This window comes from Epinephelus lanceolatus, chromosome 2 (assembly GCF_041903045.1).
Source record: "Epinephelus lanceolatus isolate andai-2023 chromosome 2, ASM4190304v1, whole genome shotgun sequence".
NCBI classification, from domain to species: Eukaryota; Metazoa; Chordata; class Actinopteri; order Perciformes; family Serranidae; genus Epinephelus; species Epinephelus lanceolatus.
The window spans coordinates 5,645,202-6,798,634 of record NC_135735.1 but is presented as its reverse complement, the minus strand read 5'-3'; the positions used below and the strand labels follow the sequence as shown (position 1 = coordinate 6,798,634).

The window sequence follows — 1,153,433 nt, the reverse complement described above, 5'->3', positions numbered from 1 at the left end:
GGAGGTGTGTTTGGGGTCATTGTCCTGTTGAAAAATAAATGATCGTCCAACTAAACGCAAACCGGATGGGATGGCATGTCGCTGCAGGATGCTGTGGTAGCCATGCTGGTTCAGTGTGCCTTCAATTTTGAATAAATCCCCAACAGTGTCACCAGCAAAACACCCCCACACCATCACACCTCCTCCTCCATGCTTCACAGTGGGAACCAGGCATGTGGAATCCATCCGTTCACCTTTTCTGCGTCTCACAAAGACACGGCGGTTGGAACCAAAGATCTCAAATTTGGACTCATCAGACCAAAGCACAGATTTCCACTGGTCTAATGTCCATTCCTTGTGTTTCTTGGCCCAAACAAATCTCTTCTGCTTGTTGCCTCTCCTTAGCAGTGGTTTCCTAGCAGCTATTTGACCATGAAGGCCTGATTGGCGCAGTCTCCTCTTAACAGTTGTTGTAGAGATGGGTCTGCTGCTAGAACTCTGTGTGGCATTCATCTGGTCTCTGATCTGAGCTGCTGTTAACTTGCGATTTCTGAGGCTGGTGACTCGGATGAACTTATCCTCAGAAGCAGAGGTGACTCTTGGTCTTCCTTTCCTGGGTCAGTCCTCATGTGTGCCAGTTTCGTTGTAGCGCTTGATGGTTTTTGCGACTCCACTTGGGGACACATTTAAAGTTTTTGCAATTTTCCGGACTGACTGACCTTCATTTCTTAAAGTAATGATGGCCACTCGTTTTTCTTTAGTTAGCTGATTGGTTCTTGCCATAATATGAATTTTAACAGTTGTCCAATAGGGCTGTCGGCTGTGTATTAACCTGACTTCTGCACAACACAACTGATGGTCCCAACCCCATTGATAAAGCAAGAAATTCCACTAATTAACCCTGATAAGGCACACCTGTGAAGTGGAAACCATTTCAGGTGACTACCTCTTGAAGCTCATGGAGAGAATGCCAAGAGTGTGCAAAGCAGTAATCAGAGCAAAGGGTGGCTATTTTGAAGAAACTAGAATATAAAACATGTTTTCAGTTATTTCACCTTTTTTGTTAAGTACATAACTCCACATGTGTTCATTCATAGTTTTGATGCCTTCAGTGAGAATCTACAATGTAAATAGTCATGAAAATAAAGAAAACGCATTGAATGAGAAGGTGTGTCCAAACTTTTGGCCTGTACTGTATATTTCTACTGGAATACTGGAAGTAATTGCTTATTATGAAATGTTTTTATGTTAAACATTACAGATATTTCCAAACATTATTAAACACTTCACTGTTTGTTCACTTTCCTTTTAATTTTCTGACTTTTTTTCCTTGTTCTTGCTGTTTTTAATTGGATGAACTTGATTTTATTTTCCTTTTAATATTGTTTGTTTCAATAAAAATCCTTTTTTTTATCATTAGTATTATTATAATTTTGCTAAATATTTGCAATTAAATAGCCTACTAGATAGCACACACAGCATTTTGTGTACGGGGGTCTTTCTTTGGCGTTTTCCTCTTCCTCCTTGTCCTGTCGTATGTGTTAAACTACGTGAAAGATGATTTAGACACTGTGATAGCCTATACTGAGATATCCAAAATAAAGTTCATGCCCCATCCACATGTAAAGAGACTTGCAAATGCTTATTTTACCAGATGTATTTATGTATTTCATGATACACTATAAATTCTTTCCCCTGCTACTCAGCTGCGGAGCCACCAGCTGCCCTTGAGCTATAACTCTCATCTCCACACAGACAAGACTTTATAAGGCAGTGTTATCCTAAAAGCGAAATATTTGGACCTAAAAGAGCCTCGCAGAAATCTGTTTATCACTGGAGTACTGCACTGACACTGTTTACTGAAAACCACAGCAGCACTGAGCAGCTTATGGGAAAAAAAAACAAGGTTAATAAGTGTGTTTAGGGAACCACAAAAGAAGATGTTCTGCATATTTCCAGCACCGCTTCTGTACACACTCTTAAACTAATTTTATTTATTTTATTCTTTTGCCAATCTCAGAATCAGTTTATCTTTATCCACCTCCTCTTGTCTTTGGATACCCTTCTCTCCTCCAGCGTGCTTCATCTCCTTGGAGGCGGAGCCGAGCCTCCGGTAAAGCTGGTTAGAGTCCGTGTCGTTGACAGAATCAGGATGTCTCCTCCCAGAGGGATGCAGGGAGTTTTCAAGCTGGGACAGAGACTAAGGAGGGCTGCAGGTCTCGCATTAACAACGCCGTACAAGCACACACATACAGACACACATATTTGTCCCATATGCTCATCACTATTCATCACTAGTCATCTGCATGTCCTCATAAGCTGACAGGGGGTGGAGAGACGCAGGAAGGGGGAGAGTGAAAGAAAAATGAGGTGAACTGAGAGAACAAGGAGGGATAAAACAAAGTCTATCCTTCAATTTTTAAAGTCACAGGGATTTTGATGGTTTTTCTGCTCCTGTTATTAATACATTTCTGATTGGACCAGCATGTCCATGCAGATCATAACACAGTTCATAGATGTAAAAATGCTTCCTTTATTTTCCTCAGCCATCTGGATTCTTCGAAATGAATATATTTTAGGAAGTAAAGGGGATGTGATTTTTGAATAAAAGGGAATCACATGGTTTTGTTTATGGCATTTATTAGCTACACTTGTGACATTTTGGTCTTTTGGTTAGTTCCAACTTTGATCCTGAGTGAAATATCTATTGGATTAATTACCATCAAAATAAAAACAGACATTTATGGCCCCCAGAGGATGAGTTTGGGGATTCCCTGTCTTTTCCTCTTGCACCACATTAGGAAACATTAGCCTAATAATGTCGTCATTGTAATCATGTTTGCTTGACAACCTCGTGCACTTCACCACCAGCCTTTAGACTTTAACTTTTATCCATCTGTTTTCCTTTGCAGTGAGCATCACAGCCTCACACAGCAACTAACCTGGCTGTAGATCCATACTTTTGTTGCAGAACATACTGTTGTAAAATACACTAAGCTTGCCCCTATTTATTTTTCATGGGACAGGAGCAAGTTGCTCCTTTAGGCACTGTGTTCTATGTTTGAGCCTACACACCTGCAGAGTGTTGACACATGTTTACTCTCCAAGAAAAACAGCAATTTCATCACATTCAGGCCCTGGTGCTACACACACACCTCTCAGCTAGTCGGGCTACACAATGTGGTCTGTGGGGCTTTACTTGCTGCACTGTAGATGTAGTTTGTGATTCTGTTGGATTGTACTGAAGTGCATTATAGTACTGTGAGGTTTTTCTCATATGTTCTCTCAACCTGTTCTCTGTTTTTGACTATGTCAGATACCGGGGCTTTGTCACGCCCCTCAGCTTTTGAAGGCCGTTTCCATGCATTATTCATATGTACACCTATGAAAAGTAACGCACCACAATACATATATATCCCATTTAATCCTGGGCTGTGATCGTGTTAGGAGGCAGGCTGGGGTTGGGATTGGTCACAAAACATAGGACTTTCCTCCAGGAGGTCACTCTTCAGCACTATGTTAAACCAAGTAAACTCTGAGTTGTTTTAAGGCACACTTTTTTTCCTTAACCTAACCTACATTATATTAAGTATGTCAGGCCATTTGTGTTGCACTAATCCTGTAGATATCATACAAACCGTTGTATGAGGATATGTTGGCATTTGATGTATTGCGCAAGGCATCCTTTAGCCTCTGTATGTGATGCCCAGCTGTCTCCTGGGTAAAACACGTAACACAAGGTCAGCATTCAATGGTTGCTGTTGGATCAAGTCAACAAATGTGCTTGGTTAGATTTAGAAAAAAGATTATGGTTAGGGTTAAAATAAGTATGCTAGTTATGAAGCTCAGTGTAAGTTCAATCAGGAAGACTTTTTTTTATGCTATATCCATTCACAATTCTCTCTCTATCCCACTCCCAACACTTCCACCAATCAGCTGACTGTGGGTGTTCCCTTTCCTAGTTAGCCAGTTAAACTTTGGCACAATCTCCTTCAGCCATTCATGTTGCTGCCAAACTCTAAATCGGAGTTAAGACGGAATCATCGCACCCTCCTCCACACCAGTCACCTCCAGTCACCTTTTCCAGAGCCCAGGACGAGCTCATCAAAAGCCCATTCCTCTTCACATCCAGATCCTCAGCTTCCTCTTCATCTCATCTCTAGTCTAGACTCTTTAGTGGGGGATCCCTAATCTACCACGTCTTTACCACCCTCCTGGAGTAGATGACATTACGATGGGTTCTAATCGCCAAAGACTTTTCACATTTCCCATACTTATGTTCACATGTAAATAAATATTCTTTTCTCTCAGAGCAAGTCTCTCCTGATTGAAATGGGTTTAGGGTTAGTTCAAATAAACACAAGAAGTTTGTGCTCTAGAGAAAGGATCAGCACTCAGTGAATAACCTCCTAAGCCCTATGATAAGCTATTATGGCAAGACTTAACTATACAGACCAGTGAGCAGTGATAACTAACTCCTCTTTGGGGTCATCAGGTGGGAACCTCCTTTCACCAGTGTTTCGTCTAGTTGGTCCCACGACACCTCCAGGAGGCTAGACAGTGACCTCTGGCATCCCAGAGACACTCCCCTAATGCCAGGTCTCACTGCTCCCCGCACCAACCCAACAACCTCCTTTACCTTACTTACACATGGCTTTCTCAGCCCAAACAACACTGCCACCTTCAACCAAACCCAGGCTCCGTTTATGCGAGCTCCAGGTAGAGACAGTGCTGATACTACCTATCCTAGCACAGGCACTATACCCTAGTTCACATGCTACATATCATAACTCCAATATAAGCTAAAGTTAGATGTAATATCAGTCGTCATTTGATGTAAATATGTGACATAACTATGTAACCTAGGTTACCTTAAAATAAGTCAACACTGACTTGGTTACACAAGGGAGGGAAAGAACAGTCCTGTGTAAATTTGAAAGGATAGCTGCCTCCTGTGTGTATGGTTGTGTTTTTTGTACATTTGTATATGTTCTGCTATCATACACAAGTGTTTGAGAATTGGTCATTGTGATTTGGTAGTCAGCCCAGTTGCACTGGTGTGTGTGGGTATCTCCTCTGCCGTCCTTTTTTGGTTGTCCATTGTACAGACGCACCCAAGATAAACTTTTTTGTTGCCCTAAGTAGGTGCAGTTCCACAGCAGCTCTAAGACTTTGCTGTGTAAGTTTGACCCATCCACCATCTCCACCTTATGTGTCACTCTATACTACGTCAGTTGCTATCAGCATCTAATACTAACACAGAGGGGTTTACACTGGGGTTTGGGGAAAATGGGTGCTTCATACCATGCGCATCGGTATCAGACAGACACCATTGGGGAAGTTTTTTGTTTTTTTTCCCCGTTAAAGGGTTTTTTTTGGGGAGTTTTTCCTTATCCGCTGCGAGGGTCATAAGGACAGAGGGATGTCGTATGCTGTAAAGCCCTGTGAGGCAAATTGTGATTTGTGATATTGGGCTTTATAAATAAAATTGATTGATTGATTGATTGAAGTGAGACCAGGCTTGTATTCTTCCCTCATTGACATGAGATGGACAAAATATTAGCTTAGTGTTTCTAATAAACTTGTTACTGAGTGTAGGTGTGCGACAATGACATGAAGAATCCATGAACATGGACAAAAACATAGTAGATTATAAGGAAAGTGCATACATGTACATACACTTCTCTGATAATGTTTGAAAGCCACGACTTCAGGAAACCATGTATTGGTTGTAAAATCAAGGTTAGATTACTGGATATGTATCGATCTATCACAATGTTCCCACAATAAAATGAAGATTCTCCCATAAAAACAGCAGCCAGTCGATCCTCTGATCCTCAGTATCATCAGGAGACATTTTCTGGTGCTTCTCCATTGACAGAGAATTATAAACTGGACTCACACACACTGTGCCATTATACTCTCTGTCAATATGAACACACTGTCTGGCTCCACAAAGAAATAACCTCAAACAAGCTTCCCACGCATCCTTGAAGTCGAAATCTTATTGATTATCAATTCTCCAGAAAATTCTCCTTTAGTAGAGGCCCGGTTGTTTGGCTCCTAGTTTTGAAAGACAATCATTCACGGTCAAAAATATTGATCTAATTACTCTGATTCACTTTAATGGAGAGGGGAGAGCCAGAGCAAAGATTAAAACCCAGCCTCTGCAAAACCCCGAGGAAATGTGGCTCATATGTTTATCTCGGCTCCAATCTCTGGCAGAGCTAACTCAAACTTAACAGGCAGGAAAAAGACCTGCACTCTGTTCGCCTGCCCTCGGTACTTTTAAGCATTTGAGCTAAAAAATAAGCAACTTCCAAGAACCACATGGTACAGGCAGAAAATGGAAACAGCCCTTCTTGTTGGTTCAGCAGCACAATTTTGTGTGTTTGAGTTGAACCTGGGACAACTGTTGATTCCTTTATGCACAGATAAATGTGGTTTGGTAGTGAAAGTAAGCCAACCAAACTGCAGTGAGACCAGCACAGCGGAAGAAATCAAGCAAAACAAATGGGATATTACATCCTTTCTGCCTGTTTAGGAATTGTTAAATATAGACTGCACACTGGTGGTTTTGCTCACTGTAATTGTCCCCACACAGGAGGAAATATCTTTCACACATTGTCACTTTTTTTTCCCTCACCTGAAGGTTCATCACTGCCTGGGATGATGGAAGCTAACGAAGGGTTGCAGTGCTGCGCTGCTGGAGACGCAGGCGGAAGCAGTGGGAGTTATGGGTAGGAGAAAAAAAAACAGGTGAGCAAGAAGAAAAAAGTAAAGTGTAAGAGGAAACGTGGGAGGTGGAAAGTTTGACAGAGACAGAGGCTTCTCTGTGCCCCGGTGCTGCAGATGAGCCACCAAACATCGAGTGGGAGACAAGTCTGTGGCGCTCAACTCCAAGTTGAGACTAAAGTTCAGGATCTTTGCAGTGTGCTTACATTACACCCATACAACTGATGGCAGTTATATAACACAATGAGCAGGAGAAAGCAGGGCTCCTGAAAAATAAACTCTTAATGAGGACACAAGCACACTGACACAACCTGCAAACAACAAAAGTCAATTAGCAGGATTTCCCCATGAGTGAGTTTTTGACATATTTGGGACTTCTGAAAAAGATGTGTTTTAATGATACATTTCTCTTTTAGGACACTTAGATTAATAAGATTAAAACACATATACTGTAACCCAATCACTGAAATCAACAGGCCTACATTTGGCCTATCCCATTTAAATGGGATAGGCCTTTAATTCCACAAAACTGTTGATCAGCAAAGATGGGACATGCAATGATTTTTTTATTTAAACCAGTATAAATATTACTTGTTTAAAAATTAAGCTTCATATACTAAATCAATTATAAATTGTTCGTTTGATCTCACTCTCATGGAAAGAGAATCATTAGCCCTTTTTAGATAGGACTTGTGCAAATTTGCAGGAAAGCCCAGTCAGTCTTTTTTCAGCATTGGCAGTATAAAAACAAAATTGGGGAGTGCAGCAAAATGCCGCCTACCGACTTTTGTTCATACAGAATGTGCCTTTTTCGGGGCAATGGGGGGCGTGAGCAAGTAACAAAACATGTAGCTCAGCGTGTGACGTAAACAGTGACATGGGAGGGAAGCCACAGCTGGTCAGTCCTTCAGCGATTCTCTCATAAGTCGGCCCGTTCTTCACCGTCCCCGTCATGTGACGATTAATTCCGTCTTTGTTTGCGAGGACAAGGAGGGCGCGCAATTCCTTGTCTCCCCAGTTGCTCATCTTTACAGTGTCTGTCAGGTTTGCGTTTCCCTCTTGCTACGAGCTGCTCGCTAATTCCTGCTATCAGCTGTTTCCTGTTTAGCCACTGCCAGTGGGTCGCACGTGCGGCGTCATCAACAGCTCCTCCCACAAGTCTTCAACAGCCCCTCCCGTTGCGGAAGGCCGCCTCATTCTTTTTAAACTATAAGGTGCGGCCAATATGTCTACCCTATGAGGTGGAAAATTGGGCACCTCGGATCAACTCGCCAATCCAGCTCTGTGTGTCTAAACGCTCACAGCTTGCCGGCAAAACGGCCCAACATTCGTGGAAAATCTGGCAGTGTAAAAGGGGCTATAGAGAGTGAGTTATGGCACTCGAGGATTACGGCACCTGGCATACCGACACAACACCACTTTATCCTGTTTAAACAATCCTCACAACCTGGATTCTATTTTTTTTTGAAAAGCCCTTTTGGTTCCTCTGAAGAACTTATATAACAAAGTGAACTGTTGGCAACCAGACCTGTGGGGCAAAAAGTGTAAAGTGGGTTTATCATGGCTTCTTTTTTCCTGAAAACAGCCGCCTGCTGCTGCTGGAAACAAGGCTGATGAGAATGCTGAGACTGGACCCGTAAATGTCGTCGCAGTTGTTCACATTTCTAGCTCTGGACCAAAGTGTTAGACTGACAGATGGACCTGATGCTGCTCACTCCTCTAGTTAGTCATAAGTGATGATTGCGATTTTTGCAATCATCACTTATGACTAACTAGAAGAGTGTGCTGGTTTATTTATCTGCAGAGACTCTGCCCTCTGCCTGTATTTTCTTTTTCTTTTGCTGTGTTTGGGACATTCTCAGACACAGTGTGAAGGTGAGGTCGGGATTTTGTAAAACATTAGCAAGCAGGTGCCAGACCATAAGCAGCACCAACCTGATTTCACAGAAATACGTGAAATGACCACTACCTCTTTATACCATATTAAATTGTGGTGGTGGCACGTAATGTGTTACAAGTACATGCCAGCACCACAGAAACATGACATGGAAAGTCAATCAGGATTGTTTATCATGGTGGACACACAAATTCCCTGGATCAGCAACGTCCCATATTGGGCAGTGTTCAATGTAGGTGGTATAAAAAGCAAGAAAGTCCATTTAGGGAGGAGGCCAGGTGATGGATGGGCCAAGCAAACACAGGACTTTCACTGCTGTATGTGTCCAAATGTGAAACTAAAACTCAACATTGAGTGCTTTTAAATGTACACCCTTACATCCCTCAAGTACCATTACGTACTTTTGTCACTTAACCACGTATTTGCATCCTGTACGTAAGTGATGTAGTTATTTTAAAGGAAAAAACAATCTTTTTCTAAACCTAACCAAATACTTTTGGTGCCAAAACCCAGCCATGCTGTCACCATGTAATTTTACACAATACATGCCAATACCACATAATGGAGTGTTAAGAGGTTGTGGTCACCACGTTGTCACCATGGACCCAAGAGGAAGTTACAAAACTTTCACTTTCACTTTTGCTGGTGATGCTGCAGTAACTGGCATTCCTGCAAAACATACCTTTAAAACACTGAGAAGCAAATTTGATGTAAACATGAGTGTAACCACTTTTCCCTCACGCTGATTGTTTGCATATGCTGTGTAACTCCTGTGTTACATAGGATAGTGTCTCGGAGAAGGAGTCTGGATTCTGGTGTCAGTCCCTGGTTAGGGTTAATATGTGGTTCCACCACAGATGAGACGAACTGCCCCTCAGTAGCTGTGTTGTTAGCAGTGAACTGGAGGCTGACTGTGTGGTGTTCAGGTTGGTTCAGTCTATATTCTCAGATATTTTCAGGGGTACATCTCAGGTCAGTTATCACACTGAGCTCAGCTGAAAGTTTCATGGTTCGATAACCTTCTGCCAGTCAAACAAAAATCTATTTCTCACTCACTCTGAGCTCTGGACTTCTGTTTGGGAAGATACCAGTGTTACAGTGAAATGAAAAAATATCTTTCCATGCCAAACCCAATCACTGCATTGTTAAAAAAAAATATGAAGAGAATGACATAGAGATAAAAAGCAAATATAGGCTACAGTATGTTAGCATGCTAGTGTTTAATGAATTAACACTTAACACAAAATACAGCTGAAATGCCTTTAGTTTTGCAGGTATTAAGTCTCAAATCATAACAAAATAGATATATTTGCACATATTTATAAACCATACACATTTATTTCTAAATCATTAACCCTTTGTAACTGGCCACTTAATTAGGTACACCTTGCTTAGACTCCCTTTTGCCTTCAGAACTGCCTTAATTCTTGGTGGCATAGATTCAACAAGGTGCTGGAAACATTCCTCAGAGATTTTGGTCCATATTGACATGATGACATCACACAGTTGCTGCAGATTTGTCGGCTGCACATCCTTGACGTGAATCTCCCGTTCCACCACATCCCAAAGGTGCTCTATTGGACTGAGATCTAGTGACTGTGGAGGCCATTGGAGTACAGTGAACTCATTGTCATGTTTGAGATGATGTGAGCTTTGTGACATGGTGCGTTATCCTGCTGGAAGTAGCCATCAGAAGATGGGTACACTGTGGTCATAAAGGGATGGACACAGTCAGCAACAATACTCAGGTAGGCTGTGGTGTTTAAACCATGCTCAGTTGGTACTAAGAAAATCTCCCCCACACCATTACACCACCAGCAGCAGCCTGAACCGTTGATACAAGGCAGGATGGATCCATGCTTTCATGTTGTTTACACCAAATTCTGACCCTACCATCTGAATGTGGCAGCAGAAATCCAGACTCATCAGACCAGACAACATTTTTCCAATCTTCTATTGTCCAGTTTTGGTGAGCCTGTGTGAACTGTAGCCTCAGTTTCCTGTTGTTAGCTGACAGGAGTGGCACCTGGTGTGGTCTTCTGCTGCTGTAGCCCATCTGCTTCAAGGTTGGACAATCTGTTGTTGCTTCAGAGATGGTCTTCTGCACACCTTGGTTGTAACCAGTGGTTATTTGACTTCCTGTTGCCTTTCTATCATCTTGAACCAGTCTGGCCATTCTCCTCTGACCTCTGGCATCAACAAGGGACCTAAAACATGCTAAATTACTGTCCTGTTTTTTTAATTTTCACAAACATCTGCTAAACAGTGACCAAGCAATGACATCACCAGACTACTAAAGCTGGATTTTATTTTAGGATAATAGCTACATACTGAAGTCTAAATTAGCCATTTAACAGAGAATGTGATAAAACAAGAAAGATAACACACACACACACACACACACACACACACACACACACACAGAAAACAGTTTGCTGAGGAGGTTTTTGTGCATCTGAATGGAGATCAGCGGTTAGTGCTCTGGCTTCTTGATTTGTTTCCTTTTGATTACTGAGAGAGTGATTAGAGTGAGCAATTTTCAGCCCAGTCACTCATTGATCAGTTCTCTGCAAATGTGGGAGGCTGTGGGTGGCCCTACTGGAACGCAGCAGCACTGATATGTAACCAGTGAAAATATCAATCCCTCCTCTTCTACCCCGTAGTCATTATGACAAATTGCTGCATTTATGGGATTCAAACACATCAACACATTTCACTAAACATCTCCCTCGTGCACTGTTCCTCTGCTGCACTCCCTCATTCCCCACGTCAATCACACCGCTCTCTGTTTCTTTACTGCACCCACCATCATCATCATCATCATCATCATCACCATCACCATCAGCAATCTCTGCCCTGTTTCTTTCCTCCATCCCTCCGTCTGCACACAGCAGCCATTCTGAGCTAAAATCAATATGATATGGAGTGTGGCCACTTGCCTCTCAGCTGCTGTCAATCGAAGTGATTGTCACACACAGAGAAATGAAGACAGCCTCTATTATGTTTGATTTAGCTTCACAATGCCTGCACAGGATTTCTCCCCTTGCTTTTAGACAGGCAGGATATCTGCACACTCACTCTGGGTAAGAATGTGTAATTTATGATGTTTTTAATAGATGCAACAATTCCAAATTCAATTGCAAAACCAAAAAGTTATTATACAGGATTTATTAGATGTTCTAGTCACTGTATATCTGCTGGAATCAGGCTGTGAATTAATACGAGGTGAGAACAGGCTTCGCACCTTCAGTCATGTGTTTCTTTCTACCTAATTTAAAGGCATAGTCTGTGCTACAAATGGAAAAAGTGTTATGTTGCCAACATGTAAACAGGCCAATTTTATGATGAATAGATTTTAATAAAATAACTCTGGGGGCATGTTGTGCAACCAGTAACATTTTGATTATCACCCCACTATAAACTGTGTTATACATAAGTTAAAAAAACATACATAACCATGAATTTTAATTGAATAAAATGAAGCTATAGGAAAAGTTCAGTCAGGAAGACGATAGTTTTCATGCTCAGGCTGTGTGTTTTCTTTCACACCTTGCCATTCACGCCTTACACACATGCTCACCCACTATCTTTAAGTATTATTGTCTGGAAAGGTAAGTTGAGTCATCAGCATACAGCAACACACCTTCTCTGTCAGCCTATCATCTTAGGGTGCTTTCAGACCTAGAGTTGTCTTGCTTTGGTCTGAATCAGGGACTCATGTTGTCACAAAGTTGTATAATTGCCTAGAGTTGGTTCGTGTTCTCACGGCAGCATTTACAAGCAGACCAGATCAAATGCCTTGTGTGAGAAAGCTGCTCTTGATTGGTCAGAATTTCCATGTGGGAAAAATCCAGGAAGTAAAGCAAACGTTGAAGAAGAGTCCACTTGCAAGATAAATGTGACACTTTCTAATGTCACAATGGAGGGACAACTACGCAGGTTGATTTTAGCGCTGCTCATCGTGGACTATATTGCTGTCATTGTTCATTTTAGTCAAACCATACAGTTTGAAAACGAGGTGCAGCTCCAACTAGAAAACAATGTTTTGATGCATTGGATGTGCTGAATGTGCATATTAAGGCAGTACAGGAGGAGGTGCACATTAATAATCCTCCAGGACTGTAACATGCTCATGTTTAACCCAAACAATGTGTCATGTGACTGCAGTTGGTTCACATCCAGGTCGGAACACCTTCTCACCACAAACTAACCGCACCGTCTGTTCGTCTGCAACCGGACTGAGACCACCTCTTCAAGCAGGTCTCGGTCCGAACTGAACAAACCGCACTTAAGAGGCAAACAAACTTGAGTTCGATTGAACCGAACCAAACAGACCAGGTGTGAAAGCACCTTTACGGCTCCTCATTTTAAATGGTTCTTTCTCTGCCATAGTTCCACCTCCCCATCACCACCTAGACTTTATGGAATCATCAGCCTCATCTTCCTCATCTGCCTCAGCAGTCAGCAGCCACCACCACCACCACCACCAATGTCTGGACTCCATGAGGGTATCGATCTTGCTACCACTCAGATGTCCCTCGATCACAAAATATTTATCATATCTGCTAAAGACTTCTGTTAAACTTTAATCAGCACAAATCATCTGTTAATCTTTACACTCATATTCCATATTAAATATTATCTTTACTTTATTCTTCTGTCTCTCCTGATTGAAATATCACATAGGAGGCGGTAGTGGTGGTGAAAGGAGCTGCAGCAGAAAACAGCGCTGACATGAGAGTGATCAACAGAGTAGCAGTGCAACGTATCCACATACAACTGTTTGTAAAATATGTTACATAACCAGTTGGGGTCATCAAGTTCCATTGACTTTTGGTTTCACACGAGACATGAGCAGCTGTCTTCTGGGTCTAAGTCCTGTGTTTGTTTGACCCATCACCTGACGTCACCTGACTTCCTCTTTTGCTCCTGACAGCCTGCAGTGCATAGGTCACATGATCACAGTCTCTAGGCTTACAGTAATTATATACAAATTAATGCGCATTACATTTCATAGGTATACATAAGTGCAAACAGAAAACAGCCTGGACAGTGATAGCTGTCAGGATGTAATATCCGCACTGAACACCTGCATGAAAATGATTGGACATTGCTTGATACATTGCTGTGAATGAGCCAGTCATTGAGAAGCATACTGCAAAGTGCTGATTCAAATCAGCCTATACAAGTGTGACTATATTGAACAATCAAAATATGAACACAGTAACAACTTATCTTTGCTTTGCTTAGTAAGCTGCAGTATTATTGATTTGTAGAGCTCAGTGGAACTGCAAAGATGGATGATACATTTCTGTGGGTTGACCTCTTTCACATTACACAGTCACTTGATCTATAGTTAACTTAAAAATATTGATTAGCGCAGCATTGTGAAAAATAATCGCCCAAGCTTCAAGTGCATATGACTGGACTTTATCTTTGTGTAAACATCTCCATCTTGACTTGCACTGAACCACAAACAGCATGCTATTAACAGCCTATTGTGTCTTCTGTTTGCTTTGAGTTGGTTTTGACACAAGCCAAGGCTCATCTATGAGACTGAAATGTAATCGTAGATGTTTAAGTGTCACATAATGATGGTGATTACACAAGAAACACAAACTGGAGTTTGATGTGTTGTGTGATGTCTGGCCGTAATTTTAAAGCTCCGCATTTTTTGTTGTGAAAACATCTTTTCATGTTCTCTTTCTGAGAGCAGTGATCGTTGCCATTAAAAGTCTGCCTGCTACTGTGCACTCAGACCAAAGAGCTCAAACACATGTTTAATACAAACTCGGATGTATAATCTTGTTTTTATGCTCTCAGGGCCATCGTGACAAGCTAACAAAAACGCAGACACATTTGGCCTTATAGACGAGCTGAGAGGGTCTTCACAAATGAGTTTCTGATTGAAGGAGAAAGTGTCCTCCATAATTATGATGCTCATACTCAAACTGACTACACTTCCTTGCTTTACTGTCAGTAGATAGATACCACTCGTATATCTGCCCGTTTAATATAAAGCTAAAGACAGCAACCAGTTAGCTTAGCTTGGCATAAAGACTGGACGATGGGGAAAAAGTTAGTATGAAACTGTTTAACACTTGGTTTCCACATGGCTCTGTGTACATATGCAAAACAAAAGTCCATTTTGACGTAGATGGCTTCTTTCAAACCTCTTTCAAACCATCTGTCCTCCCAGGCCAAGACGTGGACATCGCTGTCCTCAAAGAAGTGTCCCTTCTACTTTAGATGTCAGTGAACAGCTGAGTCTTGACCTGAGGAGCTGGCTCTCCTGTGCCGTGCCGTGCCGTGCCGTGCTGTGCCACGCGCTTGTTGAGTGGTTGTTTAGTTTCCCCAATGTACAAATCTGTGCTGGCTGCATTCAACAGTGTACACTCAATTACTGCTTTTGTCATGGTGTTTTGTCCTTAAGTAGGACAAGCTTCTTTCTCAATGTGTTACTGGGTTTGAAGTGCACAGGGGTGTGGTGTTTGTTGAAGAACTTTTGGCAAAGGCCCAGTTAGGATAGACACAGATTGTTTGTTATTTGTTGGCTCTGTGCTGCTCCATGCACATATTCCACAAGACTGGACACAGGTCCGGAAACAGGTTATAGGCCAGTGGTTGCCAACTGGTCGAGCCATGGGGTCCAGATTTTTCCTTAGTCATTAGTTCAAGGTCCACCCAGTTTAATACATTAAGTGTCACACTTGAGGTTGGCCATGTGGTTGAGCTACTTTACTTCTCTGTCAAGTAGCTGTTCATTATTCCCTCACTCTATAGCAGGAAATGACACTTCAAAATATAAACTATGTGCCTGAAATTCACTGCAATTAAAAATAAAGTGTGTTATTTACAAACTTGACATGTTTGTGAGTTACTTGGGGTTCATTCAGAATGGACCCACGACCCACTTTTGGACTGCAACCTGGCTTTTTTGGTTTTTAGAGAAGGAAATTTGTGACTTTCAAAGGTTTACGTCCTCAGTAGAAAACAATGGGCTTAGAGCTAGACATAACAGTTGAGTCACAAAGTATTGAAAGTAACACATTGTTTGTATTTTTTGAATGTTGTTTATGTCCAAACACATAATCTGCCTTTCAGAAATCAAACAACTTTCGACTTTGTTTGGATAATCAAAGGACAAAAATATAAATGATTGCTTTCGGTGCATATTCAGCAGCAGCATGCCTCAGGTATGAGAAGCAGGTCAGTTACAAAAGTCATAATGAATCACTGCATATGTATCTGCTGATGAGTTCTTCCCTTTCCCTCTGTGTTTCTCTGTGTGTCTTCTGTTTTTCAGTCGGCTTCCCACATCACATTGACCAGACCTGCTGTGTGTGTTATGAGTGGATCATAAAAACTGGTGAGTGTTTTCATTGCCATCCCAGCCTCTTTATTCCCTTTATTTTACAGGCTGCAAGGTCTGATTTAGCAATGGTGCTGCTTCTTGCCAAAACCAGCGAAGGTGAAATTTCTCTCTGAGTGGAATGCAGTTTCCGAATAAAATCCAAACAACACATGAGGCTGTTTATGGGGTGGAGGGGCTGCAAATGACGGCAAAGGGCCCATGTAGAGTTCACACCCAACACGTTCTGGGCAGCTTATTTGATCTTTTAAGGTTTTTAGCCTTTACTTTAGTTTGTCCAGCCAGACTGTGATAACAGCTTTGAGAGTACAAGGTATGCGCACACTAGAGTCAGAGCTCATTTAAGTTTTATTTGTGATATTTTGACCCAACTCAAGGCTTTCAAAGGTAAATATCCAAGTAGATGGCACCTTGCTATTGCTGATTACATGTAGCCTATCTGGCACCGATCTCTCAGATCATGGGACGTGGTCATATTGCTAGATTGTGGTAGACGGTCTGGCCATGTGTGCACTAGTGTTGTGTTGTTCGCGAACAAATCCTTCACCAGAACGAATCTGTTGAGTGAACGTACTGAACTGAATCACTTCCTGAACTGATTCTCAGTTCAGTTGAGCTCAGCAGCGAGCGTGCAAGACGGGAGTGGAACTGCTGATTTGGTTCATGCGAATGATGACTCACACGCTAGTCTTGAGGCAGCCAGGGTGCAGGGAGGGACTGCCTACCATGTGAACAAATCACTCAGTGAACGACCTAACCCCAATCAAATCATTTCTTCTCAGCGATACACTTTCATAGGGACCATTTTCTCCAAGCTAAGCTCAACCGTGTATCAGTCCAATGAGTCGGACTATGCAGCACACAGTCAGGGCTCCTCCCGCCAAGCACTGAACGATTCGGTGAACGAATCTTTTGAACAAATCTTTTTTAATGAACTGATTCTAGTGATTCAGTAACATCTAAAGAACTGATTTGCCCTTCACTAGTGTGCACGTTAATGCACAAGTCCCTGTGTGTGTATCACTATAGCTGAGGAGAAGGAGAGAAGGAAATAAAATCAAAAAATTGACAACAGGTGTCAGTAGGCGGGGTTTCCTGGTCTGGTCTGTAGGGGCTGTGTTGTATTCTGCCTAGCAACAATGACAGCTTCCTTCTCATCCACGTGTCTTTTGCACAGTCGCACTGGCTAGCTAATCGCCACTGCTCTGTGCTGTGCTCATACCGTGGTAACCGCTGACAACACCGACCAGACCCACAGTGACAGAAGGGCATCATTGGCGCCATAAGCTCTGTTGGCACTGTTTTTGTTGTTATACTATTTGCGCTGTTAGCACTGCTTAGCCACCTCCATGTTGAGAGCCATGTGTACACAATCACAGCTCAGACTATGATTAATAGATATGCTATGACACTTGTTCTTCCAACAATAACCCTTCTGTTGTCATTACTTTAAGGGTCAATCTGACTGATGATAATATAAATCTGTGTTACTGTCATTACTTGAAACCACAATGTTTTCTGAGACAGCTATCGTACCTTGAAAATCTCATACTGTTGCAACCCTAGTCATGGTGTCAGGAAACACATCTTACTCCAGGATGCGACCAGAGGACGATAATTACCAGTGAAACACGCTACACAGGCCCATCTGTACACTAGCTGAAGATGCTCTGAAGGTTGCATACAGCTCCTTTAAGACCTGATTCCCTTTTAAATACAGTCATTTAATGCTGTTGAAACAATGTTCATTTCTAATCTAGAATTTTGCAGAGTGTAAGCAAAACATCTCAATGTCTTTTATCCTGCAAATCACAAAATCAATACTTGCTTCTAGAAATGTCTGAACCAGTGGTGTAGTGGTACTTAATTAGGTGACTTTACTACCAGGTAGATGGGAAGTTACCAAGTCACCTCTGGCTGATACAGTTGGTGGGTATACAGCTAAAAAAAGAGGAGCGTATACCCTGTATGCCTGCGTATACCCTCCACTACACCACTGGTCCTAACATTCACAGATCTCAGTTGGTGGATAGTTTGTAGCCTACAGTCTATTATTATAATAAAGATGCTGACATGTGGACAAAAACTAAACAAAATGAAGTTTGGTTTTCTTTCCCTGTTGCCAGGATTAGTAAACTCACAAGGTAAAAGGTCATCAAAACTTCCATTCAATAAACAAGCAACCTGTAAGTGCATGCGACTGCTGTTTACAAGTCCTGGCTGGCTTGTAATTGAAGTGTGTGAAATTAAACGGAGCAAGTACAAAATTCAATAAACTTAACTTTTCCAGTTTGGACCAAAGAAAAGCCAACTCTCTTCTGTTTCTCAACTCTGTCCTTTTGTTAGTTTTCCTTCCATCCTCCGGCTTCTCTGTAAACTCTCTTGAACTGCTCTGCAACTAATCATTGTCGCTCTCCAATTTCTCCGTCCTTCTGTCCTTACAAACACCCTCCACCCCCCTCCACCCGAGGAGCTGTAGCTGTAATGATGGTTGATGGAATTACAGTAAAAATATTGATCTGCGGCTGGCTGAAACACTGAGCAGATCCCCAGCTTGTCTGCCAGCCTTTCTCGGGTTTCAAGGTCTGTTTTTATTCCTGGAGAGCGTTAGGGGGGCGACACACCACCTGGAATGAGATTACAATAACATGATTACAAAACATGGAAATTGGGATGATTGTCTATTTGTTAGCAGAATATCTCAAAAATGATCTCAGTGAAATTTGGTGGAAAGTCAGGCCATGAGCCAAGGAACAAGTGATTAATTTTTGGTTTGGATAGCCTGACTCGCCATTTATTTTTTAAAACCTTGCCATTTATTCTTGGCCATGGATTTATGTTATTTTTTGGTGGCTTTATATGCCTACACAAGACAGCTGACAGCCGAGAGATGACAGGAAGTAGGGGGAGAGAGATGGGGAATGACATGCAGCAAAGGCCACCAGGGCACTCCACTATTGGCAATTTATAAAGCAACACTTTGCCTCATAACTCCCAAACTTTCAGATTGCTTGCATGTGTTTTTTTTTTAACTTCTCACTTCACTCTGATGCATGTAGGCTGTGTAGATCACAGCCAATTAAGTTTTTTGGTTCACACTTGTCTTGATTTGCCTCCAAGCAAACTCTGCTGCAGTTTGGTCAAATTCAAGTAAAGAAATCTGGTTTGTCTGTTGATCATGACGGATATTTCCCCCGTCATGTTGCACCACAGTAGGTGTTATCTTCTCTCTCTAACTGTCTGTCCTTTGTTAACATCAAACCAACATGGACTTGGTATATGCTCACAAACATGTCCGCATACTCTGACACCTAATGCAGAATCAACAGGACCATGTCAGCTTTGAAGGTGACGCATTTGTATAGTAATGTATCAGCCAATGTTGGACAGTAAGGCTTTACTAGTGTTGCAGTAATAATATTACAGTTATCCCAAAAACAAATAATTCATTACAACCTTACTTTGCTGTCACACCTTTACTGATTTGAAATCCAACAATCAATCACATCCCCAGACTCCTTTTCCTAACTGTTGCCCTGCATGTCACAGAGCAGCAAGCAAGTTTGAAAGATGCAAACGGTTACATTCAGCAAGGTAAGATGACAAGAACATTGTTATATAATGTAAACTGTGTGCAGGTCAGGGGTGTAAATATAGACAGTGCAGGCAGGGCAGTTGCACCGGTGCTCATAAGGTGAGGGGGCCCATATAGAGAATGGGCCCTCCAACAATATGTAGGGTATTATTAGCACAAGACTAATACCGGAATTCCACTGGATGCATGTCCGTTGCGGAACAGCTGAGCTGGTTATCCGTTGCGTGCTCCGCCGTCCGTCAACACCCATCGGCTGCGTTTGTGGTGCAGATCGGACAGTGGGAGTCACGAGGCCCCACAAGATCTCACGAATTCATGCATAATCACACAATATAACAAGATGTATATGATGTATTATACAGATCATATATGATTTTATGGTTTTGTACCTCTATGATTAACATCTCCTCGTCCATGGTGTCAACGGGGTGAAATGACGTCTGAAAACCTCTCACCTGATGACTTCAGGCCTGCCTCCGCCCATTATGACATTTTCAAGGTGTAGTGCAGGGAAATATGATCCGCCATGAACACTGTGTATTTTATGTTGAAAATTAACCGGATGTTTTATTTTGTTTCTGTGCACGACTTCCTGCCCCGCACGATCTGCTCTGTGCTGAATTGCTGCGTTGTGCTCTGGCGTCCGGCAAAAATAGAAGTCCTGTGTATCTGTTGCGGAGGGCCCCGGAGCGCCGCAGCTGTGACGGAGCCAGAGCGTGGCACAGCCGCAGCTGATGGAAGCACACACATTGACTAGAATTGAAATGTATCGGCTCCGCTGCCGTTCTGGAGCGCAGACGCAACCAACATGGATCTGGTGGAATTTGGGGGTTAGGCATTTTACATTGTGTAAATTAGCCTAGCAATTAGCAGACATTTCCTCTACTCATACGAAGCCAGGATAAATCACACACAGATTTTAAAAAGGTTATTTTGTGGGGGCTTTATTGTCTCTACAATTTATTGTTTCTTATCTGTGAAGTAAAAGTAAATGAAAGCTTTGTTTCCACTGAGGGAAATGGTTTCAGTTTACAAAAAAACAAACATGAAGTCTGCGTTGCCGCAACATGTAGTTACATTTCTGGGGAGGTGCACATCAGGCTACAGCATAGGTACAGTGTCGATTCAAGGCAGAAGTATAAATCCTGCTTAACGAGTAATGAGTAAAAACATTAAATTTTTCGAGTAACAAGCCCCACACTGATATCAGCGCTTAAAAGGTGATATTCTGCATTGTTCTTGTCTACAAAACCAACAATGTTTTAGTCTGTCTCTTCATAATGTCAGACTCCCCCAGCTCGCTGTCACAGCTCAAGTTTCTTAGGTTATGTTTTTTATTTCATTCATGTCGTTTCCTGTTTTACTTTGAAACTCGCATCTCCTCACTTCCTGTTCCTGTGTGTTTTCCCTCCCTTTTGACAACTTCACCTGTGTCTGATTGTCTGTCCCGCCCTGATTAGCCTCACCTGTTTCTCGTTATCCTTCCCCCTCAGTATTTAGTGTGTGTCTTGTTTTCTCTCAGTGCCAGTTCGTCTCAGCTCCTTGTGTGTCCAGCATTCAAGCCTTTTGTTTCCCTGTGTCCTTTTCTTGTTTTGTTTTTTCCTCTGTCTTATCTCTATTGGATTTGTTTGCTTTCTCTGATAGTCTTTCTGTGTACCAAACCAGACCTATTTTATCAGTATTTTACCTGAACTGTCCCTGGAGTTCACTGTTTGAGCCCACTTTCACCTGGTTCACCAGTTGTTACACAAAATGGTGGGAAGTGTAATTTCTAATAAACGTTACTCAACCAGAGTAAGTAGCAGTAAGTTTGTTGGGGATTGTTTTCAGCCGTGGATTTGGAGAGCCAGCAAGTAATTACAGCAGCAGGATGCTTTATGTGGGAATGACTCAAAATAAACTACAGTGGTCATGTTCATGGTAATGAAGGAATACACCCAGTGCAACAGTGTGGCTCATTCAAGTGTTGTCTGATACTTTTTGGATAACAGTGGAGCACATTGACTCATTGTTGGTTCTGGTCTTTCATGGGATTTGCTGACAAATTTGCTGCAACATATACTGTAAATATTTCTCAGGTGTGCTATCTGTGACCAACAGAGAACATAAATAAAGCTTCCAGTGCAGTTAGCATCAACATGTTGACGGCCTCCAGAATATACTCACAGGGTAGTTTATCGCAGATGAAGCAGGATGTCAAGTTAACGAAACTATCCCTAGAATGAGTTAACCTGTCAGCCCATGAAAAGTTCACAACACTTTTTCTGTTTGTAATAAGTCAAACAAACAGTCTTAAGTCCCACGATGGAATAAAACGATAAGTCAACAACTGATTTTTAATCTCAGACCAAAAGACCAGAAATACCGTGGGGAACACATCCATAGTCCCTGTCAGCCCCTGCTGTGCCCTACAGTGGTTAGTAAATACCAGAGTGCTGAGGTGTGTGTGTGAGAGAGTGTGTGTGTGGTGAATCATTGCTGGCTGGCCCAAGAAGAGAGGAGGATGATTGAGTCATGGCTGCAGAGTGTTTACAGCTTTTCAGCACAGCCCTGATTATTGTGCCTATAAAACTCTTTTTATCATTTTATAACGTCTATTAAAAGAACACACACGGAGTCGCCATGTTTTTCTACAGTGTTGTAATGTGAATTTTTCGACCCGCAATTGTGTAAAAAAACAAAAAGAACGTTATAGCATAACGATGATTATCTCCTGTAACTGCTCCAAGTGTTTGTTTACACCAGAGCTCTGTGTGTTTGGGCTGGGCCTTTGGCTTGGGCCCAAACTCAGAACTCCTTTAGAGTTGTATTCAGTCAACTGGGTGCCCACTTTCCCCATCTGTCAAACTGGGATGATAGAATTAATTGAGGGATACAGAAAGAACTTGTTCAATGCTGCTCCACTGGAGTTATCTAATCTTCCAGCCATCTCTGAGATGATGAGTCTGGGTGACAACAAAGCCACTTTCCTCGTCTGACTGAACAAATCTAATTTTGCTCTTATCCTGCCACTTCCTGTCTCTTTACCTCTGTTTACAGTTTGTCTTTCACAGACACAGACTGCAGTTTCCAGGTTGCAAGCAAAAAAAAAAGATTATGTTTGTTTGGTTGGTTGGTTTTTTATAACCAGTCTTTGACTGGTCATGATTGCATGTTCTACTTTTCACACACAGACACACACACGTGTATATATATATATATATATATATATATATAGCAGATTGGCCAGTTGTGTGTACTACAGTTCTTCTTGCTGTGAAATGTTTATGTACTTTTAATTTACTTTGCCACGTATGTTTTGGAGGAATCTTAATTGCCGTCTGGATTCAGTCACCCGCAACATGTTTTTTTCCCCAATCCAGGAAGTGTGACGTTGTGAAGAGGTCAGGAGTAAATGGGTGGTAGTACAAACTGCATGACAGAAACCGGCGTCTTGCACGTCACTGGTTGTTAGGTGTTGGCGACCTAAACTTTTGGTTAGAATGAGGGAAAGACCGTGGTTTTGTTTCTGTATTTAGAAGTCAAATTGTTGTGTCTCCTGCTTGAAGTCAGTGTTGACTTCTTTCAAATGTAACCAAGACCACAACCTTTCCATAGCATTAATCAAGCATTAATTATACTTAATTAGGGCTGCCCCAGACGAAGAATTTTCCTGGTCAACCAATAGTTGTCATTTAGGGCCAGTAGTCAACTAGTCGCCTGCATGTTTACGATATTAATTTACTTATTAAATGATATGTTTTGGTGGTTTGAGTTGAAGGTGTGAGAAAGAATAGTATCAGTAACATTGTTAACACTGTGCTACATTACAGAGAAATACAAACCGTACTAATGAACCTTCATTAATATAGGCCTATATTTTATCTACAAGTGCATGTCACACACTGAGCGAGCCGCCTGTTAATGACGCTGTGGGCTAATGGGCATGTAGCTACTTCCATGTTTCAGATGATACGTCATGTTTGTAGTCGACCAATGAAGATGAGTTTACATATCACCTTGGGTTTGTCCTTCACCTTCTCAAAATGATCCCACACTTTGGATTTCCTGCCTGACATGTTATTAACTAGCCTGTGGAATAACCACAGGTACCAGCCCTGGAAATTAACCTGACTCCTGTCTGACTGCTGAGCGTGGACACTTCCTGTGTCTGTCCTTTCAAATTAAATTAAATAATTTTGTGTTTGATGAGAACATTTGACGTTATGTTGATAGAAAACTTATGGCTGAAACTTAAGTACACCACTGCAGTTTTTAGGTGAAATAGCTGCCTGAGGAAGCTGTCACTGTCACAAGTCACTTTTTTTCTTTCACCCTACAGTCACGCTGTCTCCCCTGCACATCCAACCCCGCTCCATCCAGGCATCCGTGACAACCAGAAAAATTCACCATTGCAGTGACAAAGACACGATAACTCATCAGCTCCCAATCAGGGAGCACTGCCACTTCTATTTAATGGAGCTCACAGCCAAACTGGAAGCACTGAATAACACCTGCATACTGTTCTCTGAGGTGCTGAGTAAAGTTTTTCAGTGTCTGCAAATGACTCGTTTCACCACACTTCATCTAAGGGAACTGATAAAGGCAAAAACTTTTAAAAAGTGAGTGAAATAAGGTGCAAGATTATATGACATAGAGCTCACTATGCACCTGTCTGTGCTGCGACACAATCCCTGCATCTTCAGATGTGTTCCTTCTATGGTGGGGTTTCAAAAATATGTCGGTGAAACCACGGGAACCCATGACCACTGAGCTCACTATGTTCAAACCTGCTGACAAGACCGAACTGCTGAAAATAACAGAGGTGAGATCATAAAAAGTATCTTTTGACATCACAGCCATGTGATACAGATCCATTCCCTCTGTGCGAGTGTGTCATGTGCATGTTTGTGGTGTTGATGTGTCGCTGATCTACACCAGAAGTTTCTCTCATCACGTTAGCGGTAGCCTGTTGCGATCAGAGTAACGACAGCTGTCTCTCATTGGCCCTTGCCTCACCTCTCACCACCCAGATGGTGATGATATGGTGGTCCCCCACCCACACCGGTCTGATCAGAACCACCCAGCACTCCCGAGAGTAACTTGATCTGCCGCTGCAGGACCCAATGAGTGAGACGCAAGTTTGCAAAGAGACAGAGACATGAGAAAAGGGAGTCGCACAGAGAAAGCTTTATTGAATATAAACACACTGGATGTTATTATCACACTTCTTAATGACAGTGAGAAATCAGAGCACCATACCCCGAGGCACAAACACGGCAGTAACCAATGAGGTCATTCTGACTGAACTGTGTCAACAAAACCGAGGCTGGTTAGACTCGTGTTAACACATGTATGTCATAAATTCCTTTCCACAACTATACCACTTTCGCCCAAGGCTTTGTTGTTACCTTTTTTTCCTCTCATATCACATTCTCTGGTCAGGCTGAGCCACTTCTACTGGAGTTCCTGGCATGCACGCAGGAATGTATCTTCAGTAGGGGGGGTGCCCTGGATACATGTGTGTCCCCACGTACTGTGAGTGCACAAGTACATTAATGTTTAAAACTGTTAGGAGGGTTACTTTTTAAACATATTCCAGCACAGATTAATGATTACATGTCCTAAAATGTTTTTTTCTGTAGTGTATTCCCTTAGTTTACTTAAACTAATGGTGCTTTCAGACCTAGAGTTGTCTTGCTTTGGTCAGGGACTCATTTTGTTCCAAAGTTGTATAATTGCCTAGAGTTGGTTCACGCTCTCACGGCAGCATTTACAAGCGGACCAGATCAAATGCCTTGTGTGAGAAAGCTGCTCTTGATTGGTCAGAATTTCCATGTGGGAAAAATCCAGGAAGTAAAGCAAACGTTGAAGAAGAGTACACTTGCAAGATAAATGTGACACTTTCTAATGTCACAATGGAGGGACAACTACGCAGGTTGATTTTAGCGCTGCTCATTGTGGACTATATTGCTGTCATTGTTCATTTTAGTCAAACCATACAGTTTGAAAACGAGGCGCGGCTCCAACTAGAAAACAATGTTTTGATGCATTGGATGTGCTGAATGTACATATTAAGGCAGTACAGGAGGAGGTGCACATTAATAATCCTCCAGGACTGTAACATGCTCATGTTTAACCCAACAATGTGTCATGTGCATCTCCTCTGCCATTGTTGTGTGGCAAAAATCTGTCTCACATAAATTTTACACTGTGTTCTAACAGCAAGTGAATATCGCTCGCTGTCCACAATGAATCCGTTTAATATGTACTTCTTCTGTCAACAAACCACGTACCTACCAGCTGTGCACTTGACTAGAATAACCACTGAGAAGACAGGCCTGTACTTGCTATCTTTATCTTACTAGAACTGACATACAGTATAGCCAGCAACAAGTAGGTTGTTGTTAGCCATGTTGTTGTGAGCTCCCCAGCGATCTTCCTCCAGCCAGCTGCCAGCTTATTTAGGTTTTTGTAGCTAAAGAGGAGGTGCTGTGTGGATAACTCCTCATTCCAGCTTCACAAATCAGCCGTTCATTGTCCATTGATGTGCTGTCAATGGAAGCAACAGGGACGCAGTGCTGCGTTACTTGCGGCCAAGAGGGGCACGCCATAGAAAACAATGCATCACACCAACACCGCATTCATTTCAACTATGGTGTTAGAGCAAATGAAACACAAACAAATAAAGTAATACCTTCAATTTATCTATTTTTAAAGAGAGTAACAATTCACAATACCACCAAATAAACTGTAATAGAATACAGTTACTTATATTTTGTAGTTTGAGTATGTAACGTCATTACTTGTATGCCATTACACCCAAACCCTGAGAAATAAACAACTGACAGATGTAGTAGACTCCATTTTCTACATGTGAATAAACAATATTATGCATAAGTTCAGCAGCCCCTTTAAATTTACCATATTTTTAAAACTTAAACTACAAACGAGCAGGAGCAGGATGAGAAAAAGTGTTCAAATGATTCTTTATTGGATTATTCAAAAAGGAAAATAGTATTTTTTGGCCCGCATGTGGGACTGCAGCCCCCTCAGGACCCCCCTCCCCACACTAATGGTTTCTAGAGGTCGTTACACACCTTTCTGTACTTTAAAGATGAAGAAATCTTGGCAGGATTTCATACGAGGAGCCTCGTCTCGCTACTATTCGACCATGAGTCATCGAATCGGAGAAAGCCAACTTTAAATCACAGCTGACAGGGAGGTAATCATCTTTGCTGGAGCCTGTTGTTCTTCAAAGGCCTCGTCCATTTTTAGCTGCATGTCGTTTTCGGCACTCATGATGTCATCTCGGCATTGGCTTTCAGGCTGATCTTTTGAATCCCTAGTTCCGTTTTTAAAACCTGCCATTAGCCAACCAGGGAGCAGAGTAAACCAGTGATTGAGAGGGAGAGAGAGCAGATACCAACCAAAGGCACCCTGAGCACCAGCAGAGAGAGGGGACAGAGAAAAACAAACTGAGCCGAGACGGATTTTCAGCTGAATGCAGCAGAGATGTTTTGTTGCAGGACTGGGGACATGGAGTTGGCTGAGCTGGTTCTGAATTTATGAATGTGAAAAGATGAAATGGGGGTTTAAGGTTTCCCTCCTGCTGTCCAGAAAGACTAAAATGTTCAAATAAAAATAGATAAAAGAGATACAGCTTTGATTCGATTTGATATAAGAAACAGAAGAACATTCTTTTGTCATATATATAAAGTTTTAATGCCAGATGTTCATATTAAATGGGGTCAAAGTTTAAAACAATGAGGTAAATATATGTGAGCACAACCCTCAGGCTTCAGACCATTATCAGTACTTTTCTTTATGGTCATCTGCTCTATGCACGCAAGTGTTTACATTACGTAACATACAATGCTACCTGATGCTGAAGCTGTTAATTTCTCCCAGATTCTCCCAGATTTTTTGGATCAGATTCCTGTTGGAACATGTCAGGTTTTAATTATATAAGCTTTTATTAGTGAAGGTGCTTGATACACAGTCATTCCCTTAGCCAGGTAAGACCATACTGATGACGTGACCTCAACATTCGGTTTTGCTGTCTGGACTCGGTGCCACCCAAACACTTTCCAAGTGTTAAAATCTAATCAGCTGGATCTGGTAAAATCTCCTTTTATCAGCTGGCTCCATTGGTGATGATGTTACCCAAGCAGCTTAGAGAAAAGCGGTCCTCCCGAGAGCTACCAGCCACATCGTCGAGAAGTGCAGCAAGGAGACGTGTAGCCAACAGTGTCCGCCAACACCATTCTACTCAGGCCTGGGTCAGCAGTGGGAAGTCTATCGCCCAGGAAGACCGTGAGTACCCTTTATATACAATGAGGCGGACACAGTGAGGCAGGCCAGGGACACACTATTGAAGCTAGGCTAGCAGCGAAGGGAACACACTACTGGTCAGGTGTCTCTGCTCTTCTGCAGATCTGACAGTTGGAGCACTTTGGGGTCGGTGTGGAAGTCATGCAAGGCTGGAGTTGCCGTGACGCTGAAAAGGAGGATGTCAGCACAGAAGGCACTGCTTGATAGGGTTTTAGCAGACTGCTGAACAGCCAGTTTTAGAACCCGAATTGTACTCACTCTGCTCATTTTTTTGGAGAACCTTTGAGCCCTTTGTTCAGGGTCCTAGACGCTGTAAATTCCTAGGTGGCGTTGTTAGCTTTTAATTTCTTCTAAATTTCTAAATTACTCATCTTAAACCATGCAACACTTTAGTTGCTGGGCTACGCCACACAAGTACCCTGCTACATGTAGCTACATGCTAACGTCAGGGAAACATGTAAACTTGGTTGCCAATGTTGTTCATTTCTCCCAGATTTCAGATCATATTCCTGTTGGAACACGTCCAGTTGTGCTTAGAAACTGCATGGATGGATGTAATTTCTAGGAATCCAAAATACAACTATGAACCTAAAAATTAGCACCATGGGTCCCCTTCAAATATGTTTTAACACCTCTCAGGTAGACGTTAGAAGTTTGGATTTATTACGGAGCTGTTGCTTTAGCTAGGGATACGGAATAAACTGGCAACTGAGTGTAAATGAAATGAAAAAGCTCCCAATGCTTTGAATATGTCCATCAAAATTCCATTGTATTGTAGTGGTTGCAGAAATCTCATAACTCATAAGCAGGGGACATAAAACCAAACTACCTGCAGGGGCAGATACCGCTAGAGGTAAGTGAGAGCATGTGTATTTTTGTCATTTCAGTGAACTGAACCTTTAATGTACCTGTCTATATGTACCTATAACTCTCTGCCGTCACTGACTCAAAGGCAGCTGCTGCTGGATTTCCATCTGTGTCTGCTCACATCTCCCACAAGCGTGACATGTTGATTGGTTAATGGTGACAGATGGTTGCTGTGCGGGAGTTTTGGAAAGATTTGGGGTCAGAGTTGCTCCTCTTGCACATTGTGGACATCCCGTATACAGTATAATCCATCACTTCACTCTGGTCAGGCTTCAGATACTCAAATCGTGTGTTTGCCAAGCTCCGGCCACAAGTTATAGAAAGACAATAAATCTCATTGTGTTCTTAAACATTTTTCCTACACGGCTGAAGGGAGAAGTGGAAACTTCTCTGGTGTAGTCTGAGCACACGATCAGGTGAAAGAAGAAGACGAACACGCGTTTTGTATTTTTCCCACATTAAAGTTCCCATCCATCACTGAGCAGCAGAGAAATACTGTAACAGAACATCTGTTTCAGGTTTGACACTACTTTGAATCAGAGAGAAGTTAGATACTGAAGAGTTTAGAGATGCTGAGAGATGAAACAGGTGATCCAATTTACTCTAAATTAACGTCTCTCTCTGTGGCCTGGACAAATGGTTTCTGGCTGTCTAGCCGAGAGGTTATTTGGCACATACAGATTAATTAAAAACATGCCAGCTAAAGCTGCCCATAGCTGGCCACAACTCAGTCTCATTACGTTTATACTACTCATTTTAATGCTTGATGTGGAAAAAAATATGTGCAGCCAGTACTTCCCCTATTCACATGTGGGCCGTTCTGTGTAAATCCAGGAGGGGAGTTGATTGCAGGATGAAACTTAAGAATCGTTTTGCTAATGATGGGTGAACGACATATACCAGATTATTTTAAAGAGCCAGTCTTCTCATTACTAGTGGTGGTGGTAGCCACAGGTAGTTTTACAATGCTAACGTTAAATCGACGGGATCTTCACTCCGAGGAGCAGCACTAATATTAGCTTGTGTAACCAGTGGACGTCTGCATTGTGTCGCTATGAAGAGGCCCTGACTGTGGATATCTTTGGAGGTGATTTCCGTTTATTCCTGACAGCAACAGGCAAAAACAAAATCCTTCGTCAAACACAACCATACAAACTCAAGCCCCTCTCCCATGGACTACAACAGCAACAGGGACCATGTTACATTCAATTAAGCACAATAAAACACAGAAAACTTACCTGAGACCAAGAGGCAAAAACAAAATCCTCCGTCAAACAAAATTGAGTCCCAACACAAATTAAGAGACACAGGATTATTTTAGCATAAAATGAACTTATAAACAGCTTAAAAGCGCCAAAACAGAAATCACTACTAGAGCAATATCACTTACTTCTCCCATGGACTACAACAGCAAAAGGGGGGAGGTAAGGCTGGAGACACCCCTTTATAGGTGGAGTACCCCCAAAGGTGAACGTAGGGGTACAGAAACTGAGTATCAGATGTTCCACCTATTGACTATGGAGGCCTAAGCGTGTCAGGTAATAGTACCTGAAACAAATTTTGTATAATTACAATACTTAACATTCCAAATGTACATTACTGCTGTATAACTGATCCTGTTACATTTAGTTACACAAAATTTGACTTTCGAAGCTTTGTTGTGTCATCTTCCGACTCTGTTCATGTATCTTTGCATTGCCCTTTTGGAGCCAAGCCAGCCCCTTTGTGTCTATAGCCCTTTTTAGATAGGAATTGTGCAAATTTGCAGGAAAGACCAATCAGTCTTTTTTCAGCATTGGCAGTATAAAAACAAAATGCAGCCTGCCTACTTTTGTTCATATAGAATGTGCCTTTTTCGGGGCAATGGGGGGCGTGAGCAAGTAACAAAACGTGTAGCTCAGCGTGTGACGTAAACAGTGACGTGGGAGGGAAGCCGCGACTGGTCAGTCCTGTGGCGATTCTCTCGTAAGTCGGCCCGTTCTTCACCGTCCCCATCATCTGACGGTTAATGGCCTCTTCGTTTGCGAGGGCAAGGAGGGTGTGCAATTTCTTGTCTCCCCAGTTGCTCATCTTTACAGTGTCTGTCAGGTTTGTGTTTCCCTCTTGCTACGAGCTACTCGCTAATTCCTGCTATCAGCTGTTTCCTGTTTTATCCACCGCCAGTGGGTCACACATGTGGCGTCATCAACAGCTCCTCCCACAAGTCATCAACAGCCCCTTTCGTGGCGGAAGGGAGCGCCTCGTTCTTTTCAAACCAAAAAGGTTCCGCCAATATGTCTACCCCTACGCAGCGGAAAATTGGGCACTTCGGATCAACTCGCCATCCAGCTCTGTGTGTCTAAACGCCCAACATTCGCCGAAAATCTGGCAGTGTAAAAGATGTCTGGGGTGGCAGTAGCTCAGTCCATAGGGCCTTGGCTTGGGAACCAGAAGGTCACCAGTTGGAGTCCTCGTACAGACCATGTACAGAGCGTGGACTGGTAGTTGGAGAGGTGCCACTTTGCCTCCTGGGTACTGCCAAAGTGCCCTTGAGCAAGGCAGTGCACGGTCAACTGCTCAGGCACCTACACAAGGCAGACCCCTCACTCTGACATCTCTCTTTAATGCATGTGCAGGGATTAATAAAGTATATCTTCTTCTTCTTTTCCACTGGATAAAAAACCCCACTAACATCTGGCTTTTGTATTTATTAATTAGAAAGGTTACAATCAGGATTAATTCCTGGGACAAGCGAGTCTGCAGTAGTCATGGCTATTTTTCAGCTTAAGCTCCAATTGGCTCTGTCTGGCAATGACGGAAATACAACAACCAGGTAAACACACCCCTTTTCTGGCAAGATGAAATGATGGCTGCGACAAAAAAACCATACATATCTGTCCAAGCAGCACTCAAACAAGTCTGAGACTTAATAAGTAAGAGATGTCAAAAAGAAGTAACCACTGGAACATTTTCTTTTTTTCAAGATATTTTTTGGGGCTTTTTAGCCTTCAATGTATAGGACAGACAAGCGTGAAGGGGGGAGAGAGAGAGGGAGTGACATGCAGCAAAGGGCCGCAGGCTGGAGTTGAACCCGGACCGCTGCGGCAACAGCCTTGTACATGGGGCGCCTGCTCTACCACTAAGCCACCAGCGCCCCGCCACTGGAACATTTTCACAGGCCTCCATACTGCTTTCTACTAATCTGTTTTCTGACCCATCCGTGACATTGAACTGCCGCTAATCTATTGCTTATTCTGAACAGTTTTTCCTGCATTTAGAAAAACACTTTGAGGAATAACGATATTAAACTAGCTGCCAATGGAGAAAAGCAGACAGGTGAGAACAGGAACCGGTGAGCGTCACAAAGTGCCCCCTGGGTATATTTCTCCCAGTAGCTCCTGGGTAATGCTGTTTATTTAGGGCCCATTATGAATCACCCAGTAAATTTGATATGGAGAGGGCAGAAAAGATAGTGGAAGCTTGTGAGAGGTGCTGGTGCTCAAAAATAAGTCATGGTACACTGGCCTACTTTGAGCACTGACTAATCTGCAACAGCAAATGCTGCTCAGCTGAGAACAAACTTCCGATCTCAACTTAAAAATGTGACATTTGACACATTTGTGTTTGTTGTGATGTCATTGCACTTCATTCTGATTATGTAATCAAAACTTCCTGTAATCGTCTCAATGCCGCAGGCAGACACAAAACAAAAAAAAGCCGGCTTGTGCTTTTCTTTTCTCCTTTCTTGAACACTATGATGCAGTTTTCACCAGTCTGCTAAACGCAGGCAATAGACAGAGCAGAGCTTGTGCTGAACGCCTCTGCCAGAGTGCTGACTAGGACAAAAGACAATGCACACATCACACCTGTCTTGGCCACCTCACACTGGCTTCCTTTTTCTTTCAAGGCTTATTTTAACGTGGTGGGACTTGTTTTATTTTAAGGCCTTACATAGCTTGCTACCAGACTACATATCAGATTGCCTAAAGGACCACAGACCTATTCACAGTTTGAGATCAACAAACAAGAGTCCTCTTTGTTTTCCATCAGCAGAATACAAAAAGAAAGAGAGAGAAGCTTCCTGCTCTGACCAACACAGCCAATTCATACATAGCTTTCCTGCTGATTAAAAATACACTCTGAATCCAAAGCTTTTAATTAACTGATGCCATTTTTCTTTCTTTGCGTATAAATTGTCTGTTTATTTTTATTTCCTTCTATTTTCCGAGAGCTCGTCCTGTTTTCATTGTTTATAGCTTCCTGGTATGTGACTGATTTATTTTGAAGCATGTTGAGTTGCATGAAATGAAAGAATGAAAGATGCTATAAATTAGATTGATTGAAAACACAGAATGGGAGCACACGCAGGGCTAAGCACAGAGTACCGACTGGAAGGCCATTCATCAGTTTCAGAGAACTTGGATTAAAACTGAACCTCTGCAGGTATGGTGCAATGATCATTTTGTGCAAAAAGAAAAACAAAGATTTCAATGATGCAACTAATTTTAGAAATGTGAAGAAGGCCAGGTGAATAAAGGCATTCATCCATCTTCGTCCTTGTTTGCTTCGACTGAAAATCCCCAGAACCTCTTGCTGCATCGTTACCATTCCAGGTTTCATTGCATGGATCTCAAAAATCTCTTCATTTCTTTATTTTTCTTTTGTATAATTTCATAGGCAACAGTCACAATGAAACGTCTCTTAAGCTGAGCTTATGGGATGTATTGTTACAATCCCTATAGTAATCAGCACTTGCGTGGTGTCTCGTGTCTTGAGTGGGAGAGAGGTGATCACTTCATTGGGGTCATCAGGTGGGCAGCCTCCTTCATTGGTGTTTCATTGATAGGTCCACAACACCTGCCCCCCTCCGCTTTTACCTGTCATGTTGAACATCTTGCAGACCTCTCCATCCAAAGCCTATTGCTGCTTTGCTCAGCAGCCTCTGATAGTGACTTGATGGCTTGTTGGAAGGCCTGTCCTTGAACCCCCATACTCTCCAAAATCCTGGTTGATGATATGGCAACAAATCCCCTACACTCGACCTTTACAGGGAGCACCTGGGTACGCCAGCCACCTTGGTGGGCATTGGTGGTAATTCTCCTTCCTTGTAGAATGACTGATGTGTCACTGATATGAAATCTCTGGTCTGAGTTTTCCTCTGATGATGGATGTGCTAATGGATTTGCTGGGTGTCAACTTCATCTGTGCCCATTTATTACTAGTGTGTAGGATTTAGTGGCGTGAGGTTGCAGATTGCAACCAAATAAAACTTCTCATGTGCCAGGCATGAAAGAGAATGATGGTGGCTGACCCAACGATGTGAGTGTCCCTATCAGGCCAGTGTTTGGTTTGTCCATTCTGGGCCATTGTAAAAACAACATGACGAACTCTGTAGAAGATGACCTGTTCTGTATGTAGATATAAACAGCTATTCTTAATTTTGGGTGATTATACACTAATGAAAATAGTCATGAATATCTCCCACACACGGAACCATTAAAACAAAATGTCTGCAAGACATTGTCTTGTTTTCCTGTGGTGCAGCACACATGGCATACACTCCCTTCCTGCAACATGTTTTAGTTTCCCGGTTTCCCCTGTAGCTTGCACTTATAACTTCTTTGGCACAAGGAGCAGAGTTGTAATACTTGCCAGTGTCTTATGCAACCACCCCAGGCACATGGTGCCATGTTTGCCCTGCGGCCGTTTTGAAGACTACATCATAGCAGAAATGAAAGGAGGCTTTTTGTTGTATGCGTGCCATAACAGTTTAATAGAGGCTTAGTCACACCAGAATTTGACATGGCAAAATCAATTTATTTCAACTTCATTTCCACAATTTGTGGGTTCACTTGTGGTTGTGAGGTAGCTTATATCCACACCGATCTATCAAACTGAGTTCAACTTCGGTGAAGTTTGACTCACCAATTTGTGCCCTCACTAATAATAAACTGTCTTTGTTTTGACAGTGCTGACCCAGGGAACAGAGTGCTGCAGAGCCCACAATGGAGAAAGCTGTTGTAGCGTGCTGCACTATCCACTATTCAGCCTGGTCTTCCAGAGTTTAAACTGCCTGTTGAATGAGATGATGAACAATCTGGAGAAGTATAGGGCATGGGAGAGTGCAAAATGGAAAATGGAAAGCTATTGTGGCTGAGTAACCCTAGCATGTGTCCGGCTTTCTGGTACAGTATGTTTAAGTTGAGGAAATAAGAACAGGGTTTGGCTTATAATCTCATGGGACATAGACACTGCTCTCCTGGGTGAAAGTTTGTTGGACCCATCCACCACATACCCCACCCACCCTACTCAGACTTTCACTGCTTTAACTTTCGAGCTTGTCCCACCACTGATGCCGTTATACTATAACAGCTTCTGAACATGTCCACGTCAAAGGACAGCTTTCTTCGTCAGTGTCTGACACTACAAGTCACTGCCCACCCGCCAGATTTCAACAACTTCAGAGTGAAACCAGGCTCCTTGCACCGTAAATAAAGGCATCAACCAATCAAATTGTTCCTCAACTTATGAGGATTATAACAACAACAAGGAGGCTCTTAAGTCTGTACCAAGAGAAGAAAACGTTACTTCTTTCGACCTTGACACAGGCAGCGCACCAGATTCACTCCTTCTGTTCTTTCCTTTAACAATGAAAGCCCAAGACATATACACTGCCTAACTGTTTACCAGGGGGAATTCAATTTCACTCAGATTTAATAAAAGGAAACTCAATAAATAGCTCACAGCTTTAAGTTTTATTGAATAAATGTTGCAACTATTGAAAAATTTGCATCACTGCCAGTGTGAATAGTTGTGCAGCCTGTTCTTATTCTCAAGGCATCACATACCACTGTTTTATCATGCCCCATGACGTGTGATACCAAAGGCACCCTTTAGGGTCTTTATAAGATATACCGGGCTGAAAGCAACACTGAAAGCAAATTAAGTAGTACAAAGAGTGAGAGAGTCCGTGTAGGGCGGGAGGTAGGGGAGGTGGATGGGTCAAACAAAACAGGACTTTCATCCAGGAGACCATATTTCGTGTCATTAACCATGTGTTATAATGTGTTTCAGCTGTGTGTCACATACAAGGATGTGCTCTGTGTTGCTGTGAGATGCCAAGCAGTGTGACAAAGCACCTGTATGTAATGACCTTAAATTGGGTTGGGCTGTGATCATTTTCATGCTGTTTATCTGCCACAACCCCAGGGTTTAAAGCCTGTTAATCTGTTGGCACAAACTGACATGATAAGAGGAAACAGGCCACTGAAACTAACAAAAGAAGACAAAAAAAATACCAGTAGGCTATTCTGAGGCATAAAAGATGCCTCTGGGAAATCCACACCTGAGCAGGCGGAGTAAGAGGATGATGAGGGGAAGCAGGTGGGTCAAACCTCAGTGGAGACCTGCCACCTCTGGGATCCCTGGACTGGACTCTGCTGCTCGCCCTGTCAATCAAGACACTCAGCCTCGGGCTAAACACACACACACATATACAGCACACGCTACACATACTCACCCTGCTGAAACCACTTAAAAGAAAGAGCCGGTGGTGTCAAGACACTGTTAGTTAAGGCTCAAGTAAAAACTCCAAGACTCATTTCCAATGCAAGAGGCTCAAATCCAGCTGGACATCAAAGCCACTGACAGCCAAACCAGAGTGCAGAGGTGACTGTATGGAAATGAATGCACTCATATAAAATTCATAAAGCAGTCAGTTTAAACTGTAGAAAAACATGTCTGCGGTGTCTGTGACGATGATGCAGTAGTTTCATGGAGTTTGAGCAAATAAAACTGAGTACATTTTATTGACTTTAATGCAAATCACTGAAAATCATACTCTTGCTTTACAGCATGTTACATGCCTGCAGTTCGCTCCATTGATGTGCAAGATTCTTCACTGAAGAAACCGTGTACTTTTCTGTCATCTAGCAGATAATATTTCAACTGGTTATACTGTACCGCTTTTAATAGCAGTGATAGTATACCAAACAAAAAGGCTCATGATCGACTGCATTATAATGCACTAACCCAATAATCCCCTATATTGTTTCAATAGACACCTAATACATTATATAGATTTCATTATTGTTATATCAAATCAAATCAACTTTATTTATATGGCACTTTTCATACAACAGTAACACAAAGTGCCTCACAGAGGTTAAAAACAACAAAGAATGCACACACATCCACACCCACACCCACACACACACCCCACACACTAGCTATCACTAAAGAGACATATAAAAAATGTTTTACAAGAAAATCAAATCAAGGCTGTTGCCGCAGCGGCCTAGGTTCAACTCCGGCCTATGGCCCTTTGCTGCATGTCACTCCCTCTCTCTCTCTCTCTCTCTCTCTCTCCCCCCTTCACACTCACAATCTTTCCTATCAATTAAAGGCAAAAATGCCCCAAAAAATATCTTTAAAAAAAAGAAAAGAAAAGAAAATCAAATCATGATTTCCAAACTTAGAAGAACCTTTAAACTCACTGAATAATTAAGAATTACTTTCATCTTTACAACAAAAAGCACTGTTTTCATCTGCATTATTATTAATTGAAGATCAGTTCCTTTAAATATAATTATCTGAAAATAAAAACAGCTTTTTAACAGAAAACTGTAGAGAAGTTTTGGGACTGAGTAGTCTTCCTTTCCAGCTGTGTACTGCACACGGCCCCAACAACTTCCATCAAGATGGTAGTGTAGTTTGTGTGTTGGGTGAGGGCTAAATTCCAGGGCTAAAAAGTCTAAAAAGTTTTTCAGAAAGACTTGGTTGATGTATCCTCATACAAGGTTTCATATCATATCACACAAGAATGCACGTAAAACACTTTTATGTACTTAGCATTTAGTTATGTACTAACACAAAGCTACATAGGCTAGGTTTAGGCAAGTAAAATAATGTAGGTTTGGCTTAGATTTAAGAAAAGAAACATGGTTGGGCGTCATCATGTTATGTATTTAACGTAAAGTTACATACTAAATATAAAGTTAGGTAGGTTAGGTTTAGGAAAAGAAACATGGTTGGGCATTCCATGTTATGCATTTAATGTAAAGTTACCTACTAAACAAAGTTAAATAGGTTTGGTTTAGGCAAGTTATGTTAGTTTAGGTTAGGTTTAAGAAAAGGTGATTACATACCTTAAAATAACTAAATTTCACTTGGTTTCACTCAGGACACACACACCAGTCTTCTGTGGGAAAGTCCTGTGTTTGTTTGACCCATCCACCATCCTCACCTGCCTTCTTACATGGAGTTTTGCTCTTTGTACTGCTTCCTTCTTTACTCCTGTCAGTGCATTGCTCATGTGAACGCAGCCTTCCCAGTTATGTATGTTATATACAAATTACTGGGTCATGATTACGAGGGTTATGCCAGATTCTGGTGCATTACTTTACGTAGGTATACATATGAACAGTGCATGAGAACAGCCTGACTTTGGCAAGAAAATTAACCTGACATTATGAAAGTGAGGGGGACAAAAGGTACAGTGTTCACATCCGGCTGCAGTGAAATTGTCTTCATAGCAGTAGTTATTAAGTTAGTTTCTTGAGGTCATATGCTGTCTATGGCACTCATGAATGAACTTTAATTCCATGTAATGCAGCCTATTAAAACCATCCACTCTGTGAATGGCCCTTGTACAGCCAACCACAGCTGGCTGCTGAGTGGTATGAGCACGATCAGAAGCCAGAGGGGTGAGAAGTGACAGGCAGAAAAAGGTGACAAGGGTGACGAGGGTGCGTAACCACAGGAGGAAACCCAGTCTGTTTACCCAAGTGATATTTTAATTTGAGCTGCGGGCTTCAGCCTCGTTTTTTTCCCCCGGATCCTTTCAGCGTGGATTGGCTTTTTTCACCTCCTGAAATTGAAATTGGGCTCGGGACGTTAAGACAACATTGACTTTGGCACGAGGGCAGCGACTGGGGAAGTGACGGGACTCTTAAAGAAGTTTCCTCCCTCCACCTCTCGCTGCCTGCACTCTGATCAACGTCACATCACACTCGACATTCACAACAACCAGACACGCCGGCTCGTGTCCCCTGATGTCTCTCCGTGCCGCTCTGATGAGGTCACGGTCTCCTGCAGAGAGAGAGTCAGATCTACTGCAGGAGTTAACGCCTGTGGAAGTCAAACACATACCTGAAAGACTCCTGTTAGCACTGTTAACCATATAACTTTATGTGATGGCAGTTTTAAGATAAAAGTGTCTAAATACTAATTACACTGAGATACATTTAAAAGGTTATTAGTGGGTTAGATTAATTACATGAGCAATAGAAAATATGTAGTACAGTACATAAAAGGTCTTAAATAGCACCATATTTTGCCATATTTATATACATATGATAAAAAATGTTGATGTAAACATTCATTGTATTTTAATGGTTATATTTTTTCAACAATTATAGGTTTTTTGTTTGTCTGTTGTTTGTATTTACACCATGGTTTTTAAAGGATTGGCTGTAGGAAATGTATCATGCCTCAACATGTTCTTTGTTGGCTCTGCTCACCAACGTTAAAATCCATTCAGTCAGGTCAGTTTTGCAGCTCCGGCACTGAAAAACTTTCTCAAAGTACATTTACTCATCTGAACTAGAAGAGCACTCAGAGAGCACAGAGCATCGCTAAGGCTAAATGCACCATCCTGCAATGCTGGAGGTGCAAAATATACAACATTCAGAACATTAATATAGCAGCAAGATGCTATTTGATTTGTAAAGACATACTGGAGCACTGGCGTCCTGAGCAGAGAATGAAGTCACACTCCCTCGGTGTGTGTTGTGTGTTACTACATGTGAGTAGCACCACTGATCACGTCATCCCGACTCAAGGTGGCAGGACCATGTTGTTGCCATAATGCCCACCCCTGGTTACCCCCCGAGGATGCTTCAGTGAGTGTGTCACCCCAAAACTTTCCCTGCCCTATGGCAACTCAAGAGGGACACACAACATAGAACACTCTGTTACACTAGCTTGCTAGCTAATGTTAGCTAGCTTGCTAAGAAATACCACAAAATATGATGTTATAGGTACATTTTCCTTTTTTTTGTTAGGTTTCATGCCCGTCTCCTGATTCACTGCCAGCCAAGTAGCATTTATCATGTGGGACAGTTTGCAGTTTTCATTGTCAGTATTATGAAATATCAGCTTAACACGGTGACGATCAGCATCACCTCCACACATACTTCTTCGCCATTTGTTAAGGCTGCAACTTCGCAGGTCAAAGTTTACCAAAGTCTTACTCTAGACAATACGAAAATGCAAATTTGCTTTGCCACCAGAGGCAAATATATCATCCACCCCTTCGCGGGGTCCGCCCATTGGTCCAAGAGCCCATTGGTCCGACAGCCCATTGGTCCGACAGCCCATTGTTCCGACCATATTAAACCCATTGTTCCAAAGTCCCGTTGTTCCGAAATCATCATGATGCCCTGTGGTTAAGGTCTGGTTATGATTAGGCACAAAAACCACTTGGTTAGGGTTAGGAAAAGATCATGGTGTGGATTAAAATGAAAAAGAAAGTGACAAACACATAAGCTGTGAGCCTGCTCCGCCTCAAGCCTTTCCCAGCTGACCCAGAGCTGGTCACGGCACACCATTAAGGCAGACATACGCCCACTGGGAGCCGTTCAGCACCGCGGAGAGCTCCCCACACAACCCTGACCCCAGAGTTAATAACAGGAGGTTATGGTGTTTCACTCTCTTCTCTCTATGGCACTTGTATCTCGACCGGTACCCTACTTTTGTTGCGTTGCTGATCCTCTATGGTACACAAATACAGTATAGCCTAGTATAATCACATATCGGAACAATGGGACGTCGGACTAATGAGAGGTCGGAACAATGAGAGGTCAGAACAATGCTATGGCACCCCCTTCGCTTGATCTGAGTGGAAGTGAACGGGAGGCAAATATTTCCCATATTTATTTCACTGGAGAGGCCGTGCCCTGACACTGTCAGCACTGTTGCCGTTGTTAGTACAGCACTGCTAGCTGCCACCAGGTCGTCTCAGCTGTCTCCACGTTTGCAAGGGACGTCTGAGATTAGGACATTCCCAGCCCAGACTATGAACCTTGTATACTGCAAAGTGATGAATAATTTGTGTGGCCTCCCTGTAATCTGAATCCGCTACAAAGTTGAATGAGTTCTTCCTTGGCCCATGCTACAGTCTTCCACCAAATTTCATGATAACTTTTGGCCATCTTTGCAGAGAGTTAACATCTATGTGACTGACTCTCAGTTCTTGGGTCACATTACAACACCTGAACCAGCTCCATTTGCTAAGGAAGGGTTGAAAGTTCTGTGGAACTTTGACCTTAGGTGGTTTTATTATGCAAGTTAAAGCTCATTAACACAAGCACAATAGACACAGTGTCAAGCGACTTAATCACACAATGTTTTGTATTTACGCCTCAGCAAAAGCACATGGTGTTGCCATGGCAATCAGAGGCCAATTGTTAGATAGTTTGGGGAAAGAAATGGTATATATAACTTTGAGAGGAAGACAGGAAGGAAAAGGAGAAAGAGGCTGGCGCAGCCCCTTGAAAGAACAAAGGAGATCCAAGGAGTATTCTCACACGTCAGGCAGATGATGGAAACTGACACAGAAATTGATTTCCGTTATCTCAGGATGTCTGACAATCTCCTCCATCACATTTGTACGTGAATCAGTGCAGCACTGACACCAGCCCGGTGGATGTTTTGGATTGACTTGCCATCATTTTTATTTGATTAGATGATATCTTGTTGACATTTAGACCTGAGAGTGCCACTAGAGGAAACCTCATGGAGTATTCAGAATCAATAGGATTCATCCTCTGGAGACCATGAATGTGATGAGGAAATTTCTTTGCAATCATCCCAACTCTGTAAAGGCACCAGAGGGAGTAGCTATGATCCATCTAGTGGAAACCCTGCATAGCAGTATTCACATTTGATTGTTGAGACATTTTACTGAGGAACAAAGTGCTGGATGGTTAAATCAACCATCTTAAATTCAGGCCCCACTTTTAGTGACTTTATGCTTGGCAGCATTGGGCATCAGTCAAAATGTATATAATTTAGCATCTAATATGTTTTCAGATACAGTTTTAATTTATATCAAAGCTGGATTTACTGTTTATTGGTCACTTGGGGGCAGATTAATTTTTTGAAAATTTTCAACCGCTTATCCAAAGCCAGGTCACAGGGGCAGCAGGCTGAGTAAAGCACTCCAGACGTCCCTCTCCCCAGCAACACTTTCCAGCTCCTCCTGGGGCCAAGTTGTTCCCAGGCCAGACGAGATATGTAATCCCTCCAGCGTGTTCTGGGTCTGCCCTGGGACCTCCTACCAGTGGCACGTACCCGGAACAGCTCTAACAGGGGGCACCCAGGAGGATCCTGATCAGATGCCCGAACCACCTCAACTGACCCCTTTCGACATGAAGAAGCAGCGGCTCTACTCTGAGCTCACTCCAGATGTCTGAGTTCCTCACCCTATCTCTAAGGTTGAGCCCAGACAGCCTACTGAGAAAACTAATTTTGGCCACTTGTACCTGTGACCTCATTCTTTCTGTTATTACCCATGGCTCATAGCTGACTATAGGTGAGGGTTGGGGACGTAGATGGACCAGTAAATCTAAAGTTTCGCCTTACAGCTCAGCTCTCTATTCACCACGACAGTGCGGCACAGCACCTGCATCACTGCAGACACGGCACCAAAACGCTGATCCACCTCACGCTCCGTTCTACCCTCACTACACCTATGACATATTGTGTTATAGTGTTTTTACGATGAATGTGTTAGCAAAGGAGTCCATCTTACGCAGTTAATATGTGCGCAAATATTCACTTTCACCTCTGCTTTGGTCTCCACCAACTCTTGAGAAAAATATAAAACCAAGACAAAAAGCTAAAAGAGGCTCATGGGCTCCATACTGCAGAGTTGGGCGATAACTGTGGGTTTGAATTAAGAGGCGGCTACCTCCATCAAAGTTCGCCCCACCTCCAGCTCTTTACAAAACTCTGATAGGTGTCTTCATGGAAAACACTTTTCTTACAAGTATTGCACTTTGTGGATTTCTGTCATCTGTAACTGCAATTGTGGCAGTATGCCAATGTGGAGGTGCCATATCCTAATCAGCTCAGTGCACCAGGAAAGGCACTGCCAAAGAGGAAGAACCACCTGTGTTGGACTGCAGTGAAGCAATAGCCAGCTGCCAGCCTGATGTGCCACAGTGTCTCCGCTGGCAACATATTTGCCACTATGGCAAAAATATCACTAAAGAATCCAATACTCATTTTCCCTGCCATTCGATGTTTTAATATAGTTTTATATCATCAGCTGTTGCAAGTGGCAGTCAGACTTTGAATTTGTGAACGCTACTTCATGAGCATCTATGAGTGCCTGAACGATTGTCTTGTAGCTACTGATACTACAACATCTACACCAGTGAAATCAAAGGAAATAAAAAAAAATTATATTAACTTTTTCTTTGAAGGTGGAAGAGTCTCACTTAGTCTCCATCTCAGGCGTTTTTCCACATGAGCTGATTACAGGTCCCAAGACGGTACCTAGAATGAGTCTTGAGAGAGTTATGCTGCACATTAAATAAGAAGGGATGAGTGGAGAAGGGAAGAGAGGGTAAAGGGATGTGGGTGGGGATGAAGTAGGAAGGCTAATGAATGAATGAAGGTAAAGGGAAGGTAGGTTAAGAAATCTGAGACAAACAGAGCAGGATGGGTTGACCAGGTATAAGTAGGCTTAGCAGGTAATTAGAGGTGTGGTCGAGGCGTGGCCCTGCTCCCAGGCCCAAGTTAACAAACATATTTGATATCTACAAAACATGATGAAGAAAATTGTCATCAACCTAAAAAAAAGTGAGGTTGGAGGTTCATCTGTTGTCGTTTTACAACCGGCCCAGTCGCCAGAAGAAGATTGAAGAACATTGTACCTTTCTGCAAACCACAGATACATTACACTGTATGTTTCATACATATATAAGTGTTTCTAAAGTGATGTAGTGTAAGAGCTAACTTCGTCACGGGGGGGTGGAGGGGATGGTGGATGACCTGTCACCTAAGCCAGCTGCCTGCCAAGCTGCAGACCACCATTCAAGATCAACGCTGCATTTTCAAACTGCATTTAGACAACAAATGTAAGAGTTTTTTGGTGAGACATCGCTGGACAGTACCACAGAGAGCAACGGTGTTCCACTGAGACACTGCTGCATTTCCTGTCAGGATAATGCCCAGGGACTAGGTGTGTTTCCAGCAGGGCTTGTGCCACCAAAAGCAGGTATTTTAAGCTAAAACATAATGCTTTCCTAACCATGACCAAGTGGTTTTTGTGCCTAAACCTCATCAGCTCTTAACCACAGCGGTGTTAATGTGTTAAGTTTCAACATATCCACAACATAATAACTTACAAATGTCCATTGTTTGCAGAAACATACAGTGTTGCCATTGCCGTGATTGGGCTGTCTATAACACATGGTTGCTCAATGAAATCCAAGTTTTAATTGTACTATTTCTTTTTTAAACAATGTAGGACAGTGAAATTAATGTTGCCAGACTATTGCAACAGGCCTTTGTTATGTCTGTAGTTTAGTTTTAATTCCTTTGGGAGCAAATGGAGACCTGTGGTCAGTGTGACGCTGTCATCCAGGCCAAACTACAGAGGACAAGCTGATGAGTATCCATCTGTAGTGGCTCCTCCCCTGCTGAGAGCCGAGATTGAAGCTAAACTGTGCCCTGAACGCAGACTAATCGTCCTCTCTCTGTTTACAGCACCCAAGGGTGAGCTTTAATGAGGCTAACGGTGATATGACTAAACATCCTGCAGCCTTCATCCGTCAGGAGAGCAGCAGGCCCCAAGCTTTTGATGCCTGTCTGAGCAGCAGAAGAAGCTGAATCCCTCCTCCTGTCCTTTCAGATGACTTTACCGCGTCCTTGTCGAAGTGGAAATATGAAATGTCACAGAGTATCGTGTGCATGCTTGAAAATGTCAGAGATACAGCAGGTTGACGCACGCGGCTCTGTGGGAAGCTGTTGGGAGATTAAAGGAGATTCAAAAACAATTTTGTTAAAAATAACCAAACAATTCTGCTGAGGGATTTTAGGTGGTGCTGACATTTCTGGCTTTCAAAAGGCACTTTCTGGCATGAAATCCATTTTCGAATAAAAACTCTCCAACTGGCGCAACATATTTTGTTCTCGAGCCAAAAATGCAAATGCCAAAGCAGATTTGTTATTTTTGTGTCCAGCATGTTAATGTTTTAGTCTTTGCTCTGTTTTATTTGGACCCCTGCTCTGATTAGCCAGTCAAGTCCTCTTTGTCTTGAAATGGAACGTTTTTCATAATTAACAGACCACCATGAACTGTGCATGTTGCTGGACTTACCCACAATAAAGAGCACCAAAAGTTATTATTTTAGTGTCGACATTGTACATTAGACTCATCAATGGAGGCAAAAGTATTCAAATCTGTTATTTGAGTAAATGAATTGTAATTCATCAAAGCTACGTGGCCCACAGTGAGAGAGGCAAGGGGACAAAGACAAATTAGATAAAGGAGAAAAGTTAGTGCCATTAATTTGAAATAAATGAATGTATATTTTGAGGGAAAATACATTTTGAACACACACATTAGCCATTTCAAGGAATTGTAAGGGATTCATAAAGTGTTTTCCCGGAGAGAAACGTCCTTCCATTGTAAATATCTGTTTTATTTCTTTCCTATGTGAGCTGTGATGCAGGTTAGACTAATGTACCAGGCAGATATTGATCTTAACTGGTGGATTTTATTGCATGACCTACAGTAAAATGTAATTTTGTTCTGTAAATTGAAGGGTTCCCTGACAGGAAGTGGGGTAAGCAAGCCTGTTCCCTCAAAATAGTGTGGGTGTTGATGGAAGTTTTACTGTCTGTCTGTTTAAGTGTTCATTCATTCATCATTCATTTTCCGTTACCGCTTATCCAGTTGGGGGTCACAGGGGGGCTGCAGCCTATCCCAGCCGACACTTGGAGAGAAGCGAGGCACACCCTGGACAGGTCACCAGACTATCACAGGGCTGACACATAGAGACAGACAACCATTCACACTCATATTCACACCTACGGACAATTTAGAGTCACCAATTAAGCTGCATGTCTTTGGACTGTGGGAGGAAGCTGGAGCACCCAGAGTAAATCCACGTTGACATGGGGAGAACATGCAAACTCTGCACAGAGTTCAGTTCTTGCTGTGAGGTGACAGTGCTAACCACTGCACCATTGTGCCGCCATGTTTAAATGTAATTCCTATTTTGTTGTGTGTGTGATTATTGACCTAAAGTTGGTCATACTGAAAGAAGACAAACAGAGAGTATCAGCTTCCAAGTCCCCGTATCGAAACCTTAAAAACATACACAAACTCCTTGTGTGTTTCCTTTGGAAGTCTGTTTGGTGTCCTTACTGTCTCCTGCTGTTCCACAGTCACTTTCCCTGACTCAAGGCTAATGCATGCACTGTTTGGGGAGGCGGAGCATCGAGGTATGATGGCCCCCTCCAAGGTGAGTTCACCTGAGTGAGGAGGACGAAGAGTAAACTGTTGTGAGAGTGGACACGTCAGAGCAGTGATGAATATGGATGCTGCAGAAGCTGCAATAAAACATCCTGTTGCTAAAACTGAAGAGTAAAAAGGACATGGACACGATGCGTTTTGTATGAAGGTCTGTTTGAAGCCTGTGTTAAGTTGTAAATATATCGGGTTCACTGCCTTTTTTTCAAACGTCCTTGTTTGATCCCTCAAACAGAATCACTTCCTCATTTATTCATGTATTTTCTACCTCATCAATTATTTGCAAAGCCTTTTGGAATGTTTCAAAGACCTGCCAAGGTTACCTCAGCTTTCTTTTCAATGCAGTGGTGGATGGTAATTGGTGTTACCACCAACTGTCAAAATGTGGGGCTTCATAAAACTAACAGACAGCATACAACTGTTCCCACAACTTTTATTTGATAAACGTGGCGAGCTAACACCACTTTAATGTTTTGATGTGCAAGTCTGGTGGGCATGGGAAGAAAAATACCCGCAAATGTAAAATGTTCCTAAAAGCTGTTAGCTTTGATGTGCCAGCCTGTTGTTAGCTCAATTGGATTGTTCTAAATTAGCCTCATAAACCTCTTGGCCACATATGACTCCATCTTTACAAACTCATTATTCACTGGAGGTCGGGCTTGGCTCTTAGCTGTAATGCTTTGAATTGCTGCTGTTACACTCCCTCAGACAAACAGGTCCCAAACAAAATCAAAACAAGATCCCTGGATTCTCAAGTGACTCTCTTAAAATTGCCTTGACGGTCCAGTGTGTAGGATTTAGGGGGATATATTGTAAGAAATTGAATAAAATGTTTTAAGTATGTTGTCTGTAGTGTGTAATCACCTCAAAATAAACTGACAAACTAAACACTGGGCCATTTGGTTTCACATCAGCTACCATAGTTAGCAGCCCCTCCACATCGAGCACCATCTGTTAAAAACATTTTTTTAAAACTTGAAACTGCTTTATTCAGTGTTTTTACCAGTTTAAATCCAGGTCCATTTGTTTTGGAAAGGAAGAGACCTCTGTGGATCATTTGGCTCACAGTAAAAACCTCCTGAACAATGAACACTTAAGGACTTCTGAACAAGAGAAGTTTCAGCTAGTTGCAATCTGCAATTCTCACCACTAGATACCACTAAATCGCCCTAAATCTTACACATTGTTCCCTTAAAAGGATAGTGCACCCAAAAATGAAAATTCACCCATTATCTACTCACCGATATGCCGATGGAGGCTCAGGTGAAGTTTTAGAGTCCTCACATCACTTGTGGAGATCCAAGGGGAGAGGAAGTAGCAACACAACTCCACCTAATGGAGGTTGATGGCGCCCCAGATTCAAACATCCAAAAACACATAATTGAAACCACAAAATATCTCCATACTGCTCGTCCGTAGTGATCCAAGTGTCCTGAAGCCCCGACATAAAAAGTTGTTTGGAAAAACGTCATTTGAACTCTGTTTTTAGCCTCATTGTAGCCTGTAGCTCTAACTGCCTCTCTGTACACCGCGCTCATGAGTGTGTGCTCGCGCGAGACCTTGAGACATGGGCACCGTGTTCATGTGTGTTCACCTGCTTTCGCTGGTTTCGCATGCAAGCGCAGAGTACAGAGAGGCAGTCAGAGCTACAGGCTACAATGAGGCTAAAAACAGAGTTCAAATGACGTTTTTCCAAACAACTTTTTATGTCGGGGCTTCAGGACACTTGGATCACTACGAACGAGCAGTATGGAGATATTTTGTGGTTTCAATTATGGGTTTTTGGATGATTGAATCTGGGGCACCATAAGCCTCCATTAGGTGGAATTGTGCTGCTACCTCCTCTCCCCTTGGAGCTCCACAAGTGTTGTGAGGACTCCCTCGGCATATGGGTGAGTAGATAATGGGGAAATTTTCATTTTTGGGTGCACTATCCCTTTAAGATACTATTTTTAGGTAGATAGCTGGTAGCTATTACTATTATTTGTCATTGTGTTGTTACCAGCTGCAACAGCAGGACTGATATTGTTATCACTTTGTGAGTCTGCGTGTGTGTCATCACGGCAAAATGTGGCCCTGGTGACACCTGTTGAGATGTCCATTAATCGGAGGTCTGCCAATTTGATCCCCAGCTCCTCCACTCCGCATGTCAAAGTATCTTTGGGCAAGATTCTGAACCCTAAAGCGCTCCTGATAGCTGTTCCATCGGTTTGTGAATTTAAGGGAATGGTTACTAAGCAGCAGGTGGCACCATGTATGGTAGCCTCGGCCACCAGTGTGTGAACATGCGTGACAGTAGGTGAATGTGACACTTTGAGTGGTCAGAAGACTAGAAAGGTGCTATACAAGTGTAGTCTATTTACCTATCGCAGTTGAGACTACTACAGAAGGTTTTGAGTACTTTTCCAGGTGTCTGTCTGTGTGCGGACAGATATTGTCACCGCCATAGTGTCACAACCGTGCAAGATGCAGTCACAAAACTTTACAGGTGTTTTAGCTGAAATTGCGATGAAAGCTGTTCTTAAAGATGGGTGTGGTCCAAGCAAGGGCGCTAAAGGTAGGGCAGCAGGAAGTAGGCAAGGGGCTACATACGTTTTAAGGCGTGAATCACTGTATGAGTAATCCAATGCAAGATGGTCTCTGAATTTTATTTTGCTGTTGTGAAATCTTTCATATCTATTTTTCCTGAAATTGCAAATAAATTAGTAAGTGATCACAAGAAAACCACCTGATGTTTTTACTTCTTTTATTCCAGGATCATGATAAAAACAAATTTAAAAACAAAACTGTTTACAAATAATAAGAAGATAATTATTGTCTCTTTAAGGACGTATATTTTCTTAGATAATAAGAAAACACCATTAAATCATTTTTAATAAAAGTCATCCTCTGTGTCCCTCCAATATTGTCAGACTTAATTTAAAAATATAAATGTGTGCTTCCACAAACCCACTGAACTCTAGTTATCCCAGGCCTCCCGCTTTATTATCTGTGTCAGGTATATCTTTATCACCAGGTTCAGGTGGTTGACACTGAGGTGTGTATCTATATTACTGTTATTGGATAATGGGGGATGTGGTATATTGCAGGATTTCTTCCCCCGTCCACTCAGACGGAGCAGGTCATAATGGCTTCATGGTTAAGCCACAGAGGCCCAGCAAAGGTAGAGGAAGTCGGTCTGAGCTGAAGTCTTCATCAAATTGGAGTTTCTATTTTCCTTCCCTCTGAAATCCCTAAAGCAGTGCCACGGTGGATCCATTTCACACCTGGAAATAGTTTCCGCAGCGTGTGGGTTCACGACGGGCTTACATGCAGGCGGACAGGCAGGTGGAGGAGGCACGGGACGTTTAAGCCTCCATCAAATAATGGCTTTGTAATTTCACAGCAAACGGCTGCGTCGAGCCAATCTCAGCCGCTGCCTTTCTCTAATTTTATCTCCTCAGCTGCCTCCCTCTCTCTCCTTGTCTTCCTGTCTGTTTTCCGCCACAGACGTCGCCCCCTATCTCGCTCTGTTCCTCGAGCCGTCTCTATCTCTGACAGCTGCAGACTCTATTAGCTGTGATTGGTTACAGTTCACAGCCATGAAATGATCCTCGGAGAAAGAAGAGGGGAAAAAACACAAAATCTGAACAACTCACATTAGCTGCAATATGAAACCTGCTGTATCTGTAAATGTGGCGTTTGACAGGTAAGTAATCGGATGGTGTAACTTCAAAGGCTTAAATAAACATCTGTGCTATCTTAAACCTGGCTGTCCGACTTGGGGCTGCTCTTTGTTCGCTTGTGCTGCAGAGAAAAAGGAGGGAAATCCCAGTTTCATCATGGGATTTTCTCGAAGGTGTTGTTTACGAAATTATACACTCCTCTTGTGTGGTTTGTTTTAACTGTTGTCAGGTTGTTTAGGATTCAGTGCTTTTTCAAAAGACTGATGACAGTGGGGATTATTTTCTTTCATGAACCAGAGATGCTCTGTCACCTTCACAGAAACCAGACCTCTGTAAGAGTTTAACATTACACTATACCAACCTCTTAATGTGCATTCGTACCACAAATAGCCCTGTATCCAGGAAGTCCAGTTTGACAAACAGCTCCATGAGTTTAAAAGCTTTTTGGATCCAAAAACACCACAAAGGGCGGTTTTAATTCTGTGAGACAGGGTTTGGCAACTCTGAAAAGTTGTCACTCTAGCAATAAATAGAATAGAGTAACTGTAAACATAAGGAATATGTACAGTTATGTGCATTGAATGTTGAATAAATATAGACATTCAAGAGGTAAAAATATTGCCCAGTTTAATAATTGCACAGAATATTGCAGCAGGTGAATTATTGCACCCAATAGATAATCATGAATTATAAATGCAGCAGGTGAGTTAAGTCCAAATGCCAGTCTACTGACTCAGAGACTCCCTGTGGCGCTTTGTGGTGCATCTTGGGGGAATGAGTCTGTCACTGAATGTCCTCCTGTGTCTGACCAGCACATTGTGGAGTGGGTGGGAGACATTGTCCAAGATGACACGTATCTTAGACAGCGTCCTCCTCTCTGACACCGCCACCAGAGAGTCCAGCTCCGCCCCCATGACGTCACCAGCCTTGCAAATCAGTTTGTTGCGTCTGCTACCCTCAACCTGCTGCCCCAGCACACAACAGCAAACAGGATCGCACTGGCCACCACAGACTCATAAAACATCCTCAGAGTAGCACTGGCCAACTACTCAGGGAAGGTCCCATGATTTAGAACTACCGGATAAAGGTTCATAAATGTATAAAAAATAAATCACTTGACCAACTTTGAGCTCTGCATGTGTTCTCAGTGACTCACAAATAAGATCTTACTGAGGGGCCACAGACTTTATTCAGACCAGTATAGCAAGTAATAATGAGAAAGTAGAGGAGCCCAGGTGAGCCCTCTTCTCAGGTTCACAGAGTTGGGAAAAGTGGCATCATACGAAATATATTTTTTCAGCTCTGCAGACAGGACTGAGAAATATGTGGTGTGTAATACATTGTTGGACGGATTTTGACGTAAAGTACACAGGGGCGGATCCTACTATAGGCTATATAGGCGGCTGAATCTCCCCCCAATTTTTATTACTTCATTTATTTTCTTTATTCAAAAGAATCAAACAAAAGGATACATGATCCAGAAATCTAATGTAGTGGGGGTACCATCAAAAACCACCCCAAAGAAAACAGTGGAAGCTAGCTAGGGGAAGCTTGCCAAGGTGCCAACTATGCTTGGTCCGGCACTAAAGCTGCGTTTCCACCATAAGAATATAGGTGCAGTACCCTTAGAACTAAAAGTAACCCCAATAACATGCACCTAGACCCTAGATCTGGTAAGTGTTCCCACCACAGACTTCCATCTTCACAGTGATGCTGAAGGAAGTCTGCTCCTCGTTTATCATCCACAGCACAGGCTTTGCATGCTGACATTTTTAGAACAAAAAAGAACAGATTGGAGTCTCTCTTGATGAGATATTTAAAAACAACAGGTTTGTTCATTGAGTCCCTCTCATGCAACAGCAGGGGTTTAGTGCTGACAGAGTGCTCAGGAACAACCCTCTGCCATGTTCTTTTTCTCCAAGTGAGGATCAGATTACATGTAGTTAACATTATCTGGTTGAAATTCATAAATATATTTTAAATGCTAGAAGATCCAATCATCACTGAAGTGTATGGCATCCAAAAGAGACAATAAAACAAATGGAATGGTCAAAGTTGTCATGTAGAAATTTAAGACGTGTCGGTGGATTCTCATCGTCCACTCATGCATTCAGTAACGTGCAAGAAGTTGTTTCATCTTAAAAGTTGCCGGCAGTCAGTCCAGGCTATGAAACATCCTTTCATTTATAACTACAGTCTACTAATGTATGTAAAACTCTCCACAGTATGAACAGTAGGTACATAAGCCTCAAAACCTGCCACAATTCACCCCTAAGAAAGAGTGACGGTTCTCTACTGACCAATTAACAGACTTCAGTCGTTCTAGCTCCACCTTTAGTACCAGATCTGTGCTAAGTACCCCAACAGAGGGGGGACAAAAAAAGGGGACGGTAAGGAACTGTTCTGTTGGTACCATCCACAACTTTTCTCAATGGCAATGCAAAAATAACCGTTCTAATGTGAACCAAACTGAACTGAATTGACCTGGACTGCTTGGTGGAAAGGAGGCTTAAAAGCACACACCATATACATAAAACTCACATAGGGGCAGCAGTAGCTCAGTCTAGGGACCTGGCTTGGGAAATGTATGGAGTGTCACATGGTGGCTGGAAAACTGCAGTTGGCCAGGGTGCTTGTCCAAGGTAGCCCCCTCGCTCTGACACCTCCCCACCAATTGCATATACAGGTCCTGTTTATGCATGTCTGTGTATTTCAGGCCAGCGTGTATATGACAAGTATATCTCCTCCTTCTTCTTCTTATACTTTCTGTCATTGTAGATTAGATTAAATTAAATCAGATTAGATTTTTCAATGTGTTTTCATTATATATATATATACACCGATCAGCCAAAACATTAAAACCATGAATAACTGATTATTTTGTTCCAATGCATTGTTCTGCTGGGAAGCCTTTGGTTCTGGCATTCATGTGGATACCACCTGACATGTTCCACCCACTCAAACACCATTGCAGACCAAGTACCCCCTCTCACGGCAACAGTACTCCCTAATGGCAGTGCCCCCCGAGCAGGATAATGCACCATGCCACACTACAAATACTATTTAGAAATGGCCTGTGGAGCGTGACAAAAAGCTCAAGGTGTCGACCTGGCTTCTAAATTTCCCAGGTCCCAATCTGATGTACCCCTGATCCAAGGTGGGGCCTCCTTGGATCGGACTTGGCTCTGACCTGTCGAGGCATGGACACAGGATCTCTGGGAGTGTCCTGTGGTGTCTGGCACCAGTGCGTTGGCGGCAGATTCATTTAGTCCAGTGGGTTGTGAGGTGGGTTAATGGCATGTGCCAAAGATGCTCATTCAGATTGGGATCTGGGGAATTTGAAGAAGTTCTTGGTACTATTTGGGGGGCAGGAACTACTACAGGAACGTCCTCTCGCTCGGCCCTCTCAACCACCGTGTCTCCACTGAGAGAACGGAGTAGGAGGAAGGTTCCTGTAAAGTTACCAGGCTCTGGATGTGACGTAATCGTTGCGCGATCATTTTGACCGGGGCAATGTAGGGACGCCGTTAGATGTTAGCCCTTAGCGGTGTCTGTAATACTCAGTAGCTCAATAATCTATTTTAATATAAATAATAAAATAAAAAATAAATAAATAAAAACAATTTTTCCAGCGGATGTCTTAGTTACAACATGATTGAGCTAACTGGAGTAGTTTCATTTCATATCCAACAACTGGAGGCTTTTAACAGATCACGTCCTGATGTTAGCTTTGCTGCTGCAGTTGCAAGCATCAGTGGCTGCAGCTGTCCCTGTCAGCTGCAGCCACTGATGCTTTCTAGACATTGTGATTTCCCAAAACTGAATAAATACCACACATAGCAACACAAAACTGCTTTGCTAGCTCAATCATGTTGTAACTAAGATATCCACTGGAAAAAAAAAATTCACGGACTGTTTATTGAGTTACTGAAGCTATGATGAGCTAACCCTCATCTACTGAGTTTTAAAAATGCCGGCTACTTTGTCGCTTTCTGTTGATGTCACATCCCATCTTGAGTATATCCAATCAGCACCAAGTAATCCCCAAGCCCCAGCCAGGAGTCTTTCGGGGCCGTTCTGAGTACCTACTCCGAGGCAGTGACTTGTTTAGCCCCTGTAAAAGTTCCGGAACTCTGTCCTTCGGGGGTGGTTCCTGCGGTGGAGACACGCACCAACGGCCCCGGCCCCATAAAATTACCCCGAAGTTCCTGCGGTGGAAACGGGCCTTTTGAGGTCTTTGTCACATTGCTTGGGCCGTTCCTGAGCCTTGTTTGCAGTGTGGCATGGTGCATTATCCTGCTGGGGGGTCACTGCCATTGGGGAGTACTGTTGCCATGAGGGGGGGTACTTGGTCTGCAATGGTGTCTGAGTAGGTGGAACATGTCAGGTGGTATCCACATGAAGGCCAGAACCAAAGGTTTCCCAGCAGATAATGCATTGGAACAAAATAATCAAAGTTATTGACTTCACCTGTCAGTTGTTTGAATGTTTTGGCTGATTTATGTATACATATACTGTGTATATATATATAGGCCTATAAGTCATTTGATTCATTGACCACAATGTGTCATGACCTTGAACTGGGCTACAGGTTTTTCCCTTTATGTTGCTCCTGTTTTCCCTCTCTTGTGTTCCAGATTCTGTTTCTTTTGTCTATTGTCTATACTCCTGTGATAAGGAGATGATCCCTCACCAGATTCCCAGCAAACCAGCTGGATACGTTGCCATTGCATTCTGGGTTTCTGCTGTAAAACCTGATGTTTACCTCTGTGTTACATCATACAGCATTCATGATTTCATGGTGCATCACAAGTAGCAGCTTTTTAACGGTGATGAAGTGTTTTAGGGTGGATTTTCCCTTTAAGCCCTCATTCTGCTATGACAGAAATTTGTGAAAACATTATTACCATAATTAAACACTTCATAGACATTTAGTGCTGCAGCAAAGAGATATTCTAGTGTTTTACAGACCGGTGTGTGTTTGTGTGTGAGTGTGAGAGAGCATGTAATTCATGGACTACTGAGGGTGGAGCGCGTGGGAGATTTAGAGATGATTTAGTGCAAGCATAGCATAGTGGAGAAGTGGAAATATTTTCCTAAGGCTCATAGCACTTAACAGCCATGGGATACACTCACAAACACACACACTCTCTCTCACACACACATAATTCACATCGACACACCTGATTTTCCCACCCGCTGGAGTGCAGCAATAATGAAGTGCAGATTGAGAAGCATTTGATGTTAAGAACCTGGCAATTATGTGCATTCACACACAGACAAACCTAGTGTACATTTACAGTCTCATGTACTATAACTATACTGTGCGCAGCATTTTTAGCTGTGGGATATCATAAAAGGATCACAGCATGCCTGGACTAAACATGACAGCACTTTAAGTGATGACAAATATACTGGAGAGAAAGAGATGCTTAACTTTTCCACTGCTAACATCTTTTAGAGCCTTCTTCTCTATGTCCACCTTCCTCTGGAACTCAGCTCCTGGGCGCTCCCCCCCCCCCCCCCCCCAATCATTGTTCATCGCTCCAACTCAGTGCTGAAGATGAAAAATAGGGCTCTGTGTAGTTAATTGTAAAAAAAAAAAAAAAAAATCAGGTGCTCTTCAAGGATAGGGCAAAGAGTCACCTAAAGATAGAAAAATGATGGTACAGGCAGGCAGTCCAAAAATGCATCCGAGGCACTCTGACTGTTTTTTGGACGTCTATCATTGAGTGTCATTTATTTGGGTTTTTCTTACATTATACCGTCCCCTCAGCATTGTTGTCATGTTTTCGACATGGCAGCACACCGGTAAGGTAAGACAACACGTTTACATGTCATTTTCTATATGTTCTCTGACATTTATCCTAACTATATGAGGCGGTCTTTGTGGAAAAAAAGCTTGTTTAGTGGATTAACTTTGCACTTGAAGGTTGCCTGTTCACTTACGTTTTAACAGGTCTGACGCTACTATGCGCCCCGGCTGTATCTAGGCTAATGGCTAACATGCTAACTATTATTTCTATGTCACTAGTCACTTGAAACAAATTTAGGACGATAGAAGACAGGCTGAAATAAACCGAAATTTCCCTTTAAGCCTCTGGAGTCCATAGACATGCCGATGCGTCCAAATCACAAAACCGATTTAAGATGATGTAGCAGCAACACACAGCTTCACTGAGTCTCCATTTCAACTTGTGTCGAAAGTGCAAACTTCAAACTATATATCAATTTTAAATTGTGCTGATAGGCCAAGTAAAACCGGACATATGATAAATAATTTACACCATGCTTTCTCTTGAACATTGTCATCACATTTGATGCAGGAAGACATGGTAAAAACGGGCTATTCAAATGAAAGTGCTTGCAAGCAAGCAAAAAAAAAACAAAACATGACAACCCCTCTCCTATTGGTGATGTTTTTTGTGTGATTTTAGTTCCAATGTCTTAATACAGTATGTGAAAATGAAAACATAACTGTAAAGTCACACAGGTGAGGTTGTGCTGAAAAAAAGACACCAAACAAGGCAAGGTAAACAGTTTTTGAGGTGAGATTTAAAGGTAAAATCAAAACTAGTCAAAAACGGCCAGTTGACCCCAAAGGGTGCACAATATCACTGGTGACATGTTTTTATACCTATATTACTGAGGGTGATCCTTTGTAAGCCCTATGAAGGTTTTCCTGCCTTTGAATATTTAGGTTTAACTTTTTCCTTACAGTCAAATTCTTTTATTAGTTATCATGACTTATAGACTTTATAAATATTTCAACCTTATAAACGCTATGAGTTTGTTGTCTGTTCATGTGCGGGTTTGTCACAATATATAACAATTCTTATTTCATTTTTTCTTGTCACTAAATATGTCAATCATTTATAGTATACATTTTTTTTCATTTTCATTTCCCATTTCTGTCAATGTCTTTTTTTTTGTCCAGTATCGATATATCACTGTGTCACATGACTCTCACATGAGCTCTTAAATTGCACACCTGTTTCCAATGCATTTTACACCCTGATGAAGACTCTCTAGTCAAAATGTGTTGGTTATCCATGTCTTAATGAAGGATTTTAATCTACAGTCAGAGTGCGTCGGATGCATTTTTGGACTTACAGACTGAGTGAGCGGGCCAGTTGTTGTTTTTTATCTTTACAATGCTAAAGACCTTACCAGCCTCTCGAAGGGAAAATGCTAATGTCAGGAGTTACAATTGACTTTGATAACAAGTGTCCAGTGTTTGTGGAGTTATTGTGTTAAATGTCAGGATAAAATGCTGGTTTGTTGGAGTGAGGGAATTGTGCAGCAAACAGCAGAAAAACAGATACAAATTGTGACAGGAGAGACCAAGCAGCAGCTTAAGTGGTGGCTAAAATAACTACATAAACTGGTAAAATATAAATACTGTACATATAAATACAATTAAAACCATTATGTGATTAGATCGGATTTGTCTGTCCAGGTGTCACCAACCTATCTGTATTGCCATAAAGATGTAGGCGTAGTAATTACATGGCTACGCTGGTGGCGCAGCTTTCCAATGTGGAAGCATGAGATAGGGAGGTCCATCATTTTCGCCCTCCGAACAATCGCGTTTGTCAAGTGGCAGTGCAGAACTGCTGTTGCACTAAACAAACTCCCCAGTAGTGTTTTGCTCTTTTGCACGCCCAGTCACTCATACCGCAGTCAGTAATTTCCCACTTATCCTGCCTCTCTGCTGCACCCACCTGCACACCAATCACACGTCTATACTTTTCACGCTACTGCCTGTCCACCCCGCCCACCTCATTAATCCAACTCAGTTCACCTGTTCCTCATTACTCTCGCTAGATTGTTCTTTGCGACTCGTGCAAGACTCTCCAGCTCTTTCTTCAATAATGTTTTCCTGTTGCCAACCCTGCCTGCCACTGTCCTGCCTGCTTCGTCTGATTCCCGGTAAATGCCTCACCCTGGTATCCCTGACCACGACACCTGCTTCTGCACCCTTGCTTCCTGTTTGCCTGTGGCAGCTTGGCGTTTCCATCCGACAATGACGACGCTACAGTGTGAGTGTTCCAGTCTGCTTACCTGTGGTTTCCTGTGGTCCAGAGACTTTCACAGTGTCGCCACATTTGCAGTTGTGTGTGCGTCCTGGGAGTACTCAGCTGCTGGCTTCTCAACCCTCTGCCTGCTCCCTTCTGGTTCATCTGTTTGGACCCTGTACTTACCTGGCTCCAGATTATCTGCCTCCTCGAATATGTCTCCTGCCTGCTCCTCCACAGAGCCTATGATTGAACTGAACTGTGTTTGTTGTTGGGCTCACTCTCGGCCAGCCAAACCAGCCGGGCTGCCAAGGAGTTTAAAAGTGTGTAAAGACTTCACTGGAGTGTTGAACTAAACTGTGCACTGTGTACCTGCCCTGCTCTGTACCTGCTGAGTAAACGTCACAACCAATTGTTCCTGGTCTCTGTTGCGCTGCTTTTGGGTCCTAATACCACCTGTTACAGTTTTTGGGGTTTTCTGTTCCTGTTTTGCGTTGTTTCATGTGTTCTTTCTGGTTTGTCTGTTTCTTGTTTGATTTTGTAGGTTGATTCTTCATGTGTCATGTCTGGTTTTACTTCCTTTCTTTGTGTGTCGTCCCACATTTTGATTGTCTGCCTCACCCTGATTTCCTGTCCCTCAATTGTCCTGTAGTCTACTCACCTGTTCTGATTTCCCCAATTAGCGCCTTCCTCTTAATACCTGCCCAGTCCCTTAGTTGTTTGTCAGATCATCTGTTCATGTTCCTTGTGGTTTTCCTGCATTCTTGTTTTTTTGTTTTTGTTTTCCTGCTGATTGTTCCTGCCTGTTTGCTTGCCCACCTGGTATGCATCTCATCTGCCTGTGTTTCATCTATTAAAGTATCTTTTTGAATCCACCGGCCTGCTGTCCTGCATTTTGGGTCGTCCCTGCCTGGAGCGCATCAGTCTACTGTGACAATAAGCAGCACTGATTCTGCTCAGCACTTCCATCACTCTGGATTTAATATAATTGTTGTGTGGTGTGTTGATGGCAATGCAAGAGTCACTCTGCAATCTGATTTAGGCAACTAAGATGCATCTGGGGAAATCCAACTGAATAGCAGACCACCTCCAAATGTGTTTTGAATCTGATTCGGAAAAATCGCACTTCATCCATTTTTTGCTGTCCAGACCAAGGGGCAACCTCCAAAGCTGAAAAATGAAGCACAGTGCCAAAAAATGCAGCTCTTTAGGCCAGCTCCAAGAGCAAGTCAATCCTTATAGTCCCATATGTTAAAATGCCTGACTCTACAACAGAAAAAATGGTTTTGGTCTCTATAGCTAATTTCAACATTCATGACAACTGACTAAGTCAATCATTTAACTTCAATTAAGGCTCAAAGTTATGCATATTTCAGGGTGGAGCCGCTTTGAGTGACAGGTTGTCCCAAGGCATCGCTTCAGTCTGTGAGTCAGACCAATATGATCACTTCAGGCTCCAAAAGTGATATTGATAGTGATGGTGATGAACTCAAGGCTTCAAAATGGGAGTCCACAAACCCATGGGTGATATCACTGTAGGTATGTCCACCATTTTTATAGGCTGTGGTCCACACTTTCTAAAATCAATCTGGATACAATTTATGTATGCCAAAAAACTAATTAGTGCTGGCAGTTTGAACAAGGCCAAAGAGATGCTGTCAATTAAATTATGTCATGTGGTTTCTTCTAAATTCCCAGAGCCACTCACAGTGCTCTCTTTAATTCATATCAACAGTGGCGCCTTTACAAGTATTTCCTGTAGACACGCAAACAGGTCTGTTTTGGTTACACACGAGACAGTTGTGAAAATAAAGAGATCTGAGAATTTTTTTAAAGACCAAAACTGGTAGTTTGTCCATAGGATGCAAATGCTATCGAGCCAGCTAAATGACCTACTGAAGTAACCAGCTAGCAAGAGGCTGCTTAATCCTTTTCTATCAGTGGTTCATGATGTGCAGGCTCATCTATGCAACTGTCTGGCATTTACATTTAAATAAAATCCAATGTTGCACCTAATTTTCGACTCAGCTAATAAGTTTGAATCTGGTTTCATCTGTTAGGTAAGACAGATAAAAGCATTTACTGTAGGCCACTTTCATGTGTGACTACATAGTAAGCAATGATGGCAATTATGGTAAGCCATCTTGGAATGATGCATGACCCCAAGTCAGAATAACAGGGGGCTTCATTCCTGTTCTTCCCATTCCACCAACATTGTGTGAATGCAATGTAGTTAACAGTCAGCTTTTTGTGATGATGGTGGCCGTGTCCTCAGTGCACTCTGTGACAGGCTTGTAGGACTGAAAATAACAAGATGACATCATGTCCTTGTGAATGGAAGCCATTGCTGCATCCAAATGTAAAAGTGTCCTCTTTTGAGGTTCGCATTTCATGACAACAAATAATTTGACAAGGCCTGCTCCATCTCAAGGGTTCTCCAATGTGGCTTAGAAACACAGCCTTCATTTCTCCGAATTTAGTAGTATCCCACAATCCATTTAGGGTCAGTCCAGTGCTCACTGGTGCATATAAGTAACTCTTGTCAAATGGCAGTCAGGAAACATCAACAACCACAAGATATTTAGCAGGTATTTGCCTTCAGGCAGTCACCAGTCATCTGTTAACACACTACATGAAGTGGACCAATGGAAAAAGCCACTAGAGGATGTAAATAATGGAAGCCAGGCTGGACATGTTGTTAGTCATATTAGGTTACAGATAAATGGAAGTTACAGCAGATGGATGTACTGTGCTTACCATCAATAAAACCTGGAACATTGTTTGTCAGTTGTCCATCCTGCGTTGAAGTAAAATGACAACTTGTACTCTAAATTCAAGATAAATCATCAAACTTTTTCCATTTTACTGTTGGTTTTAACCATTATGTCAGCCATCCTAGATCCCTTTGGCTTACTCATTTGACAAAGACAAACACATTTTTAGTTTTGGTCTCTGTGAAGCTGGCACATCTTTGGAAAGAAGGCACAGATTCAGGCTTGCACGTATAGGCCTACAGATATTCTTGAACACAGATATGTTCCTCTACATTTTGACCTATCGTCCACATGCAAATGGAATTTTAGGACACTAAAACTGAGATTTGTTTCAACACGCCTTCTATGGTGCTTTCTTTTTTTTTTTAAAAAACTTTCATCCATGTTGACATGTAAAACAGAGTGTTCAGGAAACAGACTAAGGACACATTCACACTGGCACTATTTGATCCACTTTAAACGAACCCTGGTCCACTTCGATGGATAGTTCAGTTCATTTGAAGTGGTGTGAACGCTCATTCATACTCTGGTGCGGACCAAACGAGCGAACCCTGGTCCACTTGTAAACTGGGGGTCTCGGTTCACTTGCAACTGTACCCTGGTGTGGTTCGCTTACAGTGGGAAATGAAAACGCACTATCCGGCGAAGCAAAGAGAGGAAGTGACATAGAGCGCATTGCATTTTGTTTTTTGGTGTTTGGTGCTTTTGTGGTGACCAAACCGACTGAAGGGGATGGATTTCCGTTTTCAGTTCTTCCTAATGCTTTTTTTTCTTCCTGGTCAGTGGTGGTTTCGGGCAGTATCGGCCCAAACGAGCATCTGTTGTAACTGCATGACGTTGTCCAGGCAGTTTGGTCCGCTTTAAAAAGTGCAGTGTGAAAGTGAACCAAACCAAATGAAGGTGTGAAATTTTTCAGCATTCCCGCCCAGTCGAACCGAGTCCCCCAGACTATCCTGGCAGGAACACTCCCTTAATCTTCGCAATTCACACATGCCCATTGTTGCTAGAAAAAACAATGGCAGACTACCAATTTGCTAATGTTTTGTTAGCACTTCTTGGTGTTACCAGCTCACCCTTTCCCCTTTTAAGGGCGATAGCCTGGTGGATAACCTGTGAGGGAAGCAGCTCTCTCGGTGTGTCATGGTGAAGATGCATGCAGCAAATAGTGATGATAGTAAGCAGAATTAAGTTCAAGATGAGGTTGGGGCTACCCAGTGAGAAGGCCATGGTCCAAACCACTAGAAGCTAGTTAGCTAATAACGAGCTAAGCTAAAATTAATGTAAATAAGCCAGCATGTTCCCAACTATGGTTCAAAGCCGGTAAACTGTCACTGCAAGAGAGGAAACATTGGTCTAATGACTACTTTACACTTTAACTTAGGGGGCATTCACACCAGTATAGTCTGGGTGACTCGGTCCAATTGGGCAAGTAATTTGGTTCGGTTCACTTTCACACTGCACTTTTTAAAGTGGACCAAACCGCCTGGACAGCGTTACGCAGTTACAACAGCTGCTCGTTTGGGGGTGGTATTGCCCGAAACCACCACTGACCAGGAAGAAAAAAAGCATTAAGAGGAAGAAAACCCGGCTCATCGATTGGCCAGGACCGAAAATGGAAATCCATCCCCTTCAGCCGGCTTGATAACTGTGAAATATGGTCCTCTGACCATATATCAATAAGTGCTTGCATGTCGTCACTACTCCACATCTGCCCACGAGAGATTTGCCAACTTTCCAACTTTTTCTTTTTTTTTACCTCTGCTTTGCACTGTTGGCTTTGTTTTTTTCCTACCCAAAATGCACTGCACTCTACATCACTTCCTATCTTTGGTTGCTGGATAGTCCATTTGCATTTCCCACTGTAAGCGAACTGCACCAGGGCACACTTGCAGGTGAGCTAAGACCCCAAGTTTTCAAGCAGACCTGGGTTCGCTCGTTTGTTCAGAGTATGAATGAGCATTCACACCACTCCAAACGAACACAACTATCCGTGGAAGCGGACCAGGGTTCGTTTAAAGCGGACCAAATAGCGCTGGTGTGAATGCGTCCTTAGTATTGCTGCTGCAGCACTGCAGGGACAAACGGAGGCAACTGCTGCACCCAGTTTTTTTTGCTCCGCCTCAGCATCCATGGTTTAAAGCTCACCAGAAACACACTTGGGTTTGGTCTTTGGATCAGGCCCTGTCGAACCAGCAGATGGTGGACACTTTCAAGGGTGAGATTGTTGTTGATGAGGAATGAAAGGAAAACTTTGGGCTGTCCTGAGTTAGCACCTTCATCCTTATATCACAGGGGGAATTAATGGTGATGAGGTCTTCAGAAGGTGTTTTTAAAAACGTAATGTTAACCTGTTCACTTTCCTGGTACTGTTCACTTACCTTTGTGATGGCGGGAGACTGCAGTAGGTTGCCAACTCCAGTGAGTGTTTTGTGTTCTAATATAGATGGAGATATTTTGTAAAACAAAGGTTGTGTGGACAGAACTATTTTTCAAAACCGAGAGGAAAAATTTCTGTTTTCAAAAATATCAGTGGACAGGGCCTCAATTTTCTGAAAAGGACAAAGCCTCCATGTATTGTAAATGAATGAATCTATGGCTGAGCACATATTAACACCCCTTGGTTGGCATTGTCAAAAGACTCTGGATAATCACTAACTGGTGTAGAATTAGCAGGTTGAGGAATCAGGTTCACCAGAAATGTTCATTTCCACACTTAATCGGAAAAAATAACTCTTGAAATGCATTCAACATCACAGTCTGATCAAATTCAACCGTATAATAATGATCTGAGGGTGAAATTGGCTTCCTTAATGTGGATACCTATTTCCAAAACCCTTATAGGTTTACACACCACTGGGTTGCCTGCTGTTGTGTAAAATTAACCTGAAAATGTTTTCCCGTCATGAAATTAGTTTCCATGTGTTATTTCTCAATCAAAATGCGCAACGAGCGCAACATCTTGGCGGCCAGAGGCGATTCCTGAATAATTTAGACTCAAAACAGGCGGATGCTGCTCTATCACCTCATCACAGATTCAGTCACGGAAACAGGTCACCAACCCTCATATATAATCTACAAAGAGGGTTTCCCCATCCATTAACACCCTCACTGCTGAATGAATGCAGGACTTGAAACCAACACAAATTACATGAGGAGGGGCTGTGTTTGCGTGGGCGGAGGTTGTTGTAGGGGGATGTGATTATAGTGGGATGCATTCAAATTGGATTTTTTTTTACCCTATTTTTAAGGATGTATGCAGCCACTTTTCATGCACGCCCTGTTTTACAATCTTTCACATCATCCTGATTAATTTTGGCCACATTTTCATCAGTTGCTCCACTATAATGCGACTTCATTCTTCCTTGACCGGGTGCATTTCAACACAACAAACCACTTCATACTCAGATGTCAACCACCAGAACTCTGAAAACATGAGGCCCGGCCCAGAAGCACATTGCATTCACCAAAGAAAAACATTTTTATTATGACTTTTGAATAATGACCTCCGTATCCTGTAATTATGAACTGTGGTAGGCTTATATGGCAATTATGAGACAGCAACTTTATAAAGCACAAAATAAAGGTCTCAAGATTATGAAATAAATCTCAAAATTATGTTTTTCTCCCAATATGAGATTTAGCTCATAATTATATAGTTAAAGATCATGTAATTACAAGATCCTAAGAAGGAGCCACAGCAATCATGAATACAAGAACGGAACCAAAATGTCTGTTGTTGTTTTGTTGCAGGTTTAAATGAGACCACAACTTCAAAACTACAGCAGCATCTCTCTGCCAAACTCTTTATGAATACAACTTACCATAGCAGTATGAGATGTACTATCAGCTGACTGATCAAGTGTCTAAAATTATATTGTTTTATTCAGACAATGTCAGAGCTCAAGTTTCTTAGGTTACATTTTTTATTTCAGTCATTCATGTTGTTTCCTCACTTACATCTCCTGTCTTTTCAGATCACTTCACTTCCTGTCCCTGTGTGTTTTCCCTCCCCTTGGACGACGTCACCTGTGTCTGATTGTCTGTCCCGCCCTGATTAGCCTCACTTGTGTCTCGTTATCCTTCCCCTCACCAGAGTATTTAGTGCGTGTCTTGTTTTCTCTCAGTGCCAGTTCGTCTTAGCTCCTTGTGTGTCTAGCGTTCCAGCCTTTTGTTTCCCTGTGTCCTTTTCTTTTTGATTGACTCCGCCGCATCCCTATCGGATTTGTTTGCCTCCACTGATAGTCCTCCTCTGTACCAAACCTACCATATGACCAGTAACAACTGTGGGTCCGTCCCAAGTCTCTTAAATTACTGCTAGTTATCTTACCTAGCCGACTGTGCTAGCTGTTTAGCTCCTCCCACCTAGGAAAAAAATGCGAGGAGCTAGCGCTAGGAGCGATGAGCGAGCATTGTCGGTTAAGAAACATGAGACGTCCTTTCCACTGAAGCGTCATGTGAAGCGACGTCCATTCCTGATGACGGCGGCACCGCTGGATCTGCTCCATAAAGCAGCCAGTGTCTGGCGTTACTATGGGTACATCCCAAGTCTCATTATATTCGCTGACCAAAACAGTAGCCCCCACCCCCCGCCGCCATGACTCTGGTCACACACTTTTGCATGTATTACCATTGTTATTGAGTCATTTGTCGAAGTTTGTGCAATTGCAGAACGGTCTGTAGCCCTGCTATTCCACTGTCACTGTGATGAGCATTGTTATTATTATTATTATCAGCATTATTATCACTATTATTAAATCCACTCACCATCATTCAACAAGTCAGCTGCTGAGTGAATAAGACATATCAGACCTGTCAGTCTGCCTCAGTCAATCAGTTTTTTTTATAAAGCCCAATATCACAAATCACAGCATACGACATCCCTCTGTCCTTAGGACCCTCACAGCTGATCAGGAAAAACTCCCCCAAAAAAACCCTTTAACGGGGAAAAAATGGTAGAAACCTCAGGAAGAGCAACTGAGGAGGGATCCCTCTTCCAGGACGGACAGACGTGCAATAGATGTCGTACAGAACAGATCAGCATGATAAATTAACAGTAATCCGTATGACACAATGAGGCAGAAAGAGAGAGAGAGAGAGAGAGAGAGAGAGAGAGAGAGAGAGAGATTAATATATAATAATTAATATTACCTACAGGCTATTAAACATTATTCCACTCACATGACATGCAGGACAATTAATGATGGGCAAATGTGTTTGTGTGTGTGTGTGTGTGTGTGTGTGCGTGCGTGGTGTTATATCAACATGTGTGGTTCTGGACATGAGCAGCTGCACATTTAACAGCCACACATCACTGACAGTCCGCTGAACACCGCAACGGGTTGTGAATGAAATAAACTTAATTACAACATGAAAGTCTTGCACAAAATATCATTAACGTTACTCTTTGTAGTCACGTAGGCATGTGAAGTACAGCGTTTCATTGCAAAGAATGCATGTAACGGGTACACTTGCGCTGTTTCTCCGCCATCTCGTTCAAATGAGCCAGGTGTAGGGGGCGGGTATTTATACGTCAGGGCGTTCAGCTGAAAAACTCTTCCGGATAGGAAGCTCTTGACCATCCTAGCTAGTAGCTGCTTAAAGCTTGCTGCTAGCTCCTCGCTGCACAAATAAGAGACTTGGGACAGCCTAGAAGATGGCGGACCTCGAACGACTTCCGGTTCAAGCGAGGAGTTAGCAGTAGCACTATAAAAATAAGAGACTTGGGACTGACCCTGTGTTACTTTACCTGAACTGTCTCCAGACTTGTGCGTTTGAGTCCACTCTCACCTGGTTCACCAGTTGTTGTTACAGACAAGTGTTAAGCCACGTTTCCATCAGGCAGTTCAGTTCAATTTGTAACACATTAGAAAGGTTATTTTGTGTTTCCCTTGTCCAAAGTTATGGATGGTACCAACTGAACTCCTTCCACTTGGTTCCATTTTTATGTCACCCCTCTGTTGGGTACCATGCACACTGAGTCAATCCTCAAAGGTGGAGCAAGGAACAGTCAGTTGATTGGTCAAGACAGAGTCACTGTTGCTCAACAAGGACTCAGTGCTCAAATTTGCTGTTTATAAATATCCCACCAGTTGCAACAGAGACTCTCAACACGCTAGCCTGTTCTTTTTAGCACTGAAAATGTAGGCATGCAGTCCCGTTAAGTGGATGATCAGAGGAGCAGATGTTGCCCTCACAAGAGCTGAATGGGACAGCGAGGTTAAGGTAAAGGTTACATATGAGTGTGCAGGGCACCATACCGAAAGTGTTTTGGGGAAATGTGGCTTTATTCTGCTTATACCAAGGTCCTCAACATAATGTTGGCACAACTTTCATCAGACTTGAAATAAAAGTTACTTCCATACCCCATCAAACAGGTGAAGATGTAGTGTAGTAACAGCAGAGGCAATAAGCCCATTGTGTATATTACCCCATGAGCTCATTGTATTTATGCAATGCATCCTCATGCTGTGGCTTGTATGATGTCCTACCAATTAGCACCCCATGAATGACATAACGTACTGATGTAAGTTATGAAGGTTAGGGTTTGGCAAGTAAAGTTACTGTGGTTAGGTTCAGAAAATAAACATGGTGATGATGTACCTTGAAATGACTCAAAGTGACCCCCAATAACACTTTGGTCACCCAACTGCAGCCTTTCCAAATATGTGGGTTATACACAAATTACTTTTTCATGGTTATATATTTATGAATGAATTTTGGTGCATTCCTTTTTGTAGGAAAACATACTGACAGTGCATCAGAACAGCCTGATATATGCCACCCGCCAAAGTGGCTAGTAAGAGTGAGCTGTTGTACACGACACTGCTGAGTTCTACCCACATTTGACGGGTGGGCGGTGCTACTGTCAAGCTCTGCACCACACGTCTGTAACAATGTATTTCCTGTGAAAAACAGGTATGTTCACTCACAATAATGTGTGCTGTGTTGACAATTGTGAACATACAGTAAGTGGTGCATTAAAACAATATTATAAATTTTTGTGTGCTGCCTGTTCAGATAATTTAATACAAGTCAAATAAAGACAAATAAACAACAACAACAAGGACAAAGACGCCCGGCTCATGATGTTCATGTGGTGTGTTTATAGGTTTGGGTGGAATATTTAGCTGGTTGAAGAGAATATTTCAAGATGAAGTAATGAAAGGCTGTTCCTGTTCAAATATGGAAGCTGTTCTGTTTTTAGCAGGAGCGTTGTGCTGGATGTGGTCACAGCTACTTTGCACAGCTATATTAAGAAAAAAGAAATTTGCCGAATATTTCTGTTTACATAATCACTGCTTTTCTCCTACTGCTGATATCAAGTGCCAACACTTTGATCTCTCTCTGTCTGTCTCTGTCTGTCTCTCACACACACAGACACACACACGCACACACACACGCAGAGGCTTTCCCATCACATTCTCATCCCAAGTTGCCACAACTCGCCAGTTTGTCAGGGGCCTTTTACGTCTACATTTTATGTGCTAGGTATCTTCTTGTATCTGCTGTTGTTGTTTCATTACACCACTACCAACGCTGGGATGTCAACAAAAGCACATGGTTAGGTTTAGGCAACAAAGCCAACCTGGTCTCACCCCGAAGTCATTGAAATCGGGTACTTGGGCAGTGACTTGCGGCATCAAACACTGACAAAAAAAGTTGTCCTTTAACGTCAGCATGATACACGGTTGGTCACTGTTATAGTTTAACAGTATTTGGTGGCAACAGGGAGAAACGCGGCAGGACAAGAACGAAAGTTTAGGCAGCGAAAGTCCAAGTAGGGCACGCAGGAGGGGTGGTGCATGGGTCCAACAAACACCGACTTTCACCCGTGAGAGCGTGTTTCTGTTGCCTAATCCCAACCACCTGCACTAGTTGACACTTGACACATCATCCCAGAATGTCAACAACCAACACACCTAGAGTACCTTTCATATCGGGGCATGGAAGGTCTATGACCAAAGGTCAATATGTGAAGAGGTCGGGGTGAGAATGTGTTGCAAAAGCATGTGGGAGGGTTTAGGCAGAAGGAAAAAAAAAACGGGGTTTGGCTTTACATTCCTATTCCTTCTGATGTCGTTACACAATAACAGTGGTCGGACATGTATCATGCTAATGTGTAAGAACAGCTTTTTTCGACCGTCTGACGTGGAAGTAGCTGCCCAAGCGCTGGTATTCAACAACTTCAACATGAGACTAATGCGCGATTAAATAAAAATAGCTTGGTTGGGATATAAAGTTGGGGATACAGGATTTGGGCTTGAAAATGGTCAGATATCTGCTCAGACATCTTACAACATCAACAATCAGTTTTAAGTTCTGAGCACGTAAGTTACAAAACCTCCATTATAGCATTTATAACATTCATGATTTCATGAAGAAGCACAAAGCAGCCCGCGGAGCTGCTCACTGAGGCGCACTGCCATTGTCATTATAATAACCGATGTCATGACGTATCATATAAAATCACACACAGCAGGCTGACATTCTGTCAAAGATAATAGCTGTGAATAAGATCAAAGTCCATTTGATGTAATTTATTAACCTTTAAAGTGCATAAAAAAGTGCATAATTGAACAGATCAAGGGATGATTGCTTTTTGTTTCTTTGATGTGCCTCGCAGCTCTCACAATGTGGATTTATGAATCCTGAATACTGGGAGGGAGAGCTTAATATCTCTTTCTGCCTATTTCTCTTTTACAACACATCGCCCCGTCGAGGCAGGTTGAGACTCGGGTCTTGTGCAGCTCCTTGCAGAGCTGTCCCCTGTGTGTGGGACAATCACAGACTATTATGGAACTGCTAGCAGGAGAGAGTGTGTGATGATTTGTGTGTGTGTATGTATGTGGGTTGGTGTGTGCCGTGGTAAAAGTTGCAATGTGAAATCTATCAGCAGTGGGAGAAAACTAGCCTGCAGGGCTTTTGAGTCTTTTGTGAGTTTCCACCTTCAGAAAAAGAAAATGGCAGCAGAAAACTTAATCCTACTCCTACAGGGCAAGAGGGGGCCCGACCAACAAGAAAGAAAGACAAAACCAGAGAGAGAAGAACAGAGCGAGGGAGGAAAGTGAGAATTTCTAATGTCAGGGCTTCTGTTTTCAGGAATACAGAGCTTAACAAATCAAACTATCACACATGATCAAAGTGCAAAAGGTGCTTTGTGTTTGGAATGAACAAAGCAAACATGCATTTGGATGATGAATAAAACAAAGAATGAAGAAACCATTTTGAACATGGAAAAGAACAGCTGTGTGTAGAAGTGTTGCCCAGGGAAATTTCCCCTTGATCTCCCATCACCTTTAGCCACAGCATCATAGCGGTAAGGATGGCGATGTCAGTGGGTCTGATGGTCAGTTGGCCACTTTGGCCCAAACTGAAATATCTCAACAAGTTGGACTGCCATGATATTTTGTACAGATATGTACAGATATCCACGGTCTCAAGAGGATGACTCTAAGTAATTTTGGTGATCCCCTGATTTTAACTCTACTTCCAGCGATGCGGGTGCTGTGCCGGACCGTCGTGGTGAAGAGGGAGCTGAGTCGGAAGGCAAAGCTCTTGATTTACTGGTCCATCTACGTCCCAACCCTCATCTATGGTCATGAGTTCTGGGTAGTGACTGAAAGAATGAGACTGCAGATACAAACGGCCAGAAAGAATGAGACTGCAGATACAAACGGCCAAAATGAGTTTCCTCCACCTTAGAGATAGGGTAAGCAGCTGCGACATCCTTATGGAGCTCGGAGTTGAGCCGCTGCTCCTTTGTGTCAAAAGGGGTCAGTTGAGTTGGGTTGCGCATCTGATCAGGATCCTCCTGGGTGCCTCCCAGTAGAGGTGTTCTAGGCATGTCCCACTGGTAGGAGGTCCCGGGACACACCCAGTACACACTGGAGGGATTATATATCTTGTCTGGCCTGGGTACGCTTTGGGGTCCGCTCATTATTGCAGTGTCTTTTCAAAATAAACGTCCATGTTGAGTCCAGTAAATGTATGCTTTGTGACCAAAACTTCTTTAGGTTTAGGCAACAAAATTATTTGGTTAGGTGAAAAAAAAGATAATGGTTTGGGTTAAAATAAGAAGGTTTATGGCGTTTCATATGGGACGCAAACAGCAGTCCTCAGAGTGAATGCCTCGTGTTTGTTTGCACATCCACCCCTACATGGTCTCTTTCACTCTTTCTTCTCCATCATTGCCTCAGATAGATTTACATTGGAGTTAGCTGAAAGTTTGAAAATGATAAACCTCTGCAGACCCTCAGTAATTATCTACATTAAAATAACAGGTGAATGCAACACAGTGTAATCAGTTGAGATCATTGTCCTGGATCACCAAAATCTAATCAACAGACGGTCGGGGTGAGTGGGAAGTTTGAGGGCAGCCAAAGTTCTTGAGTTCCTTTTTTATTGTTGAAAATTTGAGATGACTGACTGTTGAAGCATTTCTAACATCAAATATGTCAAACTCTTCTGTTTAAATCATCAGTACAAAATAATGACCAACTGCATGAAAAAAAAAAGAAAACTCAGGTGCATTAGAGAAAACGTCAAAGATACAAAGTGATATTAAGGTCCAGTATAACTACAAGTCAAAAGAAGCATTGCAGTACAAAGAAGTCAATCAAAATATTAAAAATCATGCTTTGCCATTACAGAATTTTGGGATGTTGAGCTGACTACAAAGTGGGGTTTTTTTTCTGAATGGAACAACAAACTGTTCTGAATATGCTATAACTATGTTCTAAATTGATTTCTTTTTTTGTCTATATTTATTACACGTTTATTTTACCAAAGCAGTGCCCTTACACCCTTAAGATTTTTTTTTCAAATAATCATAATCATAATTTAAATAATAATAATCATAATAGAATTAGCATTACGAAATACACAATTCCATATAACTAGACAGAATGAATTAGAATGAATATGTGGCTTAAAGTGTGTGGATACTTAACACATCACACCTCATGAGATTATTTGACATCTCATTTCAAAACTATGGAATGTGGTGGGGGTGGTGTCCGCTTACTATTGGCCATATAGTGTATCTTTTCAACAGCAGCTTTAACTGAGGCTCATAGATATTGTAGTATTTAGTTTATTTGACAAACAAACTAATGGAAAAGAGAATTTTATGTCAGAAACAAAGCTGAAACTTTTACAGTTAATGGTCCTAACATGAGCAGAATATTGGAAGTTTTGTTTTGTGTTTCTGGGATGACTGGAATTGATGTATTGTAGATAAAAAACGTATCCTCGTACAATGGTTCCTTCGATATCTAACAAATTAGCACCTTATGAATGACATTACATACTGAACATAAAGTTGAGTGGGTCAGATTCAACAAAAGAAACATGATGATGATGTACCTTAAAATAATTCAAAGTTGGCTTGGTTTCACACAGTCCTGAACACCGTTCTCTTGGGGGAAAGTCCTATGTTTTTTGACCCATCCACCATCGCAACCTGCCTCCTTTCATTACACTGCTTCCGTCTTTAGTCCTGTCAGGGCATTGGTCCAACCCGGCCTAACTCCAAAGTCATCGAAATTTGGCGCTTAGGCAGTGACTTGCATCGTCAGACACTGTCGAAATAAGCCGTCCTTTAACACTGCCGTGATACGCAGCTGGTTGCTGTCATAGTCTAACGGCCAAGTAGGGCAAGCAGGAGGGGTGGCGGATGGGTCGAGCAAACACCGACTTTCACCCGTGAGAGAGGTGTTAGTATCTCATAAGCTTCTAAAGCCAACCCTGTTATTTTTTCCTAAACCCAACCACGTGCGGTAATTGTTGGAGGAACAAATAACATAGTAGTGCATTTATTTTGAAAAGTAGAACTTGACACGGTGTCCCAGAACGTCAACAACCAATGCACCCTGGGTACCTTTCACGTCGAACCTGGACGTGGAGGGTCTATGACCAAAGGTCGATATGTGACGAGTTTGGAGTTAATTACTGGCTCATGATAACATGGGTTATATCTGAATTGTGGTGCATTATTTTTCATAGGTCTATGTACAAACAGTGGATAAAAACAGCCTGAAATCAAATGTAAAACCTGTGAGAACTGATGAAACTGCAGCTTCTCTCACTCCCCCAGACTTGTTTACTTTAATGGAGGGTTCTCTGTCCAACAAATGTCAGTCAAAATTTTGGGAATATCTTGTTAAAAGACTGACAAACAGCAGTGAAATTCAGCAACATCACTGCATCAATATATGCAAAAGGACCCCTACTTCAGAGTGCATTAAAACACTTCTGCCTCAAACGTTACACAACCTGAGAAGGCACAGTCTGAAGCACACGCACAGGCTGGGTCTGCTTAAGACATAAAATAGTTCACATTGCAGCCTTTCACGTGGTACTCCATTATTATTAACCACTAATAGGCACTCTTATATGGTCCAATATAAACACAAAGCCCAAAGACCGTAATCAGCTGTACGTCCAAACAGGCTGCTTTCTGATGCTAATTTAATACAGTAGACAGAGACAGAGGAGCTGGGCGAGAGACCGCAAGCTATAGCTGGTTTGAAAGCAGAGCCGACGTGGTCTTGGAGTCGCCTTTGCCTTGCTACCAAGGCCAATTTGCAGACGTTCATTTCCTCCAATCTGTCAGAGCCGACGGTGGGAGCAGGGGGAGCAGGAGAGGACAGGACGGGGGGAGTACCGAGGAGAAATAAGGTTAAGTAAAACTCTGGGGGATTGGAGACCAAAGAGCAGCTAGCTGTGTCCCACTCTCTCTTCCAAAGCTGGGATCTATGAGGTTCTCCCCCTCTTCCTCCTTTTTCATGACTCCAGTCTCCAGAACAAAATAAACCTCTTCACACTCCCACTACCACCATGCTGACAGAGCGGGGATTAGCATTCAAGCACTGCTAGCAGTGCCCTTAAGATCTGCAGGGTAAACTATCGCTCCTGTAAGCAAAACCAGGCTTTTGCTCTTCTTCCTCCTCGCCTCAGAGGCCACACACACTCATCCAGGAGACGTTGTTAAGAGTTTTTACCAATTGGTACCAACACAGACAGTGCTACTGTATGTGCCACTGGCTTTATTTCAAATTACTGTCTGCCTTACAGCAGGAAAAGATGAACTGCCGAAATGTCTTTTGAAACTGAAATCCACAAAATGTTACAGTGTTAGCTGGAGTCCTTCGCCCTGCTCTGCTACTGAGAAATGGTGATTGGTTTTGTTGACAGTGCTAATGCCGTTGAACAACAATGATTTATTTGCATTGTCACTACCTGGTAGGTTGATGATGCAAGACCTTTCCGTACAAACCAAAGATGCTGTTTGTTTAAGCTATAGTTTAAATTTTAATAACTGATGAAGTGTTTAAAGTAGTCTTAAAGTAGTTACCACATAAAATTAAAGGTTTCAGCCGCTCAAATGTGAGGATTTGCAACACTTCTTCTTATTTACCTCATATCTAATTTCTGAAATCATTATTTTGTGACATTTGAAAGACAATCATAGATAATCGATTCAACCTTTCAGTGTCTGAGTGAGGGTCAGCTATTGATTTTGCAGCCTTGGAATGACATCTGTACCAAGCAAATGCCCATTGAGCTTCAAATTACTCAGCAACTCCTTAATCTTTAAAGACAAAAATAACTCGTCTAAGCGTTTTCTGAGCCGCCACCGTGGCTGAGGTCTGGTTAAATGAGTGCTTTGACATTTTGGGAAAGAGCTTCTTCACTTTCTTGCCAAGAGCAAGATGAGAAAATCAATACCACTCTCATATCTCTCTGTCAGATTGTTGTTTGTACATTTCAATTTTTGTGCTGATTAAAAGTCCAGTGTGAAGGATTTAGTGCCATCTAGTGGTGAGCTTACAGATTGCAACCGACTGAAACTTCTCCTGTGTGCCAAGCATATAGGAAAATGATGATAACACCAATGGCCTGTGTTTGGTTTGTCTGTTCTGAGCTACTGTAGAAACAACATGGTGGACACAGGAAGAGGACCCACTCTGTATGTAGATATAAGTGGCTCATTATAAGGTAACAAAAACACAACAATACTTATTTTCAGATGATTATACACTCGTAAAAACTTAGTAATGAGTATCACATATTATTTATGTCAATAAAGCCCCCTTAATCCTACACACTGGACCTTTAAAGTCATTAATCAATGGCATTAAAATGCTCGACATTAAAAGGTTCCAGCCCCACAAATGTAAGGATCCTATATTTCCTCTCATTTATCTCATATCTAATTTCTTAAAACCTTATTTTGTGACATTTTTGTGACAATAAATAGACAATCAAATAACCTCTTGGCGTCTGAGTGAGGGTCAGCCATTAATGTGCAGCCTTAGAATGACGTCTGTCACAAGCAAATGCCTTTTGAGCCTCAAGACTTCAACACATAAAGAAAAATTAGACAACAAATCCTCAATCTTCAACAAGAAAAAAAACAAAAAAAAAACTTGTCTTAGCATTTTCTGGGCCGCCACCCTGGCTGAGGTCTGGTTAAATGAATAGTTTGACATTTTGGGAAAGAGCTTATTCACTTTCTTGCCAAGAGCAAGATGAGAAAATCAATACCACTCTCATATCTCTTAGATTGTTGATTTTATATTTCAGTTTACGGATGGAACAAAGACGTAATGTGTTGAATCGAGAGCTTTAGAGATGCAGTCACGGCAGATTTCACTCCCAACTATTTTATTAAGGCCTTAAATTGCTCTTTCATGGGCATCAACTAAAGATCATTTCATTATTGGCTAATTCGTTGATTATTTTTGCAAATATAATGGCCATAAGAAGCTGTTACAAATACAGATAGCACACTGCAGATTAATAGAATACACTCAACATAATGATGACAACCATTGAGGTTTATTTGTGGTGTGTTTCATGAAGCTTTTGTTGATGTATTGTTCATGTTTTAATATTGTGGCAGCACTGATATCTAGTTAAGTGAATGTGTGTGTGGGGTTGTGCTGTGCTGACCTTGTGGTTACAGTAATGACATGTTTAGGAGGACGATGGCGCCAGACAGCTCAGTAGACCCCTACCACACTTATAATTCGAGAACAGAATTGTTACGGTCAGAAGTGTTCAACACACAGCAGCTCGAATAATACCATATGAAAGCAAACAGTCCCAACAATTGCTGCGGGCCAGAGTGCATGTTTATGAATTTTTCAGGAATTTAGAGCACCCAGTCGCAATATTAGACAGCGCAGACAGTGTGTAATTACTCTGAATATTCCTCTGAGGGATCTCACAGAGTCTACAGAGAAGCAGCAGTAGCAGCGCTGAAGCCGGCAGAGCTTCATGTCTCATTAGGTTGATCCTTCTCACCCCTGCGACCCAGAGAGTGAGCACTTTAGTTTCCTTTTTTTGCGCAAGGACGCATGAACAGGGAGAGTTTCATGGATCAAACCTTGGGTGACCTAAGGTGACCTCTCTAACTTTCCCTGCCTGCGTACTCCAAGAGACAAAACCAAAAAGACATTCTGACACAGAGGTTCAGAGTCTGGCTGCCAAACAAATGTTTGTGGTTCTGTGTCTGTTTGTCTCGGTTAAATCAGCTGCAACATCCCATAAAATGTATGCTTAGAAGATAATATGAAACTAATTATATGAATATTATGTTTCATGAATTGGAATTATGTATCATCAAGTGGACATTTTCACCAGTTTGGCTGGCAACAATTCAGTTTTGAGAAGAGAGCAGAGTTTAAACCTGCAGTAACTGATTTTATTTGGTCGATGGGGGGCGGGACATGACATATCATCATCTTATAAGGTGATGTGATGAACTTGTTAACACTTGTAAGGACTTGTTGTTTATTTACACATCCAGCAGTTATTGAAAAACATTTTCATTCAGCCCGGTCTCATTCTGAAGTAGTCAAAATCCGGCACTTGGTCAGTGACTGCCGGCGCCATACACCAAAGGAAAAAGCTGTCCTTTCATGTCAGCATGATACGCAGCCAGTTGCCGTTATTGTTTAATGGTGGCTGGCGTTGTCAGGGGGAAACGGGTGGGACAACAACAATGAAAGTTAAGGCACCGGAAGTCAGAGTAGGGCGGGTAGGAGGGGTGGTGGAGGGGTCCAACAACCACAGGCTTTCACCCAGGAGGCCGATGTTCACTTCCCATAAGATTGTAAAGCCAAACCCTGTTCTTTGTTTCCTAAACCCAACCATGTTTTTGTTGTTGAAGGAAAAAAACTTCAATTTGTGGTGTTGTCCTGTGAAAACAGAAGTGTATTTAAAAAAAGACAATGCATGTAACAGGTAGAAATTGACACGGAGTCCCACAAAGCCAACAATCAAAGCACCCAGGGTACCCTGCACGTTGTATCTAGACGTGGAAAGTCCATGATCAAATGTCGATATGTGACGAGGTCGGAGTGAGAAGGTGTTGTTCCATTCTTTTTTAGCCCGTTCTAACTCCCAACTTGTCAAATGCTGACACACTAAGGTCATGTTATTATTAGATAGTCTGAGCTATTGATGTTGTATAAGGTGGTGAAGACAGATGAGTCAAACAAACACAGGACTTTGACCCAGGAGACCACTGTTCATGTCCTGTGTGAACCCAAAAGTCATCATTAAATTATAAAGTAGCATGTCATGTGACATACTTATTTTAACTCAATCATCTTTTTTCAAAATGTACTCAAGTGCTTTTTCTTTTGTTGTGTGAACCTAACAAAGTAATCCTAAAAACCAAGTAAACCTGCAGTGGGACTTTATTTTAAAAAGAAAATGTACGCATGAAACCATCAGAAATTGTATATTTCCTGTGAACACAAAAGTTAATTTTGAAAAAACACTACACATGTAAAGCAAAGGAACTGATATGCTCTCCCTGAGATGCTAAAGGGGTTCCTAGAGTGTCATGTGATGCGTACCACTGGTGAACCATTGGTATTTGACAAGTTGGGGTTTTTTTATTTTTTTTTGGCAGTAATGTTAACACTAATACGCCACATGGCACATGCTGCATGCTGAGGCTGAGGACCATGCAGTAACTACTGACATCAGAATCTGAAAAATAAAAACTCTATGACCACCTGGAATGGACCAGCCATCCAGTTATCTTCCTGAATTTCCTGATAGCCAGCCGCCCCTTCCAATATCCTCTCTCTTTTAGCTCTGTTTTTGTCTCTACAGAGTCCTGAGGAAAACCCAAGCTAGTTACTAACTCCGTCTGTCTGCAGGTTTTTTTTTTTAACTTTCAGTGCCAAACTTGCATGGATTTATGAAACCAAGAATTAGGTATTTAAAAACACTGGCTACAGTTACATGATGGCTTCTCATTCAGAATGAAATAAATCTGAATGAAATCATTCAGAATTAAAGTTTTTCCAGGTAGTTTACATGGGAAATATTCATTCCGAATGAGGGTTTACACGGGAGATCAGTTTAATCGCCTTTATTTGGGTCTGTGCAAGGTTTGGGGCAGGGAAGGTTTCTGACTGGATAGGGGGCGGGGCAGATGTTACGTGTACCGGAAGAAAAACACTGTAGTCCTCGCTCCGGATAACAAGATGCTTGACGACGCCGTTCTTAGTGCCTTTTTCGGGCTTGTTTTGCTTATATTCTTGAAGCAGCAGTACGACAACAACCTTGTTCTGCTAATGCTTCGTCTGTTGGGGAGGAGATGAGAGGTAGAAGGTCGAAGAAGGGAGATAGAAGACCGTGCTGTGGCGAATGGAAACTGGTGAGCGCAACGAGTCCGACTGCTCTATCTCAGCCTGTTGCTATGCGCGCTATATACGTCATCGCACCAGAAGGGCAAGGAAACGAGCATGCGCAGAAAGACCGGAATGAACTTTAAGAGGAATGAGTGTATACATGCACACAAAATTCTTTCATTCGGAATGACAAACGGAATAAACCACCCCCTTTAATTGGATTCAATTTTCAATCGGAATGACCGTTTACATGACCACTTTTAATCGGAATGGCCTTTCATTCCAATTAAAAGTGGAATTAAAATGTCCATGTAAACGCACTGATTGTCCAGTTTATTTCAGTGCAGGGTGATCACCCCACTTGTATGGCCAAATATTTGACTTGTTCCCAACACTTCTTGTATTTTGTTTACAGAAAAATTCCACACGCTCTCACAACTATTGTGGTGTTTGTGGTGTTAACAGTTTTTCAAGTGGATTTTCTTTTTATTTATTCATTTATTTATGTATTATTTGTTTAAATGGTAAATTATGTTTGTTTAAATATTATTTGTTTGTTTGTTAAAATGTATGGAAGTAATTTACCTTTGTCATTTTTTTCTTTTATTCAATACTGTAAACTTGACTCCATAGTGCTCTCATACAACCTAATGGTTTAACAAGTGGAGAAGCTGCTCGAGATGTTTATTTCTTAGTTTTACAAGTAAACAATGGATGTGTATGATGAAGTCTGTCTGGGCCTCAGAGCTTCACATTTCCTGCCAGAATCGCTGCTCAGCACATTGCTGTTCATCAGGAATTGGTTTCTTGTTGGTTCATCTCCAGCCATTGTTTCCTGGAGAGGTAAAACAGGTTCCTCTTGCATTTTGTGCACAACACACATTATTTACAAAAACTCTTAAAGATGAGGCTGGATTAAAAGAGTTAATTCATCCAAATAACCTAAAGATATACAACCAAAACGATCTGCGATGACGGATTTGTTTGGATCTCAGTTAGTGAGAGCAGAGGGTTTGTTCGTGTGTGTAGTTTCATTATTGACGGTGTGTTAAGGGTCCAGACGTTTATTAATTCTTATCAGTGTGCATCTTGTAAAAGTCTGTGAGAACCCAGGTGGTTGTAGCGCAGGCGGTGGGGTGAGTTAATATGAACCACACGGTTGTTGCTTCAATTCCCCCGTCATGTCCAAGCATCCTTGCGCAAGACACTGAACCCCCCAGCAGCTCCCAATGTGTGCTTGTTGCTCTGGGTAAATTAATGTAATGAGAAGAACACTCTCATTACATTGCACTGTTGATTAAAGGTCTCTGAGATCTCGTGTATGTGTCTTGAGGGTGTGTGTGTGATATGGATATGTCAGCATGCTCGCCCGTCTCCCCCTCCGGCCCCCTCCTTGTAAAAAAATATGTTTTGTTCACGGCGGATTCAGAAGCACAATTATCACTGCGGCCTTTTCAGTCTCGGCTCTTTAGGCCAAGAGATGAAGCATGAAATGAATTCTGTGGCCAGTGGCTGGGCCAGCTGGATTTAGGCTGTGCCAACACAATGGCTGGGGCTGGTGCCAGGTCACTTATTTGCTTTTGCTATTTAGTTGTTTCTCTTGGTATTTAACGAGTACTGTCAGCGTAAACTTCAGGTTATTATGTCTTCAGGCCTTAACCCTCGATATGTCTGCATTACAGTATTTTGTAGTCTTGGAATGCTCAGTTAAAGCCAAGCTAAGGACGATAATAATAGTGCTTCTACTAGCTTTCTCAAAAATAAGACAAAAGTATGAGAGAGCAGTCGAGTTCAAAGGGCAGCAAAATGTTTTATCGACTGTTCAATGGTGTTTAAAAAAAGGTGAATTTTAATGATGTCTTGGTTGAAGAGATCATATACTTTAATATAGACAATCAGTATAATAAAGTCCCTGCAGTTAAACCTGCAAGCATGAACAAAAAATATTTATTGTATCTTTAAAAGTTGCTTCAATTTTTCACTGCCATTTTACAGCCTTTTAAAACGGAGGTTTCCCAACTGGTCCAGCCACAAGTTCCAGATTTGTCCTCAGTCATGAGTTCAAGGTCCACAAAGTTTAATATATTCAGTGCCATAACTGTGTTTGTCCATGTTGTCGAGCTAGGTTGTTGTCTCTTTCAGGTAGCTGTCCATTATTCACTCACTCTACAGAAGGAAACAGCACTTCAAAATAAAAGGTCTGTGCCGAAAATTCATTGTACTTCCAAATAAAGTGTGTTTTTTACAAACTTGACACTTTTGCAAGTTAGCTGAAGTCCATTCAGAATGGACCCACGACCCACCAGTTGGGAACCACTGTTTTTAAAAACATATGACCATTCGCTTACACTGGACATGCATGTGCTGGTGTAAACAGGAAGCAGATTGTCTACTTAGCAGCTGGTTGCTTAGTTGCAGGGGAAGAACAGCAACTGTGAAAAGTAAGGCCTCGTTTATACGACAACGATTTCAACTGAAAACGGTAAACTTTAGTTGCGTTTTGGCCAATTGTTTACACGACATCGGCGTTTTGGGTGCTTGAAAACACAGCGTTTTGAAAATGGGTTCCAGAGTGCAACATTTAGAAAAAAAAAGCGTCTCTGTTGTCACGTAAACGTGCAATATGCAGTTCCTCTGAAAACAGAGACTTTTCGCACATGCGCATTACGGCTCCAGTCACTAGGCATGCCGACCGTCACAACAACAATGCTGAGCTGTGTTTGTGCTGCTCACCCTGTTGATTTGAAGTGAAGTGTAGATCTGTTACTGTAGCAACTCCACCTCGTCATCCATCCAGACAAAGTTATCTGTGCATGCTTTCGCCATTGTGTCTTCTTTGTTTTGGTTTGTAATCACCGCGTTGTAGAGGAAGGCGCTTCAGCGCAGGCGCATGGCGTCATGCCGTGGTGTTGCTTTGCAAATTTACACTGCCACCCATTGGCCTGGCGTGCATACTACAGCGTTTCCAGTAGATTTTGCGGCTCCGTGTGAACGGGGTTTCAATAACGTCGTCATATAAACGCAGAAGTTTTTTAAAACGCAAAGGACAGACGTTTCCGTTTTTAGAGAAATCGTTGTCGTCTGAACAAGAGACTGGTGATTTCTTTGCATTGACTGAAAGGAAGACGAGTAAGAGGGTGTCAAGCAGCGGCGGCTGCTGGTCTTTCAAACAGAAGAAGCTCACTTTAAGTTTACATCATAAAATTTGTTATATTGTAGCGAGGCAGTAACTTATAAAAGGAGCATTTAATTGAAGCCATTTTTCAACCACACTCATGCCATAGAACCACAGCAACACACACCTCCAAGATTTTCAGATGGGTTTAAACACCTGAACTGTGTATATACGGTGAAAATGAGCTATATGGCTTATGGAAATAAGGAACTCCAGATGGCACACTGTCAGAAGACACCACTCGCAAATATCCGCATGGGACTGAGCTCAAAATGCGAAGTGCTGTCAATCACAAAGGGGTTCAGCCTTTTAGACAATTCCTCCAATCATCATGCATACACCGAGCGTCCTCTCCCGCCTACCACTCCATTAGGTCCCAGGGAAGCTGAGCCTCCCTGGAAGTGACCATTTTGTCGCATTTATCCAATGACCGTCTCACTTTTGTTAGGAGTGATAAGGGGATTATAGTTCCTCTTTTCTTTTCCTTTTCCTTGTCTTTCATTTATGTTTTGGACTGGTTTCCACTGAGAAATAAAGGTATGGTTGAGCTGTGTGTTTGTTTACGTCACATCATTGAGGTGCGCACGCACCATCTGGAGTTAGTTAATGAGGTGACAGGATTCAGGTGTGTGAGTGCGGCAGAGGAAAATATTGGCTGCCATGTCATGAGGAGTCGCCCCGATTTGAAAGTGCCGCTGAAGAGGACGACAGCCACACACACCCAGCCAAGCCACAGACTGAGAGCCAAACCAGTTTATGTTTGTTTTCGGATCGATTTTAACCACAAAAAACTGAACTACTGGGGGGCGCCGGTGGCTTAGTGGTAGGGCAGGCGCCCCATGTACAAGACTGTTGCGGCAGTGGGCCGGGTTCAACTCCAGCCTGTGACCCTTTGCTGCATGTCACTCCCTCTCTCTCCCCCCTTTCATGCTTGTCTGTCCGATCCATTAAAAGCTAAAAAGCCCCAAAAAATTAAAAAAAAAACTGAACTATTGGGAAGAGCCAGGACGGAGCTCGCCACTCACCGGGAGCCGCGGCCAGAGCTGGTGGTGCCTGGACTGACTGACCAGCCTCTGAATGCACCTAGCCTGTGGACCTGGTAAGCTGGCCTACCTGTATTATTTCTCGTGCCTGTCAAACCGGTCCGCTGTTCCATTCTTTCCTCCATTTGTTTCCTTCAGTGACACACTCTCAGGTTAGGGCTAGCCTATCATCTGAGCTGTTGACATCCTTAGACTTGACTAGTCCGTAGCACTTTACTGCATGAAAAAAACCTGCTCAGCACTGTCTCATAGGAATGCTTGGAGGCCCCGCGTCCACCGTGCTGACAGAAGAATGTATGACAGGGAGGTCGCGTTTGAAAACTGGTGATAAACAGCTGACGTTTGAACATCATAATCATGATGTTAAACACATCCTAGCACATGTTTAATGCAATGTAAATTCTTATTTCAATGTAAATTCAATAGTGCATATTTGACCATTACTTCCATGAAATTTTAGGGGAAGTTCAGCCTCCCTTGTTGTCTCAGAGCAATCGCCCCTGGTGTCAAGGCAGCTGAAAACATAGCTGGTCAAGGCTAATGTTGTTTGTTCTCTTCCGGAAAAGGGTAATGTGATAGAGGCATGATCATGGAAGGACAGGTTGGGACTGATAAGACCCAATCAGAAAACAAATGTTGCAACACATTCTCACTCCGACCTCGTCACATGTCAATATTTGGTCAATATGTGACCAAATGTTGGTCCAGATACGGTGTGAAAGGTACCCTGAGTGCGTGTTGACATTCTGGGATACTGTGTCAAGTTCTGCCTGTTCCATGCATTGTCCTCTTTCAAAATACACTTCTATTTTCACAGGAAGTTTACCATTTACATACAGTCTCTTTCAAAATAAATGCACTACAAAACGGAATACGGAATAAAGGAATACTAGTAACTAAATCCCCTTTTACACTGCCTGTTCAAAGCAGGAATACCTCGCCATTATGCCCTCTCTTTATGTATCATTTTATCATATGGATCACTGTACATCTATTATGTCGATCTGTTCTGTATCCACATGTGTTGCATGTCTGCTCGTCCTGGAAGAGGGATCCCTCCTCAGCTGCTCTGCCTGAAGTTTCTACCGTTTTTCCCCATTCAAGGGTTTTTTTGGGGAGTTTTTGCTTATCTGCTGTGAGGGTCCAAGGACAGAGGGATGCTGTAAAGCCTCTGAGGCAAATTGTGATTTGTGATATTGAGCTTTATAAATAACATTAAATGGCATCGAACTGAAAGCAGTTCTAGTTAAAACCTCAATAACATAAATGTTGATTGCTCTTTTTACTTTTTCGGGCTTTTGTGTTTCCCTGTGAAACATCTCAAAATGAGCGAGGAAGTGAGCTCATGCTGCAAATTCCAGTTCACATGTGACACTTTTGGTGAAACGGGCACCTTGGGACACTGGTAAGAAGAATTTTTATATGAGTACAAGGAATTTGTAAGTAATTTTATGACATGAAAATGTTCTCAAAATCTTAAAAAAAAAAAATACAAACCAAAAACATGTGTTGGGTGCAGTGAGAAAAATCAACTGTCTTGTAATTTGGGTGAGCAAAAAGATAAATTTAACGGTGCAAATGTTATTGAATACAATGTGGAATATCATGCAGTGGTGAAAAAGCTGTGGATGTAGCATTCTGAAATAAATCAAGATGAGACAATGAGACAAACATCAAATGGAATATATTAGTGAAGTTTTCTTCTCTTCTCTTCTTCTCTCCCTCCATCATTACTAACAGTTTACTAATTGTGCCAAAGATAAGACTTGTCAGAGTTCACAGGGTCCATTTACACAACAGGTGCTGCTCATCACTCAACAGGTACATGCACACACCTTCACACCAAGCTGCACACGCCCCCCCTCCCTCCCCCAAACACAGGTGTAAGGCTTTTTACAAAGAGCAAAGTGTAAACAGGCCTGTCTTTTAGCCAGAAGGCCAACATAAAAGGCAGTTTTCAGGGTTTTGTGGCTGCTTTAGGATTGCTTGGTAGCCTATTGACACAGCTGCAGGCCCCACCTTCTGCCCATATCGCCTAAAGAAAAGAGGCTCGCATGGAAGCCTGCATACACCGCAATCTGTTATTTTGAAAGTTAAAAGAAAATCCAAGCGGGTTGAAGACATTCTGAAGAAGCCAGACAAAAACCCCACAAGCCTTTATAAGCCCCAGAGGATCCAGAGCTTTTGTAAGCAGAAAATTAGGATTCTCTATGTACACATGCATGCCTGCACACATACATGCATACATACTGGCGTACACTGTATGTGTGTGTGTGTGGGGGATCTTTGTGTGTGCACCGTCACTCTCCAGCTGTTGCAGGGAAAGTGCTGTTGCCTCCAAAAGAAGCGGCACACAATTACAAGTTCCATTCTGAGTAGCACAAAGGGCCGATAGAAAAGATGCGTATTTATAGAGAACTCCTGGGCATTTACAGCGCACGGCCAGCTTTGTGTTTGTGATGGAACATGTGGATGAGAGAAATTGTCACGTAATTGTACCCTGTTAAGTTTCTGACCTATCATTTTGTCGAAATGTGAAAGGGGCGATTCTGCCGGAGCTTGTTATCAACGATGGCAGAGAATTTCAAACAGAAGGAAAAAGGGTTTGAATCAAGTGCACATCAATCAGCATGTGATTTGAAGGACACACACACACACACACACATATACACTAGGGTACATCTCTGCACAAACAGCATTGATTTTTAAATGCAAAGAAAATCTGCGTGGGTTCAGTGACCTTGACTCCACTTTTACCAGCGGTGACAAACAAGCCATGTCCACATTACTGTCGATACATTTGAAACCTGTCTTTTTCTGTCTCTGTTTTGGGCTTTCATCCACACTAAGTGGGTGTTTTTCCCCCTGAGAAAATAGAGTCGTTGCAGGCCATTCTACAGAGTGAGTACATATAAACATGGTGATCTGACACTGTAGCATGGATGAAGGTTTTTGAAACACTGTTGCATGGTATGATTTTATTTAAACCACAGTTTAGACATTAAAGTTAAATTCAGACCAAAAGTTACACTGTCATATTGTAACCTGGTCTCAATTTTAGTTTGTCAAACACCGAAAGATTGTGACACCCCTCTGCGTCTCACACTGACCCACATAGCATCCATCCATCCATCCATCCATCCATCCATCCATCCATCCATCCATCCATCCATTTTCATCCACACATTCAGGGCTGAGTCACAGGGGCAGTAGGCCAAGCAAAGCACCCCAGACATCCCTCTCCCCAGCAATGCTTTCCAGCTCCTCCTGGGGGACCCTAAGGTGTTCCCAGGCCAGATGTGATATATAATCCCTCCAGTGTGTTCTGGGTCTGCCCCGGGGCCTCCCACCAGTGGGATGTGCTCGAAACACCTCCAGCGAGAGGCGCCCAGGAGGATCCTGATCAGATGCCTGAACCACCTCAACTGACCCCTTTCGACACAAAGGAGCAGTGGCTCTACTCCGAGCTCCCTCTGGATGTCCGAGCTCCATGTAACACCCTTTAGCATATCTATGACACACAGCTGAAACACATTGTAACACATGGTTAATATTGTGAAACAGTCGCAGTTAAGTAGGCAACAAAACTACTTAATTAGGTTTAGAAAAAAAAGGCCACGTTTCAGGTTAAGATAAGTACGTATGTTACATAGCGTAACGTGACATATTTTTGTTTTTATTCCATGTGCTACAAAAGCACATGTTAAGGTTAGAAAATAACATGATATTTTGGCTCTACATTCATACAGGGAATACAGTGGTGGAAAAAAGTTTTCAGACACCTCATGCATTTGTGAAATATTGCATCACTCTTAGGTCTTCAAGTGCAATTTCTTTTAGTACAGTCACAGCCAAAATACTAAATAAATCCTAAAAAAGCCATTAAAAACTTAAAATTGATTGGTTCCATAAAAATACATAAGAAATTTTGAGTATTGGGTCATTTTGGTACCAGTGATGAAGGTCGTTCTTTTTATTAAAAGACACAATTTTTGTTGCCAAGCTTCGTGTCTACATAAAGCCAGCACATTTGAAAGTTCTTCAGACACAAAAATGGCTAAAACAAGGAACCTAATGCAGGAAACACGCCTGAAGATAAAGATTCTCAGCCAGGAAGGGTACAGCTGCCACCAGATAGCCAGGAAGTGCAGATGCAGTCCTTCAGCAGTTGGATACACGCTGCAGAAATACAGACGAACCAACAGCTTGGAAGACAAACCAAGATCTTGGCGTCCAAGGGTTTCTTCAGCAAGAAATGACCGCATCCTGATCCGCATGTGCAGGCAAAACTGCCAAATGACATCACAGGAGCTTCAACAGCAGTGGTCAAACCAAACTGGTGTCCAGTGTTCCACCCGCACTGTACGTGGCCGACTTTTAGATCATGGCTTAAGGTCCTACAAGGCTATCAAGAAGCCCCTGATCAATGAGAGACAGAGGTTAGCCCGGCGTCGTTGGGCCCAGGCACACAAGAACTGGACAGCCAGGAATTGGAAGAAGATTTTGTGGTCAGATGAGTCCAGTTTCCAGCTTTATCTTCCTCCTATTAATGTGAGGGTACGCAGAAGGCCAGGCGAAGCATTATTTCCAGCATGTACAGTACCTACTGTCAAGCATGGTGGAGGCAGTATCATGGTTTGGGGATGCATAAGTGCTGCTGGTGTTGGTCATCTCACTGTCTGTGATGGCACATTGAACTCTACCAAGTATTGTACCATTCTCGAAACCCACATGCTCCCTTCTGCGCGTGCACTGTTCCGTCGAGGTAAAAACTGGATGTTTCAACAAGATAATGCCCCTTGCAACACATCCAAGGCCAGTAGAACTTGGCTGCAGGAGCACAGTATCCAGGTCTTAGAGTGGCCAGCTCAATCCCCGGACATGAGCCCCATTGAAAATCTGTGGTGGATTATCAAAAGGTCTGTTTCAAAGCATAAACCAAAGAATTTAGAAGAATTAAAAGCAGTAATTCAAGAAGAATGGGACAAGATTACCCCTCAACAGTGTGAAAGGCTCATGGGAAACATGCCAGCCAGGATTAGAGCTCTACTATGTGCCAGTGGCAGGACTACTAAATATTAATTTGATGATGTGATGGTTTATTTATTTTTTTTGTTCAGTTTTGAACACATTCTCTGTTATTTGTTGACTTTGATACCGACAATGTTGAGAACTGACATACTGAAACTGTCAAGAATTTAGTTTTGTTAGTTTTTCTTGTAAACAATAAAAAAAAAATATATATAATTTGTATTTGTTTGTATCTGTCTAATGCAGCCACACCTTTTGAAACACAAAAAAGATTTTTCCACAAATATTTCATGATAATATTTGAGATTGTGTAAAATTTTAAGGGTGTCCGAAAACTTTTCCACCACTGTATATGCCAGGCTCTCGGGTGAAAGTCAAGGGTTTGTTTGACCCATCCACAGGCCTTTCCGCCTGCCTCTGAGGGACTTTTCAGCTCCTTATATTGCGTTGTTTCTGGCAGCGTTTCAAACTGATGGCGTCCTCGGCCTATCAAACAGATGCCGTCCAGTTGCATTATTAACTGACACCGCCCATCCATATATCATACTGCCCTGACAGGTGCTGTCTGGCCGGCTGGCAGCATATCATACCACCGTGGAAGGTGTGGTCTAGCCATGCTGCAAACTGAAATCACCTAGTGGCGTATCATGACGTTGTGAAAGGTGGTCTTCAGTGTCGGTGTGTGACGCCAAAATCACTGACCAAGCAACTGTATTTGATGAGGTCAGAATGAGAAAAAAAGATTTAATTGTGGACATGACACCTCAAACTGCAAAATAAAATTTTGCTCCGTGGAGGTTTTATATTTGTAAAACTTTACTCTAGCCAAAAAAAAGTGGTTTTAAAATCTGTGGCGTATGCCCCAGATGAGCAGCTCCCCTGGACTGAATAGGCACCTTATTGGGGTCTGGTATCTTGTTATTGCTATACATCTGTGGCCTTATACAGACGCTAAAGGGTGCCTTTGGTGTCAATATAACATGTTGAGGGGTGTAAAAAAAAACTGCAGTATTTGATGGCCTGGAAATAAGAACAGGATGTCGATGTGGGAATGATATGGGTGTTGTGGCAGTTGAGAAGATAAAATAAGACCCAGGAATTTGATGTCCGGTTTGAGAAACAAACCCATGAGATTAAAGGTTTATCAGATGCTGCAGTACAGTTCATAAAACTACAAGAATTTTACAACTCTACAGAGTTAATATAGTAACAAACATTTTATCTACCTTCATTACATTTTCCATGAATACAGTGGAAATGCATTATTCACCTTATGAAGTTATCTCCATAAATGTGAGCTATCATGTGTTTGATTGGCCAAAACAGTATGTTACCCCATGTGGTACAAAAAGGCTGCATTTTTTAAAGTATTAACAAAAACACCTGGCTGTTTATTTTGTACATCAGTATAACCATTTACATAATACCTATCACTGAAATATTTTTCTGTTTCTGTTGTCAGATGCCTGCATATAAAATGGTTAGTTAATGAAATGGGTCTTAATGTAGCAATGATTGGTCGACCCTTGATCAAATATTTTATACGTACATGTGCAGCCCTTCTTTTATTGAAACAGGAAGATGTGTCAGTATAACAACCGGGACTGTGTCATCAGCCACACTGAATACATTACAGTCAGTTAGACAGAAGGCAGGTCAACACAGCAGAGATCAAGCAGAGTAACTAGTCTAAACAGTCCATCTTTTCAGCCCCTCTCCTCACCAAACAATGACAGCAGTGCCACCCGAGGACAAGAGCATGAAGACTTAAAGAGGCCCCGTGGGTTTTTCTTGTAAACAAACAAAAGTTATGTTTACATCAAGTGTTACTCATCAAAACACATTGTGTGTATCCTTGAAGTCTAAGAAACATGCCGAGTGCATTTCCTTCCTCTTGAAACATTTGCAAAGCAGATTTTTTTTCATTGTTTACATCCATGTTTACTTGGTAGCCATCTTCTTCTCCCCCACATGGTGTTTCTTGTTTCATTACCACCACCTGTAGATCAGTGGAACAGTGTGAAACCATTGGCAGGAAGGTATATTGTGTCATCCGTGTTTATGTACGTGTTCATTCTTACATGTAGTACCTTGCAAATCCCTTTCAAATCTTCAGAACATTCAAAAAACCCTTTAACACTGCCTGTTAAAAGCAGGAATCTGCCTCTGGGATCTGCATGAAATGTATGATCGTGGCATGTCTCGCCATATATACGTTCAAAATAAATATCAAAGAGTTGTCGCCTTTAAGTCGGCAGTGGAGGTAGTAACAGCGCTGAATCAGCGTCTGTGTAAAAGGGACAGCTGACAGCACAGGACCGTGGATGGTACTGATGTGACATTTTTCTGACATGTTACGAGTGCTCCCCTCGTCCGGGAGATTTTAAAAGCAGCTAATAGCAGTTAGCAGCTAACTCAAAGAAGCTCAGCAGCTGAAAATGTCTACAAACAGGGAAAGCAATGACGTCCGCGAGCTCCTTAACTACTGAGCAGAGGACGAGATCAGCCGCCATATAACAGGGACGGTAAATGACTACTATTGTCATGTCATGCCATTGTTATTTTTTATAAAGTACTGCCGACATCTATGTCATATGTCACACTAGAGGCTGACAGTGCTGTGTTATACGTCTTGCCTCTTTTGCTTCCAGGATGCCAGCATGCTATCTTAAATCAGAAACAGGAGCGGCATGATGCTGTCGTGTAAAGGAGGGACCTCTTAGAGGCTCAGTGGTATGATTTCTGTGTAAAAAAGGCCAAAGACTTGCCAAAATCCTTCTTACATTCCTGTGTCACAGTCCATACTATAACACCCAGCTGAATGAAACCATAAAGCCTTTTCTTCATAATGCCAAACAGCGTTCTGGAAAATGTAGGAAATCACTAACTAAAGTTGAGAGATATGAGGGTTGGAAGTAACTAAATTAACTGATGAAGATGGAGGTGATGAAAATGCATCTGAGTTGAGAACAAGAGCAGTAAACATGGATGTGATATCATGGATAAATTATCAAGTGATTAGATTGAAACAGTCGTGCGATGACAACAGAGCCATGTTTCATCATTTTCCCTATCTCACATTCACTATTTACAACACAAATTTGACATTTATCATTTAAAGAAAGTAATAAATAATTGAAAAAAAAAAACAATGAAGTGATGAAAATGTTTATGAATCAATAATTGAAGTGATAAAATGCATGTGAATTGAACAACAGAAGGAGAAATATGGATGTGAAAACAGAAATTACAACATCACAAAATGACTGGAATATATCCAACATGGCAGCTTGAAGACAAATATCTGGTGTTAAGGGGGATTCTTCATGGATCCACACAAACTGTAACAGTATTGGCTTTGGCAAGTCAACATCCTTGTTGCGAAGTGGACCGTTGACAGGTTTGATGTACTGCTGCAGTGATGAGGGCATGACCCGAGGCTGACATGTAGCTGACCATGCTGGGTAGGCAGAACGAGCAGCTCCCCTGGGTGGAGTCCAGCGGATGCAGGGACACTGAGGCTACGTTCAGACTGCAGGCAAAACAGATCTGTTTCTTAAAACAAATCTGTAGGATAGACTGTCTGCACTGTTATTTGCAAGTGATCCGATCAGATTTGTGTGCCCAGACATCACCGCCCTATCGACATGAGTTGTTGTGGTAACAACGTAGGCGTCAGTAACTACGTAGCCATGCTGGTGACGCAGCTTTCCAACAAAGTATGAGCAATGGAGGTCACGACACAGTGCAGAGCTTCTCCATCGCACTTTTTTATCCTTGTTGTTCTCCATAGCGTTCTGCTTGTAGAGTATGGATTCTGCTCAGCATTTCGTCACTCTGGATTTGACGTTATTGTTGTGTTTTGCACTGCGAGTGGCACAAAAGACCAGTGCGTCTGGACTGAGGCGCATCAGTAGAAATCTGATTTTAAAGCACCTCCAAATGTGGTTTGAATCCAATTTGCAAAAATCGCATTTCATATGTTTTTGCTGCCCAGACTTTCTAAAATTAATCTAGATACAATCTGGATATGCCAAAAAACAGATTTGGGCTGGCAGTCTGAACAAGGCCTTTATCACCAGCGCTCCTGCGGTAAACATGTGAGCTTTAAAGCAGCTCTGGCTTTCAGAGCTGGATGTCAATATTTGGTCCCATTCCTTGTGGTTAGGGCTGTGACGCATTCAGCCAGAGTTGGATTTGTACTGCAGCCCTCCACAGGCCGTCCAGCCAGCAGTGAACAAACAAGCTGCTCTACATTAACCAAATACCCTTTCCAACAGCAAATACAATGCCTTATTATCTTATTGCCCCAAACCACAAGCGGTTATAAAAAAAAACACTGTTGTAGCAGAGACGACTTTTTATGATGTGAACAGAGCTAATGCAAAATAAAAGTTGTTTCAATACAACAGTTGGAGGGAAATTCCATCTTTAAATCTTCTCCCATTGTTAAATGTCACTATATAAAGAGCCAGAAGTCACCAGTGTCTCAGTAGTCTGTGTGATGTGTCAAACACAGCCTATAACAAGCAGTGAATACGCTGATTGACCTATATACTGCTTGCAAACACTTCAAAAGCTTCATTAAATATATAACTAAATATATATAACTTCTTGAACATATTTGCCTGTGTTCTTTTTACTGGTTGAATCTTATTCTGTTCTTCTCTCTCAGTTCGTGAAGATGCTTAAACATTTATCCATGTCCCACTTTTGCTTTTCAGCAAGTTTAGTCCAGTTAGACGTTTTACAATGCTCACTGTGTACTTCAAATGCTTGTATTGAGATCACGTATCACACAAATTATAAACCCCCTTCTGGTGCATCTGAACTTAATTTCTGATTGGTATCCAGTTTCCCCACAGGACCACTGAGGATTCATCATTTCAGATACGGCGCTGTGTGTGTGCATGAGATTCATGTATGCGTGCAGTATCACACTTTGTGAAGGTGCAGGATGATTAGCAGCAATTTATCCTACTTTAAAATCTTAATCTCGCCCTCGGAGATAATTCTGCCTACAAAGCCATATCAAAGCTCTTGGCCTCTGTTTCCATTTCAGCGGCTTTAACAGAAAGCCTGGCCCTACCCCATCAAGAGCCTCCAGAGCTGCCCCGGCTTCACCTCCCCTCAACCAAGGCCTTGGTACGCTCCCTCTGGGTATGGATCCTCAGAGCTGGGGCCTCTTTGGTAGCAGCGGCGCCCCCGGCACTGTGAGTCATGGAAGAACTGATGGCTTTCTAATGAGGTTTTAAGACCTGATGCCAACAGGCCAGGTGCATGAGTCTGTATAAGTGGGTTTTGCAGTGTGTGTACTTTGTGCTGGGGAGGAATGCGTGTGTGCGTATGTGTGTGTGTTTACCTGTGTGTGAGTGCACAGATTCATTCAAATCATGTACACCTGCAGGAACAAGTGTGTGTTTGCTTGTGTAGGTGCTGATTATGTACATTCGTGTCTAAATCTTTCTTGCGCCTGCTGCAGATGTTGGTGGGGGATCACTCACGTTGAAAGATACTAAAGTCCAATACCTATAAAAGGCCCACCGAGCTCCAGTAAGAGAGACTGAATGTTTTAACAGGTGAAAGTGATGCTTCGTCTGAGTTATTATCAGTAATCCAGGTTTAACTTGCTTGTATGCTTGTGTTTGCCCACATGAGAGCTGGAGATATCAAACATCAGAGCAGGCCATGTATTGCTCTTCTTTCTTGTTTAACATGACAGCAACCCAGCAAATCCTTATATCTAAACAACAAAATCATTTGCCGGTGCTGCCAAAATTACCCATACGACTGTTTGGAGTGTGGACAACTAAAAGTACTTGAGTAAGATTTGTTAAAGATCAGCTCAGTTGTTAAAAGAAACCGACGCTGACTGTTGGCGGGGGAGAGGACATCATTTGGGGTCTGTCCATAGAGTCTAGACTGTATAAAAAATATGGAAGTAGCCACCGAAACCATTATAATTACCAGATCATCTCATATGTCTCGGAGCATTTCCCCCTGACGCCACAGGGCACTGTTAAACTGTAACAGCCAGCTGCGCATCATGCCGATGTGAAAGGACGGCTTTTTTTGTTGGTGTCTGACGAGTGAGACCATGTTGCCCAAGGACACTAATCACAGACAGCCTGTCACTCAAGTGGCCACACCCTTAATTATGTGTCACAATAGAGTGTGCCAGGGCTGACATTAAAACCGGGAAGTTTAGCATCGCGCCGGTTCCTGGAAGAGAAAGTGAATGTGATTTTTGCATTGCGTTTTGGATTATGTCAGAAAATAAGCTCTATGGCTAACACAAGTTTATGATACTTACAGGTTTTGTTCAGCGAGATAATCTTCACATATGAACACCTTTCATACCACATCTGAAGCTTAAATGCAATCGCCAGAAGTAAAAAGCTAACGTTAGGCTTTAACAGACTACATGACTACTCCACGGTCGCATGACTCTTGATGTCACTGCCACTAAGCTTTCAACTGATTTCAGCCGCTTTATTTTAAAAACATTGTTTAATGGGGAAATCGAACTGTTTAAGCTAAATAAGAAGCTGTAATGGCGGACTGCCAGCACTCTCGCCTGTTTGGGGGTGATGACGTTTAATGTCCCCGACAGGGTTTGTAGTCGTACTGAGCAACTTGTTAGCAACTGCCTTTTTTACGACACGTAAAAGCTTCAAAATTCACAAGTAGGGTATTTACTGACGTGTTTTATGTCGTAGAACAAAACCTGAAACTTGCTTAAGCTTTTGTTAAACACAGACCTTATTTGAGGCATTTTACCAAAATCCCACTCAAAAAACGTATTGACTTTTAGACGAGAGAATCGGAAGTGCTAAAAGCGCTAATGGAGTTCCGGGTTTACTGGCACACTCTATAATCCTTGATAAAATTAAATGAGTGAGTTACGTAAAAATTCACTCCTGTACAGTTGTCATAAGCGAGGAAATTTGCTATAGAAACCAAAACTGTTTTTGTACCACGCAACCTCAAGAGGCCATTAGAGGAACTGCAGTTGCAAGTGCTTTATTTCTCAGGACTGGATGGGGCCGATTGGGTCTACCATGTCATCCAAATCACCCAGCCATCCACCTGAATCCCTCCCTTAGGGCTTGAAACTGCAGATTGAAATCAGTTCATTGCAATGTAACCACCACAATCAGGAGCTTGGCTTGTGGAGGTTAAGTAAATTTAAATAAAGCTTTTGCATAAAGTTAAAATAAATGCAAAAACTTTAATTAAACTTTGCTGAATTTGGAAGCGGATGTATTCCACTGGCATCTGCCCATTTTGGAATTAGGGAGAGCCATAGAATGAAAAAAACCCCCAAATCACATCAATACAGCTGTTCAGTCCAAAACACTGGAGGTTTGACATGGAAAAGTGAAGATCAAAAGAAATATGCACATACATCACAAAATCTGACTATATGACACATTAAACAAAAGTAAGTGGACTGTAAGCTCTAAATAACACCGGCATTCTCCTTTAAGGCACAAAAAGGACAAGTTAGGATTGGATCTAAAATAACACCAGCTTATGAGAATAAAGGCCCTTCTCATTGCGACCGAGGACAAGCCTGTGGTCAAAACCCGAGTCTCCATGCATCGAAAGGCCAACAACGAAGCGAGGCGAAAGCCTGCGTCCATGTCAGCGTGTGTTTGATTTTGGCCACATGTAAACGAGCCCATTGTGCGAGGAGAACATGGAGAGAGCGGAGCATCCACGAAAATAAACCTCACACAGAAAAGCCCTATAGTTAGACAGGCCACAGAACAGGCTGCTGGGCTCTGAACCACACCACAGCAGGACGCACTCTGTGAGCGTGTGTATGTGTGTGTGTGTGTGTGTGTGTGTATGAGCAGTGGGTATGACTGTGGCACAGCAGCCAGCGCTGGCCATGTGTACTGTGGTGTGGTCGGGTTCCCCTGCTAAATTTAATAAGGGTGTCTCTGGTTACATCATGGCCAGGAGAAACAAAGAAAAGGAGACAGGAAATAGTGAAAATCTGCCATCAGCATTATAATATCCAAAAACCATTCTGGTGGTTTAGCTTGTTCAAATTAGCCAATTAGCAAAAAAACATGAATTAAAGTTGCATTCATATTTTGGGCCCTTTGGGGGCAGAAGAATTCCACAACAAGCCGACAGACAGAACGCCATATACTGCACACCATATCATCACCTTTCAAACTCTCATGGCTGACATGTTAGCAATAGACTATTTAAACATCCAGCAGACACAGAGCAACAATAGCATTCATTCAGAGTTGAGTTTCTCTTCAACTAATGAATACGAGTCAATTATTTTCTTTCCTTTTAGCTCCATTTTGGTCTCCACCAACTGTCTGGTTTGTACTGTGGGTGTATCAGAGCTTGTTTGTTGAAACTTGCTGTTTGCTGTGACTAAAACAGCAGAGAGTGCTGAGACTGAAGCATATCGTAACGGTGCCGTCAAACCAAGTGAGCCTGGGAAGCCAAAAACCTCGTTAGCGCTGCAGAGATGGTGATAATTCCCTCTGAGTTAATCACTGTGAGCGACTCCTTTCACATTACACACAATCACTTGTCATGTATTAATTAAAATGAAAAAAATAATTAATTAATAATCCTCAATTATATTATCAATTGCTAATTAAAGGTTTAGTTATTAATATAATGAAAATATGAATTAGTATCTCTGGTCTTCTCTCTAATTGCTGTCTGGCACGTTGTCTTTTTGATGCTGCCACTAAGGAAACACCAAAGTTGAAAATTTCCAACTTCTACACATGAAAAGGCTTTAGACTCGTTGAGCAAATACTGTAGATTTCAAAAAGGACTTTGTGAGGATTTAGATTTGAATTTGAAAAGCTGGTTTAACTGGATTTAGATTCAATAAAATACCATCAAACACCAGCTATAACTGCACATAACAATGGTCTATTTTAAATAGTCTCTTTATTGATCTGTTTAATGAATATCTCGTTAGTGTCGAGAATAGGCTGCTGAAATGTATTCTTTTTAATGCAACAGCCAAAATAAAGATCTTTTTCCTGGTTTTCACTAATGACTTATTTTGTAGGTTTAGATTCCTGACAACATGTAGTGGCTTGAGAATGCAAGTGTCGTGGATGTTAGAGTGTCCTTGAATGCACCAACATTGAGATTTGTCTGAGTGTTTTTTAACAGTTGGGTAATTACAAATGATGATAGTAAATACACCAATTGTTCCCAGTAATTTATCTCAGTCTCTGCATTTGATTTGATTTGATTTGATTTGAAATCACACTGATTGACAGGTCAGCTCAGTGCAGGAGTAGAGAAACGATAGTGAGGAAAGTAAACAAAAAGCTTAAGTCCAGATTAAGTAAGATCAAAACAAACTTGTTACATAAGGTAAATTGTTTTTCTTCAGCCATGAGATCTTTAGCAGAAACGTTTCTTGATGGTTTGTGTCATTGTTCACATATGCTTTGTTCTTTCAACAGCTGATTATGTTGTTAATGTGCTAACTGGCTAACTAGCATCAGGACAGTCAGTCTTCTGGTTTTCCGGTTTCTGTTTTTGAATGAGGAATACAGACCACCGTCGTCTGCTTACGTGGAGACTTATTTCCTCTCATGCAGGTATAGACCTATATGCTGGTTGGCCCTCTGCTGTAGTCTTTGCAGTGTGTTCATCTGCAATTTTTTGTCAACGCAACAGTGGCTTTTGTTGCCACTAGTTCTCTGAAGCCAGTTTGATGTGTCTGGGCCTTAACCTGCATATCACTGGACTAAGAAATCCCATGCAAACACGGCGAGAGCATGTGAACTTCACACAGAAGGACCCCAGCTTGCTAGCTAGTGGGTTTGAACCCAAAACCTACTTGATTGGCAACAATGTAAAGTTAAAAAATATTTGTAGTTGATGGGTTGAACCATGCAAAATCCTCAGCATGCTCCCCAAAAGCTGACAGGTTTCCTTTGGCATAACTGAGTGTCTATGTCATGCAAATATGTGACTCCTGTTTCAAGTTACTACAGCGCTATAAATGTCCACTCACTTGTACTTATTATGTATGTGTAAGAGAGTATGTGTTACAGAATAAGATGCGCAGGAAATTAATGACATCCTGTGTTAATCTAACAGGAGAATGCTCACATAAGCAAGTGGTGGATATGGAAAGTCATGGCTGTGTTTTGCACACACACGTACGGAAACATGTACTACACATAAAAAATAAAAATAAACCTCCAACACCTGCCTGATCCTCTATCTGTGGCGGCCTCCTCATCTCCCAGCGCGCTTCCTTATTTATCAGAGGAAGCTAAAGTGATAAGCCCACAGCTGTTCTCCCAGCACCTATGACCATGCACACACACACATACCCACGCACACACACACAGATTTTTTGACAGCCATATGTTGCCCTGGCCAAAAGGTGTCAGATACCGGTGGTGTCTGGAAAGAGACTGAGGATACAGAAGTCAGAGTAGCAGTGGTGTGACTTTTTGACACTTTAAGTGATAAGTTTCTTCAGTAAGATTGTTGAAACAATTTGTACTAGAGCACACTACGCTATTCTCAGTGTATGTTTATGTGTGTGTGAGACGAGTCTGGGACCTGAGCGAAAGCCCACGGTGCTGCGCAGACAGACTCCTGGCCCGCTGTGGACACATTAATCACAGGTTATAATTAAATGTCTCCATCTCCTCACCCAGAGACAAGATGGGAGCTGAAAAGGACCACAGCTGCTATCCGCTCACACTGCAGCCAGGCTGGCCGCCCGAAATTCAGCCCGTTCAGGTCCTGATCCTGGATCAGCCCATCGCTCAGTCACCACAAACCGGTGGTGTATCTCACAGAGGGGAAATATGTAAAACTCATCCTGTCTTTATTTTCATTCCCCACATTTTCCTCGGGCCTCACACTTCGGATCTGTTGGCATTGATAAGTATAGTCAAGTTATATATTTATACAGTATATATCAAACTTAATATCCTCACAGGAGGGTATGGATATTTAGTGTTGCATCTTAATGGTCTCTGTTACTGTTATGGCGCCTGTATAATATTTCTAAATAGAGTAATGTCTGTGGAGTTTGGATGCTTTGTTTGAAGTATACCCAGGCCTTTAGGTTTTCGAGATTTTCAATATTTCTTTTTATTACATTATATTTCTGTCTGCATTCTTTTCTTTAATCGTCGTTTAATGTATTGTGATTGTCTGTTGGATAACATTGTTGACTGTCTTCTTTCCTAATGTAATGTAATGTAATGTAATGATTTGTTTGGCAGTGTCGTTAACAGATACAGGATGCAAGGTACAGTAGCTGCTCAAGGTGTGTTTGCAGCTCTCACTGGTTGTTACATGATTGATTTAGAAGTTAAATATGGGTCCTGTATTATTAAAGCACACTGGTTTTTACCATCAATAAATGAAGTTGCCAAATCAGCCAAGATTTAAAGGTCTAGCGTGTGGGATTTAGTGACATCTAGTGGTGAGATCACCACCATGTGAAACGTCCCCCGTGTGCCAAGTGTGTGGGAGAGCTACAGTGGCTGATGCAAAAACGCAAATGGCCCTATTTAGAGTCAGTGTTTCATTTGTTCTCCCTGGGCTACTGTAGAACAACATGGCGGACTCCATAGAAGAGGACCTGCTCCTTATGTCTATTTAAGCAGCTCATTTGAAGGTAACAAAAACACAGTGACTCTTAGGGTGCTTTCACACCTGCCCTGTTAGGTTTGGTTCAGTCAAACTCAAGATTGTTTGCCCCCTCAGTGCGGTTCGTTTGGGCAGATGTGAACACAGCAATCACACTCAGGTGTGCATCAAAACAACCGGACTGAGACCTTCTTGAAGAGGTGGTCTCAGTCCAGTTACAAACGAACTCTGGTGCGGTTGGATTGTGGTGAGAAGGTGTTCCAACCTGGATCTGAAGCAACTGCAGTCACATGACACATTGTTTGGGTTCAACATGAGCATGTTACAGTCCTGGAGGATTATTAATGTGCACCTCCTCCTGTACTGCCTTAATATGCACATTCAGCACATCCAATGCATCAAAACATTGTTTTCTAGTTGGAGCCGCGCCTCGTTTTCAAACTGTATGGTTTGACTAAAATGAACAATGACAGCAATATAGTCCACGATGAGCAGCGCTAAAATCAACCTGCGTAGTTGTCCCTCCATTGTGACATTAGAAAGTGTCACATTTATCTTGCAAGTGTACTCTTCTTCAATGTTTGCTTTACTTCCTGGATTTTTCCCGCATGGAAATTCTGACCAATCAAGAGCAGCTTTCTCACACAAGGCATTTTGTCTTTGTATTTCTTTGTAGTAAAATAACACCCTGATTCGCACCAAAGCAAGTGATCTCTAGGTCTGAAAGCACCCTTACTTACTTTCAGATGATTATACACTAAAGAGAACATGGTCGTTAATATTTTATTAATATTTGCCAATATAGTTCCCTAAATCCTACTCAGTATTGTAACTTTAAGGTATTTTTCTGTCATATTTCCTGTTTAAAAAGCATCCATAAGATACTCTAATAGGAACACAGGGTCTTAGATGGTGTCTAAGGCACTTAAAAATGAGTAAATAATGTGGTACTGTACTGTTCTTAATAGTATTTGTGTTTCGTACATATTATTCCTCTTATGGGATCCTACGTGCAGGGACATAATGAAATGGTATAATGGACAAAACATGGATAATAAATCTGAAAATTGTTCATGATTTTTTTAAGAGACCACTACAGTTCTTTGTCCAAAGCATTGTTTATTAAAACGCTCTGTATCAAATCATGAATAAGTGACAGTGCAGACCACTTTTAGTGGGATGAAATGTAATACTCTGATGGATGCTCCGCAGGAGCGTGGAGGGGAGCCGTGTGCTGAATGATGATGTCCTGTTTAGAGACGATGGAGCTCACATCCAAACTGAGGCGGGCTCATAATTAGAAAGTAGGGTCTAAAGGCTCCTTTCAGAGAAAGAGGAGCGATATAAATGTGTAGACTGTGGAGCAGCCATGCTAGTTATTCACCCATTTTATAAGGATAGAAAATTAGATGGTGCGCTTAAAATTATATCATAATTAAAATCTACAAGCTGTTGTGTAATAATGCCAGAGAGACCATGACAAACTCATTATTACTATCAATAGTTGCCAATTAGCAGCACAGACAACAACACATCTTTATGGATAATCATTATACCACAGTAACATTCACTTTGCAGGCTCAGCTGTGATCTGTGAAATCACAGCTGAGCATGTTTTGTTTTCAACTGTGGCCAACCGTGATGTCATGCTCCTGAGCCGACCTGCACGCTCACAGGTGCCCATAAGAGTCTTGTGTTCGGTTGGAGACTCACTGTAAGCGCTCCAAGATGTAACGTTAAGACTCTGGACTTCGCATTGACTTTAAAACCACATTCACTGTTGCACCCACCCTGAAGCTTTCCTCCTAAACAGCTCACGGTCTCTGTGCGCCCGCACACCGCCGTCACAGTTATTTCCCTCTGCCAACACTCTCCACACTCAGGCACAAGTGCAGTAACATAATGAATGTCAGGTTGAACTGACACAAAAGTCACACAAATCTCACTATGACTGCTGAGTCAGCGCTGCCACAGATCTGTCATGCATCAAATTTGGGGCCACATACAAAGGTGGATCGAATTAGGGTTGAAAACGTCAGATTTACTGTGATATTTCTTTTCTGTTCGCACTAAAATACTCTCAAGGGAGAAGAGATTATTTTCCTTTACCAGCACTGTGAACATGTACTACTGTTTGTATCAAGAATTCTTAAACTTTAACATGATTTTACACCTGAAATAAATATTTTTAAGACAAGATTTTTTTGTTCTCTGGATATGACTCAGTAGTTGCACCACACTGTATATTATGTTGCTGTTGTATGCATGTTGTTCAAGTTTATTGTTTATTATTTATGGCTTTATTATTGACTACTGGCCATATGAAACTGGCCAAAAAATTCTTTGATGACCCTTGGAAGGCCTTGGAGTTTGACTTTATGGGACTTAATGTACTTGTTTAGTCTCACACACCCTCATACTAGCATTCTTGTGGGAAGTTATGATGTAGGCTATAGTACTTAGTTCATGCTTACTCAATACTCAAGGTATATTGTTTGTCTATCTGTTGTGGTGCTTTACACTTGGCTATTCCTATATCAATATGATATGTATCATATATCTCTGATCCCTAACAGTAAGACTGTGGTGGCTTTATATGATTTTCAATCTCAATCTCTCTTTCATTCTCAATTTTAAAGGGACAGTTCACCAGAAAAGCTAAAATACACATTTTACTCTTACCAATGCTGTTAAATAATCTAGATTGTTTTGGCGTGAGTTGCCAGTTATTGGAGATATCAGCCGCACAGATGCCTGCCTTCTCTTGAATATAATGGAAATCAATGGCATTTGGATTGTGGTGCGTGAAGCGCAAAAAAATACATTTGGAAAACTCAACAGCAATGAGAAATCCTGACTGTGTTGTGAGCAGCTTCATGTAGGAACTATCTTCTTTCTACAAAACTACACCTGTGGGTGCCACCGTGGTGCAGTGGTTAGCATTGTCGCCTCAGGAGTTTGGGTTGGGTTTCCTCCAGGTACTCCAGCTTCCTCCCACAGTCCAAAGACATGCAGTTTAGGTTAACTGGTGACTCTAAAATGGTCGTAGGTGTGAATGTGAGCGTGAATGGTCTATGTGTGTCAGCGACCTGTCCAGGGTGTACCCTGCCTCTCGCCTCCAATGTCAGCTGGGATAGACTCCACCCCCCCGCGAACTCTAACAGGATTACGGAAAATGAATGAATGAATGCACTACACCTGTCAACTGTGCCACCACGCAGAAAAAGAGTGTATTTACTCATGGATGAGATGCTCATGCTTGTAACAGCACTAAATGTGAACATTAATGGCGTCCCTCTCATCTGAGCTGTAACATAGCTAACATTGGCTCAGTGGTGCTCGGTGATCTAGCAGAGAACGCACGCTTCCTTCTGCAACAAAATAGTTTTGAAAAGAGTCTCTACATGAAACAACTCACAACAATTAGCTTGAGTAACCATGTCATGATTTCTGGGAAAAGACTTTGCTGTTGAGTTTTTCAGATGTTTTTTTTTCCGAGCACCATCTTGTTCCATTATACTGGAGAGAAGGCAGACATCTCTATGGCTGATATCTCCAACACTTGGCAACTCACATCAAAACAACCAAGACTGATATACAGCACTACAGCTGAGACGAATAATATGTATTTTTGATCCTGGGGTGAACTGTCCCTTTAAGCTCCTGGGTCTCATCTATAAAACAGTGCGTAGAATCCATTCTAAAAATGTACACCAAAAGCCAAAAATGGCACACGCCAAAATATGTTAATATGTTTAACAATTTCTCCTGTCTCCAAAATGTTTGTAACCTTGGGTCAAAGTTTCTCCCGTCAAGTCTGTTTTTATAGATCACAACTTTTCGTTTTGTGCATACGCAACATTTATAAATGAGACCCCTGGTGTCGACATAATGCTCCAATCGGAGCTTGTCTCCAGTATTAACTAGCAACTTTTCAGTGACTTCATTGTTCTTAAAAATTGTTTTATGTCTGTCTGAATCTCTATCATAATTCCATAGTGTGTGTCAAAGTGAATAATAACCTTAAAGTAACTTTTTGGACTGAGCTGTATGCATAAACTTGTGGTGTAACTCGGCTTTATCATCCCTGAATGTCTTGTAATGGTGGGGTAAAAAAAACATGTGACCCTTTTAGACTTAATTACATTTTAATATGAACCATAATATCCATCCAGTAACTTTTTGTAAATCTGTGGTACTGAATAATGGCTGTGTAATGACCTCATCTCATGGTCATTACAGCCCACTGTGGAAACCACTGCTCTGTCATTTGCCTCCATTGACTTAAGTGACAACAGAGAAGTTTTTCCCCCTCTTCTTCTTCTCCTTCTTCTTCTTCTTCTTCTCCTTCTTCTTCTTCTTAAAACCCACATTGTGTAAGAAAGAAAAGCAGAATGAGAGGGGCAAAATAAAATTTTCCGTGCTGTGGGGGGAAGCACAAACAATTTACTCATGCCTCCAGATGCTGTCTGAATTTATCCTTTGATTTGCTGACCACCAGCCTCTTTAAAAAAGACATTGTAATTTAAGAAAGGACACAACGAGAGAACAGAGATTTTGGACGCGACGACTTCTTGTGGGAAAGGGAAGTTGGGAGAGCGGTGAGGAAAATACAACTTCAGAAACAACACATTTGGGATGTTTAGTGTTTGTTTTGTGTTTTATAATGCGTAAAGTGTTAAAGATTTGTTACTGGCGCGCAATTACGCACAAGTTAGATTAAATACACGGCGGTGGACACAGCTCGCCCCCCCTCTGCTTGCGTTTGGTACAACCCACAGCTCCTTTTGGTAGCTACAGCGTCAGGAACTGGAGCACAACATGTTGGAGACCACAGGCAGCCTGTTCCCCTCAGAGTTAACTTTTTAATCCCGGTTTTGTCGCGTTATCACACACAAGAGGAGGAGGCGGAGGAGGTCGGTGAGAGAAAAGAGGCAAAGAACTCAGTCATGGTATGAGGTTAGCGCGAGAGCCGGGAGCGTCTGACTTGCAACAGAAGCCCGTTGATATTTAACTGTGAGAAGAAGAAGAAGGAGAAGAAGAAGAGGAGGAGGAAGGAGAGAGGGGGGAAAAGGGAAAGGGAAGCCCGGAGACGCGAGAGAAAAGCGGGGTACAAGATGCAGCTGGCCGCGGTGCTGTGGGGCTCCCTGGTAACTTTGCTGCTCAGCCGGAGTCCAGGTAAGAAAATGTCCGTTTGGAAACGCAGCAAAGTGAAGTTGAAGCTGCATGTGAGCGTGTTTGTGGAAGAGGTGTAGAGGTGTTTGTGTGCACCGCCGCTGTTTGTTTGTTAGTAGTATTTCTGTGCCCTTATCAGCTCTGTGCATTGGGCTGACTCGCACATTCAGACGGAGGAACTCAGCAGCCAACTTTCCCCCTTTATTAGAGAGCGCAAATTAGGTGGCTGAAATGGAAACTGTAGTGGAAAATGTGTCTGTGTTCATTCTTTCTTTCTTTAAGTCTTGTTTGACAACATGCTTGTGTGTAGCTCTCAGGTTTGATTAAACTTGACAAGAATTCTGCTTTTAATTTTATAATTTTGACACTTATGTTTTGTAGTCTTGAATCTTTTTTATTGCAGTCTGTGCCTCACTTATCCTGCATGCCAGCTACACCTTAAGTATATTGGTATTAGATTATTTTAGTGCGTTGAACTGTTTTTTTTTTTTAGGTTTTTGGAAGGTTTTGCAACTGTTTTTAGCTGCTACATGCAGGTTAGGTTGTGTGTATTACAGTATGAGGGGTGCGTGCATGTGCCTGATGTCCTGTCAGATCTCCACCTCCATGCAGAAGACCTTAAATGTTGAATCAGTCAGAATTTTGTTTTAAGTTGTGGCTTATTGCAGATGCCTAGAAGCTGAGCATGTACGAGAGACACTGTGATTTATTTTGTGCTCCTGCATGGGTTATAATCTGGCACAAAGTTCTGCACAGTTCTGTAAAAATACACTTTTTACTTGTCTCTGTTATACAAATGATCCACTGACTGTGTCCTTGGGACATGATAGGAACGACGGTGGATGCAGCCTTTATTTTTGCAGTTGTAAAGCACATTGCTCCGGACTGTGATTGCAGGTGAACTGGGTTGTTTATCTATGATAACCTACATCCTGTCCCCCCACGCCCCCCAGCAGCACTTGTAATAGGTCTGAGTGATTTCCACCACCCCCTTCCTATGTTTTCTCTAACACCTTGTATTTACAACATGTTAGAACAGCCGCTGGAATGCGAGGACCCTACGTAAGCTATTTCTAAACACACACAGAGACACACACACACAGCAGACTAAGCACACACACAGTCACACAGTCACACACACACACACACGGGTGCTGTGCCCTCTGACATGACACGGAAAGATTTACCCGACAGGACGGCTAGTATGATATCTGTAATTGGCTGGTTGGACCTCAAAAGCAGGTTGCTGTAATTGTGACAACTTCTAAATGTCACCAGGAGACTGTCTCCAAAATGTCAGCCAGATAAGATTCAATATCCAATCGAAAACAAAAGCCCCCCCTGGATGATCCACATCCTATTTATAGTTGGGTCTTTCATCCTCTCAGATGTAGTTATCAACGTTTTCCCCCGCCTCCACTCTTTATCTGGGGCGGGGGGCCGAGCTCGTTTGATAATGGACTTGTTCTGTCATAAAGCAATTAAGTCTACCGGGCCTGTATCGTGTCTTGAACACATCGTCGTCTGCTGTGCACGAGCGTGAGCTGCTGCTGTTGGCATTTTCCAGCCTGGCACAGAACATACAGCTCAAGCAGATGCCTGATAAATTATGTTTCTATTCAAGATCTTTAAATTTGACCATTATCATGCCAGGAATTCTGAACGTATCATTTTATACTGTGAGTCTTTTATTTTGTCAGGGTGGAAAATCCTCTGTAGAAGCATTTAAACCCTCATGTGACACAGTCAGTGACAGTCAGGCTCGCCCTAATGACATTATTTTAGGGCTGGTGGCTCTTGAAGACAGGATCTCATACCACAGCTATCCAGTGGTTGGGAAACTCCAGGAGCCATTATAAAAACCAACATGGATACATATATCTGTGAACAAATAATTGATTAAATAAAACGTTCAAAGCAAAAATGAAATTCCAGTGGGTCAAGAATTAAAACGTTTATCACATCGACCACAAATGTTGGCAAAGTGATAAATCACTCTCGTCCTGACACATCAGCTGTTTATTTTCCTGACTATTATGTTATAAGATATACATTATGGGTTCATGGAAAGATGAACAAAGTGCTAAAGGCTATAATTTTCTAAGCTGTGTATTGTGAGTGGCATTATAAAGACCAGCCGCCGGTCTCAGCTGACAGTAGGTGACCCAGGGCTACGATTTACTCTGCCTGTTGTGTGTGCGTGTGTATGTGTGTGTGTGAGAGAGAGAGAGTCTCCGACATGTGTGTGAGGTCAAGATGCCTTTCTCAGCTTAGTCTAGTGGCCTCTTCCAGTAATGGACTGAGTTGGTTTAATGGCATGCTGGAGAGTGTGTTGTACGGTTTAATGATGTCGTCTGGGACACAAAGACCCCTCACCCACTCCCGCGATCCCCACTGAACCCTCCTCATTTACCAATCGACTATTGATTGGACTCACAGGTCGACTCAGACCCTCTGATGTTGTTCCACTGAAGGCATCACTGCTCATTAGATCACATTAGGTCCCACTGCTCATTTCATCCCGTCCCCAGTGGGGATGGGATGAAATATTCAACTTGCATGATGATCCTTCCGAGCAGCACTAAACTAAGACAGTGCCTCTGTACGAAGCGGACAGCTGGGCAACTGTCCAAAAAGCTCCCTTCTCGAGTGGGGTTGGTTGGTTTTAGCTTCTGCAGCCGAACAAAGAAGAAGAAAAGAAAGGGGATGATGACAGTCGAACACAAGCAAAAGAGGTGGGCGGCAAATATTTACATCATTAAAAAATGTCCTCTGCACTTCACTAGAACTCAAGGTTACATTTTTAAATTGCTTGTGTTGTCCAACTAAAATTCCAAAAGCCAAAGGTATTTAATTTAAAATGCTCCGAACCAGATAAAAGCAGCACCACCTCACATTTGAGATGCTGAAAGTGGTGAATATTTGGCATTTTTACTTGATAAAAGGCCTGAATGAGTTTGCAGCAGTGTTTTGTAGCAGAGATGGGTCACCTCGCCAGCAATGAGGAGCGCCTTTGTTAGTGTAAAAATATGAGCACACTCTTGATATGAAACACTAATTTTCAGGGAGCAATAGCAAAGCAAATGTCACCTTTTAATGAGTATGTGTAGGTGGTAGGGATGCGCCGAAATGAAAATTTGTGGCCGAAGTCGAATAATATTAAACGCTTCGCCAAATACCAAGTACCAAATACCGAATGCAGTTGTTTAGTTTTTTATTAGTTTTTGCAGATGAACCCCCTCCAGATTAATATTGTCACTGTACCAAAATTGGGACCCACAGTACGATACCAGTGAAAGTATCACAGTTCTGAGTAGTATCACGATACCACAGCGAAAATGAGGCAGATGTGCCTTTTGTCATTTATAAAAAGACAAATCACTTTTCTATAATACATCAATGATATTTCAGTGGAATAAATTACTTAATGACTTATTCATACTTCAAAAACAGCATCAATAAGTGATTAACATAGGGGGGATCAAAATAAAATAAATAAATAAAATAAAAATCAACCAGCCACCCTCCTCCCCTGACAAGTCCCTTCATGAGTAAAGAACAGTCCCTAAAGTGCGGTGAGGTTTGTGGGCCGTTACCTTCCACAAAGAGAGAAATGTGAACGGCTCGTTTCTCCTCTGACACGTCACATACCTGTGTGCCGCCACGGCTCGGCTGTCCAGGTACTTTTGGGCAGTCATGATGCCAAGAAGAGGACATTATTGGACCTGGAGCCGGGCTTCTCCGTCGCCGGTAAGCCGTTATCTTGCACTGCGGGGCACTATGGCTGCCGTATTTGACAGGAATACATTCCTGTCTGTGTCTGTGACCCCCGTTCAACCCACAACCGGCAGGATTCGCCTTTCGTTTCTGCTGCTGGTTGAAATCTGTACTCGCACAGCTGCTCCTGAATGATTTATTTTGCTCGCACAAAACTATTTTTAGTCCCAAATGCGAGTAAAATGCTCGCACCGTAGAGCTCTGTGGAAAACAAATCACTGTGTTTTAGTACCGCGGTCTACCATTGGTACCAGTATACCCTGCAACACTACTCTAGATAGTTCAGTATTACATTCTTTGCAAATCGCTTTTCTTCTATCACTCTCCAACACTTTGAAATATTGCCGCACTGCCGACATTTTAATCCAGTATCTTTGATTTTACTCCGTCTATCACCGCACGCTGTTTGATTCAAAACACGCCGTTATTATTTGGCCTTGCTTTTCACTTATTCCACCGAAAACCGAATGTGTGTTTTGTTTTGCAATATTCGGCCGAATATATACGGTGCATCCCTAGTAGGTGGCCATCTAGTCATGATGATGAGTTGATGACAAGGGATGAGTAAAGAATATTGGAAACGTGTTCCATGAAACAAAGGATTAGATCGAGGATGCTTGTATCAATTGACCTTTCCTTAAGCTCCGCCTCTTTGCGATGGTCTGTCAAGCTGTCGCAGTAAGCATGGAGCCCACACTGTAACTAACTGCACTCCCTGAAGAAATATTATTATATTTTTGTTAAAATGAAACAGTGATTCCAGAGAGAGGCAGATGAGTATCATTAATACACGACGTGCCCCAGGCACAACATTTAGCTCCAAATCCACAAAACCAGCCTGAAAATGAAGGAAATCTGGACTTAGCGAAGGGTCAATTAAGGTTAGGTATTGAAGGCGTCGTGGTGTTGGTTTTGGCACTAAAATTTAGGAATCGTATTCTCACCAGTATAGAAGCATTTAAAATCATTCAAAAGTCACATGAGGTGTGTCGGGATCTGTCGCATCTCCACCTTGCCATCTCTGCGAAACCATTTCATGATTATGAAGATGTTGTTGATCGTCTAATCATTTGACGAACTATAGTAATTAGAGTAGAGCAGAAGAAGGTAAAAGGATGAAATCACAGACCAGCGGACAGGAGGGGTTAGAGGAATGGAGAGAGGTGAGGAAAGGGAGTTGAAAAGCGGAGGTGGAGAGTTTGCTGGCTCTGCTGTCCTGCTCTGCTGTAGAGGTTGCAGCCGGCCTTTGTGCCCTTCCCTGCCGCCCGAATCCCGTCATCGGATTGATTAGTCCCCTGACATTGCCCACCTCATCCTGGACTTAGCACACACACACTCTCACTGGTGCCCTTTGCAAAGAACATGCTGGGGGTTTTGCATATCCATGAAGCATTAGAATGTTAATTTATGACTTTGTCTTGCAAAATAGCTCAAACACCACATTTGATTAAGTGTCCTCAGAGTAATTGTGTTGGTATTAATGGTGTTGCAATGTTGATATTACAAAATAACTCAGCCTACAGACAGATTTATTGCTTGCCATGAGTTGTTTTTGGTACAGATTCCACTCTGCAGGCGACGATACTGTTCTCCGACGGAGAGAAGTTGTTTTTGAGGATGTGGCCGTGGCTCAAGGCCTATGAAACGGGACTCCTTTGTCTGTACTCCTCGCAGGGTTTGATTGTTTTGGCATACGTGCCTTTCACCTTCCACTCTGGTGACTTTTCTTGTCGAGGCTGAAGCTATTCAGGGGCATCAGGGGGAGCACGATGGTGAAAGTTTCATTAATGGATCTGGGACCGGAGCTGCCGTGTTGGACGAGTGCATGTGATTTTTGTACCCTGAATGAATGTGTGTGTGCCCTCCTCTGGTCGAGCTGGTTAGATTGGTGTCGGCCAGGCTCTTGCTTTCACCAGGGGAAGGCAGACTGGGCCACCTGATACCCCCACTGCGCTTTGTGTGTCTCTACTGAAGGTATGGAATTGCACCTTCAAGGTAGCAGTGGAGGTAACCTATGATTACTTGATTTGAAGCCCCCTCCCCTCCTTCCAACATTCCCATGTGGATAAATGTCAGACCCTCTTTTCCCCCCACTCCTCTCCTCATGTTCCCCCACCTTCCTATAAATCACCTGGCTCTCTCCCTGCAAGGCCGGCCTCCTCTGCGAGAGACCCCCGGGCGAGCTCTCGTCTTTGGGGTTGTTTCTGATTTCAGAACATGATGCCACAGCCCCGGGGCCCATTTCAATTATGTTCACAACGCTAATGTATGTCACAGATGTCCACTTTGAGAGCACACGAGTAAGCAAACATACAAAGTCAACCACTGGCTGCCCGCAGTGCGTTAGCGTAACAACAGAAGTGGTCCACTGGTGGAAATCTGTGTCAGGGTTTTAATTCTGTTATACTGACTTGCCGTTGCTTTCACACACTACAAGAATAACGAGAGATTGCCACCTACGTGCGTATGTTTACTTACATGACCTGATGTTAGAAGGAATTTTAAATGCAGTTAGTTCCTTGGTCTTTGACCTAAAGAAAGCCAAAGAAATTGAGATGCATTTTAAATCTGGCACAGGGACAAGAGGTGAAAGTAAACCCTCCAAATTAACTCTGGCCCTTTTACAGTTTTTCTGGTAATCACTTAGTATTGGGTTGGCTGGTAGCTGTGGCTTAGGCTGTAGAGTAGGGGTGTAGATACAAAGATCTGGATTGATGTATCGATTCAGCGATCAACGATCCAGTCATTTAAAGTGAAAACATCGATGCATACCATCATCTTTAAGATCCAGCTTTATTTTGAAACTCCCATGACACGTTTTTGTCACCATTTCCATCCAAATACACCCCACTTTCTAGTGCTTACAGCCTAGGCAATGGTAAGCAGCAAAGAAAATGTCAATGAGAATATTTACTGATTCATATCGATCAGTTGTATTGTGGCAGACTTTGCAATATCAGCAAATATTGTATTGTTGTCTAAAGGCTTGATGTACTATTGTGATGAAACTTGTGATTTACACCTCTATTGTAGACCCGTTTGACCGCTACCCTCTCCTGTCTACATAACTGTCCTTGAGCAAGACACTAAACCCCAAATTGCTCCCAACGGCGGAGCAATTGGCCATTTGGTGTGCGAGTGTGAACGGGTGAAGGAGAGACAGTGTGCTACATAAATGCAGGCCAGTCTCATCTGAACTGGTTACAGCATAAAACCAGATTTTACTCAAAACCTGTATTATAAAATTGTTGGTTTCACTTTGATAAAGAAGTTGTTTGAGTGCCCAAAAGTCCCAAAGATGGATACTCATCACTTTCAGACAATAAAGCTTCTCCCTGAAACCTCAGGTAACAAGAGACAAGCCCACAGGGTACACGTTTGTACAACAAGTGCTCTGTGATACTGTCACCATCTACTGTCTTTAAAAAAAATTGTTACATGAAATTCAGGCCACGTCACCGCAGAGGTTTGGTATCAAAAGAGACGTTCGTCGTTTTTTAGGCCATGTAGTATGAATCTGAGTTCCTCGGGGGTTGCAGATTATTGGAGACTGTAATAAACTCTGGTTCTCTGTCTCAGCGGGGGTCTGCTGTAGAGGACAGAAAGATAAGCAGGGCTGGAGACTCACTGTCTGCGCACAACCAGGGGAGGGGGGCAGGGACACAAAGACATTTTGAAGGACACACACTTGTACGGATCCATAGTAACTTAATTCCTCAGCTTCACTCGCCTCTCACTGGGGAAAAAGCATCTGCAGGGATGCTGATGAAATTCTGGCAAATTTGGCTGAGGACGTCAGTGTGAAACGAATGTGGCTTCTGCAGAATATTGTGATGAAAGGCCTCTTTTCGTCCCCAAATGTGGTTTCAGCCATGCATTAAAAATAAGCCACTTATTCTTGTGTATTGTCTCGTAACCAAGACATCACGGGATCCTCTTTGCAGACAAAAAGAAGACATTTATCTGATGCCAGTGGCTACTGGGAATTTATGCGGCCATATTTTCAGCGTGTCTAATGGCTTTAACTGCACAGAGGGCCACACACAAACATATGGTTTGGGGATGACTTTTGTCTGAGGGCAGTAGAAACATCTGAACAATTTTTCAGCACAGGACAGTTGTCTCTTTGTCATTTTTTATTGAGGGGGTGTCCAATCAATCTCGAAAATGACTGGCCAATTGAATGTTTTATTTCTGAATAGACAGCAATTAACCATTCATATCCCTCTGCTGGGTGATCACTTCTTACAACTAATGAAACTCCTTTGGTGGAAGGTTTTTCTTTTTTGTTGCAATTGTATTAGTAAAATTTGTTAAGGATTTTTGGAAGTCAAGATTTTTAGCAAATGCACAGAGGAAGGCTTTTTAAAAAGTTGGAATTATGGCGATTCGACTGAATATAAAAATAAAAATCTCATGAAAAGGTCAAAACTAGGGTTGAAACGTTAATAGATTTTCATGGTACGATAACTGTCTCAGAAAGTATCTTGTGTCATGGTATCATGGTATTACAGAACTTATATTATTATCAGTCAGACCCTTAAAGGAATCAAAACAGAAGGGCTATTGTTGGTTAAACACATGTTTTATTACTGTTTTTTACTACTCAATGGAAATATGTGTAAAAACTCTCCCCTTAGGAAATAACTGAAATAAAGGGAAGATTCAAAGCCCAGCTGCATTTTTTTTTCAATATCATGTATAAGAAAATGTACATGGATTGATAACGATCAACTTTTATATCATAGTATGTCTTGAAACCTGTATATTGCCACAACCCTCATCAAAACCAACTAGGCATTGGTCATTTTAAAGAAGCAGTGTGTAAGATTGAGGGGGATTTGTATTGCAGATTACAACCAGCTAAATCTTCTCCCAGTTAGAATTCCTTAAGTGTTTATTGTTCAGGAAGTTTTTACCAATAACCAAATTGTCTGCAGAGGTCTCTTCCTCTCTGAAACATTCGGACTTGGTGATTTAAACCAGTAGAAACACTGAATAAAGCAGCTTCAAGTTAGAAGTGTTATTCTGACGCTGTCTGTGCAGAGGAGCTGCTAACTATGGTGGCTGACATGAAAACACAAATGGCCCTATCAAGAACCAGTGTTTGGTTTGCCCCTTCTGGGCTTCTGTAGAAACATGGCAGCTATCAGAAGCCCATTTTAGATAGGAAGTGTGCAAATTTGCAGGAAAGCCCAATCAGTCTTCTTTCAGCATTGGCAGTATAAAAACAAAATTGGGGAGTGCAGCAAAATGCCACCTACCTACTTCTGTTTATACAGAATGCGCCTTTTTCGGGGCAATGGGGGGCGTGAGCAAGTAACAAAACGTGTAGCTCAGTGTGTGACGTACACAGTGACGTGGGATAGAAGCCACGGCTGGTCAGTCTTTCTGCAATTCTCTCGTAAGTTGGCCTGTTCTTCACCGTCCAATGGCCTCTTTGTTTGCGAGGACAAGGAGGGCACACAATTCCTTGTCTCCCCAGTTGCTCATCTTTACAGTGTCTGTCAGGTTTGTGTTTCCCTCTTGCTACTAGCTGCTTGCTAATTCCTGCTATCAGCTGTTTCCTGTTTTTTCCTGCTTGCACGTGCGGCATCATCAACAGCTCCTCCCACAAGTCTTCAACAGCCCCTCCTGTTGCGGAAGGCCGCCTCGGTCTGTTTAAACTAAAAGGGTTCCGCCAATATGACTGCCCTACGAGGCAGAAAATTGGACACCTCAGATCAACTTGCAAATCCGCCTCTGTGTCTGGCTGGCAAATCGGCCCAACATTCACGGAAAATCTGGCAGTGTAAAAGGGGCTTTATTCCGCTAAAAATCCATTAACGTGTTCCTTAATTATCATTAATATGGCCACTGTAGTAAATGTTGAATCAATCCCACATATATTGTCATCGCTACATCGCCAGAGCACTGAATGCATGTTAATCTGCTGCTGGAAATAGCCCCCCCCCCGCCCCAAGGCTCAATGTTTCCCCAAAACAGTCTGCCCGTGATGCAGCCTCATGGAAGGATGGAAGGGAAGGGAAGGGATGATGCTTTTTCTGTTAATTGATGTCAGAGCTGTGACTCCGTTTTTTGTTTCCCTTCACACACACACACACACACACACACACACACACACACACACTTCCTTTCCATTAGTATTTGGCGTGTCTTTCACAATGAAAATCTATGTTTTGAGTATTAAACGCTCCCTGCCTGTAGGCTTCAAAAGGCTCGTAGCTCCTTCCTCCTCCTGCTTTGATTAACAAGAACAAAACCATGGCAAAGAAAAACGACTCATAGAAACCTGTCAGACCACTCCTGCATCATAATTAATTAATTCCCTTTATGTGGAGCCATAGGTAAACAACTGTCGCTTCAGCACAAACTTGCACAATATCGTTCTTCAGGTGGAGCTTTTGTGTCATGAGGAGGCAATGATGTGGTGAGCTAGGAGCATATTCAGACTTTTCAGAGTTGTGGCAAAGCCCACAGGGAGTGTTTGATAGTCAGAGCTCAGATGACCATTTCTGTCCTTTTGCCACATGTTTTCAAAGTATTTATTTTATTAATTTATTTATCCTCACACAGCTGCCTTTATTCTCATGTGGGATTGCTTTTCCTTCTTTTTCTCCCTTCCTGATCATATCTCGGGAGCCTGCAGCTGTCTCATAGCTCACCTCCAGAAGGTGCCTGAATGAAGGCCCCCCTCACCTCTCTCAACATGCCTGTATGCACAAACTGCCGGTTCAGCCATATGTTCAGGAACACACACAAACACCCACAGCTTCCATCTCAAGCTTCAGATAAGATTAGAGCGTGATATGATTTGACTGAGACCCCCCACACACTTACTCAGCACACTTTCTCCCTAACACACACTCGCGCTTAATCCGGTTACACGACAACAGATCCTGTGTGTGCATTTACACTGTCGGAAACCTAGTGGACTGAAGGTGGAGCTTAAACGCCGGATGTGTCAATGTAGTGAAGAATAAATTAATCCCGTAGTCTTCCTGTAGTTACTTCTTTTCCAAATCTCAAGTTAAGCTGCGGTCTGTGTATCAGCTGATGACGGTGTGTCGGTAGCTCTGTAGAAAAACAGCTGAACAGACTTGGGTGACGTTCCGATCACACCGCGTACAGTATGAGCACATGGCGTATCAGTGTCGCCTTCCCCTCCCTGAGACTCTACAACTGCAGGGAAGCACCTGCTACGGATCTGATGTCCCTCTAGCTGTGGAAACCAGTAGGAGGCATGCTGCAGCACCTATGGAATTAAAAACACGTCCAAAGACATGTCAGACACTCTTGCGAAAACCTGATTTAATGTGATGCCAGCATTCAGAGGCTATGGTATGGCAGTAAAGATAAAAGTGTAGAGAGGATAGCTGACAGGTTTTGGTTTTGATTTAATCCATCGTATACAATATAACAGTTGCTGAAATATACACAAATCAAAAATCTGGTGCTGCTACACTTATTTATTATCAATTAATGTACTGATTATCTTATTTCAAGCAAGTGATGAGTGAGGTTGGGTACTGCTCACACTTGAACGATACTAGTCCTGGTTCTGGTACCTTGAATTTGGTACCGGTACCCAATTATACTTTTTTCCGGCACTTAACTTTATCTGTAATAACAAAAATTACATTTTAGAACAAGCTGCAGTGGTGACCTAGTCGACTTAAAAGCAGTTTGCCTCCATTATCTCTTGGAACCCTTAAAAAATGTTAGAAAATAAATGCTCATTGCAGTTCCCCAGAGCTGAAGGTGACATCCTCAGATATCATTATGTCCGATCAACAGAGAAAACAGTACATCCTCACATTTGAGAAGCTGGGACTGGATGATATGAGGCATTTTTGACAAATAAACTACTTAAAATCACTGATTTATCCAAATTGTCATTTTCTGCTTAAAGACTAATTGTTTGTTTATTTCAGCACAACCAAAAATACAGATGCCAACAACAAACAGGACATCAGTAGAAGTTGTCACAAACAGGGTTCCTGCAGATCCTTAAAAAAAGTGTTAAAAGGCATTTAATTTAATCATCTCAAAATAAGGCATTCATTGGTAGTAGGATGTCTTATATCAATCTTAAGTGCTATATTGTAGGCAACTGGACTTTCGCCTCTCATCCAAGAGGCGAAACGTCTTCAAGAAACTCACACAAGTCCAGTTGCCTACAATGTAGCATTTAGGATTTCCAGTTGTCACCAACACATCTTAAATCAATCTTTCAAAAGTCTTAAAAACTAAGCTAAGACATGGGAAGTGGGATTTTATGAATCTTATTTTTTTTTTTACATTGTGTCGTAAATCTCAAAATAATTGGTGACTACTACTTTTCTTAAATAATTTACTGAATGCCTGTTACATTAACATCACACAGATCTGAACGGAGACCCATCAGCACTCATATTGTTCTTCTGGCGGGGATGCTCAGAGCAGAAGATGCACTGTCTGTTAGCTAGCTGTCACCGTAGCCTGGACAGCATGGGGAAGTGTAAATTCAAGTTGGAATCCTGCATAGTATCCCTCTAAACAATTATTGAATTATCAAAAGAGTTGCCGATTCATTCTCTGTCAGTTAATTTACAGACTAACTGTTGCAACGCTTCTTTAAAAAGCTAGTAAGTGGACCACTCTATGTCATGACATGACATTCACATGATTTAACATAAAAAAGCTTACATGCTCTTAGACATCATCCTGCTACTGTGCTCCTCACTTCAGGAACTTAAGTCTCAGTCTCAGACTCTCACCACAAATAACTGAATCATCGCTGTCTAGATGCTGGAGTCTGAGCGAACACATCGACGTCCATATGAGCTGGTGAGACATCCTGGCATTTGCTTTTCCTTGCAACAGACATAGCATGATTTAAACCGGTACAAAAGCTTTTTCAAACTCGGCATGCTGTGAATCAAGGCAGTGGAATCAAACGTGCAGTGTGAGAAACACAAAATGGCCAAGAAAACTCACCAACAAACTCTGAGTAGGGTATTTCCAAGTTCTGTTCTACCCCCGTCTCTGTCATGTGACCAAACAGTCATGTTTTATGATACAAGGAACATTTCGGCAAAGGCTGTCTCTAACCCCTAAGTAATTAATCATTTTTCCTGTCTAAAATTGGTCTTAAATTTCATACTGAGTGGCATTAAATAAGCAGTAGAAACCCTCAAAGACAAAATTTATAGAATAATGTGTTGATTGATGATCATATCCATTATTGCCAATTGCTCATGTCTCTGCAGATATTGAGGCAATCATCCATTTGTAATTTCTCCCTAATTATTATGCGGTTGTAATATTCTACTAATTTGCCACATTTGAACTAGCAGGAAACACAATTAAGGTGTTATGAAACACAGTCAAGATCCAATGCAGAACACAACCTATTTCCATAGTAGTCCCAAATTCATTAAAACAAATGAGACTGCTGTTCCCTGGTACAGTATAGACTTCAGTGGAAATTAGGACACACTATACCACAGGTAGCTAACTGCTATCTAGCAGAAAACGGAGGTGTACACTCACCTCACTTTCACTCTCTCACCGTGATTATCTGCGAGTGTAGCTCACATACACACACACACACAAACACGCACACACAGCTGAGACTTCCTCGGGGCTCGTATGATCTCAGTCTGACTTTGCCCTTCTAGAGTGACATCTCTCACTTTTGTCCCCTTGATACTGACGCGCAGTGATGTCACTTGAAAGTGTGAGAGCTGCAACCTGACTCCTGACACACACACAAACACACACAGATGCACAGTGTTGACCTGAGAGAGTGCACATGCCTCACAGCTAGTCGGCGATGCAGGTGAAGCACTGTATGTGTAATTCATACTCCATGGATGGGAAAATGTTTGTCCCACATCTCCCTACTCTGCCATGTCTTCATGCTTATACTTCTTCTTTACATTCTCCTCCACCACTCTTTCTTCTTCTTTACCATTTTCTTTCAAAGGACCCTTACCCGACAGGCCTTAACTCAGCCAGGCCCGAGATGAAGGAAATGGAGGTTGTAGTTGTGAAGGTGGTGAGGGTCTTTATTATACAAACAGTGAAGGGCTTTGGAGGCCCCCTTTGAGGCCTGGAGCTGGAATGGGGACGCGACTGAAAGAGCTGCACTCCCTAATGAACTCGAGTGGCCCATAGAAGCAGGGCCTTTTCACAGAAGCCAAGGAGGACAAAGTGTCAAAACAAGCCCAGCCCCTCTTCGTTCACAGGGGCTAAACGCCGCCTTTTGACTCTGTGGAGTGTGGGCATCTGAAGGGGAGGCCATGAGGAGAAAGGAGGGGGAGGCAGAATGTACTTGTTAAAACAATGGCCTCTTAAATCAAGCACCCCTCCTTGCCTCTCTTCTTCTCCTTAGCTCCTCTGCTCCCGCCTCCCTAACCCCCTTCTTGTATCGCCTCGACTTCCAATTAGACCTACTCTTGCACAAGCAGTTGAAAGCCCCATATATCGCAGGGGCCTCAAAGGAGAGGCTTTGGAGTTGTGTCTCTGTAGCAGTGTTGCTTCTATGAAAGGGCCTTAGTATTCAGAGGAGAGTCCTGTTTGGGCTCCTAAAAGCACTCAATCTGCCACTGGGGACTTGTGTACCATCATGTCCCCTCCGTTCGCCGCCTCTACACTCCCTTCTTCCCTCTTTCTGAGCCACTCCACCCCCTCCATTCCTCGCTTCCCCTTCTCCGTCCCACCCTCAGCCGAAACTCTTTCTTCTGTTTGTGACCCCTCCGTTGCTCCTCCATGCTTGGCTGCTCGCGGGGCCGGGGCAGGAGCCGTGCACGGCCGGGGCCCGAGCGCTCGCTGCCTCCCTCCCCTTAGTTGTTTAGCCATGGATGAAAAGCGGAGACAAATATGTCTGTGGTTCAAAGTCCATCCCGGCAATTACAGTGACTGATTAAAGAGTTGGCCTACACAGGCAGCTATGTATAATACTACAACTCCCACTCAGTGTTTCATAACAGCACCTTCAGAATAGAACTGAGCTCAGCAGCGCCTGATAAGGGCCCATGGCTGGCTGAGCCCACTGTTTACGGTGCAGTGATCGAGAGTTGGTGCCCTAAAAGGGGCCACGATTGTTTTATGGCCGGAGTTTATAATAAGCAGAGCAGACAGTGTTGTTAAATTATCCCTGTGCATTGAATATAACTAAAAGCTGCAAGTAAGAAAGAGGAGTTGAGGGATCGATGGACGAGACTGCTGCTGCAGCGTTCAGTCGATAACATTTTAAATTGCATACTGTTTCTAAGGGCTCAACAAAACACTTAGTTTTAAAGATGCAGTGTTAAGATTTAGGGCGGATTTAGTGGCATCTATTGGTGAGGACTGCAAATTGCAACCAGCTGAAACTTCTCCTAGTTGAAATTCCTTCAGTTCTTACTGTTCAGGAGGTTTTTATTGGGAGCTGAATGATCCGCAGAGGTCTCCTCTTCTCCAAAATGAATAGATGTGGTGATTTATACCGATTTAAAAACTCTGAAGAAAGCAGTGTCACGTTACAATTCAGTGCTTCTTCGATGCTGTTCATGTGTGCTGATAACTTAAGTTCCAGATTTTTGTTAGGTTTTTACCAGGAGCTGAGTTACCAGCAGAGGTCTCTTCCTCTTTAAAACAAGCGGACTCAGTGATTTAACCAGTATAAACTCTTAATAAAGCAGTTTCACGTAAAAAAAAGTCAGTGTTTTTCCAGTGCTGCTTGTCGTGGAGGGGCTGCTAGCTATGGTGGCTGATCCAAAAACACAAAGGGCCCCATCTAGAGCCAGTGTTTGGCTTGTCTGTTCTGGGTGGACTCTGTAGACGAGGACCTACTCCCTGTTTAGATACACAGCTAATTGTAAGGTAATGAAAATGCAACAATTCCTATTTTCAGGTTATTACATCCTGAAGAAAATATACCTATTATATTGCATTATATTCAATTTCTATATATCTCCCAAAATCCTACACACTGGGCCTTTACGATATTGTCTGGATGGTAATTTGGTGTCATTTGTGACATGTTATATGCTAAATAAAATGTTGTCATGCTCGTATTTGCTGTGAAATGTACGTCTGTCGTCTCTTGCCAAACAGCCACATCAGACTCGCAGCACTGGAGCTCTGTGTGACAAACAAAAGCTGTATTGTTTGGTGTTGTTTATCTGCAAGGTTGTAGTCAGATGTTTGATTTACTCTGGACTTCCCTGTCATCATCACAAATGGTCTTAAATGCACGACTGTGATTACAACAAGGGTGAATTTCAAATGTCAGTGTTTGTGTTTGCAGGACTGAGACTCTCTTGAACTTGTGATCTCCTCAAAGATTTGCTGCGCTTACACTAGAGCTGCAACTTCAGAAAGGATGGAACTGATCTGAGTGTCGTGTTCAGTGTTTGTGCAGTATGCAGGGATTTCATGTCAGCTGTGGAACAATATTGCATTAATGTGTTATGTTGGAAAATAAATCATAAGCAAACAATAGAGGCAAACATTTTGCAAAACAAAGAATTGATAATGTTCTGGTGCTTTCTTACTTTTGGATGTATTTTAAAAATTGTCCTCACATATTTACAGTATGCATCTAGCTATTGGACTTTTCCAAAGCCTTTAAAAAATAATCAAGAATCAGGAGATTTGCTGTAAGGAAGAAAAGAGGATGAATAATGAGTGAAACAGTGTAACAGTGACTTTGCCTGAGGATTGTAGTAGCCACTCCCAGGGGCCAAAGTTAGTCTTTATGCCTTGAGGCAAAACTAGAGGAAGATAATAATAACAGCAACAAAAACAAGACTCTCCACCAGAACCAGGGGAACCATCTGCCCGGACTGAAGTTAACTGAAGCGGGCCGCGACGATATTCTGCTGAGAGTCGGCGCTAATTGGGTCAGCATGATTTTCCACTTTTGTTGCTAGGTGGTTGATCTATGGGGCTTCTATTCTGAGAAGCGCCTACTTAAGTTATTGTATCGGCCATCAAGAGACAAATCCATCTATGTTGGGCAAAGTCCATCGTCTCTCATCGTCCTCATTTTCATTTAGCCCACATTCATTTTAGAGAGCTTGCTCCAAATCACAGTCATGGCCCAAAACGGGCTCTCTCAAAGGCTTGTTCCACTTCCATGAGATTTTTGTGTATAGGCTAAGTTGTGTTTAACTTTGAGACCTTGGCCTTGAGTATCCACTTTCTATCGCTGTCACAGATAGCAGGGAGACCACTAAAGCACTAAAGATATGCCCTCTGGGTTCAGGGCCTGTAACTAACAGTCAGGATGCTCTGTGGTTTTCCTGAAGCCAATCCATACAGTATGCCGGCTTTTGCTTTGTCTGAGATTAAAGGTGAGGAGACGTAGCTTAGTGGTTCAGGTTTTTCCTGAATAAAGTCATATGGAACTTGTCAAATGCTTCACAGTGGCAGCAGCAACAATTTGCCTGTCTTGCCATAGAAAATTTTCATACTGTTTTACCCTCTTGCTCAGATTTGACAAAGCATCATGGAGCCCAAAATCTCTCAAATGGCTTTGCTTTTTTGGCAGATGCTAAGTGCGTTCATTGCTCTGAAATTAGGAGGTGATTGGGGATAGAGCAGCGGGCTGCAGGGATGTTTTTGTCCAGACCTCGAAGGCTGGTGCTGCTTACAGATCCTGTCCAGGTGTTAGCCTGGGAGGGAGAGGAAATCTGGGGCACACTTAAATCAGAGCCAGGCCTGGACCCAGCCCTGTAGGCTGGAGCAGCATGCTGGGGTTGGACGGGGCTGTTGAAAAACTCTGGTCAGTGTCCAAACTGGCCTGTTCATTTTCACAGTTTCACAATTCTTAGTAGTTTAATGGCTTTAGTTTCATTCATGTAGCATAAGTTCTGTAGGAGCCAAACTGTTTGCAGCAGTAGAAACGAACAGCTCACTTTCCAGCAGATCCGTTCCTTATATGGTTTAAAACTTTGGTTAAAATCTGATAATCCAATTTTAGATGCAGAAGCCACTCAGAGGACTTTATAAATGAACAGTCAGGAAAAGCAAATTGGACAGAAAGCAAGCATGTCAGATGCACTGTTGTCAAATGTGGGTTAGGATTGCCAGAAAACTGATTGATGCGGAACAAGCAAGGCATCTGTCAATTCTGATGGACGCTGATAATATGAAGGGGAGTGATGTGCGTGACAGAGTATGTTTTGCTGAGAGGAAGTCAGACGTCAGGGTGCATATTGAAAATGTGTTTGAATTTGAAAACATCACATATAGGCACACTTTGATAATGAGATACATTAAAAATCTTTTGTCAGAACTGGGCTTTAGATATGCAGTTGCTTGTTAGGGTAGCATGGGGCCTTCTGTATGACACAACCTCCAGTTCTCAGGACAAAATACAGTGGAACCTGCTCTACACAGCCACCTTTCTGTGTGTACTATACAAAGACAGCAGTTAGGGCGCACTTACAAATACCTCCTGACAGCGTCAGCCAGTGGCCTCTCTGACTACCTCTCCTCCTGCAGGCTACTTTAGCTTACTCGATTGATTGCTGTAACCTTGGCAGTCAGCAGGGAGGCAGGGACACACTTTAGAGCTGCGTTCATAAAACACAGTCGCTTCTGAAATTGCTCATTTAATAGGGATGCTGTGTGGGCTCCTGCTCGCTTAAGAGAGCCGTGCACGAAGCTCTAAAAGCATATTTCAAGGTTTCTTCCTCTTCCTCTTGCGTACCCACTCAGCGGTGAAGCATTCATTGTATGTCCACATTTAGGCTAGCGTTAAGGGTCATGGTCAGGCTCAGTAGTAGCTGGCTTTTTTTTTTTACCAGCCCAGTGAATGTGTTGTTTGAGAGAACTGATCTGTTTGCCACAAACTGTAGCAGCAGAGAGATGACTTAGTCTTTGAGCAGGGAAGGAAAGGTCACGACTTGTGGCTTCGGAATATCAGAGGTGTCTCCTTTCCATAATTTCACACAGTCATTTACGGTAAATCCTTGACAGGTGCCGCAGCTTAATGTGAGTCGCCTCCATGCTACATGCATTTGGCTCTGTTGTGTACGTTTTCATGTTGTGGGTGTGTGTATGTATGTATGTGAGACAGGTGCCAGGGTGCAGTCAAGTTGCCCAGCAGTTGCAGCAGCGGGCTGAAATAAAAAGGTTCAGCTGGCGCCTGGCGCCCATAGTGCTCTACTCAGATATGTGTCTTTGGCAGTGTGCCACAAACACACATACACACACAAACCAACCAGGAACCACTCAACTAACCCTGTTGATTGTAACAAATACACACTTGTACTCCTAAACAATTACACACACATCTTCCTCTGCTGGATTTCTTCCTCTTTGCTGCCACAGCTGAAGCTGGCACCCCCAGTTCTGCTGTCACCCCTGGGGGTTCAGGTAGACACCGTCATCAGGCTGAGTGGTGCCAGCCCGTTTTATAATTGGATTTAGTGTTGGCACTCTTCGTTCCCCCCTCAGCCGGATAGCATTGATTTATGAGGGAGGCCTGGGAGACTGTATGTGACTGAGTACAACAAGCGTTGCGCCGCACTGAAGGCTTTGTTCCTGTTGTTAGCTTCTCCTCTCTCACTGAGCCAAGTGGTGCTGTGAATATCTGGAAATACACTTACTACTAATTTAGATTGGTGTGCGTGATATCACTTTAGTACCTCTCCTTATCTGATAAGCTGATTAAAAGCCAGTTGCATTTGGTCTGCTGGTATTGTTTTTCAGCCAAAGAACTGGGATGGGAATTGGGGGATGACTCTTTAATTGTGTCTTGTGTGTTGGTCTCATCAGTACAGCTAATAGCGTATGATAGAATCTTAATCCAGTGTCAAACCTGCTTACCAAATCAGAATCTTTTCGAATCCTCTATCAACTTTATTTAGACGTAGCTTTTAACAACTGAAAAACAAACAACAAAAGTTTTAAAAACGGAAACTCAAAGTCTGACGTACAAGTTCGTAGTAGATTCTAATAAAGTACATCTTTTCTTTTAGCTAAATTAGTAACTGGAAAAAAAGAGAGAGAACCTTAAGTAATTGCTATAAGACCTTGAGCTCAACAAGTTCAGGTATTTTAGGGTGCTTTCACACCTGCCCTGTTTGGGTCGGTTCAATCAAACTCAAGTTTGTTTGCCTCCTAAATGTGGTTCGTTTGGGCAGGTGTGAACACAGCAATTGCACTCAGGTGCGCACCAACCAGACAAAGACCATCTTGACCAGCGCTAAAATCAACCCGCGTAGTTGTCCCTCCATTGTGACATTAGAAAGTGTCGCATTTATCTTGCAAGTATACTCCTCTTCAACGTTCCCAAATGGAAATTTTGACCAAGGCAAACAAACTCTAGGTCTGAAAGCACTCTTAACCAACTAAGAACCAGATCCAAAATTCAACCAGCTATCAGAGCTGCACCCTGGACATAGTCCCAGTGTCTAGCTGAAGACTTGATGCCACAGAGGCTCTTACTTGCCCTGCAGTTACTGTAAACCCCAACCACCCCCACCCTCTACTCTGTCTCTCTCAAGTGTAGGGTATCAGCGCCCTGCTCCCCCTTCTCCTCCTGCCTGGGGGTTTTGGGCGATGGCTATTCTTGGCCGAGGAGTGTGTTGGCTCACTACTGCACACCCTGACCCCTTCCCCCACGATAACCCTTTCCCCTCATCAGATGACCTTTTGCCCTTCAGAGGAGGACACAGAGGTTATGTGCCTCCAGGACTCACAAACACCAACTGTCTGACCACTTAAGCAACATAGAAGAAGCCCTGGAATGCAAACAAACGCTCCCATTACCCTTGAACTGCCTCTGACCTCGGTTTGTGTTCAGGAGGGGAGAGACGGTAAGGATAATGGGTGGATGCTGTACCTGTCATCCACCTTCTGGAGCAGTTTCTCTGCAGAGCAACTGGAGTGTGAAATGTCCTTCATCTGGTCCGGTGTGGAATGGAGTCACTTCTTTAATATCAGATTGCTTCACAGCTGACACAAAAACAAATAGAATAAAGGTGTGGTCAGACGGGACCAGCTGGAATTAGGGAGGGTGTTGAGGGTATGAAGAGATGAAGTGTGAGTCACCCAGAAGCCACAGCTCATGCGTGTTCAATATCCTGTACTGGCCTTATGGTATTTTGGCACGTTATAACTGATACTCCACCCAAAAGCTTATCTTGTGTTTATCACAAATGGTCAGAGATAAAGAGCTGAATAAAATAATTTCAGAATTTTGTTTTTTACAGAGTACAAAGGCTAAAAACGGTGGCTTCAAACACACTAATTCGTCTCAATTAAAGACCATCTTGAAAAAAGTGCCTGACTTTCTGACATGTACATAGACTGCATTTTTTCATTCTCATAATTAGTTTTAATTTCTGTGGCCCGTAAGGATGTGAGTCCCTAAAAAAAAATCCACAGATATTCCCAGTAGCAGGTCAAGTAACAGTATGCACACAAACTGTAGTTTTCCCATTTGCATAATTAGTTTTTACACTGGTGACCCCTCACAGATGTCAGCCCTGAAAGGAATACTCAGCCGCTGTCAGTTGCGCATCACATGACGGGAGGAAGCTTTGAGATAACACCGAGACAATGTCCAGGGAACATCAAGTGCTGACCTCGTGTTCCTGATCAGTCAGACGGCTCAGGGCTCGCTGTTCTGCAACAGAGCCACCATTCACTGCAGCGACAGACCGGCTAGCCCAGTCACTTCCAGACACATCCACTGCTGACACAGCTCTAAGACAAACACATGATGCTCCCCTGAAAAACCCTAATTCATTCAGATCCACTTAAAACATGCATCATCACAAAGGGCATGAACTCAGCCATCCCCAGAACAACTTTTACTCTTTTGCCTTAACATGTTTTTAATTGTATACATGCTCATCCAGTGCACTTGCAGCTGCATTAACTCATGCAGCATTGACGAATAAATTAAGGGACGATGTTCATTCACTGTGACGGTTAAATAGTTGTGGCATGTTTCAAGTATCTGCAAGTTGAGTTTTCATATTATAGTTAAATGAATTGCAGGGCTCAACAATAAAGACTACCTGACTGCCTGGGGCAGGTTAAATGCCACGTCAGGCTAGTAAATCTAGTAACGCACTTGCCTGATCAGGCAGGTGGTAAAAAATAATTAAACCCATCATTTTTTTCTGGAGCTGATGATCAAAGTACCTAAGGAATGAAACATTTTGCCGCCTTCTCATCTTTGTTGAGAGTTGCACATGTGCAGTCCCAATCAGGCACTCTTTATTTGTGCTAAAGACAAAGTCCATGAGCTGAAGCAAACATTATTGTGGACACAGGAGACATAATTTGTAGTGAAGGGGCTAAAACAAACAAAAAAAACTGCTGTGGTTTGTCCTTGGGTAGGGTAAAAGGAAAAATGTATTTCCACCCTTTGATACCCTGCCATGATCATTTAAATGTTTCTTCAGCTGCGTATTCTTTGACAAAGTGTTGTAATTTATGGCTCTCTGTGTACCTGTGTTTTTCTTCAGTCGTCTTCATCTACTGCTCAAGTTTATAGTTTTCTCAACTAGCTGGAAGCACATTTGAAAACTCCCACAGACGGGGCCTGAACATGTTTCATTCAGCAATGCTTTTCATGTCTTCTCAGAGAGAACAATACCAGTAGTGATTTACTATGATAGCACAGTCAGAGAAAGACACTGTCTTTTCCAGCAAAGACAAAAAAAAAAAACCCATAACCCTCACTCCCCTTAATTCCAAACGCAACATGTGTTGTTGTTGCGTTACTGTCTGGTCTATTTAAAGCCAGTGAACAGTGTTTAAAAATACTCTAGAAAGCAGCAAAATAGAGTCAGAAGGTCACATCACCAATCATTTTCAAAAGTGCCTAAATGTGTTTGAGTGGAAAAGTGTTACGTTTTTTATTCAAAGGGCAAGAATAAAGCAAGATAGATGGAGAAATGGTTCGAGTTGTACAGCAGCTGCAGTTTTTAGCCCCATCACACTCAATGCTTTCGTGTTTCGAGTGCCTTAGTTTGATCTTTTAAGCCATTTATTTTTCAGAAGATGGACTGAAATCAAACCTTGCTGCAGAACGCGCCATGTATCAACTAGAACAAGTAACGGCAGTGATGAGTGTTAAAACCGCTCACTGTTACGAAGGTTGAGTGGGCTTATTTTCACATTGCTGAATATGCTTCTCATTCTGTATCAAAATTGCTTTCATTTGTGTGAAGCATATATACTGCTCCTGTTAATAGCGGCAGCTCAGGATCTCTGTGCCAGCGCTGAGTCATGGACGACTTAATGGTGTTGTGCCCTGTTTACTGTGTTTACAATGTCCTTGCAGATATTTCCATTCCTCTGGGAGAGAGAAGCACTTCTTATCTGTAAAGTGATGGCACTAGACATGGAGAGAGAGGGAGAGAGATGCAGGCTGAGGGAAGAGAGGGGGAGAACATCAAAAGGAAGAGATGCTAAATATACTCATCCCATTTTTGGCACTACATGTGCATCTATATCTCGCTGTGTGGGATTCACGAGAGGAAGCTGAACCTTCACAAGTAAGCGATTCACTCTGCGGAGAGGCTCTTGACATAAAGATGTTCTCATCGTAAGATGCCTTTGGTACAGAAAATGATTTATAATTCAGTGTTGGATTCAGCCCTCTGATAGCACCACTGTGACATGAGCTGAATGTGTTGTACATTATCAGGCCATGTTGTGCTTTAGTTACATACCAACAAAATCATGCTTTCATTCACTTGGTGCAATGTTTTTGTTTCCATCTGAAATGTGTCTATCACGACGTCAAGTGCCAAAAGTACAGAAGCTCATTAATTTCTTTATTATTTACCTTTTTATGTTGAATGTTTTAAATGAATGAAAGGCTTTGTAAAAAAGCATGCTTATATTCCTTAAAGTAAAGCATTGGAAAACATTTTTTGGAGGGTAAAATTTCAAACAGTGCCCAGCTTGAACAAACTGTCTCATAGCAGCATGTAGCAGTAGGCATGGATGTTTCCAGTTGCCTCTCTGTCAGCTCTGTTAAATTTGGGCTAAGTTTATGCTCTTATGATTATTTAACAAGTGCTTTTTGTGGTTGCTGTTGGACAGTGGTGCCGTTTGGCTGGGAGTCACTAATAGGGATGAAGAAATCAGTTCACCAGTCTGTAAACTCCTCTCCTGCCGACTTCTGCTAGCTGGGCAGGATGCGGTTTTCCAACATCAGTAAACATCAAGGAAAAGATGCAGAAGATGGACACCAGCCAAACTACTATTCTGCTAGCCATCGTACAGGCGTTGGATTGTGGGCTGGATGACCTCCATTCTGCTTCACTTTAAAGTGGTATTTATGGAGCTGGGGTGTCTTTTGTTTCATCAAGGCTTGGCTGGGTCCTTGACAGCATCATTCATCCAGGTGAACTTGCCAATCTTACGGGGCTGGGGACTATGGCGAGAGAGGGGAGGAGGCCTGTGCATTGTGGTGATGCTGGTGTCCAGTTTATGCTCTGGATCACTGCTGCGCGCCGTCCAGGGACGGCTGTGGAGTGGCACTGCCCATGTTCGGGAGGGGTGACCACGTGGCTGTCTTGTTGGGGTCAAGATGTAGGCAGTCAAATAATTTCACAACTAGAAACCATCTGGAGACACAGACAATTATAAATCAGCAGCCAACAATGTAAGAAGACCCTGCAGTCTACCTGCTACACTGCCATCCAGAAACTCTAAAGTTTAAATCCAGCTTATTGCTGATCTCAGTGATGGACAGACTGTAAAACAGTGGCTGTGTGGATAGACGAAGGACATCAAACTCCAAAAAGGATGAGAAAAATGAAAGGTGAAGGAAGGGGAACAGTAATACTGCCTCACCCATGGATCTAAACACTTATTCACTCACTCTGTCTCTTTCCCCTTTGCCTGTCTCCCATCCAGCCACTTCATTACTTCCTTATCCATCGCACACACCCATCTCTGTATCACACTGTTGAGTTTGCCAAAGGCTTATCTGAACTATTGCCAAACACCAGTCTTTTGTGTAAAACCCTTGCAGGGACATTGGGACATCGCCATTGATAGAGTAGCATGAATGTTATCTGCCAGGCCGGACTTTGGATTGAACGCGGCTCTGATTTTAGGAGCAGTTTGCAGAAGACTGGAGGTTTGCCAGATTCCTTCCCCACTTGAGTCTGGCTGTCTGGTCCTTGATGCAACCTTGACTGCGCTGGAGATCGTTGCACAAACTGACATCAAGTTCCAGATTTGGTCCAAGCCAGGACCGGCGCGCCAAACTGTCATGCCCAGACAAGAGCCTCTGTCTCCAGTCTGGCCTTACCTCATGGCCGCCGAGGCTGGATGCTGAGCCATGGAGCTGTGAAGACTGATAGCTGAGGCGCAGTGAGTGGAGGGTAGAGGGCGGGGAAACACTCCACTAATGGTAGCTGAGGATTAAGACCTTGATATGCATTCAACATGTTTTTCATATTTGTTCAGATTTGGACATCTGATACACCAGAATTATCATGCACACTTCTCACAGCAGCGCCTCGTCCAATTTGGCTCCATATTTTACTTGTTGGAAAACTAAAGAGTGCCCCTGGCAGTTTCTTCCTTTGTTGTTTGTGAGAGCGGCCAGCTGTTTATAGACTTTCTTTGCCTCTGCCTGTACTCCTGTCAGAGGCCTGTTTTTCCCCCCTCAGCTGTGAAGGCTCAGTGTGCTACTGGCTGGATGTGGGGCTCTCAGATCTTTAGAGGTTGACCTCTCCAAAATGCTGGGCTGGACTCGGACACAGTTGTGGTCATTGTGCTGGTAGTTAATGATTCTGCCCCTCCATTTTCACCCTCAGTCTCCTTCAGTTCCGCTGCCTCCTTTATAGAGTCAGGAAATGGCTGCCCCGAATGGACGTAACTTCCAGGTCAGTGGACTTGGGGTGAGGGGTCACGGTTGGGTTGAGGCAGCCATAAATTGGATGACTGGGCAACTTTCTGTGCTGCTTGATGAATTTGGACTCCTCTCATGGGCAGCTAACACAAAAACACATGCACAGATGTGTGTGGCACGTGCGTGAAAATATATGAATGTAGGTTTGTTAGAGATTTGAGAACACGTGCACCCAGCACTCCATTTGTTCTTTGCTGATCTCTTTAATGGTTTTCTCTTCGCTACTATCCTCTGCTCTCTTCTCACTGTTCTAGCTTTCCTCCTGCTCACTTCTTTCTTCACTCTCTCTTCTTCTGTTCGCCTGATTGCTAAGCAACAATGACAGCCGTGACAGATCTGCGCTTTTGGCTCACACAGTGTCACATCTGACTTTAGCCAACCCCCTCCCACATAAACACACATACACACACACATGCTATACAACCAAGTGCCCTGCTGGTTTGCAGTTTATGATACTGAACCCCACCCCCCTCAGAATGGCTCCCTGGTCAGCACCCCCTCACTGAGGTGACAGGAGGGAAGCATCCAGCTGGATGGAACTGTTGTGTTCCTCTCCTGAGGGCTTTGATCCTTTGCCCTTCATCCCCCAAATCAGCGGCTGCTCTGCCAGCCTGGAGAGGGGGCTGGATCGCCCCTTGATTTAGCACTGTTTCCCCTGCCCATGGGGATGGAGGCCTGAGTCTTTGAGAGGTACGATGCATACTTGTGTGGAGCTGTGCGACAGCTGGGACAAGGTGGAGGCCCTTTCTCCAGATCGGCCGCCCCGTGCACCCCAACCGCCTGCCTCCCTGCCTTAACTTCCCCCTAGCCTGCGCTCGCTCTTGGCTCCTCTTAGCTCCACAGCGCAGACGCATTGTCCCTAAGCCCCCGCTCGTCCCTGGGGAGCAGAGGGAGAAGGCTGAGGCTCCCTCACTCTCCCCTCCCCGGGTACCCCCTGATCCCGGCCCCATTTTTTAAGGCTATAAGACTGACCTGTCAGCTGCTCTCTCTTCCCCAGAGTCAATGCGGCCCAGCCCCCTCAAAGACCCCTCCGCATTGGCCTTCTGTTTGAACAGGCCCCACCAAAAGACCCCTTGTGCTGCCCTTTGTGTGCTCATAAATAAGATCAGAGTTAAAGTCCCTGTGCTCTTGTGTCCAGAGACGGGCCCTGTGGGCCAGGAGGACTAATGCCGCTTGGCAGGCTTATCGATCACAAAGCTCCTCCCAGAACGTTGACCAGCTCTGCAAATGCCCCGATGCCTAGCCTGCTACATGGAGCTTACCGATGCAAACAATTGTAGAAGGTTGCTTAAGCACATATTCACTGAAGTCGGGCGATATGACAGTGAATACGGCGAAACAACAGAGTTTGTCTTTTTCGACACAGTTTATACCAAGGTAGATCTGAACAGCGAGTCCTCTATGACATTAATGTGTTGTTGTTTTTTTGAGTTAATGTAATTTAATATGTTCTTTCTGTTATTTAATTTACTGAATTAGATACCTGACTGGACATTCCCAATTTTTCACAAAAAAAAAAATCCCAGAATTTACACCATTTACTGTATCAATGAGACGCACATTGACATGTAAAATTGCATAATACATTTACCCAGACGGACGATTTTAACCACACAGCCCCAGCGTATTGCACAGACTGCAACATCGATGCCCTTCTGAATCTGACTCACTCGTTTCCTTCTTTCCTTATCTGACACCACTTTCAGCAAAACCCCAGTCAGACCATCAAGCCCATCAAATTTCAGTGTATCCCCGCAGCCTCGGCCCTGTCCAGGAAGCTGTCTTTGCAGTCTAAATCGGCCCAGATTTATAGCAGGGCTTGGCTGGAGCGGAGCTCTGCTTAAACAATCGTCTGTCTTGTAACTTAAGAGGCAAATAAAAACGAGGTAGTCTCCTATCCCCGGCGTCTGGATGAGACGTCCCAGAGCTTGGGGGCCACCACATGTAGGGTGAGAAAAAACACGACCATTGCTGTAAAACTCTGGTCTCTTGACGACGGGCTGAGGAACAAGGAGGGGAAAAAGTGAGCAAGGGCAAGGGAAAAGAAACTTTGAGACCAAATAGAATAACAAATAGACAGAGGTTGAAGACAGAGGATGCAGAGAGCAGGAGAGGGCAGGACATGCCAGCTGAAAGAGTGGAAAGGCCAGTGTGCTGCAAAGAGGGGGAGGAAACAGGTTGTCAGGGCCTGCCATTACGAGTAGATTAGGTGAGGGGACGCTGAGCTTTAGCAACAAACCAGATTACACACTATCACTGGTAACTCAGTTAACTTGGCTTAAAGATGCCAGAGCCCTCAGCTGGATGGAGAGAAGCTTATAGTTAGTTGAAGAACATAATGACTCTCTGGATATTTTCCTCGGGGCTAGATGATGTAGCAGAACTAACTAACTGTAGAAGAAAGAACCAATGATACAGTTTAAGATATGTTTGTAGCATTTCTTTCCACCTTCTGAGTCCAGTTTATTTTCCACTTTTTCCTCGACTTTGCCGCTCAGCACTTGTCAGAGGTGAAAGAGTCAAACTTATACAGATTTGCAGTGAGGGATCACGCACATCAAACCTGACATTTATGTACGCACATGCACAGAGAGAGACAGTTGTCCAGCATGATGTCAGGAAATATCGTATTTCCTGGGGTGAGAAGCTGTTTGTCCTGGGTCCAAATCCCTCTGTCATGACAATTACATGCGTGTCCATGCGTCTGGAGCCACTGGCCCACCTGTTCTCATTCCTTCATCATCAGAAGTAGACAGGGAGTCTGGCCTGGGGTGGATGGGGAGGTCACAGCAGTTTTGAGGTTTTACAGTGATGCAGCCTTATGAATTTACACAGTAGCACATTGGGGTGAAGCAACACTCACCGAATGGATGTGACAGAGTTAGAATTTGTTGCAAAGTCGTCAAAACAATGGACAGATGTAATACATTTATTTAATAATCACATTAATATAGAGTGCCGAAGTCACGCCCCTTCCGGTAGAGCTCATGGGACCTTAGATCGGAAAAAATATGAATGGCAGTGAATGGGGAGAGAAATATTATCTTTTGGTCCCGTTTGAGTTGTGACATGAAATCCAAATATGTCGTTAATGAATTTAAAACATTAATTTTAAGGTCAAGAAAGTCATACTTTGTGGTAAAACTGTTGAGATATAAGCTTTTGAAAAAAACGTAATTAGAAAAACTACACAGGAGGCGGTCGCGTATGTGACGTCATAGCTTTCGCTCGCTTCCTGCAGCTCGGAGTGACTGCAGCCTGGCACAAAACACACAGACATCTTCAATCATAAATGATTAATCATAAAACAGTGGAATTTCAGCGGGGAGGCCAAGCTGCAGGAAGCGAGCATTCATATTTTTTCCGATCTAAGGTCCCATGAGCTCTACCGGAAGGGGCGTGACTTCGGCACTCTGTAGCACACAACACAGTAAAAGGAAGATTCATTCTTTTGTAATATAGTTGGGGTATCCAATCTTGAATAAGAGGACAAGTCAATTAAGACATGAAATCCAAAAAAAGTATAAAGAGGATTAAAGTGTGTGTAAAGGTTAAGGCAGTACATCAGTTGAAATGAGAAGAAGTACAAGATGGTATCATTAAAAAAGGCTTTAAGGCGGGGAATCCCACAGATCGGCCCTGACTGCAAAAGTTTGAATACCCTTGGGGCTAAGCTGAGGATGGAGGAACTACCAGTATGCTTCTTTTAAGAAAAGCAAAGTATCAGAAGTGATGCATCAGCGATATAACCAGGGCACAGCCATGTAAGGCTTTAAATCTGCAGAATAAAAGCTTCAAATCTGTGGCTTCATGGATAAGGTCGATGTGCAGAGAGTTGCATTAATCCAGTTCATTCATTGCACCTAGTTGTAGACATGAATACAAGCAGATGTAGTTGTTTGAGAAGAAAGCTTGAGACAGGCATTGAAATTCAACATGCTTTCTCACCTCTGCATATTAAGTATGGATGATCGTTGGATTGTCAGATACAGAAAGTTGCAAAAATTGTTTGACGCAGCTCTCGGATTTTGAGATCAGATAGGTGTTTGAGGTGCCATACGATGGTCAGACAAGCACCTCATTTCACTGACATCTGAGGGGACAGGTTAGGTCTGCGAGGGCAAGTTAAGACGTCTCATTTTTATCGGGACATCCTGGGACATGTGCCATTTGAAGTTGTAGTAGAAGTATTTGTTTCAGATACTGAACTTAATATGTCAAACTCTATATTTAGAGTTTGCGTGCAAGTGGAAAGTCGGCTGTTTTCAGTCTTTTTTTTTTTTTTTGCTGGGCTCAGAGAGATGTTTGGGTCTGGGAGTCTTTATAGAGGAAAACTGCTTTCACCCTGACAGAGTGGCTTTAAGAGCAGAGGAGTCAGGCTTCTTCTGTATGTGTATGTGGGGAGGAAGCCTTTTGGAAAATGCCCTTTAACAAGTGTGAATAGAGTCATCTCTAGCTGCTTCTGTGTTTCATGTGAGACTCCACCATTTTTCCTCTTTGCCTCTAATCAATCACCGAGACCCTCTCCCTCCCTGCCCTCACTGTTTTTCTTCCTCCTCTCTTTTCTGTGGGATAAGAGTCTCCTTTTCCCCCCTCTGTCCCTCTTATGAAGTGAGAGGAGGAAGGTGGTGGTGGTGGTGGTGATGGGGGGTGAGCCAGAGAAAGAAAGAAAGGAGAGAGAGTGAAATACAGAAAGAAAGGAGTGCATAAAGACGAGAAAGAGTTCCTCCAGTGTTTCTTTAACATGTTTAACTGTGGTCCAGGCTGCCCGGGGGCTTTTGTTTGGGACCCACAGATCCCTACCGGGCATTGTGGGAGCAGCTCAGGACTGCAGGGGATTGTGGGAAAATCCATTGAAACACTTATAGGGAACAACATATGAAATGGAATATTGAACTAAGCACCACCAGCACCACCTTCATCATCGTCATCACCATAATCCGTTGCTCCTAATCTGTGAGGACCTTTTACCATAAACATTGATGTTATGATTTCCTCTGTGTGCAGACAACAGTCATTGGCTTTCAGAATTAAAACCAAAGGATGTTTAATTTTTCAGAGGAAATTCAACAAACATTTTCCTATTTGTAGTCACTGTCACCACATTAACCAGCAACACGGATTAGTTCAGATCTTTTGAAGTGGGGTTGGATGAGATCCATGATTATTGTATTACCTGTTCGGCTTGGCCCAAGTTTGGAGAAGCAGGCAGACGTACCGATGCAGAAGCGATGCAGTGTACTTCTGTGGATGGGGGCAGCAACAAAATGTATTTTAGCTAGGGCTGCAACGATGAGTCGACTAATCAATGACTAATCGACTATTAAAATAATCGGCCATTTTTCATAGAAAAGTACCCCAAAATACTCTTATTGCAGCTTCTTACATTCAAATATTTGCAGCTTCACACACTCTCCCATGACGGTGAACTAAAACCCTTTGGCGTGAGTGCGAAACATACTTATGACATTTGATGTCATAATTTTGGGGTTTGGGAGAGACAGACCTACATTTTTTTCAACATTTGAACACATTTTTCGATAAAATGATTAGTCGACTAATCGAAGAAATAATCGACAGATATTGTTTGATTTTGGTACATCCAAACTAACAACTGTAAACACCAAAGTCACACAACAACACTCTAGAGGCTCTCTAGAGCAATATAACGGCTTCAGTTCCCCGTTCACCCCGTTCAAATCACTGTCTGACTGTAAGGCAAAGTGGTGAAAATATTCTCAGTATATCCTACACTTAAACTGATATTGATCTTTATAGGTGGGACTTTATTTAGGTGGCTATAATATGTTTTTTTTGCTGCCCCCCTCTACAGCAGTACATTGCTTAACTTCTGTTTTGGTACTCCTGCCTGCTTCTCCAAACCAGGGGTGTGCCTCACCATCTACTGTATGTAATACACAGAGTATAAATAAGTACTTCATACCGTCCCACTTCAAAAGATCTGAACCATCCCTTTTACTGAGGTGAATGTGGTGCTTGCAGCGACATGAGCTCTGCTTCTCCCACTGTGTGTTGCACTTACAAAACTACTCTGCACTTCACTTAATTACAAAGCCATTAAATGCAACATATATCTAAATGATGTCTGTTAAAAAGCCACAGTGGAGCATTGAACCGGAGCTGTTTTCGTCTGTGTAAGACATTGTGAAGGCTTTGGCTATCAGAGGATAAAGCCTTATATTGCTGTTTCCTTTGTAACCATTGATGCTGCACACATGTTGCTTTTAGAAGTTAATTATTTGCGACACATTTGGCCGGCACGGATCACCGAGGGACAATGTTGCGAGAAAAGTTTAGCCAGGTTCAACTCAGCACCCTTGCTGGAGCTTCTGTGTTGCAGTCTCCTCTCTGCCAAAAGCGGTGTCATGAGTGAAGAAGCTCGTCTCTTGGACTGAATGTTGAAATGCAGCGGAACTTGTCGCTCTTAACACAGGTGTATTTGCAGGTGATGTGGTGGTGTTGGTGGGATGAGACGGATGTTGTTGGTTGAGTCCCAGTTCACTGCTCCGTGCTGGCCTCCTGAGAGGTTGGAATGCCTTGGGAGGAGGAAGAGGAAGAGGAGGAGGAGGAGGAGGAGGAGGAGGAAGGGAGTATTATGGGGGATGGGAGTTTGGCTAGTGATCTCTTTCTTCCTCCCTTTTGGTCTATATCTCACACACACACATGCGCTCACACACCCTGAGAGTGGCTGTGCGGTTAACTCTAGCTCAAGTTCATTGTGGCTGAGTTCCGGGAGGCGGTGGTGTTGGAGGGCGTTGGGGTGGAGGGGTGGGGGGCGAGGAGGAGCAGTAATTAAAGAGCTTTGAGAGAGGGGCCCCATGCGCTCTGTTAGATGCATTTCACCCCCCCTCCCCTTCACCATAATCCCCACAGGAATAAACAAATTGGGCTTTTCAGCCTGCAAGCTGGGCCTGGGGGCTCCTGTAATGGGATAGACATGAGGTGTGTGTGTGTGTGTGTGTGTGTGTGTGTGTGTGTGTGTGTGTTGGACAGAGAGAGATTTTGTGTGTGAATACGAGATATGAGAGAGAGAACATGTGTTTCTTGGTCAGCTGTGTGTGCGCGCGTGTGTGTGTCCCACCACAAGTGCAGTAAGTGGCTAATTGCTCCCAGCTCAGTGGTGAAGTGTGCAGACGGACAAAGAGGCCTCAGCTTCATTTACTTAATCCACGGGTTTGGTATCTGAACCAGATTATACTGGGATACCTCTTAAACACCTGAGCACCCTGTGAGTGTATGTGTGTGCGACATGCTGCCCAAATCCCTGGCCGGATTCTACACTTTTACTGGTTGTATTTTTTTTTGGCCACCAGTCCTATTAGTCATTACGAGGATTTACTCACCACTGTAATTGCTTAGATGGCAGGAATCCTGCAGGGCAGATATTTTCCTTAATTTATCAAAAACTGTGGTAGAACTTCTGGTCTGGACCTTGGGGTGGTCGATATCGTCAAATTCCTCTATCATGTTATGTGTAATTTAATTTATGTGTAAAGAGGTCACGGTCCAAAAGTGGGTTGCAGGTCCATTCTGAATGGACCGTAAGTGAACTGTGAACATGTCAAGTTTCTAAAAAACACACTAGGTTTTATTTTGAAGTGCTGTTTCCTGCTGTAGAGTGAGTAATTCACTGACTATTTAACAGAGACAGAAAACTGGCTGAGCAACATGGCCAAACACAAGTATGATGTTGACTGTATCAAACTGTGTGGACCTTAAACTAGTGAATAAAGTTGGGAACCGCTGGTTTAAAATAACCATACCATGCTTCATTAAAATTAATTATTTACTTCTTTTATTTGGAGCTTCCATGTGAACAAAAAAACAACTGCCTCACATGTAGTCTGACTCACCGAAACCAGACTGTGTCTATAAATCTGTCATTGGCAAACTATTTAGGCGGGCATTCTCCCCTGCTTCCACTATCTGCATTTTACCTTTTTCAAAATCCCCTTCGTTACAGGAAACAGCTACAATGACCGCCAAGCTAACAACTTACACGCTTAAAGTGGCAAGTTTGGATGAAGATTGGCATCACGAGTGAGTTTATCCAGAGCAAAAGTGTAGTCAGGCTTCACCTGGTCAGGGCACCAATTATCAAATTATGTCTGTTTTATCACACAGTCAGCATTAAGTTTGTTTGGCCAACTGTTTTGTGGCATTTTCCTTTGTGGAGAATTGTCCACTTTAATGACAGTGCTCACCTCCGCACATGCAAATATTCCATCAAATTAAGTTCTCCCACAGCACTAGTTTGCAAGGGCACAGTCGCTGTATCCTGGTCTTTTTGCTGCGCAAGACTACGGTGATTGGTTTGAATAAATAAAAACAAGCCAGAGCCCTTTAGCAGAATCATAATGTGTGCTTCCAGACCTTTCTCTAGTGCTGAAACCAAGTCATGGAGATAGGTCTGGCTACATGAGACAACTCTTGAGTTAAGAAAAGGCTTTAAACAGAACATTCTTTCAAACAGAAGCTTTAAGGTCCCTGAGAACAATATTTAAGTGTTACGTATTTGTGTTTGTACAGCTCCTTGTCTGCCCAAATCATTTTACCTTGCAGGGCGACTGGATTCAAAAGATTGCAGCTCTGATTTGCCTCATGGCCTGCCCCAAAAAAGCTCCCACTGTAGAAACAGCATTGCCAAATCATTACCCCTGGACACTGCATAGTACATACCATCACATCACCCAACTCTACTTGTCAGCCTGATCTATCAGCCACTTATATTCCTGTCCTTTTTGACATGATTGCATCCCCTGATCTCAAAAAGCAGCAGTGCTGAATCCTGTTTCATATGTTAGTTACCCGATATGAGGTTATATGGCACACACCTGCTACCTCAACGGGACGAAACTAAACTACTGTTTCACCTTCCCTGTGACAATTTCTTTCACACCCATAGTTTGATGTATATTCCCAACCTGAACCCTCAGCTGCTGCTAATCCCAAATCTCATTGCAGCGACGCTCTGCACCTCCAAACATCCTAATCGGATCAGAGGCGCAGGAGCATGATGTCAGGCAGGCAAATGACACGAAGGAAGGAGAGTGTATCTAAATCCTCATCTTAAAGCTGAAATGTGCCGCGCATCACACGACCGGCTGTCTTTCGCTTAACGAGAACAACCAACACGACAGTTTTGTTCAGTTAATGAGAGCTGTGTGCGTGATGGACTGCGTGCGTTTTGCCATCAAGTCTAAGATGGCCACAGCTGATCAGTTCTAAAGTGAGTGTGTGTGTGTTTTGGCGGGTAGGGGGAGGTTAAATGAATTCAGCCCCTCTCCTCTTAATGAGCCTCAAGCACATCTCATTTCACTGGCTGTTGCACTTAAAAAAGAAAAATAGTCCCCCCCCTTCTCCTCTTCAGTTCCTCCACCTCCACTTCCAGTCTTTCAGGCGGCTTCAGAGGGTTCTGCCATGCAAAGCAGCCAATGATTTACTAAAAGGTCCTTTAATCATTGCAGGTTTTATTCCCTCTGCCTGTCTGGAGGTCAGTAATCGTCTTTTTTCTACACAATAGGAGCTCTGTTTGTTGTCGGGTTGTTGACAGCAGAGAGAGGAGGAGAGTCGGGACGTTTCAGCTTGTCGTCCTGCAGGTCTGATGAGGATCAGCAGGTTGTTCATTAAACATCACTGCGAGTCTCTGCTGCTTTGTTGTCCCTCAGAATGTAGAGACACAGATGTTGCTCTGTCAGCGCGGAAGGGAGGGTAAAAAGAGAGCGCACTGGATGCCAAAAGAAAAAAAAAACTGTTACAAAAACAGCGTTGAAGCTGGCATCCTGCTGAAGCCGGTCCCTCTCTGCCTCAAAGCCGCCTTGACTAAAATATCTCTGAAAACCCTCGTCAGAGAGGAAACGGCATCGGCTTTGAAAGAAAGTAAGCTTGTTTATGTCCCCGTCCTCCTCTCCCCCCCTCCATCACCATCTCCCTCCTCTGTTCAGCTCCCCCAGATGCCGTTACAGTGAATGCATGATGCCTGCTTGCACCACATACATCTGATCTCCCAGCTCATCGCGGAGTCATGAAATGCTTCCTTTTGCATCTCATACAGGCCTGCTTCCCCCCCACAGTTCTCCGCTTCATTCACCTCTTCTACTTTTACAGAAGAAAAAAAACTAGGCTGTGGGTTGGGGAGGTCGGATGGCAGCGAGAACAGAAGCCAGAACAAGAAGAGGAAGACGTTAGTTGTGCTCTGATCCGTCTATAATCAAAGTCTAGAATATTCCATCAGTGGTGTTGTGTTTCTCTGTTGCTGCCAACGTTCCTCCTCCACACTCCTCTTTTCCAAAGCACAGTGGTTTGTAACTCTTTCTGCACTCATCCTCTTGTTTTTTTCACTTTCTTTTATCTCTAAAGTGGGTTGCATCTGTTCTGTGTGAAGGTAAAGATCTTCAGATGCTGCAGAACGAGGGAGAAACACCACAGAACGTTCTGTAACAGCCAGACGGGAGGAGGAGGAGTGGGGGGAGGGCGGTGAAGGAAAGTATGGTTTGAAATGGAGAAAACTGAGAATAGTAAATTATCTCTTTCTGTGCCAACTCTGATTTATCCGCATGAGCGAGGCTGGAGTTCCTCCTTCATGGTTTCCCTGTTGTATTTTCAATTGGATCCACTCTGGCTGTGCGATTAATCATAGATTTCTTGTGTCGGCATCGTCAATAATTTAATTACTTCAGAGATGCTGCAATGACTGTTGTGTTAAAGTTTTGTCATGAGGACAAATAAATGTTTGTTTTTTTTGGTGAGAACTGTAAGAAACAAACAGGCAGTGTGAAAGGGGCTAAAGAATGGAAGCGGGTCGAGAGAGCAAGCCACCCGCCCCTGTGTCATTGTATTGCCTCTTTTTCACCTAAAATGTCTTCAGAAACATATTTGAGTGGACTGTTTGCCAGCCGCCTTATTGTTTCGTATGGAAAAATGTCCAAGTCTGCATCACATTACCCATCAGCAGGAGCAGTTATTGGTCTGATGTGGCGCAGTGCATTCTGGTAGTTTTAGATCTTCTACTTCTTGAGCAAAAGCAAACGCCACATCTCTTTTTCTTAGTTTCCTCTGGTCATGTAACACCAATTTCAAAAACATCTGTGGTGTTCTACTTCATAGACAGCCTAGTTTTGTGAAAAGACCACATTTCCAGCAGTGAAACACTTCTTTAAGCTAGTCGTAGTTCGTTGTAGGGAAAGAAACTTGAATTCAGAAGGTGTATCGTTGTATATTTTTGTTTAATATAGGAGAATACATACATAAATATATCTGCAAACACAGGTTATTGGGCTGACAGTGGCAGCTTGCAAAATTTTAACATATCTCCCAACCTTACTGTGCTTTCTTAGTTGGATTTTTGGGAACATTAAAGGGATAGTGCACTCAGAAATGAAAATTCAGCCATAATCTACTCACCCATATGCCGAGGGAGCCTCAGGTGAAGTTTTAGAGTCCTCACATCACTTCCAGAGATCCAAGGGGAGAGGGGGTAGCAACACAACTCCACCTAATGGAGGCTGATGGCGCCCCAGATTCAGACGTCCAAAAACACGTAATTGAAACCACAAAATATCTCCATACTGCTCGTCCGTAGTGATCCAAGTGTCCTGAAGCCCTGACATAAAAAGTTGTTTGGAAAAATGTCATTTGAACTCTGTTTGTAGCCTGTAGCTCTGACTGCCTCTCTGTGTACCGCGCTCATGTGTGCGACACTTGGACACTTGGATCACTACGGACGAGCAGTATGGAGATATTTTGTGGTTTCAATTACGTGTTTTTGGACGTTTGAATCTGGGGCGCCGTCAGCCTGCATTAGGTGGAGTTGTGTTGCTACCCACTCTCCACTGGGATTTCCACAAGGGATGTGAGGACTCTAAAACTTCACCTGAGCCTCCCTCGGCATATGGGTGAGTAGATAATGGCTGAATTTTCTTTTTTGGGTGCACTATCCCTTTAATCTGTAAAATATTATTTATGTCATATTGAAATGCTTCTAACTATTTTCACACAGGATTCTCAACACACAGTGCTAACTGTGAAAATATTCAAAAGTGCAAAAGTGCATTAAAATAAGTTTGATTCCAGTAACAGTCACAATTTATAACCGTGATCACAGTATTTTGCAACATAATCTGTGCAATTATCATTTTCTCATAAACCTTGCAGCCCTACACGCTGCGTCATCCAACAATAACAGACAGTCGTTACAGATTTATTTATTAAATGAATCCAATGCCATGTTCATCTGACTCATGGCAACAAGAAAGCAGTGTACGTTTGTGAGTGCGTGCATGTGCGTTGTCGGTCGTTGGCCAGCAGCCTGCAGGCATCTGAGCCGGCAGGCAGGCCCGAACAGGCCCATGCGAAGATCAGACCTCAGGCAGCACCTCTCCTGTCTTCTCCTAGTCTGGGACATATCACTCTGCCCCTATGGTGTGTGTGAGTGTGTGTGTGTGTGTGTGTCAGAGTGGCCCAGACGGGTCCATTCTTTTAATCAAGGCTGGCTGAAGACAGACATGAGTGATCTTAACATCATGCTAACTGGGGGAAGAGCTGTCCGTCAGCTTCAGGAGGGGGCAACCAACAGAATAAGAGAAGAAGAAGAAAAAGGAGAAGGGAGGAAAAAGAGGAAACGCAAAGAGAGATCTGAGGGATAAATAAAGAACGTAGAAGATTTAGGACAGCAAGATGGAGGTGCGGAGAGGACAGAACAGAACGGATAATTGAGGCGTGTGTGTCAGGAGAGCGATTTACTCCTTCCTAACAGTAAAATATGACACTGTCATTCCATTTGTCCGAAGGCAGACGGTCCCTCGGGCACCATTTGTTATGGCTGAGCCCGAAACGAATTTGTCCGAATGAAAGATGTGATGACTGCAAGACGGTCACGTCGTGCTCACAATGTTGATGCATTGTCAACAATAATATTCTGAAGAATGACGTTCATCTTCCCACCTGGATGAAAATGGGACAGGGAATGACTTTGCAGCTGGAACCCATGGAAATATTTGTACAAAATAATATAGTAAAAATTGTGAACTCATTGAACCTCACTGGCCTGAGGTAAGAACTGTAAAATGTCCCGCTCATTCTACACCTCATTCAGTAATCTTCAATATTCAAATTCAGGAGATCCTCGCCAAAAATCCGTTTGTGTTATTTGTTTAAACAAAGCAATTACAGGACAGGTTGTAAAGGTGCAACCCATGACCAACGCCACATCTAAGGGCTCTGACACACCAAGCCAACGGTCGGCCTGTGATTAATGTCGGGCCGTCAGTGAATGGTGTGTCCTGCACCATTGGCACCACTTTTTTGGCCATTCCAGCATGTTGAATTGACGTCCGAGACGGCAAACCCACGGCAAAAGTTGAGAGGGAGTGAGATTGAAACAAAATTTTTGTGTTACGTACGATTATTTTTAAAGCATTGATCTCTTTGGCAGAAACGGTTCATAATTGTTTGTGTTGTTGTTTCCTAGTATACGGTAAATTTTCTTTGTTCTTTCAACACTGGATTGTGTCAGTGTGCCAACTAACTAACCAGAGTCTTGAATTCATCCTGTCGGTTTTCTAGTTTCCCTTTTTCTGTGGCGATTACAGACTACCGCCCCCTGCTGCTGTGGACAGTTATTTCCTCTCCCGCAGGCGGAGAACGTCGAGCTAGCTGGCTGTTCGCTGTAGTCTTTGCATTGTGTTCAGGTGCAACTTGTTGGTCCGGCTTCTCTGCTGCTAACGCTGCTGCCGAGATACAGCTCATGAGGAGCCGGCTGCTAATGCTATGTACTAAGACACTGCTAATGCTGCTTGCCGTGCTGCTGTAGCTCAGTCGTAACTGTAATTGATGCTGAGACTCTACTGACTGCGTGACTGGTAGACGGCGGTGGGTGGCGCAACAGGCCAAAACACAAATTCAAAACATAAACATGATTTGCGGACTGTAAAAAGTTTTTTTAAATGCGAATATTCTGGCTGTACTATTGTTGTCGGTGAGATCAGTATGTTATATGAACATTATTCCTTAGTCTCTGTGACATATTAGGAGGATTTTATGACTATTTGCTTTATATTTCTTACATATAGCTCCTTTAAGGTCCACACAGTTTATTACATTTAGCATCCTACCATGTCGTCAAGCTAGTTTCTTGTCTCTGTCAATTAGCTGCCCCCTTGATGGCGTGCACATGTGAGTTGTCGACCGTGACAACGTGTGTGTCGGCTTTGTCGAGTGTACCAAGTGCAGCACAATGCATGGGCCGGGCTCAGACAGAACATGCACAGACTCAGATGGGGTTGGGCTGGATTTTTTGGGCCCGATCTAAGCTCTATCGGAAATTCACTGTACTTAAAAATTCAGGTCCATTCAGAATGGACCTGCGACCCGCTTTTGGGCCGTGACCCACCAGTTGGTTTTGAGATCTAAGCCTTAACAGTTATGTTTGTAAAAAAATTAATTGTAACATCATGACCTGGGGTCCCAAATTAGACGAGAATTATATTTTATCATGCTTTGGGTCCTGTTTTTGTAGCTCTGGCCATCATTTCTATTAGAAATTATAACTTGTACTTACCAAAGTCATTGCTAAGATCTGGGAACATGGAGACATGACTGAAAGAAACATGAGCAGACAAGTTGTAAACACGCCAACAGTTCAGCCTGATTATCCAAATTAATTCTGAGATGTAACCGAGGGTGAATGGGCCTGAGACGTCAGTAATAATCCCTCATTTCACAGGAGAATTGAATGGGTGCACAGCTTCAGTAGCTCAGCGTTGGAAATCAGTCCGTAAACTGTGATGGATATTTACACCCGACAGTTTGGGCAATAATGTTACCGTTCATCTTCATTTTCTTTCAAATAAATTGGTCTAAACTAGGGGTTTGTTTGAAATCTGTATGATTGCATGACTGCTCGTGTTTCATGCCGCATTAGACCTATTTTTTAGTGATATTGCTGTGTTCCCAAATTCCTGCAATTACCCTGGGGAGTACAGTGTTATTATTACTGATGGAAACGATGGCCAAGCTGATGAAAACAAGGCCAAACTTGTAATAAACTGAAATTACCCTTGAAATGTCTTCTTTTCTATCATCCTCTCCCCTTTCGTCTCCCTCCTCCTTCTCCTTCATTACACGAGTGCTGTTTTGGGTGATGACTTGATCTGCTGAAGCGGCTGTCACAAGCTGACGAAGGGGGGGGGGGGCATTAAGATTGATGTCTTCATATTCCAAAATGCCTTGGGCCAAATTAACGTTTATTGAGTTACATCCTGGTTTTCCTTTTATGAGGGTCTAAAATAGGATACCACTTGCACCATCCTGGGTAGATATTAAACAATACAAGGTGTCTTGGGACTGAAAAAACACACAAACACACACTCTTGATTGTTTTAGCTTTTATTACTGATCAAAGTGGGGATCTTAGCTCGAAGAATGGGATTATGTTGTGATTTCGATGATTGCAGTGTCTACAAATTAAACTTTGATGAGGGTTGTGAGGGGACACATAAGTGCATCTTCAGCCCAACGTGATCTGAAGGCTGCGGCGCATTAAGCACCTCAGACTGGCAGAGCAAATATTTGTGCCGTCTATTTAAACAGGAGGTTTATTAGTGCAGCGGAGTGGGCCGCTGTCATTTCTGCTTGCAGACGTGTGAAAAGCTTTCTGTCATGTTTAACTTCTCCCCCGGAGTCAACCCGAGCTGCGGTGCTGCAGAACGCTCTGGCAGCGAGAGTTAGGACCGGAGCTCAAGTGGTTGCCTTGTTTCTGAGCTACATTACCCAAAACCTCAAAACCTGTGTACATGTTTTTGTCTATTTACTCTTTATTTGCATTTGCATTTTTTTTTTTGCAGAATTTCTAGCCTATACACACAGCAAATGCACTCTCACTGAGTTTTATTTTGACATCCATGGTACGCAGATAATGGAATATGTGCACCATAGCAACAAAACCAGTTAGAGATGGCCTATAATTAGCCTAAGTGAAGCTGTACCTCTCCATCCTACACACACACAGCGGAACATTGAAAAAGTATGTTCGGTGGGAGTTTTGCTTTGGCTCTTAAAATGAGTTAGAGAACTGCACATTTACTGAGCAGTTGTCTCTAATTCAAACAAGAGGGAGATAAAAGCTTGTGATTGAATAAGGTGCAGGGTTGCACCTTTTGTCACCTTATTGTTAAACACCACTTATAAGAGATTACAAATCTGTGCCTTTTTAATCTCAGTGTTAAAGGAATACTTCACCCATGAAATGACCACTCGTATATTAATCAGTCACACTGTGTTACCTTGAATTAGTGATGAAAATTGTGTTTTTCTTGCATGCCTCCACAGAAAACGGTGAACATATTGAAATCTTGATTAACTGGGGACCAATATAACAAGAGCAAAACTATATCAACACATCCGTTTACAGGCTCTCACACGATTTGTGCAATATAATCCAAGTCTCATTTATCCAGTCTTATGCTCAGTACTTCCCAAGCACTTGGATTTTCACCTAAACCAAAAATTTGTGTGATTGGGACATACCGTACGATTTCCAACACAATCTCACTCCCAAGTCGCTTGGTTTGTGGCCCTACACGTCAAAATATGACGCACTAGGTACCCCTCCTGTGTCAGTTTTGGGTGTTTCAGTATGGCGACTGGCAAGTCAAATTATGCTTGTTACTCATATTGTCTCTTTTCTGTTTTTACAAGAAATGTTTAGTTTTTCATAGGGATGTCCTGATCACATTTTTTTGCATCTGATCTGATACCGAGTCCTTTATTTTGAAACCGAGTCCGATCCGATACTTTGCAAAACATTAAGAAAGAAAAAGAAGAATGCATCCAAGTTGTCCCATAAGGTTTGTTTTTTTATTAAAATAGTATCCAAAAAGCTTATCGGTGGTTCAGCAGCACAAAATGTAAACAAATTCTGAATTGTAAACAAATTGTCCCTCCAGAGTTGCCGTATGGCTGTGGTAGGCGAGGTTCCGCCCTTAGGTGTGGCTGTATTGCTCGGAATAAAGAGAGAAGCGGTGGCTGCTGAGCCTGTTGTCTCGACTCCTGTCCGTTTATTGCTCATTAGCTGCACTCAGTTAGGCGAACCCAGGACGCTCGGTTACAATATATTGGAAAGCGGAGGCAACAGTGAACAACATAGATGAAAAACCTGGCCATTTTTGTTATTTTGATACCTCCGATCTTTTGTTACAGATTCCGATTTTGTAAAAATAACATGATCGGTGCTGAGGATCAGATCGGGACAACCCTAGTTTTTCATTAAAAAAACATTAAAAATCATTAAACACATACAGTGTTTCAAAATTTTGTCTTTTTATCTTTTTTTAGGTTAACTTCCTTGAGTTTAGGCAACATAAGCGTGTGGTTTGGTTCAATAAAAAACATGGTTTGACTTTAAAAAAAAGTACGTTTGCACTAATGTTGCATTACATGTGTCACTAGTATAGTATGCTACACATACTAACACACTACATTATTGTCAAGATCATGCAATTGACTTTTGGTCTTTTCACGCGGTACATGAACAGCTGGCTTCTGGGTGAAAGTCAAGAGTTCATTTGACCCAACTGTCCACCCCTCTTGCTCTTCCTGTGTGGACTTTGTTGAGAGTTCGGGAGTGAAACTGGGTTAACCATTCTGCACGAATTGTGTGAGAATTTGTAAATGGATGTTTTGATATAGATATATATGCTGCCCATTCATTTAATAAATCAATATGTTTGCCATTTTCTGTGATGGCATGAAGGAAAAAGTTTTCTTGAACTCAAGGTTACATGTCATGACCGATTGATTTAAAAAATGGTCATTTTTTGGGTGAAGTATGCCTTTAAGTACTAGACATGTAGTGTGTGTACATGACTTGAGTTGAAAAACTGAACTCAATATTAGTTACATCTTATACAGCAGTATAGTTTTGGCACATTTGATGCCCAAAGAGAGAAAAATAAGAAATTCACTTCTTGTTTTCATCCCAACTTTCTTAAAAATAGAACAAGTCGAACTGTGAGCTGACTGTATGGTTGCACCCTCAGTCTGCAGAGCTATGTTCCTCTGAATTCAGAATGAAGACTTGAGTAAATGATGACCCGAGGAGCTGCTCTAACTCTCTTCCTCAGACCTCCGTGAGGCCATTCGAGACCCTGACATCTTTCTAGTTTACTCAAATGATCAATCAGCTGGACAAGGTTCTGACTCTGCAGACGCCTCTAATTTCCTACAACACAACGGATCTCCGGTGTTGCCCTTTCTTCGCCTTTTCTGTTGTCTCCTTCCTCGAACAGACAATTGGTTTGTATTGATTTCCTGAGCATCATTCCCAGATGACTCATCCTCTCGCTCTGGGAGTCTGGCTCTGCGAGGAAACGCTTTCTTCAGGTTTCCTGCTCTACTTTAGGTGATTCTTCTCAAGGTGGAAGGTCCCGTCTGGGCCTTGAGGCTCAGAATAGTCGCTCTTGATAGTAGGTGGGAAAGTGTATATAAGTGTATTCTTTCTTTAAGAGAAATAACAACGTCTTTAGTGGGGCCGAGGCTGGCAAGAGGTGTGCTGTGGCGCCCCTGAGGAGCATTTGGCCTTCCTCGACTGTTTTGTAAGCGTTTGACAGGTGAAATAGTGTGGGAACTGCAGGGAGTGTTGCTTTAAAATGCTTTTTGTTGCGCTTGTCGGGGATGTGGAGGTGCCTGGTGAATGCTCAATAGCTCTGTAGGAGCCGCTGGTGAATGGTTGAGTGCTGGGGGGAAAATGGCTTCCCGCAAGAGCTGTGCAGATTGTTGCTGAGGCTCCTTCTGTGGGGAAACTGTCCACATTTCTTTCCCTCAACTGCAGACTCCCACAGAGGAGTGCAGAAACAGTGTTTTTTTTGTTATTGATTGATCAGACTGACATATACTTTGCCTGTTTCTCAGCCTGAACCAGTTGGAGTGTCGCCATGCGAACTGATGAACCACATGTTCCGCTGAAGCCCAGCTCGCTCTCTAGCATCCTTCGCCTGGGGAAAGAGACATGCTATGGAGTTTATTGTAATGGCACAAAGCTGTCTTGCTGTCCACACTGATTTTCATTGTTTTCACTGTTGTGTTCCATGTGTTGCGGAAATCGCACATGGGGCATGGTTAATCAAAGTCAGTTGTAATGTCGTCCCCGACAAATATGCTATTAATCAGACCTGTAATTGCTTTGTTCACCCGCTCTCCAACTTTGAGCCAAGCAGGGATTTTTCAATGATGGTAAGATGGTTGGAATGAAACATGGTCATAGAGGATGAGTTACCCACGTTTTGATGATTGGGGCAATGGGAGGGTCAAACGGGGTCCTGAGAACCCAGAAAAATGTGGGGCGCTTCATGCTCCCCTTCGCCTTGATTCAGAGTGTTTGCCTTAGTGTTACCAGAGAGGAAGTCCAGAAAAGTTGAGGCAGAGATAAAGAGGTGGGAAACCAGGGGAAGATTTTGATGTAAGAGAGTAGGGAGAAGCAAAGAGGAGTAAATAAGAGAAAACAGTTTATGTTGAAGGTAATGGCTGCTGACGGACGATATTGGATGGATAAAGGAATGTGGGTTTTGCGGGAATAGCTTGTGGTTGCTTTTAGAGACCGAGAAAGTAAGGCAGAGAGCGAAGCAGAGAGAGGGATTGTTCAGAGCCAGCGCCTGGCGAGGGCCATTGTTCATCCTTCCCTTTTGAGCTGAAGGAGACAGGAGAGTTTCACACGCCACTCGCAGGCATCCTGCTGGGCAGCCCCGGAAGGGGGCTATTGCTGCCGGTAAAGAAGGCCTGGCCATAGGGATAAATTACTCTGAATGGAGGGGTCTGTGTTTGCCGTTTTCTCCTCTTTTTCTAAAAGGAGCCAGAGAGGGAAAGAATTCAACCCCAACCACAGGTTGTCCGCTTCGCTTCTGGAAAGGCTCTGCCTTCCAAGTCACCAATTTAACATCCCTCCACCCCCACCGTCCTTTAAACTCTCCACTCCCACCTCCTCTGGAATGCTCCGGGGTTTTGTTGTCCTGCGGGGACGAGGGTGTGTGTGTGTCTTATGAGGTTTCATAACTTCAAGATGTGCGTGTAACCTATTGTTATTGGGGAGAGGGATACAAAATGAATCCAACATTTAATTACTTTCAGAGAAATTAATTCACAAACTGTCTTGCTTAACAACAATAAATGTATGACCTAAGGTACCCCTTTGAAAGCACAGATAAAGTGTCATTCTCTTCGTCCACTTAACAGCCCTCATTTATTTTACAAATCGTTTCATATGTAAATAGACATTTCTGGTGACGTTGCTAGACACGCGTCCTGAGTCTCTAATGCATTAAAATCCAAAAGGATGCAGCAGACAATAACCTTAGATGTTTAGGTTCATAGTAATCCGACTCACCAGATGTAGACTGTTGGTATAAGCCTGCCATTGATCGGCTACTTTAGCCTATATTCTCCTCCCCCTCCATTACCTGCATGCTACCATCTTTCAAGGGCACCACTGCTGCATCCTGGGTGTAGCGCCGCCCAAGGTGATTGTATTTGGTTTAGAGAAATACATACTACCCAGAGCGTTCATATCCCCTGTACCACAATGATAATGGGTGCTTCCAGACCTTTCGCTAGCACTGACACAGTGCTATGGAGATAGGTCTGGCTATGCAAGACTAGGTTTTATGATATGTAGGGGACCAACTCACATGACCACCTGGGGATCCCGTGGACTCATTGCATCAAAAACCTGTTACCGTTACAGCATTTCTAAGATTCGCAAGACTACTTGCTGCTTTCTGTTCCATATGCCCGTACTGAATTGGGTAAAAAGGCTTTTGTCTACTCTGCACCTTCAGCATGGAATATGTTGCAAAATGACTGGAAACTAACAGGGTTAATTTCTTTGAGTGCCTTTAAATCCAAACTAAGAATATTTGTACTACACTACATGTACTTGTTTTTCATAATCTGTTCGTAAATTCAATACTATTTGTTTGTGTTTTATCTGTGTAGTTTGTAACTGTGCTTTGTACTTGCTGCTGCCTATCTTGGCCAGGTCTCCCTTGAAAAAGAGGTTGTTAATCTCAATGGGATCTTCCTGGTTAAATAAAGGTTAATTAATTAATTAAAAAAAAAAAAAAAAAAAAAAAGATGATCTGTACAGCATCAAACCCGTCTTTAAAGAAGTTGGTTCCAGCTATTAAAGTATGTATCTGCCTTCAAAATCCAGTATCAGTCTGCCACTATCCTGATGTTTCTTGATCTGTTTGTCTGATAATTAGAAAGACTCAAGCCTTTGACTGCCAGTCAGCGTGTGCACATCTGTACAGGCATGAGTGTGTTTTCGCTTGTGTGTGCATGTGCATATGTGTGCGCGCGTGTTTGAGCCCTCCTCGTAGTTAGCAGCTCATTTTAATGGTCGACTGTTGGACTGATGTAGAAAACAGAGAGGTCAATATACTGAAACTGGCAAACTCTCACTCGGAGATCTGGAATTTACAAGCCCAGTTTTTGCCCCAAATCCCAAATGTTAACATCATAGAGCGTCTGGTGCCAGCATGGAGGAGGTTAGAACTGCGGAGCAGAGCCCTTCATGCTGCGTCAGTTTATAACTGGATATTACTGAGCTGGACCTCAGTGCCTGCTCCCCTCATCCAGTCAGTGCCCATAAAGTGAGTTACAGCTCGCCCACATGGAATAATCTCCTCTTATTACACTTATCCCTTCGCTGTGAGTTCACATTCACAGACATGGACCAAATGAAGCTGCTAATACTGATCTGGCATCCGGTGCTGCCATGAGGCCTGTTCAGGAACACTGTACTTGCTCTTGTTCAGAGATTGACTGTTGTGGTTTTGGTGCCTTACAAAGCTCAGGTGAATGTTTGTGCAGATTAAAACATTTTTTTTGCACTGGTTAAATTTGTGATTGATTCAGGTGTTCTGATATGTGTACAAATCATAGTCTGTATGAAAATAATGTACGTAAACTTTGTGACCTCACCCATTGGTTACCAGACTCCTGTTCAGAAGCCCTAAGGTCGCCATCTCTGTTTTTTGGAGCTAGAAATGATCAGATTTGGGCAAGAGAGTAGAGCTGAGGAGGAGCGAGGGATGTATCTGACTCAGACGGTAGTGACACTTTGCAGACAGCCTGTCACTCAAAGTGTCCTGCTCTTAATCTGCATACATTTAAGCCTTAATATAATTTGAATGGGTGAGCTAAACAAAACTGTTTCCCCTGCACAGTTTTCATGAACAGCTCTATTAGCTATAGAGGTCAAAATGTTTCTTTGTACGAGGTAGTAAACATGTTTATTTCAGCTGTTAAGTTTCATTTTAACATGGGGGTTGACTGGCTTCTGGAGCCAGCCTCAAGTGGTCATTTTAGGAACTGCACTTTTTGGCACGTCAGCGTTGGCTTCATTTTTCAGACCTGAAGTTTGCTGCTTGAAATAAATGCAAAAAAGTGTGCGTTGTGATCTGTGTGTGCACTGTCTTCCTTTATGTTGACGGGCAGTGGCAGCTGGTATGCGATAAAATTATTTTTGAGTCATGATTCCTTCTATTCTGGCTCCCACTAACACAACAAGACAATATTTTAAGACTCCGATGTAGCCTACAGCCCTGTGGTGGAGAGTTGTGTTTTGCCTTCTCCCAGTTTCGGTGAAATGCTGACCTCATTTTGTGGATTTGGTGTCGGCGGGTTGTAACCAATCAGATGCATTAATTCAGTCAAGGTGGACTGCTTTGTGTAAGCTTTTAACCAGGATTTAAGCAGCTGATCCAGAGCAAAAAGCTACAGATTTTGTCACTGACACTAATGATTCAGTGTAATCATTTTATAATGTTCTAAAGATTTGTTTGTTCAATTGTACTATAATTTTAGGATTAACATTCTAACCAGAGTCGTGCAGCCAAAACTCCCTGGAAGGGTTGTGAAAAAATAAAAATACAAACTCATGCTGTTCGAGAGGAAGGTTTAAACGCTGTTTTTGTTCAAGTTATTTGGCCATCTATCCTTGTGTACTGTACTTTCTCCTGTAAGCTGCCACGGTCTGACTTTGATTTGTATGTGGGATGGATTTCAGGCTGTCAGCGTGCAGCCCCAGAGCAGGTGATCGATAAATCCCAGGGAGAGGTTTTGATCTCTGGGGGTTCTGTTACAGGGAAGGTCTAGGCTGGAAGTTTTGGCTCAGACGTGGGGCTCGTGTAACACTTAAAGACTGACTCCACTGGACTGGACCTGATCCAGGCACTAGTAACACACACACACACACACACACACACACACAGCAAAAATTTAAAACTTCACCTGCAGTCCACGTGTGCTATAGAGACGTCCTGCTGGAAATAGTAAAGTTGTCCCACACAGAAAGATTTCAGACTCCAGTAGGCAGCCAATTCCATTTCTCTGCACCTCTGCTGTTTCACTTATTCCACCATTTTATTCTACCTGGACTCTGGTGCAGGCACAGCGATGTTAACATCCCTAGTGGTTCAGCTGCTTTAATTTGAGCTGAGTGAGGTCCACTGCTTTTACACACCAGAAACATGGTTTTGATTTGCCTCCACAGAACAATAGATGTTTGCACTGGAGACGGGTCACTTAGTTTGGGTTTATTGGACATATTTGAGGTTTGCATCCCACGGCGTGGATCTAAGATTCTGGTATTTTTCGTCTTTTGAAGCTCAGTTTAGAAAAGTAATGTTTGAACCTTGAGCACTGCACTCATGTTGGCGCTGATCTGCAGATTCTGTTTCAGTTTTAATTCACCATGTCCTTACTTGATTTGGTTTTGTTCTTGCAGATTCATTCAGGGTTATATCAGTGATATCAACAATTGTTACATGTGCCTTTAATTTTTAGACATCTGGTTTAGATTGATGTTTTGTTTACATGCTTAGTTTCTCATCAAGCTAATTTTCTGTTGTAGTGTAGCAGCTTGATGCAAGTCAGACAACCTTTTTTTTTATTTGTATAAGAAAGTAGTGAGTATGTGTAATAATGTGTAAGAAAATGGTGACAGATGCCAGATTGGAAGGTACCAACATTTGTATTAAATGTTCTTTTTTATATAATCAGATGTGGGCAGGAAAGAGTTGCCTATATACAGGACTGTGGGTACTTGGATCTGGATTGGGAACTTCTGCTTTCACACCTGCCCTGTTTGGTTTGGTTCTATCAAACTCAAGTTTATTTGCCCCCTAAGCGCGGTTTGTTTAGGCAGGTGTGAACACAGCAATCACACTCAGGTGCACACCAAAACAACCAGACCGAGACCTTCTTGAAGAGGTGGTCTTGGTCTGGTTCCAAACGAACTCTGGTGCGGTTGGTTTGTGGTGAGAAGGTGTTCCGACCTGGATGTGAACCAACTGCAGTCACATGACACATTGTTTGGGTTAAACATGAGCATGTTACAGTCCTGGAGGATTATTAATGTGCACCTCCTCCTGTACTGCCTTAATATGCACATTCAGCACATCCAATGCATCAAAACATTGTTTTCTAGTTGGAGCCGCGCCTTGTTTTCAAACTGTATGGTTTGACTAAAATGAACAATGACAGCAATATAGTCCACGATGAGCAGCGCTAAAATCAACCTGCGTAGTTGTGCCTCCACTGTGACATTAGAAAGTGTCACATTTATCTTGCAAGTGTACTCTTCTTCAACGTTTGCTTTACTTCCTGGATTTTTCCCACATGGAAATTCTGACCAATCAAGAGCAGCTTTCTCACACAAGGCATTTGATCTGGTCCGCTTGTAAATGCTGCCGTGAGAACATGAACCAACTCTAGGCAATTATACAACTTTGTGACAACATGAGTCCCTGATTCAGACCAAAGCAAGACAACTCTAGGTCTGACAGCAGCCTTAAACAATTAATTAATTATCAACAAAACTAATCATTATGCTGCATTTACATGAAATCGGGTCGAAGGTGGACGGCAGACGAACAACATTTTCTAACATCTGGTTGTGAATTCTGTTGGGGATGGTAGCAAAAAGTTAAAGTATTTTAACTTGGGACAGCTGTGTTGACTACCGTTACCATTGCTGGTATCCTTTGCTGGCCTTATCTAATTTAACTGCCCTGCTCTCGTCCACTGAACTGACATCTGGTTTTCCGTCTACCCTTGGCCTAAATACATGTGAATGCAGCTTTAGTTCAGTTGAATAAAGTTTCAGCACGGTGTCCTCTAAGGAGGACCTCTACAAAACCGCACATTGAGGAAAGGTACAGATTGTAAAATGGATTTTGGGATTCTGGGAATTGATACAGTATAATCCAATTGGAAATTAGACTCCAACTGGAAAATCACCTCTTCCCAGGAGGGAGCACTGAGCTCTGGGATCGGGTGAAGCTCTGACCCGTGTATCCCTGATAGAGGCCCCTGGTGGGGGATTTTAGGGGTTAAAGTTAGGATGGTGGGGTGTGTGTGTGTGTGTGTGTACGTGTATGTGTATGTGTGTGTTTGAGGGGGGTCAGCTGGCCAAAGAGACAATCTGTGGATTAGAGCGAGCTTGGACACCAACTGCTCACTCAGCACATTACCCAGCGAGTCTAGTGTTCACAGCCAGAGGCAGAGCTCAGAGCTCCTCTGTGTTTACACTGCCAGGCCTGACACACACACACACACACACACAATGTCATACGCACACTCACACTCAAGCAATCCTATTCATACCAAAACCAATACATATTTGCGCTGGCATGCTCGAACTCTGACTTTTTACTGTTGTTCTGCAGTGAAAATCTTTGAGCTGTAGATGTAGAACAAACGACAGTGAACTTTTCATACTTTTTTTATTTAACAAAAGAAGGATTTTCAAATGTTAAATGTCAAATGCTAGAAGCCATACCAAAGACGATGCATTATAAAATACAGGCTAAAATTGGCAGTCATGATGTAAATTTGGAGCTACGCGTAGATCAATGATTAATTAATCTGTACAGGCATTCAGTCTCAACTTTCGGTTCATGATAGGTTACTGTTTGATAGTCTGTGCTGTGGAAACTTTTATATGCATTATAAAATACAGGCTAAAATTGGCAGTCATGATGTAAATTTGGAGCTACGCGTAGATCAATGATTAATTAATCTGTACAGGCATTCAGTCTCAACTTTTGGTTCATGATAGGCTACTGTTTGATAGTCTGTGCTGTGGAAACTTTTACTTTAGTGCTAAATACCCAGCAGTAGTTGACACTGTCTTTCTCTCCCAACAGCGTCTCTTTCATCTCAGTGGTGTGGCGTTCACGCTGCTACTTAAGCAGCTGCTGAACAAATAGACCGAACTTTCATGCTCACTATCTCTCTTTGCCCTCCTCACCCCTCCTCTCTGACTCCATGCACAACACTTGCTTTCTCGCCCCGCACTTCATAAAAACTCCGCAGGAGCCCTCTCCCACACAGGCTCATGACAGTCAGACCTTCAGCTCTTCATCTGCTACTGCGCAGCTCGTATCCCGTACAACGCCTTCATCACCAACAAGGCCCTTTAACATGTGTGTCATCGCTTTGGAGAGGCAGTCGCCCAGTTTCCCATTAGGTCATTAAATCCTTAAAACCCGTGTCCAGCACGGAGTAAATGGGAGTAGTCGTGATGGGTCTTTTATGTGTTTTCTCTTTGATCGTCATACAGTCCTTCCCTCATTCACATACTGTATGCAGTGCACACACATATGTTCGCATACACACACACATATTGAGCCCCAAAGCCACATAAGTACAGTGTGTGGAGGCCAGAGTCATCACAAAGGGCTGACAGTAGTGGAAAATGAAACGTAGTACGACGTGCTCGCCCCTCTCCCTCCTTAACCCCTTCACGGCCCTGTGACCAAACAGATCACACAGCATAAAACACTGCAAGATGCAACAATCCAAACACTGACGTCATCTGCTGCAACACTTCAAATCTTTCTTCTTTAAACAAGTAAAAAAAATCTGCCAAGCGGGAGAAAAGATTTTACAGTTCTTTGTGTAAATGAGTTTACTTGTCTATGAGATACTCACAAAGCTACAGACAGGTTTTGTTAGTGTTGGAACTCTTTACTTTCATGGGTAACAACTGAATTACATCTATACCAATGAGTACTGATTCACATTAAATCAATCAGTGCCAAATTTTGCTACATGAGAGCACATCTGGCTGAGTGTAGAGACACTAAGTCACCCCTGCAGCTTGTTTAAGTCACAGTGAGTCAAGGCAATGGTGTGTGTGGTTACACTTTTCAAAAACTCACTGCAGACAGTGCTCACTTTGAGTTGAGTTGAGCTGGAGATCGTAGGGACGGCTTTGGGAGAGGAGAAAGAGGAAGGGGATGGATTGTGTTTTGTGTGCAGTTTGTAATATGTTTTAAATAAATGTAGCCAAGTGTTATGAGTTGCACCTATTCTTATGAAGGTAATAAAATAACACAGAGGCTCCGTACTCTGATCTATGACGGCAAACTCTTTATTGCTGCCCGCATTGCCAACAGCAGCACATTACAGCCTCACTCCTTCTGTTCGAACCTTTCACAGTAAAAGCCGTAGCTGTATATGCTACATCTCACTTACCAGGGGAAACGTAAATTGACTCAGAGCGTTTAGCCAAAAAGCACCTCAACAAAATAACTTGGATAAAAAGTTCAAACCCAGGGTGGGGGTGCCCTTCTCAGAGTTTACATGTTCTCCCTCTGTTAGCATAGGTTTTCTCTGGGTACTCCGGCTTCCTTCCACAACCCAGCGACATGCACGTCAGTTTAATTCGTGACTCTAAATTGTCCGTAGGTGTGAATGTGAGTGTGAATGGTTGTCTGTCTCTATGTGTCAGCCCTGTGATAGTCTGGTGACCTGTCCAGGGTGAACCTCACCTCTCTCCCAGTGTCAACTGGGATAGGCTCCAGCCCCCCCCGTAACCCCCAACAGGATAAGTGGTTATAGAAAATGAATGAATGAATGAAATAAAATTGTTGAGATTAAGAAGCTTGATTTTATTTTTTACAACTGAAACTTTATTTTTATAATAACAGATAAGAAGCAGTAATTGATAGTAAAATACCGAAAAAAGTACCGTTGGGTGCTGGATGCATCTTTTTTGGTCCAAAGATCCAGTGATTCGATTTTGGCTGTAGCACAGATTTAAGACTTCTGTTAGACAGCACCTGTTTTTTAGCTCTATTATTTATTTAACATGACTGGAAATTAGCTCAAAGCTAACTAGTAAATTTGATCAAATGACTGTATTTATCTTTAAAATTCTAGTGTGTCGGATTTAGTGGCATCTAGTGGACTGAATTTTCTCCAATGTGCCAAATGTGTAGGAGAACTACAGTGGCAAACGCAAAAAAACGTGAACGGCCCAATCTGTAGTCAGGGTTTGTTTGTCAGTTCAGAGCAACTGTCAAACACCATGGCAGGCTCAATGGAGAGGACCTGCTCTGTATGTAGATATGAACAGCTCATTCTAAGGTTATAAAACACAATGATTTTTAGTGTAAGGTGATTATAAACTGATGAAAACATAGTTATAATAGATCCATCTAAATCCTACACACAGGAGCTTTAATGTTGCACATGATTCTGTACAAATAAATTTGATTTGGCACATGATTCTATGCAGTTAATGCTTCACCTTAATAGATAAAAGACGTGTATAATGTGTTGCATTCACGTTTTACAGAAAATCCAACATGAGGGTAAATTATAAACAAATGTAAACATTTCTGGAGGCTGCAGCTTTGCATGTTGGAGGGTTATTGTGTGTTGGTGGAGGTTTTCACTCAACTGAATGCATCCGCGTTATGTTTCATTCTGAGATTTTGACACTTTGCCCAGAGAAAATAAGATTTGAGGGATTACGTTGGTTTATCTCCAAATGCTGGCAGATTCTCGCACTTGTTTCACTAAAGTAACAAATGAAAAATACACTAAAACACAACTTTTTTCCTGTTTTTTAGTGTATTTTTTAAACTCACCCACCCCTCCCACTTAGCTGCCCACCCCTCTGTGCCAGCCCACATGCCCGTCCAGCAGCCATCCACTCATCCCTGGCCAAGTCAGTGTTATCTTTGAACTGACTTCAGAGAGACTGCTGGCCGACCGCTGATGATGGCACTGTGTGTGTGTGTGTGTGTGTGTGCTGTATACAACTCCACAGCAGCACTATCCTTTCATTTCTCCCCCTTGTTTGATCTCAGAGGCCTTTATTTTTAACCCTCAGCAGCAGGACGATGATATATCACTAAGCGTGTAATTATGTTGTTTTTGCTCATTTCAAGGGAATAAAGGACAGTATCCTCCCACATGCTTCTGGGTCGCACTTAGTTAATAGGCAATGACTTGGCTGAGTGTGTCTTTGAGTGTGTGTTCCTGTGTGTGTGCGTGTCTGGTGCTGTTTGCTTGAATAAGGCTACTGCACATGATGAACATGCAGAAATAAGGGTCTGTAATGAAGTCCCTGGTCAGGTTGGAGGAGTCTCAACATGGTTCAGCCTTAAAGGCAAGCCAACAACACACACACACACACACACACACACCCTCCTGCTGAGTTATGTCAGAGGAAAGTGATTGAGCGCTGCAGTGTGATAAGACTGGAGTTTTAATGAAAGTCTGAGATGAGCAGGCGTGAAAAGAACCCCGCTGCCGACCAACTGCTGCACATTTCAAACACTCCTGTGTGTTTTTGTGTGCGAGCGAGCAAACCAGAGGGATGAGCTCGTGATGATGGGCCTGTCCAGGAAGATTTTTAGCAATGCTTTGAAGATTTGGCATCAGACTGAACTTGTTTGTCTGGTACTTCGTTTAGACACTTGATTGCCCAAACCGGATATTTTAAGAGATTTGAGAATTTCCCTTGGGTTGAACAGTGGCACATGTGTGCGTCTGCTCATGCATGTTGTTCCTCCACACTTCTTTTTTTTCCCAGCGGAGCTCAACATGTGCTGCTGTGGTTATCAGCTTGCCACATCAGGGCGGCCTGACCTACGGCGGGCAAATTAGTAGGTGGAGATGAGCCGATGGAGAGGGGGAACGGGCAGGGAGGATGAGCTGTTTGGCATCGTGTAGCCAAGCCGGCGTAACCCAGAGCCATCATAACCACAGGGAATTCAGCGAATGTGCTCTTTGAGTGTTGGAGCAGCTTTAGAGCTTCCATATGTTGTAATGGAGAGAAATAGGAGGATAAAAAGGAGCAGGAGTCTGGGAAATGGTGCTGTAAGCTCTGCCGATCAATATTTATTTGTAACAATGAATGCATGTAGTGAAAGGTGATTAACCCACTTAGCCTTTTTAAGCTCATTGTTTTAATTTATGGAACATTTTCTGTAGTGTTCAGGCTCGTCTCGTTTGCAGCAGCAACAGGGACGCTGTATCCCACCTGCCCAGGACTGAACAGCAGACATTTATCAGTGAAGAAACTGGAGCACAACAAATCCCTTTTTCAGAGCTTAAATGAAAATTGGATTTAGATTTCAAGATGTAGACTGAAACACAGCTCCAAATGAATGTTATTGTCGCTTCGTGTCCGCTTGATTGTTTGCTAACACATTAACATGTGTGACGTTAAGACAACAACACACTACAGAGCAAGAAGAACAAGATTTATTTTGTCACAATATTACAGCTTTCCACGGCTCATAACACACAAAGCGTGTCTTTCTCATAAAAGTCTGGTAGGTAAAAAGTTTGCTCTCAGATATTGGCTTTCACCTTTGATGCAGAGTCACAATTATTCAGATGAATAATGTACAGCTGATACAAAGCGCCCCACGTTGTGATGTCAAATCAATCTAAATGTGATAGACTAGATAGAAGATGGGGATGATAGAGTCTGCTGTGTGAGGTGAGGACATTAAAATTAGACAGGTTTGTTTTTCCTGATAAGCCAAAGATGGCTTTGCAAGCAGAAACACTTTTTTTTTAACACATAATCTCACTCGTTCCAGTTTGTGTTGATTCCTCCTTAAAGGTCCAGTGTGTAAGATTTAGGGGGGATTTAGTGGGACCTAGTGGTGAGGACTGCAGATTGTAACCAGCTGAAACTTTTCCTAGTTAGAATTCCTTCAGTGTTAATGTTTCTATACTCTGTTTACTTACGTTATCTTTAATACTGTGTCATACTAACATATCCTGATATATCTCTGTATCCAGAAATGAAAATATTATATCTACCTGTGTCCTTCAAAATGTCTTCACCCAAAACCAGGTGTTGCAAAAGTGTTTTTCTTATTTTTGGAACTATAATTTCACCATTATTAATATCAAGAAGGCAGGAACACTGTCACAGTCCTCTCTGTTCAGCACAAATGGGGAATGACAGTCATTACAGGTGAACAGCCGTCCCACATACGTGATCAGTCAGGCGTCTCGTTCTGTCAGCAGCCTCACATGGCGAGACGTGACGAAGGAAGAACACTGTTGCCTGACAGCGAGGTGGGACGCCAGTTGTGTCCATTCTCATTGTGCAGCGCTGCGCGACGCTGTGCGGCGCAGCTGAATGCAGCTGGTTCGGGCTGAACAGTTGCTGACACGCTGAGACACAGCTGTCTCTCAGAAGCCTTTACAGTTCGACATCAGCAGCGGACGGGTGGCAGGAAGACAGAGGGCGGACAAAAGGCTTGACTCACTCCCTCCGTGCCCCTGTCTTACCCTTCGCATTGTCAGGTGGCTCATTTTCCCCCCCAATTTCCCGCTTATCGCTTTTTATAGCGGCACACTCACACGCTGAAAGAAAGACGCAGCTCCGACCCTCCAGGTAGTCTCCAGGGAGGTCCACGCCTAATTAACTGGCAGCCTTTTGACATCGTTCAAAGCGTGTGGCCACCCGCTCTCAGGGCTGAGTTACCATTGTGTGTTTTGGCCCCACTGCTCTCTCCTCAACTCTTCACACTCGTCATTTAACTATTTAACAACTGCAAATTGTGAAATGGTGAAACAGAGGTTGGATGCCACCTGGTTAGATCTGAGACTCCTACGACGTGGCAGCATCCGGCTCGGTTTGGTCGGTGAACCCGGGCTTCTTGGCGGCTGGCTGATGCTGTAGGCGGGTCAGGTTCAGGCGTGGTGTCAGGGTGGGTTTGCGGGATCATCTCTGTTTACCTTTGGGGGACCACCTGTCTTGTTCTACACCAGGCCTGTTTAGACAGTTTGAGGCTGTAGTAACCAGCAGTGGAGGATCTTTGGTGGTCTCTGTTTTCTTTTTCTCTACTGGAGGCTCTGTCTGACTCACAGCTCAAACACAGCGGGTTCAACACGTCAGTGCTCATCACCTGTTATTGGACTCAAATTGGAGCTTTCCTCCTCTTAAAGTGGGTATGTTAATCGCCTGCTGACATTAATGTGCAAAAATTGAATCCATCACATCGACAAAGTTGGACGCATATTTTCACTGTTCAGTAGCAAACAAGATGACTCACTGTCTCTCAGAGAGTTTAATCTCAAGTTCTGGTGTCTACTGACAAGAGAGAAGACAACTCTTAAAGGGTCAGTGAACCTCAGAAGAACTAAAAACATAGTGTTTCTTTAAATGTAAAGCTATTTATCAGGTGAGATTGTTTTGGTGTGAGTTGCCGAGTGTTGGAGATATCGGCCATAAAGATGTCTGCCTCCTCTCGAGTGTGACGGAACTAGATGACATTCAGCTTGGGGTGCTCAAAGTGCAAAAACATTTTGAAAGCAAGCTCACAGCACTTAGTGTATTTAGAACAACTTTAAACTGTAGCTGTATTTTACATCTCTTTATTACGGTCTCTCCTTGCTGGAAGGCTTTTTTTATGAAGGTCAGCTAGATGAAAACATCAGAAAAGTTTTCCTGTTCTTCACTGACACTTTGTCCCTGTGCTGCGTCTGTTCAGTTATTTTTTCTCATCTCAGCTTTTCAGGCAGTTTAAGAAGATCCAGCTTACGATCAATTCACAGCTCAGGTGATTCTACTGTATCTGCTCCACTTAAACATCCAGCAATGGATTGAATGATGTATTGTTGCTAAACTTACAGCTCAAAGTGATTCACCGTCTCTCCAAAACAACCCAGCATGTGATCTGTTATCTGTGTGATGCATCAGAGGCTTGTCATGCTGGTGCTCTTGAAAGCACAGGGCTGCCATGCCTGGCTGCTACTGCATGGTGTGTGCGTGTGTGTGTGTCGGTGTGTGTGTTTGTCTGCAGCCTTACATAACCACATAGTGAGCGGCAATGATTCTCTCTTTGCTTCTTCAGTAGGTTCATGCTCACAGTAGAAATCCCTGATGTGCTGGTTCTGACACACATTCAAACTTATTTCTGAAACTCATGATCAGTGTGCTGATCTTTCCCTTGTCATTATCAGTCTCATGAGTTAATATCTGGGTCTTTTCCCCCCTTGGATCCAAGTTTTAAAGAGTTACAGAACTACAAACTATTCTTTGCATTGTTTAAAGGCACATGTTAGCTCAATGCTCTCCCAGAACACACTGCAAGAATAAGAAAGTCTTTGCACCCCAACATGCTGGACAGTATTCACACCAGTGCACGCAATACATTTTTATTTTTCTGATCAGACAGCTTTGAAAGTTTTAAAGGAAGTCTTGCTGTAAAACTGTGGCTGGTGTGCTTGTGCATCCAGTGTATGTATGTGACACCTTTCTTGGCGCAGTCTTGGCAGCAGCATAAGGGTAATTTATGTTGCGTTACTGAGGAAGAGGTGCTTCCTTCTTACTTCTTCCGTCTGGCAGACATTTGAACTCTGTGTAACATAACGTAGTTTTGTGAGAAGTTCGCAGTATAGACTATGCCTAATGTATGGCTGTAATCCATCAGTAAAGAGATTACAAGAAGTAGAGGATGTGAACTGGAAACAAGGAGATTACCTTGGTCATCTAACACAAGTATTAGGTTTTGTGGAATTTGTTTCAGTCGGGAAAAAATTAGTTGTCTATCATGCCAGCTTTTATTGGCAATGTTTCATGTGGCTGGTGTGCTTGAACATACAGTGTATGCACCTGTCATCTTTCGTGACTTGGCAGCAGTGTAAGGGTAATTTATGTTGCGTTACTGAGGAAGAGGTGCTTCCTTTTTCCTTCTTCTGTCTGGCAGACATTTGAACTCTGAAGTGTTTGGCAGCTCTGCTTTTTGTTCAGTTTGACCCTAAAATATTGAGATTACTTGTGCTTCTGTTCAATTGTGAGCAAACTTTTATAATGTTGTAAAGAAGAAATGCAAATTAGGCATGTTTCCATCAACTGGTTTAGAGTTAATAAACTAGGCTAAACAAAGGGAAGCATAATGTAGTTTCGTGAGAAGTTGCTCAGATTTGCAGATTGAAAGTGTTTCATCTAGACATCTTAAGTAATCTGAAAAGTTAGAGATACAGTAGAGATTTAATTCTCTCGAGTCAAGCTGTATTTGTGCAAAAATCTAAACTTGTCACAGATGGTTTTCTTTCAATATAATACATAACTACCTGCGTTTTTGAGGCTGATGCTGAGGTCAGTATTTTAGAGTTTTTTAAAAGATATAACAATATGTCGTCTGATATCTGTAATTTTTGACATAAACAAAAAAAAAATCTGATATGAATCCCTTAAATTTGTGTTTAGCAACATTAAAGCGATGGATACAACCAGAAACCGTGCACCAACTTCTCTACGTGTTGACAGATCTCATGCTGTCATCTTGCAACATACAGTACAGGCCAAAAGTTTGGACACACCTTCTCATTCAATGCGTTTTCTTTATTTTCATGACTATTTACATTGTAGATTCTCACTGAAGGCATCAAAACTATGAATGAACACATGTGGAGTTATGTACTTAACAAAAAAAGGTGAAATAACTGAAAACATGTTTTATATTCTAGTTTCTTCAAAATAGCCACCCTTTGCTCTGATTACTGCTTTGCACACTCTTGGCATTCTCTCCATGAGCTTCAAGAGGTAGTCACCTGAAATGGTTTTCCAACAGTCTTGAAGGAGTTCCCAGAGGTGTTTAGCACTTGTTGGGCCCTTTGCCTTCACTCTGCGGTCCAGCTCACCCCGAACCATCTCGATTGGGTTCAGGTCCGGTGACTGTGGAGGCCAGGTCATCTGCCGCAGCACTCCATCACTCTCCTTCTTGGTCAAATAGCCCTTACACAGCCTGGAGGTGTGTTTGGGGTCATTGTCCTGTTGAAAAATAAATGATCGTCCAACTAAACGCAAACCGGATGGGATGGCATGTCGCTGCAGGATGCTGTGGTAGCCATGCTGGTTCAGTGTGCCTTCAATTTTGAATAAATCCCCAACAGTGTCAGCAGCAAAACACCCCCACACCATCACACCTCCTCCTCCATGCTTCACAGTGGGAACCAGGCATGTGGAATCCATCCGTTCACCTTTTCTGCGTCTCACAAAGACACGGCGGTTGGAACCAAAGATCTCAAATTTGGACTCATCAGACCAAAGCACAGATTTCCACTGGTCTAATGTCCATTCCTTGTGTTTCTTGGCCCAAACAAATCTCTTCTGCTTGTTGCCTCTCCTTAGCAGTGGTTTCCTAGCAGCTATTTGACCATGAAGGCCTGATTCGCGCAGTCTCCTCTTAACAGTTGTTCTAGAGATGGGTCTGCTGCTAGAACTCTGTGTGGCATTCATCTGGTCTCTGATCTGAGCTGCTGTTAACTTGCGATTTCTGAGGCTGGTGACTCGGATGAACTTATCCTCAGAAGCAGAGGTGACTCTTGGTCTTCCTTTCCTGGGTCGGTCCTCATGTGTGCCAGTTTCGTTGTAGCGCTTGATGGTTTTTGCGACTCCACTTGGGGACACATTTAAAGTTTTTGCAATTTTCCGGACCGACTGACCTTCATTTCTTAAAGTAATGATGGCCACTCATTTTTCTTTAGTTAGCTGATTGGTTCTTGCCATAATATGAATTTTAACAGTTGTCCAATAGGGCTGTCGGCTGTGTATTAACCTGACTTCTGCACAACACAACTGATGGTCCCAACCCCATTGATAAAGCAAGAAATTCCACTAATTAACCCTGATAAGGCACACCTGTGAAGTGGAAACCATTTCAGGTGACTACCTCTTGAAGCTCATCGAGAGAATGCCAAGAGTGTGCAAAGCAGTAATCAGAGCAAAGGGTGGCTATTTTGAAGAAACTAGAATATAAAACATGTTTTCAGTTATTTCACCTTTTTTTGTTAAGTACATAACTCCACATGTGTTCATTCATAGTTTTGATGCCTTCAGTGAGAATCTACAATGTAAATAGTCATGAAAATAAAGAAAACACATTGAATGAGAAGGTGTGTCCAAACTTTTGGCCTGTACTGTATATTACATACATATCGCCTGTTCCTATTCTTAGTCCTGGTACGTACAGATGCATGTGCAGTACAGTACGTATGATGGTTTCTTTGGTTCTGGTCTGAGCCCATGGCCTCTGCTTTTTAAAGCATGTTTGACAAATGCACGGCCTGTGATGTGGCTTTATGTTGACACAACTTCAGCTCCAGCTCGCAGACTCTAATTTAGCTCTGTGCAAACCCACACACACACATGCACATCTGAATGAAACACACATATGCTTAAAGTTACAAATCCAGCACAGCTCACAACACAGCAGTATGAGTTATCTGTGTTGTACTGTTGGATCAGGAATTAGTCTTTGGCGGGGATTTTCAGGCCTTAGTCTGTACCTGTCTGCGTGAACACTGTCTGGTAAGGTAAACGGCATGCCCCCGGGGGCTGACGACTGCAGGAAGCACAGACTGCGCGAGAAAATTAGAAAGACAACTTCACAGACAGGAAGACTTGGATGACGCCATCCCGGTTTCACTCCCGTTAGTCGAGAATTCTGGAAACGAGGGGGGAGGGGAGAGGAAAGAAAGTGGGGAAGAGGAGAAAAGACGAGAGGCAGCTGAAGGGGAAGTGTGAAGAGGGGATGGTGGAAAGACAAGAATGAGGAGAAGGAGAGGGAAATGAAAAGAAAGAGGCCATTAATTTAGTGCTGTGGGAGGGATCTGAAGGTTACTGAGCTCTCTCTGCCAGGCCCTCCTGGGTTGACTGATGCCTTTGTGAGGAGGCCAGGAACCACACATCCATGCACACATACACACATGCGCGTTCCAAGAAACTCTGGGTTTGTTGCGGCAGGCCAGTTTCAGCAAAATAGACGCATACACACACACAGATGGTCATTAATGGGCTTCAAAGTGAGAGCAAAATGGGAAACCTTTATTTATTTCCTCTCCTGGACGTGATTTGCTGTGATGTGTCTGAAAATGTGGTGACTCTGTGTTTTTCTCTGCTGTGGTGAGTAATCAGAGCACAGTGTACCGAACGTATGGACCCTGTGTGTGTGTGTTTGACTATGTATTTTTGGGACACCGTGTTTGTCTGCGCACATATGCACACTGTCAGCAAAACAGCTCATATTAAAGGGCCAGTGAGCAACGTGTTGGACTAAAAGGGATTCACTAAACAATATGTTTATGTATTTTAATGTAATGTGATTTCATTTGTCATTAATCAGAATTAGTCGATCTGCAGTAGAGAGAGACTGAGGATGTTTCATAGATTCATGATGTTTCTCTGCTGCCTGCTCAGGGCAGTAAAGCCCCCTATATATTTTGTGAATGGCTGTAACAGGACAGACTGAGCTCTAATCGCTGCTCTTTTTCTTGTGATTCACTAGATTTACTTCTAAAGGCCTCTAAGGAGAAAAATAAGTCTGTGGCTAACTGTGTCCACCGCATTAACATATGTAATTTCTGACACCAGGATCCACATATAGACACTGATTTGTTCCAGCAGGTCTCAATTACAAAATGTCGGAAATGCTCACTGATCTTACCACTTGACTCAGTGTGTGAATCCAGTGGGGAGTCTAAATTGTAATACTTGTACTCATTCAATAATACTGTAGTTCCTTTTCCACCAAAATAAGATCATGTACGCAGGTTTTTTAAACACTGATAGATTCCTTTCCCATTGCAACTAGACTAGAGCAGTATAGATCTCTGCTGCAGACAAGCATACCTTTCTGTATTTTTTACAGGTTTGTCATGTTTGACATCACAGACTGCCTGGCAATTAGGTTAGTGAACAATAGAAAGCAGCATGGAGGTTAGTAAAAAAGTTACGCTGATGACTTTGTTATATTTCTCTCTGACTTAGGAAGTCTTTCTTTCAATTTTGATACAGACGAATTTGGATAGATGTTTGAGCACTGCTTGGATTGAGACGGATGGTATATTGTGGTGGCACCTCATTGCATCTCGCTGGTAAAGGGGCTAGAATTAGTGCGTTCACCCAGGTATCGGTATCAGTGCCAACTGGAGCTGGAGCCGATAAATACCTGTGACTGCTGCAGTGTCATTTAACCCAGCTGTAATCTTTCCCATTACATACAAACGCCAAATGTTAGTGGGTGTTAGTGGGGTTTTTTGGGCCTTGGTGAAGGGACTCAATCATTTGGTAATTCATATAGAAATAGAATGCACACCATGCCGTCCAGCGCTGGGTGTAACCTGTGTAGTAGCAGCAACAAAGTTTGCTTTCACTCACCTCTGCAGCAGCTGCTCCTCTGAACTAATCCATCAGTCTGACCTGATCAGCTCTGATCAATCTGACCGCAAACTGACCATCTGATCAGTTCACAACGCAGTGACTCAAACTCTGCAAACTGCTGCTAAGGGTGTGGCAAAGAGTTCTGCCTGTGCTGCGTTCATGGGCCTGTAAAGACCTCAGAATTCATAGAGGGGACACAGATCACAAAGGGACACACCAACACTCAAAGACTGAAAGTTTGCTTATCTGTAGCACCCTCCCGCCACACATAGATTGTAATTAATGTGGGAAACACTGACATCTGTGCTCTGAGTGACAGCTGACTGATTTTCTTTCAGGTAGGTAAATTGACTAATTTTTAAACTCCCAAACCTCATTAGTCACTTAATGAATCATCCAACTGATTGGTGTCAGTGCGGTCCAACAACACTTTTATATCATTTGTTTTTTGAGGTTGAGAAAGAACCACAGGGGAAAAAATCCACTAAATAAATCACTCGTCCTACTTATCACAAAGGATCTCAGCTGGAAGCATCACTGCATTGTTCACACATGCAGATTTACACCGATTTATAAACCCTCCTCACCCTGAGATGTAAAAACTACCTGAGGCTGTACAGCTGTATACTAATGGCCATTATACTGTCTCTCGCTGTGACACATACAACACACATGTTTATGTTCTGATTTGTTTAATGAAAGCCATTCATATAAAGATCAGGTATGTTTATTGCTCTCAGGAGGTTTGTGAAGTCTCATCTGCACATGGTGACATAGTGTGTGGCTGTATGGAGTGTGTTAGGCTGTGGTTTACAGTACACAGCGCACTGAGGGGTGACAAAGACGCTGCATGGCAGAAGAAAAATGCAGCTAAATGCTAATGCTAAAAGAAAACAGAACATGAATGTAGCTGAGTAGCAGCCTGATAGTCAGACTGAACTGCTGTTTTGTTACCACTGCAATTTCTTAGTATTACGTTAGATTATTAGGCATCATACATTTGGCAGAGGGGATAGAAGTGTCACTGTTCTGCAGTAGAAACTTGAACTGGGGTCAGATTTATGTAACTTTGTTCCCTAAAGAGTGGACTGGACTTCAGAATTCTAAGTGAATCCAAGCCAAGTTTCAAGTTTTGTTCCAGTCAAATCACAGAAATATAATAAAAAAATGACAGCATCAGGCAGCATTGCATACCCAGCTTGAATATTGAAGGCCTGCGCACTGGAAGGTCTCAGCTGTGTAAAAACACTATCACACAGATTTGAAAAGAAATGTTCAGCATTGGTTGATGGAGAAAGACTTCCAGTGGACTTGCAGTTGCTCTCAGTGACTTGAGACTTAATTTGGGACCTGTTATATCAATTTTCAGGTTCTTACTTGCATTAAAGGTTTCAACTAGAACACGTTTGCATGCCTTAATGGTAAAAAAAACACCTGTATTGACCTGTATTGTATTGTATTGTGCTTCTCTCTTTAAACTCAAATTCTGATAAGAAGCCAAGTCTGCTCTGAGTGGTTCGTGTTTCTGGGTGTTCCGTATTTGCGCTCTTGGCGTCTCTGCACCATCATTGCAGCTGGGGGAATGACTGTAACGGAGAATATTGGCACTTTCCATCATGACCATCATGAAAAATTACTCTTAAGAGCTTCTAAACCAGTCTTCACACCCTCATGTGATCCAAAATTTACAACATCTGCAACCAAGATTACATGTTTCACTGGCGTTAGCATGTAGCTACATGTAGCCGTGTGGGCTACGTAAAAACACTATCACACAGATTTGAAAAGAAACGTTCGGCATTGATAAATGGGAAAAACTTCCAGTGCACTTGCAGTTGCTATCAAGGACTCGAGACTTAATTTGGGACCTGTTATGTTAATTTTCAGGTTCATACTTGTATTAAACATTTCAAGTAGAACATGTTTGCGTGCTTTAATTACTGTCTGTGCTAGAACACCTGTATTTACTCTCTGAAATGAGCTGTTTTAGGTCTAGTCTTTTTAAACTTAACTCCTAATAAAATCCCAGTCTGCTCTGAATGGTCCGTGTTTCTGGGTGTTCCATATCTGCGCTCTCGGCGTCTCTGCACCATCATCGCAGCCAGGGGAATGACTGTAATGGAGAATGGCGGCACTTTCTATCATAAGAAATTCACTGGTAAAGCAAAGTTTTCACATCTGGACATGATCCAAAATAATGGAGAAATTTACAACAGTAGCAGCGAAGATTACATGTTTCACTGATGTTAGCATGTAGCTACATGTAGCGGTGTATGCTATATAATGAAACACTAGCAGTAACGTGCCTGGAGCATATGACAGTGTAAAGAAATCCATCACTAGTCGACATCAGCTTGTATGCAAAGTAGAAAAATGAAAGAGTTTTCAGAGCGGTCTGAAGCTTAAGATCTTTGCTCAGGGGGATCACTTTTACATATGTCTACCTTATTGTTTGAAGCTTTGGCCACGTTTAATATGAACATCCTTCAGTGTAACATCATGACAGAAAACAAGGAAAAGCATAAAAGATCCCCTTTAACAAGATGTGACACCTGACTTGTCTCCACATACATTAGACTTGCCAAAGATAACACAGAGGGTCATGGTTGAGTTGATTTCATCTTTGCTTGTCATATTTTTCAGCAGAAGTTCCCAACTTTAGTCCCGTGTAGAAAGGCCCTAATAGTCTCCCGTTGTTTCTCCAGTGTTTTACATGAGCAACACTGCCTCTGAGTCCCCTGACAAACGTCGTGATGTGAACAGTGATTCAGATTCATTCTGCATAGAATCCCAGGCAGGTGGAGTTTACTGCTGCGGCATACATCAAATAGAGAATCACATTAAAGTGCGCTAAACAGATTTTTGCACACATGGCTTTGGCTTTATAAAACTTTGGTCACACATTCAGGGAGGTTGAGTAGGGAGCAGTTAAGGAGGGCGAATATATATAATCATAAGAAAACAAAGTGGGGAATCACATGGGTAAAATGTGGTTGTGTGTGTGTGTGTGTGTGTGTTACAGTAAATGTCGGCCTCCTCTGTTGTGTTGTTAAAGTCAGGTTGCATTCAGCAGCAGGTTGTGATTTTTGCTACGTGTTCACCTGCACGTTTCATACCTTCACCTTCAGTCAGTGTGACGAGTGAATGATGGAAAGATGAGCTAGTTTTGTATAACTCACAGGATCACTATTTGTTTCTATGAATTTCAGTAACAAAACAAAGGCAGTTAACCGTAACATGTCTGATTAGCTCTAACCCTCTTCTTCCTGTGTGTGTGCAGGAGTTCAGGGCAGCGCTGAGTGCTCGTGCGGGAGGAACCACTTCACATGTGCGGTCAGTGCATTCGGGGAGTGTACCTGCATCCCGGCCCAGTGGCAGTGTGACGGAGACAACGACTGTGGGGACCACAGCGACGAGGACGGATGCAGTGAGTTTGCTCTTTCTTTCCCTCTATCTTCGTTTCCTTCTCACTGTGACTTAACTCGGAGATTCATTGACTCTGATCGGTCCAATTTGAAACTTGAACAAACTAAATCTGACGCCTGTTTACTGGCTTTGATGTGATTGCTTGATCCATGTGTCTGCTCTGAGTGTATTTGGTCTGTGTGATCAAGTTTAAATCGATGATTGCCCAGTTAGTGACCAATGAAGTTGGACAGAGAGTCCTGCGTGTATAAAAGATTTCAATACAAACTTTTGTCTCTGATTTCAAAACATTTGTCGTGATTGATTAGAGAACCTGATCTGTGAGCCACCGGCTTTTTTTTAAAGGTTACTCAAGTTTTTTTTTGTTTTTTTTTACTGAAGCTTTTTATAACCTTCCTTGATTGATATAAACATGTTTTTTATTAAATGGAAGTAACCAAACATCTCAAATGTTAAATCATATAAACACAAGCATCTGTATCAGATTTTTGTCTAAATAAAATAGTCTGATTTTTTTTTTGAAGGGTCAGATCAGTCATTAAGTAAAAAAGATCACAAATCTGACCAGACATTTGATATTAACTTTCAGTATTTGACAGTTTTTGATGCCCGGTGCCATTTGACCAAAATAGTTCTAAAGATGCATACCCAGCCTCAACTGTTTGTTACTGCTGTATTTAGGGCTGACACCTTCTGGTCGGAAGGTTAATTGGTTGGTCAACATGCTCTTTTCTGACCAAATTCTCATTGGTTGGCCAATTGTATTTTTTTTCCCCGGCTGAAAACGACAGGTGCTCTCTTGAAAATGCCCAGCTGGGAGCAGTACAGTGCTTTGGAGGCACGGCGTTTTTTCAGCTGGGATGCTATGGTTGGTTACTGTGATACAGAATATACACGGAAGTTTGAATGTTAGCATTAGGTAAAGTGCTGATGAATAGAAGGCTGATGGGAGGATGGCCCCCCGCCGGTCTATAGCTATCAGTACGTTGTTGTTTAGCACTTGTACTAAGGGTGTGCCATATCATCTTGTTCACGATAATACCCTTGTAATTTTTAATATCATATGGAAAATTCATCTTGTGATACTCACTATATTTCGACTTGTTGACATATTGATGTCATACTGTTACCCACGGCAACAACAAGCATGGCTGAAAGCGAAATTATTACCGACTCCACGGTGGTTTCAAAAAGAGGAGCAGCTTCAGTAGTGTGGAATAAACTGTGGCGTCCTGAATGTTTTATGAACAGCCCTGGACTTCTCAGACTCTTAGCGACTTACCGCTCAGAGGGAACTCATTCAGCGGCTCCTCTGGCAGCAGCACAGCGTCTCTCCCTCTCCTCTCTTGCTGTGCACACACGGGAGTTGGTGTCTTCAAGTGATTGTGTCATAAACCTTTGGTAATGTAAACCTACGTGACGTTCACAGCTCGACAATAAACTCCTGTGTGATAGTTGTGGTATCGTAACAGCCGGTCACAGGTTACAGCGTGATGATTAGAGGAGAAATGGCAGAGCATAAAGGTCCAGGTGGAAAAAAAAACAATCATTTAGGATTTTACTAAAAGAAGGAAATCAGCTGTTGATTTATATATATATATATAGATCCCAGGGGACATTTTTTGTATTTGGGAGCTATTTAAATGTGTAATTTGTGGTTGATTTTATTTAGTTCAGCTATTGATATTGTAAGTTACTGTTGTTGTTCACAAACTAAAGAAATGAGAGATCATTTTTGTTTGGCTTTATTAATTATTTGAAGGCAAACTGTAAAACTGTATCACTTATTTTGTTACAATTCTATTTTCTTAAATTAATAGTGTGTATATATATATATATATATATATATATATATATATATAAACTATTCGTTAAATTGTCAAGAATATCAGAATATCGTTACTGCAAAAATACCCTGAAATATCATAATTTTATTTTAGGGCCATAGCGCCCAGCCCTAACTTGTGCTAAATGTGTTGTGATGTTTATCCCACCCTCCTTCTCTGTAATAGTACAGCTGGATAAAAAGTGACAGTGATGCTCAGCAGTATACCCAAAGATGAACATTTATCAACTCTTAGCAACCAGAATAAAACACTAAACATGTAGCGCTTAGCACAGATGCTCAGTGCTTCTGCAAACTATTGGCATTTGTATTTCAGTGTAGATATGCAGTGCTCATATCGTAAAGAATTAAAAATAACCTTTGATGGATACACAAACTACTGGGTCGAGTGCTGTTGGTGCCACGTGGCCAATTTCGTTAATCTAGAGATAACGTAGATTTTTTTTCTCCCCAATTAAGCAATCGATTGTCAACCAAGATTTTATTTTAACTTAAGCCCTAGCTATATTTCTTATATAGGTATTTCTGGATGGATATTAAATTTGTACTAATGTGATTTTGGTTTTAAAGGTTTTTCTCTCTAATTTTAAAACCTAACTTGAACTTACTGGTTGAACCAGCCTCATAAGTCATGTTTGTACAGAATAAATCAGCAGTTCTCGTCTGAATATCTCCCCTCAAGCAAGGCCTTCAACTCCCACCACTTAACCAAGCCTCCAGTTGTGCTTGGCAGCTCCCTGGTGCAAATTTGCGTTAAGTGCGTGACTTCTGAATTTTTGCTAGAAAGGTACAAGTGTGCTCAGGCAGAGTTTTCCTGCATAAATAGTCCAGAATAGTAAGAAAAAAATATAATTGGGCCCATATGGATCCCATCATCACCCAGTGAAACAGTGAATGGGTCACTGGTCCAGGCGGGGTAGTATTTCTGGTGCAGAGGCAGAGCGAGGCGCTCTGCGTGGTGTATGCCCCATGCAGAAAAATGCTTGAGTGACTTCTGGCACCAGACGGCGTTTGGCTGGAGGGAAGTCTTGGCAGCAGAGCCAGACAGGAGTATTTTCCTGCAGAGCATGTCAAGTGGAGGAGATCTTCACTGCTCCTCTTTTACACTTCTGCGTATCGATGTGAAATGTCAATGTGAGGGTCTCCTTTTTCATTTTTTTCCCCCGCTGGCTCATAGAGTAGAGAAGTAGACGCTGCCCTTTTGTTTGACACTTCCTAAGTCTCTTTGAGAGGTGTGTGGTTGTGTTTGTGTGTGTGTTGATGTTCTGTCTCCATCAGTCTTCCTCTGTCACATTAAGCTAGTTAGGGGTTGGGAGAGGGGATGCTAAGTGTTATTGATCTCTGGCCGGTTGAATGTTCAGTGAGCCTGATTGCCACATATTGATCTGCGTTACGTTACTTATTTAAGGAGACACATGGAAGCAGCTGACAGATATCAGAGCATCTAGCTGGACCTTCCTAATCCATTAGTATCGTCTGATCGATTCTCTGGTCCACCGCTCTGCAGCCGGACGCCCCTCCTCCTGGACTCACTCCAGTCAATCTCGTAACCACAGAGCTCATATCATCACAGAGATTCATGTTGGGACTCCCTGAAAACTTCATGTGGAAGTTTTAGATGATGTTATTTTACAGCATGTAGCAGTTCAAGCTTTGGCAACCTTCTTGACCATCTCAGCCCCTGCTCTGAGTGCATGTTCATGAGTTTCTACTGTATATGATGAGTGTCTACTGTATATGATGACTTCCATGCACCTTTGTAAGAATATACAACAAAAATCCTGAATTATTTTGGTTTGATGAAAATTAAAAGTTTGACTAAAGGTTGAAAAATGAGGCAAACTAGACTGAATAATACACACATAGCTACAATATGAGATCACTTTATTTGATGCATGTCAAGTATAAAGGTGCCCCCTCATCTGTGTTGATTCTTGTTGTTGGACATAATTAAGTCCATAAAAATGTCGATATACTTTTGCAGTATTTATTTTCAGTATAATGTTATGATGGTCAATTTTAGAAAGTAGCAGCAGTCAGGTTGTTTCAAGAAGTCTAGTTGCAGTTTCAGCTGTTCCAGAAATTCAAGGTCTAAGTTTATCTTCGTCAGTCAATGATCACAAAAAATGCATTAGGTTCTTCTTTAGGTTTAAACTTGGGGTTTAAGCAAAGATTAGGTTAATAAACCACTTCTTAGGTTACGATTTTAGTAGCTTATCCAAATAGTGCTGAGACTACTCGATGGGCGCTGATGAGGATGCGCATCAGGTACACAACACACTGCCCCCGAATGAAATACCAAGATTTTAGGGAGTCATGATTCATGTTGTTGCAGTGGCCCGAAAAAAATACAGGCATAACCCTTAAGTATTTATTCCCACACAAATGTACTGTCCTGCTAGTGCCTCCGCTCGTCCAAATGATCTCTATTAAAAAATCCATCTCGCACTGCGAGTCCCCAGATTAACTTTAGTTGCACAATAGAGACATTTCAAATCTTATAGCAATTTGAAACTTGTGAAAATGTGAAATTGTGGCCTTTTCAGGTTCAGATTTGTAAATTGGGAACAACTAAAGAAATGAAATATGTCTATCTGGATACTTCTGGCATGTTTGAATCTACACTTAGGCTGGTACTGAAACAATTAATGGGTAACCATTTTGATACTCAATTACTGGAGGAGGTATACTTTATTAATGCGGGTGGGAATTCATTTTTTCGCTCTGTTGGAGGCCTGGAATACACACACATGCACAAACAGGATCTATACATGCATTAAGCGAGGGGGCTGCCTTAGTCAGGGGCACCTCGGCAGCTGCCAGTCCACATTCCACACTTGGTCAGGATGGGGTCTTGGACCAATGACCCTCTGCTTCCCAACTTAATTCCTTATGGACTGAGCTCCTAGGAGTAAATCCAGAGAAAGAGATCAGATTTTAAGACTTTGAAGCTAACCGAAAGATTTATTTCCTCAGATGATGAAACAAACTACCTGAATGACATTCAGTGTGTGTTTGCGTGGTGTGTGTTGTTGTGTCAGTGAGGAGAGTCGAGGCCCATGTGACTCTGCTTCTATTATGCTGATTGAATTAAGAAGTCGGATCATAAAACAGAGGAGTAAAATTTTATGTTCTTGTCTTCTAATCACAGTGAATTATTAAATATATGGAGACACAAGGCGGAGAGAGAGCAGTTTCCACGTTCTGTGTGTGACCGTGAGAATGCAGAATCACAATGAACACACATACACACACACACACACACACACACACACACAAACACAGACGAATCTCTTTTCAGCAGAATCGTAGCAGTGTAGTTTGTGGCATCCAGACTGTGTTTGAACTTTAACGTATTTAGCTTTTACACTAATTCAACAGTTTCTAGAGAAAGCACAATTGTCCTGAGTCACAATGGAGGAATGTGTGCCTGTGTGTGTTTGTGAGCGTGTGTGTGTGTGTGTGTGTGTGTGTGTGTGTGTGTGTGTGTGAGACTCAGAAGAATAGGAGCGGAGGCAAAGTGGCCGACTGTGGCCATGAAGCTATCCGTGTAAACTTCTGATCTAATTACGATGTGGGAATCATGTGGAAATTGTGTAGTGCAGATGTGGCTGGTCTATGCGTGTGCTTGTGTCGTGTGCTTGTGTTCTCCCATATAAAGTTTCATGGCTGCACGGAGACCAAAGAGGGAGTGGAGAAGAGTTGATGAGGGACTGAAGAACATGCACGAATTCTCTTTGTACGGGCTTGTGTGTGTGTTTGAGGAAAGGATAAAGTATGTGGTGTTGTGTATGTCAGTGTAGGAACTCTGTCTACTTTTACAGCCGGCCGCTCTTCTCCTCGCCACACATGCAACATCTGTCTGTTTGTAGTGCACCACACTGGGTAGAAGGAGGTGGGGATGATGGGTGCTGGGTGATCATAAATCTGTCCATTTAAAAACAAACATTTGAAGTTAAAGCACCATGCCAGGGTGTTTCTGATTTTTCATCTCCCCAACTCTTGTACTGGTTGTGTTTTTGCCGATAATTTTAGAATGATTGAACTATATATCTGAATGTGTCATTCCTGCTGTTTCAGACAGCCACTGATTTCCATTTATCTCTGTTAAGTATGAAAATCAATTAGTAGACTCTTGATTCTTGTTTATGTTGTGTTATCCTTCACAGAGAACATCAAGTCTGCATTATGTTTGTTAGGGCTGCATCTAACGATTATTTTTATTGTTGGTTATTTTCTCAAATAATAAGTAAGTTGTTTGGTCTGTAAAATGTAAGAAAATAGTGAAAAATGCATTGTTTCCCAAAGCCAAAGGTGATGTTCTTCAGTGTTTTGGTGTGTCCTCAACTAGGGCTGCAACGATTAGTCGACTAATCGATGACTAATTGACTATTAAAATAATCGGTGACTATTCTAGTAGTCGACTTTGAGTCATTTTTCAGAGAAAAGTACTGTAAAAGTACCCCAAAAACTCTTATTGCAGTTTCTTATGTTCAAATATTGGCAGCTTTACACACTCTCCCATGATGCTAAAATGTGAGTGAGTGAGTACGAAACAAGACATTAGATGACATAATTTTGGGGTTTGGGAGAGACAGACCGACATTTTTCAACATTTTAACACATTTTTCGATAAAATGATTAGTCGACTAATCGAAGAAATAATCAACAGATTAGTCAACAATGAAAATAATAGTTAGTTGCAGGCCTATCCTCAACCCAAAGATATTATCCTGACTGTCACAGAGCAGTAAAGAAACTGGAAAATATTCACATTTAGAAGCTGGAATCAGAGAATTTTACAGACCTTTAATTCCTTTTACATAAATTTGTTCAGCAAAGATGGGAAATATGATCAAATTCTTCATTTGAACCAATATGAATATTACTTGTATAAAAATTAGGCTTTGAATAACATATCAATTATGTATTATGACACTCGTTTCATGGCACTTGAGGGTTACGGCACCCAGCATACAGATGCAAAAAGCTTAATCCTGTTAAAACAATATTCATAACTTGGATTAAATTTTATCAAAAACACTTGATTCTTTTAATTCGTGGACCCTTACTAAAAGGAATATGAATAACTTACCGAGTAATCGAGGACGGGACACATGTTCTGACATCATGCCAGCGTCAGAGGAAGGGAGTCACCACTTGTTGTTTTGTCACGCCGGTTAATCTGAAGAAATTATTGTCTTCTCCGGTAGTCATGGTATCAGTAAAATGAACTGAACCGAGCTAACAATGTGTAGCATCTCCATATTGACATTGATCTAAGCAGCTAACTAATGTTAGCTCAAGTGGGTAGTCAACAGTCTGGTTTTATACACCTGAAAAACTTCTTCAGCAGGCATCTAATTGAGACCACATAGATCGTTTGTCCCTAACCTCTTATATTCGGCTAACAGGAGCGTTTACTAAATTAGTGCATCCCCCAGACGCAGGAGATCAACATGCCTCATACCTGTAAATGACAGAATAGGTTGTTTGCCACTGACCCCCAAAACAACTTATATGACCATGAACAGTCGCTGTTTTTTTAGCATGTGATTAACGTTGTGAAACAGTCGCAGTTTGGTTAGTTTAGGCACCAAAAGTACTTGGTTAGGTTTAGAAAAAGATTATAGTTATATATGACAGCACAGCATCCAGTTGCTAATGGCTAACGTTAGCCTACTGTAGCATAGCCTCTGAAACATTAACGTTATCTTCCTTGTGTGTTTCCACTTACTAGTAACGTTAACACTACTATCTAACGTTAGCACTGTAACCTTATTCTAAAACTCATCAGTCATCACTGACTCCGGTTGAGTTTTAAAACTCCAGGGTAGCGTTTGACTGTCTTGTTTGTAACGTAACACTCGCTCTCCTCTTCCGTGTATCTAACGTTACCTTGCCAACGCCAACGTCTATCATAGACATCATGAGGACGTAATGGAGGAGGGGGGAGTAGGCCTTTGGAGGGAGGTGGAGTTGCAGGAGGAGGAGGATGGGACTTTGGAGGGAAGCGGGAGTTGTGGATGTTCAAAGATTTTCTAAGTGCTGTGTGAAATGCAAGAAAGGTAAGAGTAGCTTTAACTTGTGACGCAAGTTAAGTACATTAAGTAGGTTGACCTCATAGGCAAGTAAACACAACTCAGTGTTGACTTTTGATTATACATGGGACACAGAGCCGTCTTGGTTAAAGTCCTGTGTTTGTTTGACCCTACCGTCATCCCACCACTTCCCTTCGCAGACTTTGTCAACCCGGTCTCACTCCAAAGTTGTTGGAATTCGGCACACGGTCAGTGACTTCTGGCGTCAGACACCGAGAAAACTAAAAGGCATCCTTTCATGTTGGCATGATATGAGGCCGGTTGCCGTTGTTTTTTGTTTTTTTTTACCAGTGCCCTGCAGCATCAGGGGGAAACGTTGTTTGACAGCAACGAAAGTTAAGGTGACGAAAGTCTGAGTAGGGTGCACTAAACCTGGATATGTGATGAGGTCAGAGTGCGAATGTGCTGTCATTGTCGCTCTTTATACTACATCTCTTGGCTTCCTTCTTTGCTCTCGTCATAAATACTACGGCCACTAGAGGTCACCTAACAAAAAACGTAAATGGGATTGTAATAAGCTGCTTGTACAAACAAACCTATGTGATCATTTTTGGGTGGAGGTCAGTCTCTGTAATTCAGATCAAAAGCAGATTGATCCAACGTTGCTGAGGGGTTGTCTGGAATGAATATCGTTGCATAAACATGGCTGAAAGACAGATGTCCTTCTCCCCAACCAAAAGTTGAGCCAGGTTTCAATTTTTTGGCGGCGGACCTTGTGCCCTCTGTGTTTGCACCCCTGCTGGGTCAACAGACTGCCCTCATTTAAATTAATGAGGAGGCTGCATTTTTGTACACAGGACTAAAGTCGGTCTGAAACTTAGAGAGAAGATGAGGCAGTTGATGATGAGCCACAGTGCAGGGAAAAAAAGCACAAAAATGAGCACATGGCACAAAAGATGTAACAAAAAGATTAGATTACTTTACATCTCTTAGTTTCCTGACTGAAGATGATACAGGTATCTGTGCCTCTTAGCCGGCGAGCAGGAAGAGCACGTTACAGGGTCACACATCTCAAGGACAGGACACTAATTAGCCCTGATGAAATTTAATGAAGGCATAACTCACAGATGTTTCATCAAATTGATAACACCCCTTTTTTCATTGATTCAGCTGTCTGAGCTCGGGAGGGGGTGTACACAGCACTGGGTGGCACATGGTCAGAATAACACACTTTACTATGTTTGATTGCGGGCCAAATGTATGAGCTGTGAGAGACTCTGACATGAAGCGCTGCTCCATTAGAGGAATATATGTTTATGTTGTTGGCAGTCAGCTCCACGTCCATAAACCCTCATAAGGGGAGGGAAGGTTACGTGCTGCCTTTGTGAGTGTGGTTCCTATGGAAATGGCAATGTTGGTTGTGTTGAAGGCTGTGTAGTCAGAGGAGTCAGACTGAAGTGGAAATTGACTGAATAGGGAGAAGGACAGAAAAAGTGATGAGCAGGAAATTGCTTTATGTTGTGTTCAGTCGGTATTCGGAGTTAGTGTACACCGATTACATTGTTTGCCCACACCTCCACTGTCTTTGTCCTGTTTTTTATATAGAAATAAAACTCATGAAGTTCATTTTCACATATCAGCGGCTATGTTTATCAAAAACACAACAAAAAAAATTCCAATTTGTACAATACTAAGTGTGTTATAGATAGTTGGACAGCGCACGCTTCAGTCACAAACTGAATGTGTCAGCTCCCTACAGCAGCAGCAGAGATGCAGCACTTAGCTCTGACCAGGACATTCAGTGACCCGTGCCACTGCGATGACTACAACCAGAGTGCTGTGGAGACTGAGAGGATGATGGGGGAAGAGGCATTCATCCACAGGTGTATAGTGCACCCTGTGAGAGAGGAGGGAGGTGAAGAAGAGTCGCAGCCCATAGGGAAAAAGAACTTTAGTAAGTTTACTCAAAAGAGAAGAAGGTGCTGCCACAGCTGCGCCGACTGTTAACTGTGTAAAGTAAGGGAAGGATCTAAAGATCTAACATTAAATATCAAAGTAAGCGCTTTGTAAGTATAGAGTGTGATGGAGGAAGAGCTTTTATTGTAAAATGTCCAGTGTAATCAGGTCCTCAGGATGTGTGCCAAACTTTGAAGCCAATGATGATGCCACTGGGCCCAAAGATGATTTTCTCCACAGACTTACATTAAGAATGAGACATCTGTTAATCAGTGGACACATTTTATGTCCCAGTGCTGCAAAAATTACTCGTTTAACTAGTGTTACAGGTTAGTACTCTTGTGTTGGATAGATTAAATGATGACCCACTCTTAGGACGCATTCACACTGGCACTATTTGCTCCACTTTAAACGAACCCTGGTCTGCATCCACGGATAGTTCGGTTCGTTTGGAGTGGTGTGAACGCTCATTCGAACTCTGGTGCGAACCAAACGAGCAAACCCTGGTCCGCTTGAAAACTGGGGGTCTCGGTTCAGTTGAAAGTGAACCCTGGTGCAGTTCACTTACAGTGGGAAATGGACTATTCAGCGAACCAAAGAGAGGAAGTGACATAGAGCGCAGTGCATTTTGGTGTTTTTGTGGTGACCAAGCCAGCTGAAAGGGATGGATTTCTGTTTTCGGTCCTGACCAGTCGATGAGCTGGGTTTTCTTCTTCCTCATGCTTTTTTTCGGGCAATACCTGCCCCCAAATGAGCAGCAACTGCGTGACATTGTCTAGGCGGTTTGGTCCACTTCAAAAAGTGCAGTGTGAAAGTGAACCGAACCAAATGAAGGTGTGAAATTTTTCGGCATTCCCCTCCCAATCGAACCGAGGCCCCCTGGACTATCCAGGTGTGAATGAGCCCTCAGTTACTGTTTGGCTTGGACCTGCATTTATTTCAGCACAGGTAAATATAAAACTAGAAAAGTTGTATTTTCGGAAGCTTGTACGGCACATTTTTGGCAAATAAAACACTACAAAGTAAAGTATTTTTGGTGGAGCTTATCCTGACAGCATAACAGAGCACAGGGGCGCATCTGCGAAGTCTTCATGGGCTCATTAGTGTGGCATTCCAGTACACACAAAATAAAAAGAAAACTCTGTGGTACTTAATACATCACGGCAAACAACAAAACAAGACAGTAAATAACAATAATGAAACAGTCAAGTTTGTAACAAGAAATTAAAACCAGTACACCCTCCATAATGACAGAGAGACAGCTTGTAATGGCAACTGGGATCACTAATTTATTAACTCTGTTACATTAGCAGAATTTAATCCATTTGGTCTACTAACACTTTGAAGTCTAGAAGAGCTGCACGATTAAATCATTTCAATTCCATTCAAGTTCGTCGGGGGCCAAACCAGAAGTCGCCGGCTTAGAGCGTTTCCCGTCATACACTGGGTCATGCAGTCGGTGGAGAGCAACTGCAGCGCCTGGCTCTAGAAAGTGCGGCCCCCTTGATCTCATGATTATCATGGTCCACTTTTGCATGATGTCAGAGCAAGTCAGGATGAAAGTCAGACACAAATCTAACCAGCATGCATCATATGGCAGCCAGCGGTGATCGATTCTGCGCAGGCCTGGCTCATGTCAAACAAGCCTGTTATTACTTTTTGGCATTTTTGGCTTTATGTGACAGTTGACTCATGCCCTGCTATTTTGATGTTATGAATAAGTCACTGAGGCTTTGTAAAACTGATGTTACATTCTAAAAATGACACACTTGTTAGCACCAAATTGGTGTGGTGGTTGCAAGATGATTCATAATGTTTTGACTTCCTTATCACATTCAGACATCATCTTACACTGATTCATAGTCCTATAATTTAAATTGTGTTTTATTACTCTTTGACATACTTTTGTTTTGGTATTTGTGTTGAATTTAGTCCTGTGTGGTGCGTTAAAAAGTCTTAGGTTGTCTCAAGGGAGCCTGGATCTGTCCACTACGAACCCAGAACAGTATTTTCGTGTGGATTCGGCCCTCTGAACTCTGCAGATATCCTGAATGTGAACAAGGCCAACAGTCTAATTGAGTTTGACTTATGTTTTTGTCTCCTCTCATATCTTATCTGGGTCTCAGTTTTCCTGATCTCTCCTCCTAGTTCAAGGCAATAAAATGCATTCAGGCACTGATAAAGGATGTTCATAACAACAGTAACCACAGCAGATAAGGCTCGATAACCTTGGAAAACTCATACATCTTCTACTGTTTCACCATGCGTCTCCTCCCACCTCCTTCTCCTCCCCCGCTGTTTTAGATCATCCTTCAAGTTATTTCTCTCTCTCTCACTCTCTCTGCATTTCACTTAGATTGAAGGAAGCAGGACACACGCACACACACTCACACAGAGATGCATGGGCACACTGTTGGAGTCCTGCTGAGTTGAAAGCAGCTGAGGTTGTGAAAGAGTAAATGCTTTGGGCCAGAGTGAGGAGACAGGGCTGCAGAGGAGATAGATGTGAAGGACTGTGTGTGTATGTTTGTGTGTGTGTGTGTGTGTATCTGTGTGTGTTGCTGGGGTGGATGTGAGATGAAATGGAAGAGGAAAATGTCTGTTGTGCGTGATTGAAAGCGCTGCGTGAGGTTTGGCTTTCTCTGCTGTCGGCTCACACAGATCTGTGAGGTTTGGGAAATGGGTGTGCACTATGAACTCAAATACACACTTACTCACAGATATATGCACATGCACACTTATGAGGACCCTCCATTGGATGCATTTCAGGATATCCATCAGGTATAACAGGGCCTCCTGGTGGTGTTACACACACCAAAGGAGAAGAATCCATTTGAACAACAACCTTCTGGCGTGGTATTCCCCATTTCATACTCGCACGTTGTCTGAGAGCTCATGAATCGTCGCTTAAGCTGTAGTTTATTAAGATTTGTGAAAGTCTTGAAATGCAGGAAACACAGAATCATCCCCCATTTCTGAAGCCCTTTTCAAAAATGTTGAAAGGCAAAGTCGGTTTTTGTTGTCAGTTGCCTAGCAACAGTGTCCTCACAATTTCAACCAATTGCACGCCAAACACAGTGTACTTGACTTCCCATTTGGAATTGGCAACCTCTCGAGTTCATTTAGAGGCGAGCATTAGTCTTAAAATAAATGTTTTGAATTGAAGTCCTTCAAAAGTTTATTGAATGCAGTTTTTTTTTTTTTTTCCCCCAGACATGAATGTCAACGTTCAGAAGAATTCAGAACTGAGCTGGTTGAAACACAGCTTATGTCTCAATAATAGAATAACTTTCTGGTGGTATTCAGTCATAAACAGGGCTGTTTTTGACAGTTTTAGCTATTTTATATTTCAGTTTCAGCCTCAAGGCACCGCTGTAACTGAGTGCAAAATGAAGGCCACTTAAAACCTTGATTATTTCATAATGACAGACGTTTCATGATTGTTAACTAGGCTGCATAAGTGGGGCACGTCCTGATTCTCCTGATTATCAGGCAGGTTGATTTTTCTGACAAAAATCCATCCATCTGTTTGTTTGAGCTTTTCAGCAAAGTAACTCTGAAGACGACTCTAATCTCTAAATGTCTTAAAGCCTGTGTGTGTTGCAGCAGAGTAAATTGGGCTTTTGAAAGGCTTAAGGTATGTTTGTGGCTTAATAATCTAAGTCTCATCTTGACCCTGAACGCGAGATCAAATGAGTCCCCTGAACAAAACAAGTGAGGAATGACCGCAGTGTCCTTGCCCCTAAAATCTTAACATCAAACTGGTTCTCACAAGGGCATTGATACAAACTCACATACACACATATATAAAGCACCAAAAAATAAAAAATACCCCCTCTGTCCTTTAATCTACCGTGCTCTGCAGTCTTAGCCAATCAGAGAGAAGCTGTGACCGCGGGAGCTCAGCTGATCCGAAAGCAGGCGCGGAGAAGATTAGGACCCCATTCCTTCCTTCTCTATGTGTCAATTTCTCTCTGTGTCCCTTCATCTTCTCCTCCCTCCCTACCTCTGCCCTCTGACCACAGGAAACCTGCAAACCCGACTCACTTCTCTTTTACCAGAGGCTTTCTCATTTATTTCTCACCATGTGGTTGAGTTTGTTCCTTCGCTGAGTTTGTCCGTCTTCCTGTCTCTTTCTGCTTGTGTTTTTTCCCTTTCCTTTCCTTCTTTCTGTCTCAGGATATGACCGTAGTTGTTTGGACACATTAGCATAATCCTCCTCCTCTCTTTCTTCATCCCCCCCCCCCCCCTCCTCCTCCCAATGCTCGCTCGGTCCTCTCCTCCGCCTCCTTCCTAAATATTTACTCCCTGCTCAGTAAATGAGGGGAGCACACTTGTTCACACAGAAGAGGACATGATTAGAGGCTGATTGAGGGCAGAGAAAGAGACAGAAATAAGAAGAGAGACAAAGAGATCGTTTCTGAGGCCGGGCTTTACCGACTTTGTAAATCTTGTGTGAGCTTGTTTGAGCAGGTTTTAAATGTGTTCTGTGTGTTTTTAAACACAACAGAGGTGATGGATTAAGGTTTGAAAGTGCGGTGTGGAACATTATTATTCTCTATTACACATGTGATTTTAAAGATATCTCCAAATGGATAAATATTACTTAAATTTTATTAAATAATGATGAAAGTAATTATTAGTTTTAACCTTAAGTTACTGTTAAAACAACCCAGGGTGGAGAGCATTAGTTGGTGTCCTATATGTTGGAAGTGATTTTTATTATTTCCAGAAACTCTGACATCTTGAGCTCTGTGCTCTGGAAGAGCAATGTCCTAAAATGTAATATTTCCTAATATTCTTTCTCTTGGAAATAAATCTTCGTCTCTTAAACAAGATTAATTGTGACTGGTATCTGGATGCGACATTTACAGTTTAACAAGCGTAAATCTGCAATAGCTGTGACCTCTATGATAAATTTCAGCCTCTTAAGGCAAAAACTGTGGCCGCTAAAGGGTGGAGAAATTTTTGTGGAGTGAAAATGTCAACCGGCAGAGTGAACTATAGAGCTGCTGGTACAGCTAAAAATTTAACTTGTCAGTGCTGTCTGGTAAAAGACTATGTTATGGAGCACCTGAGGGCTGCCCCTAAAGGTCAAGGATTCAAATTATCTGTCTGAGGCGCCTTAGTCAACTGAGATTCCTTCAGTCCGTCCTTCTTTTTTTTGTTAGTCAGTGTGCAGTGTACTTCTGGGGACATGTACTATGAAGCCTTCTGCTAAGAAGTGGTGAATTTACAGTTCATCTTGTGTTTGCCAGAAATACTGCTGCACAATTCTGATTTGTTGTTAGCACTCATTAGCAGGGAGGGCTAACGTGGCTTCTTCACTGTATTTCATGAACATCGCTGTCATCCCATTCAAACTCCGAAACTTTATACAGAACACAAGGAAGGAACAGAGGAATATTCTGAGTCCGTGTCCAATGGCCGTTATCAGTTAATATTATGAGCATAGATTTGAGGTATGGCACTGCTCTGCCTCCTATATTGTAGGGGTGCAGTAAAAAATCAATACAGCATACTATCGCGATATTGTTGTACGGCAACATCGTGTCGTCACACAGTGTCAAGTATCGATTTTAAATTATATAAATTATCAGTATTACAAATACAAAGTAAACTTTAGGTAGCCGACTTGAATAGTATAATCAGTTGCCTTTCCACTAGATACATTTTTCATTACCAAAAAAAAAAAACAAAAATCAATGAAGTGAAATAAACAGACTGAAAACTTTATCTCATTAGACAATACAGATGTTGACAAAGTTTGGGGACATTATTTGCTGTTGAAAACAGTTAATTAATCACAATATATTGCAATATATTTTATCACAATGCTCAGCATATTGCAATAAAATATAAAATAAAATTGTGATAATATCGTATGGTGATTCCCGCCCCTACTATATTTATGTTTTCTGTTAGGTGGCAATCTCTGGTGGCCTTAGTAGCCTAAGTAAAGAGCAACATCGTCTGCGTAGGGAGGAGGTCAAGTTGGTGGATGGGTTAAACATGCACATTTCTTTCCCGAAACCTAACAATGTAGTTTGGGCAACAAAACAGCTGCTGTGTCTTAATTGCACACCTGAGCTTCAGAGACTGACTCACTCACTCACTTTTTTTGTATCTTTAAGGTCTTTATTTATTTATTTTGGTATTTTTACGTGTTATTTTGGATATTTAAATTTTCTTCTTTTGCATTCCTAAATATCCTTGTTAAGTAAATGTTTATTTCTCTTTAAAAGGGTGCACTTGCATCATTATGCCTATATTATCATTATATAAGTTAGAAAATGGTCTAAAAACAGCAAAATTACAATAATAATAATTCTGACGCAATTAATTGCCCAGCAAAATGTGTTATCGTGACAGGCCTTCTTGTGCTACAAACTTTCTGGCCTGTGCTACAAAATTATCACCCTCTGCACCAGTGCTATGGGCTAAAAAAAGTTAACGTACAGCCCTGTAATGGTAGTGATAACAACTGATAACAGCCATTTAATGGTCTGATAAGGCTTAGGCAGTATCTGTTTTGTTTTTTCTATACTTTCATACGGTTTTGATATTTAACCGGGGATATAAAAAATAAATAAATAGATGAAAGGTGGCGTCACCATAGTAACTTTTTAAGTACCTCAGAATCAGTGTTGTTCTGACTTGTTGATTGATTTGTGTATTTTTCTGCAGAATCTCTGCCCTCTGTTTGTATTTTTTTTATATTCTTCTTATTTTCTGTGTTCGGGACATTTATGGGTGGTGAGGTTGGGGCTTTATAAAAAGGCAGTGACCAGAGACACAGCATCAGAGAAACGCAAATATAACGAGGCGATATGCCATATGAGTGGAAATCTGGGGTTGGCTTTTACTTTTGTGTTGCTTGTGAGCATTTTAACAAACGGTGACAGACAATCCTACATAGTTCACCTCTAAACATGGAACAGGACTAAGCTGGTTATGTGAATCTAGCAGCTGCATCATTTTCATCACCATCATGTGACGCCCCCTTCACAGATCAGAGAGTAAAAAAAGCTACAGCTGCTGCATTCTCGGGAGGGTGAGGCAACAAAAATGGAAAAAGCTGTGTGATTTACAAGTGGCAGCTAGAGATGATGTGTTTTCCCCTGTAAGAATCAATCACCCACTAACTGCTCTGGGGATGACTGTGTCAAGCACTTTTGCTCCAGCTTTGCTTTTCTTCATTTCTTTATCACTGTAATTTATAATCACGTAGCTACAATAGTTCATGCGGATACCTTGACAGCCAGACAAAATAAACAAATTGTAGACATCACCTGTGGCTCTGAGAACTTGTGGTACGTGCGTGTCATTTTGTTTGACATTTTATAGGCTAAATAATTGCTGGACTAATTGAAAATAATGATTGATAGACTTATTAGTCGCAGCCCTAGACATGACTCCACCTTTTAAGGGTGAAAACAATTTAGCTCATGCCAGGTGGAAGTGCTGTTAATGAAATTGGCAGCTTAACAAGAAAGTTACCTCAGTTTGTTTAGATGTTTGTTGATGTTTTTCTGTCAAATTGCTTGTTTATAATTAACCTGTTTTTTCAGTTTTAAAGTGAATAAATGAACTAAAGTGACTTGTTGATTGTATCGCTCACAATGACAACGCACATTAACCGTTGACATTGCTGATGTCTGAAGCAGACAAATGCATTCATCTAATGTCACATAACCAGACAGACGACCGCAGCTGTGTTTGCGCTGGTTGAATCTGTTTTGTGTGCCAGTCGAATGCACGTGTGTGTGCATGTTTATTACCTGCCTGAACTTCTTTCAGACTGCCCTATTATCTTAAATCAAAGCTGCATCAACACACAGTCAGTTTTTTTGTCCTTCTGGGGACTCGAGGAAGGTCACTTAGATCCAGAGTGAGATATCTTGACACCTGCTGGACAGAATATCAGACAGTTTGATATGGAAATCCATGGTCACCTGAGAAGGCTGATTTTGATGATACACTCACACTCACCTCCGAACTATCTTTGTCTTTTTAACCTGTTGTTGCTGCTGAGTCAGTTTGACATCCTGGATATATCCTTCAAACACAGACTGTAGACCCCTCTGTCTGCTTCTCTCTGGAATCACTGTTTCATTTTTCTCAAAATGTGATAATATTTAATCAGGGAGTGCAGTTAGTTATAGTTTGGGCTCAATGCTTACTGCGACAGCTTGTCGGACCATCACAAAGGGGCGGGGCTCTGCGAAAGGTCGATTACGTTATTGACTTACTGTAAGATATATGGAAATGACCTCAATCATTTTGCTAACCTCAAATTTGTTTACATACAAATGTCATCAACATTTTAGCTTTTCCTGACCATACTCCCGCCTACTTGCGTGAGTCCGAATAAATGTAAAGCAACACTTCAAAGACGACACAGCGCAGTTTATCAGTTGCTCTGATAGTAGTCTCCATAGTTCTGATAATAGTTAGCCTGCCTATCCCTGGCAATGAGCCCAAAAGTCCGCCGTTTATAGTTTTACCCTCCAACTACTTCATCCTCTACTCCATAAATCCACCAGCAAAATGGCTGCCTCCCAGGTCGTCCATCCCTGGAGGCCGACTGCAGCACACCAACCAGATTACAGAGATTGATGCAGTGTTGGTGGAGCTCGCAAGAGTCATCACTTGCTTTGTTTTAGTTGGCCAAAGTTTGTATTGAGTCTGAAACTGAGTAAGCTTCCCTGATATCTAGAGGTAGTGTGTTCCATAGCTTTGGGGCATAACTGACAAAGGCTGCATCCCAGATCTTCTTCCAGTTGTTGCTGGGAACCTCCAATAAACCAGCAGCAGATGATCGCAGTGTTCTTGGAGGTAAACAGTTAACAAGGGAGTTAGCAATGTAGCTCAGTCCCAGACGATGTAGGGCTTTGTATAGGTACAATATTTTTATATTCTTGTATATATTTACTGGTGATAATTACTTTGTATGAAACATGTTGTTCATATTCTGATACCAATGTCTGAACATTCTTGGGTATTTATAGCTCATCGCTCTTTGAAAAGGCGTACTTGCATTATTATGCTTTTTATTATAATGTCAGTGGCAAAAAAAATGGCCTCAAAATGACAATAATATTGCTTATTGCAGCTATTTCTTGGTAGATATATCGTCCAACAGAAGTAGTTAGTGTGACAGACCTACATCCCATGACCCTTTCCTGTGGTGCAACTGCTGGGGCAAACTTTTTAAGAGTAGCCCTGCTCACTGGAAGGACATAGCTTCCTGGGATGCTAAGGTGACTTTATATGTCTGCTCCTTTTTCTAATAATATGAATAAGATTGTGGAATTTATGAGTTCATTTGCATTTTCTGAGTTTCTCTATGGGATATTTTTGGTACTTTCTCCAGTCTTCCTTATATTCAGACTCAAGGTTGCAGTTTTCTTTTGTTGTTCGTCTTTTTCAAGCCCTCTTGTTGACTGATATCCTCCTATCCTGTTTTACAAGCCTGAAACTAACTATCCTTTGCCGGTAAATATCTAGTAGCCCAAGTATAATCTATGGAAAGAGATGAATTACCTGCTGCAGGTGAGTGTCCAAAGGGACAGGCGAGGTAACATTAGAGAAATCCCAACTTCATTCAGACGGTGACAGATAATCGTAACAGTCTTATAATGTCATCATTAGGCCACATTGCGCATTTCCTGTCATTCAGCCTCTTAAGAAGAAAGTGTGTGGGTTGAATGGATGACAGCGCTTGAGTGTTTCTCACTGGTGTCAAGCACTAAGCAGAGATTTGTCATGGCAACAAGCAAATGTTTCTGCATTAATCTGCCTTGATGGACAGTAAAATGTCTTGTGAGATGTCTGCAGTTCATTCGGCACGAGTCGTATACTTAACTCCAGTTTTGATGTATTTGCACTTAAACCCTTCTGCATTTCAGAGGGAAATACAATCCACTTTGACCAACTAAAGCCTTTCTTTTTTCACATGACAGACAGTGATGAAGGAGGAAAAGATGGATAAACAGACTTTGGTCACAGGTGTTGAGTTTGATTCACCAGACTAGGATAAACACTTTGTAATGAGGTGATAGAGATTGATGTCAGACTCAGAAAGCTAGTAAACATAATTCCGCAGCGAGCATTTGATGGGTTTATGAATGCGTTGTATGAGTGGTGTTGCGGCTGTGGCGAGGCAGGAGGTCTGTTTACTGCAGAGGTGGAGGAGGATGGAGGGAGTCCATCACACAGGCTACCGCCGGACACATTGCCAAGAAAAACTCTGCTGGCAGAGCCACTCCGCTCCGACGGACTGAAATATGCGCTGGCTACCGACCAAAGCTGCCTAGAATCAGATAAGCCGCCTCTGTCGGGACCGGCTATGAGAGGCAAATAAAGACTGAGTAGAGCTGAAGAGACTGAGAGGGATGAGAGGAACAGAGGGGATTAGTTTGAGAATGGTATTTGGGCAGGACAAGTGAAATACTTTCAAATTCAGGAATAAAATACATTTTAAGACCTTACAAGCCACCAAAATATCCCATATATCCTCCCATGTTGTGGTAGGGAACTGCATTAGTGATGCGCACTGTCTGCTTTCCTGAACCACACTGGATGATACTACCCTTTATTTTAAGATCTTTGTTGCTTTTGGCACCTGCTTGTTTTACAAAGAAATAAAGAAGACAGCAAAGACCATCGAAACCTGAGAAACGTGAAGAGAGAAAGATGGAAACCAAACAACGAAGGCAGGCAAATGTTTGGAGCTTCAGAGGAGAATCTCTGTACATGCAAGAACATGAATAATTTGGGTGCAGAGTGTCAGAGGTATAAAATAAGGGAAGGAATGAGAGACGGGTCGGGGATTATTCTGCCTGTTTGCTTAGCTTCGGCTCGCTCTGCCTTTAGGCCCGTTTTAACACACGAGACATTTGTTAATTAAGTCAAAGAAAGAATTTGTATTAGGAAAAGGAAGAGATGACTGGTTGCTGGAAGGCAATCCAGGCACTTCAAAAATATAGAAAACAAGAAGGAAGTATTAAAAAGCCTTTACTGTAGTGGATAAACCATTAAAAGAGCCAACATGTTATGACCTCTGCAGGCCTTCATCAGGGCTTTAAAACATACAACAAAGGACTGGCCCCACCTGTATAGTAGCAGGAACTAATAAGAGAATTTGTATTGTACCCACCTATGTTGTATAGTTGTGGGTAGGCTCTTCCACAAGCTCTCTTGGCAAATGTCACAGATGTCCCACAATAGATACTACTCTTAATTATGTAATGATAGACAATTTTATCACGATATATATCTTGTCATATCGCACAGCTCTACTGTCTTGGTTACTCTTGTTAGTCACTTAGTTAGTTAGTCTGCTGTTCCAACTATCACCACTTTTGGTTTTGGCCGAATAAACCCCCAATACACCAAGATAGTTTTGAATATATGCTGTTTTCTCCCGCAGTCTCTCGCTGCTGTTGCAGTCCTGTAACGTTATCCCCACCACTCACAGTTACCATGTCTCTCAGCTCAGTTGCCTGTTCCACCACACTGACCTCTGGTGGTGCATGATGTGCACTACATGTATTACATCATTACAGTCTCACCAGTATGAGTGTAACGCTCGTTTGTGTATGAAGACAAGGCAAGCCGAAGTCCATTCATTCCTATGGGAATCTCCGTGATATCCGATGTGCCTGCGATACTCCTCCCCTCCGTAATATTTCGGTCCGCAATTTGCCTCAAGTGCGTTAAAAAAATTGAACTTTTGCAGTGGATTTCGGAGAGACTGTATGACATTGTGCTAGCTTAGCTAACAGGCTGCTAACCGGCTAACAGGCCATTTCCTTCAATTCAGTTACCTGTGTTGATTGTCAAGTGAGTTTTTATGATCAAAAAGAACTTGTTTATCTAGTTTTAACACATTGTGAATCTGAGTAATGTTATTCTGCTACAATATGGTTATATATTATATACAGTCAGATCGTCATTATGACTCGTTCAGCCGTTCATACGTCTTTTTAATTGAATATTTCACAAAACATGCCACGTACCTGGCAGATCCTGTTTTTGTTCTGGTATTGTTCCTAGTGTATATTCCAAACTACTGGATGGCAAAAACTGTCTTTCTGCCATGGCTACAGGTAGTTTCTATTATGTTTCTATACATCTGTAAAGAAATGCACTTCCTTACGTTGGACACTAGAGGCATCATCTGTATATTTACAGGTCTATGGACACCAGTCACATATGTAAGTGGAAATGAGGCGTAAGATGAGTGTCTATATGGTTTTTCGTGTATTGAAAATCAAACCAGATTTCTAAATTCCCTGGTGTACTCTGATACCATGATACCGCCCCAGCCTAGTTGTGGACAAATCTCGAGACTTCTCTCTCTCTTGGTCAGTAATGTTAACACACACGGCAAACAGGAAATGTAGGAAATGTCTGCCTTTCAGATTTAAATCCTGTACCACCTGCCTATGCAGAGGTAGAAGGGAAAATGTCAGACCATGTTGTCACTTTCCAGCTTTTTCCCTGCGTAGTCTTCATGTTTTTAAATACCTGTGTGCACCCTTACACTTCTTAATTCTGTCTGAATCTCATGAAAAGCCTGTTTATCCCAAATCCCGCTCCTGCTGATGCCGTCATGATCTGACAGGCAGCAAGGAAAGCTCACGGTGACCTTCAGCCAATTTTTAGTGTTTCATCTAGAAAACGATGAGAGACTTAAGTTTGAGTTTGAAACATGTACTGTGATGTGCGAGCAAACCAAGTGCCTCTTCTGTTTAGAGACGCTTAGCAAAAACATTCTTTTAAATAAAGAAATATATATATATATGTGTGTGTAAAGGAAAGAAAAATATCAGCTCCTCAGAATATGCTGCAACAACTAATGCTCAAAAATAATGTCTGTGTCAAAGAGGCAAACACATTGTGCAGTTTCAGTGAGAGGTTTTTTCAGTGTGTTTGCATGCAAGTTGTTTATTATTGGAGTCGCTGCTTTTCACTTTCATGGAATTTTTTCTTATGCGTTTATTTGTGAGACATGTTTTTCCACTCTGCAGGTGTGTGTTTGTCTGCACGTAATGGCTGCTCGATGTCAAACATGCAGTCAAAATAATAAAACCAGACAGAGATCACCAGTGTGAATAAATGTTTCCAGTGGAGACGACAGTAATCTGGAGGTGAACCGCCGCGTTCTGGACCGAAAGAGAAAACCTTTATTAAAGCTCCTTGGATGAAATATTCTCGGTAGACTCGCAGACTCCTCTATCGCTCTCTGGAGTCCACATCTGTTTTTCAGTCAGACAGAGTGTCCTCTCTCTTTCTCTCATCTGTCCATCCTCCCATCCGTTGAGCCAGTGTGATAAGCGGCGTTTAGGCAGATATATTGGTCCCATTAGAGCCACTTGATTCAGCTGCGCTACAGTAAAGGGGAGGCCATTAACTCTGCTGCTCAAGGCCACTTAAAGACGCACACATACATCTTCCTTAAGACGTGGAACACACACTCACACGCGCCAGCTTAGGCAAGTCAGACACGCAGAGATGCTTACCTCTACAGCAGATACAGCCAGTAAGCGATTTGTTTGTGTGGAAGTTCCAAATAAAAGAAAGAAGAGTGTAATTGATTGTGATGAATTTTGGGGAGGCAGTAGCTCAGTCCATGGGCACTTGGCTTGGGAACTAGAGGGTCAGCGGCTCAAGTCCCTGTATGGGCCAAGCATGGAGTGTGAACTGGTAGTTGGATAGATGCCAGTTTGGCTTGAGCAAGGCACTGAACCCCCACTGACGTCTCTCCACTTAATGCATCTTCTTCTTTGTCTTCTTCAGGGATGATTTTTCCAGAAAAACATTTTTTAATTGAGTCTACAGGACAAGTACTGCATCGTGACATATATCGTCACTGTGATATATAATTGCATATGCCGTAATAGAAGGTTTTGGCCATTTCGCCCACCTCTACTACACACAGTGCATCAGCCCACTGTTTGGGGCTTTGTAGCAGCGGGGTCAAGGCAGAAATCTCACAGCAGGCCAGAGGAGTCTGTGTGTTTAACAAAATTATTTCATCCAAGGAGCTTTAATAAAGGTTTACTCCTACAGTCCAAAGCAGGTTGGTTCACCTCCAGGTTGCCCTTATCTCTACTGGAAACATTTGATCTCGACATCTGCGTCCTTTTCTGCATTCTTTTGGCCCCATGTTTGACTTTAGAGGACATTTACACACACAAAAAAAACACACAAACTCCTTAATGAAAGTAACATTAAACGCACTACTACAGTTCAAATAAAACAAAAGACTAAAAGCAGCTTTTTTCTTCATAATTTGGGTGAATCAACTCTTTTAAACTGACACACAAAATTAACTCAGCACTCACTGAAGACTGTGAGTGAGCGGCGTCATGGTCAGTACAGACAGACCTTCATTGTGCGTGCGTTTGGGAATGACCTGTGGAATGCAAGTGGGAATTCTGTAGCTCGGATGAGAAAAGCACATTGGTGAAGGTCAGGGTGTGTGTGAGTGTATCTGTGTTTCTGTCACTGTGTGACCTTGAAGGATCATTCTAGGATGTGAACAAAGACGTCAAACAAGTAGCAATGCTTAAGCAAATTTTAAACAAATTTCCAAAAGTTGGATGCATGAGTGTCAGCTCTGACTGTTATGTGACTGTGCTCGAGAGGATGTGACAGTATTATATAATTAATGGTGCACAGCAGGAGCAGGAAATGAACCAGAATGCAATACGTTGAGCATCTGTCGTCAGTAGCCTGTGAAATGTAACACCACCTTTGATGCGGTTTTGCTGTGGCATAATTCTGTCAGCGCTCTTACTTTCTTCTTAACTGGGAAAACATCTACATCATCAATATTGTTGGCAACTTGAGCGCAGTGAGCACACAGACTCCCTCTTTCTCTCCTCAGGTGGAAAAACATTCGGAGAAATGTAGGAATGATGCAGGTGGAGGGAAAGTAGCATACATCATAGAATGATTCCTGGAATGCATCGAACAACATGATGTGGACAGAGTTAATGTCAGGAAGGCTCTTGAGAGTGTGTCAGTTAATGTGCGTGTGTGTGTTTGTGTGTGTAAGGGTGTGTGTGTCTCAGCCTCAGAGGAATGCAGTGGTAGCAAGAGGAGCAGCGCTGAGCTGAGCAGAATCTGTGTGATAAGAGAGATCAAAGCGAGAGAGACCTCATCAACCTTCCTAGCATGTTCCCTGCTGATCCACCTGATACCACGATACAGGCCCCACCTACTCTGTGTCCTTGGGTGTGTGTGTGTGTGTGTGTGTTTGTGTGTGTGTATGCAAGTGTAAGAGAGAGGGAAGTATTTATTTGCATACAGTTTGCACCTCGCCCAATTAATGTGCCTAAACAATTCCTCACTGTGGACCAGTGTGTGTATTTAGCCCGTGCAGCGACAGTTTGCTTATGTCTGCGTGTGTGTTTGTGTGTGTGTGTGTGTGTGTGTGTGTGTGTGTGTGTGCACAAGTCAACACGGCGCTGTCTTCCCCTTCTGATAAGCTGAATTATTTATTGAAATGTAGAGAAGCAGCATTTTTCTCCTCTCGTTGGTTAAGGCCATAAATCTGCTGACGCCTGGTCAGAGATGCTTCCAAAGAGCATCAGACTACCTCAGTTTGACAGAGAGCGGTTTGTAGATGGCGTGCAGGTGTCAGGACTCTGCTGACAGACTCTCTGGATATTCCCTTAATGGATCGCTGTGAATTTTACCTCCCGTTTAGTTCTGTCTCTGCAGCAGTTCTGGCAAATACTGAACTCAGACTTCATTTCATGAAAGCAGAGCTTTGTCTTCTGAAAGTGAATCATGTCGACTGAGAGAGAACTGTTTGGGTTAAAGACACAGTGACATGAATAATACATTTTCCCAGTTTAATCCTGTGTCTGTGTTAATTGTCCTTTTTTCTCTTGTTATATGTCATTTATATGTCTGTAAATTTGCTCATCAAAATCCCTGTCTTTTCTCTTCCTGTGAAACAGTTTCAAATGTTAAATCACTCATCCTGCACATCTGGATGTCTGGAAAAGTTCATCTAATCAAATGTGACTTTTGGCGACCAGATGGCCTCATCAGACATGGTCTTGTAGAGCATCTTCGGTCACACCAGTTGTATCAAACCACACTGTAGGGTTTGTGGGTGTAGTCGCTTACAAAGTAATATGAACAGAGATACAAAGAGAGGTGTGTTTGGATATCAGTGGACAAACCTTTGTTTTCATTTCCAAAACAGTGTGGCCAAGGTCTTCTCTCCCTCGTCCTCCAGCTGATGGAGGTGTGAGTGGAGCCAACTGTCCACTGTAGCTCTGTGTCACGAAACTCAAAACCTGCCCACTTTTTAGCGTTCCATTCAAATGCAAATTTAATTTGAATTGCTCTTGTAAATATTACATTTCACTTGGATATACGTCTCAGTACAGGTACAAGTTTAGACCAGTGGTTCCTAACTGGTGGGTCGTGGGCCCATTCTGAATTGGACTGCAAGTGAGTTGTACATGTGTCTGACTATTTGACAGCAACTTGACAGAGACCGCAAACTAGCTTGGCCAAATGCAGGTATGACGCTGAATGCATTAAACTGTGTGGACCCTGGTCCCTGTGGCTGGACAAGTTGGAAACTATTGGTTTAGACTCTCAAACATCTATTTCATAGGGACTAAAAACTGACAGGAACATATTAGTAGTTTGGGATTTTTTATGGGAACTATGATCTCCAGGGCTGCAACTAATAATAATTTTCATTATTTATTAGTCTGCTGATTGTTTTCTTGATTAATCATTTACTTGTTTAATCTATAAAATATCAGAAAATAGTATAACATTAGCTGAAAATTGGCTTATTTAAATTGTCTGTCTTGTTTGACCAGTATCTTTTTAGCGCTACAAAATTTTTGAAAATTTTGGAATTTTTCTTATTATGTTTTAACAAATTTTAGTGAGCTACTGTTTGTTTTTAAATCATAAAATCTTGAATGCTCATTTTGTTGTTATTAAAAATATACTTAAATGTTGTTTTGTGCTTCAAAAGGCGGATTTTTTCATATTTGACTACAAACTCTCAAACCTCAGATATTTCAAGCGTCTTTGAATGCACCACATGGAAAGTTATTAAAAATGTAAAAGTGGTAATTTTCTCTTTGTAAGTTGATTTCACACCATGCAGAATTGAACTGAAGCTAAGTGCTGCCAGGAAGGAAAGAAATAAAGAAACTGATATGATTTATGCAAATGTAGCCCAACCACAGTGTGATCATATGATTTAGAGAGTTCATCAGAAGGTGAAAAGAACAAGAGATAAGCAAGAGAGCTCTGTTTGCATAGGTCTCTCTGTCTTTCTCTCTCTCATGTAATATCCATGCAGGGGTATGTGGGTCAGTGGGGCTTTACTATCCCTGGAGACCAAAGCCACACCCCAGCACACACACACACACACACACACACACACACACTCACACACACGCTTACTTAATTCACTCACTGAGCCCTGACTCGTCCGCCTGTCTGCCTCGCTGGTTAACTTGCTGCGTGACGTCATACATTTTTCATAAAGTCTGCGTTGTTCGGTCAATATTTCATATCTGGTATTGACAGGCGGGTGAGAGTCCACTGTGAGTAGTTGCTGCGCTCTCTCCTCCCTCCCCCTCCTCCTCCTCATCTCCCCCTCCATCCCTCTCTGGCCTGTAATTAAATTAGCTCTGTCTGCAGATGACAAAGGGCCAGTCATTCGGGCTCTGCTTAGATAGCGAGTAGCTGCACTTAGAGCGGATATGAAGTTAAGGAGGAATGCGCTGAGCTGAGCTCAGTGCTACTCTCTGGGTCTCAGGGAAAGAAGGTGGGAGAGAGGAGGCCGTGTGGGTCCAGATCAGGCTCAGGCTCTGGATGAGCTGAGACCAGTCGGGGAATTAACCCTACCGCACTGAGTGATGACCGTGAAATCAGTAAAAGCTCCATTACTGTGTTAGATTGACATCACATCTGATTGAGTTTAGTTTGGTGTAGTTTGGGCTGCGACTGACGGGGCGGGAGAGAGTTATTGCTCCAAGTGAAGGAATTCAAGTATCTCAGGTGTTGTTCATGAGTGAGGTGTGTGAGATGGGTAGCTCACCTATAGTCATGAGCTCTGGGTAGTGACCAAAAGAATGAGATCGTGGGTACAAGCAGCTGAAATGAGTTTCCTCCGTAAGGTGGCTGGGCTCAGCCTTAGAGATAGGGTGAGGAGCTTGGAGTGGAGCTGCTGCTCCTTTGCCTTGAAAGGGGCCAGTTGAGGTGGTTCAAGCATCTAAATAGGATGCTTCCTGGGCGCCTCCTGTTGGAGGTGCTCCGGGCATTTCCAACTGGTAGGAGGTCCCAGGGCAGACCCAGAACACGCTGAAGGGATTATATATCTCATCTAGCCTGGGAACACCTCGCCCCCAGGAGGAGCTGGAAAGAGTTGCTGGGGAGAGGGACGTCTGAGTACTTGGCTCAGCCTGCTGCCTCTGCAATTAATGGATGGATAATATCCGAAAATAGTGAAAAATTCCCATCACAGGTTCCCAGAGTTTACAAATTTAATTACCTTGTTTTGTTCAAAATATATAAACGGGCAACTATTCAGCCAAATGGCTAATTATGATCTGGAACTAATGGGATCGTCTATGTTGATAGTCAGACTGGGTACTAAAACCCAAAGCTTTTACCGTCCTGACCGAAATGTGCTGGAAAAATCACCTAGGCCTACAATATGGTGTCATACATGGAATGAAAATCATGTGTTAACCGTACAAGGACAAAGTAACTTTGAAGTTGAAAGACTGAAATACTGACAGGAAAGCATCAAACGTCATATTGTAGTGAACCTCTTAAAAACAGCAACAAACTTTCCTCTCCTCTCCCTTCAGCCTCACTCTTTGTTTGTCTGTTTGTTCCTGCTGACAGTTGTTGTCTGCCCTTGTTTGTTTGCAGTGCTCCCCACCTGCTCGCCGCTGGACTTCCACTGCGATAATGGCAAATGTATCCGCCGCTCCTGGGTGTGTGACGGAGACAACGACTGCGAGGATGACTCCGACGAACAGGACTGCCGTAAGTACACTCCTCATCTCTTGTCAACACAAACACACACAGTGGCAGTTACAGTGATATGTGCCGTCACACACACACACACACACACACACACACAAACACCCACACACTCTCAACCTGCTCTGACGGGCTCAGGGGGATGAGTTATTAAAGTGGACAGATGTTTGAGGCAGCCATGTGCAATGAGGTGTTTGTTTTAGTCTGGAGGAGTTGCCTGGCTGTCTCACACACACACACACACACACACACACACACACACACACACTGGTGAGAGGTCAGCACTCCCACAGTCACCACATAAGATGCTTTCTGACCTTTGCCCTCAGTTTATCCTGTCCTTCTTTTGATTTGTGTAGTCATCTGTGTGTGTGTGTGTGTGTGTGTGTGTGTGTTCAACCCAAAATACCCTTCAGCTGCTTGCCAGGCAGAATGTGGCCTGCAGTGGGTGAAGTCAGAAGAGTGTCTATTTCTGCTGTTGTATTTATGTATGAATGCATTGCTGCCTGCTGGGTAGGTGTGTGTGTGTGTGTGTGTGTGTGTGTGTGTGTGTGTGCTTCTGTATTTCTATCTTTGTGAGAGTCATTTTAAGTTTGACAGTGATGACAGTTTTGGAAAGGGTGAGCCCTTTGTCTGTTCCTCTCTTCTTCAAAGGGCCGTTAAAGGAGTTAATGCTGCATTCAGGCAATGTCGGCAGAAAAGGAAGAGCAGGCGGGAAAACCTCCTCATGGGTGTTTGACAAAACAGTTGAGCCTGATTTAACAAGGACTTTGAGGATGACCACAATACCAGTGTTCATGTGATGCCTACTGTGGAGTTGAGCTCTTACCAACATCACCACAATCTAATTTAATTTTTATTTCATTTACTGCCAAACTGTAGCCATACACTGCTTTTTTCCCCGGTAAGAAAAGCCCTAACATTTGGAGTAGTTTGTTGTCAAGTGAAACCAGTTGCACTGTATAGCTCCCTTTATAAATTAGCTGAACTGATTATATTAGAGTTAGTACTGGAGCAGTGAGCCATTTTGCCAGCATTTTTGAAATGCTACTTTAGTTATTTTGGCAAAGTGGGAAATATTGTTAACCTGGAAATCCAGATGCCCCGTCCCTAGCAAATTTGAATTTGCACTGCACGGGGATCTGGCCCCGGCGAGCAGAGCCCGTTGAATTGCCTATCGGACCAATCAGATCAGTCTGTCTGACAGAGGCGGGCTCTGGGCAGGCGCGACATGATGAGGACAGCGATGCGCCGTAGGAGTCGAAAAGTAAACAGCCAAGATGGCAGCTGCTGAAGGACTGCGTCCATTCAGTTTAGCTTTGGAAGAAATGCTAAGCCAACTTATCTTTTTCCTTGGGAGAGGAACAGAAGACTGCCCTAGAAGCCTTCGCTTCCAGGAAGGACGTTTTTGCCATTTTGCTGACGGGATACGGCAAAAGCATAATATATCAGTTAGCCCCACTGATCGGCAAACAAATGGGGCTTACTGCAATGAATATGTCACCTTGTTTTTTGCTCTGATTGGCTCTTGTGCTATCCAGTTGCGTGCTGCAGCATTTAATGTGCCTCAGTTAGTGCCGCCCCTTGGGTAGGAAGGGTGTATCGGTGAGGGCCAGACTCAAAAGCTGTCTAGATTTGAGTCTGGATTTCCAGGTTAGGGAATGCATTGTGTCGGTAACTTCCATGAATGTATTTTTATGCACATTTTTTTAAACTTTATGTAACCAGAAAAACCTTTTAGATTAGCAGCAACATAAGTTACAAACAGACAACATAGAAGAAAAATGCAGGATAAAAATGTACAGCTCTAAACAAGCAATATAAAACACAAAATAAGATTACTACAAAGAAAAGCCCAAAAAGTATGTTCATATATACTAGAGGTCATACAGGTCATATGACATACACACCATGACATTGGCATATAGAGAATTGTTTACAAAAGTCTGGGATCAGTGCTTTGAAACGGCCGAGAGAAACCCATGAATGCAGCTAATTTTGAAGTATTGTATGAAAAAGCTGTCTGTCTGGAAACAACGTTTGGCAAACCGTCCTCAAACTCATACACACTTGAAGTTAGTGTTTGCCTCTGTCGAAAAAGAGTTGATGTGAAAAATGGGATATGGAAACGCCTGAAAGCTGAATAAGTTCTGAGGTAGCAAACCTTCATCTCACATGACTGATCAGCTGTTTCCACTGTTGGCATCTTCCCTGATATTTCCATGATAACTTAATTTGTCTTCATCTCCGGACAGCATGAAATATGGACAACACCAGCCAATAAAACTTGCCCAACTGAAACTAATTCTTGAAGATCTCATAGATGGGTTAGATGGCCAAGGCAACTTTTTCTTTTCCTGTTAGCGACCCCTTCTTCTTCTACTCTGCTTACCGGTGGATTACAGCCATGTGTAAATCTCAGCCTAAACTTCCAGCTTCTGACAAAACTACGCTTTGTGTCACCTAGTTTATTTACTCCATACCAATAGAAGGAAACGCCCCTAATTGACATTTCTTTTTTGCTATATTTTGAGCGTTTTGAATGTGTGTTGTTTCAATAGTCTCTGTGGAGTCAGTGGTCAGATGCTGTGAGCACACAGTCCACTTTTAGTCTGTGTATTTATTTACCCATAGTGACTCAGAGGGCTCTGCATGTGCCATCTGATCCGTGTGGATGTACACTGCACGCCACTCGTTCCATCACGCTGTCAGTGTCGGTTTGGTGATTCAGTTTAATCACACGTAATGCTCTGTGCAGGGACAGGAATAGTTTCAGCGAGTGACGTGTTCCTGATGGAGACAACACATGGCAGAGAGAGTCAGCCAGTGTCCTTTTAGTGACTTAACTGTTATCTAAAGATCAATACAGAATCCTTTTTCCCTCTGCATCTTCCAGTAACTGATAATAACCACCAGTGTGTTTTTTTTTCTCAGTGCAACATCTAAAATCAGTATTTGTCTGTTCCATATTTTTGGTTTCATAATTGCTCCTTATCTAATTCATCAAAACTTGACTCATGTGTTTCAACTTATTTTTGAGTTTGATAGGCTGCAAAAGAGAACGCTTGGGTGGGAACAATTAAATTTTGGTCAGAGACTGAGGAAGAAATAGTTTGACATTTTGGGAAATGTGCTTATTCACTTCCTTGCTGAATGACTGATGAGAAGATTGATGTTTAGCTTGGGTTAGCATACTGTAACAGCAACAGTGGAAACTTCCTGGATTCTTGATACCATCGTATTGTACTAAGTTGAGGAATTATGGCAAATGGTTATACAGTAAGTTTTGGTGGAAAAGGCTCTGCTGTTCGATGAAAGAGGATTCAGCTGGAGCTAACCCCCCTTCACAGACACATATTTTCACGTTAGATCATAGTAAAAAGTCGACAATATCAAAAGCGCTACAGGTAAGCACACAACCCAAGAACTTGCCTGAGGACATGAGTGAAGTGGAGGAAGCCGCTCAGCTGAGGAAGGAAGCTTTTTGTGTTCAGTTTTTACCTCAGCAGACTCCTGAACCAGCAGGTTCATATCTGCAGGCCAGATGGACTGCACTGTCTGCAGGGTTCATAGATGCAAAATCTCATGTGAAGCAGCATGTATCCATGGTGGTTGTGTTTGCATTTGAAGGTGTGTTCAGATTCAAAGTGAAGCAGGTCTTCTCCTCACGTTATTTACTGGACCATTTGTGTTTATTTAACTCCAAATAGCCAACGTAACAATTGTACAGACGGGCGACAGATGTTGGCTATAAGCTGGCTAGCAATGACCGTGTGTAGTGGTCAGCTGCATGACTGTATGTGCTAGCAGGTTAACAGGTATGCAGTTTGCATGCTGAGACAAATTTGGTCATTCCTTTTTGAGATACCTAGTCACGAACTTAACGACGAACTTAACATATTTCCCTGGTCATTTTATAAAGCTAGGTTGTCTATGCAGGTGAAAGAGTGCTAGAGTGCTACATCGTACGCAACTGGACTTGCCTGAGTTTCTTGAAACAGTAGGCCCGTTTCCTCTGAAGAAGTTCTTGGTACTATTTGGGGGGCAGGAACTACTACAGGAACGTCCCCTCGCTCGGCCCTCTCAACCGCTGTGTCTCCACTGAGAGCGGAGTCAGAGGAACGTTCTTGTAAAGTTACGGGCTCTGGATGTGACGTAATCGTTGCGCGATCATTTTGACTGGGGTGATGTAGGGACGCCGTTAGCCGATAGCGGTGTCTATAATAACTCACTAAATGGCCCGTGAAAAAAATATTTTTTCCAGCGGATGTCTTAGTTACAACATGATTGAGCTAACTGGAGTAGTTTCATGTCGTATCCGACAACGGGAGGCTTTTAACAGATGACGTCCTGATGTTAGCTTTGCTGCTGCTGTTAGCTGTCCCTGTCAGCTGATGCTTTCTAGACATCGTGATTTCCCAAAACTGAATAAATACCACACATATCAACACAAAACTGCTTTGCTAGCTCAATCATGTTGTAACTAAGATATCCGCTGGAAAAAATATTTTTTTCACGGGCCATTTAGTGAGGTTTTTTTACATGGTGGCGGAAGCTATATGAACGAGCTAACCCTCGTCTGCTGAGTTTTAAAAATGCCGGCTATTTTGTTGCTTTCTGTTGTTGTCACATCCCTCCTTGAGTATATCCAGTCAGCACCAAGTAATCCCCAAGCCCCAGCCAGGAGTCTTTCGGGGCCGTTCTGAGTACCTACCCCGAGGCAGGGACTTGTTTAGCCCCTGTAAAAGTTCCGGAACTCTGTCCTTCGGGGGTGGTTTCTGCGGTGGAGACACGCACCAACGGCCCCAGCCCCGTAAAATTACCCCGAAGTTCCTGCGGTGGAAACGGGCCTAGTACTTCTGTTCTATGGGAGCTGTTTTGATGAGTCTGTAGTGTCAGGAATTTCCATGTCTGGCGTTTCTTGCTCTTGGTGTATTGCGATGTCTGTGCCTTCTAGTGCCTTCTACCTAGTGCTGTCAGTACCTCAAGTATCCGTTCAGTCTTAGATTTAAGCGCATCGATGGTGAAATGAATCTGTCTCACTCTCTCATTGAGCAGCTGGTTCTGAGCCCTCTGAAGGATTGTTGCAGTCCTGTGTCCTTTCACAGCGGAACCCAAGTGTAGGATGTTAGGAATGATCCTGTGTTGCCTGCATCTCCGATTGAAATGCAGGTGGTTCCTGTAATCAGCCAGCTTCCTAGATGTTCTGAAGGGCATTCTTCCCAAATTGTTAAGCAATACATTGTGAATATTCTCAGTCATCAAGATCATGGTAATCTTAAGTGCTAGGCAACTGGACTTGCTTGAGTTTCTCGAGTCTCTTTGATTCAGACCAAGGCAAGACAACTCTAGGTCTGAAAGCACCCTAAGATTTCCATGACCTGGATGACTGAGAATCTTCCATCTAAAAGGGTTGTGACATTTGCTTTTGCTCAAGACCCAGAAAACCTACAACAAGAATGCACTGTGCCACACCAGACCAATTAATGCCTGTGCCAGTGGGTGATGTAATGCCAAGACTTCCTCTGTGCGCGGCTCATTGTTTACAGTTTGATTAGCAATTTGAGACAGGTCCAGACAACATTTCGGCTAATCTCTATAAACCAGATTTCATTCGTTTATTTAACCAGGAAGTCCCATTGAGATGAAAAATCTCCTTTACAAGAGAGACCTGGCTGAGGTAGCAGCCAATCAAAACACATTTAAAATGCAACAAATACAACATATAATACAAAAATCCACCACAAAACAACAACTATTCAAACAAAGAAGCCTCCCAAGAAGAACAAGCCCATGTCTCTGTCACCACATTCTTTATGATGCCCTTAAATTCATTGATGGATGTAAGTGTTTCCATTTATAGATCTTTTTAAAGATTGTTCCATGCCCAAGGTGCGTAGTAGGAGAAACCTACTTCTTAGATTCCTGCAGATAAATGTAGACCAATTAGAAAAATGCTATAAAAGCTAAATCATTGTCAGATGTTAGCTGATGGGTTCTGAGGTTGCATTTTAGCCAATGTGTTCCACATCTTTTGCTCTTAAAAGTCCACTTAATTATGATTTGTCAATACTACTCAGACTACAAATGGAAACCAGACCCAAAATCTTGTACAGTAGCCTATAAATTCTGCATAGATGTGCCGATATCTGTCTGTAGAGATCACCAAAGTCAAACTTTATTGCAATCCATTACGTATTTGTGACGTCGTTTCACTCTGGACCAACATGTTGGACTGATGCTGCCTTCCATCAAGTCACCGTGCTAATGTGCCTGAAAATTAGGGGATGACTACTTTCAATTATCTAGGTTGTTTAGCATTTATTGTAGCATCTATATTAAAGGGAAGGACGGAAATTCCATTTACCGTAAATAAAAAAATATAATAAAAAAGTTGGTACTGCGTGATTAGAGGTAGCTTCATGCCTTTGCAGCACTCTAACAGCAAATACAATCTTGACACCCATTGTTTTCCAGAGTAGCTCTTGTATTATTCCTCATGTGGTTTGTATGTACAGCAGGTACATGTTAGCTCTCTCTCCTCAATGATTTTTCTTATTTGTCTGTCATCTAGTGATTTCTCCTCCTCCTCTGTTGACCCACATACTGTATCAGCAGCCAGACACTGAATCACTTCCTGATGGGGGGTCTGTCTGCTGCGAGCCGGTTATGAATTTTTCATCTTCATGCCCAGTAAATTTCCCTCCCTCCCCTGTTCCCCAAACTACTTATTATTTCATGCTTCTGTCTTTCTCCTCATTTTTTCACCGTGGTCTGTCTTTCACCTCCCAATATATTTTGTTTCTCCCCGCGATGCAGTGGATTTTATTTCATTATTTAGAGACGGGGAAGACAATCCTCCACGCTCGGCTGGAACTAAAGTAGTTGTCAAGATTTCAGACAAACACGGAGACTGAGGTGCGTCTCGGTGTGGGTGCCTGTGTTTTAACATGAGATATTCTGAATTCTTGAAGTTTGAAAGACATTTCACAGGAAAAAAAACATGACACCATTTCACCACACACACAAACACATGCAGAGAGCCTGGTAATGACTCCCAGCGCCCTTTGCCCTTTGACGTTTGGATGCTGTGTGAATGATGAGCGTCTTGAGGGCTTGTTGACCTCTGACCTCCCTCTGTTTACCTCGCTGACGGGAGGGGACAGAGAGCATGGGAGAGACAGAGCGAGGGGGGAATTCAATTATTTTCTGACGAGGTGAACAATAGATTAAATGAGTGTGTTTGTCGATAGTTGGCTTAAAATTCAATTTCTGTTTGGACCCACCCCTTTTTTTGGGAGGGCAGGGTGCTACGGTTGAGAGGAGGTTGATGCGGGTGAGGTCAGCCGAGGTTTAGCTGTCAAAAGGTGGAGCAAGAAATCAGCCGGGCTGATAGATTGGACAGTATTTGCTTATGTCAGATAGATCGAATCGGTATAAGTATGTTGCCCGATTTAGTAACAAGAAATTGCAAAACAAAAAAGATGTATTTGGGGTTAATGGCATAATTCCACAATGACTACTTACTAGTTCAAAAAGCAGGGAGCAGCTGTCTCGTTCAGAACATAGCCTGGTCACAGCTCTAAAAAATGTCTGATCATGCGATGGGATTATGTGAAAAATCAAATATCGGCCAATATTTCACTGAATTTTTCAACACTTAAACATCATTATTGATATCGACCTCAAAAATCCAGCATCAGTCAGGTTGTTTTCAAGAAGAAATGACAACAACCTTTTGATCGTAGCTTGAAGAGATTCTTTTTTAGTTAGATTTAGTCTTTACAACCGTTTGTAAATTATTTTGTGGTGGAATCTTTATTTTTTAATCTACTCATATGAAATATAAAATATACAGAGTCAAAACATTTTAAAATTAAGTCCTACGCGAGGTAACGAAAGTTTCTTTATGGTCATACAGAGATACCCATCATCCACAGAGGTCTACAGTACCATTTTTGGAGAGAGTGTTACTTTGACATGGAGCACCAGTGCGACCTCTTAAATCATTATGTGTGTCATGTGAAACACCGGAAGAGAGTGAGAACTGGTGTGTGTGTGTGTGTGTGTGTGTGTGTGTGTGTGTTTTGCTTTGCCCGTGACATTGCTCCATCTGCTCTTCTTGCCGAGACTCTGCTTTGCTCTGCCTGTGTCTCTCCAACTTTTGTATCGTCTGGTTTGACATCGGAAAATGCGACTGGCGGCAGTCCTTTTGTCGGTCAGCCAAGCTGGATCAAATCCTCCTGTGCAGGTCTGATGTTTCTGCATCAAGCCAGCAGTCACTTGCTTCTCTGTAGTCAAACAGCCACCTTTAGAATTTAAAGTACCTGTATTCTGACCTTTATAGTGAATGCATTGAAGCGACCCGCGATCAATGTGTACTTTTCAAAATTAGGTATTAACAGAGTAAGTACAAATTACATATCAGAAAATAAGATTAATTGGAGTACATTCACAGGAAGTATAAAACATGTTTCCTGTGTCCCTTCTACATTACAAAATCCTTCTAAATTGTGAGGGAAATAACTTAATTGTTTGATTTTGGGTTGCTGGAAAAAAATCTTGACAATTACTATAATCAAATTAAGGATGACTCCGATCACATACAGACTCAAAATCAAGCAGTTTTGCTGTATCACTTTGGAAAATTGGCAAAATATAAGTTACGCATTTGCCGGCAGTGGCTCAGTGGGGTGGCAGTAGCTAAGTCCACAGGGGCTTGGTGTGGTTTCAAATCCGTGTTCGGAACAAATATGGAGCGTGAAGAGGTGCCAGTACCTCCTGGGTGCTGCCAAGGCGCACTTTGAGCAAGGTGCTGAACCCCCAACTGCTCAGGGTGCCTGTCCAAGGCATGCATACGTCCTGTTTGTGCATGCGTGTGTATCTCAGGCCTGCGTGTAAATGACAAGACAGAAAAATTGAATTTCCCCTCAGGGATTAATAAAGTTTATCTTCTTCTTTTTCTTGTGCACCTTAAAATATCTACATTTGTAAATACTCCAGGTATAATCATGTTCAGCTGCGAGCACCAGCAAGCTCAAGTTGGTTCAAGTGGTTCTCCTAGAATTTGTGCTGGCGCCCCTAAAATGTTCAGTAGGGTGCCCCACTGCTACGATTTGAAACTGTCAGTCTGGAGTCCTGCTCTGGGGCCTCACGTCATGTCATGTCTCTGCAGTGAAGTGTGTCTCCAGCAGCCTTGACTCGTGCTGTGATGCAACACACCTGAGAAAAGATGAAAAATCTCTCAGAGATAAAGAAAAGCTTCATCTTTGTCTTCGCCTGCGCCTCTGTTCTGTGGGCATCCTTCTGTTTCTGTCTCTCCTTATCTCTCTCTGTTTGTCTCAGCTGTCTGACACTCACACACGGCAGTGATAAATTATAGATTACCTCCTGCCAGGGGCCATCCATCATTGGTTCTCCTTGACGAACCTGTTTACTCGGCCCCAGGCGAGCATGGCTGGGTTTTGCCATCGATTTGCGGTGGTAACAGTAGAGGCGGTGTTTTGAAAATCCATTCAGTCTTTTATCAATGGAGGTGTGATTAAAGAGGCAAGGCGGAGGAGTTGTTTGGATAAATGAAAGGGTTTGAAACTGAAACACTGTCAATGTCACAGTGCTGAAAGTTCACTGGAGGGAGTGACTTCTGTCTGACTGCACCGTCACAGCTGTTGGTATGAATGACAAATGTGTCTCTTATCTTCAGTTTCAAGGTGAACTGTAGCCTGAAACAACATTTACTGACTTGCAGCAGTCAGTATATTTAATTAAGACATAAAAGGAGCTGCAGTGCTCAGCTTTGATGGATGAAACCAGGCCCAAATTCAGCTGGTTTGAATTTGGAAGAACTGTGGAATCATTAAGAAATCTTTTTTTATTTAGCTTATTGATTAATGAAAATGACTTTTGAGCAGAAAAGCTTGGACCTGTCTATGTTGCACGTTATACACGTAAATGCAACATTTAATGTAAAAACCTGGTGGATGGAGGCATGCAAAGAAGAGTGGTGTTCCTCTTGCATGTTTCTTTCAGCTGGTTTTAATATCCGTGGTCGTGGTCGTACCCATTTCCTATACTTAAACATTTCTTTAAGAAGTTGCTATGTTTAATAATTTGCTAACATTTGTGATACACCTTGTTGAGCTCACCAGTAGGTGGCAGCATAACCTGTCTGCAACCCAAATAGGACCTGGAAAGAAAGCCGTTGTTCAGTCTGAACCATGTTCAAGTAAAAGCATGTATATGTGTGTGTGTGCGCCCGGTGCTGCTACAGCTTGTATGTTTTTGCTCAGTCCTGCTGGTGAAGTTAATAAAACGACACTTTTCTGCACCATTAACACCGTTGCTGTCTGGATGGTAGAATACCAGCAATCTGGTAACTCACTGGCTATCTGTTTGATGGTGATAAAGGTTCCAGTGTAGCAAGTGGATACCTTGGCCAAGACTTCCAATTCCTTGCACTGGTTAATTCGGCTAATCCCTAAAAACAGATATCATCCTATATTTGCAGACAAGAAAATCCAATAAAAAGCTAAATTGTTGTCGCACATTCGCCAAGGGTTTCAAGATTGCATGTCGACCATTGGGTTCTACCTGTGTTGCTCCCCACATGGACTGCTTACCTGCAGCTCAAACATGATTCGTCAATACTACTCAGACTAGAACACTTTTGATACCAAAACCCTTGCTAACCTCTGCAAATCTGATTATAGAGATTGTGATGCCAGAAGCCAACCATTGGTGGGACATCCACCTCCTCTTGAAACAGACAAAATTTAACTTGTGCATGATAAGATAGAGCAGTGAAACTGGTCCAGCCATGGGGTCCAGATTTCTCTTTAGTAATTTCTTCAAGCTCCACAAAGTTCAGTGTATTCAACATACTTGCATTTGGTCGTGTCATTGAGCTAGTTAGCTGTCTCTGTCAAAGTGCTGGAAATTCACTGTACTTCAAAATAAAGTGTGTGACACCTTTGCGAGTCCCTTGCAGTCCAATCAGAATGGATACAGGACCCACCAGTTGGGAACCACTGGGATAGAGAATATTATGTGTACGATACTTTCTAGACAGCCACATCTTTTACAAATAACAGCAGATTACAGACTTTTTTTTGGTCTAGATCTCTCAAACTTGTTCTTTTAGAGCTGTGACAGCATACTTTCCTATTTTAAGGTGTCACTATGCTCAAAATTAAGTATAAAGTCAGCCACCCGAGAAAAGTCCAGAGGTAATAGAAGTTTGAAAATGGGGATAATAGTGCACATTTTTGAACAGTCTCTACAGACAGGCTCATTGCACTTGGTTGTTCACATGGAAGAAGAGAGAAGTCATTGTGTGAAAAATAAAAGAGAGCTTGAAAGAAGAGTTCAAACCCTTCCTACTTTCTCAAGACTTGGCTCATCGCTTTGTAAACTGTGTGTGAATGTCTGATTGTCATTTTCAGAAAGTTGCAGAATGCAGCTCTTCTAATTCCAGCATCTTAAAGGTGTGGGAGGAGGTTTTAGACACTGTTTGACCCTCTGACAGGCTCTGCGGTTGTAGCCCACTGACACCTTCACAGTAGAACTGTAAACTTATTCTGACCAACAAAGAGATGCAGTGTATTAACATGTATTTCGGTAAAACTACACGTGATTGGAAAACACTGAGCACACAGATGGACAATGGAGATGAGGGCTATGCTTAACTTTTGGTTTGCCATATTTCTTTGGGCGTTTAATTCTTTTTTCCATGGAAGCTTGTCACTGTTGGTATTTACTGTAACCAACATTAATTCAAGCTGACCACAACCTTTGTGTTTCCTCAAGGACAAATCACTGGTTGTTTTTTTTTACAGGCAGCCATTAAGGTGGTTTGGTTTTGTGTGTACAGCACTTGTTACACATCTTGGCAAAGTGCTGTCTGAGTAAAATTAGACAGCAATTAAAGCAAATGTTTTACTGGGAACAGTCAGTGACCGTACACACACTCAGTATGACTTTCTCCAGGCCTCCTCCTCACTGAGTTTCAGTAGCTGTTGATCGAATGTCATGTGTTCGCTCTGTAGGTCTTTGAGCCGTAGACCTGCAGCCTCAGGAGACTTTAGCCTGTTTACAAAGAGAAAAATCTCACTTACTTCTCCCCCGCTGTGAGCCTGACATAAAAGGCCACAGTTGCCCTGGTGTCGGTGCAGCTGTAGATATAAAGTCAGCAGTGCTCAGGGACGGCTTCCTCTTATCACACAGTTGTACAGTATCGGCTCTTTGCTTTTGTTGTATCCTCATTACTCATCCACTGAAACCTCCCTCTTTCCTCTTCTCTCTGCAGCTCCCAGAGAGTGCGAAGAGGACGAGTTTCACTGCCAGAATGGCTACTGTATTCGCAGCCTCTGGCACTGCGATGGCGACAACGACTGTGGGGACAACAGTGACGAACAGTGTGGTAGGTACACATATCTACACACATACACACACGAACATCATCATGCAAGCACGTCTTCATCCCCACAGTCTTATCAATATGACCTGAGGTTCGTTTGTTTATTTCTGACCAGACATGCGGAAATGCTCGGACAAAGAGTTCCGCTGCACAGATGGCAGCTGTATCGCTGAACACTGGTACTGTGATGGAGACACGGACTGTAAGGACGGATCAGATGAGGAAAACTGCCGTAAGTTACTCTGGGTATTTGTGTGCGTTTAAGAAAGACACAGGAAGAAACAGGGCTTAATGCTTCTCAGGGTAAAGCAGCTACACACAGGAGCACTATCCTCCTGAGACCTGAACTTTTGTTTGGTATGCATTTTTGATTTTTCCTAGCTATTTGGGATCACTAGGACCCAATAAGTATATAAAAAAAATCAACTTTGTCAATGATAATTAAGTTCCAGTGTTTTCAAAAGAGTACTTCCTAATAAACAGTGTCTTAGCTTGTTGCTGTTGCAAAAAAATGTTGGCAAATCAAACTATAAACATTATTAATCATAAATAAACAAGTTTCAACCATAAAATGTTATTAGATTTTGTGTCTTTAGTGTCGGGATCAGCTGCAGACTGACTTAGCAGAGATGGCTGCCACCTTGTTTTTACATGGATTGGTGTACTGTGCTCTTACTACCAATAGGTGGCACAAAAATGTGTCCACGAAGGAGGACAACAGGTCTAAGTTAAGCAGAATGAAGTATTAGCTCAAGTAAACCCAAAATTTGATGTCCTCATATGACAACACAGGGTCTCAGGAGGCTTTGCAACATTCAGAACGTTAATATAATAGCAGGCAGCTCTTTGCTATTGAAAGACACAGTGGAGTAATGGCGTCCTGAGCAGAGAGTGAAGTACACTGTAAGCACTATTCACGCTATTAGCATCGTTAGCTGCTAGCGGTTGGCTCAGCCACCTCCATATTGAGAGCCGAGTGCAGACAATCCCATACCAGACTGTGAATCATTGATTTGCTTTGGATGTTGAGCTCCTTTAATAAATGTTTATGCTGTCATGAGACTGCACGAGTGTAAAATAATGGTTTAATGAAGGGGTTCAATGTCTTTCTCCGCAAGTTATTGTTTATTGTGTTGTCTTCCTATAAAGATTTTCAGCTGAGTGTTGATGTAGGAGTGTCATTATATAATTGGGTCAATTCAGAGAAATAATCGGCTACAGCTAAAAACTAAAGCAACCAAAATGTGTTGTTCATGAGAAGCCTGACAGCCCATCAATTACTGTGTTCACATAACGTACTAGTTTTGTTGTCTTGTCATGTTAATGAGAAGTGAGAAGCTCAGTTTCCTGAATCTGTGTAAAAGAATCCAGTTAACGTTGCTCATTTTTTATTTTTTTTAACTGTGTTTTTAATGGAGGTTTCATAACAGAGCAAATGTATCAAACGGGGAACTTATCTCTGGAGCAGCAGCGGCAGGATGAAAAGAAAACCCATTACTCACAGCACCTGCTCGTCCTCGTATCCAAAATAATCCAAAGGCAGGCTGAAATAAGTTTCCACATCTGAACAGTACGCAATTTGTGAAATTCAAACATCACAAGAGAGTGTGTTGCCTCCCGGCTGCAGTATCATGAATCAAAACTGTGGCCTCAAGAAGAGGACAAATCTGATTACTGACCAGCTGCATGTAAACTAAGATCTTCTAGTAATCAATTTACTGCAGAGCATGTAAACATGTTCACTGTCTTAATAGAGAGCCGAGCTTCCTTCATTTCATGTATAGTTTCTGACAGACTCTGCAGAGGAGAGTGGAAGCTTCAAAGAGCCTCAGACAGCCAGCTGCCGCACCATCTTTCCCAGCATCTGTTTAACATGTATGTGTATGTGTGTGTGTGTGTGTGTGTGTGTGTGTGTGTGTGTGTGTGTGCAGCCTCAGATGTGATGGCAGCCACCTGCAGTGTGGAGGAGTTCCAGTGTGCATACGGCCGCTGTATCCTGGACATTTACCACTGTGACGGAGACGACGACTGCGGAGACTGGTCAGATGAGTCGGACTGCTGTAAGCACGCACAAACACACTTGCAAACTTATGAACTGACTTCGGGTGTTTGTTAACTTCAAACCTCAAAGGAATCCACAGTTATGACCTATATATTAGTATAGTGCATGATATTTCAGTTTACGTGTACATGGTAAAACCTTAAATCTATTTCTAAATACAGTCTACATCACAAACTCTTAAAAGAGGAAACATTTGGCAAATATCCCTGCACAAAACGTCCTCAATTTGAAGATCTAAGATGCAAACTTGGTGGAAGTCCAAGAAGAAAACAATACCCATTGTTACAGCGGAGCGACTGATCCAGCCTGTCCTGCTGGTGTAAAGCTCACAGCGAGCGGCTGCACGTACTCTCTATGATCCATGGCAGCGCTCTTGGCTCTCACTAAACAGCGTCTTGAGCAGGAGAAGAAGCTCCTCTGGGAGACCAGTCCTCTGTGTTGCCGTTAGATGAGAGTTAAGTTTCTTTTCTCCTTCTGGCAACTGTCTTTCCTCTCTCCAGCCCTTCTCCTTTTCTTCTTCACTCTTTCCAGCCACACACTCCAATGGCACTGCTGCACACATGTCCCCAAACAGCGAGTCATCCTCATGTCCTGCAGCTTGCAGAAGAGGTTCATCTGTAGTTTAAGAGTGCATTATGGGCTTATCTGAACGGGAAGTTTAGGCATTAATTATTTTAAGTGGTTGCATCAGGCCACCAGGAAGTGCGCCATGCTTTGGAGCCAGTTTTTCTAGTGGTCAAACTGTGGAATTACAACTTCCTGGGTGTGTCACGTGATGCCATTGGGCCCAGGAAAACTTTTCCCCATAGACTTACATTATTAAAGAGACATCTGTAAATCAGTGGATATGTTTTTTTGAACACCACACCCTCTGCAAAATGACGAGTTTTCCTTTCAGGATTTGATCCATATGGTCTGATAAGATTTGTTAAGTCTAAAAGAGCCATACGATTAAATCATTTCATTCCCATTCACGTTAGCAGAGCGCTAAAACAGAAGTAGCCAGCTCGGCCTAGTGCACCTGCTCTATGGGCGCAATAATGTGGAAGCAGCACTGATCATCTGGGTCATTTTATGTGGGGCCATTGAATGTTTTTGGCTTCATGTGCCACTGAGCAACTTTTGTAGAGATGAACGAGGTCCTGCCTCCAACGCTGTGTCCAGTTCTCTTTATACATCTGTGGGTTGCACCGATTGAGCAAGTGGGCACTGACTGAATCGATTTTGATTATCCTGTTGATCATTTCTACAATTCACTGATTCATTCATTCATTTGAATGCCCAACACAGTTTCTTTGAGCTTAAGGATATTGTCAAATTGCTTGATTAGACCGGCCTGCACATCAAAAACTCAATAAAATTCAGGTGAAATTGGCAGAAAAACTAAAATTTTCATATTTGAGAAGCCAGTTCAGCTTCAAATCTGGTCAAATGACACCGACGCAGTCATCATGAAGCCCTACTTTTTGGTGGTTAAAACTTTTTTTAAGAACTTTACCCCTTTATTCATAAATATGCGATAGCGTACAGAAACACATCGGAAAAACATCATAATGTTCAGTGTCGATTTCATGTTATAAAAACCGGTTGACGTCAGGCTGAGCTGAGGAACAGCTGCTCCACAGCATCTGTCAGAACTGGAAAACATTCTGTCTGTTAGATCTTTTCTGTCACTGTATCTCACACACACACACACACACACACACACACACACAGTGTGAAGCCATGGTCCTGATTAACACAGACTATCATGTTTCGCGCTCCTCACTCCAGAGACGCTGCCTGCTGCTGACAAATCTCTCAGCATCTCCCTCCTCATTCTCTCCTCTCTGATTTCTCACGTTTGTTTCATGCGCTCATTGTCTATAACCACCCACCACATCCCCCTCTCTCTCACACACACACACACACACACACACACTCATGCACAGTGGGTTCCCCCTTTGATGTGTTTATCTGCAGCGCGATAAGCACAGCTTCAAGGTTTCGTAATATCATTTGGTCATGTTAGCAGACTGAGCTGCTCTCTGTTTCTCCCTCGTATCCTCCCACACCCAGGTTTTTTAATTGCTGCCTCACTTCTGAAGTGTTTAACATTTCTCTTTTGGAAAGTTGAGCTGGCATCAAAGCTTTTAAAAAGTTAAAAAACAGACAGGAGGAAGGTCCTGGAAATACTTAAAATAACTTTGCAGTATAAAAACAAAAGCTGGTGCACATATCAGATCCAGATAAATCAGGTATTGCGGAAGACACACACGGTTGGTTTGCGTGTGTCTTTGAAAAGTCTCACATGATAAAGATTTAAGAATGCACACAAAATCCTGTTGGTGACTTCTGCACTCAGTAATGACAGGACTCTTTGCGCCGCATGTTGTATTAAACACCAACAAGGTTAATAGATCAATCCACTTCCTGTCTCATGTACTGAAACCAGCTGGATCTCATGTTCCCTAACTGGTCATTTCCTGCTGTCCTGCGCTCTGAAACATCCCATTTATTCTTATTTTTTTCATATTCAGTGTTATTTGTGACCAGAATTTGCTTAGTGTTCACTTTTTTTAGTGCATAAAATTCTCTAAATTTCATTTCAAAAAGTCTGAAGACGTCTTCTGAAACATACAGATAGTTTGTGGACACACACACACGCTCACACACACAGAGGAGGCATTCCTCAGAGGCATAAGACGGCCCATCCTCAGACAGCATTCCTTGGCATCGACTCTCCAGACACATGAAGGGCGCTTTGTTAGAGAAGAAGCCTCTCTCACTCCCTCCCTCCCCCTTATGTGAATGCACACACACACACACACACACACATCCCAAAACACTCACACTTGCACGCCTTGTTACCGCTTGCGAACACTGATACTGCTTTCGGCTGCATAGCTGAGCAGATGAAAGAGCATCGTTGGTGTGTGTGTGTGTGTGTATGTGTGAGGGAGGGAGAGAGAAAGACAAGGAGTGAGATGAAGGGTGGACGAATCATATTTGAGTGTGTGTGGGCGTCAGTGTGTTCGTCGGCATCCCACGCTGATTCTTGTGACCTATAAGTCTCTCTCTGTGGGAGAGCCACCTGCTGTTTTGCTTTTTTGATCATCTCTGTCTCTTGCCCAGCTGATAAGCCTGCGCGGGGATGCTTGAAGCTCTGCAACATCTCCGTCTGTTTTTTTCCATGCCTTTCTTCCCCCTGCATTCCCTCGTTTGCCATTTTGTTCCTCCCTTATCTCACGCCCACTGTGGCTTTGATGGGAGCCGACTCGTGCCGTCAGGAGGAAACATGTCAAAAGAACACACGCACATACACACTTGCTGGGATTTAAGATGCTTATGTTTGATTCAGCTTTAATCTTCTCGTCCACCTCCGTCCTCATCTGCTGCCAGGTTGAGCTTCACTTTGATCTGATCACATGTTGAGATGTGGTGGGAGATTTAAAGGTGGGACGGCTATGATCTCTAGTCAGGGATGATCATAAGGCAGCCAAAATAAACATAAGCAATTAATGCTTATGGGGAAGGAAATATCACTGGTATGAAATGCTGTTACTTTGCGTTTTTGCACTTGTCTTTTTCACTTTTTATGGAGAGCATAAAAAGTTACTTGTATTCTGTTCATATGACAATAAAACATCAGTGGTCAGATCTAAAACCCACCCGATTCCCATGGGCATAAATTATCGTAAAAAAAAGAAAGACGCGATCTGAAATAGCCCCGAGGATAATTAGACCTGATCCAACACATGGTTGACCCAAACAGACCCGGACAGTGAGACGACCAACACTGGCAGCAGCACAGTGCTACATCTGTCAACAAGCAGCCACAGTTTATAATGGCAGCAACACATCATTCTTTTTCTGTCACTTCATGGTTCAAACTTTTACTCCTGAGACCAAGTGATCAAAGCTGATCCGTACACCTTCCTAGTACCAGGTTGGACCCCTTTTGCCTTCAGAGCTGCCTTAATTCTTGGTGTCATAAATTCAACAAGGTGCTGGAAACATTCGTCAGAGATTTTGGTCCATATTGACATGATGACATCACACAGTTGCTCTCATGATGAGAATCTCCTGTTCCAGCACATCCCAAAGGTGCTCTATTGGACTGAGACCTGGTGACTGTGGAGGCCATTGGAGTACAGTGAACTCATTGTCATGTTTGAGATGATGTGAGCTTTGTGACATGGTGCGTTATCCTGCTGGAAGTAGCCATCGGAAGATGGGTACACTGTGGTCATAAACGGATGGACACGGTCAGCAACAATACTCAGGTAGGCTGTGGTGTTTAAACCATGCTCAGTTGGTACTAAGAAAATCTCCCCCACACCATTACACCACCAGCAGCAGCCTGAACCGTTGATACAAGGCAGGATGGATCCATGCTTGCAGGAGCTAACAGGAGTGGCACCTGGTGTGGTCTTCTGCTGCTGTAGCCCATCTGCTTCAAGGTTGGACAAGGTGTTGTTGCTTCAGAGATGGTCTTCTGCAGACCTTGGTTGGAACCAGTGGTTATTTGACTTCCTGTTGCCTTTCTGTCATCTTGAACCAGTCTGGCCATTCTCCTCTGACCTCTGGCATCAACAAGGCATTTTGGCTCACTGGATATTTTCTCTTTTTGGGACCATCCTCTGTAAACCCTAGAGATGGTTGTGTGTGAAAATCCCAGTAAAGACTCCCAGCTCATCTGGCACTAACAACCATGCCACGTTCAAAGTCACTTAGATCATCTTTCTTCCCCATTCTGATGCTCAGTTTGAACTTCAGCAGGTCGTCTTCACCATGTCTACATGCCTATATACATTGAGTTGCTGCCACTTGATTGACTGATTGTGTTAACAAATATATTCAGATAGAACGGAACATTATCCAACCCAATCAGACTGAATATAATTTGGGTACTACATGGGTTGGAGTCTCTGTTACTAGGAACTGAGAGGATCAGTTGAGACCTCCATCTTGTATCTTTATTCAATTGTTAACCAGCAATTTTCTTTCAACGCTGCTTTTTGAAAACAATGCGAGCATGTTTAGCTTTTTTTACATGATAATAAACACTTAGAGAAAAACTATATATTTTTTTACCACCCCTAAAAGAAGTTGCGCATTTAAAAATGATGTTGTGACCTCTCATGAAAGTTTTCACCCCGAAGTTATAAACCACTGATGAGCTACAGATTTAAGTTATAAAGATGTTTTTCGCTGTAAAGGTGGTGAAATAACAGCTGTGTTGCCTGCTGTGGTTTCTGATGTCATTCTGTGTGTGTGTGTGTGTGTGTGTGTGTGTGTAGCTTCCCACCAGCCATGCAGATCAGTTGAGTTCATGTGCAGTAGTGGGATGTGCATCAACGCCGGCTGGAGGTGTGACGGCGAATTCGACTGTGACGACCAGTCGGATGAGAAGAACTGCAGTGAGTAGCTGTTCTCATCACAATAACTGAATAAATATGTGCTCAATATATGCATGTCTACTTTTATATTCCTTCATATTCAATCCCAGCCTTTTATCTGACCTCATGCTGCTGATGGAAAAACAAGACGATCACTCAGAATATCTGAAATCACCTGATCTAAGACCCAAAGGATAAAACGTGTATGTTTCTGTGTGTTTGTGTTGCCTGCAGCCACGTCCATGTGCACAGCCGATCAGTTCCGCTGCGGCACTGGACGCTGCGTCCGGTTGTCATGGAGATGCGATGGCGAGCCTGACTGCTCCGACCGCAGTGATGAAGAGGGCTGTGAGAAAACTGGTAAGACTGCAGTTGTTATCTTGTTTTCAGAAGCTAAATATAACACCGGCTTCAATGGTAGCCATGACAACGGCTCAGAACAGCCCTCCTCTACTCACAAACTCACTTTAGCCTTCTTTCTTTTATTTGGTCGAAACACACAGTTGCTTTCAAACAACAGACTTATCAGTTTGGCAGATCCTTCGCTGGGGAAACACCAACCTGTGGACAAACTACAGAAACAGGCCTGTGTGTTGAGATAGAATTGAACAATAAACAGGCAGCCGAGAGGAGGGAGAGATGGAAAGATTTAACTCTATTTTTGGATACTATCCATCTATAACCCGAGCCATGATGGTAAAGGAGTTCCAGATCACTTTGCATAAACCTCCTGAACCCTGATATTTCCCTTAACTTTACAGCTTCAAAGATAATATACATTTGTTCTCACTCAGTACAACAAGTGTTTTTTTTTCTGAAATGTCTTTGTTTTTTATTCGTAGCACTTCATTTATATGTAATGAAATATTAAAATCCATGATGTCATTTTTATGGCTGCACGCTTGCATCAAATCAAAATGCCATTTGCATCATTTATACTTTTCCCTGTTTGTCCTCACACGTAAGAGGTCTCCATTGCCCCGTTTCCACCAAACACTTTCAGTATGGTACCTTTGGAACCAAAAGTGACTCTTCAGAAATGGTACCTAGACCCAAGGTCCACCTAGCGGTTCCACCACAAACAGTACCCTGAAATGTGGGCGGAGTTGTTGTCACTCACTGCTTGGTCAAACACCTGCTGTATTTCCTGGCTCTTCACCGGTGACACAGGTGGAAGTCTGCACCTCGTTTATCGTCCACAGAACGAGGCTGCACGCCCACATTTTCAGAACAAAATAGAACAGGCTGCAGTGAGACTCTCTCTCCATGGGATATTTAAAAATAGCGGGTTTGTGCATTTAATCCTTCTCAGGCAAGCTCAGGGGTTTAGTGTTACTGTAGCCGACAGGAACGACGCTCCATGACGCTTTTTTTTTCCTCCGACTGAGGATTAGAATATGTGCAGGTCACATGATCCGGTCGAAATTAATATTAAATGCTTAAAGATCCACTCATTACTAAAAGTGTATGTCATTGAAGAGTGACTTTGACTTCACTGTAGTTTTAAATTGTCTAAGTTGTCATATTGAAATTTAAGGTGTGCTGATGGATTCACATCATAAGCTCATGCATTGAGTAACATTACAAGTAAATGTTCCACCTTAAAAGTCGCCGGCAGTCGGCCCAGTGAATTAAATTATTTTTTCTCAGACTCCAGCTGCTGTGAGAGGCAGCAAAACATCCTTTCATTTTATAGTTACAGTTTACTAATAAAACTCTCCACCGTATGAACAGTGGTTACATGAGCCTCAAAACCAGACACAACTCAGCCCTGAGCAGAGTGACCGTCCTCTACTGACCAATTAGACTGTAGTGTTCACAGCTCCACCTTTTAGTACCAGATCTGTGTACTAGGTACCCCAACAGAGGGGGGACCAAACATGGGGACGGTACGGAACAGTTCCATTGGTACCATCCACAACTTTTCACTGTGGAAACTGAAAAAAATGTGTACCAAACTGAACTGAACTGCCATGTGGAAACACGGCTCAAAGACTTTCAGATAAATGGTTAATAAACAGTTACATATAACGATATACTCAGGTGGTGGGCCTGATGTGGAAGGGGAAGTTAGTGGAAATATAAAACACTTAAGCTCTCATATTTAATAGAGATGTACTCAAAGCTACCACTTTTTTTTCTCTGCAACGTGTCATGTATGAGTAACAATTTGTTAAGTGAAGAGCAGAGTGGGAGATAAAGAGCTGATGCTATAATTGTTCTATCTGTGTGTGGGACTGCAGAGTGTGAAGACAGTTGTCTGTTGTCTCACGGGATATTTAATCATACCTTCCCACAGAGAGTCCCCCGTGTGCTCCTGATCAGTTCCAGTGTGGGAACGGACGCTGTATCGGTCAGAGGAAGGTGTGCAATGAGGTCAACGACTGTGGAGACGGGACTGACGAACACCCACATCATGACTGCCGTGAGTTGATATAGTATATCTGGATGTTAAGTCTTTAAATTCAGCCTTTATCTTCCCCTTAGAGCATGCATGAGTCTTACTTTGAAGGGCCAAGACTGCCATAGCAATGTCTGAGTCATTAAGACTGATTAAACTTAATGAATGTTAATTGAAATTCTCGTGGCAGGCATGAAAATGTTTGTCAAGGTGAGATTTAGGTGGCACTCGAGGAAAGGTCAAGCTGTCTGCAAAGTAATTTAATGGCAGTCTGGCCTGTGTTTGTTGAGCTATCTCAGCCTGCACCACACTGCCCGACATCACCACCCTCAGGCCTCGCTGCTTAAAATATTTCAAGGCTCTGCACCAGATGAGTCATACTTTTTTACAGCATGTGGTTGTATTTATACTGAATCAGCATGCTGTGTTTATGTTCCTGTAATGTTTCCGCGCCGCATGCAGGTCCGCGCTCCAGCGAGGGCAACTGTAACCAGAATAACGGAGGCTGCTCCCAGAAGTGTCAGATGGTGAGAGGACTGGTCCAGTGCACCTGTCACACTGGATACCGACTGATGGACGACGGCAAAGCCTGCCAGGGTACTTGTGTGTGTGTGTGTGTGTGTGTGTGTGTGTGTGTGTGTGTGTGTGTGTGTGTGTGTGTGAGAGAGTTCCTTCTGTTAGTCAGTTTGTCTTTATGTCAGCAGGATATCTCCCAAAAATATTTCCATGAACTTTCCGGAGAGTTAAGTTTTAGGCTGAGAATTTATTGATTAGAATTTGGTGTGGACCTGAATCTGGGATTAGTTCCACGAGTTTAAAGTTTTATTGCCAGGATTTTGAATCTCATGGAGAGATAATCTTTGTTTCCACATTCTGCGAGTGTTTTTGCAAGGTCAAGAAATTAATTTAGAATTTAAGGGGCGTAACGAGACGTAGGAAGTGTTCCAAAAGTGCAAATGAGTTTTTCACCTTTCAGCCCCCTCAGTGCACATGCTCTGTGTCTTGAAATCATTGTTAACCCTGCAGGAGTTTGACGCCAGTATCTCTCTGTCCCTCCCCTCTTGTCCTCTGCTTCCGTTCCAGATGTGGACGAGTGTGCCGAAGAAGGCTACTGCAGCCAGGGCTGTACCAACACGGAGGGGGGGTTCCAGTGCTGGTGTGTCCAGGGCTACGAGCTCCGACCTGACAAGCGCAGCTGCAAAGCTCTGGGTAAAAACCACTGTACTTTATTTCAACCTTGACATGTGACCACAGAGAAGTTGCTGGGGTTTGACCTCCAATAAAAACACGGTTGCGTAGTGTTTATACTTGCTGCAGCGGTAACTGTATCCATTCCTCTGCTCCGGGGTCTTTACTCAGAATGAGGTTGGCTCATTCGGAGGGTCTGGACTAGATTTAGATAATGCAATGAAGGTAGAGTGCAGGCCTGGTACAGCAGCCCATCAATCTGCGGCACACCAGAGTTAAACCCAGGTCAGGACTGTCTGTCAGGCAGCTGCCAGGACCCTGACCTTCACCTCCAGTGAGATTAATGCTTGTTGTTATTAGAAGTGACCATCGGTCCTAACTCAGACTTTTTGTCTCTTTGCTTACTCTCCAACTTTCACTTCATGTTTGGTTTCTCACTGTTTTCTTTTCCACTTTAATTCACATCGTTCCGGTTGGTCTTTCCGACCTCCTTTAGGTCCAGAGCCGGTGCTGCTGTTCGCCAACCGCATCGACATCCGTCAGGTTTTGCCGCACCGCTCCGAGTACACCCTGCTGCTCAACAACCTGGAGAATGCCATCGCCCTGGACTTCCACCACAGTCGCGAGCTGGTCTTCTGGTCCGACGTGACGCTGGACCGCATCATGAAGGCCAACCTCAACGGCTCCAACGTGGAGGAGGTCGTCTCCACTGGTCTGGAGAGCCCAGGTGGGTACAGCAGCCAATCGGATGCAGGTTCACATGTAGGACAACAGGCCCATTTGTCATTCATCCCATTTATTAAACTCGGCTGCTTTCTGTCCAAGTATACTCTGCTCCCACTCACTTCATCAATCACCTTCTTCATATATGAGTTCAGCAGTATGACATCAATGCTGTTCAGACTCAGTTCTTTCTGTCTTATTTCCACTCTCCATGTTTTTTCTTTACTTTCTTGCATCTTGCTTCAGTATCTCTGGTTCTTATGTACTCTCTGTGTCCCTCTTGGTCTGTTTGACCCTCTTGCTTGTTTTGTCTTTAGTAACTTTCTCTGGCACCACTTTTTTCTTCTTTACATTTTAACTTATATTTTTTAAACTTTACTGATGTCATGATGCTCAGATCACACGTTGTAAAAGCATGTACATGGAGACTAAAGTAAATAGTACATACAGTGAAATGACACTTGAAGGAATAGTTAAGCATTGTGGGAAAAACATTTATTTGACTTCTTATAAAAACTAACTCAGAGGTGATCGATAATAACCTTGTATCTGTGTCAAGCTTTGAGCTAAAGTTGTATTTTAGCTTCCTTAGCTTAGCATAAACATTGGAAGCAGAGTGAAACAGCCAACCTGGTCTGTCCAAAGTGGAAAATACAACCACTGATGATACACTTAAAGCATTTGCCAACACGGATCTTTTGTGTTTAAGACAAACAGCTAACTAAAAATGGAAAAAGTCTCTGTCGGTCGATCTGTGTTTCTCTATGTATGTCTGTCCTTCAATTTTCTTGACAACAGTGCATCCGATCGACTTCACACTTGGCGGGTGTATTGCTGACGATCCAAGGAAGTTGTAGTGTTGAATGGGAACTCTTGAGATCTACGGGACATATTAATTAGTGGTGTGTTGTGTATTGAGAGGGGACCCTTCTTAACTGTTACACCGCGGAACTGCGTTCTGGGTACAGCTCGCTCCCGTCACTTGCCACAATACATTTAAGAACAGAAGAAGAGGGCGTCAGGGTGGTGCAGTGGTTAGCATTGTCGCCTCACAGCAAGAGGGTTCCTGGGTAGAATCCAGGGTGCCCTTCTGTGTGGAGTCTGCATGTTCTCTGCGGGTTCTCCGGCTTCCTCCCACAGTCCATATCTATCTATATCTATCGCTTTCAGACCTGCGATAAAGTGGCGACCCCGCCCTTGCCCAACGTCAGCTGGCATGGGCTCCAGCTACCCCATGACCCCCAACAGGATAAGCGGTTATGGAGAATGAATGAATGAACAGAGGAAGACAGAGAGAGCTGATGTCACATTGCAACATTTTAAGTATCAGTAATCAAACTTTTGGAATGAGTATTTTATTCCTGGAAATAGCCTGATCCCAAATAGCTAGCTGTTAGCAAAGGACATGTATACTCCAGCTGCTGGGGGATGCAATGATGTCATGGCAGGTGTATTGATTAGGACCCAGCAAAATACAGTGTTGAGTATGAAGTTGTTTGGATGAGTGGCTTTAGAGAAAGCTGCAATCAGCAATCAGTCCGTACCGAACAGGCACGTTTTGAACTGACACTGCACTAGTGGAGACAGTTTTAAAAATGACTGTTGTAAAACATGACATAGCACAAATTAATATAAAATAGGCCCATATTCTGTCAACATTCAAATGTTTCTTTCTCTTTAGGTGGACTGGCCATAGACTGGATCCATGACAAGTTGTACTGGACAGACTCAGGAACGTCCCGTATCGAGGTGGCAAACCTGGACGGGACACACCGCAAGGTGCTGCTGTGGCAGAACATGGAGAAGCCCCGAGCCATTGCTCTGCACCCCATCGAGGGGTACGAGTCCAAACACACACACACCCAAACTGTATAATTCACTACAGATGGTTTCAAATGCACACACACTCATATATACATATCCCCTCTGGATGTGTCCCAGTTGTATTGTACTGTAGCAGCAGAGCAGGGATTAAAGTTTGGCAGCACAGCAGTGCCCACAGGTGAGCATCTGTGTGGAACAAGTATTTCATGAAAGGGGCAGCAGTTAAGTGTGTTTTCATCCCCGGCTTCATATGCTGCAGTGGCAGGAAAGAGTTTTAGATGAAGCCCCAGAGAAATTTTAAGCTGGAAAACTCATTCAGCTTATTAGGCAGCTCATTTGCATGGGATAATTGAAAAATATATTAAAAAAAGTAGCTCTCCCCTCTGAGGTCGGTCAGAGCAGATGAATGATGATGAGGAGGACATGAATGTCGAGGACAGAGGAGACTTTTTATTTAATCAGGCACCAGCTGTGTCTTAAATCCTGACGGCAATCTGTTTACCTCCTGACAACAAGTGAACAATAAGTAAACAACAAGTAAACTAACTGTGACCGTCCCACTTTCCACCTCAGTAAGATCTACTGGACGGACTGGGGCAACACACCTCGCATCGAGTACGCCAACATGGACGGCTCCAACCGGCGGGTCATCGCAGACACACACCTGTTCTGGCCCAACGGCCTCACCATTGACTACGCTGGCCGCCGCATGTACTGGGTGGACGCCAAGCACCATGTCATCGAGAGGGCAGACTTGGATGGACGCAATCGCAAGGCCGTCATCAGCCAAGGTAAACCTCCGGGGTCTAGCACCAAGGAAGTTCAGAATTGTTTGTTGCTGATAGAGCTGACATATTGTTAAGAAACAAGCTTTTTGGTTCTGCTATTGATATCTGTAGAGCAAAGTATAGACATACAACTCCACTTCCTTCCTTGACAGTTTCATACATGTTTAGGGTTTTTATGATGGAGGGGAACTGGTGCCTAAATAATGGGGCTGAAACATTCATAAACTCTTCCAGATATCGCAGTACAGGTGTTTATTAGTACAACAAAATTGGCAAAATGCTTTTTAATGATGGCTCAAACTGTGGTTAGCACCTGTTGCCTGCAACTCTACATCTTATTAGCTCACTGTGGCTGTTTTTCTGTTAATCTTTAAAAGAACGTTGCAAAATTATACCGAAAATTTCCATATCTTTAATGAAGATACAGTTCCTCACATAAGGACTCTGCAGTTGCCAGTTTCAACAGTAAAGGCTAGAGGAGGCTGCAGCTGCTTCACAATAAAAGCCTTATGGCTGGCTGGTGGAAACCTTTACATATTCATAGGGATGCACTGATACGGATTTTTTCAACCGATAATGAGCCTTTTAAAAGCTTGGTGTTGGATGTTAGCCGCTGTTGCTAATTAGCTCGTGCTAACTCTCTGGAGATGGTCCTTCAGCATTGTGTCTAACTGGTGTCGGGTGGTCCGGGTTCAGACCCTCTGCGCAACCCTGTTGTTTCCCTCTGGAACTGTGAAAGATGTCCACACCGCGACATGTTTTGCCCTCTAGACAGTTGTTGTTGTTCTTCTTCTCTGTGTTTATTGGCGGCTCGCAAACCAAGTTTAAAGGTACATGTACCAACACCTGCTATGTCAGGTGTGTAGATGCTCCCTTGTTAAGTCAACGAATAATGCATAGTTATAAAACTGTCCCATTATCGGTTGATAATTTATCGGCCCAATATGTATCAAGCATCCCTACTTATGCTGTAACACTATGACATGTTATGTTTGCATTAACACAATTATAACTGCAGTAGTTCAGCACAAGTCCAGGCAGATAGGATGAGACAACCCATAATACCGTGGTCTCATTGTTGATGGAGATTATCTGGCACTTGGTTTAGATATTTTGGGGGAAGCACGGAAGAATCACAGAAATCATGGTAACTGAAATCTTCAGAAAATTGAGGCCTCTGGTGTGTGTGACATACTGGAACCAAGAATCAATAAGCAGGATTGGTGTAGCAGAAATGTAAACATCTCCAACCATATTTCTGGTGTCTTGTTTTTTTCATTGAAAGCTTTGAGTGAGCTGGAGAGTAATAGGAGAGATGTGGTGTGCAGAGGTCTGGCGGGACTTCAGATCCTCATTAATTACCACACACACACACACACACACACACACACACTCAAAGAAACACAAACACACAAGGGGATAGATATAAGATGTAGCATGCTGACGCTACTTCATTATACAATGTGGAGTTAATCAATGCCATATTTCCATTAAAGAGCATAGGCATGTGCCTACCACTGACATACACACACACACAGACTCCATAAATAACAATGTAAAGCTGTGCGTGCCTCTGTTCATGTTGTTGGTTCCTACAGTGAAGCCCACGCTGTGTGTATGCACTTAAAGTGGGGATCTGGCATTTCCAGACGTAAGAAGGCAGACTACTGATCAGTCACAAACACACTCTGGCCTTCCTCTGAGGCCTCGTGTTGCAGTAAGATGTGTCCATTACGTCTGTACATTTATCAGGTTTAGCTGCTTCCAGTTTGGGACCTTTCTCTTTTTTTTTCCCGGATGAAGTGAAACAAGTGTGGAAGAGTGAGTGACGATCAAGAGTGTTTAAGAGTGTGTGTGTGTGTGTGTGTGTGTGCGCGCCATCAGCCCTGTGAGCTCTCCTTAATGATGTGTGCTCTCAGGATAAAAGGCTGTAATTGGCCCTGTCCTTCCTCCACAGCCTCTCTTTGCTCAGACAACACGCCGGACAAATGGGCAAATGGGACGTTCGCGTGTGTGTGTGTGTGTGTGTGTGCGTGTGCGTGTGCGTGTGCGTGTGTCTGTGTGTGAGTGTGTGCATAGTTACATTCAGAGCCTCTGTGTCCAGGAATGTTAATGAGTGTCTATGTTCCTACACCTATAGTTTTCTGTGTGTGTGTGTGAGTGTGTGTGTGAGAGAGAGAGAGAGGGAGAGAGAGAGAGAGAGAGAGACCATGTTAGCTGGATGTGTGCCAGCTCCTCTGTCATTGGAGCCGGACAGGAGGCGGGTGTCACGGATAACGCCGCTATCCAGTCTGCACACCTGTGCAGATGGGGGAAGAGAAGAGAAGGGGCTGTGTGTGTTCCCTTGTGCTTGCTTGTGTATATGTGTGTGTGTGCGTGATCATAGAGTACATCTGCCTGAGGACAAATGCTGTTTACTGCAGTGATGCCTCACAATGAGTCGTCTGCTGCATGACGATACACTAGACCTCCAGTCAGTCCTATAAGAAGTCATTTTGAGACACCAGCAGAACAGTGCCCCCTTGTGGACAACAGGTCTTAACATAAAGTCTTAAATTTCACTAACATACACAGTTATTGCCTATTACAATAATAAGTCTACTCTGCAGTGGGGTCATAAAAATATAAAGCATTCTTCCTCTGGAGGGAAGTAATGTGCTCGTTAAATTTATGGGAATTGGCCAACTAGATTGAGATATTAAGTGTGCAGAGGTATTATTCCCTGAAAGTGACAATGGAGATAAAGTAGTGGAAAAGGTGCTTCCTCTGGAGAGGATGTCACAGTGCTTTCTGACACTGCCACCAGGTGTCACCAAGTCAAAACAGTGGCTTGAAAATGTGATTAGGGGGCGTTGGTGGCTTAGTGGTAGAGCAGGTGCCCCATGTACAAGACTGTTGCTGCAGCGGCCCGGGTTTGAATCCAGCTTGTGGCCCTTTGCTGCATGTCATCCCCTCTCTCTCTCCCCCTTTCATACTTACCTGTCCTGTGCATTAAAGGCAAAAATGCCCAAAATAATATCTTAAAAAAAAAGAAAAGAAAAGAAAATGTGATTAGTTTTTTTAAAAAAAATCTGTTTTGGTCTTAATCAGTGGTTCCCAAACTTTTTTAGACCACAGCACCCCTTAAAACAATTTATTTTTGGCGTAGCAACTTGAGCCACCGAACCAAAATTATATTATAGCCATTCGTTCTTGGACGTACAGACAAAAGCCAATAATGGCATGTGCAAAAAAACATTCAACAATTTCTACAATCAGGCTCTCACCTCATCTGCGTCGCCAATTTCCCGTTTCCAAAATGTTTGCAGACATGAGTTAAAGATTGTCCCATCGAGTCTGTTTTTTAGGGCTGCAACTAACAATTATTTTCATTGTCGACTAATCTGTCGATTATTTCTTCGATTAGTCGACTAATCATTTTATCGAAAAATGTGTTAAAATGTTGAAAAATGTCGGTCTGTCTCTCCCAAACCCCAAAATTACGTCATCTAATGTCTTGTTTCATATTCACGCCAAAGGGTTTTAGTTCACCGTCATGGAGTGTGTAAAGCTGCCAATATCTGAACTCAAGAAGCCGCAATAAGAGTATTTTGGGGCACTTTTATAGTACTTTTCTATGAAAAATGACTCAAACCGATTAGTCGACTACTGAAATAGTCACCGATTAGTTTAATAGTCTATTAGTCATCAATTAGTCGACTAATTGATGTAGCCCTACTGTTTTTTTAGATCACAACTTTTGTGTGGGAAGTGGCGTATGCCTCTTTCAGGCCTCGTTTTGTGCGTACGCAATGTTTATAAATGAGACCCATGGTCTGTACAGGTCCCTTCACCACTGAAATCATACACAGGGCTAACCAGGTTCACTTTTAGTCTTTATGATTAATTTTATTTCATTAATTTGTCTGTTTTACTACCATTTTTGTGATGACATCATCTTCTCAGCTTCAATATTGTGAATTATTAAGTATGCATTTTGGTTACACTTTGTAATAACCATTATTAATAAATGGTAAATTAATAGTTAATTGACTGTTAACAAACAAATTAATAACAGTAAAATAACTATTAACTAAAATGTAATTAACAATCAATTAACTATTTCTTAATGATGTTTTTATAATGTCATGCCTAAATTTCCAGTAGAAGTTCTGAGTTTGGACAGGGTGGGCTTTTCTATTGTTCAGCTTCACAAACAAACACACACGACAGAAAGTAGCATCACAGTAGTTTTACTTGGATTGTCTTTTTGTAAATGACATAAAAATCCAGTTAGCTTAAAGAGGAATGCGTTTCAAGAAGGAAACATCAAACAGTTTACCACCAAAATTTCTCCATGTCGCAGTCCATCACGCTGTAAGCTGAGCAGCTTTCTGTCCACGTGGACATGAGGTGTCGCCAATGACCTGAAGATAGAGAGTGTGACAGATTCAGGCAAGGCGTGAAAAGACTGGGAAGTGCCACATGTAGGTTAAAGGGGACATTACTGTGAAGGCTGGTGGGACGTTTGATGCCCTGTCGGCCTGCAGCTGCTCCTCCAGCTGTCCCGGAAAACAGGAGCAGGAGGGGTGGGAGTGGGGGGGCGCAGAGACGACAAAGAAGAAGGTGACCGTATCAAAACCAGGCGCCTCGTAGATGTGGATGACTCAGAGGAAGGAAGAGGGTGCACTGTTGTCTCCCTCATGTTAGGATAAGATCAGAAAACACACACATTCAGCCGGCATCACCTCGAACACACCTGGACCTGTCTGTGGAGGAGCGATACGGAAAACTTTACACACATTGATTTCAGATGTCTTCACTGTTTATTTTTTGTAATAACTCACAAAATTACTTTGCACTTCTTTCAATATTCTCTGACCAAACGGTTCCTGATTTGAATCATGATTTTGTCTGTTTTTTAATCCAGAATATTGTTTTGGGATTGGTACCCCCCCCCCGTATAGCTGTCATGAATAGGGAACTAGCTGTAGAGACCAAATTAGATTTTTGTACCAGGCTGTAAACCTGTTTATTTTTGCTGTAAAGTTGGACATTTCTTCTTCTGGAGCCAGCCTCAAGTGGCCATTTAAGGAACTGCAGTTTTTGGTACTTTTTGCATTGGCTTCATTTATCAGCCCTGGAGCTTTCTGCTTGGTATGCATTGCAATTGTAGTCATCAAGGTCCAAGTCCACAGGAAATTAAATACAACACATTACTAACAAGTTGATAAATTAATACAAAATTTTTTTAATTTAAAAAAAAAACAAAAAAAAACAGGGCGCCCATAAAGTGTTTTCCATGTCTTCCAAAATCTGTTCATCTTTTAATTAAAATCAGACACTAGACAGACTACTCAAGTTAGTTTGTATATATATATTATCTGGTGCTAATATGGTGATAATCCAAACTGGTACTGTGAGATATAGTTCTGTCTCAATATAGATGAAAAGGGCCCAACATAAAAGTCATTGCAACAGTAATGTTTTAACCAGCCAAGAGGGCAGTTTATCATGTTTTAACCAGCCAAGAGGGCAGTTTAGTGTGTTTTTTGGCTCCCAAGAGGGCACTTTCGTGCACATTTTGGCTTCCAGGAGGGCACTTTGGCTGCCAAGAGGGCACTTTATCGCACATTTTGGCTGCCAAGAGGGCACTTTATCGCACATTTTGGCTCCCAGGAGGGCACTTTAGCGTGCGTTCTGGCTCCCAGGAGGGCACTTTGGCTGCCAAGAGGGCACTTTAGCGTGCGTTTTGGCTCCCAGGAGGGCACTTTATCGCACATTTTGGTTCCCAGGAGGGCACTTTAGCGTGCGTTTTGGCTCCCAGGAGGGCACTTTATCGCACATTTTGGTTCCCAGGAGGGCACTTTAGCGTGCGTTTTGGCTCCCAGGAGGGCACTTTGGCTGCCAAGAGGGCACTTTATCACGCACGTTTTTCAACAATTGGGCCACGAGGCCACCCCCCTCGCCTCTGCAGCAGCTGCTCCTCTCATCCATTGATGTGATCTGATCAGTTACTCTGCTAGGGACTCAAACTCCACAAACTGCTGCTGAGGGGGCGAAAAACACTCATGAAGAGTTCTGCCTGCTCTAGATAATTTAATTACTTCCAACTTTGAACAAAGCTTTGAGCTATTAGGAAACATTTTCTGAGGGTAAACTGAGGTAAAATGCATTCTGCACTAATGTACATGCCAACCAAATAGGCATTACTAAATAGTTTGTTGCTCATAAAATACATAAAAAGATTAAAATGATAAAACTTTTGAATGGTTGAGCTTTACACTCCAACACACACACACACACACACACACACACACACACACACAATCACTCTGGTCCTCGTGGCTCGTTATCATTCTGGTCTCTCTCCACTTTTAGCCATTTACCACTTGACATTTGTGCCGTGCTGTAAAACACTGTCATTAAATGAGCAGCTCTGTTTTTAAAAGCCCTGCACCAGCATGCCCGCCACACCACCACCACCACTACCACTACCACCTCCACCACCACCACCACCGCCGCCGCTGCCCTGTGTAGTCACAGAAATCACTTTTTCCAGCCATTTAGCGCTCTCGTCCACACTGGTTTTGCAGCTACTTCACCAGTGGAGGATTAAGCTGGAGAGAGAAAGACAAAGTGTTTTTGGACGAGTGTGGAGGAGTCAGCCCGAGCAGATGTTCCCAGCGGAGCCAAATCTGCGAGGAGTTCCCTGTTACACATGTTAGTATTTAGGCCAGGGTTGCACTGATAGAGGATGTGAACACTGATGCTTTTGGACACAAGTGAACAGTTTTTACAAAGACAAAAACAGTCAGACATTCAAAGCCTCAGTTTAAGTTTTAAATGTAGCCAAAGGCCTGAAACTTATTTTCACAATCAGCTTCACTTACTACAAGCAGTGGGTTTTTATAGGAGCGCGTTATGATCTGCCAAAGTTGGAACAACACATTGTAATAAATATTTTTTTTCTTTTTGTGATTGTTTTTAGGCATTTTTGCCTTCATATTTGACAGAGCAGAGACAGTTTGGAAATGCACGGAGAGGTCCCAGGGTGGATTCAAACCAGGGGCGTTGCAGTAGTGCCACATGCGCTGTAACCTCTTAGGTACCAAAAAGTACAGCAATGACACATGGATTTTAGACATGAATGATTCTTGTATTTATGTTTTCTCTGCATTCTTCTTACTGATTTGAAGTGAGCGGGACAAAATGTCACACAAAGTGACATCGGCTAGACCAGTGGTTCCCAACTGGTGGGTCATGAGTCTGTTCTGAATGCACCTCAAGTGACTCGCCACATGTCAAGTTCATAAATAACGCACTTTATTATAGTAGTATAGTGAATTTTCGGTACAGAACTTTTATTTTGAAGTGCCGTTTTCTGCTATAGAGTGAGTGACTAACGGACAGCTCCTTGACAGAGACAGCAAACTAGCTGGACGACATGTCCAAACGCAAGTATGATGCTGAATATATTAAACTGTGTGGACCTTAACTAGTGACTATGGGAGAATCTGGACCCCCTGGCTGGACCAGATGGGAACCACTGAGCAAGACTGTTATAACTGTAACTTTGAGTATTTCTCATTTACTTTGAAATGTTTATGGCATCCTGTTTTTGAAATATTCAACACAACAAGGCCAATAAGAGAAGTCCCATGTCCGCCAAAGTATTCTGTGCTTAAAAGAGAACTACGCCCATTTTCAAAATTCATACATGTTATTCCAGTGGTCAAAGACAGTAAAAAAATATAGGTAAACATGAGCAACTCTCCAAAATCCAAAATAAAAACTTACCAATACTGTTATCGATATATCCATTTTTTCCCCACTTAATTTTAGTGATCATCAAGTCTCTTCTATAGTGGAATTAACATCATATTATACATGTATATGATGTCCCACCAGCAGATGGAGACATGAAATATACCACTTTTCAATGTTTGTAATATTTATTCATTGTGCAAAATAAGAAAAAGCATGTTGGCCGATTCCGATTGTGATATTGGCTGATGACATGCTGATATTATCATGCATCCCAGTGAATCGGTAAAGTTGTTCTAGATGACACAGAGAGCACTCAGGGGATTGCTCTGAGTATATGGGTACATTTTTTGTTTCAGAACTGAGAACACTGCAGTAGAGTAAAGCTCATTTGGGGTTTAAAAAAGAAAACAAACACTCTGTTGGTCCGCATTCATTGTCTATGAAGCAGCTCCAGACTTCATACTTGATGACTCATAAGTTTGAGACCCACTTATCTGGTTTCTGGCTCTGAGAGAGAAACAGATGCCTACAAATATTGATTAAACTTTCCTAGGCCATGGAAATAACACATTGGAATTCTTAACTGAGGTGGTGTTCCCCTTTAAGCTCAAAAAGCCTCTTTTAGACATCAAACGACACCAGTTCTTTGGATTGGAGCACACTGTATACACACACAATCTTGAATATCCAGTATGACTGTCCTTCAGATTAAAGTCTTCAAGTAAAATAATCAAAATCTACAAAGTAAATAACATTTCATGGTAGACTAAGAGGAGAACTGGCCTCTTCCTGTCCAGTATCAGTGTCTTGTACCAGTCTGACCCGGGTTTAAAGGCTGTCCTCGTCCATGATCTCAGAATTTGGATGGAAAAGTCACATTACTTAAGGAAACCAATGGAGCATCTCTGCTTTTGGCCGCCCTGGCCACAACTAAACCAGCTACAGGCCAATGAGAGGCAGAGTAATTGAAAGCAGCTCTAAATGGGGACGCTATGACATCAGCCAAGCCCACAGCGCTGAATGGGAGGATGTTTGGAGAGCGTTGGCGGAACAAGCCAAATGCAGCATTTGTTCTTTCCATCTTTTTAATGTTTGGATATAAATGTGCACATGAACTTCACAGGATCATTATTTTTTGTTCATTATAAAGGTGTCAGATTTAACGCCTGTGTTTGTTTGTGTCCCTTAAAAAACAGCTCATTGTTTCTGGAAAATGTTACTGGTGTGATTCTGGTTTTATTAAACGCTTCATTGAGCATCTCTCAGCCTTTCTGACATTTTTCTCTCTTTTTGTCTCTTTACATAGGCCTACCTCACCCGTTTGCCATCACAGTGTTTGAGGACAGCCTATACTGGACTGACTGGCACACCAAGAGCATCAACAGCGCCAATAAATTCACCGGCAAGAACCAGGAGATCATTCGCAACAAGCTGCACTTCCCCATGGACATCCACACCCTGCACCCCCAGAGGCAGCCCGCAGGTCGGTACTACATTTTAAGTTTGTTAAATCAAGGGCTGCCCCCGACTAAGAATATTCCAAGTCGACCAACAGTCATCATTTAGGGCCAGTAGTCAACTAGTCAGCCGCATGTTTCTGATATTAATGTAATGATTAAATGATATATTTTGGTGGTTTGAGTTGAAGGTGTGAGAAAGAATAGTATCAGTAACATTGTTAACACTGTGCTACATTACAGAGAAATACAAAACCGTACTAATGAACCTTCATTAATATAGGCCTATATTTTATCTACAAGTGCACGTCACACACTGAGCGAGCCGCCTGTTAATGACGCTGTGGGCTAATGGGCATGTAGCTACTTCCATGTTTCAGATGATACGTCATGTTTGTAGTCGACCAATGAAGATGAGTTTACATATCACCTTGGGTTCGTCCTTCACCTTCTCAAAATGATCCCACACTTTGGATTTCCTGCCCGACATGTTATTAACTAGCCTGTGGAATAACCGCAGGTACCAGCCCTGGAAATTAACCTGACTCCTGTCAGACTGCTGAGCGTGGACACTTCCTGTGTCTGTCCTTTCACATTAAATTCCCACATGGTCCAGTCATATAGGTTTGGATTTATTTTGGCTGCTCTTGATAGAGTTTCTTTTCTTTCTTTTTTCTTTTTTTTTTTGTTGTTTTGTTTTTTCTGCGACTAAGCAACCAATGAAGTCTTGCCGACTAATGATCTTTCTGGTTGACTATTAGGGAGCAGCCCTAGTTAAAATTCCATGAAATTTTGCAATAACTATTAATACACTTCTTGAGTAAGAGCAGACAGGGTCCTCTGTGGGAGGATCAGAGGACAGATGGGAGCGAAATTAAATGTAAGGCGGAATTGCAACATTGTGGAAGCCAGAACAAACTGTTCTGCAGTTCTTTCAACACATTTTATCAAAGGCTGTGTCAGTGTGATGATCATATTTTTTCTGCCATTGTTGTCAAATGACAGGAAGGTCACAAAACAGTGACTTGAAACAGAGCAATCAATAGCTTTGCAGTGGAAGGATTCAATACACAGTTCTGAGCTTTGTGCAAGCAGCAGTGAGAAATAGCAGAAGCCCATATTGATGTTACATTCTGTGTTTTTATCAAGGTTTTTCAGTCAGAGGCAAAACGCAAAATTATCAGTAATTTGAGCTGGTAGTTGTGTGTAGCACTCAAAGTCTTTCGGAAAAGCTCTGCTGTGACGTCAATGAGCTGTCTGAAACACACTTGTTGTTTCAGTGGTTTAGATGAATGCATTTTGATGTTTCCACCTGTTTTTTGGTGACAAAAACACACCGACGTATGGTGTGCAATGTATGGATGAAATGACGTGCAGAGATATTATACTGTACATGATCCCAGCTGGAGCTGAAAGCAAAGGAAAACCAGTGTTCTCCATTCATGAGGCTCAGTGGCTCCTTATATAGCCACTGGTTCATCCCACATCCCTTCAAATCTGTCTGTGGTTGTTTCTTTGTGTGTGTGGGTGAATTGTGGGTTAAAACAATGGAAGTATTTCTGAAAACATCCACTTTTGCAGCTTTCAGCAGTAGATCATGTTGACTTGCAGCAGGCAGGAAAACAAAATGCTGAACAACAAAAAAATTAAACTCGACATTAGAGGCTGGAAGATGAGTGGGTTGACGCGCACACACGGAAACTAGGAGCCTTCTCAGAGGGTTTTATTGTGCACAGAAGTGAAGATTTTTTTCCCACATGGTGGCAGCATCAGAGATGGTAGAATGATTTGTTGCTGTAGTGTTGGACCATGTGGTGAATGGGCCGGTTGAGGTGTTTTATCAGCGTGATAACAAAGACTTGTGTTCTTTGCTAACATACCGTGTTGAACTTGAGTTCTGGCCAAGAGAAAGTTTTGGTTGACATGCTGATAAAATATTCTAACAGTCGGACACCAATATAAACTATGAGCTGCCTCTGTGTTGGCAGAGGGAGGTCAGGAACTATTCCTTTTGTTTTGGTGTCGATTGAGTGAATCATGTGTGAGTGGAACACATCTGAACTCTGCAGCAATTGAACAAAGGCTTCAAAGCTGGAGTGAAATCCAGACGCACTGTGTGACATTTAGAACAGATGACCGAAACTCTGCAGTGGCTGTGTAGTTGATTGTATTTTTAAAACGGAAAAATATTCTGTCCTTTGACTTTCTCACACGTAAAATACTGTTTAACCTCTCGGCCTCTGATACAATAATAAAGCCTCTACAATCTGTGTACAGACAAGCTCTCAAGGTCGAAGATCATAAACCTACTAGTCCATACCCATTGAGTGCACAGTTGCCCACGTACAGTTTCACATGGTGTGTGTTTGGGATACAGGTCATAGGAATTTGCAGATTAAATAGTCAAGTGAACCCATTAAGAAGAGCAATGTATTCAGACAGAGTGTGAATTTGATAGCATGATTGCTTTATTGAAAGTACAGTAGTACCATTGCCAATAGTGGGATAGTTAGTGGGCTAAAACTGTACATTAGTAGTTGAGGTAGCACGTTGAAAGGCAGATAGTTAAAGTCATTGCCTTATAGAAGCTCAGTTTTAGTAAGTTTTCCAACTTTTGCCAAGAGGGAACTTTAGATATTGGTCCCTAGATTATGTTCACCCAGTTTCATGCAGATCGCTCAAACTTCCTAGGAAGAGATTGATTTTAAGTGTTTTCAAAAAATTCAAAATGGTGGAAAATCTCTATAACCGGAAGTTATGGTTCTTGAGGTAAATGTGTTCCTCATGAGGAGAGGCATCTCTGTGCAAAGTTTCATGTCTCTACGACATACGGGGCATGAGATATGCCCATTCAAAGTTTGCAATTTCAATGGGTTGCTATAGCGCCCCCCTTTGACCAATTGATGTAATATTGCTTCATTGGCATCCTCCCATGACCCTCTACCACTGTGCCAAATTTCACATGGATTGAAGTCAGTGAGGAGAAAAACGTGGAACACACACACACACAGAGTTTTCGACATATAGTAAGAAAAGCTATCATCATTGTAGTATATTTCCTAAATATGGTCTTTATTTGCTGGTTAAATTTCACTCAAAAGCTTATTTAATTCACAAAATTATTATTGGATTAGCACCTCCCCTATTTACCACATGTATATTTAATAAAAATGTATAGATAGATGAGCCGGATCAAGACTAGGAGGGGACATTGTTGTTGAATAAGAATATTCCTGAGTGTCAAACACATTTTAGTTCACAGGCCACATGCAGTCCGATTTGATCACAGATGGGCCGGACCAGTAAAACCATTGCATAATGTCCTATACATAACAAACGACTCCCTTTTTTTGTTTTAAAGAAGTACATTATAAAAACGCTAATCCATTTACAAAGCAGCCTGATGTCTTCAGAAGAATAAATTCAATTTCAACAATATTTCTGTACATTTCCACTCCTGTGTAGTAATCCTGACATTCTGGTCAGGGTGAAAAACTTTACATGAAAAAAAATAAGTCGATTTTTACCTTGATCACGAAACCTGGCACCTCTTAGCCTTCACAAGTGCATCACTATTACATGTGCAAGGTCATCCAGGTGGCTGGATTGGACCCTTTGGCAGGCTGGTTCTGGCCCCCGGGCTGTATATTTGACACCCCTGCTCTAAAACAGCAGTGAGGCTAAAGTGCAGCTTCTTCCCAGAGGCTGTGAGGCTTATGAATACTCTGGCTTAAAGTCTGTCCTCTGCACTTTGTACTGCTGCGACTGCATGCAGCTGTTGATGCACTGTTATGCACTATAATACATGCTGCTTTGTTTTTTATTATGTGTTCTATTGATTTTAGGCTTTTAGGTTATTCACTTATTTGTTATAGGTCTATCTTAAAATGTTATTCATTCAGTACGCTGCTGGACCTGGGCAATGAAGCGAGAGAAGGGCATGCAGCCAAGGTCCTGGTTGGGTACCAAATATTACTAATTTGAATATATTACAGTCCATCATCACACCCTGAGCTGTGTGTGTCCGTCTCTCCTGCAGGAGGCAGAAACCGCTGTGGCACCAACAACGGAGGCTGCAGCCACCTGTGTCTCCCCAGCAACAAGACGCATACCTGCGCCTGTCCCACCGGCTTCAAGAAGGTGGACCACAACAACTGTGCCAACGGTGAGACCCTCAACATCTGGAACTGTAGTTTGTGGCATAATTAAGTGAATGAATTAAGTTAGTGTAATATTTATGAAACAGTAACAACAGTTTTAGCCAGTTACCAGTTTTATTGAATGCATTTGAATATAGTTTGATATTTTCTTTAATTGTAAGCGGTTACTACAAGACACCCACAACTACGTTTGTGTCCTGGTGGCTGAATTCACTATTTTTTAATGAATTTTTATTAGGAAAAAAAAAGTTTAATGTCACCTCTTATCGTCTGCCACATGGTCTCAATCTTTTCCTGTGGCTCATAAAGTTTAAAGACAAACCCTCAGCAGTAGTTTAGGAAGTGTCTGCACTTTTATTGACTGAACTGTCAGTGTCAGTAAGTCAGTCACTGAGTGTCAGTGTCAAGATAATCCTGTAACACGCTGTTAATCTTCCTGATCAGTCTCAAGGTGTCGGCTGTAATAGGAAACTAAATTTACACGACATCCAGTTAAGTGAAATTTAACCAATGGAACAAGTTCAATTACATGTTCCGGTTCAGTACAACTAAAGAAGTGCTGCACTAAAATATTGACTTTATTTTGGCAAAGTTTTAATGAATCCTTTTTTCTCTTGCAACCTGTGACAGTTGCATTGCTTGAAACAGAATTATGTGACATTTACACACCCTGTAGTCATGCAAACATTTCTTTTACTGCCGTTATTCTAGATAATTATATCAGAGGAGGTTTATGTTTTCAGATATTATTCAGTCAGTGTGGTGAGGCTGATAGCTGTCTGTGTGTCAGTGCTGTTTTGCTGTGTTCACTGTTGACCCCACTGTTAAACCTAGAAGACTGACAGAAGACCTTTGGTCTTTAATCAGGTCTTGACAAGTTCCTGCTTTTTGCCCGAAGGACGGACATCCGACGAATCAGCTTCGACACAGAGGACATGTCCGATGACGTCATCCCTCTGGCTGACGTGCGCAACGCTGTGGCACTGGACTGGGACGACAAAGACGGCTACATCTACTGGACGGACGTCACCACCGACTCCATTAACAGAGCACTGTGGAATGGCACCAAGCAGGAGGTCAGTGACATGTACAGTCTGACTGAACCCCGCAGTGATCTGTCATTTCTCGTCTGTCCTGGACTTTACAAAGGGGAGCAGCAGGATTTAAGTTTATGCAATACTGCCATCTGCTGGGGCGGATGTGAAAGTGCAACATCTGGTCTCTGTACAAGATAATGTAGGTGTAGCGTCTGATTGAAACTAGAACTGGTGGAATTAAAATCTATGTTGTCCCTGTTTTCCCAGGTGGTGGTGGACACCAGTCTGGAGAGCCCAGCAGGTTTGGCGATTGACTGGGTGACCAACAAGCTCTACTGGACCGATGCTGGTAAACAGCTTTATTTCACATAACATCATATTTCTGATACTTACATGCAGTCGCCTGCATGACAGTGTGTGCTCAGGGATTTCAACCAGTCACGTCATGTCTTGGGTTTTTCAGGTACAGATCGTATCGAGGTGTCTAATGCTGATGGCAGCATGCGGACTGTCCTGATCTGGGAGAACCTGGAACGACCCAGAGACATAGTCGTTGATCCGATTGGAGGGTGAGATGATTTTAAATTTATAAAAAGTAGCATATAAACTTGAGCTTGCATGACACACTCAGTCCTTCTCATTTGTCTTATTCTTTCTCCATAGTTTTATGTACTGGACAGACTGGGGTGCCAACCCAAAGATCGAGCGTGCAGGAATGGACGCTTCCAGCCGCATCGTCATCATTTCATCTAATCTGACGTGGCCCAACGGGCTCGCCATTGACTATGCGACCCAACGCCTGTACTGGGCCGACGCTGGCATGAAGACTATTGAATTTGGCAACTTTGATGGTTCTGATCGACAGGTAAAGGGTGTTTTTATAGCTATAATGCTTTCATTTTTGTTCTCACAGTGTTACTGTATTTATTCTGATGTGTTTGAGAAATTCTTTAAAATAGATTTGCTTTCAGGTTTTTCTGTTTATGTGTAAACACTGTTAGCAGATGTTTAGGAATGTTCACAGATCTCACCGGAGCTCTCCCTCTGTTTGTGCATTCAGGTTTTGATTGGCAGCCAGCTGCCTCATCCCTTTGGCCTGACTGTACATGAGGACAAGCTGTACTGGACAGACTGGCAGTCCAAGAGCATCCAGAGCGCTGACAAGCTCACCGGCTTAGGACGGCACACACTGGCAGAAAACCTAGAGAACCTCATGGACATTCACATGTTTCACCGGCACCGAGAGACAGGTCTGTGTGCGTTTAGAGCAAGACTGAAGCGTACATATACAGTTGATAGTTTTGATTAACCAATATTGTGTTACTCAAATAGTACAGTGGTTTTCAAACGTTTTGTGGCCAAGGCACTCTAAAGGGCGAGCCACAATCTCAAGGCACACCTCTATTTATATCTGTGCACAATAGCTTCTATCACGTGTGTTATCGCTCTTATCACTATGTAAATGTTTGACAACTAACTATTACTCATGAAATATTTGTTAACAAAATGGTTCAAGAATTAATTTTAAACTTTGTGAAATTACATCGAAGCACCAATAACACACCCACTTATACGGGAAATAATGTAAGATAGGGTGGTGAGTCACGCACTTATAATACCTATAGGTGAACGGCGACAAATAGGTTCCCAGTGAAAGTTTTATTTTAATTTGTTTGCTTCTGTAGTAAGGAAATGGCTGTGCACACCATAGTGATACAGTCAATTAAAAATTCATTCCTAACTTTTTGTATAGGCCCAGCTGAATATTGCAGTAATAATGCCTGGTTATCACAAAACCCCACCGCACACCTGGATTTGCATCACAGAACACCATTTGAGACCCACTGATATAGTGTATTTTGAAAGACAATCCGAGGGCTGTTAAATACAAGTCTGTGGGCCACAATTAGCCCCCGGGCTGGATTTTAGACATGACAGGCGTAAGATCTCCAGCCAGTCGATCATTAGTGTCATTTCAGCCCAAGCTTGACGAATGGGCCTCCAGGGTCCTGAGCTATGGAGCAGCCTGTCCTTTTAGTGTTAGCTTCAGAGGCCAAAGTGCACAGCAGTAAAGGGTTAGTCAGTCAAATGTAAAAATCTGTTTTTTTCCCATGAGGCTCAAAATTATGTTAGTTTAGTTTAGTTTGCAGAAAATAATCACAATTTAAATCTTACTATTGTTCAGCTTGTTTAACATGTGTATATATAGGATAATTGTCCTGGTGCATTGCAGGATGATGCATGAAAAGGCTTTTGAGTCCAACACCTTTCATCCACACTTCAGTTCACTTCACACACACTTCAAACTCATAGTCATTATTTCATTTCAAATCCAGTGTGCCTCAGTACAAAGATATGAACTATAAAAATGAGAATTGAGTCACTAAACTTTAGGTGTCCTGTTGGACTTATAGTCTCTTGTGACAAGGATAAAGATCTCCTCCTGTCACTCTTCTGATTTTTGCCGCCTGTCCTCAGAGCTCAGATCCTGTGTCTCTGCTGACACTGAGAGGATTACAGGTAAACTGAACCCAGATCACTGGCTGAGGGGCCAGAGAGCCTCAGGCACTCATACCAAACTGAAACCTCACTGATCTCACTGATGTGTGGGGCTTTCCTATGTTCCCTTAAGGGAAGTTGTGTGTTTCTGTTTTCTTTGCCCCAATTTTTCCCATTCCCTCTCCATCCCTCGCCTCAAAGCCAACTGAAAAAGTAGGACAGTGGGTGAGTTGAGTTGTTGTGTGTGTCTCCATCTGTAGTGCGAAACCCGTGTGCAGTGAATAATGGAGGCTGCAGCCACCTCTGTCTCCTGGCTCCTGCTCCCAAAGCCTCCAGCTGTGCCTGTCCCACTGGGATCAACCTGCAGACAGATGGGAAGACCTGCACGCCTGGTACGATACTTCGTCTTCAGTGTCAAAAATAATCCAGAATGGTTGTCTGTTCACCATGTTTACAGTAACAGTAACTGGGTGTAGCTAATAATGCTAATGATCTTCATGGTGCAGATTAATCATGATACAAAGACATGAACACTAAAAATCGCACATATACTGCAACTTGTTGACCTCCAAACCAACATTATGCTTAGTTTTAGCATCACCAAAGACATGAGGGGGCATGTAGTTCCAAAAATTTGAATGTTTTTATCTCAGAATGAATTACAAATTTTAAAAAAACAACAGCAGTGACAAAACCCTTGAAAAATATCTGTAGAAAACTGAACCCAAAACAGTGAGGTGTTCAAAGACTTACGTTAAAAACCTTTGCTTCCAGGAAGATAAAAGCATGTCAGCCCCCTTTGTATTCTCACTTGAAGGTGCTGTGATGTGTGTGTGTGCAGGGATGAGCAGCTTCCTGATCTTTGCACGGAGAACGGACATCAGGATGGTGTCTCTGGATATCCCCTACTTTGCTGACGTGGTTCTGGCTGTCAACAGCTCCATGAAAAACACCATCGCCATCGGGGTCGACCCCAAAGAAGGTTCGTGTCTTCTCAAAGTTTTAAAGTGCCTGTTTGAAAGTTAGACGCGAGTCCTTACACGTGTATGTGGCGCCTCCTGCAGGAAAAGTCTATTGGTCTGACAGTACGCTGAAGAAAATCAGCCGGTCCAGCATCAGCGGAAAAGAACAAGAAGACATCATATCTACAGGTGAGGAGGAGGGCTCACATTTACGATACTGTTTAATTCCACCCAATCAGAATGTCGTGACTCCATCTCTGCTGCTCTCTCTGTGTCTCTCTGTAGGGTTGGTGACGACTGATGGCCTGGCGGTGGATGCTGTTGGCAGGAAGATCTACTGGACGGACACAGGAACCAACCGCATTGAGGTTGCCAACCTCGACGGCTCCATGAGGAAAGTTCTCGTCTGGCAAAGCCTGGACAGCCCTCGAGCCATCGCCCTCTACCATGAGATGGGGTGAGGCTGCTGTAACTTGACAGCTTTGACACTGGTAGAGATGGAACCAGATCTTGCACTGTGACTTCCACTTCACTGATTATTACCACCACTAACCTTTTAGGATTTGTTGTCCAAACTACTTGTCTAATCTATGCTCTTTGCTCTCATGAACTAACATTTTCTCATCAGTATATCTCCGTCCTAGTTTCAGTCTGTCAGACCTTTGACCTCTGTGTCCCTCTCTCCTTCCAGTTATATGTACTGGACAGACTGGGGTGAGCATGCAAAGCTGGAGCGCTCTGCGATGGATGGATCAGACCGCCTGGTCCTCATCAGCAACAACCTGGGCTGGCCCAACGGCCTGGCTATCGACATGGCTGGCTCACAGTTACTGTGGGCTGACGCTCACACTGAGGTCAGCAGCCACTTCTCATGACACTCACGTGAACTTTCACCTCAAAAATCATCTGTCTGAGTTATGAAATGATTCTATGCGCCCCGTTCCTCTGTCTTGTCACGGCTGTGTCCCATCGCCACATTTTCTTCACTGATTCTCGGTCAAATGTCTCTAAAGACTCTGACCAATGAGATAAAAGCAGAAAATCAAACCTGTTCTGAAAGTTTTTAATGACGGACTAAAGTTTTGGACTCAGTGTGCCAACGTGGAGTTAACAATGTTAGCTGCTAGCTTTTCCTCCAAGTTAGGAACCTTATCCAGAAAGTCACCTGCTCTGAATTTTGAATAGAGCCCCTTTAAGGACTTGTAATGTTGGTGTACCCAGAATGTGACTGTATTCTGCTGTTACACTCTGTGCACTGTGGAACTGTTCAAAATGATAATAATCCATATCTGTATAGCACTTCTTAAACAAGGGCCTCACAGTGAGTGACGAGAATGAAATTAACGCTTGCAAGAGTACTGAAACAGTTTTGGAGCGTTCATAATGATGTACCAACTTAATTAAAAACAGACAAGGCATATAAAGACAATTAAAGTCTGTAGAAATTAGTGGAGATTTAAAGGTTAAACGGCGAAACGCTAATTGACTCAAATGTAAATGCATTAAGATGAAGGGCATCAGACATTAATGGAGTCCCGGTGATAATCCCTCTCTTTTCTCTGGTCCTCTCCAGCGCATCGAGGCAGCCGACCTGAATGGGCAGAATCGCCGCACCCTCGTGACTCCAGTCCAGCACCCGTACGGTTTAACCCTGCTGGGCTCCCACATCTACTGGACCGACTGGCAGAGCCGCAGCATCCAGAGAGCTGACAAGAACACGGGGACCAACACCATCACGGTGCGAGCCAACCTGCCGGGCCTGATGGACATCCAGGCTGTGGACAGGGAGAGGCCTCTGGGTGAGTCTGAGGACTGTCGTATGAATGAAAGAATATTTATGCTCATAATAAAGCACTGTGTCATCGTTTGACTCAACACCAATTAGTTCACAAGTGACAGTCTGCTGTGTGACTGCGTCAATTAAAATAGCCCGGCGTGTTTTCATCTATTTATACTGCTCATTTCCTTAATTTCCATCTCCTAGTCAATATCTCGTGACCTCCTCGACACAATGGATTCAGATTCAGTTTCACAGCTGATCAAACAGCTTACTGAATTTCTCAGATTGCTCAGCAGCCTGTGTTACACTCCTCCTCTATTTCTTTACATGATGATCCCAAATTAGCTTCTGATGATTGTATAATGTGCAGCTCACCTGGTGATTGACAAGTAATTATATGTTGCCTCGAAACATTTGAAATCATCTTCGAGTACACGCACATTCTGTTTCGGCAGGGTGTGTGTGTTTCTTTGCATCACTCCTCCTGTCTCTGTCCTCTCCAGGTTTCAATAAGTGTGGCAGGAGGAACGGCGGCTGCACCCACCTGTGCCTGCCCCGTCCCAACGGCACGTCCTGCGCCTGTCCCACTGGCATCCTGCTCAAGGGAGACGGCAGGTCATGTGACGACTCCCCGGAGTCGTTCCTGCTGTTCTCCAACCGCGTCAGCGTGCGCAGAATCTCCCTCGACACCAATGACCACACAGATGTGCATGTACCGGTGCCCGAGCTACACAACGTCATCTCACTGGATTACGACAGCGTGGACGGAAAGCTTTACTACACCGATGTCACCCTGGATGTTATACGGTGCGAACACGAACAGTGTCTACATGCAAACTTCCACTTGTCATGTCTGTTATAGCTTTCATTACATTAATTATGATGATTATTTAATGATGATTTATTTTAATCAGTGTCAGTCATCTAGAGATTTAGAAACACAGTAGATAATGGAAACAAGTACAGATTCAGGATAAAGTTTGCCATGCTTGACATTACTACTTTGACAGATAGTATTACCAGCATTAATTTTACTTTGTTCCATAGGCGTGCGAACTTGGATGGCAGCGGCATGGAGACGGTGATCAGCCAGGGCCTGAAGACCACAGACGGGCTGGCTGTAGACTGGGTGGCCAGGAACATGTACTGGACCGACACCGGGCGCAACACCATCGAGGTGGCCCGCCTGGATGGAACGAGCCGCAAAGTCCTGGTCAACAATAGTCTGGATGAACCCCGAGCGATTGCAGTGTTCCCAAGCAAAGGGTAAGGAGAGAGTCTTAAGTGAGGAGTTTTAGTCGGGATGTTTCTCATGGTTGTTTTTTAACCTTTGCACAATAGAGAGTCTCCTCACCAGTTTCGCTTCTGCTCTGCAGTTTCCTGTTCTGGACTGACTGGGGTCACATTGCAAAGATTGAGAGATCTCACCTGGACGGCTCGGACCGAAAGGTTCTGATCAACACCGATCTGGGCTGGCCCAACGGGCTCACACTGGACTACGACACACGAAGGTCAGAGAGGGAAGCATGTTTATGGAAGGAGCTACCTGTCTGGCTTTTTTACAAACAGTAGCCTTGTAAAACAAATTGGATTGGGCGGCATGTTGGTGCAGTGATTAGCATTCAGATATTTGTTTGTTGAGATAAGTGTATGGTTTTCAATCTTTTTGTCCTTGTCCTTAAACAGGTTGTTTAATCTCTTGTTTTCACAGCAGTCAGAAGGCATGTTCAATGTATTTACAGAGACAAGTGTGTTTATTAATCTGCGATGTTTTCTGCAGGATCTTCTGGGTGGACGCCCACCTGGACAGGATCGAAAGTTCGGACCTGAATGGGAAACTGCGCCAGGTCCTCGTCAGTCCCGTGTCCCACCCGTTCGCCCTCACACAGGTACCCCTCCCCATCCCTCCTCACCCTCAGCTGTCAATCACTGGGCTGACCCCTTCCTCTTGGCTGCCTCCTCCACTCACCTGCTCTCTTTCACTCATCGGCTCACCGTGTGACTCTCACTGGTCGTCTCTCCGTCCTCCCACTCATGCTGAACTCATTCGACTTAACCATTTCTTCTACTTCTCTTCCACTCTGACCCTCATTTTTCTTCCTCCCCGTTTCCCTTCCCTTTCTTCCTCCCATGCCCCTTCTCCTTGTCTGTGTTTTTCCTCTCCTCTCTTCTTCTCCCTCGTTTCCCCAGTTGAAGCCGGTGTCCTCCCCTCTAACTCCTTTCTCCCGACTCTCGCAGCAAGACCGCTGGATCTACTGGACGGACTGGCAGACAAAGTCCATCCAGCGGGTGGATAAACACACCGGCCGCAACAAGGAAACGGTGCTGGCCAACGTGGAGGGCCTCATGGACATCATAGTGGTGTCACCTCACAGGCAGACAGGTAAGGAGGCTCTTCTTCTGACACATCCAGATGACATGGGGGAAATTAAAGACCTCACTACGGTTATCTGTGAGGACTCTGATGCTCAGTGTTTGGCTGGTGAAGTGCTTAAGCAGCAGAGCGTGGAATAAATCAGGCGATGAACACGGGTGCAGAGTGGGTCGCAAATCTAGTCAGTTTGGTGAACCATGGTTGCCATAGAAACAGACAACAAACCGGGCAAAGAAGAAGAAAATAACCTGGTATCAAGACAACACGTACCTTAGTTGAGAATGCATTAAAGTCTTCATATAACTCAAGAAATTACACAAATTTCAAAATGTTGATATTCAGTTGCTCAGTACTGTGTGGTCATCTACACAAAGTTTGAGGTCACAAAAACTGTTTTTTTAAAACTCTAAGGTGCAGATTTGTCAGATTACAGGTTACTTTGTATCCTCAAAGACATGTAAAACATCTTATGTCAGCGTTTGGGAAACAATGACATAAGCTAAATTTTGTCCATGTCCACGTTTGCCTTGTGTAATAAGCATGCGCCGGAAATAATAACGACAGTGGCATAATACCTACCTATTATTATGTTTTGTTAGCATTGCTTAGTCTAATGACAACTTGACACTTAAACTGAGCTCTGCTGCACCACTTCAAGTATGAATGGAGCCTTCTGCTGTGCCCAGTGTTATATGGTTCCCCAGAAATGACGGTTTAGGATTAGGCCCAGTCGAACTAGTAGATTTTAACAATCTGTTTATTAAGTTTTCAACATTATACAAAAAGAAAAGAACATAGAGAATACAAAATGTGTGAATGTTTACAAAAGTCCTGCCTTTTCTTTAAAATAAATACATACATGATGACAAACTGTTTTAAAGCAAATTGAAAAATTGTAACACACACACACACACACACAAATAAATAAATAGGAACACAGAATAAATATATATAAATATATAAAATAAAAATTAAAATAGTAATGATAATATTAAATGAAAAAGAAAATTGCAAAGAAAAAGAAAAATAATAATTTACATTGGGGGTTCTATCTGACAGACACCTATACAAGTTCTTCATTGCATACTGTGTATTACGCTTACTTTGGACACAACAAGTTTAAGTAAGTTTTAATGCAGAGGTTGTGATTATGCTTCCTCCATCATGTCCAACATACAAGATAAATCTTTGCCCCCAAGATATCTCATAAATGGGCCCCAGATACATGGAAACCATTGTTGTTTGTCTTTGATCGTGTATGTAATTGTGTATGCCCAATATTCTCTGGGTCTCTGGGTGCTTTTCCATGTTAATGCTATAGAAGGCACACGTCTATAAAAATTCTTCACTGCGTTTTTCAGTCCTTATATTGACGGGGAGTTAACAGTGATGAGATCCTCAGTAGGTGTTTTGAAAAAGGTAACGTTAACCTGTAAACTTTGCTCCCTTTGTGACGAGGTGAGGCTGCAGAGGACGGCTAACACCGGCAAACGTTTGGGGTCGTTATTAAATTCTAGTGTGAACGAGATATGTTGTAAAATGAAGGTTGTGTAAAGAGGTTTAATAATCTGTTTTCAAGAATATCTGTGTACATGCAGACAATAAAATCAAAACAAAAATGAACCCGATCAAATTATAGCTGCAGCAGTTAGTGGATTATTAAAGTCGTCAATCAACAGAAAATTAATTGGCAACTATTTTGATATTCAAATAATCATTTTAGTAGGATTTTAAGTGAAAAAGCCAAACATTTGCTAGTTTTATGCTTCCCACATATGAGAGTTTGATGTGTTTCTTTGTTATACGTGATAACAAACTGAATAGCTTTGGACTTTTTGACTGTTTGTCAGATACATTGACACAATAATTAATCGACTAGTCGAGAAAATTATGGTCAGATTAATCGATAGTTAAAACAATTGTTAATTGCAGCCCTAAATTAAATTAGTTTCACTTTCTTTGTCTCCCAGAGAAAGTGAATCAGCACTTTTAATTAGAAGTCCCAAGGATTCTCAAAAAGCTTTTTTAGTAACCTTTCCTCTGGCATGAAATCTGATTCCAGTTGCTCTCAGGATAATTAGCTAAACATGAAGGATTTATTTGACCTTCTTTTATGTCATTTGATAAATAGAAAAAGTATTTTACTTGGAGTAGCCTCTGGTAATGAGTGTGAGTTGTTTATTGTTTTGTAACAAACTGCATCACAGTTCTCATAAAGAGGGCCAGGACCTTCATTTTCTGCTGTCACAATAGTGTTGCAAACTCAAATTTCTTTGTTCTCACCAAATGAAATGAACCAAACTAAAGGAGGAAACACTCACTGATTTCAAAGAAGCCACTCAGACTGTTTGGTGCCACCTGTGAATGCTCCCTCTCCTGTCATTCAGGTACCAACCTCTGTGGGGTGAATAATGGCGGCTGCACTCACCTCTGCTTCGCCAAGACCAACAGTTTTGTGTGCGCCTGTCCTGATGAGCCAGACGGGCGACCCTGCTCCACCAGTGAGTGACCAATGTGATTGTACAGTGTAGCTGTTGTATGTTTGACAAAAAATAACTGTGTTAATATGTTTGCATGTTATAGCCCAAATCCCATATGCTTGGCCAGTAAGAAATTTTCATAGTAGGATTGTTGGAGGCTCAATAACCCCAGGGTAAAGTGGAAATAAACCTGTTTTTTTTTTCTTTGCTAACTCATCATGGACAGGTCAAATCACAGTACATTTTTTATTTACATCCTGGCATATAGTGTCACACTTTTCTCAACGGCGTTCATTTCCATCTCAAGCCTTAAAATAAAACCAAATCTTTCCACACAGTATGTTTCATTTATAATCCCCACACATTGGGCCAGTGTTGGAGGATCAACTTGCAACCATTTACGAGTTATGGCTTTCCTGCTACTTGCCAAAAGTATCTTCATTAAATTTTTATCTTTGTGTGGGACAGTTTCAGGTATTTTTCCTAAGTATAATGCAGCAGATGAGTTGACTAAATCCATCCCAACTATCTCATGAATCTCAGCTGCAATCTCTCGCCAATATGGTTGTATTTTTGGGCCCAGAAAACATGATTATGATTGGCCAGTGTGGTTCCACACAGCCTCCAACAAAAGTCCTGGCTCTGTAGGCCTGTTCACACGCTGTTAGTCAAGAGGTGATAAAGAATCACGCAAGGTTTTTCCAACCAAACTCCCTCAGGGACCTTGAGTCTGCACATATCTCTGTCAGATTCTTTCTCCCATTTTTGTTTAATATATTTTGTTGAATGATTCTTTGAAATTTAAATACTCACGCACAGTTTCGAAACTAACTTTTGAGTATGTCCAATTATGTATGCATTTGAAAAATCTAGTAATAAGACGGTGTTCATTATCTTTAAGCTTTGAATTTTTTTATTGAAGCAGTCCCTAACTTGCAGGTATCTGTAGAAGTCCTGCTTTTTAAATTTTTGCTTTAACATATCGTTATGAAGTAAATGTTGATTTCACTATATAATGGCTATGTAATAATGACGTCATCTGCATTTAGATTGGCTCCCAATAAGCTTCACTTTCATGGTGCAATTCTGTCTGCCACCTGGTGTGATCTCCCTGGAAAATAAAGGCTTGATTCACAGCACAAAGAAAGTGCCTCAACCACTGCGCTATCAAAACAGGAAGAAAATAGCACTATTGTTTTGTAGCTGTAAGTTCTGTGCAGTTAGAATCCACAGTAGAGGAAATGGTGGACGATGGAAGAACCAAAGTAACTAACAAAATACAGTGTGTCCAGTGTTATTGGTAGATGCTTGGCTCTGAGAAGAACTCAAAGCAATGGAGATGAGGGGGTTTATGGTCCAGCAGCACACTTAGGTTCTAATGTGCATGTGTTGATCAGTTTCAGGTTACATCCCCACCTCTCCTGCCAGAGGAACCAGCAGCACTCCGGTCCCTAACAAGATCCCCAAAGCTCCAACAGACACCCCACACGCAGGACCCTCACCTGTCAAGTACGTCGCTTTGTCCATTTGAAGAAGTGTTTTTTTGAGTATCAGACAGGAGATCCACACACTATTAAAAGCTCCCAGCAATTTTAATGATGCAACAGATGTTCGTCAGGCATTGTCAAATCACCATCACACAGCAGTAGATCTCCTGTCTGACTCTGACTTTGATCCAGGGCCTGCAAAAGTTTTTTGGATGTGTGCACCCTCCATCCTAAAAAGTACTTTTAACAGGAAAGCTCCCTTTTGAAGTGGTTATTTACTTAAATGTTTCAAAAATGTAATTAATAACTTAACACCATAAATGCATCTTGAGTACTTCCACATTATCCCTCTGAGAAACACCGATACTTGTTCTTCTGCCAAGCACGTTGGCATCACTGCTTTAAAATTCCACGCATGACTCTTGTTTTTAAAACAATTTCGGACAGCAGCACGTCGTCTGAGACAAGATGCTGCCAGGTTTTCTGTTTTGAGTGCTTCTTTTCAACTTTGTTTATCTAATTTGAAGAACTACTTTATAAGAAATAGCAATAATTGGAGAAGTGAAGTTGCTTGTTCTTGCCCAGATAAAATATTGAGTGCTCTCGCGCCTTGTATAGAGGTTGGAGAATTACCTTATCCCTTAGAGGAGTATTATGTAATTGTTCATCTTCAGCAGAATACACAATGAGATTTTCAACCAGTATTAATACTGCAGAATCTGGCAGCCTCCTCCCAAAGGCCCCACCAAGACTTATCTTCAGGAAAAACTATCTCATGTTTGGACTTCATACGGCTAATATTAAGTAAAGAACCTTTTCAAGCTGTGTTTCTGTCTGCTTTTTTACAGCTGCACTGACAAGACCCTAAACATAGAAGGCTGCTTGAACAACGTGGTGACGGCTCCTCACGGTCAGTATTTGACAAAGTTCTATCATCATCCATTTGCATACGTAAAGGAACACTGACATGTAGGTCTGACGTTTGGAAAATTCACATATCCTCCTGACACCCGAACTTTTGTTTGGTATGCATTTTTAATTTCTCCTAGCTGTTTGGGATCAGTTGGATCTGATAAGTATGAAAAACTAAGAATTGTCTTTAAACAGGAAGTAGTTTTTAAACCAATAATGTCCTCATATGACGCAGTGGGGTTATTTTTAGTAGCCACAAGTGTTTAATAAAGTATAGAACACTTAATTTAAATGCCTGAACATTTTTTATCTTGTTTTTTTTCCTTGCTCCATACAATTTCACAATGTCTTAGCTTGTTACTGTTGCTAAGATTGGTCAAGCTTGTATGGGATATCAAACTACAAACATTATTAATCAAAACTAAACAATTTTCAACCATAGAATTTGATCAGGTTTTGGATCTTGTCCACTTTTGTGTCGGGATCGGCTGCAGACTGACTTGGCAGAGATGGCTGCCGTCGTGTTTTTACATGTACTAGTGTATTGTGCTTTTGTTGCCACTAGTGCTGTGCACATCAGGCACACAAATAAAATGAATCATCATGACTATCATTTATCATAATTTGTCTGCACATATCCCACATCTGCATGCACGTATGAGATAGTTTACTGCACCCAAAAAATGCGTCAGGGCACAACAGAAACACATCCACCCTCCAAACCTGCAACATTCAGATATCAGGCAACTGACAGGTGTAATTGAGCTCAGCTGGAACCTCATCAAGGGACGCTCCACTCGCTACTCTATATAAAGGCGTTGCCACATCACACATGTGTGAGATACCATGGCTGCTTTACAGCATATTCTTGCTGCTAACCAACAGCGTTGCTGTGTGCGAAGCCAAACCGTATATGTAAATGTAGCCCACTCGACGTGCTGTCAGACCGGCTGTCCAAATGAAGTACCGGCTGAGATACAACACCTCATCAACTAGTGTCTCCACACATCCGGAGGGCAACCCGGTGCAATTTTGCCCTCAGCCCGGAGGTGCAGTGCCTGGCTGCGCTGCGTTTTTACGCAGTGGGGAGCTTCCTGGAGGTGGTGGGAAACGGCACCGGCCTCAGCAAGGCGTCTGTGTTTTTTGTTTAAATATAATACATTTCTTCATTCTCTTACCAAGACTACTACTTATTTAGTTGTAGTCTTGTTTTCATCATGAAAATAGGTCATTAACAAATATTTATCGGCTTAGTTTTTCATTAGAATTATTAGAACCCACACATACAGACAAGCAGCAGGGAACTGGTGCGTTAGGTAGCAGCGCTGTGTGTGATTTATGTGCTGATTAAGTGGTAGGTGATCGATTTGCCTGACATCGATTGATTTAGTTTCAGCACCGCGGTAGTGACCAGCTTCTGTTAAGAGCTTCTTAAAGAGCGATCCTAAGAAGGGCATTAAGAACGCATCTGGGAAACACTCTTATCTTAGCTACCCTTCTTACCAAAGACAATCTTAACTGTGCTCTTAACTCTTAAGATCGCTCTTAACTGGGAAAGGCGGCCAATGTTGGTTGTAGCTGTAGGTTAGTAGCTCACTAACCTACATGAGAACAGCTTTGTTAGATGGCGTATTTTCCACTTCCTCCTTCCAGTTTAGCTTTGCTTCTGTCGCATCATGTTGGGGTTACATTAATTACCAGTTTCCAACTTGTGAATATTTTTCACATTAACAACAAGGCGATTACGACTGGGAAACTGTGTTGTTTTCTTCACCTGAAAGCTCTCAGAAATGCCTGAAAAAGCAAATCAGTATGAATGCTAATGTCAGCCAAAGTCCATTGTTAAGGACATTAAATGTGAATTAAGTGATAAAACAATTATATTAACCTTTATTTGTGTAGCACACAATGCAGATTCAAAGTGCTTTACAGTAAGAACTACTAAACTACTAAAAACTTAAACAGATAAAACTAAATCAAAACTTTTCTATGTGTGTATGAAATGCCTAAATGCCACTAAATTCTACACACTAAACATCTGTGCCATCTGTTGCAGGAGAAGGACTTCATATCAGCTATGTGATCGGTGGAGTTCTGACCATCCTGGCTATTCTGATCCTCATCGCTGCTTTGATAATTTACAGGTAAGTCCCCTCTTTTACACTTCTTCATTTCCTTACTCTCTGGTCTTAAACAGAGGATATGACACATTACATTTCATACACAGCAGATGGTGTATTAATGAAGCTATGTGCTCCTTTTGTCCTGTTTTGGACCGACAGACATAAAAAGTCAAAGTTTGCCGACCCTGGAGTGAGCAACCTGACCTACAGCAATCCCTCATACCGGACATCCACACAAGAGGTCAAGATCGAGGCGTCGCAAAAGCCTCCAATATACAACCAGCTTCGATATAAGAAAGAGGTAAGGAACAGTCTGGACACAGAAGTGAAAATTACATTTTCTGTTTAATATATGAATGGATTAAAGGTGAATCCATGATGAGTCCATAGAATGATGATCACAGGCTATGGAGGTGTACGGTGGGTAACCACGGAGACAAATGACGTCACTGTTTGTCTGATTGATTGTGTTGAAATATTGTAACATGTGACACAAGCAGGTCACGGGCACCAGCGCTCATCTGTTCTTCCCCCTCTCTCTCTCCTCACTACAGCTCTCTCATCCCTACAACTCCCTCTCTCCCTTTATCTTTTGACCCACTTGTCCCGTGGAGAGGTAGTTACACAGCATGGAGGAGTTGTGTCCTCTGCCGCTTCTCTGTTTTCCTTCACTTCTTCTGTCCGTCACTGCATGCAACCTGCTATTCAAAACTATTTCTCTCTTTGGTGCAGTTTCAGAGCTCTGCGATCAGAAGCATGTCAGTGTTTATAACTACTTATGGGGTTTGTGTGAAACTGACATTTCAGCAGGCCGAGAATCAAAGTGTGATGTGCTACATGTAAATATCATTATGTCATTCTCAAATCAATGATGAAGCCTTGAAAAAAATATTAACAACTAACAGTGCAGGCAGTTGGTAGGCTCCATGTCAGAACTGTGCAATACTGGGGTCACGGGTCACGTAGCTGCTCCAGCTGCAGGTATATGACTTGCATTTCCTGGTTGCAACGACAGCGCAGAGACACTAAAGCCACGTTTCCACCAAGCAGTACATTATGGTACAGTTCAGTTCAGTTCAGTTTGGTACACATTTTTTTCTGTTTCCACAGTGAAAAGTTGTGGATGGTACCAATGGAACTGTTCCTTACCGTCCCCATGTTTGGTCCCCCCTCTGTTGGGGTGCCTAGCACACAGATCTGGTACTTAAAGGTGGAGCTGTGAACACTGCAGTCTGATTGGTCAGTAGAGGACGGTCACTCTGCTCAGGGCTGAGTTGTGGCTGGTTTTGAGGCTCATGTAACCACTGTTCATACTGTGGAGAGTTTCATTAGTAAACTGTAACTATGAAATGAAAGGATGTTTTGCTGCCTCTCACAGCAGCTGGAGTCTGAGAAAGTAACTTACTTCACTGGGCCGACTGCCGGCGATTTTTAAGGTGGACCGTAGAGTTGTAATGTTACTCAATACACGAGTTGACGATGTGAATCCATCAACACACCTTAAATTTCAATATGACAACTTTGACCATTACTTTGTATATGACATACACTTTTAGTAATGAGTGGATCTTCAAGCGTTTATATATATTAATTTGGACTCGAGTATGCAAACTGCGTATATTCTAATCCTCACTCAGAGAAAAAAAAAAGCGCCGTGGAGCGTTGTTCCTGTGGGCTACGGGAACGCTAAACCCCTGAGCTTGCCTGTGAAGGACTAAATATTTTATTGTCTGGACCCCAGGAAGACTAGCTGTCATCTTGGCATCAGCTAATGGGGATCCTTTTAAATAAACAAATAAACAAATGCACCAACCCACTATTTTTGAATATCCAGTCGAGAACGACTCTCACTGCAGCCTGTTGTTGTCAGAGCAGACCCAGCTTTTTTCAGGAGGGGATCTAACAACGACAGGCGCTAAAACAGAGCATCTCAGACAGAGGGTGAATTGCAGGTGTTCCAGCACCAACAGAATGAGGAAAATAAAGATTTTTGAACATTAATGCATGTAAACCTGCTCTAGTAAAAACCCAAAATACAAGTATGAACCTGAAAATGAGCACAATAGGTCCCCTTTAAAATCAACACCACATTTCTCATAAACCGTGTTGCAGGTAAGATGTCAGAAGAGAGAAAATAATTAAAGATTGTCTGCTTTTTAGTTTTAGTCATCATTGTGATTAATAAGGCTAAATCCATTTCCAGTGCTCTGTTTATTGCAACCCATTGCACCAGCTGTTGAAAAAAAGTCTGTTAAATACAGGAAGCGCTGTGGCTGGGCTGCTTGTAGGCTGTTAGTATAAGCAGCAGTTTCAGGTGAGCTCACTGCTTTGGGTCATTTTGCCTCTGTCTCAACAGGTGTGCCACGCCCGCTGTATGCATTTGTTTCTTATGCTGGTGATTAAGAGACACTGTTCAAATTATTCCTGCTATGGCAGACTGAATAATTTGTTCAGGGGTGTGATATGCAGCGCTGTAGCATAACTCCATTTGCTCTGGGAAAAGAAAAAGAAACATCTCCCTGTTTTTGTACTGTAAAGCAATCCAGTGGATTTCACTCCAGATTAATGATAATTATATAAACCTGTTGTACTTTAATCTGAAAATAAAAAACTAACTCCAGGTGAAAGCACAACGTTAATGAAACGAGCCAACGTGCTGTGCATGGGTTGTGTTTGAAGGTGACATCTTGTTCTGGAGTGTTGTGCAGTTGGTTGCTGATTAATCCTTAAAGGAAAATCCACCTTTAACATGTTGAACTTTGAGCTTTGGGGATTTTTGTGGAGCCGATTTTGAGGTTCAGATATTTTTTATAAAGGAGGGAAGGGTTAAGGTGAAGGAATTAAGGAAGGAAGTTGCAAGAGAGAAAGACAGGAGGGAAGAAAGAAAAAGAAAAAGAAAAAAGGAAGGAATGAAAAAAGAAATAGAAAGAAATGATGGAAAGAGAGAAGAGAGAGAAGAAAGAAAGGATGGCAGATAAAGACAGAGGAAAAGAGAAATAGAAAGAAGGGAGGAGAAGGAAGGAAGAAAGAAAGACAGAAGGAAGGAAGACAAAGGTAGAGGAAAGGAGAAATAGAAAGAAAGGAAGGAAGGAAAGAGAAAAGAGAGAGAAGAAAGAAAGGAAGGCAGATAAATAGAAGAAACGAGAAATAGAAAGAAAGGAAGGAAGGAAAGAGAAAAGAGAGAAGAAAGAAAGGAAGCCAGATAAATAGAAGAAATGAGAAATAGAAAGAAAGAGGGAAAGGAAGGAAGGAAGGAAAAAAGAAATGAAAGAAAGGAAGAAAGACAAAGACAGAGGAAAAGAGGAATAGAAAGAAAGGAAGGAAGAAAGAAAAGAGGGAAGGAAGGACAGAAGAAGGAAGGAAGGAAGACAAAGATAGAGGAAGAGGAAAAGAAATAGAAAGAAAGGAAGGAAAGAAAATAGAGAGAAGAAAGAAAGGAAGGAAGACAATGATACAGGAAAAGAGAAACCGAAAGATAGAAATGAAGAAAGAAAGAGAGTAAGAAACACAGGAAGGAAGAAGGAAAGAAAGAAAGGAGAGAGAAAGAAAGAAAGAAAGAAAGAAAGAAAGAAAGAAAGAAAGAAAGAATGGGAGAACAATAAAGAGAAAACAAAGAAATAAATGTTACTGACTGCCTAAAGGTGGATTTTGCCTTTATACTGTTGCTATAGAGGCCATTGCTCTGACTAACTCTTTGTTTCTCGTGGTCCAGGGGGGCGTGGACGGAGGCTACACCAAGGAGAAGATCCGCATTGTGGAGGGCGTGTGTCTCCTGTCCAATGAGGAGCTTTACTGGGACGACCTAAAACAGATCAAGCCGTCCCGAGGCGGCCTGCACACCTGCATGCGCACAGACACCGTGTCCCTGCAGGCCAGCAGCGCTTCGCTAGATGACGGCGAGACGGAGCAGCTCCTCCAGGAGGAAGCGTCCGAATGCTCCTCCATAACCACTCTGACCCCCTCAGCCATCACCCCACAGCGCCACGCCCAGCACAGCCTGCCCGACACCGGCTGGGCCTCCACGCGCAAGCCCTCCACCGAGAGCGAAGTGTGAAGAAGGCCCCCCCCCTCGCCCTCTGTGCTTTATCCCAACCTCCATTACCTAATACACACACCTGTATTTATAGCTGGTACAAACACACAAAAATAAATAGGTACAAACACGTAACGGTTGCATACGTAGAGTAACGGTACAGATGAACCTGGTTAGACACAACTAAGCTCCTGTAAACACAACTTCCTGTCTCTGAAACTGGGGCTCCGTCCTACTTGTGCACATACACTCACACACATACACATGCAGTACAGTCCTCCAACAGTACCCTCAGTGCTACTGCCTTTAGGCAAACTGATAAACTAATGAGCATGCTGGAATAAGAACGCAAAGGACTCTGGGGAGGAAGTGAACAGAGAGACACAAGCGTTATCTGGAGCCTTTTTAAAGGATGCAGACTCTCAATGCGACGAACGCTTCTCTGTGTACAACTTCACCTTTATTTTTTTTGTGAACTTATGTTTTTTCTCTGGACAAAGCTAGAACGACATACTCCCTGGACGATGTAACCACGATGCTCTCTCTAATGCCACTCATGTCTTTATGAACTCTATTTATGAACGTTTTTTGTACTTGTGGAGTGGGTTTGCTGACTTTCAGAAAAATGGCGAGAGTGTTGCGTTTGTGCCGCAGGACCCGGGTATTCAAGAGTTGTATTTATGACAGTGCCAAAGGGTGGGGCTTCACAGAGTCTCCATGCTTCTTTCATCATTTACACGTCAATAGAAATGTATCTTAATTGGGGGATGTTTGTTTTGTTTGACTTTACTGACTTGCCCTCACCGGTGGGAGACCTCAGCGATGACTCCATCTGTTTCTGATTCCTTCTTTTACAAACTCCAACAGGTCAAGCAAGGGCTTACTGTATGTAGCTGGTACTCTCAGTTGGTTGCAGAAGTCCATTCATTCTTTGTGAAAGTAACCTGAAAGGAGCCTTCTTCTTCCTTTTTTTTTTTTAAAGTTGTCATTCACCCATTGCTGATCCTCGGGCATAGCAGAGGAAGCCACGATGAAGTACCAGCCTAAGTGCCAAACATTTCATTCTTTTTCCTCCTTCAGCTGTATAATTATTTTACTCAGAGGTTTTAAAATGTTCGTGACATTCTTCTTACTTGGGTTTGGTCACTCAGATCACAGAAAAGCATATTGTCTCAGACATGCACCACTAGGGCTGTTCGGCCATGCAGATAGTTGTGGTTTTATTCACCCAGGTGCAAGACATATTGTATGTCTCTGGGAGTTCTACTGCCCAGAAACACTGCTTTCCCATTCCAGTCTCTCTTGGAGATTTTCTTTAATGGTCCTTCAACAAATGGATAAATGATACACAGCAGTGGTTCTCAACTTTTTTTTAATGTCAAAAACCCCTAAAGTAATACACAGACATGCAACAAAGGACTGAGGTCTGGAATCAAACTCATGGCCACTGCAGCAAGGACATAGCCTTTGTACATGTGATTTCCATTTTCAACCGCTTATCCGAAGCCGGGTCATGGGGGCAGCAGGCTGAGCAAAGTACCCCAAACATCCCTCTCCACAGCAACTCTTTCCAGCTCCTCCTGGGGGACCTTGAGGTGTTCCCAGGCTAGACGAGATATATAATCCCTCCATTGTGTTCTGGGTCTGCCCTGGGGCTTTCTACCAGTGGGACATGTCCAGAACACCTCTAACAGGAGGCGCCTAGGAGGCATCCTGATCAGATGCCCGAACCACCTCAGCTGACCCCTTCTGACACAAAGGAGCAGCGGCTCTACTCCAAACTCCCTCCTTACCTTATCTCTAAGGCTGAGCCCAGCTACCCTTCTGAGGAAACTCATTTCGGCTGCTTGTATCCACAACCTCATTCTTTCAGTCACTACCCAGAGCTCATGACCATAGGTGAGGGTTGGGACGTAGATGGTCCAGTAAATCGAAAGCATTGCCTTCTGGCTCAGCTCCTTCTTTACCACGACGGTCCGGCGTAGTGCCCCCATCTCTGCAGACACTGTGCCAAACCACTGATCCATCTCACGCTCCATTCTACCCTCACTTGTGAACAAGACCCCAAGATACTTGAACTCCCTCGCTTGGGGCAGTAACTCATTCCCATTAAATACTAAAAATAAATTAGTCCCCATTTGTCTGAGGAAAGCCTTGAGACTTCCTCATGCAAGCATCCCTGGAGGTCTCTGGACCTCTGTTTGAGAATAACCAGCAATCTCCAGGGCTGAAGATGAAGCCAATACCAAGAGCCAAAAACCGCAGTTCTTTGATGTCTTGAGGCTAGTTCCACAAGCCAGTCAGTCCCCACAGACCCCCATAGAAATAAACATGTTTACAGCCTGGTATAAAAATGGTTTTGGCCTTTATAGCTATTTTCAACATTCATGACAACTGTCCGCGAGTTAAATTTTTATGTGACTAACCCGCTGACATTTTGTTAATGCTTAAAGTTGCATGTAATTAAGGCTGGGCCGCTTTGATTGCCGATAGTGTCCTTGGCTTCTCAGTCAGATCTACCCCTCGCTCCTCCAGAGCGCCAGCCTCTCGCCCAAATATGGTCACTTCTGGCTCCAAAAGAAAAGAACAAGCTGAAATGCTGAACTTGAGGCTTTAGAAAGGGAATCCACAAACCACTGGGTGACGTCACAGTAGCTACATTTATCATTTTTAGTCTATGGTTGAGAACCACTGATACACAGCACTTACTGTTAGAATTTGAAGGTCTTTTTGATTTTTTTCATCAGTGCATGTATTAAACATTGTTATCACCAATGTTCCCTTATCCATGCTTTGTGCTCACTCTATCCACCAATGCCAACTCTCCAGTTTTTTTTAGCTATAATCTCAGTTGCCTAAAAAAATGTGTATGTCATTCAGCCCTCCCTGTACTTTCTCATACGACCACAACAGTGTAGGCTAGTACTTGCTACTCCAAACAAAAATGGTAGATAAAGGATATTATTTCATGTTTGGAATAAAAAGATGACCTGTTCTAACAAATTGATGAAACTAAACAAGATGATGTTGCGAAAGGATATGTTAGGGTTAGACTTTCTGCATGTGATGCTTTCTGCATCACTACAAACATCAGTGTGATTTTCAATTATATTATCTTCCTTCTGGAACATGATCACAAAAGTTCCAGTTTCACTTTGGCTCTCTGTAGTGTAGGGTAGGGTGAGAGTTTCAGAGGTGAATATATCAAAAACTTGGCACTCACAACCAAAAGTATCTGCATGGCCAAACGCTACTAGAGGTAAATGAGAATACTTGTTCTTTTTGTAATTTGAGTTTGGATCCATCAACTCTAAATCTGTAACGCAAAGGTGTACTTGCAGTATCTGCCACAGTACGGTACAACAGAGGAACACTGTGCATGTCTGACCCCATCAGACAGTGAGGGTTGTAGTTTAGAAATGTATCACTGACATCTTACTGAAAAATGAATTTAATACAAGTAAAGATATTATGCATTGCTTTAACTTTAGAGTACCATTCTGTCTGTTGTTGAAATACGGTACAAGAAAATACTATATTGCTATATTGACAAATATATCGGTTAGACTTTATAGAACCATGTATTTTGAAGTATCTGCTACAAGCTCAGCAACTTGCTGATTTGCTGCTAGACGAAGCACTGAGGCCAATGAAAGAGGGTCTTGGCAGCTACATAACTACGGTCTCTGACGGTTTGTTTGACGGTAGGCCTACAGAGCATCACAGTGACCCAGTAACCAATCATCCCGGCTCACAGTCCCTCCAACTCTGCTGCAGGAATGCTAAAACTGTACAGATTTTATCATGCGGATATAAGCAAACATTTCTGTTGAAGATATTGTGTTGATTAAGTTGTATAGTCTTTTGTACAAAGGGATTTCATGACCGTTTTTAGACTTGTATTAATTTTACTCACTGGAGAAGAACATTTTATTTTCTTTTTGTTTTGTTTTTTGCTGGATTATTTTAACCACTGTGTTTCCAAGCCTTGTAAATGATAGGGAAAATGCCAGTTATTTAATAGTGCTCTTTTATCTTATGAAATACTGGTCGCGTATAGCTGTTGTAAAGTTAACAAAAAGAGGTATTTATGATTTCTGTTTGGTTGTCACTTGATGTGTAAATATGAAAAGACTGTATATGTATTTCCATGGCAGTACTAACAAGCTGTGTTGTGTGATATAGTGAATCATCCCTTTGCTATCTTTTAATATAAAATTGCATTTGCATTTCAATGAAACCTTTGACTCAGTCATCTATGCACTTATTGCTCTCAGACAAATGCCCTCCTCATCAGACACAATCATCGTATAGCAATAAAGGGAAATCAGATGTCTGCTTCTGCAGATAATTGCAGACTTAACAATGGGAGCAAAGATGTAATCAGAGAATCAGGGTTTTGGAGGCATGAAGCCAAGTCATCCAACTTAGAGCAAGAGTATAAAGCAACAGAGAAGAGATCTCTCTTCCAGGACAAACAGACAATAGTTATAATATACACTTAGAATACAAAGTAGCATTTAGTCAAATTACTTTATAAACTGACAACTTAAATAAAGAATATACCTTTTAATATCAAGTAAATATTAACAGTTTCAGGCAGTTAGTTGTCTAGAGTAAATAATATTCATCAGACAGGACATTAAGCAGCTTCCAGGTCCTGCCAGGAGTGGGTAGGACCTTTGACCCCAAACCCTACTGTTTCCCACAAATACCTGTAAAGAGGACAGACTCCACAAACACAGGAAGGCAAAACAAAGATGCCACTGACACAGAGGGAGAAGAGATGAGATGCTAGAAGAGGATGAAGCAGTTAGTTGCAGACAACACACTATGTGCAGTAAACAAGCTTTAACCACCACTAGAAAACACCAGTAACTTAGTTGATAACTTGTGTTCAGACTTAATGATATATAAATCAATACATCAACACCATGAGTCTTTACAGTATTAATGGATACCACATGCACTATTAATCCCTGAATACCCCACCCACTCCATAAGCAACACTTGGTATGTTACCTTACCTTGTGATGTTATCATAAATATAATTGCATGATATATAGCCCCAGTGGCCTAATGGATAAGGCACTGGCCTCCTAAGCCAGGGATTGTGGGTTCGAGTCCCATCTGGGGTGGTTTACAGCAGAGTGGCGCAGCGGAAACATGCGGGGTCCATAAGCATTATTGGGGGGCGGCAGTAGCTCAGTCCATAGGAACTTGGGAACCAGAGGGTCACCTGCTCCAAATATGGAGTGTGAACAAACATCAGTATTTCAGTTTTATTTAGATTGGAATATTCAGAATAAGAGTAAACAGTTTTTAAATACTTTTTATTTATGAACATTTTTACATTGCAAGGGTAATACAGAAAGAAAAAATAAAGAGCAAAACACAGGTCATGGGATGTTTAAAAAGTCAAGGCAAATTTTCCTTACTTAAAGCAGGATATCACACATGGTACATACAATACTCATGAAATTTGCCTCACTGGCTAAATGAACACCATTTTTTCACCAATTCTTTTCTGAAGTTTCATGGAGTAGGTCATCTGTTCTAGGAGAGTGTTTAACAATATTGACAAACAGACAAGCAGTAGGACAGTTTTTCTGGGCCCAGGATTTGTAATTTTTTATTTGCTGCCAGTACGATCTTTAGTAGATAGGTATCATCTTTGCTTAGTCTGTCAGGGATATGTGCAAGATAAAGGGATGTGAATGCAGTACTAATACTTAAATCCAAAGTTTTTAAAAATGATTATTGCTACTTCCTTTTAGAAAATGTGAACAGACGGATAAGACCAGCAAGCATACAATTTTTAAAGTCAAATTAATTAAATTTTCTCTAAAAAAAAAAAAAACAACCCTAAAATACTAGGCAGAGGTCCACCACCTGTGTGTATTCATGGTTTTTGAAGCGCTTGTGAAGCGAGTGTAGTCATGTGACTTATATACAACTTTTTAATTGGTGGTTCAACCGGAAGAAAGTCTCAACTGTCCAATGAACATGCAGCATGGTCCCGGCTTTGAGCCAATCAGCGATTAGCTTTACAAACCGCACTTGATTAGAATGAGAAGAAATGTTGTCCAGGGCGGTTGGCTGAACTAGCAGCTACAAAGAGCAAGAAACTCAAGAATAATGTTTGTTTGAAAACAACTAACGTAAGATATATCTTCGGTTTTATGCTGTAAGTTTGTATTAGGCGCTGTGGGTAAGCTGTGTGACGTTTTTAAAAAGCGGAAGCGAATGTTATTTGCTACTTTAGCTAACCTGCTAACGGCGAAGCTACGCTAACTTGGCTAGCTTCGTGAGTGGGTCTTTTGTTTTAACCGACGCTAATGTTTGTTTTCAGCGTTGAGGAAATTAGATACTAGTAGCCAACCATTACAGTTAATTTCAGTGTCACGTTGGCAAGTTAAACTTTCTGCAATTTTTCACAACGGGCGGGGCAACCGCCACGCTTTGTGCACGTGCTATGGCTAACCTGCTTGTTTCGCATGCTACGTCCTTGTACGCAGGCACTGCTGCTCACCGTCATGACTCAGTCCTCATGTTGCAGCGAGGCGAGACTGGATGGAGCTATCTGTCGGTCGGGAAATGGGAACACAAGGTAAACACACACCCAGCAGGCATGCTAGTATCTCAAAAACACTCCCAGAGAATCAGCGTTGCGTGTTAAAAGGAAGGGGAGTGGGTGTGAGAGTGATGAGTTGCACTAATCAATTGGGGTGTTGGTGCAGTGGCATCAATACCCCAATCTGACCCAACCTGAGGACACACTGTGTGCACAGGGGCCATCTGACTCAACCCCTCTACCTTTTTATATATATATATATGTGTTCTGCATAAATATGTACACACCATAGCACAGAATGGGTTTACTAACATGAGATTAAATTGCTTCATTTGCCAAACATTTTATGATTTAGTGAGTTTTCTGTGCATAATATACAATTTGAAAGTTTGCAGTAAGCTGTTAAGTGTTTTGGCCTTGATGAGATTTCTTGTGGGGCTCTGCTGATTGAATCAAAACTGATCTTCCATGGTTGCATTTCAGTAGACCAAACTGTTTAATAATTAACTCATATTTTGTGTTCAGTTACTATTTTTTTTTTTGAGCGATACAATTGGAAAACTGAACAACAGCTAACCCTGGCCTGATTTATGTTGTTCAAGTGCTTTATTTTCCATTACCTGTATTAATGCTGCTTGTCTTCATTTTATTTTATATTTGTACCATCTGGAAGTGGAAGGATGCTGTGCTGTGGAGTTTCTCGATCATCTCTGTCCCCTTCCCTCAAGCAGGACTGTCAGCTCACTGACCTGGAAGCCAGCTCTTCATTGCTCAAGGTCAGTTTGTTGATGTGCTACTGTCTGCCTAACTATAGGAGTTATTTCCTCTCCTTTTTTTGTTTTGAAGTAGTCTTCCACAGTGTTATTCATGAGTGTCCTAACATCCACCATACATGGTTAAAAATATCCCCAAGTACCAGCTTGCCTTTGACAAACAGCTTGTGTGTCACCACACTTGTCAGCTAACATATGCTTCATGCTAAGTTAAAGCCACAGTGTGTAGGAATTTCTCCCATCTAACGTTGAAATCATATATTGTATTCAAACAGATGGCGCACTCTAGCGCCTCACTGTTTCAAACACGTATTGCAACAACTGTAGCCGCTGTGTACCAAAAAGCTATGATAACACTGATGAAACCATGTCATCCGATACTACATGGAGTATTCATTCAGGCTCCTACACAGACACGCGACGCGAGTTGACAAACCCCCTCCTCACCATGCTGGTGGTGTTTACAATGTAGGACTGTTGGGGCGGATGTAAATTGAAACAAACCAATCACGTCTTGTCTTTTGACAACTGACAAGTGGCTCAACCTCACACACCTCATCCCTCTCCTCGCATTACTGCGCCGCTAACAGCTGTTAGTGGCCAGCGGCACTACTGCCGCATAACAAAGTCCCACTCTTTGAGCATAATGCAGGATCATGTATTATGCAGCATCACGGGAGACAGAATCCTCGTCGCCAACAAAGTGCAAAAGGGAATCAAAAAGGCAGCATGACCGGTGAGTTAAAAAAAACAAGGGTCAGCATTGGGGTAGCCTTTCCCAGGTGGAGAGAGCCGCTGAAGGAGAAAGGTAATACAATCACAGGCCAGCGGCTAACAGCTAACAGCGGCGCAGTGATGCGAGGAGAGGGATGAGGCTGTTAGCGACTGGCCGCTAACAGTGGCTAACAGCCAACAGCGGCGCTGGCCTGTGATTGCATTACCATTCTCCTTCAGCAGCTCTCTCTACCTGGGAAAGGCTACCCCGATGTGGGCCTTCGTTTTTTTAATTCGCCGGTCACGCTGCCTTTTCTATTCCCTTTTGCACTTTCTTGGCGACAAGGATTCCGTCTCCCATGATCCTGCATTATGCTCAAAGAGTTGGACTTTGTTTCAGATTTGCCAGGGTAGTAGCGAAGTGCCTCTTGCTCCTCTCCTTCGGCTCCTCAGTCACGCAGTGCTGGCCTGGCTTTCAACGAAAACGCCGAAGGCGGTGCTGTATGTCCCTTGCTGGCGGGTGTATTCTCAAGATGGCGAAACGTAATGGAACCCCACAGACGACTTATCCGCACAATGTACAAACAAATCCGAAATTCTCCTTTTACGAGAATAAGTCAGATTATTGGTGGAGGTAATAATACACCAGTGATGACATATTTATGAATGCAGACATCAATTTTTGCCAGTAAACAACTGAAAATGTTACACAATGTCCCTTTAAGAATATTGGTCTGATGAGCATATTGGTTATGCCAGTCAATAAAGCAGTCTCCCTTTAAATAACTCAGAACCTGTTTATGCCTGCTATAAACATGTATCTTGAGTGATTGAATACCAAGTGGACAGTCCTACGTCTTTATGTTCATACCTGGTATTAGAATGCATCTCCACGTTCATCTCGAGTGACCACTTGTGATCAGATCTCACTTCCTCTCTCTATATGCAAATGAATATGGAGCTAATCATTTCATTTTCCATCATTAGGAGACTACTGCTGCGGGAGTGTGAGCTCTGCACTGGGGACAGTTGGCGAGAGTCTGCCCACAAACACACAGTCACAGGGCTAACTGTTAGCATCACACAGCTGACATTACCTAACGGTTACTAACAGGTTTAACGACAGAGTCAAGCCTGCTGCTGCTGCTGCTGTTGCTGTGTTAACTCGTGCTAAATGAGCAGACGTTGAACTGACAGTTAACAGGAAGAAGAGCAGCTCCAGAGACTGTCCCTCAGCATTGTGTGTAACCTATGTTACAGCTGTGTAAGTGGTCCTTCAATGTGGCCCAGGACACATAATTGCACACACTGCTGACTTAAGCCATATGCAGCCCACACCACCTACAAATGTGGTACGAGTAATTGGATCTCAAGATGCGTATGGGGTGCATTCACACATGTACTTAGAGCTGTCCACGTGTGATCTGATCACCCAAGGCTCGTGTTAATACCAGGTGAGAACAGGGCCTTAGTTCAGTGTAAACATGCTTTTTAAACCTGAAGTTTTATGATGGCACTCCTCGACATTGTAAGTAGCAACAGATCACTCTTTCCATCTAGAGTATTTACGAGGAACATTTTTAGGAAGTCCGAGACCTAACCTGTGCTTCAGCTCGGGGAACCGGGGTGAAATTTCGTTCATGGCCCTGCATATATACCTGCTGTAGGGTTAATGGTGTCCCATAGCTCACACTTATGGGGCTGAGTTAGCAGTACTGAGCAATGCTGACTTGTCAAACTAAATCCTCGAGGCTGTGAGAACTTGTGTACAGCATTCAGTCACATAGCTTCCCAACTAAAACTTAAAGTGCAGTGGTGAGAGAAACTTCCTATACTGTTGTTTCAATGTACTAAACCAGAAAAAAAGGGCACATCATCAATAGACATATTACCTTCCTGGTGTTTCCTGAATACCGTTCAGAGGTGTCCGTGTGCAATACGTTGCATGTCAAAGCAGCAGTAGTTGTTTTTTAGTTCATTCTAATTTGTTGGATTCTCAGCAGTTGTTGTGGAAACAAACAGGAATATGATGATATTGATTCAGATTAATGTGCTTTGCTATGCGACACTAAATGGTCCTGTTTTATAGTGTTTTAGAAAGGTGGGGTGTGACAATGATGAGTTGCACTATTAGGCAGGTTGCTGATTGCAGTGGCACAGTAGGCCTGTCCTGACAACCTGTGGTGACACCCATTGTGCACAGGGGCCATCTGAGTCTCACCCACACCTGACAGAAACAGTGGGCCACTGCTTAAAGGTTTTCTTATCTCTTCCTTTTCTTATATTTGTTTTGCTCTCTTCCTTTTCCAGCCTGAAGATGTGAGAGTTCAAGGACGTGGTTAGGAAGGGTGTTTGAGCCACTGTGAACGTGATGAGCAAAACGTATCCTGCCAGGAAAAGTTTTCCCTTCATACTGGGTGGGAGACGTCAACCTGTGAGCTGGTGAGGACACAGACTTATTCTGTCAAATTTTGTGATTTCATAGAGAATAAATCTGTTTTTCTATCCCAGTTTGTCCCCTTCTGTGGATCATCTTATTTAAAAATCACAGCTTCATTCTGAGCTGCCTGAATTTAAATACTTCCCTACTATTTTCTGACACTTGGAGATTTTTGCAGCTCTTATATTTCACACAAGTGAACCAAACTGTTTATTCTGTTAATTTTTGTAAAACTGTAATATTGTTTAAACAGTTCCTTAATCCTTTAACAAAGTCCTTCTGAAAGCAGTTGGTGGAAGTTAGTGCCCTCCTGGCTCTTTTAAAACAAGTTTATTCTCCAAAAGCCTGTACTTTGGTGTTTTTTCTTTTGCAATCAGAGCAGCTGTGGCCTCATTCCAAAACTTAGCACAATTCATGTAGAGTAATTTTGTCCCCAACTGTTAGTGTTATGAGTATGTTGCAGCATTCAGCCAAGAATATGGCAGTGCTTCTTTAATGGAGGAGGAAATTGCCAGAGCTTCACCTTTCTGGGTCTATACCAGAAACTGATCCTTGGCAAACTATAGGATGTATTGAGAGACCTGGGTACATTATCCCCAAAGCCTTTTTAAACAGAGATTCAGCAATACTGCCATAAAGAAGATCCGCCATTATGCCAGCTTTGCTTTTTTACACTGAACCAACCAACGCCGACGTAATACTCACTCAGTGTGTGATTTTACATAGCTGCTGGCATCACTCCCTGGCCCAGTGTGTGTGTAGTCCCGCCATGCCAGTGGTCTGTTTAACATAGACATCAATTTGGCTCTGTTACTACCTTAACAGCAGAACAACTCTGTCCCACCATTACATCCTCATACCTTTTTATTTAGAATAGCGAGAGGAAATAGAGGTGTAACATGTCCTCCTTGAACAGGCTGTGTAAAAGGGATTCGAGATGGGACTATATTCATTCCAAAATATGCTCACTAAACACATACACCAAAAGTTAAGGCCTTTGTGGCTTTGTTATGTGGCCATGTCATGTCAAAATAATGTGACGGCTTTTTTACCGAGGCAGCACAGGCTGTGATGTCTTTCCAGCACAGTAGCTTGTTTCCTACTGTGTTAATAACTTGGTACATCTCGATTCATCATTTAACAGCTCTGTTGGTCACTATTGACCCACTTAAAGCTGAGGGCCGGCTGTGATCAGTGGCCCACTTGGTTGTTGGACTCTTGAGAGTTTTTGGAAAACAAAAACTGCCCACGATAGCGTTTTTTTTTTCTTGCCATTCTTTTATTTTGTCCTGATTACTTCTATAACTTAATCATTGCCACTACTTTTAAATTTCCCTTGTCCTCTTTCTGTCGTCTTTCCCCCCTCCTTTGTCCCTGCAGGCAGACTCCTGCCCAGAAAACCCTGCTAGCCCCGCAGCAGCAGCCACAGGTCCCAACCTAAGTTCAGCCCGGACCTCCACCTGCTGCACACATTGCCTGTCCTTGATCCTTGAGCTGCAGCAGTCCGACCTGAATTGACCTGACGCTGGGAAACACATTTCCAGTATGTGTGCTTGTACTGAAGGATTCTATATGGCCTTAAACCTTCGTGGTAACTATTAGTAGGGCAGGCTGTTGGTGCTGAACTTTTTTAGATTTTAAAAAGGGGAATTGAGTTATGACTTTGTCAAGATTCTGAAAGGTTATATTAGATAATACAGACGGTTTAGGGTGTCCTTTGGTAATGTACTGAAATTGGTCTGACTTTCTGTAGCAGTTTTAAGGTTCGGTGTCAAGCTACAGACTTGAAAGAATCAGCATGATGAGAATCGATATTGGATTGTCCAAAGTAATGATATGTTTTAACAGTCCTGTATACTGTAACTGGGGTGTTAGAGCAAACATCAGACTGATAGAGCTCTGCGGGTCTCCTGTGATTTACGATCAGGTTTTGGTAAATAAGCAATGACCCCAGGAACGTTGGGTGTAATGTGAAAATTACATCAGATGATTTTTGTCTCTCTCAGTGATGACTTTTTCCTCTTTTCTAGGCTATCATACTGTCCATCATTGTGACCCAAATCCTGCCTCCATTATGTGTTATCCCAGATTCTATCTGGGGACCTGAACACCAGCATGCAGGTTTTCACACAGGTGAGGACATACTTTATTAGAGTTGGAACAAATTGAATATAGAGCTATACTCTGAAGTGAAACAGACAAAACCACTGTAGAAACTGTTTGCAATATTGAGAAATCTCTTTCAACTCAGTCTTGTTGTCAGTATGTTCTCTAAAGAAAGGCCTATCTGTCCTTTCTTTCATTTTACTGATGTTGGACCAGAACAGCTTGTCAGAAGTGACAGTCGGCAACATCAACAGTGCTGCAGCTGCATGTCAGTCACAGCATGAACATCGATGGCCACTGTGTACCTTGGAAAGACCTCATGCAGCTCCACAGCTGTACTGTGGGCTAATTACTGGTGAGCAACACATGGGAAGTCTAGTTTTGTTTCATTAATCATTAAATAAATTTAGGCTATACAGTCGTCACCACACAAAAAACCATCTCCCAGACACACAGTGCAGGAAATATGCACAAACTCCATCATATATACAGTACAGGCCAAAAGTTTGGACACACCTTCTCATTCAATGCGTTTTCTTTATTTTCATGACTATTTACATTGTAGATTCTCACTGAAGGCATCAAAACTATGAATGAACACATGTGGAGTTATGTACTTAACAAAAAAGGTGAAATAACTGAAAACATGTTTTATATTCTAGTTTCTTCAAAATAGCCACCCTTTGCTCTGATTACTGCTTTGCACACTCTTGGCATTCTCTCCATGAGCTTCAAGAGGTAGTCACCTGAAATGGTTTCCACTTCACAGGTGTGCCTTATCAGGGTTAATTAGTGGAATTTCTTGCTTTATCAATGGGGTTGGGACCATCAGTTGTGTTGTGCAGAAGTCAGGTTAATACACAGCTGACAGCCCTATTGGACAACTGTTAAAATTCATATTATGGCAAGAACCAATCAGCTAACTAAAGAAAAACGAGTGGCCATCATTACTTTAAGAAATGAAGGTCAGTCAGTCCGGAAAATTGCAAAAACTTTAAATGTGTCCCCAAGTGGAGTCGCAAAAACCATCAAGCGCTACAACGAAACTGGCACACATGAGGACCGACCCAGGAAAGGAAGACCAAGAGTCACCTCTGCTTCTGAGGATAAGTTCATCCGAGTCACCAGCCTCAGAAATCGCAAGTTAACAGCAGCTCAGATCAGAGACCAGATGAACGCCACACAGAGTTCTAGCAGCAGACCCATCTCTAGAACAACTGTTAAGAGGAGACTGCGCGAATCAGGCCTTCATGGTCAAATAGCTGCTAGGAAACCACTGCTAAGGAGAGGCAACAAGCAGAAGAGATTTGTTTGGGCCAAGAAACACAAGGAATGGACATTAGACCAGTGGAAATCTGTGCTTTGGTCTGATGAGTCCAAATTTGAGATCTTTGGTTCCAACCGCCATGTCTTTGTGAGACGCAGAAAAGGTGAACGGATGGATTCCACATGCCTGGTTCCCACTGTGAAGCATGGAGGAGGAGGTGTGATGGTGTGGGGGTGTTTTGCTGGTGACACTGTTGGGGATTTATTCAAAATTGAAGGCACACTGAACCAGCATGGCTACCACAGCATCCTGCAGCGACATGCCATCCCATCCGGTTTGCGTTTAGTTGGACGATCATTTATTTTTCAACAGGACAATGACCCCAAACACACCTCCAGGCTGTGTAAGGGCTATTTGACCAAGAAGGAGAGTGATGGAGTGCTGCGGCAGATGACCTGGCCTCCACAGTCACCGGACCTGAACCCAATCGAGATGGTTTGGGGTGAGCTGGACCGCAGAGTGAAGGCAAAGGGGCCAACAAGTGCTAAACACCTCTGGGAACTCCTTCAAGACTGTTGGAAAACCATTTCAGGTGACTACCTCTTGAAGCTCATGGAGAGAATGCCAAGAGTGTGCAAAGCAGTAATCAGAGCAAAGGGTGGCTATTTTGAAGAAACTAGAATATAAAACATGTTTTCAGTTATTTCACCTTTTTTTGTTAAGTACATAACTCCACATGTGTTCATTCATAGTTTTGATGCCTTCAGTGAGAATCTACAATGTAAATAGTCATGAAAATAAAGAAAACGCATTGAATGAGAAGGTGTGTCCAAACTTTTGGCCTGTACTGTATGTCTAATAATTCTAATGCATTTTTTATTTAATGGCACCTTTCATGGTACTCAAGGTCACCCTGCATCACATAAGATCAGTGATCGTCCTTGTCATAGCACCCAACTGTTCAGTAATCCTTTTGAGTCAGAGCAGTCGCGTACATCACAGTAATGGCTTTTACTGAGGCTGTTTTGCAGAGGTGACTGGAATGGGTTGACAGTGTCTGTGGAATCCTCTGAAGGGATTGCACTTTTTGTGATTGCCTTGCATCATCAGAGGCCACAGCTCATCTTAAATATCTGCATATTCTGTCAGCCGGCAGTAGGTCCAGGCTCAGTAATGTGTGCATTTGGGTAAAGTCGGGCCTGGGCAATATGACATGAAATTCATATCATGGTAGTCATGTACCTAAGTAATAATAAAAGCAGTGATGTAGTTTAACACCTATGAGCATGATTCTCTACAAGCTAGTCTGTACAAATAGTACCTCCCCTGACGAAGTAGTTACTGTAACAAGGTCCTGCTAGGTCAAAGCTAAACACGAGATATGTTCAGCTGCAACCTTGTTAACAGTGGAATTCACTGCTTGACCGCAGACCCTCAAATATCAGATGTCAGGGTCCTAGACTGATCAATCAGATCACATTTTTGTTAGTGTGTGAGTTAAAACTTCACGTGGTTGCATTAATGCGAGTATGTGATGCAGACTGAAGTATCTAACAATGACAAAGTAACAGCTGACTCATAAATGGGTCTAACGTGTGTTGAATGTGCATCGGCAGGTCTGCGTTTTTAACTACTATTAAGCGACTGTGGGCAGACCACTGCAAGTGGAAACACTGGGTCTTTTTGCAACTTCTGTAAAAATTACAACTTCTGCAATATCTGCTGCCTTATGGTCGATACACAGCTCCGCTCCAATCTCATGGCCTGTCTGTGGCACTGCGGCCTTCAGTGTTGATAGGCTTTTACTGGTGACAGGTAACCAGTCAGATGGTGCTGTGGACAGGACATTGAGCAAAGCTGCAGAGTGGTGACTGACTGCAGTCAGAGAGGCAGCTGCATCAGAGCCAAAGAAGGGCATTTTCAATTTGTTTTTAGGTTATCTGATGTTTTATAAAATGCAAATTTAAATAACGAAAGGGAGGAAAAAAAAGAACAAAAGGTGATGGTGTGGCCAACTGAGAAAGTTGGTTGCACCAGTGGAAAAGTTAGTCTGGAGTCATGGGTGCTTTAAACAAGGGTACAAAGTAATAACTGTAGATTGATTTTTGCACCAGTACCTGCCTTATTAAACACATTGGATTTCGGACAGACATTTCTGGATCCTAAAGAATCAGTAAACTTTTTAAACCACTGTTTGTGCTTTTGTCATTTCACTGAATAAAATAAAAGTTTTAAGCCACTTGTGTTTCTCTTTCTTTTGTTTCAGTAGAACAGTTTGAGGCAAAGGGAACAGACCAAAAGAAAAACTTGATTGATCCCTGAGTCTTACAACTCTTTTGTTTTTTTCCTAGATAAACTGCTGCCTCCACTACTGGAGAGCTCGATTAGCAGTGTTGAGAAGTCGTTAACTGCTTGTAGTTTAATTACTAGTTTTTCCACATTCTGCAGTAGTGGTGCAGCAGTTTAACTACATTTGAATCTCAGTAGCTTTTTCAGTACTTAACTCCTCTGGTTCACGTAGTTTATGTAATTAATTACAAACTGCACAGTATTCTCATGACACTTTTTTGCTCTACAATATGGCACACTGCTGCAGCTCATCAGCCACAGTTGTCATTTAATGGCAGTCACTTTCTATTTGTCTTAAAACACCTCTTAAACCAAGATGTCTGCCGTTGAATACTATGGATTTCCTAGATGTGTAGCATTTCACTGGCTCCATCCCAACAATTGCTCCTTATCCTCTCCTTCACACTCAGTCATGCTGCCTCTGAGAGGAGTGGCCTGCCCTAGTCCCCAAAATCAAGCACACCTACACTTTACTCAATGCCACTTAAGATATACCTCTGTGAAACGGTATGTGATTCCCAATTCAGAGACATCCTGCGATGTAGTTTGGATTCAGTTCAACTACTTTCTGGAACTAGCTTTCTTTGACAAGCTGATTTTTGAGAGTAGTTAAGATGTAGTTTAACTTCCTTTTATTGTAGGGTGGGTTGTCGTTTGGTAGACTACAGCTATAATATTGTTTCCCTAACTCTGATTAGTAGCTGTGGTGTTTGAAATGTCTGTGTCTGCTGTACAGTATGATTTTTACCACCAGGTGGCAGTTGAACATCAGTGTTCCTGCAGTGTGTGGACACTTGCATGTGGCCTGATGTACAAGTGTGTATTAAGGCAACACATTTCTCTGTATTCTGATGCAGAGAGACGAGCGCCTGAAGGCTCCACAGAAACACTGATAGCTCCCACAGGGAAACGTCTTGTTGGGTAAAGCTACAACTGTGGTCATAAGCTTTAACTTGCGGGCAAATTCCTTCACCAAACTCATAAATCCCTGTTTTAAATATTTGTATTTTTCTCACACATTATCATAGTCAAGAGGTTTGCTGACCAAAAGCCTGTTTGCTAAGAAAAATATTTCAAATGAAATCCTTTCTGCATGAATATCTTTGATACCCAGCTTATTGAGGATGTGAAAACAAAGCTCCATGCCAATGTGTTTCACAATAATATGCTCTTAACACATTTAGATCCAAATGTGTAAGAGTGAATATACTTCACCTGTATCACAGCAATTCAAATTAGTTCTAGTTAGATTTAATTTACCGCAGAGCCTATGAGTTTCAGCACATAATCATACGTCATCCATTCTTTATACCAGTGCCACTCAAGCACAGCTGACACCATTGTCCTAGTTCACTGTACAACCTGCGCAATGATAGACTGAATGCCATTCTTGTATGATTCTCAGTTAATGCAGTGAGTTCACGTGTCCTGTACTTGCTTCGTTTCTTTCTCCCTACCTTTTTCATCCACTCCTCTCTGTGCTACACTGAATACAGCGTGTTCTAAAGATCAAGCTCTGATTTTACACAGGATATTTTAATACCTGCGTAACAGTTTTGCCCAGAGACAGCAGCAACATTTCAAATGACCTTAAAGGTCTGAGGGCTATGTGAGAGCTTACTTGTTGTTCCGTGTGCTTATTATCTACTCTCCAAAATATGAGAGGAAAGATATTACTCTGGTGGGAGAGGGGGGAAAAAAGCTAATGCCTGCAGTATAGTGTTATAAACTAGTTCATTCTTCATAGTATTTTTAATCTTTTTAACTGCAGGGAACACTTATTAAAATGTTGTGCAACTTTACCACATTCTGCAAAGAGAGATTAGATTTTATTATGAACATGAAACAATGTAGATTAATTCTGTATTCAAGTGAAAGTCTGCCATGAAGGGCACTCTATGAGTTCATTTGATGTAAAACAAGAGACAGATCAATTATTCATCTAGTTAATTGTGAACTGACACCAGATTTCTCTCACAGCTGTGCAGCAAAGGTTGCATAGTCTTGTTTATGGTAGAGATAGAACTGGGTAATATGTTGATATATATCTGTCATGATACCAGACTGGATATCGTCTTAGATTTTCCATATCGTAATATCCAAAGTGTTGTATTTTGCTGGTTTTATGATGTAATTTTCTGTAATTGCCACTGTTCTAGCTGCCTTTACTCCGTAGTCATTATATCCACATTACTGATGATTATAAAAAGTCTCATTGTGTAGATATTTTCAGAAAGCACCAACGGTCAACCCTACAATATCGATATTTGGTGAAAAATTTCATGTAATTTGTTTTTCTCCATATCCCCCAGCCCTAGCAGAGCGTTGTCATTAACTTTAGAGATCACAAAGCACCATGGGAGTCATTTTTAGCACTTGATTCCCAGCCATTGTCAATACAGTCGTCGTTTTTCACCCGAACCCGTCAACATCAACCGAGCTGTCTGTCAGGCTGTGTCACAGAGCTGAACAATGCCCTCCTCCTGGGCACCTCTCCTGTCAGACTAAAACCTGACTGTATTAGACTGTAGTCTGACACCACTGCTATAGCAACCATGGAGCAGCAGGCTGTACAGTGTGTATGTGTGTTGACAGGAGGAGGTGGTTATGTCAGCCGTGGTGAAATGTTTTGTTCAAAGATGTTTCAGTCTCCTGTACTCTGAGTGAAATCTGGGTTGTAATGTGAGGTATGGTCTGTTCTCGGAGGTGTTCTTTCAGTCCTGTTTTCCCTCTGGCTGTCTGAGAAGAGAGGATCCCCCTCTCCTCCCTCCCCTCCTTCCCTCTTTACCTTCTTCTCTTCTTCATTTCTGCTGCAGTTGAGACAGCTATTCTCATTTACACTTTGCAGTATGTTTGATTCTCAGGGAGCAACAAATTAATTGTCTTCAATTTTCATCATTTTGTTTTTATATCTGCTGCGGTTCAGGGCAAGACATCACGGTGCTTTACAAAATGAATGGACCATAGCGTATTTTATTGCCCGACAAAGTTCTGGAATAATTTAAAATTGTTGAAAAGCATTGGAGTAATAGTCCATTGGTGGCTAAGTAGAAGTCCCACATTCAAAATGTTCCTTAAGTGCAAGTAAGCAAGTGTTAGATGTTATTTCATATCAAAGTAAAAACACTGACAAGACATAGGGGCTGTGGCTCAGGAGGTAGAGTTTGTCATCGACTATCGGAAGACTGGTGGTTTGATCCCTGCCTTCTCCCCATCCTCCCTCAGTCCATGTGTCCCAAACTGCTCCCAGTGGCTGTGCTACCAGCAAAGGGATGAATGTGGCATGTTGTGTAAAGGCACTCACGTGGTCTGAAAGCTAGAAAGGCTCTATACACATGCATTCTCATTTACCATCCACAGAGCTGAAACTACACATTATTTTCTTTGTCGATTAATCTCCATAAGGACAGAAAATTGTGAATAATACAGCTCGCCGTAGGGGGACATATTTGAATCACTCGTGTTGCTCCAGCAACAGACTGAAACCCAAACATATTCAGAGTACAAGGATAGAAAACAAAGAAAGAGAACAAATACTCGCATCCACATTAGCAGCTTAAAAAATGATGCAAATGATTGATCAATCATTCTTGTCGACAGGAAATTCTTTGTCAAATCGACTAATTGATTAACCAACTACTTGTGTCAGTGCTTATTTTGAATGACAGGATTAAGTTTCCATATTGGGCAGAGACTGTTTTGTCTTATGGCGTTTTCACTCTTTTCACCGGGTCAGTCGAAGAATAAAAAGGAAAGAAAGAAGACTTTAAAAAAGGAAGAAACAAAAGTGATACAGGTTTTATCTCATGCTGAATATAAAGTCTGGATATGCAACATAATCAGAAACCTAAGCTGTCAGATAAATGTAGTTGTAAAAGAGTACAGTATGTCCCGCTGAAATGTAGTGTAGGAAAAGTGTAGTCTCCCAACCTGATGTATTGAATCTGAACTACTTACACTTTAACAGAATGTTAACTCCCAAATCAAAAATACATATTTTTCCTCTTACCTGTAGATTGTTTCAGTGTGAGTTGCAGAGTGTGTGAGATATTAGCCATAGAGATGTCTGCCTTCTCTTGAATATAATGGAGTTTTATGAGCACCACAAGCCAAGTGCCATCAAATACATTTAGAAGAACTCAGCAGTAATGTCTCTCTCCAGAAATCATGACCCGCTTACTTAAAATAATCCACAGACCTTTGAATCCAGGGTGGGGGGTTCAAACCTTGAGGTGGGGGAGCCCCGCTGTGCCTGTGAGTTTGCATGTTCTCCGCGTGTTAGCGTGGGTTTTTCCTCCGGGTTTTCCGGCTTCCTCCCAACGTCCAAAGACTTGCGGTTCAGGTTTATTGGTCGAAAATGTGAATGTGAGTGTGAATGGTTGTCTCTATGTGTCAGCCCTGTGATAGTCTGGTGACCTGACAAGGGTGTACCCTGTTCATCGCCCAGTGTCATCTGGGATAGGCTCCAGCCCCCCACACTAGAGACGCACTGATTCAGCTTTTTCAGTTTCGATACCGATCACGATGCTGTGGCTTTGAGTATCAGCCAATAACGATTCGGTATCATGGTTGACCTGAAAAGCTATATACCTTTACACGTAGAACAGGAAAGACTAAAGGCATCAGGCATTGATGACTACACAGTTCTTTCCTAAGATAAAATGGAAGAAGATGAAACAGATTAATGCAGTGATGAACTATTTATTTTGAACAAAAATAAACAATTGTGCAACAGCAGTTGAAATAGTGTGAAATACCTCCTCACATGACGTATGACGTAGCTCATGTCGCAATAGATTTAAAGGGAAAGGATCGCCTCAGGTATAGGTTGCATTTTCTGATACCCGATCCATCATTTTGATGATATTGGGGCCGATATTTGATCCAGATATCGGATCGGTGCATCCCTATCTCACACGACTCCTACCAGGATAATCGGTTATGGAAAATGAAATTAATGAATCTTTGCGCGAGCCTCTCGTTCATGAGTAGATGCATGCTTCCTTCTGCACCATGATACAGTTTGCGGGTGTATTTCATTAAAAATATAATAGTTCCAACATAATACTGCTCACAACAAGGTCTGTGGATTTTCTCGAGTAACTGGATCATGATTTGTGGAGAGAGACTTTGCTGTTGAGTTTTTGACATGTATTTTTTAGCGCTTTGAGCACCACAAGCCGAGTGCCATCTGGTTCCATTATACTGGAGAGAAGGCAGACATCTCTACGGCCAATATCTTCAGCACTCTGCAACTCACACCAAAACAATCGAGATAGATAGCACTACAGGTAGGGGTGAACTGTCCCCTTCAACATTTCTGCCCAAGATGGACTGAGGGAATATGGGTTTCAGAGATGTGGAAGGAATACAATGTTGGCACTCATAAATGCATTACAGTAATGCAGCAGAGCTTTGTCTAATTTTATGTGTCTGCTTTGGACTTTATGGTAATAAATGTTGAAATTTCCAGTGAAGCTGCGCACTTCTGTGCTCTTGAATCTGCCACAGTTCAGCTCCAACCCACACATCATTTGGATACAGATAATCTTTTCTTAAGATTTCAAAAGGAATTTTGACATTAGGCAGCAAAGACTTTTGCAATTAAGATCCATAATAGAAATCCCTAATGGTGAACATTAAAAATGTATTCATCTACTTTCCAATTGATAATGGCTTGTTTTACATTGTGCACTAACTGTATGCACACTGCACAGAACATCTTGGATAACCCCGGCTGGCAGTTCAATTTATAAAGAAAATGTACTCTTTACTAGGAAATAAAAGTAATCAAAACTTAATCTGAATCTAAATTGCAGTAAACATAATTTCAAAAGTGTACCAGAGAAGTAGTGCATGAAATGGTGTTATCTAAAGACTTGACACCTCACACCTACACATTTACTACTTCATAAGTGAAACCTTCAGTCACATTTAGACCATTGAAACAAGCTGAATTCAACATGAACATGTTTTTGTCCTTTGACCGACAGAATCTGACAGTTTAGTAGCCGAAAAATCTCTGAGTCTTCACATTTAAGATTTGTTGTTTCTCATGTGGCATTGTATTTATATTGGCTGCTGGGAGAGTTGCTTATCTCACTGAATATGTCCATTTAATATCACTGAGGATGGACATGTAACAAGAGGAACAAGCATTCATAGTTGCTTTCACACATGCCCACGAGGGATTTAAAATAGGGCTTCTTTTTCCTCTGCCGTCTCTTGTCTTATTTCCCTCTGTCCCCACAGAAAACTGTGACTCGGGGCTGTGATTGACAGGAGTGCACAGAGTGATCATAGAGGACTGATCAACTAGACTTTGTGACCGCAGGCAGCTCTGGTTTTACTTTTAACTGAACTCACCAGGGAGTCAAGGAACATCCAGCTGCCTACAGATGTTTCCTGAGTATCAGGGAGTAAAAAATATGTCCAACACCTGAGAGGGAGAGAGAAGCTGAGATGGGGGCATCTCTTAAAAGAGATAAATACATCTGTGCGCCTGAGGAGGCTGTTGTGCGAGTGTGCAGGTCCAGAGGGAACTGCACCTTTCACAGTGCTTTGAACACAGCAAAATTTGTAATGCTTTGTTGTTGTTCTGCAATTGCTGAATTAATCTAACCCAGAATACAAACTATGAATGTTTCATCAGGTAACTACAAAGCCTTAACTTTAGCTTCAGCACAATGTTCCTGCCGTATGCAGCATTGAACATCATTTGAGCTCAGTGATTGAATGTTTCTAATCATGATACTTCTTGGGATTGGTTTACTGCTCCACCTACGGTTTTATAAACACAGGCTTTTACCGTTTGACTTTGTTTTAAATCAAAGAACCAAACATTTTCATTTGCAACACGGTTGCTCATCTTTTGCAGCAGAGTTCCATGTCCTAGACTTTAAAATGTCTTGTCACTTCACATTGTCTGTGCACAAAACTGATGTGACTTTACTTCCAGGAACGCCCGACACCTGGAAATATCTCCTCTTACTTCACAACTCTGTGGCCACAGTAGTTTTTTCCTTTTAATCACTGATGCAGAAGACTACTCATGTCCACTTATGTCGGACAGCTGCATTGTTCTCACAACACAACTTTCCGTCTTGTAATCAGGATTCTTGAAGTTGTTGTGGTTTTCACAAAACATGACCGACTGGCGACAGGGGGGGTTAGACACAACAAGATCTTTTACCAGTAGAAATCGAGCATGTCTGGTTTCCAATCTGTTGTTGTCGCAAAAACACGTGAAGCAGGAAATGACGTAATACCACGCACAAGAAGTGTGCCAGACTTTGAAGAAAATTTGACATAGTGACCAAACCATGTAACGATTCCCTTAAAAGACTTTTTCCATAGACTTAAATTAGAAAATAGACGACTATAAATCGGTGGACAAACACTCAGGAAACGACTTGCTCACTATCTGGATTTGATCCATTTGCTCCGACAACTTTTCGAAAGTCTAGATGAGCTGCATGATTAAATCATTTTACATCCATTGTTAGGGGACGGCTAAACCAGAACTGGTCACTTGGCCAGCGATAGTCTAGAGCGCTTGCTTTGTGGGCCCACTGATGTGAAAGATCCGGGTAATTTTAGACCTGATAAGTCAAACTTGTGTGGCATCATGTGCCACTGATCAGTTTTCATAGGACATAGGAGTGTGTGAGACAGGACTTTTTCTTCCATGAACAGATGTCTGCCAGAAACAATCGCCTTAAGTTGTTGCTCGGGTCCAAGCAATCTACAGAACTTTTGTAATTATCATGATGGTGAGGTTGTTGCCACACGCGTTCACAAAATACGCATCTTGAATATTTATGGCCTGCTTTGTTTAGGTGCACCAACAACTTTGGTCCATGTTGCAAATGAAACACATGCAAAAAATTTCCCTATGTTACAGGTGACCTTTCCCCAGGTTTCCCTTCAACGCTGTCACTAGAAGTAGCTCACCGACAAAGTCTCAGAGCGGTCCACATATTTAGCCTGCTAGATTTTTTGGGACACTTGTCTGAAGCATTGGTGAGCCTCTCGGCTCGTGTTTTTGAACATTTCACACATAACGCCCGAGCACTGATACACGAGCACTGAGCCAACACTGATTTGTCTCTGATCTGGGGCTTCTGTTGGGGGCTCCAAAAACTGTATAGTGTGAACCAGGCCTAAGGCAGTCTGTCAGAAAGTTGTGACCAACTGCGCTCGAATCATCCTTGTTTTTCTTTTGAACGTTTGGCTTTTTTTTTTTTTTTTTAGCTCACTCCTCTTTGTTCAGCTTCCAGATGTTTGCTGTGTGGAACTTGGAATATTTCTGAATTTAACATGTGAATGAATGAATGTATGGTTGAATTAATGAATACTTTATTTATATATATATTTATATGTCTGGACATTTGCATGACCCATCCCTCAGACACACTAACCAATAACAAACCAAACATTTCAGTATGTTAACCCACCATCATACATAAATATCATCCAGACTTGAAGACAAACATTTTTACACACAGACACACACACACACACACTTAACACAAAGTACATATCTCATACTTATAAGTTATCCAGAAGCACAGATTTTTCCAACAATGGTTGAGTACATCAGCAATCATGATATATGCTCTGTGGCATTTTTTTGCATCCTCCCCGTTGAATTTATTTGAGAGTATGTTCAGAATTCAATTTGCAGCCGACTCTTATTTTTAAGCCATTGCAGCCTTGTGTAACACCATGGCTTTAGATAAGGTGCAATTTCAAACTTTTCATTGTCACTGAAAGAGTCTCTCTCCACGTCTCCTCCCTAGTTTCACTTCGTATCTGATACAATATCTGTGTGGTTGTGCAAATACCCAAGAGGCTCCTACAAGAGTGCATTCCCACCAACATTTCTCTACATACATGTAAATGTCTAAAAAAATACATACAAGAACAGATTGAAATGCTAATGCACCTAACCATTCCTCACTGTTTCACTCATGTGCAACAAACATCCGTGTGTGCTTTGTTTGTTATTTGTTCAGGAACAAAAAAAGGGATGCAGGTACATAAAAATACAGTGATGAAATTGATTGAAAGCTTGTTTTGTCAGTGCAGAAGAGTGTGACTAATACAAATGAATTATTCCTCTACTTTTTCCCCCTCATCAAAGTAGATATTTTTTTTCTTTTTGATGAGTGAAATGCAGAGAGGATTCTTATGTTGAGACATATATACAAGGCCAGACTGGAGGATTCTCTGACAGCTGTTTATCTGAATATGAGTCATCGTAAGGTTAAGTGGAAAATGTTAAAACTGAGAACAGTTTATTATAATTAAGAACAGCTAATGCCTTTGGCTGAAGTTCTATTTGCCTTTTCAAAAGCAGCACATCCGTATCTAGCTCCGTGCCAGTGTAGGTGTTCAAAAAACCACAAGGGAGCACACAAATCAATAGCACGCATTTGTTTATTTCACCTCAGGAAAATGAAACTAAAATAGGCCGCTGTTCAATAGACTGTGTTCTGCCGTGATTCTGGTTTAAAGACAGGCCGTTCATTTTCATAAAGCTTGTGTCTTTGGGCAAATCAAAGCAATGAGTGCGCATTCTGATATCATAGAGAAGGCTTTCAGAAATCTTGCAACACCTCTCTGCTCTGAAATCATGTCACGCTGGTTGCATTTTTATGGTGGGATCTGTCAAAGAATGTTTTCCCCCTTCAGATTTTCATATTCATGTGGAGCTCATGAATACATCATGACTTTCTTTGTATCCTGTGCACCAGTGGAGAAAGACAGGTGATAGAGCAGTCAGGAGGTGTGACGTTACATGTTTTCTGTCTGAATAGTTAAACGTTTTCTACAAATATGTTCAGGCAGGCTTTCACCAAAGACCTCCTTGAAAGTGGGGACCGATTAAAACAGATGATGGCTCTCTGCAGTGCTCATAACTCTCATTTTCACTCTTTCACAGTCAGTCCCTCTTATCCAAGCCTGAACGGGGAGATGAACTTCTTTTCACAAGCCATCAGAAAAAGAGCAGGAACTTGTCAGATTAAATATGCAACAGGCTGCACATGTAGGAGACATGAAGCATCCAAAATATTTCAGAGGAAATTCTTATCTGTTCAAAATTTCTCCTTTGCTCTGAAATCTGTGTGAGTGTGTCTCTGTGTGCCAGTGAGCCCATCAGCTTACACCCACAAGAAACCTTTGAATTGTAGGTCAAGCGGGTAAGTAGGGGAATCTCTGCGCACAAGTCCCTCAACAGACAGGACGATGACATACAGGAGTTCAGAGGACCTGGGAAATGTAGGTAGTGGGTTGTTGAGATAGCCTGGGAGATTAGAGCGTTTCCAGAACATACAGAGCCGGTGGATAGTTCAGTGGGCCTCGGATATCAGAGGATTCCAAGCAGATACACAGGCAGGGGGTTCATGTAGCCTGCTGATTGCATTTTCAAGAAATACACAGTATCAATGTGCCGATCAACAGGCACGAAAGTTTCCTGCATCCCAGCCCTGGAACCCATCGGCTGTTGTCTGGTGACGTTAAAGCGTCTGGGGGCAACAGCCAATATTTTGGGAGATCTAGTGTAACCAGTAGATATCTGGGCTAAGACTTACTCTGCCATGCAACGCTCATTGTTTGCAGTTCGATTAGCAACTTGAGGCAGGCCCAGAAAACATTTCAGTTGAAGAGATATCTGCATATGAATGCAGATAAACTGTAAAAAAGTCGATATAAAACTAAGTCATCATCAGGTGATAGCTGATGGGTACTGAGATTGCATTCTGGGCAGTGCCTTCCAACTTTTTTGCTCTCCACACAAACAGTTTGCCTGTAGGCACCTAAAGCTTACAGATACACTCTGACTACAAATAGAAAACAGAATGCTTCTGATACCAACACGTTGTGCAATTATAGATTCTGCATACATTGGCAGATATCTGTTTTATAGAGATAACCTGTGTCAGACCTTTGAATCTCCACACTCCAGCGAGTCGACTGGTTTCTTTGACATTATGACACGAAACATAAGTTTCTCTGTTGAAAAATAATTGCATTGTCAATTAGAGCATTGTCAAGCTGTGAGCCGGATCTATGAGGAGTAATACCAACATTGACAGTTAGAGATAGATGCAGCTATCAAGGTTCCACTCATAAAAGTCTGGCTAAATGTATTATGTTGACATGGCTACGCATCAGTGTTGACCAAAAATGACATCAGACTCAGGCGCATACGTTGGTCTCTTTGAATCCCCTCCCTTGTGGCTAGTGTGGAGGCAATATCAGATTGAAGATGGAAACAGATTGTGAGGAGTAGACAGTTCTGTTTATCAGGCAAGCATGGGAGTGCAGTGCCCAAGAAAGTCAGTTTTGGTGGGTAGTTCAAGGACCTAAGAGATTCAGGTCTTTTCACTAAATATAGGTGATGAATGGATTGGATAGCTTGAGTCAGTCAGTATTTTGGGGGCTGTCCGTATGGAGCACGTCCAGACAACACACAGAGGCAGAGGATAATTGAGGTGGCCTGGGAGATGAGGGTGAAAATATGCAGAGTCGTAGGTAGTCTAGAGGTCAGAGAGTATAAAGTGGTCACAGCAAGTACACTGAGCTAATAGCCCTTTTCACACAAGATTGCACTAAAGAACCAAATGACCATGGCATCACAGGTGTGTTATGTAACACAACTGCATTGGCCTGTGGGGTGACATATATCACATGGGCCTGCAATGCTTTATAAACAATAACAATGCCATAACATGGCAACAACAATCATTTACCGTCCCTTTTATATGGCGGCTGATCTCATCTTCTGCTTGGATGGTAGGGAGATCCCGGACCTTGTAGCTTTCCAAATTTGTGGACATTTTTGTCCGCTGTTCTTCTTCTTTTAGTCAGCTGCTAGCTGCTGTCAGCTACTTTATAAACCTCCCGCAGTGGGTTGCACGTATAACACGTCGTCAACACGTCACACCCGTGCCATCCATGATCCCGTCCTGCTGACTGTCCCATTTATACAGACAGACAGACTCCATTCCCGACTCAGAGGCAAGACAACGCTGTCCTTAGATTCCGCCATCATACCTCGTATAAAGAACAGCATGGCAGCATACCGGCGCTATATTTCCGCCTTGAACAGGCAGTGTCAACGGGCCTAATGAGTAGTTGGCGGGAGGGGGGCTGGGTCATTGCTGCATTTCCAGCAAATACACACAGCCAGTCCAGCTCTGCCAGTTTAGAAAGCCTTGAATCTCAATAATAACTGACATAACATAGGTGGCATTGATCGGCAACACTTGCAAACCCTCACTAATAATTTGATTACTTTGTGCAAAGAGCCAATGAGATATTATAGATTTCCCATTTAAATAATTTCAGCAGTTAATGAAGTTGCATTGAAAGGTGGAACTCTCTCACTCAAATGTTAAAGTGGTGGGATTTTTCCCCGCTTTTTGGGGGAAGGATGATTTTAAGCCTGAGGCCACATGAGATGATACGGTTGTGCAGCGTGTCGAGTGGCTGACCTGTGCTTCGCCAGCATGTGTATCACACAGGCCGACGAGAGCAGAAGAAGAAAGCAGCTAAATCGCTCAGCGTTGTCACCGGAGATTTGGATTCTGAATAGATGTTAGCTTCAGTCAGATCCGGGCTGACATTAACCTTCCCTGCTGTTCCCTCTCGCCTCCTCAGAGGTCCGTCCATGATGGATGACCTCTCCCTCACACACACGCAATACGCACAGCTCTCACTGCTCATGCCCATTAAGAGCATATCCTTATAAACGGATTAGGAGGCAGGTAATGGAAACTCGGGGAACTTGGTCCCATAATCTCCAGCTTGATACCTTTTGCTCTGATCAATCTTTGTTTGGCTGCCTCGGAGGTGGCTGTGAAATGTCATCGGACGAGTTTGAGAGATGTGGATGTGTGCACGCGTGTGGTTTGGGGTATTCAATGTCATGTGTCAGATTCATTTATCTAACTTGTTGGTTTCAGATTCATATTGTGCACTGACTTGGAGTATCGAGAGGAGCCATTAGTTATTATCTGCGAAGGGTGTTGCGTCTGTGATTTATTCGGTGCTGCAGCAGAGATTGTGCTGGTGCATTATGCCATCATTATGGCTTCAAGCGTGACCCAAATTTCCTCTGCCCCTCTTAACTCGCTCTCCTCTCCTCCTTCTCGTCCTCCTCCTTCCACTGTGGCGTCTAAAATCCAGATGGAGAGCAGACTGTACGATGTGACCGCCACTTATTACCAGCCTCAGCTGTCATGTGAGCAGACCAGAGTAAGGTGGGGTGAGAGATAAAGAGACAGTGGAAGAAAAGGGAAATTGGGTGAAAAGAAAGATTTGCACAACACGATATTACAGACAATACACACTTTGCTGATATCACACTGTTGCATTCAAAGAAAATAACCCAACATTTTGACAAATTAGCTCAGAGGATTTGAGTAGACAGATAAACATTCAGTGAGCGCTGGTGCATTGGATATGTTCCTGCACTCATTTATTCTGGTAATTTCTCCCCTCCCTCTGTATCTCAAATGATCACCCACAATGAGAAACTCCATACTGAGATGGACTTGAATGACTAGTGGCCCTGATTTTTATTGAAAGCTTTAGATGTAGAATAATATTCAGCAAAAGTCCAGTCAATCAGAAGCACTGTTGGATTCAGCTGAGCTGTTTCTGAGTACTGAAGAGAATGATTGAATGGGAAGGTAGTAGTATTGTCTGGTCCTCTCTGACCATAACAGACACCCTCAACCAACTGCCCCTACTTCCCCTGTTCCCTAATCACTGCACCTGATCACGCTTTTATCCTGACACACACCGGGACACCATGCAGAGACTCGCTGCGTCAAAAGATCACATTCCTTTGCTGCTTCATACACTGCAGTGCAGTCCTCTTGTGATGCTTATCCCAACATGATCTCTTAGTTATCTGACTCACTGTTCTACTTTCTTTCCTCAACCAATTATCTGTTCTTGCTGTCTCAGGGTGAGTCCTGACACAAACTGCAGCAGTGGGAGCCCTCTGCTCAGTCATCACGCAGGTGACATCTGGGAAGTGTCACGATATTAGTGTTTTCTTTTAATTAAAGCTAGCATAATTGAAAGAAGTAATTTTTACCGAGGAGTATTAAAGTTTCCAATATTCTATTGAGACAGTTTAATTATGTCATCGGTAGGTAATCTCACTGCTATTTATGTTCTGCTCTCTATTAACAATTAAAAATGTCAAACACACATGGCACTGTGACCCAGAGAACTTGTCTTTGCCATCGGCGTTATTAAGACAACCCAGTACAGCGTTTTAAAATAGCATTGCATCCTTCTCAATGAACGTGGCTCACCCAGTGCATATGAAGTCTGTTGTTGTCTGGTAATATGTACAAGTCATATTGGTGGTTGAGTTTTTTTCTTTTAACTTGTTTGTTTTCTGAGAGTGGCTTGTAAGGGAAGGATTAAGGGGAAGAGTTTAGAACAGCAATGTAATGTTGACTGTCTTTAGTATTGCCTCTAAATCACATTTATTTTATCAACTGACATTGCACTGACTGCACTTCTCTCACTGGGTTAATCTATTCTCTGTAGGAATGATACTGAATAATGTTTTTACTCTGAGCTGAATAAAAAAAAAAGTGGTAAAATTGGGAAGTCAAAACATGAGGGCGCCACGTCATGATGCAACCATCAATTTGCGGGAGACTGAGTCTATTATTATATCAGCCTAAAGTATAGATTAGAATTAATAGAGGCTCCAATCTACTCTCATATCTTGAGCTATAATTAAAACTGCAGCCATAAACTCAGTATGTCTGCCGCAACAGACGACTGTCAGACCAGATAAACGGCTCAAAAGTGACTGATTCTGTAATAAATTTTCTATCTTTAGTCGGGAATACTCATCAGAATGACATAAAAGTATAATAGAAAAACAGTGTGGCAAAGGAAAAATCAGAGCTCAAGCTGTCGATCTCTACTTGACTGCACTTGGAAAATAAATTCAAGCATACAACAGACAAAAGACCAAGCGTTTATTTAATGATCAAGACTTTCTCCTAACGTCATATATCTATAAAATTTTGTACATTGAAACCTACATTAACAGCTCTCTAAACACAAATTGACCTATTATCTAGGGCCTAAATTGAAATAGCAAACATGGTAGCAAATAATGACTTATTTACATATCAAGCAAACAAGCATTCATTCGGAGTCGTACTTCTGGACCTCTGGGGCCGGATGCATAAAACTGCAAAATCATGACTTAAACTGTGTGTGAGCACAAAGGCAGAAATATGCGTACACACTCTTTCCTCAGATTTATAAAGCCGTGCATATGCCTGATTCTGTTTTATAAATCTCAGTCATTGTGATGCTGGGTGCACGTGCATGAGCCTCATTCCCACACCCACAGTTCACTATAAATGGATGTAAAAACGCCCCGAGACATCTGTTTGCATATTGATACTGGTGCCCCTCCACTCCTCTTAGACCTGTCACTGAGAAATATGGTAAAGGAAGTGCAATTTCACTGACAGTGTCACATCTGGGAGGTTCTCCAGCAGTGTCAGAGCAGCTGTCACTACGCACGGCTGTGGATATTTGTAGTGACCGTACCACTAATTTATCACATTTCGGCAAACCATCATCGCAGTAAAATATAAATCATCAATATTATTAAACGTCAAAAGGATGATCAATGAATCATTCATAGTGCTCATGTTGAAACTGACTTCACAAAGTGCTTCACAGGATAAAATTAAATGATCACCAGCGGGAAGATGAATGTAAATAAAAATAACGATGAAATTCAGCACTCAAATAATTTGAAGTTAACTTTATAAATACGTCTTTGACTGACACTTTACAGAGTGCTGTGGAGCCTGCAAAAATTACACAATCAGTGAAATTGGCAAACAACTTAACACTTTTACCCATCTCTTAGCTAAGTAGAAAAAGCCACCACTCATCCGTAGGCAAAACACTTAAAGAGGTGCTGGAGCTGAACTTAGAGCCTTAGAAAACAACAAAACAGCAGCCGCACACTCAAACACTGTGCATATATCAGTTTAATACAAGCTTTCCGTCGTTGTGACCTTCTTCAGGCATACAAGTGAATGCAGCTGTACATAAGGGTTCAGGCAGTAACATCGCTTGATTGCAAAATGCCAGACACCTGTGTCAAACATGGCAAAGGCTAGAAAAACATCATGGGAATTGTAGTCCCAATAAAAAGGGAATTGTAGTCCTAGATAAAGTTATTCTAATAGCCTTGGACACAAGTGTCTACTGAAAACAGGAAACACCAATACATTGAAATTATTTACAATATGTACACATAAAGTACAAAAACACAGTAGAGAAAAGCAACAAAATCTATGCAAACATCAGGTTGTGGCCATCATAAAGCATAGTAGAGAGCATAAAATCTATTGTGATATGTTTAAAGTACAACGCTCATGTCAAATTCCTCATTGAGACCTAGTGGTTGTAAAGTTTCTAAGGTGTGGATCCAATAAAGCTCTCTGACATAGTCGCCTGTCAACATCACCCCCTCTCTGAAGAGTAATTTGCTCTATTCCCTGGAAGCCTTATGTACAGCTGCATTCACTTGTCTTGCATGCCTGAAGAAGGTCACAATGACCCAAAGCTTGCATTAAACTGATATATGCACAGTGTTTGAGTGTGCGGCTGCTGTTTTGTTGTTTTCTAAGACCCGTCTCTTAGCTAACATTTAATCTCGTCCTTATACCGCTTGCATTTAGCTCAGCTAAAACCGTGTGTGAGTCCGGTCTTAAGAATGCAGGAGGTACGCACATTCTCACCACACTTCTTTTAGCTCCATTTTGTTCTCCATCACCCTCTGACAGAATTATGACTCTTTAGTGATTATAAATGCTCCACTGTGTTCACCAGCTGGTTGCTAATTTTGTCTTCTGTCTTGAGGGTAAACTGATGACGACCCGTCTTGAGTGATGATGTTTAAAAGCAGCGGGCTGATCCACGGCTAAAGTCCCCTGTTATTTTTGCTGCATGTGTTTTTCCACAGCAGGGCAGGTAAAAGAAGTTTACCTGTTGCAGGTGAGCTATTTGCAGAGGTGCAGTAAGAGCCTGTTGTCTGCAGCTCTTCATCAACATCTCACTGTGGCTGTTTCTGATTTTACTCTTCCTTCCTGCCGTATTATTAGACTTGCCTTTATTGAAGAAAAGCCACTAACAAAGTTCTGCTAATTCAGTAATAACACAATTTATTTTCTATAGATTATTATCAATAAAAGTCCCCCTTTATTTTGTTATGTAAAAACTTTTATTGTGAAGCAGCAAAATAAGGAAATGTTGGAGGAAACTGGAAAATAAAGCAGGAGTAAAAACAGGACGCAGGAGAGAAACTAAACTCCAAACCACAGAGATTCAGTTAGAAGCTACAAAAGCATTGAGAGCAGAACACACAGAGACATTTAAACACGCCTTTCGTGAGGCATGCGGCCCAGCTTTTGGACCTACTCCTGAGAAGGTCCATCTATGGTGCGGCTTGGCTTGGCACAGCACGTCTAAACTGACAATGGAAACGCAAATCGGTGTGGCATGGCTTTACTCGGCGTGGCTAAGAATGACACCAATTTGTTAGCAGATTGAGACTCAGATGTGCTGAATAGGTTAAAATGCTCTGTAGAGCTGAAGGAAACTGCTTAGAGCAGCTCCACTTTAGAATTAGGCCTAAGACATGATACATAAATTAGAATTATAATAATTACAGCCAGATAACATGAATTACCAATTTTTAACTGAATTTGAACTACTCTTTTGTCTATTATCGCACAGCTTTTAAACTAGATTGCATAATAAATGGATTAACTGCCCTTACATAGCCCTTTTCTTGTCTTAACGACCATTCAAAGCTCTTAACAATACAAGTACCACTCACACATACATTCAAACACTGGTGGCTGAGGCTAACATCGACAGATAAACATTCAAGAAATGGTGGGAGCAATCTGAGGCAGAACCTCAGATTGCTCCCACCATTTCTTGAATTTTTTGCCCAAGGACACTTCAACATGTAGACTCTAACAGCCAGGGATTGAACCACAGACACTCTGATTGGGAGACTCTACTTCCTGGGCTGCAGCAGTTGTTAATTGTGAACCTGTTAAAGGAAAGTCAGAGACTGGGGTGCTTGAAATAAATTTTCCTGGATAAGATATACGAAGGGGGTCACTGTCATGGCATCAGCAGATGAAACTGCTCTGCCAAAATATACAATAGAATACAATGCATATCTGTATTTTTCAAACAAACTGACTGGTTAGAGGGAACTTGATGATGTAAGGTAACAGGAACATACATAAGGCTCAGTGTGAATTTCCTCCCAGATGGGATATTAATATTCCCCCGATGTGCGAGTGTGAAACAGATATTCTTCAAAGGATTTTATTTTAGATTCATCTCTTGGTTCAATTGTGTTATTTCATTTGGAGTTTGCAGTCGCAGACAGTGAGTGATTAGGAAGTAGTGAAGTCAAATCTTATTTAAAATCCTGTGGGGACGTGCACGCCTTCTCTCTCCTCTTAAAGTCCCCACATCCAGATGAATCATCACTTCATAGTGTGGATTATCTGTGAGTCACCCATCTTGCTAATATCACACCTTCATACGACAGCCATACCTCTCACAAGGCATTGTATCAAAGTGCACACTACATTTTTCCTTAACAAAGGAAGTGATGTGAGGACAAAAGTCAAATCAAGCTGAAGTATTTTACTTTGAGATAATATATCCATTTTTCTAAAGGTATAGCGGTGAGAATGTCATTTTTTCATGCTAGCAAAAATCTCCCAAGACTGCAGAATAAAAGACTGAATAAGTGCTGTGTTCAGACAAAAGAAAAAGTTTTTCTCTGAGAACGGCCATTGTGAGAATCTAAAAAGGGCATGACAGCTCTTGGTGGATACATTGTTATTTCTGCTGACCATGTAGTGGGCTTATAGTTGCGTAGTATAAAGTCTACATTCCTTTGTTCAGTTTGCAGGTGAGGGGGAGTGTTCCTGCCCTTCACCCTCAGTCAGGAATACAGAGCAGGTTGTTGTGAGTCAGTGGGGGGACACAGGTAACTTTTTAGTGTCCAGAGAAAGACAGAAAGAAGAAGAGCTGCAGCCTTCCCCTGGCCATGCAGCTGCAACATTAAAGTGAATGATGACTTTAAGCAGTATATTTGATGCCATCTGTGCATTGCTGAGCTTGCCGGTGAGATGTGCTCAGACGCAGCTGCCCTGACTGTCAATGAGAAGCTTGCCGGGCTCTGCCAGGCCTTCAAAGAAGATTTGAAGTGTACTGAGAGAGATCAGGATGGCAAAAACAGATATTTACAATTTACTCAGATGTAATGTAGAGAATTATAAAGTCCTCCTTCAGATGGAAGATTCAATAATTTGTTGCTGCATAAAACATTGCTGGGAATTGGTTGTGTGGTGCTTATATAAACAGAAATATGCAACCATAAGACATGGCACAGGACCGAAGTGTTTTATAACTTAAAAGACAAGGTTCACCATTGTTGCCATTGACAAAATTAAGAACAGTACATAGTCAAAACTTATGTGGACACCTGGACATTGCACCCATATGTGATTGTTGAGCGTTCACTTCCAAATCCAGGAACATTAATATATTGCTTTAACAGCTTCCACTCGTGATTTCCACCAGATTTGTTAACATGGCTGCATACCATCCCGGAACTTCATATGGTTTGTGAGAGATCGACAAGCTTTTTTGGCATTTTCAGTCCAAAAAATAAACACAAAAACTCACAAAATGTCAAGAGAGGTAACTTTCTTACACCTTTTTTCTTATAAAACAGAGAAATACTACCATACGCTTTCTGAACTCTTGTTTCTCTTGTTTACCGAACGAAGTCTAGCTTAATTACTTTGTTAACTTATCGTAAAACACACTTCATTCATGCTACAGAAACAAAATAAAACTGCCTTGGTTACTCTCGTTAGTCATTTAGTTTGTTAGTCCACTGGTCCAACAATCATGAGCCATGGTTTGGTTGAAATAAACCCTTAATTTCCTAGCGGTCTCCTGTTTTGCGGACCAGCTGTTTACAGTCCTCTTAACTGTTATCCCCTCGTAAATCTGCGTTTCCCAGGATAGTGAGGGCATGACCCACCTTACTCTCCCCCTGATTGGATAGTACTTGTTACCTTTGTTGGTTGGATTGGTTAGGTTTGGTGTGGGCTTGGTTAGGGTAAGAATGTCAGGGTAAGCCAGTCAGAGGCAGAGAAAGGTACAGTAGGGTGGGTCATTCCTTCGCTATCCTGGGAAACGCAAATTCACATCTCCGTCACTTCCAGTCAACTCAGCTGCCTGTTCAACCAGTCTGACCTCTGGTGGCGTGTGATGTGCACTACATACAGTATGATAAGCGTCTGTATTTTTGACAGTATTGAAACTCATATTGTTAGGTTTTTTAGACCCTGGTATACTGTAATATCGTGATACCACTCAAGACTGCTGCAGGGCTTTGCTCACATTCAGCCACACAAACTTTAGTGAGGTCTAGCACTAATGTTGAGAGGGCCTGATTGGCAGTTGCCTCTCTAGTTCATTCCAAACATATTAGATGGGATTGAGGTCAGGGCTCTGTGCAGGCTACTCAATTTCTTGCACATCAAACTGCACAATTTCCTTATGGATCTGGCTCTGGTTCAGGGGTACAGTGTTGTATTGAAACAGAAAATTTCCCTCCCCGAAGCTGTTGCCATAAAGTTGGGATCAGGGTTGTCAGGCCATTGAATAGCTCTTATCAGTGGATATAAGTGCCATAGAGAGGGGTAAAAGGGGCCCACCTTGACCTACAATGGCCATTTACGTTTATTGTTAGGTGGCGACCACTTGTGGCCGTAACGATAATTATGTGAGCAAAAAAGAAAGGTGATGGATGGGTTGATGGACTTTCACCCAGGAGAGCGGGGTTTGTGTCTCTTGTGACACCAAAAGTCAGCGTTGATTACTTTGAGCTTTACTTTGCAGGGGGAAAAAGGCAAACAAAGTTTTGTTATTAACAAGAATGAAACAGTACTTTCAGCTCAAAGGATGAAACAAAACGGTTTGGAGATTTTGGCCAAAAGAAACAAAAGATGGGGGGAAGTCGCCATGCCAACCATGCAGTGGGCCGTCAGACCCAGCTCATCCCCCTAACTACGTAAACTGAACTTAAACAAAATCCAAAAACAGAACTACCAGAAACTAAACTGAAACGTCAAACTAAAATAACAAAGCCCAACGATCTAATTCATGCTGCGAACAAATGGGAAGAAAACCCGTCCCCTACTACTCCTGTGCTGCTGCGGGCATGTGTCGCTGTGTGTCTCAGTGTGTCTCCCACACTCTGCCCCTCAGCTTCTTTTTATCCTCTCCTCACAATTACTCTCAGGTGCTGCACTCATATAGAGAGACAGGTAGAGAGGACAACAGCCACACTCACTAAGGTGCGCAAGGGGCCTAGCGTAACAACTGTGTTAAATGAACTCATTACAGTTTTCTTGTAAATAAACGTATTTATGTTTTCACTTAGTGTTTCACATTAAAGACATTATGTGTATCATTGAGACCCAACAATCACGTCGATTGCATTCATTTCCCCATAAAACATTTGTAAAGCCAATTTGTTGCATATTTTGAAACTTGCATTGTTTACACCCATATTTGCCAGGAACCTGTCATCTTCTTCCCCACCTGTAACCAATGAACAAAACATAATCACAGGCCTCAAGATACTTTGAGATGTTCAGTAGACTAAAAAGCAACACAAACGGGCGGCATAAAAACACCCATCGCTATTGTTTTCTGTGTAAGCCCACACACCAGTGGGATTAGATCTTGTCAGAAGGCGTGGATGCCCTGCTGTGTAACTCTCTTGGAAGCCAGGAATGTGATCATATTTACTCAGTGGATCAGCACATGCTGGCTACTGTTACTTAACTAATGCTTCCTCTGTCAGTGTGATGCATCTGGTGCATACTGTGTGTCATGTGAAGCCCCGCAACATTGTGATGCAGCCAGGGTGTGTTGCAGTTAAGAGACACAGTGTCAACAACAGACCTACCATCTCTGTACATTAACTGACAAACTGGTTGGGTTCTGCTTCAACGTTTGAGAGGTGATTATAGATCGTCATTGCAGATGAGGTCAATGCAGCATGCCTGTTGTCAATAAAAATGCTAATAAGCTTCTTCTTTGTTACAGGGATGATCACCGCTGAGTTGCATGATGCAGGGAACACACAGATCGAAAGGTAAGCTTGTGTATGTTTTACAATATTTCCAGGTAATAACAAAATAGCAGGTATTATCTTATGGAGAATGATAAGAAAACTGTTGTGAAGCTCCCACAACCCAACTTCAAAGCGTCTTTTCAAGACAGTTTGCACCCACTGGATTGCACAAGGATATTTATCGCCAGGAGAGATTACAGGTTATTTCATTCAAATTCAATTTAAATTAGATAACCTGTGAAAGAGTTGTAAAATGGTTGTAACATTGATTAGAATGGAACAGTTAAAACACCAAAACATTTTAAACTGTGTGAGTGATAGTGCTAGATACACACATACTAGCTAATGTGTCATGACTAAATTAACCTTTTTTCATGAAGTGAGTGAACCTGCAAAGAGAAATTAAGCCTGGCTCCTACTTTGCCGCTCTGTGCAAAGAGACAGAGGAATTTCTGTTCTCAGCTTTATGTCACTAGTTCAATTTCTCAATCCAGCTTCACAGTTAAATGAATTATGAGGAAGAGTGTGAACTGAAAATGAACCCTCTGTATTTCACAACCTGTATAGCTAGACAGACAGCAAAGTGATAATTGAGGTCACATTTCATAATTTGAATTTCCTGTCTTTGGCCTTTTTAGAGTTATCATGTGGCTAGGATTATATTAAAAGTAGACAATATATAAAATAGGTGTAGTCGCAGTTGTTTGGTGTAAGAGGAGTACAGCAAACTGCTTTGCATGCATTACATTGGTTCCTCAACAAGCCTGTTAGACTGTGTCGTGAGGTTTTTTTTTTCATCTGAGGGAATACTTGGGAAATTTAGGAAATTCTGAATTTTGCTGTTTTCTTTAGAGACAGATGAGACTAGAATTACTGCCTCATGATTGTGTGCCTCTACAAACCAGCCAAGTTGCAGTTATAATTTACATCCATGTTTGAACAGACTCATATAGCCATGCCAGTTGACAATGCTTCAAATATGAATGTTGCTGCGAAGAAGCTACATATTCTAGAACAGTGGTTCCCAATTGGTCCAGCCTCGGGGTCCAGATTTCTCCTCCGTCATTAGTTCATGGTCCACACAGTTTGATAAATTAGCATCATACTTGCGTTTGGCCATGTTGTAGGAATAGTTTACTGTTTCTGTAAAGTAGCGGTCTGTTAGTCACTCATTCTACAGCAAGAAACAGCACTTCAAAGTAAAAGCTCTATGCCAGAAATTCACTGTACCTAAAAATAAAGTATGTTTTTTTACAAACTTGACATGTTTCAAAATCACTTGCGCAACCCACCAGTTAACCGCTGTTCTGAGATCTATACAATCACCACATTTTCAAGATGAACACCCGAGATGAGTGTCATTAATTCAGTATCCAACCGAATGTCTCCCCTTCTGTTCTAATGGCCAGAAATGTGTTATTGCAGAACATTATGATGTCAGAGTGAAGCTGACCTTTGACCTTTTGGATATGAAATGTCATAACTTCATCATTTTATCCTGTTAGACATTTAAATAAACTTTTGTCATAACTAGTGTATGAATTCTTAAGTTATGTCCAAAAACATGTTATGTAAAGTCCCTGTGACCTTTGACCACCAATTCTAATCAGTCCCTTCTCAAGTCCAAGAGGACGTTTGTGCCAAATTTAAGGAAATTCCTTCAAGGCCTTCTTGAGATATCACGTTCACAAGAATGAGACAGTAGTGAGGTCACAGTTACCTTTGCACCACTGCAGATGGTAAAAGAATTCAAGTACCTTGGCATCTTTTTAGATTCCAACCTTAATTTCAGGGCACAGGTTAAAAAAGTATGTCAACGGGTCAAAGCAAGTCTTGTAAATTTCAGATTCATACGCAACTCTATGTCAACTGAAGCAGCCAAGCTGTACATGCACTCAATGATCCTTTCTCACATGAATTACTGTCTAACAAGCTGGTCGCAAGCCAATTACACTACACTCAAGCCATTGCAGTTATTGTACAAACAGACGATAAAAATCTTAGATAAAAAGCCAAAACAACACCACCACTGTACAATCCTAAAGAAATATGGCCTTCTGAATTGGGAAAACATGATTAAGTATGTAAATATATGTCTTCTGTTCAAAATTATACATGGCTTAGCTCCTCCTCCTCTCGGATCTTTTGTTAAGATTAGAACAAGTACAAATCAAATCACAAGGGGGGTCTCAAGAGGGGACTGTGTTGTTCCACTAAAGAAAAGCTTCTTTAGTCAGTCAGCGTTTTCTGTTAAAGCCTCCCGAGAGTGGAACAACATCCCAACACATATTAGGGATGTCGGGACATATGTGATATTTAAATCTCATTTAAAACAGTGGCTAATTAGTAACCAAATTTGTCAGCATTGAAAATTCTGACAGCTGCTGCCACCTTGTTAATATCAGATGGTTATTTGGTCCCTATGTCCTGTTCTATGTATGGCTTGTCCAAAGTGAAATATCTTTTATGTTCGTGCATAAGTGTTGTTTTGTATGCACTCTGGGCTAGTCACTCTGGTTCTGACTGATGTCTAACCAGCATGCTGCGTGGAGGGTTGGCTTGCTTATGTCTTAACTACGTATTGTCTTGCATACATGTTTTTAACTGCTTTCTTGCTTGCATGTTTATTTGCTTGCTGTGAAGTTCGTTTTGTCCCTTGTGTTCTGTATTAATTGTAAGGCTGTCTTATGTTGTCTTGTTGTCAATTGTATGTTAATTTTAGCAATGTCATTATTACTTGTTGTTCACACACTAATCAATTTTAATTAGTTGTAGTTTATTGATCGGTGCTTTAAGATAAGACTGATGTTTGTTCCCTCAACGTAGTTCTACTTTGGAGCCTTTGTAACACCTGGCCAGGGACAACGGATGAAAATTAGCCTTTGGCTAAATCTGGCATATTTACAGAAATGTCTATTAATATGCTCTGTCCCTTCAAATAAACAAATAAATTAAAAAAAAAAATAAAATAAAAATCAATATAAATGTAATTTACAGTAACCATACATGGCTGCTATAAATACACTCCCAGTGTATGTTGTCCTAATAGTTTCAAGAGGCAATAACGTTTGTTACTGTAACCATAATTACAGCAAGAGCTCTCCGATCATATTCAATACAAACATTACTGCATGAAGGACCAGCACTTTAAACTGTACAGAGAAATGAACTGTGGGAGTTCAATCTGCTTATTGCATGTTTTCCTTTTTCTTTCATTCCTGTTACCTTCAAATGAAAACATTCAGAAGAGGCTCTGCTGTTTAATAGCAAATTGCCTTGAGTAGTCCATTGCAGGTGCACAGTCTCAGAGTAATCTGCAGATGTCTGAACTGACAGCCAGTGAAGTAGTCAAGACGGCCTAGACAGAGACCAAGTTATAACCAAGACCGGACTGTACTGTGACCAAGACCAGACCAGTGTGAGTCCCACACTGAATGACACACGTCAGATAAAATGTGGAGCATGTAAACTAGGGATGCACCGAAATGAAAATTTGTGGCCGAAGCCGAATAATATTAAACGCTTGGTTGAATACTGAGTACCGAATACCGAATATCGTTGTTTAGTTTTTCATTAGTTTTTGCAGATGAACCCCCTCCAGATTAGTGTTGTCACGGTACCAATATTGGGACCCACTGTACGATACCAATGAAAATATCATGGTTCTGAGTAGTATCATGATACCACAGCGAAAATGAGGCAGATGTGCCTTTTGTCATTTATAAAAAGATAAATCACTTTTCTATAATACATCAATGATATTTCAATGGAATAAATTACTTATTGACTTATTCATACTTCAAAAACAGCATCAATGAGTGATGAACATAGGGGGGATCAAAATAAAATAAATAAATCAAATAAGAATCAACCAGCCACCCTCCTCCCCTGACAAGTCCCTTCATAAGTGAAGAACAGTGCCTAAAGTGCGGTGAGGTTTGTGGGCCGTGAACGGCTCGTTTCTCCTCTGACACATCACATACCTGTGTTCGGCTGGCTCGGCTGTTCAGGTACTTTTGGGCAGTCATGACACCAAGAAGAGGATATTATTGGAGCCGACTTCTCCGTCGCCGGTAAGCTGATGGCCGCCGTATTTGACAGGAATACATTACTGTCTGTGTCTGTGACCCCCGTTCAACCCACAACCGATGGGATTCGCCTTTCGTTTCTGCTGGTGGTTGAAATCTGTAGGCTGCTCGCACAGCGTGCTGAATGATTTAAGCCTATTTTGCTTGCTCAAAACTATTTTTAGTCGCAAATGCGAGTGCGGTGACGGGCGGATCGCCACACTGCCGACATTTTACTCCGCCCGTCACTGCACGCTGTTTGATTGCATTATCAAAACACGCCACTATTAATCGGCCTTGCTTTTAACTTATTCCACCGAATGTGTGTTTTTTTGCAATATTCGGCCGAATATATTAGGTTACCAAATATTCAGTGCATCCCTAATGTAAACCATAAACACTCCTCAAATTGATCTGAAAACACCCACAGAAAAGAAAACTAAATGCCCTCAGCCCTCTCTCATCTTTTATGGTGCCATACTATATATATGTGCGTGTATGTATAAATGTACTGTGAGTAATGTCTTGATAAAATAATCAAAGGGTATTGCAGATGGGAATTTTTAAGATTATTTTTTGGGGCTTTTTGCCTTTAATGGACAGGACAGATTGAAATGGGGTGAGAGAGAGAGTGGGGGATGACATGCAGCAAAGGGTTGCAAGCCGGAGTTGAACCTGCGACCGCTGCAGCGAAGCATCGCCTCTGTACATGGGGCACTGGCACTATCCACTATGCTACCGACGCCCCAGATGGGAATTTTCATTTCTTTTCTTTGGGCAAATACAAACAAACTCTAAGGAGCTGAAATCAGCTTAGCCATTTTTTCTTTAACATTCCCTTTTTGCACAGGCAATTTAGCGATATCCCTGCAGTTGTGGTCTTGACCACACTTAAAGTAAAATCCAGAGTCGTCTTTGTTTGAGACCAAGATCAGATCAGAGTGAAAATACGGACAAGACAGAGACACAGACAGAGACTTCAAAAAGTGGACTTGAGACCAGGATCCTGTTTACACTCGGTGTTAACGTGCATTTCTGTGATCCGAACACAAGTGGACAGCTAAGACACATCACTGTTCATACTTGTGTCTATCATATGACTTCGGTTGACCAGATGTTTTCAGATCCTTACTGCCTGCGTTAACCAGCGTAAATGCCCAGCTAGCTGCTCGCTAATTTGCTTACAATTCACATTAGCGACTGTGTCAGTACAGCTGGAGATACTGCTGTCAGCAAAACCCAACACATCATCTTCCATAGGGCTGAACGATGGAAGGTCACACAACAGTTCGTCCAACTCTGCGCTGTCCCCAAAACAACCACCGCATCCTGCACTGATGACATAGGCCTTGTTGGGGACGCTTCAGAGTGGTCCATTTTGTCCCAAACCACCTCTTCAAGTAACAAATCTTGGTGGTCGTAACTCTTGTCTTTGGCACTGTCCTCTTGTGATTGGATCACCCAAGACACATCTTAATACCAGGTATAAAGAGGGCAAGACAGGTTCATTAATGGTAGTGCAGTTATTGCTCCAATTTGTGTAATAATGTTTGGGTGCAAAACTCTTAATGCTCAGAGTTTACACTCTAATGCACACTTTGGTAGAAGGCTGTCTAGCTGAATGAAATAGTATAAAAAAGGTAGTCGACTTTTGTAAGCACCGACTATTTAAGAAGTAATGTTTCTGTCAAGCAGCTGACATGAACACTACCTGTGTACTATCTTCGTGTACTGTAATCATTTCTGAGCAGTAGTGACTGTAGTGTAAAGGTGCTGTTTCTTATATTGTTGAAGCCTGAAAGTCTATAACCAAAGCTTCCTTAAATGAACTTAGCACTGACAGCTTGAGGGAGTCCACCACATGCTTTGCATAACCTATAATAAAAATGATGATTATTATTTCTCCTCCTTTGGCCATTTCTCCATGTTTTGTAAAAATCAGCTCAGTGGTATCTGAAATATCACCCATCTGTCTACATTTATTCATTGTAAATTATAGCACCTCCATAAGGATAATCACTAGATGGGGTGACTCATCCCATATGGGTCTGATGCCTCCTTGCTATATTTGCCCCAAAATAGTTCAGTAGATGCTGGATTTTATCTGCCTGTGGTGACCTCCTGCTGTAATTCACAACCAAGTCGACTCGTGTGAAAGCAGCAATTGTAAAAACCCTTTTGCAAAGGCTGGTGTCAAACATAAAATCAGGCCCTGTAACATACAAAGTTGTGGATGTACGGAGTGCAAAAAAATGCAATGGAAGTACGTATAAAATGACAAGCACACAAGAACACTGAACATTGCCAAGCCATTGTTTTTCCTCTTCTGGGTGGTTGTGATTAATTACAGTTTGCAGGTGAAAGGCATTATCATGTACAGGTTTCCCCCACCTTGTGGCTCCATAATGAATGCTCTGGCAAACGGCCAGCCACAAAGGACTGTGAAACATGACACGCCAACACTTATTCTTAGCCCAGCTGTGTCTGTGTGCTTACAAATACCTGGGTGTTTACCTCAACAATAAACTGAACTGGTCAGACAGCACGGAGGTTCTGTAAAAAAAAAACAGGGTTGGGATTAATAAAGTTTATCTTAGGTTTCTGTCCCTTTTTGGACTGGTGGTAGTGTTGTTTCTCTGCCTCCACCCTAATGTCACCCTCTCTGGCTGTCAGTCCAGTTTCTGTCACATCATTTGTTCTTGTCAACTGGTCTGACTCCTTCTGTTCAGGAACACAGGAGCTGGATGGACGTGGATGAATTGTTAGTTTCAGTTGAAATGTCTGAAAGCTCTGGACTTTATTTTAGTTTATGGGAAAAAGCTTTAACATACAGTTTTACTTAAGTTTGTTTCAGATGTGAAATATGCAAAGCTTGAATAATATATGATCTTATAGTATAGTCATACTAAAGGGCACTTTATCTCTCAAAATTGATTTTTTTTGTTACTTTAGGGAATACATCTTTATGCCACAAATCTGCATCAGTTTATATGTGCATTATTGACTTTTTTTTTGCTGCTGCCATCCCCTGCAAAGATGCTAGCTCCGAACATATAGAGAACTCCAAGAGGCACGCATTTTGATACTGAAAATTCTATATTCATGGTGAAGTAAAGCCACTTCACACTGGACAAAAAAAACCCAAAACACCCACCAATACCTGGCTTTGGACTTTACAAGGAAAGGTTACAAGTGTCAGTCATTCCCGGGACCAATGACTCCGCAGAAGTCGTCGGTATTTATCAGCTCCAGCTCCTGTCGACAGTGATGGAGACCTAGGTGGACACCCTGATCTTTCCCGTCTTTTCTGGCGCAACTATTTGTAACTTCTGCGACTCATTGTCATCTCGGCAACAAATTCCGTCTGTCTCATTCAAGCAGTGTTTAAATATTGTTCTGAATTAGTTGACAGCGAGTTTGAATTAGTAAAAGAAGCAACCGCCGTAACATTTTCACGGGTCTCCACGTTGCTTCTTACTGTTCACTAATCCTGTTTTCTGGCGCGTTTGTGATGTCCAACATGACACACCAAAGAAACCACGACTCATGTACTAGCAATGGGGGTCTATTGCTTATTTTTACTGGCTTTTCCCGCAATTAAAAAGTCATAGATGCCCTACTTTTGGTGGGGAAAGGGTATAAATTTTCCTCTTGAGACTTGCTGAGACACAAGGGGAGTGAGGGAGGTGGGGGAATTGAAAGGGGGGCAAACTACAGGGCCCCAGAAAATGTTTGGGCCAGGCCCAGCTTGTCTCTTGATATTGAATAGGCCTGTCACGAAGATAACCTTGTATCATCTTATGGCAATCAGTTCAAGGCCTCTGTGATAATTACGACAGCTGACAGCTGTGATCGCTATGACAGTTAACTTGAAGATGGCACTTTTCCCTGTTGAGCGTTCTGAACGGCTGAACCCTTCTTTCATCTGGATCTCAGACAGAAGGGGAGCGTCACCTTCATCTATAAAGACAGTCAGGTTTTGGCTGCGGGCCACAACTCAGTTTCTCCCTCCATCATCCTCCTCCTCCTCCTCCTCCTCCTCCTCCTCCTCCTCCTCCTCCTTCTCCTTCACCAAGTTCACTGAATCCTATGGTTTCTTTTTTCTCTTAATGAAGTTGGACAAATAATTGGTTGAGATACTTCACCTCAGTCTGAATTCATCTGGTTCCACTCAATATGATTGGCAAGAGATGTAAATTATGAAAATTTTGGCTACTTGCTGTCAGTGAAACAAGCTGTAACCACAACACAGATATTTTAGCACCTTATAAGGTGCTGACAGTTACCCATTTACACATCCAACAGATATGAGGCAACTGTAGCACTTATTTGGATTTTTGTATTCCAACACATTCTCATCCCAACTCGTCAAATACTGACATTTGGTCAGTGGCCCTACATGTCAAAATATGACACGCTAGGTACCCTTCTGTATCAGTTTTGGATGCTCAGGGACGGCGTGTCAATCTTCGCTTATGACATGCATCATGTTTTTTTAAAATACGCTTCCGTATTCCCAGGAAAAGTCCTGTTTTTGCTGGTTAAATGCTCACAGTCTCTCTCAAAATACACTCAAAACATAGGCAAAAAAAACTTTTTCAGGTTTACTTCCTAAGGTTTAGGCACAAAGGCACATGGTTATGTTTAAAAAAAACATCATGGTTTGGCTTAAAATAAGTATGGTTGTCATTAATGTAATGTTACGTCACTAGCGTAGCATGATACACATACTAGGACACTGGTTTTTAATCAAATAACTCAATTGACTTTTGGTTTCAGAGTGGTCAGTAAGTGGTTTAAGAGTTTGGTTTAAGAGTACTGTTTGCAGTGGAAATGCTACACGGACCTCGGGTCTTGGTATCATGTCTGAACGGTTATTTTTGGTTCCAAAGGTACCAAATGTTTGGTGGAAATGGGGCTTAAGAGCGCCTCTGCCCCAGCTTCAGGGAAGTACCTGGCTCTTAAATTGCTAAATGTTCCACTTTCTCCACCAGCTCGTAGTTAACTTTGTGTGTCTGCCATGAGGTGCAGGGCAGGTAGCGTACAGGCACTTTATCAGAGCTTTTTCTGCCAAAAATGGGTGCTCACTGCTGCTGGAATTAAGGCTGATGAGTGTGCTGAGAGTGAACCAAGATAGTAAAGTTATGGCCATAGACAGTATTAAAGAATTAAACATAGCGTCTGGGACGTCACACGTGGTTCATGGACTGTTAATCTGAGGCCTCAAGTCTGGCATTTTAGCTTTAGCCATCTTGTTTTTTTAGAGTTAAAAGCCATATTTGAACATAGAGTGGAACTGGGGAGGATACGCATTGCTACGCCTCTATCCGGATTATCAGGTCACTGTGGTAGCAACTTATCAATTACAAGGTAGCCGTGCCCTAAAGCATACCCTAGTATTTTACTCTTAATGGAACCATAATTTACAAAATGAATTTCATGCTGTATTGAAAAAGGCTTGAAACTAGCAATTGAGAAAATAAACTCATTATGAAAATGTTTACTTAGGTAATAAATCCATTTAGAAGTAGGTTCATTTTTATAGAATTTTGTACAGTGGGATTTCTTTTTGCTCCCAGCTGGCCGTTAGAAAGAGTGCAGGTTTGAGGCACTTTCCCATTGTCTTCACTTTTCAAACCAGGAGGCTACATCCACTTCTTTTACACAGTCTATGGGTACGACCTGTAATACCAAAACAAAGAGCTGAAAGATACTTAAACACTCTGCAGAGCTGAGGGGAACACCATCCCTGTGGATTCAACATGAAACATGAAACAGAAACATGAACTTGCATGGCACTTTAAAGTTATTCTGAAGAACTCATTTTTCATTAGGGCCTATGCAAAAACGGCATTTAATTAGAAAAAGGGGGAAAAAAAGAATTAAGGAATGAACTGTCCAAATAATTTGAGAACCGGAGAAACCTCGCAGCTTCAGCTCTTAATTAAAATCTACATTTTACTTGCCCCACTAGCCCTGGAAGCTTAATTAATTATCATGGAATTACAGTTAAGCATGAGGACTTTTGTTTATCTTGATCACCTCAGAGAGAATAAGGATACTGTAACACATTTGTGGTGAATAGCCCACAGTGTCTCATCTATCATTTCGTCCATGTCTTCCAATGATAAAACCTGTGAATTATTCTCACCTGCTGCTGCTGTCAAAGATGCGTCATCTCTCACACTGCCACAGTGGTGTGCGGTACACCTCTCAGACTCCACTTCATCTTGTCTAACTGCTCCTCTGAGACTGACAGAAACCTTTCGTATGTGTTGGACATGATTAGCTATACATCTTGCTTCTTCGCCATGCAGTCTCACCAAGGTTAAATTAATGGAATTTGTCGTTGAAATGACAGTACTTTGCTGCTTCTCGCAGCTTCAACCGACTGGAGAGAGCTGCCTGTGCTGTGTGTGATCATCTGGGTGGTATTATGTATTACTACAGCTCCTGGTGATCAAAAATGTTTTTTAGCATTAGTACGGTAAAAATATTAGAACTTTTGTTCACTGTAGCGTTTAACACCATATAAAAGCTGCATTTTCAGGTCAGTAGCAAAAAGATCTGTGATTTTGTGTTGAGAGAAAACACAATTTCTAACTTTGAAAATGCATACACAGCAGATGCAGACCTGTGTGAGCTTTAATACCACATTCAAAATTAAAACAGGTAACACAGCTCTTCTTCAGAGCACAAAGCTTTATTCATGAAATGTTTGTGTCTATCTCGCCTTCATCAAGGGGTTGTCTGAAGCTGTTTCAGGTTTTCATGGTTTCCCTTGTGGAAAATGTGCTGTTTTTTTCACAATTGTAATGGCTTGCATGGTGTTTTTTTCACATGTGCATTTCTGTAGCATTAATTCCATCCATTTTCTGAAAACATGCATTGAAAATGTTTCAGCTCAGGGCATTGGTCCAGACTCAAGTTATAACTTCCAACTTTATTTTGACTCCACTTGAACTTGAACCTTAAGAATAGGAAGGATTGACCCCCTTTCCAAACTCAGGAAGAATATTGTGTGGGCAAGCAGTTATTTCAGAGATAGAGAAAACTTTCACACCACTATCCAAACTGTGGGATCGCTGGAAGCTCAGCAGCACTTGTTCTCAAGTGCTTTTGAATAAATTACTCTGACAAAACAATTGGTACAGTGTCCACACTGATGGATGTGGTGTTCCAGGTTGTGTTTGCCAGTTAAGAGGTTTGTCTTTATTCTTTAGTTTTATGATTTACCAATCTACATTCCTGTCCTCATCTGGGGCCACAAGCTCTGAGTAGCAACTAAGAGAGTGAAATTGAAAACAGAAAAGGCAAAATGAGGTTCCTCCGCAGGTTGTGTGGTTTCACCCTTGGGGACAGAATGATAGTAGCAGTAGTGGTCCCCCTGCTCATTCACACTGGATCTGATTGAGGTGGTTTGAGCATCTGATCATGTCTCCTGGATGACTCCCTGAGGAGGCACTAGGCACTCGGAGACCCAGGGGCAGAACCAAAACACACTGGGATTATGTATGAATATCTGGTCTGGGATTGCCTCAGGATCCCACTGGAGAGTCTGGAGGTTGTGAATTTAATAAAGAACATCTGGGCTTCTTTGCTGAACCTGCTACCACCACTATCCCAACACAGATATGCAGTGAAAAACAACAGATTGATGGAAGGACTGTAACTCAGTAGCAGGATTTATTTAAGATGTCTGTCAGGAATGGATTATAGTGACATGAAAGCTTGCATTGATACTGTTTGGATGACAAGAAGTTAAAAAAAAATCACGTGTGATTATATTTGCACTACTTGGATTTTATTGTTTTGCTTTTTTTTATTTTAATTTTTTTCTCTTGGTGTTTTAATGTGGACAGTTAACGTTTTAAAAAATATCTGTCTTAAAAAAAAAAAAAAAAAAAAAAACAAGGACCAAAAACTTCAAATTCTTTGACAGTTTTTTTTTTTACATTTATTCACACAGACTGTTATGCCTAGTTCACGCTACATGATTTTCCGCTCACCAACAGTTTTTGGAGCTTTCTGACAAAAGCCCCAATCAGAGGCAAATCAGTGTTGGCTCTGTGCTTGTGAATCGGTGCTCAAGTACTATGTGTGAACTGTTCAAAGATGAGAGGCGAGAGGCTCAGTGATTCATCACAGACGCTCCCCTAGACGTCTAGCATGCTAAATATCTGGACCTTTTGGGGACTCTGTCGGCGAGCTACAGTCAATGGGAGCACAAGACATGGGCTTAAGACACAGACAAGTGGTGCTTCAAATGCTCTTTAAGGTGTGTGTGTGTTTGAGAGGGAGAAAGAGAGGAAAGGTGGAAGGTGAACTTTTGTACGTAATGTTTTTGTAAGTTATCAGCCAAATAATTTACTTGTTGCTTTGTCACTTTATGGCATTTTATGGTAAGCATCCCCCCTGACTCATCTGGGCTTTCTCCTGGGGAAAGATCTTGTAGTGTGACTGCTTGTTTCCAGTCACTCATGTAATGTGAAAACCACAATGATCTGATGACTTTGAAAGTCGTGTCCAGAGAGGAACAAGTTCAAAAGCAAATAATGTGAACTTCCATAGGACATCAGTTTGAAAGCACTCAATCTCTGAACCCAACGGCTATCGATGTGACGCTGATAACCCTACAAGGGAAACTGGTAATAATTCATAAGATCTGGTGAATCCAGCAGATATTGTTGTAGCATAAACAAGACTTGAGTTGCACATTTAAGGGTTTTTTAATCTCGAGAGAAGCCAAAAAATTGGTACATCATGACAATTTACAGTGTGTGACAAACAAGCATTGAAGGTACTGTAGGTACTTTACAAGTAGCTCAGAGAACAATTAATTCTCCCAATTTATCCAGAACCACGCCAAACTGTGACTGAAATCACGTAGGCCATTTGGTTAAAGTCAAGTCAGGATAACAACAACAGTTTAAGTCAGGTCATCATCTACATTATAATATCCAGGCCAAGACCATCTTTCCCTTGCACTGCTCATTTCGGCCAATCTCTATAAACAGATATCTGCATATGAATGCAGGCACTTTAAAAAAATAATGGAGAATAAAAAGGTATATCGCCATCAGACAATAGCTGATGCGTTCTGAGACTGAATTTAACAGAATGCGTTCTGCCTCTCTGCACTGACTGCTTAACTGACGCTCAAACGTGATCGGTCAATACTGCTCGGACTACAAAACAGACTACAAACAGAAACCAGAGTGCTTTAGATACCAAACACTTGTCCTGTTGCCGACAGATTCTGCATACATATGCAGATTCTGTTTATAGAGATAAGATAGCACTTGACAGGATACTATATTATCTCAGCCCATCCATTACAATGACTACCTGAAATGCTGGTTTTCTCTAAAGGTACAGCAGACTGGGCTGATGGCCTCAGACCATCTGAGGCCACAGAGATGCCAGAGTTGTCTCGTACATCCAGCTTCATTTTAGCAGAAAATAGTGACAAGCATCAGCGCTGTGACCTTCTGTGACCAACAAGGTAATATACCAGCATATTAGGGACTTATGTAGATATTTGACATTACCACAGTCTGAGACACCGTAGATCACGATTTCCTCTGAGAGTCTGCAAACTCCCAGAAAGGCTTTATTAAAAGGAGTGATTTATCTAATCTGGAGTGAGGAGCGATGATGTGTGAAACCATGAGAGATGATTAAACCCCTCTAGTGTCAGGGAGATGGTCCCTGTCACATCCTGCTCCTCGTCAGAATTTAAGACCCTGCTGCCGTGACATGTCGTCCTCTAAACACAGCACACAGCACCCATTTTCTTTTATTCCTCCCTTTGTTCTCTAATCCTCAGTTGATGTGGCGGAAACACAGATCCATGAAATTAATTGCTGTAACGATTCACCTCACAGTGGGTGAAAGTGTCAGTTCGTGTAACTTTTCACAAAACTTTGATATCCAATATTGCTAACTAAAAACGTTTTTTTGCTCACTAAGGAGACAAATAATTTGGTAACTTACTGACCACTTTAGTCGGCAGCAAACAAAGATACATGTTCTGCAGCTGAAAAAACCCACTAAAAAGACTTCCTTCAGAGGGTCAGTCCTGCCGAATTATGCACAAGTTGTATCTAGCTATGCAGATGATTTTGGTTTTATCTCAACTCAAATTTATTTTTGAAGCACATTTAAAATCAACTCACGTTGACCAAAGTGCCATACAAAAGGAATAAAATGCTAAAAACACAAACATGAGAGGCAACATAACTGTCAGGGACTGATTGGGAGGGGAGGCTGTTCCACAGTTTGAGGGCAGACACGGCCAAGGCACTTGGCTGACCTGAGGGACCTGGGCGTAGAATAGGGGGTTAGGAGGTCTGCTATGTAGGATGGGGCAAAACCATTAAGGGCTTTGAAAACAAACAGGCGAAACTTAAAGTCAGTTCTGAGCTGTAATATTTTTATGTGCTAAAAACATTCCAGATGGCCAGATGCACAATGGCCTAAATGTGGAGGTTTGAAATAGACCTCACTGTCAACAGTTTTCACTGGCATTACTTTCTACTGAAGATATAGTCCCTATAAAAACAGTGACATCTGTGGCTCATCTGAAACACCACAAACTTTATCCCATTCACCTCCACTGTTTAAGGGAAGAGGCAGAAATCTGAGGGACAGACACCTGGACAAATAAACCAAAACAATCCACATGGTAGACACCACTTTTCAGAATTTGTGTACTGATTGACATCATCCTTTATCTTCTTGCTATGTTGAGAGGGTTAAAGGTTACAACAACATACCAGGGAATTTCATGCAAAATACGTATCTCAGATTGTGCTCTTATCAGCCGTCTGGATGGTATTAATATAAAATGTGGTTGGACTTTTTCCAGTGTACTCAGGTTGCTCCCACTTAGCTGCCATGTCCTTTTTTAAATAAATCTTGCCAACACCCAAACCCCCTCATTAAACAATTGACTCCTTAGGTCGCTGTACATTAGTCACTGTCCTGGAAAACACAAATCACAGCAAACACAAGCAAGGGACACCTTTACAGTATATCTGCCTACCACAGTTGCCAGGGGCACAGTTCCAGCTCTTAACTGAGCTCAAGAAGGACCATAGTCTTCTCTCTAAATTATATATGGTCTGAATATACTGCACTGTAGGAGTATGAGAGGCAATCCTCTTATACAGTATATCCAACAGCATGTGAATACAAATTATGTGTACGTTTGTCTTTGCATGTGTGTGTTTAAAGTATGTGTTTGCATAATGAGGGTAGACTGCTGATCGCAGCATGAAAAAAGCGGGTCTCTGTGTATAAATAATACAGCCCAGCGAGATTTTCATTTTCTCCTTGATTGAATTTGAATTGGAAAAGCATCCTCTGGACACTGATGGTGAGGAGTGACATCATACTGACAGGCCGAGAGCACAGTGAGAAGATTTATCAAATAGATCCATCTAGCAATCCATTTTCTAAACTGCTTATACTGTTCAGCGTTTGGGGAGGGCTGGAGTCTATCCTAGATTGCACTGGGCAAGGGGCAGGATATTCCCTGGGCAGGTCGACAGTCTGTCACGGGGGATAATGCTTTTACTGAACTGAACGTGAAAGTCCATCTTAATGAGGTGGTCTGAGATTGGTTCCAGTTGATCTGCGGTACATTTTATCTGCATCATTAATGGCATTCCTGCACTGTTAGCAAGAAAATTAGGGAGATAAAATCCATGATGTATGAGCAGACAATAACTTTCAAGCCCAATTTAATCTCTATAAACAGATATCTGCGTATGTATGCAGAATGTGTAGGCAACTGGACAAGATTCTGGTATTGGAAGTGTTCTGGTTTTCGTCTGTAATTAGTAATCTGCAGTATTTACCAGTCATGTTTAGATGGCAGGTGGGGCCTAAACAGTCCAACGTGGAACACAGTGGTCACAATGCAGTCCTGAAACCTATCGACTATCATCTGGTGGCAATTTCGCCTTACATTAGGTGTTAAGTTATCTGATTCAGGCTGTTCTCATGCACTGTTCATATGTATACCTACAAAAAGTAATGCACCAAAATGTAACCTACATAATTATGAGCCAGTAATAATATGTATACTCTGCCTTACTGTGAAGGCTGCAATCACATGACCAATGCCCTGATGGCAATAAAGAAGTATAAGAACCGAAAGTCTGTGAAAGGAGGCAGGTTGGGGTGCTGGATGGGTCAAATAACACAGGACTTTCTCCCAGCAGACCAGTGTTCCAAACCACGTGAAATCAAATGACCTTTGAGTTATTTTAAGGTACCACGATTAAAACACCTGCCACCACGTTTTGGTTCTTGGTTATTAATTGCTCCACACTCTTGCAGCACAGAACTTAGTCTGTGAACAGATGGAGCACCAGAATGGCAGGTGCAGTGAAAGTGAAACTTAACGGCTAATTATGCTGGGTCGAAAAAGTTTGCTTCCGCAGCAGCTGCTCCTCTCATCCATCAGTCTCATCAGATCAGCTCTGACTGGATCAACTGGTCATTTATCTATCCTGCGATTGAAAACTCCACAAACTGCTGCCCAAGAAAAAGATGAACTCATGAAGAGTTTCGCCTGTGCTGCGTTCATGGACTTGCAAAAACCTCAGAATTTTGAGAGGGACACAGACAAGGACACACAGGAAAGAACCCCTCCCCAACAAAATACGAAAGTCAACGTCCGTCAGGTACCTCCAAACTCCGATTCTTATTCTGACGGTGGGAAACACTGGAGATGTTTACAGGTCTACTAGGTTCCTATGACCTGACCTGCAACCTTAGTGGATCTGAGCAGAATCACCATAATTACAGCAAGTGCCTTAATCATCTCAGGACTACAATAAAGATTTTGAAATGAGGTGGAGAGTGTGAATTGTTTCATGCACAGATGTCAACTTTCAGGCTGTCTAAAATTCTGGACCCATGAGGACCTCTAGCGTGTACGTCAAAACCATAAATGACTGAGACATTCAGTGTGTTCACTTAACTTGCCTGCCTTGGATACAGAAGGACACTTAGATGGAGAACATGGACACTCTGGCCTGAGGGTTGTGTTCAAACCAAAGACGTTCTTACTGCAAGGTGTAATGCGCTGTCTATAAAAGTTATAGTGAGAAAAAAAGAGCTTATCTCAGATAAGCAACAGCAATGTCACTGTGTGAAAAACTAGTAAAAGAGATGGTGTGATCTCTTCAACAGTATTTGTATATCAACCAAGCGTCCGATCAATCAGCTCAAAGCCTGCATTCAATAAGACCTATCAGATGGCTTACAAAAACACTCTCGCCACATCCAATCAATTCTACTCTGGCACTGTTTGATTTTTTTCTCTGTGGCTTTTTCTTTAATTGCTGGATGTGTTGCAAAGGATACACCACTCTGTCTGTTCTGTCCAGTCATCTCATCCATGGCAGCCTTACTACTCTCATGAGGCTGCAGTGGTCTTTCACCTGAGCATATTTAATCTTTCGCAAAGGAATTTGGTGAGATAGGGCTCCCTCATTGGCTGTTTGTTTTGGACCTGTGCATAAGGGGCCTTCTGCATCATTTAGTATGTTTTTAGTCGCACTTTAGTTTTGTCACTTTAGGGATAGTAAGATGGGTCAGTTAGGTAGTTCCACCCAGACTGAAATAGCTTAACATCTTGTGCTCTTTGACTCCGATGAAGACACATTAGGGTTGAAACGTTCTGGTCTGTCTGCACAATAAAAGCCTTTAAATCAATCATTGTGCTCCAGTCCTTTCTTCCCCCTCGGTATATCTCAATGTTGATTTGATTGATTGGCACAAAGATTTGTACAGACATCTGTGGTTCGTAAATGATGCATCCTTATGACTTAGGCGAACTTGACTTTTCTTTTACTGCCACCATGAGGTTTACATTTGTGGTTTTGAGTGAAATGTCTCAAGTACTGGATGTATTGCCGTGGCATTTGGTTCAGACATTCACTACCTCTGAGGTGCAAGAGCCGTGTGAGAACTGCTGATAGCTTTACTTTTCATCTAATGCTAAGCAGCAAATGGAAGAATGGTAACTCACGAACGTTAGATGGTGAACATGATGAACGTGATTTTTTCTTTTTTTTTTTTTGGGAGGGATTAGAAAACAGCATTTCAGTATTATCTCATTAATATTCCTGCTAATGTAATTCTGTGTAAAAATTCTCAACAAAAGCCAGTTTTGAAATGGTTTATGTGAGATATATCCAAAGGTTATGAGATGTCCCACATTTAGAGTTTAATTTTATAGTAACAACTTGGGCATAATTATCACTGAAACCAAATACAGTTATCTGCTCATCAAAAGAATGTGAATATCTTAGTCATCCCGTGAGACGGAGCACAGCCTTAAAACAAATATCCCTCTGCCTTTAGTTGTATCACCGTGAATCTAATTATAGAACATGAAGCTGTAATTGACAAGGATATACTGTGCTTCTGTGGGGTGGGATATGAGGTAACTCCAAGGCTGCACGGACCCATGGTCTCACGGGTAAATGCAGTGTATCCCATCCATTTTAGTTTCCCATGCGTCAGGGCTCTGGGCTGTTTGGGTGGAGAGCTCTCTGTGTGTTATTAAAAACTGTGCAGTCTCTCTTTTTCAGAACATACTGGGCCGTGGAGATTCAGTGGAATAAAACCAGCAGGAACACAGCCTCTGGTCTTACGAACAACAAGCCTTGCTTTCTTAGTGGAAAAAATGTAACATTTTTAACTAATTTAATTCAAAAGCTGCATCTTTATCACTGTACACTACCAGACATGGACATTTTGGCAGTCTTTGCTATTTTACACAACATTAGAGCTCCAAGGCTTTGCACAAAGCTGCTCTGCAAAACCACTCACAACACTGCTCTAATTAAAATAATGTGCCTCATATATGACAGTTTTCTTTCGTTCTAAAATGCATTCTTAACTGAATAAGTGAAACATAACCAAACTTGTCATCCTACTCACTAAACGTCCAAACAAAAAATAAATCGATATGAAGTGAACTGATTTATTTTAACATTTCAGTACTTCACAAGACCTGTTTGTAATTGCTCCGTCTATATTTTCAATTTTTTTGTCTGAATAGCAATTTGTAGATTGGATTTTTCCTGAGGGATATTTAACAGTTTTTGGCACGATTGTTGGAAGCCACGGTCCACTTACTAGCTTTAAACAGTGCATGCAAGTGCATCTCATGGTCATTATCAGTGGATGAAGTTTGATTAGTTGTCATGAAGATGGCTCAGTTGTTGTATGGAACTTCTGAGCATGCTTTAGTGTTTCTTACAATTGGGAGCTATGATGTCATACAGCAATCCAGTCATCCTCTCCAGCAGGGTACTGTCTTTACGGTGTACAAGTAGAGATCTTAAAGGAATATGTTTGAACTCACTGACCATTTGTATATCAATTACTCACCCCCTGTTCTGTTGAATTCAGAAGAATACTTTGTTTTTCTTGAATGCCCCCACGGTGAGCAAAGAATCCAAAAATCGAGAAAATCCTTGATAAATTGAAGTACAAGAGATCCGTGTCTAACAACAGTTTAACTAGATGAAAACATTTATTCACTAACTCTCACACAACTTGTGCAGTATGAATGTAATATTTATCCAGTTGTATGCTTGGTACTTTCCAGGCTGCCCTTTCCGACAGGCAACTGAAGTAAAAGTGAAACTCATGTTTGCTCTCTTCAAAGCCAAACTCCATTGAGAAAAACTGTAATTTTACCTTGCTGGACATGGGAGCTGCAGGTCTATCACTGAGTGTGTTTACATGGACAGCTTAATTCCCTTTTCATTCGGAATGAAAGTTCATTCCTATTAAAAGTGATCTTGTAAACACCTAATTCGGAATGAAAATGGCCAATGCGATTGAAAATTCATTCCAATGTAAGGAGCTGGAATATTCCCTTTCTAATTCAGAATGAAAGAATTTCTCGCACTTGTATACACTCATTCCTCTTTAAGTTCATTCCGGCCTTTCTGCGCATGCTCGTTTCCTTGCCCTTCTGGCGCGATGACATAGCACGTATAGCAACGGGCTGAGATAGAGCAGTCGGACCCATTGCACTAACCGGTCAACTTGCCACAGCACGGTCTTCTATCTCCCTTCTCCTCAACAAACAAAGCATTAGCAGAACAAGGTTGTTGTCATACTGCTGCTTCAAGAATATAAGCAAAACAAGTCCGAAAAAGGCACTAAGAATGGCGTGGTCAAGCATCTTGTTATCTGGAACGAGGACCACAGTGTTTTCTTCCGGTAAAAGTAAACACGTAACATCCGCCCCGCCCCCTATCCAATCAGAGACCTTCCCTGCCCCAAACCTTGCGCGGACCAGAATAAAGGCGATTAAACTGATCTCCCATGTAAACTACCTGGAAAAACTTTAATTCCGAATGATTTCATTCAGATTTATTTCATTCCGAATGAGAAGCCATCATGTAACTGCACCCGCTGTCTCCATCGGGAGTTAGTTTGTGTTATTGTGTCACTTTGTTGAATCCGACCCAACTCTTTAAAACACCAAATTCACACAATCTAACTGATCGAGGCAGTGGTAGACCAGCAACTCCAAAGTGAGGTAAAATACTGATACTGATTTTGTCAGTGGAGTCTGGCTTCAAGGAGAGCATAGACTAAGGCCCAATCCCATTTCTACCCCTTTAATCTTCCACTTGGTATTGAGTGCCCTCGTTTGCGAGATGACCCTTGATGAGGGAAGTGAGAAATATTAGGGTAGAGATCCTTCTCTAAGAAATGAGATACCACTTCATGCAAATTGGCGTGGCAGACATGCAGGCATACGTCGAGTGTAGTATCGACGCAAGATACCGGTAGTCATTCAGGTTTGAAAATGCCTTAGATATAAAGTATTGTATAGTCTGATTTCAGCAGAAGGCAGTCCCACTTGGATCCTTCTGGTGGTTTCTGTTGAGTTCATTGTGTTTGTACTGGTATCAATTCAAGGTTTTATTCTCATCATTTGGTCCATGATCTTCCCTGAACCTGTAATGTACAGTACAAATTTGCTTTTCGTCAACTTAATCAATGATATAATTTCCAGGGAAACAGTGCCATGATAAATTTTTGTACACCAGACATTTTTAATCTGCTCGCAGTGAACGAGGTGACATCAACTTTCTACCTGATTTCCTGCATGGAATATTCCAGCTCGACTTTCTCCAAATGCTGACTGTTTTGCTTCATATTTCATTTTAGATACACCACAGTGTGCTACCCATTCCTTGTTACAAATATCAGCTGCAGCAAATGGGCTCCCATAAATATACAACAGCCTGTACTCCAAGCTTGGCCATATTTTTCATTGGCGAATTGGCAGTCTCATTGTTTTTAGTCGCTGGTAACGTATGCACCTCTCACTTTCTGGTTGGTAATGATCTTGAACTTTTCAGCAAAATTGCGTCATTAAACTGTGAGATATTTATCAAGAGGATAGTGTCTCTGTGGAGAGGAAAGAACTCTTCAGTGGGGGGCAGTTTTTTAAACGTCGCTGACTTGTGTTTGTCCAGTCGAATGGAGTTATTGGGATTTGGGGACCTCGGATGTTCAGCAAACAGAGCTGAGGGAGCAAGTAGGTCAGAGATTGAGCGGATGGGGACTGGAGAAAAAGGTGTGAGAGGTTAAGAGATCATTAATGCGTACATGTGTCCTGGATTAAAAAGCATTGATCTCAGATGAAGATGTTGGCTTTGGCTGTCTCTATTACTCTTCTCTTGAAGGGGTTTGGACATTTCACCTTCAATTTCCTATTAGACACCCAGCAGACTAATCAGTCTTTTTCCTGCTTCTATATCTTTTGATCGAGGTTAACCAGCAGATCTATTTTGTGTCTGGCTGTGTCTCTTTCTTTGTTGCCTTTTTTCTTTCTCTCAGCAGAACAGCAGGGCAGGTTGTTATTCCACTTAGTTGTCATTCATCTCAGTCTGCGCTGCATGCAAAATATGTACACTTGTCTTTGAAAGGGCAGGCCACATTGTACCAGTGTACAGAAGCTGCAGTTGACCTGACTAAGCTGTGTCTTGTGCCTCCAACACAGCAAGGCATCGTGAGTGCAATTTGCTGGGGTCAGTGCTAGGGTGAAGGTGCATGTCACAGGTGCATATCAGTCATTCTGCGTGGTTGTTAATAGATGCAAGGTACCCTTCCCATAAGCCTGTAGTTGAATACATACAGCTTATGTTTACAACCTAATCTGCACTAACATAGGGCTCAGACTGATTACAGGTGTAAAGGTTAAGAGTGATTCAGGGATGATGTTATCTTGTAGACCCGACACAGAAGTTAGTGTCACCCTGGTTCCTTCGTCAAAAAGCCAAGCCGATTTTTCCATTGGATTTTGGATTATTGCAGATAGTAAGCTCTGTGGCAAACAAAAGTTTATGATACTTGTATTTACTTTTGTTCAACAAGATTTAAAGAAAAAAAAAAAAACACAAACTAGAATTACTGGCTTGCAGTTTTATGCCTCTGCGAACATGTCATGTTGCAGTTACAGTTTACATAGTCTCGCCACCAGATAACCAGAGATCTCCACCTTCTGATAGTCTGGGGACACTCCTTTCTAAAATGTGTTTAACACACCAGAGAAAACGGCCGGCAACAAAGCAACGCCTCTTGCATTTTTGAAAAGGACACACCCTCCCGGAAATGTGCGCTCCCCCTTTTCTCGTCCACAAGGAAACAAACACACAGAGAGCTTGAAAATGGATGCCGAGAGATTGAACTCCGTTTTATCAAACGTGTGCTCAGTCCACAAGACTGTGGAAATGAAGGGCTTACAGCGACTTTGTTTAAAACTTTTAACGCAGTCGGACTATGTTTACGAGCACAAGAGTTCAGCAAGCCACCGAAGGACCGCCCTGTGGATTTACTATTGGTTCTGCAACGTAGGGAGTTTTTTTAAACTCTGAAGATGTATCCACCCATCTAAACAAGAAAAATGTCAGTCTTTAGTTAAGTAAAGCGTCTAAAGACTGACTTGTGAGTCTACAGTTTACATCCATGTCTGAGAAAACATGGATGCCTTACACACATCTCCCGGCAGCACAGAGGATCTGTACCAGTAGCAGTTTCAATGTGGGCACCCAAGTTTAGAGTCAACAATTCATATCTGACTAAATGTCTTCCTTTCTGTTCCTGAGTTAGGATGTTGAATAATGGTAAATGGACCTGCACTTGTATAGCACCTTTCTAGTCTCCCGACCACTCTAAGTGCTTTTACATGACATGTCACATTCACCCATTCACACACTGGTGACCAAGGCTACCATTCAAGGTGCCACCTGCTACTCAATTTTCAACACACTCACACAGTGATGGAACCGCCATCGGGAACAATTTGGGGTTCAGTATCTTGCCCAGGAAGACTTTGACATGTGGACTGGAGGGGCTGGGATCTAACCGCCAATCTTCCTGTTGGTGGTCGATCTGCTCCACCTATGAACCACAGCTATTGCCTAAAGAAAAGGCCAGAAAAGTGTCTTTGCAGAACATTATGATGTCAAAGTGAAGTTGACCTTTTGGAAATCAAATGTAACCACGTGATCATTTTATCGTATAAGACATCTGTTTGTTATAATTAGTATAAATTCTTGAGTTATGATGAAAAACATGTTGACCTTGACCTTTGATCATAAACTAACACATTTTGATAAGTTAATTCGAAAGTCAAAATCAAGGAACTTTTTTCAAGGCTTCTTGAGATATCATGTTCATGAAATGAGATGGAGGAGGTCACAGTGACCTTGACCTTTGACGACTAAATTCTAATCAGTCTAATCTAATGAGTCCAAGTAGATGTTAGTGCCAAATTTGAAGAAATTCTCTCAACGTTTTCATGGGATATCGCATTCACGAGAATGGGACAGACAGACAACCTGAAAACATAATGCCTCCAGCCATGGCTATCGCTGGCGCAGAGGCATAAAAATGCATGACGTAATGACGAGAGAACCAGGAGTTCAAAAGTGCTAACTCAGCTCTGGATTTTAGGACTCATTTCTGCACCACTCTATAAGCCAAGACTTAGAAGTTGATTCACTTATGCCCAATCCCATTTCTTATTTTCATGCCTACCCCTCATTTTCATGTACCTGTTTTCCCCACTGAACACCGTTACAATTGGTAGTGGTTGAATCTCCTGCGTAACCAGACTATGGTAAAGTGGATTTAGTAAGCATGAAAGCTCATGATCTGTTCACAACTCAAAGTTCACCCTATCAATCCATCAAACAAGTCGTCACATAAAAATAAAACACTGCTTCAATACCAGGCCACCAGTGGTGCTCTTTGGGCTAACGTTAGCAACCCACGCTCCTACTCTGTCATTTTATCCATTCTGTCCTATTGAAGGAGTGGTAACAAGTGCTGCCATCAAAGGAGTGGAATGCAACATTGAAATATGTCAAAATGTGGGACTGTCGCATGCAAATCAGCAATAATAATGTAAGCTATCTAGCTAGCCAGCCACCGAGACATCAGCATACTACCATTGATTTCTTCTGTTATGCTTGTCATGAAGAAAAAGACCATAAGACACTGAAACAACATCAAACTGAGATAATGTAATGGTTACCGAAAATATTGAATCTTTATTAACACGGAAAATACATCTGAGGGTTTCTTTTGTTGCTTGTGTAGCCATCTTGTTATGATAGTGTGGAGTGTGCCTCTGAAAAACGTCAGTTTGGAGGGCCATGTAGCCCTAACATTTCGCACTACCCTTCTATCCCACCAAGAATCAGGACACTCTGCCCTTAGGCGTGCATGTGCAAAATGGATTGTAACGGTTGTAATGAGATTGGGCAATTGTCTAGCCATGGAAACCAAGTCAAATTGCATGCTCTGCCATTTCTGCCCTTTCACTCATTTTATGTTACTTTGGGCTGGTAGCAGCAGGAAAAAAGAGAACAGAAGCCAAACAAAAACTTCCACAACCACCCACAAGTGAGTATCTACTTAGCACCCACATACAAACAAGCAGCGGCACCAAGACAATGTATAACAAACTGTAGGTCCACATGGTGCCAGTGACCCACACAAACATACTTGTCATTTAAATGTATGAAGTCAGACCTTCCCTCCCCAGAGCAGATCGTGTTATTAGCCAGTGAGCATTACGAAATGTGATAAAACTTCCCTTAAAGGAAAGTATATGCTCTTTGCCCCAAGTTGTGCTGACTGCCTCCAACAGTCAGACAGAAAGATGCACAGTTGTTGTTGTGTAATTATGCAAAGCTCTTCACTCAAGCATAAAGCTGTGACACCGTCCAGCGCTGAGCTGCCCTCTGTATCACCCGAATCCTCCCTCCTGGTGATGACCAAAATGTCAGCGTTGTGTCGGGGGGAGAGCCATATCGCATGGCCAGTACACATAGTCCCACACAGTCAGACACCTTTTTTTTCTCCCATCATGAATATGGATGTTTTCCAGATTTCCCACAAATGGGGTGGATATGTTTTCTGCTCTCACCCCCAGGCGGGTTTAGCGATGAGTTGTCGGTGCACAGGCCGTGCTCAGTTTTTCACAAGATTGTTTCTTTCCTGCTTCATTTCCCGCTCTCTCTGTTTTACCATCTGCAGTCATGACGGTCACCAATCACAGAGTTGAAACTTTTCTCTTCAACTTCGTTCTTTCTCCATTTCTGTTTGTCTGTTGTACACCATTAGTCATTTACATCATCATTTACTTTTTGTTAAATAATCTGGGCAATGCCAAAGAGCGTGGTGAATGAATAGCATACATTAGAGATGTATAACAAAATGAAAATACTGTCACTGTGAGTGGCAGAAATGTGCTTTCAAATTCTGGATCATACCTTTCTTTGATAAGTTATGACATTTACAGGTCCTGGCAGCCATTTGTCATGATTGTTAATTTCCACCATGGTATGATTTTTATCTTATTTTTCGTAGTGCACATAAGAGAAGAGTCCGAGTTGCTATTCATTAGGCAAAATGGCTAAAGTAGATATGTGTTGTGGACATGATGGGGCTTGGGATTTGACTGTTCCAGAAACTTTCTCTTGAAGATTTCTTCATTTTCATGTGCCGCTTCTGTGGGTCATTTCTGTAGACAGCAGGCAGAGAAATCAGTTTGAAACACTTTTAAATGGGCTTCAACCTCACATCAGGAGGCCCCATGCTTTTTTGTACAACTTACAATAACATCACATCCTATGTTCCCGGCCATATCTCTATGGAGACAGATTGTCTACTAAACTTACAAGCAGGATAGCATATAGTTGAGAACTACTTTTGAAATGGAGCCAAAACTATCCAGGGAAATTACTCTCCATAGATAGGAGCAAGAAGTGTTTTAATGTGATGTCTTCATCTATAAATTGGAATATTCTTCCCAAGTTGCTGGACTTCTGTAGAAATGTCCAGCAGTGTTGCTCCTTTGATCTACATAGATCAATGAAGGCGAGTACCTTAGACAGAGGACTACAGTCTTTTCCAACACTGTGGCTGCCGTTCAGAGCATTTAGTGCATTTCGTTTGTGTTTAAATCTGCAGAGTGCTACATTTGTTTTTAAAGATTTAAAAATGTTTATCTTGGAAGATAATTTGTTAAGATAATTTGTTAAGATAAAGTTTGCAAAGTAGGGAGCCAAGATCAGTCTGAATCTTTTGACTTCTTAAGTGCAACACACAGTGGTCACATAGATTGCATTGTCTTGATTAAAAGACATTCACAGATAACTGTAGCACATCCCAAATGTGGCAAACAGACTGTAGTGGTAGTCACAGCAGCCATGATGGGCTTGTCCTGGTACTGTGTGTGATAAAACTACTGGTTGTCAAATGGTTGTGCATTGGCACATTTACACCTTTTGTTTTTATGTTTTTTGATCTAACTTATTGGCTGTATCCTGCTCTACTGACCACCGTATTGTTGTTGCAGTGAAACCATGCACTTACCTATAGTTATTTAATTAAGTTTATCCTTTCCTATCCTATCCTATCCTATCCAATCCAATCCTACCCTACCCTACCCTACCTGATCCTATCCTGTCCTATCCTATTCTACCCTACCTGACCCTATCCTCTCCTATCCTCTCCTACCTTGCCCTACCCTACCCTACTCTTCTCTACTCTACCTGATCCTATCCTGTCCTGTCCTGTCCTGTCCTGTCCTATCCTATCCTACCCTACCCTACCCTACTCTACCTAATCATATCCTTTCCTATCCTGTCATACACTATCCTATCCTACCTAATCCCATCCTATCCTGTCCTGTCCTGTCCTATCCTATCCTACCCTACCTAATCATATCCTTTCCTATCCTGTCATACACTATCCTATCCTACCTAATCCCATCCTGTCCTATCCTATCCTATCCTACCTAATCCTATCCTATCCTATCCTATCCTATCCTATCCAATCCAATCCAATCCAATCCAATCCTACCCTACCTGATCCTATCCTGTCCTATCCTCTCCTACCTTGCCCTACCCTACTCTTCTCTACTCTACCTGATCCTATCCTGTCCTGTCCTGTCCTGTCCTATCCTATCCTATTCTACCCTACCTGACCCTACCCTCTCCTATCCTCTCCTACCTTGCCCTACCCTACTCTTCTCTACTCTACCTGATCCTATCCTGTCCTGTCCTGTCCTGTCCTATCCTATCCTACCCTACCCTACTCTACCTAATCATATCCTTTCCTATCCTGCCATACACTATCCTATCCTACCTAATCCCATCCTATCCTATCCTATCCTATCCTATCCTATCCTGTCCTATCCTATCCTATCCTATCCTATCCTATCCTACCTAATCATATCCTTTCCTATCCTGTCATACACTATCCTATCCTACCTAATCCCATCCTATCCTATCCTATCCTATCCTATCCTATCCTATCCTGTCCTGTCCTATCCTATCCTATCCTATCCTATCCTATCCTATCGTCAGGCCACCACCATAATTCAAAACATAATACTGGAAATTGATATCCAGAAGAATGAGTGACATGTTCTTAAAAACAAGAGCTAACACTTAACAGCAACAGCTAAATTTAAGGGACCATTCTGAATATATCCTGATGTGTTGAAGTAGTGTAATAAAGCATGGTTCTGATTATCAATAGATTAGTTAATAATTCAAGAGACTAATCAGCGAATTATATTAATTATATAATCAGTTGATTATGTAAGTGATTTATCAATCTAAAATTCCAAACTTTTTGGGGCTTGCAGCTTCTTAAATTTGAGAATTTGAATGTCTTTAGGTTTTCTGCCATTAGTTGGATGAAACAAATCATTTAAAGACATCAGCTAGGACTCTGTATATTTGTGATGGATGTTATTCACTTTTCTCAAAGCATTTATAGACTAAAAGATAATTGATCATTCTGAAAAACCAACCTTATTGATCAATGTATCAATGTATAAAGCAAGTAATTTGATTACAATTAGCAATACATTATGTTTTCTTATGAGTACCTTTCCCAGCACTTGTCATCAGTAACTGAACTGCTCTAATATAGAAGCATTAACTTTCTAAATTGACAATGTATTTCTCGTGGTCTAAGGTATTATCATTGTAATATTAGCATATGAAGAATATTTTAAATGCTTTAATGTTCCTTAGACCAGCATGCATACGTTTTATTCTTTGGAAACAAAAAGTAGAGCAGAAAGTCTTTTCTACATTGTCCAAATTTCGGTGGTTCATGTTGGCTCAGGATAAACAGATTTTATATTAATCCCAGAATAGTTTCTGGGCAACAGTCTCCTCTTTTTTATCTCGTGTGGCTTTTATCTTCATTCAATGAGAGAAAAAAAAGTATCCTAATTGGTATTGATTTTGTGTAACTTTCCATTTTACCACTTCCCACCCTCTGCTTTATTCTGCTTCCTCTCTAATCATGACTTGGATTCTTTAAATGTCATTTATTTAGTTAGAGAATACACTGGGTAGAATGAATTACAGAACAAACACCATAAGTGATGAGTTGAAAATGTGTGTGTATGTGTTTTTAGAGCGGGTTGAATATGTGTTTTGAGTGATGATGCTTTCACTGACACAGACAGGTGTTTGTGTTGAAGCTGACCAGAGAGGGCTGGCTGTCTAAGATAACAGCTGCTGAGCACAAGTGCTGACGAAAATATTGAAAGTTTAAGTTAAAGTGCACATGAAAGAGCATTGGAAGTCTCGGTGATACCTGAGAGCCAAAGCATGACTGTTAGGCAACAGAGAGCAGCGGTGTTAACTGTATTATTGTATTGTATCTGTTATGTACGTTGTATGGCTGCCCACGACTAAGAATTTTCCTAGTCAACCAATCATTGTCATTTAGGGCCATTAGTCAACTAGTCGCCCGCATGTTTACAAAGTAATTTAAATCAAATGATATATTTAGGGCGGGGCAACACAATGGTTTGAGTTGAAGGTGTGAGAAAGAATAGTGTCAGTAACATTGTTAACACTGTGCTACATTACAGAGAAATACAAAACCGTACTAATGAACCTTCATTAATATAGGCCTATATTTTATCTCCAAGTGCACGTCACACACTGAGCGAGCCGCCTGTTAATGACACTGTGGGCTAATGGGCATGTAGCTACTTCCATGTTTCAGATGATACGTCATGTTTGTAGTCGACCAATGAAGATGAGTTTACATATCACCTTGGGTTCGTCCTTCACCTTCTCAAAATGATCCCACACTTTGGATTTCCTGCCCGACATGTTATTAACTAGCCTGTGGAATAACTGCAGGTACCAGTACTGGAAATTAAAGGCCGTACATATGCCACATTTTTAACCACCTGGAAAATGCGAGGTAGGTCTTTGGGCGCTACTCTTGTGCCTTTTTTGTGCCAGCTTTCAAGAGCTCGGTGGCAGGTTGCATCTGAATTGCTAAGCTACCTTGACAAACATTGTATAGCCACTTTACCTGAAATCCTGAGTGCAGAGCTGATCTTCTTCCAGGAGCTGTTTATAAGTTTGTAGGCCTATTGTCCGTGGGACAGATGTAAAGCTCTGGGTAGCCCTGCACTAACATGATCAACTTTTCCGTGTTTATCAGACTGAATATTAACAGAAGAAGGGAAAGGTATCTGTTGGCTGTGATTGGTGTGTAACCTGACTCCTGTCTGACTGCTGAGCGTGGCCACTTCCTGTGTCTGTCCTTTCAAATTAAATTCCCACATGGTCCAGTCATATAGGTTTTGATTTATTTTGACAAGGTGCAGCTTTGCTCACTTTAAAAAAAAGTTTTATTATTTTTGACGTTTTTTTTTTTCTGCAACTAAGCGACCAATGAAGTCATGCGGACTAATGACCTTCCTGGTAGACTAACGTTTGATCAACCATTAGGGGGCAGCCCTAGTATGGTATGTGTTATTTAATGTGAATGGATCACATTTTTTAATATTTCTACTACCTTTTTTATAAACACAATTTGACTGTTGATGATGTGCAGGAAGAATTTCTCTTTCATATGCCACTTCTAAAGCCGTATCTACTTTAAAGTTTCATTCAATATGTCTCTCTGTTTGTGTGGAGTGTTTATTTTCTTTAAGTTATTTTTGACTCATTTCAAAGACAAATTTACATCCATTTATGACAGACCATACAGTTCTGTCACCATCCTGCTGTTTATTTTTAGTCCTTGTTACTGCTCTGCAGAGTATATCTTCAGGTTAACGTGGAGTGAACATGGCAGGATGCAGCTACATACACGTGACCCCTTTATATCTCACAAGGCCTTTCTGTTAGACTATGAAGTGCTGTTGTCATGAGCAGCGGGTGCTGACATTTCCCTCTTATGTCGAGAAAAAAGGTCATTTATGTTGCTCAGCCTTAGATCAATTGTTGGTACGACAACAGAACAGCTACAACTTTTAATTCTTTTACTTTTCCACCAAAAGTCATTTCCAGACCTTCACAGCTATCCATAATAAAAGTTAATAGAAGCGTAAATTGTGACAGATTATTTCTATTATCATTGTGATATCTGGGTGATTTTTTTTTTTTTTTTTTTTTTTTTTTTTTAACTAAACCAGTGTTGGTGATTGTTGGAACAGTGGAAGGGTGAACCAAGTAGGTTTTTGTGAGTTTTATTTTGTTTCTGTCGGATAAAATTACTGCTTACTCGACAGTAGTGCTGGTTTCCCTCCTCTTACAATAACAGTGGCTCATCAACCATCTGCTCCTTTTTAAATAAGGGTATTTGTCTGTAAAATGGGAGAAATTTAAAAGATGAGCCACAGTAGTATAATTCATTTAATAATTGCCTCTATCCACAAATATTGTCTGGGATTACTGTTTGCAGCCACTTAATTTTTTAGCCTTTTTTTGTTGAAGTTCAGGTTTTAAGAATACACAGATGCTGCTTCTACTCTGCTAGAAATAAACGGACGACATTATAAATTGGCAGCAGCATAGGGCAGGACTAAACAGGACTAAACCTCCAGCAGGCTCATCTGACCTGGACCACTCTAAGTACCTTCAAGTGTAGGGCCCCTTATTACAGCACTGCGCTAAAACCACAAGTATTTGTTTCCATCAACCTTATCTCATTCATTCCATTAGTAATGTTTTTTTTTTGTTTTGTTTTTTTACCTCTGACAAGTTGAAAAAAACTTTTCTGATATACTGCCATTTCCTTTCAGATTTTTTTCTCAAAAAGTGCATAAAAGCAGAATGTTCAAAAGGTTTTGATTATGTTGCAGGATAATGCTCTGTGCAGAACTTTGTAACAGACGTCTGCACCAGCGAAGCTTGTTTAGCTTTTATTTTATTGTCTCATGGTCAGAATATACACATCTTTTAGTGAAACTTACAATAAATCAAATTCTACAATCTAAGAGTTATGCTGGTGACCCCTATGGATTTATTTACCATTTATCCAACACAATTTCACCATTATTTGTTGCCTCCCAGTTAATTTCGGACTCTGCATGTTGTGTGGATTACTTCTGCTGAAAAAAATATAACAGACATATAACAGACAAGACAAATACTCACTCCTCTTCTTCTCTCTGTGCAAAGATGAGGATAAGACAGTCATATTTTGGTGGCCAGACCTCATTCTGTCTTGGAATTCTTTGTAGAGATAACCAACATAATCTGTGGCTGCTTCGGCACCCCATGAAGCATCATCCCTTCAAAATAGAGGGTCAATCTTCCGCCCATGCTTCTCAGCCCAGTACTGTTACGGATTGCAGGATATTAAAAGGGATTCAGCCCACTGAAGGGGCCATGGTATTTACTGAATGAGAGCTGAGGGCAGAGATGGAAATGGTTTAAATCTGAACCACATGCTGACAGAGAAGCAAAACCAAAGAATAAGAAGCCCCAGACGCTGTTGGGCGACATTCAGCAGTGCTGTAAGGAGGGGAAGATTGTGTGGCTTTGTGCACAAGCAGAGAAAAGCGAGATAAATTATTGTTTGGAGACATAAGTAGGAACGGAGTAGTCTCACACTGTCACAGTTCAGAGTTCAAATTCATGTGAAAAACACTACTGCAAGGCAAAATTTTCTAACCCGGTCGCCAGAATAAAGTGTTAGAATTGTACATTTCTGCAAACTCCAGATTTGTGACATTTGCACATTTCACACCTATCATCAACATTTCTAAAGTGACATAGTTCAGATTACATGTGTATGAGCTGAGTTTCTCATCAGAAGGAGGGAATGGTGTATGACATTTTGGTGAAATGTACAATATTTATTCTGCTGATAATATTCTGTTTAATTTGAAAGGAGTAGTAGAGGAAGACGAAGGTACTGAAAGCACTTCAATTTAAAAGCAGCTGCACTGATATATGCCGTTCACATAACCTGGTCAGAGTTAATATATATTAACACTTAAAGATCCACTCATCACTAAAAGTGTACAGTATGTCATATAAAAACTAAAGTAATGGTCAAAGTTGTCATATTGAAATTTAAGGTGTGCTGATGGATTCACGTCGTCAACTTATCCATTGAGTAACATTACTGTTCCACCTTAAAAGTTGCCGGCAGTCGGCCCAGTGAATTAAGTTTTTTTTTTTTTTTTCCTCAGACTCCAGCTGCTGTGAGAGGCTGCAAAACATCCTTTCATTTTATAGTCACTGTTTACTAATAAAACTCTCCACCGTATGAACAGTGGTTACATGAGCCTCAAAACCAGACACAACTCAGCCCTGAGCAGAGTGACCGTCCTCTACTGACCAATCAGACTGCAGTGTTCACAGCTCCACCTTTTAGTACCAGATCTGTGTGCTAGGTACCCCAACAGAGGGGGGACCAAACATGGGGACGGTACAGAACGGTTCCATTGGTACCATCCACAACTTTTCACAGTGGAAATGAAAAAAAAACATACTGAACTAAACTGAACTGCTCGGTGAAAACGGGGCTTTATAGTCATTGTACAAGTACAATGAGATTCAGTATGCAGCTTCTGTTACAATGCTGTAATAAATAAAGTAAAAAAAGAGACATAGGAGTAATGAAAGTTCTGATACAACTGTTAATTAACGCAGTATTGTTAATTAAAGTCACCAAAGAGAATCCAGTCTTTGACAACGGTCTAATTATTTGCTATTGATTGACCACTATCTAACTTTCATAAGACGAGCAGCCAAGATTTCTCGTTCCCCTTTCATGTTTGTTCATAGTTTTTTATGATGTGGGAAAAATAACGCGGACATATTCTATGTCCACCACATGTTGAGCTTTAACCTAAGATTAGGAAATGCTCTTTTAAGACTGTTGGATTTCCTGCATGCTCTGTCTTCAGTGGTCTCTCCTGCAGTGTGTCTGACAATGAAGCCAAAGGCCAGTAAATGTCAAATTCTGCGGTCTGACTCCCCCTCCTCTTTCTTCCCTCAGATCCTCCTCCCCTGCAGCGACCTCTGAAGGTTTCCTTGAAGGCTCACTGAAGTCAGCGATCACGCCACGTCCAACCAGCGCTGCACGGAGGGAGTGTATAACATACTGTGAGTAAACATACTTATTCACACATACATGTTACTCACAGTGGGACCTAACACCAAGCAGCAACAGTGTCTTAGCTCATCACACCTCGGTGTGGTGGTTAATGCTCCGCCTGTCCACCCAGGTTCATCAATATTGTATAGACTGCAATTTTCTGCCTCTGGTTGCTAAATCAAGCCTCAAAATGCCTCTTCATTAACCTGTAAGAGATTCCAAAAACACCATGCTTCATGCTTTTAGCTACATTAGTGTCATACAGCTCATGGCGTGTTTTTGTATTGGTTTTTGTGAAAAATCTCCACTGGATAGATTACCATCAAATTTGTTACACACTCAAATTTCCACTTATCCAGTGCTTTAGGTTGATTGATACCTCTTGAACTGACGTTAATCCTGTCGACTTTTAAGATTATGATAATTTAGCTAAGCATGCTAAATAAACACTAAAGTTTTGCTATTCTCAGAGCATTTTAGAAGTCTTAGAGGTGGTCATGCTGCTGTGGCTCCAACAGCCTTTAAAGTCATTTTTGAAAAGCATCTTATATGCATTTAGTTATGCTAAAAAAATATGACGTTAGAAGTTGCATGAGAGGAAAAGGATCATTAAAACATAATGAATCATCCTCTGGGGAGCATGAATATCCACTTGGGGTGGCTGATATGGCCCTAAAATAATGTCACAATATTTCAGGGTATTTTTGCGCCAACAATATTCTTGACGATATGACAATTTAGTAAAAAAAAAACCATGTAATTATTAATTTAAGAACATAGCATTGGCATAGCTAAAAGGGTTCCTCCAATATGACTACTCTACAAGGTGGAAAATTGGACGCCTCGGATCAACTCGCCAATCTGCCTCTGTGTGTATAAACGCTCGCAGCTTGCCTGCAAAACGGCCCAATGTTCGCGGAGAATCTGGCAGTGTAAAAGGGGCTTGAGTTTACCTTCAAATATTCAGTAAAAACTAAAATGATCTCTCATTTCTTTAGTTTGTGAACAACATTATTAACTCTGACTTTGACTGAGATTCAGATTCTGTTACAATATTAATAGTTTAACAAAATAAAATCGACCACAAATTACACATTTAAACAGCTCCCAAATACAAACAATGTCCCCTGGGATCTATATATATAAATCAACAGGTGATTTCCTTCTTTTAGTAAAATCCTAAATGACTGAGTTGGGGTTTTTTCCACCTGGACCTTTATGCTCTGCCATTTCTCCTCTAATCATCATGCTTTAACCTGTGACAGGCTGTTATGATACCACAACTATCACACATTCACATATATGGAGTTTTTTGTTGAGTCGCAAGCATCTCGTAGGTTTACATTACCAAAGGTTTATGATAAAATCACTTGACGACACTGACTATCGGTGCACACTGTGCTGCTGGAGCCGCTGAATGAGTTCCCTCTGAGTTGCTAAAAGAGTTTGAGAAGTCCGGGCTGTTCATAAAACATTCAGGTCACCACAGTTTATTCCACACTACTGAAGCTGCTCCTCTTTTTGGAACCACTGCGGAGTCAGCAATAATTTTGCTTTCAGGCGTGATTGTTGTTGCCGTGGATCTTTGGGACATGTTATTAGAGAGTGCAAAAGAGGGAATCAGTATCACTGTGGGTTAGAAAGGACATCCGGCTTCAAGGAATACTGCACCGCAAAATTACTACTTACTTGCATATTAATTGCAAAGTGCCTGTTAGGTTGAATTTGTGAAGAAAACTTTTTTTTTTTTTTTTTTTTTGTGGTATGACTCATCATGACTCATCATGATAGACACATTCTAGCATTAATTCAGTTAAATGGAAACCACATTCAACAACAAAACTATATAAAAGCATTCGTTTGCAAACTCTCACACAACTCCTGCAGCATAATTCAAGTCTCATTTATCCAGTCATGTGCTCAGTACTTCCCCATACATGCATTTTCACTAAAACATCAAGATTTACAACACGTCTGTACATCAGTCTAATGCATGGCCGAGTAGCGTGCCTGGGCATAGGCATGTTTTTGAACTCAGACACACTTCATATGCATATGCATGTGCATGCACTGGCACACTTAGGGCGCGATACCCGTAGGTGGAAGTGCTTTATCATGAAAGGTTTTAGCAAAAATTAATGTGTTTGGGAAGCACTGAGCATATGACTGGATAGATGAGACTTGGACTATACTGCACGAGTTGTGTGAGTGTTTGTAAACAGATGTTTTGATAGTTTTGCTGTTGTTAAACGTGATCCCTAAAACTTCATGACAAATCTTCGCCTTTTTGGATTTTGAACTATCAAACTACTTGTCTAAGTCGCATGATCCCCACCTTCTGTTTCATAGATTTGTTTTATATCTAACAAAATAAGGACGTATTAGCTCACTTCTTATAACTCTGACAAAGATGTAGATATGAGCAGACTGGAATTCAGCCTGAAAGCTGCAGAGGGTTTGTTCCCTGTAGGTCAGCCACCTAGGGACTCTGCAGCAGCCTTTGCTGCCGACTCCTGCAGGGCAGCAGATTGTCTGTAAACCAGGCCACAGCATTTGGCACCGGGCTGGAGGGGAGGCAGCCCCAGATTGTGGTGGATGTGTGCGGGTAGATGCCAGGAATACTGGTACAGATGGGTGGTTGAACAGTGTGTGGCAGAGTGAAGAGTTACAGTGTCGACCTACATGTCTCATTAGGAACAGAAGAGAGGAAGGATAACATGACACAAAGGTGCTTTCTCTGCAGTTTGTGACTGACTATACTTGTGCATGAAGCAGCACGTCTGGCACATAATAGAGGATTCTCTTTCAGATTCAGCAGGCTGTTTGTCAGGTTACAGCACATACAGCTACACAGCAAGCATAAATAGGCTGCGAGATATCATGCACTTTTGCTACTTTTCCTACTGCTGCAATTTGAATTTTAACTCCATCATATCCGAGACAGATTTTAATTTGAAAATTCCTTGCTTATTTCATATAATTGAAATTATCTCAGGGAAAATGATGCCAGCTTTCTTTATAATGGAAAGCAGACGTTCTTCCTCAGGCTTCCTTTGCATGAGATCCAAAATTCAAGACTGGCGTCTGGAAGCAAGTGCATTGCAACCCCCATCTATCCAGGGTTAATTGACTCTTAGAATCCATTTCCAGTACTCGTATTTCTCTGTTGCCTGAGCCGTATCAATATCACTTCATTATTCCAACAAACAAAACAACCGTTCCAAACATAACAAGCCACATAATAATTTCTGAACCCTCGCTGCTGGTTAGAACTCTGTCTAGACTACAGTGTACACTTAGGTGCCATCAGTTTTCAGGGGGAGGTGGGGGGGGGGGGTTCTCCATCTGCTCGCCCAGATAAAACATTCAATTTTGTTTGTGTTGCAAGTCGAGCCCCACTCCCGTTCTGCTCTGCCTCACTGTGTGAGAGCTACAAGAAGCAAAGACAAGAGCAGGATGCTGGAAAACAAAAGCCCAGTGGGAGTTTTACCAGTCTGCTTTGGCTAACACACTCACCATATAATTAACTACCCGTATCAAATGTACCTCCCGAACACTAGTGAAGTACAAGTGCTGTGGTAAATATTCTGGAGACAGAGCGCTAATCTTTTGGCAAAACAAAAACCGTTAGAGGATAACGGAAAGGAAGAGAAATCGTTCAGCCATCTAAGCAGTGCGTCCATAGGAACATTTTTAAGCTACCATAACAGTTTTTCTGGAAAGCGTCCACAGTTCACACTAAGCTCCCCCGGCCCTCCTCTTATGAAAATTTGTCTTTTAATTAAACTAGTTGGTGGTACGCATCAGGCTCAGGGGGCGACGCCAGTGATGATCAATGTTGGCAGAGTAACAGAGCACTGCTTTCAGACCTCTTTTCCTCTTCAGGCCTCCCTGTTATCTTTCAGCTCCATTTTCAGGTACATCCATCCATCTGTGTGTGTGTGTGTGTGTGTGTGTGTCTGTGTGTATGTGTGTGTGGGAAGGGTGTACAGACGGTGTGGTTCCATTTCTACGGCCCATTGTCCTCCATCAGGCACAACGGGATGTTATCAGCCTCAGCCAGGCTCAACCTCCTACAATGCTTCATTACCTGTGTGTGTGTGTGTGTGTGTGTGTGTGTGTGTGTGTGGGTATTCGCATCCCGCAAACAATGCTTCATTACACGTCTCTCCCAGGGCTCCCTTAACATTTCTTCTTGTCTCATTACCCAGTGAGAGTCCTGTTATCTGTTCCAGTCATATTTACTGAGCAGACCTTTGCCTTCTCAGAAACACACACACACACACATACACACACACACACACACACACACACACACATACACACACAAACAGAGCTGTCATGTTTGTTAGGGCTGTAATCTTGAGATCAGCGCTCGTAATGAATAATCACTTAGTGTTTAATCAGTATGTGTGTGCACTTAGAGCTCACAGGCATAAATACTATGCTACTACCTAAAATAAATATTCTAATAATGTCTAATTACTTTAACTTAATTTAAAGCTCCTCTTCGTGGATTAATTAAACTCTTAAAATGCATCTCTGTTCATCACATTACATATTTAGATGTTTTCTTCATGAAAAAAATGCTGTCATGCCTGAAAATGGCTTCAGGCCCAGACACCCCAAACCAACATCAACGAACTAGTGGTGATGAAGGCCAACTGATGCATTGCCTCACATCACCTGTGTCTTGCCCAAAAGGTTGCACCTGAACAACAGTGCAAAGACTACAGCCAGTGCTCGACTAGCACATATATTCTGTGCCCGCTCGAGAGGAAATAACTCTGTACCAGCCAGAGCATGTGAGCGGAGCGGAGTGGGGAGCGGGAGGATTTTGTGTTGAGCGAGGAGCGGCTATTTGTTTTAAAAGGTGGAGCGGAGCCTTATCTCTCGCTCCAATTTCGCTCCGGTTGCTCATGCCCCACCCAGAATGCATCTTCTGCCTTGATGGTTCGCCGCGACCTGCTCTGGGTCAGCTGGGAAAGGCTTGAGGCAAAGCAGGCTCACGGCTTATGTGTTTGTCACTTTCTTTTTCATTTTAACCCACACCATGATCTTTTCCTGACCCTAACCAAGTGGTTTTTGTGACTAAACCTAACCAGACCTTAACCACAGAGCATCATGATGATTTCGGAACAACGGGACTTCGGAACAATGGGTTTAAATATGGTCGGAACAATGGGATGTTGGACCAATGGGCTGTCGGAAAAATGGGCAGACCCTATTTTATTTGTGAATAGAAGATTAGAGGTTAGGGTAGTACGACGCAGTTGTTTTGAGCGGAGTGGTGAGCGAGCGGAGCGGGATAAAATTTATGATGGAGCGGAGTGGAGCGAAGAATGCGCAGAACCAAGCGGAGCGGACGAGCAATGCAAAGTGACAGGTCTGCGAGTGAGGAGCGGAAATTTTCACCCACTCCGCTCCGCTCACATGGTCTGGTACCAGCAAGCAGTGTTTAGCGGAATTTATACTTGTGCGGCAGCTCTATGCAGAGTCTAAGCCATAGCTTAAGTACATGGCCTACGCTGTTGTGAGCATTTTCTACTTGTGCGGTGGTGTGTCTGTGACACTCTGCAGTTACACTTCCAAAACACTAGTCGGCTGCGGAGGTTTCTGTAAGTGCTGTTAAGTTTAGTCGATTCAAAACACACATTAAACACACATTAAACATGGCTTAATAGCAACAGTTTCAAACACAAACACAAATACACCAATGGGCTTCATTATAACTCGCAGCATTCACAGAGAAAGCATTTGTCTTTTGCTGGACAAATTTTCCCACAGATACAACATGCTAATGTTATTAGCACAAGGCTATGGCATTTTACATTGAATAAATTAGCCTAGCACCTAGCAAACTTTTTACTCATAAAGACAGGGACAACAGCAATATTTAACAAAGATAACGTTACAAAATTCAGCTCATTACAGCTCACAAGGTTCACTGACAAAACAACTGTCTTATACTAAGCACGTTTTCCAAACAAGTACAACATGCTAACATTATTAGCACAAGCCTATGGCATTTTACATTGTATAAATTAGCCTAGTAGTGATGAGCAAATATTTCCTCTGCTCATATGAAGCCAGGATAAATCACACACAAGACTTAAAATGCTATTTTTGTGGAGGTGTTATTGTCTTCACAATTTATTGTTTAATATCTGTGAAATTAAAGTAAATAAAACCTTCGTTTCCACTGAGGGAAGTGGTTTCAGCTTACATAGATAGACAGGTCTGCGTCATTGTGACATGTAATTACATTTCTGCGGAGGTGCATGTCAGGCTACGGAGTAAAGTACGTGCGATTTGACGTTGAAGTAAAAATCCTGCATTAGTTCTCATTTGTCAACAAATATAGGGAATCTGGAAGACCAACGGACAAATTCAAGATGCTAGTTGGCACATTAACATCACAACCCAGTGTTCAAAGAACAAAATATTTACGAACAAAAGCGAACAAAAACACAAACAATTACAAACACTTTGTGCTAAAGATCTCAGTGGCTTTAGACATAATCTTACCTAATTTCACAAGTTTGGTTTGGTCTCACACCCTCCTGACTTTAGCCATTTGTTTACTTTCCACACTTAAGCTTTTCTTCTCGTGAACCAAGCTGCACTACTAATCAGAGTGATTTTATTCACCAGTGGGCTCCGCCGTCTCAGACGCCGATTCAACATGCTGAATCTGCCCAGAAAATCCAACAAAAGGGTCATCTAGTGCCAACAGTGCGGGACACAACAAAAACTTGTGCGACAGATGCTCATTGATGGCCTGTTATTGACCAACCACCGACCATCAGCTTGGCGTGTCAGGGCTGTTAAATGTAGCTCTACACCTTTACCTCATTTAGTCTGCATGAATCTATGATTATGTAAATTAGCCCCACCCCGTTGCTCACCTGCAGCTTGAGTGTACCTGTTCATCTTCGACTCATCAAACAAACAAACCTCTTCTTGTAAATGCCAATAGATTTGACTACATTATCAAACCGCTAATAACGTGTTGCTTATGTTACACAAACCTTGATGCTGATCTCCAGTCATGATAAGCTGACATGAAAGTGAAACTTAGCTTACATAATACTGATACGTAACCTGGCTCCTCCTCTGATACCCCTTGTTTTGCTGTCGGATTGGTGTCGTGGATTTGTGACGTACCAAACCCTGGGAGTCAGAATCTGTGTTTTCGTCACAGGCAGTGAAGATGTTTTTGTGATTTGGGTGAACTGATCCTTTAACCGTCTGTAAAGTCCTATCTAGTTCCACCTCTCTAGATTTTACTCTCCATCTCCTCTTTCTCATGCCGACACATAGAAGAAACATTGGTCTCTTCAGGAAATGAAGACTTTGGCAGTCAGGTGGTTCAGGCTGGATGCTGTCATGGTCTGCTTTGTTCACATTCAAATATTCAAAGTCAGTCAGCGCGAGTGCAGATGAATACGATGGCAGGGCTGGAGGCTGCAGCGCATCACGTCTAATAAGAATCTGTCAGGTTATCATAGAAAGTCTATTGATCATCCACATCTGGCCCAGTTTCTCTCCTCGGCCCAGATTAAGGATTTCACAGCACGGTCGATGGAAAATGAATTACAAAAACACAGAAATAGTGGGACGCAGGGAGTTGGGGAATGTATAATTAGATGTAATTATTCAGCGTTACGCAATCGTTTTATTTTTTTTTGTAGTTATTTCAAGGAGCTGTGTGTCATACTGGTGTAACATAAGCTTAACGTTTAAATGAGAATCAGCATCCATTTAGGTCTGCATTTACATAATACTGAATATTTTAACTTCAGCCTTTAACTCAAACATGAACCTCAACTCACCAACTGGAAATTTAAAGACCTCTGCTTCACAGTCTGTACTAATGGTGGCAGATATTAGATGTGTTGTTTTCAAATTAAACTTTTCCGTTTGCTGTGTGATGAAGTGGGAAATAAAAAGAGATTCAGAGGGATTTTTCTGTTAGAACCTGGCTTTTCTCATAACCAGCCTCTGAGGGGAAAACAGAGCCTCGAGCTGTTGAACAGCTGATTGTGAATGCATGTTTTTTTAATAAAGGCCAGCTGCCTGCTCGACTGATTATCCGCAGTCTCCATACACAGTGATAAACAAGCACATTAGAGACCAGCGCATCTGCTGACACCTCCTGATATACAAGGTCTTTTCAAGAATTCATTTATGTCTAGTATTTTTTCTAAATGGGCCTGGCACTTGTGGATGGTTGTGCCTCTGGGCTGCATGCCCTCTCCAATTTAAATCTGTTTGCCTAATTGATAAATGTTATCGCTTAATAAGTTGTGACAGAAAATTAATAGCGCTGGTCAGAGCGGGTGTGTGAAGGTCGTGCTTCAGGCTGACGGTTGATGGTTTAATTGGTTTTTACTCGGCTCTTGAGTCGTTTCTAACCAGACACAGCACCCCTAAAACCACCCTGATGGCTAATTCTGGCACACTTACTGGCACTTTAATCAGGACCCAGTCCAGCAAAATACCCCAAAGACTAGCCTGCTGCCTTCAGATTTACCATGTGAAAGAGGAGAGCCTTCCCTGGATTCTCCTGTAGTTACATATGATATCAGTAATCTGCTGTTTCAGGATTCTGAGGGACAATTTGCAATGCGGTCTTGATGAAGCATTGCAGTTCTGTCCATCGTATTGATTTCCACATTACCCAGAATGTTTTTCAGCTGACTTGGAGCGAGGCCATGAAGTTGTGTTCAGGTGTGTTTTTCACATGTAGGAGTGTGTGTGGAGAGTAACTTTATTCATCCCTAAGGGGAAATTCAATTATCTGTCAGCTCATCTATTATATGTCAAAGAATTATAAAGCCTGATGTCTGTTGGTATATAGTATCTTCTGTATCTCTCTGTCCTGCATCGAAGAGAGAGGAGCCATCCACCACAGTGTTTTTTGGTCCATCATGGTGTTGTGGAGTGGATGATCTGGGTTGTTCATGATGGCCTAACATCTTCAGAGTGCATCTCTCCACCACCTCCTCCAGTGCGTCCAACCTGACTCCAATCACAGAGCCAGCTCTTTTCACTAGTTTGTCCAGCTGCCTTGCATCTTTGTGTCTGATGCTTCCTCCCCAGCAGACTGCAGCATAAAACAACACACTGGCCACCACAGACTGATAAAACATCTGCAGCATCTTACTACAGATGTCGAGAGATCTGAGCTTCCTCAAGAAAAAGAGGCGGCTCTGTCCCTTTTTGTAGAGAGCGTCTGTGTTTAGGGACCAGTCCAACTTATTATCCATGTGTACACCTAGATACTTATAGCTTGGCACCACCTCGATGTCCACCCCACAGGTATTCCCTGGCTGAAGAGGGGGCTTGGACCTGCGGAAATCTATGATCATTTCCTTGGTCTTTGAGGTGTTCAGGAGGAGACAGTTCTTGTGATTCCAGTCACTGAAGGCTTTTATCAGGTCCCTATATTCAGACTCCTGCCCATTCCTGATACACGCCACAATAGCAGTGTCGTCCGAGTATTTCTGGACGTGGCAGGACTCAGAGTTGTATTTGAAGTCCACCATGTACAGTGTGAACAGGAATGGAGCCAAGACAGTCCCTTGTGGAGCCCCGTGCTGCTCATTAATGTCCCAGAAACACAGTTCCCCAACCTGACATACTGTGGCCTTCCTGTCAGGTAATCTGTGATCCAGGAGATAAAGGAAGGATCCACTGCCATCTCTGTGAGCTTGTCTTTAAGTATGTTGGGTTGGATGGTGTTGAATGCGCTTGAAAAATCAAAGAACATGATTCTCACATACTGTAAGCGCCATGGAAGGTGAAGAAGCTAAAGGGCCAAATACTGTATTTTAATTCTATGTTGGAAATGAAACCAGAGCTAAAAGGGAAAGGGAGACCTGCATTTGACAGGTGGATGGAGGCACAACTCCAGATGAATGCTACTGTTGTCCTGTGTCTGCTGGATGTATAAATATGTGATGGTTTGCTAGCATTGCTGGATATGTCAGCCAGTTTTTATTTTTTTATTTTTTTTTTTTTTTTTGCCTGGTGGCCCCTGGTGGCCAAAACTCAATTGATGCAAGTTTAATTTGTTAAAATCACATGAGAATCAGTTAAAGGCTTGGCTCCAGGCTACGTGACTAAGTTAATTAATGACAACTCTCATCTCATTTCAAAAGGTGACTGAGCACTGCCAGTTAGAAGCCCTAAACTTTACAAAGGATAAATGGACTTGGATTTGTGTAGTGGCTTTTTAGTCTTCCTACCACTTGGAGCGCTTTTACACTAATGCCACATCCAACCCTTCACAGACACATTGGTGGCTGAGGCTACTGTACGTTCACACGCAGACTTGTACAACTTGAGGTTCTGTTTTTCAGCCATGATTGTGTCACCAAAAGCGGGTATTGTAAGTGAAAAGATGATCTTTCCCTAACCATAACCAAGTGTTTTTGTACCTAAACCCAACCACATTAACCGCAGCGCTGTTGAAACCAAAAGTTTCAGAATATCTGATACATAAGGTACAAATGTTATCCATGGTTTGCAGAACCATATAATTCAAAAGTCCAAAGAATGTGCGCTCCCTCACCTCAGACTCAGTTTGTCTCTGGACTGCATGTGCAAAAGTTTCTAAAATGTCTGTCTGAATGGTGTCGGACATCCAGTTGTCTGTTCACTGAAGTAACTACTATCCCCTGGGCACTCATAATATTATGTGCACTTGTACGCGCCATCATTGGCTGCTATAAAACTCCACCCCGATGGATATGCCCCCGCCATGGAAGTCCCTCGTGTCCAAGATGTTTTATGGATTTAATAAGTCGCTCCATAACTGGCAGATTTCTTGTCTTTCTCTGCCTGTTTGCGCGAATGATTAGCTCTGGTTATCCTGCTAATCTCTCATCAAGTTTAACATTGGCTGCCCGTGAGCTGACCCTGGCCCTCGCTCTTTGACCGGACGTGGTGACGTTTTCAAGTCAAATCAGAGGTATTTATTAAATTTACAGATTTTAAACAGCTTTTTTCATTCAGAACCTTCTGACAGGTACCTTATCAGATGCTATTCAAAACATAAAATGAATCTTCAATGCTGTGAATTATGCTAAAATAGCCAAGTATTTACAGGTTGTGTTGTTCCACCCTTGTCAATAGATGTTGCCTCAGCACCCACCTTCCTGCGCCCATGTCTACATACAGAGTGAGTCCTCTTCTATGGAGTTTACCATGTGTTTATGCAATAGCCCAGAACTGACAAGCCAAACGCTGACTCAGGGTCAGGCCATTTGTGTCATTGGCCACTATAGTTCTCCTACACACTTGGCGAAGCGAAGTTTCAGTTGGTTGCAGTCTGTAACCTCACCACTAGATGACACTGAATCCTGCACACTAGACCCAGTGGTTGATGACGGACTCAGATATTTTACTTAAAGTAACAATACTAGGGTGTAAAGATTATTGCATTAATAACTTTGATTTTTTTCAGGTCAACTTATCTGTCAATAAAGTCTAAGTTGAGTCGACAAGTCATTTGATGACGTCATCACATTGACACAGCGGAGGAAAGTGAAGTATCTCCACACATGTGATGTGTGTCTGTCAAGGCCCGAACGTACTCGGGCGGAACGTACGCGGAACGGACTCTGCGGAGGTCCGGGCGGACTCAAAGCGAACGTCCGCAAGCCCCATGCGCGCAAAGCTCAGATTTTATGACCACGCGGACTCCGCTCCTCGCACCAGTGACTGCTCGGCATGTATTTCTCACATCGCCGGGATTTTTCACGGACATTTTTACAGGAAACTACAACGCGGAAGTGCGCTCGACTATGAAAGCCCGAATGACTGTGGACATTCCTCGCGGAGTCCACTCCGCTTATAGTACACCCGAGTATGTTCACGTCAAGGATATAGTATCAGCGTAAGCCAACCAGAGGCAGCGATTGCATTCCGTACACAAGCACAGAGAGAGAGGGGGAAAAAACACACGACTTGTCGACTCCTCCCGGGGGGTGTCGACTTGTGCCACTGACGTCGATACGTCGACAAATCCACTTTTCTGTTAATGCCCTAGTAAAGATACTTACTCAAGTAAAAGTACAAAAGTATTAGCATCAGCATGAACTCAAAGAACTGAAAGTAAGTAGTCATTATGCAGAATGACCCATTTCAGAATAATGTATAATTTATGACTGAATTATTATTATCATCAATGCATTAATGTGTTCATCACTTTAGTGTTGTAGCTGGTCAAGGCGGAGCTCATTTTAATTGTGTAATACACTGCTGGGTAATTTAATCTATAATAATGTAATTTAGTAGTTTACTTATAGTCTGCATTCATCTCAATCTGCAAAGCAACTAAAGTTATCAAATAAATGTCACAGAGTAAAAAGTACAATGTTGCGGAGTATACTAGAGGTCGACTGATTCATCGGTTTGGCTGATTAATTTAATTTTTATATAAACTATGGTTACGGGGCTCCAATAGTGGTTGATAGCTGTAACCTGCACTGGTTATGTGGGTGCGGCCGTAAGGCTTTGCACAGAGTATCAAACATGCAAACACAAGGTAATGTGTGCTTTAGATAACTTGTATGACTGAAATAAAAGTTAACAAATGTAGGACAGCTTCACTTCTTTAATAGGGGCATAACAAGGTTGCCAGTTATAGAATAGTATTATATGCTTTCTTTGTTTTGCTATAGCAAGCATGGTCGGTATAGATTCACTAGACTTAAGTAGCAAAGTGTGTGAAATTAATTTCTGATACTCTAAACAGCTGTTAACTCATAAGTACTTTGAGATCGTGAGGGGCACTCAGTGTGCTCCAGCCAGAAATGCACAACAGATTTTAAATCTATTATTATATACTGTATATATAATTTTCTCAGAAAGCAATTATCCCTGCATTTTTCTGCTGATACAGAACATGACTTTCTCCCGGGGAACAGCTGATTTTACCGTAAGGCTGTTGAGTGGCATTCATGTCATAACAGACCTGTTTGCAGTCATTTTCTCCTCACAGTAGTTTTCTCTCCTACCAACACGCATCTGGTGGAAAGTTGTTCTGTGATTATCTGCACTGCAGGATTTTTACAATTGTAATGATGTTCTTATAATGTTCAAGTGTAGGCGGGGAATAAAGTCCCACACATGAAAATGATCAGTTGTGAGCAGGTGTTATCGGCCGATTAATCGGGGTCAGCCCTATGTTCCCACAGCCCTATGTTCCCACAGCTCTATGTTCCCACATTTAGGTCCCACAAGTTAGGTCTTGTGTTCCTACATTTCCCTTCAATTTAAGCCCTTTCCTCCCACAAGATTTTTTGAAAGCACTTTATAATAAATGAATGAATGAGTAATTTTATTTCGATCATCATCAGCAGAAATCCTCACAGTCACAATCATTACAAGAAAGAATAAAAGGGTTTCGGCTGAGAAAGGGGGATAAAATCTGATACAAATTTATGAAAAAGGAAATGTGGGAACATAGAGCTGTGGGAACATAGGGCTATGGGAACATAGGGTTGTGGGAACACAGGGCTGTGGGAACATAGGGCTGTGGGAACACAGGGCTGTGGGAACACAGGGCTGTGGGAACATAGGGCTGTGGGAACATAGGGCTGTGGGAACACAGGGCTGTGGGAACACAGGCACGCTCCCGATTAATCTGCTATCTGCTTTTTCCTGCTCCAAGCTATTGTTATTATATCGGCCATTAAAAACTCACTATTGGTCGACTTCTAGAGTGTAAGTGTATAAAGTAACATAAAATGGAAAAACTTTAGTGCAAGTGCGCCGTACCTTTACTTAAGTATCGCACTTGACTAAATGCACTTCATTACATACCACCACTAACTGTGCCTTTAAACAAAGATGAACTTTTACCTTACATTTCTTAATTTCTTGGTAAAATAGCAAATCTTTGTACTATTTTCACTACTTTTGCTTTTTACAATTTTACTTCCTTTTATTAAGTTGGCAATAAAAGCATTTTGTCAGTGGTTTTAAAAAAAAGGACTATACAGTACAGTGATAACTCACCATGGAGCAGGAGCTGCCAGACATGATGTGACACATTAATCTACTGGAAAAACTAAAATATATAGCAAACCAAGTGATTCCAGTCATGCTCAAACATCCTCATTTGGGTGTTTCACCACAGTCTGTTAATGCGCACTCTGTGTTACAGTTCTCTATGTATCTTTATTAGATCTCCCGCAGCTCCCTCTCATCTTTCTCCACCTTATTCAGGAGCTCGATGAAAAATTCATACTTTGGGATGGTGGACTGCCCACTCTTATTTAAAAGAAATCATTCATTTTCACATCATTGGTATATTCAGACTACCTCTTTAGATCTGAATCTGCACTTTACAAAGAGGAGGGAAAAGTTCTATCAGTGGTGGGATAAAAGGTCCAAGTAGGCAATTTATTCATGTGCTGGCACAGGCTTCTCTTACAGCAGACTGTGAACATCAGTAAATTAAACGCCTTTGGCTATGCTAACCATTCTGCCATTAGCAGAAAACAATATTCCTCTTTCTGTTATTCTTTCCACCTGGTTTGCAAATTTTACACTTGCTTGAACATTGAATAACGTGATTCTTATTTGTGATTGTGAGTATTGATTTTTTATCTCTCTCTCTCTTCGCACTTTAAATGTCGTGCAACATCCAAAAATGATACATGAATTTTAATTAAATCAAACTTAACATCAGCAAAATCAGCAAGCAGCGAGGGTCACCAGGTCACACAGATACATCAGATACACTCACATGCTTACACACACACACATGCACCATGACACTGGGTTAAATAAACACTTAGCTGCTCCATCTGACCACAGGTCAATAGTGACTCGCCTTGTCACTGGCTCAGCTGCACTCTTTAATTATACACTCATTGATTGCTCAGGATGTCGATAAGGCATTTAAGCAGCTTAATCCTCGTTGTATTAACATGAGCAATATGCACATAGTTTATGTATTAATTCTCAGCCTGAGGTGGAGCACTTGTATTTGTTGCCTCTTGCATTTCAATAAGGCTGCCTGGGGTTTTCATGAAATGTCAATAGAAAGAGGAGAAATTGATCGATCTGACTGCTGGTGGCAGGAGAAGCAGGAAGCGGTGGTGATGGAGGAGGAGGGGGCGGGGGCTGGACGGCTGAAGTTACTCTCTGTTTTGCTGAACTGATGCCAAACCGCTTTCCCCTCTCTGTTGTTCTACCCCAACTAATCTATCAGAAAGAGTAAGACATCTCTTAAAGTTAAATTAGACCTGACTGAAAAAGCAGTTTTCGATTTTGTGCTGTTAAGTCGGTCCATTCGTGCATAGACGCTGGCTGTGTCCCCCCTTCTCCTCCCCCTCCTGCATCTATACAGTAGATGAGAGTTGTTGCTGAGGGAGTCACTCCATCACCTCTGTGGCGACCTCAAAGGTTCCAGCCCATGAATGGTAAGCACCTAAGGGTGGAGCAGCTCCCGGCCGAGGGGAGCAGGGGCCGGGACGGACAGGGAGCACAGGGCCACCGCTCACTGTGACCAGGACAGACGGAGCGGAGAGAACAAGAAAGCACTTGGTTTACAGCTGACTGACAGCAGGTTAATTGACTGAACCCTCCCCAGTGCTGCTCCCCAGAGCCCCCCCCTCCCCAAGAGGCATCTCAACTCACCATCTAAGATAAAGACATTGAAAGTGATCAGTGCCAAGCAGATGTTCATGAAAACGCACTGGGACTGGTGACATAACAGTTCCTGTATAATATTAAAAGTGTGTATTGTTCAGTGCGTAGATTGATCACAGAGAATCAGTTGTTTATCTCAGCAGCAACAAAGCAGTGTTAGATATTAGAGTCTGCCACCTTTAGGGTGTTATCATAAAGGAATACTTCACCCACAAAATGACAAGTTGTATATCAGTTACTCACCATGACCTTGAATTCATGAGGAAAACTTGTTTTTCTCCCATGCCTCCACGAATCCAACATTCCTCATGAATTGAAGTAAGCAGGGACCATGTTCAGCAATAGCAAAACTATATCGCAATATCTGCAAAACTCCTGCAGTATAATCCAAGTCCCATTTATCCAGCCGTATGCTCAGTACTTCAAAACTTCTGCTTAAACAGTACTGTTTAAAACACATCAGTGCAAACAGTCTCATGCATGGCCATATAGAGTGCTCAGGCACACTCAGGGTGCGCTACTCATAGGCGAAATCCTAATGCTTGAGCAAATGGGCCATTCCACTGACACTTTTTGCAGCGCTGAGTAAAGCCATGCCGTGCCGATTTGCGTTTCTATTATCTGTTGCCACGCTCAGCTGCGTCAGAGATGGACCTTCTCCAGAGTAGGTCCAAAAGCCGGGCCACCTGCCCTCGAGTGGATAGCAGTGACGTCTCGCCAACAGCAGCAGACCCCTGACAACCCTGATTCTTCTCCTCAAACAAGCTGTGTGTGTTTCGATACTCTACTCACCTCTGTCTGCCAGACACCAGAGGGAAAGGTGTCTTTAAAAGTTTCTGTGTGTTCTCTGTGGTTTGTTGTAAGGTTTCTCTCCTGCATCCTGTTTTTACTTTAGATATCTGCTTTATTTCACTATCAGCTGTATCAGAAGTCGTGTGAAGTTGCTGCTCGAAAAGTCAACATTTCCTTATTTTGCTGCTTCACAATAAAAGTTACAAAATAATGAAGGACTTTTAGCGTGAAGAATCTACAGGAAATTGCGTGTTTATCACTGAACATTGTTAATGGCTTTTCTCCAATAAAGAAGTCTAATAATATGTAAGGGAGGAAGAGTAAAAGCAGAAACGGCCAGGTATACCGGTACTAAAATAGTACTGCGGTACTAGAGTATTCCAAATGGTACTATACTGCATTTGGAAAATACCGGTACTTTGAAATTGATTCAGTTCATTAATTTAGTTAATTTATTTTACTCATTTATTCACACAAACGCCTTTCTTGTTCCTATTGGAGCACAGATTGCACAAGTGGTGTGTATGACAACACCTGTATCAACATTCGCAGCTGGCGCACGTGAAAAAAGACAAGAGAAAGTCTGCCTCGCAAAGGGAGACAACACGAGATAGCACAAACTTGGCGGAACATTTGAGTTACCAAACCGTGACGTCCGTACCGAGGTACTTACCATGATTTTTTTGGTACTGTTACACCCCTACTATTTATTGTTCTAAAGGTTTGTATCCAAAAGGACTTTCCTTAGGAAAAGTACCTAAGAGTATCGAAAAGTATCGAAATTCATATTGGTATTGGTACCGAAACAAAGATTTTGGTATCGTGACAACACTAATGAGATGTTACATGTTTGTGTTTAGCTGTGGAACAGCCCACTGCTTTTAAATATCATTACCCAAGACAAACCATCATCAGTTAGGCACACCCTCAGGTGGGTAGCCCTGTTGTAATGGAGATGCAAATCCCTGCTGCGCTGGGCTGACGGCTCAAACCAAGCCAGCTCATGACTGTAAAAAAGGGGCATTAGATTATACTGCAGGAGTTGTGCGAGAGTTTTTTCAGTTCAGGCAGATAGCTGTTGTTGTATAATGTTCTGTGCAGAGACCTTTTGTCTGCTGCAGAGCGGCTACTGTACCACACCAGGATGCTGTATGTGAGGACACTTTCAATGGAGCAGCGACAGAATGACACCAGAAGCTGTTGTGACAGATTTACCTTCCTGAGCGTCCTCAGGAAGTATAGCTGCTTTTGTGCCTTCTTGACCAGCACCATAGTGTTTGTCGCTCATGAGAGGTCCTCTGAAATGTGTGCCATGGAATTTAAAGCTGGTCACCCTGTTGATGTGCAGTGGTGAATGAACATCCTGCTTCTTCCTGAAATCAATTATGAGGTCTGCCGTTCTGTGCACCACTCTGTCAGCCGTGTCACCTCTTCTCTGAGAGCAGACTCGTCGCCTTCGGTGATCAGCCCCACCACGGTTGTGTCGTCTGCAAATTTAACTATGGTGGTGGTGTTTTGGGATGGAACACAGTCATGAGTGTGCAGAGTACAGGAATGGGCTCAACACACAGCCTTGTGGGGCTCCTGTGCTGAGTGTCAGAGTGGGGGAACAGTAGGGGTCAAGAAGCCTTGTATCCACAGGCTGATGTCTAGAATCCATCTAGATTCTAGAAGATATACATCTCAAAGTATGGTGTGGTCATAGAAATAATGATAATGCTACTATAATCTGTGAACATAAATTGTAGGAAACATTGGTTGCTGCCTGGATTGTGTTCCTTTGCAGTGTCAAAGAGAGGAGGTCAGGGTTGTCTGGGTGTGCAGTGTAGAGGATTTTGATACTGGAGACCAGGTTTTGCATCCTGTGTGACATGTGTGGGCTACTAAACTGCAGAGTTGTGGTTTGGAAGAGGTCATTTTTATCAATCAGTGTGACTGTAAGGCCGTGTGAAAGGTTCAGTCACACCCTGACCCAGGGCCAAAGCTTAAACATGTTAGAAGCTGAACGAGCAAAGAAGCTGAACCCAGGGCAGACTGATTTATGTATTTATTCATGTTGCACAAACCACAGTATCCGTAGCGTTCTTAACCACAGTCGTTGTGTGAATGGCAGTGTTTTTCTGTCAGTCTGTCACTTTGATCCAGAATGAAGTCTCTCAATAAATATTAGACGGACTTTATAACATTTTGTACAGACAGTGATGGCCCACAGAAGATGAAGCTGACTTCTCCTCTGGTACTAGCTGTACAAGCTGTTTAGCTGTAAAATGAGAGTTTGTGACCTGGCCGCCATGTTGGAAAAAGTTAACCCAGCAAAACAGTTTGTTAAAATGTGTTTCAGAAAATATCTGAGGTGAGAGTTAGGCAATGCAGCAACATAACCTTGAGTCATATTTGATCAGTGCTGACTAGTTGACAGTTTGACCACAGTTAACAAGCAGTGATTGACATAATGACAGTTGCTTTAGTCTGCGCATGTTTTTTTTTTCTCACAGATGTGTCTCATGCAGTCCTTTCAGAATATAGTGACAGTTTCAGTAAATATGAAAGTTATTTTTTCATAGAAGTTATCTACTGTAGCTTTAACAACTCCTCTGGTGCCAGCATCAACTTTGAATTTGCTCAGTAGGTTTAGTTTATGACGGGATAGGTTTAGAACTAATTACACCCTCATCAACCTCAGCTGTACTTTGTGTTTAGTGCCAGTTAGCTGATGCTAACATGCTAAGAGGCTAAACTAAGAGCGTGGACAAGGTAAACATATACCTGCATTAATTTAAAGGGAAAGTGCACCCAAAAATGAAAATTCAGCCATTATCTACTCACCCATATGCTGATGGAGGCTCAGGTGAAGTTTTAGTGTGCAAGCGCACACGTGAGCACATTCCACAGAGAGGCAGTTGGAGCTACAGTCTACAATGAGGCTAAAAACAGAGTTCAAATGACGTTTTTCCAAACAACTTTTTATGTCGGGGCTTCAGGACACTTGGATCACTACGGACGAGCAGTATGGAGATACTTTGTGGATTCAATTATGTGTTTTTGGACGTTTTCATCTGGGGCGCCGTAAGCCTGCATTAGGTGGAGTTGTGTTGCTACCCCCTCTCCCCTTGGATCTCCGCAAGGGATGTGAGGACTCTAAAACTTCACCTGAGCCTCCCTCGGCATATGGGTGAGTAGATAATGGCTGAATTTTCATTTTTGGGTGCACTATCCCTTTAAAGATGTTAACCTTGTCATAGGGTACATACTGTAGTGCATACATAGTACATGGTACATAGTGTTGCTGTAGAGTCTCAGTACTTTTTTATCGTTTGTTAGTTTTATGTGCTTTCTGTTTAGTTATACGCTGGTGCTGGAGTCTTGAAATCTTGTAATGGGTTAGCATGTTTGTACTTCCAGTTTCCTTGTCTCAAAGTTGGTGGGTTATTTGAATGTGTTTTTGGTAAGATATCTGAAATAAGGTCTATGGTTGACACAAGCTTTACATTTTGTTCTATGACATAAAATTAATCGGTAAATACCCCATTTTTAAGTTTTAGAGCTTTAACATGTGGCTAAATGAGACTACAGAGGTTGTCACCAAACACAGCTTTACAGCCTCATTGTGATCGTGACACTGAGGTCATGCAGTAGTTTGTTTATAGCCTAATGTTAGCTTTTTACTTCATGAAGATTATCTTGCTAAACAAAGCGTGTAAGTGTCATGAACTTTTGTTTGCCACAGAGCTTATTTTCTGTAATAATCCAAATTCTAATGGAAAAATCCCATTGGCTGTTTTTTTGAGGGAGCTAGGGCGATGCTAACACCCCTGCACCACTGTAGAATAGGGGTTTTGCTAAAGAATGTGGTTGCATATTTATGATAGTCTATTGTAAAGTATACATGGGCAGAAAAGTGCCCATCTATAGAAAAGGAATTTATATTTGTTCTGGACATAAGGGCCCAGTGATGTGGTTTGCAAGTCTCTTTGTACACACTTTTCCACTGCATCTTCAAGGCGAGAATTTAACGCCATTATGCCACCTCACTGTTCTGTGTAAAAGGTACAATCGCAGAATGGGGGGACAGAATTGTCTCGCCTTTAAGGTGGCAGCCGATGTAGTAACAGCCCCAAAACAATGTCTGTATGACAGGATCATGGGTGGCAAGGGTTTGACATTTTTACGTGTTATGTGTTTGATCTACCACGGAAGATTTTAAAAGTAGCTATCAACAGTTAGCGGCTAACTCAAAGAAGAAGAACTGTTTGCAAATTGGGAAAACAATGAGGTCAGCCGCCATATACCAGGGACAGTAAATGATTGTTATTCCATGTTATTGCCATTGTTATTGTTAAAGTGCTGCTGACGTGTACGTGATGTGTCACACTAGAGACCAACGCTGTTGTGTTACACATTACACCCATCACGCCTCTAAAATCACACACTGGAGGAGCATGATGTGGCCTTTGTTTACTTCTGTATAAAAATGTGAAGGTGGCTTCAAGAAGGACAAAAAGCAATGTCTTTAGAGTAACAGTAGCACAAGCAGAGAACGCTCATAGAGTCAATGTCAGTCACACAATAACATCTGTAAATCTACAGTTGGCCAACACTTAACGTTAGACATTATGAGCACTCGCAGGTACGGCTGTAGTGGCAAATCCCCCGAGTGTATCAAGCTGAGTAAGGGTGAGTTAAACTGAGCATGAATTCAGCTTTTTCTGGTATTTCTCCTTTCAAAAGTTACATAATCTTGCTTTAAGGGCAGCGCTTCAGTGATCTGAAAAATCAAGGTTACTAACTGATGAAAAAGAAGTCAGCAGCTCTGGCTGAGTTTTCACATGCTGTCGAAAAACCTAGCTTTAGTTAAAGGTAACTTCCTACTGTTTTAAAAATACCTGCATTCCAGTGAATTAGTGTTTGGTATAATTTCAGGTTCTGTGTGTATTTTTATCGATCCTGGTGCCGCAGGAAAGTATAAAACATTAGGTTTGGTGCTGTGCAGCTTTCACATCTTTTTCCCCCCACCATATAGCTTCAGAAGTGTTGCTGCACCGGCTCCTGTTAGCAGCACAGCAGCGCTCCTTTAAAGCATCAAAAGAATGTACTTATCTTTATTGCAACGCAGCCTTTCATACATTTCCTGAGGGAAATGGGAAACAGCAGTATTGATAAAAGAAGAAACATGAAAGAATTTTCCAGGACTGTGTCCCAACGCTGGGTTTGACTTTCATTTCTGAGGCTCGGAGACAAGGCTTTGGTTTAAGCTGCCGGTGGATGGCGCGATGGTGAGCCATTTAGGCGTCTCTCGTGATTGTGCTATCCATCCTATTTTTGCCATCACTCTGGAGGCATGACTCGTCTACCGGTGAACCTGTGAGCTCAACTGCCAGTCATCATCACACTTTAAAGCCAAAGACCCTCAGCAAATAAAGTAAACAACTAAAATATTTATTAACCGAAGAATTTTTTTTACAGCAAACTCTTATCACGACACAGTCTTCAAGTCAAATGACACTTAACCCTTTGAGTACAATTAGGTTGGCCACTCTGATCTGGAGAAGAAACAATGAACAGACCTGGAGGATTCCTCCGCCATGGCCCTCTATCAAAAACATGAACAAGCACATCAGGATCTAGAAGGTCCAAAACTGCTTCTTTTAAAAAGTCAGACATTAAAGGAGAAACACAATGGCTTGCTTTTTTAGTAGGAACTGAATCAAGAACAACATTGTCATTTTCAACATTAGATTTTTTTCTTTACATGTGTACATAGTTCTATTTTGTCTGGTTCTTATGACGAGATTTTTCAGTTCAGTTCATACAGACGTGTGTTGGAGAAAAAATAAAATGTGTGAAGTCTGTCCAAACTCCTCGCCTGTTTGCAAAGGGACAGACGCTGGTCTGCACTCATTCTGAATTCCAAATCCGCTTCTGCTGAGTCTCAGCTTTTAGTGAGGGACAGTGATCCGAGATCTGTACATATACAGGCTAGTCAAATCCATAATATTGTCCTAAAACAGTGAAAAGACAAACTATGACAGATACTAAAAGGGTTAAGGCAAGAATAGAAAAATAAAGAAATAGTAAAAACAATAGAAATGTTGCTTCTCTGTCATACTCGACTCGCAACGCTCAGATCCTAAGAAGCTGTGGTAGTGAGAATTATTCACATAGTCTTACTCTCTTTACAGAACCCTTCACTTTACACAGTATTTACAGCAAAACAGAATCTATCCCACAAAAAGAAAAGTAGTCCACTGAAATTAACACGTTATTCATGAACACAATGATAATTAAAAAACTGTATAATTGTATCATATCGTCAGTATGTAAAAACATTTACACACAGACTTGCAAATAGTGTTTTACAGTAGTCGTTACATTTCATATCAAATCAATCAACAGAGCAATCTGAAAACCTTGTTTTCAGTGATCGTTTGTACAAATGTCTGCTTTCGATTGCTGTTTGAAACGTTGATGGGTACAGATACCATTTACATAACTTGTTTTTCTTTTGTGTGTGTACTCTGTGCACAGTTGACGATTTCAGTTTTACAAGAGGCGTAGAGATAATGGAGAAAAGTACACGGAGAAATGTGAGACACAAACAGATGTGGTGGCGAGCAAAGACGACACAAGGACATTGCGACTGAGAGGTCAGGGAAGCGGCACACCTCGCTGCACGCCCACTGTCCCCTCCAGAGGTTAAACAACCGGCATCACCTTTCCCACAAGTTTGTGAAATGACCACCGTGTTTTAGAGTCTAAACAGTGCGCTGTGTGCATGAAAGGGTAGAAAAATATCTTCGGAACACGACCAGAGACAAGAACTAGTGTGACATTGAATAGAGGAAGGTCAGCAGGAGGAGGTGGGGGATATTTACTTGAAACTCCAAAGACTAAGGTCACCTCTGACGCCGGTTTTCCTTACAAACAAATAGATCAAAGTTTTTGCTTTTCAGCGAGTGCTGAAAACAAAGGGCCTGTTTATTCCTGGTATTAACATGCATGTTTGGTGATCCTAAACAAGTGGACAGGACTAAATACATGAGCAAACGACCACCAAGATTTTGACCACATATCTTTTGTTGTGTAAATTCGAATGCGTCCTGATATGTCCCTGACAAGGACTACAACATCAATGCAGGATGTGGTGGTTGTTTTGGTGACAGTGTGCTCATGCTCTACAACTTGCCCATGAAATGAGCAAGTTGTAGAGGGGGTTGGACGAAGTGTTGCTTGACCGTCCATTGTTTTGCCCTATGGAAGGAGACGTGTTGTATGTTGGTCAAAAATCAAAGCTCTAGTAACTCCTAAAGATTTGAGAACAACTTCATTATGAAAGTTCATTTCAGCCTATGGCCCTGACTTTAGCAAAGGCCACAGGATGAATCGTACCAATCAGAATCTGTACTTTTAGGAGCAGTGTGTAAGATTTAGGGGGATTTAGTGGCATCTAGTGGTGAGGACTGCAGATTGGAACCAGCTGAAACTTCTCCTGGTTAGAATTCCTTCAGTGGCTACTGTTCAGGAGGTTTTTACTGGGAGATGAATTATCCGCAGAGGTTTCAGGTGTTGTGTGCTGCTGACAGTGACATCTCTGGTTGTATCCACACAACCACTAACATGACTAATGAGGCAGCTAGCAACAGAGTGGATGTAATAACCGTGCACTGGGCGCTTTGAACTTGTAGCGTAAAGGTTTTTTTAATCCGTCGCCCGAAAAACCTTGCACACTGATTCCGGTGCGTTTTATTGTTGTATTCGTTGTGAAAATTGGCAATACACCAAAACACGTTAATACCAGGTTTAAACAGGCTCAAAGATGCCTGCATAGTCATTCAATACTCTTGATCTAATCATGACAAAACATCATAGTATAGTATGTCGTCCAAAATCATGAAAAAACATCATAGTTTAGTATGTCGTCCAAAATCACGAAAAAACATCATAGTATAGTATGTCGTCCAAAATCATGAAAAAAAATCATAGTATAGCATGTTGTCCAAAATCACAAAAAAACATCATAGTATAGTATGTCGTCCAAAATCATGAAAAAATGTCATAGTTTAGTATGTCGTCCAAAATCACGAAAAAACGTCATAGTATAGTATGTCGTCTAAAATCACAAAAAAACATCATAGTATAGTATGTCGTCCAAAATCACGAAAAAACGTCATAGTTTAGTATGTCGTCCAAAATCACGAAAAAACATCATAGTATAGTATGTCGTCCAAAATCACGAAAACACGTCATAGTATAGCATGTCGTCCAAAAATCATGAAAAACATCATAGTATAGTATGTCGTCCAAAACCATGAAAAAACGTCATAGTATAGCATGTCGCACTCTTAGTCATGCTGTACAAGCGCGTGTAGTTTTTGGCTATGATAGAGATGTGTTGTAGCCAGGGTGGGTGGAAGTCAGGATGAATTTCATAGCAGTGCTTGTTGAGATTGCCACAAGCATGGATTCAAGGCCTACTCAAGGATTTTTGTCTTTGATCTCACAAATTTGTCTGAAACAAATTCTGCCGTCAGTTACATAATATGCACCAAGCTTTCCAGTATCAACCCTGACTTTGTTTCAGGATACCAGTGTTGTTTAGGACTTGATGAACATTTCATTTACACTGTGAAGGAGTATCTCAATCTGTGGACGTTGTTTTTCATTTTCCTGAAAGAGGAACATGAGTCGTGACATCTGCAACGATGCTGACAGTGTGCAGACAAACCAGAGAGGACTATGAAGTGTGGAGAGAGGACCCTGACCGTTGCCTCCCGCTTTGAAAAGCAGCACATTTATCGTTCTACTGAAATTATTCCACGGACTTAAAATGAACTGTTAAGTGGTTTTACAAAGAGCTGTGTAAGAAAAGTTTACTGAATAACTATTTCACCTGGCATGACTGATTGAAGCACAATTTGTGGCCACAACACACAGTTCACATCAAAGTCTGTGCTAATTTCACAAAATTTGAAGACAGTGTTAGAAATCACCCCTGCTTTCTGTCGGGGGAAAAACAGACAGTGATGGACAAACAGGGTGACAACATCGACACTTGAGGGAAACTTTAGCGCTCTCGAGACAAGCTTGAAGATAATGGAGAGGAGTGGAGGCGAGGACAAGCCAAGGGGCCACTGCGGCGCGTCAGAGCCGTGAACGTGTGAACTGTGGCAGGAAAAGCACCACACTTTCCTGCCTTATTAAGTCTGGCCGTCTGTAAACAGATTCGACACTCTGTGACCTCCTGGCATACTCAAATCCAGGCCTGCGTGACATGGCTTTAATTAGCCCCACCCTCTCGCTCTTTCTTTCCTATGTCGAGACACCAGAGAAGTCTGACCCACCACGAGCTCTGCCGATTTCATCAACAGCTACGGCTGGTGTGTGTTCTGGCCTGCAGGAACCTGTTGTGCACCATCAAACTACTTTCACGTGCTTTGGATATCATGACTTGCTATAATTAGCTATCTGGCAGTCAGTTACATCAGAGCGGAGACACTGAGGCGATGGGACAGTGCTGAAGACAGAAGCGTAAATGGCTCAGCAGGACGTACGACAGCTATGTCCTAATTCAGAGCCTGGATCCTCTCATGGCAGCAGGTCATTTCAAGGACCTCAAGACAGACGACTGAGGTATGCTTGAAATAAACTACGGCCACCCTCTGTTCGTAACAGGTTTACAATCACAGGCAGGCTGGACACAAAGAATCGTACAAATGGCTCAAACTATGAGACTTGTGAGAGGAGAGACCCAGCATGCTTTCTCCTCTCTACACACCTTTTCAGTCGCTGCTTGAAGTGGGCGTGTGTGTCACATTGTCTCTTACAGAGTTGCATAAATAAAAATGCAGCTTTCCGCCCCGTCTCCAACGTCGAGACTGTTTGATGGTCTGACAAAGCACTCTGACACGTCTGGACTGCTCTTCCTTTGCCAAATAACATGATCTAGCCTCACAGAGACCAAAACTGATGGTGCGTTTAGGCGCTGCTTGCCAAAAATGAAAGCTCCAGTAACACTTGAAGATTTGAGAACAACTTCATTATGAGAGCAAAGCATTTCAGCCTGTGGCCCTGACTTTGGCAAAGGCCACAGGATGAAACGCTTCAGCCAGAATCTGCACTTTTAAAGGAGCAGTGTGTAAGATTTAAGGGGATTTAGCGGCATCTAGTGGTGAGGACTGCCAGTTGCAACCAGCTGAAACTTCTGCTAGTTAGAATTCCTTCGTTTTTCTTTGTTCAGAAGGGTTTAACCAGGAGCCAAATTATCTGAATAAATTAGTTTCAGGTTAAAAATAGTGTTTTTCCAATGCTTTTGTTGCAAATGCAAATGTCCCGATCTAAAGTCAGTGGTTGGTTTGTGTCCCAGGCTGTTGCAGAAACATGGTTGCTCAACGTGACAATCTCCGTGGACGAGGACCTGCTCCATATGGAGTTATAAACAGCTCATTCTAAGGTAATGTAAAGTGGTTTTATATTCCATTTCTGTTCATATATCCCCCTAAATCCTACACACTGAACCTTTAAGTCAGTAATTTCAAGTTGCCCTTAAACAAAACATTTACATACCAGTGAAAACTAAAACAAGTATGACAGCATCCAAGTTTATAGTAGAGCTGTCAAAATTGCTCAAAAATGACGTTCGAATATTCCTTCTAAAAATAACTCATAGGTTCGAACCATTCGAATATTTCTTTTTCCACATTATGTCCACAAGAGAGCAAACTAATACAAGGAAACATACTTGTATATGAAACATAACTACCTGTAGGTATTTTTATTTCAACATAAACGTCTTTGAAAACATTTACATACCTACACATTAAAACACATAAAACAATTATCTATAACATTACATTATAAACGACCGCGGACCTCTCGCTCGCCCCCTCTCTCTGACCCGTGACCACACCGCACGCGGAAGCGCTGCGAATAGCCTCGAAGCTCCGGACTGTGACCGGCTCGCGCCCTGCAGCGATTGTTTCGGCGTCCGGTCTATTTTCTGTGCGAGCTGCGAGCGAATGTGTCAAGCCGGGTGACGGAGACAACAGCTGGGAGCAGAACTGCTTGTCGACCAGGCTGGAGAAATGCGCGTCTGATGCCAACGCCCGCTTGCAAAGAGGACAGCTGCGGTGGTGTTTTTTTCTCTCTCCACAATCAAATATCAATTTTCACATTCGAAGGTCCTTTTTTTTTTTTCAAATTCGAATTTAGAATATTCGTTGACAGCCCTAGTTTACAGTTAAATTCGGATGGTTCACTTCAAATCATGGTGAACAACTGGGAAACAGTTTATCAATTTAAATACCCCATTAGACAACTGACTTATGGTAAGGTAGATGTATTTAGATACAGGGATGTCGGAGGATCCAATCTCTGAAGTGGGAGGAGCAGGCAGCTGTTGGGTGTCAATACAGGAATGCAGGTGATGCGTTGTCATAAAATATTTACATGGCATGTAAAGGAAAGTTATGCACCCTTGATTGGTTTGCATGTTCAGCCACAGAACCTTAAAAAAACCTAAAAGTATAGACCAAGTTTAACTAAGATTTCTTCACTTCCTTTCTACAGTGGCTTTGTTTGGTTTTAATTTTTTATGTATCTGTCAGGGATGAATGTGGGACACAGTTGTTTGAAAAAATATCAGTGATAAAATATGGGATTGTTGACTTGGATCAAAGACAAAGAAAACTGTCTTGAGGTTCGGCTGAAGTGTCTGTCAAAGCTGAATGTAAAAAATATTTGCCGAAATAACAAAGAAGTCACTTCTATCGAAAGAAGTTTGTATTGAGTTTGAAACATAATCACACTTAAAAGTCATTTTTGTTACATTCCTGGGTGTTATTTCTACATCAAACTATCTGCTGCTTCAGTAACGTCAGCCTTGCATCCTGATGATGTTGCTTCACAGAGCGAAATATAAAATTAGGGTGCATAACTTTTGGTTACAGCAATAATAAATGTTTTATAATGACGTCCTCGATGCAACAGTGAGTTTACATTTTTCAACATAGAGAGCTGGACAGCTCAACATCTGTCCAGCTGTGAATCCTCTTTACACTCAGCTGCTTGTCTCTGGTTCGGGCTTCGAGACGTTAACGCCAAACAGGTTTGCGCAAGACATTTAGTGAAATGGAAACAACACAAAGACACATACACAACACAGTGACTGTGGTGAGAGCGACCATGGCCTCAGTCTCTGCCTGAGCCACACACACACGCTCACACTGTTTGTTGAGTTACGGTGTAAAACAACAGCCTTGACACTCCAGTCTGTCCAGTGCATGTTTGTATTTTCTGTGCACACGCTGGCATGCACATGTGTGCACAAGTCTGTTTTATGAATCCAAGGGGAGAGTCGTCAGATGGAGGAGGGGGGCGTGGCAGTCCCGCAGTGAGGGGAGGAGAGTAGGAGTACGGAGAGGAGGACAGGAGGAGGAGAGCGTTAGTTGTTCTGAAGGCAGTCAAGATCCACCGAGCAGCAGACATTCCCATTCTGAGCAGGGCAGCATGAAAAGACAGGAGAGAGGATACAGAGAATATTAAATATTCTATAATGAATATGCCGTACAAGGCGCAACACAAGTCAGAGCCTGGCTGGCCACACTTTGTCAAAATATTAAGACTGATTACAGAGGGGAACGTCACATGACGTAAACAATATCACTAGTCTAATGTCCCCAGACCAAATTACAAATGTGAGTTTAAGCCTTAACACACCGAGTACCTATTTCTTACATGCATTTTTTTTAATTCGCCATCCAAGATTGTATTCACTGCGAAAATTTCACAATACAAGGCAAAATGGAAAAACACATTTGCTCCCTTGCTTCCCTTGACTGGAGGTCTAGGCCGTTGCTAGTCTTCTGCCCGTGTCTTGCATTTGACAACACGGCTACCCAAGTTAGGAAATTATACCCTGCAGCTATGAAGTTGCACTCTGCTCTAAGAATTATCATTTCTGCACAGGCTAATGTTAACTTGTCTCTCTTGTTGCAGATGTGTGTGTCCTGCAGGTTACGCCACATTTTCTTCCCTGCTGCTTGGTCAAGGAACTCTCTAAAGGCTCTTGACGGATGCAGAAAGACACGGTAAGTCAAACCTGTTTTGAAAACTTTAACAGAAGTTTCAGAGTCAGCACGTAAACGTGAGGTATTTATTTTTAAACACGAGACAACTTTGGACAGAAACTGTAAGAGCCATGTTGTAGGCAACTGGACTTGTTTGAGTTCCTTGAAGATGTTTCACCTCTCGTCCAACAGGCTTATTCAGTTCAAACAGACGGGTGCAGAGTCGCAGGGTTTAAACTGTGGTCACATGTGAGCTCTGAGTTTCAGAATCATGAGGGTCAAATGGGTCCAGGTGAGAATGGGTGTTAAAGGGATAGTGCACCCAAAAATGAAAATTCAGCCATTATCTACTCACCCATATGCCGAGGGAGGCTCAGGTGAAGTTTTAGAGTCCTCACATCACTTACAGAGATCCAAGGGGAGAGGGGGTAGCAGCACAACTCCAACTAATGGAGGCTGACGGCACCCCAGATTCAAACATCCAAAAACACGTTTTAAACCACAAAATATCTCCATACTGCTCGTCCGTAGTGATCTCTGTTTTTAGCCTCATTGTACCCTGCAGCTCTTTCTGCCTTTCTGTGCACCGCGCTCATGTGAGACCGTGAGACATGGACACCGCGTTCATGTATGTTCACCTGCTTTCGCTGGTCTTGCGTGCAGGCGCGGTGCACAGAGAGGCAGTCAGAGCTACAGGCTACAATGAGGCTAAAAACAGAGTTCAAATGACGTTTTTCCAAACAACATTTTATGTCGGGGCTTCAGGACACTTGGATCACTACGAACGAGCAGTATGGAGATATTTTGTGGTTTCAATTATGTGTTTTTGGATGTTTGAATCTGGGGTGCCGTAAGCCTCCATTAGGTGGAATTGTGCTGCTACTTCCTCTCCCCTTGGATCTCCACAAGTGTTGTGAGGACTCTAAAACTTCACCTGAGCCTCCCTCGGTATATGGGTGAGTAGATAATGGCTGAATTTTCATTTTTGGGTGCACTATCCCTTTAAAGGGTTCACACCCACACTGAGTTCAAGGCCTGCGACATCTTAAAGAAACTCAAATAAGTCCAGTTGCCTACGATATAGCACTTAAGATTACCATGACCTGGATGACTCAGAATCTTCACTGACACTGAAGACAAAAAATACAGACTTGGTGTGCAAAGGTCTTCAGTCTGAAACCTCTCAGGTCATTTTTCAATATCCAAGGAGCATTATAAACAGCCGTACATCAAAATGCCTCTGGATGCAATTAGACAGACCAACAACCAATTAGAGTAATGCAAAATTATAAACCGACTACAGTGTGCGGAGATGTGCTGTGATGCTGCACCATTAACATGTCTATGAACAAAGGTTGTTTTCAGCCATCAAAATTTGAAAATAGTACTTTATCAGATTGTTCCACAGCAGCTTTATGCTTGCTGTAGTGCTGTAGAGGCCAGTATCTAAAATCCTTAACTGCACGGCCTGATATCAGATGTGTTTATGATTTGGCTGACCTGATCCTTCAACGGAAGAACGATAGATAGCTGACCGGGTAATGGGGCCTGTATGCTTTGGCTGTCTTAGGTGAGGTCACCTGCTGGTCAGAGGCAAACTGAGTCTTTACCAACAGTGATGCTGCTCACTGGTGGCAGAGTGAAGTGCAGTAGCTCCGCCAGTAGCTATCACCACTTGCTGTGACCACAGCGTGAGTGAGCACACCAGCTGCTGTGGCTGGCTGTGACTTTTGTTTTTCTCTTTTAAGCTAAAAGAATTTTGCCCAAGTGCACAAAGTTTACTATTTCAGTTTGTGTAACCGCTAAACAAAATAACTGGCATGTGATGTCGACTATGGTTTCAGCCCACGTAATTGATGTGCTTCTTTTTAGCTCATTTAAATTTTGATGGCTGAAAAATAAAGCAGAACTGAGGGATGACAATATTTTTACTAAATGTGTGGAGATGATGAGTTAGGGTGACATGTTCCTGACACAGTGATCTGCATATTTTGTTCTTTTATAATGAGAATGTACCTTACATCATCTGTGACAGTCAGATATTGTATATCCTCCATCACACATTGGATAAAGTCACTGTAACAGTTTCCACCTTGGGGAATTTTCATCAATAGCTTGTAATGGCAGCCATTATCTGCAACACTGTGACGCTATGAAGGAATTCAAAGATTGACACGAGCGGGAACTGAATCAAGCTTTTTATATCCCAAAACTACAAGGACAATGGTCCCGCTGCAGGGACTACAAATTGCAGCTCAAAAACAGGAAAACCACGCATTAATTATTTCTGAGAAACAAGTTAAAGTCCAAATTTATATGTTGTGAACTTTTGTTTGAGCACTAAGCGATCCAAGCTAGTTTTAATTCAAACACAGATGCTGCACAGTAAAGCAAACCTTCATTATTGTTGCTTTGGCCTACCTTACACTTGCAGGTGGTACAGGGTGAGTTGGGCATATGCCATGTGTCTCCACTGAGGCGGACGGCGCCTGTGGGGTCCTGACACGTCTGCCGGATGTCATACGACAGGTTGTCGGCCAGGCAGGGGTCTGTGACGCAGCGCGGGCAACACTCGCCCTCCGCCACCGCTGTGTACTCACACATCAACACAGGGCAAACCAGAGGCCAGCAGTCCACCTCCCCCTCCTGAGTGAGGTAAAAAAAGAAAGGTGACACGAATGTTACTGTGTGTTGTTGTTTTTTCTCCTTATGTGTGAATCAGCTGATCTGGCAACTTCAGTTACAGCTCACATGCTGATTTGTTGCCACATTTCTAATTAGAGAGGTGATAATTATCTGAGCCCTCCACTCACGCTTACACACACAGCTGAGCAGCAGATCAGGGCCAGGTACTAAACAAAGCCCTGCGCTGAGCGTCATGTTGATGAGGTTGTTCTGTGTTTAGGATGTCACCTGTTACTTCTTACAAACCTGTTTCACCACGCTCAGGGATTTAAAGCAGCTACAGGGAACTTTTATTTTGTGTTGATTTTGGCAGCCCATGTTCCCATGAGCTACTCTGTCTCATGTTGTAAAGATCTTAATCTATGGAACTAAATCAGGGCCAAAAGTTTTAATAATTAAAGAAATTGAAATTGAAAAATAAAAATTTAAAAAAATATAAAATATATTTAAACTAAAACATACATGTAGGAAAAGTTTTTTTCAGGTTAAATACAATTTTGATTCAGTTCTGGAATTTTTTGAATGAATTATTCATTTTCAGTTTTCACTTCAATATATATTTGAATTTCGCTCTTTTCAGTCACAGACTTTTTTGCAAAGTTTACGTTAGCTGGTATATGCCAGCCTTTGGCAAAGCCAGAAATCTGAAACTGAAAAAATCTGAAAACATAACATCTGCAACTAAAAAAAGTGAGACTTCAAATATTGAAAAATATATGAAAGTGAAAACTGTCCAGCACTGAATCAACATTAGATTTCACCTGGGGGGGGAAAAAACCCTTTCCTACACTTATTTTTAGTTTTAATACATTGTTGTATTTTTCAAAATTCAAAAGACCTAACCTAACTTTTTCAATTTTAAATTCTTGATTCAAATTATCAAAACCTTTGGCCCTGATTTAGCTCCACATTAATCTGGCTTGTGCATGCATTTGTTTTGGAAGCAACTAAAAGAAAAATGCAAACAAACTATTTTTAATTTTTTTTTTCCTTTTTTATACACAGCTGCAGGATGCATCGTGATGAGGTAATTTATTTATTTGTGGCTGTCTAAGATTAATAACTGTATTATGACAACAGTGAAACAAAGTCAACTTTGATTCAGCCCCCAACATAAATTCATATTTTGATGTAAAGACACATCTCACAATGTATTTGATGAACAGACAAACATATTTCATTCCTGTCTGGGAGAGAGAGGGCCAACTTAGGGTAGATTCTGAACCATTTCAAATCCTGAAATTCTTTCCATCTGTTGAAAGACTGACCAAGGTTGACTCTGTTTTCACCTGTGCTCTGTCACTTTGGCTTTTTGTTGCTGTTTGTTTGTTCTTTGAGTCATTTTTTTTTTCTCTTTGCTGATCCTGATCAGCCATAACCACAAAATCTTAAAGTATCCTCCTGCTTCCTTTCAACTTGCAGACATATTTCTGTACTCATGAACAAACTTTGCCTTGGAAATGTAAACAGGCTCTTGTGTGCCATAAATTGTTCCATTTGATTTTGCGGAGAATCATACCTGGGAACACGCATTAAAAACATTAAGAACAGACTGTTTCAAGTTGTCTCTCTGTTGCCAGGAAACTACACTGTTGGTCCACTTAGACTTTCAGTCCAGCCACTACTGCACGTAAACTAAAAAATAAAATACACACTGTGGGAAATGGCCTAATTAGTTTTAGGACCTTGCTCCTCAATGTTAGGTTGTTCCCTTTGAAAAGGTACAAACCTGATTTCAAAATAAAAGTCTACTGTTTCCCTCAAGAAACCAACCAACGCAAAGCCTGAAGCATTCAAACGAAAGAACTGCACACTGATGGAAAACTCCAGGGTCTGTACAATTATTTCAGTACTGGTATGTTTCACAATTGGTTGGAGAATAAAATTGTCAAGACAGAAAAACAGCAAATGCTTCTGTCCTTCTCTGTAAACTGTTGGCTAGCGATCGTTAGTTTAAATTTCGGTAATGAAATATGTTTTTCGACAGTGTCCACATCTTTTGAACGCTGCAATTTACGCGGGTTTGTTTCTGTAGGGAATCAGTGGACTTATAATTGTGCCTAGTCAAAGGGAACACTCTGATGTGGATCATAAAGAGGCATTAGTGTTTCATAACTCATTAAAAACTCCTTGTAGCTGCATGTTGGTGAAGGTTCTCAGTCATCCAGGTCATGGTAATCTTAAGTGCTGTATCGCAGGCAACTGGACTTGAGTTTCTTGAGGATGGCCAGGTGGGTCAACAACTCACATGTGACCTCAAAGACTCTGTAAGGGTTCATGCCCACGCACCAGTCTGTTAGAACTGAAGAAGCCTCTTGAATGAGAGGTGAAACATCTTCAAGACACTCAAGCAAGTCCAGTTGCCTACGATACAGCACTAAAGAGCTGCTTTAATATGAAGATCAGCTGTTGGCAAAACACTTGTAGCTTCTGTGTAAACGTGTGTGTTTCTGTGTACGTACCATGCAGCGGCACTGCTGGCAGCCATACAGCCAGGATGCTCCACTGCGGTAGAGTGTGCGTCCACTCTGGTCCAGACACTGGCTGCTGGGCCTGTTGTCACAGCCGGGGCAGCAGAACAGATCCTCGTCTGGGTCTCCACAGTCGCAGGGTCTCCTCCTGCAGTATGTCTGCCCGTCCTGCAGGACAGAGGTCACAGCATCAGAGAGAAAACAGACTTTGGTCTTATGGTCTTTTTTTATTAGTGTAATGAAGACTGTACTTGAAACTTCACCACCTTGGTGTCATACATAACTAGACATTGGAGCCATGCAGTGTGCGAACAATCTTTTTTTTTTTTAATTTGAAAACAGACTTCGGTCATGATAGTGGCCCTGAGATACTGTATGTAGCAGACTTCAAAGAAATAGTGCCAACAAAGACCTCAACACACGTCACCTCACTCTCTGGACTGTAAAGTGCTGCTGCTCCAGCAATTCTTTAACAGTGAATAGGGGGGTCACGCTGCGTTCAACAGTTGCTGAAACTGAAAGCTTTCACCGTTCTGGTTATAGTGAAGGGGTTTAAGGATTCCCTGTCGCCTTGAATGTCGTTTCAGAGCCTTTTCATCTCTGAGAAAAGCACAATCCTAGAGAGAACACTGAATGCCTGACATTTGATTTTGCCTTGAAGGCCTTACATGCCTTACAAACATACTGAATCTCAGTAGAAAAAATAAAGCACGTCATGATTCAAAGGCCCCCATCAGACAAATCCTAGACTTCAGGATATGATCAAGGTGCATATATGACACCTCCCTCAGACGCCTTTAGGGAGAGCTAGTTAACAATTTTGCACACTGGGTCATCCAGGCGTATAATTCAAGGCCAGCATACCTACGGAGGTTTTAATGTCTTGTAGCAGCTCTCACATCTCCATTTCCTAACAGCAATTTATTGGAGCCATGAATGAAGCCAGAATGTGTTAGAAGGTTGGTGTCTGGGCTGGCGTGTAAAGTCAAATGCAGACGAATCTGCTGGATGTGGGAGCCTGCCGAGCTGCCGTGTCCCTGGCTCTCTGTCGCTTCGCAGGAAAAAAACTTTATGGTCCATTTTACTCACCACAGCCAGCACTGTCTGGCCCGGGGACGACATTGTAATGGAGATGTAAAAATGTTACATAAAATGGCTGTTAGAAAATGTATGGGAGCCATAAAATCATTCCGCATACCATTAAAAGGGCAATACAGAGCCAATGTTTTATCGATGCATATTGTCCTGCTACAGTAACCGCCGAGTCCCAGGGTAGCAATACCGATGGCCTTGGTCTTTACAGTTATGGCCCTTGACTTGCTGGGAAATTACTGCCAATTGTACCGTGCCGGCAGGACGTATGAAGGCAAACTGTTCATTTTTATGCCAAGAATAAGACCAGGCATGAATGCTAATGCTGCGCTGTTGTGCTAACCAAAACAACATCGTTATACAGCCTTTTTGTGTCACCGACTTTATGATGAATTTGATGACTGTGGGTGACATTTTCTTTAATCAGTAGGTATGACTTGTTTTCAATAGAGTCCTTGAGTCAGGTATTCCTCTCCAGTGTATTTTTTTCTGAGGATAATCTAATTTAAGAGCATTTCGTCTCTATTAAATCACTTCTGTAGAACTCTAAAATCTAATTCTCTAATTTAACTCAATTCCTTCTTTCATTTTCCTTCAAATAAAACTTTGATTAAAGTATAGTTTCTACCTTACATCTCATGTGCTCAGGAGTTTCTACAAACTCTTTCCTGCTCTGCCCACTGTCCTCTCCCTGTCATGCACCTCTGTCTCTTCCACTTGCCCTGTCTGGCATCCACGTTTTTCAATCATATCGAGCCAATCAACCCTCCTCTCATGTTCGACAAACCAGTCCACAGTTTCTTTCAGACTCTGATTGCCTCTTTCTCTCACCTTCACAAACCAAAGCAACTGTGGATCCTGACGGCGTCCAGTATTAGCAGAGTGTCACACTTGTGTCTCTTTTCTCCACTCTATCTTTACGGGTCTATTTTTGCCACAACAGCTCTTGAATCTGAAACCCGAAATTTCCTTGTGAACGTATGTAAACAGATGGCAACTGACCTGGAGTAGAGCCTAGTACGGCTTTGCATACAGTGATTAAAATGAGCTGATATGCACATTATGTTGTAAAAATAGGGCTGCCCCCTAATAGTTGATGTTAGATAATCACAAAGGTAAGTCGCAGAAAAAATTAATAATTTGGAGACACACCATGTCACGCACCGGTGTTTGTTAAGGTTGCTTAGCAACCTCAGGTGCAACCTGTGATGTGATATTTGTTGACATACTATACCATGTCGGGGGGCTTTGTGTGTGTGATTTTTGATGACATACTATACTATGACGTTTTTTCATGATTTTTGACGACATGTTATATTATGACTTTTGACAACATACGATGACATGTTTTCATGTTTTCTGCTGACATGTTATGCTGTGCAGTTTTTTCATGATTTTTGATGACATGCTATACTATGACGTTTTTTCGCGATTTTTGACGACATGCTATACTATGACATTTTGGGTGACTTTTGACAACATACAATGACATGTTTTCATGATTTCTGCTGACATGTTATACTATGCAGTTTTTTCATGATTTTTGACGACATACTATACTATAACTTTTTTTCGCGATTTTTGACGACATACCATACTAGGATGTTTTTTCACAATTTTTGACGACATGCTGTACTATGACGTTTTGGGGTGATTTTGAGGACATGCTATACTCTGACGTTTTTCCATGATTTTTGAAGACATACCATACTATGTTTTTTTTTGTTTATTTGGTGATATTTGATGACATGCTATACTATGAAGTTTTTTCACAATTTTTGACGACATGCTATACTACGACATTTTTCATGATTTTTGACGACATGCTATACTATGACGTTTTTTCACAATTTTTGACAACATACTTTACTATGACGTCTTTGGGTGATGACATACGCAGGGCTTGAAGTTCTCCGGCACGGTGCCGGATTTCCAGTGCAGGGATATTCTGGTGCAGGAATATTTTTTTCTCATGAATATTTTATCATCTTGCCGTAGCAACAGTGATTTAACCAGTCGTTTTAAAGCAAAGCAAAGTGATAGTTCCAACTACCAATGCTGTATCACATTACTCAAGGTAAACAAGGACTTCTAGCCAATCAGAGGCAGAGTAGGGCGGGCCTTAAGTTTTCACAGTCTCTCATTCAGTCACGCCATGGACACACCGGACGCTGAACCGAAGCGCAGCACCCAGCAGCGGAGGCAGTTTTCAGTCGGCGTCCATGTTAACCTATCTGACTGTCCACGCAGGCCGGTGAGCAGAGCGGAGCGCCCGCGGAGGCTCGCGCACTGCAGCACTTCAGTTCGGCATCTGGTCTATTTTTCACACAAGCCGTGAGCGCCTCTGTCAAGCTGGATAGAGCGGATCATACCAAACAGGAAGTCGGACACAGAAACGACGAGAGAATCCGGCAAATTTCAAAATAAAATAAATTTAAAAAATAAAAGCCTGTTTAATTATGATGTTGCTTGTCTGTCTATAAATATTTGTTCAGTTTGTTCTAGACACGAGAGAGATGAAAACACACACACACAAAGAGAGAGAGAGAGAGAGAGAGAGAAATGGCTACAGGTTGGGGGTTACAATTCACACATACAGAAAGAGAAAGAGACGGTGTGGTAGAGATAAGTGAGATAATTTGTGAAGCCGCCGATGAGTTGTCACTTGCAAATTAGCTCAGTCAGATAGAAGATGCTCCTTGGTGTCAGAGGTCATGAGTTTTGTCAAAAAACGTACATTTTAATGCTTTCTTGTTGTCTTCCTATTCTGCCACTTGTTGCTCAGAATTGCCTAAAATTGCCCGGCCCCAACCATTTTGTAGTAGCTGATGACCAAATTTTCCTTTTTTGGTGAACTGTTCATACTTCATTATTAAAAACTTGAAATTGTCATTCTAGCTCCTTGATGTGATACTTGATTGATACTCTCAAAGTGCACCAGATTAATTCATTTAGATGTCAAATGTTCAAAATTTTCTTATGGGGGGGCATGCCCCCGGACCCTCCTAGCACAGAAGGCCCTCTAAAAAAAATTCAGGCACATGTTTTTTTCTTGCTTCAAGCCCTGCATACGATGACATGATTTCTGATGACATGCTGTACTATGACGTTTTGGGGTGATTTTGAGGACATGCTATACTTTGACGTTTTTCCATGATTTTTGAAGACATACCATACTATGTTGTTGTTTTTTTTTTTTTTATTTGTTTGGGTTTTTTTTTTTTTTTATTTGGTGATTTTTGATGACATACTATACCGTGTCGGTTTTTTTTTGTTTGTTTGTTTTTTGTGTCATTTTTGATGACATCATATACTCTGACATTTTTTTCATGATTTTCGATGACATACTATACAATGTCATTTTTTTGTGATTTTTGATGACATACTATACTATGACGTTTTTTACAAATTTTTTTGCTGACATACTATACTGTGATGTTTTTTCACGATTTTTGATGACGTGCTACCGACATACTTTACTGGGGGAATTGCTCACAGACTCTTTCTCCTGGACCATGACGTGCCCTTGCTCACTACAGGCAAACCTGAACCAGAGTAGTTAGAGGTGCAAACACAAGATTTGCAACTAACTTTCCAGCAACAAGGAGAACCAAGTGAGTTATCACCCAGCGTCTAACTCTGCAAGGACCCTGAGCGACCGGCTTCCTTGGATCAGCACCTTTGGAACAAGGACACGACAGAGACTGCCTCTGAAACCACAGCTCTTTCCAGCCTTCCTCTGCAGGTTAACAAAAGCAGCACCACAATGCCACTCTTTCTTCCATCCATTGAAGGATCTGACGTTTTTTTCATGATTTTTGAAGACATACTATACTACGACATTTTTTCATGATTTTGTAAGACATACTATACTATGCCGTTTTTTCATGATTTTTGACGACATACTATACTATGCCGTTTTTTCGTAATTTTCAACAAGATGCTATACTATGACGTTTTTTCATGATTTTGTAAGACATACTATACTATGACGTTTTTTCATGATTTTTTGATGGCATACCATACTATGAAGTTCTTTTTATAATTTTTGACAACATACTATACTATGACGTTTATTCATGATTTTTTGATGACATACTATATTATGAAGTTTTTTTCATGATTTTTGGACGACATGCTATACTATGCCGTTTTTTCATGATTTTTGACGACATACTATACCATGACGTTTTTTGATGATTTTTGACGACATACTACACTAAGATGTATTTTCATGATTTTTGGACGACATACTATACTATGATGTTTTTTCATGATTTTTTGATGACATACCATACTATGAAGTTTTTTTTTTCATGATTTTGTAAGACATACTATACTATGACGTATTTTCATGATTTTTGACGACATACTATACGATGACTTTTTTTCATGATTTTGTAAGACATACTATACTATGACATTTTTTCATGATCTTTTGATGACATACTATACTATGACGTATTTTCATGATTTTTGACAACAAACTATACTATGACGTTTTTTCATGATTTTGTAAGACATACTATACTATGACATTTTTTCATGATTTTTGGCGACATACTATACAGTGATGTTTTTTCTTGATTTTTGACTACATACCATACTATGACGTTTTTTTTTTTTCTTTCAAGATTTTTGACATTCATACTATACTACAACATTTTTTTTCATAATTTGTGATGACTCGTGGGCGATGAGTCAACTAACGGCCCTAAATGACGACTTCTGGTCAACCAGGAAAATACTTGGGAGCAGCCCTATGTAAAACACACAAAAAAATTTCAGCCCAACAGTGGTAACCTACTGTTCATTAGAAATATTGCTCCTAAAGGACAGACTGCTTGAAGACACTCTCACTCTCACTCTCACATGAACTGGACCCAAGTTCAGTTCATGAGACATTATGGGGGAGGCATCCTGCAGAGGAAGCCACTGCAGGATAGAAATAACTGGATAACATGATTTAATTGACCAGATATGGGCTTTTACAGTTCACACTTATTATGACAGAGAAATGGCAGTAATATAGACGCAATAATACATGTGTTGAGCTAAAATGTCATGATACACAGCTATCATAGAATCTGCTTTAGTTTACTCTTGGTATTATTTACCAGAGTAGTTCCTGTAAAACTTATTAGTGGTAAATTTTGAATTTTATAAGCCTATGAAGCATTATTTGAGCCACCGCCTTCAGCTGTCATTTTTTTTCTTCCAAATATCCCTCTGTGTCTGTTTTATATTAATCTCACTCACTTGTCCTCACCTTGCCAAAGACAAATCTGATCAATAACTCCCTTTCCTGCGGCCACACCGTGCTGCCTCGCTCTGACTCCTGAGCACAGACGTGAGTTGTTAAGCTGCCACAGATATTTGTCAGAATGTAATGCAGGCTAATGAAAAACAGATGGGAGCACTGAGGTGCTTTTTCCTTGAGTTGACCCTGTGCGATGCTTAATTTGGTGTCCTGAGGCCGTTCTGTGGTTAGAAAAGTTTTGTATTTTTCTGTTTGCTTCACAGCGATCAATACAAATGTTGGCTGAATCAACTCCAGGAAGTTACATGTGCTCAGGGGTGTAGGTAAAGACTGACATTACGAAAACAAGATTTGAGGTCTTTATGGAATAATTCTGGTTTATTAACAACTTGGGTCATATTTTAGTAGTTTTGCCAATCACTTCTATCCATTCTTATAACATCCTACATCCTAATGTAATTGGTAAGATCTGCGAACACAGCAACACGAATAAAATGAGTCTGAAGGGTGGGGAAACATGAGCAGTCAGATGATCATAGAGGTTTTAGTCAAACTTGAGCAGGAATTATACTTCTGTGCCGAATCAACGCTATACCTTACACTGTAGCCTGGCATACACCTCCCCAGAAATGTAACTACATGTCGCAGCAATGCAGACCGTCTATTTCTGTAAGCTGAAACCATTTCCCTCAGTGGAAACAAAGCTTTTATTTACTTTAATTTCACAGAGAAGAAACAATAAATTGTGAAGACAATAATAACATTTCAAAACTTGTATGTGATTTATCCTGGCTTCACATGAGCAGAGGAAATCTCTGCTATTCGATAGGCTAATTTATACAATGTAAAATGCAATAGGCTTGTGCTAATAATGTTAGCATGTTGTATTTATTTGGAAAATGTGTTTTGTCAGTGAACCTTGTGAGTTGTAATGGGGCCAAATTTTGTAACATTACCTTTGTTTTACCTTTTGAATATCAAGCTCTCACACTTTGTAGACTTGTAAGGTGGTAGTTAAAAGTTTGTACTCTGCTGCTTTGAGTTTTAGATCATAACTATGATGAAAGCCCTGAGTTAAGATCCTCCAGCAGGTCGTGAACACCAGTATTACTCAGTGAGGTGAATCTGTATTTGTGTGATCATCATCTGTACCTTGCAGGAGCATATAGCACAGCGGTCAAAGCTGGGTTTCCAGTCCTCTCCGTTGCGTCTGATTCCATCTTCCTGTGGGCAGTCACCGCCGCAGCCTGGACCAGACGTACACACACAGTCGTAGCCTCCCGGGAGGTTCACACACACGCTGTCATTCCAGCAGGTGTGTGTCTGCAAACTGCACTCGTCGATGTCTGGGCAACAAAAACAACAAAAACAAAAGTGTGTGTTTCACAGTCCTGCCAGTTTTGTTGTAGAGACAGTACAAAACAAGGTCAAATGAGACTTTGTGGGGAAAACTAAGATCAACAAGAAGAGGAAGGTTCAACATAACAGCGTCAGAAACACAGACTTCATCGTGTTTTTATTCATGCTCTTAGTATTTATGCAAGTTATGATGTTTGGTAGTTGTATTCTATTGTTTTATTTTCTCTCTGACCATGAGAAAAGTTCTGTCCATTTGGAAATACACAACATGTTTGCCTCTTAAACCGTATGAAGTTGTCACATTATACAATACGTTATAGGACAAGGGTAATGAAGGTCAATAGTTTTTTGCTCTTGACCAAAATGTGTCCTGTAGTTTTAACAATTTCCACTTTTATCACCTATAAAGACTGTTTTATTGTCCAAAATTGTCAAAATTACGAAGCAGTGTCAAATATTTGAGAACTTTCTTGGAGCCAAGGACTCAAGACGTATAAAAACATGTTTGTAGACTATTTGTCATTGACCGGACCGGAATGTTAGTGTTACTAATAAATTGAAGCTGAGCAAGAGCAGTGTGCGGGATTTTTTATTCAAGGACTCAGTGATTAAAAACAAATACACTTCATGCATTTGAATGAGAGCACTTCAAACAGTGTCTTGGCCTGGTGTGGCCAGGATGTTGCAATTGCAGCAATTAACACAAATTCAACCAATCCCAATAAATTCTGCAAAACCTTGTTATTTTGTCCCATCACTGCAACTTTACCACAAATCTGACTATTTAGAACAGGTAAAATCTCATTTCATTGTAGAGCAGTGTGTGGCGTATTTAATCGCTCAGCCCACTACTGCTGTGGGACCACAGCTCTGAACCTAGGAAACACTCTCACACACACACACACACAGAGTGATGGGGTTAACTGTTAGCATCACATGGCTAACGTTACCCAGAAGTCATTAACAGGTTTAACGACAGAGTCGAGCTGTTTCTGTGTCGCTGCGAGACTAAAGGCCTTTGCACACTGAGCATGTTTTTTATGTCCAATATTGTCACATGTCTAAAAATAAATACAACCTTTCATAACTCAAATAGCTGCTTTCAACAGGTCAGAGACTAATATTCAGGTGGATGATGATGAAGAGGAGGAGGATGTGGACCACCCACAGACTGTGAAGACAGAGAGGAAGGACAGCTCCGCCCCTTCATGCAGCTGTGGTGCCAAATGTAAGACACAGAGGGAGTGATGACAGTCAGATAGGTAACTCCAGTGGAGAGAGGCGAAGGAGGAAATGAATCTTTTCGTTCTGTCACGTGTTGCAAATTTTCACAACAAATAGAACAATACAATGCATAGGAATTAGGGATGTCCCGATCCGATATTCGGATCAGTATCAGCCGCCGATATTAGCAAAAACGTGCATCGGCATCGGATCGGACTGCATGGAAAAATGCCAATCCAAGAACTCCGATCCAGTTTTTCAAAGAGTCAGATCCAGGTTTTCCGACCAACCCAGCACTCCGCGATTCAAGCAGTCCATTCCAGTGATCCGCTCCAGCTCTTACTATCAATCCACCAGGCCAGCATGCAGACGGCAGACACACACGGAGGAAAGGAAGAGTAGCGGTCAATTTAGTTAACTGACTATTTGTTTTCTGCTCTGGTTTTTTGAGAGTGATATTTTTATTTGGTTTACACTCTTACTGTTTAAGTAAAGAGTACTGATGGCATTGTTTTGGGCACAATTAGTGAAATTGGAGCCATGGATGGACTATTGCTTGTTTAAACAGTTGTACAATATTGTGTGTGGCTTTTTGTCCCCTCTGTTGGTCCCAGGAAACAGCAGCACCAGGCTTACATTGACACTACTAAAATAACTGAAAAGGAAAGGCTGCATTGTTTGTTAAATGTCAACAATGTCTTGTGGTGTTAATCTTTTTTTTATTTATTAGGGGGCCAAAGCACAAGTCTGTGGAGTCTTGCTGCTATTTTAATTTCATTGTTAGACATTTTAAAGATTTCTTGTGTTGATCTATTTTCTATTTATTAAGGGGCCAAAGCAGCCAAAGCAAAGCAGCTATATTTTCTAATAAATGTTAATGTTCAAGTTCAAAGTTTGTTTATTTAACCCTGTTAACAATAAACGGGTCAGTTTCTCATACCAACTGTTGTGGATCATTCTAACTAACCTGATTAAGTAGTTGTTCTTGTTAAGAGTAATATTGCTTGATCAAACCTTTTCTAACATGACTGACAACAAAATAAGTGAATATGTATAATATGTGCTTGGATCGGATCAGTATCGGTATCGGCCAAAACTCAAGGCTGTAATATCGGTATCGGATCGGAAGTGGAAGAAGCTGGATCGGGACATCCCTAATAGGAATCAGTGTGTGAGGTTTCTATGTGGAACAATTTTTAAGGATAACGGATTAAGGAAACGCATCCAAAAAAAAAAGGATTCAGTGTGCAAGGTTTCTGTACAGAATGATGTTTTGGGGATGAGAAAAGCTGCTGTAAAATCAGACATTTGAGGCCATAGCACTCCCAAAAACAGCTCATGAAATCTTAAAGGGACTGACAGTTGACTTTGATACACACAAACTTCACAGAGTAGTCTACTCATTTGTTTGCCAAATAAAGTTTGGTTGAATTTTAATCCATGTTTGAATCATGTTAACTGTAAGTGTTTCTTCCCCACACAGCTGTGACAGTGTTGGACAAAGCACATGTGCCACAGCGTGACACCCATTGTCAGCTCTGCACAGGGAAATGTTTACCTTCACTTATTCTGTGGTTGACATTTACTTTTAATGATATGTTCTAGGTCCTCACATTACTGTGGTGCCCAGCAGGTATCAGGTATAATATTTGCAATAGTATGAGTTGTGCTCAAATTAGTATTTCAGCCCTCAAGTCATGGCCTCAAATTAATTGCATTCAGTTATCGTAGCGTTACAGTATAGACTGGATTACAGGTTGTTGTGGTCAGTTACAGAGGAGCAGCAGAGTGTTAGTTACAATATAGAGGTGTCTTTCATTTACTGAATCAGTTCCCACAAATTAATGGTGTAGCATTCCCTCTCTGCACAGTATCACACAAATGCTGCTACGTATAGGGTGCAAAACAAACTGTAAACATATGACACCTACCATACTAATATCAGGCTTTGGCTACTAACCACAACACTGCGTTGTCTCTGTCAGTTCCTACTCATATTCTAACAGACAGCAGATTGATTTTTTCTCTGTCTTGATTCATTCAAACAAATTATGTGCATTATTATTGGAGAGAAGATATTTCAGGGTGTCTACAGGTGTCAGACAGTTAAATTTAATGCTTTTTAAGACCTTTTCAAGACACCTTGTAACCATATTTAAGACAGATTGGACAAATCATGTTTTACTTGTTAAAGCATTGCAGGTAAGTAGTATATATGTGGTCTTGTGCAGAGGAAGGTGATATGTAGGATTACAGCTATTTGAGTGAGTTAAGTTGATCTACATTTTACCAACAGGTAAGTGCAAGTATGAAGTAAAATGACAGTTTTCTAGTTTATTTAAAGATTTGTATCATTAGAAATGTTGACTATTGCATAAAAAGCTTCATTTATTTCCACTAAAAGAAATTAAAAGATATATAAATTAACGTGGACAAAATATTTTTAGTAGTAAAGACCTTATAAATTCAAATTTAAGACTATTTAATTACTTTTAAGGCCTTATTGCTGTAATATTAAAGACATTTAAATTTTAACGATTTGTGTATTTGTAACCAAAGGTCATGGGTCAGAGGTCATGGTACTGTGCAGGCAGCCGCTTGCACAATACATGGTATATAGACTGATGCACGTAATCTGGAACCAAAGCTCACAAGCGTTAAGTTCCAGTGGTAAATAAAAAGGCAAAAAAAAAAAAAAAAAGAATACTTTTAGCCATACACCATTAGCAACATGTGCTGAGGTTTTGCGGGACAGGCTGGTGCTAATAACGTTAGCATGTTATATTTGTTTGGAAAACGTGTTTAGTATAAGATAGTTGTTTTGTCAGTGAACCTTGTGAGCTGTAATGGAGCCAAATTTTGTAACGTTACCTTTGTTAAATGTTGCTGTTGTCCCTGGATTCATATGAGTAGAGGAAAAGTCCACTAGCTGCTAGGCTAATTTATACAATGTAAAATGCCATAGGCTTGTACTAAAAACATTAGCATGTTGTATTTGTGGGGAAAATGTGTCCAGATAAAGACAAGTGTTTGTCTGTGAATGCTGCGAGTTATAGTGAAGCTGATTTGTGTACTTGTAACTGAAACTGTCTCCATTAAGCCGTATAATGTGTGTTTCATTTGTGTTTAATGTGTGTTTTGAATCAACTTAACTTTACAGCACTTCACAGAAACCCTGATGCCAACTAGAGTTTTGGAGATGTAGAGAGAGCTGTGTACAAGACAAGGAGAGTGTGCCAGCATTGCTCCCCTTAAGGGGTACTTACGTAAATAGAAACAAATCCAACATGTTTAAACACATTCAACAGCATCACTGAGATGATACACGTTTGGGTGTTTGGAAGTTTAAATACAGCCGAGGTTGAACTGGTTGAAACACACTTATTGTTTCTTATCTTTTTTTATGATATTTATTTTGTATTTCTAATTTCATACCCTAAGAGTTGCTTTTCAGATTTACAGCCTGTTGTAACCTGTTGCTGCCTTTTGGAAAGTTTCAGTGTTGGTACAGGGTAATACTGAGGTGTTCAAAGTGTTGAATATTTTTTATAATGAAAATAGTTTACCAAAGTTACATGTCAGCGAAGTCAGCAGCAACAGGAGTTTATCTCTTTGTCTCTTGCACTCCCGTCTGTTCAAAATAAATATAATAAAACATTTCCTCTTCTTTATGTACAAAGAGTATACTTTTCATTCACACAGGCATCACACTGTAGCGTCAGTCACATCAGTCAGAGCCCATATATTCTCTTTGTGGAGTCAGTTGAATCATCAAAGGAATCAAACACCTGCTCAGACAGCTTCTCTCACTTTCCCTCTATACAAATCAACACACCAACATCAACAGAGCAGACAGACGGCATACAGCGTGGCTCAGGAAACAGGGTGCCAAAAATCTGTCCCTACCTTTTATCAAGCCATGACATTTAACTCTCTTTATCCTCGCTAAATGTGAGAAAAAGACCAAAGTCCCTTCGACAGTAGTTCTTCTCTCCCCTGCCGGCACCTGCTGCCTACAGACATCGATCACACCCACACGACACTGACAGCAGGCCTCTAGTGTTGCATGAACAAAGACCACAAGTACAAATACAAAGAAAAAAGTTTATAAAAAATAGAATTCATGTTTGGGTTTGTGTTTAACTCTAACCGTGCTTTCACACTGAGAGCAACTTGGTCAACAAGTCAATTTGATTTCTACACAGACGAGTGAGATGGCAAACTGTTGGAACGGTCACAAGCTTAAAAAGATTAATTTCCACACCTCCATTTCCCAGCCGACAGAGTCTGTTTAGCACAACAATACTATGGAGCAATCAAAAGAGTTATTCGCCTGTTGGAAATGTCAGACTCAGTGCAACATGATCAGACTTGGCTCAACTATCATGTGACTAAGCTGCACTTTGTCACTTACTCTTTTACTCAAGTTAAGGTAATGCTAACAACAAGCAAAAATGCTGACAGTCAGAACACCAAGGACATTTAAACATTTTGTTTTCTACATATGCCAGGGCAGTACTGAACAGTTTGAAGAAGGGATGCGCGCGATTAGCCATCTAACAATTAAACGTCCGCCCCCACGCTAGTTGGCACCAGAAATATTAGTCGGTTAAATTGAATTGTGTTTCGTTTTCCCTGCGGTAATGCTTTAGTAAACTGGAGTTTTTAAACAGCACGGTGGGAAATAAGAATGATGTCCTCTCGCAAAACCAGCGCGGTTTGGCAATACTTTGATCACACAACTTCTAATACAGCTGGTAGTGAACACTAAACAGTAAAATAAAGCAGATATGTAAAGTAAAAACAGGACGCAGGTGAGAAACATAACTCCAAACCACAGAGATTCAGTTAGAAGCTACAGACGTACTGAGAGCTGAACACACACACAGACACTTTTAAAGACACGTTTCTCTCTGGTCTCCTGCAGACAGACGTGAGTTGAGTCTCACAACACACACGGCTTGTTTGAGGGGGAAAAGCAGGGTTGGCTATAGTCGGCGAGACACCACAGCTACTGGCTTGAGTGCAGGCGGTCCAGCTTTTGGACCTACTACGTTAAAGGAGAAGGTGCAAAACACAAATCAGTGCTTGACTGGACGCAGCTAAAAGTTACAGAGGAAAAGGCCCACAGTATTGCATGTGTGCTACTGCAGTAACTGGTCCAACATATAGACCAATATCTCACTGTAGACTAATGATGTGATGTGACGTTCATGAACGAGCCGAGTCTTTGAACCAGCTCTTTAGAGTGAACGAGCCAGTTCCTAATTCACGTCGTGTTGATGACCCCTCTCGGTTAGAAATGAAGGGTAGGAAGCTAACCCACTATCCACTAGCACTTGCTTGTATTGACAGGCTTGTTGTTTATAAAGGGCGTTGCTATGTCTACACCAAACTTTACATCTATGGAGTCTATTCTGGGTCCACGTTACAATATCCAGATCATGTGATGCAATAAATCAGCAATGCGATTTGTTGTTGAACCCACTAACACTTGAAAATATATCGATATATTGTAAAAAAGCTGAGGGGAGACACTTAGTTCAGATGTGTGTGCAAGAAGGCAGAGAGGACTGAAAGGTGAAGACGTTTCTAGACCGCAGAGATTATAAACAAGTTGTAAAATGACTTCAGAAGAGAGCGCTGAGTTTTGCTAATATGGACAAACCCCAGGAACAATTCCAAAAAGCTTGGTCATTGATTTTGTGAACAAGTTGTTAGAACAATGTAATGTTACGATTTAAAATACAGAAGGCAGCAAAAATACACGACATACATCACCAGACGGTTGCATAAAAATGTTTAGAGCCTCTGGCCCACGTTGCTCACACTGTTAACACCATGCAACATAAATTTTTGTGTTCTCCAGCGGAGAATGATGAGTGGTATCCGGCAGGCAGACCTGCTCTGCGTGGACGTGAGCCTCGGTGGATGCTGTGGCCACAACGCCGCCAAAAACAACACACTGTCACAGCCCTGAACACACACTCTAATTGGTTGCAGTATCAAGTTTGCTGGATGCAGAGAGAGGAAAACAGCTCAGCCGAGAATTTATTGTGCCTGCCACAGACTATTTGCATACACTAAATGAAATCCCCATCAGCCAGTCAGACATACTGTACCTCCGCTGGTGAAGGATTAATGCTCTTCATGCTACATTCACCACATTCAGCCACAAGCTGCTGCTCGCAGATGAAGCGTACTCTTACATGTTGGCTGTGAAAGACAGTCGCACAACGCAACACAAAAGCCCTTCGGAGGAACCAGCTGAGCACAACAAACCATATGAAAAACTTACACTCACACCTACATGTGCTGTTACACATGAAAGCACTAATCCCTCAGTGCATGTACATGACAACACATATTCACACAGGCACAGGCACACACACACACACTGAACATAAATCCCCCTGACAGATGCTGGTAATTAGGAGGCATCTGCAAGCTCAGTATTTGAGTATTTAAATCATATTTCTTTGATACGTCTCCAGGCAGCCCGTATGGAAAGGTCATGTACATCACAGGGAGGAAGAGAAAATGATGCACACACACTGTCGTGCAGGGAGACAGTGGGAGAGTATGGTGTATTATCCTCATCTTTATGCACAATCTGTTTATTAAAGCCACCTGTCTCCCCCTAAAGCATTAGGCATAATAAACGTGTTTTGAGATGCAGCCCGTGCAGCTCCCAGTCAAAGCAATAAAAGAGAAAAAAAAACAGACTGCTGTTTGCAGCTGCTCTGGTCCTCACCACAACAATATGCAGTGCAACACAATGCAACATGATACAATGCTATGAAATGTATTTCATCGCCAACTCCACACACTGCATCAAAACAAAACTTAGAACACAACAAAAATCCAGCACGAGAAAACACGAACCTCAAACAACAACACGTACTGAGACAACTGAATGTAACCTAGTTTAACACTACAGTCACCACGTGTCATAGTGAAATATTACAACATGATGCACTGCAACATACAGAGTCCTTAGGGCAACATGGGGAGAAAAAAAGATGGGTTAGAAAAAAGAAATACTTCTGTGTTCTCTCCTAAAACTTTTGTGTTCTTCCAATAAGTATCTTGACTCTCCAATTACACTCAGTTTTATCTATAAAGCCTAATATCACAAATCACAATTTGCCTCAGAGGGCTTTACCACATAAGACACCCCTCTGTCCTTTGACCCTCACAGCAGATAAGGAACAACTCCCTAACGGGGAAAAAATGACAGAAACCTCAGACAGAGCAACATAATAAATGTACAGTGAACCATACGACAAAATGATACATAAAGAGAGACAGAGACAAAGAGGTGCAGGGCACACAGTAGTGACATTAATTTTAGTGATTATAATAGTATTTTAGTAGTATATATGTTATAAGTATATATTTATATATGTTAGTATATGTTGGGGTGGGGGAAAATCTGATATAGCATAGTATCGCAATATTTTGTGTGGCGATATTGTGTCGATACACGCACATCAAATATCTATCTTTTATTATATACATCATCAGTTTGTTCAAATACACATTTCATACAACTTTTGGTACTAGGATAATGAAATCAATTGCTTTTTCTGTCCAATAGATGGAGCTGATGTTTTTTTTCCTGGTGAGGTCAGCTGAGGTCTCAGCAGACGTTCATCAAATAAAAAAAGGCCCGTTTCCACTGAAGAAGTTCCTGGTACTATTTGGGGGGCAGGAACTACTACAGGAACGTCCCCTCGCTCGGCCCTCTCAACCGCCGTGTCTCCACTGAGAGAGCGGAGTAGGAGGAAGGTTCCTGTAAAGTTACCAGGCTCTGGATGTGATGTAATCGTTGCGCGACCTTTTTGACCGCGGCGATGTAGTGGCGTAGAGACACTGTTAGCTGTTAGCCGATAGCGGTGTCTGTAATAACTCACTAAACTCACAAAGTGGCCCATGAAAAAAAAAAAATTCCAGCGGATGTCTTAGTTACAACATGATTGAGCTAATTGGAGTAGTTTCATGTCGTTTCCAACAACGGGAGGCTTTTAACAGATGACGTCCTGATGTTAGCTTTGCTAACTGTCCCTGTCAGCTGCAGCCACTGATGCTTTCTAGACATCGTGATTTCCCAAAACTGAATAAATACCACGCATAGCAACACAAAACTGCTTTGCTAGCTCAATCATGTTGTAACTAAGATATCCGCCGGAAAAAATATGTTTTTCACGGACCGGTTATTGAGTTTGTTTACATGGCGGTGGAAGCTATGAACAAGCTAACCCTCGTCTGCTGAGTTATAAAAATGCCGGCTATTTTGTTGCTTTCTGTTGACGTCACATTCCGCCTTGAGTATATCCAATCAGAACCAAGTAAACCCCAAGCCCCAGCCAGGAGTTTCTCGGGGCCGTTCTGAGTACCTACTCCGAGGCAGGGACTTGTTTAGCCCCTGTAAAAGTTCCGGAACTCTGTCCTTCGGGGGTGGTTCCTGCGGTGGAGACACGCACCAACGGCCCCGGCCCCGTAAAATTACCCCGAAGCTCCTGCGGTGGAAACAGGCCTAAAGATGGAGGCACCGGAAAAGAAACCAGAAATGCACTGTCTGGACTAATTTTTTAACACAGAGGGTATGAAGGATTTGGATATGACGTGATTTGAAGCAGTGTCATACGAGAATAAAATACTCTGGGAATGATATGAACACGAGGGTTCCCTCAACTACACAATCCATAGATAGTGTTAGCCGCTGACAGCTAAGCTAATGCTAAACCCACTCCGCTGAAAAATCAACCAACAGTGGACACACTTAGCTCGACGAAACTACCATCCAACTCTGAGAGAGGGAAAAGAACACGGTCCATCACCCACTTCCTGTGCAACTATCTGCGTCCATACAACGTTGTTAAAAATGAAGGCTTTTGCTACATGCTAAAAACACGTGAACCCAGGTATGTGACTGCGTCCTGACGTTTTTTAACCAACACAGCTGGACCCAAGCTCTACAGAGAAGTGAGGCATGAAGTTGAGGAATTTTTGAGTACAGCAGGAAGGGTGGCGTTAACTTGTGAGGCCTGGACTTCAAGGTCAGTGGATCCATATGTGACTATAACAGCACATTGAAGACTGCTGTCTCACGTTCTAGACTAGAGCAGTACATGAAAATCACACCCGAGCAAACATTGCAGACCTCCTGTGAAATACAGCACAAGAATGTAACACACAACACTTCTGACATGGGTGTTGCCATTTAGTTAGCGTTTTGCTCATGTGCTTAATCCGGCCTCTCAGAGGGCATTAAATCTGCCCATAGTTCAGTTTGTCAGGTGCATGCAGCATTTCCGACAGGTTTTTATGACTGTGCTGGTCAGTCTGTCTGCTCTGCATCACATTTAGCTGCAATAAAAATGACTGAAGTCTATGAACAGACTGAAAACTTTATCTCATGAGGTAAAAATGATGTTGAGAAAGTCTTCCTTTTGGAACATAATTTGCAGTTGGAAAAAAGGTAATAAATCGCAATATACTGTATCGCAATAATATCATTACTATGATTCCCACACCTAGTATATATATGTGACAATAATAATCACATGTGTATAATAACAGTAGAAGCATGATTAATATTAGCAGTAGTAGTAGGCATCAGGCAGGACCATGACAGCACCTTCTGCAGCAGCACAACGTGCAAAGAGCTGGGTGAAGGTGAATACAGCATAGATCAGCGGGTGTGGTGATTATTAAACGCTCTCTCAGCCAGTCACATCAGTGCTCTCATAGTTTTCAAACAGCTGTGCCAATCACAGTTAAAGGTGATAACGAGCTCTGCAAATGCAAAGCTTTACCTCAGGAAATGTCTGGGTGGTTCACACCGACACGACATGAACACACATCATCACAAATCCACTCCCAAAGACAGATGGAGTATGATGGCAATAATTCTAATGAACCTCACCTCGTACATGGTCACAGCCGACGCGTTCTCACAGTTAAGTAATCAATGTTACACAACAGTGTTTGCACTGCAGTGTGTTTTAAGGATAGAACATGAGACGCTACTTCTGATTTTAAAAAAAAAAAAAAAAAAAAAAAAAGAGGGTTAGAAAAGATAAGTGTGAGAAAACAGACATCTCCTTCATAAAAAAATCAGAATATTGAGATATAACTGATCGGTCTGTTGTGTGTCGATGTGTGTTTGGTTATGCTGCAGCAGCCTGGTGTTGTGTCTTTTAGACGATTTAATGAAGGTTAACAGCGAATGGCTGTGTGAGCAGCACTGCGCCCTCGTCTCAGAGGCTGCAGATTTATCAACATATCAATCCTGCTGCCTTCAGATGCTGCAGGGATTTCATGAACTCAAGTTGTAGCTTTTAATACAGTTTAAAGCACAAGATACTGTAAGAATCACCCACATGCATTCATAGATCTATGCAGACTGATTTACCTTCCTGCTTTAACTACATTAAACTTTATGTCCTGTGCCTTTTTGCATCTGAGAGTATTTAACTGAAATAAGTTATTTATATTTAAGCATTACAACTGAGGGGTTTTATGAATTTAATTATTAAAAGGGAATATTTTCTGTTTGTCTTCACTCCTCATGTCCCCTAAGGGGCTCCGTAGTAACACAAGGTATTGGAAGAATGGTAATGTGTTGCATTGTGAACAAAGATAAATAAATTAATGCACATATTTTAACACAGTTATGTTGACATTTTTCAGCAATGCACTGTAACACATAACACTGCACAGAGATGAGAACAAAACAAAGGAGACACAGTGTCTCATTCACCATTTCTTTCATCAGTCTGTCTTTACTTTCCATATTCTGACAATCTGCTGTCCACTACCATGACAAGAGATTTCACATGTACTTCTACTGAGATGACAACGAGAGCGCAAGTAAATCATGAGGTCAGCGCGTCCATTCAAACAAACAAACAAGCTACAGAGTGGACATGTTTTGGTTCAACAAATGCAGGACATGAAGTGGGAGATGCACTTGATATTATTTTGATATTTTTGGATGTCTTTCAACTGTTTTGATTCAGTCAACCAGACACACAAAATTACAGCAGATGTGTCAGACAGGCTTGCCCTGGATACCCTATAACATTGCGCAATTAAAAATGCTAGAGTCTGCGACATGACAAAATTCTCCAGGTGCGCATCATAAAGTAAAATGTGTTGAGGGACACATTTTTCTAGGGATGCATGACATTGGCTTTTTTTTCCCGATATCTGATCTGCCAATATGTAACCAATGGAGGCCCTGGTGAAGTTTTGGAGTCCTCATATCCCTTGCAGAGATCGGCGGGTGGAGCGGCTAGCACACCTAATGGCAGACGGCGCCCCAGACTAACGTCCAAGAACACAAAATTGAATCCACGGAGTATCTCCATACTGCTCATCCATAGTGATCCAAGTGTGCTGCAGCCGCGACATAAAAAGTTGTTTAGAAAAACGTCATATGAACTCTGTTTTTAGCCTCACTGTAGCCTGTAGCTCTGACTGCTTCTCTGTGCTCCACGCTCACGTGTGCGCGCCTGCGCGAGACCAGCGAAAGCATGAGCTTTGCTCACCCGTGTTTACATCACGTGACACGTGCACCGCAGGGAGAGACAACGTAACCACAGAGCTAAAAGATAATTTGCACTACGGTCTTTTAGCAAAGGACAGCCCAACATGTCTGAAGACTTTGAAACTGAGGAGGAACAGCATTTCTTTGTTGAGCTGTATTTGTTTGAGCCCGAGTATACAGACGGAACTCAGGCTACTGGACGAAGCAGCCGCCACAGCTCATGAGCCTCACCCTCAGCCAGCCGCAGAATACCGGAGTCGAGCACTGGAAACCTGGTGGTGTAGTTGTTTCAAATGCAAAGCAATGCCATTGGATGAGGAAAGTCTTTGCTGCTCAGACTGGGAATTGGCAATGCCTACACTTGAGAATCTGGACATCAGTACTGATGAGACTGTTGCTCTTCAGAGATCACCGATCACCCTGAGCGCACGCACACGTGAATGTGGAGCACAGAGAAGCAGTCAGAGCTACAGGCTACAGTGAGGCTAAAAACAGAGTTCCTATGACGTTTTTCGAAACAACTTTTTATGTCGCGGCTTCAGGACACTTGGATCACTATGGATGAGCAGTATGGAGATACTCTGTGGATTCAATTTTGTGTTCTTGGACGTTAGTCTGGGGCGCCGTCTACCATTAGGTATGTTAGCCGCTCCACCCGCCGATCTCCGCAAGGGATGTGAGGACTCTAAAACTTCACCAGGGCCTCCGTCGACATATGGGTGAGTAGATAATGGCTGAATTTTCATTTTTGGGTGCACTATCCCTTTAAGTGATCATCAAGTCTCTTCTGTAGTGGAATTAACATCATATTATACATATACACATACATACTCTTATCATGATGATGGTGACCACCAGCAGATGGAGACATGAAATACAATACCTTTTTAAAGTATGCTATATTCATTCATTCATTCATTGTGTAAAATAAGAAAAAGCATGTTGCCCGATTCAGTTCATTTTACAGCCAATATTGGCCGATACCGATGACGTGCCGATATTATTGTCCATCCCTAAGTTTTTTCCGTCAAAACATATATCACTTCTGTCGTGTCACACTCATTAAATTGTTGAGCACCCTTCCAGAAATCAGGCTTAAGGCCATGTTGGCTGGATTTTATGGGAATTGCATTTTTAGTTGCAAAGTCATCCAGTGGGCTTTGAATGCACGTTTCTTATTTTTGGAACAGAACCCATGAGTTCAGGTTTAAATTTGAATTTCTAGCGCATGGTCTAAATTAGGGGTGTCAAACACACGACCTGGGGGCCAGAACCAGCCTGCCAAAGGGTCCAATCCAGCCCACTGGATGACTTTGCACACCTAATATTGATACACCTGTAAATGCTAAGAGGTTACAGGTTTAAACAGGGAGTAGATATTTCGTGTAAAATGCTGCCACAGAGGCTTCTCCACTCTGAGCAGAATAGAGCTCTCTGACATAACAATGAATACTTTCTATGGTCATATTTAAACATATTGAACATTGTGCAAAATATTGTCAACCAGCAGCTTTAGTACAAAAGAGTCTGGATCAGACTACTATCTTTAAACAATATGGGTGGAACTGTGTTACTAAGACACCGACAAACTTCAGATAATAAATGGTTTGTAAGGTGGCGGACGACTTCTTCAATAGCCTCAACTTTAGAAATGCACATGTAATGAAAAGTGAGTAGTCGACTGATTGAATGTGTACCCCAAGTCCAAAGACTACACTGATGTATTTTCCACTTGTTTGAAAATGAAAAAGAAAAACAAGGCAGAGAAGAACTGTATGTGTGAAGTGTCTCCATCGACAGACACTTCAGGTAAGGCTCCCTCATGCCCTAACTATAAGAGTGCACTTATTCACTTCACAGATAAAATACTTTCTTTATATTCATGTGTCACCCAGCAGGATGCTCTGAGAGCAGCACAGCAGTTGCTTTATCTGCCAAACATGAATTAGCACCTACACGACAACAAAGTTCTCTGTTCATTTGAAAAACACAGCACATCCTCAACACGAAGGCCCCTTTTCACAGGGCACACATCCAACAACACTGAATAATCCCCCAATTTGCTGCTGCAGCAAAACAACACAGGATATCAACATCTGATTGTTTTCATCAACCCATTACCGTACCCTCAGGAGCTCTGAATCAAGCCTCAGGTTTTTACAGAAAGCAGTAAGTGTGAAAGTGATGCTCTGGGCTGTGGATTTGCATTTGAAAGTTTAACTAAAATCAACGCACAAAAAGCAAAAAACAAAAACAAAACAATCATGCAATTACGTACACAATTGCTGACAGACATACACACAGGCAAAGAGACTGTCTGTCTTCACAAAACATTATCCTCTTCTGTCTCACTAATGCTCGTCCCCAGTGCGTTCTGCTGTTTCCTTCATGGCCGTCAGATACTCTTGGCCAACTTGCAGCCGTTAAATGACTGCTGCTGCTCTCTGCTTTGATCTGGCTCTCTTATTATAAAATGCTACTTTCTTTTTGGTTGACTCATGAGAAGCTGTTGGAGAAAAAAAATCCTGTTAAATTGTCATCTGTACTTATTTCCCCTGCTGGCTTCCTGCCTAATACTGCAAAATAGTAGGGAGCGACGTGCAGTGGGCTGGTTGGGGAGTCTTACACAAACACACGCATGCACACATTATGACGTGTGTGTGTGTGTGTGTGTGTGTGTGTGTGTGTGTGTGTGTGTGTGTGCACGTGCGCTGTGAAGTAGAAAAGCTTAGTAATAAATGAAATCTCTGAATGACATGCACAAAAAAGTGCTTCCACTGATCACACTGTAGAAATCATATTTCACATCATGAATGTGTTTGTTTAAAGCCTCTGATCTCAGAACACAAACGACTAAGTTAATGTCCAATTACACAATTTATGAGATTTAAACAATGGTATCATCTTTTAAATCATTCTGATGGCATATGTTTTTGTCTGTCGGAAAATGACGCAGCCCAAGTGAAAACTGGTGCAGTCTTGGGTATCTGTCACACTGTTTCTATCCACCTGTTTCATGCACATTTTTAATTTGCACTTAAAAACCTGAGTGGAAACGGTGAAAATACAAAAATCGCAATGTTGCAAAAACAATAATACAATGGAAACAGGATTAGCGAATAAATCATGACGTACGAGATGAATGTGACTCAAACATCACTGCCACCAAAGAAACCAAAAACTGCAGCAGACAGAACCAGAACACACCGAAGAAAAAGCCATAGTTGCATCATGTTTGACATCGTTTTCATCATCTTGTTACGCACTCTTCCTCTGTAATGGTTTAATGGTACCTGACTGGAGAAAGAGTGCCACCGAGTCTCCTAATATTTGCAACAGTAGTGACAGAAGATGGAGAAGCACACCAACCTTCTGGAAATTCAGTTAAAATTTGTGACCCTACCATTAGTCGTCAAAGTCAGACATTTGCGATCAGCAAAGTAAACATTGCAGCGATGAAGTCAATGTTTACTGACAGTTACTTATGTCTTGTCTTTTCACTTTACTAAGATCAGATTCTGCAGGTAAAATTACAATAATAAGGTGACTTTACTTGGACTTGACCTGACCTATTACAAGACTTGCCTTGATTTGACTTGACATAACCTGTGACTTGACTTGACTTGACTTGCCCAAGAAAAAATGACTTGGGACTCTTGGGACTTACTTGAGACTTGAAGGTTAAGACTTGAGACTTACTTGAGACTTGCACATGTGTGACTTGGTCCCATCTCTGATCCACTCATTACTAAAAGTGTATGTCATATAAAATATGAAGTGATGGTCAAAGTTGTCAGTGAAATTTAAGGTGTCCTGATGGATTCACGTCATCAGCTCATGCATTGAGTAACATTACAAGTTAATGTTCCACCTTAAAAGTTGCCGGCAGTCGGCCCAGTGAATGAAATTATTTTTTCTCAGACTCCAGCTGCTGTGAGAGGCAGCAAAACATCCTTTCATTTTATAGTTACAGTTTACTAATAAAACTCTCCACAGTATGAACAGTGGTTACATGAGCCTCAAAACCAGACACAACTCAGCCCTGACCAGAGTGACTGTCCTCTACTGACCAATCAGACTGCAGTGTTCACAGCTCCACCTTTAAGTACCAGATCTGTGTGCTAGGTACCCCAACAGAGGGGGGACCAAACATGGGGACGGTACGGAACGGTTCCATTGGTACCATCCACAACTTTTCACAGTGGAAACTGAAAAAAATGTGTACCAAACTGAACTGAATCATTTTGTACTGCGTGGTGGAAACAGGACTTTTGACACGTAAGCTGTGTTCGAAATCGCTCCCTATCACGGATATAGTGCACTATATAGTGTGTTTGCCATTTTGTAGTGTTGTTCGAATTCTCCGTGGTTAATTTCATTCACTATATAGTGGACTATAAAATACCCACAATGCACAGCAAATGTGAGTGAACAAACGATGTACCCTATATTTTACTCGTGTATACCACAATGCAATGCGGTCGTCTTTTGCCAGAGGAGAAGAAGAAGAAAAAATTTCAGTTAGTGTCTGAAATCTCGTTCAGTCGTTCCCCATGTAGTGCACTGTATAGTAAACACGAAATAGGGAATAGTGAGTGAGTGAGTGAGTGAGTGAGTGGACGGTTTCGAACACAGCTGTAGATTTATATTTAGTAGTTATCACTAAATCATCATCATTTGTGTCTGTGTTCTCTGTTCCCTTATGACTGGTGAAGATTAACAAAAAAATGGCTTTTCTCTTGTAAAAAAATTTTTGCACAACTGTTATAGCATGGATGTTTTCCTAAGCGTTGGTCTTCTTAGATAAATACAGAGACAACAAGTGGCTGACCTATCACCTGACACCACCTCCGTCTGAAGCCTGAACTCTTAGATGTAGTTTTGTGCAGAAGATTTGACTTTTGAACTGTCATATTTAAGTTTATCTCCACTAAGTCATGAATGAACAAGGTTTATTAAAAGAAACAAATTATATTTCGCGCCAGAGGTTGTGATGGCTTAAAGGTGACTGAATTCAACAATTTAAATCACTAATTGGATAAGGAACGCAAAGTTACTTAGTTAGAGGGAGAAAAGGAAATTACACGAGCAAAACATTTGTGATGAGACAATGTGAGCTGGTGACTGCCTTTAGAGATGCTGTGGATGGTGCTCAATCTGTGTGGTAATGTGACACGAAGCTGTCGTTAAAGTGAAGTCTGACATCTACATCTGTCTATCACTTTCTGTAAGAACTGAGTTTGAGTGAAAGCACTTTCAGGGAGAATGTGCTGAAATCATCATACCTCTCCCCTCAAGGAAAATGAATCAAACTGAACTGCTGATGCTGCATTTTGATTTTAAGCAAAAGTGTTTCACTCAGTCAAGCTGTCCTGTTGGCTGCATCCATTACTTCCTCACACTAGTCCACAGCATCCCAATCTCCAGAATAAATGTTGGCACTGTCCATCTCTGCAAATCACAGATATGTTACATACACTCACAGGCCACTTTATTAGGTACACCTGTGCAACTGCTTATTAACGCAAATAGCTAATCAGCCAATCACGTGGCAGCAACCCAGTGCATTTAAGCAAGTAGACATGGTGAAGACGACCTGCTGAAGTTCAAACTGAGCATCAGAATGGGGAAGAAAGGTGATTTAAGTGACTTTGAACGTGGCATGGTTGTTGGTGCCAGACGGGCTGGTCTGAGTATTTCAGACACCGCTGATCTACTGGGATTTATGCGCATAACCATCTCTAGGGTTTACAGAGGATGGTCCCAAAAAGAGAAAATATCCAGTGAGCCAAAATGCCTTGTTGATGCCAGAGGTCAGAGGAGAATGGCCAGACTGGTTCAAGATGATAGAAAGGCAACAGGAAGTCAAATAAGCACTGGTTACAACCAAGGTCTGCAGAAGAGCATCTCTGAAGCAACAACACCTTGTCCAACCTTGAAGCAGATGGGCTACAGCAGCAGAAGACCACACCAGGTGCCACTCCTGTCAGCTAACAACAGGAAACTGAGGCTACAATTCACACGGGTTTTCTCACCAAAACTGGACAATAGAAGATTGGAAAAACCACATTCAGATGGAAGCATGGATCCATCCTGCCTTGTATCAACGGTTCAGGCTGCTGCTGGTGGTGTAATGGTGTGGGGGAGATTTTCTTAGTACCAACTGAGCATGGTTTAAACACCACAGCCTACCTGAGTATTGTTGCTGACTGTGTCCATCCCTTTATGACCACAGTGTACCCATCTTCTGATGGCTACTTCCAGCAGGATAACGCACCATGTCACAAAGCTCACATCATCTCAAACATGACAATGAGTTCACTGTACTCCAATGGCCTCCACAGTCACCAGATCTCAGTCCAATAGAGCACCTTTGGGATGTGGTGGAACGGGAGATTCACGTCATGGATGTGCAGCCGGCGAATCTGCAGCAACTGTGTGATGTCATCATGTCAATATGGACCTAAATCTCTGAGGAATGTTTCCAGCACCTTGTTGAATCTATGCCACATAGAATTAAGGCAGTTCTGAAGGCAAAAAGGGTCCAACCTGGTACTAGCAAGGTGTGCCTAATCAAGTGGCTAATGAGTGTATGTAGAAGATATGTTAAAACTTTGCAATTTAATTTTCAATTTAATGTTGTGGCAACACTGTGGTCAACATATGGTTGAGTTTAGGTACAAAAAAACACTTGGTTAAGGTTGGGAAAACATCATGTTTTAGCTCAAAATACCTGGTTTGGACCCTGAAAATATGGCTGGAAAGGTCCTGAGGTCTCGTTAAAAAATACTTGATTTGGTTGCCGCAAATACGGCTAGACATGTTCCAACCCCGTTGTAATACTGCAAATGGAAATGCCTAAAGTGGTCATGACTGAAATATTTGTTACTAGAAATGTTAACGGTTAACCATTAATCGATTAACTGCAGAGAATATTTTTGACCGGGTACGCACATTAGTCTATGGTTTAATTTTACTACTCTTCAGTTTACTTTGCTGCTGTCTGGTGGGAGCTAGCTAAAGTTAGCAGCGCCACTCATTAGTTCATTACTGATAATAATGGTGTCCTGACCCAACAGTGTTGCTGTGAAAACACTGTGCCCACCCTGCTGTCTTCCAGAGCGGAGGTAAGCTTGTTAATAATTGATTGTAAGCTGGAACCTTTCACTGTGCTTCCTTGCTCTCTCATCAATACTGTTTCAACAAAGGAAACATACAAGTCTAGTTTTTCTCTATTTTCTCTGGAAGAATAGACACGGGAGTAGGCACATGACACAAATATCTAGTAGTGGCACAAGGCTATTGTGTGTTCCTCATGAATATCTCAAGGGTTATGTGTGTGGGTTTCACACTGTGTGGTTAGATCTAGAGCTGTGAAGGTGAGACCCTCTGATTAGAGCAAACACCCATAGGTTGCATCGTAGCCTTAGCTTATGTCTACATGCTAATTTTCAACGAGGATACATGACACAAAGAATGACAATCAAGTGATTATGTATGAGACCAGGGTGAAATGGACTTGAAGAGGAAGCCACGCTGGTAATTCAAGCAGTGATAAGGCTGTTTTCAATTCAATGTATGCTCACCGATGCAGGAGCTCCCATCGAGCAGGTAGGAGCCATTGTCATGGAAACCACTTCTGCATTCACAGTGGTACCAGCCGGGCAGGTTGACACAGCGGGAGTGGTTGTGGCACTCAATCAGGCCCTCTGCACACTCGTCAATATCTGAGGACAAAAACACACACAGTAGCATCAGCATCAGTCCTGAGCTCATTTGTGTCTTTTTTGCCTGTTCTTTGATCTGCGCTGGTTACAACAGTGGAGGTTGATCCAATCAGAGCAAAGCGTCACCACAACAGAGCTGGGCCAGCGGCTGCCCACATTAGACAGCCAACATCTCTGCAGCCCGTCTGCCACAGCAGGGATCAAAGTCTTTTGGAAATCACACCATTTGGCAGCAGAGCTGCTTCCTTCGTGCACTTTATTTCTTCTCCTCGCTCATTCTGCTGTTTCTACTCAGCTTGCTTTGTTTCTGGTGTGCTGCATGCATACACATGCCCAGCCCAGAGGCGCTAGGTCTTCACTTCTTCTCGGGGGAGTAAATCTCTCTCATCCATTATGTATGGTGTAAGCTCTGCTCCTCATCTGCAGCTCTCCTGTTTCTGGCTGTAAGACCCGACCTGTGCATACACTGTAATGGTTAAAGTGTGACCTTCACTCACACCTTCAATCACTCTGAATGTGAACCACAGCAAACAGGAGGGCAGCGAGGGACTGCTCATTAAGTGTCATGTCTAGGTATACCTAATGTTGTCACTGACGGGGAAGACTGAACATTTTCAAGTAAATCAACAAGAAAAAGTGCAGTCGTTTATAGCTTGACCTGCAGGCATTATTCATAATGGACTCTGAGAGGGCTTGTACACGCGAGCGGGGGTTGTATAGTTCCATCATTTTACAGAGTGTCCACCTAGTCTGACAAAACTACACAACCAATGATAAAAGTAACGCAACATCTTGCTTGCAAACAGAGATTTAGGCTCTGTAGCTTCACAGCGTCAAAAGCTGCTAATTATCTCCGCTAGGTGTAAGCCTGGAGGGGATCATGTGTTTGGTCGTGTGTGTGTGAATGAATGTGTGTGTGTGCGTGTATCTGTCTGTCCGCGGCTAATCCAACAAGTGCTGAAAACCTGTTTTATTGACTGTTTTACACTGTCATTGGCTGCTGACTCCTCACTCCTCTTAAAAGGGTACTATTCAACCAGCTTTGTATCAAAACAATGTAGGTAGTATGCGTAAATGAACTGTGTTAAACTTCCCACTATCTAACCAGCGCCTAAATGTCCCTCCTCGCCCCCAGTAAAACTCTGTGAGATGATGTTTCACTGGCTCTCAGGCTGCTGATCTAACTACAGGCTGTACATCCACATTCTCCTGTTGCCTGCCACCCATGCCGCCACTGTGGACACAATGAGTATAGAAGCAGCTCAAGAGACAAACCTGCCCCTCTCTTTCTCTCAAACCCAAATCCAAATCCGATCAAGCTGTGAAACTAAGCGGTGCTGACCGAATATGTTTCATGATCACGTTACTGCATTGCCTATTTCTTGCCTGCAATGTTTTAAGAAACATATTCTAGTGCCGTGTTCAGCTGTAAGGGAGTTTCAAACGGATGTGTTTGCATTGTGCCACCCACCAGAAGGGACGTAAATTGGTCTGGTGCAGCGCAGTGCATTCTAGTAGATGTAGGTTTTCTTCCTCTTGAGTAAAAGCGTCCTTTTTCTCTGTTTTCTCTGGTTCTGTAGCACCAGTTTCAAAAGTATTTGCGTCTCTTTACTGCATGGACATCCTAGTTTATAAAAGGCAATCTGTCCAGTGGTGAAGTAGTTCTTAAGCAGACTGGACGGTGTCATAAGTTTCATAGAAATAGTGTCAGCTAAAAAACAACAGCCTAACCTAGTCTGCTGCAGGCCACGTTTTGGCCTTTGTCATAGCTCAAAATTGACATCCGTAGAAATGTCTGGCCTTATTTTGAACCAGAGCATCTGCAGATTAATTCCATACCTGATACTCTATTACCCATGGAAGTGAGGAAAACTACAAGATGAATTAGTCTTAGATTGTTTGGGTTTGTTTTGGTATGGTTTTGTTCTGTCTGCTGCACAGTATCATACCACACCAGGAGCACAGAGCGTTTTGTCTGCCTGATTTTGTTGATTTGGTCATATTTCCTAGATATTTGTGCTTGTACCGTAAGTAAAAAAGTAAGGCTATGTAGTTTAATGGTTTCTTTTTTGTCTGTGTCTATTTCAATTGCATTTGTCGTTATTTCCTGCCATGTTGTGCTGTAGCCTAAAGACAAAACAAATACTGTTCAAAGTCCAGTTATAAATAACATAGATCAAAGATCTGTGGCTGTGTTTTAGTCATTAAAAATAAATGTTTCATAACTGTATTGTATCTATATTACACATACAGTGCCTGCTAGCAGAAAAACTTGATTTGGTCCGTGCAACTGCTTTGGCTCCATCAAAAATAGAGGAGGCACGAATTTTCCAAACTTCTGGAGGCTTTTAAAACAAACTGTGGCACGTCCACCAAAATTACAACAGTTGTCTAAAGTGGCGCAATCAGCCTGGGCTCTTTTCTTTTTATAGTTTCTCACAGAATCTGATTTACTGTGGCTTTATATAATTACAATCACGAAGGACCATTTCCCCATAAAACACATTCGATGAGAATATCAGTATCACTGTCATCTGTAGTTCCTTATCCTGACCACTTGAATTAACTGAGATTAACTTGCTTTATACAACAGTTAGTTCCGGCCCTGCAATCTGATTGGTCGAGAGACAGTAAAACCGTGATGATACTGGAGTACAACATCACGGTTTTTTCACTGTGTATGTATCACTCCGCCTCACAGCTGATTGCAATCAACAGTCAAATCAAAACTGACGGTTAGTGTCAGTTAGGTCAGCAGTTGCGTTGTAGGCTAATTAATTCATCCACTGTCAAACAGCCAAAAATATGGATTTATTTCCTAAAACAAGTTTTGAATTGAACTATGAATGGTCATTAGAGGAAGATGAGGGAGAGGAGAAGCTGAATCCATCTGAGCACACATCCAGGTTTGTCAGTGTTTCATCAGCGGAGCTCAATTACTTGGAGAAAAGCAACATACTGTCAGATCAGAAGGCAGAGTCGGCCGTGCCTGTGAAGCGACAGTCCACCATGCAGTCATCAGAGACTTATTTCACCGGCTGCACAATTAATGGAAACATGCTAATAAATGTGTATAAAGAGTAAGTGTCTGGCGCACCATGTCTGCGTTACAGAGCAACGGTGACAGCGGAGTCCTGAGGGAACTATTTTTGTTGGCGGGAGACAAATAAAATGCTTAAATTATCTATTTTGTCCTCATTTTTCAACATTTCTTAATCAGCCTTGCTTATTTAACTGTTGAACTGTTGTATAAACGCAATATCACACTCGAGCTCGTGATGTTGTACTGTGATATTGTCACGGCTGTGATTCGGTCGTAGACAATCACAGCCTGCGGCCTCGTGCCTACAACTGAATCACAGCCGTGACAATATCACAGTACAACATCACTCCCTCTCGTGTGATATTGCTTAAATCTAACAAGATACAACATGAAAACAGGACATATGTTGAGCTGTTGTTCAGTAGTTTAGTAGAACAAGACATATCTCATTACTGAATACATTTACACTTGACAGCTTGTGGAGCTTGAACAAGTAGTATAGTTTCATTTAAAGTAAAATACTGACGCAGCTTGGAGACACGGATGAATCGTTTCAACATCAGGGTAGATTGTGTCTCTCAATTGAATACTTGACTTATTCCAGAGAGTTATCTGATCAGCCCAAGATGCCTGAAGCTGATAAATGTAAATAGATGAAGTGATGTTGATCATATAAACAAACTCCTGGTAAGAAAGCAAACAGCAAAGGCATATTTCCCAAGATGTCACAATATTCATGAAATAAAAGCATGTCTTTTTGAGAGAGTTGTGTTTATCTTTAAAAATATGTTATCTTATCACTGCAATTCCAAATTTGCTTTTGAGAATATTATGGATTTTAATCAAAGGAGGGATATGTACCATACATCACCCACAGGGTCTCTGTACACTTGACAAGTCAGTAAAAACTACAACAGAAAAGACAACACGAAATATCATATGTGGAGGCACACACACACACACACACACACACACACACACACACACACACAGATAATAAAACTGTTATGACAACAAGGCTGAGGTCAATTTTAGAAACAGAGATCATACAGTGTAACTGAAACAGGGTTGGGGTAGCCTACTTGTCAACGAGGTAAAAATGTCCGCTATTTTGGTTCCCATCTGGTGAAATTATGACAGACCATTGTTAATAGAAAAAAGGTGTGCTTTAAATCATTAACAGAGCTTGCCTCCCATACATGTATGTCTCCCAGATTATTCCAGAGAAGTGGAGCTCTGTGGGCAAAGGCTCGACCACCGAAAGACTTCTTATTAAATTGTGAAATGGTTTAGTAACTGGCATCAAGGGAATGTAAAGGTGTGATGGAGTATATGAGGAAATAAGGATGAAGATATATGAGGGAGCCAGTCAATTTAAAGCCTTATAGGTAAGATGTAGGATTTTGAAATCAGCTCCTTTGTGAATCCGTAGCCAGTGCAGAGACATCATTACAGGTGTTACATGATCCAACTTATTAGATCTAAGAAGAGTCTGGCAGCTGCGTTTGAGACCAATTGGACACCTTTTGTTGCCGTCTTAGATTGGCCAGAGAAAACTGCACGGCAGTAGATGTTAAGAAGGCATGTACGAGGTTTTCAGCATCTATTTTTGATCAAATGGGGTGTATTTGAGCTATTTTACGAAGTTGGAAGAGCGCAGTTTGTGTCATATAATTGGTGTGTGGCTCAAATGTGAGAAAGGGATCAAATACAACAATTCCCAGATTGTTAACTGTATGAAATTGTGCAGCCATAAATGTTAATGAAAAAATCTGTAAACAAAAAAAAAAAAAAGTGAAAAGAAAGTGAATGTGATTTTTGCATTGCGTTTTGGATTATGTCAGAAAATAAGCTCTATGGCTAACACAAGTTTATGATACTTACAGGTTTTGTTCAGCGAGATAATCTTCACATATGAACATCTTTCATACCGCATTTGAAGCTTAAATGCGATCGCCAGAAGTAAAAAGCTAACGTTAGGCTTTAACGGACTACATGACTACTCTATTGACTACTACTATTTTAAATACATGGTATAATGGGGAAATCGGCCTGTTTAAGCTAAATAAGAAGCTATAATGGCGGACTGCCAGCACTCTCGCCTGTTTGGGGGTGATATATATATATGCTACACATACTAGCACACTATGTTTTCATTAAATAACTCAAGAGACCTTTGCTTTCACAGGGACATAAACAGTGGTCTCCCAGGTGAAAGGCCGGGTTTAAGTAGTTTACATACTTACAGCTACAGTGTTGTCATCCATAAAAAACAAAACCAACAAACAGCTGGCTTCCTGATCTTGTGCTATTAACATTTTTAGTCTCTCCAACCCTGTTGTGAAAGTCACACTTGATACCTTTGACCCTACAAGCACACACATATTTATCTCTATACAGATTTGTAAAGAAAGCGAGACTTGTGTCGTTAGCGCGATGCATTGAAGGTAATAAGACGCGACAGCTGCCGGGAGGGCTGCCCTCTGTCAGCCTCTCAGGCCAGAGATCAGGTCAGAGCTACACAACAAAAAATTCCCTCTCCGACATCCTACTGAAACATACCAAGATTAGATGTGACTGGTGGCTGAGAGCACCTAACCCTTTGACAAAAGAGCAGTGCTCTGCGTGTATATGAGAGGGCATTCGTGCACCCGCTCATGCTGGTTACACTGCATGATTTAATCCAACAGAAACTAGATTCATTCAGCAGAGATTCAGTGTTAAATTTCAAATACTGACCCTGAGTCAACTTAACATAATATTTACACACTTCCAATTTGTTAAAGAAGGTTACTGTCATCCAGATTTAATAACACACAAACTACACCAAGACTAAAACACTATTTAAAGAATGAAATGCCTCAAACTGATGCTTGGTTTAAACAGTGCTTTCCACTCTCGTACAATTACTTTTGTACTGTAGCTGTTTGTCAGGGAGGACTTCTTCTGACATATCTTCATTGCCATTTTAATAGGAAATATAAAAATATACTGAGCCACAAACACAGACAATGATATAACATTAAAATCTGGCGATTAAATTAAAACTAGTCATTGGTCCTTGGGAAAACAAGGGGAAAAAATATGCAAGATACACCAGTGGGGAAAAAGTGTGGCTTAGTTGTGATCATATCAGATAATGTATTTTATTCCCTTTGTGGGTGTTTGACTCTTCAGTCTCCTGTTAGTTTTAAATTCATGTACAAATGGAGTGAATGGGTTCAGAGAGGTAGGCACTGAAGAAAAATCTATACAACATCTCGAAATAAGAATTTCAATTAACAGCACGCTTAATAAAATAATCATGTTATCTTTGTCATATCGTATTCATTTAATATTTCATAATTGCAAAGCCGCCGGGGTTGTGTGCAAACATTGTCTTTATTTAACCCAGCGTCAGTGTGACGGAAAAAGCTGTCAGCAGCACTAATATACAGCACTGGCGGCCCACATATCACTTTATAAAGCATATAGTCTGACTAATGAATCCACAGTATGGCAAATCGCACCGTACTTGAATTAGTTGTTTGTCACACTTGCAAATAACACATGCTGGGTGCAAATGATTTAATCAAAGTGAAGCAAGATTTGTTATTCATTCATTCATTGACTCTTTTAATTTGCTGACATACACATTTTCTCCTTACACATACAGTATGTTTTGAGACTCCACATTCTGTACCTTCCCATGCAAAATACTTCCCTGTTTTGCATAAACAAAGAAACATGTTTGTGTTCTTCATGGGGAGAGCTTTGTAAGGCAGAAAAGCAATAAAGCCCAGTTGGAACATCCACATCCCACAAACAACAGGCGACAGTGCTGCCTGCCTTCCTAATAACAATAATTCTGCCCAGCTCTCCAAAATATCTGTCCATTATTTTTGAAAAGTGACTCATTCTGAGATGTTTTTCACTGCTACTACAAAACGCTACCACTTTAATTGTGAGGTATATGAGGTGCTGCAATTCTTCTTTCATCTTCTGAAAGAAATGCTCATTTTCTTGTCTGTACAAATTATGATTTTCTACATTTATTTCCTCTGCCTCCTTCTGTTTCATCTACCTTTGGCTTTCATGTATTTTACAGAGGACAGTGACATGTGTTTCGTTGTTTTGACTACGCTCTACAACACTGAATTCGAAACGAAGACTATGAAATTGAACTGCCTGCTGTCAGCTTCACAAGTGTGTGAAGGTGATAAAGTCTACACTGGGTGTAGGAACAATAACATAGACAGACAAAGCAACCACAGTTTTTCTAGTGCCAAATAGCGGAATGTTCTTTACTTGTCAACAGAGCTGATTGTGTCTTTCATTTGCTTTAGAAATACCATTTACGGCACAATCGATTTGAATATCCTTATGAAATGGGTTGTACTGGTAATTTGGTCGTGTAGTGATTATTATATAGTCACACTGTTGGCTGTCACTGGTTTTGACAGAGGAAACCTTCCTCCACCGCAGACTTTCCAGTTCTCTATAGCCCCATTTTCACCAAATACTTTTGGTATGGTACCTTTGGAACCAAGAGTAACCCTTCAGACATGTTACCTAGACCCGGTCCGTTTAGGGTTTCCACCACAAACAGGACTCTTAAATGTGGGCGAGGTTTTTGTCATTCACTGCTCCGTCCAGCTCTCGCTGTATTTCCTTATCACCAACACAGATGGAAGTCTGCACCTCGTTTATCGTCCACAGAACGAGGTCGCACGCCGACATTTTCAGAGCAAAATAAAACAGGCTGCAGTGAGAGTCTTTTCATGGGATATTTAAAAATAGTTGTTTTTTTACATTTAGTTCTTCTCTTCTTCTTCTTCCTCTTCCTTCTTCTCATCTTAATATTACCATGGCCCACAGGAACAACACTCTGCAACGCTATCTTCCCCCCAAATGACGATTAAAATATATATATGCAGCAGTGGTGGCTGCTGGTCTTTCAAACAGGGGAAGCTCATTTGTCATATTGTAGCAAGGCAGTAACTTATAAAAGGAACATTTAATTGAAGCCGTTTTTCAACCACACTCATGCCATAGAACCACAGCAAAACACACCTCAAAGATTTTCAGATGGGTCTGAAAATGAGCTATATGGCTTATGGAAATAAGGAACTCCGGACGGCACTCTGTCAGAAGACTCCACTAGGGATGTCCCGATCCGATATTCGGATTGGTATCGGCCTCCGATACTAGCAAAAAACGTGCATCGGCATCGGATCGGACTGCATGGAAAAATGCCGATCCAGGAACTCTGATACAGTTTTTCACGGAATCCACTCCAGGTTTTCCGGCCAGCCCAGCGCTCCGCAAGTCAAGCAGTCCATTCCAGTGATCCGCTCCAGCTCTTACTATCAATCCACCAGGCCAGCATGCAGACGGCAGACACACACGGAGGAAAGGAAGAGTAGCGGTCAGCTTAGTTAACTGACTATTTGTTTTCTGCTCTGGTTTTTTGAGAGTGATATTTTTATTTGGTTTACACTCTTACTGTTTAAGTAAAGAGTACTGATGGCATTGTTTTGAGCACAATTAGTGAAATTGGAGCCATGGGTGGATTACAAAAACACTACTAAAATAACTGAAAAGGAAAGGCTGCATTGTTTGTTAAATGTCAACAATGTCTTGTGGTGTTAATCTATTTTTTATTTATTAGGGGGCCAAAGCACAAGTGTGTGGAGTCTTGCTGCTATTTTAATTTCATTGTTAGACATTTTAAAGATTTCTTGTGTTGATCTATTTTCTATTTATTAAGGCTCCAAAGCAGCCAAAGCAAAGCAGCTATATTTTCTAATAAATGTTAATGTTCAAGTTCAAAGTTTGTTTATTTAACCCTGTTAACAATAAACAGGTCAGTTTCTCATACCAACTGTTGTGGATTATTCTAACTAACCTGATTAAGTAGTTGTTCTTGTTAAGAGTAACATTGCTTGATCAAACCTTTTCTAACACTACTGACAACAAAATAAGTGAATATGTATAATATGCGCTTGGATCGGATTGGTATCAGTATCGGCCAAAACTCAAGGCTGTAATATCGGTATCGGATCGGAAGTGAAAAAGCTGGATCGGGACATCCCTAGACTCCACTTGCAAATATTCGCATGGGACTGAGCTCGAAATGCGAAGCGCTGTCAATCACAAAGGGGTTCAGCCTTTTAGACACTTCCTCCAATCATCATGCATACACTGAGCGTCCTCTCCCGCCTACCGCTCCATTAGGTCCCAGGGAAGCTGAGCCTCCCTGGAAGTGACCATTTTGACGCATTTATCCAATGAGCGTCTCGCTTTGCTGCATGAAAACAACCTGCTCAGCGCTGTCTCATAGGAATGCTTGGAGGCCCCGCGTCCACCGTGCTGACACAAGAATGTATGACAGGGAGGTCGCATTTGAAAACTGATGATAAACAGCTGACATTTGAACATCATCATGATGTGAAACACATCCTAGCGCAGGTTTAATGCAATGTAAATTCTTATTTCAATGTAAATTCAATAGTGCATATTTGACCATTTCTTCTATGAAATTTTAGGGGAAGTTCAGCCTCCCTCGTTGTCTCAGAGCAATCGCCCCTGATAAGCAGTTAATATATATTTTTAAAAGCTTGAAGATCCACTCGTTACTAAAAGTGTATGTCATCCAAAAGAGACAATAAAAACTAGTAAAAAGTAAATGTCAGAGTTGTCACAGTGAAATTTAAGGTGTCTTGATTGATTCACGTCGTCAACTCATATATTGAGTAGCATTACAACTAAACGTTCCACTTTAAAAGTTGCCGGGAGTCACAGTGAATTAAATTATATTTTTCTCAGACTACAGCTGCTGTGGAGGCCGCAAAGCATCCTTTATTTTACACAGTTTACGAATATATGTAAAACTCTTCACAGTATGAACAGTGGTAACATGAGCCTCAAAACCAGCCACAACTCAGCCCTGAGCAGAGTGACCGTCGTCTACTGACCAATCAGACTGCAGTGTTCACAGCTCCACCTTTTAGTACCAGATCTGTGTGCTAGGCACCCCAACAGAGGGGGGACCAAACATGGGGACGGTACGGAACGGTTCCATTGGTACCATCCACAACTTTTCACTGTGGAAATGGCAAAGATTTTGATTTGATTGGTATTTGGTGAATGGCATACCTTTGCATGTTAAAGTTCTCTAAAGTTGAACTCTACACAAATTTACTTTGCCTGGAAGAAGAGAATCACTCTGGATGATACCAACTGACCTCACAAAGTCACTGACTGTGAAAAAAATTGCAACAAAGATTTCATTTGATGACTTAATTTCAATTAATCTTGACCTTAAATTTTGGTGCCTTAAAATGGGAACTCTGAAAAAAAGCTTTCATTTTGAATCAAATGTTTTTTTTAGTACAGAGCAAACAACATTTTCTACACCTTCCCTTCTGACTGCATTGCATCACCTAGGCTACCTGTGATATTTACATCCATTGTTTTTCATTAACTGCAATTAACTTAGTAACTTCCATATTTAGCAGCTTTATGTTGACAGAGCCTCTCTACATCTGCCATCCTTGCCTTTCTTGAATAAACCTGTACATTATGCAGTGTTAATTTGTTCCTGAGTACAATGAGCTGCTGTCAGAAATCCTCCTGTTATCAACTCTTTAGGATTTATTTTTTTGAGATTTAGATACTGTCTGATGTGGTCTAATAAAGTCGGCTACTAAAATGTTGCTGCATAAAAAATGATTTGTGCAGTCACTGCAGTTTGTTTTTTTTAGGTCACTTTGTTTTCTGTTTTTTGTGAATTTTTCATGCTGTTTTTGCCCCAACTAAATGGCACAATCTACGGTATAATCATCTTGATGATAAGGTAAGATGTCAAAAGTCAGATTCTGGTCTTCACTGGTCTTTCTAATGCAGGACTCTGGTCCGTTATCATTTCTTGTACTGCTGTAACATGTAAATTTCACCGTGAATTAATTACCATTTGACCTGAGAGTGGTGCAAGAGGAATGTGCACATGTTACACAAACTGGCAAAGGTTAAAAAGTGAAGTGTAATTTTGAGCAAGCTGAAAGGAAATAGACCAGATAGACTCAAACTATCAGTGCTGCAGCGAAAGTTTTGGCTCGCTGTGAAGCCTACTGAGCTCCTTGGCCAACTTCTCAGCTTCGGGGCATTACGTGATGCTTTCTCCTCCTATCTTAACCCAGCAGTTACGCAGAGCTTCGTATTCTGTGCCAAGAAGCACCCCAAAGCCAGAGGTGGAGTTCTGCGAGTGGCTTCCTGGCTTTTGGGTCAACTGTGGAACTACAGAAAGGGCCAGGGGCCACAAAAACATGAATACTCATCCTCTGAGGATCATGAATATTCACACCAAATATCGCGCAAATTCAATTAGTGTTCTTTTGTCTGAAGCACAAATATCCATGTTAAATTTTATGGCTATCAAACCTGTAGTTGTCACAATATATTGCTCTGGACCAAAGAGTCGGACAGACCAAGCAACCTTGCCAAACGCTTTTTCTTACATATTTTTTTTTTTTTTTTTTTTCTTTTTTATGGATGAATATGTCATGGATTATATGTAATTAAAACAACCTAGTTGTCTTAGTTGATTTAATAAATATGTTGCTAAATTCCAGCCCTGACATAAGCGTTCTTTTCTCTTGAGGAGGTAAAATTGAAAACCTGAAGTGAGAAGGTAATCTGTCTGTCTGATCTGAGACCTGTGACAACCCACTGCACCAATTGTAAGCTCAGAAATAACTAATTCCACCAGGACTCTGAATCTCTTTTTATGGAGAGCACATGTTATTTAAAACCCCATTCATCACCTGCCTAGTAAGACCTTTTTATTTAGACGTAATAAAAGCTCATTTCATTCACACACAGTCAATAATTCCTGTTGCTCAATAGTCTTATAAAGCTATTTGTTAGCTGGTGTGGGCGTAAAAGTGTGTGTTTGTGTGCGTGAACAGCCTTCCATTCTCTCCGTCTGCGGCAGTGAAGTGGACAGGTGACCTTCCTGTGGTATAAAGTACAATATGCTCGAGTACACACGCACATACACTCCCCATCAATCTTTGTTACAGCCACAGGAAGGAAAGCAGCCAGACAGCATATCACATTTCCTTCTGTTTCCTTCCATTACAATGCAAACGAGAGCACTTAGTACTTTCTGCAGGGCCTCACTTCTGCCCTGACTGTGGATTTTCCCAATGGGGATACGTGAAGACTTTATGACAGCCTGGACTGTGAAGAGCTGTGAGTTTTAGCTCACGGAGGAAATGGGAAATTAATCCACACATAGTTAAAATAATCCCCAAGCTCTCGGGAGAATCCTCTGGCCTGCTGAGCTTTACATAATTACCCTTATCTCAGCCCTACTAACCTACTGAAACAACATCACGGAAAATGTAGCAAGGGGGCTTTTACAGTAATGTGTCCTCAAACAGAAACAACAACCACTGTTTGTGTTTGTTGCTGCCCGACAGTCTGTGACCAGTAAACGTGAATAAAATTAACAGCCTGCTGGATTAAAGGAGCAATTAAAGTGACCACGGACCACAGTCGAGCAATAATGAATGCATGCAGTGCTGTTCTTTTCAACTAATGATATCTTCACTAACTTTCATCTACCTCTCATAATTGGATGTGATACAGTATCAAAGAGCAGAATGAGATTAGGTGTGTGAAGGTTTTCAAAGGATGATATTGCTAGTACATTTGGTGATTTGCAGGCCAAAGAACAAGTTACCTAGACATGTAGGTTACATAGAGCTGTTGTTGTTTCAACAGTGTTTGAATGACCACATTTCAGTGTGAAGCAAATCCTACACACATTTTCAAATAAAGTCACTGTATTACTGTTAACACAGCTATGTGTAAGCTGGACGTCTAAAAAAAACCTTTTCAAGCAACGCTAACCCAGTTTTATCTTAAACATAGTAACATCTTTTGACTAGCAAATCATCCAATGGGTCAGATCCACCTATCTTTATCAAGGAAGAATACCAATATCCAGCACTATCACCAACCCAATCACCCATAAAAATGTTGTCATTTTACATCTCTGCAAACCATAGATACATTATATTTGTATGTTAATGTGTAGTGAATATGCTGAGACTTAAATGGTAAATGAATGGACCTGCTTTGTATAGTGCCTTTCTAGCACATGCCAATGGAAGCATCATTGGGAGCAATTTGGGGTTCAGAATCTTGTGCGAGATACTTCGACATGCACACTGAAGGAGCTGGATTCAAACCGCTGATCTTCTAAATGGTGGACGTCCCGCTCTACCTCTGAGCCACAGCCGCACTTAACATATTACGTTTCAACAACGCTTCTTGTCAACCCTGTCTCACTCCAAAGTTGATGAAACCAGTGCTTAGGCAGTGTCTTGCAGTGTCAGACACTGATGAAATAAGCTGTCCTTTAACGTCGGCATGATACACGGCTGGTCACCATTACAGTCTAACGGTGCTCTGTCAGGAGAAAGACCATATAGGGTTGGTGGGAGTCAGTTTCATCAGTGTCTGACACTGCAAGTCACTGCCCAAGCGCCGGTTTCCTCAACTTTGGAGTGAGACAGGGATGACAAGATAATCGAAGCGGTGGTATATGGGTCCAACGAACACAGACTTTCTCCCAGGAGAGCGGTGTTCGAGTCCTGTAACATTATAAAGCCAAACCCTGTTCTTTTTTCCCAAACCCAACCACATCTTTTTGTTGCCTAAATCCAACCACGTGCGTTAGTTGTTGAAGGACAAAACCGTCAATTTTCCATGTTGCACCGAAATAGTGTGTTTATTTTGAAAGAGACTATATATAAACAGTAAATTTCCTGTGAAAACAGAAGTGTATTTTGAAAGAAGACAATGCATGTTACAGGCAGAACTTGACACGGTGTCCCAGAACGTCAACAACCAACGCACCCAGGGTACCTTGCACGTCGTATCTGGATGTGGAAAGTCCATGACCAAATGCCAATACGTGACGAGGTTGGAATGAAAATGTGTTGAACTTGTAGTTAGGTTTAGGCGCTTGATGATGGGTGGCAAAAAATTGATTTGGTTTAAAGTACCCAGTTTGGGGGGTGCAATCCTCGCTGGATTAGTAAAACACAGCCCCCTCTCCTTGTGGCGTGTATCTGTGTGTGTGCATGTGCAACTAATGCAACTACTACTACTACATTTATGGGGAACTGATATATATTGTCTTGGCACTGGCTATTTGTGATCACTCTGAACATCATTGATCACTGAGATTATTATCAACTAGCACAGCCCTGATGCCTGCATAGCTTCTTCCATTGAAAACCTGTCACACTGAAGCAAACTTGAGGCACCTTGTGTTGCAACTCCAGCCCACTGACCACATATTACCCAGTACAGTGTGTAAATTACACTGACTTCTGTGACAAAGTAGTACTATATCCTTCACCATGTGTGAACTGGGAGTTCATTGTGAGGTCAGCTGTTCTATCTGTTCTATTGTTCTGTTTTATCATTTGGAGTAAAACATTTCAGAAAATAAATCAGAAGAATCCAATAGTGGATCTGTGGCGAGGAGCGGGTCAACGTGGGGGAAGATGAAAAGATCAGTGAAAAGATCGACTCAGTTCCCATCGGCTTTATATTTAGATGCTCTTAACCTCCCACTGAGCTGCAGTGTACACCGCGGAGGAGAGAAGTCAGTGAAGCAGTGATGTGTTTCATTACACAGGAGGGAAGAGCTGCAGAGAGGGAGATGGAAGTGGAGACAAAAGACAGAGACAGATGTACATGAGAGACGTACAGACAGACAGTAAGAGAGTTTGACAGATGTAGAGAAAGGTTGAGAGTGAAAAACAGGGACAAACAAAGAGAACATGTCGCGCGCCGAGTTGAAACAAGAACCTTCTGTGCAGCTCGTACATGTTGCCTGCAGCAAGGGGAACTCCACCAACCCTGACGGCACTTTATGAACAATCAGGTATTTTACTTAAATTTATTCACATAACACTTTGACATACATATGACATGTTTTTTTATTGTAGTGGTATTTTTTAAAAATATAAAAGACCGTTGTACATGATGCATAAAGTCAGCTAACAAAGTACGGCAACCTCTGAGTGAATGTCAGGGTAATCAGCAGTAGGGCTGCCACTAATGATTATTTTCATTGTTGACTAATCTGTCGATTATTTCTTCGATGAGTCGACTAATCATTTTATCGAAAAATGTGTTAAAATGTTGAAAAATGTCGGTCTGTCTCGCCCAAACCCCAAAATTACGTCATCTAATGTCTTGTTTCATACTCACGCCGAAGGGTTTTAGTTCACTGTCATGGGAGAGTGTGTAAAGCTGCCAATATCTGAATGTAAGAAGCTGCAGTAAGAGTATTTTGGGGCACTTTTATAGTACTTTTCTATGAAAAATGACTCAAACCGATTAGTCCACTACTAAAATAGTCACCGATTATTTTAATAGTCGATTAGTCATCGATTAGTCGACTAATCGTGGCAGCCCTAATCAGCAGTAAGTGTAGGTAAGGCTAGGTAGCGCGCAAATGATTTTTTTTCCCCTCTGTTGCCCGTCACCCGTATTTTTCCAAGGCTCTATCTAAAAGACGCAGAGTCACTCATGGAGTAGTTTGAGTGGACGGAAGTTCGCTGCATAGATCAGCCTCTCACTGGGCAGAACGAGCCACCCGCTGAAGTCCTGCCCTACCACCTCCGGTTGTGTAGCAGTTTTCAAGTGCACCGTTGCTGTGGCACCGCCAAGAATGAATGTGATTGGTTGAAAGAAATAAAAAAAGCCGGGGCGTTTTCTTCTCCAATCTTAAAGTGAGAGTCAGCGCAGCCAGACCTTTCTTTTCTTGAGAAAGGTCTGGCGAGCGAGACTACTCATGGAGCAACATTTAATCCACAAAGCTTCATTACTTCTTTGTAGCTGCAGCTTTGGTTGTTTACAGCCGACCTCGGCGGCCGAGGACAGCTCACCTTTGGTGGGGTGCATTTCCTGGACCTCCATGTTGTGCTGTCGGTCATGGTAGCTGTTTCAGACCGGAGGATTGAGGATGTGTTTTTCGCAGTGGAAAGAGTTTTAGTCCGACTACCTGCAGCAGCAAAGTTCTTCTCATATTTCCACCCAGAATCAAAGTGATGGGAACATTTCCAGACACTAAAGTAAGCGGCTCCATCTTCCAAACAAGCTTACTGCTTTGTGACATGTGTGAGTAATGCAATTAATATGAAAGTGAGTCCGCTGATGTGATTGTTGTATTTCAAGTCAGTAGTGATGTGATAACAAATATAAGGTTGTAACGAGTAAATTTTATTAGTAATAAGTTACACTGCTTGTTACTAGAAAAAAGGTATACTATTACTGTAACACGTTACTTTCCAACACTGCCGACCAGTAAAGGTAAATTATATGATTTATGCTCTTAGTTGAAGTGTCACAGTTAGTTCAGCCTGACAACTCCGGCTCATAATATTATTTACATTTCAGCTGACACTTCAGTTCCTTTCAGGGCTTATTATTGTGCTTACACTTCAACTCTTTTCAGCACTTTCACTTCAAATGCTACTTCAACCTCTTTGAGTGATTCAACTTCAGCCACAGTTTCATTTGAATTATTACTTATACAAATACATTTCAGAGGCACCCAGCAATCCGCATTTTAAGACATTTACACTGCGCTAAGTATTCAAGCTGTTTTGAAATCAAGCACATCAATTTTCTTTAAAGAAAAAAAACAAATTAAAAAAAAAATTGCCTGACATCAAACAGGACCGTCAACTCATTACACTCCGTTTCCATCATCAGTCTGACACTGCATCCACTCTAACCATTTTCCTTAACCAGTCTCTAGAGACCCACATTTCCCCCTGAATCTAACATCATTTAAGTCCACACTGATGCATCGCCATGAAAACACACCTGATTTGCCGGGGTTTTAAGAGTGGAGCAGGGTGAAGGAACAAACTATGATATCAGGTGATATGGGGAGGACATGTCCCCCTTCTCCTCCTCAAACAAGCATGTGTTGCGACACTACTACAAAGAAAGGCCTTTTTAAACGTCTCTGTTTTCAGCTCTCAGTAACTTTGTAGCTTCTAATTGAATCTCTGTGGTTTGGAGTTGCGTCCTGTTTGTGCTTTCAGATATCTACTTTATCTCACTGTTGTGTAAAGTCAACATTACTGCTGATGAAAACTTAACATTTCCTTTTTTGCTCCCTTAAAATTAAAGCTTTTACATAACAAATTAACAAGGGACTTTTACTGTGAAGACAGTACAGAAATTAAATGTATTCACCAAATTAGCAGAACTTTGTTGGCTGGTCTTCTTCAAATAAAAACAAGTCTACCAATACCGCAGGGAGGAAGAATAAAAGCAGAAACAGCCACAGTGAGATGTTGATGAAGACAGCAGGCTCTTACTGCACCTCTGCAAACAGCTCATCTTCAGCAGGTAAACTTCTTTTATCTGCCCTGATGAGTGATGGAAAACACTCACAGGAAAATAGCAATGGACCTTCATACATTTGTGAATCAGCTCCCTGGCTGCGGTGAACTTGGCAACACTTGAAAACAGCTTGACAAAGGCACAAGACCTGCCCATGGTGCTGACTAGCTGATCACAAGTCCTCCTGAAGTGCTCATTGCTTGTTTTTATTTCAAATGAGAAACCACTGTTTCATGTCACAATGCCAAACCAGAATCAGTCAACTCAAACTCGTGTGAGTAGGCGGATTCAAAGGTCTGGATCCAAGACAGTACCCATTTCTAGTGTGATATAAAGATGTGCTCACTCCAAATTAGTCTAGTAATCTGGACAGTATGATTTTCAACATCATCAAAAGCACAGACACCCATCTTCCTACTTAACTCATATGGAGAAGCTATATTGAGGATGTATTGTATTTAATACACATCATGCACCTCAGGATCAGTGGTGGAGCAGGCTGCTGAGCTGTCACACATGGCAGATCACATGGAAAGACAGCATATTTTCACATCTAACCACAAACTATTAAAATAATGGACGAAGCCAAAGAGATGTCACCCACTGGTCTGTGGACTCCCGTTTTGAAGCTTTAAGTTTGGCATAACAGCCGCTGCCATCTTAGTTTTTGGAGCTAGAAGTGATGATACTTGGGCAAGAGGCTGGCAGGAAGTGAGGGGTGGATCTAAATAAGAAGCTGAGGACACTATCAGCACTCAGCCTGTCACTTAAAGTGTCCCATCCCTAATATTATTTTAAGCCTTAATAAAATGTGAAGGGATGACTTATATAAAACTGTACCCCCTGTACAGTTGTCAGAAAGAGGAAAGGCTACAGAGACCAGGACTGTTTTCTGTATGAGGCTGTAAACATGTTTATTTCTGCTGTAAAGTTGTCCATTTTAACATTGGGATCAATGGGGATTGACTCGCTCCTGGAGCCAGTCTCAAGCAGCCAAAGAACTTCAAAGATCTGCAGTTTTTGGCACTTCCATGTTGGCTTCTTTTTCAGCCCAGAGGCTGCCGCTTTCATCTAACTTGGTGAATTAAGGGACTCGACCAAACCAGAACTGGTGATGTAGCAGTGGACTAACGAACAAAACAAATAATGAAGGGTTACAATTCTCTCTCTATCCCACTCCCAAGGCTTCCACCAATCAGCTGACTATGAGTGTTCATTCTCCTAGTTGGCCAATCAAACTTTGCCACAATCTCCCTCGGCCATTCATGCTGCCGCTTTCAAACTTTAAATCTGCTCTCCTCTCTGCTCCTGTCTGCTGTTATTTTAGGTGGAATCGTTACACCCTCCTCATCCTCATTCACTTCCAGTCACCTTATCCAGAGCCCAGGACGAGCTCATCAAAAGCCCATTCCTCTTCACATCTACATCTTCAGCTCCCTCTTCATCTCATCTCATCACCACCACCATTACAACCACCTGTGCCTAAACTGCATACGGGGAGTCTACTACATCTTTACCACCCTCCCTGAATATATGACATCATGATGGGGTCTAATCGCAAAAGACTTCTCAGATTTCTCATACTTAAATGCACATGTAAATAAATATTATTTTCTCTCAGAATGGGTCTCTCCAGATTGAAACATGACAAACTAAGACAGTTTTGGTGAGTTTAAATTTGCTTGTCAAGTTTAAATGAAGTGGGTACCCAAACCCGGTACTAAATTAGCCCAGGGGCTAAATAATCAAAGACCGTAGTATTGATAAGCTGACGTTATCGGTTCTTTTATCGGTACTTTTACACATTTTGATTTAATTCATTATCATCCTGCAGCCTCTCACCTGCGCTCTGTGCCAGGGCTGAACTCCTCCGCATACACATAGTCTGACATTTTTGAGTTAACTGTTTAATTTAGTACACTGTAAAAGCTATGAGAGCTTGTGGAATGTAGTAAACTCACCCATCATGGGTGAGGTGTGTGTTGGGTGATACCTGGAGCCACATGTGTCATATTCTGTACTGTATACCACCAGTGAAATATCAGGAAGTTCTGAATATTTGAAAACATAGATACCACTCAAGCCTACTCCAAATGTTCAGGACTTTTTTTTATTATTTTTCATCCCATTTTAATAAACTTTTAAAATCTAAATATGTAGTTACAGGAAACTGCAGAGTCACTGGTGGCTCTGTAGCTTCTGCAAATGAGATGTACATGTACAAAGAAATAGTTTGACACCCAGAGACAGCCACCGATTTAGACTCAGAGAGACAGAGTGATTTTGCACTGCATCACATCTGTAGCGGCCTCAGGCAGGAGCCAGAGGGCCACAGGGAGGAGCCTCATTAGCGGGATGACTCCATATTTTGCTTCCTATGAGGGGATGAAGGAGCAGAGCCGCATTCTTCACCTCATCTGCTCCTCATTTCAACACTTTATTTTCTTCTTTGCATAATCTTTTCCTCCCCTCACCCCCTCCTAAAGTCGTTCAAAGAGAAGTTAATTTTGCAGATGCAATGTAGTCAGTTTTCTGATCCTGTGTTTTGTTAGTCATCAAAATTCAACTCGCAGGCACAAATGTAAAATCTGTGCCAAGGTACAACAGCAAAATGTTACATGGGGGATGTGAAATGTCTTTTTCAGAGAACAGCACAGAGGAATTAGCTTGCCACATTAATTAATTGATAGATATTTGATGCTGTTAATAGGGAGGTTAATCAGTCTTTGGTTGACTGCTTTCATAAAATGTGTTACACGCTGATTTCCACTGATTACCTCTCAGCAGCTCAAATGCTCCGACTTTAGAGCATGTCTGAATTAGTTTTAGTATTGAGGATATTTTCTCTGCAAAAAAGTAAAAAGTTGTGAGAGAAAAGAAGACGTGTATGGTTTAACTACAGAGTGACATTAACCAGAACTTTTTTTTTTCTTTTAAGTATTTCCATGAAATATTTTGGGGTATGAAAATGCACTGCTTCCAAGTAATTAACTGGCAACCTTCAATTTATGATTACTTTGCTGGTCATTCGATAAAGGTAATTGGAATTTGTGCACATCTCCTCTATGCATGCACACAGCCACACACACGTAGACACACACATTTCTCATAGAGATCAGAAGGAGCACAGGTTGTCTCCAGTTCAGTAAGTTAAAAGCACATCAGCAGAATTCAGAATTTAGAACCAAACACCAGCAAAAATCAAACCAGCCGTATGTGTGAAAAGTCTAATATCAGAAAGCACTTTGCCATCACTGCTGTGACAAACACCAGCAACAGGGACTGTGACAGTAATGAAATAACATTTTAATTTTCTTTAATTTCACCAGGGTGCACAGAGAGCAATAAGATATTTTGGCTGACACTGTCTGCAGTCTCAGTTAGTCGCTGTCTTAGATTGGATCTCTAAAATATTTAAAGGAATACTTCACCCCCCTATGATGACTATTTGTAAGTCAGTTACTCACCCTGTGTTATGTTGAATTTATAAAGAAAATGTTTTTCTGGCATGCCTCAACAGTTGAAGACCAATCCAATAATGGAGACAATTCTTGATGAATTGAAGTCATAGGGGTCCACATTTAACAACAACAACAAAACTACAGCAAAACATTCATTTACAAACTCTCACACAACTCATGCAGTATAGTCCACGTCTCATTTATTCAGGCTAGAGATGCAATGTAATATCAGTCATCAATATCAGCCGATAATGGCTTTCAAATGAATGAAGTCGGAATCTGCCCAAATACTTTTTCTTATTTAAGCCCTCTGTCTCTGCGGTGTCATTTTACAGAGGTGCTCAACCAGCTCTCATAGAGCACCACGCTAACAGGTCAGCTTTCCACGGCATGTTGCCATGGTTTTCGTTTAAAGACCTCCCCATGTCAGCGTGGGTTTCCTCCATGTGCTCCAGCTTCCTCCCACAGTCCAAAGACATGCAGGTTAATTGGTGACTCTAAATGGTCCGTATGTGTGAATGTGAGTGTGAATGGTTGTCTGTCTCTATGTGTCAGCCTTGTGATAGTCTGGTGACCTGTCCAGGGTGAACTCTGCCTCTCACCCAGTGTCAGCTGGGATAGGCTCCAGCCCCCTGCGACCCCCAACAGGATAAGTGGGCTGTCATGATAAGAGTATTCATGCAAAATATGATATCAATTCCACTACAGAAGAGACTTGATGATCACTAAAATTAGGTGGGGAAAAGTGGACATATCTATATCAGTATCAGCTGAGGAAGTTGTTATACAACAGCGTATCGGATATCGCTCAAAAAAATCCAATATCATGCTAAGTACTTTCCAAACTGACAGCCCTTCCCAACAGGGAACTGAACTAAAAATGGAGGTTATGTATGTGTATGCTCTCATCCAAGCCAGACTCCATTGATAAAAACAGTCATTTCTAATTGCAGAGCAATGGAGCTGCTGGTCTACCACTGCCTTAATCAGGTTGTTTGTTTGTGTTATTGTGTGACTTTGGTGTTTTAAAGGGATAGTTGGGATTCAGCAAAGTTTCACAGTTGAGACAATGGTAGACCAACAGCTCCGCTGTTCAGCTAGGTAAACTTATTGTTTTGTCAGTGGAGTCTGGCTTTAAAGGTTTCATTTTTCGTTCAGCTCCCCGACAAATGAAGCTCAGCGTAAGTTCTATCAGGAGGATTTTCTTTGTGCTCATTCATTCACAATTCTCTCCTTCCCACTCCCACTGCTTCCTCTAATCATCTGACTATGGGTGTTCACTCCTCTAGGTATCCAAACAAAATCTGCCATGATCTTCATCAGCCAATCAGGATGCTACTGCCAAATTTTAAATCTGCTCTTTCCTCTGCTGTCGTGAGCTGTCATTTTAGGCAGAATTGTCACAACCTCCTCCACCCTGTTCACCTCCAGCCATTGGATCCAGAGTCCAGGACAAGCTCAACAAAGACTCAGTCCTCTACTCATCCAGATCATCAGCACCTCTCCATCTTCACCTCATCTTCACCACCTCTACCAACACCCAACGTCTAGATCCCTGTTTGACTATGGATTCATCACCCTCCTTAAATCATACCATCTCTATGGGGTCTAATCGCCAAAGAGTTTTCACATTTTTCATTCTTATGTGTACGTTAATAAATATATATATATATATATATATATATCAAAAATAGACGACCGCACACTGAATAGACTTTACTGTGAATTTATTGAGAGCGAACAATGCGTTTTCGCCTGTGGCTTCTTCAGGTGATGAGTGAACCTGAAGAAGCCACAGGCGAAACGCGTTGTTCGCTCACGATAAATTCACAGTAAAGTCTATTCAGTGTGCGGTCGTCTATTTTTGATATGTTATATATATATTTAATATAAAACGAGTCTTTCCAAACTGAAAAAGTACTATCTGTTTGGGAAATACTGAGCATAAGACTGGAAAAATACTGGATTATACTGCACAAGTTGTGTGAGAGTCTGTAAGTTTTGATATAATTTAGTTGTTAAATACAGAGCCCCAGTGAATTTTCTCCATTTCTAGATTCACTGTGGAGACGTGAGAAAAACAAATTTTTCTTCACAAAGTCAACGTAACACAGAGCAAGTAACTGAAATATAGTCATTAGGGAGTTGAGGTATTCCTTTAAATTCTTATTAAATATTATGCAATTTACTTAAGACATGCTACATAACCTAATTAAGTTTTATCACTCTTTACTTTGCCATACACAATATGTAATCTCATGGGAGGGGGAACACTGTTTTTTTTTAATATCCTTTTGCACAATCAATAAAAAATTAATTACAAAAGGGAAAAAAAAAACATTCGGTAACTGTTACACTTAATATAATCTGCTCCCTGGTGACTCATGCTTTCAGCGGAGCGTTATCCACAGACAACACTAACGTGTGATGAAGATAGGAAATGTATTCCACAGGGACTACGGCAAACACACTTGAACAATCTTCCTCTGCTTTACATATTGACAGAAGGTATTAGGACTGACAGCAATACCTGAGGTCTAAGTGCTTTAAGGCTACACAAAGAGTAATTTATGTCTCCAATAATGTGCACATGTAAGTGTAACCAGGTCTTTAAACGGAAACCATGGCAACATGCCGTGGATAGCTGACCTGTGAGCGTGGTGCTCTATGAGAGCTGGTTGATCACCTCTGTAAAATGAGACCGCAGAGACAGAGGGCTTAATAACAGAGGAGAAGTGAGGTGAGGTGAGAAGAGGTGAGGAAGAGAAATGAGAGGGAAACATGGAGGATGAATGAGCGGAGAAAGCAGAAGAGGAAAGATGAAGACAGGAACAGTGAGGGCAGGGAATGGGAAGGACTAAATATAAAAGGGAGATAAAAATGAGGAGGGGCAAAGGAGGGGGAAAGGGAGGAGAGGGAGAAGATGAGTAAAGAATGGAGGGGACAAAAAAGGGAAGAGGAAAGGAGGTAAGAGAAAGGAAGTAGGTGAGGACGGGATGAAAAAAAGGGGGTAAATAAGAGAAATGAGAGGAGTAAGACACTGGAAAGGATGGAGGATAGGACAGAAAAGAGGCGATTAGAAGCCAGTAAAAATGGAGAAGAAGAGAGGGACATGAAAATAGAAGAGGGAGGAGGGGAGAGGAAGGTGAGGGGGAAGAAGAAACAAGGAGAGGAAAAATGGAGAAGGAAGAGAGGAAGGAAAATGGAGGTGGAGATGAGAGAAAGGGGGGAGTGAGAAAGGAGGAGGAGAGCTGAGAAGAATTAGCTGTCCTTTTCTACAGCTCTCCTGGGTCCAATTTAAACACAGGGCTTTAGAGATGAAGCGTGAAAGCGTGTGTGTTTTAGTGTGTGTGAGGGTGTGTAAGAGAAGAGAGAGGGAGTGGGAGAGAAACAGAGAGACGAGGGGCAACTGCTGAGCCCTCAGACCGACCTAATGACCATTCCTCTGATGTCACTTCTGAAACTCGATAAAAACAATATGATACTCCAGCTGAGCTTTAATTAGGAGCGACAAGTGAACAAGCCGGGGATGTGAGGGGTCAGGCGGGGTCCTCGGGTCTTACCTGTCTCACAGCGGCGTCCTGTGAATCCTGAGGGACAGACACACGTGTTGGGAGACACACAGGTCCCGCCGCTCCTGCATCCCTCCTCACAGAAAGCTGGAGAGACAAAGTGAAATGTATTGGTTCGGTTAGTCTTCATATCCTGGATACCACAGTAGCAGCAGCAGCAGCACAAAACAGCAAAGCACACACTTTTTTTGTCATTCACATTGATGTGGATGTGTGTTTGTACTCAAAATGTGGAGTGCTCGGGAGCGACCTGATAAAGCATTATCACAAGATCTGAAATGGCAATCCTGTGCACCTAAAAGAGGCACTTCACATCAACTGATACACCGCTCAAAACTGTAACCTGTCCTCCTCAAATTCATTTTGCGTTACTGAAAGTGTCTGATGTGCAATTTGTTTTTCAAGTGGTTATCATCTACAGGACAGCTTCTCCATGTGGGTGTTAAAGTGTCAGAGTTAAGTGATGGAGATAAAAAAAAAAAAAGGCACCATGGGTAACGTGCTTCAGAGCGAGACTGGTTACAGTGCTGCCTTTTTCTCCCATATAGACGCACTTGTCAATTAACAACTAATTAAATATGTGTAATGTGAAGGTCAGTTGTAATAACACGCCCATGGAGAATTATCACCTCTGCTTTGTCTCTTCCAGCCTATTTTAGCACATTGATTAGTTTTCATTGTACATTTTCTGTATCGTTCAGACTAAGTGCTCTTGTTAAACCTGTTTCCATCAAAGGCAGGTAGCTGTTTAAGGCAAAGCTCTACGACCAACCCACTATATGTTACCTGACCAGCACCAAATGAATGATAATGACCCCTAACAGTCAATGTGAGTCGACTAGAAAGGTCATTAGTTGGCAAGATTTCACTGGTCGCAATGTCGCAGAAAACACAACAAAACAAAACATAAAAACCAAACAAACAAACGTGAAACTCTATTAGGAGCTGCGCCTTGTCAAAATAAATCCAAACCTATATGACTGCACCATGTGGGAATTTAATTTGAAAGGACAGACACAGGAAGTGTCCACGCTCAGCAGTCAGACAGGAGTCAGGTTAATTTCCAGGGCTGGTACCTGCGGTTATTCCACAGGCTAGTTAATAACATGTCGGGCAGGAAATCCAAAGTGTGGGATCATTTTGAGAAGGTGAAGGACGAACCCAAGGTGATATGTAAACTCATCTTCATTGGTCGACTACAAACATGACATATCATCTGAAACATGGAAGTAGCTACATGCCCATTAGCCCACAGCGTCATTAACAGGTGGCTCGCTCAGTGTGTGACGTGCACTTGGAGATAAAATATAGGCCTATATTAATGAAGGTTCATTAGTACAGTTTTGTATTTCTCTGTAATGTAGCACAGTGTTAACAATGTTACTGATACTATTCTTTCTCACACCTTCAACTCAAGCCACCAAAATATATCATTTGTAAACATTACATTACATGTAAACATGTGAGCAATTACTCGACTGATGGCCCTAAATGACGCCTATTGGTCGACTAGGAAAATTCTGTAGTTAGAACTACCACAGAGGCCATTTTGCATATTTTATCAGGTGTTCATTTGTCAGTCACAAAACTGTAAAGGTTCATAGGCAGTGGGGGAGGAAGTAGGGTGAGGGCCACATCCCCCCTCCCACATTCGTTTTAAGTCAGATATTGTGTTTTAGTATGTTGTGGAGTTCTGCCAAGTGACTGGGGAAAAACCCACACATTATTATTTCATTTCATCTATTTAAGGGCTACGCTAAAATAATCAATTCATCCGGTTCAAATCAATCTTCATTTTAATGACGATTAAAATGTCGATTCATAAAATCTGAGATTAATCTTTTACACTTTTTCCCACCGATGTGTAAAGCTTGAACCCTGTAATCGCTGGTAGTAAATGGGCCATGGTGCTTTTTGATTTATTTTAATGACATTTTAGATTTGTTTCCAATGAGATACTGACTTATATAGTGACTTTGCTGTTTTAATGTTACTGTTGCTGCTCTAGAAACAACATTTAGTTATAAAATATTCAATTTTAATTCTGTTGTGAATCTATTCTTTATTTTTTAAATGATTCCTTGTAAAATTTACAGTATTAGTTCTCTGAGAATCTCTTTCACAATCTAGCAAAAATTGGTATTGTAAATGAAATATCCGCGAATATTGAATTAAATCAAAACTTTATGAATTTAAATCGAATTGATTCAGGAAATCAGTGGTGATACCCGGCCCTAATTTATTTTATATAGGTATATATACTGGTTGGACAGCACAAGGACATGAGAGATTTTATCATGGATACTCCAGCTTGGCTCCAAGGTAAGCGGACTGCTTTTATAAAGCGCATTTATCCGGAGAACAAGCCCTTTACAAAGCCTTATATTCGCCCACGCGCGCACACACACACACACACACACACACACACACAGATTGTGGAAGAGCTGCAATGCAAGGAGCTAACCTCAGGAGCACATCTGAAGTTCACTGTGAAGGACTACCTGCCAGTAGTAGGATGTATTTTATAGCACCACACAAACAAAAAAAAAGTCCTTTTACCTTAATGGCAACACTGATCCTTTGCCAGTGTCTTCCTAAATGATCCACATGACTGTTTCAAAAAAGCCTGCCACCACTTTAGTCAAAGTCTGGGTAAATTAAGGGCAATAAAAATAGCTCCACTGAAGCTTAAATAAACCAGTAGATGGACCAGACAATAGATGGGACCAGCCCAGTCGCATGAATAAAATGTTGGCATTGTAGAATTCTGCAAACCATGGACATGCTACATTTGTACGTTCACAACATATTTCAGATTGTATATGAGCTGAGTTTGTCATGGAGAGGAGAAGGGGATGGTGGACAGTGTGACACCTCGGGGAGATGGTTGCCACGCAGCAGACAGCAGCAGACGAACCAAAGCAGGTGTTTTTAATCGACATTCGGGACATGTCCAGCTGTGTGTGGAGCGACCAAACCAGGTTTTTCAATGACAGGTTAGGACATGTCTATAGCTGCCAACCCATTAAACCACAACCATCATGTTTTGCTTAAACAGACGTTAGTCCGTTATGAACCTCTGAAGACTGAAGACCAAAGGCACCTTTTGCCACCAGGGCCCCGAGGCTCTGGAATAACCTGCTCGAAGATATAAGGCTGTCTGAATCACTGGCTTAGTTTAAGTCTCTCCTAAAAACATAGGCTACTTCTATCGGAAAGCATATCCTGACTATATCTGAGCTGTGTCTTTTTTATTGCAGTCTTATTGATTTTATTTCCTGTTTTTTATCTTGATTTTAGTTTTGGCCTACCTTATTTGATCTTTTACTTTGGTGACATTATTTGTTTTATTCTCTTTGTGTTTTAAATGTGTTTAGTTTTATTGTATACTTTGTAACTGCATTTTGAAAGGTGCTATATAAATAGTTTAGAATTATATTATACACCTAACTACACATCAACCACAATGTTGTCACAACATAAATTTGAAAACTGAAATGTAAAAAAATAAAGTTTCACCATATCCGCTACATGGCAACATATAAATGTGACATATTTTGTTTGCAGAAACACATAATGTCAGCATTTATTTCTGTTTTTGGGTCGATGGGATGCAAAACCATAGTCTCCGTTATTCATGCACTTTACACCCAACCATCAATGCCTGTTTTACACCACCCTATGTGCCAATCACAATGTAGTGGTGCGCTGTGCAGTATGTGGCAATCCATGTCCTGACCAAGACTTGGCTATACAGAGAATATTCATTATCCGCCCCACCACTAGAGGCCACTTGTTTGGAAGACTCAAAAACAGGACTAAATAGGGCTGAGCAGTTAATCGAAACCAACATTCAGAACCTCTAACTGACTTAATCTTGCCCATGTTTGTTAATACATTCCCCACTGTGTGTGTTCATGTAGTGTCCCCTTAAAAATGTACTACTGCGTGTAGTCATGTGACTCCGCCCCATCCAGAAGCAACATGGAGGAGACCTCAAACACTGAGCCACCTGAGCAACTTTAGCAGCTTGTACCAAAGAGAAATGCTGTGTCCATTGTTTGGACCCATTTTAGCTTTCGTGAAAACCACACCGAACAGAAAGAAATAAAATGTAAACACCACGGAAAAAAACGTTTGAGCGACCAAAGGTAACACCTCTAATCTGTTTCAGCACTTGCAGCACAATCACATTACCAAATACGAACAGTGCACGGCTTGAAAAAAGAAAGACACTGACAAGCGCCCAGCAACAAGTGCCTCCACAAAGCATTTACAAAGGCTACACAGTATTCAAGATACCCAAATATTCAGTAAATAACCACAAACATCATCTGTGTGTTTCCTTCAATTATTTTAAAAGCACAAGATAAGATATGCACCCTGTCATTTAGACAAGATATCCCAGCTTCAACAGTTAAGCATATTTAAAGTACAAACCTTGTCAACAAAATAATCATTCATTAATCGTAATCGAGGTAATGTAGTCAATTAACTGTGATGTTGATTTGAAGTCATATCGCTCAGCCCTGGGACTGTTCATAAATAAAATTCAAACTTGTCCTTATTGGTATTATAATTAAATCTAAAGTCAAAATGTTTAACTTTATTGCTCCGCCACCGGTCAGATTTAGATTAAACTTGGTTAGAATACACATATTGTTTCTGAACGCCTGCTGAGCTCCCTGCATCATTCATGAAGTGACATTTCACTTGTCTGTTCTGCAGTTATTTGTGAACCTTATCACTGTGTGTCTGTGTGTGTGTGTGTGTGTGTGTGTGTGTGTGTAAGGGCATGATGTGCAACTATCTCCTGGCCTTGTTGTTGGAAGCAGGCTGCCAGTGCAAATGACTGTGATTTGTTCTGAGAGCATGCAGCGTGTGATGCATCAACATGGCTGAGACAAACACACAAAGGAGAAGGGGAAGCTTGAGAAGAGCTGGCAGACGAATGCACTCCACGAAACAAAAGGAAGAGCGAGTGCGGGGACAGACAGCGAGAAAGAGTAGTTAGTCAGTGCTCAAAGCGAGAAGGATTAAACCAAAAAAGAGGGCAGACTTAATTGAGCAAGTTCATTAAAGAGAAATTACTTGAGTATTTCTAAGCTTAATTAATGACATGATTTGAAAGATGAGCCTTAATGAGCTGAAAAAATCTATTTATAGTCCCATACATAGAGTGTGTGACTGTAATATATCTGTGTGTGTGTAATGTATGTGCGTCAGCTTGTCTCACTTTGCTTTATGAATCCAAAGAAACATAATTCATCCGTTTAAATTATCACCCTGGTGTTTAGAAAAAAAAGTGCTAAATATACAAACAAATGCATAAGTGCAATAAATAAAAGCAGAGTCCCATGCCAGAAGCTATTAGAGCTATTAATCTGACTGGTTCCACTGTTTAAGAACTTCTATCAGGCCCTCATTAGGAGCCTGATTGCCTCTGTACTAATAAACCTCACACTTAAAAATTAATTACACTTATATTGACTCAATCTATCTCCAACTCTAATTATCATTTCACCACCATCAGCATAATGCTGCCTGCCTGTTGAACTAATGACTTCCAAAGATGAGGGGGCTTCACTGGGGGTGTGTGTGTTGTATGTTTTTTAAGACCCACATTTTTCAATCAAAGCTCTGATGATTTTCTTGCCCAGAAACAACCCTCCACTTTCCAGCTCCCTCCATTATTTTATTCTTGTTGGAGTGGAAAGAAAATCTCAACTGGCATACTACAACTCTACAGTGAGCTTTATCATAATAATATCAGTAATTATATCACAGTCAAATTAGATTAAAATGAGCTCAGATTAAAACTCACTCTTGGATACTTTCACACACAAATATTAATGTGTAACAGTTTATTACCCAGCAGCAACCTCCGGGGCTGAAAAATGATCCAATGTGGAAGTTATGTTAAAGTTATGCATATTAATAAAGTAAAAATAAAGACAGGAAAATAGTAGGCCAAGCCTTTTTGGTTTGCAAAAGACTGATTTTCCTAAATAGGAAGATTCATAAAGAAAAATGTTTCTGAAACACGGCTATTTGAATTTTTTTAAATCTTCTTGGTATGGAAAAAATAGCATATCATCAGCAATATGACATATGTCACTGTAGTGTTGGGTACATTTTGTTGCTGGGTTGTTGTTGTTTTTTGTGCATGTCTATCATGTATGAATGCAATATCAGGGTATCTGCAAGTTTCAGCAAGTAAAATTTAAGACCTTTTTAATGCCACTTGAAACGGAATTTAAGACCAAGATTTACTTGAGGCTGTTGGCTGTTGTACTGAGGTAGACGGGAAACAAAACTGAGAGATCCCTGGCGTTTGCTTTTGGCTTTTTGCTGCAATTTTGTGTATTTCCCCCAGTGTGTGGGATTTGACCACCTTAATCCCCATGGTTCCTAGTTTCAACGACCCCTTGCAAAACGCGCACCTGGCTTCGTCTGGAATCCCCGCCACAGACTTCAGCCACGGAGAAAAGTCGCTATTATCTGACAACGTTTCATTAAATTTGCACTTCCCCATGGTGGAAGAAAGTGGCAGTTGATCGACCGACGACCGATAGGCTAACTTTAGTGCTAGCTAGTTAGCTAGGCTACCGCTACAACCTCTAGCTAAACAAGTCAAGTAGTCTATGCTATCACCTCAGAAACAACTGTGCGCGCTACCTGCTAGCTTGGCAGCTATATATTTGGGCTGGACGGAGCCAGGCTAGTTCTCTTCACGCAACTCAAATGAATCTCTTTGCAACAGAAAGGGAGCGCAATAAAAACAGTTGTCCCATATTTTTTTAAGAACTAATGAATTAAAGACCATTTTAATAAAACTGTAGGAATTTAAGACTTTTTAAGGTCTTTAATTTAGATACACGAATTTTAAGACTTTTTGATAGGGATGTCTTGATCCGATATTCGGATCGGTATCGGCTGCCAATATTAGCAAAAAACGTGCATCGGCATCGGATCGGACTGCATGGAAAAATGCCGATCCAAGAACTCCAATCCAGTTTTTCATGGATGCCGATCCAGGTTTTCCAGCCAGCCCAGCGCTCCGCAATTCAAGCAGTCCATTCCAGTGATCCGCTCCAGCACTTACTATCAATCCACCAGGCCAGCATGCAGACACACAGGAAACAGCAGCACCAGGCTGGCACTGACACTACTAAAACAACTAAAAAAAAAGGAAAGGCTGCATTGTTTGTTAAATGTCAACAATGTTTTGTGGTGTTAATCTATGTTATTTATTAGGGGGCCAAAGCACAAGTGTGTGGAGTCTTGCTGCTATTTTAATTTCAATGTTAGACATTTTAAAGATTTCTTGTGTTGATTTATTTTCTATTTATTAAGAGGCCAAAGCAGCCAAAGCAAACCAGCTATATTTTTTATTTAATGTTAATGTTCAAGTTTAAAGTTTGTTTATTTAACCCTGTTAACAATAAACAGGTCAGTTTCTCACACCAACTGTTGTGGATCATTCTAACTAACCTGATTAAGTAGTTGTTCTTGTTAAGAGTAACATTGCTTGATCAAACCTTTTCTAACATGACTGACAACAAAATAAGTGAATGTGTATAATACGAGCTTGGATTGGATCAGTATCGGTATTGGCCAAAACTCAAGGCTGTAATATCGGTATCGGATCGGAAGTAAAAAAGCTGGATCAGGACATCCCTACTTTTTGAGGATCCGCGGACACCCTGAATATTGCAAATTAAATGTTTTGTTTAATTCATTAAAGCCTGTTTTTCACTAGCAAGATTTAGCATTAGCATTATCACAGTTAACCATAGCTGTAAATGCACTGTGCTAGCCAAGCTAGCAGCTAGCTAGCTAGGTGGTCCAAATATGGTCACTTCCGGTCGACTAGATATACAGTAGCTGGAGCTGGAGCAGCCATGTGACTCACCAGCGTACCTACACATCAATCCATGATCAGTCCCCTTTGCCCCTTGAGAGCAGAACCCATGAAGTGAATGCTAAGTCTGCATTTAGCTAGCTATTAAAAGAGAGTCTGTTAACGTTATGGTAAGGGTAATGAGAAGGGATACGTGTCATTTATAAGGTGAATCTCATTTTTATATGTAATGAATTGTAAAGTGGATTGTTGTTTTGTTTGGCCTCATATTTGTTCACTGCAGTGCTGCGTTGTAGCAGGGTTCAATTAACCATTACGTTGGTGATAATAATTTAAGAAGGTGATGGCAAAAATGCCAAACTTGAGGCTTCAAAATGGGAGTCCACAAACTAAAAAGGGTGACATCATGGTGGCTACACACACTGTTTTATACAGTATATGTTTGTTACAAATATTTAGAATTTTGGTGAACAATATAAAATAACAGACTGATAGTAAATAAGTAGATGCACCGCACAAGAGGGCGTTTAGAAAAGTGTCGCAAATGACAACTACATTAAAAGCAGCAGCAATTCAGCCCTCTTGTGTGCACTGCATCTTCTTATTTACTATCAATCTGATGCTTCCTGTCACCACCTGCACCAAGTTATAAGGACTGACAGTGCTGTGCACAAGGCATGTGCTTTTGAATAAAGCAACACAGCTTCAGTTCAAGCTGGATTTACACCTCTGCATCACAGTGTCACAGCAGCCCTACCCTGGTGTACATAACCTGTTGATTGGTGTAAAGATGACACTGTTGGCGGAAATGCACTGCAAGCCATGCCTCAACTGTCACTGACTCCCATTTGAAAAAAAAAATCCATTATAGTAAAAAAACAACATGCTTGGCATCTGAGAAAGTTTTGCCTGAAGAAGTTCAGCTCTGCTTTGACTTGTGTCACTGCTTGTGGCCTCGTTACACTGCAGCAAGGCGACTAACCAGTCAGGCCCCACCCTGCTACAAAATGGTATGTTGTTTTTGAAGTTGGAGTGAAACCCGGTGAGGTTTGAACACTTTAACTTGCAGTTTGTAACATATGTCTGCAGGTTGGGTCGGGCTATGGTGTGTATTCTATACCTGATTGTGTTTGTGTTTACATTCTTTCATTTAATTTATGATAGAGAGTGGCAGATGGTGACAAGAGGATTTTCCCTTGAAATCGCTTTGCTAGATCTTTGGTGGATGTACAGCGTGTGCTCTCTGAGGGCTTTCTCTGAGAGGAGAACTGTTTGTATTAAGCTGTAGGCTTTTTTCTACATAAGACATACACAGGAAGTGTGATAGTATGAATGTGTGAGGCTTTTCCATTCCCGAATAAGATTGAGAAGAAAATAAAAAAGTGGTGCTGCTGTTCGACAGCCACAGCATCCCATAACACTGAAGAGGAGTGGTATTACACATCCTATACAGTAGAAAACAAACTCAGAAGAGATGAGCTGTATAACTCTAATGTATTCTGTTCCATTTCCTGTGGTTGTAGAAATTGATCTCTATGTATCCTCTTGTGATGCCCAAACCTGATGCTCACCATTGATGCTACAGATCTCTATCATGCTCCATTGTTGCTGGAAATATCTCAAGCCTCCACAAACTCTCACCACAGAGCATGTCACCAACACTTCAGCTTCTTCCTTCATCTTCCTCTCCTCTTTGTATGCCTTGTAGCAGCTCTTATTAACAATTTTCTTGCCGCTCCTCTTCACCAGCTCCTCCCTCTGCCCCCCCCTCCACATTACATTACCAGGACCCCCACCACAGCGACAAATAGCCTGTGCTGGAGCTGAGAGGAGGAGACTGCCCTCCCTCATTGTGGTCCCCATGACCTCCAGCTAAACTATCTCACTGCTTAACTGAGCCTGTTGCTGACTCGTGACTTCCCGAGACATGCTTATATCCACAGATTTGCTATTTGAGTTTCCCATTACGGGCCTAGATTGCTTTCCAGTGGGTGGCGAGAATGGAATCATTTCACTCTGTGCCGTGGCTAACAGCCACATTCACGGTCGTTGGGCGTCCAAGGATCCATCTCAGAATTAAGAGCAGGAATATCACAGAGAAGGCCAATGGATATTCCACAAATTCAACTAGGTACGAAAGGGGGCAAAAGCTTTGTAATTCTATGCTAGAACAGAATGGAGCTAATAATTTGCATCCTATGGAGAATGGCACAGCTCAGTGATTTGCTGCATTAAGACACTGTTAGTCTCATGATAATGATGTGATCTCTAACAATTTAAATCAGAGATTAAAACTGCATTTTTTAATATTTTTAATCTTCATCCTTACACTGAATCAGATGCACATTATGTGATAGCAGTTACTTGTAGCCCAATATGTCCCTCTCATGGAGACTGTCCTCCCCCCAAAAATGGCACCATACAACACTTGTACAAGCAGCTTATTACAACCCATATTCAGCCTACGTTTTGAGTTTGACTTCCAGTAATTACAACAGAAGTAAAGGAAAAAGTCAAGTGACATAGTATAAAGAGCATGAAAGACCACGTAGGTAGTCAGTTGGGTTGGACGGACGGATCAAACAAACACAGGACTTTGACCCAGGAGACTAGGCTTCATGTCTGGTGACACCAAAAGTCAATGTTGAGCTATTTTGAGTTACATATGTACGCAACGTCATGCCATGAGCTTATCACATTATATACGTCAAATCGTCATATTACATTAAGTAGCTAACATTACGTTTAGTGCGTAACATGCTACACTAAATACTATTCTTTTCCTGAACCTAACCTAACGAGTAAGGGTGCTACTTTTGGAGATGTTCCTGTGGGTCATATCAGAGGATAGGAACATACGATTTTACGATATTAGTGTTACAATGGTAATAATACATTTCTCTGACAATGTTTGAAAACCCCAGAAGGTCATAACAACACTTAAAATCAATCTGAAACCTATAAGACAATCTGCATTAAAAATATTCCATCTGCTGCATGGTATTAAAATGATTTTTAACCCCTTTTACTCTGCCCTCTGTCCAGGAACCGGTTACATCTTTGTTTGGATTAAGAAACTAACTAAGTCGCACCTTCGGAAATGGGTTCAAAATATTTTTGATTGTGCAGCAGATGAAATGTTCTAACACCCAGATGGTTAGAATAGTTTTTCAGGCAACACTAATCATCATTCATAGTGATGAACATTCAGAGAATTGGTATCCACTTTAGAGCTTTTTGGTCTCTTTCAGCTCATTGTTTTGGTTTTATTAAATAGGAAGTTTTAAAGGAATTCAAACTAGCAGTGTATTTTTCATAAATATATTTCTAGAGGTCTTCTTTTGTCTTTCTTGTCCATCTCATAGAACAGATGTACTTCTGTTTCTTCAAATCCATAAATCCACTCAGGATGCTAGATGCTTGATTCCTGTCAAAATATGAACTTCTGTATATCTGCAGCAATCAATCAGGGCCCCTAGGTTTGCTATGCATACATAAAATTTAGTTAGTATTTCTGATACTACTCAGTGTGGTAAAGACAGTTTGGCTGGTCGCTGCCTATGCTGCTGGAAGTGCAGTTGATTTTGAAGACAGCCGTAACAGAGGTCACAGTCAGTTTGGATTGTATGGCTGTGCGTCTCAGTAGCATTTAAGCACTGCTGACATCTTTCTTTTAGTCTGACTTTCAGGTCAGCCAATCTCAAACCAACCCCAACTCCTACAGCAGCAACAGTCTCTGATAAACCCACTGTACACTACCTGCCCATCACCAAAGAGCTGACAGACAAAGTTACACCCTTTTCCACTTAAATTAGCACATTTGAGGGGTTTTAAGTTTTTTTTTTTGTTTTTTTTTAATGCAGAACATCTATAAAAATAGGCAATAGCCTGAAAGGCGATTGGAGCAGAGCCAATAAATACCCGTGACTACTGCAGAGTCATTTGTCCCAGGAGCGAATGCAACATTTCCCAATAAAGACAAAAGCCAAATGTTAATGGGTGAACGTGAGTTTTTTGTCTAGATAGCAAAGGGGCTTTAGATACTTGCTGGTGAGGAAAGTTGCACAATTAGCAGCTGAAGAGTCAGATATCTTTATCAGGAGTTGGTGACCAAATCAGAGCTTAAAGGAGACTGAGTTTCACAACTGCATCCATCATGTCATCAGACACAGTCTCAAATGAATGATGTCCACTGGATGTTTAAATAAGCGAATGTTTGCTATAAAGTTAATTGTATTAATAGGGCTGACCCAAATGATTTGAAGCTTTGATGCTCCAATCATTGCCATGGTAATCGATGTCCCAATCACTATACAAAAGCTTTGATTTTTGTTTTTCACCACTAAACTGGTGGAGGAAATTGAAAGGAGATGGCACGCATCAGATTTGACTGAGGTCGGCATCCTCAGCACAATCATTGACCCCGACCACAAGCATTAAATTGGCAGTCAAACAAAAAAAAGAAATGGTTGAGAAGAATTGCAGGTGGTAATTAATGGCTGACAACTGTAGTGAAGCACCTGTTTTGTTCTAGTGATGAGACCCAACCTGCGGTGTACCAAGTTATTAATAAGTTACAGAAAAACTGCTCGCTATAGTCCACCTTCCACCACCAAGTCAGCTTGGGTATGGGTGGCTGATTAAGGCAAATGACCCCACTCCAGATCCAGTTGCATCTCACTGAAGCTTTGAATATTCACAGGTAATTATTTATGAAGCCTTAAAGCCCCTAACACGCTATTTGGGAGATCTCTAAATGTGATAGTATGCCAGGGGTGTGTTGTTTTGCAGTTGTACCCCTAGTAACCAAAAATCAAATAATGCAGCTTTTAAATCTAAACATGTCTTCCACCAGATGCTGATCAAAAAGAGACAGGGAATACACAATAAAGCTTGTCGCAGAGTGCTCCTGAACACATCACCAGTAGTTCTGACAGAGGAATAGAGAGGCACCTAGATAATAGACTCCTTTGTCTTTTTCATCTCTCTCCCACAAACCTGATGTCAGAAGACGAAAGCAGACTTCCTCCTCTCTGCAGTGTATGTTTAATACTACCTAGCTTCCCTGCTAATGAATGTACAGCAGCAGGCTCCAATGCAGGAGTAGGAGTCCACTGTCAGTCTGCAAGGGAGAGCTGAGCCGTGCAGAAACTCACCGAAGAAAGAATTTACACCACACCATTTACTCATACAAATGCCTCACTTTGTTATGCATCAGAGTAGAGGCAGTTCACCCTTGGCTGTACTCTCTGTTGGGCATTTACTGAACATCACAGATAATGACGGCACTTACAAGACAATAAGGACTCGGGCCAGGCGGTTGGCATGGATTAAAGCCGCGTTAAGGAAGATTTTCACGGCCATAATGTATCTGCAGAGGGTTTGAAGGGTGGTTGATCAATACCGCTGACACGGCAATTAATTCCAGCGGGTGCTTTCAGAGATTTCTCGCTCTGGAACGAACCTCCACACATTTCAAACTGCTTAAGGATGATGACTGACCAGCACTGAGACCCATGTGGATTTCCAAGTAAGACTACGAATTACAAAGCGATTCCAGGAATAATGATAGGAACATACTATTACCTCCTTCTCGTTCTCATAAATTATGTTTTTCCTGCTATTAAAAGTCACTTGGCTGTTTCAAAATCTGTTGCTGGGTTACACATAGAGTAACTTAAATTGTTTTTCATCAAAAACTAATTCTGTTTTGCTTCAATTACTCGTACATTTGGAGATAAACTGGATGTGCCACCATAGATAAGAAGTGAAAAATCCTAATTTTCACAGACAGTAATAAAATAATTAAATTCCACATGTGGTTTTATTCTGCAAAATTACTTTTTTTTTTTTTTTTTACTATTTTTGCATTCAGTTTGGGCGCTGTGATACCTGTCAGTCCTCACAGATGTGATCTTTAATAAAACTATGCCTGCCAGTGAACTAAGTCACTGCACCTATAGTTGGAGTGCATCTTCAGAAAGACAGTTTGAAATGTTGCCCCCATAACCAGATGGCAGCAGAAGACTGAGCTAACACTAAGGTGCCATTAGTTTATGTGAGACATGAGGACTGAAAAAACATGAGCACACTGACAACCACGTTTTTTTTACATGCCACATTTTCTAGATGCAAAACAGCTGTCAAGGTTTAAATGGCCCTCTGAGATTCTTGTTTTCACTTTAAATCATTTTTAGCATATTTTTTTTCTCTAGTCAAAACATTAGGCAGCAAAAAACAACTTTTCTATGTACAAAGTTGTCTATTACGGAACATCCCTGCTTAATGCCACTCTAAAATCACTGTCTCAAGTCTGATCTCTTAAAAGCATGTTTTATAATCCTAATCCAAAAATCACACTTTTATAAATATCCACAAGTAAAAGGCAGCCTTAAAAGACTCACAGATGCTCTGTTTTACACTCCAGCTCGGGGTGATATGGTGACAGTGCAGCATTTAACAGCTAAAGAGCCGTGCATGTCCCTCATGAGTTGGTGGAGAGCAAAAACAGAGCTAGAGGGAGGGCAAGTATTGGACTTACATTCATCAGGTGGACACAAACACAACTCCAAATGAATGTTAATGTTGTTCTGTGTCTGCTGGATGCTTGTTAACAAGTTCACCCTGACAACTTGACCAGAGTATACAGTATATATACAGTATATTGTACACAAAGAATACATTTCTTCTTAGATGTGGGCACTACATGTGGGTGAGTGATGCATTTATGTGAGAACTTGCCCAGTTGAAGGACAAATGAAGTTGAAGCATATGGATATGTAAAAGTCTTTCCATGCATATGGAAAGACTTTTGAGATTCTAAGTTTATAAAGAAAAGATATTGCAGGACTCTGCGAATAAATAAAACAAAACAACCCCAAGCCAAAACAGTTCTCTCTGTTGGGGGAGTTTCTTCTGTTTGATACTTTTTTGATGAAAAATGAGAAGATCAATTGCTGAATAACAACTAAATAGAAAAGCAAAAGAATAAAACCGTATTCATCTCACTGCCTCTTTTTCGACCGAATCAGTGTGTGGCAAACATTAACTGGCTCTTCACGCCACGTCTGGATGATTTTATCTATTTTCATCTGTGGAAGAGTCGCGAGGGCATGAACCTATCAGAGCGCCGAGGAGGGGAGGAACAGGGACGCCCTTGGCAGCTGGATGTGAGGAGCTTTCATAACCAAGGGCAGTGCAGGATGCGCGACACTCTACCCTGAATCCATTACTGAGACACACACAGGTAGGCCGCTGACGACACTGTTTTCTCCAACCTCTGCTGTTTCACTGATAACGTGAAATTTACTGCTGAGAGGCGAGATGTAGCGGTGGAAATACCCGTGACCCATGCTGTTGGAATCTGGAGGAGGGATATGCATCGAGTCAGGATGTGAATTTGATTTTAAGATTGTGTTGGAGAGATGTAACTTGTTGATCCAGAGTGGTATTTTTCTATCCTTTGGATTTTCCATTACATTGAAGTCTGCCACTTCTAGCTATGAGAGAAAATTCACCACTTTTTTATTTATATATTCTACAGCATGGGTGTAATCACAGGAGTCGGTTCATCAAACACACACAAACAAAAATACTATCTAGCCACTCAGCTGAAGATATCTGCCTTCGTCCCAGAACAATGGAGACTAATGAAATTTAGTTTAGCTCACAGCGCTTAAGGATTCAAAAACAATGTCTCTTCAGAATCAGCACTCCCTTATTTGGATAGTTGTAACAATTGTAATGGTTGTAAAAAATATATGTATATTTTTTTTATTTTTCAGTGCTGTAAAAGGGATATACATACCAGATGTAAGCGAGACTTTTTTATGAAAGTAAACAGACCCTTTTAAGGACTATTGCACAGGATTAAGTGGCATCTAGGGGTGAAGCTGCAGAATTGAACCTTCTCTCATGTGTCAACAGTACAGGAATATTACTGCGGCCTATGCAGAAGCGCGAATAGCTCTATCTAGAGTTAGTGTTTGGTTTGTCTGTTCTGGGCTACCGTAGAAAAAATGGCCAACCCTGTGGAAGAGGACCCACTCTGTATGTAGATATTAACGACTTGTTCTAAGGTAATGGAAATATGATTTTTATAGTTTCAGTTGATTATACACTGGTGAAACATAGTTATGATTATTATATTCAGTTTCTGCCAATAGATGTCCCTAAATCCTGCACTCTGGTCTTTCAAAGGCACATCGTATTTTTTAGATTTTCACCAGAAACAAGCAATTTTGGAGCAGATTGGTTTGAAAATTATTTTCACCCAGTCTGCTCTGAAATTATGTGTAATTTTCGTGCAAATCTGTTTGAAAAGATTTTCACTTTCAGGCTGCTTTCTAAAATACAGCCGAGACAACACGGAAATGATGATTTTGTCAAAATGACAGAGCTGATAATTATGTGCAACTGCTGTCAGTCAGTTGTTTCTTTTTTTTGTTTGCTCTTGGTCTCATTTTGTTCTTTGTGTTTGGCTGTGTATTTGAACATGAATGTTCATATGTCTAACAAATAAATAAATGCAATTATTTCGGCAACATTTTATGCTCTATGACATCCATAAGTGCGATGTTTCCTGCTGCAGAAGGACAGTGATCCTCGTGGTTTATAGTAGGTGAGGATTACTTCTCTATCTACGCTTGTGGAGTAGAAAGCTCTGGTAAATGGAAGTTAAGAGAACAATGATGAGAAAATTCGCTGTATATTGTGTACTAACATGCAAATGACGTTTTTAAAGTCTGACTTCCTGCTAGAGTTTTAAATATTTAAAACAAACTCATTTAACACCCTACATCTTTCAAATAGTAACAGAAAACAATGAACCCTGCCCTTGTTTTAGTTTAATGGCCGTCATTAGTATGTTTGGTACCTTTTTCGTGATAAACTGGGATTTCACAACCTTTAAAAACATTTTCTTCTAACAAAAGTAAGAAATGTAATCATATCTGAGCCTGTGTTGACCTGCAGCAGAAATTTCTACTCCACTCACATCTGATCGAAACAAACCAACGCTAATGAAATCCCGTTGTGTCGAAGACACTGAGCATAAACAGCGAGCAAAAGCTGCCTTAAAAACATGACTTTGAACAGTAGACCTGTCACTGTCGCCCTGACAGACAGCACATGGAGAAGACAGAGAGCGGATGAGAGGTGGGACATAGATGGATGATAAGAGAAGAGAGAAGAGAGGTAAGATGATGGAGGTGACAGCTGAGAAATCTGCATTAAAAGAGGCTGCGGTTGTAAAGTGGAGTTGGATATGCATCTATGCGTCTAAGTGTGTCTCATGCAGGTGGGAGTACCATCAGGCGGAGCAGCAGCTGGTATTAAAGGCAGCTGAAGAGAACAGAAAGCTTCATATCCTCGTCTGAAAGAAGGCGGCTGCTTCAGTCTTTTCTTTTTGTCATCAAAACAACTTGAGTTTCTGCCTCTGTGACCTCTGGTTTATTTGTTAGGCACACTAGTAACAGGGCTCTGATTTATCAGTGCTAATACGCCAGTGGTGGAAATAAAATGTCCAGTATGGCACTGTACAAATAATAATCCAAGCATTCAAAATCTTACTCAAATAAGAGCAGGCTACTATTTTACTTGGCTACTAATTTTTTTTATGATTATAACTTTGTAATATCACAAATACAATGTAAACCTTTTGTAGCCTATGAGAATAATAAAACAAATTGCTTTTTTAGTCCACTAGATATAATGTGCTGTAATAAGAATGAGATAAACAGACTAAAAAACATGCAACAACATGGTGGTGCAGTGGTTAGCATTGTCGCCTGGTTCCTGGTTCAACCCTGGAGTGGAGTCCTTCTTTGTGGAGTTTACATGTATCAAACATTAATCTGAAAAGTAACAACAGCTGGCAAATAGATGCAGAGGAATAAAAGGTACAATATTTCCCTCTGAAATAAAGTGAATCAAGGGCGCGGTCACACCAGGATAGTCCGGGAGACTCGGTTCAAATTTCACACTTTAATTTGGTTCGATTCACTTTCACACTGCACTTTTTAAAGTGGACCAAACCGCCTGGACAACGTCACGCAGTTATAACAGTTGCTCGTTTGGGGGCGGTATTGGAGTGTTCACACCACTCCACACGAACGAAACTATCAGTGGAAGCAGACCAGGGTCAGTTTAAAGCGAACCAAAGCCAGTGTGAATGCGTCCTAAGAATATTGTAAAAAAGTAGCATGGACTTAAGTGACCTAGAATTGTACTTAGAAACATGTACTTTTCACCACTGTTATCAGCAAGTGCTAGTATGCTAACATTTACTGATATTTACTGTGTAATATAATAGCATATGAATACAAATAATTTGATTTTTTTTCTTCCTTTTTGAATTTGTTTCGTCCCTTCTTATTTCTGGCTTCTTTTTTTTGGTGGTAAATTAATGTCCTCGACTGCTCCTTAGATGAGCTCTCTGTCTGTCTCTATCTCTATCTGCGTGTGTGTATGTGTGTGTGTGTGTGTGTGTATGTGTTTTGTGTCTGGCCCTCTAAATTTCCTGCCTGGCAGAAACACTGCACTAATTAGCTGAAGAATCCTGGGTATCAGATTGTAATAAACACACAAACACAAACACAAAAGCATGCACACAAAGACTCTGCCTCACCACGTACACATATCACAGATCTATATACAACTGATTCCGTCATCTGCACTGATGAGGCGCTGCCCGTCTTTTTATCTTTGTTCAAGTGTTCTTTATTGAATATAAAAGCAGAAACCGTAAATAAAGTCATAGATCATATCCTGAGTGTGACAGCAACTTGGACAAAGTGACAACAAAAGATCAATACCTATTAAACAAATTTATAAAACCACATACGATCCATATCTTTGTCCATCAGTTCATCAGTGCTAGCTATCATTAGCTCATATCCCAGTTACTCAATAATGTTACTATTGAACCTTTGTCAATATATATCATAGAAAGTTATTTAGCCTTGGCTCATTAACTCTTCTACAGTCACAATGAACCATAATAAAAATGCAGGATGTCAGAGGGGGCTGGATTCTTTCAATAAAGTGGGAAACACAATAAGAATATCATCATAAAATAAAAATTGTATCCAGATCTGAACCACATGGAAGCTGAAAACAGCCATGCTTGCAGTAATTTATTTGAATGCTATTATCCTGAGAAAACTAGCTTTGTTATCTCGAGATGATCAACCCGTTCTCATGAGAAAACAGAAGGTCATTTCCTCCTTTCACTAATAATGTTCATCAGAGATCAGTGGTGCCATACCAGCATGCATAGATGGCATCTTGACAACTGTAGCAACAGATATAAGATTAAAAAAAATGTCACATCAAGGAGTGCTGATTAACTCATTAGTACTTCAGAGAGGGTCTAATACAGGCAGACATTACACTGTGTCTTTCTTTTTAAGATAACATTCAGATTAGTCCTCGTTATCTGTTCAAAGGAGAATCTGACCCAATAGACATGTTGCAGGTTGAAATCAGATGAAATCAAATGAAAAAGACAATAAATTTTAAGTTCTCCTTTAACTGTCCCATGAGCTTAAGAAAGAGGTCAATTTCTCATGATAAATTATTTTGTTATCTCAACAAATCTTTTTATTTTCTCAAGAACAAACATAAAATAACTTGCTATCACGAGAAAACAAGCTTTGTTATCTTAAGATTATACAATAATTTATTTGTGATCTCATGATAATGGCAATAAAAGATATGCAAGCAAGGTTATGGCTGCTGTAGAATCAATGGAAACACTTGATTTAAATATAGTTTAAGTGTGTTGAATTGGTGGCAGAGAAACATTGTCCTGATAATGTAGGGGTTTTCAAAGTCTGACACTCAGTATGTTTACATGCACACAGTAGTCGAGCTAAGCTCATAGCTCGGCTAATCCGTCAAGTCGGACTTCTCGTCTCGTCTGAGGATACACGCAGAAGAGAAACTCAAATTTCTGACCAAGTACATCTGACTCCGCCTCGATAGGCTGCACTGTGTCCTTTTTAATACAGTGCGTATTGAACTAGTTCCAGTTCATGTTCAGAAACTTTTTAAAATAAATCCACGTTTCGCGTTTTTCTACCATCCATAAACTTCAAAATGTTTAGATCCTTTAGCTGTGGGAGCATGAATGCGGTTTCCTCGTCCGTCCAGAGGTGCGTCTTCTGCTTCTTTGTCGCCATGGTGTTTGTTCGTTTTTCCGGGAATTACTGCACTGCTGCTACATCGTCTCCTTCTTCTTCCAGGTGACAGCCCGGGAAAGAAAAGTGGTGCATGCGCAGAATGCCAAGTCGGACTCCAGACGGACTAAGAACTATAACTATAATATTATTACTTTCATTAATGTTGTTGTAAGCTACTGTCATTACCTGCATCTCTCTCTCTCTCTCTCTCTCTCTCTCTCTCTCTCTCTGTCTCATTGTGTCATATGGATTACTGTTAATTTATTATGCTGATCTGTTCTGTACGACATCTATTGCACGTCTGTCCGTCCTGGAAGAGGGATCCCTCCTCAGTTGCTCTTCCTGAGGTTTCTACCGGTTTTTTTTTCCCCCGTTAAAGGGTTTTTTTTTTTGGGGAGTTTTTCCTTATCCGCTGTGAGGGTCTTAAGGACAGAGGGATGTCGTATGCTGTAAAGCCCTGTGAGGCAAATTGTGATTTGTGATATTGGGCTTTATAAATAAAATTGAATTGAATTGAATTGAATTAAGTGGATACATGCAACAATAGTTCGATTTTCAAACGAATTAAATAGGAGTGTTAGTCGAGCTAAGGATAGTCCAATTTCAGTCAGACTAAGCAGTTTACATGCATTTAAAAGTCCGGTTTCAGTCAGACTAAGCCGATAATTAGATTTCCTCAAGCTGCATGTAAACGTACTGACTTTGTGCCAAGAAAGTAAAATGTCACCTTGGAGTCAGCTAGTTAGTTGTGGGCTACAACTCAAGCCCCATTTTTTAAGCCTATATTTGCTTTCACTTTGGCACATTGGCACCATTAAAAGTTTGCAAAATTAGCTATTAGCGGTTCCTGTTTGCAGTGTACCCATGAATGTGCAGACAAGAATCACTGCTTTAACGTGATTCTGAAGCAAACTCAAAAACGTGATCATTCTAAGGAGAGTCCTGGAGTTATAAGAAGCATCTTCATTATTTCTAAAGCCCAGCATACACTGTACGATTTTTAAAATCTTGTTGTTAATACCAGCTCACACTGTACGAGTGAATCGTCTGCGATGTGCTGCCAAAGCTCACGATTTATGTGCTCACGCTGTACGTTCCGATCATCAAGCACGATCAGAGAGCTCACACTGTACGGGTGAAAACGGCTCGTCGGCCTCTGCTGACTGTCCTGCCCGTTAACAGCTGTCAATAAAGATACATTTGAAAGCTCCGATTTGTTCCGGAAGTGCCGATGTTGCCAACGAAGCAGGACAAGGGGTTTGCTTTGATGATTTGCGCTATACTGTGTGCTGAAACGTCCAAATAGAAGAGGCGTCAGTGCATATGGACTCGCAGATGGCTTGAGAGACGTGGACAGTATGGTTTGTCCATTTTACAACGAGAGTTGGAGGTAAGCCTGCTACAGCTGAGTGCACCCTCTGTGTGTGTGTGTGTGTGTGTGTGTGTGTGTTGTACCTTGTCTAGCGCGCTAGCTTGTATGTTTGTTGCGCTTGCTTGAAACTTACCAGGCAGCTGAAGAATATTGGCTATCTCCTGCCAGCGTTTCTCTCGTTGATAGCGGTTGTGGTAGGTGGAAGAAGAAACGTCGAACAGGCACTCATACTGTTGCCACAGCTCAACCAACCTGGCCTCCATATTTACAGTCCACCGACGCATCGCCATGGTGATCTATGTCTTCGCACAGGCGCAGTGAGGGATAAATGCACAGACGTTGGTGAATCGGCTCGTGGCTCTGCTTCAACTGTGCGAATGTCTGTGCCGGCCGACCAAAATTTCTGACATGTCAGAAATTCATCCGACCGTCCAACCACGGTTCTGCGGTCCCCGCCCACAGTAACATAATCTTGATTTATATTCAATCAACACAGCTTAGTTTTAGCGTTTGATCAGATTTCAATTCAAGTTTGAGAAAGACAGAGGGGCAGGTCTGTCTTTTGATCTGCTTCTTCAGTGTCTGCGGCGGCGGTATGGGTGGCAGGCTACACAAAAAATGCACAAATACAGCCTGTAGTTTGAGCAACAGCCCAGGAGACAGCAAACTTATTTTGCCGGGGGAGCCAGGAGAGATGCCGTGTTTACCACAGTTCATTTACACATACTACCCACATTGTTTTGATACAAAGCTGGTTGAAAATTGGAGAAGAACCCTTTTAAGTGGCCAAGTTCTCATTTTTATTACTTAAATCTGAATCACATCCAAGCTTCAAGTCTCAATGTTGATGCTGTCACTTATAAAGTAGCTTCTAAGAAGTGTGATGTGAATAGTCTTCTCTCCAAGTTTATACAATTTTAAAGAGTTAGAAGTAATTAGTAATGGGGAAAGTTTTTCAAGTTAAATGCCCACCAATGGCTGTGAGAAAACATTATTGGACGACTCCAGCTTAAGTTTCAAGGCGTTTTCCTAGTCAAGTATTTCCTCTACTTTTCTATCCGTTATTTATGTGTGGGTATGTGTGTGTGTGTGTGTGTGTGTGTGTGTGTGTGTGTGTGTCTGTGTGTGTCTGTGTGTGTTTGTGTCTGTGTGTGTGTGCAGCCTGCAGCCTGCAGCCTGCCATAAATCAGTCAGGGCCCACAGATCTGAACTAAAGTGTTTTGGAGCCCGGAGCCTCTGGGCTTTGTGCTTTTCAGTCCCACTCGAACCCTGTCTGTGTTTGAAAACAGGCTTTTTTACACCACGGCTATGTACCAGGTGAATTTCTCTACGCTATTAGTGCAGCTTGCAAATTAAATTCACCATAATTCAGAGGACGACGAGCACTACGCATTCGGTTGTGAACAAAACTTGTTTTCTTTGAATTTTCAGTTGATTAGACAGGGGAGAAGGCATCTGGAGAAATTAAGCTAACATGAGACGCTGAGCACAACTTTATCAACAGATAAACTAATACATTATTTATCGTGTACACACATACCCAGTGTACACTTGTTCCCATTAAGGCAAATAAAACTGCATCAGGTTAAAGTTGTCACTTAACTTTATTCACTTTAATAGTATGTTAAGACTTCTTGAGTCAGTGGAGCCTGAAGCTACTGAATTACTTGAATATGAGGAGCAGTATTGCTGCATTAAAACTGATGACAGGTCTAATCAGTCCAATTTATTTTTCACACAATTGGATATGTGCTTCAATATCTACTGTACAGAGTAATATGTTTAAACAAACTACTTTTTCTATTTCTTATTTTGCAGAGTCAACTAATGAATGTTTTCCTCAATGTGTTTGTCAAATTATTCTACTTTGTGTTCTGATACAATGCATGTCAGACAGTGCTAATAACCAACAACAAATAATGTATTATCCAAGCTGCAAACCTTTGAAAGAATGTAGCACTTTTAATGATCTAAAGATAAGGAACAAAGACAGAGAGTAAGATGACAGTCACAGTGTAATGATAAAAATGTGGATTGCTCATTGTGAATTTTAGCTACGTGTTAATTTTACATTTACTGCACATGAACACTATACACAAACACACATGAAAATCATCTTGAGAGTGTTGTTTGTTTTCTTTGCAGAAGATAATTTTCCAAATTCAAACTATATGTCAACAATGGTCTTTACAGGAGATAACATGGCGTTTGATGGAATATTTCACTTACTCAGAACATACTTACCAGCAGTTAATGTACAGAACTCCTATTCAATTGGCGACTCCTTGGGCACATCCGGCCCAGAAGCAACCTCTGAGTGACCCAGCATACATAGAGCTGATATACTGGTATGATAAGATACAGGAACTACATACTGCATAGTGTCTGGGAGTAGTGTCTTCATCACTGTTGAGTTACAGATGCACTGTAACGACTGCACAGGACGTATGGATCGGTATAGCAACAATCATATCTTTCACAAATCTATGTTTTCTCATGTGATGCAGTTATGACCATGCTTAGCGGCTTTTAAAAACATCTGGGCTGCGGTCAAACAGTCACAAAATACATCCTTTGTCCCTTCCTTTCCTATTGACCTCAATGGAAATCATCATGAGTGTAGGTGTGTGTGCGCTCTTTAACCCCGTTTCCACCAGACACTTTAGGTATGGTACCTTTGGAACCAAAAGTAACCCTTCAGACATGGTACCTAGACCCTAGTGTTTCCACCGCAAACAGTCCTCTTGTTGTCACTCACTGCTCCGTCTGGCACTTGCTGTATTTCCTCATCAGCGGTGACACAGATGGAAGTCTACACCTCTTTATCGTCCACAGAACGAGGCTGCACGCCGACATTTTCAGAGCAAAATAAAACAGGCTGCAGTGAGAGTCTCTCTCCAAGGGATATTTAAAAATAGCAGGTTTGTGCATTTAGTCCTTCTCAGGCAAGCTCAGGGGTTTAGTGTTGCCGGAGCCCACAGAACGTGCAGATCCACTCATTACTAAAAGTGTATGTCATATAAAAACTAAAGTGATGGTCAAAGTTATCACAGTGAAATTTAAGGTGTGCTGATGGATTCACGTCATCAACTCATGCATAGAGTAACATTACAAGTAAATGTTCCACCTTAAATGTTCTGCCCAGTGAATTAATTTTTTTTCTCAGACTCCAGCTGCTGTGAGAGGCAGCAAAACATCCTTTCATTTTACAGTTACAGTTTACTAATGAAACTCTCCACAGTATGAACAATGGTTACATGAGCCTCAAAACCAGCCACAACCAAAATTGGGGGCAGTACTGAACGGTTCCATTGGTACCATTCATAACTTTTTACAGTGGAAACGGGAAAAAATGCGTACCGTACTGTACTGCTCGGTGGAAACAGGGCTTTTGTGATTTGGCTCGGAAAAATATGTGACCAAAAATATTGTTTTTGTTTTTTTTTTTTAATTTCAGAAGTTAAATGATAAACTTTTTATTATTATAACTAAATATCTGGCCCATATAGATTTCCTGGTTTTAAAATCTGGCCCCTTGGGTCAGTTGCACAAAGCACCTTAAGTTCTCCTTAAGTGTGACAATTAAAGTTTTTCCTTTTGCTGAGAAAATTACTTAAGGGTGTTGAACAGAACTCCTAAAAGGTTTCCCTAGTCAAGGAAAGACGTTGAGGTATTTACTGCACTGAAAGAGATTTTACAACGATAAATTCTGCTGTTTCCATGGAGACCATTTGTTTGCTTGCACTTGTGATAGCCTGCCTGTTATCGCTATCTCATCCTCCTCCTGGAGGGACAGGAATTTCACCACAGTGTTCAGCAGACAGATGAGAGCATTTGAAACTCAGTGAATGACATAGCAGATAGTAGTTTCGCGTGTATGAATTGCCTTGCCAATAACCGATTGGAAATGTGCTGTTGCATAAAACTGCAAAGCAAGTGTTTTTTTCCTCACTGGTTGCTAAGGTCCTCTGTGCAACTGTTTAACAAACTTAAGTATAATAATGAGATATGGAGGAACAAGACCTAAGGATGTTTGCACAACCAAATTTTTTTAAGGAAACCATAATTTAGATTTAAAGGAAAATCAACACTTAAAGTGCTTCATGAACCCGGCCCCACATGAAGTGAGGTTTCCTTTTCAGTAACTGATGCAAGTCTGTTCTGGCTTTTTCTGAAGCCAGAACACTGCATCTATAAAATCCGTCTCTAACTCTGTGGTAAATTCCATTTCACATGATGTGTTCCCACGCAGCAGTTACTGAAAGCATGGTGTTAAAACCAATGTGAAAGTGCTTTAATAGGCAATTTGTCTAATGGTCACTAAATCCAGGCTTCCAGCGATGCTGAAGTGAATAGAAAAAAGTTCCACTCTCAATAACTAGGTTCTTCTATGTTACTTGGTGACAACTTTAAAAGTTAACCAAATTAACAAAAAGGACATATGTAAGGTGCATTTGATAGACTGACAGGCATCCCGCTGTGAACAATGGTGGTTGCTACTTCTCTGCCCAACCTCAACTTCACCCAGGCTCGCTCCATCCAGGCTGCACAAAACTCCACCAGCTGTAAAATAAACTCCAGGCCACACTCAAGGTCAGTAGCTTCCAAACTTGAGGTTGAGACCCCCCCCCCCCCCCCCCCCCCCCAAAGGGCCTCATGATCAATCTGAGGGGTCACTGTGATATACCGTACATTTTCACCACTTCAGACATCAAAAAATCCTTCAACTTAAACCATCTGAGAGGAAGACATTCAGTCTTTGGTTGAAATGCTCTTAACACATCCACACAAAGGCCAAAATCTGTGATGAGGAATAACAAGTAGCTTCAGTTTAAGGGGTCACAAGCCATAGGTCTCCTAGGCATCCATGTTTTTCTACTGCATACATGTTCTACTCTTTCCTGGTGTACACATACAAACAGCGTACATGAGGTCTCTTCTTTCCTGCAGTGAGCCAACTGTTCCTTCGCACCATTTCCTGTCTCACATTCACCTTAGTGCTACAAAGAAAAACAGGCCAGATAAACAGAGAAAAACAGCAATAACACCACAAAACACTGATGAGATGCATCTGCAGAACCAAACCAGACACCCTCTGGATGATAAGAGTTCATTATAACTCAGCCAGAGTGGTCTTCAAGCACATTCCTCAGTGGACCAGGCTGGCTCCTATTAAGAAGCTGACAAGCCATAAAACACATAAGTACACATGAACTTTGATTGTTTCTTCCCATTTTCTCCCCAAAGACAGTAATATTAGCATTAGTAGCAGCAGCAGAGCTGTTTTTAAGTCCTCTAAGGTCAGTGTAAATCTTAAATCAAGTCTGCAGCAAATCCTTATAAGCAGAGAAAAAGTCAAGACACAGACGAAGCCATGAGGGTTTCTGAATGCTGGAGAAATGCAATGTCACAGTCTCAAGTAAGTAAGCAAGTAAGTAAGTAAGACATGGACTCTTTACAATGCATTACATGGTGGAGGACACAAAATGTGTTGAAGTTATACGCTGGCAACACGAAAACAATACCAATGCAAAGTCTCTCTCTTCTGTCTCTTCTGTAGTGGAATTAACATCATATTATGCATGCATGTTTTTATGGTGACGGCCCACCAGCAGTTGTAGACATGAAATACAATACTTTTCAATGTATGTAAAATTTATTCATTGTGCATATGAGAAACAGCACATTGGACGATTGTGACAGATCATTTTAAAGCCAATATTGGTCAATACTGATGACATGCCGATACTATCGCACATCCCTCGGAATACTGGGAATGTAAATTGGCTGACAATGTAAAACAAGTGCAATTTGAAATTCATTTATTGAACAACCAGGCTTTAATTAGCCTATCAAACCATAAAGTGAAAGCTGACATCACAAAAATCAGCCATCTCTCTGCCACTGCACTTAACGTTCTATAGGTTAGACGCCATACAAAGGATCGTCTCCTGAGCCATTCTCCTCACAGTCAGTTCAACTCCTGCCTGGTAGGCACGAGTTAACATAGTGGCAGCGGCGAACATCCGACATCAAACTGTTTAACAGTCTCCACAAACTCAAACTGACACCAAAATGGCTCGACAACTGTAAGGTAACATTAGCCGTGGAATGCTAACAGTTAGCTCCGTCACTGTGTGTGCATGTATGTGTCTTCCAGGGGCGATTTCTCTGAGACAACGAGGGAGGCTGAACTTCCCCTAAAATTTCATAGAAGAAATGGTCAAATATACACTATTGAATTTGCATTAAAACAAGAATTTACATTTCATTAAACGTGCACTAGGATGCATTTAACATCATGAGTATGATGTTCGAACGTCAGCTGTTTATCATCAGTTTTCAAACGTCAGCTCCCTGTCATACATTCTCGTGTCAGCATGGTGGACACGGAGCCTCCAAGCATTCCTATGAGACAGCGCTGAGCAGGTTGTTTTCATGCAGCAAAGCGAGACGCTCATTGGATAAATGCGTCAAAATGGTCACTTCCAGGGAGGCTCAGCTTCCCTGGGACCTAATGGAGCGGTAGGCGGGAGAGGACGCTCGGTGTATGCATGATGATTGGAGGAAGTGTCTAAAAGGCTGAACCCCTTTGTGATTGACAGCGCTTTGGAAATACACACCGGCATCGTCGCGTTTCGAGCTCAGTCCTATGCGGATATTTGCGAGTGGAGTTCCTTATTTCCATAAGCCATATAGGTCATTTTCAAACCCATCTGAAAATCTTTGAGGTGTGTGTTGCTGTGGTTCTATGGCATAAGTGTGGTTGAAAAACGGCTTCAATTTAATGTTCCTTTTATAAGTTAGCATCTGCCACTGGTGTCTTCCTAAACTTAACCGAATACTCTTTTATTCTCTATTATAAGCCTTTCTCTTTTTTCTAAACCTATAAAACTGCAACTGTTTCACATGAGCCACATTAGTGGTGTGTTTAAAACTTGAAATAGACTTTGCATTGTTTTTGTGTTGCCAGCATGTCATTTCAACACACTGTGTGCCCACGAACATGTTATACATCGTTATGAGGTCATGTTCATTTTATGTATCTCTGTGAGAACGGGTTGTTCAGTCATATCTGAGTCAATGCCTTAAATCTACAGTTCTGAACAGTAATATAATTACATATTACTATAAATAAGTTTCAGCATTGCAGTAGCAATAGAGTTCCTAGCAGATATTGCTATGGTTCTGCCATCATCTCTGTATCACAGACAACAATCTCCATGTTAAACAAAGAGTATTCTTTTCACAGATTTAATACTGCGCTGACACAAGACTGATTGAAGACAAAAATCACCACAGATCAGATAGAATGAGGACAGCATGCTAGATTTTCATCTGGCGCATTAAATTACATTAAGAGAATGGATCTGATAGAGCTGAACACGAGAGAAGATTTTTCTCTTTGCTGCACAGCGGCTACATCTAACAGCAGGGCACAGACTAAAAATAATTGCCTCAAATGATAATTGCTACAAAGCTTCAAAAACAAGTAGTGCATTTTTTCTCTGCACATTTTTTTCCCCACATTTGCAATTAATCATAGCTTCAGATACTGTGGTTCTCACCCAATTAAATGTTGTAAAACACTATGCCCTCTAGCACAGAACTACGCAGCAGAGGAGCCGCTAAATGTGTTGTTCCTCACAAAAAGGGATGAAGGGGAGCAATAATTATGTAAACAGAAAATTAAATGCTTCAGACTTGTAGGGGAAATGAGGGCTGAATTCCCCCCCCCCCCCAATTTCTCTTTCCCCCTCCCTGCAGCAAACACCCCCACCCCTCTCCCCTCCATCTCTCAGAATACATTAGCCTGAGTTTCACTGCTGGCTGCTAGCTGGTTGCAACATGGTTCCTCTGTGATTAGCTCCGATAGCAAGATGAGAAAAGCACGAGTCAATGCCTTTGTCCTCTGCGCCGCTGTTTAGACTCGCTACTCAAATCCTCTCTATTTAAAACCCCTTTGTCTATACAAACCAGTCCTAGGGAATGAAACGGACCATTAACAAGATTAGCTCACTCATTCTGCTGCCGACAAAGGCTCTGCAATAGGCTGCTGATCATTAGGCTGGCAGCGGGAACAATGCTGATCTATAATCTTGTGCTGTGCTCCGATTGAACTATTGTGGCTTATTTATTGTGCTCTGAGGGAAATGACATGATGGTAACCTTTTTCTCCCCAGGAGAATTGCAACACAAAAGAGAGGGGGTGAGAGAGAGGAAGGGGAGGAAGAAAGAGTAAGTAAAGGTAGAAGGAGTCTTAACCCCTCATTTATTCTCACCACCAGTTAGCCAGGACGGTCAATAGCAGCGAAATGGCTCTTGAGATGGAGACCTTTCTTTATGTGCACCTGCAATCATCCACAGCGGGCAGACAAGGGGCCAGCTGCAGGCCTGCTAACAGCTGAATACTTGGCATATAAGGGGTTAAACATGAAAATAAGCGTTTGATTACCAGGTGCACTAACAAGCAGGGCTTTGCAGCGGTGATGTAAGTAAAAGTTTTAACTCAAAAACCTCTCAGGCAGAGATGAATGCAACCATTTTAAACTTGATATCTTAAATTGTCTTTTTTTAAATGGTGTTTTTTTAAATCAAAGCTGCAGTAAGGCTGAACACCATGAGCCTCTACAATAGCAGCATTGTCTGTTTGCATAATATCAGCAGCAGGCGAATCTATTGTGCCATTAACAGTCACCGAAGGGGCATGGCATTGCTGTAGCAACAGTATTAGCCATAATTACTCTCCTGTAATAGGAATGAGATGTGAGGTGAGAGAGGACAGCCATTATTCACACGACCACACAAGGCTGCTTGTCAGGAAAACTTAGGCAGGTTTTAACAAATGACCAGTCTTGTCACTTTTTTCTGTTGAGGACAACCTCCAGATGACAGGTCTTGGTGTCAGTTACACAGAATCAACGAGCGTGGGCATCTTTCCAGAGCTGCCAATCTAACTGGGGGGTGATTAACTGTGGGAAAGGCAGAATCTGTACACCTGCAGGCTGCAGTGTAATGTAAGAAGAAATGATGTCTGTCCAGAGGGTAGGAAACTCTTGCTCTGGTACCTTAATACCAATTAAATATCAAAGGTCCAGTCACAGTCTACAAGGGTTGTTGAAAAACAATCAGGGGAATGTAGGTATTCACTAAATGAAAAAGAAGGTGTTCAGGCACGTTAAGGAGAGAACAGTAAGTAATTCATGAACCATCCCTTAAGGATCCAATGTAAAAGATTTAGGAGGATTAAGTGGCATCTAGTTGTGGGATAGCAGATTGCAACCAGCTGAAAATTCTCCCAGTTAGAATTCCTTCAATGTTCATTGTTCAGCAGGTTTTTACCAGGGAGGATTCTTTTTCTTGCTGCACATCAGTATTTCTCTGACACAGTTTGGCTCGTCAGACACAGCCACCTGCTAATGCGTGCTAACCTTTGTTGTGTGATAACTTAAGATCCAGGAGGTTTTTACTGGGATCCAAATCATGTGTAGAGATCTCTTCTTCTCCAAAACAAACAGACCCGTTGATTTAAACCAGCAAGAATACTGAATAAAGCTATTTCACGTTTAAAAAAGTCTGTGTTTTCCTAACGCTGCTGGTTGCAGAGGGCTGCTAACTATGGTGCTGACAAAACATAAGGTACCTCTGACTCCATCTTAACCCCAACATGGTTGAGTTTATGGAGATAAGTGAGAAAAATTAAGGCTTACCGAGAAGAGTGTTTCACAACTGGGAGAACCCCATGAACACGCTTAACTTAAAGCAACTGATTTTGCACTTTAAATTTTACCAGAAGTCAGTTTATGATTGTGACCGTCTGGAGTTGAATCACTCAACTTTCTAAAGCTGTGCTCTTTTAGCCCTGTTACAATCTATGATTGCTCTGCAGTTTTATGCAACGTGATCTTTCCAGTTAGTTATTGTTGAGGTATTTCATGCATGCCTTAAGCAGGGCTCAACAATAAGGATTGCCCGATTGCCCGGGGCAAGTAAAACTCACGGTCGGGCATGTAAACGAAACAACTCACTTGCCCAATCGGGCAAGTTGCTAAAAATAGTAAAAGTTAATAACTAATTGATAAAATAAATGTATTTTAAAAGGTGCTCCTTCGGCTCCGATGCAGCGGTGTCTCTGCCTGAAGTCACAGGCACAGCTGTGTAATGTCCTGCCCACAGCCCCCATTGATATTATTTTGCACGACGGACGCTTCATATAATAACATAACAATATACTATTTATGGTGTTATGTCATCGTGTCATTTCTGTCTCTACATGGTCACGCGTTAACAATTCTCCTCTGCTCTCTGTATCGCGCACGGCGGAGTTCCGCCACACACACAGGTGAGCACGCTACTGCTGTTACGCACAGACAAACACGCTGCTCGTCTCGTTTGTCTGTGCGCGTAGCACGGCACTCATGCTAAGCTTGTGTTGCGTTCAGGTGTTGTCACGTAAATAACAACTTCCAACACTTAAATAGGTCATAGCACAAAACAGCAGCATGTCAAGTGACTTTTTACTTTATTATATTCAATAAAACTGTATGTTCCTAAATCTTGAGACACCTCACATGTAAGCTAGACAGACATTTCACCTGCTCATTACTGTGCACACATGTACTGTATGTACTTAGTCCTAAAGAGCCCTTCTGGTACCAGTAGATACACAGAAACATCCCAGCAGGCTGTGCTTTGCAAGCATACATAAAAGTTTCACGCATGTGAAAATTATTTTTCATGCGTGTGCTTCACCTCCGCTGCTACAACTCCATCCTAGGGGAAACACTGCTGTGTGCGTTTTGTGCAACAGGTGGATGTGGTAGTCTACTGGTAGAGTAGAGAGAGAGCTAAGTAGCGTTGAAGTAGAGTAGAGCAGGGCAGAGAGATGGAAGCAAAATATATTAAACCCGGTGTTAATACAGCAGAACTGGAGAGAGGGGTGAAAAATAAATAGAGGTGGGCATGGCTCAAGTAGGGCGCAAAATTATAGACGGAGAACAATTGAGAAATTTTTCACTTTAAGCCCTGACACTGTCATTTTTGTGTAGGAATTAAGCTACAATACATGACATATGTTGTTTTAATTAATGAATACAGTGTAAATAAAGATTACATAACATAAAAATAACTGCAGTCTTTGTTAACTGATAGCCGCTTAAACAATTTTTATAGGGCAAGTAAAAACTGACTTCCGGGCAAGTGAAAAAAAACCTTAGCGTTGAACTCTGCTTAAGTGTCATACTTAAGGAACAAACTTAAGGTGCTTTGTGCAGCTGGCCCCTGCTCCCTATGTAGATATAAACAAGTATTCTAAGTAGGGATGTGCGATATGGACAAAAAATAATATCTCGATATTTTGGGGGATTTTGAAGATAACGATAATTAGACGATATTCTTTTAAATATGTGTTTTTAACAGCCTGAGTTATAGCTCATTAATTGTTTCTCATGGATGATATTAATGGAAAAATGTTCTTAACATTTCTTGCTGCTTTTTTTACCAGCTCTCTCTGTTTGACTCTGGTGACGGCCTTTTGTAGCGTCAATTCCGGGTCCATTTGCAACTGTTCAGATAGGCGTTTGTCCCGCAGACTCACCACAAGCCTGTCCCTCATCTCATCATGTAGAGCCCCGTAACCGCAGTGCTCCGCCATGCGGTGCAGCGCCGTAATGACACTGTCGGCCATCTCGCCCGTTTCTTGATGCTGCTGGTTAAACTTTACTCTCTCAAAGATCACATTCCTGCGATTCCCTTCTGCTTGGGTCTCCAATCCAGAAGCAATGCGGAATCTGTCAAAGCGTTTAATCCATTTAGGCCAGTCTTCAGTCTTGAAGGAGAACTTTTCCGACGGGGAGACTTGAAACTGTGCCATGTTGCTGCTTTGTTCAGCTAACTGTGGCTAGGCTAGGTAGTGCCGTAGACGGTCTTCCGGTACTGCGAACTTTAGCCTAGTTAGTTTTTTTAGTTTCTTTTTTAGTTTCAACCTTTCAAAGTGTGTTTTCAGTTGTTTTTGTGAAGTCATTTGCATACTCGATAACGTAAATTTGCACATCGTTAAAACAACAATGACGATATTATCATTAACGATATATATCACCCACCCCTAATTCTAAGGTTACGAAAATGCAATGATTACTAATTTCAGGTGATTAAACACTTAAGAGAACATACTTATTAAATTGCATTTCATTTCTGCCAACATATCCCCCTAAATATTACACAGTGAACCCTTTAGAAGAAACTCCAGTATTTGTCAACCTGGACCCTTTTTTCCAATGTTTTTGTCTTAGCGTCTCATGGGAACAACGATTTTTGAAACTGGTCCAGTATTGAGAGAAACTGCTGCAGTTGGCAGCAGCTAAACAGACTACAGTGTAACCTCTCAGGACAGGTGTGCGACTTTAATTTATATCCAATTAAAGTGCTTGTTTTTGTCACCAACTGGTTCAGACTGTTAGGCGTCTTACAGCATTACTGAAAGGACCCTATAGAGACGTCTCATTCTGAAATCTCACGAGAGGTGACTTGCTGCAGGAGGAAAACGGTGGATATGTGAGCTGGAGAGAGGAGTGCCAGTAGCAGTCTGTTGTGCTGGAGTACAGAAAGCCGATCATAGTCTTACCCAAAAGATTTTCAGTGTCATGGCTGAATACTTGGCTGGTTTCAACAAACTATTACCAGCACTCCTCTCTCCAGCTCTCGCTTGCATTTCCACCATTTTCTTCCTGCAGCTCGTCATCTCTCGTGAGATTTCAGAACGGACTTCTCCTCAAGCAGGACTTGGACACAAAACAAAACAGATCGAGCGAAACGTACGGGAAAAACATTCTTTTTCTCTGTAGGGTCCTTTAGTAATGTTTTCAGACACTCGTAATAGCAATCTGAGTCTGTCAGTGGCAAAAACAAGCACTTTTAGTAAATGTACAATGCCGGGGTGCACCCCTCGAGTGCTTACATTGTAGCCTGTTTTGCTGCTGCTGCTGGCTGCAGCACTCTCACTCAATAATGGACCAATTTCAAACACCGTTGTTCCCATAAGACACAAACACATGGGAAATAGGGTCCAGGTTGAAAAATACCCGAGTTCCCCTTTAATGACATCTAACAGAGGACAAGGATCTGAGAGAGGGTTTTTCTTTAAGGTCTAATCGGGAAATAAAATGATAGATTTAGAGCTTAAACATCATTGATTATGCAAAGCCACATCTCCAACTGCCTTTGTCATCATCCCAGTCACAACAACTATAAAAGGTCAAATTATACCTTTGCAAATAAAACGCTCTCCCTTTGTTAACCAATCCAAGTGTGGAAGTGGAATTTCAAACTGTTTGTTTTCGCAGGAAATAAGCCGCTGTCACTCAAGCAGGCTCATCACCTGTTTGGTTTTTAACACGTCAATTGAAACGCACACTTTTTTTGGCTCAGAAACCTGATTTCGCCTCGTCTACTACGGAGTCATTGCTCAGGGCTCGCCAAAAACACTTTTTCGCCTTATTAACATTAGCAGGGACAGGCTGTGGAGCTGCAGTCGCACTCAGACTAATTCCCTTATTCCTGAGAGGACTGCGGTGATGTATGAGGGGAATGAGATGGGAGGCACAGGTCGATTGGCCAACACTGTCGCCATCACACAGTAATGAGACCTCAGGGGGAGGGGAAAATAGAAGGCCGATTCCTCCAACTCCCTGTTCACATAATACTAATTGGCCAGAATAGGATAGGTAAGACATAGGAAGTTTTAATGACATTATTAAAAAGTATAGAATTTCCTCACCTGCTTCTGACAAATATCATCAGTGAGTAGGGCTGACTGTCATGAGGGGTGTCTGTATACTGGCTGATCATAGATTAGCTACACTATAAGGGCAAAAATTTGTGGACATGCCTACTGATGTACGTCTCTGTACTCCCATCTGGCTGATATTCATGGTTTGGGTTTGACCCTACGGTCCAGGGGAAGACCCCTTTCTTGTGTCAACAAGAATCCCTCGTGCACAATATGAGCTCTATAGAGAAATTATTTTCCTTGTTTGGTGTTGTAGACCTTGACCAATCCCTCACCTCAACCCCATCCAGCACCTTTGGGATGAATTAAAATCTCATGTCTCAACATCAGTAATTGACCTCACCAATGCTCTTGAGGTTGAACGTGAGCAAATCCTTGCAGCCAAGTTTCCAAACATATTGAGGAAACCCTTCCCAGGACACTGGAGGCTGTTACAGCGGCAGATTAATGCTCATGGCTCTGGAATGATGTGTTCAGAGGGCTGCCCCCCAACATTGGACCAAAGGTTAGTTGACCACAAAGGTTATTAGATGGCAAGATTTAATTGATCGCTTAATCAGAAAAAAAAAAAAAAAACGTGGAAACTCTATGAGGAGCTGCGCCTTGTCAAAATAAATCAAAACCTACATGACTGGACCATGAAGGAGTTTACTCTGAAAGGACAGACACAGGAAGTGTCCACGCTCAGCAGTCAGCCAGGAGTCAGGTTAATTTCCAGGGCTGGTACCTGCGGTTATTCCACAGGCTAGTTAATAACATGTCGGGCAGGAAATCCAAAGTGTGGGATCATTTTGAGAAGGTGAAGGACGAACCCAAGGTGATATGTAAACTCATCTTCATTGGTCGACTACAAACATGACGTATCATCTGAAACATGGAAGTAGCTACATGCCCATTAGCCCACAGCGTCATTAACAGGCGGCTCGCTCAGTGTGTGACATGCACTTGTAGATAAAATATAGGCCTATATCAATGAAGGTTCATTAGTACGGTTTTGTATTTCTCTGTAAACATGGAAACATGCAGGCGACTATTGGTCGACTAGGACAATTCTCAGTGGGGGGCAGCCCTATTCAGCAATTATGTGTGGGTGTTATGGTCAGGCACCTACATACGCCTCCTGGGGTCCCTTTTACCATATAGTGTATTTCATATTCCAGCATGGACCAAAGTGAAGTCTTTCCACCACGTTTTGTAATTTCCATATATTTATATGTCTGTAATTCATATTCTAAACATTGTTTGAGACATCCGCTTCTCTGGATGGTCTATCCCGTCATTTGCATATTGACCGTGACTTCCAGAGTGAAAAATGGGGAGGTAGCACTACAGTCAGCTTGTATATTGTCTGCAAATGTGTGTGTGTGTGTGGGTGTGTGTGTGTGTGTGTGTGTGTGCGTGTGTGTGTGTGTGAGTAGCATGAGCCTGGAGACAATCCAAAGGCAGAAATTATGTGGAAGGCACTTTGCAAATTGCACTGATCTCTCACTAGACCTGCCTCCCACCTGCCGCCCATCCTAATCATAGGGGGGGGGGGTGCAGTCGGATACGCCTACTTATTTTTCCTCCGGTCGTTTTCTGCCTCTTTTCCTCTATTGTCGTTTTGCATTTACCTTGTGTCTTGCTGTCTTCCCTCTGTTCTCCCCTTTTTAAACACCTCTCCCTCTTTCAGTCACAGTCCATCTGTCTTTCTCTTACACACACACTCACACACCAACATATATGTACATATGGTACGCAGGCCACTTGCAGCAGCATATGACACACTTTTCCTTCACTAATCATTGGTATGACTGACATGCTTTTCCCTGTCCTGTCCTTCTAATTACAACATTATTAATTTTCACGGTGATGAGCAGCAGTGCGGATACAGAACATGACTTAATGAGTGAGAAATCACGGTGGAACATGGCAGGGTCAAAATTAATCGTCTTTTAATTTTTACCTCTGTTAAACAAGTTAAATGATGATCAAATTACCATAAAGACGCTCAGCCCAGCAATTACTGGACCAAATTTTGGGTTTGAACTTTCATTTGGAAATTTCAGGTACTTCCAAGCCAGCTGTTAACCACATCAGAACAACACCGGGTTTTACAAAAATCAAAGGAAGACAAACAAAAAACAAATATGTAGTCGCAGCCTCACATGCTGCAGTTGTTTAGCGTTGGTTGAACCAGAACTAAGGTTGCCTGTAAGGGCTCGTTTCATCAGTGATGTTGGCGCCGTCACAGCAACTAATATCCCATGATGCAACATATTTTGCTAGGAGTTTATTGAAATCATGCTTAAGTATAGTTTGGAAAATCAAAGCCTCATTAAGCTTAATGATACTCTCATCGCTTGGACAGCAGCCAAGCATAAGCACACAGTCATGGAAATTACATGAAAGGGCTTCTCGTGAGCTCTTGGGATCTCTTTATTTACAAATTAATCACTAGATGTGAGTAGGGCTGCAAATCAAACCACTACTCTTTGAGCACTGACTGAATTGTGGCATTGCTTTACTAATTTACTAATTTCATATTTTATATTGGCAAAACTGCAACAGTTTACGTTGCACATATGAGAAGACTGGCTCACAATGCCAGTGTTTTAGTGCTATGGATGTTATCCCACTGAATCACACTATTAAAGACCTCATGAGGAACATGACTGCTTGTTTAAATGCTGTAGTTGTGATGGTCGTCAACTGTATACGCTGTATCAGGGCCGTAATCGTCTATTTGCCAATGGGGGGACCATTTTCAATGTGAGCCTGCTGTGACCCGACCCTCCGAGGAGGTCTGAGAGGAATCCTCCCCAGGAGAAATTTTTTAAAACTTACAGCTTAACTGACCATTGTTTCTAGCACGACAACTGTACAGGGGATGAATTTTTTTTATAACTCTTTTACATTTTATTAAGGCTTACAGTTACACATATTCAAGGGCGGGGCCAATTTCAGTTGACAGGCTGTTTACTGATAGTGTCCCAAGGTGTCATATCCACCCCTCACTCCTTCACAGCTCCACCATCTCGTCCAAATATGATCACTTATGGCCCCCAAAAAACAAGATGGTGACACCTAAATGCCAAATTTGAAGCTTAAGCATGTCAGTCCACACACCAGTGGATGATGTCATGGTGGCTACATCCATTATTTTATAGTCTATATATGCTACAACCTACAATAACCTTTTAGGACATTTTTGTGACACTTAATGGTATGACTTTTTTATGACATACTGTATTATATTTTCTTTCTGACATTTCTTTGGCATACTTATACTTGGATATTTTTATGTCATTTTCATCACTTTTTTGTGACACAGACAGTAGGTTTACATGCACAGTTAAGTCAAGCAATGGTTATGGCTCTTCTAGGTCATTTAATTGGAATACTGTCCTTGTCCCAGTCTACAAGCACGAGAGGGGAATCAATTTATTGCCTGAAGTATGTCCGACTCCACTATGATGAGTGCCCCCTTTCAGCTTGTTAGTATTGGACCTTCTTCTGGTTAACCTATTACATCACAGACCAAACAATCGACAAACAAGTTAGCTACAGTAAGCTGGTGGCAAACTGGTACCATGGTGAAAAACTTTACAGCTCTTTACAGGAAACTGTGGAGCATGCACAGAGTGCCTCAGCTAGCTTGGGTCAGACTGTGTATATGCAGGTGTAATTCCACTCCCAATTGCATTTAGTAGGATTTCAGTCGGACTAACGTGTTTACATGTATTTTAAAAGTCTGGTTTTACCCGCACTAACACAATAAATCAGTTTTCTCTAACGTCATGTAAACGTACTGAATATGTCATGGCGAGACTGGATGGGAAGTTTGAGGAACAGCTGAAAGCTGAAGATACTTTAAGAATATTCCGGGGTACCTGTACCCCTCAAAGCGTATCATGATTACGCCCCAGTGCTGTATAACGGTCAGAGTTGAGGTTCAATAACATTTTATCAACTAGGAATCCAGTATCCGATTTACTGACCAACTCTTTATCCTTTCAGTCCTTCAGTGATTATATATTTAGTTGTAGCTTTCAACAAAAGTCAAAAACAGCAGGTGCCATATTCAGTAATTAACTCAGAGAGTGACATTCAGATTCTAACATCTGCTCTTTGGCTAAATGGCACCCTGAATGATTATAATATACAGTACTCACTGCTAATGAACAAAGGTAATTGTAGGCATTTTGCTGATGTGGAACTGGATCCAAAATGTATACCACTGTCAGAAGATAAGCCCATTAGCCATGTTATAGTGCCTTTTTAGCCAGGTGTCTTTTAAAAAAGATTTTTTTGACGTCAAATGTCCTGGTTACTTAGCTAAAGGCTGAGCTTTAGACAGTTGAATACATACTGTGTGTTTTCCCTCTTTTCACTTCACTGGCTTTACTGTAAATATGGCTGTTAATACTCAGGTGGACAGGGGACTCTGGTTCCCTGGATCTTTCTGCAGCTGTGATAATGGACCCTAGGGACATTTGTTGTACTCAGGGAGCTCAATCCGTGATGCTTCTCCAGCTTGTAGAAGCTGCCAACACACTAACAAGTCACCTCAGATTCCATAAGGGCCCCAGATACACTGCTATCGACTGTCCTGCTTCATCTTCCCTGAACCTGCAGCCACTGTCCCACTGCGGCTGCTTTCAGTTCAAATATACAGTTAAATATAGTTCATCCAGCACACGGTCGAGTGAACACATGTACATAGAGTCTACAGCTGGAGGTTGTGTGTGGACATGTACGTATGCACACCTAAGAATGTCAGAGGGCATGTAAACGGCTACACAGCCCTCAAGAATATTCATTCACATTAACACAAACACAGGGTCACAGAACTGCGAACAAATGCCAACTCAAACTCCCAGAGTGCTTTTCATGTAACTGGTAAACAAACATAAATGTAGGTTAATGGCTTTTTTTTTATTTCTCCTTTTATTGTTCAGTTCAATAGAGGAGTTGTTAAACACAGAACAGCTTCCCCTGAGCGGGAAATCATTAAACAGCGATAAGTTACTCTTGTTGTAAATCTGTCATTCAATAACATGTGCTCACAGAGTTTATTAAAGATGCCATTTCTGAATTGGCCAGCCAGTGAAAATGGCTAATGCAGGCCAAAAGCCAATGTTTATTGGCAAGACATCTGCATCGATTGAGACAAGCTACTGAATGAAGTAACAAATCAAGGTTGCACAGTTATGGCAGCATGTTCGAAACTTCTGCCAAAGCTGAAACCTTGAAATGGTCAGTATGGATTATACAAAACTTGATTCATTTATAATCACGACATTTTCTAAGCCACTGTGTCAAACATGCAATACTGTACTCTATTAAAATACCAAAACTGTCGCTTTATGCTCCCTTTGCCTGCACGGCACTGTTTCAGTGATTTCACAGGTACATCACAGGTCTCAAGTCCTGCTGTTGATTTAACACCACATATATGGGCTTATTATACAAAAAAACGGGGGAAACTGGACAAGGTGAGATTTGATCATCAAAAAAATGTTACGACAAATTCAAATAGCTTTAACGTAGTTGTCATCACAATGTTAAAGATAACACACGGAGTTCAAACTCAGAAAAATTAAATAAAATATTGCTATTCAATGCTCAATGCAATGAATGGTCTTTAAAATGTAAACTTCAGCCTACATCACACAAATCTACGGAAGCAAGATTCATTCACTTGAGAAGAAAATGTTTGCTTTTGTTTTTCAGAATTAACAAGATAATAAAACCCTTAATCAGAAAGACAGAGCAGAATTGTGTGCAAAACCATTCAAGTATGTAAAGCCAAAAGGTCAAACAATAACATCTTGTACAAGAATAATCATAATTCAACTGAAAGTTCACAAATGATAAATATGAATGATGTGCCAGACCTCTGTGTGTATTGTGCAGTATTTTCTTTTTTTAAATATACTTTATTAATCCCCCTGAAGGGAAATTCAATTTTTTCACTCTTGTTGTCAATTACACACAGGTCCAAAAGTCACACATGCACAAACAGGACCTATACATTACATATTGTGCAGGAAATTAATCAATATAATATTGGTCTTGGTGGGGCTGGGTGATATGGAGAAAATCAAAAATCTTTGGCTACATACCTCAATATCTGTATTGCTGTGATATTGTGTGATTCACTATTGATGCTTTCACAATGAGATTTTTGAATGAATCATCAATAAGGTGGATATTACGAGTGAGTTAGTAAAAAAGCAAATAATAGAACACCTAGAACAGTCTGATGCCCCGATCACAGAAACTGTTTTAGCAACTGAAGCCGACTTTTTGCAATTGTTTTAATGAGAATGAAGCTTTCTGCCCATTGAGTTGAAAAAACCTTCAACTCACAGCTGAAAAGCGTCCCACGTCATCTCCACTTTTTTGCCATTGTCCAATCAGATGATTTGAGAGTTGGTAAACAATGAAGGAGAAACTGGTGGTAGCAGTTGCGAGATACCCAGAGCTATACGACCCAATGATACACAACAGGTTACCAAACAGCACCCGAGTCATGCTTCAGAGCATTCCAAATTCAGAGTGGCCTGTTTCATATATAAAGTCTTACATGGGTTGGCTCCACCGCCACTGTCTGAACACATTAAACAAATGACAATCGATAACTCCTCAACTCGAACTACTAGAGCCACTGTTAGAGGTGACTGCAAGGTGCCACTGAGACGTACCACCTTTGGTCAAAATGCTCTGTCTTTCAGAGGAAGCACTTTATGGAACACCTTACCACCCTCAATGAGAGAAAGCTCCAGCTGTGCTATTTTCAAGGGTCACTTAAAAGTGTGGCTCAGAAATAATCAGATATGTAGTCATAGGTAGTATATTCTTCACTCAAGTACCAGCATGTAGCACTTCATGGGCAAAGTGCAATATCACCTGCACTTAGCACTTTGTGAAATGCGACTGTTGGTCTATATTGATACACTGAACAAAAATATAAACGCAGCACTTTTGTATTTGCTCCCATTTTTCATGAGCTGAACTCAAAGATCTAAAACATTTTCTATATACACAAAAGACCATTTCTCACAAATATTGTTCACAAATCTGTCTAAATCTCTGTTAGTGAGCTCTTCTCCTTTGCCGAGATAATCCATCCCACCTCACAGGTGTGGCATATCAAGATGCTGATTAGACAGCATGATTATTGCACAGGTGTGCCTTAGGCTGGCCACAATAAAAGGCCACTCTAAAATGTTCAGTTTTATCACACAGCACAATGCCACAGATGTCGCAAGTTTTGAGGGAGCGTGCAGTTGGCATGCTGACTGCAGGAATGTCCACCAGAGCTGTTGCCCGTGAATTGAATGTTCATTTCTCTACCATAAGCCGTCTCCAAAGGTGTTTTAGACAATTTGGCAGTACATCCAACCGGCCTCACAACCGCAGACCACGTGTAACCACACCAGCCCAGGACCTCCACATCCAGCATGTTCACCTCCAAGATCGTCTGAGACCAGCCACCCGGACAGCTGCTGCAACAGTCGGTTTGCATAACTAAAGAATTTCTGCACAAACTGTCAGAAACCGTCTCAGGGAAGCTCATCTGCATGCTTGTTGTCCTCATTGGGGTCTCGACCTGACTGTAGTTCGTTGTCGTAACTGACTTGAGTGTGCAAATGCTCACATTCGATGGCGTCTGGCACGTTGGAGAGGTGTTCTCTTCACGGATGAATCCCGGTTTTCACTGTTTTCACCATGGGCCCATGGCGGTGGGGTTATGGTATGGGCAGGCGTATGTTATGGACAGCGAACACAGGTGCATTTTATTGATGGCATTTTGAATGTACAGAGATACGGTGACGAGATCCTGAGGCCCATTGTTGTGCCATTCATCCACGACCATCACCTCATGTTGCAGCATGATAATGCACAGCCACATGTTGCAAGGATCTGTACACAATTCCTGGAAGCTGAAAACATCCCAGTTCTTGCATGGCCAGCATACTCACCGGACATGTCACCCATTGAGCATGTTTGGGATGCTCTGGATCGGCGTATACGACAGCGTGTTCCAGTTCCTGCCAATATCCAGCAACTTCGCACAGCCATTGAAGAGGAGTGGACCAACATTCCACAGGCCACAATCAACAACCTGATCAACTCTATGCGAAGGAGATGTGTTGCACTGCGTGAGGCAAATGGTGGTCACTCCAGATACTGACTGGTTTTCTGACCCCCCCCCAATAAAGCAAAACTGTACATTTCAGAGTGGCCTTTTATTGTGGCCAGCCTAAGGCACACCTGTGCAATATTCATGCTGTCTAATCAGCATCTTGATATGCCACACCTGTGAGGTGGGATGGATTATCTCGGCAAAGGAGAAGTGCTCACTAACACAGATTTAGACAGATTTGTGAACAATATTTGTGAGAAATGGTCTTTTGTGTGTATAGAAAATGTTTTAGATCTTTGAGTTCAGCTCATGAAAAATGGGAGCAAAAACAAAAGTGTTGCGGTTATAATTTTTGTTCAGTGTAATTATGTATCAGCACTAGCACTTATAGCGGAAATACTTGAAAATTGTGGTTTATGGGCATTGTGCAATAATTTAAACGTACAGTATTTTATATGGACTCAAACTGTACTTCATGACTGTTGGCGTTTATATATTCATGTCAGCATCTGCACTTTAGATGAAATACGTAATTATGGGCATCATGCAATAACCACAGCACACAGCACTTTATCTGGACTCAATTTCATACACTGGACTGGACAGACATTCAATTCAATGGCCCCAGTTTTTGATGTTTGTACACCATGTTGTTATGTTTTCGCTTATAAGGTATGTATTTTTTTCTCCTTTTGTCCTCAGTGATCTAATGCAGGGCGTAAAATGAACTTTTTACCACATCTGCCATTGGCTAGTGACCTCCAAAAATTTACCGGCCAAACATATTTTTCACCAGCCAAATAAGAAAATCATGCTTTGTTTGACTAAAAGTAATTACCTTACGTTTTTAGTATGAAAATCCAACTTTAGGAAAATCCAACCTTGTCCTCTGTGTTTCTTTGGCGTGCTTCCGGCAGCTCATCATCTTGGTGTGGGGGTTGTAGGTCAACCATGACCGCGGCTGGCCAACCTTGTCTAGTTTCCATTTTTCAATAAAACGCCATGCGACATTTGTACTTTGTTTTACTGTCTGTTCTTCTTGTCCATGTCCAACATGTTCATCTTCATTTTTCCTCTTTTCTTGCGGTGACTTCACACCAGGAATGTGTCGCCACATCTTGCTCAGAAGTTACCACAGAATGCCTGGGAAACAAGTTCCGGTAGCTGACGTCATGTGTTCCTGGCACACGTACAATTAGTCGTGAGGGTCAAAATAGCCTGACACAGCTGGCAGAAATAGTCGAAGCACATAAAAAACCCTCATGCAGTGCAAAATTTTCCATTGGCCACTGGCGGGTATGTGTTTTTGTTTTACAAGCCAAACTAATTTTTTTACCCGCCATTGGCACTTGGCGGGTGTTAATTTTACGTCCTGATCTAATGTATTCACTATCACATGTTTTTCTTCCTTTCCTTTCTTCTAAAGTTTTTACTACTCTGTAAGATCAACCTGCCAAGGGACTACGGATGAAAATTAGCCTGGGGCTATAAACCGGCATATTTACATGCAAATGTTCATTAATGTGCACTGTCCCTTCTAACTTAAATAAATAAATAAATTCTGTCTGGAAACATCCATCATGGAGGAGAAGCTCCTGGACCAACTGGTGGTACTCCTCGTGATCCAACCTCTTTTTTAGGGTCTCAAGTACCCACACAGATCTCTGTTTCCCTGTGTCCAACAAACTGCTGACAGCCGCTCACCCTCAACCAGAGCTACAGACAGTACCCTCTGCCTGATCATTTTAGTAACTACCAATTACTGTCAAAGAATACTAAGCGTTTTTTTACTAGTGCCATTCAATTTAAAACCACAAAAAGACAACACTTACAATATTATGATATCCAAAATCTAAGACAATATCCAGTATCATAGCACAGTATCAATATAATTTCAACATAATAGTGATATATTCCCCAGCCCCAGGTCTTGATATGGAAAAAAAAAACTCAATATGAAATATTAAATAACTGATTCGGATCAGAAAAATACAAGTTATCATGACATACTAAATCTTGAATACAGTATGGTGTGTGCTATATTTTAACATAAAGCAGGTGTTAGAAGTTCTGTGTTTAACTCTAGAGAAGGATAGTTCATTGCTGAGTCTCATTCCCAGGTTGTCACATAACAACGCTATGGGTTGGTAGTTGGACCAAACCGCCAACCCAAAGTGCCCATATTTGACAACCGAGGTATGAAACTCAACAATCAAACAGCTTTCTTCAGAGTTAGATGTGGCACTTTTAACTGCATTGAAATATAGTCATTAAAATGCCGTTTAAACAGAGGATATGTTACCTAGATGTCTAAAAAAAACCTTTGCCAAATTAGTGCCTACTGAGCTATGTTGAGCTAAGTATCCATTTCAGGATTTATTACTTTTCTTTTATTGAGGCACTTTTCCACTTTGATTTAATCACTGGCTGTCTCTGTTTTCATTTTCTAAAGATGACAACCCACAAGTGCTTTAGCTATTAGGCTGGAGTGTACTAAGAATGCTCTAAAAGGTCTGTGCAGCAGGCTGAATGGAGGCTTTCACAAAGAGATTAGATTTTCTTTTTGTGTATATATTGTTCAACTTTCAGTGCTGTATGAACAACCCACACAGCCACACACACTGCACAAAAAACATTTCTCATTTCCGCCCTCCGTCCTCCCTCCATCTGTACGATACTGTAGGGCCAATCGGGTGAGGCGCCTGGGCGGGGCAACGGGTCAACAGGGAGCAGAGTGTGCAGTGAAGGAGAGGAAGCACACATGTGGAAAAACAGGCTGAAACTGGTCCAGAATCAATTTTCATCATCTCTGTGGCAGCTGCAGCCTGGTTAGCTGATGTGAAGGAGGAGTGAACCACACCGACCATGATGTTACGGAGCAGAGGATCAGCTACCATCAAAGAATGTGGAGGAAGGTTTGGTATTTGTGTGTGTTAGTGTGTCTGGAGGGCTGTTCCAGAGCAGGAACTTACCTCTGCAGATGGTGCCGTTGCCCACGTAGCCCGGCTTGCAGGTACACAGGTGTCCTCTGATGGTGTTGGTGCAGATGGCGTTCTCATCACACAAATTTTGGCCGCTGGCGCACTCATCATGCTCTGAGGGAGAGATAGGAGGGAGAGAGACTCCACAGTCAGAATGGATGTGAGTGTTTGTTGTGTGAAAGATGGAGAGGTCATTGGGAAAATTGGTCTTTTTTTTTTTTTTTTTTTTTTTTTTTTTTTAGCTGAGCAGCCATGGAAATTCCTCGATGAGAGGACCGTCTGAAAGTATGAGGTCACAGCTGAGCTTTCTTCTGTCAACAGCCAGCTCTCTCAACGTCCATGTCTCCAAACACCGGTTCAGCTTGGCACTTTCCAAACTGATTTCAGATGAATCTGTAACATGAAGGTTATTTCAAACAATGACAAAGGAACAGCTGTTTCTTCCAGTCTAGTTTTACTTTAAAACCATCAGGTGGTGGAGGTGTTGGGAGCGACAGCTGATACATGCCAGGTGTGTTGACTGATTGCTCAGCATCAGCATCAATTAGCCTAATGATGTTGGCTCAGGTACTTGTGCTTGTGAGACACAAGATCAAGAAATAAATCAACATTTAATACTCACAAAATCATGTAAACAACTTGAGTTTTCTTTAAGCTCACAGATCACTAACTCAACAGATGTTAAATGCTTGCTTAAAAAAAACAGTTCAACTCAAAATCAAAAATACATATTTTCTTTTTAGGTATTTTTCCTCTTACCTGTAGCACTATTTATCAGTCTAGATTGTTTGATGTAAGCTGTCGAGTGTTGGAGATATCAGCCATGGAGACGTCTGCATTCTCTCAAATGTAATGAATCAAGACGGCGTTCAGCTTGTGGTGCTCAAAGCTCCCAAAAAAAAAAAAACATTTGGAAAACTCAACAGCAATCCACAGACCTTGCTGTGAGCAGTTTCTTGTAGGAATGATTTTCTTTGCCAACCGTATCACTGCAGAGAAGGAAGCACACATCTACTCATGGACAAGAGGCTCGGGCTCGTGACATCAAGAGATTAATAGCTTCCTCCTCAGCTGAGCTGTAATGTCAGCTAGCTCAGTGATGCTAGGTAAGCTAGCAGTAGAAAGAAAATAGTTCCTACATGAAACTGCTCACTATAAGGTCATGATTTCTCAACCATGAATCTAAGAAGTTACCAAATACAGCTTTAAAGGACACTAGAGACGGAAAATAGCACAAAATCACATCACTCTTAATCTACTAGAGCAGTGGTTCCCAACTGGTGGGTCCCGGTCCAAACGTTGGCCGTGGGTCCATTCTGAATGGACCGCAAGTGACTCGTGAATGTGTCAAATTTAGTAAAAAACACACTTAATTTTGAAGTACAGTGACTTTCTAGCACAGAGCTTATATTTTGAAGTGCCATTTTCTGCTGTAGAGTGAGTGAATAATGGACAGTTAATTCCTATCCAGTTATTAAAACTCATCAAAAATAATTTAACATTACAACTATCAAATGAGTTAACAAAGAAAGAGATAGAAATACAAACTGCATCAATCACACTACAGATGTAGTGTAAAAAACATTAATCAATATGAAAGTGTTTGAATGTCATTGTGAATAATAATAGTAATTGTATGAATGTATGATGCATTCAGGATCATGGTTTAGGTACTTTTGGCCCCAGAGTCCTTCACTGTCTGCATGCAGGCATGTGAGGAGGCTCCAGGGTGTCTGAAGTTTAAAGGGGAACTAATGTTTTTTTCAACCTGGGCCCTATTTTCCGATCTACTTTTGTCTAAATGAGTGATAGGATGTTCAATATGAGACATTTCTCCAGTACGAAGCTAGGGCTGACCTGCCTGCAGCCCGTGAGCGCGTGCTATATTAAATAATAGGGCACTCAGACAGCGTCAAACAACGTCAAAATAAGTCCACTAAAAGTGCATTTTTTTCACACAGATAGGCTCGGATTCTTAGTATAATTATCCGCCAACATAACGGAAAGGAGGAATGAATGTCTGTGTTTACCTTTAGCTGGATTCAGACATGTTCCTCTGCCTCTTGAAAAAACAAAATCCAAGGCAACTCTTCTCTTCATGCTCACTGGCCTTCATCATGCCCTGATGAAGGCCAGTGAGCATGGCCGAAACATGTTGGTGATTTTAATGTTCATCATGAACTAGCCATTTAATAAAGGCCATTTTAACTTTTGCACCAGAGAAGAGTTGCCTTGGATTTTGTTTTTTTCAAGATGTACTACACTTCCTGACCAAAGAGCACCTTCCTGGATACCATGATATTGCAACCCACATGAGCACTTCATCTGCTGTTGTCTTCATGTTCCTCTGCCTGTTGCTAATGATGAGTTAGAGAGTTAGAGAGAGTCAAAGTCTGGCTCTGAAATCTCACATCTCGCGAGATTTGAGATGTTGCAGGAAGTTACCTCTGGATGAGCCATTTGAATTTGATGATCGCCCGTATTTATTTGAACACGGAGTACACAGACGTACACGGATGCAGAGCTCATTGAAATTGAAGAGCGGACAAGGAGAGAGAGGGAGCAGCAACAGGCAGAGGAACATGTCTGAATCCAGCTAAAGGTAAACACAGACGTTCATTCCTCCTTTCCGTTATGTTGTCGGATAATTATACTAACAATCTGAGCCTATCTGTGTGAAAAAAATTCACTTTCAGTGGACGTATTTTGACGTTGTTTGACACTGTCTGAGTGCCCTATTATTTAATATAGCACGCGCTCACGGGCTGCAGGCAGGTAGGGCCTAGCTTCGTACTGGAGAAATGTCAAATATTGAACATCCTATCACTCATTTAGACAAAAGTAGATCAGAAAATAGGGCCCAGGTTGAAAAAATATATTAGTTACATACCCTTTAAAATGCTGTAAGATGAAGACCTTGTAGATGTTCAGAGTCCAATGTTAGACACATTTGTGTAACTTCTGAAGTGCACTTTATAAGGCTGAATCATTGTTCTGTTACCTTAAGTTTTAGGTACGTCCTTGTCCATGCACGTGTGCTGTGTCTAAAGCTTCTCTGAGCAGACTGACAAAGATCGATGAAGATTGAACAAAAGTACAAGTTTACAGCTCCAGCTTACGACAAAGAGTAGGACTGATGTCATGTAAAACCTCGCAAGGGCAATTTTGGCACTTCTCTCCTTCTCCTTGGATTGAAAGGAACTTCGCGGGCTGGATAGATTCTTAGACCATAAAACTGAGAGACTATTTTATTATAGAAAACAGTGCAAGGTCAGCGGTAGGCTATGAAAATTTGTTTCATATTTTTGTTTCATTCATGAAATGCTGACTCAGTAACACCGCTGTGGTTCACCACACAGTGCTGTATGCACTGTACATGCTCAGGGTCATTATTTTATATTCTGCTGGGTATCATGAATCGCTTTCTTAACTTTTATATGTTTGCTATTAAGCTGGAGGCAAGAGGGAATAAGAGCTGGGTTTAGAAATGCAGGTGGTGAAGTGTAGCTTTAGCTTTGCTTTCCAGATGTTTGACAAATAACCTTGACTTTACTCCGACTGTGGTAGTTTGCTGCGTCTGATGAGGGCCTTGGAGAAAGTTCAAAGAATATTATACTGAAAATGTGTTTCTGAGTATCAAGAACTTATCACGTGCAGTCCAAATTGTTGCTTGGAAAAGTTTGTAGTTTAAATTTACAATAAGTTGCAGTAGTGAGCCATGCTAAATAATGAAATCATGTTCACACAACCTGCACATGTTTCAGCTATTAGGCTGGAGTGTACTAAGAATGCTGTAAAAGTCCATGCAGCAGGCTGAATGAAGGCTTTTACAGAGAGATTAGATTTCAGTGATCAAATCATGCCAAAATATGGCCAGATAGTAGTGATAAGTTGGAAGAGCAGATACAAGCTTTTAAAATCATCTCCCCATATTCTTCAGCTCTGGAGTGTAAAATTCCTGCTGCTAACTCCACTGTTGACCCGTGGAGAGCTACAGACATGATATGTACCTCCATGATACTTGGCATCTCAGAGTTCTTCTTTTCACTTTTATTTGAATTCTACAAGCTAAGTTGTGCTCAAGAGTTCCACAACACAAAATCCACAGCATGGAGGCTACCTCTTCCCTAAAAATCCAACAATAGGCATTTTTGTCAGCAGACATTTTGTTTTATCTTTACAAGAAAAGCACAGTTGCTATTGGTAAAATTAGAGGAGCTCTATGCCACATTGAAAGCAGAAAAAAACTCAGAGTCTGGCCCAGGATTGCCTGCACACGGCTCTCAACATGGAGGTGACTTAACCGGCAGCTAGCAGCCAACAGTGCTAACAGTGCGAAAATCAAATCAAGTTAACTTATATAGCACATTTAAATACAACAGCAGTTGACCACGAGGTCTGGAAGTTCAGCAGTGTACTGAAAAGTGCTAACAACGGCAACAGTACCAACAGAGCTGACAGCGATGACCTGGGGAGGAACCTGAGGGTGGTCATAACGCTTCTGCCACCTTTGTTGAGGGCAGCTTTATCAGCCGTAATTGTAGTATGAGCGCAGTGCAGAGTTGTTGAGATTAGCTTGCAGGTGTGATACACACACAGAACCTCATATGCTTGCGTGGCCGGGCCACAACCACAAAACAGAAGCTCAGATTACAACACACAAATGGAGGCGTGATGTCATTCTTTACTCGGGACGCCATTATTCCACCATGTATTTACACAGCAAATCCTGGTTTACTGCTTTATCAGTGCTCTGAATGTCATATAGAGTTCCTTTAACGACAGCTCTGCTCTATTCAAGTGCCCCTGTAAGCCATGACAGTGTGACAGTGAGCCAGCATGCACAATACCAGGACCGTAAAAACAGCTAAACAGGAGCTAAATGGAATTCAGCATTCATTAATTTTGTCTTAAACTTATGTCAGAATGTCTTCTATTAAAAATGTGAGGCATACGTTATCTCCACTCCTAAGATTACAGACATGTGATACTGATTATGATTCATAATGTCCTACTAAGAGTTTATCATGTCATCAATAGGGATTAATAATGACAGATTCCTATCAACTCAGATTTCCTTAGGTCCACTCTTCAGCACTACATCAGTCTGACGCTAATCACACCACAATCAACATGTCATACAAAGCATACAACATGTTCCACTAATGAGCCCCACATTGAAAGATCCTAATGAGGCTGCTCTGGAGTTTACCTGAGGCCATCACTACACTTCATAAAAGGCAAAGCACTATACAGAAGACGGGAAATCAGATTCATACATTTTTAAAAAGAACATAATTAAAACAACATAAAAAATAATCATGGATCTCTCTCTGTTACTTATAAATAAGGGATTAATTGATTTTTGGCAACATGTTTCTTAATTCAAGCTTTGCTGCTGAGCTTATCAAACTGATTAAGCTGCAGTTAATGCATCTCCAATGAGAATCCAACATGATTTTAGATGATTATAAACAATACATTACAAAGCAACCTTTGATGCTGCTGTGTGTGTGTGTGTGTGTGTGTGTGTGTGTGTGTGTGTGTGTGGGGGGGGGGGGGGGGGGGGGGGGGGTTTACAACACAGCTGCACTGCGGAGGTATCTTTTCATATCAAACCATGGTCTGTGTCTTTAAGTGCCAGTTAGGACCTGGCCTAAGGCTGCCTCCGCTCACAAAGTACACACTCACTAAAACACACTCCTCATTAATATGCAAAAGCTTTGGTAGGAGTCATGACTAATACATTCCCCTTAATTAATGAGTGGTGCTAATGAAGCCCCGGAGCAGTGAGGAGAAATTATTTAGCTTTTCTCTTCCCAAGGATTTCCTCCCCACCCTGAACTATAAAGTGGAGGTGAATGTCAACAGTGCTGGTGGGATGTGTAAGAGTTTATGTGAAGAGATATGAAATGTAGGCTACATTAATGGTGGAGTAATAGAGGAAGAGTTACATGATTAAATATTCAGTGTGTTAATGGCTATGAGCTGACGGAGGGGAGAGCAACACAATCACAACACTAACGGCCGTGGCTGCTTATTAATGCCGTGTAATGTCCGCTGGCCAATTGGAAATTACAAGTTGGAAGTAAAAACAGACAGATGCAGTGGCTGAATTGATGGATAATGAGTAAGTGAAAAACTGCCAGGCTGAATACGTAATAAAACCCTCTTAGAAACCTGCTTAGATGCAATGTTTTTGTGGCGGTGCAACGACCAGTGCAAGCAGCACTTAGAAAGTTTGGTATTTCTTGACCTTGAGAAGCAACTTGCCCGTCTGTGTGCCAAGCAGTATTTTGGAGCCAAGTGCAAAGTGCACAGGTGGGAGGAGAGCCGCAAACAGATGGAGGATTTATTTAAACGAGGCAGTGTAAAGCAAGTTAGTATTTTGGTAGAAATTTGGTCTGATTTCAATTTGTTTTGATAACTGTTTCTTAAGAAATTTGCTGCTTTTTTTGTTTGTTTGTTTGTTTTATATTTGTCAGAAAAGGCAGGTAAAGATAAACTACTTAGCAAGAAAAGTCTGCCAGCTAGCAATAACTTTCATAATACACATTTCTTATAGACAAATCTGTGCTGCTTTGTGTGTTATACTATCTAGTGGTGCCGCCATTACTGCTGAGGCAAGTCCAAGTGACTTTGTGTCTGCTGCTGCCAAGTGGCAACCTCTGGGGCTAAAAAATGAAGCCAACACAGGAGTGCCAAAAACTGCAGTTCTTCTAATGGCCACTTGAGGCTGGCTCCAAGAGCAAGTCAATCCCCACAGACCCTCATGTTAAAATGTACAAATTTACAGCAGGAATTAACATGTTTACAGCCTGGTACTAAAACTGTTTTGGACTCAAGAGCTAGTTTCACCATTCATGACAGCTGTACGGGGGTGAATTTTTATATAAATCACCCATGGTTACATTTTATTAAGGCTTAAAGATATGCAGGCAGCATGGTGGCACAGTGATTAGCACTGCTGCCTCACAGGAAGAAGTGTCCTGGTTTGAGGGTGAACCCCGCCTCTTGCCAAAGCCAGGTAGAATAGGTTAGTTGCAGGATTATATGTTAAGTTATCAACACGCTCAACCATTCTCAGGAGGACTGTTCCAAGAGCTCAGTGCATGAAAGCTAAAAGCTGCCTCACCAAAGGTTTTTGTCCTGCACTTGAGAACGACTACAAAGCTGGAACCAGAGGACCTGAGGGCCTGTGTGGCTCATACATTAAAAGCACTCCAGACAAGTCAGTCAATGCATGACTGGAAACTGAAATCAATATGTAAAGTGTGTGTGTTTGAAGGCTGCACTATTCTCTGTTCCGCTATTGATTGTAAAAGAAGTCGAATTAAAATGTATTTATGACTGCTGCAGCAGTTGTTACTGTATTGGTTATTTCTATTTTTATCTGGATTGGGCAAAAGGGTGTGTGACACTGTGAGTCATACCATTAAATGTTCATCTCAAAAACAGTGCTTAATGTAGCTTTAAAAGCCCAATATGTAGGATTACTGGCAGAAATGGAAGTTAATTTTCTTAAGTGTATAATCGTTGTGTTGTTGTGACCTAAAATGAGCTGTTTATATCTACATAAGGAGTAGGTCCTTGTTAATGGAGATCGCCATGTTTAACGCCATGTTTCTACAGTAGCCCAGAACAGACAAACCAAACACTGGCTCTAGACAGGGCCACTCACATGTGTAAAGTAAAACTGCTTTATTCAGTGTTTTTAATTGGCTTAAATCACCAGGTCAGTTTTTTTGGAGAGGAAGAGACCTCTGCAGACAGTTCAGCTCCTGGTAAAAACCAGACTTGCACCGATTACAATTTTTCGGGCCGATCCCGATTTCCGATTTTGCAGAGTGTTTGGATGGCAGATTCCAATTTTGGCAGATTCCGATTTCATTTTTTTTCAAACCACTTTACAGCACACAAGATATTGAAATATTTTCTATATTTGCATTTTAACCAAGATACAACCAGCTTTTCAATAATCATCTCAAACAAACAAAAAAAAGTGACACAGGTCAAGAAACATTTTCCTTTTTACTCAAATATAACTTCAGGTACAGTATTAAAATAGTAAAAAGGGCAGACATAAATAAAAACATAGATAAATAAAGTAATAATTCTTGGTGTAAAGTATTTGTAGGTAATTTCTTGAATAGACAAAAAAAGTAAAAATATCTCCTGTGTAAAATTTCACACAGGTCTTCGGAACACGCCCGCCAGTAAGCGTGCAGACACACGCATCTTCGGCACGCAGACACGCGCCTCGTCAATTTCAAGCGGCACAGTGCAGCAGTGAGAGCTCCGCAGTTAAGTATAACACGGACAGTTAACAACTTTCTCCTTCTCTCTTTTGGTGTGTGTGTGAATGATTAAGGTGAGAAGCTGCCCATGTTTCACTTCCTCACATCGCCCAAGCCACGAGTTGCACATGTGCGTGTGTGTGTGCGCTGCTGATGTTACACGATGTCAATCAGGCAGCGTGGCGGAAATTTGACCAGCGTTTTAAATTGGCATATTTTAGACTGACCAGCCAGGTGCAGGTCACAGCCAATCACATGAAAACCGGCCCGATTCCGAGCACTGCCGATTAATCGGTGCAAGTCAAGTAAAAACCTCCTGAACAAAGAAAACTGGAGGAATTCTAACAAGGAGACGTTTTAGCCCACTGCAAAGTGCGTTCCTCACTGCTTAAAGCCACAAAATCCCCTAAGTACACTTTAATATAACAATTTATGGATTTTTTTTTAAGTCTATTAGGACATTATTTTTTCGAACCAAAACCCACTGGCCTAAAGAGGAACTGCATTTTGATGTATCTGTACACTGGCTTCAAAAATCAGCTGTCACAACTGTCATTTGGTGGGTGGACTGAAAAATAAATTATAGCTCCCACAGCATAATTAATGTATAAACCATCAGAGATTGGTAAGATCTTCAAGTCATAGTATCCAAAGGGAGGATTTTTTTTTTTTACTACATTACAATAACCTAGCCCAGTAATGAATGATCATGTCACTGGAAAGTTATTAAATTGACAGTAGTGAGCTGAGTGATTCTCCCTGAGATAACAACAGCCTGGTCGGAGCACGCTGCCCGTCTCTGTCAGGTCTGTCTAATTAGTGATGATTATAGAGTGATGCGGTGTCAGGCCTGGACATGTTGAGGTGACCCCCTGAAGTGCCGGGCTAATGATGTGTAATGACTGATCTTCAGGACCACGGACAGCGGCGCAGTCAGGCTTCTGCGCTGCAAACACACCGCAGGCCGCAGGGTAATGGGAGGATCAGAGTGATGACTGAATTACTGGGTAGAATAATATATTTCTCAGAAAGATGGGCTGTCTGAAACCACTCCTCTATTCAGTCATTTACTGTTCCCTATAGATTTATTAGTGTTATGAGCAGTAAATCCACTGCAGAAAAGTACACTTCAACTACACAAAGATTATTTGCCTTGCTTTGTTTACTTTATTTACACAAATGGCTTATTTTCTGTCTCGCTAATATTGCTAGTTGTTTTTTTTCCTCCAGTTCCTCTCCTTTTGCTTTTTGTTTCTGTAGGTGTGTCATAAAGCCTCTGGAAAAATGCTAATTTTCTGCTCAAGCGGAGACACTTACAATGCACGGGCAAGGGCTGGCCTCCATCTGCACTGCCTAGAGCTAATGATCGGTGTCCACTCGCCTCTTCACACTGACTTTGTGTAAATCATGCTGCCTGTAACATTCACTTCATGTTCAGTCTGAATTTAACACGAAAACAAAATGTCAGGAAGCTGCAGTGGCTAAGTGTGTGTACTCACGTATGTACTTAAGTACAATTTTGAGCTGCTTGCCACTTTATTTCTGCTGTGTTACAACTCTACTGCACTAAATCTTCAAGGGAAATATTGTAATTTTTACTCCACCATATTTATTTGACACCTGTAGTTCCTTTGCAGTTGAAGATTTTACCACCAACAGCAGAGAGCTAATAAAATATAGAGTATGGAAGCTTATAAACCAAAATACATTGTTAAATATTAAAGCAGTGGTTTCCAAACTTTTCCGATGAGTGACTCCTTACAAAACAGCAGCGTGTAGTAGTGTCAGACAGTAGGGCCCCTCAGATTTAACTTGTGACACTTACAAGTGGGAACCACAGGATTAGACTACCCATATGTATATAAAGGAGTTAAAACTAACTTAGCGGCTATTTTTTTTTAAAAGGTGGAGCGGAGCCTTATCTCTCGCTCCAATTTTGCTCCGGTCGCTCATGCCCCACCCAGAATGCATCTTTGCACCTGCACACACCCACACTATTTTCTTTCAAAACTATGGAGTTTACTGTGTACTTCAGAAAAGAAACTGAGAAGAGAAGCAGTGATACCTTGGAGAACGGTCCCTAACTGCGGGGAGAGGGGAGAATCTACCAAGCTCATGTTTTATTGGTGCCGTAGTATTGTTCCGACCTCTCATTGTTCTGACCTCTCATTAGTCCAACGTCCCGTTGTTCCGATATGTGATCATACTAGGCTATACTGTATTTGTGTACCATAGAGGATCAGCAACATAACAAAAGTAGGCTACTGGTCGAGATACAAGTGTAATAGAGAGGAGAGAGTGAAACACCATAACCTCCTGTTATTAGCTCTGGGGTCCAGGCTGTGTGGGGAGCTCTCTGACGTGCCGATTGGCTCCCGGCGGGCGTATTTCTGCCTTGATGGTGCGCCGCGACCGGCTCTGGGTCAGCTGGGAAAGGCTTGAGGTGAAGCAGGCTCACGGCTTATGTGTTTGTCACTTTCTTTTTCATTTTAACCCACACCATGATCTTTTCCTGACCCTAACCAAGTGGTTTTTGTGCCTAAACCTAACCAGACCTTAACCACAGGGCATCATGATGATTTCGGAACAACGGGACTTCGGAACAATGGGTTTAATATGGTCGGAACAATGGGATGTCGGAAAAATGGGCAGACCCTGTTTTATTTGTGAATAGAAGATTAGAGGTTAGGGTAGTATGACGCAGTTTTTTTGAGCGGAGTGGTGAGCGAGTGGAGCGGGATAAAATTTATGATGGAGCGGAGCAAAGAATGCACAGAACCAAGTGGAGCGGACGAGCGGCGCAAAGTGACAGGTCTGCGAGCGAGGAGCGGAAATTTTCACCCACTCCGCTCACATGCTCTGCAACCAGCTACAACAGTTAAATAATGCTTGCATATTAATGCATCAGTATTAACAATCAGTCACAAGTGCCACTTTACCGCATGTTTTGCCAACAATACTCGTGTACTTCTACTTTAAGTAATATTTTGCACGCAGGACCTTTACTTGTATTAAAGTTCTTTAATTAGGGCTGCCCCCTAATAGCCGACCAAACATTAATCGACCAAAAAGGTCATCAGTTGGCAAGAACGTGAAACTGTCAAAATAAATCAAAACCTATGTGACTGGACCATGTGGGACTTTAATTTGAAAGGACAGACACAGGAAGAGGCCACGCTCAGCAGTCAGACAGGAGTCAGGTTACAAACCAATCACAGCCGACAGATATCTTTCCCTTCTTCTGTAAATATTCAGTCTGATAAACATGGAAAAGTTGGTCATGTTAGTGGAGGGCTGCCCAGAGCTTTACATCTGTCCCACAGCTGATAGGCCTACACACTTATAAACAGCTCCTGGGAGAAGATCAGCTCTGCACTCAGGATTTCAGGTAAATAGGCTATATGGTGCTTGTTAAGGTTGCTTAGCAAAAAATAGGCAATAAGAGCAGTGCCCTGCACCTGACCTCACGTTTTCCAGGCAATTAAAGACTCAGCATGTGTACAGCCCCTAATTTCCAGGGCTGGTACCTGCGGTTAAACATGTCTGGCAGGAAATCCAAAGTGTGGGATCATTTTGAGACGGTGAATGACGAACTCAAGGTGATATGTAAACTCATCTTCATTGGTCGACTACAAACATGACGTATCATCTGAAACATGGAAGTAGCTACATGTCCATTAGCCACTTAGCACAATCATTACTGCTTTGCTGACAGCGTCATTAGCAACAACGATGTTACTTATACTATTCGTTCTCAGACCTTGAACTCAAACCATTGTGCTGCCCTGCCCAAAATATATAATTTGATGATTAAATTAAAATTGTAAACATGTGGGCGACTAGTTGACTAATGGCCCTAAATGACGACAATTGGTCAACTAGAAAAGTTCTTTATCGGGAGCAGCACTAATTTTTATATTGTGATCTGAGTATTTCTTCCACTGCTGTCAGAAAGCAAGGTCAGTGCACAAAGTGGTGTTCATGAATTCTCAGAGCTGATGATTTAATAGCTGAAGAAGACTTCAGGAGACTTTGATGGATCACACACCGTACTTAATGAAGACTTGATCAAGGAGAATCACAGCTCAACGTACAGAGTGTAACACTGTGAGTGCCGTCCAGAGATTCTGAGGGTGTCCTTATCCAGTTCTTCATTTTAACCCAAACAGTATTCCCTTGCAAGTTCCTCAATAAGGTTATTCTGTCCTGATCTACAGCTTTGTGGTGTTTCTATTGGTTACTAACGCTAAACAACAAGCATGTGCACCTGGCTCGCTCTAAATCACTTCAACTGTCTCTAACAAACTGCACGTATCAAAAAGAGGCACTCGTCTGTTGAGCCTGGGGCACAGGGCAATCTCCCATCCCCTTAACCTTCGGAGCTATGGTAACAGAGCTGGCTAAGCACCCTTATCTGGACAGCTGTACACCACAACTGGGAGACCACAGATGGAGTGTGTTCAAAACAAAGGTCAAGTAGCCTGACCTCGAGGCCTCTTTCAGGCCTTCTGCTGACCTGACTGGTACCTCAAGCGTAACTATCATCCATTTCCTTTACTGACCGAGGCTAAAGGCTGTAACACAACATTAGAGAGTGATTCTGACACAGCCTCATTGAGAAGTAAGTTAAAAGTGCTGATTTTATGAATACACAACAGTAATGAAATGGAGATAAAAAGCAGTCTTTTGAGAGTGGCAGAAAAACGACAGCGTGGGTCATTTCCATCCTATCTCTTACAAGAGTCAATGTTTTATTTACGCCACAGTGAGTATCTTTCCCTAACCTTTGCCAGTTGGTTTAAGTTGCCTTCACATAAATCAACAGTCATTCGTCACAGTTTTTGGAAGGCACTGACAAAGTTGAGATCAGAACATGGTCATGTGTATCATTCTGGAAGGCAGTGATGTCTTACATTTGCAGTATCTACTTTAAAACATTTTATATCTTTACCAAACTTTCTCTGTGTCACATCCTTTTCCACTGCTGTCTGATTTATGGCTCTTTACTCCTCTTTGCCCTTCATGCTAACAATCTTGGAGTTTAAGCTTCCTGGACTGTTTCTTTTTTCCACAGTGGATAAGACAGGCAGCTAAATGCCTTCAAATGTAAATATATTAATGGTCTCCCTCAAGTAGCTCTGACTTAGAGTGAAATTCAATGTAATCTGTGTTGAAGTGTGGATGATAAAACTAATAAATTATGACATCTTGTAGAGTGTTTGTGTCAGCTTTGTGTACAGTGTGCAAACTAATCGCATCAAGACAGATGAAGGAAAGTGGTTTTAAATACTCATAGGGACCTTACTGAATGGGCAGATTTGATTCTGATGGGAGACTTTTTGTGAGGTATGTGAGCTAAGCAAGTGGCAACCTCCAAGGCTGTGAAATGAAGCCAGTGTGGAAGTGCCAAAAACTGCAGTTCATCGAATGGCCACTTGAGGCTGGCTCCAAAACAGAGTACATCCCCATAGACCCCCATGTTAAAGAGCACAACTTTACAGCATAAATAATCCCGCTTGCAGTCTGGTACGAAAAACATTTTTGGTCTCGGTAACAAATTTCAAAATTCATGACAATTGTAGGCAGGGCAAACTCATTTCATATCCCACTTGCTTAAATTTTATTAAAGCCCAAAGATGAGCGTATTTAAGGGCAGGGCCACTTGATTGACAGGATGTCTGCAAGGCGTCATTGCTATACCAGTTGTACAGCCTGTAAGTCAGATCTACCCCTCATTCCTCCACAGGAGGTCCTGGTCCAAGTGCAGTGCAATACGATACAATATACTTTGTCCATGTAGGGAAATTACTCTTGGACTCAGCGCTGCACAAGTATTGCTGCCTTAAAATAACAGTCAAATATCTGGTTCCAAAAAACCAAGGTGGCGACAGCTGAAATGCCAAACTAGAGGCTTTAAAACGGCAGTCCAACCCAATGGGTGACATCCAGTAGCTTGTCCATTATTGATACAGTCTAGGGAGCTAAGCTACGTTCATAAAGATAGCGGAAAATTTGTGTGCCCCAACTCAGCCCCAAGCCTCTGACCTCATGACAGATGCAGCTAATAGGGAATTCAACCCAAGTCAGTGAGATAATCTCATTAGCATTAATGTTAACATTATCAGTTAGCTAATGTTAGACTGTTTGATGTTAACAGGAACGTTACAGTTAATGAGTCAGCAGCCGACATTTGCATTGACAGTGAGTGAGCTGTCAGTAATGCTAACTATGAGCAGTCAAAACTCCCCAAAAGCTCAAATCGTACGTTACGTATCCCTCTTCGCCCCCTATGGGACACAAGACTGCAATGACATCTCTCCATCACATTTTGTCCTTGGCAACATGGTGCTCCTGTCCCCATGACAGCTGCATCTTGTCCAGTGGACACACCAGCCAGCGGGGCCGTTTCTAGCTTTTTAGGGGCCATATGCAAAATCTTGTTTGCCCCCTGTTTCAATCACTCATGAAAACACACCAAATCTGCATCATATTACATATGCATATGAGACCAAATGCTTCTTTTTACACATAGAAGACATTCAAATTTAACTTAGCTGCATTGTTGACACTTGTCCGTCAGCCCACGCTGGCTCGTATCAGGTTACCAGCCATGTCAAGAGGTACTTGCCACCTGACCTAAGACTTTTCTGGGGGGGAACCCTCCAAGTGTGTTGCTGTGGCCCAGTCAGCTGAATGAGTGTCATCTGTCCTGAGCTTTAAACTCTCTCTAAACCAACCATCTCTCTTCTAGCCAGTAAATACTGCGGCATATTTTTAAATCCTTTTTGTGTGATGCCTATTTATACTTGTCTTTTGGTTTCCTGTTGCGTTCTCATCTTTTACCCATATTTAACTCAAACTGTACTGGTGACGTCAATTCACATTATGTTTTTCCTGTCACAAAGAAACCTAACCAAAGTCAATGTTGTTCATGTCACATAAATGATGTCTGCCAGCATTACTTTTCTCATATTTCATCTGTCTTCTGTTCTTTTTGTTCAGCGTTCAGAACCTCTCTAAAACTTGACAAAAGAGATGGACTCTGTGTTTATTATGAGATCTATGAATAAAACCAACACCTCATGATTCACTTTTACTTTGCATAATAAATTTCTAAAACATGTCCTCATCTCTTTAGCTCTCACAATCGTCTCATTCAATAACGCGCAGCAGAACACTTCAGTAATGTCAAATTTAATGACCAGTGACAAGCTCATAAAAAAGAACAGAGCACAGCAGGATTTTTTCCGTCTATATATTCTTTTTTTCTGTGCCAACGCAAAGTCGTCATGCTCACTTTCTGCCTCGGCCTTGCTGCTCACCTTGACGTGATGTGAACTCGGCAGAGATGTGTTCCGTGTCACAGGGGGAAAAATATTGATCGCCTGTCATAGCATTTAGCCTGGAGGACATGGATTTCCATAAAATCAGTTCCGAGAAAAATTCTGAATTTCCTGCAGTAATCCACACGGAGTTCAAGAGGCAATTTTATTTTGACCCTGCAGTCAATTAATTCCACTTTAGACAGCTGTTTCTCGATACTACTGCATGCAAGTCATGTGTGTGCTCAGAAATAATTTCATTATTAAGATTTTATTAAGACAAAACAAGGCTTAAAGGGCTCCTTGCATAGGGCAGTGTGGATTTATTATGTATTCTGGTGACTTTCAAATACTGCCTCTTTATCAGCTTTTATATAATGTTAAATGCACCTCTGTTTTCCTTCATCACGTATTTTTTACAGTATGATTTATGTCATCACAAAAAAGGTTCTGGCAAATTAAAAAGTGGCCTGTGCTGGCGGTCTCACAGCGCTATATTCAACTTGTATTGCATCAATAGTAAACAATATGACAACCTTATTAACATAATATTGTGCTTTTAAATGGACTAACAGAGCCAGTAGTGTCTGACAGTCCAACCACAATTTACTGCAGAGCCGAGCACCAGCAACGTGAAGGAGATCACATTTCAGTAGAGGGAGGAAGGGGGTGAGCGGTGCACGTTGTGTTTGTTTACTAGAAAGTTCTCGTGTTTTTGGGTGACTGGATGAGCCATGGCAGAGTTAGTCTCTCAAGAAAACTAAAGCTGCACCAATATGACAACATTTTGGATTTGAACCCGATGAAAGAGGTGTCCTAACTGTCCTAACGAGTGAAGAAGCGCTGCAGTTGTGAGTTGAACCTTTGTCGGGTGCCCTGTTTCTATTTATTTCTGTCACTCCCTGTGACAGCGCCACAGTGGACGAGGAACAGCTGATTGATGAAGTTGAATTGAGGAATTATCTACATGATACCTTCTTATTTCACTACAAAAGCCGAAGTAAAGTGGCAGCTGGCTGGAGGGAGATCACAAGGGAGCTAAAAGTTGCTAATAACAAGCTAGGCTACTTGCTGTTGGCTGTGTTGTATGTCATTTCCAGTAAATATCACAATATAAAACTTGTGCTTTCTGTTTAAAAAGTAACGTTACAAACATAGGAAGACAGCAAGTAGGCTCACCTATTGCTGCAGTGCTTATGTCTGCAGTATGATCTTGACCACACAGGTGACAGATGTGTGGTTTATCGACATAAAATAAGAAGTGCATATTTCATAGATTCCATGCGGACTGAGAGCTCTGATGTTACGTGATGCAAGACAATAGACAATAGAAGAACACTTGTTCGCAGAAACAGTCTCATTATGTTCTACTCGGAGGCAGCTGCTGAGTTCCGTGCAACTAGGGCTGCCCCCAACTATGAATTTTCTTAGTCGACCAATAGCCATCATTCAGGGCCATAAGTTGACTAGTCGCCTGCATGTTTATGATATTCATTTAATTACTAAATGATATACTTTGGGCGGGGCAACACAATAGTTTGAGTTGAAGGTGTGAGAAAGAATAGTATCAGTAACATTGTTAACACTGTGCTACATTACAGAGAAATACAAACCGTACTAATGAAACTTCATTAATATAGGCCTATATTTTATCTACAAGCGCACGTCACACACTGAGCGAGCCGCCTATTAATGACGCTGTGGGCTAATGGGCATGTAGCTACTTCCATGTTTCAGATGATACGTCATGTTTGTAGTCGACCAATGAAGATGAGTTTACATATCACCTTGGGTTCGTCCTTCACCTTCTCAAAATGATCCCACACTTTGGATTTCCTGCCCGACATGTTATAAACTAGCCTGTGGAATAACCGCAGGTACCAGCCCTGGAAATTAACCTGACTCCTGTCTGACTGCTGAGTGTGGACTCTTCCTGTGTCTGTCCTTTCAAATTAAATTCCCACATGGTCCAGTCATATAGGTTTGGATTTATTTTGACAAGGCATAGCTCCTTATAGAGTTTGACATTTGTTTTTGTTTTTAGTTTTTCTGCGACTAAGTGAACAATGAAATCTTGCCAACTAATGACCTTTCTGGTCGACTAACGTTTGGTCAACCATTAGGGGGCAGCCCTTAGTGCAACACTGGTAACATTCTGCATACCGGTCTGGTGTTTGGCTTGCTTGGTTATCAAACCAGTTTGACAATTTCTACATGGATAAGAAATTCTTCTGTCCACATGTTGTGAAATTTCAATGGAAAATTTCCACAAGTCTCAAAAATAGAATGCTAAGTAATATGTATTTACATCCTTACGAGGATAGATGATTGCGCAAGGTTGTCTGAGTTTGAAATGAATGAAGAGGGATTCACATCCTTTCTTCCACCATCAGTTGGTTTTATTTCATTCAACCATGAACACAGTCTTTTCTTAACCTTAAAGGGCAGTGAAAACTCTGGTGCCCACTCAACTACCACTACATTACTGAGAGGAGTGGATGTGGAGAGACGGGAAATAAAACTAACAAATCTGTGTTGAAACTGGCAGGAGGAGAGCTAGTTATTATTATCTGTAAGCAGCCGGTGGCCACAACGAACAGCTCAAGGAGATTGCATTGATTTACATCGTGAAGCGTTCACACACTATTCAGTAAAGGCTCGCCCAGGGCACTGAATGTGCTAGGGGGACCACTGTTAAAGGATACTTTGCCGATTTTCCACAAGGTCTGTGTCATCGTGGTGGGGAGTGTATGCAGATGAACATTAATTACACCCACTTTAACCATAGAGATACATTTTTTTATGAAGGTATGGGGTATTGTACAGGAGGAAATGGTGGGTGGCAGCAACAAGCCAATGCTGTGATTATACTGCCCAAAATTAAACAGTGAGTCATTTTGACATTTTAAAATAGTAAACAGACTACATTTATGTAACATCTTATACCAAAGTGTATTACGATATACCCATGCATCAAAGCACGCATATCGACATGTAATGGGACCTTTATGAGGAGTAGCATGGTAAATAAGCACATTTCGCAATAAAATGGGGCAGGGAAGCAGGAGAGGTGCCATTAGAGGAGATATCTGAACAGCTGCTGAGGTGTGTTACAGGTTATTTTTAACATGAAGCAGTAAAGACCTTTAGCACTTTAACACACAAGTGCTTCAAAGTGCTGCAAACATTTCATTTACATCATGACTGACAGCTGCTTCTTTAGTGGCATTAGCTCAGTTTGCTGTAAAGCATTCTGACCACCCAGTCCATGTCCTCACTGTGTAGCAGCAGCAGCACAGAGCCTGCGAGGTAATGCATTTACTACCCAATGAAATATACAGCTCAAGGCAATAAAGATGCTTAGGCAGCAATTCACAATAATGAAAGCATGTTGCATTAATGTGCTCTGTCAGTAAACAACCATCCCATAGGTGTTGTGCATTATTATTCTACACAACTCTGTGTATTCAGCCAAGGGAACAGAAAGACAATGCATCACTGAGGAAGAGACAAAGCATACAGGAAAACAGTGTAACGTGAGGGGAGACATCACTCTGGATGTACAGTCTGCTGCCGAGCAGGAAGAAACACTCCTTACATCAAACCTTTATGGGGGAGCTAAATATAAACACCAGCTTCTCAGAGCCAATTACAAATGGATGAAAGTGAGGACTAAGGAAAATTTATCCAAGTCCTTCCCAAACTGTGTTTGATGGGCTTATTAAATTGGCTGGTGCCGGGCCAGCCTGACAGCGTGACCTCCATTTTTGAAGAGTTAATGTATACAGGGGGGGTTGCCAAGGTTTCCAGACTCGTCACACCTGAGCTCCACATTCATTACATGTATAATTGGAATTGGATTTGATTAAATTTTCATTAAACATATAATGTGTCTTGGGGGGGATGCAGCTTTTGCCACTGTTGGAATTTTGGGGGAATATATGTAGCAGGTGATGCATGAAATTGATGGCAGCTTCTATTGGTCAGCCATACCACAGAATCTGAGCATATTGTCTATGAATGGCAGGTTGATCAGAAAATCAAAAGAGTCAAGTATTGATCCGTAGAGGGCAGGCGAGGATAGAGGAGGAATATATATATATATATATATACATTAGAGGATGAAAGGCAGCAGCGTGTAACGTGGCTGCTGTCTAAATGAAGGATTAGTCGTCTGAAAGCAAACACTTAAATCTGCTTAGCTCAATCAATACAGTTAAAATACCACCATGTGTTTATGTCAGCTGAAGGAACAATAAAGAGCCGTGGGTGAGCAGACTAATTATATTAATTAGAGCTTGATTTATGTGATTTTTAAATCAATAAAAGTAAAAAAATAAATCCTATAATTACTGACAGTTCTTTTCTTGTAGACTTGAAGACTTTACATCAGTTATGTTATTAAGATTATATACAAAGTAACTGAGTAATTGAGGGACAGGAAATGTGAAGGGAAATGACATGCAGCAAAGGATCCAACCACATGTGGTATGCGCCCCAACCACTCAGCTATCGGGTCGCCCATAGTTGGACAATTAACTTTACGATCCATTATGACAGTTAGAAATATAGGATGACAGTAAACAATAGTTTATTAGCTGGTGATTGAGGTGATTTACGTTAAGGTAAAGTTTTGAGAGCTGTTGGAGGCTTGCCCCCTTTGCCTTAATCAATATCATTCCTACCAGAGTTTAAACTTCCACATCTCTATAAGTAGTGAGTATTAAGTTATTATATGAAACTGCTCGCTGACAAGAGCTCAGTTTCGCTCAAACAAAAAAATAATATTTAATTTAAAAAATAACAGTCATCAACAGATAAAAAATTCAGCCCAAAATACAATACCACTGATTTTCAAAACGACATATATGACTGTCCTCAAAACCATATATAATACTGTCCTTACAGTGGCAGTTTTAAACACATTGTTAATGTTATGAAACACTCACAGTTATGTTATAAAACTCCTTGGTTAGGTTTGACTTCGGACACAAACACCGGTCTACTGTGTGAAAGTCCTGTGCATGTTTCACCCATTCATCACCCCTCCTGCCCACCCTCTAGGGCAAGGGAGGCAACCTGCCGCCCAGGAGCCACACGTGATTCTTTAACCCTTCTCCAGTGGCACCCCGTGACTATGACAAAAAGCAATTCTTACATTTTTCAGCTGTATAAATGTGTGGCTGCTGCACTGAATTAATTTTTAGCTTTTTTTTAACATCTCGTCAATTATGTGCGTCATACGTCTATGGCCTGGGGCCTTTTCCTAAAATTTCAATAGCGATGGCGAGTCTTGTGTCTCCTTAGTGAGGCTAGCTATTGATTCCAAATCCAAAAAAGAAAATATAAAAATATCATAAAATAGAAAAACATAGAATTTTATAGTGAGTGTGCGGGTTAGTGTACTTTCACCACTAATGCTGCAAATAATCAAAAATAGCCCGCCGCATAGTAGCTACTTTGTTGGAAAACATATTAATGAATACCCCTGTAGACCTATTAGGAATGTTTAGAGGCTAATATAAATTAAACAGGCTTTGTTGTTGTTGGTACTATGAGGTACAAATGTGTATTGTGGCTCCAGACAGATCTGGATCAAATCTGGCCAAAAATGGCTCTTTGGATAATAAAGGCTGCTGAACCCCGCCCCAGGGACTTCTTTGATGTTTATACAACATCACTCAGACTATGTCCCTTTTTATACTACATCAACTCACTTCCCCCTCTGCCCCCATAATAATTACGTAGTTATATATAATAAACATAAATACTGGTCATGATAAACTGTTTGCACAGTCGACTTATGTGGCCTTTTTTTTGATGAGAGTACTGAAACATCTGCCAACAATCAGCCAATATTAATATGTCTGTGATAAACTACTATCAGCCAGTAATACTGGCCGACAATAAAGTGTTCAGATTGTAAAAGTTCTTACACTACAGTGTCTTGAGTCCACTGAGAGTATAAAAGCTGCGGCGCGGCAGTCACTGAGCTCTTTAATCTATTAGAGTTTCAATGTCTTCACCCAGTCATAATGCGTGTAAAGCTACAGCTTCTAAGAGATGAGGAATTCATTTTAAAATGGTTACACTACACTTTATCTCCAGGCCTGACCTGAACCTGCTGTCGGAGTTTATTTACAGGACGGAGCCGAGAGGAAGGAAGGACCTTAAGACTCTCATTCCAGCGGTTTAATCTGTAACTGTGAGCCTTATCAGCGCCTGCTTAATGTAGAGAACAATTCCTCTAAAACCAAGAGATCATAAGATAAGCACACAGTGGGAGTCGGACAACCATTCCCACAATTACCTATGGCAGACAACTATTATCCACCAACACATGAAGTCAGAGATCATAATGACCTTCCACAGGGGAAATCCCTTGTGTTCTGCTTGCACTGCACCATAAAGACTGAGGGTAAACACTGGTATCATCTACACTTAAGCAAACTGGAGTCTAAGCCCAACACCAATACATCACACAAAATTCACATTTGATTCTGAAAATAAATATCTGTCTATGTGTATTCACTAAATGGCCAGTAAACATTTTCCATTCTTCAAAACTCAGTATGTACACATGATCAGTTTCACATCACGTGTCCTTTAAATGGGAACACCAAGTGCTATCTGGAACAGTGAACTGTGAACTGATTTGGGCTACACAAACTTGGATGTGACGACAGCTCTGTGGCATTTTGAGAAGGGGAGATACGGAACCTCACACTTCCTGCCATCTCTCCTCTTCCCTCTGTCCATCCCGTTTCCCCAGAGCTGCGTGGCTGCTTCCACAGAGGTGAAATCAAGTGGAACCACAATTACCACAGCCTCCTATTGTTTACAGGGAGCTGTCTTCACAAAGGACAGGCTCCTCCGCCAGGCAGGAGAGACAGAGAGAGATGAGGCTGAGAGTGTCCAATGAAAAAGGTGATACATGATGTGTCGTGTCGAAGCCGCAATAGGTGACATTTTATTCCTCCAAGGAAGGAGCTGCTCAGACTGCAATATTGAGGGTAAATTTGTAGGCCGTATAGTGCCTACAGTGATGTAAGGTAAGTTTGTGGGTGGACGAGGGCCAAGAGCTGTCTGATGCCCACAGAGACACGCATACTGTACAGTACACACACAAACTGGCCTGAAGCTAAAAGGGAGGAACAAACACATTGTCCTAACACAAACAGTGGCGCTAGTGATTGTCATCAAACACAGTCCTGCTGCAGTCCCTGCGTTTCATCTCTACTCTGCTTGATTTTAACGATTCAGGTGACATCTTTACGACTCACTGAGGACACATATGCCATGTCACACATGGTCACCCCACTCTGAGTGGCAGACATGAAACAGCTAGAGCCTGCACCGTGTGTCCTTGTCTTTTAGTTCAAAACTAAAACACACGAACCATCCCTCTAGAACTGTAAAGAGCTGTTGTGTACAAACAGCAGACGTTTTTACAGACTAACAAAGGCTAAAGAAAGGAAATGTAATGTGAGGTTACAATTCCCACAGGGCTTTGACAATTACTATTTGAAAATTACTTTATTTTTTAAGTAGTAGTTTATGCTTTTTAATACAACTGCACTAGGGAAACACTGAACTTTTTATTCCACTTCATTTATAGCTATAGTTACTGTTTACTTTGCAGATCAAGATTTTACATACAAAACTTTGCACTGTGTGACAATAAGATATTGCGATTCTGTGCTGTATCGATTTTTCCCCCCGCCTTTACCCGATAGTCCAAAATATGTCCCATTGGACCAAAGGGTCATTTGTACACAGACAGCCTGTTATCCTGACAACAAATGCACATTGTTCCCAGAAAACACTACACACTCTTCACAAGAGAGGCACATCATTAATTTTGATGCAGAACGATGTCATCAAACCTTCTACGATGGCAATGGCATAGCTCGCCCCTCTCTGCCTCAGATTGGTTTACGATGATATTCTTACCCTAACCAATCTCCTCATGCCTAAATCCAATCAACCCAACAAGTAAAGGCAACGAGTACTAGCCAGTCAGCAGCAGAGAAGGGCGGGCCATGCCTTTGCCATGGTAGAAAGGTCCAGTGATGTCACTCTACATAATAATTAGCCATGTACTTCTGCTTGGGAGTGCATGTAGCATATTTTCAGAGAAACTGTCCTTTGGTGCATACCACGCTGTCGGACAAATGGTCTTTCGGTCCAGTGGTATATCTCTCAGACTATCTGGGCTTAAGAATCATGAGCCGTTGGAACAATGGGCAGTCCTTACCCATTTGGCATCATTAACTTTACAAGTTTACCTTTTAGAAGATATGAGTGCTTTTTCCACCACAGCCAACCAAGCATCCCGTTTTCTTAATGAAACAGGTAATGACAAAGCACTATTTATGTATGTAATCCTCTGAAGATGTCGTGATTGCAAGATGCGACAAACTAGGATGCTTGTAATATGGATGTAGAACAGACTGCTTAGACTGCTAGTACCATGAAAATGACAGGAGGTACCCCCACGTTTGAAAAAAAAAAAGCAGCAAAAGTTCCAGTTTGGATGCCCACTCAGTAGAGAAAACATAAAGTGAATCATAAGATGGCCTTAAAATTGCTTAAATATGATATAATGCCATATATGCTGCCCTAAACGTTATAAAACTTTCTGCATGTCAGTGCTCTTGTTTGTTCGCCCCTGTCCCTGAGACAGCCTGAGTCCGCCACAAGTGTGGGATACACTGTGTAAGGCTGAGTGAATGTAATGTTAGCTTTGCCAAAAGCTTCACTGATCAGATTTGAGTTGTAATAAACATATATATTCAAGTAAGGATGACTTATTGAGTTATTCTTTTATGCACCTGTTGTTGATTGATGATACGATCAATCAACAACAGACCATTTGTTCGAATTTAGACAGACAAACCTCAAAAGTGGATGGATGTTAAAGGGGTATAATAGGATCAAGCAACTACAGCATGCCTTCAGGCTCTGTTTAAGGTAGCATTACGTACCCCTCCCTATATAAAGCATATATCTGTCAGGAAAATCAATATCTGGCCGCATTTCAGCATCCACAGAGCACTCAATGTTTGGTACTGCGTATGGATCTCACAGCAGCCATAGCAGGTCAATCACTGGTATGAGGAGATGAAGTCACATAACAAAGTGACATCAATGCATTCCTTCTATTATGATTAATTATATTCATTCCAGCCTAATCAGAGAAGCTACTGGACTTCCTGAGTTAACTTTCTCCTCGCTAATAACTCAATAGAACAAGAAACCAGAGAAACCAGAGACAAGTCTCTGCTATGTCTGTGTGTGTCCTGCTCAATGCAGCAACAATATCATTACCAGAAGCCCTTCCAGATCCAGACACAATGAAGAATAACAATACAGATTTCAGCACAACGCACCAATTACAGAAGCTAATGTGCAATCGTGTTAGCGTTGTGAAAGATGAGTGGTCGCCTCCCTGCGCCGCGAGCCCTAACTCTGTATTACATTCATGCAGAGGATCTGAAACCCTCGAGAAGGGGCTGAAGGAGAAGCAGAGGGAGAGGGAAAAGGAGACAGAGAGAGGATTTATCTCTCCCAGCAGATGTAGAGCAGGCTCCTAGGGCTCCCAGTCAGCAGCCAGGACAGTTTACAAGCTGCAAAATAGATTGATTGTCTATGGATCCCTGTCCCTGCGTGACTGCCAACTCCGAGCTAATTAAAGAACATTTCTCCGGAGAAACACTGAGCAGCAACCAAGCACATCCTATTCACTCTCAAAAAAATACATGGCTCTAAACCATTCCCAAGAAAAAACACTGTAAACCAGAACAGGTGTCACTGTACTGTATGTTGAGAAATGGCTCGGGCAGAGATAAACTTAGACAGAACATATGAACTGTATTTACAAAAGTAGGTGAATATGTTGGTGAAACTGTTTCCATACTTTGCCCTGACGCCGAGAAGGTAGAGCTAAACTGCAGACAAGCCATTAAATAACTGAAAAGCTGCAATCACCCGTTCATGTTCGATCATACGTGCTGATTTTCCCAACCTTTAAAAAGACAGCCCCTGAGGTATAAATCAGTTTGCACTGATTTTACTGCATGCTTTAATTTTAGATAACTAAAGATACAGTTGCAGAGCAGTGTGGCCGCTGGTTGAAAGCTATCGTTATTGCACAAGAGCAAGTATAGAAACTGCAACCAAGGTCATTTTGAGGTAAACTAAAAAAGAGAGGAGACAAGGTACATTTCAGAATGATTGACCTCTGGACTTTTCTTATATGAAAAGGTAGAAAATAAGAATATCTATTCAAGTGCAAGATTTATTTTTCAAGGTTGTTTACATGAGAATTGCCATAACTACGGCAGCACTATTTTCATAGTGATGAAAGACAGTTTAATTTCCTGTTTGCCGTAACTGAAGAGTCAACAGCCAGGATCGTTGCTCTGTGGGGCTGTTCTTAGACACAGTGGTGCTTTGAGCTAAATACTAACATCAGCATACTAACATGCTCACAAAGACAGTGGCTAAATCTAAATGTGCCTCCTCCGGACCCCCCCAAGTCCTGCTCGAGTCTGCGAGGGTGTCGGGGATGAGATATGCTATGAGACTTGCTTCAAGTGACTCCATGGATATGAACTGACCCTGTAACTTATGTCAAAGTATTTTTTGAAACAGTTAAAAACATTGATTTTGGCAGCTTAGGCTGAATTTTAACAAATTCCCTTGGGGTAAGTTTTATCTTAATTATATGTACATGGTTTGCAGCTTTAGATGGTAGCTATTAGAGGTCAGAATATGCAGTAAAACTTTTCCTTTACATGAGCTGCCAAACTCAGTATTATATTCATATTAAAGGTCTTATATGTAGGATTAATGGGCATCTATTGGCAAAAATGGTATATAATATTCATAACTATGTTTTCATTAGTTTAAAATCACCTGATAAGAATTGTTGTGTTTTCGTTAACTTAGAATGACCCGTTTATATCTATATACATTGAGGGTCCCCCGTCTATGTAGTTCGACAGTAGCCCAGAACAGAAACCAAATACTGGCTCTAAATAGAGCCATTTGCATTTTCGCGTCAGCCATCGTAGTTCTACACACTTGGAAGATGGGAGAAGTTTCAGTTCTGCAATCTCACCGCTACATGTCACTAAATCCTACACACTAGACCTTTAAATCATATTATACTACGTTCAAATTAAACCTTCAATTGAGGACGTGCATCGTAGTCAGACAAAAAACGACCTTCACTCTTCTGACTTTGCAGATTCAAAGAAACCCAAATTACTCAGCCCCTACATGTTCTGTATGTTCATTATCAAACTTTTCTACATCACGTACATGACAAAAATTAAAAACAAGGGCCTTTCTGTGTGAAGTAATTGGGGACTTTAAGTTACCCAGAGGTGTGAATGTGAGTGTGAATGGTTGTCTGTCTCTAGGTGTTAGCCCTGTGATAGTCTGGGGACCTATCTGGGAACACCCTGCCTCTCACGCACTGTCAGCTGGGATATGCTCTAGCCCCCTTTAGCGACTCTAAACAAGATAAGCGGTTACAGATAATTGATGACTAATTAATAAATCATAACAACCATATCACTGAGAACTGTGGGATGTTCTCCAAGCAAAGTCTTTTCTCTACAAGTCCGCAGAAAATCTGCTTGAGGCACCTTTTGGACTTGATGAATTGTGGATTTGGTGAGCCTTAAGCACTTTAGGACTTCCCGGGAGCAAGCCCTTTAAGTCTGCAAGTGTGGTGATGTCTGACTGTCTGATGGATTGAGATTAAGACATGATGATGGCATTAGGTAAAAAGTTCAGGGACCATCAAACTCCACGGCGGAGCATGAACATCTGCAACAAATTCCAATGAAATTCATCCAATACGTGCTGTTGCTGCTGGTGGTAAATAAAAAGTCATGAATATCTGTACTACATTTTAATGCCAACCCATGCAATATTTGTGTAGATATTTCAGTCATTATCCCCAGAATCCCACTAATGTGGGAGTGAGAGGGCTATAGTTCGACCACCAATAAGCACATTCCCTGTTGATTAAGAGAAAACTTCCAGCTCATTAGCCACTGCCCAACAGGCTACAGAGCCATCACACATATTAAACTAGACTGATATTTTCACATATTACGCCCAAATAAGCTCAAAAACTAGCAGTCTGTGCTCATTTTCTCTCCCAGTCAGTTCAGTCGCAGTTGCCAAAACCAGTCAAACAGCAGAACAACTGTGCAGTGATCCAAGATGCCACGGGCCTCTTTAAGGCAAGAGCAGTTTAATTTCACAGGGTTTCAGTAAGTGGGACAATTTAAAGCATCCAATGTTGTTCACATAGTTTTTCTGAACATTAACAGTTCAGGTCAATTTAAAGAGATATTCCAATGTGTAACGTTATTATGTTTTTGTCAAACAACCCCACGTAGATAAGCTCCCCTTGATTAAAAATTTGAAAGAATTTGAAAATAACGACTACCACTAATGTTATGATGATTATTCTAATGGCTGATGTGTGTATGTGTGTGTCATTATGCACTAAGATCTGATGTGTCAGTAGTGTGTTTGCATGCAGCAGACGTACCAGTGCAGGAGTATTCGTCCACTCTGATGAAGCCTGGCAGACAGTCACAGCGATGGCTGCCGGGCAGGTTGACACACACCGTGTTGGACTGGCAGTAATGCATCTGGGTGGCACACTCATCAATATCTGAGGACAAACAGAGCAGATACAGCGGATTAACAACTCTCTGACAGTGCTCCAAAGACACACTCAGGACACACAGAGCAATTCCTCTGGGCGACCGATGAAGCAGGTGGATGAAGCTCATTGAACTGCTGCAACACAGATGCTTTAATCTCCCATTACAAAAGGCCGGTCTCTGGGTGTCATCTTGTTGCTTACAGTTATTAATTAGAGTCTTGCCCTGGGCAAGACTGTAGTTCTCTTCATGGTTGGGCAAGTTGCCCATCCACAAATCCCCCAAATTGCTTCTACTTATCAATCACACAGACAAACTTTTTCCAAGTATACTTCATTTTTCACCCACAGGTGGGAAACCTTGGGTCCTGGCATTTATGTGGCATTTATGTCCTGGCATTTATGTGGATGCCACCTGACATGCACCAAAAATTGCTGCAGACCAAAACACCCCCTCATGGCAATGTCACTCTCTGATGGCAGTGCCCCCCAGCAGGACAATGTGCCATGCCACACAGCAAACACTGCTCAGGAATGGCCCAAGGAATGTGACGAAAAGCTCAAGGTGTCAACCTGGCCTCTAAATCCCCCAGATCCCAACCCAAGAGAGCATCTGTGGGACATGCCAGCACCCCAGAGGTCTTGTGTCCTGCGTCAACAGATCAGAGCTGAGTCTGAACCACAGTTGGGCCTCTGACCTGTCAAAGTAAGGAAACAGGACCTTCTGTGGTGTGTGGCACCAGGAAGTTGGAGGCGGATTCATTGAGTCCTGTAGGTTGCGAGGTGGGGTACCAGCATGTGCCATGGATGCTTAATCAGATTAAGATCTGGGGATTTCGGAGGCCATATCAACACCTTCAGCACTCCTTGGTCCATTCCTGAGCAGTTTTTGCAAAGTGCAATGACACGTTGTTCTTCCGGGGGGTTAGGGTTGCTATGACAGGGGGCACTTGGTCTGAAATGGTGTTTGGGTGATGCGTGTCAATTGGCATCCACATGAATTCCAGTACCGAAGGTTTCCCGGCAGAAGATTGCATTGTAACAAGGTGATCGATGTTATTCACTTCACTTCTCAGTGGTTTTAATGTTGCGGCTGATCGGTGTAAGTCAGTGTGTTGCTTTGTTAGAGCAACAGAAAAAAGTACCAGGCAAAAGACAACAAGAAAGAAAAGTGGGAAAAAGGGAAATACGGGTATAAAAGAGAAGAGAAGTAAGAGCTTGAGAGGAAACATAAGATCAAGAAGGAAAGAAAACAAAAGAGAGATGTTAGGGAGAATGGGGCAGAAAAAAGAGAATGGAAAAAGAAAGGAGATGACAGAGGAAAGAAAATGTGAACGCTGATGAGATAAGGACATATAAACTGAAGAGGACAAAGGACAGGAGGGAGAGCAGCATCCTTCCTGACATTCATAATGTTCAGCTAATATGATACATTAAAGCCTCACTCTTCCTAATGTAGCTTGAAAGACATTGTATGAGCATTGAAACACAGCGCTCAGGGAGGCATTAGCTGAGCTGGATGACTGCTGATGAAATGGGATCGGAAACACACAGGGGAGGTGTTATGCAGGGTCTAAATTTGTGTGTGTCCGTGCGTGTGTGTGTACAGTACGGAGTATTTATGTGGATGTGAGCAGCAGAGAACCAGTTTCCTGAGGCTAACAGGCCTTTCCAGCACTTAAGGGACTCTGTACGGTACACTTAAGGGAAGGAGAGAGTGAGGAGAGCATTTCCATATCCTCTCCTTGGATAAATACATTCCAGCTTTGAGGTTTTCAGCTCACACTTTCCCCCTTACAACAGAATGAATTTGTATGAAGTATGTAATTGACTTACATGCAACACCCAGAGGTTTTTTCTCTGCAAATTTCATCCTTGGAGAGTGTACAGTAGGAGTGCTGAATTCCACAATCAAAGAGAGACGGATCGTGTACTCAGGCGTACAAAGCCTCACTGGCGTAAAAAAGCATTGATCTGCTACATCAAAACCATGGAACTTAGTCGAGTGCTTTGAGGCTGCAAAACAGTACCTGAATCCAATTTTCACAGTGTCCTGGAGCACTACTCTGCCCAGAATGCCGCTCATTTGATTACCCATGATTGGCGGAACGCATCAGAGCGTGGCTTGAGCCTGATGACAGCTGGCCTGTGATGTCGCAGACACGCGGCCTCAATAATGCAAAGTTGTTGCCTTTGTCGGCTCTCATTTAAAGCGGGAAAAGCATCTACGACTTGTGTTGAGGCTTTCTGATCCCTGTCGTTCCAAGGTCCTGCATCCACTGTGTTTGTCACTGTGTGCCTTTGTGTGTCTGAATGTCTGTATGTGTGTGTGTGTGTGTGTGTGTGTGTGTGTTCGCCCTCTGCAGCCTCCTCTGGGAGTGCCGTAGCAGGTGAGGTCTGCTGACAGAACTGGATCTGTCATTTTACACGAGGGGAATTCATTTTTCTGGATTTGCCAGTGTGTCTCTCTCCGTCTCTCCCCCCTTTTCCCTTCCTCCCTCCTTCCTTCTTCCCCTCCCCTCCACCCCAGACCTCCTCCTCCCACCTCCTCCCTCTGAGCTCAGTTTCTTCATATCTCTGCGGCTTTATTCATGCTGTGATGTAGGTCAGGGCTGGGGAGGGGAACAGCTAAAAATAAGGCAGGATAGGACTCTCTGTGTGCATGTGTAAGTGCGTGTGTGCGGTTGCTTCGGCTCATCCCCTTTGAGTGTATCTGTGTGTTTAGGAGGGAGAGATTGTGTCTGGATGTTGACTGTTTGAATGCTGTGAGGCATCAAGCGAGAAGAATCTCCATATTATCGTATGTGTGTGTGTGTGTGTGTGTGTGTTTGTGCATGTGGACACTAGTAACTGCATTACCCCTTACTGTACAGAGGTTAATGGAAACAACTTTCCATCCAACAAACATATTGTGTCCTCCTGACTGAAACTCCTTTATTTTGTTTACTCTAATCAACCCCGATTGTGTGTGTGTGTGTATGTGTGTTCACAAATGTGGTCCAGGCCCTCAGCCACTGCAGCTGATCCGTCTCTCTGAGCAGCAGTCTGTTTGAAGCCCACTGTAAGAAGCCGCTGACTCCCAATGAGAGAGACGAGGAAACAAATCCAGGGATAAACACCTCTGTAGAATTTAAAAGAGTTCACCAGATTCTCTCCTCATTTCTAAAACATAAAACTTCGGCGCTCAGTTAATGCGAGGACATGATGCGTTAGTGTGTGTGCACTGCCACACACGTTTCCTAAAGATTTTCCGCTCAGCGACTCAAAAGTGTCATTCAATTATTCTTTGCCATTTTCCATTTGTCTCTCACTCAGTGGGGTGTTTTTCAAAAATTCACGAACAGACTTCTGTGGAATTTGGTTGGAAGATTTTATAATGTCTGGCACTGGAACAGTTGCTTTGATTTTGGTGGCGACTCAAATCTCAGATGTTCATCATTAAACAAGGATCACTGCTTAGCCAAGAAGGAAATAGGAAACTTTTCTCCAGAAACTCCTAATTCCAAATATTAAAAGTTAAAGAAGTACTTCACTTCTAGAAAGATGGTCTTCACAAACTCGGCTGTCCATGCAGTAGAAAGACGCAGATGCTTTTAAAGGTGATACGACTCGTCCAGGGAAAACAGAGAAAATGAGTGGCAGCAGAAACCCGACAACTACCAGAGTGCAATGTGCCGCATCAGACTAATAAACCCTCCTGCTGTAGTTGTTCTACAAGAAACAATATGGGAGCCAGCTGGTAACGAACAAAGTCGAATTACAGTTACACAGTAAGTTTAAATATGTCTCTGAAAACACTTAAGGTGAGAGATAGGTAATGCAGCAATAATTGGTTCATATTCTAACAGCACTGCTTAGATTTATTATTTGATCTGGGGTGTTGGTGGCTTAGTGGCAGAGCAGACGCCCCATGTACAACGCTGTTGCTGCAGCGGCCCGGGTTCGACTCCAGCCTGTGGCCCTTTGCTGCATGTCTCTCTCTCTCTCTCCCCTTTTCACACTTGTCTGTCCTATCAAATAAAGTTAAAAATGCCCCAAAAAATATCTTTAAAAAAAAAAAAAATAAGATTTAACATTTGATCTCAGTTTTTTCAGCCACCACTAGGCCTGTCGCGATATGCGATAAGTCGGTTAATTGCACGGTAAATTAAAAGGGACACTTTTCCGGCCGTGATTAATTGCCATATTCATGCGTGTTTGTTTTCCTTGTCTCTCTCCACCAAAGAGACTGGACGACAAGAGCATTCACTGCCGTGCATCGTCTGGCAGCCAGGTGAGCTGGTTCAATAGCGTAATGAACGGAGGGAAAGCCCTTGTCATCGAGTGTCTTTGTTTCTGTGGGGGAGGGGGGCTATGGGTCACACACACACACACACACACACACACACACACACACAGTGTGATCTTCGTGAGGGGGAGAAGAGGCGGAGAAAATAAGTTTTTGAGTGTATTTTTTTCTTAATAGAAACAAAGTCCATTTATATATTGTTTTTGGTTGGGGTTTTTTCAAGTGCAAATTTTGATAAGAGACTGAAGGTCCATTTCCTTTTATTTTTTTCCTATTGCAATGCACTTTTTGTTAACAGGGACTGAGAGTCTATTTTTTTGTATTTATAAGGTCTTTATTTATTTATTTTGGTATTTTTACGTTATTTCGGATATTTAAATTTTCTTTTTTTGCATTCCTAAATATTCTTGTTAAATAAATGTTTATTTCTCTTTAAAAGGGTGTACTTGCATCGTTATGCCTTTATTATCATTATATAAGTTTAAAAAATAGTCGAACAATGAGAAAAAATGGTCTTAAAAGCACAATATTATGCAATATTATTACTTATCACAGTAATTTCTAACGCAATTAATCGCCCCGCAAAATTTGTTATCATGACAGGCCTAGCCACCACTTTTACAATACAGGAAGTAGTTATGGCACCCACTTCCTGTTCACAAATTCTTGTACTGCAGCCAAACAGTGCACTAAAATATGTTTTTGAAAACATTTTAAGAGAGAAACAGGCCACACAATGATGGAATGTTGGTTTAAACATGATCAGCACTGCCTGGTTTTACTGTTCAATCTGAGTTTTGTGTACGTTTGAGAGAAAGAGACAGAGAGGGCCGAGTCTCTCTCTCAATCTGCTTCTATACTCTTTGTGTCAGTGGTGGCAGAAATACAAGAATGCAAAAGTAAAATTTGTGGTTTGAACAACCGCCCTAGAGCCAGCGATGATGTGGGATGATGTGTTTGACATTATCCAGCGGGGTTTAAGCTGAGAGATGAGCATGTAGATCTGGCTGCTGGTAAGATAGAGGGAAGTTCACCATAGTTCATTCACACTTATTACCGATGCTCTCAGACCAAATATTTGCGACAAAACTTTTAGAACGACTATGTACAATATATTGATATAATTTCAAGCAAGATATAGGGTCAAGTTGCGTTACATAACGCGTACCAGTGTGCATCTCTCCTCTCCAACACTCTCTGCACAGCTTCACCCCACTCACCACTCACTCACTCATAAGTTCTCCATCAACACTCAGACACAGAGCAATTCTACATAAAACAAATTCAGTAACATAGACGCCTCAGCACTAACTCTCTATGCTCCTCCCTGACTGTCCGGCACAGCCACAACACAGCACCATTCAATAATTCATGTGCATCACTAAAGAGAGAAGTGACTCCTGCTACAGTGTTCATTTTTTTCAAAAGGACCGAGCTGCTTCCATCCAAATGTCATCACCCCTCCTGATAGGAATCTCATCACTCCCTCAGCAGATGTCTCCTTCACACACACAAACACAGATATCAGCATTCCCCTCTTCTTTGACCTCTCCCTCGCTCTCTCTATTTTCATGTGCACATAAGTTAATCTCACCCAGCAATTACACACCATGATAATTGAGGCTTGCACAGAGCATTGCTTTCAGCATACGGGCACACACACACACACACACACACACACACACACACACACAAATACAATCACACACACACACACACACAAATACAAACACACACACACTCACGGGCTGAGTTGAAGAGAGATGGGATATTTCAATTATTTTCTCTAATGCATTTGGTGTAAACAGCTAATCAGCTTTTTTTTTTATTTGACTTCAGTGAAACACAATAAACAACCAAAACAGTGGGAGTGAAAAAAGTATTTCCCATTAATAGCCATTTTTACACAAGTTATTATGTCTATATGCAAGTCAATGATATTGAAATGTATGAAATTGCAACATTAAACAGCACAGCAACAGCGTGAGTTAACTTAATGTTGGAGACGTTCTGACTGCAAACAATATTGTCCAGCTATGTTGGGAAGTTAGCGGGTTACAATATTGTGATTACTTATTTCAGTAACAAATAGTGTTCACCAAAATCAGTGATTACATTACAGCAATCCTAATAACGTTCCGACAGTATGGGAGGTTCAGCTTTACGTCTTACTGGAAGTTGGAAAGAGTCAGTGCGGAGAATGATTTGAGATGTGTTAGCTCAGCACAGGAGCTTACAGAATACATCCTGAATAACTCCTTAGTTGTCTTTTTACTTTGTGTCATAGTCAGTACAGTTGATGACAGTCAGCACACCCCCAGTTTGGAGAAGTAGGCAGGTGCACTGCCACAGAAACTAAGCAATGTACTGCTGTGGATGGGGCGCCAGCAGATCATATTTATATAGCCACCTAAAACAATTATTATCAGTTTAAGTGTATGCTGCATTTTGAATGTTACACCACTTGCCGTCAGACTGCCCTTTCAATCTGGGAACTGTAGCTTTCTTCTGTGCTCTCCTCAAAGCCACCAGACTCCTTTGACAAAAACAATAATTCTACTTGCAGAACACAGGAGTTGCTGGTCGACCACAGCCTCCATCGGTTAGATAGTTTGTGTTATCGTCTGACTTTTTTGTTGTAAAACGTTACTTTATGTTCACCAAAGTCACAAAATAACACAAACAAACTGAAAGAGCCAGAGGCAGACCAGGAACTCCCATATTCAAAGAGGTAAAATTACTGTTTTTGTTGAGGGAGCCTGGTGGCTTTGAAAAAAGCATAGATGGAAATAACAGCTTCAGGTCCCTGTCAGAAAGGGCTGAATGATGGCCAGGTAAAGTGCTGGAAATATTATGAATATAACATACACTTAAATTGATATTGACTTTTTTAGGTGGCTAAAATAGGGCAGGTACACAGACTTTATAAAATCATACATTCACCTGAATCTCAACTAAGCAAAATTACACAAGAGGGTGAGCTGAGCCGGAAGGTGAAGCTTTCGATTTACTGGTCCATCTACATCCCAACCCTCACCTATGGTCATGAGCTCTGGGTAGTGACCGAAAGAATGAGCTCGCGGATACAAGCGGCAGAAATGAATTTCCTCTGTGGGGTGGCTGGGCTCAACCTTAGAGATAGGGTGAGGAGCTCGGAGTGGAGCCGTTGCTCCTTCGCATCGTAAGGGGTCAGTTGAGGTGGTTCGGGCATCTGACTAGGATGCCTCCTGGGCGCCTCCCGCTGGAGGTGTACCGGGCATTTCCCACTGGTAGGAGGCCCCAGGGCAGAGCCAGAACTCACTGGAGGGATTACATATTTCGTCCAGCCTGGGAACACCTTAGGGTCTGGAAAAGCTGGAAAGCGTTGCTGGGGAGAGGGATGTCTGGGGTGCTTTGCTCGGCCTACTCCCCCCACGACCCGGCCCCGGATAGGAGGATAAAAATGGATGGAGGGAGGGTGTGCTTGAACGTCATTTGTGGCACAACAGTGACGCGGTCAGTAAAGGCATCCAAAACATTTCCACTGCGGTCACACTCTGACTGTCTGCACTCCAGGGAGGCACACACCTGCATCGACAGGGTGACTGAGCAGCAAACAGCACCATAAATTATATGAATTAAATAAAGTTAATTAAGTAACAAATTAGACTAACTCTTTTAATCTGAAGAAACACTGAGCCTTTATAAGTACATTGGAGAATTTCTGCAAATGCAGTGGTTGAGTTCAAGTTCTGAAATTGATTTAATAAATTTAATTTAACTATTCTATAAATGTTAATATAACAGTTGCAAGAAACAAGCTACCATGGGCATTATTTTTTATAAGATATCCTAATTACCCATTTTAGGTGGCTTTTTGCTAATCAGCTTTCCAGGTCATTCAAAATAAAGAACAAAAATGTTCCAGATATATTAGTTTAATACACATTGACTTCCTGTGTGCTTACATTTAGTTACATATTAGGCTATATGATATTTTCAGGATTGTGAAGAGTTTTCTACAGATTTTAGCCCATATACATGAACACATATAAGGCATGCGTGTGTCCAGTATGTTCCAAAGCAACAGCAGCAGCAGCCTCATCCTCCTCCAAACATGAATTGAACTAAATCCACTGTATAGATCAAAATTAACAACGAAACCATCCATTTTGTAGCAGTTTGTGGCAGTTAGCCTACAACGTTGCCATGGAAATGGCGGAGTAATATTTGCTGTTATGCTAACTTAAGCACAATCTAAATGTCTTGTTGACCAATCAGTAGGCAGGACGCAGGATCACTCAATTAACGCCAGCACAGCATGTTGCCTAATACAGTCACCTGTACCTCAACAGGATTTACAGCGCACCTGCTCCCTAATTAAAGCAAAGCCACCTGAGTGAAGGCTACAGAAGGGTGGGGGAGGTGACGACCACTGCACTACATTACAGGTAAGGGGCAGTGTTCCCAGATCTCACGAGACAAATAAGCAACCAGACCTGTGAAAACAAGCCAAAACAAGTGACTTTTTCTACGGAGCCCCCCTAGGTTCCAGTGAGAGAAAATTAAATAAACTATGTGCACGGTTTTACAGTCCGTGGGGACGGATTTTAAACTGTGGGTACAGATTGTCAATTTACATGCATGTGGACAGATTAGTAAACTGTGCGCAGTTTTGCAAAACTGTACCCACGGTACACAGTTTATTTTTCTCCCCCCTGAGCTTCAGGACAATGACTACAAGAGGGAGTTAAACCACCTTTTAACATTATTTAACATTAGAAAGCAGATGGGATATCAAATATAGACTGATGTACCAAGTACATTATATACACAGTAAACCTGTGATAATTAAAATTTGCACACACAAATAAATATCATCCTGAATTTACAAATTATTTATTTATTATTGCTTTTAATGCACTCATCTAACTTTTTTCTTTTAGTTACAGGACTGATGTTTTCCTAACCAGAAAAAAAACACATTACCCTGCTCTGCCTCTGATTGGCTGGTACTCGTTGCCATCAGGTTCAGAGCCAATTAGAAGCAGGATGCGGGTGGGAAAAAACTCTGCTGTCTCCTGTGTGTATGGGGAAAGGGGAGGGACAGAGGGAACAGGCAAGACTATCCTACGTTTAAATAACATATCAAAAATATCTGCTTGACAACTTATTATGGAGCTGGGAACAAGCCCAAATAAGCAACTACACTTTAGAGATAAGCCCAAAAAAAAACACGACCCGCGACTACCAATATTTGTAAAAATAAAAAAAACAAGCCCAAAGTCGCTTATAATAAGCAGACTTGGCAACACTGGTAAGCTGGGGACAACCTTTACAATCAAAAGAGCCACTGTTGCAAAATAAATAAAAATTAAAAATCTGTTTGGAGCCGCAAAACATATTTTTGCCATATAATGTAAGTAACACAGCCTATTGAGTCTTAATTAGTCTACAGAGGTCTAAATGAGTTCATCCATATGTTTTACTACTCTGCAGTGGCCCATTTATAATAATTTGGTACTGTAACTTTGCAGCATTAGCAGTGACAGCAATAAAAAACACACTATTAAATTCTCTATTTTCCTCTGAGACTTTTTTGTTCTTAGGAGCTGGAATCCAAAGCTAGTCTAGCTAGGAAAATGTAAGACAAGTCACTGCTGCTGAGGTTCAGCAAAATTTACAGGAGAAGGTGCCCAGCCATGGAATAAAAAAAAAAATATATATATATATATATATACAGTACAGGCCAAAAGTTTGGACACACCTTCTCATTCAATGCGTTTTCTTTATTTTCATGACTATTTACATTGTAGATTCTCACTGAAGGCATCAAAACTATGAATGAACACATGTGGAGTTATGTACTTAACAAAAAAAGGTGAAATAACTGAAAACATGTTTTATATTCTAGTTTCTTCAAAATAGCCACCCTTTGCTCTGATTACTGCTTTGCACACTCTTGGCATTCTCTCCATGAGCTTCAAGAGGTAGTCACCTGAAATGGTTTCCACTTCACAGGTGTGCCTTATCAGGGTTAATTAGTGGAATTTCTTGCTTTATCAATGGGGTTGGGACCATCAGTTGTGTTGTGCACAAGTCAGGTTAATACACAGCCGACAGCCCTATTGGACAACTGTTAAAATTCATATTATGGCAAGAACCAATCAGCTAACTAAAGAAAAACCAGTGGCCATCATTACTTTAAGAAATGAAGGTCAGTCAGTCCGGAAAATTGCAAAAACTTTAAATGTGTCCCCAAGTGGAGTCGCAAAAACCATCAAGCGCTACAACGAAACTGGCACACATGAGGACCGACCCAGGAAAGGAAGACCAAGAGTCACCTCTGCTTCTGAGGATAAGTTCATCTGAGTCACCAGCCTCAGAAATGGCAAGTTAACAGCAGCTCAGATCAGAGACCAGATGAATGCCACACAGAGTTCTAGCAACAGACCCATCTCTAGAACAACTGTTAAGAGGAGACTGCGCGAATCAGGCCTTCATGGTCAAATAGCTGCTAGGAAACCACTGCTAAGGAGAGGCAACAAGCAGAAGAGATTTGTTTGGGCCAAGAAACACAAGGAATGGACATTAGACCAGTGGAAATCTGTGCTTTGGTCTGATGAGTCCAAATTTGAGATCTTTGGTTCCAACCGCCGTGTCTTTGTGAGGCGCAGAAAAGGTGAACGGATGGATTCCACATGCCTGGTTCCCACTGTGAAGCATGGAGGAGGAGGTGTGATGGTGTGGGGGTGTTTTGCTGCTGACACTGTTGGGGATTTATTCAAAATTGAAGGCACACTGAACCAGCATGGCTACCACAGCATCCTGCAGCGACATGCCATCCCATCCGGTTTGTGTTTAGTTGGACGATCATTTATTTTTCAACAGGACAATGACCCCAAACACACCTCCAGGCTGTGTAAGGGCTATTTGACCAAGAAGGAGAGTGATGGAGTGCTGCGGCAGATGACCTGGCCTCCACAGTCACCGGACCTGAACCCAATTGAGATGGTTTGGGGTGAGCTGGACCGCAGAGTGAAGGCAAAGGGGCCAACAAGTGCTAAACACCTCTGGGAACTCCTTCAAGACTGTTGGAAAACCATTTCAGGTGACTACCTCTTGAAGCTCATGGAGAGAATGCCAAGAGTGTGCAAAGCAGTAATCAGAGCAAAGGGTGGCTATTTTGAAGAAACTAGAATATAAAACATGTTTTCAGTTATTTCACCTTTTTTTGTTAAGTACATAACTCCACGTGTGTTCATTCATAGTTTTGATGCCTTCAGTGAGAATCTACAATGTAAATAGTCATGAAAATAAAGAAAACGCATTGAATGAGAAGGTGTGTCCAAACTTTTGGCCTGTACTGTATATTTAAAAAAAAAAAAAAAAAAAAATATATATATATATATATATATATATATGTATATATATATTAGATACGTTATTATATATAATTTATTGTCAAAGCCACAGGGAGCCACTGGTTGCCTACCCCTGGTATAGGCAGACTAACAATGTGGGACCATGTATCCCCTAATCAGATGGACAGGTCTTTCCTTCTTTCCTTTTTTTTTTGTACAGTTTGTTTTTCCAGTATTGCTGGTGGTGACCTTATGGCCCAAAAGGTCATCCCACCTGGCTTTTGCAGTGGTGCAGGCAATTACAAATCTATACTCAAGTAAAACTGAATATTACCATTTAAGAAACCCACCTAAGTACAAGTAAAAAAGTAAATTACTCAAAGTAGAAGTAGCTTTCCATGCAGGATGCAAAATAATAAAAAAAAATACACATGTTGATTTTTTTTTTTTTAATCTAGTAGACAGGAAGGCAAATCAATCAATTAAGGAAAGCCTGTACCATTTAGACACTAACAGTCTCCCACTCTCTCTCCACCCCTTCCTCTGTATCTCTCTCTTTCTCTCTTCTTTATCATAACATCAAAGATTAATATCACACATGAAAAAATATCCAACCTTAGGTAGCTTAGAAGAGGATTTTTTTTTTCAGCAGAGATTTCTTTTTTCCCAGGAGGCAGTTGTTTTCACTTTTTTTAGATTCTGGTATAAAAAGTGTGGCCAGGGGTTGTCTCTGGAAGCAGCATCTTGTTCTGGGTTTTGCGCCATCAACATTGCATCATGTTCAAAAGACAAGTTGTGTTCCTTTTTCTCCTAGGCAGCTGGACACCTGACATCTGCAGTCAAGGTGCTCCTCACACGCTCTGCCCCCTTCACTCAATCCCTACATTTACAGGGGGCTCGTTGTAATGAAGGTATAAATGGCAAATGTAGTGAAGTAAAATGCAGATTACTGGCTTATATGTTTGTGCAACTTGTTAAATGTTTAAAATCAATAAACATATGTTTTACAAGTGAAGTTTATAGTGAATGCTTAGACCTGCAATTTGTATATCAGACAAAAATATCTGCACATAGAGTTAACTAGTTTTATATCAACTGCTGTCCTGGCTAAAGACAGACTGATGTTTCCTTGATGAGGTCATAAGAGTGCTGGCTCTCACCAGCTTCCATCTTCATAAGGATCCAGACAAACACACTTTGCTTCATTGAATTTTGCTGTGCTGTCAGCTCATCTCACATTCACCCCAGTATATCTGTCCCTGCAGGAATTCTGTTTCTCCACTGCAAATACAGCAAAACCTGAAATCTTATCAAGGTTTTGATGTTATTACAATGCATCAACACCGCTTTGATTTGCTCAACCTCAGCTTGCATGTTTACACGCTGATCCTCAAGCTCAAGTTTAGGATTTCAGTTGGTCACTTCACTGCTGTGCTTTCGTGGATATTTTTCTTTATTTCTGGGGACACTTATTTCTTGCTGTGTGTGTCAGGTGATTGACAGGCACCAGAGTGTAGCGTAATGCCATTCTGATACGAGAACTCTCACTCAGCATAGTGAAATAAGGATAAAAGAAAAAGTTCTCATCCCTGTGATGGGCTGTGGACTTTGATGGAAAATGGCCTCCTCTGAAGAAGGAAATGAATCTCATCCAGCAATTACATACCATGATAATTGAGCCTTATACACAGCATTGCTTTCAACAACTTGGACTTGTGAGGGAGGAAAGTGAGCCTGGATATCTCCCAATATGCTCCATTATTCCTGCGGCAGTGGGAGCTTGCACTACTGGAACAAACATGAAAAGAAGTGTAGTATTATCCTTTAATATGGCCTGAGTCACAAATGATTTTCATGACGGGAGCTCTGTCTCCACTATGAGGGCACACAGAGGCCTCAAACGGCTGAACTCAATGACTAAACTCTCTTATCTTTCCGTGCTGTAAACAAATCAAACACAAAAAAACAACAATCAACATGCAGCGCAGGATGCTGCGTGTCCCCTCTTGGAGCCAAAGGAGAAAAAGAACTACTGATGCATTTAATTAGAGAGCCTTTAGAGAGCAGCCGCTCTTATCGCTATCCTTGTCCTTCTAGAAGATGCATACAGAGCAGGAAGTGCTGTGGTTGAGCAGATTAGAGGCTGCTCAGGAACATGCTGTTTGCATTGTCTGGCAGAGAACAGCTCGTGGGTAGGGGAACTGAATGATGGTGTGGTTTTCTATCAGGAGAAGGAAGCAGTGTGAGCACGGTGGTTTAATCTACCTGTCACTCTGCAGCTCCAACGAGGAGCTGCCAGTCACTGAGCTGCACACTGACAGACTTTCAGACAGACACTCTGAAGACTGAAACTGTGACAGAGTCCTTCTGTCAGACAGAGCGGAACAGTTTACCTCGATGACAGGTGCTGGGTGTGTGTGTGCTGGGTGTTCACACAGGTATATTTACTGCAAAGCTTAGAAAAGTACTCCTGGGTGCCCACTAACTGAAATAAATCCATATATCAGGCAGAAGAAGGCGGTGCAGTATGCGCCTTTTCTCACAGTTTAACGGATTGCTGCACAGCTGAGGTCTTATTGTTGCAAACGAAATCCGAAACGCAAACAAACTTTGCTTTGTCGACGCAGAGAGATGTATATCACAGACGGCAGACACAATCCACTGCAGCAGTCTCTGGTGTTTTATAATGAAATATGTCTGCACAGCAATTAAACACACCTCATCTAGACAGTGTTACAAAGCAGCATACAGCACAGAGTTTTTCCACACAGTGAGGCGTATCTTCCATCACTAAATTAGTCATGTAAAAACAAAACTACATTTTTCCCTGTGTGGCACATTGCATGCTTAGGTACAGTAAGAGTAAAAGTGTACAGAGTCTATGGATATTTTTTGTCTCTTTCTTCCATTTTTTGCCCGTTGAATAAGCGTTCCACAATGCAGGACGCTGTTTGTTGTTTGTTTTTCCTTATCCGTATTGAGGGTCAAAGGACAGAGGGTGTCATATGCTGTTCAGATTGTAAAGCCTTTTGAGGCAATTTTGTGATATCAGGCTATAAAAATAAATTTAACTTTAAGTATAGCCAAGAAAAGTGCACTCAGTAGAGTGCAGAAATCCGCCCGTTGGCCACATTCTGGCAGCGAAGCAGCCACAGGAGCTGATAGTGTCCCCTCTAGACAATGGGCTTGGTGGAATTGTCCCTCCTGGCTCCCGTAGGGTGTTTTCACACTTGGTCCTTTCAGCCCTCTAAACGGACTCAGAGCTGTGACAGCATTTTTTGCACATATGTGAACACTCCAAGAGAACTGACACCCCTCTGAGGAGAGCCGGACTCAGACCACCTTCGCTTCAAGTCCGCAGCGCGGTTCACTTAATCTGTGCCTTGTGAACAGAAAATGTTCCGGGTCTGCGTTGCCTTTTGCTATTATATTGTAGCCCTCCAGGCTTGCCTTAGACAGATCACACACTATTTCAGTGGGACACATAATAAACACAAAGGAACCATGGCCACAGGTAACGACAGTACGACCATTGGACAAGGAGTACTTTGGTCGGACGATGAAACAACTGCACTCCTGTCCACAACGCACAGAAATGCAAAGGTTTTCTTTCAGTTTTAAGTTCATAACCACACTACAGTGGCACATCAAAGTGAAAACAAAACTACATCAATATAATATATAGGCTATAGTGTGAACAGAAAGAGGACTGAGGCCCCATCGGAACTGAAGTTGACCGGGAAGAGAACCAAGTCCTCTTTCAAATGAACTGACAATGTGAACGCAAAAAGAATTGAGTCCCTTTTCTGTTGGTCCACTTTTTGGTCCACTTTAAGAGGACTGAGTTCGGTTTGTTTTAAAAGGACTATATGTGAAAACACCCTTACAGTCAGGACGCTCTGGTTCAAAATTATACCAAACTTTTCTATGGCTGTCAGTTTTTAAGTCACAACAAAGGCCAAAATGTGGCCTGCCATAGTTTGTAAGGCTTCATGTTTTTAGTTGAGACAATTTCTGGAAATGACTTTTGCGCTGTGCTTTTGCTACGTGATTTTGTTGAGGACTTGCAGCCCCTACTGGCTGGTTAGTCAGCAGTCAATCACGATATAAAACAGTCAGTAAAACAGGTTTTTCAGCAATCATGAATCACCACAACCACGACGGCTCCTTGAGCACACAGTTTTCAGTGTGCACACAAAATATTAGGCTGATTGGTCCAGTAGTGTGTGAGATTAACCGCACACATTCAGATACACACACTCATACACGCATGCACACGACGAAATGCACGGTCCTTTCCAGGCCAAAGCCTGGCAGAGATAAATATGTTGTCTTTCAGCTCATGGTCAGACGATGCGTCATGCAGTAGATCAAAATGCCAAGGTGTACATACCTTTATAAAACAACTTCTTTGAGGGTGGTGTAATATTGTGGCAGTCAGCTCTAATATTAGCACTACAACAGACCTGTCAAAAACTGTCCTGTAAACCCTCAATGTATGAAGCATCTCATCTATGTTATGTGACTTACTGCTTTTTCTAATCATCAATCAATAATACAGGGTGGTCTTATTGTAATGTTTGAAATTGTTAGGGTATCTGTCTGCACTAAATAGTGTTGTCATGTAGGCTAATCTTTTGTACAGTATGACTCATCTGAGATCTTAGGTTCTAAATATCTTTCGAAACTTGACACTCTCTGGCACAGCGAACCAAAACTCACTCATGGTCCCTCTCCAAAGCACTGGCTGTTTTTCTGGGAAATGATAAAGCTCAAGTAGACTTTGATACAAGAGATCAATAAACAAGTAGCCACTTCACCTTGTGTGTGTTTCATACCAACTGCGACAGTTTTGATTCAAGAGCACATGATGACAAGGTGATGGCAAAGTCTATCTGCTCCTATCTGTGCAGCTGTTCCTCAAAATGTGATCCAGACTTTAGTCGATGGCTCCCATCTTGTCTCTGAAAACACACAACCTCTGCTATGACTAACACAGTGGATACTGGTGCAGCTTAGCAGTAAACAGTGGCGATAGGAGGAATGTGAGGAATATGGATGACAGAATGTTTCAGAGTGCCTCCAGCTCTGCGCATTTTACACCTGTGCACACCTGGACATTTGCTGCAGACTGCTGCTGTGGTTGTAGGGGCTTAAAACGGGTATATGGGGAGTATGTGCGAGTCACCTTTGGGGGAAAATGAAGAGATCACCCAAAAACACCTGTTGATCTTGCACTAACATGTAACCCACAGCAACAGCTTCAAATCAGCTTTGCAATGGCTGTTCTACAGTTCGGTATACGCTGTGCAATTTTGGGCTGTCCCTGACAAAAGATGACCATCATGAAAGAAACATGGCGAAATCTTTGGTCATGGCTCTGAAACAGCGGTCCTACATTGCACAGTGAAAGAGGTTTAAGGACGGCTGTCGTCACAGTCTTGCGATCAAAGACAGCCTGGGATAAAATTTTGACGGTGTGAGAAATTTGGGATGACCATCTCATTGTGTGACTGCTGTAACAACCTACGTCTGCTAACCAACCAATAGAAATGCAGCATGGAATGACAAAGCAGCGCTAAACCCAAACAAACAGACAGATAACAGCAAGCCATAAAAGCAGAACGTGCTACAAGAGATTATAGCAAAGCAAACCTTGTTATGTTGTGGCAGCAGAAGCCTTGCCTGGATGACGTGTCCTTTAGCTCTTACCATGATCATGTAAAGAAGGACGAAGCGTGGAAGGAAATAGTGACACCACACACACACACAACAGCATATAGTGCCCACAAAACCTTAGGTTATTTAATATGTTGTGTTTCACTGTTGGTGCTGCATCCTTTAAGCTATTGTACGTCATAGCCTGTGATTCAGTAAGTGCTGTCATCGTCTGCATACATCAAACTTCATGTCATACCCAAGTTCATTAGATCCATGACGCTAAGAGAGTTAAACCTGTGGGGTTGGAGTTGATATGTAAAGGTTGTGCTTAATTTGGCACCTACAAGCTCTTTTCCTGGAGCTTGTTAGAAAACATGTTAACACACATACACACAGGCTCCGACAAATATACAAACTAATCACAACCACAGGCTGAGATGCACATGTTCAGATCCTCACGTGCACGCACTCTAAGTTGTTCCTGTGACAGGCTGATAATCAGGAAGCAGTGCAGATGCTTTTGTGTATAAAGATGGGGTAAGAAGCTGAGAAGTACGCACAGATGCTGGCAGAGGAAAACAGTCAGAAAAGCTGCCAGCAGTAGGGCTGCGATGAGTACTCATGATTCATCAAGACTTTTTGTTTTCAGGACATGAGTGCCGTTGCAGTCTTGTGGACCAATACTTGTATTCAGAAAAACACAACAAGTCTGATTAGCTCCAAGAAATCAATGTCCCTCTGCTCTTTGACTACAGAAGAGGCAGGTTTCATGAGTCCTGCTCAGGCCTGAAACTTCAACCCAGACCTGTGTCCGTATTCACAAACATTCTGAGAACACTCTCGGAGAGCTCCTAATTTAGCCTAAACATTTTTTATTAAGGAAAGTTCTCAGAGCAACTTTGAGCAAAGACGGTACAGAAACTTTTAACTAAGTGAGGAGGTGTGGTTGACCACGTTGCTAGGTGTGATGTATTCTTTTAACAGATGTGATTGGTTGTCACAGACACACCTTTTAGTGAGCCTGCAAGGTGAGGACACCCAGTGAAAATGAAATGAACTGCTGACTGTGAAAGTGATATCAGGTTGATGGGAGGTTGAGACAGACTCAAGTCATCACTGCTGCACTGTTGTGTTTTTACAGTTTTCCAACTACCTTCGTGTTGTGATCATTTTATTTCTGGTGTTGTAGCGTTAATTGGGAAATGTGTGAGTATCCCTAATGAGATCCACCGCACATATTACCCCTGCATGATCTGGTCTGTAGCATTTAATTTACTCACTGTCATCCAGCGTTTGGAGAATATTTCTCCTCCTTCTTTGTCTGTCTGCTGCTTAAGGAACTGCTTAAGGAACTCTTAAAGGAATACACCGACGATTTGGGAGTTATGCCGTTTCGCTATCATTTTCATATTGAGACAACATGATCGATATCTTTTTTGTGTCTGTACGTCCAGTGGCTGGGTCTCAGCGGTTAGCATTGCGGCTTAGCTTAGTGAATACAATTGAGGTCTATAGGGGGTCAGTAGCCTACAGTAAAAGTGGACAAATAAATGTTACAGAAACCCTGAAGCTGGCATTTCTGCACGTGCATTTAAAATAAACATGTTTAAACATTAATTCGAAAAATGAGAGTCTTTTTTTAGTCATTTTAGAAGAAGTTTGATACACGGAACTATAGTGTGTTTACGTCCTGCGCTGTGATCTACAGAGGGACACACCAGTGAGCAGGCACAGGCACAGACGTAGCCTGTAAACAAAACTCAGTTGTTTATTTAGCGTAACAATATCTCCGGACTATAGCAGCTGCAATGGACGACTTTGAATGCGATTTTGAAAAGTTTCTTGTAGCAGACACAGATCCAGAGCCATACCTGTTTGAGCTGGAGTATACAGATGAGGAACTCCAGGTGTTGGATGCTGAGCGGGCGAGAGGAGAGGCTGAATCCTCCGAGGCAGGAACAGCAAGGGGCCGAGGGTAGACGGAAGTCAGGGGAGGATTGGTGGTGTAGCAGCGGGGCTTGCCAACCTATGCCTACGGAGGTGGAATCATTTTGCTGCACAGAATGGGAATTGGTGCTGCCATCGTTGGGGAGGCTAGAGATATATCATCATCATCATCAGGAGGAAAACCGCCGCAAAAGAGTGAAAACTTTGCAGCAATCACTAATCCTGGCGTGATTGAAATATTCATGTTCATAAGATAAACTGGAAAAAACGCCCCCGGCCTGCAGGAGCTGATGGACAGCTTTCAGTCGAGTGAGTAATATCGCTTTATGATCGTCCATGTCGTCTCTTTGTTTGCTTTTACCGAGTGACCTAGCGTACCTGTCCCAGAGCCAGCTGCAGCTGTTGGCCACCGGCGTATCCCTCCGCGCAGGATGTAAACACACTATAGTTCCGTGTATCAAACTTTTTCTAAAACGACTAAAAAGGACTTCTCGAATTAATGTTTAAACATGTTTGTTTTAAATGCGCGTGCAGAAATGCCAGCTTCAGGGTTTCTGTAACGTTTATTTGTTCACTTTTACGAGTAGGCTACTGACCCCCTATAGACCTCAATTGTATTCGCAAAGCTAAGCCGCAATGCTAACCGATGAGACCCAGCCACTGGACGTACAGACACAAAATAGATATCGGTCATGTTGTCTCAATATGAAAATGATAGAGAAAGGGCATAACTCCCAAATCATTGAAGTATTCCTTTAAGTCTCTTAGAAGTCCTCCTCCTTACTCCTAACAGTTTTTCACTTAGGGAGCTTTTTTAAGGTCTGAGATGCTCTGTGAATAACTTCATCTTAGCAAGGACCAAGTCTTCTAAGAATTTTCTCAGAATTTTTTCACTAGAAGCAACACTTTGTACCAGGAAGCTTTGTGAATACAGCCCCTGATCCGGCTGTGTTCATTAAGGCCCGAGAAGCTCAGAAACATTTTAGACTTGAACCTGATCCATATTCAAAATTTTATTTTCAGAACTCTCTCTCGATCTTTCCCTTTAACCCTAGGATACACTAACAAGTCTTCCAATGTAAATGACAAAATGGGTTGTTTGTTAGTGCTTTCCAAACTGACCCATATGACTGATCAACCACCTCTACAGAAACCAATATTAACTAATAAAGGATAATATAATACTACTTTTTTTTGCTTCTGAGAGATCACAGTCATTATTCGTACACCTACAAGAGGCTTATATCCCCAGGGAAATACCTGAACATATGAATATAAAGGTAAAATCACCAACATCACATTAGCGCAAAATATGATGTCCATTAGTTTATCGGTCAAAATAATCATCTCATCACCAATCAGAATGAATAAACTACCAACCAACAAAGTAAAGTAAAAACCAAGGCAATATTCACTGCAAAAAAAAAAGACAGAGTGGGTCCCACTGAGATACATGCAGCCAGGCTACACACACATACACACACACCACATATACACCCCTACTCAGACTGGCACATTTGAAGTTGTTTAAACAAGAGCCAAAGTAATGCAACTGACCATAAAGCAGATTTGATCCAGGCACTAATACAGCAATAATGGGCTCACTCGCCCCTCTGCAACAGCCTCAGCTTGAAAATGATTGTGCTCTTGTTTAAATGTGCATGCCCCGGAGCCAATGGCGGCCAGTTAAAAAAGGAGCTACAAAATGACACACTTTGCATCGTTGTATGAAACCAGTGAGTGAGCAGAAATTACACGACACTGTTGGACGACTCTAGTTAAATAGTTAAATATAGAAATCCACACGTTTTAGCACACTGTTAAACCTCAGTGCTTTGACACTGTGCCCGAGCCTGCATATAGCTTCATTAGACAACATTACTATTCTTCTGAAATAGACATCTTACAGTATGATTACCCCGGCTGCCTGAGGGTGCTCATGAAGTGTTTTTCATGAATTCAATTTAACACAGGGTGAGTAACTGATATACAGATGGTCATTCATGATGAGATGAAACTGTTTTAGAACGTTGCGGGGAAGAGTTGCAGCGGTGTGAATCAGATGGTCTGAGCTCGACTCAAGCCGGCTGATAGTGTCACCTGCACCTGGTTTCAGAATGTAAAGCACATCACTTGTTTCTACAGACAATCATCCCCGCCGAGCCCTTTGATTACGTCCTCACGGTGTGTTTTTCACCGTTTCATCACGACTACAAATGCAGCTGTAGCCAGTATCTCACTATAACTATCCTTGTTCATATTTTAAGAAGCTGTGAATTATATTCAGCCACAAAATAAACCTTAAAAGCTGCAAATCAGAACAGAAGCACAGAGAGTTGTTGACTAGAGATGATGCACCGTCTCATCTAGCTCAACTCATCAGTTGCGAATCTCTGGTCTGAACTGGGCTAAAGATGAAATGTGTGTTTGTTAACTTAGAACGAGATGTTTATATCGACATAGGGAGTACGTCCTCGTCCGTGGAGTCTGCCGTGTTGTACCACCATGTTTCTACAGCAGACAAACCAAACACTGGCGCTAAATAGTCATTTGTGTTTTTGCTTCAGCCACTGTCGACAGCAACCCCTCCTCAACGAGCGGTGTCAGAAAAACAGAGTTTTTAACGTGAACCTGCTTCATTCAGTGTTTCCACTGGATTAAATCACTTTGCCAGTTTGTTTTGGAGAGGAAGAGACCTCTGTGGATAATTCGGCCCCCAGTTAAAAAACTCCTGAACATCTGGATCTAAGTTATCAGAGAGAAAAGTTAAGAACACATGAGCAGGTGCTGGGCTAACGGTCCGTCTCTGATGAGCCAAACAGCATCGGAAAAACACTGATTTGTAACGTGAAACTGCTTCATTCAGTGTTTTTACCAGTTTTAATCACCTGCTCCATTTGTTTTGGAGAGGAAGATACCTCTATGTATAATTTGGCTCCTGGTAAAAACCTCCTGAACAATGAACATTGAAGGAATTCTACCTGGAAGAAGTTTCAGCTGGTTGCAATCTGCAGTCCTCACCACTAGATGCCACTATAGCCCTTTAAGTTTTACACCTTTCTCCTTTAAGACCAAGGATTAAATCACACAAACAAAATATTCTAACTTATCTCCTCTAATTAAACTGCCTGAAACAATCAGAGCATTAAAAAAGCTTACTGGTATTAAAACAAAACCTTTCTCAGTCGCTTACTTTGATGTCAAGAGTTTAAAATGACAAAAAGCAGGTTTACAAGTTGCTTTCCGAAGTGTCGCTGACGAAATATACAACACCTCAGGAAAAACTCTCCGCTAAAACAGACAACACATTTCACTGTTTTTTTTCCCAGTATTTTGTGTGTTTTGTTTACATTGGTCACACTGTGTTTCCACCGTATCTGCTGCTTTGTTCTTTCTCCCCGTAGGCAGAGCCAGCGTACATTACTATTCTATGAGCTGTACCAGTCTCTCTCCCTCACAAACACACACACACACACACACACACACACACTTGATTGACCCTGTGCCCAGGACTGTGGGCAGGGCACCAGCAGCAGATGGTTGAATTTAGCTCTCATTGTGTCAGGTTGCTGCAACACACGCACACATACACACAAGTACATATAACACACACACAAATTTGTCAGGAAGGTCATCTACATACCATTATGCAAGTCCAGATGAGAACTTGTTTCAGATTATTGGCCATATTCAAACCATTAGTAACCAGTTGCTAGGTAACGACGATGCCTTGCGGCTAATAACCTGAATGACTTAATTGACACTCCATCAGTCACCATTCACCTTGCAGCTGATAGGGCGAGAGAGAGCCATGGAAAGCTAGGCAAGGAGGTATGGAGCCGTCATTCTCCCGACAGTTTCCGCAGTGATTTCGGTTACTATGGTAAATTAATGTCTTTCATCCTTCTGACTCACCAATCATCATGGAAAGTGACAGAGGAAGACAAAGAGAGACGGAGCGGCATGTTCAAACAGGGACAGCAGCGAAAACAGAGATAAAGACCACAAATACGGGACGTAAATGAAGGAAAATAAAGACGGGAATAGAAAACAAAAACTGAGACGGAAAAAGACACAGAAAGAAAGACACACGGACAGAGAGTGAAAGAGACTGAGCGATGAGGATACAGAAAGAACCTGGGAGACATCAAAGTAATAACATGGCGTTTGTTGTGACTTCATCGATGACAGGCAGTAATCATTTGACAGGAGAGCCGATATAGGGGTATAAATATTTGACAACGCAGTGTGGGAGCGCTTAATTAGCTTCATTGTTATTCCCATCCAGAGGCAGCTGCTACCTGCAGCCCATGCTGACAAAATGCTCGAGTGTGAGTGCAGATGCAAATGTGGATATCACATTAAGTTTTATTTTGATATCATTTTTTATTTTGAGTTCAGTTTTAATTTGGGGGTGGTGGTGGGTGTCAGGAGATTAGTTATGAGAGTAGTTGATGTTATTCATAATTCAGTTTGAGTTTATGTGGGAGGCACAAGTGAGACGGAAAAGACAGATTCAGCTTTTTGGAGATGAAAAGAAAAGTTCACTTCATGGACGATTAGTTTGGGAGCTGTTAGTGCTGTGCTGCTAGTGGAGATGGCAATTTAGCCGATTTTCATTGGTGTAAAATAACTCAAATCATTTAATTTCACTCATTTTAATCTAAAATCTGTAGTTTTGTACAGTGTTGTACAATGGCAGGTCAAAGTGATGTTTGAACTACAACAAAAATGGAAGAATCTGTAGTTCAAACACAAATTAATGCATCAAACTACAAAACATTGACTGTGGTTTACACAGACTTCAAAACACACATGCTGCGTCTTTAACCACCTGGAAGATGCGAGGTCAGGCGCTGGGTGCTACTCTTGTATCTTTTCTGTGCCAGCTCCAAGAGCGCAGCAGCAGGTTGCGGCTGGGGTTGCTAAGCAACCATAACAAGCACCATACCATAGCCTAATTACCCGAAATCCTGAGTGCAGAGCTGATCTTCCTCCAGGTGTTGTTTTGTTAGTGTATATTAGGCCAAAAATGTTGACAGTGGGACAGATGTGACGCTCTGGCAGCCTCGCACTAACATGATCAACTTATTCTCCATATTTATCACAGACATTTATGGATGATGGGAAAGATGTCTGTCAGCTGTGATTGCTTGGTCCTCGTCACATGACGTGCAGTGTGCGCTGCTGCATTCCAAAGTTGAACTCAGTTTATCTTAGAGCGCAGTTTGCCATTGATCCATCAATTTTCATAAGCTCTTCCGCGGGTCACGGGGACAGTAGGCCAAGCAAAGCACCCTCAGATGTCCCTTTCCCCAGCAATGCTTTCCAGCTCCTCATGGGGGACCCCAAGGCATTCCCAGGCCAGATGTAATCCCTTCAGCATGTTCTGGGTCTGCCCCGGGGCCTCCTACCAGTGGGACTTGCCTGAAACAACTCCAACAGGACACGCTCAGGAGGATCCTGATCAGACGCCCAAACCACCTCAACTGACCCCTTTCGACACAAAGGAGCAGCGGCTCTACTCCAAACTTCCTCCGGATGTCCGAGCTCCTTACCCTATCTCTAAGGCTGAGCCCAGATACCCCACAGAGGAAACTCATTTCGGCCACTTGTATCCACAAACTCATTCTTTCTGTCACTACCCAGAACCATGACCATAGGTGAGGGTTGGGACGTAGATGGACCAGTAAATCGAAAGTTTCGGATTCCGGCTCAGCTTCCTCTTCACCAGCGCCTGCATCACTGCAGAAGCTGCACCAAACAGCCAATCTATGTCACGCTCCATTCTACCCTCACTCGTCAACAAGACCCAGAGATATTTTAACTCCCTCACTTGAGGCAGTAACTCTCCCAGTACCAGGATAAGCAGCTACAGACAATCAATGAAAGTGGTCACTCATGGTGATGAACCCACTGAAATTTGTAATACGACACAGCAGGCTTCATTATTTTAGCGTCTTTCAACTCTGTTGTATTGTCTCACCACATCTCATCAACCTGTTTCTAGCAACAGCAGGCAAACTCTGCCCAGCACCAAACAACAGACACACAACGTTAGCAGCTAGCTAGTGAAAAAGGTGAAGCATTTACCTCACAAAGAGCCAGGTATTTTTCTCAGGGGTTGGTGTGGACCGAACTATAAAGTGGGTGATCATTTGACTTGTGTTCACCTCGTGGCCAAAAGCACAACTCCACCTGAATGCTAATGTTGCTACGTTACATGCTACTGTGTTTACAGTTTGTTGCGCTGTGGCCTTTTAAGCTTTAAAGGAATTCTTCACTCACAAAATAATCATCTGTATATCGATCACTCATCCCGTGTTACTTTGATTTCAAAAAGACATCTATGTTTTTACTTTACTCCCATGATACTTTGCCCTGCGCCAGCCTCAGGCAGGTTACCTGAGGTTGGCGTTGCATGCACACTGAAATCATGACGTGGGAAAACATTTCTGTCAATAAGAAACTGTTTCTTTGAAGCTTGTGGCTGCTAGTGATGGAGACAGAACATGAATGTGTGTGGGGTAAGCACCTGTGGCTGAAGCCACTTTCATCAGGTGGATCAATAATGCCTGTTCACGTAATGTAACAGCCGTACTGTATTTTCAAACAGTCACTACATTTCAGTAAATACTAAAGCTGTCCATTTTATTACTTTACATTTATGTAATGAATATACAAATGTCAATTAGGGGGTAATCTGCACAAGTAAAAAACAAAAAGAAAAACAATCGGTTATAATAATCAACAGATTATAGCGAAAATGTACGTGTTTGGGAATTACTGAGTGCATGACTGGATAACTGGGGCTGAGACTATACTGCAGGAGTTGTGTGCAAGTTCATAAACATGTTTTGATACAGTTTGCAGTTGTTTAATGTGGCCCTCTTTACTTCAATTCATCAAGAATTTTCTCTGGTTTTTAGGATTCTCCATTCACTGAGGGCAAGAATGAATTCAACGTACCACGAGGTGAGTAACTGATGTACTTTCGTGGCATATTCCTTTAAGGTGTTTCTTTGAAATGAAACACTAAACACAATCCACTGTCTGCTTGGACATGTTCTGTCCCTGTTGTTGTTTGGAGGCTTCAACACATTTTAAATTTCCTCCGATAGTGTGACAGTCTGAGGGACTGTTACTTCATGTCCGTGAGACACCAGCACTAAAATGTGACTGTGTTCCAGTGCTCATACTACCATACTATATAGTGTGCCAATAAAAGATTTAGTATGTCCCAGTACATAGTATGCCAAATGCAGTGTGCCGAAAATACCAGGATGTTCTGCTACATCCGGTCTGATTTTGCAGTATGCAAGCCAGCATGCTTTTCTGGCTATTCTGGCCCATAATCCTCTGCACAGCGGACGGTATGTCACATAGACTGAGCTGCAAACAGATGACAGCTTGACAGAAATCAAAAGAAGCATAAATATTACAAACAACAACAGGAGATAACTATGACAATAATAATGACAGAAATGCGTATGTACTTTCACTGTTGCAAATATAATGTGTTACAATCTACACTCTGTGCAGTTATAACTTTCAAGTTAAACTACATACTGTACACTGCAAAGTAACAACATCAGATTTTTCTCTCTCTCGCTCTCTGAGTGGCGTTTTTTTTTTTATCTCCACGGTAATGGATATATAAAAGCAGGAGGGTGAAAGTTTAGGGCGTAACGTTGTAAGGAAGTAGTATGTCTTGATTGTAGCGGCCGTGTCAACATACCAAAGGTCCTAGGCCACTTAGTTTGTGAGGTGTCTCGGTTTTGACTCGTGTTTCTGCTCCTTTTCTGAAGATCCACAGCACTCGCACAAGGCGGGGAAAAAGATTAACAAGGTTTCTTGAGAATACAAACAAAAAGGCCACGTCCTTCCAAAATTACATCTTGCACAGTTCACTACCAACTTGATGTCCTATTTCTATATATCCTCACGTATTACCCGTTATTATACTCAAACACTGTGTAACACGGTCAAAAACAAATTACAGTCCAAATCAACACAAACTTCACATCGTTGTCCACACACTCCTTTTGTCATGCACACTAAACTGCTTCACGGCACCTACCTGGCGTAAATAACTTGTGCCTAACACATAAATAAAGTAAATAAAAACATAACTTCAGTATAGTCCACGCCCATACATTATTCAAAATATACAGAAACTGTTGTGTAGATAGATAGATTTGTTTGTTTTCACAAACTGTCAACAACATTTGGGTACACAAAAACATCACCAACAAACACCATGCATAAATACCACCAAACACTGAACAACATATCAATACACACACAATGCACGAACACCACCAGACATGAACAACCGACACATATATATCACACTCAGGAGGGCTGGGTCCATACAAGGTTATTGGGGGAGGTTATTGAGTGCAGAGATGGCACACGGGACAAAGCTCTTGTTAAAACGTGCCCGTCTCCATCTCAGGGTCCTGTATCTGCGCCCAGACAGCAGCAGTGTGAAGTGTGGGTTGAGAGGGTGATCCGAGTCATTGGCTATAGTTCGTGCGAGACGTGTGACAGATCGGTGGTTGAGTTCTGTGAGGTTGGGTGTGGGATGGTTGATGATTTTGGATGCGGTGTGTGCTATTTTTGTTAGTTTGTTTCTGTTAGTGGTGGACAGCATGTTGTAGAAACAGGGGGAACAGTAGAGAAGGATGGGTTGAATGATACTGGTGTACAGTAGTGACAGAAGGTGGGGGGCAACAGAGAGGGCACGGAGCTTGCGGATGACATGGAGTCTCTGCTGGGACCTTTTGTGAATGTCGGTGATGTGTTGATCAAATGTCAGTTTATTGTCTATAGTGAGTCCGAGGTATTTGAAGTGGCTGACCTGTTCAACTGTTTGGTTATGGATGGAGGTGGGGACCAGTCCAGAGGGGGGTGCGCGTGAAGTGTAAATGACCATTTTAATATGTATTTAAGTGGCTGTTACACCGATTGTGTGCAGCAGTACATACTTTTTAAGAGCAGCTGCAGTACCTGCTAAAAGTAAAAAGAAAAAGTATGTGATTCAGAACGCAGTGCTTGAACTTTAAAAATCTGCTTCTCTGCAGTTTAGCTCCTTCTGTAGTAGCATAACACGTTTTATAATCAAATGAAGCTGTGGGCAGAATGTAAGATTTTTTGACAACTACAATTTTAGAATTTGCATTTATTATTTCACTATTTGAAACAAGAATCAAATATAATCATGGGTAATTAAATAGACAAAAACCAAATTATAATCATAATTCATAATTAGGTAGTGATAAGATAAAAGTTTGGTTTAATTATAGTTTATATCACTTCATATTACTTATTTGAAGATAAACTTTTACACTCTGAGCAGATTTGAGATGAAAAAACTTGTGACATAAAGTGCACTTTTACTGACGTTATCCAACTTATTAAGTATTCACCTCAGGTCAACGAGCCTAGTATGTTTTGGTTTTCTATAAAGCTAAAAAAACATTTTGTTAATTGAGACTTCAGGGTCTGTTTTTTACTCAGGATTTTTCACAGACTCCTACATTTTTAATTGAGTTTGTAAATGTTTTTACATGCCCCGCTGCCGCTGTGCCCCATTTTCCTGAAAGGTAGATGTGTCAGCATGGGGCCCAGCGGGAGGAGCAGCAAAGTGACAGTGGAGTAGCTGAGGAGAAGGCTGGAAGAAGCAGCTTTCACACACACACATACACACACACGCAGAGTTATTTGTCCCTGAGCCGGGGACTGTTGGGAGGGCAGCGGCAGCAGATGGTCTGCAACAGCTCTCATTGTCTCCGGATGCGTCAACAGGGAGCGAAACGTGCCCTGTACGGCCCCGGCCTGGAGACGCCACCGCCACGTCCTGCGTCAGTGTCACAGTCAACCTCTTCGCCGTAATTAAGGCCAGCCCCTCTGGTTCCCTCTGACAGCAGAGAGCAGCTGGAGGACAGAGGAGAAGGAGGAGAGGTCCAATCCTCCAGATGAACGGCAGCTGAGCAGCTCTCATGTTCCAACACACGCACAAACACACACATATGTCCTCAGGTCATCTGAACACATGTTGGTATTACTATACTTGTGGGAAGCTTCACAGACTTCACAGACTGTGGTCCTCCGTGCATGTTGTACCGTGACGACAGGCTGTGCTGCGTAAAGCTATCAGTGGTCTGGAGACACACTGGGGGGAAACTAATGCTGCTGTAGGGGACAATAAAATCCATCTGTCACTGAACAACCCTCAACTCTGACTCAACACAACATGTCACCTTAACCGTCACTAAAAATCCTGATCCTAACCCTAAATAACACCAACCTTTAAGTGGAACTCTTCTGCATATAATAATCCATTAATCAGAGCAAAGGTTTCTTGGATTGCTTGTTTCAATGAAGTTTGATTTTTGGGTAAAGATTCCAGCCTGCGGCACTCATCACAAGGCCGCCAGTGCCACTTGAATCATGCAGCCTAAAATCAGTTTAACAAACAACTGAAAATTAAAAAGGAAATGAATGAAAAATCTTAACAGAAAAAGCTCTTTACTGCTTTCACTGAAAAATACATTAAAACAAAAAAAAAACATAACACTTCTGATTTTGCTCCCACTTTCATTAGTTTAAATTACAAATCTAACACTTTTTTTTATGAAAAAAAAAAAAGACTTAGTTCTCTTAAATTTTGGTCCTAACTTTGCTAAAATCCATGTCAGTAAGCACTTGTCCTTTTCCAAGACAATCCATCCACCTGACGTGAGGCAGATTAATCAGTATTACTATGCCTTGTGCTGATAATACAAGGCCACTTTAAAAGGTGCAATTTTATTTGGAAAAAGACATGTATCTATGTATTTCACATTACTATTGCTAAAGAAATGCATGATATCCTAAAGCCTGGGTCTTTAACAGGGGGTCTGGGACCCCTAGGTGTCCTCAAAGTAACTGCAGGGGGGCCACCAAATTATTGTTTCATCATTTGAGAGTTTTTTTCTCACATATTAAAATGTATCTGAAAATACACATTGATACAAATCCAACATATTATAAGCAAAGATAAATTGGCCTATCCATTAAAAATAAAAATAAAAAACATTTAATTTCCAGTACACAACATTAATGATAGGCTAACTGTTACCTTTAGGCGGCATTGTGGCACAGTGTTAGCATTGTTGCCTCACAGCAAGAGGGTTCCTGGTCTGAACCTGGGGTGGGGCGTCTGAACCCCAGCGTGGGGTAGCCCTTCTTCGCAGAGTTTGCATGATCTCCAGCTTCCTCCCACTGTCTAAAGACATGCACAGGTTTAACTGGTGGCTCTAAAGTGGCCGTATATGAGTGTGAATGGTTGTATGTCTCTGTGTGTCAGCCCTGTGATAGTCTGGTGACCTGTCCAGGGTGAACCCGGCCTCTTGCTCAATGTCAGCTGGGATAGGCTCCAGCCCTCCTGCGACGGAAAATGTATGAATGAATGAATGACTGTTATCCATGAATCCTTGTGCAGTCGTTTGAGCTAGCTAATGCTAACTCACTTTTTATTTTCCATATATTGTTGGCCACTTACCATTCCAAGTGTACAGACCTTCTTGTGAGCCACAGTGGATCGTTTTGATTCTGTTGAGCAAGTGACTGACATACTGTTGACTAAGGAACAACCAGCAATAGAGCAGAGGGTGAGGCTAATGCACCTAGTCATTGTAAAACTGCTGCTAACTTAGCACAAACAAGAGGAGACCCAAATGGAGGAAAAACTTGGGTTTGGGCTTAGTTTTTTGTTCAGTGTATGTTGAAATGTCTTTGGAATGGCTTTCTGTAATGTGACTATAGTATCAAATGGGTATTCTTTACACCATACAGACATCCCAATAGCATTAAGGTGACATTAAAGGTGTGCATGTAAATAAAGCCTGTACACTTATTGTTAAATAGCCTGTGTTCCATTGTGTCATTGATACAGGACTGCATCTGTTCAGCACATGCTGGTGTCTTGTCATGTATTGATTTGTTCATTTTAGCCTCAGTGTGTTGTACTGGCCTTACCAGTTTGTTTGCCCCCTATACTCGCCTTGTTCAGACAGTTTTTTGGCTACTTCAACTTATTTTCCAAATGTAGCCCAGTGTTAACGTAGATATCTAAAAGCCTTTGGGCCTGCACATTGACAAATCAGTGCTTGCTAGGTAACACATTTACAGTCATGTTGAGTGATGATGGCTGTAAACATTAAATATAAAAGTACATAAACTTTTAAGTAGTGATTAAGTAGAAAGAAAGATATTTTCTGGCAAAAAAAAAAAAAACATGTAAAAATGACTTCAGTTTGAAGTGTACTTCCAGACTCAGCAAGGACACAGTAAGAAACTAATATAGTCAGTGTCAGTTTGGTACATAATGGAAAAAAGATGCCAATGTTATCTTTTAACCTTCATCCCAACATCACCCAAAAATCTAATCTTAATCCTAATCCCTAAAGATTTCCCCTCTGAAAATAAATGATGACCAACTAAATGCATCAGCACACAAAGTTTACCAAACCCTTGGCCCTGCTCTGTGCACAAGTTCTTCCTTCTCACAGTTTTCAACTCAGATTGTCGCACTTTACATCGGACATCACTTTGAAAATCAAACATAAAACACACAAAAAGCGACAGCAGCAACAACGTAATGGACAATCTGACAAATAAGAGCATCTCCTGTCCTCGTGACAACTGCATCAAACACACCTTCACTCCCAGTTCTCCACACTGCAGGTCTCCTTTTCAGACGAGACGCTGACAACTAACTTTGGTAATACATCAGACATGCAGGAGGCGCCACATCTGTTTCTGACAACATCCACACTTGTCATCTGCTCTGCCAGCTGCAAGACAGCCCACTTCCAAAACTACAGAGCGAAAGATGCATCTTAATCAGTCGTGGGAAGTCGGTGCTTCTGAATCCACCGGTGACCCGTGTGTCTGAACAGCATGTTGTTTAGCAGATGCAGGCGGCTGCATCAAAGTGCTCAGTCCATCATAACTGCTCATTATTTTAGACACAGTGCATTTTTTTCAGATTAAGCTGATTGATTTACCTGTCTGTCATATCTCACACACTGTATGTTGTATAGTATTAAATGACAGCAGTTTATTCTGCTTCCTATAGATTTTACTGTGGTCGTCCAGTTTCAATAGATTTAACTTGATGAGGTTGTGGAGTCAACGGATAAATAAATTGCATTATATTAAACAGATATGTATCAAGATGCAAAATAATGTGAGGGGTCCCTTAATAGATTTTTATCTAATGACAACAACTACTTTTAAAGTCATTCCTCAATAATTGCATTCTGTTTTGTGTCTGTTTTGCCTTTGATACATCAATTTCTCAAAATAAAAAGTGAGTATAAGCTTCTTGGCTCAACCCCAGAGGCGAAGCCAGACGTTGTAATGATTTGGGTCTTAGCCCAAACCTAGGTGAGGTCTGAGGGTATGCTCCCCCAGGTAGACTTCTTACCATGTATGGCAGCGATATGCACTATTTTCCAAACCATTTGTGTTCATCATGTGGGGACAAACATGATTTAATTGCGTAGGAATTTAGAATGAATGTTTTGCCGACTAATCTGCTACATATAAAACGATCGATAGATAAAATTCGGATGACTGGCTCAGAGGAAGAGCAGGTCATCCACCAATCGGAAGATCAGCAGTTTTATCCCTGGCTCCTCCAGTCCACGTGTCGAAGTATCCTTGGGCGTTTGCATGGTTACTGAGTAGCAGGTGGCACTATGTATGGTAGCCTCGGCCACCAGTGTGTGAATGTGTATGAATAGGTGAATGTGACATGTAGTATAAAAGCGCTTCAAGTGGTCGGTAGACTAGAAAAGCCCTATACAAGTGCAGTACATTTACCATAATAATGTGGGCAACTCTAATTACAAATCAAGGATCCCCTACAATGCCAAGTAAATATGATCTTTATTACGCTGAACTGAACATTAAGCCAACAGAAGAACATGTACTCATGTTTGATTAGATTTCCTAGAAGCCAACCACCTCTCTAAAGTCACACTTTACCTGGTGCATTTTAGAGGACACATAACTGGATTATTTTCATTGGTAACATTTCTCCCTGGCTAATAAGTACTGCATTCTTGTGCCAGACACAAGTTGTAAGGAGGTGGTGGGAGTGGGTAGTGGGTTAACAAAGCGCAAGACTTGGACACTGGCGACCTCGGTCCAGCATGTGGTTGGGTTTAGACAGACAAGGAAAACACAGTGGTAAAGGACAGTGAAGATCATGGTTTAGTTAAATGTTAAAAGGAATGGAGGGAAATGCGAAAAGTACAAGCTGAAACCACAGATCCTGGCATCTTCTTTTTACCTACGAATTCACCTACGAAAAACCCCAGTGTGTGGTGGTGTATTTTTTTGCAGAGACTCTGTCCTCTGCCTCTATTTTCTTATTTTCTGTGTTAGAGATGTTCAGGAACACAACGCTCAGGTGAGGTGCAGGCTTTATAAAACGTAACACCCAAGTGCCAGACTGCATAAACAGCAGGCATCCAAGACTGACAGCACTAAACACACACAAATACAGTGAAGCAAAATGCCAAATGAGAGCGAATCTAGGGCTGGCTTTTACTTTAGCTTTCACTGGCAAGCACGTTAACCAGGGCCGCCCCCTGAATATCAAAGATCTGAATCATCAGTCTGAGACCTCTCAGTCGACTGAGATTCTTCAAGTCTAACAGTTTGGGTTTTTTGTTTTTGTCAGTCAGTGTACAGTGTACTTCTGGGGATGTTTCGGTCCCCACACTGAGCTGCAGGGTGAGTGCTCTTTGCTCTGATGTTGCTCTCTGGTACAAGCAGCTGCAGACCCGGTTCAAGGGTTAGACGGAGCAACCTGGACTCACTCCAAAGTCATTGAAATCCAGTGCTTAGGCAGTGACTTCCGGTGTCACACAGTGACAAAAAAGACATCCTTATGCACAGCTGGTTGCCATTATAGTTAAACAGCAGCCAGCAGCATCAGAGGGAAATGCGACGGGACAAGAACGAAAATTACAGTGGCATAAATCCCAGTAGGGTGGGCAGGAGAGGTGGTGGGTGGATGGGTCCAACACAGACTTTTGCATATGTAAGACAATGCATGTAACAGGCAGAACTTGACACAGCGTCCCAGAGCGTCATTCAATGCACCTGTGGTACCTTGCACACCGAATCTGGACTTGGAAAGTCCATGACCAAACTGATATATGTGACGAGGTCAGAGTGACAATGTGTTGCATCGCTCAGGATCTAAGATAACGTTATCTTCTACTTCTGCTTAGAAGGTGTGAATTTACAGTCTGCAGCAACTTAATATGATATGGTCTCTGGCTTTTTTTTTGATATCTAAAGTTTGCAGAAAAGGTTGTACATTTCTGATCCATCGTTAGCGCATGTAGCACACATGAGCTTGGAAGGCTAACTTGGCTTGTTCAGTACATCATGTGAATGATGCTGTTGCCCTGAATGTCCAGCCGAACCCCCATTCAAGCTATCAAATAAAAAAGGAAACATTATATTTATATTAAACAGCCAAATCTGATTCAGTTGACATTATCCTGAGTGAGGTACAACCCCAGTGTTTCCTGAAAATCCTGCAGAGTATACCTTTAAGAAAAAGATCAAAATGGCCACAAAATTATGGAAAATATCACAAAAATATTTGTTGTGTAGAAATACAGAGTTGTGGCAAATCTGCCCTCAGATAAGGAGGAGATTTTGATGTATAATTCCTCCAACCAGTGGGGCTGTTTGTTACAAGAATTCCTCCTTTCTAAAAATATGAATATGAACAACAACATTACTCCAGACTCTGACACCAGAGATTGCTCTTTACATCCTTTTCAATGTTGGTTCAACGAAACATAACCAAATAGTTTTTGTACCTTCACCTAATCAAACCTTAACCATGGCTGTTCAACTGTAGTATTTCTATAAGATATTTTACTGGTCTCTTAATTCGAATTTTTCTTACTTGATCTCTCTGTAGTCTGTCACGTCTTGCTCAGCACTGCCTCGTTCACTGAAGTGCTCACCTGTCTCCTCACGCGGTAGGATCACTTTCCTTTTTTTTTTTTTTTTTAAACAATCATTCACGTTAACATTCATTGTATTTTACTAGAGTCCCCTTATGATCCATCAGAGTGACTGTCGTGTCTTTGTTCCCCTGAAGAGAGCTAAAAAGTAACAACCTCTCATCCTGAGGGTGAGCCAACCGTCACATTAACCATGAAAAAAGCAAGCTGTTAAGTTTTTGTAAGGATTTTCATTAACTGCCATGTTACTGTTTCTTCGCTCTGTCGGGTGTAGAAGTTGAAATTTAATTTGACGTGTTCTCTAAAAATGTCACTCTACGATATAATTTGACTTCTGAGTGATTTTAAGGAATGTTTTCTTCACTCAAACTCACTCTGACAATGACTCTTTATCAGTATGCAAATTCAGGTGTTCAGGAAGCTGTCCGATATTTGCTTATACTATTTGATGATACCAGCAGTTCTGCATTATGTAGCACTCTTCTTACAAATTGTATCCACATTAAGGTTCCAGTGGTATAACTGGTTATGTGCACTGCAACCTGTCTCTGAATGGTTCAGTCCTACTGCCCATGTGTCTCAGAGGCCAGTAGAAAAGAACATTGTGCACCGTCCCACGTTACAAGACCTCTGGGACCCAGGGAACTGGTCTCGGCAGTATGTGCTGTCTTGTGGGTTTCTGGAAGATGCTGTCAAGCATATTTTCCAAACCAGTTCCTTATTCACCTGCAGTCCTGTTACTTTACCTCTGTGTCAAGCAGAGGCGTCTCTGGCTAGCTGGCCTCGCAGCTGCCAAGCAACTAATAGCCTGTAGATGGAAAGCTCTGCACTCTGTCAATATACAAAGATGGCTTCTTGACTTCATAGATATAGCAAGCATGGAAAACTACTATTATCTTCCATGTGGTTAACTGGGTGGATGGTTGAGATTATGGGGAGGGATGCAGGGGCAGGTGGGGAGGGTGTGGGGGTGTTGGTGGAGTTGAAGCGTGTGCAAAACAGATGTTCTTATTTCTTAATGTTTGTCTGCTTCTGAATTTTATTTTGGTGAATGCACGGATACTTGAGACAACAAATCATTTGCCTGTCTGTGGCTTAACAACCGTTGGAGCCTGACTTCTATAAAACTGTGTATGAATCTCAATAAAAACCAGAATTACCGCCTCCCAGTTGTACGCCTCCATGGACCAGTCATGTTGCAGTTATAGTTTACATTCATGTCCGTCCAGACCCATTTGTAGCCATGACAGTTTACAATCTTTGAAATATGATTGCTGCTGCAAAGAAGCTACATAATCTAAAACATGGATGCTTCACACACATCGTCAACCCGCCAGCACTGAAGACTTATAAAATCAGCACAGTTTCAAGATGGGCACCCAACATTAGTGTCAGCAATTCAGTATCTGACCTAATGTCTCCCCTTCTGTTCCAGAATTATGATGTGAATAATCACTAGAAAACCCTTATTGCAAAGTCACAGTAAAGTAGACCTTTGACCTTTTGGATATAAAATTTGTGACATTTGTGTGAAATTTTATCATAATTAGTTCTTGAGTTGTGGTCAGAATGGGTTTTGTGAGGTCAGAGTGACCTTTATCTTTGACCACCAAAATCTATTCAGTTAATCAATGAGTCAAATTGGACGTTTGTGCCAAATTTAAGGAAATTCCCACAAGGCCTTTCTGAGATATCATGTTTACGAGAATTAGACATACACAAGTTCACAGTGACCTTGACCATTGACCTTCAAAATCTAATCAGTTCATCTCTGAGTCCAAGTGGACGTTTGTGCCAAATTTGAGGAAGTCCGTTTAATGTGTTCTTAAGGTATCACGTTCATGAGAGTGGGACACACAGATGGACAAACGCACAGATGGACAGACAACCCAAAAACATGAAATCTCCGGCCACAGTTGTCGCTGGCACAGAAATATAAAAACACGATGGACTTTCACACCAAAAGCTCAAGTTTGACATCACAAAGTGCAAAGCCATTATTTTCAAAGCAGAGCGTTTGTGCTTTCTTGGAGAGCAGTGTGAGCCATAGTGGCACACATTACACAGATTTTCTGCCAGGTTTCAGTTCACTCATACTGAACTTGTCCCCAGATACGCTGACCTCCACAATGCACATTCAGTGGAATTCTGACATTGATGGGAGGAGTAAGTTATGGCAGCTACAGTTTTATTGCAGTCTAGATTGGCGGAAGAGGAGAAGTTTGTGATTCTCTGAACTCTTAGATTTATGAACAACGTCCATGTTCCTCTTTACTGTGTGACTTTCTAACACTGCTCGTGAAATTGATGCTTTTCTGAAAAAAAAAAAAAAAAAAACCATGTCAGAGCTTCCTCAGAACTAGTCTGGCTAGCAGGATGTAGACTGTGGATATAAAGCCTGTCATTGGCTGCCTGTCTCACACAGTAACATGCTTTTTGCATGTAGCGAGCGCTATCTCCACACTTGGTTATAGCACTGAGCGTGAAACAACAACAACTACCTTCAGGCTAGAAACCTACATGCTCAAACATATTTTCATGCTCTACGTGGCATTTTCTTTTGCAGTGATTTGACCATTTTGATGGCATGGCTCGCCTCTCCACTGAAACAGGTTTCCTCCTGACACTATTTTGCAGGTGCACTATGGCTGTACCCTGGACTTACCACCACCGAATACCACTGTGACTAGTTTAAAGAAATATTAACGACCCAGAGCTGTTTTATTTTTTCCTCAGTGTGGACTGTGGAATTATAATGAGTTCAGCCAGACATTTCTACAGTGCTGGCACAGCGTGAGGTAGGTCTGGCTATAAGAGACTACCCTGAAATGATCTCTGCCTTCCAAATCTCAGAACCAATTCACCCTTCACTATGTCCTGCCCCCAGACACAGACTGGCCAATCGTAACATAGCATCGGGCCAGCTCAGACCAGGGTACAACAACACCACAGCTGTTCTCCATTGAGCTAAATGTTGTGCCTGGGGCACGTCGTGTATTAATGATACTCGTTACCTGGAGAGGTTGGGAAAACATATACGTTTCTTCCCTGTTCCAAAACCAAAATCAAACCCTGAAAAGTGTAGGGTTAGCTAGCTACTGAAGATATAGCCTACTGAATGTATACACATGCTGCTTTTGCTTTTTAATGATTATAACAGTGAAACAAAGACCGGCGCTGCTGTACAGGAACCAGTGAAGGGAAGCAGGGAAACTTTGCTGATATTCAACCAGCTGTGTGTCATGGCAGTGTGTGCAGATGAACGCTGTTTAACTTCCCCCAGAGATCCCTGCTCGTCAGGCATCAGAGGTCCAGGTGCTGGCAGCTGCACGGGGGCGGAGCCAAACACTGTTCATTTGCACACACTGTGATGCCACACAGCTGGTTCAATAGTTTCCCTTAATATTCAGTCTTCTGTGGCGGTTCACTTTTACACTGTGATCTGCAGCCTATAGTTCGGTCAGTGCAACTCAGACTACAAACAGCCTTTGAACAGAAACCAGAACTCTCAGGATAATACAGCTTGTCCTGTTGCCTACAGATTCTGCATTCATATGCAGATATCTGTTTATAGAGATTACTGCCTGCTTAATTTAACCTAGCTTTAACTAGCATTTTGACACCAGTAGTGTCAGCAGTTGGATATTTTTACTGTGCTGAAATTAACCTCATCTAAAGTCTAAAAACACCACATTTTAAAAGCAGTGATGTCAACACTGCATCACAGGTAGCTAATGAGCTAAAGCACCAATACGTTTTTTTAATAAAATAATAATTGGTATGCGACAGCCAGAAATTAATACCAACTGTGCAACTAATTTCAGTGTAAGAGTAACAACCCCTTCTACTTTCTGCATTAAATTTCTCATTAATTTCTCCTTCTAAATTTCTAATATCTCTTCTAGTTTATCCAGAGGTGACTCGCAGTCTGCCTTGGCTCATCTACCTGTGTCCTTCCTCCAGCCCTGGCTCCATCTACCTGCGCTCAGCTCACCCCCCCTTCCCCTTCTCCTCTCCGCCTGCACTGATGCTATCAGCTCCTGATTCACTGTAGCCGCCTCAACTCTTATAATTGATACAGAATCCCGATGCCCCGAGCAGCTGACATTCAAGGCAGTCTGAAGGACAGCTAGGGAAATGAGGAGCATATAATGGAATACGCCGCCAGCACAAACAGGAGGAAGAGCCACTTGTAATGTGATCTGCTCCAGCGCTTAAATATCAAGTGCAATTAAATGCCAGTGATGGCGGAATGGAGACGGGCTGCATGTGTGTCTGGAAACAAATTTGCTCTCAATCGGCAGTGACATCCTTTATATAGTCAGCTATCATTTACTGTGTGTGAGTGAAACAGCAGGTTTGTGCCCTGGCAGGGAGGAAACGGTCTCACTAGATTTTGTGAAATGAGGACAAACTCCGAGAAGCAGATGACATTTTGCGGACACAAACAATGTGCCAATTGCTCCTCCACCCTGAGAGGTGACATTAACACACATCGAGCACCTCTCAAATCGCCCAACCTTGGGCTGTCTTTAGTGATGTTGAAGGTTCATTATGAACTTCAACAGTAGATCCCTGTCTTGTTAAACGCCCAGGCCTGATAATAAATGAAAAATTCATTGTCCACGCACATGCAATATATCTTTCCATGTTCTCTGGCTCTGTCCACCAGCTCAGTCCTTTTGGTCAGAGGCACTGGCTCAATCTGCTAAGTGAACACTTAAAGTCCCCCTCCACTCAAAAGTATGTTTATTTTGGTCCCCTAAAACGTCTGACCTTGACTATATTATTGACTTGTATCTGAGCAAAATGTGTCACTAGACTAGAGAGGTGTTTTCACATTGCTCTGCTGAGGGGGCCAATGTCTGTCCATTTCCCTAAAATCTGAGATTCAAATATATACGCCAGGCAAGCTAGATTAGAGGGAATATTTCGGTTTATGTCAACCTGTCTCCTATCATCCTAAATTTGTTTCAAGTGACCAGTGACATAAAAATAATAGTTAGCATGTTAGCCGTTAGCCTAGATACAGCCGGGGCGCATAGTAGCGTCAGACCTGTTAAAACGTAAGTGAACGGGCAACCTTCAAGTGCAAAGTTAGTCCACTAAACAAGCTTTTTTCCACAAAGACCGCCTCATATCGTTAGGATAAATGTCAGAGAACATATAGAAAACGACATGTAAACGTGTTGTCTTACCTTACCGGTGTGCTGCCATGTTTGTTTACCATTTAGCTCTGCTTTCCAAAGCACGGCCGAAATATTGCGCGAACAAGCAGCGATCTCATACTGTGCCTGAAATCTCGCGAGAACAAGCAGCAACAGCTGGAAGGCAGAACCGGACAGTAGCCTGAAAAGTTCATTCATTTATTTTATGAAAGATTTATAGAATAATGGCTGACTTTTTGCCAGACTTCGACTTTGTGGAGGAGGAATTTGATTTTGCAGAGTTTGATGGCCGCCCTTATTTATTTGAGCCAGAATACACTGATGAAGAGCTTCGTGAAATTGAAGAACAGAGGAGGAGGAGAGAGAGAGAGAGAGAGGCGCAACAGGTAGAGGACGAGAGAGGAGGAATGGCTGCTGCAAGGCTGCGTAGCTCTGGAGATTGGTGGTGTACCTGTGAATGCTGTGCCCCAGTGCCCACAGAAGAGGAATGCCTCTGTTGCAAGGAATGGGACCGGTTGCAGCCTTATTTTCAAGGTCTGGATGTGACCGAGGACGAGACACCTCCACCTGGAGTAGTATCCAGCTGGGCTTTATCTAGAGCTCGCGAGATACATTTCGGCCGCGCTTTGGAAAGCGGAGCTAAATGGTAAACAAACATGGCAGCACACCATTTATCCTAACGATATGAGGCGGTCTTTGTGGAAAAAAAGCTTGTTTAGTGGACTAACTTTGCACTTGAAGGTTGCCTGTTCACTTACGTTTTAACAGGTCTGACGCTACTATGCGCCCCGGCTGTATCTAGGCTAACGGCTAACATGCTAACTATTATTTTTATGTCACTAGTCACTTGAAACAAATTTAGGACGAAAGGAGACAGGTTGAAATAAACCTAAATATTCTCTTTAAGTACGTCACTAATACAAAAGCAGCACGGTGGTACAGTGGTTAGCATTGTCGCCTCACAGCAAGAGGGTTCATGGTTTGAACCCAGGGTGGGGGAGTCCTTCTGTGCAGAGTTTGCATGTTCTCCCTGTGTCAGTGTGGGTTTTCTCCAGGTGCTCCAGCTTCCTCCCACAGTCCAAAGACATGCAGGTTAATTGGTGACTCTAACTTGTCCATAGGTGTGAAAGTGAGTGTGAATGGTTGTCTGTCTCTATGAGTCAGTCCTGTGATAGTCTGGCGACGTGTTCAAGGTGTACCCCGCTTCTTGCCCAATGTTAGCTGGGATAGGCTCCAGCCCCCCCGTGACTCCCAACAGGACAAGTGGTTACAGAAAATGAAGTTTGCATTAGCATCGTGAAAGCAAACGTGGTAGCGTGTGCAGTTTTTGGATGTGAACCAGACTAATGCAAACACTCGGTAACATCATATAAGATAATACTATATGTTTCACAACCACTAACTCTGTGTCAGCCACTGCCAGTTACAAGCTAACAAACAGCAGAAACACATGAAAGATGCTAACTACTCTTACCATTCTGATGCGAGTCTCTTATTTTCATGCACAACAGAGTCTGGTTCTGAATGAGGCTCAAACATGTACGGCTGAATCCCTCCAATATTTCCGGCAATGCTAGCCATCTTAACGCACGCTGCTTTTTCTTTCTCACTTGTCAACCTAGCACTAGTCTCGCATAGTCGGACCATACTTTGTTTTAGCGCTGTGTCGGGGCTGGAGAAAGCAGGAAGCAAAATCTAGCGCTAGCAGCAGAGGCAAGATCCAGAATTGTTTAATGAGGGAGAAATAGTAGTTTTGTTTCGAGACAATTTTCAATGTTTTTCTTTTTATACGGAAAACTTCTAAACATATTAATCATAGTAGAATATTCTCACAATCTTTAAAATGTGTTTGAAGGGGGACTTTAAGAAAAACTGTTTGCAACCTCAAAGTATTTTGGAAGGAGGTTCCTCAACAATCTTGGTCACCTTGATTATTTCTCTATATTTATTCTTTTTAAAATATTTCCATATAACACTCCAGTTACACTTAATTGTATCATATCTCAGTTTTTTAATTGGTTAATAGGAAAATAAATTCAATCATGTGCTGGGCGCTACAAGCAAAATATTTAAACCCTACACTAGGAAGATAAATATAAAGCTAAATTCAGGGTTCATGAGATTAAGATACACTGATGATGTCATTTTTTGTGTATATTATGAATTGTTAAATTCAGTGTTTTCCCGCTTTTGTTCCGCAGCTTGTTTCTCTGACTCTTAGGCTGTAATCTCTGTTCTTTTAGCTGCTCCAGTCCTTTCCTGTCCTCTGTCCTTAGCCTCAGCATTGAACTCCTGACGCCCCCAACGGGAGGGGTTGTCTCTGGGCAGGGCAGGGCGATGCGGGGTGGCTGCACTCAGCTGAGCGCCAGGTCAGCCATTTCGCTCATCTTTTTTTCATGTTCCACAAGTTGTACCCTGTAGGACTTTACCTGGGAGCGAGAGAGTGGCAGGGAAGTGTATGAAAAAGTGCATGTGTGTGTATGTGTACGTGTGTGTGTGTGTGTGTGTGTGTGTGTGTGTGTGTGCGCGCACAAGAATGTGTGTTTGCATGTGTGAGACCTTTCCACAAGGGCACCGAGCTCAGGGGGGGAGACAGAGATTAATGATAGGAGGTGACAACTCTCTTTCAATATTAAGGGAAGGAAGTTTCTGTCGCTGTATGGACAGCGGGGGAGGGGAGAGACAGAGGGACAGAGGGAGAGATGGAGAGAAAAAAAAAAAAAGCCCAGAGGAGCCTCAGCAGCAGCAGCAGCAGCAGCAGCAGAGTTGACCCTTTACAGTACTCCCCGAGATGCCGAGATTAACTAAAGTACCATTCAACTCATTAACTATTAGATTAATTTTGAGCTTAAAATTTTAATTCCCACTATTAACCTCCATTTAGCTCTATAATTTCACCGAGGGCAGGATTAACTCTGTCTTTGTAATAAAGAGCCAGAGTCCTGATGTCACGTATGGGCTGGCTGCTGTGCCACCAGCTTCTGCAAGTCAATGCAGTCTCTCAGTGACCCCCCCCCCCCAAGTTAAAATGTCCAACTTGACAGCAGAAATAAACATGTTTACAGCCTGGTACAAAAAAGGTTTTGATCTCTGTAGAAGTAATTTCCTCCTTCATGACAACTGTCACCCATTTACATTTTATCAAGGCTGGAGACATAATTAAAGACGTGCCGCTTTGAGTGACAGGATATCCATCGACAGTGTCTTTGGCTTCTCAGTCACATCCTCTCCTCACTCCTCCACAGTTCCACCCTCCCACCCAAATATGTTCTCTGGCTCCAAAAACCCAGATGGCGACAGACGAAATGCCAAACTTGAGACCTCAACACAGGAGTCCACAAACCAATGGGTTATGTAACGTTAGCCATGATTTTAACATGCTGTTGTCTTGTCATAGATGCTTTGACTACCTACTTTCCTCCATGTGATCCATGATAAAATTATTTCTTGGTATACTGTGATTTTAAATTGTAAAAAACTATGTTTGAGGAGTTGGTCAAAATTAACATTTTTAATTTTTTTTAGTGGCACTGAATTAAAATAACAAGCTTAAAAAAGGTCAAAATAATTTTACCCCTAAATATCACCAAAACTTTTGGATGAATATTAAGTTGGTTCAACTCGATTAAGTTTTCAAGGTCAAAGCAAATCATGTTGATTGTACTAAACTTATTAAGTTTGTCAGACTATAAAAAACAGCATTGGAGCTACTTGGAGAGATGCATGCAAATTGTGACCTTAACATTTTAAAGTTGAACCAGTGGTTTCTTTTTTTTTAGAGTGCAACTGCCCATCTATGACTTTGTTTAAAGTGCTGCTGCCTCTCTTGGCCAGGACACTCTTGTAAAGGAGAGTTTTAATCTCAATGAGGATTTTCCTTGTGAATTAAATTATAAATAAATAAAAAAACGTTGACTTTTTACTAATTACTTTAACATTAATTCCAGTTTTTAGTTTCCCCTGAGAACCTGTATTGTGCTGTAACTTATTTCCATTGTTGTGTTTGACATCTGTTTTTACGGCATGTATCTTCATGCTGCATATGTGTTGTCAAAGTGGTAACTGTGTTTTGTCATTTTAAAATCATGGAGATGTTTTGCTCATTTGCTTTTGTTTTCTCTAGTTGAAGTTTGTTGAGCTTTCCCAGTGACTGTATCTTTTTGCTCATCCATCCACTTGCATGCTCTTCTACGGTCATCTATCCATCTTTATAGCCGTAATCTTTGCTGTAAAACATCTGCACTTTTCAGCTTTCATGGTGCATTCACACAGGTCACTACTCGACTTTCCTTAGTTTATTGAGCTGGTGACATTTAACCTCCTAAGATCTTTGGCTTGTGGTAAATGTAGTGACAAATAGCAAAAATAACATTAACAAAGAATTCCTGATCCTCATCTTGAGAAATTTCTGTTTTTTTACTTCTGTAACCGAACCCAGACGTTCTCATTCCAATTAAAGTCTCTCTAGAGATTGATCTGTCTTCAGCCAGACACCTGAAGGAGAGGCGTAACTCTGTAGGCTGAACATGATGTTAGTCAACACGCAGCACAGCTGGAGAGAGGGGTATCACATCACTCCGCTGTTAAAAATTCATATAAATGATCCCTTTGGGGCAAATAACCTGCAGGTAAAACACAGGCTGTTAAATTAAAAACGTGTGCATGACACCGGTATCTCTTCCCCAAGTTGTGCTTGATCAGAGAAAGAGTGGGACAGCGTTATGACATCCATCACCACAAACCTGCCAAACGCTTCTAATCACAGCCAGTGTTGCTTGTCAGAGAAAAAGACTTGCAGTTTAAATGACTAAAGTCTCTGGTATCCCCTCGAGCAACTTGTTTCTTCAGACACCTTCTACCATCCTTCAGTTTCCACAACTGCTACCAGCATACTCTTACTCATGAAACTTTCATCAAATGCCAGCTATGCATCGGACTCCAACGTGTACTGTATAGTGCTCCCAGAGCGCTAATACTGATCAACGTGCGATGATGGTAAAGAAAAATTATGCTGTGGGTGCACACTGGAATTTCAGTCCATATACACAAGGAGGATAAAATGTCTCACAGATCCACTAATGCAAACACTGTTTTTCCTGGGAGGAGAGTGGAAGAACGGCTCTCATGTATAAGTTATCTGCAGTCCACATTGGGGGTCGTACTCCCTTCAGCTGTAATCATGAGTCCACCTGGCTGAACACTGTCCTCCTTATTCACTGCATACGTGAATGGAGTGCTCCAGGAATGAGTCTTAATACCTGGAAATGAGTTAGCATTTTAACACCCATGGTTCCCTAGTTCACCCCACGTTTTTGGTTAGATGCCTCAAATAAGGTCTGTTGTTAACACTGGCTGAAGTGATTTTCACGTTCTGTTCTTCAACATAAAATCTCTCAGTAAATGTCCCACGTGTCTTAAAAAAAAAGGTTGCTAACAAGTTTCTACATGAGACTACAGAACGTCATCATGCTCAACACGGTTTTACAGTCTTTATGTGGTGGCGACAATGAAGTCATGCCACCATGGAGTAGTTTGTTTATAGCCTAACATAAACTTTTTACTGCTAGCGACTGCATTGACGCTTCAAAAATCATAAAATTGGTGTTCAATTGTAAAGATTATCTTGCTAAACAAAATGTGTGTCATAAATCCCATTGGCCTTCTGATGAGGGAGCCAGGGAAATGCTAACAAAATAAAAAAAAACAAAAGAATAGAAAAAAAACATCATCCCTGATGCTCTTTTTCAGGGTGTCAATCTTGTTTCTGGGCAACAGAAGTAAACAGCTATCCTGAGAACCAGACAAACATGCCAGCTCATGTTTTATTTGCTCTGGTAGATGCATTTAGTCCCGAACCTGTTCAGGCAGATCAGGGCTGTTTCAAGACACTCTGGGGGCCCCAGGCAAGAGGCACTTTGGATAAATAAGTGATTAACATAGGGGGGATCAAAATAAAATAAATAAATGAAATAAAAATCAACCAGCCATCCTCCTCCCCTGACAAGTAAAGAACAGTCCCTAAAGTGCGGTGAGGTTTGTGGGCCGTTACCTGCCACAAAGAGAGAAATGTGAATGGCTCGTTTCTCCTCTGACACGTCACATACCTGTGTGCCGCCACGGCTCAGCTGTTCGGGTATTTCTGGGCAGTCATGAAATCAACAAAGAGGAAATTATTGGACCTGGAGCCGGACTTCTCCGTCGCCGGTAAGCCCATCTTGCATCGTATTTGACAGGAATACGGCGTCTGTGACCCCTGTTCAACCCACAACTGGCAGGATTCACCGTTAGTTTCTGCTGCTGGTTGAAATCTGTACTCGCACAGCGTGCTCCTGAATGATTTGTTTTGCTCGCGCAAAACTATTTTTAGTCGCAAATGCGAGTAAAATGTTTGCACCATAGAGCTCTGTGGAAAACAAATCACTGTAGCATATATAAACAAATCTAACCTACAAGTAAAAATAAATAACTAAATAAATAAATAATAACTTTACACTCAATAGCTCAGCTAATACCTGAAATGTCACTGGAAAACAAACCACTGCAGCAGCATATTGAGTGCCAGGTGGCCAGCACGCGCCGTTATTGGACAGCGCATGGACACTCACCCTCTTGCGATTGGACTTTGAACTTATCCCACAGTAGTGGTACCGTGAGGTACCGTAGTACTACGGTACTCCAACAATGCTAGTGCGGGTGGCAACCAATCATGCGGGACATGGTCTCAATTTACGTGACGCGTGAAAAGAGACAGAAATGCTGTGCAGTCCCGCACAGTGCGGGACGTCTGGTCACCCTACTTAGCCACTTGCAAGCAGCAGCTAGTAGGGGGCCCCATTAGGGGGGATTCCAACATGTTGTCGTTGTTGCAGTGTCTATAGGGGTTCCATCATATTGTCATTGATATGGACCAATGTCAGCCGTCTCTGGGGGCCCCTTCCAGCTCGGGGCCTTAGGCAATTGCCTAGTTTGCCTGTCCGGTTGCGACAGTCCTGAGGCAGATTTCCAACCAACCTGCATGGGTAAGACCTATTGCAACTGTTAGAGCCATTCTTAGAAAGTCCTTGCTTCCTGTTATTTTTTGAGTCACTCGAATGGACCACCTAACCTGGCATCTCGGGAACCTTTTATTAAAGGCAGGTGTGCTGAAGTGAGTGTGGAGCATGGAAGACGCCACAGGGTTACAGTCTTTAACCACTCAGTGTTTGGTTAATCTTGGTTTTATAGTTTGATGAAGACCCCTTGATCTGAACTTTGTTTTGGAAAAGCCTGTTTATGTGGGGAATGTTGTTGCAACTTGACATGCATCCAGCAATTCAGTCAACTCTAGAACCAACTGAAGCACCTGGATCATCAAACAGTGAGTTAAACTAAACCAAAGACAATGAGTTCATCACATCTCCCGTTATGGCGTCTGTGGTCGGCTATTTTTGAACTTATTTGGAAGCCGCAATAGCAATCATTTATCCAATATGGGGTGGGTTTGACACAATGACTGACAACTTCCAGAGCCTTTGCGTTATAAACAAAATATGTGAGGACATCATTTTTGGCTTGTGCACCCTCGTACCAGGGACACTATGGCGAGCATAAACCTAGCTTATTAATGAAGAGCGTTGTTGAGTCATTTTTTAAAACAAAACAAGATGTCTGACGCTGATGTGGAACTTTCTGTTGAAGCACTATTCTCAAATTCTCATAGCAAAAACATCTGTCGTCATCAGACATATTGATGCTACAAGATGCTGTCGTCTGTTTACATTTGTCACTTTCAGCGCTACGTCACGTGTTGTCGCTCTGACTGTTTGTAGGTCGAACCTATTGCGCCCAGAGGCAATTTGGTCCACAGCCTTTGATTACATCCCAATTGAAAATGAACTGAGAGGTTCCAGAGTAACTCACATTTCCAACTTGGTCTGGCAATGTCAGGCTAGTACACAGCTGCATTTACTGCCAACATGATAGTAGCTAGATAGATATATATCTGTGTTAGAGAGACCAGTGAACCACCTGACACTGAAGTCCTTTAGCCTCTCACCCAGCAGGCCAAAGATGACTTTCATACAGGTACTGTAAATTTACATCAGTACTCCAGGCTTTGCCCTTGCTCCTGCCTTTGTCCACTAAATAATTCCTTGCTGGCTTATTTCAATCCTCCGGAGATCAGAGCTGACTCTTATCCATGCAGGCCGACGCACCAGGTTGCTGCTCGACACTCCAGAGTGACATCACCCTCTTCACTTCAAGGTCACCTACGGGTGGGATACAGTATCAGGGAGATTTGAGCACAGAACTTCAACCTGCTTTTCTCTGGATGATTTCAGTTCAGCCGTCTGTTTCCACTTCATCTAGTGTGTGTGTGTGTGTGTGTGTGTGTGTGTGTCTGGGTGTGTGTTCTCTCCATCACTATGATGTCATGATGAATGGGCGGCCAACAAAGCGGAGGAGAGGTGGAGAGAGAGAGAGGGGGAGAGGAAAAGCGATCTCTCCGCCTTTTTATCGCTCTATTTCATCATGGAAATCACCTCATTTACTCTGAGCACTTCTCCATTCATCTCTTATTGTCACTGGCAAAACCCATTTTCTATCTGCACCAGCCCCGTGTGTGTGAGTGTGTGTGTGTGCCTCTGTGTGTGGGAGAGTCACAGGAACAGGGGAAAAGCAGCAAGCTCACTGCATGCGGTTTCGTTCGCACATGAGCAGTTGGACTAATGAACTCACGGCGCACAAGTGTTAACATCAGCAAACAAACTTACAGTTGAGAACTCTTGTGTTGTTTTGTTGTTTTTAACAGTTTGCTGGTTCACATCTTCTCACATGAGAAAATCTTTTTAATCTACCTCGAATCAAAAACTAAGGAGTGACTTTTTTTATAAAGTGCATCAATTTCAATTCGTAGCTACAGTTCACCTGAAGTTCACATCGCTCTTGTTAAATTCTTTCTGTTCTCTTCTCCACATTTCTCTGCAGAGTTTACAGTCCGTGTTTCCATCATCTCTCCTTCAAACATCAAACTGTAGTTCTTCCTCCTTTCTTTTGCCAGTTTCATATGAACTGCAGGGTTTACTGGCAAGACAGTTACTGATGGGTGTTACTTTAAGATTTTGGTACAGGAATATACTGCATTCCAGGAGTTGGTGATGTATGGTGACATCACTCAAATAACAGTTAACCACCAACTGTGGTGTCCGCAGTAATTCAGCATCACTCACTGATCATTTGAAAAGCTCAACTTCTCTCTATTTCTCGTCTCAAAAACTTTGACACAGCAACACTCACAGATAACTGAGCCTCCTACCTGCCTGTCAAACACCATCAACCCAGAAACCTTCTCGAGTTCCCAACTGAGCCAAGTCCCGTGGAGATCAGCTGTGATGTCCGGCAACCAGTGGCTGCTTGCTCCGCTGCCCTTCAGTGGCTAACACGCGGAGCTAACTGCTAACAGCCACCTCCACAAATCAATACTTCCACCATCCACAGTCAGACACACAAGGCGGTTTATTTAGTGCTGAATTACAGCTCACAACTCCAACAGATGACGCTGCTCCAGTGTGACTGTTTTTGCTGTCCAGCAAAACATCCTGGTGCAGACTATTTACTGGAGTTTGCCATCCTGACACTCATACGGCATTTGAAGATAATTACAACAAGCATGGCTGTTTTCAGATTTCAATGCCCAATAGTTCATCACCAACATTTTTACGTCTTGTCAACGAAAATGAAACAGATTTCCTTAGTTTTAGACTTCCTCATCGTCCCATTTTCGTCATGAAAAAGAAGTTGTTGATGAAAAATTTTCGTCAGAGTTTTTGTCAACGAAATTAATGCTGGTACAGTTGCGACAACATGTTAAAGGGAGAATTCGGTTTATTTCAACCTGTCTCCTATCGTCCTAAATTTGTTTCAAGTGACTAGTGACATAAAAATAATAGTTAGCATGTTAGCCGTTAGCCTAGATACAGCCGGGGCGCATAGTAGTGTCAGACCTGATAAAACGTAAGTGAACGGGCAACCTTCAAGTGCAAAGTAAGTCCACTAAACAAGTTTTTTTCCACAAAGACCGCCTCATATCGTTAGGATAAATGTCAGAGAACATATAGAAAACGACATGTAAACGTAGCTCTGCTTTCCAAAGCGTGGCCGAAATATCGCAAGAACAAGCAGCAACAGCTGGAAGGCAGAACCGGACAGTAGCCTGAAAAGTTCATTCATTTATTTTATGAAAGATTTATAGAATAATGGCTGACTTTTTGCCAGACGTCGACTTTGTGGAGGAGGAATTTGATTTTGCAGAGTTTGATGGCCGCCCTTATTTATTTGAGCCAGAATACACTGATGAAGAGCTTCGTGAAATTGAAGAACGGAGGAGGAGAGAGAGAGAGGCGCAACAGGTAGAGGACGAGAGAGGAGGAATGGCTGCTGCAAGGCTGCATAGCTCTGGAGATTGGTGGTGTACCTGTGAATGCTGTGCCCCAGTGCCCACAGAAGAGGAATGCCTCTGTTGCAAGGAATGGGACCGGTTGCAGCCTTATTTTCAAGGTCTGGATGTGACCAAGGACGAGACACCTCCACCTGGAGTAGTATCCAGCTGGGCTTTATCTAGAGCTTGCGAGATATATTTCGGCTGTGCTTTGGAAAGCAGAGCTAAATGGTAAACAAACATGGCAGCACACCGGTAAGGTAAGACAACACGTTTACATGTTGTTTTCTATATGTTCTCTGACATTTATCCTAATGATATGAGGTCTTTGTGGAAAAAAAGCTTGTTTAGTGGACTAACTTTGCACTTGAAGGTTGCCTGTTCACTTACATTTTAACAGGTCTGACGCCGCTACTATGCGCCACGGCTGTATCTAGGCTAACGGCTAACATGCTAACTATTATTTTTATGTCACTAGTCACTTGAAACAAATTTAGGACAATAGGAGACAGGTTGAAATAAACCGAAATTTCCCTTTAACATACTTGGTTTCACACAGGACACAATACCAGTCTCCTGGGGGAAAGTCCTGTGTATGTTTGATCCATCTGCCACCTAATGCTGATTTCTGCTCTTTCTACTACCTCTCCACTTCTTTCTTACGCCCATCAGTGCATTCATCATGTGATTCCAATCTTCATGATTACATAGGTTATACAAGTTACGAGCTAATGATCACCTCGATTATAAACAAATGTTAGTGTATTATTTTTTATGAGTATACTTACGAACAGCGCATGAGAACAGCCTGACGGGGTGGTGCACAGGTCAAACTAACTAACAAGACTTTGACCCCGGAGACTGGGGTTCATGTCCTATGTGAAACCAAACGTAAACATTGCTATGCACGTACGTAATATCACGTCATCATGTTATCTTGTAGCATCATGTAATGTCCAACACTTAACCATGAATCTTTTGGGATTGGTAGGGATGCTAATTTGTAAGATAACATATGAATGGCTGTATGAGGATATGCTGGCTATCTACACATGTTCCCATGAATAGAGTCTTAAAGGCAGAAGATAAATACACCCCAAGAGGACAAACAAAGACCCTGATGTAAAGCTTAATGTGTGATGAATGCTGTGATCTCTTACATAATGTGTCAGTGTATCTAAAACAGTGATTATTGGCACTGTTTTAAGCTGCATTTGTAATGAGTTGTTTTTGTTTTTAAATTAATTAATTAATTAATTAACTTTTTGCAGTGCAGCAGAGGGTGTGAGCTACATCTGCTGAGAATCTAATCAGAGCCTTGCTGTTTCCATTCCATGTCAAGCTAGGGGTCCTGGGCTGAGGAGGCTGTGTGAGCTGGTTAATGACATGAATATGATTAATAATTCAGAACGAACCCTATGTGGGTCTAAACAGATACGTGCCAGTGTGCTGGTGCCTTCAGTGAATAGCAGGAGAGGGGCGGCATGTCTCTTGGAGTAATGCGACATGACAGCGTTCACCTCGGATGATAGAGAGTGGAAGAAAACTATCAAAATGCTTATAAATATCTTATAGAGCCACTGAGGAGCGGCGGAGCAGGGGGAGGGGGCAGGATGGGTGAGGAGGCTGTCAGATGTGCCCCAGCTCCTGCTGCAGAGGCAAATATCATGCCACTCACATGGAAGACAAGGATGATGATGTGTGTTTATCAGTGTGCTTTGTGTGTGTCTGTGTGTGTGTGTGGCACAGCGTATGGTTACAGTAGGTAATGATGACGGTGGCTGATTCAGGCAAGCAGCTGTGGGAGGGGAGGTGGCTGTACCTTGGCAGCAACACAGTCACACAAACGGGATTTGGGGATTTCGAGGTGTGTGTTTATTTGCATGTGTGTGACTGTGACTGGAGCAGAAGAAGACTGAGAGAAAATAAAGAAATATAAAAGCAGAGTACAGTTCCTGAGCTAAATCCCTCTTTCTCCTGGCACAGGAAAATAACACAGCTACAAGTCTTTTTTTCTGTGAGTTGTAACATGCTCTCCCACAAAGAAAGCCCCGGGTCAGATATTATGAGAATACACAGGACTCCTCAGATATGAGCACTTCATCCTCAAGTGTTGTACAACAAAAACCTGGAGCCAAAACCAGTCCCAGCCTCTGGTGCTGGGAGGCAGGAGCGGGGAGGTAATAAGGGTGAAGCATCAGAGGATAAGAGTAAAACTCTTTAGAGACCCACTTGGCTTCTCATTCCTTTTTCTTTTTCTCCATCTCACTGTGTAGAGTAGAAGAAAACAAGTTTGTCCAGCCCGGCGCTACAGAGTATTTTACCTCCTTCATTGTGTTGTAGCTGTAGTCACCTGGGTCAGATTATGTCAGATAAAACTAATAATCCGTGTGGACTGGGTTACTGCGTCTTCACAGGGTAGATTCTACAGCCACTGCTACATCCACTTCAGCATGTCACACATTTTAAAGGTAACGTCAGATACATACTGATGAAAACATACAGTAGATCCTTAAGCTCAGTTCAGACCAAAGATTTACAACGACACAAAACCGTTTTGGAAGGTTGCAGGGAAAAGTTGCAGCATTGTCACATGCCGAAGTCATCAAAATCCGGTGCTTGGGCAGTGACTTGCATCATCGGACACTGATGAAAAAAGGCGCCTTTTCACGTCGGCATTACATGCAGCCGGTCGCCGTTCTCGTTTAACAATGCTTGGCGACGTCAGGTGGAAACTTGGTGGAACAAGAACGAGAGTTAAGGTAGCAAAAGTCCAAGTAGGGTGGGCAGGAGGGAGGGAGGGGTGGTGGATGGGTCCAGCAAACACCAACTTTCACCCAGGAGAGCGGTGTTTGTAAGATTATAAAACCAAACCCTGTTTATTTTGAAAGAGTCTGTAAGTAAACGTTAAATTTCCTGTGAAAACTGAAGTGTATTTTGAAAGATGACAATGCATGTAACAGGCAGAACTTGACACGGCGTCCCAGAACGTTGACAGCCAACACACCCAGGGTACCTTTCATGTCATAACTGGACATGGAAAGTCATGACCAGACGTTGATATGTGACGAGATCGCAGTGAGAATGTGTTTGAACTGACCCATCTCAGCTCTGCTGAAGCCAGCTGATGGTGCCGCCTGTGACTCAGCTTGTCAAGTCAACTGCGCCTGAATTAAGACACATCACCAGTTTCAGCAACCAATCAGCTTCTAGCAAAGTCAGCTGGTTAGGTAAGTTACACACTGTCAGCTGGTTGAAATGAGAGTTTTGGACAGAGGAAAGAGAGGATCACCTCATCAGTCCTTCTGATTCAGTGGGCTGGACATCATTTGCCACTTACAGAAAACAGCACTGGTACTTTTTTTACTGCAAAGAAATACTAAGTAAACTTGAGGCTTACACCCTTTCTGTCTTAGCTCCAGCAGGTACCTGCTAGTCTCCTACGAGTGGTTTTGACAGATCTGTGGGTAACTGCTCTACTCTGGCACAAACTGGACCATTGGTAAATTCAGAGTGCTGCTAGGGGCCATACACATGCCGCTTTATCTGCGCCCTCAAATTGTTTTGTAGACGCATGGCAGGCGTGCTCAAACACCAGAGTGACGCCATGTGCACATGTTCCCGAGTGCCTATTTTTCAGGGCACGACGGCTGCGCCCTGAGATAAACAGAGTGTTGTGGAACGCAGCAGCGCACACGGCCTGTCATGTGACGAGGAACAACCAATCACAGCTGACAGATACCTTTTCCTTCTTCCATAAATTTCAGTTTGTGGTAAATATGCTAAAAGCTTTTTATCTGTCCCACAGACGATAGGCCCACACACTTATAAACAGCGCTTGGAAGAAGATCAGCTCTGCACTCAGGATTTCAGGTAAACAGGCTATGATACAGTACTTGTTAAGGTTGCTTAGTAACCTCAGACACAACCTGCCACTGCGCTCTTCAAAGCTGGCTCAGAAAAGGCCCAAAAGTAGTGCCCAATGCCCGACCTCATGCTTTCCAACCGGTTAAAGACACAGCATGTGTACGGCAGCAGTGCGCCAAGAGGAGTGAATGTGTGATGAACCTAACCTATGTTAATTCATGTAGAAATATAATGCTCTATTTCTTCAAACAACAGTGCTCTCATCGTACTGTGAGTTCCCAGAGTTTGTTTGCTGAGAGACGGCTGCCTCCTACAACTGGAAACAGGAATGAGGTGAGACTGAACTCTATACAGTAAATGTGCCACAACAAGCTAAACCAGCATACAAGGCTCAGCAGGGCATCAGAGCTGGATAATAATTCTTTGTGGGTTCATGAGAGACTCTTTTCACATTACACAAAATCATTTAATTCAATGTTAATCGAAAAAATAATGATTAGCGCAGCTTTAATTAAACCAGGTGTCTTTTGGGGAGAAATTCCAAATGAATATGAAAACCATGTTTGTTCACCAGAAATCTCACAGTGTACTTTAAACAGCTCTAAAGGACAAAATGAAAGCAAAGGGCGAGAATAGAGAATATCCTGTCCAATCACACTGCTGTGCCTCCTCCTCAACACTAATCCCGGTGTCTTTCAGGTCTTTTCCTGAACCATGTTAGGCCTCCACATTTTGCGAGTGTGTCTCGTAGCTTAATAGAATGGTCTTTTGGACTTTGATGCTACATCTCAGAGGATTAAACACCTCCCAGTGGAGGGGCGCACTCTTTTCTCTTTAAATCTCTCCCCTGCCAGGCCCAGACCAACCAGACACATTATTGATCACAGGAGGCTTCCCCTCAGCCCGCAGCCTCATTTAGACCAGCTTCATTGTTTCCAGATGAAACACCCGACAACAGCCTCCCGCTGACTGAATTTAATGCATGCTGCTACCTTTAAAACTCACGACTCTCACTCCATTTCTCTCATCCGTGATCTCATCAATCTCTCCCAATCCCTGGCTCTTAAAAGCCTTTCTTCGTCTCTCATCAGTCACCACAGTATCCTTTAAATCAGGTTTTTTTTTCCTCCTTCTACTCCCCTCTGTGTGAGAATTCCAAAACTGAATTGAAACTGGAGGAGAGACTTGGAAAGAGATAGCACACAATTAACACATTCTGCACCAGAATTTCACCCCTTCCTCTCTCAGGCACATAAATCTGTCAAACTGAGAAGTTTTCTTTTTTTTTTTTAAATGTAAAACCCCCATAATAACAATTAAAAATCTTGTAAAGAAAAAAAAAAAAAAAGACACTGAGCTGCTGCCTGACAATCATCAGGTTTTCTTTAGTATTACATTACCCCAGCTTGTAATCAGTACAGCCATGGTTATGGTGCAAACAGGAACTGGATCAGGAACCAGTTCAGCATGACTTTCTTTGTTGTACATTACTCAAAATGCAGAAACATCAGGCTAAACAAACGGGGGTCGCAGAGGCAGGTTGCGTCTGAGGTTGCTAAGCGACCATAACCACCACTGTATCATAGCCTACTTAGCAGTAATCCTGAGTGCTGATCTTTTTCTACTTTCATTGTTTTTTTGTGTTTTTTTTTTTTTGTTAGTTTTTATTAGGCCTAAAATGTTGTCAGTGGGACATGTGTAAAGTTCTGGGCAGCCCTGCACTAAAATGATCAATATATTTATCCCATATAGACTGATATAGAAGAGAAGGAAGATATCTACCAGCTGTGATTGGTTGTTCCTCGTCACATGACATGCGGTGCATGATGCTGCATTCGAAAAGATAAACTTTGCCTTTGCACAATGAAAGATAGGCACTAAGGAACGATGCCATGATGGCGTCACTAGCCATGTTTCCATCAGCCTGTTTAGATGCGCATCTAGAAGTATTGCATCGGAAAATTATGATGTAAATGCCAAAATTCGAATTAAAATCCCCTGTTTCGCACAAACTAAGATATGCTTGCTTTAACTGGGTTTTGGTTGATTCGAAAAAATGTTGATTCGCAAAACGGGGGATGGAAACAGTTATGTTCGAATTAAGTCTGACGTAGTGCACCTCTCTCCATGGTGATATCCACACTCCGGGTCGGGAAGGCGGTAATACATTTACAAGCTGGTTGCCAACCGCTAGAGAGCGTAGAAGAAGAAGAATGCAAGACTTGTTTTGTTTCTGGTTCTGCGGAAAACTCGCACGACTTCGCAGTTTTCACCAAAGTCCGTACATTCAATGGAAACACACAGGATTCATATTTCTTTAAATGCACATTTCCCAATGATTCAAATCACTTTTGGATGGAAACATAGCTACTGTCACACTTTTGACCACACCTTCTGCATGTCTACACTGAAAACAATGGATTTGAGAGTAAAAAATTGGGACATAGACCTTTAAATGACACCAACAATTTCAAACTCTACTGACCCGTTGTACAAAAGCTTCTAAAGGTTCTGAGTAATCTCACATTCACACTTTCTTTCTGCTAATGGCATTTAAGGAATGGTTAATAATTGGGAAAGATCATGGATAAAGCAAATGAACTTACTGTGGTTACGGTAAAGCAATGATAACACTTGGTTAGAGAAACGTGATGACAGCTAATAAAAAAAATAAAAACTGTAGGTTCAAGATGGGATGCACTAAATGTTGGCAGTGGCCAAAAATCACAAGGTGCAAAATCCAATCCAATATGAGAGTAATTATTTTGGATATTGAGGTAGACTATGCCTTGAGTGTTTTCATGAAGGGAATGAAGGTGAGAAAAAAGCCTCAGGCCTAAGATCTGATACACACCAAAGACTCACACTCTCAAGATAAAAAACTGCAGCCACCACTCCATTGTAATAACGGCAATATATCCCAATTATCAAATGTCCTCTTGGATTCTAAAGAGATAATTAGACTCTTTAACTATTCAGCCCCAACAGCTCTTCATTGGATCATCAATTAATGTGTCATTTGCATGCTTGTACCCCACTACTCATGCAGAGTGTCAGTTATATGTTTCAATCAAGTGTAAAAGAAGACTCCGCTATTTTTAACTTTACTATTTTAAGTAGGTTACTCCTTAAAGTAGTGGAGTTAGCCATTCCCCCTCAGCAGAACACATACTGTTCCTCCCTTTACCATCCGTATCCTACCCACAGATGATTCAACATGCCATTACTGGGTCATGAAACTGGCACCTGTCCCATGTCGACCTCTCTGAGTGAGTCAGAGCACCAGAACATTAAAGGATCAAAGAGGAACTCATTTCAAACACATCACGGCAACATTTTTCTCAAGCCTTTTCCTTAGCTTAAAAAAAAAAAAAACCTACAACAACAACAAAAAACATCACAGCTTCCTTTCCTCTGTGAAACACCGTAATTTTATATTGTCATTGTCTTCAAATCAGAAAGTGTGTCGGCACGACACTTTCTCATTACTAGGCGATGAAAATAACACAGCGGCGGTAACATGGCAGCATGAAGTCTTTAGGGGAACAGCAGAGCAGAACTAAAACAAAAGGCAGAAAGCAAACAAACACGGAAAAACCAAGCAATATATGATGCATAAATAACAAGGACAGACTTCTTACATTTGTTCTTTTTTTCTAATGAAGACACAAAACCGGCAAAGTGAGTAAAATTATGAAAGTCACTGTGTGTTACAGAAACAGAGACATGCACATATGAGAGGGAACAAAGCTAAATGTATGCCGCTTTTGAAATACTTCACTGTGCCTGGTGCACCTGCAGCCATGTGAATTCCACACTGCAATGTGCCTTTCACATAACTCTAAATGGACATGACTGCCCATGTCTGCTCTGGGTGATTGTTAGGTGCTATAGCAACCGACAATCCATTTAGCATTGTTGGATAATGAGGACCGAACGGAGTGATTATATCAGCTACTCCCCAGGACAGCAGAGCGTCTGCAGCAGCAGAGGCACATTGGATAGCTGGTGGGACTAAATCTGTTCGGTAGCCATTTTCCTCACATGTAGCTTTGAGAGGTCAAGTCACACAGGGGGGTCTCCCTGTCTGCGTTTCTTCAAACACTGACCCTTTGTCAGCAAATCTCCAGCAACATATGATTCATGTTTCACTTTCCCACAACTAAGTGAGCAACCCTGTCCCTTAGAAATTAAGTTTAAACTGCTTTTTTAATTATGTTGTTACGGCAACGTAATCACTGCCTAGATTATGTTTAGAAACATTTCTTTCAGGTAATGAAACATGTGTGTATTGTGTAGGCTTCAGAAGGAGGTGGTTGGTGAGGATGGTGGGACCTTGACACCAGAATTCAGAATTTACCAGAACTTAGGTTTAGGCATTAAATATACTTGCTATTAAATGCTATTTAAAAAAGGTTATAAAAATAATGCTGTAGTCACTACAAATGGAAAAGAGGCTGTATAATAAAGATGGATGACGTGACAACTCCCCAAAATTGAAGCCGAAACATCTAGACCACCCCCTGGTGGCTCAGCATTGGCAGTATAAAATCAGGGAGTGCAGCAAAATGCCGCCTACCTACTTTTGTTTATACAGAATGCGCCTTTTTCAGGGCAATGGGGGGCGTGAGCAAGTAACAAAACGTGTAGCTCAGCGTGTGACGTAAACAGTGACGTGGGAGGGAAGCTGCAGCTGGTCAGTCCTTCAGCGATTCTCTCGTAAGTCGGCCCGTCCTTCACCGTCCCCGTCATCTGACGGTTAATGGCCTCTTCGTTTGCGAGGACAAGGAGGGCGCACAATTCCTTGTCTCCCCAGTTGCTCATCTTTACAGTGTCTGTCAGGTTTGTGTTTCCCTCTTGCTACTAGCTGCTTGCTAATTCCTGCTATCAGCTGTTTCCTGTTTATCTACCGCCAGTGGGTCACACGTGCGGCGTCATCAACAGCTCCTCCCGCAAGTCTTCAACAGCCCCTCCCGTTGCGGAAGGTCGCCTCGGTCTGTTTAAACTAAAAGGGTTCTGCCAATATGTCTACCCTACGAGGTGGAAAATTGGGCACCTCGGATCAACTCGCCAATCCAGCTCTGTGTGTCTAAACGCTCGCAGCTTGGAGCAAAACAACCCAACATTCACGGAAAATCTGGCAGTGTAAAAGGGGCTTCTGTCTCCCCATTTCACACACTGTCCTGTCTATTAAAGGCAAAAAGCCCACAAAAATAATCTTTAAAAAAGGGGGTTTGATAAATACACTACCCAAAACCCTCAAACAGACTGCTTGAAGTAAAGTTGCCGGTATACAGTGGGACAAGATTCAAGGTGATTTTGGGGCTATACTGAAACCTGAGAAAATGTAAAGCCTTCTCTACATCAAATGGGAGAGAGAACTGAATATCGAAATTACAGCTGAAGAGTGGCGTAATATGTGCAAAACACACTACACCACTACAAGCTCAAAGACATGAAGGGAGTGTGGGTGGAAAAATGTAATCGGCTACTTCATTACACCTAAAATAAAGAGGAAAACAACTGGGTCAGACTGGGAATGAAGAGGCAAACCACACACATATTTTTTGGGAAAGTCATGATTGACAGCTATGTGCCGATCGGTGTGCTTGCAATCAATGACGCTGCTCACAATTGGTTAGACGGGTGTATGGGCAGGATGCTGCAGATATCACTACTGCACAAACTCTGATTCCTCATGAGGTAACCAGCACGAGATGGCAGCCATACCCAGGATATATTGGCTTTATTTTTGTAGAGTGAGAGGAAGTGGAGATGTGTTGCCCACCTGTCTATACAGTCTATGATGGATACTCTGATGTTAAATTGCCTATGTTGGCAGAAACGTAAAACGTTGCTTACGGCAGAAATGTAATTTCATGGAGACAGGGCTGAAATGAGAAGTGATTTAATTAAAGATTGATCAGATTCAGCTGTAGACAAGAGAACATGATGCACCGCTCAATGGTTTATTTATAACACATTCTATTTCAAGTGGGTGAGGCAACTTCTGAGATCATTTTTGTCTGTTCTGCTCTCAGCTGTGTTGGTGCCTATTACTGTGAAAATAATGGGCAAAGCTACCATGACATCACCCATTGGTTTGCGGGCATCTGTCTTCAAGCCTCAGATTTGGCATTTTGGCTTTTGCCATCTTGTTTTTTTGGAGCCAGAAGTGACCATCTCTGGGCAAGAGGCTGGAGCTCTGAAGAAGGGAGGGGTGGATGTGACTGAGAAGCTGAGGACACTATCGGCAGACACCCTGTCACTCAGAGCATCCCACCTTTAATTATGTGTAAATATAAGCCTGAATAAAAAGTAAACATGTGAGTGATATAAAAATTCAACCCCCGTATAGTTGTCAAGAACGAAGGAAATTAGCCATACAGACCGAAACCTTTTTTTGTACCAGGCTGTAAACACGTTGATTTCTGCTGTAAAGTTGAGCATTTTAACATGGAGGTCTATGGGGACTGACTCCCTCTTGTAGCAATACAGCCTCAAGTGGCCATTCAAGGAACTGCAGTTTTTGGCACTTCCATGTTGGCTTCATTTTTCAGCCTGGAGGTTGCCACATGGTTGGTGCCAAAAAGGTGCTTTAACGCCTGCCCTGTTTGGTTCGGTTCAGTCAAAGTCAAGTTTGTTTGCCCCATAAGTGCAGTTTGTTTGGGCAGGTGTGAACACAGCGATCACACTCAGGTGTGCACCAAAACAACCAGACTGAGACCTTCTTGAAGAGGTGGTCTCAGTCTGGTTACAAAGGAACTCTGGTGCAGTTGGTTTGTGGTGAGAAGGTGTTCCGACCTGGATGTGAACCAACTGCAGTCACATGACACATTGTTTGGGTTCAACATGAGCATGTTACAGTCCTGGAGGATTATTAATGTGCACCTCCTCCTGTACTGCCTTAATATGCACATTCAGCACATCCAATGCATCAAAACATTGTTTTCTAGTTGGAGCCGCGCCTCGTTTTCAAACTGTATGGTTTGACTAAAATGAACAATGACAGCAATATAGTCCACGATGAGCAGCGCTAAAATCAACCTGCGTAGTTGTCCCTCCATTGTGACATTAGAAAGTGTCACATTTATCTTGCAAGTGTACTCTTCTTCAACGTTTGCTTTACTTCCTGGATTTTTCCCACATGGAAATTCTGACCAATCGAGAGCAGCTTTCTCAGCTTATACTTAGTCACCTCAAGTGTCTCGGGTGGATCAGATAGTATTCAGATATCAAAAACGTGAAGTTGAAATGCATCCAAAAAACAGCTGAGATGAGATGCATTCTAACCAGATGCTGAAAATCAATCAATCCATCAATCATGTAACTGAACTCAGCGAACCTGACCATAATTTAAGCACACAGAAGTAGAAATCCTTGCATGTCAAAAACGTTATCCAAAGGACAGATCTGCTGTACATTTGAGAGGGAATATTGCAGTATAGCCATGTCCTGGAGGAGACGCCTTGATGTGTAGATGAAAGTCTTTGAGAGTTTTGAAGGTTTATCAGACCAGCAGTGTCAGGCAGAGGCTACCTGTCCAGTCTTGATGAAAACTAAACCACTGCTGCCAGAAGAAGAGCTCAGGGAACATCCTGACACTGCTGGTAATACTGATTTTCACTCATCAACAGGTACAGCAGTATGTTGGCTTAGTCAGTTTTATTTTATTCTTTTACTAAAGTAACAGGTTTTAATGATTCTTGAACTTTTTTCTCTTTTCAGTGGCATGCATGCTTGAATTATACGATCATTTCCTGTCACTAACTAAATTGATAATCATTTACACATTAGACTTTGTATCACTGTCTGTAATCATGATCTAAATGGCTTTTTAACAATGAAGTGAAATCTGACACTCAGAGTGAGTCTCATATTTTGCAGGTGATTTGTTGAAAGCTGAGCTGGAGTGGCTTTGTTGTCATCTGCTGAAAAAAATCAAGCCGGCTGAAGGAGAAAGCATTCCTGAGTTCAAGTGAACTCCTAAAAATGTGCTTGGTGTGAATGCAGCCAGTTTATAGCCTGAGCCGAATCTCCATTTGGGCCTGAGGGTTTTGCTCAGAGGACACAACTGATAAGAAAAGTGGCCAGCCTGAACATTTAATGAGCTCCATTGCTGTGAGTGGTCGAGGAGGCTGTTACCTTTGGAAGTGCCATCATCTGCTATCGCCCTCTTTCTCACTGCAGTGTGACATTTTTCAAAAATGCCTTATTTACAGTGAATCAAATGCTGCTTGATTTTGCCGGTGAGGTAGAAGGAAAGTCAGTACACTTTTATACTTGTAAAAAACTGATTCCTGTCAGTAACCAGGTCAAGGCAAGAAACTGGATGTTGTGTTTACATTATGTTGCCTTACAGTGACTTCTCTGATAACCCCTCGCTGGCTTTAAGAAGTTGTAATAGTGTTGTCTGATTCACTGTAGGTCTGTGAAAAATCTGACTCCAGCAGCCCTTGCAGGGGTCACGTGAGCTCTTAGTTTGTGACCTTAACGACTCTGAAACTAAGAGCTCACATGACCCCTACGACTCTGCAAGGGTTCCCACCCACACAGGGTTTATAGCCTGCAACTTCGTACCAGTCATTTAGAACTGAAGAAGCTTCCTGGATGAGAGGCGAAACGTCTTCAAGAAACGCAAGCAAGTCCAGTTGCTTACGATATAGCACTTACGAGTAGACCATGAGAAAAGTTTAATCATACACTTCTAGAGACTGTATATCATGAGATATGTTGTCACTATTAAGCCATGTTTAAAGTGTGTTTTGAATCAACTAAACTTTGCAGCACCTCACAGAAACCCCGCCGCTGACTACTGTTTTGGAGGTGTAACTGCAGAGTGACACAGAAACACCACAGCACAAGTATAAATCCTACTTAAGCAATGGCTGTTGCAACTCCAGTTCAGCCAGCGCAAACCCCAGTGCTGAGGTTCACAACGGAAATTCAGTTCAGTTAGGACCACTTTAGTCAAAGAAAACTTTACTTCCATTTGCAGTATTATATTTGGTGGTATGGCTCTGTTCTGGGGCCCCTCTGTTTTTCCTTTTGCCTATGCAGAAAGCCTCTTCCACGCGCCTACGTGGTAAGCATAAGGCAGAGTTGATCAGTAATCAGATTTGACCCCTCCGAACGGATATGACACCTGCACACAATTAGAGATAAAGGAAAAAAAAGGCCTTTTCTACTGTATGCACATAAGAAGCTAAAGTCCCACATGCCCAAATAATTAGGTTTCTGCAGTAGAAATTAAATTCCATCTCTTAGTATATTTACAATAAACCATTGTGGAAACTAAATAAGGCAAATGCAAATGTGAACACAACTTTAATCCCCAGAAAAGCAAACACAGTTTTGTATTTACATTTGAATGCCCAAAATCCTACTGAAACAGGAGAATACACATATCATCACTGTGTATGGGAATCAATGATCCAAACAAATGTCCCACAGTGGGCATCAGAACACCTACTGTACATCCTCAGGATAAGTTAAATGAGTTGCCGTGTTAAATACAGATAGGGGGGCGGTAGGTATCAGAAGATGGAGGTGTGCTGCATGAGGGGACTGCGTGAGCTGCGAGCATAGTGGGTTGGGAGTAGGAGGTGCGATGATTTCCTTGGTTAGATGAAAAGCAAATGGAAAAAGAGAGTAGAATAAAATAAACATGGAGGTGTAGATGAGCAGAAGGCGAGGCGGCAGTGAGAGCAGAAATCTTTGGGAGGTTGGAGAGACACAGATGCTGCAGACCTTGCTGCAGTGGTCTGAATCATTCATTCTCCTTTAGTTTTTATGGCGATCTTAGTAAACATGTGCTGCGTCAGGGGAGATGTTTCCTCCAACTGCATGTGAGTGGAGCAGAGAGATGATGCATGCTGAAGAACAACACTCTTGGCGTGTTCTTTCCTTATCTCTCTGCCTTTCTTCTGCTCCTTTATCTCTAATCCACACACACACAGACACACACACACCTGCTGACAGAGGGTCATAAAAGTTTTAGATGCTTGGCATGAAGTGCTCACCACAGTCTGAAACTCAGTCAAGGCTGACCATTCTCTGTCAGGTATTTACACAGCAGTTGAAAATAACAGGGCCAGGCATCCAAATTGATGCAATATGCATTATGTGCCATATATATATTTCAGCAGAGGAAACCGTTATAAAAGCTGCACGCTGGTTGAGGACCGTGCACGCTTCTACTGTTTCACACAGCTCAAGGGTACATCGCAAGATCACAATCGCTCTGCTCTCATCTTCTCCTCTGTCTCTTCATTTGCTTTGTTCATTTATCTAAAATCGCTGCGTGACTATCACAAGATCCATACAACCAGCAAAACAGCCAAAGTGATTTCTTCCATTGTATTTTCTACCAGACTTAATGAAAAAAATTGTTCACTGCCTTCCAAATAGACCCATATGAGCGTTTTAAGATGTGCCGCTGTTATCAGCATCATCATGCGTTTCAAATCCATTACGAATTACTTACAAAGAGGATTCATACAACTGTTCTGTGCCCTCTCACTCTGATAGTTATGGTTCGGTTCGGTTTAGGCAGAAATAAAAACTTGCTTAAAGGAGCAGTATGTAAAATTAGGGCGGTTTGTGGCACCTAGTGGTGAGGATTGCAGATTGCAACCAGCTGAAACGTCTCCTGGTTTGAATTCCTTCAGTGTTCTTTGCTCCGTTTCTCCAGGAGGTTTTTACCGGGAGGCAAATTATCTCTTCCTCTCCACAACAAGCAGACCCTGTGATTTAAACTCATAAAAACTCTGAGTAAAGCAGTTTTAGCTTGTTGCAAAAGCCCAGCACCTGCCAATGTGTGCCACCTTTTCTCTTTGATAACTTAAGATTCAGATTTTCAGGAGGTTTTCATCAGGAGCTGAATTATCTGCAGATTACTTGCATGTCTTTGGACTGTGGGAGGAAGCCAGAGCACCTGGAGAAAACCCACGCTGACACATGGGGGAACATGCAAACTCCGCACAAAAGGGCTCCCTCAACCCAGGGTTCAAACCCCCCAATATATCCCCCTGAATCCTACACACTGGACCTTTAAAGTGAGAAAAAAATCTAAGCCAACAGTTTAAGCACTGTGACAACATCACGTTACTTTCACCTTTGTTTCCGACAGATAAGGTTCCAAGATAATTTGCACAACCACAAAGTGGTCCTTATCAGCTGAATGTAAACATAGATAGCACCTGGCATTTGAACACATGACTAATGCTGCCTTTTGTTCTGGAGAGAGCAGCGCTGGTGAGAGGTTTTCTTTTAATGATAACCTCAGTGTTCTTCAACATAATAAGGAGACTACGGTACAGTTTAACAGTAAAATATATCTATGCCAAAGCCATCTTACTATATAATGACGAAACCTTTGTCTGTGTGTGTGTTCCACGTTTTTCTCCTCACTGACTTGGTCAATCCATGTGAAATTTGGCACAGTGGTAGAGGGTCATGGAATGATGCCAATGAAGCAATATTACATCAATTGGCCAAAGGGGGGCGCTATAGCAACCGATTGAAATTGCAAACTTTGAATGGGCATATCTCATGCCCCGTATGTCGCAGAGACATGAAACTTTGCACAGAGATGCCTCTCCTCATGAGGAACATCAAACAAAATGGGGGCGCTAGAGAGCTCATTTCTTATCTAAGCCTAACCGCCATATGGATTTTTACTAAACTTGGTAGATATGTAGAACAGGACGCCTCAAGGTGACTGGAGAAATTTAACTCTAATTGGCAACTGGGTGGCGCTATAACAACAGAAAAATGCTTACAAATGGCTAAAATGCGACCGATCGCTGTGGCTCCCCCTGTGAACCAATGTTTTGGGGGTTTTTTTCTAATTTTTGGTATGACTAAGTCATGGTATGGTATGCTGTACATAATCACGGAAACTGTCAGTGTGTCATTCTGTCAGTCAGTCATTCTGTTTGTCCCACGTTTTTCTACTCACTGACGTGGTCAATCTATGTGAAGCTGCACATAGGCATTGAGGACTGGCATAGGTAGAAGGTGACAAAGCTACCAATGGGTATGGACTAGTTAGCTATAAATATCTAAACTTCACATCTGCTCTTGTAACCACAAGTGTCATCTGTGACGTGACATGTAGAAGAAGCCAGACCAGTCAGAGCTGAAATCATGGCTGCAGCAAATCAAAAACATTTTGTCAAGCTAAATAACTGCACCATGTTGTATTCATCCAAAACTCAGCCAAAATTCAAATGTGGCAAACAAAGTGGGATACTTCACCAAACACATGATCAATTCCCAACCCCGTGTTACATTGAATTCAGGAAGAAAACTTTGTCTTCTCGCATGCCCCCACATTGAAGGAATAATAAAAAAACAAGGAACATTCGTGATGAATTGAAATCAGAGGGGTCTGCGTTTAACAGCACCAAAAAATATTTCAAAACATTTGTTGACTAACCCTCACACAACTTTTGCAGGTGCATTTATCCAGTCGTATGCTCAGCAATTCCCAAACACATGTATTACATAAACAGCACAGGTGCGCTACTTGTCTGTGCCTCAGACTGTTTATTTAGATGCATTTTAAATAGTAAGGTTTTAGTGAAATTATGTGTTTTGGGAAGTACTTAGAAAACGAGTGGATAAATGAGACTTGGATTATACTGCATGAGTCGTGTGAGAAATGGAAGTTTTGGTAAATTTTGTTATTGTTTAACACGGTCCCCTATGACCTCAGGGCATCAAGACTTTTTTTCTGTTTTTGGATTCTTCGTTTACTGTGGAGGTATGTGAGAAAAATGTTTCCTTATCTAATTCAACGTACCACGGGTGAGTAATTGACAAACGAATGGTCATTTTGGGGTCGAGTTATTCCTTTAATCGTTAGCACCACAACTTTAAGCTCTATGATTGGATGTTTCTAAGCAAGGTGCTTCTCGGGAGTTGAAGTTGACTTCTCTCCTCATGTTTTTATGTTCAACAACTTGTACCTTTGACTTTTTATCAAAGAACCGGATATTTTCGGACACAAGTGTTCATTTTTTGTTTTGATGATTCAGCTGGGGGAGTTTCATGACCATCCAAGTCTTGCAAAGCCCCATTTCCACCAAACACTTTCGGTATGGTACCTTTGGAACTAAGAGTAACCCTTCAGACATGGTACCTAGACCCTAAAAATGGGGGCAGTACGGAACCGTTCCATTGGTACCATCCACAACTTTTCACAGTTGAAACAGGAAAAAACGTACACCAAACTGAACTGAACAGTACTGTACTGCTCAGTGGAAATGGGGCTTGACTAAGTCCCCTCACCTTGTTTAGAAAACGACCTGGACTTTTACTTTTTGAACCTGGACAGCCATATTCATTCAGCTACTCTATGAAACATGACCAGAGATTACATCCATTGCTCAGACCACAGAAGGCCCCTAAGACTCCCACAGTGGACATGTGACAAGTGCCATCGCCATCAACCCCTCGCACACGCGCAGGCACACGCGCACACACACTATCCTGTCAACAGGCCTGAAAGAGCAGCACACACAGAGGAGACATCCATATCATGCATCATTCAGAGGCCTGGCTGGTGGCTACAACCACCACTTAGATGCTGCAGCGTGGAGCACTGTTTTACCCTTGATTCAATTACTGGGGGCAATTCTGGTAAAACATGCAACTCACATTTGCACATTAGCGAATAAATGCTCAATTTGTGGCCCTAAGATCTGTGTTCACTTCTTTCCTACTGCCGGAGACTGGCAGGAAGCCTTACATAAGTCCTCAACCAGTCCACTTTCTAATAGAATTTTCTCAGTCAGTACATTTATATTCATTGAAATAACAACATTACTGTGAATATCAAGATTTAAGGTACACCAACTGGTGGCACTAAATCCTTATTTCCTCCTAATTCACACACAGAGCTGCACATTTTGGTGATTAACAGTTTTCTAAAGATAGCTGAGCAGGGTTTCTGAGAACATGGTGTTCCACAAAACCAAACTTTGCAAAACACAACAGGAAATTAATTTCACTGACTTTCTGAAGCATGTTTATGGATGTTTATTTTGCATTTTGGTACATTACTTAAAAAATCACAGTTGATAAATTAATTACACTGGTGCATGTGGAAATGTGATCATGATTATGTGATGACAATCATGTCAAAATTGAGACTGGTTTGGATTTAGCTGTTATCACACAGTTAATCTTCTCTCAATCAACCGACTCATTCAGATGAGCTCATGTCACCATGTTACCTGGTATGAACTGCACCTTCTGTAAACCCTGTGCACAGCAGGATTTCAACCAGTCTTAAAAATAAATAATCAATGAGGCTCACTTGTGGTATCATGGGACATGATGCAATGAAAAACAAATTCACAAAAGGCTGAAATGTGAGTAAAACGGGACCTTTAAACTTTCCAGAATTTGAAATCAGGGCTATGACAGGCTGAATAATTCATGACCTGTGCATGACTCCGGCTGTAAACAGAGTCATTTTTGCAAGCATTTACAGCCTCCACATTTTGTTGTGCTCTGAAATGATGATGTTGAGGAAATATTTACCAGGGAGGAAACTTAGGTCATATATCCCCAAACTAAATTACATAAAGAAATAACCTGTACCATAAAATCTCACATAAACTGAGGGCCTAATGTCCATTTCTACTGCATTAACTTCACAGGGGACTATTTCTTCTGTAGGAAGTGTTTACAGTGAGGTCTGTGGACTATTTCTTTCAGTAAGCTGAGCCTTTACCTGCTTTAAATATTTAGTCAGAAGAAGTACAATGGAGGCACACGTAGAGAATGCCATTTAAGTCAATAAAAAAGACATATATATAAAGCTTTATTGCAGACACAGGTCCATATATCACAACATACAGTATAAATAGTATATAAAAAAAGGAGATACAAAAATACAAAAATTGTGCATATCATAAGATATACAAGCTATTGCACCAATGCCGTCTCAACCTAGAAGTGAATCTATAGCAGCTTTTCAGGGGGCTGACTAGGGCTTCTATTATGTGGTTCTCTGACTTGTCCAGGCGACACATAAAACTAAACATCAGCTGTCTTAAGAGTGCCTCACAGGTTGGCACTCTAGTGGACACGAACAATTGACTGGCACTATGCCACCTAGGGACACAAAGCAGCAGCCTCATTGCATCATTGTATGCTACCTTGAGCCTCTGCATACTCTTTTTCTTATAGTTAGACCACAATTGAGCAGTATATAACGGTGTGATGTAGGTTCTGAACAGGGAACACTTCACAGAGTCAGAGCACATAGAAAACTTCCTTATAAGCATGTTAGCTTGAGAGTAAATTTTACAGCGCTGTCGATATAGGTCTTTGTCATCCGTCCAGTCATCGGATATGACATGACCTAATTTCCTCACACACAGCAAGAGGACTGTCTGACAAATAAAAGGTCGGAAAAGTTGGTTTCCTGTCCCCATCGCTTCTAACTATCATTATGTGGCTTTTCTTAGCGTTATATTTTATGTCATGATCAAGGCCATACTGAGAGCACACCTTCAACATCTGCTGCAGTCCAGCACTATATGGACGGAGCAGGACCAGGTCGTCTGCATACATAAGATGATTAACAATAGTGTTGCGCACAAGACAGCCAGTTTTTAACCTATTTAACTGATTTGATAATTCATCCAAATAAACATTAAATAAAATAGGAGACAAGATTCCTCCTTGCCGCACTCCGTTACTAACACAGAATGGAGCAGATACAACATTGTCCCATTTAACCTGAAACGTTTGATGGGCATACCAAAACACTAAAATTCTCCCTAAAAATTTAGGGACACCTCTATCTAGCAATTTTACAAATCATTGTTCATGGTTAATTCTATCAAATGCCTTGGACGCATCAATAAAGCATAGGAATACAGATGAATTAAGGCTTGTGTACTTAAATACAATCTCTTTAAGAGCATAAATACACAGGTCAGTTCCATGTTTTCTTTTGAAACCAAACTGATTGTCAATAGTAAGGACATACATTTCTAGCTTTGTTAACAGTATTCTCTCCAGTCCTTTTGACAAGATACTGGCTAATGCAATAGGTCGATAATTGTCTATACTGTTGAGCTTACCAGCCTTGTCTTTAAGCACGGGCACTAACATCACAGACATAATAGAATTGGGCAGAACACCTAAAAGCCAAAAAACAGTAAAGCACATGGAAAGCAAAGGGCTGAGCTTATAGCTGGCATATTTTAGATGTTCTGCAGTAATGCAGTCCATACCACAGGCTTTGTTATTATCCAACATGTTAATGGCATCATAGACATCTGCTGCCCTAACTATCATGTCTGCAGAGAGACCAGTATGTTCATGATCAATTCTAACCGGGTTACTTTTAACACAATTAAAAAGGCTACAGTAGTGCTCACGCCATATCTCAGCTATTTTTTCTGGGCTGCTTACCCCTTCAATGTCAGACGGTAGGGGAGTTTTATTGTTATTCATAACTTTGACCTCTTTCCAGACACCTTTTAAATAAATCCTGAAAAAATACATAATCAATATATGAATAAATGTTAATATAAATATATAAATTATGTTCAATAAGTGAACAAATATGTCTCTTTTTTTCTTTTGAAAAGGATGTTTTTCAAAGGACTATTCTTATTTATTTCAGGGGACTTTTATTTCCCAATGCCACATTTGTATCCCAGCTCCTTTTATTTCCATCTGTTCTTTATTCAAATTAATGGAGCGTGGTTATTTAATAGATTCAGACCAAAGAAACAGCACAAAGATTAGCTAGCTAGCGCACTCCACGGTTCCTCGGCCTCACTCCCCACTGCTTGGAGACTACTTCGGCGGGGAGTCGGCAGGAGGGTCCAGGATCAGACCCCCTGGCATTTGGGTTTGTGCTGGCTGAATTTGAGTTGCTCTAGCCCCTTAATGAAGGTTCACCCACCCTCCTCCTGGCAAAGTGGTCTCTAAGCAGCAGGGAGTTAGGTGGAGGGACATTGGGGTGCGCTGGCTAGCAGGGAGTTAGCAGGGGGGTCTAGTGTCAGACCCTGGCATATGCGGTGGCTGAATTTGAGTTGCTACAGCTGCTTAATGAAGGTCTGTCTCTGCAGCTGCTGCCCACCCTCCTCCTGGTAAAGTAGCCTTCTAGTGGCGGGGAGTGAGGTGGAGGGTCTGCAGGGTGCACTAGCTAGCTAATTCTTATCACTTTGTGCTCTGATAAACAGTAAATGTACCATAAAACCATCAGGGATTATGTTCAGTGCTGTTGCTTTGGTCTGAATCTGAGAAATCTACACCCCATATGTTTGAATGTTCATTTCATTCATTCATTTTCCATAACTGTTTATCCTGTTGGGGGTCGCGGGGGAGTCTATCTATCTATCTATCTATCTAGTTTTAGACATTTGTTTATATCCATACAGGATCAAGTTGTGTTACATAACTCATACCAGTGTTCATCTCTCAAGCTCTCCACATGGTGAAAAGAAGTAGCATAGTTTGGGCTTTTCATTCACACTCTTTTGCACTCAATCAAGGACAAGAGTCATAAAAGTGACTGGGATCTTATTCAGCCTCTTCACCGGCTCTTCTTCACTGTCTCTGATTTTCAATGGGGAAGAGGAGGCAAAGTCACTCAGCGGCCACCTGGTCAGACTCACACAGATGATTATGAGATCCCTGCACTTTCAAACACATATTAGTGTAAGATGTCGTGCCCACACAGCTGAGGAACATGCTGCCTAAGATAACAGGCTTATACACTCACACATCAAAGACTAAGTCACTATGATCTGCACTTCATAGGGTAATAAAGAACAACTATGAACGAGTACGAGAAACCAGCAAAACTGATGGATGAGGATTGAATCATGAGTGTTTAAAGTAGCGTGCCCTTCTGAATGCTGATGCTGTTATCTTTCCTGTGGCAGTGAACTGATGGACATGCACTAAATTTGACCCAGTGGGGCACCTGTCAAACCAAAGTCTCTCTACAGCTGACAAAATTATTGGCTGGAGAAAGCTCCCATTCCCCAGTCATTGTGAACGGTATAGAAATGAACATAATTTGGTTATCTTACTGATACGTGTTAAGTGAATGGATAAAGTTTTTTTTTTATAATTGCATCATGCACATAATTATGGCACCTTGCATGAGCTTATTAAAATACCAAAAACAATCTAACAAGCCAGGGCAACAATACTTTGTGCAGATTTCCAAACAAAGAAAATAAAAAACAACTACAGCATCCTCAAATTATCACTGAGCAGAACAGAATTCATAAATCACTCCCAGAAACATTTACTAAGTATAACTGAAAAATCTAAGTAAATACTAATTAAACAATCTGTCCGGCCTTCTTTTCCAGACTTTTGAGACTAAATTGGCAAACACACACTCACACACATCAAAATTAGAATATATTAGGCTTTAGTTGAGCCATTTCATAACTCTATGCAGTCATCATAGTCTGTGCAGAACAAAAGAAAATGGGACTCACTTTTCACTTCAAAGTCACACAGCTCACACAATCTGTTTTCCTCCTGAATAATTTTTCATCGACCGACCTCAGTGGCCAGAGGAAGAGCACAAGCTCTCAGCTGTGCAGCTACAGATCTTTGGTTTCCAGATAAACAAGATGTAACGTATGATTCAGGGCCAGACTTCTGTTTTATATGCACTAGCCTTTAATTTAGCCTTTGAACCATTTTTCTTCAAATTTCAATAAAAGTTGTTTTAATAGAGTTAGCATTACAACACAAATTATTTATAATTATTTATTATTTCTGTCCTCTGCTATTTTGATTTGACAGTTCCACAATCAGATCATGTCACATTTATGTTGCACTGACCCTCCAGCCTGTGTCTCCCTGTATTTCTGGAAATGGAGCAAATAAACCTCAGAAAACACTCTCTAGTCCTTTTTACACAGGAATTGTGTAAAATTGCAGGAAAGCCCAATCAGTCTTCTTTCAGCATTGGCAGTATAAAAACAAAATCAGGGAGTGCAGCAAAATGCCACCTGCCTACTTTTGTTTATACAGAATGCGCCTTTTTTGGGGCAATGGGGGGTGTGAGCAAGTAACAAAACGTGTAGCTCAGCGTGTGACGTAAACAGTGACGTGGGAGGGAAGCCACGGCTGGTCAATCCTTCAGCGATTCTCTCGTAAGTCAGCCCGTCAGGTTAATGGCCTCTTCATTTGCGAGGACAAGGAGGGCGTGCAATTCCTTGTCTCCCCAGTTGCTCATCTTTACAGTGTCTGTCAGGTTTGTGTTTCCCTCTTGCTACTAGCTGCTCGCTAATTCCTGCTATCAGCTGTTTCCTGTTTATCCACCGCTAGTGGCTCGCATGTGCTGCGTCATCAACAGCTCCTCCCACAAGTCTTCAACAGCCCCTCCCGTTGCGGAAGGGCGCCTCGGTCTGTTTAAACTAAAAGGGTTCTGCCAATATGACTGTCCTACGAGGCGGAAAATTGGGCACCTCGGATCAACTCACCAATTTGGCTCTGTGTGTATAAACGCTTGCAGCTTGCCGGCAAAACGGCCCAACATTCGCTGAATATCTGGCAGTGTAAATGGGGCTAATGATTCTATTCTGTATGGTGTCCCCAGGTTTAGATTCCTTTTCTCTTAGTATAAAGTGGGATCTTGACGACTGAATGGCCGATATTAATTTTATTGACATAGTACATAACAGTAGAGTAGATGTACCCTCTTATGTGGGAAATATCACTGACTGAACTGATTTACTGTCTGGCTCCATGTGGGGTCCTGCAAATTTTCATACCAAAAACAAGTCACAAGTATAGTTTTCACCCAGAATTATAGTGTTTGTCACAATGGCAGAGCTCCTAAAGCCCAGTTCAGACCAAAGATTTGCAACGAGATGGAACCGTTTTAAAATATTGCAGAGAAAAGTTGCAGCGGTGTGAACAGGCCCGTCTGAGCTCGACTCAAGCTGGCTGATGGTGTCACCTGCAACTCAGCTGGTCAAATCGCCAGCGGCTGGTTTTAGAGCGTAAAGCGCATCACCTGTTTCTACAGCCAATCATCCCTGCCGAGCCCTCTGTTTGTGTCTTCACGGTGTGCTGGTGTCAGACGGTGGGTCTCTGCTGTTGCCCACTGTATGTGCTTTTGCCCCACCCACACACACATTCACATTGGCTGATTAATTGGCGCTGGTTATTTATATTATTGTGGCGTATGATTATGAATACAGTCCATCTGATGCTCATTTTGTGTCTTGTTTTTGCCATTTCATCACTACTACAAATGCAGCTGTAGCCAGTATCTCACTATCACTATCCTCATTCATATTTTAAGAAGCTACAAATTATATTCAGCCACAAAATAAGCCTGAAAAGCTGGAAATCAGAGTGAAAGTACAGAGAGTTGTTGACTAGAGATGATACACCGATTCATGTAGTTGCATTGGTGTGAACCAACGCTGCAGAATGTTGCTATATTAAAGGTGAATTACTTCAGAAAAGAAACACTGTTAGTGGTTAGCCACCAAGATCAGTCACCAGAACAAATCATAGACAGTCGATGTGACTGAATAGTTCGCTGCCACTTCCTCTCTCTCTCAGGATGTTGCACCCATAATCATTCCTACAGTGGCACCCTCAGGAATAAGATGGATAAATGGCAAAGAAATAATAATTTACCAATAATTCAATAATGCTGAATCTATTGTTCCTTAAATTATGTAACCATTAATTAATAACACAGTAACTTAAGTAATAAAAATAACCCAAGATATAATGTGTGCAGTAGTTATGGTTACAATATTAAGCAGTGTTAAGATGAGCAGGAACACAGGAGAAGAACAAACTCTGTAAGACTGAAACTGGCAGAGTTTCAGGTCTTTAAATTTCCTCAGCCACTCCCGGGAGCGCATCTTTACGCGAGACCCGCGCGTCATTTATTGGCAGCTCCGTCCATCAAGTGGTGAGCCTGCACCGTGAAACACTCCTACACCGTAGCCAATGAATTGTTCTTCCTGGCCATATATGGTAAAGAGTGGACGGGACTTCCTGTCGAACCAGGGACACCCGCGTAAAACAATCTCCCCTCTCATTGTGTTGTTGGAGGGGGCGTATGAAGACAGAGACAGCACCCACACACTCACACACCGCGAAAACTTTCTTCACGGGACAAAGTCTTACACCTCGTCAGAGCTAAGAAATGTTTCTGTCAGAGTCTGAGGATGAGTTAGAACAGCTCCAATCGGATTTAGACTCTGAGAGCGAGTGCAGTCGTTGCAGTTTGGACGAGGACTACATACCGAGGGGGCTGGCCCGAGGATCGGATCAGTGAGTACAGACACCAACAGCTGGCATCGGTCCAAAGAAACCCGCGCTTCAGCTACATATCATATGCCACATCTGGCATGCATAGGTTTACAGTGATGCAGCACAGTCAGGATACCTGTTGAGCCTGCTCCTGTGCAGACTGGTATGCATGTGCAGCAGCTATGCACGCTGCTCCCCTCGTGACCCCGCTGAAACTGCCGGTGCATGCAGAGGAATTAACGCTGGCATAAAATCTACAGCGAGCACACCGGAGAGCCACACCGAGCTCAAGATACAGCTTCTGTTGTGCGGCACAAAAGCGTGTGTGTGCAACAAAGTGTGTTGCGCATGTATCTTGCAACATAAGGCTCGTGCACGGAACGGGCGCGTGCACCCGGTATTCCATCTGCCATGGGAACACTGTAGTATTCATATCAGGCTACTATAACTTAACCAAAATATAACACTATGCTTTTAAGATCCTGTGCAGGAGTGGCTGGAGTTTTTTAATTGTGTGGGAAGACAACCTACTGTGGTGTGCTGCCCACTGTGCACAAAGTTTGTACCACATGATTTCATTTATTACATTTTAACCAGTCAGCTTGATTTTAACATCAGATAAATGATACATTCCTTATAAAATAATCTGCATGGCAACCCCATTGTTAGGGCTCCAGTATAGTACCATAAAAAGCCGAAAGTCAACATGAGGAGACTTGGTCTGTTTCAGCCCTCTAAGCAGACTCAAGGCAGTGACTCAGCATTTTTTGTGCATATGTGAACACTCCAAGAGAAGTGAGACCCCTCTGAAGTGAACCATACTCAGAAGGTGGTCTGAGTATGGTTTGCCTCAAGTCTGCAGTGTGGTTCACCTAACCTGTGCTCTGTGAACACAGCGTGCTCCAGGTTGGCTTTGCTCTTTGCCATTGTATTTAGCCCTCTAGATCACATGCTGTTGCACTTTGAAAAACAACAACCAAAAAACAGTTAACACTGGCCTGTAACGCTTGCCAGGATGCAAGACCATGTGTAGTTTGGTCCACGGAAGATCCTGCAAGTCTCCAGATGTGGAATGTGGAATACATAAAACATAACAGTCTACAGCACAGAAACACTGAGGTTTTCCTCTGATTTTTAAGTAGATCTGAAAGTGACATGCAATGCCACACCAACGTAAAAAAAAAAACAAAAAAAAAAACTATATCAATATATATTATATATAGGCTATAGTGTGACAGACAGAGGACTGAGGCCCAATCAGAGCTGAAGTTGACCAGTCCTCTTTCAAATGAACTGACAGTGTGAACAACACAAAAAGATCAGAGTCCCTTCTCTGTTGCTCCACTTTTTGGTGCACTTTAAGAGGACTGAGTTCAGTTTGTTTAAAAAGGACTAAATGTGGAAACACACCAAGTATAGTACACGCATCATTACACATAGATGAGAAAGTGATATTGTACAAACCAATACTTTGTGTTATCATGAAGCCTTACAGAGGCAATCTGCAGATTTTACAGATTATGTCCAGCTGAGCAACTGAGCCTGTTAAAACAGTTGTACGATGTCATGTGTGGCTCCGGAGGAGCTTTGTCAAGTATGGAAAAATCACCCTGATACACATTTATTACAGAAAGCCTGCATTACAAACTAAAGGTGTGGAGTGTGGAGACATATACCAGGCTGGGAGTCGTCTAATGACACATGTTATTGTGTGATATTATAGGATCTGGTATTTTTAGAGCTTGACCACACTGGGAACTAACAGTCACAATATCTCAGACTCTGCTACTTTGATTTTGACCATTGTTTTTAATCTGTCTCTCTGAAGTCACCCAACTGTTGTAAGTTTATGTTTATATTGACAAACTAAAGTGTATGTAAACTGGTAACTCAGTGTTTAAAGTAATGATACTATAATAGCCATTTAAATTGTGGTTTTTAGGGACAATATGGATCAAATTCTCTGTTGTGGTACAGTGATATACTATGGTGGTGTAGTGGTATGGTGTAAAATGAAATATGTTTAAAATAACCAAAAAGTATTGTCTGATTTTGGTAAATTCAGATAATTAAATACACATGAAATCAAGGCACTTCATCACGTAAATAAAAAAATCAGTGATTTTGCGTCTCTGATGCATTAAAATCCCAAAGGATGCGGCAAACTATCATCTCTATTTTTTCTGTGATTATGCTATATTGTGAACAACAATCCATGTTGAAATCATAGAGGTAATCAAAAGACACCTCACTGTCACCATTTTCTTACTGACTGCACATCTATCTTGCACAGATGAGATCCCATGTTCATAGTAAACAATCAAGGCTACAAACCTGGGAGGCGTCATGTCACCAGCTGCTGTAATTTTCTTATTATCTACACATACACATCGCTCAAGACAAGATCTTGTTTTGTTCATAGACTCAATGAGTAAAAGGAAAATGTGATAATTCTTCTCGCAAACAAAAGCCCCTTTTACACTGCCAGATTTTCCGGGAACGTTGGGCCATTTTGCCGGCAAGCTGCAAGCATTTAGACACACAGAGCCGGATTGGCGAGTTGATCCGAGGTGCCCAATTTTCCGCCTCGTAGGGTAGACATATTGGCGGAACCTTTTTAGTTTAAAAAGAGGGGCTGTTGATGATGCTGCATGTGCGACCCACTGGCAGTGGATAAACAGGAAACAGCTGCTAGCAGGAATTAGCGAGCAGCTAGTAGCAAGAGGGAAACGCAAACCTGACAGACACTGTAAAGATGAGCAACTGGGGAGACAAGGAATTGCGCGCCCTCCTTGTCCTCGCAAACAAAGAGGCCATTAACCGTCAGATGCGTCACACGTCACACGCTGAGCTACACGTTTTGTTACTTGCTCACGCCCCCCATTGCCCCGAAAAAGGCGCATTCTGTATAAACAAAAGTAGGTAGGCGGCATTTTGGTGGCCTCATTTTGTTTTTATACTGCCAAGGCTGAAAAAAGACTGATTGGGCTTTCCTGCAAATTTGTACAATTCCTGTTTAAAAAGGGCTAAAGAGAATAGACATACTATTAGATTTATTTACAGCTTATTTAAATTGTTTATGGATCAAATCACACTTTTAAATGTTCTTTTTAGACTCAGACAAAATATATAATAACTTAATAACTCTGGCTTTTTTGTGCAGCCATTTGTGGGCAGATTAACCGGATGCTGTATGTTTCTATTGAGTGTTGTGCTTTTTTTAAAGCTTGTTAACTGTGTAGTCACCCCTCTGTTAACCTAGCAGTACTGGGAATGTTGTTTTTATGACACACTGGGATGAGGCGCTCCCCAGTGCCCTGCTACTTTTGTGCCAAAGAAAAACACAATGTGGAAACATACCCTAACAGCTGTATCCAGAAACATTTTATCCTGCTACATTATTTATCTTTGCTTATCTACTTTATTTACAGGGAAGATTTCTCTGATGAAGACAGTTCAGATGAGGAGTGGAATAGTAGACCTGCAAAGAGAAGAACTGTCGGGAAACGCGGCCGCTCTTGTTCGGCTTCTCCAGTTTCATCGCCCCTGAAATCCCCATCTAAGCAGTGGGAGCGGAGCCCCCTCAGAAAGAAGATCAACTGTGCATCTACACCCAAAAAAGGCACTTCCTCTCCCAGTACTGGCAAGATATCAAACACTCCACGCAGGGAAAATCAAAGTGGAAAGAGGCAAGCAGAAAGCCGGCTTCTGAGAAACGACGAGGATGAAGCCAGTGATGGAGAGCGGTGGTGTAACATCGATGAGGAAGATGTCGAGCCTCCTCAGCCACGGTTCAGACCTGAGAGGGAGGTGGGGCCGCAGCTGAACAGAACTGCCAATTACACGCCACTCGAGCTGTTCCAGCTGTTCTTCTCTGTGACAGTAATCGATACGTTGGTAAAAAACACCAATGCCTACGGGGAAAAGAAAAACCAAGGCCAGAAAAAAAGCTGGGTGCCTGTCACAACAGCAGATATGTACACCTTCATCTCCCTCGTCCTCTACATGGGTATTGCACCTCTAAAGACTCTGAAAGACTTCTGGAGAACATCTAAGCTATACAGCCTGCCATTTCCTGCCTCTGTCATGCCCTGCAGACGCTTCCTCACTATCTCTCGCAGTCTCCACATGAATGATCCTGCAGTTGAGGCAGCCAATGACCAGAAAAAGGGGACGCCAGGGTATGATAGACTTTGCAAGATAAAGCCACTATATGGGCAGATTATGGAGGCCTGCTACACCTTCTTTCATCCCCACCAGCATATCTGCATAGATGAGCGGATGGTGGCGACTAAAGCAAGGATTGGGTTGAAGCAGTACATTAAAAACAAGCCGACTAAATGGGGCTTTAAGCTTTTTGTTTTAGCAGACTCCTCGTGTGGCTACACCCTGAACTTTTTTGTGCACGGGGGAAGAGACTGTGAACCCACAGGGAAGGGGGTCAGCTATGATGCTGTCATGAGATTACTCAACATCCCCTTTCTGGGCAGAGGATACAAGCTCTATGTGGACAACTTTTACACCAGTCCAGGTCTTTTCCTTGACCTCCTGAAGAGAAAAATCTGGGCATGCGGCACTGTCCGCTCTAATGTAGGCGGTTATCCCAGAACAAAAAGGAATGACATGTCTCCAAAAACACCAAGAGGAACTATCCGGTGGATCAGAAAAGGGGGGTTGCTGTTTGTGAAGTGGTTAGACACAAGGGAGGTAACAATGTGCTCCACTTTACACAAAGCATACAGCAATGACATGGCGGTGCGCAAAGTTAAAGACGCAGATGGACGGTGGACGGTGAAGGAGGTGCCTGTTCCAGGCTCCATCAAAGATTACAACCAGCACATGGGAGGTGTCGACTTGTCAGATGCACTCATTAGCTACTACAATGTCCTGCATAAAACCCAGAAATGGTACAAGACTCTGTTCTATCATTTTGTGGATATAGCCACTGTGAACGCATTCATCTTGCACAAAGGAATGTGCAAACTGCAGAGTAGGCCGATGTTAACACAGAAAAACTTTAGGGAACAACTGATTTTGTCCCTAGCTGAGATTGGGTCTACCCCAAACCGGTCAGCTCCACAAAACTATATGTTGCCAGCCACTCATTTCAAAGTGCCCTCTGCCCCCCCATCCAAAGTGCCTACAGTCCCGCCTGCCTCCCAGACACCCCCCTCCCTGTCCACAGCGCCACCTCCTTCTCAGTCCACTGAGGTGCCGCCTGCTGCAGCCTCAGATGCTCCAGGTTTAGGTCACCTGCCAGCTTACTTTGTAGAACAAATGACCAACGTGGCCCCCAGAGATCGGGCTACTCTCGGCAGAAGGGCATGTGTGGTGTGCAAAAGAAAATCACCAGTCTATTGCAGCACTTGTCAAAAAACACTTTGTTTTAATTCTTTAAGGAATTGTTACAGTGAGTGGCATAGAGGCAATAACATCTGCATCTGAGTGACGACACTTAAACGGATACGTTGCCAATTTTCAACCAGCTTTGTGTCGTAACAATGAGGGCACTATGTGTTGATGAACGGTGGTAAACTTCCCTTCATCTTACTAGCGGCCACATCTTCCTGCTCATATCTCAGTGAAAATATGCTTGATGACATCATCTAACAGATTTTCACTCTAGGGCTGTTATTCGAACTAGAGATTGTGCTTCTGCATTTTTGTTTGCCCACCACCACGGACAGAGAGAATACAGAGAGTATAGAAGTAGCACAAAAGAGGACTCCCGCACCCCAAAGCTCAGACCAAACTGTAAAACTAGGCAGCGCTGATCAAAAATTAACCAAGACTCTGTTACTATATTGCACATTTCCTGCCTAAAATGTCCTCAGAAACATATTTTAGTGCACAGTTTGGCTGTAATACAAGAATTTGTGAACAGGAAGTGGGCCCAATACTGTGCCATTTCCTGTGTTGTGGAAACTGAGATCAAACGTGTTACTGCATTGCGTATTTCTCGCCTCAAATGTTCTCACAAACGTTTTTAGCTTATTGTTTAACTCTAATTGGAGATCATTTGCTTCCAGCTGGCTGCCATATTGTCTCCTGTGGAAAAAAGGCCAAGCTTGCATTATGTCACCCACCAACAGAGTGTTAATGGGTCTGGTGTGGCCACTGCCCCTCTGTTTTCTCTTTTTATGTAGCACCAATGTCAGAAATATGTGCATCTTTCTACTGCATAGACAGCTCAGTGTTAATGGAAAGACCACTGAAGCACTGAAGTACGTCTTTGACTTGTATATAGTCTGTATAAATGGCCTATAAATTGGTGATTTACCCGTCATGAACACGTGCCTTTCATTACCACGTCGACTACTTTTTGGTTCCTTTGCCAAAGTCTCCTGTACCTATGGTGTTCCCTCATACGTGTTTTACTTCCAGATTACACAGAGTACTTAACAAGCCTAGATAAATGGTCTCTAAATAGTATGCAGTATCTTAAAATGACCAAAATAGAATAGATAATAACCTTAAAAACCTGTGGTTAGTGAACTAGAAGAGAATTTAAATTAATGGATGAATCTACCCATTATCTTGATTGGCAGAGTGAACTGTTAAAATATTCCCAAGGCTTCAGTGTCCGGTCATTACCCATTCAAATGCCTCAAAATGTCTCTAAAACTCTTAATAAAAAGCAGAGGCTTTATATGGAATTGTAAAGTGTATTACAAAGCAGGAAGCAGCATGTTACTGCCTGGATTAATTACACTGAGAACGCACGTTAATAAATTCAGTCAAATATATGAAGTCCGTGAGAAACTTGAACTGAAAACTGCAAATGGATAAATATATACCAACTTCCACCGGGAAGTATGCTGTGAAAATGGATACCTCATGTAATCCTCTTTTGTTATCTGCAGCTAAGATCCTTTCTAACAACAACCCTGGAACCTGAAATTACCTCACCAGTGGTAAACCTATGTGGTGATGCTGCTGCATGCGGGAAGTGCATATCGATTTATTTAACGTACCCTTCGTAAATGAATGGGGGTTTTGTACTGTAATTTGAAGGAGAAACAAGAAACGTACTTGACTATAATAACTGATGTTTTCTTACTGTTTTATTAACTACTGAGTGTATTTACACGTGCACTAGTCTAACCACTTTAAGTTTTATCCTTGTGTATTTGGAATATGATGTTATTAACATTAGACTAACTAGATTCAGCTCCATTGAATGTGGTGAATGTGTGTTTGGTGCAGGCATGTGTTTGTCTCCTCAGCATCTCAGCTAATCTTTGACATTTCTAGTTACTGGACGTCAGCAGTTTGGTTTCTGGTTCATTTAGCAACAACTTCCATAACTTGATTTCCAACAGCCACAATAATGTGACTCGGATTGAGGATGCTCCAGCACAGATTGCGGGCAGTGATTAGAAACTGGATTTAAGTGTTTTAATACCATAGTACCTAAGTTCTCCTTCTGAGGGGTGTATCACGAAGCAAGATTAGTGGCCAAGCAAGGTGTGTTGAGCCTAGAGTCAGAGTTTTGCGTCCTATGAAGGTGACTCTCTTTTAACCTGGCTAGATCGCCATGGTAACTTATGCAGCAGACCTAACACTGGCCGTCTAGATAAATGGTACAAAGCTGGTTATCAACTAGTTCAGCCAACTCTGGGTTTTCCTATCCAGCCATGCGCAGGTTCATGGGTGTTTATTACAAGTGACATCATCAGAGCCATGAATGAAGCAGGCTACTTCATACAATACGAGATGAAGCGGTACCCAAAGTGTCTGGCACATGAGACAGTAAGATGTCAGTGCCGTGGGAGGTAAGCAGTACTCTGTAATCCTATAACGGAAAATGTACAAACATTGAAAGTACTATCCAAAAATTCATCGTCTGCTGAGACTCACATTACGTGTAGGTATCACTAAGCTATATGTGACATTAGTGTAGAGTATTTTTTGCTGTTCAGTTGGATGTATGTCAGATAAAACACTTTAAAGTGATGCCAGACTGTTCCTGGTACTGAAGTAAAGAGTAGAAAAGTAGCCCAGTTAATGACGAGATTATGATGAGGTCCTTCTGACCGAAATGTTGCATTTATAATATATGCCTTTTCTTAGTTGTCATCAAACAGGTGTCTCAGGTTATTTTGAGGTGCAGCGATGGAATCAGAGTGTGAAATCAGCAGCCTAAAATAAACTTTGCATGAGTTAAACTAGTGCTAAAATCATTCAATACACAGGTTACTCTTTTTCTACTTGAGTCTCTGGACTTTTGACCATGGATACTTTTTTTTCTTCAGTGATCTGATTGGTCAGAGGTCAGGGTGTTGACATATAACCTACTCCGGAGCAGGTTAACTGTTCAGCACAATTACCATGATGATTCCGGTAAAAAGAGAACCAGCTTCATAGTGCTGAAAACTCATGAAGTTAACTCGCTAACTCCAAATCCTGCTTCGTAGTACAGGCCTCTGGTCAGCAGCAGCTTATGTTCTGTGTTTCGGCTAAAAAGCACCCTTCATTGCTCCTTTGAGTAGCGCCACACTACAGTCAATATTCCATATATGAGCAATACAGACTGTCAGCTGAAGGAAGACGTTATAAATGCACTTTATCCAAACTTGTTGAGCTGTAAGCATTAAAACAGAAAGACAGTCATTCTATTTCTATGGTGCTAATGTTACATACACGCCCCTGAACAAAGGCGTGCAATTACAGTAGGCTAGTCTTTACTGTGTGCATTATGTTATATATATTTTTTTTTTTGCACGGGAATCTACAGTACATCACTAATGTAGAAAGTCTGAGTTAGAATATTGTTTTATGTTATTTGCAAGGTTGTTGTTGCTCTCACTGCTGAATATGTTTGTATTCTCTGGTCCGTTTGCTCACACTGGTTCTGAAAGATGCCTTTTATAAAATCAGGTAGCATACAGTTCATTATATTATTAACCAGGATGATGTTTGTATGTTTATATGCATATGAAATGTGATGTAATTCCTGCAAACCACCATAAAGTCACCACTTTGGGTTAGGTTTTACACTTCCTGATTTTACTGATCCTGATTTGCTGAAGTCTGTTTTACACTGCTGGTAGCTGATATTACAGCCGATAGAAAACAGATTAGAAAATTGATTAGTCTGTTGATATTAAATAACTAACCGTTCAATCGGTAAAATTAATTTTAATTTGATTTGCCTCAAAACTTACGGGATTCCCCGTCTCCTTCGTCATGGGACCGTAAATGCAGTTTTTGAGTTTAAATCTGTTGCTTCTAGTTTGAGATCTGTAGAGTGTGCAACTGTTAGAAATAGTGTAAATAAACATATTCACCTATGAGTTCACATATTAATGCAAGTGCTCCTCTCTTACCTTAAATGAAGCATCAGTGTTGACTGTCATACATTTTAATATCCTTTAAAGGCAGACATTACACATCACATACACGATCGATCAATTTTAAGAGTCAAATGACAAGCTGAACACTGGGTTAACAGAGTGAGTGGTTAACTACCTCTATAACCTCTGACTGAGGCCTGAGGGTTTCTAGAGCCAGCTCAGGCAAAGAGAGCCAGACTCTGCTGAGCTGGCTTCGTGGCACAGCCTTCTGGTTTGGTACTTGAATAAAACCAGGATGTTTAAATGCACACACGGCATTAAAACTAGCATCACTGTGCATACAAACACCCTGATTCATTACAGGTTACCTCACTGACTCTACCTCACATCAACACAAACTTGAATGATTGGAAATGTTTTAGATGTTGCATTTGGCCTTCGTCCACACTGGATGCAAACTTTATAAATGTTTGTGCATATTCAAGGAATGTTTTACATCTATAATGGATTTTTGTATGACAGAATGAAAAGCAGTGACCTCAAAGATTCATTCTACCGTCCTTGTTGCAACAATTCCATCATTTCATTCTGGATTATTTTGAATCGTTACGGACCTTAGTGCATCTGATTAACTTCAGTACCTCTCCAACTCTTCAAAGGTTATTTCATAGGGTCTTTTCTGCTGTTGTCTTTTTTTTTTTTTTTTAACACACTATTTTAGATATTGTATATATTTGTATATTGGTTGGAGCAGGGATTTTGCAGTGTTCTGTAAAAATTAAACACATTTTTAGAAAGAGATCTGCATGTAGTGTCTTCATTGAGTGGCGGGATGGGTGTAGTTTGCTAAATTAAGGTGAAAGGGATAGTGCCCCCAAACATGAAAATTCAGCCATTATCTACTCACCCATATGCCGAGGGAGGCTCAGGTGAAGTTTTACAGTCCTCACAACACTTGCGGAGATCCAAGGGGAGAGGAGGTAGCAACACAACTCCACCTAATGGAGGCTGACGGCGCCCCAGATTCAAATGTCCAAAAACACATAATTGAAACCACAAAATATCTCCATACTGCTCGATCCAAGTGTCCTGAAGCCCCGACATAAAAAAGTTGTTTGGAAAAATGTCATTTGAACTCATGGGTGAGTAGATAATGGCTGAATTTTCATTTTTGGGTGCGCTATCCCTTTAAATAAGAGACAGTATTTGAAATTATAGTTTATAATATTTACATATAGTGTTGATTTTGTGTCTTGAATGCATGTGTAAAAACTAAAAGAATGCAGTACTTAGGTATCTAATGAGAAGGAATCTAAATATGCGCACAGTTTAGAGGAATGAGCTGACATCACTTTGGCACTTTGGAGGAGATGCTTGCAGACATGATTCAGTCATGCTAAATATTTTAAAAAATGACGTGGTGCACTGGGAGTGTTACAAACATCACATTTTACATTATCACAAAGTGATTCATGCTCATTTGGTAACTTTGCAGAGGTTTGTATTTTCAAGATGTTTGGGACATGAAGATTCCTCAGCCTACATTCTGATTTAGATGTTAAACACTTTCAGGGAGATATTCTGTGAATTTCAACCCACGTTATGATACATAAAATACATTTAAATATCAGCTGAATCTTCTTGGAAATCAGATGAAATTTCAGCTTTGCTAATAACGCCAAGTACATTATCCAGTTCTTAAAGGCAAACAGGTTTAATGATGGAGTATTGTCACATACACTGCAGCTGCTGTGTGTGTTTATGTAAGTTTACACAAATTCTAGTGCAAAGGTGTGAAACAGAGCTGCTGTCAACCTCTCTAATTATATCTTAAAAGATGAGGTGACGTGAATAACTCAAATCTGCCGACTGCAATTTCTTGTTAATTATTTTCTTAATAGACCCACTTTGAAAAACACATCTGTTTAGTCAGTCAGTTAATGGGTCGCAGTGTGAGTCTCAGTATTACCTGAACCTGGCAGCACACATATACAGTATCTACAGTACAAACAGATGCAGTAGCTCTGTTATCTACATATCTTCAAAGGGACATTTAACCCAATCAAAACCTGTGGTGGTATTAATTCATCTAGATTGTTTTGCTGTGTGTTGCCAAGAGTTGAGATATCAGCTGTAGAGATGTCGGCCTTCTCTTCAGATCATGTTTCTGTCCAGCAGAGGCTGAGATGCAGCTGACGGACAGAGACACGATCTGTTTGGAGACCAGTAACAAGGACACAAATGCGCATATTTAAATAAAAAAAATGTCAGCAAGCATCACATAATGTGTGGTTGTATTTTTTTTATTTTGGTGAAAGGATTTTTCAGTCAAAGTTGAAACAGCAAAAATATATTTCCTCCCACTTCTTTTTGAAAGTGTAAATCAAACTAACTACACACTGACAACTGCTTCTCATTATTTGTAGATATGGCTTTTTCTGTCTGCTAGTTTGTGTGTTCATGTCTTTTTTTTACACGTTCAAAATAAATATCAATATCACTCACTCCGACCAATGGTGTAACTTCACTCACTCGGTCACTCACTCACTCAGCGGCAGGCAGACTTTGATGTTTATAGGCCTGACTGCGCCTCTGCAGTCCAGCCAAAAACAACTAGACTTCACTGTAAAGCCCTTCTTGTGCACAGTTGCATTCAGGTACACTGCCATTAGCTATGTACAGTATTCATTCCCAGGTGATTATAAAACATTGTGAGACTGACCAAAGGTCGGATGCAACAGCTACATTATTTAGAAGGAAACAACAGCAAGGTTAGTACAGGTTAAATAAATATGATAATAAAGCATTCGTAGCGGGCCTTCTCATAATCACAGCCTCACTCGGGATATTGTAAATAGTAATGAGGGATATATGCATACATTGACTCAAACCAAATTACTCCGGGTACAGAATGTCAAGGGCAGCATTTACATACACAGGTATGTAAATGCTGCCCTTGACATTCTGTCCACAAATAAGATAAAGTGAGTATTTCCCTTTAATAATAGCTGGGTGAAAGGAAATATAGAGACATGATGAAGGAGGGTGGAGGCTGGGTTAAGCAACACTCGGCAGGGATGATGCATAAAACAAAAGGCTGAGCGACCCCTGAACTGATCCTGCTCCGGTTTGATTGAAGCTGCACGTGAGCGCACACATTAGCAGCGAGGCGACAGCGACGGCCGTGCGCATGCCTGTGATTAATAGCCCGATAGCTCCCTTCACAGAGTGTTTGCGGACGGAGCGGCCTCTCAGTTGGGGCGATGTGATGTGAGCATCCCTCTGTGATTATATATCCTGTGTCTGCAGATAAGAGACTGTTTAACCTTCTGCCAATCACAACCACAGACGTTATTTGGTTTTCCTCTGAACGTTAAATTGGGAGCAATTCTGCAGGCGCTGCGCTGAATCTCATATCTCAGTCCATAAAGCAGAAGCATCAGGAAGGCAAACTTTTGTTTCCATTTCACAGGAGGTTAATAATTTTCATCGAGGTAGAGCGAGCCCCGTCTGTGACAAAATTTAATGTCTACAGACAGACTCTGCTTGAGTGTTAATATCACACTGCTTATTCAATCTTTTGACTGCATTTGGAAATATAAGCTTACTTTTCTGCATCGCAGAGCATTCTCAGTGGCGGCACTGAAACTCAGCAGTTAATGGTTCACAGGGTTTGATCTCTTCCTTCTTCCTGGTGCATGCTGGGATGAGCTCTGGACTCTAACCCCCCCTGTTCTTGAATAACAGCAGGAAAAAACAGTGAATTACTGCATTTGAATGACTGATATGCTAAAGCCAGGCCTAGTGATGTAAGCATGTTTGATCCACTCTGGCAGACGCAAGACAATAGCCTCATTAAAATAAATGGGTGGCACTGACGCCTCACAGGAGGAAGGCCTTGGACTCCAACCCAACCTGACATGCTGTGTTCTCCCTGTGTACGTGGGCGGGGGGCGGGGCTCCTTCAGCTGCTCCAGTTCCCGCCACAGCCCAAAGACATGCAGATTTAGATAAATTGATGACTTAACAATTAGGCCTGAGTGTGCTTGCTCTGAACCCCACAACCCAGAGTCAGTAAAGGTTTCTTGAAAAAGAAATGACACCATTTATCATGGCCAGAAACTGTAAAAACAGATATTATTGACAGATTTAATAATGTCCCAATGATCTTTATACACCTCATGTTCTCCTGTCAGGAAACATAACCACATCTACCACATCGCTATATTTGCATTTTTGTCTGTGCTGTGTCTCTTGGGTACCTGCTACATATGCTCTGGCACCTGGTCGCTACCATTATATAAAGACCCGACAATGGGATTACACGACCATAAACATCCTGAACACAGAAAATAAGAAAATACAGGCAGAGGGCAGAGTTTCTGCAGAAAAATAAACCAGCACACACTTCTAGTGAGTCATAAGAGATGACTGAGAGGGATTAGCTCTGTATGACTCTTTACTCTTTTGTTTTGTGTTGTGTTGTTTTTTTGTGAGAAAAATCCTGTGTGGTTTATCTTTAAATAGTGATATTTCATTAAAATCACTTTATTCTATATGTCTCATTTATTTTTTTTTCCACAATTAAATTGTTTGCACCAACCAGATCCTGTAAAATAAAAAAAGAAAAATTGAATTCTGCACTCTTTGGCACAACTGGACAACCATGAAAGACTCAAGAGTCCCATGACAAAATGAAAGCAAAACTTAGACTAACTCCAGGCTGTTTTACGTTAAGCAGACAGAGAAGGACAAGAGGCTGTAAAAATTATGCGTAGCATCAGTAGGCCCCATTTTTTGCAATATTGGTAACACTTGCGGGCACTTGTAAAAAATACATGAATGTATAGATTACATTTATTTTTTTGAATTTTTGTAAAATAAATTAATTATTTATTAATTAATTTATTAATAAATTCTTCCACACCTGAAGAACCGTCCTTCCATAGTCCAAAGACATGCAGGTTAACTGGTGACTGTAAATTGTCCGTAGGTGTGAATGTGAGTACGAATGGTTGTCTGTCTCTATAGCCATGTTTCCATCAGCCTGTTTAGATGTGCATCTAGAAGTATCGCATCGGAAAATTATGATGGAAACACCAAAATTCTAATTAAAATCCCCTGATTCGCACAAACTAAAATGTGCTTGCTTTAGCCGGGTTTTGGTTGATTCGAAAAAATGTTGATTCGCAAAACGGGGGATGGAAACAGTTATGTTCAAATTAAGTCTGACGTAGCGCCCCTCTCTCCATGGTGATATCCACACTCCGGGTCGGGAAGGCGGTAATGCATTTACAAGCTGGTTGCCAACCGCCAGAAAACGTAGAAGAAGAAGAATGCGAGACTTGTTTTGTTTCCAGTTCTGCGGAAAACTCGTTCCACTTCGTAGTTTTCACCAAAGTCCGTACATTTAATGGAAACACACAGGATTCGTATTTCTTTTAATGCGCATTTCCCAGTTATTTGATGGATGGGTACATAGCATATGTGTCAACCCTGTGATAGTCTGGTGACCTGTCCAGGGTGTACCCTGCCTCTTGCCCAATATCAGTTTCTTCCACACCTGAGTAAACCTTGGAAATTAGACTGATAACTGACCAAAAAGTGATGAGTTTCTTTGATATAGACGTTCATGGTGTTGTTCTTTCTAAGTTAACATCTTGCAACCATGATGTCTGAATGGGTGCAGAATGGAGACATGCAGAGGACACCTGAAAAGCCAGTCCAATAGCTAGTCTCCAGTTCTTATATGCTAGTGCAAGTTGAAGTCCATGAGTCCCTAAATGTTTCTGGAAAAGTTCCATGGGCTGGCTTGGATAGATGGTGGTTTGGTTACAACTTTGAACTTTCTGCAACATCGAACACATACAAGTCACAACATTTCAAGCTGAGCAGTGAAGTAGATTATAAGCTCTGTGTTTTTCCATCAAGAGAAGACGCGAATGGCACAAACCTCTCAAAACATTATTCATCGTGTCAACCTGATCGCTGACCCCAAACTCGGCCGTTCAGATGGACAGCATATGCCCTGACAATACTACGTGCCCTGTCATTATGTTAATGGTGCTTCGTGTCAACACCCTGCTGCTACACTCTGACAGGCCAGAACCTTATCACATCATTACACACTACATTAATGTTTTTAATGAAGACAACAGCTCCCAAGCAGAGCATACTTCCTCTCCACCGTCTGACTCATTAAGTGATCTAACATGTGAATAACCCAGGGCTCAATTATCAAGTCACTCAGCTGTCCTCGAGCCTGCACACCTCCTCCTCACACAGCCACGCTGACACTCAGTCACAACCTCATCTTGCCCTGTTCCTGTGAGTGTTGGAGATGTCCTGATTAAAGTTACAGCAATTTATCTTTATGCCAATACTGACTTTTTATTTGATATTCAGTCATGCTGCCACTGCCGATGAGATGGAGGTACTCTAGATTAAAAATAAATAAGTCTACAGTTTGTTATAGCATGAAAACGCTTACATTTAGGAGTAAAGAAAAGTGGGATTGTAATCAGAGGGTTGCTTTCACTATCTAAAGATCTGGGTTAAGCAGCGCTCTTCCCTACCTCGTCATCACTGATGGGACACTCTTAAGCAAGGCACTTAACCCACAACTGCCTCAGTAGAGCTGCTCAGTTTCCATCAGATCAGACTCGGCTGTAATGAACAACATGCTGATACCCAAACCACTCATACTGAGAGTGTTTGAGTGGGAAAAAGTCACTTTGTATGAAAGTGTCTGCCAAAATAATGTTATGTAATGTAATGTGCTGGGCAACTTCCATGTGAGTGTACGTAACTGCGTGGGTATGGAGATAACTTTTGCTTGAAGAGGACATTTGGCGTAAGTACAACTCAAATTACCGCCTCGCAGTTACATGCCTCCGCAATCCAGTCAAGTTGAAGTTACAGTTTCAATCCATGTCTGTACAAACTTCAGACTGTAGCCATGACAGTTGACAATGCTTTAAATATGGATGTTGTTGCAAACAGGCAACAATGTTGATGCTTCAAGCACATGTTCGACACAGCAGCACAGAAAATCTGTACAATCACGATCAGTTTCAACATTAGTCGACATTAGTGTCATTTAATATCCATCCAAATGTCTCCTGTTCTGTTCCTGATTTATGACCTTGAATAATGGCCAGTGTTTTTTGCAGAACATTATGATGTCACAGTGAAGTTGACCTTTGACCTTTTGGATTATAAATATTACTTCATCATTTTATCCTGGTAGACATTTGTGTGAAATGTTGTCGGAATTAGTGTATGAATTCTTGAGTTATGGCCAAAAACATGTTTTTTTAGGTCACAGTGACCTTGACCTTTGATCAACAAAATCTAAGCAGTTCATCCTTGAGTCCAAGTGGACGTTTGTGCCAAATTTGAGGAAATTCCCTCAAGGCGTTCTTGAGATATCACGCTTACAAGAATTAGATGGACGCAAGGTCACAGTGACCTTGACCTTTGTTCACCGAATTCTATTCAGTTCATTGTTGAGTTCACGTGGAACTTTGTGCCAAATTTGAGGAAATTCCCTCATAGTGTTTTTGAGATACTCCTGTCTGAAGACTGGAACGGACATGAGGTTACAGACACCTTGACCTTTGTCCTTAAACCACCAAATTCTAACTCATTCATTGTTGAGTCCAATGGGACATATGTGCTAAATTTGAGGAAATTACCTCAAGACGCTCTTGAGATATCGCGTTCACAAGAATGACACAAATGTGCAGTCACAGTGACCTTGACCTTTGACAGCCAAATTGTTATCTGTTTATTGTTGAGTCTGTGTGAACATTTGCGCCAAATTTGGGGAAATTCCCTCAAGGTGTTCTTGAAATATCGGGTTTATAAGAATGAGACAAATGTGAGGTCACAGTGACCTTGACCTTTAACCACCAAATTCTAATCAGTTCATCGTTGAGTCCAAGTGGAAGTTTGTGCAAAAGTTGAGGAAATTCCCTCATAGTGTTTTTTTGATATTGTCATCACAAGACTGGGACAGACATGAGGTAACAGTGACCTTAACTTTTGGCCTTTGAACGCCAAATTCTAATCACTTCATCCTTGTGTCCAGGTGGACATTTGTGCCAAATTTGAAGAAATTCCCTCATGGTGTTTGTGACCTACCACCGTCACAAGACTGGGATGCACATGAGGTAACAGTGACCTTGACCTTTGACCATCAAATTCTACTTAGTTCATCACTGAGTTCACGTGGACATTTGTACGGACAACCCGAAAACATAATGCCTTTGACCACAGCTATCGCTGACATGAAGGCATAAAAATATGTACAAAAATAAATCACTCCTTATTTAACAATGTCATTCAACTTGTACAGAAATGTCAAACACCTGTGTGTGTGTGTGTGTGTGTGTGTGTGTGTGTGTGCGTGTACACCAGTTAGGTGTGTATGTCATCCATCAGAGGAGTTGCACACTTGTCATTGGGGAGTTCCTCTCCATTCACTGCAGGACGTTCATCACATGAAGGTCAAACCAAAATTCCACCAGCTGCTCTTTATTAACGCTCAACCTTTCAATGCAGCCATCTGCCAGCCTGAGAAATTAATGTTTAAAGCCTTTCAGGAGGGAGCATGTAGATAAACACAAGACACAGGTTTGTGTTTCTTCACATGCGGCGACCTTCCACTGACAACATTCAAACACTACACCTGCCATTACATGCTTAACCTCTCTCTTTACACCATGTTGTGTCATTTTGGATTTACTGTAAAAACAAGCTGAAGATGCTGAAAGTTCATCCATTAATTAGTCCCCTGGTGGTAAACAAAAGAAGGGCTTGTGGGACTTCTTAAGACTCTGATATCTCTCACTAGGCAACCAGAAGTATTAGAAATGCATGAGCACAGGTGGGAAACAAGTTCATTCAAGTATTAGCAGTCCAAGGTTATCAGCTATATTCACATTAATATATCAGCTCTCCATGCAAAATATTAAATATGATGTAATTTGTTACATAATTTGTGAAAAAGAAGGAGGCACACCTTCAATAAAGCAGCATAAACCATTCATATAAACGACTTCTGCACTTTGGTTCCGTTTTTCACTTTTTAGTAAGTTGAGTTCTCACTTTAAGCCATCTTAAGATGTCTGCACTTAATCATGTTATTAAGCCAATAGTAAAAGGCCGTGTATTTCTCTTTTTAAAGGGGATCTATCATACTCATGTTTAGGTTCATACTTGTATTTGGGTTTCTTCTTAAACATGCTTTTGCATGCTTTAATGTTAAAAAACATTTTATTTTCCTCATATTGTCTCCCTGAGTACACCTGTGTTGACCCTCTGTTTAAATAGAGCCATTTTAGTGCCTGTATCTTTAAGTCCTCTCTCAAAAGAGCAGAGTTTGCTCTGATTGGCCAGCGTTTCTGGGTCTTCCCAAACTGTGTTCTTGGCGTCTTTGCATGCCAGCTAGGGAATGACTAACAGCATACTGTAGGAGCACTTTCTACTGTGAAAAATTACCATTGAAAGCTTTCAAACCAAACTTTTCACAACCGGACATGTTCCAGCAGGAACCTGATCTGAATGGAGAGGAACAAGATTACGTTGCTCCCTGACGTTAGCATGTAGCTAAATGTAGCAGTGTACTTGCAGCCAGGGAGTGACTGTAATGAAGTACACCGGCACTTTCTGCTGTGAAATATCAGCAATAAAAGCTTATAAACCAGAATCTTTGCAATTGGACATAATCCAACAGGAATATGATCCAGAAATGGGGAGAAATTGGTGAACGGACCTGCCCTTGTATAGCACCTTTCAAGTCTTCTGTGGACATGTGGACTGGAGCAGCCAGGGATCAAACTTCTGATCTACCTCCTGAGCCACAGCTGCACCATCTTCAGCAACCTGGTGTTAGCATGTAGCTACATGTAGCAGTGTACTTGCAACCAGGGAATAACGCTAACAGAGTTTGATGGCACTTTCTGCCATGTCAAATCATCACTAGAAGCTTTTAAACCAAATCTTCACAACTGGAAATGTTTCAGCAGGAATATGATCCAAATTGGGGAGAAACTAACAACATCAGCAACCATGATTACATGTTTTGCTGACGTTAGCATGTAGCTACATGTAGCAGTGTACCTGCAACCAGTGAATAACTGTAACAGAGTGTGACGGCACTTTCTGCCATGTCAAATCATCATTAGAAGCTTTTAAACCAACATCTTCACAACTGGAAATGTTTCAGCAGGAATATGATCCAAATTGGGAAGAAACTAACAACATCAGCAACCATGATTACATGTTTTGCTGACGTTAGCATATAGCTACATGTAGCAGTGTATGTAAGGTAAACCATTTAAGAATGTGTCACATGCTGACATCAGCTTGTCTCAAAATTAGACAAAACAATGGAAACGGAGGATTCAGAACGGTCTGAAGCCTAAAGTTTTTGCTCACAGGGATTATTTTACATACTTTTATCTAATTATTTGAAACTTTGGCCATGTTTAATATGAACATCCAACATTGTGACACGAGCCTATGGGCCAGTATATGACAGAAAACATAATAGGCCTCCTATTACATTACATACAGTGTCCTTCCACATAAAAAAGTCATCAAGTCTGCAGTTTTATGTTAATAAGTTGTTCATAAATTGATTTTGGTCTGGATGCTCTTTTCCAGAAGTAGCTGCACACTGGCCAAATGACTATTTCACAGCTTGGCTACTCAGAGGTTATACTTCTTAATGGTTTCTCACTGATCTACAAGGCATAAATGAAGCGCTAATGAAACAATTACAAGTGATAAACTTATTTTTAAGGTAGCGTATACCTTATCAGGAAGTATTTCTCATACACACACCTATGCACACACATACACATAGACAGAACTCGGCCTTGGTCCAGGAGATGCTTTGGAGCTCTTAGTTGTGACATAACAGGCGATTCTGTGGAGAGACAGCCAAAACTGTGAGCCAGCTAAGACTTTCATCTTTTCTTTGGAACGAGCAAAAAGCAGATAATTATCTCCACCCTCTATACTTGCTTCTTCTAGACTCCATAAGAAGGTGAGACTTGTGCTAAGCAACTAAGGAAACCAAGATTTCCCTCAACTACAAAATGATAACAGTGCTTCACGCACGGCTTTGATCGTGTAAACCCTGAATAAATCGATGAGCTCTTCCCTCACTGCGCCGGCAGCCTGAACTGCTGCACCCGGGCTAAACTACGCTCCTCAAAGACAGCCACAGTTGACACGCTTTGGGCAACAGGTGCAGAGAGCTGAGGCCCTTTGTACTTTGAGCATCTATATTATAGCTGCGAGCGCTTGGCGGATATTTTTGGGGAAGCACTAGATGAGGCTCCCGCTGTTGCTACGAGACTTGTGAAAACCCTTTTGAAGCGTGGCACAGTTGAGTGCAAACTTGAAATATCTTTAACTTCTTGCACTTGGTGCTGTTGACACCATAAATATCCTAAGCTTTTTGCAGACGTATAGCTGTATACCTGTGCAATGTCAACAATGCAATGCTGCAACAGGCAGGCAAAAGCACAGTAGTACATTCAGATCCAGATCACTTTAGCTGCAGATGGAAGAGGACACAACATATATATATATATCCAAACAATCAGGACAGACTGAAGACAGAAAAACTGGAGACTGTCGGCCTTGGATGACTTGCTGTTGCTGAAATAGTGTTTCTGCTTGCCTAAGAAAGGTGCAACATACATCTACATCCTATACAGCTCGGGAGGGTTGGTGAACAAAAGATGAAGTGTATAAAAACAGAGCATTATCATGAGCATTTGGTGATTTAGACATCAATACATCAAGGTACACCTGGGCTTAATTTGTGTTTTCAGACATCTAAATGACACAAAACCGTTGTTTCATCTGTATTTCTACATTTTAGGGGTCAATATCAGTATCGATACTTTTAAATCAAGATTTCAAATGTTATTTCCAAAGTCTAGGAAAGTTCAATAAATATTTGTGAGCATAACCTACGCTCTCAAAGCTAGAAACTAGAGAATTAGGTCTCAAACTTGTGATGGCATAGGGTATAAAGTTTGGAGCTGCTCCTTGGACAATGAATGGGAGCCTTACTTTGTGGATCTTTGTTCTCTTTTTCATCCCCAAATGAGCTCTCTTCTATTGTAGTGTTCTCAGTTCTGAAACAGAAAATGCACCCATATACTCAGAACAGTCCCCTGGCTGCTCTCAGTGTCATCCGTAACATCGTTCCTGATTCACTGTCTATGGAGCAGCTCCAGACTTTATACCCTGTGACATCACAAGTTTGAGTTTTAGCACTCTGGCCTCTGGATTTGGGAGAGAGTCATAAATGTTAAACGTACTATTATTTTTGGACTGTCTTAGACCATAGGAATAAAAGGTATGAATTTTGAAGGAGAGCTTTTTTTGTTCCCTAATGAAGACCTTAGGGTCGAAACTGGTCGCCTTTTTAATGTAAGAAGCCATGTTAATTCAAGTTAATTTGTTCCTGCTCCGCGCACAAGTGCCTGAAGTTCATTTTTTCTTCCCATGGGCGTAGTTCCCCTTTAGGGTATCAACTAAAATAACCCAGTATCAAGTGGTTTTGAAAGTTCTCCAGTCAAATGAGACCGTTTGACCCTTTTTGTACCCAGATCTAAATAACAATGATAATGTTCTTTTGGTTTTGCTCATAGCCAATCACCACAAGCATTCCTTGATTTAATGATGTGACATGGTAAAGTCAAGCACAGTGTATTCAATGGAGTTGGGAGTTCACATGCCGGGGTGCCACCAAAATGTTCGAAAAATGGCGATAGTGGCATTTTACGCAACTGAATGCTTCCATTCACATGATAGATATCTACTAAAGTAGAAAAAAAAGGGTAGCTGATGTTGGTATTGTAATTTTTTAAATGGATACTCAGCCCCAGTATATTTCCACTTACTGTATGTTATGCTTCACATTGAAATACAGACTTTGAAATGCCATTTAAAAACTACTTTGTCTTATGGCTGCAGAACGTTGGCTTCAAAAGAACCTCAGACACCGTAAGATCTATTAAAAGGTCCCGACTTCTGAGGTAAGTTTGCTTGATTGACAGATACAGTATCTCATGCTAGCACAGTCAGCCGTGCCTCAATTACCTCAGATTCCCCCAAGCAGTCCCCTTACAAAAATGAAATTTTGTAGCTCCAGTAACTGCCAAGATGGCAGCAAACTGTAAACTCAAAGTGAAACTTTAAAACGGTTCCTTCAAAAACTGACAATATCATTTCTTACTGTCCATGCTGTAAATATGTGGAAACCACTTTAAAAATCTGCAGCATGTTCCTTTAAGAGTGGAGCATTTTTCAAAGACAGACACTGGATACTCACTGCAGTAACATTCAATTAGATTAGATCACTCCTGTGCATGTATTTTCTTTCTAGACACAATTAGTGCATGGCATCATCCCTGCTTCCCTATATAGTCACAGCTCATCTTGGTTGCACTGGAGCATTAAATTAGTGCTGTGACAGTTACAACGCAAGGTTGCTGGCGGGTTTAATTGTCAGCGGTTAAATATGGTGTGAATGTAAGGCAGCCTGGCAGAACGTTTGGGTCATAAACCACTCTGAGCTGTCGTGCTTTGTGGAGCGGAGCAGAAAATCACTACTCCAAGGGAAAATCCTTGACATGTACTCTGACGGCTAAAATCAATCCCCGAACAAAGCTAAACTTCAGGATAAATTTAGAGTCTTGGCATACAAACTATGTCATCATTCCCTCAGAAAAAGGAACGGCGGAGCCTAAATATTCATGCATACATTCATCACTTGATATACTGTATATTTAGGCAGAGAAGAAAGATTTGTTCTACATGCTGTTGATGCATAGTTTTTATCACAGCCTGTGCATTCACCAGGGGTGGTACTGGTTGATCAAAGTCCTGTGAGTTCAGTTACTCTGTGTAAGAAAGTAATTTAGTTCAATGACACTCAGTCATCGGAGTTTTTCTCTTATTCACTAGTGTGTGTGCGCGTGTATGTGTGTGTGCGTGTGTCTTAAAGGCCAAGGACACTGTCTGAGCTAAGTGGAGATGACTGATGTCCTCGCAGTCATAATTGTGTCATTACCACCCTGTGGAACATGATCATTAGTCCCTGCGGTCTCTGCAGTAATTAACGGATTGGGGATAACTGAAGAGAAGACTGAGGAGGAGCGTCTGTCTGTCTTAAGACTCGACTGGAGCCATATCTTCACCTTCTGACAAAAACACACAGGAGATGACCTTAGATGATCTTTTCTTGATGATCTGTGTTCAGATGGTAGCTGTGTTCCAGGCCAGGGGCTGACTCCTTGGAGGTCTGTCTTTTAAGACTGAATATATGGTAACGGGTCAACACTAGCTTTAGTCTTGTTCTGCAGACACAATCACAGTATATTTTGGAGATGTCAGTATCCCAAAATCTACTGCCAAGCAGTTTGGTCAACGCAGTGTTTGTGTTCAGGCTATCATTGGTTAATAAATACAAGGTTCCCACTATAGACTGTATAAATTAATGGACATAGCTACCATGATGTCACCCAACTCCTGTTTTGAGGTCTGGAGTTTTGGCCATGGCCATCTTGTTTTTTTGGAGCCACAAGTGACCATACTTGGACGGGTCCATGTCATTGGTTCGACAGCCCATTGGTTCGACATCCCATTAGTCCGACTGTCCGCGGTGCTGAACGGCTCACGGCGGGCGTATGGTGCGCCGCGACCGGCTTGAGGCGGAGCAGGCTCACGGCTTATGTGTTTGCCACTTTCTTTTTCATTTTAACCCACACCATGATCTTCTCCTGACCCTAACCAAGTGGTTTTTGTGACTAAACCTAACCAGACCTTAACCACAGGGCGTCATGATGATTTCGGAACGGACTTCGGAACAATGGGTTTAATATGGTCGGAACAATGGGATGTCGAACCAATGGGCTGTCGAACCAATGGGCAGTTCCCACTTGGACAAGAAGGTGGACAGAGCCTGCACCATAGTCTGATGTGCACCTCTCTAAAAACGTACTACACGTTGCGGTGACACAGACCTCCTGTCTGTTTTTGTAAGCTGAAAATAATTTCCCTCAGTGGGAAGGGAGCTTTTGTTTCACAGATAAGACACAATAAATTGTAAAGACAGAAAAGTTTCCACAAAATGGAACTTTAAGTCTTGTGTGTGATTTATCCTGGCTTCATATGAGTAGAGGAAATCTCTGCTTGTCGCTAGGCTAATTTATACAATGTAAAATGCCACAGGCTAACAGGCTAATAACGTTAGCATGTTGTATTTGTTTGGAAAACATGTTCGGAATATTGTTTTGGTGGTGAACCTTGTGAGTTGTACTGGAGCTGAATTTTGTAACGTTACCTTTGTTAAATGTTGCTGTTGTCCCTGGCTTCATATGAGAAGAGGAAATCTCTGCTGGCCACTAGGCTAATTTATACAATGTAAAATGCAATAGGCTTGTGCTAATAACGTTAGCAGGCCAATATAAAAGCCAAAGCAAAGTTTAAATAATGTAGGTGTACACTGTTTCTGTTAGCAGCCTGGATATGTTAATGTCTTAACTTTACAGGCTGACGAAGATCCAAAAAACGCAGCATTGTAGTGTCGGTTTATGTGAGGCCAGACTGTCTCATGTGGGAGAGAAGTACAAGACTGGTCATCTTTCCCTCACTCCCCCAAAGGTCAAACCATTATAGTCTGTGTCCTTCAAAGGCAGATGACAACCAAACTAGGACAAAGACAGTGTTCGACTGATGGTATTACAATATTGAAAACCAGTAAGGGTGTGGAAAGTGAGCTTGGACTCCATCTCTGCATGCATGTCTGTAACAACCTTGTGATTGAGTGCTACAAGGTCAGCAGGTCTGCCCAGCCATTTCTTCTGTCCATACTCCAACTGCAACTGCAGCGAGAGTTTACCACTGATTAGTGCTGTGGTTGCTTTGAGTGTCTCCCTGCATCAGAGACCACTGTCCACCATTTGAAAAACATAAGCCCTATCATTTAAAAATGAAAAAAACAAAACAGTCTGTAACTGAGAGACATCTGAGCCCTCAGCTTAACAAAAACAATTTTACCGCTTCAGTTGAGATTTGACGATCTTTACAGAGTTGTGGCTCATCTTAAAAAAGATAACAGTGATGATATGATCTCTGCCTTAATTAATGAAAACTGTATGTCAACAGCAAGATACAAGGCTTATGAGGAGAGCCTGCTTCACCATTAAAATCTCACCATCACTTCAGCAATATGATTACATACCACAATCTAGCTAAAATGAAAATAGGGAACAGCAAATTGTCCCACTGCTTGGGGTAAAACACTGATCCATGCTAATGAAATACAACAGGCCTTTAGGTAATCTGCATTAACTCCCATTAGGCTACTTGGACAAATAAGTTTTTCAGGCTTGCATGGAGGCTTTCAGGCTCATTTCCAGTGGAAATGTGATCATTTTAGCCCGAAGACCATGCCGAGCAGCGAGCCAGCAAGCCCTCTGGCTCGAGGATTACCACCCCAATCCCCTACAGCTCAGAAATGGTCAGGAAATTGAATGGGAATAAGCAGGGATAAATAACCATATGAGGAATGAGGCGAGGGAACGGAGAGATGCCAAGGACAGCGTTGGCTGTGTTGGAACACATACAGTCGGCGTAGTGCAGATGGCAGAGATGGATGCCACCCAGAAGAGAGTTTGAGAAGTGGGACATGAAGGGAGAGGAGGGACTCGGAGGAGCAGCACTGTACACACACACACACACACACATACACACACACTCTGTCGTTCAGTGATATAACTGTAATTCATTACAGGTCTTTTACTGACCTTTTACCAGAGTGCTCACCCACTGTGACTCTGGCAGACCTCTGCCAGTGTAACACAGTAGGCCGAGTCAATCCACCCGCTGCACACAGAGAAGCTCTCCTCACACTCTCAGACTTTCAGCAATATGGACAGAGGTTGGCCAGCAGCACTGCCTGTACTTTCCAACATTGCTCGCTCTCTCATTATCTTTGTTTGAGCAGTGAAAAGAGGGGTTTTGTTGTTATTTTTACTCCTGGCCGTCTGTCTGCTTGTTTGTTAGCAGGCAAGATGCTTTTTATAACCTTTATTAAAGGATGGTTTCACCTTATTTCAACTGAGATCTTGTGTCTGCAGCTAAGGTCACTGTTTCTATCAGTTATGATATAATTATATTTACCAACTTAACTGCTTAGTTGTGGCATCGCTGCATCGGTAGGTTGAGTTAAAGATGAATGGAGAAATCTGTAAACTGTAACTGATGCTTTAAACCAGAGGTGGGAGGAAGTCACAGATGTGCAAGTCTCAAGTCATGACCTTCAAGTCTCAAGCGAGTCCTCAGTCACTGTGGTGAAAATCAAGCAAGTCAAGTCGAGTCATCATAATCTCATGATATCATATATAGAAGCAGATTACAACAGTCACAGGGGGCATTTTTACTGTACTTTTACTTGTCATACTTTAAGTACATTTTCCTGATATACTTCCATACTTAAAGAAGCAACCGATAGCATCTTTTCCTAAATATATCATTATGAAAATAATGTGGGTTGCACAGGGTAGTGGCCACAGTAAAATCAGACTATCAGCATTTACATAAGTTACTTAGTGGCTTTGCAATCTTTGTAATGAGCTTCTGCCACAGGTGCCGAAATTTCGCGGAAAAAATCTGCTTTACAGCAGGAAACACGTCATGTATTGCGAAAGTGGTCGGTCAGCCAATCAGGGACTGGAGCTGGTCCTTATGAGGAGTTGGGCATGAGATAGTTGAGTCAGGAGCACAATGGCAGACGGACAAAGTTTGGAGACAAGTGAAAAACGGCCTAGCAAAAGAAAAGGAGCTCCTCTGTGTGAGGAGGCAAAGAAGAGCAAAAAGGAGAGTGATAAAAGAAGAGGAAAAACAAGAGTAAATCTCAGTCAGGCGTTCAAGAGATGGAGGGAGCTCCATGACCAAAGAGGCTTCAAAACCCATGTCCAGCTAGCTTTCTTTCTAATGGATCAGTAAGTAACACGGCTAAATGTTAGCTAGACCAGAGAGGACTGTACTGTACTGGCTGCTAGTTCATTCCTAGCTGGCCAGCATCACAAATCGCCGCAACCAGGGAGCGGGTAGCGAATGTTGGTCGGCTGACATCCTCGTTGCCATTCTACGGCAGCCCTCGGACAGTGATACCCCCCGCCCTTCCTTCTGTTCTCTTCTCACGGAGGCAGCTATCGACGGATATCGCCCAGCTAAGTGAACAGTGAGCACTGTTTCCCATTCAATTTGAGCTCCAACCAACCGCATCGTTTCCATACGGTACCGTTTACGTGTGCATATTGGTATAATTCCACTGTGTCTGCTGTTGTTTGTACTGATACTGTACATATTGGTATAATTTACTGTGAGTTGTTTGTACTGGTACTGTGCATTCTGGTATAGTTTTATTGATTATTTCTGATCCCCACGGTCAATTTGGTCGTTGTGACAGTGCGACGCAACACCGCTGATGCTAGGTGGCACCAAACTAAAAAAACGAATCCTTTCTGTTGCCTCTTTCAGTAACATTTTAAATGCAGGAATTTTACTTGTTACAGAGTATTTTTACAGGGTGGTTTTAGTTACTTTTACTAGAGTAAAAGGATTTATATACTTCCTGTCCTGCTCCGAGCCAACTGGTCAGTGTCAAAGACTAGTCTAATTTCTATGTGTTGCTGACTGACAATGTTACGATTGAGCCTGTGAGCTCAATGTAGGAAATTCAGGTTTTAATAACCCGAATTATCCTTGAACCGGGGTAGTTTTGCTGTGAACGGTGCTCTCTTTTTCAGGAAGTCCCTGTTTCACACTCACACAGTTGCATTAATTTACATTTGGAAGCTTCACAGTAAAACCATATTCGAAGGGCCCTGACAAACCAAGCCAACATTCTGCTGTTGGTCAGTGTCGGTGAGTGTCTGTCGCTTTAGTTTTTGGGGTGTGTCCCGCAAAATTGGCTGATTTAGCATGTTGAATTAGCGGTGGAGCCTTTCAGTGATTGAAAACACTCTGACTGTCAGTTCAGCTCAGTGCATGAGAAGAGAAACAGAAGAGAGAAAAGCAAACACCTGAAGTCAAGAGGGTGTGAGATTGAAACAAACTCGTTACATTATGTACAATTAATTCCTTTAGCCACTGAGCTCTTGAGCAGAAACCCTACGAAATTGCTTGTGTTATTGTTTGCTAGCTCACGGTAAATATCATTTGTTCTTTCAACTTTGGGTTGTGTTATTTTTGTGCTAACTGGCTAACTAACATCTTGAATCCATTTTTTCCAGTTACGCAGTTTCCCATCTTTTAATGATGAATACAGACTACAGCCGCCTGCTGCTATGGAAAGTTATTTCCTGCTAGTTGGCTGTTGGCTGTAGTCTTAGTGGTGTGTTTGGCCCAGACACAGGCAATGTGAGGCAATGCAACAGTCAGCTGTCAGATATGGTGTGTCTGAGCCTTAGTCTGTTGGTACTGGCAGCTCACTGGAGCAGCTGGGGGTTAGGGGTCTTGATCAGTGGCACTACAGGGCACTCAGATTTATCCCACTGGTTGAGGGATCAAGCCATTGACCTTCTGGCTAGATTTGGCTATGATTTAGCAAACACCTGTGACCTGTGGAAGAGATTTTGGTGGCGCTCCAGCCCTAAATTGAGACTTATTGTAATTCTTTATGTATTGGAATCCTGTGACTTTCAGTTCATCTAGCTTAAAATGCCAGATTGATTGAAACGGTTGATGGATGATTGATGGATTGAAATGAAAGCAGAACTCGTGTATAAAACTTCAAAGAAATAGCTCCACATTTTAGGAAACATTCTTATTGAATTTCTAGCAGACCTGGTAATACTGAATGGATGACAATTCATTCACTGTAACAATTATTCAGCTCTCTACATAAAATACACATGGCCTTAACTTGAATTAAAATGTCAAAGAACAATTCAAGGTTCATCAAAAGTGCATTTTCTGTAATGAATGTCAATTATTCTTTAAAACATTTTCTCTGCAGGACTTCCTGTACAAGACAGACCGAATGTCTCAGAACCGCAAGACATAAGAGCATAGGGGTTTCATTGCCTTTGAAACTACAGGCATCACGCTGTCTTCCAGTGTATTTAGGCGCTGGTGGGAACATCTAGGACTTTCGAGTCGATTACTAAACATGTGCTTTGTTTGGGAGGACAAACAACAAACCAACAAACTTTTACGAAGGGCACAGCTTCCAGCAGGCTGTTGGCTGAGGCTTGCACTGCTGCCTTTTAGCTTGTCCTTGTCTTTATCTACCTTACTTACTGCCTATCTGTCCTCCTCTTTGTATCCCCCCCCCCCAACCCCACTTTGATCCCCCTCTTTCCAAAATATACAGAAGTGAGGAGGAGCAGGCGCTGTTGCTCATTCGTTCCCTGTCATTACATCCTTGTTTTAGCACGGCGGAGGCAGAGTTCCCACAGAGAACCTGATTGATTTGCAGAAGTACAAACACAGCCAATTACTCTTTAATGCCACTGAGTGAGAGCCAATTCAGCCAGCGGCACTCGCCGATGCCACAAAAGACAGACGCACACTGCTGCTCCCATCATCGCGGGCTGAATAAGGACAAATGAGGATTATCTAAACTGCTCCCAATCAATAAGTCACTTTCTTTTGCATTACGCCTCTCAGCGCGCATCACATTAGCTCTCATCAGCTCTGCATTGACAACATTAATGGTAATGACTTGACACTGAAGTGGTCTGTGATGTAGGATGAGTAAAACCTTCGCCGCACATTATAGGTGGGTATTTCCATGTTTCTCTGGCTCCTGGTGTTGTTATGTGTGACCAGACTCAGCAGGGAGAAGTAAGCAGAAGCTGTCAGTTTTAGCGGATTAGCTGTAGCATAAGGGCAGGTGCTGCACTCCGGGTGGAGGCACATCGTGTTTTCCTGAGCTTATCTAAAAACCCAGGACAGCTACACACACCACACACACACACACACACACACACACACACTTGCACTCAAACACACCTTCAATCCTGCTGAGGAAGTCCTGCAGGCAGGCTCTGCCCTTGATTAGCACATTTCCAACCTCTGCGGATATGATTCCTGCAGGTTTGCACTCCCAGGGATCTGTCTGTATTTCTGTCTGTTTGTAGCTGCAGCCTTCCACCGCCATAAACCTGTCCAGCTGTGTGACTGTCTGTCAGTCAGTGTGCTGGTCTGTCCCACCCAGGCGCCAAATGCCCAGCTCATCTCAGCTCATCTGCAAACATACGATAACAGCACCTCTATCGGCACCGGCAACATGGAGAGACAAGATGGGTGAAATCCTCCACAAATGACTTGCTAAATCCTAATTCATCGGTCCAGGGTGTATGGCATGTGGATACCTTATCAGGTGTAAACATCTCAGCAAACAGGGTTCACAACATGAGGACACACTGTATGGGGAGCATTTACTAAACCAGCAACCAAAGCCTCCACCAGGGAGTCCAGAGAAACTGGAAGGACAAACAAAACATTGACATCTAAAGGGTCAGTTCTCCCAAATTACAAAAACATATTTATCACCTATCCATGCTGATATCTAGACATGCAGAGAGCTTTGGTTTCACGTGCAGATGTTTTTAGATGTCCGCCGAAGACACAGATTTAAACTGCAGCACTCACAGCTCTGAAAAATCATCAGTTTTAACTTGAACTGTTTTACTGAGGAAATTATCTCCATGAAACTGAGCGTGGAGCAGAGTGAACATGACACTATATTTAGAAGTATGTGTCTACTGAACTTGCTTTTGAAAATCACAAAGAACAGTCTATTTGAGAGAGTGGTAGCATTTGATTTTTTTAGGGTGACAAAATCTTATATTTTCTCACCCAACATAATAATTCTCACAAAGCACCATATACATTAGGCTGGTGAAAGTGTATCAAGGTAACTGGTCCCGGTTTTTCTTTGTTAGAAATCACTCTGTATTTAAGCTTCTGTAGATCTGACAAGAAATGTGTCTGGTGATGTGCATGGTTGACACACTCACATCCAAAACACATATTTAAAAAAAACAGGCAATCAATAAAGTCAGACTGCTTCAGGCCTGACGACAGCAGGACTCATACGGACACAAAAACCTTAGTAAACTGAAGCACAGTGAGAGGTTTGTGCCAAAATTTGTCATAAGCTCATAAGTATAAAATAACATGCAACGATGTTTCATCACAGGCTTCATCAGGGTTGATTTGTAAACTAGATTGCTCACAATCAATTTATCTTTTTGGTTTGTTTGTTTTTGTATTTTCCTAAACTGGTGAGACAGTTCCCACTGCATGGAAATTAAATCTAAGCAAGGTTGATCATCTCACATTCAGACTCGGAATCTAGTTGGGCTCACGGAGTGCTTAGGAGTACAGTTGTCACTTTTCCTGTGTGTGTCATCAACAGCCAAGGTGATTTCTGCACTTTCTTGTTTGCCCTTTGCAACCAGCATGTGCAAAATTGACAATATATTGATTACAGCCACTCAAAACCCACACTCACACCCACTCTATAGATTTTATGTAAAACACTGTATGATTACATGTGAGACTGATGCGGCTGCATCCATCGGTGGCGCTGATAGTTAGCTCTAAAGTGATATTATCGAGCCTTTTATCAATTAATGCAACTCGATGCAATTAGCTGCAGCTCCAAAGGAAAAGTGCACTAAACACAACATTTTCCTCTAATGATTCCATTATCAATATATTAGCTCTTTACTGCTTCATTTTACATTGTAATCAGTTATTTTTCTCTGTGAAGTATATCACGTTGCATGCCCTCAATCAAGATGCCTGAAATGTGTTCAAAAAGCTCAGGTTGCAGTGACTGTGACACTATTAGCAGCAGAGTCACGGCATATTAGTGAGTGGAAAAAGCTCTACAGACAGAGCAAAGAAGAGAAGATGAGCTGAAATGTGCTGTGGTGTCAGTGGAGACTGTCTGGAGATCAGGGTCATCATAAAGTGCCTCCCCAGAGCCTGTTAGCTAAGGGGACACATCAGAGTGTCAGTCCCTGAACCCGGGGAGTTCGGCTGCTCCAGAGCTAAATGAAAGTGAGCTGAACAAACAGAAATAGCTCCCTTAGGTTTCATGTGTTGGCCCCACACTGGGCTCTAATCTTATTACCTAAAGCAGAAAAACAAGCGTGGATTCGCAACAGCTGCATCCGACCATGTGCGCACATGCAAGAACCACCTGTCACTAGTACAATGATGTCTCCCTTTTTAAACCAGTTCTTGAGTTATGATATTAAATAATGGCCTGAACATTATGATGTCACGGTGAAGCTGACCTTTGACGTTATGGAAAATGTCATCATTTTATTCTATTTGACATTTGTGTGAAATTTTGTCATAATTAGCATATGAAATCTTGAGTTATGGACAAAAACATGTTTTGTGAGGTCACAGTGACCTTGACCTTTGACCACCAATATCTAATTCATAGTTTAGTTCATCCCTGAATCCAGTTAGACGTTTGTGCCAATTCTGAGGAAATTCCCCTCAAGACCTTCTTGAGATATTGTGTTAATGAGAATAAGACGGATATGAAGTCTCAGTGACCCTGACGTTTGACTTTTGATCACCAAAATCTTTATTTTTATTTAATTTAACCGTTATTTAACCAGTTCAAAACACATTTAAAATGCAACAAATATAACGTAGAATACGAAAATCCTCAATAAAACAACAACTCTTCAAACGTGGTGGCCTCTCAAGAAAAACAAGCACATGTCTCTGTCAACACATTCTTTATGATTGCCTTAAATTTACTGATGGATTTTTATTTTTAGATCTTTCTGGAGATTGTTCCATGTCCAAGGTGCAGAGTAGGAGAATGCAGTTTTCCCCAGATCTGTTAAAACCCGGGGGGTTCATTAAAAAGTCACCACTCGGTGCAGCATCTTTGAGTCCAAGTGGACTGGTTGCCAAATTTGAAGAAATTTTCTCAAGGCCTTCTTGATCTTCGTCATCTTTGTGTTCATGAAGATGGAAACGAGGTGACAGTGACCGTGACCTCAAAGGACACAGTGACCATGGACGTTTGCACCAAATTTGAAGAAATTCCTTCAGGGTGTTCTGAGATATCACACTCACAAGAATGACACGAACAAGGTCACAGTAACCTTGTGCTTTGACCTTTGATCTCCAAATTCAAATCACTTTATTACTGAGTCCAAGAGGACGTTTCTGCCAAATTAGAAGAAATTCCCTTGAGGCCTTCTTGAGATATCACGTTCACAAGAAAGGGACAGACATCTATGAATGCATGGACATACAAACAACCCAAAAACATAATGCCTCCAGACACGTCTATCGCTGCCGTGAAGGCAAAATAAAACTGCAGACGAATGTCGCCCCAGCCAGTTATTGTCAACAACATGAAGTGAAGAGGGAGTCATAACATTTGATCAAATGCATGTTAATTTAGGTCCAATTAAATTTAGGAACTTCACAAGTAGTATCCAAAACAAAAACACAGCTGGTGGAGTGGTGAAATGAATCCACCTTTACATGTAAAACAAGGGCAAGTCAGTGTTTGAGTTGCACACAAGAGCCGCTTGAGAACTACAGGGCACAACAGGAGCTAATGCTGCCATTAATGTGTGTAGAGTGACCCATGAGGGTTCTTAACAGCAGGAAAATCCTCCACAACAACCTCCTGAGACCATTTCTATGGAAATAAGCTTCAACTCTGCATATGTGAAAATACTTGACTCGACTCGAGCATCTTACTAACTGCTCTGACTCTTCCCTAATGTGCTCGCCCATAAACATTTCCAAGGACGCGCCGTGGTGATGGAGCCTTTAATTTGAAACATGGAGGAGAAAGGAAGTGCACAGAAGAGACACTTGAGAGGCTGTAAAGAAAAAAAAGGAAGACAGAAGAAAAAAGAAGTCTTCCTGCAGAGTGGGAGATCATTTGGGTGCACTGGGAAAAAAAGGTCTGTATAAAGCTGAGAACATACCGGTATGTAATGAAAGATAGATCTGCACTATCTAGGTGCACTTTGGTCGAACATTACACCCATGCTGGGATTTCACCCACCATGGAAAGACATATACGGAGCAGCCTCTGTGGTAACAACCGGCCATTTGGGAGGAGGGTCCCTGCAGCACTCAGCTAGGAAACAGGGAATTATGTTGTTTGTCCTCAGCTGATGCAACATTCTCCACATCAGCAGCTTTAGCCCTTTCTTCATGCAGGGCCTCATTGTGAGAAGGCTCAACCAAATGTGAACATTTTTTAGGTTACGATTAACAAGCTGTCAGTAACACAACAACAGTGTTAATGTCTGTGTCCTCTGGAGCTGAGAGAGGATACTGTAGATCTGCTGGGACTCTACAAATATCACTGACAGCATAAACAAGAGCTGATGAGGATAATAAGCCTATGATAAGCCCATTAGCACAAACGTGAGAAATAATAGTGTGCAGAATGGAGCAGCATCAGGTGGTGTGACACACTGAGCCGGAAAAAGAACACAACCCGCGAGGTGTAGTCAGTGCTTTTTAACAATGATAATTTGTGCTTTAACACCCCTGTTACAGTGTTCCCTGCATTTCTGTCTCACAGAATGTATCTGATAATAATATTAGAAAATAATGATGCATTTTCAATCTGTACCTAAAAGTTTGAGAAGGCACTGGTTAGGTTTCAGAGGTGGGAGATTGGTGGGAAATTAAGTGAAAGACAAAACACACAGGTGCTGCACACTGACTCACTGTCACCTCACAGTAAGAATGCTCTGGGTTCAAATCATGGATGAATTTATGAACAGGCCTACTGAGCACAGACACAGGGGCCGAAAGGGCCCCCCTGGCCTTTAACTGCAAAATGTCATTCAAATTAACAAATGCCGACCAGGAAGCGACTCAAAATGAACAAAAAAAAACCCCACACAAAATGACTACAAAGAGAAGCAAAGCAACTACTGAGAGGGATTCAAAATGGCAACTAAGAGACAGGAGCCCTTTTTAAATAGGAATTGTGCAATTTGCAGGAAAGCCCAATCAGTCTTTGCGTGGCAAAATGCCACCTGCCTACTCTTGTTCATACAGAATGCACCTTTTTCGGGGCAATGGGGGGCGTGAGCAAGTAACAAAACGTGTAGCTCAGCGTGTGACGTAAACAGTGACGTGGGAGGGAAGCTGTGGTTAGTCAGTCCTTCGGCGATTGTCTCATAAGTTGGCCCGTTCTTCACCGTCCCCGCCATTTGACGGTTAATGGCCTCTTCGTTTGCGAGGGCAAGGAGGGCACACAATTCCTTGTCTCCCCAGTTGCTCATCTTTACAGTGTCTGTCAGGTTTGCGTTTCCCTCTTGCTACTAGCTGCTCGCTAATTCCTGCTATCAGCTGTTTCCTGTTTATCCACCGCCAGTGGGTCGCACGTGCGGCGTCATCAACAGCTCCTCCCACAAGTCATCAACAGCCCCCCCGTGGCGGAAGGCCGCCTCGTTCTTTTTAAACCAAAAAGGTTCCGCCAATATGTCTACCCTACGAGGCGGAAAATTGGGCACCTCGCATCAACTCACTGTGTGTCTAAGTGCTCGCACCTTGCCGGGAAAATGGCCCAACATTCGCCGAAAATCTGGCAGTGTAAAAGGGGCTATAGATTAACAGCAAAGAAATGCAAAGCAATGACAATAAGGGGCACAGAGAAATGTGTAATGACTACACAGACAAGCAAAACAACAACAACAAACATGCAATCTGCCCCTGGTTCAAATGTGCTCCGATTTCCTCCTGCAGTCCAAAGACATGCAGGCAGTCCAATTGGCGCATGCGTTTCTATGTATTGGGTGTACCCAGTCTCGCTTTTAACCTTTTTGCATTGTCACTCTTGGCCGTTCTGAGGAAAGCCACGCCGTGCCGATTTGTGTTTCCAGTGTCAGTTTAGACCCACTGTGCCACACCAAGCCACACCAGAGATGGACCTTCTCAGGAGTAGGTGCAAAAGCTAGGCCGCCCGCTCTCAAACGGGTAGCATGTGAACAAGCATGTGTACTGTGAGACTTTACTCCCCTCTGTCTGCAGGAGAGCAGAGAGAAAGGCATTTTTCAAAGTCTCTGTGTGTTCAGCTCTCAGTACATCTGTAGCTTCTAACTGAATCTCTGTGGTTTGGAGTTTAGTTTCTCTCCTGCATCCCATTTTTACTTTAGATATCTGCTTTATTTTACTGTTTCATGTTTGCTATCAGCCGTATTAGTCGTGTGAAGTTGCTGCTTGAGAACTCAACATTTCCTTATTTTGCTGCTTCACAATAAAAGATTTTACATAACAAAATAACAAGGGACATTTATTGTGAAGAATCTACAGGAAATTAAATGTGTTTATCACTGAATCAGAACTTTGTAAGCGGCTTTTCTTCAATTAAGACAAGCTCTTCATCAAGATGTTGATGAAGAGCTGCAGACAACAGGCTCTTACTGCACCTCTGCAAACAGCTCACCTCCAACAGGTAAACTTCTTTTACCTGCCCTGCTGTGGAAAAACACATGCAGTAAAAGTGCTTTTGCAAATGCAAATTCCTGCTGTGCTGGTCTGATGGCCAAAACCAAACCAAACCAAACCAAGCCAAGCCAAGCCAAGCCAAGCCAGCACATGACTGTCCAAAAGGGGTATATGTTACCTGGGACCCTCCAAAGGAGTGGATATAGCTGGTAATGGATGGATATGTATATAAATACCTTCATATAAGGGACAAGGTAATGAAGGGAATGTTAAAGGTCTTTCATGTACAGTAAATGTGGGGAACACATGAAAATGTTGATGGCCTTCAGTGCAGTAGTTTCACGCAAAGTCCACTTGGCCTTCATGTGAGCATGCTGTTGCTGAGGCAGAGCCAGCAGGCCAGCAGTAAGCCCTGTTGGAGCCTTTGAATTGCTGAGTGTTGACAAGACCAATCAATATCAGCCACTGCCTTCTCCCAGGCTTCCTCCAGGACTAGAAAGTATTTCCCAGGAAAGAGAGAGGAGAAACAGCTGCCTGAACATGCAGCTTGCAGAGCACCGCCTCCAATGGGCTCATCTCTTAAGACCATCTAGAAAGATGTCAGCCCATACGCAATAATACACCTTCAGTGGAGTGAATAAAAACACAGGCCTTGGGTGGGCAGGCCAGCAAGAAGCAAACCATCATTAGTGTGTGCCTATGTTTGTGTTGCTACTTGTGCGCATATTCTGCACATGCAGGCACATTCCTGCTTTCTGAGATTATGCAGATGGTATATTAACACATTCATCACATTCCCTCGCTGGGTGTAGCAATCAGACATGCGTCATACGTGCTGTAGCAGGCAGATACGATATGCTGCAGCTTCACTGACTTCTAGCAGAGAAAAGCATTTTTCATCAAAAATCACAGCCCTTCCTCTTCTCAGTGTCATAAATCAGTCAAATTGGAACAAACAGAAATACTGCTGGAATCAGCTCAGTTTACTCTTCTGAGTAATTTCCTGAGTTGTGCATAAATGTCCAAGTCTTCAGTCAAAAGTTTTGGAAAAAAAAAAAGTAATTCAGCTGATTGTTTGTACATCAGTGGTGCAAACAGAAACTGCCTGTAGCTATTTCAGTATGACTTTCTATTGTGCAGATTCACTAACAAAAATGGTTTCAGGTGACGCCTGCAGCTCACTTGTTGACCTGTACATGTGCCACTTTTTTTGCATCCTAAAATTTATTGTTTTTAATGTGGTCACATGGAAGGTAGTCTCGCTCAGCAGACCTTTCTCAAGAAAAGAAAGGTCTGGCTGGGCCGACTCTCACTTTGAGATTGGAGAAAAAAACGCCCTGGCTGCTTGTATTTCTTTTAACCAATCACAATCGTTCTGGGCGGTGCCACAGCAACGGTGCGCTTGCAAAAATATTGCTGGGGGGAAACAGGTTTTGGTGTAACACGCCCACAAAAATATCGCCTACAGGACGCGAACCATGGCAGAAAAATGGCTGCATCCCCGCAAGATCAAACACCGCAAAAGTTAGTAAAGGACGTGTTGAAAACGGTTGAAAACTGCTACACAACTGGAGGTGGTAGGGCGGGACTTCAGCGGGTGGCTCGTTCCGCCCAATGAGAGGCTGATCTATGCAGCGAACTTCCGCCCACTCAGACTACATGGAAGGCCAGCTCAATAGCAAGAGCAATACTGTTAGGGCATGCAAGCTTTCCTGAGTGCCTGTTTTCATGGTGCTACCGCTGCAAGCTGAGATAAACAACAACAATTAGAAGGTGGCAACGTGCACCATATGTCATGTGATGAGGAACAACCAATCACAGCCAGCATCTGTCTTTCCTCTCCTCCATTAATATCAGTGTATGGTAAATATGGAGACCATCACAACCAATATTCAAGTGATGGAGAATCTTAAATACAGGATACAGATGGATGAAGGACAGTTTGAAAAAGACTTGGGAAAATGATTAAACTATAAAACAATAAGACAATGATAAAGATAATAACACTGTCTAGGTAGAAGTTGGACTCGTTTATTCCCGCAGGCTCTGTTCATCTTTTGTTATGGTCTCTAATTTTTTTATTTCATGTACATAGTAAAATATTTTCTGCTGAAAATCCTTCCCACCTACTTGAGGAATTCCCAGAAACAACTTCAAAAAGAAACGAAGTAAAAGGAGGAAAGAAAATAGAAACCATAGGATAGGGTAAAACACAACCCGGATAATGTATTTGCTTTAATTATTGAAAACACTTCTTTTCTATTTGCCCTGGAATATTATGACGCCCTAGAAGAGAAACAAAGTGATATAATAGGTTGTTTATGAACATAGACATGACCAGTTTGTACCTTTACTTGCTACAAGAGTTTTAGTTTCAGTATTCATTAACTGAGGACTCTAAAGAGGAAATACAGCAGGTGTGAACAAAAAAATGTGAAGTTGATCATTTTAGTACAGGGCTACCCAGAGCTCTACATATGTCCCACAGATAACAGTTAAATACAACCTTTAAAAAAACACCTTCGGAAAAAGATCAGCTCTGCACTCAGGGTTTCTGCGAAGTAGGCTATGATACGTGGCTGGTCATGGTCGCTTAGCAACATCAGATGCAACCTGCCTCCGCACCCTTGAAAGTTCACACAGAGTAGGCACAAGAGTAGCGCACAGCACCTGAACTCATTTTCCAGGCGCTAAAAGATGCTGCACATGTCCCGGCCCTTACACTTACTGTCTGCATTATCCATAGAGCGATGGGAAATGTGGTGCCAGAACTCAGAACCTCTTCATCACAAACAGAAATGCAAGCAATATAAATCCATGACATGTTCGGCTAAGACATGAAGTGTGGACAAAGAGAGTGAAAACTAGGAGTAAAATTAGGCTTTGAGGAATTTCACACTAGTCTGAGGGTGAGATTTGTGATGTTAAAAGTTAAAACAACACTCCAACGTTAAGTCTTAAATGTGATTTAAAGGAAATAAAAATATCAGTGAAACTTTTCACAACAGTTGGGGTATCTCATGATCCACCAAGGTTTTGACACACTGGAGGACAATACTCCAGCCAAGTACCCCACTCGGAATGATAAGGTATTCATCTGTGGTGAGGGAGAGTATAACTGTGGCCCCACAAGGTGACTGAATGCAGGACAGAAGGCTCAAGCTGGGCTCTGTTCAAACCCCCTGGTCCCTCCTCAAACAGCCCTCTGATTACAAATAAATAATCTCATCTTTAGTCATTCACCTGCACATTAAAACATTTATGAGGGTATATTGGTCACATTTAATGACAGCTTAGAGCCACGGCTGGACACAATCTCCGGTTTATAAAGTCGGCTACAAGAGGAGAAATTAATTTGCTTGGTGAAACACCTATTAGGATATCAGTGACACCCCATCACACTGCCGGGCTTTGTTTATAACTCAAATAAAACAACAACAAAAAGGAATCTGTGATTACTTGAGTGTGCTGTGTAAGACATGTTATCCTAAGCCAATTTATGTTAGAGGTGAGAGTGAAGCCCTGTCAAATATCACCATACTGTACAGCAGGATTCCAGCTAATCCAGTCACAATAGAAGTTTGAGCTGCCTTTAGGGAGCAACCCCCAAACACGGATAATGCCGCCACAGCCAATAGAGCCGTAGCTCCCCGATTTACATAGCTGATCTGACAATCAGCGTTTCTCAGCCCTCACTCATACGGTGTGGGACTGTTGTGGATTGGAGTGGAGCTCTGGGTAAACCTCTTTACCATGCAGATCAAACAGAGGCAGAAAGACTGGAGGGCTTGCGGCCCCCATTTAGTGAATTCAGTCTGCCGTGGCTCCGACCCAAAGACAACTGCACCGAGCATCGAGCAAATCCTTCAATCCGCCGGCTGACGCTCCCAAGCCTCTTAATCAAATAAGGCCATTAGCTCCATCACAAGCACTCTGGGCCTCCAGCATGCACCGACTGGGGCTTTCACCCAGCCAACTCCAACAATCAGAAAACTGGAAGCACCCTCGCACTCTCAGTGACTTTTTCACAGAGGCCGGGGATCGCCTGAAAATTTGTGAAATGATGCCTCAAAGCTCAGATGATATGTTTTCCAGGACAAGTGAGGCAAATGCTAGTGAAAACAACAGGTAAGGATTAAAATAAACTCAAAGTATGCAGCTTGGGATGGATGATGGGTAAAACCTGTACTCTCAACTCTGAAAACTAAAATATAGCCAGATCTTTTCCACTGCAAGTGAAGTTAAAATCTTATCAGAAGTTTTACAACAAGCTAAACAGACCATGCCTGCACCAGCCCACTGAATACAAATGTCAAGGGTCCATTTTCTAAAAGAATGCCATGAGTTTTCAAACTGACTTCATACCTTGCAAACAGCACCTTGGTTTAAATTAATTTTTGGGATGTTACAAAAGTCCGCCTGGAGACCTCAAACAGGCAATTCCACTCCGGGGACATTAAGTTGGTGTTATCCTTAGTTATCATTAGACGTTATGCAGTTGCAGGCATGGGACTGAGCATTCTGTAGTACATTGAGATGCTCCTATTTATAGAACTGAAGACGATGCCAAACAGGAACATCCTTAATGCAAGAAATTACCAAATTCATATTATCACTTGACAGTGCCCATGTTTGCTTATTGTTGGTCTTCTGGGTTTTATTTTCCGACACAGTTCTCTAATGGGTTTCTTTTCATTACCTACCTCTGAGGTATCGATTACATTACACCACGTTTACTGTATTTCTCCAAAGCAACTTAAAATAAATGGATTCAGCCTTCACAGGTACAGCTAGAGCTTATCCTGCCTGATCACCACAAAAAGCTTTGCATTGCATTTTCATTTCCCAGCTAGTATTAGATGAAATAAATGATCTGGAAATCCATTTAAAACTCGATGGTATCCTTTGGAAATGACCAACAGTAAAGTAAAATTCCATTAATGGACTCAGCATGCAAAGGTCCTTGAACCAAAGGTTCTTGGGTTCTGTGATGAAACTGTTTAAAGGAATACTTCAATCCCAAAAAGATCATTTGAATATCAATCACTTATGATGTGTTACATTGATTTCATGAAGGAAATTTTGTTTTTCTCATATGCCTCCATGGTGAATGGAGAATCCAAAAACTGAGAAAATTCTTGAGGTGAATGGCAGCCTACAATGCCACCTTGAATTTGCATGTCATTATGACTTCATTTTTGCCTGATGTTTCACTCATGTGATATTCAAGGTTATACTCTAGGCACTGCCGGCCTTTTTTGTAAATGTATTTTTTGTAAATGTATTCCTGTGGTGTAATTTTGCAGTGATTTTGCAGTGTGTTGTACTCAGTGTCGTTATAGTTATCACACAATCTGTTGGGCGACCACCATTGGTTGTGTATATAAAGAGGTTCGTTTCCTTATCTTGTTCATGTCTGATGGAGGCTGGTGCCCAAAACGTCTCATGTGGTGATACAATTAAGATTTCCAAAAGGTGTCATTTCTGGTGTGCGGACCTGTTTTTGTATTTTCATATTTGTTCTTCTGTCCAGCACCACTGATTTACGGATGTGCATGCTGTTTTTTGAGTCTTCAGATTGAAATCATGCCTCCCAGCTCACTCATTGGCCAGGAAGTGACAAGCGTTGGTGAGTGACAGCAGAACTCCTGGACATTGATTCATCAAGAATTATCCGTTTTTGAATTCTGTTTACCATGGAGGCATGAAAGAAAAATTAAGTCTTCTTCATGGACACAAGGTAACACAGGGTGAGTAACTAATGATCATTTTAGGTGTGAAGTATTCCTTTAATTAAGTTGCCCAAACTGAACCTCACCATGAATATGGATAAAATGTTCACACAGCAGGCTGATCAAATACATCACTGTTTAACAGATCCTGCCAAAGGTTCCGCTCCCTTCACAACTGACCACAGAGCTTTCTCAGACCAGACCTTGTTCCCCTTAAAGTGAGCGATCATCATGTCATACACTCAGCGTGTTAATATCAGCTCATCAGAAACCTCAGTCTGTGGCTCACAGCCAGCACAAACGTTTCTAGAAGAGAAGGATGAATTAAACGCTGACACACTGCCAGCCATACTGCTTTTAAAACCCTGAGTTAATAGCTTTTATGAGTCAGTCACATGAGCCCCGACTCAGCCTGCAGTCCTACCTTCACAGTAAGTAGAATCCCCGTGGATGGAGGCATAGCCGCTCTTGCATTCACACTCTGCTTTAGTATTCCGGTTTTTACACTCAGAGTTTTCTCCACAAATGAGTCCCTCTGCGCAGAAGTCGTAACCTGAAAGAGAAAGACAAAGGAGGCCTCGATTTACTTTGGACTGTACACAGAGATAAAAGCGGACAAAAGCACAAACAAGCAGCCTTGTTCCTGTCGCCCACAATACTGTGGATGACACAGAGCTTGATGTCTAAAGTTTATGACTGCAGTAAATTTGGTGCAATAATAAAGGTTTGTCTTTCATGACAGCATGCGCCCACACAAACAATGCAAAGAAAAGCATACACACATAAGACATGCTGCTCATGTAGGAAAAGCTCAGAGGATTTTGTGTTTTGTGTTCATGTGCTGGTTCTAAAGGAAGTTCACCCCCAAATCAAAAATACATATTTTTCCTCTTATCTGTGGTGGTATTTCTAAAGCTTGATCATTTAGGTGTTAGCTGTTATAATATAGATAGTAATATAATGGATCTAGACGGCACTTGGCTTGTAGGGCTCAAAGCCCCCATAAAATACATTTAGAAAGACTCAACAGTAATGTCTCAGTCCAGAAATTATGAATCAATATAATTCACACACCTTGTATATTAAATATTAAAAATCATACCCGCATTATCGTGAACGAGATGATATGGCACATACCTATAAGGAAATATTGTGCTAACATTACAGCTCAGCTGAGGAGGACACTATAAATGTTTATATCTTGTGCTGTCAAAAGCACAAGACACTCATGACATGAGTAAACACACACTTTCTTTTGCATGGTGATACGGTTGGCAGGTGCCAAACTTTTGCGGAACTTTTTACCATTTATAAAACTGCCTCTAGTTCGTATCACCCCCCCTTGAAGATCCACATATTTATTTGAACCCAACAGCGACGAAAAAGCCTTTCTCTATATGGCTATTTAGCGTAGCCTGGCTTGGGTCGGACACAGCCGAAGTCAGCAAACCAGAATACGGCACCCGGAGGCGGAAGTAAGTCTGCACACCTGCAGCGGCCCGCAGCCATTAAACCACAGAGGAAGAAGGAGCTGTGTTTATGAGTAGGATTTAAGAAACAGGCTAAATGACATGTAGTAGGGATGTGGTGGTATGCACCTGAAAGTTGTTTGCGATCCGCCAATAAATCGAGAGAAGAAGAAGAGCCATGTTTACAGAGAGTGTTCTTCGAGTAAGCGGTACACAACAGGCATTGCTGAACACGTAACAGTTTTACCAGATGTATCTATAGGCCCGTTTCCACCGCAGGAACTTCGGGGTAATTTTACGGGGCCGGGACCGTTGGTGCGTGTCTCCACCGCAGGAACCACCCCCGAAGGACAGATTTACGGAACTTTTACAGGGGCTAAACAAGTCCCTGTCTCGGAGTAGGTACTCAGAACGGCCCCGAGAAACTCCTGGCTGGGGCTTGGGGATTACTTGGTGCTGATTGGATATACTTAAGGCGGGATGTGACGTTTTGTAATTACTATGGTTATCGTAGATTAGCTGGGCTAACCGTTAGCTGTCAGCCGTTAGCGGTGTCTGTATTAACTCATTAACTCAATATACGGTCCGTGAAAAAAATATTTTTTCCAGCGGATATCTTAGTTACAACATGATTGAGCTAGCAAAGCAGTTTTGTGTTGCTATGTGTGGTATTTATTCAGTTTTGGGAAATCACAATGTCTAGAAAGCATCAGTAGTGGCTGCAGCTGACAGGGACAGCTAACAGCAGCAGCAAAGCTAACATCAGGACGTCATCTGTTAAAAGCCTCCCGTTGTCGGATACGACATGAAACTACTCCAGTTAGCTCAATCATATTGTAAATAAGACATCCGCTGGAAAAAATATTTTTTCCACTGACCGTTTATTGAGTTATTAATACAGACACCGCTAACGGCTAACAGCTAACTACGTCCCTACGTCGCCCTGGTCAAAATGGCCGAGCGAGAGGACGTTCCTGTAGTAGTTCCTGTCCCCCAAATAGTACCAGGAACTTCTTCAGTGGAAACGGGCCTTATAAGGACTTGGTTGTACTTTCAATGTCATGGCGGATAAAGAAGGAGCACCATCTAAAAGAAAAAGAACAGAAGAACAGAAGAAGGCTAAACAGGACAGTGATAGGCAGGGTTCAACGCTAAGGTTTTTTTTCACTTGCCCGGTCGGGCAAGTTGGTCAGAGAGCTACTTGCCCGAAGTCAGTTTTTACTTGCCCTATAAAAACTGTTTAATTTAAGTGGCTATCAATTAACAAAGACTGCAGTTATTTTTATGTTATGTAATCTTTATTCACACTGTATTTATTAATTAAAACAACATATGTCATGTATTGTAGCTTAATTCCTACACAAAAATGACAGTGTCAGGGCTTAAAGTGAAAAATTTCTCAATCGTTCTCCGTCTATAATTTTGCGCCCTACTTGAGCCATGCCCACCTCTATTTATTTTTCACCCCTCTCTCCAGTTCTGCTGTATTAACACCAGGTTTAATATATTTTGCTTCCATCTCTCTGCCCTGCTCTGCTCTACTTCAACGCTACTTAGCTCTCTCTCTACTCTACCAGTAGACTACCACATCCACCTGTTGCACAAAACGCACACAGCAGTGTTTCCCCTAGGATGGAGTTGTAGCAGCGGAGGTGAAGCACACGCATGAAAAATAATTTTCACATGCGTGAAACTTTTTTGTATGCTTGCAAAGCACAGCCTGCTGGGATGTTTCTGTGTATCTACTGGCACCAGAAGGTCTCTTTAGGACTAAGTACATACAGTACATGTGTGCACAGTAATGAGCAGGTGAAATGTCTGTCTAGCTTACATATGAGGAGTCTCAAGATTTAGGAACATACAATTTTATTGAATATAATAAAAGTAAAAAGTCACTTGACATGCTGCTGTTTTGTGCTATGACCTATTTAAGTGTTGGAAGTTGTTATTTACGTGACAACGCCTGAACGCAACACAAGCTCAGCACGAGTGCCGTGCTACGCTGCTGTGCGAGCAGCTGTTTGTCTGTGCGTTTGTTGCTGGTTATTTACACACTGTCCATAACAATAACTTTGTCAGCTGACAAACTGCACCGGGCTCGGGGTCAGGTTTGGTCAGGAAAATGCGGCCTGAGCCGCTCTAGCATGCTCACCTGTGTGTGTGGCGGAACTGCTGTGCGTGATACAGAGAGCATAGGAGAATTGTTAACACGTGACCATGTAGAGACAGAAATGACACGATGACATAACACCATAAATAGTATATTGTTATGTTATTATATGAAGCGTCCGTCACGCAAAATAATGTCAATGGGGGCTGTGGGCAGGACATTGTTACACAGCTGTGCCTGTGACTTCAGGCAGAGAGACCGCTGCATCAAAGCAGAAGAGCACGTTTTAAAATACATTTATTTTATCAATTAGTTATTAACTTTTACTATTTTTAGCAATTTGCCCGATTGGTTAGTTTACATGCCCGACCTTGAGTTTTACTTGCCCCGGGCAATCGGGCAGTCGTTATTGTTGAGCCCTGGATAGGGCTCGAGCCGAAACGAGTGTAAACCTCGGTCAGGCATTCACCAAGTGGAGAGAGCTGAGAGATTTGAAAGGTTTTAAAACTGATCCCAAGTTGGCCCTTTTCCTAATCGACAGGTATGTAAGTTTTGTTTTTATTTAGAGAATATACCGCAACTTGTTAGACGTTGTTTCACTTCAATATATGACGACATGGAAGTAATAATCAAGCTAAATGTAACGTTAGCTGATGTGAACCGCTTTTGTCTAGTAACGTTACAACAAACGCCACAAAATTATCTGTGACTGTGACCATGAACACAAATATACAGCAGGCAGTTGTCCTGAGTTTATAAGAAATTCAGAGCTACACCAGAACATTTATGATTTTCCTCTCGCTCTCCAAAACAAATGCATGCGGTAATTGCCGGCTGCAGTTGAGATTTTCCGACACCAAGCTGTGGGTGTCATACCACTTCGACCAAAGGGGGCACTATAATCAACGAAAATGTAAAGTTCCGCACAGCTGCTTTAATAGAAAGAAAATAGTCCTCCATGAAACTGCTCACAACAAGGTCTGTGGATTATCTTGAGTAACTGGGTCATGATTTCTGGAAAGAAACAGTGCTGTTGAGTTTTTCTAAATATATATTTTTTGGCACTTTGAGCACCACAAGGCCAATGCCATCTAATCTAGTCTATTATATTTAAGAGAGGGCAGACATCTCTACAACCGATATCTCCAACACTCTACACCGATGAATAGCACTACAGGTAAGAGAAACTACTGCTACTTCAGCTGTCAGCTAGATTAACCAAAGGTGAGAATCATATATGAAAAATGACTGCAACACTAACTGACTTATTGAAAGAGTCTCCACTTCAGCCAGCTAACATATGGGACCTTCATTGCCATGTTTTACAAAACAGTTGAAAGGACGGCCTTTGCGTACACCACAAGATGCTGACTCTGGGTCACTGATACAATGAGGCCACCACCTTAAGGATGCTGCACCTCCAACACAGAAGTTAGAGAGCAAAACGTTCAATTATCTCTTCACAAATGGAACACTTTATAGGCCACTTCTGGCTGGGTTGGCTGTATGAGCGAGTGTCAAGGGAGTATTTTGTTCTGATGTGGAGAAACTACAGTATGGAACTTATTGAACAGATGGATCAACAGTGGAGGAGTAGATTGTGTTGCAGCAGTGGTTTGAGAGCTTTCTTTCATTGACTGTGTGCACCGTGTGTATCCATTATAACTTATGAATCTAAGATGAATGCAGTTGCTGTCCTTCAAAATAAAGCCAAGCTACATACTTTTCAGGGCCATGTTTCAAGGTCGCAGGGGTTAAATGATTTCTTGAATCGAAGTTAACAGTGGGGGAGTCATTAGTGCAGTGACAAGGTCAGAATCCCTCACTGGCCTCCCAACAGTGAACAATTGTATCTTTTGGAACACATGGTACTGCTACTGAGATTAAAAACCTTTGTCGTGGTGAATGAATGGGAACTTTAACCCGTCACTGCCTGCCGCAGTACTAACCTTTTGTCTACTGGACCAAACCACGCTGAGATCCTGCACATAGACAGAGATGTCACATTACAGATAGATGTACTGAGAATCTGTCTGACAGATAAGGAGGGGGACAGACAGAGAGGTGATTGTCTCCTGCTCAGTAAGTATGAACTGATGTGGCCCATCATGTCCTGTAATTTAAGACAGACCGGCTGCACATAAAAGCCCTGAGAGCCAGGGAGCCTGGGGAGTCATTACTGAAGAAAGAGCTGCGTCTGCATTATGTTTCCTCCACCATGTACAGCAGCACCCCACCGAATGCTGTATACATGTAAATGGACTGATTACACAAGGAACGACACACATGTGAGCATGTCCATGTGTTTAATATGTGTTTATGATGAAGTACAGTTCTGCTCCGACACCACTGAAGGGAGAAACTAGAATTACCACCTCATGGTTGTATGCCTCTGCAAACCAGTCTAGCTGCACTTATAGTTTACATCCATGTCTGTAAAACATGGACGCCTCAAACACATCTTAACCTCCGCAGCACAGACGATCAGTACAATCAATACAGTTTCAAGGTGGACACCAATGATTAGTGTCACAAATTCAGCATCTGAACATTCTCCCCTTCTGTTCCTGAGTTATGGTGTTGAGTAAAAACCAGTGAGACATGATGTCACAATGAAGTTGGACTTCACCTACTCGATGTAATATGTCATCATTTTATCCTGTTTGATATTTGTGTGAAATTGTGTCTTAACTAGCATATTAGGCATTGAATTATGGCCAAAAAAAGTTATGGTTTGACCACCAAATTCTAATCTAAGTAGACGTTTGTGCCAAATTTGAGAAAATTCCATCAAGGCCTTCATGAGATTATGCATTCGCGAGAATGAGACAAACACAAGGTCACGGTGACCTTGCACTCTGACGAATCAGTTCATCTTTGATTCAAAGTGGACGTTTGCACCAAATTTGAAGAAATTCCTTCAAGGTGTTCTTAGATATCACATTCATAAGAATGAGACAGACAAGGCCACAGTAACCTTGACCTTTGATCACCAAATTCTTATCAGTTCATCTTTGAGTCCAAGTGGACATTTGTGCTAAATTTGAAGAAAGTCTCTCAAGGTGATCTTGATATATTACTTTCATGAGAATGCGATGGACGGGGTCACAGTGACCTTGACCTTTGACCACCACACAAGTCACGATGTTACTGTTTAAATCATTGTCTTCAAACACATCTTCAACCTGGCAGCAGAGAGGATCTATATAATCAGCACAGTTTCAAGGTGAACACCCAAAATTAGTGTCACCGATTCAGCATCTGACCAAATGTCTCCCCTTTTGCTACCGAGTTATGACATTAAATAATGGCCAGAAAAGTCTTTATACACAACATTATGATGTCACAGTGAAGCTGAATTTGGACCTTATGGAAAATGTCATTAATTAATTATTTCATTCTATTAGACATTTGGGGGAAATGTTGTCATAATTAGCATACAAATTCCTGACTTATGGCCAAAAACATGTTTTTTAAGGTCACAGTGACCTTGACCTTTGACCATCAAATCAGTTCATCCTCAACTCAAACTGGATGTTTGTGCCAAAATAGAAAGACAAATCCCTCTAGGTGTTCTTAAGATATTGCGTTCACAAGACTGGAACAGAAGAAGTCACAGTAAACTTGATCTTTGACCTATGACCAACAAAATCTTCTCAATTTATCATTGAGTCCAAGTGGACGTTTGTGCCATGTTTGAAGAAATTTCTTCAAAACGTACTGAAGATATTGCATTCACGAAAATGGGGCGGATGGACGGATGGACGGATGGATGGATGGATGGATGGATGGACAACCCAACCACGTAATGCCTCCACTGGCACAAAGGCATAAAATGTATCTCTGTACCTCTCCGAACTCTTGCAAATCCAGACCCCCACCCGCACTCTCAGCTCTTCTTCTTCCCTCCACCTCACTGTCCCGCCCGCCTGCCTGACCACCATGGGGTCTAGAGCCTTCAGCGTCAACTTCCTCCTACTGGACATTCATACCATTAACTCTCTGCTTTCAAATCCCGCCTCAAAACTCTTTCAAAAAGCCTATTCAGTTTGACATACATATCCACTATTTACATTGTATTTCATTCACTGTAAACCTGTTCTACTGATTATTTGTTATTAGGTTATTATTATTGTTATCATTTATTTTCTTAATGTTACCTTATCTCATTGACCTTATTAAATGGTTATTTTCTCTATCTTTGCCTGTAAGGTGACCTTGAGTGTCTTGAAAGGCACCTAGAAAATACATTGCAGTTGTGTTTGTGATAGCTGGATTGTTGATTTGCAATGCACACACATCGGCCCCTCTCTGTAGAATTTTAAACAAACATATATTAAAGTGAAGCAGAGGAGCATGAACACTCTGACAATGTGTAATTACCAGTTTAACAGAGCCAGTGTGACTTTGAGGAACAGCGAGGCACAAGTAAATATCACAGTGGATTCAAAGTTCTGAGTTACACACTGGAGAAGAGGTCTGGAGATGATTAGGAAATAATGACCGGCTCTGAGTGTTAGCGACCGTGGGTGTGGGTGTGTGTGTGAGAGAGAGAAGGAGGGTTGTGGGGAAGAAGCACTGTAACTCTATCAATCTTTAATTGTTAGCTCTTACTCCTCTCACTTACACTTCTCCCCCTCACTGCTGCTTCCCTCTATACTCTCCTCTTTTCAACACAGTAAGTCCTCCTCTTCCTCTATTCTTATCTTCCTCTCCTGCCCTCTCTCCACATCCTTCTCCCTTCCTTTTCTCATCTCAACATATGAAGTCTTAGTTTTATCCTCTCTCTAACTTTCTTTTCATCTTTCTCTCCTCTCATGTGCTTTATACTCTCTACCTTCCCTCTTCCCGTCTTCCTCCTCCCCTTTCCTTTCTTTCCAGCAGAGCAGGTCTAAGACTTTATATTTCCTCCCCTCTCCTTCATGTCTTCTCCTTTACATTCTTAACCTCTCATTTTCCTTCTCTGCTTCCCTTTCCTCTGTCTTCTCCTTGCCGTCTCTTTTACGTCCTTTTCATCTTCCTCTACTCTAAATACAGTGAGTCTAAGGCACACTGCTTATCTTACCTAAATGAGAGCGCAATTTCCTCAGCTCCGAACCTCTCCCGGGTTTCTTTCATTATGGCTCTATAGCTGACAGCCTCCTACAGTTTGTTTATTCAATGTATTTACTGAATTACCGGTGGCTATTTACCCTGTAGTACCTCCCTGCCAAAGCAGCGGGGTTCAGGCAAATTGGCATAGCAGGTGCTCTATAGCAGACAGACCAATCTGCTCTGATAGGTATCCCAGCCAAGAAGCACTCGTACCCGGTGGAAAGGGAGAGAAACAGAATTATTGCAGAGGTGCGGCCTGAATCAGCAACCGGCAGACTGGCTGTGTTTACTTCTCACAGCGGCAGGGGATTGGTGCGTGCACGTCCAAAGAAAGAGTGATTCATGCAACTGAGGATAGTGCAGGAAGAGGGAAGACATACCTCTGCAAACATTGCAGCATCTGCCATCTGGTAGGATCTGTTCACTGACGGTGCAGTTGAGCTCTGGACAAGTTTCTGTGACTTTCACCATCAGGCCACTCTGGAAGGACAGGACAGAGATAAAAAATTACAACTTCATTGCTGAGCTCAAACGTGTGAAAGTCTGTGCATTAAAAGAGACTTTCTTCACCAGAGCGATTACAACATTTAAGGAAAAATGACACAAAATCTCATCTTCTCTGGGCCTCAAACCAGGAAGCCCACTGCTTAAACACATTCTCACTACCAACTGGTCAAATATGGCAACTTGCTTAGTGGTCATATGCTTCAAACTATAGCCCTTTTTAAATAGGAATTGTGCAAATTTGCAGGAAAGCCCAATCAGTCTTCTTTCAGCATTGGCAGTATAAACACAAAATTGGGGAGTGCAGCAAAATGCCGCTTACCTACTTTTGTTTATACAGAATGCGCCTTTTTCGGGGCAATGGGGGGCATGAGCAAGTAACAAAACGTGTAGCTTAGCATGTGACGTAAACAGTGACGTGGGAGAGAAGCCACGGCTGGTCAGTCCTTAAGCAATTCTCTCGTAAGTTGGCCTGTTCTTCACCGTCCCCGTCATCTGACGGTTAATGGCATCTTCTTTTGCGAGGACAAGGAGGGCACACAATTCCTTGTCTCCCCAGTTGCTCATCTTTACAGTGTCTGTCAGGTTTGCGTTTCCCTCTTGCTACTAGCTGCTCGCTAACTCCTAACTTCAAAATAAACTTCCATGCCTACAGGAAGTTGGAAGTTGGAAGAAAAGTGGTAAGGTTAAGAAAAAGGACTGCAGTTGAGGTATGTTTGCTATACAACTTTACTTAGTAAGTTAACAAGAAAAAAACTCAACATTGATGCCTGGTTCCATAAGGGACACAAACAGTGGTGTCCTTTGTGAAAGTCCTGTGTTTGTTTGACCTCTCTCATTCTTTTATACTACAACACATCCTCACTCTGACCTCATTACATATCGACGTTTGGTCATGGACTTTCCACGTCAACCTGTGAGACGTGCAAGGTACCCTGGGTGCATTGGTTGTTGACGTTTTGGGATGCCGTGTCAACTTTAGCCTGTTACATGCATTGTCTGTTTTCAAAATACGCCTCTGTTTTCACAGGAATTGTACAGTTTGCATACAGTCTCTTTCAAAATAAATGCACTACATCGGTACAACACCGCAAATTGATGTTTTTTTCCTCCAACAACAAATGCAGGTGATTACATTTTGCCAACACACGCACATGGTTAGGTTTAGGAAAAAAGAAGAGGGTTTGGTTTTACAATCCTAGAGGAAGTGAAGACCGACCTCTCGGGTGAAAGGTGGTGGTTGTTGGACCCATACACCACCTCTCCCACCCGCCATCCTCGGACTGCCACCAGCTTTACTTTCGTTGTTGTCCCACTGTGTTTTCCCCTGATGCCGCCAGGCGTCATTAAACAATAACGGCAACCAGCTGCATATCATGCTGACATGAAAGCACACTTTTTTTTTGGTCAATGTCTGATGGTGGAATTCACTGACCAAGCAAAACTGCAGTCTTTGGCCCCCTTAATGGTGAAAAAGGCCTGACTCTTTCTTTGGGCCACCACTTTGTGTTTTTTGTCTGGGTTTTTTTTTTTGTACTTTGCCAATCAACCAGACTTTTCCATTTTTCAATTCAATTCAATTTTATTCATAAAGCCCAATATCACAAATCACAGTTTGCCTTAGAGGGCTTTACAGCATACGACATCCCTCTGTCCTTTGGACCCTCACAGCGGATAAGGAAAAAATCCTCAAAAAAACCCCAACAACCTTTAATGGAGAAAAAATGTTAGAAATGACGATACTAATAAGTTGTTTTTTGAACTTTCATATTGGTTGTTGACTAAAGCAGAAAAATCCACTAACAAGCGCCATATGTTAAGACTAGTATGACATGAGGTGATGTGAGCTTGTGGTTAATTGTGTTTTTTTTTAACCATTTATTCATTAGTGTCATACAGACACATTCATATCATGTGTGTTTCACAAACTGCAGAATATATATATATATATATATATATATATATATATATGTGACTCTAATTATCATTAGCACCAATTAGCGTGTAAAACATTCAGCTAACTTCTCATCTTCTTATAAAATGACAAGCGGCAGCAGGTCATATCAGCTGTTGCTAATTAACGTTAAAGCTTGATGACAGGTCAGCACTGAACTTGTCATTTGTCGGGGGTTGCATGCTGTCTGCAAGCTGGTGTCTGGACTCGGCCAAATATCATTTGTGAAGTAAGAAATTTCATCATGTCACACCACTAGAACCGTTTCTGTCATCCTAACAACTCCAAAACAATAACAGGTGAACTACAGGAGGTGCATTCTCCCAGTTCAACTCTCATTCATATTATATCAATAATTTGAGTATATGAATTTATCATATTTGAACCAGGATCTCCAGTAACAGTTTCTTGCATAATAATGTTAAATATAATGTAATATATAATATATATATATATATATATATATATATATATATATATATATATATATATATAACATTATATATAATATAATGTTAGACAACTGACAATTGTGTCTACAGGAGGTGACAGTTCTCTGACCTCGCACAAAGGCCTGTGTGTAGAGCTTCACTTTGCCAGTCTGTACCTTGTAATTTGAACATCACAAAAAGAGAGGCTGACACTGCTTTTAACATGTACTAAACCACACCGACAATTAAAAGGATGTTTTCAGATGTTAAAACACAGAGTATTTCAGGATACTCCTGACTGAACGAGGCTGCCATGACAACAGATAGGGTGGAATGTAAAGGCTGTACATGCTGCTCACATTCACAAGGAGGGCATGAATACAGATAGCAGATGAGGCGCAGATATGCAGGGGAGCAACAAACAACAAAGGGAGATCGAACTTGGTGTCATCTTCGCCCAGGTCTTCAACACAAATAGCAGGCAAACAGCAGCAGCAGCTTGGCTGGTATGTCAGAGCTCCAGTGGTCCCTGAGATACCTCTCAAGGTCAAAGTATCGACTCAAATCCCTAAGATTTCTCCTTCACAACTTTCGTCAATGATGTGCATCCTCACGTCATCTTTGAATAGTACAGTTACTTTGCATTATTCATCAGTCGCATCACTTGACGCCATGTTAGGGTCATTGTAAAGAAAACAAAATGGGAGGAGGGTAATATTACAAAAAAAAGGAGGATTGCAGGATTCATGTCAATAAATTCATATTTTTTTTTGGTTTTTGTTTTGTTAAGGAACCACATAGCTTCACTTTGCAACGCTGGATCAACCTCATCACACCACAGACACTGCTATGGTTGCACTTTATTTCACGGTACACTAATAAGATGCAAAAAGCCATAATTTGTATTAAATTAGACCAAGAATGTATTTATTCATATAAGATATTTATTGGTATTTGTTAGGTTTATATTTGGGTGTGTAACACTGCTTTTTGTGACCCTCCTGGAACCATTATCCAGTGTTCGCATCCTTTGCTTGAACAATCTGGAACATGAACCAGCAGAGGTAAGCAGGTGCATGACACAAACAGATTTCAATTTGCTATTACAATTAGCTTAGCGTGAGACTTCATTACACTCATCAAATAACAAATATTTTTGCAACTACTGCGTCATAAAATCAGTGCACATTATTTGCTCATTCACAGGCAAACGAACAACAAGGAGGAACAGTCAAGCGCCCCTGCTGTAAAACACCATATTACTTTTAACCATTACTTATCCCGTTTGGTGACCTCTCAGATTTATCATGTGACCACTTGGGGGGTGCTGACCCCTTAGATGGGGACACCGGAATTAAAGCAGTGACACAAATCCAGAAATTCAGAGAAACCATCAAAGGTCATAGAAGTAAGACGATGACCCTTTTGCTCATGTACCCATCACAGTCCATTACGCAAAATTTGAATTAAAAAAAAAAAAGTATGTGATTTGGAACGCATCCGTTATCACGTAACGTTTTGTTGGAGATCAATTACAATGACAGGGAAAAGAACAAACATTTTCTTGTTAGGTTATGACTAATCTAAGTCTTTTCTTGCGGATTTATAATTTTATAATCTCAGAGAATATTTATCATATATTATTTGTCGTATTTTTTTATTTTATCCTTGTAGATTTACCACTTGCGTCTCAGGGAATATCCAACTCCATATTTTGTAAATTTACGACTTTAATTTGGGATATTTTGTGTGTTTTTTTTTTTTAATCATTATTCTGTTTGTTTTTCCAGTGGAATTTTCTAACTTATTAGATATTTTTTACCACATTTATTTGTAAGCTCATTGCTTTGGTTTCAAAGTCTGCAAACTCCACTCGCATCAATGCAGTTTTCGCTGTTCTTGACAAAAACTTTTTGATAAACCCACGTTACACTACCTGTCCACCTGTCCAGCACCAAACACACACATAAAGTCTCGATGGATATTTCTCAGGAGTTGGTGGAGACCAAAAGCAGCGCTAAAAGGAGAATAAATATTGGATTCGGAATAAATGCTAACGTCGCTCTGTATCTGCTCACTGGGTCACGTCAGGCAGCCATGGTGAGATCATTAACACCATGAGCAATGGAAAACCCCTACGCGCACCACAGTCAGTTTCTCAGAGGGGACAGAGCTTTTTCTGTTGCCGCTCCTAAATTGTAGAACGAGCTACCCCTCCACATTAGACGAGCCTCCTCACTGTCCATTTTTAAAACTTGTCTAAAAACCCATTTTTATTCCTTGGCTTTCAACTCCACTTGAGACTCTGCTTCTGTTTTAGTGTTTTATGGTTTGTTTTATTTATAAATTGTTTTATTGTTTTTAAATTGTTTTAAAAACAATAAACAATTATTTTAGTATTTATTTCCTGTTAATTGTTTTATGTCCCTGTGTTGCTTTGTCTATTTATGTACAGCACTTTGTTTCAGCTGTGGCTGTTTTAAAGGGCTATATAAATAAAGCTGAGTTGAGTTGACAGCGTAGGCTGCTGAGTGTTACTTCATCATCGTGATGGCGCAAAACCAACCACCAATCTGATTCCTCTTTCTTATTCTCTCCATATGTCAATGCATATATTCATTGATGCTTTTTCCACCTCTCCTGTGGCGCCATGTGAGGAGAGAAAGACCATCTGATGTGCAGAAACAACTCAAAAATACTTCAAAACACACAAGCTGAGATTCATGAGTCGTCATGGACCAAAATGCTAACACAAGAGACCCATCAAAGCGTCAAAATAAAACTTTCCAGGCCCCTTCGTATAACAATTTGTCCACAAATTGGTCATTTAATAGGGTTCAGTTGCAGGACTACAAGACGGCTGTAATTGCTTGAAACAACTACATGCATAAAACGATAATTTTCAACTTAAAATAGCGGCTTTAAAGATAAATGGCTCGTCAATGAAGAAAGCTCACCTCTGTTCTATGGTGAACTGGAATAATGACTTTAATTAGAATCCATGCAATGATGAAGCTTCTATTCAAATCAGGCCTTTGTGTTGCTGTGTTCATAAGTTATTCTAATTACCTGGCTATCTCGCCATTTGAGAGGAGGAAAAAAAGCAGACTGAACAGATTGGGGGAGGGAGGGAAAATTCATATGGCCTGCTGGCTAAGTGAATAACACACCGAGATATCCACCATATGCTATCATTACACTCTTACACTGAAAGAGAAGAGCTGTATGGTATATTTGACTTCAGAGTAAAGGCTAAATGCTGGAGGAAAAGTGTGCACTTAGGTAGAAATGTTACCTTGCATTCCTTGCAGCTCCTGGATAAAAAGCGCTGGCCTTCAGAAAAGGTCTGGCCCATGTAGGTACATTTTGCTGTGGGCACAAAAATAGAAAACAACTGCTTCAGTAACACTCTATTAAGGTAAGTACAGGAACCATGTCATACCAGGAATAGAATAATTACTCTGACAATATCACGTCCTGTGATACTCTCAGAAATGCTTTTGATATTGCCTGTGGAAAAAAAAAAAGTTTCCAGCCTGAAGTTCTGCATAGTTAATTCTGTCAGAAACAAAGTTGTTCTTGGCTAGTGTGCATAAGTGGAGAGGAAATGTAACAGCGCATTAAGAATACAACAGAAGAGACCCTTCTGCATATTCCTCTGGCGATAAAGCAGAAATAGAAAATGAAGCATATGATATGAAGTCCTGCTTTTCTCCTCTCCAGGGTGCAGGACCACGGAGCGCTCAGTCGCAGCTCTGGACCGCTGCTCCCTCGTTCATCTGTGCCAGAGCTCTGATGTTCACAGGGGAGGAAGAGGAGGAAGAAGAAGCGAGCCGAGGGATGGAGGGAGGCAGAGGAGGGCTGGAATTATTCAAAGACAAACTATCCTTCAGGGATTTAGTGTTTTCGCAGTATAGCAAGAGAGACTCAGTTGTCCGTGGGTCTTTGAGCAGCTACCAGACCCCTGAGTGTGTTATACTAGAAATAGTGCTTCCATTTCAGCTTTCATGAAAATCAGGCAACTGTGATCTTTGCTCTTGTGGATAGTTTACTCTGGTTTCATTGTGCAAGCAGAACATCAGCCACAAGCAACAGCCGTCTTCTTTGTATATACAGTGACTCCGGATGTAACGGTTCCTCCTATAGCATGTTATGCTGTTAAGCAAACAAGCTGGGTATGTGCAGTAAGTAGGACTGTACAAAAACAAAAGCACTGGTAATTTGTGAAAATGTGTAAAACAACTTAGGTGTATGTTTCCCTGACAAGCAAAGTTTTATGGTTGTTTGAAATCCAAAGAACAGGAAGTGGCTCGACACAGTTCAACTGCTGCAAAACGTCCTAGATATATTCTTTAAAAGTCTAGAGATAATAGTTAGTACTGCAGGTAGAACGCTAGTTAGCCAGGAATGCTAATATGAAACAGAAACACCATATTTGGACAGCCTGTCGCTCAAAGCAGCCCCACCCTTAATTATCAGAACTTTAAAGGCCCTGACACACCAAGCCGCACTTCGGCGTCGGCAGCTTTTCGGCCGATTGAGCATGTTGAATTGGCAGCGGAGCTTGTCAGTGAGAGAGATCACTCTGATTGGCTGTTCAGGTTTTATTTCCTCGCCCCTGTAGCGAGTGAATCTGCCTGTAGTGAAACTGGGGCTAACCGGTGCTTCCTCCTCAGGCTCCACTTCACTCAGCTGCCCGACAGATCCGCTGCTTCTTCCCACTTGAACCTGAATAACAAACCGGAGCTGGCTGGGAGCGGCTAGCGGAGCGTTAGCCGCAGCATGACCGGAGGGAAGCACAGCCAGTTAGCCTCCGCTTGTTTCCCAGCTAGCCCCGGCTCTCCGTTTGGATCCAACCAGAGCACCGAGCCCTGGTTTGTTATTCAGGTTAAAGTGAGAAGAAGCAGCAGGTTTATCAGGCAGCTGAGTGAAGTGGAGCCTGCAGAGGAAACACCAGGACCGTCTGGATGTAATAGTCCGTGGAGGTGCTGCGGTGCTTTGCGTTATCATGAATGTTGAAATTACCTACAGAGACAAAAATTGTTTGTTGTACCAGGCTGTAAACATGTTTATTTCTGCTGTGAAGTTGGCCATTTTAACATGGGGGTCTATGGGGGATTGATTAACCTCGAGAGCCAGCCTCAAGTGGCCATTAGAGGAACTGCATTTTTTGGCACGTGGCTTCATTTTTCAGACCTGGAGGTTGCTGCTTGGCCCTACTCTGACTCTGAATGGCTTACTCTGACATTCTTAACCATAACATTAACTAATGTCACTCCTCAGACCAACATCTACCCAACCTAGTCAACAAAGGCACAAGCACTAGCCAATCAGATGCAGAGTAGGGACGGTTATGCCCTTGCCATGGTCTGATGACATCATTCAGCATAATAATTAGCCATGCCCTTCAAGTTGGGAGAGTGCCCTTGGAGAAATGGCCCTTCAGAGTAATGGCCGTTGGTTTTCAGGATAATGAGCTCTTGTACAAATGGGCTTTCTATCCAATTGGACATTTTTCAGACTACTGGGTGTTCATAAGAACAACGGGCATTTCCGAATGTTTGCATCATACATTAGAGCAGATAAACTGTTAAATCCATTCCTTACACTTTGGCTCTTATGTTTTTGTTTTGGAAAGGCAAAAAAAAGACAGCACCCTCCAAAGGGAGGGTTTAGGGAATGGTCGACTGGTCAAACATTTAATTGTCAATACATTGTATAAATGTCCTTCCATTGACTGGCAGTCATGCAGGAGCCCTCCTCCTCCTATTATTACCTCATCATCTAATATCAATATTTATATCCAATTATAATAATGATATCAACAATCCTTAATGTGAGCTCAATCCCACTTTCTCTCAAACTATCAAGACAATGTAGAGTCTTGTTTTTTTGCAAGTCAGCATTGATTGATTCATTGATCCCCATTAACTGAAGGTAGCAAAAGATACAACTTAATTTTGTTTCTTCATCAACGTGTACTGACAAAACCATGATGATTTTAAAGAGGAATTTTTTTTTAAGAAACCAGCTATGCAGAGATGACATCACTGATCGCTCCATGCTGGTTTTACAGAAAAATATATGAGTCAGAATATCAGATTCTAATGGTGGAAGACGCTATGGTGGAGACTGAGCAATATGTGGGTTATTTACAATGTTTAACGAATGTAGATCATCATTTATTTATTTTATTTATTTATTTGATCAGCTGTTAGCAGCTAATTTGACCTTAGCCTATTTGTGTGGTGTGAGAAGTATTCTTGAACATGAGCAGGGGGGATTTTCACAGGGTAGTTGTGAACATCTCCTCTGCTTCCTGCTTGATGTAAATATGAGCTGCTGATACTTACGTCTGCACTTCTTGCAGCACGTCCCATCGACGTGTACAGGCAGCGAGTCCTCGGAGCAGTTTGCTGGAGGACAGAAAATCCTGCGACACTCCACCACACCATTCTGAAAGAAAAGGAACATCAAAAAAAAATTCAACGCTCACAGTGAACGTACTGCTTTTGCCTGGAGCACTGCCAAAAAAGCCACACTGACATTTCCCTTTTTCCTTCTATGTCTAAATTTACATTTGCACAACATTCATGGAATCTTTGTGTGGAAAAAAAAACATTATATTTACCCCTTGCCAACAACAGAAAACATATATATGCAGAGTGATGTATACTCTCATCCAGTGCCATTACAGTACAGCTCAACTCTGAATGGCTAATGCAGTTTTAACAATGGAAACAAATCCAAAATGGTTCAGAATCCCACCTTCGGGAAAGCAATCTGAAACTGAAAGCTATCAAATTGACGAAAAAAAAAATTATAATGTCATACAATCAGATAACATATTCATCATTGGGTGCTGGATTGCGGATACTGTAACCGAGCGGCCTGCTGATAGCAGGTAGTTATTCAGGCCCTGAAGGGCTGCCTTCATTTTTGAGGCTGATATCTCTCTCTGCGAGCGCCTCTTCATTTCATGAGTCATCGGAAATGGTTCCCCCAGGACGCCGCGGTTATCAGTTAATGGCATGTCCACGGGAGGAAATCAGACCGACTAAACTCCACCCTGTGCTTGATGTGCAATGATGCAGCAAGTCTAATTGCCCAGGGCCTGGGATGGCCTGATTCAACAAATTTCAAAGTCTGGCTTCTAAGTATGAACGCAGGCAGGGAGGCTTATTAGGGGGGCGCTTGTTAGGGGGCGGGCAGGAGGCAGGGAGAGATGATGCAGGGGCTGGGAAAGAGGGTGGTCTGATGGGAAGACAAGTTAAAGGAGCTAAGTGTTCAGAGTGGAGGAAATAAGGGTTGAAGTGACTTTCTGTTAAAGAAATAAATCAACTCCAAGATCCTGCTTTGCTGTTATGTATCATCCATCTGTGGTGCAGAGGTTATTTTCTTATAAAGCTTGTCTTTTGCCTTTCTGATGTTCCCACTTTCCCTCAGCTACTAAGGTTTTCTATTTCATTTTATGATACACTGCAAATCAGGACATTCAGGTCTGTTATTGAGTCTCAACATTTTCTTTTCTTAAAATAGTTGTAAAATTTGGTGAGGTAGTTTTATCAAACACAAATCACAATGGTGTCTTGAGTTTGAGTATTTCACTCAGTGTAAACATCACATACCTTCAATGAAGAGCTGAAACAAGCTGAATATAAACAGGATGTAACACTTTGGTGCCCTGGGGCTTCAGAGGCCATGGGTGCTTAATGCTAACGTGTCCCCTCATTTCCCTATCTCGCATCTCTTCCTCACATCTTAGCTCTTCCCACTGAGGATGTGGAAGAGATATGGGAGGAAGAGAAACATAGGATACACCTGTTTCCTCAATCTAAGCTCCTCGTCTCCTCATAGCACATTTAAGGGATTGGAAAATCCTCACGATGGCAGAGGGGGAACGATTTTCAGGTCACAGGAGTAGACAGGATGTGTGGATGTGTTGAAGAAGCGCAAGTTAGCATAATAAAAACCAACCAATGACCTGCAGCATCCTATCAGCCAGGTAACTTTTATACCACATCTGTCTTTCCCCTCATATCCTGTCATCTATTTACTGTTACTATAAAGGCATGGCTGCCCAAACACACTTTAGAAAAAACAAATGAGGTCCTGTCAGACAATGTGGAGTAACATCACTCCAATAATCTTAAAGTTACTTAAAGGGAAATAAAGGGGACTTAATGTTAGGGGTCAAATAAATGTAGTCTTAAGTTGCTTTATCTCAAAATCTACAGATTTCTTTGCAACACGTTGACTCTTACTGGAAACAGGTTGGAGTCATTTTCTTGCAGCTGTTGTTGTTTTGCATGTTTGAAGAAAATAATACTTTCTTGGCTCAAAAGTAGATGAAAGTACTCAATATGTACAAACAACATTTATTGCACATCTGTCTATCCTGAGAGAGGAATCCTTCCTCTGTTGCTCGCCCTGCACTTTTTTCCACTTAAAGGATTTTATTGGGAATTTATCCTCATCTGAAACAAGGGGTCTCAAGGCCCCGACACATCGAGCCAACAGTCAGCCGTTGGTCAATATTGAGCCGTTGGTGAGCATCTCCCTAGTTTTGGTGGTGTGTCTCGCACCATTGGCACTAGTTGGCCATTGTCTGCCCTTACTGGCTGATTAATGCGTAGGAGCCCATCGGTGAATGAAATTACTCGAGTTGGTAGTTCAACTCAGTTCATGAGAAGAGTTAGGAAGTGAGGAAAGTAAACAAATGACTAAAGTCAAGAAAACTGCTTGTGTTAATGTCAAGGGTGCACAGTAAATATAATTTATTCTATCAACATCAGGTTGTGTTGTTAATGTGCTAACGGGCTAACTAGCGTCTTGAAAATGGTCTTTCCGTTTTTTAATGATGAATACAGAGTACTGCAACCTGCTGCTATGGAGTGTTATTCCCTCTCACACAGGCACAGAACATACATGCTAACAGGCCGCTGGCTGTAAGATTTGTGGTGTGTTTAAGTGCAACTTTTTCGCTGCGACAACAGGCCATGTGCAACACTCGGCCTTCATTGCCACTAGTTCTTTAATGTTGGTGTGATGTGTCTGAGCCTTAAAGATTAAGGATGCTGTACGCTGTTCAGACTGTAAAGCAAATTTGTGATTTGTGACATTGGGCTGTATAAAATGGACTTGACCTGGATATGATAGATTTTTTAGAGAGTTATAGTTAAAAGCTGTTGCCTCATTCTTTGATTGGGAGGATGGGGGTGACACTCACCTTACACGCACAGTTCCTACAGTTCTCAGGCTCCACCCACAGCTCCTTATCCCGATAGACAAGGCCGTTGGCGCTGCAGGTCCTCTCGCAGTGACAGCCCTCCAGCTGGGTCAGCCTGGACTCTGCGTAGTTCAACTGAGGATGAGCACAGAATCACCAGAGTCACAAAAGCAAATCAAAAGTCTGAGCATGCACACAGGTTAAGCCCCCCACACCGCCCCCTAGCCCTCTGGCGTGCCCCAATCAGTTTTCACAGAGAGCTGCTCTGCTGAGAGCCACTCATTAGAAGGGCACATAGAATAATAAGCGATCATCATTCAGCTCATGCTCCAGACCTCAGGCTATAATCTACTGAGAAATGACAGACAGGACTGACAGCCCCGATCCTGCCTCAGTCCTCTTTTGTTCCCACAGACTGATCAGCTCTTCTTCTCCAGCTTTTTTCATGCCCAACACTCTCCACGGTTGTCTCTCGACAGAAGTGATGCATCTTTGACTGACAAAAAGTGTCACAAGGCGGTGTCACAGCGTGGTTTGCACCAACCAGGATTAAGTTTAAATCAGGGTTTAACAACTCTGTCTCTGAGAAATTATGTTTATATGCTACTTATTTGTTTTACAAAGTATGCTGTATGTAGGAAACTTTACTGCCGCTTGGATCGTGTTCACAGCTAATGTTTTGTGTTTGTTTTTGTTCCCAGTGAAGTCTCCTGCATTTTTGTACTGCACGGAAGTCATAAGGAAGAGCTCAGACTTCTCACTGGGGGTTTGCGTCTTGAGTTTTGTGTATGGTTTAGGCAACAAAAGCACTTAGTTTAAGATTAGAGATGGGTTTGTGTTAAATGTTTTGAAAGTGCAAACGTCTTGTCTCATGATATATCAGTTTCAAACTAACCTTAAACAAGTTTATGTAAATGCAAAAACATAACCGGAAAAACAAAACATTTTGCACCATGCTTTAGTTGCTACTAATGGATATATTATTGCAAAAGTTGAATCAACACTTTGTAACCTAGCAGCTAAATTAATTAAAAAATTACTCCTTATATCGTTGATAATAAATGTAATGCTGTTGTATATACAGTGAATTTAACTTTGAGGAGCCAGGGTTGGATTAGTTTGTCAGCCCCGTTCCTTCTAGTTTTTAAACTCAAGTTGATATTTCAGCAAAGGAGGAAAAGTGTCAATAATCTGATATCTTGTTGACACAATAAAAAACAGAAAATGCTTGGCTGCTGATAGCAATGTGATTTGTGGGTTGTTCTCTTCCCCTGGAGAGAAAATTGTTTTGCGGCCAGAGCTCAAATGAAAATAGAAATCAAAGGACATTATCAACGACACGTCAACACAAAAATCACCAGGGCAGGCGAACAGAAATAGAAATTCATACCATACTGAGTAGGCAACACATGTAGGCTACAAGAATGCAAAGTGCAAGTGTGCAAAGGAAGTGCGAGGAATACAGCCAGAGTGCTATTTGCTTTTAAGTTTATCAACAGCACTTGGGATGAGGGAGACAGGAAATCTTTTGGTCCTTTTAATGGGTGCCTCAAAGCAATGTTTGGAGGGCAAATGCTTTAAGTCATCCAGGAGTGGTTGGTCCTAAGAGGCTGCCTGTTTGGCCTGACTCTGCCCTGAAATCTTACCAGCAATTTTGACAAGACTTCCCAGTCTGTTCTTATTGGACTGATTTAGATTTCCAAACCAAGCAATAACACAAAAAGTTAAAACAGATTCAATGAAACATCATCTTCTATGATATCTCTCAAAGTAACCACATGCAAATCTGTAATAAATAGAATGAATTTCCTCTTTCATTCTTTTATAAAATCAGCCTCCATCAAGGCTCAGTTTATATTTATCTAAAGTATCATCGCTTGTGTTCCAAGGGGTTATTTCTCTGTATAAAATAGAGGACTAAATCTATCAAAACTCACTTACTGCCTTGAGTAGGAGCTGGCTGGTTGTACACAAACAGCAATTCACATAAAAAGTCATATATCTGTAAGATACAAGTACTCCCTGACCCACATATAAACAATCAGAGCCCTGCTTGAAAGGTGGGAATGTGGGGGAATTCAAAAGCTCAATTGATCTGAGCAGTGTAGGTCAACTCGGAGATTGTAGGTCCACTTAAGACACTCAAGGCTGCTCCGGTGCTCTGCCTCACGCCCCCTCCGCTCCACTGAGACCTGCCCAGGCCACAGTGTCAGAGAGAGAGGGCTAGCTGCGAAATGATAGAGGCTTCTCAGTAAAAAAGAAAAATGCTGGATGTCACTGAGGCTTTTTACTTCATTTAAAGGAGTCCCGGCTGGCTGCTGGAGAGCTGTGTGAGCTGTGAGCAGTAGAGATGTGTCCTGTCAAAGCCCTAAACAAAATGTTTGAAATGCAATTTCAAAGGCTGGGAGGCTGCCTTGAGGCACCACCGAGGAATACCTTTACTGTACAACTTGAGCCATGGTACGGTGATTCGACACAAAGGAGTCAGAGGCTAATAGGCATGTAGTATCTCCTATGGTTGATACATGAGGCAGAGAAACGTGAGTGAAATAATAAAATAACAGCTGAAGACGAGTCCCGGTGAAGGAGGGAAATGTGCACTTATTACCTTTAATCTTTTTGTGTTTGCCTGCGTATCTGAAAGATGTGTCTCACATGTATGAATTCTGGGGAACAATCAGTTTTGGGCCAACAAGCAATCAATTAGATTTTGTTTGTAATCCAGATCCGGGATGTCTGCCATCAAGTGATTATCATATTTTAGTTGTCACAATGAAACAAACACACACTGAGATTCCAAAACCTGATGATAAATGTGAAGGTTTAAAACACATTCGCACTTCCAACTCATCCAAAACAGCAGCATGGTCAGCGGCCCTATGCTTCAGACAGTGATGCTCTGGGTAACCCTCTAGTGTCAGTTTTAGATGCCCAGGGAAGGATGTTAATTTCCACTCCTTACATGCATAGTGTCTTTTCAAAATAAACTGCCATATTCAGAGGAAACATATTTTTTGTCACCAAAATTACTTCAGGTTTTGACAATAAAACGACTTGGTTAGGCTGAGAAAAAAGATCATGGTTTGGGTTGAAATAAGTACATTTGTTACATAATTTAAGGATGTCACGTGACATATGTGTCAACGTTTCAAACAGGACACAAACAACGGTCTCCTGGGTGAAAGTCCTGTGTCTGCTTGACCCATCCACCTCACCTCCCACCTCCCTTCCCCACCTTACTCTGACTCTCTTGCTCTCTTTAAACTCTGCAATTTCCATGGATGGGTTTACATTTGAGTTTGTTGACAGCCCAGTACATCTCATACAGACGTTAAAGCCTTGTGGGTCAGAATCAGACGCTAAGGGCCACTGAACAAGCTGCCGTATTTGACACCTTGGGAATAAGAACAGGCTGTCTTAGATCTATGCATCTTTCCTTGTAAGCTATGGTAAGGATGTGTTTTGGTTTACAGCAAGGAGGGGATTTCACACCAAAAAAAAAAAAAACTCACCTATGGTCATGAGCTTTGGGTAATGACTGAAAGAATGAGATCACAGATACAAGGTTTTCCTACATAGGGCGGCAGGACTCAGTCTTGGAGATAGGGTGAGGAGCTGAGACATCCAGAGGGACCTCGGAGTAGAGATGAGCTCCTTCGTGTTGAAAGGAGCCAGTTAAGGTGATTAGGGCATCTCAACAAGAAACCTCCTGGACGCCTCCCACTGGAGGGTTTCTGGGCACAACCAACTGCTAGGAAGCCCTGGGGAAGACCCTGAACACACTGGAGGGATTATTTGTCTCAACTGGCCTGGAATGCCTTACTTAGCCTGCTACCCCCCACATTTCATTTAGTTGACAGCCCAGTGCATCTCATACAGATGCTCAAGGGTACCTTGTGTGTCCTAATCAGACGCTGATGGCCACTGACCAAGCTGCCATACTTGACACCCTGGAATGATAATGGGCTGTAATAGATCTACGGATCTTTCAGTGTAAGCTATGGTAAGGATGTGTTTGGGTTTACAGCTAGGAGAGGATACCACATCAAAAAATCATGAAATGCATAACAACCAACCCACTTTCCACATTGCCAAAATGACATTTAATTTTGAAAACTGTTTTAGCTTTGTCATGAGTTGAAGCGAAATTCTGGTATTATTCAATCTGCGTCTTAAACTGGATTTATACCATACAGAAGGGGTAAAGGTATTCGCTGCATACTTATCTACAGTGTAGGATTTAATTTATAGTTCAGCCTGGATTTAACTGCAACACTAGACTGATGTGTCAGATGTCTTTGAGGAAAGGCACATTAGCCTCAATGCATATGCTTCGTAGACACGCTGTAACTCCTTAAAACAGAATCATAAATCAAACCTTATAATAACTGTGTTCATTCTGGCAATGGGTCATGCTAACGCTGCACTTTCCACCTCCGTTGTAAGGACTCCAGAAACACCTCCGCTTAAACAATGTTTATTAACGTAAGTAGTGCAAACCTTTTTAAACTATCCAAACTAACTTTGGCTTTTTAAAAATCACCCAAAAGCTTGTCTCTGAGGCCCACCAGCTGCAAAAACAGCAATTAGCTTCCTGGATGAGCTATTATAAGTGCACAGGAAGCTACTTTGGGGGCAACTTGGTGGAAAATCAAACTAACTATCCTGCAGTAATAACAAACATTTAAACAGCTGACACATGGACCTGCATCCACTGTTAAGAACACTGGATAGACTTAAAGCCGCTTCCATGGCTTACACATAGGGGAATACACTGCAGCACCAATGGAGGAGAATGTTTAACGATTATGCATCATTTATTTATATAGCTATCCTGGGCACATGGCTTCTTAAAGCTTGCTCTGCTGTGAAAACCAAGGATCCTTAAAATGCTTACTTCCCATTATCTTAGAAAAGCAGCCTTTGTGATGATTCATTTTTCAGATGAATTGTTTCTTTATTTGTAGGATAAGCGCAATAATGTCTGGAAGATTCAGCATGCTCAGAGGTGAACAAGGAGCCTGAACGTGGCAGGGAAATTTACAGGTTTGGGGCCCGGAGAGAGTTGTTTTCACAGGGCCCAGAGTATCTAGCAGCATGAAGGAGGAGTTTATTTGAAAATTAAACTGGAATTACCACCTTGCGGTTGTGTGCCTCCGCGCACCCGTCAAGTTGCATTTACACTTCCCATCCTTGCCTGTGAAAACATGGATCCTTCACACACATCTTCCCCCCGACAACACAGATGATCTATACAATCAGCTCATTGCAATTTCAAGGTGGGCATCCAACATTAGCGTCACCAATTCAGTTTCTGACCAAATGTCTGCCCCTCTGTTCCTGAGATCCGATGCTGAGTGATGGCCAGAAAAGTGCTTTTGCAGAACACTGTGGTGTCACAGGGAAGATGAACTTTGACCCTGGACATTTGTGTGTAACTTTGTCATAATTAACGAATTAATTATTTAGTTATGGCCCGAAACATGTTTTTGAGGTCACAGTAACCTTGACCTTTATCCTTTGACTACCAAAGTCTAATCAGTTCATTGTTGAATTCAAGTGGATGTTTCTGCCAAATTTGAACTTCCCTCCAGGTGTTCTTGAGATATTGCATTCACAAGAATGAGATGGACACAAGGTCACAGTGACCTTGACCTTTGGCCACCAAAACCTAATCAGTTCATCACTGAATCCAATTTGTGCCGAATTTGAAGAAATTCCCTCAAGTTATTTGTGAGATATTGCATTCACAAGGATGACATGGATGCAAGGTCACAGTGACCTTGACCTTTGACCACCGACTTTTGACCACCAAAATCTAATCAGTTCATTGCTGAGTCCAACTAGATGTTTGTGCCAAATCTGAAGAAATTACCTCAAGGTGTTCTTGAGATATGGCGTTCACAATACTGAGACAGACAAGGTCACAGTGACCTTTTACCTATGACCAACAAAAATCTAATCAGTTCATCTCTGAGGCTAAGTGGACATTTGTGCCAAATCTGAAAAAATCCTGTCACAGCCCCAGCTACACTTGTGGGCGGAGGCATAAAAATGACAAAATCTGAAAATGACTCTCACCAAACAGTTGACAACATACAGATATTTATGGTCAGTTCACCCATAATTTCTACTAACCTCTAGCAGCATCTAGCCATGCAGACAGTTTGGGTTTTATATTTAGTTTTCAGATAAAGCATCTGTCTCTGACCTTGCTGTCAGCTGTTTTTATTGGGACTTATTCTTCGGTGAAAAGTAGTTTAAAAAACTGTCGACGGAGAGGTCTGTGGATAATCCAGATTAGTGGGACACTGATTCTAGAAGGAGATGTTGCTGTTGATTTTAAAAATGTGATTTTTTTTTTTCCATGCTATGTGCACCATAATCAAAATGCCTCAGTTTTCACCTCTACACAAACTATTCAAATGGCTAAAAACAATGGCTTAAATGCATACTTGGGGTGAACTAACCCTTTAAAGAGGAAAGGAAATATTGGATTGATATCAGTGTTGATACTTCATGCTGTGGTATCATAAAAAGTGGTATTGAGCTATGTCTAGTTTGTCTTTTGGCATAATGGTTGTGCTTCCTCTCACAACCACGCAAGTATAATACATGCAAATGCTGCCACGCTTATCCACACAGAGCAGAGCGTATTGTCATCTCACCTCGCCTTGACACCCCACATCACACACTCAGGACGGAGCAATTATTCACCTCATGCTGAATTCCTCACTTCTCTACAGCATAAAGGCAGAAAGCCATTTAACACTGGAGGTGACTGCATCCTCCCTGCTGTGACTCATATGAGCAATGAGGTCAGGCGGCAATAGGTCGAGGTGTGTTCATGTGAAGGAGGATGAGTTGACACAGCGGTAGGGCTAATGTTCTTCATTTCACCCTTATTTACACCCAAAATTATTCTATAGCTTTCTCGTCCGCCCGCTGAGATGTCCTTGCTTCATTCACTCTCACCTGATAGCACTCATTCGTGCACACAGAAGCACGCACTCAATCACGTACACGCCCGTTCACACACATACTGTGGTTATGCAGATGTTTAGTCTTAGAAATGGTTCAAGCTCTCCCCCATGGCTCCGCTGCAGAATGCATGGCACCTGTTAGCCTCCTGTTGTGCCAATGCAGTCTCCATTTCCAGACACCTTTCTGAACCCTGGGTGTATTTGGCCCTCCTGTTTGCTTATTTGTGTGTGTGCTGCCAAAAATTCCTAACCTCTAGCATCTGACATTCATTAAAATGACAGTAGCATCTGGACAGGAAAATAAATATCATAATATACATAATTCTAATGAGATATATACAGCAGTTATTTCGCTTATTGTCCCACCTCTGCACATGCTATAACATTAAGGATGTAGCTGCTTGGTAACAGTAAGTGAAGGTCAGTATTATAAATGTCTGACCTATATTTACTAAGAATGCAATTCTCATGAATAAAATATCTTAATCCCATAATTAAATGAGCAGTGATATGTAATCAAAATTACAGGGTTAGATTTTTTAAAACCCTGGTGGGGGACAGCAGAGGACATATGAGGGACATACTGCCATAACAATAGTTACAGACGCACAAACTAAGCAAAAAATAGGCAACAACAAGGCAAAAAATAAAGACTGAGGCAATGGTTCTCTGTTGGAAAACGGTGGATTGCCCCCTCTGGCTTGGAAGAAAGTTACTGCCTCAAGCAAAGGTCTTGTTCATGAATGAGGGTAAAATGGGCACCAGGCAGATTGGTGCACTGTCAGCAGTGCTGCAGGCACTGTACTAGCTCATTATGGTGTAGAGGGAGCTGGGCCAGAAGGCAAAGCTCTTGTTTTAGCAGTCCACTTATGTTCTGACCCTCACCTATGGTCATGAGCTTTGGGTAGTGACCAAAAGAATGGGTTCATCAATACAAGGTTTTCCTACATTGGGCGGCAGGACTCAGCCTTAGAGACAGGGTGGGCAGCTCAGGCATCCGGAGAGACCTCGGAGTAGAGATGAGCTCCTTCAAGTTGAAAGGGTGGTTAGGGCATCTGGACAAGAAGCCTCTTGGACGCCTCCCACTGGATGTTTTCCTGGGCACGACCAACTGGTAGGAAGCCCCAGGGAAGACACTGAACATGCTGGAGGGATTATTTGTCTCAACTGGCCTGGGAACATTTCAGGATCCCCCAGGAGGAGATGGAAAATGTTGCTGGGAAGAGGGAAGTTTGGAATGCCTTACTAGCCTTAGCCTGTAGGTCTACCTGTGACCGACTGACTAACTCCTTTGCAAAATGGATTGCTATGGGGGTGTCGGTGGCTTAGTGCATGTACAAGGCTGTTGCCGCAGCGGCACGGGTTTGATTCCAGCCTGTGGCCCTTTTCTGCATGTCACTCCCTCTCTCTCTCCCCACTTCAAACTTCGCTTTCCTGTCGATTCAAGGCAAAAAATGCCCAAAAAAATATCTTTAAAAAATGGATTGCTATGGACTGCAGCCCAGTTTCGCTGGTAGAGGACAGGGGGACAATTGCGTCCAAAATCTAGCAGCTTAACTATGATACATCTGCCAAAAATTATTTGAACTGAAGTCCTTTCATAGCAAGTTGATGTATATGATTAATTTAGATGAATTAATCACAGAGCATATAATTAATTCGATTTTTTTTTTTAAATCGTTTGACAGCCCTTGTATTCACCCAGCAGCAAAACTCTAGTCTTCTTCAATTCATGGTTGCAGTTCCAAGACAACTGAGCAAACTGAACCTGAATCTGCTGATGAGGTCCATGTAACACCGTCAAAAGCTCCAGAACAAGTAGGTCAGAGGAAGTTGTGCTGAGGTTGCTTTGTCAACTGTTATTTACAAAATCAAGCTCAACTCTGCTTTACTGTCAATACTTTTCCTCCATAATCAAGTACTTGACATTTTTGAGGAGCTTTAATGCATGCAGTTATACTTTCCTCTGTTGTTGTGATGCAAATATTTATTCAAAGTGAAAACTGTCCCATTGTTTCATTACTCTAATGAAACAACTGCAAACTGCAAAAAACAAAACCATGAAAAAAATAATAACTTCGGGGACCAAGTAATTGTCTGTTTACTGTTCCCTCTTACACATTAATATCTTTTCAGTGTTTTTTTTTCCTGTGCGTCTTTTAAAACCACTTCAATCGACGCTCACAATAATAACTGACAGAATAATCATATTTTCTAAAGACAGATTAAGGTGCGTGTTCATTTTGTTTTCGTTTCCCAACAATAACTTGTATCTTTTTTGGGCACCATCTTGTTGAAATTAAACAAAACTGAGATACTGACTTTAGAGGAGAAAGAACAATGAGCTTCATTGAAGGCAGCAAGGAAATCAAAGGATTCAGCTGTCTCCGGCTGCAGTGGAGAAGGAAGTTATTTATTCATTTTCATTTATTTATTTATTTGTGTGGCAGTGACAAGCGGGAAACAAAGGTATTAGTGGTTCTTTTAACTGGATACTTTTATTTAACACTGACATGGTTCCTAACATTTTGCAGATTCAGTGTTTTTTCTTTTATCTGCAAAGACTACTAAACATTTCTGACACGGATAAATCTAGTTCTGCGGTACATTAGGAATTCTTCTACACTGTTATACAGTCTGGTGAGCTGCTGCTGCTGGGGTAGATTTTTGACTGGGAGGTCGCTCTTTGCTCTTACCTTCAGGGTCATCTTGGCCAGCAGCTCCTGAAGGTCCATGATGCCTTGCACCAGGCTCAGGAAATCGCTGCAGGTCGGACAGGCTCAACGGAGGAAAAGGAAAGCACCGCAACAGAGAAGAAAAAGAGAGGAAGAGAAAGAGGGAAGCATTTAGATATGAGATAATATTTCAGTCAGTGAAGTTAGGGTTCACATGCATGTCCATCCAGACTCATACAATATGTTGTGAAGACAGTGAAGGAATTTAATCAATGATACTAACTGTATTTTTGGCGAAATTGAAGTTACCATTATAATAACGTGTGAGTGTTCACTTGGACACTATTTTTTACAGAGAAGCACGGACAGGGTTCCCACACAGTTTTACCAAGAATTTCCAAAACCTCAAAACCACAAAATATTTTACACCATTTCAAGGAGTTTATTCTAGCAGTTTAAAAAACAGCCTGGACCCCTCTTTGACAACTAGTGAAGTAGAGTGCAATTCCATTTCCAATTTCCACATGTGGAAACGTATGCACACTCCCCACAAATAAATTTGGCCCATATTCCGCTCTGCACTAAAATGTCAAAAGTTAAATGCAGAGCCTCCATCCAGTGTGGCTAGTGTCTGCCTCTCTTGAGCCATGCATTATAGTTGTCGTTCCATAGCCATGCATTATAAAACACACACTTCCCAGGCATTTGTGAATAAGCAAACTCGTAGTGCTTACTAGTTGTTCTCCAATGTTAGACATTCCCACCGTGAACCATACAGCTATCCTAAGTGCTATATATATATATATATTAGGCAACTGGACTTGCTTAAGTTTCTTGCCAAGAGGCTTTTTTAGTTCTAACTGACTGGTGGGGAGTTGCAGGCCTTAAACCCTGTGTGGGTGTGAACCCTTATCAAGTTGATGAGTTGAGTCTCGCGCAAGTTGCCATGTAAACACAACATGACTGCAGGGCAGGCTAACTGACCACGGTGAGAAATTATGCTACAAAAGTGGAGTAAATTACGTCTCAAGTCAGTTTTGCATGCCGCAGCTTCAGGGCACTTGGATTACGACGGACGAGTTGTTCTGATGTTTTTGAAATGCATTAGCAGAGTTTTATTACATTTTCAAAATGTGGGTTCCATGCACTTCAAGTGTAGCTGTTATTCTGGCTAGCTGTTATCCTCCGATACCCTGAACGAGTTTTGCGGATTAAAAAACTACACTGGACTTCTTGTCAGCATCAGGGTCAGTAAGTACTGTCTGTATTTTCATTCTAAAGTGGCCATTTCCTTTAAGGTCACATGTGAGTCATTGACCCAACCAGCCATCATGTGTGTTGTTAGATTTGTATCTTGGAGAAACAAAACAACCACTCCGCAAACACATGGTACAGCACAGGAGAGCCAGCTCCTCAGGTCAACACTCGGCTGTCCACTTACATCTATAGAAGGGACGCTCCCTAGAGGACAGAAACGTTCACATCTTGGCCAGAGAAGACAGATAGTTAGAAAGCGGCCTGCAAGAAGCCAATTACGTCAAAGTGGAACGACCATCATCAAACAGAGGAGGTGGCCCATAACACTTAGGATGACCATGACCTGGATGACTAGGAATCTTCACCAACACATCTTCACATGGCGATGTATATCAGTGATACTAGAGACATTTCAACGGTAATGCAGTGCAGCACCAGAGGAAGGAACAATATTTCACATTATGTTAAACATGTTTTAGGATTTTTTGACACAATGTATATTCAAAACTTTTTCAAAACATCCTGTTAATTCCAAACCATTTCCACACCTGGAAAACCGTTTCCTAATTTCATAACTTTTCCAGAAATTTCATGAGTATGCGAACCCTGTTCAGAGGACTGACGGAGTGCTTCGTCAAATGGTGTAACAACCATCACCTGAAGCTCAATATCAACATAACCAATGAGCTTGTGGTGGACTACCAGAGGAACAGGATAGGACACAGAACTGCAGCCATGACAGTAAACGATGCTTCAAATGTGGAAGCTGCTGTAAAGACGCTTTAAATTCTAAAACGTGGATGCTGAGTTATGAGGTTGAATAATGGCCAGAAAAGTATTTTGCAGAATATTATGGAGTCACGGTGAAGCTGATCTTTGACCATTTGGACAGACATCTGAGTGACATTTTGCTATAACTGGCATATGAATCCTTGAGTTATAGCCAAAAGTGGACGTTTGTGCCAAATTTAAGTCATGTCTCTCCAGGTGCAGTGTTGGAATGTTATAACTCTATTAAACAGATGATAGTAGTGTTTATCAGTGATAAAGTTTAGAAGGCTCCTGCAACACCGACTAGTGAGTTTAAAATGCCATTTGTTTCTTCTTATACAGTGACGTGTATGTAAGCTGACTTTGTCATCAGGTGGTGGAGGGGATGGTGGACAGCGAGACATTCAGGCAAGACGGCTGCCAAGCTGCAGACCAGTGTTTGAGACCGACAACAACAACACTGGTTTTCATTAGCGAGACATTGTGGCATATTCAGCGACGTTTATGCCCCCAAACGTAGGTTTTTAATCATAAACGTGATCTCTCCCTCAGCATAACCTAGTGTTTTTAATCTGCCAAAACGTAACCACACATTAATCACAGCCTTGTTGAAATGTTGCCAACAGCTGTTTAAACAGCATTATGACAGTACAGGAGGAGCTTTCTGACCAATATCTATAAGGCTGAAAACCACTACTGATGTCTATATAATAGAGTGATAACTTTAGAAATGGTGCCAGGCGTTCTTGAAATATCATGTTCATAAGACTGTGATAGACATGAGGTCACAGTGACCTTGACCTTTGACCACCAAAATCTAATCAGTTCATCCTAAAGTCCAAGTGGATGTTTGTCCCAAATTTGAGGAAATTCCCTTCAGGCATTCCTGAGATATCACATTGACAAGGGATGCACGGGTGGAGGAACAGGTCGAAAACATAAAGCCCCCGGCCATGGCTGTGGCCAAAGGCATACAAAAAGTATTTGGACACTGCTCATGTCAGCCCGCAGCAAACAACAGGGAAGCCTCATACATCTGTTTACTCTTTGTCTTAGGCTTGTGCCTGTTGTTAGTATCAATAATAAAGCGACAAGGTGTGATTACATGCCTTATTGATCAGTAACAGAGACAGTGGCACAGCGGTGGCCTTGTATCTTAATCTGTTTGACAGTAAACAGATGGAGAAACAAGGCGGGGAGAGAGGAGTCTGCACTGAATCTAAATTACAGCAAAATGAAGATCGCTGGAGTAGAGGAAGATGATAAAATAGAGGGAGCTTTGTCTGTGATCAGCGGGAAGAGGTCACCACCAGCTGACACATACTGTAGCTCATTACAGTCCGGTTTTATAATGGCACGCAGTAATGGAGAGTGTTCTTTTTTTCTTTCTACTTCTACTCTCAGAGTGTTTTCAGAGCACTGTGTATAACTGTGTCATCATGATACTTACTGCGGTTAAGGTTTGGACACTGTGTAATGTAGCCGTTGGGAGCGAAAATCAACTTCACATCCTGGATAATGCCCTGGAAACACAGAGGGAGGGGTGGAGGGAAAGGACAGAAAGAGTCAGTGATACACATGGATTGGTAAGAACATGATGATATCTCTTTGGACCAAAAACATGACAATACAAATGCTGCTATTTTCCGTATTTACACTTACTATGCGTTCACACTGACAAATATGGCAAAAATGCAGTGCACTGTGAGTACCTGGATGGTGTACTCACGATGGTCAAAAAGTTGAGTGTGAAAGGGACCACTGAACTTGTAAAAATGGTGGCCGAGGAAGCTGCAGTGGTTGCTTTGGTGAACAAGCCAGCAGATACTTTAGCAGGTGCTGTGAAATGTTGCCGGTAATAGACTTTGCGATGACCAATGACTGTATATACAGATGGACAATGGGTCTTTACTTCCTCCCACTGTACAAAATGAAGCCAAAATATCCCAGATACAGCTACAAAATATATTGCGCTGGTGATGTCATTTGGAGCCAGAAACCAGGCAGCAGTGATCTCCATGATATAAAGTTTCCATCCAAACACCCGTCCGAATAATTGTGAGCAGCGCCATTGATCATGAGCACACCGATAGGCACACACAGCTGCCAGTCTTAACATCAAACCCCTTTCTATAGCATCAAATAACTAATTAAAACCAAACTTGTACACAAATAGGAATGATAGCTGCCTAAAACTGCAGAAACCATCGTTGGGAAAAAATCATTTTGAGTTTTTAGTTTGGCCCATGTCCCAGCCACTAACATAGAGGGGGCGGGGTTTAAGACCTTTACTGCAGCCAGCCACCAGGGGGCGATTGAGACTTCTTGACCTCAATTTTGGGGAGTTTCATTTCATCCATCTCCAGTGCAGTGATGACAATGGCATTGAAGAAGAAAAATAATTTGAAGAAGAAAGTGTACTACATGGAGGTGTACTAAAGGTTGTATCTGAATATTTACACAGCATAAGAGGCCGCATTTGCGCCCTTAAAATTAATTGTTTTTTAATTGTAGATACACGGCAGGTGCGTTCAAATGCCAGAGCGCCCTGAGATCAACTAAGTTCAACTTTTGGAATGTAGCAGGTGATGTCATGTGACAAGGACCAACCAATCACAGCCGACAGATATCTTTCCCTTCTTTCATAAATATCAGTCTGTGCTAAAAACGGAAATGTCAATCATGTTAATGCAGGGCTACCCAGAGCTTTTCACCTGTCCCACGAACGATAGGCCCACAGCTCCTGGAAGAAGATCAGCTCTGCACTCACAATTTCAGGTTAACAGGCTACAATCACAACCTGCTGCCACACTCTTGAAAGCTCTTACAGAAAAGGCACAAAAGTAGCACTCAGCGCCTGACCTTGCGTTTTCCAGGCGGTTAAAGACACGGCATGTGTACAGCAACGCCAGCAGCTCTGCAATGCTAATCAACTGATGTTTAGCAGGTATAATATTTACCATGTTCACAATCTTAGATTAGCATATTAGCATGCTAACATTTACTGTTATTTATACACAGCAAAATGTGATTTACAAACACAAATCCCTTTCAGAAAAAGTGAACTAAAATAAAAACTTAGCCTAATATCATGGAGGTCTTGACTTCTAGAAAAATGGAAATCAGCAGCTCCTAAAAAAAAAAATAAATAACCACATATGTACAGTACAGGCCAAAAGTTTGGACACACCTTCTCATTCAATGCGTTTTCTTTATTTTCATGACTATTTACATTGTAGATTCTCACTGAAGGCATCAAAACTATGAATGAACACATGTGGAGTTATGCACTTAACAAAAAAAGGTGAAATAACTGAAAACATGTTTTATATTCTAGTTTCTTCAAAATAGCCACCCTTTGCTCTGATTACTGCTTTGCACACTCTTGGCATTCTCTCGATGAGCTTCAAGAGGTAGTCACCTGAAATGGTTTTCCAACAGTCTTGAAGGAGTTCCCAGAGGTGTTTAGCACTTGTTGGCCCCTTTGCCTTCACTCTGCGGTCCAGCTCACCCCAAACCATCTCGATTGGGTTCAGGTCCGGTGACTGTGGAGGCCAGGTCATCTGCCGCAGCACTCCATCACTCTCCTTCTTGGTCAAATAGCCCTTACACAGCCTGGAGGTGTGTTTGGGGTCATTGTCCTGTTGAAAAATAAATGATCGTCCAACTAAACGCAAACCAGATGGGATGGCATGTCGCTGCAGGATGCTGTGGTAGCCATGCTGGTTCAGTGTGCCTTCAATTTTGAATAAATCCCCAACAGTGTCACCAGCAAAACACCCCCACACCATCACACCTCCTCCTCCATGCTTCACAGTGGGAACCAGGCATGTGGAATCCATCCGTTCACCTTTTCTGCGTCTCACAAAGACACGGCCGTTGGAACCAAAGATCTCAAATTTGGACTCATCAGACCAAAGCACAGATTTCCACTGGTCTAATGTCCATTCCTTGTGTTTCTTGGCCCAAACAAATCTCTTCTGCTTGTTGCCTCTCCTTAGCAGTGGTTTCCTAGCAGCTATTTGACCATGAAGGCCTGATTCGCGCAGTCTCCTCTTAGCAGTTGTTCTAGAGATGGGTCTGCTGCTAGAACTCTGTGTGGCATTCATCTGGTCTCTGATCTGAGCTGCTGTTAACTTGCGATTTCTGAGGCTGGTGACTCGGATGAACTTATCCTCAGAAGCAGAGGTGACTCTTGGTCTTCCTTTCCTGGGTCGGTCCTCATGTGTGCCAGTTTCGTTGTAGCGCTTGATGGTTTTTGCGACTCCACTTGGGGACACATTTAAAGTTTTTGCAATTTTCCGGACTGACTGACCTTCATTTCTTAAAGTAATGATGGCCACTCGTTCTTCTTTAGTTAGCTGATTGGTTCTTGCCATAATATGAATTTTAACAGTTGTCCAATAGGGCTGTCGGCTGTGTATTAACCTGACTTCTGCACAACACAACTGATGGTCCCAACCCCATTGATAAAGCAAGAAATTCCACTAATTAACCCTGATAAGGCACACCTGTGAAGTGGAAACCATTTCAGGTGACTACCTCTTGAAGCTCATGGAGAGAATGCCAAGAGTGTGCAAAGCAGTAATCAGAGCAAAGGGTGGCTATTTTGAAGAAACTAGTATATAAAACATGTTTTCAGTTATTTCACCTTTTTTTGTTAAGTACATAACTCCACATGTGTTCATTCATAGTTTTGATGCCTTCAGTGAGAATCTACAATGTAAATAGTCATGAAAATAAAGAAAACGCATTGAATGAGAAGGTGTGTCCAAACTTTTGGCCTGTACTGTACTTTTATCCGCAGCTTCTCTCTTGGCCAGAACAGCAATGGATTTGATCACAGAGCTGAAAGTGCTTATATGTACGAAATGGTGAAAAACCACCACAGCAGAATGATTAAAAAACACCCACTGCAGTAGTATGCATACATACATTCCTAACGCGACTGAAGCAAATGTACTTCACACGTAGGCAGAAGTAGATGGCCTGTACCGACACAGTTCTCTCCTTTAACGGAATGTCAATCACTCTGAATGACAGGCTCCATAGGTGCAGGGCTGGTAAATAGAAAGCTTCATGATGACCACAGAGAACAATCTCAGAGAAAAAACAGCCGCCCTCTGTAATGGAAAACTGAACTTGTAAAACACTGGGGTGCCCACACACACTTACACACACACACGAGGGGGTAATATAATTTCACCATTCCTTCGAAGTGGCTACTGAAAACAAGCTGGAAGGACATTAGAATTCCCCACCTCAAGCACAGTTGGCATCAACTCGTCTCTGCATTATGTGTATGTGAAATCCATTTACAGTGCATTTGGCTGGCCTGGAGGCAAGCAACACCTGCCTCCATTTCAAACACAGACACAGAGAGAGGGAGCCTTGAAGGCGAACAGGCTTGCAGCACAGATTGAGAACAAACACACACACACACACACACACACACACACACACACACACACAGAAAGAGGCTGTGTGAGCAGTGGATAGTGAAGAAGAGATTGTCAGTGTCACTCAGAATGAAAATGAGGGTGTAGATCACAGATGTCTGTCCCAGTGGTGTAATATAGGGGCCCTGACCACACATCACTGTCAATGATCAGTAGGTAATTCAAACTGAAGTCATAAAATCTCTCTCTCTCTCTCTCTCTCTCTCTCTCACAAACACACACACACACACACTCAGGCAGAAACATGTATGCCTCTGCCAAAGCCTATGGCAGATATGCCTCAATAGCACTATTCAGGAATAATGTTCCATGCTCCCTTAGTAAGATGAGACCAATTACACAGCTGCATTTCAAGTCTTATACCGTACAGTTAGAACAGTGACGGATTTTCTATTGTTTAGTCTCTGCACAACAGAACATTGGATTTGACATGAATGGGGTAAAAGTGCTGACTTCCAGCTTTGGAGCTGCACTAATCAATATTTTCATAACAACAGTGTAATAAAGGACTATGTTTAATATGAAAGAAGCCGTTGGAAGTGATGAAACCACAGAGAATTATCAGCAACTCTGCAGCTGTACAGATTTTTTTTAGCCTCTTTTAACTCATAGTTTGGGCTTTTGCTGTTTGGTTCAGTCTCTCCACTTTCATCAGGAGGCAGCTGCTTTTAGCATACCTGTAAATTTGATGTATGGTAACAGCTTGGACCAAACCGCAGATAGACAAACTCAGTGACCAGCTAGATAAGCAAGCAGCTACAATAAAAGGGCAGTTATTTGTTTTTCTAAGGACCTGGTAAAGACAAGGGCATAGGTTTTGTTTCAACATTGAGGAGAACATATTGAGTGTGTGGTCTCAGGGTCCTGCCCCAGAAAATTTTGAGCATCAAACACTTAATTTCTGGTAAATTTGTATGCATCAATTTATGGCAGTGAGTCTTTATTTCTGTGAAAGAGAACACAAAATTCAGACAACAGGTGACAATTCAAATGATCAAAATATAAAGGAACTAGTTTCATACCCATTGAGTGCACAGTTGCCCACGTACAGTTTCACATGGTGTGTGTTTGGGATACAGGTCATAGGAAATTGCAGATTAAATAGCCAAGTGAACCCATTAAGAAGAGCAATGTGTTCAGACAGAGTTTTTGTGAATTTGATAGTACAATTGCTTTATTGAAAGTACAGTAGATTGACCACGTCAGTGAGCAGAAAAACGTGGGACAGACAGAATGACTGACTGACAGAATGACACACTGACAGTTTCCGTGATTATGTACAGCATACCATACCATGACTTATTCATACCAAAAATTAGAAAGAAAAACAAACAGGGGGAGCCACAGTGATCGGTCGCATTTTAGCCATTTTTAAGCATTTTTCTGTTGTTATAGCGCCACCCAGTTGCCAATTAGAGTTAAATTTCTCCAGTCACCTTGAGGCGTTCTGTTCTACATATCTACCAAGTTTAGTAAAAATCCATATGGCGGTTAGGCCTAGATAAGAAATGAGCTCTCTAGCGCCCCCATTTTGTTTGATGGGGTCAATAATGGAGGGGTCCCCTCAGATTATGTGTGGTCATATGCCTACAAAGTTGCATGGTGATGGGTGAAACCCTTGAGATGTTATACACCTTTATGTGATGAGCCACGCCCTCCGCAATATTCATTGCCTTATAGAAGCTCAGTTTTAGTAAGTTTTCCAACTTTTGCCAAGAGGGAACTTTAGATATTGGTCCCTAGATTATGTTCACCCAGTTTCATGCAGATCGCTCAAACTTCCTAGGAAGAGATCCATTTGAAGTGTTTTTCAAAAAATTCAAAATGGCGGAAAATCTATATAAGCGGAAGTTATGGGTTCTTGAGGCAAATGTGTTCCTCATGAGGAGAGGCATCTCTGTGCAAGGTTTCATGTCTCTACGACATACGGGGCATGAGATATGCCCATTCAAAGTTTGCAATTTCAATCGGTTGCTATAGCGCCCCCCTTTGGCCAATTGATGTAATATTGCTTCATTGGCATCCTCCCATGACCCTCTACCACTGTGCCAAATTTCACATGGATTGACCAAGTCAGTGAGGAGAAAAACATGGAACAGAGACACAGACAGAGGTTTCGTCATTATATAGTAAGATAAGATATCATGCAGTGAGGTTCTCACACATACAGTATTGCTTTCAAATATTTATGCTCCTGGAGATCATCTTTTCACATTAACTGTTATATTTACATCAATGACACATTTATTCATTTTAATTAAATTATAAATCCCTTACACTTTAATGGCTCATATGTGTTTCAGTAAGATTTCTGCTCATGTCCAAAATTTTCTACATACTCAAAACACATCCCACACATCTGTGCTCTCTGGGATTTGAAGAACAAAGTCTTAATATTCCCAGAGTAAAATGGTAATTCAATGAGAATAAATGCATAATATTTCAATAAAAAATCTAGCTGCTCTATTGTCTGCTGCGCATTACGTTGTGAAGGTGGTGGTAATGGTGGTGCAGTAATGAGTCCTAAAACCCAGAAATGAGTTCCACTCCTGGTTTATTTGTCGTGAAGTCAGTGGGTTTTCTGAATGGGTTTTTGGTGAGGTGCCTGAAATAAGGTCTTTGGTTAAGAGACATTTTGTTCTATGACATAAAATATGTCAGTAAATACCCCACTTGTGAATTTTTAGATGTCTTATAAAAGGCTAGACAGGATAGAAGTGGCTAAATAAGACGAGAGAGTGTCGTCACCTTGAGCATGGCTTTACAGCATCGTTGTGGTGGCAACGTTAGCGATTGCATTTACGCTTCAAAAATCATAAAAGTGGTGTTAATTTTGGAGATTATCTTGCTGAACAAAATGTATTAATGATGGATTGACATCAACTTTTGTTTTCCACAAAGCCTATTTTCTGCAATAATCCAAAATCCAAAGAAATCCAATTGGCTATTTAATGAGGGAACTGGAGTAACGCTTAACTTCCTTGTTGGTCTACAAAAAAAAGGTCATTGCTGCAGCACTCCATAGCTGTGCTGATATGGTAGAATCCCATTCAGACTATCTCACAGGGACATTACCCGATTTGGGGCTCTGGTTGAGACAAAGGTTAGGGAAGCTGCTGTGCGCTGCTCTTCGCTTCGAATCGGGCAGAAATCTCACCATTGTGTGGCTTATTGTCCACAAGAATGTTCACTTAACCACTGCAGAGAAAGTGCAGCTTAAAGTTGCTTCCCCGAGTTTTACAGTGAGAAGCACATGCAGAAACACAGATCCACTGGTCAGAGGACAGTAGCCACACTGCAGTCCAAACTTTTTACAAGTCTGAATCACTATAGGCTACAATGGCCTATCAACTCTCAGAACATGCTAAAACATGCTGAGAGAACCGAGCGAACAAACACTAGAAACTATTTTCATCCAGTAGAAAATGAGGGAGTTAACTCTTTGTAGAGCAGAGATTCTCTCAACTGAAGTTATACGAGACTTTTAATTTGAAACAGATACAGGAAGTGTTGAGTTTGAAAAGTTAACCAGTGCAGCTTTAAGGAGGTTTCAGGGTGTTCAGATTCACACAGTGTGTCACTGGTGGTCTTTTTTTATATACTGCAGCCGCACAATCTACTAGGGCTGTAGTCAACCAAAGAAAATCTTGGTCGACTAAAGTCACACATAATCTTCAACTAATCAATTAGTTGTGGGGAAAAAAAATCTGCACGTTATTTTTACTTCTGCGGTGGTGTGTCTGTGTCACTCTGCAGTTACACCTCCAAAACACTAGTCGGCGGTGGAGGACTGTGTTAAGTGCTGTAAAGTTTAGTTCAAATCAAACTTTATTTATATAGTTGATTCATAACACACATTAAACATGGCTTAATAGAGACAATTTCAAATACAAGTACACAAACTGGCTTCACTATAAATCGCAGAACTGACAGACAAACACTTGTCTTTATCTGGACACATTTCCCCCACCAATACAACATGCTAACGTTATTAGCACAAGTCAGTGGCATTTTACATTGTATAAATTAGCCTAGTGTCTAGCGATCTTTTCCTCTTCTCATGTAAAACCAGGGACAACAGCAACATGTAACAAAGGTAACGACACTTAATTTGGCTCCATTACAACTCACAACATTCACCAACAAAACAACTGTCTTATACTAAACGCGTTTTCCAAGCAAATACAACATGCTAACGTTATTAGCGCCACCCTATGGCATTTTACATTGTATAAATTAGCCTAGCGATGAGCAGAGATTTCCTCTGCTCTCATGAAGCCAGGATAAATCACACACACAACTTAAAATGCTATTTTAGTGGAGGCTTTACTGTCGTCACAATTTATTGTTTCTTATCTGTGAAATTAAAGTAAATACAAGCTTCGTTTCCACTGAGGGAAATGGTTTCAGCATACAGAAACAGACAGGAGGCACTGTTGCCAACTCCTCAGTAAGAAAAGTAGCTATTGGCTGTCCGTTATTTCTCTCAGGCTGTCCTGAGAGGAATAACGTCGTGGGAGAGACAAAAACTGAGTAAAAAAACACCCTGAATATGTTTAGAACTACAAATGAACCTTCTTTCAGTGATTTATATTAGACAAAGAAAATTTTACATTTACATCCCGCCCTGACTGTAAACCAGGTCAGGATCAGCCAGCGGCGGTTCTGCGCATGCCCAATTCACTTGCAGTCTGGACGTGGAGGGGTTAACATCTCCTGCTCTGACTGCAGCTGGGAGGGAGGACTGGGCCGTCTGTGAGTGCTTTGGGGCGAGGGAAGGGCCCACGGCAGCATCCGCTGCTCGTTGAGAAGAATAAGAATGATACATGCTCTCTAGGGTTGGGACTCGTTAGGATTTTAACGATTCCGATTCCTTACCGATTCCTTCTTAACGGTCCGATTCCTTACCGATTCCTCTTACCGATTCCTACATGATATTCATTATACTTGCTATACTTAAACAAGTATATAATAAACACAAATGCAATCATACAAAAACTTTATTCTAACTGTTGCACAGTACAATTAGATGAAAATACACATTTGTGTGTGGTGTGTATTTCAGATTTAGAGCTTGTATCATCTCCCTGAGAATATATAACAACAAAAAGTGATTCTCTGATTTCTACAGTAACACTATTACCTCAAATTAACCACAGCAATGTAATAAAAAATACTTATATGCATTCATGCTTGGGCACTGTTATTTACGTGACAACACCTGAAAATAACACACACAGACACACTGGCTGTTTGTTTCTACCTCTCTCCTCGCTGGAAGCGTCGGACCTCCCGCCGCCCACTCCCGTCTCAAACACGGAGGTCTCCCTCTCCGGAGCACCCACGGCGCACGCCCAGCCTGTTAAATAGTCTGTAACCATGACAACTGTGTGACACAAACTCAGTGCTTTAGTAATTAGATAATGTCGGGCTCGGTGGGGTTCGGACAGAAATATGCGGCCCGTGCCGCACTCTAATGGAAATGCACGTGACAATCTAGGAACCGTTTGCAGGAACCGTTACGCCAAATGTGATGGAACCGGTTCCGGAACCGGAACTTTGGACCCGGTTCTAAAAAAGAACCGGATCCGGATCCCAACCCTAGTGCTCTCACAACAGAGTCTCCAGAAGTCTTCAATAACATCAGAAAAAGTCGCTAGATTTGTCGCTAGTCGCTTTTTTGAAAAAGAGTCACTAGAGGGGTCTGAAAAGTCGCTAAATATAGCATGAGGGTGGGCAAGTTCAACTTTCTGTCAACAATGGGGGTGTTTTGAAAACACCCCCATTTTCACAGGAAATAATGGATTAATCCTGGAAAGCTGTTGATGTAACACTTTTCTCCTCATGAAAGTAACACGGTAATTATTCGACCAATGAGAATTTGGTCAGATAAGAGCACAGCGACCAAATCATCACTAGTCGACCAGGAGACTACAGCCCTACATACAGACGACAAGGTTGTTCTCATGGCCAAACATTTTATTGTCTGTCCAACTGATTGTGACTTTCCTCCAAACATATTGTATATACCAGCCCACTGAGGGGCCATATATAAAAAGGACTGCAGTTCCTACTCTGTTCATCTGATGTGGATGTGAATATATTCAAATTAAAGCTGAATGTCAGCACTTTAACTTCATTGTTTTGTCACAAAGCCAATGTGCTGAAGTAAAGTGAAAAAGCAATAAAACAAAATGTGTCACTGTTTAAATACTTACAGATGGCATTGTTGTTTCAACTAAATGCAAAACAAAAAGTGTGTGTGTGTGTGTGTGTGTTATACATTTGTATGAAAAACAGATGTCACACTGTTAAAAAGATGAAAAAGTAGATGAGATTAGGATTGAGTTAAGGTTTGTTTATGACTCATGCTGGGGAGAGTAAATGAATACAGTGCATGTGTGTGTGTGTGTGTGTGTGTGTGTGTGTGTGCAGTTGGGCGGGGGGTTGTGTGTGTGTGTGTGTGTGTGTGTGTGTGTGTGAGATGTTTATGCATCATTGGTGTCTGCGTGTCCCCAAACGTTCACAAGTTCACTCACCGTTACTGCTGATAAAATTACCTTCACTTTACTTGTCTGCTGGCTCGTACAGTCATAATTCCCAGTTAGCTTGTTTATTATAGCAATAATAGGCCGGGCATATTTGGCCAGCACTTTGCCTCCAGGCAACACTGACAGAGGTTTAATATGCTGGGTAAAGCTTTGTCTTGTGATTATATTTTCTCGATTTGATCATGCAGAACATGACCTTTCCTTGGTCTAGACTTAACCTCCACCTGCGGTTCATCTCCCCAGACGACACCAGCGTCAACAACACTCATTAACAAGTGTGAGAGACAGAAGGCAGATGAACAGAGAGAGATAAAGAGAGGTGATAATGATGACTATCTCTCCAACGAATTTACTTATTCACATCTTTGTATTCTTTTTTTACAGAGACCAGTTAATTCCATGTAATACATAATGTTCTGATGGACAGTAATGATTTAGCTCTGCTTGCGTGCAACATACTTTGACCTCTGTGTTGGTGATGGATTGTGAGAATAGTTATTTATATTCCTTTAGTCCTTAAGGGTCCACCGATAAAAAGTGTTTATACAATTGAATCCAAATGGGTATTGTGTAAACAGGATAAAGTGGTGTTGTGTCAGTATTCCAGGTGCTGTGAAACGATTGCCGTAACTCTCTGTCTTTCGGATGCGCTGTCTGTCAGAGCTAGATCAAATGAATGATTCCTAAATAATATGTTATCTGAAGCCTAATTAAATTATACAAGTAATATCTTATCTTACTATATAATGACGAAAACTCTGTGTGTGTGTGTGTGTGTGTGTGTGTGTGTGTGTTCCACGTTTTTCTCCTCACTGACTTGGTCAATCCATGTGAAATTTGGCACAGTGGTAGAGGGTCATGGGAGGATGCCAATGAAGCAATATTACATCAATTGGCCAAAGGGGGGCGCTATAGCAACCGATTGAAATTGCAAACTTTGAATGGGCATATCTCATGCCCCGTATGTCGTAGAGACATGAAACCTTGCACAGAGATGCCTCTCCTCATGAGGAACACATTTGCCTCAAGAACCCATGACTTCCAGTTATATAGATTTTCCGCCATTTTGAATTTTTTGAGAAACACTTAAAGTCGATCTCTTCCTAGGAAGTTTGAGCGATCTGCATGAAACTGGGTGAACATAATCTAAGGACCAATATCTAAAGTTCCCTCTTGGCAAAAGTTGGAAAACTTACTAAAACTGAGCTTCTATAAGGCAATGAATATTGTGGAGGGCGTGGCTCATCACATAAAGGTGTATAACATCTCAAGGGTTTCACCCATCACCACGCAACTTTGTAGGCATATGACCACACATAATCTGAGGGGACCCCTCCATTATTGACCCCATCAAACAAAATGGGGGCGCTAGAGAGCTAATTTCTTATCTAGGCCTAACCGCCATATGGATTTTTACTAAACTTGGTAGATATGTAGAACAGGACGCCTCAAGGTGACTGGAGAAATTTAACTCTAATTGGCAACTGGGTGGCGCTATAACAACAGAAAAATGCTTCAAAATGGCTAAAATGCCACCGATCGCTGTGGCTCCCCCTGTGGACCAATGTTTTGTTTTTTTTTCTAATTTTTGGTATGACTAAGTCATGGTATGGTATGCTGTACATAATCACGGAAACTGTCAGTGTGTCATTCTGTCAGTCAGTCATTCTGTTTGTCCCACGTTTTTCTACTCACTGACGTGGTCAATCTATGTGAAACTGCACATAGGCATTGAGGATTGGCATAGGTAGAAGGTGACAAAGCTACCAGTGGGTATGGACTAGTTCATACTGGTTTAAAAAAACAATCTGATTGTATTTCTTGATCTTTGCTGAGCTACAGTTTTGGAATTGAAGGCCTGTCCCATATATAAGCATGCTGAGTTTAGTGATTTGAGCAAATAATAGTCCGGGCTATTATTGAAGTTTTACGGTCATACTATTCTGTGGTGAGCACATTAAAGCAGCTGAGCTTCTTAAAACATGGCTGCACACCTTTTTAATGACAGTTGACATTTTGCAGTGATTGTTTTTCTTCAAGTGTGCAGGTCATTGGTTATTAAATTGCACATGAAAGCTTTTGTGTACATGATTTTCACTGTGCAGCTTCATTTTGACTCTAACTAGGAAACACGACCACATCTCAGCGACCCTGGCTTCCTTACACTGGCTGCTTTTTGCTTTTAGAATAGATTCTGAGGTATTCTTGATAACTTACAAAGCCCTGGGAGCCCTGCTCCAAGTTACTTATCTCATCTGTTATTGCTCTATGCCCACTCTCGCACCCTGAGATTCTCAGATGTGTCACTCAGAGGTCCAGATTATCTTACAAATGTGATAGAGTCTTTGCAGTCAGTTTTTTTCAGAATTGCTTTTTAGTGATTTCACTTGTGTTTTTTGACATTTAAATTTTTCCTGTTCCAACTCAGCAGGAGCACTTTAGAAGGACACCTCAATAGTGCAGACTTTCCATTTAATGAGTTACTCATGGGGCGACAATGCACCTTCTTCAGAAATGAAAGGACTAACATGTCTTATTTAGACAGTCCATTCAATGAAAATAGAAATGAGTCATGCATTTATACAATATATTCAGTAAGCCTTAGTCTGACATTGTCAGACCAATTTGTAAATGCGAGTTAAGGCCTTTGCACACTGGGCTTGTTTTTTTCTGATGCATTTTTTTAATCTGTCATCCAAAATAAATCATTATGTACACTGATTCAGATGCGTTTTATTGTTCTATTCGTGAAAATTCGCATAACGTGACAAAATTAAAAGACACATTTCCTTCTTTGCCTCTCTCCACTGAAGTTACCTTTCTGGCTGTCACTACTCCTTCTCTGTCTTTCATTTGGCACCACAGCTGCATGAAAGGGCAGAGCTGTCCTCCACATTCTGTGTGGGGTCCACATCCTCCTCCTCTTCATCATCATCCACCTGAACATTACTATCTGACCTGTTGAATGTAGCTATCTGAGTTATGAAATGATTCTGGGTACACCATTCCTCTATCTCGTCGCAGCTGTGTCCCACCACCACATTTTCTTCACTGACTCTCAGTCAAACGTCTCTAAAGGCTCTGACGGAGGTGAAAAATGCAGAAAATCGAACTTGTTCAAAAAATTTTAATGACAGACGAAGGTTTCGGACTCAGCGCACAAACAAGGTGAAGTCATATTTATTTTCAAACGTGTGACAATTTTGGACAAAAAACGGGCCAAGGCCTTTAGTCTGGAGCCTCTCAGTTCATTTTTAGTTACCAAGGACATTATCAACGCCACTTGGATAGACCTACAACCAGGGCAAGATGACATAGCGCTGAGTGAAAAACAAATGTAAACATACTACAGCGTGCAGAGATGAACTGTGATGGTGCAGTACCAATGTGTCTGTGAACAACTGTTGCTGTTTTTGCCATGAGGATTAGAAAAAAGTTTATGCTTGTTGTGGTGTCCCCAGTGTGAGGGTGCATGAGCCAAAAATGGCGTCATCACATATTTTGTGTTAAGTGCAAAGGCTCTGGTGGTTGTCAGTCATCGCATCAAACCATCGCATCAAGACCAGGCCTGACCAGGACTGGCTGGAAATTTGAATTGGAGGGGGACTGGACATAAAACATGAGGTCACAGATTTGTCTGGTTCCCAGGTTAAGTCAGCCCCAACCTTTGCTATAGAACATTTACTCCATCACTTACTTCTATAAGTAAGGAGCCTCACAGCATCATTAGGACCCATATACACACTTCTGAAAGCCGAGCTCTTCATAAAGAAATTGGATTTTTTTTCCATTATATGAAGTCTTTGCAATTTCCCATGAGTTTTCTTTTGCTCATTGCACTTTTAGAAGTCAGGGTATTAACCCCAGACTGCACCATGTTGCTATTGATAGAGGTACGGAAGAGATGATTGTGTTGCGGATGGTACAGTGTTGATATAGAAGTAATAAAGTTGTGACCAAAGCATAAACCAAGTAATTCAAACAACCAGAAAACAGAGGAGACGTAAGATAAGTACAGGGATAGTCACAGACAGACTGAGTGAGAGCTCTAAGCTCTGAAAACTCTCACGTCCAGATTTGGCTTTGCCCTCATCATGCTGCCATATGTAACGTGTTCAAGCTTTCCATCATTGTCCATAGTAGATTCATTACTGTCCCGTGGTGCATGAAACACCGAGCGTTTCACAAAAGCACCAGTTTCAAACGAGCCTGCAGTGTCCCTGAGGAGTCAGCATCCTTGGCACAATGGATTCTAGATAAAGATAATTTATTACAGTTGCTCCTTCAGATGGAGAGGCTCCCGGGAGGAGGTGGCACGAGGACGAGGAGCGTCTCTAGCCACCGCCAGGGCTCAATATGTTTTATTTAAAGCCCTAGTTAGCTCGTCTTATCATTATCCTACTCCTGAGTCTTGAATGGGATAGATTACAGCTGCAGCTTTATTTCACCTCCTATCTCCATCTGCAATGCTACTTCTTTTGGCTCTTTCCTATTTATTCTTTTCTCTTGTTCCCAACAAGCTCCTCGCCCTTCTCTGCCTGTGACATTAAGAGACGTAAGTAGGGTCTGTTTATCCACTTGTCTTTAGCAGGTTACAGATGGGAGCAGGTGGGAAAATGTGAGGGGAATAACAAAGAGGTAACAATGCTAAGCTGGACAATATATTTTGTCTGTCTTTGTCTCTGTCCATACCTGTTTCTCTGTGTGTGTCTGTGTCTCTTAAGACCCCTGCACAATGTGCCTGGCCACCGTTCGCCAAGAAACAGTTAGAGCACATAACTCCCCATTAAGCCAAAACTTGTTGTTTTTAAATTTCTGTTTGAGTAGAGCTTAAACAAATGAGCTACAACGTGTCAATTAGTTTGCTTTCCAGGTGTATTTTTGAACTTTGGAAAGAGCCAGGCTGGCTGTGCCCCCTGCTTTCAGTCTTTATGCTTAGTATGGATGTCGGTTTTGCTTTCTTTTGCTTTCTATAGCCAAACACCCAGTAACCGGTAACTCACTGGTTCATTTTAAAGAAAAAAAGAAAAGAAAAATGAATTAAAATACAATAGGCCTTTACCTTTAGTGCAGCGCTCCACTGACTCTGTGAGCTTTAGCACAGCATTTAAAACTGTCATCATTTAGAGGTGGTGAACTTTTAATGTTTTGTGATGCCACTATCTAACCTTATATTTAATTTTCGGTTGGCTTTGCTAACAGACAGCTGGCCGGCAGTATTAACATACAGAAACTGCCCACCATCCCTGCTCCACTGGTTACCTTACGTTAGCCTTAGCCGCTCTGCACTGTGCACCACCCGGGTCAGGTGAGAACTAGCTATCAGCGCAGCTCGTTTGGCAATCACTGCTGGTAATGCCATTGTGGTGGCAGGATGCCAATGCTGCAGACCCCCCAGGTAGCTACGGTGAGTAAGTAGCTTCACTTTGAGCCGCAAAACCCCTTTAGCATTGTTAACTACGTCAGCACCACTGGCCGTGCTGAATATGCTAACTGTGCTAACAGACCTAACAGTGATCCATCCATTTTCATCCGCTTATCCAGGGCCAGGTCACGAGGGCAGCAGGCCGAGCAAAGCACCCCAGACCTCCCTCTACTCAACAGCGCTTTCCAGCTCCTCCTGGGGGACCCTAAGGTGTTCCCAGGCCAGATGTGATATGTAATCCCTCCAGCGTGTTCTGGGCCTGCCCCGGGGCCTCCTACCAATGGGACGTGCCCGTAACATCTCTAACAGGAGGCGCCCAGGAGGATCCTGATCAGATGTCCAAACCACCTCAACTGACCCCTTTTGACGCGAAGAAACAGCGGCTCTACTCCGAGCTCCCTCCGGATGTTCAAGCTCCTTGTTAATAACAATGCTAAAGTGGGTTTGAACCAGGGTGACCGAAGGTTGGGCACAATATTCCCACAGCGATGCTTCTTGGTCGAGGTGATATCTTTGCAGTAATTGACGAACAAGTGGTGCCGCTAGCTAGCTAGCTCCTACCAGACCCGGTTGGTGCACGCTGCAGTAACTTAAGAATAGAAAAATTAACCTATAGACTGACAAGCGTGACCAGTCAAAAATATTCTCGGTGGTTAACCATTTTAAGGTTAACAGTTAACATCCCTAAAGTCCAGCTAAGCTAATTCAAAGACTGCTAAATAAAACTTAAAGCCTGGGAAATGAAAGACTACAACAGGATTTTAGAGTTTTTGTAAAACCTCTCATTTTCTTTAAGTAGAAAAACTATTTCAACATGTGGAGAGACAACAGCCTCAAGCTGAAATGTAGCAAGCTGGCAGGCTAATTTTACCAGGACCTTGGAGCCTGATGGAAACCAAAACTTTTAACTAGCACTAATTTCTTCTTTTCAGAGATGGGTAAACAAGCACACATCGAATAAACAAACTCCTACTAAGTTTCTATCTCTGGAAACTTCTTGCCATGCATTAAATTATGAGATATGTTGGCTCATAAATATTCACGAGCAGAAGGAGATAATTAGGTTACCGTTTAAAAAAACAGGGTGTAGCGCTAAATGGCCCTTCTGATACAATGTTCAACAGGTCCCCACTCAGCGACACACCCGCTGAGGATAAAACTCTGGTTATTGGCAGCTCTATTCTGAGGAACGTGAAATTAGCAACACCAGCGGCCATAGTCAAATGTATCCCTGGGGCCAGAGCGGGCGACATTGAATCAAATTTAAAACTGCTGGCTAAAGCTAAACGTAGATTCAGTAAGATTGTTATTCACGTCGGCGGCAATGACACCCGGTTACGCCAATCGGAGGTCACTAAAATTAATATTGCCTCGGTGTGTGAATATGCAAAAACGATGTCGGACTCCGTAGTTTTCTCTGGACCCCTCCCAAATCTGACCAGTGATGACATGTTTAGCCGCATGTCATCATTTAACCGCTGGCTGTCCAGGTGGTGTCCAGCAAACGATGTGGGTTTTGTTAATAATTGGCAAACTTTCTGGGGAAAACCTGGTCTTATTAGGAGAGACGGCATTCACCCCACTTTGGATGGAGCTGCTCTCATTTCTAGGAACCTGGCAAATTTTATTAGTAATTTAAATCCCTGACAACCCAGAGTTGAGACCAGGACAGAGAGTTGCAGTCCTAAACGCCTCTCTGAGCTTCTAGTTCAGTTACCCAGCCATAGTTTTCATAGTTTTATACAAACGGTGTCTGTCCCCCGACCACCTAAATTATTTAAATCTAAAATTAAACAAAGAGGAGTTGTGCATAACAACCTCATAAAAATTAAAACCTCTTCTGTGACAGAAAGACAAAACAGGAGAATTAAATGCGGACTGTTAAATATCAGGTCTCTATCGTCTAAAGCAGTGTTAGTAAACGAATTAATATCAGATAATCATATTGATTTACTCAGTCTCACTGAAACCTGGCTGTGTCAAGATGAATATGTTAGTCTAAATGAGTCCACTCCTCCCAGTCATAATAATACCCACATTCCTCGAGGCAGCGGCCGAGGAGGGGGAGTTGCAGCCATTTTTAACTCTAGTCTGTTAATCAGCCCTAAACCTAAACTAGATTATAATTCATTTGAAAGCCTCGTTCTTAGTGTTTTACATCCGACCTGGAAAACCTCGCAGCCACTTTTATTTGTTATAGTGTACCGTGCTCCTGGCCCGTATTCTGAATTTGTATCTGAATTCTCAGAGTTTTTATCCAGTTTAGTTCTTAAATCAGATAAAGTTATTATTGTAGGCGATTTTAACATTCATGTCGACGTTGATAATGACTCCCTGGCTACCGCGTTTATCTCATTAATAGACTCCATTGGCTTCAGTCAGGGTGTACATGAACCCACTCACTGTTTTAACCATACCCTCGATCTAGTTCTGACGTATGGAATTGAAATTGATAACCTAAAAGTCTTTCCACAGAATCCCTTGCTATCAGATCATTATCTGATTACTTTTGATTTCTTTTTACTCGATTACACGCCACTTAGCAACAGTTACTATACTAGATGTTTATCAGATAGTGCTGTCACAAAATTTAAGGAAAAGATTACTTCGTCGTTAAATTCAATACCAATACCTTCAGTAACAGAGGTTTCCCGTGCCGACTTTAACCTCTCCCAAATTGATCATTTTGTTGATAGCGCCGTAGGCTCGCTGCGAACAACGCTCGACTCTGTAGCTCCTCTTAAAAAGAAGTTAACAAAGCAAAGAAAGTTTGCTCCTTGGTATAACTCTCAAACCCGTAGGTTAAAACAAATATCGCGAAAATTTGAAAGGAATTGGCGATTAACCAAACTGGAAGAATCTCGTTTAATCTGGACAGACAGTCTCAAAACTTATAAGAGGGGCCTCCGCAATGCCAGAGCAAACTATTACTCAGCATTAATAGAAGAAAACAAGAACAACCCCAGGTTTCTTTTCAGCACTGTAGCCAGGCTGACTGAGAGTCAAAGCTCTATTGAGCCTTGTATTCCTTTAGCCCTTAGCAGTAATGATTTTATGAGCTTTTTTAATGACAAAATTCTAACTATTAGAGGCAAAATTCATGACCTCCTGCCCTCGGATGGTAGGCCTACCTATCTAACCTCAAACACAGCTGTAGAATCTAATATATATTTAGATTGCTTCTCCCCAATTTCTCTTCAAGAATTGACCGCAGTGATTTCTTCATCTAAATCATCAACGTGTCTCTTAGACCCCATCCCAACTAGGCTACTTAAGGAGGTCTTTCCTTTAGTTAACACTCATATATTAGATATGATCAATATATCCCTATTAACAGGCTATGTACCACAGTCTTTTAAGGTAGCTGTAATTAAACCTCTCCTAAAAAAGCCCACCCTGGATCCAGAGGTGTTAGCCAACTATAGACCAATATCTAATCTTCCCTTTATGTCAAAGATCCTTGAGAAAGTAGTCGCAGACCAGCTGTGTGATTTTCTCCAGGATAATAATTTATTTGAGGAATTTCAGTCAGGATTTAGAGTGCATCATAGCACTGAGACAGCTCTAGTTAAAATTACAAATGACCTTCTGATTGCTTCAGACAAAGGACTCGTCTCTGTTCTTGTTTTATTAGATCTTAGTGCGGCGTTTGACACAATTGACCATCAAATTCTACTGCAGAGACTGGATCACTTAATTGGCCTAAAAGGTTCAGCACTAAGCTGGTTTAAATCTTATTTATCTGATCGTTTTCAATTTGTTGACGTTCGTAATGAATCATCCTTACGTACCAAAGTTTGTTTTGGAGTTCCGCAAGGTTCTGTGCTCGGACCAATCCTATTTACTCTATATATGCTTCCTTTAGGTAACATCATTAGAAATCACTCTATAAACTTCCATTGTTATGCGGATGATACACAGTTGTATTTATCGATGAAGCCAGAAGAAAGTAATCAATTAACTAAACTCCATAACTGCCTTAAAGACATAAAAAATTGGATGAGCACCAATTTCCTGATGTTAAATTCAGACAAAACTGAAGTTATTGTTCTTGGCCCCAAACAACTCAGAGACTCTTTATCTGATGACATAGTTTCTCTAGATGGCATTGCTCTGGCCTCTAGCACTACCGTAAGAAACCTCGGAGTAATATTTGATCAAGATTTGTCTTTTAATTCTCATTTAAAGCAAACCTCACGGACTGCATTTTTTCATCTGCGTAATATTGCGAAAATTAGGCCTATCCTGACCCGAAAAGATGCAGAAAAATTGGTCCACGCTTTTGTTACCTCAAGGCTGGATTACTGTAACTCTCTATTATCAGGTAGCTCTAGTAAGTCCTTAAAAACTCTCCAGCTAATTCAGAATGCAGCAGCACGTGTACTAACAGGAACTAAGAAACGAGATCATATTTCTCCTGTTTTAGCTTCTCTGCACTGGCTCCCTGTAAAATCCAGAATTGAATTTAAAATCCTACTGTTAACTTATAAAGCTCTAAATGGTCAAGCTCCGTCATATCTTAGAGAGCTCATAGTGCCATATTATCCCACCAGAACACTGCGCTCTGAGAACGCAGGGTTACTCGTGGTCCCTAAAGTCTCCAAAAGCAGATCAGGAGCCAGAGCCTTCAGCTATCAGGCTCCTCTCCTGTGGAATCATCTTCCTGTTACGGTCCGGGAGGCAGACACCGTCTCCACATTTAAGACTAGACTTAAGACTTTCCTCTTTGATAAAGCTTATAGTTAGGGCTGGCTCAGGCTTGCCCTGTACCAGCCCCTAGTTAGGCTGACTTAGGCCTAGTCTGCCGGAGGACCCCCTATAATACACCGGGCTCCCTCTCTCTCCCTCTCTCTCTCTCTCTCTCTCTCTCTCTCTCTCTCTCTCTCACTCTCATCCTATTACTGCATCTTGCTAACTCGGCCATTCTGGATGTCACTAACTCGGCTTCTTCTCCGGAGCCTTTGTGCTCCACTGTCTCTCAGAATAACTCATACCGCAGCGGTGCCTGGACAGTGTGACGTGTGTGGTTGTGCTGCTGCCGTGGTCCTGCCAGATGCCTCCTGCTGCTGCTGCCATCATTAGTCATTAGTCATACTTCTACTGTTATTATACACATATGACTATTGTCACACAAGTATACTGTCAGATATTAATACATACTTTCAACATATTGTACCACAGTAGCCAGAACTATAACTATAATATTATTACTTTCATTAATGTTGTTGTAAGCTACTGTCCTTACCTGCATCTCTCTCTCTCTCTCTCTCTCTCTGTCTCATTGTGTCATATGGATTACTGTTAATTTATTATGCTGATCTGTTCTGTACGACATCTATTGCACGTCTGTCCGTCCTGGAAGAGGGATCCCTCCTCAGTTGCTCTTCCTGAGGTTTCTACCGTTTTTTTTTTCCCCGTTAAAGGGGTTTTTTTTGGGGAGTTTTTCCTTATCCGCTGTGAGGGTCTTAAGGACAGAGGGATGTCGTATGCTGTAAAGCCCTGTGAGGCAAATTGTGATTTGTGATATTGGGCTTTATAAATAAAATTGAATTGAAAATTGAATTGAATTGAGGTCCTTGACTCAAGGTTTTACAAGTGCACCTGTCAGCCAACATGTCAAGTGAAACCTAAAGGGAAAAACTCATCATTCCTGCCATCACTTCACACAAGCCTGCGCACCTCCACACCATCTGTCTGTGCTACTGACAAACACTTTTGAACGCCTCCTGCACGTGAAGGGTAGACAGACTCTGAGCTCTGAGCCAACTGCGGGTGGGGAACTGGATGATGGAGCTGTGCCTTTCAAGACCAGAGCTTTCCTCCAGAAGAAGGAGCTCCTTGAAGCATCAATGCAAGAGGGGATGAGAGAGGCAGATGTAGAGGGAGGAGGAAGAGTGGGCTGATGTGCAGCAGTGATAGTGTCAAAGCATGGGGAGGAGGAATTATTTACACCACAGTCGGGTCTGGTGACGAATCAATATTACATAGATGTTACATAGAAAAAATAAAAGGCCCATCGATTGCATGGTGGGCGGGCGGGAGAGGTGAGGAGAGAATATCAAGAACATGTGCATGTCTTGGTGACACTCAGCCACATCCCCACCCTGCTGTGAGCGCATGCAGGAGCCTGAGAAAATGAGCAGTGATTAAAAATCGACAACATTGTAATGGGCTTGGGAATAAGCGTTTCAAAGCATACGCTGAGCTTTTTGCGGTTCCTCTGAGAGCCCTCAGTACTTCTTTCTTGTATCTTCCACTTCCACTTGCTCTGTTCCCACACACAGCCTATTGCAAATCTGGCCAATTATACCAGGCAATCATGAATGTGAAGCACGTTCAGGTGTGTGAAGGAAATGTATGTGTGTGTGTGTGTGTGTGTGTGTGTGTCTGTGGGGTCTTACCTTGAACAGGCCATGCTTGTGACTGTGCTGGCCTAACCACACTCCACTGCCTGGGGTGAGCTCCATCTGAGGAGGGTCTATCACCCGCTCGTAAATCCTGCCAACAACAAATCAGGAGAGAATGCTTGGTTATGATAACAACACAGACACAAACATGCTTCTCTTTTTGTCCTGCTCTGGCAGAAACACTGATCCAATACAGCTGAGTAGTAAATCCAACAGACTGTGTGTATGTCCGCTCTCTCACGCCCTTAGAGCAGCGCCTGCTCTCCTCGAGCATGACAGCCAGTCTCGCCCCATGGCCCTCTAACACAGTATTGATATCTGGACCTGGAATGTAGGCTGGATTAACCGCCCGACTCCAGACAGATACAAACAGGCTTTGGCATTAGCAAGGCAAACATCCTCAGTGTCATTTCTTTCTGCACTGAGGTGAGCTTAACCATGCTGGCGAGCTCCAATGGGCCTCTGTGAGGATGTCAAAAAAAATTGTCAGGTTTCCTCCTCCCTCTACAGTACTCACACTAGGAGGAGGAGGAGGAGGAGGAGGAGGAGGAAACCTCCTGTGTCTCTCTGCATGCATCTCTCCATGCAGGGAAATGCACTCTGAGTAGCAAGCTGATATCTCTCTTGTTCTCTCCTTCAGCCTCATTGACAGAGCATTACACACAGTGATTTAGTACTTGTTTTGATCTCTGACAGACAAATTGCAACTAGACTTCAACAGTATGGTACTGTGCTTCAAAAAGCATAAGTCACAATGTTGCTCAGTCATCAAAAGTGAAGAGGAAATAAATCATCATGCAAAATAAAACTTCTCATTAGTGTTGAAAACTTGGGCAGGCGATATATAACAGCACCAATCCCTCGTATATACTGTAAATCACAGTCATTTTTATGCTTTTGGCTCACACTCACAACTCCATGAGGCAGTATTTCTGTTATCAACACTGAGTGTGTGCCTGGAAAAATGATTTTTTCCACTCTTACACTACACTTTGAAATTAATTGGAGAAAAAAAACAATCTGATGGACAGAGAGACTTCTCGCTTCATCTGTCCCACCCATGGATGTTTAATAAGATCAACCATTTATGCCATGTCGCACTCTCTGAGTCGCCGTTGGGGGTGGGCCAGACCAGGCTGTCGTGCCCACTCATTTGGACTCCTTGCCAAGTTGACCGTCACTGAGTCGCTGTCGCGGTCCCTCTCTAATCAAGGTTCTCGACTTCAGTCCCAAACACAGAAGCTGTTTACTGTGGGCACTCATTACTCTTCACATAACAAGCTGCACAGTTGCGTGCTTGTTTTCCACTGTTAACTGGATCAAAACAAGCAACAGGACAATATGCTCACAGGCCGACTAACAGTTGATTTATTATTTCATTTGAAAAGGATCTGACAGACACTTTGGATAATGATTAAATTATTTCTTTGTTCAAGATGAGGCCTCGCTGTCTTGCATTATATGTTGTGATGTGCAGCTTACATTGCTCCTGTGGTTCACTGACATATTTAAGTCATACTGATGGTGGTGGCAGTCATTTCTTGAAATGGGACCTACTGGTTCTGCCTATTGATTTCTTGTCTTGGATTATAAATGTAATGATAGTTAATAAATGAAGCTGAACATTGTTTGCTGTATTGATGGGTACATGATGTTAACTTCATTGATGTACAGTAAGTGGCAAGTTGGCAGTTGCATGTAGTGGCATTATGCAAATAGCAACAGTAACGTTCAGGTAGAAAACAGGCAGTTGATTACAATTGCTGTGATATCTAAAATAGGCAGACTTGCTGTCATTGTCAGCCATAACTTTATTGTAAAAGATATATATTAAACATCATGGTCGGACCAATCTGATGTTTCTACTGTGCTTATTTTATGTACTTTGTTGCTTTGCTCACATCTTTGATAAACCAGCTCTACCAGAACAGGAGCTAAACAATGTACTGCTGTGGACGGGCCACAGCAAAACATATTTTAGCCACCTAAAAAAATCAATATCAGTGTAAAGCCTGATTTATGGTCCTGCGGCGTACCTACGATGTACCTACGTCGTTGCCGTGACACCATTGTGAACCCTTCGAACTTCTCCGTCACTCCATTTCATCGCGGTGCAATTCACTGCCAGAGCAGTAGGGGGCTGCGTTCCTTTCCTGAATGGTTATCATCATCTCTAGTTGATTCTTTGTTTAGCTTCTGGCTTTTCCGTTCACAGTGAACAATGGCGACCGAGAGAGAGAGAATCTTGCTGGAGTTGGAGTTGTTGGATGTTGAAGAAATTATGTTAGTACTGCAACATCTACATCGCAACAGAAGATGTTTATAGATGGCGGGGATGGCGCAATACGGAACCAGAAATATGTTGCTACCAAGAAAACCAATCACAGCCCTCTCGGTCTGCACTGGGTCTGCGTCGCCTCGACTTGTAGTTACATTTTTTGGGAGGTGCATGTCAGGCTATGCCGGGGGCTACGGCGAGCCTCCTGCGTAGCCACATACCCTACAACATAGGTACGTCGTTGATTTACATACTAACCAACTGACGCCATGGTAAACCATCAACTCAGTATTTTGCAAAGTAAAATGACTGTTTGTCAATGGAGTCTGGAGGCTTTGATATAACTTGCAAAGACTGTGTGACAGCAGGATAATGCGGTGAAAATGTTCTCAATATAGCATAAACTTCCACTGATTTTTCTGGTGGGCCTTTTTAGGTGACTAAAAACTATGAAATTGAGGTGGTTTCCCCAGCGCTGTTTGATTTTATGTATGCCACACAAGGATTTACTACCTGGTAGTTTTTGTAAATAAACACTGGGATTCATTATATGGGAATACCCTAAAAAAGTGTCATGGTTGTGTGGTTACCATTGCCGTTAGAATATCTGATGTGATGTAATTGGATGTAATCTTGCAGATGTTCATTGCAGTGGCCACGGTATTGTGATTTGGGAAATCACTACAGCTATGGAGAAGGCTCTGTCACCCTCAGTCCGGTGCTTGGTCGAGTCAGGTGGTTGGCATCAGACGAACGAAGGTTGTGGGGAAGGAGTGTGGTGGTGCAGCAGGTCAGTGATGAAGAGGGGGCCTGGTTATGGAGGGCTTTGTGATGAGGAGAAGGACTTTGAATTGGATGCGTTGTGGTGACAGGAAGCCAGTGGAGGTTCTGGAGGACAGTGCTGATGTGGTCGCAGAGTGGGAATGGGTGAGCAGATGGGCAGCGGATGACGGAGTTCTGGATGTATTGGAGTTTATTTAGGACTTTGGATGGCGTACCATAATGCTAGTCAATTGTGGATGTGATGAAGGTATGAATTTGAGTTTCGGCAGCAAAGACAGAGTGACAGATAATGTATAGCAGGCAAATACTCAGTAATGCTTTAATGAGATCTTATAATAAGAGTAAAAAACTGTTGCAGTTGATCCACAGATCCTTTTGGTTCTTGCACACACTATATCCCACAGGCCCACCTAAATTTATATTTCTGGTTACGCTACTGACATGGTTGACTACAAATGGCTCCCACCTACCCCCCTATAAAACCATGGGCGGCTCACACAAGCTACCTGCCAGTTACTAAGAGGAGGTAAAAAATGTTCCTCATGAGACAGGATTCAATCACGACTACAACGGCTGCATTACATCTGACAGGTGGCAAGAAAATGGGCTCCATCAGGATACCTTTATGTCCATATGTTTCTGCTGCACGTGTACTGTGAGTTACATTACATTAGGTGTAACATGTTAGCTAGCTTAACAAGCTAACAGAATATATGAGGGCTTCATTATCATCATGTGTTCTGGTTTCGAGTTGTTTGAGCTTCAATTTACATATAAATGTATGTAATTTAACATTTTTTAAATGTCAGAAAATCAGCTTTCTTATCACATGATACATTCACAGCTTCTTCATGTGCCTATGCTGCTACTGTTAAAAAAGGAGAGGTATAATTTACATGCAATTTGGAAAATCTAAATATCAAACTAAAAACAAGCAGAAATTTCTTTATGCTAGTTTCCTTTGAGGCTATAGAAACAAAGCAGATTTCCTCCAGTGAGAAAATGAATAAAGCACAAAACAGCAGCAGAATTTGTCCTCTGACTTACAGCCAGAGTCTCTTTCATGTGTCCAGTAATTACTTATAAGGTATTAAAGCGAATGCCACCTATTACTAATTATAGGTCACGTTCTTTTATTTCCTTAATTTAAATCTCCTTAAATGGCAGCTTGTTTGTGTGCTCACATCTTGTGCTCTAAGTGCTGCAGTGCCTCAATGCTGTTTATGCCCTAGCTGTCTGATTTCCCACCTGCTGGGCTGTCACTGCGGTAGAGAATGTAGAGGTCATGTGATTATACTCTGTTTTGTCTCCCTCAACCTCTCTGTCTTTGCTTCCCTCAACTTCCCCTCTCGTCAGCGGCTCAGCAGCAGTGGAGGCTGGGAGCTTCACACAGGGAGCGCTGGAGAGAGCGGGCGATGCCAATTAGAATATGATGTGCTCACGGGCATATTTGCATGGTCTGACACCGCAGGCTGCGCCCATCAACAACTAATTATAGAGGACATTCACCAGTCAACACACTGTATATTATGATTAACAGAGCGCTTCTATCGCCAAGGTGCAGGATTCAATGAGTAATAGCTACACTTTACAAACCAGAGAATAGAAGAGAATGAGAGTAAGTGCGGTAAATGTGTTGACAATATTTGCCATTCATCACAAAAACAAACAAATGAAAGACAAACACACTGTAGTGATATCTAGCAGTGCAGATAGTTTTGGTTTCGTTTGTCCAGGTTTTCAGTTTTCTGTCTCTGAGAGCTCTGCCTCCAATCCAATACAACAAAAGTACATAGAGGCACATAGGAGGAGTATTTTGGGTGAACTGACCCTTTAAAGTTAAAAGCCTCAAGAGTTTCATGCAGTCTGTATCTGCGTCCTTCTGCAGAATCTGTAGGCAATAGTACGCAATTTTGGTTTCTGTTTGTAGTCTGTATCGACCAATCATGTGGGAACATATTGACGGAAATGCAATTTTGGAAACCCCATGCTATTGTCTAATGATTTTGCTTTAGATTAGCTTTATCTAAAATGCATCTGCATTCATATGCAGATATCTGTTACCAGAGATTAACCAAAATGCAGGCGCATGGAAGAGGACTTGGCCCAGATATCCGCTGGCTACACCGAATCTCCTGTGTTACTGGCCGTTGCCCCTGGAGACTTATTGTCATCAGACCAATAGCTGATGGATGCCGAGACTAATAATATTTATATAGATAATATCTATAGTCCGCATTTATTTTAGCAATTTTAATTCAGTGTTAAAAATCTGCCTATCTATGCAAGAGGGACCAACAAAAACCTGGTCTAAAGTCAACAGCGCAGTATTTCGCTGTTAAACAAGTTAGTAATATGCGTCTCTAGGCGGGTGCACAACGCACGTGCACTCTGCTCAAACACACACGGTGTAGCCACACATATGCAAAAGATAAATAAAAATATGATTACAGTGTGAAAGGTTATTATTGTGCACATTAAAATATTCATCAGAAACACGTCTTAATGGTCAGTCATTAATCAGAATGATCTAATCGCAGTAATAATGATCATCATAATCTGTAATAATGACAAATGAAATTGTGAAATTATCTGACCAATCAACCATTTTTTTGATTGAAAACCAAAGCCCACACATTGCATTTATTTTAACATGTTATACTAGGCTACATTATCTTATATTATTATATTGTAGGACACACATGCAAATAAGAGGCAGAACACAGCTCTACGAAACATGTGAAAACAATTAACAAACGTGGGTGGGGGAGAAAACGCTGAACAGGTCCTAGCTGCAGGATCAGCACCTTGGGGAGCTCCGCGGCAGTCCTGACAGCTGTGCTTTGTTATATGATGAAACTAGCTCTCCCCCATGCGCTCCAATCGCGCCTCTTTTAAAGGGAGTGAGAGGTGACACTTATTAGCTTACTGAATGATACACCCAAAACACACCCATGACTAATTCACAGAGTAAGTCCAACCCTTTTAGACTCTCCGCCATGGCGCACAGTCTAAAAACGCGCTGTCTAACGAGCAAGTGACTGGGACACGCCCATGCGCCACACGCCTGGCGCTTCGCGTTTTATACCATCTAAATAGGGCCCATTGTCTTGATGCAGAGAAGTCAGTAATTGGAAGTTTAGTTCTTGACATTATGATTACCTGTAACAAGTTTGTGAGACTAAGTTGTATTTTTCCAACAGCTGAAACATCTGGAGGGTGAAATGTAATGAACGTAATGGTTGCTCATGCATGACTGCATAAACATAACTTAGATTATTCTGCATAAGCTGTGAGAGAGTTTGTAAGAAGTTGTTTTAAAAAGTTTTTGCTGTAGTTAAACGCGGTCCCTATTTACTTCAGTCCATTAAGAACGTGTGCCTTTTTTGGATTCTTCATTTACTGTAAAGGCATGACAAAGAAAATGTTTTGTTCACAAATTCAATGTAACACACAGTGAGTAACTGAAATACAAATGCTCATTTTGCCAGTGAAGTATTTCTTTAAGTTAGCACTGATGGAAACATTTTCTACTGCGGCTAATTCACATTCAAAGCATTAACGTAGTGCAATGCAGGGTGTCTTTTATTCCGGAACAGTCACAGGAAACACAATGAAACACAAACAAAAGTCTTTTCTTTTGGCATTTTGTAACAGCGGCTCGTTTTTCGGGGAGTAATGGAACATGAAGGAGCAGCCACAGCGAGCTCGTGGTTGCTTGTGGCATCATTGAAACAAGGCCAATTATTGACTGATGTCTTCATAAACACAAATTGAGTAATCAAATACAACAGGTCCTCCTCTGTTGTATTTCTGACAAAGCAGCAACTCAAGCAGTGTTTGCTGCCCCCACAGTTGTAGGAGCAGCAAGATAACCAGAGACCACAGGTGTCACCAAAGCAGCCAGGTCGGAAATCGTAAAGACTCAATCTTTAATGTGGGATTCACTGTGGTGCTCTGCTTTACCAAATCCCTCAGCATCTCCTGCGCGGCAGAAAGGGAATGCTAATCAATAAAAATGTGTTGGACATGAATTGAGTTGCAGGGAATACATGATACAGTGGAGCCGGACTCATCACTTTATCCTTAACCACTAAAATAGGGCAGCACTGCTCCACTTTTACACTGCTCCTCTTAACCTTTATCGGTGTCTGTGTGGATGTGAATGTGAGTGTGTGTGTGTGTGTGTGTGAGAGAGAGGGAGACCCACATCTCGATACAGAAGAAAGAACCAGGCAGGTGTGGAGCGACTCGGCCATCATTCATGTGAATGGAGGCTGAAGCAAAGAGAAAACCCTGAAATGTGCTGCATTATGGCCAGCCTGAGCTGTGGAGGCGCCGTATGGCAGAGACTGTATAAATCCACATCCTACTACATAACACATATTTTGTTGACAGTCCACTTCAGTAAGCTGCCAGGCCACCTCGTTTCCACCGATTTACTGACGGAATTGAATAAACTACATTTAATCTTGGGCAGGCAGGATTTCAGCTATACTGGCTGGCTGTTTCCCAAGTTTGTCTTTAAGCCAGTGATAAGAGAAAATACATTAAAAAGACTAAATAAACACTAAGTAAAGCCACTAATGCCATCAAAAGCCACGTCCATCTAACTGAGGGATTACATATCAGAAAATTCAAAAACCGACAGCTTTTATCTTCAAAAGTGAGACGCAACATTTAGGTGTTTGGCGGCCTTCATGGCTCCCCTTCAAGAGAACAATCTCAATCACAGCCTACATTATTTCCACTGCCAATATCTGTCGGCCACACTAAACTCCAGACTACTTCCAATTTTCCACTAGTTGAGCTCGAGACATTTCCTGTCATGTCTGTGTCTCTCCTCTGCCAGAGAGATGAAGACAGGAATCGGGAGTCAAAGTCCCTTTTGAATCACTTGCCTCACCGTGGGACAAAATTCTCAAAGCTTTCTGTTTATCCTCTGCCAAACGCACAGGCTGGGATGTGTCACATCACTAAAGGTGACTGGGAGATTACTGGTTGAGCGACAGGAAGTTAAAGAAGAGTTTTCTGCATGCTTTAAAATGCTCCAACGGTGTGTGTAGCTGCGTCTGGGGTTCTGTGGCACCTAAATCTGCATCTATAGGATCTGCTTGGGGGATTTCAGAACTTTCAAATCCTTTCTCAAATTAATTTAATGAAGTTGTTTAACACAAAGTGAATTTAAGAACCTTATTTCTTTATTTAAAACTGACCTTCAAAGACAAAACTCACCATACTGAAAACATATTTGCTATTTGAATGAATAACTACCTTCATTTTTTGTACTGTACAGCATCATACTCTACAGCTTTGTACAAACAAAACTGAGAGAGGGTAAAAGAGCTGATAAAACATTCAACAGACTTCATGCTAAAATAAAAAAAGATGAGAGAGCCACAATGGTGAACCCATCCCCATGTGCAGGTCCAATACAGAGGCAGCATTTCAAGCACACTGGTCTTCATCAGAAAAAATAGCCACATGTCCTCAAGTTGCCACAGCAACAGATTCTCCCACACAACACCTAATCTTACAGCACCTGCCTGGAAAACCTGGAACAATGTGATGAGCTAGAACAGACGTATTCCTCGACATCTTTAATGGACCCCATGCTTGGTCTTCCAGAGAGTTGAGCGTAAGAGAAAGACAGGGAACTTGTTCCTAAACCAAATGCCACGGCCCCTGTGTGGGAGTATTTTGGATTTAAACCAAATGACAGAGGGGAGCCCAGTAATTTGGACGAGCTGGTGTGCCGGATTTGTTTTAAAACCATCTCAACAAAAAGAGCGAATACGACCAACTTAACTGCACACCTGAGAGTGAGAGACTGAGAGTCTATTTTTTGTATTTATTTATTTATTCGATATTTTTACACGATATTTTGGATATTTAATTTGTGGGGTTTTTTGCATTCCTAAATATTCTTGTTAAATAAATGTTTATTTCTCTTTAAAAGGGTGTACTTGCATCATTATGCCTTTATTATCATTATATAAGTTTAAAAAATGGTCAAACAATAATAAAAATGATCTTAAAAGCACAATATTACACAATATTATCGCTTATTGCAATAATTTCTGACGCAATTAATCGCCCAGCAAAATTTGTTAACGTGACAGGGCTAGGTGCAATAGTCAGTAGCTATCTAAAACAAAATTATATGTTTTTTCTATACAAGCCATAAAATCTATAGATACACTGCAAACTGTTCAATCAAATGATTCATTTCTTACTCTCTTTGATATTTTCGTCAGATATGCACTGATGATTGCTGGGTAATATGTATCCAATACATGCACAATAGCATACACTAAGGCCATTATTATAATGTTATTGTTGGATTATGAACCTTTGTATTTTGCATTTAGCAGGGTGAAAGAGCTAGCCTGGAAATCCAGACCCAAATCTAGAAAGATTTAGGGTCTGGCCATGAGCAATGAAAATGTCCCAACTCGAGGGGCGGCACCAAGCATGCATTTGAAAATATCACTGCACGCAATTGGATAACACTACGACCAATCAGAACAATGCACGGGGTGACGTATCCAGAGCGCTACCAGCGGAGCTAACTGGTAGATTAGACTCTTGCCGTATCTGGTCGGCAAAACAGCAAAAGTGTCCTTCTTGCAAAGGAAAGATTTGAGCGCCGTCTTCTGTTCCTCTTTTAGAGAAAAAGCCAAGTCTAACTCGTTCATTGTAGCGGCCAAAGCCGTTTCAAACAACTGGTGTTCATCCGTAGCCATCTTGCAATGTTTACTGACTGATTCTGGACTTCATCGTCGCAGCGCTGTCGTCATCTGTTTAGCTCGCCTCTGGCCCGCCTATATCAGATACACCAATGTGATTGGTGCAGCTTTGTTTCATGGGCATAGGTAATGAGCATCATTACTGATTGCCAGAGTGACTCGCTGAGCAAATTCAAATTGTGCTCTTGCAAGAACTCTGGATTTCCAGGGTATAAAAGAGCAGGGATCTGTCATCAACCTTATCTCATAGAAATTGTGTTTCTATCCGACTAGTGTGCAACAGCAAATTCAATTAGTAAAGCTGTCTGGATTACTTGTTTTATTAACACAGTGAGGAAAGGTTTTAATGTCCATAACTGCAAAGTCATAAAATGTTAATATAAAAACTTCACAGTGTTGGTAAAACAAATTCACGCTGTAGTTGCTTGTGACCACGACAGCACGGTTAACTCAAAGCAATTGGTTAAGATAATGATAAGATTATTTTCTTGGCTAAATGCTGAAGAAGTCAACAAGATGTCTTCTTTTTTACCATAAATGAAACCATATCTTCTTCTCACTTTAACCAAACCACCATCTTTCCCCTAAGTTCTTTTTTTTTCTTTTTAAATCATCATGAACATTAACATCCAACTTGTAGGGTGCTGTACAAGAATATACTGAATGTTTCTGAACTAGAAAACAAAAACATTGCCAGGAAACATAATTTGCACAAAAAACATATTTTCTCTACAACATACTAAGAGAAACCATTTAGAAGTATATATTTATATATACTTCCCCTTCAACCACTTCTACTGGTGCTCCTTTAGAAGCTATTTTACCCTCCCTCTCACTCCCACTGCTGTTCTCTTTCTCTGCCTTTCTCTTTATACGCCCATGCCCTTTCCCCGGTCCTGCATGAATGTGCCGTGCTGCATGCTTTGAGTTGATCATGCAGCACGGCACAATAGTGTTGGCCGACTCAGATCGAGCCACTTTGTTCCCATTCACAGAGCCAGGAATATATTTTTAGTGCATACATGAACGAACAGCTGGCTGACTGTGAAGAGATATTTGCTGAATTGGACAAAACCTGTAAAGAATTAGATTTGCAGACTCCACCTTTAATATGTCATAATGTTTTCTTTGTCTTTTTAAAGAGCTCAAACTGTGTCAGAGACGGTTGTTGTTGTGGGCCTCTAAAGCTCGTTGAGAAACTCCATGTGATAAACAGGGGTTATCCACACCCACTCCAGCATCACCACCATCCACCCACAAAGCCATTAGCCTTGTAGTGACGCAGATGGAGGCTCAACGGTATTTGGGTGGGTGGAACATGTCAGGTGGTATCCACATGAAGGCCAGAACCAAAGGTTTCCCAGCTGTCATTTTGAAAATTGTAAAATACCTGCTGGAGGTTGGGTATGAGATGACAATTTAAAATGTGTTTTAATGATAACAAATGGTTTTATCATGTAAATTCACATAACGTCGACTACTGTCAGTGATATAAGTAAATTGTTGTACTTGATTGTATACAAGGTTCAACAGAGGACCTTTGCATGGGCCCCTCAGGGTCTTGAGCAACAGTGAATGCTAAATGTGGTCTTTCAGCTGAGCCAGCTAAGACCTTCACCATGATGCCACTCTGGAGTACAGGTGTGGTACACAATCCAAAACACCTAATCCTCTACACCGGGCACAAATATGGACAGAACGAGTGGATTTATTGTGAACAAAATGTACAGTAATTACCGTGAGAGAACCTTTCCTTTGTGAATACAAATTATGGCCTACTAATTACAATGGGGTCATAATAACTGGGCTGATTCTCAGTTACAGTCCATTTACTGAGACTGGAAATATATTCTGGCTCATTTACATGTGAACCTGCTGTACAGAGAGAGCTACTGATCAGCATTTTCCATATGCTAACACACTGTATATTCTGATTTTATACTATGATTCTACCTGCATATAGTTATAATGACTGTTGGTATTGTGAGTTTCTAACGACGGATATGTAACATTTGTACATTTTTATTCAGACAATATGTTAAAACTTTATGCTTCCTTACGTTTCAACAACACTGCAGTTAACACGTGGGGATGTTTAGGCACATTATTGAATATTAAATCTTGGCCTTCATGCAACTTCCTCAAACTCAACAGTGATAAAACTAAGCTTCTCCTTGTAGGTACTAAATCTACTTTGGCTAAACCACAGTTTTTCTCTGACGACTGACAACTCCAAAGTCCATCCATCCCCTCACGTTAAGAGTCTGGGTGTCATCCTGGACAGTACACTGTCCTTTGAGGCCCGCATCAGTAATGTTGCTCAGTCTGCATACTTTCATCTACAAAATATTAACCATCTTCAACTGTCACTTACACCTCAGAGTGCTGCTATCCTCGTTCACTCTTTGGTCACATCCCGTATTAATACAGATGACGTCACACAGCCCAGAGGTAAGGGAAACACTTAGTATGCTATTTACAGAGATAGCACTGGCGATCTGCACCGGTCTGTGGCGGAAAAAAAGCACTTTTAATGCATAAACTTATACGGGACGCATTTGCCCTCGTTACCATTTTAGCTCGTTTCGCGGCTCCCGGCTGCATCCGCCTCCCTCAATACTGAACCAATTTTAGAACGAGTTGTACCTATGAATCATATGCACACATACACATGGGGAAATAGGGCCCAGGTTGAAAAATACTGAAGTTATCCTTTAAGGCCCTTCATAATCAAGCCCCTTCCTACCTGTCTGAACTCCTTCAAATCTACACACCCTTCCATCCTCTGAGATCCTCTTCTGCAATCCAGCTCACATCACCATCTGAGCCTTCATTCTTCATTCTAGAGCCTTCAGCCGTTCTGCCCCCACCTCTATTGACTCCCTTTCCACTTTCAAATCCTGTCTGAAAACACACCTTTTCAACCTGGTATATTTGGTCTGATTTTAATGGAGACACACACATATGGTGACCTGCACTGATGATGATTTTAAACCCAATTTTTTGTTTAGTCATTTTATCAACTTTTATTGTATATTACAAAATTGTTTGATTTTATTATCTATGGATACATTGCAGCTTGTTTTTTTAACTGTGTCTTGTAAGGTGTCCTTGACTGTTCTTAAAGGCGCCTATAAATAAAATGCATTATTGTTATTGTTGCTCATAAACATGTAGAAACACTGATATAATACATATGAAACGTACAAATGTAACATATCTGTGGTTTGCATTAATGTACATTGCCAAGATTTTCCTTTGGCGACTGAACTGGACTTACAGCAGACACATCTGGGCTTAATTTGTAACCGCCAGAGTGATACTAGTATATACATTTAACAGAAAAAGCTTCATCCATTTACGAGTCAAAAAGAAAACTTTCATCAGGCTTTGTATACGGTGTGAGGGATAATACAGAGAAGATCATAGAGACAGTAAACAAGCCTGGCTTCACAGGGGAATGTCTGTGCATAATTACATCCCTAGGTAACACCTCTCTGACAGCAGCAGCAGCGAGAGTGCCATGCAGTACTGAGCACTCTGTGAGCACTCTGTGTGATTCTAGAATTAAGTATTGAGCAGAATTAAGAGTGGTTTCCAGTGTATCACACACACAACCATTATATATCTACATGTACTGGAATTCAGGTACATATTGTGTTTTTCCTCTATACATGTTTTGTTCTGTCCTTCTGTATGTATTTGTGTTGTGGCCTGTCTCAATTTTGTTTGTTCAAAAAGCACTCTGTAAGCCTAGGTATGAAAATGCCACAGAAACACAGGCTTACTTACTCTAATTTCTGCAGGAAACTGTGCAAAATGAGTGAGCCTTTTTCCGTGGCAGTTTGTTATTTTCCTAACCTTGCAATTCACTTTGCCCGTCTCTGTTGTCTGTGTGTGTCCAGCAGCGCGTACAGTGCAAAGGTGGAAAGAGAGGGTCAAACAGGAGAAATGTTCCTTCAAATGAGGCAACTCAGAGTAAATTAGATATCTCAGAAACACGTCTGTTTCTGGGGGAAAGTCAATCCATTGCCAACTGGGCGATTCTGTCAACAAGAGGAAACGAAATATTTGGAGCAAATTCACAGCAACAATGGGAGAATGTTTTTTTTTTTTTTAAAGGGACATTGTGTAACATTTTCAGTTGTTTATTGGCAAAAATTGATGTCTGCATTCATAAATATGTCATCACTGGTGTACTATTACCTCCACCAATAATCTGACTTATTCTCGTAAAAGGAGAATTTCGGATTTGTTTGTACATTGTGCGGGTAAGTCGTCTGTGGGGTTCCATTACGTTTCGCCTTCTTGAGAATACACCCGCCAGCAAGGGACATACAGCACCGCCTTCGGCGTTTTCGTTGAGAGCCAGGCCAGCACTGCGTGACTGAGGAGCCGAAGGAGAGGAGCAAGAGGTGCTTCGCTACTACCCTGGCAAATTTGAAACAAAGTCCCACTCTTTGAGCATAATGCAGGATCATGCATATGCAGCATCATGGGAGACGGAATCCTTGTCACCAAGAAAGCGCAAAAGGGAATAGAAAAGGCAGTGTGACCGGCGAATTAAAAAAACGAAGGCCCACATCGGGGTAGCCTTTCCCAGGTAGAGAGAGCTGCTGAGGGAGAATGGTAATGCAATCACAGGCCAGCGCCGCTGTTGGCTGTTAGCCGCTGTTAGCGGCCAGTCGCTAACAGCCTCATCCCTCTCCTCGCATCACTGCACCGCTGTTAGCTGTTAGCCGCTGTTAGCTGTTAGCCGCTGTTAGCGCTGGCCTGTGATTGTATTACCTTTCTCCTTCAGCAGCTCTCTCCACCTGGGAAAGGCTACCCCAATGCTGACCCTTGTTTTTTTAATTCACCGGTCACGCTGCCTTTTTGATTCCCTTTTGCACTTTCTTGGCGACGAGGATTCTGTCTCCCGTGATGCTGCATAATACATGATCCTGCATTATGCTCAAAGAGTGGGACTTTGTTATGTGGCAGTAGTGCCGCTGGCCACTAACAGCTGTTAGCGGCGCAGTAATGCGAGGAGAGGGATGAGGTGTGTGAGGTTGAGCCACTTGTCAGTTGTCAAAGGACAAGACGTGATTGGTTTGTTTCAATTTACATCCGCCCCAACAGTCCTACATTGTAAACACCACCAGCATGGTGAGGAGGGGGTTTGTCAACTCGCGTCGCGTGTGTCTGTGTAGGAACCTGAATGAATACTCCATGTAGTATCGGATGACATGGTTTCATCAGTGTTATCATAGCTTTTTGGTACACAGCGGCTACAGTTGTTGCACTACGTGTTTGAAACAGTGAGGCGCTAGAGTGCGCCATCTGTTTGAATACAATATATGATTTCAACGTTAGATGGGAGAAATTCCTACACACTGTGGCTTTAAGATTAAATCAGAAATTGCATTGAAATTGGCACCAAAAACTACCAATAATACCAATCGCTCCAATAATTAATGCATTTAATGGAGTGTTTTGTAGGACATAGTGTCATCTAGTAGTAAGGATTGCAGATTGCAACCAGCATAAACCGTGTGCCAAGCGTGAATTCCCGGTCAGGATTCCATCAGTGTTCATTGTCCAGGAGGTTTTTACCAGGATCGGCATTATCCACAGAGGACTCCTCCTCTCCGAAACAAACACACCAGGTAACTGAAACTGGTATAAACACTAAACAAAGTAGTTTCGCTAGCCCAGCACCTGCTAATGTGTGCTCATTTTTTTTCTCTGATAACTTAAGATCCAGACGTTGAGGAGGTTTTTATTGGGAGCTGAATTATTGGCAAAGGTCTCTTCCTCTCATAAAACAACCAGACCCAGGGATTTAAATTGGTAAAACACTGGATAAAGCAATTTACTTTAAAAAATCAGCATTTTTCCAAAGTCGTTTGGCCCTTCGCAAAAGTGCTGCTCACTACAGTGGCTGACGCACAAAACCAGAATTTCCCTGTCCAGAGCCAGTGTTTGGTTTGTCTGTTCTGGGCTACTGCAAAAACCTGGCGGTGCAACATGGTGGACCCCGCGTAGATAACGTCTAATATAACAAATATACAATGATTTTTGTTTTCAGGTGATTATACACAATAAAAAAATATCAATTATATTCCACTTCTGTCAACATAGCTCCCGAAATCCAACACACTGGACCTTTAAAGCACAAAGGCTGTTAAAGCCGTTTATCTGTAAACTACAGAATCATTGTTCACAGCTACACTGTGTGAAAACCCTCTCCCTCAGTTCATTAAATCCCTGCAGCCACCTGAAGGCAGCAGGACAGAAGTGTGATAAATCTGCATCAAGAGTGGACCCCTATGGGACCTCATTATTAATGGTAAGAGGGCTCCATTTAACAGCCACAACAGCATGAGATATCCCTGTTACAGCAGAATGGAACCATTTGAATCAATAGTCTTAACCCATTGTTACCATTTATGGAAAAGTGGTGACTTCAGACACTGTCATCTCCAGGGTGAGACCTGTTTCTGTAAAAATGAAGACATCTGGATATTAGGGATTGTTACTGCCATACGAGTTTATAACACAGACATGGAGATACTGTATAGATAAATATTAAAAAGCTTTTTAATAAAAATCCATTTCTCTACATCTATGCAGACGCTATATAACAGTAAGCTGTAGCTGCAGAGCTGCAGACAATAAGCTGATTAATCTATGGTTGGACTGGCATCTGTTTTGATCATCAGTTAAACATGTATTTTTCAAGCAAAACTATATAACTATATACACCTTTAACGTTAAGAGGATGAACTGTGTCGTGGAATAATGTTATGCTGGTGTTTGTTCTTACTCCTGTCTTCTCTGGACTTCAGTGGCAGCACCACTGTATATTTAGGCAGCTGTCATCGCAGCTCAGCAGCATCTACTTCTAAAAGGGCATCTGTCAGTCTCTCTCATGCTTCTAAAGTGCTGCGAAGATCGAACTGCACCAGCTCCACTTAAACTGGAGCTCTGCCACCCACAGTGGTTGAAAGACGCCGGCATTATGCTCGGAGATGGCAGGCCTGCTATTTGAGTCAATACTCCTATTCATTGTTAAATCCAGACGTTTTTCAGTAGAAATGAAAGACCTACAAATTCCTGATGGATGAAATATGGGCAATATGGGATTTTGTGTTGTGTTTTTAAACATCCCGACAGTACGTGGGGCAAAAGAACCCAAAAGCACAAAAAGACAAACTAACCGAAAAGAACTGGAGCATCCCCAATGAAAAAGGCTCAGAAACTGTTGCCTGAAACTGGAGCATATCCTAATAAGATGGCAGATGTATCATGTTTAATGGATAAAATGACCCAAATTCCTTTACCCCCAGCTTGGTGCAGGGAATAGGACTGGTTTTACCTACAGTATGTAGATGAAGATAGAGCCTAATCTTGCTTTGTCACCAAATTCCCAAAGGAACTGTGCGCCTGCTTCCTCTCTGTCTCTGATATCTGTAATAACTTCACCTCAACAATGACCTTATCTGTTGATGGAAGCTCCTGTCCTTTTCTGATAAGACACAACTACAGTAGCTTCAGATATATTCTGGGGAGCAAAAAAAACACAGGAGATGGAGAGGCTGGTAAAGCTTGTGCATGCATGTGTGAGTCCCCTGGGTCTCCTTGGCGCAGGGAGCTCCTCCTGTCCTCCTCCTCCTCATCCCCACCAGGGGCCCGAGCTGGGGCGTCTGCCAGCATGATGTGGGTTGGACCCCGCTGAGCTCGACGCAGGGAGGCTACAGTAATGACACACTCCATCACACCTTACAGAAGGCAGCACTGAACCCCAGAACACAAGAAGGCTATTAGGGAGGACTAACAGTCTCAAATCTGCTCCTTAAAACAAAGTCAAATACTTGAGCAGCAGAATGACAGAGGCTCTGGCAGAGCTAATGACGGCAGAAGGCTGACTGTCTCATGGATCCTGACTGTAATAATTTGCAGGAATACAACGAAATATATTGAGGAAACAACACACAACACCACTGCTGTGTCCCTGGTTTGACGTCAGCCTTTAGCCAGGTATCAGTATTCTGCAAGATGCGGCGGCCATGTTTAGTGCCAATGAAGGAAGCAGTGAGGCTTTCATAACGCCGAAAAAAAACTTGACACTTTCAACTAGAGTTGAAAAGTGCAGAGTGCAGTGAAACCTTTTTAGCTTGGTGTCAATTTACTCTTTAGAAAGAGCTGTATGTGACTTTCAGAATATTAATATGCCTGCAAACCACTTTTTGTTATTTAAAGATATATAGTAGAGTAACAGTAACCTGAAGAGAGAACGGTCCTTCTGCATTTGCCGTAATCAGAGCGTCTCTGTCCGATGTTGTGGTAAAAGATCGGTAAACGTGCATGTTTGTGCATGTGAGTGTTTCCCACTGGCTAGCAAATTGCTGCCACTGCATTTATACAACAGTTACAGCAGATATCAGGACACAGTTGGCGCGGAAGCGTAGGGTCCCCTCTCCGGTTTCCTTCCAAGTTAACATCGTTAGCTCTGTAAGCACTGTTGCCATTGTTAGTGCTGTTTATTGAGTTAGCACTATTAGCTGCAAGCTCAGCCACCTCCATGTTGACATACAGCTCCTTCACTGTTGGTTGCATCTGTTTTTATTAACAACTCCATGTCAGCCAGCTGGTTATTATTAGTTTTCCTACACACATCAAGCTAAATTCTTTGTTGTTTTTTTCTATAAATTTAACTATGAGAAACTACTATATGATATGTATCTTAATATAAACTGTGCAGAAACATGCTGCTCTCATGCACTGTACTGTACATTTTCCTATGAAAAGTAATGCACCACAATTCTTTGATATCCCCCCATAATTGTGAGCCAGTAATTTGTGTATAACCCACGTATCCAGGAAGGCTGCGATCATGCGACCAATGCGATGACGTGAGTTAAGAAGGAAGGAGGAATAAGGAGGTTGGGGTGGTGTATGGGTCACATGGGACTTTCCATAGGAAGCCCGTGTTTGGAATCGTGTGAATTTTGAGCCATTTTAAGGCATGTTGTCACCATGTTTCTCTTAACCTAACCACATTAACTCCAAATTTGTAGGATATCTAATGAATTGTTGTATGAGGATACGTTGCCCCGAAACAACCATTACAAATTATGCTAATGTCTGTCTTTGTAGCAGTAAATACATTTTACCCAGGTCGTCTCACAGGGTAAATAAGTCCACACATACTGCCATCATCCAGTCTTAAAACTGTGTAGTGATAGAGTTGCATGCCCTGATCTGTCTCCCCATGTTTCCTTTGGTGTGTACTATCAAACAATGATCAAACAAAAAGGAGAAAATATTACTGATTTAAACAATAGTAGGGAAACAAATTCAAGCTGATTAGCACCAGGTGCATTCACATTGTGATTATTAGTTCACCCCTAAAATCAATCCCAGGTGATAAGTACAACCTGATGGAAAATAATAGAAGTTAACGGCTGCATCAGTGGAATGGCAGCTTTGCAGCCCTGAATGAAAATCCCAATCTGGTGGTAGAGGTTTGTCTGTGCCGCCTAAATCACATGAGGAGCACATTATAGAAAATCAATTGGAAAAAAATACTTTACCACCACCACTCATTGACATTTAAAATGTTCCTTCATTAGGCTATAGGGCAGGAGGAGTAATTACTTGGAGAGGCCTGTACGAGCTGCTGCACTAGAACCGCAGCTACCCATTGATCTAAACGTGGGTTATTCTGCTGGAGTTGCCCCATTGATTAGAGACCCAAGGGCCACATATAATTTCCTCCGTGCTTTCATTGCGCTCTGTGTCCCGTGAAGCTGTGACGATACAACAACCCGGTCAAACAAAAGAGCTTTCCGGTCAGAGATACCGACTGTATCTCCAGCCCAATGCTTGCCAAGGACAAGGGCAAAGGTTTCAAGGTTGCGAAGCACATCGTGTGGTATTATTAACCCAATCTCAACTCATTATCATTCTTTGTGCAGCACACTCGTCTTAGCTGGAGTGTCAATGATCAGGTAATGAAATAATGAATGCTTGCTGCTCTGCTGAGCAACACTGGCACTGCCCTTCACAGGAAATTAAAACGTTACACCTGAATCGCTCATTTGGAGAAACATTTCTAGTTCTTCATGCATGGCTTAACTATGACCTAAACCTGCCCATGCATACCACTACATCTTATGACTTAAACCCTAAGATATATTAAAGAATAGCAGAAAACCTCAAGAAGACACAAGAATGACAAAGAAAGCAACAGAATTATTAGATGAAGTTTAGTTTCACTGCAACCACATCATTATTTGCATGTTCCATTCCAGTCTAACAGCCTTGTTCTTGTTCTAATGATAGTTTTGGCTGGGCTGATGAGCTGCTTAGCAGGTAAGAAAAAAAAAAGAATGTACCTTCCAGCTCACTGGCTTCTTTAATGAGCAAAGCAGAATGTCATTTTCTGCCTGCTGGACACAAAAGCAGTACAAGTCAAATCATTATGAGATCTTTGAGGTGGAGAGCTCCCGATGCCTCCCCTCCTTCATTAGCCAAGTGTGTAATGAAACAGACAATATTTCATAACCTACGTCAAACTGGTCTGGAACAGGTCTGCTATCATCAGCTGGACGATAAGACATCACTCAGCATACATAATGTTGATCTTTATAATGCAGAGTCATTAGAGGAGCAGAAAAAGGGGTCTAATGTGTTTCAGATGACTGTTCGGCTCACTGAGCCATCAGTCCACTTCCTGACATCGATGTGCACATTAACAGCATTGTGGGAACTGTAGAATGAGCACAATGGAAAAAAAGAAAACAACTGATGTGCAGTATGGACCAAAAAACAAAAAAAGAAACACGCAATTCAAGATGGAGCAGACAGCTAGAAACAGACTGTGAAGAAGAAAAAAGAAGCAAAAGAAAAAAGATTCAGGATGTCCCTATACATAGTGTGTCAAATGCAGTGTGCCAAAAATACCAGGATGTTCCAGAGCATCCGGTTGTATTTTGCAATATGCAAGCCAGGATTTACAGAGAAGTGTATAGTAATTTTACAATCGTGTCCTAATCAGAGCTGTCCAGGCTGACCTCTGTCTCTGGCGAGCTCGATGAACAGCTTTTTGTTTCATCTCCATGGTAACAGATACAAGTAAGAGGGTCAAAGTCCAAGGCGTAACATTATGAGGAAGTAGTATGTCCCCATTATGCGCATACTGCATGCAACAGCACATACTTTTTAAGGGCAGCCGAAAGTAAAAAGAAAAGGTATGCGATTCGAAATGCATCCAGAGAGTTTCAAACTGAACATGGTAACATTTCAGCCGTGCTCAAATGCTGCTGCGTCTGACCTGCTCATGAGCTGAACAGATAAGAAGTCTGTCCATGTCATGCATTTTTCATAGAGTTGTGCCCGACTCAGAATTCTGTCAGTGAAATCAGTGAAATTGGCTGTTAAATACAAATATTCGACTATATGTTCCCCCTACAGAGTTTGAACTGGATTTGGCAGGACTTTCAGGGTGACGGTATCATTCATATAAAATAGTAAAAAAGCCAAGTTAGCCCTCGTGCTAATTACATGATGACTTAGTGGAAATGTGCAACATTTTTTGCTAACATTAGAAATCAAACCAATGCCAAAGACTGTGTTGTATTGAGTTGCTGTGAGCTGTAAAATCACCACTTCTAAGCAGAAGGCAGCTGATAACATTAATCTCGGAGCCTGACCGGGCAAAGCCTCTCTTCCTCCAGGCAGCTGCCTTTGTCTCACTCAGGGTGCTTTCAGACCTAGAGTTGTCTCGCTTTGGTCTGAATCAGGGACTGATGTTGTTACAAAGTTGTATAATTGCCTAGAGTTGGTTTGTGTTCTCACGGCAGCATTTATAAGCAGATCAGATCAAATGCCTTGTGTGAGAAAGCTGCTCTTGACTGGTCAGAATTTCCATGCAGGAAAAATCCAGGAAATAAAGCAAACATTGAAGAAGAGTACACTTGCAAGATAAATGTGACACTTTCTAATGTCACAATGGAGGGACAACTACGCAGGTTGATTTTAGCGCTGCTCATCGTGGACTATATTGCTGTCATTGTTCATTTTAGTCAAACCATACAGTTTGAAAACGAGGCGCGGCTCCAACTAGAAAACAATGTTTTGATGCATTGGATGTGCTGAATGTGCATATTAAGGCAGTACAGGAGGAGGTGCACGTTAATAATCCTCCAGGACTGTGACATGCTCATGTTTAACCCAAACAATGTGTCATGTGACTGCAGTTGGTTCACATCCAGGTCGGAACACCTTCTCACCACAATCCAACCACACCAGAGTTCCTTTGTAACCGGACTGAGACCACCTCTTCAAGAAGGTCACTGTCCAGTTGATTAGGTGCGCACTTGAGCGCAGTTCCTGTGTTCACACCTGCCTAAACAAACTGCACTTAGGGGGCAAATGCACTTGAATTTGATAGAACCGAACCAAACAGGGCAGGTGTGAAAGCACCCTCAGAATCACCCTTGGTCTGGATCCCTGACTGCCTGTACCTGAGAGCAGCATGAAAGTGAGGAGCACTCACTCTGTAGCTACATATGGGGACCAAAGTACACTCAATACCTGACAAACAAATGAACTAAAAAACATAAGGAAAATAGAAATGACAGCTCGACTTGAAGAATCTCAGTCGGCTGAGGGGTTTTCGCCTGATGATTCAAATCTTCAACTTTCAGGGCAGCCCTAATTTTTCACATTACCTTGAACATAATCTTCACACAGTTTGTATTCATAAAAAAACTGATTTGTTCCCAGTTGCAGTTCCCATTGCACAATATTTTACCAGACTCTATGTTGCATCAACACTGATGGTGAAGACTTAATTAGGGCATCATTCAACACAACCACCATGAGACACAGAGAGAAAAAGGATGAAAGAGGCAACAGGGAGAGCTAAAACATTTAAAAGAGATTTTTAAAGCAAGTCTTCACACCAAAGCTGAAACTCACAGCTGCAGTGTGATCTGTAAAAATGTGTTCAGAGTGCCAATGAGCAGCGGTAAATTGGAGGTTCTGCGGCAGTTTATTCCTAATGAAACCAATAACAGTCCTTCTTTCAGCCACAAAGGCAGCTTGTTAAGGCCACAACTACATCTTAAAATTTGATATCCCTGGATGATTTCTGGACCAAATGAGATGAATAATGTAGATCAGACTACATTGTTAGTCAAGTATCTGGTTAATGCTGGCCACGTAAACCCCTCTTCATTACCATGTTCTCATGCTGTTCAAGCATCTGCTCCTCTAACTGTGGCTCAACCAAGTGTCCACTGGCCGGTGTCTATCAGTCGTTGTACAAGAGGTAGTTTCAAACAAGCAGTCTGATTGGTTGGAGACACTCTCAGCCAGTGCTGTTAATTCCAAACACACAGTTTAGAGAAAACTTTGGAGGGATGATGAAACCTGGCACACTTTCCGGGTGCTAACTGGTCTAATTAGAAGTCGCATTTCCAGTTGCCAAAGGAAATATCAGCTCTGGTTGGGATCAGATTTGGCATCTTGCTACCATTTGGCCCCAAAGGGTGCAGGTTTCACTTGATTTTTCAGCTGATGCTGTGCAGTCATACCACTTTGTAGATAAATCTTCAGTCACTATAGAACTGCACCACGATCCATGTAAATAAGAGGAAAGGCCACAAATGTTTTTCACACCTCCTGTACAATCGAATATTTGTAGAAATAAACAACATACCAATTATTTTTACTATTCTTAGAGTCTTACTTTTGTGTTTTTGTTTTTTTAAGCGAGTGCTATATGTCAATGTCATACAAACAGATTTCCAGGTGAACGCAGGGGACACATCCCCCGTACTATTTAGAACATGTACATTTGACCCCTCCAAATCAAAACATTAAAGTGGCTAAGGACAACGTATTGGAAGGCAACGAAACCCCAAGAAATAAAAGAATGGGACAACTATATGACAAAACCTTCCTCTTACGAATCCCTGCTGACCAGGATGACTAACTGTGCTCAAGGACCAATCTGGGGGGAGTTTTGGAATTATTTTGCATTGACTGGAGGCCTGGAAGTGTGATTTTTTGTTTTGTTCTGCCCTGCCTATTTTTTGTATTTATTTATTTAAATTATAATCACTATTAATTCTAATGTGTTTATTTATTCAAATTAAATTGTGTTATTTTAATTTTTTTCTGGCAGACTGGGACAAGAGCTATATCCTGTCTTGTGCGGATCTCTATTACCCTGTGTGTATTGGATTTTAATTTTTGTTTGTCAAGACTGAATGTATCATTTGAGGTGTAAAACAGTCATGTTCCAACCTAACCAAAATCAATACAAAATTTAATTATATTTAAAAAAAAAGTAGCAGAGGCATTTCCACCTTAAACTGATGCAGAAAATGCACAGATTGGTGCATAAAAATTCATCAGAATGCAAGAAATTAAGTGTTTGATGCTCAAAATTTTCTGGCAGAGGACCCTGAACCAACCCATTCATATGTGTCCCCTTCACTGTCGAAACGAAACTCTCGGCTTTGGTCATGTGCTAACATGCTAACTTACAATTCAAGTACAGCTGAGGAGCTGAGGCTGATGGACATTTCAGCAGTTTTGAAGGTATTTGGTCCGTAAACCAGCATACTGGGAAGATGAAAATTTCAACCTGATGACGACACCATATGGAAATTGTTGGGATCAAAGTTGAGAGGTGCAAGAATGTCTGTACCAACTTTCATGCCAATTCATTCCATAATTGAAGAGACATTTCCCTCATAACCACAAATGTCAGCTCACGATGGCACGAGATGAAAAGTCAGAGGATCGCTTAAGTCAGACAGATGCATCCTCGAGGAAAACATGAATATCTGTACCAACTTTGATAGCAATCCACCCAGTAGTTGTTGAGTTATCTCAGTATGGACAAAAGTGGTGGACCGACCTGCTGACTGACAGACCAATAGACCAGCACTGTCATCCCTCTAGCTGCACCATGGGCTAAAAACAACCTTATAACAGATGCCAGTGCATTACTCAAATCCTTTTTCTCTGGAGATGTCAATATTGTACGGGGCTAACCATCACATGTGCCCCATGACTCTGGGAGAAACCCGAGCAGAGAAAATACTCTAGCAGGTTTTAAACATCTCTCTCCTCTCGGGATATTTATATTCACTCTGTATTAGACAGCTGCTTCACTCCAGGCGACGGGCTACATGCAGAATTTCTGTTACTGTCAATGCAGTGATTCAGACACCTCAGCTAATAGAGTTGTATCAATAAATCTGAGTCTTCAAAGTCTTGACCTTGACTACTTAGCAAATAAAAAATCCTATCAGAAGTCGAACCACCTGCGTACAGTGAGGCATGACTAACAAAAAGCCTCTCTGAGCCTCTGACTTGACACTGAACTGCAAAAAATTGTAAATGAGGCCCGATTGTTATTCAGTTATTCAGCTTCTCCATAAGTAAAACTTGTCACTGATGAGTGTACAAAGCCTGTTGTTGTGACATCCACGTTCTCTCAAAAACAAAAACCTCCAGCAGAGAGAATAATATACACGCAATAATAATGTGCGTGTAACATAATTGCATAAACATCAAAGGTGCTGTTGCCTGCAGGAGCAAAAAAAACTTCTGTCTCTCCGACCCTTTAACTACTTATCAGAAAAATCTGAAATATTGCACATCCAGTGTGAAGCATGTAGGGGGATATATTGGCAGACATGGAATATAATACCTAAGAATGACTCATTTATAATGTGATTTTAACTCCACTAAAGAAGAGACTTGATGGTCGCTAAAATTAGGTCAGGAAAAAAGTTGATGTATCGATATTGGTATCGGTTATCTGTCAAATACGTTGTTACATATCGGCATATTGGCAAACAATCCAATATTGTGCATTCCTAGTAAAAACCTCCTGAACAATGAACACAGAAGGAATCTTAACCGGGAGTCTATGCTTGGCACATGGGCGAAGTTTCAGCTGATTGCAATTTGCAGTCCTCACCACTAGATGGCATTAAATCCGCTTAAATAAAACACACTGCTCCTTTAAAGAATAATTACATTTTATCACAACTTGGATCCTATTTTTGTCACTTTTTAAGAAACCCTCAAGTAAGCCAGCACTAAAATTATCAGTTGTCAACATATACTACATCACAATTTACAGACCAACTTCCTGGTTCAACTTGAACTGACCTACCGTACTTTCGGTAGCTGTAAGCACACAGTTTATCAGCATCCATTCATTTTCCGTGACTGCTTATCCTATTAGGGGTTGCAGGTGTGCTGGAAGCTATCTCAACTAACATTGGGCGAGAGGCGGGGTACATCCTTGGCAAGTCGCAAGGCTGACACATAAGCCCCTTTTACACTGCCGGATTTTCGGCTAATGTTGGGCCGTTTTGCAGGCAAGCTGTGAGCATTTAGACACACAGAGCCGGATTGGCGAGTTGATCTGAGGTGCCCAATTTTCCGCCTTGTAGGGTAGACATATTGGCGGAATCTTTTTGGTTTAAAAAGAACGAGGCAGCCTTCCGCCACAGGAGGGGCTGTTGAAGATGCTGCACGTGCGACCCACTGGCGGTGGACTAACACGAAACAGCTGATAGCAGGAATGAGCAGTTAGTAGCAAGAGGGAAACACAAACCTGACAGACACTGTAAAGATGAACAACTGGGGAGACAAGGAATTGCGCGCCCTCCTTGACCTCACAAACGAAGAGGCCATTAACCAACAAATGACAGGAATGGTGGAGGACGGGCCGACTTCTGAGAGAATCGCCGAAGGACTGACCAGCCGCGCCTTCCCTCAGAGCATGGCCAACTTTTCGGCCTTCGATGCATGTATTGTACGTTACTGTTTACGTCACACACTGAGCTACACGTTTTGTTACTTGCTCACGCCCCCCATTGCCCTGAAAAAGGCGCATTCTGTATAAACAAAAGTAGGAAGGCAGCATTTCGCTGCACTCCCTGATTTTGTTTTTGTACTGCCAATGCTGAACGAAGACTGATTGGGCTTTCCTGCAAATTTGCACAATTCCTATTTAAAAAGGGCTATAGACAGACAACCATTCACGCTCACATTCTCACCTATGGTTTAGAGTTACCAATTAATCTGTATGTCTTTGGACTGTGGGAGGAAGCTGGATTACCCAGAGAAAACCCACGCTGACGTGGGGAGAACATGCAAACTCCGCACTGAAGGGCAACCCCCCTCCCTGGGTTCGAACCAAGAACCCTCTTGCTGTGAGGTGACAATGCTAACCACTGTCCCACTGTGATTCAGATAATTATCTGTCTATTGAGTTTTATTATCTAGAACCCGTCTGATCATCTGACTGCTTGTATTGCTTGCCACATCTATAAAAACAAGATGCACATTTTAATGAGATATATTGATGTTGAGTGGGAAATTTCTCTCTAAATATCAAATTAGCTTTGTTGATATGATTTTAATGAAGTACAATATCGACAAAGCAGACTGTGAAATGCCTATGATGCAAACAAAAACAATTCAGGATTAGCAAAAGGTATGCAGAACATATTGCTACAAAGTACAGTAACAGAAACAAATCACTGAGAGAAAATCTTTCTCTCTCAAATACACACATAAGAAGACTCATGCAGAGCAATCTCCAGGGTGTCATTTTGGCTGAATATACTCAGCCGAATTAACAGCACTGAACTGAGCTGTAGTTTGTCATAATCACTGGTTTCTCAGTCCTTTGTTGTTCCTCCTTGTCTTCCTCCCTGTCCAAGACTCTCTCTACCGATAAATACAAACTTCTACTTTTGTCTAAATCTGGCTGTAGGTTAGAGAAGAACAATATTCTGAGCGCCTAAGAAACAAAGACAGACACAGCTATTCTAATAACACCCCCTTATGCCTTCTGTGTTTCAGTAATTACGTTATATAAACATACATTACATTGTATGTGTATGGATGTATCATCTCTGTCTTGGGGAATGTGGCTCTGCACTAATCAGGGCAAAAGCATGACCTACGGATGATAAATAACTGGATATCATATTTGTCCAGACCTGTCTCCATGACAACTGAGAAATATCATCCACTGAGAAAAACTTTAATGTAGCCAGAGGCTGCAGGAAAAAGCTAGGAACCTTTCATAGATTTAGATGCTCCTCAGAGGATGGACCCCTTTGATTCTGGGTCTTACATGAGCTTTCCTCTGTCAGGTCAGTGCCACTGGCCGCCCAAAATTTCAGTGTTATCCAACAGAAACAGTATCTAATTGGCAGATTGCAAAGTTTGCTGTGCGCAAGTGCCCAAGTTGGTCAGCAGTTTGATTTTAATGACCCTGTGACCCTTCCTCTAGCACCACCATCAGGACAAAGTGAATATTTTAAGCCTATCAAAGCTCTGAGTACAGCCAAATCTTCAGTGTGTCGTTCTTTCAACATTTGTGACTTACATAATTTCCGTCACATTGACCCTAAAACTCAAGTGGAGTTTTATACAGTGTTATAGAGAGGATATTTTTAGCACCCTAACTGTATCAGTATTGTGTTTGTACTCCAAATATTAAGCAAAATATGTCACATTACGTTATGACTTCCCCTGGGCCATGGTTTGAGAAAAAGGCCTTAAAAGTTTGCAGTATGGTGGCTACATGACAGAGCCCACTGGCCCTCCAAACTGGGAGTGCATGCTGTACTCACAGGGTTAAAAATACACCGAAAATCTTGGGGACACTTTTAATTCGGTAGCCATCAAGGTAACAAAAACAAGCATAACATACAACATAATGTAGGAGGACAAATAAATATTGTTTACATCAAAAAATTGTGGTCCGTCTGATCAACACATCCTCACTCTGACCTCACATATCGACGTTTGGTCATGGACTTTTCACGTCTAGATATGATGTGCAAGGTACCCTGGGTGCGTTGGCTGTTGACGTTCTGGGACACCGTGTCAACTTCAGCCTGTTACATGCATTGTCTGTTTTCAAAACACACGTGTTGCATACAGTCTCTTTCAAAATAGAGGAACTACATCGGTACAGCATCACAAATTTTTTTTCTTCAACAACAAACGCACATGATAAGGTTTAGGGAAATAAAACTGGGTTTGGCTTTACAATCATATGGGAAGCAAACACTGGCCTCCAGGTTGGAAGTCAGTGGTTGTTGGACCCAACCACCACCCCACCCACCTGCCCTACTTGGACTTCCGCCATCTTAACTTTTGTTGTTGTCCCACTGCATTTCCCCCTGACGCTGCGGGATGCCATTACACAATAACCGCAATCTGTGTATCATGCCGACGTGAAAAGATGGCTATTTTCATTGGTGACGCCAGGTGTCACTGACGAAGCGCCGGTATACGTCGATTTCAGAGTGAGACCAAGTTTGCATACAGTAAGCAATGGACTTCACTCAACAATATTCACAATTTAGATTAATCTTAAAAAACACCTCTGCTCCATTTGACCCTTGCAGAAAAAAGGAATAAAAATAATCAAGGAATGGAAACATGTTCAGACTTTATGACCATGTTAAAGGTAGGAAGATTCTTTTGTCTGCCATTTTGTTAAACCTGTATGAATTATACTTAGGTGCTCATGGGTTCATTGAATAAATTGAACAGTTGAATTGTGGAGAATCTAACTGAGCTAACAATGTGTAGCATGTCCATACTGTCAAAACTTTAATGTTAAACATTCATATTTTGTTGCGCGATGCTAAGCTGCTTAGAACTAGCTCAAGCAGGTCAGACTTCACTGTCCTAGAAAATGCAAATTCAAATCACAGACCCTGCCTTGATACGATAACATTTAGCCTTTCAGTTATAGCTTCAGGTTGAGATAGAGGCAGGGAGAGTGACGCTGAGGATTGACAAGTGTTTACTGCTAGCTCATCATCATGCCTTTACAGGCTTCAAAATTGTACTAATTGTCTGAGTTTGGTGAGAAGAGTTTCATTTTATGAAAACCAAGACTTTATTTGAAATCTAACAAAACCCCAAAATGGCCATAAATCTAAATGTTGAATTCAGAGATGAACAGTGCAATATCTGACTGATTTCGATAGAGTACAGCACATTCTCGTAACGTGGGCGCTAGTGGGGCTTTAGATTTGTAGTCTTGGTGAAAAACTAACTCCTGTACACGCTCCACTGTGGGAGAGAGACCTGGCAGGCAGAGAACAGAAAAAGCAAAAAGCCGTTTGAGTAGATCTTGAGAGGGGGCTGCTTTTGTCTCGAGCCCATTTCTGTGCTGCACCCCAAAGGAAGGAGTCAACGAGGAGAAACCATTTACTTTCAACTCAACCCAGCTTGAAGGTTGGCTTTCATACCACATCTGAAGATCACACATGCAGCAGAGCCCCAGCTAAACTGGATGCCAAATAAAAAAGCAGCACAAGAGAGGCGAAGGCGCTGGAAGCAGGAACTGAACAGCGCTGAGGGCAGCAAGCGTCCTCTGGGAAACACCAGCCAGTCTGCACATGAAATGACCTTCTGCATGTAGGGGACGACCACATGGTTGTAAGTGACAGGCACAGCCAATGTCATTACTGCGATTAGCTATTCAGGTCCAAAACAAAGAGCTGACTCTGAGTGTGTGACGAGGGAGTGTGTTCTGGGTGTCTGCCATTAATTCAATTAGGAAAATTTGGAGATTGCAATTACATACTACAGTTATGTAAGCGCCTGACCTTGTCCAAGCTCCACAGTGGCACTACTGCAGGTAATATCACACAAATGTGTGTGTGGGAGAGAAATGACCTGCAGTAACTGAGAATGTTCCAATGAAATGCATTTGAAAACGAAAGGTAGAGGAGGTGGAGGACTGAAAATAAAACGTTGACTCTGTATGAGCAAGCACACTGCAGCCATCCTCTCACTCCACACATCTGACTGCAATAACATTTTGTATTCCATACATATCATTACTTCTAAATGTCTGAGTTGTTCATTGAAATGCTCCTAAAACGCTGCGGCAGCAAACAGGAAATTCATTTTTCATCTGGTCAGGTGAGTTGTGAGGCGTTTCCAGGGAGCAGAAGTTTTTACTCTGGAAGTCAGTGACTTTGACTGTTTGGCAGAAGTAATTTGTAGAAGAGTGGAACAAACACAGCTGAAGTATTTTGACCTCAGACTTAGAGCCCTGTCACACCAGCACTTATAACGGTGAAACATGAATCATAACGGGATCACTGCAATCTGTGGATTATACATTATATCTATGCTGAGCAGATATAATCTAGCCTCACTGAAGTATGATTAATGCTGTTCAGAAATAGCAAACTGTCTTGAAAATACTGACCTATGAGGGAACAGAGAGCCAAAGACTCAAAATGTGGGAGGAATCTATATTAGCTCGTTGCAGTCCTGTCTCCTAAAAATTTAGAGATTTATATGCAACTAATATAAACAGCGAATAAATTTTCAGGGGAATGCAATGCAGAGCAGATTACACTTTCTATTAACATTATGAGGAAATGTTGCTAAATAACATATCTGGCAAGTTGCAAAAATGTTGATACTAAATGTAACAGCAAAATGTTCGCTGACAACATATTTTAGTTGTGTTCTGACATAACAATCCTGCAATTCAGTATCCACTCATAATAACTACAGCATTATTATCATTATTATTATTATTATTATTACCTTTTTTTATTAACATTTAACCAAAATCACAATCTTTCCCTAAAGCCTAGTTCATATTACATGATTTTCACCTCAATTTTGACGTCACAGAGGATCTTGAGAGCCACCTTGGGTCGGAGGTGAGTCGGCAGATAGTCTGCCACGACGAGTCCTCGTGTGTGAACAAGCCTACGAGCAAGTCGCCCCCTCGTCTGTGACTGGGACTGGATATCTGGCATGCTAGAAAACTGGAGAAGTCTGACACGACTGACAAAGAGCATCAGCCAACGAGAGGCGGGATACGTCTTATGTCAGCACGCAGGAGGACGGAAGAAATGTGAGGAGGACAAGCTGCAGGTCTGGCTTGCTCTCTAAACGTCGCCTTTCTCTATATATATCTGTCACTTCTTTTGGGCTTGTTTCCATAGCCCTGGTTGCTTGTTTCTCTCCCAAGATCTGGCAACACTGACAAGCCGGCAAGCAACAACAACAATGGAGTCGTCCACAGGATCACAGGGAGCGTGTTGTGTTTGGACCCAGGCCCTGGAGGCAGATCTGATTCAACACTGGGAAGAATATCCATGACTTTACGATGTGTCGTCTCCAAGTTAAAAAATGTAGTTTGGTGACGTCACCGCATTATCTGGGGCTCTGTCGGCGAGGGCTCGGTGGAGAAATCTTGTGGTGTGCACACACAGGTCGTAACGCAGTTGGCGAGACTCCCGATGACAGAAACACACGTTGCCAGGTATGAACACTCGAAAGATTACGATAGTCTCTGTGACGCAAAATCAGGGTGAAAATCGTGTAATGTGAACTAGGCTTAACCCGCACCGAAGTGCTTTTGTTGACTTAACCTAAGACGAATCTTTGTTAATAAGTATTTTATTAGAATGTAATAGAAATCACACGCTCAGACATCCGATGGAGCTTGGAGTAGGGTTGTTGCCCCTTCATGTTGAAATGAGCTAGTTGAGGTGGTTCGGGGCGTCTGATTTGGATGCCTCCTGGTTGCCTCTCTTCCGCCCAGTTTGCCAGGCATGTCCAACTGGCAGGAGGCCCCGGGGTAGAACCAGAACACGCTGGATGGATTATATATCTCATCTGGCCTGTAAACACCCCAGAGGGACATCTGATCTTAACCCAAATGCTATTGTTGCCTAAACCTAAGACAGGACTCTGGACACAAAACCGAAGTTCTGATGTCAAGGTCCTGTACTTTATCCACGCACTATCCTCCCTAGCCACCTCTTTACGAAACCTATGTAGTACACGGATGTGGTGTTTCATTACCTGAACGAATCGTTCTCTCTGAATGTAATCTAGGCTATCCATTACGCTGCAAAAACAACGTAACTTAGAAAGCAGTTTAGAAACATACTTACGTAACTTGAAGGACACATGAGACATAAACTGGTTGACTAAAGACATGGGGTACAGTTTGCAGTCAGTCAAGAGTTGATATACAAATACGATCCCTTGCACAACTGAGGAAACTTATTATACGGTTGGTAACCGAAAGCAAACCTACAGTACACAAGTATGCGTAAATTAATTTTCATTGGCTTCCTTTCGGTCATTTCAGAGGCGACCTCTAGCTCACCTGGTAGACTGTGCACCCAATGTAGGCTGAGTCCTTGCAGCGACCCAGGTTTGAATGCAAGCTGTGGCTGATTGCTGCCCGTCATCCCCCTTCTCTCTGTCCCCTTTTCTGTCACTCTTGAGCTGTCCTGACAAAATAAAGGCTAAAAGCTTTTAACAAAATAAACCATCTGAAAATATTCCCGATACTTACAAGCAGCTAAGATACTTTTAGCATGAATAATAATAATGGATCCCATTTTAAACCAAGCTGTGAACATTTGTTGATTTCAATATTCAGGTAGATAAATAGCTGTGAACGAGGAACTCACCCAAGGCTCCAGTCTTTTGTGAGTTTTAATCAGTGCAATCAGCATTCTCACTGGCCAGGAGATATGTTTTGAGTTTGCCCCTAAAGCTGTTATTAAACACCTAATTTATTACCTAGATCATGTCGTTGGCTGCTCTTCTTAAGCTTTTAAGTTAAGTGTACTGTCCTAACCTGACTTGTTAATTAATACCACTGTCACCTCACAGCAAGAGGGATCAATTTATTTTAAAGCCCATTCTGTGTGGAGTGTGCATGTTCATACATAAAACATGTCCTTTGCCTGGCGACCTTTTCAAGGTGTTTTTCTAGCGTCCAGCCTGCACTTACAGACGGTGATAAGAAAAAAAAAAATCAAGAGACTGCTATTTTAAATATGGAACAATAACAGGGAGCCCAGCTTCGCAAGACGTATAATAAAATAAATTTGACGACGGACATTTATTAAGTGCAACCATGTAAGTGATCAGGATCATTTATTAGGGAGACAGCGAATAGAGATGTTATGCCTGTGAATGAGCTGAGCTGGGCTGGTGAGCTGTGAGGCAAACCACATTAATCAATGAGCAGAGGAAACATAATTACTGACAGGGACTGAATATTGTTAGATAAGATGAGTCCACGGTGGTCCAGGAGACCAGGCAGGTCTCTGTCAAATTAGGAGACTATGATTAGCGGTGTCATGGCTGAAACACTGGGGTCAGGCAGCCCTAACACTGACTCCTCTGTGAGCAATCTGGATTCATTAGTGCAACATTCACTTTCAGGTAACAACTGAACAAACACAGAGTGATGATCAGAGCAGAGAACAGGAGCAATAGTGGAATAGCTTCTTTCACTTGCGGTTCTGATGCAGTATGTTCAACCCTGTGGTACAGTTTGGGGGCCCTCAAGTCAAAGGTGAAGGTTTCGTTTCAACATAGGAGGACACACATATGAAACTGGGGGGTTGGCAGTCCTCTACCAGAACATTTTCAGCATCAAACACTTAAATCCTGGTGATTTTTTTATGCACCATTTTGTCTTGGCGCTACAACCTACAACTACGTTTCAAATCAACAATGGGTACGCTAACCAGAGCTGTTTTTAATTCTCCGAAGGCAGGTCCAAGTCAAGACTCAAGTCAGTTGAGACAAGGGAAAATCAAGTGTTAAGTCCTCAGAAGCAAATTTCAACCCAACTTCAAGCCAAATTGGTGAACTGGATGTAAAAGAACTAAGTGACCATGCGCTATGCTAACAAACACCACACTAGGAGCAGGTACTGTTTCCTTAGTTAAGGAAAAACATCAAGTCACTGCACTGAAAGAGATTTTACAGCGGTAGAAGATTGTTTGCTTGGACTCGGGCTTGTGATGCCTTTTATCGTCTCACAAAGTTGACTTATAGTTAGATAGTGAAAAAATGGCAGAAGAAAAGAAGACAAGAAAACCATATTGGTTATAGAAGGAAAAGATTATGCTTCTGGAGGAATACAATCATAGAAAGCAAATACTACAAAGTAGAAAACAGAAAACAACTGCGGGAAGAAATTGCAACAAAAATGAATTCAGTCACATCTATACTGTAACAAAAGCGTATCCATCGGGTTCTCCTGGTCGCACAACACTCTATTCAGGGTGTGTTTGTTTTTTTCATTTATCACCAAAAACTCGGTCATGTTGCAGTTAAGATAGAATCAAAGGTAAGTTTTGTTTACCTGGCTTTGGTTGCTAATTTCTTTTGTGCAATGGTGGGATTCCTTCCTTAAGTGAACATTTTAAGGAGAAGACTTAAGAGTGTTTTCTGTGACTGATTTTAATTTGAGGAAACCTTGACTGGGACTTTCAGGAAAATCTTAACTTAAGCTATTTTGTGCAACGGGCCCCTGACCTTTAAAAAGCTCAAGACTGATGAAGATTACTGCTGCCTCCAGTCTGAGTTAACACTAGCTTTATGCCACGGAGGTCAGTAGCATTCACATGTGCCTCGATAATTTAACTCTTAAGTGTTGATGTATGCATGATTACTAGTCTGTTTTCTAAAGCTGTCTACTGGTTGTAAAAATACTTAAAAATTTCAAGATCGAGATCAAGGTTATTACATAGAAGCAGGAGAAATGGTGATGATGATTGTTAACTGCATTTAAAGTGGCTCACTTTTAGTCATAGACATGATGAAATAATGAATGATGAACTATAGTAGTTAGTTGTATAAACTTTTTAGCTGGAGGAAGGAAAGGAAAAGCTGTTTGGTTATTGACTAGAATCCACTTAATAATCTTCCAGTAGATGGATCAATCTCTTTCAAGTTGGGATACTGCACATGTTCTTAAAGCATAACTTGTCAATACTAATTTCTGTTTCATTAATAGAGGAGACTGTGTTTTCATTATCAGGTCTTTAAAAAGTGGAGTCTTAATCAAGTCTCTCTTTGGTAGTTAAATCTACAGGCCTGAGGCAAACATTTCACAATCTTACTATATAATGATGAAAACTCTGTCTGTGTGTCTGTTCCACGTTTTTCTCCTCACTGACTTGGTCAATCCATGTGAAATTTGGCACAGTGGTAGAGGGTCATGGGAGGATGCCAATGAAGCAATATTACATCAATTGGCCAAAGGGGGGCGCTATAGCAACTGATTGAAATTGCAAACTTTGAATGGGCATATCTCATGCCGCGTATGTCGTAGAGACATGAAACTTTGCACAGAGATGCCTCTCCTCATGAGGAACACATTTGCCTCAAGAACCCATGACTTCCGCTTATATAGATTTTCCACCATTTTGAATTTTTTGAAAAACACTTCAAATGGATCTCTTCCTAGGAAGTTTGAGCGATCTGCATGAAACTGGGTGAACATAATCTAGGGACCAATATCTAAAGTTCCCTCTTGGCAAAAGTTGGAAAACTTACTAAAACTGAGCTTCTATAAGGCAATGAATATTGCGGAGGGCGTGGCTCATCACATAAAGGTGTATAACATCTCAAGGGTTTCACCCATCACCACGCAACTTTGTAGGCATATGACCACACATAATCTGAGGGGACCCCTCCATTATTGACCCCATCAAACAAAATGGGGGCGCTAGAGAGCTAATTTCTTATCTAGGCCTAACCGCCATATGGATTTTTACTAAACTTGGTAGATATGTAGAACAGGACGCCTCAAGGTGACTGGAGAAATTTAACTCTAATTGGCAACTGGGTGGCGCTATAACAACAGAAAAATGCTTACAAATGGCTAAAATGCGACCGATCGCTGTGGCTCCCCCTGTGGACCAATGTTTTTTTAAACACTAACTATCTGCCTTTCAACGTGCTACCTCAACTACTAATGTACAGTTTTAGCCCACTAACTATCCCACTATTGGCAATGGTACTACTGTACTTTCAACAAAGCAATCGTACTATCAAATTCACAAAAACTCTGTCTGAATTCAGTTGACTATTTAATCTGCAATTTCCTATGACCTGTATCCCAAACACACACCATGTGAAACTGTATGTGGGAAACTGTGCACTCAATGGGTTTGGACTAGTTTACTTATTATTATGATAATTATCTTTACCTATGTTATGCAGGTGTTCCTAAAAAACACAATGAACAAACTCATACCAAAGTAATACCTTTCAATTATTGCTTATGATCCAGTGGAAGTGTGTGGCAGTGTATTTCCTCACAGAGAACCTACATGCCCTCTGCCTGTATTTTCTTATTTCCTCCTTATTTCACTATGTTAAGGACATCTCTGGGCGCGTAGTTCCCAGCTGATAACAGAACGGAGGTGAAACAACCAGGTCAGAGCAGCACACATCCAAGAGAAAGCTACAAAGACACACTGAAAAACACAAATATACAAATATAGTGAGGCAAGACGCCAAGCAGACGGAGCCTGTTCCAAAATGAGAGTGAATCTGGACTTGGCTTACACTTTGGTGATCACTGAAGGAGAGAATGAGGATGAAGAATGATGCAGTGCCTGATTTCTATTGAAAAGATGGGTGCTGGCAGTTAGCTTGTTTGTATCGGCTTTTCCATTACTTCAAATGTGATGTTGCTATAGTAATACAGTAGCTTGCAGTGTACGTACGAGCAGTGGAAGGATGAGAGGCCAAGCACTGAAACTTGAACTATTTCTCTAGCAACTTTTCATTTCAGCAAACTGATCCACACAGCTTCGTGGGGGTTTCCTTTAGAGCAAGCTACAGATTTCCAAAAACTCCACTTTAACCTTTGGGAGAGCTGTCCGCCCAGCCGGCCCACACAAAGTGCAAAATCATGTACAGGATGGGACGGAGGCACCAGAGGATTTATTTTGTTGTGAAAAGGACAGAGTGGAGGCTTGTGACCAGGATGGTAAAATGTTTCAACCCCATCTCTAAAATCTCTGCAGTGACAAGGTGAGCAACATGTTATCATAAGTGACAAGAATAACAGTTAAATCTATGACGTCTTATCTTACCTATAACAGTAAGACTCAGTATGAAAAACTCTGCTATGTGCTATCATCAATTTACAAAATTTCAGAAAACAAAGGTAAATTCCCATCACCAAGGTGTTGTTTCCTATCGCTAGTTTACATTTTAATTTAACATTTGATCCTATTGAATCCTGTGACTGCTCTATTTTTTTAGTGAGCTTCGAAGTTCATTGCAAGATTAAAATTTTAGGCCAACATCTTTGACATGGAGGTCCTTAAACATCTACAATATAGTGAAAACGGAGCAAACTCCAGTTGTCAGTGAAGATCATGTTATATGATTGAAAGCTCATAAATGTACCTTTAATTAATCATTTTGGTTTGGGGGTTGCTATTAAGATTTCACACCTCTTAAAATCATTTAAGTAGACTTATTATAGAGACAGAGTTAAGTCCCACCCATACCAAAGAGGAAAACTAGCCATTGCTCTCCATTGACTTTGTAAGATAAGAGATAAAATACACCTTTATTGATCCCATAATTGAGAAATTCCAGTGTTACAGCAGTCAAGAGGAAAGAGTCAGATTAAAGATTTCAAATTTAAACTTAAAAACTTAAATAACTAGGCATGCAAATAAGTACAAAAATACAAGAGATGACGATAAATAATAATAACAATAACAATAAAAATAATAATGGGAAGTGGATAATAAGGAGCAGCAGTGAATGAAAATGGCCAGTGGATAAGGTGCAAGTGATTGTATGTGCAAAAACAGCAGACTGCTGTGGTGTCAATAAAGTGTCCATGGTGCAGTCTACTGTGAGCAGTGCTGGTTATGTAGCCTGACAGCAGCAGGCAGGAAGGACCTGCGATAGCGTTCCTTCACACACTTTGGGTGAATCAGTCTTGTATTGCATGAAGCTGCCTCCTTGTTGCTTACGTTCTCTAGCAAACAACAGAAAAATGCTAAAAAGCTGCCGTGTGATGTGATGCACTACCAACAGGATACAGGACCCAGAACTACATTTTTCTATGCTGCTGAGAGGACAAGAGTGGATGCAGGTAAAAAGATGTGAGGCAGCAGCAATTGGAAAACTGTGGGCTTCTGACACTCAACCTACAGCTGCTAATTTGTAGAGGTTGAGCTCCAGCTAATCTATGCAAGACCTGGCTTTGATCTTTGTCAGGTTAAATGATGATTTTACTTGGTGATTCAATCAAATAGTTGTAAATATCAAAGTATTTCACTTCTGGCTATTCAGTGTGATCATGGTAGGGATGCCACGGTGAGATATTATCCAACTAATTGATAAACACCTGACAACAGCGGCGTTCCTGATGAGACTGGACATTTTACAAGAAAAGATATTTGTTGATTAAACTCAATATCTGAAGAGCACTGCACTACATTATTGCTAATGTAAATCAAACATTTGCTACTACTGCTGCAGCTTCATATTAAAGCATTTAACTGGCAAAACTTGAGTTGACTTTTACTATTAAGACGTCAAAGGAAATGCAATGGTTCATCAAAATGTGTCTACAAAATAATAAAATGACCATTTTTGGCATTCGTTGACAGTGGATCAATTTGAAATGTTGCAGGGAGTAATGGAGCAGTCAGGAGCTGCATACTTTCAACTTATTAGCATTGTAACCAACTCCTTTTCCCTTATTAACGTTGCCTAGTTTCCTATTAGCATTACATTTTTGCTTTTCACTTTGACACCAAATCTTCCGCCATCTCCTTTTTTGGTCCACTCTGAAATCTGAGGCAGGTAATATAGTCTGTGTATAACAGAACACTGTGTAACACCAGTAACACTGACAGGTAAACCTAACATGGGGTGCTAAGACAATCCTTTATATGCTGAAATCTATTTTTTTTCAGAGGTGTTAATTTTATTAGAAAGTAAACGGTGACCAAAATTATTCGTCATCAACCATTTTTGTTTCTTTTTCGTTGACAAGACGAGACAGGATAAAAATTTTTGTGGTGACTATCGCACATTTAAAATGAGAGGAGACTGTAAATTTATTATTTCATTAATCATATTAGAAAAATGTTTCAAACTAGAAAGCCAATACCAATCATGCTTCCAATTATTTTCTTTTTTGTTTTTTAATAAGATATTTTTTGGGGCATTTTCAGCCTTTAATGGATAGGACAGACAAGTGTGAAGGGGGGAGAGAGAGAGAGGGGGAGTAACATGCAGCAAGGAGTCGAACAGGGCTGGAGTCGAACCTGGGCCGCTGCGGCAACAGCCTTGTACATTGGGCGCCTGCTCTACCACTAAGCCAACGACGCTCTGTGCTTCCAATTATCTTCTAATGCCATATGAGCAGATTAAGTCGGAGCAACAACTAAACTCCAGTAAATAGTCTGCACCATTATGTTTCACTGGCCTGCAAACACTCACACAGGAGCAGCATCAGCTGTTGTTGTGAGCTGTGAGTTGTAATTAGGTTAGTAACTAAGCAGCCATGTGTGCCTGATTGTGGATGGTGAAGCTGTTGAATGGATTTGTGGAGTTTGATAGTTGTGGCTGTGGCTGTTAGCAGCTAGATCTGCTTGTTAGCCGGTGAACGGCAGTGGAGCAAGCAGCCGCCGGCCACTAGTCGCCACTCCACTGAGATCCAGACTGTCTGGAGAAGGTTAAGGGTTCGATTGACAGGCAGGTAGGAGGCTTGGTTGGTGTAAACTGTCTAAAATCGGCACGGTTTTCTCTGACGGAGCTGAAAATTTAGTTTTAATCACCAATTCCATGAGAGGACATGAGTTTAAACCTCCACATGAATATGCTGCAGATGTAGGAAGAATTCAAGCTGATATAAAGTTATTTCTCTGCTTCTTAACAGTGAGATCAGTGAGCACAATAAACCTGAGTACAAATCCTAGTTGTCTCAAATCAGTTATCTGTGGTGTCAGTTTTTTAAACCACAAACAAAAACCGACACCAGATGTCATTGGTGACGCTTCTGAAGAAGACGAAAGACACCGGTCAAAACATGTCAAGGTAAAACAAACCTTATCTTGTCTGATGTAAAAGAAAAGAAAAACACTAATTTGACACTTAGAATGAACTTCTGTGGATTAAAAAGATTTTAAGAGTTTTAAGCATGTGCTCGTAAATCATCTCTTCTCATTCTGCTGGAGAAATGCAAGTTTGTAAGTGTGTAGTTATTAATTCTGCGTAACTGCAGAAAAAACATTATGTCTGAATGAAATGTCTATACAACCTGTCACCTTGATTCTAATTACTGATGCGTGTATTAGCTTAAGTGGATTAATTTAAAGAGATAAAACATTTCCACTAAAAGTAACGAGTGTGTTTTCAGAGTATGACACATGCTTTGCTATGCTTTGTCTCTATAATTGGCATTATTACTGTTATCATGCCATGTATGTTGTTCTATGGTTATTATTAGCAGTGTTGTTGATATTCATAATCCTATTTTTTTGTGCCACAATAAAATGTATACCTACAAGATGTAACATTTGCCCATTACTTTATACTGGAGTCCTTTAACTCTTTACAGAGTTACTATTTTCAGTGAGAAGCTGAAGGCAACACTGCCTCTCTGTGCTCCCTCAGCATGTTGCCCACTCGTCTTCCTCTGATGTTTTCTTCAGATTGATTTCAGAGAAGGGCAGAAGAGGAAACAGAAGCAGGGAAACTTCCACAAGTTTCTAATGCACCTCGAGATTAAGTCCAAATCCTACCCAAAGGTAAGAGTCCTTCACTCAGACAGTGACACGCCTGGTCTGGTCAAACAAAATGACAGGTACAATCTGAAGCTGTTGCCCTGCAGACAGCCAGAGGATTTGCTTCTTGTAACAATCAGGGTCAAATGACACAGGCAGGTGTGGCATGGATATCCAAATGGTTCCCATCAGTCAAATACAGGATAATGTTGATGTTATTTATTTTTCGCAAACAGCAAAACATCTGAAATGATCCATTACTGTGACAGCAATGATTTATCTCGGCACAAATAATGATTATTCCAATTACTGCGTTGAGCGATGGCTGCTGGAAATAAAAATAATACTCTTCATTCATTAACTGTTATTTCACGAGTTCTGTTTAGTTTTGTCGTCCGTTGATACAGAGTTGATTAAGCATATACATTGAAATCATTCCCACAGTAGAAAACAGGAAAAAAACCTTCACAAAGATTCATCAGACTTTACAGATGGAGAGCAGTCTGAAAAGAATCAAGCACTGATGAGCAATTCTATTTTCCCGACGGGTGCAATGTGTAAAATATAGATGGGGGACAAATGGAACATTCCATTCATTAAATAATGACGAGGATGATGATGAGCAACGGGGGTCAAAGACATTTCACCATTTAGCATCTGAATTCATTAACGTGTCTGGAATGCTTATCTTAAAGCTATTCATGGGCGCAAAAGCACAAGTATTAAAAGTGACATTGGCAAGTGTTGTATTAATTTCCCAGAATGCTTTTTGATAACCTCCAAAGAAGGGAAACATGTCACCAGGAGACAGCAGTCTGTTGGCAAAAAGATTCTCCAGTTGAAGAAAAACAATAATCTTCTCTAAGTGTTAGACCAGAATGTGAAAAAGTACGAGGCAGTTTGTTTTGTTTTGTAGCTTTCTTTGGATAGATGCCTCCACTTTTCTCATTCTCAGGACCCAATCACTTCACATTTTCTGATTCCAAAATCATTTTTCTCTCTCAAAATCATTAATGAGCCTTCCTTTCAAGAGACATCAGCTATCCTTCAATCAGCAGTTTCCTCAATCAGTGTCACTTTACTGACGACTGAGCTGTGCACGTTTTCTGTCTGCAAAATGTTGTTGCTGTTTGATAAAGTTGCATTTTTGGAAGACTAAAGGACAAGGTGAACTCTTATATTATCCACCTTATTCCTAACCCCTATCATACCTTGAATGAATTATGGGCGCAGCCTCCAGCGCCAAACCAGAACCAGCGTTTTCCATTAGTCACGGTATGTAACGGTATGCTAATCCTCTTTTCTAGAGCGACCGGGAAAAACAATGTGAAACACACCACCTGTTACACCTCAGACAGGATAACATGATATTACGTCTATTATCTCTGACCGCCATGTCAAACAACCCGGTCTCACTCCAAAGTCGTAGAAATCTGGGGCTTCGGCAGTGAAAAGCTGTCCTTTCACGTTTTAATCGTCAATAATCTGACAATTTATAATGAAGATTGAAATACCACCGTGATGATGGTTTGCAGGTAGGCCTACGTGTGACACATATTGTGTCCCGTATTGAATCAGTAAGGGATGGTACATTTTATTTTTCAATATACGGGCCAAGGCTAAAAGTGAGGCTGCGAAAGTCGGAGTAGGGTGGGCGGGAGCTGGAACAAACTTGCACTTGAACTTTAAATGCAGGTTATAAACTTCATGTTCTGCACTGCTTTTGACTGAATTTTCGGCATTCATCATGAACCATCTTGCCTTCCTTCCAACTTTTTATTTGCACTTTAATAGTTGAAGCTTCTTTCATTTAATATTTTAATGCATCATGTGCCTTTGTGCACAAAATGTGCTATACAAATAAACTTGCCTTGATGATTAACTTTGAAGAGTCACCTTTGGCCTCCTAATCACATTAATCTGCGTATGTCACAGTTTCGGTGTGAAACAGGTTTTAATAAAGCAAAGGAGCTGTGAAGGCCAAGGAAACTCTAAACAGTCAAAGTGCACCTGTAGATGTGAGAATACGCCGCTCCCTCTCACATTTGCGGACACTTAAAACCATTTGATGAGCCTTGAAATCAATAAAGTGCTGTTTAGTGCACAAATCAAATATCTCTAAATTTAAAAGCTAATGGATGTGCCAATTTGCCTTGAATGGAGAAATTATTCCCAACACTTAAGAGGGGTGAGATGATGAGGTTAGCAGCAAAATTATTTTCTTTTTCTCTTGTTTTTTTTATGTTTCTTCATTGAACTAAGTTGTCATCAAAGCCAAATGTACATGGTTGCCATCAAATTAGTGTGAGTGAACATCTGTGGGGAAAACTGCAATTGGAAATCTAAATGTGTTGATTTAATTAGTAGTAGTTCTCTAAAAAAAACCTTGGAAATAAAAACAAAAAGAATCTGGCAACTGTGTTTCTTTGTAGCTCATCTAAATCCAGTCCTCATATAAACTATCCTCATTAGTGCCCTCTGGGAAAGTCTGATTGGTAATTCAGGACAGATTCAGCTCACTGCAGTGTTTATCAGCTATACAAAAGGAATTGAATTACAAGCTTTATCGCTTAAGAACTAAGGATGAAAAACATACACATACTTTACTGAAAAGTCAGTATCAAATGAAAGCTAATATAGTTTGGTTTAATGGGTTTTCACTTCAGCCCTCTGGGCTATCCACACCAAAGAATTTGAAAGACTTTTTGTATCTTTTGAGCTTGAGCTTGCTGGGTCCTGTAAATAACTGGCACTGGCGATAAGTATTTGAGCCGATGATGCCGAGGTCATCGCCATTGTAGTGAAAAGCCAAATGCTACATGGGCAGTGTCAAACTGAATAAACACTGGAGATAAACAGTTAAGCTGTTGTAATTTATAAACTATTTTTGACCAAACAGAGAGCAGTTTGATACGACAGCTGCAGAGTCTTAACATGAATTTTGAGATAAGTCACATCAGGCTAAAGTGTGGAGTTGTCTCTCAGATGACAGGTATCATAAGCTATGATTGCTACTTTAAAGAGCATTTGAAAATGTATTTGCAAGCAGATGGTGTCAAGTGATGCTGTTGCAGGTTACGGTGAAATGCAGTCGGGTAAACATGATCAGAGCTGAAGGCGGCTGCAGATGAGGTGCTTGACCTTTCTGTCTGACCCACTGTATCTATGGTGGGAGGGGCCTGGTCATCATGGTGACATTCACATTAACCTGCCGCATTTCAATCGTCCGAGAAAAGCTTCACAGAGCAGCTCTAAACAAAGATCTTCAGCTGGTCTAAGGTAATAAACAACTGAACTGCAAAATGGCATATAAAAAGTTAGCTGTTAATAAGATGTCATTTTAGGCTTTGAGAATGAACGAGCAGAGAAGAAGAACCTGGAGGAGGCGGAGGAGGACTCTGCGGTGCTCAAGACTCACAGGGAGCCGTTTATACAGGTGAGTACAACAACAAAGTCACTGCCACACTCTCCAGATGAGAACTTCAATAACCTCTGTGGTGCCTGGGAACATTGCTTGTATGGGTGTGTGCTTAAAACTGTGCAATCTCTCTTTTGCTGAAATATATGTTTGTGGCTGCAGCTGCCGTGGAGCTTATATTGTTCAGACATGTCCACCTTGTCTTCTTTGGTGGTGATTAATTCTACTGTTGATTCAAAAAGAAGTTTTAATGCTTGTAGCTGTGATGTCCACCATTGAATGTCTGCAACTGTCTTTTGATTTTCTAACGGATAACCTAACGGATGCTGTTCACTGAATCTCTCAATATTTATTCTGCAAATGCCACAGAATAAATATTGAGAGATTCAGTATGAGAAGCCTTGGTGAACAGCATCCGTTAGGTATTGTCTGAGTTTAATACTAACTTGACTTGTCTCCAGCTGAAATCCACCAACATATGCTCAATACTTTACATTATTTACGATGCCCCTTCATATGGCACAGTCAAACGCTTGGTACAAGAATTCAAGCGTGGCAGGGAGAGTGTTGAAGGTGAGTTTTGCCAACGACAATGACGTCATGGAAGCTGTGGAGGAGTTCTGAAGGTCCCAACCTGAAGAGTTCTTTTCCACTGGGATAAAGGCGTTTGAGCACTCCTGGAGCAAGTGTGTCACCCTTGAGGGGGATTGTGTTGAAAGATAAAAGCACCGAAAAATCTGCATCTTGTTTTGTTTCCTTGAGGCTCAAAACTTTTCAGTCACCCCTGGTACAGATACCTTGGCATCTAGCTGGACGACAATCTCAATTTTAACAAACTGAGAATAAAACGTGGTTCTCTGTACAAAAATAAGAACGGTTATACTTTTTTATGTAGAAAAGGAATTGTAGAATCTGTATTTTTGTCTGTTTTGCAGCCTCTACACTGAAATCACTGGATGCTGTGTACCACTCAGCCCCAAGGTCCATGACAGGTGATTCTTACAGCACCCATCACTGCCACCTTTACCTAAAGGTCAGCTGGCCACATTTGGCTCTGAGGCAGGCTCATCAGTGGTATTTGTTCATTTATAAAGCTTTGATACAGATGCTTCCACCCTATACTTCATCCCTTTTAACCTCACATAACCTTGGTACTCATTCACAGAATAGGTTGTTGCTTCATGCTCACTTAAGCCTAGTTCACATTACACGATTTCCACCCAGATTTTGCGTCGCAGAGACTATCGTGGAGACGTGTGTTTCTGTCATCGGGAGTCTCGCCAACTGCGTTACGACCTGTGTGTGCACACCACAAGATTTCTCCACTGAGCCCTCGCCGACAGAGCCCCAGATAACGCGGTGACGTCACCAAACTACGTTTTTTAACTTGGAGACAACACATCGTAAAGGCATGGATATTCTTCCCAGTGTTGAATCAGATCTGCCTCCAGGGCCTGGGTCCAAACACAACGCGCTCCCCGTGATCCTGTGGACGACACCATTGTTGTTGTTGCTTGCCGGCTTGTCAGTGTTGACAGATCTTGGGAGAGAAACAAGCAACCAGGGCTGTGGAAACAAGCCCAAAAGAAGAGACGGATATATACAGAGAAAGGTGACGTTTAGAGAGCAAGCCCAAATAAGCAACTCCACTTTAGAAACAAGCATAAAGTCGCAGCTAATAAGCAGACCTGGCAACCCTGCAGCTTGTCCTCCTCACATTTCTTCCGTCCTCCTGCGTGCTGACGTGGGACGTATCCCACCTCTCATTGGCTGATGCTCTTTGTCAGTCGTGTCAGACTTCTCCAGTTTTCTAGCATGCCAGATATCCAGTCCCAGTCACAGACGAGGGGGCGACTTGCTCATAGGCTTGTTCACACTTGAGGACTCGTCGTGGCAGACTATCTGCCGACTCACCTCTGACCCAAGGTGGCTCTCAAGATCCTCTGCGACGTCAAAATCGCGGTGTAAATCGTGTAATGTGAACTAGGCTTTAATCAGAACTGAACCAGGAAAAATGTCACTTGGACTTGGACAGTCTGCCACCTTTATGGCTGTTTAAATGTCATATTTCAGATTGTGTTCTAATTGAGTGTCAATGCTTCCAACTGTACATCTACACATTAACATATTTATTATCCTGTATTTCTACATTTAGCGATCACCTATTGCTACTATTGTTTCTTGTTTTGTATGATCTCATTTCTGTTGTATTTGGTATGCATGATGGTTCTTTGCTTGCTTGCTTATTGATTGTTTTTAATGTCTGTGTTCATGCTCGGCATCGTTGAAAATGAGGGTCTCCCTCAATTGATTTCCTGAGTCTTAAATAAAGATATGAATGAATAAATGAATAACTGTAGTGAGGCTCCACTGAGGAGGGAGGTTATATATTTATAACTGATGATCTGTTGCATGCACAGCCTGCAAAATGCGGTCTATAGAAAGGGAATTCATTGTTGATTTAGACATAAGGGGTCTTGATGGCGATGTTGTGTATAAGATGACATTTAAAACAATTTATTTTGTCAACTAAAAATGTTATTTAATTTAACAGTAGTATAATACCACCACCCCTTTTGTAATGCTACAATTTTACTTTAATTTAAGAACATTTCACAAGTATATTTTACTTTTACTTAAGTACAATTCCATTTAAGTAATAGAACTTCTACTTGAGTACAATATTCTAGTATTATTTCCACCTGTGAGGATAACCAAGTTTACAGTGATGAAGTACCTGCTTAAAGAAACTGTTGCTTTGATCAGATTCAGCACCTCTGAAGTGCTACGGTTGGTTGAAAACTGCACCTGAACTTGAGCACATGCTGCTGATAAAGCGACTGTCAAAACATTCCTGCTGTAACAGCTTCACACCGAGACTCTTTCTCCACAGATCCAAAGCACTACGGGACACTACACAAAATATTAAAAGATAAGATGAAATGAAATGTTCTTGTGATGAAAAGTTGAGGCTAATGTCCACTAAAAAAGGTTTGGATTCTTTACCTGATGTGTCCATGCATTAACAATCAAACAATATGTAGAAACAACTTTTAAATAAAACATTTGTCACCGACCTAAATAATGTACAGCTGGCAAACAGATGATGATGTGTAGCTGTAGGTGTCTGGGGATTCATTTTCCCTCTGTCGGCCCCTCACCTCCTGCACTCGCACACTAACAGGTGTGAGATAACACCCACAGGTCGCAGCTGTGTGTTGGATGGGAAAGATTTAGAGATCATGTTCTTTGTGAATGTTGTTTGTAAAGTTTTGGAGAGTGTGTTTGCCTTTTGTCATCTGTTCTTCCCACATCAAGGCAAACTGGTGAGTCATGTTTTAATTTGTTTAGCAGCAGCTTTCTTTCTTATTTTTCATTAGGGCCCGAAAAGTGCAAAGGATCTATTTTTTTTTGAGAGAGATTTTTTTTCTGCTGCTCAGTTGTATTTTTGAAGGGCTTAGGTTGCTCAGAAACTTGAGAAAATTGGCACAAAACCAGAACTGGCAAAACAAATTGAAAAGTTCTGCAACAGGCGAGGTCATTGTTGACTTTAGGATTCACAAAAAACTCACAAAACTTTGTCCCCATGTTCAAACTAGTTATTATTTCAGTTTGTTGACTGAATTGGGTTTTGGCATGCTACACCAGTTTGATAGCACCACCCAATTACTTTTCACTTTGAACCAAGAGGAAAAAAGACAGCTAACGTGGATTGCCAAAAACTGCAGTTCCTCAAATGGCCACTTGAGGCTGGCTCCAAAAGTGAGTCAATCCCCATAGACCCCATGTTAAAATGTCCACCTTTATAGCATAAATAAACATGTTTACACTCAGAAAACAGTTTGGGTCTCTAAAGCTAATTTCAACATTCATGGTAACTGTACAGGGGGGTTAATTTTTATACAACTTACTGGTTTACATTTTATTAAGGCTTAAAGGTACACATATTTAAAGGTGAGGCTACTTGAGTGACAGGCTGCCTGTGAGAGGCTACACTCCGTGAGTCAGATCTGACCCTTGCAACTCCACAGCTTCAACCTGTCGTCCAAATATGGTCACTTCTGGCTCCAAAAACAAGATAGCGACAGCTGAAATGTCAATGAGGCTTCAAAATGGCTGTCCCCGAACCAATGGGTGACACCTGTAGTGAACTCGACAACTCACAAAACTTTGCATACATAAAACCTGTGGAAACTACAAGACTTTAAAGTGATTAGGTTTGTACGTGTTTAGCAGGCTCCACGGTGGCCCCTAATGCGTGGAAGGCCTCAGTTGGGATAAAGTTGCTCTGATTTTCGAGATCAATCTGAAAGTTGGACAGCAGGATCTCTTGACCTTCATGATTCCAAAATGCAACACTGTGGTGTTTTCATCGAAGGATGTGCCTGTGGCGAGGGGGGCAATGTGGATGTTATTCCATGACGCAGAGAGTTGTTGTAACTTGACTTCACATTGTCCAGTCTGCCCCAGATTTCACAGGCTGGATAATACGCCAGGCCTGAATACTAAAAAAGTCGCATTATATTTGCAGGTCGCACGACAGAGCTGTATTATGCAGTCAACAACCATCGTTGTATAGCAATTTCTTTGCATTTAATTCATTCATATAATACTCGACAGGTTAGTCAGCTCCACCTTCCGTTTTACAGCACGAAACATGGTCAGTATTCCATCAGATATCGTGGTGTGCAGATTTGGAACACCAAAATTCATGTTGTCAAGAGCTCTTTGTCCTTAAAACATTTTAAAAGGAAATTATCATTACATTTAATTCATGATGTCTAATTATTTCTTTACTTGCATCTACATTTTTTTCTTTTTCACTGTCCTTTATCTTAAAGTTGTATTTTTCTGTATAATGTTAGTTTAGTTCTTTTGTCTATTATTCTCCCTACTTTTGTTATCGTCTGTTTTTATCCATAAGTTTGTTTGCATGGCTTCTTGTGACAGATTTATTTTTTCTTTTTAACTATTTGGATTTTATGCAATTTCATGTGTGTGCAAGTAAAAAAATGAATAAAAACAATATATCTATTGGTCAGACAAGGAGGTCACTCAATAAAAATGTGCTTTAAGGCATCATTGAAAGGCAAAATTATCATTTGTAGATCAGTAACTGTTTTACCTTGAATTTGTTAGAAAACTTTATTTGTCTTGCAGGCCTCCAAGGTGAATGACGAATCCAAAAACAGGTGGGTGAGCAACAGCAGAATTCCTGGTCTATGAACGAGCCAACAGGCGGGATTTTAACTGAATAAACAAGCAGAGTTCAAATGCACAAGTTTGCCCACGTGCACTACTCGTTCTTGCATGAGACTGTTTATGCACAAGTGTTTTAATTAGTAAGGTTTCAGCAAAAATACATGTGTTTGGAAAGAGTTAAGTGAGAGTTTGTAAATGGATGTTTTGATATAATTTTGCTGTTGTTATACGCAGTCCCTGTTTACATCATCCCCGTTTAATTTATCAAGAATGTTCCCAGTTTTTTGATTCTTCATTCACTGTGGAGGCACACGAGAAAAACAGTTTGAAGGTAACATGGGGAGAGTAGCTGTCATACAAAAGATCATTTTGTGAGAGAGGTATTCGTAAAAACAGCTCCCCTTCACACAGCTTAGTATCAACCTTCAGTTTCACGCCACTCACAGCCACCAGCAGCTGATAAACAGCACTAAACTCATTCAATCTAACCATCTCTTAATTAACTCAGCTCTCACCTAAAGCACTGTAAGCAAGCAAAAAGTTGTGATTCCAATTCTACCCAATTACGTTTTGATCTTTTCTCCCTAATAACTCTCCGATGCTCTCTTTTATCTTCACTTCAGACTTCATTTGACAGACAGCCGCTGACTGCAGCGATAATTAATCGACAAACCACCAGGCTGATGGGAATAATAAGCGTCTGGGAGGAATCAATACTACAACGCAATCCTCCCGTGCATCATATAGCTTTTTATCCACGAGAGGTAACAGAGCGTTACCTCTACTCAAATTTACACTGCTTGTTCACGTTGTGTCTGTCTAGTGAGTGTGTTAAGAAAAGGACAAGTGATGCCTTCCTGGCTCTCAGGAGGGAGTGTAAGGATTGAGACAGATTGATACAGCTGAAGTGCATGTTTATAGATCAGCTCTGACTGAGTGCTCCTTTAGAAAAGGGCCTTCACTGCCCAATCGATGAGGCGATTATGTCATTGTTACCTTCCACTTCATTATGGAACAGTGAGAGCTGAACACACATCCTCCAGGCTATATAAAGACACAGCCTTTCCTGTAATCTGCTGTGTGTGTGTGTGTGTGTGTGTGTGTGTGTGTGTGTGTGTGTGTGTGTATTAATTTGTCCTTGGATGTTTCATTGTCAGCCCTACTAACAGCCTGTCATCCACACTGGGACAGTAGAGAACAAATATTTACCTTGATAAACACAGACAGCTCATTAAACGTGTCACTTTAAAGGAGCACGGTAAAAATAAATCGCCGCAGCCACTTGCAACAGAGATATCAAGGTGTCTCTTAGCGGGGTGTGTGTGCGTGTCTTACCTGTTACAGTCGACGTGCAGCAGTAGGTGGGTGGCGCTGATAGTGAGGGCGATCTTGTGCCACTGGCCGTCGGCAAGGCGGTAGGGGAAGGATTCGGAGCGCGGCTTGCCTTTGAAGCGGTAGTGGTAGCGGATCTCCTCTCTCACCCCGCTGCTCTCCAACTCAAAGTAACTGTAGAGGAAGAGAGGAGGTCAGAGACACTCTGTTTCCTGGAAAACGGTCTCTGTTCAGGGTAAAGAAAGACCTAAATTCATGGAAAACACTCAGGCTATAGCATTATGTGCACAAGGTCTTGTACAAATCAAGTTAGTGAATTATTTTCTCAACCTTTTTAGAGATGTCAACAAAAAATGATTCATATTTTACAAATATAAATATATATTTTTATTCCAGAATGAGAGAGAAAGCTCTTTTAGTTGTGGACTGTTGGTAAGAAGATGTTCTGCAGACGTCCACTGGGAACTTGAACTGTGTTTTGTTCATTATCTTTCAGACATTTCATAGACTAAATAATCAAAAAGACAAACAAATATAAAGGAGTGATTATCACTCCCCCAGATGAAACACTAAAACTCTGCTGAAGACTTAACTAATGATGTTCTTTTGGGGTAGCTGTTAGTAGGCCCTTGGCAGAGAATTAATTTACATTACACACAATTTAATTAGCAACATGAGCGGATGTCTACAGCCCCAGTAGCCCCTCCTAAGGGCCACAATGTTTGTTGTCCAACAATATAAAGGTGCAACCTAACAACAAATCTCCTTGTCTGAGGACTTTCCAGTGGCAGGGCTAAAAATAACAACTCTCTCCTTGAGTTTTTATCATTTGGACCAGAAATAGCATAGGTCCCAGAAGGGGTGGGGAAGAAAAACAAAATGATAGGTCTTGATGCAGAGAAGTCACTAATCAGAAATTTAAAGGGCACATGTTATATTGCTTTTCAACAAGTTTATACAGGTTATTGAGATTGCCAAAACATGTCTTTGAAGTTTCTTGCTGAAAATCCATTGCAGTCCTGGATTTCAGTATGTCTATAAACCCCTCTGTTTCAGCCCTGCTAAGGAAAGCTATTTGTCTCTCTATTGCCCTTTTTTAACAGGAATTGTGCAAATTCGCAGGAAAGCCCAATCAGTCTTCTTTCAGCATTGGCAGTACAAAAACAAAATCGGGGAGTGCAGCGAAATGCTGCCTACCTACTTTTGTTTATACAGAATGCGCCTTTTTCAGGGCAATGGAGGGCGTGAGCAAGTAACAAAATGTGTAGCTCAGCATGTGACATAAACAGTGACATGAGAGGGAAGCCACGGCTGGTCAGGTGCCGATTCTCTTGTAAATCGGCCCATCCTTCACTGTCCCCGTCATCTGACGGTTAATGGCCTCTTTGTTTGCAAGGACAAGGAGGGCGCACAATTCCTTGTCTCCCCAGTTGCTCATCTTTACAGTGTCTGTCAGGTTTGTGTTTCCCTCTTGCTACTAGCTGCTCGCTAATTCCTGCTATCAGCTGTTTCCTGTTTATCCAATGCCAGTGGGTCACACGTGCGGCGTCATCAACAGCTCCTCCCACAAGTCATCAACAGCCCCTCGCGTGGCAGAAGGACGCCTCGTTCTGTTTAAACTAAAAAGGTTCCGCCAATATGACTACCCTACGAGGCAGAAAATTGGGCACCTTGGATCAACTCGCCAATCCGGCTGTGTGTGTGTAAACGCTCGCAGCTGGCCGGCAAAACGGCCCAACATTTGCGCAAAATCTGGCAGTGTAAATGGGGCTTATGTCAGTGAAGATTCTCAGTCATCCAGACCATGGTAATCTTAAAAGCTATATTGTAGGCAACTGAACTTGCTTGAGCTCCTTGAAGATGTTTCATCTCTCATCCAAGAGGCTTCAGTTCTAACAGGCTGGTGTGGAGTCACAGGCTTTAAACTTTGTGTGGCTAATGCTAACTGTTACTGTCTCTGCTGCCTCGTCATTGATGGGAGCTCTTTTGGTAAATAAGCTCTATTGTGAATTGTGGAGTGTAGTTATCGCTCATGCCTCCTCAGATGTACTTTTACAGTCTATTGAAATGTTTGCCATCTGAGGATTGCTACAGGTGGTTAAAGACCAGACTACTACGATATATTGATAGAGATGCTAATCACAACTGCTTCCTTTATGTAGTCATTTATTTTGTATATTACACTTAACTTATACCACTGTAATTCAGCATTAACATGCCTGTCAACCCAGTTCTCCACATTATGGAGACATGTAACAATTTCATAAGACTGGGCCGTACATTCCTGAGCCAATTGGATAGTGGAGTGTAACGGATGTAAACGTGTTTGCCGTGTTTACAATCTGAGCTTCCTCTTGAGTTTTGGTGAGACCGCTAAGCGTGACCCAGATGAATACATTCTGACCAGCACCCCTTGGAAGCATTTTGGCTTCTATGAGAAGATTTAACCCGATCGTCCTCTGACTTGGTCTGTGCAATCTAAAGACCTTTGCGATGTTAAGTTGTTAAGCATTTGTGTTTTCATGTCACACTGATGCTGGTCCAGACCTTTGAATCCACTCACTCCACCAAGTCCACTGATACGTCTGTTATATTGTGACATGAAACAGTGCTTTTTCGGTTGAAATAAAAAACAACCAATGATTGCTGAGGGGGACTAACATTAGCCAGTCAGCAGCACCGGCAGGTCTAACGCCCTTATCAAGCTATTGTCAAGCATCATCATGTGGGCACCAGAACCAATAGGGAGTAAAGACAACAACGGCAAGGCTGCTGTACATCTGCATAGCTCCTCAATATTGCCGACATCGTAATTTGTTTTTACTATGTTCCGCTCCATGATTACAACCCTGACAAAACAGGCATGCTAGTATGTGTAGGCATCAGTGTGGACTGAAATGACATTAGGTTCAGGTTAGTCTCGCTCACCAGACCTTTCTCAAGAAAAGAAAGGTCTGGCTGGGCCGACTCTCACTTTAAGATTGGAGGAAAAAACGCCCTGGCTGCTTGTATTTCTTTCAACCAGTCACAATCGTTCTTGGTGGTGCCACAGCAACGGTGCACTTGCAAAAATATTGCCGGGGGGAAACAGGTTTTGGTGTAACACGCCCACAAAAATATCGCCTACAGGACGCGAACCATGGCAGAAAAATGGCTACATCCCCGCGAGATCAAACACCGCAAAAGTTAGTAAAGGACGTGTTGAAAACAGTTGAAAACTGCTACACAACTAGAGGTGGTAGGGCGGGACTTCAGCGGGTGGCTCGTTCCGCCCAATGAGAGGCTGATCTATGTAGCGAACTTCCGCCCACTCAGACTAGTTTCAGGTGGATGCTTTGATCTCCAGTGATAGATATGGACATTAAAATCCCCTTGTCCTATAGAAATCAGTAAGAGTGGACCAGTTGGTGAAGATTCTCAGTCATCTAGGTCATGGTAATCTTCAGTGCTATATCGTAGGCAACTGGACTTGCTTGAGTTTCTTAAAGACGTTTCACCTCTCATCCAACAGAATAAACCTCTTGGATGAGAGGTGAAACGTCTTCAACAAACTCAAGCAAGTCCAGTTGCCTATACAATATAGCACTTAAGACTAAGAGTGAAGATGGGACCAGAGTGTAATGAGCAATAGACAATTCTGTCTGCTATCAGGCAACCATAGAACAGGAAGTTGTTCTGAGCTGAACATACGTTGTCCAATCTGCTCCAAATTTCACATGCTGGGTAAGAATCTAGGGCTTTAAGGATGCTGCGACGGACACTTCTGTTTCTTTTCTGGTTGGTTCTTTGTAATGCTGAGAAATATCTGGGTAAATGTAGACTTCCATTTGTTACTGCTGTTGTATTGATAAAAGATATTTGATCCCCTAAGGGGTAATTAAAATGTAAATCTGCCGATAAGCAGTTAACATTTCATGTGTAGAAATGGAACTTACAGTTATGCTAGAGGAAAGACAAGGGGTCACTAAAGTTATTCAGTTTCTAACTCTAACTTTTAACTCTTATGTTTCAAGACATTTTGTCATCGGCCAGTATTGATCAAGGGCAAGTTTTGACCTGGTTGATCAAAACATCAGCAGAATTTACCCTTGGGATTGTGAATATTGATTCTGAATTTCATATAAATCCTGAGATTTTTGGACAGAATACTGCAGAAATACCCAGCCTCTTGCTTGTGGAGGAAAATTATGTTTACACGATAACAATGAGTGATTAAACTGTAAAAATTAAAGGTCATTCAGTGTCACAGACAATCTCTTTGTAGCTGTGGTACGGGGAATATTGGCAGGCTACAATGATTGCTGATCTGATATTTATTAAGGCCACTATCATCTAGACCCCTGAATACACACTGTAATTTCATTACCCAGCTGTCAAACAATAATAATGTGTGTACACATGAAGGACTGTGAGTTGATGCTTTAACAAACAGCTGCCGAGGTGATTGCTCAATGTGAGCTTTGTGTAAAAAGATGATTGTCAGCCTGTTAAACAAACAGAAAAAATAAAGATATGTTGGTCTCAGTTTCAGCCAAAACTGTCCTCGCTTGGTGGTGTGACTGCAGGCATTCGACCTGCAGCTTGTCTCAGCACCACGTACGCGCTGCTCTCCACCCTCATCAGCCACGCTAAATTAAGAGCCAGCCAGCCAGAGACGGAGCAGCCCGAGAGCCACAGGCAGTCGGTCATGACATTTCAGCTTCCCCGCGGCTGAAAATGACCCCAACACTGGAACCCTCGGCCCCTCACACACATCCACACACATAAAATATACTGTATACGACACACCTTTTGGATACATTATCCGAACCTAGCCAGGACCTAGCCTATTACAATATATCCAGACACAAAAACACACAGAATCACACACACACACACACACACACACACACAGGGATCAAGCCCATTCAATACCAAAGCTCAACAGCTCTCATGCATATTTATGGAAAGGGAGAGCGGACCCACTCCAGAGAATATCAATCGAGGCTGTGAGGAAGCAGATTTCTGTTTGGAAAATGAATGAAACTGAGAACAGCTCATAAGGACTCGGCACAAACAAAACACCAAGCACATTATGATGAAATATATCAGGTTATCATTTTCATACTGACCAGGTACACATTAGCAGTGATGGCCTTTATCTATGGCGCAAAAACACAATGTGATGATGTCAGCCATAGAGTACAACTTCTATATATGAGACATAAGAGAAGGATGTCTCTATCAGTTGTGATAACATTGTATTCACCAATGCATTGCTACAAAACAGTCCAATAGGGACAACAAACACGCAGTCAAATGTTTAAAGAGCTGCTGAAACCAGACGTTCCTTCCTAAAAAAAAACCTCTGTATAGTTCATCTGTGAAAGCAGCTTATTATGACCCATAATTACGTTTATTGTTTGGCAGCGACCTCTATCTGTCGTAGTAATTATGACAGGAGGAAAGGAGGAAGTCAGGTGACATAGTACAGTGGTTCCCAACTGGTCCAGCCACAGGGTCCAGATTTCTCCTTCGTCAATAGTTAGAGGTCCACACAGTTTAATATTCATGTTGTTAAGCTAGTTTGCCGACTCTGTTAAGAAGATATCTGTTCGTCACAAACTCTACAGCAGGAAACAGCACTTCAAAATAAAAGCTCTGTGCCAGAAATTTACTGCACTTAATTGTGTTTTTAACTGTGTTCTTTTACAAAATTGACACGTTTCTAAAAACCCGACACATTTGCGAGTCACTTGTGGTCCATTCAGAAAAGACCTGCAACCCACTTTTGGACCGCTACCCACCAGCTGGGAACCACCAGCATAGTATAAAAGGTGGTAAGGTCTGTGTCTGGAGCAGGTTGGGGTGGATGTTTGTGTCCGGTGTGAAATAAAAAAATCAATGTTGACTAATTCTGACTTGTGTATATGAGTTTACCTATGCATAGGTCAAACTACAATATGCCATTGTTCCAAGCCCAAAATTCTGAAGCCCCACTAGTCCTAAAAATGTCCCACTGGATCAAATGCCTATTTCTCCGACATCTCATTATCCGAAAATCAAATGCCCATTGTGCCAAAGTCCCCTCTTTCTGAAAACACACACCCCCTGCAGTTGCTGTCAGTTTCCCAGGGACATTTGAGCCACCGATCCCAGGTGTTTTACAGACCCTTTGAGGTGTTTCCCAGCAGTGTTTGAGCCACCAAACTTTGGTGTTTTTTTCACTGACACATCCCTGCTTTTTCAGTTACGTTTGTGCCACCATACATGATCTTTTCCCAACCATAACCAAGTGGTTTTGTGCTCAAACCTACGCTTTGCGTAGGTTCAAGGTGATCATCAGTTTCTGTAGTTCTCTGATTGGATGACTGAGGCAGCTCCTCTGTATACAGAATATGTAAGTGTTGTTATGCTGTCCATATACCTGAGGAAGGTCAGACACACTGAAACAATATGATCGAATAAGTATTTCAGCGGTTGTGAGATGGTGTGTGGGAGTTCTTTTCAAGATTTCACCTTCCTCTTACACATTCAGGTATGCAGAGATTTAAAAGAAAATCAGTTGAAACAAGTCATGTTCCTGTGAAAATACACGCTCCCTGCTGTTAGACAATCCAATCACCAGAAAAAATGTTCACATTGTATGTTTCTGAACCACCAATTTGTCAATAGTGCTGTGGTGAATGCAGCCAGAGAACAGCATTAAAAAGATGAAAGAAAATACAAAACGACTCAGTTCATTTATGAAACCTCACAACTCTCCAAAGGCTAAAAACTAGAAAAGAGCAGGTGACTTTAAGAGCAAACAACCTCATATATCATGAATGTTACAACCAAACATTACACCCATTCTAGAAACAGACACAAAAGGCAAGGAAAGGACAACAAATAGAGATAAAGGTCTCAATTTATCAAAAAGCATTTTCAATATCATCACACATTAAACATTAAACATATCAACCCCCCAATTAGCATTAAATAGTCACAGGTTAAAGATGTAAAATATGCTTGGCCAGTAAAAAGGTATTATGAAAGATAGTCTGTAATGGTAGATACTAGGGCTGGGCAGTATGGCCTTAAATCAATATCACGGTATTATGTTGGGGGGATGCAGTGACGGTATGATATCGCAGTATCGTCTTCTCTCTTTTTTTTAAGACATGTACTGATACCACTTTTTCCTTCCCAATACCGATTCCGATCCCTGAACCTTAGGTATCTACTGATACCAAGTACCAATCCCATACCAGCGTGTAAAATAAAAATGGATGGGATATGAATTGTTGTATGTCTCAACTCCTAAAACTCTATGTAAAATATTAAGAAATAAATACATAATAGTAGAATGAATGCCATAAAACATTTTTTTATTATTATTATCCAGTGTTGACATAGATCAAGACACAGGTTAAAGTGCAGCCACACAATTTGGTAAAAAAGACATTTTTAAGGCTACAGTAGAATGCTTTTTAAACTCCGCTCCGTTTCCATTTCGTTTGCCTGTAGCGTGCGTATGTGTAATGACGTGAGGCATTACGTGGTATTGGATTGGTCATAGGCTGTACTGTATTGGTACAACTCTTTTTTTTTACACCTTAAATTAAACAATTTAAAAAGTTTAAAAAGTTTATCGTCAGAAGTAAAACGGATATGTTTGAAAAGTTCAAGGTCTACCCTGCTCTACAGAAACCAATCACATTGTGTGCAGACGAACAGAGCTTCCCACCCGTCAGCCAGCAGAGGTCCAGATGCTTGCGACATGGGGTTGGGACAAACACTGTTCATCTGCACACTATGCGATGACACAGCTGTTTGAACATGTTTGAAAATTTGATAATATTTCTTCAAAGATTGCAGTTTGACTCTGTGGGCTTCGTGACCTCACAAAGGGGCGGGCTCAGTGAAGAGTCACAGCAGCTCTGTGATAGTCTGGTGACTTGTCCAGGGTGTACCCCGCCTCTTGCCTATCAACTGGGATAGGCTCCAGCCCCCCGCGGCCCCTAACAGGATACGCAGTTACGGAAAATGATTGAATGAAATAATGAGCATGCCTAATGTGTGGTCACATTAATAAATAACATAACTGCCCATTTGTCAGTGAATTTATACAGAAACATATTGTAATAAAAATGTTATAGAGGCCATGACACATAGAGCAGGGACCAGTAGACTTAATCAATGCATATATGTTACTCATTAAACATTGTCAGGGATGTGAAAAAGATGACTGCTGACATGATAATAAAGGCTTTTACATTACGTTTAAGTTAATGAAAGTATTAGTCATAGTGTCACGTTTCCTACATAACCAGAATGAAGATGAGCAAATTAATTGTTGTAACCAAGAAAAGACAGAGAAAAGACAAAGGAAATGAAAGGAGGGGGCGTCTTGTAGGGCTCAGATAACTGAGTTCAAACCTTTCCACAGAGCTAATGACGGCCCATCAGCCCCCCACACAGCAGGCTGTGTTAATACCAAAACAATTATCACACAGTAAATTAACAAGCATCACAGGGAAGTGTTTTTCTACAACATTAAATTGCATTTGCACGCATCGAGCAGGGGCTGCTCACTCACTTCAACGTGCGTGTATGTGTGGAAGAGAGCAATAGAGTCAGCGCGGGTACGGCCGGCCAGTTTGGCTGTCTGCGTACAGCGTGTCATCACTCTGAAATTAAATGAATACATCACTCTGTGGCTGCGCTGGGCACCGACCTGGCAGCTTGTCTCCACCCTCCTGCAGGAGACAGAGCCGCTGATACTTGTCAGCTGGAGAAGAATCATTTGCATCGAACAAGGAGTAAAGCGAGAACAAGAGCTCTCCAGCTTTGCCTCCTCCACTGATGGAGGCCTCCTCAGGGCTTTGAGAGGCCTGAAATCACTGAACGAGCAGAAACACCGTTATCCTGATTTGACTCATGAAATAATCATCAAAGGCATTAACTCCACTTCACAGTGAGCGTTTATTTTATGAAGCATTTAGTGGTAGCTATTGTATCCCTGCATTACAGCATATTTAATGAAGGGGAATAATCTATTGGCAGGCAGTCCATCTGTAACTAATTGTGTAGCCTGACAGATGCTAAAAATGACATATCTGTTTTGGTGCTTCTTTGTACAAAATATAAACAATGAGCCTTATCACCATTTTAAAGGCTTTCTTTTCAGTGCCGATCCTTTTATAACCAGCATTTTACAAAGCCGCTTCTCACTAATGGAAACTGCGAGAATCTAACAGACCCCTAATGCGAGCATCCACGGCTTCCACGAAGAAAAAAAAATTATGTTTGCATATCAAAGAAGATGGAAAATTTTGGCTAGCAAATGTGATGTGAGAGCAAAATTGCGTGACTGTGTAGGCCACAATTTTCTGAAGAAAAAATTGAAAAGAAGATGTGCATGAACGAGCGCAAAGCAAAAAAGAGGGGTCAAATTTTAACTGATTTTAACAAACAGTAAACGACAACAAGCAGATAATGGATAATGGAATATGGAGGGCTGCAAAGGGTGCTCTGCTTGTGTCCTCCAAATTTATACAAGAAACGCTGTACTTCTGAGGCACACTGGGAGAAGCCTTTCAAAAGCAAAAGGCTTTGTTGGCCAATTATGATGCATTCGGTCTCAGAATGTGGACTTCAGAGGACAAAGACCCCGAACTGGGGCACAGCTTTAGATTTCCTTCTCATTTCTAGTAAACCACACCACAATTGTCAATGAGAAGAAAATGCATTTCCAGGAATTCCCTGTGATGTTCTATTTTATTTTTTTTGCAAGACTTTGACTGTATGACCACACACAGTATCAAACATAACTGCCATATGCCATGTTCTGGCTCCACAGTGGTGGAATGAGCATTCGCCAAATGAATGTAATGTAATATTATAAAGGGAATTTAAAGAGTTTCTCTACACAACAGAAAACTAACCTAGGTGTCGCTGTGACCCATACAGTATATTTACTGCACCCTTCATAGGGTGGTTTTGATATTTCTGTCCACATTGTCAAGTTTCCATGCCAGTGTCTAAGTCTAACTAAGAAGCTCCTGGTCACATGAGACACACTGACAACTTAAAACAGCCCACTGACACATGGTGGTGCAAAGGTAACTGTATACTGTATACTGTAAACTATACTGTAGGGTATCTTACATATAGAGCACAGGGCAAACTGCATGTGCTGGACTCTAAAAATATAAATTCAGCATGAATTTATCATGTGCCTTTAGGCAGCACAGAAAGCAGTATGGCAGGATGGGAAGTCATCAGTTTCCAGTAGCACACTGGTCCCATTCCCTTATCAGTTTTATATATACACATCACTATTTCCTTATGCAATTTGGTGCCAAAAACACACACATAAACACAGAGACTGTGACCAGGACTCAAAAAAAGAGGTACTTGAGCTACAAAACTGATCATAATCACAAAACACCATATGAATTATGTATCATAATGTTCATAGTTTCATAATTTTTGCTTTTTGATATTAAAACGTCTGCAGCAAGGTGCTCTATAATCATATCATATCTCTACTCTATCTCTACAGGACCTGTGGTGGAAGTAAAACCTGTGTGTACCAATGTTATTATGAACCCATGGACATCACCATCCATGGATGCTGCTGTAATGCAGTTCACAGTTTACACACATAGACACTACACATTTCTTTGTAAGACTTAGTTTCACTGAAAACTGTTCACAGGGGGTCTAATTATCCAAAGTAATAAGAATACTATTTCTGGAAAGAGATGGGGCTGTTTTCTTTGCTGTGAGCGCCACAAACACAATTTAATTCACCTCTATTGTAATTGGGTTGGGACAGAAATCTTAAAAACAAATATCTCAAAACCTGGACAAATGAAAACAAAATAAATCCATGGTTAGATATCACTACAGATGAGAAAGCATTTGTGGAAAGAACTGACCCCATAGAGCAAAAATCATCATCTTTGGGAATCATTTTGGGAAATACTCTCACTCGCTTCCTGGCAGAGAGTTAGATCAGAAGACTGACACCACTCACATCTGTTCGATCATTGTAGCCAGGTATCAGTTAGCTTAGCATAAAGACTGGAAAGAAGGGCAAACAGCTAACCTGGCTCGTCAAGTAGCAACACAGTCTGTCCACCAGCACCACCAAAGCTTCATATTTAACAGACACATACAGTATAATCATGTTCATAATGCCTCAGCAATCACCAAGAAGTTGAATAACTGTTTGAACGTTCAGTCAAGATGTCCCGTTATGGTTCAAAAATAGTTCAAAAATGAAAGTTGCGCCAATATCAAGACTATTACCTGGGTGTCCTAGCAACATCCAAATATGATGTAAACATGAACAAATAATAAGCCAAGTTTGACTTACACAGGACGAATTCCAGTCTCCTGGGTAAAAGTCCTGTGCTGGATCCATTCATCCACTATGACTTGCTGTGTATGTGGACTTTGTCGCTCCTTAGGGTGCTTTCGAACCTGCCCTGTTTGGTTCGGTTCAATCAAACTCAAGTTCATTTGCCCCCTAAGTGCAGTTCATTTGGGCAGGTGTGAACACAGCGATCACACTCAGGTGTGCACCAAAACAACCGCACCGAGACCTTCTTGAAGAGGTGGTCTCAGTCCGGTTACAAACGAACTCTGGTGCGGTTGGTTTGTGGTGAGAAGGTGTTCCGACCTGGATGTGAACCAACTGCAGTCACATGACACATTGTTTGGGTTAAACATGTCACAGTCCTGGAGGATTATTAAGGTGCACCTCCTGCTGTACTGCTTTAATATGCACATTCAGCACATCCAATGCATCAAAACATTGTTTTCTAGTTGGAGCCGCGCCTCGCTTTCAAACTGTATGGTTTGACTAAAGGGAATTATGCAACTTTACAACAAAATCAGTCCCTGATTCAGACCAAAGCAAGACAACTCTAGGTGTGAAAGCACAGGTATTTCTGGCAGAAAGCTTTTAAGGCAAACCTCTCTCATATGTGATAAAACTACAGCTTGGATAAAGACTTCTGGTTCTCACACGGGGTTAAAATGATAAGACAGGAATATTATTTAATTTAATCTGATCACAACCAAATCAATTGTCATTAAAATGGTGTATTTTTAAAGAAAAAAAAGATAAATGCATTTGCCTTTTTCAGTGGTCTGACTGGACCATTATTAGACGTGGAAACAACACAGCCATCTGGCTGTCTGCCTCATAACCATGTTGCCATTTTTGGCATCTGACCAGGACCATTTTTGGGCAAGGACACAACTTTGTCAACTGACCAATGTTTGCTGAGGTGGGACATAGGAAGAAAACTTAATTCCAATGGCCATTTTCCCCACAGTATTATAAATGTGCTGAGAGCAGGAGAGATGGTGATTCAAACTGCTGAGTAATAAATAAACAGGCACAGTGGCAGGGTCACAGGCTGTGTCCCCTGAGAGGGAGATTGTGGGCTGTGGAGGGGTCTCAGGAGTGCCGTGACAGCTCTGGGAAGAAGCTGTAGAGGTGACAAGTGGTCTTCATCAAAATGCACTGGCATCATCTGTAAGGGAAAAGTTTTGGAAATGAATGGCTGCCCAAGAGTGCTGGGTTGGCTGTATATCATCCTGTCCTTTTTCTTCACCCCCGGTGTCATGCAGCTATTTTATGGAGGGCAGCTGACAGCCAATTATCTGCTCAATAGGAGGTCATTCAACACTCTGGAGCTTGTCCGTGGAACTGGAGGAGAAGGTGGTAAACCAGATACTATGATGGAAAAACACACCATGGCCTTCGGTTACAGCCCTGGAAAATGTGAGCGGGATTGGTTGTGGGGCATTGTGCTTCAGCTGTCACATGAAGACTATCATTAATGTGAGTTTCTGGATTGAGCAGACGGTGATGGCAGATAGAAGTAACTTTCATAACTGAGCCCGGCTTGAGGTATATAAATCAATGAGATTTGATGAGCGGCAGCAAATGAATTCTCATTTTCACAGCGAGCGTGAACGCGGTGTGTTCAGCAAGACATTATTAGCAGCAAAGGATGGTGTGAGGCAGACCACCTTGTGTTCCTGGTGATGAGATCCATCAGGTTTAAACAGCTGATGGACAGGCCAGACACGGTGGAATTACAGGGTGCAGAGGAGTAAATTAAAAACATCCACTTGGGTGCTTCTTTCAATACAAGATACAGCTCAGAAATAACCTTCCATGCCTTTTTTAACCCTGACATTCCTGATTTTGTAAGGTCAGTGAGCTCGCTGACTCAATTACTTGGGATAATGTGGGATTGTGAATCAATAACCACCACGGTCCGAGAAGCAGCGCTCACCATGTGAGCTTGTTTCATGAAAACTCCCAGAGGATACCAGGGGTGGAAGAAGCATTCAGATCTTTTATATAAAGATGCAGCTGGTAACTTTTATAAATCTAACTCTTTGTCATATTAGATTAAACTGTCACTTCATCCACACAGAAGTAGATGAGATAGTCCGTGAAAAAATATCAGTTCCTCCTTCTGATGGCATTTGCTTGAATCTACTATGGCTGAAGGAAAACCACCAATCAGAGCTGGGGAGACTAACGCAGCTGGCAATCATGTCAATCACTGCTTGTGAACTATGATCAAGAAGAAGAAGATATACTTTATTAATCCCCGAGTGGAAATTCAATTTTTTCACTCTGTTGTCATACACACACAGGCCTGAGACACACACTCTCACAAACAGGACCTATACATGCATTAAAGGAAGGGAAGTCAGAGCGAGGGCACAGCCCATGGACAGGTGTCGGCGCCTCTCCAGCTGCCAGTCCACGCTCCATATTTGGTCTGGATGGGGACTTAAACTGGCGACCCTACGGACTGAGCTACTGCCGCCCCAAACTGTCAAATTAGGCAGCGCTGATCAAATATGAATCAAGATTCTGTCATTGCATTGCCTATTTCTCGCCGCAAGTATTTTCAGAAACATATTTTAGTGTACTGTTTAGCTGTAAAATCACGAAGTTTGTGATTTGGCCGCCACGTTGAAATAGGGCTGCTTGACTATGGAAAAAAATCATAATCACAATTATTTGGGTCAAAATTGAAATCACAATTATGCAAATGATTATGCGGCGCACATAATGACTTATTGTTAACACGACGGCATGTCATTTCTGCCTCTACATGGTCGCACGTTTACAATTCTCCTCTGCTCTCTGTATCGTGTACAGCGGAGTTTGGCCCCGATGCATGCGCACAGACACACACACACACACACACACACACACACACAGACCAACCTCTCTCGCTCTCCCTCTGCCATATTCCGCATGCTGATTTTGAAATCTTCCGCAATCACCTGCCCCTCGCATTATTCGTAGTTCACCTACTTGACTGGCTCGTGGAGTGAACAGAGGAGAGGAGGGGGCGGTATTGCAAATGCACAATTTCATTAATTTTGAAATCGTTTGACCTCAAAATCATAATCACAATCACCAGACGATTAATTGCACAGCCTTATGTTGCAAACAGTTGAGCAGATCGGACAGAGCAGAGTTTCTCATTTTACAGCTAAACAGTACACAAAAATATTTTTATGAAAACATCTGAGGCGAAAAAAAGGAAATGCAGTTACAGGTAGGCCTGTCGCAATATGCGATAAGTCGGTTAATTGCACGGTGGATTTAAAGGGAGACGGTAACTTTTCTGGCCGCAATTAATTGCCATAATCATGCGTGTTTGTTTTCCTCGTCTCTCTCCACCAAAGAGACTGGACGACAAGAGCATTCACTGCCGTGCATCGTCTGGCAGCCAGGTGAGTTGGTTCATTAACGTAATGAACGGAGGGAAAGCTCTTGTCATCGAGTGTCTTTGTCTCAGTGCGATCTTCGTGAGGGGGAGACGAGGCGGAGAAAAGAAACAACAGAAAGACAGGGAACTTGTTCCTAAACCAAACGCCACGGCCTCTGTGTGGGAGTGTTTTGGATTTAAACCAAATGACAGAGGGGAGCCCAGTAATTTGGACGAGCCGGTGTGCCGGGTTTGTTCTAAAACCATCTCAACAAAAAGAGCGACCAACTGCACACCTGAGAGTGAGAGACTTTATTTTGGTATTTTTACGTGTTATTTTGGATATTTAAATTTTCTTTTTTGCATTTGTAAATATTCTTGTTAAATAAATGTTTATTTCTCTTTAAAAGGGTGAACTTGCATCAATATGCCTTTATTATCATTATATAAGTTTAAAAAATGGTCTTGCACAAAGCACAATATTACTCGTTTATCGCAATAATTTCTGACGCAATTAATCACCCAGCAAAATCTGTTATTGTGACAGGCCTAGTTACAGGATCTTAATCCACATTTGGTCAACATCGCCTTGTTTGACAGTTTGACTGCAGTTCATGAGCAGTGATTGATATGATTGACAGCTGTATTAGAGATGCCTCGGCTCTGCTTGGTTGTCTTTATTCAAGTTGTTCAAGCTTTGTTGTTTTTTTCAAAGATTATCTGTCTCATGAAATGCTGCAAGGACACCGTGATATTTTCAGGAAATACAACAGTTTTATAAAAATGGCCAACTACGGCTTTAAGTAATACCACACTATGAAGATGTGAGACATGGAAAACTGCAATATGAAAAAAACTACACCTGTCTGACAAATGTAGTGGAGTAGATGTGAAATAAAAATACCTAAAGAACTCATGACAGGGTGCAGACAAACAGCCGTCCAACTTGTTCGTCACGTTTGAGATATTAGTTCCTAATTTTCTGTATCAATCTGAAAAGTAGTGTTGAAAGATGCCTTTGGGGTTTTGGATGTTTTTCTGCCGGAAAGCTTTTTTGGGCTTTTTCCTTTATGATGAGAAGGAGGGCAGCGGTGAGGTTGCTGAAGGTCTCTGGGGTCTGAAGACTGTTGGACAGGTGAGGGAGGTCTGGTAGTCTCAGGGGCGTCAGGGGGTTCCTGTCATTCAAACTAACAACAAACACAGCGGAGGTTTGAAGGAAGTGTAGGGCAGGGTGAGTGTGAGATTGCCTTTTGGCTGCTAGTGAGACAGCAGAGTCTTTGTCGTGCTGTGTGAGTTATTTATTTTCCTGTGGGCTTCATGTCCTTCAGGGCTCCTTCCTATAGGCTTCCTCAGCAGTTGTAAAGATTCTCTGCCTGGTGATGTGTTTTCTGTTTATAATCCGACATGCTATTTAACCCTGTTTTTTTAAGATTCCTCTCAGATTGTTAATAAGAATTTTGCAGATGTATTTTTCCAAATTATTTTAATTATTCATGCTTTTTTGATTGACAGTGCTGCATAGCTCTTAAATTTCTTTTTAAAATATTTGCTCTCTATCCCCCGTCTTTTTCTTTTGAAGAAATTCTCTCTTTTTTTTTCATTCTTTTTTCTGAGAAAGGTTTTTTTCGAGCCCTCTTTTTCATAGAGCATTTTTCATTTTATTTTTTTATTTTTCAAGCTTCAGTTCTTGGTATTATCTTTCCCAAAAAAGGTCATAAACATACTAAAAGATTGTTTAGATATATTTTTGATCTATTTATGATATTTTTCAGGGCTCCCTTATACATCATGTGTTCATAGATAATACAGATTTTATTGAGTCATTTGTTAATTGTTGTTTATGCACCTTCATTATTCCATTATTTATGACTCTGGATCCTATAGCTCCTTATTTATAGTTCACTGTTGTTTCTGGTCCTGGGCACTTGTTTTCTTACGCCTCAGGCTGCGTCATCGTCTGCTGGTGTTCTTCTTGATTGTTATGGACACTCATCGTGTTTGTGAGAGGCTAATATTTTGTGGTTCATTTACTCACAGATGGCTCTTATCACTTAATTATGTATTCTCAATCCTGACTGTGTTTTGAACCTCACCTGTGTGTTTATAATTTGCCATTCACTATTGTTTTGTCACGCTGAAACGTGTCCGTGTCTGTACATTTTTACCTTTATCAAATTAATGTTGTTTATGAAGGCAAACTTAGGAAAACAACCAAATGCTGAGGTCAAAACTATCTCAGGTATGACGCCATGATGTAGTGCCTTCATGTTCTGATTTCAAATTGTAGTGTCAAAAAGATCCAGGTTAGCCTCTCAAGCTAAATCTAACATTTTTAATACTGAATGAGCGTCTGATATGTGACACAGCTGAGCAGTTATTGAGGTGGAGCTAATTTCTTAAAGCTTGACTAATCAATATTTTTTCATATCAACAACAACAAATGATTACATGTAATCTGAAAGCTCTATAAAACTTTTCAGCATCATAATAGCAGAAAGACAATGTAGCAACTAACTAGTTTAAAAAGTGGAACATCTGCAGCTTAAGAGACAGTGAGACCCTGAGAGTTGGTGGAGTCAACCTGGAGCTAAAAGCATGTTATTATACATATATATATTGCATTAGCCCTTTGAAACCTGGAGTGACATTACTTTTCTTGTGCTGCTTTCAGATGCCTTTCGCAAGCATTTAACCTTTGAACCCTGAGCAAACTGGTGCGAATAATTTTTTTTGAAAAAAGAAAAAAGCTAGGGAAAAACTATATTTATAATAATAATTATTATCATTTTTACATTTTAATATTGTCTTACAGAATTGTTTTAATTTTTAAGCAGTCTTTCCAGGTCATTTCCTTGTTTGTTTGTTTTTAACTTTCTTTCTTTTATTTTTCTTTCTTACAAATTTTCTTGTTTAAATGTTACTTTCACCTATTTCTTGCTCATTTTTTGGGTGATTTCTTCTTTTGTTGCTCATTGCCTTCATTTTTAAAAGAAATCGAGCCAATTAGCTCGGGTTTCAAAGGGTTAATCCAGTGGACACAAACTCCAGTTGACTAGTGACGTTGCTCTGTGTCTCCAGGATGTGGAAATAGGCAAATGCTTTGCTAACATGTTAGCCATAGCAACTTTATAAGGTTGTTTAATGTTGCTACTGTTTTAGTAGGAAGAAAAACCAATAATCAAGTCTGCATAATTGGTACTATAAGTCTGGTTTCCAGTGATGTTATCTATCTAATTAAGAGGCAAGCAATTATCTCCACCTTAGCCAAGATGCTTTGCAGACACCAGTAAGGAAAATAAAGAATTGAAAAACTAAGTACAACATAACTAGCCGAGCAAAGAACTTAATTCTGGGTAAGAAGTGCAAAATTCTGCAGTTTGGTCAGCCTGCGTTATTTCACAGGAACTCTGAAAAAGACTCAGAGCAGCAGAGGGAATCATTGTTCGTCAGCGTTTGTGCTGCATTGCATCCTTTCTTTGAGAGCAAATACAGCTGAGGAGTAATCCAGCGAGTGCAGAGTGGAAACTGGTATCTGTCTGAGATGAGAGGCCACAGCTCATCCCTTGCCCCTCCTCCATGGGGGGGATCAAGAGTTCAGGATAGAAGCCGGCAGGTTTCCTGTCACTAAAATTCACGCACAAATCCCATCTGATAGCAAAACAAATTTTGGAGGATTCTGCAAATCGAGTTTTAGAATAAAACTAGACAACATCTGGCAATGGGATCGCAACAGCTACAATGCCGATCCGTGATTTAAAACAGGTGTGGACCAGAGACGTAAATGGGGGCCCTCCTTACTTCCTGTCCATACTTCCAGCCACCTTAAATGGGACCGCACCTGCTTTCGAACTCGGCCTGTATTGTGATCTCAACTTAACACCAATAAAGTTTTGGGACTGCCATATTGCACGGTTATGCTGTTATCCCGGTGACGGTGACAAAATCTGTCCACAAAGAGACTTATAAACACTTGGCAGTGATCAAAAGTGCTTCTGTGGTCCTGCTAAAATAGGTGTCTCCAGGACCACATTTTGCCATGATGACACACACACACACACACACACACGCACGCACACAGATTACAACTTTAACACAATACCAGCCCTGCTGTCATGGCTCGTATTAAACAGACAGAAAGCAGGAATTCCTCATGCCCAGCACAACAGTTCCCTCTTCTCATTTTAACAATTTTAAGATCATCTGCCAATAGAATAATAAACACAAAAAATTGCCTATTGCAATTTTGGCAAATAATGACCATAGAACTTCTTTGCAATATGTCACTGCACCTGTTTTTCAAGGCTATTAATACAGAGTATGTTAGAATCAGATGCTGTGTGTTAATTTATCAGACAAACAAGATTTCTCTTAGCGAGGACTGATGCAATCCAAAGCTACAGAAAGGAGAGCCGTCTGTTACGATAACACGTCACTTGCCAGGATTCAGAAGTGCCAAAATGCTGTACACATTTGGAAATGTACAATAAACTTTGCAAAGCTACTTAATGATTCAACTAGTAATATGAATAAACTTCAGTATGGGAAGAATGTTGAAAGAGCAAACTCATTAGAGGGAAGGTCATCTGCAGCAATTAATCAGTTGCAAAAAAGCACTGTACCAGTGTCAGCTGGCTGTAAGGTAACAAAAACATGACTGTGGAAAGGGTGAGGATTTCTATTATAACTTAGTATTATATGTTAAATCAAAGATGGTGGAGAATTTATCTTGAAGCCACGGGTGGCAGCAGTGAGCAGAAAGAAATCCTGCACTCCACTGCAGTAGGTCCAGCCTGTTCCCATTCCCAGGTTGTGAAACACAGACGCTTTGCTGTGCCGATTGGCATGAGAAACCAACGCCGTGGGACAGATGTAAAGCTCTGGCAGCTCTGCAGTAAAATGCTTCACAACTTCATATTTATCACAGACTGATATTTATGGAAGAGGGAAAAGATACTTGTCTGCTGTGATTGGTTGCTCCTCATCACATGACATGTGGTGTGCGCTGCTGCACTCCAAAAGTTGAACTCTGTTTATCTCAGAATGCAGCCACCGCACCCTGACAAACAGGTGGATGGGACCATGTGCACTCTGTGACAGCTTCCGTCTGGCGTTTGAGCGTGCCTGCTGTTAATCTATATTAAGAACAATGAATTCCAGGCCACGTGAAGGATGCATCCCATAGAGACACCAAAGAGTGCCTTCAGCATCAACATCACATGCCAAGGGGTGTGAGAAAGCATCGGTATTTGATGACCTGGGATGAGAACGTGTTGGTGGGTCATGTTGCTACTACTTTAAACCTGTCTGAAATCTGTTATATAAGTTAATTAAAAACTTGCCTTCCCTCCAAGCTGTACATATTTTTTGTCTTATGATGAATTTTGCGAATGCCTGAAATGTTTGAGTTCCATCTGACAGCTGAACCAGGATGGTGATATACGTGCTACCATATCAGTGTCTTAGATCAGGGCATTTATTAATCCAAATTAATCCAAAACTATCTACAAATGAGACACAATCTAAGCCAGACTGAACATCACTGTAAGATAGGAAAATCTAAGCATTTCACAGGTCAGGTCAGTTCTGACTGTTAAACTCATTGATTTATCTGCCAAAGACAACTTTTTCCTTGTATGTAGCACTTTGTTTGGGGATTGTACATATTTGACTGCAATTTTAAATAACAGCTGTTCTTGTACTCATGTTCAATTAATTGTCTCTACAAAAATAATTCAGCTTTGGAGCAAATATTTACAGGAATGTTCTTCCTCCATGTTTACTCAACAACAATCCCAAACTTTTACCACAAAGTGTAATTTAACAAGTTCCTTTCCTCAATTTCTGTGTGCGTCTCTCTGTGTGTGTTCCAACCTCATGTCGACTTCAGCTCAGCATGTTCCCTTGAAAGAGAAGACCGAGTAAGTGCTTACGAACTGAGGCATGGAGGGAGAGACAGACCTGTAGAGTGACAAAGGGCAGGCAGATGAACAGAGCAGCTGGAGGAGCTGGCTGAGCATCTTACGTGTTTAAGTGCTCAGGTGGGAAGAGCAGTGGAGAGACTGGGCTTTGAGTTAGTTCATCACAGAGCTACTGCCACTTGCTGACAATGAGAGCGTTACTGGGACCCAGAAAACTGCTGGCTATGCAGAAATAGGCTCCTTTTGTTCTATTCAGCCTAGTGGAGCAGCAATAAACCTTCTCTCCCATTCCCCAGTGCCGGGCACAAGAAGAAAAAAAAGTTTCTTCTGCTTTTGCAGCGGGTGCCGAGAAATGCTTGCATTCAAAAGACGTTTTCACTGTGAGGATGCGGGGAGCAGGGGATGAGAGGGAGGAGAGAAGGATATTATCATATTGGGAGAGCGGAGCTAGCAGAGGAGGTGGGAGGGGAGAGAGGATGGTTTGATTGTGCTGAGAGAAAGATGAAGAAGTAAAGAAAGGACAGAGAAGGAATGTATGATTGGATTTGGCCGAGTGGTAGAGCTAGCTGTCTGTTAGCCGGCTGAATGGGAGGCCTGTGTTATAATGGGAAAGAATGGACACTGGACGAGGGCTCTAATAGGGTCTTCAGAGAGGATTCAGAGGTTCAGAACAAATCACAATGGAGCACAGGTCTGCACTGAGCCAGTCAAGTCTCTGTCCATCTCGCCAAATTTAATTACACTCGCAGTGTGGCAGTCTGACACACACAACAGCTTGTCTCAAAATAACTTCAGCCTGCTGCGGCTCAGCTTGGCAAGATTTGCATCCCAATATCTCTTTTATTAACAGTATACAAAATCTGAAGGAAAAGGAGAGATCTTGTGAATCAAGTAACTGACTGAAGGTTTTGTCTGGTAAAATTTGAAGTAAATGTCAAAATACTCAGTCTGTCTTTCACCTGAAAATGTTGCATGTGTCAGTTCTCCATCAACACTCAGAGACACAGAGCTGCTCCTCTGTTTAATCTGTCTGTTAATTAGTCGACAGTGCGACATCAGTCTGTATGTTGCATGTGCTACGCTCGATCAGTCTGTGCTATGAATGAAATTACCGCAGCACATGTGCAATCCAGCTCTGCGCTGCTAGTTTGTGTGTGAGGTGGATCAAAGCGCCTCCGCGTTCTTCTTGGTAGTTGTAGTCTATTTGTGACACTGAGACAGCGCCAGCATGGCAGGTGGGAAATGTAGGATTATCGTACCAGAGACTCAAATTTATTGTATTTTGAGGGAAATTATTGTACATCCGTCATAACCAAAATAACAATCCTACTGATGCGCTATAGGCAAATATAGTCACTCTAGTGTTTACTTTTTTGGTTTACTTTTTTTCCATTTTCCTTGCTTCTGTTTTTCTTCCTCTTCTTCTTCTTCTGTTTTGAATCTCATTCTCGCTCGACTTCCTGACGGGTCCTAGCACCTCGTGGGGCGAGTACAGCCAAAGATACTGACCATTCAGCCAATCGTGCTCATTGTTCAGAGACAAACATCACCCATATCTCACGCTAAGCAAAGTGCGATTGGCTGGAAACATGTCACATGGGAACAGATGCCTTCAGGGCTCACAAAAAAAACTCTGGCATACTGATTACAACCACACATTCATGAAATGGTCAAATAATCGTACATTTGGCCTTTTTTGTGATTACTGATTGTACAGAGGGCCAAATTATCGCACAAATACGATAATTATCGTACACCTGGCAACGCTGGACAGTGCCTGGATGCAGGCAACAGATCGGTTTAAAAATTCAGCGACAATACAGACGTTTCATGTACAAGACATATATAATGTAGGGGCGTCAGTAGCATAGTGGATAGTGCCGGCGCCCCGTGTACAGAGGCCATGCCTTGCTGCAGCAGTCGCAGGCTCAACTCCAGCTTGCAACCATTTGCTGCATGTCACTCCCCGCTCTCTGTCTCACCCCATTTCACTCTGTCCTGTACATTAAAAGGCAAAAGCCTGCAAAAAGCAATCTTTAAAAAAAAAATGTGGACAGAGTGTCTCCTTCCCTCCCTCGGCCTCTCTGTTGATGCTCTGTGCATAAGTAAGATTAATAGTCAAAATGCATAAGAATATCTAAATCATTTTCGAGCACTGGATTCATTTAAAAGACCATGGAAAACAACTTTTCAAACCCCCCACCCCCCATTTGTGTTTTAATTATGAAATTAGAACACAAATACACACACACACATACACACACATCTTGAGTGAGTTGTAACTTGAACGCAATGTGTTTCAATCAAGAGTGCATTAAATGTACTTACTATAGCAGGCGAGCAGAGACATTTGCCAAAAGTAACATGTAAATGCTTAAGAAGTAGGTAAAAATAATGACTCAACAGTTTGAAAAGTTAGTTGAAGAAAAGTAATGGATATGCAGTTGAATTATTTGTATAAAAGTTTAATGGTGAAATAGCAAAGAGTCTAGTAAGCTTGGCTGACCTGGGTACTTTTAAGGGCACCAACCGATGCATTGGTACTACTGAGTACAGATTTAGCCTACATTAAATCAATCTGTGCTACATTCTGGTACCTAGGTGCACACCTGGGTGAGAACTCTGGGTTCAGATAGGAGGTGGACTGCTAAGCACCCCAAAGCTAGGATGCCAGCCGCGGAGCTCCATGGCCAGCTTCCAGGCTTCAGGGGGCTTTGTGGCAAAGACAACGGAGCTCCGTGGAGCCTGCAGGCTCACAGAGGAGGAGAAAGCACCGAAAAGTGCCCCAAAGCCAGGAAGTTGGCCACGGAGCTCCGTCTGTTTCCCAGCAAGCTGAAACTTTCACCACAGTGCTGATAGTTTCAGCTTATCTGGTCTGTTTTCTTTTCTCCTTCATTTTAAAAATAGTACTGTCACTGCTGTTTGTGATTGTGTTTTTTTAATTAGGCCCACTTGTTTCTTATAATTGTCAGTTGTGTCTTAACCGAGACGCACGCACGCACGCACACACACACACACAAAGTACTAAAAAAAAAGTACTGACGGATACGGTACAGAATTCAAGATGCAGGGTACCAGTTTTGGCTCAAATGTGAGCAGTACCCAACCCTGGCATCTAGCTTCTGCAGCTAGGAGTACAAATGCAAAATGCCTAAACTAAATCTTAAGCGTGTCAGTGGCAGATCAGAAAACAGATGTTAATTATTTTTGTAATAGTTTTGGAAGGTACTGACAAATGCTGCCATCTCGCCGATAGAGGCTGTTGAGCAAAAACACTCACACTAGTGAGAGCCAGTGACAAATTATGTATTCTGTTCTTTAGGTTGGAGGACTGTGCTCAAATCTTGGGGAAATAATGTGTATGCCTACATACCATTAGAGATAAGTACAAACCTATGACGTGTTCCAGATCCTTAAATAGTCAACAGCTCTCTGAACATTTTAATGTCATAAACTGGCTTTAGGAATCAGTATCTGACAAGTGGGTGTGTTTGAGTGTGGCTGAGTGCCTGTAATGCAACATTTGCTTAGTGTGAGTACTCCTCAGAGCTACATATGCTGCATGGAGCATGTCATTGTGCCTGAAGGAGGAGGACAGTACAGTCAGCTGCCTCCATGTAGCCTCGCTGTTGTTTGGCCAGCCTGCTGGGTGGCAATTATGCCTGCAGGTAATGTGAGAAAGCAAGTGAGAGATACTGACAGAGGTGGGGAGGGAGAAAGCGGACTAAAAGGCAACTCTCAGGGTCACCTTTAATGCTCAGCAAGAGTGGATCATACAGTCGCTGCCTGAAGGAATGGAAGTGCACAGGCATGCACATCTCTACCTACATTAAAGTATGTTTACAATACCGACACAATACAACACAAAAGAAAAAATACAGAACAGTCCTCCATTCAAAAACTTCACTCAAGTAAAAGCATACATCATCTGCAAAATGTGCTGAAAAGTATTCATTATGCAGAACAGCACGTCTTGGTTATGATATATGTTGTGATTCCAGATTACAATATAGGCTGATATCACCTAATTTAACATCTAAGCAGCATTTTAACATTGTAGCTGGTGAACTAACCTGAACTGTTCTGCACTCTTGGGTATGATATCAGCTCATTTCAGGTTTTGTGTATAAAGATATTATATGTTTTCAATCATCACTTGCTGCCTCTAGCACACAGAGGACGTGTCATGCTGCAGCTCATCAACAGACTACTTTTACTGAAAGATCTGCACTTCCTCCACCTTTGTATTAGCTTAAAATCTTGTGTGGACAGCCACTAATTAAAGTTGATTTGCAGAGCTATGACTTGCCAGGCCATATGTTTTTGACCATTGTCTTTATAATGATGGGATTGAGGGTCGTTTAGCTTGAGATATTCCTCAACCTCAACAACGAGTCTCTCCTCAGCCATTCTTTCTCACACACGAGACGCAGCAACAGAGTTCTGTTTACGCATCAGTGGTGAGGAGAGGAGTCGAGCTGCCAGAGGAGCAGAGAAAAAGAGCTGCTACGAGAGCGGATATGTACAGGCAAAGAGCTAGTGGAGGAAATGTATTTAATTCCAGGGACAGAGAGGCTGGAAATGGGACAGTGGCGTGAAGTGCTGCTAGGGCGGTGCATCCAGGAGCGCAGAAGCATATCTATTGAAAATAAAAGTGGTGTATTTTCTGATGCACAGAATTTGCCACTGGTGTGTTTTGACCTTTACAGTGGCTCGCTGTTCATTTCAGGATATCCTGAAATCCTTCTTATTGTCTAATTTACCATTTACATACAGTCTCTTTCAAAATAAACACACTTTGTCAGTACAACACCCCAAATTTAGATTTTTTTTTTTCCTTCAACAACGAACGCACATGATTGGGTTTAGGCAACAAAAACAGGGTTTGGCTTTAGAATCTTACGAGTTGCAAACACCGCTCTCCCCAGTGAAAGTCGTGTTGGTTGGACTCATCCACCACCGCTCCCACCCACCACTTCTGCTTCAGTTTTCTTCTTGTCCCACCGCGTTGGCTGTTACACCGGAATTCCACTGGATGCGTGTCCGTTGCGGAACGGCTGCGCTGGCTATCCGCTGTGTGCTCCGCCGTCCGTCAACACCCACCGGCTGCGTCTGCTGTGCAGAGCGGTGCAGCTCCGCCGGACAGCGGGAGTCACGAGGACCCAGGAGATCTCACGAATTCACACATAATCGCGCGATATAACAAGATTATTTTTTTATAAACAGAACCACAAAACCAGAGGAGTAGTACGAAGACATCTCGGTGCACATCCATGATTAACATCTCCTCGTCCTTGGTGTCAACGGGGTGAAATGACGTCTGAAAATCTCTGACATGTTGACTTCAGGCCTGCCTCCGCCCATTATGACGTTTTCAAGGTGTAGTGCAGGGAAATATGATCCGCCATGAACACTGTGTATTTTATTTTGAAAATTAACCGAATGTTTGATCTTGTTTCTGTGCATGACTTCCTGCCCCGCGCGACCTCTTCTATGCTGAATTGCTGCGTTGTGCTACGGCGTCCAGCAAAAATAGAAGTCCTGCGTATCTGTTGTGGAGGGCTCCGGAGCGCCGCAGCTGTGACGGAGACGATGGAAGCACACATATTGACTAGAATTGAAACGTATCGTTCCGGAGCGCAGACGCAACCAACACGCATCTGGTGGAATTTGGGGGTTAAACTATAACAGTGACCAGCCACGTATCATGCCGACATTAAAGGGTCGCTTTGTTCGTCATAGTCTGACGCCACAAGTCGCTGCCCAAGCGCTGGATTTGGTGGAGTGAGACCAGGTAGAACACACCGTCAGGAGGGTTTGAGCTGCACACTAACACCGACGTACACTGTATACACCATTTAAATTTCAGGAAGGTATTTAAAAAAGCTGATATCGCCCAAGCCACACACTGACCTCTACTTATCATGTCACTTGAGAGATTGTTTCAGCCCTGCTTGTTTCTATTTTAAACTTGCCTTATTCATCTATGCACTAATGGCCAGTATACACTGTGCGATTTTGGGCTGTCCCAGACGAAAGATAGCCATCGTGTGAGAAACATGGCGATATCTTTGGTCGTGGCTCTAAAACAGTGGTCTTACGTCGCACTGTGAGACAGGCTCAAGGACAGCCGTTGTCAACGTCTTGTGACCAAAGATAACCTGAGATAAAATTCTGACGGTGTCAGAAATTTAGGATAACTATCTCACAGTGTGACAGCTGCTACGACCTACGTCTACTAATCAACCAATAGAAATGCAGCACGAAATGACACATTGGTCACCGCGACACTGGCACTAAAGCCAAACAAATGATCGCTTGCCATGGAGGTAAAACGAACTAAAAGAAGTCTGTGGAACTCCCAGAAAGAGGAAAGCTTGGTGGAGCTGTGGCAGCAGAAGCCTTGTTTATTTGATGTTTCCTCCTGCTGCTATCATGGCCGCGAGAAAAAAGACGCTGCATGGAAGGAAATTGCGGAGGAACTGCAACTTCCAGGTGAGCAAGCTACCTGTGGTGGCGCAGATGGATGACGTATGCTGATGCGGTGCATCCTGATGACGTTGCATATTGACGTATGTCGTAACCTGCAATTCAGTAGTAAATGGCCATCGGACAATCTGCACACATCAAACTTGACGTTGTACCAAAGTTTATTAGATCCATATCTCACAGTGTGTCATGCAATGGTCTTATAAGATTGCTAAAATCGCACAGTGTATAGAGGGCATAACACGTCTCTACGCTTATATGTGTATATATTTACGTCTGTCTTTCTGAAGCACTTTGTTTTTTAAAGAGATATACAAATGAAATCATCTAAAACTCACTATAGCTTTAATTAAGCTTTTGTCTGAGTGAAGTCTGTCAGACCTGCAGCTATTTTTCAGTGCACAGTAACTGGTTGCTTTGCTTACTACATTTTAAAGGAGAAGCTCTCCCTCCACAATTCTCTCCAATCAGTTGATGGGCCCTCTGCCTCACTCTCCCATTGTGTATGATGTTGCTTTTGTCTTGACGCTCAGCAAACACATATACACAGTCCCTCGCATGCTCACTTTGACTGCGTGTTTTACAGAACTGAAGGCTTTTACCTTCAGACGAGTTGAGGAAAATCAATGTTGTCTGCCCTTTAAAAACAATTCACAGTTGTATGGTTTCTCAGGGGAACGGGGGGTTGAGCTCGCTGCTGCCACTCGCTGATGTCCTACAGCCAATCACATTCTGTTGCAAAGTACAGCCCATTGCTGCAAATTCAATAAGACTCCTCGAAACAGCCAAGAAGAGATTACCAACGTTCAAATTATTACTCAGAGAAAAAAAGATATGTTCCTATTTCTGTACTCTTGTAGTCCATCTCAGCTCAGTTACAAAGCCATATATTCAAGTTATCAGTGTAGAAGCCACAGTCCGAGGTGCTGCATGTCTGTTTATGTAGCATTCTGTGATAAAATTCAGCATTATCAGCATGCTTGGTATTGCTTAGTAGTTCACACTCATCTTACAGACACAATACATGGAAGGTTATCTTTCTGCCCTGAGCATACAGCAGGAAACGCTGTATTATTCCACCCGCAGACTTGCCCTCCCATCACACGCTGACTTACACTGGCAGTGGAGTAATCTCACACTGATCTTTTCTTCTACACCTCATCAACAGCCATCTGCAAACAGCTATGAGTGAGATGAGAATTCATCTCTGGGTTTAATTTAAAATGAGAGTGCTCAGTAACCTGTGGAAGTAAAGTTGTGCAGAAAAAAGGAGCTGCAGGCCAAAATGAAGAGGATTACAGATGGATTACCTGTGTTCTGACTCGTGGATGGAGAATATGACTCCTGACGTGGAGGACTTCTGCTGGATGGAGGCCAAGAAGGTAAACTCACTTTTCCTCCTGAACAGCTGCACCACTTTCTCTGTGATGTGTGCCGGGGCGTGAACTGCTCTCCCAACATCTGAAGGAATAAAGTCAAATGGAAAGAAATCATGAGCTTGTGTAAACTCTTTTCACAGGCAATGTGCTCTGTGCCTCCATGTGCACTTGCCAAAAGTGGGAGCAACATATTAAGCTATCTAATCACGCACGGTGAAACACCTTTACACTTTGAAAATATATCTCATCAACAGTTCTGGCAGTGCTGTCTGGCTGTCTGTGTTTGGATAAAAAATCATCTGTTGATGCCAACAAGCAACTCCAAACTAGTGCAAGCAAATTCAGACTTAGCAAAGTTTGCAAAAAAGTGTCTGCTTGTTTACACTATACAGCAGTGGTTCCTAATTGGTGGGTCATGGTCCAAAAGTGGGCCCCGGGTCCATTCTGAGTGGACTCGCAAACATGTCAAGTTTGTAAAAACACACTATTTTTAACTACAGTGAATTTCCGGCACAGAGATTTTATTTTGGGGTGCCGTTTCCTGTTGTAGAGTGTGTGACTAACGGACAGCTACTTGACGACATGACCAATGACAAGTATGACACTGAATATATTAAACTGTGTGGACCTTGAACTACTGACGAAGGAGAAATGTGGACCCTGTAGCTGGACCAGTTGGGAACACTGCTATAGAGAACCTTGTGTCCTCTAGAAATTTTGCTGCTGGTAAATCCTAAGGCTGCTCCACTCAGGATGTCCTGATCACTGGAAGCAGTATTGGCCGATATCAAGCACTGATCACTGGGTCTATTTGAAGCCTTCTATTTAGCCCATTATATCTATAACTATTTATTTATTAAACTTTTCTTCATAACATTGTATATTAAGTATGAACATTTAGAGACGAGAACATAGTGTGACTTCACAACTGTTTATTAATTGGCAGGCAACATGTGCAACATATTCCTCTCTTAAAAAAACACTATTCAGGATTTTTCTAAAAGACAATGAATAGACTCTTACAGAAGTTTTTGACCAAAATTAATTTTAAATAATGTGCCTGGAGCCGCAAAACATATGGTAACACTTATGGTAACACTGGGTTTTCAGTCTTAATTAGCCTATTGACATTAGAGACTTTTACTTTTATGGATCTGGGATCTGTTGCTAGCCTAGCAAGGGAGGCTCCAGATTAGCCACAGCTGTTGGGGTTTGGAATAAATTTAGAGGAGAAGGTGCCAGGCTGTAGACGTACGATGAACATTGTATTTGATGAAATGCTAAAAATCATTTATTTTTTGTCAAAGCCACAGAGAGCCTCTGGAGAAGGGCTAAAGAGCTGCATCTGGCTCTGGAGCCGCATGTTGCCTACCCCTGCTTTAAACCATAGCAACCCTGGCTTGGTTGTTGGGAATATGGCTTTCTTGTGGAACCTGTCAAATGTCCTTAATGTTATATTTTAAAATATTTGTCAGCTTCATCCTGTTTGTTGTAGTTGCCTAAAAGTCCGGTTAGTTTAGTCTTATCTTAGTCAAAGAAAACAATAACTATTTTATTAGTTTATTAGTTTGTCATTGAAAACTGCTGACATTTTATTTTTGAATCATCAGATTATGATATATGATGATATATGGACTGCACTTGTATAGCACCTTCTTCTTCAGACCACTCAAAGTGCTTTTACTCTACATGTCACATTTACACCCTGGTGGTCGAGGCTATCGTGCATGGTGCCACTTGCTACTCAGTAACCACTCACATGCTCCCAACAGCCATTGGGAGCAATTTGAGATTCAGTATCTTGCCCAAAGACGCTTTGACATGTGGACTGGAAGAGCTGGGGATCAAACCACCAATCTTCCAGCAACCCATTCTACCTCTGAGCCACAGCCACCCCATTTTATCCCATCTTATCAATATCTGATGACAAACACAGGTGTATACACACACACTCTAACTCCCTTTGTCTTGCCCTCCCCTCTTCCTGTCCACCTCGCCCTCTCTCCTGACCACCAATCATGACGACCAGTAGCCGATCAATCAGAGCACTCTCAGTAAATCCAGCTGCATCTTCACAGACATCTCGCCCACAGTTTTGATTGTTTTACAATCTCAGTCTTACATCTCTATCCGTTAGGAATACCTTTGTACTCACAAAAAATCGCACAGATCTGGTAAAACTACACATTCGCTACAACCTATCTATGGGGCAGTGAGACAGTTTGAGAGGTTGTAAACAAACCAACAGTTCAGGCAGCACAAGTACGGCAGGTCAAAGTTGAACCATTCATTTTGTAAACTTTGATGGATGTTTACAACGGACAGATTGGGTCATAATTCTACCGTCTACCTTGACTTTCTATTCAAAGTGAGTCCACCTAACCTTGAGGGCTTTTTCTTGCAAAGTCTGACTTCTTTTTAGCAGCGTTGCCCTGTTTCTAGACCTAAGCAATTGAACCTCGTCAGTATTTTCACTTCCAATAAGAACGCCGACCATAACTACAGTGTCTACAACTTTGACTTCTAAAGCAGCAGTAAATAAAGTGCACCATAACAGTCTGACTCTGTGTGACCCTGCATCTTCACATATGGAAATCTCCTGTTTGTTTGAAATCATCATTCCTGTGATGTTTGTGAGTTAGCAATAACAGCTCAGAGTTTAGTTAGTGTATAGCCTGTTGAAAAAATAGTTGAAAAAGATGGATGCACACATGTATCAGCACCGTGATGTGTTCATGTTAGTGCCTGTGTTTGTCTTGTCTTAAAAACCTGTGGATTATTTACAGGTGATATTTGGAGTTAAGTGACAGTTAAGGAAGATGAGCAACAAGTGTTGGAATGTCAGCGAGTTCAGAGGATGTGCGGTTAGCAGCACATCTGTGCCAAGACCAAAGCTACAATATGCAGCATTCACTGGGAATGAATGATGGTTTTGTTTGTCTTACCACTTCAAATTTCCCATGTTTTGTATTGCATTCAGCCTAAGATGAGTTTTTATATTGATTTTCTTCTCTCCAAAGAGACACTTTCTTTCATGTCAACATGGAATAAAAAGAACCTTACAGACAGAAAGAAGCCAGCCCTATCATGATGCCAGAGTGAACAGTTTGGAAACACATTACTCTGTACAAGGACACTCCAACACCTGGCAGCTGACTCACAAAAGATCAGACAGCTGGGTTTGTTTCTCTGGAAACACTGCTTGTAAAACACAATGCAGTGAGTTCTACATGTTCACCCTTTATAGTTTGTAAAACTGCGTCAACTTCACAAAGAACAAAGGTGAATTAAGGTTTACTGTGATGTGATGTTTGCATATGTTATGACAGTTGATTTCATGGTGTAGTGACAGTGAAGCCAGTGGCTGCCTGGAAGGTAAGGAAACACGGCATGCTTTGGATAACTGTCTGCAGACATTTCAAATATATTTAAAGATTTTATTATCAGCAATGTGAGTAACATGACTCAAAGGATGGCGATGTCTGTCCTTTGGACAGTGGGTGGGTTTACCACTTTGATCCAGATCAAAATATTTCAACAACTATTAGATGGATTACCACCAGTGTTGGGCTCCTTACTCATTACTCGTTACTCTTTTCAAAAGTAATAATATTACTTTACTTATTACTCCCTGCCAACAATAATTTGTGACACTAATCGTCATATTACTTTTCCGTTTAAACCCCATACAATTGGTAAATGCGTATCTTCTTCTTATCTTCTTCTTCTCCAAAATTCAGGCATGTGCCTCTGTGTGAATGTCAGGGTAACTACCAGTAAGTGTAGCTAAGGCTAGACAGATATTTTTACCTGGGGATTTTCTGTTGCCTGTGTCTGGTATTTTCCCAAAGATCTGCCTGAAAGACGGAGAGTCACTCATGGTGCAACATTTCATCCACAACATATCCAACCACAAGCTTCATTACTTCTTTGTAGCTGCAACTGTCCACGAGTAAAATCCAGTTTTGGTTGTTTAGCCAGCATAGCGCTACAGCCAACCTCCATGGCCGAGACAGGCTCACCTTTGGAGGGCTTTATTTCCTGGAGCTTCACATTGTTGTGCTGTCGGTCATAGTAGCTGAGATGTTTCAGACGAGTGTTGGGTTTTTTTTTGGAGTAGAAAGAGTTTTAGTCCGACTACCTGCAGCAACAGAGTTCTTGTCATCTTTACCCCCGACAAAATCAAAGTCAAAGGAACATTTCTAGCCGCTAAGGTGAGCCCTTCCATCTTTCAAACTAGCTTGCAACGTGCCTGCACAGCACAACAATTACAAAAATGAGTCTGCTGATGTGATGTTGTATTTCAAGTCATTAGTGATGTGACAACAGGTAACGTTATCACATCACTAATGACGTTGTACGGAGTTGTTTGGTTTTGGGGTTATTGTAAAACTATTATAAAAAAAAATCTTCGTAATTAGTTACACTACTTGTTACTGAAAAAAATAATATTACTGTAATGCATTACCAGTATCGCCCAACACTGATTACCATGAAATTTTGTTAAGGAATTCATAGTCCACAGAGGATCAGTCTCACTGACAGTAGTGAACCTTTGACTTTTCCTGTAGTTCTGCTGTGAGATTTATATTTTTGGGGCTTTTTAGTGAAACACGTCAACAACTATTGGATAAATTGCTGTGAAATTTGGTACAGACATTCAAGAACTGCGGTGATACCCTGAATTTACATCTAGTGCCACCATCAGGTCAAAATTTCAGTATGTAACTGATGACCAAATACCTGCAAAACTGACATTTTGATCAGATAATTTCATGTTCAGTGCTCATTTTCCCACACTGGGAACTGGTAAGATCTTATTGATACCAATGTCATTATCAGTTCTGCTTATTGATCCAATTCTTTATCGATTCCCTTTGTTGATAAATGATCAGTTTTTGGGGTGAGAAAAAGTAGGCCTACACAGGTATTCAGCATCAACGCAACTACTTTTTTTATCTCTGAGTCTCAACATAGCATAAAAACAGAGTAGAAAGAGGCATGCATGTGACTCTGGTGTACAAAAGCTCCACTGTTTAACTGTTTTCTCAGTCAGATAAAATGTGCTAAGCCTGCCTGTGTGGCACTAATGTTATTATAACGAAGGATATTTACTATCAGTAACAGGTGTGCTGCTCGGTTGGGAAGCAGTGGCACTCGTGCGCAGAGTGTCAAACACACGGTATTCCTGGAATTTAAGCTCGTGGCATAGAAAGATGTGTCAGCATATTGCTTGTGTTTCCAGTTATCATTTTGCAGGTATTACAAGCAGCACTGCTGCCATCTGTCTTTGTCAAATGAAGCCACGTTGTGGACCTTCTTGTTGCAAGTTTGCTGAAGCGTAGACACCGGAGTTTGATGTCCTTGTTTTGTAATGTGCAACTGTCACAAAAACATGCCATCATCGACAAAAGGATTCTAATTCCAACCTGGAAACAGTTCTCAACTGGAGCTGGTTCTTGATTCCCATCCCTCTTTTGAGTTGTTTGTATTTCTTTAAATCAATCACAAGCGTCTTAGGTGTCTCAAGCCGAGGATGCAGCTATGGTTCCTTAGCAAAATGATGTTGGAGATCAGGAAGGGGAGGACAATTCCTTCTGAAAATAGGTGCGGCAGGTAAGGCAGGTTTATACGCACAGTCTACATCCTGTGAGCTAGACCATGGGGAATGTACAGGATAACAAGAATGGGTATATTTTTGCATAAAACACAAGATAAAAAAGAAATCATGTAAGCTTAGAAGTGAGTATTTATCATGTAAGTGCTTTTGATTCATCAGACAGATAGCAGAACTCTGCTGTCTCTAGGATTTGGCGATAAATACAATCCTCACTATTCTGGCAATAGGGGCATTTTGGGATGTATGTGAATATGAACGTAGAAGAGGAAACCTGAGGAGCTTGTAGCAACAGTAACTTGTGTCTGAGCCACCAGAGCCGAGGACAGATCTGAAGGAGAGACTGTGGTTCCACACTCCCAGCTGTACATGTCAGACAGTCCAGTGTGGAGAAGCCTGTGGCTGTCTCAGCGCAGGGCTTTTAAAACTCCCCGGGGAGACAGTGGCCCAGCCTGCCTTCACACTCAGCCTCCCTGCTGTCACAGCTCAGTCGACGGAGTGCCACTTCCCTGGGCCTCCCCGGTTCTCTTCTGGCTCCATGACCAGAGTCTGTCATTAGATCATCCCTTCAAATCTGCTGAGACACTGGCCCTATTTTCATGATGTTAAGATACTGTCAGATGTCAAGTCTGGTGTTTTTTAACCTCACCTGACTGACAAGTGAAAAAAAGAGCTACGTGGCGTGCTTCAAGGTCAACAAATTGTTCCACATAAATTCAGTCTCATTTAAACTGCAGCTGGCGCTCCTCATGTAAGCGCTTAATACAGTCAAGTTCACGGTCTTCATGGCATTGATCAATACCAACAAATTGTTATAATGAGTCCTGCTTAAAACAGGCAGAAAGCAAACCAAAGCGGACTCTTAGTCCTGTGCATATGTGCTCGGTTGCAAATGAGAACGAGACCTGAATTGTATTTTATCAGCAGTGATTAAGTGCCCAGCTCATTCCCCTTCCAAGTAAAGCCACAGCTGGAAGATCAATGGTTCAGCTGGCTCAGATGCAGAGCCTCAACACCAGAATTCATCTTTAACCTTAAGTTAATGTGCGTAAAAATGTTACAATGCAAAAAGTCCTCATGTCAAAACAACTAAAAAGACTTTAGTTGTGTTCGAGTTGACTGTTTTTAATCGCCTTTAAGAACAACTGAGGCCTTTCTGCAGGACAACATGTCCAACAAGTCCTCACACCTAAATGACAACATACTCTTGGGTGTTAATCATCACTACTTCCAGAATGACCAAAACAGTTTATACGAGTAGTTTTGGATTTGGCAATATGGCCCTGAAATAATATCATGATATTTCAGGGTATTTTTGCGGTAACAATATTCTTGACAATATGACAAATTAGTAAAAAACAAAAAAATTACAATTTAAGAACATAGGGTTAAAAAAATGATATAGTTTTACAGTTTACCTTCAAATATTCAGTAAAAACTAAAGAAAAATGATCTCCTATTTCTTTAGTTTGTGAACAACAACAGTAACTCAGAGTGAGATTCAGATTCTGTTACAATATTAATAGTTCAACAAAATAAAATCTACCACAAATTACACATTTAAACAGCTCCTAAATACAAAAAAACATCCCCTGGGATCTATATATATATAAATCAACAGATGATTTCTTTCTTTAAGAGGAGAGGGAGAGACGCTGTGCTGCTGCCAGAGGAGCTGCTGAATGAGTTCCCTCTGAGCGGTAACTGTACGTTCAAATCAACAGCGACCAGAGCTTCCAAAATGGCTGAAGTCATTAGTTTTCAATGAGAGCCCGGCGACTTGGGCGACATGGTCGTCAGCCACGCGTCTTGGGCGTCCAAAGCGACCAGAGCGTTCCGGAGGGGAGTTAAAACTCGTTTAACTTTATGGTAATGAGCTCTGACGCGGTTCGGCGGCAACCAATCAGAATGCTGACGTGCTTCGATGAAGCGGGTCCCAGAGAACAAACCATGTAACTTTGGTTCCTACAGCACACTTGTTCCCACAATGGATATCGAGAAGTTTATAACTTGCACTTGTGCAGCGATCAGTGGCCCGATCTTCGACAGCAAGCTGTCAAATAGCTGTCTGTCCAGCCTGAAGTACTGCTGGAACCGCTCTCCATCCAGCCGCAGCTCTTGCACCAGCCGATGAAATTTATCGTGCTGATCACAGCGGCGACGGCGTCTTCGAATGCACAAGATGGCAGCAGCACACATCACAACAGCAATATCATCTTCCATGTTGAGTCGATACGATTTTGGGCAGTAAGCATAACTTTCTGTAGGCCAACTATGAGCTTTTTGACTGGACAACAGCAAGCAGCAACTACGCTGCTTTCAAGCCAGCAGTCTGCCTTGCGGCTTGACAAGCACGATCGAACGTTCAGTGATTCACATGATGAGCGACTAGACCAACCAAAACTGCCACAACTATTTTTGACAGTCGTGATTCTTGGGCGTCTGTGAGAGGCTTTGCCTCATTGGAAGCTTCTGAACGCACAGTACGTTACTTAAAGAATCTGAGAAGTCCGGGCTGTTCATAAAACATTCAGGATGCCACAGTTTATTCCACACTACTGAAGCTGCTCCTCTTTTTGGAACTACCACAGAGTCGGTAATATTTTCGCCTTCAGCCATGCTTGTTGTTGCCGTGGGCAACAGTATGACATCAATGTCAACAAGTCGAAGTATCGCGAGTATCACAATATTGATTTTTTTGATGATATTAAAATTATACTGGTATTATCATGAACAACATGATATGGCACACCACTACTGCCACCTTCATGGTTTAGGTCGGCACAACTTTAGGGAAGCAGAATAACGTAGTGAGAGTGGTCATGGTTAGAAGATAACCCTGAATCCAGCCTCTTATGGCAAAGTCAGACACTTTGTACACCCAGGTCATTTTCAAGGAAAATGTAGGTTGTTTTGAGCAAATTGCCAATGTTGTGCTTTTTGCGTTGACAACAGTCTCATCTGATTAATCTTTCTGGGAGTAAACAAACAAAGCAATCCCACAGTTAGATTTAAATCAAGAAAGAAAAGGTCAGGTTGAGTGAGTTAACTATACAGTTAAAATAGGTTATTAAAACAAGATAGAAATGCCTCAAATGCTGATGAATTTCTATGTTTATTCTATTGGTCTTTATATATGGAGCAAGTAATACAAGATTATTGTCACCACTGTAAACACATCAGCATGTCCTGTAACCTGTTTATTCAATAAAAAATGTTATTTACTGTGTATTTTTCTGACAATGTAGAACTCTAACACAACGAGATTAAGTGTTGTATTTATCTTGCCTACTGTGTATCTGAAAATTGGCCTGATTCTTGATATGAGCAGTCATTTAGTTTAATTCTTTTCAGCTCTGGCTGAAAGAAAAGAATAATATTTACTAAGAAAAATCAAAAATCAAGTTACCTTGAAACAAGTTTGCAAATGGTGTACGATAAGGTTATTTTCCCCAGACAAGAAGACATAATTTCATCATCCTATAATAAGATTTTATGACTGCCTTGAACTGTGCTTTGTGAAAGTGTGCAGTGTGCAGCTTACCTGCTGGTGTCACAATGTCATCATATCATCATATTAAGCCCTGACATCCTGTCACTCATTCATTTACACTGCGCACACAGTTGATGTCAGTTAATGGCAATTCAATAATCATCAGCTTTGAAATGAATCCTGATTTATGATTTGGATCACTTTTGACACACTGAAAATTCCAATATTGAAATTTATTGTTCTAAAATTACACTGTTAACTTCTTTTTAATCCTCCAATTAAAAACTTTAACTTTTGAAATGATGTTGTATTATTATCTCTGCCAGCCTCCAGGGATCATACATTTGGAAGTGTGTGCGTGCATGAGTCCGTGTGTGGGTGTGTGTGTGTTAGGGTTGGGTGCCATTCACATTCGAACCTAACAATACCTCTTTTCTTTACTTTTGTTCTTGCTGTAATAACAATGTTATTTTTGTACAACCTGCAGTCTACAAGTGATTCATCTCCCCTGCTCTCTTCTGATCATACAGAGAGCTAAGTCTGCTTACTTGTGTGTGTGCGTGTGTGTGTGCGTGTGTGTTTCTGCTCATCTACCTCGCTCTCTGTTTAGACACAACTGACAAATACGTGGAATAAGTAAGAATTTAAAAACACTACCACAAACAGCAGTGACATGAGGCCATTTCTAAAATAAAACAGAAAAGAAAACAGACAAGAAACAAACTGTAGGCACTGCAGATATAGTTTCTGCTCACTGGAAACCCAACAGAGCTCCTTGGCTGGCTCCTGAGCCTCTGAGCATTTGCAACACTTCTGGCTCCTTTTTCAACCTGGCAGCTCCACAGAGCTCCATTGTGTCCGCTGCGAAGCTCCCCAAATGCGGCCATGGAGATTTGAGGGCTGCTTCCTGGATTTAGGGCATTTGGGGTGCTTCCACCTCCCGCCTGAACGTGGCATTATTGCCCAGGTACACTCTTGGGTACTGAACTTTAGCACTGATTGATTTTACATGAATCAGTACTCGGTAGTACCAATGTATTTTGGCACCAAATACTACTGGACCCGTCAGCCAAACTATTGGTGCACATTTATGACCGAATGATTAGAAACCCCTTGTGTTTGCAGTGATTCACAGTTTTTGAAAAACCTCTTTATTGACCATTTTATACAATCATTGACTGCTGGCTGCTAACTCCTCTCCACTGGCTGGCAGGGCCTTAAGTGATCATCAAAATAACATAGCAAAATGCATTTTTAGCAATCAGCTGTTGTCTTTGTCATGACTCAAAAACTGACATCGATAGAAAAATTTAGTCTCATTTTGAACTGGAAAGTCTGCAGATTGATTCCATACCTGATATGCTGTGATCTGCCAAAGTTTGGCAACATACTGGCAACATAGGTGAATAAATCCCCATTTTTGTTATCTTGGCCACTATCTTGACAGTAAGGCAGAGGGACTGGACAATTAAGATTCAACTTTTCTTTGTTTGGGAGTAGAGTGGTAGGTAGGGAGGTCTTAAACAGCGCATCCCACCATCCAATGCCAGCAAAAAGAAGGTTGATTTCACTTGCCTCTGCAGCAGGTGCTCCTCTAAACCACTGATCTGATCTGCCGTGAAAACTCACTGCTGCTGAAGCAAAAAGTAAAACTCATAAAGAAGTACAATCTATTTCTGTGGGAACATGCATTGTGTTTCCATATAGCCCGTCCACTCTGGTTACACCTTGATAACGTCACCTGCATATTGTCTCCCTTTCATTTCACTACTGTCATGCACACACACTGGACACTCAGCCCTCCCTGCACTTCCTGTTCGCCACCAAACTGCCCACAGACACACCTGGCATGTTTGGAATAAATGCGCTCTATTTACATGTAGATGTTGGTAACAAGAGCTAGAGAAACAAAATGTCAACAGATGCTGTTTGACAAAGGGCTTGTAGACAAAAACTTTGCATCATTAAACCTGACACACACACACACACACACACACACACACACACACACACACACATACGGCCAAGTCAAATTGGCAAGTGTGAAAACTAAGTGTGATCACAGCTCGACAGTGCATTAATAATGATGGATTGATAGTATGACTGAAGCAGAACTAAAGCAGTGCACCCTCACCCACTGTACAGCAATCTCAGGCTTGTAGACATAAACAAACCTATTTACAGCGACAGGAAGAAACAGGTAGAGCAGGAAGGCACGTCTCCTGGCAGACAAGATGACGTTCAGTGTAGCAGGCAGCAGCCGGCTGTCAGCCCCCTCCCTCTCGATTTTACAGCTCATCACTTTAATCAGAAGCCTGGCGGGTCCTCCCCCAGCTCGGCTAAGTCTTACAGATGGCCTCTCTAACTGGCAGTGAGGAAGAGGAGCTCAGCCGCGGCCCAGAGAGACTTCACTCACCAAAGACACAGCCAGTCAAGTCTGTGTGGACTTCTGTCTGGCCTGATATGGAAAACCCTTGTCACAGCCAGATAAGCACATTACTGTACTACACTCAAGTTTTTGCCAAGGGCACAAAGTAGATCAGGGCAGAGTTTTCTAGGGGGCCGGTGTCCGCCAGGCCGGCAACTGGCAAGAAAATATCTAAGAGCCTTCACTCTCCAGCTCACTAGGAGGAACATCAGTGTACATCACCTCCTGCTGGTTTCTATGCTTCTGTGTGGGGGGCTTAAATTTGTATTAACTGCTATAATAGCTCGCTGTTATTCAGGGCTAAGTGATATGACATCAGAATAATTTGAAACATGCTACACTCGAATAAAAATTCCACACATTGCAGCTTTGGATAATCCAACACTATTTCCATAGCTTCACAATCACATACATACAGCTTGATTTACAAGGCTTCAAACTCGCCATTTTTTGAAGGTACCGTAGACCAACCCGGTCTCACTCCAAAGTCGTCAAAAACCACCGCTTGGCAAGTGACTTCCGGCATCAGATACCAACGAAAAAAGCCGTCCTTTCACAACAGCATGATACAAGGCTGGTTGTAGTTATTGTTTAACGGTACCCGTCAGCGTCGGGAGAAAACGTGGCGGGACAAAAAAACAATAGTAAAACAGCAAAAGTCCAAGTAGGGCTGACAGAAGGGGTGGTGGACGGCTCCAACAACCACCAACTTTCATCTGGGAGGCCAGTGTTTCCCTCCTGAAAGATTGTAAAGCCAAACCCTGTTCTTTTTTTCCTAAACCAAACTAAATGTAACCTGTGCGCCTGTTGTTGAGGGAGGAAAAAAAAATGTCAATTTGCCGTGTTGTATCGACGTAGTGCGTTTATTTTAAAAGAGAATGTTTGCAAACTGTACATTTCCTGTGAAAACGGAAGTGTACATTGAAAAAAGACCATGCATGTACCAGGAAGAAGTTGCTCCGGTGTCCCAGAACATCAACAACCAACACACCCAAGTAGGGCTGCGACGATTAGTCGGCTAATCGATGACTAATCAACTATCAAAATAATCGGTGACTATTTTAGTAGTCGACTAATCGGTTTGAGAAAAGTACTATGAAAGTACCCCAGTATTGCAGCTTCTTGCGTTCAGATATTGGCAGCTTTACACACTCTCCCATGACGGTGAACTACAACCCTTTGGCATGTGTATGAAACGAGACATTAGATGACATAATTTTGGGGTTTGGGAGAGACAGACTGACATTTTTCAACATTTTAACACATTTTTCAATAAAATGATTAATCGACTAATCGAAGAAATAATCGACAGATAAGTCGACAATGAAAATAATTGTTAGTTGTAGCCCTACACCCAGGGTACCTTGTCATTATGTGGACGTAAAAGTCCATAACCGAACATCGATACACTAAAACACCAAGAAAGCAGTAAATGTTTCACACTTGCATTTGCTTAGATTAAGACATCTACATGTCGACACGTTCACCCTCTCAACTTTTCAAATACTAGCACTCAGTCAGTGGCCCTACACATCAAACTATGATGCTCTAGGTACCCCTCTGGTGTCACTTTTGGAAGCTCAGGGATGGCATGTTAGTTCCATTTGTTATATGTATAGTATCTGTTCAAAATAAACATCCAGATATACGTCACTTGACATACTGCACTATGTTCTTAAACTAAGGGACCCTAACAGCGGTCTCCCGGGTGAAAGTCTTGTGTTTGTTTGACCCATTTACCACCCTTCCTTTGCAGATGTTCTTGCTTTTTACTTTTACTATGGCCTGTTCCCAGGGCTGAGGGTCACTGACCAAGCGTTGGTATTTGACATGTTGGGAGTGAGGACGCATTAGTTTATGAGGGTATGTGCTACGTGCACCTTTAAATGACACAATGCTTTGCAATGAGGTCAGTGAAGTTTCATTGCCAGCCATCCTCAAGTGCAGCTGATAGAAAGGGAGAAGTGACCAAGGACGAGAAAGTCTTGAGACAGTAGCACATGGCTACGTGGCTAAGATATGATTTTGGACGATACAGCTCTAAATCAGGGGAAAAAACACCTGACATTAGACAGGTAGAGGAGAAGAAAAAGGAAAATGATTAGGGCTGCAATTGTTATTTTGGCTACTTACGTTGTCAAATAACTTGTTTTGTCCGACTAACAGTCCAAAACCCAGATGGATTTAGTTTTCAGTTATATGAAACAGAGGAAAGCAGCAAAGCCTGTGCCTGAAGTATCATCTTTTCCATACCACTTAAGTTTGGAACTCATGACAAAGCTCTAACCATGAATATCAACAACCTCTGACTCAGTACATGTTGAGGATACAGGCCAACCTTGATCTGGACAAACTAAATGATACATGCACATATCTCAGACACAGACAAACACCATCTTTACTCAGGCATCAGATCAAAGAGCATCTCTGAGCACTGTACAGCGAGCCTGGCTGTCTCTGTCGGACAGTAGTCGTATGTTTACAGTCCCCGCAGCAACACATTCAGCATCCCTGGCAGCTGCTCGGAGGCTGCTGGGTTACAGCAAGGAATAACATTAAAGGTACAAGCTAAGAATAACACATCAAAGTTTTCTGGCATCAGTTGCAGCCAATTAACCATACCCACAGTGATGGACTGATAACAAGATAAAAGCTTCTTTTCATTGGCCATCACAGCCCCTCCAGCTCTGTTGTTCCTTCAGCAGAGAAGATGCTGCTGACAGATCCCTCAAGCCAACCACCCACGCAGCAGGTAGGATTCTTCCCCATTGACTCATCTTCATCTTAATAACAATGCCGATAATAAAGTAGGTGGCAAGGACAAAGCAAGGACCTACAGCATACAGATTTTATAGTCCTAGTTTGATTCTAGTCATCATAAATAATAGTGGAACTTTGGAACTCAACTTCTTAACAGTTACAAGGTGCTGGTGAAAGAAGGCAATCGTATGAATATAAGTATGACACGAGTAAAATGTGTCAATATCTGTACTCCTGATGAGTTTGGGTACCTGTGTTCATCACCTACTCTTTTGATTAAAAATGACCTGAAGCTCAATCCTGAGATTGTTGTACATAAATAGTTTTCAAATAAACAATAAATATAGCAACTTCTGATCAATCCAAGCAAATTCAGGCTTAAAATAACAACTTTCGATCAGGTCCCGCCCACTTTCAACTTAAACCCCGCCCACTTCAAGTCTTAACTCTGTCCATTTTAGGTACAGATACAGATACAGATCATTTTGTTGGTTAAACAGATGCAGACACACACAGATAATGGTGTACTGGCTCATTTCTAGTAAAATCATAGGTTAATCAAACTGTAAAACTAAGCAGTGCTGATCAAATAATTACCAAGGTTCTGTTACCGTGTTGCTTTTTCTCTCTTAAAATGTTTTCAAAATAGTATTTCAGCTCACTGCTCAACCATAAGTTGAGATTGTTTGTTACCAGTCGGCCGCTATATTGTTTCCTGTGTCAACATGGACAAGCTAGCACCCCGTCACCCACCACTGGGAGCATGCATTGGTCCAGTGGGGCGCAGTGGATTCTGGTAGTTGTAGGTTTTCTAGCTTGTGAGCAAAAGTAAATGCCACAGACATTTTTCTTTGGTTTTTTTTTGGGACACGTAGCACCAATGTCAAAAGTATTAGTTTCTTTCTACTGTATAGACAGCCCAGTTTATGAAAAGAACATCAGTCCAGCAGTGAAATACTTCTTTGGGCTTGAAGTTGGTGGCTGTGGAGCTGTCGGCCGGTAGAATTAATTTCTGCAGATTATTCCAGTAACTAAGGCTGCTTTCAGACCTAGAGTTGTCTTGCTTTGGTCTGAATCAGGGATTAATTTTGTTGCAAAGTTGCCTAAATTCCAAGAATTGGTTCATGTTCTCACGGCAGCATTTACAAGAGGACCAGATCAAATGCCTTGTGTGAGAAAGCTGCTCTTGATTGGTCAGAATTTCCATGTGGGAAAAATCCAGGAAGTAAAGCAAACATTGAAGAAGAGTACACTTGCAAGATTAATGTGACACTTTCTAATGTCACAGTGGAGGCACAACTACGCAGGTTGATTTTAGCGCTGCTCATCGTGGACTATATTGCTGTCATTGTTCATTTTAGTCAAACCATACAGTTTGAAAACGAGGCGCGGCTCCAACTAGAAAACAATGTTTTGATGCATTGGACGTGCTGAATGTGCATATTAAGGCAGTACAGGAGGAGGTGCACATTAATAATCCTCCAGGACTGTAACATGCTCATGTTTAACCCAAACAATGTGTCATGTGACTGCAGTTGGTTCACATCCAGGTCGGAACACCTTCTCACCACAAACCAACCGCACCAGAATTCGTTTGTAACCGGACTGAGACCACCTCTTCAAGAAGGTCTCAGTCCGGTTGTTTTGGTGTGCACCTGAGTGTGATTGCTGTGTTCACACCTGCCCAAACGAACCACACTTAGCGGGAAAACAAATTGAGTTTGATCGAACCGAACCAAACAGGGCAGGCGTGATATCTGATACCTGATATCTAACTGTGTCTCTAGTGGTGTCTAGTATGTTAACAGGTGAGGAATGATGTTTGTTTCATGGATTCACCCTCCCTAAAGTGCATACTGAACCATTAGTAACATATTTGCATTGCATATTGGCAAATAATCAGTAAAATAGTATTACTTCCTACTGCTAAAACTACCAGAGGACTTAGTTGTTTGTTAGTAGTTAGTTGCATCAGCATTCTGGTCGGTTTTTTGTTCTGATCGATTGAAAGTTAGAGATTTTTGACTGCTTCAAAATTCAGTTGTTGTCTCATCCACAAGGTCTTCCTTTGGGGATTTCTGGTAGCTCAGCTGGCTAAGGTCAGTGCCATGAAATCATGGCATTAATGATTAAAAAATAAAGCACAAGAGGGCCGATGGTTTATATTTTCCCTCTCTTCTTTGGATTAATCTTCTCATTTGCCTCTGTACACCACCTTGTACTTCTAAAACTGAAAACACACCACAACCTGAGAAGAAACATCCCACTTACAGCCTTACAAATCAGCTACGGTGGCTCATGCAGGCCAGTAGTTGCATTCATGCATGGTTACTTGGCAACTCAAAAAGAAAATGTACTGTATATGAACAAAAATATAGCAGTTCTTTCTTAATTTCCCTATCATGTTATACTCTTTCATGCTCATTTTTCTTTCTTTCTGATCCTCAGAGAAAGCAGTCATCTTTATTTCCACACTTCCAGCCCCTCCAGTCATCTGTACATCCACACATGAAGCTAGCCAGCCATCCATCCAGTGCACAGCAGACTGTCCCTGAGGAGCTAGCCTGCTTTCGGCTGCTCAAGGCGGGTCTGCAGTGGAGAGTAAAAAGCAGAGAGACTGGACTGCAGAACAGGGGCTGGGCTGGAACTGAAGATAAAGGACTGAGGCATGAATAGAACTGGCAAACATACACACACACACACACACACACACACACAACTCTCAAAGATTCAAGGTAATGTTTGAAACAAAAACCACATGTCAACAGTAACCGCTGATGGCACTTCACCTTGACTACAGCTGAAGCAGAGATGTTGCAATTTCAGTGTACAGTTTTCCATCAAAAGCAAAATGCAAAGAGCAAAACTAAGAAATGCAGCAGCAGAGACACTAAAAGAAGTCAGCGAATAAATAACTGAAGAAGCTATGAATGTTGAGTAAGGTTTGGAAACTGGCAAAAGCCACAGAAAGTGAACAGTGTTCATACAAAAAAAGCAAAAAGGAGGAAGAGAGTTTGATGCACGTGAAGGAGACTGCGAGTGCATGTCAAGCAGCCTACATACACAGCCGAGCTCTCAGCAAGCCTTTCCTAAGTTGACTTGGCTTGCATTTGAAGAACTCGCCGGCTGCTGAAAAATTCATAAATCTGAATTGATAAAACATTGATGATCCAGTTCAAGTTTTCCTTCCCATTGCAAGCAGATAACCTGACTGTAAACATTAAAAACCCTGTAAGCTCTATCTGGTAGGTTAATGGTGTGATGTGATGTGTCACATATCTAATGAGACTGGCCACGGATAACATCATGAGAGGGTGTGTTCACCTCATATGGCCTTCAGTGGAGCTGACAGCTCTTTATCACAGGCCATCACACTGAGTGCAGTTTGATTACAGTAAATAAGGATAAAACCCAGAGAAATAAAGCCCATCAATCTGTGGGGAAGTCATCGGCTGTCACTTAAACACCAATAATGCAGAGCCCTGACGCAGAATCCAGCCAGGGGAATATTAGATATTGGTTAGAGTAATGAACTTCCCTCTCCATTTCCTCCAGGGGCAGCATCATTTGCATGTTGTGTCTCTAACACACACCAAGCACACACACGGTAAGGCTGTGAAGCCAGTATGGAACAGTATGCAGAGTTTAAGCATGTGTGCATACGTGTGTGTGGTATGAAATGAGATTAGCTCCATAAGAGATGGCACTTGAACTGACTGAATTTGAATTTGTCATGCTCATTTTGAGCTGCTGAATGACACAAAAGAGAATTTTGTAGGATAAATGACAACTCACAACCCAAAAAATGCAGTGTGTTACAAGTCAAAATTATGATAATGTATTCAAGGTATTAGTTCTACATTTTGGGAAATATGTGCATTTGCTTTCTATACGACCATGAGTCGTTAAGATTGATTGGGATGCTGGGGAAATTTTGGTGGACTGATCGACCAACCAAACAACCACAATGTATCCTCGTACAAAGGTTCATCCCACCCCATGGATGACAAAACTTACTGGGTCTCATTCATGAAACGTGAGCAGAAGGAATTTGTGTGTAAACTGTTCACAGACGGAAATTTACGTGCATGTCCGCATTCATCAATATTTTAGTAGCTCCGATCTTTTCGTAGCTACTAACAAAATCTACTCCTGTTCCTGACCACTCGTAGTGCTTGTGTAAATTTAGTAAAGCACATAAATATTGCTTGTCACTATTGGAAATTACAATTTTAACTCGTATTGCGCTCTGTTATGTACACAATACACAGATGCCTTTGAAGCACGTAATCTCAACATGACAAAAATATTAAAAATATAACACATTTAGTTAAATTAGTTGGCAGTTAGCAGGTTCAAGATCCAGATTAGGTTCATGATTGTGAATTATCTGTGTAAAGCGACTCAATAGATTACACGTTCTTTCTACATGTTGAATGATGGTAATAAAAATATCTGTAAGGACAGCCGGATCACAGGCTCTTCAGCCTCGGTGCCTGGGTTCAGCAGGGGCAGCAGGGGCAGCAGGTGGTGGAGCCACGAAGGAGCACACGCCAGCTGAAAGAATTATTTGAGACAGCACGTTTTTTTTTTTTTTTTTTTTTTTGTGGCTTTTTGATCATTTGAATGAATAAATCTGATTTGAAAAATGTTTAATTTACGTTGTATAAAACAGAGCTTTAGGCTATTAAGATTCAAATAATTTGAAGACGATGCATACAGACTGCTGTAGGCTATATGTTATCCGTATCATTTGTTAAAATAAATGTTAAATAGCTCTACATTCCGACAGCCATCACTGATTTAGAGTTTATCCATTACGCACAAAACATCTCTGGTTTCCCGTTCCCACTTCATTCAAAACCCCACAAATGAATCTTCTGTTTGTTTGGTGACCGCTGTATTTTTTTTTTTGTGTGTGTGCTTTGTGCCATGGAGACAACATTAACAGCATCTGTTACCTCCCTCCAGGCCTTCACTTTGCCTGTCCCTGTCACACCACTACTAACTGAAGAAAATAAAATGTTTTTTCTTAAGTCCACTTCACCCAAAATTATTTAAATCTCCGCTTCGGAAAAACTCTTTTTTCTTTCTCTCTCGTTATTTCTTTGCACCATGACTGACAGGTCGACTGGATGCACCTACACCTCCTTATATGGTGGTCATTGGCTATTCATGGGCGGGGATTTATGCTAATTGCTGATTACCGGGAGCGCACTGTCACTTTACAATGGATTGGCATTCATGATCATACACATGTGTTTACAATCAAATCAGAGTTTCCCGCAGCATTCCTGAATCTGGAGTAGGTTTTTAGTAGAGTAGGCTTTTATGTGCAAATCTACACACAGATTTACTCACTTTTCATGAATGAGACCCACTGAATGTAGAGTTACGTGGGTAAGGTAAATTAATGCAGGTTAGGTTTAGGCAAGAAAAGTTTCTGTGATTAGGTTTAGGAAATGAAACGTGGTGAAAACTGTACCTTAAAATGACTCAAGTTAACAATGTTCAGAACACCAGTGTCCAGGGACTATTTTGTTAGGGTTGGGGACACTCAGGGGCAGCTCTACTGATTTTGTGCCTTGGCGTTTTAGGACTTCTATGGGGAAAAATACCTTCTGATACTCAGCAGCAGTCTTGTGGAATGGGTTGCATACAAATATTAAATTAGCCAGTTCCTTAGCAAGTTTTAAAACCAAACTAAAAAGCTGGATGATGAATAATCTATCGCAACAACAAATCAGCCATGATAGTATAGAGTTTAGCTAAATCATGTATTTTTGATATGCTATTCCTTAATATGTCTTCTCTCTATGCTGTGATGTCTATGTAGGTAGGTAGTTGGATTAAGTGCTGTTTGTCAGAAATAAATCCAACATGTTATGTTATTCTAATATTACAAATCATAGCCTGAACAAACAAGGTGTGTTTTTAGATTTTAGTACTAGTTTTCATTCACCACTGCACCTCAGTGCTGTGTTTTGTAGGGCTTCCTGTGCAAACACAGACTTTGGCTATGCTTTACTGAACAAAGCATGTCATGTATTCAGTGTAAACTACTTCTGGGGAATATTTTCAGTTTAAAAAGATGAATTATTGATGAATGACTCACCGCCACCATGACGCATACCCCTGAACAAATGCAATGCACAGTACATTTTAGCAACTGGTTTGTTGTGTTGTCGGACTGTCAGCTAGGGAGCAAAAAAAAAGCCCTGCACAGTCAGCTTATAGTGTTGCTATGGCGAGCATGTTAGCAAACAGCCGCCTATAACCCCCAAACAAAGATGTCTAATGCTTCTTTTAGTTCTGCTTTGGTCTCCACCATCTCCTAAGAAAAATATCTGGCTCAGTAGCTGCTACGTTTCACTTTCTATACCAGCTAGCTGCTAGCTTTGTCTGCCTTCTCTTTGGTTGTGGACAGGTAGCATACACTCGGCATGTTTAGTATAAATGGTTCTCTGTGGTGCTACATGGCAAGGTTGGTTGAGGGCTTTGAGAATTGATGTAAAGGCATGAGTTCTAATGAGGATGACTTTCAAAATCCTACTTTTGGCTCTCTTCCTTTTATTGTTTCAGGTTGATTTTCTTATCAACGTCTCTCTAAATGTCTTCCTTTTAGTCTCCTGCAGCCATAGTTCAGAGAAGATTGGAGGAGATAAAAATGTTTACGCGCTCATCTGAGTCGCCTTTATTTTTATTATTGTGCCCTCAAAGCAACAAGCTTAACGAGCAGCAGCGGCTGACTTTTTTTTTGTTTGTTTCAACTAAAGCTAAAAATGATTTAGGATTAGTTCATTACCAATATAGAGGTTAACATAGCATTTTATTTGCAGACAGTCAGACAACCAAAGCAATCAGCTTAAAATTGCCAAGAGGCAACATTTTTGGAGTAAACTGTTTGTCTCCAAAACACTGTCAGCAGGCCAAATACTTTGATCCTTTTTTTCCACTTGGTAGCAGTAGTTGTTGATTGTTACCCTGGAAACCCAGCTCTTACTTCTGAGATAGCCTGGAGTAAAATTAGTCAGTCTGTATCTCTCAGTCTCGCCTTATATGAGGTAGACAAGGAGCAGATGTAAAAACAGCCAAACTCATTAAACCAGTCAACCATTTTCATGTGCAAACAGCAGCTGGTCTTGTGGTTTCAATTTTCTGACTCAAAGATGGCAACTGAAAAAATGCACAATAGAGACGAGGGTTAAGAAAAAATTACATTCCCGTCTCTGTTGGATTCATTTAATCTTGACATGTCAGTTTTAATTAAGTAAATGACGGGTGAAAACATGGCAACAGGTAGAATTTAATTATGACCACAAATTCCAGCCGGTGCCTTACAAACATATTTCTGAATTAATTTATCCCAAAAAGAAAGTGTTAAAATTCTGAGATTTATAAGCTCAAGAAATTCAAATTTATGCTGCTCAACTACAGTCCCTGTAGGCACTAATCTCTTTCCATACTGTGAGAGTTTTTGTGTCTCTGTGTGTGTCTGTGTTTGTGTGTGTGTGTGTGTGTGTGTGCGTGCATGCATGTGTTTTGTTAACAACTCTCTAGGCTGAGATCCTATCCATAATCTGCTCCACCCCCCACAGCTCTACACAATCCTCCTCTGCTGTGGGCAGGTTTTAACACCACAGCTGGCAGTCTGCTCTTCAGACTGCTCACACTGTACACATACAGCATGAATCCACACACACACACATTAAAGAACACAAACCTGCGCAGGGGAAATAGGTGGAATTGAGATGTGAGCTAATTTAGTGGAGCACTGAGTGCTTTGAGGTGCCGTATCAGTATCTGTCAGGCCTCCGGTAGGCCCACTGCTGGGAGTGTGGCTCACTCTGAGGGACCACGCAACTGTACAGCCAGGGCCCCTGCAGAGATCCAGGAGAACGCGAACAGAGCTCCCCCCATCAGAATTCAGCCAAGCTTAATTGCCTCCTCACTCTCCTTGTACCGCTCCGCCTGACAAACAGCCGATCACTCAATCCGAGAGTGGGACGGCACCAGCCAGTAGGCTCACCAGCCAGCCAGCACAGCCTCCATCCTGTCGTCAGCACTGCTAACACAGCTATTTATCTCAATTAGCCATGCTTTGCATACTTGAAAAATATGATGTCAGGATAAGGCTGGGATAACGGCGTCAGTTAGTACTGTCCTCCTTATATTTGTGATAAATTATCCCCTGAGAGCTCTAAACTACCATGTCGTTAAATGTCGAATAACGCAACAAATCGGCAAATAACCTCATCATCGCACAGTCATGTTTATGGCAGGCTCCTTAATCATTCTCTCACAGCCACAAGCTGACAGCCACAGCCACATAGTTTACCTCTGCATGAGCCCTGCTGCATTTCTTTCTCCTTTAGAGCAGAGAGGGAGGTGGAAAAAAAACAAAAAACAATGGCGTTGGAGCAAACAAGTGGTGCAGCGTGGGCAGAATGCAGAGCAGAGCTGGGAGATACGATCAGGACAGGACATACAAGGAGGAGACACACAGAGAGATAATACTGCCAAAGGTCACCCAAGGGTGCCTTGCTTCTCTCCCAGAAAACATCTCTGTCACAGCCCAGTGCCATCACAGCAAACACCTGCAGCGATCATACTTTACATGTTTCAAATGCGTGAGTGCACGTGCTTGACATTAGCACATTGCTCAGTGGCCATGATATGAGATAAATCTTTTCTGTACTTTATCTGGGCTGCACAAAATGTCTTTCTTCTTTGGCAATGCTTCAGTCATCTCGCTGCTTCACAGTTAAGACAAAATATACTGACGTGAAACAAAACATCACTGTGAAGCAGCTGTGGTCACATGATGCAGCCGGACGTGTTTGAGTAGATCGCAATGCTGCCCTGTGTCTTGATAAAAACTTTACATCAACTTTTTGTCAACAAGCAGCATAGGGCATTGTCAAAGGTGCTTCACCCAATATTGAGAACATATTTATGATTAGTCGGGATTGCCTGCACACGGCTCTCAACATGGAGGTGGGTAGCAGCTAATGGTGCTAACAGTGCTAACAACGGCAACAATGCTGACAGGGCTAAAGGTGCTAACCAGGGGTGAACCGGAGGGTATGCATTACACTTTTGCGACAACACAGTCCCACCACCATGGGTTAGGACAGCGTTACCGGTGGTAACCACACAGGGTCTGAAATTAGGACCCACCATCAGCCAAATGCAGGTAAACTATTGTGCCACTTTGGCAGAAATGGAAAACACAATGGAAAGGCACATTTAGTAAAGTTATGATTGGATAGTACATGCCCACTCATTACTGTATCAACTTCACTAGCTCATGCATCAATTTCAACTCAATGCATAGTGAGTGTGTGGTCAAGCAAGACAGAGACAGAGAGATGTTGGACGCACTCAGAGCAGGCAGGTGCTTCACTTTTTCACAAAAAAACACTGCAATTTTCAAAGTTGTTTTTCCAAGCTAAACGTCGTCTGTATGAACTGAACTGTAATAAATTCACCATGCCTGTAATGTTTTTTCTGTGTATAGGCCTATATCAAATACCCTGGAAATCCAGAGTTCTCGTGAGAGCACAATTTGAATTTGCTCATTGAGTCACTCTGGCAATCAGTAATGATGCTCATTACCCATGTCCTTGGAGCCGAGCTGCACCAATCACATCAGTGTATCTGATATAGGCGGGCCAGAGGCGAGCTAAACAGATGACGACAGTGCTGCGACGATGAAGTCCAGAATCAGTCAGTAAACACTGCAAGATGGCTACGGATGAACACCAGTTGTTTGAAACGGCTTTGGCCGCTACACTGAACGAGTTAGACTTGGCTTTTTCTCTAAAAGAGGAACAGAAGACGGCGCTCGAATCTTTCCTTTGCAAGAAGGATGTTTTTGCTGTTTTGCCAACCGGATACGGCAAGAGTCTAATCTACCAGTTAGCTCCGCTGGTAGTGCTCTGGATACGTCACCCCGTGTATTGTTCTGATTGGTTGTAGTGTTATCCAATTGCGTGCAGTGATATTTTCAAATGCATGCTTGGTGCCGCCCCTCGAGTTGGGCCATTTGCATTACTCATAGCCAGACCCTAAATCTTACTAGATTTGGGTCTGGATTTCCAGGCTATATATCAAACACTGAATGACATCATTCTCTACATGAAATGACCTATGAGTGGAGTGTAGAGCTGCGGCAGCTTAGTTAGCCACTCACAGGGACTCATATGCACTAACATGCTAGTGCTACTGGATGGGCTAGCACAGCAAAGAACAGAGAAGCTCGGATTACAACATACACAGAGGGAGCGGGACTTCATCCTCTGATCATGATGCCATTATGCCACCATATCTGTACAGAACAAAAAGTGGCTTGCTGCTAGTAATGCTCTGAATGCCGTACACAGTGACTTTAAGTGATGCAGGACCAAAATATTCCTGTTTACATTAACCAAGTCGGTGCGGTAACCAGAGTGCTCAGATATTAAACAAATCTTAAATGGAAATACAAACACAAAACACACAGGTGTCAAAGGCTGAGAAAATCTTAAGTCACTTATGAAGTATGCAAAGTGATGGCTTTATAAAGTGTGCTAACTGATTCTGTAAAAAAAAAAAAAAAAAAATGTCAGTAGACAGTGTCATGAAAGCTGCCTCTCTTATTTTTTCTCTCTTATGTTGTGATAAGAGTGATAACATGTTATAGAAGATATTGTGCACAGATATAAATACAGGTATGCCTTGAGATTTGCCTTGCCCTTTGGTGTGCCACAGAACGTTTGAAAACCACTGGGGTAAAGGCTGTATTACTGTTGATGGGGTTGCAAGTAATAATTATTTTCATCAATAAACTTCATTAATGGTCGATTTATCAGATAATTGTTTGAAAAAGACGAAAAATGCCTGTCACAACTTCCATGAGCCCATGATGATGCCTTCAAATGTCTTGTTTTGTCCAGATGACTAAACTCAAAGATATCCAGTTTGCAGTGGCATAGAAAACAGAGAAACAGATAATCCTCACCACTGAGAAGATGGTTTCAATTTTTGCCATTTTTTGAGGTTATTTTGCAATATCATACAGTAGGTGTGTCACTAAATGCACTTTGAATGCCTCTATTACAACTATTAGAAATGTCGCCAGTTAACCAAAGTGTCATTGAGCAAGACGTTATGTGGAAAGACACGGAATGTAATCTGGAAACATAAACAGATTGAGAGTCATAGAGAAGGTGGATTGAGTCTGGTATGTCAAATGTTATTTCGTGACACTACTTTGATTGAATTACTGTGCTAAAAACACTTCTTTAGGGTCCAGTTTGCATCGAGCATCCAACACACTGAAACTACACACCAAACTCTACTTTTTTAATCTAATATCATATTGCGTTCAGAGTATCGAAGAAATGTATCACAAATTGTGCAGCCCTACCGGCCGCTGTGTCAGTATCTGAAAACATTACAGCCCTGCCGGTGAACAAACACACTGATACTTCTCTAAAAAAGGAAGGACACAGCAAGACAAACAACACAAACCGTTCCCTCCCTCTCTTATCTGAGCAAATGGGGCATCAATTCACACAGAGGCAATGCGGAAAGGAAGCAACTCATCACGTACGGGCGACTGGAAATGCAAACTAGCTGCTGTGTGTGGAACAATATCTCTATGTGTACTCTCAACATGTGTCATCAACAGATTATTCACACGGGACTCCGTTTGGAGAGGAAGCTACCGGGTTTAGTGACTCTGACTGTGTTGGGGTTGATTATGAAGTCAGAAGCGATGAATTATTAAAACAAATGGCACTCCAGATGTTTCCCCTGTCTTCATGACAAACGCTATCCTCTCTCAAGCGTGGAGATGCGAGCTGAGCATAACACGAGCTTGAAAAATCTCTGTGGCCTTCCTTTCTCTTGTGTGTGGGGGAGTGAGGCAGTGTTTGGTGCGGTTTCCCTTCTCGGGAGGTTCTGTCACTGTGATGCATTAGCAGCCCTAAGTCATTTGGCATTGTAAAGTTAAAGCTTTAGTGTTAATAAACTGCTGGCATGGGGCTGGCAGGTACTACATATCCTGCTCATAGTAAAGTTATGTTGTTATACTTTATTAGGCTCCATTCAGGCGGTTACTAAAACTTTTGTTCTGGTATAGTGCTGAAAGAATTAGCTGACTAATTATGGGCAATCCAAGACACTCAATTAATGATTATTTAAGTCAGTTACTGAGCAAAGATGTCAAAAATACGCTGGTTCCATTATCTCAAATGTCATGTTTTGCTCATTCGAATTAATTCTTAATAGTTTTCTACCTCTTCATCTTGTTTTTGTGTGAACTTATGACTTGTAACATGTTAATTTCCCCCTGGAAATCAATGAAATCATACCTTACATGACTGCAAATTGGCTAACTCTAGGCTTTGAACCATTGTTGAGACAAAACAAGCATTGCAAAAGGTCACCAGATGATCAACATCTGTTCTAGGTATGCTGATGATCCTTGATGATATATCTTGATTTGGAGAAGCTCCCTGACCACTTGTTTTCAGACTCAGATTATTTTTTCATTGACTCAAGACTAGTTATTTACTAGTTATTTGATGCTATAAAAAGGCGGTGTAACGTCATAATTGACAGCCGTGTCGTGTGTGTGCCTGCAATCAATGGCGTTGTTGCCGATTGGGTCAAAAGGGTGGATGAGTGGGAACTTGATACTGCGGCTTCACTTCCTAATAGACCGTTTCAAACCGGACAACATAAACATTCTAAATGGGTCCCTTTGTATTTCCTGTTTGAATGTATGTTAATGCAGAAGCTGACAGGAAGTAAACAGGGACCAAAGTTGTTGCCCTAGCAACAGAATAGCAATGAAATGGTACATAGCTTCTGCGCAGACTGTGGCTCCAAATGAGGTCATCATTGCAAGATGGCAGCACCTGTATCCAGGATATTGACTTCATTCTTGTACAGTGGAGATGTGTAGTCAATTTTAATATACAGTAATTGCCCAAGACCATGGGTGCATAAACCTTTAGTTGTGGACCACAGAAATGGGTTCTAATCAAAATCATGAGACCCTTGACACCACCTTATAGCCTTTTTTTAAATTTACATTATCATTAAATATATTAAATTATAGTTGTTTTATTTAACATCAGTTATTTCGACAGATAGATGCAAATAGTCAAATAGCCCTCACTGTAAAACCTAAATTAATAATCAGATTGCTGCCTGTAAGGTGATGGTGCTGAATACATGTTGGGGTGTTCATAGCATCCATCAGATTAGAGAAAAGCTTTTCTGTTTCGTCCATTGTCCCATAGAATTCCAAGGGCACAGTGAGCTGATGAAACCACGAGGTAATGCAGCTCACAACAAACCAACTCCTGCACCAAAAAAGACCAGGTATTTCAAGCTGTAATTAATATAACTGAAGGTGGAGGAACATTACTCATATATGCTATCCAGTGCATGCAATATTAAAATCACATGACTTAGAGAAATAAAACCTGAGGTCAGGGTGAAGGTTCTGAGGCCAACACCTTCCTTCCTCCAGCATATTTTTAAAGGGATAATTTGGATTTTTTGAAGAGGGGCTGTGTGGGGTACTTATCCATAGCCAGAGTGTTACAAACAGTGGATGTCAGTTGGCACCCCCCCAGTTTGGAGAAGCAGGCAGGAGTACTGCCACAGAGGCTAATCAATGTACTGCTGTGCACGTGGGCAGCAACAAAACGGATTTAAGCCACCCAAAAAATGTATTTATGTGTACACTACATTTAGAATATTTTGACTGCTTTACCTTCAGAGAGTGATTTCTAATGGGGAACTGAAGTCGTTATATTGCTCTCTTCAAAGCCAAACTCCACTGAGATAAACAGTGATTTAACATCTCTGAACACAGGAGTTGCTTGTTTTACAGCCACCTCGATCAGTTCGTTTGTGTTATTGTGTGACTTTGCCATTTAAAAGGGTTAGTTTGGATGCACCAAAGTCACACAACAGCACAAACTAACTACCTGAGCAAAGCAGCCATAGACCAGCAGTTCATGAGTTCAGCAAGCCAAATTTTTTGTTTTTACTACTGGAGTCTGGTGGCTTTGATGAGAGCATAGATTGGAAACTGAAGCCTTACAGCTTCCCTGTCTGAAAGAGCGGTCTGACAGTGAGGTAAGACTGTGTATACTGTTGTGTTTTTATGTCAGACTTCTTTTAGGTGGCTTAAATACATTTTGCTGTCATAACCCAGCTCAAAGGCAATGACAAAAACGGAGAGACACAGCACAAACTCAAATACAAAAGTATTTAAATAAAGCAACGTAAATAAACATAATGCAGGTATGGGGTGTGTTAGTCAGTGTGATCAGTAGTGTATGTGTGGATGTGTGGAGCATGCGAGGTGTGATGTTGTGGAGATAACCTAAAATAAATAGAAAAGCCAAACAAAAGTACGGGCGCTGGCGAAGAGTCGGGAGAGAGAGAGAGAGAGAGAGAGAGAGAGAGAGAGAGAGAGAGAGAGAGAGAGAGAGAGAGAGCGGCGTCAGCCAGCACTGTTTATATCTGTCCATGCACTGGGCCCAGGTGCTCGTGATCCGGATAATTGATCAGCCGTTTACCTCAGTAGAAAGACAACACCACATGTCACCAATTATGTCATCACAACAGCATGTCAACCCACTGAACCAACCCATGCAACCCACGTATTTGTACAATAATTTGGCCCTCTGTACGATCAATAATCCCTAAAAAGGCCAAATGTACGATAATTTGACCATTTCATGAATGTGTGGTTGTAATCAGTATGCCAGAGATTTTTTGTGAGCCCTGAAGGCATCTGTTCCCATGTGACATGTTCCAGCCAATCGCACTTTGCTTAGTGTGAGATACAGGTGATGTTTGTCTCTGAACAATGAGCACGATTGGCTGAATGGTCAGTACCTTTGGCTGTACTCGCCCCACAAGGCGCTAGGACCCATCAGGAAGTCGAGCGAGAATGAGATTCAAAACAGAAGAAGAAGAAGAGGAAAAACAGAAGCAAGGAAAATGGAAAAAAGTAAACCAAAAAAGTAAACACTAGAGTGACTATATTTGCCTATAGCGCATCAGTAGGATTGTTAGTTTGGTTATGACGGATGTACGATAATTTCCCACAAAATACAATAATTTTGAGTCTCTGGTACGATAATCCTACATTTCCCACCTGGCAACACTGCCCCCATCCACAGCAGTACATTGCTTAGCTTTCTTGTCGTCACTCCTGCCTGCCGCTTCTCCAAACTGGGAGTGAGCAAACAGACATCTACTGTAGGTAACACACTTACTATGGAGTACTAATACAACGCCACAAATAATCTCAACTGTCCCCTCAACACTGAAGGATATTTTTCCATGAGATAAGATGGACGCAATCATGACTTCAGCTTATGATGCCTATCTGGGGTGCGAGGAAACCAGAGCTCTCAGAAGAGTCTCCCATTGACACAAGAACATGCAAACAACACACACTTTATATCTATTACTATTACTTTTTTCATTCATTCAAACCTTTATTGTTAGACTCAGGAAATCTATTAAGGGGGAAACCTAATTTCCAACAACGCCGAGCATGAACGAAGACATTAAAAACAAACACTAAGCAAAGAACCATCATGCACACCAATTAAAACAGAAATGAAATCATACAAAAGAACAAACAATAGCAATATATAATCGCTAAAAGCAGAACTACAGGGTGGTAATTATGCTCAAGTGTAAATGTATAGTTAATAGCATTTACACTCAATTAAAACAAGACCAGAAATATTATATTTAAACCGCCATAAAGGTCCAAGTTTATGGTCTTTTGCAGATAATTCCATGTATAAGGTGCACTGTAAGAGAATGATATTTTTCCTAGTTCAGTTCTAATTAAGTGATTATGAAGCAACAATTCTGTGAACGAGTGCCAAGGTTATGTGAGGTCAGAGTTAAAAGGGATGAAATATAGGGTGGAAGCATCTGTATCAAAGCTTTATAAATGAACAAACACCAATGCTGGTCGTGCCTCACAGCCAACACTTTTCATTATCTATATACAATTACTACACTCCTATGTTTATTAATTTGCCATTATAAACATGTTTCAAGTCTTTAAATTCTCTAGATATATTTGGCTTGTTTGTTAGAGGGGAAAGGTTGTCACAGTGGCTACCAAGAATTTGAAGAATGTCTGCATTCATACACTGTACAAAAATGCCCTTGACAATCTCACGTGACTCACATTCAGTCACACGATGCACCACGTCTGTAAATTTTAATCCCACTTCTAAAATGAGCAACATACCTCTCATACTTATTCATGCTAATTGGTGTGAAGGCTGATTGAGAAGCATACAACAAGCCAAATTCATTTAGCAACAGAACAGAATAAGCCCCCTCTGTTTCCATCAAAGCCCCTCTCACTTTTCAGCTCTGTCTTGCCTCAGAGACACAACTGTAAGACATGAAAAGCTTGCAGTCAAGGAGTGCAGCAGCATCTCTGTGTTTTGCTATGTCTCTTCCTCCTCTAACCCTGACTAAAACTAAATGACGGCTCGCCTTGTGATGCAGTCAGCGCTCACATTTTTTATTTCTAAATCCAGCGTCCTTTGATCCTTCACTGGAGAGTTGTTTTTTTTTCTGGTTGCTCCTTCCAAGTGCTGAAGCTTTAAACACTATAGCAGGTGCAGTGCAGTATCCATGCTGTTATGAACAACCAAATTATGTTTGTTCAGACCAGCCAATAATGTCAAAGACCTTCTTTCACCTACCACTAAACAAGTAACAGGCAAACACTTTGTCCTCCACAAATGCCACACAGACACACTGAAAGCACTCAGCAGCAAAATGCACCATCCTTTGAGAGTTCATCTTAATCTACCCAGCAGCCCGGTGCTTTCCAAGTTCTTAATTTTGACATGAGATTACAGTTACTGTGCCAAAATGTATCATCCATCCAACTTCCATTTAAGTCACACCAATTATGTCTGAGATGCTACGAGTTACAAATTTGGAAGATTACAGCCCCCTTGTCGGGCCAAGTTTCTGTATGAAATGCTGGGAAACCTTTTTTGTTTATATTAGGCAAAATTAAATCTACAGTGTGAATCAGTTTTCATAACTTCAAATGTGCTCTGTCCCAGAATGAGAGCAATGTAGTTACTGATGTTTTGAAATGAACCGAGTTTAGTTCAAAGGGAATACATTCACTGAATATGAATGAACTGAATGGGTTCTGGATGAAACCAATTTTCTTCCTGGAAACTAAGAATGCTTCTTACTGGGCTGCTGACAACAGAGGATACGGCTATAACCAAGAGATATACAGATGCACGTCCATATTCATATTCAGCCACACAGATCATCATAACTAACATCTGTTCATCCAATCAGCTTGACCTGCGGGACATTCAGGTTTGTTCAGCATTTGTCTTGCAAATGACTTTCCAACAAAATGACACATTGAATGCAAGACTGCTCAGCAAACTAGCCAGAAACCCCCAATGTACTGACTACAGTTGCAATACTGGAAGCTAATTGGTTGACAGCAGCTCCTCAAATGAAGTAAACCTGCTGAGTGAAGACTTTCCAGTGGCTGTAAACTGGCCTGACTGCAAACTGCTGGCAGATTAAGGTGGCAGGGTTAAAAGAGGTAGTGTAAGTGTTGAAACCGCAGTAAAAACTCCATTACAACTAAAAGTCCTGATTCAACATTTTACCTAGATTAACTGACAAATAAGATGTTGCACTGAACCCCACCTGGTAAATTGATAATGAATGATAGATATATCCTATGCCAAACCTATGGATGTCCATTCCAATCTATCAGTAAAGGCTGAATTAAAGCTGATCTATTATTTTTGTGTTGTGGTCAGTGACTCAACGGATAGTTTATTCCATTGAGCTGACAGTTCCTTGGGAAGACTCAGTGGAAGAAGCCTATGAAAGAAAAAAGCTTAGGTATGCAGACTTAGGAGCAGAAGCTGAGCAGCGGGGATGGAAAACTAGGATTTGTCCAGTGGAAGTGGGGTGTAGGGGATTCATAGCAAGATCAGCTGTCTCACTCCTGGGGGAACTCGGAGTGCGGGGACAGAGTTTGAGGAAGACGGTGAAAGAAATGTTAGATGAAGCAGCCAGAGCTAGTCAGTGGATTTGGATGAGGAGGAATAATGTCAGTTGGGGGCCAGCAGGGGGAACTACTAAGCAGGGTACATAACTCCTTGAGATCAGGTGGACAGATCCACCAATCAGTCCTCTCAGGAGAAAATCCAGGAGGAGGAAGGTTATTTAAGTGTGGGAGTGGCCTATTTGAATCCCTTTTGTTTGAGACCATGCTGCAAGATGAGTGTGTTTGCTGATCCTGTGAGTTTTTCTATCTCCTTTAACTTTATCTTATATTGAAGTTATGCTATGTAGCGTGTGAAATAGAGTATGGTGAATGTGCAAGGAAAGGTAGTGTCGGCACTGTCTCTACCTGGAGCTCGCATGTACAGAGCCTGGGTTTGTTGAAGGCGACAGTGCTATTTGGGCTGAGAAAGCCATGTGTAAGTAAGGTAAAGGAGGTTGTTGGGTTGGTGCGGGGAGCAGTGAGACCTGGCATTAGGGGAGTGTCTCTGGGACGCCAGAGATCACTGTCTAGCCTCCTGGAGGTGTCGTGGGACCAACTAGACGAAACACTGGTGAAAGGAGGTTCCCACCCGATGACCCCAAAGACGTGTTAGTTATCACTGCTCACTGATCTGTATAGTTAAGCCTTGCCATAATAGCTTATCATAGGGCTTAGGAGGTTATTCACTGAGTGCTGATCCTTTCTCTAGAGCACAAACTTCTTGTGTTTATTTGAATTTTTCAGGGTGTCTACAGGTATCACACAGTTAAATTTAATGCTTTATAGGCCCATTCAAGACACATTTTAACCACATTTAGGACAGATTTTTGGACAAATCATATTTTACTTATTTAAGCATTGCAGGTAAGTAGTATATTCTTGTGCAGAGATTAAGTGTGGTGTCAGAATATGGTTATTAGAGTGAGTTAATCTACATTTTGCCAACAGGTAAGTGCAAGTCAAATGACAGTATTTTAGTTTGGTTTTTTTTTTAAAGATTTGTAAGATTAGAAATGTGGACTTTTACATAGAAAGGCTTCACTCATTTTCACAAAAAGAAATTGGTAAATGAAAGTAGATCAAATGTAACTCTTGGGATGGTCAGTAGGCCAGCCCCAGATGTCCTCAGGTTACTAGAAGGTTCATATGTTACAATTATGTCAGAGATTTATTTGAGCGCCGAGCCACAGAGTGAATTTATACACGGGCACCTAGATTTTGAAATCGATTTTCTGAGTGACAGGTAGTCAGTATAAGGATTTTTTTAAACTGGAGTAATGTGCTCATATTTTGTAGTTTTTGTCAGGGTCCTAGCAGCGGCACTCTGAATAGGTTGAGGCTGCCGAACAACTTGTTTCGACAGACCTACAAACAGACAAACAGTTGCAGTAATCTGATCCACTGGAAATAACTGTGTGGGCAAGACTTTCAAGGTCCTTCTTTGACATTATTCCCCTGACTCTAGCAATGTTTTTTACATGGTAGTAAGGAGATGAAGTGACTGATTTGATGTGCCTGTTGAAATTTAAATCTGAGTCCAGGATAACACCAAGGTTTCTTGCTTGACTCTTAGTTATTAGAGGGATTCAAAGGGGAGAGCTGACGCTCTGTCTTTCTTTCAGTGGCCCAAAGAAAGTTATGTCGGCCTTATCTCTGTTGAGTTGGAGAAAATTTTGATGCATCCAGTCACTGATTGGCTCAATACAGTGACACAGACAATCTATAGGTCCATAATCACCTGGTGAAAGCAATATGTATATTTGCGTGTCGTCTGCATAATTATGTGAATTTGAAAACTTACGTGGCTGCACTTGTGAAGAACTTAATGTTTAGACACATAGGTACATAGGTGGGCAAAAACACTGATTTGCTAAAATCTGACACCAACTAATTAACCTTGGAACACCCCGGCTATCAGTCTGTGGATGATTGAGCCTCTGGTTACCAAAACTTCAGGGTTTCAGGGTAAACGTCAGATATCCAGACATGGAATTGCTCTTCCATGTGCCTGTCTTCGATTAGTCTAATTAGCAACATGACACACGAAAATGGAGTCAAAGTTGAGAGACATTGTCTATAGCAATGTTTTTTGTAGGGGTGTAAAACAAAAGTTTCATCAGGATTTGATAATTCTTTGGACAACAGCACAATTTTTGCTGATATTAAAAAGTCTGACACTATACGATTTTGATTTGATTAAATTCAGGGGCCTGGAATCCAGGGTTTCCCACACATTTGTTTAGTTGTGGCGGCCTGCCAGGATTTAAACATCTGCCGCCAAAAACAGATCTTCTTCTTAGAGCTGGACCATTTGTTACGAGTGCTACTGGAATATATATACCCTTATTTAAAGTGCCACATAGTTGGGAACACAGAGCGCACTCATGGCAGAGACAGAGCAGCAGAACATCAGGCATGTTGAAAGTGAAACTTAACATTTCATTCATTCTGCTGGGCTTAAAAGTTTGCATTCACTCGCACTTCTCTCATCCATCGATCTGATCTGATGAGCCCTGAACACATCAATAGATCAATTATCCATCCAGTGTGTCACAAACTGCTGCTGAGGCAAATGAGCTCCACAAGCGCCACAAAAACCTCTGAATTTAGAGACGGGACACAGAATCATACAAAGGGACACACAGGCTGCCCCTGTTTGCTGCCCCCCACCCCCGAACCTCCTGTTGTAAGCCACCACCACACATACACTCTCATTCTGTGGGAAACACTGTGGGATACTCATTGACTTTTTCTTGGCTGCTTACCATTGTCTGCCTGGTGCCAGGCCACTAGCACTGAATGTTTAGGAAGGAGTTGTGCTTGGACAGAAATGGTGACACAGACGTGCCATGGGAATTTCAAAATAAAGGTATATGTTAAAGATGACGATATGTATTGATGTTTTCACTTTGCATTGGTGTTATGGCTTGTTGACCACTGAACCCATATATTGATCCAAATTAATGTATCGTTACACCCCTTTTTATCTGCATATGAATGCATCAGATGATAACTGATGGGTTCCAAGACTGCATTTCGGCCTATGTGTTCTTTTGCTCTCCGCAGGGATCGTTTACCTGCACCTAAACAAAGCCTACTCAAATGTGATTGGTCAATACTACTCAGACTACAAACACAGTATAAGCAGAAACCAGAAAGCTTCCACTACCAAAATCTTGGCCCATGCCTACGGATTCTGTACTCATATGCAGAAAACTGTTTATAGAGATTACTAGCAAATCTGTTATCTCTCCTTTCTCCCTCTCTTATTACCAATGAGTTACAGAGTGTACAAAGACTTAAATTAGCAGCTTCCCATTTTTAGCTGGCGTTGATTGTGGCTTTTTAAAACTGTCTGCTGTGTTGATAAGTTCTCTGCACAGCCAGTGTCAGTACCGGTCGAAAACTGTGAGTGAAGAAACTCTACTCTGTAACACCACTGTACAATTAAACCTTCATTTATATCAGGTTAATAATTTTATCTTACATATATACTTGTTTTTAACCAGGACCACCAATATTTGTATCAAGTAGCTCTTGAAAAAAGGTGTGTCGGACTTATTTCATCGCACCAGACATATTTTCTCAGCATTTAGGTTAAATATAAGTACTGGGTTAGACTCACTAGTGGCAGACACCCAAAATCCTCTGAGCGGGATAAGGGCCAAAAACCTTGATCTAGAACTCCCTAATGAATGATAATGATTTCCAAAATTGGAGGTACCTTGGAGTTCCAAAGCTGAAATGTTCCTGACTAATGGGAGAGCAGCATCTGCACGCTTACACCTGCTGGAAAGCTTTGTACATGAGAGCTGAAATAGGAAGCAGTGTATTTTTCTATACTATAGCAAATCTACTGTGGTTTGGAACATACAGTGGAGCAGAGGATTATGCTGCAGGAGTGGCTTGAGAAATTTCTATGGATGTATTTATCCTCTGCTGTGAAAATTGGTCACCACTGGAATCCACCACCACGAATTCAAGCTGACCACAGCGCCTGAGCTCTGTGAAGGAGCAAACGACAAACTGTTTAAAGACCTCAAGAAATTGGGGACCTGAACTTCATGGAATGACTTGCTGGAAAACTGTTCAATTCATGCTGCACTGGTAGGCAGAATTAAAACTATCAAAAGAAATAACACAAAAATCAAACCATGCTTTTCTCTGTAATCCATATCCTGGTGCTTAACATTTCATCCTGTTTCAACAGGAGTCTGCTCGGCAATAAAGAACTAAATGTACCATTTTATATTTCATTGAACCTTAAATGTGATCTTTAAAGCCTAAAGGGGAGTTATTTTGATCATCAAAATAGATTTTAGATGGAGCATCACTTTAAGTGCTTTAGAACTCTTTAAGTGCTTTAGAACTCTTCGTTATCATCTTAGTTAATCTCCAATCCAGACCTTGATACGAGTCAACATTGCCGGTCTATTGCACTGATTCTACCAGCCTGGTTAAGATTAGATGAAAACACATTGTGAATGTGCTTTGAATGTTGCATCACAGCTCGCTACTAGCAGAGTGTACAAGCCGTCCCCCAAAAACATCAGCCCTGCCTTTCTCAGAATAGCATCATGGGTCGTGGTATCAATAAGTTAACATGCATTCTGTGGTCTCTGATATCTCAGAGTGTATGAAGAGCTGCTGATATAATGGAGCTAAAAGGAGGAGAGAGAAGAAAAGAGACACAATAGTGATAATGCTATTTTAGGATTTTACATGAAATCTCCAGCAAACTGCAGTGTCTGATTGTTAATCTAGCCTTTTTTCCCTGTGTGGTTAGTGTTTCTCCTGCAATTAAAGTCAAATGTAATTATCGTGATAATTTGAGGACAAAAGTCGCTTTACTAGCTCTTGTTTTACAGAGATGATATCAACATGAAATTCTGAAATTCTAAATTAGTGCCAATAGGTTTGCAGTATTACCTGATTTTTGAGATTTATTGGTATGCCAACCAAAAGTACTACAGTCCTGTTTTTCTTCTATTCATCATTATTCACATGAAATCTGCCTTACCATGCACATAGGTCCAGTCCCATGCCAAAGTTCCTCAATATAGTCCTGATGACACGACAGCAACCATCTAAGGTTTAAAACTTTGAATTCAGAACAATGCTGCCAACAGTGCTACAACTAAAGCTTTCACCATAATGTAGCGCCAGTTGAGCAGATATGTTCAGATGCTTCAAGCTACAGGAATTATCAAGTTCATCCCTTTATTTTCTCAAATACTATAAAACCAATTAAACTTACTGACTTCCAAATTTTTTGGCTCAGTTGACACCAGACTTTGCTGCAAAAAAACGATTCAGGCAAATTTTTGAAATATCAAAAATCAAGCCCGCAGTGCCTACGAATGTTTTGGCACAATCAGTACTGTAAACAGCTACTACTTTTTTACATTTAAGTATTTTTAAATGTTTAGACAAAACATAAACACCACAGAGAACTTGTGTTAAATGTCCTTTTATTGTCCAGACATTCACAATGAAGCTGCATCCATGTCTTCTGAAATAAAGACAGTTCATTTCTCCCATTTTCTGAGGAAAATTACTCCTCTAGACCATTATGAAGATCTCCTTGATTATGTCCATCCATTGTTTAAGGCTTGGAGGTTCTGTCTTTTTTATTTATCACATCTTCCCTTATTGCAACAGCCACTACTTTTGACAACATTTTTAATTATTGAGCAATGAAAATAAGAGTATCTTTATCAGTTTGTCACTTATGGAGCGGTCAGTCTTTGCAAAAATAAATTACAATTACAATTCTAAATGAAGTACAAAAACTCAAAAATTGTATCTGGTTAACTGAATTTTTGACACTAGTTTGAAATATTCCTTCATTTTTTTTTTTTTTTTTTCAATTGCATTGCCCCTGTCAAACAAATTTATTCAACTCACTTAGGCCCCTGAGAACTTTTAATGATTACAAAATGAAGTTGCAGATTTCCTTCAGGGGTATAAAGTCCTGCTACAGGTACAACTTGTACAAAATTATCAGCATAGATTAATTTGAATCAGTTTCAATTCAAACATCAACATCACTTTTTCACCAAGTACACAACAGCAAATTCACCTACACACAGGGAAATAATAAATATATAAACAAACCATGACAGGCATAACCTCTAATCTAATCTTAGAGGTGCACTATTGTTGCACAAGTTTAGTGTAATATTCACTCCCCCACCCTGATGGAGGGAAAGGTGTTTTTATTCTTTTATAATCCATCTGCAGCTTTAGATGAAAAAAGAAGTTGATATTTGATTTGATTGTTGGAGCTCTTGCTTGGTATCACAGTGAAGCCAGTCCAGAGGTGGGACCAGGTTTGCAAGTAAGCACAAGTAAGTGTCAAGTCTTGGCACTCAAATCCGAACTCAAGACTGACAAGTCCAGAGTCCTAAACTTTGAGTTCCTGATCCTAAAGAAGTCTAAATGTTTTTTTCCCCAACTGGTGTTCATTAACGTAACGTTAGTTCTTCTGCGAAATCTGCCTTCATATGCACCCCTGGTGATTGCCAAAGTCATAGTGTAAAGCCGATCTGTAGTTTCTCACTTGGCAGGAAGCTCAAGATCATGAACTGCCCTTAGTGTCTGAGGTTGTGAGTTCAAGCCCTGGGTGATGCAGAATAAACACGTTAAGGTCTACTCAGGCATTGTGCTGCGTGGATTGGAGACACGTGGTTGCTAAAATATTTTTAATTTAATAAGTCTGAAATAATTATGGTCTGGACAGCTCTGTTTGCAGACCCTCCTGTCTTTCTCATTTGTCTTCCTCCTTCTTCCTCTTCTAAATGTCTGGCTCTGTGTCACTGCTGTGCAGTAGCTTTAATATTGGCTGATGGATTTGTTCTCAAATATTGATACTGGCCTCAGAAATCCAGTATCAGTCAGACTCTAATGACATTTACTGGGCACAGTCACTCAGATGGTGAACCCTTTCCATTTTGGACAAACCTCAAACAAACTGATCAAGATACTTTATAATGCAGTGGTTTTCAAAGTGACACTGCCATCCTCCCCTCAGACAAACAAGACAACTGTGACTTTTATGCTGTTCCAGGCAAAACTTTTCCATGTTCTTTTTAACAGCCTCCCCTCCATTTTAAACAGCAGCAGTCACCAAAGGCATACATATGCACACACACACACCCCGTTGAGCTAAGAGTGACATTATGACTACCATAGACACTAAGGTGCATAACCAAAGGCTGCATTAGTCTGACAACCAGCAAATGTTAGCCAATGTCTAACAAATCCATACCTGTCAGGCTCACTGTAATGGAACAAGGAGCAGGAACACCTCCTGTTCGAAAGTGTTTCAAAGCACCCAGCAGTGCTGAAACTTTTTCAGCCCCCAGAGGCGTATGAAGTTTCATTTGCACTTGAAACATGGAAATCTGCCAGATTGGTCTGGCAAGGTGTTCACATGGCAACAGCGATATGCTCTGCATTTGCTCCAGCATGTTACAGGCTTAAATTTAAAGGCTGTCAGTGACACCTTTTGCCTTGAAGCTTCCACAGCTGCATCTCGTGGTATGGTAAATTTCCAGCGACTTGGAGCCATGATGGTGTCAGTGTTGTCTTGGCAACCAGCTTGTTGGTGTTGACAGTTAATCTGTGAGGTACCGTGGCTACATCGTGGGAGATGAGCCCACTGCTGCTTAATCCCAACATACTTTCCCTCAGCACAACTGATCTCTAGTGAAGGTGCAGCTTTTTCTTTATTTTAAATGGGTGAGGATATATCATCAAGAGCATTTTTTGTGCGTTTGAAGAATACATCAGTGTACAGCTTTTCTAACAAAGACTTGTAAGCTGTTGCTTAAATATTAATCAGATAATACAATCAAAGCATTTCAGGAACAATATTCCCTGTTTCCAAACTGCCCTACAGTGCCTCTGAATAACGATGCTTTGCTTATCAGGGTTACCTTACAAGTATAACAGTAGGGGAAAAACTGCTTGTTGTTGACTGTTCTCATATGTTATCTCAAAGACAGTGGTTACTTTCATGTTAGGATATTATTTATTAAGAGGAAAGGGCTGCCAGGAAACCTGAGAAGAAAGCAGAATGTCTTACAGTCTGCTCAGTGTGTCCTTATGCACGGTCTGTGCAGCTTATACGTGTATATAAGGTCCTGTGTGTAGGATTTAGTGGCATCTAGGGGTGAGGCTAGAGGTAACGAAACTTCTCTTGTGTGCCTACCATGTAAGAGATCTCTAAAGAAAGCTCTAAAATGTGAATGGCACTATCTAGAGCCAGTGTTTGGTAGGAGAGGACCAGCTCCCATGAATGTGTAAAAAGAACTGGATACAGAGTTGGAGATAGGCCCCCAATTGACCCTTCACTATGTCCCGCCCCTGGTCGCAGACTGGCCAATCATATTGTTGCATCAGGCTGGCTTAGACCAGTGCCTGCCAACACCACAACAGCTGTGCTCCATTGACTCTAATGCAGTTGTTTCAGATTTACTTCATTTTCAGGCTGGTTTTGTGGATTTGGAGCTAAATGTTGTGCGTGGGGCACGTCGTGTATTAATGATACTCGTTACCTGGAGAGGTTGGAAAAAACCAAAATCAAACCCTGAAAAGTGTAGGGTTAGCTAGCTAGCTACTGAAGATATAGCCTACTGAATGTATACACATGCTGCTTTTGCTTTTTAATGATTATAACAAAGACCGACCCTGCTGTACAGGAACCAGTGAAGGGAAGCAGGGAACCTTTGTTGGTATTCCAGCAGCTGTGTGTCATCACATTGTGCTTGGATGAACGTTGTTTGACTTCCCCAGGATATCCCTGCCTGTCCTGCAGAGCAGCTAACTTCCACTTTAGCCATCCCCTAAATTGAATGGTGATCAGAACGATTTAATTGTGCAGCCCTTCTAAATGTAATCATTCAGAATGGATCAAATCTCAATAGTGAAACAAGTCATTCCACATGGGTTGTGACTAGGGCTGTAGTCAACCAAAGAAAATCTTGGTCGACTAAAGTCGCACATAATCTTCAACTAGTCAATTAGTCATGGGGGGAAAAAAAATCTGCACGTTATTTTTACTTCTGCGGTGGTGTGTCTGTGTCACTCTGCAGTTACACCTCCAAAACACTAGTCGGCGGTGGAAGACTGTGTTAAGTGCTGTGAAGTTTAGTTCAAATCAAACTTTATTTATATAGTTGATTCATAACACACATTAAACATGGCTTAATAGAGGCAATTTCAAACACAAGTATGCAAATTGGCTTCACTATAACTTGCAGAACTGACAAACACTTGTCTTTATCTGGACACATTTCCCCCACCAATACAACATGCTAACGTTATTAGCAGAAGTCAGTGGCATTTTACATTGTATAAATTAGCCTAGCAGCTAGCGATCTTTTCCTCTTCTCATATAAAACCAGGGACAACAGCAACATGTAACAAAGGTAACGGCACTCAATGTGGCTCCATTACAACTCACAAGGTTCACCGACAAAACAACTGTCTTATACTAAACACGTTTTCCAAGCAAATACAACATGCTAACATTATTAGTGCCACACTGTGACATTTTACATCGCATAAATTAGCCTAGTGACGAGCGGCGATTTCCTCTGCTCATATGAAGCCAGGATAAATCCTGAAGCATAAATCCCTTAAGGGTAAATCACACACACGACTTAAAATGCTATTTTAGTGGAGGCTTTACTGTCTTCACAATTTATAGTTTCTTATCTGTGAAATACAAATAAATACAAGCTTCGTTTCCACTGAGGGAAATGGTTTCAGCATACAGAAACAGACAGGAGGTCTGCGTCACCGTGACGCTGAGCGTGAGGGTGGGCGAGTTCAACTTTCTGTCAACAACGGGGGTGTTTTGAAAACACCCCCATTTTCACAGGTAACTTAGCCTGTCCCCCCGCCGCAGGAAATAATGGATTAATCCTGGAAAGCTGCTGATGTAGCACTTTTCTCCTTATGAGAACACGGCGATTATTCGACCAATGAGAATTTGGTCGGATGAGAGCATAGCGACCAAATAATCGACTAGTCGACCAGGAGACTACAGCCCAGGTTGTGACGCTGAAGAAATGTATCCACTGGTCTACCGACGTCCTTTTCAGAAAGTAAGTCTGTGTGAAAAGTCTTTTTTGGCCCCATGGCATCACGTGAAGGACTCAAATGGTGTAATTCCAATTTTGGCCACTGTGTCAAATGGGCTTAAAAGCCCGGCATTTTTACTCTGGTCTTGCCCACTCTGTATGTAGACTACAGCTCATTGTGACGTAACCCAACGAAAATTAATGCAAACAACATAGTTATGAATATTAACATGCATATCTGCCAATACATGCCCCTAAATCCTACACACTGGATCCTTAAATAGCGGGGTGGATGCTAAACATGTGCAAAATTCTCTTTGTTTGCTGCCAGTAAAGAATGCATCTCCTACATCATATCCAAATGGCACCAAAATGTCATTAGCTGTAATTAGTCGTAACAGAACACATTCGAATTCCAATCTATGATAGGTTATAAAGCCACCCGAGTGAAAGTGAATGCAATTACAGCGTGACTACGATAGCATCAAAACAAAGACAATAGCTCCAGGCAGGACAAAGCAGGGCTAATTATATCAGGCTTCTGATGGAGATAGGAAGGTGCTGAAGGGTTGTTCTTGCACCTTCCACGAACAGTTTGAGGCGGCGATAAATAGACAGAGTTTAATTGCTCCACGCTGAGGTTACTGTGCCAGTTTCCAGTCATGCAGCCGAGGATTTAGAAACGAGCGTGCCGTATTGTAGATGACATGTCTGTGTGTGTGGTAATGAGCCAGACTTTAGAGGGGGGCTTTGAGTGTATGATAATGCACGATTGCAGCTACTTTCCAGACGGTCAATTCTAAACTTGCATTGCTCATAAGAACACAAAACAGCACAGTTTGCTGCTGTCTAACTCGTATAAATTGAATAGAAGAATAAAAAGGAGCCAGGAATCCAGCCTCCTTCTGTGCAGTGAACTCTGTAGGGAGTGCAATATGTGGTGTTATTATTAAAGCTGTAACTTTTTTATTGTGTATTTGTGTTTGTGTGCTGCACAACAGGATGAGCTGGATGAGTCAGACTTGCAATTTCTACAACCACGTCTTATAGTGATTAGAAATTTCTATAGACAGAGTGCAATCATAAAAATAATGTCCATTAACAGATCGTGAAGGTCTGGAAAGATAAATACTGAATCACAACAGATATAAAAAATATATATATATATATATCATGTAATAATACACTTTATTTCAGTAGAATCTTTCATACAGGAAATGCTATGAAAAGCAACTAAAAAGGACTTCAAAAGAAAGAGCCGACCATTTAAACAGCTGGGGAAAAAATCAACCAAACAGAGGGAGGAAACTTAAAACAAGACTGAGAGTCGCAGCCACACTGGTAAAGATCATTGTTAAGGAAAAGCACTAAACAAAAACTTAAAGGGACATTAAGTCTGCAGGTATTTTGTCATAAACCAAAATGTTGGACAAAGTAAAAATTTGACGTGTTGTTGGTACGAGAGGAAAGTCAAATGACCATGAATGTCTGCACCAAATTGCAAAAGACACATGCCACTCCAAAATGCAAATGTCAACCTGCAGTCAGGGGATCACCGGCTCACCGAGGTCAGAAGGACTCATCCTCAGGGGACCATGGATACATAATGTTAAAGATAATCCTTTCAACAGCTGTTAAGATATACAAGTCTGGATCAAAGTGATGGACCAAATGATTAGGGCTGGGTATCGATTAAAACAGTGGTTCCCAAGTGTTCCACCCACGGGGTCCATATTTCTCCTTAGTCATTAGTTCAAGGTCCACACACTTTAATACATTCAGAATCAAAACTGCATTTGGCCATGTCGTCCAGCTAGTTTGTTGTCTCTGTCAAATAGGTGTCCATTAGTCACTCAATTTACAGCAGGAAATGGCACTTCAAAATAAAAGCTCTGTGCCAGAAATTTACTGTACTTAAAAATAAAGTGTGTTTTTTACAGACTTCACATTTGCTATCACTTGTGATCCATTCAGAATGGACCCACAACACACTTTTGGACTGTGACCCACCAGTTGCGAACCACTAGTTTAAAATATACCCTTAATGTGATACTGATTGAAATAGAGTACTTAATTTTATACTTTTATATTCTACTAAATAGAGTACTTAACTTTATACTTTTATTCTCACTTAATTCAATATTCATGTGAATGAAAGAATTCTGTTGTGGAAAATGCCACCTGATGCTACAGGTGTTTAGTACCTTCATACCTACCTGAAAATTCACCGGGGTATACAGTATATGATGATATTTGTGCGCGGCGCTACCTAACTTGACCTCCCACACCCATCCAGCAACTTTGCTACATTCCACAAGCTCTCTTAGGCTTTTCAGTCTAATAAATAAACAACTACCTCACAAACTACCTCAAAATTTCAAGGAAGGTAATAGTATTACATCTGTTTCCTTGTTTAGCAGCAAAATACAACTGTACACTTTCTGAAATAAAGTTTCTCTCTTTCACCAAACTCAGACTAACGTAATGTAACTGCCTTGTTAACTCATCGGAAAATGCACTTCAATCAAACTCAACAGAAACAAAATAAAACTCACAAAAAACACCTTAGTCTTGTTAGTTATCTAGTTAGTGACTCCACTACTGCAATAACCATCAACTGTATTTTGGTTTAAATAAACACTTAATTCATCATGTTACATGTGAAAATATGATGTTTTTTTTCCTGCCAACGGGTTGTTTGGTTGGGGGCAACTCTGGGTTTTTTTCGGACCTAATTGTATTGCGAGGAGTTTTGCACAGCGGCAACCAGATCTTTATCACTGTAGAGCCGATGCGCTGCTGGTTCTGTCGGCCTGAATAGAATATAATGTCTACTGTTGTGTACAGCATTTATAGACTGAGCTGAGTAGTGATGCGAGGGTCGACCCGTAACCCGCGGGACCCGCAAATGGACCTGCGGGTCGGGCAGCAGTGATCGTCTGTTAAATCAGTCTGTAAATGATATTTTGCCATTATTGGCTATTACTGTCATGGCATCCGAAGGTATTGATGCATTGAGCAGGTGACAGTCCGCGGTCGTTTTCAAAACACACTTGTGTCACGCACTCCAAAAGAAACTTTAAACAATAATTTATTGTACAAAACAGGGGAAACAAACGTTGACAAAAATGGTTCCATAATTCATATTAAATTAAATTAAAAAAATAACGAAAAAACAGCTACAAGTTAGAGGGAATAGTGATAAAGTGGTAAAACTTGGCACTGATCCACAGCCTCAGACGGATGCGCTCAAGCGTGCCGTGCGCACAAGCTCAGTTGGTAGGCGATACTATATTTTTATATTTTTAACAATGCAATTTAAAAGTTTTGATTTTTATTGATAACCTACATTTACCAACAACAAAAAGACTACATTTAGCACCAAAAATTTTTTTAAAAAATAAATAAATAAATTTTAAAAAAAAAGTAAATAAAAAAACAAATATCGAATACCAAATTTTCATAACGAATACCTACCCATAGAAACGAATATTCCAATATCCGAATATTTGGGTACAGCCCTAATATTTGATGGCATTGAAAATCATAAATCAGGTATTTTTAAATACCCTGATATACTCCAGTACGGTGATACCACCTGAGCCTATTACACAATCATTTTTTTCTACAGGGCACAAAAATAATTAGCAGTGGATTGGAGTCGTGAAATAAAGCTCATATGTACATATACAGGAATTGAAAATGACTCTCTGACTTTGGAGATTCCTAGCAGTAGTATCCAAAAAGACTGGACACTGAGATAAGTAAGCTAAAGCAACACACTCACTGCACTGATTTCCACTGGGATTATCTAATCTTTCTACAAACAAAACTGTGTGCCATCAGAATACTTTCAAAGATCCAAAAAATCCACACTAAGGCGCTTTAAAAACCTCAACAGATGGTAATAGCGGGAGAGAATTCCATAATGTGTGGTCCAAAACTCCCAAAGACAGCTTCAATGCCAGGAATAGATCCTTTACAGTAAATCCCTGCTATTGATCCTGGTCCCAGGAGATCCCGCTACCCCGGACCAATTATATGGATGCCAGATGAGATCATGTTTCCCACATCCAACTGAGGGCACTTGTATCTGGCCACTGTTCCCATACGCTGGCTTTAATTTGACAGCAGGGGGGCAACAGAGACACGTCTGTCCCTTTAAAAGATATCGCCTTCATGTACGATGAATAATTCAGACAGAATAATTCCGCCGAGGTTCCTGTGAGGTGGGACCAGTGTCTCGCCTCCTCCAGCAGTAGGACAGCCAGGAAGCTCATACATAAAAGATGAAAGGTTTGATAGCCTCCATTGGATTCAGCGGCTGGGACTGAGCGCAGTAGACTTTAGAGTCGTAGCCTGGCTTAGCTCGCAGCCTGTGAACTGCCCACAGCCTCTCGGGCCTGGCTGCATGGGGCTCTCTCTGTAATATCTGTGACATATGCAACCCAACTCCGCTCTGCAGTCAGAGGGGGAGGTATAAATAGCAACAAAATGGATGCGGGAGAGAATGAGACCTCGGTGAAACCTCTCAGTTTCTGGCCAGTTCACTCCAAACCTGCAGGAATGGTACAGCCTGCAATAAAAATAGCAGACTTGCATTGGCCACATTGTGCTGTTGCTCTATGTGTGTTTATCAAGATTTCTAAAAATGTGTCATCACCTATTTCTCACACTTGAACCACCTACTATCTAATTCCTCTGCAGCATCCACAATTGTGAGCTAAATTCAGCTCTTTAATTTGCCATTTTCCTTTTCCATTTTGTTCCATGCAGCTTAGTCTCATCTCCACCATGAGAGAACAGACAGATCCGTTCGAGTGGAGCCAAACCTTCTGCCTGCCCAATCGCCTGACACAAACATGATAACATTTCACTGGAGCACATCAAAGATTGGCATATTTTGACTTTCTAAAACAGGAGTAACATGCACAGCACTGATATGCTCAGAAGAAAGGAAACCTGCGGTGAGACGTGGATTTATCGGCCTGCGTTGTTAACCTTCTACCCTCCTTGGTTACCCCGAGGGTAAATCTGCAATACTAAAAAGACATAAAGGCCAAACATTTTGGTTCAAGGCATTTGTCTTTTGATTAGCTGTCAAGAAACTCTGTCTGTGGAGATACCAATATAGCTAACCATCAATTCAATCACGAACTCCATCGCTACGGCAGCCGATGGATTAAATCCCTGTTGGTGCCAAAGTGGGCCACTGACTGTTCATATTGATTTATATGCAGTAGCTCTGAATTGACAAGAAATCTGTCAACAGCAGATTTGATGGAGGTTAAAACACTGCTAAATCTATTGAGAGAAAACTAGTAGTGAAATGGAACTCATATAGAAGCACAGAAGATGCTACAAAATCATTGAAAGGCACAAGGTACAAAGCTGCAGCCACTGCAAGAGTTAATGTGTTCATCACTTCAGGATTTCAGGTTGAATTTCTTCGCAAAATATAAGCAGCTGATTTCAAAGTCTCAAATGGTGGCTCTTTTCACATAGCTGAACTGTAACACAGGGCCAGGCCAAGGCTTTTAGAAGCAAAGATTCATTTGAATGTGGCGTCCAACCAACACGAGGACTACCAAACACTTTCCAAAGCATGCTATCACCAGAGAGGAAGTTACTTTAACCCCAATCTGGAAATCCATCGGTAAAAAAAAAAAAAACAAAAAAACAAAAAACCTTTTTCTTTTTTCTTCCTTTACCTCTGGAGGCACAGCCCGGAGTTTTTCGACTAATGGAAGTGCAGGGGCCTTGGCGATCGCTCACGCCCTTCACTTCCGGCGGTGCCCCCAGGGAATCGCCATGTTGTTTACAAATACTTCGGGTAGAAAACCAGCAGAGTTTAGCTATATATATATATATATATATATATATATATCACATTTTTCACGTCACTATATCACCATGTGGACTAATCTGATGTTTGTTAAGTCTATAAACACAATGATTGAACAAACGTTACTATTTCTGTGTGCACGTTTTTTTAATTAATAACATGGTTATCGTAGATTAGCTGGGCAAACCGTTAGCTGTTAAGGTTAGCCGTTAGCGGTGTCTGTAATAACCACAGACTGTATAAAAATAAGGTAATAACTCAATAAACGGTCCGTGAATAAAATATTTTTTCCAGCGGATATCTTAGTTACAACATGATTGAGCTAGCAAAGCAGTTTTGTGTTGCTATGTGTGGTATTTATTCAGTTATGGGAAATCACAATGTCTAGAAAGCATCAGTGGCTGCAGCTGACAGGGACAGTTAGCAAAGCTAACATCAGGACGTCATCTGTTAAAAGCCTCCCGTTGTCTGATACGACATGAAACTACTCCAGTTAGCTCAATCATGTTGTAACTCAGACATCCGCTGGAAAAAAAAAAAAAAATTCACGTTGACGAGACGGCGTTTTGGGTGGAGCGGTCGCTATGGACGTGGTGCTTGCTGTTTCTGTAGGTACACATTTCCTGGGGACACCTGTATGTCTCGGCCACGCCCCCTCCATTGTGATTGGCTAAAGCGCAGCATCGTTCAAACTCAAAGCCCCCCCCCCCCGTAGTCGTCTTTCACACAGGGCTGCCGACAGATTCTACAAAGTAAATTGAAGAATCTGTCTTGAGAGATTACTTTAACCCTCAAGAGGGCACCATTAATTAGGGGTGGGTACTGAAACCCAGTATTAAATGAGCCCAGGGGCTTAATTACCAAAGACAGCAGTACTGATAAGCTATGATGTTATCGGTTCTTTTATCTGTACTTTTAAACGTTTAGGTTTAATTCATTAACATCCTGCAGACCTTCATCTGCGCTCTGTGCCGAGGCTGAATTCCTTTACGTACACACACACACAACAAGGAATGAAGCCAGCGAACAGCAGAGCGCCGCAGTGGAAATGAAGTGAAAATAACTCCGTTTTACTCATTACTGTAAGTGCAATTAAACCTTAGCGAGTAAGAAGCCAATACTTTGTCTATACATGTGTTCAGCAGCATGAACATCTACACATGCAGACAATGATATTCAATATGCTCCTTACACAAAGACAGCACACTAGTTCGGCTGATAGCGAATAGTTACTAATAAACTAAAGACTAACTTAGTTTGACACTTATCTTAAAATTGGATTAAGTATTTTAAACTGAGCTGCTGGCTGAGACAAACAGCCCCTCCTTTCTCTACCAGCACTAATGTTACCTGCACACAGTGAATCACATCAGCAGAGAGGGAGCAGGACAGGAGAACAGAGGACAGGAGGAATGACTTATAGTGACTAATAAGTACTAAACTTTACTCAGTATTGTCATGTCAGGAATATTATTTATATAGTGACTATTGCTGCTCTAGAAACAACAATTAGTTATTTCAAAATATTCATAAATCCTCTTCTGAATTTATTCTTTTTTCAAACAAATACATGTTCTAAAAAGCAATCACTTAGAAATGAAAAAGAACGGGGCGTCGGTGGCTTAGTGGATAGAACAGGCGCCCCATGGACAAGGTTGTTGCTGCAGCAGCCTGGGTTCAACTCCAGCCTGTGGTCCTTTGCTGCATGTCATTCCCTCTCTCTCTCCCCCTTTCACACTTGACATTCCTATCAATTAAAGGCAAAACTGCCCAAAAAAAACTTTAAAAAAGAAGTGATAAGAGCACAGATAAAGTACCGAATCGATAAGGAGTATCAATAAGAATAGCAGGATCAATAAAATCTTAATGACACCGATCCCTACCATTGATAGTACACTTTAGCAGGTGATACAGACTGTTCCTTCACTTTAAACCTGTTATATGAAAACATTTGGTTCGCAACATTGCTCGGCAAGTGCTTCACAAGTGAAGTTGCCTTTACATCTAAAAATTCTTCAGTCTTTTATAACACTGAAAAGGTGGCCGGAACTGCATGTTCTGCAAGTATTCCTTTACATGGTAAATTTGCATTTTATAAGTGATATTTTATTCATGTTTTTCAAGGTAGAGACTTGAATAATTAAATATGATATGGCCATCAGGTAGTGCTGCTTTTGATAAATCACTTCAGTCCTGGTTTGTGTTAAAGGCTGTTTAAAAAGTCTTTACGGGCTGTCCACACATACGGATTTAAAAGCTGCAGAAATTTAAAAGGTGCCCAGCAGCCCCACAAGCGAAGGTTACAAAAAGCTCAACTTCATGCAAATGTAGTCTGAAACAACAGACCAAATAGCTCAGGGGACTCCGTGAGAGGGACTGCCCACTGGGGAGCTGCCCCAAAAACCACATACCTTCAAGGGTTTTGTTTGTTTGTTTGTTTGCTCTACACCACCAATAGGAACACTACGGTTGCGTAAGCTAGCCAGCAGTTGGTATACTGCTCCAATATACTGGTTTTTAAAAATGGTGGTTGCTGCATTTGCTCATGTGTTTAACCAATTAACATAAACTTACATCTGGTCCAGTCACTATACTGGAAGATGCATACTCAGAAATAGCTTTCAAAGTCCCTAAAAACTGCATTCTGAGAACTGCGATGGGTCCTAGTTCTTGTGGTTTAGACACAAGTAAAAAGAGAGTTCTTGGAATAATTTAAAAGTTCCTCCAGTCCACAAATGCCTAACAAGAGCGACAAGCAGACGAGTTGTTTAAATGTAGACAGACAGAGAAGCACAGAGTTGTTTACTCCACAAGAGTGAGGCTTGCATTCGGTGCAGATACAGCACCGCAATACCAATCAGCCCCGCCAGCTCAGGTGTCATTGTTGTAATAAAACTGTTTCAACAACACACACCACAAGCTAAAACGAAAACAAAACTATTCTGTGCCCGTGAAACAAACTGTGCAACAGGGAATTAATGTCTTCCTCATGTGTGGTATGGCTGCTACATCAGGAAACAACTGTTCTGCTGAAGCTCAGTATGTAAATTACAGACTTAATGCAACACCCCAGCAGAGCTTCATGACAGGCCACAGGCTGCCTGCACTATTTTATATTTGTATGTGTGAATGCAGAGTTTGTGTTGTGAGCCTGAAGCGGAGCTGTCCACCCTGCTGTGGTGCTGATTACTATGTTGCACATGGAAGCTCATTTTCCTGTGCTTCCATGACTATGATCCACATATACACACACCAACCCTAAATTATCTCCAACAAACCATCTTTTATATTATAATGACAATACATCTTTTTTGGGTGAAAGCTCAATAGTAATGATCTTTGCCCTCGCATTCTGCCTCTACTGTCTGCTGCTCCCTCCTGCTGTAATTATTTCCGTCACTTCCACTTTTCCACAGTGTCAAAAACCCTGCACCCACACGTCATTATACAGTCAGGTCCATAATTATTTGGACAATGATACAGTTGTCGTCATTTTGGCTCTGTACACCACCACAATGGGTTTTAAATGAAACAATGAATACCTGCTTAAAGTGCAGACTCTCAGCTTTCATTTAAGGCTTTTTTCAAAAATGTAGTATGAACCGTGTAGGAATTACAACCATTTCTTCACACAGTCCCCCGACTTTAAGGGCTCATAAGTATTTGGACAAACTAACATAATCATCAATTAAACAGTCAGTTTTAATACTTGGTTGCAAATCCTTTACAGTCAATGACTGCCTGAAGTGTTGGACCCATAGGCATCATCAGATGCTGGGCTTCTTCCCTGGTGATGCTCTGCCAGCCCTTTACTGCAGCCGTCTGCACTTCCTGCTTGTGTTTTGGGTGTTTTGCCCTCAGTTTTGGCTTCAGCAAGAGAAACGCATGCTCAGTTGGATTCAGGTCAGATGATATGACTTGGCCATTGCAGAACATTCCACTTCTTTGCCTTAAAAATGTCTTTGGTTGCTTTTGCATTATGCTTCAGGTGAATGTCCAACTGCACTGTGAAGCATCGTCCAATGAGTTTTGAAGCATTTGGTTGAATCTGAGCAGATAATGGTGCCCCAAACACTTCAGCTTTCATCCTGCTGCTCTTGTAAGCAAGACAAGACTTCACTAGAATAAATACAGAGGGTTTATCACAAGATGCAAACCATTGGTTAGCCTTAAAAATGGAAGGCCAGATTAGAGTTTGTCAAAAACCATCTAAAAAGCCTGTACAGTTGTGGAACAGCATACTATGGACAGATAAAACAAAGATCAACTACCAGAATGATGGGAAGACAAGAGAAGGAAGAAGGGAAGGAACTGCTCATGATCCAAAGCACACCACCTCATCAGTGAAGCATGATGGAGGTACTGTTATGTCATGGCCATGTATGGCTGCCAGTGGAACTGGTTCTCTTGTATTTATTGATGATGTGACTGCTGACAAGAGCAGCAGGATGAAAGCTGAAGTGTTTGGGGCACCATTATCTGCTCAGATTCAACCAAATGCTTCAAAACTCATTGGACGATGCTTCACAGTGCAGATGGACATTGACCTGAAGCATACTGCAAAAGCAACCAAAGACATTTTTAAGGCAAAGAAGTGGAATGTTGTGCAATGGCCAAGTCATATCATCTGACCTGAATCCAACTAAGCATGCGTTTCTCTTGCTGAAGCCAAAACTGAGGGCAAAACACCCAAAACACAAGCAGGAAGTGCAGACGGCTGCAGTAAAGGGCTGGCAGAGCATCACCAGGGAAGAAACCCAGCATCTGATGATGTCTATGGGTCCAACACTTCAGGCAGTTATTGACTGTAAAGGATTTGCAACCAAGTATTAAAACTGACTGTTTAATTGATGATTATGTTAGTTTGTCCAAATACTTATGAGCCCTTAAAGTTGGGGGACTGTGTGAAGAAATGGTTGTAATTCCTACACGGTTCATACTACATTTTTGAAAAAAGCCTTAAATGAAAGCTGAGAGTCTGCACTTTAAGCAGGTATTCATTGTTTCATTTAAAACCCATTGTGGTGGTGTACAGAGCCAAAATGACGACAACTGTATCATTGTCCAAATAATTATGGACCTAACTGTATGTCTGACCAATGATCTTTGCAATTCTCTCATTCTGTCTTTCAGACTTATAATTAACACAGTACGACGTGGCAAAAAAATACTATCATGATCATTTTTTTTCATATTGATTATTAGAGATAATTATCATGACATATAATGTAATAATGCTGCCAGTCTGAAGAGTATCCTGATGATGACTGAAACCTGAAGAAACCACGTGTCATTTGTAAAACTTTAGAATACAATCTATTAACATTAGGGCTGCCCCTGACTGAGAATTTTCCAAGTCGCATTTTTTTCCGTCTCCACTGTGAAAAGTTGTGGATGGTACCAATAGAACAGTTCCTTAGTGTCCCCATGTTTGGTCCCCCCTCTGTTGGGGTGCCTAGCACACAGATCTGACTAAAAGGTGGAGCTGTGAACACTGCAGTCTGATTGGTCAGTAGAGGACGGTCACTCTGCTCAGGGCTGAGTTGTGGCTGGTTTTGTAACCACTGTTCATACTGTGGCATGTTTTGTATTAGTAAACTTTAACTATAAAAATAAATGATGTTTTGCTGCCTCTTGCCGCAGCTATAGTCTGAGAAAAAAAACTCATTTCACTGGGTCGACTGCTGGCACCTTTGAAGGTGGAACATTTACTTGTGATGTTACTCAATGCATGAGTTGACGACATGAATCCTTTAGGACACCTTAAATTTCAATTCAACTTCGACCATCACTTTAGTTTTTATTGTCTCTCATGGATGACACAGACTTTTCAGTGGATCTTCAAGCTCAAGCGTTTAAAATATATATATTAATTTCAACCAGGTTATGTGAGCTGCATATATTCTAATCCTGACTTGGAGGGAAAAAAAGCATCGTGGAGCGTCGACTAAATACACAAACCTGCTATTTTTACATAGTATGCTACAATAATATAATGTTCTGTTTTGTTCTTAAATTGTCAGCGTGCAATCTCTTTCTGCGGACAATATATGAGGTGCAGACGTTCCATCTATGTCAAATACAGCAAGTGCCTAGACCCAACTAAGGGTCTAGGCACCATGTCTGATGGGTTATTTTTGGCTCCTAAGGTACCTAGGCGCAGCCGAGTGGTGGAGGGTGTCAGGTTTGGTGACGGAAGGATCTCGTCTCTGCTTTTTGCGGATGACGTGGTCCTCCTAGCCCCATCGAACAGTGACCTCCGGCTCTTGCTGGGACAGTTCGCAGCTGAGTGTGAAACGGCTGGGATGAGAATCAGCACCTCCAAGTCTGAGGCCATGGTCCTCAGCCAGAAAAGGGTGGATTGCCCACTCCAGGTCGGGGAGGAGGTCCTGCCTCAGGTGGAGGAGTTTAAGTATCTCGGGATCTTGTTCACAAGTGAGAGTAGGATGGAGCAGGAGATTGACAGGCGGATTGGGGTGGCGTCAGCAGTGATGCAGGCGCTTAACCGGTCCGTTGTGGTGAAGAGGGAGCTTAGCCAGAAAGCGAAGCTCTCGATTTACTAGTCGATCTACATTCCAACCCTCACCTATGGTCATGAGCTCTGGGTAGTGACCGAAAGAATGAGATTGCAAGTACAAGCGGCCAAAATGAGTTTCCTCCGCAGGGTGGCTGGGCTCAGCCTTTGAGGTGAGGAGCTTGGACATCCTGGAGGGACTCGGAGTAGAGCTGCTGCTCCTCCACATCGAGAGGAGCCAGTTGAGGTGGTTCGGGCATCTGGTAAGGATGCCTTCCGGATGCCTCCCTTGGGAGGTGTTTCGGGCATGTCCAACCGGAAGGAGACCTCGGGCCCCCCAGGACACGCTGGAGGGATTACATCACCCAACTGGCCTGGGAACGCCTCGGGGTTCCCTCAGAAGAGCTGACAGAAGTGGCTGGGGAGAGGACTGTCTGGGCTTCTTTGCTGAGGCTACTGCCCCCGTGACCCGGACCCCGATAAGCGGAGGACGACGAGTACGAGGGTACCGTACCGAAAGTGTATAGAGAGAAAGAAAGGGTATGGCATGTAACAAGGGCCTCCTGCCCAGAACTGACCAATAAGCATTGCAGTTTTGTTATATGGTCCTTTACTATTAGGGCCACCAGTCCACCCCTAATTTACTAATTTCGGTGGTCGACCGTGGTTTTAAGCAAGAACTGCCTCATCTTCCAGGTCCTAGACCACCACTCAGTACACATACTTAATATACAGAGCAGATCCGTAGGGGCAAAGGTGAGATGTTGAAATTACAGTTCTTGAGATATCTAGCTGACAGACACACAGACAGTGAAGGCAACAACTTGTTTTTTTCCTTTGCTAATCAGTAACCTGTTGATTAAGTGTTTACATGTAGAATTTATGAGCCAATTAGCGTTGATTCATTAGATCAAATGTGTGGTAAAATAGTTGTAGAACACATGAAAGCAAAGCAGACGTGCTCTTCCACACACACAGCATCTGGTGAGGTATCAGATCAGAGTCTTAACTACACACTCCCTGAGATGACAGAGACGAAAACATACACCATTACAGATAATTAGGAGTTCTCCTATTCAGTGTATTCAAGACAGTAATCATTGTAATCAGCAGTAATCGCAGTGCCCTGCCTCAATTCAGGCTTAAAAACTTGAGGGAATCATTTATCCCCATTTGCAATTAGAGGCTATCATTATTACAACTCTTCATCATTAAAAACACTTTTGTAGTCTTCGCAGATGAATCATTATCGGGAACTTTTATCTGCATGATGTATCATTTTTCTTTTGGTCAAAATGGCAACAACAAAGCTCTACCGTAATTCCCCTTCTGCTGTCATGTTTTTAAGAGTTTTGGTGTAAACTCCTCACCTCAACCTGCTTCATCTGTTTATGTTTCATGCTCAGATTTCCTATTGTACCATTCATAGATTGCCTTTTAATGAAAATGCAAGAGAAGTGACAAGAACCTGTTGCTTTTCCCTCAGGATTTTAAGTTCCAGGGGAGATTGATGGTGAGAAGCGAATTGCCTCTTGCTTTAACCCCAACTTGGTTTCAGTAGTCAGGTTGAAAGGGGTGGTGTAAACCTTTAATAATCTGTTCATGTGAAAACTTTAGCATCAAATAACAATGTAAACACTTAATCCAATCATTACACTCTGGTGCAAATAATTGTATTCTTTCTGCGCATGACTGCCCCACATGGAGTACAGGTTACATCGCTTCTGGGAGGGACAAAAACATGATGGTGGCAAAACAAAAACGGTCAATCTAAACAACGAACGCCAACATCAACTTATGTTAAATGAATAAACATGATGGGAAATAGCCACCAGCTAACGTTAGCCGCATGCTCATTACGGCATGGCTTTCTATTTGATTCCTTTTAACGTCAAAGAGCCTTGTGAATTTTTAATAGATGCGAGAAGCAGCTAGTAGTATTAAAATTTTCACCTTGTAACGTAACGTTAACATGAAGTCATTGAGATATGTAGCATTAGCTTACCTTAACGTACCTCAAAACAGCTATCATCAAGCCCCTCCTCAAAAAACCCACTCTTGATCCTGAATCTCTGTCAAACTACAGACCCATCTCCAATCTCCCCTTCATCTCCAAAACTCTTGAAAGAATTGTATCCATCCAACTTCACAACCATCTTAAATCAAACAGGCTGTATGAAAAATTCCAATCTGGTTTTCGTCCCTCCCACAGCACCGAGACAGCTCTCATCAAAGTCACCAATGACCTCCTGATGACCTCTGACTCCGGCTCCACTTCCCTCCTCATCCTTCTCGACCTCTCTGCTGCTTTTGATACTGTTAATCACCACATCCTCCTTCACCGGACTTCACTGGACTCCTGCCTGGAGAAGATAAAGGCTTGGATGAGTGAAAACTTCTTACAGCTGAACAGCTCCAAAACGGAAGCCATTCATATCGGCACCCCTCACCAGCTCCGTTCTTCCCACATTTCCTCCGTCTCTTTTCTCGGCCACAACTTTTCCCTCTCTCCTTCCGTGACTAATTTGGGAGTCAGGTTTGACCCCCATCTTAGCTTTGACGATCATATCAACCATATCTGCAAGACTTCCTTCTTTCACCTCCGTAATATCGTCAAACTCCGGCCATCTCTCTCTCGTCCTGCAGCAGAGAGGCTCGTCCATGCCTTTGTCTCCTCCAGGCTGGACTACTGTAACGCGCTATTCATCGGGATCCCGGGCAAGAGCCTACAAAGGCTCCAATATGTCCAAAACAGCGCTGCTCGGGTCCTGATGAGAGTGCGTAAGCATGAGCACATCACCCCCATCCTTCACACTCTGCACTGGCTCCCCATTCACCTCCGCATCGAATTCAAAATCCTCCTTCACACCCATCACTGTCTGCACGGTGTAGCCCCCACCTACCTCACCGAACTCCTCAACCCACTTACCTCAGCCAGAACCCGGTCAGGCCAACTGCACCGTCTGCGCCCGCCCAGGACTCGGCTCAAGACCATGGGCGACAGGGCCTTCGAGGCTGCTGCTCCCCGTCTGTGGAACGCCCTCCCCAACCACCTCAGGGCTCCACAGTCGGTGGATGCTTTTAAAAAAGGACTCAAAACCTTCCTTTTTCAGAAAGCCTATCCTGACTAATCTTATCTGATTTTATCTGCTGACTGTTTTTATTGTTTTGTTCTGTTGCTCGATTTTACTGTTATTGTTGCTTTTATTTGCCTTTGTACTGTGCACTTTGAGATTTGTATTCAAATGTAAAGTGCGTTATAAATAAAATTTATTATTATTATTATTATTAGTTAAGGTTACATATTACAAAAAGGGAACAGCAAACACCATGAGGCATGGTAATGCACATCCTATCATTTTATCAAGTGTATGTGTGGGCTATGCATGTAAGCAGTTAGGTTGGAATCTCCAATCAGAATGATTTTAATCAGGTTAAAGAAATAAAGCTCAGCGTCTTCCAATCAGCTGACTATAGGTGTTCCCTCTCCAGGTTAGCCAATTAATCGCTGCCGTGTTGCTGCTGCCAAACTCTAAATCTGTTCTCCTCTCAGCTGTCATTTTAGGCCGAATCATTGCACCCTCCTCCACCTCATTCACCTCCAGTCACCTTATCCAGATCCTCAGCTCCTTCTTCAGCTCATCTCATTACCACCACCAGCGTCTAGACTCCATACAGGGCGGTCCGTAATCTACTTCGTCTTTACCACCCTCCTGGAATAGATGACATCACGATGGGGTCTAATTGCCAATGACTTTTCACATTTCTCATATACTTACGTACACATGTAAATAAATATTCTTTTCTCTCAGGACGAGTCTCTCCTGATTGAAATCATGTCTGTGTAACAGCAACATGTATCTGTGTTTCTGTTTCTGCTCCTTTTCTTGTATGGCTGGTAAAATAAAGGATTAACAAAAAAGTCTGATGTTACTGTTCGTTTTAGGTCAAGTGTGATTATAAGGAATGATTTCTTCTATTAGGTTCCTCTGTCAGGCTCTTCTCACAAACTGTTCATATGTTTTCCTACAAATTTGTACATATCCCAAGAATTTTAAAAAGTCGTGATCACGTGACCAATGTGCTGACGGGAGCAAACAAGGAAGCAGTTCCAAGTGGTCTTGTAAGAGGACAGGTAGGGGTGGTGGATGAGTTCACAAAAACCCAGACTTTCCCCTGGAGTCACATGTTCAGAGCCATGTTAACTTTGAGTAAGCTTTGACTCATTTTAATATACTTCCTCACCACTGTTTCTTTTCCTAAACCTAACCTCTGTAAATTTACTTGGCTAAACCTATCCTCCATAACTTCATGGTAAATACATAACTGTATGTTAAGGAAGTAACGCCATTTGTGGGGCGCTAACTTGTAGGCATTGTTCATGAGTATATCATACAAACTGTTCTATGAGAATACATTGCCATTGTGGCTGCACTGGATATTGTTTAATTGTTTCATAGGATTATTTTTTGCTTAATCAACCACGGAAGTGATGGGCAATGTTGCAGTGAGCATACACGTAAAATTATATATTTTTCATATTGTCAGCTAATTCCATGACCCATGAGCCAAACCAACAATGAACTGATCCTAGTATGTTTTGTTCATGTGATGAAAGCATAACCTGATCCTTTTTACCACAGAGCTCCAATTTTGTCCAAAATCAATTAAAAAACACATCAAGCCACAAAGTTTCTGAAGGTAAAAAGGTTCAAAATTCTAATGAATGGGGTAAATCAAAGCATAAAAGAACAGTTCAAAGGTGAGCTCAGTTTCTTATTCAGTATGAGGCAGAATGCAGTCTGCCTTGACACACATTTTCAGACTTCTGTCTTCAACACATTCAAGACACAACACAAGAAATGTCTTTTTTGTTTGACTGAGGCTCCCGCAGTTTGGGCTTAGATCATTTTCCCTCTTTGTAGCTGTGTTAGTAAAATAAGTTCAACTTAAAAAAAAAACATCTCTTTTCTGTGAGACAAATAGAACTGGTCCAGGCCGATAACTGATTTTTGAAGCTGTGTTTATAGTTGAAATTTAGAGCGCTCACATTATTTTGTCTACCTCCTGTACATGTAGTCCTGGTTGGGGTTTTAGGGGGCAGATTGGTAATGTGCTGGCTGCGCTGCAGACCCCTTGTTTGAGAAACATTCATTTTTCCTTTTCAGCTGTGAGCAATTGCAGAAATTGAGTGATTTCAGAGTTGCCAATTTTGCTGTTCATAACACCTATTTTAGCTTACACAATATATATTTCTCCCACAACAATAAGTGTTCTACAACAGCCTAACAGAAGAGGCAGCTGCTGCCACTTGTGGACTGATCCAGAAAAAATGCTGGATAGGAGACCTCTGTGTTGACCTCTGTTTTACCTCTCTGCTCTGTGTGGCGTGATGGAAAATTGGAAGTTCCAGTCTTCAAATTTTGACTAAAATCTACAGTGTAGCAGTTCAATCACAAGTTTGTATTGTCAGCTGAGGAGAGTTAAAGTAATGGTGTTCTGACTTTCTTCATCCAGGTCATAGATTCACTCAAGCCAGAGCTGTGAGTGAACAATTTGGGAGCCAGGTCTTAGACTTGGAACCTGATGCCAAAAACAAGATTTACGATCGAGATCATAACGGGCAACATTATATTTGCTCAGGAGATCGTTAGTGGAACTAGAACCAGATAAAACAAACAATACTGCATTTTAATTGTCACAGTAAGGCAAGTCCCAATTTGCTAGAAAAACTTTCAGTAGTTTGCTGAATCCAGTTTAATTGTTGAAGCAAGATTTGCTGACTTATACACAGAAGGTAGTAACCTCCCGCTGACACTGATACAAGTTGCTCTTCATTTGGATCTGAACACCTTTTCAGTTCATTTTTGTCTGCAGGTCAGCTCTACTCTTTGTGAGAGAAACGCTAAAGAAGCTTACTGCAGTTTGAAAGAATCTCAAACCCCCGATAAACCATCAAGGTGAGCAATGTTTTTTTTTCCAGTGCTGACACTGATGCAAAACTCTTTCCTGCACAGGCTCTGTTATCAGTTGTTCACAGTACAACACACCGCAGGGGTCCCGCCCACATGGAAATGCAGCATCATTTCAGGCAGAATGTTTGTGTATGGAATCACAATATCACTCATGTCAACTAGAGTTGATTGTAGTGTTGTAGTAGGTCTTGTCTCGGTCTCGGACTGGCCAGACTCGGGTTTTTTGAATGAGACCCGTCGAGACCACCACTGATGCTTTTTGTCCATGCTTTACTGATAAGAGTGAAAAAGACCATCTCAAAAACAGCTAATAACTTCAAATCATTGGTAGCATAAAGATTTCCCCCAGCTGCAGCTGCTACCTGCCCGGTGTCAGTGTGAGTGACTGACACGCCCCCTGCACACAGAGGATGGAGACGGCAGGAGGAGAGGCTGTGTGAACTCTAAGATTTGTTTCATTGTGCTCTGCAACAACAGAGCAGATATTGTTTTTGTTGTTATATTTTTAACCCTATGGGCCCGAACGACGCATAGTGCGTCCAAATTCACACCTGTTCTTCTCTACTGATTTTCTCCACAACTGTCATAGCGAGAAGCCACGCATATCACGCGAAACAGCGGAATTATAGCTTTCCGACAAGGCCAAGCACTTGTCGGTAGTCCAATGTTTTCACAGCGAAAAAATGATAAAGTTACACTAAAATGATGTATAACAGAGCTTTCATACAGCTCTGCACACACATTACTCTTGGATGGATTACTCGCGAATGCAGGCTCGCACAGAAATGCCACCAGTGCTGGACTGGCCATCGGGCATACCGGGCATTTGCCCGGTGGGCCGATGGTAATTTTGGGCCTATTGGTACACAAAACTGGTAGATCGGCCCATTAGTCATGATTGATTCTGGGCTGGACCAATTACAGCCGAGGGCCGATGCCCCCTCCCACTTGTGCCTCCGCTGCCAATCAATCAATCATACAGAGAGAGGAGATTGACAAAATTGAGAAGAAACTCAAAGTAGGTGCGGAAAAAATAAGAGAGAAAAAGAGACAAGCCCTTTAGGAAGATGCTGCCAAATGTGTTAAAATAACACAGATGTTTGCTGCTATGGCGGAGCTTCTTCAGCGGCAGCATCAGTGACCGCACCCGCACTGGCATCCAAAGCAGCTGCAGCAGGTAATGATGGCGGAGGTGGCCGTCAGCAGGTGGATGAGGCGAAGGGGAGGCAGGAGGAGGAGACCTGCGGCCGCCGCATTATATGACGACGGCACAGGTGGTGCGACTGGAGGGGAATTTGAACTTCAGGTAAGAAGTGATGAACAGCAGTCTACCTGGGTCAGATAGGAATCAAGTTTGGTTGATAGTTTATTTTCGTTGTGCTTGCTAACTCTTAACACAGCATAGTTATGAGTAGGCCATTTAACAATTTAGCTGGCTGTTGAGCAGCATGACGGGGTTTCTCTACTGCTCGGCTGTTTCTATGATGTTATACTAGTGATGGTGATCTTAGTGCTTCAGTAACTTTATTTTATTCATTTAGTTAGTTAAGTATAGTCTTTATTAGTTAGGTAGTAAAATATTTCAATGTCTATTAATTGATTTAAGTGCACTATGCAGTAATTCTTTACTCTGAAACAGCTAAAGCTCAACAGAGCAAAAATGTTCATGTAAAACCAAATGATTAGGCTAGTATTCATCATAAACCCACTTGCAAATATAATTTAGATTGAATCAAATTAGGATTTGCCAGGAGATGTGATGCTGCTCATTAACATAAAAGTGGCTTGGAGTTGAAAGTAACTACTTAAATGTATTTGTCTTTTATACATAAATATCCTCTTTATTCTAGATATGTTGTGTTTTTATCTTATTGTTTTTTTACTGACATTTAACAGCAAACTCTTGTGGACAATAATTACCTGTATTTTGTTTTTATTGTGGGCATGTTTCCATTCAATTTAAAATATCCCTTCACTTTTTAAAGGCTGCCATGTTTGAGGAAGTATTATGTGTTGCTGTGCTGTTTATTGATGTGGTGAGTACATAGTCTATGAAAATATTACTAAATCTGTCATTTATTCATTTTAATATTCATCAGTGATCATGTCTCACCTCTGTTCCTCACTGTCCAATTTTCAGGATCCCATCATACATTCATTGTTCAGGAGTTTCACTAGACCAAGCAGCCTTTTGGGTTCCTCTAAGTAAGTACTGTATAGAATAATGGGACTGGGAGGATGGTGTAGGTTTAAATTTATTAGACAAGTACATATACACCAACAAGACAGTGTACAAGCGGTGTCACAAGAAAGTTTGTTTTCATTCATAGGCTTCATTGTCTTTCCATCAATACCTGGTGGGCCGGACTAGGCTCAAAATGCCCGGGCTGATTTTTTGTCCCAGTCCAGCCCTGAATGCCACGTATATCACATGAAGGCGCAGGACCACACACATCATTGTGCTGTCAACCCATCACGCTATAAATCCAAATTAATTGTCTACAAAATAAAAACCTGACAAATTTCTTTACAATCCATTATACAGATCTTGTTGTCAGTCACTTCATATAGGGAGGAATATCGTATCTTACCACGTCTTAGGCTTGCGTGTGTTTCTCCCTGTCTATCCACATTTATAGTCCGGCTTTCAAGAGTATATGCATAGCTGTAGTTAATGTTATTTCAGTGTGTTTTCAGTTCAGTTCATTCATACCTTTGTCTATAAAGGTATGAATGGCAGTTAAAGCCAGAACTGGCGTATGATTTTAACGATTTGCATATTTGCATTTTTGTAGAGGTATTTTTGGCATATGATGTTACTTACTTATCTTTTTGTGTTTCCTATTGACAAATCAATATTAAAGCCAATGTTCCCTGAAAAAAGGAATCAGATTTTCAGTCTTTCCAGTAAGTACATTTTGTGTGGAGGGTTTTAAGCCTGTTTTTTGTAATTAAAATTCACATTATCACAGTTAATCATAGCTGTACCTTGCTAACCAAGCTTGCAGCTAGTGTTAGGGTTAGCTCCACTCTCATACAAATATGGTCACTTCTCCCTCCAAAAATCAAAGATGGTGGCAGCCAAAACACCGAACTCGAGGCACTGGAAACAGAAATCCAAAAACCAATAGGTGAGGTCACAGTGGCTATTTGTCCTGTCGCGATGTGCGATAACTTTTCCGGCCGCGATTAATTGCCATATTCATGCGTGTTTGTTTTCCTTGAGATTGGACGACAAGAGCGTTCACTGCCGTGCATCGTCTGGCAGCCAGGTGAGTTGGTTCATTAGCGTAATGACATGAGAGGAAGCTCTTGTCATCGAGTGTCTTTGTCTCTGTGGGGGAAGCGGGGCTATGGGCTACACACGCACACACACACACACACACACACACACACACACAGACAGTGCAATCTTCGTGACGGGGAGACGAGACGGAGAGAAAAACGTTGAGTGTAAGAGAAAGACAGGGAACTTGTTCCTAAACCAAATGCTACGGCCCCTGTGCAGGAGTGTTTTGGATTTAAACCAAATGACAGAGGGGAGCCCAGTAATTTGGACGAGCCGGTGTGCAGGGTTTGTTCTAAAACCATCTCAACAAAAAGAGCGAATACGACCAACTTAACTGCACACCTGAGAGTGAGAGACTGAGAGTCTATTTTTTTGGATTTATAAGGTCTTTATTTATTTATTTTGGTATTTTTACATGTTATTTCGGATATTTAAATTTAATTTTTTTTGCATTCCTAAATATTCTTGTTAAATAAATGTTTATTTCTCTTTAAAAGGGTGTACTTGCATCAATATGCCTTTATTATCATTACATACGTTCAAAAATGGTCGAACAATAATAAAAATGATCTTAAAAGCACAATATTATGCAATATTATCGCTTATCGCAATCATTTCTGACGCAATTAATCACCCAGTAAAATTTGTTATCGTGACAGGCCTAGTGGCTATGTACATTTTATATAGCCAGTGGATAACACACAAGTACCTGTAGAACAGCACTGTGTGGCTGTAGCTTCATATCATAAAGGCACAGACAGAAGAGTGGTATCACAAGAAAGCAATTTTGAACTATTACTGAGAGTGCTGTAATTTATAGTTCAAATGTACACTCTCCTCAGACTGCCCCAGCAACCTCGACATCAGTGAATGATTCCTAGATTTCCTGGAGTGGTTTGAGATAGCATGAAGCAGTTTGCTTTCAATAGACTTTTGTATATAAAAGGAACAAATGCAAAAGCAATCAAAGAGCCAGAGTCAACAAAACGTATGCCCCTTTCTTTAAACTCAAGACTTGTTGACTTTGGTTGCCTCATTGGATCCTGGTCCATTTTCCACTGTTTTCTCTCTTACAGAGGATTTCTTTCTGTATGGTTGTTAAACATCAATGCAAAGTGTCTGAACTAGAAAATAAAAAGCCCTCACTGACTGACACCAAAATCTGACATGTGTAGTTGATGCTTTTGATTGTTGACATTTTCTGTGCAATTAAACTCCACTGCGGTTTGCTCAACATGTTGATATCGCTTCACATGCCACATTTGGCCAGTTAGTCGTAGGGATAACAACAAACACAAAGGATGGCCCCAGAAATGCTATGTGCATCGGCTACAGCTCTTACTGGAGAGCAGCCAGGTGTTTCAGTGTGGATTTCTGCTTTAAATACGGTTGGGAGAAAAAGTTTTGATTGGAATCGACAGGAGGGTCAATTAAACGTTAATTAGGGACCATTTCAGTCCTAAAACCAGACTGCGGAGTTGTTACATGTTAAGGATAATTGGTCTAAAAGGCCGATAGGAGGCGTGTTTATAGATCTCAGGGATATCGGGATCAAGGCTGCATTTGTTTCTACCATTTAACTGTTTAACATTAATGATTTTGAGTAAGATAGTTGATGGAGAGCAGAGGGATCTATAGTGACCAGACAGGTGCACAGATAGCAGAGCACTGTTCATTGAAACAGTACTCAGGGAATTCAATAACTAGTAAATAACAAACTACTATAACAGACTTTGAGGGCTGTGATTGGAAATATCTGTCTGAATGCTGTGATGATAGAAAGCAAGGAGCAACTTCACATTAAATAAGGGAATATTCCTTGAAAGCTGAATATCATACTTTGTTTCTTGTCATGTGACAATTAGCCAAACCACATTTCATCAAGCTTATGATTCAGTACCTTCAAACACAATAAAGGTCATCCAGATCTTTAAACACAACTGACCATTGTCAAACTCCGTCATAGTCACATCAATAAAAATATCATTCAGTACAAATACAGTATCTCAGTATTCAAGTATCTGTCGAGAGGTATTTACAGCCATGACTGCAGTCTGGTGAGACTTACGTCCATGACACATCTGAAAGTAAAACTGCTGGATGGACAAGAAATTAAGGTCTTTATCTTTATACAGTTTTTTGAGGTTTCTCACCTGGCACCTGTAACTCTGCCTCTATTTCAATACTCTGCACAGTGGACATTTTAGGACATCTCAGCTTGTCTACCTCTGCTCTACATTCTCAGATCTGGTTGCTGGGCGGTCCAAAACATACTCATTAAAAACACCTACCCAAATACAAGGTGCATAAACACTTGTCGTTTAGACCCAATCCAAAAAGAATCTGACGACAGTCACACTGTTCAGACAGACCAGAGGATAATTAGGAACTATTTGAAATCAGGCCAACCCAAACACATCCAAATAGAAAAATGAACACCCAAACTGGCGGCAGCATGATGTGGTACCAATTAATGAGGAAGCACAGTTGAAAGGAGGAGCAATACATGTCATTTTCTCCTACAACTCACATTTCACACTCCTGGTCTTATTTCAGAAACACATTTTTCTCCTGTGGTGAATATAACATGATCAGAGCTGATTGTGTCTCTGCATGGATCCACTCTAGTGTTAGACATCTTGACACACAGACACATCACCAGCAGCAATACAACGGGGCCCTACAGTACCTGACCCACTTAGACTGATCATTTGGACACGGCCCCAATGAGGTCCCAAGGCAGGTCTTGAGCCTTACCTCATTACTGAGCTCGGCGATATGGAGAAAATGTAATAAATTGTTTGGGACCAAATACCTCAATATCAATAAAATGATGATATTATAAACATGAGTGTTGGTGCCTTCACAAAATATTCACAAATTTTTGATAAATAATAATTAGCAATGTGGATATAACAACTAGGTAGATAAAGAGGAAAACTGAACAGCTAAAACAGTCAGGTAAGTTCAGAAAATTACATCACTTAACTATAGTGCAGCCTTTAAAAACAGGAAAAGGCCACACTTACAATATTAGGATATCCAAAATCTGAGACGATATATGGTCTCATATCAAGATATCAATATATTATCAATATATCGCCCAGCTCTATCTTGTTATGTGCATCGGCTCTTAGGATCAATAGCTTGAGCTGAACGTAAAGCCCAGTTCAGACCAAAGATTTACCAGGTGAATCACGAGCTGAATCTTGAAACTACTTACAATGCGCCGTTCTGCAACATTCTAAAAACCTGCCGGCTCGCACCAATGCAACTAGATGAGACTGTGAATCATCTCATCATCAGCCGGCTTGAGTCGAGCTCAGTCGGCCAGCTCACACCGCTGCAACTTCTCTCTGCAACGTTCTATAACAGTTTCATCTCGTTGCGAATCATTGGTCTGAACTGGGCTTGAACAAAGTCAAAAGCTTAGCCAAGAATGTCTGCACCAGATTTCATGGTAACCCATCCAAAAGCTGTTCAGTTATTTGTCACATTTCCAAGAATTGAGCACCCTTTTTGCAGTCTTATAAGGAAAGAACCGTACGATTGAAGCACCAGCATCTCTTTGAAGTTGAGATATTTTACTAAGGACCAAACTGACAGAGCAACAGACTGAACACGTACCCACAGTGGGATACCAAAATACAAACTGATGACCACCATTAAAGAGGTTTTAAACCTAAATCAACACTGGGACGAAGGGGGGTCTTAGTAATGAGGTTGACAATCTGGGCTCCAATGTAGGATGAGAAACTAGGTCACCCCCCTCCTGGATGAACTAACTTTATTCAATATATCACACAAGTGCCCACAATGCAGACAAATCCTGTTATTGAAAACTACCAACTGTAACAACAAATATCTTAGCAATTATCTGAGCTTTGTTCCCCTCTATCATCGCGCAGTGGGGGAATATTAGCATATTTCTTTCTTTTCATCACAAGATTGGATCACACGTTCAGATGAGGACCTTAAAGAAGAGGCAGCACTCGTCTGCTTCTCCCCAAACTGGTTTTCACTCAGCGCACTGGTGCATAATTCTGGTGAAAACGTAAGAGAAGAGATGCTAAAATCTATTTTCTAAAGCAAACCATCTGTTGTTTGTAAATCACTGGCTAACTGGGAGACTGGAGTGACTGGTCCCAGTGACCAGCCAAAGACGCTGCCAGAGCCCTCTCTTTCTCTCTCAGTGCTATCGACACTAATTGGAACACCACATTGCCCTTTTTTCTGAGCCATTTGAGCAGCGTTACACATGTTCCTACGCATTTTTTGCAATCAGATAGATGAAATATGTTACTGAGCTCAGTGTACAACATGATTGCATAAAGCGTACATAAATCAACTTGAATAATCACTGACCCAATCAGCCACAAAGGCTCCAGTTCAGCTTCTACTACACAGGTAATCACGAGCTGTTTGTTGCCACCTGTTAGACCATCAACTCTTTCTTCTGAAAGAGAGGATAGTTGCTGCAACTTTGGCTCATCTGGGCCACAGGGCTATGAAAGCAGCTCAAGGGTGGGTGAAGTGTCAAAATAGGTCACAACACAAGCAACCTCTCCAGCGCTCACAGGTCCAGTTTTCCTGACTGGATTAGCCTCCAGTTTCCCACACTATCTGGCTGCTGCACCTCGACCCTGGGAGCCTAGAAACCGTAGGTAGAGCATCTTGGAGTAGGAGTGTGTGAATGCGAGTGTGTATCAAGTAAAAAGTGAGGTTGTGCAGCCCGTATGGCCTCCAGCACTGAATCTTGGACGGCTTCACCTCGGCGGAGTCGGCCAAGCTGCCCTGCCTTCATTCATACAGAGCCAGTGGCACAGCGAGCCAAGCACTCTAGAAAATAAAACCACACGCACACACACACACACGCACACACACATGCAGAGAACGCTACCACTCTGCCGATATTCAACACCCAGTGCTGCTTATTTGGGATTCAAGCTGCCGGTGTTTGTGCCAGTATCTCTGAATTTGAATATTTCCATGCCAGAAAAAGTAAAAGAGACTCAGTGTTTCTCCCCAGGATTGCTTTTCCGTCCAGGTTGGAACAACACTGGGCCATGATGAGATAATAAGTCTCCAATGAGAATTTAATGAGAATCTCATTCATAGTGCCTTCGAATTTCAAGCTGTTAAAAAACACCTTGCAAAGTCTTGAATACAATAATAACATTTCCATTAAAGTTTGTTTTTGGCGGTTTCTCTGTAGTTGCAGCCAAGCGGGAAAGAAAACACAGAAAAGTCTCTCGAACAGTCCTTCGCATATGTTTGTCTTCCTCTACCTTCTCTCACTGTATCCCTCTCTTTCCTCTTTCTACTCTCTAATAATTCACCTCTGCTTAAACCTGAGGGCACGACAAGTCCCACCAAACACAGAGAGTCCTTTGCAGAGTGCAGAGAAGCAAGTGAGCAAAGCAAAGTTATCTTCTGACACTGATAAGCCACCTCACCTTAAATATGAGACACTGTTATGTCACTGTTATTCTCCTATTAGGATTTATGCCTTTGACATTTATCTATAATAATGTGATAGTGGTTTTCTTTTTCTTTGAGGCTCTGAAGCAGCCACCACATGCTGTGTGCCCTTCAGGGTCCTCACACCTGATATCCAATAAGCACCAGTTGTTGGGATTACAAAACGCCGGATGCCATTGGAAACAGTGCAAGTGTTGTAGAAATCCTACACAGAGAGCGCTCATGCGTGTCCAGAAAGATCCCGAGCATCTGCTGCTCGGGACGAATTAAATGTGGAGTAATTATGAGAGGAGGCTCCCCGGAGTGCTCCGTCTCAGCATCCCGGCTAATACTGTGACACCAAAAAGGTGTGGCGCTGCGTGGCTTTGCTCACACTAACTAATGAAACAAAAGGGCGTGCGTGTGTGTGCATGTGTGTGTGTGTGTGTGTGCGCGCAGCCACCACACAGAAGACAAAGACATTTCTGAACTTGAGACGCGCGACTAATGAGGAGGAAATTGTCAGCGTGCGTGTTTGTGCGTTACCTCGAAATAGGAAGGCTTTGCTGCTGTTGTGAAGCCCCGCCACTTGGGTAATTCCATAGGTGGCATTTGCCAGGTCAAGTTCATTGATGATATCAATCTGGTAGTCTTGATCTGATCCGAAAGCCAAAGCTGCGGAAGAGAGAAGAAGGTTAGAGGATGTGAAGCGGTGTGTTCACAGCCCGCTGAGAGGATTAAACCTGACAGGGTTTTAACTAAATTCATTTTGCAAACAGACACTGATTGTGTGACTAGTTGTGTGGGGAGGAAAAGTCGCGCTGTTTTCATTTCCACGCAGTATTGATCATCCTGCCCACTAAAATGCACCGTATGTGCCCGCAGCCAACACCTGTGTTCTCCGCGGGCTGTAGGTGCACTGTGCGCACACGGTGAGGCAAAAGGTGTCACCTCTTTTTACCACGTCTTGTGTTAAAATATCAACTCAACAAACTGCATGTGATTGAAAACAATGCGCTGCAGCCCGAAGACACTACCAAACAAATCGGACATGCTGGCGCGCAAGGTGCGAACTGAGAAAGCGCAAAACACGTTAAGAAGCGCGTGTCACTCGCAACAGCATCCCCTTGTGTGCCACGCGGCTTGTACTTACCTGGTTTGGTAAAAAAGAAAAGGGATAACAAAGCCACGTAAATATCCATTTGTGTTGGAGTTTGCGCTGTACAGAGTCCTCAGCCGTGCGCTCCGCTGCGTATCCACACTAACCCGCTCTGGTCCGTCTGGCGCTGAGCACCCCTCTCACCTCGACTGGATGTGGAGGAGGAACGGAGGAACGGTCCACATCACAGGAGCAGGGGTTCCTTCACTGCAACGCCACATCAGTTTACAGCGTTTGAGTGCGTCCAATCAGTCTCTGCGTGGCAACAACAGTGACAGGCGTCCGCGTTTATTCAGGACATATTTTAAACTGTGCTGCGGACGGAAAATTTGAGAATATTCTCAACCATCAATGTGCAAAGTTCCCCCCGTTCAGACCACAGAAACTTCCAGTTTTGGAGGTGAGAAAAAGGCTTTTCAAAGGAAAGTCGATGAGGATGTGGGAATTCTCTGTAATAGATAGGTAGGCTGCTCTCACTTGTCACAGTGGAGATTATTCAAAGAATTTCCACTCATGTCTCACGGGGCAAATTAACAACACTGCAGTTGACAAAGTAGAACAGATTTCATTAACTGTATGGAGATACTACAGCCTGCAGGCTTGACGTTTGCTCTCTGTGAGAAGTTAAAGCACAGGCACCAAAAAGGAGTCCTGTATCACCTCTTTGCTTCAGACAGCATCACCCCCCCACATCACTTCCTCCAGCTCCAAAATCGACCTCTCCTCCTCCCACCTCCTCGTTGCCTCAAAGAATCCCTGGGATTTATAAGCACTGCTGCTCTGGTCCTCTCTCCTCTGGGGCTTGTCCTTATTGAGAACCATTAATCATAGCCCTCTGCTGCCTGCCTCTAATTTGTGTACATTGTCAGGTTGTCTGGGTTACCTGCATCAACACAAACCGGGGAGGGAGAGAACAGTGGTGTCTGCTTAGTGATTATGGCAGTTAGACAATGTGCACCGCCTGCTCCGCCCTTGCAAGTGTGCTCTACACCAGGGATGGTGTTATGTGTGCGTTGGGATGCAGGTCACTGTTCCATGCTCTCAAATTAGACTGTAAACAATAGCAGCATTCTGCAAGCACTGATCCAGAACCAAATAAATTTAAGGGGGGAAAACACATTATATGAGTGTTGCAGAGCAGCGAGGAGAAAAGGGGAAAGAAGGGGAATTTGAATTGTTTTTGGGCAGGCGATGAGGCAACATCATTTCTGCCTTTTGGGCTTTTAATAAGTTTAAAAAAGAAGCAATTAAGTGTCTCAAAATTCCATTTCTCTCCACTTTCTGTCTCTTCATACACATCAAGATCATTGATGAAATTATCTACTGAAGCACAGCAGATGTACACCAATGCTCCTGTAACCAGCCACAGCCGGCCAAGGAAAAACAAAGACAAAACTAAATGAATACAGATTTAATGAATCCTAATTCAAGGACTTTTCTCTGTCTTCTTCAGCTTTGAAAAAAAAAAAAAAAAACAGTCACCAAAATAAATGTTGGCAATGTAAGTTTCTGCACACTATGAAAATGTTACATTTGTGCAAAGCGGACATGTTGAAACTTTACGTCTTAATTTTCAGTCTTATGCTGCAGGTAAAGAGATATTTCACTACTCGAAAGATGGACTTGAAAAGGTGAATGTTACATGAGTAAGATGGTTGAAAAGTGAAGGTTACATAAGTTTAAACATGTAGTTAGGACCTGCTTTGCATTTAAATGAAGTGGTTTAATGCTGTTGAAACTTGTAACCTGAACATCTGAAAAACACCACACCTAGAATACAAATGAAACTCAGTGGAAGTTTAGTCGTTAAGGCTACTTTTCATTTTCTTACTCTCTCTATTGATGCTTTTTCTTTCCTGCCTCCAACTCATTCAGGTAACTGAGGGTGTTTTCCCTATTCACTTAAACCCATCCGATTTTGGCATGACTTGTGTGCAGTCTTGTTTCTGTCAGAATTTAAAAATGTTCTTTTCTGTGCCTCTGTCAGCTGTCATTTCATCGTGCAGCCCATGGGACCCACATCCACCCCTTCACCTCCAGTTTGAGACGACTACCAACTGAAACACTACAACATACAATCTACCTTTGTGGTAACTGTCACATTAATGACTTTGCTGCTGTCTTGCTGATAGGGTCGCCAGATCTATCTCAATCTTTAGAAAGCAGTTCTTTTTCTTGTAAGTGTGAGAACTTGGTGTTTTCATCAGGGCCGAATCCCAAATATCTTACAGCTTTGTATCCATCCAATATACTCAGGAAGCATCGATCCATCTGATCTTCAGCTGAAGGTTAAAGGGATATTCCTATGTAGCGCATGACATGGCAACCAATTCAGCCATTACTCTTTAACATAAAAAAGGAATCTTGGCAACTGACCTTTCCTAAGTCTCGCCCCTTTTTGCATTGCGCTCCGATAACAGCTGAGCAAACTCAGTACCCGGCAGACTTTCAGACAAGGTGCCACTAAGTGGTTTGATGATTTAACGTCACACTTTTGCAATGGCCTTCTCAATTACCGAAGGTCTCCTTTATTAACATTGCGTACGTGCACAAAACGAGATCTCAAAGCGGTGTACGCCACTTCCAACAGATAAAAGCAGACTTGATGGGACAAACTTTGACCCATGCTTATGAACATTGTGGAGACAGGAAATTGGTGACGGTGGAAGCCTGATTGCAGACATTGGATGCAGTTACATGATGGCTTCTCATTCAGAATGAAATAAATCTGAATGAAATCATTCGGAATTAAAGTCTTTCCAGGTACTTTACATGGGGAATATTCATTCCGAATGAGGGCTTACACGGGAGATCAGTTTAATCGCCTTTTAATCGCCTGTATTTGGGTCCGTGCAAGATTTGGGGCAGGGAAGGTTTCTGATTGGATAGGGGGCGGGGCGGATGTTACGTGTTTACGTTTACCAGAAGAAAACACTGTAGTCCTCGCTCCAGATAACAAGATGCTTGACGACGCCGTTCTTAGTGCCTTTTTCGGGCTTGATTTGCTTATATTCTTGAAGCAGCAGTACGACAACAACCTTGTTCTGCTAATGCTTCGTCTGTTGAGGAGGAGAAGGGAGGTAGAAGGTCGAAGAAGGGAGGTAGAAGACCGTGCTGTGGCGAATGGAAACAGGTGAGTGCAACGAGTCCGACTGCTCTATCTCAGCCCGTTGCTATGCGCACTATATACGTCATCGTGCCAGAAGGGCAAGGAAACGAGCATGCGCAGAAAGACCGGAATGAACTTAAAAAGGAATGAGTGTATACAAGTGCAAGAAATTCTTTCATTCGGAATTAGAAACAGAATATTCCAGCCCCTTACATCGGATTGAATTTTCAATCGCATTGGCCATTTTCATTCAGAATTAGGTGTTTACAAGATCACTTTTAATAGGAATGAACTTTCATTCCGAATGAAAAGGGAATTAAACTGTCCATGTAAACGCACTCATTGTCAAATATTTTTTGGCACACTCCATTTTTGGCTTTTGTTCATACATACATTTTTAGTATGGATCCTATGCATTGTTTTATAAATGAGGCCCCAGATCTCAACCAGCACCTATGGGATATTTTGCAGCAAAGCTTAGACAGTTAGACAGCGCTCACCACCACCATGGTTTGTCAAATCACCAAATGATGGAATAGCTTTTGGAAAATGGTGCCTCATCCCCTCCAGTAGAGTTCAAGAGATTTGAAGAATGACAAAGAGCACTGAGGCCTCGCTCATGGTGGAAAAACCCCCCCAAAAAAACATGCTGTGTTTTTCTTGAATTCGTCACCATTCTATTTGTAACCTCGATTCTGAAAATACTTGCTTTTCATACAATTTAAGCCCAGCTGTGTCGTCAACGAATCAGTACTGACTGGGCTAAAATTGCACTGACTGGATATTTCTTGATACATATGCCTTCTGTTTCGGGGCTGTGCCGAATCTAAAGTGAACAAACAACGAAACAAATAGAGACAGAGCGAGTCAGAGAGCGTCAAAGAAAGCATGGACTGGCAGCAACATAAATGTCAACAGGATTAGCTCTATAATTTAGTCCCATTCTCCAGATTGCAGGATTGCTGTGTGGCCCAGCTGTTTTCAATCTGTGCTTGTCAACACATTACAATGCCCGCCATCGTCCCGCATTCACACACCGTGAGGTCAGCAGAAGAGGGGCAACCAGCGGACCCTCTCTTATCAGGAAACAGGCGAGCGAGACATCCAATTGCGCACAAACAGAAGTGACCCCAAAACAGCACTCGGAAAGCTCATTCGCTATGGGTCTTAGCCGCCTGACGGAGATGGAGGCCAGAGTTTAGAGTTTGTCGGAGCAGAACAGGAGTCAAATTAAACCCACAGGAGGCGAGATGAGGCTCAGTTGCTGATGAGATAAATGGCATTCAGCAGTGCTTCTATTTTACGTGATGGATCTCTTTGTGTTCCATCATATTCATTCCTGTCGTTACCTGACATGTCGGCCTGATAATATCAGTTCTGTTATTACAGTTATTACAGCACAAGTAATAAGCTTTTATATGCTCTGACATTTCTAAGAATCAAAAGCAGCAACACGCAGGGTCAAAGTGACCTGGCTTCAACTTTTAAGGAAGTTAAATCTTCATCTTTCAGTTCAACTTTGAGATTACATTGGCCACCCAGAAATCAGTAAATGTAATAATGCGATTATTTTTCATATAGGTGTATAAAATTACTCAGAACACACAGGCTGTTCTCTAGAGAAGGCAGAGGAGTCTGTAACATCTGCAGAGACCGCAGACTGGAGTCTTTTCACATCTGCTGTGTCTTAAAAGCTGAAACTTGTAATCCAGAGCTGTTATCCTCCTCTCAGCTGCTTACGTTGTACCTGTAAAAATAAAAAACACACCAAAATAGATTATTTCAATCTCTCCCACTGTATGACAATATCACAAGCACATCATGTTCTGTGATTGTTACGACACTGCTTTGAAGATAGTGTCCATCGATCAGCCACAGCATTAAAACCACTGACCTTTAATGGGAGCATGATCGGATTGGGGTCTGGGAAATTTGAAGGCCAAGGAGATGCCTTGAGCTCTTTGTTCCTCAGGCCATTCTTAACATGGCACATTGTCCTGCTCTGGAGTGGGGGTGCAGTCGGAAAGTACCATTGCTTTGTTTGGGTGAGTGGCATCCACATAAGTGACAGAGCCCAATGTTTCCCAGCAGAACACTGCATTGTTGCACTGCACTGCAAGAGATGATCAGTGTTATTCACTTGTATTCACCTGTAAGTAGCTTTAATGTGGTGGCTGATCGATGTATATGAAGCAAAATCAACTAAAAAGTAAGATGTCAAGATGTCAAATTCTCTTACTGCAGCATTCGGTCTCATGAAAAACAGTTTACATGTCTTTTGTGTTATTCAAATTTCCTAAAAATTCACATATGTTTACCACCTTTGGAAATTTTAAGGGGAACTACGCCCATTTTCAAAACCCATATGTTTTATTTCTATGGTCAAAGACAGTCCAAAAATATTGGTGAACACAAACAAGTCTCTCCCAGATCTAAACACTAGATTGCTAAAACTCAAATCTGTGATGTCGTCAAGTATAAAGTCTGGGACTGCTCCATAGACAATGAATTGGGAAAGAGGATATAGATGACACTGAGAGCACCCAGAGGAGTGTTCGGAGTATGTGGGCACATTTTCTGTTTCAGAACTGAGAACACTACATTAGAATAAAGCTCATTTGAGTTTAAAAAATAAAACAAACATTCTGTGGGTCCATTCATTGTCTACAGAGCAGCTCCAGACTTTATACGTGATAACTTCACAAGTTTGAGACTTTCTTCTCCAGTCTCTGGCCTTGAGAGAGCAGCTCATGTTAGTAAATACTGCTTGAACTTTCTGAAAACACGGGAATAACATTGAAATTATTAGTGTAGGTAGTCTTAAGGCCCGTCCCAATACCCCCCCTTGGCCCTATCCCAATTCCTTTTTGCATGTAGGGGTAGGGGGCATAATGAGGGGTAGTGGGTATGAAACTAGCCCTTCGGAGCGAGGGATTTCAGATGCTGACTTGCCAGCGAGGGGTAGACGTTGCCATGGCTATCACCGAGCAAGAGACGGGGGAAAAAAGTTCATACATGTATGTATAATTTCGCAAATAAACATGGTACTTTTGTAAAAACGTTATCGAATAACTGTATTCGTGTAGAGAACGGTATAACAATTTTTTTATTGCTATTCATGATGTCTAGATTGGACTTGACAGTTACCGTCGTCAGGTTGCTTGTTAGGTAGCTAGGTAGCTCGCCCTATCTGGCGTCTGTCATCTGTCCTGTTCTGCAAAATTGTTGTATTTTTTCACATGACGATAACACACCAGCCAGTATAAGTATGCTGCCTCGTAATGTTAGCTGGTTAGCAGCTAGCTAGCTAGCAGAAGTCCCCTGCCGTCTGTTGTTCATCAAACGAAGCATGATGAATGCAGCAAACGCAATCGGTAAGATGAACTCAACTGGAGACTCCATTGTAGATGCCGGTTGGAAATGTAGATGGCTCACAGCTTCCTGTTTAAAATAGTTACGTATGCGTGAACATAACCGACGCAGTGACGTAGTGAGTGGTGTCCCAATTCCTAGGGAAAGATTTCAACCCCTACCCCTCGTTTCTTCATTTTGAGGGCTAAGGGGTAGGGCCAAGGGCTAAGGGGTAGTGGACAAGGGGGGGTATTGGGATTGGGCCTTAGTTTAGGTAGTGTTCCCCTTTAAATCTTGAATTGCAACTTCATCCCGCTGTAATATGTTGTTTTTGCTGACCTCATGAGGTTTAATGCCCCATCTTGCTGCAGTGATGTAGAGGTGTACCCCAGGGTATGTCAGTACACTGCGACATCACTGCTGGGTGTGGTTACAGGTGACAACTTCTGACTACACCCAACCAAACCCTGCAGTGATGCTAGATATAATCAGAATTGAAACTCTCAACCAGAGAGGGCGGTGAAACACAGCTTTTATAGCCTAGAAGAATTTACCCAAAAGTGTTTAAAGGTCCAGAGTGTAGGATTTAGGGGGATATATTAGCAGAAATATGATATAAAAGATAAAATATAGCCTCTAAAATGAAATAAAAGAATAAGTATGTTTTCTTTAGTGTATAATCCCTGTCCAAGGCGATCACCATGTTGTACCTCCATGTTTCTACAGTAGCCCATGACAGACAATCCAAACACTGGCTCTAGATAGGGCCATTTGTGTTTGCACATCGGCCACCATAGCTGGCAGTCCCTCTACAACAAGAACATCAGAAAAGCGTGGATTTTTTTCACATGAAGGTGCTATAGTCAGTGTTTACTGGTTTAAATCATCAAGTCTTTTTCTTCTAGAGAGGAAGAGACCTCTGTGGGTAATTCAGCTCCCGGCAAAAAACCTCACAATGGACACTGAAGAAATTTCAATTGGGAGAAGTTTCAGCTGGTTGTAATCTGCAATCGTCACCACTAGATGCCACTAGATCCCCTTAAATCTTACACACTGTTCCCTTAGTGTGTAAGGGAACATAAGAGGTAGGGTTATTATAAATACTACAGATGTAAGATGATCAAGCTTTTGCCACAACTAATTTTCCCTTAGAAATTTATCTAATTTTGTATCCTCTTTTCAGATTCAACTGAAAACTCACTTCTGTCCTTTTTTTTCTGACTTTTTTTGTTCATGTGTTAATTTTACTGATCCTAATTATCCAACCATATTATTAAAACCGTATAACAAGGAACCTCAAAAATAGTCCAACAATCTAATCTTCTTCAATCAGCGCACAAGGTATATTTAAATCCTGGTAACCACAGCAACAGTACTTCTGCTGATTGCCAGTCATTTTCCACTGGTCAAAGGCACCACGTCTTCTGTTTTTGGAAGTAGTGAGTGACCATGATATGAGAGCAATTATACACTTTGATGTGCCCTGACAAAGCAAATAGCAAACTTGTGGAGGAAACTCAACACCAGAATAAGGCGGAACTCTAATTAGAAAGCTCACTTTCAGCTGATAAAAAACTAAATGACTCCTACAGAGTTTGCACGGCTGCAACTCAGACCGATCAAAACGCTTCTGTCTCATGTTCAAACTGTGTCCACTGTCAGTAGATGAAATGGTCGTGCATACAATAACCCAGACAGAAATAAAAGCAGTATTCTCTATAGAATGAAAGAATAAGTGTCTGATGAGCAGCAGTTGTTGAATGAGGGCCTGACGATTACAGCCCAGGGAATAGAGCCATGCAGCAGAGGTCCCGCTGTGTCTGCTGAAAACCCCTCATTACCCATTAATCACACAGTTAAAACGCTCACCACCATAATGCCCAAATTTGCAGCCTGGTGGATGGCATTAGTGTGTACCACTGCTGTGTGTGCCAGGCTTGGAGGTCTCACTCTTTTGTTAATCACAGCCATTTTACACCACTGCCTTCGTCTGGTCAAAAATGGGGTTGCGTGAATCGGCTGTTCTGCCAGACCAGGCTGCAAACAGCTTTAACCCCTTAATCAAATCTCTTTTTTTATACCTGTGAAGTCATGTGGCAGACGCAAGATATGTCAGTGACAACACCTGTGCAGCTTCATCAAATGAGTGACTCTATAAAGGGTTGGAGGTGACAAGAAACTGGCTCCAGGAGACACAGGGAATGGCAAAGAAGATGTCCTCGACTTTTGCTTTCCATTGGACATTAGATAATTGCATACGAGGACAAAGTAGCATAGTGGAAACGATAGGAGCTGGGGAAAGCTATGTAAACACAGAAGGATCATGCCAACTCGGTAAATAAGAGCCCCAGACACCCTTGGCAGTGTTCAAACCAGGGCCAGACAACAGTGCTAACCACTCTTTTATCGACTCAAAAGCTTTTGAAAAGCTCAGTTGTTGTGATGGAAAATGTTGGCTTTGTTTGGATTGAAGGCCAGAATGGAGAGAAAAATAGTTTTTTTTCAGAGTTATCCCCGTTAAGTGTGGACCTGGCTTAAACTGGATCACAGTTTATGTGCAACAACAGCTGGAATTTTTCTTATTTTTTTACTTTTTTTTATGGACAGCTGTTAATTTTCCAGAATTCTGGCCATACACAACAACTACCGCACACATGCTTAAATAGCCATGTAATAGCATACATTAAAAGACAGAAAACACTTCAAATTAAAATAACTTGAAAATAAACTACTGAACAAAGTGACTAATGAGAGGCAAAGGAGGAAAAGGACGCCAAGTGTCACCAAGCCCACTATCCACCATCTGGCTCACCATGTTGAAATGAAGAGCATCTCCAGTCTGATCTATAAGGAGACCTGTGGTGAGTTGAAGGTCTACCTGGAGAATGTGATCTGTGGTGCTGTCACCTAACTACACCGACTAGGTAAGGGGAAGACTGTAGGCTTGCTTGAGATGACCCAGGCCTGCAAAGAATCCATCTCCAACTGCACAGTGCATGCCGGTTAGATTTGTGTTCAACCTTCATCCTGACTTGCTCTGACAGCAGCAGAAGTGGTAAACGATAATATCACAAGACTGAGGCAGCCACAGTTTTTAGAGCCAGGCACCGCAGTTGCTCTCCACTGACTGCAAGACTCAGGGCATGACGGGAAACGCTTGGTTCTAACCTGACCTAAACAGCTGACTGATTTAGATGAATCAGAATCAGAAATACTTAATTGTTCCCCAAGGGGAAACTGTGATTCATTACAGTCGCTGCGATGTTAAAGAATAGAGAATTATTTAAATAATAAGAGTATGAAATAGAAGTATTTAAATAATAGTAATAAAATGAAATAAAAATGAAGCTCCAGCTAAAGTTCAGTCAGGAAAACAATACTTTTCATGCTCAGGCTGTAAGTTTCTTTCTCACCCTGCCATTCAGTCCTTGCATGCATGCTCAGTCACTATCTCTGGGTGTCATTGTCTGGGTAGGTCAAATGAGTCATCAGCTGATTCACAATCAACCAATAGCAAAGTGGCACACCTTCTCTGTCAGCCTATCATCTTACTGCTCCTCATTTTAAATGTGGTTCTTTCTTTGCCGTAGTTCTTTCTTGCTGCAGTCGTGTGTGCCCTCCACCTCCCCATCACCACCTAGTCTTTACGGATTCATCAGCCTCATCAGCCTCAGCAGTCATCATCCTCATAGTCATCAGCCACCACCACCACCAACGTCTGGACTCCATGGGGGGATTTATCTCGTTGCCACTCAGATGTCCCTTGATCACAAAGGGCCTGTCCCAATACCCACACTTTCCCTAGAAATACCCACTTGCACTTGGATGTGCATGTTCACGTTTAGGCTAGTAGTGTCCCAAAACAGAATTGAGGAAGTGGAAGTAGTTTCCAACACTTAAAACCCGCCCTAGATTCCAAGGGAGCCCCAACCCACACTTTCAACGAAGTTGAAGATGAAATTTCCCAGAACACCTTGCGAAGTCAGCAACTTCGGCAAGTTTTGGAAAACAATCTTGCGTTGCTACTACGCGTGACATATGCCTATACATCGGTCACACCAATTTGCATGAAGTGGTGTCTCATTTCTTAGGGAAAGATCTCTACCCTAATATTTCTCACTTCCCTCATCAAGGGTTATCTGACAAACGAGGGCACTCAATACCAAGTGAAAGATTTAAGGGGCAGAAATGGGATTGGGCCGAAGTATTTCCCTCTGGTGTCCAAGTGCCAGAAACTTCTGTTAAACCTTAATCAGCACAAATCATCTTATAATCTGTACACTCATACTCTGTTTTAAATATTAGCTTTACTTCATCCTTGTGTCTCTCCTGATTGAAATAGGTATGTTGTGCTACATTACACTGCATAAACTAGTATGTTACATTCAGAAATATAAACTGTATTATGCTATAATGGTCACTACTAGAATAAGAATAAACATAAGAAATATTTATAGTTATGTGCATCAAATATGACATTTGTTTAACTTTTCATTTTTGTTGAATTGGAGAGGTTTTACTTTAATTTGTCTATTTTTATGGTTTATTCTGTTAACAGAACAAACATTGAAGTATATAACAACACAAAGACTTGTGGTGCATGGGAGGTGAGGATTCTTAAAATAACATCTGCACAGATGCGAGGCCCTGACTATATCTGACTGATCTGTAAAGAAAGCTGCTGCGATGTATTTATTTCCTCTGAGTTTGACTATCAGGCTAATGTTTTCAATTTATCTATGTATTTTGAGGGTGACAGGTCTGTTCGGATGGTTTATATACAGCAACCAGCTAATATGATGCTGATTTACACGAACAGTCATGTAAAATGGAGGTTGAACCATGGACAGAAATTACAGATCACCTGTAAAGCATTTTATTGAGCTCTTCAGTCATAATTAAAACAGTTGGAGATGGTGAACAACCTGCTAAATGGGTCTGATAACATTTTAATAAATCTGAATCAAATCTAACAAGACGTGAGTGTTTTTGTGACGTCTTTTACAGACTGGGAGCTGCTGGAAACTGTCCAACTCAACCGCAGCTTCTTGTCACCGCCCCCTGCCGCTGCCTCTTGATCTCGAGCCTTGTGACTGCGGTGGATGTGGCATTTGCTCTGAGGAGGCAGGGGCGCACCCTTTGTGGCTGCGGAGGAAATATACTGTAGATTCATCTGTTATTAAAATCTTAAAATCTGGTCTGCATAATTTAAGTTTATATTTCAGTCGTCTTGGCAACATATCTTATAGGTCACACAATATTTGGCTGTTTAATATGCAATTAATGAATTTATTTATTTATTTGGCCTTTTTCCCACTGGACATTTTGGCTGTTGATATTTTCATCTGCCAGGCAGCTACACGTGATACCAACAAAGTCAGCATAAGCCAGCCAACATAAACCCGAGGTGTGACTTTCTGCACAGAGTGAAGGTTTTATCCTTAGAGGGACTGAGGAACAGTGTTGGCAGTTCACAGCCTGGCTTACAGTGCACAATGCTTTTCCTCTGAAGTTAGAGCTGCAGAGTGGAGGTAAAGCTTCAGCAAACAGTGTGTGTTGTTCCATTCAGCTGCGCTCAAGAGTTTTAGGTCTAGTGTGGCTTTAATGGGTTGAGTGGAGGGGGTGGAAACCATGTGAAGGTCATGACACTCCACCATGAGAGACTTATAAAGCCAGGGGCAGCTCCAGAGGGACATCTTAATGGCACTCAGGGGAATCAGTGCTTTAACTTTGTATTGTCAGCCTCAGCTGGAGTCTCGTTGACCGTCACTTCTCCAGGAACATGAATAATGTGTTCCTCAGGGGTACTTGCCAAAAAGTAGAGCTTCTCCAATGTGAAAATGTGATGCCAGAAACTACAATTCAGTACAACAGCAATTGAGCTGCAACTGCACAAAAGATAATTTTCTGTTCTGTGTGCATTTTCTGTACGACAATTTAAAAAATGGTTCTCCTTATTCCATAACAGGAAAGGAAATGGTGGGATGGAGTTTTTTTTTTCTTCGACTCCAACCTGCTGTGAGAGCAGAATAAGTCATGGATTAAGCGGGCACCTCCACTGTAGACTGATGCATTGTGCACAAAAACTGTGGCCGGAAGGTAATTATCGGGTGGCACAGAAAACTCTCAGCTCTGGACATGATGGTCATGAATTGTCCCTGCAAGTTTGATTCCTTTGACAAATATAGAAGCACTTATCCCAAGCATGACCCACTTCTGCTCTTAACTTTCTTCAGGCAGAGGTAAACACGCTTACTAGACTGAAAAAAGCAGCGCCTCTCTTGCAGAAGGCAGCGGTGTGATTGGAATGACAACTTACTGCTGTATCATTGTATCACTGAGATAAGATCCCTCAGAGTGCAGACAAAAGCTTTCTAATATGAGCGAGGCATAAATTCAACAAACTGCTAAGAGAGCAGTAATGGTAATATAACATTAGCAACCCCTGGAGCACAAGGCCTGTACCGCCCTCCAGGTGGACCTGCAGAATTATGCGTTCTCAACTGTGGATGTTTTAATAGGACCATGCCAATATTTCTGCAAGTTTAAGGTCCTTAATTCAAAAGTCTGGGAATATTCCTTTTTGTGCTTTTACACAACAAATCCCATGAGATGGCCAAAACCAGCAATTAGCTGATCCCAGTAACAAGCATTGCCTGTGTAGCCAATGCCTGACATAGCTCATTCCTCTGTGCCAAAGAGGCTAAACTCATGCTGACATGACGTCAACATGCTAACATACTCAAAGTGACAATGCTAATGATCAGAATATTTACCTTGTTCACCATCCTAATCTAGCATAAAACCTCAATTTAATTAGCACAACACACACAACACAAAGTGCAGCTACAGGCCAATTGGGAAAGTCAGTTTTGCAGGTCTTTGGTCACGCACCGAAATACTGGAGAAATTTAAATAGTGATGGTGTTGGTGGTACTGCAGTATATCAGTGTGTTTAATGATTAAATACTGTGTAAAATACAGACGCTCCTCTTTCTGTAAAAAGAGGGGCTGCATTAAGGTTATATGCCGTCCACATCAAGTGCCACCAGAGGTCTGTCCCCATCAGCTGAGCTGGCAACAATGGTGACTGCCAGTTGTGGGGATAACATTACAGGACTGTAACGAGACTATGGGGTAAAACAGCATATTTTCACATCTAACTTGTTGAATTAGGAGTTTATTTTGACGATACCAGAGTCGGTGATTGTTGGAACAGTGGACAAACTAACGAAACAACTAATAAGACTGAGACAGTTTTGGTGAATCATATTTTGTTTCTGTTAAATTTGAATGAAGTGTGTTTAACAAGGCAATTAAGCTAGGCTTGGATGGGTGAAACTTAAAGAGAAACTTCAGTTCAGAAGGTGTGAGGTTGTATGTCTTTGTTTGATGAGGAAAAATAGGTGTAAGAATATTACCTTCCTTGACATTTTATGAGTTTATTATTTACTTATTAGACTGAAAAAGCCAAGAGAGCTGGCAGAACGTAGCAAACTTTGCCGGTCGTGTACCGTATACCCCCGTGAAATACTGTGCTAGATGCAAAGTCAGGGGATCACCACACCAATAACAATTCATCCTAAGTGAAACTGGCATGCCTGTACCAACTTGCATATAAATCCATCACATTTCACAATGAAACCTCATGGTGGCGCTGTACAAATTCGGTTTCAATCCATTCAGAAGACACTGAGATGTTTTGCAAGACAAGTAAAAAATCTGACCTGCTGGTGGTGCTACAGGAACAGTCAGGGGACCACCAGAGTTACGAGTCTTTTGGGGACCATGACTGTCACTGTGGTCTGATAGTTGTTCAAATATTTCTGTCGAGACATGTCATGGCCATCCGCAGAGCTGTGCTGCTAGCATGGCTAACGCATATGAAAGAGCCTCGCTAAACCACAACGGGATGGTTTGCTTAAACATTAGCTGTGATGTATAAAGTATACATTTTTGGTGTTGCCCCTTTCCCTGCTTTTTAAGCCTGTGATCACCTGTGATTTTATTTGTCTTCCTAAAAAAAATCACGAGTTTCTAAATGTCACTGAAACCTGTTAAACTCTGCTGCAATATTTAGGTGAAGACTGATAGACACTGCAGAAAGGCAGTTTTTCAGATTTCAGAATAGAGTGTTGCCCAGAGTCTGAACTTTGCATTCTGGTCTATTTCCCGTGGCTTCTGTAGGTAGACATTGTTTTCTGTGTTTTCTGTATGGGTGTTGATCTTGATGTAAAACAGATGTTTTTAAAATAGAACTCACTCTGTGATTCTGCAGGATAGGCACCAACACATGATGTTCACAGGTGATGAGTGAGGTTGATGAAATTTGACAAGCTTTGACTTGAAGGCACATCTTCCAGAATCTGGCCAATTAATCACTAGAAGAAAAAAACAGCACAAAATACTGAAAATGTTTACAGTACACCACTTATCTGCATGTAATGTGAAGGTACATTTGTATTGCCAGTAGTTTCCTTTGATTGTTAATTGCATGAGGAACATTTTAGATTTTTTTGTACTGTCCAAAATCAAAGAGAGAGACAAACTTTATTGCTCCATCTGCTGCTCTGATTGCTGGTTTCTGGTTCAGTCATATTTACTTGGTTTACTTGCTGTTCTCAGTAAAACGCAGAGCTACTATATGAATGACTACCTCCTGTCTGTTCTCAGGCAGAGAATGAGTTGAAAGCTTTTGATTTTCTGTGGTAACAACATGACAACACACCAAAATTTGCTTTTTATTGTGCCATCTTTCTGCATACTCTAAATGCACTCATAAAAGTCAGTGTTCAGATACAGAGTACAATCTTTAAGCCGTACAATCTGCACCAAGGCCAGTCCCAGTAATGGCCATGAAGAAAGGGTTGTGTAATATGCGATGTAATTGCGCTGAATTACATCGCATATGAACATACAAAACTTTCAAAGGAACGAATGGAGATTTTGAGAAATATTCTTAAATTTGCTGTCTTGCAGTTAGTTAGATGAGAAAGTCTGACACCACACTGTACCAGGAGAGTGGTGTCAGTCTTCTCATCTAACTCTCAGCAAGAAAGCAAAATGTCCAACTATCTCTTCAAAGTCTGAAAGGTATAAATTGCTGTGTAACCACCTGAAGTGCCAAGTAAAAATGTACAGACTAGAAATAACTACAGTTTTACGCCATATTACAGCTTAAGTAATGTGATTGCTATGTGAACTTTAAGACCTGAATGTGACATCAAGTGGAGAGGCATCTTCATACCCAAGACTCTACACCATTTTGTAGAACAGACGACGCCTTCTTAAACATTTACCGCTGCCAGCATAACCCCCTATTCCACTGTTCATTTGCATGCTTGGTACAGCCTAAACTTAGATTTTTAACACAGCCTCTAAATGTAACAGTTATAAACAAACATAGCCTCCAGCTTTTGTACCTTTAAGTCCACCTCACGGGATGATATCCATAACACAAGTTTCTGGTGGAGTCAGTGTCAGACAGGTCTGCCTTTAAATGTGCATTAAGTTACGCCAAACAGCAAAGAAGCTGGCAGGTTTAAATGCATATTTTCAATTAGGAACCATCCCTAGCCTTTAAGCTGCTACTAGATGTCATTAACAACTTTTACATGGCCTCTTCAAGGCGGGAATTTCACGCCATTTTGCTGCTTCACTATTATGTATAAAAGGTACAATCACGGAATGAGGGGACAGAGTTGTTTCATCAGAGGTAGCAATAGTGCAGAAAAGATGTCTGTATAAACAGGATAGCTGTCAGTACAGGATCATGGGTGGCACATGTGGGACATTTTGACAATGTGTTTTGCACACAAAACACTGCAGGAGATTTAAAAAGCAGTTTGTAGCAGTTAGCAGCTAACTCAAAGAAGAAGAACAGCAGCAGAAAATGTCCACAAATTGGGAAAACAATGAGGTCCATGAGCTCCTTACCCTACAAACAAACGACAAGATCAGTTGCCATATAACAGGGACAGTAAATGTTTGTCATTGCTATGTTATGCCGTTGTTATTGTTTATAAAGTGCTGCTGACGCATATGTTATATGCAGGCCCGTACATAATCTGTGCCCACACGACAGACAGTCTTCTGATACTGGCTGTTCAATAACATAATCTGGAAACAAAAAGTAAGGCAGACAGTTGTTTTTACAATATGTACAACAAGGCATTAGAGTTGCAGTCTGAAAGACTACGAGGAGCAAAAACCTTTGAAATGTTAGACACTCATAAAACAAGAGCACAATACATTAATAAACCATTAACTGCACAGCACTACTTTGATCCATTACACTGCCTCCTAAATTTGCTCACTTATCAGCTGCAAGCAATGTAATCTGGGATGTGAAGACTCATCTTTAGTATTGAGCGTGACGTGACATCTCTGACTCACAATGAACCACCTCATTATTATACTCTCCCCATAATATAACATCATCAAGACATTTCTAAGCTAAGGTATATTCTCTCAATTGCAGTTTTATGGAGAACACTAAATGCAGGCTTGATATTTTATGGTTTACAATTCTGAATATTTTTATAACACCATAACATGCATTGTACAGAAATGGAGTCCTTATTATTAGCCACTCAGAGCAGTGAGATTAAAGCTGATTGAGTTTTGATAGTGTTCTTGGAATTATTACAGTACAAATGGAGGAGTGCTTTACAGTAAATACAGAGTGCAGACATTTCATTTCCCCGGACCTAAATTAGCTGCGGGGAGCTGTATGCTAAAGTAACACTCATTAGATCATGTGAACTGTACTGAGGGCCATATGGACTCTCAAACCCCCAAATTAGAAAGTCCACACACTGCAGAGGCTGCTGAGGTGGGAAAAAGAAGTAACACGTACAGATAATAAAACCTCTGAGCGTGTTGCTCATTATAAACAGCAGCCGGGGGTGAGGGGGCAAGGATGTCGCGTTTTGACCTAATTATCAAAATATTGTCAATAATCACAGAGAGGCATTAATCTGATCATAATGGGCTCAATAAGAGATCTCAGCATTAATCTTCCATTTTTCATAATTCAATTGACAAGGACAGGTTAGGAGACATTAGGAGCATGCATCCTGAATACAGAGATATAGAGGCTGTATTCAGTGACTGTATTCATCTGACACATGAATGGTGTTGCGAATACAGGTTGCATGAAGCTAGCAGCCACAGCCGAGGAGTTTCACGGCAACACCATCAGGAAGCAGGGAGACGACCAACAGCTAAATACACGAGACAAGACCTCTACAAACAGGCTGAATATCACAGCACAGCATCCACTTCCTAAATGCCAGTGGTGGCCCTAAGGATGACAGTTACTGTTCTGAAGCCAAAGGTTGATTTTTTTTTTTTTTATGGCTAAAAGATCATCAGGAAGTGTGTTCAAAGTGTTCAAACTGGAATTTGACCAACTCAGGGAGAAGGGCAGGACTAACTACAAACTCACCAGTCTGAAGGCAAAACACTGCCAGTTGTTTTTAAGCTTTAAAGGAGCTATATGTAAGAATATGTCACAGAGACTAAGGAATAATGTTAATATAACATACTGATCTCACCAACAACAATAGTACAGCCAGAATATTCGCATTTAAAAAACAATTTTACAGTCCGCAAATCATGTTTATGTTTTGAATTTGTGTTTTGGCCTGTTGCACCACCCACCGCCGTCTACCAGTCACGCAGTCAGTAGAGTCTCAACATCAGTTACAGTTACGACTGAGCTACAATGGCTGATGGTGCGACTAAACCCAAACGACCTTGTTATGATTCCCAAAAATGCCAAGACAAAACTCGAGGCAAAGCGAGGGTCTATATAGGAGATGCTTTTGAACGGTGGAGACGGTTGAAAGCGGAGAAGAATTTGAAATCGGATGTCGAAGTGGCTACTCTTCTCCTCGACAGGTAAGCTTTAGCCAAAGTTGGCTAACTAGCATCATAGCTAGACGGGGATGGACATTTCAAATACTTTCAACTGTTATTCATTTTCGTTCATACATTGTAGCCCATGATTTGTTTGAGAAACAAACGTTAGCAGCACGGCAAGCAGCATTAGCAGTGTCCTGGTACATAGCATTAGCAGCCGGCTCCTCCTCCGCTATATCCAGGCAGCAGCAGCAGAGAAGCCAGACTTGCTCGAACGGTCCACTGGAAAACCGAAGATCAAGGACACGGCGACGCGGCCCTGCCATGGCAGCCGCCTGTGGGCATACAAATCACCCCCAGTTTCCACCAGATGCGTGTTGGTTGCGTCTGCGCTCCGGCACGGCAGCGGAGCCGATAGGATTCAGTTCTAGTCAATGTGTGTGTTTCCACCGGCTGCGGCTGTGCTGCGTTCCAGCTCCGTCTCAGCTGCGGCACTCCGGAGCCCTCCGCAATAGATACGCAGGACTTCTATTTTTGCCGGACGCCGGAGCACAATGCAGCAATTCAGCACAGAGCAGCAACCTCGAATCTGTAGGGGAGGGGGGGCGGACACAACAGCGCCTTTAAAGAACAATATTTTGTACACACTCATTCCTTTATGGTTTTCATTGTCTTGTTCTGACTCACTGGGGCTGTGAGTCAGAACAAGACAATGGAATAAAGTCAGTATAGGCCCGGGAGGTCAGCATTACAACCTTAGCGCACTATGACTATATAAAGTATAAGGATACTTAAAGACAGTGGCCTCAGGAACAGAGTCAGGAACTGGCACTAAAATAAAACATCATAAGGTACCGGCACTCTTTCTTTTCTGTGTACTAGGTGTCATCTTTTTGTGGAAAGTGTAGAGAATGGTGACAGATCTGGTTAGATAAGACAGTCCACATAAGATAAAAAAAGCACTGGCCATTAGTCAAATGGCTTCAACCAACCTTACAGCTGTGCAAATAACAACTGTCTACATTCATCAGAAAAAAGTGGAAGAGGCGTGATGCTGTTACACTGTCCTGAACCTGGGCCGCCGCAGCGAGAATGGAGCCTCTTTACATGGGGCGTTGTGGGTTAGAGCATGCGCCCCATGTAAAGAGGCTCCATTCTCGCTGCGGCGGCCCAGGTTCAATTCTGGCTTGCGGCCTTTTGCTGCGTGTCACTCCCTCTCTCTCTTCTAGAAATTTTTCAGCTGTGGCCAAAAACATGCTTTGTGCCCTTGACCCCTTGACCAAATTCTAATCAGATCATTACTGCATCCAAGTTGATGTTTGAGCCAAATTTGAGGAAACTCCCTGAGGCTGTTCTTGAGATGTCACTTTCGCAACCATAGGACGGACGGACAGCCCGATAACGTAATGTCTCTGGCCATGGCAAATGCCAGCGCGGAGGCATAACAACACCGCTGCCATGAGTGCCGTGCCCTGATTGTGCCTGGACATGCGGTGCGTTTGAGCACTGGACAGGACTGCATTAATGAGACTTAAGAGTTGTGTGAGTGTGTTTGATATGACTGATAGTTTTGTTGTTGTTAAATGCAGACCCTGATTACTTCAATTCATGAAGAATGTTCGCCTCTTTTTGGATTCTCAGTTCACCGTTTAGGAATACAAGAACAAATGACTAATTATCTAGGTGGGAGGACTTGTTGCTTGTATACCTTTTCTTGACAGGCAGCCTCCTGTGGTAGTGTGAATAATGACTGTCCTCTGCAGAAAAAGAACCACCATTAGTTGTATGTTCAAACAGCTTGAAGAACTCCTGTGTCCAGTACGAGATCAAAAGGTACTGTGTTGGCGTTATACTGCAAAGTCTTACTTTGACACTGGAGCTGGGTGGTTCTTTAGTTCACTGGTAAGTTTTCATCCCACTATGTATCTGATAAATGCTAATCTAAATCTTTGGGAAAGTCACTTACAAAAGACGTTTTGTGATTTAAGTACGAGGGCTTTTCGTCTGCGTATCAAACTTCAGGGAAGACACTCTGCTTCACACACATACACACACCTGTGGACAAAATTTATTCTTTGGTTATCCAACGTCTCTTTCACTCTGCAAAAGCCATTTCACTCCATCAACTGAAGTCAAGGCCTGCAGTTCACCACATATAAAGACTGTATTGACTCCTGCCCATAGCTATATCCATCCATTTATTCTCTACTACTTATTTGCAGTGGCAATATCCATCCATCCAGGGCTGTGATGGCAGCACGCTTAGCAAGATAGTCCTCCCTGCCTCTTCCAAGTCACACCCTCCAGCTCTACTTGGGGGATCCTGAGGCATTCTCAGGCCAGAGCTGGGTCCATTCTCTCAGTTGGATCTATCCAGAATACCACCTAGTTCGACTCTAAGCTCATTTTGGGGTATCCAAGCTTCATACCCTGTCCCTGAAGATAAACCCAGATTACCTACAAAGTAAACACATTTTGTACTCTCACTTCTTGTATTCATTACAGCATTCTATCAGTCGACACCTGCACCTCGTGACCACATCTGAGGAATGAAACACAAACTGACTGATAAATAGAGAGCTTCGCCTTCAGGCTCCAGGCTCTTATCTATATTTCCCACGGAATTACATAAAAGTGCATCACCTGCTGTACATAGCCAGGTTGACATCCTTTAAAGAAGAACATTTTTTAGATGTTCTGAGGATGCCACACATTCATTGTTGACATATCTTTCTTTCTCCTAGCCTAGCTTCTGGCAATATGAGCGGTGCTGACTACTAATGTGCACATAAAGACGCTGACAGGACTTCCTGAATCCTTGTGCCTCAGAACAACTTCTCTCTTTAGAGATGGATGTGCTGCCAGCCTGGTTCTATTTCATATAAATAGTCTGTACACTTCATACCTATTTCTTATCTAAAATCACCATTATCCCAACCTTTTAACAACAAAAACAAATCACAGCCCCACGGTGAGTGACAATGAACACACAGACAATACAGCAATTACAGGCCGAGCAGTAAGTGCTTCTTTCCGGGAGAATGACATGCTTTTATATTATTCTGACAATATGGCCCTTGCATAACCAGCCAGTGGTAGAGACCTCTGTTAGAACGGAAGATTAATGGATGATTCAGGTAGATAGTCCCAGGGGCCAGAGAGCCGCTCTGAAACTAAATGACCTCAGATGGCACAATGAAGCCAGACCGCTCTTTCATATAAGCAAGCCATACTGAGATAAATTGCCTTTTCCTCTCTTCATCTTATTAGAAATTCCTTTGGAATTAGTGCAAGTTCTTAAGTTTAAAAAATTAAAAATCATCCAAGGAAGGACAAAATAGGAAAGTATGATTACCGTACAACTTTGCAGAAAGTTATTATTATTTTAGTATATTTTATGTAACTTCTATCTTTCAAAAAAGGCAGGATACTTAACACTTTTACATGACCATGAATAACCCGTTAATGAGGCTTATCCTGGTTATGATCATATTCAGAATATGACATGAGCGCAGAGAAATCTGGATACTCATATTCCCTGGATACAAGAAAATACTGGTAACTTGGTGTGACGACCCCTCCCACTCTGCCTGTCAGTTATCTTACTCTGCTGTTTGTGTTTGCAGATGCTGGGAGTTGGATGGTAGATGAAGTTGTGAGGGTCGTCTGGTCATACTGGTGCATCTGGGCGGGGCTCCCAGAAGCCATAAAGGGACTGCCTCTCTAATCAGTCACTCTCTCTGCTGCATTCCCCTCCGTCGTTCTTTGTTTGGTTTGCTGTACCAGCCAACTAGCACCACACCATATTTTCACTCATACACACACTCCCTCCATGACTGATTCCTTTCCCACTTATACACTTCACCATATGGTTCATATGTTTATTAGTCGGAGCTAAATAAATAATTTCATGATTGATATATCTGTGTGTGGCCAGTAACACCTGGTTACTCAGTCTACTTGCGCAGGCACTGTGATGTTCATAAAAACAAACAGTCAATGGAAGATGAGAGCAACAGGAAATATTATAAACTACACTGCACATTAACTACCACTTAAAATACGACTTAACTGCTAATTTCTTCTCTGCTCCGATCATCAACAGCTGTCTGCTTTGAGCACATTCGTGTCTCTTTCTTTCTCTCAAACATACACACACATTACGTATTTACCATAGACTGTTAAAATAATGGGCATAGCTACCGTGACATCACCCACTGGTTTGTGGACTCCCGTTTTTAATGCTCGAGTTCAGAGTAGGTATAGCTGCTAGCCACAACTCGCCTACCATATCTACACGTCAGCCTACGATCAGCCCTCTTCACTCCTTGGCCCAAAAGTGGAAGCTCTGAAGAAAATGCTAATTTATAGCTAGTTAGCTAGCTATATAGTGTTAGCTTGAAAGAGAGGCGGTTAAAGTTTAGGATAAGGGTAATGGTAAAGGTTACATCTCGCTGCTTATGATGTGAATCACGTCGTCATGTATATTGATTTATAAAGTGGAATATGCTATATTGGGCCTTATATTTATTCAGTACAACTAGAGGTAGGCATGGTTTGTAGGGGTGTGTTGTGTACACTACAAAACGAATGTGTCTGCAGCCATACATGCCCATCCAGTTTGACCTTTTGGCTGTCACAATCTTCTTCTTTTTTGAAACCAGAAGTGACCATATTTGGGCCAGTTGCTGGTGCTGTGGCGAAACGAGGGGTGGATCTGACTGAGAAGCTGAGGGCAATATTGGTAGACAGCCTGTCAAAGCGGTGTGTAACTTTAAGCTTTAGTAAAACATTAATGGCCGAGTAATATTAAAATTCCCTGTACTGTTGTAGTGAAGGAGCAAATTAGCTATAGAGACCAAACCTGCTGCAAAGTTAGGCATTTCAGCATTGGTTTCTATGTGGACTGACTGGCCTTTGGAGACAGCCTCAAGTGGCCATTCAAAGAACTGCAGTTTTTCAGCCACGGAGGTTGCCACATGGTTTTAACTCCCCTAATGTTATTCCTGAAAGCAGCTTCGCTCCTCATGTAAAACTGTCCTTTTACACTGTTACCAGCCTGTCACTGTGTTTAGGACAGGGGAGCAGTGGATGAAGATACCCAGCCTATTTCATTACCAAGAGACAAATTCAGTGTCTTCATCGCTCCAGAAGGGAGATGCTGTTGCTGCTGTGTTTTTTTTGAATTTCTGTTACATCACTTGGCTGAGGCCGCACCTGCACAGGTAGTTGGTGGCAACATGCAACATGATCCCCGCTTTTTTTAGGGTACCTCAGGTGTCATATTCAGTAGGGCTGTTCCCGACTCAGAATTATGCCAATTGAATCAAATTCAGACTTTTATTACAAATATTCAGCAATTAATTTTTTTGTGCCACATAAAGTTATTAAAGTTTTAAAGGATGTGCAGTGTGACGGTATTCCCATAATATAGTAAACAAGCTAACTACGCTAACAAAGGATCGGAAGTGTACAGCAACATTTTTTGCAGACAATGGATATCAAACCAAAGCCAGAGACTGTATTGTATTAAGTTACTGTGAGCTGTAAATTCACCACTTCCAAGTAGAAGAAATAAGATAATGTTGTCTTAGAGTCTTACTATGCGAATCCTCTCTTCCTCTGTGCCGCTGCCTGCTTGTCCGCAGTTTCCTGTACCAAAGAGCAGCATGAAAGTCAAGAGAAAGCACTCTGCGGCCAAATCTGGGGACCCAAATGTCCCCACACTGCACAGCACACTGTCTCGCCAAACTTTCGACTTTCAGGGGGCAGCCCTAATATTTGTCTCTTGTGAACGAGGTAAGGGCTTATACAGGTTTCTGAAAACAGGATATGGTGTAACACATAAACACATAAACAGGATACTCCAAAAAGCCGATCATACATGGGTTTTTTATGTCCTTGTTAACACACTCATGGTTTAACAGCTGTATCCTGGTAACAGATGGAAGGCTGGTAATCACGAAGGACTGCCAGGCAGGTTTCTATTAGATTCATATATACTTGACAGACATCTTCATCCTGCGTGCTGCACTTGTAATAACAAAGTAGGTAGTACCAGCCATCACTGAACAGCAATGTCAGTAGTTTGTTTAGCAGTTTGGAAGCACTTCCAATTGAGTGTTTCATTCCTAGGAAATCAAAGAAATGGGATTCAATGACACATCACAAATGCAGCAGTTATGTCATCAGCTGTAATGACGGCATGTCGTCTTGAAAAACAGACATCAAGCTCCCTATCCTCCAACTCACACTCTAGCTCCAGCTCCATCATTGGTAGGAGCACAGCAACGCCGCAAGACAAAGTCAAGACTGACAGGGATTTCTCATAAGCCGCAGAATACATGAGCACAGAATCACAGTGACTCATTCAGCATGTCCTCAAGCAGGAAAAGAATGCTTGGAAAGCCTCGTTTAGCGTCATGAGGAAAATAGCACTACTCGTCCATCAGTTTATTTTGCTTCTAGCTGAGGAAGGCTTGATTATTTTTAAAGTCATTTATTGTTTGGTGGCAATGCTAATTATAAAAGAAAGTGCTCACAGCTGGTCTGACTGCACTTGCTATTATTCTAGTAATTGCCTTGATTCTGTTTCTGACTTAATGGAGACAGCCTTTGTGTTTCACTACCAGAAACCTGTTTCTAATAATGTAGTTGTACATTTCTTTTCCTTGTTTAATAAAACTGGAAATAATGAGCCCTTTAAGTAATGTAACCTTACCAGTGTAGTTAAGCAAATGTTGGTCCATCACACATCAAGCTTTTGCTTAAGGTTTGAAAACAATGTGAGGACTCCTTCCTAATACTCCCTGGCTGCATTAGTAGTATTTCATTGCACTGCTTGATATATCTTTTTAATTCAACTGCCACACCCCAGGCAGTCAAACATTTGATGTGTAACCAAACAGCCTTTATGTTCAGTGTGCCTATTATCCCACAGCAGTGGGGCTACTTCTGGCTAAAGTTAAGGGCCCACCCACACAGGTGCTTTCAGTAATACTGGCTGATTAGCCAGCCTGAAAATGAGAATGATGGGATGTCACAAAACTGCATGTAGAAACACAAGTGTGATCACATTACAGTTTAGTCCTACAAATATTTGCTCCGTTTCAATTACTTCAGATAAATTCAAGCTTCAAGCCGGTTCCTGCTGACCTCAGTTTACAGTTCACCTTGAACCCTGCCGATGTACACTGTCAGCCAATAGAAAAAGTGATGAACTGTGTTTGGAAATGGAGCAGGTATTATTTTAATATTTCATCACCTTGTTCAGTAAAGTATTGGACTACCATCACAAACAGCAGCATCACTCTCATAGACTGTTTACAGACCTGCTCTATATTCATTACCCACACCTAAACTGTGACATTACTTCTTTTCGGGCGTGTCAGAAGATAAATACGACTGCGCCTTAAGGCAGTCACACCACTATGTAAACATCACTCACTCATTATGTGGTGGTGTTATATTATGTGGTGGCAGCACGCTTGAGTTTAGGCACAAAAACTACTTCAGCACCCTTCCCACTGAACAAAAAACCCACTAACACCTGCTGACATCCAGCTTTTATATATAATGGGAAAGATTACAACCTGCATTCACACCTGGGTCAAATGGCTCTGCGGTAATCACAGGTATTTATCACATCTGGCCCCCACAGGCAGTGATGGAAAAAAACACCTGGGTAAATGCCCTAATTTTAGCCCCCATACTGGCAAGATGCTGTGAAGTGCCGCCACAAAATACCTGTCCGTGTTCGCCTGAGAGGCACTCAAACATCATTCGGAATTAGTTTGCAACGAGTTTGAAAGAGTACGAGTTGTGTGACAAGAAGTAACCACCATAACATTTTCACTGGCCTCCATGCTGCTTAATGCTGTTTACTTAGTAGTTTTGTGGGCTGTCCATGTCTAATGTGACACACCAGAAAATAAAGGCATGCTCACCTGCTGCAGAGCTGTGTACAAAGCTCTAGTCTACTGGCAATGGGAAAGGACTCTATCCCTTATATTTAGCAGGTTTTCCTGTGCTTAAAAAAAACCTATGTGCACATAATATGCATAATTTTGTTGGAAAAAAGTTTGTGAAAAAGATTGTGTTTTCAGTTAAAATTACTCTGTAGTAAAGTTGAAAGAAGTCAACGCTGACTTTTATTTCACACAGAACATGAACAGCAGTCTCCTGAGTGAAAGTCCTGTGTTTGTTTGACCCATCCATCACCTGACCTCCTCCCTGTATAGACTTTCTGACTCTTTATGCTACCTATAGATTTGTTACATTAACCGCCCATCGTGTGACATCGTTGAACCAGGGATTTCATGTGTGCGCCACAACACAGGATCCTAATTCACCTTCCATCGTCATTCACATGCAGCACAGTCATTACATGCTGGCAGCCGCCACGTCATGCAGTGTTAAGAGGTCATGGTCATTTCATGTATTTCTGTAAGACCAGCTTGTTTTTTAAAACTGCCTTTCACAGCAAAAACATTGCATACCAATGGGATCTCTGTGGTCATTGGGTTTGTCCACAGGGACAGAGTAAATCTGCACCAAATTATCACATTGAGTTTAACTCTGGTGGAACTCTGACACAAAAAAATGGCCGTTTACCATTTATGTTCAACTATGCACTTCTGGAGCAGGAAAGGAGGACTTACTTTAAGACGTTGATAAGGCTGGAGCCAATGGGACAATTATTTTTTTTTAATTAACTGTATGAAGCTATTGTTAGCAACCAAGCTAACAAGAACTTTTTTGCCCTCTATCTTTTTTTCAAACCTGAGAACAAAAAAACCAGAGAGAAGTAAACAGCACAGTTCACAGACAAAAGAAAGAAGCCTGCAGAGCCATTGGGACTGATGTACCAGACTTGCTAGTTTGTTAGGAATTGACTCCCACCAGCTACAATAGTTCACCAGCAGTTTACAGCTCACTAAATCTTATTACATCAGCAATAAAGATCATCTGAGCTTTATATACAGTATCACAAAGTAAGAATGCAAAGCTGTGCCAGTCATTCCTTAAAAACACACTATGATTTGTTTAATGTAGATGTTTCAGTAGACTCACAAGTCAGTCTTTAGACGCTTTGCTTAACTAAAGACTGATGTCTTTCTCCCTGATTTTGTGTTTAGATGGGCGGATACAATTTCAGAGTTTAAAAAAACTCCCTAATGCAGAACCAATAGTAAATCCGCAGGGCGGTCCTTCGGTGGCTCACTGAACTCATGTGCTCATAAACAGTCCGACTGCGTTAAAAGTTTTAAACAAAGTTGCTGTAAGTCCTTCATTTCCACAATCTTGTGGACTGAGCACACGTTTGATAAAACAGAGTTAAATCTCTCGGCATCCATTTTCAAGCTCTCTCTGTGTTTGTTTCAGTGCGGACGAGAAAAGAGGGAGCGCACATTTCTGGGAGGGCGTGTCCTTTTCAAAAATGCAAGAGGCGTTGCTTTGTTGCCTGCCGTTTTCTCCGGTGTGTTAAACACATTTTAGAAAGGAGTGTCCCCAGACTATCAGAAGGCGGAGATCTCTGATGAGACTTAATGTTTCAGTGGCAATAAACTGGATCGAGTATTAATTCATCTTGAATTTAAACCTTTTTATTCTATCTGATTAAAAATATGAAATTCTAAACCTCTCCATTGTTGTATGTCACAAAGTCAAGTCAATTTGATGAGGTCAGAGTTCACAACAAACTGCAACTCACCTACTAATGACTGAAAAATACAGGGCTAGACACTGTGGGCCTGGCTGCACCCAATGAGACACTTTTGGCTTTTTAATAGATTATTTCCTGCTGCTAAACTGTAACTGTCACATTAGATAAATGAATGCCACCAGCAAGAGTTACCTTGTCTGTCCGTGTGTCTGACCTGTATTACAGAGAGACACGGCAGTAATGTTGGCTATTTATGGAAGAAGCTACAGGGTCAGGGTAAGGCCAACGTCTACATTTTTCAAATCATTTTTATTGTGTTCTTCCAAGCCATCTCCTTCATGCATAAGATATGTTAGTATTACTGTACTGTATGCTATAACTGTGTGATACAGCACAGATCTGTGCATTGATAACATAATTATATAATAATGTAACATTTCATTATATAGTTGGTGGAAACTGCAACAAGAGGGGTTTGTATGTGAATAGCTGATGCTTATGCTTTTGTTATCATTTCCTCCCCTCATTATGTTTTTTACTCAGTTTATTCGTCTGTTTTTCAGCAGGATTATGGAAAAACTACTGGCTTGAATTTCATAAAAAATAGTCACTAAGGGACAGTTACTTCATGGGACAACCCCTACAACTTTATCACCGCCATACTCGCAACAACACTTACTTCTCAAACTAAGGTCTGGCTAAACATATCCTCGTCAATGGTTTGTATATGTTATATTTCAGCGTTTCACATGATATCTAACAAATCAGCACCCCACGAATGGCATCGTCATGCCACATACTTAACATAAAGGTACATAGGATAGGTTTAGGCAAGTTATGTAACATAAGTTAGTTTTAGGAAAGGAAACAAAGTGATGTCAAAGTTGACTTGGTTTTGATCACACATGACAAACACCAGTCTCCTGGTGGAAAGTCCTGTGTTTGTTTGACCCATGCACCACCACATTACCTCCTGATGAGGACTTTTGCTCTTTATACTACTTCACCCTTTACTCTCATGAGCGCACTGGTCACATGATTGCAGCCTTCACAATTACATGGGGTAACACATGAATTACAGGCTCATGTTTACATAGGAATCTCAGGAATCTCAGAACGTAGGAATCTCAGGGACCGCTCTTCATTGGTTTAAGTCCTATCTGTCTGATCGATCCTTTTCTGTGGCTGTTGGCCCTCATAAATCAGAGTTTGCCCCCCTTTCTTGCGGGGTGCCCCAAGGTTCAGTGCTTGGGCCTATCCTCTTTACGCTATACATGCTCCCTCTCAGAGATGTCATCAGCAATTTTGAAGGTATCTCATACCATATGTATGCAGATGACCTCCAGTTATATTTTTCTTTTAACCCTGATAGGACCGATGGAATTGACTCACTGTACGATTGTATGAATGTAATTAAGGACTTGATGTCTTCTAACTCCCTTCAGTTTAACGCAGCTAAAACTGAGATTTTAATTATTGCACCTGATGCCTCAGCATCTAAAGTGGCCAGCTGCTTAGGGTCCCTCAGTGCAAATGTGCACCCCAAGTTGAGAAACCTTGGGGTCACATTTGATCAGGCCATGCTCTTCGATGACCACATCAAAACTGTCACTCGCTCCTGCTTTTTCCACCTCAAAAACATCTCCAAACTCAGATCCATGTTAACTTATTCCGAGCTAGAAATGATCATCCATGCTTTTATTTCCTCACGTCTGGATTACTGTAATTCTCTTTTCACCTGTCTAAATAAAACTTCATTAGACCGCCTCCAGCTGGTCCAGAACGCTGCCACCAGGCTTCCGTCCAGATCTCATAAGTTCACTCACATCACTCCAGTCCTGGCATCCCTGCACTGGCTCCCTGTTAATTTCAGGATCCAGCACAAGATTCTAACCATCACTTACAGAACCCTCCATGGTCAAGCACCTGCATACTTGACGGATCTGGTGTCCTTTCACTGTCCTGTCAGGTCACTGCGGTCCGCTGAAGGCCACCTACTTACTGTCCCTCACACAAGATTAAAGACGAAAGGTGATAGAGCCTTTAAGGCTGTTGCACCGAAATGGTGGAATGCACTACCTCATGAGCTGAGAGCGGCCTCTTCCGTGGACATTTTTAAAAAGCAGTTAAAAACACATCTGTTTAGGCATGCGTTCCATCAATTGTCCATTGTATCATCTCTGTATTTCGCTGCACTTTACTTTTTATTTGTTTTTGTGTTTTTTGCATTGTTTCTGTTATTGTATTTTTTGTATTTTATCTTGTGAAGCACTTTGTGAGTCCTCTCTGTGAGAAGTGCTATATAAATAAAATTTACTTACTTACTTACTTACTTACTTACTTACATGGGATATATACAAATTCTGTTGCACTACTTTTTGCAGGTATACGTATGAACAGTGCGTGAGAACAGGCTTTTAACCTCCTGAGACCATGTCCTCATATGAGGACATCACACATGGATTTACTTGAACTTATACTTTTTAACTTAGACCTGTTGTCCTCATTCGTGGACACTTTTTTGTGTCATCTAGTGGTAGTAGGAGCACAATACACTAATCCATGTAAAAACACGATGGCGTCTATCTCTGTCAAGTCAGTCTGCAGTCAATCCAGACACAAAAGTGGACAAGGTCTAAAACCTGATCACATTCTGTGGTTGGATATTTATGATTAACAATGTTTGTAGTTTGATGTGGCAACAAATCTGACCAATTTGCAACAGTAACAAGATAAGACACTGTTAATTAGGAAGTACTCGTTTGAAGACATTGGAACTTTATTACTGTCTTTGAGGACATTAGGACTTAATTATTGTTGACAGTTTATTTTTTATACTTATCTGCTCCTCCTGATCCTAAATAGCTAGGAGAAATTAAAAATGCATACCAAACAAAAGTTCAGACAGGTCTCAGGAGGATATGGTAATGTAAATACTCAAATATTATGCAGCTGATTACACTCTTAATCACATCTAAATGTGGTTGAATTTTCTGGAATGAACTCCACCAGAGATATTACTTTAAATCGACTCAAGCAAAAATTTCTTCCAGTTTTTGACTGTTTTTGATAACAAGCTGTTATGTTCATGATGTAATTTTAGTCTGAGTATTTCACATTAGTGCATATGAAAATGTCAAAAGTGCTCCAGCACACTTGTATGAAAAACAACTTTATTGACCGACGCGTTTCGGATTGTGGCCTTCATCAGGGTCATCCACATTTGTGTATATGTACATGATCATAAAGTGTTTTCTGGCTTTCACAAATGTATGTTAAATATGTGAAATATTTCCAGTTTAGTAGGACATAATAAATACACAGCTGAGAGACTGAAGCCTTAGCTCGGCACAACCATATTTTGACTTAATTCTAATAGTTTTGGAAACATATCCAGACATATAGCAATGTGCTTACAGATTTGTATATCATGGAAGGCCACAGGCCTTGGCAGAGGTCTGTGCTTTCAGAGTCCACTTCTACAAACATTATGAATTGTTTTGATATCAACTGGCCCAAGGCTAGCAAATCTTAATAGGTTTACTTTAGAGACTTCAGTCTTTGCTTATTAGCACATACAGCCATTGGGCCATAATCTCATAAAGTTAACTGGGGAGAGATAATTGCAGTAAGCATGTTGTTATTCAGTGAATAAATACCACTGAGAATCAGAAATAATGAAAATGTTTATATTGTGTGATGTTTATTTGTCAATAAATACTGCACATTTTTAGAGAAAGATTTAACGATGATGCATCAGATTCCTGATTGCTGCCAGGTTTGCGTTTTAGGATTTAAATGTCACTACATGGGAGAGGTTTAAAATAAATCCATTGCATCAGTTCAGGCGCGGTGATGCCAGTTCAAACCAAACTAAAATCTGAAGAGCGACTTCACCGCTGAAGTCATGTACGGGGCGATAAAGTCCTCAGATCACCCAGGGGACTGGAGGGATTAAAATTTCATCATGTTTTGTATTCATTTGTTATTTTCACAAAGACTCAGACATGAATAGGTCTCATAGTGTCTTCAGCCATTTCTATACACTAGCTCTGTTAAAACACAGCGCACTGGCACAACAACAGCTTTCTTTTTCACAAAACAACACCTTTTCACTGAGCAGATGACTCACCTCCATATACGCACAGCACAGACTGTACAAACTTTGAGCTGTTTCCACTTGTCATAATGTTCTTCTCAGCCTTACTCAGAACCACACAAAATATTGTAGTTCAGTGTCTCTGTCTGATAGTGCTGTTTTAATTTACAAGTGTCAGAGGCTTTTGAAGGTCTGACTGAGATCAGCATATTTTCCCAACCTCCACAGAATAAACAGAGCACTTGCGGTGGCGTTCTGTTCTTTGACTCTGACGAGGTTTTTCATCAGACAGACAAGACTTGTGCCTCCGCTGCTCTACTACTGATAATGGTGTGTGAAACATGACACGTGAACTCTTCACTGCATATCTGAGCTGAGCATTATCTAACATTTCATCGCCAGCAGCTCAGTATTCTCTAATGGATAAAGTCAGAAATTAACACCCACCAGGTTTCCACTGCTGTTGAGATTTGGGGAGATGCAGCGATGACATGAGCAAGCGTGGCTGTTTGAGATGTGGGTTTCTGACATGGTCTAATCAGCACCCTGCTGTGAGAAGGTTGAAGCCTGCAGCTGTAACTCAACATTCATCTGCATCTTGAAAGAGTCCTGGTTTATCCAATATGTTTAATATTTGGGATATATAAACATCAGGCCTGATACAAAACACACATGATATTCAGCCAGGCCACCAGCGTGTTTCTGTCCAATGCTTTTCTACAGACATTCATGGTCCCCAGAGGCTGAGTCCTGATGACTTTGTTGGTCTTATGACTTTTCGTCTAGTGCCACCAACAGGTAACCTGGAAATCCAGATTAGAGCTTAGATCAGGCCCAAAAAATGCAGCCCGACCCGGCCCGAGCCTGTGCACGTTATGTCCGGGACCTGCCCGTCCCGTCCAATTAACTGTAATTATGGGCCAGTGCCCGATTTAAACCCAACATTTTTCAGTAAGTTGGCTGTTATAATTAACGCTAAGGACACACCGAGCGCGTTAGTGCCACGGAAGTCACTCGCAGGCGCTTGACTGTCCACACAGACAGCGCATTTCTCCTGCGCTCTCCGCGCTGGTTAAACATCGACTCCACTCATCTGTTCCCGTCAGTACTCGTTTTTTCACTTCAACAGGTCATTTTAAACATGGGTAAGTCCATATTTTCATCGTTTTCTATAACGTAATAAGTTAATGACAATTTGTCATTGTATGTCCATGTATTGAGCGTGTTGGGTAAATACTGAATGAATAGGGCATATTTTTTGGAGGCACGGAAAGCCTCTGTCCCTCCCACTTATCTCTACCCCCCCCCTTTCTGTATGTGTGAATTGCAACCCCCAACCGCTAAGCCAGCTACACTTATCTTTTTCCTTGAGAGAGGAACAGAAGACTGCCCTAGAAGCCTTCGCTTCCAGGAAGGACGTTTTTGCTGTTTTGCCGACGGGATACGACAAAAGCATAATATATCAGTTAGCCCCACTGATCGGCAAACCAATGGGGCTTACTGCAATGAATATGTCACCTTGTATTTTGCTCTGATTGGCTAACGTGCTATCCAATTGTGTGCAGCGGCATTTAATGTGCCTCAGTTAGTGGCACCCCTTGGGTAGGAAGGGTGTATCGGTGAGGGCCAGACTCAAAATCTTTCTAGATTTGAGTCTGGATTTCCAGGCTAATCAACAGGTGAATTTTTTTTTGTACACAGTTTGTTATAAACATAAAAGCTGAAACTTTTGCCAGTATGGACGTTACACATTTTTAGCTTGGTAAGATTATCATTTTACTGAAACCACGAGCACCAGAGTATGATTCAGTCAGATTTACCAGCATGGTAAACAAGAGAGTTAATGATCCTTAACTGATGATCAAAAAGAGCGTCATTATCCTGAAACAGGGGTGGGCAACCTGCAGCTCCAGAGCCACATGTGGCTCTTTAGCCCTACTCTAATGGCTCCCTGGCTTTGACCAAAAATTAGGACATGATTACCATTATTTTTTTTAATATTTCAATTTTCATTTATTGTTGTAGGCCTAAAGTGATTCTTACATTCTTCAGCTGTAAAAATGTGTCGGCCCTACACTGATTAAACAAATGTTTAAACATTTCGTCAACTAAAAGTGCTCCATACGTCTGTGGCCTGGTGCCTCTTTTTCTAAAAACATCACTGTGCTAGCTGTGGATTCCAAATCCAAAAAGGGAAAGGTCTCTAGGGAAAATAAAGAATTTAATAGTGTATGGACAAATTCATTTGCTTTCATCGGCAACACTGCAAAGTTTAAGTATGGATTAATCATAAATAGCCCACTGCAGAGGAGCCACCTTATGCTAAAACATATTAATGAATGTCATTTAGATCTACTAGTAATGTTGAGATGCTAAATTCAATTCAAAGGCTTTGTGACCTTTATTATAAGGCTCAAATATGTTTGGCGCTTCCAGAAGGATTTCTTTTTTTATGTTTCTCCCTCTCTCTCTCTCTCTCTCTCTCTCTCTCTCAGCAAAGGGGCAACAGTTATATGTGTATGAACGTTAGTAATGAATTGGTAAGATGTACAATCAGGTGACTGTTTCTGTGATGACCATGGATGGAAAATAAGCAGTTTTTGACCAAGTTTTTGACAGACTGAGTGTTGAAAAACTAAGCAGGCTGTTCTCATTCACTGCTGGTACAGAAGGTAATGCACTATAATCACGCCTGCGGGGCAAGAACTAGGATTTGAAGCCAATTTTTGTAGTGGCCAACAGTGCAATTATGTCCGTCATGTTGCTTAGTGGCTCAAAATACTTTTTCCTATAGACTTACATGGTGAAAGAGAGTCTGTAAATCAGTAGATCATGTTTTTTGAGCATCACAACCCTGAAGAAATGATTCATTTCACAGAATTTGATCGATTCAGTCCGATAATATTTGGAAAGTCCAACAGAGCCACACAATTGAATCCTCGTGTCCACCCTTAAGCCCGTAAAGCACGTAGCTAGTCCATGAAGGAAGGCAAGTAGTCAGGGTGGTGGATAGGTCACACTAACGACGGAAGTTAAATTACGCATGTCACGTCACATCACATCACGTACAGTAAGTATGACGCCCAACCATGACTCTTTCTAAACCCAACCTAACAGGTAGGGGGGGTGATTGTAGGATATAATACAAACCATGTGCATAATTTCTCGTAAGATATGCGACCCATTGTATTAAGATAAGATGAACAGAGGGTTTACTTGCCAAAATGCAATGCAGATGCATTATTTCATTGTTCAGTTAACCTGCAATTGAACAGAATGAAGTACCTCCTAAAGATCAAGGACACACAACCATGTTATTTTCTTAGCTGTCTTCCTCCCAAAGATGTATGATGATTAAAATCTATAAAAACACAGTGAAAGTAATAAACCAAACCAAAACCTCTTAAAATAGTGAATTGCTTGATATTTCCTCCTCTCTGTGCTGTATATTTGCTTTACTGCACACATAAGGTGTTCTGTGCTGCTCTCTCTGCTCTGTGGGCCATACCAGGAAAATGGAGGATGGCCTACATTTTACAGCTAATCCTAATGACATTCTCATGGCTGCCAGTCATGCACCTCTCTCTCTCTCTCTCTCTCTCTCTCTCCTCTCTCTCTCTCTCTCTCTCTCTCTCCTCTCTCTCTCTCTCTCTCTCTCTCTCTCTCTCTCTCTCTCTCTCTCTCTCTCTCTCTCTCTCCTCTCTCTCTCTCTCTCTCTCTCTCCTCTCTCTCTCTCTCTCTCTCTCTCTCTCTCTCCTCTCTCTCTCTCTCTCTCTCTCTCTCTCTCTCTCTCTCTCTCTCTCTCTCTCTCTCTCTCTCTCTCTCTCTCTCTCACTCTCACTCTCACTCTTATTGAAAGCGGCCCTCAGCCCATATAGTGAGAGCAACACATCAGTAGGAATACAATTTTGCTCAGTTACTAAGCCCAAGATCTCTGCGGTGCATTCCATCTAGCCTTGAAAATCCTTGAAAGTCTATGGATTTAAGAAAAAAAAAGCAGCTTAGGGTTTTTTTTTTTAAATGAATAGATGGCCTAAAAATATTAGATTTTTTAAAATTAAAATTTGGCATGCACACTATACTTGCACGGACACTCATGGTCTCCAGAGAACTCCTGACTCACACACAATCCTGTGAATCTTGCAAACTTTGCACACAATAACTGCTCCATTCTTCTCCACTGAACACAGCTACTCTTTGTCAGCCTTTTCATTGGCTATCCTGGCAAACCCGCCAAATTAAACTCATGCTCAACCATGCTCCATTTTGTTAAAAGGAAGTGCAGCATTAAGCTAGCCAATGAGTGAGTTATGACAGCTGTCCACCAGACCAATGAAAGAGCAGGAGATGGACACCATTATGCACAAAAACAAATGTGGCGCTCTGCTCACAGTGATTGGGACATACCAGGCATATGGAAACATGTTGTGCTGCAGAAGTGTTTTAAGGATTAAGAAACTTATATGAATGTTGTGATTAGGGGTGGGGTGAAAATCCGTTAATTTGCAAAATGTGCATCGGTGCGTTGCAATGAAGTAGCCTGCACCTGGTGAAAGCCTGAATTCCTCCAGAGAATGAGCTGATGCTAAAAACCTCACCTACAAAGTGAAAATGACTTCTCACAGACACTTGCAGTGAAACCATCCTGGAGGGCTTTGTCAAGACAGCAGCAGACAGCACCATCTTGTTTACTTTTTGTCCCTACTCAAGCATGATGTATTAGGGTTATCAACACACACACAACCTTTTTCTGTTAGTAGTAGTCACTTTTAATTTTGGTGCCGTTGCTAAAGACATTCCATGCATCATCTAATGTTGGTTTACTTGAACAGGTATACACAAGCGACAAAACAGCTTACACTGACCTTACAGACTGCTGTTACAGTCTGTAAATCATTTCAGTTACTTTCCTTTCCCCACACTGATGCAGTAAGTATAAGTTTAGCACTTATAAAAATATCTGTTCTCCAGGTCAGGTAAAGGTGATATACAGTGATTAAATTAATGTGTGTGTTACAGCGATGCTTTTGAAGGTATGAAGTTACTGTGGCAACGTAATCTCTGCCTGGATTATGTTCAGAGCAATGTTTCATTCAGGAAACAATCCGATGCTGTGGCTTTGAGTGTCAGCCAATACCCGATACCGATCCGATACCATGGTTGACCTAAAAAGCTATATACCTTTACATGTAGAACAGAAAAGACTAGAGGCATCAGGCATTGATGACTACACAGTTCTTTCCTAAGATACAATGAAACAAGATGAAACAGATTAATGCAATGATGAACTGTTTATTTTTAACAACAATAAACACTTGTGCAACAGCAGTTGAAATAGTGTGAAATACCTCCACACAGCAGATTCTCCCCCCCTCGCTCCATGACATATGACGTAGCTCGTGTCGCAATAGATTTAAAGGGAAAGGATCGCCTCAGGTATAGGTTGCCTTTTCTGATACCCGATCCATCTATTTTGATGATATCGGAGCCGATATTTGATCCAGATATCGGAGCGATGCATCCCTAAACAAAACACTACATTCATGTACCACATAGGCTTTGGAAGGAGGTGGTTGGGGAGGATGGCAGCTGTACAAAGTGCAGGACCTTGGCACTAGGGCCCGGCCGATATGGATTTTTTGGGGCTGATGCCAATTCCGATATGGAATAAAAAAATCCGACAACCGATCTACCAGCCGTTTAAATTTTTATCTTTTTCAATTTAAAAAACCCCAAAATACCTGCTTTTGATGGCTTAAATATAGTTCAAACACTCGTTACAAAGATATAAATTGAAGGAAGAACATTTTACTATTTTCAAATACTTTTATTATCAGAAATTGTGTGGAACAAGCAGCATATGAACAATTTGAACACAAAATAAATCAAAAATATGATGTGCAAAAAGGCAGTAAACCTCTGGGAAATAAAATAATCATGCAAAGTCTATATGAATTAAGACATTCACATGTATGTTCACAGTACCAGAGGTCTTCTTATTATTGCTAATTTAACAGAGGTAGGTTATAGTGCAAAAAGTAACACAGAGACATCATTTCTAAGTAAAACACCATATTCCTTGCATTTTATTAGTGATGAAAATATAAGTGTCGATCGGCCGATTATTCTCTAATGGCTATAATCAACTGATTAAATCGGCCGGCCAATAACTCGGTCGGGCCCTACTTGGCACCATAACTTTTGATTTGTGTCCAGACTCCAGACTCTCTCAGGTTTAGGCAACAAATGCACTTTGGTAAAGGTTAGGGAAGGATCGTGATTTTGGTTATATGTTATTTTAAAAAAGGTAATATTGCTGTAGTCACTACAGGTGCCTGTTTTGGTGAAAAAGAACTGAAATCCATTGTTTGGGAACATTTTGCTGATTCACTCAGTATCAACAGTTCTGTGCGACTTGCCAGATACGTTAACTAGTAACATTTCCTCATTATGTTAATTGTACATGTAAAGCCTAGTTCACATTACACGATTTTCACTGCGATTTTGACGTCGCAGAGGATCTTGAGAGCCACCTTGGGTCGGAGGTGAGTTGGCAGATAGTCTGCCACGACGAGTCCTCATGTGTGAACAAGCCTACGAGCAAGTCGCCCCCTCGTCTGTGACTGGGACTGGATATCTGGCATGCTAGAAAACTGGAGAAGGCTGACACGACTGACAAAGAGCATCAGCCAATGAGAGGTGGGATACATCCCATGTCAGCATGCAGGAGGACGGAAGAAATGTGAGGAGGACAAGCCGCAGGGTTGCCAGGTCCGCTTATTAGCCGCGACTTTGGGCTTGTTTCTAAAGTGGAGTTGTTTATTTGAGCTTGCTCTCTAAACGTCACCTTTCTCTATATATATCCGTCGCTTCTTTTGGGCTTGTTTCCATAGCCCTGGTTGCTTGTTTCTCTCCCAAGATCTGGCACCACTGACAAGCTGGCAAGCAACAACAGCAATGGCGGCGTCCACAGGATCACGGGGAGCGCGTAGTGTTTGGACCCAGGTCCTGGAGGCAGATCTGATTCAACACTGGGAAGAATATCCGTGACTTTACGATGTGTCGTCTCCAAGTTTGGTGACGTCACCGCGTTATCTGGGGCTCTGTTGGCGAGGGCTCGGTGGAGAAATCTTGTGGTGTGCACACACAGGTCGTAACGCAGTTGGCGAGACTCCTGCTGACAGAAACACACGTTGCCAGGTATGAACACTCGAAAGATTACAATAGTCTCTGTGACGCAAAATCAGGGTGAAAATCATGTAATGTGAATTAGCCTTAATTTGCTCACCATTACAATTCCCTCACAATGTATTTGCAGTTTCAAATTAGTTGTAGCCTACATAAAGTTAATTACTGGGAGACAGGGCTGATATTTCTGTGTATGGACAAAAACGTAGTCAAATTCCTTGTATTCCCTCACATACTTGGCCATTACAGCTGATTCTGATTCTGACATTAGGTATATGTATATGCATACAATGCAATGTGCTTTGTTCCTGAGCTGGTACCTGGTAGAAAATAAAAAGCAGCTTTGGATGGATAAAAGAGATTAAATTAAAAATAGAGCAGCTCTCATGCATCTGTAAATACTTGCAGACCTAAGACATCTTTGGATTTTGGTTCGTAGTGAATTTTGTGCTGAAATTCACAAAGATAAAATACATAAATTATTTCAAACCTCATGGCTGTGTTAAGAAATTTTGGGGCCCTTGAGCTTTAAAAAAAACACATTTGAAAGCCTGAAAACAGAGTTAGTCCTGTTTGCTTCTGTTCTAACTTTTGGGATATACAATAGTATCTCATTCTGTTAGATGTAGGCAGCGAGCAGTAAGATGCTGTACATGTGTAACAGACAGCACAAACAAAAACCAAATAAGTTTTCCAATCAGCAGTTCTGCCAGTCTATCTTCTCTCAATTTCTCCACGAGGTGAAAAGCCACGGAGCACTTCCCCTCTCAGGTAAACAATTCTTTCTGCAGAATCTCAATCTTACCAAAGTATTACTTACAGCTTGAGCTACTGCAGAGGGTCCGGCTGAGAATATAGCTCAGCCTTCCATTTCCCTGATACATTTGGTGCTGGGAATTTCTTTATTTCTCTGGTTCATATATATGGAGTCATTCCTGCCATGGTTTCCTGATGAAGTGGATTTGAACTGAGCTGTTCAGTCTGACCTGTGTTCACTCAGCTTCCTCTGCCTCCAACTGGGCCTCTGTAAAGTAAAACCACCCAGACAAAGAGCTTTTACTCTGTGGTTTTGTGGTTCATAGACACCATTAGTGGGCCCCATTCTCTCTCCAATCACCCAGCTCTGGCAGAAATGGACATTCTCATGTTAGTGTGTGTCCGGCTTGACTGATGGTTTTTATTGTTTCATTTTGAACCTTTATGGCTTTCAGTGATATCTCAGGATATTTTATAAGTCAGCTCTGTTATTAGTGTGCTCCCTTCAGTATAGTATATTTTTTTTCCATTTAGGCTGCTGTTTTGTCTTTGTTGTACTGTACTTACAAAATGTTCAGCTTCTTGAGATGATGCATGCTTCTATTCAATTTTTTTGTCTTCTTGTAAATATTCAAGTTTTTAAAAACCTTTTAAATGTGTGCCCTCATCATCTGTTACACTTACTATTCAACAGCTTTCAGAGCTTTCAGTGCAACTCACATTATGACTGTATTCTCTGCTAACATAAAAAACTAACCCTTTGTACAATGCTTACACCTCAGCTTACAACTGACCCACTGATAAGCCCCGCCCCTTCGTGATGCACTGTCAAGCTATCAGAGCGAACATGGAGCCCACACTCAGTACGTTTACATGATATTACATTCAATCAATTTATTGTGTTAGTCTGCCTAAAACCGGACTTTTAAAATACATGTAAGCATGTTAGTTCGACTGAAATCGTACTAAATGGAATTTCTCAAAGTTGGACTTACACACTCAGATAATGCAATTGGGATTCGAGTTACTAACTGGCTGAGGCGCTCTGAGCATGCTCCACCGTTTCCGCCCAGGCTTTGAACAGGAAGTTGAACAGCATTAAATGCATAACTGAAGAGGACGCCGATAACAACATGGCAAAATCTACATCCATCATGCATCTCATCTGTACAAACAGTAAAGTGTACAGCATATACGAAATGTACAGAGCTGTAAGCAGGGCCGTCGCAACCGGACAGGCAAACTAGGCAATTGCCTAGGGCCCCGAGCTGGAAGGGGGCCCCAGAGACGGCTGACATTGGTCCATATCAATGACAATATGATGGAACCCCTATAGGCACTGCAACAACGACAACATGTTGGAATCCCCCCTAATGGGGCCCCCTACTAGCTGCTGCTTGCGAGTGGCTAAGTAGGGTGACCAGACGTCCCGCACTGTGCGGGACTGCACAGCATTTCTGTCTCTTTTCACGCGTCACGCAAATTGAGACCATGTCCCGCATGATTGGTTGCCACCCGTGCTAGCATTGTTGGAGTACCACTACTGTGGGATAAGTTCAATGTCCAATCGCAAGAGGGTGAGTGTCCATGCGCAACGGCGCAAAACAAATCATTCAACACGCTATGCAAGTACAGATTTCAACCAGCAGCAGAAACGAAAGGTGAATCCTGCCGGTTGTGGGTTGAACGGGGGTCACAGACGCTGTATTCCTGTCAAATACGGCGCAAGATAAGGCTTACCAGCGAAGAAGAAGTCCGGCTCCAGGTCCAATAGTTTCCTCTTTGTTGATTTCATGACTGCCCAGAAATACCTCAACAGCTGAACTGCGGCAGCACACAGGCATGACGTTTCAGAGGACAAATGAGCCGTTCACATTTCTCTCTTTGTGGCAGGTAATGGCCCACAAACCTCACCGCACTTTAGGGACTGTTCTTTACTTGTCAGGGGAGGAGGGTGGCTGGTTGATTCTTATTTTATTTCTTTATTTTATTTTGATCCCCCCTATGTTAATCACTTATTGATGCTGTTTTTGAAGTATGAATAAGTAATGAAATAAGTAAGTAATGGGCGGGGGGAGGGGCATATTGCTGAAAGGGGGCATATCGCCACCTATGATAGTGGATTTGGACATCGTTCAATACATCAATTCCCCTCCTGTGCTTTAACGTTGAAACAAGGACAGTAGTCCAATTAAATGGACTAGTCCAGCTATTGTTGTAGCTCGACTTAACTGTGCATGTAAACGTTCTGACTGTAACTAACTGCACTCCCTGAAGAAACATTATCAAACCTTTGTAAAAACAATAGAGCGATATCAGAGAGAAGCAGACAGAGGTCTACAATATGTTTGAAAGATGTATCCAGGATGTCGCACTCACTCAGCAGCAATCCAAACAGAAGACATCTCTCCAATTTCCCACCGTGCTGTTTTAAAACTCCAGTCTACTCGAGCATTACCCGGGGACTTCTGTCTGACGGCTCAGTTGCACCCACTAGTGGCTGGCGCTGCATGACAGTTAAGTGGCCTTGTACATGAATAAAACACAAAGTGGTTTAAGACTAATATTTCTTGTGCTGACTAGCAAGGTTGCAGATGTTTAATCTTTTAGACATGTAATCGTGCGCATCCCTAGTCAATACTGGAGCTGCTGCACCAGTCAGCGAGCAGATTGTGAAAATCACAATCCTCTACACTGACACTGCAAACACAATGTATGGTGTTTCCACCAGTAACACTGCCATTAGTAATAGTGGTTACTGGATGTGACTTCAGTTTTATGAGTAGACTACGAGAACTGCAAGAAGAGGAAGAGGGAGTGAGACTGCACCTTGACGTGGGGAGAGATGTGACCAATCATAGCTCATAAAAATGTGGCACAGTGACAATACAAACTGGTAGAAGAAGTCCCAGTCCCAGTTTACCTGATAGAGGTCTAGCTACCAAAATGCTGCAACATTAAAATCATTATTTTTGCAAGTTAAACAGTATGCATGAGTTTGTACATACAAGTTGTAACTTGTATGTACAAGTTATGTCCTGCTCGTCCATCTTCTATGCGCCTGTTCGGTAATAGATGTGCGAAGTATTCCTTTGCACAGTGACGATACAGACATTTCATACACCAGATGTATATATAACGTGCCAGTGTGCATTCAACCCTCATTAGACCAGTATATATGAGTCGGTAATCACTTTGTTTGTCACTGTCACTTCAGTCTGCATCACTCACATGAATGCGACCACTTGAAATTTAACTTGCACACTCACAAAAAATGGTTGCAGTCTCAAGCCCTGATCATTATCAAAACTATAGCTGTTGATGATAACTATGGATATTCTACAAAGCTACCTCTTAATAAAGTATTATCCCAATGTATTAATAGTTTGCACCTTTAATAAAAAGGATTTTTTTAAATCACAAGAAAAGTATTGTCTCATTTTCCAGTAGCCAAAGACAAATGCAATAATGTGTCAGAATGTGAAAAAGAAATTAAACAACGAAAAAAATAAATAATACAAATTTAATTGCATGAAGTGCACAATTCCCAAACCATGCATGTGAGAGCTGTGACAGTGAAGGAAAGATGGAGAGAAAATGAAAAATAAATGAGATCTGGTGAAGGCAGTCACTAGTGTGAGGCTGCTGAATGTGTTTAGATGCTGTTTGCTGATCAGTGTGTGAGGGAGCTTAAGTAGGCCAGCTGTGGAAGAGCCATTGATTGTGCTGGGCACATCAGACTTATTTTAGAGTCCTACTGTGTCTTCTGTCCCCGAAGATCTGTGAGGCAAAGATCCAACCACAGACTGGGGAGGGGAGGCCCAAATGGTCTCTGTCCTTGACCTGAAAATATGTGAGGGCCCAGTGTTTCTGTCAGGTTGAGGACCTGGGTGCTACATCTGCCTAGTTTTACCACAACTCAACCAAATATTAGTCTCAGAAATGTGCGGTGTCCCTATCTGCCCATCTGATGACGCCACAGTGGCTCCTGACCTCAAGGTTAAGAAAGTCTGATGTGGTAATTTTGCTTCTCTGAAACACAATATAACAGGAAAATGTCATCATGTTTATTCAATAATGAGTATGAACAGCTGACCTACACTCCAACAAAAACTGTATGTAGCTGCAATTATAGAAGATAACCCTCAATTTATTCAGAAAGCTGTAATTTCAATGTTCAGGAAATTATGAATTACAGCTTTACTGTCGTGACAATATTTGTATTCAAAATATTGTAGAAAATGTTTCCCTGCAGTGAACAATGGCGTTTTTCTTATGATAGAGGGTGTTACAAGCTGTACACATTGCACATTAGCAGCAGACTGTAAGCCCTCTGGGACAAACTTGTGATTTTACTTAATATAGATAAACTTGATATGCCAGTGTGTGTGTGTGTTTTTTTTACTTCAGTGTGAGGTAAGGAAAGCGGGGTTGAGGGAAATACACCTAAGAGTGTTAAGTGGATAGCTATATAGACAAACAAGCTGTAAAATCAATTGAATATTGAGGTTTGAGATGACAATATCACAAAGCTGTCTAAAAAAAGCTGGTTTAAAAAAAAACATTTTCAAAGGGAGCAATGATCATTAATATATAAGCTTCTGGCTTAACCCATTTAATCACACCAGTTGCAACAGTGACCGCAAAAAAGGTTTTCAGTTATAAGGCTCTAAAAATGTTACTGAATGATGTATCAAGGCATTTCCAGCAAATATTGAAATAATAAAGGGTCTCAGTGAATTATGTGCAGTGTCACGTGTTAAGCGTAAACAGTCACATGACCAGAGCTGTTTACTTCCTGGTTGCACCATGATTCAAAGATGGCTGCATCAACAACAAAAGGTTAGTAAAGTGTGTTAACATAAAGATAGCACAGAGATTTTTGGTCCGTATTATCTTTAATGTGTCTAGTATTGATGAGTGCATTTGAAATTACTCGACTTTGTTCAGTGCAGTCACAGAATTAGTGAACATGTTAAAGGCAACAACAGTGATGTTGGGATAACACAGCATATCGAAATGTAAACGTACTTATACACATACATATTTTTTGTTCTACCTAACCTTCCACTGTTCTTTTTTAGGTTCACTTTGAGTGAAGTTTTGGATATGTGAGATCTAGGTGATGGCCCAGACGATGCATACGACCTTACAGTTGTCCCTTGAAGACTAAAAAAGATGCTGTCTTCAGTGATTGTGATAGCGATGGGTCAGATATAGACTATGAGAGGGAGACAGACCAACTCACAGCCAGGCTGTTGAATTCATATGCTGAACTTATGCAAATAGATCATGACAGGAACAACTTTATCAGTGATTATGACCTCCCCCTCCAGCCCGTTCTCATTCCCAAGATCCCGCCGCTTTGTCAGTGATTTCAGTGTCAGACACCTGACGCCAAAATCCACCTTTTGCAGCAGTATGTAACGCAGCCGCACCTCTGGCATTGCTATGATACGCTGCTGGTTGGCCGGGTGGCACCTATCAGGGTGGTATGATATGCTGCTGGACGCAGTCAGGTTGAAACCCTGCTGGTAATCACATAATATAAAGAGCAGGAAAGTCCGTATAAGTTGGGTAGGCGGGGTGGTGGATGGGTTCAACAAACCCTGGACTTTCACCCAGGAGCCAAGTGTTCCTGTCCTGAATGTCAAACCAAGATATTTTTTTTTTTTCTAAACGTAACCACATGCTTGTTCTTGATGTTAGGGCATTGGTAGCGCGTCCTGGAACCTCAACAGCAGACGCAGAAGGATACCTAGTACATCATATGTGAACATAAAAGGCCACTGACAAAGTGGTGATGTATGCATGTAAAAGGATTTTGTAAAGGGGACTGCCAGTGACAGAGTTTTAAATGTTTTAATAGTTGAAATATATAAGTATTTTGATGACTGCATAGGAGATTATGAATACAATTTTCACCTACTTTTCCATGACAAAAATATAATGACTGATTATTTCAGAGGGTTATCAGTGACAGATGATTTGGATAGTTTTACGTCTGGTAAAAATTTGGGGTTAATGCACATGATCTTTTACTTAGCAGGACAATCTGCAGGCATTTCTCCATGAGGAGTCACAGGGGTGAATTAGATGAGGATACTGCACCAGACATCACTGCAAATCATCCCTTGTGCCCTCTGACAGGTGAAGAGGACAAAGTTAGATTTTAAAAAGATTTACTCTTGGGGCAAAGCAGGAGTAGAGCAATAATTTACAGTCTGAAGTGTAAAGTGGAGCATGTGCGATGGTATCAATTCTGCTGTACCCGAATGTCCTGATAGTTGCCCTTCCCCACAACAAGTAGAGATGTATTTATTGCTGTATGCCTGCATGGCAGACAAGCGATGCATATCGCACAGCGTTTCTTTCTATCTGTTAGCCTGTGTCATCGCTGACAGTCAGGGTAAAAAGGCCTAAAGTTTTGCCGAAGTTAAGTTGAGTCATGACTTTTCTCCTCCGCTGCGTACCTCTCGCTCTACTGCTGGAGACAATCCAACACTGAAATTGTGTGGAAGGCACTTTGCAAATTGCATTGATCTTTCCCTGGACCTGCCTCCCACCTGCCGCCCATCCTAATGCCTGGCTCGTTCTCCGGCGCTGTGCACTGAGATAGGTAATGACAGCCTGAGATGGCACTGCTCAGACACAAAAACCCCTGGTCAAACACGCACATGCATACAAAACATGTGCACACACCTTGTGCGGTGGCACTTCAAAGATGGATTCACGAAGAGCAAACTGTCTTTCACAGTTTTATTGCAACATTCAGTCAGGCATTTGCAAATGTGGATCTCCCTGCTTGCCAGGCTGGAAAGAAATACCTTGAAGTTCAGACGAAGATACATATATATACAGGCGTGTGTCACGAACAGCCCTTTTTCCTCACCCTTAGCAGGTGTCCTTAACCACGCAGTGTTTTGTCAGTGGATTCAAAACCTTGCATCTTAGAGAGTGTCTTTCTGTTGATGTCTGCTGGGAATCCAGAGTTAGAGGTTAAATTCCACGACGCCTCTCATAACATATTAAAACACTTTCACACTAGAAGCATAAAAAGATAAGGTCTAAGCCTGTACAACATAACCATGAGTGATACAGCGCATTGCACATATGTTTATGGTTGTTCATGCATCTGAATATGAATGTCTTTTTTTTTTTTTACATATTATTTACTTCAAAGTCATAATCATGGTCCACTAAAAATCACTTGCTTTTCTCAAAACACAAAACTTGGGTTTTCGTGTTTTTGTCCAAAAAACAAATTCACAAAAAAGACACATTTTTGGCTAACGGGTTGTTAACAGCTGGATATGGTTTTTTTGTCCTGCTGTTCAGACAGCTATTGTTCTCCAGTCTTTTCAGTACACTATTTTAATAAAAAATCAGACCTGAGGCTGTTTATTTAAAAAAGAAGAAAAAGTTTTCTGACTCAACCAATGCAGCTACAAAGAGTGATGGCCACAGAGATGTTATCTTTTGGATTTCATTAACCTGACATGCGAACCTACTGTACATTTTCTTTCTATCTACAGTTTCTCTGTACATGGCTAAAACTGTGTTCTCATGATTATTAAATAAGAGGTGTACAATTCCGATGTGGTAATTACCAGTAATCAATTACCAGTTAATTGTGAAATAATTGCCAAAGACTGAGAGATAACATCAATCCATGGAGGAAAATTCAATGTAACATCACAGGAATATTTCATCCTGGTAAGGCCCAGACACAAACCCACATCAAAGAACTAGGAGGTGACGAAGGCCAACTATTGCATTGCCTCATGTTGCCTATGTTCTTGCATCTGAACACAGAGCAGTGACTAAAGCCAACAGGCAGCGAGCACATACATTCTTCGCCAGGGTGAGCGAAATTAACTCTCCATAGCAGCAGGCAGCCATCGTCTGTATTCATCATTTACAAAAGGTATACTGGAAGACCAACAGGATGAATTAAAGATGCTAGTTAGCAAGTAAGCACATTAACAACTAGGGATGCACGATATTGGATTTTTTGCCGATATCCAAATTAGCGATATATAACAACTCATTTGACCAATAAGAGATACCAATTATCGATATATCCACTTTTTTCCCCACCTAATTTTAATGATCATCAAGTCTCTTCTGTAGTGGGATTAACATCATATTATGCATGTATACTCTTATCACGATGGCCCACCAGCAGATGGAGACATGAAATACAAGTAAAAGCACATTGGCTGATTCATTTTAAAGCCAATATCAGCCAATAATGATGACGTGTCAATATTATCTTGCGTCCCTATTAACAACACAACCTAATGTTGGAAAAACCAATGATATTTATCGTTAGCTCAATGGCTAAAAAAAAAATCCCACCGAATTTAAAATTTGTTTCAATCTCACGCCCTCTTGATTTTGGTTGTTTGTTTACTTTCCTCACTTCTGTTTTTCTTTTGTGCACTGAGCTGAACTGCCAATCAAAGTGATTTCATTAACCGACAGGCTCCACTGTCTATGACGCTGATTCAAAAGTGCTAGTTCAGCCAAAAAAAAGCAGACAAGAGCCGATAAGGGCCAACAAGTACCAACGATGCAGGACATAACGTAAAAACTAGGGCAACAGACGCTCAGTGATGGCCCACAGTTGACCAACAGCCGACAGTCAGCATTGTGTGTCAGGGCTCTTTCAGCTCTAGTGGCCTATGAAAATCAATATCTGCTGTCAGATGTAAGCAGTGACACCCCAGCGATTAGAAATATCCTTCTACTGATCTGATGAAAATCTATTCATGGAGCTAAGTGAAAAGACACTCAGCAGTTTGCAACTGTTTTTTTGCCTTCCATACTCAGGCATGTACACATAGACATGTTTGCACATGCACACACACACACAGGAACACAATCACACGCCTGAAACCCTGACACTTATTTTAACTTTTCAAATTAAAGACATTAGAGGCTAATATGAAGATGCTGCTTTTCCTGCAGCGTACAGGCGAGCAGAGCGGAAGACAGAGGGCAGCTTGTTTGCCTGTCGCACTGTTTGTGCTCAGCAAGATTCAGCATGTTGTCTTGTTTACTGTTATTTACCACATAATCATGGTTGTTAGGGTAACTCAGACAAGCAGAGAGTGTTTTACTGCGCTTTTACAAAGTCCCAATAAAGTGGAGTCGGCACCGTGGAGTTAATTGCCAGGGGAATCACACTATTACTCAGTGTACCTGACCCATAATGAGTGTCCTTAGGCTCCATGAGACCCTTAACATGGAGCCTGTGTGGGTGTCATCGAGTGTTATTGACCATCCTGGTCCCTTCAGCCTTCACCAGCGATGACTGTCCCACTGCAGCAGCACTCAGCACTGTCACTCTTCTCCATCACCCTCCTTTCCTTCACATATACAGAGCCTCAAGCCTGAATGCACAATCACACCATATGCACACACCTCACTGCACATGCAATACAATCAGTGCTCCTATCAGTGCATTCTCTCCACAACCCACCATTTACAATAACACCAGCCGGCCTCCTTGACACATAAAGAAAAAATAAAGATCTTGCAGTTGTCAAAGCTGCTGTGGTGAGGCAGCGGGACGCTGCTGTGTGGAGAGGCAGAGGAGTTTGGGAGAAAAGGGAGGAGGCGGTGAGGTGTTGAGGGGTAGGGGAGGCCTCAATAAAATCAATTACCATCACCGCCATGTGCCAGGTGGTGATAAATAAGCAGGGCATGGTGTGGACAGCCGCCAGGGTGGATCTGATGGTGTGAGTACAGATGGCATTCTCACACCAGCACTGCCCACTGGCATACTGCAGAGTGCGCGTGCGAGAGCATGTGTGGCTTGGAGACAAAGAGAGCGCACAGATGGACTGAACAGCTGAGATGGATGCTAACATGCTTTCTGGGGCACCACGCAGGCTGACAATGCATTGTTTGTTTGTTGCAAATGAAAGGATGATTATGCAGGTTATCCAGAAGAAGAAGAAAGCCCTGCACTCCTCCATGCTCCTGCATGACGCATCATCAGTATTCAAGCTTCATATTAATCAGCACTAATGCATTTCCCTCCTAATGAGATGAGTTTATTGAGTCCTAAAGCAATCTTTGCACTAATAAGCTGTTTACAAGCAAATCAATTATGGAAGAAAAGGACATGCATAGTCAATGTGTACACACTATCAAATCAAAGCAGATGATTGTGAACATTTGAATAATCACAGACCTCAGCAGTGATTTTTCAAGGACGTATTTGTTGTCATAATTAACTCAGTCAAGCTCAATGAGCGTAGGGTGAGAGGTTTTATAAGATAAATTAAATGTTTGAATTCTTATTTGAAATACTGAATCATTTTCTACAGGGGAAAGTGTGCACTAATGGAGACAAGAGCACCAAATGGAGGGTAAATTAATTAACGTCTGTTTTTTAAAGCAGCTCCTGAAAAAGGAGATTCTACTCTGATGCTAATATTGAATGTTTCCTCATTGACAGGGCAATTCAATAAAATGAAGTTAGTCAATTTTTCAAACAAACTTCTTCCTCCAGAGGCAGTTATAGATGAAACAATCTACGAGGTTTCTGTGAGTTTGTGTTGCTCGTTCACTTGCAGACCTCCCACCGTCAGGCTCATTATGTTAAACTCTGATGCAGATCCAGCCTCGCTGATCAATCGCAGCTCAGCAGAGAACCACTTGTGCTGTAGAGGGGAAAAAAACAGTTCCTGACTGCTACTGGCTGACTGTCATCACACTCAGCTCAGAAAATATAGATTTCCATGGATCAGTACAAAAATATTTCTGATCGCTGTAAAATATCAAGAGGCAGGTTCCTAGTTATGTATCCATCCATTGATCTCTAAAGACGAGTGTGTGGTTGCATGTTTCAATATAGGAGGGAGGTCAGGTTGTGCATAAGATGAGGCACTGATTGTATTTATGCATGGACGGACAAAATTAATTATGCGATTGTAAATTTAGTTCCATGGCTTTGTGAGGGAAGAGAAAGCATAAAGTCAAGTCAGAGCGGGCTGTCAGGTGATTTCATCGTGCAATTTCTTCTTCTTTTTTTATATTAATATTACATTATCATAAGGTTTTATTATAGTGGGATTTAAGGTTTTAGAAGACACAGTGTGAAGTTCTAAATCTCCTCTTGAAATAATTATATAGTATTAAGATTTTAATCAAAATACTCCTTTGACATGCTGGCTCTTATCCCATATCTAATTAGACTTACGTTTGACTTCGATGTGGTTCATTTATATAAGTTAGGTGCTATGTCGTGAGATCGCAGAGTGGGTATCTACAATATGAATCATTATGGTTAATGGTTTGTGGCAATCTGCACATTATATTTTGATATTTCTACTTTACATGGGTTGCATGTTGGGTACTTGTACCCTAGGGGGTACATCTGCAGTTACCAGGGGGTACATGGAACTCTTATGGTGTAGCTCAACTAATTTGAAAATAAATTAAATAAAAATTTGATTTCTATTAATTTATATCAGTATATTAAGTCAGCTGTAACCTGAACACAATGCGTTGCAGCTAAGAGTGCGCGAAGAGTAGTTAGCAAGCGAGCAGAGAAGTCTCCGCAGTTAGATAAATGTAATGTGTAAATGCTTAAAAAGTAGCTAAAATATGTGAACATAGCATTTAAATAGTAAGCTAACAAAAAGTAATAGTTGAATGGCTAAAAGAACACTCACACACCAACGGAACAGCCATTGGAGGCGATTTGGGTTCAGTATCTTGCTCAAGGATACTTCAACATACAGACTGGAGGAGCCGGGAATCGAACTGCCGGTCTTCTGATTAGTGAACAACAACTACTTCCTGAGCCACAGCCACCCATATGGGTTAGAAGGGGCCCGCTACAGCTACCAGTAGGCTCAAGAGGCCATAATCAGCTCATCAAATGGCCATTATCAGTTGTCACCTGGAGCAGATTTGTTTGGTTTCACATTAAGTTGGTTAGGTTTAGGTACCAAAATTTTGTGGAAGGTTAAAAAAAAATAGGATTGTGATTTGTGTTAAAATAAGTAGCCTGCATTTGTTTTATAAAGTGACGTGACGTGACAAACTTGCATACGCCAGTTAAAATAAGTTAAAACTGACTTTTGGTTTCACATGGGACGCAAACAGCTGTGTCCTGGGTTTGACCCATCCATCCACCCTGACCTCCTTTATATGTGGACTTTGTTGCTCTCAATACTACGTCACCTAACTTCCTCCTTGTTTCCTGTCATTATTACTATGGCCAGTAGAGGTCACCACCTAATAGTAAACACAGCCATTTAATGCTTTGATAACGGCCTTCTGAACTAGTAGGTGTAGCAGGCCCCTTCTGACCCCTATCTATGAGACTGATAACCACTGATAATGCCCATTCAATTGGTAACATTCAAGTAGGTGAACTGCTCAGACCATGAGTTACACGCTCTTTCAAGCCAAGGATTCAAGATTTATTCAGCAAGATTTGAAGAATAGCAGCCGACCGACAAATCTTCAAAACCCATTTATTTATTTCTTAAATGGGAAAAAGGCTGTTGGATAAGTTTGTTCTTATTGGATAGATAAGGACTGGTATTTTGCATATGACTGGATTTAGAGGTTTTCAGAGCGATCTGTGTTAATTAAAGGGTTGGAGACCCCCTGACATACTCCCTTTATTTCACATAGAGGTTTGGCCTCATGGTGATGCACGAGAGATGGTTGCCAAAAAACATTAGAATTCACCCTTCTGGGACCATGAATATTCAGAGCTGATTTCCGAGGAAACTGGCCATGAGATGTGGAGATACTGCATCTGGACAGATATGGAGCTATATTTGTGTCTTTATTACATGCGAGAAAATAAATGATATGAGAGGGAAAAAAAATGTTTGAGAGAAAAAAAAAATATTTGAGAGAAAAAGTTTTCACACTGATAGAAAAAAATAATACTATTTGAGACTAAAAAAAGTTTTGAGAAAAAGTATTTTGTCATAGAATATAAAAAAAATAATTTGAGATTTAATAAATGATTTTCTGGAAAAAAAACACTCAAAAAACTTTTTTTTTACTCTCAAATATTATTTTTTTGCTATCAGTGTGAAAACATTTTCACTCTAAAAAAAAAAAAAAATAGGTTCCCTCAAAACATTTTTCTTCTCTCTCTCAAAACCTAAGTCTGCTCTTACTGTGAAAATAATGTCATGGGCGGGGCCACGTTCCTATTGGCCAGTCTCAATGGAATTGGCAGCTAGGTGAGGATCGTCTTGGGAGTCGAATTCAGCTGAATCATTCATCCACCATGGTGGATTCACCGGCATAGATGTGCTGCGTTATTTGGGAGCGGATATGCATACATTAACGTTATGCATGTGTGGCCAAATGGAGAGGAGAGGGAAATGAACCGACAATGCCACCTGTGGAATTGCACCTCAGGGAATACACTCAAACCTGTAGACTACTCTTAATAACAGAAGGTCACACAGATTCGTACACTGGTAAATATGGGGACAGGAGACGGACTTCCAAATATAACACAGAGGTCCAAAGCCGCATGAATGCACAGCCGCGTTACAGTGTGCTTTAATCCGTCTGTGGGAAACCAGCAGAACAGCAGTGGAAAACAGAGCAGCCGCACCAGGGCTGGAGGCCGTGGATAGCCGTCCTTCAGGATGCCCAGCTGACGGCCCATGTCACCGGGCTACGGAGTGCAGCCCCACACAGTGCGCAGAGGAGGAGAAGAAGCCACAAGCTGTGGCCTCAGCTACAGCAGGACAGAGAGCAGGACAACCTGTTAACATAAAGTTAACAGAACTAGCAGAAGTAGAAATAAAAAAACAGAGCGAGCTTACCGGAGCAAAGGGAGCTTAACGCACAGCTCAAACCCAGTCACTGTCTCGCAGTGAGGAAGAGCAGACATCACGCTTTTCAAAGTCCCCTCCGAAGCTGCACACAACAGGAACGGCCAACGCCGCTGTAAAGCAAAGAGTCACGGCAGCTGTGACATCATAATACGCTTTAACAGTAGCATACACAAACATTGCAGCACCCATGCCTACCTTATGAGTCCCAAGTTTGGGTACAGAAACCGGAGCACGACACACACAAAGCACGCCAAGACGATTCTCACCTAGCTGTCAATTCGATTGAGACTGGCCAATAGGAACGTGGCCCTGCTCATGACATTATTTTCACAGTGAGAGCAAAATCCTGACACGAGAGCAAAGACTTAGGTTTTGAGAGAGAGAAGAAAAATTTGTTGAGAGAAACAAATTTTTTTTGAGAGAGTAAATGTTTTCACACTGATAGCAAAAAATAATATTTGAGAGTAAAAAAAAGTTTTTTGAGAGTTTTTTTCTTGGAAATCATTTTTTAAATCTCAAATTATTTTTTTTATATTCTATGACAAAATACTTTTTCTCAACACTTTTTTTAGTCTCAAATATTATTATTTTTTGCTATCAGTGTGAAAACTTTTTCTCTCAAACATTTTTTCCCCCTCTCATATCATTTATTTTCTCGCATGTAATAAAGACACAAATATAGCTCCATAGACGGACAGCTGGGTCGAGCGTCAACATGGTCAGAATCCACTGTAAGCTGAGCGAAAAATGACTTCTGTGTGTCAAAGTAGTCATGGTTATAATGGGATAATCAGAAGGGAAAGGCTGTTAAGACTCCAGCATGTTACCTTCAATAGTCCCACTAATAAAATTATGTCTACTATGAATATACAAACTCTGAAATACCAATTTAATCTATATACACTTCAGATCTTTTTCCATAGCATCATAAAATGCCAAACAGGGCTTTTTTCAGCCACCTTGCTTCGTTCTCACCATTGTATTGTGAATCCATGCTGTTCTGTGTGCGTCACTGCTGCACATCATCTAGACTGAAAATGTGGAGATTAGCAGCAGGCATTTACTCTGGAATAGAGGAGGCACAAAAGAGATGTTTTTTTGTGAAAAAGTAATTTCAAGTTTTGAAAAAAAAAAAGTTCCTTAAATGGGTCTCCAATAAATTCTGAAATATAATGAACTTTCCATCCCAGATCAACAAATGTCACTAAAGTCTTTCTACCATGTTCGAATGCAGAAAGTGAATGAAAATGGAAATCATGTAAAACTGGAACAAAATGTGACGCAAATTTCATTCTTTGTATTCAAACCTTGTACGCCCTCAACCTTGATGTCTCAAATCTTTCACCTTGACTTTAAAACAAGTAACCACTGGTTCAATCTTCACCTGTTTGCTGTAGTTTCAAGCTTGTAGGTTGATTTGTTTTCCAAACTGAGCACAAGCTGATACCAATCTTTGATTTATCAAATGGTGTGCTGATTAAAGAGCTGAGGTGTCTGTGTATTCCTGTATAAAGGAATACACAGTGAATACAAAGTAGTCACTGGAAGAGTTGTTTTTACACAAATTAATAAATTACTTGTGCAGAAAGAAGACTGAATCCCAAAAAGTGACAAGTTGACAAGATGACAATCCAGTTCTCAGAGATCACAAGCCTCATGTCTTTGATTGTGGTCTGAGGTACTACAGAGAACAGGATGCTGGTGCAGGACTGATCTAACTTGTCCCAGCTGAGGTAGACAATGCTGCGTAGAGTCGTGAGCAGCCGGGACACTTTAAGGAGGAAAAGAAGGATCATTTGTCCACAGGCAACCCTTTTTGACTGCCAACTGTGAGCTAATCAAAGAATTCTTCTGAGCAAGAAAAGGCAGACACATCCTTCCTACTCACCCCTTGACTCAGAATATCTACTGTATGTATATGCTGTGCAGCTTCGTAGCAGGAAACCATGGTGTGTTCACCAGAGGTGTTTTCAGTGGTGGCTAATTGTTGGCCTCCCCTCAGTGATTCCAAAAACCAGCCTTAATATTTCCTTGGCTGAGCTGAGAGGTCGAGCCTTGCAATTACCTCCTGCCTTGTAAACAAATTGTCCTCCAAGACTGTCTCCTGCCAGGAGCTGTGGAGCAGAGGAAAATTAACTACTCTATGCTCATTAGATAAAACAGGCCTGGCTTTATAGCCAGAGAAACTAGCACCACTTCAGAATAGAAATGAGAAGATCTGCATTTCAACTTTATTCCAAGCTGAGACTGCTGCTTTTCAGGAAATATACCACCAATGTATACTGTTAGAAGGATATTCCTCAGTAATAGACCATTAGAGTGAAATCTGTAGTATCAAGACATAGAGCGCAATGAGATGTATTTTTTATAGTAAGAGGGATAAAATGAGGACAAGAAAGAGAAATAAAGTCCTGAAATAATATAATAAGTAATAAAAATGCAAATCAGTTATGTGTACGTTCAGAGAGCTTTTACTGCACCGAGCTGACTGTTTGTTTAATGCAGCACTTGAATGGTTGCAGGGAATTAGCAGAGGAGGAAAATTAGAGGAAAATGTTTTCCCAAACAATTACAGCATTAATGGTGACACATGTTCTTTAGGTGGACTGCTCATTACAATGCAAAAATAGCTTTGTACCCTTTAAGCTGCCCTGTGTTGTCATTTATTTAAGGAATAGACTTCTGCTGAGGCTTCGTCTTAAGGAAGGAACACCTCCTAGGAAACTAACACAGAAAGGGAGGGAAATTAAAGAAAATGGACAGAGATGTTTATTGCCATATACAATAAATAAGTATAATAATGGCAATACTGTAACAGACAGAGAAAGGATGAAAATTACAGCAACAGAAGGACTGTGCAAGAACAGTGTTTCAGTATTGAATTCTTGACCACAAACCACACAGCAAGCAGCAGGAGAAGGACTCTGTTGACTTCTATTGTCAAATTTCTAATAGCCTCATAGCCAGGACTGTTTCTGGTTGTCGCTTGATCTACCTGTCCAAACATCCCATCCTCAACAAGACTGCTGTATGGTTGCTCCTCCCGAACATGGGCAGCAACGCCCTGCAGCCGCCTCTGAACAATGTACAGCAGTGATCCACAGCAGGAACAGGACAGCACCTCACATTCCCACCTTCATACCAGTCCTTATTCATCGTGAGCCTACTTCTCCTCTCCTTCTCTAGCCAGAGTCCCCTATCAGATCGGCATACAGAAAAAAAACTCCAGGTTTAATGCTCCAGGACTGAGCCACGTTTCAGTAATTCGAAGGATATTTCAGTTCTTGATATCCCGTTGGAAACTGTTGAAGGCACAGGGGGGTCCAGTGGTTGTGCAAGTTCAGCCGGTGCCCCTCTTCTCCATCTTTTCCTCTGTGTTTACTGATGTTCACATTTGAAATTAGCTAGCTACATTAGCTAGCAGCTAGCTAGCCAGCAGAAGGTGGTTTACAGACTGGTGAGTTGATTTCCTCATCCTGATAATTGACTCGCAGCCACACGCCACCACTATCCAACCCCAACCACAAAAAGCACCACCACAACTTGCAAAATAGACATGAAAGCATACATTTAGCACAAATTTAGCAAAGATGACAGAAGGCGACTTGAAATGTCTGCGCCTACGTCACTGTTTGACTCTTACGTTTCTTCAGCGTGTAGCAGACTTGTGTTTTTTAATCTTAGGCCAAAAAAGGGTATGCTACATTTATTTATTTCAAAGGATCCTCATTTGCTGCACAATGCTAATGGGGAACAATGGCACAAGCTTGTCTCCCTGGAGATCAAAATCCAGGACATCATATTCACCACACACATGATGTACACAGGTGAATGTGAATTATGTCCAACAGATTCATCACAAGGATGCTGTACAAAACATCGCATCTGTGCAACCCTATTTTCATCATATGCACCTCCAATTGTTTTCCATTAAGTGGTCATCCAGGTTCTCTCAAGCATCCACACTGATACACATCCAATTACATTTCCTTTAATCAATTAGTCTCGGTATCAGGCCATGAATTAGCCTCCAGGGAACAAGTCATTATACATGACCATTGCTGGACCACTGATCAGCTGCTTAAGTGTTGTGTTCGTAAATGATATCTGAAAAAGGATTTACAATAGGATTGATGCATGTTGAGGAAGCAGCTATTCCAACGTTGTGCCGTTTTCTTCATTAAATTTTCAAATGATTTTGTGTTCAGCTTGCTAACCTTTATAATGGTGTTGATTCTACTGGTGTAAGACAGTGCTGGATCAACACTATATTTGATCCAAAAAATGTTTTATTCAAAAGCTCCATGATTGTCTGCCAGTGACCGGGCAACACAAGTCAGATTTTCCATATCAAACAAGATACTTTGAGTTGATTTAATTTTCTTTTTTTCCTTTTCCTCCCACTGTCTATTTCTCACAAGTATCTGTTGAGTTCATAAGGTGGAGAGAAAGAAGTGATTGTATCAGGACCTATCTTGTTATGTTGCAAATGGAGATTGAATTACACCCTGGCTTTCAGGGGAGTCCCATTTTTCAGGGATTGGGGGTGGGATGGTACTGTACACATGCATGTACATACATGTCTTTTTTCCACCTATGTGCAAAAATATACTATCAATACATTTCATTCTATACAGAGAATATCTAGCCTGGAACAACTAAGAACAACCATGCCCGAGTTCGACTGCCACCCCCGTCCACTCCCCTTTCACATTAGTAATACTGTTCCAAACCCAAGTACACTATCATTATCATCTATGTAACATTTTTGTTGTGGAACAGTGTAGAAGAGTGCGCCGCAGACATACACTGCTGCCCTGGTGACTGTCAGCAGTGGGGACCAGCAGAGCAGTGACGTGAAGCTCTGCTCCCAGGCATAGGAGGACTCACTACCGTCAAGCACAGAGCTCTCCGCCTCCCGCCGGAGCTCTGAGTGCAGGTCGAAGGCTGCAGCAAAACTGAATCTGGACCTGTCCATGGTGGGCTGCGCTGCCACAACTTCTCGTTGTCACCTTAAATAGCAGTCCACTTCCGTGTTTTGGCACAGCTGGTGTTCACACCTGATGTGTACCGTGGAGTACACATGAAGCGTACTTGAGATGATGTTTTCAAGTGGACTCGAGTATAGATCGGCATTATGTATCCGGTTATGCTACACAGTGTTTACACTAATCAAACAAACTGGTCTTTGTCATCAAGTGTACTCGGACCTGGACCAGAGCCCCTGATGAGAAAGCCCTTGAAGAGAATGTAAAAATACAATTTTACGAAATTCTGTGATGCACTTATCGCAGCATTCATTTGTCAGTCAGAAGACGATCACTCAAAAGACAATGTACAGAGCGTAAAGTGCGTTGAGTGCAGCCACCCACGCTTGGATGGCCACACCAGCAGTAGACAGCAGTGAAACTCTAATGCCACATAACTGTACTGTACATGCCGTCCTGTCACAGACTAAAAAAGGGATTCACTTGATGAAAAGCAGGCAGAGGGAAGAAAGGCAGAACAGCCAAAAGTCAGAAGAGCTGCTGTGATCAGACACCTTTCTGAGACCTCATGTTCGCTTCATTCACATTTTATGATCCACTACTACCAGAGAAACGCTCACTCTTCCTCTGTGTGCTGAAGCGTACAAAATGCAGATGCACATCCTTGGGGGGGGGGGCGGGGGTTAATTTCCTGTCACATTGCCCTGGTTATGAATATATGGATGCAATTGTATTGCCTGTGTCAATGCATGGATATGTTCAATATGGATTTTTTTATTGTGACAAAATGCTACACTATCGATAAATGAACCACCGGTGCTGAGGGATGAACACATGAAGAATCACTGTCTGACTTCAAATGTTTACAGACAGGTACTCTCTGGTGATTTCAGAAAATACAATGTTGGCTTTCAAAAATGAACACAACAATTCAATTTCCTTTTTTTTCCAAAACCTACAATTTCATGGTATTTTCCTTTTGGCTATGCCTCCTATTCACAAAGTGTGTGTGTGTGTGTGTGTGTGTGTGTGTGTCATTGTGGTAGACTGGCCACAGAGCTGGAACTGTCAATTCCCAGCAGGCTAATTCATTTCTCTGGATCACTGCATCCTCCCTCTGTACACCTCCCCTCTCTTTCTCCCTCTCTATCTGTAGCTTTGTAGAGATGTTGGAGATGTCCCTTATCTTAACCTGTATCACTGCCAGATCGCACAATTGTCCCTCTTGGGTATCAGTAGGATAACATGGAGATGAGTGGGAGAATCATGATGAAGAGTACAGTTAGTTCTGTCCAACAATGCAGATCAAAAATATTACATGGCGTCAGATCTTTGCAAAATAAGTAAATGTACGATGGAGCGGGATACCCCCAAGCTTCCAGACGCATCGTTTACTTGAAGGCAAGTTGTGGTTGTTTATTGTAGACATCAGGACACTGTGTCAGGCTTTGGTTTTACATGTTCCAATGTAGATCCACGCTCCAAACACTTTAAATATAAAGCATTGCTCTTACCGCAGCCCCATGCACAGCACTTTGGCACATGGAGAAAGCCATACCTTTTTTAGGATTGCCATGCTCAGTTACTGTATGGCTGCTGAGCTTTGACTGAACAATCGCCATGTGGGGAGGAGTTTAGCAAGGTCACTTACTCCTTTTACTCCTTATTTATTGCATACTAGTCCATACCCATTGGTAGCTTTGTCACCTTCTACCTATGCCAATCCTCAATGCCTATGTGCAGTTTCACATGGATTGACCACGTCAGTGAGTAGAAAAACGTGGGACAGACAGAATGACTGACTGACAGAATGACACACTGACAGTTTCCGTGATTATGTACAGCATACCATACCATGACTTAGTCATACCAAAAATTAGAAAAAACAACAACATTGGTCCACAGGGGGAGCCACAGCGATCGGTGGCATTTTAGCCATTTTGAAGCATTTTTCTGTTGTCACAGCGCCACCCAGTTGCCAATTAGAGTTAAATTTCTCCAGTCACCTTGAGGCGTCCTGTTCTACATATCTACCAAGTTTAGTAAAAATCCATATGGCGGTTAGGCCTAGATAAGAAATTAGCTCTCTAGCGCCCCCATTTTGTTTGATGGGGTCAATAATGGAGGGGTCCCCTCAGATTATGTGTGGTCATATGCCTACAAAGTTGCGTGGTGATGGGTGAAACCCTTGAAATGTTATACACCTTTATGTGATGATCCACGCCCTCCGCAATATTCATTGCCTTATAGAAGCTCAGTTTTAGTAAGTTTTCCAACTTTTGCCAAGAGGGAACTTTAGATATTGGTCCCTAGATTATGTTCACCCAGTTTCATGCAGATTGCTCAAACTTCCTAGGAAGAGATCCATTTGAAGCGTTTTTCAAAAAATTCAAAATGGCGGAAAATCTATATAAGCGGAAGTTATGGGTTCTTGAGGCAAATGTGTTCCTCATGAGGAGAGGCATCTCTGTGCAAAGTTTCATGTCTCTACGACATACGGGGCATGAGATATGCTCATTCAAAGTTTGCAATTTCAATCGGTTGCTATAGCGCCCCCCTTTGGCCAATTGATGTAATATTGCTTCATTGGCATCCTCCCATGACCCTCTACCACTGTGCCAAATTTCACAAGGATTGACCAAGTCAGTGAGGAGAAAAACGTGGAACACACACACAGACAGAGTTTTCGTCATTATATAGTAAGATTACAAAAAGTAAGTTCTGTTTATCAGACCATCGCTGTAAAAGTTGGCCTTTACTGAATGCTTTGCAAAAATGAGCAAGGCAGCAAATAAGGTACATTTCATAAGTGATGATCGAGACTAGAGGTTGCATTAGAGTGTCTCATTGACAGTCAAGGTCGTAAAAATTGCATCATAATCTGATATTAGCTGTCATTTTAATTTTCATCTTTAATGATAATAGGACATATTTAATAGCATTTTATTCTCATCCATTGATTTTCCATCTATTCATTATCCATTATCTGTAACTACTTATTCTATTTAGGGTCGCAGGGGGGCTGCAAGTCACCAAACTATCAAAGGGCTGAAACATAGAGACAGACAACCATTCATACTCACATTTACACCTACAGGCAATTTAGAGTCACCAATTAACCTGCATGCCTTTGGACTGTTGAAGGAAGCCAAAGAACCCTGGAGAAAACCCACGCTGACACAAAGACAACATACAAACTCCACACAAGAGGACCTCTGATCATGTTTATATATATTCCATCTTGTGTGAGGATGTCTGCAAGATTTGTCTTTATGGGTGGAGGTACAGTGGGTGACACTAACACATCTGTATTTCTGCCTGGGTGTGGGAATATCTGAGAATAGACGAGAGGTGGGGATATTGGTTTTTAACCAGAGGATTGTGGGACTTGGACTGTTTAAAACCGCCTATATAGTGGATTTTGAAAGACATGATTTCCTTTGAGATCTTTCATTATTGTGCCAGTGCCTGTGAATTATTTTTTAAATAGACCCTTGAAGAAGTGAGGATCGCTTGGATTATTTGCAAAATTCGTCAGTCTGGAGGCCTAAAACTCAAAAGCAGACGCTCACACACACACACACACACACACACACACAGACACTGACGCCCACACACACACACACACACACACACACACACACACGTCTACTGATTTCAAAGTCCTTCGTGAACTGCATCAATATGCATACATGACTGTGGCGGTGGAAAGACTTTGATCCGCTAATAGTCAATGACCAGAGCAGACGAGCAGATTTGGCCTATCAGCCGAGCCCAGACCGGCAGGCAGACCCAGGGACAGAACACGGAAGTTAATCTGGTGAGAGTCTGGAAGGTGGGCAGGTCACACACACACACACACACACACACACACACACGCACCACCCTGTCTGCGTTGCCATGGCACCCACAGACAGAAGATCAAAGCCCCTCATGTCTTGCTCTGCGATGAAGGCATTCATCACTACAGTGACATCTGTCAAGGTGCTGATTTACCACCACCCAAATGCAGACATCAGCAGACGTTGTTGTTGTCATTTCAGAATGAAAAATATATTTTAAAACCCACAAAAAGAGTCTGCATGAAATGTGGTTATTTTTGTATAACAGTGGAACAATTGAATTTTTTAGTGTCAAGGTTTAAATCAGGCTTTATTTTCTTGGCTTAAGGCGGTAAAGACTGAAATGTGGAGCTTTCCAAAGTGCTGTGCATAATTCATACTGCACAATATTTTTGCCACGAGGCAAGGGCTTGTCAAATACAGGTCAAAACTAAGTGTGAGCAACGTAACTGAGCAGATACTGCTGGATAGAAACAGCTGTCCGTTTCACATGGCGAGCATACAGCGATGTGAGAAACTTGTCACAGAATGAAACACAGCCTGCACATGACAGCACTGCAGTCAGTTCATCTCACAGCTGATTGATTTGTTTTTTGCATTCCTCTTCAGTTAAATGTGTATGTGTCCATGTCTCTCCTGTATGCATTTTACAATGGCAGCTATGACATCACTGCCAGTCACTGGTAAAGCTTTTTGCAAAATATTATTTCTACTTCCTATGATGTCGTTGAGTGCAGAGTGTGAATGTAAACTGCTCACACTGTGTTTCTCCACTGACTCCACAACCTAACCCCAGTTTTTCAGGCAGACTAAGCATCAGAGAAGCAAGTTCTATCTCTTCGTTATCTGGTTTCACTAACCCTAATAAAACTACACTGAGCGGTCACAAGACGGTGATTATCAACTCAGTAAGTCAACCCAGGTTTTCCCAATCTAGCTATGAGCATGTTCACATAAGAAGGGCTCTATTGGCAGCATATGACAAAGCGCAAACATGGACAAGTCTACTGGCAGCAATGTGGCATATTTTACAAATGAAGAGCAAACTATAATATTAGACGATTACTAAGAAGTTAAATGCACCCAGGCTGAGAGCAACACAGTCACAGCTGCCAAATGTCAAGAAAGAAAGCTGGCAAAAAACACCAATGGTGTGAACGCATAAGTTAACAGATTTATAATATCGCTGCCATATCATCAGGACACAAGTAGATGTTACTATAATTACATTTGTATATTCCATGAAATTAGATGTAGTCTCATGATGTGTATGACAAATTTGCCCTTATTCTTTCCAGCAAGAAATGGACTTGGAGCAAATAAAAAATGAATATAAAACCATAATTCAAAGCAGTAAGTAGTATTATATTCATATCTCATGAGTGCAACAAGTACAAGGCTTTAGTGCTTCTATTAGTCTCTGCTGTCGGATGATATCAGCATACAAAAACACAATGACAAGGCTTAAGAAGCTAGAACAGTCAGTCCCTCTGAAGAGAATCTATATTGCTAGTATTATATCTATATATAAAAGATAGTCAGGGAAAGTCAAAAGATTTTAGCCTGGTAAGCAGAGGTGGGTAGAGTAGCCAAATATTGTACTCGAGTACTGATATTTTAGAACAATATTACTCAAGTAAAAGTAAAAAGTAGTCATCCAAATAATTACTTGAGTAAGAGTAAAATAGTATTTGGTGAAAAAACTACTCAAGTACTGAGTAACTGTTGAGTAACGTCTGATTTATTTGTAAAATAAGAACATGAACTTAATCAATCAATCAAAAATAATAATCTGCAAATTCATGTATTTTAAACGATACCCCTTTAACTAAAACAAAATAAATCTTTACAAACATAACATAAATCAAGGCACAAGAAACACAAATATATTCTTATATATACTGTACACATATATATATATATATATATATATATATATATATGTACTCAGAGGTGGGTAGAGTAGCCAAATATTGTACTCAAGTAAGAGTACTGTTGCTTTAAAACAATATAACTCAAGTAAAAGTAAAAAGTATTTTGCATTAAAACTACTCTGAAAAGTACAATTTATCCAAAAAGTTACTCAAGTAAATGTAACTGAGTAAATGTAACTAGTTACTACCCACCTCTACTGGTAAGATCATCCTGATGACGTGAGCGCAACTTTTTTTTTTTTTGGTCCACTCTATCAGTCTGGACTCAGTGCCGCACCAAACCTCTTCCAAAACTTAAAATCCAGTCTGGGCCAGTTAAGGATCCACACCATGGTTGAGAATGTAAGCAGGTACAATGACGTAAAATGCAGGCCTCAGTTTGCAGAACAGTAATGGCAGCTTCTGAAGCAAGACATTGCAATGTAATATGGTGTAACACTTTTCCCAGCCATGTACAGAAATTACAGAGTCTCCAAAAGAAAGTTTTACGTGCTTTATCATGGTCACATTTCAGCGCACCTACAAACCCACTCTTTCATGCTTATGGTCTACTAAAGCTTTCAGAATGTAACATAACAATGCATGTATGATGTACCAGGTAGTATATGACTTAAATAACCAATTGTGTGACCTTGCTCCAGTCTGCCGTCCACTGCACACACACGACACTAGAAAAAAGCATCTTATCTTCAGGAAGAAACGAAGGCTAAATTCCACAGTCTGAGTGTAGCGTGCAGGGGACCGCAGATCTGGAACGAGCTTGATACAAATATCCAAATGTCACAATCAGTCTCCACCTTTAAGAATAACTTAAAGAAACATCTTTCCAAGTACAATGATTAGTTGATGCATGAGTGATATTTACGTACAATTTGCAGCTGAATACCCATATTTGGGGTTTTGATGCCACCCACCATTCATTCATGTATATGTATGTATGTGTATGTGTGTACATATATATATATATATATATGTGTGTGTGTGTGTGTGTGTATGTGTATATGTATGTATATGTTTATGTATATATGCGTGTATATGTATATGTCTGTGTATATATGTATGTACGCCTATATATATGTATATTTGTATGTATGTATGTGTGTATAGACTGATATATTTCTTTAACCTGACTCAAGTTATCTATCTATTTAATTTTCAACCTAGGGTTCCTATTGGATGCCCAAAAACCCTTTTCCTAGGCTTTGTAGGACTGTTGTGGAGATCTTTTCTGGGACTATGTGTCGTTTGTTGTTTCTGTATCTGTGTGTTACCTGTTATATGTCTGGGCCCCCGCCTATAAGCTTTAATTAGCTTCTCTGGGGTGACCCCATTTCACATGTCTTTCGTGAGTTCAACTTCACGTTTTTCTTGATATGTGAATAAACATACTGATTGAAGAAGCACTAACTCTGATGACATTAGAGTTAACACAGTAATAAGTGAAGTTATTGCAGAAGTAGAGTCAGTAACAATTAAACAAGAACAAGAGTATGCGCTCACAGTGTATTTGCCGCTCTTTCAACTGGATTTGGCAAAAGCTTGATATATCATCTGGCTCCGTTGGTGATGAAGAAGATGTTCCCTGGTGTTTTGTTGCGCAGATATGCTGCAGGAGTTTGTCTGGGGCATCACAGAGTCCACACTGAAACAGAGAGTGAACCAGAACGTTGAGTTCACATCATTACAATGGTCTTACCAGGCTAAAAGGACTTAACCAGTCTCTGAACACTCTTCTAAAAGACCCTCTCATGATTAGCACGCTGAGCTCCACTGGATATTCTATGATTGGTGATGTCATTTCCAAAGAGAATTGATTGGTCAGGAGGCAACACTTTTATACACACTGATCTTTTACCTCGAACATAATCTGCTCCAGAGCAGGTTACGTGGAGGCCTTTAGGTATAGATTTATAGGTACAGGTTTAGATGTGGACAATGTTTTGTTGGGCTCTCCAGAAGCATTTCTTTCATTGTTTTTTGACATAATTACACCGATGTTTGATTTAAATATCTGCCAAGGAGTATATTTTTGTAATCCTGTTTTCTAGCTAATGAGTTCGATTTCTCAAATGATTCACAGAGTGTAATGGAATTTAGTTCAAGAAGTAATGCTAATAGCATTACAGCACCAAATGCTGAGATCTGTGGATGTTGTAGAGGTTCAAACCTCAGGTTAGCCAGATTTATTTAAGTGTTCAAACTGGACAATGACTAACTTTTTCTGGCTCTTTCAACCACATCTAACAGCTCTCTTTAGCAGCTGGGTTTGCTGAGGTTAAAAACTCCATCACAGTGGCCTTGAGTTAAGACATTGTTTGTCAGACTACTGTTACAGGGCCACATGGAAACATTGCTACCAAACTGGCTGTTGTAAACATGTTTACAGGGTGACATCTTGGTTCACACATACATCACTGACCTTCTCTACTTCACACAAGTTTTCTTCTTCAAATTACGCACAGTGTGGGTGTACTCAGTTTCACCTCCACATACAATGGCTTAGATAATCTGTCTGAGACGGTGGCGTGTTTACAGCCTGTCTGATCGTGTGACTGCTGACATGTTATCTCAAAAATAAAATCCAAGATGTCACAAACCAGAATCATTCTCTAACCTTGGGAGAAGGCAATGTATTTATCTACCTATATCTGTTGTTGCTTTGACGCTTCCATTATTTTGTACATTTTTTTCTTTTCATAATTTCCTTATAAAGTGTCATAGCACTGAGTTATGTCACCTCTACCATTAACCACTCAATGGTGCATCTCTCTCATTCCTGCCAATGTGCCTACACCCCATTAAAAGATAAATGCGCCTTTCCTCTCTCTCATGAACATTTCCCATCTTCCCATCTTGCTACCCAGGTCTCTGGAAATTTGTTCATTTTTTTTGTCCCTCTCCAGCCTCACTGAATCAGACTCTGGTAAACAGCCTGACAGCTGAGTGGTTTGAAAAGAAACACAGCCTTGGATATCAACATGAGTGATGTCGGAAAACTGTCTGAAACGACATCCATATTTAGTTGTCCAACGTGACATGTGTGATATGACTGGCTGTCTTTTTTCCTGTATTAAGCATAATTAAAGAAGTTGCTTCCTCATTGGGAATGGCAGCTTCCTGATAAGACCCTGCCATCCCACAGATCACACCAGAAAATCAGCTGTCTCTCATGGCAGGCCTTCCCTGCCTTGTTATCTGAAATAACTGGGTCTACTTTAATAAGGCTGATTGGGGTTTTTGGGAGCAAAATGCTGAGGCACCACTGTTATGGGATGCATTTCTTTTGAGAATTACAGAAAGATAGAGGTTACAGAGAACAGACAGATAGGAAGGAGAAAGGGCAGATCTATATCATATATTTATACCTGGAGTTCTGTATGTTCCCTCTGAGCACCGGCCCTCTCAGAGGATAGATAGAGAATAAGCTACTCACCCACATCTGAAAAAGCCATTGTCAGAAGCCTCTCTGTTCTCTGGAGAACTCCAAGTGAACAGGCTCTTTACTGCAGATAGATTAAACACCCAGAGCTGCTCTCATTAACAACTTATCTGTTAGATTAATTTTCAGCTACTGAATTTTTCAAAATGCTAGTGTGAGGCTGTCTTTAAAGGACCTATAGTGGAATTTAAATACACTCTCATTATCACCCTCCTTGGATGATGTGTGAAAGCTGCCCAGAGGATGGTGAGAAAAGAAGATGTCCACAACAAGCTCCACAGTTTATGCCAAAGACCTTACTGATTAAAAAAGTACTCTACACAACAATACCAAGGTTGTCTTCGCCACTACTGCGCCTATACGCCCATACTCTCACAAATAACACTCCTTTTACCAACTATTTTTTTAGGAACTTGAGAACTTTGACTGCATTTCAACAGCAGGAGGTTGTTACTGAAGTTTGTGATCCACCAAAACATTCCTGCTCCTAATTTAGTACCCGTGTAGCTGCGAAGCTGTGCATGATGTAAACAACATCATATGCTCACGTCCATGAGGTTTTTACAAAGACATTTGTTCAGTCGGTCTCACATCACCCAAAATTTAGTGGGGAGCGCGTACAAAGACACCTCTTGTAATATAGAACCACATGCTTCTCTGCTGGCTGCCCTTGTGTTTGTGTCCATTTTGGAGTATTAGAGACGTTTTGGCTTTTATGTTTGAGGTATTATCCTAATCAAGTTGGCAGTGCTGAACAACACTGTCTGGCCAAACACAAGCCCCATACACACTGGCATGCTGTACTTTTTGCAAGCTCTGGGACAGTGTCTATATACCAACACTCAGAGCTGCCAAAGTCAGAAATATTCAAATTCTATTTATGTGGTTTAATTTATTAAGGCTAACGTGATTGTAGCGAACTAAAATGACTTTATCAAGTGGATTGCACTCATGCTTGGGGTTAACCTTGAAAAGCTGTGTGACAGCAACTTCAGTTAAATTTAAACCCTTTTAAAGAACTGGAAAATCCGTTTGTATTCAGAATCGAGCAGAACTTTTTTGCCACCAAAAAATACCTAAAAATTCTACTTAACAATGTCGACTACAACCGACGAGTAAAAGACAAGCAAACAACAAAATGGGACCTGAAATGCTATTTTGAATAGGCATATTTTTATGTGCATTTTCCCACTCACAAGCCCCTTTTACACTGCCTGCTCAAGGCGGGAATGTATGTTATTCTGCCTCGCCATTCTTTATATCTTTATTCTTTAACTATATATTTGTAAATACTGTTGTTTAAATTTCTTATATTTTCACATATCTTTCCTCTCTTGCAAGGAGCACCTGTAACATAAATAATTTCCCCTCGGGGATCAATAAAGTATTTCTGATTCTGATTCTGATTCTGATAAAAAGGTACAGTTGCAGAACTGGGGGAACAGAGTCGTCTCCCTTTTAAGTTGGCATCAAAGGTCGGGACAGCGCCACATTGATGTCTCTGTAAAAGGACCAGCCAGCAGGAGACCATGGACAAGATGGATGTGATGTTTTGAAGATGTTTTATGTGTGCAACCCACCACTGGGAGATATTAAAAAAAATCAGCTAATAGCAGTTGGCAGCTAACTCAAAGAAAAAGGACAGCAGCTGAAGATGTCCGCCCACTGTGGCGACAGTGAGGCCTGAGAGCTCTTAACTGTCAGGGCTCTAGTTTCCCAGTGCGGCGCAGGGTGGCGCAGGGTGGCGAACCTCGCACAGAGCTAGTTTCGAGCAGCGCAACCCGAGGCGCGCTCAGTTTGGTAGTTTGGCAGACCAAGGTGCACTGAGATGGGTGTGGCGGCGCAGCAGGGGAGGTGTCGACAGACTGGTGTGATGTGAATCGGCTGTGTAAAACCTACCCACAGGTAGGAAGGACAGAGGTGGGAAAGAGGAGTAGCTGTGCCAGCGCGCACGGTGTGCCAAACTTGCAAAATCCACCTGGCCACACCTGGTTGGCAAAGCGCAGGTGCGCTGCACCTCCGCCTCGCCCAGTCTGCGAAACTAGAAGCCTCAGAGTTAAGTTGTTGCTTGGTTCTGTGTGAAAAAGCAAAGGCACAGTAATGAAGGGACGCTGTGGCCCTATTACACCATCTCTGTGTAAAAAGAGCTACAAACACCCACATAGTTTTACTGCAAATGTAAGTGTGTAATTATACTTGCTTAACATTTATGACCTTGTGCTTGCCAATGATGGAAAACAATACAAAGAAGTGCTGTTTCTCCTGCCTTTGCACAGTTACATAAGTTACTCTTTAAAGTGGAGATCCATATCGTTCTGCAGAAGTTCAAGTGTCGATATGTGTTGTTGGTCTATTATAAAAAATTCATCAATATAATTTGAATATTTATTTAGGTCTATTGACGTGTGAGCCAACATTCCTCTGCAACATTTAGCAAAGCATATGCAATAGCCACTGCACACATGTTGACAGCTGATGAATATACATTTGGTTACACAATAAAAGGCTCCTAAAGAACAAAATGGTGTCCAAAACAAAGAAGGGGAGACTTAATGCGTGCTTTTACTGGCTTGCTGTCAGCTCATGTTGGACATAAACTGGGCACACAAACACTGAAACAGCAGGGTTGACATTGCTGGCAAGTTGCAGTGGACAATTATTGTACCAACAACATGTCAGGACATCTAAAGCAACTTCTAAACGTGTTTAGTTTGGGCTGGGTATACCAAGCTCACATTAATTATTCAAAAAATGAATTTCGCCATAATTCATAATTGTAATATCTGTAGCAGCAAATGAGGAAAATTCCATCAAACTCTGCAGCAGTCAAACTTTTCCAACTCTGTATGATGATCACCAAAATATATCTGGAAAGAGAAAAAGGTGAGAAGAGAGGAGGCAGAGAGGGAGATAAGGGTTGTAATGGCAGGAGCCCAGCTTGGCATCTCTCCTGTGTCCTCTTCTGAACCTCAGAGTCAGTTTGGTCTGGTGTTGCCCAGAGAGAGCTCAGGCAGAGGGAGGCTGGAAGTCACCAAATTTTGCTGCTGCACAAAGGCACTAAAATTCAATCTATTCTCCAATAAAATGTATTCTTTCACATTTCTGTTTCATTACTTTTAAATGTATTAAATTGTTTCATCCAAAAATCCAACATGCAGTACCCACACCTGAGCAAGATTGCTAAGTCCAACAACTCCTCATGGAATAAAACCGCATATTATTATTGGTTTCCCTTCAAGAAACTAATTAAACCAAGACTGGGAACATCCAGAACTGCTATGTAGATTGATACACTATATGGCCAGAAGTATGTGGATACTCACGAGCGTTGAACGACACATTTCAACCTGATGACAGTGACCACACTGCCTCCACTGCAATGAAAATTCAAAGGTTCTACAGTATTATTTAATAGTCTTTTGACTTTGGTAGTACACCCCAGAGGATTAAACACCTCCCAGAAGAGGCAGAGCGCTCCTTTCTGTTTAAATCTCTCCCCAGAACAACCTTAACACATTATTGATCGCAGGAGGTCCCCCACCCACCCCCCACCCCTAAGCTTGCAGCCTCATTTATACCCGCTTCATTGTTCCCAAACGCAAACAGTCTCCTGCGGATTGAAGCTAAAGCAAGCACACGTTTACAAAGACTTTTTGCAGCATAATTCACCGAGTTAAAACGATTGCATCAGCAAAACACAAAAAAATAACAACAACAAAGACCATTTGTCACCATAAGCCCAAGATGACCTTAAGGAAATAACATTTGTGTCAACATTTTTGAGGAGATGCACTTTATCTTATCAGATTGCTCCTACTGAGGACAATAAAAGGAAAGATAAAGAGGGAAAAATGAAACATACAATCGTTGCTATTATCGATGGTCCTCACTTGTTTTGTCAGCATTTTGTGGGAGGTAGCTGTATGGGATTTAGGCTGGTTGCTACAATGTAGAGGACACTGATCATCAACAAATTTTCATCATCATAAAGAAACAAATGGGTTTAACAAATCAAAATTTGTCCTCTCCACCTGTTAAAACTCACTTTAATTATATTTCAGTATTGTAGTCAAGAATGAAAACCATTTCACTAGGTGCTTGTTATAGCACCATGATAGGAAAGATGATTGCAGTTACTGTTTTAATTAACTACACTAGCAGCAGGGCTCAATGGATGGCATTGACAGACCGTTGATTGGTCCTATTTCAAAGTCTAACGGATGGATCTCCATGAAACTCTGTACAAATATTAACGCTCAACAGATGATGTGCTCTAATAACTTTGGCAATCCCCTGACATTTCCACTAAAGCCACTTTAAGCTTCACATTTGTGGTTCTAAGTGAAATGTTTAAACATGTGTTGGGTAGATTGCAATGAAATTTAGTAAAGACATACATGTACCCAGCAGCATGAATTATAATTAATTTGGTGATCTGTTCATTTTTTATCAGGTGCCATTGTCAGGCCAAAATTTTACTTTCAAGAATGGCCGAATCTGCCAAACTAAAGACATTCCCATCAACCTCAGCAGCACTTTGTGTTTAGTGCAAATTAGCAAATACTAGTCCATACCCACTGAGTGCACAGTTGCTCACGTACAGTTTCACATGATGTGTGTTTGGGATACAGGTCATAGGAAACTGCAGATTAAATAGTCAACTGAACCCATTAAGAAGAGCAATGTATTCAGACAGAGTGTTTGTGAATTTGATAGTACAATTGCAGCCACAGCAATCTGTCACATTTTAGCCATTTTTCTGTTGTTATAGCGCCACCCAGTTGCCAATTAGAGTTAAATTTCTCCAGTCACCTTGAGGCGTCCTGTTCTACATATCTACCAAGTTTAGTAAAAATCCATATGGCGGTTAGGCCTAGATAAGAAATTAGCTCTCTAGCGCCCCCATTTTGTTTGATGGGGTCAATAATGGAGGGGTCCCCTCAGATTATGTGTGGTCATATGCCTACAAAGTTGCGTGGTGATGGGTGAAACCCTTGAGATGTTATACACCTTTATGTGATGAGCCACGCCCTCCGCAATATTCATTGCCTTATAGAAGCTCAGTTTTAGTAAGTTTTCCAACTTTTGCCAAGAGGGAACTTTAGATATTGGTCCCTAGATTATGTTCATCCAGTTTCATGCAGATCGGTCAAACTTCCTAGGAAGAGATCCATTTGAAGCGTTTTTCAAAAAATTCAAAATGGCGGAAAATCTATATAAGCGGAAGTTATGGGTTCTTGAGGCAAATTTGTTCCTCATGAGGAGAGGCATCTCTGTGCAAAGTTTCATGTCTCTACGACATATGGGGCATGAGATATGCCCATTCAAAGTTTGCAATTTCAATCGGTTGCTATAGCGCCCCCCTTTGGCCAATTGATGTAATATTGCTTCATTGGCATCCTCCCATGACCCTCTACCACTGTGCCAAATTTCACATGGATTGACCAAGTCAGTGAGGAGAAAAATGTGGAACACACACACAGACAGAGTTTTCGTCATTATATAGTAAGATTAGCATGCTAACACACAACAAGAGACTTAACATGGTAAACACTGTACCTACTTATTATTAGAGTATTCAATTAACCACCAACTCTGCACCTCTATCGAGCTTTTCAGCCTCTTCCCGATCACAGTTTTGGTTCTACAACAGATTTACTTTATGTTTCAGTCAAAGTGTCTTTCGTCTTGTTTCCAGCAGCAGGGAGCTGTTTTCAGCAAATAGTTTCTGATATACCAACTATACACCACCTGCCCAGCACCAAAGGGCAGACAGACAAAGTCAACTAAAGCTGGTTGAAAAACTGGAAAATCTAGCAGCTAAAGCAGATATTTTTCTCAGGAGATGAAGGAGATATAAAATGGACTTTCATTCATCAGGTGGACACAAACAAGATTAAAAATACTACAAACTTTGCTCTTTTTAGGCTCTTTTTAGTTTTTTTGATAATGCATTGAGTATGAGCTTTAAAAAGTGCCAATGTTGGAGCTTGTTTAGGGGTTCTTCTGCTGTAATGTGGGCAAAATATTTTTAATGCAGCTTCAAAAACAAAATTCTGAACCATCTGTCGATTGAATTCATGCAGTAATTCCTAAAAGTAAAAGTAAATCCTATACTTATCTCTTAATACCTCTTTGAGATGCGTCAACTTTTTTTTTTTTTTTTTTTTTTTTACAGACAGTAGCACAAAGAGAACTTTCCCAACAGAAGCCGCACTCAGCACAACCTACCACACTTTGAAGATTTTCTCTTATTGCCTGGTGAAGTGAATAATTCACAGACATGTCCTCAGTGTGTGCGTGCCACTGTACAGGTAGGTTTAACATTAATAATCAGACACGGTGAAAGAAAATCTCATGCTGCATTTCTGACTGAATGTATTCAAGGATTCACTTTGTGATTCAGGGCCGTGATCTATAATTTTGGTGCATACTCACTTTTATTCAGCCTGAAATGAATCACATGCTTCTTCTTCAATTTGTAATTATAATGTAACGGAGTGAGTGAGTGAGTCAGTCAGTCAGTCAGTCAGTCAGTCAGTGAGTGGGCGAGTCAGTGAGTGAGTCAGTGAGTCAGTGAGTGAGTGAGTCAGTGAGTGAGTGAATCAGTGAGTGAGTGAATCAGTGAGTCAGTCAGTCAATGAGTGAGTCAGTGAGTCAGTGAGTGAGTCAGTCAGTGAGTCAGTCAGTCAATGAGTGAGTCAGTCGGTCAGTGAGTGAGTGGGTGAGTGAGTCAGCGAGTGAGTGAGTGAGTCAGTCAGTCAGTCAGTGAGTGAGTGAGTGAGTGAGTGAGTCAGTCAGTCAGTCAATGAGTGAGTCAGTGAGTGAGTGAGTGAGTCAGTCAGTCAGTCAATGAGTGAGTCAGTGAGTGAGTGAGTCAGTCAGTCAATGAGTGAGTGAGTGAGTGAGTGAGTCAGTCAGTCAGTCAGTGAGTCAGTGAGTGAGTGAGTGAGTCAGTCAGTCAATGAGTGAGTGAGTCAGTCAGTCAATGAGTGAGTGAGTCAGTCAGTCTGTCTGTCTTCTCCACAACCATTCATCTGACTGACTTTGCACTTGGTGGGGGTATTGTTGAGAACCCTAGTGCAGTGAGGAGTACGAGCTCTTGAGATCTACTAGGGGTGTTAAATACTAGTGTCATCATCACAATACAATATTATATCAATTCTTTGGACAACAATACCATATTTCCTGATAATACAAAGTCTGCCACAATATGATTACGATTCGATGCGATTCAGAGGCCTGGGATCAAGATAAGACAATATAGATCTGAGTGCTCGTCTCTGCCATGATGCTATATATACCAACCTGGGTGGAAATAACATTGTTGGCTATGGACACCTAGGTGCCAAAACATTACCCCTCCAAAAAAATTAACTCAAAATGCAACTCCTTTTAGGGCTGTATTTTGCAATTCATTACGGACATAAAAGTTAGTTTCTCTCTTTCGTCGTAATCACGCTCATGAATAGCTTCTAACACAGTGTTTTTCTAGACTGTTTTCCAATCGCTGAGTCAAAGCTTGTCTTTCAGAAAAGAAAACAAACAAAAAGCTTAGCCTTAGAGGAAGCAAGCTTTGATTCACTGGAACTGATCAAAATCCTTTCAACTCCTGTTGATGTATTGTGGTCATTTTGTGGTATGGGGCAATAAAAAATGTCCTTATTGCCAAGGGTTACATTGGGATTAGTGATCTGGGGGGAGCCCTGATTCACAGAGGCTGGCAGGTGGGCAGATGTACGTGTGCAGAGGCAGCAGCCGCGTGGCTGCAAGCTGAAAGGACGTTTAATGTCAATACCTGAAGAGCCAATGTGTATTTTAGTGTTCCAGCATAAAGTATCTTTTCTCTGAAAGAGCTCAGTGTTTTTAAGGGCAAATAGCTGGCTCCTGGCAATCATTTGAAGTCTAGAATTTGAAGTCAAGAAGTCTGGAAAACAGTATTTATGTTCATAGAGCTCTAGTGAATGCTTTATCTTGCACTGTTTACAGAATGGAATTTACAGGCCAATATTTCTACTGACAATATTTCTGACATTTTCAGTCAAGGTTTAGTGTTATTCATTGGTAAATATTGATAAAATATAAAAAGGGGATACAGTTTAATATGTATTATATGTATTCGTCCTCCTCCTTTTTGAACATGAAATACTTATGTTATTTACCAAATATGTCTCCTGGGTATTCTGGTTTTCTTACTTGTATTTTTAATTTTTATTTATTTTGCATGTTCAAAAAAATCTTATTCTAAATACAAAATAAATAATACAACTGACTGTTTTTACTTGTATAGAAAATGTTAATGTTCCATGTTTGGTGCACAACATCAAGGCATACTGTTACCATAAAAATGTGAATATTAGGAGTTCAAAGTTCAACAGGAATTGACTGTATTTTAACGTTGGGGAAATGATGCATAAAGTGCTGGACAACTATATGAAAGTGCAGCATGTGATGATGTTTATATTAATAATAATTACTTATATTATTATTTTCGAAACAGATGTCATTAAAATAGAACATTACACACACAGGGCTGTATTCACAAGACTTCCTGGTACAAAGTTGCTCCTAGTGATGAAATTCTAAGAAAGTTCTTGCAATGTTTCCTTAGAATTTCCCCTTAAAGTTAAGACTAGGTCCTTGTAAAGATAAAAATTTTTCACAAAGCATTTTAGACCTTAAAAGAGCTCCTAAGGTGAAAAATTGTTCGGAGCAGGGAGGAGGACTTTTAAGAGGCTTAAGAGTTTCTGAATCAGAGGAGAAAATGGCAGAAAGACAACACTGGATGACTGTGAGGAAAGATCGGATAATACAGGGCTAATATTTGTGGTCCATCTCATTAGGGATACACACCCATTTCCCGCCCAGCTCAATAATGCTATAACGCCCAAAAATAAAATGATCACAACACGAAGGTATTTGGAAAACTGGAAAAACACAACAGTGCAGCAGTGATGATTTGGGTCTGTCTCAACCTTCCATCAGCAGTGTGATCACACTGACAATGACATCACAGTTAGCAGTTCATTTCATTTCCACTGGTCCTCACCTTGCAGGCTCACAGGAAGGTGTGTCTGTGACAACCAGTGTGTTAAAAGAATGCATCACACCTAGCAACAGGGTCAACCACACCTCCTCACTAAGGTAAAAGTTCCTGTACTTTCTTTGCTCAGAGTTGTTCTGAGAACTTTCCTAAATCACTCCAAAGCTAGAACTCCTCACAAAAAATGTTTTTAAGTTAGGGGCTCTCTGAGAGTGTTTCTGTACGTTCAAACCAGAAGCTTCCAATGAGGCAAAGTCTCTCGCGGACGCCCAAGAAGCACGACTGTCAAAAATATTTGTGGCAGCTTTGGTCACTCTAGTCGCTCATCACGTGAATCACTGAACATTTGATCGTGCTTGTCAATTTAAAGGAGCCGCAAAGCGGACTACTGGCTTGAAAGCAGCGTAGTTGCTGCTTACTGTCCAGTCAAAAAGCTCATAGTTGGCCTACAGAAAGTTATGTTTGGTCAATGAAAACAGAGAACGTATGTCATCCCATTCAAACCAAGCAAGAAAGACTTGCATTACATGCATTAGCCTGCAATTCTCTCCTCTATTACTAACATTACACACTTTAAAACTCACCAGACCAACCAACTACCTGCGTGACGCGGTCCCAAGCCTCGTTCTTTTTATTTTGGTCTCTGTAACTGAGCAGCGACACATTATAAAGGACTGAGTGGGCGCGAACGCAAGTAATAAACTTCTCAATATCCATTGTCAGAACAAGTGTGCTGTAGGAGCCAAAGTTACATGGCTTGTTCTCTGGGACCCGCTTCAACCCTAAAATATCTACATGTTTTTGAAAGTGGATACAGATCTAGATGATTGTATCGCTGCAGGAAGTGCATTCCAAAGTTTGGGAGCCCTGACAGCAAAAGCCTGATCCTCTCTGGTCCTACGTCAGATGTAGGAACAGCAAGAAGTAAAAGATAAAATCATCTTAGACCACGCTCAGGCTCATAGGATGTTAAGAGATCCATTATATGCCCTGGCACCTATCCAAGTTGTGCTTTTAAAGTGAGCAATAAAATCTTTGAATTGTTCCTCAGATGTAAAGGAAAGCCAGTGCAATGATGCTCGAACAGGTGTAATGTGTGCTTATACTGTGTGTCTGTTGTTCCGGCTCAATAAAACCTCTGCAAGAGATGAACCATGACACTCCCAACACACGAGAGGCTTGATGTTTATGTTGTGAGGCTAAATGTTTGCTCTCTGTTCCATTTCAGCTGGATGTGTGATTGAGGCTTGAAACATAACAAGCAGAGAGCATAATTATCCATACAGGGAGAAGTTGGGTTTCAAACCCACGACCCCCAAGGGTGCCCACTGAGCACAGCCAAATAAAGGCTGTCTGCAGTAATGATGAACAAAACAACAAGCTGCAACACAGTGCAACAACCTTAGGGGCAAAAAGTATGTATTACCCTGTATTAACCAGTGACTTAAAACAAACATTGTGCAACAGTCTCAACACAGAGTCCATAAATATCTAAAGTTATGTCATGTAAGTAAAGGAATATCATCCTAACAAGCTGCTTATGACCAGGTCAGAATTATCTGCCCACTGTGGAAACATCCAGAAACAATTTGCTGAAGCACCTGATCAGAAAATATGCCAGTTCAAAGCTGGTGACAAGAAAACCTCGCCCTGTTATAGATAATGAGAATGTCCCAATCTCCCCTGAACAGTAACCGCATGAACACAAAGTCCTGACACACCGAGCGGACCACATCAACCCAGCGCAGACACAGGCTGACACTTTCCACTGCAGCACGTCCCCCGTTATATGTTGCACTTGAGCTGATTGCAGAGGCTGACTGCTGAAATGTATGAATGTTCTGCATTTGTGTGAGAGGAAATATCTAGTCAGCAGTCTGTTTCCATAATCTAAGAAGACATCACACTGCGGCAAACAAAACAAACAAGCCAACCATTTCCTGTCAATATGTTTTAACTGTCTTGTTATGTGCTTGGAATACAAATTGAGCTAAAAAGTTGCAGTTGGCAGAGAAACATATTTTGCTCATCATTCTGTGGTCTGTTGTTTGTGTTAGAAGATGAGACAATGTACAGGAAAAACTAAATGGGTGAAAGCTGAGCTTAACAGACAGTTATGTGCTGTGTCTCTTGGATACCTGCTGCTTACAGCCTGGTACCTTATCGCTACCTTTTTATAAAGCCTCATCCTCACCTGAGCACCTTTATTTTGAATTTCGAAATGCACATCTGTGTCAGTATTTCCGCCCAAGCGCATGCGTTCCACCACTGCAGCCTAGCACCAGGCAGGCAATGGCAAACAATCAAGAAGGTGTAGACATTTTCTCCCCTCTTGGGAATAAAATCAGCAGTCTGGAAATATTTGAATCATGTTGCATGCAAACAAAACTTTTATGAGATAAACTACTTGGGAAACATGACGCACCTGGCCAGGCACCTGAAATAGAGAATAGAGAATTAGATTAAATGTGAGTTAATTAGCACAGAACAAATTGCTCTCACTACAGATGGATAGATGTCATGTACAACTGAAGCTCATGGCAAATGACGAATTATGTTCTGCAGACACGCATTTTGAACAACGCACACACGCACGCACACACACACACACACACAGGAGTAAATCTTGGGACAGTTTTGAAAAAGTATGCGAGGAGTGTAATATATGTGACAAAAAGCCTGCGCTTATAAGCCATATGTCTGTAGCTGAAGCAGAGGCTAATCAGCCACCACACATCAAATGCTTTGGACAAATCATTTCAAGGCCTGAAATGTGCTGGTGTCATTTTTCCACCTCAGCACAATAGCGACAACAGTTTTGAAAGAGAAACACAACTTCCAGAACACAAAGTAAAACAAGACATCATCACACGCTGGAACAGTTTGCTTGAAATGCTGGAGCGTTTTTTGGAGCAACTAGCTGCAAGAGTGTGTTTCACTCCTGGACAGACATCTAAGGAAAGGTGCAAATGGCGTGCATACACTCAATGAAATTGACATCACTGCAGCTGAAGACTTGGTAAAGCTACTGGGACCAGTGCAAAGTGCTCCCACCATCATGTGTGAGGAAGCTCAGCCCACTGTGTCTGTTACTGCACCACTGACAGCTGAATTGTCGGAGCATTTCAAGATATCAGAGGAAGACTCCACTCTAGTGACAGAGATGAAGCAGATTGCGGTAAGGGAGCTTGAACAGCGAGGTGTGGACGTGCAGAAGGGTCCTGCAGAGAGCATCTGCTTTAGACGCAAGTAAAGAGGAGAGAGATGAAACCTGTGTCTCATGCGTGAGGCTGCAGAGCCAGAAGGTAAGATCAGATTTTTGCCTTGCTGTATAAATCTAATAGGAATGCAAACACTATTTATGAATAACATTTTCATTACTTCTTTAGGTGTTTAAATGCTTTCCATTTGCTTATGTGCGTCTGAGCGTTTATTTGTGTTTTATAAATCTACAGAATGACAAGGTGGCACAGGTTAAGAATACCCCTCCTCTTTCATCTGGTGACCTAGATGATCAGTCTGCCTTGGTGCCTTTGTCTCAGCACCAAGCCACTGAACAAAGTGTTATTGACTCAATGTTATAAACACATTTCATCTTATTTCATAATTAAGTCTTCTGCTCTGCATCTAATTGGAGTACATTCCTGCTTCCAAAAAAGTCAAAGGCACTTTAAGATCTCTTTGGTGACATCTTCAGCACAGAGGACCCAAGACAGAGACCTCCAGAAAGCTAGCCCATGCTAAAGTAGCTAAGTACAAAGACACTACTATATACTAGCTGACAGGAATGCAAGAAGAAAAACCTCTCAACGAGCAGCACTGAAGCATGCAAAGGATTGTGTTGAAGTAATTACATGCACAGACAATATGCACTGAAAAGAGCAAGTGTAATTGTTTATTTACTCTGATTTGTTCTAACTGAAATGTTGGTTTAAGTTGTTACCTTGGATATCAGTGAGTTCTGACTGTGGAAAACATTGTTTATGAGACACTAAATATGATTGAAGGCTTAAATGTAAATTGGCACAATGGCACTTAAATTAACAGATAAACATTTACACTTAAACAAGAAATGTGGCACTTTATGGCGAACACGTCTATTTTCGCTCTTTATTTATTCATTCTATGTTTGATTAAAAAAGGCTGTTTTTTATTTTAATGTCTGCTGTTGCTGTTTATTATGAATGGGCACATGAAATGATATATTGATATCGATCGCAAGCCCTGAATCGAATTCAATCAAAATCATATCATGGCGGACTGTGTGATATCAGCAATATCGTATTGTTGTCCAAAGAATCGATATAATGACGTATCGTGATGAAACCAGTGATTCACACCCCTACAAGCAACTCCTTTCACATTCTAGATTATCATTTAATCCACTGTGAAAGTTAAAAAAAATAATTTAAATGTACTTTTTCTTTAATCTAGTGGCACTTACAGAAACTCAGAGTTCATCAGTAAGATATCTAAGACGGGAAAAGATGCTGCAATCCATGCCTTCATAGTTTGACTGACAGCAAATATCAAGTTTTTAGCAGAAACACTCTCCAAAGACTGCAACACACCACAGATTGAGATGTACTAAATAAAATAAGAACCTTTCACATTGCATCTCTAAATATGCAACCATATTAGTATTGGCAGAATGACTAGTGTGATTTCATCAAAATCATCATGTTATTCTGTGCTTATATAAACTTCAATCTTTTTGCAAGTGTTGCAAGTAATGAGAGCATGAGTTTATTATAGATGCAAGAAGTCAAGCTGCCAGACTCTTGAGATACTGACATTTTACAGCCCCAGGCAGCACAGAGACAGTGCTGCTGTGTGAAAATCAATACAAGTCATTACCATTACTCTAATGACAGCTCCAAATGTTGCAGCAAGTTGGTATTTCAATACCCACAAACCATGATAATGCATGTCCTATCTCATCTGTAGGAGTATAAAACCTGGCACTAAATGGATGTTAGGAAAAAGCAAAAATAATATTATACATTATTTGATATGATACTTGTATTTCAATTACACCACCTCTATACTCTTTTTAATAATACTTAAATGTTAGAAAATTTTATTAAAAAAATAAAGAATAAAGAAGGATAAAGTGTGGTAGGTGGTGCAGATGTTTTTTCCCAGCTCCCTGCTGACTGGGGGGAAATTGATAAAATGTAAATATAAAACTGAAAGTGATCTATGAAAGTGCAATAACTAAAGCTGCAACGTGCTGAGGGATTAATATGACAAAAAAACTGCACACCCACCAGGAGTTTTCAGAGAGATTACCTCTCTCAAACAGTAACTGAGGGACATTTTACATGTCCAGCTCCATTAGGGGAAGCTGTGCAATTGCAAGAAGCAAAGAACCACTATCTTCTTGATACGTTAAGCACTTCTAGTCCCATGCCACATGACTGGCAATTTCCAGAGAGGTACACAGGGCAAGTTGTCCTTGTTCAAGCAGAAAAGAAAAATGGCAAGACTCTGGCTTCACAAGCTAACAGCAGGGGCCAGATGCATAGAACTCTGCAGATCCATGACTAAAACTCTGTCTACGCACAAAGGAAGAAATGACCCATTCTTTTCATCAGGTTTATAAAGCAATGCGTATGCATGAACTCTCTATCATTGCGTTGCTGAGTGCACATGCACATGCCTTATTTCCACTCCCACAGTTCGCCCTAAATGGATGCAGATACACCCTTACTTGTGACCCACCACTCAAATGAACTGCCAAAGAGAAATACGGCAAAGACAGTGCAATTTGACCCACTTGTGTTGCACCAGCGAGGTTCCTCAACAGAGCCAGAGTTGCTGTTATTGCGCACCACTGTGGAAATTTGTAGCATCTGTACCACTAATTCATCACGTTACTGCAAACCATCGTCACAGTAAAATCTCGATCATCATCTTCAAAAGTCAGAAAGAAGATCAATAATAAACTCATATGGCTCATGTTGAAACTATTTTTACAAAGTGCTTCACAGGACAAAATTAAACAATCGCTGTGCAGCCAAAAATAAAAAGACATCTGTGAAATCAGCTAACAACCTAAAATCAATGTTATTAGTCTCTCTGCTTAAATTTGATTTCCTCCTTATCATTTCACCCTTTGCTAGCTCAGCTAAAAACATGTGTATGCCAAGGATGGGCATGAGTACTTGAAGAGTCGAGTACTCATTTGGATGTCAGTATTCATTCAACATATCCTCACTGCTGCCCCTCCCACATGTAAAAGTGACTTTTATATTTTTGTTTTACTATTGAAAATTGGGAAAATCTTATTTAACTGTAGAGCTGCGTGCAGTGTATTGCCTCCCTCAGCACCTCCTTGCCCTGCTGTCCCTCACTCCCTCCTTCTGAGTTTATCATGAGAATACTGCTGCAGGATTGTGACCTCCACATTGGGAAACAGTTGGTGGGAGTCCACCTGCACACACATGTAGAGTGACTGGGATTACTGTTAGCATCACACGGGTTTAACAACAGAGTCGAGTCATTACGGGGACGTTAGCCGTTGCTGCCCTGTTAGCCCGTGCTATCGGGCAGATGGTCATGGTGTTTACTTTCAATTTGTGGTTCAGTAGGCTATTTGAAGCCTGGTTGTTCAATAAATCAATTCTAAATTGTTTTCTGTTGTTGACCTATTTACATTCCTATTCTTACAACTGATTTTTTTGCGAGCACTCAAATACTCTGTAATAATTTAATGCCAGTTGTCGGAAGTTACTATGAAAGCCCATCCCTAATGTACACCTGGTGTGAAGAAAGTGTGAGGTGCCCATATTCTCACAACACATACATCCCTTATGTGTTGGAAAAGGCATCTAAGCACTGTCCATTTAGCACTGACTATTCATAGAAATCCTTAAGACTTAGAAACCTGCCATTTACTGATTAAGACAGTCGTTTAAGTGACCTTCAATATGTTAAAAAAGTCAGACGGAGAAGGTGGGGACAGAGTTTAAAGAATGACATTTCTCATTAGCAGACACAAAAGAACATTAAGGACAGAGAGAGGACAGCCAGTTAACGGCCCTTAGGACCAGCCGGTTTCTCCATATGGACCCAGAAGGACATCTTTACACTTGGACCATGTGCTGAAAAAGGCCAGAGTGATTAGCATTTCCTATTTTAGCCATCAGCAAGGCTCTTACAGATAAGCAGTGGGAATCTGATTTGGCTGGGTCGGATCTTGAGGTGGAATTCAATCAAATCTCAGTGGTAAACATCTTGGTACAACCCTACAGTTTGATATTAGCATTTGTATTGTGTAGCTCCGTTGTTGACCAAAGCTGCTCTGCCTTATCTGTCAATGCAGGCTTGTCAGGTCTGCACCTCGCGGTGAGTGGCTGCTGGTGCTTCCCATTCAGGGCTGCAGCACTGGGAGCACACACTGGCCTGGTTGGGAGCTCAAATCTCAGAGCAAAAGGAAAAACAGCATCCGCTCCACACTCTTCTGTCGCAGCACACACACACAAACACACAGAGTCACCTCCAACTGCTGAACGAAATGTACAAAGAAACACATTTCCCTCCGAGCTAGTCAACCCCAGCACTGAGCGAACATTTCTGCACCCTTTGGCTACAGTCAAAGGAATGTCAGCTAAAACACTACACAGTCCTGTACAGCGACTGGTTGTTGCTCTATTTCATTTCTACTTTCTGTGTCGTTTAACTGACTGGATGTCAAAATGCTTTTTAATTCTGATGACTTACATTTAGACAATCCTGGTGAAAATTACTGTCAATGTGTTGCCTTCAATCCATCATCTCTGTCCGCAGGTAAGTCTGACATTTTAAAATTCTTAACATAAGGGTTTTCATAGGGTTGTGTACTAGCTAGAATCCGGCAATACGACATGTATCAATTCAGTATAGAACCTTTAACTGTTAGTAAACAGTATGATGTTTTCTTGGTGGACCGTTCAAAAATTTGTAACGCTGTCAAAATGTACTGTTCAGTTATCCAGAGCACCTCACTCTCAGAGCAGCAGAGCGCCAAGGGGAGTGAATATGTTACTAACTTAACTGTTCGTTAATATAGAAAAATCATGCTCCATTTCTTCAATCATCAGGGCTCTCATTTTAGTGTAGAGTATCAGACTGAATTTGCGCAAGCACCATGTCAGGTCACTCACTCTCCAGGACCGTGAGTGTTACTTGAATAAGTAAACACTGACCAGCGGGACCAGACTGGCCGACCCGTATGCTCTCACTCAGTGGATGGATGATGTCATAGGCCTGCTGAAGATGGGATGGCCAGCTTTGTGTTTGATTACTATGGCAATTGTACAAAGAAGGACGACACTTGAACGGAGAAACTTTTGCATCACAGTCAATGTTAGCTAATGCGCCAAAAAGTTAGTGTTACAAAGAAATCCAATACTCGTCTTAATCCCTCCCCAGTTTCTATTGAGGTGGATGTGATAACCCTTAATACACATAACGTTATTCATCCCTACAACAGGAAATACTTTTTCCCCAATCTGGAAATAAAAAAAAACAACGGTAAAAACAACAACAACAAAAAAAAACTTTTTTCCTTCCTTTACCTCTGGAGGCACAGCCTGGAGTTTTTCGACTAATGGAAGTGCAGGGGCCTTGGCGATCGCTCACGCCCTTCACTTCCGGCGGTGCCCCCAGGGAATCGCCGTGTTGTTTACAAATACTTCAGGTAGAAAACCAGCAGAGTTTAGCTATATATCACATTTTTCACGTCACTATATCACCGTATAGACTAATCTGATGTTTGTTAAGTCTATAAACACAATGATTGAACAAACGTTACTATTTCTGTGTGCACGATTTGTAATTAATAACATGGTTATCGTAGATTAGCTGGGCTAACCGTTAGCTGTTAACGTTAGCCGTTAGCAGTGTCTGTAATAACCACAGACTGTATAAAAATAAGGTAATAACTCAATAAACGGTCCCTGAATAAAATATTTTTTTCCAGCAGATATCTTAGTTACAACATGATTGAGCTAGCAAAGCAGTTTTGTGTTGCTATGTGTGGTATTTATTCAGTTATGGGAAATCACGATGTCTAGAAAGCATCAGTGGCTGCAGCTGACAGGGACAGTTAGCAAAGCTAACATCAGGACGTCATCTGTTAAAAGCCTCCTGTTGTCGGATACGACATGAAACTACTCCAGTTAGCTCAATAATGTTGTAACTAAGACATCCGCTGGAAAAAAAAAAAAAATTCATGTTGACGAGACAGCGTTTGGGTGGAGCCGTCTCTATGGACGCAGAGCTTGCTGTTTCTGTAGGTGCACATTTCCTGGGGACACCTGCACGTTTCGGCCACGCCCCCTCCATTGTGATTGGCTAAAGCGCAGCATCGTTCAAACTCAAAGCCCCCCCCCCCCCCCTCTAGTCATCTTTCACACAGGGCTGCCGACAGATTCTACAATGTAAAGTGCAGAATCTGTCTTGAGAGATTACTTTTTCCCTAACCTGATATGAAGTGTGTGCTGCACATGTGAGCATTTTTGATGATGACCTCCGTCCAGTCCTTTGGTTTTATCACATTTAACCATAGTTGTCTTTGTTTTTGTTGACAGGCAGTGGCGGCTGGTTTTGAGCCATGACTCCTTCTATTCTGGCTCCCAATAACACAACAAGACAAACACATTTTTAGACTCCTATGTAGCCTAAAGCCCTGTGGTGGTGAGTCATGTTTTGCCTCCAGCTAATAAAATGACATCATTGTGATGTCGGCCCTAAAAGGGTCTATAGACGTGAGCCCAATGTGACTGAGAGTCATTTTGAGTAACCGTTTTGATCACAGGTGTCACACAGGTGCCACACTTATCTTCTCAACTGCTGACAACTAGAGAACTCTGGTCTTTATCATATCTAACAACCAAACTCTTTCCAGGTGAAGGTTCCTGAAGCAATATCTTATTAAATGTCCGTGATCTAATGTCAATTTAGGGGTCCTTGACAAGAAAAGGTTGAGAACCACTGGATTACAGCACTGATATGTAGTGGTGAGGGGTTTAAACACAACACAAAAATGAACCACTGCCATGAATCTTTGTATGCAAACTATTATTTAAAAATGTATTATGTTTTTGAGAATTGAACCAGTATCACAATATGTTCTTATACCCCTACACTTTATTATTTAAAGTATTATTAAATGTAAATAACTGATGTAAACTTTAAATATTAAATCTGCTAATAACATTTTTAAGGAGTTTTGCCTTGTTCACTCATGGATTCAGAGTGGCAGACTCCATCTTGCCTTTTATGAGTCTGAAGCCTGCAGGCATGTGTAAATTAAGTAATTTACATGCTCATCATCTCATTGGCAGTTACTGGTGCCATCTTGCACCACTGTACTGGCGCAACATGAAGCAACACATTTCCCAAGTGATGTGGGTCCATCAGTCGTTTTTCTTCCTCAAGTTCTGGTACAAGTTTTATTGTGAGAGGCCAGTGATGGAGACCATAAGCATTATTTTTAGATTTAAAGGTTGAATTTTGAACCAATCCAAACAAGGATTAGTTGTCATCTATGCGCATTCGTGGACATCTGCCTAAAGTTGGCCTGTATCGCTCTGCTAGAAACTTTCAGAGTCATGCTGGGTGATTCTTCAAGGTTCAGTTCAAAATGATCTGCATCATGTTTTGTCTCCAGTGTTTGAGTCTAAGTGTGAGGGCTGGAACAAGCAGCAACCACCACTACCAGAGAGCATTAACACCAACATGTTAAGTGCCTTCTTTATTGATACAGTTCTTATTATAGCTTCCAACAGTGCAGCCAGACTGCCAGGCTCTGCCAGTGCCTCTCAAAATTGGTAAAGTGAATTTTATCTTAACTGCAAAAAGAAACAATCATTGACAACATTATTGGTCTGCTAACTGAGGGCAGCACAAACCACACGCCCATGGTCTCTGTTTGAAGAGTTACTACTGAAAAAGGCTCATAAATACCGAAGAGGCAAGTCGATTATCTTTGGGGCAATTCAAACCCAAATACTGCAAAAGATCTTGTCTAACTGGAAACTCTTCCCAAGAAAGTGAAACAGCTGTTAAAAGAATGCATCGTCTCAGATAAAACAACCACGACATTTTTGTGGGAACTGTGACCCCGAGATCTGATTAAAACTCCAGAGAAACTGTCTCTTAGAAGAATCCGTCTTACGGCTTCACTATCACACATAAAGATGGATATCTCAGAGTAATGTTCACTCAAGTTATTGTTTCATTTTCTGTCCACTCGTGGGCAATTTTGTAAAGCATGCTAAAGGCTATGATTCAGCTCGAGAGCACTTGAAATGTCAACAGAACCTGTGTAATGACAGTACAAATAGGGTTCAGCATAACCTTGAATGATGGAAGTATAAAACAAGCCATTGAGCAGGACCGGCTGAATAGGTAATAGCCTCATACAACCTGGCAGCTGGGGCTTTTGATTAAATGCAACGTCCACAGATGATCTGCTGCGGTTTACGATAGTGATGAGAGTGAAAGTCTGTCTCTGAACTTTTTTTTTTAATAAGTTAAAAGCTGAGCATGAAAATCGCAGAAAAAAAAACAACCTAAAGACTGAATGCAAGGAGTAACCAGCATTTCACATCAGAGACTGTATGCTGATGCAAACTGTGCTCACTTTTCAGCCAAACATTTGCTGCAATTACCGCACTTTTACTGTGATGGGTCTAATAAAACCCCACCAGCATACCACTAATTAATACTTTGTATTATCAAATCAAAGTATTCAAAGTGGGGCCAAGAAAATGCACATACACATGATTAAATAAAAGCACATTGTTACTGTTCATGGACCTCCCTCTGTGCACTGCTGCACGCTGCAGAAATTATAAGAGGAATGATTACAAATTACAGTAATCAGCATTCTTAATTAATACTCAGATCCTCCTCAATCACTTAGAAGCCAAATGAACACAACAAAAAACTTGAGGACTCCGTGACTGCGGTTGAATGAGGGTGATAGCGGCTCCCCGACATGTATGAGTCATGGCAGGTAATTCCACAGGGCCATTGTTTGTTTGACAGCAGCGCGCTCCCTCCAACTGCTCCTCTGATAATGGTGTTTATGTACTTTGGCTCCACAAGGCGAAACAAAATGACCACACTAACAATACAGGCAGTAGACAGAGGCAGCCAACAAAATGGCACCAATTCATCCCTGAGGACTGAAAAAAATCAGCGGCGTTCACCACAATGTTAATCACTTATCTTAATTATGAGCTAGCTAAAGACGACAACCAGCTTACATCATTATTTGTAAGGACATCCAGCCGTGTATACACCTCAGCACAGGGACTAACAGTCCGTGCGCCCAAGACCTACTGCTTTGTCAAGTCACGATTAAAATGGGGCACAATGTCTTCATGATACAGATATTTTGTTAAGAAACAGGAAGATTATTTTTATTTATTTTTTATTTGAGAGAGGCAAATTATACGTATTTCAAAAGATTAAACATGAGAACAATGTTTAATTAAGTTCTGTATTAATAACTCCACATTGATGCAGATAGCCTCCACTATATGATCACTGTTTCAAAATTAGATCAATTTTTAGTGCATGGTTTTGACAGGTTATTAGTAATTACAAGCAGCTATATGAGCAGAATTTTATACAGACAGAAGCTGTTTGACTGAGAGAGAGGACTCAATAGTTCAACCCCATCTGAGGGCAGCATAACACAGTCAAATAACACCAATCTTCAGACTCAAGCTATGAGTTTGTGATATTAAAAAGAGCACTAAAGCATTTTGGGCCACAAATGGAATATTTTATATTCACAGGGAGACTCAAATAAACTGACTAAACTGCAGTGGCTCCATCTGACATAAAAAGAAAAATAAATAAATTTCATCACAAATCAAGAATGGTGCCTTTATACAAGACTAGCCAGTCGAAGGTTAAGGTTTTGCGGTTTGTACCACCAGGCAAATCAGTTTTCTTGTAGTGCCAGAATGGAGAAACCTTGACTCTGCAAACTAATTTACACCCTGAACATGCACCCACGGAGGTGGCATCACTCGTCCTGACTGATTGTTCTTTTGGTTCTTAAATGAGATCGCTAAAATATTCTAATAAGGGTGATAAAATTAATTAATTTAAGACAATTAAATTAATTGACAAAAATAATACGTCCTCTGTGGCCTGAATGTGCTGGTGTTCTACAATAAAACTGCCATACATAAAAATAAAGTCACTGAAATGATGAAGCAATTTATGTAACCTGGCTTCTTTCAGACATCTGAGAAACTTTCACTTTTTAACTTAAACTTTTTAACTATATCGAGCTCTTTTAGAGTCCTTTCACCTCTAAACCCTTAAAATACTTTTCTCTTGGGAGACAGTAGTGACATGCAGGTCGACCCAACCCGCAGGTCCTGCATCGCCGTTTGAGTGAGCTTGTTAGAATATACCACAGGTGGTTTTAGGTAGAGTAGCGAAAATCTATACTCAAGTACAAGTACAATTACTCCCAAAAAAACATTTTGAAAATTACATCTAGACACATACTCAAGTAAAAATACAAAGTAATTGGATTAACTGCAGCTGTGGCTGTCATGAGGTCAGAGGCTGACTCTGTGCTCTGTGTGTGCAGTCTAATTTCTATCATCGTTAACTGTCACATGAGCAGGGTGTTTTCCTTTACTTTCTAAGCTACTGTAGTTAAAAAAAAACAACATCTGAAAAATACATGCAAAAATCTCAGGGCAGCTTACTGGGGATTCCCACCAAAAGCTTCATGAGCGTCATAAGCAGCCGGTAGCCATTCATTTTCAATGCACGCTGGTGATGAAGGGCGTCAGGGGCATCGGCTATAGCGAGCAGCGCGATGCCAGCGACCAGAGCATCAAGTAGAAGTTGAGAGAAGCTGAACTTTATGCAAATGAGCAGCGCCGCCACCGAAGCAGCAGCCAATTGCAGACCGGGTTTGCAGGACTCTGTGGACTCAGACGGACCGACGGCTCCGGGCCCTGTGTTTCCTCAGCAAATACAGCGATGCAACACAAAGGAGGCTTCCGAAAGTGCAATCCATGGTGAAAGAGGAAACCGAAGATGTGCATGCTATATATAGGCCTATAGGCTATGCTTTTTTTCCCTCCAAATAAGCTCCCGCATATTTACCACCAATTACATTTCTGATGGGCCTACGTGCCAACAGGAGGGTAAAATCATACTAACAATAAGACTCATAAAGGCTATATGACTGTGTTTATTAGCGTTATTTTAATTGTGCAATGAAAGTCATGAATAATACATAGTGAAAGCATAAATGAATTAAGTTTATTTGTTCATCCTTGTAAAGTGCACAGCCAGTCAGCCTAGATGGACATATCGACAGTGCCCGGCCCTGCCCCTTTGGCTGCTGCAAGCGCCTGCTGGAGCTGGCAGTGTGCCCAGATCGCCCGTAGGTGACCATGAAGCTTTTGGAGGGAATCCCAAGTTACGGCCCATTTATGCTCAACGTTAAATACGGATCCGGATACGGACGGAGCCTTCTGTCCGTGCTCCGCGTTCATTTCGTCCATATTTTTGCACGTTTCCATAAAGCATACGGATACGGGCCAAATGGAGCAGTACCACCGGAAACCGTGGGGGCAGTGTTGCTGTCACTACCCGATACATAGCTCTAGTGAGACACGAAGAAGAAACAACAATGGCGGTTATCCAACCCTGGCGGACATCCTAAAGTACTGGAAATGACACTCGTCGTCAATTTCTCTCATCGGCAGTACTAGAGACTTTGGGCTCTAGTTTCCCGGCGCAGTGCAGGGTGGCGCAGGGTGGCAAACCCCGCGCAGAGCTAGTTTCGAGCAGCACAACCCGAGGCGCGCTCAGTTTGGTAGTTTGACAGACCGAGGTGCAATGAGATGGGTGTGGCGGCGCAGCAGGGGGAGGTGTCGATAGATCCAGCTTGGCGCAGTGACAGTTTCGTGCCAAAAGGCTTCGCCGAAGGTGCGCTAAAAGCTCGCCAGCTGAAACCAGGTCTACTGTCAGCGCAGGGGGAGCGCAGCCGGTGTAAGCCGAAGTTTGGCTGACCGGCGGACAGTGCGCACACGTCACCAAAACCTCACAGGCAGGTTTCCAGAATATCAGGCACATTAACGATGCAATAAATACCCACAAAACCACTATTCAATGCAACTATCTGCAATCAGCACATAAATGTATCTCTATATCGACTGTCCTGTCACATCTGATGTCAGATCAAAGGGGATTGGCACCGATTGGCACGTGTAATGGAAACCCAACCTGATTTGATTAACACAGCTGCAAACTAATGAGTTCACATCCGTCTCAGCCAACCACAAACAGCCACAGCATCAGATAGGGAGTATATATTCAGCATCTGTCATCTAAGAAAAGTCAAAAGAAAAGAAACAGAGTGAGACTGCGAGAGAGAAAGAGAGAGCGCACGCGCGCACGAGAGAAACGCAACATTGATTTACAGTTGTGGTGACCTCCTCCCAGGCTACCTTTGCATCATCAGCCCGTGGAGGTCTGCTCGCAGTTCTGTATATTCGGACACTGCGAGCTTGGACCTCCCGGACCAAAACATCAGTTTCCTCCTGGGAGAAGTATGGCTGTCTGACGCTGCTGCTCTCTTCTGCCATGGCGAATTGAGTAAACTCTCATTACGCCTTTGCGCAGTGCATTTAAGGGCGAGGAGAGGGGCTCATTTGATTGGTGTGATGTGTGTAAAACCCACTCCACGCCTTCTCTCCTCCCTCTTTCCGACTTTCGCAGGTAGGAGGAACGGAGGTGGGAAAGACGAGTAGCTGCGCCAGCACGCATGGTGTGCCAAACTCCGCCTGGCCACACGCAGTTGGCGAAGCGCAGGTGCGCTGCGCCCCCGCCTCGCCCGGCCTGCGAAACTAGAGCCCTCTGTCTTTTATGCAAGAGGTACATTATCAATATCTCCTCCACAGTCGCCATGTTTGTTTTTGAGTTTGTTGTTGTCATAAACTTTTAACTCTGGGCTGCCCCCTGGTGGATATATTGGTTAACATCCATGCCAACGTAAAGGACGCATGCAAGTATGTGAGCAGTGACGGTAACATCATCTGAAATGGACGTATACATTTTCGTACGTAAAGGGAGCATAAATGGGCCTTTAGGCCGCACAGGGAGTCAGCGTAGGCAAGGCGGACTGCCTGGCGTGCGAAATTGGTTGGAGCAGGCAATTTGTAACAACAGTATAAATGGCAAATGTACCAAAGCAAAAAGTAGATTACTTTCTCAAAATTGTCCTCGAGTAAAAGTAAAAGTGCAGTTTAATATGTTTGCAGGTTGGATTGGGGGATTGGCTTTCATAATGACCATGTTGATTTTAAAAAACCCTGACCTGGGCATTAGTTGACAGTAAAGCTGATGACAATGTAGTTTACTTTGTCACAGCAGCCAAACTTAATAATATAAAATATTAATTCTAATAAGACTTTGACTTTTAACTTTGCTGAATAGATTTAGAGCCACAGGGAAACAAGGCTCTGTGGCTACTGTAGTTCTTTGTTATATATTTAGATATTGTTAATAAACAGGTTGGTACTTAGTGGCTCTCCCACTGCAGCTGCTGCAACATTTTTCAGTGAAGTTACTGAACAGGAAAAGTCAAAGTTGCTTTGGCAGCTTTAGGGAAAATATTGGCCGACATGAGAGGTGCCAATTTAATCAATGTGTACAGTAACTTCACACAATCAGGACCGAAGCAGAGTTCACGTGTTCAGGTTGTTGCTGACGCTGAGTCAGCTGGCTGGTAGTAAACCTTGTTGGAGGCCTTTGAAGCCACCGCGCTCTCTCAGGCTTCTTCCATAATTAGGAAGTGTTTCAAAGCCAGGCGGGGCGATTTCTTTCCCATCATCACAAAGATGTTGTCAAAGTCTCTTTAAAAGGCACAGCCTGTGATGTACAGTGCATGTAAACAGAAAGGGTAGCCACAGCACCTAACTGATTAGCAGGCGGCCTGGTTGCCAGAATAAAATGTTGGTATTGTGTGTTTCTGCCAACCACATATAACTTACATTTGTACAATTCATACTTATTATATAAACATTGCTGAAGTGATATGGTATAGCTTACATGTATATGAACTCAGTTTCTCATCAGGAGGAGGGGATGGAGGATGGCATGACACCTGGACGAGACGGCTGCCAAGATGCAGGGAGCAGGAGACCACGGTTTGACACTAACAAAAAGATGCTGTTTTTTTGTACAAGACATAGAGACCAAACCAGGTCTTTTAAGCCAAAAAACATTTTCCTAACCCTAAAGTCCAGTTCAGTCCAAAGATTTGTGAGGAGACGAAACCATTTTAGAACATTGCAGGAGAAAAGTTGCAGCAGTGCAAACTAGCCAGTCTGAGCTCGACTGAAGCCGGCTGATGGTGTCACCTGCAACTCAGCTGGTCAAATTGCTGGCTGGTTTTAGAAAGTTAGGCTTGTAGTGAAGTCTGCTGGTCGAGTCAAAATGACTTCAGACGGCGTGTTCGCTTGCTGCAGTAGGTGCTTCGTCCCCACGGTGTGTCGGAGTCAGACGGTGGATCTCACACACATTCTCATTGACTGATTAATTGGCGCTGGTTATTTAAATTACTGTGGCGTATTTATTATGAATACAGCCCATCTGATGCTCATTTTATTTATGCTTTCAGCCATTTCATCACTACTACAAACTGTAGCCAGTATCTCACTATCCTCATTCGTATTTTAGGAAGCTACTAATTACATTCAGCCACAAAATAAGCCTGAAAAGCTGAAAATCAGAACGGAAGTACAGAGAGTCGTTGCATAGAGACGATACACCGTCTCATATAGTTGCATTGATGTGAACCAGCAGGTTTTTACAACATTGCAAAACGATGCGTTGCAAGTAGTTGCCTGTCTCAACTCATCTCGTCACGAATCTTTGGTCTGAACTGGTGGTTTTTGTGACTAAACCTAACAACAAAGCATTGTCACAACAAAAAGTTTAAAATTGAAATCTAAAGATGAAGAAGAAAAGTTTCAGCATATGAAATAGGGGTGTAACTTAACATCAGTTATCATGATACAAAATTATGTTGATTCTTTGGGCAACAATATGATGTTTACTGATGTCACAACGACAATGCTCAGGGAGTATGATACATATCTTTCTTTTCAACCTAACTTAAAATCATGGCTGAGAGATGGTCAACTCTGCGACCACCTGCTCTAAAACTGTCATGTATACTATATTTGGATTTTACTGTATTTAATTAGGTATTTTATGCAATGTATACTTTAATGATTGGAGTGCTCATGTCACCTGCCCCAGAGACTATGGCTGAAAATTAGCCAACCTGACTAAACCGGCATATTTACAGTAATGTTTATTAATGTGCATTGTCTCTGTATTTTAAACCAATAAACTAAACTAAACTAAACTGCCACAATATGATTTCTATTCGATTCAACTGAGGGACCTCCAAAGGATTTGAGACATTATGATATGACCATTTAACACAATGGGGTACCAAATAAGCTGCCACCACTGTCTTTTTAACTTTTGGCTATAAATGATCAAAACAACACTTAAGTGGAAACGCACAAGGAAGATAACGCTTATGTTTCAGAGGCTACGCTACAGTCAGGCTAACATTAGCCATTAACAACTGGATGCTGTGTTGTCATATATAACATTATAGCCTGTGTTACATTAGAGGCAAACTAAAAATACCTGTCCAGCAGAAACTCTGCGACTGTCTCATCCCTTTTTATCCAAATGCAATGATTGGTCATAGTTTTCTTAGAACCATATGAGAATGGTACAATTATGAGTTTTAATCTCTGGTGGAATTCACTTACATTTTAGTGTGTCATCAGCTTATTAATAGCATTTTAACCTAAGCAAAGAAAAGCGTAAAATTTCCAGAAAGGTAAGAGTCGCTTTAATAGAAGTCCTTCGGATGTAAGAAAACCGGGTTGTTGACAACCTCAAATTATGTGTCCAGTCCTCGATTACCCTGTAAGTTATTCATATTCCTTTTGTCTCTAAGAGTCCACAGATCAAAAGAATCAAAAGGGTTTTTCATTAAAATTTATCCAAATTGTGAGGATTGTTTTAACAGGATTAAGTGGTGTTGTGTCGGTATGCCGGGTGCTGTTATACACGAGTGCCGTGAATCTCTCTCTGATGGACGGTCTGTCAGAGCTAGCTACTGGTTTAAATGAACAGCTAGATTGTATTTCCTGATCTTTACTGAGCAACAGTTTAGTGTGGAAGTAATTACAGGCCTGTCCCATTTAGACGCCTGTCCCAAATATTGATTTCAGTGATTTAAGCAAATAATAGCCTGGACTATCATTTGAGGTTTTATTGTATATATGTTTATTGTTTACTGAAAAGTGTAAACATCACACAAAGCCTCAGTTGCTGCAGCAAGGCCACAGGCCTCTGCCTGCCATGACACAGCAGAGAAGGTTACAAAGAAGTCTGGAAAGTGTAAACTGTGTGACTGAGCCAGAGCAGTCTGAAGGTCTGCAGGACCCAAACCAACAAATAACTGAATGCAGAGTTTACTTACTGAAGTGTGCTGAGTGCTAATGGAGCTAGAAAATGGGCCAACTGTACATTAAGTGCACCAAATTGATTCACCAACAACCCAGTGAATGGCCATGAGCATGCTGTTCAATATTACACATCTACACAAAGCTATGGATATAAGAATGAATTATGTGGTGCTCTAGTTGTTCGGTCGATTTAACAGTAAAACATTTCAGCGCCGCCACTTCACACTTCATTTAGATAAACTTGTCTGTTGCTGAGCTCTACAAAGTTCCAACAGTGGATCTGCCGTGTCACAGCCAGTACTAACTCTTGTTTTGAAAGCCCAATTGTTTTTTTATTGAGTCGTGCCATTAGACATGATGCATATAAATATGTAGTGAGAAATTCAGCCAAGTAACAGGCTTTATGCAACACTTGGTTGGCGGGTTGGCATTTTCTCAAATCTAGCAAGCAAAATAATGAAACTGTCATTCACACATCAAACACAACGCACAGAGCAGCAGTACTTCATGCCTGGAAACTTGACCGCTGACAATACAATTATCAACTGCTGAGAACTGAAGGTTTGCATAAAATATTATAATAAAACAATGGCAGCGAAACACTGAGGAGAACACTGAGGAGTGGTTGATTGGGCCACAGCACAATTAACACATATTTAGTTCACAATTCACCATTTCACTTTCAAACAGCTTTAAAAACAGCATTTGGTGGAGTCACAATTTGTAATATATTAAAAAAAAAATCCTCTATGAAAGTGCCTTGAGGTCAAACTGTACAAGGTCTGGGCTGAAAGGGGACATGACTGGAATGAGATTGAAAGTTCCAAATAAACTTTAATGTGAGAGTTAAATTAGAAGGATTATTGCCTGAGCTGTGGGCAGTTTTAAAGTATTAAATTCAGTCTTCTCACCCATCTCCTCCATATGGATAAGACTGAAATACTTCAGCATTTTAGATTTCCTCGTGACAGCCCGACTTTCAGAACATGCACTTAGAATAAAAAGTGCTCTTAACATTCATAAATGTGCACTCACAGTGGACAATCCATCATAATCATGGGGGCATACTGTACATAGCTCAGTGGGCACAGCAGTCTCTTTCTATCTCGGCTGCTGACATTCAAACAAAGAGCCGGCTCCTCCACTCCTCTGCAGGATCCCAGTGAAAAACAACAACAAATGAATCACAGGCAACAGCAGCCTACTTTGCTCCCTTCACAGCATATAAAATGTCAATGCGCACAACAATCCCTTACAGTGATGGATGGGTTAGAGTCACCGCTCTCTTCGGAACACAAAGCGCCGACTCCACCTCACACTACCTACACATTTCACACTTCTTTGTAAATGTCATACACAGGTTTCATAAACAGATGTCATTTCATTGTTTAAAAGATGACCCAAGCTAAAGGTAACTGCTGTGTAGTAGCACCTTAACAGAAAGCCCCTCTTTGAACGATGTAGAGAGCTCTGTTTTCATTCTGCGTACATAAACTCAGATCAGCCAATACATTAAAACCACTGAAAGGTGAAGTGAACAGCATTGATCATCTTGTTACAATGCAATGTTCTGTTGGGAAACCTTGGGTTCTGCCACCTGACACGCTCGTCCTGCCTAAACACCAGTGCAGACCATGCACATGGCAACGGCACTCCTCAGTAGCATTGGCCCCCCAGCAGGACAGTGCACCACGCTTAGCCACAAAAACTGCTCAGCAATGACCTGAGGAAGGTGACAAAGTGCTCAAGGAGTCAACCTGTTCTCCATATTCCCTGGATCCCGATCTGATCAAACATCTATGGGACGTACCGTTACCCCACCTCACAACACACAGGACTCAAAAAATCTGATGGTAACGCCAAGATGCCAGGCACCAAAGTACACCCTCCAGAGGTCATGTGTCAGCCAATTCCAGTACAAGGAGGACCCACCGTGCATCAGGGGTAACTGGAGTACCAGCACATTGCTAAAATGTTTGATCAGATTTGGATCTGGGGTATTTGGAGGCCAGGTCGACCCCTTGAGGTTTCTGTCACGTTCCTCAGGTCATTTCTGAGCAGTTTTTGTGGCGTGGCACCGTGCATTACCCGGCTGGAGCATGTCAAGTAGCATCCACATGAATGCCAGTACCCAAGGTCTCCCTGTAGAACAATGCACTGTAACAAGATGATCACTGTTATTCACTTTCACCCATCACTGGTTTTAATGTTTTGGCTGATCAGTGTATTTTTCTCACATTTTAAACTGTGTACATCTACAGTGGTGTAAGTGGGTGGTTCATCCCTTTATTCAAAGTGTTAGCTGTCTTTTTGATTTTGGAAAAGGGATATTTTGTGGTTGTCATCAGAAGTCACTTAAGATTCTCTGTTTGTCTAGAATAATTTTAACAACAATATGGCAAGCAAAGTGCCAACAAGGAACAGCTTCACACAGACATGTGTTTAAAAAAAAAAAAAAAAAAAAGCTCCAGTCCAACTTACCAGACTTCCATTTCAAGGGTAACTAAACCCCAGACCTTTGGAGACAAAATCAAAATTGTTGTGCTCATATAACTCGTTAAAACTGCAATAACTGATTTTTTTTGGCCACTTGAGGGCAGCAGAATCACACCGAGCGACATTATTATTCATTAGGAGTTGTGCTTCAGACCAGTGGGCGAGTGTAAATAAAATATTCACTCTCTTTTAGCTCTGTTTTTGGTCTCTGACAGCTTCTGAAGGAAATATCTGTCTCTTTATCTGCTAATATTAAATGCTTCACTAAGTTCACCAACTAGTCTCTAAGGGCCCTGACACACCAAGCCGACAACTTGCTGTTGGTGAATGTCAGTTGCCCTAGTTTTTGTGGTGTGTCTCACACCACTGGCACTCATGAGGGTGCCATGTCATAATTCCGACATCCCATTATCTCGACATCCCATTATTCCGAAAATTACCCATTGTTCCAAAATCTCAATGTTTCGACATCCCATTGGTCCGACCATATTAAACCCATTGTTCCGAAGTCCCTTTATTCTGAAATCTCAATGTTGCAATGCAAAAAGTTGAAAAAGCAAGCAGCAAGGGAAAGCAGCAAGAGACCGTGTTGTCGTGTTGTTTACTGTTGCCATGACGACAACGGTCGCCCTGTTTTGAGGAAGTAGAAACAATGTTGAAAGTTATAATTTTAACCCAAACCATGATCTTTTCCTGACCTTAACCAAGTAGTTCTTGGGCCTAAACCTAACCAGACCTTAACCATGAAACAGTTATTTTGTAACAATGAAAAATGAGTTTTCGGAACAACAGGACTTTGTAACAATGGGTTTAATATGGTTGGAACAATGGGATGTCGAAACATTGAGATTTCTGAACAATGGGATGTCGGAATAATGGGATGTCGGAATTATGAGCGGACCCCCACTCCTGTCCTTGTCAGCTTTTTTTTGGTGAATTCAGCATCTTAAACTGTGGTCGATAACGGCGGAGCCCATCTGGAAATGAAATAACTGTGTGGTTGGCTGTGGAGCTCGCTGCACGGAAATTGAAATAGAGGTGCGAAAAGTAGCAGTTAAAGTCAACAGGGAGTAAGATCAGACAAACTTGTTCTTTGCCACTGAGCCATTTAGCATGTAGGATTCTTTATGGTTTGTATCATTGTTTACTAGTGCACAGTAAATATCCTTTGTTCTTTCAATATCAGGCTGTGTTGTTAATGTGCTAACTGGTTAAATAGTGTCTTGAATCCATCCTGTCACTCTTACAGTTAACTTTTTGAGTGACGGCGACAGACTACCACCACCTGCTGGTGGAGTGTTACTTCCTCTCACATGGGCACAAAATGTTCCTGCTAGTTTTCTGTTGGCTGTAGTCTTTGCAATGTGTTCAAGTGCAACTTTTTGGCCAAAACACAGGCAACATGAGGGGACACAACAGGCGACCGTCATCACCACTGTTCTTTGATGTCAGTGTTGGTGTCTGGGCCTTTATAGAGCAGAGTTCCCAAGGAAACCCATTTCTGTGCACTCAAAATCTACATCTGCATCCGTCTGGTTTACATTATGTATGACACTTTGATTGACTTGATTTTCTTTGACTCTCATAAATTGTTAACTGCTTTGATGATGCCTTTTATGCCTGGCAGGATTCCACACTTACTGTACCTTTTAAAGGAAACCACATGCAAGTTTTCAAGAATTTCTTGAAGTCGTGTGTAAAATATGTCATGAATTTTCAAGAGACATATCAAAGGAGCTACACCAGAAAATGCCATTTTGCAAGTGCGGTGTGTCTCTCTGGCATGACTCCAGTTTATGCTTGTCTTAAAGACCAAGAAGTTTGACTAGCAGGGTCCTAACCTGCAAATGGCCAGCTGATGAATGACTACAACCTGAAAATTTCTTGTGATGTTTTTTTATCAGCAGGATATTAGAAGATATGTAGAGGGGCAGCAGGGCATCACCCATCATTCTGAAGGAAATTAAAAGAGAGAAAAATACAAGCCCTTGAAAGTCTGTAAAACTCATTTGCACAAAACAAGAACTGTCTGCGGGCATGGCATGGCAAAAAAAAAAGAATGGTCTTGTATCAGCCTTGTAGTCTGGAATGAACGGTGACCTGGGGTTACTGTCTCACATTGATAGTCTGAGCAGCAGTACTTAGCTTCATGAGATGCTATGGGGCTTTCCAAAGAAAAGAAAAAACAAGCCCAAACATATTCAGTGCTACATATTATTTTTAAAATGTAGTGGACCTGAAAGGCACATAAATGTAAGAGTTGGAGGCAACACCTCCACACACCCAACAACTCCTTTGCAAATGTGTGATGAATTAAAATGAGTAAAGCCAGAGGTGGCCCTGACCTTTAGAAAATGTATGGAAACACTACTGAGGCATTTATCATTTTTCTAATTAAGTTATGTGGCGAAGGCATATCTTGTGTGCCCAAAAACTGTGGCGAAATGGGTCTCTATCAGTATGAAATTATTACAAAGCCATGTTTAATTAATGAAAATATGACCCAGGTGTCAGAGCTAATATATCAAAAAGAACATGCTACAGTCTCAGACTACTCTGTGGCAAAGGATGAGAGCATCAGCTTGAACTTAATAAAAGGTAGAAAAGAGCTGTATTTTACAGTTCTCTGTATTTATATATATTTCTACTTCTCTCTTTCTCTATTTGCTGTAGGCTATATATTAAATATTTAATTGCATCTTTTAAGATGTTCAGTGCACTGATCATTTTACAGGTTTTTATGCAACATTCAGGGCATTTATATAGCAGCAAGCCACAGTAATGACATCCTGAACAAAGAAGGAAGTCTTTGTGTGTGTTGTATTCTGAGCTTCTCTGTGGTTTGTTGTGGTAAACTGGTCTGGCTGCATGTGCATATTAGTGTCCGTGTGTATCCCAATGGCTAGCTCATTGGTGACACTTTGCACTGAGCTCATATGGAGGTTACCGCTCATATCCTCCTGAGACCTGAACTTTTGTTTAGTGTACATTTTTAATTTCTCCTTGCTTTTTGTGATCAGTAGGACCCAATAAGTATAAAAAAACTAAACACTGTCAACAATAATTAAGTCCCAATATCCTCAAAAGTCTTGTTAAAGTTGGTCAAATTTGTTGCCATATCAAACTACAAACATTATTAATAATAAATAAACAAGGTTCAACCATAAAATGTGATCAGGTTTTGTCCACTTTTGTGTCAGGATCAGCTGCAGACTGACTTGCAGAGATGACTGCCATCTTGTTTTTACATGGTTTAACTGCCATAAGTATTATTTATGTCATTATTTGATATGTTTTGTTTACAAATATTATTTAAATGATTTATTTTCCTGAATTTCGATTTTGGTTTGTATCAGGACTGCAGAGGTACTGGTTGTGTATTGTGTTGCACATGATGTTTACATGAGGTGCAGAGCAGGTACAGAGATGCTGCGGTTGTAATCTCCTCCAAGAAGGAGTTGAGAGTGGAGAAGGTTAAGAGTTTAAGGTAACATTTCATCATCGGACAAAAGAAGAAGCAGTAACTTTATCGCCGTTTTTTGAAGATTTTATTTGTGGACTCATGTGTGCAGCCAGCGAGGTATGTTTTATTTTGGGATTTACTGTATGTTCATTGTGCATTTTTACTCTCATGTTTCTACAGCTTGTAAGTAATATTAATATGTTGTCATTCTGTAATAATAATAAATCCATCAGTAACTGAAAACCAATGGTGTCGTCTAATTCCTGGAGGGAGTGATACATGGATTAGAGGCTGTACACATGCTGCATTTTTAACCGCCTGGATTGTGAGGTCGAACACTGGGCGATACTTTCGTGCCTTTTTTTTTGAGCCATCACTCAAGAGCGCGGCATCAGGTTGCGTCTGAAGTTGCAACCTTAACAAGCACCATATTATAGCCTATTTACCTCAAATCCTGAGTGCAGAGCTGATCTTCCTCCAGGCGCTGCTTATGTGTAGGCAAATTGTCTGTGGCACAGATGAAAAGTTCTGATGTCTCTGCACCAAAATGATCAACGTTTTTGTATTTACCACAGACTGATATTTACAGGTGAAGGGAGAGATATCTGTTGGCTGTGATTGGTTGTTCCTTGTCATGTGACATGTGGTGTGTGCTGCTGCATTCCAAAAGTTTGAGGGTGCAAAAATTGTGCTCTCACTACCACTAGATGGCACAAAAAGTGCCTACGAACAAGGACGACAGGTCTAATTTAAGTAGACTGAAGTTTAAGGTTAAGTAAACCCAAAACGTGTCCTCTAATTGGATAATTGGATGGCAGTGTTGTGTAAGTGTCATCATGCCCATCCTCTGGTTCCACCTCTGTTTACACTGTTAGCTCTGTCAGCAGCATTGCCGGTGTGAAGTGCAGTGTATGGAGTTAGCACCGTAAACTGCTAGCCACCAGCTCAGCCACCAGCTCAGCCACCTCCATGTTGAGAACCCTGTCCAGACAACTCATACACTCTAAATAGAGCCCCTTTAAACAAAAAAAAAGTGCATATTGCTCCTCAAGCCAGTTGTAACAATTTTTTTAAAACCAATTTTGTGTGATTTATTTCTGAGAAAAAAAGGTTATTGTCACAAGTATAGAACAAACTTCCTAGAACAACTTTTTGGGGTTTTTTGTTGTTGGTTTTTTTTCCAGCTTTGAGCAATTCTCAGCATTCTCTGCAACATTGTGTGCCCACTGAGAGTGATGAAGAGTGCAGTAGCTGGATATATCAGAATTAATAATGACATTTATTTGTATGCTGTTCTTGAAGGTGTTGTTGTCCACATCATCTTTTCATTACAGATCCCCAACAGCAGCGCCTGCATGTAAATAACACCCACATCATGTAGTGTATGCCCACTCCTGTAAGAGACTCATGTTGCCATTCTCTCTAAGTCTGAGCAATAAATCTGTCTCTCAGTGGATTCAGACTCACAGTGCTGTTGCTTAACAAACAAATAATTAACCTCCGTGACTTAAACATGAAGATTAAAATACTTTCACGGTTGATGTCAGCTGTTGAGGATGAAATCTGTTGTGTGTTGCTGATGAGTGAACATACAGAGACCCAAACAGAAATCACTAAACATCTGGTTTTCTAAGACATATCCTCATTAACAAAGTCAGCCTTTAATTGTTGGGTTGTTTTGATTCGGTAGTGGTTTCTATTTTTGTGAGCTCATCTGCAGAGCTCTTTCCATATTATTATTTATTTCCAGTCTTAGCTTGCTAAGAAAGCCCTAAAAATGTCTGAGATTTTTGGTGGATGTACAAAACGTGTAGGCCTTGCTGGCAGCACACACAGGCATCTTATAACATACCGTATGTGAAAAACACCGATTGTAATGTGAGCCCACATGACAGGGGGAGACAAACAGGGATGGGGCGATTCGTTATATATTGTAATTTTTAAGTATTGCAATTCTTTTTTTTTTTTTTTAAAGATTATTTTTTGGGCTTTTTGCCTTTAATGCACAGGACAGAGTGAAATGGGGTGTGAGAGAGAGAGAGTGGGGGTGACATGCATCAAAGGGTTGCAAGCCGGAGTTGAACCTGCAACCACTGCACCAAGGCATCGCCTCTATACATGGGGCGCCGGCACTATCTACTACGCTACCGATGCCAAATATTACAATTCTAAAAGTATTCAATATTATGATTTATTGCAATTTTTGTTTAATTTTTTAACACTAGACCATGAGAAAAAAGTCAGACCATAAACTTCCAGAGACAAGTGGTAAATAACATGTACATGTGCAGCAGAATATATAAAAAACATACAGCTACAGTCGTTTGTAAAATAGCACTGCACTGACTTTGATGAATTTACTTTTTGACAGGGACAAGAGTTAGCTAGCTAGCACACCCCACGGTCCCTCAGCCTCACTCCCCACCGCTGGGATACTACTTTGCCAAGAGGAAAGCAGGCGGCAGCTGCAGAGATGTTCATGACTGTATCAACTCAAAGTCAGGGTTGAGTCTTACCTGTGTTGGTCATATTAACACAATTAGATCCCTGTCCATGACAGAGGTCAAAGTGTTTCCGTACTTTGGATTTAAAATGTGAGGGCGCAGGTCATAACCCTACAGACACTGGTCAGTCAGCCATTTTCTAGACTCACAAGTCAGTCTTTAGACGCTTCGCTTAACTAAAGACTGATGTCTTTCTCCCTGATTTTGTGTTTAGATGGGCGGATACAATTTCAGAGTTTAAAAAAACTCCCTACGTTGCAGAACCAATAGTAAATCCGCAGGGCGGTCTTTCGGTGGCTCGCGGAACTCTTGTGCTCGTAAACATAGTCCGACTGCGTTAAAAGTTTTAAACAAAGTTGCTGTAAGTCCTTCATTTCCACAATCTTGTGGACTGAGCACACGTTTGATAAAACGGAGTTCAATCTCTCAGCATCCATTTTCAAGTTCTCTGCGTGTTTGTGTTCTTGCAGACGAGAAAAGGGGGAGCGCACATTTCCGGGAGGGCGTGTCCTTTTCAAAAATGCAAGAGGCGTTGCTTTGTTGCCGGCTGTTTTCTCCGGTGTGTTAAACACACTTTAGAAAGGAGTGTCCCCAGACTATCAGAAGGCGGAGATCTCTGATTGTCTGGTGGCGAGACGAGCCATTTTCTGCTTTGTCTTCGCATTTTGCAGTGTGCAAGCCAGCATGCTTTCTGGCTATTCTGACCCACAATCCTCCTTGCAGCCGAAGATGTGTCACATCGACTGAACCGCAGACAGATTCCAGCTCACTGACAGCTGACAGAAGCCACAGAATTAATCATGAAGATGACTAATAACAACAAAAGAACATAATTATGAAAATAAGTGACACAGAAATGCATTTGTAATTTTACCGTCCCTGGTGTTTTGTTTATCTCCAAGGTCATGTGAAGTGATATCATGAGCAGAAGAAGATGAAGATATAATTTATATACTCTCATATACCCTGTTGTCATATACTCACTGGCCCAAAATACACACACATGCATTAAATGGACAGATGTCAGAGTGAGGGGGCTGCCCATGGACAGGTGTCCCTCAGCAGTTGGGGGTTAAGTGCTCTACTCAAGGGCACCTCAGCCATGTCCAGGAGGTGAACTGACACTTCTCCAGCTACCAGTCCACACTCCATAGTCTGTGCAGGGACTTGAACCAGTGGTTCTGCTTCCCAAGCCAAGTCCCTGTGGACTGAGCTACCGCTGTCCCAGTTAAGATCTGCAGCATTCCATGCATACTTTTCTTTTCACTTCAAATTTTGCACCACAGATTGCCACCAATATAAGAACAACAAGGTTAAAGTTCGAGGAAGTAGTACGTCTTAATTGTATGCACACTCCATGCAACAGTACTTACTTTATAAAGGCAGCTGCAGTACGTCAGAAGACACGGTACACCTGCTAATCATCAGCGTATTGGCATTAGCATTTAGCCTGAGTGTCAGACTGAAGCTCTCAGAACCTTCAGTCTGACATTGCCTCCATTGAAGGCGATTTACAAGGAGGAGGGAATTTGATTTTTCCCTAACCAATCAGTAGAGATCAACGACTCACTCAGAATGTGACGTCATTAGTATCCATGCCTCGGGGGTGCCAAAAACAAGCGAGCATTGCCTGTTTAAAATGTCTCCGTCGTCGTGCACGCCCAGCTGCATTGCCATTAAATCCAGTTTAGCAGCTTCCTTAATTTGGTCCTCCATTAACGCGAGTAGTGGCGAAATACCTCGATAGCATCGTTAATGTGGTCTGTAGGATCTGCAGCAGTCGCCATTGTTGCTATCCTCACCAGTTACCCACCGGTGTACAGCTTGACATCAGTGTGGCGCTGATTGGCTAATTGCTAGACCCGCCCCCAACCCCAGCGTTCATTGGTCCGTCCATCGTTTGGATGCGATAAATCGCAAATTCATTGCAGTATGCCAGACCAGAGATGCAAGCCTACTCAGTTGAGTGGGCGGGGTCTATGGTCTGGAACCAGGCTAATTAGCACTGTGAGTATGTCAGCATGCTAAACATTTAGCTTTCGTAAGTACAGCCTCTGCAGAGCCACTACTGTGCCTGTAGACTCTCAGTCTTGTTTAAAACATCACATATCCAACCAGGTCTGCCTATGAGCTGTGATGGATAAATAAAACATGGTCTGTGGCTTCAGTAATGCCCAACAATGCCTCAAATTACACCTGTAATTTCATACTTCTGATGATCATGTCAAACTCATAATTAACCCCAACAGATGAGTAAAGGGACCAAAGGGCAAGTGGCTCTGCAGGGCTAAGAAGAGCCGCCTGATTCTGTTAATACAGAGGTCAGAGGCCACGACCTCTTCTCCGCACAGAGCATGGACATGCACCACAAGTGGCAGGTAATGGAGAGAACAAAGTGCACTAGAATCACCTAATTTGCCCTCCAGCAGTCTGTAATCACATCATCTCAAGCATGCACAGAATTATTTAGCTTTTGTAAATGATAAGTTACACATGATGAGACGGAACAAAAGGAAGCAGAATGTGGAGAATAAAAATACGGCTGGATGTAACAATGAGCGTGTCAAAGTGCGCACCGTTTCCGTGTCTTCTCTCTTTCTTTTTCTTTTTTTAATTCTCTTAGTTTGAGTGCCTGTTTTACACCATCTGTTCCGATATTGTGACAGCATTAATCACTACACTCAAGTCATTTCCAGCACGGAGACTGACAGCAGAAAATGTTTCAGCAAAGTAAATATCTAAACATAGAGAGGCAGTTTTTCTAGTGCAGCCACTTAGTGCTGACATTCAGCAATCAAATGGGAGAAATCCACTGTTATACTTAAATCACAAGGGCCATGACTTTTGACTTTTATATTTCTACGAGCTTGCTCTCTTGCTCCAGCAATGCTATTGTTATTGCCCTCACCAAAAAACAAAATCAGTATCTAACTATGAATGGATTTTTCTTGAATTCTGTACAAATAAACGATGCTTCACTGTGAGGATACTTTAAATTAACTAGTTTAAACCAGTGGTTTTCAATCTCTTTGTGCCCAAGGGACAAGGGGCAAGCCAAAATCTCAAGGCACACCTGTATTTATGTCAACAGCCTCTATAATGTGTGTTATCGCTCTTACCATGACATATATGGTTGTTTTTATTTACTAACATTAAATAACAATTGACAACCAACTATTATTAATGAAATATTTAACAAAATGATTCAAGAATTCATTTTAAACTTTTTAAAATTACATCAAAGCACCAATAAAACATCCATTGAAACGGGAAATAAAGTAAATAAAAGATAATGTGATAAGGCTTTTTAAATTAAATTACATTTTTTCAGGTAGAGTTTGCCTCTTTATTAGAAAATGGGTGCGCACAACATACTGATACAGTCAATTAAAAATTCATTCATATCTTTTTGCACAGGCCCAGTTGAATATTGCAATAATAATGTGTGGTTATCACAAAATCCCACGGCACACCTGGATTTCCATCAGGGCACACCACTGCTTTAAATGAACACTAAGTTTGCTTTCTACTAAGGCAAAAAAAGACTGTAGCTGAGGCTAAAACTGGGACTTGGTTCACCAGTTCCAGTCACAGTTCAGTTAATGCAAGCTTGATCTAATACCGCTGAGCACCACAGTAAACTGCCCACTAAATAATACGTATGGTGTACTGACACGTCTCTGCTACCATTCTTCCTGTTTCTCCACAGTGAACATAATGTGAAGTAAAATTGTGGTACTGATATCTGCGTCATGGCCTTGCACTGGTAACATCTGTGGATGAGTGTGCTGCCTCACATTAGCTGTTTCAGTTTGTTTACTTGCAAACTGTAATGCATTAATGTGGCAATTTTCCTGAAAATGGGACACACAGTTTGTTGAGTATCATTACTGCCATTACTGTCGGACAAAGTGGATTGTTGAAGGAGCACAACACAGTGTCCTACTTTGTTAAATGAGCAGACTAGCTCTGAAGCACAAACATCAGGGTCTGGACATGCAGAGTGAGAGGATTTAGTACTAAGATCAAAATTTGGAGCTGCAGCTGTCGCTCATGCGGCAGAACAAGGTGTAATATTATCAACTTTAAAAAATTGTTAAGGCTATCAGCAAACAGCTGACTGTTGACTCATCCAGTAGACACAGAGCAAGACAATCATTCAGGACTGACCAACAAACACCACACCTCGGCCAACAAGACTGGTGTTCAAGACAAACAAAAAAAATATTGGTTGCAGCGTTTTTGCCACTCAGAGAGGGTGTTTGTTAGCAACACACCACTGTCGTTGTAGCCACATTTATGCCACTCCAAGCCAAGTATTTTTTAGCATCATCAACGTTCTTTTACTAACCATAACCCTGTCATTTTGTCGCCTAAACCTTAATGCTGAATCCTTTTTAACCACCATGTTCTTGGGTGTTCCTGGGTGTTTTTTAGCATCATTAGCAATATTTTACTCACTGTTACTAAGTAATTTTGTTGCCTAAACCCAACCGCCAACCCCTTCTTACCACCACATTTCATGCCACTCAGAGTTAGGTGTTTTGTAGCAACACACAACTGCCTTTCCAGCAGGATTCATGCCACTCCAAGCTGGGTGTTATTTAGCATCATCAGCGATCCTTTACTAACCACAACCAAATAATTTTGTCGAGTAAACCTAACCGCCAACTCTGTCTTATCATCATGTTCTTGCCATTCAAAGCCTGGTGTTTTTTAGCAACACACCACTGCCTTTCCAGCAGGATTCATGCCACTCCAAGCTGGGCGTTTTTTAGCATCATCAGCGATCCTTTACTAACTACAACCAAATTATTTTGTTGACTAAACCTAACCGCCAACGCCTACTTACCACAGTGTTCATGCCACTCAGAGTCGGGTGTTTTGTAGTGACACACCACTGCCTTTCCAGCCATGTTTTTGCCACTCCAAGCCAGGTGTTTTATAGCAACATCAGCAATCTTTAACTAACCATAACCAAGTTATTTTGTTGCCTGAACCTAACTGCCAAACCCATCTAACCACCACGTTTTTGCCACTCAGAACCAGGTGTTTTGTAGCAACACACCACTGCCTTTCCATCCGCATTTGTGCCACTCAAAGCCAGGTGTTTTTTTAACATCATCAGCGATCTGACAGTCACCATAACCAAGTAATTTTGTTGGCTAAACCTAACTGCCTACTCCTTACTGTACCACCATGTTCGTGCCACTCCAAGTCAGGTGCCACTCAAAGCCTTAAAGCCATGTGTTTTTTAGCAACATCTGCATTTTTTCCAAACCATAACCAAGTAGTGTTGTTGCCTACACCTGCCAGCCAACCCCTTCTCACTATCAACCCCTTCTATGTCAGGGTAAAATGCAAAAGGCCGCCCCGAGGCGTCATTTTAGTCAGCTGGGGCTTCTGCCCAACAGGCAAAATATGACAAGTAGGGATGAAATCATGTTGGCTGTCTGCTGCTAGTGGAGGCTAAAATGCTACAAGAGCTGCAGAATTGATGATACTTTTCTGGGGGTTAATTACTGCAGGCATCCCATTTCCACACACATGGGGGCAGGTATAGAATTTCTCAGACATAATTCTTTTTTCATTCAATTTCAGGAGACCAAGCATGCAGATCGGGCCTTACCAAATAGGGCACCTGAAAGTGAGCTTTGTATCCTGTTTTTGTGTCATTGTTTACGCATACATGTGCATGCACCTGTGTGTGGAGAATGTTAACCTGAGAGGAGAAAGGTAGATTCCTCCCCCTCTCTGCTCTGTTTAGATGTGGGTTCTTTGAATTACTGTCCTCCGTGCTGCATCTCAGCTCTCCGGCTTGCTCTCTGCTTTGGAAAACAGGGCTAACGGCGTGCCAATTAGGCTGGTAATCTAGCTGCCATTTGTGTTCACTGCTCTGGGACCCAAACGGCATCGAGAGCTCAATTTGGTGGGTTTGAGGTGCTGGGGTGGGGGTTGATTTACACCTCTTTAAATGAGAGCAAAGAAAAGGAAAAAACACCAACGATGATAAAGCCAGCCTAAATAATACTCTCACACTATCACTGCTTGGGTGGAGAAAAGTAGCTGGCCAATATAGCGCTCTGTGCGAACTGCGTTGATGACTCAAGAGAATCAACACAATAGAGGACTGATTTCTTGTTTCCCCCCACTTGTTTTCTGTCCAATCACTGCACTGAGTTAAATTTTCTGAAATAATTTAGGAGAGTTCTGCGTAATGAGACAGAGACAAAGGAAGACAAGTAAAAGCGTCAAGGGATATTCTGACATATAGGGAAATAAACATGTCTTACCGGGAATTAGATAAGAAGATTACGATCAATTCTGTAATATCAGATCTGTTCTGTAGAGAGACTGGTCAAAGATATGTTAAACTTCCATGATGGTGCCTTGTTCATTTTTATGAAAGTTGTTTACTGGGCCCCAGAAAAGTTTCCATGGCCTCTGCTTCTGTGTTTTTGGGGCCCATAAGGCATGCATACTTCCTGGTTAATCATATTGTTCTTGTATAGGTTGTGACTTTGATAGCATTGTCATATTAATTATGCATGTTGCTTACAGTAAAATAAGGAGGCTCCATTATGTTGCTCCCCTTCTGTCCCTCGCTCATTTTAAGGTTTTGGGTGACTACTAGCGGGCCGTGTTTTGGTTGTTTATCAGACTCTCTTGTAGATTAACGTTAATTAACGGAAGTTGCACCAACCTGTCACTGACAGACCTCCAGTTTCTTTAGGCTATCTCAATTAACTTTAGCCTCTCTTGTAGCTGGAAACTAATTTTTACAGTCCGGCAACTCGTTGTAACGTTGCATTAAACAAGTGTTTTATTTCTTCTGTGCAGTAAATGCAAACACAACCATTTTTAGTGTCATTATACTGCAACCTGAGCTTCTCTAGATACTCTCTACCAACTACTCTAGCTGCAGAAAAACATGCACTTCATTATGTGTGCGGCACTTGCCAGCCTTGTTATTGTACACGTGGTGCTTCTCAAAGTCAGTGATGCTGCCTTGGTAGGACGGGTCCTTCCAAGTTGGGTCCTACAGAAGCTAGGCAAGAATCCTTCCTAGCATTTGGTGAGCACACATTGAAACAGCTTAGCGACCGCCCAGGTGTGCAGTGGAAGAGGCCGGGCCTTCGATTAAAGCAAATCATACGCAAAAAATAGTGGGTACTTCATGCCCGCTAAGGATACACACATGGATCCTTGAAAATTCTCTGAAGGAAGGACTCAGTTCTCTGTAAAATTCGAAGGATCATTCCTCGACTTTAAGAGGCACCAACACATATACACAGAAGAGTCTCACTCCCCATAACAAACTACTCACATAAGCTATCTTAAAGGAGAAGGCTTGGCCAGTAACATCAGTCATGGAAAATGAGAACTGAGTGAGTTTTCGATTTCTATCAAGCAGCAACAAAAATATGTAGCAGGATGTGTTTGAGTTAATTTGCCTTTCTTGACTTAGCACCTCCGGCTACGTAACCATCGCCCACATCCATATCGCAGTGTCAATGCTAAAACGATATATTTTGCAGCCCTACCTGAAGTTTTCTGTATTGAATGTAAAAACATAGAATAGATACAGTTCTATTTTTTTTTTCTTGCTCGCAAAAAGAGAGCACATGCTTATTTCCCAAAATTTTGTCTATTCTTTGAATGACAGATTGCTTGTTCAGAGAAAACAACTGCTGAAAGGTTACCTTTGCAGAAGAAGACATTTCCAATCTTCATAAAGTTTAGCTTATTAGTAATTAAGGAGTAATTAATGAAGGCTTTGAAAATCAGCCTCAATGGATTCAATTAACATATGACAACTGCAGATGCAGCAGATGGACCAGTTTTGAAAAACTTTTCTCAAGGAGGCAAACCTATTTAAGCTTGGCATTTACAGTTGTAAACTGTTTAATATTATATTATATGGATTTAAATTATAGATAGATTGGATACAGCTAAAAGGTTTATCAGTTGTGCTGCAGTCATTTGCTTTTCATATAGTAGTTTTATTAAATAACTTACCCATGTGGCATACAGCAAGTATTTCTTATTTTTAGTTAATAACAAAGGATGGAAATGTTTTCCAAATTTGTATTCAGCAAGCGAGGCATCCTGGGAAATATGCAACTGGATTTATTCCAAGCCATTGCATACTTAGAGCATAACTCCAGCAACAATAATAATTTTCTGAGTCTTGCTTTCAAACCCACACCCTAGACAGAAGTATCAAAGTTTTTTATGTCATTTTCCAAATTTTAATTTCCACCACTTACACACACTACTGTAGATCATGAAATGTATAAAAATAGATAACTGGCTTGGCATGTTTTTCCTCCATAATTATGTATGGATGAATTCTTGTGGAGTAGGGATGAAAAACCTCAATCACTGAAGGGAACAAAAATCACTCTCTGAAGTACAAAAGAAGAACAAAACATAGGAAAAGCCTCTCTGTTTGGTCCAGAAGTCAAAAGGAGGAAACAAAACGAGGCGAACAGAAGTGAAAAGTGATGAATATTCCAGAGCCAGGAAGCGAAGTCATCAAACAGGAGACAAGCATCAGAAACAAGTGACACAAGCGAAAAAGGAAATGAAGATCTCCGCTGAAGCAAAGCCACGACAGGCACTTTGAAACATGACAATGGCCCACACACGCAATGGCACTGATCAACCTCCAGCAGGGGAAAAGACACCAAATGGATTCACATGTCTCCATCCAAGCCTGATAATGTATCAGTGGATCTCATGAATAAAATAATAAAGCCCCAGAATGGGATTCAGAGGATCATCCACATCAGAATAAAGAGTATTGCTGCAAGTTAAAATAGTCTGCACAATATAAGCACAAGTGGCGATTCCAGGGTTCAAACCAACAGAGACTGTTAAAGATGAAAGCTTGTAGTGAAAATAACAAATCCAAATTATGTCCTAAAGAATCCTTAGCCTCTTTGGTATGCTTCTGTCCAAATTTGTTGTCAGGAATGTTAGTCATCCAGAAAGGTCATAAGATTTCATTTAGTTGCGGACAAAAAACCAAACAAACATGACACACTATCAGGAGCTGTGCCTTGTCAAAATAAATCAAAATCTATATGACTTGAGTCAGGTTAATTTCCAGGGCTGGTACCTGCGGTTATTCCACAGGCTAGTTAATAACATGTCGGGCAGGAAATCCAAAGTGTGGGATCATTTTGAGAAGGTGAAGGACGAACCCAAGGTGATATGTAAACTCATCTTCATTGGTCGACTACAAACATGACGTATCATCTGAAACATGGAAGTAGCTACGTGCCCATTAGCCCTCAGCGCCATTTGATTTTTGGCGAGTTTGACTCACAGTGCATTATGTTATGACTTTCCAAGGTTGATCTTTAATTAAAGCACTCCCATCAAGCTAACTGGGGACAGATTCCTTGGGCAGCACTTGCACACAACTTCCAATGGGCAAAATTTCATGCCTCCGCCATTTACCGTCTCACAGGAATTTCTGGAGAAAAATAACAAATCAGCATAAAATCAACAGGGTCTCAGCCCTTCAGGTTTGAACCCCTAACAGAAGCAGATGATGATGATCACAACGACAATTAATTATTTCATCTGACAGAATAATCTAGAGAACATGGGGGAAAGATAGGGATTTTATGTGATGACGCCGCCGCCTGCATTCATGAGTAAATTAATTTTAGATGGCAACATGCTCTGTCTTCCTAAGGTGGCAGAACCCCCCACCCCCACCCCCCAGTATTTAGTCTATTTTAATTTTGCGCACAATATGACACTGATGAAATTACTTTCCATCTTACAACACTGTAGCTGGTGTAATTAGAATAATATACAAGTGTATCAGATGCTCTCTCTTGCCTGAAGATGTGCATCAGTCCCAGCTGGAGGAGTCTGAGCATCTCTAACCCGAGGAGTCCCTCCAGGCCCCCTCCTGCTACCATCAAGCTGAGGCTGCTGGTGGTGGGCAGAACGCAGCTGAACACGGTGCTGGTAGGCAACAGTGACAGCCCACTCCATAACAACTGGCACAGGAATTCAACACAGAAGGAGCTATTGTAGTGAAGGCCAAGAAACCAGAGCCCACATTCTACTGTGTAAGCCAGAAATGCTGATTTGGAATGCCATACCTAGCATGCACAGAAAGCACAAAACCTGCCTGAAAGCAAAGCAAAGTTCATTATTTTTTCCATGTGCTGTGAATATTAACTGATATATATCAGAAGAGAGATCCGGCTTCACTGATTCACACTCATAAATCCAAAGAAAGTTGTCAAATAATTAATTTTGGAATCAATGGGCAAAAATCCTGTAATAAACTTAAAGCATATTGTAATTTGAGAGGACCAAAAGAACACTTCACTTCTGGATCTCCTCTTGACTCGTTTTCAGGCTGCAGAAAGTCTAGCACTTGACAGTAGACTTTGGGTGTTTCTCAGAGTCAAGACAGGATCCATAAATGGCTGAGTTTCAAAGACGCTACGTAATCAAATCCCACCTAAGGACTGCTCCAATGTCAAGGATGCTTTATTTTACCGAGGACACAGTCCTTCCTTCAGAGAATTTTCAAGGATGCATGTGTGTATCCTCAGCAGATATAAAGTACCCGAAAAAGTCATGGGGGGGCCTCTTCAATAAAACCTGTGCCAGTGGTGCTCAGCAGGATTTTGAGAAATATATCATTTATATGGATTAATATCTTCAGGAGTTTTCAATCACACAAGCATAAAAAACTACTGACAGAAACTTCATAATTTATACTTTCAAATGTGTCCACTGCCAAATAATGAGGGGGACACTCGTTAGCTTGTTCCAATGTGTGTTCACCGAACGCTAAGAAGGACTCTTGCCCTGCCTCTGTAGGATCCTTGACTGAGAAACACCATTTGGCTAATCACAGGTCATTTCAGAGAGAGGGCCTTCCTTTTGGCTGTTCTGTAAATGCAGATGCATGTACACGTCTCTTTGGTTACAGCCTGATTCAGTGGTGGAGAATCCTGCAGAGAAAGTTGCTATTCCAGCAGAGACACCAACTGCCCACAGTAGCAACCCAAAAAGGGAAGACAGACCCATCAAAAACAGAGTCTAAAAGATGGTCTGACGATAAAGGAATTAAAACATGGTCAACATCAGTGAAGCATTTCAGAGATGGAGAGAAAATGTAGCTAATAACTTAGCCTTCTGCTAACCAGAGTCAAAGGCTCATGGCTGTGGCTTCATGTTCAAGTTTCTGTAGTTAACGTTAGCTTGAGCCTCGAATCATAGCGTGTCCTCCATCTCACTGCCCACCGCTACAGACAACCTGACGCGTGGAAGAGCAGACAGCAGCTTCAAAAACAAAACCTCAGTCAGCGGCCGCAGCAATCTGAATCCAGTCAGCCTAAACACCAGCACCAATTCCTCGCCAGATCAGAAAACTTTCTGTTGCTGCTGTTACACAGGGCAGACCTGACACTGCGGCTGACACTGCAGGTGGCTGGTAGGGCTGGCACTACAGGTTTTGAAGTCAAGCTGCTACAGCTGCGAACTGAAGCTCCGTCTACCGAGCTAATGCCTGCATTTCTCCCGGGGAAGAAGTCCGTAGCAGCAGGGAGTTAGGCAGAGGGACCATGGGGTGGCTAGCTAGCTGATTCTTGTCTCATTTGTGGAGAGAGTGGGTGGGGCAAGAAGGAGGCCATTGAATAAGCTGCATTAAACTGCACAATAAAATAAAATTAAATAAATCAATGTGTGGGAAACACTGAGTTGCTGTATGAAGCACATGCATATGTCCATCGTCCTCTGGTGTGAGGGGCTTAGAAAAGACAGGAGAGCTGCAGGTGGATTGTGTGTTTCCAAATTCTGCTTTGTTTTCTGATTTCTCCCTAACCCAGTTTTGAGGTTAAGGAAAGACGTGGTCTTGGTTTGTTTTTGGAAAAGTCCACAGTGACCTGAAGCAAAGGACATGATGTATTAATTAACCACAATCTTTGACCAGCCTTAGCCAAAGTGTTTTGCTTGCCCAAAACTAACTACACAGGGGACTCAGGATGCAAACCCCTGTCTCCCCTGTCTCCTGTTCTTTTTACACCCACCATCCTCCGTAAAAGGCCAAAAAAGGACAATAATTCACTATTAGTTACAGTTATCAGCACCTTAAAACTGAAAAACTGAAGTAAAGCACAAATACAGCAAACACACACAACAGTTTTCACACTCACAACAAACATAGTGAACTCTCAGAGAAAATGGCCTTGGATGTGAAAAATACTCCTCAGCAAAGTGAGAGAAAAAATAGCAATACTTCAATATTACTCAGTTTATTAGAACAACAGCTCTGAGGTACAGTCATCAAGTAAATTTGTGGTGGCCCAAATGTCAACTTATGTAAAGAAAAGGCATTATAACACAGCTTAACACAGTCACAGTCTAACTGTGACACTTTAATTTAAAAAAAAAAGTTCTTTGTAAACGTTTGGCACAAATATTTTCACAGTCCTAAGCCCCATTTCCACCAAACACCTTCAGTAACCCTTCAGACATGGTACCTAGACCCTAGCGTTTCCACAAACAGTACCAGTACCCTTAAATGTGGGTGGGGTTGTTGTCACTCGCTGCTCCATCCAGCACTCGCTGTATTTCCTCATTACCGGTGACACAGATGGAAGTCTGCACCTCGTTTATCGTCCACAGAACGAGGCTGCACACCGACATTTTCAGAACAAAATAACAACAGGCTGCAGTGAGAGTCTCTCCATGGGATATTAGAAATAGCAGGTTTGTGCATTTAGTCCTTCTGAGGCAAGTTCAGAGGTTTTCGAGTTGCCGTAGCCCACAGGAACAATGCTCGGCTGCACTTTTTTTTTTCTCAGAGTGAGGATTAAAATATCTGCAGTTCACATAACCCTGTCAACATTAATATACATAAACATGTGAAGATCCACTCATTATTAATGTTCTACCTTAAAAGTTGCCGGCAGTCGGCCCAGACTCCAGCTGCTGTGAGAGGCAGCAAAACATCCTTCCATTCTATAGTTACAGTCTACTAATAAATCCATCTCTCTCTCTCTCTCTCTCTCTCTCTCTCTCTCTCTCTCTCTCAGCAAGTCTGTAATAAAAACAAAAACCTTAAGTGTGCCAAATTCTAGCCATTTAAACACCTTCCATTTACTCCTAAATGTCAGCAACACTTTCGTTTCTGTCCACCTTTTCTGTTTCTGGTTCCTCTGTAAGTTTTGCATCAGCAGTTTGAGTAGACTCAGTAAACCCATTCTTCAGCAGCCCTGACATATCAGTGGTTAACTAGCAACAAGTACTGCATGTTGTTTTCCTGGAATGTTGATCTAAAAGTGTGAATAAATCAGTATGTTGGTGGAACTGTGATACATTGTGTTGGCAGTGCTCCCAGTATGAGGATTATTTTTAATTTAACCTTTATGTAGACAGGTAATCTTGAGACACACAGTCTCAGAGTCCACAGGGTAACCTTTTGTGGAGCCATAGTTAATGTTGAACCCTGCCTACAGCGTATTATCTGATTGAATCTGACACTTCAAATTCAGCTATAAAAATAATTTGACTCTATCAAGAATAATGGTTTAAAAAATAACTATAACACTTAGAGTCTATCTCTAATGGGCCTGCACTTTAGTACTTTATCATCACTCAGGGTACATGTTTCATGTTTTGACGTAAAAGTTTCCTTCGCCTGGCTTCATAGGACAGGCGGGACAATCTACTGCTGCAGCCACAGATGCCCATTCATCTGGCTTTTTGTTTGTCCTAGTGAGAGTCCCCGTCATTGGATCACAGCCTGAGTCATTTGTTACTGTAGCGTTTGCTGTGTGAAACCATGAAGCGCGACGGCCCATCTGGACCGGGCACAAATCAAAGAGCCCATAATACAGCAGACAGATGTTGTCCTCTGTCTGCCCACTCGCCTTTCAGTGCTGATGCAGACAAATATTTGATTCCATTCACACATTCAGTCTGTGATGGCAAGAAATAATGTTCCAAGACAAGGTTACAAATTACAATGTAATTAGCACATTTCACACAGTACACGATGTACACTGTGTGGATTCTGCACACAGTGTACACACAATTTTCCTTCAGGGATACAGTGATTAAATTAAATTTATGCAAAATCTCAGCTCTATAGAGGGCTTTCAGGTGAAAACAAACTGTCTGGCTCATATTTGAGGTCCTCTGTCAGTGGTAAACCACATGTGAGCAGCTGATTTTACATCTAACAGTACAGCTTGGCCATCTTAACTCAGCTGAAAACATATGGTTAACATCTGTATTTATTTTTACTGGGGAGTAATTAATTTTCAATCTGTTGGATTTGTGTTTTGACAGCTACTTTTCAGGAGTCGTGCTTCTTAAAACGTACAGTGTGTTGGAGTGGAGATGTGGTGGTAAAGACAAGACACTTTTCTCGTGTCACAACTTCCATCTCATTCCTGTTGTATGCCCTCCAGCTGAAGTTACAGAGTGGAATGTACCTGCCACCTTCCTGTTTCCAGCAAGTGTCAAGACTGTTTGAGTATGACTGAACTAAAACAGAGAAGGCAAACATGGAGCTGACATTTCAAACCAACTGCTATCACAGCTTTCTTCTTAAAGTACAAGACAGTGTCTAAACCAGAGCAACGTGTCGGTTAAAGGTATCTCACCAGAATATGATGTTTATGGCTTCTGACTGATATGGGGCAGAGTTGGGGGGGTTTTCTCATCCATGTTTTCAAAAACCGAATCAGTGTGTCCCCCGCTTTGGCTGGTAATTGGACAAAATGCGTGCCAAAACGCACCCTTAAGAAACAAAACTAATTGGATTTTGAATGCAAGTTGAGTTGATTGCATTTAAACCTTATCTGACTACGTGCTACTGCTTAAAGCTCTCCTGCACTGTACACTCATGTCTTGGGTGCATATTTATGTTCCCCAGTTAAATATTCTCTCAACACACATTAAAACTCTTACTGTCTGCAAGTCAAATTTGACCAATGGTATGTGTCTCTCATCTACTGCCATTTTCTGGTCCCTCTCTAGTCCTAACAAAAAGCTTTGGTTTGCTCTTGCATATCACTTGTGAAGACATAATACATAAGGGCTATAAATAGGTTAAAATATATGACTATGTTTAGAGGTTTAGGTCCCATTTCCAAATGGGAGACACTAGATTTACCTAATTATACACTACTACTACTACTACTACTACTACTACTACTACTACTTCCAGACCTCTTTCCTAACTATAACCTGATTAGAGATGGGAATACCTTGGTGGCATAGCTTTCTCACCTTAAACCTAACCTTCAACCTCTTACCTTTATCTATTGGAAATGAAAATAGCTCGTTGTTATAGATCTCCCACCTTCACCTGACCTTTGACTTCCTCCCTAACCTTAACCTGTTCAGAAATGAAAACACTTGTTGTTATCGATCACCCACCTTAACCTGACCTTCAAACTCTTTCCTGATCTTTAACCTGTTTGGAACCATCGACAGTCAACTGCTATTGATTTCTCTGGGAACACAGGATCCTTTCTCATGTTCCTATTATGTGTCCAGCCTGCTCTTGAAAATAAAAGCCAGCCAGGTTGACTGTGCAAGTAGCTTGTACTGACCCATACTTTTGTTTATTGTGGGGCAGCGCCCTCTTGTGGTTATAGCAACTATTATGAGAGCAGCGGGGGACATGCTGATTCATAGTATAGAAAGCGAAAAAGTCCACGTAATGTTGTATACAGATTGAAGAAGTCCCTATAGGGAGGGCAGGAGGGAGCACAGGACTTTCACCTTAAGGTGTTTGTGCCCCAAAGTCAAAGTTGACTTTTTTCTTTTATATGCAGTATGCTAATATGTATAGCATGTGTAGCATGTGTCCAACAATCACAGACTTTCACCTGGGATTAAGGTGTTTCCTTCCCGTATGAATGTTAACCCAAACCCTGTTTTTTTTTTAACCTCACCATGTGTGTTTGTTGCCTAAATCCAACCACTTGCATTCGTTGGCTAAACGCAACCACGTGATTCTACTTGAAGGAGAAAAAGTCAACTCGTGGTGTTGTACCAATGTAGTACGTTTATTTTAGGGTGACCATATTTTGATTTCCAAAAAAGAGGACACTCGGCCCAGCCACGACATAGCCTACTTAAATGATACTCGCAGTTTACTCAAAGATGCCTTATAATATTAATATATTTAAAGTTTATATGTATGAATAGAATATTCAGTTATATTACAAAATAATATCTCTCAAAGATAGAAATTCAGATAGGCCCCAATAGATAGGGGACATATTCACACACTTGAGGGTCAGGTCGGGCCGGATTCGGTCAAAAATGTATAAATTGTATTCGGGCTCAGGTCGGATTCGGTCAGCTTTCAGTGAAAATGTAGTGTAAAAATAAATAAAATCCTATTGTCTGTCCTGTTTATTGCTTGGGGACTGTTATTTACATGACAACACCTGAACAGAACACAAACACACTGGCTGTTTGTTTCTACCTCTCCCCTTGCTGGAAGCCTCGGACCTCCAGCCGCCAGCCTCCGCCTTGATTAAAAAAATTAAATAAAAGAGGGAGACAGGTTTTTCCTATTTTATTTTGTTATATTTCTCCCTCTCCCCTCACTGGACGCATCGGACCTCCCGCAGCCCACTCCCGTCTCAAACACGGAGGTCTCCCTCGCCGCGGAGCACCCACGGTGCACGCCCGGGCTGTTAAATAGCCTGTAACCATAACAACTGTGTGACACAAACTCAGTGCTTTAGTAATTAAATAATGTCGGGCTCGGTTCAGTATCGGACATAACAAAACAGAATAACTGTTGGGTTCGGACAGAAATATGCGGCCCGTGCCGCACTTTAACACACACACACACACACACACACACACACACACACAAGGAAAACTGGACATTATCATCAATTTATAAACACCCCCCAGACGCCCCGGACAGGACGTCAAAAGTGGACATGTCCGGGCAAAAGAGGACGTTTGGTCAGCCTAGTTTATTTTGAAAGAGACTGTATGCAAACTGCATGTTTCCTGTGGAATCAGAAGTGTATCTTGAAAACAGACATTGTATGCAACAGGCTTAAGTTGACACGGCGTCCCAGAACATCCATGACACACACACACCCAGGCTGCCTTGCATGTCAAATGTAGATGTGGAAAGTCCATAACCAAGTGGCAATATGTAACGACATTGGAGTGAGAATGTGTTGGCAAGCCTTGAAATTTTCTCTAAAACTTCATAGTGTCACTGTGATCATTTCATACCGACAAGAACGTGTTTACAACTGTGACCGTAAGGAAGTTAATATATGTGGTTCTGGACATAGTGAGCAATGCAATTCGCCATCCTGTTCACAATGAAGTCTGTATTCTTCTCTATTCAATCATGGATACTGAATGCTTAAATGAAAGTTTGATGATCTCCCCGCAGGCTGTCTTTTCCCCTGTTTCCAGTCATTGTGCTAGGCTAAGTTAGCCGGCTTCTGGCTGTAGCTTCCTATTTACCATCCAGATTTAAGAGTTAAATCGATCTTCTAATCTAGCTCTCAGCAAGAAAGCCTTTATCCCTGACTTAGACTGTGCACAGCCCCTCATATGACCTTTTTAGCACAAACTGCAAAGAGATATAAGCAGACATCTGTGATATATATCAAAGAGCAGTGGTCTCTGTAGTCAGCTTTTTTTAAAATATCTGAGCAACTGCTCTATATATGTTTTCCCACCACACTAGGAAAGTCACATGTTCACCTGAAACTGATAATATCAATAATATAATCCCTTCGTGTGACCACAGACTCCATGTATGCAGGCTGCAGGCTACTACAGTCAGCTTTGCTTAAGCCAACACGGTACCAGTGCTGACACGATAAACTTCTTAGAGCACAGGCCCCAGAGGTACTCGAGGGCATCTCCTTCAAACTGAATTGATTTGTTGGTGTTTCTTTACTATATGTCCACTTAAAGCCCCTATGGAAGCCAGGGAAACAAGAATGAATAACCTGAAAGCAGCACATAATGGAGAAGAACTAAAAAAAAAATTACCATTACAGAGTTTGAATGATAATAATTACATTACCTGACCTCCCCTCGTAAAGCTTATGCTGTCTGAAGAGCATATTAGAGTGAGAAAACAAGATACAGACCATCCATAAGGTTCAAAGGTCCGCTGCGTCCTCACCACGTCTCATAGAAAACAACCAGGTTTGGAGCCACAATAATTCTACTTGATCCACCTCCATGATCTGATGAATGCCCTCGCTCACCCACTTCTTTCATGAGGGCAAGGTCATTGATTTCTCCTGCTCTGTTGTTGTTGCTGCTCAGTACCTGACCATAATACACAGGCGCTAATTCTACAGAAAGGCACACACACTTCAGTAAAGCCCTAGGCCTGAGGGAATTGGATATTGGATGTTATCTCCCTCAGTCCTGGACCACAGTGTGACAAATGAAGGCTCTCACTCTGCTGTAACCATAAAGCCAAGCGCTACATAGCCTCCATCAAGACATGTATTAAACATATTAACAAAAATAATTCTTCACTGAGCATGTATCTGTAACTCTTCCCCAATGATTAACAGGAGTAAGCGTAGTTTCTCGGCTGTAGTATCTTTCACCAAATGGCAAATGTACACTGTTAATTATTCCTTTATCTAGCGGGGCATCAGTTTCACAGGTCAGACAATGTTTTTCATGCTGGTACATGTGAGGTTGCAGGAAAATTGATTAAGAAGTCTAATAACAAAAGAAGAAAAGCTGATACAAACAGAAAACAACTTTGTTTTCGAGTGATTTTCTACCAAGAGGTTAATGGTGTATAGCACAAAGTGAAGTAATGACCTTGTCTCGGCTAATTACTTTTCTACACGCCTTCCTAACACTTATTCAGCTCATCTGTCAGTCAGGCTTCTCATTGACTGCTGTAGAGACACTCAGGGGCAAATGCACAAAAGGACTGCGAGGCTTTTGCGGCCACTAAACCTGCACAAAAAAAAAAAAATCTGTAATGTTCAAAACATCCCCCAAAGGGTGAAATGCATCCCTGATAGGTGAGGTAATATGTATATATTTGGTCCCCTTTCTATGCAAATGAGTCTCATCACAAAAAGCAATTCAGTTCACGGAGATCAGGGGTGTCATGCACAGCACTGACCCAAATACTGTTTCCCTCTGTCACGTTTAAATTCCAAATCTGAAGTTTTGAGCTACACCTCTGCAACTTGTTGGCCAGTGATTGTAGCTTGTGGTCTAAAAATTTCAGTGACTGTGTTTACATGCACAAAATATTCCGGTTTTTGCCCTTATTTAAAAAAAAAAAAAAAAAAGACAAGCTAAAATCACCAACATAAAGCACCACACACTGAATTACTGTGATTTTATTAATACATTTAAGTAAATAAATAAATAATATAAATTTATTATGCTTTTTGGATTAATTGAAATTTATCTTTTGAAAAATGTTTTTGAAAAATGTGACAGAAAAAATATTGAAGAAGAAAAGTTAAATAACTGTGATAATTAGTCATGTGACCCATACATATTTAGCACACCTGTGAAAGCTCATGTGATTCTGTTGTGCGAACCTGAAGAAGCCAAGGGCGAAACGCATTGTTCGCTCTGCTTTGGTTCAGTGTGCGGAAATCTCTCAAGACAGATTCTGCAATTTACATTGTAGAATCTGTCGGCAGCCCTGTGTGAAAGACGACTAGAGAGGGGGGGGAGGGCGGGGCTTTGAGTTTGAACGATGCTGCGCTTTAGCCAATCACAACGGAGGGGTCGTGGTTGAGACATGCAGGTGTCCCCAGGAAATGTGTGCCTACAGAAACAGCAAGCTCTGTGTCCATAGCGACTGCTCCACCCAAAACGCTGTCTCGTCAACGTGAAAAAAAATTTTTTTTCCAGCGGATGTCTTAGTTACAACATGATTGAGCTAACTGGAGTAGTTTCATGTCGTATCCGACAACGGGAGGCTTTTAACAGATGACGTCCTGATGTTGGCTTTGCTAACTGTCCCTGTCAGCTGCAGCCACTGATGCTTTCTAGACATCGTGATTTCCCATAACTGAATAAATACCACACATAGCAACACAAAACTGCTTTGCTAGCTCAGTCATGTTGTAACTAAGATATCTGCTGGAAAAAAAATATTTTATTCAGGGACCGTTTATTGAGTTATTACCTTATTTTTATACAGTCTATGGTTATTACAGACACCGCTAACGGCTAACGTTAACAGCTAACGGTTAGCCCAGCTAATCTACGATAACCATGTTATTAATTACAAAACGTGCACACAGAAATAGTAACGTTTGTTCAGTCATTGTGTTTATAGACTTTACAAACATCAGATTAGTCTACACTGTGATATAGTGATGTGAAAAATGTGATATATAGCTAAACTCTGCTGGTTTTCTACCCGAAGTATTTGTAAACAACATGGCGGTTCCCTGGGGGCACCGCCGGAAGTGAAGGGCGTGAGCAATTGCCGAGGCCCCTGCACTTCTGTTAGTTGAAAAACTCCGGGCTGTGCCTCCAGAGGTAAAGGAAGAAAAAAAGGGGTTTTTTTTGTTTTGTTTTGTTTTTAACCGATGGATTTCCAGATTGAGTGTGCGGTGGTTTATGTTGATGATTTTGTCTGGGATGTTCCTGTGGCCAACCGGCACCTAATGTGCTCTAACATGTCAAAAATATGGAGTAATTAAATGGCCGGAGCCGCTTGTGCCCTTTTGCGTCTTTGAATCAAACAAGATTTTTTTCAAAGTTTCCTACCAGTGGCGGACTTGTTCGATGTTGCGAACACAGCTGCCCTTTTTCATTCTTTCAACCACCTTCCTGTAAAGGTTGGCGGTGCGAGATTTGCGCATATCCAAAAACCTGCTAATATCCAGGTCTTTCATAATGTTTAAAAGTAGGTGTGTTTCTCCGTCTGACCAGAATTGTGGACTTTTCTGTTGGGCATACATCTCTACACTAGCCTTATGAACGTTGGCTTGTTGGTTTATGTGCAACGCATCCATGACAACACACAGAGCTGTTTGTAAACCAGTAAGAGGCCGTGTGTCGTAGACTGCAGGAAAAACCTCAGTTGAGACGCATATTCAGAAGGCAATGTATACATGTACAGGGATTCTCCTAAAACCTGAATAACACAGAGATATCCTGCATATCTTAACTGGAAAATAAGGACTAATTCGGTATATCCAAACAGAGCATGACGTTTACATGACTAATACGGCCTATTGATGGCCTACTGACCGCCCCAAGACTTACAACAAAAGATGGTGAAGTGTTTTGTTACCATGCAGCACAAACCTGGAATAACGTTCCAGATGTTGTTAGACAGCCTCAACTCGGACAAATTTTAAGTCAGAGCTACTAACATTTAGTTTTTTACACTCTCTACTCCACCCTGTAATGACTGCAAAATTATCTCTAAACTCAATTTTAAATCATTTTAAATAATCTCTTTATCTTTGCAGCTCTTGTTCTGCATTTTTTATGTGTTTAATGGTGATCTTTTTTAAATTCTAAATCATTTAGTCGTTAATTTCACCTTCAATATCTTTTTTTTCTCTTAACTTTTTTATTGTAAACCTGTATCCTTTATCATGTTTTATATTGTATTGCTCTGTAAAGCACTCTGAATTGCCCTGGTGTATGAATTGTGCTGTACAAATAAAGCTGCCTTGCCTTGCCCAGGACCTTGAGAAAGGGATAGTGGTTGCAAGTGATACACAATTCAGGGTACCATCAGCTGCTGCGATCCATTCTTTGTGAATTCTCCTGCGAAGTGATCATCGTGTCATGGGTATTCTGTGTTCAAATGGTGCAAATATTTTTTAAAACATGTCTGACATCTTTCTAATATATTCTTTCTAATACATTTCTCTTGTGCTGTTCTTTCACATAACTGAGACTATAGGGAGGTAAGAAACAGGGTACGTCACATTATTCCGAAGGACACACATGAGGGGGTCCCTGTTATGTTCCCTATCTTGTAAGAGGTCCTTGGCTGAAAAACAATCGAGAACATCTGCTCCATGACACATGGCGTCTCCAGCTGCTTCGTCGCCACGCGCAAATCAGATTCATAACTGTCTCAGCAGGTCTAATGTGTGTCCACACCTTAAGGATTTATTTTTTGATTACAAGAGACAGTCTGCATCTCTGATTGGAGCAAGGAAATTTCCTTTGAATCAATACGGCTTTAAAAACAAACAGTGAAACAGTTGAAACACGGTGGCACTGTAATACCAAAGGTCAGCATAAAAGAAATGTCCTGTTGAAGCTCATGTGTGGATGGAAAAGGGGATTTATCTTTGATATGATTCTCAGTGCCATTAGTGCTGTTATCATGAACATTTGTCAGTATACCTCAGGCTCTAGGAGGAAAGAGGTCTAATGATATCCAATGCGGAACATAACAAATAAGACTTTTGACCTGCAGTGTTAAATAGTTTAAATTACTTGTTTGCTTCAACCCATAACTCCTCCTGCAGGCTAAAAATAGTGAAGGCACTGTCATCGTTGAGTCATTTCCTACCGACGATTCAGACCATTGTGTATTAATTAACTGTTGTTTACTTTCAAATTCAACAGCGCACTGCCAAGGCTTTTCAAGTACTGACAAAATTGCCAGTTCCAGAGAGGGAACATTCTTGTTTTGCCAAGGCAATTTATTTTGAAAGGCTCATTAAAGGATAACATTGTTATTTTCCCTGGCATATTTTTACCAGACATTCCTGGCTCGGCAGTACAACTATAAATCATCATTCCCTTGGAAGTGTGCATGGAGGAGCACATGAATTTAAAGGATACAACCTGTAATTTATCTGGCCAACAAAACTCTAAGTAGACAATGTTGATGTTGTTTTTTGTTTGTTTTACTTGCTGATGGAACAAAGGCTTTTTAGAGGCTGAGAATCAGAGGATTTATTGATGTGTTTACAATATGAGAACACTTATGTTAAAAAGAAAGCTTTATAAAAATTTAACAAAGACTTGTGTCAAGCACTCAGACTATTATTATTGCAAAAGGAGAAAGCCTTAGGTGTTACATCTTTTATTTTCAGCAGCTTGTACTCTTCTACTGACAATATTGCTTGTGATTAAATGTCCCTTGCTGTCAGCAGCCACAGGAAAAGTTCAAGCTCTTCCTCTTAGAGGAAATGACTGGTAAATATTGAGACAGATTAATGTTCTATTGAAGTAATCCTTTAAGTGTAATGATGTACAATTTTACAGCTGCCTGCTCTCGACCTTTACCAACATATACACATCCATATAAAAACTAACTATATTAAATGTAAACACACTGACTGTTGTTGGGCTTTGTCTTTTTCTTATCTTCCGTATGATATTGTGCTACAGTCCATATTATAGCATCGATCTAGTCTCGTCTCAGATGTCTCAACCATTGCCCACATCAGATTTCTTCACCTATTTAAGTGGGTCTATTGTCTCAGACTGTCAACAATGTTGAGTTTCAGATGCTTCCATCAGGGCAGAGGTTTTGCCCTTTGTCCCGTCTGCTATCGTTTATCTTAACCAGCAGTGACCACTAATGTCTGTGATTTGCCTCCAACAGTGTGTGTGATACTGGTTTGTATGATACGTATTGTCTGTTTTGTTGCACTCATCACTGCTGTCTGTATCTCAAATTCGGGATGACATCTTCCTGTGCCTGAGATATGCCAACAAAATATGGCACAAACATAAGATACACAAAGAGTTATGTCACCTTACAAAAATCAACCTATTTCTTAGAGCAACATGATAAACGTCAGCTGCTTCTAGCAACCACAGCTTCTGTGTTGACTGACAATGACGCCAGCGTGATGTAAACATCCGTCACTACTGATTGGTAAGGGCAAAATAACCCCAACTCCCAAACAAAATGGGATGGGTCCATCAAGCACCAACTTTAACCCAGGAGAGCAGTGTTCGGTTATAAAGATTATAGGCAAGGCAAGGCAAGGCAATTTTTTATTTATATAGCACCATTCATACACAAGGCAATTCAATGTGCTTTATAAGAGAAATACATTAAAAACAATAGATCATTAAATACAAGAGCTAAAAGCAAGACAATAAATAGTTAAAAACAGTGCAGAAAATGCATTTAAAAAGCAAACATAAAGCAAAAGCAATAGCAGACAAATATAAAAACAATAGCTACAGATTATCCTAACAATAAGTCACATATCTAGTTCACTGGTAAGCTGCAGTAAATAGTAATGTTTTAAGCCCTGATTTAAATGAGTTGACAGTTTCAGCCGACCTCAGATATCCTGGAAGTTTGTTCCACAGGCGGGGAGCATAGAAACTAAAGGCTGCTTCACCTTGTTTGGTTTTGATCCTGGGAACACTGAGTAAACCTGTTCCAGATGATCTGAGGGGTCTGGATGCTTCATAACGTACAAGTATATCAGAGATGTATTTAAAGCCAAACCCTGTTCTTTTTCCTGAACCCAACCACTTGCCTAAGTTGTTGGAGGAAAACAAATGTCAATTTGCGGTGTTGTATCGACGTAGTGTGTTTATTCTGAAAGAGACTGTATGTTAACTGTACATTTCCTGTGAAAACGGAAATGTATTTTGAAAGGAGACAATGCATGTTACAGGCAGATCTTGACACGGCATCCCGGAATGTCAACAACCAACACACCCAGTGTACCTTTCACGTTGTATCTGGAGGTAGAAAGTCCATGACCAATGTGACGAGGCCGGGGTGAGAATGTGTTGGATTAACGCGCCCCTACATTTCATTTATCGCAACAAAACATGAGAAGCAAAACAGCTGGAGCTGATTTTTTATTAGTTTCCCAGTGGTGGCGAACTTGTTCCACCGTGCAAACACAGTCTCCCTTTTTGTTCCTTCAACCATTGTCCTGAAAACGTCAATGATGTGATACTTGCGCGTACCCAAAAATGCTGATCTACAAGTATTTCATAATGTTTGAAAGTAGGTGTGTTCCTCCTGACCAGTTATGTGGGCTTTTCCTTTGGGCATACACCTCTACATCAACCTTGCAAACTGCTGAATAGTTGTGTTGGCAGGCCATGGTATTTAAGTTCATGCCAGTAAGCACAGGTGTTGCTGACGTTAGGAAGCAAACAGTTTGTTGGGATTATTGAAATAATCATTGGAATTATTATTTATTGGAAGATATGTAGACATTGCAGACACTGGTGAGAAAATAAATGCATGATGACATACAGCACTGGTAAAGATTGGGAACAGTTTTCTGAGAACACGTCCAACAAGACAGCCAATTAGCACGCAGTAGCGGCTAAAGTATAGAGCTGACTGTGAAAAGGTAAGAGGCCATGTGTTGCAAACTGTGGTAAAACTCCAGCTGAGACACATATTCTGAATGCACTCTATGTCCAAAGAATACTCCTAAAACCCAAATATTATCGACATATCCGACATGTCTTAATCAGAAAATGTTCATTCGGAAAAAGGCCTAATTCAGAAAATCCAAACAGAACACTTTGTTTACTCCACAAACAGCATATTAGATGACGAATTACCTGTCAGATGCTTCTGACCTGTGTTAAATTGAGAATATTGTCATATTCGGTATAAAAATGGAGAAATGAGTGTGCATGTAAATGAACCCAGTGATGGTGTGAATAATTGAGCTAAGCAAAATGAAAGTTCAGTATAATTATCACATACAGCAATTTCTGTTGAGCATGCTAGATGTGTTTACAGTTGTGCAGTATTTCAGACAGGACACTGTGACTGAGGTCATGGAAGTGTTATTGATGCATCAGTGACTGAGGCAGGAAATCCTTTGCAGTGTCACGAACATCATTTCAACATTCTAAAGCCAAAGGCTCCACAAACACTTCTGCCCACTTGACTTTATTTTTGTCATGATGCTTGTCAAAAGCCTCTCAGGGACAAACCCGGGCCACTTCAGAACTAATTATTATAAACTTTATGAAGCCTAAATGCTTAAAATCTGAGTAAATTTTAACTTGTGGTTCGTCGTCTCTGCTAATGTTTGGAGCGCTGCCAGTGAATTTCAGGTTGAAAGGACACCTCAGATTGTATAATTTGATTTTGGCTGGTGGAGCAACCTTTTGATATTTATTTGGATCAGGAATACCTCCTTCAATTTTCAGGATATTGCCGGAAAATACTAATGCATTAGTTACCAAAAAGCCATGCGGAGTAGTCTGACATTTCTGCATCTGCCTAGCTGTAAGACACAGGAGCCCGTCTTTATCTCTGCACACAGTTCAGAAAACAACAACAGCGTGAAGCACAGCACTGACCTGCAGAACGGCTCCAGCATGGCATGAGACGGGCACATCTGCACCTTTTTCTTGTTACTAAAGGAGACTTTATTTAAGATTTAATATCCTCTTGTCAGCAGAGCAGGCTCAGTCTGCTGAAGGGCTGTATTACACACAGCGGCAGACCTCAGATGTCTGTCTTGCTCCATAGTTGGATCAGTAACAAACACATATTTTTGAATATCTGGGGCTGTCAAGGCCACAGCAGAGTGTTTCCCCGCTCTGTCTTCCAGGTCTCTGGTTAGTGTGGGTGCAGCTCACATGGACCTGGCCTACCAACACACCTGCTGGTTATCTCATCACCTCCCTCAGCTCATTAGCCTGATAGCTACTGCAGCAGTAGTTCCACATGATTCAGCTGAATTACTATTAGCTTGGTTAAAATAACCTCACAGAAACTTTAATGTTAAGTCTACATTACCTCTGAATGGTGGAGATGACTTGGGTGGAGGAAGCAGAACAAGATGAACACACTGCAGAGAATTCAGGCCGCTCCAAAAACACAGACAATTGAGTGAACTCTCACTATTTCATCAGTCAACAAGTGCTCAAGTAACAAGAAACTTGCCAACACAAACTGAATAGTCTGCAATTTGTTTGGTACATTACAAAATGGTTGACTCTTCATTAATTAGCCAATGACGGTCAGATCCAACAGGATGCTCCGCCTCCAACAGAGACATTTCAAAATAAAGGTTCACAGCAAAATGTTATTTAAAAAAAGTAGAAACACACAGCCACTGAATTTAGTTACAAAGAGAAGTAAAACACCTGATATCTAGGTGAATAATTAAGACATGTTAAAGGTTATGTGTGTAGGATTTAGGGCAATACATTGGCAGAAATATAATAAAATATATGTTTTCTTTAGTGTATGATCACCTGAAAATAAGTTTATATCTACACATGGAGCAGGTCTTTGTCTTGTAGATGAATTCGGCGAGCGATTTGTGTATGCCACCATCTTGCAGCGGCGCCATTGCTGCGGTGACATGTGTCATTGTAGAGAGTCAGTTCACAATGACAGCATAATGAATTGATGACTGACATGTCACCGCAGCAATGGCGCCGCCGCAAGATGGCGGCATACACAAATCGCTCGCCGAATTCGTCTATAAGATCGGCATGTTCACTACAATCTTTCTACAGTAGCCCAGAACAGAAAAACCAAACACTTTCTCTAGATAGGGCCATTTCTGTTTTCACGTCAGCCATAGCATTTAGCAGCCCCACTGTGACGAAAGCATCGTCAAGATACTTATTTTTTTAAATGTAAAACTGCTTTATTCATTGTTTTTACTGGTTTAAATCACCAGCTGCGTTTCTTTTAAAGAGAAAGAGGCCTATGTTGGGCCCATATGGGTGATAAATGGGCTGAAAAATGGGCCCTATATGGGACTGTCCACGGGTTCCATATTGGGCCCATGACATTTGCCAACATGGGTGGGTTTACCCAAGTAGGCCTCAAATAAGATGCCCATTTGGAGCCATACCCATTTTGTACCCAGGTAGCCCCAGCATGGCCCATGTGGGGCAAAACCCACCCATCTGTGGGATTGGCATGGGGCCAATATGGAACACATGGACAGTTCAATATAGGGTCCAGTTTTCAGGCCATTTACTACCCACATGGGCTCCACATACAAATGTAGGCTAGGTAAAAACCCAGTTTTTACCACTTTTAATCACCTGGGGCCTCATGTACAAAGGGTGCGTATGCGCAAAAACGTGGCGTACGTCCTTTTCCACGGCAAAGTTCAGATATATCAAGAGTGAAATGACTGTGGAAATGTGCGGTGCCTCACGCCAACTTCATGGCTGACGTACGCACGTTTCTACAGCTGTTGATCCTTTGGCGACACTTAGAGGTGATGCTGGGAAACTGTTATAATAAATAAATGTGAAAACAATTAGTCCTCAAGAGTGATGTGCACATCAGAGACACATGAACAATTAACACTGATGAACAATTAACACACCCACGTGTTTGCTATTAGATTAGTGGATATAAAAGCATACGCAAAGTGGTGCCAAAAATACCGTTAACAACGTTTTAGCAGTATTTGCCGCATTGGTTCCAGAGGGCAATCCTCCTGGAACTGTGCGCAGAGCTGCGGCCAACCTTGGAGCGTGATACAGCAAGGAGCCATGCGCTGCCTGTATCCATACAGGTGCTGACCACACCGGGACTCCTAGCAACACAGGCATTCCGGAGGGAGCTGGCCGACCGATCGGGACTGTGCCAGTCGACCCTGAGCCGAGTCATGCCAGCTGCGTGGGACGGAGTTATCCGCATGTCAGCCAGGTATATCAAATTCCCATATGCAGCTGAACAGGCCAACATTAAAGCGCAATTTGCAGCGAGAGATGGTTTTCCTAATGTTATCGGAGCTATCGACTGCACCCACATTATAAAAGCGCCATCGCAGGAAGCATTTTCATTCGATCAGTGTACAGATCATTTGTGATGCACAAATGCAATTAACCAACATTGTGGCGAGGTGGCCTGGTTCAACGCACGATTCATACATTCTGAGTAACAGCATGGTTGGGAACAGACTACAAGCTGGCACTGTGCGCGATGGGTGGCTTCTTGGTGAGTAAATACTTTATTCGTTTAATTGTCCTAATATCAATCCCCATGATACGCACTGAATATGTGCGCCCCCAAATATTATCCTGCCTTCACAGCATCAGTACTAGTCAGTGGTTAAAGTCAGTGACTTGTTGTTTTTTAAACTACAGCTTCAGAGCTTTCGAACAAGCCCCTGATTGTCTCTGTGTGTAAAGTACTCATGTCAATAAACCCGTGCGTAAAGTGTGACATTTCCTAATCAGCCTCACCTTTTCCCCGGCGCACTTCTGCATTCATTTACAACAATACTGTGTGATCCGTGTAAGTGGTGTATAAAATTAACAAATATAAACTGTAAATCCAGTTCACATAATTAATTGTCTGCTTTCAACTGACCCCAGGCGACTCTCTGTTCAGACGGGTGAGCTCCTCCTCTCCTGTCCCCCCGCCTGTTTTGGCCACACTTTGGCGGTGGGCAGCCCTCCTCTGCTTCACGTCCACCTTAATGTCGGACCACTTCATTTTTAATTCTGCGTGTGTACGCTTTTCTGACCCCACTGCATTGACAGCCTGGTCTATTTGTTTTGAAGCAGAAGAAACCACTGCACATAATTCCGTTAAAACCTCCTGAACAACTAACACTGAAGGAATTCTAACTATGAGAGGTTTCAGCTGGTTGCAGTTTGCAATCCTCACCACTAGATGCTGCTAAATCCCCTGAAATCTTACACATTGATCCTTTAAAATAGTTTTTCCTATAACTGAATGTCACATTTTGTTTGAAAACATTGTGAGGATACACTTATTGAATGAGGCATCAGCTGATCATTATTATCTTTCCATGATAACACGATAGCCTTATCTGTGGGTAAGTAAATGTCATACAGTATTTTTCTTTTGTATTATACTGCAGCTCCTACACAATATATAAACCCCCCTCTGTCAATTCACAGATATTAGAAGACAAGGGGGGGTCCAACCCAATGTTAGTGGCTCGTGTGAGAGAAGACGGCCTGAGTGGATGTTACAAAGGTTTGGTAGGGGGAAGTTGATGATGAGGGAGGTGTTCAGACTCCAGATCAGGTGCTCAGCTATGTGCACCCTCAGGAACTTAGAGCTCTACCTCTTTGCCGTTAATGTACAGTCCACTGTGATGAGTGTTTTTGTTTTTCCTAAAGTCAATTATCAGTCAAGTGAGGCTAGACTCCTGAGGTCCTAAAGGAAAATCTCAATGCTACAGCTTACAATGAACATTTATAGTGTTCCAAACTTTGTGGAAACAGTTTTAAGAAGGAGATTTCTTTTCACAGTTTAGTGTGGAAGAACTTGGCTGGCCTGCACAGAGCCCCAATTTCAACCCCACCCGGCACCTTAAGGATGAGCTGGAATGCCGCCTGCAAGCCAGGCCTTATCACCCAACATCAGTGCCCGACCTCGGGACTTGTGGATAAAATCCCTGCTGCCAGATTCTGAAATCTTTTGTTAAAGTCTTACCAGGTGAGTGGAGGCTGTTATGCAGCAAAATGTGGACGGCGGTGACAAAAGGACGGGATCAAACAGGTGAGTATCTCGGAGGCAGACAGAGCAACCTTTTGCCGTTTTAGAATAAAGCCTCCTTGAAATACATTAGTTCCTTTGAAAAGGCTATCGATAACGGTCAGCTCTTTGATTTGATTTTGCCCTTAGCTCCAAAAGTGACAATGACCCGTTTTCATTGTATCCGAACATCAGTAAAGCCTTTTACCCTAAAGCAAGATAAACACAGCTCAGGCTATCATACCTGCAGAGCTACATATTAGATAATGTGATAATAAGGTAGATTAGACTGAAGCTGGAAGAAGAGGAAGAGAATAAGTGACTCATGATGATGTAAAATGCTAAAACTGAGTCACTGTTGAAAAGGTAGTTGTAGAAACTTCAGAAGTCATCAAAGGTATGTTGTGTTGTTGTTTAAGTGAATATCTTTTAAAGCTAGAAAGAAAGCGGAGATCAAAGAATGCGGCGCTCTTTTAATCTGAAAGTTGCAATATTTTTTTCCTCAGTTGTTCAACATTGTGAAATAAAATGTAATAATGTTTGTTTTTTCCAGACTTTGATTATTATGAACTCAAAGGACAGAATTATTAGAGAATTGTCCCCCAACTCTGCAGATCTCTGTGGAGCTTTTTAGCCTTTTAGCTCATGTTAGCAACTCGCTGGTAAAGAAAGTGAAACGTATAGGTGCTGCTGTGTAATCTTTTACTCCATATACGTAACTGCACATTATTTTTTTAATCAATATACAGTGTATACATTGACTGTGTAAAATAATGGATGTAGCTACCATGACGTCACAAATTTGTTTGTGGACTCCCCAAGCCCCAAAAAACAGCACCAGGCTTTGAAGCCGATTTCATTGTGGCCAAACATGAAATTAAAACCGATATGATGTAATGGGGCCCAGAAAGATGTTTTCCCAGAGATTTACGTAGGAAAAGAGACGTCTATAAATCAGTGTTTTTTTAGGGTGACAACCTCCATGAAATAGTCTCGCTCACCAGACCTTTCTCAAGAAAAGAAAGGTCTGGCTGCGCCGACTCTCACTTTAAGATTGGAGAAAAAAACGCCCCGGCTTTTTTTATTTCTTTCAACCAGTCACAGTCGTTCTTGACGGTGCCACAGCAACGGTGCACTTGCAAAAATATTGCCAGGGGGAAACAGGTTTTGGTGTAACACGCCCACAAAAATATCGTCTACAGGACGCGAACCATGGCAGAAAAATGGCTACATCCCCGCAAGATCAAACACCACAAAAGTTAGTAAAGGACGTGTTGAAAATGGTTGAAAACTGCTACACAACCGGAGGTGGTAGGGCGTGACTTCAGCGGGTGGCTCGTTCCACCCAATGAGAGGCTGATCTATGCAGCGAACTTCCGCCCACTCAGACTACCCATGAAATGACTAGTTTCACTATCAGGATTTGATCCATGTGGCAGAAAAGTCTGCAAGAGCTGCACTATTAAATCATTTTTATCCCCATTAAAGTTAGTGGTGCACTAAACTGAAAGTACTCAACTTGGCTGCTTGGGATTTACAGGAATCTGTAGTGTGCTTGCTCTGTGGACCCCACAATTCAGACGTTTTGGGTAATATCATACTCCAAGATAAGGCTTTTTTGGCTTCATTCATCACCAAGCAACATTCATAAGAATGAACAGGGCCCTGCCTCCTATGCTGTATCCAGTTCTCTTCATACATCCATGTTGGACTCCCATTTAGAAGCCTAAAGTTCGGTATTTCAGCAATCACCATCTTGGATTTTTGGAGCCAGAAGTGACCGTATTTGGATGAAAGCAAGGTGTCAATGTGACTCACAGACTGTGGTGATGCCTTGCAGGCAGTCTGTAGCTAACAGCAGCCAAATCCTTAATTGTGCGTAACTTTAAGTCTTAATAAAAAAAAATTTGTGCCAGGCTGTAAACATGTTTATTTCTGCTGTAAAGTTGGGCATTTTAATGTGGAGGTCTATGGGGATTTACTCACTTCGGGAGCCAGCCTCAAGTGGCCATTAGAGGAACTGCCACGTTCTTGGCTCGTCTGTGTTGGCTTAATTTTTCAGCCCTGGAGGTTGCTGCTTGGTCCAGCCTTTTTCTGTGTTTAATATTTGGTTATTTTCTGTTGTCTGGTAACTTTACTGGTGTACAGGAGATCGCAAAAACGCAAATTAGCTGACAGAAAGCAGCTATAATGTGGACACATTAGTATCTGATCCTAGTAGCGTGTATTAGCAGGTAGTTTCTGGTGAATGCTCATATGAATGTATTAAGACAACAAAGTCATTTTGTGAGAAACTTCAAATACATTTCTTTTGGAGTGCAGTTTCTGAGATAAGATATTACCAGGATGCCAAAGGGTTGAGAGACAACAACAGGAAATCATTTTTTGTGACTGACATGTGAATGAGACAGGGGAAATATAGTGCTGTGAGGTGCACAGCAATAATCACAAACTCATTATGCAGGCATGTTCCTATAGGAAGAAGCATCATTTCTATCTGATGTACAATATATCAGTCTAAATATAGATACCATGATTATTTGAGAAAACCTGTGTGTGTGTGTGTGTGTGTGTGTGTGTGTGTGTGTGTGGTGAATGTTTTAAAAAAAAAAAGTCTGATGTTTTGTGGAGTTACATACCTTAGAGACTGACTACCACTTTAACGAGTGGATTATGATTTGGACCATAAGTGTGATAGTACAATTTCCTTTCATCTCGCAAATCAAACAGCGGAACAAAGGAAAGAAAGGGAAGGAAATTTGTGTGTGCCTGCGTCGCTGAATCTGACAATGGTGCAGATTAAAGCAATGTTTTCAGAGTGTCTCTCATGAATGATGCCCTAAAGTCAAGGAGAAACAATTAATGCACCACTGGCTTTAAAGTGCGCTTAGACAGGAAAGCATCCTCTAATTCATTGCTATTTAATTACTGAGCTCATATGTTCTGGGAGCAGAAAGTCAAATAAAAACACAAATAAATAAAAGACTACATTGATAAACAGCACTCTATTATCTGCGACACTGGTAGGGGACGGATAAGAGGCCTTTAATAATCCAATTTCCTTTTTTTAAATCGTTGGGTTTTGACAATAGCCAAGAATTAAATACTTTAACTTTCAGCACTAATGGAAGCATTTTAGCTTTAGAGTTCACAATGAGAGGCAGGAAAAACCCGAACCCTTTAATCATTCCATTATGTTTGTTTCAACAGCATTCTCATTTGTCATCATACAACCCTGTCTCCTTGAAATTAAGTTTGTATATTACTAAATTGCATTCATAATTATGGTTTGGTGACAACATAATAGCTCTCTAGATTATGTTCAGAGACAACATTACTTTGACTTAATGAAACACTACATTTATGCACCACACTGGATACACATGAGGTAGTGTGGGTGGATGGTGGGCATAAAAAGTCACCTGATCGAGATGTTATCAGCCCATCAAATGGCCGTTATCTGTGGTTAGAAGCTCCATAGATATGGGTCGGTAGGAGGCTGCTACACCTGCTGGTAGGTTCAGAGGGGCCAAAATTTACCAGCATGTTAGGTTTTGCTTTCACTGTTCTTACATTTAGGTGCCAAAATAATGTGGTTAGGTTCAGAAAAAAGGTCATGGTTGAACATAGATAATGGTTTTATATGGGACAGTCCTATGTTCCATCCACCTACATGCAGGTGTTCTCACATCCCATTAAAGTACTTTATGTCGAGGAGTTTCATTTCATGGTCATCCCAACCTAATAGTAGGTGTAGCAGGCCCCTATTTACCTATATTTATAATGCTTATCACAACTAATAATGGCCATTTATTGGCTGCATTACAGCCAAACCGGCTGACAAACTGCCAGACTGTGACACCAAAATCCCGGGTTTGCATCCAGATTACTGTCTGTGGTTAAGTTTAGGCAACGAAAGCACTTTGTTAAAGGTTAGGCAAAAATTGTGATTTTGGTCATTCACTCATTTCATTCATTCATTTTCCATATCCTGGTGAAGGGTCGCAAGGGGCTGAAGCCTATCCCAGCCATCATTGGTGACACATAGAGACAGACAACCATTCACACTCACATTCACACCTACGGAGAATTTAGAGTCACCAATTAACTTGCATGTCTTTGGACTGTGGGAGGAAGCCAGAGTACCCAGAGGAAAACCCATGCTGACACAGGGAGAACATGCAAACTCCACACAGGGGGCCGTAGCCTGGCTGGTGAATTTGAACCCGGAAGCAACAGTGCTAACCAATGCACCACTGTGCAGCTGGCAGAAATAAACAGAGATGTAGCAGCATTTGTGAATAAAAAGGGAAATAAGTGAAAGAGCTTGTGTGTATTTTTTGAAGTGAGGTTTTATGAGGTACGTATCCAAAGTCAGTGTAATATTTTCACCACTTAACCTTGACCTCAGACAGCCCTTTCTGACAGGGAAATATCGCTCTTCAGATTCGTCATATTCCTTTGACAAAAAGAGTAATTTGTGTGTTATTATGTGACTTTCGAATCCAAACATGGCATCCACAGGAACACATTGCTTAGCTTTTGTGTTGGTTTGAGTGTTAAAGTAAAGTAGGTAATGTGGAAGATTAATACCACATAATTTTCAAAGAACTCTTGGCTAAGTCATGAACAGACCAACACATCCTCACCCCGACCTCGTCACATATAAACGTTTGGTCATGGACTTTCCACGTGGAGATACGACATGAAAGGTACCCTGGGTGCGTTGGTTGTTGACATTCTGGGACGCCGTGTCAGTTTTTGCCTGTTACACGCATTGTCGCGCTACATCAGTACAACACCTCGAATTGACATTTGTTTTCCTCCAACAATTAACGCACGAGGTTAGGTTTAGGAGGAAATAACAGGGTTTGGCTTTATAATCTTGCTGGACGCCAACACCACGCTCCCAGGTGAAAGTCATTGTTTGTTGGACCCTCCCACAAACCCTATTTGGACTTTTGCCACCTTAACTTTCCTTCTTGTCTACAATTCCCTGTGACACCGCAGAGAGCTGTTAAACTATAACAGTGTCCGGTTGCATATCAAGTCAGACCAGATTTCGACGACTTCAGAGTGAGACCAGGTTTATGCGTAGCAAAGTCATCATGCAGAAACCAATGTCAGGTCATGTGGGGGAATGTTTTTAGCAGGGCTTAAGAAAATAGCATTTTGATCCTACTTCAACCACAATTCTAATGTTTGGATTTTAATACATAGGGAACACTACTGCGAAGCTACAGAATTATATTAAAACATTTTTAAAAATAGTGGGCCGCCCTTTAAAAGCATATAAGAATATTTTGCTGATGTGGTTGTAGTTTTCTGCCTCTCAAGGTCAGCTCACTTCCTACCTTATCTCATCAGCTTTCATCAGCTGATGAGATAAATCATGAAGGATTTTCTTGTCAGCTGCATACAGGCAGGAAACTGTGAGCCAGGTCTTGTGTCTTCAAGCCGAGGGCCAGGCAACTTTTAACTGATGGTGAAGTAAACAAACTGGCTGTCGGCGAGCCTGCCGCGGTCAGAATGATAAATGTCTGAATGTCACCACCTGCAAAACGGAGACAAAGTGTTCTTGAGCACATCAAACTTTATTTTTCTCTCCTGCAGAGATCTTTGATCTTACATTAGCAGGTTGTGAGGAGAGGGACGGAGCTGACAGTACAGATGGCAGCACTTTTCTTCAACAAAACTTTAAGGTCTAAGTGCTTTCGACAGACGGTAAATGATGCTATATCTTAAAAACAAAGAGAATTCCCCCTCTGGTTTGGAATAATGGCATGGGTGTTTTGTTTCTTGAATCTTGTATGAATATCCTCCTGGAGAGTAAGTCAAATTTCCACTGTGAATAACCAACTGATCATTTTAGTCTCATGTTAATCTGTGTAAATAGCTTCATTTAAGTAAGTAATGAAACTTTGTGTAATTTCTGTAATTTAGATTTGTAGCTGAATTTGTCTTTTAGCAAAAATTCTTCCGTACTTTAATTGCTTACCCCCCGGGCGGATCTGTCAAACAGCTGCAGCTGAAGCGGAAGGAGCGGGAGGCATTTTAGTTGTAAATTCAGGAGGCTCATCTGGCTACTCAGAATGAATACCTCTTTGGAGAATAAGCACAGTAGCTTAAATCAACCACAGGTGCAAAATATCAGCAAATAATAAAATGGATAATACACTTATGGAGCATAATCAAAGTGTTCTGTCATAAAATGCAGTGTAGGTGCAGAAATTACATTTAATTCAGATGTCGTCCTCACACTGAGGAAGGGTCGTTTTCATCCTGAAGGGTGACTGTTGAAGATTTCTGAAACTAAAGATTATCAGGGAGGAGAAGGCCAATAATAATGAGGTAAATGTTTTTTCTGCCTGATGCTGGACTTTTGACACATCAAAGAAAATTTTATTGACTCTTAATGCTGTGTGTGAGCAGTGAAAAGAGCAGTCACCCTGTTTACCTTAACAATTTGGGAAGACAGTTAAATTATGGTGATTAAAGGGGATCTATAATGCTTTGCTTATTTTCTGTCATAATGTTACAATGTCGGATATTCATATTAAACATGGCCAAAGTTCCAAATAATGATGAAAAAATATGTAAAAGTTTCCAAAGTTTTTGCTACTTTGGAGACAAGCCGATGTCAGCTCCTTGTTAAAATGTAAACAGGTGAGTTGTATCAATATTCACCCCTGTGCAGGTGTCATGAAGAGGGAAATTAGCATTAGAGACCAAAACCATTTTTGTGCCAGGCTGTGAACATGTTTATTTCTGCTGTAAAGTTGGGCATTTCAACATGGGGGTCTACGGGGACTGACTCGCTTTTGGAGCCAGCCTCAACGGGCCGTTCAAAGAACTTCAGTTTTTGGCACTTCTGCATTGGCTTCCTTTCAGAGCCCCGCAGGTTGCTGCTTGGTGAATGCAGGTGTTCCAGCACAAACAGTATGAGAAAAATAAAGTGTTTTTTGAACATTAAAGCACGTAAACATGTTCCAGAAGGGACTCAAAATACAAGCATGAGCCTGGAAGTGAGCATAATAGGTCCCATTTAAAGGGGAACACTACCTGAATTAAGCTTAGGTGTTTAACCGTAGGCAACTGGACTTGCCTGAGTTTATTGAAGACGTTTCACCTCTCATCCAAGAGGCGTCAGTTAAGTTTTAATTCAGACAAGGACCCAAATGCAGATTCAACAGGCAGACTGAGGTTTTAACAAAAGGCAAGCTTTAATGAGGCTGGTTGAAAAAACACCCAGAACCAGGAGGCAACTCAAAGTCCAAAGTAAACAGAACAAAAAAACCAAACTGAAAACCAACCAAGAAAATACATGATGATCAGGAATGGATGCAGGCAGGATGAACACAGGATGAACAACAGAAGGTAAGCAGGATGAACTGGACCCAGGATGAGAAACACGATCAACACAGACGAACTGACAAAGGAAAACACACTGGTATATACACAGAAAACTAATCATGACATTGGCAAAATGAGTGAAACAGGGACTGGCTAACAGCACAGGTGGAGGAAAGAATCTACAAACTAAAACAGGAAGCAGATTAAACATGATTGAATAACATGAAACAATGAACACAAACAGAAAACTCCAAAACAAAGTCCACAAGATAACAGAATATGAACAAAAACCAGGATCATAACAGTGTCTTCAGTTCTATCAGACTGGCAGGCTTTAAACTTTCTGCATTGTAGGTGGGTGATAAGTGGTGTCCTACAATGACAGCTTAACACCTATTCACACCTGGACCCATCTGAACCCAATGACTTACATGATGGCTGGGTGGGTCAACGACTCACATGTGACCTCAATGACTCTGTAGGGTTCACACCCACACAGAGTTTAAAGTCTGCGACTCAGCACCAGTATGTTAGACCTGAAGAAGCCTCTTGGATGAGAGGGGGAATGTCCTCAAGAAACTCAAGCGAGTCCGATTGTCTACGATACAGCACTTATGATTACCATGACCTAGATGATTGAGAATCTTCACCAACACCTAAATTAAGAATTCAAATATGTTGTTTAAAGTTTAATCACTATTTGTGAACATGAGCTACTCTCTCTCTCTCTCAAAGCCAGAAACCAGAGAAGTGAGTCTCAAACTTGTGATGTCATAGGGTATACAGGCTGGAGCTGCTCTATAGACAATGAATAGTAGCCTGATTTTGTGGACCACAACTTTGGTCTAGACAGAAATATCTCAAAAACTATTGGATGGATCGTCCTTAGAGAATGAGTTCGGGGCCTTTTCATATACCTCCAGGCCAAAATTTCAGTTTACTTAATACTTTTGTGCATGACCAGATACCTGCAAAACTAATAACATTACCATGATCCTCAGCTACTCCTCGTGTTTAACATGCTAACAGGCTGCTAAACATATTAGCATTTATCCTCAAACCACCTCTGTGCATAAGTACAGCTGCACACAGCTTCTAACGTGGCTGTAGACTCTTGCACCCTATTTGCAAGGGACTAGTACAACCTGGGGGCCTCTGGTAAGTTGTAATAATTGTAGAGGTTGTCTGTTATCTTAATCCTGTGCGAATCAGCCATGTCCCGTGCAAATTGGCATCTCTGTGATTTGGGTTCCTATTTAAGTATATTGTTTTCTGTGCCTTGTTTGTTTTTTTCATGGTCGAGAATTATGGCGGCTTCGTTGGGAATTATGAATGAAAGTTTTGACAGCGTATTGGGTGCAGAAGGCGAATCTTGCTACACAGCATGGAGACCTGGGATCTAATTTATAAACACTGTGTAAGCATAAAACGATACCTGAATGAGGAGTAAACCACTTCATACGCAGAAGTTGTGATGTATAAAGACAGACTTGATGGGAGAGACTTTGACCCAAGCTTATGAACATTTTGGAGACGAGATATTGGTGATGCAGATGGTGAGGTGAAAGCCTGATTGTAGAAATTGTTGAATACTTTTTGGCACATGCCATTTTTGGCTTTTGTATGTACATACATTTTTAGTATGAACCCTACGCATTTTTTTATGAATGAGACCCCTGTTCACAAGAAAAGCATGCTCAAATCAATCAGAAGAGCAAAATCTCAAAGACTGTGAGATTTATAACGTGACAATGTATGGCAGAATCAGCTGTTTGTTTGTTTAAACCTAGTCTCGCCACCAGACAATCAGAGATCTCCGCCTTCTGATAGTCTGGGGACACTCCTTTCTAAAGTGTGTTTAACACCCCGGCGAAAACAGCCGGCAACAAAGCAACACCTCTTGCATTTTTTGTATTTCCTTCTCGGAAATGTGCGCTCCCCTTTTCTTGTCCGCAAGGAAACAAACACAGAGAGCTTGAAAATGGATGCCGAGAGATTAAACTCTTTTACACTTTTATCAAACGTGTGCTCATCCGTGAAGAAAATACACTGAATTTTTTCCCGCGGATGTCTTAGTTACAACATGATTGAGCTAACTGGAGTAGTTTCATGTCATATCCGACAACGGGAGGCTTTTAACAGATGACGTCCTGATGTTAGCTTTGCTGCTAGTGTAAGCTGTCCCTGTCAGCTGCAGCCACTGATGCTTTCTAGACATTGTGATTTCCCAAAACTGAATAAATACCACACATAGCAACACAAAACTGCTTTGCTAGCTCAATCATGTTGTAACTAAGATATCCGCTGGAAAAAAATTTTTTTTCACGGACCGTTTAATGAGTTATTACAGACACCGCTAACGGCTAAGAAATACTAATGTTTGTTCAATCACTGTGTTTATAGTCTTTAGAAACATCAGATTAGTCTAACAGTGATACAGTGATGTGAAAAATGTGTACTGTAAGCATCATATCCGGGGGAAATGTCAGCAAATTTGAGTAAAATACAGACTTCGCCTATCCCGTGCAAATGTGCCGCACGAAACACAGATGTAGGGGCACCTAGGTAATACTAGTCTCATGTGAATGGAACTTGAGTCTTGTTTCACATGATGCACACTCAAATATGTGTTCAGAATTATTTCATCCAAAATCTATTTTGCCAAATGGTTCTCACTTTATTTTCCTGCCTCTTCATAGCTAATCAATAAATAAGGCTGCCTGCTTTCCAGCATTGTGTCGGGACTTCTTACTTGTGTATGTGATATACTAAAGTAAGCGCCGCGCTCTATGCAAATTAATTTAAATTGCAAATCAGTTTGTCATGAAATATGCAAGCTTGTCTGCCACAGTCAGTGGTGTTCAGCAACACATGGTATGTACCAACAAACAACATGCCTGCAGGAGCGTTCAAACCAGCTTTCCATTCAGTCTCCTCTTTGATCATGATTTTCCTGTAAACAACAAACAGCATGTAGCATTTTCACACAGCCGTGATGCCCTGAGTTACTCAGCAGCTGAATGTGAAAGTTGATTGACAGGTCACAGAGGGAACTTATTGTGTTAACCTAATTTCCTTTGTCGTTAATGTTTATAGCCCCACTTATACAGCGGGGGTGCTTGTCTAAAAGATAGAGACAACAAAGAAAACAATAACATTTATTTATTGATTCATAGGTTATACATTTCATGATATAATAGCGATATATTATTATTGGCAAAGATACTATAATCCAATTGCATTTCTATACATAAATACAAAATCTGAGGTAGGGCCTCAAAGATTGATGACAGTGAAAATAAATAAATGCATTTCACATATATGATATATATTTCCGTTTTTTTTACATCTCACACCAATTTTTAAAACATATTTGTTATATATCTACTCTCTATTTTTAAAATCAAAGGATGTCATGGGCTGTTGGAGGCACATATCTATATCCATAGGCAGCAGTACCTCACATAGAACACACAGAAATATATGACATTACTCAAGTAATTAGAAATTTAACCTATGCATTCATAGGTCAGACAATAAAGTGCCAAAAAGACACAACAGACATAACAATAGGAATACTTGTACCATATGAGACAGACGATAAGCTATTCTGTGGTGTTATTTTTGAAATACATACAATATTCTACCATTAGAGGACATCTATAAGGCCAATGGTTACCTGAAGATGTTTTGTAACGTATTGGCAAACATCGAGGAACACTACATGGGATATGAATGGCAGTATCTCAACCCTCCTATACGCAGATGACACATTCCTTTTTTCTTCTAAAGTTTGTTTTCGGTTTCCACTACAACCCTAAATAAAGATCTCTTTCTTTGGTTACCTATACTGCCCAAAGCTGACTTGCAGGCAAAGCGAATTGACAGTTACTTTTTTTTTCTTCTTCTTCCTCCTCCGTAAGAAGGACAGCAACCCTCTGTTTCGTAACTTTATGCAGAACAAAAAGCTCCCTAACGTAAACATGCACGGACTTATACTACTGAGAGAGAAAGGACAAGGATTACTATACATGGACATTGAGTTACAGCAACACAAACTGCACATGCAAGCTCTTCAGTGTTATATTTTATAAAGCAATGCGGTTTTAACTGAACCCTTAGCCATTTTTTTCTCAAACCAAAAGCAGAGAAGCCCAGTAGAAATGGAAACACAGAGGACACAAACACATAACTTATAGCTATTTAGCTGGGGCCCTAAGGGAAATCATTAAAATATATCTCAGGGCATAAAAGGCCTTTCATCATTCTTACTGCAAAGAGCATACTGTCCACTACATCCAACACATGATTTAAAACCTGCTCCATCCGCCACCCCTGCTCTCCAGTGAGTGGTTGCGATTGAATTTTTTTTCGGAGCATATTAGTGTTAAAAGTTTTACCCAGCTCAAGTTCACAATTGGTGGTCTAAGATCCTTACACCCATCAGAAAAGAGAAAGAGGAGCATCAGGCCGAAGCATCCTAGGAAAAAAAAAATCCTGTAAATCTCCTCTGTTTCTCTCAGCAATCTACTCTGAGACTTGCCATGCAAACATCTGATTGACAGTTAAGTGGAGTTCAGTGAAACTAATACAGAGACACACACACACACACACGCACAAGCGTACACAGACACACGTTATTATCACATTTGAACAAAGAGAGCTAAACGCGCTAAGTCTTAACAAAAGCAACACTGTGGAGCAGGCACGCTATTTAACAACAGGGTTTTTGTGCTCATTAATTGATTATGTTTTGTATGCAATCTCATATCTGTGCTATTTTCACGTCAAGATTATGAAAAGACATGGCTTAGAGAAATGGTTAGGGAGACCCTTAAAACCTCTGAGTGACTGTAATTGCATCCATACCTGCAACTTCCATTTAAACCACTCAACAAGTAAATGCCTGCAGTGTTAAAAGCATAATAAAGGCGATCAGGACTTTGTGTCAACATGAAAATGAATATCCAACTGGTCAAAGTGTGGAAAGGACTAATTGCTTCTGAGTGGATACATGGTGTTACTGTGTAGGTAATTGGTTGGCAGCCCACAAAGTAAAAGTTGGCTGCCTGTCATGTCACATTTAAAGGGGCTGCAAAGCCAGTCGGGTGCCTGCTGAGCTGCACCGGCTTGTTACATCTGGACTTTAAAAGCCCCAGAAATACTTTTACAGTAGCTCATTTGTGCTGATGATGTCTTAACAGCACAACTTAAAGGGACACATGTATTAAACTACAGTAATTAGACTACAAGCGTGATGGACCACAGTGTGAGCAAGGCGTGGAAAGCCTTTAATTTTCTGCGTTTGTAATTAAAATCTGTCAGTGTATTGACGGTCAACAAACTGGCTCAAGAGCCAATTAAATGTTAATATCAAGGCATTTGAAATTAGAGTTTCATAATTAATCTCAACTAATTTTCCATCTACCTACGTTTTGAAAAGCAAGATACTTGTTTTAGCACTGCACACAGGTGGTCAGAGCAGGTTAGGTCACTCGTACATCCTTATAATCATCGCAAGAAGCATTTAAGCAAGTGAAAGCAAAAAGCAAAGTGATGCTGCATTGAGGTCATCAGGAAGTCGTAGTTTGATTCTGATCCTTTGCAGCACAGTCCAGCGCTGCTTCCAATGTAATTTAACATTAGGATGGCTCTATTCTCTGTTTCCTATGCACTGAATGCTATTATTCCCGCAGCTACCGCAGTAGTCTGGCGGAATCGATTATACCTGAGACCCTGTTTTCACGAGGACACACAGAGAAGCGAGAGGCAAAAGTCTGAAATGGCAAAGAGGTCTCCGGAGGTCTACCACAAACAACAAGAGAAAAAGTACACTTCCAGGGAAAGAAGGAGGCCATTTTCTAATCTAATCTTCATCTACTCACACATAGCAGCTGCTCCTAACATGTGAGGACGCGACAACACACACACACTTACTACTTGAACTTTTTTTTTTTTAAGAAGTGTACACTTTGTACAAGATTTTACACAGCTAGCAGGAGAAACATGGGGTTCAGAGAGACATGAACACACTCACACTCATTCTCTGTCTTGCGCGATCTCTCCTCAGCTGGAGGCTTTACATATATAACTGTATATGTATGTATATATATATATATATATAAATATTTATATATTTTATACTGTTACTCTACTGATGTGATGCACTTTGTAAAGATGGTTTCCACAGATGCTTTGACAAGTTCACAACACATACAGAGATAAATACAACGTCTAAAATATATGCACAGAGTGACTATCAGGTCAGGTTTCCCGGACTTAAAAAGGTTAAATGGCCACGTTGCTAAAGGAAGGATTGACTAGTCTAGTGGTTTCCTACGTTAGGAATGTGTCCTTTAATTTCTAGGATAATACAATAGAGGAGAACAGGAATACAATTTAATAAATAGACAAAGAGAGAGGGTATCACAAATGGTCCCTCGGGTTCAGAGAGAAAAATAGACCCAAGCTTCTAACGTACCGCAGTGTCATTCAGGCCAGAGTGTATCTACTGTAAGTGGTCATCAGGATGCGTTTGCTATTCTATTGGGACGTAAGAGGCACAAATTGCAGATCGTGTAATCTATTTTTGACAAAGCAAAAGCAACTGAGCAGTGTAGCTAGTGTGAATATACATATATACTGCTGGATAGGAACAAAATGTGATACCAGTGCTTTTTTTTTTTTGCTTTTTTTTTCCTTCCAGAGGCAGTTGATATTATTTGTATTGCCGCTGGAAATTTGTACACAGATGGAACAAAACACAGATCCCCGCCGAGCTTGTTGAACCACTGCTTCTCTGTCGCTCAGTTTTCTTTTTGTTTTCCTGTGTCTGCTTGCACCAAGATGATTCATTATCTCTACACACAAATATGACGGCACACGCACACACAAACACACGTACACACATACACACACACACACAACTCCATAGGGAGCAGCTATGGTTGAGTCTAATATTGCAAGTGCAGTCTGAGCTGTGTCATTTTATGACACAATTTTCTCTTGGAATAAAGATCCCTGGGAAGGGTTCTGAAGTAATCAGTGGTCATGTGTGGGGGGGGGGCGATGATAGCCCGTTAACCGAAGCAGCAGTGGAGGAGTAGACTCCACCTGGGCAGCCACTCCTCCGTGAGAGAAGAGAGGAAGTGGTGAGGAAGAAGAGAAGGAAGAGGAAAGGGGAGTCTGTTTCCACATCCACGATACAGGGAGAGAGACAGGAAGCAAAGAGGGTGATGCACAGACAGGAGAAAGAGAGAGGAGGAAGAGGAGGAGGGAAAAGAAGAGGTGGAGGTTGCCCTCCTCCCAGTGCCCCCCTGCAGGGGTTGGAGTTGGTGAGTGTGGTGCTGTCCTGGCACCTGCTACTGGTAGGAGCCAAGCTGGAAGTCCTTGGGGGGCAGTTTGAGGCCCAGGGAGTTGGTTCCCAGGGGGTCGATCATGTTCTTGTAGCGTTCTCCGCGGTGCTTCATCAGGAAGGGACCCCAATCTGGCTGAGGGGAGCAGACCAGCTTCAGACGCTACAAGAGGAGAGGAGAGGAGAGGAAAGGAAAGGAGGTACACAGTGGGTTTATACGGGGAGAGCAGATACAGCGAGTCATATCTGTAGTGGGGGGAGGGGCACAGAATTGTTTTCAAGCAACCCAATCAGCAGAAAAAATGTTTGCATTGAATGTTTCTGCAAACCACACATACGCTGCATTTGTACGTTATTTTGTAACAGATATGTTACTGTGTTCTCAACAATGCTGTGGTGAGGGTGTGGTTAGGGTCTACCCACAAAAACTACTTGGTTACAGTTAGGAAAAGATCATGTTTTGGCATAAAACACCCACGTTTGGGAGCTAAAACATGCTGTGAAACACTGTGATGTGTCGGTGAAATATACCCAGGTTCCCAGACACAAATGCCGCTGGAAAACACCACGATGTGCCACTAAAAACACTCAGGTTTCGTGGTTCAAAAACCAAAGTGCCGCAATATGTTCCATCAGGGTCACTGAAAGACAACCAGTGCTGTCGTTTGTTGGTTTCGAACAGTAGTCTGCAGCGTTCTGCAGCTTGGCAGGCATCTCTCACCTAGGTGACACGCCAACAACCATCCCCTTCACCTTCCGATGATAACGTCAGCTAATATTTCATGTCACTTTAGAAAATAGATACTGATAGGATACGTATGAAAAAAGCAAACTAGGGCTCTCAAGCAATTAAAAAAATAATCTAGTTAATTACATGCTCTGTGATTAATTAACCTAAATTAATCATATACATCAATTTTTGCTGTAAAAGTATTTAAAAAATTAAATTCTAATGAATTTTGGCAGATGTGTCGAAGTAAAGCTGCTGGACTGTGGACACAATTGTCCCCCTGTCTTATACCACCCAAACTGTTCTGCAGTCCATTTTGTAAGGGAGTTATTTAGTCGGTCATCTGAACACCTGGTCGAGTGTGTCTTGACAAGGCTGGCTGCTAGCACTAGCATCAGAGGCTGTGCTAGCTCAGACTTCTGGGTTCTCTGCCAAATGCTTTGCGTTGAGGTGACATTTCAGACTTTCAGTTCTCTGATGGAACAAAAATTCCTTACTGCAGAACCTGCAGAGAACATTAACCCTCAACAGATCCATCCAGGTGGTTTTTAAATGTAAATGTTCCATTCACGGGGCCGAGCAGCATCGTCTCGTCTGCCTCCATCATGTGACAAAGCCAATGTGGCCTTCAATGACTCACTGACTAGTGCGTTATTTTTTTTCTGTGATTAATTACTTACTACTTACTACTTATTAATTACCTTTTAATTATGTTAATATTAATTATTAACGAAATTAACGCATTATTTTGACAGCCCTGGTGCAAACGTATTCCTGGTATGCAGGAAACATACAATGCCAACATTTTGTTGGGGTGACTGGGCTGTTTTCCTAACATGGACATGGGACGAAATGCAAATTTCATGTCATTATTATCCAGACCAAAATAATGTTGATTTACTTGGCGATAATCATCAAAATATGATCTTTTGCATTTTTTGAGGACGGTGCATTTGCAGCCTGTTTTTGCACAGTCTCTGTTATTGTTTGTTGCCCAGCAGTCACTTTGGATACTGCTGGACATATTCACGATTATCCACTAATGAAAATTAACCACAATCAAGTTTTTGAGTGTTTTTTATCATGATCTGCAATAACATCATATATTGTACCATCCCATCTCAACAATAAGGTTCTTAGGTAAAGATTTAATGAATGCATTCTCTCAAAATCAATAAAAACCCAAAATAAAAAAAGTAAAATAAAAAAAATATATATATACATATATATATACAAAAGCTATTGGGTTACCCCCGCTCTGCTTGTAAAACATCATCAGAACAAGTTGTTCTGCAGCAGTACCACACAGACAGTATCACTCTGATGAACAAGTAAAAACTATGATGATTATGTATTCACTACAGTCAAAGAAAGAAAAGAGATTAAAATGTAAAGTTGGAGGATGGCATGTGATTGAGGTTGCTGTCAGAGCTGCTGAGGGAACAGAGACGTTAGGAGAGAAAGTCACGATCATCACCATCCATTAATCTGAGTATTTAAAAGGGACCTGCCGGAGTCCCAGAAAAATGTCCAAATTAATACTCAGCCAGCAGCCCGCCTCCCTCTGCTAATGAGCAAAGGATGAGACTATTGATTTCTCCGACAGTGTGTGTGTGTGTGTGTGTGTGTGTGTGTGTGTGTGCGCGTGAAACAGACCAAAACAAAACTTACGTAACAATGTCTGGTCACGGCTTTGTCTCAATTATTACCTCGATTAAGGTGCCGGGGGCGAGGTGCATCTTAATGGCGAACATGATGGGGATCCAGATGACGGAGCAGATGACCATGAGCCAGCCCAGAACCATAGACCAGGTGGGGTAGGTGTAATCCTCGTACGTCATTACCTTCCACTGGTACAGACTCAGTCCCAGGATGCCCTGTACAGAACCGGAAACCAAGGAGATTGATGTTAAATGAGATGAATTTTCTCTGTTACCTTCAAGAGCTACTGCCGCAGTGTCCTTGAGCAGCATCACTGCAGCTTCTGCTCCAGTGATGCTACTCAGGGGTCACAAGTATAAGGCAGTGGTTGTGCTGGTCAGTTGTGTTTGCAGATTTTCACAGAAAGTTATCCACAAATTTCAAAAGGAGAAGATCATTTATCACATGCAAATTTGTTTCCTGCAGCTCTGCAGGTTCGAGTAAATCACTTCAAATGACGAGGTGTGTGAAGCTGTAACTTTGGGGTCATCCCTATGTTTCCCGGGTTCTATGTTTCCCGGGTTCTATGTTCCCCACTTAACCCTGCAAAATAGCTTCTATGTTCCCCGCTTACACAAAAAGGGTTCTATGTTTCCTGCATGGTTGAGCGGGCAACATAGAATGAGTGAACAAGTTGACCACCAGCTCTGGAATCCAACCTGCATATATAACGCTTTTTCAATTTACAGGCTGGTTTTGCTTAACGAGGCAAAATGATACAAATCGAGGACCCCGGTCTCAACATTAGAAACCCACTAAATATGTACAGTAGTTTTTCTCCCTGCCATGAGTTGCTCATGAGTTCCTGCTTGGTTGATAGACTGTACATTGTGATGACGTCACAGATTTTCTCAGATCAAGGAAAGTCTTAAAAATATGAAACCACCATGGCTCAAAATTCATAATTCATTCATAATTTTTGTTGTTTTGTTTGTTTGCTGCAATACAGCAAGTGGCCACTAGGAAAGAAATGACTGCAAAGCTGAAAGACTTTCCGAGGGGCCTGGTTCTGTTCCAAGCTTGCTCAACGTTTATTGGAGCACAGAGCAAAAAGGGGCGGGACTTGGAAAGGGCTAATTGCAATATAATTAGTACGAGTAATTTTTATTACCACAGCTACAAACAGTGTGAAAACAGTTCAGGTATCAGCTATGGGTATTTACAGATGCTGGAGATACCCACTGTGTACGAAGGTAGGTGATTGTGAGAGCGTGCGAATACTGAGTTGCAGGCAGCACCATATATGGTAGCCGCAGCTAGTTTAAAACCACCTCAAGTGGTTTGAAGACTAGAATTAAATAACTGCGTACTGTAGGTACACAGTTAAAGTTTAACTGGAGGTCAATTCAAACAATGGGGAAAAAACCCTCAATCCTTCAGTGTAACAAAATCTAACAAATCACTCTACGATTTTTCCAAAGCCAGTGGGATGTTTAACTATAAAAGAAAATTTATGAGGTCATTTATTAATAAATGCCTTTTCTACATCCTTCAGCAAATCCTGATTGGTAAAAATCTCATAATAACGGCCCAAATGTTATCCTACTTTTATGGTCTGATGTAGCCTGCACTGAGGGAGGATTGTGAAGTAGATTTATTCCCAGTTCACTGTACTGAACACAGGACACATAGCTAAAGCTCTGTCCACTGTTCCATAAAAGAGGAGGACAGATGATTAAAACTGAGACTAATTTTTACTATATGTGCAGTGAGTAAAAATAAAATCCACTGCCTATCCACAGCAAATTTGGCTGAAGAGGATTAGAATAAGAGGAGGAAAATGAAAACAAACTGAAAAAAGAGGGCAGGCAGAAATAGATTAGCCTGAGGTTGTGCATCAATGAGCTCCCCGAGGAAATCTGATCTCCCTTGAGAGCAGCGAGATGACCAGCCGGCCCGACTGCTGCTCCATTTGTCATCGTTACTTCTGCTTTGGGGCTACAGTGGCTTCCATTACAATTACTAACATGAATGCTGGCCAGGGTCCAACGCTGACACGCTGCTACAGCCTCTGAATTTACAGGTTCTGCTACACAGCATTATGACAACTAAGTGGCCATTGTACAGAAAATATGTTCTCTGCAGCATCTGAACTGACATCACACTAACATTTGGCAGTTACAGTTTTGGAAAACACAAACAACTTGAGACTTGGTGACATGACAAGAATTGGAAGGAAGAAATAAATTTCGATTTTAGTGCAACAGGAGCAATTTCTCCTCAATTCCATTCCAATTGTAAATCAATGAACTTGAAAGTGGGCAGCGAAAATGGGAACATTTTAACCCGCACGTGTCAATGTCTGTCTGTGTGAGTGTGTCCGTGAGGGAGAATGAGAGGAGCAAAAAAACACAAACACACCGTCAGAATGGTTGGAGTCACAAAGGCCCAGCAGATTCTCCAGAATTGGTTTGGCTGGAAACCAATCATCATTTCAATGTCCTCGCAAAACCTCTGCAGACCTGCAGAGACAAAACGAAAAGAAATGAAATAAAAGAAGAGACATGGGAGAAATTCAGAAATAGGAGACAGAGAGTGACCTGGGTTTAATAAGGCCCCTTAAAAAAGGACCGACAAATTCAATCCATCCTCATGAATGTGTGTGTGTGTGTGTGTGTGTGTAAGAGAGAGAGGGACAGGAAGAGGACATCAGTTTCTGTCGTCCCTGAGAAAAAGGCAGGAGCAGATGGCTTCATTCCTCTGACTTTATTGACGGATAACAGTGAGTGACATGAAGAGGCAGAGCCACACAATCATTTCAATATGTCACCTGCACTGATCCTCTGACACCTGGAGGAGAGCTGTTCACTCTGCTCCTTGGTAACACCCTCCTGACTCCTGACACACACCTGGGTCATTTTCTTCAAATGTGGAGTAACTAATTTAGGCTAACGAGCTGCTATCAGGTTACAATAATTACTGTATCTTAAATAACACTGCCCTCTTATTTTGAATCAAATGCAAAAATGAGTAGAGACGTAAAAACATGATCAGCATTCATATGATGATGATGCTGATTGTGTGATGAGGTGGGTGTGTTGAACCTTCCCAGGATGCATAAGCCTGATTGTATTTGTGGACTTGCATTTTTACAGGTGTCACTTTGTTCTACATCGTGCTCCACCAGGTTTCTGTTGTTTCCAGGCTGTTAAACATTAGATATTACAAGTTAATGTGGTCAGACTACGAGTGATGTTGGTGCATGATGAGGTGAGGATCTCCTAAATGAACGTACAAGCGACTTTTAAGTAATTATCATAACCCTACTAGGAAGACGAACCGTTACTATGACTTCTTGAAAAGCAAACTGATGAACATTTTTCAGCAAAGCGATTTTGGCAGGTGTAAGCATGGAGCCCACACTTAACTACACTCCCTGAAGAAATATTATTATATTTTTGGAAAAAATGACAGAGTGATTCCAGAGAGAAGCAGACAGAGGGGTCTACAGTCTGTGTTTGAAGGATATATCCAGGATGTCAAACTGACTCAGCAGCAGCAACAAGTTAAAAAGACAAAGATAGTTAGAAGCTAAAGCCGAACTATAGGCTACAGATCACAGTGTAAAAGTGAACCACCACATCACTGCTGATCGCCACACAAGACAATGAATATAAAGGGACACTTTGCTGATATTAAACCAGCTGTGTGGAATCACAGTGTGTGCAGATGAACAGTGTTCGGCACAATATGATGACACACAGCTGGTTGAATATGAGCAAAGTTTCCCTGCTTTCCTTCACTGGTTCCTGTACAGCAGGGTCGGTCTTTGTTTCACTGTTATAATCATTAACAATCAAAAGCAGCATGTTTATACATTCAGTAGGCTATATCTTCAGTAGCTAGCTAACCCTACACTTTTCAGGGTTTGATTTTGGTTTTGGAACAGGGAAGAAACATATGTCTTTTTCCAACCTCTCCAGGTAACAATACACGACGTGCTGGCCCGATGCTACATTATGATTAGCCAGTCTGCGTGCGGGGGCGGGACTTAGCGAAGGGTTAATTGGTGCTATATGACCAGAGAAAACAGGGGAAATGGGCTGTGGCATTTGCTGTTGCTTGAAAGGTAGAAAACCTAAAACCAAAACAAGGCATTTTGGCTCACTGGATATTTTCTCTTTTTGGGACCATCCTCTGTAAACCCTAGAGATGGTTGTGCATGAAAATCCCAGTAGAGTCAGACCAGCCCGTCTGGCACCAACAACCACGCCATGTTCAAAGTCACTTTAATCACCTTTCTTCCCCATTCTGATGCTCGGTTTGAACTTGTCTACATGCTGAAATACATTGAGTTGCTGCCACATGATTGGCTGATTAGCTATTTGCATTAATGAGCAGTTGAACAGGTGTACCTAATAAAGTGGCCAGTGAGTGTACGCGGCGTATACGATCTGTCGTTTGAGCATCAGTCCTCTCGTCATCTGGCAGAGTTGAGGTGGGAAATGAGTAGGAAGATCTGGCTGCTGGCAAGATGGAGGAAAGTTTACCTCACTTTATTTACACATACTACCCACATTTTCCAGATGCAAAGCTGGTTGGAATCAGCAGACTATTTCTTTAATACGTTTTAGTGTTCAAATGACAAATTTTAATGTCAAACTAAATGCCATTCTGTCTCCACTGGTCTTTAAACAGTCAGAATATTTCAGCTGCGTTTAAGTATTTCTGCTCACAGTATCTCAAACTATCATTGAAATGCTTCTTTTGTTGTGCACAGACTTTTAATGTGTTTACATTTTTATCACATATAAGTATAGATAACTTCATTAAGAACATTTAGTTCAGGTAATTACAGCGCAGATCATAATGACTTAATAACCAGCATGTTCTCTTCTAAAATTATAATCAACACTTTAATTATAAATCTTAGAATAGAGCCGCTGCATTGAAAGATGACTTCATGTATGTGCTTCACAGTAAAACGTGAGTCAATCATGATCCAGCTAACTGTCAATAACTCTGCCGTTTTACAGGTTTGGCCTTCAGGACTTTACAGATATGGATTAAACCAGCTTTGAAGATCCCCCAAAAAATGCAGACTCATCGACATCGTCACCATCCTAATCTGGATAACTCGGTTATCCACATACTAACAGTGGGGCCCTGAGCTCTCCGCCTGTGTCTGTGACTTAGACATCACAACAGAGACACCTAGTGGTCACAGGTGGAATAACGTTTTGTACACAGCAGAGAAAGGGAGGCGAGAATTGCTGCCCAGTACAACATGAAGGACTTCTGAATGATGTTGTGACCGTTCTGGTTAAACAGTCAAGGTGCTTGAAATGTTTTTGCATCAGAGCTGCTGTAGCTGGTTTCATGAGCTGAAATTCAAATGAAATATCTTTGTATTAGACTGTTTTTTTCCATTCCAAAAGACAAGAATGTATTATTTCATCCGGACTGTCCTTGTTTCAGAATAGAAATGTCCCTGAAACAGCATTTAAATCCCCATGGGGTCCAAGACTATTGAAACTGATGTAGGTTTAGCAAATCATTCAAGAGCCACCACACTGATTTTACATGTTGAAGGCAGTTCACTTATCATAGGGAGAACTATGTGGCCTGTGAAAATGGTTCTACAATATTTTCTGTGGCTCTGTAGGAGTCTTGTCAAGTCTGAGGAAATACCTCAAATGGCATCACTCAGCTATCTCAGTCTGGGATGAGACTGCAAGTTTAACAGGAAGATGTGTCACAACCTGGGCCCAGTGTGCAGGATCCAGTGTTTAAGAAACTGCTTCACATCTTATCTCCGAAACAGAACGGTTTTCCTATAGCTGTGTTCAGGGACATCAGCAATGGTGTGATTGAGGTTGTGATTTCTGGTGTTTAAAGAGCTGATTTTAAGTAGAATTTCCAACATATTCTCACTCCGACCTCGTCACATATTGACGTTTGGTCATGGACTTCCCACGTCCACGTACCCTGGGTGCGTTGGTCGTTGATCCTCTGGGACACCGTGTCAAGTTCTGCCTGTACATGCATTGCCTTCTTTCAAAATACACTTCTGTTTTCACCGGAAATTTAACATTTACATACAAACACCATGAATTTACTTTTTTCCTTCAACAACAAATGCATATGGTTGGATTTAGGAAAAAAGAACAGGGTTTGCCTTTATAATCTTACGGGACATGCACCACTCTCCTGAGTGAAAGTCAGTGTTTGTTGGACCCATCCATCACCACTCCCACCCACCCCACTGGGATTTTTGCTGCCTAAACTTTTGTTCTTGTCCCACTGTGTTTCCCCCTGATGCTGCAGGACACCGTTAAACTAGAACGGCAACCAGCTGCATATCATTCTGATGTTTTTTTGACGCACAAGATACTGCCCAAGCGCCAGATTTCGACGACTACGGAGTGAGACCGCGCTCGAATTTCTGACCTACAAACAATGTAGTCTGTGAATGAAGATCTGTCCTTAAAGTGATAGAGCAGATTTATTGAAGTGGGGTTGTATGAGGTGCTTATCCATAGTCAGTATATTACCTACAGATGATGGCAGTCAGCACGTCCCCGTTTTGGAGAAGCAGGCAGGAGTCCCGCCTTGGAAGCTAAGTAATGTACTGCTTTGACGGGGGCAGCAGAAAAATGTATTTTAGCCACCCAAAAATTGATTATCAGTTTAAGTGTACACTATATTTACAGTATTTTTACCCCTTTACCTTGCCATCAGACAGCCCTTTACGAAGGGGAACTGAAGCCATTATCTATGCTCTCTTCAAAACCACCAGACTCCAGTAATTTTACCTTGCAGAACACAGGAGCTGCTGATCTACCACTGACTTGATCGTCGGTTAGTTTATGTTGATGTGTGATTTTGGTGTTTTAAAGAGTTAGTGTGGATTCACCAAAGTCGCTCAAAGACACAAACAAAGTAACCGAGAGAGGCAGCGGTACACCAGCAGCTCCCATGTTCTGCAAGGTAAAATTACTGTTTGGCAATCTTGAGAGAAAAGAATATTTATTTACATGTGCATATAAGTATGAGAAATATGAAAAGTCTTTGGCGATTAGACCCCACCGTGATGTCATCTCTTCCAGGAAGGTGGTAAAGTCAAAGACAGTTAGGACGCCCATAGTCAGCTGATCGGTGGAAGTGGTAGGAATGGGATAGAGGGAGAACTGTGAAATGGATATGGCATAAAGGAAGTCTTCCTGATTGAACGTATGCTGAGCTTCATTAGTCAAAGGAGTCTAGTGGCTTTGATGAAAGCACAGATGGGTATAGTAGCTTCAGTTCCTCATTAGAAAAGGCGGTCTGACGGCAAGGTAAAGCTGTGAAAATATTCTAACCACAGTGTACTCTTAAACTGATGCTTATTCTTTCTAAATACATTTTGCTGCTGCCCTCGTCCACAGCCGCACACTGACTGGCTTCATTGGCAGCACTCCTGTCTGCTTCTCAAAACTGGGGATGTGTAACCGACAGCTACTATAGGTAGATGCTTCTCAGAGAGACAAGAATAATGACGTCAGTGTGTTGTTTGTTCATTTTCATGTTGTGGGATGTAACATTAACATCACAGCCTCTAGTGGCTGCTGGCAGGGCTTCAGACTCTGTCTTTTAGCTCAAAGCTCATGAGATGAAACAGGATCAGTTGTACTCACCATAGAGGTAGGAAACCCCCACCAGCTCGAAAATCGCAATGATGACCAAAGAGTAGGAGGCTGCGAATGTGTCCACCAGCTGCAGCATGAACATCCCGCTCTGTCACAAACACAAACAAACTAAATATTACAAATCCAGCCAAAGCTTCATCTAATGATGACACCCCCTCCCCTTCATCCCTTTCCTTTTTTCCCACCTCTGGCTTGTCCATGGTCATAACTTTCACACTGACTTGTACCAGATCAAAAGAAATGACATGTATGAATCCTACTTTAGGCTGGATTTTCCCCTCTGAAGCTGTCGGGGGGGATTTTAATAAGACTCAGCCTCTCTTGTTCCACTCACTGAGCCTGTCCTCTGAAGGCCGCAACTTCGCTTTACATGCAGAAATCTGTCGGCTTATTCACAGAAAGAGTCGCAGGGTGCGGGGAGAATGTTCAAGTGTCTCCTGGGGGTGAGGGGTTGCATCGGTGTGTATATAGATGTGTTGTCATGTCGTACCTCTGTGATCATGGGAAATCCCAGGATGAAGAAGGAGATGCAGCAGACCAGGGTGAAGAGCGGTTTGTGTTTCCTCAAGTATTTGGGGAACTCGTCCGACACTGAGGTTACGATGGTCTCAATGGTGGCAAACTGGGTGGGAGGAAGAGGGGAGGAAGGGAAATGAGCCAGAGAAAAAAATTAAAGGGGAGAGAAGAGGGGATAAGGGAGGGAAAAGTATTTTTTTTCCAGCTTTAATCACACATATGATGAAAGATGTTTAATCAAGACACAGCTCAAATTGATTTTGCCTCAAAAGTAACAAAAAATCAAATAAATTATTTTAAATTGTCAAAAGAAAACTTAAAAAGTTCAAAGGTTAACTCTGAAACAAGTCACCATAGATCCTGATTGGCTGCCTCCACTAAAGAAATACTAAACACTGTCCAATCAGCCCAGTTTGCTGCAGCGTCTTCACTTAAAAAGCCTCCAGTCAGCAGATTTGCCTCATTTGACTCAGAGCAGCTGCTGCTGTCTGAATTCAGTATCCAGTGTTGTGAGGCATTTGTCTCCAATTCACTCAGTAAACACATTTTTACCGTAATTTCATTTATTTCCAAACAAATAAAGAACATCACCCTAATCCTGAGGAGGAGGAGATTTCATTAGCAAATGTAACATGATGGTAAAATGGGCTCAGAACCCAAAGGACAGCAGTGGATGAATATGTTAACAGGCAAATTGAGCGAGGTTGGTATAGTTTGTGTATGTGTGCGTGCGTGCGTGCTTTAGAAACCCACTGGCACCGAGCGATCTGCCTCCTCTCCACTCCTCTACTTCCTCCTGAGCTCCCAAAACTAATTTCCCGTCAACATCCCAAGCCTATTACCGCCAAGCTGCTCTCTACAACAAAGCCACCAGCCCTCTCCTCGGAGCCGCCGCTGCCAAGGCAAAGTAACATCATCATTTACTGTTACTGTTGACTTGTGTCTTAATGCGCCGCTGTGCCCTCTGCTCCTCTGCTCGGCTCAGGAGCGTCATGGTGCACTTAAAGGAGCTGATGTTTTATCTGGAATTGTTTGCCCAGGATTGTATCTGGAGGTGCTCTGGACTTTGAAAACATCCCGGAGATTGAAGTGTTTGTTCACTGAAGTTACATCAGGAATTAATCAGTGCAGCACTTGACACAATTAGAGTTTTGTAACTTAGAAGTGTAGCGGTGCATGGGTGGTTCTAAACAGGAGTCGGGTCAAAAGTAGTTGGGTGTCCATCCAAATATAGTGCAAACAAATTTCAGAAAATCTGCAAAAGAAAATGCAAATGTATGAGTTTTTCCCATACACTACTGTAATGTGAATATTGGGAGTTGGGTAATCAAGATAAGCAGTAGGTGGCGCTAATTCCAGTCGGATGCCACTGCAGAAGAGGCCGCAGCGAGGTCATTTAAGGAACGTTACTCAAACCTAAAATGGAGGAAAACCATGAATGTATAATAACGGAGAGCACACAGGACAACATAAAACACACAGAGTGTATAAGCTGATTTTATTTATTTTTTTGGCCAGCTGGTTTTACTTTTACTACTACTAGTACTTTTGTCACTAATGTACTGTCACATATGACATATAACATATGTTACTAGTGTAGCATGCTACACATACTAGCATACTAGAGTTCGTTGTTGTTAAAAGAAGTCCGTGACATACGGATGCAAATGCCGGTCGCCTGGGTGTGAAAGTCCTGTGTTTGTTTGACTCATCCATGTCCCCTCCTACTCACAATTTAGAGGCTTCTTTTATATTTGTACATTATTTGTCACTTTTTATGCTACATCACATCACTTCTTCCTCTGCTCCTGTAATAATTACTACAGCCACTAGAGGGCGCAGCTTACAATAAAAAACGTAAGTATGGCTCTACTTGCACCATCAACCTATGTTGTAGTTTTTTACGCGATGACCTTTTAGCTGCCAAATGCTCCATGCTCCATTAGCTAATTGCTAACTTTGTATATTTGTTGTTTGGTCCGGAGCAGGTTTTGCACAGTGGATTTATCACACAGGTTGTATAATTGCCTAGAGTTGGTTCATGTTCTCACGGCTGCATTTACAAGCGGACCAGATCAAATGCCTTGTGTGAGAAAGCTGCTCTTGATTGGTCAGAATTTCCATGTGGGAAAAATCCAGTAAGTAAAGCAAACGTTGAAGAAGAGTACACTTGCAAGATAAATGTGACACTTTCTAATGTCACAATGGAGGGACAACTACGCAGGTTGATTTTAGCGCTGCTCATCGTGGACTATATTGCTGTCATTGTTCATTTGAGTCAAACCATACAGTTTGAAAACGAGGCGCGGCTCCAACTAGAAAACAATGTTTTGATGCATTGGATGTGCTGAATGTGCATATTAAGGCAGTACAGGAGGAGGTGCACATTAATAATCCTCCAGGACTGTAACATGCTTATGTTTAACCCAAACAAATGAATTTGAGATTGATTTAACCGAACCAAACAGGGTAGGTGTGAAAGCACCCTAAAACTCTCCACACAGCTGAAAGAAACTGCAGATTTGATGATTAGTCTCTGTGGGTTTTAATATATTTTTAGGGCAAAACTATTGAGAAAAACAGCATTTAAAAGTCCTTTAAAATGTATTTTTGTGATTCCATTTTAAAGTGCAAATAGTAATTCATAATCTTAGGGAAGAATAAGGAAATAGTGATTTAATGATTATCTTCATTTTTTAAAATGAGTTTCTTGGTGTACTGTTTAATTGTATTTCATCAGTAAATTGAGAACAGCTTTTTCTCATTGATTAATTAATTAATTGAATACACATGCTGTTAAAGTCTATAAATATTCTGGTGGCACACTCAAGGCTCCATGCATATATAACATTACATCTGAGGCCTCAAGCCTTAGAAAAATTAATCTTGTCTATAATCTATAAAATAGTGATAAATGCTCATCATCCACAGTCCAAGGTGTTGTCTTTAAATTCTCACGGTTGGATCTAAGAAGCTGGAACAACCCGACTTTAAATGTACTTCAATTGTACTTAAACTTAGATTTACTTCAGTGTTGTTGTTGCAAAACTTTAAGGTCAACTTAATTTCACTCACTTCAATCACACAGACCCCCTTCTGCTCAAGTATCTGGAGAGCTCCAGCACTTGAGCTGAAATCAGTCACAGTGGGTGGTGTGTATGGGTAATTATGTTAATTGGGTCAGTGTTCGCAGCATTTATACATAGCTGGATGCCGACACCAAAGTTGAGTGTTTACTTTGAGACTCTCGTTACTGACATAAAGGTTGCTGATGTTATGAAACCTAAGAGGTCTTCATCAGCAGACTGTGTGGCACAGCAGCCACAAGAGAAACAGCTCTATTTTTTTTAAAAGAATTGCTTCTAGAAATATGCACAATAATCTGGAAAAGAGACAATATGTATTACCCTGCTCTGATCTAAGACTAATCTTAACCCTTAAAAGGAAAATCATGTTCTTAAGGTGCTTATGAAAAATTACTGTTTGGTTCAGTCTCAGTGTTCTTCATCCTCACTACCCAGGCAATACTCAGCACCAGGCAGCTGCTGTTAGAAAAATGCCCTAATGGACCGGCTGTACACGACCTGCCCAGCACCAAACAACACTGAAACTAGAACCAAACACATTTAGTAAATAGCTGGTGAAGAAAGTATAAAACATAGCAACTCATGAGCCAGATGTTTTTCTTCGGAGTAAGTGGAGACCAAACCAGAGATAAAATAAGATCCAGTGTTGTCCCTCAGTTCATCAGTAACTCAACTCCAGTGTGATAATACTGTTGCTGTATCTGTTAGATGTGTAAGTATGGGTTATAGGTTTGACGAGGCATTGTGGAGTTCTTCTGCCCCCAAGTGGCAAATAAGAGTCACTACTTTAGGAAGCAGATTTGCTTTCTTGTCTTGCCCACATTCCGACAGGAGGATTGATATCACTTTCCAGCCCAGTCACCAGAAGAAAATGTTAGTATTTTACCATTCTGCAAACTACAAATATCTTACATTTGCACATTTCATACTGAGCTGAGTTTGTTATCTAGAGTTGGAGGAGATGGTGAATGGTGTGACACCTGGGTAAGATGCCTGCCAAGCTGCAGACCACTGTTCAAGACCAACAAACAACAAAAGTAGCTGTGATTTAGGAAGTCATTGCTGTGCTTCCAGCTGCTTTTTAGGCATGACAAGTGGTTGCTTTGTACAGAGACATTATTATGCCCCCCAGACTGGTTATTTTTAGCCATAGCATGATCTTTTTCCAACCATGACCATGTGGTTTTTGTGCCTTATCCGAACCACAAGGTAACCACGGCATTGTTGAAACATAAAGTTTCAACGTATCAGTGGTTTCCAACTGATCCAGCCACTGGGTCCAGATTTCCCCTGAGTCATTACTTCTAGGTCCACACAGTTTAAAACATTCATTGTCATACTTGTGTTTGGCCATGTTGTTGAGCTAGTTGCTGTCTCTGTCAAGTACCTATTGGTTTGTCACTAACTCTATAGAAGGAAATGGCACTTCAAAATAAAAGCTCTGTGCCAAAAATTCACTGTGCTTCAAAATAATATTTTAAAGTTTTTTACAAACTTGACTCGGTCCGTCCAGAATGGACCCACAACCCACTTCTGGACCGTGACCCACCAGCTTGGAACCACTGGGCTACATGATAATGTGCAAATGTGACGTATCCTTGTTGCAGAAACGTACAGCCAACATTTTTTTCTGGTGATTGAGTTGCACTTGCATCTCTGTGCATTCATGACACAGGCAGGTACAGCAGGTGTTTAGTCTAGCTCAGAACAAAGACTGAAAGCAGGAGGTACCTGATAGCCTCGCCATATCACAAGTTAAAACCAATACACCTTCCAACAACCCCAATACTGTCTTTCATGTTGTTTATGTGCCGAAAGAAGACAATGTGGATGTATGAGCAGCTAGCGTTACCACAGAAGCTATTTCTAAACAAACAACCACTGGAAACCGTTCACTATATGCAGTGTCATTCCTGTCGACGCTTCCTTTCGACCTACTATGAACAAAACCCAGCTGACTCTTGGATGGATTAGAGGCTAGCTCAGCAGCTAACAACACAAAACATGTCCTATATATTAAAAACAAGTTGTTAAAAGGAGTCAACAGAGCTAGGCTAACAGATCCCACTGCTTTCATTCATTATGCTAAATTAGGCCAATCATCCCCTGGATTTATGTTATTTTCTCATCTTATGATGCGTTCCAGGCAAGTTTCTGAGCCCGTAAGTCACCACTTCAAGTCACGACTCATGACTTCATAGTGTTCCAGGCAAGTCACGCCAAACTGTCAAAGCAACATGGCGGACCATGCCGGGTTTATGTTCGTGTATGATCACTTCTATCGCCAAAGGTGCCGGTTCCTTGCTCATTTGAGTGAAACGGAGGAGGAGAAATGGCGCATAAGGTCACAGATGCTATTATACTTTTTATTTTACGTTATCTGTGTTTTGGGAAATGTATTTTGTATTGATTTATTCTTGCACTGGAAACTAGCTGTTAGCGCGGCCGCCAATAATGCATTAACATTAGGGTTATTTTTTATCTATTTCTCACCGTGTATCACTTGCATCAACACCACATCAGTGGGGCTGCCATTGTTGTTTAGAGGAGTAAGGTAATTGGTTTAGAGGGCTGTGTGACGTCAGAGAGCGTAACTGGGAGTACATCGATCTGGTACGAGTTCACTGGTGGAAAGTTACGGGTTTGACTGACGTTCCAGTGCACTTTCATGGGTTGAAGGTTGTAAAAACACGAGTTGCGGGTTGCCTGGAACATGCCATTAATCTGGCTAAAATGACAATGTATTTATCGTAGTGCTGAATTTTTCCGAACAAGCTAAACTCCTAAATGTTCAATGGTGTCTTTAAAGCTGGCACTTATAAAAGTGAAGATCTGTAAAATGTCTTTGTTCTGGAAGATTATCCTTATATGAGAAGTCACATACTCTGACGATCAGTTTATATCTCTAAAATAGCCATGATTACAGGAAAGATCAATTTAAACTGATCGTCAGAGTCAGATATCAAATACATTGTTTACTTTGAAATAATTTGGGTCCCCAAAAGAAGTTAAATGATTAAAGTTTCCATGTAGTCGACGTCCCCACTGCGTTGCATGACAAAGGAGAATACTGCTGGAAGCATTTTTCCCCCAAGTACCCTTGAGTTCGAATTTGTTTACTAGTCCAGAGAAGCAGAGGTGCCACAACGGTGCTGTAAATATTTTGGGAGCCACAGTATGTTCAGCTGATATTTATTGATCCAGTTCTAGCAGTGCTAACTCTAATGTCACCTTCTGTTTCTGTTGTGAAGAGTGAAGAAGAGCTTGTTACAGACATTTCTGTGCACTTGACACTGTCACAGGACCTGTTCCTGAATACATTTGCACACATTTTGATGCTGAGCTTTCAGTGTCTTTTACTAGTGACTGCTGATTTCTTCTATTCTTATTGAAGCTGATGCTCAGAGTGATCTTTGTCTCTGTCTGCCCTTTCAGTTGTCAGTCTGGTTGAACTATTGTACAGCATTTTGCTCTCCATGTACAAAACAAAACCTTCATTCAAAATCATATCTATTTGTCAAGCGAACTCTCGACAACCTAAAAGCACCAAAGGCCAATTGAAAATATAAAGTCCTCTTAGACATCTGACTGGACCCAATCAAGCTACTGTGGCAGGCCATTCTTAACCTTTGAACAACAGTTTAAGAGTGAAAGTGTGTAGACATACAATACACACACACACACACACACACACACACACACACACACACACACACACAAACTGAAGGAGCAGTGGTTACCATGGTATCCAGGCCAAGAGTCAGAAGCATGAGGAAGAAGATGATCGCCCAGAAAGGAGACAGTGGAAGTCTGGTCAGAGCCTCTGGATACACCACGAACGCTATGCCTGGACCTGACACACACACACACACACACACACACACACACACACACACACACAGATGTAAATTAGGATGCACACACCATCTCAGCGGCAGATACAAAGCTCAAACTTTCAGGTGTGTTTGAAGTGAGCAGCGCCGGTCTACTGCTGCTGCTGCCGCCTGCTGCTGTGGTATCTTACCTTCATCTGCCACCTTCTCTATCGGCACTTTCAACTCATGTGCCATGAAACCAATGACCGAGAAGATGACAAACCCCGCAAATATACTGGTGGCACTGTTTGTACATGTCACAATAATAGTATCCCTGCAGGGCAAAAGAGGAAAGACAGAAACAGGAGCTAAATAAGCAAATGCCTGATTCAGTGTTGGAAATTGTGCAGCAAAATTCAAAACATGCTACATATAACAAGTGCTATTTAATATAATATTGCTCTGTTATTTGCTACAGACATCACTGGCTTGTGCACACACAGATAAGAGATGCAATGGCACCATCTCGTGGCTGATCTAAATACTGCATTTAGAGGGCTCTAAATGTGTTAAGCATTTACAGAGGGTGAACACAGGGGGGCGTAGTGCTTTAAATTGTACAATGTTCATGATCATTTGAAATGAAAGAAACACTGCTGGCTGCAAAGAGTGACATTTATTACTGACATGTCTATCAGACAAACAGTGTGTCTACAGTGACAGTTTGAATGTGTCTGCCAGAAGCATGGTTTACCTTTTGTGTGTTTACCTGTAGCAGTTATTGTGGAACTTATTGTATGAGGAGAGAGTGATGAGGCCTCCCCAAGCAGCCGACAGAGAGAAGAAGATCTGAGTGGCTGCGTCTTTCCACACCTGTCAGAGGAGGAGAGGGGGAGCTGCAGGTAAGGAGCAGGAAGGGACAAACAGTGCAAGACACATGATGGTTAAGTTTGAAGAGCAGGTGTCAGGTACCTTTGCATCGTTCAGTTTCTCCCACTTTGGTGTGATAAAGTAGAGGATGCCGTCGAAGGCACCAGGGAGGGTCACTCCTCTGATGAGCAGGATGACCAGCACCACGTAGGGAAATGTGGCTGTGAAATACACCACCTGAGCAGAGAGGAGGAAGGAGACACAAAAATATAACGACTACATATAGCCAAAGCAGTTTTATTTTTATTGCCTAATTTCATCAATTAAAAATTTGTCTCAAAAGGCACATCTGTACAGCATATCCTAAGAAATCAATACAGTGGAAATTAAAGGCTCTTTAAAGAGACTATTTTTATTCTTTAGAGTCTGGATACTTATCTTCACGTGTCATTTTTATCTCTCCCTTTCTGCAGTGTATGCCATATTCTTTTTATTTTTCATTTCTTTTTTATGCTGTTCTTAGTACAGTTGTTAAAGCGTCAAACCCAAATTTAGATCTAGCTATTACAAAAAGTCTGCATATGAACTGAAAGTTAAGTTTCTTAGGCAACATGACTGTGAGGGATTATTTCCTGAAGCAGAGCAGCTTTGTGACACAAGAACATCACATCTAAATATATAAATGAGACACTGGGGAAATTTAGTCAGTATAAATTAACTAATAGGTTTGACTTTACTCCCTCTAAGCTTTACAGGGTGGATCTACTGGCGGATAATTTATGGTGGAGTGTCTGACAGAAACAGGAACATGTCTACATGCAATCTGGGGATGTAAACTGGTTAACCCATTGTGGGAAAAAGTTGTAGATCACATAGGGAAGTTGTTGGGTATGATGGTGTAGTATCTGAAGTTCTACATGGTATTTGATGTCCTGGGTCTGATATGATCAGTTAGGGGCCCAGGTCAAGAATTTATTATGGCCCAGGTCAAGGATTGATAAGCTAGGTTGAAAGATTGGATTCCATCTAGATTGTCTCTCTGTCACCTGTCTCATTTTGTCTCAAAGTTGACAAAAACTACCAACCTATATAGGCAGGGTAGTTGGAGCTGTTATTCAGAGCAGTTCATATTGGCTTCGAACCCTCTTTCAGGCAATCCTAGGTGTTTGATTTGATGCTGGACGTCTTGTAATAAACCTTTCTATATACAAGCAAGACGGTGTCAGCGGAGTCTCCTTCATCACCTTCACATCATCGCTATTTAATAAACAACAATGGGAACTAAATCACCAAGGTTATGCCTAATGAGGGACCAAACAGATTTTTTAAAAGTATGAAATTATGGTGGTGTCGTCACAGCTGCTCGAGTGATCCTCAGATTCCGGAAAAATACATCGCCTCGAGATTTTGAAAAATGAAAGGAATCTGTGTGAGAGATTGTGTCATATAAACACATGTTAGCTAGGGTCAGCAGTGAACCTGGAAGCTTTAAGGTCATGGGCAGACTTTTTTGTTTGTAATGTCTGTTGACCTCTAACCATATGGTGTTAAGTTGTACCGCTGTGGTTGCTAAATTACTTTTATGGGTACATGAATGTGAAGCAACCAGATGTCTGTGGCTATGTTGAGCTTCAATAACAATACTGTTGGTTTGTTCAGTTTGACTGAATGGATAGATACAAATTTGAATTATAAAAAAAAGAACATCACGTCTCTGTCATCCTTCTCACAGTGACACCGTCTTCTAGGCTGGATTTTTTTCCACACATTATAGATTACGATCACAAGATCACGAATATAAAGCAAACTTCAATAAATGTAGCTTTGTGTCATATTTGCTGAAACTGTCACTATTTTCTGAAAGAAGAAAACCATGTAATTCCTCCTCTTCCAACTGCCTCTAATAGCATTCTCTAGAATCGACCAAGGTGCACCAAAAACTACCAGTCAGAACCGAGGAGTCTGTTATGCAGCCGTCAATCATTCCGTTAACTGCTGTCAAATCGTCAAACCAGGTAGTGCAGATAAAATATGAAGCAGGATTTTGTAACTCCACTGCCTATTTCTCACCTCATATTATTTAAGAAACATATTTTAGTTTCTGTTTATTTCTGAAATGAGAAAGCTTGTGACCCAGCCGCCATGTTGGAAACAGTCCACCCCAGCACTGCCCACTGCTCCAAATGACTTCCTCATTGTACAGCTAAACAGTACACTAAATTCAGGGTGAGAAAAAGGCAATGCAGTATCAGATTCTTGATTCATATTTGATCGGCGCTGCCTAGTTTGACAGTTTGACTGCAGTTCACAGAGTGATTGAGGTCATTGCCTGCTGGTTCAGAGACACCTCTGCTCTGATTGGTTGTTTTTGTTCACATGGTAAGGGCATTAGAAGCACTACCACAATAGAGTAGGTTTTTTTTCACAGATTATCTGTCTGATTTAGTGCTGTGTGAATATACTGACAGTTTCATTAAGTTATTTTTAATAAAAGTTACCTACTACAGGTTTAAAGGTGCATTGTTAAAGATATGGCCAGAATTTTAGTTTAAATCATCCAAAACAAATGAACTATTGTTATGAACAGAATGTGAGGAATTTTGCCAAAGACGTCTTTATATTGTCTTGCACAGATATCTACTGAAATTAGCATGCTAACGAGCTAGCCCTGGCCCATCTTGTCTTGTAATACCACTTGTACCTCAAGAGGCGATAGTGGGTCACTGTAGCATCTAGTCTACCCACCATCAGAGGACAAAACAGTAGAGCTACAGCCCCTGAATAATGTGAAGACGTGATATAAAAACAAGAGAAAACATTTGCATCGATGGAGACAGGTCTTGGCACATAACGTTCCTATTAAATTGGTAAGTATCTAACGCTGGTTATAAGGGAAACATATCCTTAGAGCAGCGGTGTTGAACATACGGGGGGCCAAAACCGACCTGCTGAAGGGTCCCATACAGCCCACTAGATGACTTTGCACACCAAATAGTGACACAGTCATCAAAGATAAGAGGTGTCAGGTTTTAGGAGCAAGTTAAACAGTCACTAGTCTGCTTTAGGGAAAATGCTGCTGCAGAGATTTTTCAGCTCGACCACAATACAGGTCTCTGAAAAGTCAATGAATACTTATTGTGATCATATCATGAGAGGGAGAAATTTGGGGATGTTCTTATTTACACGTTATGATGTGATGGTTTTACTGGTCCAGTCCACTTGAGATCAAATTGGGCTGCATGTGGCCCCTGAACTAAAATGAGTTTGACACCCCTGATGTAGAGCAACTAATGACAACACAAACCATATTCCAAAAAGTGTTAATACATGGTTTTGATGTGAATCTTTTCCTTCTTCTATGGTCTTGCATAAACTATTGGCAGACACCCAACATTAAGATCATAAGACAGCAGTGTTATTTTGTCAGGGCCAAATTTGTGAATTCTTGCTCAGCTGTTGGTTAGTAGTGGACTGTTTTTTTTTTTTTTTGAGCCAGCAGTAAACTGGTGAAATGCTGCCCCCCATGAGGCCATGCAGCATTACACATCACACCAAGTCAGAGCTGTCAGGTCATTTCTGCCGCTGCAGCTGAGGTCTCCAAATGTTAACACAGTGTGTGTGTCACGTCTGTGTCCAGCAGAGGGCAACATTATAAAAGAATTCAATCTGAATAATCTCTAAATCCTGGGCGCAATCAGTATGAAGTAAAATGTTGTATATTGCATGTTGTCTTTCACCAATCAAGGGAGTAAATTAGCTCGACAACGTGCCCAGATGAAACATGTCTACCAAAGTTCCAGTTTGGAGTGATACAGGGAGAGTCATGTAATCCTGTACTCCAGTTTCTCTTCCCTTCCAGCAAAAGCATTACGTTATTGCATCCACCATGAACAACTTCTTAGGTTATAAAGAACTTTTCTTATGTACTCAACCAATTTAAGACACGCTATAAGTTTATATGTCAGAACAGAAAGTTAAACAAAGACATTTAAAGAAATACAAATCACGGTTTCCCACATGGGCCTACATTAAAAAAGTACATTTCAAACATGAATGAATCTGGGTATTTTGGTGACTCAAAGTAAGTTGTGAGGACCCAACCTAGGTAACAGCAAGGGCGGTTCAATTTAAACATGAGTGGTTCCCTTGCTTAGGACCAGCAGGGTTCACTTCTTATTTGTGACACATCATACTGAAGGGAAAAAAATAAGATAACACAGAACTTAAATCACCCACAGTTTTTGATTGTGAGGAGTTTGTGTGTTGTTACCTTTCCGGATGACTTGATTCCTTTGGCTAAAGAGGCGTAGACGATGATCCAGGCCAGCAGCAGACAGCCTGCCAGAGGCCAGCGGATGTCTCCTGGATATTCGATTCCTTTGGAGATGTGCAACACATTGTACCTGCGGGTGTGATTCAAACAGCAAAACACATCTCAGTAAACTAGAGCACAATGCAGTATGGATACAACAGAAATCTGTGCACTGAAAATGCTTCATTGTATTTCCTATCGAGGGAGTACTATTATCATTACTATTTTTAATTATTATTTAACCAGTTTCCGACACAAATCACGTTGATTATAGAACTTATATGTGATCAGGTCTTATTTTTCTTTTGCAGAGGGTTTCTGTCTCATTCGAGAGACTGCTACACATTTATTGATTGTAACTGAAAGAGGTTTTATTTGTTTTGTATTTTATTGAGTTCTGTTGGAAATAAACATGAATACCTTTATTGCAATGGCTGACTTTTGTTCTTGTGTTAAGAGAAGAAGTTGTAGGTATAGGTTTATCTATATAAGGAAGCTGTCTGTTTCATTTTGCTCAATGACTGATGGAATTTAATAAGTTTATTCCGCCCACTTCTTTTCGATTGTGTAAATCAAACTAACACACTGACTACTGCTTTTCATTATGTTTTTCATTACTTGTAAATATTACTTTCTTTCTGTCTGTCAGCTTATTCATATGTTCATGTCTTTTTTTTGTTTTACACGTTCAAAATAAATATTAAATATCAAAGATTTATTTGCAGAACATGATCAGGTGAAACTGCTCTCTCTGATTCTGGTGATTTTTTTGTGTGTGTGTTAAATTTTGAGATTTATTTGTCCTCTTTTAGACCAAAATTGTTGACACGTGGCTCTGTTGAGACCTTTAAAACATTGACTATTATTATCATTATGATCAAGCCAAGAAACCTTTCACTGCTGCCGGGTGAAACAGTTTTAAAGGCCCTAAAAAGCCGAACATCTGCATGAGGAGAGTAGCTAAAAAATATATCAGATTTTATATCTTATCTATGGATTTAAATTGTAGACAAAACTGCACAGGTTCCTATTGAATTTAAATTCTACTATAAGTGTTTTTTCCATTCCACTCACTTGAAGTACTCCTCGCTGGGGCTGACGTAGGTCTTGTTGCCGTCCACAGTCATGTTTATCAGTTTGCTCAGGTTTCCCACAGCGTTTGCGGACAGACAGAAACTGGAGTTCTTGATGGAGGTGATGTTTCTGTCCCGCAGGATGCACGCGTCTGTTCCAATCAGAAACCAACACACGTCAACTGGGAGAGACTGGCAGAGTGCTGCTGTGGGACAGAGCTCGCTGTGTGCTCAGGGTCTCACACTGAGAGCAAAGTGGGAGCGAATACACGGATGGATCTGATTTGGGGGGAAGAGGCTGATCTGGAGACAGCAGCAGTGAGAGCTGAACCCAACTGTGTTTTTGTTCTTTTTGATATATAGCCAGATGTGAATAAGAGAAATGATTATACTGAATCTGCCTCATTTCAGATACTCTGGGACAGATAAGATAAGAAAACCTGTTTTTCCTTTGACTGCACAATTTTTCATGCAGACACATCAGAACAAGTGTGAAGAGCTTTTTATGCTTCTTTTTTAATATGACTTACATTATTTTAAACCTGGTTTTAATGCAGAAAACATGATGCTTTGCACATTTGTTTTCTAAATTAAGGACAAAATACTGACTGAATATCTTTCTGAATATTATCTTTAACAAAACAAGGACTCAGCCACTCACAGGCAGAGCAAGACTGTAAATACACAAGGTTTAAATAATGAATCTAATGCTACAGTACCAAAGAATATGGCCACAAAAAAAAAAACATTTTTGTGTCACAAAGATGTATTTTTATGGTCATATTCTTTGGTACTGTAGCATTAAATTCCTTTTTTAAACCTTGTGTATTTACAGTCTTAATAAAAAAAACAAAAAACAAATATTAATTATATTTTTTTGCAGGAATATCCAAATGAAAACATGTTCATATCATTTTATCATTCAACAATATATTACAGGTTGCATAATTGCTTAATTCAAAATTGTCACCAGCAGATTTTCTTACTACTTTATATAATTATGCTTTATATATTATTTTCCTCCGACGACACAGGTTTAATTTCAACAATTTGGGGCGGCACATATAAAACAGCTGGGTCCTCTGGTAGAAAATTTAGAGCATCAAACACTATCAAACTTCAAACTTAATTTCCTGCATTCTGGTGATGTTTGTGCACCATTTATCAATTTTCCTGCCTCTATTTATGGTGTAAATGTCTTAAAGTTTTGGAGGTTCAAATGCACATGTTGTAAATATTGAGAGGGATGTGTCCCCTGGGTCCCATCCTGAAATCTACACCTATGTTTTCCACATATGTCCCTGCTCCTCTACGAGGCTGAGAGAGTGTTAGAGAGACTACAGTGTTGAATGGACCTGCAGTTCGTGTGTCAGCCGGCAGGGGTCAGTCTCGGGCGCACTGCAGCACTGCAGCAGCTCAGCCTGTACAGTAAATTTGTCAAGCAAGCAGTTTTTGTGCTGAATTCACAGAATCGCTAAAGGCAAATATTTCACCAAATGAACGGAATTTCGATATTCATTCGACACAGGTCGACGTCAAACACCTCCGTGGCCCTGCTGGCACATTTTCTCACAGTGAAAACATGATTTCAGTCAGTTTCATTAAAAATCAGAGTGCTCCAGCTGTTTGCTGCAGCTTTAGAGGATAAAAATCTGACTTATCACACATCAGAAGATGAAAAAATATATGAAATGTTTGTTTGAGTGTAATCAGTCAGACTGAGGCCCTGCTGCATTTCATTGGCCTGTTTTATCACAAATAACTGCTCAGGATTTAAAGTGTTTTTGGGAGTGAGAACACCGCAGAGATCACAGGTCAGGATTCATTATACTGCAGGACACCTCAGCTGAGGGAGTCATGACGCATTGCGCATTGTGGAGAGAGAGAGGTGCTTTTGGTGTATGTGTGTGTGTGTGTGTGTCTGAGTGTGTGTGTCTGTGTGAAGGTGTGTGTCTTACCTAACAGCAGCATGTCTTTGTCCTTACATTCCACCGTGTTCCACTCATTCCTACAGTTAGCCCATGGTAGTGAGCCCTTCAACGAAGCGAACAGGTAGTACAGTGTCCAGCACATTATAATATTATAGTATATGGCTATCAAGACAGATATTATCAACATGGCAATCCCGCAACCTAAAATAAATAAATGAGACGAAATATATAAATTACTCTTAAGAAAAGTAGAGAGCTCGTGATGAGAACAAGTGAGTTTTATTTGTGAATTTATTTTTGAATTGTATTTGACTTGGTTAGTTGTGGCAGGTTACCTTGCAGAGCTGGGATGCATTTCCACACGGACACGGGCCCCTGGCTGGCGAACTGGCCCAGGGACACCTCCAGCAAAAAGATTGGGATGCCGGCAATGCCCAGCATTGTCAGGTAGGGGATCAAAAAAGCTCCTGCAAGGAAACGAAACAGCAGGCTGCAGAGCACAGTCCAAGAGCCACACAAGCCTGAAACTAACATTTATAGATATCGAAATAAAATAGAAATTAATATACAAGTAGCCTGCTCGTGTCTGCGTCTCATCTGCTGATATTTAAACATAACACGTGAGTAAAAAAACATCTGTAAATGGCTTCGAGCAGAGCTGAACAAATTACTACTACAAATAATAATAATAACAGTGACAATTATTGTTACTATTGATTTTAGGAATATTATTATCAACTGTGACATTTTTCACAGCAGCCTCAATAATGTAAATACATTATTTTATTGCATTTTTTCTTTATTTTATCTTTTTTTCGTTTTTAATGTGAAAATAAACAGGCTAAACAAAGTCTCGCGTGTTTTACCTATTTAAAAAAATATTTTAATGTAGTATTTTTGTTTGGTTAAACGCCTATCATTGGAAGAAAACAAAATTCGCATTTTCTGAACAGATTTTTCGTTTGTTTTTTATGTCGGGAAACTAAAAAATAAAACATTGACCCACAGCTCTTACCTCCACCATTTTGGAAGGCAAGATAAGGGAACCTCCACACGTTCCCCAGTCCCACCGCATAGCCCACCATGGACAGAATAAAATCCAGTTTATTGGACCAGTTTCCTCTGGCCTTATTCTCATCTCCCACCTCGTCATCATCGTCAGCCTGAGAGGAAGAAACATGAATTTATTCTCCAAAATAAAGCCCCCCAGCCTTGTCGCACTACACTCCAACTGTATCTGTTGGAATAATAATAATAAAAGCAAGGAAACTAGTCCCAAAAATTCGGAATTTAATAACAAAAAAAAAAAAAAAGATTTATCAGTCAATAACCATGAAAAACACTATTTTTTTAAAGAATACTCTAATATAAAAAATACAAATATTTTCTTCATTTAAAAAGACAAACTTAAAATATTTTCTTTATTTAAAATTGTCCCCCCTTTTTTCCTCGCTTTTTCTCTTCCATATTAATTTCATAGGTTACAGATGCCTTGACACTCAGAGATCAGCACCAGCTTCCTTCCTAACAAGCCTGTGAATAAAACTCATCTTCAGCTGCACTTACAGGCCCATTATTGGCACCAAGCAGCTTGAAATTACCTCCTAAATCTCACGTGCAACGATTAAAAAAACTGTTAATGGTCCACTGATACAATGCGAGCAGATATTAACAAAAATACATAATTACACCTGCACCGCAGGATCTGAGCACATTCATAAAAGAGGCTGCATGAATATTAAGCACAAACACCATGCATGGGAATGTGTGAGAGAGTGTGTGTGTGAGGGGTGGGGGAGCCCTCGCGGGGGGATTGGAAACAATCCGCAGTCTGGTGTAATACAGTGCTGTCTATCAGCCGGATACACCTGGGCTTCTGGGCCATACCAAGTGTGTCTGCTGGGAGCAGGGAGCACCGAAAATACCGCGAGACTATAATTGAATCCTGTTTGTGTGTAATCATGTAACCCAGTGTAACTGTGAGCAAAAATCAAGCCGAACAAATCACCGGAAATCGGTTGATATATTAAAAAAAAGAAAGACAAATTGTTTCATTCAGGGATAACGCAGCCTGCGCTCTGATCATTAATCTCACTGATTCATGATTCGTTTTGTTTCCGGGTGTTTAGCTGACATAAGCAGGTTTGAAAGTTTGGATGGCACACCAGATTGGTGCAGAGGGATCAGGACGGGACGCTGCGCAGAGCAGGGACGCCAAATAGCTCAGGATCCACCCAAAGTGGTGCTCTTTACATGCAAGCAGTCAGCCTTAGGGAGCTGAGATTCAGCTTTTGCTCATGTTGGTCTCAGAATTTATGGCCTCATTAATTTAGCTGCTCTGTTTATGGTAACTGAAGCTCTGTGTTGTGGCTTTGTGGAATAACCTGCAGCCTGAATCAAGACAGGAAGGAAATATTTATCATTTAAGATGAATTTTCTGTGTTTAAAACACCCCGATAATAAACGATCAGTGAATGCTGTGGTCTCACAATCAGTGATCCGACTGACTTTGCAACACAACAGTCCAGTGACTAAAACACAATCCAGATCACATTTTAAGAGCTACACACTACAGCTCAGCCTCAGACTGTCGATCCCTCTCTTTCACTCCATCACACATCAGCAGCACTGATCTACTAAAGCTCTGCATGGCGCTGAGAGCTCCCGGGGGTTTGCACCTTCCCTGTCTGGAGGCAGCAGGTTAATCCAGTCAGCTCTCCTATCAGCGTCACACGGAAACATCCACACACCGCCCCTGCCTCCACGCAGCCGCTGCAGCTCTTCGTTAAGGAAACGGTTCATTTAGCTGACTTACCCCCGCCACGGTGCCGGGCTGAACAGACGTGTTCCCATCTGTTCCCAGTATGATGGTGGTCTGGCTCATAGCCGTCCAGTTGCCCGCGGTGTTGTTCTGCTCTGCAGTGGCCCGGAGCGGGTCGCCGTACGGGGCGGACCCCCCGCGGGCCGAGCCGGTGGAATCCTTCCTGAAGGCCGAGTTGACGGCCACGGATCCGGGGGCCGCCGGCGGGGTGCTTTTAAACGTCCCATACGCTTTATTGCTGTCCAGATCTCCCGGTTTATTTTCCGTGGGACAAAAAGTTTTGCTCTCGTTGCAGGGAGGCGGCGGCTGAGGCGCCGGGTGATGGCGAGGGGCGGGCGGCGGGCACGCGGCCGTGTTGTCCGGTTTGGTTGTTGTAAGTCCCGCAGCTCCGTCGGGCTGCTGCACCGGGATGTAGCCGGTGGGAGCGCTGGCGCTGGCCGGCTGTTTGGCCATTTCTCTCTGGTCAGAGAAATCCTGGAACATGGGAGTGACAGATCAGCAACACAACAGACACCATGGAGCTGTGAGGCTGCTGCAGCCCAGCTCTGCTTTGGGAATAAAAATGCTCAATTCTCTTTCTGCAACGTTTTTCTGCAGCATGTTCTGGCTCTGGCTGCTCTATAGTTTCAGCTCAGTCTACCGGGTGCGCCGGTGTGTGTGTGTGTGTGTGTGTGTGTGTGTGTGTGTGTGTGTGTATGTGTGGGTGATGGAGGGAGGGGGGTTGCTTTGCTTCTCCAGTTCTCGCTTTCTGCAAGATTCTTTAATTTTACGCCCCATTTACCCCTCATGTCATTCAGCCACACACATCCACTGATTTTTATGGGCAATAGACAAGCTGCTGCGGGTCTCTCGGTGGCTCCGCTCTCCCCGGCAGGCATGCAAGATCACCGGCGTTACAGCAGTGAGCGGACCCGGGGCGGCGGAATTACAAATGACTGCTTGAAATGTAGCTTTGAGGGGGGCGGGAAAGCAACCGGAAAAGCCCCCAGTATCTAAAAAAAGGGGGGTGCGGGTCTATTAAAAAACTGATGATTGATTAATGCTTAGTTAGGCTGTTAATTAGTGGGAAAAAATCTGGTTTCAATCGTTTCTGTCAAATAGAAAACAAATATATTAAAAATAAAAAAAATAGGAAAAGTGCGACCATGGACTACAATGAAATATTCCCTCACATTTAAACTTCTAAAAACTCGGACTTAAAGCTTCTATAAGAGGACAGCTGCTGTTTGGTGACAGAATGAAGCTGAAAAAGTTTCTAATGTGGAGACGCAGCAGCATTTCAGCACCACGGAGAGAGCAAACTCCTTTAAAATAAAGTGCGACATTATCCTGAAAAAGCTCAGAACAAGTTCACTAAACATCTGAAAATGAAGGTGGAAAAGTGAAGAAAATGTTCTCGGACACTTACCATTGTGTGCAGATGTCTGCTGGCAGGCTGGGAACAGCTGTATAAAGACAGAGAGAGGACTGGGAGCGGACTGGTCGTTGCCGCGCAAAGCACCAAGTGCAAAGCTTTTCTATAGCTCCGTGGGAAAGACCGGAGTTTGCGTCAGTGCAGAGCAAGGTGCCCTTCGCGTGACATTTTCTTGATAATAGGAGTTTGATAAATCATTGGCCTTGGATTCGGATTTTTAAAGGGACAACAGGAGCCAAGACGACGGGGGCGCGTGTGTGCGTGCGTGGATTGTGTGCGTTCTGGTTACGCACGGCATGCGTGAGCGTTGGACGGACTCTTTCAAAGCTGATTAATACACTTGTCTCTGGGGGTGTGTAGGGTGCTTACACACATACCCGGACGCATCCCATGCCAGCACATGCAGCTCGTTTTGGGATGAAGATTTCCAGGTTTATTGGGGAAGATGTGATGCATCAGAGTGCACGCGGGGCTGAATAGTGTTTGCACTGTGCTGAGTTGAGTTTCTCTGGTACAGTTACTGTTACAGTAGCCACTCCTGGGACAGAGGCACTTGCAGTCTGCAACATTTTTGATTTCTAGGAGAACAAAAAACCTTTGCTCTTTTCCGTCATCAGCATTCAGGCCTGCAAAAATGCAGAATCTAGACTATGGATCAAAACGCATAGACTGTTGTTTTAAGTTATATCAAATAAAGCTGCTGTTCTTTATAAACATTAGTATGAATATACCCTACACACATAGACTTAAGTTTTAGAGGTAGTATAGACTGTAAAAGACTATGAGCTATAAATGGTCTGAACTATAAATAGTTTTTCCACTTGGCGGGTTTTACGCACGGCGCGCTCCAGGCTCTATACGTTCTTTGTGCGTCACCGATAGGAGCATTGATCAATTTTTTTTCTTTTTTTAAGTGGGCGAGGTCTTCATAAAGCTACTCATTTGTTAAAGTCTTACGCAAGAAGGAGGCCTTTTTTTCTTAAATCACGTGTGTGAGGAGGAACCGGAGCCAACCACTGGAGCCCGGACTGGAGGCAGTGACAGCGGAGGGGAGAAAGGTGCCATGCTGGAGACTTTAAAACACTGCATTGCGCATACCATCCTCCAAGTCTCCTTTTAAAATGGATAATGCATCTGCACGTCCGGTGTGAGGGGATTTATCCCAAAGCTAAAAGGACACAGGTGACCTCATTTAATTAAGAATAACTTTAAAAACATAAACTGTTCAGGCCTCCATACTGAGGAGCATCACACAACACACACACACACACACAGGCTGCACTACATCAAACACACACACACACACACAGGAGGGTGATTGATTTAGGTTCAAATGTTCAGACTCTCGATACTTTGCAGCTACACTGAAACACTTCTGCTTAATAAAGCGAACTAGCTGCTGCCCTCTCCTCTGATTGGCTGAGTCAAAGCGGCTGCACACTGGACGCTGATCTCAGACCTGACAGGCCAATTAGAAATGTGTTAACGAAAATAACCAGATAGTTGCCTAGCAACCGCGCTGTTTGGCTAGCTAGGCCTATTGTTACAGGCCATAAATCCAGGAGGAACATAGGACAGATAGGCCCATAATAATAATAATAATGATGATGATAGTAATAATAATGATAATGTTAATAATAATAATAATTGTTATTATAAATATTAGAGATACACATCGGCTGGTGGGATGTCAGCATCGTCAGAATAATTTTTAGTAGTTTTTTTTTAATATCAAATAGCTAAATTAGCTTCCTTTAGGGACTGTTCATTACATATGTGGGGGAGGGGGTGGTGCAAAAAGGGGGAGGTATCTTAAATAATTTTTAAGCACTGGGGAGGGACTTATGTTTTTCATTTTGGCTTAGGGGAGGGGGGTGTACAAATTCAAATGGTTGTATTTTGTGCGTTTACTGTATTTTAATCTATTTAAATATATGTTGTTGGGTTTAAAAAACAAACAAAACAAAAACAGCCCTTCCAAACCTGCATGCTTCCTTTAAAAATCAGCAAAATCACATAATTTATTATAGCTTGAAACTGTAAAAAGAAAAATTATCATTGGATTTTCAAATTTCAAACAGTCTTATAACACACCATCTGCAAAATCTGGGCTTATCCATTTATTTATTTATTTATTTATTTTATTTAGCAGGGACTTAGCTGCACCTGAGATAGCTATAAGCTAATTTCCATCTGTCGTCCCTGGCTAGGAAACAGAGAATAATTTCTCTGCTAACATCTCAATTCAAGTTGCTCAAAAAAAAAAAAAAAAAAAAAAGAAACCATCATGCACGGGAAGAGTGAAAAAATTGGGCTTTTTTTTCAGCTACAGTATTTTGTCTTCAACTATTAAGGTAAAAACATTTAAGTGTAAGTTTTAAAAAATGTAATTATGGTGGAGGAAGTGTCATCCAGGTATCGCCAGTATGTCAGAGAGGCTCAAAGAAAAATATTTGTAACTCTGATAAGTAGAGAGCAGTCCCTTACGCCCCTTTCCTGTTTAACTGTCAGCTGAAACAAGGCACTGCATTATAGTTTTTTAAAATTATATTACTATATTTTAATGCACTCACACAAACCCTGCAGGCCCCAGCTTTAACAAACTGACATAAAAACAATATTAAAATTCTTATTTTTTTTCTCCAGGCCCATGAAAATAAAGTGTCCAGTGGTGTTTTCAACCTGCGCTGTGGCTCCAGCTGAGCAGGTCACAGTGTGTGTTGTGACACCGGGACACGCACAGTCCCACGCGGGGCCGTCCACTCGCTGTGCACGCTGCTCTCCCTCCGCTTGTAAATCTCCGTCCGCTGCAGATAAGAGGCTGAAGCGGGTGTGTTAGCCGCCGCCTTGACTTTAATTACATTGTCAACAGAGAATAATTGTAATTGATTTCTGCTCGTCTTCCAGAGTGCGCTGGGCACGCGGACTGCCAGTGAGCGCGCGCACACACAGACATATACACACACGCGCGTAAAGAAGCGCGTTGCAGAACATGATTTGCAGGGTTTTACACACGTGAAGCAAAATAAAGACCACGTGTGGCCGATCATACGGACCTTTAAATGACAAATTTAAATAAATAAATAAAGAGGTCCTTCTGGTTTCTTGATTTTGTTTCCCGCTTTAAATCATTTTAGTTTCCCTTTCTTTAATTCAGTGACTAAGTCCTGATCGAGGAGCTGAACTAACCGCCTCGCGGAGGGGTTTCTCGGTGTCTCCTCGTGCTCGTTAATTACACCAGCGCGTGTAATTAATTGATCACTCCCACTGTCGCCTGACTGATAAGAAGCCGCATCCATCTGAAGCGCCTGGAAAGCAGTGATTCAGCGGAGGGGGTCATCCAGGGGCCCACGGCTCCCATCATCATCATCATCAGTCCTTTACAATTTAAGTTAGGGGCCATTTGCTGCCAGAAAACGCAGTTAACATGTTTTGTATTTGCAGTAATAATGCCTGTCTTTAAATGGCGCTTGTTCCTTTCATGCAGCGGTTTAGTTTGAAACAAGAATATGGGGTAAACTCTCTGAGCTCCAGGGCTCTGACTCAATTAAGTTTGCAAATTAGTTTTAAAAAGGTTTTCAGAGAGCTGGCAGACAAGGGCCAGCCCAAAGAAAGGCCCTAAATAAATGTTATTCATCTAAAAACGTAGTAAAAGTATCCGAATCTGTTTGGGAAAATACAAGCAAAGCTAAATGCTGCACATATTTTTGACTTGTTAGATGATACACAACCTTCCTTATGCATAAGCTATGAGGCACACTTGGTTTATAAAATTAAAAAACTGTATTTTTATGCAGTTTTCCACTATGCATCTCAGAAATAAATGGCTGCCTGTGACACTATTTTAACAGACAGCTAATTGAAAGCACTGAAGATTTTCAAGCACCACAAAATCAACAGTTTCTGTCAGCTATATAAAAAGATATAAATCTTCTAAGTGTTTTTAAAGACCAGAAAATGTCACACAGCATGAGAGATGTAGGAATCCTGCATGTTAGGGTTTCAAAAAAATATCCTATGTAGATTCATGTCACCCATCCAGGTGTAACAGCAGGTATAAAATGAAACTACTCAATGGACTGTGGTTGAAGAGCTGACAGGGCATTTAAGACACAACTACAGTCCACTGGAGAGTTTCCTTTCATCACAACTTTCAGAAACATGCACACACTTCCTCTCCCTGCACAGAAAAGCTTGTTCTTTTGAGCCCCGTTTGCTGTCAGCACACAGACCAGACTGTATTAATATAATGGCAGAGGACACTGAAGCAGTAGAAAGTGGTGAATGTCAAATCGCCAATAAGACAGGCAGCCAGCCCCACAGTCTGCTCCTCCTTCTCCTCCTCCTCCTCCTCCTCCTCACAGGCCGCTACACTTCCTCAGAGTCCAGGATTCATCATCTCAGGCAGAGAAGGAAGGAAAAAATCTTTAATTGTAAGCAGAGCTGCTCAATGAAGTATGCAAAGAGGCTTCAGTCAGCCTTTTTTAAGCTCAAATTCATTTCGTATTGTCCCAGTAAACTCATGGAAGATGGATGACGCCCGCGGTGAGATCTCACGTAGCTCAAAGTAGGACAATAAGGAGGAGAACGTGGAGGGAGATTCAGAGAAATACTTGGCAAAAGCACACAATCTGTTTAACAAAGAGCTGGCAGCCAGTTCCTCTCAGTGCTTTTTCTTTTGTTGGATATTTGGATGACACAGTGATGCATGCGCGTGACGGGGCATGATGAAAGTGGTCTGAAACACTAAGTAGGCCAAGTGTGGTTTTGGCTATTCACAGGTATGGATTGAAAAGTCCAGTTTAATGACATCTAGGTTACATTTAACTATTGTTTCAATGCCATTTTTATGACTGCATTTCAACGTGCAGCTGTGACCTGCTCCACGTGGAAAAACACTAACTGTAATGCCCTTAAAACAAAACATATGCAAACTAGACATCTGAAAACCTTACATTTTAACCTATCAGTCCATCCATTTTTATCGGCTTATTTGGGGCTGGGTTGCAGGGGCAGCAGATCAAGCAAAGCACCCCAGATGTCCCTCTCTGCAGCAACACTTTCCAGCTCCTCCTGGGGGACCCCAAGGTGGTCCCAGGCCAGATGAGATATGTAATCCCTCCATCGTGTTCTGGGTCTGCCCAGGAGGATCCTGATCAGATGCCCGAACCACCTCAACAGACCCCTTTTTACGCGAAGGAGCAGTAGCTCTACTCCGAGCTCCTCATCCTACCTCTAAGGCTGAGCCCAGCCACCCCACGGAGGAAACTCATTTCAGCTGCTTGTATCCACGACCTCATATGAGCTTTTTAATCTAACTTTGCCATTTGACCTGCAAATAAAAAAAAACAAAGTATACTGATGTGTGATCATGTTCAAGTAATCAAATAAAACACACTCACAAGGAGAAAATCTCATACATTGTTTTTTTATTACAAGGCACATAAACAATCCTAACATTTGAAACATCAAAGTGTTATATTCTATCCTGCTCCAACATGTGAATACAGGAATGCTCAATTAAAAAGTGGGTTATATTTGCTGGATGTTGTACCATGTGACAGCCGTCTTTATTGCAGGCTGTAAGTCAGCTTCCTGTCTCGGAGGTCAAAGGTGACGAACAGTGAGCGAGGGTCCTTCTTGTTTTTACGCACAGTGATCTTTCCCCTGAGCTCCTCCCCTTAAGAGAAGAGAGAGAGATATGCACACTTGGCTTCAAATTGGGAGACAGGAGAGTCCCTCCTCTTTGTTTGAAGGTGTAATAATCACAGAAGCCACTGCTGCAGGGTTCAGCTGGAATGAGGTGTCTAGATGTTCACTTTGAACAAGGAGCAGGACTTTGATTCAGCTAGACAGAAACTTTAGATGAGAGCTTGTGAAGGTTTTTAAAGTCAAAGGTTATTTTAAGTTCATTCTCACCCCAGAGTTTTAACCCTAACCCACAAAAATAAAGACAAATAGATACCTGCAAATAAGACTGAGGAAGACATTAAGGCAGAGAGAATGTTTGGTTTTTAAGTTTAAGGGATTCCAGTCAGATAGATAGATTTATTTCTAGTCCACTTTAAAGATACGCTACGCAGGATTGCAGTTAGTGTTTGTAAAAGCCGATCCTAGATTCACTCTTGTTTGGTGTTTGGCCTCTGTTATGGCACATAATTAGGAGGCCTAGGTGTACGGTTAGGGGTGGAGTTAGGAAGCAGGGAGAGGCTGATGTTCCACTTGGGGTATTGGGTAACTCCCCTTCCTAGGAGCTCACACACCTGAAAAGGCGGCAGTTGATTGGAGTCGAGGCTGGCTGCTGGAGACGCTGACAGACTGCCACGCCACATTTCTGCAGAAGATTCCGACAGACATTCAGAAATCCGGAGACAAAATCCACCGATCCGGGAACGCCACTACACACCTCAACTGATCTGGGGTCGCGTTCAACCCCCCCTCTATGAACTAAAATCACAACAACGCTGCTTGTGCTGGCCCAGCCTGGCCGTCGACCGGAGGGGACGCCCGAAGCGTCAGGTCTGTGCAGTACAGTGTGTATGTACAGGACATGTTCTAACACCTTCTGCTCATGGTGAAACAAATCCGTAGAAAAACTCAGTTTCATTTAACAGAACTAAGTGAAACATTTGTTAGGGACTATTTCCAGCTGCGGATTAATACACATTTGGTGTGCTAAGGAGTGCTGACTGTAGCAAGACAGCTATAATGGGACTGAATCAAAGTCAGTTAAAGCATGTGTGTGTTCATGGCATAATATGACCCAAAAGGGGGGGTTATCTCCTTGGAAACCATTAATTTTGGGATGGCACACCATGTATGTGAAGTTATACGTCTGCTCCTGTGCTTTATTTTCCCCCAACAGGCTGTTTGAGAACAACTGGCTAGATTTAGTTTCTGTTCACCTGCGACAAAGTTCAAGGAAATAAAACTGTTTTTCATTTGATTTCCGTCTGATAACCCTCCTCGGTATATCACGACCATAACGTCTACGCTCCGCTGTTAAATCAGACTCTTAAAAAAAAACATGAAAAGCCAGACAACATCAATCAGTGTGTTTGTAATAAAAAAACGAAATTAATAACTGCTCATAAAAAGAAATCTTCCTGATGCCCTGCAGCAGTACAGAGCTGCTGAGCTCAGGCCTCTGCAGTAGGAGAAGACACACACTGGTGCTTATAGAAATGATGTGTGTGAAGGCAATGTGGTTTAATGTAGTAATTAATAAGAAAGATTGTGTGTGTGTGTGTGTGTGTGTGTGTGTGTGTATGATGCAGACATGCAGAATACTCCAGATGGCAGTGAGAAGGAAGTGCATTTACAGTACGACGCATGAGCAACCGGGAGGCCGGGAGAAGACGCTGATGATTATGACGCATAATCACTCTGATTAACTTCACGTTTGACTGCTGGAGGTAAATGAATGTTTATCCACACAGCAAACAAGCAGCCCCCCCCCCCCCCCCCCCCCCCCCGGAGGTTAGAGGAGGACGAGGAGAGAAAATGCTGACTGTGGCACTTTCTCCATCGAAGCGTCGGCCATCACTGCTGTCACGCCTCACTCGTTACCATGCCAACAGTGCTGTCACTGAGTCTTTGCTGCTGGCGCCACTCTCTGGGTCTGTCAGTCCACTGCAGAGAGGACAGACGGACGCAGTGTTCATTCTGTGGGTGCTTCAGCAGAAACCAGAGTGTGACAAATGAACAAGACCTCAACTCTCCAATTGTAGAGGAACATAAATATATTTCAGATTTGGGTGCTAAATATATAAAGTTCTTTTGTAAGTGAAGTTGTAGAGCAAGAAATAATGAGGCAAAGTTTGGCATCTCAAGCCAACAAGCAACTAAACCAAAGGCACATGGGAATGTACAAATAACTAGAGGGGCATTCAGAGAGCACAAACCTCCGGCCAGTGCCTTATCTCCCAATGTTAACAAAAGTGAAAAATGATTTATGTATCCGCCCCGTGTTTGGGATCCTCTCCAAAATGTAGTGGCTTCTTTCTTGGTCCATGCTACACCTGTCCACCAAATTTAATGAAATCTGGACCAGAAGTTTTTCATAATCCCGGTGTTGAAAAATGGGCAGCACGGTGGTTAACATTGTTGCCGAACCCCGGGGGTGGGGGAGCCCTTCTCTGGAATTTGCATGTTCTCCCCATGTCAGCGTGGGTTTTCTCCGGCTACTCTGACTCCTCCCACAGTTCAAAGACATGCAGGTTAACTGGTGACTCTAAATTGCCAATAAATGTGAGCGTGAATGGTTGTGTCTCCATGTTAGTCCTGTGATAGTCTGGCAACCTGTCCAGGGTGAACCCCGCCTCTCACCCAGTGTCAGCTGGGATAGGCTCCAGCCCCCCAGCGATTCTTAACAGGATCAGCGGTTACGGAAATTGAATGAATGAATGTTGAAAAATCAACAAACAAATTAAACTTAAAAAATAACCTCCTCGGCGGAGGTAACAACATATATACAAATATATATATATATATATATATATATATATATATATATATATATATACATATATACAACAGCATATAACTGCAATCTCCAGTCCAGACTCAGAGTACGTATACTACTCTCCAATCCCACCCTGCTCCTTGGGTAAAAAATTAAAAAATTGTAGAAAATATCAAGGAGGACGGGAATATCAGATTAACGCCTCGTTTCCATATGGCTCTATGTAGGCATGCAAGTCAACCAGAAGTCCTGCCATTCCTATGAGAACCTCCACAATCTTCCATGTGTTTGCGAAATGTTGAACTTTTGCAGCAGATTTCTGACAGACTATATGCACTGTGCCCCCCACTCCATCACCAACTTAATGAACTGGGTCAGTGACTGACACTACGATCGCAAGACGACCCAACTGTAACAGAAAAGGTCACTAACACACATGCCTGGTTTGTGTTTTCTGTTTGGATAAACACTGGTGATCTCTGTATCAAGGCTGTTGTGTAGTCTGTATGCATCTGAGTTATAGGACCGCAAATTCTCATCTCCACAATCTGAACCTGAAAAAACAAAATCCACTAGAATCAGCCAGTGGACTCAGGTCCTCTTTGATCAACCCTTTCAGATGTTGCTCAACCTCATGCAGATCTCCCAAATGTCTAAGTTCTATGCACATCAAGTTGGCTGCATGCACTGTGAGGCATCATGTTCAGTGTGAGTCATGTATACAGCATATTCTGTGTGTATATTTAAAATCAGGCCTTTGTCTGAATGTGGAATTTTCCGATTAAGACATGTCAGATATGTTGGTATTATTCAGGTTTTAGGAGTGTCTTTGGACATGTACACGGTACATTAAGAAGATGCGTCTCAATTGGGGTTTTTACTGCAGTTTGCAACACACGGCCTCTTGCCTGTTTATATCAGCTCTGTGTGTTGTCATGGATATGTTGTATACAAATAAACTAGTCAACAGTTTTAAACACTGGGCTAGAGATGCTCGAGCAAAAGAAAAGCCTACATTTCTGGTCGGAAGGAGAAACACTCCAACTTTTAAACATTAGTACGGTGAACTTAACTGTACATCCAAGATAAAACTCTCTGGGATTGTGACAATGGCAAGTAAAATAGTTGGCAAGCCATAAAAGCCCTTGACCCAACTCTTTACAGAAAGGACAAGGAAGAAAGCAAGGAGTATCTTGGGAGATACCTCCCATCCTCTCTTCAGCCAATTTGAGGTCTTGAGCTCTGGGAGGCGCTGTAGAGTCCCTCTGGCATCAAAAAATGTATTTAAGAAGTCATTCATCCCGAGTGCCATCAGAGTTCTTAACTCAACGAAGTGACTGATGAGTTTTAAACCACAGACAGACTGTGAGTCAGAGCTTAGATCGGGCCCAAAAAATTCAGCCTGACCCGGCCCGAGCCCGTGCACGTTATGTCCGGGACTGGCCCGTCCCATCCAATTAACTGTAATTATGGGCCCCAGCCCGATTTAAACCCGACATTTTTCAATAAGTTGGCTGTTATAATTAACGCTAAGGATACAACGAGCGCGTTAGTGCCGCGGAAGTCCTGCGAGTACACTCGCAGGCGCTTGACTGTCCACACTAGTCTGAGTGGGTGGAAGTTCGCTGCATAGATCAGCCTCTCATTGGGCGGAACGAACCACCCACTGAAGTCCCGCCCTACCACCTCCAGTTGTGTAGCAGTTTTCAACCGTTTTCAACACATCCTTTACTAACTTTTGCGGTGTTTGATCTTGCGGGGATGTAGCCATTTTTCTGCCATGGTTTGCGTCCTGTTGGCGATATTTTTGTGGTATTTTTGTGATTCTCTGCCCAAGCCCAAACCGGCTTGGGCTTGGGCAGAGAATCTAAGCTCTGTTTGTTGGACAAAAATGTTCTATTCTATTCTATTAACAGGTTTTGGGATTTACATAAACCCTGACCTTTTCAAGAAGGTGGCTGAATGAATGAAAGAAGGAGGCTGTGTTCACGCAGTTGATCAAGTCCACCACTGGTGGTAAACTCTGGAAAAAAAAAAAAACCCTAGTTTGATGCAAAGAAGCAAAATGGCACCAACAGCTCCAGCCCTGTCACTTCTCCATCCTCTGACATGATAAAAGATATGCTAGGCACATTAACCTGTGTGTGCACGGCTGTGTATAAATGGAGATATTGGTAGTTATTTGTTTTTATTAGCCATGTAAACAGCTGAGTAGGAATATTGTCTTTTATGAAATTTACCCAGTGTCTATAAAGACCCCCCCCCCCCCCCCCAAGAAAAACCCAAACTATCTTTGCTTTCATTTATTTTATAGCATATGACATGAGGAGCCTCAATTTCACACCAGCTATAATTTGGTAACAGCAGCGGAGCCTGGTGCTCATGGGAGGCAGCGGATGACTGCAGTTAAACTCAAGTTGGCATTAGACCGATAAAGGTTAAAGAAATAATTGCTTGACCTTTGGTGACCTTTTGTTAAAACACAACTGAAAGAAAAAAAGAGGTTTGGGACCAAAGATGTTTGCTCTCAAAACTTTGCAGAAAACTCTGCATCCAGCCCCTCATGTTTCACACTGAAGTATTGAGACATACCAACAGAACCACCAGCCAAATGTCTGCTGCTGAGTGGCAGTGTGACTACAGCAGCTCTGCTGTAATCAGTCAGACCAAACTCCCCATGGAAGAGGCTTCAGTAAACTGGCCACTCAGATGCTGGGAGAAAGAGTTAACCATGTGTGGAAATGAGTCGGGGAATGGAGCCGGGCTTTCACCACGATGTCGTACATCAACATGCCAGTGTCATTAAGCACAACGAGGCCCACAGAAACAGCCCAACGCAGCTTTTCTCCATGAAATTACACTGGAAATACACGGCTCGCATTAGTGATTCATTTAAACTGTTGTCATTTACATTTTAACCATTTAGCTCACGCTCTTACCTCATATCTGAAGCTCCATACAGTGATGGAAAGAGTCGACTGAGCTGAAGTGCTTCAACATTAAAGGTACAGTGAACAGGCTTCGGGGATATACTGGCAGAAATGATTTATAATGTAATAAGCATGTTCTTTATGGGGTGCAATCACCTGAAAATAAGAATCATTGTGCTTTCATCATCTTAGAATGAGCTGTTTGTATCTACATAGGGAGCGGGTCCTCGTCTACAGAGATCACCATGTGACACTGCCATGTATGTGTTATACAGTAGCCCAAAACAGTAACCAAACACTGGCTCTAGAGAGGGCCATTTGTTTAACTGCGTCATCCACCGTAGTTAGCAGCTCCTCCGTGATTGAAGGGCTGCTTTTTTATTTTAAACGTAAAACTGCTTTATTCAGTGTTTTTAGCGGTTTAAATCACTGGGTCCGATTGTTTTGGGGAGGAAGAGACCTCTGCAGATATTTCGGCGTTCCTGAGCGCCTATTTTCAGGGTGTGATTGACTACGAGATAAAACTGGGTTCAACTTTTGGAATACAGCAGCGCGCACTGCACGTCATGTAACGAAAACCAACAAATCACAGCCGACAGATATATTTCCCTTCTTCCATAAATATCAGCCTTTTAAAAATATGGAGAAGTAGTAAATCGTTTTAGTGTGTGGATGAAAGAGCTTTACACCTGTCCCACGGACAATATTTTTGGCCTAATACACACAAAACAGCGCCTGGAGGAAGATCAGCTCTGCTCTCAGAATTTCTGGTAAGTATGATACGGTGCTGGCTATGGTCGCATAGCAACCTCAGATGCATTCTCGGAACCCATCGGCTGTATTCGGCGTCTGACTTCCGGCAGACAGCGAATACAACCTCTGAGGGCAGACCCCCGATTTTTTGGCATTCTGGTTTGATTTGGGCGGAGGAGGCGAATTTCCGTTTCCAACTTCTGTTTATATATAAGTAAACATGCTGAACCATTGCGATGGATTCAGAGTTTGCAGTGACGCCAATTATGTTCCGCCTCATTAGTTCACCGCACGGACCGCTTAACCTGGCAACAACTGCAGCCGGCTCGAGCGTGTAGTGTTGCACGGTATACCGGTACTAAAATAGTACCGCAGTACTAGAGTATTCCAAACGGTACTATACTGCATTTGGAAAATACCGGTACTTTGAAATTGATTCAATTCATTCATTTAGTTAATTTAATTTACTCATTTATGCACACAAACGCCTTTCTTGTTCCTATTGGAGCACAGATTGCACAAGTGGTGTGTATGATAACACCTGTATCAATATTCGCAGCTGGCGCACGTGAAAAAAGACAAGAGAAAGTCTGAATCGCAAAGGGAGACAACACGAGACAACACAAACTTGGTAGAACATCTGAGTTACCAAACTGTGACGTCTGTACCGAGGTACTTACCAAACCATGATTTTTTTGGTACCGTTACACCCCTACTATTTATTGTTCTAAAGGTTTGTATCCAAAAGGACTTTTCCTTAGGAAAAATACCGAAGAGTATCGAAACGTATCGAAATTCATATTGGTATTGGTACCGAAACAAAGATTTTGGTATCGTGACAACACTACAAGCGTGATTGGTCAATATCACGCAGACTACAAACAGCCTACAACCGGAAACCAGGGCTCTTCAAAGATGCGGCATGTATTCAGTGTTTTTATTTGTTTTAATGACCTGGTCCGTTTGTTTTGGAGTGGAGGAGACCGCTGCAGATAATTTGGCTCCCAGTAAAAACCTCCTAAACAATGAACACTGAGGGAATTGTAACCAGGAAAAGTTTCATCTGGTCGCAATCTGCAGTCCTCTCTGCTAGATGCCACTAAATCCCCCTAAATCTTACACACTGCTCCTTTAAGACTCATTTTTAAAATAAGCTTTTACAGATTTTTACGTACCTGGACTTTATGTCCCAGTAAAAGGGGAACTCATTCCATGTGAAGTAAATGTACTGTGGCTCCTAAGTCCTATCTGTCATTGAAATACCAAGAGCATTGGGATGGGACACAGGGATGCACTGACTTCCATTTCATTTCTCTGACACCGCAGTGAATGCTCACGGCTACATTTTAGCCACATATCTTTGACATCATCCTTCTTGCTCTTGTCTACCTTCATTTAATCTGCTTTTACTTCTCAGGCCTTTCCTGTTCAGTGCTGAGCCAAGAAGCAGAGCTGATGGGTGGATAATCCCAAGCACCAATGTCCAGACACAAAACCAGCCCGTGTGTTGAATTACAGCCCTGAAGAACCTGGAGCTTGGCTCTGCAGCTTCTGTACGACAGCTCAAGGACCTTCGGAGTTCAAACGAGGCGAAGGGGTGAGCGAGTAAACTGAGCTTGGACAGGTGAGGGCGGGGGAAAGAGTGGTTTTAGAGGAGCTACAGCACGACTCGGGATGGAGGAGGTGACTCATACAAGAGGGTGGGAACAAAAACCACCTGACTGTCCAATGAAAGTCCTGACAAGAACAAACGCCCATGGGTGCAGGTAACCAGGCCACCGCCTCACCTCCAGGATCATGGGACTTTCTTGCAAAAAAAAAAAGAGAAAAAAAGTGCGACCTCCTTTCTCTGGTTACATTAAGTAGGTAAAGCTGTGAAAAGGACCCTCCTCTTCAATACTCGAGCTACACAAACACACCAGTGCATGACAAATGATTCGCTGTTTAATTTATTACGCTGCCAGCCGGGAGGATTTGCAAGGATGTTTTGTTCCAGCCTGCTGCGTGCCTTCTCTCTCTTCTGCCGGCACCTCCCACAGAAGCGCAGCCTCCGAGTTAATTACTGCTGCACTCATACAAACACATCAAATAGGATTCGGTCTTCACCATGATAAATCACCGCAGACAGAGTCGGTATTAATACAAACCACTGGATGTTTATGCCCGGCCCTCACTACAGCCGATCAGAGCTGAAGGTGCTTCTCAGTCAACACCCAGGAGGAGAGGCCACTGTGAGTGTGTGTGTGTGTGTGTGTGTGTGTGTGTGTGTGTGTAAGAGAGAGTTTGTCATCTTCAAGGTGACTTTAGGAACTTTTCTCTTTCAGCCAGAGGGGAGTTTAGTATAGAAGTATGCAAGTACTCTTGTGAATTTGAGTGTGTAAAGGAGTAGAGTGTGTGTGTGTGTGTCTGTGTGTGTGTGTGTGTGTGTGTGTATGTGTGTGTGTGTGTGTGTGTTGTAAAGTACACCATAGGAGCCTAGCAGGCAGCCGGTGAATGCTGTTAAAAACTCAATTTCTGGTTTACGGCCCCTGGAGGAGGCTGGGGACCGTCAGGGTGCCGGGGTGGAGCGAACACATCAATAACCTGCCGCTCACTCCCTCACTCACACACTTCTGCCTTAATTTTTGTCTTCCTTTAAACTTTTCCACCTCATACTTGGCTTGGTTCACATATTGAGCACAGACAGTTGAGTCTACAGAGACTCACCATCAGCTAGAGCTACACTCAGCTAGTTTGTAACTGGCTGGTTCTGTGCTAAGGCTGTGAACACGTGTGTGTGTCCTGGCTAATCCTGTGACATGTCACGATGCTCCCAGGTAACCTGAAGAGCCCCAGCGCCCTCCTGGCTGTCACTTCAGACACGTGGTTAAAAACAAGAAAGAAAGAGAGACAGACAGGGAGACTGCCGAAAAGGCCAGACACACCAAAATGACATCGACAAACTAGTCGCAAAGAAGGCCAACTGTTGCATCGCCTCACGTTGCCTGTGTCTCAAACAAAAACTACAGCCAACTGTTAACTAGCACGTACACTGCGCCTGCATGAGAGGAAATAACTCTTTATACCAGCAGGTGGCAGTGGTCTGTATTCATCATTCATAGAAGAACACTGGAGGACTGACGGGGCGGATTCAAGACGCTAGTCAGCCAGTTAGCACATTACCAACATAACCTGACGAAAGAACAAATGTTATTTACTGTGCACCGATGAACAATAACACAAACAATTACGAACAGTTTTTGCTCAAGAGCTAAATGGCTAAAAACATAATCTTCCCTAATATAACAAGCTAAACTGCCATTTAGTAATTTCACTCAGCGACAGGCTCAACAGTCTCCGATGTTAATTCAAAATGCTGAATCAGCTAAAAAAAAAAAAGATGACAAAGGGCAGAGTGCCAATGGCGAGGGGCACACTGTAAAAACTAGGGCGACACACACTCACCGCCAGCCCAACATTGGCTGCAGGCAGACTGCTAGCCTTGTGTGTCAGGGCCTTCACACTGCTCTAACAGCAAACTAGTGATACGTCCCTTCCCAGTGATGGGGTGTGAAATGTTTGTTCCAATTTGGACGGAGAAATATTCATTAATCAATCATCGATCCACACTTTACCAATGCAGGGGGGCTGAGGACGGAATCCTGTGACGGCACTAACGGGGTAAGAGTGAGCCCTTCGACGGGTAATCAGACTATCACCATTCACACTTATATTCACACCTGCTGGCAGATTAGTGTTTCCAGTTAACCTAACCAGAATATCTCTAAAGTGTGGGAATAAACTGGAGCATCCAGAGGAAACCCATACAGACTCAGGGAACGACATTTAGGGTTTTGAATTTAAAGTGGTGCTACTGTTCATATGCTGTATCTATCGATTTCTGCTTTCTGGAGCTACAGGAGCAAAACAATTTTACTACACATTGTACTTTTGTACTTAGTGTCCACAATAGAAAGGGTTCATCTTCTTAATTCTTAATTAATATGCTCACTGAGGGCTAATTTATTATACTCCCTTTACATACAAAAATATATTTGTTCCCTTTACTGTTGTAACCATCACTGCCCTCTCACTTCCATGCCTCCTTTATGTTGGCATAGATACATTCAATAAATGGCACTGGAGGGCAGAGTCAAAGGTTTTTAACAACAAACAAGGTGTAGGTGGAAAAGATCACGATAATCTGTCTTTCAACGGAGGCAGCGTTGAAGATGGCAGTGCTCTGTGACTGCATTAAATACTGACATGAAATACTCACTACATTACTGATTTGTTCTGTTCCGCCATTTTTAAAATGTCTTTGTTGGGTCCTACGGTTGTGTCTCATTTGAAATACGCTACACTGCCCCCACCGTTCCCGCTTGTACTGCTCTGTTTGATCTTTATCTTTGAGCAAATACGGATGAAATGAACACAGTACAGAGTAGTTACAGAAGACTCCATCCGTGTCTTTACTGTATATGTATCTAAAGTTGAGCAAAAGTGAGCCTCAAATGTCACGGCAATCAGCACACCAGATTTTAATATTTTGTGTGTTTAAATGGGAATCTTAGCCTGATGTTGGCACAGGAGAAAAGTTCAGTGGGGTCATAAAAGACAATTTTTTCCAGTCATGATCGTGAATATTGAGCAAATGTAAGAGAAATCCAGTCTTTAGTTTTCTACATATCTTGTCACTAATCAACTTCAGCCTGGTGATGGTTTAAGGGTTAAATCAGAATCTGATCTTAATGGTATTAGTTTATTTTCAGTTTAAAGGTTTTGTTTCATACTTCCACAAAATTCCCCCTTAAAAAGGGGAGAAATATACTTAAGAAGAGATAAATGGGGCAAATAAGGGCTTTGAGGTTTACATTTGATATGTATGTTTGTATGGACATAGTGGTGACCAAATATGGGAAAAAACAAGACTAAATGTCATAGTAAGGTATTGATCCGCCATAAGCTGCTTCAGTAGCTTCACTGTTCCTTGTCTTTTATTCTCCAAGTCTCTGAAACTCTACTGAAGGATGAAAAGAGAAAATATTCCGTCATTCAGTGTTATGTTGATGTTGGTAGAGAGGGCAGTCCAACAGGTTGGTCCACTATCACCTATAGGTGTCTAACTGTGTTTAGCTGCGTTGAGATTGAGGTCTGTGAAGGCCTAAGCATAGCATCATTTTCATCAAACTGTTGAATGTCCCCTCGAGCCCCGTATGGAAGCATCTGCATTCATTATGTGTCTCTGCTCCGAACAAGTGAAACAGGGAACAGAGCCCGACACTCTGCACCAGATAATCAAATGAAATACGTCTGTTTCACTCTGCAGTTTCCCACTTCTGCACTGTGTTAGCATACTGTCGTCCTCAGCTCTCAGACTCAGCTGTGTTTATCTGACCCAGCACAGCGAGAAGCCTGCGATAGCGTTCGAGTCAGAGGTTTTGATGTTCTTATCGTCCTGGCTGGCGCCGGCAGGGGGGGGTGGGCAAGCTTGGCTAAGGGCCGCCGGACATCAAGCCTCTCCGTCCCTTTGCAGGTCATTTATTACAGTAGACTCCATCTTATATCTGCTCAGCAAGTGGACAGCAGGCCCCGAGGCTCATCCATCCCCACATCAGCAGACACATCTGTGATTCCCATTATGATATCGCGCACAGTGGGCATAAGTGTACGGCAGTAACATCTATAAAGACTGAATATGTCGGGAACACAGAAGAGTAATCAGTATATATTTATGCTATGATTTGCAACACCCATATTTAGTTAATCAACAATTTACTAATCTAAACCACTCAGGCTCAGAAAGGTCCTCCTGGGATAAATGCTCTTGAAGACATGAAGCAGTGTGTTTATTTTTCCTGTCTCTCTCGAATAAGCAAAAGAACTGGGTAGTGAATATGAGTACCAACATCATGGTTGAATAGAGGAAGAAAACATCCAGAAATCTCAAAGGTTTTTAACAGCGTGACGACTTTCTGTGATGAAAAGATGGATAAGATGCTGATGGGACTTTTTATTTTACCTCCTAGTTTTTGTATTTTCCACTTTAAATATCTCACAATAAAACAAGAAAGGCTTCTAGTGCTATGGTGAGGTGTGAGAAAGTCTTCAAAACTGGAAACCGGAAAATTTTTAAATTGATATAAAGCTATCATGGGAGAATGTGGTGAGAGTCTCTGAGCTCTGATGCCGAATGCAACTCAAAAATTCGAGTTTGAAGGCTGGAATATTTTGTGTTTACGCACATCATGCGCGCGTGAAATTGCTGAATCGATGAATCAACTTCTGCTGGTATGTCCTCGACGTCATACGTCACAGGAGGATCTCAATGCTGATTGGCTATCGTGGCGCAAATTGGTCGCTGAAGTTCAGATTTTTTAACTCTCACGAATAAGCGTATGATGTGAAATTGCATCACTCACTTCTCTCGGGCCGCTTAATTCACGTATTTCACTACCAAGGTAGCTACTAGTCTTCCTGGGGATCAAGCACAGTTGCTGCTACAGATTCCCTGGACACCACATCATAAAGTTTGCGGATGACACGGCATTAGTCGGCCTTTTAGAGGAGCAAGACACAGAACGTGGATCAGTCCTGAATGAGTTTATTGATTGGTGAAAGGCATCACATCTCTATCTGAACACATTCAAGACCAAAGAGCTGATCTTTGATTTAAGGCACACCCCCTCATATCACCCTCACTCAAGCAAAAATGACAGGAGAGGAGATCGAGGTGGTGACAGACTGTAAGTACCTGGGACATATTATAGATCACACTTTTCTGGAATTAATGTGCACGTTAAGACCTGTGGGAAGATCACAGGGGTGCAGCAGTCTGACCTGTAACCACCTATAACTGCTCAGGCTGTCAGCAAAGGTACACATGGTCTGCCTGAAAAAATCTTGCCCTTGTTCAGTGGAATTCCATACGTGAGCTTGGTTTAAGACCGTCATGGGACAGGTTAGTTAAAGCAGCTGTGCGGATCTTTACGTTTTTGTTGATTATAGTGCCCCCTTTGGTCGAAGTGGTATGACACCCACAGCTTGGTGTCGTAAAATTCTGACTGCAGCTGGCGTTCGGCTTCATTTGTAAAATCTCGACTGCAACTGGCAATTACCGCATGCATTTGTTTTAGAGAGCGAGAGAAAAACCATAAATGTTCTGGTGTAGCTCTGAATTTCTTATAAACTGAGGACAACTGCCTGCTGTATATTTGTGTTCAGGGTCACAGTCACAGATAATTTTGTGGCGTTTGTTGTAACGTTACTAGACAAAAGCGGTTCACATCAGCTAACGTTACATTTAGCTTGATTATAACTTCCATGTTGTCATATATTGAAGTGAAACAACGTCTAACAAGTTGCGGTATATTCTCTAAATAAAAACAAAAACTACATACCTGTCGATTAGGAAAAGGGCCAACTCGGGATCAGTTTTAAAACCTTTCAAATCTCTCAGCTCTCTCCACTTGGTGAATGCCCGACTGAGGTTTACACGCGTTTGGGCTCGAGCCCTATCACTGTCCCGTTTAGCCTTCTTCTGTTCTTTTTCTTTTAGATGGTACTCCTTCTTTATCCGCCATGACATCGAAAGTACAATCAAGTCCTTATAGATACATCTGGTAAAACTTATGTGTTCAGCAATGCCCGTTGCGTACCGCTTACTCGAAGAACACTCTCTGTAAACACGGCTCTTCTTCTTCTCTCAATTTATTGGCGGATCGCAAACAAACAGATGTATACCACCACCTACTGTACAAGAGACTACTCCCTACTACATGTCATTTAGCCTGTTTCTTAAATCCTACTCGTAAACACGGCTCCTTCTTCTTCTGTGGTTTAATGGCTTCGGGCCGCTGCGGGCGTGCAGACTTACTTCCATCTCCGGGTGCCATATTCTGGTTTGCTGACTTCCACTGTGTCCGACCTGAGCCAGGCTATGCTAAATAGCCATATAGAGAAAGGCTTTTTTGTCGCTGTTGGGTTCAAATAAATATGCGGATCTTCAAGGGGGGGTGATACGAACTAGGGACACACAGCTGCTTTAAGGATAGTAAATGATCCTTCTGCAGGTTTACCTACAGAAACCTTGTTATGACTATTACTTCCTCTAGATAGTCAAGTTTGATCGTCAGGGCCGTGTCTTATTTCTGTACTGACTGACTGTGATCATGGACTTTAATTGTTGTTGTTCTACGGTTTTAATTGTGTTTTTTATGTTTACTGTATTATGTGCCACACCACAAATTGCCCCTTTGAGGACATTTTGTCAGTCTAAGTTGAAGTGGATTCGTTGGGTCGTACCTGTCCGGTTGGCACTGCCACTGCTGCTTGATTTTATCACTGCATTATAAAAACAGTACAGTAAACGTCACCAAAAGCAATACAACATACTATCATGTTTGAACCTGCACTGAGTTATCCCATACATCCATACAGCGATGCCTGACAGCAAGCTGCACCAGTTAAAAACACTTTAATCTGCTGATACAGTGTTTCTATAAATATTTCACTGGTCAGTTACAGAGCGCTCCCTCTGTAGCGTGTCATGATTCAGAGGCCTGCAACCTGCTATCAGATGAAGTTTTACATGCTGTCTCTGATGGCTGAATGTGATTTGTTTTGATCCCTTGCTGTCTCTGTGGGTGACAGATAACGGGTGTCAACCAGCCTGACTACATCTCCACCACAGACAGATTACCTGCCGCACCTCGCTATGACGCACCGCCAAGGTTCACAAGGAAAATAAAATCATGAAGGAAAGTAAACACGTACAACACAAACCTGAATGAAACACAAAATGCAACTGAGGCACACATAAACTCTTTTTGTACTTGGAATATTTACATAAGAGTTGACGATAACTACTATTATGTTACTGTATATTAAAACACAAAATTTCGGTGTTGCAGTGTTTCCTAACCATGGTGTGTGTGTGTTTGTGTGTGTGTGTGTGTTACTGACCTGCTTGGACAGTGATAGGCCGCTCCAGTAGAAAGATAGTCTGTTTCCAGTGCGTCTTTGTGACCTGAGGTCCCGTGGAGAACACCACCTGGTGTGATAATATGTGAAAAAGAGCAGAACCATCACAAACCGGTGTTCCTCATTTTGCATTTTGCAACAACAAAATAGCCTTTGGATGCTTAATGACATGAAAAACATGACATGAAATCTGCTTAAAAATCTGTTTAGACCAATTGACTATTTAAAAAAAAAAAGAAATTGGGGTATGTTTCTGTAAAACATCTATAAAGACCAGAATCATGAGTCTAATGTGAGTCTGTGGGAAACTATGCTATTCACATTTATGTCGTTCAACGTGAGCCCATATGCAACAGTAACAGAAAGAGCAATGAAATTTAAAAGTAGAGAGTAATAAACCTGGAGGGATTCCAGCCATGTGACACATTCTCAAGAAGCACAACTTACTGTAGCTCCTGAAGGAGTCTTGTTTAGATTAAAACAAAGCTGCACAAAAGCTTGGAATCAATCTTCTATTTCATGGTTTCTGTTACAGTCTATCCACTCATACACCTATGTGTCTAAATAATTTATAGCTGTACTGTGCTGTATTTATGAAGCAAACATATTCCTGTGCTACATTGTTCCAGCCTTAGCTTCCAGTGAGATGCACATTTTCTGGATCATCCATAGCATGCAGCGTGAGTCTCAGGTAATATAGGAAGTGCAATCAAAAGGCATATCTGTGTTGCTCACAGAGCTTGGCATCGGCTGTTCCAACTGGCCGGCTCTGCAGGGTTAGTGCTTATATCAGCAGTCGGCTAGGACGCCCGTCGATTGCCAGCGTACGCCTCAGGGAGGGGGAACACGCTAAAGCGTGAACATAATTGAGTTTCCGTTAAATGGCTTGGCTGTTACCACTTCTGCTTACCTTGTTGCTGCAGCCTTTGTCAAAGAAAATGTCAAAGTAGCCGACAATTGCCTGCAATGAAATATGAGGGGCATGTTAGAATGTGACAGTACAATAAACCCCTGGATCTGTTTGACTACACTGCAACTCTGACATGCAGTGCAGAGAGAGAGGCAGGAGGCAGAACAAGTCTCAAGGTTTTAATGAGCAAAGTAAGGTAAATGAGCTGCTGTGTTCAGGAAAAAGACACTAAAATCAAACTGGGAGTAAAATGTACTGTTTAAATATTTACAGTTATCTTTACAGTACTAACACACCATTAAAGAAACATGAGAATTCAGGCTGACACCTTGTGGTCAGCTGGTTAATATGCTCCGTCTGACCAAATTCTAATTGTGCTGGTGTAACTTCGAGATAGCCGTGTGTCCACCAAAGCATTGTTGTTGTGCAGCACTTGTATATGTAGACTCTTTCCCACAGAGCCGTTCAGTTCAGTTTACTACACATTAGAGTGGTTATTTTGGGGTTTCTATTATCAAAAATTGTGGCTGATTATAATAGAACTGTTCCATTCTGCACCATTTTTTTCGTAACTCTCTGCTGAAGTACCTAGCACACTGATCCATAACTAAAAAGTGGAGCTAGAAACACTGCAGACTGTTGATTGGGCAAGGCAGAATTTTTACTCTTGATCTACAAGGACTCAATGAACAAACCTGCTATTTTTAGATATCCCATCACACTAAAAACTCCTGCCTGTTCTTTTTTTGTTCTGAAAATGTCGGCGTGCAACCCCGTTCTGTGGACGATCAACAAGATGCAGACGTTCCCCTGCATCCTCAGTGAAAAGGAAGTACAACAAGGAAGGAGTAACTCTGCCTATATTTAAAAGTACTGTGTGCGGTGGAAAAGCTAAACAGATCTAGGGTTTAGGTACGTGTCCGTCAGGTTATGTGCTAAATCTAAGGGTACTTTACTGAAAGTGTTTCGTAGACACTGGCTTATGTGACAGTTGGTTTTTGTGGTGTTTGTCCCGCCCCTCCTCCAATGTGACTGGACAGCTGGGCAAAAAGAGACAGTGACAAGCACAGTGTTGTACCCAAAGTTGACCATTTTTCAAGTGTCATTTTTCACTTGGAAAAATGGATAAATAATCACAACGGCCAGTGTCAGATTTGGACAATGAAGTCTCCAAAAAAGACATAGTTCAAGGCTGGATTATAAAGCATCTGAGAGGGATGCAATCGCAACAGGACCTTCTTTGGAATGGTACGATGGTTAGCTTCTAGTCAAAAGAAAAAGAAAGTCTCTTGCATGCAGCATTCCAAAGATATTTCATTATTGCAATTACTTTCCATGAGTGAGCAATTCTCAGAAAGTACGGTTCATAAGCTTGCCCCCTGTAACTACTACCGATTGGATGGTTTAGTTAGGTCCTCGAATCAGCCCCACTAGGGTGGGTCACGGCCCTGGCGGAGCCCCGAGAAGACAATCAAACTTGACTATCTAGAGGAAGTAAAAGTTGTAACAAGGTTTCCGTCGGTGAAGCTGTGGAAGGATAATTTACTAATCTTTAGGTTTATTTCAACCTGTCTCCTATCGTCCTAAATTTGTTTCGAGTGACTAGTGACATAAAAATAATAGTTAGCATGTTAGCCGTTAGCCTAGATACAGCCGGGGCGCATAGTAGCGTCAGACCTGTTAAAACATAAGTCAACGGGCATACTTCAAGTGCAAAGTTAGTCCACTAAACAAGCTTTTTTTCCACAAAGACCGCCTCATATCGTTAGGATAAATGTCAGAGAACATATAGAAAATGACATGTAAACGTGTTGTCTTACCTTACCGTTGTGCTGCCATGTTTGTTTACCATTTAGCTCTGCTTTCCAAAGCGCGACCAAAATATCGCGAGAACAAGCAGCGATCTCATACCGTGCCTGAAATCTTGCGAGAACAAGCAGCAACAGCTGGAAGGCAGAACTGGACAGTAGCCTGAAAAGTTCATTCATTTATTTTATGAAAGATTTATAGAATAATGGCTGACTTTTTGCCAGACTTCGACCTTGTGGAGGAGGAATTTGATTTTGCAGAGTTTGATGGCCACCCTTATTTATTTGAGCCAGAATACACTGACGAAGAGCTTCATGAAATTGAAGAATGGAGGAGGAGAGAGAGAGGCGCAACAGGTAGAGGACGAGAGAGGAGGAATGGCTGCTGCAAGGCTGCGTAGCTCTGGAGATTGGTGGTGTACCTGTAAATGGTGTGCCCCAGTGCCCACAGAAGAGGAATGCCTCTGTTGCAAGGAATGGGACCGGGTGCAGCCTTATTTTCAAGGTCTGGATGTGACCGAGGACGAGACACCTCCACCTGGAGTAGTATCCAGCTGGGCTTTATCTAGAGCTCACGAAATTTCAGGCATGGTATGAGATCGCTGCTTGTTCTCGCGATATTTCGGCTGCGCTTTGGAAAGCAGAGCAAGATGGTAAACAAACATGGCAGCACACCGGTAAGGTAAGACAACACGTTTACATGTCGTTTTCTATATGTTCTCTGACATTTATCCTAACGATATGAGGCGGTCTTTGTGGAAAAAAAGCTTGTTTAGTGGACTAACTTTGCACTTGAAGGTTGCCCGTTCACTTACGTTTTAACAGGTCTGATGCTACTATGCGCCCCGGCTGTATCTAGGCTAACAGCTAACATGCTAACTATTATTTTTATGTCACTAGTCACTTGAAACAAATTTATGAGGATAAGAGACAGGTTGAAATAAACCGAAATTTCCCTTTAACTAACCTGTCTCACGACGGTCTAAAACCCAGCTCAAGTTCCTTATTAGCGGGTGAACAATCCAACATTTGGTGAATTCGGCTTAACATTATGTAACATTACATCATATATGACATTGTGACCCCTGAGTTAATTTTTATAGTGTCCAGTATGTCAGATTTTGTTCATCAGTCCTGTTCATGTTTCATGGTGAGACAGGCACGTGCAGCTTATCTTGAAAAGCTCAGCTTCAGCAAAACAGTACAGTTTTATTTAGGTAGCGTTACATAAGAAATCTGACTGACTTTTAAGTTACCAGATCGGACAACTGCATGTGACGTTCCACTTGCCCAAACACAGAGTGAGCTTGTCCTGGTAAGTGTTAACGCCAAGCCCTATGACAGGAAAAAATGCAATGGTGGACACACAACGCTTCCAGGCAGTGTACTCAGTGCATTGTGGGTGATTTAGATAATCTAGAGATACCATGCAGATTTTTTTCCATCAACTAATTGGTTGAACAGTAGGTAGAATTTCCAGAATTGTGTAGTAATTTTCTGAGGTTGACTACAGTCCTAGAATTCTGGTTGGTTTGCTTGCCATGCCATTGTTGTGTGTGTGTGTGTGTGTGTGTGTGTGTGTGTGTGTGTGGTCTGGAGAAGGCTCCCCTGTTACAGACACTGAGGGTATCACTATGACTCATGTGAGAACTGCACTCTTCAACCCTCCTTCCCCTCGAAACCAACTCGATTTTGCGTTTAGGCTGAGTCAACAACAGCTCCCATGTGCTCCCTCTCACCTCATCTGGGAGACTTGTCACAGGACAAAAGAAATAAATTATGAGGCAGCCGGCGACAACATCGAGCCAATTTTGCTGACAATAAAAAAAAAAAAAAACACACCTTGGTACATAAAATTAGCAAAGGTGGCTATTTTGGTGACAGTGTTGCAGCAATGTGAAAACACTCAGCTCAGAGGAGGAATCGGTTCAGGGAAATAAACTACAGTGGTTTTGGTACAACTGAATATGAATGTGTTCATCTAAATAATACCCACTAGGGGAAATTAGACAACTTATAAACCTCTGCTCTCAGGGAATCCACTGTTACGTTGATAAGAGTTTGACAGATACACCAGGAATTCTGAAGCTTTATTAAATTTATTTTAGGTCTTAGGTGTAACCAGAACTGAGAGTATTTTCCTTCATATTAGGTATCAATTCACTAAACGCCCGTGTGGAAATGTAGTCTCTCTTTTAAAATATGCCGTCTGCTGGTATGGATTTACAGAGCTATAAACACAACTGAGTGAAAACCAATTCACCCATTTAAAACAAACTGAGGGAAAGTCCAGGGCCAGCGTGCCTGTAGGTGACTGTTGTCAGATATGTGAGGTAAAAACCACCCCCCAGGCTTGTTTTCCTCCCATTTCTCCCCCCGCTGGAGGAAGAGAGGCACTCTGTCAATCTCAGGAGCGCACTTGTAGTGGCAATGATGCAGAACTAATAGCTTTTAATCCTGACGCAGCTGACAACTTGGAGGCCAGCTCTGTGAGACAAAGAAGAGCCGAATCAATGCAAGAGAGGGAAAGGGGTAAACAGAGGGACAGAGGAGAGGAAAGGAGAGGAGGGAAAAGAGAGGAAAACAGAAGACACGGAGAAAGATGAAAAGGAAGGAAGGTGCTGGAGAGGGAGAGTGGCTGTAACATAATGTAAAAGCTGGGAAAGAGGTTTCTTTTTTACAGTTTTTTTATTGATTTGTATCACTTGGAGGAGCAAAAGACAGCACCATCTGTTCAATGCTTCTGTAAAAGTCTCCCGAATTTTATTTAAAAAAACGTATGCAAGTAAAACCAGCTGAAAGATCTTGTTTTTCATAGTGGATCTACACACATAAAGATACACACATGCAGACTTGATAATCACGATGCCATCAGAAGCCGTGTTCAACACACTCCCCACACCGAGGCTTCAATCAACCTTTATCGACTCAGACAGGCAGGGGCGGCGCACTAGCTCACAACTAAACCGCCAGAAAAGAACCCAAAGTGGATAAAAGAGCATGTCAACCCAATGCAATTATGGCTTTTAATGAACGCTACAGAGACGCTCGGTACTGAGGTAATTAGGAAATTAGCCGTAATTACTCGTCAGGCAGAGCGGATTCACCTCTCTCAGCCGGAGAGGCAGAGATCATCCTCATTGCGCCTCGCTGATGACAAAGCCTCGTAAGCGAGATTGATTGTCACTTCTGCGTTGTGCAACTTTCACACAGCAGCGAGACGGGCAATTAAAATTTAGGCCACAGAGTGAAACTTGCAAATACAAAACCGGAGAGAAGCTTGGCGCCTCGCTGCTCCATTAAAATCACATTTGAAAGGGAAAAAAAGGAATGTAAGTGCCTCATGCATAAAACACAAAAGATGTGAAATTGTTAAGATAAGCAATAAAGACCTTGATGACTCACACCTGATGTGAACTGTAGGCTTTTAATGCTCTCTGATTTAACTAGGCCGAGGAAAGAGAGTTTATCAAACTTCTTGGGGCCATTTGAAAGGACTTAATGATAATTTTTACAACAGCCAATAAAACGGTACTGGTAAAACGGTATATCCAGATGGGAACTGAAAAAATGTCATTCAACAGCAAAAGTAATTCAGCGATCTTCACTTGACAGAATGAAATTAAAACACCTAAAAAGGTACGTTCTGTTGTTTCTGACTCTCTGCTGGCTCCATCTCTCAAACATTGATGCATTAAAGCAGCATTAATTGTTTTTTGACCACTAGAGGGCAAAACAAAATATATCAAAACAAGCCGATAGATATGCGACCCTCAACATATCACAGCTTATTAACCCTTTAAACATGGACCTCCTGCAAATGGTCGCAGAAGATCATTGTTTGCATTATTTTGTTTAAAAACATCTAAAATAAGAACCTTAATAGCTACAGCATTCAGAAAAGGGGGAGTGCCAGGCCAACACAGTATTTCGCTGTAATTACGTCAGAAATTTCCCTGTGATGGCTACAAGAGATGAAGAACAGATAGAACATTCATTCTTTTTGCAGGAGAGGCTTCAGTCTTTCCCGTAAGCACGTCATTGCCTTATGTTACCTTACCATAGGCGCAGTGCAAACACAGTATTTTGCCGGAATTATGCTGAAATTCCCTGTAATGGCCGTGGGAAATCACTGTTTGCATAATCCTGTATACATCCATCTAAAATAAAACCATTATAGCTAAAAAATTCATTCTTGTCATGAATGAATTTTCATTTTCATTCTGCTAAATATTTGACTTTCTTTACCAGCTATTTGCTATTTTATTAACTTTGTCTGTGTTTGGTGCTAAGCAGGTAGAAAATAGACACGTTTTCTTGAGGTTGGTGAGAGTACTGCAACTGCACAAAACGATAAATGTGCTGTATCACCAAAACAATGAGCTAAAAGAGGCTAAAAATCTCAAAAGAGACCCAAAGTTTGTGATCACTTTCTCATTTACACACTATAAACAACCCCTTTAACGTCACACAAAGTCATTTGACTTGATGGCCACCATGCTAAGTGGCAAGAACTGCTTCCAAATTGTCTGATCCATCACAATTGTATGGCTCCAAGTTAATCACTTCCTTTTATCGATGCCGGCATGTTTTTCTGACAGCTGCTCAGTGTAAAACACTGACGTGAAACTCATGCATCTATGTTGCTGAAAACAACATAGATAGATTGTTGATAGAACAACAAGGAGGACTCGTGGCAGAGATGACGATATGGTCCAAAGGCTTCATTTCATGAGGAAAGATGACAACAGTCCTTCTTGCAATGTCAGTAAAATAATAACTTCAACTAAAGGTGGAGACACCAGCAACATGCTGAAACATCTCTTGACACAACAGGGGCTTAAATTTGAGGAATGACATGTATCTGACACTCTATGCATGAGCGGCATGTCCGTTAACAAGGATTGACATCCTTTGTTATAATAATACTGAAAACCTGCTTAAGTTTACTTTTTCTGCACAGGAAATGATCAGGAATCAATAAAGGAATCGATAAGGAATCACACCAATAAGCAGAATCTATAGCATCATTGGTATTGATAAAATCTGATCAATTCCCATCCCTAACCATGTTCACCTCAGAGCTTGGGCTTGAGACAATCCCAAAATATCAGCATGATATCTTCCTTGACAGCTAACCTGGGGCAATGACGAATGAATATATTTTATTGCATCAAGTTGGTATCCTACACCAAAGATATTAGATCTTTAATGATAATCAGTCCAAATACCAAAGCTGAATCCTGGCCTTTGATTCTGAAGGGCTACTTCCTCTCATAACAAGACTGAGATGGTTCCACCCATGGCTGTGAGAAGTGATAAGGACTTAATCACTGCTACAGGTACATGACCTCTTGAACATGTTCATAGACTCCCCCAACAAAAGATTAGATTGAGTCTTAAAGGAACTCCATGATCTCAAATCAAGACATCAATACCCCCAAACCGATGTGGATGGGTTAAAATCACTATCTGACAACTTGTCCGTTAAATGTAAAGAGCTGACTTGTGACATAAAAAACAGTCGGCTCAAATCTTGAAGGCATGAATGGTAAAGCAGATTCCTTAGAGAGTCTCACCGTAACAATCTGACCTTTGAAGGAATCCCAGAGACTGACCCTGAGAAGTGGTCTGACTCTGAGGAAAGATTTCTTTTATACGCTTGACTTTTGCACTTATTATATGTGATTTTTTTCAATATTAATATTTAAAAGGTACTAATGATTTTGCATGTTTATGTTTTACCTTTTGTGTGTGTGGAAAATATAAGACTTTACAGGTTTCTGGTTCGGATTGTATTGGTGTGTGAAACAAATAAATAAATCTGATTTAACGTGAATATCAAAAATATACATTAATGCAGTCTCCACTGTCATCTTATACCTAAATTTAGAACATGAGCCCTTAGCCCTCACAGCCCAATGTTCAAAATTCCTGTTCCATTAATTAATGCTATTTTTAATGACCACGTTATTATGATGTATCTGAGAGTCTTAGTAATCCCTGACTGATTCAGGCCTCTGCATCTCTGCACATGATGGAAGAAGAGACTGAGGGTTAAAGACGCAGAGAGCCAAGCAAAGAGGACAAGGAAAAGAAAGGGTAAACTTAAAGCATAGAGACACATACACACACCCACACACCAAAAACAGGACAAATCAGAATGAGCGCATTTCATTTTCATCAGCGTTTAGCCTTGGGCCCCGGCTCTGTCTGCGATAAGTGATGACAGTGGGCTTCCTGACGGCCCACGGAGGAGGCTCCACAACACCGCAGCTCTCCGGCCCCCATTCTCCGGGAAGAGCGGGGGGAAAATTAATAATTATCATCATGGATAACACCAACAGGGAGCAATTCATCATCGCTCCCCTTTCGCCTGGCTGTGTGTCAGCGAGCTGCGTGGCCCGGCCAGATACTATTATACGACGTAGGGAGGGGGGGTTAAGGGGAGGGAGAGGGAGGGGCGCTGAGGGGGAGGGAGGGAGGGGGTGGGAGAAGAGAGGGCTAATGCGCTTTTGATGGGGTTTATCCAGGCGTGGAGGCTTCAAGCATGACCACCTCACGGGCGGGTTGGTGTGAATTCCCCCCTCCTCCACCTCCCCCATCTCTCCTCTCAGCCTCTCCACCCAACTGCTGCCGCTCCAGTGAGGCGGAGCACGAATTAGCCTGGGCTGTAGCGCACCTCCAGTCAGTGTTTCCCACTCATGATGCCTCTCAGGTAAACACACAAACAACTGTACTGTAACAGCTGGAGAAGGTCCAGATTCACGCTGTGCGAAACTGTCTGTGGTTATCTGCATCACTGAGCTTTGTTCAGGTAATCTCGAGGAATAAAAACACCGAGCACAGTTTAATTTAAGGCGGGAGACAGCAGAGAGGCGGCAATTTAAACAAAAGAAGGAACATGTGTTGTGTTAACATACACACAACTTGGAGGGGAATTTCAGTTTTTGTCAGCCTGGGATGTTATTTTCATTTTGTCCCATTTTATGACTGTTCGTTATAATAACTTTATACTCACCTCTGTTACTGAGATTTGCAAAACACAAACTCATCACACATCAGGGCAGGGGGCACCAGCCTCCTACAGCTTTGCCAAAAAAATTCAATTTCAATTCAAACTGGAGACCATCCTGCAATGGGATCACATCAGCCGTGATATGCAGTGACAAAGTAAAGCTTTGTGACTGCATCTTGCACAGCTGTGATGCTATTTCATTAAGAAAATCTGTCCACAGACAAACACCAAACTCTGTACTCCAATGGTAATCATCTCAAACACTTGTCTTTGAGTGTCATAGAAAGTAAACACATAGAAAGCAGACTTCCTGTAGCCACGTCATGGTCAACTTGCTGGCTGACTACCAGCCATATAGATGAGTGCCTCCTGGTTTGTTCTCTTTAAGCCTAGTTCACATTACACGATTTTCACTGTGATTTTGACGTCACAGAGGATCTTGAGAGCCACCTTGGGTCGGAGGTGAGTCTGCAACGACGAGTCCTCGTGTGAACAAGCCTACAAGCAAGTCGCCCCCTCGTCTGAGACTGGGACTGGATATCTGGCATGCTAGAAAACTGGAGAAGTCTGACACGACTGACAAAGAGCATCAGCCAACGAGAGGCGGGATACGTCTCACGTCAGCATGCAGGAGGACGGAAGAAATGTGAGGACAAGCCGCAGGGTTGCCAGGTCCGCTTATTAGCCGCGACTTTATGCTTGTTTTTTTGTAAAGTCACTTACAAATACTGGTAGTCGCAGGTTGTGTTTTTTTGGGCTTGTTTCTAAAGTGGAGTTGCTTATTTGGGCTTGCTCTCTAAACGTCACCTTTCTCTATATATCCGTCGCTTCTTTTGGGCTTGTTTCCATCGCCCTGGTTGCTTGTTTCTCTCCCAAGATCTGGCAACACTGACAAGCCGGCAAGCAACAACATCAATAATGCCAGCGTCCACAGGATCACGGGGAGCGTGTTGTGTTTGGACCCAGGCCCTGGAGGCAGATCTGATTCAACACTGGGAAGAATATCCATGCCTTTACGATGTGTCGTCTCCAAGTTAAAAAAATGTAGTTTGGTGACGTCACCGCGTTATCTGAGGCTCTGTCGACGAGGGCTCGGTGGAGAAATCTTGTGGTGTGCACACACAGGTCATAATGTAGTTGGCGAGACTCCCGATGACAGAAACACACGTCCGCGATGCATTTTGCGGGGTGAAAATCATGTAATGTGAACTAGCCTTAAGTAACAGGCTGTGGCTTGTTTTTAATTTATCTTTCTTGAATAACACTAAACAAGCTGGAGCAAATGAAGATGGCATGAGTTTGTGATTGTGTTAAGGCCAAAAAATCTGTGACAAGTTAAAACCATTTTGCAGGGGAACATTGCAGCTGTGTGAACTGTCCTGTCTCAGCTCGACTCAAGCCAACTTACAGTGTCACCTATGATTCAGCTTGTCAAGTCACCTGCCAACACACGCACATGGTTGGGTTTAGACAACCAAAGCAAAAAGGACTGGGTTTGGCTTTACATTTAAACAAGAAGCGAACACTGGTCTTCCAGGTGAAAGGTGGTGGTAGTTGGAGACATTCACTACCCATCCCATCGACCCCACCTCGCCCTTTTGCCCCCTAAACTTTTGCTGTTGTTCCACCACATTTTCCCCTGACTCCGCTGGGCGCTGTTAAAAAAGAACAGCGGCCGACCGCGTATCATGCTGACGTTACAAGGCGGCTTTTCTCATCGCGTCTGATGCCAGATGTCACTGACCAATGCCAGTTTTCGACAACTTTGGAGTGAGACCGGGTTGCGTTTACATACATAGCTTAGAGTTACGCATAATTAAGAGTAGGCTGCTTCGAGTGATTAGCAGTCTGTGAGACATCACCACAGTCTATGAATCAGAATCAAAAGCAAAGGTGGTGACAGACTAAATGTTATCAGCAAATATAGCCTCGAGCTACTAACCTGAAGAGAAGGGCTAAAGCGGTCTAGTAAGCTCATTTGTTTCTGACTCCACACCCCAAGTGTTTTTAATTTTTAAACTTGTAGCCTTCAGCCTCAGGTGACATCACTTACACACACTCAGAGTCTGACATGTAAAATCAGTGCACCTCCTCTTTATATTATACAGTAGGATGTTGACATAAATCAGTATGTTGAACACTTATTCATAGGCAACTTGAAACAGCCTGCAGAAACTATTCTTGTTGACAACTCTAAACACTATGTGCTTTGCAGTGTTGAGCCTTAAACAGTGGATTTTTTCCATTAACAATTCCCTTCTTAATGTGTTGAAAATCGTCCTTGAAGTTGACGAGTGCCTGCCCCGTCAGTCCAGAAGGCCACCCCCCCACCCCCCCACACACACAATTTAAATTTGATGGAAAGCAGGTTAGAGATGGATTGCAGAGACATTTTCCTCTGTAGCGCTACAGTAGCTACATCAGCAGCAGTGAGACAGCAGCAGTAAAATTAATTACAGACAGAAACTTATTCTCTCCTGCAACACCATCAGCATACATCATTTTCAGCCTCTAGGAGAGGAAGAGGCATTTCTGCTACCTGTTCTACACTTCAGGTAAATGGATCATGGAGCTGTGGGGGCTAAAGCAAAAAAGGTATAGCTACCCTGAGAGAATTTCTGATCCAAGTTTTAGTGAAAGTTTCAGCACAAATATATCCTGTATGTGGCTTCACAGTTTCTAAAGGCCGACATGATGTATACAAGACACATGTGAGATGTAAAAGGAAGGCAAGAAATGGAGGGATAAAAAAAAAAGCAAGAGTGAGAGGATTTGTCTTGTGTGAGAACGGCGCAGACGCAGGGGTTGTGCTGTTCATTTAATGCAAGGTTAGGCAGGCTGAGCTGATGAATGGACTGTCGACAGGAGAACAAAAGCAGGCGCTCCATCACAGGACGGGAGGCGCAGCGGCTCTCCCTCACCGATCCCCGAGCACTGGTCCAGGAGCGGTTTACCCTTCACAGATCCTAACCTTAACTACTACTGAGGAGCTGCAGCCAATACTGACTACAGATCAGTATCTTTATGGTAGCATCACCCTCTTCCTGCAGGTCAATAATCCATCTGTAAATCCTGGGAAAAGCAGGCTGGATGCAGGAGGCGAGTATTTACAATGTGTACAAGTGATACCTTCGACACAGAACACCTGCATTGTAAACACCTGGGTAAAACGAGTCTGATAGCACGCCTGAATGTATCACATGCATGGGATTTATCGAAGACATACACATATCTTGTATATCTGGACGCCAACTGAGGTTGATCAAGAGCGTGGAATGGCAAGAAAGCACCTTAAACAATAAAAATAACAAACAGAAAAATGACACCTCTCTACTACATGATCCCATCATCTGTTTTGCTGCAGGACCTCTAACATGACTGGACTTAGATCCTCGATATAGAAACTGGATGTTTTCAATTACAAAGCAGAAAAGACAGGAAAAATGAGAGGATGTTTACAGATCCCATTAAACTCACCGGCCTTACCCAGGGAGCACAGGCCAGATAATAACCACCTATTGATTATCCATTAAACCAATACACCAGACAGTGCAGTAACACTGCAGCACAACACAAAGCTGCTCCACCACAATGGGCTTTTCTACAGACAGATCACTTCTCACGGTGCAGAGCGTCAGAGCCTGCAGTGGTGAGGCTGCTCTGTAGTCGGCAGGTTGCTGCTGGTATCACACAGAGAAATGTGGCTCAGGCGTTGGAGGAAGTTCAGGGGGGAAGTGGTGTGGGGATGGCTGGGAGGGGAGTTTATGGTGGCTGCCAGCACCTCACCAAATAGACTCATAAACCATTCTCCATGCTTTGGTGCCTGTAGCTGACCCTCACTGAGGACACACACTTCAGTTGTGACCTGCACGGCACAACTCAAAGGGGTTTTTTTCAGGGTTTAAGATGAGTCATGGAACGTCTCAGACAGGACTCTTTATTTTTGTCTTTGTGTTAATTAACTGCATTTATTTTCAGTGACGTTTTCAATTACAGAAGAGAGGGTCAGAGGTAATTAAAGAGTACGAATTTGTTTTTTATATATTTGTGTAAAAATCAATTTACCATACACTGTATAAAAGTCTCGAATAGGACCCTCGAGTTTGGCATTTTGGCCATCGCCATCTTAGATTTTTTGACATCAGAACTGACCATATTTGCAGGAGACGGACCAATGGGACCATAATTTACAAACTTAACATCATGCTGTATTGAAGAAGATTTGAAACTAGCAACAGAGACCATAAACTCATTAGGAAAATGTTTACTGAGGTAATAAATCAAGTGAAAAGTAGAGATATTTTCTCAGACATTTATACAATTGGACTTGTTCTGGTAACAATTGGAGTCGCCCCCCTGTTGGCCATTAGAAAGAATGCAGGTTTAAAGCATTTCCACATTAACTTCACTTTCACTAGAGCTTTTTGATTATTACCATCTTGGTTTTTTGGAGCCAGAGGTGACCATATTTGGGTGACAGGCTGGTGCCGTAGATGAACAAGGGGTGGATCTGACTGAGAAGCTGAGGACACTATCAGCAGACAGCCTGTCACTCAAAGCGGCTATCCTTTAATTATGTGTAACTTTCAGCCTTAATAAAATGTAAACAAGTGAGTTATATAAAAATTCACCCCCACACAGTTGTAATTAAGCTATAGAGACCAAAGCTGTTTTTGTACCAGGTTGTAAACATGTTTATTTCTGCTGTAAAGTTGGGCGTTTTAACATGGGTGTCTATGGGGATTGACTGGCTTCTACAGCCAGCCTCAAGTGGCCATTAGAGGAACTGCACCTTTTCATGTTGGCCTCATTTTCTGCCTCGGAGGTTGCTGCATGTTTGCAATAATAAAGAGAATGACCATTTTTACATTATTGCTCAAATTTTGATTGAAAAATATATTCATATAATTAGGGTGTGATCTGTACCAAACAAAGATGTTTTGTTAAGTCTGGACTTCTGGACTTCTCTGCAGCACGACAATATTAAACTTAAACTGGTACATTGACACATTTTGCCTGGAACAAATGGTGTGCCTCCTACGAGTTGAAAAATGCAGCACGCTATGTTGCAATTTCAATCACTCGTTCAGCACTAACTTTAACACTAAATGGATGCGTTGTTCGTTGCAGTAGCTCAGTCCTTAGGGACCTGGGTTAGGAACTGGATGGTCACTGAACCAAATATGGGTCGTGGAATGGTTGCTGGAAAGGCCAGTTCACCGCCTGGACACTGCCAAGGTGCCCCTGAGCAAGGCACTGAACCCCCAACTGTTCGGGGCGCCTGTCCAAGGCAGCCCCCTCGCCCTGACATCTCTCTATTAATGCTGTTTGTGCATGTGTGTGTATTTCGGGCCTGTGTGTATATGACGACAGAGTGAAAAAATTTCCCCTCTGGGATTAATAAAGTTTATCTTCTTCTTCTATTACAGACAACTAAGAGAATACTAAGCTTGTTTTCAACTTCCTACGTGTGGTCTTCACAATCAGCAAACAGTACCAGCACCACAATCATGTGGGACGAACACAAAGTAGGCCAAGGTGAACATTCACAGCTCCACAAAGACACTGTATGCCTAATGTGTAGTTACACTTTTCAGGCTTTTTTTTTTTTGTCCCCTTCTTTTAAGGGGTTTTCAGTTCCTCCAACAGGGCTGCAAATCATCTGCACGCTAACTCTGAAAAACACAAAACCCAGACATACATATCCACCTTTAGCCTTACAGTGAAGTAAGGCATCTTAAAGGAACAGTCACAACCAAAAACACATGGTATCACCGACCCTTTGTCGTACTGAGCAATGCAGATAATTACATTTGAGAACAACAGCATCCCTAAAACAATGTCCTGGTTACTCAGGATGATTCACAGGCTCAACAGCAACTGCTTCAACAGTGCTCAAGTGTAACAGCGGCTTTATGTGTTTTGCTCAAAGGCACACGAGACAGTAGATATAGAGCCTTTCCAGAACCAAACCCTCCCCTAAAATTAACTCAACCACAGATTTCTAGAGACGAGAGAAGGGGAGATTTGATCCTAAATAGAGTGTATCCTTAAGTTGTTAAATGCTGTTTACATTTGTAAGGGTAGTCGCACAGAATTTAATTTGTACAGAACGTCTTTAATGACAAATAAAATACAGCACAGGGTCAGTGAGTTGGCATTGATGCAGGCTCGTTTGTTTGGAGGGTTTTAAAACCTTCTTCAACTCTATGCTAGTTGGTTTGGGATGGCGAAAGGTGGCTAACCCTTCGCATGAACGCGGAAATTGAGTTAAAGTGTGTAGAGAGAGGGTGAAGGGGGTGGTTTGGAAGAACGCCCGCTGTATCTAGGAAAGGGCTTCTCATTAACTTTTCCTTGTGTGTGTGTGTGCTCCCGATTCCCGAACACTTGAAAGAGTTGTACCTTAAGGTCACAGTAAGTAACAGGAAGTTGACACATGAGGCAAGTACAGTATATAAAAGGGGACAAGGCTGAAACATGAAGACTACCTCTGAAAAACAGAGTCAAGCTTTGGTTCAGTAGATATACCATATCATAACTACTCCATGCTCTGATGTGAGAGGTGGCTTGTGATTGTGTAACCGAGTGTGTGTTGGTGTTTGAGAGAATGACAGGGCACGCAGGCTGCGAACATTCACCATGTTGTGTGACATGTAATTCAAAGTCACATTAGCCTCTCTGCTCTGATTCGATTTGAAACTCTATTAAATATCCAGCTGACCGACATCCTCTTAAATACAGAAACATAATCCATCAACATGAGCTGAGTGATGTCTCTGCTGTTTGTACTGCCTCGCTCCTTCACACAATAACTCTGATAAATGACAGGTGGTAACAGTGGATGTACAAACTTTTGTCTCAGGTCATTTCTTTGTGTGTGTGTGTGTGTGTGTGCGTGTGTGTGTGTGTGTGTGTGTAGCCCTTAATGTTTGACTTTTGGACTAAATTAGAATTGACGAGACAAAACATTTTTGTTTCCCAGGTTATTTTTCTTTCTAAATACACTAATGAGTTTTTCCCCCAAATCATTTGTTTTTACATTTGAGATCTCGGCAACATTAAATATGACATGTTGATCAATTAATTCACACAATTAGGCCCTGGTGTCATACGGGTGGTACTTGATTATTGCTGAGGCACTGCATGCAAGACAAAATACTTAATATACTTTTGTTTTGAGATCATTTTGAGGCTATAACTCAAACTTTACCAGCTCTACAAACTCTACAAACTTTTGCAGAGCAATATCACTGTGGATGTCTCAGTGCACGAGTGGGTAGTGTCTATATGTGTGTACTTACCGTGCAGTCTGTGCTGTTTGTTATCTTGAGGCAGAAATCTGATGCAAACTCCAGCTCAGACAGACACACTCTGTTACAGTCAATCGTCTGTTAAGAGTAAAAAAACAAACAAGCATTAGACGCACAACAACAACAAAAGATAAACACTGATGACAATCTGAACTGTGATCTAGCGATACAAAACAACTGAACGATCAGAACAAACATGCAGACGGTGTAGAAGGAATCTGATTTGCAAGCAGCTCTTTGTTTTGGCTGGAGCATCTGACTCACAGAGAGGACAGGATGTGTCCTGGTTCTTTTTCAAATGTATTTGTATTTTATAAACAGCCTACAGTTCAGTCAAGTCTGTAACGGGAATCATAACGATGTATGTTGGTTCAGTTGGACTTCATTAATCATTTTGGATAAAATGTCTCACAGCTGAATATGACAGTATTTCCTTTCAGGCTGCCACAGCTATATTTTCTTTGTCTTAAAAGAAACTGTGGTGTATCACAACTTTTATTTTCAGTGTTCTGACCAATGCTTCTATTAGTTTTGATGACATTGTTAAAAACAGGCCTAGCACGCATACACACGTGGTCAGATGTAGAACAGATTCCATAGTAAGACCTCCCGTCCCACCTGAACGACAAGAAATTATTCATTTCATTCATTCCTTTTTATCATTTGTTCTATTTGTGTTATTACCACTCGAGATGCACAGGAGCTGACAAATACATATGAAAATAAGATTAACTGGATTTTATTCAAAGGAGGTATACGTGTATACCTGAATCACTAATAAAGTAGAAAAAAGAAATCCCACTATTACTTTTATTACTTTACTCTTTGATTTTGAGTTGCTGGGAAAAAAAACATCCTGACAATGACTGATAAAGTTAGATAAAGGACATTTCTGACGACATACAGACTCACTTTGGAGAGTCATCACAATCAAAATCGCTTATTTGTAATGCTGCATTTGTAATAATTTGAGCTGTTGTCAACGTTGGTAAATTAACCAATGTCAGAGTTTCACTTTGAAGTTATTGTGAAGACTGAAACATCAGCCGAGATACTACTTAAAGGCACAGACCACTCAAAAATCAAACATTGGCAGCTGTTTTCTTACCCTGAAAAAGGAAAAATGATAGACTTTAGTAACAATAAATGCATCTTTATTGTGCAGGATCAATTCCGCAGGTGCCGTATGTTGCTCACTAAATTTATGGAAAAGATAGAAGTCACTCTGACTCAAGTTTTTGAACCAACAGACTGAGTCCTTTCTTATAATTATTTTGGTATTGGAGCCAGGACAGGATTTACAATGTGAAGTGTTCGATTAAATGATGTGAAATGTTAAGTGATTTTTCTCTTGGACTATTTTCAATTTTAAAAAGCGGATAAAACAGTTTGTGACTGGGTGGTCTATGTCTTTAATGTTAGTCAGGCACAGGCCGAGATGCTGTATGGTAGCAACACATCTGCCTATCTCAGGGGTTGGCAACCTTTGGCTCTGGAGCCACATGCAGCTCTTGACCCTCTTTTCAGTGACTCCCTCTGGCTTTTTTTTTCCTCCAACTTTTTTTATTGGGTTTTGCAGATGTATACAATTGTATTAAGACATTTACTAAGAGTTAAGTATACATTTTTTCTTTTAAGAAAAACAACAGGAAAAGAAAATGGTCACTGAAGTATCGCTGCATACCCGAACAATTTATATAAAACTTAGAACAACCACAATACAAAATAATTAGTGACTCTAGTGACCTCTGGCTTTGACACAAACTATATGGAAATGAATAATTTTTATTAATCAGTGTTGTAGGCCTGAAATCATTCTTACATTCTCCAACTGTAAAAATGTGTAGCCTACATTGTTTCAACATTTCATCAACTAAAATGTGCGTCACACGCCTGCAGCTGGGCACCTTTTTTCTATATTTTGCTGAACCTTATTGCGGTGGTTAGTCTTGAGTCTTGAGTCTCCCTTGCTAGCCTAGTTATGAAGTCCAAATCCAACGAAGGAAAAGTCTCAGAGGAAAATCTTATTGTGCATGGACAGATTTGTTGGCTTTCACTGCCAAAGCTGCAAAGTTAAATCACCAATATTCATAAACAGTCCACTGCAGAGTCGTTACCTTAAACATATTATGAATGACCATTTAGATCTATCAGTAATGAAGACTTAACAGACTGTGCTACCTTCCTTCTAAGCCCCAAACATGTTTTTCAGCTCCAGACAGATTTTTTGTTGTTCTTTGTTTGTCCAAAAATAGCTCTGTTGATTGTAAAGGGTTGCCGACCTCTGGCCTATCTCTGTAGGGCTGTGATTTTTGAGTAGAAATGATGGTCTGCTGCTGCTGTGTGTGTGTGTGTGTGTGTGTGTGTGACTTCCTGGCAGTTTTCCTCTAGAACACTTTGTTGGTGACCCTGACAACAAAAGTTGTCACTAGTGCGTGCCCCATGAGCTGATGTAATGGATTTGATTTAACGTGACGCAAGTAAGATACTGTAGGGATTGAAAGACTCCAGTTCACTGAAGCATGCGTCTGCACTGTACTGCATGGGCTCCTTTTACGCCCTGGAGAAGAAGTTGACCCCCCCCGACTGTCATTATATAACTCTACACTCTGCCCAATAGCAATTTAACACTTACTTAAAATGTTGCATTAGCTCCAAACGGCTAGGTGGCTAGCTGGTTAGCTGCAAGCTGATCATAGAAAAACTAAATTCTGCTAGATCACAAATCAGCTCGAATAAAAAAAGAGCCCACTGACCTCAGCACAAAACCTGCGCTTACACAATAAATATGGATAATCCCCAGCAGGTTTACATGTGTGGCACAGATTGTGCCTTTAAGCAAGCAACACACTCTATACCTAAATTACTTTCTTAACTGTTAAAATGACGGCCCTGGACATGAAACACATCACACAGGGCAGGTTTAAAGCTGCTTCAAATGGCTCCAAGTTAAACATTCCTATCTGTTCTCACTCAGAAAAAACACTCATCTGTTTTGCAGGAATTTATAATTCCATGAAAGGGCTCTCAATTTTACGGAATAGCAGCCAGCCTTAATGGAATGCTATTGGATCGTATCAAGGGGTGGCAATAGATGAGAGTCCATGTAATTTGGGCAGAGGGGCTGTCTATTTGTCACTGGAGGGGAGAAACTATCGATTAGAGGATTCAAATTCCATTATATCAAGTTCTGCCCTCATTCATCACATCCACACATGGGTGGAGCACATGCTACTTAACAAACAGGCCAACCGGCGGAGAAACACGCGATGGTATGAGAGACAAGGAAGAGCGCTCCTGCACAGAAAGATTCAGAAGAGGCTCTTATATGTTTTGGATTGTGTGTGTGTGTGTGTGTGTGTGTGTTTGCTTTATCTCTGTGTAATGTGTGTGCTCTCCCATCAGCTCAGTGAAAACCGCTCTATCCACGGGGGGCTGAGAGTAATGAAGTTTCGTTAAGAGGAACTTAAACAAGGATTAGACAGATCAATCACCCAGTGCTACAGCATCACACACACACACACACACACACACACACACACACCTCCAGGGCCCTATCTCTCTCTCCACAGCTAACTCCTGCGCTCACTCCCTGTCTGTAGCCAAACAGCTCAGGCGCCGCAAACTCTATTTCTCCAACTTGTAGCTTCCAACATCCGTGTACATTAGAATCAGACGCACATATTGGATTGTCAATATGTCGAGCCACTACAGGTGTTAGCTATCAGATGGTGGGAAGTTGGTGTCATCCACTGGTGACAAAATTGAAAATCCAATCCAAAGAGTCTTCGATAAAGATTTAAGGCTTTTGCACATCAAGTCTGGGTTTGTCTGTCCGAATACGACCTCACATTGTGTCAATCATGCTCACACACCAACTCTAAAACATTGGACCTTCATTAAAGTTCTTGGAAACGGCTTGGTCTTCTGTGTTTTTTTGCATCTGTGTGTGTAGCTACCAGACTTGTACTGACAGCCACTGTTCAATCGGATTAGTGGTCTTCTATTTAATAGGTGATTCCAGTATTGCTAGCAACAAATCAAGCTGACACGCTAAAATAGACCTGGAAACGATCTGGAAAATTCTGCAGCTCCTCTATCAGCAGATAAAATTCTCTCTCAGGATTTCTTTTTCTACTCTCAGGGGAAAGGACCACAAAATCATCCTTACTGCTTGATGACTCCATTTTGTCTCGTATTGCTAATTTTCACAATGAATAGACCAGCAAAACGCATCAGACTTATTGTGCCACCTGGCAGAAACATGTTAAAGTTATTTTTAGATTTGTTTATCATAATGGTTGATGTCACCTGTCACCTCTGAGCAACAAGTGCTGTGCAAACCCAGGTGATTTTGTCAGAATATTTTTACATGCCTGTAGATTAAACACTATTCAGTTTTTCACAAGAAAAAACCAAGATTACACAAAAGTTTAAAGAACAAACATTTTTGTGGCATAATGTTGTTGTTTTTTTATTATTTCCTACCCCCTGTAATTATCATGTGACCCCTTAAATCCATCCTGCAACCCCTTGTAAGGTCCTGACCTCAGGCTGGCAACCAACAAACACTCATATTCTTCACACAAAATAGAGGAAAGAAATTCTCAGACCTCAACAGAACATTTCATTACAGGCCTAGATGGAGTTCATTAAACTTTAGCCAGGCCTACAGTATTAGGTTATGCAACTATATTTTATTTCCTTCTATTTCTGACACTACAGTGAATTTTACTTCTTGGAAAATGCTAGAATTCTAGTGGTTATTCCGGTCATAGTGTATATTCACTTCTGCCATTTTAAAAAAATCCACATTGGGTCCATGTCGAGCCAAAACCACCAGTAATATGTCAGATTACAGAGACAAGTCACTCTGTTGCATTTTACTATCATTACAGAAATACTGGTAAAACTGATGTAGTATAACTTATAAGCATGTTTACCTGTATGACTGTAGGTTCAGAGATGAGTGTGTCCGCATTCACCACCTCCACTGCAGCCTCAGGCACCACCACCTTCTTCATGCACGCCATGTTGAAGCCATACACGTCATCCCAGAATGCAATGTGGTCCTGGTGCTTCTGTGTGTCTCCAATTGCTGCCAGGCTGATGTTACAAAGGTCTGGGTAGACTGTGGAGAAAAGAGAGGAGCAGAGGGAGTCAAGAACTGATTATAACATACACAGATATTGTTTAAAAGTCACAAATCAGCCTCAAGTTTTGACATTCAGGTCCCAGGGTTAAAATATTACCAACCTTTCGTTCACTGCGATGACCTGGGCAACTTCACAACGCTCACTGACATATTTACTTAAAGCTACTCTTACCTTTCTTGCATTTCACACAGCACTTAGCCTCCAAAGGCCTACTCCCCCCTCCTCCATTATGTCCTCATTACGTCTATGATAGATGTAGGCGTTGGCAAGGTAACGTTAGATACACGGAAGAGGAGAGCGAGTGTAACGTTACAACCAAGACAGTCAAACACAACCCTGGAGATTTAAAACTCAACCGGAGTCAGTGATGACTGATGAGTTTTAGAGTAAGTTTACAGTGCTAACGTTAGATACTACCGTTAACGTTACTAATAAGATTCAGAGGCTATGCTACAGTAGGCTAACGTTAGCCATTAGCAACTGGATGCTGTGTTGTCATATATAACGTCATAGCCTATGTTACATTAGAGGCAAACTAAAAATACCTGTCCAACAGAAACTCTGCGACCATCTCGTCCCTTTTTAGCTCAGGATGAAGCTGCACCAGTCTTCACCATCGCTCGAAAGCACAGCCGATGTTGACCCAAGTTTTGGCTCTTGCAGCATCGAGTTCTCTCTTAGCGTTAGCTTTTTCTGCAATATTCTTTCTATTGCCCACTGATTTCCCTGTTGGAGCGGCTGGAGGTGGAAGCGGTCGTCCGCATTTGTCTGCCATTGTTACGGAGAAAAGTTGCTATAAGTTTGTAAAATTTCCAGAAAGGTAAGTGCTGCTTTAAGTTAGCAGCTTGTGAGTTTGCTTTGGTATGCTGGCAGTGTGATAAAATACTTTATTTCCCTTCGTAAAGAGAAACCAGAAACTAGAGAAAATAAAGTGGAGGCAGACACAGAGAGAAAGACAGAGTGAGGACGGTGGGGGGAGACCACCTGTGACATGCTACAGTAGCTCCTCTGGTGCTGCTCACTCCTTGCAGTGGTTTAAGTGATGTTAGCCGGCCCGCAGCCAGAGACAGGAAAGGCAACCAGCCATAAAAAGTACCTCCGCCAAAAAAGACATCCACAGCCAGCAGAAAAGCTTCATTCAGAGCTGGTAAGGCCTGGAGCCCTAAAGATGCAACTTCTTGTCGACATTTCCTACAGCTCCTGCCTGTGTTGGGAGAAATTCACCCATGGAAACTTTGACATCTATTTCTGCATTTTACTGCAGTCTGTCTGCACTTGGGCTCCATCTACCAGCCCCATCAGAGGTTTTAAACTGTATTTTTTATTATTAGATTTTTAATTATTTGTTGTTTAAACTGTTCTATCACCAAGGTCTACTGACAAAGCACTTAAATTGAACCTGAATGTGTCTGAAACATCCTAACAATGCACTATACATCCAAAAGAAACAAGAGTGTAAAACAAATGTATCATATTTTTGGAGGTCACTGCATCTCAAAATGCATTTTCAGTGGGCTCAACTATTGTGAGGCCGCCTGGTCAGCGATGAGTGAATCCCTTCAGGGGACTTATTTTCCTCTAAACTCTAAGGATCATTAATCATAACTAAGGGAAAAATTCTGGTCCCATACACTTCTCCTCTCAGTGCTGAGACATGCTTAATATCAACAAATTTAATGGTTTGAAAAGCATTCAACAAATTTAATCAGAGAACGCCTTAACATCTTGTGGGTGTGGAGCTTTGCATCAATTTCATGAGGCTGCTGTAATGACTGTATCCATCACGTGTGCACAAAACATGGCCTGATGGTCATTTTGTCCTGGTTTAATAACTCGTACTTTACACTCTGTACTCTCACTCACACTAGACGGGTATAATGTGGACACCTGGACACTGCCATATATGATTGTACAAAATCTCACTCTTCCATGAGCACTCATAAGCTGATATAATATAACTCCCCAGGAAATACTTCCAGCAAGATTTTGGAAGCTGAATGCAGGGCTTTGCTCTCCAACCACAACAGCATCAACGAGGTCAAGCACTGATGCTGGGCCTTAGAGGAATACTTCACTCCCCAAATGACCATTATGTTCTATGCGTTATGTTGAATTTGTGGAGAAATCTTTGTTTTTCTTGCATTCCTACAGTGAAACAAACTGACAATATTCTTCCTAAATTGAAGTAAAAGGGGTCTACATTTAAAAACAACAAGAATATATTTTAAATCCTCCATTTTCAAACTCTCACAAACCTCATGCAGTAAAATCCAAGTCTCATTTATCCAGTCATATGCTCAATACATCCCACACAGATGGCAAGTTTAAGTAAAATGTATTTATGTTCTCTCCAAAGCCAGACTCTATTGATTAAGAATGCTATTTTACTTCACTGAACGTAGGTTCTGGTAACACGGTGGTGCAGCGGTTAGCATTGCTGCCTCACAGCAAGAGGGTTTCGGTTCGAACCTGGGGTGGGGGAGCCCTTCTGTGCGGAGTTTGCATGTTCTCCCCGTGTCAGCATGTTTTTTTTCGTGGGTGCTCCAGCTTCCTCCCACAGTGCAAAGACATGCAGGTTAATTGGTGACTCTAAATTGTCCATAGGTGTGAATGTGAATGGTTGTCTGTCTCTATGTGTCAGCCCTGTGATAGTCTGGTGACCTGTCCAGGGTGAACCCTGCCTCTCACCCAGTGTCAGCTGGGATAGGCTCCAGCACCCTGCAACCCCCAACAGGATAAGCAGTTAAAGAGATAGTGCACCCAAAAATGAAAATTCAGCCATTATCTACTCACCCATATGCTGATGGAGGCTCAGGTGAAGTTTAAGGGTCCTCACAACACTTGCACAGATCCAAGGGGAGAGGGGGTAGCAACGGCTTATGGCGCCCCAGATTCAAACGTCCAAAAACACATAATTGAAACCACGGTCTCGTGCAAGCACGCACACGTGAGTGCGGTGCACAGAGAGGCAGTTAGAGCTACAGGCTACAATGAGGCTAAAAACAGAGTTTAAATGACATTTTTCCAAACAACTTTTTATGTCAGGGCTTCAGGACACTTGGATCACTACGGACGAGCAGTATGGAGATATTTTGTGGTTTCAATTATGTGTTTTTGGACGTTTAAATCTGGGGCGCCATAAGCCTCCATTTGGTGGAGTTGTGCTGCTACCCACTCTCCCCTTGGATCTCTGCAAGGGATGTGAGGACTCTAAAACTTCACCTGAGCCTCCCTCGGCATATGAGTAGATAATGACTGAATTTTCATTTTTGGGTGCACTATCCCTTTAAGGAAAAAATTAATGAACTACTATACTGATATAGTTTTGCTGTCCCCCCAACACAGACCCCTATGACTTCAATCAAAAATTGTCTCCATTTTTGGATTCTTCGTTTGTCTGAAGAATGCTAGAAGAAAAAAGTTTTCTTCATTGTCAACGTGACATGGATGAAAATTGATATACAAATGGTCATTTGGGGGGTGAAGTATTCCTTTAGGGCTCGTTGCGTAGTTCATCCCATCAGTGTTGACTTGGGTTAAGGCCTGGGCTGTGTTCAGTAAAGGCCTTCCACGCAAAAGTGGGAAAAACATTTCTTTATGGACCTGTCTATTTGCACAGTGGTCTTGTCACGTTGAAACAGAAATGGGTAATCCTCAGCGAGTAGCTACAAAGTCTTGTCTGAAATATAATTGTATGAACCGACCCCAGACCAAGACTATACAAAAGTATGAGTAAAGATGTGTCCACATATTTTTGGCCTTGAAGTGCATGACATAAACCCAACAGTGGATCAAATCGCAGGAACTGACTGGTGTTTCATTCAATAAAACAGACACGCACATCAGTTCCTCCTTTGCCTCCTGACGCTGCAATCACAGAGAGCTCCTCGGTGCATTGAAGTTCATGGCAGCCAGGTGTGCATCTCCTTAATACTATCAGCCACCTCGCTGGCACTCCAAGTTGAATGAGTCAACTTTCTTTGCTGCACAAATTACATTACCACGGGGGAGATAAAACATGGCTGCCTCATTTTCTTTTTCAAGCAAACACAAAGACAAGGGCAACCACCAACACCCTTTTGTCCATTATCCCCTTCATTACTTCAGGTAGGCGTGCTAATGAAAGTAGCGCACCATCAATAATAATGTTACTCTGCCTGCACTTGCTGGAGCTCTCCCTCTCTTATTTACCAGCAACACTGATAACTTTGCTTTGTGGTAAATAAAAAATGATGTGATCAAAGCCGAACACAGATTCATTACTTGTGGTGGAAGAGATACTGAGTTGTTGGGGAAACACGTGACTTGGCATCGCTTTGAAAGGTTTGAAGCCAGTGGCCAGAGCTGTTAAACACATGGTTTCACAGTTGACAGTGTCTCTATCACCTCAGAGAAATGAATGCCACGGAAAATAACCCTGGTTGTATTTTGGTCAAACAAGCCTCTGATTTTTTTTGCCGACTGAACCTGCAGCCTCAGAAAAACTATTTTTCTTACAAGACAGAAGATGTCGATCAGTTTCTGAGGAGACATGTTTCTACTTTCATTTTTCAAAGCTTTGGAGACTGAGCAAAGCCGGTGATTACTGTCGCTCCTCGTGTTACATAACACTGTCTATTGAATGAACATTATCCATGTCATAAATGAGCATTAAACGTGAGCCTTAATGTCCTTTGGTTATGTTTTCACATTTGAATAGATTCCTTTGTATGGTTAATATGTTTGGTGATTAAGCCAGAGCTGAGATGCTTGAAGCCATTGGTATCCCTACTGTGAAGTAACATTAGCCAACACGGAGGCCTTGGGGCCTGAACTAGAGTCTAGAAAGTGCTCATGAGGATATATCAAACTTAATATTTTAACATACAACTGACTGCCACTGATAGGCCTATTAATAATGAGGTCAAATAGGGACATTTATAACAGGAGAGTTGGAGAGGAAAATCTCCATAGTTACGGATACGGAAACTATACCAGACTAGGAGTCGGGGCTGATAATATGAATTTTTAGGGTTATTGGTATCAGTGATTTTTTCCACCAATATGCCAATATACAGTTTTGTTTTCCTTAGCTGCGCTGTTTTGCCCCTGGCAAGCTTCTCACTGCCTGCACGTACCACTCTAGGCTCTTAAAAGCAAACTCAAGACCTACCTTTTTAGCCTTTAATTGAGCTCTCCTTCATTTTATTTTATCTTACTATATAATGACGAAAACTCTGTCTGTGTGTGTGTGTGTGTGTGTGTGTGTGTGTGTCTGTTCCATGTTTTTCTCCTCACTGACTTGGTCAATCCATGTGAAATTTGGCACAGTGGTAGAGGGTCATGGGAGGATGCCAATGAAGCAATATTACATCAATTGGCCAAAGGGGGGCGCTATAGCAACCGATTGAAATTGCAAAATTTGAATGGGCATATCTCATGCCCCATATGTCATAGAGACATGAAAGATTTTCTGCCATTTTGATTTTTTTGAAAAACACATAAAATTGATCTCTTCCTGGGAAGTTTGAGCGATCTGCATGAAACTGGGTGAACATAATCTAGGGACCAATATCTAAAGTTCCCTCTTGGCAAAAGTTGGAAAACTTACTAAAACTGAGCTTCTATAAGGCAATGAATATTGCGGAGGGCGTGGATCATCACATAAAGGTCAAGGTCAACTTTATTTATATAGCACATTTAAAACAGCCGAGGCTGACCAAAGTGCTGTACAATCTAGAAAGCACTAAGTACTGTAATGCAACAAAAGAAAATCAAAATACAAAATGCAGTGTACACAATCTGCTGTAATAATTCGCGAAAAATATAAAGTATGAAAATATAAAATGCCGAATCAGCATAATAAACGAAGAATCAATCAATCAGTCGAAGACCCAGAAATGTACAGCTTAAGATGCACCAAAAGCCAGTGAGAAAAGATGGGTCTTAAGCAACGACTTGAATGTAGCAAGAGAGTCAGCAGATCTAATATCCAGTGGTAAGCTACTCCACAACTTAGGGGCAGCTACTGCAAAAGCTTGATCACCTTTAGTTTTGAGCCTAGACATAGGGACATCTAAAATCAATGTATCACTGGATGACCTCAGTGCTCTAGCTGGAGTTTGGAGATGGATGAGTTCAGCGAGGTACTGTGGTGCCAGACCATTCAATATCTTAAAAACAAACAATAAAATCTTAAAATCAATCCTAAAACGAACAGGAAGCCAGTGCAGAGAGGCCAGAACTGGAGTGATGTGTGACTGTTTTTTGTGCTGGTTAAAAGGCAAGCAGCAGCGTTCTGCACCAGCTGCAGGTGCCGGAGAGAACTCTGATCTAAGCCGACGTACAAGGAATTGCAATAGTCAAGCCTAGACGTAATAAAAGCATGTATAACCCTTTCCAGGTCTTTTGGTGAGAGATAGGGCTTTACTTCAGAGAGGAGCCTAAGCTGAAAGAAAGCACCTTTGACTACTGAGCCTATTTGCTTGTCAAATATAAAAGCACTGTCAAAAGTGACACTGAGGCATTTTATAAAAAAGCATTTTTTGGAAGCCAAAGGGCCCAGGGCCCTAAAGGTGTATAACATTTCAAGGGTTTCACCGATCACCACGCAACTTTGTAGGCATATGACCACACATAATCTGAGGGGACCCCTCCATTATTGACCCCATCAAACAAAATGGGGGTGCTAGAGAGCTAACTTATCTAGGCCTAACCGCCATACGGATTTTTACTAAACTTGGTAGATATGTAGAACAGGACGCCTCAAGGTGACTGGAGAAATTTAACTCTAATTGGCAACTGAGTGGCGCTATAACAACAGAAAAATGCTTAAAAATGGCTAAAATGCGACCGATCGCTGTGGCTCCCCCTGTGGACCAATGTTTTTTTTCCTTTCTAATTTTTGGTATGACTAAGTCATGGTATGGTATGCTGTACATAATCACGGAAACTGTCAGTGTGTCATTTTGTCAGTCAGTCATTCTGTCTGTCCCACTTTTTTCTACTCACTGACGTGGTCAATCCATGTGAAGCTGCACATAGGCATTGAGGATTGGCATAGGTAGAAGGTGACAAAGATAACAATGGGTATGGGCTAGTTTTATTATTATTTTATTATATTTTTTATTGTTTTTCATTGTATTTTTTTTTAAATTTTGTATTTATGATTATTGTGTATTTATTTATTTTTATTAATCTGTTTTTATTTAGCTGGCATATTCTTCAACTTCGTTATTTATTTATTTTTAACTTATTTATTTTCCTATTTATTGAAAGATCTAAAATTTCATTCTCTATTCTGAGTTTTTATCCTGCCTCTGGTGTTTCCTTAATTCTGTGTCAACTATGATTTTTACAGCAGACATATACTGGTTGTAAATATCGGCTATCGGTATCTCTGCTTCATAATAATCGGTATCGGCATTGGTTCTGAAAGACTGACTGTGGCGTTATGATAACTTTTCATGAAAAGTGTTATCCACACTAAACAGCAGTTAGCAGAATATAAGTCAGGAATTTTAACAGATGTCTCTGCCATTTGAAAACGTGTTTAGTTGGAGAGCATAGACCCCATATTCCTGCTTGAACCATCACTATGAGCTCCATTTATTAGCTCACCAGATGTCATGTCTTACAATTGTTGTTTGAGTTGTTCATATTTTGGCGAAATGACCGTCTTAAATATTTTCTGGATGGTAGAAAAACTGATCATGATGCATGGCTGGTTTGAGAAGTTCCTAAGAACGCCTTGATACTTTGTCCACTGTAAAACTCATTTATGTAGCACTTTTTAAAACTAAAGTTATAAAGTCTTTTAACAGGTAGAAGAAAAAGCAAAAGAGGTGGATAGAAGAGACAAAGAATCATCAAGATTACTGGAATCTGGCCTCAACCTTCGTTCTCCATCAGGAACAAACTTTTTCACAGCCATGTTTTATTGTATAAAAAATATAAGCCTTTCATTGAGCACATTTTATTTATTTTACCTGGCATGTGTGTTGGTGCTCAGTCTCACACAACCTTCGACACATCGGACCATAAAAGGTGTGAATGGATGGCGACAGCTCAGTGATGGGCGACTCATGGCCTCTTATTATTAGCTGAAGCCTGCATGTGACCCTGTGAGTGTCACCATACCTAATGACTGTGCACACACGTATTTACACACGCATATGCACGCAAACAGCTGATTTGTCACTTCATTTTACTCTGATTACTGAACCGGGTGAGTAATTATGAGGGCCAGGTGAGAGGAGGGGGGAGAGCTGCTGATTGGGCAGAATCGGGACAGGCCCATCTGAGAGACACGCTGAAAAAGAAACAGAGACAGAGCGACGAATAGGCGAAGGAGGGGGTGCTGTGGTGTGGATGGTGGATGGTGGATGGAGAGGGAGGAAGATGGGGGGGGGGGGGGGGTGTACATGGGCGTCCCCAGATTCATGGCTTTGACATCTGCGTCCTTCTCGACTCGCTGCTCACAGCCCGTTTGTCATGCCCCCCCCCCCCACCCTTCTCTTGCTCTCTCCGTCTCCCACATTGGTCGGCTGTGAAAGAGGGAAAGACGGTGAGGGAGGGGGCATGGGACAAAACAGATCCCTTTTCCCTGGACACTGTGCTGTGCCAGGCATGCGGGGACACATTTAAGGATGAAGGGGAGGTTAATGTAGTGGGGAGAATGAGGGAGCCGCTGTAACTCTCTTCTAATGTAGCTTAAACACACATACAGCAGCAGTGCTGCAGAGCCGGCCATGTGCGCACACACACAAAGTACGAAAATAAACTTAAATCTAATGTGACACAAAAAGTGTATAAGGATCAACATTCAATAAATTAAACCTACGGTCTGTACCTTCCTGTGGTTACCACATTAAGGTGCAGTCTGGCTGTACGGGAATGCAGGAATGTTTGCTTCACAGATTTGCACATAAATACTGCCTTGGGCATGTTTACTTCTCAACAAAACAACAACACGCAGGAGCCTCCACTCAGAGTCTTAACACAGGTAACCAACCTCATTTTAGTGCCTGGCACCATGCAGGCTCAATTAGCTATGGGGGGTAAACTGACTTTATGAAATTAATTAAATTATTAATCTCTTACCCACCCCGATCTATTTTTTGACAAAAGCTGCAACAACCAATGACATGACATTCTCACTCCCAACTTGTCAAATAAGCCCCAGTTACATCAAGCAGCACGGTTCACTTTGGTACACTTTTTTTCCGTTTCCACTGTGAAAAGTTATGGATGGTACCAATGGAACCGTTCCGTACCGTCCCTATGTTTGGTCCCCCCTCTGTTGGGGTACCTAGCACACAGATCTGGTACTTAAAGGTGGAGCTGTGAACACTGCAGTCTGATTGGTCAGTAGACGACGGTCACTCTGCTCAGGGCTGAGTTGTGTCTGGTTTTGAGGCTCATGTAACCACTGTTCATACTGTGGAGAGTTTTATTAGTAAACTGTAACTATAAAATGAAAGGATGTTTTGCTGCCTCTCACAGCAGCTGGAGTCTGAGAAAAAAGTGACTTAACTCACTCGGCCGACTGCCGGCAACTTTTAAGGTGGAATGTTTACTTGTAATGTTACTCAATGCATGAGGTGACCATGCAAATCCATCAGCACACCTGAAAATTCAATGTGACAACTCTGACCATCACTTTAGTTTTTATTGTTTCTCTTAGATGACATACAGTTTTAGTAATGAGTGGATCGTCAACCGTTTCAAAATATATATTAATTTTGAACAGATTATGTGAATTGTGTAATTTCTAATCCTCACTTGGAAGGAAAAAAAAACGTTGTGGAGCGTCGTTCCTGTGGGCTCTGGTAACACTAAACCCCTGAGCTTGCCTGAGAAGGACTAAATGCACAAACCCACCATTTTTAAATATCCCATGGAGAGAGACTCTCACTGCAGCCTGTTCTACTTTGTTCTGAAAATGTCGGCGTGCAGCCTCGTTCTGTGGACGACAAACAAGGTGCAGACTGATAAAGGAGGAAATACATTGAGTGCTGGACGGAGCAGTGAGTGACAACAACCCCGCCCACATTTAAGAGTACTGTTTGCGGTGGAAACGCTAGGGTCTAGGTACCACGTCTGAAGGGTTACTTTGGTGCCAAAGATAATACCGAAAGTGTGGAATATGGATACTGGATACTGACGGTTGGTCAGTGGCCCCTCACATCAAAATATGATGGCTTGTCAATTTTTCTCTTTACAAAATCATCCCTTCCCTTTCACAGGAAATGTACAGTTTCTGCTGATTTAAATGCATACAGTGTTTTTCAAAATAAACTCAGCAAGTAGGTAAAAAACTTCATTTTGAGGTTCACTTTCTAAGGTTTAGGCACCAAAAGAATGTGGTTAATTTTAGATTAGGTTAGGTTTGCATTAAACATTATGCAGTAACATTACAGTCATATGCTGAACGTCCTCAAGTTGAAGATGATATTATAATCAAAAGCTAATTAATGCTACACCCCACAACTTCTTCAACAATAAGGGCGCGAGGCATCAGAGATCAGAGAGGAGCATCCTGCTCATCATGGTAAATAAAAAGAGATCAGAGAGATTGCCAGAGATCAACATTCTCTTTAGACGTGCAGCATGATATAAACAAAAAATAAGCCATAGTGGGGGAACTTATCATTTGTACTGGGAATACATAGTGAGTGTAGTCTCATTTTGATCTCATGTTCCCCTATCAAAGCAGCTCCACTGGCTGACGTTTATGGTGCTGTCAGACATCTATCCTGGTTTTGAGTGGCAGTAGCTCCAGAGAGAGCAGCTCATTCTGGGAGCGTCAGGGTAAAAGGCTTGTGACAAACCATACGGTGTCCTCTGACCTGTCACTTTCTTCCTCACTCTGGTCACACCTTTGCCTGTCCAATCTCCCTCACGACCACATCTGTCCTTATAACTGGGGTCATTCTGGCTGTCAGTCTGTGTGTGTGTGTGTGTGTGTGTGTGTGTGTGTGTGTGTGTGTGTGTGACCTCTCCCTTGTGTCCCAAAGAGCCACTAAAGGCAGTGTGGTGGAACCATTCCTTAGTTGGGTCACATTTGGCTTAAGCCATTAAATCTGGTCAGTAGTGGAGTTGGGACGACCATACACACACAAAAAGGCAAATCCCTAAAGAAAATGGTCTTTGCATGTGTGTCAGATTATCATGTATATGGGCTCTTACTATTTTGACTCAATACTTTACAGCCTTGTCTGAAATATCCATTATAATATTTGATATTGATGTGTCCATCGCTCAGCTCTATGTCACGTTTTGTTTCCCTGATTGGTTGTAGATATATCCAATTGCGTCTAAGCTCAGTATCATACTGCACTTCACTGCACCACTATTCAATGAAACTGGAAACAGTCATTACTGAGTAATACAACACACACACACAAAAGATTATTTTGAGCTATTAATGCGTTCATGTCAAATGGCAACCTACGGGGATGAAAAATGGAGCAAACATCGGTAAAAACTGCAGTTCCTCTAATGGCCACTAGAGGCTGGCTCCAGAAGCCAGTCAAACTTATCAGCAGAGATAAACATGTTTACAGCCTGGTACAAGAAAAGGTTTTTGGTGTCTATAGCTATTTCACCCTTCATGACAGTCGAAGGGGGGTGAATTTTTATGTAACTCACCCATTTATATTTCATGAAGACTTAAAGGAGCTATAGACGAATTCGGCGAGTGATTTGTGTATGCCGCCATCTTGCGGCGGCGCCATTGCTGCGGTCACATGTCAGTCATCAATTCATTATGCTGTCATTGTGAACTGACTCTCTACAATGACAGCATCATGTATAGCTGGATTGATGATGTTAGACAGTGGCCTCCGGTAACTGATGAAGGTATTTTAAATGAGTACCTATAGTAATATAGAAATTAATCATTTGTTTGAGTGATAAGCAGGAAAGATTAGAGTAATAGAGAGATAACAGACTGTATCATTAAACACTGTGTAATATAACGTTAGCATACGTTACATTTGCTGACGTTAGCAAGCTAGCAGCGTGACAGTTAATCATTATGGACAGGCTACGTGACTAGCGACAACAACATGTGTTTGTTTTGTTTTAGGTATTCAAGAATATTTTATTGATCGCCTGGCCTCCGATGACCAGAAAAACGGCAATTACAGGTCTCTGATTAAGGGTCAAAATTACCTGAGCTCCGGATGGGTCGGACAAATTTAACACCGCCTTTTAGGCCTTCATATTGAAGGCGATCAATATTGATTGCCTTCAATATGATGTGATGGAGTCTATTATACAGATACAGTCTATTATCTCCCTATTACTCTAATCTTTCCTGCTTATCGCTCAAACAAATGATTGATTTCTATATTAATATCAGTACTCATTAAAGATACCTTCATAGTTACCGGAGGCCAGAGAGTAAGTTCACACTGACAGCATAATGAATTGATGACTGACACATGTCACCACAGCAATGGCACTGCTGCAAGATGGCAGCATACACAAATCGCTCGCCGAATTCGTCTATATGTAAGAAATCTAAAGCAAATAGTTGTAAAATCCTCCTAATATGTCACAGAGACTAAGGAATAATGTTCATATAACATACTGATCTCACCGACAACAATAGTACAGCCAGAATATTCGCATTTAAAAAACAATTTTACAGTCCGCAAATCATGTTTATGTTTTGAATTTGTGTTTTGGCCTGTTGCGCCACCCACTGCTGTCTACCAGTCACGCAGTCAGTAGAGTCTTAGCATCAGTTACAGTTACGACTGAGCTACAGCAGCACGGCAAGCAGCGTTAGCAGTGTCCCGGTTCATAGCATTAGCAGCCGGCTCCTCAGCTGTATCCCGGCAGCAGCATTAGCAGCAGAGAAGCCGGACTCCGCTGGAAAACCGAAGATCAAGGAGGCAGCGATGCGGCCCTGCCACGGCAGCCGCCCGTGGGCAAACAAATCAGTCTCCAGCGTGTCGCTGTCCAGCAACCTTGAATCTGTAGGGGAGGGGGGGCGGACATGACTCGCGGCAGTATTTTGAATTTGAGTGCAGTAACCGTTTAATTTTAATTTTATTTTTAATTTTATATACTTTATTAATCCCCCTGAGGGGAAATTTTTTCATTCTTACATACAGCGCCTTTAAAGTTACACATATTTAAGGACAGAGCCGCCTGAGTGACAGGTTGACTGTGAGGCCTCCCTACAGTCTGTTAAACCCTATTCGGACGGGATTACTTTTACATAGGTACGTGGGGTAAAATAATAATTACCAGAGATTTTAGTCCCGTCCGAATGTGCCATGTCAGTAATCATTACCGCACGATGTCAGTAAAGATTACCGCGACTTTTACCTTCTGTAAAAGGGTCCAGGACAATTACCTCAGGTAATACTAATCCCGTGCGAATAGACCAGCAGTAAATATGTGTGTTAGGGCTGTCAAAAAAAAATCGAAGTTAGAAATATATTCAAATATATTTATTTTTTTATAAGTTCGAACCTAAATTTGATCATTCGAATATCATTAATAATTAATTAATACTATTAATAATGTTGTATATCACGGCAAATCCCGTTCGGGCGGAGATGGCTCGCACATGAGCCGGGCCAGAGAGGGACGCAGCGGGAGGGAGAGGCGCCGACGGAGGAGCCCACTGCACCAACACCACCCACTGCGCTGTCCGCGATGTGTGACCTGTTCGGGGAGACAGACGGGGAGAGTGTTGCACCTGCTGCCTCCCTGCCTACCCTTTTTGAAGAAGAGATGAAACGTTACCAGAATGAGACACCACTACGAGCCGGCCAGGATCCACTCTTGTGGTGGAAAACTACGCGCTGAAGTATCCAAACATTGCTCAGATAGCGAGGCAGAAGTTGGTCATACCTGGAACCTCAGTGAGGTTAGAACGGGTGTTTTCATGCAAGTGTCGCGTTCATATTGCATCAGCAATAAGCATCTTATTTTTTGTGGTTTTTTTTTTGTAAAAATAAATAAATAATAATAATAATAATAATAATAAATTCTAATATTATTCAAACTCTACTAAATTGATTCGAAAATATTCGAACTCAATTTCATGGTGCTTTTGACAGCCCTATCATACGCTCATGATGGCAGGAGGGCACCGTGGTGCTTGAATGGATTTACCCCTTCCACTTGTGGTAGTTTTACTGATATTTCTTATCCCATGCGAATCGGCCATTAATATTACTGACGTCCTGTGGTAAAGTGACATTACCCCACGTGCCCATGTAAAACTAATCCCGTCCGAATAGTGCTTTAGTCACTGTCAGATCCACCCCAGCCTCTCATTAAAATATGGTCACTTCTGGCTCCAAAAAACTAAGATGTCAATATGCCAAACTCAAAGCTTCAGATTGGGAGTCCACAAACCAATGGGTGATGTCACGGTGGCTACATCTATTATTTTATACAGTCTATGGTTCATGTTGATAATTTGATCTACATTATAATTTGCTGAGAAAATTTCTGGGGTTTAAAACTGACTGTTGGAAAGCTGACCTGGTAAAAAGTTGATCATACCAAAGATTTTTCAAGAGCTGTGCTGCAATTGGTTGAACCAGCCTGCTGTTTGTTATGTAGTAGCGGATTTAAAAACTCACTTGAATGGAGTGCAGGAGATACATGAGGCGGCAGGTCTGATGGTGAATGTCTATCAGCTGATAATTAAACAGCAGCACGTAGTGGAGATGCTGTGGTAGACCTCAGTATAGTCTTTTCACAGCTTTTAAGTGTTGAAAGAGCCAATACAGCACCTTTTCCACTTGAAACATGTGGTCATTAGTCTGTACTGGTTACAGTGCTGTTATACATATCACGTGTAACAGCACTTGCCACACTGAGCCTTTGACTCAGGTCAGCACAAGTAGGATTTGGAGCGCACCCAAGGTAGTGTGACGTAGTTGTGCAAAGGAAAAAACCTTCATGCTCCTGAACGGTGACAGGTGGATTTGGCTGTCTGTGTCACTATAGTAACGCCCCCTGACACTCCTCCCACTGCATCATCACTCTTAAAATGAAGCATTACTTTTAAACCACATTATGGAGAAATTAAATCACGTTCTGTGCAGTTTTTATGTGGCATATGTCATGAGCCTGAGAGACAATCGCCAACTCTGATGTAACAATCCTTTGTGCTACCTAGATTTGGTGATGAGGAGAAGATGTGACCTACCTGAGCCACCGTCAGCCAGGTAGAGGTCTCTGGCGTACAGGACAGAGTCCAACATGGACTCAAACAGCAAGAAGTAACCCTGGAGAGAGAGGAAAACACATTATTCCCCAGGCAGCTTCTGGAACAAGTTCACAGACAAAAAGACAAAAGCAGCTGTTACAGTATTATCTGGTATTTTTGGCAGTGTACGGCAGGTAATAAATGCCTGTAAGAAGACGACTACAGAACTGCTGGACAACTCAATTAGGCTTTTTCTTAATTCAATATCACTATGGTGGAAATCTGAATGAGCCCTGACTGTAAATTGAGTGATGTGCCCACGTGGTCTGCCACCCAACATCCAGAGGTTTGACCCTGGGTTGACTTTCTGTTCCACTCCAGCAGACGGCACATTAACCGTGGTATTATTCCATTAATGCTGAAATTGAGTTTTGTCCACATCTTGTTGGCTTCGACCTGAGTGGCAGGTACTGCTGACAAACGGCTTTTTCAACCTCCTACCCCTCCAACCGGCAGATCGACCAATCGGATAAGCACAAGCTGCAACGCCGGCCCCTTCACTATGGTATTTATGTGCACAATATTTGGACAGGTTCAAACATGGGAGGGCATATCTCCGTCTGGGACAAGGAGGTGGAGAAAATCACTACATGTACATTTTGTAGTGTAACTGATGACCCATATCAGTCCTCTCACAGCCACGACAACACTGATTCACTGCTCCATCGGGAACAAAAACACCCATCAATGCTTTCAAATCTGTGTTTTAGCATCAAAACAAGAGCTCAAGGAAAAGAATGACAAAGGTACAACTCCCATCATTTTCCATCACAAAAATGAATTTGTCCTCATGTTCACTGTAAATTTATGAAGCCTTACATGCCTTGATATAGATTTCTGGTGCAGGTCTGATGAACTATCTGATACTGACATTCATTCTGGAGTCAATCACATTAGTGCTTAATCATCAGCTCACCCATGACCTGACAATGTTCATTAATCTGTATTTTGCAAAGCTTTACAGGTTCAACATAGAGGAAAGAGGAGGTGCTCGAGGGAGGAAGAGCTCAGAACTTTGAGTTTTATCGATTATAACGTACCTATCAAACGTCTTAGAACATGGCGACATTTCTTAAAATAGGCCCACAGGGGAACAAACAACAGTCAGATCACACACACCACAAACCACATTATTTGGAGTGCAATAATAATATTCTTAGTAATCCCCTGTTGCACAGGAAAAACACATAATTAAGTACATGAAGTCAAAGTTGATCCAGGAAGTCAGTCTGTAAATTATACTGAATGTTTACATGGACAGTATTCCTAGTAATCTATCATTTTCGATTTCTCTTCCACTTAAGTTTGATTTACCTGTCGGCTTGATTACAACCTGCCAGATCTTGTGATTGCTTGTGTTTGCAGCCCAGTTGGATTTACCTCTAGCGATGCCGCCATGTTTCACAACCTTAGCATTACTTCTGTTAGTACATTATTATGGAAATTACGGTAATATAGCCCAATAACCCAAAGTCATAAGCAAAAGTAAAACACAAGACTGATATGTCTTTGCTTAACCTTTGAAACCTGAGCAAATGTGCTTGATTTCTTTTTGAAACATACGAAGAAGGCAATGAGCAATGAAAGAAGAAATGACCCAAAAAATAAGCAAGAAATTAGTAAAAAGAGAAAATTAAAAACATTTAGTAAAAAAAAAAGAAAAGAAAGAAAGTTAAAAACAAACAAACAAGGTAATAACCTGGTAAAAATTTCTGTAACATAATTTCAAAATATAATAACTAATTATAGTTTTTTCCTTGCTTTATTCCCAGATTTTTAAAAAAAATAATTTACTAAATATTTTATCTTTTTGCAATTTGTGAGACATTTCTTACGAAGTTGCTCGATGCTTTTCCCCCCCATCTTTCTGAAAGAAATCACACCAATTTGCTCAGGGTTCAAAGGTTTAAATATCTGCATAAGGTGTCTAAAAGCAGCATGAAAAATGATGTCACTCCAGGTTTCAAAGGGTTAAAGGGATAGCTTTTGATTTTTTTTTAAGTTGGATTGTATAAGGTACTTATCCATAGTAAGGGTATTAGTGATGTCAGCCCCAACTTTACAGAAGCAGGCAGGAGTGCCACCATGGAAGCTAAGCAGTGTAGTGTTGTAGCAAAATGTGTTTTAGCCACCTAAAAAAAAAAATCAGTATCAGTTAAAGTGTTAGTCTCTTACACAGACGCCGATGACGTCAGCACGCTGGCTGACTCTGTCGTCTGTGGACATTCCCATAGGAAAGTTGTAATAGAACTAGTGCTGGCTCCTAGCGGCAATGACGTGATCGGATACAAATCCATGTACTTCCGTACTTCCTCAACCAACGGCTGATTAGCTTTGCCTTACATCCGCCTACACCGCAATTGCTGTTCCCGGAGATTTAAATGTATATGGTTGCATTTGATTCAGCTGTATTGCAGAGCTGCAACGTCCACAAGATTGGACAAATTAAGGATTTACAGCGACTCAGTCTAAAATTCCTTATGCAAGAGAAGAGAGATGTTTTGGCCTGTTTACCGACGGGACACACGTGCCGTACCTATGGCAATGCCGTCACGTGGTCTGGATATCACCGCCCATTTCTATTACAAAACGAAAGACGAATGTCCCCAAACTCCCATTCCAAAGTAAGGGAGGCTGGTCACACGAGACTATTAAAGTGTATGCTATATTTAGAATATTTTCACCACTTTACCTTGACTGACAGACGGCCCTTTTTGATGGTAAACTAAAGCTGCTATCTATCCTCTCTTCAAAGCCACCAGACTCCTTTAACAAAAACAATAATTTTACCTTGCAGAACACAGGAGTTGCTGGTCTACTGCTGCTTTCGACTGTTTAGTTTGTTTGTGTTATTGTGTGACTTTTTAAAGGGTTAGTTCGTATTCACAAACTGATCGAAGCAGCGGAAGACCTGCAAGTACTCACCTGTGAGTGGTAAAATTACTGTTTTTGTCAAATGTGGCTTTTGAAGAGAATGATGAATGATAGGTCTGTGCATGGTGGAATAATAAGACAGAATGCACTGTCAATAAACCATCCTCTACCGGGGCATGACTCATTAAAGCACTGAAAAAATTCCATTTACAAGTTTTCAAACAACGTCTCACGCCAGGGCAGGCGATCAATATGATAACAAAGCACTTTACTTGTGCTAATATGGTGTATTTTAATTTCTGGCAAGTTTAATATTAGGGAAATGGCTTGCTAACACTCTGCTGGAGCACAAGATGTGACACAGTTGAGCGTAGTGGGAACAAAGTGTAATAAATAAGAAAACAAAATGGCCACAGTTATGGTTAAGATTCCAATATCTCTACTTTCTTTCACTGGGGGGAAAGAGGGACAAGGAGAGGTGAGGGCTGGGAGAAAAGATAGAGAGTGAATGAAGGGAGGTATGTGGGGGGAGTTTGTATGATGAAGAGCAGGTAGAGGAGGAGGAGAGAGGAAGAGCGAGACAGAGTGATGTAGAGAGGATGCAGTAGCCAGCAGAATAGTAATTCACTGAGATAAGAGCCTTATTATTCAAATAAAGACAACCTTTTATTGGAGAAAGGAGAGAAGAGCAAGCGGCAGACAAACAGGAGAAACAGCCCTGATTTATAACCAACTCCAAAATCGTCACCATCTCTGTCATGGGCCTGAGCTGATAATGATGACAGCGATGAAGCTGATATAACCGACTCATCCTCCGCGAGGCGATAAAGGGAAACATTCTCTCTGTTTATCAGCGGTGGACTGGTCTCAAACCAAAGTCAGGCCCCCGAATCGTCTGCTGCTGACTGTCGTGGTCCAGTCGATGTCCTTAGCAGCTGAGCGGGTCGTTTTTAAAACCCTCACACAGAGAACACCAGCCTCGTAATTTAGATCCCAATTTCACGGGACACTGCTCCTCTTGAAGGGAAGAGGATATGAGAGAGAGATGCCCGTAAGCAGAGTCACACCTTACTTTTATCGTCAACAATGTTCCGGGATTACTGCCCCCCTACCGCCTTCCATGTTCTTTTAGCAGCATGTACCACGCCACCCTAATTTATATATCTGCAATGTTAATAACCAAAAACACTGAAACATAGACCCACTTCTGTGCCATGTGATGTGAGGAACTAAAGGAACTACAGCAACAGTATTAAAGTTTGTCTGATTAGATCAAGCCAGAATACTTCAGCCTCTACATTAAATATCTGCAGTAACAATCCATCAGGGAACTCGCTGTCACTCCTAAACGATGCAGGTAATCCTGCACCATGTGTCATAACCACAAATTGAATTAAATCCTGATGATGTAGCAGTTTTGAGCTGTATCAGCGTAGATGATCAGTGCACAGACGGCTAGATATCTGCATGTTGTCTAAGTCACACCTACTGCATGTTATAACAAGGAAGGTGTTGCAAAGTTGGACTTATAATGACACAGAGGCCTCCTTCAGGCCAGTCAGCACTGATATTTTAATTAGGATAATGCAGCGCTCAAATGTAATATCCCTCACAGTTTAATCACACTCACACCAACAGTGTCTCAGCGTTTCAATTAAAAGTTCAAGTTTTAAAATAATTCCTACCAAGACTACATATTCAGCAAAATGCTGCAGGACAGTGCGAAGATGAGTTATAACGTTTTCTGTCTGACAATGAAGTTTGTGATTTAAGTTCATTTAACTCATTTTGGACTTACTTATAGCACCTAGAGTTTTCATGTCGGACCTAAAGGTACAATCTTCAATCTAAAGAACAGTTTGATGTAGGTTTACAGGCCTACAAGAGGGGTCAATGTTTTACAAGAAGAAAACTGGGCCTGTTAGCCCACAAACAATAGCCATTTCATTTAATGCTGCACTGAGCCCTACAAAAGTTCAGATAAGCAAAGTTGCCAAATTCAATGATGGAGCCATGTAGCCTGGTGAGACCATCCTGATGATGTGAGCTCTCCGTATCAGTCTGGATTCGGTAGAGCCCCAGACACTTTTAGAAATGTCGCTGATGACGTAAAATGCAGGCCGCAGCTTGCAAAACAATAATGGCAGCTCCTGAAGCAACAAGCGCTAACTCTGAAGTTAGCAAACATATCAATAAGTGAAGTTACTGCATAAATAGAGTCAATAACAACAATTAAACAAGAACAAGAGTATGCAATTGCTGAGTTCCTTTTGACTGGATTTGGCAAAGGCTTGATTTATCAACTGGCTCCATTGGTGATGAAGAAGATGTTAGCTAGCGTTTTGTTACGCTGATTGGAAGAGGGAGTTCGTCTGTCAAGGCAAGAACTCCTGCCCACTGAAAATGTCTGGGGTCCAGACTGATACAGACAGCGAAACAGAATGTTGAGCTTGCGTCATTAGGATGGTTCCACTAGGCTATAGCCCTTTTTAAACAGGAATTGTGCAAATTTGCAGGAAAGCCCAATCAGTCTTCTTTCAGCATTGGTAGTATAAAAACAAAATCGGGGAGTGCAGCAAAATGCTGCCTACCTACTTTTGTTCATACAGAATGTGCCTTTTTCAGGGCAATGGGGGGCGTGAGCAAGTAACAAAATGTGTAGCTCAGCGTGTGACGTAAACAGTGACGTGGGAGGGAAGCTGCGGCTGGTCAGTCCTTTAGCGATTCTCTCGTAACTCGGCCTGTTCTTCACCGTCCCCGTCATCTGACGGTTAATGGCCTCTTCGTTTGCGAGGGCAAGGAGGGCACGCAATTCCTTGTCTCCCCAGTTGCTCATCTTTACAGTGTCTGTCAGGTTTCCCTCTTGCTACTAGCTGCTCGCTAATTCCTGCTATCAGCTGTTTCCTGTTCATCCACCGCCAGTGGGTCGCACGTGCAGTGCCATCCCACAAGTCTTCAACAGCCCCTCCTGTGGCGGAAGGGCGCCTCGTTCTTTTTAAACTGAAAGGATTCCACCAATATGTCTACCCTACGAGGCGGAAAATTGGGCACCTCGGGTCAACTCGCCAATCTGGCTCTGTGTGTCTAAACGCTCGCAGCTTGCTGGCAAAACGGCCCAACATTTGCCGAAAATCTGGCAGTGTAAAAGGGACTAATACCTGTGAGGCATCGACTGAAATAAACCTATACTAAGTTGTACTGAAACTTCTCCAGTCAAAAAATACCTGCATTCAATTCTTTTTGTGCCCAGATCTTGAAAAAAATGACTTAGACTTGACTAGTCTTTGTGTGCTGTAGTATGGACAGAGATATTTTGTAAAATGAAGGGGGAAATATCTGTTGTCAAAAACATCTGTATACACGTAGACGGGGCCAAATCCACCTTGTTTAAAGGTATTTTCAGGTGAAAACTACACCAAGAAAAAAAACAGACTTCAGCTACCCAACTTTCTCTGTTATCTCACTTTACTTTATCTTTATTCATTTGTGTTAATAAAAACAAGATTAAATCTCAACACCAGACTGATTCACTAACTTTTTGATGCACTTTCCTCCAGTCGATCTGTCTATCTATACGGGCTCAATTACACAGGCGGGCCGAGGTGTTCGTGTGAGGAAGCAGCTCAGCTTTACTGTCAGGCAGCCCGGCTGGTGCAGCCGATGCTCTGCAGTATAGTCACTGTGCATTTCCATAAAAGAGACTAATGAAAACCTAATGAGAATGGGCTGGAGCAGCTTATACACATTAACAAAATTAGCATATAAAACACATTCCCCTGAGTGGGCTACCACACACCCACGTACACATCTACATATGCACAAACAGACACACACAAAAAGAAAAATCGCAAATACACTTTTACAGCTGTGTTACGTCCGTATAGAATTCTAGCTTTTTCAAAGAGTTGTCACTGTCCTAAACTTTGCAGAAACACCTTTAAGTTCGAGTTTTCTTTAGAAACTGCAGAGATAACTTTTATAATTACTCCCGCAATGTTTTCCTGTCGTTAGATGCTGGAGGCAGAGTGTTAGAAAAAGACTTGGTGTGCTACAATTTACAGATTTTCATGTCCATCAGCCCATGGGAGACTGAGTGGCTGTCAATTATAGGTACCAAGAGGCGTTTTGGTACAAAATCTGCATCAGCAGTTTACACTTTCCTCCGCCCTCCAGTACCTCCTCTCTGCTACTGCATTCAACATACGTCTTCCTCAATTACTGCAGATCATCATCACTTCCAGTCCCAGGAGGGCCGAGGCAAAATAAAGGAGATGGTGTGCATGCGTGAATGTGTGTGTTTCTGGGATTACTTCCACGCTCCGCTGAACACTGAAGGCAGCACCTCTTCGTCAACAAGCCCCCTCTATTCTAGTCCACAATCAGGTGGCACCAAATTAGCATAAACATATCACACACATCCGAGTAATAGATTTCAGTGTGTTAACGCCGGGTGAGTGTACATCACGCAGGTCCCAATATCAACCTAATTTCCATTTAAAGGCATGCAAATGAGATAGAGGGGAGAGATACAGTAGTGTAACAGCAAAGTAATTTGCAGTACAGCTACAAGGTTATTAGAAGCAGTGACTCCTCTGAAATCAACGACAAGAACATCGCGTGTGGATGGAGGATGGCCTGACCATTCCCATGGCCAGTACATTTCAATCAAGTATGGAAATTATTTTAAGACAAAAGATTTTAAGGTAAGCGGCACATTTTGTGAATGTGTGTGCAGCAATTATCTTTGTCTTTTGTCCAATTTCATAGATTAAGGCACTGTGTAGTTACTTATGCTCTTTAAGGACAGAGCAAAACAACGACTACCAACCAGTCCTACCAAACATACGAAAGACAAAACTAAGATAAAGTTAGTTGAAACAAGAAGAAAAAAATGCAAGATGAAAAAATTCAATATAAATAAATAAAAATAAAAAGAATAAAAGACATAAAAAGACAACATCACACAAAGCAAGTCTATAAAGATGGGTTTTTAGAAGTGATTTAAAAGAAGTCACTGATTCTGCGAGCCTTATCTCCTCAGGCAGGTCATTTCGGAGCCGAGGGGCCCTGATGGCAAAGGCGCCATCACCTTTAGATTTAAGCTTCGACTTTGGAACAGCCAGAAGGGCCCCACCTGAAGATCTAAGGCTGCAAACTGGCTCATATAGGGTCAGCTTTTCTGCTATGTAGCTTAGGGCCAGATCCCAACGTGCTTTGAAAGTGATCAGTAAAATCTTGAAATCGATTCTACAACAAACAGGGAGCCAGCGAAGAGAAGCCAGAATTTGATGTAATTTCACCTGTTAAAACCAGTAAGAAGTGTGTATACTGTGAAGTTACTCTTAAAGACCTAAGACTATTTTCTGTCCAGTCATGTCTAAATACTGATGAATGCCTAAATAAAAATAGCACAATACAACTGAAAGTATTATTAGGTTTTGGCTGTAATGAGAGGAGAAACTCCATCATGTCAGACACAGATGTTAAGACTGGATATTGAACTCCCCAACACATGGAATTACTGTTTGGATTTTGGGAAAGGCACCTTAACATTTAATCTCATTTGGTTTTAAGGTCAACGTCTGAGTCAGCAGCATAAAACTAAAACAATGTCTACTCTTGTGTGCCTCTGTGTAATAAAAAGTTATAGCTGTGAATTGACACGTACACTATAAAGTCCTAATATACTCGCATTCGGCTGTGTACTTGTCCAAGCATTCACAAGCTGCTGTTAAATTCATCATTTTGAGGGAACATGGAGGCCATTTCTCTCCACAAAAACAATGTCAACTGAGCAGTGCAGGATTATTGTTTTGGGTTTATGAGAATGTCTGTTTGAGGGATATTTCAGGTCGTCAGGTCCATATTCTGCATGTGCTGCAGCAGCGTCATTCAAACGAGAGAGTAGTTACAGTACTCCTTTGTTTTGACCAGATGAGTGACATGCAACATCGCATTTCAGATATATACAGTAGACGTTATTGTGTTGAATTGTATTGTGGGTCTTTATATACCACCCTGCTCATGGTAAATGGCCATATGCCTATGCCTCACTGGACGCGAAGGGTGTAAAAACGGAGTCTCATAAAGACAGAGGGGTGGTGTAACAAACAGATGTGTCTCTCTCTGACTTGTTGTGGATTTACAAATTTCTAAAACATAAGCCTGTGTGATCTGAGAGGAGGATGATTGGATTTAAGACAAGTTATATTTAAGACTTTTAAAGACTTTTTTAATGCCACTCAGAATGAAATTCAAGACAATTTTACAATAGCCAAAACTGAAGAAAAAATATGACATAACCTCACATCAGTTACTCACAGTTGGGACATTTTTTTCCTCCTCAAATGTTCATTGTAACATAAAACGCAACTTTTTGATCAAGTTAAAAAAAAATTGCTAAAAATAATTTTAAACTCGGAACACATGGAAAACATATGTTCTCATTAAAGTGTGCATGTGGTGTGCATTTGCCTTGAAAAAATCGTGTTAATTTGTTTTTTGATTGAATGTGGTAAATGTATATGAGTGTGGTTGGTTCCTCTATTCTGATCTGTGTGATGGTTATGCGAGAACCAATTGGTAAATTATTTTAAAAAATACATATGACCAATTATTTTGAGATTTTACAATGCAGTGTTAGAAAAAATCCTACTTCCCATGTCTTAGCATTTTAAGACTTTTGAGAGATTGATTCAAGATATTTTATTTCCAATTAAGGCCTTATTTTTAGGCCCAGTTCAGACCACAGATTCATGACAAGACCAGCTGAACCAGACAGCTACTTGCAATGCGCCATTCTTCAACATTCTAAAAACGTGCTGGTTCACACCAATGCAACTAGTTGAGATGGTGTATCATCTCTATGCAACAACTCTCTGCACTTCTGTTCTAATTTGCAGCTTTTCAGACTTAATTTGTGGCTGAATATAATTTGTAGCTTCTTAAAATATGAATGAGGATAGTGATAGTGAGATACTGGCTACAGTTGCATTTGTAGCAGTGATGAAATGGCAACAAAACGAGCATCATATTAACTGTATTCATAATAAATATGCTACAATTCTATTAAAAACCAGCGCCAATTAATCAGTCAATGAGAATGTGTGTGCGCGTGTGTTTCGGGGCACAGACAGCAAGCAGCAGCAATGACCCACCGTCCGACACCAGCACAACGTAAGGACAGAAACAGAGGCCTCAGTGGGGACAGATCATCTGCCGCAGCAAGCAAACACACCGTCTGCAGTCATTCTGACTTGATGAGTGGACTTCATTACAAGCTGATCGGCTGTAAGAACAGGTGACCAGCCTTACGACCAGCTGCAGGCAATTTGACCAGCGGAGTTGCAGGTGACACCATTAGCCAGCTTGAGTAAAGTACAGGCGGCCAGTTCACACCGCTGCAACTTTTCTCTGTGACGTTCTAGAACGTTCTGAACGTCTAAACTGGGCTTAAGATTAATGATGTTAAAGCCTTTCAAGACTTTTAAGCATCTGCGGAAACAACAGTGATCAGCATGTTTTTGCAGCAGGAAACAATAACTTTTAGGTGTGCGTAACTTATCAAAATTAGTCTTTCTTTAATGGTCCAGTGCGTAGGATTTAGTGCCATCTAGTGGAGAGGTTGCAGACTGCAACCAACTGAAATTGAAACTTCTCCCATGTGCCAAGTGTGTGGGAGAACTACAGTGGCGGACACGAAAAATGAAGTCACCCTATCTATTTAGTGTTTCCGTTCTGGGCTACTGTAGAAAAAACATGGTGGACTCCATGGTAGAGGAACCGCTCAGTATATAGATATAAAAAGCTCATTCTTAGGCAACGAAAACACATCTATTCTTATTTTCAGGTGATTATACACTAATGAAAACATAGTTATTAATATTCTATTGCATTTCTGTCGATATATCCCCCTAAATCAAACAAAATAAACCTTTAAGGAACCTGATGAAAGTCTGACAAAAATGAAAATAAGTATTCTTATATTATAAATGACTTGGTCTACACCACACTAACAAACACCTGCCAAATAACAACAAATGGGATGGATTAAATGCATCAGAGGTTTTGTAACACAGGCAGCTGGCTGAAAACTACATCCCAAGTCTTTAACAGTGTGCGTGTGTGTGCGTGTGTGTGTGTGTGTGTGTGACAGTCAGTCACACTGAAGGACAGGATGACTGATGACTACCCCCCTCTTCTTGGGCAGGTGAGTCTCCCAGCACTGATAATGAGGCTAAAGAGGAAGGGCTGCCATTAATTTGACTTCACACCTCTACCGCACACAATGATTCGGACTTTGTGTGTTTGTGAGTGTGCGTATATGTGTGTGTCCCTGATACTTGTTTTGTAGTCAAACTATGTTTGCTTCAAGGTAAAATATCACAGATGTGGGCACAAAGAAATGCTCAGCAGCAGAGAATTGAAGAGAGCTCTCTGACACTTTTCTTGTTCAGGGTTCCTTTCACAGTTTAATGAAACACACTCACTGTTGCTGAAGATGAGTTTGACATTCTGGGAGAGTTTTCACCAAGGTGAGTTACCTCATACCTCAATAAGCTCAGGGACACTGGCCTTCGCCTCAGTAAACTGTTATCAAGAAGAGCATATATGATGCAGGGTCAGCATCCTCAGTAGAAAACATTTTTTCAAGGGAAAGTCAGCACTTAGTTTTCATGATAGTTTTCTGTTTCATCAGTTTGTGTTCAAGGTAACAGAGAGCTGTGAAGGCGCTTGGACCAAATACTGAAGTCCAGCTCTTCAGCTGTGTGGCAGCGGAACTCACGCCTCACTTCCACTGCATGGTAACACTCAACTCAACTTGACTGACTTTTGGTACCAGGTCCTTTTCTCCATTACATTTTCCACTAACAGAACACCCTAAATGTAGGCGGGATTCTTAGCTGATCACCATATTGACACCTTACCTTCTGTGACGTAATCTTAAACACGACATAGTCTCAGCTTAGCTCCCTTGGAACCTTTACCACAGTGGTACTGAAATGAGGAGCTCTCAACAGGCAGAAGAAAATTAAAACCTGAACAGTGGAACAGGCCAGGCCAGAGTGGAACCCCCAAAAGAGAAAGGTTGGGAGGACTCGTAGTAGGAGAGAAAGAAAGACAGAGAATTTGTTGTATATGGCCCAAAGATCCAAGTAATTTTGTGTAGTGTGCAACTCAAAATTTCCTTTATGCATGGGATATAACTTGATTTTAACATTCAGCTGACATGAGACCAACTTTAAAAAAGAATATGTCTCCTGGCAGCATCTGCGTTTCGTTTTTGCTCCTGTTGGTGTCGAAATTGATCTCTGGGATTTCTCTTTTCTGATTTCTCCCTAAACTTGTATAAGTAAGGAGCTGGTAGTCTGAGGGACTGGCATCAACATCAGACACTTAACAGCAACACCAATCAGCCGCCTTGAGTCATTTGATGCGTGTCAACTGAGGCCCATTAAGCACACACTGGATACACCCAAAAGACAGACCAAGTAGTCAAGGCACAACAGCTTGAATGTGTCGATCCTGGGAGTGAATTTTATAAACTTACTGCTTTCCTAGAGAGTTAAAAGGCAAAGCTTGAAAACAGGACAATGACACATTTGTAAAATAAATTCACTACTACAAATATAAGTGTCCATGTTGACATATTCAGGGTGGACTTTTCCATTAAAAGTCAAGTGTTCAGGATTAAATGGCATCTAGTGGTTGGAGAGCTGAAACTTCTCCAGAGCATGTATGTTATGATAGCTTTATTGCTAGTTTAATAAATGTCTTGTAGATGTGGGTGTGGTTTAGGCAGGTGGTGGGAGGCAGGGTCAGCAGCTATTAGCTGCACCTAGGGAGAGAGCTGGGGAAGCCTTTGAGCTGAACAGGCACGCCACAAGGTAGACGTCAGAGGCAAGACATTCTGAAGACGAAAAGAGACTGAGAAAGCGTTTGATGCAGCACCACAAATTATCCATGTACACACACATTTACCCTGAACAACCACGAAGAAGAGTAAGCAGGCGGACTGGTCCGACAGAACAGCCCCTGAGGGGTGTCCGGCAGAGTCGCCCAGTCTGAACGAGCTGGTCGCGAAGAGCGAGAGCAGTGGCCTGGGAGCCACATTCAACCCCCAGATAGGAATGGTTGCAATCACCCAGGGAGGTCCAGGTACATTAGTCATGTCTAATGCAACATGTAGGGCGAGGCACTAAGGTACAGGCTTGCTAGTCTTAGTGAATGAGGTTTCACGAGCCTGGTTTAGCAAAGCAGCGTAAGAAATGTAGGAGAACTACGGTGGCTGATGCAAAAACGCAAAAGACCCTGACTACAGCCACTGTTTGATTTGTCCTTTCTGGGCTACTAGAACTCTGTGGGAGAGGACCTGCTACATATGTAGATATAAAAGGCTCATTCTAAGCTAACAAAAAGTTTGAGGTTATTATTAACAAATGAAAACATAGTTAAGAATATTATATACCATTGCTGCCAAAAGACGCCCCAAAATCGTACACACTGGACCTTCAACTGCAAAGAACAAGTGAAGTTACTGTCGTTTTTGTAGCCCATCACTAGCATGTGTTTTTCAATCACTGAAGGCATCAACTCTAAATGTTGACTGTTGTATTATGCAACAAAAGTTTGTTAAAGCCAACTCTCCTCCGTCAGTCGGTCCCCATGTACTTTGTGCGTCCATGCCATTAAACACTATCAAGCTAGCAGGCCCATCACCTGTGATTGATCTTGGAGTGACAATCTTTATTTAGCCTTTGGGGGACTCAGCTCTCCTCCCCCCCGTCAGCCCCCCGCTCTCTTATCTGCTCCGGACTGTTTGTTTTTCGGAGTGCTGAGAAAGAGAACCGATCAATGTTGTGAGTTATGAAATGACAGTGGTGCTGCTAAAGGCAGTCTCTCAAACACTGCCACGGCAGACAGACACTCATTTGCTCCCTTCTCCACCTCCACCACCACCACCAGCACCACAGATACACCACATTCATCACCCATCTCTGTCTATTAGCCCTGTAACCACTGTTCTGTCTGCTCGGTCCAACAACTCTGACAGCTGGACTTCAGTGATATAATCCTTCGTTTCTCCTGCATAACAGCCTCAATCATCAGGTAAGTAACTTATTACTTCGTAGTAAAACTTGCAAGGTTATCTCTACAAAGCTACGATCTGCTGGTACACAGATAGTTAAGTCATCCTATGCTCTTTTTATCATCATCTCTGACATTACAGCACCATTTTGTTTGGTTTGATGACATTTTACACACAAATAAATATCTGATGGTCAATTATAAAGCACCAATAAAATGTGAGTAATACAGATGTTAAATACTTGTCCATAATTACATCGTATAAAACATCTACTGCAATGTGAGAGTGAAAAACTGCAGCTATAAAGATGGCTGTTAAAATCATATCAAATAAATAAATGTCATTGAGATCAAGATCTTGATTTTCTGAAGAGTTTACATCTCTAGCACTGCGACATGCAGCTTAGCACAAGCACCAGAGAGAGGGGCCTGCTGTAAATGTTCAAAAATAATATACCTAACATGTACTCCAAGGCTGACTTGTTCATACATCGGCTCTTTCGACTGGAGTGTAACGATCCATTGGTCATGATTGATGAATCGATTTGAGTAATAAACAATCCAGTGTCATCAATGCAAAGCAAAAACATCGCTCCATATCAACATCTTTATACGCCTTTATTTTGAAATTGCCATGGCATGTCTATGTCACCACCAAACAGTCCCAGGCCGTGTTTTATGGGTCTAAGTGGAGCCAGTTTAAAGTGAACTTTATTGCACTTAACTGCTTACAATTATTTATGTGCAGTTTCTTTAAAAAGAAAGGGGTGGCAGCTTCGTCTGTAATTGTGTCAGATCTCGCCTCACATCGATCGCAGGCCCCCAAATTAAATGGAAATCGTATCATGGCAGACTTTGTGATATCAGCTAATACTGTACCATTGCTATAAGAATTGATTTAATATTGTATCGTGATATCACTAGTAGGGCTGCCCCCGACTAAGAATTTTCCTAGTCGACCAATAGTCGTCATTTAGGGCCATTAGTCGACGAGTCGCCCGCATGTTTATGATATGAATGTAACTATCAAATGATATATTTTGGTTTGAGTTGAAGGTGTGAGAAAGAATAGTATCAGTAACATTGTTAACAGTGTGCTACATTACAGAGAAATACAAAACCGCACTAATGAACCTTCATTAATATAGGCCTATATTTTATCTACAAGTGCACGTCACACACTGAGCGAGCCGCCTGTTAATGACGCTGTGGGCTAATGGGCATGTAGCTACTTCCATGTTTCAGATGATACGTCATGTTTGTAGTCGACCAATGAAGATGAGTTTACATATCACCTTGGGTTCGTCCTTCACCTTCTCAAAATGATCCCACACTTTGGATTTCCTGCCCAACATGTTATTAACTAGCCTGTGGAATAACCGCAGGTACCAGCCCTGGGAATTAACCTGACGAGGACACTTCCTGTGTCTGTCCTTTCAAATTAAATTCCCACATGGTTCAGTGATATAGGTTCTGATTTATTTTGACAAAGTGCAGCTCCAAATAGGGTTTTTTTTGCAACTAAGCAACCAATGAAATCTTGCCGACTAATGACTTTTCTGGTCGACTATTTTTTGGTCGACTATCAGGGAGCAGCCCTAATAACTACTGACTAACACTGCCTAAAGATAACAATGTGTCCAAATGACACCAAGGTTTTGTTTGTGCTTACAAAACGATGGGGACAGGGCTTCTGGGATGTTGTGTGCAGTCACTGTGCCTGCTATTGTTGTTGCTTACACACGTCTAAACCAACTGCTTGGTAAAACACAAACACTGTGTCATGTTTTCCAATCTAACACATGTTTAATACACATAAACAAGTGTCAATAGGACAAATTTGGAAATTGTTGGAGGACTCCAATAATGGGTCTAGGCTAGGAGTTTTCTTTATTGAACACAAAGATGATCATCATACTATTTTTCTGATTTACGTCTCAAGAAAACTCAAAATGAGTAAATTTGTCAAAATGTTTAGAGTCTTTTGACACTAGATAATGAATCTAACATTACTTATAACCTCTTAGTTAGAAAAGTGTATTTAAAGGTATTAAATATGATATCCCAGTTGTATCTGAGAACACACACATAAGTACATCTGCTTTAGCGGACAATTAAATGCAACATTTTGGCCACCAGTAGCACTATGGAGTCATGCTGGTCAATTAATTGTGAACTTCCCTAATGCAAACACTTTAAAGCTAAAGCAACTGGCTTCAGTTCTGCACTGCATGTGTTCACAGTCTCTCTAGAATTAATACTTTTTCAAAGCCCCAAACATTTTTCACTAAATGTCCTCCACTCAATATATACAACTTTCCAGGCCAGAGAACAACATTTTCAATCACAACACACGTGATGATAGATGAATTTAGTGTTTGTTTTGCTTTTTTAAGGAGTGATGTTTTTCTTTGCCACAGTAAGCCCACAGAGCATGGATCTGTAGACCTATTCATTCTACAAATTTAAGATTAATTACACTGTTCAGTAACAACAAACTCACCAGACCATTACATTATATTTTCTACCTTGACTAACTAGAGTGTAGCTGTGCGAGAGGTTCTCAGTTCTAAATTCTGGTCTTCCAGCTGAGTTTTTCCCTTCTCCTTTTCCTGTTTATTTCATCAATCCTACACTCACACAAACCAGAAAGGAACCAGAAAGGAAGAAATACAAAGCCTGACACTTCTGTCTATTCTAATCTATTCTGAGTTACAGAATTCCCTCTTGTGCATCTCTGCCATTGCTTTGACCCAATTTGTCCATTCTCTGTTGGCAAGCCCCCCAATCTGTGTTAGTGTGTGTAGTGTGTGTGTGCACATGCATGCATTTGATCAGGATTAGATTAAGCACACATTAAAGCCTTGTGAGGCTGAGGTATTGAAGCCTGATCGAAGTCACAAAGATACAGAATTTTGATGTTTTGTTTCCACTATTTACCATATTTACAATTGAAACTGGGTGTTGGAGTGTGATGCGCAAAGAACTGTCCAAATTGAGTAGGACCAGTATAATCAAAGTCACTTTAATTCTATAATTCTTAAGATTTCAGTTCTGGTTGATTTGGTGACACCCACGGTTACAATGGTGATGGCAAGTGCAGTTTAATACGCCAGGTCCTGGAAATCTGGGGACAGCAAAACCTCTTTGAGCAGTTACTTTGTCAGAAATACAAAAGAGCAACTGGTGTATCTATTTACAAAGCAGCCAAACAAACTCAAGCCCCTTTTACACTGCCGATTTTCGGCGAATGTTGGGCCGTTTTGCCGTCAAGCTGTGTGCGTTTAGACACACAGAGCCGGATTGGCGAGTTGATCCAAGGTGCCCAATTTTCCGCTTCATAGGGGTAAACATATTGGCAGAACCCTTTTAGTTTAAAAAGAACGAGGCGCCCTTCCGCCACGGGAGGGGCTGTTGAAGACTTGTGGGAGGAGCTGTTGATGACGCCACACGTGCGACCCACTGGCGGTGGATAAACAGGAAACAGCTGATAGCAGGAATTAGCGAGCAGCTAGTAGCAAGAGGGAAACGCAAACCTGACAGACACTGTAAAGATGAGCAACTGGGGAGACAAGGAATTGCGTGCCCTCCTTGTCCTCGCAAACGAAGAGGCCGTTAACCGTCAGATGACGGGGACGGTGAAGAACGGGTCGACTTACGAGAGAATCGCCAAAGGACTGACCAGCCGCAGTTTCCCTCCCACGTCACTGTTTACGTCACACACTGAGCTACACGTTTTGTTACTTGCTCACGCCCCCCATTGCCCCGAAAAAGGCACATTCTGTATGAACAACAGTCAGTAGGCGGTTTTGTTTTTATACTGCCAATGCTGACGGAAGACTGATTGGGCTTTCCTGCAAATTTGCACAATTCCTATCTAAGAAGGGCTTCACATTATTTTAAAAAAGTGACTAATCATATTTCATGCTGCAGCTCATGGTGGGTGCTCCTTGTTGTTCCATCACCCTCTGTAATATAAAACTCATCTACTGTCAAGAAGCTGCTCAAAATGACAGTCATTTAGTTTGGGCATTTTGGTTGTGTAAACCTCAGTTATACATTTACGTTTCCTGTGACTGCCAGAAAAGTAAATACTGAATCTACATGCACTGAAAAGCTGCTCCTGAAAAAATGTTTAAAACCGTACAAAAGACGAGCACATCCCAACATCCAATGGCACGGGTGCTGGACCAAAGAAATGCCTGGCAACGTAAGCATGCTCACACTGTAATGCATTCTGCTGCTGGTGAGCAGCAACTGCGACATACCAAGATGTGCTTTTTTGACGAGTGTGTGACGACCACTTGACTAGATAATTTCGTAATATGATTTATACATATGTGGGATATAAAATGTGTACATGCTGGTATTTTCCCCTCATAAATTTATCAAAACCAGCTCTGGTACAATATCAGGGCACACATGTACCTATATGTCTATTTTGGTTTATTTTTATGATGAATATGGGCAACAGGTGTGGCATGTCACATGACTGGCTCAGGCACTATGGGTATTTAAGATGGCGACTTCCTGTCATTTATCAGAAGTCTGAGGAAGAGCTGTGGGCTCAAAACATCACTCTGCATTAAAATCCTTCTGAACGGGAGCTGCTTGGTGTGTGGACTTATTTGTTTTTTACTTTGCTGAAAAATGTTTGACATATCAAATTCTGTTTTTCACTCGTTTTAAGCAAGTTAATATTTCTGAGTGGTTGGAGAAGAGGGAAACAGAAAAAATATGTCTCTGGGAACAAAAACTAAAGTGTTATATTTTTGTTTGGTATAAGTTGATGTCTGTTGTTGATTCTCATTTTTCATGAGTTGAAATAAAAGATCGCTTGTGATCACTAAAAGAACACTTTTTCTATGCACACAAAATGCTTAGCACTGTTGCCATTTTTAGCACTGTTCACTCTGTTAACACTGTTAGCTGCTAGCTGCCAGCTCAGCCACTTCCATGTTGAGAACCGTGTGCAGGCAATTCCGGTTTTGAATCTGAATCAGAGATAATATCTGAATGCTGCATTCAGCTTCTTCAAGTTGGAAACTCAAATACATGTTGTCCATCTTAAAAAATAAGTGTTTACAAAAAGTGATGTTTAATTTCTTTTTCATGCCTAAAGACGAATAAAAACACAAATGACAAAATCCTGACTGATGTAGTTATAATTCATGGATGAAAGGGTTAAAAACTAATGAATTCAATGATGTGGGCAACTCAGAATTGTGATAAGGAAAGTGGTTTATATGATGTACACTGAAAAACAAGGCATCGGAAGTAAAAAAAAGAAAAAGAATTACATACATGACATCTCCAGTTTCTCCCTGTGGTAATAAGACACCACCTGGCGATAAGACAAACCCATTCAAGTCTAATACAGCCTCAAACCATTTACACTGGCCAGAATGTCTCCCCCTGTGACAACAGAGGGCAGCTTTTTAGGTTCCGGCCACTCTGAGAAATGTCTGCCATCGGCGCCATGATGAGAAGTGACTGGAGGATTCTTAGATTTATTAGCACTCTGTGAGCCAGTGTCATCAGAGATTACGCCCCCTATCCTTCACCGCTCCACCGGCACGTCAACCACCGAATTTCAATTTCCCTAGTGAGAGGATGGGAAGGCTCTGGCTGGCGACCCCTGCTCGTGACCCTGGGGTTTCACGATGGATGGGGGAGGTGGAGGGGGGACAGATACGGGATGCTCATGAATTAGGGATGACTTCAGCGGTGCGTTCAACTTTGGCCGTCCCGCCTGTATCGCCACAGAGAATCTCCCTGATAAATGGGCATCAAGGGGAAGGAAGACTGCTCTTCCTGGTTAGGTATTCAGAGGAGCTCATGGTCGAGTTTAGCCCCCGTTTAGGCCATGTTTAAAACATGCGTCACTGCTGCTGGCACCTTGGATTCAGCAGCTCATCGGCTGCTTACGGACCAGCTCTAAGATTAAGGTGAGCATCTACAGTTTGTGTATATGCATGAATTGTTCAAAGAGTTCGAAGACTGTTGGAGGTATTTTCACACAACACATGAGCAAACCTAGTTGCCTTAAAATCAGCCAAAACTGTAGATGTATCTGCAGAAATATTTGCAGAGATCTACTGAAACTGAATTTGAAGAATAACTTTTGAAGCTGTCATTGACTCTTTCACTTGACACGCTATAAAGACTAACATTAATACTGGTTGCACTCCATTAAGGTAGTCGTCAGGGTGCTAATTGAGCACACTGGTTTGGCTGGTTCGACTGACATGAAAACTGGGCCATCATTAATGTTATTACTTACTGCTATGACAAGTAAAATGTCTTCTGTGTGTGTCGATGTATTGAACTCTGGGTTTGTAATGTGACCAACTTCCCACTATGTGCATGATGAGTCACAAACCTGTCATACACATCCCCTGTTCCAACCCAATCATTCATGCACCTGTGCTATTTTATTCCTGCCCACTTAATACTCCAATGATGTCATGAAAAAGCCAACAGGGTATAAACACCTGGGAGGTGCTTTGACTTTGACCTGAGCTGTTCACACTACTTGCACCAAAAATGAGTTTAAACGAGGTCTTGTAACCCAAACAAATCCATGGACAGTGGTGTAGTGGAGGGTATAATCAGGTATATGGGGTGTACTCACCTCTTTTTCTGTCTGTTTACAGCATACCCCCCTATTAGCCAAAAAGCCATTGGAATATATAGGACAGTATACCCACTTCCTCCGTGGCAATCAACCCATCTTTTCATTCATTCATTTTCCATAACTGCTTATCTTGCTAGGGGTCGCGGGGGCTGGAGCCTATCCCGGCTGACTTAAGCAACAAGAAGGGTTCACCCTGGACAGGTCACCAGACTATCACAGGGCTGACACATAGAAACAGACAACCATTCACGCTTACATTCACACCTACGGACAATATAGAGTCACCAGAGTCGCCTATTAATGTAACCTGCATGTCTTTGGACTGCGGGAGGAACCTCTTGCTGTGCGGCAACAATGCTAACCACTGCGCCACCATGCCGCCATGTGCCATGTCAACCCATCTACCTTGTAGTAAACCCAGCTTTTCAACTACCACAACACCACTGTACATGGAGCTGGTTGAACCCTCACATAGTGTTGCTTTCATCAAGGAAAAGTATGACTAAATATCATCGTCAACGAACCTTCATCACGTGATGAAAACGAGACGAGACACAACGTAAATGGTCATGGTCATGTGGTCATGTGACGATAACTGTAATTAACTATATTATAATGCTGGCAGGGCAGGGTGCGCGTCAGGGTTCTATTCCCCTGTCGGGAGTTATTTTCCCAGTATTCACCGGCTCATTATACATTACCCCTTACTTATAACACCTGTGAGCAGAGTGATTTTACTGTTACAAGTCCCAGTGATGTTATACTCTACATCAGCACTCACGGAATGCCTCTCGTCCAATCAAATTACTCGGTCGGAACTAACTGTTGTATAAATAAATATATATTTAGCTCTAACTATAGGAGCTAATTTAGAAAAGAAAATTTAGATTTGGTTATACTATACTAGGTACTTATACTATATTGACTGGGTATAATAGAACTGCATTACTAAAAAGAGACTAAAATACAATTTTCATTGACTAAAACTAGACTAAAATGTCATCAGTTTTCGTCGACTAAAACGAGACCACTCTACCACTTAACATCTGTACTGTACAGACAGCACAAACAAGGAGAGGGCTTGTGAGTGAAGCCATCGGACTACATTGCAAGTTCTGAAAATATGTCTTGTTACTGGTGTAAGCCATTTTGTTGAGTGGCTTCTTAGCCAAATGCTCAGAGTTATTTATGTTGGTCTTTTCTATTGTGAGAGGTAAACAACAGAAGGAGTGAGGCAGTAATGTGCTGCTGTGAACTATATGAAAAACAAAAGAGTGTTGGTTTATGTATCTTGGTTTACACTGAGCAAAGAGCCTACATATTTACTGTGCTCACATCATTTGATTCCAGCTATTGGTTGCACCTCACTACAAAGCAAGTTAGCCTTTAGCTGCCTTCCATAGTTAGCACAACTTTTAGCACAGCTGTTAGGGGCAAATCTGTGCCAGGTGCAAAACACTCCAAACCCACCCCCTGGTTGTATTCACATGAGTAAAGCAAGGCGACATTTTGCTCTATGTTCAGTGTGAAGACAGCTTAAGAGATTCAATTTATTATTATCTTACATCAAAACAGAAAATTACTAATGGATGACATGTTCTGTCTGAACTGATGTTGTTTTCTTTGAATTTGTGGAAATCACACAGGAGCATTTTGGGACAGAGTGAAACTCCTGAAATTAATTCAGCTGACACTTGTGTTTAACGTTGGAATTGAACTTACATCACTTGTTTCAACTACTGATTTTACGAGGTTTTAGGATTGAACGGCTTGTGTAAAAAAGTACTGACCATCCACTCTGAGATGATGATGTCCACCTTCTCCACAGGGAGCTCGATGTCTTCTATGCGGCCTTTGATCAGGGTGATCTTGTCCTCCAGCTGGTTGGACCTGTGGTAAACATGCAAGATGATTTTAAGTCAGATATTCATTCTCCTTTTAGCACTGGTCTGGTTTCTACCAACTAAGTGCTCTGTAAAATTTATTGACTGGTCGTCAACTTTGCCTGCCTGTTGTCTGGTGCAGAGCAGGTAATTTTTTCCAGTGAAAACAGCTCTGCACTTTGAGTGGGAATGACGTTGATGACAGCGGCGAAAGTGAACCAAAACAGTCACATTGTGGATTGTAACACCAAAGCGATGAGCTGAAAGATGCTGAAAATGCTGTGGAGTTGTGCCATTCAGCCACAGTCACAATAACTATCAACAGACTTTACAAAATGGATGACGTATACATGGAGATACTGTACATCCACACCGCAGCAATTAATTTCCATACATATTTGGGCCATTTTTCAAACTTGTCAAGTACAGTACATTTGCAGTCTTTGCGGGGCCATGCAGGCAGTGTGAAAGGGGGGAACTGTAACTGTGGGCCTGCAGAGGTGTCAGGCTCAGGTAGGAACGGAAAGATCAGTGCTGCTGTTTAAATGATCCTTCCTTTCAGACCGACCAGTCTGGGTATCAATCTCTGTGAATATTCCATTATCATGACAGCTAATGTTACCGAGGACAGAACAATTACTCACAGCGGCCCAGAGTGCATTTCTGTGGCAGCGATCCTTATCTTGAACTGTCTCTCCCCTCTCTGCTACTCTGCTACCGCTGCTATCACCTCCTCCCAGGATCCAACAGCCCCCTACCCCCACCCCCACCCCTCACCCACAACCCCCCACCTCCTACACCTTTCACAAGAGGGAAACACTGTAATCTCATTATTGGGGTAATTTAGAGGACAATGTCAGGACTCTAGGGAGAGAGTCAGTATCTGTGCGGCTTTGTGTGTGTGTGTGTGTGTGTGTGTGTGTGTGTGTGCTGGAGTAAGGCAGTGAGTGAGACAGAGAAAGAGAAACGTTGTACGTTTCATCAACCAGTGTTTGCAAATAATTGCTGTCCTTTGCTGGTGAATATATACTTTGTCATACAAACTAGTTTTTTCCTCATAATTCAGATATTTTTTGTTTTTTGTCAAAGGATACAAAATTTCCAACTTCCATTCTTAAGATTTTTGAAAACCCATATATCGATGTCTGTGTCTGGTGTGGCACATTCACACAGAATAAGCAAAAACTGTATGTTACTCAAATTTACTGACATTATCCCGCAGATGTGATGCTCACAGTCATGTGTAGCTCCACTTGACACACCACAGAAACACTGCATAGCACGACTAGTGGGGATTATCTATTTTACACATCCTATCATCTTATCAGATTTCGCTCTTCTGATTGCTCTGAGCTTGTATTTTCTGTGAACAGGTCTCCATGCTGTGTAGCGGGAGGAGCTGCTTGCTAAAATGCTTGCACTAACCTTTATTTATAGTTACCAATGCAGCCTCTGTAAAATAAATTCTTGAGGCAGAAACAAGGCGCAGAGAAAACCAAAAAACTAAATAGGACCCCAAATCATCGAGGTGCTGGTTTGCACAGATTAATATTATCACGCTACCTCTGTGCTGGCGAAATATGGCAGATTTGCACTGAATTACCAGCACAGATGACCTCCGCAACTATTACAAATTACCAGAGTTCTTCAGATTATACTAGTCCTATGCAAAACAGGACTAAAGAATTTATCTTTTATTTATTTTATTTATTTTATTTTTTTTATTACCTTAACAGAAAATGTTAAATAAATTCAAATAAAAATAACGAAAGGAATAAACAGCTAAATGATATTTATTTTTCATGAAAAAATTAAAATGTTTTATTTTGTTATTGCTATTATATTGCTATTGAATTATATTTTACTTTATCATAGTTTTGGGAAAATGAACGACCTAAACTTCAATACAAATGTTTGAACTAGGGCTGGGAAAATATCAGTTTTAACTACAAGATTATTGTGGCCTCAAGCGTTCACAGTAACAGTAGTAATGTGACGAAAAAATTGATAGTCAAAAATAGTCAAAATCATCTTTAATTTAGTTTATCTTGTGCTTTGTCAATTTTGTGGCAAATGAACTACACTTAAAATACAAGTGTACAAGTGCTTTCCCACTGCCTGTAGACTAGAGTCACGCTCACAGCTCTGCAGACAGTAGACGAGCAGGCCTTTCACGTTCAGCGTCAGGAACAGGCCGGAAAACAGGTTAGTAAAGAGCAGAAAGCAACATGGAGGCCAGTGAAAATGTTACGGTGGTTACATCTTTTTTATATCTCTTTCTTACTCAATCTCTCTCTCAAACTGGGTGTCGCCTAATTTTGAACAATGTTAAAATGCTGTCAGGGAGGAGATGGGCGGTATCTTGTTGCAACCTCTCATTGTATCACGCGGGCAAAGGGCTAAAATCAGTGTCGAATTTCCATTGGAGCAGATGTGAAGCCAATCAGAGCTGGGACTGTGACAACTGCAGAGTCATTTGTCCCGGGAGTGAATGTCAGTCATAACCTTTCTGTTTAAACACAAAAGCCAGATGTTTGTGGGTGTTGGTGGGTGTTTTGTGCTGTGGGGAAGAGGCTATAGTGTGTGCATTCTTCAATCAAAGTCAAAAATCAGCTGATAAACGTCCAAACTGATCATCTGTCCATCTTTAGTTCACCTTAAAAAGTTGAATTTTACCCATCTACCTAAAATGTCCAGGGTTTTTTTTTTTCCAATTTGTTGTCACAATTCAAATCCTTCTATTGGATAATCCATCAATTCCAGCCATTAAAAAAAAAAACGTATTTAGACATTATCCATTAAGGAAGTGACTGTGAAGGAAGGAAGTCACATCCAGCTTTTCATTTAAACTTCGGCGACGGAGTGGAGACAGGAGATGGATGCTCCTGCCCAACCAACAGGAGCCACTTTAATTACAATCCTGATATTAACATCAAGAGGAAAGTGGCGGACACACAAAGGCCACCCACACACACACACACACACACACACACACACACACACACACACAGAAGGAGCTTTAAAATCACAACCCAACCAAACAGTAGATTTAAGGGGAGCCAAGGGCAAAAGTCAGCGTGTGTTGCTGTATTTAGGTGTGTGCTTGTGTGTGTGCATGTGTGAGTGTGTAGGAGTGGGGGCAGGGGGCAGGGCCGCACATCTTTCTTTAGCTGAATCTTCACCGCTGGCGAACCTGCGACGCAGCCTGCATGCCAGCACACACTCCAACAGCGAGTCAGTGGGCTGTAAAATTAAAACGTCCTTTTCCCTTCAGCAAACCCCGTTGTTTTGCTTATACGACACTCTCTTACATAACGGTAATAATAGCAGTCATAATGGCCCCTAACTCAAAAATGCATTTTAGAGGCAGGGGTGTGATGGAGGAAGTGGTGGGTTGCAGGTAGACGCAGGGACAGTGGAGGCTCTGGTGGAGGTTAAATGACTCCACTGTGGAGAGCCAGCTGCTGGAACACTGGAAACACACAGCACCTGAAATTGGACTGAGGGGCTGTATTAAAAGGTGCCAACAGGGGGTCATCTACATGTTTGTGTGTGTGTGTGTGTGTGTGTGTGTGTGTGTGTGTGTGTGTGTGTGTGTGACTGCAGGCCTCGGACTGTAGCCACTGCAGGGAAGAAGAGGCGAGAGGTGAATGAGTCAGAACGCAGGTGTATATTATGTGCATTATGGCCACGCGACTGACAGCAGCTCTATTGAAGTCAACCAGCTGCAACAAATGAAAAGGTGGCTGGAGGTCACACAGACCTCTACTCCCACAATTCTCTGCTGCACACAACAGGGAAGAAGATGCATCTACGCCGGCTCGCGAAGGACCACTATGACGTGCAAGGGGAGGGTCACATAACTGACAGGGACAGCCAAGCTAGCAGTACCGCTACTGAGCTAATGTGCTAGCATGTTGACTGCAGACTGAAAGAGTTTTAAAACTGTATTTTTCAAGGCTACGTGCAATAAAAAATGAAATTCCATCAACCTCCAATATATCTGGGTGCAGGCAGATTTATATACATATCTGAAAAAAGTGACTGGCTGCAGTTTGTGTGTCTCACCTGACTATGTCCATGGCCTGATAGATGATTTCTGATTGGTCGACTGCTATGACCTTCTTGGCCCCTGCTCTGGCAGCGAACATGGACAATATGCCAGTCCCACAGCCCACATCGAGCACCACCTGCAGGGGGGGAGGGGAAAGAGGTTAGGGTTGGGGTGAGGAGCAAGTAATGACCACTGAAAAATAAGGTGCTTGAAAATGTGCTCCAATTAATGTGAAAATTAATTCAGGCAGGTTTGTTAGGATGAAACGAAACTGTTGGCTTTAGACACAGTTGGGTTTTACAGTTATTGAGAAGTTGTCACACTGACTTTATGGAAAAATAGCTTTTGACTAAATGATACGATTTAAAGATATATTATACTGCATTGTATATCCTTTATAAATCTACCAAAGCATGATATCTCAGCCTTCATCAGACCCTAAGAGCTACACCTAAACTTCATTTCCTTTTGGATCTTTACTTTACTTTTTAATGTCTTTTAAAAATACTTTTTTAAAAATACTTTTTCCAAGTTTTGATCCTGTGTCCCTGTGTTCATTGATCATTTATCTCGTTAAATGCCAAATTTTCTTGTGACCATATTCTCATGGTTTCATGTGACAAATTGATTGAAATATGAGTAAAAAAATGAGTAAACAATGTGGCGGAGGTCTAATTCATTCATCTGTGTGTGTGCAGTCAACAGTCTGCTCTGCAGCAGACTCCCCTGTAGATCCATATTGCACTGAACTCTAAGTCCGCCCACTTTTTAGTGGTCCAATCAAATGCAAAGGATTTAATCTAAATCCTTATTATAACTGTGCATTGCTCAAATATTCCATTTCACTGGGAGATACTTAACAGTACAGAGACTAAAGATGCTTCCACATAGTGTTTTTTTCTGAGCGCTAGCATCTTTTCTCAATTGTTCCCAATGAGGAGTGAGCGCATGCAGCCACCTGGAGAAAAAGCACTGCGCCTAGTAAGGCTGTACAATTAATTGTCTGGTGATTGTGATTACGATTTTGAGGTCAAACGATTTCAAAATTAATGAAATTGAGGGAAACGATGTTTGGTCACGGACGCCTGGAGATGTTATTTTGTCTTCTACGGAAGCCGCACATGCACAATACCGACCCCTCCCCTCCTTCCCTCTATTCACTCCACGAGCCAGCCAAGTAGGTGAGCTATGAATAATGAGACGGGCAGGTGATCGCGGACGATTTCAAAAACAGCGTGCCGAAAATGGCAGAGGGAGCGCGAGAGAGGTTCGTCGACAAGAGAGGGAGAAAAAGTTCGCTAGCGTGGGAACATTTAGGATTCTCAGAATCCGATGAAGACCAAAAGCATATAATGTGCAGGGTGTGCTTCAAGGTGCTGTATTGTGCTACGGCCAATTCAAGTGCTGGAATTTGTTATTTATGTGACAACGCCTGAACGCAACACAGGCTCCGCTCCATTGACTGTGTGCACAGTGCCATGCTGCGGGTTCGGGCCGGGCTCGATTATAAATGTCTCAGACTCGGGTCGGGTTCCATCAGGAAAGTGCTTCCACACCTGTACTAACATCTAGAAGTCAGGTCATCCAAATCAGTGGTCTGTACGCTTGTGCCAAGTCCTCAGCATCTCCACAGATCAAACTGCTCCTGACCGCTCTGGTTCACCAAGTAACTTTTTTCACTCCAGCCACTGTTATTGAGTCACTTCTATTTCAGGTTCCCATAGGTTACAGTTAATTTGTTCATCTTCACCCCCGACTGGTGTTAAATGGCTGAGGCACAGCTGCAGTGACGATACACGCCTCTATATGTAACACTGTGTTTATGTGTGTCTCTATTTAAGGCGACTTTAACGTCCCTGTAAGCATCCTGCTGCCTTTATGGGTTCACAGAGGGTCGCCAACACACTGCTGACACAACACAACGCACAACCTCTCACTGCTTTCTCCATCTTTCTGTACTGCCACACCCCCCCTAACAATACTGGAACAAGAATAGCCTATTTTGTTCTCTATCTCGCACTTCCTGTAGAAGGTGACACTTCCCTCTCTGCCGAGTGTTTCGCTGTGACAGGGATAATGTACGTCCCCATCAACAAAACCTGCCTCCCTCCTCTACAGCCTCATCCCAGCACTAACCAGCAGCCGCCTGTATAATGGATGGTCATGATACAGGCCACTGCTTCCTGCAACTAAAGGCAATGGAAAAGAGAGATAGGTGGGGGCGAGTTGGAAGGGATTTTTTTTTTTTGATGGAGGGGGGGTGTTATGGGTTTGGTGGTGGATTGCATGTGTCTGTTATCAGCACTCTGCAGTCGACGGTCAAGGCACTAATAAAATCACACTGTGTTTTAAATCAGATACCATCGCCTTATTAATGTCTTTCCTGCAAAATGAAAGCGCCTGTTCCTGTTAATAGATTTGGCTGTACATTACACCAGCTGCCCCGCACGTACAGCATACACACATTAAAATCTGTTCGGAATTGTTCAGTCCGCTCACCTTGTCTCTGAACATGTCAGGGTTGCGGTACATGAAGTCGCGGTAACTCTCCGTGCGCACTTTATCCTGTGGAGAGAATAATCAAACATTAAGAAATACACCAACTTTTATTAAGTGACGGAGTTAAAAGAGAGAAATCAACATGTTAATGTGTGGGGCAAAAATTCAAATTAAATTCAAACTGCAGGGTTTCTGCAGGGGTTATAAATCTAACCTCTTGCAGATAATTTGTTTTTTGAACTCCGTGTCTGCTTACGTTGTCGTATAAAGTCGAATCCCACACCAGTCTTATCAGACTTCTTGGAGAAAAAAAACTCTCAGAGCATGGCATGTAAAGCTTTCTCCACACAGGTGCAGATAACAGCAGATCAAAACAGACTGTGGGGGCATTCTTGGAAATTTCAGAGCAAATCTATGGGATAAATACAACTGGGAGGGAGCCTGAAATTTCTCGCGGAGGTCAGGTCAGGACTTGCTAATTAACCTGCCAATCAAATCTGCCCACAAACCCCAGCAACTCGTCTCTGGAGGAAAAGCTACAGAATCTATTGAAATGACAGAAACATGTCTCGGTACAAGACACAGAGGAATTAAACAAGTTCAATAAGATATTTACATATAAGAAAGTTTTCCATTAATGGTAACCAAAGACTGATTCAACTGTCACATGAGCTCTGATATTTGTGTCATTCAACTGGGGCTGCTAAATGAAAGCTAATCTATTATTTTGGTTAATGTTGACATCATGATTATTTAACATAATTACTCAGTGACTGCATTTTTTAACTTTAAAAAGCAGTGGATTTTCTGGAACTTTAAATAAAATCAATCTAAAAACACATTCAAAAATAAGATAAATAAAATAAATAATGTGCACTATACATAAACACTGTGCAAGAAAAGTTGGAGAGACTCGCGCTGCTGGCAGAAGAGTCGTGGAATGCTATTACTCTGAGGAGCATGCATGGAAATGATTTATAATATATTTGAATATCTTCCTCTCCTTTTGCTATATGGTGTGAGTAAGTTTCTAAATTGATCACTGGTCGCTTTTCAGAAATAAAGTCTCTGGAAAGACGCAAAACTTAGTGAGAAAGTCCCAAATTGGCAAAACTGAGCACTGCTGTAAAGGAAAGAGACAAAACGAGAGCATCGTTGCAAAATAGAACGCGGTGTAATAATCACTTTAACTTGATTGTCTCATTTTCAGTCGATACATCCTTCAGCCCTGATTAGTCAGGGCATTTATACAGTAGAAAAATGTCAAACAGCATTTAAACTTCAGATGAAATGATTTGGGGAAGACATTTACAACCTTTACTTGCTGTTTTTCTGACCAACGCTGCAGCTGCAGTTTAAATGTTGTTGGAGGTTTGTGGTGTTGCTTCACAAGGCTCTAAACATGACTGTTGTGTCATGTCAAACTTGTCTGCAGACAGTTTCTGGTTGTTTGGGTTGAATTTTATCTTGTAAGACTGGTGGAAGGAGAGGTTCACTTCACATGTTCTGTCACAGATCTGTCTTTATACAATATGTGCATGGCGATATTAACATTGAAAGTCTTACTGGTCGTTCTAATCGTTCCTCCTGTCTATTCCCTTTTTGTGTTTTGCCAGACAGTGTTTCCCTCCTTCTTAAAAGATGATATTTTTTTTGTGAGAGGGGGACAGAGGGGATGACATGCAGCAAAGGGCCGCAGGCTAGAATCAAACCTGTGGCCACTACAGCAAGGACAACGCCTTTGTACACGGGACGCCCACTCTAACCACTGAGCTCCTGACTGAGCAGCGGTAGTAACACTAACAGGGAATTTCGAACTACAGCTTTACAAGGCCAACTCAGATGACTGATGCCTCAGCTATACTTTCGTATGCATGTTTGCGAGGACAAGTCTCCCATCACAAACATCAGGATCATGTTAGAGTTAAAGTTAAATATCACAGCAACCAATACGTTCTTCGATGTACTTATATATTGGCATGTGAGTATTCTTTTAAAGATAAACCTGAGAAAATCTGAACTTGTCCATTTAGATAATGTTGTGTAAAATGAAGGCTATAATTGCAGACAAAAAATTTTGTCTCTTTAAAAACCTGATGCACTTTTCCATCACACCCAAACAGAAATCTAAACAAACTAGCACCCAGCTATGCTGCTGGGGGAATGTGGAGAAATCATAGTCGACCATGCCCATATTTTCTGATTCCGTCATTGTATTCAGACTTTTGGAAGGAAGTAGAAAACAATCATTTCAGAAACTTCAAAAATTCACATCGCTTTTTCTTGGACACATCCCTGATAGACTAAGTAAAGATGATATCTGTCTACCAAAGATCCTGCTGGCGGCAAGTAAAAAGGGCATTGTAAAATACTGGCTCCAGAAAAACTGCCCCACCACCAGCGTCTTTATTAATACTGTTAAACACGTACACCTTCTGGAACAGATGACCTATTCCAAACGACTTCATAAAGAATTGGGAGAAAAACAGTGAAGAAAATGATGTATTTATTTAGCCAATGAGACAGATGTCACGTGATGATTGTATGTACCAAATATGACATTTGTCATGTCTTTGTAAACATCCCATTACCTCATATTTGTATTTGTTTCCTTTTTCCTGTGTACCGCTTTTCTTCTTCTTCTTTTTTTTTTTTTTACTTTTGTTCCTTAACGTAAAAGATTTTCATAAACAAAAAGTATTAAAAAAAATGTCTCTTTATAATTTGAATTCAAAAATCATTTCAATGTTCAGCCTCAATTTCCACCACAATGGGACACAAAGACGCTCCACTGAAACTTCTAAGTGCGCTCAGCAGTGAGCACAGTGAGGCAGCTTTACTTTGAAAAGACTGTCCTTCGTGTCACACTGATTGGCCAGTATGCAATTTGTATCAGTCAGTGACAAATTAAGAGTTTGATTTATTTTAAACTTAAGTGACACACGTCTAACTCACGTCATCCTCCCTCTTCCCTCACACACACATACACACAGTGCGTCATAGGTGATGCACTTCATGGCGACCTGTGAAAGACTTGACCACATTCTACTGCAAAGCCTCCCGTCACGTGTTCTCCGCCCCTCCTGAGGCTCTGATGGAGTTTACAGCCTGACGTACAAACACATGACGCAAAACTTAACAGTGCTTAGCACCAATCAGGACAGCCAACAGGAATATGTCTAAGCACTGCAGTAAGTAGAACAGGAAGGGAGGAGACAGAGCTGACCCCCCCTCACACACATGCACGCACACACCCCTCAGCTTGCTGACACTTTCAGGTTTCGGCGCTTGAGCAGTGTAAAAATTTATTTCCACGTTCCGAGCATCCGCCATGCAGCGGCACTGCCGGCGTCTCACATGAGAGCTCAGCGCTTATTGCTGATGTGTCACTTTTGAGAAAATGTCTTGTCCTCAGTATCAATGTGTGCATAAAGATGATCATTCTCATTTACGGGCTACATGGAAATCTTTCAGCCAAGACGTATGCTGATGACTTTTGCTCTGCAGAGACTGCTGCGCCCGAGGGAAGCAACTCACAGGACTGTAATGAGACCTGCAGGCCTGGTCAGCGTGTGTGTGTGTGTGTGTGTGTGTGTGTGTGTGTGTGTGTGTGTGTGTTATGTTTGTGTGTTTGCACAGCTCAGACCTTCAGCATCTCCTCGTGGATGCTATAATGGCCGTAGGAACTGAAGTAGGCCTCGTCCTCATCCTCTCGGAGCTCGGCCACAGCGCCCAGGTTACCAGATCTGCGGGTTTCTGCGTTCAGAACCAAACCCTGAGCCAGCAGCCTGAGAGAGCACCGGACAGATCTGCGTTTAACTTCTCATATTAGGATATCATGGGACAAAAGCAGCGACCAGAGAGCAGAAAGCACACACAACCTTCATGCAGGACGTAGCAGTAAATGGAGGAGATGGGAGGCATTAATCTTTCCAACTCTCTCCCAACACCCCCCACCTCCCACCACCCTCACTCTTTCTGTAATTTTCCCTTATTGCCCCCCTTCCTACCCCCCCTCCTCACTTTAACCTCCATGCTGCAGTGGAATTTTCCCTTCCCCATTTTTATCTTTCCCCTTCCTCTAAACTTCTTCCACAAGGTACTCTAGTTGAGGTTTCTGCAATACTGGGTTCACTGTGTCCCCCTGCTGGCCCCAGGAGGGTAGTGCAGAAGTGAGGCAACACACCGCAAGGTCTCAAAAACATAGAAAGAAAAAAAGATCTACTCAGGATTGACATGAGAAAACTAAAAGGACAACTTAATCACACCCAGTGGTTCTAAAAACAATGTGGAAATGCAGATGTGTCACTGACTTGAGTTTGTGCAGGTCATCCATGGCTCTGGCCAGCGCCTCCTCTGACCTGCGGGCTCTCTCCTCAGCGGCCTGTGCCCTCTGCTGCAGTGCATCGTGGGACTCGGCCCCCGATGGCGGGCACGCCGATGGGCTCAACCCCTCACAGAGCTCTTCAGGGTCTGGCAGAAACACAGAAAGGGGGAGACAAACAGAGATGGAAAACATTTAGAGGTGAACACAAAGACTTGACAGAGCGACTCACAGTGACGCAACACACTCAGATGTAATAGACATCTTATAACTGTATTGTTTTCATGCACTGCATGTTTTCTGTTGTACTCTGAATGGCAGCTGCAGAAAAAGTGAAGTGAGTGTGGAATCAGACTAAATCTATCCAGGTCATAGCTAAAAATGAATCTGCCTAAATTCTGATTTTCAGACCTTGCAGTGGTTTTAAAGATCCCTCAGGAAAACAATAACTGTCTCCAAGAAATGAGTTGTTAAAGCTATTCCGAGCAAGCCCTTATGATTTCTGTGTCTTTAACTGGTGATGGTTTGTCTTGGTTGATGATGTTCAAAAGCAGCGGGCTGATCCACGGCTAATGTTCCCTGTTATTTTTGCTGCATGTGTTTTTCCACAGCAGGGCAGGTAAAAGAAGTTTACCTGTTGGAGGTGAGCTGTTTGCAGAGCCTGTTGTCTGCAGCTCTTCATCAACATCTCACTGTGGCTGTTTCTGATTTTACTCTTCCTTCCGGCTGTATTATTACACTTGTCTTTATTAAAGAGAAGCTCCTGATAAAGTTCCGCCAATTCAGTAATAACACATTTCATTTCCTGTACATTCTTCACAATAAAAGTCCCCAGTTATTTTGTTATGTATAAACTTTTATTGAGAGTTTTCGAGCAGCAACTTCACACAACTTCTAATACGGCTGATAGCTCGTCTAAACTGCCAACGGAAACAAAAATTGGCACGGCATGGCTTTACTCAGCACAGCCAAGAGTGAGGTCTGGCGTTGAAAAATGGCCAGAAAACATGATGATGTCACAGTGAAGCTGACCTTTGACCTTTTGGATATAAAATGTCATCCCTTCATGACTTCATTCTATGAGACCTTCGTGTGAACTTCTGTCATAAATAGCGTATGAATTCTTGAGTTATGGCCAAAAGCATTTTGTGAGGTCACAGTGACCTTTGACCAACAAAATCTAATTAGTGCATCCTCGAGTCCAAGTGGACGTTTGTGCCAAAATTGAGGAAATTCCATCAAGGCCTTCAGGGAGACCACGTTTACAAGAACGAGACAGACAGGTAACCTGAAAACATAAAGACTGCAGCTGCACAAAGGCATGGAAATGGCACCACACAAATTAAATTGACAAAATTCCACATGAAATTATGTTGTGACTACACTAAACTCTTCTTTCAGGCTCTCTTTTTTCCCCAGTTTTTACACAACTACTTCTGTAGCTTTTCATATGTACAACCAAGTGCAGCACCATGAATGCCCCTCTGGTAGAGAGTGTCCGAAAGTGTGCCCTTATGCCCATTTCTGCAATTCAGCACCCCTCTCTCTCTCTCTGACAACAGGCTTTTCTCACTCGCCTTCGAGTCTGACCATTCAGGACATATCAACACACAGTGTTTGGATGACAATTTGTACAAACTAGTTTATTTGAAGTGTACTGAACCCTTAACACTTCTTTCATCTGGGTCACAGCGGAGACCTGGGATAAACTGCCAACAAACACCAACGAGTACCAGCCTGCAAACTGTGAACGTGTGAGTCTGTGAGTGACTTACAAGGCAGTTCCAAAGGGTTCTTTACACATGTAAAAAAAAAAACACTGAACATGAGTAATGAAACTTAAAGGAGCTGCTGTACCTGTCTGCAGCAGGGGGTCGTCCTGCACGACTGGTCGCAGGAAGTCTTCACTCTCCCAGGGTAAAGGAGCGTCTGGCAGCCCCGTCAGACAGGATGCATCACATTTCTATAAACACAGATTTGATTATTTAAAAAAATCACCAGCTCTATTTCACTGCATTTCTTTAAGTAGCACCTGACCATGTTTAATGGGTGAAATACTGACAATCCTCATGAGAGTTGAGACTTTACAGTGCAAACAGTACTTACTGTTGAGCGTATGAAGTTGATCATCTTTATGTAACCGTAATCATCTAAATCTGATGAGGAAAAGAAGAGTGAGTCATTTTGACAAAACTGAATGATCCTCTGGTTCTTCAGTGAATCAGGAGCATCTGTTTCTACTTACTGTGTTTTCTTATCACGTCTACGAGGCTGATGTGGTGCTCAGTCGTGCAGTGCTGCAGGGTGGCAGGCACAGAGCTCAGCACCCTGAAAATCAAAATTATGCAAGTAAGACAATCTGTTTAATTAAAATGTATAATCTTACACATATCAAATGAAATGAAATGAAAATGAACAACAGGTTCTCAGATGTATTGCTTTGTTGTATAGGAAACATACGACATCATCGTGTCTGTGAGCTGAGCTTTCATGGTTTTATTTTTGTTTTTTGGAGACTTGGAAACTCCTGACATGATTTTCAGGATGCATCACAAATTCTTTATGGAGATCAGACAAAAATACAAAGGTATATGCATGTGGCATTAATCCTTAAAAGTTGCTGTGGAATCGCTCACAGCTTTTGACCTTTACCTTGTGTGGTGCAGTGGCATTCCTACACTTTTAACAAGTTAAGTGGAGACACAAGATTAGAATATATTCCTTTTGCTTTTCTACTTCATGCTCTTGGTTTATTTCTTCCAAATAGGGAAATTTGTCACCATTACACCAAAACACTTTTAGGAGCCTTGTTTTAAATAATGTATGCATGTTTTAGCCATGTGCAAACAACCTTGAAACTCAGGGACTGATAAATTAAATGGCAGTATAAGAAACAGTTTAATCTATCGGAGGTTATATAAGAAATGAATATTCAACTCTGGCAACTCATATGAAGTTTCTGGCTCTGCCACCAACCTTTGATGTCATAACTGAAACTATATTTGTCAGGAAAACCTCGATTCATCCTTAAATGGGTTCAGATTTTTGAAGTGGGATTGTATAGTTAAAGTATTACATACAATAGGCCCCAGTTTGGAGAAGCAAGTTTGAGTATGACACAGAAGCTAAGCAATGTACTGCTGCAGACGGGGGTCAGCAATAAAACATATTTTACCCACATAAAAAGTCCCACCTAAAACAATCAATATCTATATTGGGAGTATTTTCACTGCTTTACCTTTCTGTCAGACAGCCTGTTCCAATGGGAACACCATTAACAGCTTCTGTTCTCATCTAGGCTCTTGTCAAAGCCACCAGACTCCACTGACAAAAACAGTAATTTTAGCATGCTGAACACAGGAGCTGCTGGTCTACTGCTGCTTTGATCAGTTAGTTAGGTAATGTTATAGTGCCACCTTGGTCAATCCGAACTAACCCCAACAACATCAAAGTCACACGATAACACAAACAAAATAACTGTTTGAGGCAGCGGTAGACCAGCAGCTCCTGTGGTCGGCAATATTAAATCACTAGTTTTCTCAATGGAGTCTGGCTTTGAAGAGAGGGACATAACGACTTGATTTTTTCTATTGGAAATCACTGTCTGACATTAAGGTGAAGCTGTATATAGCATCAATATTGCTTACATTAAAACTGAAAAACTGCACAAAAAATTAAGGGAACACTTAAACTTCAGGGATATCAATCTGTCCATTTAGGAAGCACAAATGATTGTGAATCAGTTTCAGATGCTTTGGTGCAAATCAAAGTGACAACAGGTGCAATGGAGAGTCAAAAGCAAGACCACCCCTCAAAAAGGGAATGGTTTTACATGTGGTGTCCACAGACAGTTGCTCTCTCCTTATCCTTCCTGACTGATTCTGCTCTAGTTTGGTCTTCTGCTAGTGTCCTTGTCACTACTCAGGTTGCACAGATAGTCCAGCTCCTCCAGGATCACACATCCATACATGTGGTCCCAAGAAGGTTTGCTGTGTCTTCCAGCACAGTCTCAACAGCATTGAGGAGATACCAGGAGACCGGCCGTTACACCAGGAGAGCTGGACAGGGCCGTAGAAGGGCATCAACCCAGCAGCAGGACCAGTATCTGCTCCTTTGTGTGAGGAGGAACAGGAGGAGCACTGCCAGAGCCCTACAACATGACCTCCAGTAGGCTACTGGTGTGCATGCTTCTGACCACACGGTCAGAAACAGACTCCATGAGGGTGGCATGAGGGCCCCGCGTCCTCTAGTGGGACCTGTGCTCATAGCCCAGCACCGTGCAGTTCAACTGGCATTCACCAGAGAACACCAGAACTGGCAGGTCCGCCACTGGCGCCCCGTTCTCTTCACAGATGAGAGCAGGTTCACACTGAGCACATGTGACAGGCGTGTAAGACTCTGGAGACTCTAAATTTTTTACTTTGATTTTCGGCGTGATTTTGAATCCAGCCCTCAGTGGGTCGATGAGTTTGGTTTTCACTAACTCTGACGTATCTGACGTGTGATTCAAGTGTTCCCTCAATTTTTTTAAATGTCAGACACTGTCTATGCATAAACACCTCATACAACCGAACTTCAAAAAACCTGAGCTATCCCTTTAAATCCAGTGTATTTTAAACATTTCTGGCTGCAGTCTGCTTTCTTCCAGCCGTGCAAAGTTAACTCACCTGTCACAGAACAGACAGGTGACCGGCTGACTGTCCTCCTCCATCCACTGCCACTGCTCCTCATCATCAACGTCTTCATCATCGCCGTCAGAGAGCTCAGGCATCTCGTCAGCATCTCCATCACCGTCTGTCAGAGTAACAGCTCATTACCGCTGCATGCACAGTAACTTTAGCGGTGCTGAAGTAAGCTAATGACAACCGTTAACATCGTGTGACGTCACTAAACACAAAATTCATAACGTATATACGTAATAGAAATGACCGCTAACCAAAATTAGTGTTTGCATTTTCAACAGGTACAGTTTGGGCGGGTTAAATTTGCTATTTACAACACTCACGTGGATCTGTGTACTCTGCCATGTTGTCGCCTTGGTTTCAGCGGACTTCCGGGTGACGTTTGGTGACGTAAAGAAGGGGGCCGGAGCAGACAGAGGCAGAAGAAGCACTTCCGGATGATCACCACAAGATGGCGCCCAAGTTTAATTTATGACACAGCTACAGCCGCTCTCACACATAAATATATATACATCTGTCCACGTTATTAGATATTTATACACGCAGCCATCTGCTCGCCAACATGTATTAATAAATAAATTAACGATGGCTGCTGGGAAAGAATATTTTCATAAAGAAAAACTGTTTAATTAAAGAATAGTGGCTCCAAACTTTGCTTTATCTGCTTACAAGTAAAAATGAGTCTGGATCTTTCTTTTCAATGCACTCAAATACTTTGCTGATCTGATGCAACATCATATCACTACTCATTTTTGTATATATTTTATATTTCTATTCTTATGTCCACATATTGTTTGATTACTTGCTGCTGTGACACTCAGTTTGGGATCAACAAAGTACTATCTATCTATCTATCTATCTATCTATCTATCTATCTATCTATCTATCTATCTATCTATCTATCTATCGTAGCGCGGAACTGATGAAGTCGGTTAGTGAAACTACCCGGACGACAATGACGTGCGGACATGTGCAGCAACATAATATCACCGACTCCACTGAAATATGATTGTAAATAATAAAGTCTGTTGAAATGGTGTCTGTTTAACGCCGCTGTGGAGAAGTTACCACACAATAATGATCCGTAAATAATGTCCGAGGCTGTTTTAGAGGAAGTTTCTGTTTTATCGTCCATTTACTGCGGAGGAGGAGAGTTTCAGCTCCTGCAGCAGTCTGGTGAGTTGACATCTCACTACAAACACCTTCATAGACGTTTAAAGTTACAACAAACTGACCATGTTAACATACGACATGAAGTCTCTGTCAGAAAGACACAGTAAAATGACACAGCTAGCTGCTCCAATAGTAAAGTAAATCACAGTTTCCAAGTAGGACTATGTGGCATCACATTATAATGATGAGACAAGTTCAGAGACTCCTTTAATACCCAAATGAAAGAGGACAAAGCCTGTTTCAATCTGGCCTCCTCTGCTTACAGGGGCATGCAAAAGTTTGGGCACCCCATGTCAAGATTTTATTCACTGTGAATAGTTAAGTAAGTAGGAGATGAACTGATCTCCAAAAGGCATGAAGTTAAAGATGAAACATGCTTTTCGACATTTAAGCAAGATAAGAGTATTATTTTGGTTTTGTACCATTTTAAAGTGAAAAAATTAAAGGAGCACCCCACAAGATTTCGGGCACCCCAAGACATTTGAGCTCTCAGACAACTTTTCCCAGGGTCTCAGACCTTAATGAGCTTGTTAGGGATCTGGCTTGTTCACAGTCATCGTTAGGAAAGGCCAGGTGATGCAAATTTCAAAGCTTTATAAATACTCTGACTCCTGACACCTTGTCTCAACAATCAGCAGCCATGGGCTCCTCTAAACAGCTGCCTAGCACTCTGAAAACTAAAATAACTGATGAAGACTATAAGAAGATAGCAAAGTGTTTTCAGGGAGCTGTTTCCTCTGTTTGTAATGTCATTAAGAAATGGTAGTTAACAGGAACTGTGGAGGTCAAGTTGAGGTCTGGAAGACTTTCCAAGAATGCTGCTCATAGGATTGTTAGAAAGGTAAATCAAAACTCCCATCTGACTGCAAAAGACCTGCAGGGAGATTGATCAGACTCTGGAGCTGTGGTGCACTGTTCTACTGTGCATCCACACCTGGACAAATATGACCTTCATGGAAGAGTCATCAGAAGAAAACCTTTCAATTTCAATTCAATTTCAATTTCAATTTTATTTATAAAGCCCAATATCACAAATCACAATTTGCCTCACAGGGCTTTACAGCATACGACATCCCTCTGTCCTTAAGACCCTCACAGCGGATAAGGAAAAACTCCCCAAAAAAACCCTTTAACGGGGAAAAAAAACGGTAGAAACCTCAGGAAGAGCAACTGAGGAGGGATCCCTCTTCCAGGACGAACAGACGTGCAATAGATGTCGTACAGAACAGATCAGCATAATAAATTAACAGTAATCCGTATGACACAATGAGACAGAAAGAGAGAGAGAGAGAGAGAGAGAGAGAGAGAGAGAGAGAGAGATGCAGGTAAGGACAGTAGCTTACAACAACATTAATGAAAGTAATAATATTATAGTTATAGTTCTGGCTACTGTGGTACAATATGTTGAAAGTATGTATTAATATCTGACAGTATACTTGTGTGACAATAGTCATATGTGTATAATAACAGCAGAAGTATGACTAATGACTAATGATGGCAGCAGCAGCAGGAGGCATCTGGCAGGACCACGGCAGCAGCACAACCACACACGTCACACTGTCCAGGCACCGCTGCGGTATGAGTTATTCTGAGAGACAGTGGAGCACAAAGGCTCCGGAGAAGAAGCCGAGTTAGTGACATCCAGAATGGCCGAGTTAGCAAGATGCAGTAATAGGATGAGAGTGAGAGAGAGAGAGAGAGAGAGAGAGAGGGAGAGAGAGGGAGCCCGGTGTATTATAGGGGGTCCTCCGGCAGACTAGGCCTAAGTCAGCCTAACTAGGGGCTGGTACAGGGCAAGCCTGAGCCAGCCCTAACTATAAGCTTTATCAAAGAGGAAAGTCTTAAGTCTAGTCTTAAATGTGGAGACAGTGTCTGCCTCCCGGACCGTAACAGGAAGATGATTCCACAGGAGAGGAGCCTGATAGCTGAAGGCTCTGGCTCCTGATCTGCTTTTGGAGACTTTAGGGACCACGAGTAACCCTGCGTTCTCAGAGCGCAGTGTTCTGGTGGGATAATATGGCACTATGAGCTCTCTAAGATATGACGGAGCTTGACCATTTAGAGCTTTATAAGTTAACAGTAGGATTTTAAATTCAATTCTGGATTTTACAGGGAGCCAGTGCAGAGAAGCTAAAACAGGAGAAATATGATCTCGTTTCTTAGTTCCTGTTAGTACACGAGCTGCTGCATTCTGAATTAGCTGGAGAGTTTTTAAGGACTTACTAGAGCTACCTGATAATAGAGAGTTACAGTAATCCAGCCTTGAGGTAACAAAAGCGTGGACCAATTTTTCTGCATCTTTTCGGGTCAGGATAGGCCTAATTTTCGGAATATTACGCAGATGAAAAAATGCAGTCCGTGAGGTTTGCTTTAAATGAGAATTAAAAGACAAATCTTGATCAAATATTACTCCGAGGTTTCTTACGGTAGTGCTAGAGGCCAGAGCAATGCCATCTGGAGAAACTACGTCATCAGATAAAGAGTCTCTGAGTTGTTTGGGGCCAAGAACAATAACTTCAGTTTTGTCTGAATTTAACATCAGGAAATTGGTGCTCATCCAATTTTTTATGTCTTTAAGGCAGTTATGGAGTTTAGTTAATTGATTACTTTCTTCAGGCTTCATCGATAAATACAACTGTGTATCATCCGCATAACAATGGAAATTTATAGAGTGATTTCTAATGATGTTACCTAAAGGAAGCATATATAGAGTAAATAGGATTGGTCCGAGCACAGAACCTTGCGGAACTCCAAAACAAACTTTGGTACGTAAGGATGATTCATTACGAACGTCAACAAATTGAAAACGATCAGATAAATAAGATTTAAACCAGCTTAGTGCTGAACCTTTTAGGCCAATTAAGTGATCCAGTCTCTGCAGTAGAATTTGATGGTCAATTGTGTCAAACGCCGCACTAAGATCTAATAAAACAAGAACAGAGACGAGTCCTTTGTCTGAAGCAATCAGAAGGTCATTTGTAATTTTAACTAGAGCTGTCTCAGTGCTATGATGCACTCTAAATCCTGACTGAAATTCCTCAAATAAATTATTATCCTGGAGAAAATCACACAGCTGGTCTGCGACTACTTTCTCAAGGATCTTTGACATAAAGGGAAGATTAGATATTGGTCTATAGTTGGCTAACACCTCTGGATCCAGGGTGGGCTTTTTTAGGAGAGGTTTAATTACAGCTACCTTAAAAGACTGTGGTACATAGCCTGTTAATAGGGATATATTGATCATATCTAATATATGAGTGTTAACTAAAGGAAAGACCTCCTTAAGTAGCCTAGTTGGGATGGGGTCTAAGAGACACGTTGATGATTTAGATGAAGAAATCACTGCGGTCAATTCTTGAAGAGAAATTGGGGAGAAGCAATCTAAATATATATTAGATTCTACAGCTGTGTTTGAGGTTAGATAGGTAGGCCTACCATCTGAGGGCAGGAGGTCATGAATTTTGCCTCTAATAGTTAGAATTTTGTCATTAAAAAAGCTCATAAAATCATTACTGCTAAGGGCTAAAGGAATACAAGGCTCAATAGAGCTTTGACTCTCAGTCAGCCTGGCTACAGTGCTGAAAAGAAACCTGGGGTTGTTCTTGTTTTCTTCTATTAATGCTGAGTAATAGTTTGCTCTGGCATTGCGGAGGCCCCTCTTATAAGTTTTGAGACTGTCTGTCCAGATTAAACGAGATTCTTCCAGTTTGGTTAATCGCCAATTCCTTTCAAATTTTCGCGATATTTGTTTTAACCTACGGGTTTGAGAGTTATACCAAGGAGCAAACTTTCTTTGCTTTGTTAACTTCTTTTTAAGAGGAGCTACAGAGTCGAGCGTTGTTCGCAGCGAGCCTACGGCGCTATCAACAAAATGATCAATTTGGGAGAGGTTAAAGTCGGCACGGGAAACCTCTGTTACTGAAGGTATTGGTATTGAATCTAACGACGAAGTAATCTTTTCCTTAAATTTTGTGACAGCACTATCTGATAAACATCTAGTATAGTAACTGTTGCTGAGTGGCGTGTAATCGAGTAAAAAGAAATCAAAAGTAATCAGATAATGATCTGATAGCAAGGGATTCTGTGGAAAGACTTTCCTGTATCACCTTTGACACAGTGGATCACGACATTCTCCTGTCATGTCTTGATTCCTGTGTAGGCATTAAAGGCACAGCGCTAAAATGGTTCCAGTCTTATTTGTCAGATAGGAGTTTCTCTGTCCATCTTGGCCAGTACTCTTTTGCTGTGTCCCCACTTAATTGTGGGGTACCGCAAGGCTCTATTTTGGGCCCTAGTTTATTCTCATTGTATATGCTTCCCTTGGGGTCTATTTTTAAAAAGTACAACATCTCCTTCCATTGTTTTGCGGATGACCTTAAGATCTATCTGCCCATAGTAGTAGTAGTAGTAGTAGTAGAAGTATTTACATGCATAGCCTGTACAGCACTTTGGTCAACTGGCGTTGTTTTTAATGTGCTATAGAAATAAACTTGACTTGACTTGACTTGTGTCCTCACCACAATATTCAGCCTCAGAAGTTCACAAAGGAACATCGAAACAAGCCTGATACTTTTGGAAACAAGTCCTGTGGACTGATGAAGATAAAATACAACTTCATGGACACAATGAGCAAAGGTATGTTTGGAGAAAAAAGGGACACCTGTCCAACTGTTAAACACTGGGATGGATGGATCATGCTTGGGCTTGTGTTGCAGCCAGTGGCACGGGGAATATTTCACAGGTACAGGGAAGAATGGATTCAGTTAAATTCCAGCAAATTCTGGACAATTCAGGACAATGATCCTAAACACACCTCCAAATCCACAATGGACGACCTCAAGAGGAGCAAGCTGAAGGGTTTGCCATGGCCCTCACAGTCCCCCGACCTAAACATCATTAAACATCTGTGGATAGAGCTCAAAGCGCAGAGCACGAAGACGACCCAAGACTCTCACAGAGCTAGACAGTGGTATATTAGACCTTAAAAACCAGAATCATAATGTCTGTTAGTGCTGTAACATCGCTCTGTTTGCCCTCCAGCTCAGGATGGACTCGTGGTCCAAATCAACAGCACTGTTGGAGGAGAACGAAGGCTGGATGTGAGCCTGTTGTTCCATCTGCACCCCAGCTACCCTTCCTGTCCTCCCGCCATCTCCGTCTCCTCCACTGTTCTCTCTAGGACTCAGTGTCACAACATCAGACAGAAGCTGCTGGATCAAGCTGCAGCTTTACCACCAGAGGAACCAATGGTTCATCAGCTGGTGGAATGGATGCAGGTAAATCATCTTACTGACTGTTTAATGAACTGTAACAAATAATTAAATGACACTTGACACACTAATCTTTTGATCTGTGTAATAAGGAGCAGTGTGTGGAGGTGACAGATGGCTGCAGAGGTGCCGAGGAGGATGTGAAAAAAGAGAGAGAAAAAGAGGAGGAGTGGATGGCAGTGCTGTTGTTGGACCACATCCGATCGAGAAATCGTTACATCAGTCTGCTGGAGCGCTGGACCCAGCAGCTGCAGCTCACTGGGAGGTTATTACTGGGAAGGAGTATACTGGTTATTCTGCAGGGAGACAGAGCCAACATCAAGGTACCAACCAACTTACACACCATCACACGAAGAAGCTAAAACAAAAGGAGGTTTGATTTTTTTTTTTTTAATTAAAAATGACTTAAATGATAAATTGATAATCACAATAGTTACAAATTAATTTTCTGTTGATTGATCAATCACTGCAGCTCTGACATGAGACACACTGCAGAGGGTTCAGTGTGCTGTAAAGTAAGTCAAGACTGTCTTACTCAGAAAATGAGAGCATCTGTCATTTCGTCAAGTGCTCCAAAACATCTGTAAGCACTCAAGTGACGGTGCCTTCTAGTGGCTGTAGGAGTTATGATCCTCCTGTCAGGAGCATAGGAGGGCGGGTGGATGGATGGATGGTCAGCATAGCATCATATTTGAACACCAGAGGGCGCTGTTTCTATGTCAAACTGACAGTCAGTGTTGTTTTCCTTAAACCAGTGGCTCCTTAACTTTTTCCTGAGAGGACCTCTTTTCTGTCACGGAGTAAACTGACTGCTGAGCATATGTTTTTGGATATGTAAGCATATTTATTTTTGGATGAAGTTTGAGCAGATTATTTCCTGTGAAATTTGCATCAAAGATGAGTTTTCCTGGTATATTTTTTAGGAACTTTTGACATGATTCTCTACTTGTAATATTGTTTTTGTTAAGGCTTCCTTTATGACAGATTCAGTGTTTTCTTCTCCCTGACGGTTAGCCATTATTCTGTTCGCTCTTTGAATGTGCGTACTTTTCTAATGCAGGATTAGTCTGTTCAGCAGAGTGAAGGCTCTGTGAATATAGCTTGTCTTCAGGTTAATATCTTGAATAATTATCTAAACTTTTGAAAAATAATTTCAGTCAGTTTTCTTCACCGAAATAGGTGGGATGCTGAGCTACAGGTCTACTGTGTATTTAAAACAAGTTTTCTCACACTCCTTAAATAGGGCTGCAGCAAAATACTGGTTTTAAGGTGTACCATTATAAAAAAAAAGTTGACGATTATCATACCGTGTACATCTGACTGTAGTCTTGTCTCTCCAGGAGTTTTGTCGCCTTTTAAAGACGGTGAAGGTGGATGTGGATTCTTCAGGCAAGAAATGCAAAGAGAGGATGATGAAGGTTCTCATTGAAAGACCTTCATCTTCCTCCTGTGGACATGGGTAAGGATCACAGACATACACTTTGACTCTGAGGTAGCAGGGAAATGGAATAAGGGCAGGACTTTTATGATCAGTGTTGGATCACGCAGCAGTATTGTGACAGCTCTCTCACTTCCCACTTTGTGTCTCTGTGTGTCTTTCAATCAGTCTCCAGGGTTTTGCAGTGAAGAATTATGAGTCGTTAGCAGAGCTGACCGCAGCCTTCCAGGAAATTAACATGGCTGAGATTTACCAGCAGATACTGCCATCATTAAGTGACTGACAGCACACAGGTTACCACGGTGACCAGTGACTGAACCCAAACTGAGAAGATCCTTGACAAGATTCAGACTCAACAAGCACAGTCTGACTGTAGAAGCAGGTGCACACAAGACGAGCCGCCTGCCATGAATACCAGATTGAATGTAAAGCATCCACCGGATACCCAACTCCTAAACAACACTATAACTGTGTGGTAACAGCGGCTCAACAACAGACACAAAAAGACTGATGGTTGAAACACAATAAAGTTATTGCTGATGTATATTTTGACAATTTATCTGATTTTCATTGATGGACTGATTGGTTCATCTGCAATAAATCTATGTGAACACAGAGTGGACCAGAACTAAAAGCTGGTCCAAACCAAATGAGCCAAACTACTGTCACACTCGCAGCGTTGATCAAATATGAATTAAGATTCTGTCACTGCACTGTCCACTTCTCGTCTCAAATGTTTTCAGAGACATATTTTAGTGTACTGCTTTGCTGTACTGTGACTTGGCTGCCATGTTTGAAAACAGTTTAGCAGAAATGACGCAAATCTGCACTTTTGCAAATCAAGTGTCGACTCGTAGTGACTAGAGCATCATTTTTATGCCCCTGCACCAGTGATAGCCATGGCTGGAGGTAATATGTTTTTTTAGGTTGTCCGTCCGTTTCTCATGAACAAGATATCTTAAGAACAAACTGAGGGCATTTCCTCAAATTTGGCACAAACATCCACTCAGGCTAATGATGAAATGATCTGATTTTGGTGGTCAAAGGTCACTGTGACATCACAAAACATGTTTTTGGCCATAACTAAAGTATCCATACACTTAGTATGACAAAACTTCACACAAATGTCTAATAGGATAAAATAATTCAGTTAAGATATTTTATATCCAAAAGGTCAAAGGTCAGCTTCACTGTGACATCATAATGTTCTACAATAACACTTATGGCCATTATTCAACGCCATATCTCAGGAACAGAAGGGGAGACATTTGGTCAGATACTGAACTGGTGACACTAATCTTGGGTGTCCATATTGAATCTGAGCTGCCAGGGGGAAGATGTGTATAAAAGCAGGTTTAAGAATATGTAGGTTTTTTGCATCACCATCCATATTTGAAGCATTGTCAGCTGTCACGTCTACATATGAGTCTGGACAGACATGGCTGTAAACTGCAACTTGCGAGGTGGTAATTCTAGTTTTTATAACCCATTTTATTATCATTTAACCCAAATCATGATCTTTCCTGAACCTTAACCAAATCCTTTTGTTTCCCGAAGTTAGGACAGAAGTCTAGACACAAACCAAAAGTTTTGGTGTCAAAGTCTTGCACTTCCGAAGCCTGCACAGTACATAAATGTAATGTTTTGTTACCCTAAAGAAATGTCTCTGAACATAATCAAGGCATCATTTACTTTGCCACAACAATGTTAGTTATAATTAGTAACAAACAAAGGTAGGTTCCTGGGGACTCAGTTGTCCTTGCCTACATATTGAATGGACCGCCCCAACAAATGTGTTTATTGTGAAAGAAACTGTTGTCCTCACTTGCCTGCCTTCAACAGAGCAGGACAGGAGGGTCTGATATTAAACAGAACAAACCCCCCTCCTCCATAATGAGACTATCTTCATCATAATGAGGACCAACATCAACACACAGGACATAAACAGTTCTGGGTTTATAGATGAGCGAAGCTCAAGAGGACGTAAAACGAACAGATTCCAGTTGCTTCATCTCAAGAATTTAAACCTCAGGTCACTCACCAGTTTACAGCTGCTTTTCCTCCAAAACATTCCTCTCAGACCATATGGGTCTTTGAAGGCTGCAATATGTGTGTTCTGAGTTTTGTTCTTTACTCTCTCATCCACATGAATTGATCTTAATGTTTTGTACATGACTTACTGTAGCATGATAAGTTAAACAGTTATTGTTGTTAACATCTTTGACTCATGGCAGTGTCCCATGTCAGCTTTTCACTCGGGATTCGTTCTCTTTTTAAATGTCAATATTTGGGCTCGGACGTTTCAGTCCAAATATTTAAAATATTGAGAACTGTATGAGGGACATGCTGATTACCAAGAACTGGAATAACACCATGGATGTGCTGTCAGGCACGACAAGACATCAGAGAGTCCACTTCAGTTGTGATTCAGGGTGTTTTCACACTTGGTCCTTTTCAGCCCTCTAAACAGACTCAGAGCGGTGACTCAGCATTTTCTGCCCATATGTGAACACTCCAAGAGAACTCAGACCTCTCTTAAGCGATCACCTCGGAGGCACCTCGGTCTGAGTTTGGGTCGCTGTAAGGCTGCAGTGCGGTTCACTTAACCTGTGCCCTGTGACAATAAAGCGCTCCAGGTTCACTTTGCTCTTTGCTGTTGTATTTAGCCCTGTAGTTCACATGCTGTTGCACTGGGATGCTTGGACAAACATACAAAACCACACTGGCCTGAAATGCTTGCAAGGATGCAGGACGAGGTATAGTTTTCTCCACAGAAGATACTGCACGTCTCCAGTTTGGGAATGTAGAATACATCAAACATACAGTCTACGGCACAGAAACACTAAGGTTTACCTCCAGTTTTAAGTTCATCTGAAAGCGTGGGGCTTTATAACCGCACTGCAGTGCCACGTCAAAGTAAAAATTAAACTATGTCAGCATATAAGTTATTATATACAGGCTACAGTTTGAAGAGAGACAGGGCTGAGGCCCCGTCAGAGGTAAAGTGGAGCAGAAAGAGAACTAAGTCCTCTTGAAAATGAACTGAGGACTGAGTTCAGTTTGTTTAAAGAGGACTATATGTGAAAACACCCTTATTGTAGTAGGAAACAGATGGTATGTCAGTCTGGCACCAATCAATGCTGATTTCATCTAAACAGACTGGTTACAGTTTCCATCCACATGTGTCCAGACTCATATGCAGCCCTGACAGTTGACAATGCTTCAAATGTTGCTGCAAAGAAGCTGCATATTGTAAAACGTGGATGCTTCACACATCATAAGTCGCACAGAAAATCTAAACAGCACAGTTCAAGGTGAACACCCAAGTTTAGACGTCACGTTCACGAGAATTAGATTGACACAAAGTTGAAGTGACACTGACAGTGCCATCCAAAATCTAATTTATTGTTGAGTCCAAGTGGACAGTTGTACCTAATTTAAAGAAATTCCCTCAAGGCGTTATTGAGATATCGAAATCACCAGAATATGACAGATGTACCACAAGTGTACAGACATTTGACTACACATCAACTAACAAGAATTAACACAATGTAAAATCAATCAAGGTAACATCAAACAACTTAAGCCTCAAAGTATTTTGAAAATAAATTAGCTAAGAACAAAGGAACTCACATTTTCACTCAGTCAAACAGTTGTTCCCAGTAGTACTAAGGATTCTGCTGCAGGTGGTGCAAAAAAGAGCTCACACCTGAACTCAATCCCTGGTATCAAGCCAGGCTCCTCCTCCTCCAAATAAAATAACAACTAAAATGTCTGCATACCTGAACAACAAAATAGGTTGTTAGTCAGTGGATTCCAAAACCAATGTTTCCTGTTGGTAGGATGAAGACACTGTAGCAATACCTGTGCAGTTTAGGTAACTAAAACTATACAATTAAGGTTAGGAAATAATCTTTAATGTCTGATTACAGTCTTCCATACACTGTGACCTCCTGAAAAGCTCCTCAAAACTTCAGTATTAGAGTATGTCTTTGTACCGTTAAATATTTGTGACTAAATTAGCAACAGTCAAAGCTTCGGCAGCACCAGGGCTGGGCTTAAAAACCCTGAATCTTTACTGTTCATCACCTGTGGCATTTTTCCAAACAAAGCATTTTCCGATTAAGATGTGGGCAGGTCTTTAATTAATGATTATTTTCATTGTCGGTTAATCTCTCTATTATTTCATCCATTAATCGATTCGTTGTTTAATCTGTAAAATGTCAGAAAATGGTGAAAAATGTTGAACAGTATTTCCCAAAGCCCAAGATGACGTCCCTGTTTTCTGCAAACCCCCAAATACTGTCACTGAAGAGTAAAGAAACCAAGGAAATCACATTTGAGAAGCTGGAATCAGAATTTCGATTTTTTGCCTGATAAAATACTCATACTGGTTAATCTATTATCAAATTAGCTGGCAATTTATTTAAGAGTTGATAAATATTTGATTAATCATTGCAGCTCTACATGTGAGATATGCTATTATTCAGGTTTCAGGAGCATTCTTTGAACATGTGTACAGCACATTTAGAATATGCATCTCAGTTGGGGTTATTACTGCAGTTTGCAGCACACGGCCTCTGGCCTGTTTACAATCAGCTCTGTGCACCGTCAAGGACATGCTGTACACCAACAACAGATTGTAAGGCTGGACTAAAGATGTATGATCAAAAGAAGAGCACACATTGCTGTTCAGAAGGAGAAACACAGCTACTTTTAAACATGATGAAAGACTTGTGTATCAACAGGTTTTTGGATATGTGCAGATATCACAATGCAGACCTTTTCCTTTGAGGGACTGGTGGAAAACTTTGACAAAATCCTGTTTTGACGCAAAGAGGCAAAATGACATGAGCAGCTCCAGCTGTTTGACTTCTCTGTTTTGATGTGATATGTTTGGGCACGATAATCTGAATATGCACAAGTGCATGTAAACAGGAATATTAGTGGATTTGTCTATTTCAGAACAAGAGTAGTTTGTGCATGTATAAGTAGTTAGTGCTTTAAGTGGTTGGACTGCGGCACTGAAGGAACAAAAACACTTTTTTATACTTATAGCATTTGCATACAATTAAACTTGTTATCTTAACAGGCTTATTTTTCACTTCCGATTAAATAGGGCTGAGGTGCCTGCCTCTTTCATCCTGTGCCACCCAATTATGTGCAATGCCCATGAATCACAACATCTCTGGCTACACTGCTGAGTGTATCAGAGCTTTTTCCACAGAAAACAGCTGCTGCGGGAAATGACGCTGATGAGAGCAGTGAGACTAAACTGGAGCTGAACACTGGAGCTGTGGACTGGAAAACCAACAATGAGCTGAAAACGTTCAAACGCTCCGTAATGCTAAAAATAGCCGAGCTTGCATGAACAGAGGGGATAAAAAACAGTGGCATCATGTTTTAATAAAGCTGTGGTCGCAGCAGACACTGAAAGAAGACAGAGGCAGCACGTCTGGCTTTAAAAAGCTCAGTGTGCTTTATTATTTACATTTTAACAGAGCTGAAAATATTCAACTCACTGAACTCAGTGAAACAGGTGAAGGGACATCAACAACAGCTCGAAACATAAAACTAAGATCATGAAATGGTACAGAAAGTCAAACTAATGGAATAAACCAGAAATAAAAGCTCAGTTTTCACCACCTTTGAATAAAAGCAGTGTTTTTTTTAACAGTACATGTTGTAAAAAGCACAATCATTACAATGCAGTTATGTACATGTTCAATACAATTAATTTTCAATATTTGTACACATTACACATACTGCAGTTTACAAAATGTTTTATGAAAATCACACCTGCCTTCAAAAATACAACTGAAGCACTTCAATCCAAAGTGAGACATCCAACATTTGTAAAAGGTTTAACACCCTGTACAAATTAAAAGCAAGTTTAGTTCACTATGAATGACTGTAACGGATGTAAGTTTAACAACATGGTAACACTTCAGTTGTCGTCTCTTTTCGAGACTGACTCAGAGTTAGAGACGGAGGTGTGGGGAGGTGGTTGGCTCGTCATCCGTTCATCAGACAGGTGCGGCAGCAGAACTGACGGTAAAGCTTCTTCTCACAGAGACGGTTGGACTTGACCATCTCACAGAACACCTCATCAGCTGACGGACAGATTGATGCAGAAGCAGAAAATGAGCTTAAAGGTATACTGTGCAGGATATTACAGATGTTATACAGAAATAATTACTTATGACCCACTAGGAGTGTGTGGTGGTGTGTGTTTCTGCCGAGACTCTGCCCTCTGCCTGTAGTTTCTTATTTTCTGTCTTGGGGACTTTTATGGATGTGTACCTCCACAGCGCTCAGGTGATGCCGGGGCTTTAAAAAAAAAGGTGGTGACCAGATGCTAGACTAAAGGAAGCAGGAGGAATCCAAGAGACACAGGGCTGAAACTAGAATTACTGTCCTGCAGTTGTATGCCTCCGCGCACCAGTCAGGTTTTTCTTACAGTTTACATCTATGATGTCTGTGAAAACATGGATGCTTCACACCCAGAGGATCAATATAATCAGCACAGCTTCAAGGTGGACACCCAAGATGAGTGTCACCAATTAAGCATCTGACCAAATATTTCCCCTTCTGTAATGAGATATGGTGTTGAGTAATGGACAGAAAAGTGTTTTATACCGAACATTATGATGCCACAGTGAAGGTGACCTTTGACCTTTTAGATGGAAAATGTCATCACTTCATTATTTTATCCTGTTAGATATTTGCTTAGTCATAATTAGCATGTGAATTCTTAAGTTATGACCAAAAATATATTTTGTGAGGTCACAGTGACCTTGACCTTTGACCACAACATTCAAATCACTTTATTCTGAAGACCAAGTGGACGTCAGTGTCAAATTTTAAGAAATTCCCTGAGGGTTATCTTGAGCTATCGTGTTCATAAGAATGAGACAGATGCAAAGTCACAGTGACCTTGAGCTTTGACCATCGATATCTAATCAGTTCATCGTTGAGTCCAAGTGACCATGTAGCCTAATCTGAAGAAATTTCCTCATGATGGTCTTGAAATATCACATCCACAAAAATGAGACAGACAAGGTCACAGTGACCTTGACCTCTGACCCTTGACCACCAAAACAAATCAGTTTATCGTTGAGTCCATGTGGACATTTGTGCCAAATTTGAAAAAACTTCCCTGAAGGCATCTTTAACATATTGCGTTCACAAGGATCGGACAAATACTCGCACATACGAACAACATGAAAACATAATGCTCCTGGTCAGGGATGTCGCCGGCATGGAGGCATAAACAAACAAAAAAAAAAACAACCAAGGCGAAGCAAAACGCCAAACCAGTAAATATGAGGTTAACTTAACTTTAAATTTTGCTGGCAACTACGTTTACAATTAGTAACCAACAATCCTGCATAGTATACCTTTAACTAAATACAAACTTCGAACTCTCTGTTGCAAGCACCAATGCAAGTTGTTGTTTTTTTCTTTTTTGCTTTCATCTGCTGTGTGTTATCAAATCAACAGATATAAACAGTTTAGCAGTGCCATTTGTCTATTAGAGGATCTGAAACAATCAGAAATGGTACAGCTGCCGATGATGCGTCATCAGATCAGAGTTGTGCTGTGACAGAAATGAAGAGGAAATGGATTGATTTACACTTAAGATGCTAAAAAACATCTCTTCAAAGCAAATTTGTTCAGGAAAACAACGACTCTTGAACATGCAAGAAATGTCTAAAACCATTAGACCAATGTTATATGTTCTGTTGAGATGTGTATTTGAATAATCTCAAAAGTTTCCAAAAATGTTCAAACCCAGAGAAAACTGTAATTTTCCATCAAGGACGCAGCCCCTGTCAGTTGCCTCATATCCCCTCTGTGCATAGTTGTGGTTGTCTACCAGAAGCTGTCATAAATTGACCTTTTATCCAGTTTTAATCCACATTTTTACAATAAACGTTTTAGATCTTTGTTGTTTTTAACTACAGTTTTTAATCTGATAAAGGATTTTAAGTCATCAGATGTCTGGGTCTGAAGATATCAGAGAAACAAGCTGAAATATACCTTAGAGGCAACTTGGCTCCAGCCTCTGCTGTGACAGTGTCAGAGAAACACTGTTTTTTTCCATGAAACTGCTTTATTCACTGTTTTTACAACAAACAGACCCAGTTCAAATCACTGGGTCTGTTTGTTTTAGGGCAAAGTAGGCCTCTGCGGATAATTCAGCTCCTGCTAGAAACCCCTGATCGATGAACATAGGAGGAACTCCTGTTCTGTTAATGTTTTGATTAAGAGACCTTTAATGGCAGAAATATTACATGTAGTACATTTAAAAACAAATCTGTACACACAAATGATAATTGGATAAAGCTCACTGTGTGCCTTATTGAGGTCTAAAAAAATGAGTTGAATGCATGTCATTTCTCATAAAACAGTTGCAAAACTTTTTTTCTTTAATATTCAATCGTTTACATTTAAGTTTGTTTGCTAGCAGTCTTCTTTTTCACCTACTGTTGATACACTAAACGGCATGAAACCAGCAGCAAAATGTAAGTCATGCCACTGTGTGCTCATTCATATGCAGCATACAAACAAAACAGGGACCCAGATGTAAAAACTATGCTCTCAAAGTATTTTGGAGTGCAAGTCAGGTGGGATTGTCGGACAGGGAAGTTAGTTATTATACTAGTCTATATTAGCTGACATCATCTAAATATAAAACAGATCAAATATATGACGAGAATGAAGCAGATGTGGGTTATAATTTCAAACTCACCATTATGACACGATGCATTCACAATACAAGTCCTGCTGACCAGACTGTAACCCTCTTTGCATCTGGTGCAAGTCGTTCCAGGGCCGCTGCAGCTCAGACAGTTTTCCTCACACCTTGATGAACAAGGCGAGATAAAATCCAGCTGAAATCAATAAACCCTTAACAAACACCTATTTCTTTTTACAGAGTTTACAGAGTGTTCCTCTGCCCCTGTACCAGAGGAAAATGTCAGGTGTGTCATTCAAATGTAACTGTAATAGAAGAACAATCCAAAAACCAGATTTTACAGTGGACTTAAAGTTATAAAGATGAGGAGAATCAAACCCTGACTGACTGACTTGAAACAGTTTTTTTGGTGCCCACAGTGTTATTATATAAAAACTTGAATGATCCAGGGATGAACCAGAGATATTAGTGAGACTGAGAATCACCCACCTGTGACACATCTTATGAGGGACTCCTGCTGCCTCTCCGGAGTAATAGCCAGGACTACAGGTCTGCACACACCTCCACTCCTGCTGCAGGTAGCGCTCAGCACACAGGATACACTCCTCCTTACCCGGCCCTGAGAGACACAGATATGAAACTTAATGTCATGGAAAATAAAAACCTAACAATGTGTACGCACAAAAAAGATGTGTATGCCTTTTCCCACACACAAACTGGTATTTATAAAGGAGGCATATGTGCACCTCTAACATTCTTCAGACTAAGTGTACACACAATTTTAGCTGAGATAGCTGCAGGTGATATAAGGACGAGATTAAATATAAATTGAGAGACAGATAAACTGTTTGCCAGTTTTATTGATTGTTATTTTTGCCGCATGGTGTTCTGTAAAATGTCAATCAAAGGCGCATTATAAATTTAAGTTTAAATTATTCATGAGTGATTAAAATTAATATTAGTCATCAATATTTTTAATTTACATTAATCTCCCTGTTAGTGATCATTTAATTTGATCCCAGGGAGCATTCTGTCAAGTCAGTTTCAACCTGAGCGCGATGAATCAATCACTGATCATCTTTCTGACGTTTAATAAAAATGATGATTGTGATTTTAGCAGATGATGGCTTTCATAAACGTGATGAGTTAGTGGTGCAGATGCTACAAATTGCCACAGCCATATGTAACAACAGCTGCTCTGGCACCACTGGAGAACCTTGCCAATGCAGCACAGTCTGTGAAAGTGCACTTCCTTTATCATATTCTTGTTGACAGGTCTAATGATCAGTGAGGGGGCAAAGATATTGATGTGTAAACAGCTGTTAAGGGTGTTTCTACAATCAGTTAAGGGGAACTGTAGGTGTGGAAATGAGGCTCATACATGTGCAACCTGTGCCACAATGACTGAGATTTACAAAACAGAATCAGGTGTGCTCATGGCTTTATACATCTGCGTCGAGTTGGACTCAAGGTTTTAAAATTAGAATTTGCCTCCAGGCACTGTAGAAACTGCACTAGCAAACACTCTAACCTGTACATGTCCTACAAGAGGAATGACATGGACTGCAGGTCATCTCTTCCAGGTGGAAAAAGGTCCCATTGGTGCATTCAGGGACACAAGTCATCCCTGCCAGACTATAAAGAAACATCAACATTACCTCACGTTGTTTTAAACCCAAGCTCACATATAAATGTTCGTCTAACTGTCTTTACATACCTGTAGCCTTCACTGCAGGCAGTGCATCTGTCTGCAAACCTCAGGCATCTTGAACAGGTGTCGTGACACTTCAGACACTGTCTCTGATCTGGAATAGACAGCATGAACAAGCATCAATATAGTAGTCGAAATCCAGGATTTTCTTAACAACTTACATGTAACGTCATCAGCTGTTATCAGCTGTTGCAAATCCCTACGCTATATGACTGGTACACATCAGATATATAATAATATAATATATATTAAAGGGCCCACTGAATCTGGTCTACACTGTGGATGTTGACTTACTCTCATCGGCAAAGTAACCTGGAGGGCAGGCATCGCTGCAGCTGGAGTTGAGTGTGTTGAGGTAAAGGCCTCTTCGACAGGAGAGACACTCGCCTACTGATCGGCCGACACATCCCTCACAGCCTTTATAGCAGCGTCTACAGCGATGAGACGCTATGTCCCCGTAGTGTCCCAGTGGACAGTGGCTCACGCAGGTTCTACACACAGAGGTAAGTCAGTTAAGTTAGTTCACTCATTTTTAAGCGACCCTGTGCAATTTCTGCTCAACAGTGCCCCCCAGGTTGATGGAGCATGGCTACATTTGCTAACAATCACTGACCTTATGCACGACAAGCTACTGGTCATACAAGACAAGTAAGGCCCTGCAAGTACTGAACTGACAGGGGATGAATTGTATTTCTTATGAATTCAGCTTTAGAAGAGGGTCGTCTCTCTTAGGTTAGAATGTTGTCTCATTTTAAAGCTTGTATACTACTGACATAAATTCACGATTAGCATCTCATTACACAGACATACACTTCGTGGCCAGACAAAGTCCATAAGTGTATGGCAACACACTATGCTACGTAGGGAATTCAAAAGACAAACTTCAGCGTTGATAAACCTCTCAGGTTTTAAGGTCCAGTGTTTAGGATTTAGTGGCCACTAGTGGTGAGAACTGAAACTTCTCCCATGTGCCAAGTGTGTAGGAGAACTACAGTGGCTGACGCAAAAACACAAATGGCCCTGTCTACAGCCAGTGTTTGGTTTGTCCGTTCCAGGCTACTATTAAAAAAAAAAAAAAAAACACTGGAGACTCTGTGGCAGAGGACCCCCTCTGTATGCAGATATAAACGACTCATTCTAAGGTAACGAAAACACAACAATTCTTATTTTCAGGTGATTATACACCAAAGAAAACATGCTTATTGCATTGTATTCCATTTCTGCAAATATATTCTCCTAAATTCTACACACTGATTATCATTTATTTGGAGTTGTGTTTTTGTTTGACTGACTGTCCACCTTTTATTTCCTTTAGCTCTGTTTTGGTCTCCTCCAACACCTGAGAATTCCAGCACTATGTTCATCAGCTAGTCTCAAACTTTCTGTCTGTCATTTGCTATGTTTTTAAACTCTGGGATTTTCCACTTGTCTGGTTTCACCACCTTCTATTAACTCTTACCTGCCACTTTTCAAGCTGCCTGAGCTGAAGTGGACACAGTTGAGGCAGTGTGCAGTACCTGGTCCGTCACAGCCCTGGTCTCCACACTCAATGTGGCATGGTCCTGGATGAACACCACATGGACTATGATCAACGGCACCGCCATCAACATCATTATCAGTATTTCTAGACTCTTTGACAAGGCAGCTTCTTTTATTAGATTTGATTGGTTTCTGCCCTCGAAGTTTTTACAACCAGAACTGCAAAACTATACTTTTGTTGGGAAAATACTTTTTTGATTCTCTCACCATTGTACTCATCTTCCTCTTCCAGCTCTGGCTCCTCCAGGATCTCCTCTGGGATCTCCAGCATCCTTGAACGGGAGTGCTGAGCACTGTTGGGTGGGTAAGGGTTCTGAGTTGTGCCATAAAGGATCAGTGTCCATTCTTTAAGGTTGCCTGTCCCAAGTAATAATAATGATAATTAGGCTGCTCTGAATAAGAACAGTAGCTTCAGTTAGGATGGGACTTGTAAATGTGTGCCTGAGTGTGCACGTGCTGCTGGACCTTACCCAGCACCTCAGGGTTGCGTAGCTTTGATGGTGAGTCAACAATCTCCAGAGTCCATGTGCCCTCAGCCCTCTCACCCCAGAAATGAACGGTCATGAACTCCCAGTTCCTGAAGCCCTCACTGGAGCTGTCAAACAACCTGTAAATAAATGAGACATAAGAAAAGTAAAGTTAAGAGCATAAAAGCTCCATGTTTATGGACTAAATTAGGCTACCACTTAAGGCCTTTACACTGTATCAGTTACACATGATGAAATCTCTGATGATCAAAAACAGCTTCTAAGAGTTTCAGAAACTGAATCCACAAATCTCTTAATGTGATTGCTCCTACCCACACATACACACCAAGGAATCAGAGTACGACATGATCGGACCTTGGAATAACTGTGTCAGGGGGGCAATTGCTCACAGACTCTCTTTCTCCTGGACCACGACTTGCCCTCGCTCATGGCAGGCAAACCTGAACCAGAGAAGTTAGAGGTGCAAACACAAGGTTTGCAACTAACTTTCCAGCAACACAAGGCTGACCAAAATATACCTGCTCAGGTCTGATTCTTGCAATAGGTCTCAAAGTCCACCCACTGACTATGTACACGTGTTCCTGCCACGCTCTCAATTATCAGAGTTTTGGGCTGCTATATTTGAGGCAATTAGTAATGTACTGGGTAAAGCAGTAGACCTCGACCCCCTTGCTACTCTCTTCAGAATCTCCTCTGCGCCCAGTATGCCCAAGACTGCGCAACAAATCCTTGCTTTAACCACCTCACTCGCTAGGAGACCCATTCTCCTCTGGATGCACTCCTCCCACCTACTCATAATAGGTGGATTCATGAGATACTGCAGTGCATCAGGCTCGAGAGGATCAGATTCTCTCTGAGGACATCCCTTAAGACGTTCTACAAAATTTGGCAACCTTTTCTAATATATATTGACTCACTGACTATCAGTGAAGTAACTTTGTTCTGTTCTGTCTGTTGTTGTCATTTGGCATGGTTTGATTTTGTCTCTGTCCTGGTATGCCTGCGTGTGTGACTGTCTCTCTTGGGTGGGTGGGATGGATCCAACCTTCCGGAAGGTAGGCAGGGGTGGGATCCAGGAGGATGGATAGGAGTGGGATGAGATTATTAAAGGCAACACACAACCCTGTTTCTTTCACCCTGTTTCACAAACTAATAAAGAAAGTTGAAAAAAAGAATGTCATGATGGCAGCTATGTGCTTTTGTATATTGGCACAGCATGCCAAAAGTGTGAGAGATAGCATTTAACTCAAATCACTGCTCAAAATTAAACTTCACAGAGCCGTGAGTGCAGCTGCTATATTTTCAGCCTTTTTCTGACAATTTATCACAGACTGAGAGCAACTGTTCCTTTCATCTTAAAATTAACTTGTGGAGACTTTAAAGAATACCTTACCCACACTAAGCACTGAGCATACGACTTAAATATAAAGAGATAAATGAGACTTGGATTGTACTGCAGGAGTTGTTTGAAAGTATGCAGTTGGATGTTTTGATATTGTGTTGTTGTTAAAAGCAGTCGCTGTTTACTTCAAATCATGAAGAAAGTTCCCCTTCTTTGGATTCTCCATTTACCATGGAGGCATGCTAGAAAAACAGTGTTCTTCACAAAGTCATCATAACACACAGTACGTATTTGACATACAAATGATGAATTTGTTGGTGAAGTAGGCCTTTTCGTATAAACGAGGCCTCCACTTATTTATTATTTCACTCCCATAACACTGACAGAGTCAAAACAGACATTAAGCCAGAAAAAAGGATCAACAACTCCACCGCCTACAGATCAAAGATCCCAATGTGTTAACACTAGTAGGGGCTGATGTAGCCTGGATTCTGTAGTCTGCAGAGATGACAAACAAGCTACAGAGGTTTGGTAAGCTCACTTCTTTCTAACGCAATTTTTAATGACCAAAATTGTAATCTTCAGCCCTGACTAAAGCTGACTCAAGTGACATCACTTGAGGTAATTTATCAGACTTGACACAGCTCCCTCTGGGGACACAGAAGGCTTTTTACTATGTTTGTCACATATGCTGTAGTACTCCTGTAGTAACACCTGTAAACTAGGGCTGCACCTAACGATTATTTTCATTGTCGACTAATCTGTCGGGAGATTGTGTAAAGCTGCCAATATCTGAACGTAAGAAGCTGCAGTAAGAGTATTTTGGGGTACTTTTATAGTACTTTTCTATGAAAAATGACTCAAACCAATTAGTCAACTACTAAAATAGTCACAGATTATTTTAATAGTCGATTAGTCATCGATTAGTCGACTAATCGTGGCAGCCCTACTGTAAACACACGCTGGTGTGGAAAATCGCTTACAGGAAAGAAATTTATCACAGTGAATATAGTGTCTGCTTTAACTGTTAGAGTCACACTATTGTAATATTGAAATAAAAATAGATAAGGAGTAAGAAACGCGATTTTGACTGCTGCACAGCATAACTTGATAGTTCACTATTTAAACTGTTGAGCTCTCAACCTTTTTCACTGAACCTTACATTTAGTTACATTGTTAGTTTGGTATCTAATTAACTATAAAATATCATTTGCATGTCTTGTTTTGGCAGGGCGAGTGTGTGCACAGGAACATAGACTGAGCAGCTGTCAGTCAAAACTTTGTAGGTAATGACAGTAACAGTAGTTTCAGAGAGTGCAGCAGCAGGCAGTGAGAGAGAAATTCAATAAAAGCGGGGCCCCTCTTTTATCCACTGATGTTTGACTTTGTGTCCCCAGACACTTAAGAAACCAAAAAATACATCTACATTCCAAAAGACTTTTTTCTGTGATTCATCAGCATATTCTGATGAGTACCTGGTATGTTAATTTACTCTGACAACACAGAGGATGAAGGACCCACAAGGGAAAGCTGGGCAGATAGACAAGGCAGAGTATGGATGGAAGTGAGAATATGAAAACAAAACATTTGAACTATTCTGACTGATGGGAGCTGCTTTTCTTTGACAGAAATTCAGCAGAGGGTTACGTGCCTGCCCTTCAGCCTGTAAAGCCTCACGCTGTGTGTTATTCTCACTCAGCCTTTATATTTAAAGAATACCTTTCAGAGGCAATTCAAAGCTTCACTGAACCATTGAAAGAGAAATAGATACTAAAAACCTGAATCCAACCTCTCACGAAATCTGTCCTTTATTAAACAATACTATAGGAGTTAGTTTTTAGATGAATTCAGAGTATATATTTGATATTTGGAATGTGCCTTATAGTGACACTCAGTTTAGCAGACATTGGGGAGTGACAATGATAAACACCACATGATATAGATTTACTGTAACAGAGAGAGATTTGTTTTCACAGGCAGTACACCGTAACAAATAATCCACAGACCTCGCTGTGACCTGTTTTTAATAGGAACTATTTTCTTATAAAAGGCAGAAAATACTGAAAACTGCCAGAACCACTGCAGATCAAATCAAAGTACAGCATCTGCAGAGATAGATACAACTGGGGCATTTAGCAGAACTGACCCTGTATCAGTAGATACAGTTAATATTTGTAGGGACACCCACAAAACGGCACATTTTTAACACCAAGGGGGGAAACAAAGCATTTGCGACCTTGCTGAGGAGTTGCTGTGAGGCTTTCTGCACGTCATATTAACTTAAAAATCCAGAGTTGAAGAGTATTTTTCAACCTAGGCCCTAGTTTTGTGTGTAAAGCCCCCTTTATACTACCTCTTCAAGGTAGGAATTTCACGCTGTTATTCCGCCCCACCGTGCTGTGTAAGAGGTACAACTGCGGAATGAGGGGACATGCTGTCTCGCCTTTAAGATGGCATCGAAGGTAGTAACCTCTCCGAAACAATGGCTGTATTAACAAGACAGCTGGCAGACCGTGATCGTGGGCAGCACCGTGTGACATTTTGATGTGTTATGTGTGCGACCTACCACAGGGAGATAAGGAAGTAGCTGATAGCAGTTAGCAGCTAATGTAAAGAAGAACAGCTGCCGAAAATGTCAGCAAACTGGGAAAACATTGAGTTCCATGAGATCCTTACCCTCTGAGCAGAGGAAGAGATCAGCCACCATGAAACAGAGACTGTAAATGATTGTTACTGCCATGTTATGCCATAGTTATTGTTTTTAAAGTGCTGCCAATGCATATGTCATATGTCACACTAGAGGCTGACACTCTTGGGTTACACATCATGCCTCTTTTGATTCCATAATGTCTGCATTCGTCTTCAATCACACACTGGAGCAGCATGATGCTGCCTTTGTTTGGTTCTGTGTAAAAAATGCAAAGGGAAGCATATAAAGGGACTTTGTAGTGGCCCTTTAGCGCAATCTCTGTGTATAAATGCCCTAGGTGATTAATAGGAACAACATTTTTTTAAATCAGCCTGGTATTGAGTGAGCACAACAGCCTGGCTGCAATGTAAACACTCAGGGCAAGTTTGCATTGTCAATTTACATCCACAAATAGTGTTGTTTTTGCCACCGACAGGGTCAGATTGTTATTATAAGTGTCTGACACAATGTGGGGCGCTTCACACTATATATTGTTAAATCTGCATCAGGCAGTGGTGTGTACAGTGTAGCGCTCACCTCTTGGCCAGTAGCTGCGATCTCGTCCCAGACGGAGAGATGAGGTTGATCTCCAGGTCTCCTCTTCGTGGGTGGGCAATCACAACCTTGACCACCACATGCTCCAGGTAAGCCACATGCTGCTCAGCATCTTCTGAACATCCAGAGGTGGTGATGCTGCTGTTCAGACTCTGGCCAGCATGGATGTACCTGGGACAGCCCAAAGCATAAGCATTATGAAATAACATGATAACTGTTAGAAGAGATCGTGCTCCATTGATATGGAGCCATCACAAACACATAAATGAGTAGCACCTATGAACTACGATGAGGCAAAACTCTGACTGTCTTCATGGCACTAACTCACATCGCTCCCACACCCACACAGATCATTTGATGGTTGAACTGATCAGGGATCAGATGTGCGTGATCATATGTGGTAGAAATACCTGGAGCAGTGTTTCCTTGGTGCTATGAAGGAGCAGTGTGTAAGATTTAGGGGGGTTTAGTGGCATCAAGCAGTGAGGACTGCAGATTGCAACCAACTGAACTTCTCTGTTTAGGATTCCTTTAGAGTTCAGTGTTCCTTCAGGAGGTTTTTAGTGAGAGTAGAATTATCTGCAGAGGTCTCTGCCTCTCCAAAACAAACAGACCAAAGGATTAAGAGAAACAGACCAAATAAATAAAACTGTTTGAAGAAAAAAAAAAACCTGAAAGAAGTAGTTTCATTACATATCAGTGTCTCTCCAACACTGCTGACGTCTCCAACCTTGGAGATGGGCTGCTAGCCCAACATCTGCTAGTATGTGCTCACCTTTTTTGTAATGTTTAAAAGGTTTTTAGCAGGAGCTGAATTATCTGCAAAGGTCTCCTCGCCAAAACGGACACTACCGGAGTTTTGAACCGTGAATGAAGTGGTTACACTTCACAAATCAGTGTGTCTCTAAAGCAGTTTAGCATTTCGGAGAAGAGCCGGGTTAATGTGTGCTGACCTTTTCTCTCTGATAACTTAAGATCCAGCGAAAGCTGACTCAAGTGACATCACGTAATAATCTACAGAGGTCTCCTCCTCTCCAACACAAACAGACCAGGTGATTTAAACCGGTAAAAGTACTGAATGAAGCAGTTTCATGTTGAAAATCTGTGATTTTCTGCTGCTGCTCATTGTGGAGGGGCTGCTAACTACAGTGGCCAACGCAAAAAATTTAATGGCCCTATTTAGAGCCAGTGTTTGGTTTGTCCATTCTTGGCTACTGTGGAAACATGGCGGTGCAACATGGTGGATTTGTGGACGAGGAAATGGTCCCTATGTATATATAAACGGCTCATTCTCAAGTGACAAAAACACAACATCTCTTATTTTCAGGTGATTATACACTAAAGAAAATATACTTATTGTATTACATTCCATTTCTGCTAATATATTCTCCTAATACCTACACACTGGGACTTAAAAAACATCAGATAGTGAGTGCATGTTTTTGGGAGGAGTAGAGATTACAACTGTGTGTTGGAAAGATGGATGTATTTACACCATTTCAACATTTGGTTTGAATCAGTCTCAAACTTCCTTACAGTCAGCCGCGTACTGCATCTGCCTGCTGTTCACCTCACCTGGTGCGTCTCTCAGGTATCTGAGTGCAGGTGTGCTGAGGAGGAACAGTCCTCCACCTCCTAGCCTCCAGCACCATGGCCTCTGCATCCACCAGGCCAAAACCATACAGGTGGCTGACTGTGAGACAAGACACAGATGGATTACAAGACTAAAAGCAACGTAAAGAGGGATGATAACACTCAGGCCTTCTACAAAAATCTACGGCTTCAGTGTTGTTGAAAGTATTTCAAGTATAAAACAGTCAATGTACTATGTAAGTATTAGAAGTAGAATGCAGTGTGCCTCTGAGTCCCGCCGCATTGGTCTTCCAGTCATCAGCTTTCAGGTGGACTGGTCTGGATGTTCTCACCAGAAGATGTTGCACATCCCTCCATGTCAGCAAGAGGCTGCAGAAACCAAAGACACTGTTCATCTCTTTTGGCCACAGAGAGTGACTCATGACCTTATGTGTGTTAGGACTTTGATTGACAATTCAATTTCTTTAATTCAACCAGGTTTAAAGCGATGTAACATGTTTTTGGCAGATTGTTTCAGCCTGTACAATACATTCACACATGCAGATACAAAGATACAGGAGGAGGCAAGATGACATTCATTATCAACTGAAGCTAAAAGGATTAGACTGGTGATAATTTGCCATACGGAATGGATTAGAGATAATTGTCAAATAATCACTTTACTTATGCCAGGCATATGCCAGAGCATCGATGTCCCAGTCCTCCTTGTTCACTGCTTTTTTTTTAATGCTTCCGGGTTTCCCCTGGTAATCCCATGTTTAACATCACATTGCTATGAATAGTGGGTCGTTCCCTCAGGCAAAGTCTGCAGAAATGTGGATTTATGAATGTATGTACAAATAAATGCATATAAGGAGCTCAAAATGTCTGTGAGAGTCCTCACGCACTTGACAATTGGACAGTGGGATGGCCCTAAGGCCCCGCAGACTTTGCAGGAATGTGCCTCAAAGTCTGTGAGCCCATGAGTGTGGACACTGGGACTGGGCCAGAGTGGCTCAGCTTAACTGAACTTTGACCCCAGATACAGTACTACCTGGAGTCACAGATTCTGTACGAGAATTCCACACACATGGGTTACGTAAAATATAATGACGCATTATTTTCCCTTGAGGAGTCTGAGTATCACAAAAACATGTTTACACTTAATAAAGGGTGTCTAAAGAAAAAAGAAACCTGAAGTATCAAATCAAGAATTTGGGGAAATATTCTGCCAACAAAAAAAAAGAAAAAGAAATGATATTTTTGGCCATGTAACTGTGCAATATCTAGATAAGAGTGATGACAGCAGAAGACCTAAACAGACAGAAGACAGATGGTGAAGGAGAAGGGGAAACCAGAGTAATGAGATGATATGACAGGAAACAGCAAGACTCCGAAAACTTGACTGACTTGGCCTCCAGGGCGAGAGCAATGACTCCAGCCACAATGGGAGCAGAGACAGAGGTGCCAGTGTGACCATCAGTGCAGCGGTGTCGGAGGTCAGTGGTCACCTGCAAGAGAGCACAAACACAGAACAGTTTCCATGTAATGCACTGTTTATATATATGATTTTTACATGACTTTCCTTCTTTTATTAATCAATGCTGTATTGACTGTCTGCTGAGAGCCCTTAATTAGTGAGCACATGTGATTAGACTATACATGTGCATATAAATGTTCAAATGGTGGTAATCACAAAACAGTGTATCATTGAAACAAGTAGTAAATAACTTTTTCCAGACTTTCTTACACACCTGTTCTCTCTGGGGTCTCAGTCAATGATGTTGTAGATAATTTCAGATCTACACTTACAAATGATAAAGGCAGTGTACGGTAAGGAAAAAAAAAACAAAATGGAAAAATGCCACACTGGTGAAAACCTAAGAAAAAGAGTGTTGAAGAGTTAAAAGCAGGTGGCAAAAACAAGTTTCCATGTTCATCATGACATGTATAAAGAGACTTCACATTGTCCACTCTGTCTCCAGATAACTGGAGAACAAATGTGCAGAATCACTCACATGACTGATCAGTACACAATGAATCGCAGAACCACTGCACCCTCTGTGGTCTGAATATGCACGCTTACCTTTAGGGTAAGAGGCGTCACATCATTTATCTCATGAAGCATTCAGCTGCTTAACAAGCACTGGTCACAGGTCTGTAACTATGATGTTTTTTGCATGTTATTATGTCATGTGTTGATGTTGTTTTTGATAATGTGTTTTTAGATACTCGTTATGCTCATTTGTGCAAAGCAAAGTTCACCTTGGGGCAATAAAGGTTTCATTCATTCATGTATACAAAACTGACACACAGGGAAGTCCTTCTCTGAAATCATTCTCTGACATCACTGCCAAAATCAACAATAATGCATGTGGCTTGTTTGCTACTGTTAACAGGCTGACAAACCCTCCTGCATCAGTGGCCCCTGAACTTCTACCCACAAAGTCATGCAATGAATTTGCACCATTCATCAGACTGAGTTGCCTTTTAATCCCATTATTCAGTCTGACATCATGGTTTTCTTTTGTTTTTACCCTGAATAATCAGTAGCAAGTGACCTGTCCAATGGCCCTTTCAGCTGTCACTGAAGCTGTGGTGGAGGTAGCTAGAAACAATTATCATGATCAAGTATGTTGATTTAAGACAAACAATTTCTGTAAAATTACTCATAACAATCTGGACACCTGTGTCTATCTCATCCAAACTTGTTGCCATTAAGGTGGAATTTTTTTTGTTGCTGTTTTTCAGTCTCTGTTACAGGACGATGATGTCCCCTTTATTAGTCTCATTTACAAATCTCAAAATAACTAGCTGTCAGTGAGCACACCAGACAGCCGGTTAGAATCGCTGAAAAAATATAAAAGTGGGGAGTGCTTCAAAAGTTTAGAGCCAGGCTTCGGTAGACAAGAAGCAGAACTCGCCTCACTCAGTGGAACTGTTAAGTATCTTTGTGCAATGACTTGAATTTGTTGTGATCATGTTCCCGCTTTGTTTAAAGGCCATGATCAGACATAAAAAACACATCCAACAATAACAGCAAACACTGACAGTCTGTTCTGTTCATAGTGGAGCTCAAAATCACCGCTTGTTTAAATAGATGACAGATGAGGGAAGGAGGTCTACGAGACACTGTGTGTGTCCTCCCCACAATCTGACCTGGCTGTTGGCTGGCCTCCAACTTACGCACTCCATCGGGGAGATGGTTCTTTCGTCACTTTGGTTGGTTTTACACAAGCCAAAGCATAATATTTACACTGTGTGTGTGACCGGGGCACAGAGAGACATGGCTGATAGCTAGAGCAAAGACACGACCCAGCTCCACATTTTCACAGTTCATTGTTAACTGCAGCAGAGCGCTGCATTAATGGCTTTACATGTGTGTTATTAAATCATCATGTCTCATTACGTGATCTGCTTTCTTTTATATGCTATCTACTCTCTGCATCACATGAGAGATACAACAAAGTCAAGGTAAACACAACCTTCACTGATCTTTGGTTCTTTGGTCTTCTCACAAACACACATTCGCACACGCATACAAATTACTCCTTACAACAACCTTTGTACACGCTGCATTTGGTGTACATGCCTCTTTTCATATCTCATCACTGCTGCGGCCAAAGGAGACGCACTCATAATAACACTGAAGTCATAACTTGGAGAAAAGGTCTTCATTTTCTTTCCTTTTTATAAACAGGTTACAGGCAGACACCAATAGTGAGTGGTCAGTTTTCCGGTCAACTGACCTGAACACAAACACAAATATGACTCACAGCCTCAGTGCTGTGGCTTGTGTGCTCCATGCTAACAACTTAGCTTACAGTCATGGTCATAGGTTGTCATTTTAGATTAGGTGAAAAGCCTCACAAGGATGAGTTTTGTGTAATATGAGTCGGTCCAAGGGGGCCACCGGAGACAGTAAGATATGGATGCTTGAGGGTGGTGTGCTGCAGAATAATGCAAAGAGCAACTTTTTTGTTGATACAGTGATGGACAATGAATGATAACCCTCATCCTTTTTTGTATTTTGGTTTAGTTTCTGTCTGCATCTGTGTGTTAAGCAGATGTAAGTGAAATCAACAACGAGCTCAGTGCAACATTGTTAAGGTGAGAAAAGGACCAGCCATGTGGTCGAGTGGGCAACACTGCCTAGAACGAGTGGAGTGACGGCAGAAAGCTAGTTGAGGTTACTGCTGCTCAGACAGGGCTTTCATCCTTTTCTTGTTAATTGCATTGCCAACTCCTTTCCAATGAAATTAACTAGCATTAGCTCCACTAGTTGCTAAAAGTCTTAGGAAGACATCACATGCTCGTTTGCATATTTGTGACATCATCACACATTAATTTGCTTAAAGTGATAGTTCAGGTTTTTGGACATGAAGTTGTGTGAAATGCTGACCATCTGTAGCACTGATGTGACAGTGTCACTACTCTCAACGAGCCTCCTGCTCAGAGAAATCACCCGTAGCTTACCAGAGAAAAAGTAGTTCTGACGAGGGTGTGTCGTGAGCCTGAGCCGGTGTTTGTGCTGTAGTAGTAGGTATATATAGGGCTAGTACATCTTCTTCCTCACTAATAATAGCCTACTGGTTCTCTGTTGGAAACAGCTGATGAAGTTTTCGTTAGCCGTTGCTATCCTGCGCACCTGCACGGCGTGGTGATGAACTGTCTGATTGATTTCTGTTGCCGTGCTGTCTTGCGGGCCTGCGCGGCAGAGTGATACTGGCCAGAAAATAGTCCCAGTTGATAGCAAAGTCTGACGTAATGCGGGGATGTTTTAAAATTATTGAAATAGTCTAACAAAACACATGCATACTTTTTTGTAGCTTAAAACCTTTTGGTTACGTTTCCCCCGTACATCTTCAGAACTACTTTTTCTCCGGTAAGCTACGGGCCATTTCTCAGAGCAGGAGGCTCGTTAAGAGTAGTGACACCGTCACATCAGAGCTACAGATGGTCAGCGTTTCACACAACTTCATGTCCAAAAACCTGAACTATCACTTTAAAGCTTTGTAGTTGTGAGATAGACAGAAAAATGTTTAGCAAAATAATCATAAACTCATGACAGGGTCATTGCACTTATTTCTTTTTAAAATCTACAAAGGACAGGAGAAGATCAAACAACTGAACTTCCACTCCTGCAGAGAACTGCGTTCAACGGCCTGCTCCACACCCACTGACTGCCTGCACACAGTGCAAGAGAGGGAGAGACCTGCACTGTTGGCAGTACATTCATGGACTTTAATTACTCTGAGAAGCATGTATGAATGAATTACAATATAATATTTCTGAATAGATTTCTCACTCCTTCCCTGATGGTCTGAATAAGTCTCTAAATTTGTTGCCTGTCACCTTTTAGAAATAAAGTCCTACTACGTCAACCAACCATTGGCCACAAGAAGGAACGCACTAGCATGTATAGTAGTAGGTACTAAGGATAAGCGAGTGCACCATTATCTGTATCTGTTCAACCAACTAAATGATCTGTATCCATATCAGACACCAGACAACTGGGAGGAGCACCAGACTGGAGGTTACTGGCAGATCTGAACCAGCAGCTGTGCTTCCCATCTGAGATCACCTGTACTAACCTCAGACCAGACCTCGTGCTTTGGTCCTCCTCACTGCACCTTGTCTACATCATTGATCTAACTGTGCCCTGGGAGGAGGCCTACGAACGCAAGAGCCTTAAGCACGCAGAGCTGGCAGTCGATGCTAAGCAATGCAGCTGGAAAGCGAAGGTTTGCCCTGTCCCAAGAAATGGGAATTTGAGGCCAAATCCAACGTCAGTCCATCAAAGCTCTCTCTGACGCAGCCAGACAGGCAAGCTGGAGGCTATGGATTAAGAGGAGAGACACCACTTGGGCCCCAAAATAATCACTAACAACAGCAGGGTTTGACAGAGTAAAAGCAGAGGGGGGCACACCCGGGACTCCGAGTGTTGCTGATGAGCCCTCTGGAGGTGCTGTGGGCCTATTATCGAAACGCCAGTGAAGGAGGGTATCCAACTGATGACCCAGATGAAGCTTTTACCCTCCCTAACTGACTTAAATTGGAAATGGGTCAGGTGGAACAAGAAGTTGTTGGTTTAGGCCTGAAATTCATTTGGGTTGATCAGAGGAGGCTATATTTATCATTACTAGAAAAGATCAGTTTTGAATACAAGTTTACTTAATCAGACGTACAGATATTGCCAAAATTTACTTAAATGATATTTGCATTCGTTAAAGAGTACAATATCTGAATTGGACACTCATTTCAGTCCGAGTATTAACTTTAACCCTGGTAGACTGTCTGAGCTACAGTTGATGACATATACACAGTACTCACGATCTTCCTCTCGTGAAACTCTCCACTGCTGTATGTCGTGGCCATGATGGAGCTGCAGGCCTCCAGGTACCACGGCTTGTTCCCGTTCTCTGTGGTGCTGGAGATGGAGATGGTGTAGATACTGCTGGTGTAGCCATCACATGAACAGTGATCACCCTGCCGTCCACCGTTACCTGACGCCCAGACAAAAATGGAGCCCAGGCCTTTGCGGCCCTGTGTGACACACAGTGACATGGTGCTGTGATCAACATCAATTGTACACATTAAAGTCTGCTCAGAGAAATTCTGTTTTTTCTTTGTAGCTGATCAAACCTTCTTGATGCCATGCTCAAAAGCCTTCTTCGTTAGCAACCCTGGGCCGTCCACTGTCTTGCCATCGTCTTTTGGCCCCCAGCTGGCACTGTAGATGTCGATGTAGTCGGGTCGGATTCCCAGGGACATGGCCTCTACCATATCAGTCACATCACCATCCAGCATCCGAATCCCTGTGTCCAAGGCAACACCAATCCCAAAACATCAAACTCTTTTCTTTTTTTGTAATTCAAGTTTTTTATAAAATTCTTCCATCACATAAACAAAAGAATGCAGAATGAATCAACATACCACATTGAGTAAGTGAGAAATGGGGGAACTCTACCTCCAATGTGAGCATTATAGGCAATCCCAACAATGCAGTGGGAGTTGTTGGCCGCCGCTGCAACTTCCCCTGCACACCGAGTCCCATGTCTGCATGTAAAGAGAGAGCAAACACAGAAATTAAAGTCTGGCACACAGCTGTGATCTGCTTTAATGGCAGCTTCAAAGGCAGATTACTGTAAATATTTCTGGGAAGCACATCAGAAATAACTAACCTGACAGTGGCCTTTTTTATAAAGCACAAAATTAATATTATTATATCATTCAAAGAAGAGATGTCACCAACACAGTGTGATCACATGCACAAACAGACTATGGGGGCTACTCTTTCTTCCTCTCTGATGGATTCCCCCGTGTACAATCATTGATGTAAAAAGCTAAGTCTAGAAAGAAGTCACCAGTCTTTGATTCTCTGCGACTGACATCACAAACTGACATTTACTGTTGATATTTTGGGTTGCTTTTGCTCTCAACGTTGATGGTAGCGCTGGTGGAAACAGGATTTGCACATCAAAAGATGTGTGCACTATCATGTAGGTTGGGCACAAGCGTATTAGTGTCGTATTTTTTAAAGCTTACTGCATTTTAAAGACCATGTGTGTGAGGAGGGAGCGATTAGCCTTGAATACTAACAGACTGAATCCAGCTCCAAACCAGATGGAGGTTAACTGATCTGCAGCACTGCAGGCACAATTATCTTCCTCACACAGGAGAAACTCTGGAGAAAACAGGATTTAGAAAAACTTTTTAAAAGCTTTAGTCTTTATGTTTATTACAATCAACCAACACTAGGTTTTTGAGGCCAATACTGGCATCAGTATTTGGTAGTCTAAAAAAATCTAATGTACAATGTATTGGTGCTGCAGAATTAGGGCTGCCCCAGACTAAGAATTTTCCTAGTCAACCAATAGTCGTCATTTACGGCCATTAGTCGACTAGTCTCCTGCATGTTTACGATATTAATTTACTTATTAAATGATATATTTTGGTGGTTTGAGTTGAAGGTGTGAGAAAGAATAGTATCAGTAACATTGTTAACACTGTGCTACATTACAGAGAAATACAAAACTGTACTAATGAACCTTCATTAATATAGGCCTATATTTTATCTCCAAGTGCACGTCACACACTGAGCGAGCCGCCTGTTAATGACGCTGTGGGCTAATGGGCATGTAGCTACTTCCATGTTTCAGATGATGCGTCATGTTTGTAGTCGACCAATGAAGATGAGTTTACATATCACCTTGGGTTCGTCCTTCACCTTCTCAAAATGATCCCACACTTTGGATTTCCTGCCCGACATGTTATTAACTAGCCTGTGGAATAACCGCAGGTACCAGCCCTGGAAATTAACCTGACTCCTGTCTGACTGCTGAGCGTGGACACTTCCTGTGTCTGTCCTTTCAAATTAAATTCCCACATGGTCCAGTCATATAGGTTTGGATTTATTTTGACAAGGTGCAGCTCCTAATAGAGTTTCACATTGTTTTTTTTACTGCAACTAAGCAACCAATGAAATCTTGCTGTCTAATGACCTTTCTGGTCGACTAACCTTTGGTCGACTATTAGGGGGCAGCCCTATGCAGAATAGATTTAAATGTGACATGTAAATGTGAATGCAACAAGGTGGTGGTGCTTCTTACATATTTTCATTGCGGGAGTTGTAACGTGGTGAAGGGTCATGGTCTCTTCCATTGACATCATAACTTGCTAGATGGTCCTGCAGAAATGATTAAGAGCAACAGAGGAAATGGCAACATAAAGGTGATACTGAGAAAGAGAAAACAGCTCACAGTTACTGAAGCCTCTATCACAGTTTTTGCTGTGTGGTATTGGATGAGTTAGGGCAAAACATGGGTTCCAAACTTGAGGACGTATTTGATTTTGAGCTGTATGCACATTTAGAGATGGATGTATGGATAGCACGTACATAGTTCTGGGCCAGATCTGGATGGTTCCTCTCGATGCCGTCATCCAATATGGTGACCACCACGTTCTTGCCAGTGTAGCCCCTCTGCCAGGCTGCTAGAATGTTCATCTCTGAGCGACAACGGCTGCTCTTATCATTGCAGTGCTGAAAATAAACGACATGTACCAAAGATCTTTTTTTGTCTTGTCAAAACAAAAATGGCAGAATGAATAATTCAAAGTGCTGTACTCACAATGTACCACATGTTGGACCATTTAGGGTCATTGAAATGAATGAAGCTTGGGTCATTTTGGATATGCCTCTTTACTCGTGGTTTAACCACCTGCTGCTGAGCCCAGTCCACCTATGGATGGAAATAGAACAATATAACTTAGTTTTAAGGGTAAAGAGAGGAACACTGTTTTTTATAGAAGCCCAACCCTATAAGGAGAAAACAAGTCAATAACTTGGATTTTTATTTTTCAATGGATAAATTAGAGGCAAATACTGAAGATTCCTAAACTGGTGTAGAATCCTTACTCTGAATTTTGCAAGGTAAGGGCAAAAACTCCACGATAAATGCAGTGTTATGACATATACAGTATTTTATCACTGAAAATCCTGTGCACCTAATGACCTTTTTTATTATGCCATTTAACTTCCAGTTGCTATTACTGTGCATAGTAAACACAAGTCAAAGTGTCAGACCCGAGCGGTTCACACAGCCTGCTAAACATTTCTATTCACATACATTCTGATTCTTGAGGAGGTCAAATGATCTGACAGCCCTACATCCACCACATAAAGAATTCAAACTGCATGCCTAACCTGCTCCAAACTCTGGAGCAAGTTATATTCAGAGTTTTGGATTCAAATCGGCTTTAAAAAGTGTCCTACATGAATCAACTCCTTTGGAAATGGGAGTCGCCGTTCTTCCACAATGCTGTGGACTGAGGTGCCAGAACTTTCCAGAGTTCTCTTTAGAGGGAGACAGTGTTTACAGACTGAATTAGAGATGCACGATATTGGATTTTTTTGCCAATATGCCAATATGTAACAACGTATTTGAACGATAACCAATATCAACATATCCACTTTTTTCCCCACCTAATTTTAGTGATCATCAAGTCTCTTCTGTGGTTGAATTAACATCATATCATGCATGCATATTCTTATCGTGATGGCCCACCAGAAAATGGAGACATGAAATACAATGCCTCTAAATGTATGCAATATTCGTTCATTGTGCAAAATAAGAAAAAGCGTGCTGGCTTATTCTGATAGTTCATTTTAAAGCCAATATTGGCCGATACCAATGACATGCCGATATTATCGTGCATCCTTAGGCTGAATAGATAATCTGCTTTACCTGACATTTCCTGACAAAACTAAAGGGATTTCCATACATCTTTCATTATGGAACAGGGTCAGACCTAAATGCACTTCTTGAGAGTAGCTTTTAAATCTTCTGCATCATGTTGAAAGTTAAACAGCTGTAAAATGTGCAGCTGTGCAGCTGAGCAGTCAGAAATAAAACACAGGCACTGTCAGCTCCACTAAATTTGTGCTAGACTTAGGCTTTGATGTTTATTTTGCAAGTGTTGATGGGGCTTTTTGTGGTTGGCTTTGGACGGTGGTGCCGTGTGGCTGCGATTCACTCACTGGGATGAGGAAATAAACTCATATCTTTTTCGTAATGTCTGTTTTGGGCATCTCCTTATGTTCTCTGGATGTTAATATCAATTTAAAACATTTTTTGGTTGCTATTAATTGACATTTAATTTTAAAAAATGATTTTATTATTCATTTTTGCTTTATTCTATTTATTCACTTGATTTTGCTTTACTTATTTATTTATATATTTCATTAAAATATTTTCTTCTTGTTTTCCTCGTGGATCCTCTCATAGTTTTACAGGAGCGATTATTTTCCTTCTGATAGCTGAGCGGGTGCGTGTCTGCAAAGAGCTCACTGTTGTCCGTCATGCTCCAATGAAGGCTTCAGTTGTAAATAAAATTTAGCAACACACACCATGGGCGTGAAAATTAGCACTGGAGTGGAGTGAAATCTGCCCAGGGGAACAACCACACTGCACTTTTTCCTCTTCCACCTGAAACAAGTAAACCTGTTTCTTCTTATGAACCCATTTTTTAGTTAGAAAATATTAAAGGATCATTCCTATCATTAAAGAGGAAAAGAGAAAACTGGTCAATCTTTTTAAATCCCAAAAGATGTACAACATTTTCACCCCACTGTCTAACCAATAAGATGGAAAAAAATACAGAAATATGTGAGTTGCTGCCAGCGTGATATTCTGAACTATGTCCTGGGTTGGCAGGTCTGCTTGGAAGGTTTTAGACAAGATGAAAAAATGTGTTCATGTGACCTTATCTCCTCTGTTGTACATTCTGATTCCACTTGAAAGGAACTGATCCGGGTCTCACCTCAGGATCCATATGGATGAAGCTGTGGGGGCCCTTCAAAGAGAACGCAGCTCTGCGAACCACTCTGCTGTGGTGGAAATGGTAATGGTCCTCCAGGCTTCCTATCTGACCGAGAAACATCCAACAGCAACATCAAGAAAACAACAACAACAACTGCACTGCAACTTAAAAACAGATGGCTGAATGCGAAATATTCCATCTGAGCTGCTGTTATCTAAAAGGCTTTTACACTGATGCGGTGTGACTTTTTAAAATGGAAAACTCAACATAAACCTGATTGTACAAAGCCCTCTACATTCAAAACACATTGGGGCCATCTGTTTATAGTCCATGATGTCACTTTATAAATATGCATGTTCTCTCTTGACTTTGCACCAAAAATGTGAGCAGGATTCTCAGCACATGTGCACAGCTGGCACACTGCAGTCATATTCTGTCTACTCTGTCTTCTAAGCCATTTCTCTTACTACATCTGTCTTCATCCTCTCCTCCTCCTCCTCCTCCTCCTCCCACAAAACATCTTGTGGTAGTCCTTGTAACAGACTGTGAGCCTTACAGTACCACTTTCTGATAGACTACCTTTACAATCCTTATATAAAGGGTTAAGAATAGATTTAGCTTATATTTTATGAATGCTGATGAATCATTTACTGAAGGTTTAAAAATCACTTGTTAGTAAAGACGGTGATAGTGCTCAAAAGAGAAGGAGACACTCCTAAAGTCTAATGACGCATTGTTTCCATTTAGAGAATGTCTGTATTAGATAAACATCTGTGAACAAAAAATGGCGGCTCCACCTACATTTAAAGGTCCAGTGTAGGATTTAGGGGGATATATTGGCAGAAACTGAATACAATATAAAAAGAATGTTTTCTTTAGCATACGAATACCTGAAAATAAGAACCATTGTGTTTTCATTACCATAGAATGAGACGTATTTCTACATAGGGAGCAGGTCCTTGTCTATGGAGATCGCCACGTCGCACCACCATGTTTCTACAGTAACCCCGAATGTACAACCCGAAAAATGGCTTGAGATACGGCCATTCTTGTTTTCGCGTTTTCACATCGGGCACTGTAGTTAGAAGCCCTTTCGTAACAAGGAGGGTCAGGAAAACACTATTTTTTTTAAATGTGAAACTGCTTTATTTAGTGTTTTACCAGTTTTAAACACCTGGTCTGTTTTACTTATTTATATTTTGGAGAAGAAAAGACTTCTGCGGATAATTCAGCTCGCCGTGAAAACCTCCTGCCCATCTGGACATGAAGTTACCAGAGAAAAAGGTGAGCGCACATTAGCAGGTGCGGGGCTAACAGCCCAGCTCCAACATGCCAAACAGCGTTTGATAAACACTAACTTGCAGGGATGCACAATATTGGATTTTTTTTTACTGATATCCAATATATAACAACTCATTTGACCAATAACCGATATCAATATTCTCCCTAATTTTAGTGATCTCCTCTGTCGTGGAATTAGCATGTTATACATGCATACTCATCGTGACGGCCCACCAGCAGATAGAGACATGAAATACAATACTTTTCAGTGTATGTAATATTCATTCATTGTGCAAAATAAGAAAAAGCATGTTGGCTGATTCTGATAGTTCATTTTAAAGCCGATATTGGCTGATACAGATGATGTACCGATATCATTGTGCATCCCTACTAATTTGTAACTTGAAACTGCTTTATTCTGTCTTTACTTGTTTAAATCCCCAGGTCTGTTTGTTTTGGAGAAGAAGACACCTCTACTCACTGTAAAACACCCCTGATTATCTGGATCAGAAATGATGTGAGCACACATTAGCAGGCACTGGGCAAACAGCCCGTCGACGTGCCAAACAACATAGAAGAAATACTGATTTGTAACATGTTTTTATCGCCGTGTCCATTTGTTTTGGAGAGGAAGAGACCTCTGAGAATAATTCAGCTCCTGGTAAAAACCTCCTGAACAATAAACACTGAGGGAAAATATTTGGGAGAAGTTTCAGCTCATTGAAAACAGCAATCGTCACTGCCAGACACCACTAAATTCCCCTGAATTTTACACACTGCTCCCAAATTGTTACACATTATACACATAAAAAAACCCTAAAAAATTTCACAGGATATGCGTAATTCATATTTTTGCACTTTTATTCAGTGGTGGAATCTAACTAAGTACATTTACTCAAGAACTGTACTTTAGTACAATTTTGATGCACTTGTACTTTACTTTTTCCATTTCATGCTACTTTGTACTTCACTTCATTTTTGGAAGTCCAGCAGCATAACAACATTAGGGATTTTTGTACATGAATGCATCACTAATTAGTATCCAGTAATATAGTATAAATTATACATAATGCATAATAAGTACTTTTGGTACTTTACTGTAAATATATTTCGATGCCAATACTTTTGTACTTTTATTTGAGTAGCATTGTGACAGCAGGACATGTACTTGTGACAGAGTATTTTTACACTGTTGTATTGCTGCTATTAATATCTGAGGATTTCTTCCACACCACTGCTTTTATTAGACTGATTTTGGTTGAATTTAAACCCATTTTGTATCATGTGATATCCTAGTTGTATGTTGAGTTATGGTGTAATTTCTTACTCACATTAATTTTTTAAAAAGTTATTAAAGATTTATAAAGGCTCAACATGTCACAAAGAGGTATCAATTTTGATCTACTTAGTGTTTTCTATTTTTCATTATCACATTATAGGGCTAAATCAATCAGATTATCTGTGAAAGTTACAGGGAATCCAATCCATGATAACATTTATGTAGGTTAGTTTACATAAATCTAACTCTTGTAGCCTAATTCTTAATTTGGAGTTTGTGGCTTTTACCTTCACAGCTGTTTCATACAGTCCTGAGACCAAGTGATCACCAACAGTGACTATTACTTCATGCTGCTACGTTACAAAGTAAACAACGACAGTCAGAGCAGTGTTAACACACCAGCAGAAACAAACGGTGTCATCATTACCTGTCCAAAGTTTATATATCCATATTTAGCTGCGATTCTATCAGCTTGTTCCTGACCACCTGTGATCCGCACTGCCCAGTGGTTTGTGTAAACGCTGCCCTGTCCCGACACCACTGACCGACTCCTTTCAACAGTTAATAAAATGAATAGCAAAAATAAAGTCATCCTGAATTCAAGAGTCAAAGTCAGTTTAGGAGAGAAGAAGCCTGTCGGATCTGTGGCAGCGCAGCTTTGGGTGAAGTCTGTCATAAATCCATCATGTTGTGTTCATGTCCCGGCGAAAATTTACTGTCCGGTTGAAAACTAGTCCCCGTGCCGCGGAGGAGGAGCTGCGATGAGAACTGAGAGCAGCGGCCAACAGAGAGGCTACAGTCCGCACATCAACATCATCATCCTCATCAGAGAGAGAGAGAGAGACAGAGGATCAGATCTGAGAGCTCACTGGATGCTGCTGCTCTCACCTGCACTGATTTACCTGCAGGACGCATCACGTTTCAAACATAGGCTATATATGTATAAATATCTGTGTAGCCAAAAGTTTCTTATCATTTATTTTGAACAGACAGTAGTGCAACAATCCTCCTGCTGGAGACTGAGGGAACATTTTTTCCCACTAGCAATTTTAGTAAACTATTCTCATTATAAAAATAAATAACATTTTAATCACTTGTGTTATTACACTATATTAACACTTTCCTAAAAGAGATCACAGTAGGCTACAAAACTGAAAAGTATCTCTTGTGAAATTAAACTGAAAATACAAAATAACTTACTGGGAGAGCAAAGCTAATACACCAGCTACGATGGCCGCCATTTTGTTTTTACTGAGCATATGATAATAAACCTCTTCAATCTTGAATCTTGTGCACTTGGAATGTTACAATTAATTCCACCTTGCTATATGCCGATATAAAAGCCATCTGCTTTAGTATTTATTTTAAATACCGTTCTTCTAGGGCAGTTTTAAAGCAGCAGAGATTTGTTTTTTCCTCAGGTGTTATGAGGCAGACTGTTTCCCGGTCAATATGTGTTTCCCCCTGCCTAAACTTGACCCAAGCCATACTGTATACAAATATTTATATGTTCTTAAATATACTGTATGTAAATATTTATATACAGTCTGACCCAAACCCTTAGTTAGCCCAAACCTTAACCACCAAGGGAAACACTATTTGGAGGGCGGGGCGCATTTCCTTATTACACCAGCACATTTGTGTGACGCAGTGAAATGTGTGTTAGCATGTTAGCGGTGTTTTCATTCACATACCCTAACCTTACACCGCTGGAGAAACACCGACACATCGTCCTCCTCCTCTCCCTTAGCCGTTGTAGCTGACCGGGACCCCGCAGGCGAGTCTTCCAGCTCCGACGTTTCATTTCTGCTTGGAGTAGTGTGACAGACTCGACCGAGAATTAGCTTGACATGCTAACATTTGTTGCGAGCGGCGGCAGCTAAACGTTTCCGGGCGGAACTCGCGCTCTTGACCTCGGTTCCGCAAAATACCACATTAATTGTAGCAGGAGGAGAAATAGGCTACTTTAAGTTTTCTGTCTTGAAAAAAAGAGCTATAGCAGGACTGCAAGAAAGATAATTGTCGACTTTTCTTAATTCTTGTTGTTTTGAATTATGATACTTGTTTCAGATCTTGATGTTTTTGCTCCATTTTGTTAAATTTTGTATGTCTGGTGCTTGAATTTATTAACTTACCTTTTAATATTATTATTTAATTGTGTAGAAATCTCCCCTCTAGTCTGTTTTATTTTGTTTATTTTTTTTCTTTCTTTACCTTCATCAAGGTGGACTATTATTTGTGTACTGTATCTTTTACAGAAGAAACATCCTCTCTATGAGATGTTGTATGTTCCTGTATGTTCTACAAATGTTCAATATTTAAAAAAAGAAGGGGGGAGTGACGGGGAAAAAAAAAAACGTGGTTCGGCTCTACGTCATCGAGCTTCATACCATGCCGCTGTGCGCATATACAGTGACAAACATTGAAAAATCATTCTCGCAAAGTATCATATTCATAAATCCAAATTTAGCCATCACAAACCTTTATTTTAAGTATTTGAAAATTAAACCAAACAGTAACAGTGTTACTAAGTATGACTCATTCTTTCAACAGATGTGATTGGTTGTCGCAGACAGGCCCTATTGTGAGCCTGCAAGGTGTGGACACCCAGTGGAAATGAAATGAACTCCATCAAAATACAAGACTGTGAGAGAGCTGTCTTTACAAGTGTGATCACTGCTGATGAAAGGTTGAAACAGACCCAAGTCATCACTGCTTCTCTGCTGCATTTTCCCCAAATATGTTGGTGTTTGATCATTTAATATTTGGCATTAGGTTGTTACTGCATTTTATGGGAAAAATATGCATATCCCTAATGAGATAGACCACAAATATTACCCCTGCACCATCTAATCTATGGCTATTCATTTACTCGCTGTCATTCATTGTCTGGAGAATATTTCTTCTACCTCTTTGTGTTTCCACAATTTTCTCCTCTGCTTAGAAAACTCTTAAGAGTCCTCCCCACTACTCCTTACAGTTTTTCACCATAGGATCTCTCATACTGTAAGGGTTAAGATGTTTTGTGAATAACTTTTATCTTTACCAGGACTTACCAGACATTTTTGTCACTAGGAGCAGCTCTTTGTACTGGGAAGCTTTGTGAATATGGCCTCCAAATACCTCTAATCCCCAGTATGATTGAGCATTCGTGGGACATGCACATACCCCTAAAGGTAATTCTGACCTGGCATGAACAGGGGACTTCTGGGGGGTGTCCTGTGGTGTCTGGCATCAGGGTTTTGGCAGTAGATCCTTTTAGTCTAGTGGGTTGTGAGGTGGGGTACCAGCACATCCAATGGATGCTTGATCACATTGGAATCTGGGGAATTTGGAGGCCAGGTCGACACCTTGAGCTCCTTGTTGTATTCTTCTGGTCATTCCTGCATTATCCTGTCATTGTGGAGTGCCATTGACATAGAGGGGGGTTACTTGGCCTACAATGGTGTTTGGGTGGACGGAGCGTGTCAGGAGGCATCCGCATGAATGCCAGGACCCAAGGATTCCCAGCAGAACATTGCATTGTAACAAAATGATCAATGTTATTCAATTTATCCATGAGTGCTTTTAATGTTTTGGTTGATTCGTATATGTGCCACCTGCCAAAGTGACCCGTAAGAGTGACTGTGTTATGCCACTGCTGAATTCTAGCTGCATTTGGCAGGCCGGGGCGTGCTAAAATCAAACCCTGGTTGCTTCTCAGCTGCCTCCCCATATGGAACCATAGGCAGCTGGGCAGCTGTTTCATTTTTTTATCACACTTACATGTGTCTGTGTGAGTGGGAGATTTTAGATCTCTGAAGTTAGTGCAAACACATGATCTGGCAGGTCTTTGCCCTGCAGACGCCCCGCTGTGCTGGCAGACTGGCAGGGTTGTGTTTGAAGTTCTCAGGTTGGGTGTGTGTCACTGACCAATGAATCACCTACGTCTACAAACACACTGAGGTTTTTAAGGCCTGTTAGACCAGCACGAACAAATACTGTGCATGGATTCAGTTTCTTCATTGTCTTTTGTAGAGTTTTACAAGATGTCTCACATTCTGTCCACTGGTCACAGGATGAATGGAAGATATGTCCACAGTTCACGACCCTGGTGTTGTCTTGACACTGCTGCCATCTAGTGAAGAAAACACATAGAGACAGAGTTGAGAGTTAGCCCAACAGTAGCAGGTTATTATGAGCCCAGTTTGGCTTTAGAGGGGCTTCATCTCTCACAGGAAATAGAGGTGGTTCCTTTAAAAATTGCACTAACAACGTTGCCAACCTCATTAATATTCCAACTCCAGTTGCATCATATACATAGAGGAGATAAATCTGATACAGGTGGAGGTCTTGAACAGTGGTGTAGTTGTACTGGATATACAATATTATCATAAAGGCCTTTTAATCACTAGTGACCATGAGATTGAGTCAACACCTCCCAGTGTTTCAGTGTATTAGTAGGAATGCATGATATTGGAATTTTTGCCAATATCCGATATGCCAATATATAACAACTCATTTGACTGATAACCAATATCAATATCAATATATCCACTTTTTCCCAACCTTATTTTAGTGATCATCAAGTCTAGTCAAGTTTAGTGGAGTTAACAACATATTGTGCATGCCTGTTCTTATCATGAAGGCCCACCAAATGGAGACATGAAATACAAGATCTTCAATGTATGTAATATATGTTCATTTGCAAAATAGGAAAAAGCATGTTGGCTGAGTCTGATAGTTCATTTTAATGCCAGTATGGGCCAATGCCAATGACATTCCAATCGTATTGTGCATCCCTAGTTTTTAGCTTAATAACAAGCCTGTTCTTTTCGTTTTTAATGAATACATACTTGCCCTTTTTTTATACAGTAGTAGAATCTATAGGCTATAAATTGATGATAAATATTCTACTTTCAAAGGGGAGTTGTGTTGACACCAACTGTCCAACAGCGTGACCTCTTTACAGAAAGTCCTTACCAGCCTGCACAGTCAATAAAAGTGTTGATATCATTGTGTTTAATATCAGGGTTATTACTGTGGACTTACTGTTAATATATGTCAGAGGCCAGCTGTGGTGGGAACATGTAATCAACACATTACATTTTTAATTTCACCCAAATCCAGCTCCCTGTGAAGCAGCTGTGTTCAGAAATATTTTCCAAATTGCTGACCAAGCACAGTAGGGGGTGCTGTTTTCTGACTTATCAGTGACTCGTGCCTCTGTGACTGCCAAGTGGCTTGTGTTGAGTCATGAATAGAGCTGATCAAGACAATAGCTAAACACACATACACACACTTAAGGGGATCCAAACACCCTGCAGCAAGCATGACTATAACCCAACAACCAAGTTAACTTAAAAAAGCTGAAAGCAGCATTTACTGATTTTTTTTCAGCCACCACATATGATTTTTTACATTAAAAAAGGGTGTTATTTTGCATGTGTTAGTCTACTGACAGATGCAGGAGACACAAAGCAACATGGCCTTCATTTGGAGTTGTGTTTCTGTCCACATGATTAAGACAATCTAATATTCATTCTGCTTTTGGTGTTCACAAAAATCCCTGAAAAACATATCTGGTTATTCAGCTGCTAAATGCTTCACTATGTTCACCAGCTAGTCAGTGTCTGTTTGAAAACAGCTGCCTGCTGAAAGAAGTTGTTGATGAGAGCAGAGATGCAGTGAAGTAGTGGGCTATAAAACCAAAATAATGAGCTGAGAGACACGACGAGGCTTCATAAAGCCGAGGGGAACTGCAGAGTTGGTGATAATTCACTGTGGGTTCATTACTATGAAGGATGCATCTCACATGATATGAAATAATTTCATCCATCATGCGTATAAAAACATTGATCAGTGCATCTCTAAGCTTATTATAAAAGATAAAGCTGTACAACAAGATAATGAATCAAACAAGAATGAGAAATGCCCAAAATATGGACTATTATGTGGTAAAAACATCTTGCTTTATTATAATTAACCTCTATTCAAATAATCAGTGTATTTCTAAATGTCGTTGCATCACTTTACAAACAGTCAAAACAAGTAGTTTTACCACCTGGTGCAACATGAACACAGGATTGCTACAAGGCCATGACATTACCCAACCTGTGACCAACCACCAAGGCAGAACTGATGTGAACGCCAGTCTTTGCAAATGTGGGACTTTGCAGCACTAAAACTGACAATACTGTTTGGCACTGAGTGTGGTATTCTACCTACCTAACTACAGCTGCTCCACATGACAGTTATGAACATGCACACCACACATAGATGATCTGCACACACAGCACAGCAACTTCAAGAGATGATTTCAGTGAGTCCACCTCATAATTCAATAAGCTGTTCCCACAAACAAGCTGAGCTCCAGTCGTCCGAGGCCTGGATGATACCATTTCCTGAGACAGAGAGCTGCACATATATCCATATGTAAGATTTTATATTAAAGCAGAGTAAGTAAACACACCAACATTTACAAACATTTGGCTGGCACCACTGTGGAAGTTTAAGAAGCAGTCTCATGCCATCATTATAGGCCACATTAAGTCTTTGCATGTTGCAAAGCATAGTTCTGCCTCCATGAGGAAATCACCTTCTGGATCTGAATAACAACTCTGCTGACGTCTTTTGACCTCTTGTAATTACCAGGTTACTCTTGTAATTACCAAGTTACTCATAATTGCTAGATGCTAAGTTACATTAAAAATATACTGATGTCACGACTATGATTAAACACCCACAGTTTCTTTTTAATTTGTCATGTGTGTAAAGTGTTTGTATGCACCAGACCTCAAGCTGCGTCAGTTCCTTCCTGCATGACCACAGATTTCTTCTTTTCAGTGAGACCAAATAATTTACCCGAAAGTGGCCCAAATACCTGACTGCAGAAACAGTCAAGAATCTTCCACTGCAGCAAAGTGTCCTCTAGAACAAGAGAGTATTCACTAATACACAATACGGTTTTAAGACGGTTAATTTGTTTGAATGCACAGATTACTCTGTTAGATTCCTCGTTATTTGCAGTACAAATAATCACAGCATCATTTTACAGTTGTAAATATACCTAATATGACTAAACCTGTAGTCTTTTTATTCACTTCAGTGAAACTAACCACTGGCAAGAAGCAAATTAATGAAATAAGGGGCGTTTCTGTCTTTTTCTGGAGCAAAGTTCAAGTCTGGCTTCATTTCCTTAGAAGGCCAGATTGTATAAAGGGGAACCTTCGTGCTGCAGTAAAGTCAACCACAAAGTTTTGAAAGTGATGCTTTTCGCAATCATAGATAACGCCATCTTGGTTTCCTTCTCGTTTATCAGAAGTCTTAGTGGTTTAAAATAAGTGACCGGCTTTCTCCTCAGTCTGCAGTTTCCTATACACACTTTATGTTCATGCTTTGAACTGCTGGTGGTAAGGAAGTATTCGGATACTTTTACTGAATAAAAGTAATGCTGTGATACAAGGAAAAGACCTGCATTCAAAACATAAATTAGACAAATATATTTTCAGTATCAAAAGTAAAAGTACTCATTATGAAAAATGCCCACTTTCATGGTGTTACAGTAAAGTTATACATATTATAGCGTTGGATTATTATTATTGATGCATTAACGATAGCAGCATTTAAATATTGGAGTTGGTCACGGTGCACAATTTTGTATTTGCAATCATCCTCTGTAACTAGCAAGAATATCTTAAAATAATTGTAATGAATAATGTAAAAGGTGCAATATTTAAAATACAGTGAAGTAGCATAACATAAAAAACTCAAATAAAGCGCAAGTACCATTAAATTGTTTCTTAATTAAAGTACTCCACCACTGCTACAGTGATTATGACTTATTTATAATGGGTCTTCACTTGTATAGCACCTTTCTAGTCATCTGAACACTACATGTCACATTCACCCATTCACACACCCATTCATACACACATTCATCCACCGGTGGCTGAGGCTATCATACAAGGTGCCGCCTGCTACTCAGTTTTTAACACACTCACACACCAATGGGACAGCCATGGGGAGCAATTTGGGGTTCAGCCACAAGGATCGGGTGGCCCTATCAGGCGGCTGTGGCTCAGATGGTAGGATAAATTTATATGCATGAAATATTTTCTTTCATCAGACCAAATAGATGACCATATATACAAGTTTGTTTTCCTCAACCTGCCCATTATTCAGGCATGGTAAGAACCAGTAGTGCCCTCAGAATTTCTTCATAGGGTGGTCAGATGGGGCGATTAACAAATCTTTTTTAAATGTGTCATATATCTATACATGTGTCAGGTGATTCCTTGTTGCTTTATTAGTCTGGTTGTCTTTTTCCTAAAAGACAAATGCGTAGCTTTAATTTGAAGGAGTACAGTGATTGTAAGGAACATATTATTTACTTGTGTGTACCCAAAGAACTCCCACTCTGGGGCATCACTGAGTAAGAACTACAGGAGTCTGAGAAAAGTGCTGGAAACATTTGTGAATAAGGAATAAAATGGTTGTTATATATTCCCCCCAAGTTTTAAACTCTTGGTGGCTCATCTGTTATAACTTAGTTCCTCCCGTTCCTATTGGAACATTTGGCGACGAATCCCTTCCACTTGCTCCGGTCCCTGGCAGCCCTTCTTGCACCATGCCAGCTGACACCCATCTCGCTTAGGTCTTCCTTAAACGTCTGTCTCCACGTCTTCTTTGGCCTCCCTCTCTTCCTCTTGCCGCCCTCAGGTACCCAGTCCATTGCCACACTCGCTGGTCTCTCTCTTGGTAGTCGGAATACATGTCCAACCATTCTTCTTCTCCTGTCAGAGACCATGTCAGACAGTAGCGCCACCCCTGCCCTTCTCATCACCTCATCGTTGGTGGTGTGGTCTCGCCATGAGATCCTCAAGATAATTCTGAGGCATCATCAGAAGACATCCAACATGATGGTAATGCTGGCAGTCCTCATCCATGTCTCGCAGGCGTAGGTCGCTGTTGGAATGACCACTGACATATACAGGCGTAGCTTTATAAACTCATGCTGTTTTGGCCTATTACTCAAAACAATAGGACTTTATTTTTAATTCTTAATTTTAGAAATTAAAATTTCCTCAAGGCCAAATTGAGCTTGGCTATGAGCGCAAGTCAGGATCTGAACTGTGTAAATGTTGACAAGGTCCACACAGACTCTGTACTGTAAAGTTGGAACCGGCAGATACAAACTTTTCTATACTGTTGGTGCAGAGAAACATGGTTTCCTCTACATATAGTGGGGAAGTTCAAGGGAGAGTACACTGCATCTGAGCAAACTATAAACACACCTGTCAGGTTTGTTCATCAGCCACATAATGTTGTTTCAACTTAAACTAAATTCTTATACGCCATGGTTGAGCCAGGGGCTTTCTGTTGTTGTTAGTGTTTCACAATCGGATATTCTAAAAGAAAAAGCATCTTAAAATATATGTTTTCAAAAGTCTCCGCAAGAAAACAAAGAGCATTCTTGTTTTAGGAAAATTACCATCTGCATTATAACATTGTCACTCCTCTATCAGGTCACTTAACCCCTGCTTGAAGGTGTCTTGTTCCAGGAACAGTTCATGATTTCCTTGTTCCGTGACACCCTGCCTGCAGGCAGACAAGTCAAACAGGTCTGACACCAAAGTCAAAGTCTTGGCTCAATGTCACTGCTTTTCCCACCTGTGTTGAAATCCAGTCAAACAAAAGGTTTTTTCAAAGTGTCAAAAGAATAGTTTTTCTCACAGTGTCGCCCATGTGGAACGCTGACATCTGCTGTGTGGACAGACAGAAGCATGAGCAGGGTTTAAGTGTATCCAAGCTTTACACAGTCCAGGGACTTTTCTTGACTTCGAGCTCAGGGGAAGTCCCAGCCTGTTGATGACCAGTCGAACTGGTTCCAGTAAAAACATCACACCATTCTACTATAAACCACCACACCCCTCTCTCTGTTAGTGACATGCTCACTGCTAACACACACTGACCACCAGTATAACCAAGGTCTGCACTTCACACCCCGACAACACAAGGTCAAATACGCAAGACGATGCCTCACACACCCTTACTGAAGATGAGTGAATGTTATCTCCAGGTATGTGCAGCCTTCTCATGTCTGACCAGAGCAAATCAGAGAGTGCTAAGCAGGTATGGTGGTCACTAAGCATGAAGCACAGCTGAGGTTGCAGCTACTTGGTCATAAACCAAACTGATAAAGTCATCAAGGCAAAACTGAAATTTTGAGCTGATGATGGTACCTGATAAAAAAGGAATCAGCACATCAACCTCATGGTGGCGCTGGATGAAAAGTCAGGGGATCACCAAAGTTAGTAGAATTCATCCTCTGGGAATGATGAAAGTCTGCGCAAAATTCATGACAACCATCTAACAGTTGTCTAATAGATCCTTTCAGTCTGAACGAAAGTGGTGGATTGACCAACGGACAAACCATTACTGCCATCCATAGAGCTACGCCATTTAGCATGGCTAGAAGCAGAGATGGATTACTAAGCAGGCCTACAGGGCACAGGTGTGCAAAATGACAGCCCCCTCCTCTGGCCTTTACCTGCAAAATGTTAAACGCACTGACCATGAAGAGACTCAAAAAAAAAAAAAAAAAACACAAAAAGATGCAAAGGAACTGCAAAGATACAACAATGGACAAAACAACTACAATGAGATGCAAAACCACCACAAAGTTTGTCTGGAGAGGTGGTAGGGCCTCTTTTGTATCTGTGCCCAGGGCCCCATTGTCTCATAATCCACCCACGGCTAAAAGCCCAGAAAAATAAAATATTTATGTAAATATTCATGCAATAGTTGACTGGTCTTGTCTCTGTCTGTGTCCTGCTATAAGTGCCATTATGCATTCATTGACAACTCAGAGTCTTCTGGGGGAAAAGAACTATTAACACATACAAAGATCCCTATGTGCACAGTTACGCCCAGGAACATCACCATTAGAGTAGAGACTGGTAGATTTAATGCCACTCCAGAGGACGAAAGAATTGGTTTGTTGTGTAACAAAGGTGAACTTGAGAACGAAGTTTGTCATACTCTCCTGCAAACAAAGACACAATTGATGTACTTTGTAGTAAAATAACCTCCACTTATGTTGATTTATTTTGGTTGGATGGCCATGAACTGGCTGGACCTGGGATAGAAGGAAAGGATTTTGTTTCAGAAAGAGCTGAGCAGTAAGATAACATGTATTGTAACAGTGTCTTGTAAATCCATGAGAATTGGGAAGATTTGTGTGCATGACACAAAATAAAGAAATCAATCAATCATTAGCCTAATCAACCTATAAACCACATTAAACATACTGTGACTAATAATAATAATGAGCCTTGAAATATTAACTTTACAGTTATCAGTCCAGTAGAAATGAGGATGGATTCACTGGACTGTAGCTGTAACACACATTATTAAATGTCCCTGTACTAAATCCTACTTATTATCAGTAATGCTGGCATATATAATTGCAGCCACTGCAAACATATTTTACAGCAGGTATACTCAACTTTTGCAAAATGACAGGAGGCTGGGGGTCAATTGCAGGAGCCCCAAACAGGTATGGTGTATGCATGGGGCGTTTTAAGGATTTGAGGACATTGTGGGCTTAGTTTGGACCTCTGTTGGGTTGTCCAGGGCATTTTTGTGGTAAACAAGCTCTGTTTTATTGCTTTTTTAAAATGCACTCTGGCACCTTATTTACATTAAAAGTACAAAAAATGTCAGTGTGAATTAATTTATCTTCACTGTGAATTAAAAAATGGTCTGGGGGACACCTGGCACCCTACTGCGGGCCAGATTTGGCCCACAGGCTGTAAAGTGAGTATCACTACTGTACAGTACTACACATCTGGAAATATATGGACTTACCTTGGTACTGTCAGAAAAGCCAATTAGCAGCTAGGAAGCCTCAGTAACAATATACAGAAGAGGTGGCTACACAAGTATGAACCATTGAGAGCGCTCAGGTCTTCAGCGACAGGTCTGCTTTGTGTCTTTGTGTTTTTACGCTCCACTTATCTGGAACAATCTCCCAGAAAATTGTTGGTCTGCTGCAACTCAAAGTATTTTAAATCAAGGATGAAGACTATACTGTTTGCCACTGATTTTTATGATATCAAATATTTATTCATTTCTCACACTGCACTGTAACTTTTATGATTGTATTTTATACCTTTCTTAGTATATATTTGAGCTGGTTTTTATTTTCTATTCTCCAGCTCTTTAATGGCATTTTAAATCGTATTTAAATGTCCTTTTATGTGTTTCGTTTGCATTTTGACTCAATGCCTTGCCTTAACATATGGAGGAGTCAGGGTCACACTTCCCATATCTGCAGGATATGAGGGCTCATTGAGATGTTTGAAGAGTGTGAAAATCATGTGGATCATATACTGCAGCTTTTACAGTCACCAGATCTCAACTCAGTTGAAAACCTGAGGGATTTTGCAGCAGTCATTTATGTTTTTTCCTTATTTGTTTGTCACCCGTCTGTGTGCACGGGGTCAAAACATTGTGGTACTATAATTGATTTGATGATGAACCTCCAAGTTGTTCATGTAAATCTAAGAGGCAACAGTGTGGGTCACTATTTCATAGAACCTGTTAGCTGAGGTCACAGCACTCCAATCATCACAGACAAAACCTTTTTTTTTTTTTTTAAATCGTGTTTTTTTACTTCAAAGATAAATAAGAAGCAGATGCTCTCATGTACACAAACACTGATATGATACACGACTGAAACTAAAAAAGTAGTGAGGCAGACCGAGGTCGGCCTCGAGTGTTCTACTCAAAATCCTCTGGTCACATAATCAGAGAAAATAAACTAAAGACTTCACAGTAAGTGTTCAAACAAGTTACACAGATTATTAATATAAATAAATACCTATACAAGATTGTGTTATGTTATAAATTACTGTTTTGATATGGTTATGACGGAGTGAGAATGTCTTTCATTTGCTTGTATGTCACTGAGCTGTATCGGCATTATGTCCATGTTCAACAATGTCCAAAGTCCAACATGAGGTGGTTTCTGCACTCTTGATGCACTCATTGGGGCCTCACATGCTCTGGTCTGAGGTAGACATAGGGGGACCAGGAATCCATCTGGGATTCCATCCACCTGCTGGGGTCATGGTCCTCCATCTGCTCCTCTACCTCCTCTTCCTCATAGGATCCCTCAAATTCATCTTCATCTGAGCCGATCTTCTCTGTGCTGCTTCCCCTGATCCGAGACACCTCTTGGGCCCCGGCCTCTGTTGTGGAAAGGCTGGAGTGACACATGGTGCAGACCCTCAAACACTTAGTTGGGTGAATGTGTCCGATGATCGCTCGCTTCTTGGAGCAGGCCCCGCAGACCACAAAGCCACATTTCCGGCAGTGGTGGCGGCGCTGGGTCACGGTGAACTTGCAGGCGCAGCGCATGCAGACAGCAGAGGCCTGGTCAGGGATCCAGGTGACGGCGAAGGTGGAGCTGGGTGTGCAGCCTGCTCTCGCTAGCAGTCTGGACCGGCAGTCTTCCATGTGCTCGATCCAGGCTCGCTTCTCCTCGTATGAGGCGGCTGCCACGTAGAAGGACTTGCGTGGGGTGCGGATTAACCATTGGTTTCTCATTCTTGCACTGTCCTCCAAGTCCTCCAGCTGGATGTCCTCTGCAATGATGAAGAGACGGTACGTTAACACAAGGTAGCAAAGGTATAGACACTATTGGATGATTAAAAAGCATGTGAGCCATAACAAGAACTTCTTCTTTACAGCTTGTTTTTGAAAGATTACCCACATCCTTTGTTTCAAAATGCAACCTAATCAATGTGACTGTTTGGCTCTTTGTCCTTATTCTTGTTGACCTTTTTCTTTGTGAGTCTGAGGTTAACTTTTAACTGTCAGTGCATTTCAAAACCCTAAAAATGATCAAACAATTACGTCTAATCTTTGTGGTGTTTTGAAGAAGCAGATGAGTTGCTTACCGAGAGGGATGATCTGCTGTTTCTTGTGCCAACGGCCGTTGAGGATGATGCTGCCATACACCAGCACATCGTTGAAGAGGAAGAAGACTTTCGGCTGTGGCCCCCGGCGGCTCTGCTTCACCAGGCGGCCCTCTCCGATCAGAACCCGACCAGGCTGGGACAGGGGCTTCCCAGACGGCCCAAATGAGCACTCCACAGCGTGGATCCGCTCCTGGTTATCCTTATCAAATGTCAGCTGGTGCACCATGGTGTCCATGTGTGTGGTGAGAAGTAGCAGTAGTAGTAATGGTGAGATTCCTGTTGTCAGTGCAGCAGTCTGTGTATTTCTGCTGATGCTTCCACGCCTTTCTGCAGGTGTGAGATGTTTTCATGTGTTCGTCTTGTTTCTGATGAGCCAAGGAGCAGCGCGCTTGCATTTATAGCCGTATGAGCTGGTGACGCAACGGGGCTTTCCAGCTTGCTCAGCTTGTAGACAAACACAAGTTGCGAGAAGTGAGGGGCGGGACAAAATTTGAATTTAGAAAAAGTGACACAACAAATTCTGCAGAAGGAAGTGTCAGATTGGCAACATGTTTACCACAGAAATTCCCTCTCTCATGGGCACATGCTCCTCACTTCCTGCATGATGATTTTGCATATTTGTCATGTCTGTTGACTGAATCTATCAGGGAATCTATCTGACTGTTAGGTGGGACGTCAGGAGGAAATATTCTGACTACTGTAAATACAGAGGAATCTGTGGCTTACACTGTTTACAGCTCATGGATGTACCAACTGATGAACGTTTATTTGTATTTTGCAACCCGTTTCTGCAACCCTAACCCTAACCCATTACATCTGCACTTTATTATATTGCAGATACATTGAAACTTTACATTTCAACAGTGCTGTAGTTGGGTGTAGGCACATAAACCTGTGTCTCTCTTAGGTGACACATTCACAGCAGTTTGAGAAAGAGCTTCTGCTCGAAATGTCACGTAACGCAAATAAATTTCCTTGTTAACGGGAGCTCCTTGGTGTGCGGATCTTCCTCATTTTCTTGTAAGTCTCTTAGGTGATACACCATCCACATCCCCCCTAACCCTAACCCAATCCTAACCCAGAACCTGGAAAAACACAGCAGCAATCCCCTAAACCATCAGAGAGATAAACCTTCCCACTGTGACCTATAGCTATAAATAAAATACCACTGACCTGACGAGAGCTCACATTTCATAAACAGATGGTTTGTCAGACTGGTCGAGCAGCTCCGCCAGCAGCTGGAGGGGAAAAACAAAAAGATGTCAAATGGCTTCATGCTGCCAACTCATCTGTCATCTGTGGTGTGGACTTTCTGCTGTTCGATCCAAGTTTACTCAGTCATTCTTCCTTCCAGAAACTGGCGGTGTTAATCAAACACAAACAGGTGTATGCCTTTAGTAATCACACCCAAAGTATTAGCAAGGTGGCACACAACACATGCTCATAAAACACATTCTTACCGTAAGAATAATTTGGCAGATAATTAAACAGCTGAAAGGCAACACAGCTCATTATTTTCCCACAACCACTGTTACTTTA

General features: G+C 41.8%; 8 protein-coding genes and 3 non-coding genes across 24 annotated transcripts; 6 read left to right on the top strand and 5 right to left on the bottom strand.

Moving 5' to 3' along the window:
* Positions 1-104,087: 104,087 nt before the first annotated feature.
* Positions 104,088-260,938, top strand: lrp4 (low density lipoprotein receptor-related protein 4). Of its 3 annotated transcripts, XM_033622087.2 has the most exons (39): positions 104,088-104,454; positions 171,889-172,035; positions 200,820-200,936; positions 213,238-213,351; positions 213,464-213,580; positions 215,280-215,408; positions 220,693-220,812; positions 221,026-221,151; positions 223,091-223,216; positions 223,655-223,789; positions 224,276-224,401; positions 224,877-225,107; positions 226,785-226,941; positions 227,501-227,718; positions 236,771-236,947; positions 240,961-241,086; positions 241,949-242,157; positions 242,386-242,467; positions 242,582-242,687; positions 242,782-242,983; positions 243,179-243,368; positions 244,878-245,009; positions 245,459-245,599; positions 245,682-245,768; positions 245,865-246,036; positions 246,271-246,433; positions 247,153-247,378; positions 247,863-248,166; positions 248,407-248,625; positions 248,736-248,870; positions 249,140-249,248; positions 249,550-249,742; positions 252,121-252,234; positions 253,611-253,722; positions 254,549-254,610; positions 256,669-256,756; positions 256,895-257,036; positions 257,290-257,351; positions 260,448-260,586. In XM_033622087.2, the coding sequence occupies exons 1-38, from the start codon at positions 104,394-104,396 to the stop codon at positions 257,329-257,331; spliced, it is 5,457 nt and encodes a 1,818-aa protein (XP_033477978.2). In that variant the 5' UTR covers positions 104,088-104,393; the 3' UTR covers positions 257,332-257,351; positions 260,448-260,586. The 3 variants fall into 3 exon arrangements, with proteins under 3 accessions (XP_033477978.2, XP_033477968.2, XP_033477959.2); XM_033622077.2 differs by lacking the exon at positions 257,290-257,351 and having other exon boundaries at positions 249,598-249,742; positions 260,448-260,938; XM_033622068.2 differs by lacking the exon at positions 257,290-257,351 and having other exon boundaries at positions 260,448-260,938.
* Positions 260,939-265,833: 4,895 nt separating this feature from the next.
* trnar-ccu (transfer RNA arginine (anticodon CCU)) lies at positions 265,834-265,906 on the top strand. Its single transcript has one exon. It is a non-coding gene; the product is annotated as a tRNA-Arg (tRNA).
* A 921-nt stretch (positions 265,907-266,827) lies between these two features.
* On the top strand, positions 266,828-365,380 carry LOC117259919 (uncharacterized). 8 transcript variants are annotated; one of them, XR_013493017.1, is made up of 12 exons: positions 266,828-266,929; positions 267,287-267,378; positions 268,074-268,118; positions 271,140-271,271; positions 272,650-272,812; positions 273,300-273,402; positions 273,592-273,730; positions 299,234-299,282; positions 333,185-333,291; positions 360,108-360,194; positions 362,738-362,829; positions 365,243-365,380. XR_013493017.1 is itself a non-coding variant. In XM_078173518.1 (11 exons), the coding sequence occupies exons 6-10, from the start codon at positions 273,385-273,387 to the stop codon at positions 362,809-362,811; spliced, it is 387 nt and encodes a 128-aa protein (XP_078029644.1). In that variant the 5' UTR covers positions 266,828-266,929; positions 267,287-267,378; positions 268,016-268,118; positions 271,140-271,271; positions 272,650-272,812; positions 273,300-273,384; the 3' UTR covers positions 362,812-362,829; positions 365,243-365,380. The 8 variants fall into 8 exon arrangements, 2 of the variants coding, with proteins under 2 accessions (XP_078029644.1, XP_078029645.1); XR_004501881.2 differs by having other exon boundaries at positions 268,016-268,118; XR_013493023.1 differs by having other exon boundaries at positions 266,837-266,955.
* LOC117260916 (small nucleolar RNA SNORD67) lies at positions 267,464-267,576 on the top strand. The gene has a single exon (XR_004501984.1). It is a non-coding gene; the product is annotated as a small nucleolar RNA SNORD67 (small nucleolar RNA).
* On the top strand, positions 270,937-271,049 carry LOC117260921 (small nucleolar RNA SNORD67). The gene has a single exon (XR_004501985.1). It is a non-coding gene; the product is annotated as a small nucleolar RNA SNORD67 (small nucleolar RNA).
* LOC117259899 (protein kinase C-binding protein NELL1-like) lies at positions 355,163-821,011 on the bottom strand. Its single transcript, XM_033631687.2, has 20 exons — positions 820,837-821,011; positions 820,230-820,358; positions 750,046-750,196; positions 721,603-721,773; positions 670,207-670,303; positions 647,821-647,893; positions 644,364-644,446; positions 634,685-634,819; positions 631,809-631,911; positions 628,751-628,824; positions 622,947-623,046; positions 614,318-614,446; positions 495,202-495,327; positions 466,997-467,119; positions 420,678-420,773; positions 396,043-396,183; positions 375,469-375,662; positions 367,956-368,132; positions 365,230-365,454; positions 355,163-362,234 (listed from the first exon to the last, which is right to left on the bottom strand). The coding sequence occupies exons 1-20, from the start codon at positions 820,883-820,885 to the stop codon at positions 362,184-362,186; spliced, it is 2,427 nt and encodes an 808-aa protein (XP_033487578.2). The 5' UTR covers positions 820,886-821,011; the 3' UTR covers positions 355,163-362,183.
* A 145,872-nt stretch (positions 821,012-966,883) lies between these two features.
* Positions 966,884-1,002,195, bottom strand: slc6a5 (solute carrier family 6 member 5). Of its 2 annotated transcripts, XM_033624016.2 has the most exons (16): positions 1,000,985-1,002,194; positions 999,571-1,000,050; positions 997,771-997,918; positions 997,091-997,222; positions 996,783-996,956; positions 994,826-994,976; positions 993,710-993,842; positions 989,542-989,676; positions 989,339-989,442; positions 988,779-988,903; positions 988,495-988,607; positions 981,643-981,774; positions 981,141-981,240; positions 975,886-975,986; positions 973,533-973,700; positions 966,884-971,256 (listed from the first exon to the last, which is right to left on the bottom strand). In XM_033624016.2, the coding sequence occupies exons 1-16, from the start codon at positions 1,000,985-1,000,987 to the stop codon at positions 971,101-971,103; spliced, it is 2,355 nt and encodes a 784-aa protein (XP_033479907.1). In that variant the 5' UTR covers positions 1,000,988-1,002,194; the 3' UTR covers positions 966,884-971,100. The 2 variants fall into 2 exon arrangements, with proteins under 2 accessions (XP_033479907.1, XP_033479897.1); XM_033624006.2 differs by having other exon boundaries at positions 999,571-1,002,195.
* Positions 1,002,196-1,006,402: 4,207 nt separating this feature from the next.
* On the bottom strand, positions 1,006,403-1,098,036 carry prmt3 (protein arginine methyltransferase 3). Its single transcript, XM_033625396.2, has 16 exons — positions 1,097,891-1,098,036; positions 1,097,553-1,097,679; positions 1,095,131-1,095,213; positions 1,094,992-1,095,041; positions 1,094,743-1,094,848; positions 1,092,875-1,093,034; positions 1,092,208-1,092,349; positions 1,088,562-1,088,627; positions 1,086,077-1,086,198; positions 1,081,916-1,082,015; positions 1,059,467-1,059,545; positions 1,044,088-1,044,275; positions 1,039,136-1,039,222; positions 1,023,009-1,023,059; positions 1,022,081-1,022,168; positions 1,006,403-1,006,670 (listed from the first exon to the last, which is right to left on the bottom strand). The coding sequence occupies exons 1-16, from the start codon at positions 1,097,910-1,097,912 to the stop codon at positions 1,006,561-1,006,563; spliced, it is 1,581 nt and encodes a 526-aa protein (XP_033481287.2). The 5' UTR covers positions 1,097,913-1,098,036; the 3' UTR covers positions 1,006,403-1,006,560.
* Positions 1,098,037-1,098,513: 477 nt separating this feature from the next.
* On the top strand, positions 1,098,514-1,105,990 carry rwdd3 (RWD domain containing 3). Of its 2 annotated transcripts, none has more exons than XM_033625415.2 (5): positions 1,098,514-1,098,743; positions 1,103,781-1,104,016; positions 1,104,109-1,104,333; positions 1,105,351-1,105,469; positions 1,105,617-1,105,990. In XM_033625415.2, exons 1-5 carry the CDS (start codon positions 1,098,659-1,098,661, stop codon positions 1,105,729-1,105,731), a joined length of 780 nt encoding a protein of 259 aa, XP_033481306.1. In that variant the 5' UTR covers positions 1,098,514-1,098,658; the 3' UTR covers positions 1,105,732-1,105,990. The 2 variants fall into 2 exon arrangements, with proteins under 2 accessions (XP_033481306.1, XP_033481297.1); XM_033625406.2 differs by having other exon boundaries at positions 1,098,515-1,098,743; positions 1,104,103-1,104,333.
* Positions 1,105,991-1,110,907: 4,917 nt separating this feature from the next.
* pcsk6 (proprotein convertase subtilisin/kexin type 6) lies at positions 1,110,908-1,138,753 on the bottom strand. 3 transcript variants are annotated; one of them, XM_033625266.2, is made up of 21 exons: positions 1,138,355-1,138,746; positions 1,135,368-1,135,472; positions 1,133,177-1,133,287; positions 1,132,945-1,133,088; positions 1,132,658-1,132,734; positions 1,131,016-1,131,104; positions 1,130,691-1,130,863; positions 1,130,379-1,130,591; positions 1,125,456-1,125,556; positions 1,124,332-1,124,435; positions 1,124,049-1,124,166; positions 1,122,456-1,122,644; positions 1,117,870-1,118,006; positions 1,117,607-1,117,756; positions 1,117,320-1,117,422; positions 1,116,155-1,116,351; positions 1,115,867-1,115,954; positions 1,115,681-1,115,784; positions 1,114,639-1,114,768; positions 1,114,204-1,114,316; positions 1,110,908-1,113,048 (listed from the first exon to the last, which is right to left on the bottom strand). In XM_033625266.2, exons 1-21 carry the CDS (start codon positions 1,138,601-1,138,603, stop codon positions 1,113,038-1,113,040), a joined length of 2,706 nt encoding a protein of 901 aa, XP_033481157.1. In that variant the 5' UTR covers positions 1,138,604-1,138,746; the 3' UTR covers positions 1,110,908-1,113,037. The 3 variants fall into 3 exon arrangements, with proteins under 3 accessions (XP_033481157.1, XP_033481148.1, XP_033481177.1); XM_033625257.2 differs by having other exon boundaries at positions 1,110,908-1,111,561; positions 1,138,355-1,138,745; XM_033625286.2 differs by lacking the exons at positions 1,110,908-1,113,048; positions 1,114,204-1,114,316; positions 1,114,639-1,114,768; ... (4 more) ...; positions 1,117,607-1,117,756; positions 1,117,870-1,118,006 and having other exon boundaries at positions 1,122,478-1,122,644; positions 1,124,300-1,124,435; positions 1,138,355-1,138,753.
* An 11,800-nt stretch (positions 1,138,754-1,150,553) lies between these two features.
* On the bottom strand, positions 1,150,554-1,152,305 carry plekhf1 (pleckstrin homology domain containing, family F (with FYVE domain) member 1). Its single transcript, XM_033625297.2, has 2 exons — positions 1,151,874-1,152,305; positions 1,150,554-1,151,558 (listed from the first exon to the last, which is right to left on the bottom strand). The coding sequence occupies exons 1-2, from the start codon at positions 1,152,127-1,152,129 to the stop codon at positions 1,150,957-1,150,959; spliced, it is 858 nt and encodes a 285-aa protein (XP_033481188.1). The 5' UTR covers positions 1,152,130-1,152,305; the 3' UTR covers positions 1,150,554-1,150,956.
* Positions 1,152,306-1,153,433: the final 1,128 nt, after the last annotated feature.

Coding starts and splice junctions, on each gene's coding strand:
- lrp4 (XM_033622068.2), top strand. CDS start 104,394: ATGCAGCTGGCCGCGGTGCTGTGGGGCTCCCTGGTAACTTTGCTGCTC. Junction 243,369..244,877: donor TCACCGGCACCGAGAGACAG/GTCTGTGTGCGT, acceptor CTCCATCTGTAG/TGCGAAACCCGTGTGCAGTG. Junction 253,723..254,548: donor GCAGGACCCTCACCTGTCAA/GTACGTCGCTTT, acceptor GCTTTTTTACAG/CTGCACTGACAAGACCCTAA.
- LOC117259919 (XM_078173518.1), top strand. Junction 273,731..299,233: donor GTACTGTGGGCTAATTACTG/GTGAGCAACACA, acceptor TCTTTGTTACAG/GGATGATCACCGCTGAGTTG. Junction 333,292..362,737: donor GAGGGAGTGTATAACATACT/GTGAGTAAACAT, acceptor CTCTTGTTGCAG/ATGTGTGTGTCCTGCAGGTT.
- LOC117259899 (XM_033631687.2), bottom strand. CDS start 820,885: ATGGATATTTACGTGGCTTTGTTATCCCTTTTCTTTTTTACCAAACCA. Junction 750,197..820,229: donor CAAAGCCTTCCTATTTCGAG/GTAACGCACAAA, acceptor TTATTCCTTCAG/ATGTTGGGAGAGCAGTTCAC. Junction 670,304..721,602: donor CTGCACGTCGACTGTAACAG/GTAAGACACGCA, acceptor TGTTGTTGGCAG/GATTTACGAGCGGGTGATAG.
- slc6a5 (XM_033624006.2), bottom strand. CDS start 1,000,059: ATGTTCCAGGATTTCTCTGACCAGAGAGAAATGGCCAAACAGCCGGCC. Junction 996,957..997,090: donor ATGCATCCCAGCTCTGCAAG/GTAACCTGCCAC, acceptor TATTTATTTTAG/GTTGCGGGATTGCCATGTTG. Junction 989,677..993,709: donor GAATCAAGTCATCCGGAAAG/GTAACAACACAC, acceptor CTCTCTGCTCAG/GTGGTGTATTTCACAGCCAC.
- prmt3 (XM_033625396.2), bottom strand. CDS start 1,097,912: ATGGCAGAGTACACAGATCCAC. Junction 1,086,199..1,088,561: donor CTGACATGTTCAGAGACAAG/GTGAGCGGACTG, acceptor CCCCCCCTGCAG/GTGGTGCTCGATGTGGGCTG. Junction 1,022,169..1,023,008: donor ACAAAGGCTGCAGCAACAAG/GTAAGCAGAAGT, acceptor TTATCACACCAG/GTGGTGTTCTCCACGGGACC.
- rwdd3 (XM_033625406.2), top strand. CDS start 1,098,659: ATGTCCGAGGCTGTTTTAGAGGAAGTTTCTGTTTTATCGTCCATTTAC. Junction 1,098,744..1,103,780: donor TCAGCTCCTGCAGCAGTCTG/GTGAGTTGACAT, acceptor TTTGCCCTCCAG/CTCAGGATGGACTCGTGGTC. Junction 1,104,017..1,104,102: donor AGCTGGTGGAATGGATGCAG/GTAAATCATCTT, acceptor CTGTGTAATAAG/GAGCAGTGTGTGGAGGTGAC.
- pcsk6 (XM_033625257.2), bottom strand. CDS start 1,138,603: ATGACAGACTTCACCCAAAGCTGCGCTGCCACAGATCCGACAGGCTTC. Junction 1,130,592..1,130,690: donor TTGAGCATGGCATCAAGAAG/GTTTGATCAGCT, acceptor TGTGTCACACAG/GGCCGCAAAGGCCTGGGCTC. Junction 1,125,557..1,130,378: donor AGTTTCACGAGAGGAAGATC/GTGAGTACTGTG, acceptor GCTCTCTTGCAG/GTGACCACTGACCTCCGACA.
- plekhf1 (XM_033625297.2), bottom strand. CDS start 1,152,129: ATGGACACCATGGTGCACCAGCTGACATTTGATAAGGATAACCAGGAG. Junction 1,151,559..1,151,873: donor ACAGCAGATCATCCCTCTCG/GTAAGCAACTCA, acceptor TCATCATTGCAG/AGGACATCCAGCTGGAGGAC.